This window comes from Capricornis sumatraensis, chromosome 2, assembly GCF_032405125.1.
Source record: "Capricornis sumatraensis isolate serow.1 chromosome 2, serow.2, whole genome shotgun sequence".
Classification (NCBI taxonomy): domain Eukaryota; kingdom Metazoa; phylum Chordata; class Mammalia; order Artiodactyla; family Bovidae; genus Capricornis; species Capricornis sumatraensis.
Window position 1 is genome coordinate 179071202 of NC_091070.1, and position 1153433 is coordinate 180224634.

Sequence of the window (1153433 nt, forward strand, 5' to 3'; positions counted from 1 at the left end):
AGCTGCCAGCTATATATTTTGTGTAAAAGTTTGTTAGCCCAGGAAAAGCTATTGAAAGGTGTATCAGGCAGTGTATATTTAAAAGCAGTGTCTCTTTCCAGTACATGAATTTATGTGTTACAGACACACTTACCATTAAGCATCATGTATATTTAATATCACAACATCTACCTCCGTGTGCTAAAAAGCCTTTGTTCATTTGTTGTTTCCATTATTGAAGAGCTAATATTCAGTTCTCCCACAATTGTTTAAAGTGCAGGCAACCCACAAGAGCTTCTAGTTTTAGCTTGCAGTCCTGTGGGACTACAATAATTGTTATGAAATCATTAATTCTACCTCAGCAGTTTCAACTGTCAGGTACATATAACAAAAATTGTAGTTAATGAATGCTGCTCAATTTATTAAATGCAAAATGAAAACGAGTATTTTTTCATATGCAGCACTGAGACGCAGTAACATTGATCATTTGTGTATATACCATATTGAATAGTCTACCATCATTTATTGGTCAGGGTGTATAGCCATATTTTTTTTAAAAAGATTTTCATTAAAAACAATGGAGGGAATTCTCTCTAATGAAAGCATAATGAAAATAATTAGTACCCAAAGTAATATGTAATAAGAATCTATGTCTATGAAAAAAACAATCCAGGAGAATCAAGACTTCATTTCTCCTTTGGATAAACAAGATTCTTTCTTGTGCCATATTCTCTCTCCCAATTCTTAACAAGACTATGAAAAAATCCCCAAACTTCCAATTGTTTGAAATATTAGTGTTGTGTCTTTCTCTAATGTTTGGGTAGGGAAAGTTGTGTACATAGATACCCTATATCTTGATTTAAAGGGTATGAACTTGATTTCTTGTTTTCAATCATTCAAAGTAAACTGTGTAGACATTTGCAAGAGCAAAGAGGGAAGAATTTCTGAACACGAAAGATGCAAAGCCATCATTTTTAGGATCCCAAAGGCATCTGCTTCCAATCAGTATGCTCTGACCAGTCAGTTGTCCAATGTGAACGATCACAATTAGCTTATATCGTGGGATCATCAAGTCCTTGACCTGGGCCTTAATAACCTAGAAATTAAAAGGAAAAACAAAAGGTCCTCACTCAGTCACATTGAAATTAAAAGTCTTAATTTTCCTCATAAATGTAGTGGATTTAATTGAAGAAAATAGCACGAAACCGTGTGGATCCTTTGAGTAATTGCTATAGAAAGGCAGCTATAATTTCCTTCAAGGATAAGATAGGACATTTAGGGACAAAATGACAGCCCCAGCAAGAAATCTACCTTTTCTAAGGCACATGGAAAAATGATAATCCAGAGAACAGAGTTTTCAATGCATTTATTGTGTTCTTGGGAAATCTATGTTGAAATGGCTTCCCTTCAAAGAATGCTGGCATTGCAATTATACCATCTTGTTCATGTCTAATTAAGGGACTATACATCTGAAGTCTCCTGTAATATGACTAATTGTGAATGCTTATTAGATAGATTATAATGAAAAAGAAAGAGAAAATCTGATGGAGTGCCAGCACTTTAGTTGATAGAAATGTTTTTAAAGGCCCCCAATGTTTTTATCTGATGGCATGCAAAGAAGGTGCTTTGGAGAAGGGATAGGCTACCCACTCCAGTGTTCTTGGGCTTCCCTTGTGGCTCAGCTGGGAAGGAAGCCACCTGCAATGCGGGAGACCTGGATTCGATCCCTGGATTGGGAAGATCCCCTGGAAAATGGAAAGGCTACCCACTCCAGTATTCTGGCCTGGAGAATTCCACGGACGAGTCCATGGTGTCGCAGAGTCGGACACGACTGAGCGACTTTCATTTCACTTCAAAGAAGGTGCTTTAGGGAAGAGAAAGTGATCATTAAAATATTGTATCTTTTATAATAACATCTTTTAAATAAATGGGGCAGTTTTATACATTTAAAAAACAGAATACATGCAAGTGATGATGCACATAATAATTGTTTTAGACAAAGGCTTTTTACACACAGAGACACACATGGAATATGACCGAATAAATATTTTCATAAGATAAAAATAAAGTTTTACTGCTACTGCAAATTAATTGCTTTCATTAACATAAGCAGGTTGTACTTTCAACAAATATTAGGAAATCACACGTATACCTCAGAAATGGTTTTAGTCATCTGTCTACAGAGTTCTGGCTCATACTGTTCCTCTTGTAGGTAGGTAGTTAGCACATCTTTCAGAATATGATTGACAATGACCACAGGAAAATGTTTGGTAGGACCTGAAAACACAGATGAAATTTCTTTCAAAGAAGTAATTTCAAATCATATCTGCCCACGCCATAGCTTAATCAAAAGAGTATCAAAACATGGAGACATTTAATCTTCTGGGTGGCCTCTATTGAAAGAAAAAAAGTGGTCCCAATTAGATTTCCAGCCAAGGTCTCTGGCAGAGGATGAGAAGACAGTGGATTCATCTGTTTACCTGATACCTCAAGAGTGTGTTCAGTACCATGGAGTCTGACATTGAATGTACCCTCCTTCCCAGTTCCCACTGTCTGTATGCTCAATTGCTCAGTTGTGTCTGACTCTCTGGGAGTCTATGGACTGTAGCCCACCAAGCTCCTCTGTTTAAGGGATTTCCCAAGCAAGAATACTGGAGTGGGTTGCCATTTCCTACTCCAGGGTATCTTCCTGATCCAGGGATCTGACCCCTATCTCTTGTGTCTCCTGAATTGGCAAGCAGATTCTTCACCACTGTGCCACCTGGGAAGCCTCCAGCAGTTCCCAATGCTAATAACTTATTTCAGTGTCTTAACATCTTTCTAACTGACCCCCAACTCTTAAGTTCCCCACCTCCAATCTCTCTATAACTCTACAACTGGAGTTGTAACATCCAGATGTTACCATTGTGCTTTCCTTGGCAAAGTCTAGCGTTCAGCTCCTATCCAACCTACAGCTTCTTCTTCAAGCACCACATGACTTCACCAGCAGTCTTCACATGACTGCTGCTCCAGCCTTGTGGAGTTTATCTGTTCTTTCAAGAGTGCTTTGTACATTTGCTCCTCTTTCAAAATGCAACACTCTTCCCCATCATGTTCATCTGATAAATATCCACTCATGTTTCAAGGCCAGCTGGAACATCTTCTCCAGTTAGCCTTCCTCCTCTCCTCAGGTACAAATTGCCTCTCTCTTCTCTATATTCGCAATGCTCTGGGTCTCCACTGCTATTGTGGCCCCTAATTCAGCTGATAATTGCTAAGGCTTACCTTACCTTTCTTATCTGAACTGGTAAACAAGATTATATTTTATCCTCTTCAAAGTCTAACACAATGCTAAAGTCAGAAAAAAAACGTTCAAGGTCTGATTTCTGAATTTAAATAGAATCGAACATTTTCTAGATAATAACCATAGTACAAATAATAGCTACTCTTATCAAGCATTTTCTACGTGCCAGCCACTGTGATAAGTGTGTGTGTTAGTTGCGCAGTCATGTGTGACTCTTTGTGACCCCACGAAGCCCTCTTTCCGTGGGATTTCCCAGGCAAGAATACTGGAGTAGATTGCCACTTCCTTCTCCAGAGGATCTTCCCAACCCCAGGGACTGAACCCTGGTCTCCTGCATTGGAGGTAGATTCTTTACTGTATGAGCTACCAGGGGAGCCCCTCTGTGATAAGTATTTTATATTTATTACCTTATATGTATAATCTTCCAATAAATCTCTGGGGATAAATCTTATTGTTACCTCCATTTCACAGAGGAGAGAACAGATGTTTAAATATATTGCCTAAGTTACCTAGAATCACACAGTGGCAGGGTTGGTATGTACCTCCCTGGTTTATCTGACTTGAGAGCTTAAATTCTTAACCACATTAAGTCCACTTTCAGAGCAAAAGCTTCAACTGCATCTTATCCTGCACCCCAGGAATCTTACTTGCACCTCCCAGGAATATTAACATTATCATTAACATCTGTCATTGAATAACATGTTCATGTGCCCAGTGCCCCGTATACATAGGCTTGATCATTATTTGCTGAGTTGATATGGATGAAGAATTCTACCCAATTCTATTTTCAATAGTCATCAGTATCTTTTAAGTGTTTATTTTCAATGACTGTATCAGTCAGGGACTAAGGAAATATATTGTGCATTAAAGTTAGGACATTTCCTAGAGGATTTAATAAACAGACTCCTTAGGGAGATCTGAGCAAGATGCAGGGAATCATGAAGGAATGTTCCATCCCCCTCAGCTGGTGAAAAAGAAGGTGTTACTTTCATCCCAACCTGAGGAGGGAATTTTATGAGAGATCCCAGGAAGAGCCTGGTGGATAGGGCTCCCTCCACAGCAGGCTTCGTCCTTCTGCTGATGGATGCAAAGAGCATGAGGTGAGCCCTTAGGTGGGGTTCACACTCCTCTCTTCTGACTTCCCACCGAAGTTTCCCAGTGGCTAAATTTAACCAGAAGGTGACACACCGCGCCTAGAATTCGGTTAGGTCAACCTCCTGGGGCTCAGTTTATAATATTTTTATTGTGATGTTTATACAGGAATTGTTCAATTAAATTTAAATCAGGCTGGGAAATGAATCCGGACAAGTAAAATAGAGACATTGGAAACAATGAGTATGATAATTAACCGAAATATTTAGTCGGCAGGAATCTCTCCCCTTCTACAGGAGAGAGACAAGCAGTTATAAACCCGGGAAGGGTTGGTCCTGATTGCTCTTGGTTTGTGGGATCAGAGACGGAGCACCAGCTCCCCTAGGCCAAACGCCTCCTGTGTCATTGTCCTGTGGATCTTTTAGAAGATTTCCATTTGCTTATGATAGTGAGATGAGGCTAAATGTGAGGGTGGTTTCTCCCTTTCTGTTTAAAAAATTTAAAAAATGTTCCTACCAGATTGGACCTAATTAAACAGATTATATCTTTTAGATTGGTACCTCTCCTTTTCATTCCCTCCTGCCAAGCGCTCATATCATATTTACCTAAGCTTGACCTGTATCACCCATGGGGAGCATTGGTCCTTTCAGAAAACAGTAAATGCCTTCAGGGCATGTGTCCACCTGGTACACCTCCCTGTCCTTTGGGAACAGCATCTCCCAAATGGAAGGGACTGGTCCTTTTCCCACTCTAGCCATGTGGTTCTTTAGGATCATCATCTCTTTTGAGTCCAAGTCCAGGTCATGGTTGATTGGCGCTGGATGGACTTGCCCCAAGCTACACCAATTAGAATCCTTTCTTGGAACTTTTATGTTAAACTAGAACTAGGTTAAAAAAAAGTCGGTCAGTCTCTTTTTGGAGTCAAAAGTTATGACCTGTGACTCTCAGGAACTATTTCTCATAGTGAGAAGGAAGCCAAGCCACAGTGAGAGAGGGAGCCCTCACACAGTTAGGGCTGGAAAGATGGAGTCCTGCCTGCACCTGGTCCCAGTCTCCAGAAGCTCCTGCTGTCCAGAGGCACAAATACCCTTTCTGCACTTACCTTAGATTTAAAAAAAATCTCAATAACCAGATTCAATTCCGAAAAAAGTTTAAATAGTGAACTTTTCTTCCCTCACTTCTTTGTGACCTTGGACCTATACAGAAGAATCATCCATTGTCTTACTTAGGCTTGGATGCTGAGATGCGAACAGAGTCAATAATCAGCATTTGACTTCCAAAATGGGCTTCTCTGGTGGCTCAGATGGTAAGGAATCTGCCTGCAATGTGGAAGACCTGTGCTCGATCCCTGGGTTGGGAAGATCCCCTGGAGAGGGGCATGGCAACCATTCCAGTATTCTTGCCTGGAGAATTCCATGGACAAAGGACCTGGCAGACTACAGCCCATGGGGTCGCAAAGAGTCGGACACGACTGAGTGACTTTTATTCACTCACTGACTTCCAAAACAAGCTTCCAAAATTTCAGAGTCAACTAATGCAAAGGCTTAAACCTTTTTTCACATGGACAGCATATGAAAACACATGGACATCACCATGTAAACACATGTAAAACACAAGGACATCACCATGTGGTCGACACCGAAATCTGATTGATTATATGCTTTGCAGCCAAAGATGGAGAAGCTCTATACAGTCAGCAAAAATAAGACCGGGAGCTGACTGTGGGTCGGATCATGAACTCTTTATTGCCAAATTCAGACTTAAATTGAAGAAAGTGGGGAAAACCACTAGACCATTCAGGTATAACCTAAATCAAATCCCTTAGGATTATACAGTGGAAGTGAGAAATAGATTTAAGGGACTAGATCTGATAGACAGAGTGCCTGATGAACTATGGATGGAGGTTCGTGACATTGTATAGGAGACAGGAATCAAGACCATGCCCAAGAAAAAGAAATGCAAAAAAGCAAAATGGCTGTCTGCAGAGGCCTTACGAATAGCTGTGAAAAGAAGAGAAGCGAAAAGCAAAGGAGAAAAGGAAAGATGTACCCATTTGAATGCAAAGTTCCAAAGAATAGCAAGGAGAGATAAGAAAGAACAAAGCCTTCCTCAGTGATCAATGCAAAGAAATAGAGGAAAACAACAGAATGGGAAAGACTAGAGATCTCTTCAAGAAAATTAGAGATACCAAGGGAACATTTCATGCAAAGATGGGCTCAATAAAAGACAGAAATGGTAGGGACCTAACAGAAGCAGAAGATATTAAGAAGAGGTGGCAAGAATACACAGAAGAACTGTACAGAAAAGATCTTAATGATCCAGATAATCATGATGGTGTGATCACTCACCTAGAGGCAGACATCCTAGAATGTGAAGTGAAGTGGGCCTTAGGAAGCACCACTATGAACAAAGCTAGTGGAGGTGATGGAATTCCAGTTGAGCTATTTCAAATCCTGAAAGATGATGCTGTGAAAGTGCTGCACTCAGTATGCCAGCAAATTTGGAAAACTCAGCAGTGGCCACAGGACTGGAAAAGGTCAGTTTTCATCCCAATCCCAAAGAAAGTAAATGCCAAAGAATGCTCAAACTATACCACACAATTGCACTCATCTCATATGCTAGTAAAGTAATGCTTAAAATTCTCCAAGCCAGGCTTCAGCAATATGTGAACCATGAACTTCCAGATGTTCAAGCTGGTTTTTGAAAAGGCAGAAGAACCAGAGATCAAATTGCCAACATCTGATGGATCATTGAAAAAGCAAGAGAGTTCCAGAAAAACATGTATTTCTGCTTTATTGACTGTGCCAAAGCCTTTGACTGTGTGGATCACAATAAACTGTGGAAAATTCTGAAAGAGATGGGAATACCAGACCACCTGACCTGCCTCTTGAAAGACCTATAGGCAGGTCAGGAAGCAACAGTTAGAACTGGACATGGAACAACAGACTGGTTCCAAATAGGAAAAGGAGTACGTCAAGGCTGTATATTGTCACCCTGCTTATTTAACTTCTATGCAGAGTACATCATGAGAAACGCTGGGCTGGAAGAAGCACAAGCTGGAATCAAGATTGCCGGGAGAAATATCAATAACCTCAGGTATGCAGATGACACCACCCTTATGGCAGAAAGTGAAGAAGAACTAAAGAACCTCTAGATGAAAGTGAAAGAGGAGAGTGAAAAAGTTGGCTTAAAGCTCAACATTCAGAAAACGAAGATCATGGCATCTGATCCCATCACTTCATGGGAAATAGATGGGAAAACAGTGGCTGACTTTATTTTTTTGGGCTCCAAAATCACTGCAGATGGTGACTGCACCCATGAAATTAAAAGACGCTTACTCCTTGGAAGAAAATCCATGACCAACCTAGATAGCATATTGAAAAGCAGAGACATTACTTTGCCAACAAAGGTCCATCTAGTTAAGGCTATGGTTTTTCCAGTGGTCATGTATGGATGTGAGAGTTGGACTGTGAAGAAAGCTGAGCGCCGAAGAATTGATGCTTTTGAACTGTGGTGTTGGAGGAGACTCTTGAGAGTCCCTTAGACTGCAAGGATCTCCAACCAGTGCACCCTAAAGGAGATCAGTCCTGGGTGTTCACTGGAAGGACTGATGTTGAAGCTGAGGCTCTGGTACTTCGGCCACCTCCTGCTAATAGTTGACTCATTGGAAAAGACTGATGCTGGGAAAGATTTAGGGCAGGAGGAGAAGGGGATGGCATAGGATGAAATGGTTGGATGTCATCATCAACTTAATGGACATGGGTTTGGGTGGACTCCGGGAGTTGATGATGGACAGGGAGGCCTGGTGTGCTGTGGTTCATGGGGTCAGAGGATTGGACATGATTGGGCAGTTGAACTGAACTGAAACCTTTTTTCTTTTCTAGAACATTTTTTTTTTTTCTAATTTAGGAGGAAATAACGCTTTTAGAAATCAAATTGCAAAGATCTGAAGAAGGATCAGGATGGAGAAAAGAAAGCAAAACTCATCTGGAAAAACAGATTTAAGAGAGAATAGATAAAAATTTGATTAGTTAACATATCTGTGTCTTAGCTTCCCAACTTGGGATAGTGATGAGAATTGCCACCTACTGTTTTTTGGTTGGGATGGAATGAGATGAAGTATTTAAAATGCTCAGAACAGTGAGTCTGCCACCCAAAAAGCTACCCACTAGATCTTTATTATAGTGTTGCTGCTGTTACTGTTGCTTCCTCATTGCGAGCAACAGAAAGCAGCAGGACGGACAATGATGTAAGGCGGGAGATGGTTTAGGTCTCCACAGGCAGGAAGGACCCTGTAGGGTGGAGCAAAGAGGGAGTGCGGAGACTGGCAGGCTCTCTGTCCAACAAATCATCTGGTGACAGGGCCTGATCATCTCACTGGAGTCGCACTCAAATGATGTCCTTCTCTCACCATCTTTCGATTCTATTTTTCACTATATTGGCTGCATTCTCAGGTGTGCTGTCTTGATGTGTCAGCAAGGATGGCCATCTATAGCCCTGTGTGATGCGGGGATTACAGTCAGTCTTTTTAAAGAATCGGGTACTTCTATAGTCATTGCTCCAGAAAAGTCCTGTGGAGAACTCATGCCATACTTAAGAGGAAGTTATATTGGATGTCACGGAAGGCTTTTCTTCTTAGTGATCTAAGGTGATGTTCTATAGTCAGAAGCAATAACATACTGAATGAGAAACAGTTTAAATACAATACTTTATTTAATTCTCATAGTATCCCTACCATGTATGACCTATGATCCCTACTTACAGAGGAAGAAACTGAGGTTCAAGGATGCTGAATACCTTGCTCAAACATTATTTATTTAGGAATGGGCAAAATGAGTATTCAGACTCATGTACATTGGCCCCTACAGCCAGTATTTTCTCTTGTACTCATGTTTCAGTAATCAATTAATGGGAAGAGATAAGGGGCTTTTAATTATAAGAAATATATTTTCATTTTCCCCTTTCCTTTTTTTCTTTAATTATACTCATGTTTAATCTCCTTCTTGGTGGCTATAATTATTCATATAAAGGGAGGACAACCATACTAAACATTTAAGATATGGTTAAATGATGCACGTATTATTGGGTAGAGTGTGAAAACTTAAACATGGTAATAAAGGTGACTGATATTTCTTTAACTCCTTAAGTCAGTATTTACTGTGTAGATATGAGAAAATCTTTGCCCAAGGTCCACAGAGTACCTTTCAGATGCAAAATAAACCCAGAAACAAGTAGAAGTGGAAATACATATTTGATTATTAACAAAATAGCTACCTGAATCCTTATAAAATTGATTGAAAAGGATAAAAGGCTAATCATAGAATAATAATTTGCATGACTTTTTGAAATAAAATATGGAAACTTTTTTCTATACTAAGGTATTTTAAAAATTATTTTTCTAACTTGGTTCAGCACTCAGTACTTTTAAAACTGATGAGACAATTTAGCTTATTTGAGGAAATAAGTTATGAAAGCACGTATTTTTGAAGAAATGCGGGGCTTCATATTTCAAATGCTGTATCTTGTTGCAATCATCTCACGGGAGTTGAGCTCAAATGATGTCTTTCTCTTGCCATCTTTCGATTCAAACCCTTCTAGCATGCAGAGCCCAGAGTTAAAGGCACTGAATGGTGAAGATCTTTTAGTTACAAGAAAACTTTACCCATACTTAGCTTGCCTAAATAAAAAGTCTAAGAGTACACAGGGTATTTAGGACTTGGTCTCAGGCTTTGTGTAGGGGTAAGATGGCAAAACCTGCCATAGAGCTTACATCCTCTCAGGTTTCCGAGGCTGATCCACTTCTTCAGTAGCCCAAACAATATTCTCTGAATTGACTCTCAAAGATTTTGATGACCTTGACAGTATCCCTAGGTCAGTCACTGTTACATCTCCGAACCCAGTGTCAGCTTCAGCAGGATGCTATGGACCAAAAGTGATAATAATGGCAACGGTGGTGCTCCTCCAAAGGAAACTGGGTAAGGTTATCAGATGGAATATAAGGGTATATTGAATGGCAGGATATTATCTGTCTACCATAGGCACTGTGAAAATACCAATGGACAGGCTAATTATGGAGCTTTACAATCCATGTCATCTTGGGGATTACCATAGGAAACTGCCTAGAAGGTCTAATGGGATGTGTTGATGGTCTATAATTTTCTTAAGGTTAACTGGCCACAGATTAAGTCACTCTGGCCCATTGCGTCTTCCTTGGGTTACTGGTAAGTCTCTGTGGAATTTCTACACAGCAATAATTACATGTAGATCCAGATAATAGTGGGCAGGTACACTTTGGAGCAAACAAGTAGTTCTGTGAGAAAATGTGAGGGGGAATGATAGTCATTGTGGATTCCACCTGGAGTACAGGGGCAGGTGCAGAGATTTTTGTTTTCAAAGACCCAAAACCTCTGTGGGAAAAGATAAACATCTCTGTCAACAGGGGACCAGGAATCATTTGCTTTTGCCTTGAAGGCTTTTTTCTCCATCCATTAGCAATCTTGGTTGGTTTTTGTTCAATAAAATCTTAATGCCTGTTTCATTTAACTCAAGTAGATACAAAAAACTCCACAAGATAACACTGAAATACCCAATGAACTTCTTAATTCAGTAACACACACTACACTTTAGTTGCAGCCAATGAATTACTTGGTCTTTAGAAAATACTGATTAAAAAAAAAAAGGAAACAATGGATACTGGCCCCATTTTGCAGAGGAAGAAATTAAAGCAATATCAAATCACCCAATTAATTAAGATCCCTTATATCATGGTAGTATTGAAGATGATGCCAGGTTGTCAGATATTATTTTGAGTAAATATCACTCATGAAATTATAAGTTTTAAATAGGAAGGAATAATAAAATAACACACCCATTTGATAAGTGTTTTCCATGTGAACTGTGAGGCGAGAGGCATCTTCAGGCTGGCAAGGTTCATCCATATAGGACACTGTACTCACAGAGCTAAAAGTGAGGAGAAAGCAAATTTTAACAGTTATGATAACAATGGTAACAAAACACAATGTTGCTTTTAGCAAAAAGTTATAGAAGTTTTTACTCTAAAAGGAAATTTTAAGCAAGTCTCATGTAGATATATTCTGGTAAAATATTTAAAGTCTAAAACATTTTAGAGATGGAAATATTACTGGAGTAGAGAATTTACTTGGAGCAAGTCTCAATATAGTGGTAGAAACCCAGCTCAGTGCCTGGGGCCTTTGATTATCATGAAAGTATGGATGGGTTGTTCCATTCGCAGGGTAACAGAGTTTGTACAGTGGGCCCTCCACATCTGTGGATTCTAGAGTCATGCATTTTGTTTGGTTAAATCCATGGATATGGAACCCATGGATATGGAGGGCCAGCTGTATTTCGCCAGTTTATATAAGGGACTTGGGCTTCCCTGGTGACTCAGTGGCAAAGAACCTGCCTACTAATGCAGAAGAGGCAGGTTTGATCCCTGGGTCGGGAAGATTTTCTGGAGCAGGAAATGGCAACCCCCTCCAGTATACTTGCCTGGAAAACCCCATGGACAGAGTGGCCTGGTGGGTTACAGTCCATGGGGTCGCCAAAGGGTTGGATATGACTTAGTGACTAAACAACAACAACAAAAATAAGAAACGTGAGCATCCACAGATTTTGATAATCCACAGGGGCTTCTGGAACCAGTGTTCAGAAGGTACCGAGGGATGCCTGTACGTGTTTCGAAAGCTACTGGCAGTGTGCACGCTCCATGATACTCTCTCCATATACACTTCGTCGTCATTCAGTCACCCAGTTGTGTCTGACTTTTTGCGACCCCATGGACTGCAGCATGCCAGGCCTCCCTGACCCTCACCATCTCCTGAAGTTTGCCCAAGTTCATGTTCATTGCATTGGTGATGCCATCCAGCCATCTCATCCTCTGACACCCTCTTCTTCTGCTCTCAATCTTCTTCATATATGCTACTGTATATAAAATAGATAGACAATGGAAATTTGTTGTACAACTCAGGGAACTCAAACTGGGCTCTGTAACAACCTGCAAGGAGGTCCAACCAGTCCATTCTGAAGGAGATCAGCCCTGGGTGTTCTTTGGAAGGAACGATGCTAAAGCTGAAACTCCAGTACTTTGGCCACCTCATGCGAAGAGTTGATTCATTGGAAAAGACTCTGATGCTGGGAGGGATTGGGGGCAGGAGGAGAAGGGGACGACCGAGGATGAGATGGCAGGATGGGATCACTGACTCGATGAACATGACTCTGAGTGAACTCCGGGAGTTGGTGATGGACAGGGAGGCCTGGAGTGCTGTGATTCACGGGGTCACAAAGAGTCGGACACGACTGAGCGACTGAACTGAACTGAACTGAACAACCTAGAGGGGTGGGAAAGGGTGGGAGGTGGGAGGGAGGTTAAAGGAGGGGACATGTGTACACCTATGGCTAATTTATGTTGATATATGGCAGAAATCAAACCAACATTGTAAAGCAAATTATCCTTCAATTAAAAATAAATAAAATTTTAAAAAGGAGACTGCCTCAAAAACAAACAACTATTGGCAATTACCTCTATGACAGATGCAAAGGCTTTTCTCAAAGCGGACAAAACTCACAAAGGGACTGGGATTATACAAGGACGCTTAAAATGTTGGGAAACAAGTTCTCTACATACATGGGGGATTATAAAGAGTTTATTATTAAATGTACCTCACAAAATCCCTTTAGCAGAAGAAAGAAAACTGAGAAACCCCTCTATATGATGACAGAAACCGCAATTCACCCAAATTATCATAACCAATAAGCATCAATCACCCTTTTCAACATTAAGAAAGGGTTTTGGCTTGGTTACCAAGGCAATATAAGCTTATCCAGGTGCTGAACAGGAGACCCAAGTGAAGAGGAACTCCTAAAGTCCCTACAGCACTGCTTAATCAGAGGAAACTCAGCTGTCACTAATGCAGTCTCAGGGCTCCACCCCAATTCTCTCCACCTGTGAAGACGGAGGTTAAACAGATGTCATTTCAAAGGAGATGATATAATAATGTGTGTGTGTGTGCTTTCAGAGTAACTACTTTTCTAAGAGTCTACACATTTGCTTTAAATTAAATGAGAATAAGGTATTTGCTCTTAATCATTGGGGATTTTTTTTCCTCTCTGCAAGGGTTTTAAATACTTAATTCTGAGCCGTTGGGAATTAGTGAGCTTCTTGCAAATTGCTATTTTAAGAAAATCATGGACATAATATTTTAAAAATCCTTTAATACAATACAATTTACACAATAAATTAAGGTTTATCCATCTAGCCCAAGAAAGTGATGCAAGACATTATTATGGCTGCTTTTCTATGAGGGATTTCTGGATTAGAGTTAGTCTTCTTTCTTGTAACACCTGCTTTCCTCAATTTTCTGCTGCCCTTTGAAGTAGCAACCAACCTGTTTAGCCACACTGGCTGCAGGTGTTGCGGGCAGCACCAAAGATGATAGCTTCTGCTTAGAAAACCCAATGCGGCATAAACCCCTTGATTCTAAGATAAGCCAGGCTGCCCCAATATTGTATATGCTACTTTTTATTTTCCAAAACATTTTCCATCAATCATCTCGTTTTAACTTTAAAATATTCCCTTTACGTAAGTAAGAAAGTCATTTTTCTGCCCATTTCAGTGATAAAGAGAACTAGACAAAGGGCTTAACGTCATACATATAGGAAAGGCAGACGTGAATTTCACATATCCTATTTACCTCTCAGTGACAAAGTTTCACATATGATCGTATCTGATAGAATGGAAATAGGGGCAATGACTTCCTGAAATAATTAATTGCTGCAATTAAAATTTACCTTGCACAAACATATAAAGACCCTATTTTTTCTCTACAAAACACCGTATTAAAAACTCACAGAAGAAGTTATGGGTAAAAATTCTGAAAAAATTAATGCAACTAATTCAAACAGCAGGGGCCTGTTTATAACTGGTGTATAGATATGATGGCAAGAGCTCAGGAGCTATCTTGGCTGTTGGGATGACCTTATGGATAATGGATCAAAAGCTAGAAAACTAGGTTGCTAAACTCTGTTTTCCAGACTTTTTTTAATGCAAGAGAAAATATATTTCTATTTTGTTAAAGCCAATGTTTTTTTGTTTTTTTATAAAAATATTATAAGAAGCATTAGATATAACTGATACAGAGTTTGGAAGTAGGATGTCATAATTAACAGAGCACAAAACTTGGAGTTAATTTTGTGAAAGAGATGGGGCTTTCAGGAATGAGATTTCAGATATTTTGCTGAAAACCTGGCTTCCCTTATCATGCAGAAGGAAGATATTAGTCTATTGATTTCTGTACACTGGAAAGCTGACCATGAATCAGCCAAGACAATAACTTCAAGGAAAGTTATAGGAAATTTTTACTTAAAAAAAATCCTATTCATGATATCTTTTGAAACTGATACCTGAGAGTTCTCACATTAGAAGGAGATCATTTGTAAAACAGGAGAGAGAAAAGAGAATAATATGCTGAACAGAAGAAATACAATACTAATGCTTGAAAAAGACAAAAAGAAGACATAAAATATTAAAAATACTTGCAGTTATCAATGGCAGTTCAGAACATTGACTCAGAAGAACTTGTACATATTTCCTGTTGGTAAACAGCTTTATTCAAGCCCTTTGAAAAATTTTAAGATAAAAATGTGAAATGCTTCAAAGAGCAAATTTGTCATTTTAATTACCAGTACTGTATACACAGCACAACAAATTTACTGTGTATATTTCACAGTGTTACAAGTGGATGAATTTCAGTTGTCTATGACCAGGCCTTCCCTAGTTTATAATAATAATCTTTTTAGATACATGATCTCACCACAAATGGAATGCTGTAGTTGATTTTTTTTAATTTGAAAAATGTTTTTGCTGTCTATGTATTTCATGAGTGTGTGGCATTTATGGAGGAAAAGGATTTCAACTGGCAAAATGTATCCACGAGAGTTGTAAAGTTTTAGGAAAGAAGGTAGGTTTTAGTAAAATCAGGAAAACTGAAAGTCTGAAGTAAGCTGCTGGTGAAAACACTGAAGAAATCAACTAATATTATTCTAGAGAAAAGAGTAACAATTTGTAATCAATGTAAATGTCAGTTAATACTTTGAATCACATATACTATTGCTCAGAAGAGACTTGGAATTAGCCTGGATGTGGAAACAGCTGCATGAAATTTGTCCACAATAACAAAAGTAATCCTCCTATATTGTATACATGTGTGTGTGCTCGGTAGCTGAGTCATGTCTGACTCTTTATGATGCTATGGATTGTAGGCTCCCCCGTCCATGGGATTTTCCTGGCAAGAATACTGGAGCCAGTTGCTATTTCCTCCTCCAGAGGATCTGCCCTACCCAGGGGTTGAACCCGCGTTACTTAAGTCTCCTGCACGGTAGGCAGATTTTTCACTGCTGAGCCACCAGGGAAGTCCATATTGTATATAACCCTCCTGTATTGTAACTGATTGACGTTGGAAACGTCCCACGCCAACCCAAGAGCCTGTGTTCTGATTATGCAGAAAAGAGCCCCACACAAAATAGCTAAGGAGTTAGAATGTTTATATTTTTCATGAAATTCAGCTTTCCTGAAGACATCTTACACATTTGCATGCTGACCATTCCTTGAATTAAACAGAATACAAGGCATGTCCTATTTTTATGATGGTTGGAGATAGAAAAATACTGTCAATTAAATCTCACCAGCTATAATACCATCTAATTATTATTATTATTTTTTTAATTTTTTAGCAGAGAATTTTATTTTATTTATTTATTTTTTAAATCTTTAATTCTTACATGTGTTCCCAAACATGAAACCCCCTCCCACCTCCCTCCCCATAACATCTCTGTGGGTCACCCCATGCACCAGTCCCAAGCATGCTGTATCCTGCGTCAGACATAGACTGGCAATTCAATTCTTACATGATAGTATACATGATAGAATGCCATTCTCCCAAATCATCCCACCCTCTCCCTTTCCCTCTGAGTCCAAAAGTCCGTTATACACAGCTGTGTCTTTTTTCCTGTCTTGCATACAGGGTCGTCATTGCCATCTTTCTAAATTCCATATATATGTGTTAGTATACTGTATTGGTGTTTTTCTTTCTGGCTTACTTCACTCTGTATAATCGGCTCCAGTTTCATCCATCTCATCAGAACTGATTCAAATGAATTCTTTTTAATGGCTGAGTAATACTCCATTGTGTACATGTACCAAAGCTTTCTTATCCATTCATCTGCTGATGGACATCTAGGTTGTTTCCATGTCCTGGCTATTATAAACAGTGCTGCGATGAACATTGGGGTACATGTGTCTCTTTCCATTCTGGTTTCCTCGGTGTGTATGCCCAGCAGCAACATATTAAAAAGATCATACACCATGACCAAGTGGGCTTTATCCCAGGGATGCAAGGATTCTTCAATATCCGCAAATCAATCAATGTAATTCACCACATTAACAAATTGAAAAATAAAAGCCATATGATTATCTCAATAGATGCAGAGAAGGCCTTTGACAAAATTCAACATCCATTTATGATAAAAACTCTCCAGAAAGCAGGAATAGAAGGAACATACCTCAACATAATAAAAGCTATATATGACAAACCCACAGCAAACATTATCCTCAATGGTGAAAAATTGAAAGCATTTCCCCTAAAGTCAGGAACAAGACAAGGGTGTCCACTTTCACCGTTACTATTCAACATAGTTCTGGAAGTTTTGGCCACAGCAATCAGAGCAGAAAAAGAAATAAAAGGAATCCAAATTGGAAAAGAAGAAGTAAAACTCTCACTGTTTGCAGATGACATGATCCTCTACATGGAAAACCCTAAAGACTCCACCAGAAAATTACTAGAGCTCATCAGTGAATATAGTAAAGTTGCAGGATATAAAATCAACACACAGAAATCCCTTGCATTCATATACACTAATAATGAGAAAGTAGAAAAAGAAATTAAGGAAACAATTCCATTCACCATTGCAACGAAAAGAATAAAATACTTAGGAATATATCTACCCAAAGAAACTAAAGACCTATATATAGAAAACTATAAAACACTGATGAAAGAAATCAAAGAGGACACTAATAGATGGAGAAATATACCATGTTCATGGATCAGAAGAATCAATATAGTGAAAATGAGTATACTACCCAAAGCAATTTACAAATTCAATGCAATCCCAATCAAGCTACCAGCCATATTTTTCACAGAACTAGAACAAATAATTTCAAGATTTGTATGGAAATACAAAAAACCTCGAATAGCCAAAGCAATCTTGAGAAAGAAGAATGGAACTGGAGGAATCAACTTGCCTGACTTCAGGCTCTACTACAAAGCCACAGTCATCAAAACAGTATGGTACTGGCACAAAGACAGACATATAGATCAATGGAACAAAATAGAAAGCCCAGAGATAAATCCACACACATATGGACACCTTATCTTTGACAAAGGAGGCAAGAATATACAATGGAGTAAAGACAATCTCTTTAACAAGTGGTGCTGGGAAAACTGGTCAACCACTTGTAAAAGAATGAAACTAGATCACTTTCTAACACCGCACACAAAAATAAACTCAAAATGGATTAAAGATCTAAATGTAAGACCAGAAACTATAAAACTCCTAGAGGAGAACATAGGCAAAACACTCTCAGACATAAATCACAGCAGGATCCTCTATGATCCACCTCCCAGAATTCTGGAAATAAAAGCAAAAATAAACAAATGGGATCTAATTAAAATTAAAAGCTTCTGCACAACAAAGGAAAATATACGCAAGGTGAAAAGACAGCCTTCTGAATGGGAGAAAATAATAGCAAATGAAGCAACTGACAAACAACTAATCTCAAAAATATACAAGCAACTTATGCAGCTCAATTCCAGAAAAATAAACGACCCAATCAAAAAATGGGCCAAAGAACTAAATAGACATTTCTCCAAAGAAGACATACGGATGGCTAACAAACACATGAAAAGATGCTCAACATCACTCATTATCAGAGAAATGCAAATCAAAACCACAATGAGGTACCACTTCACACCAGTCAGAATGGCTGCGATCCAAAAATCTGCAAGCAATAAATGCTGGAGAGGGTGTGGAGAAAAGGGAACCCTCCTACACTGTTGGTGGGAATGCAAACTAGTACAGCCACTATGGAGAACAGTGTGGAGATTCCTTAATTATTATTAAGAATTCATTTCCAGCTGTTTCTACTGACATTAAATGTTTTGAAGCTGTAGTGAGATATAATATTTGAATAGATAGCTCAGCCTTGTAGTTATTAGTTTAGTAGTTTGAGAAGGTCAGACGATCATCTCTATCTTCAGTTTGTAACTGTGAAATATTTTGAATGGTATCATAGCATGAGCCTCTTTTTAAAAAATTTGTTATTAAAGTCATGTGCTGCCTCCCAGTGGAGATATTTCAGAGTGCACAGAGAACAAGAAGGCTTCAGGGTATAAACGTGTACATTTTATTTTTCTTCATTTTTTCAACAGATATTTATTGCCCATAACATGGCAGGCAAAGTGAGCAGTACTGGTAAAATTTAAAAAAAAATGAGAATCCCTGTGCTAGAGAAACAAGATGTAGAAAATAAAATATGCATTGAAACTCACTTGGGAACTTTCTACCTCAAACGTCTATTGATATTTTTATGAATGTTATGCTTAAGATCAAAAGCATAACAACTCTTCCCCCATCAGTGGAAGGTACAAGTTGTCTGTTAAGGTGATTTAGTTGTGTGGCTATTTAGTTTGTAGCAAGGTTGCCAGTACTTTGGCCACCTGATACTTTGGCCACTTCTCATTAGAGAAGACCCTGATGCTGAGAAAGATTGAAGGCAGGAGAAGGGACGACAGAGGACGAGATGGTTGGATGGCATCACTGACTCAATGGAAATGAGTTTGAGCAAACTCAGGGAGATAGTGAAGGACAGGGAAGCCTGGCATGCTATAGTCCATGGGGTCGCAGAGTTGGACATGACTTAACGTCAGACTGAACAAAAGCAGAGGTGGCCAGACTTTTATATAGTTTTGAGATATTTTATTCACATTATTGGTCCTGCCTTATAAGAGAAATGTTATAATGGAGACAAAAGTCAAGAAATATTTCCAAAAATGAAAGAGGAGATAAAATGCCATGGTATGTGTTCCTGAGGGATACATATTTTAGGAGGAGGGGTGATTTTGAAGGACAAAGAATGAACCATGCAACCTGTGAAAATTCTAGCTCTGGAGTGATTGATCCAGGAAAGGTGACTGACAAAGTAGAACAATTTTGAGTGGGTGAATAGAAAGTCAGAGTTAGTGTCTGAAGCTCACTGATGAATCCCTTCATCCAAGAGAAGGTGAGGTTAAGGTCAGGAGCAGCTGATGAAACTTGTGATGCAGCTCCTGGATGAATGCACAGTTTATAGTTCAAAGTCGCATTACCCTTGGCAATCATCAGAGAGGTGTGGCTGAGAGCATGGGTGCCATGGAAATCATCAAGGCGTGTCATCTAACCCAACAAATGTTCAATACAATGTTCTTCTTTTTCTTTTTTAAATAGGGGAACAATGGAAGGTTTCAGCAAGAAAGTAACATACACCTTGTTTTTAAATTTTGAACAATTTTTTTTTTTTTTGCTCTAAATGTATCTTATGTCTGCAAGATGAAAGCTCTCTGTCACTGTGGATTTAACGCATACACGGACCTGTGAACCTAACCCATTTGTGTTCAGGAACTCGTGGTGGTGGTGGTTTAGTCACTAAGTCGTGTCCAACTCTCGCGACCCCATGGACTGTAGCCTCCTAGGTTCCTCTGTCCATGGGATTCTCTAGGTAAGAATATTGGAGTGGATTGCCATTTCCTTCTCCAGGGGATCTTCCCAACCCAGGATTTAACCCGGGTCTCCTGCATTGCAGGCAGATTCTTTACCAACTGAGCTATGAGGGAATAATACAATAATTATTCATTCTACCATCAAAAAATATTTATTAAGTGATGGCTATGTGCCAGGTACCATTCTAGGTCCTTGGGATGCAGAAGAAAAAAAAAACCATAAACAAAACAAATAACAATCAAACTAAGATCTCTACCCTTATGGGACCTAGTGAGAAGAGACGGAAAGAATATAATAAAATACTAAACAAGTAGTTTAGTTGCTAAATCATATCCAACTCTTTTGAACCCCATGGACGATAGCCTTCCAGGCTCCTCTGTCTATGGGGTTTCCCAGGCAAGAATAGTGGAGGGAGTTGCCATTTCCTTTTCCAGGGGATCTTCCTAACCCAGGGATCAAACCCATGTCTCCTGCAATGGCAGGCAGATTCTTTACCACTGAGCCAGCAGGGAAGCCCATACACTGTGTTAGAAGATGATAAATGCTACACGGAAAAGGAGATCTTTGTTAAGGGAGGTTGGAAGCGGATGGGAGAGAGGTGGTTGTGTTTTATTTTAAACAGAATGATCAAGATAGATCTCCCTGAGCCAAGAGTTGAAGGAGGTGAGGAAATGAGCCATGTGGATGTTGGAGGGAAGGGTATGTCGGGGGAGGGAAAAGCACAAGCACAGACTTTGAGGCAGAAGGCTGCCTGGTATTTCTGAAGAAGTGCATACAGGCCAGAATAGCTGGCGAGGACGGAGCAAGCAGGAGGGTGGAAGGATGGGGTTACCAGCGAGTCAGGTAGCTGAACCATGTAGAGTTTTGTGGGCCATCTTAAAATCTTGGCTTTTACTCTGATAAAGTGGGAGCCTTTGTAGAGTTTTGAGCAGAGTAATAGCAAAATCTACTTTGTATTTTACAATAACTCCAAACTCTCTGTCGAGAACAGGCTGGCACGTGTAAACACAGGGATTCCAGTTAGAAAGCTTTTATGGTAATCTAGGCTAGAGATGCGGAGAAGGCAATGGCACCCCACTCCAGTACTCTTGCCTGGAAAATTCCATGGACGGAGGAGCCAGGTAGGCTGTGGTCCATGGGGTCTCGAAGAGATGGACACGACTGAGCGACTTCACTTTCACTTTTCACTTTCATGCATTGGAGAAGGAAATGGCAACCCACTCCAGTGTTCTTGCCTGGAGAAGCCCAGGGACGGGGGAGCCTGGTGGGCTGCCATCTATGGGGTCGCACAGAGTCGGGACATGACTAAAGCGACTTAGCAGCAGCAGCAGCAGCAGGCGGCTAGAGACGGCAGTGCCTGCTATGAATGAAACTGTCTCTTTGAAATTCATAGGTTGAAGCCTTAACACCCCCATGTGAGTGTATTGGAGATAGGGCCTTTAAGGAGGTGATGAAGGTTAAATGAAGCCTTAAAGGTGAAGCCCTACACTGACAGAACCTGGGACCTCGCATAAGAGGAAGATATAGCAGGGTTCTCTCCTCCATGCAAAGACACAGTGAAAAGATGGCCATCTGCAAGTCAGGAAGCTGGCTCTCACCAGAACCTAACCCAGCTGGCATGTTGATTTCAGATTTCCAGCCTCCAATACTGTGTGGCTTACACAACAGAAGTCTGCTGTCTCACAATTCTGGGGGCTAGAAGTTTGAGAATAAGGTGTTGGCTTGATTGGTTCCTTCTGAGAGTCGTGAGAGAAGGATCTGCTCTAGGCCTCTCTCCTTAGATGGTGGATGGCTATCTCCTCCCGGTAACTTATTTCCTTCCAACTCTGTTTGTGTCCAAGTTGCCTTCTCTTATAAGGACACCAGACACATTGGATTAGAACCCACCCTAATGAACACATTTAAACTTAATTACCTCTTTAAAGACCCTGTTTCCAACTAAGATCACACTCGGAGGTTTGAGGACTGGGACTTCAACATATGAGTTTGGCAGGAGTAGTTGGGTATACAATTTAGCCCACAACGAATACAAATACTTTCACGAGATCTCCAAGTTCTAGGGTCAGAGAATCACAGATTATTTGCTCTGTTATCTGGGAATTGTGATACTCTGGCCAGTCACTCTACCACACAAAAACCTTAATTTCCTCAATATATAAGGAAAATAGGGAATTTATATCCCTATTTTTTTCTGAATAATGTTAGATTTCTTCTCTGAATGCCTATATAAGCTTTAATTTCCACTAGCCATGCCAACATTTGATATTAGCCTACCTTCTTATATTTTGCCATTCAGATGGATGCAAAATGGTATCTTGTTTCAGTTTGCATTTTTCTCATTCCAAGTGAATTTAAGCAACTCTTCACATTCTGCTTTGCCATTTTGGCTTTGCTTCTGTAAATTGCTATTTATCTCTTTTGATGATTTAAAAAATTGTTTTCCTGTTTTTTTAAATTGTTAATATGCATAAATTTATAAATATACATCTTTTACTGGCCTATAAACTGTGTCTATTGTATTATTTTTTGAAGAGAAATGCTAAATTTTAATATAATTGTATTTATATATATATATATATATATATATTTTTTTTTTTTTTTTGCTCCATGGTTTTACTTTTTCACTTTGGGAACTTTTTTAAGAAATTTTTCCTTCCCAAAGAACACAAGATATATTATACTTTTTTTTCTATTAGCTTTATAGCTTTCCACATTTCAGACTTCCACCTAGAGTCTACAATTCAATTGGTGTAATAATTGAGCTTCATTTTTTTCCCCTTCATAGAGTAAGCTAGCTTTCTCTCAAAACAATCTATTAAAAACCCAGCATTTCTCCTTGTTCACATACTATGTTTTATATATTCATAGGTCTACTTCTAAAGTTTCTATGTGTTCCATCCATTGATCTATTTGTCTATTCTTACACCTGTTTGTTTATTCCTACATTTATTATTTTTACTTACCACAGCTTTGTGGTATATCTTAATATCTGATACAGCAAATTCCTCTTCTATGTTCATTCTTCAAAGTTAACTTAGTTACTCAGAATTCTTTCCTTATTTATAAAATTTAGAAATACTTTATTGAGCTTCTCAAAAAGTACAAATGGTTTTGATTGAGATATATTGCATTTGTCAATTAATTTGAGAACTACTGATATGTTTTGGTGTTAAGCAGCTTCACCAATGAATTATTTCTGCAGCAATTTGTATCTTCCTTAATGGGAATGCTTTTACCTGGAATCACATTCCCAGGACAGTTTTGACAAAGATATCAATGCAGGGTTTTGCAAAAGATGTTCCATATGGGACTGTATATCTTGGCAGGGAGTGAAAGCCAGTCTGGGTGTTCATCCCTAGGGAAATGTGTAAGAACACATGCGATGGAAATATAAAGGACCACTGTGCAGCATTAAGGAGCAAAGAGCTAGACATCCACAGTGACGTGGGTAAATATGAAAAATAAAAATGTCGAATGAGGTACGAGACTGAGAAAACAAAATGAGATTTATAGCACAATACCATCCATGTCTTTGTTAAGTACTTGTTCTGTAGTGTTTTATGAGACTCAGTCCCAGGGGGTGCTAGTGGTAAAGAACTCGTCTGCCAATGCAGGAGACAAAAAGATGCAGGCTTGATTAATGGGTCGGGAAGATCCCCTGGAGAAGCAAATGGCAACCCACTCCAGTGTTCTTGCCTGGAAAATCCCATGGGCATGGGAGCCTAGTGGGGTTCAGTACATAGGGTCATAAAGAGTGGGACACAACTGAAGTGAATTTGCACACAGCACTGGTGAAGTCACAAAGGGAGTCAGAGAAGGGGTTCATAAAAATATAGTTTATTATATTCACAGGTCCTAGACAGGGGAGACATGACCTGCCACGCAAGACCATGTGGAAAAACACTACAGGATCAGTGAGCAGAAGACAGGATTGGGGTTCCCCAGGGAAAGGCAAAGTTGTGCAGGGGAAACAGTGCAGGACTGGCTAGTCTGAATGATTTCAGTGAGCTCTAAGCTATAGGAGAGGCCCCTCCTTGCCTGGTACTTGGCGTTGGGATTATTGCATGGATGTGCTTGCTCAGTTGTGTCAACTCTTTGTGATCCCATGAATCGTAGCCCGTGAGGCTCCTCTGTCCATGGGATTTTCCAGACAGGAATACTGGAGTGGGTTGCCATTCCCTTCTTCAGGAGATCTTCCTGACCCAGGGATCAAATTTGTGTCTTCTGAATTGCAGACAGATTCTTTACCCGCATAGCCATTGGGAAAGCCCCTACTGATTAGTAAACTGACTCCTGGGTTGTGCTAGGGACCAGAGAGAAGAGGTCAAGCTCTAGACTGGTTAATCTGCATATCAAAGGCACACTCTTTGTTGATAACTTGACTATTTTAAATTATCGACTAGACTGGTAAGGGGTAGGGGAGTTGGGGTATGGATGTCTCATCTCTTGAACCATGAAATTCCTGATGTTCAAGCTGGTTTTAGAAAAGGCAAAGGAGCCAGAGATCAAATTGCCAACATTTACTGGATCATCGAAAAAGCAAGAGAGTTCCAGAAAAACATCTATTTCTGCTTTATTGACTATGCCAAAGCCTTTGACTGTGTGGATCACAATAAACCATGGAAAATTCTGAAAGAGATGGGAATACCAGACCACCTGACCTGCCTCTTGAGAAACCTATATGCAGGTGAGGAAGCAACAGTTAGAACTGGACACGGAACAACAGACTGATTCCAAATAGGAAAAGGAGTATGTCAAGGCTGTATACGGTCACCCTGCTTATTTAATTTATACGCAGAGTACATCATGAGAAATGCTGGGCTGGAAGAAGCACAACGTGGAATCAAGATTGCCGGGAAAAATATCAATAACTTCAGATATGTAGATGACACCACCCTTATGGCAGAAAGTGAAGAGGAACTAAAAAGCCTCTTGATGAAAGTGAAAGAGGAGAGTGAAAAAGTTAGCTTAAAGCTCAACATTCAGAAAACGAAGATCATGGCATCCGGTCCCATCACTTCATGGGAAATAGATGGGGAAACAGTGGAAACAGTGTCAGACTTCATTTTTCTGGGCTCCATAATCACTGCAGATGGTGACTGCAGCCATGAAATTAAAAGACGCTTACTCCTTGCAAGGAAAGTTATGACCAACTTAGACAGCATATTCAAAAGCAGAGACATTACTTTGCTGACTAAGGTCCATCTAGTCAAGGCTATGGTTTTTCCAGTGGTCATGTATGGATGTGAGCGTTGGATTGTGAAGAAAGCTGAGCGCCGAAGAATTGATGCTTTTGAACTGTGGTGTTGAAGAAGACTCTTGAGAGTCCCTTGGACTGCAAGGAGAGCCAACCAGTCCATCCTAAAGGAAATCAATCCTGGGTGTTCATTGCAAGGACTGATGCTAAAGCTGAAACTCCAATACTTTGGCCACCTCATGCGAAGAGCTGACTCATTGGAAAAGACTCTGACGCTGGGAGGGATTGGGGGCAGGAGGAGAAGGGGACGACAGAGGATGAGATGGCTGGATGGCATCACTGACTTGATGGACATGAGTCTGAGTGAACTCCAGGAGTTGGTGATGGACAGGGAGGCCTGATGTGCTGCGATTCATGGGGTCGCAAAGAGTCAGACACAACTGAGCAACTGAACTGTCTCATCTCTCCCTAGCCAGAAAAGTTTTCTAAGATGTCAAATGTCATAATACACAGAAAAACTTAAAATATACAGTATAATATTTAAACGTAGAGTCTTGTGGTATGGGGCTTCCCAGGTGGAGCTAGTGGTAAAGAATCTGCTTGCTAATGCAGGAGACATGAGAGATGAGGGTTTGATCCCTGGGTCAGGAGGATCCCCTGGAGGAGGACATGGCAATACACTGCAGTATTCTCACCTGGAGAATCCCGTGAACAGAGGAGCCTGGTGGGTTACAGTCCACAGGGTCTCACAAAGTCGGACCCAACTGAGGTGACTTAACACTCAGCACTAGGCTTGTAGCACACTGAGTATTTTGCACATCAGAATGGGTGCTTCTTGGGAGATGAGAGTGGGACTGAAGATGATGAAGAAAAGGGAAAATCAGGCTAACAAGAAACAAGGCATCCCACTCACATTGGCAATGACAACGTGCTATGCAATGCCATGTATTTTCAACTCAATTCTGCTCTTGAGATAAATAAGATAATACATGACATAAATGGGGATAATAAAAACATCTTCTTTACTTAACCAATAGGATTTTTCTGAGATTCATATGGATATTGTATGTGATGTATCTATTGAGCACAACATAATATTAGCTATTGTTGATGTTTAGTGGCTAAGTCATGTCAACCCTTTTGTGACCCCATGGACAGTAGCCCACCGGGCTCCTTTGTCCATGGAATTCCCAGGCAAGAATACTGGAGTGGGTTGTCATTTGCTTCTCCAGGGAGTCTTCTGGACCCAGGGTTTCAAGCCAGGTCTCCTGCATTGGCAGGTAGATTCTTTACTGTCTGAGCCATCAAATTGGAGCCACCAGGGAAGCCCAGTATTAGCTATTATTGTAGTTTAATTTCAGAACATGGCCAACATAGTTTCTCAAGCTTCTCTCTCTTTGGCGAGAAGCTGGGTCTCATCCATATCTTGCTGGGAGCTTTAGTTTGATTAAGATGGCAACTGAACTTATCAGAATGAAGAAACAGGCCAGGCCACATAATTTTTAACTGCACATAGCGACTCAAGTAGTATAGATTGGAATCACAGAATAAATTCATCACATCTAAAATGGTTTGTTCATTGCCTTTCCCACCAGATTATTTATGTGTGATTCACTAACTACTCATTGTTCAAAAAACATTTATTTGAAATAAAGAAATGAATGAAATCTTTTCCATTTTTTGCAGAAAAATGACTACGAGGTGACTTTCAGTTTAAGTGAAAAATGAGCTTCTCCAGAGAATAACCCTACAATTAGTCACCTTTATATACCTAACATTTGGCACAGAGTTGAAGCTTAATAAACCTTGAATAAATGAATAAATGCATGAATATAGAGTGACAACTAGTGTGTTAGATGCCACCAGTGGGTTCAAGCACAAGGATGTGGGATCTATCAAAACTCTGGTTCATGACATAATGTAGTTTTGATTTGAGGCTAGAAACATACTCTTCAGCCTTCAGCCTTAGGCCTGACCTACCAGTTGAACTATTGGCCTCAGAGATAAGCTGGGATATCAAGTCACATGATCCCTGGAAATTAACTTAACCTCAGGCCTCTACTTCCACTTTATGGACACAAGAGCAGTACATCTGTTCAAGTACTCTTTGAAGGCTGCCAAAGCTTGCTTCCAAAAAGAAAGATGTCATTGTAAATACCTACTCTTACCCATGGATGGGAAATAGAAGGTTCTGGTGAATGAGTAGAAGAGTTTCATTAATGCAAGTTACACATAGATAGCCAATTTTGAGAGAATGAGAATTTTTGACTATAAACAAAAGCCCATTTTACCACTTGTTAATTCTATAGCTTTGGAACCTCACACTCTCTAACCATTTATTTCTTCATTTGTAAGAGGAAGATGATAATAGAATCTCTTTCATAGAAAGAGCATCATGCATACTTAGTACTTAGTGGTACTTATATGCATACTTAGTACTTAGCAGCAGCAGCATACTTCTTCTATATACTTCTCAGCATACAGCTGCATGCTTTATACTATTGAAATTAATCTATTCAAAAAACTGTTTTGCTATAACTTTCAAAGGAAAGACATCTGCTTTTCCAAAAACAGCTTCAAAACAATATTGCATTTGATATTCACTGAGCATTCAGAATTTTTCTGTTAGTTGAAGACCTATTTCATGAAGGAGAATCACCCCTACATCTGGTCCCCTACAAGGATGAAGACCATGGAAAATAAGTGGGAGTTAAGGTTGAGAGGCAGCCTCCTGAATGGCCTCTGCATTGCAGGAGTGCTTGGAAGCTGTTCATTTGCCATTTAAGAAATAAAAAGCTCCATTAGAGGATCCAATCTGAATAATTTGTTTGAGAGTCCCAATTTCTAACTTTGAAATATATCCAAATAACAATCACTGAAATGTTTTTGTTAGTAAAAATTTTTTCCTACTGTGTTGCTAAAACTCTTTTCATGTTCTTGTAACCTTTTAATTTATATTTATACTTTATCAATAAAATAATAAAAGTGAAAAGTGAAAGTATTAGCTGCTTAGTCATGTCCAACTCTTTGTGACCCCACGGACTATAGCCTGCCAGGCTCCTCTGTCCATGGGATTCTCCAGACAAGAATACTGGAGGAGGTAGCCATTCCCTTCTCCAGGGGATCTTCCCCATCCAGGGCTTGAACCTGCATCTCCTGCATTGCTGGCAGATTCTTTACCATGATCTTTAATTCTCCAAATTGGGCCATGTTCTGATTCTACATGACTTTCTAATTTGCTCTGAAGAAGTGAATGAAAATTATGCCAGTAGGGATGATAGTTTAGTTTTTGGATAAGAATAGTGTATTTTAAATCACAGCACCAGGATATATGTCAGATTATTATTATAATATTTTCTTCTAAAAAACTGAAATTGATCTAACAAGTATTTTAAAATAATTTTTAAAACTCTTACACAAATGTTAGAAATAGCAATCAAATTAACTTAGGATCAGAAGATCCTATAGAGGTTAATTATTCACCCATCTTTACTTCTAATGTACACTGAGGTTGCTATTCCTTTATACTTCCTATTTGTAAGAGAGAGAAATTGTATAATGCTTGTAATTCACAAAATCCAGAGTTAAAAAGTGGAATTTTGAGTAAGTGCATTAGTACATTCTGAGAGCAGAACAATTTGGTTTCAGAATTTGAATGGAAGTCTCTTCCAGTTCTTCTGGCTTTGTTCCACCAGACACACCAGCTCCTGCTTCACAATCATGGAAATGAATATGCTACATCTTTCAATCCTTTGGAAACTCTTAAGAAGGAAAGTCTATTATATAAATTATTTGACCTTTGCATTGGACAATTTGTTTGGTTTTCTTCTCAAAAGCAGTAAAAAAAAATTCCATGAAAGTATTAAAAATTAATTCATCTTTTTTAGGAGAGCAAATGCAATTTGTAAGCAAAAGACAAAAAATGTATTTACTATCCTTTGATCCACTAATTATACTTTTGGGAAGAAAACAGGCAGAGACTTCTTGCATAGTAACAAATTTTAAAAGTGGAAACAAACAAATGTTCAATAATTGGAAAATGGTTAGCTAACCCAGAATTATAGGCTGACAAAAATATTATGCAACTGTTTAAAAGGATATGGGCAAAGACTATGACAATACATTACAAAATTTGTTTAAAATAATGCTAAATGCATTGTATGTATATATAGAGAGATTATAAAAATGCAAAAGTGATGTATTTATATAATATTGAAGAGTAGAATTCAGGAGACAATGGAAGAAGCAGCCTGTCTAAACGGCATATGACATTCTTTTCAGTAGATGACTTTTTGGGATAGTCTCTGAAATTATAAAAATGCTGCTGTGTCAACTTATCACTTAAATTTTCTTGCTCTTTTTCTCTTTCTTCTTTTTCTTGATGCATAATACAGTGATTCAATATTGCTATACATTTCAAAATGCCATGATATATCTAGTTACTATTCTTTTAAAAAATATGGCCCCTAAAGATGACATAAACCATGTACTTGCATGTTTCTCTCCCTTTTTCTCACTTTTTTTCCTCCTGATAAATATCATGAGCCTTTTTTATTCAATAATTGAGTTTGTTAATGGATACTCAGTTACTCACTCTTTGGTACGCCCATGAGGTTCCTTCCGCCGGAACTCATGACTACTTAGAGAAGACACACTGCCCCTCTTCTTTAGCAAATGAGCGGTTCTGTCTTTAGCGATGTCTGACATCATCATAATCTATGGAGGAAAACTTTTGTAAAATATTGAACAAAAGATCTGAAAATACTTTAGTATAACACGAGACTTATTCTAAATAAAGTACACAGATGCTTTTTTTTTAAACCATTTTTGAATAGGGAAGTGGGGTATCCTTAAGAGTGATATTTAGTATATATTGTTGTTCTGGTCAGTATAACTGGAAAAATAATAACTGATAACTTTTACTTATACAATAGCATATTTAATTCACATAAGAAGATAGTTCAGTTCAGTTGCTCAGTCATGTCCGACTCTTTGCAACTCCATGAATTGCAGCATGCCAGGCCTCCCTGTCCATCACCAACTCCCAGAGTTCACTCAGACTCATGTCCATCGAGTCAGTGATGCCATCCAGCCATCTCATCCTCTGTCGTCCCCTTCTCCTCCTGCCCCCAATCCCTCCCAGCATCAGAGTCTTTTCCAATGATATTATGCTGCAGCAAAAATACTTACCTGCAAAAGACGTTAAAGTTACTGAGAAAAGAGAGCCGTATGTACAAGAAAGATACTATCACACCAGAAAACAACATTTTTATTGCCTCCCTTCAAATTTAATCTCAATGAAACTTGCTAATTAATATTTGTTGTTGAAAAATTAAGATGAACTGCTTCTCCAAAGGGTATTCCCCACAGCCAAGCAACAGTGATTTACTCTCTAAAGAGCAAACAGAACTTTTCACAAAATAATTTATTGGAAAACCGACCTCTTTTCACTAACGCTTGTGAAAAAGCTGGAAGTAGGAATGGACTTTCCAGAACTTGAACTAGAATTCCACTGCCCTATTGTCTACATACACAGACTCATAGATTGTGCCAGGCATTAAATTAGGACAGAAACAATCCCTACCTTCAAAAAGGTGGCAGTTGAAGCGGGTAGAGCTGACAAGAACACAGTCTAGAACCCCAGTGTAATCAACGTCAGGGTAGACAGAGGCAAAGGGTACTGAAGGGTACACAAAAACAGCGGAGGTTCTGTGCGTTAGGAAGAGAGGCAGTGTGGATGTGTGTGATTGTGCACCCGTGAGACTGCGTCAGGTGTGAGCATCTCTGTGTGAGCGTGTGTCTCTGTGGGCATGTGCTTGTGTTTATGAACATGAGTGTGTCCCCATGATGTGAGCCAGTGTGAGCATCTCTTTGTGTGTGCACCTGTGCGTATGATTATCTGTGTACCTGAGCGTGTGTTGCTGTGTCTGTGTGTGCACCTTTGTGTGTGACATGTCTTTGCACTGCATGTGTGTGCGTTTGTGTGTAGGAGTGTGTCTGTGTACATGAGAGTGTCTGAGCATGTGTGTATGTGTGGACAAGACATACTGAGCCTATTTAATAAGAAGGTCATTCAGGTTTCATTCTTAAAGAGACACACACATACCTGAGTCTGTTCACCTTTTTCCAAAGCTGCAGGGCAGGCTAGAATCCAGACCTAGAGGTCCTGAGAGGCAGAGGCTGCTAGTGTCTCCAAGTAGACCTCAGGTAGACTGCTCAGAACTCAAGTTGCTCCACAGCTGGACCCGGCTGGCCAGCTCTGCACTGGGCATCACTCTAAAGCCCAGACACGCAGGCAGGCAGGGAACCAAAGGTCAGGCACGCTTCCAGTTCTGAAAATTGGGGTCACTTTTTTCTAATTTCTTGGAGGGAGGAGGAATAAGGCATGGGAGAGAGAGGTCGTGGACAAGGCAGGCAGGCCATTTCTCAATACTGGGCTCTCTCTCCTTAGTCCCCCGGACCTTCGAACTTGCTTTTTGCCTTGGTCTCTCTGCTACTGCCCAGGCGCTCTGCGGAGAGGACGCACTTACCTAAGGCAGGTCTGGAGCTGGAGTTGCAGGCGCGGCTCAGCCCCGGGGGGCCTCCCAGACCGCAGGCTCCTCCACTGCAGGGCGCCTGGCAAGGCTCCCGCCTCCCAGGCTTCCTCTCTGCCCGCGCACTCCCGCACTCCCACTGGACTCCGCGACTTGTCTCCAAGGTGACCTTCTCAAACAGAGTCCTTGGCCCGCCCCAGGCAGGCATAGTAGTTGCGTGGTCCTCTAAGGACGTAAAGGAGCTCCTCGTCACTGCCCGAGCGGGCTGCCCTGGGCCCGGCTGTGCTGTGGGGGTGGCCGCGAGCTGCAGAGGAGCCGGGTCATTCTATAGCGAGGGGGACATCGGGGACTCAAGAGGCAGCCCTGAGAGCCCTCATCAGCTTCCTTTTGCAGATGTCGAGGACAGGGATGGGAAATGCCGCCGGTTTCTAGGACAGGAAATGCGAGGCACAGAAAGTAAAGCACCCCCATCCCCTCCCCCGACCCCTGACCCCGCAATTCCACCGTGTGATTGATAATAGGAATAATTACATTTGCCAGGTACTGGCAAACAGCTTTAGTTTTACCCAGTCCTCCCAACAACTCTTTCAAGAAAGGGTTGTTATTCCTTTACAGATTTAGAGAATTGAGATTCTGAGATAATAATATACCCAAGACCCCTTGGAACTCACAGGCTTATCTTTCATGCATTATAAACTTTTATACTTTTTTTACACTTTCCTTAACATCATCCTCCCCAGCCCTTAAAGTTTAAAAAGATTTGAAACGGAGACTGTTTGGGGTTGAGGACTTACCTGACACAACCACTGGACCCTTCCCCTTAATAACTATCCCCCCTTATAACCGCAGAACCCCTCCCTCATCACAAGGGGAAAACACCAGACCTTGAAGGGACCCTCACAAAGTGGGCAACCACTGGAGATAGAAATAAGATGGTGCCTTTAAGCACCTAGCCTGGTGCAGGTCCTTTGATGAGTGCCCAGTGCAGCTAGAATTGCCTGTCAATCACAATACATCCAGATAAGGATAGAGCAGGTAACGGTTAGGATAGTATTGGAGAAAGAGCAGTAACATTTTCTGGCCCATCTCATCGCTATTCACAGAAAAATAAGACCAGGAGAGGATTGTGGCTATTCACTATGTAACTGTTGTTGTGGTTGTTCAGTCAGCTCTCTATGACCTTGTTGACTGCAGCAGGCCAGGCTTCCCTGTCCTTCGCTATCTCCTAGAGTTTGCTCAGATTCATGTCCATTGAGTTGGTGATGCTATCTAACCATCTCATCCTCTGCCACCCAATTCTTCATTTGCCTTCGATCTTTGTAATAGGAATTGTTAAGTGACTGGTAAATATTATCTCATTTAATCTGTCCAATGATCCCAGGATAAGGGGTTATTAACTTTATTTAAGGAAATGAAGAATCATTGAGTAACATACTCAAGACTGTAGTTATAGAGCTAGGATTTGTCCAACTCTAAAGCCCTTGCACTGTGCCCCCACTTCTGCCCACCATGCCCACCCTAAATATGCAATAACTTTTCCAGAAATGTGGTAAAATTTTAAGAGGCTGGTAATAAAAGAGATTTACAACTCAATTTATTTTTGTTTTTCATTTATTTTCCAGAAAAAATTACATTGAAATAACAATTTACTGAGATATTTGATTTTGTTCTCACATATAATTAAACTTTGTCCTGAAATGGGAACCCTAGTTGTAGTAATGTGCCATGATAAATAATTGCATATTCAGAATTTTGTGAAATGGGTGATTGGGAAAATTATGAAGGAAAAAAAAATTTGTAAAAATCATTATTTACAAAAAATGATACCCACATTTTTTTCTAATGTATAAGGCAAGTAACATTAAAATGTTCTCATGATTATCTTCAAGAAGTCAGTATTACACATTCATATCACCATTGCTCATCAGAGAGCTTTGGGCAGTTCTGTGAAGGAACAAACCCATGATTCTTTTGCTGGTTTTTTCTTGAGCACAGCACAGACGCAACAGAGATTTCATCACAGACAAAGCAGTTACGGCTATGAGAATAAAGTATTCTCTGTTGAATTACACATGTAGGAAAAAGAGCCAGTCATCAACATTTTAATTGATTTTCAAAGTATATTTGAGTCTTTTAGCCCACTATTCTTTTTATAAATATTTTATGCTCAAGGTATTTTGTGAAAATATGTACTCCATCCAAGGTCAAGAAGACATTGCTTACTTTTGCTACTGATATTGTGGAGATCTTTGAATAAATGCTACCACCAACTCAAAGTATACACTAATAGCATTTTCCTTAAGAAAGACAGCTGACTGAATTTTATTACTTTTAGAAATACAGCTAAATTTCTCTGAGATTCTTTTCCTAGTTTCTCTTACTGTTAAAAGTACAAAAAATGCCTTATATTGCCACTTAGCAGGCACAAAAATTAAAATTTGACCATTTTAGATCTTCTCCTATCCAAAGTCAAAAAAAAATCCTCTGTATATTGAAATCCAGTACTCTTCAAACAGTTTAAAAATCCAGCTCTTTAAATGACTGCTTGACCTGTAGTGAAGCCCTGCTTATAGATGAGTTATATATCATATGAACACTTGGCTTTTTCAAGAAAAATTATTCAGCAGCAATGTTCCAAGTCCCTTAGACTGAGAGAGAGACAGACACAAAGAGGGAAATGAAACAGAGGTCAGTCTCTCTCATGCATATATTAAGAAAGTAAAACTGAAATACTGACCTGCAAAATCACAGCTATAAAAATTATCATCCTATCATCTCATAAGGACAAGAAAAAACCTGACATTGGACCTTGGGACAGTGATCCCAGTGCTAGTCATTTTTTGTATTATTTAAAATATTTTAAAGTGGAGATGTATGAAAACTACTAAAATTTGTTTTCCCAAAAGAAAAGGTCAGCGAAGTAATAAACAACTGAACAAATAAGATGGAATTAACATTTGCATGATATACACATTCAAAGGAATGTTTAAAAATGATAAATGTTTTATAATCCATAATGATGATTCACACACTTTGAATTAAAAATTGAACTGTATTTAGAGAAATGTAAAGTGATTCAGCTTTACGCTTTTCTCTCTGATCACAGACAGTTTACCCAGGAATTTTTAAAGAAACTTTGTTCATGAAAACAACAGATTTGCAAAATAAAGCAAAGCAAAAAGTACTATGTAATGCTCTGCTTGTAACAGAATGTAGGAGTCTTGCAAAATCTATACTAAATAGCACATTTTTCTTGGGTTTAACTGAAATGTTTTTCATATAATTTCTAACAAGATTATGTAAAAATCCTGTGAGCATCAATTCATCATGATTTAATTTCTTAAAGCATTTAGATAAAGTATTACCAAGGATTGTTCACGAGTATTAATTACACTCAGTAAAGAATCTGGACCATCTTCAACAGATTGCAGCATGATGTGATACCCATAGGTGCAGATCTTAAAAATAATACTTAAAAAAATTAAATGGTGAAACAATTTTACTGTTTTGAATATATTAGGTGATAAAATTCACTAAGATATACTAATGAACTTTAAAGTAGATTCATTTAAAGTGGCATAAATTTTCCTTAGGGTTAAAACAAAAAACCAGAAGCATCTTTTTCAAAGCATTCCTGGTTATATTATTTTAAGTTGCTGAAAGATATGTAAAACAAAACTTTTCTAAAGTTTCTTCAAGATGTGTTTTCTTGATTCAAAACTTTCTTAAGCTTCATTAAAGCACTAACATTAATTAACAATGTCCAAAGAGTGAGGTCTATTGTCTAGAATCATTTATTCTCAGACCACAATGAACACTTGGCAGAAGAAGCAGTGTTGAACATGATTTTGGAAATACCAGAATATGATGAATGAAGTAAAATTACCCTTTCCTTATTATTATTTTTACCAGTTAAGGGACACATAAAGTTTGCTTTTCTCTTTTGTTATAAGGTTAAAGATGTACTTAGAATGGGCAATGTGCTACCTTAGAGATAGGAGATAATTAGAAATACTGTAAATCAAAGGAAAAATAACTTTAGAAGTTGAATTTAGAGAATAAGTTATTATACCTGTGGTGAATGTCAACAAATAGGGAGGTGATATTCTCTCCTAGGAATACTCATTTTGGATAAAAATCAGATATTAAACATGAGCAACTGTAAGAGGTCTGACCAACGTTAGTCAATAGACCCTAAAATTTGACATTCTTTCAAAAAGGATGTTTAGTATTCAATTACATATTTAAAATGCAGTTCTCGCCTATAGCAGATGACAGAATATCAAAGAAATAGAAGTGCTAGTGGGTTTTGTTGTTTGTTTTTATAGTTGGGGACTTAAAAATTGCATTCCTATCTCAGTTTTCCTCCATGCATTCAGTGGGCAAAAAGTAATATAATGGTAGTCATGCTTGATTCATCAATGAGCAAATGGCATTTAACTACTGTTTGCTAAAGAAAAAAAAAGAAAAAGAGTGGGAAAACAAAAGAAAGCCTCAAGAGAGAAGCAAACACATTAAAGGAGGTGGGGTGGTTCACCAGAACAGTCTCTTTATCAGTGTAACAAAGACTGATTTGTTCATTCACATCAACAATTTAATCTGACTCATTTTAAGGAAGTATCATGTTGACTTTACATTAACTTTTAAAGCAGTATTTGGAGATAATCCCAATTTTGATATCATAAAAAATTATGCTTCCATTTAAAAAAAATCCTGATCAGAAAACTATGTAGTAAAAAGAAAACATTTAGATTGAATGAGACTTTGCTCAAATGCTTCATCTTTTGGAAAAAAGAAAGAAAGAAAAAAAACCCAACAAACCATAAACTCATCTCCTTACTACATTTTCCGTATCATTCAACTTTAATTGACAGACTGTGATAATTTTGAGGAAAAAAATGCAAACCCAAAAATGATTGGTGCAGTTCTCTTGGAATTACACTAGTCCATGCTGATGGTGTTCATTGGAAGGACTGATGCTGAGGCTGAAACTCCAACACTTTGGCCACCTCATGCAAAGGGTTGACTCATTGGAAAATATCCTGATGCTGCGAGGGACTCGGAGCAGGAGGAGAAAGGGATGACAGAGGATGAAATGGCTGGATGGCATCACCGACTCAATGCACCTGAGTTTGGGTGAATTCTGGGAGTTGGTGATGGACAGGGAGGCCTGGTGTGCTGCAATTCATGGGGTCACAAAGAGTCGGACACGACTGAGCCACTGAACTGAACTGAACTGATGCTGATAACACATTGTTCAAAGGCCTACAGAATAAATAGTGTTAACTCACAAGTTAGATGTCTGTGTCCCTGACAGGAAGGAAGAAATTTTATCTGGATTTCATGATAGCTTGCACCCTCCCTATTTCTTCTTTTAATCTTTTGACAACATAGACAAAAGGACAGAAAAATGAAAATGAGAGAATGCATGTTAGGACACTTTGAGACAGCATAAAAGAACCCTAAAAAAAAAGGGGGTGTTTTCCTAAACAAATCTCTCTACCTTTTTTTTTTCTTTCAAGATTGGAGGAAGCTAAATGGACTGGATGGAAAAAAAAAAAAAACCAACCAACATGCTCTCTAGAAAAATGGTATTCAAGTAATAATTGAGTGTCTAAAATTTGATGCAATTTCAGAACTAAGAAGTATTTGAGAGATCTACTAGGGCAGTGATTCTCAAATTTTGGGTGCTTGTCAAAGTACATATTCTTAAACTCCACCCCTACAGATATATTTATTCAGTATAAATTTACTGATGCCCACTATCTTCTAGGCTCTGGGGTTATAGTGATGCTTAAGCCAAAACAATTGCCCTTGTTAAATAAATGATAAACAAGTGGTTCACATACCATGCTTTGAGAAACATAATTTTGCCAACAATTTTGCTTTGGGAATTATCCTTATTTTGGTATTAATTTTTCATAGCACCCTTTACCTGGGTATTCAAGTGGAATATGTATGGTAAAATAAAACAGAAGAGTTCATTGCCTAGAATGAATAAGTAAAACAGGTCAATTGCTCCCATTGTTGTCAAGATAACTGGGTTACTTTCAGCTGCTATGTCACTTTTTAAAAAATTAATAATAATTGTATTAATCTAAGACTCAATATCACCATTTGTAAAATACTGATTAAAAAGAGTATGTACCATTTAGGGGTTGATATAAAGATTAGGTGAGCTAACATCCATAGTGAATGGTATATGGCACTCAAGAGAATATAAATTTTTATAGTGTATCAAGTACTGTGATTGTAAAGCCCCCACAGGTGGATCTCTCTTAATCAAGTAGAACCATGGAACGTCTGAGATGGGAGATTTATAGATCACAGTTGTGTTATTATGGTATTTAAACAGTGCTCTGGAGAGCCAGATTTAAACTGCTTGGAAGAACTCCTTCATTGCTTTTAGTTATTTTGCTAATAGGAATTCATGTGCAATTTTAGTAGAAAAAAAGTGACTGTTAAGAAAAGCTTGGAAACCACTGGCAATCCCAATGCCCATTCTAAAGCTGAAAAATTAAAAAGGGCTATGATTTTCTAAGGTCATATAGCAGAGTTAGTGGTAGAGCTGATATTGAAAGGCTTCTTTGAAATGAATGTTTGGAAATGGGAATATGAGTAATTATGGCCTCAAACACTTTGCAGATTGAGACTGAGTAAAAATTCATAAAAACAAAAGTAAAACAATTGTAATCTGACTTTCTGGAGGGGATGGTTCCTCTGTATTCACTTGAAACCATTTGAAATGTAGACATTCTTTCTTTACAGGTGAAATGCATTTCCTAATACTATACAGTGAATTTTCATTTTGACTGTAAGTATAGAGAACAATAGAGCTTTAAAAGCAATTTAAAATTAAATTGTTTGGAACTATATGTTCCAATTATGATAAAATTCAGACTAATGCTTAACAGAAATTTATTTTTAAAAATAATGTGAAAAATATGAAATTTATTAAAAAAACACATTTTCCATGTTGCAAAATAAAGCATTCATATTTTCTATTTAATTAGAACACTCAGGAAATGGTGTCCTGGCTAATGAGACATCTTTTTCTTTTAATGCTTGGTATTAAAAATCTGAACATGTAGTAGCACATTTTGTTTTAGGAATTGATAATGAACCTGACCTAATGTTTCTTTATAATTTCACTGTCTAGGATCATTTTTCCTAACACTATTTCTTATTGTATAGTACTATGGATACAAGAATAACAGGAGATTATAAACTACAAGTTTAAAAAAAACCTACCAAAATCTAAATCCCTGATATGAATTTATTGTGTTGTTATTTGACCTATTTTCCAAAAGAAGAAGGGATATATTCTCTACTGAGGTTCTTGTTATTCAATAATAATATTTCAAAATTAATTAATAATTTTGAAATCATTGACTTTTATTCTGTTTCATAAAGACCAGTTATGGAATCATATCTTCATAGTTTCAAATTTGGTATCTAGAGACATTTGAATAATGTTAGAGATTAATGTAATCTGTTTTAAATTACATTTTATAATATAAACAAAAGTATTCTATGAAAGGAAAACCTTGTGTTTAATTACTAATTCCCTCTAGAATGGTATAAAATAAAATATAATGAGCAAGACATGAGAACAAATAATATTTACATATTTTTAATATGCTTTATGTTAATATTTAATATGTTTTCTCAGGGATTAATATCTTAAAAACACATTTTTATATTCATATGCTGGATAATACTCAATTTTCTGCTACTTACTCTCCATTGGTTCCAGTGTTTGAAATTTCCCCATGTTTTATGAGATTTAAAAGTTTTCATTTTCTATTTTTATTTCAAAATAAAATTGAATATCTTTAAAGTGACTATATTAGTTACTTGTTCAAAAAACTTCAATGTCAGATTGCTTGGGGAGCCAATCGAGAATTTGTTTGAACAGCAAGAATTCTTCTTAGGTAAAACAGATCATTTTGAACAGTCTCTTGGTAGCAAGCACTGATTGAGGAGTACAAATATTAATTTAAAAAATTCCACTATAAACAATTGCCAGTCACAATTCATTTTAAAAGTAAGCTTACAAAATTTAATTTGATTCTAAAATTTTAAGGGACTAAAGTTCTTTGTCAAATATGAATGATGTAAATAAAATTTAGCAACTAATGATAAATTTAACAACTTAATAATTATATTTATTTAATAGTATAACCTAGAACAGGAATGAGTTTATATTTAAAATAGGTTTTATGACTTAAAGGAAGATTCATGTTTTCAGATTGTAATGGAGGAAGGTTTTATAGCTGGGACTCCTGAAGAAGAACTTCTCCATCCTAAATTCCTATATTGAGGCCAGACTGAATAATTACAGTTTTTATTATACGTTGCAACAATGAAATCATAACATACATTTTTGATAACTCTCTTTTTGATTCCCTAAGAACAGCAAAGATTTATAGTTACATATAATGAATCTTATCCAAAAGGAAATTTATTGCACAATAATGTGGTTAGAATTTCATTTATAAAGCTTATTTTTTCCTTCCCATATGATATAAATGATGACTAAAATTCTACTTCTGGATTTCAATAGGGGACTGAAATCTTTCTTTTCTGGGTTTTTTAGAGTCAATATTTTGATTCCTGTGGGTAATGAGGAAGATGCTTGGTACAATTCTCCATGCTAGGATGGGAGGGTCTCTGTCTAGAGATATTGTGCAAAAGTTGTTAACCAGTTTAACCATGGAAATTCTTGAAATTTTAAAACCACAATTTTGGTGTTAGTCTGATTATTCAGTAGTCCCCATATCTGCTAATCTGTGGAAGGGAGGGGAGTAATTAAGATTTCAACATCTTCTTTACTCTTGTTTATAATTTCATATACTTAAACTTTAAATATGAATTGCTTTCCCTTTTTACACAAGTTATAAAAATAAGAGGCCCTGTTTACACAGTTTGCATTTTTATGAAATTTGCAGTTTGAAAAAAAAGCTTTTTAAAAAGTGGCAATTAATGCTTTTCTTTGAATATGCTGTAACTTTAGATTATTTTTTCTGAAATAGTTTCTGAATTTAATCCACTAAACATATGAAGATAGAATTTTTATTTAGCACTAGAGTAAAACATACTAAGGACTGAAGAAAAGGAAATTTTCTTTGTGCGTGGCACCCCCTTTATGACAGCTAACAATATTATATTTAAATTTTATATATTGACAAAATGCAATCTACCTCTGTAAGCATTGTGCCATTCAACAGTACTACTATTAAATTTACATACCACAGTTTAAATTACATCCATTTCAGGAATGGTAAAATGCTGAAACTCAAGTATCTAACCGCCTTACTGGAATGAGTACAATTTACAAATACAATAATTACATTTTAAAACCATTAACAATATTACACCTAGAAGTAAATACTGTAGGACTGGTCATCATGGTATCGGGTCAGGGAAATCATTGCTGAAAGTCATTGACATTTCCAGCAGATATATCCCAAGTGCAGATTTTTGGTTTGTTTTCATCAAACCAAAATTAAAATCTGTTTCTCATACAACAGTTCTCCATTATATGAATCTCCAAATCCTTGCATAAGATTTTATTAGTTATCTGCCAAGTATTTTCCTGCAAAATAAAACAACATACAGGTTATCTGCTAGTTCCATAATGCGGTTATTATGTGGGTAACATTTTATTCTTCCTGCCTTACTTCTAGAAGCTAAATATTACATACTTAAGGGGTACAATACTAGCATAAAACACATAAAGTGTTTTAAAGTTTTCAGTTTTCTAGACCAGCAGGTTGCCTTTTCACATTTCCATATATGAACACTTTGCAGGGGTTTGGGTTTTGCCCAGAATAGGTTGGAAGAGTTGTTCCTGGATGTGAGAATCCAACTTCTTATAGTAGGAGTAATCATATAATTACTTTTCAATGTGGGCCATTTTTGAGAGTGAAAGGGGGCTAATTAATAATTATATCAACACTGCAACCATAAAACCCTGGATGTATCCCAGCAAATCCTTGGCAAACAAATCACCTTAATATTGGGGAATCCCTACCAATAAACTCTCACGTGTGCCCCCAAAGGGGTCTCATGACCACATTTCAGCTCAAGGTAACTGGTTCTGATCTTTGGCTTAGACTTTTTCAAGTTGTTATTGAAATGAAAGATGGATACTCTTAGATCTCAGCTAAGCCTGAGTCTAAAATCTATGAAGATCTGCTGCAGAAAAAGAAGTTTCAGGTAAGAGACAAAACAGCATTTATCTTGCTTGTCAGTGTAACAAAACGGCATTTATCTTGTTTCTCAATATAACAAAGTAGAATTTATAGCATTAACCTCAGTGTGCATACATATATAATTGGAATGACAGGTCAGTAGTAGGCAGGGCCATCCTAATTTCTGATTTCCCCAATTTATTGTCCTATTTTTACTTCATTCAACAATTAGTTTGCTTTCTGATTGCAATGGGACATGGGGGTTGGGCGTGGAGAAGAAGAGGAGGAAGATGATCAGAAAATCATAACATATTTCTTCTTAAGGAAGAATAGCTAAGGCAATATTGTTGTTTGCAAATAAGCACACAAGATACCCACTTACCTGCAGCAAACCTTTTCTTGATGAGTGAAAATCTGTACCCTGCTCCAACAAGTTCAATGTCACAGCCAGAAAGAGTGCTTCCTTCACTTGTAAACTGCACAACCAATGGGGAAGGTTTGCTTGGGCCTTCAGATAACTGAAATCTTGCCAATAAAGAACCTACCCCTACAAAAAGAGTATTATTGATAACAGTTTAAAAGATAACAGTCAACACAACATTCTGGATATAATTTTGGAAATTGTATTCAAGGTTAAAGTGCAAAATCAATCTTCCTAGAACATAGTATATGTATATTTCAGGGACAAAACAGTGATGAATAATATCTGTCATGAAATATTATTCATGACTTTTTAAATACAGCAATGAAAATGTAATTCAGCCAAATGGTACTTCAAAATTTGGAAGCATGATACTTGGAAGGCAAAGTATTTCCAGCTTATGATTATTATACAAGGAAAGTGAAAAATATCTAAACTACCAGAGTGTGAGATCTGATACAGAATGAAAACATGTTTCATTAGAAGGTCTCTGCTTCATGTATGGTCTGTTTGATGTGGGGTGTTCGAAGGAAAAGAGGTAACAGAGGATTCATTGAAGAACTATTTTCTCTTATTGGTAAAAATAATAATACATAACAAAATTAACCAAAATACTTTGATTACTTTTAGTGTTAAGGGTATTTTGATTAATAGGTTTTTAATATCTGACAGTTATTTCAGCTTTATATATTAAATAAAATAAGCCTGTGATTGCATTACCTCCATTTTCTGACTTCTGAGAAATATCAGGAATCTTCCACAATATTCTTTGTTGGTCGGCATTCCTAAAAATAAAATAGGTAAAAGACTTCTACATATGTAAGGGTTTTTGTTTAATGGATGTCATATTTGTCCAAAGTGTTAATTAATAAAAATGATCTTAAAAATTTTAGCTACAATTTCAGCATTATCTATCCATCCATCCATCATCCCTCCTCTTCCCCTCCCTCCTTTCATCTATCCACCCTTCCATCCATCCATCCTTTCATTTATCCATCCATCTATCCATAAATCCTCTGCTTTCTCTTTCTTTACTGTCACAACACCGTCAGAGAGTTAAACATTTAGAGGGCAGTGCAGTTAAAATTTAACACATCTACTGAAAAAATAGAAGGGAAGTGTTAGTTGATCAATTAACTCAGGTAATTTAAATTGAAGCTGTTATATGGTTGACATTCTTTTTTTTAAATGTTCTACTTTTTGCTTCTAACAATCACATGGAATCACTGTAATATTTTTCCTTAGGAGAGTAGGCTCTATTTATATCCATTATTGATACTTGGTGTCTATTCTGTTTCTGTTCCCATACCTTCTCTAGTGTACCTTTTAATAATACAGAGACTGCAAAATGAAACTCAGACTCCCTTGTAATTAGGGTCCTAGATGCAGACTAAGGTCCACCAATCACATGCACTAATTAAGATTTGGAGGAAAGAACTAGGGCAGAGGCTTTTGGGGCTGTTTTCTGCTAGTCAGCAGCCTGAGATGATGTAGGGAATCTTCTTAAACAGTGCTCCAATCCAGTCTCGGTTTTGCAGTTGTTGAGAAGCAGTTTAGGCAGTGCCAGTAGGAGCTTTCTTATCCTTGGATTCTCATGAGGGTGGTGGATTCTCGAATTCAGTGGCTCCACTGACAGCCTTCTAATTTCTCTCCTTCCTGGTTGCAGCAGAGGTAGCAACTCCTCTGGTGGGTCAGTTCTGCAGTGTTCTGGGAAATATTCTTGGAGATCCAGCCTTTTCGTGCATGAACGAAATCCCTGTGTTAAATCATTTTCTGCTTGAAATAGCTATAGCAGTTTCTGTTTTCTGCCCTGAACCCTGACACCCAGGCCTACTGTGATCTCTTCCTATAGGAAACACAAATGTTAAAATGTCTGTTAAGCCTTTGCCAGAAGGAGCCCTTTGGTGAAGAGGAAGGGGGCTAGTGGCTCCTTACCAGACTGCTGGTGGAAGCACCGCCTGGAGCTTGGTTACCCCTCCATCCACGGGGACCAAGAACTGCACGTTGTTAAGGGCCACAGCTGTTGCCATTGCATCTGTGTTGTACTTGTAATCTATGCGCAGGTCGGTGCTTGCTGGTTCACATCGCCAGTTCACTGCCAAGTTCAGAGGCGTGGACTGAATGCCCTGGGCTGACACCTTGCCAAAGACAGAAAAGAGAACATTTAAGGCTGGACAATTAATCTGAAACAGAGCCAGAAGCTATGATTATGTCCTATGAGAATATTCATAGATATCAACAGATCCTTGTGCTGCTCACAAATGAGCAGTCAGTAAAAAAAATGTCACCATGATGGGTAAGTGAGATTTGGATGCTTCGGGTAAACAGTCACAGATTAAAAACATAAAATCAATGATTAAAATCTTCATAGCACTTTAGAGTTTACAATTCATTTCATATCAGTTAGGCAGATGGTATAACAGTGCTTAGGAGCTGAGGCCAAGAAGGCAGATAGTCCTGGGTGTGAGTTCTTTCTTTTTAAAGTTGAAGTGCAGTTGCTGTACAATATTATATAAGTTACAGGTACATAACATAGTGATTCACAGTTTTAAAAAGTTATACTCCATTTATAGTTACTAGAAAGTATTGGCTATATTCTCTATGTTGTATAATATATCCTTGTACCTTATTTTATACATAACAGTTTGTACCTCTGAAAATCCTACCAATGCCCTTCCACTGGTGACCACTGGCTTTTTCTCTATATCTGTGAGTCTACTTCTTTTTTTGTTATATTCACTAGTTGGTTGTATTTTTAAGATTCCACATATAAGTGATACAGTATTTGTCCTTCTCTGTCTGACTTATTTCACTTAGAATGCTGCTGCTGCTAAGTCACTTCAGTCATGTCCGACTCTGTGTGACCCCATAGATGGCAGCCCACCAGGCTCCCCCGTCCCTGGGATTCTCCAGGCAAGAACACTGGAGTGGGTTGCCATTTCCTTCTCCAATAATGTCCTCCAAACCCATTCATGTTGCTGCAAATAGTGAAATTTCATTCTTTTTATGGCTGAATAGTGTTCTACTGTATACATATAGATATACATATATCCCACATGTTCTTTATCCATTCACCTGTTGATAGAAACAGGCTGATTCTGTACCTTGGCAAATTGTAGATAATGCTGCTATGAACACTGGGGTGCATGTATCTTTTCAAATTAGTGTTTTGGGTTTTCAGATATATCTCAGTATGAGTTCTGCTTGTCACTTCCAAGCTGAGTGATCTTGGACCAGTCATTAAAAACCTCTCTATTCCTCTGTTATTTCCTCATCTGCCAAATGAGAATGATAATAACTTTTTAAAATATTTACTTTTTAATTTTTTGGCCACACCATGTGGTATGTAGGATCTTAGTATCCTCATGTGTGCATGCTAAGTTGCTTCAGTTGTGTCTGACTCTGTGCAACCCTATGGACTCTAGCCCACTAGTTTCCTCTATCCATGGAATTCCCCAGGCAAGAATACTGGAGTGGGTTGCCAGGCCCTCCTCCAGGGGATCTTCCCACCCAGGGATCAAACCCACATCTCTTACATCTCCTGCATTGGCAGGCTGGTTCTTCACCACTAGTGCTTCCTGGGAAGCCCTTGAGTACCTTCACCAGGGATCAAACTCATGCTCCCTTTACTGGAAGGCTGGAGTCTTAATTACTGAACTACTAGAGAAGTCCTGGGAATGAGAATAATACTTATGTCTAGAGATGTTAGGATGATTGAAGAAGGTGTTTTATATGAAACACTCAGCATAGTGCTTAATATATAATAAGGAATTAACATTTTAATACATGTAACCTATTAATATTCTTATCATATTTGCTCTTCACAAATAGCGAGTTAGACAAAGCAAGTTATGATTACTCTTGTTGGATTTGCCATTTTAAGGACTTAAACCCAGATTTTCTAACTGGCAGTACTGCATTCTACAGTCTACTGTCAATTCTAGTTAGAAACAACTGTGAATTTGACTAAGGAAGAGTCAGATTTGAAGAATCAGCAAAAAGTTATAAAACAATAATACCAACTTGAATCTTGGATCCACAGTGAAAATTTTGCAAGGTTATTATTTCTACCTTTTACAAGTATATGAGCACTGCAGGGGTTGTGTGGGTGATGTCTGTAGTCTTGAAGTTTTATTCATGGAGTATGAGTTCTGATGATTTTGAAGACTATAAACAGCTTTTTATTGGCTTAGCAATGCCTGTACATATGGACACCATGGGGAAGGGTCCTGAAGACAGGCTGCACTTACAGAGCGGTTATGGTTGATTTGGAAACAAAACCAGACACGGATCATTTTATAAAATGAAAGACATGGCTTTTGATGACATAATTTTAGTTAGATGGTCATTATAATAAAAGTTTTAAAACTTTACAATTATCTCTATAATTAACCTTATAATAAAGTTTCTATACTTTATTTTTAGCAGCCCAGTCCTCTGCAAATGAACTCTTATTTAGAAGTCTGTTATTTAAGAGCTCAAAAGAAGAGCAGACTCACTCTCCCTTGCCATTTCTACACTCTTCTCCTTGGCAGGAGTTCTCAACTTCATAGTAGTTCCTCTGCCCAATGAGGGGCTTTATGGACATATGATTGGCTCAGTTACTGGGGAGGGTGCTACTGGTAGCCAGAAAGTAAACTTGCTTTGATTTGAGAGTGATTCCCCAAAGTGCTAATAATGCCTCCCACCTAATCCCCTGTATTGTTGAAAAACAATAACAACATTACAACTAAACCACAACAAAAGGGATTTCTCATTTAAAGCAAAATGGCAGACTTAGGGCTACTTCTGAAATATGTTAAGCTGTTAGTTCTCCACAGCTTAAAAAATACCTAGCTGAGAATCATTTTTATCCTTATTTGCAGATGAGGAAACTGAGGCTCAGGGAGATTAAGTGTCCAAGGTCAATGGACAGTAGGGAAGCTGACTTAATTCCTGAATTCATTCTCTTGCCTACATATTAATACTTTACATCACATTCATATTGCAATAGGTGAATTCTGTCTACCTTCTAGGCTTTGTCATAATGATGTTTAAAGCTTAGACAATACTATTCTTACTAGAAAAATGTTACACCATTTGTATTTTTGAGCAATGTACCAGCATTGCTCATTAGACACTTCATGTTCAATGGTTTCCTTACAACATGTGAGCCCACTGGGTGCATTTTCAGCCTATGGGGTGCATTATAATCACTCAGAGGTCTTGTAAAAATATGTACACCTTGGTCACATCCTTGACTAACTCAACGAAACTAAGCCATGCCGTGTGGAGCCACCCAAGACAGACAGGTCATGGTGGAGAGGTCTGACAGAATGTCATCCACTGGAGAAGAAAATGGCAACCACTTCAGTATTCTTGCCTTGAGAATACCATGAACAGTATGAAAAGACAAAAAGAAAGGACACTGAAAGATGAACTCCCTGGGTTAGTAGGTGGCTGATATGCTACTGGAGATCATTGGAGAAATTACTCCAGAAAGAATGAGGGATGGAGCCAAAGCTAAAACAACACCCACTTGTAGATGTGAATGGTGATAGAAGCAAGGTCTGATGCTGTAAGAGCAATATTGGATAGGAACCTGGAATGTTGAGTCCATGAATCAAGGCAAATTGGAAGTGGTCAAACAGGAGATGGCAAGACTGAACATCAACATTCTAGGAATCAGCAAGCTAAAATGGACTGGAATGGGTGAATTTAACTCAGATGACTATTACATCTACTACTGTGGGCAAGAATCCTTTAGAAGAAATGGAGTAGCCATAATAGTCAACAGAAGAGTCCGAAATGCAGTACTTGGATGCAATCTCAAAAATGACAGAATGATCTCTGTTCGTTTCCAAGGCAAACCATTCAATATCACTGTAATCCAAGTCTATGGTCTGACCAGTTATGCTGACGAAGCTGAAGTTGAACTATTCTATGAAGACCTACAAGACCTTTTAGAACTAACACCCAAAAAAGATGGTTTTTTTTTTCCCTTATAGGGGACTGGAATGCAAAAAGGAAGTCAAGAAATACCTGGAGTAACAGGCAAATTTGGCCTTGGAGTACAGAATGAAGCAGAGCAAGGGCTAATAGAGTTTTGCCAAGAGAATGCACTGGTCATAGCAAACAGCCTCTTCCAACAACACAAGAGAAGACTCTACACATGGACATCACCAGATGGTCAACACCGAAATCAGACTGATTATATTCTTTGCAGCCAAAGATGGAGAAACTCTATAGAGTCAGCAAAAACAAGACCGGGAGCTGACTGTGGCTCAGATCATGAACTCATTGCCAAATTCATACTTAAATTGAAGAAAGTGGGGAAAACCACTAGACCATTCAGTTATGACCTAAATCAAATCCCTTATGACTATACAGTGGAAGTGAGAAATAGATTTAAGGGACTAGATCTGACAGACAGAGTGCCTGATGAACTATGGATGGAGGTTTGTGACATTGTACAGGAGACAGGGATCGAGACCATCCCCAAGAAAAAGAAAGGCAAAAAAGCAAAATGGCTGTCTGTGGAGACCTTACAAATATCTGTGAAAAGAAGAGAAGCAAAATGCAAAGGAGAAAAGTAAAGATATACCCATTTGAATGCAGAGCTCCAAAGAATAGCAAGGAGAGATAAGAAAGCCTTCCTCAGTGATCAATGCAAAGAAATAGAGGAAAACAATAGAATGGGAAAGACTGGAGATCTCTTCAAGAAAATTAGAGACACCAAGGGAACATTTCATGCAAAGATAGGCTCGATAAAGGACAGAAATCGTATGGACCTAAAAAAAAAAAAAAGAAATCGTATGGACCTGACAGAAGAAAATATTAAGAAGAGGTGGCAAGAATACACAGAACTGTACAAAAAAGATCTTCACAACCCAGATAATCATGATGGTATGATCACTCACCTAGAGCCAGACATCCTGGAATGTGAAGTCAAGTGGGCCTTAGGAAGCATCACTATGAACAAAGCTAGTGGAGGTAATGGAATTCCAGTTGAGCTATTTCAAATCCTGAAATATTATGCTGTGAAAGTGCTGCACTCAATATGCCAGCAAATTTGGAAACTCAGCAGTGGCCATAGGACTGGAAAAAGTCAGTTTTCATTCCAGTCCCAAAGAAAGGCAATGCCAAAGAATGCTCAAACTACTGCACAATTGCACTCATCTCACATGCTAGTCAAGTAATGCTCTAAAGACACTAAGCCAGGCTTCAACAATACGTGAACCGTGAACTTCCAGATATTCAAGCTGGTTTTAGAGAAGGCAGAGCAACAAGAGATCAAATTGCCAACGTCCGCTGGATCATGGAAAAAGCAAGAGAGTTCCAGAAAAACATCTATGTCTGCTTTATTGACTATGCCAAAGCCTTTGACTGTGTGGATCACAATAAACCATGGAAAATTCTGAAAGAGATGGGAATACCAGACCACCTGACCTGCTTCTTGAGAAACCTGTATGCAGGTCAGGAAGCAACGGTTAGAACTGGACATGGAACAACAGACTGGTTCCAAATCGGGAAAGGAATACGTCAAGGCTGTATATTGTCACCCTGCTTATTTAACTTCTATGCAGAGTACATGAGAAATGCTGGGCTGGATGAAGCACAACCTGGAATCAAGATTTCTGGGAGAAATATCAAGAACCTCAGATATGCAGATGACACCACTCTTATGGCAGAAAGTGAAGAATAACTAAAAAGCCTCTTGATGAAAGCGAAAGAGGAGAGAGAAAAGGTTGGCTTAAAGCTCAACATTCAGAAAACGAAGATCGTGGCATCTGGTCCCACCACTTCATGACAAATAGATGGGGAAACTGTGGCTGATCTTATTTTTTGGTGCTCCAAAATCACTGGAGGTGGTGACTGCAGCCATGAAATTAAAAGACGCTTACTCCCTGGAAGAAAAGTTATGACCAACCTAGACAGTATATTCAAAAGCAGAGACACTACTTTGTCAACAAAGGTCCATCTAGTCAAGTTTTTCCAGTGATCATGTATATGATCATTTCTATAAAGAAAGCTGAGAGCCAAGGAATTGGTGCTTTTGAACTGTGGTGTTGGAGAAGACTCGTGAGAGTCCTTTGGACTGCAAGGAGATCCAACCAGTTGATCCTGAAGATCAGTTCTGGGTGTTCATGGAAGGACTGATGTTGAAGCTGAAACTCCGATACTTTGGCCACCTGATGTGAAGGGCTGACTCATTTGAAAAGACCCTGATGCTGGGAAAGATTGAGGGCAGGAGGAGAAGGGGATGACAGAGGATGAGATGGTTGGATGGCATCACTGAATCGATGGACATGGTTTTGAGTAAACTCCGGGAGTTGGTGATGGACAGGGAGGCCTGGCATGCTGCAGTTCATCGGGTCGCAAAGAATCAGACACGACTGAGCGCCTGAACTGGTCACATCCTGAACTAATTTTAAAAAATCTCTGAGAGTGTCAGGGCTCAGAAGATGTCTCTGTCCCTGTCATCACTATCTCTAACCCTCTCTTCTTCCCTATCTCCATCTCTATTTATCTATAAATAAATTTTAATATAGGTATCTATCTATAATTAAGCCCAACTCAGAATCAGCATTTTTTTTAACTCCCCTGGTGGTTTTAAAGTGCACTCATGTTTGGGATGTACTGATTTCTATTAAAAAGTGCAACTTTCAAAAGTAATAATTTAGTTTCCTCATCTTAAGCAAAATAATTTGAGCATATTTAATCACAAAAATTGCAATGCTCAAAAAATAACCTAGGAGATCACGTGACTGGGAATCAGTGGGATACTCAGGCTCTGTAGAATCCTGTTTTGAAACAGGATTATTAGATCAGTAATAATCTTGGGTAAAGGGCAATCCTAAACACAGAAGGAAAGTTCTTATATCCTGTAATATGTTGTACCAAACATTCTTTTAACTTTAAACTATTCCTTTTTTAAAAATTAATTAATTTATTTTAACTGGAGGCTAATTACTTTACAGTATAGTAGTGGTTTTTGCCTTACACTGACATGAATCAGCCATGGGTGTACAATTGTCCCCCATCCTGAATCTCCCCCCGCAACCTCCCTCCCATCCCATCTCTCAGGGTTGTCCCAGTGTACCAGCTTTGAGTGCCCTGTTTCATGCATCGAACTTGGACTGGTGATCTATTTCACATATGTAATATACATGTTTCAATGCTATTCTCTCAAATCATCCCACCCTGGCCTTTTACCGCAGTCCAAAAGTCTATACTTTATATCTGTGTCTCTTTTGCTGTCTCCCATATAGGGTCATTGTTACCATCTTTCTACATTCCATATATATGCATTAGTATCTTGTGTTGGTGTTTTTCTTTCTGACTTATTTCACTCTGTATAATAGGCTCCAGTTTCATCCACCTCATTAGAATTCATTAGATTCAAATGTGTTCTTTTTAATAGCTGAGTAATATTACATTGTGTATATGTACCACAGCTTTCTTATCCATTCATCTGCTGATGGACATCTAGGTTGCTCCCATGTCCTGGCTATTATAAATAGTGCTGTGATGAACATTGGGGTAAACATGTCTCCTTCAATTCTGGTTTCCTCGGTGTGTATGCCCAGGAGTGGGATTTGCTGGGTTGTATGGGAGTTCTATTTCCAGTTTTTTAGGGAATCTCCACACTGTTCTCCATAGTGGCTGTACTAATTTGCATTCCCACCAACAGTGTAAGAGGGTTCCCTTTTCTTCTCAGCTTCTCCAGCATTTATTGTTTGTACACTTTTTGATAGCAGCCATTCTGACCAGCATGTGATGGTACCTCATTGTGGTTTTGATTTGCAATTCTCTGATAATGGGTGATGTTGAGCATCTTTTCATGTGTTTGTTAGCCATCTGTATGTCTTTGGAGAAATGTCTATTTAGTTCTTTGGCCCATTTTTTGTTTGGGTCATTTATTTTTCTGGTATTGAGCTACATGAACTGCTGTATATTTTTGAGATTAATTCTTTGTCAGTTGCTTCATTTTCTATTATTTTCTCCCATTCTGAAGGCTGTCTTTTCACCTTGCTTATAGTTTCCTTTGTTGTGCAAAAGCTTTTAAGTTTAATTAGGTCCCATTTGTTTATTTTTGCTTTTATCTCCAGTATTCTGGGAGGTGGATCATAGAGGATCCTGCTGTGATTTATATCAGAGAGTGTTTTGGCTATGTTTTCCTCTGGGAGTTTTATAGTTTCTGGTATTACATTTAGATCTTTAATCCATTTTGAGTTTATTGAGTTTATTTTTGTTAATGGTGTTAGAAAGTATTCTAGTTTCATTCTTTTACAGGTGATTGACCAGTTTTCCCAGCACTACTTGTTAAAGAGATTGTCTTTTCTCCATTGTATATTCTTGACTCCCTTGTCAAAGATAAGGTGCCCATAGGTGCATGGATTTATCTCTGGGTTTTCTATTTTGTTCCATTGATCTATATTTCTCTCTTTGTGCTAGTACCATACTGTCTTGATGACTGTGGCTTTGTAGTAGAGCCTGAAGTCAGGCAGATTGATTCCTCCAGTTCCATTCTTCTTTCTCAAGATTGCTTTGGCTATTTGAGGTTTTTTGTATTTCCATACAAATTAATGAAATTATTTGTTCTAGTTCTGTGAAAAAATACCTTTGGTATCTTGATAGAGATTGTATTGAATCTATAGATTGCTTTGGGTAGTATACTGATTTTCACTCTACTGATTCTTCTGATCCATGAGCATGGTATATTTCTCCATCTATTTGTGTCATCTTTGATTTCTTTCAACAGTGTTTTCTAGTTTTCTATAGATAGGTCTTTTGTTTCTTTAGGTAGATTTATTCCTAAGTATTTTATTCTTTTTGTTACAACGGTGAATGGAATTGTTTCCTTAATTTCTCTTTCTGTTTTCTCACCATTAGTGTATAAGAATGCAAGGAATTTTTGTGCGTTAATTTTATATCCTGCAACTTTCCTATGTTCATTGATTAGCTCTAGTAATTTTCTGCTGGTGTCTTTAGGGTTTTCTGTGTAGAGGATCATGTCATCTGCTAACAGTGAGAGTTTTACTTCTTTTCCAATCTGGATTTCTTTCATTTATTTTTCTTCTCTGATTGCTGTGGCTAAAATTTCCAAAACTATGTTGAATAGTAGTGGTGAGAACAGGTACCCTTGTTTTGTTCCTGACTTTAGGGGAAATGCTTTCAATTTTTCACCATTGAGGGTAATGTTTACTGTAGGTTTATCATATATGTCTTTTATTATGTTGAGGTATGTTCCTTCTATGCCTGCCTTCCAGAGAGTTTTTATCCTAAATGGATGCTGAATTTTGTCAAAGGCTTTCTCTGCATCTATTGAGATATTCATGTGGTCTTTATCTTTCAATTTGTTAATGTTAACCTTAAATTATTTCTTAAGATAAGTTTCATTAGAATTTATTTTGTGGGACTATCATCTTATTTTTAAAAATCCAACTTAACTTACATTTAGTTGTTTAAAATAACAGATTTTAGTACAGTAATGTTCTTAACAAAATTTTGTTTAGAAACTGTTGTGTCTGATTCTTTGTGACCCCAGTGGATTGTAGCCTACCAGGCTCCTCTGCCCATGGAATTTTCCAGGCAAGAATACTGGAGTGGGTAGACATTTCCTTCTCCAGGGGAGCTTTCTGAATCAAGGATTGAACCCATGTCTCATGCACTGCAGGCAGATACTTTACCACTCTGCCACCTAGGAAGCCCCCTTAACAAAATTACGGTAAACTATTTTGTCAATATTTGGAATCTTAATTGACATAGTTTTCTGCAAATTCATTTTTGTGGCATGTTTCCCTAAATTTGAATAATTTTTTTTTTACTTTTAAGTTTCAAATAATGTATGAATATTCTAAATAGCCTCTACACAGCCTTTTATGATCTCTATATTCTTATAGATTATAGCTTTAAGTAATATTTAAAGAAATGTTACTTTACTTTTATTTAATGTTAAGTATGCGAGAATTGTCAACTACAAATTGGCACTTGCCTTCTACCTCTACAAGGATTAAATCATGTGCCGCTGTAACTGCTGATTTTCAACAGCCCCTGAAAGAAGTTTAATGGTGGAAAGCAGAAATGAGGTACTTAGTGGTCTGGGGAAAACCAGCAGAACAGGTCTTCTGAAAGTTAGATATTTTTCAGAGCTGATTTTATGAGCCTAGTTCTCCTCATATCTAGCAAAGCACTAAAATCCTTCATGGTGATATTGAAGAAGGAATTCATAGGGCCTGGACTCCATCTTAGGCCTGTTCATGCTGATCATGCTCGGCCACCTTTCTAATGAACTCTGAACTCTGTGTTTAGTGCCTATGAAAACAACAACAGAAGGATAAGACCCCCTCCAGACAGGGGAACCTTGAAGATCATATCTAGGTTACTCATCGCCTGAGAGAAAACATACACTAATCACCCCTTCCTCCATACAGGCCATAAATTTTTCTGTATCAATCAGAGTGTAACCTCGGATTTATTGATTATTGGCTAATTGTTTGAGCACATGAGCACATAGCATGTGAATGATGGGGTTATTGGGATTGTATTTTCCTTGGTTTATGTAAGTCTCAAGGAATTTGGAGTGGTGGGTTCAGACACGTACACATGGGGTATAAAAGATTTTCACAAACGCTGGTGGGGGTCCTTGGCTAAGAGGAGACTCTGCCTTGGGCCCGCCGGTGTAATAAACTGCACTCCACTATCTGCACTGTCCTTCTGAGTGAGTTTGTTTCCCGGAATGCGTGGCTACAGCAATATCTGCTCCTCATGAGTAGCAGTAACCTTCATAAGACTAGCAGAAACCTGCCAAAAAATATGTGCTTAATTGTATGTACTTTCCCTTCACCAAAATCAAATATATACTGACTTCCCTCCTACTTCTTTGTTACAATTTCTCAGAGTTATCTGAAATGTTGCCTCCAAGGCTATAGTCCTAATTTTGCCCCAAATAAAACCTGACTCACAACTCTCACATTGTACATTTTTTTAAAGTTGACAAAATATACATTTGTAATATGAAAGAGGCACCCTGGCCATATAAACAGTCTTACCTGATATTTGAGCATGTCCACATTATAATACGTAGCCTGGGGTTTTTGTTCCGACACTTTCTTTAGGTGAGTCATCAAATTTGGCATGTTTACCCAGAATTCCTTGGCATTGGCATCATTTTGGGTATTATCGCTATTTAATTGGGAAGAAAAACTGATTGAGTAGCATCTTGTGAAAAACACAAAAGACAAAAAAAGCATCTTAGCAAATTATCATCTGATTTCTAGCTCAATCTTTGAGAATTTATACTGAGTATATTATTAACAATAGTAGAGTTGCCACTCTGAATGGTATTATGTTAATAAGTACCCATGAAAGTGAAAGTGAAAGTGTTAGTCACTCAGTTGTGTGTGACTCTTTGCAACCCATGGACTGTAGCTCACCAGGCTCCTCAGGAATTCTCCAGGCAAGAATACTGGAGTGGGTTGCCATTTCCTTCTCCAGGGATTCCAGGGGTCAAACCCAGGTCTCCTGCATGCAGGTGGATTCTTTACCATCTAAGCTACCAGGGAAGCCCATAAATACCCACAGTGAGGCATTGTATTGCTGTAAATCCAATGAGTACCCAGTGATATTAACCAATCATAATGATAACTGGTTGCTTCAAAGAGTGAATTATTTATTAACTCAAATTTAAGAGCTATAATACATCACCACTATTTCCTCTAAATTAGTCAGTTAATGCAGTCAAGGAGTCATATACATTGATTTTCTTTTGAATTTACTTCAACAGTAGGTTCTCAGAAATTACTGATTTAAATATTTGGCTCTAAGTAAACATGTTCTTTGTCTCCAACTGAGGAGAAAAGTGTGTTACTAAAATTATCATGCTCCATTTTTAATATTCACAGTAGTTCATCTAAGAGTGTCTAAATCATACAAAGTCACCTCACTTACAAAATGATCCTGGAATTTAAGTGATAATAACCATGGCAGTTACACTAGAGAGTGCAGTCTTGGTGAATTAAACGAGTTTTGAATCCCTAGGGGAGTTGATAGCTTCCCCTGATGTTTCTTGAAAATGCTTGCCTCAATGGCAAAAGAATCAGGCAAGACTGTGAAAAGCATTTGCTCACTTCCTGCATAATGAGGAAATTGAGGGCCCACGTGTCTAAGTAACTTACTGACATTTCACTTTCAGAATATCCTGTAGAATAAGATAACAGTAGCTAGAATTTTTTGAGTATCTATTATGTGCTAGGCACTCTGTTATCTATGCTATAAACTATTTCACTAATATCTACCATGCAAAGAAAGAAGGATCTTCTTTTCTAAAGACAAGTGGATGTTATAGAAAGAGAAAATTAGAGGGAAAAAGAGTCGCTCAGACTCTTTGCAATCCCATGAACTATAGTCTACCAGGCTTCTCTGTCCATGGTAATTTCCAGGCAAGAGTACTGGAGTGGGTTGCCATTTCCTTCTCCAGGGGACCCAGGAATCAAACCCAGGTCTCCTGCATTGCAGGCAGACGCTTTACCCTCTGAGCCACTAGGGAGAAGGGTGTGATAAAGATGAATTGTCAATTTCTACAATTCAGCCTCCAGAAGCCAAATATAATCAAGCCTTAAAAATGATCCTGGTCCAGAGTGGTTGTAGGGCCCAAGTATCAGCAAGACCCTATGGTTCTGTTGTGCCTGATACAGGTTGTTGAGGACAAAGCAAAGTCCTATTACTCTGGACAGGTAAAAAGTGGATGGAAAAGACTCTTGGCCCCTTGTCTTTGCCCCTGGCCAAGTCAAGCTAAGGATGCTAATAAAGGCTGTATAAACTGTTATTATCTAAAACATCCAAGTTATCCAGAGCTTCTCGAGGAATAGCTATACAAGGAGGCAGGAGACGAGAATAATAGAAGCTCACCAAAATTAAGTAATTTACTTAAGGTTGAATTGCTAAATAAGTAACAGGGTCAGGAATACAGCCCAGGTCAGTCTTACTGCACTATACCAAAACAGATATGGAATTAATATCCAGCAACATTTTATTTTATTAATGTTAATAAGCTATGGTTTTTCCAGTAGTCATGTACAGATTTGAGAGTTGAACCTAACAGAAGGCTGAGCACTGAAAAATTGATGCTTTTGATCTGTGGTGCTGGAGAAGATTCTTGAGAGCCTGGTGGGCAGCAGAGATCTAACAGTCAATCCTAAAGGAAATCAACCCTGAATATTCATTGGAAGGACTGATGCTAAAGCTGAAGCTCCAACACTCTGGCCACCTAATGTGAAGAGCCAAGTCACTGGAAAAGACCCTAATGCTGAGAAAGATTGAGGGCAAGAGAAGAAGGGGGTTTCAGAGGATGAAATGGTTGGATGGCATCACTGACTCAATGGACATGAGTTTGAGCAAACCCTGGGAGATAGTGAAGGACCGGGAAGCCTGGTGTGCTGCAGGCCACAGGATTGCAGAGTCGGACACAACTTAGTGACTGAACAACAACAACATTTTATTAAGTTGTGCTAAGCAAATCAGAATAACTGAAAAATCTCAATTATATATTTAACAACACAATAAGCTGAGTCATATGTCTATGATAATTCCTCAGGAAAACTTGCTTTAATAAATACTTAAGAAAGATTTGGCAATCCAAAGCTTATACAACGATGCAATTCTTGAATGCTCAAGAAGACTTGAGAATTCTTTAGATTCATAATTGGTTTAATGATTGTTCCTAAACATCCTTGATAAACAAACCCTTTCATAAGGGAGAAGTAGAAGTAAATTTCAGTTTGGTCCCTCTCATAGGGATTGCAGACCCAAATGTCTCCAGGGACGAAGCTGGTAGCATAAATGTCTTTCAGTAAAGATAATAGAGAGGATTAAGATGACAGATGAAAGGAGTCTTGAGCTGTGTTTGAGAATAATGCTGGGTCCCATTGCCTTTTAAAAAGTAGGTGTGGTAGTAGTGGTGGTGGAGCTTCATTGTATAACAAACACCAAACAGGTTGTAGGACTAATGGGTCACCAGTCATAGCCCTGGGCTTCCCCAGTGATTCAGCTGTTAAGAGTCTGCCTGCAATGCAGGAGATGCAGGAAATACAGGTTTGATCCCTGGGTGTGGAAGATTCCCTGGAGGAGGAAATGGCAACCCAATCCCGTATTCTTGCCTGGAGAATCCCATGGACAGAGGAGTCTGATTGTAGGAGACTACAATCTGTGGGGTCTCAAAGAGTGGAACATGACTGAGCACACACGCAGGCAATCCCAGCCCTAACACAACCATCAAATACATTTAATAAAGTCCAAATTAATGAGAGCTTTTGTTGTGTTTAGAAAACAATTTAAGGGTCTATATAATGTTTTGTCAAACAGGAATATTCTCAGGCTGATATTTAATTCAATTCATAAGACTGAAGTATTAATATAAATATAAAACTCTGATATATATATGTATATATATAATTATATATGTATATATATATATCTATATCTATATATGCCTAAGAACTTGGTAACATATCTGTCTAAAAATGCAGCAAAAACTATGACGATCCCACCAGTGATATTTACAAACAAACTGGTAAAACAGTGGCACACAATTCCTAATTGCAGATGGAGGAACCTAGAAAAATAAAATTAACTGGCTCAACGTGCACATCAAAAGCACCGAGGAAAACTGAAATAAAAAGTTGTTCATTTCCAATCTTGGCCATTTCATGTTTATCTTTCACTTCATAGGTGAGCATTTCATTTATATTTTTAAGCCTGGAATCAGGTTTACCAGTTAAACCATCGTAAAGACTAACGAGAAGGGGGTGATTTTAGTCATCATCTGAAAGACCTGTGACTGTCTTTTCATCACTGGAGTGAAAAAGTCTCATGCAGTCAAGAAAGAGAGTGACTGTATTGGCCCTCAAATTCCAAATGACCTTTAGCTATTTCTTCATAAATATCCAGCTTGATAAATCTCTTTAAATTATAGTTGAATTGTTCATTCATTCAACAAGTACTATTCAAGTCCTTATTGGGCACAGTGGAAGGTACTGAGGATATGGTGGTGATCCAACAGATGTGTTCTATTCCCTCATGTGTTTTATGGTCCAGTACGGAAGGTGGATGAATGAAGAAAGCAAGCAGATTTATAATTACTGGTTTTAGTAAGTGTGACAATGGAAAGAATAGGAATCTTGAGAGAGAATAACAAGGTTACATGATTTAGTTTGGGAGTAGGGAGGAGAGTGGGATGGTCAGGCAAGGCTGAGTGGAGCTGAGATCTGAAGGATGAGTAGGAGTCTGGTAGAGAAGAGTGGAAATCTTATTGAAGGCAGAGTAAACAAGTGTACAAAAAAGTCTGGTGGAAATCCTATTGAAGGCAGAGTAATCAAGTGTACAAAACTTTGATGTGGGAAAGGACTCAGCCATTCCCAAGATGGGCAGGTATGGCTGCAGCTACAAGGATTCCGAAGAGGATGGTGGGAGATAAGGATAGACAGACAGGCAAGAGTGGATGAATCGGGACCTTGAAGGCAATGTAATGTGAGGCCTCCAGAAGGTTATAAGGGAGGACAACCTGATTTACATCCAAAGAGCTGGCTATTGTGTATAGGAGTGTGGCAAGATTGGAGGCAGAGAGGGGAAGAGGCAAGCACTGGCTGTTGTCCAGGGAAATGATGGTTATCATTTGGATAGAAGCCATGATAAAGGGAAAATGTGGCTATTTTAGAGATAGAATTTTAGATGAAATATCAGGACTTGTTGATGGAAAAACTACCAAGAATGTTTCTTTTTGTCTCATCCATTACCAATAATAAACATGTATAGTGGATCATTTTTAATAGTATGTATGTGTGTATGTGTTGTGTGAACGTGGATATGCACATATATGACAAAACATCATGTTTGTATTTAATAAGAATGTGAAATGTATTTATATAAACAAATTTAGAAAAGTTTCTTTGATGCCACACAGGTAACGTTCCATCAAAATAATTACCATTACAGTGTAATGAAATTACATGTCTCACAAAGAGATTTTTAAGCTTATATGAAGAGTAGCTTACAGTTCAGATATCATTTGATTTTTAAAAGATGCCAATACAATAAATGGATTTTATTCCTTTTATTATGCTCATTTCCCATCATCCTCATCCATTGTCTACCAGTGATAAGCAAAATAGACAATGAATAAATTTTATTATTCTAAATGTCTCTTTAGCCACTTGAGATAGTTGGCCATTAAAAAAATATATATGTATACATAAACATATATGTATACATATATAATAGATATATACAGAGCTTTGGGATTCAATCTATAAATATATCTGAGTAACAATAATTTCTCTACAGTGTTTCCCTTTTGCTAAGGTACATCTCTCATCTAAGAATAACATGATAAGACACCTACATCTTTAAAAAATTTGTGGAAAATATATTTACCAGCAGAGAAGTTGGGGATTTGGCAGGACGTGTTCTAACCTGCTGAAATTTATCACCCGAAAAGTCAGAGCAGCTGGCGATGGATTGTTGGCAAAGTGTCTGGTGATCCCGGCAGGAAAAGACAACACCATTTCTCCAGTAATCTTCACGATACATCTGGCATGTCACAACACGTGAGAGGAAAGAGAGGAAACCCAGGTCAACATGCTGTGAATCAAAGCAGTTGTGAAAAGCAAAGATTTCTGTAATACTGTGACATAGCAGAAGAGAGAAAAAGTAAGCTCTTACAATTCACTCTGAATTACTAACTCATTTCTAAGACTCGAGGACTCAAAGTTTTGTATTAATACTTCCTCCAAAAGGTGGCTATTTTTTGAAGGTGTTTTTGCATTGTTAGAATAAAACAGCTTTTCTTTTCCTGTAGAAAAGTCTTTATGTTCACCTCACAAATAGAATAATTTATCCTGATGGTTCTCTCTCTGTTTGATTTCTGAATTGTTGGCAGTATATTTGAAGATATTAAACTACACAGTGTTGTCACGCTATTCATTGGGATTTATTTTAGCTCTCTAAGTAACATGATTGATGCCTTCATTATGTTCTTTTATGGACTCATGGGGTAAACTTTTTGCTTCCCACTTAATTAGATCTTCATTCTGTTAACTTGTCTATTTGGTTGAAACTATAAAATCAGTCACATACATAAGTTAATACAGCTGGATGATAATTTGGAAGGAAGAATAATCCTTTTTTTTTTTAAAAAAAGCTTTATTTAGCATCACTAATTATTAGAGAAATGCAAACCAAAACTACAATGAGATATCACATCACACTGATGAGAATGGACATCATCAAAAAATCTACGAACAATAAAGCTTGAAGAGGGTGTGCAGAAAAGGGAACCCTTCTACACTGCTGGGAATCTAAATTGGTACGACCATTATGGAGAACAGTATGGAGGTTCCTTAAAAAACTAAATATAGAACTACCGTCTGATCCAGCAATCCCACTTCTGGGCTTATATTGGGATAAAACCATAATTCGAAAAATACATGTACCCCAATGTTCACTGCAGCACTGTTTACGATAGCCACGACAGGGAAGCAGCCTGAATGTCCATCAACACAGAAGTGAATAAAGATGTGGTGCTCATCTAACAGAATGGGATATCACTCAGCCATAAAAAAGGAATAAAATAATGTCATTTGCAGCAACATGGGATGGACCTAGAGATTTTCATTCTAAGTCAGACAGAGAAAGGTAAATATCACATATCGCTTATAGATGGAATCTAAAAAAAATATGACAAATGAACTTACTTATAGAACAGAAATAAAGTCACAGATGTAGAAAACAAACTTATGGTTACCATGGGGTATGCCAGGGAGGGATAAATTGGGAGGTTGTGATTGACATATACACACAAATCCATGTAAGATAGATAACTAACAAGGACCCACTGTACAGCACAGGGAACTCTACTCTGTAATGATCATATGGGAACAGAATCTGAAAAAGAGTAGGTGTGTGTACAGGCATAACTGATTCACTTTGCTGTATACCTGAAACTAACACGACACTGTAAATTAACTGTTGGCTAATAAAAATTAAAAAAATTAAAAGGGCCTTATTGAAATATAATTGATATACAACTGGCACTTATTTATAGTGTAAAATTCCATAATTTTTGACATAACGTACATCTGTGAAACAATCACACAATCAAGATAGTCAAGATCTCCAACGTCCCTAAAAGTTTCATCTTGTGTTTTTGGTTTTCTCTCCTGTACTTTTCCATCCTTTCCTCCTTATCTCTTGGCAATCGCTAATATATTTTCTGACAGTACACATTAGTTTGGACTGTCTAAAATTTTTATATAAACAGAATCAAAAGGTGTATGATTTTTTTGATCTGGCTTTTTCCACTCGGCATAATTATCTTGAGATTCACTCACATAGTGTGGCAATCAATAGTTCATGTCTTTTTATTGCTGGGTAGAATATGGATATACCACAGGCAATTAAAAAAAAATTCCTTTATTGAATAACATTTGAATTCTTTCCATTTTTTTTGCCTATTACAAATAAATCTGTGATGAATATGTGTGTACAAGTCTGTCTATGGGCACATGCTCTTATTTCTCTCGGATAAATAATGAGTGAAATGATTGGATCACATGGTAGGTGTAACTTTAACTTTTTAAGAAACTGCCAAACTGTTTTCTGGAGTGGAAAGCATAGCTGAGTATGAGAGTTTTAATTCCTTCACATCCTCACCAACACCTGGTAGTCTGTCTTTTTAATTTCAGTCATTCTAATAGGTGAGTAATGGTATCTCGTTGTTTTAATCTGCATTTCCCTAATGGCTAAGGATGTTAGCATCTTTTCATGTGTTTCTTTGTGATTTATCTACTTGGATGCAGTGTCTGCTCAAACTTTCTGCCAAGTTTATAAACTGAGTTTTCTGTTCTTTTACTGAATTTTGAGAGTTTTTTGTACATTCTAGATACAAATATTTTTAACAGATATATGCTTTGCAAAGATTTTTTCCCAGTCTGGCTTGTTTTTCTTTCTCTTTAGAGTATTAATAACTTTGAAGAAGGTTTTTTTTTTTTTTTCAAAGAGCAGATGTTTTTAATTCATCAACTTATTCTTTTATGGGTTTTAGTTAATCAGTTTATTCTTTTGGAGTCTTATCTAGGAAATCATAGATAAACCTGAAAGTCACAAAAATTTCACCTATTTTATTCTAGAAATTTTTTATTTTTAGTTTTACATTAAGTGTTGTGATCCATTTTTAGCTAATTTTTGCATATTTTCTGTGAGGTATATGTCCGGGTTTATTTTTTAGTTGTGTGGATGAGTATATCTAATCATCCTACTACTATCTGTAGAATTTATCCACTTGGCAATTTTGTTAAAATTCAGTTGTCCACATATCTGTGGGTCTATTTCTAAATTCTCTGTTCTGTTCCATTGATCTATTCTGTCCATCTTTATACTAAAATCACAACCAATATGTCTTGATACTGTAGCTTTTAAATTGTTCTGAAATCAAGTAACATTATTCTACCAACTTTGTTCTTTCTCAAAAATGTTTTGCCTATTTTAGGTCCTTTGTATTTCCACATGAAATTTAGGATCTCTGTGTCAATTTCTAAATAAAGCTAATGGAGTTCCAATTCACCCTCTACTACCTGCTTTTAGAGAATTAGTATCAGGCCCGTAAGGTATGTATTTTTTCTTGGCCAACAGGCACTATGTTATATTTTGTCAGTAGAGGGCACTAGAGAGACACTGCAAAACAAAGCTTTTTTTTTTTCTCTTCCTCGTTGCAGTGTGCTTGCTAGGCAGGCTTCTCGCAGTGCTCATGGCTTATCTAGAGTCAGGCTCCTGCAGTGCAGGAGGGACGTGGTGCCCCAGGGTGTGGGTACTGCCACCCCAGTGACACTGGCAGATTCTATAGCGTCTGGCTCCTGAGGTGCCTGTGGCTGGGTCCGCGGCTCCAGACTCCATATGCGTCCTTTCTCCACTGCCAGCTTCTCCCGAGCCCGGAGCCCTTAGCTTCCTCGGGCGCCCTCCTCAGCCAGTTTTGCAGCGTAGCGTGCCTCAGTGAGACTTCTCCCACGAACAGCTGTGAGGCTGGTGGGCTCTCTCTATATTCATGGCCTGGATACTTCCCAGGAAGTCAGTCGGGGCAATCATAGGGCACACCTCACCTCTCAGGCGTGACTGTCCTTTCCCTGAGGTCCCATGTCTTGCAAATTATTGTTTCATATATTTTGTCCATTTTGAAGTGTTTTCAGGTAGAAGGGTCAATTGGTTACTCCATCTTGACCAGAAGCAGAAACCTACAAATGATTATTCTTCTTTGGGAAATAATAAATATTTATAATGAGTGAACTTCTTTACGACTTTCGGATACATCTGGATGACTGACCCTTGCACTGTTCCCTAGTGTACTTTCTAGGGAAATTGAGCTTGGTCAAGGAAAGGCTGGCTTACACTTGAATACAGGAAACTCTATTCGCCCTATACTCACCTTGTATGCTGTGTGACTGTGACTGATGAGATACAAATGGCTCAGGTGAGATGGCCCTTGGTACACATTCCAAATAGCTATGTGAAGAACTGCTATAGCCTTGTATGTGCAAAGTTGGGTTTGGGTTAGAGGTGGAGGGGCAGGTAAGCTTCCTAAAGTTACCCTTTTCCCTCTCAGGTATTATCATCTCTAACTGTGAACTGCTCTGAATGAGAAATTTGGTGTCTGGAAGTTTGCCCCTCCATCTCTCCCTGAGAATATGGCTGATCTCCCAGTTTGGTGTCAACTCAGCTGTCTTCCTTCTCTATGTGTTAGATTCATGAGCCTTGCTTGATTTACTGGTGATGAATTGGTACTAAGCCTGGAATTTCCCTTAAGCTGAGTCTACCCAACATTTTCCAACATATGAGACATGAAAAGTTTTATTTGACAACTCTAGAAGAAGACAACAGCTAGCCAGAGCACTTTAAAAATTAGACTGTAGCATCTACCATCACTGAGTATATTGTTAGCAGCAGTGGCGCGAATGTTTTTTATTTGGTAAGGACTCTGCTCAGTTTTTTTCCAGGTTCTGCAAATGAGCTCTACATGGTGTCATGGTAGAGGATAAAGTTCGTTTTTTGAAAGCAAGTCATCAAGAGGAGGGGGTGGTATTTATTAATTCAATAAACATTTATTGACTCATATGTAAGTTGTTTGTTTGAGTGGGAAGGCAATTAAAAAATGAGCAAAACAGCCTCTGTCTTCAAAGGGCTTACAATGTTGGGTGGATGATGAGAGAAGTTGTCAGTATAAGCCAATATATTGGTCACCTACGCTCCTGACCTACATTTTATTTCTGCACTTTATCTCAGTTGTCAGAGTCAGATCTTTGATGATTTATTAATCCATTCAATGTGTAAATCATCTGAAATTTTCTATACATAATTAATATTTTCAACCTATACTCACTCATTAAAGGAAATTCTTTGTTCAACAGTAATGACTGTCCTCATCAGTGAGTGATGTGGGTATATTTCATGTGAGTTTAAATCATGGAAATCTGAAATACTGCAATATGGAAATATTAACACATGTACTTTATGAAGTAAACGTGAAATCATATGAATCCCCACAAATTTGTCTAGAATGACAAAATTTCAAGGTCAACTGGTCAAGTGGCTCATGAATTGGATTGTCCCTTTTGCCACAGGCAGCATTGTGATAGCTGGTCAACAGAAATGCTGGCCTATTTTGGTCAGGAAACGTGTGGACTTAATTTATGTGAGGTCGTCAGAAATGTATCCCTTACATAAAATGTCTCTTCTACTGCTTTGATAACTAAACCCATGGATTTCTTTTCAAGCATAAACTTCTGTTCATAGGCTACTTCCCTTCCTTTATTTATCATCCCTTTTCACTGACTTTGGCACTAGGCAAAAACTCCTTTTCATATTTCAAGATTCAGTTCAAAGACAGATCTTTCCAAAGCCTTCCTTAATATCCTTTCCATTCAGCCCTCTTTAGATTTTCCTTTCTTTAGGTTCCTTGGACAAATGGACAGATTAAAAAAAAAAAAACTATTTTGTAGTTTCTTGCACATTATTTTATCTACTACTGTGAAGGCAACTTCTGTGTCTTAGGTTCTAGGAAGGCAAAGGTGCAAAACATAGAACCCAGTGCAGAGTAGGAACTCAATAAAATGTTTTAAAAATAAGTTCATACATTTCCTAATTAAATATCAACTGCCTAACCAATGAACCACACATTATATAATGCATATACAGAATGGGCAGTGAGAAACAGGACAAACATGACCTTGAGCAAACTTCCCATTTAAGCAAGGAGACAGACACTTGAATAAAAATATGGTGATAAGAGAAGGATAGAATACAACTGAGAAAACAAAGGTTTTCCTGGGATTAGAGAATTAGTTCCTAGCACCACTAAGAGTCAGACACACTGAGCGACTTCACTTTCACTTTTCACTTTCATGCATTGGAGAAGGAAATGGCAACCCACTCCAGTGTTGCCTGGAGAATCCCAGGGACGGGGGAGCCTGGTGGGCTGCTCTCTATGGGGTCGCACAGACATGACTGAAGCAACTTAGCAGCAGCAGCAGCAACTAGGGTTGTTCAAATAGGAGCTAATAACAGGTGGTGTGTTTCCCCCAGGTGGCAGCAAAGTCAAGGAATTCTCTGCTTATGAGCTACTGAGAAAGTTTCAGATATACCTGTTACAAGGTGTTCTGAATACTCAGAAAGAGCGTAAACCATATTTGAATGGATTATATGTCACAATATAAAATAAAGTAGTATATGTCTCATTTCAATGTGTGGTCTGAAAACAAGTGGGAACATGTTTGATACAGGATATGAGAGAACCGCAGGCAAAGCAAACCCACATGCTTTTTCTGTATCATTTCTCCATGTGGTGCCGTGTTTGGCTTTAATCTCTACCCCACCTCACTCCATGATCAAACTTATCACTAGAGTTGTTTCCTTCAAAGTGAATGACGAAGCAACAGCAATTAGAATGATTCACTTCTAATTTCATCGCAGGAGGTGAAATTAAATTTAGAAGCATGTCACTTCATAATCTGTTCATAAGTTTCAGATCTCATAATTTCAGTGAAATATACTAGATCTCCCGTGTACCAACATATAGTATATGCTGCAACTACTTTATAACAATATAATTGAAAAAAGACTCAATATATGCAGTTATCCTTAAAAGACTCACGTAATTTGGGAGGGGATAAGAAAAGCACTAAAATTCCTTTGGTTCAAGTGCCACATCATTGAAATGCCAAGGTCATGGATACCAGGCTCACAGGTACAGACCTCAGTTGTCATAGCGTGCCGGGGAAACTGAAACAAGATGAAGAACCCAGATTGTATAGGGACAGTTCCACAAGCGACTGGTAGGCTGCTACACCACTTTTGGGGTTTAAAAAAAGATTATTATTAAGGACTTCTTAACCCCATTGTCCCATAGCTATTCTCCTCCTATAATGGACTTTGCATTATATTTCTGTGCAAGTCTTATTTTCCATATCAACTGTCTTCACTGCCAATATGCCACTGTCTAGTACATTGGTGGCCACATAGCAGACATTCTGTAAATGTTAAGTGAGCAATTTGACTCAATTTGTTCAGCAGCTATGCGTTGGGTACTCCTTGCCAGGTCCTGTTTTAAGTACTGAGGATACAACAATGAACAAAATACTCAAGGTCCCAGTTCTCATGAAGCTTACACTCTAGTGGGAGAAGGGACAGGCAGTGAAACTGAAAACATGGAACACATTGATAAAGTGTTTATTAATGAGAAAACAACTGAAATGTTAACTATCGAGAAAGAGACAGTGAGGTAGGGAGAAAGGAAGTGTTGACCGCAGAGAGGGCTGGAGAGTTTCTGCTTTACACAGATGGACAAGGATGGCCTCTGATGTGCCTGCTGCAGAATCCTGAAGGAAGGGAGGGTGCAAGTCACTCAGATGCCTGGGAGAAGATCTCGCTAATGTGGAAGGAGCAGACTCAAAGACCTTGAGAGGCAGATGGGATTGGGCTGATGAAAGACAAACAGCCAGGAAGGCAGAGTAGCTAGAGGGGCGTGAACAAGCAGGAGAGTGACAGAGACAAGACCAGAGAGGTGGCAACCGGTATGGGTCACGAAGGACAAAGCTTATACATCATTATGAAGCATTTGGTTTTTACTCTGAACAAATTAGGAAGATTTTGAGCCAAGGGGTGACATGATATATTGAGAACAGATTTTAGGGGGCAGAAGTATCCTTACTACAAATTAGATCTCTCTGAATAAATGAATGAATTAAAGCCAATTACTAAGTGTACGAAAAAGAATTCATTCTTCTCTGATTCCCAGTGTTTTTCACTCCATTATAGATATCTCTCCACAATTTTTACTAGTTATTTTTTGGGGGGATGTGTTTCTACCTGTAATTTAAGGCACCCTGAGTTTTCTAAGGTATAGATTAGTCAGTAATAAGCAGTCCTTGGAACTGGTCATACAGAAAATAATCTAAATTCTTCATTCAAAGAAGAAGTCCACAGAACAAACACATATTTACGTATATAAAGTATGTATACTAAGCTCATGATGCTTACTTTTCTCTAACAATTCAAATGCATACTCTATGATGAACTTTTAATTTCTATTGATGTGTGGCTGTGGCAAGTGATCTTCCTGCTTTGAAGATGAAAAAGAAAAGGCATGGAAGAAACCAGAATGCTATAGACTGAATGTTTGTGATGTCCAAAATTTATACATTTAGACTTAATCCCCAGTGTGATGATATTTGGGTGGGGCTGTTGGGAGGTGATTAGGTCATAATGGTAGGGCCCTCATGAATGAGACTGGTGCCTTTATAAGAGACCCACAAAGTTCCTTAGCCTTTTCCACTCTATAAGATTCCTATGAACCAGGAAGCAGGCTCTCATCAGATACTGAATCTGCCAGGGCCTTGATTTGGGACTTTTCAGCCTCCAGAACTTTGAAAAATAAATTTCTGTAATTTATAAACCACCTAATCTGTTATAGCAACCCAAATGAACTAAGACACCAGAATCCACAGTGGTTACTTCTCTGCAAAACTCTGGGCCCAGAATAAAACCTGAGTGTTGATTCAAAGGATATTTAGGGAAGTTGATAGATCCCAGTGGCTAGATAGGAGTAGAGTTACTAATTATATTAGTTTTTCCAGCATAATACTGTTAGATTTAGACTAAAAAACACTACTGTTTCAGAAGTGTAAAGAGGATTAACAATTAGTCATAGAGATTCTCACTTAAAATATATAGAGAGATCTACGTCCTAACTATCCTTAACATCACTGTTTATAAATTTTTATAAAACAGTATAGTGCTCTATAGTATATGCACATTTAATTTTTTTCTGATCTTTTATTCCATGGATACCAAGGTTTTCTAAGCCCTAGTCCCTGCAAGTAAAAAAACAAAAAGCAATTCTTTCCCCTCTCAGGTTTGTCCTTTGTTTATCCTTCAAATTCAGACCTGGAATTGCATTAGTCACATCCTTCAAAATCAGTTTGACTTACGTGTTTAGTTTTCAATGTAGACTAACAATCACTAGACCTTTTTTGTTTTTTTTTTTTAATCTGACCTCTTTGTAAAATTAATGAATGCCATAGACCCTCTATGGACAAATTTGCATACAGACATACACATTAGATATGAAATATGATTTCAAGGGATCCACAGATTTCCTGAACCCCATCCAGGGGACTCCTTACAGAGAGGCAAAGTATCTAATTACATCACATGTGCATTCAGGTGAAGTCCATTGTCAAGATGTACTGATATAAGTGAAATGAGGCTCATGTAAATAGGGAATGGCACATTTTTATCTAAAATTTTTACTTTGCTGTGATTACAATTTTTTTGGCTAGTTTTTCCTTACTTAACAAGGGTTACATATTAATATAATATGTATGTACTAATCTATATGTTATGGAAAGGTAGTTTTATTCCAGGTTCTCATTGAAATGCTCCATTGTTTCAGTTTATAGGTGAGTGACTTTCAGCCAGGAAAGACTAAGACAATAAAGACATGATCTAGACATTTCCTTTTGTGAGATAATACATTTTCTCATTGTTGACAGAGTTGAGTTAGGGTTTCCTGTAACTTACAAAAAAGACTGAATCAGAGATTTCTGGGTAGTAAGATTAGAGTTGGAATGAAATAATTATATGTGGAGTGTTCCCTACTGAATAGCATAGAGTTTGGAGAATATAGTGGACTAAGCCCCAGGCTTACTTGCTTGGATCTGCTCCTTTGAAGTAGGCATTGACCGTTTCTGTAAATGCTGCTGCAACAGGGAGGGTGTCCTGGGCTCCCATGGTTAGGGGGCTGGGTCCCCTGGAAGAACCTGTACAAGATGAAAAATCTTCACTTAATATGGATTGGAGACAGCCTAGTATATGTGGAACTAAAACTTCATTAAGGGATTACAGGATGAAATCTAATTACTGAAACAAAGTAATGTGCTAAGAACCATAACTGTATATTCAACATAGAGCTCAAGTATTTAAAAGGAAATATTTGGCTGGTTTACAGACAAACACACTTGAAATTAATTCAATTAGGTATTCTACCACAGAAAAAAATCCAAGCATAAGAATAAAGTCATGGGATTTTTCAATGTTTACATAAATCATAAGGCAGTATTTGCATGACAGTTTGTACAGCAGGTAGTTAGTAGAGAAAATTATTAGCTTCCTGTTTGAGCATTCACATCATACAATTGCCTATAGACTCAAAAGTGTTGGCTTTACTTCATTTTAAAGAGGCAAACAGCCATGGGGCACCATGTTATACATTATCTTTTTCTGAGTTGTTTCCATTTCCAATTACCCTCAGATCAAGGAGACTCAAGTGTGCTTATCCCCAAATATATGTAAACCAAATGTTACACACCAATGCATCAATTCACATTATTAAAAATATCTACTATATACCAAGCACTGCACTGAATATCTGATAAGAATTACTGCATTCAAGCCCCACATCAGCCCAGTGGGAGATAGGCAATATATTCCCATTTTACAGAAAGAAAACTGAAGCTCAAAGAGTTAAGTGATTTGCCCTAATAACATAGTTAAGTGGGAAAACTAAAATTCAAATGTAGATTTGCCCTCCTATAAAGCTCATGCTTTCCCCCTATACTGTTTATAATATTCTTCGTTGTTTAGTCATTAAGTCGTGTCCTACTCTTCTGTGACCTCATGGACTGTAGCCTGCCAGGCTCCTCTGTCCATGGGGTTTCCCAGGCAAGCACACAGGAGTGGGTTGCCATTTCCTTCTCCAGGGGATTTCCCGGACCCTAGGATAGAACCCTTGTCTCCTGCTTGGCAGGTGAATTCTTTACTACTAGTCATCTGGGAAACTGTTTATAATATAAAATTTGTCTAAATGAAACATTTTTATATGACTTTGATGCACCTTGAGGTTTCCAAAAGGACTAAGTTTAGGATCATTGCCTTCATTAACAATCTCTGGACATAGTACTGAAGAGTTTTAATAAGAACAAAGTATTTAATTATGTCACACATTCACTGCTTCTCCTTCCTATCAAACAAAACACATTTAATTGTCCCCACCTCATCTCACACTACACGTTATGCTTTTTCTCTTTTACCTTCAGTAACTGTCATCCTCTTCTCTGATTATGAGAAGATCTACCCTTTGTATATTTCCCTCCTCAATAAAGTTTTCTTTGATAATTCTAGCTCATGCTAGTGTCTGCTTTCTATCTTCCCTTGACTTTCAATGTCTTGGATGTGGGCACTGATTCTCAACAAATATTTGCTTATTATACACTGTATGAAATGGCGACTCACTCCAGTATCCTTGCCTGGAAAATCTCATGGACAGAGGAGCCTGGTGGGCTGCAGTCCATGGGGTTGCAAAGAGTCGGACACGACTGAGCGACTAACACACACACACACATCAGGCATTGTGGTAGATGCTGGGGATTCAAAGATAATTAAACACAGTCCTTGTTCTCAAGAATTTTTGTTGTTTGTGAGCCATGCAGTCTGTGGCATTTTGTCATAGAATTCAGAATGGACTGAGACTCGCAGCCTGGCCCGATCTGTTCTTGATACAGCTCCTCTCTATCCTTCCAACAACCCTATACTCTAGCTACCTTCACTTCTGGGCACCAAAGTTCTTACTATGGGTTTAATCAACGATGCCAGAGAAAGAGAAATAGCAAGATTTGACAAAGAACCCTTTTACCTTAAAGGATCCACAATTTACAATTCCAATTTCTTCACATCCTTATACGTTGCAATTAATATGCCATCTTCTTTTTTACTTTTTTCATTTATTACATAATTTTCCTTATTGCTATCTGGCTTACACATCATTTCCATGAGTATATATTCTACAAAGAAACATTCTCCAAATGTTCAGCCATTTCTAGGTAGAAATTATTTAAATCCATCTTTGTATAAATTGATCTTTTTCTTTCAAGTATTTTCTTAAGATGTAATTTTATTATTACAAAATGGGACAACTAAACCAGAAGTCAGATAAATTTTTGATTCCTAAGAATGCCAGATTATTTTACATAAAGATTATACTGAATGAAAATGCTATCAACAATAAATGAATGTTTCTGTTTCTCTGCAGTACCTTAGAAAGTCTTTGTTAATTTGACTATTGGAAAACTGGGCTAAAACTAGGAGAATGTCTAAGATGCTGAAAAATTCAAACTTCATGGTCTAAGATGACCAAGATGGACCTCAAAACTATTTTTGAATATCTGAAATAATATTACCAGACAGTGACTCTAGGGGTCAGAGTTCATGGCCATGGATCTGCAAGTTAATAGCTTTGTGACCTTGGGCAAGTCAATTATCTTTAGGTTTCTCGATCATAAAATGAAGGCAATAGATTACATAATCTTTGTGTAGTAGGATTCTATCATTTTGTTTTAGGAATCTAAGGAGTTTTAAACAGAAAGAGCAATTTTCTCACACAGAAATAAACTGATTTGAAAAGAATATCCTTTCATGGTGTTTTGAATGAATATGCCAAATATTTACAGAGACTTTACTATGTGTAAGTTATTTTTACATATTTTTTAACACATTTGGAGACATAAATATATAAACTTCCAGAAAATAAGATATAAGCATTTCTAAAAACTAGTAACAGTAACATATGCAAGTAAAAGCTTAAGACAATAGTCCAAGTGACAGCACTGTGAAGTTTTTTTCACTGCAAAGTTAATTGCCCAATGAGCAGAAAAGGAAATGTTGTTCCTTGGTTTAAATGCTGCTAGGGCTCTGGAATCTTATAGACTTGGGTGTGAATCCCAGTTCCTCCACTTACAATCTATATGACAAGAAATAAGATATTTAATCTAATTGTGACTTGGTTTCCTGATTTTTAAGATAAAATAGATAATAATATCTATTTTGAAGGCTTGTCAGCAGTTTAGTTGCTCAGTTGTGTCTGACTCTTTGTGACCCCATGAAATGCAGCACACCAGGCTTCCCTGTCCATCACCAACTCCCGGAGCTTGCTCAAACTCCTGTCCATTGAATTGGTGATGCCATCCAACATCTCATCCTCTGTTGTCCCCTTCTCCTCCTGCCTTCAATCTTTTCCAGCATCAAGGTCTTTTCCAATGAGCTGGCTCTTCACATCAGGTGGCCAAAGTATCGGAGTTTCAGCTTCAGCATCAGTCCTTCCAATGAATATTCAGGGTTGATTTTCTTTAGGATAGACTGGTTTGATATCTTTGCAGTCCAAGGGACTCTTAAGAGTCTTCTCCAACACCACAGTTCAAAAGCATCTTGTGGTGGACATCAAATGGGATAAAATTTGTGAAATCTTTAAAATGGTATTGCTGACTTAAAAAATGCATACACACACACAAATTGAGAATTATGAGTTAAGTTTTATTTAGGGGCAAAATGAGGACATTTCTCTGAACTTTCAGAGCATTTCAGATAGCTCTGAGGAACTGCTCCAAAGAGGTAGGGGAATGGTCAGAATATATGTGGTTTTGGTGAAAGGGGAATACAATACAATCAAACTCATATTTTTTTGCAGAAGGTTTCTGCTAGTCCAGAGGAGCAGTTGTCACCATGAAGGATTTTAGTGCTTTTCTAGATATGAAGAGATACAAGAACTGGTTCACAAAATAAAAGAATTGGTTTATAAAATATCTATCTGAAGACCTGTTCTGCCAGTTTTTCCCAGAGCACAGCGTGCCTCAGCTCTCCACCCTGAACTCCTTTCAGGGGTGTTGAAAGTCAGCAGTTGCAGCAGCGCATAATTTACTCCTTGTAGAAGTAGATGGCAAGTGCCAATTTGTAGTTGACAGTATGTACTTGAAAAACATCTTGTTTTTGTTTCTGTTATTTTGTCAGGGTGAGCTTTACTAACATTGTTGAATTAGAGTTGACTCTGAATTTGAGTAGCTTTTGAGGCAGAGAATGAAAGGAGATGATATCACAAATGGTATTCTTCACTGAGCAAGGAGACAGACCAAAATTTTCAAATTCCTTCCAATTCTAAATTTTTCTTATGATAAGAACAGTGAATTCTATCATGCACGTTTAATTTTTTGTGTATTACATGGTAGCTATCATCTATTCAAGTTACTTGATATAATGCTTGGACTAACAGGAGATGAAAGTTGGTTGAATGCATATTTATCTTTTGATTCATTTGAATGTGAGTTCCTGCACAAGTAGGCATTGTGCTAGATGCTGAGGAATTCACAGAAATGTCTGAGATGTACCTACCGTTCCCTTCATGGAGCTTACAGTATAGAAGAGGACTGTAATATTAGATGTGAATGAAAAATGAAGACTCTAAGAAGTTAGATAATAGTTCAGTATTATAACAATTCTGTTACTATTAATGATTATTTTTAAAGAATTCAAGATCAAAATAGCAATTATCATGTTTGTTCTAAAACAAAATAAAATATCAAACATTAACATGCTTTTTGTTCTTTATACATTGAGGGGATAAACAGAGTCAGGATAATTATCTCTACTTCACTAGCCCAAGTTCACTCTGCTAGTAAGTGGTAAAGCCAAAATTCAATCCAAGGTGTCCCAACTCTAATGAAAACAATAGTAGCAACAATGAAAATTTTATACCTCTTCCTTCATCCTAAGAACTATTCAAGGGGTTTTACTGATATTAACTCTTAATTTTGATAATATCTCTATTAGGAAACTGCCATTATTATCCCTCTTTTCCAGATGAGAGAACTGAGGTTTCAAGTCATTTAGTAGCCTTGTCTACAGTCATCCAGTTAGTAAATAGTAAGACTAGAATAGAGATGCAAACTTAGTACTTCTTGACTTTGGGTCCCGAACTCTTACTTATTCTGCTCTTGGAACAAAGAAGTCACAACAAAATTACATTAGTCATCTGTGGGCACATATGTAGTCCTCCTAGAAGAACAACTTGTTGCCATTAGCTTGTTGACAAAATAGCAATTCTGTGGTCCTGGAAAGTAATTGTCATGCATACTTAGGGAGTTCTGAGAAATGGAAAAAGGCACACAGAATCACCATAATGTGATAACGTTTTCTGAAAGGTGGTTTCCTATGAGTCTCATTACCAAGCAAAGTTACATACACACACACAGGTACGCACATGCACACAAAACCCAAGGTTAAAAGAAATTAGTATGACATCTTTAAAAGAAGAGGTCATTCTACTATATAGCATAGGGAATTATGCTCAATATTTTGTAATAACCTATAAGGAAAAATATTTGAAAAAGAAAATATATATGTGTATATATATATATATGTAAGTATTATAACTGAATCACTGTGTTGCATGCCTGAAACTAACACAGCATGGTAAATCAACTATGTTGTTATTCAGTTGCTAAGTTGTGTCTGACTCTGAAAACCCAAGCACTATGGCCCTCCAGGCTCTGCCGTCCTCCACTATCTCCCAGAGTTTGCTCAAATTCATGTCCATTGAGTCAGTGATGCTATCCAGCCATCTCATCCTCTGTCGTCTCCCTCTCCTCCTGCCTCAGTCTTTCCCAGCATCAGGGTCTTTTCCAGTGAGCCGACTTTTCCCATCAGGTGGCCAAAGTATTGGAGCTTCAGCTTCTGCATCAGTCCTTCCAATGAATATTCAGGGATGATTTCCTTTAGGATTGACTGGTTTGATCTCCTTGCTGTCCAAGGGACTCTCAAGAATTTTATCCATCATCACAGTTCGAAAGCATCCCTTCATGGTTCACAGCCTTGTCATGATGCAAGGGTTTTTGTAACTCAATGAAGCTATGAGCCATGCCTTGCAGGGCCACCCAAGCCAGAAAGGTCATAGTGAAGAGCTCTGACAAAACATGGTCCGCTGGAGGAGGAAATGGCAACCCACTCCAGTATTCTTGCCTGGAGAATCCCCTGGACTGCGATGAAAAGGTATAGCACTGGAAGATGAGCCCCTCCCCCCACAAACCCCACCCCCACCCCCGCCCAAGTCAGAAGGTGTCCAACATGCTACTGGGGAAGAGCAGAGGGCAATTACTAACAGCTCCAGGAAGAATGAAGTGGCTGGGCCAAAGCACAAGTCAACTATATGTCAATAAAAAGTGAAAAAGATAAGTGAGTAAGGAGTAGGGATTGTATATGTAAAAATATTAAAGGAGAAAGGAAAAGGGAGAGAGATTTTAGAAGAGAAAGGGAAAAATACAAAAAAAAAAAAAGAGAGGGCAAAAAGGAAGTAAAATACCTAGGTACAGAAACTGAGTAAGAGCACAAGGTTTACTTGGCAAATGAATGACTGCTTGTGCACCAAGCTGCACAGAGAGGCTGCACTACTGCCAGTCTTTCGTGTGGAGGAAAAGTGCGTCCTCATGGTTTGTCCAGAGCAAGCCTGAGGAGTGGGCAAGGTCTCATTTCCTCCTCACTTTCTGCACACATTTCTCCATTTTCTGTATGTTTTCCACTTTGCAAAGTTGAAATTTAGAACATTTTTTCACATCAAGGCCAGTTCAGTTCATGAAGATTTATTTTTAGTTGCTTTAAATTTAATACGAATTTATGTCAGAGTAGTGCTTCCTTCAGGGGTTTTGTAGCATTTGTCACTATAGGCTCAATAAATGGTAATAGATGTTATTTATTGTGTCCTAACTCTGTGTGATGCTTCATAATATTATTTCCTTTAATTCATATGACCACCTCACCAAGATGAGGAACCTTAAGTAACTAGCTCAAATCCAGAGAGCCGAGACATCTATGCTTTTAATTATTACGCTTTGATGTTACAGTAAAGAATTTAGAACTTCATCGCACACTGTGAGTTTCAGTCATGACTGTGTTTCTTCGTTAATATCTGCCCTTGGGCAGGTCAGCGATTCTAACTGCATCCCTATCAAATTGGGATGTCAGGGCCACCAACCCTACCTGACTGTAAAGAGGATTTGCACTTACAAATGCCAGGTGTCAAAAGAGCTGCAAATTTTACTCTCTGTTCATCTGGGGCTGGAAAAAGTCATTCTGAAAGTACCACCTGAAGTATGGACAGCAGGAGAAGGCAGTCTTGTTTGTTTAGAAGACTGCTCCCACCCTTGCAGTCTACCAACCCAAACAACTGCCACTCTACCAGGCCTGCTGTACACACAGGGCAAGTGACCCACTTTTGTCCAGGAGTGAGAATGCAGAGACAGAACTCACAGATGGAAGCAACACAGAGTGTCAGAATGCATGAAAGGAGAGAAAAAAATTCCAGGAGCTGTACTAAGCAGCATGAGTGAGAATTGAATTAGCTTTTTCTAAAAAAACCCAAAAAACAGATCATATCAGCAGGATTAGTAAATAAAGGATAATCAATTCAATTATAATATATAGAGTATATTCCATGCAAATACTGTTGGAATCAGATTGAATAAAATTTGAATCCTGACTTTATTCACTTACTGTGTGACCTTGGAAAAATTACATAACCTCTCTGATGTCCACTTTCATCATTTTGGAAAATGCAGATTGTATGTTTTGCAGATAATGTGACCACTATTATGATATAGAATGCCTTATCTGATAGTATCAGAAAAAAGTCACTTAGAATGAATGCATTTAAATGGCTGCTAAAATTTCATAGGCTATAGTGATAAAAAAGCTTGACTGACAGTCAAAATTGTCATAAACTAAACTTGTGAAAATATCTTTTATTAACATACTGCAATCAAATCAATGAATTCTTAGAATGAAGAAAAGTGATTCTGTGGATATTTTGAGGAAAGGTATATTTTTTTGATAAAAATTATATTATAGATTTATATACCAATCTAGTTTCAGATTTGGTTTTCATTCATGATTATAAAGAGATTCTATATTACAGGGTTAATTGAGAGTTTTAGCAATTTTTCAAGGGCCTCTCAATTTCTTATTTTTCTTTCAAAGTGGCTATTATATGAGCTTCCTTTATTTCTTCTTCAATTATTAAGTTTTATTTTTGCTAAACCCTCATTTGAGAATGACTTTGAATATGACCTAAAGAGCTTTATACCATCACTTTCCTTGACTTCATGGAACTCCATATCCTTTCTAAGATTGGCAATTTCACTTTGCAATAAATGTGCACTGTGTCTGCACTGTATGTCTATTGTTTATTTCAGATGTTCATGAAGAAACTGACCAAATCTGCATATTATGTAATGGATGAGGATAGACACTAGTGTTAATCTGGTAAATTGATATTAGTACAGGTACTAGTGTTACAGATGAATACTTTCATGATTCATTGATCTTTACTTTCCTACCCAATCCAATAACTGCAAAGACACTGATAAGGACAGTAACGTAGGGAGCTTTGCCAGGATATGAAAATCTGAGTGCTTGCACATAGAAAATACTCAATAAGTGACAACCATTATCATTAATGGGACTTCCATGATGGCTCAGTCGGTAAAGAATCTCCCTGCAAAGCAGAAGATATGGGTTTGATCCCTGCATCAGGAAGATCCCCTGGAGGAGGAAAATGGTGACCTACTCTAGCATTCTTGCCTGGAAAATTCCATGGACAGAGAGGCCTGGAGGGCTACAGTCCATGGGGTCACAAAGAGTTGGACACAAATGAGCACATGGCACACACATTAATAGAGAAGGAGAATTTGTGAAGTGACTTAGCAGCAGCAGCAGCAGCACAATATCCAGTATATTGTTCCAGGCTCCCCTCAACTCCATACACATTTAGTATATGAGAGGAGATAATGAACTGTGGTATTGGAGAAGACTCCTGAGAGTCCCTTGGACTGCGAGGAGATCCAACCAGTCCATCCTAAAGGAGATCAGTCCTGGGTGTTCATTGGAAGGACTGATGTTGATGCTGGAACTCCAATACTTTGGCCACCTGATGCGAAGAGCTGACTCATTTGAAAAGACCCTGATGCTGGGTATGATTGAAGGCAGGAGGAGAAGGGGACGACAGAGGATGAGATGGTTGGTTCGCATCACTGACTCAATGGACATGGGTTTGGGTGGACTCTGGGAGTTGGTGATGGACAGGGAGGCCTGGTGTGCTGTGGTTCATGGGGTCGCAAAGAGTCAGACATGACTGAGTGACTGCAGTGAACTGAAAGAGAAAATTAGAAGTTTTTCTTAGGTCAGGAGAAAGAATTTTATCATGAGAACTTAACTTGAGAAGGTGAGTTGTACTTTTGTGATCTTGTAAATCTTAGCTGAAATGACGGCTAATAAAAAGTATTGTGTGTATTACTTAAAAAAATTCATAGCAACTTTGTTTAAAAAATTTTAGGATAGGTTTGTAAGGAAAGGAGTCACAGCAAAGTTATTACATATAAAATTTTCTATTTTTTTCTTTTTCTCTACATCTTTGAATGTTACAATTTTACATTAACTAGTTGAAAAATTATTTGAAATTTATCTTATATATGTGTATGTTGTATAGTGTGCATACACTGCATATAAAAATATACATAAAGTACTTTGCATATTTTGGTATATTTGTATATCTTTGTCTATTTTAGAACTCTAAGCCTAAGAAAATATCTTAAGATCAAAGAATTATGTACAAAGATGTTCAAGGCATATAGGAGAATTTGAAGCAATTTAAATGCCTAGTTATTAAAGTGAAACAAATCATGATTTGTGACAGAATGAAATATTATGCACATATTAAAAGCTTTAGTAATTAAAATAGCATTAAAAACAATCACGTATCACATTTTACCAGATTGGAAAAGGGAAGAGATACTGGCATAACTCAGTGTTGCTAAGTGTGTAGAAAAAATGTCAATCATAATGCTGGTATGAATTTTTGGATGGACATTTGGTAATATGTAGCATTATTTGAAATGCTCATACTGTTTAACACAGTGATTCCATTTTTAGCAATTCATCTTTTGGAGAGATATATACAAGTCCACGAGGATATAAGTTTAAGGTTGCTCATTGCACTATTTTACATACTAGCAAAAAATAAAAGGATAAACTCAACCTAAAACTCCATTAATAAAAGATAGGCACATTCATATAATTGAATAGTATGGAACCATTTATATGATTATATAGATGTATATGTATATAAATGCACACACATATACATTCCAAAATACTCCATATCATAAATTTAAATGGCTACTATTGACTGCAGGTTATAGAGCAGAGTATATCTTCTATTTGCCTACAATTGTACATATTTCCTTAATTGTGGGAAACATACTTTTGAAAATATGAAAATATTAAGATTTCTGAAATTGAGGTGCATCTTATAATCAATGTGAAAATAAAACTGGTGGCTGCTAACAGGATATGTTCCAGAATTGTCTTTGGTTGTACTTGTGAGAATGTATCTTTGAGTAGAAGTGATTAGCTCATCTCAGGGTTGCCTCAGTTGAGCTGAGTATTTGAATTGATAGCCTCTCATGTGACTGAATTCAAACCCTTATTGCCCTTTAAACATTTTTTTAAAAAGATTCCACCTGATGCAGTAATAAAGTGAAAAGTTATTAGGACACAGACGATAAACTGTCATATACCAGGCTATGCAATGGGAGGCAGAAGAAACTGCCAGATTCTTTGAAATCCAGACCACAGTATTTTGAAAGATGGGACAAGCCGGTTATGACTGAATTATGCATATGAAAGAATATATAACTTTGGTATTAAAAATGTATCTGTCAACAACTTTTGGCTGACTTTTTAAAAAGTTGTTTACCTTTTAGCAATTTATAAATAAACTTGGGAATATGAATGCAGATAAAAGCCTGGAATTTTTGATGTGCCCCCAAATGAAACTATCAACATCAAAGAGAATAAAGAGACCAAGATAATGAACATGTGGTATAAAAAGCATCAAGTCACTATGGTATTAAACATAACTGCTGATGAACGGGGAGAAGGCAATGGCAACCCACTCCAGTACTCTTGCCTGGCAAACCCCATGAACAGAAGAGCCTGGTAGGCTGCAGTCCATGGGGTCGCTAGGAGTTGGACACAACTGAGCAACTTCACTTTCACCTTTCACTTTCATGCATTGGAGAAGGAAATGGCAACCCACTCCAGTGTTCTTGCCTGGAGAATCCCAAGGATGGGGAAGCCTGGTGGGCTGCCATCTCTGGGGTCGCACAGAGTTGGACACGACTGAAGCAACTTAGCAGCAGCAGCAGCAGCAGCTGATGGACAGAAGTGATTTAGATTCATTTTTAATTCTGAAATTTAAATAAGTTTAGATTCAATTTCTAATGGTTATTCTGAAGATAGCAGCTTGCAATTTGTTATAATTGGTTAGAAAAAATTCTTTTATTCATTTAATGAAGCTTACTTTGCACCAAAGAAGATTATTAAACCAATGAAGCATATCCCAGTGGAGGAATTTTTGGAATCAAGTAAATGCAACACACACACACACACACACACACACACACACACACACACAGACACTTGTGATTTCAGAGTCTTTCTCTAACTTTATTGAGGTATAATTGTGAAATTAAATTGTAAGATGTTTAATGTGTATGTGTGATGATCTGACCTACATATACATTGTGGGAGGATTTCTCCCATCTAGTTAATTCACACATCCATTACTTCACGTATATTTCTTTCTTTCATCCCTTCTTCCCTCCCTCCTTGCTTCCTTTCCTTCTTTTATGAGAACATTTAAGTTCTACTCTCTCAGCAAATTTCAGTTGTACAATACAGTGCCATCAACTATAGTCACTATGCTCTATGTTAGCTTCTCATGATTCCACGGTGGCTCAGTGGTAAAAAATTCATCTGCAATGCAGGAAATGTGAGCTCGATCCGCGGGTTCAGTCCCTGGGTCAGAGAAGAGCCCCTGGAGAAGGAAATGGCAGCCCACTCCAGTATTCTTGCCAGGGAAATCCCATGGACAGAAGAGCCTGGTGGGCTACAGTCCAGGGGTTGCAAAGAGTTGGATGCAACCAAGCGACTAAACAACAACAAATACATTAGATCCTCAGACCATATTCATCTTGTAGTTGAAAGTTTGTACACTTTTACCAAATTCTGCCTGTTTCCCCAAACCCAGTCTCTGGCAACCACTTTTCTACTCTCTGTTTCTATGAGTCTGACTTTCTTTTCTAGATTCCGCAAACAAATGGTACCACGTGGCACTTGTCTTTCTCTGTCTGGCTCATTTCACAGCATAATGTACTGAAGATCCGTCCATATTGTTGCAACTAGCAGGATATCCTTCTTTCTCTGTATTTATTCTTTATCTATACTTCTCCATATTGTTTGAATTTTAAAAAGTAACTGAAAGAAAGTGAAGTCACTCAGTTGTGTCCGACTCTTTGGGATGCCATGGACTGTAGCCTATCAGGCTCCTTTGTCCATGGAATTTTCCAGGTAAGAACACTGGAATGGGTTGCCATTTCCTCCTCCAGGAGATCTTCCTGACCCAGGGATCGAACTGGGGTCTCCCGCATCACAGGCAGACAGCTTTACAGTCGCAGCCACCAGGGAAGCCCTAAGATGGGCTCGTCTGGGATTACATCAATTTCATGCTTATGTCAATTTTGTGCTTGCATCAGTTTCATGATCAGAATAAAACAAACTGTGAGCTATTTTCAAATGCAGTTTAATGGCATGGGGGACATTATCACATGTTAAAGTAAGAAAAAGTATCATATGTTAAAGTAAATTATCATATGTATAAAAATAGAAATTACATAACCTACACATGAAAAATCTTGGAAATAAAATATACCAAAGTTGTGGTTATCTAAGGCTATTAGATTATAGATTATTTCATTTTTTAATATCTTTCTGGTTTTCTATAATGAGTATACATAATAGTGTGGCAAAAAAAATGTATAGATAGAAGCAATGGTACATACAGAGAATGGAATATTACTCAGCCATAAAAAAAGTGAAATGGTGCCATTTGCAGCCACATGGTTGGACCTAGAGATTGTCATACTGAGGGAAGTAAACCAGATAGAGAAAGACAAACATAAAATATTGCTTATAAGTGAATCTAAAAAAATGATACAAATGAACTTATTCACAAAATGGAAACAGACTGACAGATTTAGAGAATGAATTTACAGTTACCAGGGGGAAGGGTGGGTGAAGGATTAGATTGGGAGTTTGGGACTGACATGTACGCACTGCTATAACCAACTGCTATAACCAACAAGGACCTGCGGCTGCTGCTGCTGCTGCTAAGTCACTTCAGTCGTGTCCGACTCTGTGCGACCCCATAGATGGCAGCCCACCAGGCTCCGCTGTCCCAGGGATTCTCCAGGCAAGAATACTGGAGTGGGTTGCCATTTCACAGAGGGAACTCTGCTCAATACTCTACAATAACCTAAATGGGAAAAGAATTTGAAAAAGAATAGATACATGTATATATGTGTAACTGAATCCCTTTGCTGTACATCTGAAACTAACACAACAGTGTTAATCAGTTATGCTCCAATGTAACACAAAAACTAAGAAAAATAAATTGAGAGTTACACTAGTGTCTTAAATAATGCTGAAGTTTCTACATTTCTCCTTTATTATTTGAGTAGTTTCTATTCTTACAGTTAAAAAGTGGATGCTGGTAATTTTGAATTACAAAGTTATTTCCCTAGGGGGTTGATATTTATGAATGGAGAGGCATAAAGAATGCTGTCGGTCCTAGTCTGACTGGCTGAAAGCCTGCTATTTGAGCTGCCAGTTTCCTGGCGAATGGGCTATGAGCAGCGTCCATAAAAGGTGAAATCTAGGAAAGGATAACAACATTAAATAACTCATTCTTCCCCTTCCTGGACTCATCCTCTACGATGACGACTGCAACTCCTGAAAGTCACCAAAACATCCTTGAAAAATTAACCTCACCCAAACCTTTTGTGTTTTCTCAGAGACATAGTTCAAACCTCTAAATCAAATCTTTGGGGAAGCGACACTGCAGTTCCTCGGAAACACAACTGTGAATCATACACTCTGTGTGAATGTGTGCCAGCAGAAGAAACCCCAAGGCCATATTTCTACATATCCTGGTGACTCAGAGCAGCAGACCCAGCAGCAGAAGTCCATGAAGGTTCCTGTCTGTTGGAAGTATATGCTATACCAGAAATTATCACCACATACAGGTTGCAAAATCATCAAAGATACAAAAAAGGTTAAAATAGCTTAAGCGCAATGACTTATCTTAATGTCCTCGAATCTATCTTTGATTTAATAAATAAAGCAATGAATGCAAAATTCTTAGCACATATTAAGTATTTATTTAATGGTAATTATTATTTTAAGAAATGATTGCATGTATATAGTACTATATAGCTTATAAAGGCCTTTCACAAGTAATTGACTAAATCTGTTAGGGGTATATGTGGTATTGATGAAATATATTTATTCCACACACACACACACACACACACATATATATATATAAGTTCTTAGAAGTGAGAGATTCTTCTGAGTTTTGAAATCATTTCTTTGAATGCCTCTTTTATTCATGTGTCAGCTCTCACTTAAGTGGATAATCAGAGGTCCTCCTCTCTGTCTGGGGGAGTCAGAGTCAGGAGTACAACTCATGGGCTGCCTCCATCTGTGGACAGCTCTTCTTAGAAGACACACAGTAAAAAGCTATCGCACAAGCTATTATGTGTAAAAGAAGCTACAAGGATATATTGTACAACATGAGGAATATAGATAATGTTTAATAATAACTATAAATTGCAAATTATTATATTTCACACCTGTAACTTAAAGAATATTGTGTGTCAACTATACTTCAATTTTAAAAAAGCTATCGCACAATGAAGGCTCCACCATGCAAAGGAAAAACAGATCCATCTGGTGATTCTTAGCTTCTCCATTCTTTCCTTAGGAAGTTGACATCACTTGTCAAATCTGCTGAAATGCCTTGATTTACAAATTGTTTGTAAAGGAGATGGTAACAGATTTTCTTCCAACATCTCTCATCAGCAATGAACACAGCACCCCAAGGAGTGTATCAGCAGGCAGATCATTAGTCTCAGCAAGTTAGCTTTAATGATGGGGTCTGGTGGAGGCTGGTGGAGGTGGGGGGTGAGTGTACAGCAGGGAGGAGGCTTTCTGCTTCCAAATCATTCTCCTGCAGCACACACAGGGCAGGAAAGACTGCTCATTGCCCCTGCTGACAAAGGGGTGGGAGGGCCGTGTAGCAACTGTCAGTAGATGGAGTTGCCAGATGTTTTATGTGGAAGAAAACTAGAATGCAACAACCCGATCTTCTCCAAAGCAGGCAATAACCAAACAAAACAGACCAGGGATGTGGGAAGTTGGACAAGGGTGTTAAGAGTTAATCACTATTGAGCACTTTGTGTGCACTGACCTTGTACTTGACTATTGAATCCTGACTGCAAGCACTACAACTCTATGAAACATGTTACTATTTTCTAGTAATACCATTACCATTCCAAATAGCCAGAGAAGGAAACTAAGACTTAGGTTAAGTAGCTTCCCTAAAGTCACATCATTTGTTGTTGTTCAGTTGCTAAGTCGTGTCTGATTCTTTGCAGTTCCATGGACTGCAGTGTGCCAGGCTTCCCAGACCTTCACTATCTCCTGGAATTTGTTCAAACTCATGTGCATTGAGTCAGTGCTGCTATCCAACCATCTCATCCTCTGTCGTCCCCTGCTACTCCTGCCTTCAATCTTTCCCAGCATCAGGGTGTTTTTTCATTGAGTTGGCTCTTCACACCAGCTGGCCAAAATATTGGTGCTTCAGCTTCAGCATCAGTCCTTCCAGTGAATATTCAGGGTTGATTTCCTTCAAGGTTGACTGGTTTGATCTCCTTGCTGTCCAAGAGACTCTCAAGAATCTTCTCCAGCACCACAATTAGAAAGCATCATTTCTTCAGCACTCAGCTTTCTTTACGGTCTGAATCTCACATCCATACATGACTACTGGAAAAACCAGAGCTTTGATTATATGGATCTTTGTGTGCAAAGTGATATCTCTGCTTTTTAATATGCTGTCTAGGTTGGTCATCGGAGAAGGCAATGGCACCCCACTCCAGTATTCTTGCCTGGAAAATCCCATGGACGGAGGAGCCTGATAGGCTGCAGTCCACAGGGTCGCTAAGAGTCGGACACAACTGAGCATCTTCACTTTCACTTTTCACTTTCATGCATTGGAGAAGGAAATGGCAACCCACTCCAGTGTTCTTGCCTGGAGAATCCCAGGGATGGGGGAGCCTGGTGGGCTGCCGTCTATGGGGTCACACAGAGTTGGACATGACTGAAGTGACTTAGCAGCAGCAGCAGCAGATTGGTCATTGCTTGTCTTCCAAGAAGCAAGTGTCTTTTAATTTCATGGCTGCAGTCATCATCTGCAGTGATCTTGGTGTCCAAGAAAATAAAATCTGTCATGGTTTCCACTTTTTCCCCTTCTGTTTGACATGAAGTGATGGGGCCGGATGCCATAAGCTTAGTTTTTTGAACGCTGAGTTTTAAGCCAGCTTTTTCACATTATGCTGAAACTAGACCCAGAAGGCTAATTCTAAAGCCATTGCGTGTGCACACAGAGACACACACACATTCTCTCTTTCTAAGTATATATGTATTCCACATATTTTCTCTATTTATACAAATATGTGTGTGTATGCATGTGTGTGTACTGAGAGTAAACTCATATAAATTAACTAGGAACTCTTATTCTAGCTTTAATATCTAGGATAATACCCAATACACTTTTAGGTTAACATTTACATGTTACATAAGATTTTTTATTAGAACTCTAACTTGGCAACATTTTATCTTTCTTCAAAGCAGACTCCTTGTAGCCTAAAAAGTCATGCCTTCTTCTTCCTCTGGAAACTCTCCCTAGCTTCTAGGCCAGGTTGTCTTTCTTCTGGGTGCCTCCAAAGCCCTGTAACTCCTGAATTATAACCATCGCCATGTATGTTATTGTAACAAGTTGCTTAACATCTGGCTTCAGCATTCCATGAAGGTGGAGATGTGTCTTGTTCTCGACTGAAACCACAGTGTCTTTCACAGTACTGAGGTCACAGTGGGGACTCAGTAATTACTTGCTGACTGAATAAATGTAGCCAAAACAATATTTGTTCCTATAGCAATTATCAAGGCTATGTTCTACAGGTTTGTTCATTGTCCTTCCTATCAGGTATCTACCTGTTGTAGAATTACTAAGCATGGTAAACCTTAGCATTTTGCTATCTATCCATCATAATTAGTTTTGTGCACATCCATATAAACATATGAAGATAGCCCTAATTCCTTCTAAAGAATATTAACTATGAGCATGTCTAGACACACTGCAGCTACTATGAGGACTATTTCAGAAACTCTATTATATCATAACAAGCAACTAATTCCTCCTTTTGAACATGATTTATATGTCTATAAGTTTACTGTGGGGATAGGCAGGGATTGTCATATTTTTCTTGCAAGAACTCCTACTTCGTGGAAAAATAAAACTGGTGTCCTATTAAAAAGCCTAATTTTATTTCTATTTATAAACCAAGAAATGCAAAACTTGTTACTCCATTATTTGTAAAGTTTATACAAGTTATTACTTTTTTGTTTGATGGACACGACAAGTATTAATAATTTCTTCAGTCTCATATGATGTACAGTTTTCAGTGTTCATGTGTGTGTGTCGGGAGGAAAAGATAGAGAATGGACAAAAGGCATGGACAGGCAACACCCAGTGAAAAGAGGCAGTATGTCACATCTGTGTTAACTTGCATTTGCTCTAATGGCATTCAAGAAGATGATATGGTCCTTCCAGGCTTGGTATCTGCGATTTTCCTGTTACTTAGGTTAATGGTCAGGTCACACTCAGGGTGCAGCCAGGTGAGCTAGTTAGGCGCGCCCTCTTCCACACTCTTTGCTTCCCGAACAACTGAGAGAAAACAGATCAGGAAAAGATCTAGGTACTTAATATATAGCACAAAAATATATCCATTAAATATTGTGAATTCAAAATTAATCATTAATATTTGTGTGGCTATTTATAGAAATATTAATGATTAATCTTGAATGCACAATATTTAATGGATGTATTTTTGTGCTATATATTAATATTTGTGTGGCTATTTAGAGAAAGACTTCCCTGGTGGCTCAGATGGTAAAGTGTCTGCCTACAATGTGGGAGAACTGGGTTCAATCCCTGGGCTGGGAAGATTGCCTAGAGAAGGGAAATGGCAACCCACTCCAGTATTCTTGCCCGGAAAATCCCATGGATGGAGGAACCTGGTAGGCTATAGGCCATGGGGTCGCAAAGAGTCGGACACAATTGAGCAACTTCACTTTATAGAAAAGATACAACGGAGCAAATTCCAAGGCATTCTTTTTCCCATATGGCTCCTATGATACAGGTTTGTCCCAAGGCTGAGCCCTCCCCTCCCTGGATTCAGCCCTCATCTCCGAACAAAAATAATTCCCACATTTCCACAGTCATACAAGGGATGGTGTGCAGGACTTCAAAGCTGAGATGTCTCGAAAGCAGTTCATTCTTTCTGACCAAACCCAGGGCTCTTAGAGTCTCCTTTCTCCTGGTTCACAGCAGCACCCTTCTCCCTGTGTCTCAGAATCGAAGTATTCACTTATTTCCCATAACCTGTGCATATGTGCTCAGTTGCTTCAGTTGTGTCTGACTCTTTGCGACCCTGTGGACTGTAGCCCACCAGGCTCCTCTATCCATGGGGTTCTCCAGGCAAGAGTACTGAAGTGGGTTGCCATGCCCTTCACTGGGGAATCTTCCTGACCCAGGGATCAAACCTGCATCTCTTACATCTCCTGCATTGGCAGGCGAGTTCTTTACCACGAGCACCACCTGGGAAGCCCCTCTGCACAACCAATTAGATGTCCAATGTTTCTACCCCTATGGCTTTTTTCAAATATCTCGATGAAAACAGTACTGTCGGTTCTTTACTACTTATCCTGAATTATTCAGTAAAACCCCAAATTCCTCTAATCCTTAAAATCAAAGATGATCCTACCGTCCTCAAAAATTTCTCAAGGTTCCACCTTGCGTAAAGGTTGTAATCAAATCCCTTCTTTCAGTACTTAAAATCTTTTGGAATATGAGCTCTAGTTGGTCTTTTTCAAGATCATTTCTTAAAACATGCCTGGCCCCTACCAGTGTTTATTGAATGTAACATAGATGTCATTCCTGGGTGAAACATGGATATCATCCCTGAGAATAACATAGATTTCACTCTCCTTAACACCTTTGCTCAAACCATTCTTTAAATTGGAAGAGTCTTTGGTATCTGAAGTCCTCCTTGCCCCTTACTGTCAGTCAGGTCAAAGCCCCTGTGTCTCTAAGAAGCTTTCCCAAATTTTTCCCAGTTAAAAGTTTATCCATTATTTATACATTTCCAGCAGCATATTTTTATAATTCTATTATGGCATTTATTACAGTGAGTCTGATGGAAATACGAAAGGAAACTCCTGGCCTTAGTCACTCCCAGAGCCCCAAGCGGTCACTTTTGAGATCAGGAAAATGCCAGAAATAAGAAACAAATGCATGTAAAGCACAGAAGTTTCTTGGCCCTTTGCCTTAATTCTCCTCATTCAGTTTGAATGCAAACTCAAAGTATGAAAAATAAAAACATTTCAGAGCAGTGAAGTCATAAAAAGACATGAGGGAATATTAAAGTTATATTATTAAGTGAAAGAAGCCAATCTGAAAAAGGCTGCACACTATATGATTCCAACACTATGGCATTCTGGAAAAAGAATAACTATGGAACTAGTAAAAAGATCAGTGGTTGCCAGGGGTTGGGGCACTGGGAAAGAATGAATGGACAGAGCACAGAGGGTTTTTAGGACAGTGAGAAAAACTCTGCATATCATAATTAAAGATACATTTGTCCAAACCAGTGGAATACACAATACCGAGAGTAAACCCTAATGTACACTACGGACTTTAGGTGATTACACTGTGTCAGTGTAGGTTCATCCACTGTAACAAATGTCCCACTTGGGTGAGGAAGGTTGTGCATGTATGGGGGCAGGGGGTGAATTGGAAATCCCGGCACCTTCCCCTCAATTTTACTGCTAACTTAGAACTGCTCTAAAACATAAAGTCTAAATAAACGCAAAACCAAACCAAAAAGCCTTTCATAGTGTGCAGTGTGTTAAAAAACAAACAAACAAAAATCTCTCTTACTTGATTTTCCTAATTATCCAGCTAGGTGGGCATTATAGCTTCCACTTTAAAAATTACAAAACTGAAACTCAGAGACATTAAATTCCCAAGATCACAGTATTTTTCAGTGGCACAGTGAAGATTTGAACATTACAGTGGTTAGCAGTATTGGTTTTATAACATAACACTAACTCCCCTTGAATGGATTTACCCAGTGACTAGTTGTGTTATTTGGAGGAAGTTACCTAAATTTTCAGTGCCTCTCGTTACTCATCAATAAAATGTGAATAATATTTTAAAATATGAACCCACACAGTTGCTGTATGGATTATATGAATTTATGGCAGGGCGTAATTAGCAGTAATTAGCTCTCCTTGGTAAGGACTCATCATGATATTTTATTAGCAGTGTTGGTATCAGCTGCAGTACTCTGCACATGCTGAACCCAAATAAAATCATCTTTTCACCAACTAAGGACCCTGTGCTTGGTGACTTGAGATAGAAGCTGCTAACTACTCTTAAGCTTTCCCTCAGGTATTTAATTGGATATAATTCTGATATGAATTTTGCACATTCATGTCATCTCTAGCAACCCATTCACATCATTTGGCTTGGACACAAAGGCTAAAACAGAGAGCACTTTGCTGACTATGATGGTAAGAAACACATATTTGGTCTTTGTTCCAGTTCCTGGCACAGAGCTCCTCAAACTCTTGTGATTTCTTGAGTGAAAGGGTTGAGTGGGGGTTGTTATTCATAAAAAAGCCTCTTTCAAGCATACTTGAGTTTCTACTAATGAGGTGACTCTTGGAGGATGGAGGCTGGCTGGTTAGAGGAATGGAATTTTCTGTCCTGTCTCCCAATCTTGGGGAGAGGAGAGAGCCTGGACATTGACTTAATCACCAACAGTCAATGTTTCACACAACTATGCCTACATAATAAACCTCTGAAACAATGAGGCTTGGAGAGCATCCGGGTTGATGAACAAATCAATGGACTGGAAGGGCACACACCCATGAGAGCTCCATGGCCCCTTCTCTGAGACTTTGTCCTCATCATTTCTTTCATTTGTCAGTGCCTGCATTGTATCCTCTAGAATAAATAGGAAATAGAAAGTAAACCACTTCCCTAGTTCTGTGAGTTGTCCTAGCAAATTATTGAACCCCAGGAGATGGTTATGGGGAACACTCAATTTATAGGTGGTCCATAAGAAGTTCAGACCTGAGACTTGTGACTGGTATGTGAAGGGAGGGGACAGGCTGGTGGGGCTGAGCCTTAACCTGTGGGGTCTGCCTGACTCCAGATAGTTACTGCCCCAACTGTTTAGTGTGAAGGGAAACACCCTACATGTTTGGTATCAGGAGTGAGAAGAATAAAGAAAGAGGCTTCTCTTTTACTGACTTTCTAGTCTATCTCCAGCATGACAGTCGTACACTAAACTTAAATGATATAAGGTACCTGCCTCAAAGAACAGGAAGTTAAGGGAAATATCAGCATGTTGGTCAACCCCAGAGAATTTCAGAACTACTAATTCCTTGTGGACAGGGAGGCCTGGCGTGCTGCAATTCATGGGGTTGCAAAGAGTCTGACATTACTGAGTGACTGAACTGAACTGAATTACTTGTGAAGAGGTCAAGTGAATCGTTTTTTTTTTTTAAATAGCTTACTAGTTTTGTTTTTGAGCCTCAGAACTAGCATTGTGAAAGTCGATTAGTCGTGCCCAACTCTTGGCGACCCCATGGACTGTAGCCCACCAGGCTCCTCTGTCCCTGGTATTCTCTGACAAGAATATTGAAGTGGGTTGCCATCCCCTTCTTCAGGGGATCTTCCTGATCCAGGGATTGAACCTAGGTCTCCCACATTGCAGGCAGATTCTTTACCATCTGAACCACCAGGGAACCAGCATTAGGTACTTATTTATTTTTCGGCTGTGCAGCATGTCAGATCTTAGATCCTCAACCAGAGATTGAACCCACATCCCCTGCATTGGAAGTAATGGGCCTTACGGGACCATCAGGGAAGTCCCAAGGTCAAGAGAATTCTGAAACCATCAGCAGACCAGCCTGGTAGAACATTTTATAGGTTCTGCTCCACTTAAATCTTCCTCACAGGTTTAGGATATTTTTTTTAAACTCTCTGTGACCTTCAAGTGTGAATAGAAAAGATTTTGCATTTCATAATCACACTGTAATTTACATTAAAAAATTTGAAATAGCTAGGGAGGGCAGTTTTAATATTTTCAATGAAGACAGTCTTGTATCACTGTTTCTTACGTTTCTGTAATTTTCCCCAACTTGGTTGTACTTAACACTGTGTTTGTAGAGTTGAGTGCTCAGTAGCTTTATTGATTGAGAAGGGCCTACAGTCGGGGGGTGGGGGGCAGTGCTTCCCTGGTAGCTCAGAGGGTAAAGAACCCACCTGCAATGCTAGAGACCTGGGTTCAATCCGTGGGTTGGGAAGATCCCCTGGAGGAGGGCATGGCAACCCATTCCAGTATTTTTGCCTGGAGAATCCCCATGGACAGAGGAGCCTGGCGGGCTACAGTCCATGGGGTCACAAAGAGTCGGATACGACTAAATCCAGCATAGCAACAGTGGGGTGGGGGCAATTAGTGGACAATTTCCACTAGAAGAATATTTCGAATTTAGCAAAATGGCTCCTTCTCATAAAATTGCTTATGCCTTTCAAGTTTCCTTTCTCCAGTGACTCTAGGATGAATGAATTAATATCTGTTTGGTCATCTGTGAAAAATCTGACCTGTTTCTTATAGGATTACTATGCTAGGGGGAAGAAACTTGAGTGGCCCATGACTAAGATTATGTATTACGAACTATTAAGTAGGGATATTTAATAACCCATTGAAGGAGATCAGAAGTTAAAATGTCAAAGAGTTGAGTTTTTCATATAGACAACACAATTTCAAAGGGGAAAGTGTATCTTCCATTGTATAGAAACATACTTTTCCTTCATGGGGTCTAATATGAATAAACTTGAATGTAGGTTTGGCTGGTGGATTGAATGTGAGTGGGGTGGCCATAAGACTAGAGGGTTCAACAAAGTCAAAGATAATGTGTAGTCAGGGGACTGGGAAACTGGAAGGTTAGGAGAGTTAGAGAAACCCACCAGCATCACCTATTTCAAGGGGCTGTCGCAAAAGCTAAATGAGATATCATGGACATGAAGCAGAGCGCCAGGCCAGGTCTCCAGCTAGGCAGCCTGGATTTCAATCTCTACTCTTCCTCTTCCTGGCTGAGTGATTCTCAAAAATCACATATGTTATCTGAATCAGAATTTCTTCATCCATGAGTTGTGCAGACGAAATGAGATATTAGATGAAATGTATTTTTCATGTAGTAAAGACTCAGGTATTAGTTATTATTATTCATTATTTTTATTACCTCAGTTCCTCTTCTTTAATTATTTTCAACCCCTATATGCTCCATTCTTTTTCCTATTTTATTTCTTTTCTGTAGAACTTATTACTGTCTCCAGGCTACATATTTTACTTATCTTCTTGTTTTTGATTTTCCACATTAAAACATAAGCTCTGCAGTGACTCGGAATTTTTTCTGTTTTGTTCCCTGCAGGGGAGTGCCTAGAACAGTGCTGGCACACAATAGTACTCAGCTAATTGAATGAAAGAATCATGCCTAGTACAGTTCTTGTACTACAACAAGGGGGCCAAATTGTTAGATCTGAAATAGCTAAAATGATACTTTCCGGTAGGGGCCATTTCTTAGATGTGGCCAGACATGTGGGTTACTGAGCTGGGGGAAAGTTTATTGGAACTGAAGTTGAAGAAGCCCTTGAGAGAGAATGTTGATGGATCACCCACATCGAATCTATGTGACAAAAGGAAGCTAGGGAGTGAGGTAGAGAAGAGGGTGAAAAGGGAGCTGCCAGTGTCCCTAAGCCTATAGACGAATGCAGGGGAAATGCTCTGTAGGTCAGTTTGAACAGTGATAAATAAAAGGTGAAATGAGCAGATGGCTACTTTCATAATGGGGAGAGAGGGTTGGAAGTTTTAATGGAGAGTTGGAAGAACACATGCAGCCTACAGCAGACTGATGAACTTTCCGTGGAGAGTGTCATAGGGGAAGTGATGGCCCCTGGAGGGAGTGGGGATGCAGTGAAGGCAACAGGTGGGCCAGTTTGGCAAAGAGCCTGGGAGCACAGACAAGGGTGTTGTGAAGTGACTTTCCCGGGGGTGTGTTGGGAGTGAGACCAGTGAACAAGAGGAAGGAGTGGACTAGAGAGGAGGGTGCAAGTGGCTGTATGCACAGAGAGAGGCAATCTTCAGAACAAGGTTACAAGAATCCATGGTTGTAGGTTGTTGTTTTTCATGACCAGATACAAGATGATTTTGTAGTTAAATAAGCTAAACAAAGAGAGGGACAGCACATTTCTGGAAACATTTTGATGTCTGAATGTTCTAGGGAATTATTCAAATAGCTAATAGTCACATTTTCTACTTTTTATGGGATGTCCTTCCCTTCCTTTCATCTCAGAAGACTTGATAGCTTCAGTAGGATATACTCCTGGATGAATGAATTTTAACAGGTACTACCTTATGTAACCTTTACCTTTTTTTTAAGCTCAACTTAAATAGGTTGAAATTTCAGTGAAATTGTTTAAAACTAAACCATTAAGACAAGCTTTGGAGCTCTTATGAGTTAGAAGCATTGTCTAACACTTTTCTATCTCTCTTGTTAAGTTAAATTTATAAGTGTGAAGCATCTCATGTTATTTCCAAATAAGTTCATAAAGTTCATTAGTTAGTTGGTTGATTGGTAAGTGGCTCAAACACTCACTGGGTAACCCACTGACCAGAGGCCTGTAAGAAAAAGCAATGGATATGACAGGCTAAGGTTTTGAACATGATAAAACACTATTTAAATGCCAACAAATAACTTAAAAGTTATTTAGAACAAATGACTATTTGACCTGGGAATCTGGTCCTCTTCCCTAAATAAAGAATTGAAGATAATGATAATTAACATTAATAATAACAAATATGGGTAAAGCCAGAGTGCCCTAGAAGAATATACTAGAAGTGCTATTCAATAAAATATGTTGAATGACTGTGTCTTTTTGTAGTTTAAAATTTGAGTAAGGGCACTATTCTAAGGCAATTTAACAATTCATGTTTCTATGCCATTTTATCATCACAGCAGAAGATTTTAAAAAACTACTCCAGGTTGCATTAGCTAAAACTACCTGAGGCTAATTTACATAAACCATGAAAACAAGCCTTTTCCCATTCTTAAAAGATAGCCACCCTTGTGTTATTTTTAGTTTCAGGGGGTAAGATGTCCTCCTAAGTCTTCCCTTAAAGTTCATTGAAATGTACTTTAATTTGCATGAGCATTTCTTGATAGATGAGTAGGACATATTCATGACATGACCTCTCCTATAGTCCCTTGGAAAACCTTGTTTATACTTCCAAGCCTTGAGCAAAGTCCAAGATAAAGCTAACACAGAGCTAGAGATTTCAATTAATTTCTGTTCAACCTCTTTCCTTGTGTGACTTCTCTTGTCTCAAATTGAAATGTTTAAGGAATTTGGATTTTACTAATTAGAATGGCAATGTTACCTACCAACTTTAGATACCCCCAAGATCTACTAACAAATATTTTCTTTTCATAAAATGAAAAAAAAATGTGGTTCACTTTGTTATTCCACATGCTTATTAATACTTATGTTTGATTGATGATATATTTTAAAAACAAGCCAACAATCGAAAGCTGTCTTTAGACTGGAATCTTACAAAAAGTCTATCTCTTGGATTTCTTTGGTTTAAAGAAATCCTAACCAAAATAAAAGCAAACCAGCCAATAGATGCTCTAAAGCCATAACAAACTGTACCAACAAAAAACTATGAAAGTTTTTTTGGAGCCCAGACATTACTTGAAGGTTGCCAGTAGCACATGGCTTAATTTCCTGTTTAAAACAGGGTAAACTACAACCTTTAATGCAGTCAAGCTGAACCAGAGAAAGAGCCTTCATATAGGCAGGTATTGGCAGTATGTCAAGATCATCAACCTATTCAGTCATAGTGTCTCCTGTGAGATGCGCTGATCAGTAAAAAGGCACCTGGGCACTTTTACTCATCTAATTTGAAGAGAAAGTTTAGAAGGTCATAAGTTTGTAGATTTTGCATCTTGGTTATTACAAAATTAATGACCCGAGGCAATGAAGGCTTCCAACATCATGTGGAAAATATTCATCCTTCTCTAAGATTGTCTAGCCACCTGTTCTCTGCCTGAGCCAGGAGAGACATCAGTATTTGGGAAGCTTTGAATCAGACAATATTTCCTGCTACTAGCAAAGCCACTCCAAGCTAAAGGGACCATCTTGCAAAGAAAAGTCACTGTTAAGAGAAAAATGTCACACCACACAAACTATTTGAGAATTTGCGCCAGTCATTCTAATATTTTAAATTGTGCTAAAACACACACTTAACTTAGAGAAGTTCTTTTTGTTATCATGAAATACAAAGACCATATTTAGAATCAATTCTTGAGTAAAAATTTTGTTTGCCAACTTTTTATCCCAAGATAAACTTAGCTATTTAAAATTGTAGAAAGTAGAAGGCTTAAGTGATAAATATGTATAAGATAGTCCATTTGTTAAGTTCACTTACTTAATTTTTCCTATACCATTAGTTTAAATGGGTCATTTTATCAAATGCTTGGCCTGTTAAAATGATTTAGAATTTAAATATAAGACAGAAGAATGCTAATCTTTAATGCAGAAATAACAAATTATCCAACACTGAGGTTAGATAACTGACTTTACACTTATGTTTATTTTCCTTCATCTTCTAAAATGGCAAGTCCAGTGGTAGTTATCCAGTTTACTAGTCATTCCAGTTACAATTTCCATATCAGAAGCTGTAAATAGAACTTATGAAAATATTTTTTCTTTTCTTCACTTTTCTGATCTCCCATGCAGCATTCCTTGTCATAAGAATATATTTACATTTTATAATAATGGATGTTGTACCTGAAATATTAATTATCCAAAACAAAACTAAATGCCAGTTCCAACCAAAAATGTCCTTATATTTGTTTCATTGCACTTGCAAAAGAGTTAGGAAAGAGCCCTGGTTGACAGAGTTAAGTTCCTTGCCCAAAAAAGGTTTTTTTTTTTTTTTTTTCAATTTATTTCAGTTAATTAAGTAACCAATAGTAACTGCAAATTAGCTTTAATTTTTTAATACGAAAAATTGGAGATCTCATACAAACCAAATTCATGGAGTATTTTCTTTAGTATTTAACATTTTCTAAGTAGCCATAGCATTTTTATATAGAAAGTGAGACCAGGTCTTTTGCAGAAAACTGGGAATTTTTAAAATGCAAATGGGGAAAAGCATGAGGGGAGGGAAAATTAGAATCTGGTATGCTATGTACTACTTACCTTCAAAAGTCAAATAAAACTTTCCTCTGTCAAACCAAACGAGGGAAGGCTGTTCATTCTCTGTATGGCCAGGAGTTGAAGCGGGATGGGAAAGGTTAAGGAGAGGGAGAGAGAAGGACACATTATGAGTTACAGAGCAGGTCATTAATCTCACTAAGGGGAGGGCGGAGGCACTGCATGCTATTAGCGTGCAGGGAAAAGGGAGGGCTGGCAAACTATGTTTTTTGTTTTTTTTTTTTTTTAGTTTGGGAAATAGAAAGCAAAAGCAAAGCTATGTAGGCCTAAACGGATAGGCACGTGTTGCTGGCAGCTTGGTACTTGGTGCTGATGCGCACGGAGCAGAAGTCTTCCTGGCCATGCAGGGGCGTCAGCATATTTTAACTGCACTAGTTTGGGAAAACTGTCACTCAGCAATTGCTGTGTTTATTTCATCTTCACTGTCATCCCCTTCTATGTTTTAAAAAAGAAACTAGGAGTTACGGGTTACATAAAACTTAGCTGAGGTTTTCAATGACAACAGCATTGCATATCAATTGAAAGTTCATGGAAGACGCCATATATCTTCCATTCCCTTCCCTGGAATCACCTTAGGCAACCAGACACAAAACACCCTTTACCTATGTACCATAGGAAAAACAAGATTACTAATGGTGCTCTACTACGTTTTCAATAAAAAAGCCATCACTGGATATGTAATTCTGAGCAGTTAAATTATCCCTCCCTTTGTTAGTTCACAAAGCAATAGCCTCTCCCCTTTTTTGAACCTTTTCACTGAGAAACTGTCATGCAACCTACTGCTTTATAATATGTTCACTTTGAAAAAAACATTTCGGTGGCATGAGTTTCATGATGAAGAGTCAGTAGACAGTGCATCTGAGAGGCACCGGACACTCATGAGGTGAGCAGCATGTCCATGAAGTTTAGCATTCAGATGGCATAATGGCTTGGATTTTTAAAGTCTAGATATCTAAAGATCACTCAGCTAGCACCATACCTGCAGGCGTTTCACAGCGCCTTTCAAACGAGGGCAGTTTGTCATAAAAAACATCATCTTCTGACACTTTGAACCAAAAAAATATAAAGGAACGAAAATAAAAACACAAATACAAATCTCAAATGAAATCAAGCAATGCACTTTACTAATCAAAACACAGGAATGATTTTAATGAAAAAAGGAAACAAAACCCAAGACACTGGGATTATGGACAGAGTATAAAAAAGTGATGTGTTTATTTCATGATGAGTCTAAGAGCAGAAATGGAAATTTTTTAAATGCCAGATTTTAGCATCTGTGAATTTGCTGAAGTCAAATCCATGGAAGAAATCACACCCCCACCTTTTCAGGGAGTTGTTAAAGGCACTGTCATTAATAATTGACTTGTGCAAGTATATTTCACTCAGACACAATTCTCAAGTGACTGGACATATATCCATCAACAGAACCTCCTGACAGAGTGCTGGCAGCTCAATGGGATCACCCAGCATGCACCTGCCTCCCCATGGGGAAAGAGGAGGCTTTTAATGAGATCACAAAAAAGCAACAGTATGAATCTGAGGTCCCTGAATGAAGTCTCTCATTTCAACTTCATCAATATCCAACTTCAATTTGCCTTTGCACCTGTCCTTGGTCCTTATGGATTGTTAGTTTTGAACAGCATTATTGTAATTCCATCTTTGGCTATGGTACTGATCATGGCCAAATGTCTCTGTATTAAATTGGTCACAATAGTTGCTATGAACTCCAAGCATTCTGAATGTATGTACATGGTCTCCCTCCTTACCAGCAAACAAATGCAGATAACTTAAGTTTTACTCTATGCAATTTAGATCCCTCAGTGCCACAGATCTGAAGGATATTATTATAACTTCAACAGAAAATTGAATAAATTCTGTACCAAGACAAGTAAGGGAGAATCCTTCCTACAATGTAGAGAAGTATAAGATGAGGAAATAGATGAGGGTAGTACAATTACTTCATAAACTATGCTTCTTAGAAAATATTCTACTAGCTTGGCTCTTAGGCTTAGTGAAAAAGGCAGAAAAAGTACTTTGTCAATTCTTAAGGCTCTAAACTAGCACCTGTCAATCAGCTGTTTTAAAATACTAAGATGATGCTATTTCTCCATGTTATTTATTTCTTTATTTTTGACCACGCCAAATGGCATGCAATGTCTTAGTTCCCTGACCAGAGAGGGAACCTGTGCCCCCTGCAGTGTAAACAGATTCTTAACCACTGGACTGTCAGGGAAGTCCCTGTCAATCAGTTTTGAGGATACATGTGACTTCCTTGGTGGCTAGAATAAGTGAATGCAACTTCTACAATATCTACAGTAGAGGAATAGGAAGTGGCACTAAGAAGGACACCCCATAATACCCCTAGAAAATAGGACACAAAAAGATTACACTGCCAGTAGCTGCCTGTAACAGTGCCTTTTCCTACCTACTAGTGAGGACTGGTGGAGAATATTCCTTTCTTTTGAAAAACTGATGTTTTATTTACAATCTCCTTAAAATGAGGAGACTCCAAGACTGCCATCTTTTTCTTTGAGCTGAAGTTACAAAAGAATAGGTTTTAAAGGTTGAACAGCATGCTTATCATTTTTTAAATTATGGTTATAGATATTGAGGACTTAGAAAAAAAATTCTAAGTTTTTTTAGAATTTAAAAAATGGGTGGTTGGATAGCTCTGTGCTTGATTTATTTTTTTTTTTTTTATAATTTTTTTTTTATTAAATTTTAAAATCTTTAATTCTTACATGTGTACCCAAACATGAAACCCCCTCCCACCTCCCTCCCCATAACATCTCTGTGGGTGATCCCCAAATCAGGGCAACAATCAGATTAAGTAAAGAAGAAAAATTTCGTTAAGAGCTAACCAGGGGAACTGTCTCCAATTGATCTGAGATGGGGAAGCCAGTATTGGGGACAGGCTTTTCCAAAAAAAAAAGAGGGGAAAAATACTAAAATTAAGTGTGGGAATTTAAAATTGGGATCAAGAATACCTGTCTCTAAGGGTCTTTCCTTTTGTGCAGAATAATTGATATTAACACAGATATATTTTTTTTTTTTCTTTTTTTTTTTTTTATTGATTTCATTGAAAACAGAACAAGAAATGGTCTGAGCCAAAAGACTGCTCTTGGAACTGTCAAAAACATTTTAACAGAAAAAATAAACATGGCTGCATTCTGAATGTTTTAGAAGAGTTGCACAAAAAAACCCACGGTTACTGCACTAATTACAGTATTTAAAAAAGTATATGCCGAAAAAAAGGATATGACCTGGCAGGCCATCACACAAAAGGTGACGGCAATCTTATTCACACTACAAGGCTAACGTTTTAAAAAAAGTTTCCTGCATTTTACCCTAAAGTCACGTTGTTCTCTTTACACAGTTGATAGTTCATTTTCACATGGTGAGTAGAAACCACACCAGAATCAGCACCGTGGTCTGTGTTTTTGTGTTTATTTTCCGTTTGTCCTAATGTCCAATAATGGTAGAAAATAAATCAGTTTACTCATCATCATAGCATGTGGCTTAGAATCAAGAGGAGGTGCGGTGCCCCGGGGCCACGGCCATCTTGCACCCCAAGCCGCATGGTTGGTGCTGGCTCTGGGCAGCACAGACCCCGTGCCCACCGCCCCTGCGAGGTCAGGGCCGAGCCGCTGCTGACTTTGGAGAAAACGTGGGTTTGCTTTTTAAAGAAATCCTATATCTAGCCCTATACACCAGACCTCTCACGCGTTTCTTTCCGAGGATGCGGCTTGGGGTGCAAGATGGCCGTGGCCCCAGATATATTTTTTAAAAAGCTTATTTAAGTCAGAATTTCCACCCCGCCTGGAGAGACAAAAGCTTAGAGGAAATGTTTTAAGTTTCAGATTCTATGGTTAATATTTCTGTATTGAATACAAATCACTTTTGCTCCAAGTTCTATACCAAAGGAAGCATCAAAGTCCATCTGATGCCCGTAAAGGATTACTTTTCATTCATTACTGATTCCTGGGATGTTAAAGATGTAATTAAAAATGCATAAAGAACAGTTGAAGAAACATAATTAATAATGAATTTAAGAATGAAGACAAATTGTCTTTATCGTTATATTTTGCATTGGGGTAGATTGCAAAGGAAGGTTTTGCAAGCATCTAAAAAATGACTGTCACACATAGAAATAGGAAGCAAATAATAAATTGGATATTTACAATTAGAGATAATTCCTTGGTTATCTCTATCTCTAAATGTCTAAGAGTCTGGTTCTTAGACTAACTTTAAATATTTTCTTTACTCACATAATTTTAACCAGACTTCCCCTCCCTACCGTTTCAAATAGTGAAGATCCTGTGAGCTTTTCTTTCAGTACAAAAGGGGTTTATGGTATTTCACTCATGCTAATATGTGGACTTTTTAACCTCTCTGAAATTAGGATGGATGTTAAAATCAGTATGATAAGAAAGTATTGCACCTTAACTCATCTGGCAGCTTCCCCTCCCTTTCTCAGTCATATATAAAATAATAGCGCAGCTTCTAATTGAAGGTATCCTAAGTTCAGTGAAGTACTGTCACAAAGGAACACTTCATTATTTGAATGTGACTTATTCACATTCAAAATAGAAAATGAATAGAAAATAGAAAGTCTTATTTTCAGGTGTGGCATCAGTTTTACTAATTTATAATCATAGGTCTCATGAAAAAATTTTATATCCAATGTCTTGCTAGGGGCGTATTCTTAGATGAATTGTGGGAAGATCAGACATGCCTTCAAAAATTTAGTCCTCGAATTATATTAAACTTTGTACTAAGCAAGTACAAATAGTAAGTATCCAGTTTTTGCCACACTTGTCCCTGTTTTGACACGTGTCATAGAAATGTCAAGAAAGCATCATGGTGGAGGGAGAGAAATGTTGAGCCACTGAAGTCAAGAATTTGCTGCTGAAATTCTCCATCTCTCCCAAGCCATCTGACTTTCTTAAGTTGACCTACCAAGTCAAGTCATGAACAGTCAGCCCCTTGGGGCTGAACAGCCAAAGTACAATCTCTTCAAAGAGAGATAAACATTATGCAAGGTGCTGCTGCGTGGTCACTGACAACACATTTACTTCAGAGAGAAGTGGCTGTCAGGTGACCCACAGCCACAGGAAATAAAGACGAAGAGATCGAGGAAGATGAAAACCAAATATAAATAACAGAGCTGAAGAGATTAAATCAGAATGCTTCTCAGCAATGAAGCAATGCGACTAGCCTCTTAGGTGGTCTTTTTTCTTTCTTTCTTTCTTTCTGTTTTTAGCCCCTGTATGGCTCATCTTGAAAGAATATATACTAGCTGTGCTGAGGATCACAGTCACTGGCCAGGTTTTAAGGTTTCTGCAGCAGAGAGCATAAAAACACATGATACAAAACATGGCCACAGGTCAAATGCTCTGTGTGCCATTTTCTCTGTGAATCTCAGTGAGTTGAAGGAATAGGTTAGACAGTCAACTGAGGTCACTTAAGGTCTACTGTCTGAATGACAATTTATTATTGTTACTTTTCTCTCTGAACAACCAGGAAAATCACAGGGAGTGAGTGGAACAAATGACCTTGAGGCAAAAACAACAGAAAACCAACAGAGCAGGAGTGAAGGAAATGGCTGTGGTGATCAAGAGCATTAAAGAGAGCTCAAAAGTAAGGTTGGAAGTCACAGAAAAAACAAAACAGTAACGACAACAAAACCCAGAAGGAAACTAGCTAATAGGCATCTAAAAATAGGAAGCCCTGAATTACCCCAACTGATGATGCAAATAAAGAATAGACTTGACTATATAAATCATGTTAAATATCTGTCTGTTAATGAATCATACAAAATTGGATAGCAGACTGTATTTTCACCAAATTTGAAGAATTCTTTGGGGATGGTCTGATTAAAAATATGAAGCAGGTGATTGGGTTGAAATTCTCTTTAGGGGCCTAAGAGGCACATTGTAACTTATTTCCCTGGGAAAAGAGGGATTTCTTCTCCAGAAGAGCTTCAGGCTTTGATCAAAGTACTTCTCACAGGGACAACTCTGTAGCATGCTCTTCTTTGGCAAGTAGCAGCAGGAATTTATTCAGCGTTGGTTAATGATCCTCCCAAGCAATGCAGCATGGGCCAGCTGGCTTATACTATGGGAGACTTAATATGGGAGACTTGGAGGGCATTCAGACAATAAAGGAAGACAAGGGGCAAAAACGGAATGGAAAGGTCGAGGTCAGAGACACCATGCAAACATGAGAAAAGCAGCAGGAGCTGAGGAAGGTGGGTAGACAGAGACCAGCCTTGGGAAGAGGGAAGATGCTCCAGGCAAAATGAGGCATTTAAACCTGGGAAAACCATCCAGCTGAGCAGTCATTCTCAACTCTTCACTTTCATCACACCATAAGGAAAGAGGCACAAAGGCATTTACTGAAAATGCCAGCAATGACTTATTTCTTGGGGAAAATTGACCACACATCACTGAAAAGCACTAGAAAAAATGTCAAAACATTTTCTCAAGTCCCACAATGCTCATGTTTATACCATCTGTCAACATAAGCAGAACCAAGGTGATGAAGAAATGAAAGCTTCAAGAAAAGAAAAGTTCTAAATTTTGTTATTTCTGATGGGTTACATGGTTGGAATTTAAATAAACATTCTCTCAAAGATATCTAAATAATATCTAAATTACAAGATCTTATTTGATGATTTCTTTACCTTTATGAATACATCTGTATGGAGAGAGAATAAGAGAATTCCACATTCTTTTACTTGCTTATTTGCTTAGTTAAAGCATTCGCCTTCTTTGCTGAGAAGGTGCTTTTAAAAGAAGAGTCAGATGATAGTAGCAAAACACACAGCAAAACAATTTTGACCAGAAACATAGGGTGTTAGGGTTTTCAGATCATAAAAAAATAGCCAGTCAAAACCACAAATGGATTAAAAGAGAGGAGACAATTTTTACCAACTGTGGGAGTGGTGGCCGCACTCAAGGAATTGGTAGATGATATTGAAGAAGTGCTTTCAGCCCGGGCTAGGGGTGCTATCGGAGGAGGGCTGGAAGAATGGATGGGAGGGCTGAAAGGTCGGGGCTGCAGGGAGAAGAAAAGAAATGGAAAGTTAGATTCACAGGTCTTCCTTTCATATTTTAACATCTCCCAGCTCCAGATATGACAACTCAGGCTCTTAAAAGAGGATGGGTGGTACCATTTTTTTCATTGAAATTGATTGTATCTGTACAAGAGCTTGTGGATGGAGCCAGAGGAAACATAATCTATAATGGGCTACACTCAACAGATATATCACATTAAGAGAAGCCGAGATCTGGGATGTGGTCAGTGATGTTTCAGGATGGTGAACTGACATGCCCTTAGGGACTAAGTAAGTAGTATAAAGTGAGAGCTTATACCTACTGAAAGATATCTGAACACAAAATACTGTAGTGTGCTGGCTAAACCAGATGTCAGGGACATCATTATTACCCTGTGACTCCTGTGTGTGAATTTCAAAGAAATTTACCTCTGCCAGAGTCTCTTAATTGTTCACACAGAAAGTTTTCCACCCCTCACCTTAAAACATGATGTAAAACTTCCAAAAAAAATTCATTGAGCCACCACTCTCCTTTATATTCTCCCAGTGTGTATACCACCAATAACTTCTCTGTAGTCTGGGGTCAGAAATCTGGACTTATCCTCTCTAGGAGTCTTTCAAAATCAGAAAAATACGGTGAAAGGAAATACCTCCCATTCTAAAGGATTTAGGACAATTGAGTATTTTTATCTTAATTTTCATCAAACCCACTGGGGAAGAACTGAAGACCCCATGATCCTGTTCCTACTACTTTCGGCCATGGCTTGAATGATGGTGGAGATTTGAGGGCAATTGAAATACACTCTCTGATTGCAGTGACTTTCAGATTTCACCCATCAGGGCCATTGGTGCAGGTGCTGTAAAGCTTAGACCTGGAGTTGAGATGACCCATGTTCAGGCATTTGGACTCTGTTTGTCATTCCCACTGTATGCTTCTGAGCGGGACAGGGCAGAAGGGAACATACCACATCTCCAACTCCAGGCTTCCCTGGAGGTAGCTTTGGCCGAGACGGAGGCCGGGGAGGAGGTGGAGGTGGGGTCGTGCTGCTGCAAGGAACCAAGGGGGTGGCTGGCCGAGCAGGGGATGATGCACCTGGAAAACAAACTGGTATGAGAAAAGGCTAGAGACGCAGGTGGCCAAAGTGCTGTTATCACTTGATCCACCTTTCTGTTCCCACAGTAAAATGTTAATCACCAACACTTTCTTCACCTCAGCAGTTAATACAGTCAACACTGTAGCGCATGGGGTTTGGGTTTCTTTTTTTTTCCATAAAGAAAAAAAATCACTCAGTTGAACTATGGTTGATGGCTGAAGCTGAAGCTCATTGCCTTTTGTTGTCATGTGACACCCAGTGAAAGGTAAATCCTTTTATAACTCCCTGTGACAGATATACTTAATACTCTTTTGGCTGGGTGAGTGGGTAGCTTTCATTCTCATCATGATACACATGAAACTTATGATACGTTTTCTTGATCTTTACATATTCAGAATTTATGTCCAAAATGAAAACAGAGGTTAGAGCTTGAAGAAAAAAGATTTTTCACATTATATGTATATATGTGTGCATGTGTGCTAAGTCGCTTCAGTCGCTTTCGACTCTTTGCGACCCTATGGACTGTAGCCCACCAGGCTCCTCTGCCCATGGGATTCTCCAGGCAAGAATACTTGAGTGGGTGGCCATGCCCTCCTCCAGGGGATCTTCCTGACCCAGGGATCGAACCCACGTCTCTTTTGCCTCCTGCACTGGCAGGCGAGCTCTTTACCACTAAGTGCCACCTTGAAAGTCTGTATATGTGTGTGTGTGTGATTGTGTGTGTGTGTGTGTGTGAGAATGTGTGTGTGTGAGTGTGTGTGTGTATATATATATAAATATGTGTTATGTATATAAATACTTTTATATATCTATAAAACATGTAGAAGAGAATTATCCTTCTGATATGAGCAGCAACTTCATAAATATAAGCAAACCCTTGATGGTAAGCAAAGAACAAAATATAAGAAAGTACATTAGCTATTGTGAGCATACTTTGTGTGTGGAATCTGAACAGAAACACATTGGGTTTAGAGGATTTTGGCTTTTAAAGGAGGCTGCTTAAGAGCCTGTCTGTGCAGAGGTTGCCTGCGATGATTTTTGTGATGATTTTTAAGAGTCTCTTGGATTTACTTTTCTGGCTGTCAATGACAAACATGTGAAACACAGAGGACACACAGAGGTCGGCATGCACGCTGATGAGCACACCAGAGAGGTCTCTAGACTTAGGGGTTTGCCTATCTTCAGGCATATGTCCGGGATATACGGGAAAGCTACCTGTCTCACAATCTTAAGAAAGTCAAGTCAATATTCCAAATGGTTCTTGTTCAGTCAGACAAGTTCCAACTACTCCTGAGGCTTTTTCACATTGGTTAGAAGCACAGGTATCAAAATACTCCAAGAAAATTCCAAGAAATTCTGCCCAAAGAAAATGTCTCCCCCTCCCCACCAGCTCCCCTCCAACACACCACAAAACTCTGCTCTCTGGAGACTCCTAGACCAGCACCTCTATCTCCAGATTTTCAGATTTTCAAGGAACTTTGAAATTCGAATCTTTGAATTTTCAGATTTTCAAGAAACTTTAACCATCAAAACTCATCATCTCAGGATCTGCTTCCAACTTAGGAGAGTCCTTGGGGGTGAAAGCCTTGTTCCTCTGTTTAAAGCAGTTTGAAATCTTGAGTTTGTTGTGTTTATCTGTGTGGTTTATTGTAAGCGTAATACATTAGTGTGAAACCATACTAATTACCACCCATCCCTACCAATATTTCCCATTTACCACTACCAACTTTTAACTGTATTCTCACTTTTTATTTTGTTGGGCCAGTTATGCTGGCTATGCTACACATTTTATGTGCATTATCTTATTTCATCCCCACAATAAGCTGTGAAGGAAAATACTTCTACTATCTCAGTGGAAAGTAAGGCTCAGAGATATTCAATAACTTGATCAATGTCATATAGTTCAGATGGCCTATTTAACTACAAAGTCTGAGTTTTTAAATGCTGTATCTTATAGCTATAGGTGGACCTTAGCCCCACATTTTGCACAAAGCCTGGTCTTCTTTTTCCATGGGCTGACTGCACTTTTCTCTCAATATAAATATCCTTAGTATTTTGATGATCTTCTCTTGATTAAAAGAATAGGGGATATTTTGACAGGTCCCGCAACAAAGGTTTCTTTACACCTAGGATGTTTTCAGAAGTGACAGCAAAGAGATGGGAAATAAATGTTTGCACGGCAAAGTTTTTGTCTGGAAGTTTTATGGAACTGTTTTGGGGGTTCTATTTTGCTGGAAAACCATGTCATGGGGGTTGGGTCAAAATGTCTATCCAGGGTCTATTTCTGACTATGAGACCATTTCAGAAATGGTCTTCTGAGTCAATCCCAGGAAAAGGTCAGCTGCTTATCCTTTTCCTACAAGTTCCAAAAGGGAAATTTAAAAATCCAGTTTCAGTAATTCTTGGAAAAGTGGAAACAAGTTATCATGGAAGCAGCACGAAATGCTGAAGAAACTGAAGAAAAGTCAGATGACCTGAGCTCTGGCTCTGCCCGCCTCCTATCAACTATAAGATCTTGACTTCTCTGAACCTCAGCTTCATGTTTTAAAATATAGGACATGTTTCTCCCTTACAAGGCAGTTGCAACAATCGAAATGGAAAATGCTTATTTAAGTATTACCAAATCATAAAATATTACACAAATGGAAGGCAGTTGTTGATGATGGTAAAATTTGTGCTTTTGATACAGATACAACTAAAAGCAAAGAAAAACATGGCTAGTTAACTGGCACTGTTTTCCTTTTGGAGTACCCTGTTTAACTTACTTTTTCTTTACTGAATTGATTTCATTGATTTGTTATGCAGTTAGACATCACCAGTGGGGTTTTAAAAAGCAAAACCCTGCTTGCCAGCAGAGGGTAGTTTGGGTCTAAGGAGTATTTCATAACTGAACTAAGGCCTCACACGATGTTGTGAGATTACACAATTATTTTGTACTGAAAGAGTATAGAGGGTTATTTGCACATCTCTACCCTTATTCTTCGATCTTCAATTCTACTTTCATTTCCCTTTCAAGCAGTGTTTATCCCCAAGACAATGCTAGAAACTAATTGGACAACATTGTTCAGCTTTAAATATCACATGTACATTCTTTGAATTAGTGAATTCAAAAAGTTGGCAACCACTGACATGCTCTTGATCCATCTGCTGCTTTCAACCTGAAATCCCATCGTAGTTTCTTTGGTAACTCCTGAGGACCGTAAAACAATGGCTCCAACTTTCATTTCTTTTTGTTTGTGTGTGTGTGTTGGCAGGGGGGGTGTGGGGGTGGGGGTGGGAGGAGGTGTGTGTTGTGGGGTTGGGGGTCAGCTGGGGGGAAGTAATCACTGGAATCCAACAAATCTGAGGTCAGACAGATCTTGATTTTGCTATTTATTGATCTGTAGCTGTGGCCAAGTCCTGCCTTTGAGCTTCCATTTCCTTATCTGTAAAATGAGGCTAGTATATCACAATGTTATGGGGGAGAATCAAATGAATGAAAATATATGTACTTTGAAATATGTAAAGAATTATTCTTTCCCAACTTGTGTTTCTTAGAACACAATTATACTATTTCTTTGACAAAAGTATTAAACATATGTGGGAAAGTTTTCATACCATGTTTCTTTTTAGGTAACTGGCACATTAAAAGCCCTAAAACAGTACAGTTCAATGGAGTTTTCTGCAATGATGAAAATGTTCTGGAATAAGTGCTGTCCAATAAGATAGTCATTAGTCACATGTACTGAGTACTGAATTGTGTACCCACTCACTGAGTGAGTACCCACTGAGTACTGAATTGTGGCTCCTGCATCTGAATAATTGATTTTTAATTTTAATTAATTGCCATTAAGATGAAAATATCCACATATGCCTTAAGGCTTCCATTTTTGACATTGCTGCTCTAAAAAACTTATAGTTAGGAAATATATTTGTTTGATTCAACCCCAGGTAGTTCAAATTCATTTGTTTATGGATGTGTGGGGTGTGTCTGTTTGTGTTTAGCATCTTTTAATATCGGTTTAGTTTCCCCAGTTGGGAAATTCTATCTTTACTAACACTTCTCTTTCCCTGGTCTCCAAAATTGCTACAGGCCAAGGAAACACTTTTTCCATTCCATCCCCTGGGCACACAGCCCACACAGGAGAAGAGATAGTCTTTGCCAAGAATCAGTGTCTGCATTCCAGTAAAGCAATATTCTGGCCAAACAATGTATTTTAAATCCTTGCCATAAGGAAATTAAAGTTCTTGAAGCAAATTCTTAACTTGCAACTTTTTCAACAGCAGGTAACTATTTCGATCCACAGATACTGTCTAAACTTGGTCAGTGACAGTCATCTTGCTGTGAATGAAAATTTTAATGTAGGTATACAGTTTGAGATATACAGGAAAAGTTATTCCCATCAGGCTGTTATAAAAAGCAGATAATGATAAGCATTACTAATCTTTAAAACATGAGACCATATCCTATTGTTTCAATCCTAAGTTAATATTTCTGCCAATCTGTGTACATTTCATCAGTAAAAGTTTAATGAGCAAATAAACTGGGACTTAACTAAGGAGATAATGGTGCACAGTTTGATTTATTCATGAGTTTCACTGGCCCAGTTTGGTTTTCCACTTAGAAATTCAATTCTTTAATATTAGCAAAGTATAGTATTTTCCAGCTCAATTATTAAGAACCAATGGTCTTTACTGGTAACACTTTCAAGTAATTTTAAGTAAGAATATGGAAGTTAAACATTAAAATGACAACAAAACTGCCAAGGATTCCAGAAAGAAAGCTAGAGCTTCTCTATTTATTCATTAAATCAATGATCAATTCAATTAATCAAGTATATCCCAGAACCTTGTAGAAGGTGCTGGAGGAGCCTGGTGAGTAACAAAGTTGTCCTGTCTTCCCCTCCCCCAATGAAAGATGTTTACTTTGGGTAGAGTATAGTGACCAGGCTACTGGAGAGAAGGTATTATTCCTTGAAAAGCTTTGAGACTTTCAGAAGACTCAGAGCCTGGCCCAGGAAAGAGTCCCATTCAAGACAGTGGAAACATGTCTCTCTTTGACAGAGGGCAACCAGCTTCTTTTGGGCTGAGGTCTGAACTGGAGGCTTTACTTAGAGGCCTTTTATTATCTTTACAGTTAGGTAAAGACCTTTACATCACCCCAAAAGATCTAAAAAAGAAATAGAGGATGGAGGTGGGGCTCTAACCCCCAGAAATACAGAAAGGAGCACAAAGCAGTAGGTTTGGAGAAAAGACTTTTGGCAGTCTTGATGACAGTGTGTAATATAGGTGCATGTCAGGGTCAGATAAGTTTGTGATATTTTGTCACTAATCCTTGCAAGGGCTCCTAGAGGACATAGTGGTTAAGAACACAGGCCTGGGATCAGATAGACCTGAGAATGAATACCAAGTCTATCACCTCTAGCAGTGTAAACTTAGGCAAATTACTAAACATCCATGAGCCTCAGTTTTCATATCTGTAAAATGGAGGAAATAAGAGAATTCACCTCATGAGGTTGTTGTAGGAATGAAATGATGTGCATAAAGTTCTTAGCATGAAGCCAGGAAAAGAAACTATAGCTGTTGTTCTTATTGGCAAAATAAAGGCTCTCTGGGACCCTATGGTAAAGCAACCTGCTGATTTTGTTTTAGCACAGTTTTTCAAACTTAAATTTGATTATTGAACTGTTTTCCCTTTCTGGTGAAGGAGGGGAACACCTGTGATACAAAACACTGACTTTGTGTACAGTACAGAAGATTCTCCAGTCCTCTCCTTGATTAGCTTGGATGCTCTCACTTTAAAGCTCAGAGCAATTTGCAAATGCAGAGCAAACACTGAAAGATGTGCCCTTGAAAGCAGAAGCAATGATGACTATTAGAACAGAGACAAACATATTTCCTTGCTGTCTCTTAATAGATTTGAATAATTTAAACTTGGTCACCTCTTTCAAAGCAAACAAAAAACAAATAGCCCTTGACACCCCTGAGAAGGTACCTAACAAAAAGGACAGGAACAAGAGAGAAGGCACCAGAGGATCTTGTAGATAAACAAGAGCACGAATGGAATGAGTGATACAGAAGAAGAATGCGTTAAGGATATCTTGATCTTTCCTGGGTATGCATGGCAGTTCCTATCCTTTCATCATTAGAGAATACAAAATGAAGCTTCAAACGGGAAAACCAAAAAAAATCAGATTCCATGTCAATATTTGCATGTAGAGTCCCAAAAGGTACATTTGTGACAAACTGCTCCATCACCTGTCACCACACTTAGAACTGACCCTTATAGGCTGACTAGCCTGTCAAAGGATGACATCAGAGAGCAGTTTGTTTCAGTGGCAGCCTGGTTAGGCTGGAGATGCAATAAGGCAGCCTCTTTTTTGCTGTCCTCTAAAATCTCTTTTTCAAATCCTACTTCTTTTTCTCTGAAATAGTTAGAGAAGTCAACATAGTTTTCCCCAAATAAAAAAAAAAGAAATAGAAAACACATATACCTACAAAAACCAGGGCTTTTGGAAAAAATATAGATTTATAAGCTTATAAATCAAATAATGTCTGAGGATCAAATGTATAACATGGTGATTATCGTTGATAACACTGTACTGTATGATTGAAATTTGCCAAGAGAGTAGAGCTTAAATGTTCTCGTCAAAGAAAAAAAAAAAAGGTAAGTCATGTGAGGTGATGGATGTATTAACTTGGTGGGAAGAATATTTCACAATGTATGTGTGTATCAAATTATCACATTGTACACTGTAAATATCTCATAATTTTGTCAGTTATACTTCAATAAAGTGGAAGAATTAATGAAAAAAAAAAAACTAGGGCCCCTGTGGAGACATCTGATGAGGAAATCAGACATTTAACTTGAAGCACATTTTCTGTGAAATCTGTCTTTCTAGAACTTTCCTGAATTCTAAAAATGACATCACAGCTTTCTTTAAAAAATAGAGATCTTATCTGCAGGGTGGAAGGGCACTCCTAAGGGTCAGGAGTGCAGGGCAGGACACATCCACAGACTTGCACTATGACCGCGAGCATTCGATGGACTAGGACATGCCACAGGGCACAGGACACCCACAGCAAAGGAGGGATGGCTGAAGCTCTGAAGCCAGCTGCCAGGCAGGAGGAGGGTGTTGCTCACACTGCAGCAGCCACGGCCATTCGCGGTCACACGAAGCACACGCAAACAGTAAGACGTACCACTGGTGGTCCCCGTACCACTGCCCGAGCCGGGTCCGGGGGACGAGACCACAGTCCTGTAGGTGGGTGGTGGTGGGGGAGGCGGAGTTGCTCTCTGTCCCAACCCAAAATCTTTAGGAGATGAGATTGTTTCTAAGTAATCATCTTTAATGAAGTTCTGCTCAGCGACTTTCTTCTGGACTTCTTCTAAATTGAGTGGCGATGGTACATTGCGAGGAGGACCCGGAGGTCCTGAGGGGCCAGGAGGACCCAGGGGGCCCGGAGGTGGGGAGTCAGCTGGGTTGTCTGAGGCAGCTGGTGGGGACATCACCTTTTCCCTTGGAGTCAACTCTGGAGTAACACGTTCCGGGGATGTGTCAGAAAAATGGACCCACTTGTCTTCAGCATTAACAGCAACAGACTTGGGGGATAACACGGGGCCAAAAATGCTGTCCAAATCATTGATGGATGGTAGCTTTTCAATTTTGACCTCTGTGGCTGATCGGTCATTTCCTGTGGTTAAAGTAGTTGGTTTTAAAATTTAATTGACTTTGTTAAAATTGTTTGTATAGGAAGTGGGAGGGGTGAGGCAAAGCCTGATAAAATAGGTTATTTTGTGAGGTGCCAAGGTGGGCATATTTCATGATGGAAAAACATCTTGATTGTAGTTGAAGGGGAGGAGAGCGTCCCCCGCCTCTATACTGTGAACATTACCTTTTCTGCTATTATTTACCCTTGTGTGGGGTGATCTGACTTGGCTACATCTTCCATCACCAGAAGCTCGAGCATGCAACCGCCCTTCAGGGCTGCTCAGAAGAGAGCAGAGTATGCTCATTCTGAGAAGGCATTCTCAGAATTGTACAGGCTCTGGAACTGCAAATTTCAAACCCGTTTGGAAAGGTCCCTTTGGAAAGTCTGGCCTAATGAAATACATAGGACACAACAGAAAAAGAACTGATAGCTGAAAACCACCCTCATAGTTGATGAAGATTGTCTACTCTAGCATAGTAAATGAAACTGTTTGGTGAAACCAATGATAATATATGTTAGTTTAAAAAATGATCACATCATAAGCAGTTGTGTATCTTCCACCTTGAACACACCAGAAACACAGCACAAAGATTATTTAAAGAGATATCCCCACATGAATATTTACAAATATACACATACACACCCCACGCACCACACACATAGGATATTGAGAAGAATTGTTACATACAAACCCATTTAATAAGGAAGAAAATTATAAAAAATCTTTATAATTTTTTTTCTCAAGTCTAACCTGTTAATACCATAGGCATAACTGATATGTATATATATCTGAATTCATGAAATAAAAAGTCTGTTTTGCTTAAATTTAAGCAGTAGGTATTCTTTTTAATTCTTACCAATAACAAGAGAAAAACTAAAACTAATCTTCTATAGCTTGGCAGGAAGTAGTTGGTAACAATTGAAATGTGAGGAATCGTACTATTTTTTAAACCAAGATTATTCAAATTAGAAATTGTTACCTAAATAACTGTAAGGCATGAGCCATTTTACATTTAAATAACCTTTTAGCTGTAAGAGTAGGCTTAATATTCTTATATTTTCAAATTTGAAAAAAGTTAACCTTCAAGGTTTCAAGGCCACAAATAAATGGGATAGCAGTTTGCCTGGGCCACAGTATTTATAATTTCACTGCTGGCAGATTTACTTATCTCTAATATATTCATGAGAATACAAGGGGCCAAAATGATTTGAACTTGCAAACACCTTTACCTGTGACACAGGCTGACTCTCTGTTGGGTTTGAGTCAATATACATTTCATCAGTGACTATGTCTTGCATTTGCTCTTGTTGATAAATACCCCCTCTGTAGTTATCAAACTCACCAGACTGCATAAATAGCTATGGATGAAGCTGCAATAGAATTCCAAAGGTGATGAAGAACTACATTCTAAGGACCCAGACACATAAAATAACTATTACTGCTTTTGAATTGCTAGTCCAGTAAGACTAGGTACATTATAAATTGTAGAAATCCATAGTATTGATTTTAATAGATGGTAAAACTATGCCTTAGAAGTCATCTGTCTAAAGGCATGCTGCAGTTCCTTGCCATATTTCATCATCCTTACACATCGCTTTGCCATGGGATAATAAATAATGACTACTGGGGAAAATCCTGCACCACCCAAGCTTACCTGTATGCTGCATATTCCAGGACCCATTTTATTATTACTCTGGACTACACAATATTAATTCTAGATAAAAACTTATCAGCTCTTAGAAAAATATGAATTATGCCTTGAGACTTTTAATTCTTCAGTCATTTAAAATGAGGTCCAATTTAGTGAAATGTCAATTAAACAATGGCTTTTGATATTGAGTTTTTATTTCTCTTATCTCACAAATAAACATGGCCTTTGTTCAACAAAATTATACAGAGAAAAAAATAAGGTGAGAAAGTGAACCTCTTTGTGAAACCTGGGAGTGATACTTAAAGAAGTGTACATAGTAAACTGTAGTGGAAGTAAAACTAAATGCAACCATTTTCACGTTTAGTCTAGCCTATAGATTTCAACACATCAGAGGCATGTTGAGGTCCAGGGCCACTGCTGATTGCCATACCATCCTAGGACAGAAAGAATAAAGCTTACCTGGTCCAACTGTTAAGGGGGAGCCTGTTCGGGGTGGGGTGGCTGGTACATTTTTTGGAGGCAGTGGTGGAGGTGCTGCCAAGAGATGAGAAGCCATACATTACTGATCACTTTCTCCCTGAATTATGTATTATTTCCAAGATAAGCAGGATTTGGGCTTTTATTCATATTCTGCTATTGGAAAAGGAATAACTATTAGCAGTCCATTTTTTTTTTAAGTTCAAAGTTTAGTGATTGAAGCAGGACTCATTCAGATTCTTCCATTTTATGATAAGAATTTGTCAAAAGAAAATCAGATAATAGCAACAATAATATCATCATTTCATATTCATTCATTCCTTTGTTTTCTCTGTCAAAAGCCATCAAAGTCCTGTGACCTGTACTAGGAATGAAGGACATGGGGTTGAATACAATGAGCCTCTGCCCTCAAGGAATTTACAACTGAATGAAGGAAGATTATGGTCCCAGGCAACTGCAATCCCAGAGTGTGGTCAAGGAAATGAGAGCAGCCTGGGTGAGAGGCTTTTAATAGTCAGGATATTATAGCTTGGATTGAATCTGAAAAGATTTCTCAAAGAAATGTCTTGAATTTGGGTATATTTTTGAAATCTAAAGCAAAATGATTCGGGTCAAGGAAGAATGAACAGATTCCTTTGGTGGAAATTATAGCTGAAAAAAATCCTTGAGCTAGAAAAAGTGTTGTCTTACAGCCTAACCCAGAGACTCATCCTTTTGAACTGGGCTGTCACTTTGTGGGTAAAGTTAAGAATTTCAACAGGTAAATCTTTTTTTTTTTTTTTTTTTTTTATTCTTTAAATGTATGTTTTCCTCTCACTGCTATATCTGGTAAATCTGATGAGTTTCCTTTTTCTTCAGGACTTCTTTCCCCAGTTACCTGGAGTAGGGGTTAGGGGCATTCTGGAATAAACAGGGCTGATGGCTCTGCTTTGAGATAAATGTGCCCTGATCTCCTGTCTCAGCTTCTCTCTTCCATATGGCATCATTCCTCTTGTTCTTCAGTTAAACTCTTTCCCCTCAATGTGTCCTCTCTATCCTTTGAAGCCTCAGTTGTTCTGTAGGACAAGCAGAGACCTTATCTGACTTGGTTAGCTCTGTGTTGTGTGCTAGCCCATGCCTAGAACATAGCAGCGTCTTTAGTCCACTTGCTTTTCATGCCTACATAAGCCTATTGAATGAATGAATGAAGAAGCCTGTGAGATGTCACACAAAGCAGCTGTGGTTCTAAGTTACTTATTTTACTTTATCTATTGTATTATTCTTGTCTCAACCGACTGTCCTAGGCCCCTTAACTCTAATGCTTATTAGAATAACATCTCTTCTTAATATTAAACAGTCCAAATGTTGCTTACGTAGACTTTCTAAGGCTTGCCTAATTTCACTATGCAGACAGACAGTAAAATGAGTCACTTATTTTTCCAGACAGAGCAGACACATAACTTACTTCCAGTGGGAAAAGGCCTTGTTAACTTTGGCGACTCCACACTTGGATTAATTGGTTGGCCTGAACCCCATATCTCAGGCTGATCTAAAAGAACTGGAAACATAAAAAGAAAATTTCCCCGGGTGAGTTGAAAAAAGAAACATCCTGATTTTAGAACTTATAATTTCATGTTAAAGTGGAGCTTGACAAAATTATTTCTGCCTTGCCTCAGTCCTAGTAAATTAATTTAGAGATGTGTTGTTCCTGATTTTCTTCAACCAGAAAATGGAAAAAACAGCAGGGTGTGCATGTTTGTGTGTGTGTGTGAGCCCATGTACAGAGGGGGTTATATGTGTGTGGACATACAGCTAAATAAAAACTCGCAAAACAGAGGGTCTGCATTTTTTTCCTGGTGGGTCACTTAAGGACATCCTAAATATCAATACATTTCTGGCACCCACTTGAAAATACAGGCATTATTCCTATGGGCATTTGTTTTAAGTGGGTTTATTAAAGTTTGCCAAGAATATGCTTCAAGAATGAAAATGTCTGAATTCTGTACAGTTCTCACTTTTAAAGGATCTTATGGGATCTTGAAACAAGCCTTTTACAACATTATAAAGAGAAATTAAATTATTTAGAAATGGTGTACATGTTAAAAGAACCAGAAAAATAAACAAGTGCATAGCCATCTAAGGGCTTCCCTGTTGGGTCAGTGATAAAGAACTTGCCTGCCAATGCAGGAGATATAAGAGATGTGGGTTCGATCCTGGGGTTGGGAAGATCAGGGGAGGGGGAACTGGCAACCCACTCCAGTGTTCTTGCCCAGAGAATCCCTTAGACAGAGGAGCCTGGCAGGCTACAGTCCATAGAGTCGCAAAGAGTTGGACGCGACTGAGCATGCATGCATGTAGACATCTAAAGCAAATCAGGGAAATTGGTATTAGGCCAATGAATCTAATATTTCTTCTATTTTTTGTTTCTTCCTTCTGACTTTTTTTGTTGCTATGGTAACAATGTGGTACACTAGTTCTCATCATCTCTCATGTGCCAGGGTCTCTGTAAGTACTGCCTGTGATTCATTATGTTGTAAAACACAGGCTGGGAATTAGTTGGATGTGGATTTGATCCAGCCTCCATGGGGTCGCAAAGAATCGGACACGACTGAGCGACTGAACTAATTGAACTACTAGGACCTTGGGCAATTCATGCAACCTCTGAGCTTCCCTTCCTTCAGTGCAGAGATAGTTAAGAACCATCTCCAAGAGTTAGTAAAAGTATTAAAGGAGGCAATGTATATAAATATAATGTACACAAAATACCTATCACAAGGCCAATAGCTAGTACGATTTTTCAGTCCTCACCATACCACCAAGTGGTTGATATTGAGGAAACCAGAGATGACAGTGATTAAATAACTTGCTCAGCAACACATGGTGAGAATAGAAGAGCTAAGGTCTGATCCCAGGCTTGCATACCTAACTCCAAAAAACACACTTTCCTCTCAGGCCTTGTAAACTAGTGATAGAAGAACCAATCAAAAATGTAAGAGTGGGTAGATAAGAAACGTAGGTGGAAGAGCTCGTATGCTTGGTACCAAGATTGGAACTTTACTGAACTTCAGAGGTTAAAAGCACCTAGAGCATAATCAGGCCAGGCTTATTGTGTGTCTCCTCTTCATCACAAACTTCAGTGATGGTCTTAGCTTTGTTTTTTGTTTTAACATGAAAGCATACATTGTCCAACGATCTAACACAGCATTTTGTTTTTTCCATGGATTCAGTGAGGGATACCACTTTGATTTCTAAGAACTGTTTTCCATTTTGTATATCACGTTTCCATATATGATGGAATTTTTTAATAGATAGATTCAAATGTAACAAATTAAACCACCTTCAGTTACTACACATATCAGTAAAAGTGAGACTGATCCCAGATGAGTTAATACGACAACTGAGCAACCTTAACGCTGGGCCCCCTTTCCTTATGGATTCTAAGTTGCAGACATTTAAATCACTGAAGGAGTATTTAGGGATGTTCCTTATTCACTTTCCTAACTACATTATTGAAAAATACTCAGTTGTGGCTGCCTGCTAGTTGTCTCCCAGGATCCATTCTCCATTTCTGCTACAGTTAAAGCTTAGCTGGCCAGATGGCACTAAATTCTTTCTGATGGGCTCTGGCTGGAAGTGGTATGCGTCTCTTCCAGGTTTTGCTCTTATAAGAATTGGCAGTGAGTTCCATGGGCCCTCCCCTATACTTCTTTCTTCTGACTGGGACATAATGAGAATTTGAGCAGCCCCCTTGCACCCAGAAGTGAAGGCCACATGCTGGGGATGGCAGAGCTGCCCTTCCAGTCCTATATTTTGAACTTTGAGACTGTTTACATCAAACAGAAATAAAATCTATCTTGTTTAATTTACTATACTTTGGAGTCTCTTTGTCATTGTATCTGAGCCTACTCATTATGCTTTTAAGTCTTATCATCCTCAGCATTTTAATCTCCTTCACCAATGGGTCTTAGAAAAATCACATTTTATTATATGCAATCACAGTGTTCTTAAATCAAATGATTTTTTTATAAAAAACATTCCATGTTATCAAATACAGCTGCTGGAGATCCATGCATTAGAATTAGACCTACATACATCTTAGGAACAGGTTAGATCCCTTTCATAAGCAGTTTATGTCAGTAAGGTTTACATTATTCACAGCCATCCAAAAATGGTTAATATTTAAAAGATGAAATATTTAATTCTAGGAATTACATTTAGTAGGTAAATCCAATAACAGCCAAAATGATATTTCTCCCATAACATCATGTTCCTAAGTTTTTAAATGATTTAAGGTCATTCCTGAGTCTTAAGTTTGCAAACAGTGTCTGTTCTGCGAGCAGTCCAATTGACACCTCCACTGATGAGCTGGACAATAGAGAAAATGTGGTCAGAGAGGCTAGATCACAATGACAGTGATAATGAGGAGGGATTTGAAGGTCTGGCTCCATAGTGATGGCAGTTTGGCTCATAAACCACCTACTCCCCGACCAGTGAGTTCTACAGATTTTCAGTAATTCTTATTGAAAGAAGAGTGAACTTGTGGAAGAGTGAACTTGTCAGCTCTTAGCTACCTCTGGAGGTAAAATTTCAAATCCTGAAATACTAAGAGGTCTGCAAACTCAACTCCTACGCTGATAACACACCCACATCAGAGCTATTCTTTCACGTGAAGGTCTAGTGACACATCAAAAACGTGCCTCAAAACATGTTTACTCTGGATAAGTTATACTTTATTAAAAAGAAAATCAAATCCATACACAGAGTTTTCCTACCTTCTGTCTTCTGTTCATCAAAAGCTGATTCTAATGGTGGACCAAAGAGGGGAGCAAGCGCCGTGGTGTCCTCTGAAGGTTTTTTGCTAAATCATACACATTACAGCAAAACATAGAAAAGGAAATATTAATGTCAAAAGAGATATAAAGCTTTCAAATATCTTCCACAGTAAGGCTGATGTATGTGTGCACTTATGTACATACATAAATATGCACTCACGCTCTGGAGAGGCTAAGAAGCATATATATGAAGATGTCAAATGTATGTGGACAAAAGAATCGGTAAGGGGTAAGATCCCTGGTTCTCAATGGGGTGCCAGGGGGGTGGTCCAACAGAAATAAGAGAGAAACTCTTTCAAAGCATCAGATTCTCTAAACCTAGAAGAGATAATACTAAAGGTAACTGTTTCCTGCAAAGCACCTTCTTCTCATAAGATCTCAAAAACCATTTATATCTGTCTTCACTGCATCTCTGTGTTGTAGTTAATGCAGAGTATGGTCAGTGAACGTCAGGCACAGGGAAATTAAGGAACAAGCCACCAGGAAGTTCATCTTTGAACAGGAAACTTAGTCTATCAACTTTTAACTTCCATCCTCCCCCCTCCCCCCTCCACAGTAGACTAATTATAACCTTCTAACACCTTAATATTGCATGTCTCAGAAAGAGAAGAATATTGAAACATCAGGGAGAAAAGAAGGATAGTAAGTTCAATGCTTATCCTTTTAACTAATTATTGCTTAAATCGATTATTAACAAGAGGTGCATAAATTGTCTCCAATTCTTCCCCAGACCTGATTTCTCTCGTTGATTCTAATGAGTTTTGTGTGTTTGCTGGGGGATAAGAGGTGAAGAGAGGAGAGGGGTTAGAGGAGGAGGGAAAGGTAAAAGGATCCAGCTTTTAGATAGAAATAGGAGTCTTTGCAGGGAAACACCGCTTATGTGCACAAGACTTACTTATCCCAAGGATTGCACAGTATGAAAATATAACGCCTTGCCAAAATCAGAAAACAAAATAGAACATTCTTCTGGTGTCTGATGTAGAATGTATCACAAAACTGTATCCAACTAAACAGGCTCTTTTTAAAAAACACTTTTAATTGCAAAATAATTGGTTTACAATGGTGGGTTGGTTTCTGCCACACAAAAATGTAAATCAGCCATAAGTATACAAATGTCACCTCCTTCTTGAACCTCCTTCCTACCCATCCCACCATCTCACCCCTCTATGTTGTCACAGAGCACCAGGTTGAGCTTCTTGCGATACACAAAGACTTCCATTACCATATTTACATATGGTAATATACATACACCAATACTATTCTCAATTTGTCCCACTCTCTCCTTCCCTCATTGGGGCCGCAAGTCTGTTCTCTAGGTCTGCATCTCTATTCCTGACCTGCAAATAGGTTCATCAGTACCATTTTTCTAGATCCCATATATATCCATTAATATATGATATTTGTTTTGTTCTTTCTGACTTATTTCACTCTGCATAACAGGCTCTAGGTTCATCCACCTCACTAGAACTGACTCAAATTCATTTCTCTTTGTGGATGAGTAATATTCCATTGTATGTATGAACCACAGCTTCTTTTACCCATTCATCTGTTGATGGACATCCAGGTTGTTTCCATGTCCTGGCTGATGTAAACAGTGCTGCAGTGAATACTGGGGTACACGTGTCTTTCTGAATCATGGTTTTCTCAGGTTATACTCCCAGTAGTGGGATTCTGCATCATATGGTAATTTTATTCCTAGTTTTTAAAGGAATCTTCCTACTGTCTTCCATAGTGGCTGTATCAATTTACATTTCCACTAACAGAATAAGAGGGTTCCCTTTCATCACACCCTCTCCAGGGTTTATTGTTTGTAGGCTTTTTGATGATGGCATTCTGTCCCATGTGAGGTGATAACTCATTGTAGTTTTGATTCCATTTCTCTAATAATAACAGACTACTATTTGTAGGGCAATGTAATCATATTTCAGATCAGCATTCCACATACCAAATGATGTCTCCCCATAGACCTTTAACTCTCTCATTAGTGAAGGGTTGCATATTCTGATAGATGTTACTTTGGATGACTACAGAGTACTTCCTTAATGGTCTCCCCCAGGCTGCACTTAGGCGAAATGATAACATATTTAAATCTGCGATGACCTACACACAGGGCAGACCCTTTGTTATTAGATGCTGAGAGTTTAGCTCAAAGGAGATTTGTTCCACTGCTACCAGTGCATGACACCTTGCATAAAACACAACTAACATCTTTCATGCTCACCTTATGAGCTCTGGAGTTGGTGTGGAACGCCTGGGTCTCGCTACTTCTTCACCTGATGCATAGGACAAAGAAAGTTTTTAGGCATATTTTTACCATTTTTTCTTTTATGTCTTATGAGCTATGTTTGAAAACACTTAAGAGATTTAAATCCCATGAATAGGCAACTCCATGTGAAAACTTTGCAAGACAAACCCAGGAACAAACTCTCTCCCATGGCAAAGCAACTGTCATATATTAGGATTAAGTAGTAGCATTTTCTTTGGCATTTATAAAACCTTATCAAGGAATTACCATGATGAGCCATCAAATGGAAGATTTGTACACTGCAGAGCCAGTGGAATAGCACACTGTTCTTTGAATGCCTGTGCCTTGATCAGTTCTGCGTTTCAATTACCATGAGAATACCAAGCCAGGCCATATGTACGCAGTGCATGAATCCAGCATTCTCTGCCTGTTCTTTTCTTGAAATGCCAAGAAAATGTTATACCTTTAACTAGGAACCGTTCATTTAAAATTTCCTAGAATGTGCTGTATGCAGCAGAAGAAAATCACGCCACATGTATACTATAATCTATCTCACATCACTTTGGTGTACTAAAATTTTCATATCAAACACACAAGAATGGGCATTGCAGCTACCTTCAGTTCCTTCTGCCTTCCTCCTCTCCCTACCCCAATTAGCAAACACACACTTGATTAAATTCATTTGTAAGTCAAATGACACAGCATGTGTGCTCAGTCGCTTCAGGTGTGTCCAACTCTTTGTGACCCCATGGACTGCAGCCTGCCAGGATCCTCTGTCCATGGAGATTCTCCAGGCAAGAATATTGGAGTGAATTGCCATTTCCTTCTCCAAGGAAGGAAATTGCAATGTTTATCCAAAAACATATTCACATTCAGGATTTAAGTATTAATCATTCAGAACTCACTGAGCCCTTTTATCATTACAGGATTTCTTTGCTGTAGACATTCATCAGCCTTAAAAATCAAGCTCAAGAATTTATGTGTCAAATGTATATACACTCCAAGATCCAAGGAACTGTTTCGTCTTTTAAATTGTACTCTATTTCTGGTAGCTAAGATATACTTACTGGATAAGTTCCTTTTAATTGCACCCTAGAATTAGAAATAGACACTATAAGGTTTAAGACCACATATACGTACAATATGTATATTTCTGTCATTGCAATTAAATTGAACTTAAAGAAATGCAGATGGAGAAAAGTGAATTTTTTTTCAGAATTGCATTCAAGTTAAAAATTGTAGACACCCTCATAAAATCAATTTTTCACTTTACTCAAAGGTTATGGAGAGGAAGGGAAAGTAATAAATATTCCAAACCAGGAAAACAAAACAAAACAAAACAACCCTTACCTCGGTAGATTTAGCAAATTAAAGTAAAAAAAAAAAAAACAAACCTTTGAAATCTAGCATACAAGAAAGTAAATCCAAGTTTAACTTATGTTTAATTTTTAAAAATTATATGTATGAGGTGTATTCTCTGCTCCTATTGAATGGGGGTCCATAAGCTGCTTGTAGAAACAGTCATTAGTTGACTAATGCAATTTTTAAAGATTCATGTGGAAAATGTTAAAAACAAGGAAAATTTGAAGGCATTACCTCTGAATGGACTGCTCTATTCAGGGAACCAGAGAATTCCATTCTTCCCCAGTGCTCTCGCTCTCTACCTCAGTTTCTTTTACATGCCTCCCATTGGGGCACCAATCTATCAAGTGGGAATCATTCCTTTAGCTCAAGGCATTGTGATCCTATTGTAATGCAAATTTCCCTGGCAGGAATAATCTGAGAAGGTCATTTTCAGATTTTTTCAGGCCCTAGCAGAAACTTTTTTTGGTAACAAAGGATTGATTCAAAATCACCATGAAAGATTCTTAGAATGTGATGCTTCCAGAAAAGGAGACTACTAGAAGCATGGTCTCATAAGATGGGCATGGGTTGGCAGGGCCTCCTTAGGAGAATGACAGGGGCAGAGTTTGGGATGGGGAACTGCAAGAACAAGAAACTTTTCAAAACTCATACAGTTAAAAGTTTGGTGGGTGATAGCCAAACACACATTTATTTCTACTCCTACTTTAGTAAAGGCTCAACCTGGTGGTCACAGATTTTTCTTCTTTCAAATGATAGCATAACAACTTAGGACAAATATAGCATCTCTGTAACAGACCTGTAAGAATCTTCTTTCCCTCTTTCCTAAGGTTTTATCAAAATTTTGTCTCATTTGGAAATCATTTGCAACAGTGGAACAGTTTCAGTATGAATAAGGATCCACTAGATATTTCTGGTGACTGGCCTAATCTTTCAAACTATATTTTCTGGCTTGTCTTGCCTAATATAATTTGCATACATGTGCCACATAGAGACTATTATGTTATTAGGAAAAATCTTTTTAAGTTAATAAATACTTTATTTATTTAATAAACATTTTAAATCAGTATTTTTAATTAAGTTAACACACTTGTTTAAATTAATGCATATATTAAATAAATATGATCATTTAAATCAGCTATGGTCATCATGAGAGTTTTGATACAGGTTGGCTTTTGGAAAATAAGACTCCATAGACAAAATAATAAGAGAACAATTGTTTAAATGTAATTCAAATGGTTTTTCAGGTTGGAGAGCCTCAAATAGTCAGATTTTTATTAAAAAGGTCTGAAGGAAAAGATTGGGGGCTTATGTCCAAGTAGTTAATCATGAGGTTGACATTGAGGGAATAGGACCTATTTAGTATAAAGAGACCTGAAATTAAGGAGCTGAGGGACCCCAGAAGCTGTATTGAAGACGTTTTGATCTCTGTCTTACCCCTTTATTTAAAATGTAATACTCATGAAACCAAGAAAGATATACAGTTTATTTGTTCGGTATCTGTCGGTATTCATCATTTCCCAGTGTATCAATTCATTTGAAAGACATTTATTGCTGAGAGGTACTAGACAAGAAGCCTCTGTAATATTTTACTAAATATTCCTCATGAATGAACAATCACTATTCAAGAGGAAGAAAGACATGGCAGAAATATGCAAGCAAACTGTTATTTAGAAATTAGAAAGAATAAAATCACATCAATTTAGAAAGGAACAGATGTTCCAACCATCAGCAGTAAGTGTTCATCAACAGAAAAGAAAGTCCCATTGTCCCTGGATCTGGCATACAGATCTCTGATGGCCTTGATGTCAATGCAGGACAAATCCAAAGCAAGGTTAAGGTGATACTGACCACACAAACCACATTCAGGAAAAACGCCTGTTGATTCTAAAGCCTTCTCCTCACTAAGTGACCACATTTTCCTTCTCTAAAGGACTGTCATTATGGGTAGACTGTGAATAGACTTCCTGCATTTTGAATTAGTTAATTCAATCTTTTTGTTTTATTAAAAAAAGGAGTAATGTCATAATCTGAGACGTTACCCAACTGCTGGACTGGAATCAGCCATATAGTCCCTGCAGGTGGTATTTTTGATCATCAACTCTGTGGCTTAATCAGAGAACAACAGCTTGTCAACTGGCACAGAATATTTGCCTCCAGGAGTAACTGATTGATCAAATTAGCATAGGCCTAATTTCCAAGAGCATTATTTCAGTGCCATTACCTCTCTCAAGGGACTGACCAGGCAGGTGGAGGTTATTTCAAACATAGCAAAGACTCTTCTTGTTGCTTCAAATTTATCACACTTTCAACCTGAGTAGAATGACTAAGATTTACTCTGGACAGTGCAAACTAATACCGGTTTTCCTCCAGTGATGATATATATATGTGTGACAACCTAGAAAGATTGACTTGAAAGCATGTCTGTTTCTCCTAAGATAAAAATTATGATTATGCATGATTGTATATCAGTATACTGACAAATATGAGTTATGGTCCAGGGACTAATATTAAATTTAGGTTTGAAAACAATGTGGCTTACACATTCCTTGTTTTCTTTACAGTTTTCTTATTCTATTATCACCTTGCTATAAATGTCTATGCTGATTTCTGGATAATCTCCAGGGCTTGCATATATGCACACCATACACACACACACACACACACACACACACACACACTCACACACACCACATTTTTCACATTTAGCACTGGGAGTAGGGATACCTATTGTATTAGTTTAGTTTGTTATGGAAACATGCTCTGATGATCCTAAAACATGCTCTTGACACATATAAGACCAGAGACTTACAGCCACTAAACCTAATTTGTCTGCCTCATTTACACTGGGTTATCATAAATTTAATAAGACAACCTGGCCACCTTGCCTAGGCAACAGTTATCTCTATACAGGTTTAAGGTAAAAATGTTGAGGGTTCTTACCGGGCTGCGCCTCTGTGATCAGCAAAAAGGAAGAGAGAACAGACACCTAGTCAGAGAATGATGGATCAGTCAACAGGCTTGGGTAATAGAAGACTTCATAAACAACTAACTAAACACTCACTCCAAGTAACCAGGCCAAAGGAAGGCAGGCAGTCATTGTGTTTGTGGCTTATTTAAACCATAAGGAGGTTTTGGAGAACTTTAAAGGGAATATATCCACTGTATGATATAGCTTTGCTAATGGGTATCAGTTTCAGTTATGTGTATGTACATACAAAGCAGAAACATACAAGAAAACTTTACTGATAGCTTTAAATGTCTTGTCATAAGGAGTTTTCTTCATAGTGTTTGCGGAGGGGAATTTTAGAGACGGTAGCACAGAGACAATTGTTTTCCCACACAACAGAGCGTTAGCACACATCATAGATGTGATGGATTTCCCACATAATTCAGGCTTTAATCAGAGTCTCCAAAAATCAGAGAGCAGGGTAAGAGATACCTCTTCTTTGCCTGGTTTTTCTCTTTAGTGTTCGGTGAAATGAGTGCTGATAAGAACTTTTTAAAAAGTCAGTGTTCTTGGCCTAGTGACTTAAGCAGCCTCTACAAATGGATAGAATGTGACGGGGAAGATGAGGAGCTCCTGAGACGTGCAGGTGGGAATGATCAAAACTGTCCAGCAGCAATAAAACATGGGGGGGCCAGATGCCTGGAAAAACACAAGATGCGGACGTACTGCTTTCTTTCACTTTCAAACCTTGATCATGGCTGCTATCAATTTACCCCAACAACCGCTGGTTGCTCTCCCTCTTTAGGATTTGTCTTTAGTAACAAGAGTGACTGTAATGCGAATGGAGAAGCAGCTGTTTCTCAGTTTCACTTTCAGGAATATGGCTTAGTTGATGAGTTCACCAGAGGTTGCCTGGAACCCAGTACTGGCCAAATTTCAAAATCTGGGCAGGAAGCACAAACTCAGAAGTATCTAGAAGGTTGCTTAATGAAAATGATGATTCTACCCTCTAGAATGTAGACAAGAAATGAAAGCCTACAGTCATTTATAGCTGGGGGCTTCCACGGATCTCTAGTCCAACTACCTCTGTGATATAGAGAGCAAAGTGAGGCTTTGAGGTCCAGAGCTGGGAAATGGAGACGACCAGAAACAGACTTTAGAGCTCAGGTCTGCTAAACTCATGTTTTTCTTAGGACACCAAGCCTGATGTTGTTGGAGGACTCCAAAGACAGGGAGCCAGGAACTGGTAAGTAAGCTAGGATTTTAGAAATACTTTAGTTGATTTTATTTGTAATATTTTAGACGTTATTATGTGCCATAGGTTTCCGATTCTGTTCCATATTGATCCCACCTTTCTTATAAATATATGCATGATGGAATTTAAATAAAATTAGAAAAAAGGACACATGAATATGTATTTCTTGGCTTAAATTCTTTTACTGACAAATTGTTACTGTCTTTTGAGAGAAATTCAAGCACTCTTTTATATAAAGATTTAGAGTGTATAATTCTTTACGGACCAGGCTAAAGTTCTTCTCTAAAGAACTTTGTGGGCATTTATGATTTTAGCTTTAATTTCATGGCACACAATTCATTCTTAAAAGCAGCATAAAATACAGCAAAGAGGGGATTAAAATTGATGCAATTTCCCCCAAGTTGATTATGGGAAATAATGCAAAATAATGTATATTGCAACCATGCAGAGGCAGAAACTTAAATTCAATAATTTTTACTAAGATTATAGAGGACATTTGTCAAAATAACTTCAATTATATTAATTCACCCAAATTAAGTTCAATCAGTTAAAAACCTATATAGTTTAATGAATAGTTTCTGTTTGTATGTTTTCTAGTAAAGGTAACATGAAAAAAGGAACCTCAAGGAACAGCTGTTGAAATTCATGTAGTCACAAGCTTATTCACAAGAATCCAGAAGATCCAGCTAAAAGCTGTGAAAAGCTCAGACCCGAAAGCCTCAAGGTCCATAATTAAAACCTATCTGAAACCTTCAAAAGGAAAGGGATTCCATAAGCTAAATTAAAAGGCTTTTTCTACACTAATTATCACCTTTAAGGAGTATAAAGTGGTTATAGGTTTTGCTGAACAGCAAAATCATTCTCAGCCACGAGGGGAAGGTCTTTCCCGTCAACAGTTTATTTTGCTCTTTTTCCTGCAATTTCCCCAGAATTCTGAGGCCTTTAGCATTCTCTCTTTGTTCTACCAATATATAGAATTTGCTTCAGGGGTGGAAGGAAACATTCAGCATCTGATCTTGATATATTCTGGAAGCTGAATACTCTCCGTGTTAAACTGGAAACTCAAAAGCATGCAGGGCAAGGAGCAGGAAAGCTATGGATCAGGGCATGAGAGTTTCATGGAGCTTTGGTGAAGTGGCCGCAACTCAGGGCCACTTGAACACAAATTATGGGCCTAATCCTGCCAAATCTTCAGAGTTGTCAGAAAATAGGCCTATTGATTCTGGTTTTTAAATGGCAATCAGATTGTTTGCATGACCAAACAAAACATCTTTTCAGTTGTTCAGAATCTGCAGGTGGCCAATTTGTCTCTGATTGCAGACATTTGTATCACACATAATAAGCTGTCAACGAATTTTTTATATACTGTTATTATTATTTCACCTGATTACTCAAACAGGGACGTTGCAGTTGGTCTATTTGTTTTCTGAACAAATTTCCTGTGTTCCTAGTTAAACACTAATTGTTCAGTTCCGCGACTGTTCTCGATCTTCTGATGCATTCTGGAGAAGGTACTGAAAAACATTTTATTTTCCCCTATACTTTTATTTTGATGTTCAAGTTAGAGATCAAATTTACTTTGTATTTTGAGGCTATTTTCAAAATGGGTATACACTGCTAATTTATAATTTGGTCACTAGAATGGAGATCTTTGCTTAGAATATTTTGCATTTTTAAAATTTATATACTCTGCCATTTGAATATGCCTTCTAAAAGAAAATACTTCAGTACATGTCCTAAAGTATCCTTATCACAGTATCCTTATCCTACACCAGCCTCGTTTTGTTTATTTTTTGCACAAAAGGATTAATTTAAATTCAGCCAACTAGGATAACTTAAGTCTTTGCCAATATGCATAAGTGTTTTGAGACATTTATAAAAAGAAGTCACCAAACACAATCTGTCCAGCTTGTCAAAAATCACTAAATAACCAGCCTCAGGTTTTGAAGCTTTACAACATCCTCATTTGCTAAAATTCAGCGCTATAGGGAAACACCACAAAATGCGTGAAAAGCCACAAAGCACTAAAAAAATATTATTTTAAAGCAGTCTAGTCATAGCAAATTCAGTGATTCATGGTAGTGAATTTTCTAGGAAAGAATTAGCATAGATGATCATTTTGTTTATTATTATGACACTAATCAATATTCTTATTTGCTTTTAAATGCTTTAGGGTAATCTATCTGACAAGCACCTATTGGAAGCCCCCACCTCTGCCAATTGCTGTGTTTATCTATATTTAAATTTGTTTCTATACCTCTTACAAGTCAGATGATAGTGAATGCCTATCAGATCCAATAAGACTTGGTAGAAATAATCTTCTGAAACTCCATATGGGAAGAGAAGCAAAGAGCCGAGGCATCACTAAAAGTTCCCTGGGTTGAATATCAACAACATGGGCATTACCCATGAAAAATGAAGCAGGGGAGCAAGAGGAAAACTCATCCTTAAAGGCACAGCTAGCAATGAAATGGAGTACTTACAGTTGAAATTGCTGTAAGAACAACAGGAGGAAAGCCAATGAAGAATAGGAAAATTTTAAAGCTCCATGGGTAAACTTCAGGCTATTTAATCTTGTTAACATTCGAAGTGGCCAAGTTTGGATAATTCAGAGAAAGATTCAGAGTCAAAAAGAATAAATGAAATGGGCAAACTATCAAAAAGGTTACTGAAGCACACCAACAATATGTGTGTCACATAGCATGTGACACAGAGTTGACTCTCCGTTACTCAGAAGTGGGGCATTCCATTTGTTAATAATTAATTGTGATACGTACTAATTTTATGCTTGGAAACCAAGTCATGGAGTCCATATTTTGATAAAGTGTAATATTTTGATTCCATCTTTTGTTCTTCCTTTGTCTTCTGCTCGTCCTTCCTCCAATCACATCAAATTGCTATCAGTGCATTTCCTGTACGTGGTATAGAGACTGCCAGGCTTGGGTGAGTGGGCAGGATGGGAGGTCTAGCAATTATTGCAGCATCCACTTAGGTGAGGTCAATAGACAATCAATCACTTCTCAGTGTGTGCTAACGAGGAAATACAATATTTTCATATTTTCCACTGGAGAGGTCACCTGTATCAGCATCCTGGGATCATGTTCCCAATAAACTAGGCAGAGCAGCCCAGAAAAATGAAATTTTTTTTAGTAGGTCAGTTTCATTGTTGCTCTAAAAAAAAAAAAATGTAGATACATTTGATCAGATTTGTGCTGCCACTGAAAATCACCCCAGTGATAAAAAGGACCATTAAGAGGTGATCTGCGATTTATAAAGATCTTCTTTATTGTCTCTGACAACTCCAGAAGGGGATAATTTTTCTGAGTAATTAAAAACGAAAAGAAGAGAAAAAGACAACTTGCTTCTCCTAGGACGGATTCACAAGCATTCACTCAGGATGCTATCATGTTGTACATTACCAAAAAAGTAACAAAAAAATATATGTAGCTTGATGAACCCAAATAGAAGCTGCAATAAATGGAACTTAACACTAAAATATTTTATTACATGCCTGTGTGATTGGGGTAGAGGTGATTCTTTACAAAATTACCCCGTGGCCCTTAATAACAGACTTGGAAAATCACTTAGCAACCAGCTTCCTCTTTTCCTCATGGGGCATAATTAGGCCACGTAGTATTTGTTTTTAAAATTCAGAATACTGTTTCGGTGTTAAATACAGTCAGTCATTAGATATACAGACAGTGAAAATGGACAGAATAAACAATGTTTGGCAAAGATATAGAAAGAATTTGTTGTTTCTTACCGGACTTCTCCTCTAAAAGCGTAAGCATGGAAAGAAAAAATAAACAGAAAATGAAAGAGGTGAAATGTATATTCAAGAAGATGCAGCTCAAGGCTCAGAATAACCTGACTTTAAAGCAGCTCTCCAAGGCATTGCTTTTACAAAGGCTTCCTGTAGGCATCAATATGGTCATTCCCAGGCTGCTGGCTTTAGACCACCCCCAAAACATGCCATTTGGCGATACTGTTTTGACTTATAGACACTTGAAACCAGCCAATTCGGGGAGAAACTTTCTCTGAACAACCCTAATCTGCCTAAAGATAAATCTTCCAGAAAGAACCTAATTGTCATAAGAGTATAATCAACAAGGGAGAGGAGATGAGACGTCAACACCACCTCTAGACAAACTTTGCCACGAAGTATCACACTTCCCATCTATGCTTCCAAAGGCCCATTCATGTTCCCTAAAAATCATTTACTCTCCCCTTAGATGCCTGCTTCCTTCTTCCTACTAAGATGATATTTAGCCCTGAATTCTGAAACCACTCATTTTTCTTAAGGGTCTGCCAGGTATACAGGAATAGACATGTTAATAAACTTATGTTTGTTTTTCCTTTGTTGATCTGTCTTTGCTAAAGAGTCACAGCTGAAAACCTAAGATGGGTTAATGTAGTTTTGCCTCCTTTCCAAGATCAAGTGGTAAGAGGACATGGGTGTGGTTTCCATTTGAGCACATTCTAAGCTCTTTTTGAATGGCTTCAGTTCAGTTCAGAAGCTCAGTCATGTCTGACTCTTTGCGACCCCAGGGACTGTAGCACACCAGGCTTCCCTGTCCATCGCCAACTCCTGGAGCTTACTCAAACTCATGTCCACTGAGTCAGTGATGCCATCCAACCATCTCATCCTCTGTCATCCCCTTTCCCAGAATCAGGGTCTTTCCAAATGAATCAGTTCTATGCATCAGGTAGCCAAAGTATTGGAGTTTTAGCTTTGACATCAGTCCTTCCAGTGAACATTCAGGACTGATTTCCTTTAGGATGGACTGGCTGGATTTCCTTGCAGTCCAAAAAGAACTTTCAAGAGTCTTCTCCAACACCACAGTTCAAAAGCATCAATTCTTCAGCGCTCAGCTTTCTTTATAGTCCAACTCTCACATCCATACATGACTACTGGAAAAACCATAACATTAACTAGATGGACTTTTGTCAGCAAAGTAATGTCTTTGCTTTTTAATATGCTGTCTAGGTTGGTCATAACTTTTATTCCAAGGAGTAAGCGTCTTTTAATTTCATGGCTGCAATCACCATCTGCAGTGATTTTGGAGCCCCCCAAAATAAAGTCTGACACTGTTTCCACTGTTTCCCCATTTATTTGCCATGAAGTGATGGGACCAGATGCCATGATCTTTGTTTTCTGAATGTTGAGCTTTAAGCCAACTTTTCAATCTCTTCTTTCACTTTCATCAAGAGGCTCTTTAGTTCTTCTTCACTTTCTGCCATAAGGGTGGTGTCATCTGCATATCTGAGGATATTGATATTTCTCCTGGCAATCTTGATTCCAGCTTGCGCTTAATCCAGCCCAGCGTTTCACATGATGTACTCTGCATAGAAGTTAAATAAGCAGGGTGACAATACACAGCCTTGACGTACTCCTTTTCCTATTTGGAACCAGTCTGTTGTTCCATGTCCAGTTCTAACTTTGCTTCCTGACCTGCATACCGGTTTCTCAGAGGCTTACTTTTATCAAATAGACTTTGAAAATAGAAAATTACCCTAGGTATTATTGAAAGGAGCTGGAACATTCTATGAATGCATTGCAGCCTATCATGAATCTAAAACATGAGATTTTCCTCAAATTCCAATCTTGTCAGGGAATCTGGTACCTATTAACTTCTTTCAAGATACTCTGTCTAAAACCATCAGTTCTTTCATCCCATCCTTCATTTGCTACCACTCCCCATGGGAAATGACAAATTATTTCCCTGGTGAGTGGTCCCTGGCCCCCGGGGATGCTCTTTTCTTTCCTCCACAATTTATTTGGCCACACCATGCAGCATGTGAGACCTTAGTTCCCTGACCAGGGAATGAACCCATGTTCCCTCATTGGAAGTCTTAACCACTGGTCAGCCAGGGAAATCCCCTTCCACATCTTCTTAATAAAGGCTTCATGTCTTTTTCAATGTTTCATTTCCTAAATCCATCCTTTGCATCATCCCTAGAATTATTTTCTAAAAATAGTGAAGTGAATGTGTTACTCTGCCCTGCAAAAACCTCCCTAGTATGTAGAAAATAGAGTTCAAACTCCATTCTGTCATTTAATGCCTTCATGATGGGCTCCAGCCTTCACTCCCTCATCTTCCACTGCTGTCTGTATAAAATCTACACTTAGCTGCAGTCACTCCTTGACATCTCCTGAACATGTAGAACATTCATACTTCCCTGACTTCTGCTCAGGCTGCTTCTTCAGCTTTGATGCTGTCTTCCTCTCCTTCAAATTGTTGTTGTTGTTGAGTCACTAAGTCATTTCCGACTCTTTGTGACCCCACAGACAGTAGCCTGCCAGGCTCCTCTGTCCCTGAGATTTCCCAAGCAGAGATACTGGAGTGGGTTTCCATTTCCTACTCCAGGGGAATCTTCCTGACCCAGGGATTGAATCCTCATCTCCTGCATTGGCAGGTGGATTCTTTACCTCTGAGCCATCAGGGAGGCCCTCTCCTTCACACATCATCTTACTTATTCTTGAAGGCCAATAGCACTTCCTCCATGAAGCCTTCCCTAAGGTTCCCAATCAGAGTAAATAGTTCCCTGGCATCTATTAGACCCAGAGAAGACCAGGTACACATGGCTAGTATATTTTTTGCAATTCTTATTTTATTCTGTATTACTTTGACATCTCCATTCAATTATTCAGTTCAGTTCAGTTCAGTTCACTCACTCAGTCGTGTCTGACTCCTTGTGACCCCATGGACTGAAGCACACCAGTCCTCCCTCCCTGTCCATCACCAGCTCCCAGAGTTTACTCAAACTCATGTCCATTGAGTTGGTGATGCCATCCAACCATCTCATCTTCTGTCACCCCCTTCTCCTCCTGCCTTCAATCTTTCCCAGCATGAGGGCCTTTTCAAATGAGTCAGTTCTTTGCATCAGGTGGCCAAAGTATTGGCATTTCAGCTTCAGCATCAGTCCTTCCAATGACCATTCAGGACTGATTTCCTTTAGGATGGACTGGTTGGATCTCCTTGCTGTCCAAGGGACTCTCAAGAGTCTTCCCCAACATTCAATTATTAGCTCCAAGTAATGATTATGAATGGGCTCTATCTAGCCCCAAACAAGGCACACAGTCGGTGCTCAAATCATGTTTATGAATTTTCTTTTTGTGGTCATTAAAACATAATACAAATGTTTTAAGCACAATGTCTTTTTAAAATCCAGAAAGATGAATTGTTCTCTGAAACAGGGCTGAATTGTATATGATATATAGCCCAAGGGATATGGCCCCAGATGTAATGGTTCCTTCACCAGCTTTTAAAAATATAAAATTCACTTTGCTTCTATTTAACTGTTGATCTCTCTGCCCATTAGTGACCTCAGGGGCTAATATATGTTATCAAGACTCCAAGGAAGTGGCACAGCTTTGCACACACATTGATGCAGAGCTATGTGATTGGTTCTCCAGAGTGGAAAATTCTCCCATAGCAAAAAAATCCCTTGTGTTTCAGCATAACTGAGGATCAGCATAGGGCCCATGTCCTAGGTACTGCTTTCAGAACCATTGCTAACTAGTACAGAGAAATGAGAATTATTAAGATCCAGGATTTACAAACAAAAAGAATTTTGGGGTTAAAATCAGATAGCTTCAAAGGAGTTGTCATGGAGGGAGGTGCAAACATTTTTATATAGTCAGATGAATTTAATCCCTTATTTTCTGGATGCTATTGAATAAGTCATACTGTTTCTCCATTCCATTTTGTAAAGTAGGGATGATGCTCTCTTATAGAACTGTCATGAGGATTAAAAGATGTGAATGATAGTGACAGGTAGTGCTCACTGAGACTTTACTATTATTGTTTAACTTTATGAGGTTGGTGTCATTGTTACCTCTTATTTACCAGTGAGGAAAAGGAGCCTCAGATGAGCTCCAAGATTACGTGGCCACAAAAGATGAGAGTGGGACTGGATCCCTGCTTCTCTAATTCCAGAGAACCTTGGCAGCAGTGGGTCGTTTGTTGTTTAGTCCATCGGTCATGTCCGACTCTTTTGTGACCCTACAGACTGTAGCCTACCAGACTCCTCTGTCCATGGGATTTCCCAGGCAGGAATACTGGAGAGGGTTGCTGTTTCCTTCTCCTGGGGATGTTCCCAACCCAGAGATTGAACTCACATCTCCTGAAGTGGCAGGTGGATTCTTTACCACTGAGCCACCAGGGAAGCCCAGTCCCCACGGTCCTTATCAGCACTGGGATTTAGAAACAACAGAGCTGAAAGCTTACAGATCACAGAGTCTGGAAAATAATCTTGGATTTTTCCAATGGAAGAAGTTAAATAGATCATGCTGGTCTATCAGAGCGGGTCACAGGGAATTAGGTTTTCAGAAAGTGAGCTTGAATTTCTAGGCATGGTTTTGAATCTGAGAATTAAACTCTGATTATAAGATATATGTCTCAGCTTTTTTCTAGAATTAAGTGCATTTTATGAAATTAGAATCAGAAGAATAAATATAAACACAAGAATGCCAAGGGCCTTCCTCTCCTTCCCATTCTAGGCTGTATGTTGATTAAAGCATCTTTATTCCATATGTTGTTTCAATTGTTAGCAGCTATCAACACCTAGGCTATGCTGCTTGGGTTAAGGGTTTCTTCAGAGTGATAAACAAACAAACAAAGATAAAACATGACAAGACAATTCTCCTTTGGGGAAAGCAAAGATATTTCTTGATTTAAAATGAACTATCATCAGAGTGGTTTCTAATTATGGAAAAGATAATAAAAGAAACGAAAAAGTGATGCATACTTCCAGGTACTCGTGTTCACAGAAATAGAGTAAGTGAATTTTTGGATTGAACAATACATACACCTCAAATATAACCATTGTCTCTAAGTACAGAGATATTCCTGTGATCATCCTGGTGATCAGGGAAGCTTTCCAAGGAACACACAGACCCCTGCCTTCTGTGGATGGAGAGCCTCTCTCTGGGTGCATTATCCTAAATCACTTTGTTATGCAAGTAGTCTTTCAAGATAGGGCTTGTTGAAGCCTTCATTTCTACATGAAGAGCTAGAAATCTGCAGGATTTAAAAACTGAATTCTGTTTAAGACCCAGACCAAATCCAATAGCGGTGAATAGAGAAAATATGCACCATAGTTTTAATGATCCTTTTATGGAGATTTTGTGTTCCAAATATACCCCTAAGGAACTAAGCTGCCATGGGAATTTTTGGTATCAAGTTTCATACAGTGGAATCAAAACTCAAAAAATTAGATCAATTTAGAAGTTTTTTAAGAGTCTACAATTGCTTAACCTTAAAAATAGGATGGCTGTCTTTTGAATCTTTATATTTTAGCTAATGAGATTTTTTTATAGATATAACCACTTCCTATCAGTTATGTACAAATAGCCAGATATTGACAAGGAGCAAAAGGATTATTTATTTATTATTAATAAACCATGAACAGTTATCTATTGGTTACCTAATAAGGACCAGACACTATTCTTGGTGAACAAAACAATAGGAACAAGAGACAAAAAGCTTCCATTAACTTTTGGGGGAGAGGAAAGATAATAAATAACAAATATCACAAGTAAGCAAAGTATTTAGGGTTTTAGAAGATGATAAATGTAATTTCAAAAAGTAGAGTGAATAGAAGGGTTTGGGAATGGCAGGGTATAGAGTTTTGTGATTTTTATTATTTTTTAAAATTAAAAAATATTTTAAACTGGAGTATAATTGCCTTACAATGTTGTGTTTCTGGTGTACAATAAAGTGTACCAGTTACATGTGTACATATATCCCTCCCTCTTAAATCCCACCCCTCTAGGTCATCACAGAGCACCGAGCTGAGCTCCCCGTGCTATTCAGCAGCTTCCCACTAGCGATCTACTTTACATACGGTAGTGCATGTATGTCAGTCCTAATCTCCCTACTCATCCCATCCTCCCTTCCCTCTCTGTGTCTACATGTCTGTTTTCTACATCTGAGTCTCCATTCCTGCCCTGGAAATAGATTTGTGGTTTTTAAAAATAATGTGGTCAGGAGAGGCCTCATTGAGAAGGTGTCTTGGACAAGTTGAGAGGGGGTGGCAGTGCCAGTATTTGGGGGGAGAGGACAGCTCCAGGGAGCCAGGGAGGAGCAGGGTGAGAAGGAGAGTGGCAGGTGTTAGTCTGGGGTCATGGGTGTCGCCACCATGAAGGTCTTGGAGGCCACCGAGAGGACTGGCTTCACTCTGCTCCAATGTAGGAATTCTCAGCAGGGACATTTAGTCACTTCTGATTGCTCAGAAGAGGTGCTGATGAAAAGAGACCAGAAATATGCCAGGATGGGGCATATGTTGTTGTTTTTCATTACTCTCTGGAAGCTGATTTTGATTCCTCATGTACCATGCTAAAAATAAAATAGAGATGGACTTCCCATGGGCTGGGAGGTAGAAAGAGAGTTTCAACTAGGCAAAGCAGAGTGCGGGCCACTCATCTTGCCTTCCCTCTGTGTTGGCCACTTCAGGATGAGTAGCTCAGATTGCCATCCGTGGCTCTGCACCACTGCTGTGCTGGTGGCTGATTTGAAACAATAGTTCCTAAGGTCCATGGGCAGTTAGTGGCTGTCCTTTAGACAATATAAGAGACAGAAGGAAATCTCATCTTTATTCTTTTAAGAAATGAAATGTCCCCCAGTCACTGAGGAAACATTTTCTGATATAATTAATATGGGTGATTCATACTCTAAGATTTTTTTCTAAAACAATTAAAAAGTATCTTCATTGCTGTAGATTATTTCTGGCACTAAAAAAAATTCTCCTTAGGAAATACTGCCATACTTAATTTTATACTATTACTCATACATGTGTAGAAACTACTTAGTATAAAAATAAATATAATAGTATAAGAGAAATAATAAAGTATCTATCTTTCCTTCTCAAGGTTAAGGACCACAAGCGACTGAATTCTGATAAGAATTCAGATAAGAAAACAGATATTTCATTAGGATTTATGGGATTAGGGGAAGAGAATTATGACAAAAAACTGGCCTCCACAGAACACAACATATTAATAAACTTTAGAAAAGAGCCTACAAATGACTCCTGTAAGAGAAGAAACAGTTGTTAGTATTGTTTATCCATCCAATAATTGAGAAAAACTTGGCTTTAATTGAAGGGGAAGATGAAAAATTTGCTCTCTTTATAAAATAATGCAAGGGATATAAGTTGCATTATACCACAATGAAACACCAAGGTCCATATATTTCCCACAGTGGAGAGCATCCTTCTGTCCAATCAACCAGCAAGTATTGTCTAAGTACCTGTATTGTCATGCCATTCAAGGTCATAGACTCCAGAGGAAAGGCTCCTTCAAGGCAAGAGAAAGCAAGCTTCTGGGTGCAGGGTTAGTCATCATAAATCCAACACTTACTGAACTGTGCACGTTATGTTTCTGTCACAAACTTATTTTCCAAAACAATTGCTTCTTGAGTCCATTCTATTCTGAATACACCATAGCTAATAAAATGATTATAAATTACAATCATAGTAGTAGGACTAACACAACTGAGGCAGAAGACCTTAAAGATAGAAAAATAACCTTTTAAATTATAATTAATGCTGTAATTGGGTGCATGTTCAGTCATGTCCAACTCTTCTGTGACCCCATGGACTGTAGCCTGCCAGAATTCCTCTGCCTGTGGAATTCTCCAGGCAAGGATAGTGGAATGGGTTGCCATGCCCTCCTCCAGAGGATCTTCCCGACCCAGGGATCAGACCTGCATCTCTTGTGTCTCCTGCATTGGCAGGTGGATTCTTTACTACTAGTGCCACTTTGGAAACCTTAGCACTGTAACTAAAAGGATATAATTCAAGAATTTACTGCCTTTGGTTGAGGATTCCCTAATGTTTTTATGTGAGTCAATGCTGAGTCTATTGTTTCATTCAATTAGATTTTAAGTTGATAACAGAAGGTCTGAGAAGTTGGTAACTGAGACTTAAGGTCTCCAACCCTAGTGTTCATGTTTCTGGAACCCCTAATCAGATAAAGTTGTCTGAAACAGTAGAAAATAATGAAAGAGTCTACAGTTATGCAAGGAAATTCTAACTCTTACACCTCACAAATGGAAGCAAAATACCAGGTACTCAAAGGGTAAACCACCATTACTTGGAGAAATAATGACAAAGGCGATCCAGATTGAATTAATATTCTGCTCATTTTCAAGGAGATCAAAACATACAAGAGCTTGGGGATTTCTTCTGACCATTTAGGTAAAAGGGTTTGGAAAAATGATATTCTAATTTTAAATGTCAGGAAATGGAAACAACAGAGAATTCTCTAAGAAAAAATAATTAGTAATGAAAGAAAGATCAAACACACTTCAGATATGAAAAGAGTTCTTCTGCAGATAGCCAATGACTTACTGTAATTCAGGAAAGAAAACAATATATCAATAAAAGAAGATCCCACCCAATTCCCCATCTACCGTGCTCTATAAGGCTTGGGAAAAAAGAGACACATCTCATATGTCAACTCCAGATGCTTTTGGTCAAGCTGCTTGCAATTCTGTCTACAGGGGGCTTCTCAGACAACCTCTGGGATGTGGACCTAGTCGCAAGATCTGCTGAGGGTTTGGAAGGGGAGTGGCAGCTTATACACTCCATGCTTGACATCCCTGGTCTAAACCCAACCCAAATCATGCTTGCCCTGTGAAGCTCTCCTTGAAGAGTTGAATCCAAGCTGAACTCCTCCTTTCCAACTTGCTTCCCTGGAGGTCTGCACTGAGCACTTTTATCAGAATGCTTGTTATCTGTACCCTGCCCTGGCACCGTGCAGAGTTTCTACCAGGAGCGAATGCCAGTGTGTAGGAGACTGGAGCTCTTCTCCCCCAACTGATGACTCTCTGTTTTTACTGAACTCAATGGGGTGCTGAACCTTCTGCCAAAGTGAGGACAGGAAAGGGGGTGGTGTTACCAAGCAGCAGCGAATTCAGGGATTTTGCTCTCTGGCAGGCTAATTTGAGGGTGGGAGGGTGGGTGGAACACCTGGAATAGGCAAACAGCACCAGAGTGTCTTCAGTTGCAAGCTAGCTATCTCCCCCTCCCCAGAGTTTGTGATGAAATAACTCCGTTTTGGATGGCAAATCTCCTGGAACAAGATGAAATGGATTGCCCCTTCACAACTCCATGTCAGTCTTTAATTCCTTATTGCGCTGAATTTTGCAGGGGAAAGGGAGGAATTGCTAGCACACATGCCAGGCTAGGTCAACTCCCACTCTCAGCATTTCTATCAGCCCTCTTTTCCTTGCCTTTGCTCAAGTCCTCCCTCGCTATTTTTATTTTCTTCCTGCCTCCCACAAGTCTCTGAACTTAAGGAAAAGAGAAATGGAGCTGAAAAGGGAACTGCTACTTACAGAGCCCCTTCCTAAGTGACAGGCATCAAAGGGGAAATTTTGCAACATTATTTCATGTCATCTTTACATCAGTCCTGAGAAAGTATGCATTATTTTTCCTATTTTACAGATTTAGGATCTGAGATGCTTAGTGAAGGAGCTTGCCCATGGACACACAGATAATAAGATACTAACTCAAAAGCCCATGTTCTTCCTCTTTAACCAATGTGCTTCAAGGAAGTGCTTTCTTTCTTGGTCCCCTTAGGTCCCCTTGGTCCTAAAATAGCAATTTCCATAGAGATTACTGGGCTAGAAAACACAGCAGAATATCAAAGCTGAGAAGGATTTAAAGAGGACTGAATCACGCCCTAATTCAATGTAGATGAGAATATATACTGTGTGATTAACTTGGCAGAAAGGAGGAAGTTGTTGGAGTTCAAATCCTGGCCCTTTCTGCTGCCTCTTGATATCTCGGAGTTGATTTCTTCTATAAAACAGGGGGATCACCACTTCCTTGCCTGCTTAACAGCATAGTTTGCCCAATACATCTTTCTGATCATGACAGCTTTTGTAAAACATAAACCATTATTATAGTGAATCACTGACATAAAAAAATTCCTTGCTGATTGATTAATTAGGGGAACTGAAATATATATCATATAAAAACAAGGTGTCATTCCTTAAAATTTAAAATAGAGGTGACCCAGCAGCCATTAAGCCTGACTGACCCATAAGCTCAGCTTTGCTCTCTTGTCACATGGAACTTAGGAGGGAGTGTATGCTTGTACCCTGACATGGGCTCTTTAGATACCATTAAAGTGATAGCCTTCAAAGAGTTTGTGAGTACTCATAAATTATTTGTAAAATGTTTTGGATGATTTAATGTATTTTTCATTTTTCCTCTGTAAAGAGAACCAATAGCTCCCATCAAAAGTAGTATAATATAGTGGGTAAGAGTTCTTTTTTTGTAATATGCTGTATGTCCCAAACCAAAAACTAATAATTGTCTCTTGTAATGCATTTATCTCTTAAAGAAGGTAAAAATAAAAATGTTGAGTTGCAAAACAAAGGCAAATAATACTAGCTTTTAGGTTCATTTGGCTTCCCTGATAGCCCTGTTGGTGAAGAATCCACCTGCAATGCAGGAGACCCCAGTTCGATTCCTGGATTGGGAAGATCCGCTGGTGAAGGGATAGGCTACCTACTCCAGTATTCTTGGGCTTCTCTTGTGGCTCAGCTGGTAAAGAATCAGCCAGCAATGTTGGAGACCTGGGTTCAATCCCCGGGTTGGAAAAATCCCCTGGAGTAGAGAAAGCTACCCACTTCAGTATTCTGGCCTGGAGAATTCCATGGACTATATAGACCATACCATTGCAAAGAGACACAACTGAGTGACTTTCATTTTAGGTTAATTACTTTAAAAAGTGTATCAATCTCTTAAATGATGTAGAAAACAAAAAAATGGAATTGTAAACTGTTTTTACAATGTTAGCTTTATAACTGCCATCTATTACTGAAATCTCATTTAAAAAATACTGTAGCAGGTAAACGTTCTGAATTAGAAAACAGATTTCTCAGTTTAAATCTCAGCAACTTGACTTAGTAGCTGTGACATTTTGGGTGAGTTAATTAATTCTTCTATGCCTCAGTTTTCTCATCTGTAGAATGGAGGTAAAAATAGTATCCATCTCATAGGTTGTTGTGAGGATCGGTTCCTTTCAGCTCAGGCACTCAGTCATGTCCAACTCTTTGTGACCCCATGGACTGTAGCTTGCAGTTTGATCCCCTGGAGGAGGGCAATGGCTACCCACTCTAGTATTCTTGCCTGGAGAATCCCCATGGGTAGAGGAGCCTGGTGGGCTATAGTCCATGGGGTTGCAAAGAGTCCGACATGACTAAGTGACTACGCATAAGGCTTAATCAATAGTAAAATTATTTAAATAATACTATCTACCTTTATAGGAGCCTTTTAAGAATTAAGGAAGAAGTGTCTGTAAAGTAGTTAGTATTTTGTAAGTAAATTTATGTAAAGGCCAAAGGAGTTACTCAGTAAATGATAATTATTATTAATCAGAATAATTCATTTTGTTTCATGGTGACTATTCATAAATCTCATGGTCTCAAGGTCAGAGACCATTTAGAGAACTTACAATGGCAATTATGTTGCTGGTTGGCAGATCTGAAATGTGATCTGACTGTATATCAAATGCTTCACATATATTAATTCATTTATCCTCACAACCTGTCCATCTTGGGAGGCACAACACAGAATGGCTCATAGTTTCATTGAGTTAGATAAGACTGATTCATGTGATTAAGCCTTGACTGGGGTTTAAATGTTTAAGTAACTTACTCAGGATCATATGGATAATGAGTATAGAGCCAGAATGAAAATTTTGTTGTTATTCAGTCGTGTTCAACTCTTTGCAACCACCAGGCCTCCCTGTCATTCATCTCCCTGAATTTGCTCAAACATGTCCATTGAGTTGATGATGCCATCCAAACATCTCATCCCCTGTCACCCCCTTCTCAGTCTTTCCCAGCATCAAGGTCTTTTCCAGTGTCTCAGCTCTTTGTATCAAGTGGCCAGAGTATTGGAGCTTCAGCTTCAGCATCAGTCCTTCCAATGAGTATTCAGGGTTGATTTCCTTTAGGATTGACAGGTTTGATCTCCTTGCCATCCAAGAAACTCTCAAGAGTCCACAATTTGAAAGCATCAAATTTTTGGCATTCAGCCTTCTTTATGGTCCAACTCTCACATCCATACATGACTACTGGAAAAACTGCATCTTCATACAAACCTTTGTCGGCAGAGTGATATATCTGCTTTTTAACATGCTGTCTAGGTTTGCCATAGCTTTTCTCCCAAGGAGCAACTGTACTTTAATTTCATGGCTGCAGTTGCAGTCTGCAGTGATTTTGGAGCCCAAGAAAATAAAATTTGTCTCTGTTTCCAGTTTTCCCCATCTATTTGCCATGAAGTGATGGGACTAGATGCTGTGATCTTAGGTTTTTGAAGGCTGAGTCTTAAGTCAGCTTTTTCACTCTCCTCAATGACCTTCATCAAGAGGCTCTTTAGCTTCTCTTCACTTTCTGCCATTAGAGTGGTATCATCTCTCTATCTGAGGTTGTTGATACTGCTCCCAGCAATCTTGATTCCAGCTTGGGATTCATCCAGCCTGGCATTTCACATGATATACTCTGCATATAACATATGTACTCAGCTAAATAAGCAGAGTGACAATATACAGCCTTGACATACTCCTTTCCCAATTTTGAACCAGCCCATTGTTTCATGTCTGGTTAACTGTTGTTTCTTGACCTGCAGACAGGTTTCTCAGGAGACAGGTAAAGTGATTTGGTATTCCCAACTCTTTAAGTATTTTCCACAGTTTGTTGTGATTCACACAGTCAAAGGCTTTCACTTAGCCAATGAAGCAGTAGTAGATGTTTTTCTGGAATTCCCTTGTTTTCTCTATGATCCAACAGATGTTGGCAATTTGATCCCTGGTTCTTCTGCCTTTACTAAATCCAGATACATCTGAAAGTTCTTGATTCATGTACTGCTGAAGCCTAGTTTGAAGGATTCTGAGCATTACCTTGCTAGCATGTGAAATGAGTAAAATTGTGTGGCAGTTTGCACATTCTTTGGCATTGTCTTTCTTTGGAATTGGAATGAAAATTGACCTTTTTCAGTCTAGTGGCTACTGCTGAGTTTTCCAAATTTGCTGACATATTGAGTGCAGGACTTTAACAGCATCATCTTTCAGGTTTTTAAATAACTAAGCTGTAATTCCATCACCTCCACTAGCTTTGTTTGTAGTCATTTCATAAGACCCACTTGACTTCACACCTCAGGATTTCTGGCTCTCTGTGAGTGACCACACTGTTGTGGATGTCTGTGGCATTAGGATCTTTCCTGTATAGTTCTCCTGTGTATTCTTGCCACCTCGTCTTAATCTCTTCTGCTTCTGTTAGATCCTTGCTGTTTCTGTCTTTAATTGTACCCATCTTTGCATGAAATGTTCCCTTGTTATCTCCAATTTTCTTGAAGAGATCTCTAGTCTCTTCTGTTCTATTGCTTTCCTCTATTTCTTTGCGTTGATCACTGAAGAAGGCTTTCTTATCTCTCCTTGCTGTCCTTTGGAACTCTACATTCAGTTGGGTATATCTTTCCCTTTTTCCTTTGGCTTTTGCTTCTCTTCTTTTCTCAGCCATTTATAAGGGCTCCTCAAACAATCACTTTGCCTTCTTGCATTTCTTTTTCTGGGGGATGGTTCTGGCTACCATGTCCTGTACAATGTTATAAACCTCCATCCATAGTTCCTCAGGCACTCTGTCTTTCAGATAATCCCTTGAATCTGTTTGTCACTTTCACTGTATAATTGTAAGGGATTTGATGTAGGTCATACCTTACTAGCCTAGTGGTTTTCCCTATTCTATTCATTTTAAGTCTGAATTTTGCAATAAAGAGTTCATGATCTGAGCCACAGTCAGCTCCCAGTCTTGTTTTTGCTGACTGTATGGAGCTTCTCCATCTTTGGCTGCAAAGAATATAATCAGTCTGATTTTGGTATTGACCATCTGGAGATGCCCACGTTTAGAATCAACTCTTGTGTTGCTGGAAGAGGATGTTTGTCATGACCCATGTGTTCTCTTGGCAAAACTGTTAGCCCTTGCTTTGATTCATTTTGTATTCCAAGGCCAAACTTGCCTGTTTCTTCAGATATGTTTTAACTTTCTACTTTTGCATTCCAATCCCTTATGATGAAAAGGGCATCTTTATTTGGTGTTAGTCTAGAAGGTCTTAAAGGTCTTCATAGAACCATGCAATTTCAGCTTCTTGGGCATTAGTGGTCGGGGTATCGACTTTGAATCATTGTGAGACTGAATGGCTTGCCTTGGAAACAAGCCAAGATCATTCTGCTATTTTTGAGACTGCACCCAAGTACTGCATTTTGGACTCTTTTGTTGACTATGAGGTCTACTCCATTTCATCTTAGGCCCTCTTACCCACAGTAGTAGATATAATGGTCATCTGAATTAAATTGAATGCAAACTTAGTTCTGACTTATTTTGGAGAAAAAAATTGTATTCAGTACAGAACTGAGAGTTTGTAGAGAACAACTCTCAAGGTAAGTCAGCTGTGATCCTTGACTCACCAAAGAACAAAAATAATGGAATTAACAGCAGCTCATAACAAAAGGAAAAGATATTTTCCCAACAATTAAAATGTAGTGTTTGTTTTCTCAATTCCATGAATGCTATAGGAGCTTCAGGATCAAGGTACTTCGTGAGCAGAACACATCACTGAAGCATGTGATGAAAATTCTATGGGTTTTGGAAGAAATTGATATGTCTACCTCTGAGATCCTGTGAGGGGTAAGGAAGCCAAAAGACTGTGAAACGGAGGCCAGAGGAGAAGTTGGCTACGTAAGACCATATATTTAATCAGGACTGAGTGAAGAGAGGCAGGCGTTTGGATCACAAGGGAAAGTTCAGCCTCTGTGGGCCACCTCCCATATCAACTATACATTATATAAAATTTTATTATTGGAGTATAATTGCTTCACAACGTTGTGTTAGTTTCTGCTGTGCAACAAAGTGAATCAGCAAATGTGTATACATATATTCGCTCTCTTTTAAGATAAGCTTGTGGTTAACATGAATGTTGAACAAAAATCTGTCCAATATTTCTGATGTTAGCTCGCAGTGCTGGCTTCAAATATTTAGCGAACTGATTTGAAGAGGGATGGAAAATGATGTCATTTCTCCATGAAATGAATTTGGTGGGGGTGTACAGTATAGAATCCCATTGGGAATGCTAGCTTTCAACAGGGTTTGCTGAAGAAGCACCGTACTTACTCAAGGGATTTTGTTAGAACAAAATTAGGAATGCTAAAACAATTTAGGAATGCTTCTGGAATGGCTTCAAAATCAATCTACGGGCAGCACAAAAGTTATTTTATTAACGTATTTTCCTAGTTTAATACTCAGAGTAATTACTGATCTTGGCTTTACATGACTTTTGGCTATTTGGGTTTCCTGATTTATCACCATTTAATGATATTCTTAAAAATGTGCCCCAGACTCTGCAAACAATTCTAACAACAATAGAATGATCCCTCAGCGTAGTGTCTGATCCTACAATATGGTGTTTACTATATTAACTCATTCCACCCTTACAACAGCCCTGTGAAGTTGGTACAGGAGTTATCTTCACTCACTAGTAAAGAAACCATGGCTCAGGTTTTGTAACTTGTGCAAAGCAACCCCAGCGAAGAGGTAGAGCCCAGTTGTCTGAGTAATTGTGATGTCATTGAATTAACTATTTGCATTTCCCTCAAATTATCTTAAAGGGAATTAATGGTATTCCATTGCATGTTAAGATTTCTTTTTGTTGTTCTTGTTTTCCCCTCTGAGAAATCTTTTCCTTTCAAGAACAAAACCATTTGTGAAAGCTGTAATAGAGGTCGGTTTCTATCCTGAATGTAAAGAGTGTGGTACCAAGGGAAGCAGAGAGCAGAGTGATTTGTCCTACACCTCTGTTTCCATATTCTCCTTTAAAAGAAAAATCTTTACATTTTATTAACAGAAAGAGGGGGACATCCCAACAACCACTGTGTGAGGTAGGTGTTCATTATTCCCATTTTAGTTATGAGGAAAGTGATACTCAAATAGGTTTAAGAGACTTGCTTAAGTTTGCAAGAGGTTGAGTTCAGTCTATCAGATCCCAGTATCTTTTCTGCAAGACAATCTAGCACTGTATGCTAGGTCCTTCAGGGGTAAGTACAAAGTCTCTGTTTGTGCTTAAAGAAATATCAATCACAAATGTCCAGTATGGAAAAAATGGATTTAAAATTCCTCTTAAAGGTTAATCAGATTTGTTTCAAAATTAAAGTTTAAGACAGGCAAGAGATTGTCCAAACCTCTTCAAATGAATTCAAGACTTGAGATACACATACATTATAATCCCATGACTCTCAATAAAGGAGCAAAAGTTATCTTAAAATATGTATATACAAGTATATATAAATAAATGCATACATACATATATACATAATAGTGTTATGGTTAATATTATGTCAACTTGGCTAGCTATCAGGTATCCAGGTTAGACATTATTTCTGGGTGTGCTATGAGGGTGTTTCCAGATAAGATTAGCATTTGGGTAGCATTTGAACTGGTGGACTCAGAAAAGTGCATAACCCTCCTTTATGTGGGTCAGCATCATCTAATCTATTGAGGGTCTAAAGAGAAAAAAAAGGGAAAGGAAGGAGGAATTCACCCTGTTTTCTGCCTCACCATTTGTGCTGGGACATCTCTTCTCATCTTGCACCCTCAGACTGGAATTTACACTGTTAGCTCTTCTGGTTCTCAGGCCTTAGACTGAAATGAATTATACCACCAGCTTTCCTGGGCCTCCAGCTTGTGGACAGCATATTGTGGGACTTAGCCTCCATAATCATGAGAAGCCAATTTGTTACAACAGGTCTACCATCTATTATCTCTCTATCACATATATACATCTATCTATCACATATACTGGAGAAGGAAATGGCAACTCATTCCAGTCTTCTTGCCTAGAGAATCCCATGGATGGAGGAGCCTGGCAGGATACAGTCCATGGGTCACAAGAGCCAGACATGACTTAGCAACTAAGCCACCATCACATATACACATATATGCTGTTAGTTCTGTTTCTCTGGAGAACCCTGAATAAAACCCTAGTAATAAAGAAACAAACAATTGCAGAGTACTACTTTTGCATCAGGAACTGTTACTAGGATATTCTGTGTGCTTTCTCCATTCACTCAATTATCAAATCTGCATGCCCAATATGTGCCATGTACTGTGCTAAGCACAGGGGACAAAAAATCAAAGAAGATTTGATCCTGCCAGAGACCAACAATAATCTGCAGAAAAACTTCATAAAGACTATTATTATCCTTCAGTTCAGTTCAGTTGTCAGTGGTGTCTGAATCTTTATGATCCCATGGACTGCAGTGCGCCAGGCTTCCCTGTCCATCACCAACCCCTGGAGCTTGCTCAAACTCATGTCCATCCAATTGGTGATGCCATCCAACCATCTCATCCTCTGTTGTCCCCTTCTTCTCCTGCCTTCAGTGAGTCAGGATGGACTGGTTTGATCTCCTTGCAGTCCAAGGGGCTCTTGAGTCTTTTCGAACACCACAGTTCAAAAGAATCAATTCTTTGGCGCTCAGTTTTCTTTATAGTTTAACTGTCACATCCATACATGACCACTGGAAAATCCATAGCTTTGACTAGATGGACCTTTTCGGCAAAGTAGTGTCTCTGCTTTTTTTTATTATCCTTTCTTTACAGAAAAGGAAATATAATCTCAGAACAATTATGGGGCTCATCTAAGTTTACACAGGTAGAACATGGCAGACCTAGGCCTGCTGTCTGGACACCTGCTTTTTCAATTATTATATGCCTACCTCCTAAAATTCTATAAGAAATTATTTAAACAAATGGCCACAAAACACATGGAAGAGAAGGTGGTAACCCTAGATGCCAAAATGTGCTGTGCAGACTTGTCTTCAGAAGGGTGTTTTACACAGCTGTTAAGAGTGCCATTGGCAGACAGCCTTCATCTGTTAACAATTGAGGGTCTGACACAGCTGCAGAGAGCCACCTCGGCCAAGGTCATGCCCCTTCTTAGCCAGCCCATATTGGAGCACTGATTGATGTAGCAGTATAATGATTATTCATCTCAGCCCAATTTAGAACAACTGTGAAGGGTCATTCTAGCTCAAGAGTTCCGCAGATGATTAGCTGAGGCTGTTGTTGGACATGCAAAACAGCTTACCTCCGCCCTCTGCCCACCCTACCCCTGAATACTGAGCCCAGTATCTTGCACATTAACCTTGGAATGAGAGATAATATGCTTCATGCAAAACCTGTTGAGAAAAGGGGGAACTCTGTCCTTTTGGACAGTCCACTTCCTTTGGATTGAACTCTGTCCCGTCCTCCAAAGAGCACAACTATAACATGAACCAAAGTTTTACAGAGACAGCATTTGGGTTTAATTTGGGTTTAGCACATTCCTTTCAATGATGAGGCAGTCTTTCCCCAAAAGAAATGAACTCTGTAAGACAGAGGGAGCACTATTACTGTTGGAGGAACCTGTATCAATCACATAAACTGATATTTAACTGAAATTGGTATTTTTAGTCCTGCTGCTGGCTACTATGTAGCATAACATCACTGGTATTTAGAAATCAGTGATTAGAAATCTTTAAAAGGGAATTTCCTCATTTCAATAAGTTTGTGGAATAACTTAAGATAGATGGAAAAGTCCCATTTCCCATTACTCTGAGATTATTTAAGATATAGCAACACAGAAACTGTGTCCGTGTCTGCCAGTATTCATTCACTCCTTTGTCTTTTAATAACAGAGTCTGGGATTTTAGCTGGATATATGTGTATCTGGGCTTCCCAGGTGTCAGTGGTAAAGAATTCATCTGCCAGTGCAGGACACAGCAAGAGATATGGATTCAATCCTTGGGTTGGGAAGATTCCCTGGAGGAGCAAATGGCAACCCACTCCAGTATTCTTGCCTGGAGAATTCCATGGTCAAAGGAGCCTGGTGGGCTACAATCCATCCTGCTTTGACTTTAATGTGGAATAAAAATAAAAGCATCTATTCTGTTTAAGCCATGACTATTAATATTTTGATTTCTGGTGAAGCAGATCTACTAATATCCTAACTCATACATATCCCTAATTCAACAACTAATTCAAAACTAATAGAATCCCTAATTCAAACCTGGGTGATTTTCCTTCTTTACCCTATTACTATAATATCTTAGGACTTCTCTGGTAGCTCAGATGGCAAAGAATCTGCTGCAAGGCAGGAGGTCTGGGTTTGATCTCTTGAGAAGGGAATGGCAACCTACTCCAGTATTCTTGTCCGGAGAATTCCATGGACAGAGGAGCCTGGTGGGCTACAGTCCATGAGGTTGGACACGACTGAGTGATTAACATTTTCATGATATCTTATTAGGAGATCACAACATGAGAAGAATAGAAATTAGCATCTTTTGATTGTGGGTTGCATCCTCCTCTCTCTCTCTCTGTCTTTTTTTTGGTGCTCTGCCTTGTCCTGGTCCATATTAAAACTTGATTTCTATATAAAAATCAAGGGCCAAGGTAAGATCTGGACTGGAACTATGTTTATTTGTCAATATAGTAGGATTTTTGCTAGCAAGTAAAACCCTGATTTTTTATGATTTTTATGTTGCTGAAGCTTTCTTTTTTAGGGAGGAGTAATTTTCATATAGGTTTGTTTATATTGTATATACAAATAGGTATATATGATTCATTCATACATCCATTCATTCATTTATCAAGTAATTTGACAATGAAGTATATATAGTAAACCTATCCAAATAAAGTGAAAATAAATTCATGATTATCAAATGGGTTACAATTCATTGCTACATATTTACAGGTAGATGAAAAGAGGAAGTGAAACACAACCTTGTCTTAAAATTCTTCAGAAGAAATAGAAATCAGAAATTCAACATCAGCCATTGTTGTGAATCCTACCATTTTCTTTAACTCTATTAGTGTAACAATTGATGCTTTTGTGGCATTAGAACCAACACCTAAAAGAAATATTCTGATATATCATTAATTGGTATAGGTCCTATTTCTCTTTTTGTACCTGAATTAAGTGCAGATGTATGAACATTTGATTGCATGGCTAGAAACATCTAAAGTTGTACAAAATATTGCTCATTTTTATCCTGGCACTAACTGGTTTTCAGAAGGTTATTTCCATTTATCCAGTTTTATGTCCTTTGTGAAATATCCCTATATTAGGTTTTGGGTTATCTAGACGAGGACAAGGATTCTAAAGGCAAAAATATCTTTTCAGTTCTAATCTCTCTGTATAGTTATGTTTATCTAGAAACATGCAGATCTTTCCCTAAAGCACCAATCACAGCTCATTTTCTTACACTAACTGTCAAAAATCATGGATATTTGGGAATCATAGCAATCACAGAGGTAGGTTCTCATATTAGAGGGAGTTGGCTGGGAATGCCAGGGAAGTAGTGATGGGGGGGGTCCCAGGTTTTCTTGGTTTGTGGGGCTACTGGTCTGCCTAACCCTGGGATTACTTTCTCTGGGTGTCTCAATTTAGTTTTCGCACTGTTTCTCTATTTTTGTCAGCCTTAACCACATCATGTCAATGTCTCACTTTAAAAACAGGTGTTGGGAAGAGCTCAGAGTGACAGCCACTCTCCTTGCTATACCCTTAGGAACATATGCAGTGGGAGGAATAGCTACCAGATAACTTGAGTAGACATATTCTTTTTTTTTTAATTGGAGTATAGTTGCTTTACAATGTTGTGTTAGTTTTGCTGTACAACAAAGTGAATCAGATATATGAAGAGATATTCTTTTTTATGGAAAGGATTTCTTCTAACTAGCTTTCAGAAAATATAAACCACATGCCTGGAATCTTTCTAATAAGTTTTATTTCATGTAAATTTGTTCACTGAATTCCATGAACTTGCCTTCTTATACTTATCCAGGTAGCTCCCCAATGCCCACTGTCTATTACATCCTAAACAGAAGTAAATATAAATTGGTTTCAATCATTTAAATAAAATTTTACAATTAATAAAAATATTTTAGTAAAAAAAAATGATTTGAAAGATGTCAACGGAAAAGTGAAAGTGTGCACATTTAAAATGTCTTTGTTACTACAAATTGCTTATATTACAGAACAATATGTGAGTTTAAAATTTGTACCTTCCATTACAGAAGGGAAAGGAAACTAATATATGTCATGACTCCCTTTTCAAGAAGACATCTTAAGATGGCAAGTGAGTATATGATTAAAAATTATCTGAAATATTATTTCCTGTGGTTGATTACTATGAGCAATCATGTTAGTTGACTCTAACAGCAGTGGTAAAGACCATTATAAGCACTAAAGAAAGCATCATTAGAGATTTTATCCATCCCAGGCAGGCACCCAAAGGATGAGTGATTACAACTACTATAGAAATGTTAGTTGATATATTCCAGAAGCAGAGAAAAAATGGTCCAGGATTTATTAACTATCTCATGCATGGGAAACGCTGCTGGGAGATGACATCTCTCTAAAGAAGATGCCAAGAAGCTACGAATATATTAGCTCCTAATACAAGAGCCTTCGTCTGCTCTTCACAGTTATTTTTAGAAAACAATTGCAGCATTTATCAAGCACTATAGAGAAAACACTGTAAATGTTGGAACTCAGAATGCAGCTAGAGAAATTTAATAGACAAGAATTGGAAAAGAAGTAAACTGCAGAAAAATACCAATTTGTTCAATATAAATAAGGCATATCTGTATTTGGGGTACCTAAATAGAGTCTTTAAGACAATTTGATAATAAATATAATGAAGCTTGTGAGTTTTAACATCTTTTTAGAATATGGTTTATTATATTAGATTAATATTTCTTTTTGAAGCATTGGCAATGAAAAGGATTTTTCCTTAAAGAAAGCAATCCCCTTGGTTTTCTTTCCATGAGTTTTTATGTGTTGCATCATAAAATAAGACATTAAAATGTGTTTTTAAAAATTGTTGTTAGTAAATATGTAAATTTCATATTGTTTTTAATTGTTTCAGAAGTAAGTCTGGATAATGTTTGTTATTTTTTCCTCCTTTGAAAAATGCTTGCAAGAAAATGTCAAAAACAAATGTGATCCCACTTTGAAAAGCACAAAAACTGCAATATAAAATTAGTATAATTTTCCATAGCTAGAATGAACTGTTTCAGGTTTACAGAGTTCATAAAATCATGACCATATGCAGTTATCAGCTTAAAGAGTTTCTGATCTACTTAACATGTACAGGCAGAGCACAGCTGTCAGTCCAACCTCACCAAAGCTTGAAATAAAAAGCCACTCACCACTGGTGATGGGGAAAGTGCAATGTTGCCTATTGATGCCTTCAGTTCATCTACAGTTGCAGCGTTCTTAAGAATGTCTTTAGCTTGCAATGGCTTAATCTTGATATTAAACTTCTTGTGTGATTCTTCTTCCTCTTCTGATTCGCTCGAAGAATAAAAGTGCTTTCCTTTGGTAGGTAGAACACAGTTAAAGATGCATAACTGCCTTTTCTACTCAGAGGCAATGATGAGTATAAGACAAGAACGACTGCACAAAGAGAAGCAGAAGCACACTTGGGTGGCAGAAAATCAAAGCAAAGCAAAAATCAAAGTGTAAAGCAGGAAAGAGTCAGAATTTATCCACCTTTCCTTGGAACATGGTTAAGGATGGCAAATTTCAAGGAGCAATGGTTACAAAGTCCATTATGTGTGTCACACTCAGCACTCACAGTTCTAGGCCCAAGGGAACGTCCTCTTACCACAGGAGACAGGAAGGCTGCTCAGCGAAGGATTTGTGATGACTTTTTGTGCTTCAGAGTGTGACCTGCTCTGACCAGAGATGGTTTGTGGGGAAGGCACAAGTCAGAGCTATCTCCCAGGCACCATAAGTAGTGTTATCATATCAGATTTTAGAAGACAACCCAGCACCCATAATTTGCACAATTGTTTTTCAGCGCAATTTTTCTCTTTTTCCTCTCTCTCTTTTCTATGAATAGATTAAGGCAAAGTGCCTGCTTGTTAGTGATCAGGCTGTTCTCTGTGCTGTTTATTCATCTCTAATACTAGTGACAACAGGACTTGAGAAGCTTGGGTTTCGGCACTTCTGCAAATCCTAAATTTATCATCCTGCTTTCTGAAAGCAAATGGAAATTAAGATTAAAATATAAAGAAAGGATATAGCCGGGTTCCTCAGGTCTGATGCTGTAGCCTTCTTCATCCAGCTCAGGGGAATTCTATAAAACACAAGTGCACATTAAACAATCATTGTCCTGACAATGGTAAAGAAATTACTCACATTCCTTCAAGAGTCATCTAGTTAAGGATATAGACGTCCCTCTTGTTTTGAATGCTGCTGCTGCTGCTGCTAAGTCGCTTCAGCCGTGTCCGACTCTGTGCGACCCCATAGACGGCAGCCCACCAGGCTCCACCGTCCCTGGGATTCTCCAGGCAAGAACACTGGAGTGGGTTGCCATTTCCTTCTCCAATGCATGAAAGTAAAAAGTGAAAGTGAAGTTGCTCAGTCGTGTGTGACTCTTAGCGACCCCATGGACTGTAGCCCACCAGGCTCCTCCATGTTTATCAAATTACTCAAGGATATTTGGAGAGTCTTCCTATTGGGAAAATAAACTAGAAGTCAATGAAAGAAAATGCTCATAGAGAATGTATCATGCATTTCCTATAAGCCAAAGATCATGCTAAGCAACGTGACGGGGATACAACATTCAAATTATCTTTGTCTGTATTCTGGTAGTCAAAGTTCAAAAAAAAAAAAAAAAGGGCAAAACACAGAATATTACTGATAGGGGTCTGAAAGGAAAGGAAATTTATGAGATCTGGAAGAATCAAGGAGTCTTTGTGTGCCTTTTGGGTCAGATGGAGAGGAGAGGGGAGTCCGTGGTGAGGAAGAGATTGTACCGAGACACCAAGCAGGATTGGACAGCATGATTCTCACGGTGAAAGGGAGAGGGAGATGAAGATGACAGGACTGGAGAGGAAGCTGTATGGGCGGGGGCAAGACCATGGAAAAGAAGACTGGGGTGGGGCCAGGCAACATTATAGGGGAAAAGTCTGGACTTGACATGGCTACTGCAGCTTCTCAACTAGCGTGAGACATGCTGAAAGCTTCCCTGGTGGCTCAGATGGTAAAGAATCTGTTGGCAATGTGGGAGACTTGGCTTCGATTCCTGGCATTAGAAGATCCCCTGGAGGGCATGATAACCCATTCCAGTATTCTTGCCCGGAGAATCCCCATGGACAAGCAGTCTGGCAGGCTACAGTCCATGGGGTCGCAAAGAGTTGGACACGACTGAGTGAGTGAGCACAACACTTGCTGAAAGCAGAATCATGAGGTGTTGAAAATAAGCTAAGGATTGACTGAGGGCAGAAGAAACTGGAGAAAGGAAAACTAACTCATGATACTTGCAACAATTCAGGTGAGATATGCTAAGAAGGACCAAGTTGTTAGTTTTGGGAAGGGATGAATCGAGGACATTTGGAAGGACAGATTGTGAGTTCTCAGTCACAGATTGGTCATGGGAGAAAAAGGAGAGGAAATGTTCAAGAAGATTCCAAGATTTCTTCCATCAAATCCTGGGAGTACTCCTGGCTGAACTCATTCTAACAAGAGGCAACTAACATTTTTAGGAAAAAGATAAGAAAGATAAAAGTCTGCCTGGTTGGGATTAGTGTTGCCATATTTTAGTTCCTATTATATGGTAAGTACCGTGGCCTACTTTTTATTTCACTGACTCTTCATAGCAATCGTGTGTGTGTGTGTGTGTGTGTGTGTGTGTTAGTTGCTCCGTTGTGTCCGACCCTGTGACTCCATGGGCTCTAGCCCACCAGGCTCCTCTGGCTATGGAATTCTCCAGGCAAGAATAGTGGAGTGAGTAGCCATTTCCTCCTCCAGGAGATCTTCCCTGCCCAGAGACTGAACCTGGGTCTCCTGCACTGCAGGCGGATTCTTTACCGTCTGAGCCACCGGGGAAGCCTCACAGCAATCATTCATGGAAAGAATCACCCCGTCCACCAGGGAGGAAACTAAGAGAAATCAGATGTCAGTTCTCTAGGAAATACATCTAGCAAATGACAGACCTGGGTCTTGACCCACCAGGTGTTTTGAGACTAAACTCTGTGCTTGAGAGGGGAAGAGGGGGCAGAGTTCAAAGGTGGCCTCCGAGGTTATAGGACTGGAAGAAAGAGGACAGAGCTGGAGAGAGAGATCTTGGAGTCACTAAAGCAACATATATGTGATGACCACAGAGAGAAAAGGGGCTGAGTGCCATGGAAAAGTGGCCATTTATTGAGCATTTATTATCTCCCTTTTGTCCTTTCCATACTAAAAGTTAGTTTTTTGTTTTTTTTTAAGTGCAAGAGTATTAAGTTTACTTTCCTGCTAAAAACCTGTCCCTGCCTTTTTACTGCACTTAGAATAATAACCTAGCACCATTATATAGCCCAGAAGGCCCTGCCTGATTTTCACAGGGCCTTCTTCCCATTGTTGACATATGAGATTTGATCACTACAAGCTTCTTCCCACTTCTGGGTCCTCATAAAAGTCCTCCCTTTTGCCTGAAAGTCTCTTCCCTCAAATATGAAGTCAGTTAAACCTTACTTAAACTTTAGAGTTTTGCTTTAAGACCACATCCATCCCTGCCAAAAACACAGTGACATAGTCTATTAAGAATAAACCCTTTCTTATTACTTAAAGAAAGTGGAGTCTAGTGTATTAATATAATTATAGCCACAATTCCTATGACCTGAATAATTTTTAGGACTAAGCAAATTAGAGAGAAATTCTGCTTCCTTTAAACACTCACAAGTTGTTAAGGATAGCACTAAGTTTTAGGGTTGGATGGAGTATCAGAAATACTTGATGAATAATCAAGTATCTCTTGATTATTCATCAATAATCAAATATTGATGAATAATCAATAATAATTTTGTATTTTAATTATCATGCTTCTTGTTTGCTTAGAGTATCCCATTCCTGTGCATTAAAGATGTCTATAAAGTATAACAAAATTTTTGTTATAATAAAAATTCTACAAAATCCTACAAAACACAAAAAAATTCTTTTTAGGTGTAAAAGTGCTAATTTTGAGAAAAAAATTACCTTGCTTAATATATTTAGTAACTTCCCTTATAATATTGTTTATGAACAATTTAGATGTGGGGTAAAATGCTGTGCTGTGCTTATGGCTCAGTCATGTTCAACTCTTTGCAACTCCATGGACTGGAGCCTACCAGGCTTCTCTGTCCATGTGGATTCTCCAGGCAAGAATACTGGAGTGGGTTGCCATGCCCCCCTCCAGGGATCTTCCTGACCCAGGGATCAAACTCAAGTTTCCCACACTGTAGATGGATTCTTTACCATCTGAGCCAACAGGGAAACCCAAGAGTACTGGAGTGTGTAGCCTATACCTTTTCCAGGGGTCCTTCTCAATCTAGGAATTGAACTGGGGTGTCCTGCATTGCAGGTGGATTCTTTACCAGCTGAGCTACCAGGAAAGTCCATGGGGTAACAAAGGGGCTATCATAGATCTACGGAATTGAACTGTGGAAAATATAAAAAAGATCTCAACACTGGGAAACAGGTATAAGGGAAGACTAGGTAATGAGGTTGACAGAATGACATGTTCTGGAGTGTACGGGTGGCATGAATAATTGAATTTTCTTGAGATTCATTTTTCCTTTCTATAAATGCAGGTAATGTAGTATTCACCTTCTAAGGTGGTAAAAAACAGTGGCAGATTTTATTTTCTTGGGCTCCAAAATCACTGCAGATCGTTACTGCAGCTATGAAATTAAAAGATGTTTGCTCTTTGGAAGAAAAGCTATGAGAAACCTAGACAGTGTATTAAAAAGCAGAGATATCACTTTGCAGGCAAAGGTCTGTATAGTCAAACCTATGTTTTTTCCAGTAGTCATATGTGGAAGGGAGAGCTAGACCATAAAGAAAACTGAACACCGAAGAAATGATTCTTGCAAACTGTGGTGCTGGAGAACACTCTTGAAAGTCCCTTGGACAGCAAGAACAAACCAGTCAATACTAAAGGAAATCAACCCTGAATTGGAAGGACTGATGTTGAAGCTTCTGATACTTTGACCACCTGATTTGAAGAGCTGACTCATTGGAAAAGACCCTGATGCTGGGAAAGACTGAGGCAGGAGGAGAAGGGGTCAACAGAGGATGAGATGGTTGGATGGTATCACTGACTCAATGGACATGCGTTTGAGCAAACTCCGGGAGATAGTGAAGCAAAGGGAAGCCTGGCATGCTGCAGTCCACGGGGTCACAAAAAGTTGGACATGACTTAGCAACTGAACAACAAAAAGGTGGTAAGAATTTAGTAGCATGTCATAATATGAATGGTAGTATTTAAAAAAATGAAATTATTATTAACAAATGTGCAAACGCATTAACATCAAATTTAATTTTTATGAAAGAGGAGGTTGGGTCATACAGTCACCTAAGTTGTAAGTACAAAGGCATTTTGTAAGAATTATGAATTTAGGGACTTGCAATAAAAGTGATTTTTGATGTGAATATGGCCTATATGTTTTCTATGATTAGAAATATAAGAGCCATTTTGTCCATCCTATTGTGGCTGGTGAAGTGTGTGGTGATGAGGTTAACTGGCTACTGGGGGAATCACAAGGAGAGTTTAGGTCTCCACTGGGAGACCACTGGGATTTAGGTCTCCCCTGGGATTCACCCTCACTCCTTGGGGAAAAACAACTGATTGTCATTTGACTTGGGAAAAATCTGTACTATGAGGCTAGAATAATTATCATATGCTATGGTAGGAATATTTGTATTGCTCCCAAATTTTTATGTTGAAATCCAAACCCCAAGGTAATGGTATTAGGAAGTGAGGCCTTTGGGGGTGATTAGGTTACAAGGGAGGAGACTGCGTGATTGGCATTAGTGCCCTTATAAAAGAGATTGCAGTGAGGTTACAGTTAGAAGGTGCCTTCCATGAATCAGCAAGTGGGCACTCAACCAGCAAGTGGGACTTCCCATGCTCCTAAACTGTTAGATATGAATGTTTGTGCTTATAAGCCATTCAGTTTTGGGGCATATTTGTTATAGCCACCTGAACAGACTAGGACATTGCAAAATCAAGGCCTAGACATGAACGGACTTGACTCAATACTCAGAGCTGCTTATCAATATAATTAGGATTGAATATCTAGAGTTAATATTTTTAAAAGTGTTTTTTGAACATGTATGCCAGGCCAGGCAGACTACTGAAATATTCTGCAAATAGTTAGCTCATTGAATCCTCTCAATAATGCTATAAAGTAACTACTGACTTCATTTATGGTGGCCAGCAAATAACCAAAGCCACACATAGCTGTTCCATGGAGGGGCCAGATCTCAAACTCAGGTCTAACAGACTCTAGTGCTCTTAGCCTCTATACCAGGCTACCTGGGCCAGCACTTCCTAATGAGATGTTTCACTTATTTCTATGCTCTATTTTAAATATAAGCATGCCTTGACTTTTTTTCACACTGAAATATTTATAAAAAACAACCTGATACTCACATATCTTTCCCAATCAATTTCTGCATAAAATCCATTTGGTGCTCCATTGCTTTTCTTCTGTAATAAATTTGAAAATACATTTAGAAAAGAAACATTTGAATTAATAACAAAGAAAACTTGTCTTATCTGCATTTAGCAAGAGCTATCAAAATCCAGCATTGGAAAGACACATTACAGCAGCCTATTAAGCAACCACGTTGGTGTAACTGAATGGTAAATTGAGTTGGCATGACACTGCATAAAAGAACTCACACACTTACTTCACAAAAGACTGTAGTATACGCATAGGGATATTAACAACTAGCTACTCAAATGTTATATAATTACTAAAGAATCAGCAGCCCCTATGTATTATTTAATCCTCTATACCTCAGGGGATATAACTAGATGTATTCAATATGTACATATTTAAATGGAAATATTTTGACCCACGTTATTCTCATATACAGTTATTTCCAACATATCCAGAGAATATTCATCCAAGTCATTAATTCATCTTCTTCCAGCTTTTCTAACACTGACTCAAGTTTTCCTAAACACCTTTGATAAAATATAAAGGGAATCAGATTCCAATTAGTTAACTCAGCCTCTAAGTATTAAAAAATAGTGTTGATGTTCTTTTCAAGTGACTTTTCTTATGAAATTACTAAAAGACAATTTGAGGATTAATTGTAGATTTCTGTCATCCAGGCATCCTAGGCCTCCATGAGCACAGATCATTATGAGAGGACTGGGCATCAGCATTATTCTCTCAGAATTATCTTAAAAGTTCTATTTTCGGCCCTGGTACTGCCATGACATGTATGGCCATGAGAACTTGAGCAAGGATGTGGTATCATTCAAAATGAAATTTCTAGGATTCTCTATTTCTCATGAGCAAAGGATAAAAACACAGATGAGGTTGATAATGGAGAGTCCATTCAACAACATTCCTGTTGTTAGCACATAGAGCAACGATATGTCACTGAGCAATCATGGGTCTCACAACAACACACATCAGATGCTGATGAATGAGGCTTGAGGACAGGACACCTAATTTTGCAATCACAAATGAAGGCTGGTTGAGCTACAATGTTAACAGCTGACACCATCTGACAAGGAGGTAGGAGAAGATACCTTTTCATCCATGCATGCAGGATCATTAAAAAACCAAATCAGAAGTAACCTAGTAACATTAATTGATACTACATGTTGATTGGGCATTCTAAGAATTAGCAGTGGTTGAGTGAGGAGAAATAGTGTGTGAGAAATAGATAATGTGTCCATTATTTTCCTGTCTCTTCCCATATACCAACACCGCACTACAACTTACAAATGCACAAATTCTGTCCTGCCTCCACCAGCCAGCACACTGGGACCAAGGGCCCGTGCCCCATATCCCTCTTCTTTGTCTTGCTCCTGACAAAGACTATATGCTTAATCAGACAACATCATTTTAAGCCTCTCATAGATTTGCCTTCATTAAATTAGTGCTTCAATGATATTCTTTGCTATTTGAATGAAGGTTGTTTTAAAAACTTGCCACATCAACTTTGCACCTGTATAAGCTATGAAGCTACTTTTGAGAACATGCCATCTCATAATAAAAAATCTCTCTCGTGGTGAATGGCATGGTTCTTACTTCCTTTTTGTCATACTTGTTTTCTTTTAAAATTTCTACTTTAACAATGTTTGCATATGTCTTCCTTGCAAAACTCTCCAAATCCTCCTTATAAAGCTGCTGCTGCTGCTAAGTCGCTTCAGTCGTGTCCAACACAGCGACCCCATGGACTGCAGCCTACCAGGCTCCCCCTGTCCCTGGGATTCCCCAGGCAAGAACACTGGAGTGGGTTACCATTTCCTTTTCCAATGCATGAAAGTGAAGTCTCTCAAGCGTGTCCGACTCTTAGCGACCCCATGGACTGCAGCCTACCAGGCTCCTCCGTCCATGGGATTTTCCAGGCAAGAGTACTGGAGTGGGGTGCCATTACCTTTTCCACCTTATAAAGCATATATAATATATTCAAAATACAAATGTAATTTAGAGTAATGGAAAATCAAATGAAATAAGCTGATCTCAAAAAACTAAACGTATGAATTCAGTGATGAGTATAGTACCATTAATAGATCTTTTAGTCCTCAATTCTTTATTACAAAGAATTGCTATCTAAAAACCAGAGATTAGATAAATTGTTGAGTTCAAAATTTTTGAAGTTCTACAGATGTTTGCTTCCATGATAATCTCATCTCTGTAACCAAAGCCTTTCAAGACCAGGATAGTTGACAGGTTCAGCTAAATAAAGACAAAATGAGTGTGTGTATTTCTTTACTGACAATATTAGAAATACAAAAGTTCCTCAATTTTATGAATTTTCTAGATCTGGGCTGAGGGAAAGTTTCTCAGTTTCCATGGAAACAAATGGAAGATTGTGATAAAGAGAAAGCAAAGCCTATAAAAAGAAATTTCTTTTAAAATAATAACACTTTAAACATAAATACTAAACACAAACAACAAATCATAATAGTACATTCTTTTGGGTTGATATTAAAAACACACACACATATATATACACACACAGTTCCAAGACACATATATACACACATTCTTTTGTGTTGATATTAAAAACACACACACATATATACACACAGTTCTATTAGAGAAATTAACAATTTAGCATCATTCACACTAGTGAATTCTTACAAATATATTTGATTTTGCAAGTGGAAATTATCAAGTTAGAGCTAATGCAGAACCTGGTTGAAATTCTTCTGGTAAAACTCTAAGGAAGAAATTCTCCCAGTTTAACAATTTAAGCAGCTCATAGTGGTGATATGGAGGTAACGGCTCTATTGATCTTCAATTGGAAAACAGTGTAAAACCATGGAAGAATGTAATTTAAGTGGGGAAATATTGTTGGCTATTCACCAACATATTCAATATAAAGAGTGATTTTTCACTTGGAGTAAAAGGTATGTATTTTTAAAATTCTTTTCTATATTTTCTAAAATCCACAATTCACATGAATCACTTCTAAAACTTGAATATATGACTGTTATTTAAAGATAATCAAGGCTGATAGCAATATTGATCATGTTTTAATAGGTATTTTACTTTGGTCAAGCTTATTATCTCCTCTTAGATAATATGATTGGTTAGATCAATAAGTGTAGTAAAATTGCATTCAATTATACATTCACCAAAGTTCTTAATTTTAGCTGTAGATGCTCCTCTTTTCCAAGGTCAGATCACGGCCACATTGTGCTCTTTGGTGAGAAGTATTAAAGACATGTGAAATACTGGCTAAATATTATCTTTTTGCCATTGAGATAGACTTGTCTCACTTTGTAAATAACCCTATAGAATAGCACTATCCAATAGAACTATCTGTGAAGAAGTAAATGTTCTGTATGTGTGTTGTCCGATATGGTGGCAACCAGCCACAAGTAGCTGTGGAGTGCTTAAAATGTGGCAAATGCCACTGAAGAATTGAATTTTGTTTTATTTTTAAAAATTAGAAAAGTAGGTATTTATTTAACTGACTATAGTTGCTTTATAATGTTTCAGATATACAGCAAAGTGGTCAATTATATATACACACACACGTGTATAAATATATATACGCTCACTCTTTCCCATTATAGGTTATTACAAGATATTGAATAGAGTTCCCTGTGCTATAAAGTAGGTCCTTGTTGTTTATCTGTTTTACTTATAGTAGTATATCTGTTAATCTCAAATTCCCAATTTATACCTTCCTCCCTTGGCTTTTTCCTTGATAAACATGCTTGTTTTCTGTCTGTGGGTCTATTTTTGATTTATAAATGGGTTCATTTGTATCTTTTTTTGTTGTTTTAGATTTCACATGTAAATGATGTCATATAATGTGGTGTTCATCTTTGTCTGCCTTACTTCCCTCAGTATGATAATCTCCAGATCTATCCACATTGATGCAAGTGGCACTATTTCATCATTTTTATGATTAATATTCCATTGTATATATGCACTATATATTTATCCATTCATCTGTTGATGGCCATTAAGTGAGGAACTGAATTTTAAATAGCCACATGTGGCCACCATTTTGAACAACACAGCTATCATTGTTGTACAGTCTGGGCCACCAGGATCAGCACCCCAAGTCCACTGTCAAGTACCTGAGGTCCCACAGGCCCTGGTCCTGACAAATTCCTAATGTTACTTAGATAGCACTTACCCTAACAAATGACTATGTTATTTGTCAATATGTATAATGTTGTTTATATTATAGCCAAAGTTTTCTTATAGATAGCAGATTCTTTTAAAAATCTGAATTGCTGTCCTTTGTCTAAGACAGAGGCATGTCTCTTTGCCTGATCACTTTTTAAAAGTATATTCAGACATCAACATATACAATCTATATAGTGGACTTAAAAATTGGCCCCAGTATTGCGGAATACTATCTAAGAAAGAGTCTTCATGCTTTTGTGTTTTCAAATTTCAAACTGGGATTTTACTCACTGTTTCTACAACCCCTTGGAAATTTTAAACTAAAATCTGTTGTCCTTACCGAAACTTTTTTTCCTCCTTCACGCGCGTACTCTGCTTTGTTATTGTAGGGTGGTTCATGTGGGCTGGGCTGCTGGAATTGATTGTTTTCATGTAGAAAAAAGTTGTTAAAGGATCTGTTTGTTCTTCAAGACACATATAAAGAATCACATGGAGTCAGCAAGCATACCATAGAGGAAACAACATCTAGGCCAAATTGGAGGGCCTACCAATCTTGGCAGGGTTCTCGAAGCAAAGAGTGGACTTTGGGGCCCATAATGAGGCTCTATTCAGCAGGCCAGTGTGGCTAGGCCAGGAGAAGAAGGGAGAAGGGGAAAGAGGCATCCCAGGCACCAGGGGTGATGTGAACCCAGTCCTTATTCAGCCAGCACTTAATTTACAGGTAGAGAATAAACACTGGGCCACACCAGACTGAATAAAAATAGTTGTATTTCTAATGGCAGTCTGAAAAGGCTAGCTGCACTGTTTATTTCCCTGGATCATAGCCTTCTGGGGAGACATCAAGACAGAGCACACACAGCTGCCAGCTCCAAATCTGGGCCCTTTCCTGCACACGTGTTCAGGATGAGCTGAGATCTCCTCATAGCAATGACCGTGACATACAGTCCCCCAGTCTAGGTGTGGGTGGAAATCTGAACTGCTTAGGAAAAACTCAGAATGTGTCCTGCACAAGTCAGAGTTTGTCTCTGGGTTAGACTGCATTGCCACACAGATGCCTAAAGCCTCAAACTTCGAGGCAGACAGCTTGGCCAGGAGTGGGCATATTCGACCAGGGGAGAGCAGGGCAAGCCCATCTTGCTACATGCAGCCCAGCCACAGAGCCTCTGTAGTCAAAACCTCAAAAGCCTTGTCACCAAAGATGGGCTTCACTGGATTTGCAGAAACTGAATTTAAACAGTTAAACCTGTTGTGTAACTCCTGTGTTGACAAAGTCATTTATAAGCATGAAGTGCGTACACCACCACCTATAGTTTGTAGAACCACATTAGTGAAACCATAAATTTCAACTTCAGATATTCAAAAGAAATCACTTTAAAGCTTACTCAGTCATGTAAAAGTGGACTGCCTCCACTGACATAAGGTCTTAAAGAAATCAGTCTGAGTTTGAAAGAAAATCAGGTTGAGATTCCCAGGGACTAAATGCAAATAGAAATTTTGGACTTCTGTAGCAACTAGTCTGAGAAGGCGTTCTCAAAATTTGGTGCCCAGAGTACATGGGGAAAACTGGAGGCACATTTCCAAGTGGTAAAATAAGCAGCTGGCTAACAATGTCCAGTTACCTAGGAAGCTGTACACTCTGTTTCTGAGAGCATGAATTTACTTTGAATGCAGCCTATTTTCCAAACAGGTTTGTATTATTTCCTGAGAAATCAAAGTTAAACAACTCCTGTTTTCTAAAATCATGACCAATGATACATTCGTGGCAATTCCAGTTAAGGAACAAAGAGGGCGCGTCTGCTGGTAAATAACTTGATGTGACTGGGCATGGTGGCAATGACGGAGGGCTTGGGGAACTCAGGGATGAAGCCCTGCCTTAGGGTGGGTGAGTCTGCAGAATCACAGCTGGGCTTATGGACACAGCACATACTCAGAGTCACCTGTCGCACACCAGTGCTGTGCCAGGCACCAAGTGCATGTTCCCCTCAAGATGCAAACAGGGGGTCCCTAGAAGAGCAGAGACCTGAGACAGCAGTGGGGCTTCAGAGACGATGACCAGAGGCGTGGGAGGAGCTTTAGAGAAAGAAAAAAAAGGACAAGACTGAGGGTGCCAGAGGGAGAGAAGCAAGAGACAGCAAACCAGCCTGGGAGCAGCAGGGAGGGAAAGCAGAGACTAGCTAACAGAGCCTTGCAAGGGTGAGAATGAAGGGGACAAGAGAACTCAGGGAGGGGACTGAGACAGAAGCGAAGAGAAGACACAGAAGCAGAGTACCTGAGACAGAGTTAACGAGAGGGCTCTGAGCCAGAAGCAAGAGGTGAGGAGAAGCTGAGTCTTCTGGGTCTTTTTTTTCCCCTGCTGAATAGAGCCTTGATTATAGTGTTACCCAATGTCTGATAAATTTCAGTCTACTTCCTTAACATTTCATGGAGAGAACTACATGAATGTAAAAGGCACCCCAAAGCTAAGAACCTTGAGTTAAATGTGGGAGAAAAACTCCTACCATAGCTGCAATTAACACCCCAATTTAGGTCTAATATTATAAAGGGTGATTTTTCAAAAAAAAATTATCTATCAGGTTTATTTTAGTTCCCACTCCAGCCCAATGAGCCTAATGTGAGTCCCTTTTTTTCCCTCCTTCAAGAACAGCTGTTCTTTTGAACCTTCTGAATAGGCATCTGATTCAGCTTTGAAGGAAGTCATTTTAGAAGTTGGTGCAGCCTGTCATCAGGACAACTTGGATAAATCCAAGCTCATGCACCACCGACTCCTCTAAAAAAGCAAGAAATCTGGTGACCAGCGAGGAATCAGAGTTCCTGTTAACTCTTAAACCGGTGGACACATTTTCCTCCTCCAGGCTGTAAATTCAGGCATAAGTGGTTTCGAGACCATTCCCTACTTACGAATTTAATACAGAAAATGTATCTGCAGCTCAACTGCAAAAAGGGAAAGGTTTCTTTCAATTTTATTGGATTTCAGCTCCATTATGACTTAGTGGCCTCTGTTGGAGAAAAGCATTCTCATATAATGAGCTCTTATATCATTAAATTGGAAATGAAATAACAGTTGATGGTAGCAGCCCCTGCAGGAACTGTCTGACTTTTGACCCATCATATTGATAAGTTGCCTTGCCTGCTCTGGGGCAAGGTTTTAGGTGAATGCAATAAGTAAGTTTAACGTGACCAAGACTGTATTTATGTTCCATGCAATTACTACAAAAAATTACAAGAGTGAGTCTGAAAAGTCATTTAAGCTCATTTTTCCCCCCTGCAGGAAAAAGAAAAAATGAAACGGGGCTTTAAGAAATTTAAACTAGCATAGGTTGAAATGCAAACCTACTAAAAATGGTCATTTAAATACTTACAATTCCATCTCTATCTGGTGAACCTCTGTAACAAAAAGAAATTAGTAGCTATTAGGAAAATGAATCATTCTTGCTACACAGACTCAAGTATAACAATAAGAGTCATTAACCACCTCTTGCCAGTTCCCACCCCAATAAACCTGGATAATGAAAGCTACTCAAAACAAACTGGTTGAATGATATTTCAGTGTGGGGTGTGTGTACATGTATGTGGGAGGGAGAGATTCATTAAAAATTGAAATCCAAAAGGCACAAGTTGTTGGTGCAGTGTCTTGCCCACTTTTGAGAGAATTCAGTAAGAGCTGTCCCATTTAATCAGCTTCCATTTAAAACTACCACTAGGAATGCCAACTGATTTTTTCTCTCATCTTCTCCCCATAAGTGGTCTTCCCCTTATAAGAAGGAATTTCTATAGTATTTTTCAAGTCACTTTGAGAATCTGTATTTTCCTCCATCCTTCTATATTTACTGCTCCTTTGATTATATGAGAGCAGGAAATGAAGGGCAATTTTACTAAATGGTTCACTTTGATGACTAAAGTCCAGGGTATTTAATCCACAGTGATGCTAGGCTACAGTGTTTAAGAATAAGGTCTTTAGAGAAGAATGAATCTAGGTGTTCCAACTCCATTATTTACTAATTCTCTGATCTTGGACAAATTACTTAACCTTTCTAAGTCAGTTTAAATATGATAAGTATATAAAGAACTTATAATGATTCCCAACACATACTAAGTCTTCAAAAATGTTTGCTACAGGACTTTTTCCTCTTCCATGATGGCTCTACCCTAGGGACAAACACAAAACTTCCCACTTGCAGCCATGTTAGGCTTTATAGCAATAGAGGAAGGGTATTACTGTTACTCTGGAAAACTGAACTGGAGGAACAGAAGAAAGGGGGAAGTAAAAGGGTAGTCATTATAACTTTATAACCTCATATTAATTCTAATATTAATATCTTAATTAATATTATTCTAATATTAATTAATATTAGGAGCTAGAAAAATATTATTATATTAACATGGAGACCAGAATCATGCTCAGGTGAGGACCTGCACTGTTTGTAAGGAAACCTTAGTAAGTGCTTGGGTGGAGTGAAAATGAAAGTCCCTTAGTCATGTCCAGTCTTTGCGACCCCATGGACTATAAAGTTCATGGAATTCCCCAGGCCAGAATACTAGAGTGGGTAGCTGCTCCCTTCTCCAGTAGATCTTCCCAACTGAGGTGTCGAACTCAGGTCTCCCATATTGCAGGCAGATTCTTTACCAGCTGAGCCACCAGGTGTGGTTGGAACTGTTCCTTAGGAGGTGGGATCAAGTAAAATGTTCTATATTTGCTGGGACATCTTCTTAGCTCCAAGGTTTGATTCCTTTCCCTGCCAACACCCCCTTCAAAATTAGCAGAACATTCTACTTGGATTACAAAACATTTGATGGTAGTGCATCATTTTTCATAATCATTTCCATGTGGATACAAGAATGAATCAGTGATACAGGGGCTAGAAGTAGAGAGGACACTGTTTTTGACCATGAGACCATGAGAGCTGACAGAAGTCTGAGGGTGTTTGGACATTTGCTGGCTATGAGAATTCCAAACAGTTGGTTCAAAGAAATTTCATCTAAGAAAGAAGGATAGCAAGAGTTATATATAATTAATTGAACAAATATTGAGTGACATAATGGGCCAGGCATTAGTCTAAACTCAGGAGATAAAATGATGAAGACATGCTTTTTGAGACAAGCAAGTAAATCCACTGGGTTATTATGACCACAATAAACCCAGGTGGCAAGAAAGCACAGAGAAAATACCAACTCACACTCATCAAAGCCAATTTTCCTTATCAGATTTATATGCTGAAAAAATAGGCATTTCTTACTAGGATTTCAGCCTCTGCTAAAGGGATCAGGAGAGAGGAGATTCTGTTAACTTTTGTGTAGGACAGACCCAGCGGCACTCATCCTATGGAGCTGCCTTTAGGGGCAGGTGATAGATGCAAGGGGATCTAAAATCGGAGGCCACTTGGTTTCACGCGTATCGCCACTATAGGGAGGGTATTTCAAACATTTTCATCAGAATAAATGTAATCGTACACAGCAGTGTTGATGTCTCTTTGAATCCTTTGTCTTATCCATTGGTGGAAATGAGGCTGGTTCTTCCCAGTATGGTGGTAGTAAGCACGGTAATGGAGGGCACCAGCTATAGCACCAGACTGCAGGGTTCACTCAGCTCAGATCTCCCAGCTGCATAACTCTGAACAAGAGCTTCACCCCTTTGTGTTTCAGTTTCCTCAGTTACATGATAGCTGTGATAATAGTATATACCTCACAGGGCTATTAAAGGATTCAGTGAGTTAATATAAACGAAGAGCCTGGAATGGTACCTAGAACATTGTAAATACTCATAAAATGTTATCTAGATTAAAGTTATTATATCAATATTAGCTGACCCAGGATGAGGAGTAGAGAGAGATTTTAGCAGCCTCAGACAATTGGGCATGTCCTCAATTTATTTCCTAACCCCCTCTGATTAAGTTTTATGTTTTTAAATAAATACAGCAGACCCACTATATTTACTGACTTCCATTTTAAAACTGATCATCTACCAGGCACATTTTGCCTCTGTGTTTAAAAATGACAGTTACCTCTTGCCACTACTCCCTTTTCTTTTACCTCGCTATTGGTCTTGATTATAATTTTATCCATCTATTTTTTTTGTCCCCCCCCCCCCCCCCCCGCCCTGGGTAATAAAAGAATAGGCACTTGATTCTGGACTAGAAAACTGACTCCATGTCTTATTTTCTGGGTAGCCTTCAGTAATTAATTCATTTTGGCATTGATTTCTCATCTCTAAAATTGAGATATTACTTCTAACCTTATTGCATTACCATGAGGATTAAAAAGGATATCAGTGCATTACAAAATACCTTGCACAGAGCCTGCCATTTAGCACAGGCTCTCTCCTTTCCTTTTTCTATCAGCCATTGTAATGATGATCAAATCAGGAAGCTCTGGTTCTAACCCCACTCTATCTAAGGACACCCAATCAGCTGAATTTGGAGCTGGCAGCTACCATAGCAGGTTGCTTGGCAACCCTCATGGAGTTGCAACAGCCCTGAAAACCGTTTGCCCCTGAAAACCATTTGCATCAGCAAGGTTTCAGTGATGGCAGACTATCATAAGCATTACCCAAATTTGAAGGGATAGTACATTGCCAGAATATTTCCCCAGCCTTCTGCAAGAATGATGTATGACCCAGTCAGAGAACAGGGGGTTCCTGAAAGGCAGAGGCTTACATTAAATGGCTTGTCCTTTGACCATCACGGCTAATGGAGCCAGTTTATAGCTAATTTGCTACACCTAAGTAAACTGGGGCACTCAGATTATAAGAAGTGAAGGAGAGATGCTTCGGATTTTACAAGCAAATGTCTCATAAGAGTACTTCAGAGAGATATTGGCCATCTACCCAAAGTCGTGAGGAGTAACTTTCTCATTTTCATGATTTTAGAAGTGATGATGGAAGAGCGGTGCTTTTGCCAAAGCCAAATAGCTCAGCCTGCCCTGGGGAGGTTGTCTGACCTCTTTTCCCTTTTGGGGGAGCTTTTATCCTTTTTAGTTTTCGTCACACACCAGAGATTACGTGTAGTCAGCTACAGACACTATCTTCAAAGAAAACTGGATTTGGTTTCTGCTAACAACATTCTCCTGAGATACGTCTAGTAGTATCCCACACAGCATGTGGCACATTGTAGGTGACCCGATGTTGCTGTCCGACAGAGTCTGGCCTTTGAGGGAAATTACACTCTAACGTCAATGCAGGCCCATTAGAGGCAAGTGTATTATAACGCCATGGAGCTATTGGCAAAGCTGAAGCCAGGGCCCAGGTCTCCTGACTCTGCTGAAGAAACTGTCTCCTATTCTGATTAACTTTTCAAAAATGGCAATTTCTTAAGAAATAATGGAAGTTGTAAAATGCTCAGAAATTTTTCTAATTTAATCATTTAAAACATTGGCAAGACTAGATAGAGTGAATGTAGCTTCCATGAAATAACTATTTACCCAAAGAGAAAGCACAAAGAAAAGGTAAGATCAGGAGACTTAACATCTGATATTTAGACAAAACATGGCTTTTTACCCCTCAATCCTTTACAGTCTCTGGTTTAAAAGCCTCACGACTTCAAGGTTGCTCACTGTCTAAGGAAGGAAGCCTAGACACCTCAGCCTGGCACTTAAAGCCCTTCCTATCTAGCCCTGATCTTTTCAGCCTCAACTCCCAACATCACATTTACCAGCAGTCGACAGGTAGACAGACTGCCCTGTTTAGCTTGTCCTGAAGAACTTCTTGGATTTTCTACATCTCTGCTTTGGCTGTTGCTCCCTTTGCATGAAATGAATGTCCTCATCTTCTTGAAGATCAAACTCAAGGCTTCTCCCACTTTGAAACTTCATTGAACATCTCTTTAAATATGAGCTTTTCCATCCTGAAATTTCCCAGAAAATTCCATTTTTAGTTGCTCAAAAGGAACTTGCTGCTGCTGCTGCTAAGTCGCTTCAGTCGTGTCCAACTCTGTGAGACCTCATAGACGGCAGCCCACCAGGCTCCCTCGTCCCTGAGATTCTCCAGGCAAGAACACTGGAGTGGGTTGCCATTTCCTTCTCCAATGCATGAAAGTGAAAAGTGAAAGTGAAGTTGCTCAGTCATGTCTGACTCTTAGCGACCCCATGGACTGCAGTCCACCAGGCTCCTCCATCCATGGGATTTTCCAGGCAAGAATACTGGAGTGGGTTGCCATTGCCTTCTCCTAAAAGGAACTTACCACATATTAACTTGTACTAGTAATAGGAGTAGTGGCTGCTGCCATTCACTGAGCATTTGCTAAGTACTAGTTACCAGTGTAGTCATGTCAAATGTTAGCTGTTTTAGTTATATGAAAGATATTTCAATTTGCATGAATTAAAAATTATCAGAGGACAAGGCCACAGGGCAATGCTCCGCACCTTGTGATAACATTTATGCAGGACAAACATATATAGAAGGAAAAGCTAAAGGTATGAGATCAAGAAAACCCTTTTCCTTTTTAACTGTGTCTAAACAACTATTGATTTCCCCATTTCCTTACTTTCTTGCAGGGATTCTAGCCAAATAAGAGGCTTAACAGGCTCATTATTCTTCTATACAGCAGCCCAAACCAGACCAACATTCCCACATGGGCACCGCCAGCTGATGCTGAGCAGTGGTGTTCTCCTCAAGTACATACGTAGAATCAGTGTCCTTTTCTTTCTTCCGTATTCCAAAGGCCTTCCTTGTACGTTTTTTCAATCCTGTGGGAAAACAACAAAAGGTCAGAAAGTTCATTTTCGAATGTTCCTAGCAACATTCAAGTGAACTATTTTTAAAGTTGCAGCACATTAGTTAAATCTGAATGTTCAAAAAGGCATGAAAGTTTCTTCATGTGTGTGCATGTGTAAGTTCTTAGCACTATAAGCAATGTAAGAATATAAAAAGGAGGCTTCCCTGGTAGCTCAGCAGTAAAGACTCCACCTGCTAATGCAGGAGATGTGGGTTCGATCCCTGATTCAGGAAGATCCTTCATGCCGTGGTGCAACTAAGCCCATTTGCCACAACTATTGAGCCTGTGCTCTAGAGCCCTGGAATCTCAACTACTAAAGCCCTCACCTAGAGCCCATACTCCCCAACAAGAGAAGCCACTGCAATGAGAAGCCTGTAAGTTGCATTTGGAGAGTAGGCCTGGCTCGCTGCAACTAGAGAAAAGCCCACACAGCAATGAAGCAAAGCTAAATAAATAAGCAAAATTATTTTTGTAAAAGAATATAAATAAATGGAAAGGAGATCAGGACCAGGTACAGAAAAGCTGGCAAGCTTTTCTTAGACTGTTGTTATTCATTCTCCAAATAGGCACTCTGCCAAGAAACCCAATCACAGATTTAGAACTGTAATTTCCAGGTTAGATGTATTCTTGAGAACAGGATAGTTCCAAGACAGAAATCATGTAAACCACATGAGAGAGCCACATTGGCCTGACATCCTTTTCTACTTTCTCAATTTGGTGGCTTTATTGGATTCTCTGAACATACCACTACATCTGTACTCCAACATCTCTTTTTCCCTTGTTTGGTCCTTACATGTTTTGGCTGAAATGCTTTTCCTATCTTGTTGATATTTAGAACTTCCATACAAGCTTCCAAGGCCCCATCAACTTCCACCTCCTCTGTGAGGGCCTCCTAATCCTAGTGTAGCCAGAGACCGACTGTCCTGTGCTCCCCTCAAATTTCGCTCTTATATGTTATTGACTTCTCAACTAACCAACAACGATATATTATAATACAACAAATTACTCTACCTTTTAGTTCCTATGTCAGTTTCCCTCATAGACTGTAAGCCTTTCTAGGACAGAGGCCAAGGATATGCTCTCTATATCCTCTGCACCAAACACAGGAACCAGATAATATTTGTCGATTTAAGATGTCCTCTAAGAAGCATCATTCAGGTGCTATTGGAATAAGAAGGCTCCTTTCTTCCACCCTAGATAAACCAAGCCCAATCCTGTATCTTCCATTTTTGTCCTATAAAGGTTCTGTCTGGGATTCCCATGTCCTGCAGTTACATGTGTGGCTTGCGTTTCTCATGTTGTGTGTGTTCTCAGTCGAGTCCGACTCTTTGATGCCATGGACTGTAGCCAGTCAGACACCTCTCTCCATAGCACTTTCCTGGCAAGAATACAGGAGTGGGCTGCCATTTCCTCCTCCAGGGAATCTTCCCAACCCAGGGTTCAAACCTACATCTCCTGCATTGCAGGTGGATTCTTTACCACTGAGCCATTGGGGAAACCAGTTCCTCATGTTAGTGAGTCTTATTCAGATATACCATTGCCTATATATTCAAAACCTTAGACTTGTCACTGGTGGTTTGGAAATTTTTCTTCACGAATTATATCTGGAAAAGTCACTGATGTTCAGAATTTGTTTGGCACTGCCAGGTGGATCTGGAGAAGAAAATGGCTACCCACTCCAATATTCTTCCCTGGAGAATCCCATGGACAGAAGAACCTGGCAGGCTACCATCCATGGGGTTGCAAAGAGCTGGACACGACTGAGCGACTACCACTACCAGGTGGCTTGGACATTCCAGGTGGCTCAGTGGGTAAAGAATCCATATGCAGTGCAGGCGACAATCCCTAGGCTGGGAAAATCCCCTGGAGGAGGGCACGGCAACCCACTCCAGTATTCTTGCCTGGAGAACCCCCGTGGACAGAGGATCCTGGTGTGCTACAGTCCTTGGGGTTGCAAAGAGTTGAACGTGACTGAAGCAACTGAGCACGCACGCATGCTCCAGGTGGATCAAAGGGAAAAACACTGAGAAAATCAGAGATCTGATGTCATCTTCTAAAACATATGAATCAGCCCAGACCACTTGGATGATCTGAGTCATCCACTATCTGACTCTCAAGATACTACTCAAATATAATCTCCAAATGCCTCTGTTTGTCTAATTTTGCATTTGAACAGTCATTCCATTTAAGAGGTTTAGGTCTTTAAAATGTCAATGTTTGTTTAAAAAAATCTCCTTGCACATTAAGCTATTTATTCTCCATTACTCTCCACATGAGGTGTTCATAGAAAACTTACTGACATTTAAAGTATCTACCCATTACATTTAGGAATACCTTCCCTCTGTCATTTTTAATTTTGAGTGTGAGAAACTTCTCACCTCTAATTGCCTTATGTCCTTATAGGGACAAAATTGTCATTTTCTTCCTATAATTTTTCTCGAGCTTTAAGTCTCTTCACCTGCTTCTCCATGCTCCTAATTCAGCTTTGGGGGTCCCAGTGAGTGCTATATTCACTGGTCAATATTGGTTTTTATAGGATTATTTAAAAATGCTATTATTATATTTCCAAATTACTTTAGTTCCTGTAACTTGACCATGAGATAAGAGATAGCATGTCCTACCAAACAGATGAGAAAATACAGAAAAATTCCAGTAATTCTTGTATTAAATTAGTAACAGAACAGACAATAGAAGCTTTCCATAGACTCTGTCCTGTTTTTGACCACCAAATTTGGATAATAGCCAATTTGAACTAGGTCATGAACGTCATGAGTTGTCCATTTTCCAGTGAAAAGTGCTCTGGCTCAGGCTTCAGGAGACAGAGTCCATTGCCAGCATCATTTCTAACTGTACAGATGAATATGAGTTACATTTTTTGTGTGTGTTTCCATCTCTCAGTTTACAACAAATCAGCCAGTAACAAGGAATAAAAGAATTTGCACATATTCACAAAATGCAATGCCATTCTGTAGTTTTAGTTTCAATGAAAGTCATATTTCCCAAATGTAGAATACATTCTCATATATGGAATATATACAGAAATACACCAGAGGTGTGACATTCCAGAAAAACAAAACTAATCAAACTGTTGAATAAGAGAAAACACTGAAAACGTTTACCCCTTGAAAGATGCAAAGATGTAAGAAATTTAGAAAACTATAAAGAAAATTCTGAAAGGCAAAAAAATATGAAATATAAGTTATTCATACCTTAATAGCTCTTTGAGAAAATGCAGGAAGAAACAATCATACCAAATGAACTAAAAGTGAATGGAAAAGTGTGGTCAAGTCTTTTGAGAGTTTATTTAAAAATATTTCAAAAGCATGTACATGTCCACACTGCTATATTTAAAATGGATAACCAACAAGGACCTACTATATAGCACATGGGACTCTGCTGAATGTTATGTGGCAGCCTGGATAGAAGGGGAGTTTGAGGGAGAATGGATACATGTATATGTATGGCTGAATCCCTACCCTGTTCACTTGAAACTATCACCACATTGTTAATTGGATATACCCCAATACAAAAGAAAAAGTTTTAAAAAATATCCAAAGAAATTCTTCAAAAGAGAACAAGGATAGTCAAAGATCTTAGAGTAGTAACAAGCTTAAGACACCACATACGGTAACATAATAAGCTTAAAAAACACTATATCCAATGATTTTTTTCACTTCTGACTCCCAAACTACATGAAAGTTTAAAGTGAATTTCTATAGTATAATTATCCTTCAGGCTGGGTCATGAATTTTTGTCAATTATTCTTTACCAAAAATGGAAGGGAAGAAAATCAAGTGTCTTTGAAGTAACTAACTTTCCCCTTGCCAACGTCTAAACAAAGATTTCTAAAGAGGAAGAATTTAATGTTCTGATGATCTGAGGCTACGACAGTCCTCTTCCAAGCTATGGAGCTAAGAACATCCTCCCACGTGCATGCAGATCTGGGTCAGGCACACGGAAGTCTGGCCTGTGCCTGCAGCATCTCTCCACCTCATTTAGATTCCTTTAGCCTCCTCTGGTATTATGGGAGAAGCTAGTGAAGTCTGGGAACTACAACAGCAAAATTTAAAAATAGACTGATTTTTAAGATGGTTGCTGCTGCTGCTGCTCTCACTTCAGTCGTGTCTGACTCTGTGCGACCCCATAGACGGCAGCCCACCAGGCTCCCCTGTCCCTGGGATTCTCCAGGCAAGAACACTGGAGTGGGTTGCCATTTCCTTCTCCAATGCATGAAAGTGAAAAGTGAAAGTGAAGTCGCTGAGTCGTGTCAGACTCTTAGCGACCCCATGGACTGTGGGCCACCAGGCTCCTCCATCCATGGGATTTTCCAGGCAAGAGTGCTGGAGTGGGGTGCCATTGCCTTCTCCATTTAAGATGGTAGGAAAGCTTATTTCAAGATAGGTAGTCCTGGATATGATGTTACAAGGTAATGAAATAGCAAAGACACAGAAACTGACAATAGAGACAGCACAAATATAGAGAGTAATATTTGTAGCCACCAAAACTGAGGTCCAACCCACGGGGTGGGTACCAGCTGCTTTGCATATATTGACTCATTTAAATTTCTTACAAGCCTTGTGAAAAAGTAGAAGGCATTTTATTTGCAAATGAGGAGCCTAAGGGTTTGCCTGAGTTAGGTTTTATTTATCATCATCTCTAGGGGTGGGTAATGGAGGTTCTTTACCCACGGATCCCCAGGGTTCTGCTTGACTGTGTCCTAATTTTCTTTACATCTGCTCCTTGTGGGGGCAGTTTCATTCACTGATCATTCATGGTTTCATTTTCCATCTATATGTAGATGAATCCTAAATCCATATGTCAGACCCAGTACTATTTCCTGAGTTTCTGGATATAGAGTACTTTTTATCATACTCAAGCTTCTGTAAATAGGCATCATATTCCTTTGAAAGCCTTTAGGTGCCACCTTATACGTATGTAATCAAACCTTTAAAGGCATGTCCAATCACTTACTTTACCAGTATTTTCTGAATAAATCCCCCTTAAAATGAAACAGTTCTCCAAATGAACTTTAAAAATGTGGTGTACACATACAATGTAATATTATTTAAAGGAATGCAGTACCGACACATGCTATAACATGCATGAACCTTGAAAACATTACGCTAAATGAAAGAAGCCAGATACGAAGAACCACCCAGTGTATGAATCCGTTCATGTGGAATATCAAAGGCAGGCAAATTCATTGTTATAGAAAACAGAGTAGAAGTTGCCAGGGGTGAGGAAGAGGGGAAGAGAGGAGTGACTGCCTAGTTGGTATGGAGTTTCCTTCTACGGTGGTACGAAAGTTCAGGAACTATATAGTGCTGACGGCTACTCAGCACTGAGGCTGTACTGAAAAGACTTTAACATGGCCAACGTGGTAAATTCGGTCATGTATATTTCATCACAATAAAAAATAAACAGAATAATTCAAGCCAGATTATTCTGTCACCAAGGGGAGAAAGATAGGGGGGAGCAAAGAAGAAAAGAGACAAAGTGGATTGGCTTAAAAGTTTGGGATCTCTTTTTTTTTCTTTTTATTTATTTTTGTGCTAAAGTGGTCAATATTTAGTAAAGAAACTGGGAGCTATATACTCACAAATCTTTCTTCATGATGACCTTCACTGTCAAGAAACTGGTATGTCCATGACAACTGATAACTACAACTAAACCTCCAGCACTTCTTTCTCATGTAACAGATGTTTACAAAAAGCTTATCATGAACACATTTTTAATATTCCTTTCAGCTTTTCTCATCAGATCACAATGTTATGTTAATGCTTACTAGATGGTAAGCTCCACGAAGTTAGCCACTCCACTACGTAATAGATGTCTGTCTTTATTTTCATTGCCCCATCAGTTCAGTTCAGTCGCTCAGTCGTGTCCGACTCTTTGCAGCCCCATGAATCGCAGCACGCCAGGCCTCCCTGTCCATCACCAACTCCCGGAGTTCACTCAGACTCATGTCCATCGAGTCAGTGATGCCATCCACCCATCTCATCCTCTGTCGTCCCCTTCTCCTCCTGCCCCCAATCCCTCCCAGCATCAGAGTCTTTTCCAGTGAGTCAGCTCTTTGCATGAGGTGGCCAAAGTACTGGAGTTTCAGCTTTAGCATCATTCCCTCCAAAGAAATCCCAGGGCTGATCTCCTTTAGAATGGACTGGTTGGATTTCCTTGCAGTTCAAGGGACTCTCAAGAGTCTTCTCCAACATTGCAGTTCAAAAGCATCAATTCTTCGGCGCTCAGCCTTCTTCATAGTCCAACTCTCACATCCATACATGACCACAGGAAAAACCATAGCCTTGACTAGACGGACCTTAGTTGGCAAAGTAATATCTCTGCTTTTGAATATGCTGTCTAGGTTGGTCATGACTTTTCTTCCAAGGAGTAAGCGTCTTTTAATTTCATGGCTGCAATCACCATCTGCAGTGATTTTGGAGCCCAGAAAAATAAAGTCTGACACTGTTTCCACTGTTTCCCCAGTTTCCCCATCTATTTCCCATGAAGTGATGGGACCGGATGCCATGATCTTTGTTAGGGGTTCTCAAATAGAATATTCCTTAAAATAATTCACTCAATTTTAATAACATAGAGGCATTATTTCTCATCTCCTTTTCAAACTGTAAGTCAGACCACTGGAAGTTTATGAAATCAATTTGTTAGGATGAAACCTTCATTCAAAAATGAAATAGAAGATGAAAACTAAGTGTGCATTGCCTGTAGAAAGGATGAAGACAATATCATGAAATTCTTGGTCTCAGTTATATGAGTGGTCAATGTTTGCAAACAGGGTAACCATGTAAAACATGTTTCTTATGATAGCTCCAGAATGTATGATAGTGTTTAAAAAGTCTTTTAAATTTAAAACATAAATGACTGTGTTCACTAATGTTCTTCTCTGAAGTGTCTTTGAACTAATTATATTTTTAAATTAGATACCTTAAAACTTAAAGATTCTAGAATACCTTAGAATCTAAAGATACCTTAGAACTTCCTTACTTTGAGTATACAGCTCTGCAGGTGAAGAAGAAATAGTACAGCAAAAAATTACCTTTATCAATTTTCTTTTCTCTCAAGTATAACTGTTCTGTAGTGATTCATTCAGTAAACACTAAATTCTAAATTTAGCCTTTAAATGTTAGACAGAAAATAGAATTTTTAGGAAGGACCTTCCAAAAAAGAATTTGGCCTTAATACTCTGTTTTATCTTGGATAAAACATCAAAATCTGATACTCAAAAGAAACCACAGAGTTTTTGCTTGGTTAGTCTCATGTCTCCTATTTTTAAAAATTACTCTTGAAATATTAATACTTTTCCCTAAAAATAAAGACTAGTTCTTTAGATGGACAGATTGAGATAACAGATTGACTCCTGGAGCTGAGATCAAAATAGGAGAAATCAAGGTGTAAGCATCCTGTAGGCAGTAGCCGAGGACTAACCACACAGAACACAGAAGATGCTGCTCTTCAGCAGAGATGCTGCCACACAGGAGTGTAAGTGAAGAGTTCTGCCAGCACCTCCTCCCTTCTCTCCTGTACTGGGTTCTTTCCATTCCACTGCTAGCTGGTAGGACAACAAGAGGTCAAAGGCAGAGTGGTCACCATCATCAGCATGTTGGTAGCAAGGTGGTTTATCTTCCAGCTATCTTAAAGGGGCTGGGGGAAGGGAAGAGATATGGCACTACTTTTTATTACCTTTCTCACTCATGTTCTGGTGGCTCAGATGGTAAAGAATCTGCCTGCAATACAGGAGATCCAGGTTCTATTCCTGGGTCAGGAATATCCCCTGGAGAAGGGAAAATGGCAACCCTCTCCAGTATTCTTGCCTGGAGAATTTGGACAGAGGAGCCTGGTAAGTTATAGTCCATTGGGTCACAGTCCAGACAGGACTGTGTGAATAACACTTTCATTTTTCACTCATGTCACAGTCTTGCTTACATATTGCTTTCACTAGCAGCTCTTAATTATGGTGTTAAACACCCCATATAAGCATATTGCTTTTAAAATTGTTGAAAAGGTGGCACTTCTGGAGAGCACGTTCCTGGGGTATATCTGGTCCTTCTGCTTCCCACCCCCTACAAACAGTGACTTTGAGCAGAGCTTGGACAAGGGGAAAGGCTTGGGCACAAGGCTAGCTGTAAGAGTGACCTGGAGCTTTGGAAGAAAGAAGAGCACTGGAAGGAGGAGAGGGTGGCAGTGACCATTGTTGAAGGTTGGTATATAAAACACAGTTCATAGACGAATACAAGCCGTCTCATTATCTGCCTCAGAAGCATGAAGACACACCTCCCAGAAGCACTGCAGGAGACATGGTAGAAGGGAACAGAATACATGGCCTACTTTGGAATCCGGAGATCTGGGATCACATCTCAATTTGACTTCTTACTGGCTGTCATTTGCAGCAAAACTTACAGACACTATGAGAGGAATTGTGTTAATTTCAACATAAGATTCATGTCTTCACAGGACATGAGGTTTGGAGGAACAACCTTAGTTTTTCTCTCTGTAATCCCTAGAAGTGAGGGGAAGGCAGCACTGGTTCATTAGGTCCTTCAAATGTGCCAGGCACTAGGCTAAGCTTTTTTAAAATTAGCCAACTGAGCTGTTTAAAATACTAAAAGATGATGCCGTTAAATGTTGTTCTCAATATGCCAGCAAATTTGGAAAACTCAGAAGTTGCCACAGGACTGGAAAAGGTCAGTTTTCATTCCAATTCCAAAGAAGGGCAATGCCAAAGAATGTTCAAACTACCATACAACTGTGCTCATTTCACATGTTAGCAAGGTCATGCTCAAAATCCTTCAAGTTAGTCTTCGACAATATGTGAACCAAGAAATTCCAAATGTACATGCTAGATTAGAAAAGGCAGAAGAACCACAGATCAAATTGTCAACATCCGTTAGATCATAGAAAAAGTAAGAGAATTCCAGAAAAATATCTCCCTCTGCTTCATTGGCTATGCTAAAACTTTTGACTGTGTGGATCACAACAAACTGGAAAATTCTTAAAGAGATGGGAATACCAGACCACCTGACCTGCCTCCTGAGAAACCTGAATGTAAGTCAAGAAGCAACAGTTAGAATGGGACATGGAACAACAGACTAGTTCAGAATTGGGAAAGGTGTCTGACAGGGCTATATATTGTCACCCTGCTTATTTAACTTATATGCAGAGTACATCATGTGGAATGCCAGGCTAGATGAATCCCAAGCTGGAATCAAGATTGCTGGGAGAAATATCAATAACCTCAGATATGCAGATGATACCACCCAATGGCAGAAAGTGAAGAAGAACAAGAGCCTTTTGATGAAGGTGAAAGAGGAGAGTGAAAAAAGTTGGCTTAAAACTCAACATTCAGAAAACTCAAGACCATGGCATCTAGTCCCATCACTTCATGACAAAAAGATGGGGAAAAAAACAGAAACAGTGACAAACTTTATTATCTTAGGCTTCAAAATCATTGAGGATGGTGACTGTGGCCATGAAATTAAAAGATGCTTGCTCCTTGGAAGAAAAGCTACGACAAACCTAGACAGTGTATTAAAAAGCAGAGATGTCACTTTGCTGACAAAGGTCCATCTAGTCAAAGCTTTGTTTTTTCCAGTAGTCATGTATGGATATGAGAGTTGAACCATAAAGAAGGCTGAGGACTGAAGAATCGATGCTTTCAGACTGGGTGCTGGAGAAGAGTCTTGAGAGTCCTTTGAACAGCAAGGAGATTAAACCAGTCAATCCTAAAGGAAATCAACCCTGAATATTCATCGGAGGAACTGATGCTGAAGCTGAAGTGCCAGTACTCTAGCCACCTGATGCAAAGCGTCAACTTATTAGGACCCTGAGCTGGGAAAGATTGAAGGCAGAAGGAGAAGGGAGCGATGGAGTATGAGATGGTTGCATGGCATCACTGACTCAATGGAAATGAGTTTGAGCAAGCTCCGTGAGATGGTGGAGGACAGGGAAGACTGGCGTGCTGCAGTCCATGGAGTTGCAGAGTCAGACATGACTTGGTGACTGAACAACAACCCTCTCAACAAGCCCAGACATTATTACTAACCCCTATGGTATGGACTAAGAAATAGACTCAAACTGATTAAGTTCCTTTTCCAAGATCATCAAACAAAAAAATTAGGTAAGATCAGGATTTTGAGCCAAATCTGTATGTCTTTAAGCCAAGCAACTTCTTACTGGGTGGTCCTGAGGCTTCTTGCAGTACCCAGGGCAATGCCTAGTACAGGGTGGACACACCATCCATGTTTGTTTAACACTTTTTTAAAAAAGTCAATGAAGGTTTGTATAATTATTAAAACAAAAACCAAGCGGCTTTTCTGGATTTTTGTAATCTATACTAAAAAGCCTCTTGATGAAAGTGAAAGAGGAGAGTGAAAAAGTTGGCCTAAAGCTCAACATTCAGAAAACGAACATCATGGCATCCGGTCCCATCACTTCCTGGGAAATAGATGGGGAAACAGTGGAAATGGTGTCAGACTTTTTTCTTTTGGGCTCCAGAATCACTGCAGATGGTGACTGCAGCCATGAAATTAAAAGACACTTACTCCTTAGAAGAAAAGTTATGACCAACCTAGATAGCATATTCAAAAGCAGAGACATTACTTTGCCAACTAAGGTCTATCTAGTCAAGGCTATGGTTTTTCCTGTGGTCATGTATGGATGTGAGAGTTGGACTGTGAAGAAGGCTGAGCGCCAAAGAATTGATGCTTTTGAACTGTGGTGTTGGAGAAGACTCTTGAGAGTCCCTTGAACTGCAAGGAAATCCAACCAGTCCATTCTGAAGAAGATCAGCCCTGGGATTTCTTTGGAGGGAATGATGCTAAAGCTGAAACTCCAGTACTTTGGCCACCTCATGCAAAGAGTTGACTCACTGGAAAAGACTCTGATGCTGGGAGGGATTGGGGGCAGGAGGAGAAGGGGACGACCGAGGATGAGATGGCTGGATGGCATCATGGACTCGATGGACGTGAGTCTGAGTGAACTCCGGGAGATGGCGATGGACAGGGAGGCCTGGCGTGCTGCGATTCATGGGGTCGCAAAGAGTCGGACACGACTGAACGACTGAACTGAACTGATATTCCGTTAATGTTTAGTTTTTGGATATCTGTGCATATAGAGGTATCAGGGGAGAGGAGATGGAGCCCTAAACTGCATGGAGTGGACCTATCTGAAGGCATGTGCATTAAAGCAAGGAATAGAGACTCGGGGAAGCAGTGTGGTGTGACCTCACCACATTTTTAGGTCAACAGCACATTGAAAAGCTCAATTTAGCCCAAAACACATCGAATAAATAAAAACCAAATAGATGTAATTTTTTAAGTACTTAAGATGTTTCAGGAAATCTGTCAGGAACTTCCCTATCTGAACACAACCTTACAAATTAGGAGCTATTATGTTATTGATTACATATCATGGTTTATGAGGAGTGACTGGAGCCAGGTCACGCAGGTGGTAATTGACAGACCACATTCAGAGTCCCCTCTGCCTGATTTCAGAGCCCATGCCCTTCATGTCTTTGGAATATCTTTCTGTTAGTTCACAATTTATTTTGCCCTCTTATCAAAAACAAGAGCAAAAGCAAACACAAAAACTTTAATTTTTTTAAAATTGAAAGACATTTTTAGGAAAATAGGCAGGACATTTGTTAAGCACAAAGACTGTATTTTGCATATTTACATCTTTGTGTGCTGCCCAGTGAACATAAGGAGATGCAATAAATGTATGCTAAATGAATTATTTCTGTGATAAACATGAATTCTCAGCTTAAGTCTTCGTCAGCTTGAGGGGTTACTCAAAGGTGAATCACATGTAATGGAATTACTTATTTTCTCCAGGAACTCAGGCCAAACATTTGGTCTCAGTAATAAAAAACAGGCAAATTTAATTGCCCTGGGCACAATGCCGCGTATTGACAGCAACTCTCACTGGTAATATCTGTTCATTATGATGGCCACTGTATTTCTGTCAGGAAAGATTAAAATACTTTGTGTATTAGCTCTTCTTCTAAGTTTTAAATATAGGTACTATAGTCCAATTCAGATTCTTTGTTTTAAGAAGTTCTTATAGAAAATTTTAAGACCAGTTAAGTAGAAAGCCAGTTCCTCCCATGATTTTTTATGATATTTATGATTTTCAGCGTCAAGACTACTGCCTAAGATATGGGAGATGCTTCATAAAGGCAAGTACCAGGGAATATAAAGTTCAATGGCAAGCAGTACTTGGCATAGTCAGTTAACAAATGTTTGTTGATTGATCTATGCATTTGCTGTTTTAACCCAAATTATTCAAAACTGGTGGGCATGTGCTCTTCAGGCTGAATCCTTTACCTTCATTTTTATGTGACTCAAAGGAAATCCAGGTGATCTTTGTACTCAGTGAGTACAGAGCCTCTTCATAAAATAGCACCCTTTCATTCTGAGCTGAGTCTATTCTCAGAAATACGCACATTAATGACACACTCCAGTAGAATTGGATTGCAAAAGAGGCTGAGGTGGATGGCACCTTGAAGATCAGGTTTGATATATGGGAGTTCAGGTTAGTGCACTAAAATGGAGATGGCCGTAAGACAATTAAGACTTCAAGGGCTAAAAATAATAATGATTTTTAAGGGACATGGACATGGTGACGTGGAAGAAAATGTTGAAACAAAAATGGTCATGAAACAGGCTTGCCACAAGAGGATCTGTTATGTCAATATCACTGCAATGAAGGAGTTGAGTGAAAATGGGAAGTTTTGTGCAGGTGAACAGTTTCTATTAAGCATTAAATATAGTAACAAGATGAGCTTTCCTGGTGGCTCAGTGGTAGAGAATTTATCTGCAATGCAGCAGAGGCAAGTTCGATTCCTGAGTCAGGAAGATCCTCTGGAGAAGGAAATGGCAATCCCCTCCAGTATTCTTGCTTGGGAAATCCCATGGACAGAGAAGCCTAGCAGACTACAGTCCATGGGGTCACAAAGGAGTCAGAGAGGACTTAAGGATTAAACAACAACAGTAACAAGATCCATAGGAAACATACATAGTTGTAAAAAAGTGTAGGAACTTTGAATTCTGAAAAGCTTTTGTTCGAATCCCATCTTTACTACCTCCTGGGGCAAATTACACAACCTCTCTGAGTCTCAGTTTTCTCATCTATTACAAAAGGTGTTTGTAAAGTTTCAGTGGGTTTTATATCTTACCTAAAATATATATTGTATATTACTTTATGCAGATTTCTCTTGCTTTTTTTGTTGCAGTTTTGATAGTTACAAAGCAATGAGAAATCAGCTATTCTAACAGATTACTTAAAAGTAACTAAATGACTGACTTCAGCAGTTACAGCATCGCCATTGGTCTATTCCTTTAGAAATAAAAACAACATCAAATCTTAAAATAGTCAAAATTTCAAAATCTCAAAATCTCAAGGTTTTCCTGGTTACAGCTATAAAAACCAAACCAAGATCAAGAAATGGAATTTACTGACATCTATCATAAAATTTCCCCTGGAGAAGGAAATGGCAACCCACTCCAGTATTCTCACCTGTAAAATCCCATGGACAGAGAAGCCTGGCAGGTTACAGTCCATGGGGTCACAAAGAGCTGGGCACAACTGAGCAATTGAACACACACGCGTCATAAAAGATAAGCGGGGGAGGGTTAATACTCACAGTAAGAAACACAACTATCTCCTGAAGTAGGAAAATATTACATCATTGGTGAAGTCTTCACCGTGTGGAAATCTATTACAAACTCTAATCAGCTGGTCATCCCAGCATGATTGAAAGGAGGCCAGAGTCACTCTTACTTGGGTTAGCAGTGTATAGTATTTGTTTTCTGCTTCTTGCCAGATAGGGAGAATAATACTTCAAGCACTAGTGAAATTAATTTGACCTGTTCCATGAGGACCTTGTTCTGTAAATGATTTTCCTCTTATTTTCTCTCTCTCCCTCTTTCTCCCTATATCCACTGACACTCTTCTCTCCCTTCCATCTCCATTCCCTCCCCAGCCTGACAGTGACATGTAGACAGAACTGAAGTTAATGATCCTGCAACAGAAGGACTCTGGTTTTCAGGCATAAGCAGAAAAATTCAATTGAACTGTAATTCACCAAATCTCATTTGTAAAAAACTCCATTTTCAACAAGAAAATAAACCCAAAAGCAAGTAAACTGCACAAGAACAGAAATACTTTTCATATTCTCTCTCTCTCTTTTTAATATTTCATCCAGAGAGAAAGGGGCAAGTCCTTTGGTAAAATCTCTATAAATTTTTAGTATATGTGGCATTTATCACTGTGAATTAAATTCTTCAAAGGTTAATTTTAAAAAGAAAGCTGGAACATGGCCTACGCAGAATCATTTTGGTTTTCATTCTAACTTACTATTTGGAGGCAGAGACATGAACAAAGGGAAAGAGATTTACATGACATGGCCAACTCAATACATCACAGCTATTAGCCAGCTTTATTTAGTGAGAAACCATGGAGCCTGCTTCTAAAAAGGAATGCAAATAGTTTAAAAAGTTAAAAACACATAAGTATGGAGTTTTTTTGTTTTTTTTTTTTTTAAAGAAGGTCAGTTATCAGAGGAACATATACAAAATAAAGGTAAAAAGGGAACTAAGTTCAGAATTTAGGTCTAATTTCTTTTGAGAGGTCTCTGGAATACATGTGGATTGATTCTGTTTCTAAGATTTATACTAACAATAGTCATTATCGTCACCATTCACCTATCTATTCACCGATCCTCTGTACTTCTGTCCACTCACCCACCCATCCATCCTTTGGCTATAATTTCCAATAGGTAATAAACTTCATTGTCATGAAATTATGCCTGTTGGATAATATATATCTATCAAGTTGCGATGGAAACCTGCTCTTTTAGTCTGTTCTCACTGGAGGTAGAAAACATCAAGTCAGCCCTCTTGGAAAGTTAACCCTTGGTAGGTATGATGATTTATTAAGCCATTGCCTCAGCATCTTGGTAGGCTAAGCAGTCATATTATTGTCCCTGTGTTTTATTTATGGATCTTATAATCTAATCACTTAAATTCATGTCTATTGGTCTACCAATGATTCTCTGATTCTAGGTCCTCATATTTACCTAGGAAGCTCAGATGGTAACTTTTCCCATCACTGGTCAGTATTCTCTTCACCAATTTCTCAGCGTTGGGCAGGCAGATAACTCTAGCCTTTTATTAAATGCCCAGAGTCCTGCTAGCTTTCGAGTATTTGGAATCACCATCAGAAGATCTCATCTTCTCATTTGGTGGTTGATAGAATAGGGATGTGCTGGACACCTATCATGTGCCATGGGTGTTTCTGGACTAGAGATACAGTATCTAATATGATGCTTGAATTATGTGAGGTCAAAGATCAGTTACTAAAACCTTAAAACACTCTCCTTTAATTAAGTACTTGTCATCCACTTTGGCTGGAGAAGGCAATGGCATCCCACTCCAGTACTTTTGCCTGGAGAATCCCATGGATGGAAGAGCCTGATAGGCTGCAGTCCATGAGGTCGCTAGGAGTCGGACACGACTGAGCGACTTCACTTTGACTTTTCACTTTCATGCTTTGGAGAAGGAAATGGCAACCCATTCCAGTATTCTTGCCTGGAGAATCCCAAGGACAGGGGAGCCTGGCTGGTTTCTGTCTATGGGGTCGCACAGAGTTGGACACGACTGAAGCGACTTAGCAGCAGCAACATCCACTTTGGCATCTCCTTGCCAATTCATGGATGAAACATGCATGCATAACTGTGTGGTGTTTAAGATGAAGAGTGACATGAGATGAGGATGTCAGGGGCCAGTTAAGGACTTTAGATTTTAAAGTGCAATGGGCAGACATTGAAAGCATTGGAGCAGGAAAGTGACATCATCTAAATATCTTTTTTTTTTTTCCTACCAGCAATGTGAATTGCTTAGTACCAGAAAGCTCCAATAGTAATTTGTATAATGGTCACTGTGATGTGCTAAATAAATAAGCTGTCTATTCTAGATCATTAAAAGACACAATCACATTGATGTACCAATTATTTGAAAACCAGCATTAGAGGTAGGTTCTGTTTAGAAACTCTAACTAAAATATTTATCAGAATAGCTGAATATCTGAGCATTTCTCACCACTAAAGAGTTTATCATTTATGGCAGTATGTAAGTATACCAAATTTGACAATCCTAATTGAGATTCAAACTAATTCAGAGCTTTCAAACTAATGAAACTCCCATAACTCCTGAACTCAAACTCCCTGAATATACTTTACCATATTGCTTCATTATATGTGAGTAGGCAACATAGGTGTGTATAAATAAATATATAATAAAATATATATATATATATATATATATATATATGTAAGAGAGAGAGAGAGAGAGAGAGAGAGAAAGCCAGAGAGAGAGAAAGAGGATGCACAAACTATTTCTCATGATGTTCTAGAATATAGAAATTTTTTTTGAGTATGGTTTTTGTTTCTATTCCTATGCTAAATATATCTCATTACTTTCTAAATGTCTAGAACAGTGTCACGAACCCCTATTTGGCTGAATAGCATTTCCCCCAACAATCTGGGTCACATTCCCAGTGACACTAATACCATTTCAAACTGAAATTTGGCTTTCAGCATTTTGATTAAATTTTCTGCTAAGTACTCTAAGAAGACTTTTTGATTTATGAGACTATAACCTCAAAGGCAGAAGAAGGTAAAAGGTGACTTTAATAATGAAAAAGAAACCAAAACAAAACAGAAAACAGTCACCAGAAATAGGGTTTATAGAAGGAACACCAAGATCCAAATGCTGAGTCTGAATTAAGTTAATTATGTGGTACTTTCCATAAATGTATGTTGTTCTTCCTGGAACAGACACATTTACAAGGGTAATTCTATGCGAAATTCAAAAGTTTGCTAGCATCCTAGTTAGGCTGCCCCAGATATTCCTCTGCTAAAATGCCTTTGAAAAGGGTGTGTGGCTCCACACTCTTTTTCTGCAGTCACCTAAACACATGCGCACACCCTGTCCAGCACCACCATTTCGTTTCTGTAGAGACCGTTCAATTCCCCCTCCCCAGGATTTAAGCAGAATTAAATCTGCTCTGAAGTTACCAGAAGACAGATCTCCTTGCTTAGGCTAGCATTTCAGACCTGGTCTATCATATTTCTCTAGTTTTATCTGTCACTGTTACTCTGTAAATAGTCTGCTCTGCAACCGAATGAAAATTCTCCTCATTCCCTAGACAAGTGTGCATGTCTGTGCCCTATGTTTTAGCTTCTGTTTTGAAGACTCTCTCTTTGGACCATCTTCTGTTTAACCAGTAACCACAGAGACCCAGCCATCCTCCAGCTGCTTCAGAAATACCGCAACACACCTGCAGGAGGGTCTCCTCCAGAATTGATTATTTCTTCTCTTGAGTTCTTCTAAAACTTAGACTTCATGACAAAAATCATCCAACTTTGCCGCATGGGACAGTTTGCGTGCATGCATGCTCAGCTTGCATTGTCTTTATTCTTCTGGAATTTAAGCTGCATGAGGACAGGATGCACTTCTCACTCATCTTGTGCCCCATCATTGAAGCTAATTCAGTGCCCTGCGCACAGCAGGTAGTTCATTAACTTTCATGAATTGAGAAAAAGGTTCGAAGCCAGGCCAAGGCCAAGTGTCAGATAAAGATCTTCTCCATATCTGCTGGATATAAGCAACCAAATCAGGAACTTTTAAGTTAAATTCCTTCCATCACTGAGAAAAGAAACTCCACTAAACTTGCTAATCTTCACGTATTCAAGCACATGACAAAAATATACCCAACACCCTAAAAAGCCAGCAAAGTAAACGAAGAAGTAGAAGCAAAGGTGAAGGAAGATGCATGAGTGAATGTACACAAATACGAGGCACTGATACTTGCGTGGACTTCCCTGGTGGCTCAGTGGCAAAGAATCTGCTTTCCAACACAGGAGACGTGCGTTCATTCCCCGGGTAGGGAAGATCTCCTGGAGAAGGAAATGGCAACGCACTCCAGTATTCTCGCCTGGGAAATCCCATGGACAGAGGAGACTGGAGGGCTACAGTCCATACGGTTGCAAAAGAGCCGGACATGACTTAATAACTAAACAAGAACAACAATAACCACACTTGTGTGTTCAACACAGAAGAGATCCTTAGGCTCCCTCAGGGCCTGTTCTCTCCTATTTTAAGGGCAGAGATAACATTAATCTAATCTTCCAGATCTGAAGGGCAGTAGCCAATTAGCACAGGTCAAAGAGGCAAAGCTAAGCATCAGTAGTAATAGCAGCTGCTTGAGAGGAAATGGCACATCACACTCTTCAGGAAATGAGAGGGCTTTTATCATCGGGCTACCAGCTCAGCTTGTTACGACAGAGTCTGTTAGTTTTGTTAAGTTCTAGAACAGGCCATTAAGTGGTACTCTAAACAATGATAAATTTAAAAAAGCACTTTTTAAGTTGTCTTAAGAAGTTACAAAACTGTTACTTCCCACCATTAAAAATGGGTTAAATGATGTTTGATGATCTTTGCTTAAGAAATATAAGCAACATAAGAATACTGACTTGTCAGAATATTTGTTGCTTATATTAAAGATATCAGATATATATTAAAACTTCTAAGATATTTCTAAGTGAAGTGAAAGTCACTCAGTCATGTCTGAGTCTTTGTGACACCATGGAACAGTCCATGGAATTCTCCAGGCCAGAATACTGGAGTGGGTAGCCATTCCCTTCTCCAGCAGATCTTCCCAACCCAGGGATTAAATCCAGGTCTCCTGCAATGCAGGCAGATTCTTTATCAACTGAGCCACCAGGGATGTAATATATATTACATTTCTATACATATTGCACATTATTTTTCTCTCGGAAAATTAATTTCTGTGGGATAAAACTGGTTAGCCGTAAGGTAGCATTCCCTGGTGGCTCAGACAATGAAGAAATCTGTCTGCAATGCAGCAGACCTGAGTTTGATCCCTGGGTTGTGGGCAGATCCCCTGGAGGAGAAAATGCTAACCCATTCCAGTAATCTTGCCTGGAGAATCCCATGGACAGAGGAGCCTGGTGGGCTACAGTCCACATGGTCACAAAGACCTGGACACGACTGAGTGACTAACACTAACAGGTACTATCACATATCATCTCATCAGAACACACAGCACCACACTGTTCTGTGGGTATAATCATCTGTTGGGCAGATAAAGAACACTTCTCTGAGAAGTTCCACAACTTGGCAGTACTGTGTGGGTAGGAAGCGATGGGCCGAGGTCCCATGTGGGCTTGTTGAAACCCGAGATGTGTGCTCTTGACCCATTTGCACGTGTCTGCTAGGTGGGATGTACCCAGTGCCCTGACTGGGCACTTGCTGAAGGTGCTTGGGAGATCTGGTGATTCTCTTCTCACTTCCCCAGTCTCCTCTGCCAGCACTCCTGAGCCCACCTGTTGTAGCAGTAGCAAGGACGAAGTCAGTGGTTGGCATGTAGAATGGAATATTTCCTTTGCTACCAAGTCCTAATGTTTTGAGTAGGGTTCCCCTCTGCAGAAAGGCTTCCCTGGTGGCTCAGATGGTAAAGCGTCTGTCTACAATGTGGGAGACCCGGGTTCGATCCCTGGGTTGGGAAGATCCCCTGGAGAAGGAAATGGCAACCCACTCCAGTACTCTTGCCTGGAAAATTCCATGGACTGAGAGGCTCCTCAGAGCCTGGTAGGCTACAGTCTACGGGGTCTCAAAGAGTTGGACACGACTGAGCGACTTCACTTCACTGCAGAAATGGAAGAGGTTGATCAGACATCTCTGCGACAGGGTGTCCCTTGGTTGGGGAAGCTCATTCTGGGCCTTTCAGAACTCCCCCATAGTAGAACAGATGCAGCCACAATCAGAAGGCAAGGTGAAGGGAACATACCTTTTCTCTCTCTGAATTATCAGTTTTCATTTTAGAGATAGAGACAGTGACATCAGCCTCTTCACTTACTCTCAGCCATCAAAACGTACCCTGACACTATTGTGCACCGTCTCTTGCTCAGCTGCACCCACCGGTAGGCCATACTTGAAACAATCAGTTAGCTGTTTTTCACTCCTGCCCAAGGCACTCTCCAGGATTTAGCAGGTTTTATTTGTAAGTATTGTATAGTCAAGGATGCTCGGCTACCTGGTCACTGTTCATAATAAAACTACAAGCCTTAGTCCCTCATCCTAAAGAAAATTTTCATTTGAGATAACTAAACAGAATTTTGTTTTTGAAATACGAGAGTGATAGGGGAAGTTCATAGTTAAAGGAAGAAGATGATAAACTCAGGCATGTTTCTTAAACTATTAAATGACCTTAAAATATGTTTGAATTCTGTTGATAAACAAATGTATTAGAAACCACATTATAAGATATTATAGTTTACAGAAATAATGCATGACTCCAATCTTGTTTTTCTCAGGGAGTATACTTTAGAATTCCAGGAAGACTACACCCATGTAAATGGTCTCTCTAGCTATAAAAAAGTTGGTCTTTTACTACATAGCAGTGGTCTTCATGGTTTTTTTTTTTGGTCACAGACTCCATTGAGAATCTCATAAAAATATGGGTCCTCTCCCCATAAGATACTAGCACACACATATATCTACCAGCCTGTGCATATAATTTCTGCATTATAGACTGGCTAAATGTATCACAGATCTCAAGTTAAGTCCCTTCCTCTGTAGGAACTCAAATTGTTTTGCATTGATATATAATAATAGGATATAATAAATGATCACAGCCAAGACAACCCAGCAATGCCAGGCATTATGATGAATCTTTGACAGAAACTAAATATTACTTGGCACTTCAGAAAGAATTAGGGCTTGGATCAGGCTTAGAATTCACAGTGTCTGTCTCTGGACCCATGATGATGGATGCTCTACATTACAGTAAATCAGCTGAGTCCTTTGTCATGTCACGCTCATGGAGTCTCCCTATTTTTACTTCTGGCTGGTCTAGTCATCCATTTGTTTCTATTACAAAAAGCCACAGTGCTTTTGCTGGACCTGAAGCTTTCAAAACCATGTGAAGCAGGAAAGAAAATCTCAGTTATTTCAGAAGCAGAACTAGAAGCTAAAGAGCTTGGTTATCAGCAATGATAATGGAAGAAAAAATAACCCTAGTTCTTTTAACTGTGTTAATTACAATGCTAGGCTGTCTCACATATTTTATCTCATTTAATCTGTAAATCAATCCTGTTGTTAGGTACTATCAGTCTACTTTTTATTTTTTATTTTTTTTTTAATCAGTCCACTTTTTACATGGGGTAAAAATCTAAGAGATCATGTGACTTGTGTAATACACCATGGTTAATAAATTTCACTAATATTTAAAAATATTATGTGTCTAGTATTTTTTCAACTTTCATAAATGCTTTTAAAAGTACTATTTAAAAACACCTGAGATCTAACTCTATGCTTCCAATATCTTGAAACTATCTGTGTCTGAGAGACCGCAAAGCTTCTTCAGATGAAAAGCTGTGCAAGGGGGAGAAAAGGTGACATACGCCACCCAGAACACTCAGGTGAAACACCAAGGTCACATGGTTTTTGCTGAGACAAAGCAATTGAAACCCTTATGTGAAGGACTGGGCTTCCATCCAGGAGCACTCACTCATACTGCTTCTTCTCTCAAGATATGATTAAATCAACTACAGAGATGATCAGAGCAATCAGGCAGTCATGATGAAACTTTGTCTCCTCTTTCCATTCACCCTCAGACAACAAATTAGCCTTTATCTACATTTTCTCCTAGATCAAAAGGCAAAGCCTTTATGGAGTGTCATGGCAGGAATATCAGCTTGTTTTGGACTATAAGGGAGTCATGAATCATTGTTTTGCTCTATTTGTTAAGAACTCTGGGACATACCAGATAACACAGTAGTTTTGTAATATCTTGACTGTCTGCCTTCCCCCAACATCCTGTTAACAGACAGTCGGATGTTATGACTGTCGCTCTACTCTCTTAAAATTCACTTCAAGTATCCAGGTTGAAAACAAAGCCACACTACAATTTTTTATATCTTACAGAGGTGTCTCCTCTCTTCACCTTCTTTGGAAGCTTCCCATTTCTACCTCTTCTTTCATTTCTCTACCTCTTGGGCAAGGTAACTGAGATGAGGTAGGCAGACAGTCTAGGGGTCAATGTGTCCAGAAAACCCAGCTCAGGGACTTCTACCTGGGGAACTGTCACTGTAGAACAAAAGAATAGTCAGATAAGAAAGTTTCCAGACTACATCTTCCAAAGTCATGCTTGGAACTGACCCTGGCTCCCCCATCGGAAACAGCCTCCTGTAACTGAAAGTGAAAATATTTGGCAAATGCTTACTGAGCACCTAATATATTCTGGACATTACAATAGATATTGTTCTACATAAATAAATAAGGTATAACTTTTGTCTTTGAAGAGCACTGCTGAATTAGAAAGAGTCTATGGCAGCAAATAAGAAGGGTAACCAAATAAGAAGGATAAGTAAGAATTAGTGTGGTGGAAACAAACAAACAAAAAATGGGATGAGCAAGAAAAGTGGTATAGACTGAGTAAACCATATAAACAGAGGCACGGAACAATGAAACAAATAACATGTATGGGAAATAAACACAATTTGCTATTTGTTACTAAAGCTAAGTAAAAAGGAGACAAGTGATAGGAGATGGGATTGTTCTCTATAGAAGATTAAATAAGCTCAGATAATTCTTAACATTCTCTGAAATATGATCAGTTATTAACGACCTTTTATAGATGAGAAAGCCAAAGCTTAGGGGAGTTAACAAGCTTACTGAAAAAAAAGACATAGATATGCGGCATTCTAGCTCCTGTCTGACTCCAAAGGCCATGCACTTTCCAGTTTCCACCATACCTTGCAGCCTTCCAGATGAAGCATTAGCAAAAGCACTAGACCAGTCATGCAGAGACTGGTCACTGGTTTTAAACAAGACACAGCCTTGAACAAGTTCGAGTTGGGGAAGCTGGGGCATAATACTCTTTTGTGTGTGCGTGTGAGTTAAAGTTTTACTCAGGGTCATCTTCTCGTTGCTTAGTTAAGTCATGTTTAACTCTTGCGACCCCATGGCTCCTCTGTCCATGGGATTTCTCAGGCAAGAATACTGGAGTGGGTTGCCAATTCCTTCCCCAGGTGATCTTCCCGACCCAGGGACTGAACCTGCATAACCTGCATTGGCAGGTGGATTCTTTACAACTGAACCACCAGGGAAGCCCATTCAGGGTTTTAGTGAGGACTATAGCCCAGGAGACAGCTCTGAGAAACTGCTCCAAAAAAATAGTGGAGGAGCCAGTATATACCTGAATTATTTGGTGAGGAAATACATATAGTCAAGCATTGCTTGTTGTTTTAGCCACTAAGTCTTTGCGGCTCCACGGCTCCTCTGTCCACGGGCTTTCCCAGGCAAGAATACTGGAGTGACTAGCTTCTTCTTTCTCCACATAATATTCTTTTAAAAATTATTTTTTATAACATTTAAATTCTTCTCACTGGTTTACTCTTAAATGTAATTTCCAGTTAGGTCCTAATATAAGTGCAGCCCAGTTATTATTGTCCTATTCAGTGACAACTGGCATATATAGTTATCCCTCTGAAAGGTAGCAAGACCTGGAGTAGGTCTTCCTGTTTTGGGGCTTCTTATCTATTCTGAGCTATTCTCTACACTATAGGCAGAGTGGTTTTCCAAATCTGCAAATCCGATTATGTCTTCCTCCAGCCTAAAATCAGTCAGTTCTAGACCCCAGAAATCAATACCCCTGCATGGTGTATAAGATTCTTCAACATGACAGTCTCATTTATTCACTGGCTTTCTTTCCCGTTGCTGTCCATGGGCCATGCCATCACCCAGTAATACTTGACTTCTTGCATCCTCCATAAGGGTGTGCTCTTGGTTCCTGAGCACACTTTCCTTTCTGCTTTGAATTCCCTTTCTCAACACGTTCAGGCAGCAAAACTCCTACTCGAGCTTCAGGTTAAAACCTAATCATACCTTTTCCGTAAAGGTTGCCTCAGTAACATCATCTAGATAGAACCAATTACTTTCCTTGTTGCAGCCATCAGAACTTGTGAACGCCTACTGTTATTATTATTGCCTTATGATTAATGCCTTATTATTGCAACTACTTCATGAATACAACTTTTCATTTTTATGACTTCCATTTATAGGAGGGAGGCCTCACGCTTGCTTCATCTTTGCATCTCCAGTTTCTGGCAGAATGATTGGCAAATAATATATATTGATAATTATCTGAACAAATGAAAGTTATTCATATCAACAAAAGATGCAATCTTAGACATTTTTGTCTTAGATGTGAGTCACAGTCACAGTGCTTTGTTTTGAATCTATTTTGGAAAATTAAATTTCTATAAGTTTGTTGAAATGAACCCAAAGGCACAAAGACTGACTGTTTAACATGCTGTTCATAAGGCTGCATGTTAAATGACATTGAACAAAAGCACAGCAAAAGCTCACCAAAGCTCGGAAAAGCTGTGCTTTAAAATATCCATTATAATAAAAGGCAATGAGTCAAATCTTGTAAAAGTTCTTGCATTCATTGGACCTTGGGTTTTAATACTGCCTGCCTTTCTGATCTAAAGAGATGGTAGCAAGGATAATTTCTGTGAGGGCTGATGGGAAAATCCAGACTCTTCAGTGTTAAATTAGAGCTCAGCAGGTTGAAAATAGATCCCAAGTGTCCAGTTCCCTGAAAGACAGAATCAGCCATTTAGCTCCAAGAAACCCAAGGAGAGGAGATCATCCTCTGAAAGACCTCAGGGTCTCCTTGGTTACAGGAGCTGAAAGTTGTTTTAATGTTTTTACTGTGTATTCAGACCATACTCAAATCCTAATGCCATAATATCTTGCATATTTTCCTCACATACTCAAAATCAAGAGGGGCAGCAATTAAGTTAAACAAATATTCTTGTTGCTAAATAAACAGAATGGAAGTCCATCTCTTTACACTATAAATCAAAACTTGGAAGTAAGAAGACAAATGAAGACTGAGGGAAAAGCATGGCTTTGTGAGAGGCATCTTGGGAGGGGAATCAGGACACCAGTATTCTGTTTCAATTTTGTCTCTGAATTACTATGAATTTTCAGGCAAATCACTGCTCTGCAGCCTCAGTCACTTGCTGGCCATTTAGATGAACAAAAACCCCCAAATTCCATTAAGTATCAATTACTTTGTATGTAAAATTAGGCTAACCATACCTACCTTAGAGGATTTCATGAGGAATAGACAAGAGAACATGGATGAATTATGCGTCCCAATGCCCTACGGCAGACGTTCCCAGCCCATTTGATGTCTAAGTAATATTTTCACAAAATAAAAATACCTAACAGCTCTGTCCATTAGTGGTGGTGGTTTAGTTGCTAAGTCATGTCTGACTTATGCGACCCCATGGACTGTAGCTTGCCAGGCTCCTCTGTTCAGGGGATTTTCCAGGCAAGAACACTGGAGTGGGTTGCCATTTCCTTCTCCAGGGGATCTTCCTGACCCAGGAATTGAACCCAGGTCTCCTGCATTGCAGGCAGATTCTTCACCAACTGAGTTATTAGGGAAGCCCACATTAGTAGCTAGGTACAAATAACTTGAGAAGTATTTTCTGTCATTAACAGTTTAAGAATTGTATGAACAAAGATACACATATACTGGAATAAAAAATGAACAATTTTATTATATTTGTAAATAACCATGATTACTTCCTAAGGAAATGTGTGTTCTTGTTGGAACATTGCCTCCTTAATTTCCTGCCCCACATGGACTTTCATTCTTTACTTGCTTTCATCACAGTAACTCTCGAAAACCCAACTTTGCAAAAATATGAAATCATTTGAAAGAGTAGCATGGTCTAAGGTTTAAATGTGAAGCACCTTAAGTTCGTTCACCATCTGACAAATACATTGTGTTCCCCTGAAAAATTTAAAACTCTGAAGGCACCATGGTACCCTGGGGCAACTTGGCTCATATTTTGGGAACTACGGCTCTAGCACATAGCAGTTACTCGGGAGAAATCCAAAGTAGATGAATTATCTCTTTCAGGTGAATAATTCTATGATTTGTTAGTTTTTTATTGCTTTTTCTATGCTAGTCTGGATAGAGTTCATAAGAAAATAAATCTAAATCAACTACTTTCCCTTTTCTCCTGGATTAAAAGACACCTTTATCATTAAAATAAGTCACTGGTGTCAGTATCTAGAAACTGATCATCTTTGACACTGAAGGTTGCCCGTATATATTAATCACTGCAATCATATCTGAAAACATGCACATGCCTGAGAGAACTTACTTTCTCCTACACAGGCTAGTTGTGATCTTTTTTCTACTTGAACTATAAAGGAATTAAATAAAATCTGTTCACAATTTACCAGCTGCATATGGCGTTACTTTTTAAAGGAATGTTGTATTTAAATGCAAACTCACTCAATTTGGGGAATATTTATTTATGAATTATAAAGGCATCTCAGCCAGCGTATGAATCATGCTTAAATGAGGTGAAACTGAGGGAGGAAACAAAAAGTTAATGCATAAAGTCCTTTTTATTTGGCACGACAGAGGATAGAGTACAGTAGAAAAAAATCTCTCAGGGCAGGAGAAACAGGACGTAAATGCTGACTCTGGGGCTCCATCTTGTGTCAATGGCAATTTACTGTTAATGTTTCTCTGGAGTGCTATGTTAAGAAGGACTCTGAGGGAAAATTCAGGCTTTCAAAAAATTAAGGGCCATGATCCCCTAGTGATGTCAAGAGCAGAGACTGAAAGCATACATGCTGCATATTTGCCACTTCCGACTGAAATCTATAGAGATCCAAAACACTCCCCCTTCTCACGTTTTTAAGAAGAAAAAAGTCAGATCTCATTTTTGCTTACTTCTTTTACTGTTTTACATTAAAAATAGAAAATAAAACAAATAATTACAAGCCAATACTCTCTCAAATTTTAAATAAATTTCTCAGGTTGACATATGGTAAAGATAAATTGCTTTCTGCTATAATATAGACTCAGGTCAGCTGAGAGAGCAAATGTATCTTTGAGAACAGTCCCGAAAGTAGCAACATTATAATAATACTAGGAAGTATTAAGCACACAACCATGTTAGGGTTGAAAACACCTGACCATCATCCTCTGCTACTATTCTGAAGGAATAATTCTCTTAATTTGATATCTAATTGCTGTAAAATGCAGTTGCAATTTCCAAGAGGCTCATCACAGATCTTTTAAAATCCACTTGAGGTAACCGTAGATTCACATGCAGTTGTAAGAAATAAGAAAGTGAGAACCATGTACCCTTCAACCAGTTTCCTTTTCCAGTGTTGTCTTGTATGACCATAATATAACATCACATCCAGGAAACTGACATTGATACAATCCACTCATTTATTCAGATTTGATCAGACTTCCATGCATTCATATGTGTCGTGCATGTGTATTTGAATTTTTCAAATTCAGTTTTATAACATATGTAGATTCTTGGGACTGCCACTACAGTCAAGCTACAGAACAGTTCTATTACAAGAACCCTTTGAACTTCTCTTTTTTTTTTTTTGGCTTAAGCAACAGAAATGTATTTTCTCACAGTTGCAAAGGCTAGAAGTCCAAGATTGAGGCTTATGTAGGTTTATTTTCTCTCCAAACCTCGCTCCTTGTCCTACTCCTTAATAGCCATAGCCACCTTTTTTCCTCTCTTCTTAATCCCTGGGAACTTTTTTTTCTCTCTCTCTATAGTTTTGTCATTTCAAGAATATTATATCAATGGACTCATACAATATGTAACCTTTTGAGATTAGCTTTTTCAACACAGCTTAATTCTCCTGAGACCCATCCAGTGTGTTGTACGTGTCACAAATTCATCCTTTTCGTCACCAAATAGTATTCTATAATATGGATTCCATAGACTGGTTTAACCAGTCACCCTTATTGTAAAATGAATGACTAGGTTAAGAAATTCAGTGAATGGAAATACCAAAAGCACAAACTTTACATGCATAATATCTGATAGATGGACACAGGAGTTCACCAAAATAACTTTTACCTTTATCCTCTCATATTTTGTGAGGCTGTGGAAGATATTTCAAGGGTATCCCAAGGCCCCTTAGCATGGTGAAAATCTGATTAAAGGAAACAGGACTCAGTGATGAGAAACAGCATGTTTTTAAACTAAAAACAGGGACTGATGACATAACTATGGCCTGTTCCCAGGAGGACAAATACATTTCACTTCCAGTAAAAATTATGAGCTATTGGTAGTGGCTGCCTGAGGGCAGTGATGAGAATTCAGAGGCTGAGTCCAGGCTCAGCAGGAAAAGAACCTGATATCTACCCCAGGCATTGGTGGAAATATTGCCACATCTGTGCCAGCTGTTGGTCACCAGTTAGAACTAAAGAAAGCCTGCATCAACTGAAAGGTCAATGACCAGCATGAAGCCTATAAAAACAATGTTTAGAAAATCAAACCCAATCCCTGTGTCTCTAGCACTTTGGGTGCAAGGAGCTCCCAGGAAGTAGGTGTGTCATTGGAAAATTTATCTTTGTGGTGGGAAAGGATGGCTCAAGCAGGAACTCCTTCATTATAATCTACTGAGTCCTTTTAATTCCACTCTACACACATCGGTGAAATAGCTCATACAGAGAGAGAAGCAGACCTAGCAGGTGGAAGTTTCTTCTTCCCCTAGTTTTTGAGTGTTTGGTACACGACAAGGAGGGTGCTAATACATTTTATATATATTATCTTCCGTGGTGGCTAGGGTGGTAAAGATCCTGCTTGCCAATGCAGAAGACACAGTTTCGATCCCTGGGTCGGGAAGATCCCCTGGAGAGGGAAATGGCAACCCACTTCAGTACTCTTGCCTGGGAAATCCCCTGGACAGAGGAGCCAGGCTGGCTATTGTCCATGGGGTCGCAAATGGTTGGACATGACTTAGCAACTAAACAACACACATTATCCCATTAATTCTTATACAATCTTGTGAAATTCGGTCCTACTATTATCCTATTATTATCCTCATTCACAGATGAGGACTGAGGCTCAGAGAGATTTGGGAACCGCCGAAGCCAGGAAAAGGAAGCCCTCGGTGTCCATCTCCACTGCCTTTCCTTCCCCATAGTCATTTCTTCCTCATTATTAGGTTAAAAGAAATTAAAGGTATGCTTAATATACAAAGTTACGGTGATTCTGAGCAACATGATTATTTTCAGAATCCCCAGAGCCTGCTTACCTCTGGGCAATGGCAAAATCAAGTGCCTGGCTCCCCAAGGTTAAGGACCAGATCTTGTAAATGGAAACTCAAGGGAGCAGTTTGAAGCCACTTTGCTTAGTTCTGAGCCAGTCTTCCTAAGTTACATCCTTCATCACCCTAACATACCACAACACAGGTCTTGTCACAAATGACAGAATTACTTGATAAAAAAATTGCTGTTTTTTTAACACCTACAGGGTGAGAAATTATGTTTATGTTAATAATAACAAGTCTGTTAGATTGAGAGTTTCCCAGTGAGATTTACAAGGGGGCAGAAAAATAATTTTAAGAACTCAATAAGTGTTAGAAGTTTAATGGGTATAAACCTTTTATATTTAAGCAAAAAAAATTGTTTGCATTTTTCTTTCACGTATGTTGTTTATCCCCATTTAATCATTCCATGAATATTCTTCATTCTCACTTCTAGATATGATAAATATAGAAGTATTTTTAAATTTCTAAATTTATACTCATATTGCACTTTATTACTTTAAGCTGTGAAGAAGAAAAACACTTTCTTGTTATTAGGTAGCCAAGTATAAGATTCTTTTATTTCACCTCTCATGATGTTATTCATGAAGAAACTTGCAAAGCTTATCTGAATATTTGTTCTATTCTTTAATTTAAGAATATGATTAGGTAAATAGTCTTTAAAATATATTGGTATCTATTAATCTTATTTAGAAGAATAGTAAATCAAAGTATATAAGAGATTTTTAAAAAATACCTGACAAGTTTCATAGCAAATGAAGAATGATACCAGGTCTCACATCTGTGGTCTTGAGTCAAATTCACTGTGCCTTAGAGCTTACACAAATATTCCATTTTCCTAACTGGCTAGAAGACAGTCATAAAAGGGAACCGTGTGCTTAATCAGCTATGCACTAGTAAGTGCTATGAGCCAAGTGACTCTACCAACCTATGTGACAAGTAAACAGAACTGTGGGACACAGAAACTCTCATTCATTGTTGATGGGAATGCAAAATGGTACAGTCACTTGGAAGACAGTTTAATGGTTTCTTATAAAACCAAATATACCCTTATCATGCAGTCTAGCAACTGAGCTCCACGCTATTTAGTCAGAGGAGTTAAAAACGTATGTCCACACCAAAACCTGTACACAAATGTTTATAGCAGCTTTATTCATAGTTGCAATAAACTGGAAATGATCAAGATGTCCTTCAGGAGGTGAACGGATAAATGAACTGTGGTATCTTCAGATGAAGGAATATTATTCAGTGCACACATGAAATGAGCTATCAAGCTGTGAAGACATGGAGGAAACTTAAATGCATATTAATTAAGTGAAAGAAGCCAATTTGAAAATCATTCATACTGTAGGATTATAACTATGTGACATTCTGGAAAAGGTAAAACTAAGGAGAGGTAAAAAGAGGGTACATGTGGGTTAGAGGGGTGAATAGGCTGAACATAGAGGATTTTCAGGGCAGTGAAACTCTTCTGTACGATACTATAATGGTCAGTCCACGTCATTATGTGTTTGTTCACATACAATATATACAACACTAAGAAAATGACCCATAATGTAAACTGTGGACTTTGGGTGATGATGTATCAATGTAGGCTCATCAGTTATAACAAATGTATCATTCTGTTGGGGGATGTTGATAGTTGGGGAGGTTATATGCGTGTGTGTGTGTGTGTGTGTGTGTGTGTGTGTGTTGGGGGGGGGTGCTGGGAGGATATGTAAATTCTCTGTGCTTTTCACTCTAATGTGTCTTTCAATTTTATAGAGATTTACTATAGGACTCTATTAATCAAACTAACAGATGTTGACAGAATCCAATTATTCTTAGTAACACACACAGAGGATAATATTTGTTTTTATCTTCAGACAGATTAGGATTACTCAATAGGCCATCTATGCATTTACTTAAGGAACCAAAATACTAAAGAATAACGTTTCCCAAAACAAATATGGAAGATTCTGAAATTTGCTAGACTTTCTTATCTTTACTTGATTGAATAACATCACTTTTATTTTGAATTAGATGTGGTATTGGATGGGATGCCAAAATGTTTTTCAGCACCTAAAAATTGAAATGAAATCTTCATCTATTCTCTGTCCCCAGGCAGTTTAAAAACTTGATGGGTAAGTAAAACACACAGGAAACAAAAAGAGAACACATGGCATTATATCATCATGTAGAAAACTGTGTTTCTGTCTATAAACATAATAGAAATTTTATGAGTCATTGGACAAAAGTTTTATAGATGAGATGAGACTTGGGCAAGGCTAGGAAGACTAGGCAGGCCAGTCCTTGATATTCAGAAGTAAATATTCAGAAGATACGGAATTTCTACATTCAGAGGGAGTTTAAATAACCCATTGATCCCGTGACTTCTGAAGATGGTTCCTTTAAAATGTCTTTACTTACAGATAATGTTTTAGGAATATGCTGTCAAAAAACCTCACTTACTGAGTCTTCAGAGCTCAGAGTCATCAGATATAAGAAGTGAAGCATCAGGAGAGTGATTTTCCTGGGTGTTTGAATTTTCACCACAGGTATCCTTTGGAAGCTAAGTGATGGGGAGGTATACATTCTCATCGCAATCTCAAGACCTGCTGGGAATACTGTAAAATTCATAGGCTAAAAAGGCCAACAGTTGGAATTTGTTTTAAAGACTCCTGACCTTCTAGCCCAATGTTTAGGAAATTTGTTATGTTTTGATTTAAGAAAAGAGAAACTGGGGTTAACGACAGAGGACATTTTTTTTTAATGCCCAAATGATTTAAGAAAACAAAGTCTAAAATAGGCGCATCTTAGCCTCTTCAGCAAACACTAAATAAATTCATTCTGTTTCCTTCTAGTCATGAGAAATCCCTGAACCCTTCACCTTCTCTTTATCCTAAAGTTACCATGTAGGTATTAGGGATCGAAGTGAAGAAAAACAATGATGACATATGTAGATGCTAACTAGAACATAAGATATGATTTCCTATTGGTTAAAGCAGGACTGTGTTCGATGGGGAAAAAAAGAATAAAGACTTCTGCTTCTGCTTCTTATATTAGACAGAAGCATTTCTTTCTTTTTTTAAAACACATTTCTAGCAATTTTATTCTTATAAGTGTCAGAATCTAGGAAGCAGTACAATTATTTCACAAACTGAAAGAACATATTAATAGTGTTTTGGTTGCATCTGAGAAAAAGTTCAATCAAGAATTTATTGCTATTGGTCTGCAAAGAGTAAAAAACAAATTAAATATGAAATCAAAAGGGAGGTAAGAATAAACAATGAGAAAGGAACATCGTGAAGGTTATCTCCATTTCTAAATGCACTTAGAGCTTTCTAGCTCACAGATTTAGCGTGAAACGGAAAATAGAGGAAGGAAGACCCACTAAAACGAGAAAAATTAACTCTCTTCAGTTAAATCTTCAGTTCAGTTCACTTGCTCAGTCGTGTCCAACTCTTTGCGACCCCATGGACTACAGCATACCAGGCCTCCCTGTCCATCACCAACTCCCGGAGTGTACTCAAATTCATGTTCGTTGAGTCGGTGATGCCATCCAACTGTTTCATCCTCTCTTGTCCCCTTCTCCTCCCACCTTGAATCCTTCCTAGCATCAGGGTTTTCAAATGAGTTAGTTCTTCATATCAGGTGGCCAAAGTATTGGAATTTCAGCTTCAACATCAATCCTTCCAATGAACACCCAGGACTGATCTCCTTTAAAGTGGACTGGTTGGATCTCCTTGCTGTCCAAGGGACTCTCAAGAGTCTTCTCCAACACCACAGTTCAAAAGCATCAATTCTTCGGCACTCAGCTTTATAGTCCAACTCTTACATCCATACATGACTACTGGAAAAACCATAACTTTAATTAGATGGACCGTTGTCAGCAAAGTAATGTCTCTGCTTTTGAATATGCTGTCTAGGTTGGTCATAACTTTTCTTTCAAGGAGCAAACATCTTTTAAGTTCATAGCTGCAATCACCATCTATAGTGATTTTGGAGCCCAAAAACATAAAGTCTGTCACTGTTTCCATTGTTTCCCCATCTATTTGCCATGAAGTGATGGGACCAGATGCCATGATCTTTGTTTTCTGAATGTTGAGCTTTAAGCCAATTTTTTCACTCTCCTCTTTCACTTTCATCAAGAGGCTCTTTAGTGTTTCTTCACTTTCTGCCATAAGGGTGGTGTCATCTGCGTATCTGAGGTTATTGATATTTTTCCTGCAATCTTGATTCCAGATTGTGCTTCTTCCAGCCTAGCATTTCTCATGATGTACTTTGCATATAAGCTAAATAAGCAGGGTGACAATATACAGCCTTGACGTACTCCTTTTCCTATTTGGAACCAGTCTGTTGTTCCATGTCCAGTTCTAACCGCTGCTTCCTGACCTGCATACAGGTTTCTCAAGAGGCAAGTCAGCTGGTCTGGTATTCCCATCTCTTTCAGAATTTTAGTACTTACCTAGTGGCTCAGACGGTAAAGCATCTGCCTACAATGCAAGAGACCCGGGTTCAATCCCCGGGTTGGGAAGATCTCCTGGAGAAGGAAATGGCAACCCACTCTAGTATTCTTGCCTGGAAAATCCCACAAACAGAGAAGCCTGGTAGGCTACAGTCCATGGGGTCACAAAGAGTCGGTCACAACTGAGCGACTTCACTTTCTTTCAGAATTTTCACAGTTTATTGTGATCCACACAGTCAAAGGCTTTGGCATAGTCAATAAAGCAGAAATAGATGTTTTTCTGGAAGTCTCTTGCTTTTTCCATGATCCAGCAGATGTTAGCAATTTGATCTCTGGTTCCTCTGCCTTTTTGAAAACCAGCTTGAACGTCTGGAAGTTCATGGTTCATGTATTGCTGAAGCCTGGCTTGGAGAATTATGAGTATTACTTTACTAGCATGTGAGATGAGTGAAATTGTGTGGTAGTTTGAGCATTCTTTGGCATTTCCTTTCTTTGAAGTTGGAATGAAAAGTGACCTTTTCCAGTCCTGTGGCCACTGCTGTTTTCCAAATTTGTTGACATATTGAGTGCAGGACTTTCACAGCATCATATTTTAGGATTTGAAACAGCTCAACTGGGATTCCATCACCTCCACTAGCTTTGTTCCTAGTGATGCTTCCTAAGGCCCACTTGACTTCACATTCCAGGATATCTGGCTCTAGGTGAGTGATCACACCACCATGATTAACTGGGTCATGAAGATCTTTTTTCTACGGTTCTGTGTATTCTTGCCACCTCTTCTTAATATCTCCTACTTCTGTCAGGTTCATACCATTTCTGTCCTTTATTGAGCCCATCTTTGCATGAAATGTTCCCTTGGTATCCCTAATTTTCTTGAAGATATCTCTAGCCTTTCCCATTCTATTGTTTTCTTCTATTTCTTTGCATTGATCGCTGAGGAAGGCTTTCTTATCTCTCCTTGCTATTCTTTGGAACTCTGTACTCAAATGGGTATATCTTTCCTTTTCTCCTTTGCTTGTCCTTGAAGGTTAACACATTTGTCATATTAATAAATCTATCCATAGAACACTGAAACACCATTGCTCCACTTTCTCTTCAACAGTTCAGTGAAATAGGAGAGAGTCTAACACTTTCACGTTTTTGCAGGTGAAGGCACCAAAGGAGAGACAGGAGGCAAGTGCCTTCTAAGAGTCTGTTCAGTGAATCAGGGGCTACATGGGCTATGAGTGATAATGAACTGTATACTATTTTACTTTCACATGTGTATGGTTTCAAGTGATGCATACATATCCAGTGATTCCATTTGCCTTTAACTAGTGAAATATCTCCTAGCTATAATTTCTCTTCCTTCATGGGGATCATAGAGGAGAGACAGGAACTAGCCATGTAAACAAATGTAACAGCATATGACAAAGGAATATGCAAAAGAAAGATACCACTGATCTGCTTGGTGGGAAACAGGAGGTCTGAAGCAAAGGGTGAAACAAACTCAGCTGCCGCAGCACAGGGTTTCCTCTTTAGTCCTAATGAAAGCATGTTTGGGTTCAACAAATTACGCTTATAAGTATTTAATCACAAACTGAGGAGCTTGGAGTTTTATTTGTTAAAATTAGGATCATCAATTTTTGCAAAGGTGAAACTCAACCACTAAATGAAGTCAATCCCAATGGTTGACAATCTTTGGGGTGCATCAGATCAAACTAAGGAACTCATTCAATGTAATTATTGGGGCCCACTCCCTGAGATTCAGTGTAATGGGGTTAATCTGAATTTATAATAATATTTTAGGGGATTCTAGTGCAAGTAGTTCATAGACCACACTTTGAGAGTGCTCCTAATTTTTCTACTACTTTTCAGAACTGATGATTCATCCCTTGCACAAATTCACCTTCAGGTCTTGTCCAAGTCACTTAGATTTTTCGGGCATCCCATTATAGTGGGGTGTTTTATTTGAAAATCCATGTATAATTCAAAATACTGATATGCATACCTATCTCACCCTCTTCTTGATAATCTGTTTTTTTTAGGCAGGGTATAAAAAGCCAAGTGTAATTTAGATATTTATGAATCAATTGATGTCATACACATCAGAGACTATATATTAAAGAATCTTATAAAGATGGATGAAGTAAAATCACTTCCTAATTTATATTTTTCATAAATCTGAATTTAAGTTGGGCTTACTTTAAAGTAAGATGTACTTATAGGTTAATACTCATTTTTTCTAGCATAGTACAAGTGGTTGTCATTCTATTAAGATAAACAAAGACCTGAGGGTTTAAGAATGAGATTTGGAAGGTAAATTATTTTAACATAATCTTAGATTACTCAAGGTGGATCATCTTTTTAGCTTATTTTATGCAAAAATAGCTCTAATTGCTTCCTATGTCTCTTACTGGAAAGAGTTAACTGTTTTCCACTGAAATAAATTGGCAAAGCTTTGCATTAAAAAAAAAAAAAACTTGTACTAAGTCTGTGAAATGTGTTTTCCCCTCATTTAATCAAAAACTCAGGGGTAAATGCATTTCCCCAGATATCCCAGAGAACAATGATGCTCCATTCATGTTTGTAGGCCTGAGACCTGACCCATCTTCACACAACTTATTCCTACAAGGGCTGCTGAACAGGATAGTCTATCTTCCCTTGCCAGCTCATCTGGTCACGTCCCCTGAGAAAAAATACCTCAGAGCAAAGCCATTCATTTTCAAAGGCAACGTTTCACAAATGTGGTGCCTTATAATATCCCTCCTGTTACTTTGAGTCCACTTACTCTCATTCAGAATTTACAAGTCCTTTTAAAATCAAGATGACCTTTTCCCAGATTTCTAGATAACTTACAACCTCTTTTACCTGCCTACAAGCACGGTAGCGTGGAGAGAGCACTGAATGGACTTGAGGAGACAGGGATTCCAATGCTGCTCTCATCACGAACTAGGTGGTCCTTTCTCCTTTCTATGAGGTGAGATTCAGAATCCATCATCTTCCTCTCTGAGCTATACTTCAATGTTTCTCTTTTTCTCTTTGTATAACTCTCCTGATGGCAAAATAGTTGATGACTTGACGTTGTTTCTAGTAAGACATCAACTAGTGGGAATGCTGCATTCTATCGAGATACACACTAGTCACCAGGTTCCACGCTATCTGCTATAAGCACCCCATACACAGAATGAAGAGTTATCTCTTGAGAACTCATGGGGACTCTTAGGTGCTATTTGGGCAACGGTTGCTTGTGAGGCAAATCCAACTAACTACAAAAGAATAAGCCAAATTACAATCTACTTGCTTGTCTCTAAAGAACATTCAGCGTCTTCCTTTATTTGGTGAAGTAAAATTGAGTACCAGACTCCAGCCTTATTTTTTAACGTTAAAGTGTTAACTCTATCAGGACCAAACTTCCATCTGGTGCTCGTTGTTACTAAACCAATCGTTCTTCAGTCTTCAGCAGGGTACACAAAATGAAACTCCACTAACTTCGAGTTTTCTAATGAAGAATCTAGGATAGCTTGGCTTGGGCTGAATTGAGGATGTGCCAGGCAAAGCATTTTAAACTTAAGAAAATGTATGGACCCTAATATATGAGCTACTTTTATAGAAATAGATACTCATCACAAATAGCTTTTATTTATTCTTTGAGTCAAAACCAGCAGGACCTACTAGGAAATACCCTGTTGACAGTTATTATGTGCAATTAAAAGTAATAAAAGTATATTCGAGAATAATAATAATAGCTGAGATTAAGATTTTCCTATTTACAAGGCACTATTTTAAGAGTTTTATGAATACATGCCATTAAATCCTCTCATAACATGATGAAGTGATATATTATTATCCCCATTTATATACAAAGACCAGAAATGATAAGTGGTCATTTTTCAAGGTCACACAACTAGTAAATGTTCAAGCTAGAGTTTAAAAATATAAAGCTTGACCCCAGAGCCTTGACCCTTAAACCACTACAGTATACTGCCTTAAGGGCTTCCCAGGGAGCACAATAGTAAAGAATCTGCCTACCAACGCAGAAGATGCAAGAGATGTGGGTTTGATCCCTGGGTTGGGAAGATCTCTTGTTGCAGGAAATGCCAATCCACTCCAGTATTCTTGCCTGGAAAATGCCATGGACAGAGGAGCCTGGCAGGCCACAGTCCATGGAGTCACAAAGAGTCTGACATGACTGAGCACATGCGCACATTCTGCCTTAAATTAACAAATTGGCAGCTTAAACAGATTGAGCTTTATTAGCCTAAGTAGTGAGATTTACTCTCACATCTTCGACGGAAGGTCTTGAGTTTTTGCCCACTGATAAAAAAAGTAATCATGTCAAGAAAAAAAGTTACAAAATAAATTTCTCCAATTATTTCCACACATTTTTTAAGTTTTGGCATCTAAGATGGCTTTTCTCCAGGTCATAGCTAACAGATCAAAAGACTTGTATCAAGCACTATACTAACCGCTGAAGACAGAGGAAGAAAAAAAAATTCTTGCTGTTATGGAAAGATAGATGATGAACAAATAAATAATATATCTTGTGTCAGGTAGAGAGAAATGCTATACATAAGAAAAAACAGAATCAGGTGGTGGGGAGTTTTGAGTTTGTCGTTGATATTTTATGTGGTGTCCTCAAGACAGGCCTCTCTGCCTAGGTGCTGTATGAGCCAAGACTTAAAGGAAATAAGAGAATATACATATACTACATGGTTATCAAGGGATGAGGGTTCCAGTTAAAAGCAGAGCAAGTGCAAAGATGCTGACACTTGAAGGTACAGGAGCCAACAAGGACGCTCATGTGGTGGTGAAAGGTAGAAGAGGAAGTTGGAGAGCTGGTGGCGCTCTAGGTTACACAGGGTATTACAGGCACTGTTAGGAGTTGATTCTTTCTCTGTGGGAGATAGAAAGCCATTCGAGTGTGATAAAGAATGACCCACCTCACATTTTTGAAAGGATCGCTTTTACTGTCAGAATACACAGAAATGGGACCACGATGAAAACAGAGATGTTAATTAAGAGGCTATTAAAATAAGCCATCTGAAGGTAGTTCGTGGCTTAGACCAAGGTGAAAGCTTTGGAGATAGCGAGAAGTGATTGTATTGGGGATATATTCTGACAGGAGAAATAACACCATAGTTGGTTGATTGGACGTGGTATGCAAGAAACAGATAATTCAAGAGTGACTCAAAATTCTTGGTGACAGCAACTGTAAGAACAAGGTTGGCATTTACTCAGGCAGGGGAGAAGGGAGAATGGCCAGTTTATTTAGGAGAGAGTGCTGTCCCAAAAGGCTTTGGTTAAGAAATAACATTTGAACCCAGTTTTGAATAGGTATTATAACCTTAGGGAAGGATGCCCTGGAGCAGGGATGGATGATTTTTATTTTCATCAGGTTGGGTGCCATAAGCCAAAGCCAAGGCAGATGAGATAGCAAGAATGTTGTGAGAACCACAGGTAGTCTGGTAGGATTGGAACAGAAGGTGTGAGACTGGGGAGGCCAGCAGGGCCCAGTGAATGAAGAACCTCTCAGATGCACACTTTATTCTACAGGCCCCTTGTCATGTGCACAGGATTTGAGAACCATGATCTGGCTGCAGAGCTTTAAAGTTCTTCTCACAGGACGTCTGCTTTCTTCCTTAATTCCATTTGGATATCTCTTTTTATTCCTATATACCTGCTCTTATCCTATATAGCTCTCTTTTTCTATTCTGTGAAATGACTATGTCTATCATTTTACAGAACCTTATAAAAACTCTTGACAATGGGCACCCATATGTCCATCAGCTTATGCCTATTATCATATATCTCAATGGATGTCACCAGGGAACTGACATAAAGCTGGGTTAGTTAAAAAAAATGGGTGAAGCTAAAGACAAGCAGCCTTGAGAAAGGGTGTATCGAGTACAGACATGGCGGGAAGAAAGGGCAATGACAGCTTCTCTCTCTCTCTTTTTAAAAATAAATTCCAGTTTATTGATTTTTTTCTTTTATGGACTGTTCTTTTAAACATTTTAAGTTGAGGTATAGTTGATTTACAGTATAGTCTTCACTTTCACTTTTGAAAGAGCATGAAAATAAATTATGGAAACAACAAAAGTTGGCTAATCCTACAAGTAAATATATGTATGACTTTAGGAACCCCTAAACAGACAAAGCAGAAGATATGAAGAAGAGGTGTCAAGAATACACAGAAGAACTATACAAAATAGATCTTCACGACCCAGATAATCACGATGCTGTGATCACTCACCTAGAGCCAGACATCCTGGAACGTGAAGTCAAGTGGGCCTTAGAAAGCATCACTATGAACAAAGCTAGTGGAGGTGATGGAATTCCAGTTGAGCTATTTCAAATCCTGAAAGATGATGCTGTGAAAGTACCGGACTCAATATACCAGCAAATTTGGAAAACTCAGCAGTGGCCACAGGACTGGAAAAGGTCAGTTTTCATTCCAATCCCAAAGAAAGGCAATGCCAAAGAAATGTTCAAACTACCGCAAAATTGCACTCATCTCACACACTAGTAAAGTAATGCTCAAAATTCTCCAAGCCAGGCTTCAGCAATACGTGAACCGTGAACTCCCTGATGTTCAAGCTGGTTTTAGAAAAGGTAGAGGAACCAGAGATCAAATTGCCAACATCCGCTGGATCATGGAAAAAGTAAGAGAGTTCCAGAAAAACATCTATTTCTGCTTTATTGAGTATGCCAAAGCCTTTGGCTTTGTGGGTCACAATAAACTGGAAAATTCTGAAAGAGATGGGAATACCAGACCACCTGACCTGCCTCTTGAGAAACCTATATGTAGGGCAGGAAGCAACAGTGAGAACTGGACATGGAACAACAGACTGGTTCCAAATAGGAAAAGGAGTCCGTCAAGGCTGTATATTGTCACCTTGCTTATTTAACTTATATGCAGAGTACATCATGAGAAACATTGGACTGGAAGAAGCACAAGCTGGAATCAAGATTGCCGGGAGAAATATCAATAACCTCAGATACGCAGATGACACCACCCTTATGGCAGAAAGTGAAGAGGAACTCAAAAGCCTCTTGATGAAAGTGAAAGGAGAGAGTGAAAAAGTTGGCTTAAAGCTCAACATTCAGAAAACGAAGATCATGGCATCCGGTCCCATCACTTCATGGGAAATAGATGGGGAAACAGTGGAAACAATGTCAGACTTTATTTTGGGGGGCTCAAAAATCACCGCAGATCATGACTGCAGCTATGAAATTAAAAGACGTTTGCTCCTTGGAAGAAAGGTTATGACCAACCTAGATAGCATGTTCAAAAGCAGAGACATTACTTTGCCAACAAAGGTCTGTCTGGTCAAGGCTATGGTTTTTCCAGTAGTCATGTATGGATGTGAGAGTTGAACTGTGAAGAAAGCTGAGCGCCGAAGAATTGATGCTTTTGAACTGTGGTGTTGGAGAAGACTCTTGAGAGTGCCTTGGACTGCAAGGAGATCCAACCAGTCCATTCTGAAGGAGATCAGCCCTGGGATTTCTTTGGAAGGAATGATGCTAAAGCTGAAACTCCAGTACTTTGGCCACCTCATGTGATGAGTCGACTCATTGGAAAAGACTCTGATGCTGGGAGGGATTGGGGGCAGGGGGAGAAGGGGACGACAGAGGATGAGATGGGTGGATGGCATCACTGACTCGATGGACGTGAGTCTGAGTGAACTCCGGGAGTTGGTGATGGACCGGGAGGCCTGGTGTGCTGCAATTCATGGGGTCGCAAAGAGTCAAACACGAGTGAGTGACTGAACTGAACTCAAACAGACAAGTAAGACCATAAATACTAGAATACTTAAAGAAAAGGAGAAAAAAATTATGCTTTTTCTCTCATTAGGTTTTCATCCAGAAAACACATGCTTACGGATGTCTCTGGATCAGCAGCATCCCTTGTAGATGCCCCACAAATTCTCTCTGTTTATTGTGCTAGATATTTGTTCCCATGAACACATTCCTTGGACCACTGAATTTGTTTGTTGAGTAAAGAGCATGGAATGTGCAGTGTTTGGATCTGGGCTTGGTAAGGACTTCGGGTTTCTAGGCAAGTCAGTTTATGTCTTTGCCTCAATAGCCCATAAAAGAGATAAAATAAAAACAACTGCTTTACAAACCTTTGAGAAAGAATGAAGTATAGGAGAGCACTTTATGAAATGCTTCACAAATGGCAATGTGCTTTAAATATGTAAAGTATATATTTCATAACATAATCAAAGCTTGTGATTGGGTTTTTCTTATATCTAGGAGCAGGATCCAATCTTTTTTACCCCAGTTTTTTACATCAGTTTTTTTACACCAGTTTTTTACATCAGTTGTTCCTCTGCTGTACTGGGGAAGCTTTTAAAAGATACATTCCCAGCACCTGACACACTGACGATATCCTGACTCAGAACTCCAGGGACGGGCCCAGGACTAGGAGCTCCCATGTGACTTGGATGATCAGCCAGAATGGAGAACTATTGTTACCTGACATCGGATATTTTCCAACCCTCAACTAATGGCCAACGTCAGTACGCAGCAGGAACTTACATTTGGTAATGGAGAAAGATTAAGATGTAAATATCTTGGCAAGACAAAAGATCACACTAATTTACAAAGAGATGTGATATTTTAGTTAGAGTAGATCTTAATAGGAGAATAATTCTTAGAAATAACTCTTGAAGCTAAAATTGATCTTCGGTTCTTGAATCTTGATTTCTTATAGAAGGGGAAAATGCAAAAGAAATAAAGGAAACATTTCAAAGTGTAACCTAAGATTGAGCCTGGTGGCACTGTGTCTTTCCTATTCCCCCTTTTAATATTTTTCTCTCTCAGTATGCAGCGTGCACACACACACATACATAGGACTGGATTCATAACATTTTTCTAGATAGCTAAGTAAATTAGCTCATCAGATTCAAATTATTAATCATTTGAGTACCTGCTACATTCAAAGTCTGCTTTTACGTAGAAAAACAAATGTCTGGGATCTTACTTAAGGGAGAGAAACAAGTACAACTGTCACTGTAGTACAGATGAGTGAAGATAACATCCACCAGTTAAAACAGTCCCATCACCTCGCTCCTCTATGTACTTCCCTTGTGACCAGCCTGCCACATGGTCAGAATCAGAAGCCAGGGGCCATCAAGTTAATTAGTTATTTTAAGCATCAAGGATAGAGTGAATTCAAAGTAGAGAATGGTTATCAAACCAAGATATATGTAGTTTAACCATTCAGGCTCAGTCTAAGAAAGACAAGCATTCTCTAAGGGGTTCCTTTCCATGAGGAGGCCCTGGACTATATCACCAGATTAGGTAAGGATACAAGTGCAAGCCACTGTGACAAACATGAGGTCTGAGATAAGAGTGAAAGGGAGTCCAGAGGAGAGGCCAAGAAAGGGTTTTACAGAGGAATTGATACTTGAAATGGACTTTGAAGAATGAAAAAAAACATTTAATAAGCAGAAGTGGGAGGAAGACAAGTCCCAGTGGCAGCTTGAGCTTTATTTGGGAAAACATCTTCCCTGCTAGTGAACAGCAGTTCAGTAGTTATTTGGGACATTTAAATATGTCCCAACACCCTAGCAGCTGCCCTTCCCCCAAAATAAGACAGAGCTTTTTCAGCTCTAACTGCTGCAGCTGCATGCGAATCACCAAGCAGGACCCGCTGACACTGCAGCCCTGAGCAGGCACCTGGTCTGCCTTGGGGGAATGTGGGAGGGGAGATGAAACAGTCATTCCCCTTGTCAATTTTGTAATCACTGAAGGAGAATTCCTAGAGCCCAGGCTTCAGGTGACACATGGCTACTCTTTCAAGAAGTTTGGCATATGGTCACTGCCCACTGCTACCAACTGAGGAAAGGGACAAGAAAAAAGAACGATAGGAGGGGAAGACAAAAAACAAGACCACAGATAGTTTCAGAAAACTTAGAGAGAGGGATTTTTGGAGCTAACTTAGTGATGATAAAGAGTTTGGTTCAGGAGATCTCAGGATGTGGATTAATGTTTGGTGTAGTGATAAAATTAACTATCAACTCCTTGAGTGTTCACCATTTGTGTTGGGTCCATTATCTCATTACATCCTTGCTCGTTCTTAGTCCTGTCCAACTCTTTGCAACCCCACAGACCGAAGCTCAACAGGTTCCTCTGTAATGGGATTTCCCAGGCAAGAATACTGGAGTGGATTGTCATTTGCTCCTCCAAGGGACCTTCTCCACCCAGGGATCGAACCTGCATGTCCTGCATCTCCTACACTGACAGGCAGATTCATTAACACTGTGCTACTTAGGAAGCCTCCTTTACATCCTTACCCTATAGTCTTATCTCCATTTGACAGATGAGGACACTGTGGTTCGCAAAAGTAGATACTTGCATAGATTCACAAAGCTTTTTTAAAATAGCTGAATTAAAAAAGACTGAACCCAGTTTACTGACCCTAGAAATCCAGGCTCCTAACCCCATCACAATGGGATTAACCAGTTAGGTTCAGCCATGGGAAGCAGCTTGGTTACAGTTATTCCAGTTTGCCTAACAGAAAGATATTCTCCTTCCTCTTCAACTTCACTGATTGCAAATTGATACTTTCTCCATTAGAGCCTCCTTTTTGAGAAGAAAAATGCCAATGCTAATACAGTACCTCCTTCCCTGTCAACAACTTTCAAACAGTAATTATCTTCATGACTCCAGAGGGACCCAATCACACGTCCCATCTCCATCTTGCTATCTTCTATTCTCAATTTTTACCTGCTGCTGCAATACACTAGTCAATACTGGCCCCCTTTGCATCTTGGCACCTTCATACTCTGCTCGTGTCTGCATGCTCCCAGGAAGAAAAGTTCTGAAGTGAAATAAAGCTTCACACTGCTCCTGGTGTAAGAATAAAGCTGCCACTGTCGGAGGGAAGCCTAGATCCATGTAGAACCCAGGTCACTGATAACAAAGACAAACTCTATCTCCAGTTTTCTTTCCAAGACACCCAGATGATGGGTAGTTTCCATTTAAGCTTTAAACACACAACATATATTTTCTTTTCTTTGAGGTTTGTCAGAATCTAACCATAGATAGAACATTGAAGCCTTTGATATGATTTCACCACAGAATACATATACACCAGGCATGAATCATTCAGTTTCTACAGTGTTAGAAATGAAGGGACACTAGGAATCAGACTGACCCCGTTTTCCATTTCCCTGGGTGAACACTGAGGCCTGATAGCCTGGCATAACTTACATGAGGACCCACACTGAGCCACATGCCAGATGTTGACACATATGGGTTTGAGAGAATAGAAAATTACTAAATCTGAAACAGGGCTACTTGGGTCCAGTTTTGAGGTTTGGGACTCCAATTTTTAAGTGGTTCATTTATAAAACAACAGTAAGTAGAGGTATGTTTGGGGTATGTCTCCAAGTATATATAAGGCCAACTTTAAGAATGAGAAAGGTGGTCGCTGAAATTGAGTGTTTTCAAGGCACTTTATGGACGTGGAGGGCTCAGAATGCGCCAGCCGAAATAGACTGCTTTGGCGTTATGATGATTTTGAGCTGAAGGCACTTGAGAAAGAGCAGATGCAGGAAGAGATCTCTGACTGCCCCCTTTCTACCTAAAAGGAGGTCATAAAATTTCCCATGAGAAAGGTGTACTCCCTGTACTAGGAAGAGAAGCACATTCTTATCACCACACACTGGCCACTGACACCAAAGGGACCTGTACAAATAAACCTGCTAAAATCACCCTTATCTTACACCGTTTCCCCCATTTATTTCCTAGTCACTGTCCCACAAGTTACTGCCCCCAGCCCAAGCCCCTTTTGTCTTGTCAGATCCTCACAATGTATTGTTCTTTGGGTTAAAAAGTTTATAAGTTTGGGAGCCTAATGTCTTCTTCAGGTTTTCATTTTCCTTCTGAAGATTCCTGTGTACATGTAAAAATATTAAATAAATGTATATGCTTTTCTCCTCTTCATCTGCCTCATGTCAGTTTAATTCTTAGGCCAGTCACAGAACCTAAAGGGGAGAAGGAAGTTTTTCCTCCTCTACAAACTGTAGCTAAGACTTAAGGCTCTTTTTTTTTTTTTAATCACTATCAATCTTATGGGAAATTCACACATGATCTAGTACAAGACCTCTCACCCTCTTTACAACGCTCCCTAAATTCCCAGAAGATCTTCACTCTTATCCCCATAAACCATATATGAATCAAGACACACGTTCTTAACCCCGTGAACCATATATGAACTAAGACACCTGTTCTTATCTCCATGAACCATATATAGACACACACCTTCTAAGCAGAAGGTCAAAACGATACATCTTGTGATTAGGACTACAGAGAGGATGTACCTTTCAAGTGTTCTGTGAATTGCAACTGTATACACTTTTCTTTCAAAAGACATCGTTTTGCTCCATGGCTCTCAAAATACATGTTTGCACATATTTTGACAGGATATAAAGTTAAATCTATTTTAGAATGGAAAGACATTTACAATAAATAGCTAACATCGTGTCTTCATGAAAGAAAAAAAAAAATCATATCCCAAAGATTGGAAGGACACAATCTTTAAATAAAATTTTTGAACAAGGGTGGTTGGCAACCTTAAACACAAACATACACACACACAACCCTGTCTTAATTTTGATCACTTCACTGTGGACTCACAGCAGTCTGCAGACTGGAATTTGAAAACTGTATCTGTAAGCAATGGGAGCCATTAAATGCGCTAAGTGGCAAGTACCAAGAATAGACTTGTTAAAGAAAGACTTGATGACAAAGACTATAAATTAGGGAGTGAAAGGACAAGGTGCCAAATCCCCATGTGCTGCATATGAAGCAAACTGTACTCTCCTCCTACTTAAGGAATTAAAAACAGTCTAATCATTCTAATAGATGTATACTGTGTTGTGCTGAGCTGTCACTAAGTCATATCTGACTCTCTGCAACCCATGAACTGTAGCCTGTCAGGATCCTCTGTCTATGGAATTTTGCAAGCAAGAATATTGGAGTGGGTTGCCATTTCCTCTTCCAGGGGATCTTCCCCACCCAGGGGTGAAACCCACGTCTCCTGCTTTGGCAAGTGGATACTTTATCACTGTGCCACCTAGGAAGCCCTAGATGTATTCTATATCGGCCTAATTAGAGACCTAGAATGTACATAATACAGAGCTATATTAGGTGATGAGTAAACTATGAGAAAGACTTGGAGATAAGCACACATACGCTGGGAAGGTGTGAAAAGGGAGAGAGGATGGAGAGAATGGGAAGGGTGGGGTGGTTATCCCAGAGACTAGATAGCCATTTGCTAATCCAGTTTCCTCCTCTTTGGGGACCACAACTAAGTTATATTTCCAAGAGTCTCTTGCAATTAAATGTGCTTTGTGATGCAACAAAACTTGAGTGGAAGTGATACTGGGTACTCCCAAGTGAGAGGGCAGAGAAATGGACGTGCCTCTCCCAGCTACATAAAGAGGACTCCGAAGACCTAGAGACATAAGACGGCAAGAACTTGGGTCTTTGACTGAATGCATCAGATACTCCTTACCTACCAGGAATACCCATTATGGGAATGAGAAGACACATTAGATAGTGTGAAGCCACCATAATGTCTGAGTTTGTTTGTTATACCAGCCAGCATCACCATAAAAATAATGTATCTGATGATCATGCCTAAGTTCTAAGGAAAAGAACAGCTTTACTGAGATATAGTTTATATACAGTAAGTTTCCAAGCCCATGATTTTTAGTATGTTCCCAGACTTGTGCAGTCATCACAGCTACCTGATTCTAGAGCATTTTAATCACTTCACAAAGAAATCCTACACCCATTAGCAGTCTCCTCCCATTTCCATCCAACCCTTCCAGTCCTAAACAGGTGCTTATCTCCCTCTCTCTACAGATGTTCCTATTCTGGACATTTTGTATAAATGGGATAGTACAATATTTGGTCTTTTGTGATTATTCCCTCTTACTTAGAACAGTGTTTTCAAGGTTCATCCATGTGGCATGTATCAGTTCTTCATTCTTTCTATTGCTGAGTAACACCCCACTGTATGGATATACCATATTGTACACTTTCATTTGTTAACCAAGCTTTTCTTGTCTTTGCTGCAGGGGCTTTAAAATATCCTATCATCATACTGAAGAGGTGATTCATTTATTTAGAGGATGCACACACACATTCAAAGCCCTGTGGGTTACAACTATCAATACTTTGCAAAAAATGGCTTATTTGACATAAAATCATTCAAAAAATCAGTCATTCAGAAAAACTGAAATTCCTGTTAGAGTGATAACATACAAAGCACCTTAAAGTGGAAAAAAAAAAAAAAACAAGAGGAAAGCACATGGCTTTATACCTTTTAATTCAAAAATTCTAAGAAAAAAATAATACACTGCAGGCAAACAGTTTGGCAGCAGCCTCCACAAGGATGCATTTTGGGGAGGAACCCGAAGAACTAAAGCTAATGTCAACACAAAGCAGTTAAGTAGAAATTAGGTTTTGCTGGGTCAGGAAAAAAAAGTTCATTAAAGGAATCATGTCTCAGTGTTTTTCTAAAGATAAATCCCAGCTTAGTCTAAAAAATCATTAAATCTTAATGACAGAGTTAATTTGTTGCTGATGTCTACAAATGAAATATTAACATATTCCTATAGCCTGGAAGTTTAGAATTGTGATTTTCTTTCCATGGTAATGAAGTTGAATATCTGGGAAGATTTATAAGACTGGAGAAAAACTGCAGGAAAGAAAAATGCTGCTTCTGTATTCGCTCTCTTTAGGTCATCAGAAGGACATTCACAAAGAAAGAATTGACTCTGCAGGCATTACATTCATATGATAGACACTTATCAAGCACTCCTTGTTTCCTGGGCCCTATTGAGGTGCTGGGAATACAGAGACATAGAGACACCGGCTTGGTCATTACAACAGAGTATAGTAAGATCTGTAGAGAGTCACGGATAAAGGGGGAACTTGGAGAGAATGACTAATTCTGACTGAATGCCTTGTCTCAATGGCAAATATATTGTGTACGGTCTTGGGATGAGTAATTTGCTGTGAGGAGAACAAGGAAATTCTGGATAGTGGGAATGAAATCCACAAAGATTTGGAGTCGTGGTAAGTCATGAAAAGTTTAGGAAAATGTAAAATGAGAGTTATGCACGGTGGAATTACTGGGAATACAGAAGTAGGTTAAAAACTGGTTTGGGTTCAATCTATAGAGCTCATGAGTTTAGATTTTGTTCTTTAACCAGCTGAGAACTAGCAGATTTTTCTAAAATAGTTAACGTGGTTGGGTTATTTTTGAAGTTTTACTATAAAAACATACACACACAAAAGGATAAGATATGAATTGTGGTTGATTACCACATGTATATCAACCACTTGGCAGTTGTCAAGATTTTTCCACTTTTGCTTTATTTAAATGGAGGATTTTAAAGCAAGCCACCCACCTGATTTCATCTCACTCCTACATCTTTACGTGAAAATATGTTCTTATCAATCCACTTTCACATCTAACTAAAATAATAATATTGTACTGGCATAATTTAATCATTTATGGACTTAAATGCTCTTATCTTATAAATATCTTTTTATAGCAGGTTTGCTCAAATCAGAGTCCTCAATTAATTTCCTATGTTACCTAAGTTGCAAGGATTCTTAAAAATCTTAGTTTAGAACACTACTTCTTCATCCCACTCTCTTTTATCCCCATGCCATTGACTTACTAAGAAAAACCTGGTATAATGTTCTGAAGTCTGTCCCACATACTGCATTTATCTGTTTCCTTCCTTATTGGTATAACTTAATTTGCCACTGTTTCTTATAACTGGAAATTTACTCTGAAAGGCCTAATTAGATTCAGCCTCAATTTTTTTGTAAGACAAGAGTACTTCATAGGAGGTACTGCGTAATTTATATTGTACCCGACTGGGAAGCACTTAATATCAAGTTGTCCCACTCACAGTGATGGTAACACTGAAGATCAGATTTGCTTCCAAGATGACTTCACCTAGGTCTGTGTGAAAGATGGGACTATGGTGAAGTCACTCTGGTAGCAGGGAGATCAGGTATTACAGCATTATAGGAGCAATGAAGTAGACATGAGGCAGGAAACAGAGATAAACAGAGAGAATGCCGTAATGGACAAGCGATTTTGGAGTAGAATCATTGGAAGACTGGAAATACATTAATATTATAAATTTGGATGGAGGATGGAAATAGGGTCAAGTGAGCAAGTGGTGAGGACAAAAGAATGTAAGCTCCATGACAGCAAAAACCTGTGTGCATGTTGCCCAGTGCTAAACTCTTAATGCTTAGCACTGTGCCTGGCACACAGTAGGTATCTGATAAATATGTGTTAAGTCCATATATGACTGTATTATTGGATGGACAGATAGGTGGATAGAGGTGTGGAAGCTACTAAAATAAAAAATTAGTTGGATGTTCACACTATGGCTAGTAGCTGGGGAGATCCTTCATATTTAACTTGCCTTCACGATATTTGTCTATTGATTATTACTACCTCAGGAAAATGCTTAACACTGTAAGGTATATCTCAAATTGTATAACCCAGGAATATAAAACATCCAAATGAATCTAAGTTTAGTCCATGGGATTCATATCTGGATTTTAGGAATGTAGGAATGAACTTTGTGATTATTTGGGGCCCTCAAATCATAAAAAAGTTTTAGGAAGTTTCTAGGATGATGACAATTTAGGCATCGGTATCAGTGGTATTTAACATATAAAGTTAAGAATATTAAAAATCATAATTTATTAGCAAAATAATGATCTGGTTCCTTGAAAATCAGTAAGTCTCTAGCCAGGCTAACTAAGAAAAAAAGAGAGATGACACAAATTGCTAATATCAAAAATAAAAATGGAGACATTACTTTTAATGTAATTAAAGTCTTCAAAAATATGACAAAAAATATTACAGCAACAGATTTGATCATCTATATGGAATGTACCAATTCTTTGAAAGGCATAATTTGCAAAAACCCATGAAAGAATAAATAGAAAATGTGACAGGTTTATATCTATAAAGGAATTTTAGTCAATAAACTAATACTCTTCCAAAGCATCAGGTTCAGATTCATTCACTGGTGAATTCTACCAAACATTTAAGGAAGAAATTATACCAATTATCTATAATTTTTTCCAGAATGGAGAAGTATAGGGAATATTTTCTAACTCATTCTATGAGATCAGAATTACCCCACTACTAAAATCAGACAAAAACATTCCATAAAAAGAAAACTGCAGATCAATATCTCTCATGTACATAGATTTAAAAATTGTTAACAAAATATTAGCAAATTGAATTAAAAAACTGGAAATAGAACTGCCTTATGACTCAGCAATTCCACTACTGGGCATACATACTGAGGAAACCAGAATTGAAAGAGACACGTGTACCCCAATGTTCATCGCAGCACTGTTTACAATAGCCAGGACATGGAAGCAACCTAGATGTCCATCAGCAGATGAATGGATAAGAAAGCTGTGGTACATATACACAATGGAGTATTACTCAGCCATTAAAAAGAATACATTTGAATCAGTTCTAATCAGGTGGATGAAACTGGAGCCTATTATACAGAGTAAAGTAAGCCAGAAAGAAAAACACCAATACAGTATACTAACACATATATATGGAATTTAGAAAGATGGTAACAATAACCCTGTATGCAAGACAGCAAAAGAGACACAGATGTATAGAACAGTCTTTTGGACTCTGGGAGAGGGAGAGGGTGGGATGATTTGAGAGAATGGCATTGAAACATGTATAATATCATATATGAAACGAATCACCAGTCCAGGTTTGATGCATGATACTGGATGCTTGGGGCTGGTGCACTGGGATGACCCAGGGGGATGGTATGGGGAGGGAGGAGGGAGGGGAGTTCAGGATGGCGAACACGTGTACACCCATGGTGGAATCATGTTGATGTATGGCAAAACCAATACAATATTATAAAGTAATTAACCTCCAATTAAAATAAATACATTTATGTTAAAAAATTATATAAATAAAAACGAAAAAAAAAACAATGTATATAAGGAATTATACACCATGGTCAAGTGGGATTTATCCTAGGTATATAGTCTGGCTTAACATTCAAAAATCAATTAATGCAATCACATCAACAGGCTAAAGAAGGAAAATCACACAATCATATCAATAGATGTAGGAAAAACATAAGGCAAGAAAGGAAATAAAAGGCATACAGACTGTGAAGGAAGAAATGAAACCTTGTTCACAGATGATGTGATTATCTTTGTAGAAAGTCTGAAAAAAATGAGCAAAAATCTCCTGGAACTAGTAAGTGATTATAGAGAGTTTGGAGAATATAAAGTCGATACGCAAATATGAATCACTTTCCTTTATGCTAGCACTGAAAATGTGGAAAGAAAACACAGTATCATTTCCAACAAATAAAATAGGTATAAATCTAATGAACTAGTACAAGAACTATATGAGAGGAATTATGAACTCTAATAAAGATATCAGAGAATAATTAGAGAGATATTCCATGTACATGAATAGGAAAAATCCAGTTCTTCCCAACTTGATCTTTAGATTCAATGCAATCTCAATAAAAATTCTAGCAAGTTACTTTGTAGATATTTAGAAACTGATTCTAAGGTTTATGGAAGGGCAAAAAACCCAGAATAGCACAGTGTTTAAGGGCAAGAACAAAATTAGATGACTGATACTACCATTCAAGAAGATAGAGAGCCCAGAAATAGAATCACTTAAATACAGTCAATTATCTTTGACAAAGCAGCAAAGGAAATACAGTGAAGCAAAGATTGTCTTTAGGTGACCTTGGGTATGGCAGTGACTTTTTACATATAACCATACAGGCATGATCCATGAAAGAAATAGCTGACAAGCTGAAATTCATTAAAATTAAAAACCTCTGCAAAAGATAGTATCCAGAAAATGAGAAGACAAGCCATAGACTGGTAGAAAATGTGTGCAAAAGATAATATGATAAAGAACTGTTATTCAAAATATACCCACAAAAGCCTTTTAAAGCTCAATGTGGATGAACCTAGAACCTACTATACAGAGTGAAGTAAGTCAGAAAGAGAAAAACAAATATTGTATAATAAAGCATATATATGGAATCTAGAAAGATGGTATTGATGAACCTATTTTGCAGGGCAGGAAAGAAGACACAAACATGAACAGAATTTTGGACACAGTGGGGGAAGGAGAGGGTGGGATGATTTGAGGAACATGTGCATTACCATATATAAAATAGATAGCCAGTGGGAATTTGCTGTATGATGCAGGGAAACCAAATCTGGTGCTCTGTGACAACCTAGAGGGGTGGGCTGTAGGGGGGGGGGGAGATGGAAGGGAGGTTCAAGAGAAGGGGACATATGTATATCTATGGCTGATTCATGTTGATGTGTGGCAGATTATTGTAATTATTCTCCAATTAAAAATAAAATAAAATAAAAACTCTCACTGATGAAAAATAAAATGCAAAACACAATTGAAAGACCAAAGACATGAACAAACACTTCACCAAAGAAGATATATAGGTGACAAGTGAAAATGAAAATTGGTCACACAGTCGTGTCTACTCTTTGCAATCCCATGGACTATATAGCCTGCCTGGCTCCTCTATCCATGGAATTCTCCAGGCAAGAATACTGGAGTGGGTTGCCATTTCCTTCTCCAGAGATCTTACCGACCCAGGGACTGAACCTGAGTCTCCTGCATTGCAGGAAGATTTTTTACCAGCTGAACCACTGGGAAAGCCCGTAGGTGTATAAAAATATTTTCAATATCATATGTCATTAGGAAATCACAAATTAAAACAATAATGAGGTACCACTATGCATGCATTAGAATAGCCCAAATCCAGAACACTCACAATACCAAATGTTGACAAGGATGAGGAGAAACAGGGACTCTCATTTATTGCTGGTGGGAATGCAAAATGATAGAGCCACTTTGAAAGACAGTTTGGCAGTTTCCTACAAAAATATATATATTCTTACCACACAACCCAGCAATCACACATCTTGGTATTTACCCAAACCAAATGAAAACTTATGCCCATACAAAAACCTGGACATGGATATTGACAGCAGCTTTATCATAATTGCCAAAACCTGGAAGCAATTGAGGTGTTGCTCAGTAGATGAATGGAAAAATAAACTGTGGTGCACGCAGACAATGTAATATCATTCATCACTAAAAAGAAATAAACTACCAAGACACAAAAAGGCATGGAAGAAATTTAAAGGTGCATCACTAAGTGAAAGAAGACAATCTGAAAATAAAGCTTATTGAACTTCCAGTTATAAGATGAATAAGTTCTGACAACCTAATGTAAGACACGGTGATTATAGTTAACAAAACTATATTTTATACTTGAAAGTTGCTAAGAGATTAGATCTTAACAGTCGTCACCACAAAAAAGAAACTGTTAATTATGTAATATGGCAGAAGTGTTAACTAACCCTGATGTTGCACTCATTTCAAAACAAACAAGTATACCAAATCATCACCTTAAACATACTCAAGGTGTAAGTCAACTATATCTTAAAAATGCTGGAAAAACTAAAATTAATTAATAAAAAACCTAATGCTATATAATGAAAATGATACAAAAATAAAACTTTAAAGACTTAAAATAAGCCACTAAGGTACAGACTCTGGTCTTTAATGATGGTAGTGTTTTCTCCTTTTCTTTTTTTCAAATAACATCTTTTTCAATCTCATAGAATACTGTCAGCCCTCCCTATCTTTAGGTTCCACATGCTTGGATTCAACAAACTGCAGGATCATTTAGTACTATATTTACAACCCATGGTTGGTTGAATTCACAGATGCAGAACCCCTGGACACGAAAGGCCAGCTATGGGACTTGAGTATCCACAGAGTTTGGTATCTGCAGCAGGTCCTGAAACCAATCCCCCATGAATACTAATGGACGATTGTACTACCTCCTCTGCTCTGAATGTTTGAAAATATCTGTATTCTTCCTACTAAGATAAGAAAGTTTGTATTATCATATTCCTTCCTTACTATCAGATTAGTAGCATTTATTACCATTAATCATTACTTTTTAATGGTTTAATAACTGAAAGGATCATATGTTTAACCAGCGCTTATTTTTTAAATCTCCTCTTCTTTTTTATTAATGATAAAATCTGATTCATACCACTTTAGTGAAAATTGGGGGCTTATCAGTTCACATAAGTGAAAATTCAGGAATGGCACTGCCTTCAGACATACTGGAACCACACCATCAGGGCACCATGACCTTGAGCACTCGATTCCCCATTTTCTGAGGGGACGTTCTTCTCACGCTCCACTGTTTGGAGACTGTAGCTACAGGTGCAAATCCTCTCAGGTTTAACTTCAAGAGAACAGAGAGTACTGTCAGGAGCTCCCACGTAATTCCCAGAATCCATTTCTGACTCAGCCAGCTTGGATAATTCATCCATCACTGATCTAAATGTTGTATTCATTTTATTTTTATAAGCATTGTCATTTCGTTCTGCTTGGTTAAGTCTGTGCCACATGTCATATAGAGGAATGGCTACCTCCCAGAGGAGATTTTGGATACTAGAGAAAGAGTAGATGCATTCTAGCAAGACAAAAACTCTTAAAAAATTGCCTATTTTGTACTGTGCTTTCACATTATCTTGTGACTATCATCCCCACCTCACAAATGAGAACCTGATCCTCACTGAGTGGCATGGCTGGGACTATAAATGAGGTCTCCCTTCTCTTAGCTGGGTGTCATTCTGCCGAATTAGACTGTGCTGCATAGTAGAATAAATACTCATTACTCCAAAAATGAATGAAAGAACTCTTCTCCCAGAAAAAGTGTCTTTTTTATCTTGTTGGATAAAATAAAATATTTTGGAGGCAAATATAAAAAAAGTTACTGTTTTTTTCAAAAAAAATTTCCTCTTTCCAAGTTTTCAATTGTTATTTCAATGTCTCTGAAATTAATATGATGAATGAAGTATGAATTAGCTCCTAAGAAAGTTGATAGTGTCAAGAGAAAACAATTGTTCATTAATTCACATTGATTTAACAAGATCTCATGATTCAAATAGCAAAGTTGCTGGCAAAGGGTGCTGAGATCAGTTGCTTACTGCTAGAGAAATCACCCTCAGTTCAGTTCAGTTCAGTCGTTCAGACGTGTCCGACTCTTTGCGACCCCATAAATCGCAGCGCGCCAGGCCTCCCTGTCCATCACCAAATCCCGGAGTTCACTCAGACTCACGTCCATCCAGTCAGTGATGCCATCCAGCCATCTCATCCTCTGTCGTCCCCTTCTGCTCCTGCCCCCAATCCCTCTAGCACCCTTCTAATGATAAGATTTACATGAAAGTGAGTCACTTCAGTCAGGTCCAACTCTTTGCCATTATACAGTCCATGGAAATCTCTAGGCCAGAATACTGGAGTGGGTAGCCTTTCCCTTCTCCAGGAGATCTTCCCAACCCAGGGACTGAACCCAGGTCTCCCACATTGCAGGCAGATTCTTTACCAGCTGAGCCACCAGGGAAGCCTAGGAATACTGGAGTGGGTGACCTATCACTTCTCCAGTGGATCTTCCTGACCCAGGAATCGAACTGAGGTCTCCTATATGGCAGGCACATACTTTGCCAGCTGAGCATAAGATTTGCATAGTTGCTTGTGAAGTTCCAACATGCTACAGATGAATGATTCATTTTCCCTAATTAAAGGAAGACATCAAGATGACTACTTTTACTCTTTCACTCAGCGTAATGACTGGTCTGGGTTGATCCTGACTGAAGCCATAACAACTTAGAATGATATACTTAAAATGACATTTGCTCTTTTAATAAAATGGGTTGGAAAATGGATGAACACTTAAAGGTCGGACTGCATGTGTTAAGCCACTTCAGTAGTGTCTAACTCTTTGCGACCCTATAGACCATAACCCACTACACTCCTTCGTCCATGGGATTCTCCAGGCAAGAATACCAGAGTGGGTTGCCCTGCACTCCTCCAGAGGATCTTCCCGGATCAGGGACTGAACCTGCATCTTGTAAGTTGTCTGGATTGGCAGCCAGGGTCTTTACCACTAGTGCCACCTGGCATCTCTTGCTTTTTGCTTTCTCCTAGAATTTACAACACGGTAGAAACCAAAAAGTTTTTTGTGATAAACTAGACTTGAAATCCTACAAGGGCAAAAACCATACGTATTGAACTCACTGCCTGGCAATTACCCAGAGACTTGCACAGGAGAGATAAATAAAGTGTGTTGAATAACTGAGTAAACGATTCACTTAACTTTCTCAGAGGAGCATGAGTCTTCCTGCTTTGGGATTCCACTCTGACACTTTGTTCTAGAACTCTGAGCCTGAATTTCAGAAAGTCCTTCTGATTTGTTAACCCCCACCCCCATCAATTTAGAAATATTTCCCCTTCTTCAGATTTCTTTTGTATTTTCTGTCCGTAACTGTCTCATTTAGAGTTTACTTACTGCCTTGTCACTTTATGTATATGTGTGTGTGTTATTTTCCTCAATTTTAACTGGAAGTTTCTAGATTCTGGACACTTAGGTTTATCTTTTTTATATATCCTGCAGCCTAATACAGCTCTCAAATATTTAAATTTGCATTTCACCTTTTTCTGATAACCTAGGCCGTTCCCATAAAAACACACCTAAGAGAAACACTGTATGTTTAAAACTGAAAACCAATAAAATAGAAAGCAAGAGTCCATGTAAATAGAAGGGGACATTCTCTCAGAGTTAGACAGATTGTACTTGGGCAATAAATTTGGTTTCAAGTTTTCCAGCACAAAAAGAAAAAGAGGGTATCCAAATTATATGTCAGATAACTACGCACTGGCCAAAACATCACTCCCTATGACATTACACCCAAATAAAAATTTACCAGGAGTCTGTAGCAGAAAGCAAATGGACACTGGGAGTCAGGTGGTCCTGGTTTTATATCTTATTTTCTGTCCCTTTCCTAACTATGTGACTTCGGGCAAGGCATTTAAACTCACCAGACTTCAGTTCCTTCCTTTGGAAAATGAGGACTTGGATAACTATAAACCCCAAGGGACTATTCTAAGAAGTGCTATTACTAAGCTAGTTAAATAGTAATAATAATAATTAATAGTAGTGCATCTTACTATACCAGGCACTGTGCCAAGGGCTCAGTGTATAGTATCTCACTTCTCTCTTGTTCCTCTCTTGTGAGGGAGGTGACTGAGACAGTGTGATGGAGTGTGGGCCTAAGGTCCTGCAGCTAGCTAGCCCACTGTGTGAGTTTTAGCATCTGATCCCTTGCATGCCTGGTAAATATCTCCTGCCATCACATTTTTTCAAAAACATAAACTGCTGCAGTATGCTTTTCTATATGCATCATTTCAAACTATCCTGGGACCATATTTGCACCCTTGTAAAGAGAAAATGGTAGATGACATGGAAATCTCAAGTCTCTTTTGAGAATTACACTAAATAAATTTCTGTGTGCTTTCTTTGCATGTTTGTATGCATTAAGTTTAGATCAGTCAGGTTCAACCATAGCTTCCTCACACTGAATTTTCCCTGTGCATAGGACACAGAGGCATAGTGCCTATCCAGCCCTATCCCATCACTCTCTGCTTCCCAGGAGATATTATTTCCAGGTTCCAGGTGAGAAAGAAGTCAAAAGGGCATTTACCACTTAAGTGAGTTACAGGAGAGTCAATAGACTGAGTTCAATTCCAGGCATGCTATTCATTAACCACTGGACTTTGGGAAGGTCACTCTGAAACATAGTGTCACTGTGGGTAAAGTGAATAAGTTGGACAAGTTTAGTAATAGCTATTGAATTGCTTTTTTAGGGACCTATCTCAGTGACTGCTACTCCAGTGCAAGGAGGAGATTAAAATGTTCTCAACCCTTAACTTCAGCTGGGGAAACTCTAGTTTTATTTATTTATTTATTTATTTTAATTTACTGCATGTTGACTTTAGTTTGAGTTAAAAAGGGCCTCTGACACATTGAACTAGATGATTGTTAACAGTCCTGGTTTAACAGCATGGCTGAACAATCTGAACGCACATTCATTCCTGGCTGAACTGACTGCCCTAGGTGGGACTTCTGTGTTAAAATCTGCCACTAGTAGTAGGCATGGCAGGTTTACCAAGAGAAGAGTTAGGAAGAGAACTTTTTGCTTTTCTTTGCTAAGTTCTGAAAAGAAGTAAAATATTCCAGATGATAATCCTTCTCAGAAACTGGCAAGTAGATGGCCACAGGAAGACACTGGTTGCAAAGGAGACCAGAAGAACTGGGAAATTATTTACTGCTTCCAGCAAATTAGCTGAAGGAGGAAAAAAACCGCTTTCTCCCTTTTAGTACTGTGGGGAGGAAGTAAACAAAACATTCCATCTGATGTGATTCAGAATTTCCCAGATGCTAAGCCAATCAGCCTGCTGGAGAGTTCTAAGTCATTAGGACTTTCCCAAAGCATCCTTAAAGCACAGAGCCCTCTCTTATGAAACATGCAGCAGCAGAAAGGACTGCCCGCAGGCTCCCACTCAGGAGATCTGGTCCTCCTGGTCTTTCCTCTGTTTCTCTTTGTTTTGAATTGGGCAAGTCACTTTTTTTCTCTGATTTAGTTTCCAAATCTGTCAAAGGAAGATTCTGGACTAGGTACGTTTAACTGAAGTCTCTTCTTGCTACAACATAGTATGTGCCTCCAAATAACCCAGCCAAATGGACAGCCCCAAGTCACCTGGCTTCTGGGACACTTCTCAGTATTGAAGTAGAAACCTCTTAAGCCCCAACCCTGCAGATGATGATACTCTTACAGACCGGCTCCTCAGTACCTTCACGGTTTACTGGGTGGGGCATAATCCTCTTAGGCACATCTTGTTCAGATGGTCTAGTGTAAAATCAAATTCTCGATGTGCTTTTCCTTTTCTAACTCATTTTCATTTCCTCTGTACTTCGTGCTGATATTTCAGGACAATGTCTGCTTCCCCCTCAATTTCCTCTAAATATTACATATTAAGAGTAGCGGATAATAGATTCCAACAACAACAAATAGAGAGCAATAATGGAAAGGTTATATTATTACTAAGTGGGTTACTTAAAGGGGTTTCCCAGGTGGTACTAGTGGTTAACAAAAACACACACACACACACCTGCTAATGCAGGAGACTTAAAAAGAGACACAGGTTTGATCCCTGGGTTGGGAAGATCCCCTGGAGGAGGACACAGCAACCCATTCTAATATTCCTGCCTGGAGAACCTGATGGACAGAGTCCATACTCCACTGCCTATAGTCCATAAAGTTGCACAGAGTCGGACACGACTGAAGTGACTTGGCATACATGCAGCTTACTTAAAGCTGGATTTTAAATATTTCTACTCTTAAAAATCACAAGTCATTATTATCACAGAGGATCTTCCTTCTGCCAGATTTCTTCATTGTTCCTCAGCTCCTCAGTCTATTGCAGATCATAGCTCACTACAGTCCTTTCAAAGTCCTTCCCTGGGCAATTCCTGGATATTTGGATTTTTTCCAACTTCCTTTTATAGAGCAATTCAGCTCTCTCTCTTTTCTAATGATGTTCCTTGGCCATTCCCTGGGGCCAGCTTTTCACATCTAAAAAGCACAAAATGTTTTTTTTTCTAATTGATTTCTCTGAGCAGTTTCACATCTGTTTCCTCACCTAGAATATGGGGGAAATTGTTCCTATGAGTTATTGTGAGGCTTCAGTGAGATGATACCTGCTTGGTACGCCAAACAGTGCCTGGTGCATAATCACAGTAGGTGCTAAATTAATGTTAGCTACTGGTATTTGCAATTATGGGTAGTTTGAGCATTCTTTGGCATTGCCTTTCTTTGGGACTGAAATGAAAACTGACCTTTTCCAGTCCTGTGGCCACTGCTGAGTTTTCCAAATTTGCTGGCATATTAGTGCAGCACTTTCACAGCATCATCTTTCAGGATTTGAAATAGCTCAGCTGGAATTCCATCACCTCCACTAGCTTTGTTCGTAGTGATGATTTCTAAGGCCCACGTGACTTCACATTCCAGGATATCTGGCTCTAGGTGAGTGATCACACCATCGTGATTATCTTGGTCATGAAGATCTTTTTTGTACAGTTCTTCTGTGTATTCTTGCCACCTCTTCTTGATATCTTCTGCTTCTGTTAGGTCCATACCATTCCAATCCCAAAGAAATGCAATGCCAAAGAATGCTCAAACTACCACACAATTGCACTCATATCACACGCTAGTAAAGTAATGCTCAAAATTCTCCAGGCCAGGCTTCAGCAATACGTGAACCATGAACTTCCAGATGTTCAAGCTGGTTTTAGAAAAGGCAGAGGAACCAGCGATCAAATTGCCAACATCTGCTGGATCATGGAAAAAGCAAGAGAGTTCCAGAAAAATATTTATTTCTTCTTTATTGACTATCCCAAAGCCTTTGACTGTGTGGATCACAATAAACAGTGGAAAATTCTGAAAGAGATGGGAATACCAGACCACCTGACAGGCCTCTTGAGAAACCTGTATGCAGGTCAGGAAGCAACAGTTAGAACTGGACATGGAACAACAGACTGGTTCCCAATAAGAATAAGAGTATGTCAAGGCTGTATATTGTCACCCTGTTTATTTAACTTCTATGCAGAGTACATCATGAGAAATGCTGGACTGGAAGAAGCACAAGCTGGAATCAAGATTGCCGGGAGAAATATCAATAACCTCATATATGCAGATGACACCACTCTTATGGCAGAAAGTGAAGAGGAACTCAAAAGCCTCTTGATGAAATGAAAGAGGAGAGTGAAAAAGTTGGCTTAAAGCTCAACTTTCGGAAAACAAAGATCATGGCACCTGGTCCCATCACTTCATGGGAAATAGATGGGGAAACAGTGTCAGACTTTATTTTTTGGGGCTCCAAAATCACTGCAGATGGTGACTGCAGCCATGAAATTAAAAGACGCATACTCCTTGGAAGGAAAGTTATGACCAACCTAGATAGCATATTGAAAAGCAGAGACATTACTTTGTCAACAAAGGTCCGTCTAGTCAAGGCTATGGTTTTTCCAGTGGTCATGTATGGATGTGAGATTTGGACTGTAAAGAAAGCTGAGCACTGAAGAATAGATGCTTTTGAACTGTGGTGTTGGAGAAGACTCTTGAGAGTCCCGTGGACTGCAAGGAGATCCAACCAGTCCATCCAAAAGGAGATCAGCCCTGGGTGTTCATTGGAAGGAATGATGCTAAATGAAACTCCAGTACTTTGGCCACCTCATGCAAAGAGTTGACTCATTGGAAAAGACTCTGATGCTGGGAGGGATTGGGGGCAGGAGGAGAAGGGGACGACCGAGGATGAGATGGCTGGATGGCATCACTAACTCGATGGACATGAGTTTGAGTGAACTCTAGGAGATGGTGATGGACAGGGAGGCCTGGCGTGCTGCAATTCATGGGGTCTCAGAGAGTTGGACACGACTGAGTGACTGAACTGAACTGAACTGGTATTTGCAGTACTACAAAATGTTTCAGGATTGTTTTGAGGACTAGAGATAAATGGCCTGCCCCATAGGGAGGCATAAATAAACATGCAAATGTGTTAATAGTTACAAACTGTTTACTCAAGGCCAAGCTCTATGCTATATATGCTCATTTAATATTCACAACAGACAAGAACTATAGATACTCTTCTTATCCTCAATTCACAGATGAGGAAACTGAAGTATAAAGAGGTTAAGCAACATGCCTAAGGTCACACAGCTAGCTAGTTGCTTAACTAAGATTTAAACTCAGGCAATTAGACTTCAGAGTCTGTGTTTTTACCCTCCATGTTGTCCTGCCTGTTAATTTTTTTAGTAGCATTGTTAAATAAATGAAGGCTGTAGGTTCACTGAATGTGTAATCTAACTATAGGACTTGGTATCAAGGAATAAATTCTCTCAAAATACTTCTGAAACACTTTAAAAGTAGCTTTTGGCAGCTCACTGGAATGCCAAAATGGCAGTTCACTAGTTCTTCCAGGAATGTTGTCAAGAAGTCTGGTTGTTTTTCCATTGTTTACTATAAAATGTATCTACTGTCTAAACAGAAATATACCACAGAATACTAGCAAAAATCATTAATGTTTCAACAACTGGATCAGCAAAGTGTTAGACGCCAGAGTTTCCTCTATCTGTGTAGGTGTATGAGCTACAAAGATGACCTTATTCATGAGACTTATGAGTCTGAAAAACATTTAATGTTTCAATCAAATAAAGCCAACCACATAGTCAATCTGGTACTTATTTTGTAGTCACACATTTATTCCTATCCTACGCTGTAATTAAGCGTCAGCAATCAGCTGCCCAGTCAAAGACTGAGTTCAAATGATTTTCCTAAAATCAAACCAAACATTTTCAAGGTCACCTTCAGCAATGGCTAATCCAGTGAAGGAAAAAAGAGCATTTGGCCCTCCAGACTTCCAAGCTGCACACCTGTGATGAGATGGGATACTCCCCTTCTTGAAATGAAGGCCTTTTGTTGGGAAGTGTGTGTGAGTAGACACTTGGTTGGTTGCCAGCCCAGTACCTAGCCCCTCCCTCCCTGGTCATAGCACACTTTCTCTTCCTGACACTACCTGGACTTCTTTCAGATATCCCCTCCTCCACATATCCATGTGATTCAGGGGACTCTAACCCCCGCCTCTCTGTTCCAGCAAGTGGACCCCGATTACCCTCATTAAGCTAAGCTGATCACAGTTGTCTCACTCCCCTGGCTAAACCGCTGTGTTAGGGAACAGACCCAAGAAATGAAACACGAGACATTTGCTTGGGGCTTCTGGGAAATGTATCTGAGTTCTAAACAGAGACACCCTAGAGATGGCTCCCTCTGCTTCTGGGCATTGTTTTATCAAAACCTAATGCCTGTGACAGTCATAGCCATTTTCCAGTTCTGAGGATAGCAATATGGAGGAAAGAAAGCCTAGATCCTGATGACGGTATGGAGTCATGGACTCTACTGCTCTTAGAGCCTGTTTCGTTTTTTTGTTTTTTTTTTTTTTCTGTTAAACAATGACTTTATTGCTTTAGTACAATACACAAATTTATGCAACCAGGGCAGAGGCTGTGGATGACTCGTATTTCCAATTGGGGGGTAGGAGTCGTTTGGTCTTGTAGTATGGAGACAACCTGTGAATACGGCTCTCAATCAGAATCAGATGGAATTTAGCATCTTTATCCTTTCTATTCCTCTCAAGATGCTTTCGAACAGCAACAGCTTTCTTAATTAAATGATAGAGATCTTCAGGGAGATCAGGAGCAAGTCCTTTGGACTTAAGAATTCTCAAGATTTTGTTGCCTGTCACAAAATGTACTTGCGCAACACCATGAGAGTCTCTAAGGAGTCAGGCCCTTCTTGGCCAGTTTGTAGATCTGCTCCTTCATGTCGTCAGAGGTGAGCTTCAGCCAGGTGGGGACGCTGCGGTGGTAGGGCAGAGGCAACTGGGACCCGCCCTTCCTAGGAGCCTGCATGCCACCCATGATGGGGGTGGTGTAGTAGCAAAAGGCTAGAGCCTGTTTTTTACTCTCTCTGCTCCATCAGTTGTGTAAAATAATGAACCTCATGATTGAAGGTGTTTGAGTTAAACTTCCCCCGTATTTGAATCCCTAAGGATTCTAAGTCCCACCATGCATGCCTACACTTGTGCAGGCTTGTTTCAGGGTAAACCACTGTTTTCAGGGAAGGGTGCTAGCTCCTCTGCAAGCCAGGATGAAACAGAAATTCAATATCTGCCCAAAACCTAAAACATGACAAACCTGTCAGCTTGCTGCCCAAAGTGTGGTCCCTGGACTAGCAGCATCAGCCTAACCTATGAGCTTATTAGAAATGCAGAATGTCCGTTCATCTGTGTTGGACGTTTAGGTTGTTTCCATGCCCATTCTATTGTAAACAGTACTGCGATGAACATTGGGACACACGCGTCATTTTGAATTATTATTTCCTCCAGGAATATGCCCAGGAGTGTGATTGCTAGGTCATATGGTAGTTCTATTTTCAGTTTCTTAAAGAACCTCCATACTGCTCTCTATAGTGGCTGTATCAATTTACATTCCCACCAACAGGGCAAGAGGGTTCCCTTTTCTCCACACCCTCTCCAGCATTTATTGCTTGTAGATTTTGGGGGGATGGCCATTTTGACTGGTGTGAGGTGATACCTCATTGTACTTTTGATTGGAATTTCTCTAATAATTAGTGATGTTGAGATGAGAACCTGCCATATAGTACGAGGAGCTCAGCTTGGTGTTCTGTGATGACCTAGAGGAACGGGATGTGGGAGGGAGGTCCAAGAGGGAGGGGATAAATGTACATATAGCCGATTCACTTCACTGTCGAGCAGAAACAAACATAACATTGTAAAACAATTATAATCCAACTAAAAAATAGTGAAATGAAATATCAAAAAAATGCAGAATGTCAAACCCCACTGCTCCCCCTCTGCCTGACCTGCTGCATCACATCACACATGAGAACAAGATTGGTTGGTGTTTCCAGCACACGGTAAATTTGAAACATTATCCTAGAATCTTTGAATCCTGGAATAAAAGGGGAAGAAAAGGGCCCAGCAATCTGGTTCCCCAGGGGATCTCTTGAGAAACTTTTAAGACTCAGTCTTCCTCCCATTTTCCTTGTCTTTAGGGGGAGGGAAGGGCCTAGAAATTGTATACTTTGTTACCCCTCTCCAAGTCCCTTTCTCTAATGATTTTTCTCATTTTTTACTCTTTGAAATCCAATTATAATGCCTGCATGGCAGGATTCTAGTGCCATTCCTCTGCAGCCAGGTAGCAAGGAATGCCTTTCCCTGGTATGATGGCTGCTAGAGAAGGCTCTCATTCAACAAAGAGCACCACACTTCACAAACTCAGCCATTACTTGTGCATTCAGCTAGGGGCAAGAAAAGCCAACTTGGAAAGACTGGTTATTCTACAGCTGCTAATCTAGCCCACTAGTAACTGTAATGACCTGGTACACTGCAATGACCTGCAATCTGGTCATTGCACATGACCTGGTCCCTAATTTGTGGGGCCTGGTGCAACTTGAAAATGAAGAATTCTAAGCAAGTAAGAACAAGGCACTGAACCAAGTGCAGAGCCCTTCTAAGCCTTATGCAACAGGATAGGTTACACAGACACAAAGCCAGGCCTACACTCAGGAAAAAATAGGCAGAAGAGAATATGAATCCAGTTGTCTGGATTTACTTTCAGAAAAGCTTTTGCAAAAAAGAGAAACTGTCACTGGAAGAGGTCTAAGATTGGCTTATGGTGAATAAGACTCCATGATAAAAGCATTCATTCCAAATATCATCTATTTATTTCTTCATTCAAACTCACCAAAAACAAGGCACATTGCTAGTTTCTTGGATACAAATTTTAAAAAGACATTCTCCATCTTCATGGTGCTCACACTCCAGTGGGCAAACTAACATGAAAATAGACCTGTAATCTGAGGCCACAGATGGTTATAATGGAAGAATCCAAAAATGTTATGTACTGGAAACTGAATCACCAACCCATAAAATCTAAGTGTGTTCTGTAAATTAGTAATGAAATTAGTGAAGTTACCCTTCTAAAAAAAGTTACTTTTCCGTGTGGCAAACTTCTCAAAGGAAGCCAAGACGTAGGCTGATTTAGTGGTCTACAAGTTGACTTTCTTTTTGAGAAACAAGGCACATCATTTCGCCTATGTAGAAATTTTGTCCAGTGTATACCTACTTAATTTTCACCTTAATGAAGTATGGCCCACACTATTCCTTTCTTCACTATATCCTCTCAAAACATTTATCCCAATCTCATTGCCAGAGGTGGGCAGACCAAATAAATTGATCCATTTTCCTGATGTTTTTGGAGATTGCTTGGCAAGGAGAGAATGGAGAAAATTCCATTTAATGTCAGGCTTAAGTTAAAAAGAGAAAAAAAAGAGGCAGTTTGTTTTCAGTTCAGTTCAGTCGCTCAGTAGTGTCCGACTCTTTGCAACCCCATGAATCACAGCACGCCAGGCCTCCCTGTCCATCACCAACTCCTGGAGTTCACCCAAACTCATGTCCATCAAGTCAGTGATGCCATCCAGCCATCTCATCCTCTCTCGTCCCTTTCTCCTCCTGCCCCCAATCCCTCCCAGCATCAAAGTCTTTTCCAATGAGTCAACTCTTCACATGAGGTGCCCAAAGTATTGGAGTTTCAGCTTTAGCATCAGTCCTTCCAAAGAAATCCCAGGGTTGATCTCCTTCAGAATGGACTGGTTGGATCTCCTTGCAGTCCAAGGGACTCTCAAGAGTCTTCTCCAACACCACAGTTCAAAAGTATCAATTCTTCAGCGTTCAGCCTTCTTCACAGTCCAACTCTCACATCCATACATGACCACTGGAAAAACCATAGCCTTGACTAGACAGACCTTTGTTGGCAAAGTAATGTCTCTGCTTGTCAATATGCTGTCTAGGTTGGTCATAACTTTTCTTCCAAGGAGTAAGTGTCTTTTAATTTCATGGCTGCAATCAACATCTGCAGTGATTTTGGAGCCCCCCCCCCAAAAAAAAAAAAAGTCTGACCCTGTTTCCACTGTTTCCTCATCTATTTCCCATGAAGTGATGGGACCAGATGCCATGATCTTCATTTTCCGAATGTTGAGCTTTAACCCAACTTTTTCACTCTCCTCTTTCACTTTCATCAAGAGGCTTTTTTGTTCCTCTTCACTTTCTGCCATAAGGGTGGTGTCATCTGCATATCTGAGGTTATTGATATTTCTCCCAGCAACCTTGATTCCAGCTTGTGTTTCTTCCAGTCCAGCGTTTCTCATGATGTACTCTGCATAGAAGTTAAATAAGCAGGGTGACAATATACAGCCTTGACGTACTCCTTTTCCTATTTGGAACTAGTCTGTTGTTCCATGTCCAGTTCTAACTGTTGCTTCCTGACCCACATACAGATTTCCTAAGAGGCAGGTCAGGTGGTCTGGTATTCCCATCTCTTTCAGAATTTTCCAGTTTATTGTGATCCACACAGTCAAAGGTTTGGCATAGTCAATAAAGCAGAAGTACATGTTTTTCTGGAACTCTCTTGCTTTTTCCATGATCCAGCAGATGTTGGCAATTTGATCTCTGGTTCCTCTGCCTTTTCTAAAACCAGCTTGAACATCAGGGAGTTCATGGTACACATACTACTAAAGCCTGGCTTGGAGAATTTTGAGCACTACGTTACTAGTGTGTGAGATGAGTGCAATTGTGTGGTAGTTTGAGCATTCTTTGGCATTGCCTTTCTTTGGAATTAGAATGAAAACTGACCTTTTCCAGTCCTGTTGCTACTGCTGAGTTTTCCAAATTTGCTGGCATATTGAGTGCAGCACTTTCACAGCATCATATTTTAGGATTTGAAATAGCTCAACTGGAATTCCATCACCTCCACTAGCTTTGTTCGTAGTGATGATTTCTAAGGCTCACTTGACTTCTCATTCCAGGATGTCTGGCTCTTGGTGAATGATCACACCATCGTGATTATCTTGGTCATGAAGATCTTTTTTGTACAGTTCTTCTGTTTATTCTTGACACCTCTTCTTAATATCTTCTGCTTCTGTTAGGTCCATACCACTTCTGTTCCTTATTGAGCCCATCTTTGCATGAAATGTTTCCTTGGTATCTCTAATTTTCTTGGAGAGATCTTTAGTCTTTCCCATTCTGTTGTTTTCCTCTATTTCTTTGCATTGATCGCTGAGGAAGGCTTTCTTATCTCTCCTTGCTATTCTTTGGAACTCTGCATTCAGATGCTTATATCTTTCCTTTTCTCCTTTGCTTTTGTTTTAAACCTTCCAAATCCCAATACTGAGCAATTTTCTCATCTTCAAGCACCTAAGCCAGTTAACCTTTTGTGGAGGATTCTGATGCAGGCTGCGTCTGGCCAGGGCAGTTGATGAATGAGCAATGTGGGCCATGAGTGTGAAAGGGGAAAGCTCTAAAAGCCTTATGCGACAACCATTTGTACAAAAGCCTGAAGTTATTTCATTGATTCAGATGTAGAGTCTACCCTTAACATTTGGACAAGAACCCCCAAATTATAATTACTACTCCAGAGACTAACAGAACATGTTGAGATGTGGATGTTGGATTCACAGCTAGGTATACAGTAAGTCCCCTACATGCGAACCTTCAAGTTGTGAACTTTCAAAGATCTGAACATGCCCCAGTATGCCAGTATTGTACTACTGTACTTTTCAAGGTACTATACTGTAAGATTAAAATGTTTTATTTATTTTTTGCATTTCTTTTTTATGTATTATTTGTGTGAAAAGTATTATAGATCTATTACAGTACAATCCTATGTAGCCAGTTGTGTTAGTTGGGTACCTAGGCTAAATTTGCTAGACTCATGAACAAATTGGACTTATGAATGCACTCTTGGAATGAAACTTGTTCATATGTAGGGAACTTACTGTATACTATAATTGACCCTCACCTAAACTTCTGAATTCCTACCTGGGTGTTTCATAGTCACACCATAGGACCTACAAATCACTCCTTACTGTGAGTCTAAAATGCATGGTATGAATACTGGAAACCTGAATGCTAAACTTGTAAATATCAAAATACTACTACCATTGTTTGTCAAGCATGGACTCCAAAAACATGATTTAACCAGGTTGACATTCTTTAAATAACTGAAATTCACATAACTAAGCTCCTCCGAGGGAAAAACTTTCAAGTAGAGCATAAATATTAAGCTTGAAAATCCAATAGGGGGAAAGTTTGAGACATCTTGTTTCAGATCATTTTATCCATGATGAACGCATTCACCCTCTAGAAAACACTTTCTGATCTGCATACTCATTTGGATAGGGTCCAGTTGGCATCAGAAGTAGGGCATCTTGGACAAACTATCCTGCGACTTGTGGGTGGGGGAGGGAAAGCTCTGGAGCCTTGATTTTAAAGGGTACCAGTGACACATATCCAATACCATGCTTTACAAGGAGGCTGGGCACACAGCCTCCCTTCCTGCATCTCCGTTGCAAGCCTGGAAACAAGCCTGTCTGTGCTTTTGTGAATGTGAACCTACACCAGGTTGAGCCAACTCAATCAGTGGGAAATACAAATGCCCTCTTCATTTTTATTCAGAGGATCAGAAGCCTGCGTTGCAGAGCTTCCTAGAACAGCATGCCAGAGAAACTCTAGGAAGTAGAGTTTCCTTAAAGAAGGCACATCCTGCCGTTAGCCATGGCACATTTTCAGAGGGCCAGAGAAAATCCTTAAAAGGAAAAAGAGGAGCTCGAGCTAGCGCAAGGTTGCTATCATTTAATGCCCAAACTCAAGGATACATCTATTTATAAATAGCTAGGAGAGCATCTCACTGGGGATGATGAATAAACAAGAGCTGAATTTAAAGGGCCTTCCATACCTAATAAGATCATATTGTGCTTCATTGATTGTAGAATCTGCCTTAGGAGATTGTATGTTTTATTCTCGGAGTTAGTCTGATGATACATTCAATATTTTCCTATGTTTTGCAATGGCGTGAGGATTAGCACAGTAAAATGCTGACAACTGCACACTCTGTCAACCCTGTGTTTGAATCCAGGTTGAGCCATGTTCTAGCTTTCTTATCTTAGGCAAATCAACTTCACCTCTCTGAGGACTTCAATTTTCACCATCAATAAATTGAGAGTAATAAAGCATTAACTTAGTGACTGAACAACCACAATACAGCACCTGATTCACAATGTTAATGTAATGATTCAGTGAGCAAAGCATTGATAGAGCCCTCAGAATAGGGCCTGACACACAGGAAGAGATTCTGTCTTTTTGCCAATCTAAAACCCTTTTTTGATTTCATTTTTCCTTAAGTATTTGGAAACAAAGTAACTCTCTGACACTAAGATCACAAAGCTGTAAATTAGTACCATTGGGGTTTAAAGAATCCTGACAAGAATGTAAGATACAGTAGTCAAGGGTCCTTTGTGGAAGGGAGTCATATATTGATACTAATTCAATTAACATTTACCAAGTTCTCCTTATGTGCCTGGCCTTAGGCTTGTGCTCAGGATACATTCTTCCTGATGAACAAGAGGTACAGGGCTTGCTTTCTATACTTGGGCTGGACCTTGAAGGACTTGGAAGAATTCAAAGAAGGAAGTTACAAAAAATAGTCTTGACAAAGGTTTTGAGATAAGATAAAGATGGTGGACATGGAAGAACAGAAAGCTTATTTGGAGCGGTTTCTGCTTATAGAAGCCCAGAGAACTTGATACCATAGTGATAAGAAAAGGAACAATTGAGGTTTCAAACAAGGGCAAGGAGTAAGCAAGTATGTATATGACACACAAGAAGGACTGGAAGGAAAACTGGATAGAGCCTGAGAATATGGACAGCTTACAATCTATTTCAGGATTCCAGGGGTGAAATAAGGTCTAATTTACAGTACTGGGTGACAAAAATAGGAAGGAAGACTACAGAGAGGCATTTTAAGGAAAGAATTGATGGTACTTGGTAATTGAACCTTTGAGATAAGGGAGAGAGAAGAATTAAAGGCAATTCCATGTCTGAATCCTAACCAGTTGAGATGACTAAAGCATTAACATGGCTCAAAGTACAGAATCTCTTAAGGTTACTTAGTTTCAAGATAGTCAGTTTTATAGGTTGATTTTATCAATGAAGAGTTTCTTAATCAAAGCAGCACATGAAAAATTAGTAGCAGAGATGGAATGAAATTTCCAATCCAGTGCTTCTTTCTACTACTACGCCAAAAGAAAGGTCACATATAAGCAGACTCCAATTCAAATTCTCTGCACAAGCTTTGGGGCCTCATTCTGCCTGAGCCTTGGAGCAATTACCTAACTCACAAGATTGTGAAAAACAAAGCAGATGACGTTTAACTAAATAGAGCTCAACAGCTGTTGGGCTTTCACTCTACTATACATTACTTCAACCTTGATTAGACTCTGCAGAGCATTTTTTCTTCTGAAATTGTATGAACTTATGCACCAAGGCAACACATATTCAGGAACCAGCAGAAGAGAATTTCTGAAGCCCTCTTGTATTCCTTAAAGGATTTACTTGATGGTAATGGAACAAAGCGTGTTTTGTTGGTATGGGAAACACAGTAAAGGACTCTGTCATCTGATTAAGAGACCAAATCACAGACAGGTGCAGCATAAACCAAGCAGCAATGAGCAAACAAAGCCAGTCCATACGCATCCAGATGGATGCTCAAGAGGGGGACCATCAGCAACAGTATGTCAAAACCCAGATGCCGACCTAGACTGCCAGAATGTCAGAGCTGGAGGAAACTTCCAATCATTTATGGATGAGGAAACTGAGGACAGGGAGGGTAGTGTGTCAAGGAGGGTGTGCAGCAAAGTGAAGGGAGAAAGACAGTGAGGTAGTTAAGAATACAGATATTGGAATCGCATCATGTAGATCTGAGCCAAATGACTTAACTTCTCTTGGCCTCACTTGATGATCTAATTTTTAAAATGGAAAAAATAATACCATCTGTAAGAGGAAGCTTGAAAAAAAATGCTTAATGAAAAGTGCCAGGCAGAGCTGATTCTGAGCATCTTTTGAATTTTGACACTTACCCCTCCTGACCTGCACAGGAAGTTATCATATGTGCTCCAACGCATGACTGTTGTGGCCAAGTGAACAGAAAACCATTGTTCCCTCAGTTTTCTTCCCAACCTCCTAACACCACAAGACCCAGACCATGGAGCTATTGCCAACATCACCACCACCCCCCCCGCTGCCACCACATCCCTGCACTGGAAATATGGGAGGCATATGGTGGGACAGGAATTGCAAGAGTTAAGAGAAAAACAAAACTTGGCTGCTGTATTAGTCCCTGTGGCAGTCAGCCAAGGCTCTTTATGGCCGAGGAGAACTTGAAGGAATGGGAAGCACCTTAAAGGGGTAATGTGTTTCCTCTCTGGGGGAAGGGTTTTCCTTACAATAGCTAAAGTCATTTATCTCTCAACCAAAGGATGAGATTTCCTGATATAAATTACTCACCATTGTAAAAGTGTCTACAAAATTTTATTAGGCAAGTGATTGCTATGTGCCAGGCACTAAACTAAGCGCTTTCTATAAATATTAGCTCATTTATTCCTCATAATAACTCTATGAGATAGGTATCAGTGTTGCAATGTTGATTTTAAAGTCTGACAAAACAGAAAACAGTGGCATATAGAATTAATTAGCTGAGATTTCAGAACTTGTAAGTAAAGGGGGCAGGATTTGAAGCCCAGCAGCCAACCCTGAAACGCTGCTGTCTTATCAAACTTGACTCCAGGAGGGGAGCAGGAAGGGCAGAGACCAGGGAACAGGCACATGGGAAGCAGCAACAAGAAGCCAGCCAGGTGAGAGAGCACAGGAAGAAAGGAGGAGGGGAGAGGGGGCAGGGGAATAGTGTGAAACAGCACCCAGAGCAGCAAAGATGGGCCGAGTGGAGCAGCCAGGCAGAGCACAGCTCTGGAAATCATGTTGCTAAACTTGACGGACTCAATGAAGACTCATTAAAACACGTAGCCAGCAAAACAGGCACACTCAAGATCTCAGGTAGGGTGATGAGTGGGGATAAAAGGGCCCAGGTGAGCTCTTTGACTGCTCTTGACAATGGAGGAAAGCTTCACCAACCCAACTTCCTCCGACAAGCCCACAATGGCACTCACTAAACACAGAGATGATAGGATCTGGGCTCAGCGGTCCCATTCTGCTCTGCCATTTCCTAGTAATGCATGTGACTTTTGACCTCATTTCCCTTGTTTATCAAGTGTGATTAAGAATAACCCTCACTGAGTGGAAACTGGTGCAGCCACTATGTAAAAGAGTATGGAGGTTCCTTAAAAAACTGAACAATAAAGCTGCCATATGATCCAGCAATCTCACTCCTGGGCATATATCTGAAAAAGATGAAAACTCTAATTCTAAAAGATACATATACCCCAATGTTCATAGCAGCACCATCTAAAATGGCCAAGACATGAAACAACCCATGTGCCCATCAATAGGTCATTGGCTTAAGGAGATGTGTGTGGGGTGTGTGTGTGTATAATATACACATTATATAATATGCATATTATATATAATGAATATATTATAAATATATATTTATAGTATATAGTGGATATATAATTATATAATGCATATGTATAAATTTTATAAAATATATATTTATATATGCATATATAAATAAATGCCTATGTCATATATATATATAATGCATTATTATTCAGCCATAGATAAAAATGAAATATTGCATTTGCAACAACATGGATGGACCAAGAGGTTATACTAAGTGAAGTCAGACAGAGAAAGACAAACTATTTTATGATATCACTTATAGGTGATATCTAAAAAAAATCAATACGAATGACTACTTGTAGATGACATGATACTATTACTGTTTGCAGATGACATGATACTATACATAGAAAACCCAAAAGAAACTATCAGAAAATTATCAGAGCTAATCAGTGAATTCAGCAAAGTCTCAGAGTACAAGGCTAATACACAGAAATCACTTGCATTCCTATATACTAACAATGAAAAAACAGAAAGAGAAATTAAGGAATCAGTCCCATTCAACACTGCAATAAAAAGAATAAAATATCTAGGGAAAAAACCTACGTAAGGAGACAAAAAACTATATATGGAAAATTATAAGACACTGATGCAAGAAATCAAAGATGACATAAAAGGATGGAGAAATATTCCATGTTCCTGGGGAGGAAGAATCAATATTGGTATCAATTTTGGTAGTACAGAATGCAATCTACAGATGCAACCTGATCCCTATCAAATTACCAATGGCATTTTTTTCACAGAACTAGAACAAAAGATTTCACAATTCATATGGAAACATAAAAGACCTCAAATAGCCAAAGCAAACTCGAGAAAGAGAAATGGAGCTGGAGGAATCAACCTTCCTGGCTTCAGACTACTACAAAGCTACAGTCATCAAGACAGTATGGTACTGGCACAAAAACAGAAATATAGACCAATAGAACAAATTAGAGAGCCCAGAGATAAACCCACACACCTATGGGTATGTTGTTTTTGACAAAAGAGGCAAAAATATACAATGGGGCAAAGACAGCCTCTTCAATAAGCTGTGCTGGGAAAACTGAACAGCTACATGCAAACTAATGAAATTAGAACACTTTCTAATGCCATATACAAAGATAAGCTCAAAACAGATTAAAGACCTAAATGTAACACCAGAAGCTATAAACCTGTTAGAGGAAAACATAGGCAAAACACTCGACATAAATCAAAGCAAGATCTTCTGTGACCCACCTCCTAGAGTAATGGAAATAAAAGCAAAAAATAAAAAAGCTTTTAATTAAACTTAAAAGCTTTTGCAAAGCAAAGGAAACTACACACAAAGTGAAAAGACAACCCTTAGAATTGGAGAAAATAATAGCATAGGAAACAACTGACAAGGAATTAATTTCCAAAATATACAAGCAGCTCATACAACTCAATACCAGGAAAACAAACAACTCAATCAAAAAGTGGGGAAAAGACCAAACAGACATTTCTTCAAAGAAGACATATAGATGGCTAACAAATACATGAAAAGATGCTCAACATTGCTCATTATTAGAGAAGTGCAAATCAAAACTATGAGATACTACCTCATACCAGTCAAAACGGCCATCATCAAAAAGTCTACAAACAATAAATTCTGGAGAGGGTGTGATGAAAAGGGAACCCTCTTTCATTGCTGGTGGGAATGTAAATTGATACAGCCACTACGGAAGACAGTACAGAGATTCCTTAAAAAATAGGAATAAAACCACCATGTGACCCAGCAATTCCACTCCTAGGCATATACCCTGGGAAAACCAAAATTGAAAAGGACACATGTACCCCAATGTTCACTGCAGCACTGTTTACAGCAGCTAGAACATGCAAGCAACCTAGATGTTGATTGACAGATGAATGGATAAAGAAGCTGTGGTACATATATATGGTGGAATATTACTTCGCCATAAAAAGAACACATTTGAGTCAGTTCTAATGAGATGGATGAACCTAGAGCCTATTATATAGAGTGAAATGAGTCAGAATATAAATATAAATACAGATGCACATATATGGAATTTAGAAAGATGGTACTGACGAATTTATTTGCAGGACAGCAATGGAGAAACATAGAGAACAGAACTATGGACTGGAAAAGGGGGAAGGGGAGGAGGGAGAGAGTAAGATGTATCACAAGAGGTAACAAGGAAACTTACAATACTAAATGTAAAATAGATAGCCAATGGGAATTTGCTGTATCCCTCAAGGAATTCAAACAGGGGTTCTGTAATAATCTAGAAGGGTGAGATGGGGAGGGAGATAGGAGGGAAATTCAGGAAGAAGTACCTATGGATGATTCTTGTTGATATTTCACAGGAAACAACAAAATTCTGTAAAGCAATTACCTTCAATTTAAAAATAAATAAAGCGGCAAAAATAATACAAATTAATTTATTTACAAAACAGAAACAGAATCACAATAAAAACAGGTTTATGGTTACCAAAGGAGAAGTGGGAGAAGAGGGGTAAATTAGGATTATGGGATTAACAGATACATACTACTATGTATAAAATAGATAAGCAACAGGTATTTACTGTATAGCACAGGGACCTATATTCAATAACCTATAACTGAATAATCTGGAAAATACATATACATATACAACTGAATCACTTTGCTGTACACTTGAAAGGAAAGGAGTATGTCAAGGCTGTATATTGTCACCCTATTTATTTAACATATATGCAGAGTACATCATGCAAAGAGCCGGGCTGGATGAAGTACAAGGTGGAATCAAGATTGCCGGGGGAAATATCAACAACCTCAGATATGCAGATGACACCACCCTTATGGCAGACAGTGAAGAAGAACTAAAGAACCTCTTGATGAAAGTTAAAGAGGAGAGTGAAAAAGTTGGCTTAAAACTCAACATTCAAAAAACTAGGATCATGGCATCTGGTCCCATCACTTTATGACAAATAGTGGGGGAAACAATGGAAACAGTGAGAGACTTTATTTTTTTGGGCTCCAAAATCACTGCAGATGGTGACTGCAGCCATGAAATTAAAAGACGCTTGTTCCTTGGAAGAAAAGCTATGACAAACCTAGACATCATATTAAAAAGCAGAGACACTACTTTGCCGACAAAGGTCTGTCTAGTCAAAGCTATGGTTTTTCCAGTAGTCATGTATGGATGTGACAGTTGGACCATAAAGAAAGCTGAGTGCCAAAGAATTGATGTTTTTGAACTGTGATGTTGGAGAAGACTCTTGAGAGTCCCTTGGACTGCAAGGAGATCAAACCAGTCAACCCTAAAGGAAATCAGTCTTGAATATTCATTGGAAGGACTGATATTGAAGCTCCAATACTTTGGCCACCTGATGCAAAGAACTGACTCATTGGAAAAGATCCTGATGCTGGGAAAGATTGAAGGCAAGAGGAGAAGGGGACAACAGAGGATGAGATGGTTGGATGGCATCACTGACTCAATGGACATGAGTTTGAGCAAGCTCCGGGAGTTGGTGATGGACAGAGAAGCCTAGCACGCTGCAGTCCATGGGTTCACAAAGAGTCAGGCATGACTGACCAATGGAACTGAACTGAATCGAAACTAACACAATATTATAAACCAACTATACATCAATTAAAAAGAAAATAACCCTCATAGAGTTATAGTGAGAAACAGGTGATCTACCATTTTTTCAGCCACTCACTCAGAGCCCTGCACACTGATGAATTATACATAGCAATAATAATGAATATCATTACTACCAGTCTCCATTGATTGTGGCCAATTTTACCCCCAGAGAACCTATACCTTTCAGACCATTGCATGCTTCAGGGGCATTTGCCTTGTATAGTGAGTTCAACTATATTGTTGTTTTTCTTGCTCTGACTAAAGAACTTGTAAAGAGGACAAGAAACACAGCACATAGGTTAAAAAGCAATACCTAGGGCTGTATTTGTATTTACTGCAGAATAAATAGCATAAATGCCCTATTTTGGGTTTATAAATAAACTTGGAGAAGATCTGCACATTTTTACACATTTCTAAAATATGCATTTTATTATAGTTATTGAGTACTGAGAAATCTGTTAGGAATATTAAATTCAAAAGCAGTGTTAAGTCTTAACTACAGTAAAGTTATTAATATGGAATTGGGAACTATAACCTTTTCCAAACCAGTCGGAATGACTTTATATCTTATATCAAACAAAAGGGAACTGGTGATTGAATTGCCTCTAAAAATGCTATAAAATAAAAATTCTGTGATGTGCCCAACAGTTAAGCAAAAGGGGAAATAGATTTCTCATTCTAGCATAGGAAAAGTGCTTTAAGTACTGAAAAGGTATTGCAAATTTCTCCGAAATGTCCAGTGCAGTTTATTAGTTTGCTTTATCATTCAGTGCCATAGAAAACTATAATGTAAAATGTGAGAAACTGGAAACCAATTTGATTAAAAAGAATCAGAACAAAGACCTCCTGGACATAGTTTTTTTTAACCTCTACTATCATCTACTCATTTTTTATTACCCAGAAAATTTTATGTGTGGTATTATGGATGTTTTATAGCCTGTAGAGAAATTGGACAGTAATCTCAAATTTACCATCTACCTGGTGAGAAGAAATAGGTAAGCATGCTATAACTGTAACAGTTACCCATCAGTTGTGGTGATGATATCACTGTTTTTCTTGATGTGGCAATATGTTGGATATAATTTCTCAAAGGTTAAAATTTTGAACGACAGTATTACTAAGTTTGAGAGTCAGATCAGTGTTCAAGTCCTAAATATTTAGGCAAGTCATAAACTCTCTTAATGGGCTTCCCTGGTGGCTCAGTGGTAAAGAATCCACTTGCCAATGCAGAAGACGTAGGCTTGACTCCTGGGTTGGGAAGGTCCCCTGGAGGAAACGGCAACTCACTCTAGTATTCTTTCTTGGGAAATTCAATGGACAGAGGAGCCTGGCGGGCTATAGTCCATGGGGTTGCAAAAGACTCAGACATGATTTAGCAACTAAACAATAACAACAAACTTACACTCGGTTTTCTTTTCTTTTAATGGGAATAATTATCATAGTATCAAACTCAGAGAATTATTGTGAAGATTAAATGAGAAAAATGGTTATAAAGAATTTAAGAACAGTTGGTGGAATATAGCAGGGGCTCAAGAAACAGTAGCTATTTGTAAATACATTGATAAATCTGAACTCTACCTGAACATTGCCTCCTCCTGGGGAAGGCAGTAGTTATAGCAGTGCTTACTTGTTAAGAGCAATTGTGAAATATTTCAGGGATAATGTCATTCTCAGTCTTTCTTAGTATACATCTGGAGATCTAGGATTGTTCTAGGGCAGCTATCTTTCTATAAGCTCTAATTAGGGAATAGGAAGAAAGGAAGGGAGAAAGAAAGTCAGTTATGAACAACTTCAGAAGAAGAGGTGATTCAGAGCTAATGGCTATATAAAACTGTTCCTCTCACTCATCAGCTGGGAAAATCAGACACTGACAATTTAAAAAGTTAAAACCAGTTTCACAGCCTTTAAAATGAAGAAATGAAAAACTCTGAGGATTCGATTTATGGTGTAAGCTCTAAGACACTGATGAATAAGAAAGACTTACTGGATATCAACGGGAAGAAATATTCCCTCAGGCTTTTAATTCTGCCAGAATAGGTGCTTATGGTGTTGAGTGGGTGTAGCAATGGGCTCTTCAGAAGGGCTTAAACAGAGAGGGAGGCATTCTCCTTTTCTTTTGGAAAATCTAAAATGGTCATCTTCCCTTCTGGAACTGCCTAGCAACAAGGCAGTTGTCATGTTGGGATTTGGTTGGCATTCATTCAGGAGATAAAGCAATAAGATCAGGAGATCAGGAGCCTTCTAAGGAATCTGGGAGTGTCAAAGCATGGCTGGAACTCAAAGTGGCTAGTCTGAGAAACTACTCAGAGTCAGAAATTAGGTAAACTGGCAGGGGTCAGGCAGCACAGACGCAGAACAGTCCCAGGCAAATCCCTGAGAACAGAGTCGATAGACATTTTTGAAGCACCTTGTAGCACGCTCTGGGAAAGCTCACTGAATCAAGGATACGTACATGCAGTCATGGAGTGCATCTGGTATTAACAATGACAATAACATGATAATATAACAATAACAACTATGATCAATTGAATGCAATGGTCTTAGGAAATATTTTTCATGAACAGTGTCATTTAATGCTTGCAATGACTTTGACTCACCCCCAACTTTGATTCACCCCACTTTACCAGGTTAGGACCCATATCTGAAAAGTTCTGTAACGTGGAAAACAAACTTACTTATGGTTACCAAATTGGAAAGGGGATCAGGGAAGGATAGATAAGGAGTTTGAGATTAGCAGATACAAACTACTATATATAAAGTAGGTAAATAGCAAGGTCATACTATACTGCACAAATTATTTAATGTGGATTTCCTTTCTAGAGTTTTCTGGTATCTTCTATGTTAATGGCAACCCGCTTCAAGTTAACGCATTAAAGAATAGAGCTCGTTGCTTTACTTGACAAACTTTGACTAAGATATTTAATATCCCAAAACAAACCATAATGTAAAAGTATATATATATATAAGCACTTATATATATATATATATATCTGAATCACTTTGCTATATAACAGAAACTAACATAACATTGTAAATCAACTATATTTCAATAAAAATATATGAATAAATGGCTTTGTCAGAACTCCATTCAGTGCTTGCTTCATAGCACTTTGCTCACTTGGAATCATTTCATCATCTGTATTAATTTTATGTCTTTGTTACTATACTGTATACTCCAGAAGGTCTGATGTTTGCTCACCATAGACACCTAGTGCCAAGCACAATATTTTGAACCTCAATAAATACTTGTTGACAATCTTATGGATTTTTGGTAGAGTAAAGCCTGAAAAAAGAAAGACATCCAAAACCCCCTGAAGCTCAAGCTTGCCCAAAGGCACACATAAGTTGCAGATGCAGGATTTGAATCCAGGTCTGATGTGACTGCCAAGCCTGTGCAATTGTCTGCTATGAATACTCAGAAAATCATACCAGAGTCCTAAGAATCAAGAAGACTGGAATAGGAACATGTGCCACCATCAGAAAGGAAACAATCCAGAGAGCACTGGCAGTTTTGGCACCTGCAGGTAGGCAGAGAGAGTTGGAGGCATGCACGGGTGTCTAGTTAATGAATGTCAGGTAATGAAACTCAGAGAGGGCAGAAGAGGTTTTTTGGAAACATTTGTAGGAAAGAATGAACACTGAGAGGTCAAACTCTGTCAACAGCAAGGTCTCTTAATACTTCTGTCTTTCTGATCTGGCCTGGAGAGAAAGCCTCAATAATGAAAGTCAGCCTAATAAACTAACTGATTCAGTATCAAAATGACTATCAAAGAAACTGAAGTGCTTCAAAGCCATTTAAAAACAAGTACATAAACCACCCACACACACATGTTGGTATACTTGGATCTTTAATATCTTCCATTTTTCACCTGTCAACATGCTTCTGAAAAAAAAAGAATCGAATGCCAGAGCCATTTGTGTTAGAAAAAGAGTTGCATGAATATAGCCAAATTAATTCTCATTTTGAGCTCTCAGATCTCAGTGCAGATAGCACCAAGCTCTTGGGGGAAGAGAACCCCAATTCCTTCCAACCTCTCTTAGCTTTCCCAAAATGAACATAAAATTTAAATTATATCAGAGTATTTATTACTCATACACAGATGCAAGACAATCTCCTCTCCAAAAAAAGCAAAGAAAGAAGAAAAAAAACCCTAAACCAAAAAACAGCCCTTCTCCCCCGACCAAACCAGAGTGCCATCTGTAGCCACTCAAATTCATCCAACATCCACAGTAATTGTTTAAAGACGTAAATGGAAGCATGACTTCTCCTAAAACTCTTCCAGTGGATTTCAACTGCCTCAGAATAAATTCTAAATCCACCTCTGTTGCTCATAAACACATCCCTGACCTGAACCTTGTCTTCCTTCTTTCTTGCCTCCTTCCTGCTCCTTCTCTGATCTCCAGCCAACCTGTCTTTCCTTTTGTTCCTTAAGCTTACCAAGTCCTAGGTCTTTGACCCTTGCAAGCCTCACTCTTGAAGGATCTTTACGTGTTACAATGTGACGTGGTCTCAGCTCAAATGCCTTCTGGGGCCCCCTAAAGAAGCATTTACCACCATTCCCCATTCTCTTTTATAGGATTTTTTTTTAATTGATTTTACCACCATCTGAAATTCTCTTGTTTACTCATTTGCTTTGTTAGTCTTCTCACAGCAGGATGCAAGCTCCATGAGAGCAAGGACTCTCTGCATCTTGTTCACCTGTACCCCATACCTGGAACTGTGCCTGGATGCGAGCACACAGCATCGCAATGCCACCACTCTGTATCTTAGTCAATTTGTCAAGAAAGCAACGGGCTCTGTTCTTCAATGTGCTAACTTGAAGTGAGTTGCCATGAAGACAGAAGATACCAGAAAACTCTAGAAAAGAAATCCACATTAAATAATTTGATCTGGCACTTAGATTGAGCACATTAGCACATTGCTGAAATTATATATTAGGCTTTGTAACTAAGGCAACATAGCTTTTAGTTGGACACACTTTAAAATATATTTTAAATTGTCCCAACTACAAATTCACCATTTAGGAATATTTTTACTGATTAATAGAATGATATACTATAGAATTCCCTGTTCAAATAAATAACTCACCAAATTAAGAAAGATGTTTCTCTTCTGGTATCCAGAAATGCAGAAAATTATTAGTATGCTTGAAAGGTGGAAGGTACAGGGGGAGGGTTTAACTCTAGCAGGGACACATTCTGAAACCCTAGTACTAGATCACAGACTCTTAAAACTAGGTAGCACCTTCAAAATTACTTAATCTAACCTTTCACTTGAAAACAGAGCTTCCTAGATATTAAATGTAATAACAGTTCTAATACTACATTATACGAAAATTTGTAGCTTTCAAAATACTTTCATATATATTTTATGCTTGATATTTATAATCTAGTGAGAAAGGCAGGAAAGTTCTTATCATTTACCATCCTACATTTGGGACAATAAAGAGATAAGGACTTGCTCAAGTACATAGCCAGAACCTTGAAACAAGCTGTAAAAAATCAATGCCTACCCACCTGGCAAATTCTTGGCCTCATTCCCACAGCTAATAAAGAATGGTGCCAAAAGACATTAGAATTTTTTGAATTAAAATCAATTTTTCTTTCTACTCTTTGCTTTCTCTTCCCAATGTTATATGGCTATCCAAGGTCCCTTGGACAGCAAGGAGATCAATCCAGTCAATTCTAAAGGAAATCATCCCTGAATATTCACTGGAAGAACTGATGCTAAAGCTGAAGCTCCAATACTTTGGCCACCTGATGCGAAGAGCTGCCCCACTGCAAAAAACCCTGATGCTAGAAAAGACTGAGGACAAGAGGAGAAGCGGTGATAGAGGATGAGATGGTTGGATGGGATCATCGACTCAATGGACATGAGTTCGAACAAACTCCAGGAGGTGATGAAGGAGAGGGAAGCCTGGAGTGCTGCAGTCCATAGGTTCCCAAAAAGTCATCCACCACTCAGCGACTAAACAAAAACAAAGTCACCTCTGCTGGTTGGGATAGTGCCAGGACTAGAACCCAATATAAAACTTGTCCTGCCTCACCAAGGTAACTTAGTAAATGAAAACCAAGAATTCATACCATTTCATGAGACTTGATATGAGCCATTCTAGCTCAAAACACAGAGAAGGCAATGGCAACCCACTCCAGTACTCTTGCCTGGAAAATCCCGTGGACGGAGGAGCCTGGTAGGCTGCAGTCCATGGAGTCGCTAAGAGTCGGGCATGACTGACTTCACTTTCACTTTTCACTTTCATGCACTGGAGAAGGAAATGGCAACCCACTCCAGTATTCTTGCCTGGAGAATCCCAGGGAGAGAGGAGCCTAGTGGGCTGCCATCTATGGGGTCGCACAGAGTCAGACACGACTGAAGCGACTTAGCAGCAGTAGCAGCAGCAGCTCAAAACACTCATCAATCTCCAGTTAACAGTCTAAATGTCTAACACCAAAGAAATAGTAAAATACTGTATGATGTTATGGATATTATACAACCAGCAAAATAATGTCTTTGGAGATATCATAAGGGTCATAATGACAGCTAACATTTGTTGATCAAACATTTACTCTGTACCAAATACTATTCTTTAACTACATCATATATCACATGTATTATAAAAATAATAACTATAGATAACATATCAAGTTCATTTAATCCTTATAATAACCTTTCACTAGGAATTATCTCATATAGAAGAAGAAACTGAGGAACAGAGGGGTTAAAATATTTTCCTAAGCTAGCGTAGTTGGCAAGGGTAGAGTGATCAGGATTTGAATCTGGGAACTTTGACTCTAGTTCCCACGCTCTTAACAAATATCCACACCTAAGATAGTGATTACAATCTAATGGAAACTAAAAAGTTATGTGTATAAACACAGCATATTGGTTTCTTTGATATAAATCTGTATTTTTATTGTAAAACTACTAACAGCTAGCATTTATTGAGTGCTTACTTAATACCCCAGGTAAGTTCCAAGTACGATCTGTATATAAATCTTATTTAATTCTCCACCATCTTGCAATAGGTATTATGTCCTTCACTTTACTGATGAGGTTGCTGAGGCTTAAAGAGATTCAGACTGTCTCTTCCCAAAGTCCGTATTCTACACTCAACAAATGGCAGCAGCAGTTATTGTTACTTTCTAATAATGAGATTACTGTTGATTTCAATTTCTTCTTTGTATCTTTCAAAGTTTTCTACAATGAAACCTTATCTTCATCTTCCTTAAAATGAGAGGAACACAAATAAAAGAGGCAGAATGTGTGAGATACTAGATTTAAGTGCATGCTCCTGGAACCAGAGTGTGGCTCTCTGCCAGAGGGAGCCTACGCAGCAGATGGATGCTTTGGCGAGAGCAGAGTGAGCAGAGTTCTGGGTACTTCCTGGCATCCAGGAACCAGGCTGAAGACTTCTAAGTGCCCAACACAGTAATGCTGAGTAAGTCTTTGCTCTTCTAAATGTCTTACATGTATTAACTCATTTAATTTTCATGGTAACCACATGCTGGGTTGCTTAAATATCCTCCATAGGGTCTGTGATCCCTTGACAGGACTCATTCATTCATTCACCGGATATTTATTGAGCACTTACACATGCCATGCATTGGTGATACAAAAGTGATTAAGACATGGTCCCAGCTCTGACAGAGTCCTTGGTCCTTGGGGAAGGCACAAACAAAGTAGGTACATGAAAAGGAAATAGCAGCTAAGATTTATTGAGAGATTAACACATTGCCTCAACGCAACATCAATCCTACCCAAGTTTCTAGCCCACCGGTCTGTTCTGTGGACTTTGGCCTTACTATGCTGGTCTCCATGATCAAGTGAAAAATTTCCTTGAAAGTCTCTCTCCCTCTCTCTCTCTCAGCTTATTGGTTCTATATCTCTGGAGAACTCTGATTGCAAGACGTGAACTTTCTGTTTAATCCTTAAGACTTTTATGTGATTGAATTACCATGAGAAAGATACAGTTATCATCACTCTTGGGCTTCCCAGGTGGCTCTAGTGGTAAAGAATCCACCTGTCAATACAGGAGACAAAAGAGATGCGAGTCTGATCCTTGGGTTGGGACGATCCCCTGGAGAAGGGCATGGCAACCCACTCCAGTGCTCTTGCCTGGACAATCTCATGGACAAACGAGCCTGGCAGACTACAGTCCATGGGGTTGTAAAGAGTTGGACATGACTGAGTGACTAAGCACATCACTCTCACTTTCCAGATGAGAAAACATGTTCACTGACTTTCTAAGGTCACACACATGAGATGTAACCTAGGTCTGACTGACTCCAAAGTCAGGGCTCTTAAACCTTCTGCTACTTGGCCTTGAAGAGTGGGAACTGAGAACTAAGTCAGTACAGGGCAGGCAGCACCTTGCCCTCAACCTAGGAGAATGTGGGAAGGCTTCCTTCCTTGAAGGGGTTGCTTTTGTTTGACTTTGAATGATCAGAACAGACTGTCACCACACAGAGAAGGAAATGGACAGCGTATGCAAGGGAAAGAGAAGGCAAGGAGCTCCTGTCTGGCCCAGGCGATGAGACACGAGGGCATACAGTAGCCCACGTATGAAAATGTTGCCCAGCACACAAAGACATTTGGACCTTGCCTTTAAAGCATGGGGAACAATTAAAGGCAGGTGAGGAAACTGACCTCTCTGATGGCTGTGAAGAGGATGGATTGGAAGGTAGAAACAGCAAGGTCTGGTCAGCAGGGGATGAAAAAGACAGAACAGAGTCAGGAAGGATAATCAACAGCTCTTGAGGACCTCCTGACATGAGGCAGTCAGAAAGGAAGAATTGGAAATGAATCCAACACTGACTCTGCCTTGGCTACTTTGTAGACACAGTTCTTTGAATTAGGGGCACAACGAGATGAAAAGAAACTTAATGATTAAGGTCAATAGCACAGGAGTAGGGTTCTACCTGCTTCAGGGCTTACAGAACACTTTCTATCATTGCTACCATATACCAGCACTGTGGGCAATTTTTCATATGGCATTTTTCAGTGACTCACTAAGGGCATTTATAAAGGCTGGGTGTACTGGGTGCACAGCTAAACCACCAGTATTCTAGTTTTAGGCCCTGTACTTCAACTTAGGGAAACTGCTCATTGTAGGAAAAGCAAAGTGACATCATCTCAGTTGGCAGCGGTGCCCTGGAATGTGATGTTGAGAGAAGTGCCGAGGCCAGAGAGAAAGTTGACCATGATTGATTAGTGATGTCTGCTACAGTCACTGAAGGGATAGTATAGGACATAGGCACTGAGAATAGAGGATTATAGAATATGCTAGTATTTAACAGGACGGTGCACACAAGAGGGAACTCTGTAAGGCTTCTCTGAAAAAACATGCAGCAATAATCTACCTGAAAACCAAAATAGCAAGCAGTAACGGCTAGCCACCAAAAGCTATCAGACCCACATGTAACAACCAATCTGAGAGGGAGCCATCTGAAAAAGAAGCTGGCATTTACATCACACCCTTTCGATGTTTTCATATTTATGATCTCATTTGATTTTCATGACAACTCTGAGGGCGGGAGCCAGCATTACTGCTACCTGACAAATGGGGAGGGTGAGGCCAAAGAAGGTCCAGAACTCACTCAAGGTTGCATAACTATTCAGGAGACAGAGTCTTTTCAGGTCCTCATCCTTCCCTTTGCACACCCCTGACTCACTGACAGCATCTGCTGTGGCAGCCCAGGACAAAGCTATAAATGGGCCCATTGTATGTGTACTCAGCAGAGAGATGGCCCTGGGGACACATTTATTTGTGTGCCTTTGGGCAGTTACCCAACCAGCCCCAGCACCTTTGAACGTGAAAGGCACCACAGGCTCCAAGTCTTTGTCTATTCACGTTTTTGGAATCATTACTAAAGTAAACTTTGACTTATCCTCTTATACAGAGAATAAAAATCCTCAGGAAGGTTGTTTCACTTGGCTTTGGTTTCCTCAACTGCAAAATGAGGCTGGACTTGATTGGTTCATCTTCCAGGGTAGCACACATCATCACACTTTCATGATAATGGCCAAGGCTTTCACGGAATCTCAATGAACATCCAGCTGTCCTTCTCAGGGAGAAAGGGCTATTGTTTCTAGTAGAAGCCAGGCTTTTTGATAAAGTGTTTTGTAGACTGCAAGCTGTGAAAGTTTAGAGTCCACAGGACTAGTGATATCATATGTCCCTTCCCATGATAAAATTTGAGGAATCGGTCAGTGTCATTGAAAGGAGCTCACTGGACTAAAACACTTCTGCCTAGCTGGACTTCTTCAGGCTGGTGACTGGTCTGGAGGCTCAAGATCTGCTAATAAAATTAACTTGGTTATTTCTGAGGAAGGCTCTTGAAATATCAGTCAAATTTAGATGATTTGTTATTGGCTTGTCAGCCAAAGACCTGGGCTAAATTTCAAACACCAGCCAGATTTTCCAGTTATAGCATTATGCAAATAAAGAGCCCTTGTCTAGGAATCAAGATTGGCTCATAAATGCTGGTTCTGCCTTTTGGTAAGGTTGTCACTTCGAACAAGTCACTGAACATCATTGAGCCTTGGATGCCTTCTGTTTGAAATGAGGATACTCATACCTATTTGTACCACATAGAGACAGTGTAGAATAACATATGTACATGAGGATGTGGTCCTTCTATGTACCAGATCTAAGCTTCTGAAGATGGAGTCCACAGCTGCCTCTTTCAGTCATATTCACTGGGCCTAGCATTATACCTGAGACTAAAGAAAAAGCTTCAGATATACCTGGTAAATGAATGCACATTTTGGAACCTTTGAGGTCTGTACATCACATAATCTTACTCTTATGTCCTAAGTGAGCATAATTTGCTTCTACTGTTTATATGTGACATGGATCACTCTGGGTCTTTAAGGAAAAAAGCCTAAAATACTAGTTCATAATAGAAGTCTATATGAACTCAGGAGAAACAAAAGTCTGATACATAGTCAAAATATTTCTGAATTAGTGTGCAGTTATGATTCTGACATCATTTGTCATGGAGCTCTATCTTTTGCATGGAAATGTTCAAGCCTAGAATTGTAGTTGAACTTTCAGCTCTAACTTTGAGCTTGGTACCATTAGCCAAAGTAAGAGCACGATATGCCTCCACTTACTGAAATGTGGGGGAAGAATGAGTCTGACAGGCACCATCGTAAGACAGTCCTAGAACCAATGTCAGAATAACAGGCTTATGAATACCCGCCTGTTTCCTGACACACGGATAACACAGGCCCATGCAGACTGACTTCTGCAAAAGGAAACTGACTTTCCTACCATTGAAGAGGATCCAGCAATTCCACTTCTGGTTGTTTGTCTGAAGAAAACAAAAACACTAGTTCTAAAAGATACATGCATCCCAGTGTTCATCACAGCCTTATTTACAATAGTCAAGATATGGAAGGAATCTAAGTGTCCCTCAACAGATGAATGAATAAAGAAGATATGATAAATACTTGAAAAAAGTGAAAGTGTTAGTTACTCAGACGTGTTCAACTCTTTGCAACCCCATGGACTGTAGCCTGGCAGGCTCCTCTGTCCATGGGAATTCTCCAGGCAAGAATACCAGATTGGGTAGCCATTTCCTTCTCCAGGGGATCTTCCTTACCAGGGATCAAACCCTGGTCCCTTACACTGCAGGCAGATTCCTTATCATCTGAGCCACCAGGGAAAGGATCTAGAAACTGCTTGCAAGGCAGGAGACCCAGTTTTGATCACTGTGTCAGGAAGATGCCCCAGAGAAGGGAATGGCTACCCACTCTAGTATTCTTGCCTGGAGAATTCCTTAAGTGGTATTATTTACTTACTCAGCCATAAAAGAGAATGAAATCTTGCCATATGCAATAGCATGGGTAGACCTGGAGGGTATTGTGTTAAGTGAAATAAATCAGAGAAAGACAAATACTGTTTGTTTTCACTTATATGTGGAATATAAAAAACAAAACTGATAAACAGATATAATAGAACAGAAATAAACTCACAGATACAGAGAAAAAATTAGTGGTTGCCAGAGGGGAGAGGGGTGGGGGAACAGGTGAAATAGGTAAAGGTACAAACTACCAACTATAAGATAAATAATAGGGATGTAAGGCACAGCACAGGGAAAATCGTCAATAATATTATAATAACTTTGTCTGGTGAGTAATCTATAAAAATATTGAATCACTATATTATATACCAGACACTAATATAATATTGTAGGTCAACTATACCTCAACCAAAAAAAAAAAAAAGAGAAAGGGACTCAAGGGTATGTGTCTATTTGTTCTTCTCTGAGTCGCTCTCTTAAACATTCCCCTGACCTTTGCTCCAGACACAATGGCCTCCTTGCTGTTCTACCCACATTCTGAGCCTTTCACTAGCTCTCCCCACTGCTACTTTGGATTGTTCCTCCAGATAATTACTTGACTGCTCACTCCCTTCCCTCCCTCAAGCCTTTGCTTAAATGTCTTCTCAGAGCTCTGTGCAGGCAGGAATCTGTTTTATTCACTACTGAGCCTCTAGCACCTAGAACCATGTCTAACACCTAGCATGCATTCAATATACAATTTTTAATGCATAAATAGTTCTATGTTCAGAGCTACATAGGAAAGGTGCATAAACACATTTCCGTTTTTCAGCACAGCAAAAGCAAAGATACAAAGCAAACTTGCAGCATACGTGCAATAGGACAGTAGAGGAAGAATAAAGTGGTGAGAGCAGATAGTAATATATCTGAACCATTTTCTGTGTGTCAGGAAAAGCACGCTTTGAGGTGGGAGGAAGAGGAGTCAATTATGAGAATTCAAACCTTAGAGGGAGTGAATATGTGGAATCCAAATCATTCAGCAGATGCCAGAGACTCTTAGAGCTGGAATTTCTAGAGGGATGACAGATCAATGCTCGTACTTTGTTTGCAAGGAAACAGAACTCCAGGAAGGTAAAGTAATCCTCTCCACACACATAACCGAGAAGTCATTAACACTTAAGACTCAAACCTAAGTCTGATGCCTGGGTCCATGGTCTTTCAAACAAAAGATCCAATCTGCACAAATTCAGTGAACATATTGAGCTTCTAAGATTCACAAATTTTCCAGTCAAGACTAATTTGGCATCTGAGAAACCTCACATCCATCACGTGCCACTGCATGCACAAATATGTCATACAATGTTAATTTGTTTACACACATTAATTTACTTACAACACTTTCCCAGTTCCAAATGCCTGGCTCTATAGGCATTATTTTCAGATCTGGTCATAAGCCAGAAAAAAGGAAATAGAACCCAGAATGAAAAGGAGGAATTGAAGAATGAGAAAAGTGGAGAAAGGAAGGCAAAAATACAAGGAAAGCAGAAGGGAGAGAAAAAACAGAAAAAAGAAAAAAAAAATGTACAGGATATTGACAACAATGCCTCTGGGAATATCTTTGAATAGCTTTGCTATAACTTGTCTCTTTCCATTATGAAATCATTTCCTTGGAGCTAATCCCCAAAATAATTCAGGATCAAGTACATATTTTCAAATGGACTATTTCTTTCCTTTGGCTTCTCAAAAGGTATCTTACAATTAGCACTCCACAATACATATATTTCCCTAGTAATCTCCTGTTTCTCCAGGAAAAATATAGATTTGAGAATTTATTTTTGTTATATTCACCATAATACCCCAAATAATACTTTACAATGTACACTATGAAGTGATCAGTCACTTAAATCTGGTTTTATTCACTTAGTCAATGAACATCTAAGGATCCACTCTGCATAGCGAGATAAGAATAGAGAGGGAAATGACGGACCTAATTCCTGCCCTCATGGAGCTTACCTCTGAGTCAGAGATTCAGCTTAAACAACCGCAGATCATAAAAATAGCTTTTAGGAAAGACAGGAGACCAAGGTGGACTCAGTGCGCAGGGTGTATGTCTGGGAGCTTGGGATGACAAGGATGGGAGGGAAGGTCTCCAGACAAGGTGGCAGTATTGCTGGGACCACAAGAGAATCAGTTACTCCATGAGCTGGACAAACAGTGTTCTTGGCAGGGCAAAAGCCCTGAGGCAGGAAAGTATTTGCTTTAGACAATCTGAGACAGGTAACAAAGCCGCTGGTGTACGTGACATACTAGATGAGCTTGATGAAGCCAGATGAGCTTCATACTACAGGAGCTAGATGAGCTCCTGGCTCCTGTAACTCTTCTACAATCATCTTTCTCCCTTTCTTAATTCCATTCATGAGTTTCCATAATGCAAGTGGGGCTTCCCTGGCGGCTCAGTGGTAAAGATTCTGCCTGCCAATGCAGGATACACGGCTTCGACTTCTGGGTGGGGAAGATCCATCCCCTGGAGGAGGAAATGGCAGCCCACTCCAGTATTCTTGCCTAAAAAATCCCATGAAGAGAGGAGCCTGATAGGCTACAGTCCATGGGATTGCAAAGAGTTCGACGTTAAGCACAGCACAACACAGCACAAACCACAATTATGAAAGTAAAATTGAACATAATTAAAAAATCCAGCATTTAGAGTCTCTAAAAGTTCTAAAAATACGCCCAAAAACTCCTTTGAAATTTCTCTCCATCTCCTCATTGTCTTCTAGTAAACCTTCTTGCCCTCAAATAGTGATATTAGAAACTGAAAACACATTTAATGTCATTGTTTTCTTTTGGCTAACTACTATATAAAATGTCGTGTTCTTTACACATTTCATGGCAAATATTTAGTTTCAGGTAGATAATCTTTGACGGACTTAGTTAGAGAATCCAACCGCTGTTTATATCATTATTGCTACAGAAAAATTTGTTTCAAGTGACTGCTTCACAGACAAACTCAGGAACATAAAAACTATGAGTTGCTGACTTCCTGCAACTTGTTTATTTGAAACATGGATAGCATATGTGCCAAATCCAACAGAGAAAAATATTCACAGTCTTCTAGCATGGTTTATCTAAGTTAATTTTTTTTAAAGACTACATGTTCTTTTAGAGATTTAAAGTTGACCTTGGGAATTAGATGGGAATTTGTACATAAAAGGAGGTTTTTTCCAAACCTGAGCCCTTTAAGAAGGAGAGAAATTGCATAAGGAATGGAATATATATTAAAATCTCATATGCCTCCTTAAGATTTTCCAAAATAACATCACTATTTCTGGGAAGGGAATTGATAGAAAAGTGAGAAGCAGTCCCTTTAAAACTTCTTAGCTAACTACAAAATGAATGGTTGCAGCTTCAAAATGCTTTGTTCCTTTTTGGTTATAGCAAAGAATTTTCCAAACAAATAAACTTCATTCCTAGATAGGCGAAAGAAACGCTTTTACTATTACAAGGTTCATTGCAGCAACAGAAGATTAGTTAACCTAGAGCTGCTTAAATTTTTCTAAACATTGATTTTGGAGATAATAGGTATTAACAAGGAATTGAGAAGTGTAATTCTGTGAATACTCATATTTAAAAGAGAGACAGATGCAACCAATAAAACTTAAGTCCTAGTTTTCAATCAGGTTAACATGTCCACTTTGATACAAAGCAAAAAGAAAAAGCTCATATTTAAAATGTTATGGGGGATCAAAATTAGGAGATTTGTGATGAACATGGGTCCAAAATCTATTCTCCTATTTTTTTACCTCAATGTATTAGTTTTTATTCTTGCAATTTAGAAAAAGTACTGCAGAAGCACTCAGTGCAGAATATACTTACTGATAGGCTATTATGACTAATAAAAACAATACAATTTATTAAATTAATCTGCACATTGCAATTAAACCCAGTGAATCTTTACAATATGCTTGTTAACTTTAAAAATTATTTTAGGATGAAACCATTGGCGCCCCCAAACTTTTCTTTTCAGTAAAACATCTAAGAGCCTGAATAGGGAACTGAAAACATCAGCACTTTCAGTCCAGTTCTGCCAAGCAAGGGAAAACTTCCCATACTGCCTTACAAATTAACAAATGTCCCTGGAAACCCTGACTCAGTTTCACTTACCTTAAAAAAAAAAGTAGCTTAAAGATCATTTTCAAACTTTAATAATACATATGTAAAACAACAAAATCATTGAATAGTTGCTCTAATCACACAGACTGCACTGTAAGCTTGGCCAGTACACACACCCTTTATGGGTATTAATAATTCCCTCTGCTCATCCTCTTTCCCTTCACAGTCATACTACTTAAGGCTCCACATCACATGGTATTCTTTAGGAAAGACCCAATACTAACCATTGCCAAAAAAAATTTTTTTAATGTAGAAATCAACAAATCAAGTTCCTTAAAATACACTTTTGAAAGAAAAGTATTTGAAAAGAGTCATGGAGCCACAAAGTATAATACCAGCAACGTGCTTGAGGTCCCTGCAGAATTATTTCACTGCCTTCTGTGATACTGGACCCAGTGGAGAGGTAGCAACAGTGCTCCTCTATGGCCAGAATTTCCAACAGACATTGAACGAATGGAGCATATATCCTATTCCATCAAAATGAGAACACAAAAGTAAACCATGAGCCATTCTGATGAATCTCTGTTTACTCTTGCTTTACACAAAGTAGAGAAGCAGCTTTGAAAAGTTGCCATGGCCATGTTTTTCCTGAGCAGCAGACATTAATAAATACCAGAACACACAGACACAAATGCAAATGTGAGTTCTCTCCCTTTCTAGAATAATGTATACGGGCAGGTGACATATGTGTGTATAGCTGTGCATGAGTGTTTGTGTGTGTGTCTGTGTGTGTGATTGTGTGTGTCACATGTACTAACTGAGAAGAGACAGCATTTTAATTATCTGGATGTTTGGTGACACTTTCTCTGAGCCCACTGATATTTGGTAGATGGCTGCCATGACTGGATTTTCGGTTCCTTTTAGGGGGTTTCTTATCTTTCCAAGGGCATCTTGATAGATAGAAGCCTAGCTTCCTCTAGGGAAGAGTTAAGTGGGAATGATAACTGCTATGACACACTTTCAGAGTAAGAGCATTAAAGAGGTGAAATTGTGAGATGCAGTGTCAGGAACTTGCATATATTGGCAGAAAGGCTGGCATTTAAGTTGGAAGGCCATTGACAGGCAAACTGGACTTCTGGCTAAGGTTCCCACCAGCCTTTCTGAGGTCATTGAATCAAGAAGATAACAAGTCTTGAATAGCACTGAAACAGGAACTATAGGTAGGTTAAAAAATATTAGTTTCATTTACATTTTTAAGCTACTGGAAACACCTGTCCAATTTCTTTTGCAAGGATCTGATGGATGGGAACTGCACCCCTAGTGTCACCTTTAATTCCTAACAGTGCTAAGATAACATCCTTCATTAGATAAATTTGGCAAATGCAGAGCAATAGTGTTAATTCAGCTCCAACACAAGTCTTTGTTACAGCTCTCCTTTCAGTGTAGTCAGCTCAGATAAGCTTATCACAGGGCTTTGAACTGACATTCTGGGATAGCACAATAGACAATATTACCAGAAGAATCATTAACAAGCATCAGAAAATATTACTTCCTTCAGAGATAATTTCAGTCCATAGTTTATAAGGCAAGAAGTAAATCTTCCAAGTCCCTGGGTAAGATTAAAATCTAATCAGCATGTGTGTGGATTTATTAAGAAATGCTACGTGAAATTTAGCTGGAGAAATCTAGTACCTCTGTAGACACATTTTTTTTTTTTTTCTGAAGAGGGCAATGCACATGAGCTTCTAATTGAAAACTCCCTCAGTAATGCTCTTTCTGTTTGTCTTGCCTTGTTATTCAAAGGTTAAATTCAGTTTGAATTAATGAAAATGATTTAAACTTGATCATTAGTAAACTTAGTTGATTTAGGCCGGTGTTTAAAGAACTAGCTTAAGAACCCTCTGCAAACAAGACCAGGCTCCATAACAAAATGATACCCAATCTCTCTTTTAAGGCTATTTTCTAAAATCTGTGGGCCATGACTGTAGAATTTTTCACTCCCCCAAATCACATTAACAATGTTTGACATGATGACAGACAGAGCAAAAAGAATTCATTTCTGCCAGATAAGTATAGGCAACACTGCTGTTTTTCTTTCTTTCCACAACCGTTCTTTTCTTATTCCATTTGGTAGATTTCTAAGGAATGTTTCAAATCTGTAAGATAGACCTTGACTTAAGAGGTGGCCTCTCTGCCATTTTCATGGCAGATTTGAGACCCATTATGCACTCGATTCTGCATTGTGAAATCCAGGCTGGGGACAAATTTCTGCCTGTCATCTTAGGAAAGGCCAGGAGTTTTGCACCATCCTGTAGTGTGAAAGCAGAAAATCAAAGCTGCTGCTGCCTGCTTCTTTCCTAATCAGCTTGCTGCTCTTCTGAGGCAATCTTGGTTGTCACCATGTCAAGCTTAGAAGGGTAGTTTAGTAGAATAAAATGTAGTTTAAACAATGTCTCTCCCAGGAAAGTTCCTCTTTACACTTAATATTGAATGCAAAAAGCTAATCAGTTAATTTGATGCTTGGCTAAGAACCATGACACAGGGAACGCATTTAAGAAGCACAAAATTCTTCTTAAAAAAAGCTGATAAGAGCCCGAATAAGAAGACAAGAGTCCCAGATATTTTCCTCACATCATTCATTCTGTTGCAATGACAGCCCCCTAAAACTAGAGCCTGTGGACAAAATGAAACCCCTCACCCCAAGGGTATGATGTAAATTGCAGAGATAAAAATATCTTAGAAGAATTAAAAAAAAATTTTAAACAGTTCACTGAAAATGACAGCATGGATAACTGTGTCAATGACCTCTCCTGTCTACTGTCAATTTCAGAAGACAAGTTTCCACTGTAAATGTTTAATCAGTGTAGTCCCAGGAACCCAGAGCAGAAAACATTCTCTCCCAACTTCTCTGCTTTGCAAGCTCTTTCCTAGCTCTATCTTAGTTCCTTGCAAGCACTTTAGGTTTTCTCTCCCGTAAGAGCTGGGAGCTCTGTAGGTTCTGAGCTAAACAGAAGCCCTGTGGTTTGATTCCATTAGTCTGAGCCCTGGTCCGCTGCAAGTAAACTGCAGCATTTCTGTTTGCACATCCTGGCAACCGGGTTCTAGACCAGCCACAAACACAGGCTGCACACATATTTCAACGCTGTTCTCCCCAAACCTTGCCTGTAGCCAGTCAACCACAACAGAAAGCATCCTACCTTCCATCATGGTGGCAGAATTGCATTCCTTAATTTCCAGAGTCTGAAAAAACACAGGAGGATACGATTCCAGGTCTCAGCTTAAGTCCTCGCAACGCTGCTGCCGCCGAGAGATCTGCTGTGTCCGCTGCTGAAGCCAAAGGAGACAAGTGTTAACCCCAAAGATAGGCCATGGATGCTGCTGGCGCTGCTTCACCTACAGGCTCCCAGGAAGATGCTGCGAGAGAAAGGGAGAGGAACAGCCAGCCGGCCGAGCTGCACCGCCTGCGTTGCCTCGGCCAATCCCTTCAGCTCTGGACCGCGTCACATGGTAGGCAGCCCGCATCTCCTGACACAATACCCCGGGAGAGCACACAGAACCTATTTCCCGTCCCCATTCCCCTCCACCCCCATACCCTCCAGCTTGTCACCAAATGCACAGCCCCTTCCCCACCTGGTGACGCACTTCCCCCGCCCCTCCTCTTCTTAAGCCTATTGCAGCGGCTGGGTACCCGAGATTAATTATCAGACGCCGCCACCTTCACCGCGGACTCGGGCATGAAAGGAGCACCTAAGTGACTCGCTGCGGAGGGGGATTATTATTATTATTATTATTATTTTAAAGAAAACTTCTTAATAATTCCGTGCAGCCTGGAGTCTTGGCTGCACACACTCAGGCTCCCATTCCCATTTCCCTTTGCCCTGAAGGAATTCCAAATGTCAGTATCTGTGGCCTCCGCACACATCTGTGACTCTCTCTCTCTCATTCAGGAGAGAAAAATCAATCCGGCTGACGTCACATAATAAACAATTATCCCCAAAAGGATGGTGCAGAAGAAATTTCACCCCAGCTCCCTTCAAGAGAGCCAGGGGATTAATCGCGCATGACATGCCGAAGGGCTGGGAACTGTCATTAAAACAAAGAAACAAAAGAACCCACCCGAGTGGGGCTCTGGAATCGCACTGGCAACGCATGAGATAATTTCTGGGGCGGGAGGCGGGAGAGAGGGGAGCAGGCAGAGAGGGAGGCCTCAGATGGACTACAGCTAGCCGTGCGTGCCGCTTCCTCCCCACTGGACCCGGGCAGCAGGCCGCCACGGGGACCGCGGGGGGCAGCTCTGCTCCGCAGCGTTCGAGTCCAGCAGCCAGCGCATCCTTCCGGCCCAGCGCGCACGTGAGCCGCCGCGCAGCCCCAGGTGGAGAGTGGCTGTTACTACCCACTGCATTCCCTGTAGGAAACCCAACTTTCTTCTAAATGACACTCCCCAACCCCACCCCCAAGCTCCTCTAAGATCCATCTGCAGGCCTGCAAGCTCATTCGTTCACTCCAGTGGGGATCCAGAGGGGGACCCAAGTGTGGAGCCCTAGCCCGAGGGATGGGTGGAGTCCCGGTTATACAGCTTCCAGGGATGGGCTCTGGGCGCCGTGCTGCTGCTTAAGTGGGAAAGGTTATGACACCTCGGCTGCTGGGTTGAGACTGTCACCTGACTGGTCCCTAGGGATCCGGGAGCCTTTCAGAGGGTTCCCAAGTACCAGAGGGTCTGGCGTTCCTCAGTTCCATTCTAGCAGGCTTAGCCCTCAGAGCGCTGAGGAAGCAGAGGGCAGGCGGAGTTTGGGAGGGAGGAGGAGGCAGAAGGAAGATGGGAAAGAAAGGAAAGGCCTCTTCAGAACCCTAGGAGACAACAGCACAAGCGGGCATGCCTCCCTCTACAATCTGGCAGCGTGACTAGCAGGAAGGCCATTACATCACAGAGCAATTGTGAACATCAAAGGAAAAAACGTCAAGAAGTAAGCTGCTTTACACATCAGGGGTGAATCTCCAATACTATTGTTAATTATTTATATTATACATATACCCATGGACTTTTGATATTGCCCAACCATGGACATAGTCTAGTTCTGTCTATGAGAGCAAATATTCTATGGGAGAGGTATTGGTGGCTGAGAACTAGAGAAAATATAACTAGAAGAGCTAACTGAAACCATATTAACAGATGAAAAAAATTCAGTTCCTTAGCAACTTAGAAGTTTTGAAAAACTCATTGTTCTCCCTAAGGACGCATATTTCAATGGCCTTGAAATTTCAAAATGAAACTCTCCAGGAGATACAAACACTTATGCCTTTTCCCTTATATCTGTGAAGCAGTTGAATTTTAAAAGAGGGAAGAATTCTGAAGCAAAACGTGGTCTTGAGTACAACTTACAGTTCTCTGAAAACTGCAAGGGTATTATTGCAAAAAGCAGATTGATTAGTGTAGGGAGCTCTAATCTAGCCAAACATTTTGTGATGGTTAAGAATACGGATAGATATTGGTGTCAAACAGACTGAGATCAAGTTCTGTCTCTGCCACTTCATGAGCTCTGTGACCCTGGACAAGTTATGTAATTCTCTGTGACTCACAGCTTCCTTATTTGTGAAATGGAGATAATAGTACCAAGTTCATAGGACTATAAATAGTACTAATAACAAATCTTTATTAATGACTTAACTGTGTGCTAAGCAGTGTCCTAAATGCTTTGCCAGTAAATTACTTAGTATTGTGTCTGGAGCATAATAAACCCTCCATGTTGTCTTTTTAAGATTATTTCTACCAAAGGGCTACCAGAGGCATCAAAGAAGCTTGTAGCCAACTGAGAGTTATACCACATACACAGAGAACAACTTAGCCATTGGGTGGTACATCCAGAGGAGTAATGTTATTAGACAGTTCTCAGAGACGGCTGTGTAGAAGAGTGATTACTGAATGATATAGGGAACTCTAAATTAGAAAATTGTCTTAATATGGAGTCTGGAGGTAAGTGCAAGCCCTGAGGTGCAGGGCTAGGCAACATTGTCAAAGATATAAAGGGAAGGGAGAGCCAGGAAAACCCAGACTGCCTGCCTTTTCTCACTTAATGTGAGTTTTACAATGCGTTAGAGCAAACTGTGGGCACACATCAGTTTTGTTTGCGACCAGCCAGAGGCAGGAAGTGGAGAAGGAAATGGCAGCCCACTCCAGTATTCTTGCCTGGAGAGTCCCAGAGACAGCAAGCCTGGTTGGTGGGCTGCCGTCTATGGGGTTGCACAGAGTCGGACACGACTGAAGTGACTTAGCAGCAGCAGCAGAGACAGGAAGATGACTCAGAGATTCTTTTGGTTAGTGGAGGGATCATAGAAAAAAAGAAGTGTCTAGTTACGATTGCTAGAGAAGGAACAAGAAAGGGATGTATGGTAAATGTTGTTAGGTCAGTATCAAGACTGGTTAAACTTTATGTAAGCTTATCAAAAAAAAATTACCATCAGTTATAAAAGCATCTGATGAGCAAAGTTCTGCTTCAAATAAAAAACTGTTCAAGTATATTATCAGAAAAAGATTACACATTCTAATTTTTTCATAGTTTTTTTTTGGGGGGGAAAGTTATTTTCTCAAGAAGAAAGTACTTTAAATTGTAGCCCCGATTTCATCCCTTCCTAGGATAGCTTTTTCTTACCAAAGAGTACAAAGGAGAATTTCTAGCTGCCATAATAGTGAAATACATTTTTTCTTTTTTCTAGTTTTAAATGGAAGACAAAAGATCTGTGGAAAAGATCAGGTAAATTACTGACTTGCCCAAAAGTACAAGCACTATGCAGGAGTCTAACCCAGGATGGCAAATATGTGCCCAGATCACACCAGGCTCTCAGAGAGTGCCTGAGACTAGTCCAAGACCCAAAAACTTAATTGCTGAAATCACTAGACATTTAAAAATTTTTTCTGAAATAATATTTGTATGCTAGTGATGCTTTGCCAGCTAATGCAAAGAACCAAACTGTTGGAAAAGACCCTAATGCTGGGAAAGATTGAGAGCAGGAGGAGAAAGGGACAACAGAGGATGAGATGGTTGGATGGCATCACTGATTCATTGGTGCTGAGTTTAAGCAAGCTCTGGGAGATAGTGAAGGACAGGGAAGCCTGGTGTGCTGCAGTCCATGAGGTGGCAAAGAGTCAGAGATGACTTAACAACTAAACTGAGCTGAACCAAAGCCCTATTACACATTAAAAAAAAAAAATCCTATTATATAATTTACCATACACATTGAATTTCTTCACTATTTCTCAGTTGTAGTGTGTATGTGGTGGGGGTCAGGAATCAGCTTATATTTCAGAAAGAGAAAGAAAATAATCAGAACTGAGTCACAAAGAAAGAAACAAAATTAACATAAAAGGAAAGCTTTTAAAAATGGACCCAGATATATAGCTCTAAGATAGTGACCTCAGGACGACATTGACTCTGTCCCTCTTGCTCTCCCTGCTGAAGCAGTTCAGTGAATGTCAGAAGGAAAATATTTTCTAAGCTCTGGAAATCAGCAAGGGTCCCACTTGAAGAATTAGATTTCCACTGGATGAAACAGATAAGGGGCAGAAAATACATATACCCATGCTCAGTATATTTATATTCTTTGTTAACAGGAAAAACCCCAACTGGAACTGACATGGGCAGAGAAGGAATCTTATGGGTATCTCACAGGAGGGGAAGCACTGCACAGCTGAGGGAGAGCAATGTGACCAGAACCAAGTACTCACAACCCTCTTTCTCCCAGCCCATCGACTTCTTTTTGCTTCCTTGTTTTACTGCCTGTGATCAGAGAGCTGACCATTTAAGTCCTTCAGGTTCGTATCTTCATAGCTTGACTATCCAAGATCTACTTCAAAAAAACTTCTAGGAGGGACTCTGGCTGACTCTGGTTTGGAGCACCATTCGAGCTTTGGACCCATTCACTAGGCCAGGTTGATGACGTCTCATGATGGACTTATTCAAATCTAAACTTACTTTGGGCTTAGTCATATGTCCTTTACTAAGACTAAACACAGGAGGAAAACAGGCATGTTTCTATGACAAGCAATAATATGAACCCCTTACAATTGGAGGGATAGAAGAGACATTGTCATAGGATCAAATGTTGGGAGAGCAACTATAAAACAAACACTGTCCATCATGTAGAAGTTAGTCAGTGAACCTCAGATAAAATTTGCAGAATTCATGATGGCAGAGGGGCTCAGATGCCACACTCACAGCATTCAGCATATGTGAAAGGTTATTCGTATATTCTCACTCATTACAGAGAGAATTGCAGGCCCTATAGTCATCCTCTTCCTCTCTGTGGGAAAGGAGGGCAGAAAAGGGGAGAACTCTCCCTATTTGTGGAGAAGACAATGGCACCCCACTGCAGTACTCTTGCCTGGAAAATCCCATGGATGGAGGAGCCTGGTAGGCTGCAATCCATAGGGTCACGAAGAGTCGGACATGACTGAGCGACTTCACTTTGACTTTTCACTTCTATGCATTGGAGAAGGAAATGGCAACCCACTCCAGTGTTCTTGCCTAGAGAATCCCAGGGACGGGGGAGCCTGGTGGGCTGCCATCTTTGGGGTCGCACAAGAGTCAGACACGACTGAAGTGACTTAGCAAGCAGCAGCAGCTCCCTATTTGTTGATCCACAGACACCAAAGACATACCCTGGAAGGTTTGCCACCCTTGGGTTCTTCACGCATCCGGATCTATACCAGTACTGCAGGAACTTCTGTCAGCTGGGAGTACTGTTATATCTAGACTTACCTTGACAGAGATAAGCAGTAAAGACTGAACACACCAGCAGAATCAGCAATTTCACTAGAGGGAGAGGGTAAACAATCATAGCTCCACTGAAGTAGAGGAAATGTAGAAAAACAGAGAGGCAATCTTTAAAAAAATCAGTTTTTTACTTTTGATAGAATTTCAGGGATACAGCAGCAGTAAACAAGAGCAGACTGCTATGAGAAGAGTATACTGAGGGCCAGAAAGAGAGCATGAAACTAGTAAAAGCATTCTTATTAAAATTGTTAAATGTTATAGCTGTAGTAAAGATATGATACTGATAAGAGGGAATATTAATGGGCCCAGTGGCAATATGCTTGAAATATAGACTGTCCCAAACACAGTGGGATTTTTTTCTCTTTGAAGAATCAGTTAACTCAGATAAAGCTTTAACAGTTGGAGAAAGTAAAAAGATAAAGCTCTGAAATTCATTCGTGAATTATAAAATCTAACAAAAAATAATTAAAAAGTAGCTCAATCTTGCTTCTGAATATTGATGCAAAACTTTTACATAAAATAACAGTAAATGAAATCTAGCTTTTCAAAAGCATTATATGTATTTATATATATATATATTTAATATACATATATTACAGATATACTAATAAGTTAGACTTTATCTTAGGGGTAAGAAAAAGTAATTCAACATTAAGAAATCTAAAGTATTATTTACAATGTTAAGCTATTGAAAACAAAATTATGTTATTATCTCCATAACTGTTAAGGAGATATCTGCTAAATTTCTACTTTTATCACTCATTAAATAAATAAAAATCTATTATAGGAAGATATTTTTAAAAGTTCCTTGGTATGATGAGATAAGCAAATCTCTTCCCTAAATCTGTCATCTTGTTAAATGGAGACGTGTTGAAAACAATCTTTATTAAAATCAGAAATAAGACTTTTATTTAATTTAATACTGTTCTATGGATGCTGGCCAAAAAATTAGGGATAAAAATTATAAAATTGTGTCAAAGATAGTGACATGTATTAATCACAGCATTTTCTCTATCAGAATACACAGGAAGACTGCGTTTGTTGGTTTTCCTTGCATCTGGATGGAGTTATATGACTGAAATAAGGCCGTGGAATTTCCCCGGCCTGGCCTTTGCAGACACCCTACATGCTCTCCATACCTCTTCTTTCCCTTCCAAATGGCAAAGAGCTGCTTGATATTCATTAGACTTCAAATGTGCAAAAACTAAACTTGTATTGTGTTCATCTCTATACCATTTATAAACATTATATATGTGAATATGTACAGTTTGCATATTGTAAGTGTGTATAATCTTTTGTGAATGATAGATCCCAAAGTATATATCTTTAAAAGAGCTAGAGGAAGAGTAATCCAAACAGGGGACACTTCAGGTGTAGAGGCCATCAAAAGGGAAAGGATGCTGAGCAGCAACATGGTGGTTGGCAAGAACAAGTGCCTTACAGAAGGCAGCAAAAAGGAAGCCAAGAAGGATGTAGTTGACTCATTTTCTAAGATTGGTATGATGTGAAACACCAGCTATGTTCAACATAAGAAATACTGGGAAAACACTAGTCACGAGAATTCAAAGAGACAAAATCTCATCTGATGACCTCAAGGATCATCAAATTCAAGCTAATTACTGAAGATGTTCAGTAATTAAATCAGTAATTCAGTAATTCCAAAAACTGCCTAATTTCCATGGCTGGTTTCTTACCTGTGACAGACTGTACTCCTTGGTCAAAAAATGGCAGATCATGATTGAAGCTCATATTGATGTCAAGCTTACCCATATTGTTGCTTCATCTATTCTGTGTGAGTTTTACTAAAAATGCAACAATTAGATATGGAAGACCTCCTATGCCTGGCACCAACAGGTCTCCCATGTCTAGAAGAAGATGATGGAAATCGTGACCCAAGAGGAGCAGACAAATGACTTGAAAGAGGTAGTCAATAAATTGATTTCAGATAGCATCAGAAAAGACATAGAAAAAGCTTGACAGTCTGTTTATCTGCTCCATGATGTCTTTGTTAAAAAAGTAAAAATGCTGAAGAAGCTCAGATTTGAATTGGGAAAACTCCAGATTGTCATGGTGAAGATAATTTTTGGAGAAGCTACTGGAGATGAGACAGGTGCTAAAGTCGAATGAGCTAATGGATATGAGCCACCAGTCCAAGAATCTGTTTAAAATTCAGACAATTAATGATGATAAATAAAAGATCTTATTTGTGATGTTTAAAAAAACAAAGGAAAGAAGTAGGTATGTTCTGGAATCTAAAACTGCACTGTCTGATACAGTAGTCACTACTACATGTGATTATTTAGCAACTGAAATGTGCCTGGTCTGATAGAAAAAACACTTACGTTATCAAAGGGGAAAGGCATGGAAGAGGGATAAATGAGGACCTTGGGATTAACATATATACACTACTGTGCATAAAATACACAACCAGCAAGGACCCACTTATTTTATATACTATATCATACAGGAAATTATATTCAATACCTTATAATAACCTATAATGGAAAAGAATCTAAAAAAGAATATATATATTGTATGCAACTGAATCACTTTGCTGTACATCTGAAACTAATGCAACATTGTACATCAACTATATTTCAATAATTTTTTAAAAAGATATGTGACTAGTCTGAATTGAGATGTGATATAAGGGTAAAAGGCACACTTGCTTTTGAAGAGAGGACAAAACAAAGAGAGCCCAAAATATCACATTTATAAATTTGATATTGATTACTTGTTGAAATGATAATGTTTTATATATTTGATTAAATAAAATATATTGGTAAATTAATCTTGTTTCTTTTTAATGTGTGTACTTGAAAATTTTAAATTATATATGTGGTTCACTTTTGTGGTCCATGTTATATTTCTGTTTTTCTTCTGGAGACTGACAGAAAACCAGTAACAAACACTGTGGGTAGGTACAGGATGAGTTAATTTAAGAGGTTATGTGTTAAGGGTGTATATCATGACCACATTCACATTTATTCATTTCTTCACCTAACAAAGAACTGTTAAGAATTATCTATGCCCAGGCACTGTGTCAGGTTTGGGGGACACAAAAATGGAAAAGATATAAACTTTTCAAGAAGCCTATAGTGCAGGGGAGGAGGCAGATAAGCAAACCAAAAATTACAATACTGGTTTATAAATGTTCAGATTTAAGGCAACACAAAAGAGGGGCACCTGGGGTAAAGGGGAGGCAAATAAGGCTTTCAAGAACTGCTTGACCTGTCTTTTAAGGGCAAATAGGATACTCTTACAGACCCATCCTTATCCAGCCCTACCTCATTCTAATTTCTCTCCAACTTGGATTTTTCTGATAGCCTTTTCTGATTATTCTTGCTAGATCTCCTGTTCAGTGGTCGACAAAAATGCCCAACATCAAACTTTAGCATCAACTTACTTAAACTCAATCCTGGTTTTCCTTTAATGATATATTTTCTCTTTCCCTGTATCCACTCTACTGGAGACCATCTCTCTCTGCCATATCCTACTCTTCATGCCCAACACACTAGCTGAGGAGGGGGTGACATTGTCTTACTTCCCCATTTTAGCTTCTGTGTCAATCATTTGTGGCCATTGCCAAAAACATCTTCTAGGTCCATCCTGCCTACTTGCCCCCACTTTAGTTGTTTTTCTTTTTATTATGTCAACCCCAGACCAACTCCAGGTCAAGTTTTCCTCTATGACTTCAGCAACTTGTATCACAGTCCTCTTTATCTCACCACCTGGCCTCATTTTTCATGACTTCAGCATCTCTTCTATCATCCAGCATACCTACCTCACAGTAGGTTCCTTGAGTTTCTCAAGTCTGATAACCTTAATTCTCTTACCATTTTTACCTTAGTCACTGAAAGTATAGCCATATTTTGGACCTCATCTTTGTTTATTTTTATTTCTTTGACTGAACCTCTAAAGAAACAGAGATTTTTACCTAACCTCTAAACTATTTATCCACCCTTCCCCACCCTCCCCATACCACATGTACGCCTTAACACCTCCTGAATCTGCTTTTGCTTCTTATTGTGATCTCTAGGGCTGTGGCTCTTCCTTACTCACTTCTCATAGCCTAGGGAGTAAAATCTGTGGTGAGCTAAGAAAGCAGTCCCTCCCTCAAAGCTCAATAATATCTGTTCTCGTTCTATAACAATAATATCTGTTCTAGTCATTTTCTCTGAGAAGGCAGTGGCACCCCACTCCAGCACTCTTGCCTGGAAAATCCCATGGATGGAGGAGTTCGGTGGGCTGCAGTCCATGGGGTCGCTAAGAGTTGGACACAACTGAGCGACTTCACTTTCACTTTTCACTTTCATGCATTGGAGAAGGAAATAGCAACCCACTCCAGTGTTCTTGCCTGGAGAAACCCAGGGACGGGGGAGCCTGGTGGGCTGCCATCTATGCGGTCACACAGAGTCGGACACGACTGAAGCGACTTAGCAGCAGCAGCAGCAGTCATTTTCTCCTGGCACTCATATGGAATGCTTGCTTTTATCTTGATGAATGTCATTCTTCAAGGTCAAACTCAAATTCTCACCAGGAAACCAAACACAGGGATCTTTCCTTCTTTAACTCCTACTACAGGAACCAAATCAACCTTTGATTATATAACTTAGCTTAAGTCATCTCCAGATTATTTCTTATCTACTAGTCATTGCCCAATAGAAATCTATGAGAAAAGAAACATACTTTCTATTTCTTTGATGTTTTCTAAACAAATAACACAATAATATATATATTTGGTGATTACAAAATTATTTGATAAACACATATTTAATTTTTATTTGGGTATGTAAATCCAATAATAAAACATTATTCTGCTTATTCTCATAATTACTTCTCATAATTATTCTCATAATTACTTCAAAAAAATTGAGAAAATAAAAATTTCTTGTTTGATCTCCTCAGAGAGGTCTGTGAAAACCCCAGTGGGAATATAAGCTTGGCAATTATTTATCTGATTGGATCCAGATGCTGGACCTGGTTGTGAGAAGTTGTTGTTAGAGCAATCAGAAAAAGAAACTCCAGAGCACCATGATAACAGCTAGAGTTTAGAAGCATCTCATAGCATTCTATATTTTATTAAGCACTCTACAGGCAGTCTGATAACTGCTTGGTAATTATTATTTCAATTCCTCCAAATCTCTGAGTTAGGTATTCTATTCCCATTTTACAGATAAGGAAGTAGACTCATAACTAGTAAATGACTTGTCCAAGAGAACAGCAAATATCAGAGCTGGGGTTTGAACTCACATCTGACTCTAAAGCCCATGACTTACCCATAACATTTGATGAGTTTAAATTTGTTCTGTGACTAGTAATTTATTTGGGGGGGGTCTAATATTCCTCAATTCCTTTGGTAACACAACTCGCTTCTTTAGGGGGAAATTCCCTTCTTCCTGCCACACTCCATCATGAAGAAGAAATGGTTGCTATCGTCTCTCAATATGACAATGCCTCCTTTTCCATAATATTTGGTTGAGGGATAGATAGCTACCCAAGCTGAGCCAACACCACCTGATTTCCAGATCATGACCCATGCTGGCCCAGTGAGGATTCTTCTTCAAGAGTCAAGAGACTGTGAGTGAGGAGTCTTTCCCTGTTAGGTATTCCAATTAGAAGAATGTAAACCTGAAGCTGTGGCATGTTCCTCACTTCCTGAAAGAAGACTGTGTGTGAGAGAGAATAAAACTGACATGGTGAGAGAGAGAAGGAGAGACAGCCCTATTGCTTGCAATCCCCCTTTTTTCTTTTACTGCTTCTGACCTTCCCATGGTTACAGGAACCAATAACTTCCTATTTTGCCCAAGCAAGTGCTTTCTGTCATTTGCAAAGGAGTCATAAATGATTCAGCCCAACCCAGGAAGTGCTGAAGGTCAAAAGTCAGTAAAATTAAGACCTGTTAGTACAATGAAAGAGCAAATGAAGTGTTGGAAGCAAAAGACAAAGCCAAGAGGTTGCAAATCAGACTGTTCCAAGAGTGGATCCGGAGATGAGAGACAGTGAAATTAAAGCTACTGAGACCATTTATTCTGCAAGAGCTCTATGAGCCCTGAAACTTTTTTTTTAAAAAGGTTATTAGCCAAATAACAGCCAATAAGTCAGCTTATTAAAAAGCATAGATGGAGTAAGAGCAATAATCAGAATTTTATAAGATAAAATCACTCCTTGAAAGAATTAAGCCCCAATAAAGCCAGCCCTATCTTTAAAAGGTAGCTTTTTTTTTTTTTACTGGTATTCACTACTTTCTTTTTAATGACCATTACAAACTAAATAAATCATATACTAGACACAAAGAGGAATCTAAAATAAATCAAAGATATTCAAATGTATAATACCTCATACTGGCCAGGAATTAGAGTTATATAAAATTTACTCAGAGATGAAAAAGAGCCTTGGCTCTGAGAAGACTTAATTTCACCAGGATGATGTGTTGAGGTTTAGATTAAATGAGAATTAGTCTTTGACAATGGACTGCAGAGGCACACTAATATGGTTGTAAAAAAGAAGCTTCCTCAGTCTGCATTTTCATTGCAAAAATATAATTGCAGGAGTTTAATTTCCTAACTGGGTTTACCTAGAGATCCATGTCAAGGAGCGGGCTCTAAAATGTAAATAATTCATTGGTTCATCTAGTGATTTTCAAAGCTACCAAGGACTTTAGTGCCCCGACCTCTAGGAGAAAGGGGTGAAGTCTTGGATTGAAGCTTTATTTAGCAAATCCTTTCCATTCAAAACCCATAAGCTTCTTGTCCCAGTCAGCAAGTGTCCAGAAGGTGCCTTGTCAACAGATCCCATTCGAGGGGAGCACTGCTGGGAGCTGACAGAAGTGGGAGGAGCCTTGGGAGCTTCCGTAGCAATCTGGCCCCTCCAGTGAATTGAAAACAACTTTGATTTTTCAGCTGGAAGTAAATTACATTCCTTGAACTCACTTTCTGTTTTGTGATGTGCCCGTACGCGTATGTGGTATGTGTGGTTTGTACATGTGTGTGCACACATACAAGTGTGCTTATCAATTGTAATTGGGTGGTGTTTTCACATATTGCATAGTCCAATAAAAACTGTGGAATTTCCAATTACTTCTTGTACTTTCTGTGATCATTGTCCAGAAGAAGAGCAATATCAGTTCAACTCATTGAAGAATCTGCCACTAATACAGTCAAGTAGTATGATTAAAATTGTGGAGGATTGCTAATTTAAATGGATCAATATGTGCCCATGGTTTAATGATAATCATTCAACTTTTTTTTTTGTTGGAGGCTTTAAATTAGGGTGTGGCCTAAGATTTACACACAAAGAAGACATGCTTATAGGATTGCTTTCCCTCACCTCTTTGAGAAACCCATTGTGCCTCTATTGACTCACTTCACTGGAAATAGGCCATAGTGAAATGTTTCTACCATAAAAAGGACAAATTACTAAGTTCTCTAAGTCTTATCACTCTTACAGTTGACAATTAAACCAAATTATTACACCCATAAAATAGTATAAGGAAGGTCCTTGCTAAATACATTGTTTCAGTTTCAGGGTTGCTTGATAAATAGTGATAGAAATATAAATTCTATTACGTAAGAAACTCTACACTCTAAATTAGATACACATAGCAGACTTGAGAAATGGATTTCAGATGAGAAATATATTTGCTTTATGGACCAAAGTGATATAGTGGTTGCTAATTTCTTTAAGGCATTAGCTGATTATAATTCAGTGTGTTAATTTAATATTATGGGTGATAAGCTTTGCCCCCTAATTCTGATCTATCATAACCCTGGGTGTATTTGTATCCCCATTTTCAGAATGTGCCTTTTTCTGTGCCTTTGAACTAGCATCACTGATACTTTTTATCTATAACTTCAAATATTCTTCAGACCAAAGCTAAAAAGAATGTTAGTAGTTGCATTCATTCCTCCAGGAAGGTGAACCCTGGAATCACTTCTGTTTGCAGTGTGGTGTCAGTATGCCAAGGCCCAGCTTTGGCTGCTTGAGGGCCCTCCCTCATTTTCTCCTGGTCCGTATATCCCTGACCTCCCCTAAGTTTTCCTCCCAGCTTCTTCACAGGACCAGCTTATCAGGGGTTCTGGCACCTTTTCCGGGGTTACCAAACGATTTCTCTGGTATCCATCTTCCACTTGAAGTTTTGCATCACTGCATATAACTGCCACAGAGACAAGTACCGGATATAAAACAATAGAGGATCACTCATGGTATTATTCTGACTTTGTTCAAGAAAATTGAGACTCTGCTAGTATCGATGGGTGTAATGGCTGTTTAATAATGAAGACAGGGTTTACACAAACATGGCAAAAGCTGAAGGAGTATCAGTGTAAATAGCTGAATCTAGAGAATCAAAAAAAATTCACAAATGTCAGACTGAAGCAAAGGAAGAAGGGAATAAGTGTATCTTTTATGGGGGAGTTTTCAAACCATTATGACTGCAAGGTGAGAGCTCATAAAGAAGTCTGGAAGCCTAACACATAAGATTATAATAACTTTTCAATATTCATTTGCTTTACTTTGTCTTCCAAATCTCAAGAAAGTTGTTCTCATTGGAAAACTAATCCAAGACCAAGTATGTAAGGAGATTTTAGGAAAGATTTTTTAAATAATGTTAGACTGACAACAAACAATTCAACAGAGTCAACCTCTTTGGAAATTTGACAACTATGCCCCATTCCTTTTAACCACATTTAACTCAATAAGTAATATAAGGATATCATGCTTTTAATTAGCACAATGCGACCATCCTTTGACAACCAAAGACCAGCAAACACTCTGCCAAAAGAGTAGACTCAAGTCTCATATACCATTTTAACTCTAGATGGGGAAACAGTGGAAACAATGTCAGACTTTATTTTGGGGGGCTCCAAAATCACTGCAGATGGTAATTGCAGCCATGAAATTAAAAGACGTTTACTCCTTGGAAGGAAGGTTATGACCAACCTAGATAGCATATTAAAAAGCAGAGATATTACTTTGCCAACAAACGTGCATCTAGTCAAGGCTATGGTTTTTCCAGTGGTCATGTTTGGATGTGAGCGTTGGACTTTAAAGAAAGCTGAGCACCGAAGAATTGATGCTTTTGAACTTTGGTGCTAGAGAAGACTCTTGAGAGTCCCTTGGACTGCAAGGAGATCCAACCAGTCCATCCCAAAGAAGACCAGTCCTGGGTGTTCATTGGAAAGACTGATGCTGAGGCTGAAACTCCAATACTTTAGCCACCTCATGCAAAGAGTTGACTCATTGGAATAGACCCAGATACTGGGAGGGATTGGGGGCAGGAGGAGAAGGGGATGACAGAGGATGAGATGGCTGGATGGCATCACTGACTCGATGCATATGAGTTTGGGTGAACTCCGGAAGTTGGTGATGGACAGGGAGGCCTGGCGTGCTGTGATTCATGGGGTCGCAAAGAGTTGGACATGACTGAGTGACTGAACTGAATTGAAATGACATTCAATATGCCAGAAAATTTGGAAAGCTCAGAAGTGGCCGCAGGACTGGAAAAGGTCAGTTTTCACTCCAATCCCAAAGAATGTTCAAACTACCACACAATTTTTCTCATCTCACATGCTAGCAAAGTAATGGTTAAAATTCTCCAAGCAAGGCTTCAAAAGTATGCAAACTGAGAATTTTCAGATGTTCAAGGTGGATTTAGAAAAGGAAGAGGAACCAGAGATCAAATTGCCAACATCTGCTGGATCATCAAAAAAGGCAGAGAGTTCCAGAAAAACATCTACTTCTGCTTTATTTACTATGCCAAAGCCTTTGACAGTGTGGATCACAACAAACTGTGGAAAATTCTTAGAGATGGGAATACCAGATCACCTTACCTGCCTCCTAAGAAATCTGTATGCAGGTCAAGAAGCAACAGTAGAACTGAACATGGAAAAACAGATTTGTTTCAAATCAGGAAAGGAGTAAATCAAGGCTGTATATTGTCACCTAGTTTATTTAACTTATATACAAAGTACATCATGCAAAATGCCAGACTGGATGAGGCACAAGCTGGAGTCAAGATTGCTGGGAGAAATATCAAAAATCTCAGATATGCAGATGACATCACTCTTATGGCAGAAAGTGATGAGGAACAGAACAGCCTCTTGATGAAAGTGAAAGAGGAAAATGAAAAAGCTGGCTTAAGGCTCAGCATTCAAAAAACTAAGATCATGGCATCTGGTACCATCACTTCATGGCAAAAAGATGGGGAAACAATGGAAACAGTAACAGACTTTATTTTCTTGGGCTCCAAAATCACTGCAGATCCTGACTGCAGCCATGAAATTAAAAGCAGTGACCAACCTAGACAGCATATTAAAATGTAGAGACATTACTTTGCCAACAAAGGTCCATCTAGCCAAAACTATTGTCTTTCCAGTAGTCATGTATGGTTGTAAGAGTTGAACCATAAAGAAAGCTGAGCACGAAGAATTGATGCTTCTGAACTGTGATGTTGGAGAAGACTCTTCAGAGTCCCTTGGACTATAAGGAGATCAAATCAGTCATTCCTAAATGAAATCAATCCTGAATATTCATTGGAAGGGTTGATGCTGAAGCTGAAACTCCAATACTTTGGCCATCTGATGTGAAGAACTGACTCACTGGAAAAGACCCTGTTGCTGGGAAAGATTGAAGGCAGGAGGAGAAGGGGATGACAGAGGATAAGATGGTTGGATAGCATCAGTGACTTGATGGACATGTGCTTGAGCAAACTCTGAGAGTTGGTGATGGACAGGGAAGCCTGGCATCCTGCAGTCCATGGGGTCACAGTCAGATATGACTGAGCAACTGAACTGAACTGAACTGAACTGAAATGATACCTAATCCTTTTTAGCTAAATTTAGCTAAGGGGCAAGTATATGCCCCTTTGAAATCTTGCAGTATAAATATGGAAATAGGTGATCATTAAAACTGGTGATATAAAATATCCAATGTTGTATAATATAATGATGAAGAGACAGAACAGAAAAGAATAATTCATTAATATATGTAAATATAACCAAATAAAAACAATAAGGAAAATGAATGTAATCACTATTATTTCTACAAGTGACAATTTGGCCATCATTGGAGTTTATTTCTTATTCCATTAAACTTTCCTTAGCCTTTTTGTCTACAGTAAGTGGTTCAGTTACTTGTGGTTCTTCAACCAATGCCGCTAAGTCACTTCAGTTGTGTCCGACTCTGTGCAACCCCATAGACAGCAGCCCACCAGGCTCCCTGGGATTCTCAAGGCAAAAACACTGGAGTGGGTTGTCATTTCCTTCTCCAATGCATGAGAGTGAAAAGTGAAAGTGAAGTTGCTCAGTCGTGTCTGACTCTTAGCGACCCCATGGACTGTAGCCCAACAGGCTCCTCCATCCATGGGATTTTCCAGGCAAGAATACTGGAGTGGGGTGCCACTGCCTTCTCTGTCTTCGACCAATGGAGTTACCCAAATTCTCCTGAAGGATGTTTGTCATCATGTATTGTCAGTCTTGGGTTTCTACTAATACACTTTCCCATTATCTTTTGCCAAAGGACCAAAGAGTACTAAGAAACACACCCACAGGATATTCTGTGTTATAGTCTTAACCTCTTTCATAGTAACTTTCCCTTTTTAATCAGAATGAATTACTCTACCCATTATAGTAATACCCTACTTTGCTATGAACTAGTAATTATAGTAATACCTTACTTTGCTATTGGCTCAATGGCATGAAGTACCTATACTGGCCAGATGGCAGTAGAACTATTATAAACTTGTGTACCTTAATAAAACCCAATCATGCCAGGGGATAAGACTAAAAATTCAAGGCTTGCAAACTTGGTGAAATTTCTGGAATTCTAGGAATTTCTGAGGTACAATGAGATCGGCTCTACAAAGTAAAGAACAAGTGGTTTCATCCAGTAAGAAAAGGTATAAGACCTAGGGTGCCTCTTGGGATTTTGAGGCCAATCTGCACTTCATTTAGGTATACTAGTACATAATAACTACTGTGTACCCCCTGATTCTAGGAATTAAGGTCTTAAAGCAGAAAGCTCAAGTTGTAATAATGGGAATATAAAGCTTTCTGGTAGATTGTGAGGAGTAACAGCAAGATAATCCAACTCCATTTCCACCCTGTAGTTCCTAAATCCATCCATCTGGCTATAGGTGCGATAACATCACATACTGATTGCTAGTTCAAATCATATACAATATCCTTAGGACATTTCCCCAGACTTGCAAAGTTTGCCAAGCACCTAAAGCCCTCCATTTATAACTTACTGAGAATTATACTGTCCCTCTGGTCATAGAAACTGTCCTCTGTTGTGGTAACCCTTTCACTAACATTTACATGAGACACAAAAATCCTCATATTCTGTGCCAATTTGGAGAATTACATCCACTTACCTCTTCCAGACCTCCTTGTCTATAGTTTCACGATTTTGTTTTCTAACTCCATGACCATCAAGCTAAACTATTTATTGCTGTCCACAAAACAGTATAGATTCATACCTCTACCTACGTTTTCTTCCAAGAAAAATGAAGAACAAGGTGCGTGCTCAAAGTTCTCTGTGCTGGAAGGCTTTCTCTTCACTACCTGAGTGGTGCTGCAGTGTTGCAGATGTCCACCTTCAATTGCTACTGAGATATAATACAGGAATCATTGTAAACACCCTCTGTGTTTGTCAGTGAGATGATCATAGGGGATGATGAAGCTAGAGATGCTGACTGAAGAAAAGAAGTCTGGTGATGGGAATAGCAACCACAGGAGTCTGACTGGGTGGTCTGGGCAAATGGCTTGTGCCTCCAAGGGTTACTTGGGCACTATCTTGTATATACGGCTTCTACTTGATGATGAAGTGCTGTCGTATATATCTAAATTTATAACTTTGTGAGCCAGACAGTACAGATGTTATGAGACTAGCTTGTTTTAAGGTGAGAAGATTAGGTTATATGGTAAATTTATGACCCATTGTCACGCATTCATTCTCTTTTAGGATCCAGAGTAAGTCCAAAGTTATTTCTCAAATAGACAATAGTTATTCACAGAAAACAATATAAATTTACTCTAAAATTGAAAAGGTCTGCACTTTTCTTTATCTATCAGTTTCAGTTTAGTCGCCCAGTCGTATCCAACTGTTTGCAACCCCATAGATGGTAGCATGCCAGGCTTCCCTGTCCATTACCAACTCCGAGAGCTTGCTCAAACTCATTTCCACTGAGTCTCTGAAGCCATCAAACCATCTCATCCTCTGTCATCCCCTTCTCCTCCTGGCTTCAATCCTTCCCAGCATCAAGGCCTTTTCTAAGGAGTCAGGTCTTCACATCAGCTGCTCAAAGTATTGGAGCTTCAGTTTCAGCATCAGTCATTCCAATGAATATTCAGGATTGATTTCTTTAAGACAGACTGCTTTGATCTCCTTGCAGTCCAAGGGACTCTCAAGAGTCTTCTCCAACACCACAGTTCAAAAGCATCATTTTTTCGGTGCTCAGCTTTCTTTATGGTTCAACTCTCACATCCATACATGACTACTGGAAAAACAATGGTTTTGACTAGATGGACCTTTGTCAGCAAAGTAATGTCTCTGCATCTTAGTATGCTGTCTAGCTTCCCTTGTGGCTCAGATGGTAAAGTGTCTGCCTACAATGCGGGAGACCCAGGTTCAATCCCTGGGTCAGGAAGTTCCCCTGGAGAAGGAAATGGCAACCCACTCCAGTATTCTTGCCTGGAAAATCCCATGGACAGAGGAGCCCTGTAGGCTATAGTCCATGGGGTCGCAAAGAGTCAGACACGACTGAGCGAATTCACTTCACTTCACTTCACTTCACTTCAGGGTGATCATAACTATTCTTCCAAAGAGCAAGCATCTTTTAATTTCATGGCTGCAGTCACCATCTGCAGTGGTTTTGGAGCCCAAGAAAATAAAGTCTGTTACTGTTTCCATTGTTTCCCCATCTATTCGCCATGAAGTGATGGGACCAGATGTCGTGATCTTAGTTTTTTGAATGCTAAGTTTTAAGCCAGCTTTTTCATTTTCCTCTTTCACTTTCATCAAGAGACTCTTTAGTTCCTCTTCACTTTCTTCCATAAGAGTGGTATCATCTGTGTATCTGAGGTCATTGATAATCTAAATTTCAGCTTGTGCTTCATCCAGTCTGGCATTTCGCTTGATGTACTCTGCATATAAATTAAATAAGCAAGGTGACAACATACAGATTTGACATACTCTTTCCCCAGTTTGGAACCAGTCCTTTTTTCCATGTCTGGTTCTAACTGTTGCTTCTTGACCTGCACCAGGTTTCTCAGGAGGCAGGAGAGGTGATCTGAAATTCCCATCTCTAAGAATTTGCTGTGATCCACACAGTAAAGTCTTTGGCATAATCAATGAAGCAGAAGTAGATGCTTTTCTGGAATTTTCTTGCATTTTCAATGATCCGAAGGATGTTGGCAATTTGATCTCTGGTTCCTCTACATTTTCTGAATCCAGCTTGAACATCTAGAAGTTCCCAGTTTGCGTAAAGTTGAAGCCTCACTTGGAGAATTTTGAGTATTGGTTTGCTAGCTTGTGAGATGAGTACAATTGTGTGGTAGCTTGAACATTCTTTAGCATTGCCTTTCTTTGGGATTGGAATGAAAACTGACCTTTTCCAGTCCTGTGGACACTGCTGAGCTTTTCAAATTTGTTGGCATATTGAGTGCAGTACTTTAACAGCATCATCTTTTAGGATTTGAAATAGCTCAGCTGGAATTCTATCACCTTCACTAGCTTTGTTTGTAGTGACACTTCCTAAGGCCCACTTGACTTCACACTCCAGGATGTCTGGCTCTAGGTGAGTGATCGCACTATCATGATTATCTGGGTCATTAAGATCTTTTCTGTACAGTTCTTCTGTGTTTTGTGGCTCAGATGCTAAAGTGTCTGCCTACAGTGTGGGAAACCTGGATTCGATCCCTGGGTCGGGAAGTTCCCCTGGAGAAGGAAATGGCAATCCACTCCAGTACTCTTGCATGGAAAATCCCATGGACAGAGGAGCCCGGTAGGCTACAGTTCATGGAGTCGCAAAGAATCGGACATGACTGAGCAACTTCACTTCACTTCTGTGTTTTGTATAGTCCTTTATCTATAGGACTTGCCAAAGATTCCATACAGCATTCATATCTGTCATAGACACTTTACCACCATTGGTTGTGCAGGTTTATATGGCTCAAGTGGTAAAACAGCTTGACTAGAAAGCAACCTGGACCTGTTGCACAGCTTTTTCTTGCCCTTTTTTCTGTTCAAAACTGGCAGTCTTATCAGATTATTCAGTAAATGGATCAAATCAGTGTTCCTAAATGAAGTATGAGTGAGTGAGTGTTAGTCACTCAGTCTTGGCTGACTCTTTGCAATCCCACAGACTGTAGCCCACCAGGCTCCTGTGTCCATGGGATTCTCCAGGCAAGAATACTGGAGTGGGTTGCCATTCTCTTCTCCAAAATGAAGTATAGATTATTTCATAATCCAAAGAGGCAACTAATCTACACCTTTTTATTACTGGTTGGAGTCACTTGTCTTTCACTTTGTAGAGATAGTCTCAATATATCCCAGAAATTCCTTGAATTCCTAGAAATTTCACTGAATTTGTGAACCCTGAAATTTGTGGCCTTACCCCCGGTATGCTTGGGTTTGTTAAGGTATACAAGGATATTAGCAACTTCCTGCTCACTAGTTTCAGTCAGCCTGATAGCATCAATGGAAAAATATTTTCCCATAGAATCACTAGATAAACAAGGTCCTTGAGCACTGAAGTATTACAGAGGTTTGAGGTAAGGCAACCTACTGAAGGTGTATTGTTACTCCCTCTATATGAAAGAATACTTGTTCTGGTTGTGTTGACTAACAAGCAAAGGAAAAAATAAGCACTCGTTAGATCAATAGCCACATATCAAATATCAGGAGCTGTGTTGATTTGCTACAGTAAAAATTTACTTCTGGTCAACAGTTTCAATTGAAGTCATCATCTGATTAGGTTTATGATAATTCACTGTCATTTCCAAGATTTATATTTTCTCTGTCCTGGCCTAGTAGATAGATTGAATGGGTAAAGTGGTAGAGACCAGTATCTCCCCATATTTCAAGTCTTTGATGCAGTATTACTTTGGGTTTACTATTTCAGTAGGAAGAAGCCTTTCCCACCATAATACTTGCCATTCCACAGATCAAGGTGCTAGTATGAGAAGTCTGCATATGCCTATTCTAACTATGCATTCAGAACCGGAAAATAGCCAGAACTTGGACTTACAGACAGGCATGGGTCAAAACTCCATCAATCACCTGTTCTCCATAAGTCTCTAATTTTGACTAGTGGACCCTGGTAGCATTTGTTTTTAGGAATGAGAGGCCATTCAGAGTCAGTTTCTATTAATCCCTGGAAGATGGGTCGAGTTTCCTTTCCTCAGTGTGCAGTCACCCCAGTGAATGGACATAAATCCCTTTGGGAGGGTTGGGAGGTAGACTTGTAGAACAATTTTTATAAGTATAGCAAATCTTTTACTTAAAGTGACCTTGAATATAGTGTATTAATTTCCTGCTGCGATAAATTACCATAAATGTGGTGTCTTAACACAATGCAAATGCAAGTTTATTACCTTACAATTTTGGAGGTCAAAAGTCCAAAATGGGTCTCACTGGCCTAAAATGAAGGTGTTTGTAGGGTTATGTTCCTTTCTACAGGCTTTAAGGTACAATTTTTTTTTTCTTGTCTTTTCCAGATTCTAGAGACTGCTTGCACTGGCTCATCACCCCCTTATATCTTCAAAACCAGCAGGGACCAGGTGTTAAAAGATGGCTCCTTCCCCCTCTTTTTGCTTCCCCAGGAGCCTAAGGGGATTCATCTGTTCTATTTACTGAGAGTTCCTGTGGGTAAGAGCTTCCCTGGTGGCTCAGAGGTTAAAGTGTCTGCCTGGAATGCGGGAGACCCTGGTTCGATCCCTGGGTAAATCTCACAAAATTGTGGGGTCCCTGATGCTTGGATGCCCTTGGAGTTTTTAAATTTTCAGGGTTGTCCAGACTGAGTCTCCAGCAAGTGATTGACCACAGCTCACATTTTTCTACTTGTTACAGGTGGTTTCCACTGTTGATGACTCTTCAAGGACAAATACTGAACACTGTGTGGGCAAGGACAAAATAACAGATTGTAGATAGACTAAAAAACAATTTAATACTCATAAAGAAAAGAAGTGAGAACTCCAGTTAAAACAGCTTATATAGACAATGCTACCATTACACTTCTGCACACTAAGAACCATGGGAGCTTGGAGAAACCGGAAGCTATCTCCACCAATACATGGAAAAAGGGAAGATTTTACCTGAAACAAGAATAAATAGAGCCAGGAGAACCGAAAAAATATCTCTGATGACTTTTTGAGCAGCAGGACTTAGTTGTGTCTGAAACCATTTACCTGAGTTGAAATTTTTTCTTTTATTTTTCAAAGGAAGCTTAGGGTTTTTATAATTTACAACTGTATGACCGAAGAAATACTGTTATCAAACATTGATTAGGGTGATTTGGTTAAAGGTATTATAAGTCATTCAAGAGTCTTTTGAAGTAGCTTTAAGTAATATGAATTTATTGTAAACAATGTTTGATTTATTGTTTATAAACTAACAGTCCTCAAAATAGTTATAGCAGAAATATTCACATAACAAATGTTTTATTTTTTGTTCATTTTTGTAATACTTTGTACTTTAATTTTTCATTAATTTAGCCTCATTTTATATTATTGTATTTATTTTAAGAGTATCTCTAATAATATGCCTAAGTTATTTTTTTAGATATAGATGATATACAATCAGTATTTCCCTCTAAACCCTGCCCAGTTCTGCCCTATCAATAAGTGGCAGGCTATTAAGTAGATTTTCATATATAGATTTTTGTAATATGTCTTATGCATAATTCCAAAGATTTTTAATCCATATACAAGTAAATATAATTACATTATCCCCTCCCCTTTTTTACACAACAGGCAGCATAATATACACAGCAATTTTTCCTTTACTCATTACATTTAATATCTAGACTGGTAACTCCCAAGTTTAAAGACTCTCCCCTTAATTCTAAACCCACATGCCTAACCATCTAATTGGCATCTGCATTTGGGTATACAATAGGCATCTCAAAACGAACTTGTCTATAATGGGACTCAAGAACTCTTTCCATACCAGTTCTATTTCTAGTTTTCTTGTTAAAATTTGTTTATTTTTAATTGAAAGGTAATTGCTTTGCAAGAATGTGTTAGTTTCTGCCATACATCAACATAAATCAACTTTAGGTCTACATATGTCCCCTCCCTCTGGAACCTCCCTCCCACCTCCCACACCATCCCACCCCTCTAGGTTGTCACAGAGCACTGGATTTGGTTTCCCTGAGTCATACAGCAAATTCCTACTGGCTATCTATTTTACATATGGTAATGTGTATTTCTACTTTTGTTTTTCTCAGTTACTGAAATCTGCATTCTACCTGTTTAGGCGAGTGACGTCATCCATCCTTTTCTCCTTATTTCTCTCAAAATGGTTTCAACACTAAATCCTATTGGCCCTACTTCAAAATACATCCACAAGTTACCTGTGGCTTATCGTCTCTGTTTACCACCATCATCTCTCCCCTGAATTACTGTATTAACATTTGAGCTGATCCTCTTCCCTAATTTCCAGAAGCCCAGTCTCAATGCAACAGTCAAAATCTGCTCTGTCACTTGCAAGACCCTCCATGATGGGCACTTCTATTCTCTGAACTCATCTTTTCTGATCTCCTTATTCTCATTGCTCCAGTCTCATGAATTTTCTTGCTATTTCTCTACCATGCAAGGCAACTTACTGCTTCAAAGCCTCAAATTATCTGCTTTAGTTTTTCTGTTGTCATATTCATTAAATTCTCTTTTAATAATTAAAAAAATTGTGTTCTTTATTCAAAAATTTTAAAATATCTGAGTCAGTATTAGTTTGTCATTTTCTGTTTGCATATTGCTCTAGGTATTGAAAGTAATTTATTTTCCTCCAAGTGCTGCTTTAGAGAAATATCATAAATTCTTTAACATACTGTTTTAACATTATCTTTGTTTTCTAGATATTCTATCATGTTGTTTGGCTTCCCTGGTGGCTCAACTAGTAAAGAATCTGCCTGCAATGCGGGAGACCTGGGTTATATCCCTGTGTTGGGAAGATCCCCTGGAGAAGGGAAAGGCTACCCGCTCCAGTATCTTGTCCTAGAGAATTCCATGGACTATATAGTCCATGGGGTTGCAAAGAGTAGGACATGATTGAGCAACTTTAACTTTCATGATGTTGTTTGTACATTCGCTCCATGAACTGGGACTTATTTTAAAATATAGTATTAAAATGTATAGCTAGAATAAAAAAAAAAAAAGAGAGCAGGGACCAGTAGAATCTTGCTTGCAATGACATCTCTATGGTTCTAATTCTTTGGTCTCCCTCTTTCATTTTTTAAGAACCATTTGATTACATTGGTCTCACTCAGATAACCCAGGATCATCTCCTTATTTTAAGGTCAATTAATTAGAAACTTTGGTTCTGGAGCCTGGTTTCCCTTTGCCGTGAAACATAACACATTCACCAGTTTGGGGAGTTAAGATGCAGGCATCTTTGGGAAGCCATTATTCTCCTTCCACACCTATTCTCTCCCTTTAAAAAAGAGTTCTGGGCCTGTGATTTGGCTCAAGTCTGGGAATTTGTTAAAGAAACATGACCATCTATTATATCAATTCATGTCAGACCTCTGTTGTAAGATTGAGTTTTGTTTTCTGTATGTCTTGCTTATACAAATGAAGTAGGTGGTTCACCATGCTCCTATGGATCCCATCATAATTTAGCCACCAATAAGATCTCTACAAGCAAAATCATTCTGTTTACTTCTTGCATCTTGTCACTCAGGTTTCAACACTCATAGAATTCAGAGTTCCTATTTCCATGGCAGCATCTCTTGCTTTTCTTGCAGACAATTGCCACTACAGAACCTTTCCAGGATGCTGACACTGCCTTCACCAATTAATATCTCAAAGCCATGATGAAGGATAGGTACTCTGGACCTGCTTAGGTGATATAACAGTAAGTGAAAGTGAAAGTTGCTAAGTCATATCCGACTCTTTGCGACCCCTTGGACTGTAGTCTGCCAGGCTCCTCTGTCCATGGAATTCTCTAGGCCAGAATATTGGAGTAGGTAGCTGTTCTTTTCTCCAGGGGATCTTCCCAACTCAGGAATCAAACTTAGGTCTCCTGCATTGCAGGCGGATTCTTTACCAGATGAGCCATCAGGGAAGCCCCAATATAAAAGTAGTCTACTCATAATAAATCTACTTCAGCTTTCAGATTTCCATAAGCCTTCAGATACCTTCTTCTGTAGCACTGATTCTCAACTGAAACCAATTTTACTTCCCTTTAGGGACAGAGGAGCCTGTTGGGCTGCTGTCTATGGGGTTGCACTGAGTTGGACATGACTGATGCGACTTAGTAGCAGCAGCAGCAGGGACATTTGACAATGTCTAGAGACATTTTTGGTTGTCACAAATTGGAGGAGGTTCTCCTGGTATCTACTAGGTTGTGGCTAGGGATAATTTTAAACATTCTACAATGCACAATCTCCTGGTCTCTAACAAAAAATTATCTGGCTCCAAAATATCAATAGTGCTAAAACTGAAAAACCTTGCCCTGTACTATTCCACAGGCTTCCCAGGTGGCTCAGTAGTAAAGAATCTGCCTGCCAATGAAGGAGATGCAGGAGATGCTGGTTCAGTCTCTGGGTTGGGAAGATCCCCTGGAAGAAGGCATGGTAACTCACTCCAGTATTGTTGCCTGGAGAATCCCATGGACAAAGGAACCTGGCAGGCTACAGTCCATGGGCTCACAAAGAGTCGGAAATGACTGAGCAGCTAAGCACAGCACAGCACAACATAAGTGATATCATATGGGATTTTTCTTTCTCTTTCTGACTTGATTCACTGAGCATGATAACTTCTAGTTGCATCTATGTTACTGCAAATGGCATTATTTTGTTCATTTTTATGGCTGGGTAGTATTCCTTTGTATATGTGCTGTGCTAAGTTGTTTCAGTCATGTCTGACTCTTTGCGACCCTATGAACTGTAATCCTCCAGGCTCCTCTGTCCATGGGATTCTCCAGGCAAGAACACCGGTGCAGGTAGTTGTGCCCTCCTCCAGCGGATCTTCCCAACCCAGGGATCAAACCTGCATCTCTTACATTTCCTGCACTGGCAGGCAGGTTCTTTACCACTAGCACCACCTGGGAAGCCCATTCACATTGTATATATATGTATCATGTTTTCTTTATCCACTCATCTGTCAGTGGACATTTAGGTTGTTTCCATGTTCTGGGTACTGTGAATAGTGCTGCTGCTCTGAAAATGGAAGTGCATGCTATCTTTCTGAACTAGTTTTGCCCCAGTATATGCCCAGGAGCGGCATTGTTAGATCATATGGTAATTCTATTTTTAATTCTCTGAGGGACCTCCATACTCTTTGTTGGGGCTGGTCTTAAGGATCAGTATTCACCTACTAGGAAGCCCTCTCTGAAGCAGTCATTATGGGTTCTGTAGGCAAGAGGAAGCTAACTCTCTTACCGAGAGAAGGAAAGGCTGCTTCCACCAGCAAGGGAAGCTCAGTGGAATTTAGAAATTCCAGATCCTCAGTTTGATTAAAATACAGCCAGATATGCTTGTTAATTAATGCCCTAAACTTAACATGAGAGAATAAAACTTTGGATTTGGTTGTTAGAAATTTCAACTCTGAGGCTATATGAAATGGGGCTTCCTGTTGGATAGTCATAGAAGTTTTCTGATTATTTATCTAGCTTTGAGCTGGAATTTTAGAACCTTAAGTGCAGCTCCCCACCCTACCTACATTCTCTGTTATATTTAGAAGCAACCAATCCATCTGAAAGTTCTTACACATGTTGTTTCATTACAGTGTTCTATTGCAGCAGCTTATAGCTTTGACTCCTATAAGAACTTGCCTCCCGGTGACTACAGTGCTTATTGAAGTGACTCTTTGGCTTCCACCTGCCATAAACTATACTAATGACTCATTACCACTGAAAATGAAGGTTATTAATCCCTTTAAATCTAATCAAGTCAAAGAATCAATACAAGACTACCAGATACAAGTTTCTGTGCCCTTAAGACTACTTTGAATATAGAGAGTTGCATTAGTTTGGGTTTGGTTGGGATAACAGAGTTATAAGAAGAACTATGAAAATCAGTGCTTTAATATATGAATTAGAGCTTACAGAACAGAATGATCTGGGGATCTGGGGTATCTCGTATACTGAAGCTGAAGACCTGGAGAAACTTTCACCGTGACATAAATGAAAGCCCTGGAACAGAGAAAGAAAGCTGCCACTTGAGAAGTCTGCAAACCACTGCGACTTAAAAGTAAAACCTTCAAAAGACATTTGAAAGCCTGACATGTATGAATGCTAGGCTGCTCTAAACAAAAGAGCTTCTGCTTCACTCCTGTTTTCCAGATCTCATGCAAATTCTTTCGTTGGCAAATTCTAATGCAGAAACTTACAGATAAGGGAATTCTGGGTAACGTAGTTCTTAACTTTAAAATGGACTGGTGGTGACATTGTTAAGCTGACAAAAACAAATGCAGACCATTCACCCATTTTACAAATACGCATAAATCTTTGTTATTAAACTTTGCCACCTTTAACAGCTCTGTTGTTTCAATTCTTGCTTGTTTGACCACAGTCTTATTCTGAATATCCTTCTTGGCCTTCATGGATTTTATTCCAAACATAACTGCCCAGTAACGTTTGATTCCAAGTTAAATTTGATTCCAATATTTCTCTTAACTTTGTTTGTTCAGAACATTACACTCACTGGTTTGGAAGACCAATTTTCTGGACTGAGCCAGGTGGGTTATGTGTTTAAACTTGATTTTGCTTTGCTAATCCTCTGGGCTTTTGAAAACTAAGTCTTCATGTAACTGCAGATAGAAGCCTTTTTTATTTCCTTTGCTCTGTGACCCCACCATTCTGATTTTAGCTGAAGCATCACATCCTTGGAGAATTTTCACCTGACTTCCCATAGATCTGATCTACCCCATCAGATCAGATAGACTATGTTCTTATAGCAGCACTTTGTACTCCCTTGTAGCAATCATCATAGTGTGTAATTTATACTTGTGCCATTATTTATAAATAACTCTAACTCCCACTGAACTATAAGTCCTAGGAGGACAGAGACTATAACTGTTTTGCTTACCATTACATCACAGTGCCTGATACATAATAGGTGCTCAGTAAATATTTGATGAGGTGTCATCTGATAGGCCTATGCCACCATCCCTTGCAAAAGTGACAGCATGATATAAAGAAAGGAGTGCCAATAGACCATCAGAAGAGCTTGGTTCTACTTCCACCTCACTTGCTATCTTGTTAGACTGCCTTGGGCAGGTGACTAAAGCTTCCTGTGTTTCAGTTTACACATTTGGGAAATGAAGCAGTTGAACTGAAGAGAGGTTTTCAGTTCTGAGTGTATAACTTCTTTATATACCTAAATCTTGTACCTAGACTTTTCTTAAAATAGTACATATTATCACATACATGTGATATGGGGGTCTGGGAGATGAGGTATATTGAGATGACCCCCAATTTTTAGCTTGGATGACTGTTTTTTAAAGATGTAAACAAAAGCAATCCGAGTTTGTTTTCAGAGGCCCCAGGTTTCTCTTCTTTAAAATGAGACTAAGAATGACTGACTCGATGGACATGAATCTGAGTGAACTCCGGGAGTTGGTGATGGACAGGGAGGCCTGGTGTGCTGCGATTCTTGGGGTCGTAAAGAGTTAGACACGTCTGAGCGACTGAACTGAACTGAACTGAAGAATGACTACCCTATAGAATTCTTGTGAAGATGAATTAAGATCATCTTTGTGAATCTCCAAGCCCAGTTCCTGGAATATAGAAGGCATTGAAAATTTTAATTGAGTTCACAAATAAGGAAATTGAGGCAACAGAGAAATTTCATGAGCAAGTATGTTGCCTAAGTGCATGTGACAGGAACACCTATTCCTCAAATCTGCCTGGATCACAGGTTTGTCTGGCAATCCTGTGAAAAAGGAAGATAATAAAAGATGAAACAGGATAGTTCAGAAATGAAGATACGTGAGTAAAGGAGTAGGCACTTTTTTATACATGGTATAAACAGTTCTTAGTATCTAAAAAGACATCGGGTACCTTGTTTCTTCTTCCTTTAATCTCCTTTAATGTTTATGGTGGAACTGCACTGAGTACAATGAACAGCATTTGTACACTATCAAACTTTCAAAAAGTTAATTCAAAATGCAATACAATTTTGAATTAACCAAAATGCTCAGAGAAGAGCAGGATTTTGTTTAACAGAGAAAGAAGTCCAACACCCATTCTTTTTCTACCCTTGAACTTGAAAACATTTCGAGATTAACATTTTAAAACTTTCTACCTACAACATAGGTACATTCTTGGAATTTTTGTTGTTGCAATCTAAGGATTTATTGGTAGGTGTGTTATTAGTGATTATCAACGATTCATTTAATGTGCGTATATTTTCTGAATGTCTAGCAGATTGCTAGATGCTAGGAATACAAAGACAGTAAGTATAATTTCTTACTCAAGATTCTTACAGTCTAGTGCTATGAATAATAATCATAATATATTACTAAACAGGAGTTCCCTAGTGTTTCAGTGGTTAAGACTCCAAGCTCCCAATGCAGGGGGCACAGTTTCATTCCTTGGCTGGGGAACTAAGATCCTGCATGCCACATGGTACTCCTCTCCCCCGAAAAGAAAGAAACCACTAAAATAACTAAAAAGTGATTGTTTTAGTCATTGTTGCTGTTATTTAATTATAGAAGCTTTTCTTTTAAAAATATAAATCAGACTGGGTTCCAAAGGCTACTTCTGAATCTACTTGTTTATATCTATGAAGTGTTGGGAGGGGTTTTTACATGTATTTCCTTGAGGCAGTTCTAATCAAACTGAGGTATGATTTGTCCTTGCACAGTTTTAAAGCCAAGTTCAAACTGGATGTTGTCTCAGGGAACTTTTTCCAAAAGAGATCAGTTTTATCTGCATTAAAAATTAGCACAGGCTGTTGACCACTAGTTCCCCCCTCAACACACACACACACACACACACACACACACACACACACACACACACACCCCACAATGATGGTCTCAAGGCAAACACAGAATGTCCTAGTGTCTGTTTGCCTCCTCATCACTTCTTTGATCTTTAGAGTCCAGCAAGTATTGAACCATTGCACTTTCAAGAGCTGCACTAGAGCTTCTTTCTATCAAGAGCCTTTTCACCTTGTTGAGTCTTGAGTCTCATAGCAAACTTTGAACCTTCTTCTGATTGAATGTAGACCAGGGGGCTTACAGCATGGGTGCTGATTCTCTAGTCATGCATGTAAAATTTATTCCTTTGGCTCATAACCTTCTTCCTATCTTGCTGAAGGACTGTATTTATTATCAGTGGCATGATCTAAACTCTGCCCTTCAGAATCTTTCTGTCTCATTTTACTGCAAATCTATCCATTTGCAATATTCATAAACTTTTCACTACTAATTTTAAACATTCATTTCCTTTTTTTAATACACTGTACACATACACTCTTACTACTAGCATTTCCCACACATTTCTCATAGTAACTGGGGAAATGAAACAATTGACTGGAACTAAAAAGGACTCATTTGAGGTTCTTGGTCAACAATTTGAGGTGATTTCTAGCAGCTCAATTGACTGTTTTCCCCTCAGCACCTCCAGCTGACATGCGGATATGGAATAGAGGAAAGCTGGATGGGCAAGGGACTGGATCTGTGCAAGTGAATACAAATATTGACCTTGGAGTTTTAAGCTGGATAGGAGGCAAGAGAAGGTAGTGAACCATGAGAAATAGTGAACAGGTAGAAGGATCGATTGATTAAAGATGACTTGAAGAGTCAAAGATCATTGGAACTCACAGTTAGGGGACAGAAAATAAGTTGAAAAGATGAAAAATGGTGATCAGAGTGGAATAAGATGATGACTGGGTGGCAGGTAACAATCTTGAAAAGGTCTACTGTTTGACTGGGAGCCTGAGGAGGCTGAGATAGGGTGGACAGCAAGATCATCAGGAGAGAGACATTAAGGTTGTGAGCAGCAATACTGTGAAAGCACTGCATAGGCACATATTGAAATGACCAAGAGTTAAGATATAAGTAGTATGGAGAGTATGAGCGTGAGCCAGGGGCTGAAATTGCCAAAAAATGTGGAAATGGTGTGATAACCTGGGTATTAGTAGATAACAGCCGTAATTCCATTAGACACAATAATAATATTACTGAAAACCTCAGAACTGAGCATAAAGACCAAGACAAACATTTTAGCCCAGAGGTTTAGGCCAGTAAAGCACTAGAACCATTAATAAATCAAGTCTATTGATCAATTTTTATCTGATGGGCAATACATTTTTAAAAAGTTTGCATTCTTTGTCAACAAATAAAAATGGAAGAAATTTCATAAAACTCTAGGCTTCCACCTTGGCTTTTAAAAAATGGAAAGTTTTGGGACTTCCCTGTCAGTGAAGACTCCATGCTTCCAATGCAAGGCACATGGGTAACTAAGTCCCACATGCTGCATGGCCAAAATTAAGAAATAAATAAAATAATTGTTGGGTAATCAAGAAATGAAAGGATAAGTCAAAAATAATTTTCAAAAAGGAAAGTTTTGTCAACATTGGGCTCAAACGGACAGGCAGGAAAAATCCAGTGAAGTTGAGTGCTGACTGCCCCGTCAAAGAGGATAGACTAATTTGTTGCAATCCCCATCACTCCCTTATGTCACACCTGTCCTCTTTAACCAAATTATCAGTTCATCCATAGGCATTTGAGTTTTTAATACCATGTCAAATAAATAGATGATATTTTAGCCAAATGACTGTACAAGATTGCTAAAGCTATTCTTAAAAGTGAATCTCAGAAAAGGAAAAATATTTACATATCGGAGGGTTCTTTTGAGTTGGCATTTAAATTTATTGCAGTTTTACCACATTTTCCCCCACCATTTCACAAGCAATCATCCTCATTGAATCAACATCCATAAATTACAATTCATTTCAAATTATATTCTAAATACATACTTTGTTTCATAGAAATAATGATTAAGAGTCTAAAAGGTATCTTATGTTCAACCTTCTTAATTTAGAAGAAGAGAATAGAAGGAAGCATAGGGAGCTAAGGTAGTATGTTCCAGGTTAGAAACCATGCTGCATGGCATAATTGGAATTTAAACTCTTGTCTTAACTCTTCCAAATTAAATTTTAAAATGATAATTTATTTGGTTTAGGATCTTTGGAAATACGTTTGTTGTAAAATATTGCAAAAATTATTACAAAAGCTTTCAGATTTTAATAGGTTAATAAATGTGTACTTATCATCCAGCTTATTAAAGTTGAAAATGTCTTTGGGTTTGGGAAAGAAAGTTTAGATAAAGTTGAAGCCCTTCCCACAAGTTCTCCCCAAAGTCTCTTTACTTCCCTCCTTCCTCAGAGGTAGCTATTATGCCAAATTTGGTATTTTTCATTTAGGAAGGCCTTTAAAAGGAAATAAATTCTAAAAAGAACTATATTTATGGAAAGATTTTATTCTTATTAACATGTGTGAACCTAACAATGCTAAAAGGAGAATGCATGTAGAGTTTATTTACAGACACTAATATCTCATTGTAGATAACCATGATGGTGTGATCACTCACCTAGAGCCAGACAGCCTGGAATGTGAAGTTAAATGGGCCTTAGAAAGAATTACAATGAACAAAGCTAGTGGAGGTGATGGAATTCCAGTTGAGCTATTTCAAATCCTGAAAGATGATGCTGTTAAAATGCTGCACTCAATATGCCAGCAAATTTGGAAAACTCAGCAGTGGCCACAGGACTGGAAAAGGTCAGTTTTCATTCCAATCCCAAAGATATGCAATGCCAAAGAATGCTCAAACTACTGCACAATTGCACTCATCTCACACGTTAGTAAAGTAATGCTCAAAATTCTCCAAGTCAGGCTTCAGCAATACATGTACCATGAACTTCCAGATGTCCAAGCTGGTTTTAGAAAAGGCAGAGGAGCCAGAGATCAAATTGCCACCATCTGCTGGATCATGGAAAAAGCTAGAAAGTTCCAGAAAAACATCTATTTCTGCTTTATTGACTATGCAATGCCTTTGGCTGTGTGGATCACAATAAACTGTGGAAAATTCTGAAAGAGATGGGAATACCAGACCACCTGACAGGTCTCTTGAGAAACTGGTATGCAGGCCGGGAAGCAACAGTGAGAACTGGACATGGAACAACAGACTGGTTCCAAATAAGAATAAGAGTATGTCAAGGCTGTATATTGTCACCCTGCTTATTTAACTTCTATGCAGAGTACATCATGAGAAATGCTGGGCTGGAAGAAGCACAAGCTGGAATCAAGATTGCCGGGAGAAATCTCAATAACCTCAGATATGCAGATGACACCACCCTTATGGCAGAAAGTGAAGAAGAGCTAAAGAGCCTCTTGATGAAAGTGAAAGAGGAGAGTGAAAAAGTTGGCTTAAAGCTCAACATTCCAAAAACTAAGACCGTGGTATCTGGTCCCATCACTCATGGGAAATAGATGGGGAAACAGTGGAAACAGTGTCAGACTTTATTTTGGGGGGCTCCAAAATCACTGCAGATGGTGATTGCAGCCATGAAATTAAAAGACGTTTACTCCTTGGAAGGAAAATTATGACCAACCTAGATAGCATATTAAAAAGCAGAGATATTACTTTGCCAACAAAGGTCCATCTAGTCAAGGCTATGGTTTCTCCAGTGGTCATGTATGGATGTGAGAGTTGGACTGTGAAGAAAGCTGAGTGCTAAAGAATTGATGCTTTTGAACTGTGGTGTTGGAGAAGACTCTTGAGAGTCCCTTGGATTGCAAGGAGGTCCAACCAGTCCATTCTAAAAGACATCAGTCCTGGGTGTTCATTGGAAGGAATGATGCTAAAGCTGAAACTCCAGTACTTTGGCCACCTCATGCAAAGAGTTGACTCATTGGAAAAGACTCTGATGCTGGGAGGGATTGGGGGCAGGAGGAGAAGGGGACAACGAGGATGAGATGGCTGCATGGCATCACCAACTTGATGGACATGAGTTTGAGTAAACTCCAAGAATTGGTGTTGGACAGGGAGGCCTGGCGTGCTGTGATTCATGGGTCACAAAGAGTTAGACATGACTAAGCGACTGAACTGAACTGAATATCCCCCCAAAAGAAACAGCCGTTCCAAATATGCCTCCCAGAAAAGTCCCAAGTTGAAACTTAGTGTTACTGACTCAGGATGATACATGAGACTCATTGATTTCAATAAGAACTAAATCCTGTTTCCCCAAGAATTAAAATGAAGAGAGGCACTTCTAGACAAGGCCAGGTTCATGGACATGTAACCTGTGCGAACACACAAATCTCAAAGGGTCCCATACTTGGCTTAACGCTCTGTTACTGCTTTCTTGAAATTCAGGATAATTGTTTAAACAAGGGGCCCCGCATTCTGCACTAGATCCTGTCAATTTTGTAGCTGGTTCTGGTCTCAGCATATGTGAGAGCTGGACTGAATCTTCCATCCTCAGCTCTCTCTTCCTGGGGTGCAGCCCATCTTCTAGTGACTCCTGAGCTGGAAGCAGCTCCCAAACTTGCTTTGTCCTCAGGAGGGTGCTGTTCCACCTCTCATACTCAGTTCTAATCTTAGACACAGACTTCTTGCCTAGTTTCCCATGAGGACTTCCCTGGTGGCTCATATGGTAAAGCATCTATGTACGATGCCGGAGACCCGGGGGGTTCAATCCCTGGGTTGGGAAGATCCCTTGGAGAAGGAAATGGCAATCCACTCTAGCTGTATATAAACCAAGGAAAGTTTAAGCAGGGTCTTTAAGGCCATGTTACTTCAAAAGGTAAATGGACATGGAAATACAGATAAGAATTAAAGTCATTTGCTGGGCTCTTACTGTGTGCCAGATGTTTTGCTAAGGACCACAAATGTAGTATTTCCTTAATCTGCGTAATGCCTTATGAGATAGGTGTTATTATCTCCATTTTATAGTAAGGAAACTGAGTACCAAGAGTTTAAGTACCTTCCCAATGGCAGATAGCTAGTAGAAGGAAGAATTAGAATTTGAGCCTTGTACTGCCTGCCTCCAGAGACTATGAATGGAAGGCTTTCGTTTGTTTGTTTTAAACTTCCTAATAGACAGACCTAACTTAATCTAATTGTATATCCTTTGAATAAATCATTTCATTTTTGTATTTCAAAAAGATCTCTAGAGCAAAACAACATCAAAGTTAGAGGGATCTGTTAATCTCACGGGATCAATGGCTTTCTAAGCTTAGTAAATCATTCCTAGGTTATCATTCAAATGAACGGTCCAGGAAAATTTCTTGCTAGTCCATGTTAGAGGCCTTTAATACTGATCACAAATAATTTAATTTGTGAATAAACTGTGAGTGCTAAGGTTCTATTTTTGACAACAGCTTTATTATTTATGCATTATAGATGTTATTTTAAGTATTTGGCACATACTGTTTCTTTTAATTCCCTGTATCAGCCCCCGTGAAGGCTTCCTCCAGATGGCTCAGTGGTAAAGAATCAGCTTACAATGCAGGAGATGCAGGAGAACCTGGGTTCAGTTCTGAGGTCCAGAAGATCCCCTGGAGGAGAGCATGGCAACCCATTCCAGTATTCTTGCCTGGATAGTCCCACGGACAGAGGAGCCTAGCTGGCTACTGTCCATAGGGTCGTAAATAATCTTGACATGACGGAAGTGACTGAGCACACAGCGCACATCAGCCTCTCGAAAATGGTATGATTGTTGTGATCTCCATGTTGCAGATGAAGAAACTCAATCCCACAAATATATATATGTATATATATGTAAATTGGAGAAGGCAATGGCAACCCACTCCAGTGCTCTTGCCTGGAAAATCCCATGGACGGAGGAGCCTGGTGGGCTGCAGTCCATGGGGTCGCTAAGAGTCGGACATGACTGAGCGACTTCACTTTCACTTTTCATTTTAATGCATTGGAGAAGGAAATGGCAACCCACTCCAGTGTTACTGCTTGAAGAATCCCAGGGACGGGGGAGCCTGGTGGCCTGCCATCTATGGGGTTGCACAGATTTGGACACGACTGAAGGGACTTAGCAGCAGTAGCAGCAGCATACATATAAATAAATGTGTGTGTGTGAAAAGAGTGAAGCTTGCATTAATAAGTTAACTTGTACCCAAATGCCTGATAATATTTCCTCCAGTGACACATTAACCTGCTGTATGATATGTGTGGTTTTTTATCAGAGGGTACTGAAATTCGTATGATTGTGTTGAGCTGTGAATAGGGTGTTCCATAAAACCTGATTGTGCTATATAGCTCTGATGGTTCACTGGGTAAAGAATCTGCCTGCAATGCAGGAGACACAGGAGATGTGGGTTCAAGTCCTGGATTGGCAGGATCCCCTGGAGGAAGAAATGGCCACCACTCCAGTATTCTTGCCTGGAAAATCCCATGGACAGAGGAGCCTGGTGGCAACACTCCAAATGGTCACAAAGAGACGACTGAGCAACTGAAATGAACTGAACTGAACTGAACAGCAATGGATAATACATATTCTCCATTTCATCATATCAACAGTCTCTTGGGAGAGGCTGGGATGACAAAACACAGTGGAATTAAAAGTCTCTGCTCTAAGCAATCTTATCTTCAAGGCTCTTCTAATTTTCAGAAACTTTCCAACATTTGACGTACTCACATAACCCAGATCATGGACACTCATCTAAGCTTTTATTCAGTATGTGGAGTTTTTACAGGAATCCCAAGAATCAGATCAAAGGAGTGAAAAGCTTACTCCACCTTCCAGTAGATCATTCAAATTACCAAATCCTTTTCATAACAGAGAGAAGGAAACTTAACAAGAACAGGAGATTAAAAACACTTTAGCTAAAATCTTAGGTATAGTTGAGATCCCAGGCCTGCATTAAAGAACAAGACTAGTAGCTTCACAGTCCCTGGGGCCAAGGACAGTGGTTCCCAGGGTAGATAGACTTTAGTAATGGTTTTTAAGCTGAGTGTGGACCTGTATCTAGAGAAAGGTTGTATAAGGCTGAGGGAACTTGGCTTTGGGAACCAGTGATTTGTATGTGGCAACTTGAAACTTGACTTCTTGGAAACTAGTTGAGCGTAGTCTTAGACCAAGATCTATGCTGCTGGAGAAGCATAGAAAAGAACAAAGAAAGAATACTATTAGAAGATACTGCTAGAAGTGGAAAAGATACTATTAGACCTTTTTGGAAAAGTTGGATATGAATCTTGATTCTGTGACTTTTTGATTCTGTTAGGCACTTAATTTGTCTGATTTCCATCCCCTGTTGGTATAACATTGTGAAGAGCAAGATGATACCTGCGTTTAGATGGCTGTGTTTTCAAAACTAGATTAACACATTTTTTTAAAAAAAACTAGGACCCTTTCTTAACTAATAGCACCAATTTCAGATTCTTCGGGGCTTCCCTGATGGCTCAGCGGTTAAGAATCCTCCTGCAAATGCAGGATATGAGGGTTCAATCTCTAGGTTGGGATGATCCCCTGAAGAAGGAAATGGCAACCCACTCCAGTATTCTTGCCGAGAGAATCCCATGGAGAGAAGCCTGGTGGGCTACAGTCCACAGGGTCACAAAGAGTCAGACATGACTTAGCAACTAAACAGCTAAGCTCCCTGGACATAAATATCCATTCCTTCCTCCCCCGCCCAAAAAAAGAGAGAAAGTGAGAATAATGATACCTTGCCGATAGCAAAGAACCATCATGAGCATCAAGTTTATTTCATCAATCTTTTAAGCAAATATTTACCACATACTTTCTATGTGTCAAGCACTTCGCCACATGTGGGCACAGATGTGCTTCTTGATCTGATGAAGCTTTAGTCTAACACAAGGTTTCTCAGCCTCAGCACAATTGATATTTTGTATTGAGTAATATTTTGTTGTGGGACACTATCCTGTAATAGCATCCTTACCCATTAGAAGCTAGCAATGCCTCTGCTTCCTGTAGTAACAACTAAGAATGTCTCCAGACATTGCCAAATTTCCTTTGGGAGGAATAATTATTCCCAATGGAGAACCACTAGTCTAATGGGAAACAGGTGGCTTCTGAGAAAGGGAAAGCAAGTTTTTTTCTCCTTCTGGATGTTAATTAGGAAGCATCTCCTGATGGCAGCTATCTTATGATCTAAAGGGGAAGTGACTAATGCTGTAGGTGGCAAAATGAAAAGGTGGAAACTTGGGGTTCTGGTAACAAAATAAATACTTAATTCTTGGAGGTTGCCCTACGTCTGGACCTCTGGATTTGATGCTAAGCGAGATGTTGCATTTCCATATTGTTTAAGCAAAAGAGTTCCTGTTGCTTGCCACTGTAAGAATCCTAATTCAAATGGTCTTTATTTACCTCATCTTTCTTCATCTATAAAATTGGGATAATAATACACCCTTTGGTTTGCAGTAAGAATAAAATATTTATAAAACATTTTGCCCACTGTTAGACATATTGAGTATATTTAATCAAGTTACCAGTCTTATTATAATGACTATATTATTTCTGATCTTTCAAGACACTCATCATTATTTTCATATTTCTCTGTTTGATGATAACTCTTAATATGCACATCAAAATTTTCATCACAGATTTCCTTGGAGAATGTTCCTTCAAACATAGTTTGAAACTTATCAGTCATTAATATTTGTTAACCCAATAATGCATGTCTATATTACTTAAACCTGCAGCATTCTTGGTAACCTGACTATTCTCATCTCTCTATATGAGGGTTCACTCTTCAGGTTGTATATCTTCTCTACAGTGTGTATTTTTGCATTTCTCTCTCTTTGGTGAGAAGAGTCACTTCTTAAGAGGGACATGAGCTAAAGATTGGATCTCCAGCTGGGAAGGATCATGGACATTATGCCCCTTCCAGTGATGTAGCATAAAATGTCCTTCTTATCTACACTGCAGTAGTCATTTGGGAGGCTTGTGCTGGAGATAACTACTGCCCATTGTATCCAGCTTTCCTTTCTTTCCTAAGCACAAAGAAACATGTTCCAGGTACTTACAGTTAAGTGGACCAATATGACTAATTCTGGACAGTAGTCTGTGACACAGCAACATTTGAGAGTGGGTCTCAACTCTGTAAGTTCTCTCTTTTGCATCTTTGAAAGCTATTTTTTTCCAGATGGTGTAGCCACAAATTGGAAGAAGAGTGGATCCCAGCTTGGAAGGGAATAGCCTTGAAAATCTGTCTGATTTAAAGGAAACCTTATGAGTGATAAATAAACTTTTATGTGTAAGACCACTAAGGTTTCAGGGGTTACTTGTTACCCAACCATTAGCCAATCCTGTTTTAACATAGAGGTTTTTCTACTTTTCCATTTTGAGTCACACATCCTGGGGCTACACAAAATCCCTTTTATCTAGAATCATCTGGGAAGCAGGTGCTCCATGTTAGTGATTTTTCAAATCCCTGAATGGAACCAGCATGGAAGGGAAGTGAGATAAGACTGGACAGTTTTTATTTGGCTGTGTAGCTTTGTGTCCTATGGCCCTTTAGTTAGTGTTAGTTGCTTCAGTCGTGTCTGACTCTTTGCGACCCCATGGACTGTAGCCTGCTGAGGTCCTCTGTCCATGGGATTTCCCAGGCTAGAATACTGGAGTGAGTTGCCATTTCCATCTCCAGGGGTTTTTCCTGACCCAGGGATCAAATCCTGGTCTCCTGTATTGCAGGCAGATTTTTTACTGTGTGAGCCCCCAGGGAAGATTTATGGCCCTGAAACATGGCTAAATTGGTCCTGATTGATAATTAAGGTTGACTTTCTCTTGGAGTGCTTTTGTGGGCTCTATGAAGGGATCTATGAAGAGGCTTCCCGGATGGCTCAGCAGATAAAGAATCTGCCTACAATGCAGGGGATGCAGAAGACATGGGTTCGATTGCTGGGTTGGGAAGATCCCTCTGAGGAGTGCATGGCAACCCATTCCAGTATTCTTGCCTAGAGAATCCCATGGACTAAGGAGACAGTCCAAAGTTTCTCAAAGAGTCAGACATGTCTGAGCAACTGAACACATACATGAAGGTGCTGTGCTGATGGTATTCTCTTCCATTTCTTTTGACCTAAGAAGACGCAGCCTTCCTCAGCTCCCAGGTATCTTCTTACCCCTCCAGCTCACTCTACTGAATTGCACCCAAGAAGATGACTTACTGATACTGTCCTATGTGGCTCCCGCCATCCTCAGAACGCATTTCTGCATCATTCGCTCTGACAAACTCTGACATAAAAACTGATCCCAATGTAACAATGCTCTTCTAATTCTGGGTCCCTAAACTAATGAGTTAACCTCTTCCCCACCGTTTACTGAGCCCTCCATTCTCTTGCTTTCTTAGACACTGGTTTTCTCCTTGACACCTTCTGACTGCAGAGGACACATAAAATGTCTCCAAGTGGTCCCCTGGAAGATCTCCTCACTAGGATTGAGGTAAGAAAATTGTTACTGAACTTCTATTCCATAGGGGTCAGGTAGAGATTCATAGCAAGGCAAATTCACTTCTCAAAATATACTTCCTTTTCCATTTTTCTGTCTGACCTCATGTTTGTCTTTGATTTGAATGAGGATTTAAAGAGACCTGGAATAGTTTCTAAATTTTCACATGGAAGCATATGGAGAGAAAATTCTATCTCAGGCTCATTTTGCCATTCTGATATGTATAGTACAAGTATCAATTATAGCCTTAATTGATACTAAGACAGAACCAACAAGCCCAATGGCAACATCTTGTTATATGAAGCTTACCTTTTTAAAACTGTGGATTCTTTCTATTTTAATAATTTTTCAGTGACACATATTTTAAGTCTGTGCTTAAATTATTTATAGACCACTTAAAAGTTTTCTTGTGCATATTAGTTATTATGCCTAAAAATTTCATGCCTTTGTGGGGTACTAACATATGTACTATGTACCCCCAAATGACTATGTTAACAATAATGTCACAAGAAGAAATTGAAGAAATTTGGGGTATATGGATTGAAGAAAAAGAAGATATATGAGAGATATAAAATCATTATTTAAACATTTGAAGGGTTTTCTTGTTGAAGAGAGATTACAATTGTTTTATGTTGTCTTGGGGACAGAATCAGAACCAATCCATATGGGATTTTGGCTCAACATAATAATGAACTTTCTGATAAATGACACTATGACATCAACTGACTAGCCATTTACCAAATCTGTTTCTTCTCATCCTGGACACATAGACATTTCCTAGTCTCCTTTGCAGTTAGGTGAGTTCATGTGATCAAGTTCTGACCAACGGAATGTGATAGCTGCTGTTTCTGGCCTGGTCCATAAATACCTTCCTTGTACGATCTTCCATGATCTTTCTCCCTCTACTGGCTTGATATGGATAATTCTAAAGGCATTGGAAGCTAGATGTCAGTGGTGAAAGTAGTCTGTGCTCTCAATCAGTGCTCAGAGAGGGGTTCTGCTACCAGTCAGAAAATCTACTTTGAGCTTTACTTGACTAACTTTATTTGACTAGATTACTTGTGTCAGACACTAGTACTGCCCTAACTAACATAATGCCTGTGAAAATGGAATGAGCTCCATTGGGAAGTAGTTTTTGTGACTAAGGTATCCTTCAGCAAGGGTGACTCAGAAGGAATTAAACATTTGCACAAGGGTTGAATTACATATTCTCTGAGTTCCCTTCTAATCCTGAAACTTTTATTATTTTATTCACTCAAATATTTTTTGAACTTTCTGTACTCTCAGAACTTCATTTAACAGTTGAGAACGTAGTTCTTTTTAAAGGTCCTCAAATCTCTCTTCCAATTTACTGTTTCTGGATATTATGGACAACCAAATTTGTTAACTCTGGCCTTGAAATAACAATCTGTATGAAAAAGGCAGGATATGAACTTTTATAAAGAGAGAATGATGCTCATTTTGCAATTTATTTATATGCAAAGAAAAAAAGATTAGAATGAAATATTCAAGACAGCAAAAGTGGTAATTTCTGTGTCCTGGGATTATTATTAATGTTTAATGTTTTCTTTAAACTTTCCTGTATTCTATTTTATTTAAACTACAAAAGAAAAACAGATCTCTTTCATAATTTTAAAAACTCAAATAACTATTAAGAACTAATAATAAATAGAGTTTAAGCTAAACCTCTGAGGTTCATACATGAAATAAGAATACAGCTTCTATTGTGGATTTTGTCATAACATTACCTCTAGTCAGTGACACTCATTGTTAACAGTTCAGGTGACCTACCACTTGGCCTCTAGTTACGAGATGTTGCTTTACTGTACACACACCTCAATTTTATTTTTATCCATTACCTGGCCTTCATTTCTCACTGCTCTATAAGAAGAAAAATCAAGGGAGAAGTTCATTTATGGTTGATGTTAGAACTGCTTATCTCATTCTTTATGGCTCATTTCATTAATTGGTTACTTACATACCACTTATTGTGACTTGATGCATATCTTTGATTGGAACAATTATTCACAATTGCAGGCCTTAAATGAATGCCTTTTGTGATAGAGAACTTGATGGGGTATTACTTTTTATTCCCCGTAGAATTCTAATTGGATAACTCTCATTATAACTCACCTTTGCTTTATTAATCCCCAAGTCCCAACTTACCTTTTAATTACCTTTTGGTTTATTTGTTTTTCCCCTAAAATCTGCAGTTATCATTTTACATAAGTGTAAGAGAAGCATATTTCTCTGCTCTGTTTTCTTTCTCTAAAATGACTCATAAACTAGCCGTGGCAGAAAAGTCAATTTTTACAATGTAATTAGACAACTGAAAATCTGATTGATGATCTCCTCCTGCCTCTAAATCACAGGTAACATCTATACATTAACATGCTTTTTTGGAGATGTCAAGCTAGTTACCAGGAGAGCCAGACTGGAGTTTGACCAGACTGTATACTCAGTGCCATATCTCTGCCATGGGTAATGAGCCACTGTCCTTTCCCAGCTTCTATGTTTCCATAGACTGAGTTTTCATGTTTTTGGCCAAGTATGCTAAAGGACCTTGCTGTATCTGTGATGAACAGAGAGTTTTTAACAATGAAATAATTCAAGCAGCTCTGAATTATTCTGAAGACAGAGAAGCCTTGAAGCCAGTGTGTCTGTGCTGTTCCTGCAAATGGTTAAGTACAGACAGCTCAAAGGAGCCTTCCTGGATCTTGATGGGGGGGGGGGGGAGGGGGAAACCAGCTATATTATGCCGACACTTAGAAATATTTTCCAAATCAAAAATCAGCAACTGAGTCCCATGGCATAAGGAAGATAAAGGTATTCAACATAGATGATGATAACTAATACTTCAGGGGCATTGTTCTTTACACACATCACTTATTTAATTCTCACAGCAATCCTAGACGGTAAATACGTAAATAGTCAGTTAATTAAATGAGTCATGAGAAATAAAACAAGTATTTTTTTGCATCTAGAATAAACACAACTTCTCACTTGCATTATTTTTTTAATAAAGAAAGGAGAATTGGAGGTAAGGGAGAAATGCCAGTATTCCTACATCACAGATGAGAAAGCTGAAGCAAGAGAAATCAAGTTGCTAACCCAAAGTTATACTGAATATTTAAAATTGGAGTTTAAATTAGGGGACATATTTGATATTGGAGACATGATGTAGATATAAAAATAATAGTTTTCATTTGGATACATTACCTCTATCTTCATAATAACTCAGCCACATAGGTATACTATCCCGATTTAACAGTGAGGAAACTGAGACTCAGTTTTAATGACCTATTTGTGGTTACATAGCAAGAAATTGGGCTTCCCAGGTGGTGCTAGTGTTAAAGAACTCGCCTGCCAAGACAGGAGATGAGAGAGACTCGGCTTCAATGCCTGGGTTGGGAAGATCCCCTGGAGGAGAGCATGACAATTCACTCCAATATTCTTGCCTAGAGAATCCCCAAGAACAGAGGAGCCTGGCAGGCTACAGTCCATAGGGTCACAAAGAGTTGGACACAACTGAAGTGACTTAGCACGCAGCAAGAAACTGGCGGAGTCAGAGGAGATGCTCAGCTTTCTTTGACGAAAAAACCCCTACATTGTTTTACTAGATCACGCAGCTAAGTACATACTTCCTGAAGTTGGTCCTAGATTTTCTTTCTCTCTATTCCCTCCCTCCTTTGCACAACCTACCCAAATGATAGAAAGCAAAGAGGAACTAAAGAGTCTCTTGATAAAGGTGAAAGAAGAGTGAAAAAGCTGGCTTAAAACTCAGCATTTCAAAGCTAGGAACATGGCTTCCGGTCCCATCACTTCATGGCAAATAGATGGAGTAAAAAGGGGAATAGTAACAGACTATTTTCTTGGGCTCCAAAATCACTGCAGACTGTCAATGCAGCCATGAAATTAAAAGATGCTTGCTCCTTGGAAGAAAAGCTACGACAAACCTAGACAGTGTATTAAGAAGAAGAGACATAACTTTGATGACAAAGCTATGGTTTTTCCAGTAGTCATGTGTGGATGTGAGAGTTGGACCATAAGGAAAGCTGAGTGCTGAAGAATTGATGCTTTTGAACTATAGTGTTGGGGAAGACTCTTGAGAGTCCCTTGGACTGAAAGGAGATCAAGCCAATCAATTCTAAAGGAAATCAGTCCTGAATACTCATTGGAAGGACTGATGCTGAAGCTGATGCTCCAATACTTTGGGCACCTGATGCAAAGAACTGACTCACTGGAAAAGACCCAATGCTGGAAAGATTGAAGGCAGGAAGAGAAGGGGGTGACAGAGGATGAAGTGGTTGGATGGCATTATTGACTCAATGGACATGAGTTTGGGCAGATTCTGGGAGATAGTGAAGGACAAGGAAGCCTGGCTGCTGCAGCCCATGGGATCACAAAGAGTGGGATGCAACTGAGTGACAACAAGAAGAATCCAAATGTTATTCAAAGATATAATTCAAGAAAATGAGAAAATTCAATTTCAAGTAGACAAGAAAACAGGAAAATTGTCTAGCTTTTTCCTTTTCTGGATTTGAATATGGGGTTTGGAGTAGAGTCCTCTAGCTGTTTAAGAGTGAATAAACACTGGCATCACCAGGTAGATAAGAAAAAAATGAAGAGTAATATGATTGAAGATATGCTTGCAATAAGAGGAAATGAGGTACTGATAGAATTGAAGTCTAGGAAGATTTAACAGAACAATTAATTAAAAATTAGACTCAAAGAGCATTGTATAATATACATATATGATCAGTTACATGATACATGCAGTTTACTCCAAGTTTCAGAGCCATTCCTTTATAAACACACACACACAAACACATGCACACATGTTCTTGTCTAATGAGCTAGAGCTCTTAAAGAGTCTTTTTCTGCATGTGTAATCTCTTTAGGAGAGATGAATGATAATAGCATAAATTGACAGTGATCATTAGTTCAAAGCACTACCCATCATGTTCATTTCAGACTTCCAGTATTTCAGAATCACTATTACAAATGCAGGATAGTATTTTAGTACAATTTAGGAGCATTTTCAAAAAATAATCAAAAGGCCTTTTGGTTTGTTTTCCATCTTTCACATAGAAATTTTTGCATGTAAGAAATACTTATGTGAAACAAAAAATAGTTTTTTTCAGTAATCCTTTCCAGGGAAATGTATTGCTAAATCTCTGGTATAAATATATGTATTTATTTAGCAGGTAGAAGAAACACTATTAAAAATTAAAAACTGACTGCAGTTACTCCTGGCTTCTGGATTAATGGCAAAATTTTTTAACTAGTTGGTAGGTGATTATTCTGGTTTATTTGCAGAAAAGGAGGAGGAAAAGCAGTTGATGGGTCTTTTTGATGACAACAGGTAACATTATCATATGGTGCCAACACAATTACACAGTAAAAACTTGAGATGAGTGAGCATAAGGCAGAGAATGAGTTACATATTCTTTCTGAAAAAGTAGAATGAAATTCAGTCCCTTAGATATCAGGGAGGTCTGGCAGCATGGTAGGAGGCTGTGGGTACACTGAGCAGCAGAGCCAGTGGGAAACTGAGAAGAAGTGCAAGATTGATGGTTGCCAGATTTCTAGATCTAACATCTGCTTTTGAACTGGAAATTACTTCCTGTCCTACACTGTATCTATTGAGTCTTCACCAATCCACTTTTTACTAAAATTTCAGTAAAATTCCATTATACATAAAAGCTTTGTATCTGTAATACTTTGCATGCATTGTATATACAATGCATTTAAAAATCAAAATCATATTGTACATATAGAAAATTTTCTGATTGAAGTGCTAACTTTTAAATAATGAATCCATTAGTTTTGGTATTTATTTTGATATGAGCATGAATATTTTTAGGCAAATATCTTTGTATGTGTGCATGCTAAGTTGCTTCTGCTGCTGCTGCTGCTGCTAAGTTGCTTCTGCTGCTGCTGCTGCTAAGTTGCTTCAGTCGTGTCCAATTCTTTGCAACCCTATGGACTGTAGCTTGACAGGCTCCTCTGTCCATGGGATTCTCCAGGTAAGAATATTGGGTTTCTATGCCCTCATCCAGGGGATTCTCCTGACCCAGGGATTGAGCCTGTGTCTTATGTGGCTCCTGTATTGGAGGCAGATTATTTACTGCCGAGCCACCAGAGAAGCCCGTATCTTTGTATACAGTTCTGTTCTCTTAATGACAAAGGCCCAAAGTCAAGGCACAGCTTGACTGCAATGGATCCATTTTGTTGGAAACAGTTAAGATTACTATATCTTTATTCATACATTTTTAGGCCTATTCTCTTCCAGTTAATCAATTTGTACTTGCCAGTTATCAATCCTAGCAGTTTCACTCAAGTTGATTCATCCATAAGACAGCTGAAGTTGCCCCCAAAGTACCCCTAACCTTTTTAAGTTCTGAGTCCTTCTCAGACTGGGACCACTTAGAAATTTGAACTTGCTTGTTTTTGAACTTGAGCTCTTCTGAGCCTCTGTATGTATATGTGTGTATGTGTGTGTATTAGTCGCTCAACTGTGTACGGCTCTATTTGACCCCATGGACAGTAGCCCGCCAGGCTCCTCCATCCATGGAATTCTCTAGGCAAGAATACTGGAGTGGGTTGCCATTTGCTTCTCCAAGGGATCTTCCCAACCCAGGGATCAAACCTGGGTCTCCTGCGTTGCAGGCAGACTCTTTACCATCTGAGCCACCAGGAAGCCCTTCTGAGCCTGATAACCTCTAAATCTGGTGATGGAATAGATGAGAGAGGCTGAGCAGAGAGGTCAGCAAAGGTCAGCTGAACCAAAGTAGTTAAATGTGGGGGATCTTGCCCTCAACTCCTTTCATGTTGGTCAGAGGATCCTTGGAAGTGATTTTTTTTAAATTGTAAACATTGCCTTATTTTGTCCTTATATTATCTGTGAGATATAATTGTTATTATTCTCACTATAAAGATGAAAAAAGCAGACTCGGATGAGGTTCCTGGTCATGAGCTAATATGTGGCAACCTAAGGCTCTATTAGCTTGTTTTGTTGCTGTACCTGTTCCCAAATTCTTGAAAATCTTGAAGAACAAATATGATATAGTTTAAACTACATCTCACTGGTTTTATCTTTCTCTTCCTCTTCTCACTCTGGCACAGTTGGTGGGATTTAGGCCAAAAGAAAGTGGGAGAAAAGAAAGGAGTCACGATGGGACTTTGTACCTGAGTCAACTACACAGTCCTGGGAGCAGAACAGAGGTATGTCTGAAATCTTAGACTGTGAGTCTGATTCTTGTGGGAATGCTTAGTCTCCTAAAATATTACTTAGTGACCCATCACTGAAATATAATAAAATAAAAGTACTCCGTGTGACTTCTAAGTTTAAGATAGACTCATCACTAGTTCCCTAGAGTCAAGTATTTCATAATCTTAGTCATCCAGCACAGTTTTATTCATTCTACCTTTGAAGAGAAAAAAAATCTGAAATTCAAAAAGGCTGCAAATTTGGCTCAAGGTCATACTAAAGCAAGATTATAATGAAAGCAAGCATGATTTAGTTATAGTTTCAATTCATCTGGGCAAATGCCGAAGACATAGAATGATGTGTAGCAATAGCTTCTATGCGCTATACTTCCTCCTCCTTATATCTCTACTTTCCCTTCCTCCTTCTTCCTTTCATCCTTCTTACATCTCTCCAGCATAGAACTCTTTGCCCCTAAGTCTCTGTATCTGAAGAGTAAATAACATAGAGTTTAGCCTGGTATTTCATGTTTGTCTCTAATCTAGACTTTCAACTTTTACTAAACACTTTCTTAGCTCTACACATCTTGTGAATTTTTTGGTCTCCTAAGCTTTTCATTCAATGTTCCTTCCTCCCTGAAGCCCCTTCCATCCTCTTCCAGTTTCCATGGGCCTTTTGCTTCAAGACTCACTTCTATGATTGGCCATTTAAGAAGCTTTCTCCAATCTCTTCTGCTCCCACTCCATAGCATTTTTTCCTCTTTTACAGACCTTCCTACCACTGTAGGGAATATCTTCTGTTTTGTCTGTTCAGGATCCCTATCCTGACACCTGATTGGACCAACTTGGATCCTTTAACATCTGCTATGAATTTTTCAATGCAGTTCCTTTGTTCTTATGCTTTCTTCTGGTCACACTTGACTGGTCTAGGTGGGGCTCCTACCTCTAATTGGAAGTTTATTAATCAGAGTTTTAGATTTTTTTTTAAACTAGAATTAAGAGAAAAAATATGTGTTTTTCTAGAGGCCAAAATTGTTGTGAGTCAGATTTGGGAGATGTAGTTAGGCTGCCATGGGTTTCCACAGAGAACAGTACTGCCTAAGCTGATGAGCAGTGAAAAGGAGATGCTGGAGAAGCATCTTAAAATGTGGGCAATATCCAAGTCCTGGTTCCAGCAGTTTCTGGATTGAACCTTCCTTGCCTTCCATTAGACAATTTGCCAATTAGTTACATGTTGTCTCTTAGCTCCAACCTACCATTCTGTAGTCTACACCTTGTATTTCTTAGACCCCTATGCTAGATGACTCATTGATAGCTTACAGGAGACACAGAGGGCAATAAGAAGGCCCCAAAAGAGCACGGTCTTCTTTTTCATTCTCTGGCTGTTATTATCACCAGCTTCCCAGCAGTGACTGTTTGCTACAGATTCCACCTTCTTTGGCACTCTAGAAGGGACTACCCCTTCCTCAAAGTCTAAGCATCATCTCTACAGTCACTGCTCTGAGATCCAGGGTTCTAGAAACACACTCCTTCTGTTTTGGTCCCCTGACCTGAAGGAGGTAGTTTCTTCCTGCACTTATCACCTCTGTTCACTTTTCCCCCTTTCAGCCTTCTAAATCTATGAAACTGTTTTCTATATATTATTCCCTCAGATAATATATAGTGATTCCTGTCTTACACATAAAACACTTCCCTTTTGGTTAAGGTGGTTTATACTGAGGTTCTGTCACTTGTTATCAGATCTCTCCTGACCTACATAAGTATGCTTTAAGGTTATCGTATAGATTAGCAGTCACTTTGTCTGGAATGTTTACTATATGCAAAGTAGTATGTAACTACTTTGTATTCATGCTTTTTTTTTTTTTTAATTGGGGTATAGTTGCTTTACAGTGTTGTTTTGGTTTTTCCTGTACAACAAAGTGAATCTGCTATATGCATACATATTTCTCTTCCCTCTTGGACCTTCCTTTCCCTCCCCTCAGTCCCACCCATCTAGGTCACCACAGAGACTGTGCTGAGCTCCTTGTCCTAAACTGCAGGCTCCCACTAGCTATCTATTTTACACATGGTTATGTATTTATGTCAATCTCCTTCTCCCAGTCCATCTGAAGGCCCCTCTCCCACCCCGTGTCCCCATGTCTGTTTTCTATATCTGTGTCTCTCTTCCTGCCCTGCAGAAAGGTTCACCTGTGCATTTTTCTAGATTCCACATATATGCATTAATATATATTTGTAGTCTACACCTTCTGACTTACTTGATTCTGTATGACAGATTCTAGGTCCATCTGCATCTCTTCAAATGACCCAATCTTGTTTCCAATGACCCAATCTTGTTCCCAATGACCCAATCTTGTTTCCAATGACCCAATCTTGTTAATGACTGAGTAATATTCCATTATATATATGTACACATCTTCTTTATCCATTCATCTATGACATATGCAGTGGTACCCCACTCCGGTACTCTTGCCTGGAAAATCCCGTGGACAGAGGAGCCTGGTAGGCTGCAGTCCATGTGGTTGCAAAGAGTCAGACATGACTGAGAGACTTCACTTTCACTTTTCACTTTCATGCATTGGAGAAGGAAATGGCAACCCACTCCAGTGTTCTTGCCTGGAGAATCCCAGGGATGGGGGAGCCTGGTGGGCTGCCGTCTATGGGGTCGCATAGAGTCGGACACTACTGAAGCGACTTAGCAGCAGCAGCAGCATGACGCATGCACCCAAATGTCCACTGCAGCACTATTTACAATAGCCAGGATGTGGAAGCAACCTAAATGTCCATTGTCAGATGAATGCATACTTTTATTTAATTCTCTCATCATTATAAGATAAGCATACTGATCAAAGAGGCTTCTTTTAGCTTTCAGTCAGTCAGTTCAGTTCAGTCGCTCAGTCGTGTCCGACTCTTTGTGACCCATGAATTGCAGCACGCCAGGCCTCCCTGTCCATCACCGACTCCCAGAGTTCACTCAGACTCACGTCCATCGAGTCAGTGATGCCATCCAGCCATCTCATCCACTTTTAGGTTTCATCTGTCATCTCTACCTGGCTCTGTACATACTCATGGGTTCACACACTATGTTCCCACAGACACCTTATGGTATGTGAACCCTTCCCCTTTCTTTATCTGCCAGATGGGCAGACTTCATACCTGTTATAAAGGAATTGGTCTATTTCTAATACCAAAGCAAAAGAGTTTCTTCCTGCCTGAATGAAGTGCCTCTGCTATGTAAGTGATGTCAAAAATGCAGGATCAACCACGCAAGTCCTCCACCAGTCCCTCCACCAGCCTGCTAACAGAGACAGATCTGGAAAGGGGTATTGGTCTTCGAATAGACTGTCTTTGCCTTCCAGAAAGTTATTTTAAAACACGAAGTCTTGCAAAGGAACTTTTGAATTTCTAAGGCCAGGGACAGAGGGACTTGATCTCATCTAACATGTTAAAGGCCCAAGTCTTTTATTTGGATACCTTCCTAGAGATAAGAAGTAACAAGGATCCAGGAATAACTGAAAAACAGGTCCAATATAGAACAATCCAATGGGTGCCAGAATATCCTGTATTGATTCCTGAGTCTAATATAGCATCCTCGTCATGTTATATCCTTATTGTTCAATCTAGTAAAGTTGTTTTTGAAAAAGGGTATGATTTATCCATGTTTGGAGATAATGGCATAACAGGGACAAGTAATAATGTGATGAAGGACCAAGTCCTTCAAGACTACACTGCTAAAAAGTGACAGATCTAAGCTCTGAAACATTATGGCTCCAATCTCATGTTTTTAACCATTGTATCTCACTGCTTATCTCTTCAAAATTGTGATCAACACATGATTTCATTTCATCCCTTCTCCATTGTTTAATCTTGTCCTCAATTTATTGGGCAGTGCCTTGCACTGACCAGAAACTCAAAGATTAAATATTGAACATCTTAAAAATCACAGAGACAAACTAACCATCCTCTGTGAACTTAATCTTTCTTTTTGTTCCAAGGAGACCTTGTTTCAAGGTAATCACATCTCTGAGACCTCTGCCTCGTGTCAGGCAAAGCAATTCTTTTTTTCTGTGTTGTAGAGGGTATCATCTATTTTACATAAGATAGGTTCAAGAAAGGAGCTTCTGCTACCAAAACAACTCTGAAAATTCTCTAATACAGAAGACGCTTCAAACTACCTAAACTCACTCCTGCATATATATGTATATAAAAGGAATAAGTAAAAAGGTAAATGTCCATATATATGGGCTTCCGAGGTGGCTCAGATGATAGAGTCTGCCTGCAATGTGGAAGACCTGGATTCGATCTCTGGGTCAGGAAGTACCCATGGAAAAGGAAATGGCAACCCACTCCATTATTCTTGCCTGGGAAATCCCACGGACAGAGAAACCTGGTGGGCTATAGTCCATAGAGTTGTATCAGTTCAGTCGCTTGGTCGTGTCCGACACTTTGCGACCCCATGAACGGCAGCACGCCAGGCCTCCCTGTTCATCACCAGCTCCTGGAGTTTACTAAACTCATGTCCATTGAAGTCGGTGATGCCATCTAACCATCTCATCCTCTGTCATCCCCTTCTCCTCCTGCCTTCAATCTTTCCCAACATTAGGGTCTTTTCAAATGAGTCAGCTCTTGCATCAGTTGGCCAAAATTTTGGAGTTTAACCTTCAACATCAGTCCTTCCAATGAACATCTAGGACTGATTTCCTTTAGGATGGACTGGTTGGATCTCCTTGCAGTCCAAGGGACTCTCAAGAGTCTTCTCTAACACCTCACTTCAAAAGCTCAATTCTTTGATGCGCAACCTTTTTTATAGTCCAAATCTCACATCCATACATGACCACTGGAAAAAAACATAGCTTTGACTAGACAGACCTTTGTTGGCCAAGTAATGTCTCTGCTTTTTAATATGCTGTATAGGTTGGTCATAACATTCCTTCCAAGGAGTAAGCATCTTTTAATTTCATGGCTGAAATCGCCATCTGCAGTGATTTTGGAGCTCAAAAAAATAAAGTCTGCCACTGTTTCCACTGTTTTCCCATCTATTTCCCATGAAGTGATGGGATAGGATGCCATGATCTTAGTTTTCTGAATGTTGAGCTTTAAGCCAACTTTTTCACTCTCGTCTTTCATCTTCATCAAGAAGCTCTTTAGGTCTTCTTCACTTTCTACCATAAGGGTGGTGTCATTTGCATATCTGAGGTGATTGATATTTCTCCCAGCAATCTTGATTCCAGCTTGTGCTTCCTGCAGCCCAGCATTTCTCATGATGTACTCAGCATATAAGTTAAATAAGCAATATACAGCCTTGATGTGCTTGTTTTCCTATTTGGAACCAGTCTGTTGTTCCATGTCCAGTTCTAACTGTTGCTTTCTGACCTGCATACAGATTTCTCAAGAGGCAGGTCAGGTCTGGTATTCCCATCTGTTTGAGAATTTTCCACAGTATCTTGTGATCCACACAGTCAAAGGCTTTGGCATAGTCAATAAAGCAGAAATAGATGTTTTTCTAGGATTTTCTTGCTTTGTCAATGATCCAGCAGATGTTGGCAATTTGATCTCTGGTTCCTTTGCCTTTTATAACACCAGCTTGAACATCTGGAAGTTCACGGTTCACATATTGCTAAAGCCTGGCTTGGAGAATTTTGAGCATTACTTTACTAGCCTGTGAGATGAGAGCAACTATGTGGTAGTTTGAGCATTCTTTTGCATTGCCTTTCTTTGGGATTGGAATGAAAACTGACCTTTTCTAGTCCTGTTGCCACTTCTGAGTTTTCCAAATTTACTGACTTATTGAGTGCAGCACTTTCATAGCGTCATCTTTCAGGATTTGAAACAGCTCAACTAGAATTCCATCACCTCCACTAGACATAGTGATACTTCCTAAGGCCCACTTGACTTCACATTCCAGGATGTCATGGACACATGGACCTCACCAGATGGCCAACACTGAAATCAGATTGATTATATTCTTTGCAGCCAAAGATGGAGAAACTCTATACAGTCAGCAAAAACAAGACCAGGAGCTGACTGTGGCTCAGATCATGAACTCCTTATTGCCAAATTCAGACTTAAATTGAAGAAAGTGGAGAAAACCACTAGACCATTCAGGTATGACCTAAATCAAATCCCTTATGATTATACAGTGGAAGTGAGAAATAGATTTAAGGGACTAGATCTGATAGACAGAGTGCCTGATGAAATATGGACGGATGTTTGTGACATTGTACAGGAGACACAGATCAAGACCATCCCCAAGAAAAAGAAATGCAAAAAAGCAAAATGCCAGTCTGAGGAGGCCTTACAAATAGCTGTGAAAAGAAGATAAGCAAAAAGCAAAGGAGAAAAGGTAAGATATACTCATTTGAATGCAGAATTCCAAAGAATAGCAAGGAGAGATAAGAAAGCCTTCCTCAGCAATCAATGCAAAGAAATAGAGGAAAACAATAGAATAGGAAAGACTAGAGATCTCTTCAAGAAAATTAGAGATACCAAGGGGACATTTCATGCAAAGATGGGCTCAATAAAGGACAGAAATGGTATGGACCTAACAGAAGCAGAAGATATTAAGAAGAGGTGGCAAGAATACACAGAAGAACTGTACAAAAAAGATCTTTACAACCCAGATAATCATCATGGTGTGATCACTCACCTAGACCAGACATCCTGGAATGGAGTTGTATCAGTTCAGTTCAGTCGTTCAGTCGTGTCTGACTCTTTGCGACCCTGTGAATCACAGCACGCCAGGCCTCCCTGTCCATCACCAACTCCCGGAATTTACTCAGACTCACGTCCATCGAGTCAGTGATGCCATCCAGCCATCTCATCCTCCGTCGCCCCCTTCTCCTCCTGCCCCCAATCCCTCCCAGCATCAGAGTCTTTTCCAATGAGTCAACTCTTTGCATGAGGTGGCCAAAGTACTGGAGTTTCAGCTTTAGCATCATTCCTTCCAAAGAAATCCCAGGGCTGATCTCCTTCAGAATGGACTGGTTGGAACTCCTTGCAGTCCAAGGGACTCTCAAGAGTCTTCTCCAACACCACACTTCAAAAGCATCTATTCTTTGGCACTCAGCTTTCTTCACGGTCCAACTCTCACATCCATACATGACCACTGGAGAAACTATAGCCTTGACTAGATGGACCTTTGTTGGCAAAGTAAGGTCTCTGCTTTTTAATATGTTGTCTAGGTTGGTCATAACTTTTCTCCCAAGGAGTAAGCGTCTTTTAATTTCATGGCTGCAGTCACCATCTGCAGTGATTTTGGAGCTCCCCCCAAAATAAAGCCTGACACTGTTTCCACTGTTTCCCCTTCTATATCCCATGAAGTGATGGGACCAGATGCCATGGTCTTCGTTTTTTGAATGTTGAGCTTAAGCCAACTTTTTCACTCTCCACTTTCATCAAGAGGCTTTTTAGTCATATATATATATATATATATATATATATATATATATATATATATATATTTATTTATTTATTTTCTCAGACTCATGAGAAACAGACACTTCACTACCTATGGTACTTGAGGAGTTGAGCTGCTAAGTCCTCAGGGACACTGCTGACTGAAATGCTGAAGGCATAGAAAGGTGGAAACTGGGGGGTGAACAGGTGGCAGAGCACATGGTAAGTCACGTGCTGCGATTCATGGGGTCGCAAAGAGTCAGACACGACTGAGTGACTGAAATGAACTGATACAACTCCATTCCAGGATGTCTGGTCTAGGTGAGTGATCACACCATGATGATTATCTGGGTTGTAAAGATCTTTTTTGTACAGTTCTTCCGTGTATTCTTGCCACCTCTTCTTAATATCTTCTGCTTCTGTTAGGTCCATACCATTTCCAATGGTTGCCTCGTTGCCTCATTGCATCTCTGGTTGCATTGTTGGAGAAACCGGGAGTCATGGGCCTGCCCCACCAAGTGGCATTGCTGGCGAGAAAGAAGCTTCTGTTATCGGCAGGACAGAGATCAGTGGAAATGCTTTAGAGGACCCTGCCTAGCCTGGCTTCTGCTAGGTTCACTTTCTCACTTTATTCTGGTTGCTTCACCTGCCACCTCCATGGAGAGCCTGCCCCTGACATGCTATCTGTAAAAACCCTTCTCCCATTAGTCTTCTAACCCTACCCTGCTGCATTTGTCATAACTTTTAAAAAAATCTCTGCTGCTAAGCTGCTGCTAAGTCGCTTCAGTCATGTCTGACTCTGTGCGACCCCATAGATGGCAGCCCACCAGGCTCCTCCATCCCTGGGATTCTCCAGGCAAGAACACTGGAGTGGGTTGCCATTTCCTTCTCCAATGCCTGAAAGTGGAAAGTGAAAGGGAAATCGCTCAGTTGTGTCCGACTCCTAGTGACCCCCTGGACTGCAGCCTACCAGGCTCCTCCGTCCATGGGATTTTCCAGGCAAGAGTACTGGAGTGGGGTGCCATTGCCTTCTCTGAAGTCAGTCCTAACCAGGGCCTATTTGCTCCTGCCTGTAAAAAAAGATAATTAAAATAATATTACTGACCATTTCCTGAATACTTACTACATGCTACACACTTAACTATGAACTAAAATAGTATTTCCATTAATCATCTTGATAAAGTCTATGAGTTAGGCATGACCTCATTTTACAAATAGGGAAGCTGAGGCTCAAAGAAATTTATTTTCCTTCCCTAAAGTCCCAGAGCTGGTAAACAGCAAAGCCTGGATTTAGAACAAATGCTTTTAACCCTCAATTCACTACTCTTATCCACTGCACCAAAGCTGGTGGCCTTTGGTGCCGTAGACTCAGCTTCAGTGTTCTGAGCCAACCTGAGTGCCCCAGTATCTTCAAAGATTTTTCCTTCCAACACTATTGTGACTATCCCAGTCCAAGACTTGTATCTATGCCTTGGTTTTTCTGCCTATCCCACTGCTTATTTCTAGTAACAACAAACTGACTAGACCCAGTATGTAATTCAGAGTTGGCATGTTCCTCTTTATTAAGTCAACTCCCAGGGACATACTCCACCCCGCGAATGAGAACCCTTTGATTCTCATGCCAGTCAGAATCACATCTGAGCTTGCTCAGTCCTTTAAAAATGCCAATTAAAGCTTTCTCCAGCCTCTGTCGACAAATTGATTTTCCTTTATCCCATCCTAATGACCATGCCTGCCATCTTCTCTATGAAGATTTTATCATCTCATGGTCCAGTCCACTTTCTGTAGTTTAGACCAAAGACTACTTTGGCAGAGGCTTTCTGCCCACATCATTATTTTCATTTTTCTCTTCCCGTGTAATGATTGAACTTGCTCATTAGCAATTGTTTATCCAAGAATTTAGGGAACAGCTATTGCTGCTTGCAGTGCACCTAGAGATGCAGCCTTGTCAGATGGTGCATTCTTATTCCAGGCAGATAAACTAATAGGGACTGTTGGCTACTTAGAAGAATTGAAAATCTTCTAGGCTGACATTTAAGTAAATTAGCTTCCTCACATCTCCTTTTTTCTGCCCAATCCACTTCTTCTCCCAGGAAAACTTACATAACATTCTTTCTGTGCCATCATCTTCATCCTGACTTGAAGACTTCTTCATCAAACCCTTGGCCCAGAGCAATTCAGTTCATCCATTTATTATGTGATCATCTGATGTATGATTATTCATAAAACTCCAGCTGACAAATTGGGAGCTGTCATTATCTCCCAACATTACCTCTTTCTAAGCAAGGAACTATCTTTTCTCCTCTTACCTTTCTACATTAAAAAAAGTTATTCATTTATTTATATACTTCTGGCTGTGATTAAGTCTTCGTTGTTGCCGGGGCCTTTTCTCTAGTTGTGGTGAGTGGGGTCTACCCTTAGTTACAATGTGCCGGCTTCTCTTGTTGAAAACCACAGGCTCTAGGGCGCACGGGCTTCAGTAGTTTTGATGTCTGGGCTCAATTGTTGTGGCTCCCAGGCTCTAGAGCACAAGCTTATAGTTGTGGCACACAGGCTTAGTTGTTTTGAGGCATGGTGAGTGGGATCTTCCTGAACCAGGGATCAAACCCTTGTCTCCTGCATTGGCAGGTGGATTCTTTACCACTGAGCCACCAGGGAAGATCTTGTCTTTCTGCTTTACAAACACATTATGTATCAGTTAATAGCAACTATCAAGAATTCTCTAATATATTACATCTCCAGTTGCAAAATAATATAAAGTTAAAATGATAAACTTATTTTAATAGAATGTCACAAGTAACACTAACTTGATTCATAAACTGTTTTAGATTTCTATATTTAAAGCCTATGGGAACCTTAAAAGATAGGCAACTGGTAATAAACATTATACTAACCAAGGCCTAGACTGGTGTCAAGAGGACTGAATTTCAGTTCTAATTGTTCTACTGTACTGTACTTAGTTGCTTAGCGATGTCCAACTCTTTGCAACCCATGGACTGTAGCCCACCAGGCTCCTCTGTCCATGGGGATTCTCCAGGCAAGAATATGGGAGTGGGTTGCCACTCAAGAACCCTCCCCTTCTCCAGGGGATCTTCCCAACCTAGGGATCGACCCCAGGTCTCCTGCATTGCAGGCAGATTCTTTACTGTCTAAGGCACCAGGGAAGCCCATGTCTTCAACTAGTCCTCTGTTATGTTGAACAATTCTTTCCATATTTTTGGATTCTCTGAAAGTATAAGAAACTAGACCACAAAAAAAAAAAAAAGAAAGAAAGAAAGAAAGAAAGAAATTAGACCACATGATGTTCTAGGATTTGGAACATCCCAAGGTTATATTATAAACCTGTTTTAATTTTTTATTAAGAACAGATGTTAACTCACTTAAGTTTTCAAAAATATCTCCTTGTAATCTATCAGATAATTTATTTCTTAACTATCCAAAATTTTGAAAAAAAAAATTCTACAGACTACTGAGGCTTCTAGTACTCTACTTCCCCTTTTTTATCCCCAAGTTTATAATAAAATTTTGCTTGAGTGTTCTAGTCCTGTGTCACCTGGAATAAGAGAATATGAAGTGAGAGGTCCAGTGTCCTGGCTTGGACAGGAGTGTGAAAGCATTGTAGTTCAACATGGAGATGTTAGGGACCATCTGTGACTAACCCCAGAGGGAAAGATGGATCTCTGGGACAGACTTATGCTTATTCTCCAGTCACCCGTCACTGCTGAAAGAGTCTTCTTTTGGTTCCAACCTAGAAAGCTATGGGCTTTATATTTACTAAGAAAGGAAGCTTTTCATTTGTGTTTAACTTTCATTCATTTAAACGCAGGAATTACTATATGCCAGATAACAGACTAGGGATGTAGAGAGAGAGGAGAGCAAGGAACCCAGTGAGAAGAGGAAAGCATTAGTCCAATAATTGACTGATAAGTACAATTACATCATGGGGTAAGTGCTATCGTGCTATCACAGTTACGGTGTAACAGGTTCCCCCACCCACCCAGTTTGCTTCCCTGTGATGCTCTTTACTACCTGGTAGCAAGTGTGTGTGTGTGTGTGTGTGTGTGTGTGTGTGTGTGTGTGTGTGTGCATGTGAAGATCTGCATGTGAGAATACAATCTCAGTCCTTTATGTTAGCTAATGGCTTTGCCTAGATGCAAAAGGATTTCCTTAGCCCAAGATTTGATATCTCACAAATGGAAAGGTACACATTTCTCATTCTATGAGCGAGAAAGACTGTGGATTCTCTGCTTTCACATTACTCTCTGTATCAACAAGATCTGATTGCATCACAATTTCCCTAAAAGCAAGCCCTCTACCTAAGTAAAGATCATTTTCTTCTGAGATAACATACACTTCTTGTGAGTTACGAGGTTAACATTTTTGTCCTGTTGACGTAATTTTTGACCTTGCTTCTTACAGAATAATAATCCTGGCAGGATACTGTTCAGAAACATCTGACCTCCACATAAACTAGGTTATCTGACTTTGTCTAGGGCATTAGTTTTAGGCATTGCTCATCATTGAAAAAGCAAGAGAGTTCCAGAAAAACATCTATTTCTGCTTTATTGACTATGCCAAAGCCTTTGACTGTGTGGATCACAATAAACTGTGGGAAATTCTGAAAGAGATGGGAATACCAGACCACTTGACCTGCCTCTTGAGAAACCTGTATGCAGGCCAGGAAGCAACAGTTAGAATTGGACATGGAACAACAGACTGGTTCCAAACAGGAAAAGGAGTACGTCAAGGCTGTATATTGTCACCCTGCTTATTTAACTTATATACAGATTACATCATGAGAAACACTAGGCTGGAAGAAGCACAAGGAATCAAGATTGCCAGAAGCAAAATCAATAACCTCAGATATGCAAATGACACCACCCCTCTTATGGCAGAAAGTGAAGAACTATAGAGCCTCTTGATGAAAGTGAAAGAAGAGAGTGAGAAAGTTGGCTTAAAATGCAACATTAAGAAAACTAAGATCATGGCATCTGGTCTCATCACTTCATGGGAAATAGATGAGGAAACAGTGGAAACAGTGGCTGACTTTATTTTTCTGGGCTCCAAAATCACTGCAGATGGTGATTGCAGCCATGAAATTAAAAGACGTGTACTCCTTGAAAGGAATGTTATGACCAACCTAGACAGCATATTAAAAAGCAGAGACATTACTTTGCCAACAAAGGTCTGTCTAGTCAAGGGTATGCTTTTTCCAGTAGTCATGTATGGATGTGAGAGTTGGACTATAAAGAAAGCTGAGCACAGAAGAATTGATGCTTTTGAAGTGTGGTGTTGGAGAAGACTCTTGAGAGTCTCTTGGACTGTAAGGAGATCCAACCAGTCCATCCTAAAGGAAATCAGTCCTGGGTGTTCATTGGAAGGACTGATGTTGAAGCTGAAACTTCAATACTTTGGCCACCTGATGCAGAGTGCTGACTCATTTGAAAAGACCCCGATACTGGGAAAGATTGAGGGCACGAGGAGAAGGGGACGACAGAGGATAAGATGGTTGGATGGCGTCACTGACTCAATGGACATGGGTTTGGGTGAACTTCAGGAGTTGGTGATAGACAGGGAGGCCTGGCGTGCTGCAGTTCATGGGGTCGCGAAGAGTCAGACACGACTGAGCAACTGAACTGAATAAACAATGGCTGTGAATCTAAAGACTGTATCATTGAAAGAGGATCTAGAGACTCCACCTGGAAACACCCAAACTTCATGATTCAACTATTTGTCAGTTTTATTCTCTTAGTTCAGTTATTTATTCATGAAAATGTATACAGCATCATCTACCATTCATGTAATATGATGGTAAAGACAGAAATGTTCTGGTATTGTTCACAATCTAGCTGACTCTTTATTGTAAACATGTAAACAATCAGTGTTTACTAGCTGTGACATCCAAGAGATACATTTTTCTTCTTGTCCACATTGCTTCTGTACTAATGGTCTGTCATTTAGCAGCTGATTGGAAGTTTCCCAGCTATTCTTGATGATGGAGAAGAACACAGAGAAGCATGATTCTTTACATTGTTACTGACTCTCCCTTGAGTGGGATAAGAGGGTCCACAGGTGCTCTGGGAATCCATTAAAATAAAAGCACATTTCTGAAAAGTGCAGTCGAAAGAAAGAACTAAATTTCTTAGCATATGACCCAGTCTTCAACTTGTGGTTCTATTAATCTCTAAATGATTTCACTAACTGGAGAGTTCATGGAAATGGTATCAGAAATGCTCATCTCAGCATAGATGCTGGCAAAATTCTCCCCATACAGGACTCGACTCTAATTGAATAAAATTAACCCAGAGCTGAGAAACTTGAGATCTCCTGAAAAGTCTTTAATGTTGGAACTTGAGATGCAATTCCGCTGCATTTGACTGCATGTTAATGGTGTTTTGTTTCAATGGGATGAATCTTAAGTGTTGTTAGCTTAGTTTTTGAGAGTTTCTTGAGTGTTCTTAAGCCTTGGAATGATGCTCAGAAAAATCTGTCTTTAGTGTGCTGTATGGAATCTTGATAAAAAAGCCAACACACTTAAACTGCTTTTATTGAAACTTAATATCAAGTTGAAAATGGACTATAGATGGAGTGTCGTGCCCTGTTCTGGGTACTGTTATTTCAACAGTGATGCTGCCAGTTCTAAAATGTAAGGTACAGGAAGTGCCACTCAGGAGGAATCTAGAAAGAAAGTTTCACAAATGATAGTTGAGATAATACTGGATGTTTTCCCTGAAGAAATGAAGATTCCAGGTTGATGAAGATGGCAGGAGCTAAGGAAAAACAGAGTTACAAAGAATTGGTTTTCTCCAAAAGGCTACATAAAGACTCATGGGAGGGAGTTTCTAGTAGGCAAATTTGGGGATCTAAAATTAGAGGGAAAAAACCAGAGGTATTCACATATAGAAAGGACTGACTCTCAGAATCCATCCTAGGCTCTGATATTCCAGCTGAAGCTAGGAACTCCATTCCCTGTAGTCTGTAAAACCAGAGGAAGTAAATCTGATTTAGGTACAGAAGGTTAAGGTACTAGAGTAGGGTACATCTGAGTGTATATCGCCCCTACAACTTCTTGGCTATAAATATGAGTAAGAAATGTACTTTATCTGAACCTAAGTTCTATAATTTTAAAAATAGAGGTAACACTTTCTTCTGCATGTTTGCTTTGTAATGAATGAGTAAGGTTTTGTATGTCAGCGGTCTGTTGAAGTGCTTGATACATAGAAAGCACTCCTGAGTAACGTGGAGGGTCACCTCCAGTTTTAAGAATCCCAAATTCTGAGAATGGTGCATGGGGTACACCACAATTTGTGCTAGATACCTTTTTCTGTTCTTCTCTATCTTATATACATCATGGTCCTACCTAAGGGTGTCACTTATTGGCTTGGAGTACACTGTGTTCAAATCTGTGACCAGAATTTCTTAAATCAATGTGAGATTACTTAGGAGATATTTAGTGTTCACGATGTTTAGGATCCATGATGTGTTCATGAATGTTTAGATGTTTAGTGTTCATGATGTTTAGATGTTTAGGATTCATGAGTGAGCTCCAATTAAGATGGCTTGTTTGGCTTTGACTTCAGCACGGGGTTGGGGGCGAAATCTCACAACACTTTACTGCTTCTTGGGATGTCAGGGTTTGTGCTTTGGATTTCCTATAAAATAGCTCAATTGGAGAAGTCATTTCACCTCTGACAAACTCAGATTCCTTATCACTGAAACAAGGATGTTGATTAGATAATCATTAAAAATATCCCCATTTATACAAATAATAGGATTTTACTATATGACCAGCTCTTTCAATTCTTTTCTAGAAAGGAGAGAGTGGAGAATGCCATTTGAATTCCAAAAAACCTTATGATGGCAGAGAATTAGGGAGAAAAAGTGAAAAAGTGGAAAAGTGTTCACTGGAAACTAATACAAAGAAAAGCAAATGGTACAGATTCAAGTTTAGAAAAATATCAAATCTGGATGACCTGAGAGACCTCAATGACTTCCCTGGCGGCTCAGATGACAATGAATCTGCCTGCCAGTGTAGGAGACCCAGGTTTGATTCCTGGGTTCAGATCTCGTGGAGAAGGGAATGGCTACTCACTCCAGTATTCTTGCCTGGAAAACCCCAAGGACAGAGGAGTCTGGCAGGTTACAGTCCATGGAGTTGCAGACTCAGATGTGTGACTGAGTTACTAAGTGCACGTGTGTGTGTGCGCACACACACACACACACGAGAAACTTCAAATATCCTTGATCCAGGAAGTAAATAAAGAAGAATGAAAAGAGATGCACAGGATGTTCTGGAAGACCCAAATCATATATAGGTTGGTCAGAAAAACTTTCAAGGTCCCTTCTTGATAGAGGAAGATGGGTTTGCCAGATAGACCAGGAGAGAAGGCATTTGGGACTCAGGTCCAAGTGTGTGAGCAAGGACATGCTGTGCTTCATGAGCAGCAAGTGGGCCCAGTATGCCAAGAGTTCCAGATGTGTGTAAAAAATTAGAAAGGTGTGAAGTGGGAGAAGGAATAGGATCAGAGGCAGAAAATGAGTGTTTATTATTCTCCTCTCAAAGAACACTTAGAAATGTGTAATTATGCAAGAGCATTGGTAAGTATTGTACAAAAAAATATATGAATTTCTTTCTTTCCTACTTTCCTTCCAAAAATGATGACCATCCTGATATACTAGGGAGGACTGACCTTGTGTGAGGTACATCAGATGTTGAAATCCTCACTCAAGGCTGCAGACCATCCCTTAACTGCACAATTTCATAGCTTTTGGACCCCCAGTCTATGTCCAATTTACTCATATTCCCAGTCCCCTGAAAATGTGATCCATCCTAGTTGGGCTCCCTGATTCAGCAGGTGGCCCAGGCTAATATTATTCTTGGTGCCATCCTCAAGAATCTCAGCCAAACTCAGGACACACTGCTTCACTATGTTCCTTTCTCAGCTTTGCTGTCTTCTAGTTCTCTCTTTCCTTGTTCAGAGTGATAAAGGGTCAGATTAATAAGCCACTGGGTGCTTAGTTGCTCAGTCATGTCCAACTCTTTGAGACCCCATGGACTGTAGCCCTCCAGGTTTCTCTGCCCATGAGATTTCCCCAGCAAGAATACCGGAGTGGGTAGCCATTTCCTTCTCCAGGGGATCTTCCTGAACCGGTGCTGGAACCGGTGTCTCCTGCATTGACAGGCAGATTCTTTACCACTGGCACCACCTGGGAAGCCTATTAAGCCACTAGCCAAGCCAATATCTGAGGAAGGAATAAGGTCTCCTCTGTTGCACGCACTCCCAATCTGCATGAGCTATTCTCCCAGAGTCCCTGAGGAGGAAGTGAAGCAACCAGCCATCCCTCGTCTACAGGTGATGTGAGGAAGGAAACAGTCACTCTGTGAACTCTGCGCTTTCCAAAATGTTCACTGCTTTCCCCTTCTTGAGTCTTCTTGTAACAACTAGAGTTTGAGTATTTTGGGACCTCCCACAAAGCCCTTCAGGCATACTTTCACAAGCCCGTTGTTCTTAAAATGTAGCAAAGTTTTCAATCTTTTGCCTTTAAACTTTGGACCCTAATTGCCCACTTGACTTCTTATACTGTTTTAAAAACTTCATGGTGTCTGTAACAAAACACATGGTTCATGTATTTTGCCTTTTAGACATGGATTGCTATCCACTCCCTTAATTGTTCAATGGAAGTCCTGAGGTCCAAAGACATGAAGGGGTCCGTTTAGGATCACATATTTGTTATTAGAAACTAGAATCATATCAGTTAGGATGCTCTTGGTTACAGGAAACCCTACTCTAACCTGGGTTAAGCAGTAACAGAATGCATTGCATTGTGTAACTCGAGGTCCAGGGGTGGGATGGTCTACAAAAAAGTACCATGAAGAGCTCTGACTATATCACTCTGCTTTTCTCTCTGCCTGTCCTTATACCAGGTGTCAGCTTTGGGTCAGACTCACATCCCCCAAACTCTCAACTTGCCTGCTCACTGTAACTGTGGCAAAAATAACTTCCTTGTTCTTGTCTAACCAGTGAAAGAAATTATTTCCTCCAACCATAGAATAAAAGTTCTTTGAACCTGACTGAACCAAACTAACCGTGTACTCAATCCTGCACCAATACAGCCCCAAGGATGTAGGTGCACTGATTAGCTTAAACCTGGGTCCCTGAATAAACCGCTAGCAAGGGGATAGAATTACTCTAATTGGCTTAGATGTTAGGACCCATTTTCTGGAGTGCAGATAAGTTCAGGTTCCTGAGACACATAAGACTGTTAAAGATTGGTGACAGGCAATTATCCAAACAAAATTAGGAAGGAGGGAATGGATACTGTGTAAGCAACAAACAGTATCAACCATAGGAACCCAGGGACTCAGTATATTCCAGTCCCATGCTGACTGACTGATATGAAGGAAGAAAGATGAAGAACTCTGGAGTTTGTGCTTCAAAGAGTACCACACTTAAAACAGACAGCATGTGATCTTTCCTGTGAGTAATGATGCTGAGCCAGTCCAAACAGAAAATAGCTAATGAGAAAGCATCCATTTTTTTCTGCTGCCAAGACCATGCCATCTGTTATGACATCACAGGTGGATACAGCTGCACATTTTATCTTGTGAAGTTGCCAAGGCAACAGAGTCTGACCATGACAGTAGCGTAAGGGGGCAGCATAGAAACAGACTTTCCTTTTTTCAATATTTTTTTTCACTGTGAAAACCAATTTAGAATAAAGTGAAATTTACTGTTGGAGAATATTTTAGATACCCAGAGATAGGTCAGCCAGAGAAAAAGTAACTAATTTTTTAATTCATATTTTTAGATATTCTTCAGTGGGTTAAAATGATCAATAAATTAATATGAGATGGAATCTTCTATGATGGATCTCAGTTGCTTTGTTTAAACTCTTCATCTAATTTTTTTTTTTTTTTTTACTTTTTGAATTTCTTATCAATAAGACACAGGTCTGTGCAAATCTGGCTTTTTTTCTCTTGATTTTTTTTTCCCTCTATCAAATTCTGCCTGGCTCTCTTTTAGCTATCTGATGAAACTTATTCAACACATTTTTTTGAACTTATACTGCACAGTGCATATCACAGAACTAGATAAATAGAAAGTATTCAATTATACTTTTTTGTGAATTGCTCTTTCCTTGTGTTTCCTTGTTTTATTTTCTATTTCATGGCCAGTTTTCTAAGTTTATTTTTCTTATTAGCTTCTTTTAATAGAGATTTGTCCAAAACTAATAATGGGTTGAAAATGCAGTTTATAAAACACCATCAATCTCATTAAAGAAACCTAACTTACACTGTTTACCAGCCTATCGTGTAATTTGGTATACCTCTTTCATCTTTTTGATTAGTGATTGAACTTTTCATATACCCTTATAAGCAGCAGAAAGCCCAGTGTCTCCTTCTTGAGGCTTTAGCACTAATTCTGCAAGAAATATGGGGCTTTCTCATTCATTCATTTATTCATAGAAAAAATTATAAAGTGACCATTGTGTGCTAGACACTGTTCCAGGTGCTGGAGATACAACTGTTGAAGAGGTTTGTCCTCAGATACTTTTAGAGAGAACTAGGAAATCCATGCCTCCTAGCACTGACGCTTTGATCATTTCTGTGTGGTTCACTGCTGACCACTCACTCTATACTATTAAGTTAGAACCTGTTCACCATCAAGTGATATCTTTCCATGTCCAGATTCTTAACCAGTGTTAACACTGAAGTGTTAGCACCTCACCATGAGGTCCAGAATTATTGTGAAAGTGAAGTCACTCAGTTGTGTCCGACTCTTTGCTGACCTCATGGACTGTAGCCTACTATGCTCCTCTGTCCATGGGCTTTTCCAGGCAAGAGTACTGAAGTGGGTTGCCATTTCCTTCTCAAGAGGCTCTTCCTGACCCAGGCATCAAGCCCAGGTCTCCTACATTGTAGACAAATGCTTTACCATTTGAGCCACCAGGGAAGTCCAAGGTTTCCCTAATAGCTCAGGTGGTAAAGAGTTGTTATATCTTAGTCCAAATCCGTAGCCATTTTCTCCAAAGCTTATAATTGAACCAGGAAAAACAAATCTTGAAGGAGTTGTATTTGTGTGAAATGATTCAGTTAACTTAATTTTTTAAAGTAACTCTTGCCATGACTTCAACTTTTTATAGAGATCATGAATCAAATTTGTAAACAAAGAAAAGGACAACTGAAAATAATATGTCTAGAAACTTCTACGGAGAAGGCAATGGCACCCCACTCCAGTACTCTTGCCTGGAAAATCCCATGGATGGAGGAGCCTGGAAGGCTGCAGTCCATGGGGTTGCTGAGGGTCCGACACGACTGAGCGACTTCACTTTCACTTTTCACTTTCCTGCATTGGAGAAGGAAATGGCAACCCACTCCAGTGTTCTTGTCTGGAGAATCCCAGGGACGGGGGAGCCTGGTGGGCTGCGGCCCATGGGGTCACACAGAGTCGGATACGACTGAAGTGACTTAGCAGCAGCAGCAGCAGCAGCAGCAGAGATTTCTAGTCTCCATTAGGATATAGAAAGCTGAGAGAATGTTGCTCCTAATTTACAATAGAAAATTCCAGAAAATCCAACAAAATTCTGAGATCTTTTAGGACAACATGGACAGGGGAGAAAAGCACAAATCCTGCGCAGACCCTTCTCCCCTAAGGAACAAATACTTAAGTTGTCAGTGAAAGCACAGCAAACCCTCTTGCTTCCAGAGTACAGGTAGCTGTAGCAAAGAAAACAGACAAAAAACCCTCTATGATTAGAGGATGGGCAGCTAACTGGATCTGGCCCAGACAATTTGAGGTCTCTTATTTGGGGGGAAGGGTAAGATCACTAAATCCAAACTCTGAGACCCTTGGATATAGAGCCTGTCTAGGAATGAGGCAGAAGCAGGGCAACAGAGAACACCTCCCAAACCCCACTAACACTGCTGTGCTAGCAACCACCAAGTACCAAGCAATAACAGCCTACTGCTGGGTGAAAGACAGTATTGGAGAGACAATTTCTGTGACATGCAGATACATAGGAAAGGGGTAAAGCTGAGGGCAGAGTGAGGACATGACAAAACCATCTGGTAAACCAGTCCCCCCCCTTACACAAGATAATACTAGAGGATGAGCTGGTTAGGTGGCATCACTGACTCCATGGACATGAGTCTGAGTAAACTAAGGGAGACAGCGGAAGCCAGAGGAGCCTGGAGTGCTGCAGTCCATGAACTTGCAAAGAGCCGGGCACTACTTAGGAACTAAACAACAACAGCAATAATACCAAGGAAATGAAGCTGGTGAGGCCCTAAAGCAACAACAAAGGTGAAACAAGTTGAGTCTCTGATCACATTGACTCAAACCCCAGATGTTATTCCTATTTGCAAGCATTTGTTGTTGTTATTCTTCAGTCTCTGAGTCGTGTCCAACTCTTTGCAATCCCGTAGACTGCAGCACGCCAGGCTTCCCTGTCTTTCACCATTTCCTGGAGCTTGCTCAAACTCATGTCCACTGAGTCAGTAATTATTTGCAAGCATAAATAATGTTTATACTACACTCTCTACTGTTCTATTTGCTATATCTAGCTTGCAATATAAAGATAAAAATAACCACTGTCAGGAGACAAAATGATCAACACGACCATACTCAGTGATTACCCAGTATTGGGGCTATCAACCAGGAATATAAATCAATAATGATTAATATATTAAATATTCTATTAGAAAAGATGCACAATGTGCATGAACATATGGGAAATATCAACCTGGAGCACTGAAGACTAAAATAGGAATGCCAAATAGAAATGCTGGAAATAAAGGACATGGGTAGCAGAGATAAAGGGCAATTTAATGGATCCATCATGAGAATCAATATATTTTTTAAGTGGAAACAAGTTTCTCTGAGTATTTTTCAATGTGTCAATACATCCATGGCAGAAAGAGTGGGCTGAGGTCTCCTATCCCTCAAAGAAAACAGCAAAAAATGTGCATCACTTAATTAAAAGAACTTCATGTCAAATCGCTTTGAAACATCCAAAGAGACCATCCAAAAGGAAACTCATATTGCTCCTTTATGGTAAATCTTTTGTCTATATTCCTCTAAGAAAACAACCTCAAGATCAGGGAAACGCCTTGACAGTTGAAGAAATTTTCCTTTACATTACAGGTTTAGACTACACTGCTCACCAAGGTGGTGCTAGTGGTAAAGAATCAGCCTGCCGATGAAGGAGACAAGAGGAAAACAATAAAATGAGAAAAACTAGAGAACCCTTCAAGAAAATTAGAGATACCAAAGGAACATTTCATGAAAACATGGGCACAAAAAGGACAGAAATGGTATGGACCTAACAGAAGCAGAAGATATTAAGATGAGATGGCAAGAATACACAAAAGAACTATACATAAAAGATCTTCATGACTCAGATAACCACGATGGCGTAATCACTCACCTAGAGTCAGACACCCTGCAATGTGAAGTCAAGGGGGCCTTAAGAAGCATCACTATGAACAAGAAAAGTGTAAGTGATGGAATTCCAGTTGAGCTATTTCAAACTGTAAAAGACGATGCTGTAAAAGTGCTGCACTCAATATGCCAGCAAGTTTGGAAAACTGAGCAATGGCCATAGGACTAGAAAAGTTCAGTTTTCATTCCAATCCCAAAGAAAGACAATGCCAAAGAATGCTCAAACAACCACACAATTGCACTTATATAACATGACCAACCTAGATAGCATATTCAAAAGCAGAGACATTACTTTACCAACAAAGGTCTGTCTAATCAAGGCGATGGTTTTTCCATTGGTCATGAATGGATGTGAGAGTTGGACTGTGAAGAAAGCTGAGCACTGAAGAATTGATGCTTTTGAACTGTGATGTTGGAGACTCTTGAGAGTCCCTTGGACAGCCAGGAGATCAAAGCAGTCAATCTTAAAGAAATCAGTCCTGAATATTCATTGGAATGACTGATGCTGAAGCTGAAGCTCCAGTACTTTGGCCGCCTGATATCAAGAACTGACTCACTGGAAAAGACCCTGATGCTGGGAAAGATTGAAGGCAGAAGGAGAAGGGGATGACAGAGGATGAGATGGTTGGATGGCATCACCAATTTGATGGAGATGAGTTTGAACAAGCTCTGGAGTTGGTGATGGACAGGGAAGCCTGGAGTGCTACAGTCCATGGGATCACAAAAAGTTGGACACGACTAAGCAACTGAACTGAACTGAAGAGACACGGGTTTGATCCCTGAGTAGAGAAGATCCCCTGGAGAAGGAAACGGCAACCCACTTCAGTATTCTTGCCCAGGAAATCCCATGGACAGAGGAACCTTGCAGGCTGTAGTCCATGGAGTCGCAACGCATTGGACACGACTGAAGCAACCTAGCGCACTGCTCCTCATCCATAATTCCTCCAAACTGAGGATATTTCTAAGAATTTATACACAGAGTAGGTAAGAATTTTCAAGCCACATACTTAGATATGTATAGAAAATAAAAAAATTTTCCCTTAGAACTAAACCTAGTTTCTTCCTCAAACCCCTGCTCCATCAGTAACAGGACACATGTTACCAACTCAGAGTAAATTTTGACATCTTAGGGATTTCCTTGGTGGCTCAGATGGTAAAGCATCTGCCTACAATGCGGGAGACCCAGGTTCAATCCCTAGGTCAGGAAGATCCCCTGGAGCAGGAAATGGCACCCCACTCCAGTACTCTTGCCTGGAAAATCCCATGGATGGAGGAGCCTGGTAGGCTACAGTCCATTGGGTCAAAAAGAGTCGGACATGACTGAGCGGCTTCCCTTCCCTCCAGGCTTTCTTAGATGATTAGAGAAAGTACTGCCCCTGCACTTCTCCCTCAGTCTTGTCCCCTCTGATACGGCACCCAGGTCTCTGCAGTTCCTCAGAGCCTCCTGACGATAATGAGATGCAGGAATTGTCTTGGCCCCCAGGCACCCCTAGTGCCTCTGACTTTCAGTGTCACGCCCACAATCTTCTTGGCTGCTCTAGAAACATTTTGTTCCTCTCACTGAGTGAAGGAGCTCGGAGAACCCCTCTGGACCATTGGCCTGGGATCCTCACACGGCACCTCCTCTCTACTCCCATAAACATGATGAAATGGAAAACTCCACAGCTGCTCCCTGACTCCCGGTAGAGGTGGGAAGCGAAGCAGAGGCCTTCACTAGTCTTACACCCTCAAGTTTCTCCGTGCACTCTCATCCCCTACATTTACCTCTTTGACGCTGAAGGCACGATGACAAGGGTCAGTGCCACTTTTCAAAACCCAGCACCAGCTTCTTTCCTGAATTTCTTAGAGCTCTCTCTTCTCACCCTGGAGGTATTTTAATATTTCCTAGTGTTTGTATCGGAGAAGGCAATGGCACCCCACTCCAGTACTCTTGCCTGGAAAATCCCATGGACAGAGGAGCCCGGTAGGCTGCCGTCTATGGGGTTGCTGAGGGTCGGGCACGACTGAGCAACTTTACTTTCACTTTTCACTTTCCTGCATTGGAGAAGGAAATGGCAACCCACTCCAGTGTTCTTGCCTGGAGGGTCCCAGGGACGGGGGAGCCTGGTGGGCTGCCATCTATGGGGTCGCACGGAGTCGGACACGACTGAAGACTTAGCAGCAGCAGCAGCAGTGTTTATATTTGCTTTTTTGCATGTTTGATGGGGGATGAATAAGATGATGGAGTGGGAAAAAGTGATCAGGAAAATATTCTTAAAAATCTATAGTTTATTCCAGGACTTGAGCTTTTTTTTTAAAAAAAGTAGATATTGTTTTTGAAGAACAGTTTTAGGCTCACACCAAACTAAAACATACGGTACAGGGATTTCCCACATACAATGTGTATATGCCTTCCCCAATGTCAACATCCCACACTGGAGGGTACATTTATTATAATTGGTGAACATAAATGTTAAGTATTCAACTAAATTGAACCAAAGTTCATATTTTACATTGGAGTTCACTCTTGGTGTTGTACTTTGGATTGGGTCAAATGTATGATGATATATGTCCAATGTTACAGTACCATACAGAGCAGTTTCACTGCTCTAAAAATCCTCTGTGCTTCACCTATTTATCCTGCTCTCTCCACCTAAACCCTGCCATCCGCTGATCTTTTTACCATCTCCACAGTTTTACCTCTTTCAGAATTTCATATTGATGGAATTGTACAGTATATAGGTTTTCAGACTGACTTCTTTTACTTAGAAGTAGTCACTATTCTAAAAGATTCACCTGTATTTCATTGATGTTGACACATCATTTGTAAGATAATTACTATTTTATGAGCCACTAAGAAAAATATGCTCTTAATTAAATTTGAATAATACTTCCTGCATTCTGAATTTTATTTTATACTAATCAAAATGGCACTTAATGTATTTTTTTAGATTAGAGATCACCATTGTTCATACATAAAAAAGAAAATACAGGTAAAATAGATCATTTAACATTTTTCTAAAACTCATTTATCTTTGGAGACCATCTATTAAGAGTTTCTACTTCAAAATTCTAGTTCCATGAATTTCTTCCAGCCCACTGACAGCCTTTCTCCAGTTTTATACACTGGAGCTTTCTGGACCTTACAAGAAGAACATTTTCCAACAAACAGGATGCATGTTGCTTCTAATATGGTCCTGAGACAACTTGTGGCCTGACACCTGGAGTGATGCCAGATGTTCTGACTCTCCACCGGGAGCAGCAGAAGTCTTAGCTTATCAGCAACAGATATTAATAGCAACTTCATCAGGACCACTGTGTGGCCATCCCCACGTGGAAGCCCCATTCATTGACAGATCATCTTGATTTAAAGTTGTTAAAACACGAAAAAAAACAAAGTGTTCTTAGAATTGATGATATACAGGTAAATCATTTGATCTTCACAATGCCCTGAGGTGACTGTGATTGTATCTCCATTTATAGATAAGGAACCGGTCTTTGTCTTCTTGGGCTGCTATAATAAACTACCATAGATTGGGGGGCTTATGAACAACAAAAATGTATTTCTTATAGCTCTGGAGACTGAAAGTCCAAGATCAGAGGACTAGTACTCTCAGGTTCTGCTGAGGGCTCTCTTCCAAGTTGTTCAAGAGTTTTTATGGAGTTTTAATGTCCACCCCCCTTTACCAGTGGGCAGGGGAAGAGGCTGAAAGTTCCACACCTATAATCACTTTTTCTTTCTGTTGAACAGCCCCAGGCATGTGTGCTGAGTCATGTCTGACTCTTCTCAACTCCATGGTCTGTAGCCCACCTGGCTCCTCTGTCCATGGGATTTTCCTGACAAGAATATTGGAATTGGTTTCCATTTCCTTCTCCAGGGGATCTTCCTGACCTGGGGACCGAACCCTCATCTGCTGTGTCTCCTGCATTGCAGGTGGATTGTTTATCCCTGAGCCACCAGGGAAGCCCCATCCCGACCCTATCTAGGGCCCTTACCTAGATTTAATTAGGATAAATTAATTTATCCTAATTTAATCAGGATAAATATAGGCGTGCTCAAAAGGGGCTTCTTATGAATAACAAAACACACTTTTATCACTCAGGAAATTCCTAAGGCGTCAGGAGATCTGTGTCAAGAACCAGGGACAAAGACTAAATATGTTTTTTATTAGACCACAGGCCCAAACATCTGTTGATGAATGAGTGAATAAATAAAATGTGGTATACACATACAATGGAATATTGTTGTTTAGTCACTAAGTCATGTCCAGCTCTGTTGCCCTCCAGGCTCCTCTGTCCATGGGATTATCCAGGCAAGAATACTGGAGTGGGTTGCCATTTCCATCTCCAGGGGATCTTCCCCACCCAGGGATCAAACCCACATCACCTGCATCAGCAGGTGGATTCTTTACCACTGGGCTACCTGGGAAATCCCACAGTGGAATAATATTCAGCCTTATAAAGGAATGAAATTCTAATATATGCTACAACATGCATGAAACATACAAACTTTAAAAAATAAGCCAAGCACAAAAGAGCAAATGTGATTAATTCTACCTGTAATTCTATCTCTAATTCATAGAGTCAGAAAATAGAATAGAGGCCATTAAGGACTGGAGGCAGGGAGGGAAGAATGGAGAACTATTGTTTAATGAAAATCAAGTTTCACTTGGGGATGATGATGCATTAATGTACTTAATATAACTAAGGTGTACATGTAAAATGGTCAAAATTAAATTTTTTATGATGTATATTTTGCCCCAGTATGGGCTTCAACATCACTGTGGACGGTGTTACTGCAGACATGAAATTAAAAGACACTTGCTTCTTGAAAGAAAAGTGACAACAAACCTAGACTGCATATTAAAAAGTAAAGACATCACTTTGCTGACAAAGGTCGTCCAGTCAAAGAGATGGCCTTTCCAGTAGTCATATATCAATGTGAAGTTGGACCATGAAGAAGACTGAGTGCCAACTACTGATAATTTCAAATTATGGTGTTGGAGAAGACTCTTGAGAGTCCCTTGGACTGCAAGGAGATCAAACCAGTAATTCCTAAAGGAAATCAACTCTGTATATTCATTTGAAGGACTGATGCTGAAGCTAAACCTCCAATATTTTGGCCACCTGATGTGAAGAGCAGCTCATTGGAAAAGACCTTGATGCTGGGAAAGATTGAGGGCAGGAGGAGAAGGGAGTGACAGAGGATAACATGGGTGGATAGCATCACTGGCTCAATGAACATGAATTTGAGCAAACTCCAGGAGATAGCGAAGGACAGGGAAACCTGGCGTGTTGCAGTCCATGGAGTGGCAAAGAGTCAGACATGACTAAGCAACTGAACAGCAACAAAAAGAAGAAAAAGGAAGAACACACACAAACATAGTTCAGTTCAGTTCAATTGCTTAGTTGTGTCTGACTCTTTGTGATCCCATGAATTGCAGCACGCCAGGCCTCCCTGTCTATCACCAACTTTGGGAGTTTACCCAAACTCATGTCCATTGAAGTCAGTGATGCCATCCAGCCATCTCATCCTCTGTCATCCCCTTCTCCTCCTGCCCCCAAACCCTCCCAGCATCAGGGTCTTTTCCAATTAGACAACTCTTCGTGTGAGGTGGCCAAAGTATTGGAGTTTCACCTTGAGGATCAGTCCTTTCAATGAACAACCAGGACTGACCTCCTTTAGGAAGGATTGGTTGGATCTCCTTGCAGTCCAAGGGACTCTCAAGAGTCTTCTCCAACACCACAATTCAAAAGCATCCGTTCTTCAGTGCTCAGCTTTCTTGACAGTCCAACTCTCACATCCATACATGACCACTGGAAAAACCATAGCCTTGACTTGACAGACCTTTGTTGGCAAAGTAATGTCTCTGCTTTTTAATATGCTGTATAGGTTGTTCATAACTTCCTTCAAAGGAGTAAACATCTTTTAATTTCATGGCTGCAGTCACCATCTGCAGTGATTTTGGAGCCCCCCAAAATAAAGTCTGCCACTGTTTCCACTGTTTCCCCATCTATTTCCCATGAAGTGATGGGACCAGATGCCATCATCTTCGTTTTCTGAATGTTGAGCTTTAAGCCAACTTTTTCACTCTCCTCTTTCACTTTCATCAAGAGGCTCTTTAGTTCTTCACTTTCTGCCATAAGGGTGGTGTCATCTGCACATCTGAAGTATTAATATTTCTCCGGGCAATCTTGATTCCAGCTTGTGCTTCTTCCAGCCCAGCGTTTCTTATGATGTACTCTATATAAGTTAAATAAGCAGGGTGACAATATACAGCCTTGACGTACTCCTTTTCCTATTTGGAACCAGTCTGTTCCATGTCCAGTTCTAACTGTTGCTTCCTGACCTGCATACAGACTTCTCAAGAGGCAGGTCAGGTGGTCTGGTATTCCCATCTCTTTCAGAATTTTCCAGTTTATTGTGATCCACATAGTCAAAGGCTTTGTTGTAGTCAATAAAGCAGAAATAGATGTTTTTCTGGAACTCTCTTGCTTTTTCCATGATCCAGGGGATGTTGGCAATTTGATCTCTGGTTCCTCTGCCTTTTCTAAAACCAGCTTGAACATCTGGAAGTTCGCGGTTCACGTATTGCTGAAGCCTGGCTTGGAGAATTTTGAGCATTACTTTACTAGCGTGTGAGATGAGTGCAAATGTGCAGTAGTTTGAATATTCTTTGGCATTACCTTTCTTTGGGATTGGAATGAAAAGTGACCTTTTCCAGTCCTGTGACCACTGCTGAGTTTCCCAAATTTGCTGGCCTATTGAGTGCAGCACTTTCACAGCATCATCTTTCAGGATTTGAAATAGCTCAACTGGAATTCCATCACCTCCACTGGCTTTGTTTGTAGTGATGCTCTCTAAGGCCCACTTGACTTCACATTCCAGGCTGTCTGGCTCTAGGTGAGTGATCACACCATCATGATTATCTGGGTCATGAAGATCTTTTTTGTACCGTTCTGTGTATTCTTGCCAGTAGGTCCATACCATTCCTGTCCCTTATTGAGCCCATCTTTGCATGAAATGTTCCCTTGGTATCTCTAATTTTCCTGAAGAGATCTCTAGTCTTTCCCATTCTGTTCTTTTCCTCTATTTCTTTGCAATGATCCCTGAGGATGGCTTTCTTGTCTCTCCTTGTTATTCTTTGGAACTCTGCTTTCAGATGCTTATATCTTTCCTTTTCTCCTTTGCTTTTCGCTTATCTTCTTTTCTTAACTATTTGTAAGGCCTCCTCAGACAGCCATTTTGCTTCTTTACATTTCTTTTTCTTGAGGATGGTCTGGATCTGTGTCTCCTGTACGTTATGAACCTCCGTCCATAGTTCATCAGGCACTCTGTCTATCAGATCTAGTCCCTTAAATCTATTTCTCACTTCCACTGTATAATCATAAGGGATTTGATTTAGGTCATACCTGAATGGTCTAGTGGTTTTCTCCACTTTCTTCAATTTAAGTTTGAATTTGGCAATAAGGAGTTCATGATCTGAGCCACAGTCAGCTCCTGGTCTTGTTTTTGCTGACTGTATAGAGCTTCTCCATCTTTGGCTGCAAAGAATATAATCAATCTGATTTCAGTGTTGACCATCTGGTGATGTCCATGTGTAGAGTCTTCTCTTGTGTTGTTGGAAGAGGGTGTTTGCTATGACCAGTGCGTTCTCTTGGCAAAACTCTATTAGCCTTTGCCCTGCTTCATTCTGTACTCCAAGGCCAAATTTGCCTGTTACTCCAGGTGTTTCTTGACTTCCTACTTTTGCATTCCTGTCCCCTATAATGAAATGGACATCTTTTGGGGATGTTAGTTCTAAAAGGTCTTGTAGGTCTTCATAGAACCATTCAACTGCAGCTTATTCAGTGTTACTGGTTGGGGTATAGGCTTGGATTACCATGATATTGAATGGTTTGACTTGGAAACGAACAGAGATCATTCTGTCATTTTTGAGATTGTATCCAAGTACTGCATGTTGGACTCTTTTGTTGACCATGATGGCTACTCCATTTCTTCTAAGGGATTCCTGCCCACAGTAGTAGACATAAAGGTCATCTGAGTTAAATTCACCATTCCAGTCCATTTTAGTTCTCTGATTCCTAGAATGTCAATGTTCAGTCTTGCCATCTCCTGTTTGACCACTTCCAATTTGCCTTGATTCATGGACCTAACATTCCAGGTTCCTATGCAATATTGCTCTTTATAGAACCAGACCTTGCTTCTTTCCCCAGTCACATCCACACACACACAGACAAATGCACTGTATGAGGCTTTGTTAAAGAATTGGGTGCTAAGATATCAAGTAAAGCACGTTAATCTGTTGACTTTCTAGCCACCCTCACTTGGTAAGTACTATAGCTCAGCCTTACTTCATGGGGCTTCCAGGGCCCTCTGTATCCATTGAAGACATAAGACCTGTTTTTGAATCAAGGAATCTGGGAGAGTCCAAGAGTCAGGGTAAAGAATCTGTGAGAAAATTTTCCCTTGTGGCTGATCATCTCCTTAAATCTAAGGATGTATCATTCTTTTCTGAGTAGCCCACTGTACCCAGCCTCCTGATGAGAACAATGTGGAGGTCCAAATAAGCTTCATCTTTCAGTCAGACCCAACCAATTTAGCCCAGCCAAGTTATTTATTTTGGATGTATGACACCATCAGTTATGGGGAACCAAAATTGTGTTGTTGTGTTCAACCAAACTTCACATGTTCAAGTTCTAACTTCCAGTATTTCAAAGTGATTGCATTGAGTCTTTGAAGGGCTAATTAAGTTAAAATAAGCTCATTAGGGTAGGTCCTAACCCAACACTACTGGTGTCCTTCTAAGAGGAGATTTGGACACACAATACGCAGAGGGATGACTGTGGAAAGACATGGAGAAGACAGCCATCTGTAGGCCATCTGAGGCCATGGAAGGTCTCAGGAGGCACCAGCCCTGCCAACAACTTGTTCTTATAACTCAAGTTTCTAAGATGTGAGCAAATTAATTCTTATTTTTTAAGCTACTCAGCCTGTGGTTTTTGTTACAATAGCCCTAGAAACTGAATACACAGTCTTTGAGGAAAGCATCTATTTGTTAAAAAATTGAAGCAAAGGAAGGAACTTCTTGGATAAAAACTGTGGCATTTGACTAAACATTTCTCCCCAAAGGTTAAGCTTGTTCTTACCTATATCGTTTGACTTCCAGATAAAAACACAAGACATTGGATGATTTATATTTTTTCTTTTTTCTCTTTTGATACTAGTAAAAGACTATGAATTCCTTCTCGTGGGGACATACTTTGGTTCGTAAGTTGTTCTTACAGTCTGTATAATGGACATGGCCACTTTTTTTCCCAGATGGCTCAGTGGTAAAGAATCCACTTGCCAATGCAGGAGACATAGGTAGGAGACTAGGGTTTGATCCCTGGACTGGGAAGATCCCTGGAGGAATAAATGGCAACCCACTCCAGTATTCTTGCCTGGGAAATCCCATGGACACAGGAGCCTAGTGGGTTACAGTCATGGGGTCACAAATAGTCAGACATGACTAAAGCAATTGAACGCACCCCCAATGAGATTCAGAGGAACAAATAGTTACAACACTTTCATGTATTTGGCTGAAAAAAAAATGAATTACCCTGCTTATTTAACTTATATGCAGAGTACATAATGAGAAACGCTGGGCTGGAAGAAGCACAAGTTGGAATCAAGATTGCCAGGAGAAATATCAATAACCTTAGATACAAAGATGACACCACCCTTATGGCAGAAAGTGAAGAGGAACTAAAGAGCCTCTTGATGAAAGTGAAAGAGGAGAGTGAAAAAGTTGGCTTAAAGCTCAATATTCAGAAAACTAAGATCATGGCATCAGTCCCATCGCTTCATGGCAAATAGGTGGGGAAACAGTGGAAACAGTAGCTGACTTTATTTTTTGGGGCTCCAAAATCACTATAGATGGTGATTGCAGCCATGAAATTAAAAGATGCTTACTCCTTGGAAGGAAAGTTATGACCAACCTATACAACATATTCAAAAGCAGAGACATTACTTTGCCAACAAAGCTCTGTCAAGTCAAGGCTATGGTTTTTCCAGTAGTCATGTATGGATGTGAGAGTTGGACTATAAAGAAAGCTGAGAGCCAAAGAATTGATGCTTTTGAATTGTGGTGTTGGAGAAGACTCTTGAGAGTCCCTTGAACTGCAAGGATATCCAACCAGTCCATCCTAAAGGAGATCAGTCCTGGGTGTTCATTGGAAGGACTGATGTTGAAGCTGAAACTCCAATACTTTGGCTACGAGATATGAAGAGCTGACTCATTTGAAAAGACCCTGATGCTGGGAAAGCTTGAGGGCAGGAGGATAAGGGGATGACAGAGGATGAGATGGTTGGATGGCATCACTGACTCGATGGACATGGGTTTGGGTGGACTCTGGGAGTTGCTGATGGATAGGGAGGCCTGGTGTGCTGCGGTTCATGTGGTCACAAAGAGTCAGACACGACTCAGCGACTGAACTGAACTCGGCAAGATTTTTAAAGAACTTTTTTATGTAAAGCAATATTCTAAGTGTTTAACGTGTAAGAACTAATTTAATTCTTACAACACCATAGAGGCTTTTATTGTCCATATTTAATACTTGCAATGAGCTTACAATACTTGTCCCTAGTCACAAAGGTGAGAAATAGGAGAGCCAGCTTGTGAGTTCTGGCCATGTGACTCCAGGGTCCACCCTTTCAATGGCTGTTTTTAAAGGTTCCCTCCCACTTGCAATCCAATTTTTACTTCCATGACTCCAACTAGTTATGTTAAAATTTACTTTCCATGATCTGTATCTCTTGGTCTTCTATTTATATATACAACCTCATTTTCTCTTTACACTACATTACAGGTAATTCCTTCAAGTTATATTTTCCAACTCATTGCCTCTTTAGGTCTGTTTAATTTTCTGTTCCATTCAGCCACTGAGATATGTGTGTGTATTTGCAATCTACTACTCTTACTTAGTTCTGAAACCTGTCTTATCTTTTTCTAATGCTGAACTTTTTGTTTCTCATTTTTAATTTTCTCTCTTATTTCTTCAAACATTTCACTCATGGTTATTTCACATTTTCATCAGATCATTCCATCTGAAGTTTTTGGAATGTGTGAGTCTTCTATTTATTATTTCTGGTGCTGCTCAATCATGTCCAACTGCTTGCAACCCCATGGATTGGGCCCACCACACTTCTCTGTTCATGGGATTCTCCAGGCAAGAACACTGGACTGGCTTGCCATTTCCTTCTCTGGGGGATCTTCCCCACCCAGTGACTGAACCCCCATTTTCTGTGTCTGCTGCATTGGCAGGCGGATTCTTTACCAACTAGTGCCACCTGGAAAGCCCTTTATTGTTGCTGCTGCCTCTCAATTGTTCCTTGTGTGTGTGTGTTTTAATTGTGGTTTATATTCTACTGAATGAAATCTACAAGAATCTCAAGAGTCTATGTTGGGCATGTTGGTTACAAGGATGTGAACATTTCCTTCCAGGCCATCTCATCTTATGAGATGAACTCCCTCCTCTCCTCACTTAATTCCTGTTAACTGTTACTATTACTGTTCACTTAGTTCTTTGACCCTCAGAAATTTCCTCCACTCTAATAAGTGCAGCAATACATGGACATTAGTTTACTGTGTTTGTGTAATTCATCTTCTAATTATATTTTATCTGGAACGCCCTTTAATGTAACTAGTTGATCATATTCCCAGAAATTGAAAACCAGAACTTTCTTTGATAAAGTAGCATTCCAGGCAGGCTGAGTGTGGATTGTCTGAAACTCTAAAAATTTCTGCATACATTCTCTAGAAATAAAACATGTCTTCTGATTATCTATGTCCAATTCTTTCACACTGTTTTTCTAAAGAGAGAAATGAAGGTCAGAGGGATGAAATGACTTTTTCGTTATTTATGCAACTGAAAAACAATTTTTAAAAAAGGATTATAACTGATCACTGGGAATGAAGAAACTTTTCAGACTTATCCAATGGTCTGTGAATCAGACTCAGAAAAAAATCCAAAGAAAATGGCAGAGTAAGAGCTCCCCTAGCAGCAGACTCTTCGGCCTGTCTAAGCAATCCAGGGTGTCCATCAAAGACATCTTCTCTGCTTATTTTGGGTTCAAGCCATAATTCCTTCCAACTTGAATCTGATCAGCACTCACAGAATGGAATGATAAATTGGAAGGAAAGAAAATTTACCAATTGATCAAATACCTTTTGTGCCCTGGACACATAATAAGTTACCTGTTTTCAGGATTCCATGGGAATGACCCAAATCTAGATGCTTTCTTCCCCAAGACTTAAGAAAGCATTCTTAAATTGACATCAGCTGGTTGGTAATATTCCAAGGGAAGTTTTGTGAAAGTCTTGCTTCCCTACAAATGTCCACACCACAAGCTTGGGGTTTAAAAGTTCTCAATTTTGTAGACTCTGAGAAAGCCTGAGATCACTTTAGATCATAGATTAAGGAGTTAGGAAAGGAGATCTGTTTTAGCGATCTTAGAGGCTTGGCTGACCTTTTTGTAGTGCAGACAGCTGATTAGGGATTCCTATAAAAATAACATGGACAGATATTTATGAAATCAGTGTGTAGGTTTTTGTAAATAACACTTGCTATACTCCCAGTGGCTAGAGTAAAGCCAAACATATTTAGATGTTTTCAAATAAATATTTGTTGATTGAAAATTTTTTATGAAATAAGCATTCTTGAATCGTATTTTTGAGGGTTGGTGACAATAGTGCTTTCTGCCACTGGGTGGTGCCATAAAACCACTCACAAATACACACAGTGCAGCTTCTGATGCTTTCTGGCCTTCTAATCATGCGATTTTTCTGTCTCTGCTTTTCAAACCACCACAATCTGGACATCATGTAGACTTTTCTTTCTGAGAAAAGCTGAAAACATTTCTGACTCAACCTTTTTTTTTTTTAATAACTTTATCTTTTTAGAGCAATTTAGGTTGACAGCAAAATTAAGACATAGAGATTTCTTATGTATCCCTTACTCCACACATGCATATGTGCGTGCTAAGTAGCTTCAGTTATGTCTCTCTGTGACGCTATAGACTGTTGCCCCCCAGGATCCTCTCTCAGTGGAATTTCCCTGGCAAGTATGCTGGAATGAGTTGCCGTGCCCTCTTCCAGGGGATCTTCCGGACTCAGGGTTGAATCTGCCTCTCGTGTTTCCTTCATTGGCAGGCGGGTTCTTTACCACTAGCGCCACCTGGGAAGCCCCCACACAGGCATTGCCTCCGATTATCAACGTATTCCCTACCAGAGTGGTCCATTCGCTACAGCTGATGAACTTACATGGACACATCAAAATCACCTAAAGTCTCAAGTTTACATTAGGATTCATTCTCAGTCTTCAGTTTATATTAGAATTCATCTTCAGTGTCGCTCATTCTGCTCTTCATTTCATCAAATGTATAATGATATGTGTCCATCCTGATAGTATCAAGCAGGATATTTTTCACCATCCTAAAAATCCTCTTGTTCTGCCTGTTCTGCCTTTCCTCTGATTAATTCCTCAAGGCAGTGATTTTTTCCAGCAGTACTTCTGCTAAAATTGGTTCCACACTGGGAAGATTTCTACAGCTCTGACACTCAGAAGATGGACATATCGATGGAGAATTTTGTTGTTTTTGTTAAGAGTGGCAGTGTAGATTAATTAATAGAAAGAGAGGAAACCAGGAATTCTAGGCGTTGGCTCCCAGAAACAACATTCCCTTATAACTTTCTTCAAAGTGAAAATGTTCAATTTGAGCAATGATTTTCAAATTGTGCTCTTGTTTCTCAGTGACCTAAGAATTCTTCAGAGATGTCTTCAACTGACAAAGTGTGTGTGTGTGTGTGTGTGTGTGTGTGTGTATTTAGAGGATAGGCAAAAAGGGAATGAGAGAAAGACTGTTCCTCCCATGGGAGAGGAGTTTAGGGGAAAATGGATACATGTGTAAGTATGGCGGATTCCCTTCGCTGTTCACCTGAAACTACCACAGTAGTGTTAACTGGCTATGTGCTAAGCCGCTTCAGTCGTGTCCAACTCTTTGTGATCCTATGGACGGTAGCCCACCAGGTTCCTCTTCCATGGGATTCTCCAGGGTTCTTTACCACTAGAGCCACCTGGGAAGCCCCGCTAATTTACTATGTGTGCCGTGTGTGCTAAGTTGCTTCAGTCATGTCTGACTTTGCAACCTCATGGACGGTAGCTGGCCAGGCTCCTCTGTTCAAGGTATTCTCCAGGCAAGAATACAGGAAAGGGTAGTCATGCCCTCTTCCAGAGGATCTTCCAGACCCAGGGATCAAATCTGAGTGTCTTGAGTCTCCTGCAATGGCAGGTATGTTCTCTACCACCAGCACCACCTGGGTATATCCCAATATAAAATAAAAAGTTTTTTAAGTTTGAAAAAAAGAAAAAGACTGTTCCTTCCAGCCTTTTCAACCAGAGTGGTTCCATATCAGTTATGGGGATAGGAAACAAAAGCTTTTTTTTTTTTTTTTTTTTTCTGGTTGGTTTTTAAGAATGTTACTCTCTTTCAGAAGAAAATTTGAACAAACTGCAGAGTTCAATGATGGTTCTAAGTTCCTTCATTTCTTGACTGAATGTTTCACCTTAGTCAGACTGCATGTGGGCTAAGAGGATGCAGGGCTCTGACTGGTCTGAGGGCAGCAACAGGCAGGTCTGTGCTCACCCTCAGCGCCCTTGCATTGGCGTCACCTCCTTCCTGTGACCCTGAGCTCTGGCTGCCTGGCTCAAAGAAGCCACCACTCAGGAGGAGGTCTTCGGAGAAAGAATGGAGAGATGCAGAGCTTCGTGGTAGTATAATTCATTGAAAATATGTGTGCTTATTTGCTCAGTCATGTCCCACTCTTTCTGATCCCATGGACTGTAGCCTGCCAGGCTCCTCTGTTCATGGAATTTTCCATGCAAGAATACTGGAGTGGGTTGTCATTTCCTTCTCCACAGGATATTCCCAACCCAGGAATTGAACCTGTGTCCCCTGCATATCCTGCAGTGGCAGGCAGATTCTTTAACACTGTGCCACCTGGGAAACACAACTGAAAATATACCCATGTCTTATAGTGAGCTTGGGGATTCCCAGGTGGTGCTAGTGGTAAAAAAGCTGCTTGCCATTGCAGGAGACATAAGAGACATGGGTTCAATTCCTGGGTTAGGGAAATCCCCTGGGATAGAAAATGGCAACCCACTGCCGTATTCTTGCCTGCAGAATCCCATGGACAGAGGAGCCTGGCAGGCTACAGTCCATAGTGTTGCAGAGAGTTGGACACGACGGAAGTGACTGAGCATGCAGGCATAGTGAGCTCAAGGAAGTACGTAGGCAGAAAATGAATGCCAAGGCCCTGTAACAGGAAAGCACCCACCCAGGGCAGACTATACACAGAGGCAGGAACAAAGTGTACACAAAGACGTTGGTCTCAGAGATGGGCAGGTGAGAGAATCATGTAGACCAGTTCAGCAAGCAGGTTTTGAGTATCTGCTGTATGCTGGTCTCTAAGGATACAGAGATGAATGTAAGGAGATATCAGGAGATGTGAGGCAGACACATAAACGGAGAGCCATCAGACTATGCATAAGTGCTTTGGGAGTGCATGGAAAATGATGCTGTAGCAATTCAGAGAGAAGACACTGAACTTAGTTGGTGGGTTTAGGAGACTTCCTGTAGGGAGGAACACCCAAACTGAATCTCCTTCACCCCAGAGACCACTGCTGCAATCATACTTAAGGAAAAGGCTTCTATCAGTTGTTTATGAAAGTTTTTTTTTTTTTTGGCCTTGCCTCATGTTTTGCAATGTCTTAGTTCTCGGTCAGGGATCGAACCCAGGCCCTAGTGTGAAAGCCCCAAACTCTAACCACTGGGCACCAAGTAATTCCCTTTATGAAAGATTTTAAACTCAGACTTTTGTATATCTTTGCTGGCTGCTTTCATACCATTATGTAGTATTAATAGCTACTCTTCATTAAGTTCTAAGCAGAGTGCTAAGCACTTTACATATAATTCCACATTTAATCCTCACAACAATCTCATGAGACAGGCAGATATTAATACCTTTGCGTTGGAAATTTTTATAGAAAATGTCAAGTCCATACAAAAACCTTTTTCTTTTTTGAAGTATAATTAGTTTCATTATACTCATCACCAGTATGAACAGTTATCAATTCAGAGCCAGTGGTGTTTCATCTATGTCTCACACATTTTCTGATGTCAAGAGTATGCTGAAGTAATTTCTGACATGATGTCTTCTCTGTACAGAGCTCAGTGTGTTAATCTAAAAGATAACAAACAATTGTAACCACAAGTCTGCTGATGGCTAAGATGGAGCTACAGGAACTAGATTTACCCTCCTGCCTGAAACAACCAAAAAGAAAAAAGGCAAAATATGTGAAATGATGTTTTCAAGGCACTGGACATCAAACAATGGACAGTGCTACCCGAGATATGAGAAATAGATAAAGTGTGTCGTCCGTTAGCCGGGTTATCACCCAGAGTCCAGGTGTGGACAGGGAGGGGGGATACAGAGAAGCAGGGTGGGCTCTCTGAGCAGTTTCTGTAGAAGTGATCATTTGACTGTGAGGTTCAAACGGAAATGCAAACGACTCAAAATAGCCCAAGCAACTTTGAAACAGAAGAGTCAAGTTGGAAGATTAATGCTACCTGATTTTGAACTTATTATAAAGTTATAGTAATGAAAACAGTACCATATTGGCACCAATATACGCAAATTGATCATTGGATCAAAATAGAGTGTCCAGAAATAGACCACATGTATATGATAACCGATTTTTGATGAGGAAATGAGTGGAGAAAGGATAATCTTCAACAAATAGTAATGGAACAAGTAAATATCTATATGCAGAAAATGAAGTTTGATGCATCATGTACAATATGCAAAAAAATAACTCCAAATGAATCATAGATGTAAATTTAAAACCGAAAACAACACAACCTCTAAACCTCTAAAACACAGGAGATTTTTATGACTTCAGGTTCAGCAAAGTCTTCTTAGGTATGACATCAAAAGCATAATATGTAAAAATGAAAAATTGATAATTGGATTTCATCAAATTTTAAGACAGGTGATCTTTGAAAAACTCTGTTAAGAGAATGAAAAGACAGCCTACAGCCTAATAGAAGATGGTTTGCAAATCATGTATCTGATAAAAGACTTGGTCATACATATATTCAAGTCACTTCACCAAAGGAGATACAGATATATTGAGTTGGCCAAAAAAATTTGCTCTGGTTTTTCCATAAGATTTTACAGAAAAACCCAAACAAACCTTTTGGTCAGCCCAATAGGTACAGATATAGGCATTGAAAATTACAGCTTGAAAATACACTTAACATCATTAACCATTGCAATGCATGCTCAGTCACTGAGTCATGTCCAACTGTTTGTGACCCAGTGGACTGTAGCCCACCAGACTCCTCTGTCCATGGGCTTTCCCAGGCAAGAATAGGGAGATGTAAATTAGAGCTAGGGTGTGACACTACTAAAAAACTACTATAGTGGCCGAAAATAAAAAAGATGGACGATAAAAAATGCCGGTGAGGACAGAGATCTTTAACCAGTATGCAAGCTGGAGGCAGTTCCCTGAACACATTTCTGGTTGCTTTGCCTTGCCAACACCATCAGGGTATTGAGGGCAGGAGAAGGGGGCAACGGAGGATGAGATGGTTGGGTGGCATCATCAACTCAATGGACATGAGTTTGAGCAAGCTCTGGGAGATGGTGAAGGACAGGGAAGCCCGGCGTGCTGTAGTCCATGAGGTGGCAAAGAGTTGGACATGTCTGAGCGACTGAACAACACCACCACCACACTCAGATTTAGTGGGTGAGTAACAGAACCCCACCTGAGGGAGCTTTATGAAAGAAGGTAGAAAGGGAGGCCTGTAAACTGGGATACACATCAGCAGGACACATTTTCTTACCTGGACTGTCAGTGTCCATAGTTCAAATCCCCATCATGAATTTCAGTTTGGTATTGCCACTCATCTGCTAAAAATTGGAGGGAAATGAAAGGAGGAGAAATGTTGGGTGCCTTGTGGAGGAATATTGGATGTTGTCCTTCTGGTGAGGATGACCTAGAAGTACGAGGAAAAGGTCAGAAGTATTTTTAAACAAGCAAAACAATAAATCAAGTATTTACAAAATGACAGTAAGTTCTTATTTCTGATTAATAGCTTAACACTATTAATAATAAGGCATTTAATGATGAGTATTCAGCTTCAACAGCTGCATTCATAGCCAGGGAAGCACAAATGCACGATTCAAGCCAGGAAACTGAGAACTGCAAAAGTTTTAACTGCTCTGGACACATTTCGTTGTACCCTGCTGCCCTTCCCCTTCCTCCTTGGTTAGAGCTGTGAGGTTGCTTGTCGTCCCTTTAACCATCTGGGGCTTTCATGTTCTCCTCTGCAAAATAGAAACAAATCTTTTTGTTCTCAAAGAGCATACTAGAGGTCTAACATATATTCCTTAAGTGAATTAATAGACTGATTTCTTCAATGCTTAAGTGGTATCACAGGTCACATCAATGACCATTATCTTCCAGGGACTCTAAACCCTACAGAGGATGTAAACTACTTCCTGACTCCAACTGTAAAAACCAACTTCCTCATTTCAGTGGAAATGACACCATTAGCAACAAGTCAATACCATAAAACATGCATTTCCTAATACTGACATATTTTTTAAGATTTCTCAGTGCTTTTTCCATTTTTCCCTAAGTTGGAATGAATTTCAACAGCCTCCTACCTGTTACTGCTCTTTCACATAGGAGCAAAGTGAAGCCCTGAATGACTTTCTTATATATGTCACATAGACATAGACCCTGGAACTATTGGTGTTTCTTCTCTCCAAGAGGAGGGATTAGCAGAATTGCCCATCCTCAGTTAAATCCTAGGATAAAGTTAAGTATCTAATACTCCACTAAGGGAGCTTCTCAGGTGGCACACTGATAAAGAATCCACCTGCCAATGCAGAAGACACAAGAGACACAGGTTCAATCCCCGGGTTGGGAAGATCCCCTGGAGTAGGAACTGGCAACCCACTCCAGTATTTTTGCTTGGAAAATTCCATGGACAGAAGAGCCTGACGGGCTACAGTCTATGGGGCCGAAAAGAGTGACACATGATTGAATGACTGAGAACACAACACTCCATTACACCTACTCTTTGTAGCAGGTGGCAGATGTGTGAATCTGTTGTAAAAATTGACTGAGGGGATGGTAGGAGTCATAGTGATAAAGGAGTTTGGCCACCCAGATTGCTTGATTCTTCCACCACTTGAATTACCCTGAAGTGCTACAAATTCAACAGGGAGGATATGTGAAAGGGGAACATTGCAGAAGGATTGTCTAGCCCTGAAGGTAAGGTGTTAATGGCAACATACAGGTGACTTCAATTTCCAAAAGACATTGTAGCTGGGAACAGTGGGGATAAAGATTTGGGGGTGGGGGAATGAGCTGAAAAGCTTTCATGCAAATCTCTACCTTTTGGGAGACACATCCCACCAAACCAAACCTGGTGATACTTGCATTGAGGAGGGGGCAGTTGTTTTAAAGTAAGATGGGTGCCAGTTCAATGGAACAAAAAAGCTACTTCCAGAATACAAAATTTAAAAACAAAAGGATATAAGATGTTTACCTGGGGTTTCTAGTTTATATTCACAGAAGTTACACATCTGCTGCTTGAAATGTATACCATCTCAAACAGATATCCATGATGGATAGACAGGAAGCTCTGCCCCTATGTTTTATTTGCCTTCTGGGTCAGTGATTATAAATGCAGTTAGGAGATTAGAGTTGGTCCTCCTTAGCCATATCCATTATCGCTAATCATAATCTCTGAACAAGAACAATTATAGTCAGAATCATAGAACTTTAGGGACACCCTGAACAGCGTTTCTATCCTTGACACTACTGATATTTAAGGTGCAATAATTCTCTTTGTGAAGGACTGTTCTGTGCAATGTAGGGTGGTTAGCAGCATATTTGGTCTACCCACTAGATGCCAGTAAACAGCTCCCTAGTGGTGACAACCGAGAATGTTTCAAGATGTTATCAAATGCTCTTGGGAGTGGGGTTAAAATCACCCTGGTTGAAAACCACTGCCCTGGGACACTGTATACAACCCCTCTCACACCCTGTGCACATAAAAGAATGAAAATAATTATGTAGGACAAAAAGTAAACTGGAAGGAATCTGAGGCTAATTACGTAAGGCTCAATGAAAAAAGTCTTGACACTTTATACGTTTACAGGAAAAATAAAATACAAAATATTAAATATTTAAATTTATTTTAAAATTCTAAATGAAATCATTTCAAAACTCTAAATGAGAAATTTGAACTTTCTTTCAGTGACATACCTTTTTACAGAAAATATTACACTTTAAATGGTTTTATGCAATGCTGATCAAGATATTTTAATGATGATCACTTCAAATTTTTAGTAGTCTTTCCCAGCAAGAAACTTCAGTCATATAAGCAGATGATGCAAAACATTTAAATCATTGTTTACATTCAATAGAAGATTTATAACTTTTGAAATTAAAGAACCTAATAGCTTATCCTTTTCTTATACAGATAATTTCTTATGATAAAGCAAAATTATTTCAAATTTGAACTTTTATCTATCTTGTGTTTCAAAATAACAATGAAGGTTGAGTTTCTATATTGTATATGTACTCTAAGAGCACATTTTCACCAGCAGCCAGCATGGAAACCACTAAATGGACTTCTTGTCCATCAGCTGCAGGTGGACAAGAGAATTTGATATATGTGAAGACAGAAATCCTGGGTTACCATTTGTCTCTGAAGAGACCAGTAAGCCCCACCACTTTCTGCACCTAGCTATCCCCAACTAGCTGCATCTTGGCCTAAGCTCCAAGCTCTAGAAATCTGGCAAATGAACTCCCTGCTGGTCTTCAGACTTAACTAGGATGGCTAGTGATGTATTCTGAATTCAGCTGTTGAAATTTCCAGGCTGAGGAGCCCCTTCTTGGCTGCATTCAGGGCATCACATGAAGCAACACATGGTAAATACGGCACAATGTGCTAATTGTCCTCTCTGGAGATGATGAGGGTGGACCTTGAACCACCCTGCTAAGACCACTCCCTAAAGAGTGGTGAGAAGACCCCTCTTAGTCAGAGGCACCTGGCTCCAGAGCCTGTTACTCCAAGTCCCACCAGGCACTTGAGCATTGAGAGACTAGTTCACAGCGTACTTGGAATCCATCTGTGGCACTCCACTGTAGCAACCTGGCAATGGGCACACAGCCTGGGGGAGGTTCTGCCTTCGAGGCTTCTTCCTGGTTCCAGGTGAGCACCCCGTGGCTCAGAGAAGGGTGCGAGTCACCCCAGGTCACATGTTAACGACAGAGCTGGGGCCGGAAGCTAACTCTCTGGTTCCCGGTACCACAACCGTGTAGGTCCTTCATTTCTTGTCATTTTCTTCCCCCTCTCTGTCTTCCTTCTTCCCACTGACTCATTCACCTCAAATTCCTCATGGAACTAGCCTACTAGTTAAAGATGTTGGCTTGTTCAGCACCTACCACAGAGAGGGCAGCGTTTCTCAAGCTTTGATATACACGAGAAAGGAAATTTAAAAAATGGGTGTGTTTTGCTCCTGTGTGTTTGTGAAGAAGGTTGCAGTAGGAAGAGAGGAGGGTGAAGATTTACAGCAGAGAACATGAGGCAATATTTATATTTTACTCCCTCTAATATCTTTGGCTGAGTCTTACGGTGAACACTAGATTTTGGTGACCTGTAAGGAGACACTGTGACCCAAAGGTTACAAAAGTCCAAGAGGTCAAAATAACAGGTCATTTTATCTGAGGAAAAAAATGGAAATAATTTTAAGTGCTTGAAGGGACATGCAGTGGTTTCCAAACTCCAGGGTGCACGAGAAGCTCATTAGAAGTTTGTTTAACTTATTTTGAAAAGTAATTCTAAATCAGTTGGTTTGGACTGAAGCCTACAGATCTGCGCTTTAACAAGCACTCTGATTGAGAAATGCTGAGACAGAAGTAAGACCTTAGAGCTTGATTGCATTATACAATGGGGACATTGCAAAAGGTGAACGGAAACATTTTATTTTTTAACTTTAAACAGTTCTCGTGTCTCTTAGGTAACTCATATTTAGGATATTCATGTTGTAAATTATTTCTTAGAGTTAAAAAAAAAATCCCTCTCCTCTCCCTTTCTGCTTTTATCTATTTTGAAGCTGGGAAAATGTTTTTTGCTATTTTCCCTTGAATGAATGCAAGCTATTTATATAAAAACCCCATTACAAGTAGAATAGCCAAGCCACAAGCTTCCCTGGTCTTCTGAGTCTTTGACCCTTCTCTGTGCACCCCAAGTGCAAATACCTGTTAAGACTCCCCTTGTTTTAGGCAACCTGACTCAACTCACTTGTGCTAGATTCCCCACTCTGTCCCCAGAAAAGGGGAGGTGGACAGTGAAAGAACAGGATGGAGGAGGTATTGCTAGCGAAGGCCTATCAGAATGCAGGATGTGGGAAACCTCAGAACACTGCTCACCAGTTATGGTAGAGGTGTTACCCCAGGAAACCGCACACTAGAGTCCGTAATGGAAGCCCAGAAATGGGCTTATAAACACATTTTCACCCTGAGTTAATAACTTTCTTCTCAAAGTCCTTTTTTATTTTAAAATATATTTATTTATTTATTTATTTATTTATTTATTTATTTGACTGTGCTGTGTCTTAGTTGTGGCATGTGGGATCTTTAGTTGCAGCATCCCTAGTTCCCTGACCAGGGATTGAACCCCATGCTCCCTGCATTGGGAACTTGGAGGCTTAACCACTGGACCACCAGGAAAGTCCTCAAAGTCCTTTTAAATAAACCTTATGTGAGTGTGTGTACATCATATTGTATTGTTGTGCATGTGTGTGTGAGAGAGAGAGAATGACTACTACCAGCTTACTCATGTGAAAGAAGAAGCTTAAGAGCCCCTGATACACACATTAAATACTGTGCTGTCTTTTCATATATTTTCTCATATGTTCTTAGAGAAGACTCCCAGAAGCTTTGTGAAGAAAGTAGACTTGCATTATTTTTCTCATTTTGAGGAAATGGAGGTTTAGAGAGTTAACATGTTGTATAATTTTGAACAAGGGATTCTACTTTTCCATTGTTGGTTTTTAACCTATAAAGTAGGGGAATTAGCATAGCTTATTCTCACAATAATAATATCAATAACAATATATCATAATTGCATGTGTGAGGGCTCAGTTGCTTCAGTTGTGTCCAACTCTTTGCAAACCTATGGAATGTGACTTGCAAGGCTTCTCTGTCCATGGGAGTCTCCAGGCAAGAGCACTGGAGTGGGTTGCCATTTATTCCTCCAGGGGATCTTCCTGACCCAGGGATCGAACCCGCCTCTCTTGTGTCTCCTGCATTGATAGGTGGGTTCTTTACCACTAGTTCCACCTGGGGAAGATCACATCATAATGAAGTTAGCCCAAATAACAGCTAGAAAAGAACTTTAAGTCATATATTCTCCCTCCAAATTCAGTAAGTGTTCTTCCCAATAACATGCCTTTTCAAAGAGGACAGTTAACTGGAGTCCAAATCTTGCTATATCTCAGGTAACAATGTCAAGAAAAGCCCCTGTGCTGCTTTCCGTCTCAGAGCCAGAAGGGTCTGTGTGGACCAACCTCCTTTGTGTGGACCAACCTCTTCTGCGTGGTCACGTGTCAGGGCTACCCTGAGGAAGGTCATCTGACCATGCTCGTGGATATTCCCATGAACCCACATGCTCAGAATCCAAGAGTCAGGCCATGGCAGGAAGACCAGGACAGCAGCAGCAGCCTCCTAAAGGGATGGTTCCCTCGACCAGGACAGGTAGACATCAGCTTGCTGAGATTCTAAGGCAGCCACACCTGCATCCATTATGTCTTAGCCTTTCCACCACTCCACTTTGTAAGTGAGGAAATAGTACCTTCCATGCAACACCCAGCCATCAGATACCAATCTTGAACAGCAGGGCAGAACAAGTCAGGCCTGTGAGTTAGAAGATATCATCCTAGTTACAGGTAGTTGTGTGACCTTGGGAAAGTCACTTGACCTCTTTAAACTTATTTCCATGTCTTCAAAACAAAATCAGTTGGTCAAATAACCTCTAAGACAGATGACTCTCAATCTTTTAACAGGCATTAAGGATGACTGGGAAGATTTGAGTATAAAAATGGGTTTAGTATAATACAGGTTTATCATATTAAACACAAATAACAATGAACACATCTTAACATATTCATATAAGAAATAGAAGAACTAATCGGTTTATACATTCACTCTCTTTCTATTTTTCAAACAGATAGTTTTAGTAAAATATTCTACCTTGGTGTACAAGTGTGATTAAACTGTTTGAATTTCATAAAAGAAAAATCACTTGGGGTTAAAATGAATACTCATGGGGATCTTGGTCCCTATGATTCTGATACAGTAGGTTGAAATAAGGCACAGGAATCTGATTTTTAACAAGCAACCGCTAGAAGTGGTCTGGAGACAACGCTTGCGGAAATACTGCAAGAGTGAGGGCCCCTTCTGCTCATGTTGTGTGGATTGTTCATCTCTCCCTGTAGTTAACCAATCACCAAGCGCTGGTGATTACTCAGGCAAATTATCTGCCTCATCCATCCCTTCCCTTGAATGCCACAGCAAAACCAATTTTATGTCAGGATGATAGCAATGACTTCTGATTTGAATTCCTGATTTCATTATTTTGTCTTTCATGTCCTATTACTAGAGTCTGCATATATTCCTAACATCTTATCAGAACCATACAAAGGGGATTGGTTGTCTGTAGGATGAAACCCAAACTTCTTAATCAAGCGTCTCCACATCCTTGTCTTCCATGGGTCTTCCCTAGGAATGCTCTGTGCTAAGAGAATCTGACTACTGAGTCTCCTGAATGAGCCTGTGTGTCATCATCAACAAAACTTTGCTCACATGTTTTCCTCCTTAAACTCTCTCGTTGACTACTCTGTACCCACTGTCTAAATTCTGTTCATTTTTGGAAGAACAGCTTTAAAGTTCACCTCCTTTAGGATGTCTTTTCTGACCACCCCTCTTGACAGTGAGCTCTTGATTTCTTTAGCTAGACCAACACAACGAAATGATCATTGTAACATTTCTCCCTACATTGTGTATCTCGGTCTCCTCACCTGCCTTGAGCACAGTGGCATCTCCTAGTACTTATGTCTTTCTGTATCCTCCCCAGGCTGTGCACAGAGCTGGTATTTGATACAGACTTACTGTACATCCTTTTCCCACAGAATGAATTCTCTGTTTAAACAACAAAGGTAGTAGGCACTTGACTGAGTTAATTAACTTCTGACATTTTTCTCTGTTTGCAAAATACAAGAACCAAAACAGGATACTCCTCATCCCAGGATGTTACAAGAAACCATTTATTCAAAATGATTAATTGTTGACCAAGAAACAAAATGAACAGGTGTATCTGCCTACTTGGATTAAGAATGCTTCCTCTAAGTAATAACACAAGCCCTTTCCTCTCTGTGGAGGATTTCCTGGCATCATCAGATGTATTTGTTGTTGTTAATATAATAACATTTATAGAACATTATAAAGAATCATATACATTATGTTATGCAATTTTCACCACCAGCTTATGTTTTTTTTGTGTGTGTTGTTGCTCAGTCGTGTCTGACTCTTTGTGACTCCATGGACTGTAGCCCACCAGGCTCCTCTGTCCATGGGGATTTTCCAGGCAGGAATGCTGGCATGGGTTGTCATTTCCTACTCTAAGGGATTTTCCCGACGCAGGGATCGAATCTGCATCTCTTGCGTCTTCTGAATTGGCAGGCACATTTTTTACCACTGTGCCACCTTGGAGACTCACCTTATGTATTAATCATTATTATCTTTATTTTATAGATGAGGAAATTGAGGCTTAAGAGACTAAACAGTTTAACAAAAATCACCACCTAGTGTCAGAGCCAGAATTTGTATCTTGGTCAGTCTGATCTCAAAGCATTTGGACATTACATTATTTTGTTAACCTAACACCTTATGGACCTAGCATTACAGCACCTTTTAGTTGTTGCTTGCAGGTTAGTTATCTGGAGAAACTCTAAAGTTTTTAGGAGTGAGAGGTATCTTTAATCTTGGCACATAATAGGTGCTCAGTGAAACCTGAATAAATGCAGACTGAAAGGGAAGCTAAGAATGTGACAGATTATAGTGTTTCATGCCAGGTGGTTGTGGCAAGTGCTAATAAGTGGCCTCAACCATATGAGAGGCAGAAGAGGGAGGAAGACTCTTCTTCAGCTGCCATCAGGAAAGGCTACATGGAGGAGGTTACCTTTGAGATAACAATGCCCCTTTACCTGAGGGTCCCTTCCTCAATACTTTTGGCCTGTACAAGCCCCTGATCAGTAACCCACATGGTATGCACAGCATAAGGTCCTCAATCACTTAATTATTAAGATGATCTATGTGTCACTTGGGTCCTTCACTGCAACCACATGAACCCCCACCCTAACTCGCTTAAGTAGAAAAGGAATTTACTAAGAATCTTAGGGAGCTCACAAAATCTCCAGGGGGAGCAAAGAATCAGGGTGAGGTGCTATTCAACCAGAAAGAATACCCAGACACCCCGCAGATTAGATGTTTATACCCCTTCATGACTGGGGACATCTGCCTCAGCCTACAGTGATGATGTTAGATCAAGAATGCCAGAACTCAGCCAATGCTGTACTCCGAGCCTGGACACTCCAGCCACCTTTTTGTTAAAAGATGGAGTCCATGGGAGGTCTGCATCATCACATTGCTCTCTTCCTAATCAAAGAGCATGAGGTTGCTAGGGGAAACCCAGATTTATGTATGGACATTTGAGCTTCAGTTCAGTTCAGTTCGGTTGCTCAGTCGTGTCCAACTCTTTGCAACCCCATGAACCACGGCACACCAGGCCTCCCTGCCCATCACCAACTCCCTGAGTTCACTCAAACTCATGTCCATCGAGTCGGTGATGCCATCCAGCCATCTCATCCTCTGTCATCCCCTTCTCCTCCTGACCCCAATCTTTCCCAGCATCAGGGTCTTTTCCAATGAGTCAACTCTTTGCATCAGGTGGCCAAAGTATTGAAGTTTCAGCTTCAACATCAGTCCTTCCAAAGAACACCCAGGACTGATCTCCTTTAGGATGGACTGGTTGGATCTCCTTGCAGTCCAAGGGACTCTCAGGACTCTTCTCCAACACCACAGTTCAAAAGCATCAATTCTTTGACGCTCAGCTTTCTTCACAGTCTGACTATCATATCCATACATGACCAATGGAAATCCATAGCCTTGACTAGATGGACCTTTGTTGGCAAAGTAATATCTCTGCTTTTTAATATGCTGTCTAGATTGGTCATAATTTTCCTTCCAAGGAGTAAGCATCTTTTAATTTCATGGCTGCAATCACCATCTGCAGTGATATGAGCTTCAAGGAAGGCTAAGAAGAGACTCTGGCTTCTAACTTGGCAGAGAAGAATTCGGAATGTAAACTACTCTCCCAAATGTAGGAAGGTGGTTCACTAGATAGGTGGGATGGGGGTGGGTGGGAGGGCTGTCCAAGAGAGAAGGAATGTATGTATACATACAGCTGATTCACTGTGTTGTACAGCAGAAAGTAACACAACATTTTAAAGCAACAGTATTCCATTAAAAAAAAGATGCTGAGGGGTTCTATGAGGTATATCAGATAGTAATATCTTACAGCAACAATAATAGCTATAACTCACTGAGCATAAATTAGGTGCTAGGCATTTTACAGACATTTTAATTTTCTTCCTTGCCACACAACTGATACTGTTAGTATCCCCATTTCACATAGGTAGACACTAGGGTTGGGAGAGGTTAGTTTTTTAAGACCATAACATTAATGTGTTAAATTCTATACCAGATTAAATTACAGGTCTTGCTACCTCCTTGAACTTCCTCTATCATAGCACTCTCCGTATTTTATTGTTTGTTGTTATTGTTTAGTCACTAAGTCTGACTCTTCTGGGACTCCATGGACTGTGGCCCCCCAGGATCCTCTGCCCGTGGAATTTCCCAAGCAAGAATACTGGAGTGGGTTGCCATTTCCTATTCCAGGAGATCTTCCCAACCCAGGGATGAAACCTGTGTCTCCTGCATTGGCACGTGGATTCTTCTACCACTGAGCCACCAGGGGCTACTTTATTGTTGTGTTGGTTGCTCAGTGGTGTCCGACCCTTTGTGACCCCATGGACTGTAGCCCACCAGGCTCCTCTGTCCATGGGATTCTGGAGGCAAGAGGACTGGAGTGGGTTGCCATTTCCTTTTCCAGGGGATCTTCCCAACCCAGGGATCAAACCTGTGTCTCCTGCATTGGCACGTGGATTCTTTTACCACTGAGCTACCAGGGGCTATTTTTTTGTTATTATGTACTTAATGGCTGCCTTTTCTGCTACGTGCTTGAGCATACAGGAGGCCTGTTTCCTGTTACATCCCCAGCACATGTGATATTTATTCACTCATTTAACAGACACTCAACTTCCATTGTGGGTCTGGCACATTCACATGGTTACTCAACAATGATGCATTACATTCATCTAATGTGCCAGTCACTGTCACTAGGTGCTGAGGGTGCTGTTGGAACAAGATAGGCAAGGTCCCTGCCTCATGGAATTTACATTCTGCCTGAGGGAGACAGGCAATCAACAAATAAAGAAGTGTATAAAATAACAGAAAGCAATATGCGCTATGAGGAAAAACAAAGCAAAGGAGGGGATAGGGAAGTAATGGGGCGGGGTGATGAGGAGGGAAGGCCTCTTTACAAAGACTGCGTTTGATACACCAGAATGAAGGAGAGAATGACTCCTAAGAAAACCTGGTGAACTGTGCTCTAGGCAGTAGGAACGACAAGTGCAAAGGCCCTGAGGTGGGAGTGAACTTGGCCTGTTCTGGGAATAACAAAATCAGTGTGGCTAGCTTGTAACAAATAAAGGGGAAAGTGGTTACAGATGAGTTCAGAGAGATAGGGAAGGTCATATACAGACAGCCTTGAAACCACTCCCTGATATGGAATTTAAGTTTTACCCAGGTGGTGCTAGTGATAAAGAACATTCTTGCCAATGCAGGAGACACAAGAGACTCAGGTTCGATCCCTGAGTGGGGAAGATCCCCTGGGGAAGGGCATGGCAACCCACTCCAGTATTCTTGCCTGGAGAATCCCATGAACAGAGGAGCCTGGTGGGCTACAGCCCATAGGGTGGCAAAGTTGTTGGACACAGCTACTGAGGTGACTTAGCATGCTTGCTAGCACTGAGGGGTTTTGAAAGGAATGCCATGATATGCTTTAGCTTCAACTAGATTATGGTAGAGGCCGTGTGGAAGTTAGCTGGGGGCTGGAGGAAGATTTGACATAGGGAGGTTATGTAGGTATTTTAGCAGTTAAACAGGAGAGAGAGAACTTGGACTGGGGTATTGGGGATGAAAAGAAATGGCTGAATTTTGGGGTCTATTTTGAAGGTGAAGCAGATTGATTTCCAAATGTATTCAAATGAGAGTGGAAAAAGAAATGACTTGGGTAACTGGGTGGTAACTTTCCTGGTGGCTCAGACAGTAAAGCATCTGCTTACAATGCGGGAGACCTGGGTTTGATCCCTGGGTTGGGAAGATCCCCTGGAGAAGGAAATGGCAACTCACTCCAGTATTCTTGCCTGGAAAATCCCATGGATGGAGGAGCCTGGTAGGCTACAGTCCATGGGGTCACAAAGAGTCAGACATGACTGGAGCAACTTCACTTGGGTAACTGGGTAAATGGAGATACCATTTCATGAGGTACAGAAGACTTGGGCAGGGGACCATCAGAGGAAAGACTTAGACTTCATGGTACTTGCATATGGACGTTTTGAGAGACTACCTGGATCTGAGTGGTGATGTTGAGAGGCATTGGATAGATGGATGTAAGAGTTGGGATTTCAGGGTGAGCTCAGGACTAGATGTACAAACATGGGAGATGAGTATACAGCTGAAGTTTCAAGTCTGAAGACTAAATGAGATAGCCTTAGCTAGAACTCAGTAAACTTGCTAAATATTTAGGGATAGAGATTGAGTTGAAACATAGGTCTGACTCAAAGCCTTAAGGCACATAACTTGCAACATCCTTCTTGAACTTTAGGACAAGAAGAGGAAGCAATTTTACTGAAGGAGAGGGATATTAGTAGAGGGATAGAGCCACTGACCAAAAAAAGGTGGGGGGAGGGGGGTAGAAAGAGGAGTGCCAGATGGGAAGGGAAAAACATGAAAGGGAGTGGCCAGCAGGGGGTGGGAAGAAGAGGGCGGAGCCTACCGTCTCTGGCTGGGACTCCTTTCATCTTCCTTTGTCACGCTCTGTAATTTGTGTGCTTACAATTGCCCTTTGCCCATTGAGTGGTTTTTCTTGGTTTCCTTATCTACATTTCCTAGAACTACTCATGCAGCTCACTTGACAAGACTTCTTGAGAGCAGTTTATTTCTATCAGGTATCAGAATAGCCATCTTTTCTTAAGAAATTTATAACAAATCCTGAGAAATCTAGGGATCCCATAACATTAGGTTTTCTTTTTGTGTATCAATGCTGGGAAACTTAAAGCCTCTTGAATGACATTTTTGCTTCAGCCTCATTTCAGCTCCATTTTATGCTCCAATTATGTTTGTCTTTTTTACTTTTTGCCACACCACACGGCTTATGGGATCTTAGTTCTCGACCAGGGACTGAGCCTGGGCCTTGGCAATAAATGCAGAGAGTCCTAACTCTTGGACCATGAGGAAATTCCAAAGTTATTCTGCAATTTGGCTGGATCTTGAGGCTTGTGGGATTTTGATCCCTGACCAGGGATCGAACACTTGCCCCATGCAGTGGAAGTGCAAAATCTTAACCACTGGATGGCCAGGGAAGTCCCTGTCTCTTTTTATTTATATGTGCTTCTTGTTTAAATTTCTTTTACTCTTTTTAAATATCCCTAACAGCTGCATCAACTGCTATATGGACCAAGGCAGGGAATAGCAAACACATGTAGCATCTGAAAGAACCTTCCTTTCAAATAATCTGTCCCATTGCCCTTATAAACTCACTTGTCAGATGTGCTGTCTCAACGTCTGGTAGACAAATTATGTCCCTCAAGTCCACCAAGGAACTGTCTCCCACTTTGGAAACAGGCTCCCAATTCGGAAAAAGTCTCCGAATTCCTTTTACAAGGAGAAGGAGTAAATAGGCTCAGTTCTCCTTCCTCCAATCACTCTAGAAATAAGAAGTAGCATTAGCTTAAGTACTTATACCAGGAATGAAAGAGACCCAAATAATGCCTGCACACTTAGCATCACCTCTTTGGTCAAATCCAGACTAATGTACAGAACCACATGCTGCCATAGCTAATGCAATAGCAAGGGTTGCAGCTTGACAGTCTAAGTTGTATTTGTCCTAGGTCACAGTTCTAAGCATATATGGAGGACCAGGGGTTTTGGGCCTCCCATGTCCCTGTGAAGGACTATTGTCCGAGCCAATGTCAGCTCACTTCTGGAAGGGAGAGATCACCATGCTCCAGAAACAAAATCATACTATGGAGTCCTTGGCATTGGTCATGGCAGAAGACAGCAGTGCTACAAGCCTCAACAGGAAAATAGGAAAATGAGCACTGCATGAGATGGGCAACGTCCTGGGGACTCCCAGAATGAACAGAGAGGAGCTTGAGGAAACTGGAACTACTGCAATAGCAGGTGGAGTTGGGGAGGAAGAGCCACAGATATGCTGTTGTGATATGGAATTATTGGTTGGGCTAAAGAAATTCTAGTGAAAGACTATTTTAAGAAAGAGTTGAATAATAACAGCACAGGCAAAGTTTATTTAAATCTGCTTCTGTTAGTGTCCATGGACACTAGGGTAAATTTCCCTCTAATGTAGAAGTGCTTATGAACTCATTGTTGGGAGTGAGTAAGCTGTACACTGGAGATGACAGATATATTTCCAGTCATCAATCAGCCATTTGTGAACATTTATTAAGAACTGATTACAAGCTTCTACTGTGCTTGGGGCAGATCTACTTATAGAAACTGGTTGTCATGGAAACTGCAGATAGCTGCAGTCCTCTCTGGACCTGAATGAGGAGCTAAAAGTCCTCTGACTGTTATTGTCTCTAGCTAAGAGGCCCAGGAGCTTTAAGACTGTTCTAATACTAGACTTCTAGTTTTATTCATGACTCCCTCATTTTAGTTCTAAAAGGTACTGTGAAATCAGGACTCTTTTGATAAAGAGGAAGACAATGACTTAAGCTGGTAACACACCCTTCAAGGTCTGTACTGAGTATTTTGAGCATGCAAAGCCACACTTTGCATTTGCGTGAGCCTAGCTTACAGTGCAGAGAGAGCAAGCGGCTAAGAACAGAGGGCCTCTGATATATGAGATGGACTAGGGTGAGCTGATCATATAATATGTACTTTTGTTTGGTTCACATTGGTTTGACCCAGTGTGATTTACATGATTTACACAGGCCCAGAATCCCAAAGATGAATGGCGGAGACTAAGGAGGAGTAACTCACTTATTATACCTGCCCTCTCAAATTCCAGCTCTGCTGTTGAATGATTTTTTTGACATTAGATAAATTCCTCAAGTCCTCCAAGCCTCAGATGCCTCCTATGTTGAATGGAAAGATCATTTATTTGATTATGGAGTCATTTGAAAAACAAATGAGAAACTGCATGTAAAAAGTTATTGTTCTTTTTTTTTTCTTTAAAATATTAGAAATTAGTGGTCGTTTCCTTTAGTTTCATGTCGAAAGGTTGGCCTCCTGATTAAGGCTATGTTTGCATTTATTCCGCTTTGCGTGCTCAGATTCTGGCAATGTGCCTGGTTTACTGTAGGAGTTTAGTGAATGTTTGTTGTTGAAGAAATGAGAAAGAGTTGTAGTTACTTTGCTTGTGATCTCTTTGATATTCAATTCCAGGAATTGGAAGGGAAGTCTCAAGGTCATCTGGCCATGTCTCTGCTTCTGTCCATAAAGGAGAGGTAGGTTGGTATAAAATGAAAGCTGTTCCAAGAATATGAGTGTCTGTGGTTCTCACAGCTGGTCAACAGAGCCTTTGGATGGAAGTTCCAGTAGGACACAAAACAGAGTGAAATTGACTTACCTCTAGATGAAGTAGGCTGTTTTTAGCATTGACCCAGTAGATCCATCTTCTCTAAAATAATTCCACCATCTTTAACCTCCTGTTGGCTTATGAGATCATGTCTCTAGAAAACTCCTATTGAAAATGCAAATATGTTCTTAGAGAATGATAGCTTGCAAAGTCATTAATAAGTTCTTGAACCAGCAAAGAGTGGGGACCACTGAAGAGTAAGCTTTTCAAGGGAGTGTGGGAGGAGGGATTGAGGGAAGATTTGGGGTTATTTCTCAAAGACCATGAGTTAGCTGGCATGCCTTGGTGGGTCCCAGACAAGCATCAGGGAAAAGAGTACTCAGAAACTCTGGGGCAGACGTCTAAGGCACATGGGGCAAACTCTGTCATTTGGACCAATTTTAAGGTAATTGAAGTTTTGGGGACACAGTTACCTGAATTTCCTCCATCACTCTCATGACAACTGTGCAAAGTAGTCAAGGAGGATCCTGATCATCCCTCCTCTCCCCCCCCCCCCCCCCCACAGTTTCAAAGAAGAAACGGTGGCCCAGATCAGCCACACGATCTGTTTAACACTGCTCAGGTTATAAGTAGCAAATGTGGTACTAGAGTTTCTTTCTTTTTACCCTTAATTGAGTTTTCATTAAATTCTACTGCCTCCTTGACTTGGACAACCCAACCAGACAAAACAGTCGTGACAGTGAAATACGAATAATATCAGCAGCCCTCTTTTATGATGCTATGACTACGCAGCAGCATTGTGCTAAATAACTGAGAAACCTCTTGTCATTTATTAATTATCACCAACATTTTACAGTTGTGGGGAGTGAGTAGTGGAGGGAATTAAATGCTGTACCCGCCTTCCTGCAGACAGTGAGAGATGAGCATGGACTCAAATCCCTGTTGTCAGAGTTTGGAAGTGCTCAGAGCTTTTCCAGTAAAGGATCTCTGGGTTGGAAGATCTTAAATGTAACTTGGCATAATGGTTCATCTAAATCTTTCTTCAGTGTCTCCCTAAATGAGTCTCATGTATTTGGTTTGGAGAAATCAATCTCCCTATTTCCTGGGGCAATTTGTTCCATTTTAGGACCATTCTCATGGTTAAATCACCAAGGAGAGAAAGTTTTATTTTTTCAACAGCAGATACAAGAACATTTTCACAGGAAAACACATTGACAGCCTCTCTTGAGGGCAGTCTAAGCCTCTTGAGGTCTAAGAGTTGACTGGTGACATTTTAGAGAGAAGGACCAAGGATTGTGTAAGAGACAGAATGACTTGTAGCTCTCGGAGGGCTTGGAGAATGAGCATATAAAAAAGGGGAAAAGAGGGAGGGTGAGTGAAATGGTGGCCCACTGTGTGCTTCTCCATGTATCTCTTCTTTACTAGCCCCTGTCCATCCCCTAAAAAAAAATTCTGCAAAGTCTACAAAACTCTATAATATTTGGATTTTTACAGAAACCTTTGAAAGGGTTGGCCAGGGGATATTCCCAAAGTAATAAAGGTAGTACTTGTCTTCAGGGAAGCTGATCATATGAGCCTTAGGCACAGAGGGCTGGCAGATATCTCTGGGAGGAAGCTCTTATGGGTGGCAGAATGGAAGGTTGTAGCAGATTGAATGAGATTTTATAGTCTACAGAAGCCTCAGTTGATGCTTGAGTTATAAGATGTTCTCCAAATGATTGCACTTATGTCTTTTCTTTTGGCTGGATTGTTTCAAGTAGAGAAGAAGAAAATTCACCCAGCAGATTCTTGACATGTAAATGAGATACTTTCTGAAATTTTTTCAAATCCTTATCTTTACAAGTATTACGACAGCCCACAATCTCCTATACATTCGTCTATGAAAGAAGGGTAATAATATCTGCCCAACAGGGCTTTTTGTGAGAATATAGTGAAATCATGTGGTAAGTGGAGATAAAACACCACAGAGAATCTGATGCCAGGCCATCAAGCTAAGCTTACTCATTTGCTAGATGACTTGCTTTTCATAGTGTAATCCAAATTTATGCCTTGGCAAAAATTTTAAACAGTGGTATAATATGGCCTTTGGAGGGTAGCATGAAAATAACTGAAACCTCAAATATGAAAGCTACAAGTGCCCAAATTCACCTAGGTCAAGCCATGCATTCAAAGGATCTTCCTTAGTTTCTGGGTTTGAAACCCTTGGGCCTTTGCATGTCACCCATCAGTTTCACACTTCAAAAGATGAGTGATACAGGATAATAGTACCATCTATTTCTGCCAGCTTTTTCTTCCAGCTAACAACGATCTCATCTCTGAGGTCTTATTCTCCCTCCTACTAATTAATATCCAGGAACCGTAACTATTGATTCATAATCTCCACTTCTTGCCTCTTCTGTCATCAGCAGAGCTAGAAAGAGATGTTGTCTAACTGTGGCTAGAATCATGCTGAGGACCAAGGGAAGGGCTGGGATCAGAGATCAAAGCTTGGCTGGAAGCCAGGTTTATGAGCTAACATCATCTTGTTTTTAGTCTCCCAGGGGAATTGTGAGAGGCAAGAACTCCACTTGTTTGATTTGTTTGACTAAAGAACATGAATCTTAAGATAGAAGGAGTAAGATTAGTATCATAAATAATTTTGAGAATGATAGCGTAGTCACACACACATTGTAAGGCTCCATAGGCAAGCCGGAACTCCCAGACTGCGCGTTTATATCAACTACGTGAGCCCCCTGAGTGCCTGACATGAGATGATTGATTCTCCTTGGAAAGAGACCAGCTCTGGTCCCCCAGCCCTCTGAAGATAAGACAGGGGAAACGATGACAAGAGGGGAGAGGCTGAGGAATTGCATTCCCAAGACGATCAGTGGGGACTGGCAGAATGGTTCAGGAATGTTGTTTCTTGCAGGAAAGACGTGGCATTATCTCAGGACCATCTGGTGGCAGCAGGGACGAGAAGGGGGATGGAGGCTTTGAGCAATGGTCACGTAGCCTCATCTCACTGTTTGCAGACACCCACAATCAAGCAATTTCCTGACAGAAGTGGGTCAGCTATTAGCCTAGGCTCAAGAAAAACAGAACTTCAAGGAATTAGAGAAATGATCTGCAGAGGCTGTATGACTCCTCTACCAAGAAAACCTGAGACACTATCCAAAGCTTGCTATAACATGGGAAAAGTCCCCAGACTCGAGGAGAGAATAGAATGCTCTTGATCTTTCAGTAAAATTGATCTTGACTCAGGCAGGTCAACTCTCTTGGAGCCTCAGTGTAAGATGGTATTTATGGACTCCAGGGCTCCATCTGGCCTGTGTATGCATTTGAGCCCACTTTAGTGATTACAGAACTGTTGGATTAGTTCCCAACTTTAAAAGATCAAAGTTATCTTCCTCTGAAATCCTTAATACAGACTCTAGGGATTCTCCATGGAAATTTTAAAATAACATGGGATCAAGGCACATATTTTCTGGAAGGCCGTGAAGATTCAGAGGAGTGGCAGATCTCCTCTTACATACATGATGCAGGATTGGGGAGTTTGAGACACGAACAGGGCAACTCAATTAGACAAAGCTTTTCAAAGGCCTACATGGAAAACTGGAGGGGAAATCTCACCTCAAACCTGGGGGACTGATCAAGGTTTCTTCTTCAAAGTGCATGTGCAGGTTCTGCTGAGTTTCTTGCCAGTAGGAGGAGCTGACTTTGGTGGATGCTGCCTCCATCCTGGAGAAATGAAATTAGGAAAATCAGCTGAGATGGGAGAACAAGTACCATCCGGCTGCAGCTCCTCTTGCTGATAGTTTTCCCCCCAACATTAAGCCTATCTGTGCTAGAAACAGGGCTTCCCAGGTGGCACTAGTTGTAAAGAACCTGCCTGGCAATGCAGGAGCTGTAAGAGACTCGGCTGAGTTTGATCCCTGGGTAGGGAAGATACCCTGGAGCAGGGCACAGCAACCTATTCCAGTATTCTTGCCTGTAGAATCCCATGGACAGAGGAGCCTGGTGGGCAACAGTCCATGGGGTTGCAAAGAGTTAGACATGACTGAAGCAACACGGCAAGCATGCATGTGCTAGGAATGCTGAGAGGGACTCTGCCTTTTCATGCTGAGAAGTAGGCACCTTGATCAAGGCAGGATGACCCCCAGATGTCACTTCTGCACCCAGAAGGGACCAGGGTGCTCAGCTCCTCAGAGCACGAATCTGGGCCCCTCCAACACTGGGTGTGCAGAAGGAGCTGCAGTGGCAGCTGGTGTTTGCACACACTCTCCCTGGGGACCCAAGGCTCAGAGTCATATGAGTCCTCCATCTGGTTCAGAAGCAGATGTAGGGGCAGGAAGCTAAATTTGTCCTTCATAACAACTCGCACAAGAGGGAAAACACCCTGGCTGGAACTGGAGGGGGCCAAGATGTAGGGATGGTCTTGGGTCTAAGCCAGTGAGGGGAGGAAGAAGAGGTCTGGGTACACCGTATCTACCAGAGATTTCTAAGGTGTCAAAAGGAGTTAAGGGCGTATCTTGAGATCAGAAAACTGATTCTTCCTTGGGCAGTTTCTTTAATTCCATAGACTGTTTATTTCCCCTCTGTCTAATAGGAGTGATAAAAAGAGTTCTGGCTTCACAGGCTGCTGTGAGACCTAAGTGAGGTCACATATATGTCTAGAGCACTAAGCTCAGGCTCTGACCCTCAGCACACACCCTCTAAAGCATTGCTATCTTTAACCTCATTATCCAAGGTGGTTGGAGCTGAGAGGGGCAGGCTGGAGGAATCTGACTTCTTGATCAAGTGTCCACCAGGAGTCTATTTAAGAGACCTTGTAACTATAGTGACTCATGTCTGGAATCATTATTGCATCCTGACTGGGTTGTCCTCCTGCGTTTGTGGACTGAATCACCATCATCAATAGGAAAGAATTATCTTTCCTTCCAGTATTCCAAACTAGCTTCTACAGGTCTCTCCTAATTTCTGTGGCCTTGTAGTTTAAATCCGTAGAAAGATCCAGAAGAGTTGTTTTCTCCATTATTGATGCTGTTATTATAACTAACTTTAATTGAGTGCCTACTATGTGTCATCTCATTTAACCTACATACTCACTAGTGAATGAAGCAACTCCATCACATGGAATGGAAGTCTCATGGAAAGAGACTGAAAGAGAAGAAGAAAAATGGAGTAGAAACAACATGGTAATCCTCTCCCCCAAAATACCCTCATTCTTGAGTAGATGTGGGACTCTTAACCCCTGGGGTGTACTTTCTGGAACCTAAAGTTCTTAACAAGTGGAGGTAAGCACTAGACACAACTCATGTTACATAGTTCTTCTGAACTAGCTCCTTGTCAAAGGTTTGGTATTTTGCTATAAAACTTTTGCAATATCCATTTCCATAACTCTGGGCTGGAATTTTGCTCTGCCAATGAACATAAACGTCAATTCCTACCTCTTAACACTCTCTTTGAAATGAGCGCTCACCTGTTTAATTGAACTTTTCAGTTCAGAAAAGTTCCAGTATTGTCTGTGAGCGCATCGAAGGACCTCTTTGTGAGCATTTCCTAGAATCTTTGGGCTTCCCTGATAGCTCAGTTGGTTAAGAATCAGCTTGCTATGACCCCAGTTCGATTCCTGGGTCTGGAAGATCCACTGGAGAAGGGATAGGCTACCCACTCCAGTATTCTTGGACTTCCCTTGAGGCTCAGCTGGCAAAGAATCTGTATGCAATGCTGGAGATCTAGGTTTGATCCCTGGGTTGAAAAGATCCCCTGGAGAAGGGAAAGGCTACCCACTCCAGTAGTCTGGCCTGGAGAATTCCATGGACTACAGTCCATGGGGTCGCAAACAGTCAGATTTGACTGAGAGACTCTCACTACCCAGAAGCTTCCTTGGGCTTTCCCTAATCAGAACCAGAACTCTCTACTAATGCATTCCATTTCTGTGGGATAAGCCAGAAACTTCCCAGATTTCTTTTGCCCTGGCAAGGCCCCTCAACACAGGAATTGCCTTCCTGCCTGCCTTCCTTTCCTTTTTCCCTTTCTCCCTTCATTTTTTTTCCTCCCATCATTTGTGTGTGTGTTTAAATTAAACTTATTTCCAAGTCCTCACTTTCCTACTTTCTGTGTGCCCTTGGGCAAAATTAACCTCCGTGGGTGTCTAAAATATATAAAGTGATATAAAGTGAAAACACCTCTTTCAGCCCTAAAATCAAATTGAACCCTAATGCCTAGGATAGTAAACAAGAGCTTGGGCACTGGAGTCAGTCAGGATTGAGTTTCACTCCCACTCACTTTGCTACTTACTTCATGACCTTGGTGCAGGATGGCATGTTCTTTGGGCCTCAGTTTTTCTAACAAGGAAATAGCACTGACCTCGTAGGATAAAAGGGTTGGATGTTGCAGCGATACTAAGTGGTGCACTTATATGCCGGATTCTGCTCTAAGCTCTTTACATGTGTTGACTCATTTTATTTGCATGCTATTTCTATAACATTTCATTTTGTTAGGGTCTCTTCTCTTGCTTAATTTTCTAGCTTGTTGAGAGTCTTTTATTTGCTTATTTTAAACTTAATTCCATCACTTTAAACATAGGAAGTGATAGAATTAAGTTTAAAATAAGAAACAAAAACTCTGAACTATAATACAGTTGGCTTCTCTGTCTTCATTCACTATGTTTTTAAAAAATATATTGTGAATCCTATGACCGAGAAGATAACACTAAGGAAGCAGAGCTAAGAGGGTGGGATGATTTGGGAGAATGGCATTCTATCATGTATACTGTCATGTAAGAATTGAATCGCCAGTCTATGTCTGATGCAGGATACAGCATGCTTGGGGCTGGTGCATGGGGATGACCCACAGAGATGTTATGGGGAGGGAGGTGGGAGGGGGGTTCATGTTTGGGAACTCATGTAAGAATTAAAGATTTTAAAATTAAAAAAATAAATAAATAAATAAAATTAAAAAATAAATAAATAAACCTTTGTACATTAGAATGCTGGAGAATTGTTGATACATGCAAATAACTCATGGCAATAACAGACGAACAAACTCTGAGTCTCTGAGCACAGAGCCAGGTATTGATGTGTTTTAAAACTTCCCCAGTTTATCCTAACCATCAGCCAGGACTGAGAACCACAGCCCTATGTTGTGAGTCCAAGGTTACTCCTCTAGACCAATAAGCCATGAAGATATGTGAGAAAAGTGGTTATCAGCTATGGCCCTGGCTTATCACTGCCCTGACATCTCTAATGAACCTAATTGTCAAATCTCCCTCTAAAATCAGAATACATTTTTTTAGCATGCTCCTGGCCAGGCTACTCTAGTAATCCTCTCAGACAAGTGCTGGCTTCTAATGATGATCATTTTCATGCCTAAATGTTTACAAATATACTCTAGGGTTTTGCCCAAATCAGAGGCATAGTCTTATCTTTTCTGAAATTCAACTTTGGAAAATTAGAAACTTGGCTTATTTCCAGTCTTCTGGAACCTTACTCCATACTTGTCAAAGATCATAGAAACATAGCTCCCTCATCAGAACTGCAACCTTTCTCAACTCTGTGGGATATGACACATGTATTTGAAAGGCAAGAAGTTAAACTTTACGCTCTTTTTCTAGTCCTTGCTTATTTCCAGTTATATATATTTGGAAACCCTGGGGGTGGCAGGCATTGACAGCTTACAAACAGCTTTCTCTGAAGAAATCCTCTTCACTAATCCCCTCTTAATTCTTCAGCATCCCAAACCTCTTACTTTCTCAGTGTGTTTAAGTCATCCAACAGCCTCCTGTCTACTTCCTGCTTGACGGCCTTCTGGGTGCACAGACACAACATTTGCTTCAGTGTCTAAGATTTTGGTGCCTTAGTTTGCTTCCCATTTATCAAACCTGGTAAATGAATGCAAATGAACCAAACTGCCCACTTGGTTTTTTCTATGAAAATCTGTTGCACAGCATTCATACTTGAAGCCAACTTATATTCTCCAAAATTTTCTTCTGTATGCTAGCAGCCTGATTCAACACAGCCTACGTGTTGGTTGTCAGTTCACTGTGCTAAGAGTTTTCACAGTACGTAGAAAACAGGTCAAAAATCTGTTGTGAAAGGATGAAATAAATTGGCCTTTCTATTTTTTTCCTTCTTTCTCACTCTAAGATAATTTCAACTTTTATTATTCCATGATTATACTCTGCAACTTCCTTTCTATACTAAGGAAGCTTATTATTATGGAGTCCATCTTGAGCTGGATTGTTTAACATTTTAATTCCTATAATCCTCACAGAATCTCTTGCAGGTGAGTGCTGCTTTGTTTATTTTACAGCTTGGGAAGCAGAGCTTCTGAGTTATTAAGTAAGCTGCCAACATTCTGACAGACAGCAAGCGGCAGAGGTGTGATTCAAACATGTGTCAGTCTGAGCCACTGTGTTTTATGCTGCTGCTGCTGCTGCTAAGTCGCTTCAGTCGTGTCTGACCCTGTGCGACCCCATAGACAGCAGCCCACCAGACTCCCCCATCCCTGGGATTCTCCAGGCAAGAACACTGAGTGGGTATGGTGCTTTATACAGCCTCTGTTAGAGTAGCCAGCTCTGGGCTACCCCAGACCTCCATCATTAGTGGCCAGCAATACTTATTCCCCCTGGATTCAGATACGCCCACAGTGTCTCCTGCACATTATTCCCACGGCCGCTCATTACCTTTCAAAGCTAGCAGGCAAGCAGAAGACTTTGTCATCTCTTCACAACCTGATGGGTACTCTTATATAAACTGTATCCTCAATGGATACATTTTCACAATCTATCAAAAATTTTAATTCTTTTTTAAAGAACTATTTATTTATTTATTTGACTGTGCTGGGTCTTATTTGCAGCACATGGGATCTTTAGTTGTGGCATGAAAACTCTTTTTAGTTCCCTGACCAGGGATTGAACTTGGGCCCCCTGCACTGGGAACATGGAATAGAGTTTTAGCTACTAGACCACCAGGGAAGTTCCCCCCAAAATCTTAATTCTTTTTAACTAAATTCCTTCCCATTCTCTTAGAGCAAACTAATTCTATGTGCTCACTGAGATTTTGTAACTCTGGCCCCTTCCTAGCTTTACAACTTCATCCTGCGTCTCTTTTCCCCTCTATTTCTGTCCTCTGGACACATGGGAATCTTTCATTTCCTCAAAGAGTCCCCACTCCTTTGCCTCTCAGGGCCTTTGCATACGCTGCTCTTCTCTCTGTAACATTTATTCTCTCCTTCTTTCCTTGGTCAACTCTTCCTTTAGATCTCCGTATGCTGCCTCTTGAGCCCCAGCTGGATCCGCCCCAGCAGTGCCATCTACTGCTTCTAACACCCTAGAACTTTATTTCATGCAACTTACCATGGTTTATGACTATGCATCCATTGCACGTTTTAATCACTTCTATCACTTCTCCATTGAATTTCATAACCTCAGTGTCTGACACATAGTAGGCAGACAATAAGCAAACACAGACCAGGGTCTTCAAATTTCAAATCATTACAGGAGTCTGCTGAATGGCCAGTTTCCTTTGTGCTTTGAACGTTTCAAGTATTAACGGCAATAAACATGCAGAGGCCCTGTCAGGAAATAATACTTCTGTGAAGTGAGGCCACACCAGGCAAATGACCACCCCTCTTTTCCCAGCAGGCCCCTAGTCACATGTACACACACATGCTCTCTTGCTGGACTATACCACTTCCATCCAGAGGCATGGATAGAGTGATAAAGGAGAAAGTGGAAGTGCGGCGGCAAGGGGTTGAGTTCCAGCTCTAATACTCTGTAGCTGTGCAGCATTTGTCACGTGGCTTAACTTCTCCTGTCCTCAATTTCCTCATCTGTAAAATCCCTCACTCATAGGATTCCTGGGGAGGCACACTGGGTTAATGAGTCCGAAGCACCCTCCCAGCACAGAGACTCACTTACTGTATGAGAATTCTTCCTTCTCCCAGAGTACACTACATACCTGGGAAGACAGCAGTGCATTTCTTCAGTCAAGTTAAAAAATTAAAATGGTTGACATTATGTTATAGACCATAGTCTAAATATCCCTCCTATATTAATCTATTTTAAAATTATAAGAGCCCTATAAAGAAAGTACTAGTATTATCAGCTTCATTTTACGTATGAGGAAACTGAGATTCAGAGAGATGAAGTAACTTGAAGTCACATAGCTAACTATCATCATAAACCCAGTTTCTTTTTATACTCTTAGACCGCTACATGTTATTGTCTGTTAGCTGATAAAGGAGAAAGGAATCATAGGCAGTGAAAAGATCATTAGCTTTGGAAAGAGAAACATCTCCCAGTTTTACTATTTCCTGGGTGACCTGGCCAGCTCAGTTCTCCCTTGTCTAAAATGGGTATCGTGCCCCCCACCCTCAGCCTCCTGGATGAGAGCCAAGTTAGAGGACGAATGTAAAACTCCTGCACACACCTGGCATCAGACAAACGTTGGCCTTCTCCTCTCATGACAATCAAATCTCTTTCTTTCATAAAAATGTAAGCTGTGAGTTTTCTTGCCAATAACCTGGGCTGGGTAAAGAGAACTTTGGCCCTTGACCAGCTCTAGAGTTTCTCGGATAAAAATTGTTGACACTGAGCCCACACAAAGCTGGAAACTCCCAGAGGGATAAATACACAGGCTCTGACCCAGCCCAGACTTCCCCTGAATTCTACAGAGTTTCAACACTTCTGAGGCTCTGAGAGAGCTGAGACCAAGGTTCCGGAAATGCAGAGCCCAGCCTGGGGGAGGAGAGCACTACTCTTAAGAACAGGAGGGAGTCTTGGTGACCAGATTTAGCAGACTGGGCTCCAGCCACACTGTCCCTGCCCTTCAGAACCTTTGTGAATGTCCCTCTAGGAACCTCCTTCATACCCCTTTATCCAGAGAAGTGGTAAATTTTTTTTTTTCTGACCTTGGCCTTTTGATTGTCAGAGTCTTCCTGCACTATAAAGGACAAGAGTTCACCCAAGGTGCCTCAGGATATATGCTGAGCACTCTGAGCCCCAGGAAGAGGTGGGGGTCTGCACAGTCTCAGCCACAGAAGGGAGAACGTAATGGATCCTATCCCTGGGGTTATTCTAAGGATTCAGGGGGTAGCAAATATTCAGAGCTTGGGACAGGGCTTCCCTGTTTGGTTAGCACTCCATGAATGTGAGTTGTAGTAGTGTTGGTACACAACTAGGACCTAGTGCTCAGCCACTCAATTGTGTCCGACTCTGGCTCCTCTGTCCATGGGATTTCCCAGGCAAGAATACTGGAATGGGTGGCCATTTTCTTCTCCAATCTAGGACCTAGTTCACACAGCAAAGTAAGTAAAGAAACTGGAATTGGAGCAAAGATCTCAGAGAATGACAAGCCCAGCTCTTCCACCATGCAATGCAGCCTTTCTCTGGCATGTGTGAACCTCAGTATCTTACGTAGAGTGAAAGGGATAAGCCATGCTGGGGAGTCTTTTTTATTTTATTTTAATGTTTTGGCCATGTTGTATGGCATGTGGGAACTTAGTTCGCTGACGAGGAGGTCTCCCCTAACTCTCCACCCCACCACAGACTTTACACACACACACACACAAATCGTCATCTTGACTCACAAACATCCTTCCTAGCCTCTCCTTCCTCTGGATTCTCTCTACCCTGACAGGCTTCCTTCAGCTCCTGTGGGCTAGAAGCACACACACAGTTTTTTGATTAGTGCTTTCCTCTGAACTTCCGTATTTTCTTAGGCTGTGGACTCTGGGTGTGGTGTCTCTCTGTCAACAGGGTGCTTGTGACTTGCAAGCCATTCTGAGCCCAGGGATGGCATGTCTGGCTCTGTCCTGGCCTGGGTCAGCTCGGCCAGTAAAACCAGGGCCGTCTTCCAGGTCTGTGTGTCTGATGGGTGAGGAGCCCTGTTCCCATGGCAGCAGGTGTGTAGGGGCCGTGGCATGGAGTCTGTGGGGATTAGGGCATGGTGAGGCAGCATGGGCTGGAAGAAGGCTGACTGCTGGATCGTGCAGTAATTTTGGAAGAAAGAATTCTCTGCCTCAAGTTAGATCTTACACAAGCATCCTAGCTTCTCTGGGTTATAACTTCTCTGCAAATGAGAAATTTAATGCCTTTCTAGTGGGCCCTGGGGAAGATTAAGAGGGCAATCAGTGTAAAGTGCAGGGCAGAGACTCAGTAAGTAGCTGTTTACTTATTCCTTTATCCTCTTCTAGTTCAGTCCAGTCACTCACTCATGCCTGACTCTTTGGACTGCAGCACGCCAGGCCTCCCTGTCCATCACCAACTCCCAGAACTGACTCAAACTCATGTCCATTGAGTTGGTGATGCCATCCAACCATCTCATCCTCTGTCATCCCTTTCTCCTCCCACCTTCAATCTTTCCCAGCATCAGGGTCTTTTCCAGTGAGTCAGTTCTTAGCATCAGGTGGCCAAAGTACTGGAGCTTCAGCTTCAGCATCAGTCCTTCCAATGAATATTCAGGACTGATTTCCTTTAGGATTGACTGATTTATTCTCCTTTCAATCCGAGGGATTCTCAAAAGTCTTCTCTAAAACAGTTCAAAAGCATCAATTCTTCAGTGCTCAGCTTTCTTTATGGTCCGACTCTCACATCCATACATGACTACTGGAAAAACCATAGCTTTGACTAGATGGAAATCATGGATCTGGCCTCCAGGAAGATGAAAAGAGAAAGAAAAGATAATCATAGTTCAGTGTCTCTCATGTTTTATGTAGTATCTCATTTTTATCTTCTCCATAACCCCACAAGATAGGGATTATTTTCATTCTTATTTTATGTGTTGAGAAAGTGGAGGCTTGACAAGGATAAGTAACTTGCCCATCATCACTAGGAAGTGGTGGAGTGGGAACATGAACACAGTCCTCCAGTTCTAAGCTCATCTACCACCCAAGCACATCTGACACCCATGAGCTGAGGTGGTAGCTCTCAGCCAAGCACTGTGGACCAGGACTCCTTTTAGCCTTTCTAGAAGATTTTCCTCATAGCTGAGAATGCTTCTCACCAATGTTCTGCCACTTCCTTTCCTGGTTTAGTCTCAGCTTCACCTTTTTCTTTTGAAACTACAGATTGGTTAGCTGTCCATCCTCAGACATGCAAGGAGGAAATGCACAGCTAGGGCAGGAATGTGGTCTTGGCAATCCAGATCCTCCTACTGAGACCGTCCGGGCTGGCCTGGGCCTGAGGTTGGAGGCAATTGATGACTCTGGCTATGGTCCCCCAGATTCTGCGGCTAATTCATGGGCTGGTTCACCCTCTCCGGGTCAATAGTTGCTCATCCTCTTTCAGGGATTGGGCCTTGCGTTGTTCATTTCCTCCTCCCTCCACTGTCCACCCCTGGTTTTGACTTCTCCCAGCCCATGGATTGTAGTTATACCCTCCACTTTCTGGTCTTAATGTATCACTCGTAGGAATGGCCAGAGATGAACGGGAAATTTGCCATTGGCCTTGCAAGTCCCCAAGAGAAACATGATTGCAAACGGACCCTCTGAAATAGTCTGGGCTTCAGACAGACATACCTACTATGCATGCTTGCCTCTCTAATTATCAATTTTCTGGGTGTTTGATTTCTTTATCTGAAAAATGAGGGAATTGGGTCTGGTTCTTGCTAATGACCTTTTAAGTGTTAACATTTGATTAGCTGATGATAAAGAATCTTTAAAAATTTTTTATCCTTTTCTTCTTTTTTCTGGTTATAGAATAGTGCACTCTAATTGTAGAAAATCTGAATAACATAGGAAATTGTACAACAAGCCAGTAGAACTCTTATCCCTCTGAAAAATTTCATGTATTGCTGTCAATTATTCTTTTTCTTATTGTATACTTTTGTGTGTTTAATATTTTTCTGTTTTATGCATTCATTATATAGTTTTTAATAAATTTAAACCTAAATATATTATATAATTAAATTTTGATAATTTAATATTTGATGGCATCATAGAATCCCATCATTTAATTGTTTTCATGGTGTTGGATGTTGAGACTGTTTTAAGCTTTTCTCTAATTTAATATTATAATGAATAGGTTATATGTGATATTATAGAATGAATATCTCTAAATCTATGTGTATGCTTAAATCATTTCCTTAGTCAATTCCATTTAAAAATAGAATTGAGAAGTTAAAGGATTAGAATTATTTTTAGGATTTCTGAGGAGGATATGGCAACCCACTCCAGTATTCTTGCCTGGAGAATCCCCATGGACAGAGGAGCCTAGGGGGATACATGGTCACCTAGTCAGACACAACTGAAGTGACTTAGCATGCACCCAAATTCCTTTCAGAAGACTTGTATTGATTGCTATTTCTGCCAGAACTGAGTATATAGCAATATGAGTACTAATTTTATTGCAATATCAGCAGTGGTTTTGATTTTTTTTAATTGTCAATTTGAGAAATGGTTTCTCATTGTTACTGTAACTTGTGTTTGTTTTGTTATTTGTAAAGCTAATATTTTTCACATAATAACTGGCCATTTATTTTCTTTTTAAAATGAATTATATTATTATGAGTTTAACTCACTATTTTGGTACTTCTCATTTCTTTTTATTGATTTTTGAGAACTGCTTATTGATTTTGAGTATAAAAACCATCCCTTATTGATCTTTGGGAAGACTATTATATAAGGAATTATATTCTTTGCCTTTTGTATATGTGACATATATTAATGATATTTATTTCCTTTATTTTTGTATAATTTTGTATTTTTGTTTCCTTTATTTTTGCATGTAGTAATTTTGGGGGAGGGGGAGGGCTGTGGGCTTACAAGATCTGAGTTCCCTGACTAGAGTTTGAACCCCAGCCCTTAGCAGTGAAAATCTGGAGTCCTAACCACTGGATGGCCAGGGAATTCCCTATTATAGTAAATTTTAAAACACATATCTTAAATTTAATGGAGAAGAACTGATCAATCTTTTCCTTTATAGTTTCTTTCCTTGTTTTTATGCATAGAACATCTAGCTCCACCTTGAGATCAGAGAGCTTCCTGTAATTTCTTATAATTCATTTCTACCTTTAATTCTATAACAAATTTAAATTTATAAAATATATAAATAATACATAATATGGAATTTGAATCTATTTGTATCCATAATAAATAGTTCCAGGTTTGAACAATATTACTCAAGACTTTCTTTCAAAACTGATTCGATATGAAGTCTCTATCACATATTGAAGTTTTATACATAAACAGTTCTATTTTTAGGCTTTCTCTTCTGTTATACACATTCATTTTCTTATCCTGTAACACAGTCCCTTGTCTCAGTTATTACAGTTTTATATATTACATATACTGCATATATTATATATTAATATTATATACTATGATATTATTATATTACAGTATACAGTTTTATACTTTAATTACCTGGAAGTTCATGTTGTCTATATTTTTTCTTTCAAAAGTTCTTTAGCTATTCTCATGGCTTTGATCTTTCAGATGAATTTTAAAATCAGTTTTCTAACTTTCTCCAAAAAACTACCACTGATTCTTTTTTGAAATTATATTAAGTTCATATGCGAATTTGAGGTAAATTTAGATTTTTATGATACTGAATTTATCAGTCAGGAGTATAATATAGTGTCACTTAGAAAAGTATTCCTTGATACCCTTAAGTTCCAATTTTTTTCCTTATAGTTCCTGTCTATTTTCTGTTAAGTATGTTCCTACATATTTTAAACTACTTTTTCTATACTCTTGTAAATGTGATCATATTTTTAAAGACTTTATTTTGTATTGAAGTTTAGCCAACTAACAATGTTGTGATAGCTTCAGGTGAACTATCCAAAGTTCACCTTTGAAGCAAAGGGACTCAGCCATACATATACAGGTATTCATTTTCCCCTTGCTCCATATGACGTGTTTTCTGTGGTTATCATTTCACTCTGCTTATTTAGCATGAAACATGACTGTTTCCATTTAGTGTTACACAATCAATAGTAATAATTTAGCTTGAGGTGATAGCATACAAATCACATGGAAATAGCATTCTTTCTTCTACCTGGTGCTAGGAAGCATGGGATTCGGTTTTATTCCTGTCTCTGAATTCCATCCACCCACCAGCAGTCAACTACTCATTTCCACTCTAATTGAGTGCCGTCCCTCTGCCTCGTGCTGTGCTTGACAGTGGGGCTCAGCATCTTCCACCTTAAAGTCACCTTTCTGAGTCTGTCCTTCTGAGTCCTCTGCCCCCTTAAGCCACAGTGAGAGGTTGGGTGTGTGTATTAATAACACTTTCTGGCAGCCTCACCATGCTTATTTGGAGGCTTCCCGGATTTGGCAGCATGGGCTTCCATTTTAATTAGCTTCTCAGGAGGTGTTTGCACAATTCATAAGACAAATAAGCCTGCTTTAAAAGTAAGAAGCCCAGTGCCTAGTGGCCTGGTCTCCAGAGAAAAGCTCCCGGGAGCAGTGTTTCTGGGAAGCGTGATCTAAATTGTGACGAGGGAAATGGTGGGTCTGGCTCAGCTAGTCCTCGCTATGGATGAGAGACTTGTCTGTTTCTGGAAGTGAGTGGCAAGCTAAGCCATGTTAGAAACCTGAAAGGAAAATTAAAAAGCACTGATTTTGTCTTTATTTAAAATATTAATATTTTTACCTTATTGACTTTTGGCTCTCATTTTGATTTGGGGGAAGATGTTATATTGAAATATTTATTTCTATCATTAATTTATTTATCTTTCTGAGTTTTGTTTGGTGCCTCCTTCAATTTTGCAGCTGAGTTGAGTGCCTCACTCTCTTCACTCTAGTCCTGACCCTGCTGCAAATGCCTCTAAAGTGATGTGAATTGTGGGTCCCCCCAAAACTATGACAACCTTGAGCCCCCAGAAGCTGTGAATGTGACCTTATTAGGGGAAAGGGTCTTTGTAGATATAATTAAGATCTCAAGATGAGACCATCCTGGATTACCAGGGTCCTAAATCCAGTGACAGGTGTCGAGATAAGAGAGAAGAGAAGGCAACACAGAAGAGAAAGCCACGTGAAGACAGAAGCAGAGACTGGAGTTATGAACCCACAATCAAGGAGGAGGCAGAAACTGCAAGATGCAAGATTCTTCCTGAGAGCACAGCCCTGCCAATGACTTCATCTTAGAACCCTGGCGTCCTGGCTGTTAGAGAATAAATTTCCGCTGTTGCAAGTGACCAAGTTTGTGGCCATTTGTTACAGCAGCCCTTGAAAATGATTATAACCCCAAAGGCAGGTGTGTTGGGAAGAATTTTGTAAGCCAGACTGAGTTAAGAAGTATCACTGTCAGATGCAAGCCATGGCAACTGCGGGTGTTGCAAAGTGTGTAGAGAGAAATAGAAGCATGAAATAAAAAGTTAAAGACAGTTTCTGGTGGTTAAATGGACATGTGTGTGTGCAAATTTTGTTGACTTAGCAAATATTTCAGTATTTTTTCTTTCTTTGCCAATCCCTTGTGTCAGGCAGCCGCATACACATGTACATGCTCGCCAAGCACAGACATGCATGATTTACATCAAATCTTAAAAGACAGACTAATTTGTGAAGCAACTGCAGAATTCTAATCAGCTCTTCCAAGAATACTTGCCACAGCTCTTCCAGCTTCCTTAGAAGACCTAGCAAAAGCTTCTTTCTCTGATTTCAAAATATCCTCTGTTTTCGGCTGACCATATACTTTCTCCACTGCAAAAAGGTTCTCTTCCCTGCCTCCCACCCCTACTTTGCTCCCAGTAACTGTGGGCTCAGTGAACTCAAAGATTGTTTTTTAAATCTCTATTTTCCTAGCACTATATGTGTGTGTGTGTGTGTGTGTGTGTGTGTGTGTATGCGTGTGCAAAGAATAAGCTAGGCCCAAACCCCAAATAATATTTTGAGAGAAACAATCAAGACCCCTTAGGTGTGCTAAGTGAGGTCAAAAGATTTTTAATAAAGACGATCTTAAAAAGAGTAAATCCCTAATTAATGAAAATGAACAAACAAAAGAGAGGGCTGTATGTACAGTGGTTAAGCATGCAGACTCCAGGTCTGAACTCCTGGGTTTATGTCCTATCTCTACTCTTCATTAGTTTTGTCTCCTAGTTTTCTCATCAATAAAATTGGGCTCATATAGGTATCTGTCACATTGGGTTATGCTAGGGTATACATGAGTAATTATATGTAAAAGTTCAATACATTTTAGTTAATATTACCCATTGAATCTAAAGTTTTCAGCAATGTAGCATCCTTATATGGATTATCTTGTAAACTCCATGCTATACTCTTTTCACTTTTGCTTAAAGAGTCAATTATCTTTTGAGGAGATTTTTAAAAATAAAAAAGTATGTATCTAGTGGTATAGTTGTCATTTCTGGTGCTCTTAATTTCTTGGTATAGCTTCAAGTTTCCATATGGTTTCCTTTTCCATTTGCTTGAGAATTTCCCTTAAAATTTCTTATAGAATGAGTCTGCTGGCCATATGCTCATTCACCTTTGGTATATATGAAAAAATCTTTTGTTTCTCCTTCCTTCTGAGAGGTATTTTCACTTGGTATAGAATTCTTGGATAACAGTTCTTCTTTCAGTACTTTAAAAATGTTGTTCCATTATCTCTTTGCTTCCATTATTTCTGACAAGAAATCTGTTAACATGTTTATCTTTGCTCCTTTGTGCATTACCTAATTCCCTGCTCCACCCTCGTTGGCTGCTTTTCAGTTCAGTTCAGTCGCTCAGTCGTGTCCGACTCTTTGCGACTCCCTGAATCGCAGCACACCAGCCCCCCCTGTCCATCACCAACTCCCAGAGTTTACCCACACCCATGTCCATTGTGTCAGTGATGCCATCCAGTCATCTCATCCTCCACTGTCCCCTTCTCCTCCTGCCCTCAATCTTTCCCAGCATCAGGGTCTTTTCAAATGAGTCAGCTCTTCGTATCTCATGGCCAAAGTATTGGAGTTTCAGCTTAAACATCAGTCCTTCCAATGAACACCCAGGGCTGATCTCCTTCAGAATGGACTGGTTGGATCCCCTTGCAATCCAAGGGACTCTCAAGAGTCTTCTCCAACACCACAGTTCAAAAGCATCAATTCTTCGGCGCTCAGCCTTCTTCACAGTCCAACTCTCACATCCATACATGACCACTGGAAAAACCATAGCCTTGACTAGATGGACCTTTGTTGGCAAAGTAATATCTCTGCTTTTTAATATGCTGTCTAGTTTGGTCATAACTTTCCTTCCAAGGAGCAAATTTCTTTTAATTTTTGTCATCCAACCATCTCATCCTCCATTGTCCCCTTCTCCTCCTGGATGGCTGCAGTCACCATTTGCAGTGATTTTGGAGCCCAGAAAAATAGCCAGCCACTGTTTCCACTGTTTCCCCATCTATTTGCTATGAAGTGATGGGACCAGATGCCTTGATCTTAGTTTTCTGAATGTTGACCTTTAAGCCAACTTTTTCACTCTCCTCTTTCACTTTCATCAAGAGGCTCTTTAGTTCTTCTTCACTCTCTGCCATAAGGCTGATGTCATCTGCATATCTGAGGTTATTGATATTTCTCCCGGCAATCTTGATTCCTGCTTGTGCTTCTTCCAGCCCAGAGTTTCTTATGATGTACTCTGCATATAAGTTAAATAAGCATGGTGACAATATACAGCCTTGACATACTCCTTTTCCTATTTGGATCCAGTCTGTTGTTCCATGTACAGTTCTAACTGTTGCTTCCTGACCTGCAAACAGGTTTCTCAAGAGGCAGGTCAGGTGGTCAGGTATTCCTATCTCTTTCTTTTAAGAATTTTTTTATCACTGGCTTTAAAAAATTTGATTATGATATGCTTTGATATTGCTTTCTTCAAGTTTCTTATTCTTGGGTTTCATTGACCTTATATTTGTGGGCTTATAGTTTTCATCAAACATGGAAATTTTTCAGGATTTATATTTTAAAAGATTTCAATTAGCTCTTCTCACTTCTTCAGGGACTTCATCTATCATTATTAGCTTCCTTGATGCTATCCCCAAACCCAATGATGATTGGTTAATTTCTTTTCTTTTTTTAAAATTTCTCTTCTCTTTGTGTTTCAGTTTGAATATTTTCCATCATTATATCTTGAAGTTCATTAATCTTCTTTTTTCAAATGTTTAATCTGCTATTATTCATAATTAATGTATGTTTATATCTTTCTTGCTCCTTGGAAGAAAAGCTATGACCAACCTAGACAGCATATTAAAAAACAAAGACATTACTTTGCCAACAAAGTTCTGTCTAGTCAAAGCTATGTTTTTTCCAGTAGTCATGTATGGGTGTGAGAGTTGGACCTTAAAGAAGGCTGAGCATCAAAGAATTGATGCTTTGTAACTATGGTGTTGGAGAAGACTCTTGAGAGTCCCTTGGACTGCAAGGAGATTAAACCAGTCAATCCTAAAGGAAATCAATCCTGAATATTCACTGGAATACCTGAGGCTTAAACTGAAACTCCAATACTTTGGCCACCTGGTGTGAAGAGCTAACTCATTAGAAAAGACCCTGATGCTGAGAAAGATTGAAGGCAGGAGGAGAGGGGGATGACAGAAGATAAGAAGGTTGGATGGCATCACTGACTCAATGGACTTGAGTTTGAGCAAACTCTGGGAGATGGTGAAGGACAGAGAAGCGTGGCATGCTACAGTCCATGAGGTCACAAAGAGTTGGACACAACTGAGCAACTGAGCAACATCTTTCTTACCTCTCTTTACTATTTTGAGCATAAGAAATTCAGTTTCAACTATATTTCTATCTCCTAACTGTAACATTTCTGCTAGTTTTGTTTGATTGATTTCTATCCTCATTATGTATGATATTCTCTTTTTTCCATGTCTGGTAAATTTTTATTAGATGCCACACATTTTGAATTTTACCTTGTTTGGTGCTGGATAATTTGTATTCCTGTTAACATTATAGAGCTTTATTCTGTGATGCAGTTAATTTACTTGGTAATATTGTAATCCTATGGTCTTTTAAAATTTATTAGATGAGACTATAATAGTGCTTTATTTGAGGGTAATTATTCCTTACCAGAGACAGTTCTTCATGAGTACTCTAACTAATGCCCCATGAATCATGAACTTTTTCAGTCTAGTGGGTTCAGTTCAGTTCATTCTCTCAGTTGTGTCCGACTCTTTGTGACCCCATGAACTGCAGCCCACCAGGCCTCCCTGTCCATCACCAACTCCCAGAGTTCACCCAAACCCATGTTCATCAAGTCAGTGATACCATCCAACAATTGCATCCTCTGTCGTCCCCTTCTCCTCCTGCCTCAATCTTTCCCAGCATCAGGGTCTTTTCCAATGAGTCAGTTTTTCACATCAGATGGCAAAAGTATTGGAGTTTCAGCTTCAACATCAGTCCTACCAATGAACACCTAGGACTGATCCCCTTTAGGATGGACTGGTTGGATCCCCTTGCAGTCCAAGGGACTCTCAAGTGTCTTCTCCAATATCACAGTTCAAAAGCATCAGTTTTTTGGCACTCAGCTTTCTTTAGAGTCCAACTCTCACATCCATACATGACCACTGGAATAACCATATCCTTGACTAGACAGACCTTTGTTGGCAAAGTAATGTCTCTGCTTTTTAATGTGCTATCTAGGTTGGTTGTAACTTTCCTTCCAAGAAGTAAGCGTCTTTTAATTTCATGGCTGCAATCACTTTCTCCAGTGGGTAGGTACAGGCATTCTTTCCAACTCTGTGTGAACACAGGGGACTGTTATCTCTTACCCATTCCAATAAATCTTACCTTTGACTTGGGTTGTTTTGTCACAGGTATGTGGTGATCAATACTCTGCCATATGCTTGAGACGGGCTTTCTGTAGACCTCTGAAGTTCTCTCTCTATGAAGTTCCCTCTTTTCTGGTGCTCCATTCTAAGAACTCTAGCCACCTTGTTCTCCTCTGACTCTCAGTTCTGTCTCTTCAACTCAGGGAGTCAGCTGGGCTTTGCTTGGGTTACATAATTTAGAAATTCTTTCAAGGGAAACTATTGGGCTAACCTCCTTTGTTTCCTGTTTGTCAGAGATCACTCCCCTTCATTGACTAATGTCCAGAGTTTTGAAAATCATTGTATCATAATTTGTCAGTTATGTTTTCTTTTGGTTGTTTCAGACAAGATGGTAAGCCCAGTTAATTTATATTAACCGGAAGTGGAAGTCTAAGACTGCTTTTTCAAATTTCATCTGTACCAGTTCCTGCAAAAGTCTGACTCAGAATCTGTATTTTGCAAAAGCAAGATATTCTGATGGATACTCCTCATTGTATGCCAGAGGACTAGATCGTTGATATTCAAAGTGCTATCCAGCAGCATCAGCATCATCTGAGAGCTTGCTACAAAATACAGAATCTCATGTCTCCCCCAAGATCTACCAATTCAGAATCTGTGTTTTAATAAGATTATCAACTGATTAGTATGTGCATTCAAGTTTCAGAAATACCAGCCTAGCTAATTTCAAAGTTGCTTTCTAACTAAAGTTCTTTGTGCTGGTAAAACGGGTAAGAAGGTTTCTAAGAGAGCAAGGTATGTTGTAGAAAAGTTATATGTTAAAAAGTACGTTAAAGACAGAAGTTTCTAGTGTAGGTTTGTCATATTGACTGCAAAAGACCTAACAAAGGAAAAAAATAAAAACCTAACAAAGGACAAAAAGACAAACAAATACTTACATAACTTACACTTATTTTTGAAATTATTTGGTTAATGTTTCTCTACATGGCTTATGTATTTCTTTGGTTTTTAACCAATGTACCCTAAGAGCCTGGATAGTACTTGCCATGTGTCAGGCACTCAGTAAATAGCTTTTGATTGACTGACTGACCAACAGACTAAAAGGTTAGATGTACTGTCAAGGTGGGTATTTATGTGCCTCTAAGATGGATAATTTAGAAACAGATGGGCAGAATAATTTGACTCAGAGGAGATGGCTCAGATTACCTAAGAAATATTAATATTCAAGAGAATTTCATACAGGAGACTGTCCCAGAAAGTTTATTCAATAATTCAAAAAACATTCTTTATAATTAAGGAAGTGAGGAAGAGAGCTGAAATTCCACGTAATTATAAGCAAAGAGGAAGAACACGCTAAGGAGGAAATAGCAGGCAATTTTGGAGAAAGTGACCATGCCAACTCCAGATTAACCCTAGCTGAGGGCACAGTCCTAGGGCAGCAGCTTTATGTAGAGAAAAAGTGTAGTCTTTTCAGATCTTGCACATCTCTGAGTGTCTGCTTTTCATTGGTTCAGTGAAATGACTTGAGGCACATTCCCAATTTTCTCCAGGCCTCTATCTTTAAAATGAGTTGGTGGAGATTATTACAATGGTGACCACAGTAGTGGTGATGTTGTTGGAGCTGGATGGCACATAACTTGTATCTCAAGGAGTCTTTGTAATAATCAACTGCAGTGATGGCTATGGATGGATACTATGATGTTATCATGTGCTATCCAAATGGCCATTATTCTTGGATTTTAGGAAGGAAATGAGAAAAACCAATGTGCCTTCACAAAGATGCTCTCTAAATAGCTCAGTTTGTATATAGGCATAAAGAATGTTAGAAAGAGGAATAGCTTTCCCAGAATGAACACAAAAGTTCGAGACCACAAGAGAAGAGTCAAGAAAGCCACTTGATTAATGTGAACATATGCTTAGCAAGAAGACAATGAGAATAAGCTCGGTAGAAAATAAAGGGAGCACTCAAAACTCTGATGAAAATCAAGCCAAATAACACACACACACACACACACATAGGTGTGCACACAGTCAAGGAAGGGCAGGGAGTCTTAGAGCTTGGCAGATAGTTTGGAAATATTATGAATTACAGGACGACTCCAGCCTAGTAATTCTAACTTTCTTTTTTGCTGTCTTCTTGCTCTCTATCTTTGTTATCTTCTCTTTCTTTGCTGTTTTCCTATTTTTCTGTCTTCTCAGGGAGAATAAACATAATGCTGAAGGAGATAGCAAATGGTCTTCATGTTGTAAAGGAGAGAAAAACAGTCAAAGAAAGAGAAACTCTCAACATCCAGTCTCCCATCTCAGACTTGAATTTTCCTTTTTACATCAGTCCCTTTGCATCAGTCCCAACAAATAAAAGTTTCCTTGAGCAACCACTTCTAGTATCTTGAACTCACTACGTTTGATCACGTTATTACATCTTTGGACAAGAACAATTAGAAAATCCAGCTTATCATAATTCTGAGCCCAAACAAGAAACCTATATCTTCCATTGACCCAGGTCCCACTCTTACTGTAATTAAGAACAAACTCATTTTCTTTTTACATAAAAATTACTTACATATTTACTTACAAATACATGCTTCTATTTCCCTTCCCCAAGTGGAGTTATCATTTCTTCAGGCTCAATACTGTGGTTTTCACCCAACAAATGGATGATTGACTTCCTTTAGTATCCTCTGAAAGGGTATATACTTGATTTTGACTAAATGTTCTTTTTGGTTAAAAGAACTGGCTGGTGTGAAAGGACAATGTTCTTTTGCTGAAAGCAAATCAAAGTTACCAGAAGAAAGAAAATCTTTTAACTTTTCTTCGCTGAACTCACAAACCCAATTATACCTGTCGCCTCCTTTGTCCCCTGGTGTAGTGGACAAAGTGGCTTTTCTTCTAAGACTGATCTCTTCACTAGCGCTGTGCACCACATCACTCTGCCTTCCTGAGAAGACACTATCAATGATCCCTCCTCCTTCACTCAGTCCCTCCCAATCTTCTTCCTTTCTGAGAGTTCTTGTCTAGTCTCGCTGTCTTCATTTTTTTCTTTTTTTTTTACTTTCCTCTTTATTCTTTATTCACTGAAAACTGGCTACGAGGCTATCACTTCACTGAAAATAATCTAAGTTCACCAGTAATACCCCCAGTTCTAAATAAAATAAATATTTTTCTTTGCTTATTTGCTTATTCTGCTTATTGTTTCAGCAGAATTCAATATTGTGGACCACTTCCTTATTAAAACTTTCTTTTTCTTTAGGCTTCTTAGACACCAGATTCCCTTGGTACACTCCCCAGTTCTTTGATTTCTCTTTCTTATTCTTCTTTACAGGCCTATCCTTTTTATATTCTTTCATCGAATAACAGAGTTCCTCAAAGATTAGTGCTACCCTCAGCCCTATTTTCTCACTATACACTCACTGTTTCCCTAGGACAGCCTGTGGCTTCAGTTACCATATGGATGATTTATGGGTACATTTTAGCCCAGGCTTTTTGAGTTTCAAACTGTCATACTCAGCTATCTACTTCACATGCACTTGGATATCACTAAGACAACCAAACTAAAAATCAACACACCCAAACTAGAGTCGTGCCTCCTCAAAACTGTTCTTCCCTGCCTGCATGTTCAGTCACTCAGTTGTGTCTGACTCTTTGTGACCCCTTGGACGGTAGCCCACCAGGCTCCTCTGTCCATGGGATTTCTCAGGCAAGAATACTAGGGTGGGTTGCCATTTCCTTCTCCAGGGGATCTTCCCTAGAGTTCCTTTTTTTAAAAAAGAAAACAACTCCAATACCTTTCTAATAGTAGAAGCCAAAGACTTGGGATTTTTCCTTTCGTCTTCTCCCTCTTTCTTCCTCATACCATCCGTCATCAGCATCTGTAAATGCAAGGCCTAAATTGCTCCACATTCAAGCGTTTCTATCCATCTCTGCAGTCTCATCCTAAGCCAAGACATCATCTCACTTTTGTGGGACTACTGCAGTCACCTGCTAGCTTGTCTCCCACATTTTTATTGTCCTCCCAGGATCTGTCATCAGACGATCTGTCGTCAGTGATCTTTCCAAAATTCAAGTTTGAATGTACTGCCTCTATGTTTAAATTTTTGATGGTTCTCATTGTGTTTAAGGAAGAGCAAAATCCTTCAAATACCTCTTGAGATCTGGCCTATGCCCGCCTCACCAGCCACCGTCTCAAGTCAAACTGGCCTTCTTTCAGGTCCTCATGGACACTCTGCTCTCTCCTGCTCCAGGGCTTCAGCACAAATTGTTTTTACAATCATGCAAAGCTTCCCATACAAGAAGGCCTAGGTGATTTCTTTTTTATTTAATGGGAGTAGGGCTTTTATTTGATTAAATTTCTCTGTATCTCCATTGTCTATTACAGCATCTGGCCCAACAGTAGGCACTTAATAAATACTGGTGGGATGAATGAGTGTATTGATGAGCTTCAGCGATGCCTTTCTATATCTCTGGTCTTTTTCTGTGCTCTTCCTTCCTCCTGGCAGAAAACCCTTCTTCCCCTTCTTCCCCATGCTCTTCTGCTAGATCTGCCAAACAAAGCACAGAGGTGTTAGAAGAACATTTTTGCTAAGTGGTTTCATGTCTCTAGGTACATGATTTCCCAGGATGTTAAAAGGCCTTACAAATGTGTTTTTGACTCATGATTGGTGATCTCTGAGAAATCAGAGAGAACACAAAATAGGTCATGCATCTGGGCATCTGGGGGTGTGTGATGGACAGATATTATCTCAATCATTACAAAGAAAGATAGAACCCATCAGTACAAGTTGCTGAGTATGACATCAATTGTATGAAAAATTCTAGAATAAATTAAGAATTATATGTAGGACATATAATAAATTAAGAATTATATGTGTAGGACATTGACAGGAAAGTGACTAGCTTGAGTCGCCTAAGAATGTCATTCTGTAACAGTCACTTCTCCCAGTTAGTTAGGGTTTAGTAGATTGCACCAAGGAGGGAAATGCTTTAGAAAAAATATGTCTGAATTTCAGATAAGTGTTTGATCACATTTTTATGATATGTTTTTAAACATAGATAAATGGTATACAGAGCTGAATTTATAATTGACTGACATCCTATGAAACACTGACAAGATCCGTGCTGATCTGGAAGACTGTTGGTGTCTTAACACACCTCCGTTTTGGAGCTTCCCAGGTGATGGAGAGGTAAAAAGTCTGTCTGCCAATGTAGGAGACACGGAAGGCATGAGTTCAAATCCCACGTCAAGAAGATTCCCTGAAGGAGGAAATGGCAACCCACTCCAGTATTCTTGCCTGGAAAATCCCATGGACAGAAGAGCCTGGCAGCCTACAGTCCATGAGGTCACAAAGAGCTGGACACGACTGAACACACCTGCATTTCTGGTTAACATTGTTACTAACAATGTAAATGAAAATATAGAATACATAATTATTGACGATGTAGATTACAATTGTGAAGACTGGGGTGGGCCCGTAGCTAATAGATGATCAGAATCAGAATTCAAAATTATCTTTAGGTTAAAAGTAATTTGGTTTTGGGGTTAAAACCTACAACATGCAGAGTTTTTTCACTACATATATGTTGTCTCGTTTAACCATCATAATAGGGTATTAATATTATTAATAATTCTCATTTATCACATGCCTGAATATGCCAGACTATTTGTATTAGTTATGTCTTTCCAAATCATCCTTTGGTATGGTTATCACTCCTCCATTTTACAGAAAAGGAAACTGAAGATCAAACAAGTTAAGTATCTTCTCTAAGTTCTCAAACACAGTACTAGAGCTGGGGTTGACGCAGAGGTCAGTCTGACACCCAAACAGAAAACCCTCTTTCCTTTAACTCACTGATTTTTCAGATAAGGTGTTATCATGTAAGTGTAAATGATGCACCAAGTTGCAGAAACTCAATTTGACAAGCACAGAAAGTAGGAGATACGGTTTCACCGGTTTCACCGTGGTTCCTGTGAAAAGGTGTGAAGGGCTTGTTTGCCTGTAAGCACCTCGTGATTCACCAGGGTGAGTCACTGACTTCTCCCCAAATGAATACGATCTGGGCTCTGGACCTGTGCCCAGAACAAAGAAGGGCAAGAGTCACAATATGCTCCATTGAGGCTGGAATATAGTGTTTCTGGACACTCCTTCTCAGGAAACACAGTGGATGTGTGCAAACTCAGTATGATCAGACCCGGATGATGAATTTAAGTCATAAGGAATGTGTTTCAGGGAACTACAATATAGAAACCATGCTACTTCCAGCTACATACAGTTAATATGTGTTAATATATACTACAGAACAGACACTGTCCTGAATATTTTACAGTCCTATTCATTTAAGCTTCACAGTTATCTTCAACACAAGTCCTGTTGTTATTGTTTCTATTTCACAGGTAAGGAAACTGAGGCACAGAGAGGTTATATAACCTTTCCCAAGATCACATAGTCACAGACGCTGAAAGTTTGCTTCCTATTTTCAATTGGAACAAAAAATTAGAAGGGAAATTATATACATTATTTGGCTACAGAAGGAAAAAGTAAGCCAGAGTGAGTGCTCTAGAAGTGTACAATTTGATTCCATCTCAAAAACCTAACAGCTCGTGTCATCTCAGAAGAATCTTGCTAAGTTCTCTTCAAGCTTGCAGTCAGCATTGGAAGAATGTGCGCTAGTGTGATTTCTACATTTCTTTCCATTTCAATGAGTCTATCAGTGTCTGCATAATCCCCTATTGGTGAGTTGGAGTGAGAGCATTTGTCTTTCTAGAATCATAATTTATATTTGGATGGAATCATAAATTATGTTTGGAAAAATCTAGATTAACCCAATCTTGATTGATTGAACTTTAATCAAAACATATTGCTATATTATGTTTTCAAAGAGAGATGATTTTTAATCCTTCCATCCATGAGAACACACATCCAGACAATAAAGATTTGTTGAGCACCCACTATGTGTAATGCTATGTCGATTCCATTTTTGACTGCCTATTGTGCATTCCTTTTAATTAGGAGAAAATTTAGGCTTGGAAAATTTAAATGATTTGCTCAAATTCCCACAGCTGAGAAAGGGCATAACAAGGCCTGAAACACAGGTTTGTCAGACTTTGCTTTCCCCAGGGTACTCTACTTCTTCCCTAAGATCCACAGATGTATTTCTGAAATAATTTCAATAACAAAGTTTTCTACTTTATCACAGGACACTCCTTTCACTGGAAATGAAAGGAGTGACTGCTGGGGAGGAAGGCAAGATGAAGCAAACAAACAAAGAAACATTTTCCTATCTTGAGGGACTCAGTGCTGAGTAGGGAGACAGATCTGAAAATAGAGCATCACACACTAGTGGGAGAGACTCAGTCAACTTGCCTTCTGGGCATATTCGTCTCATCTTCCTGTTAAGTGCGGTTTTACTGTCCTCAGCATCAAATTTATTCAAAAACTGTTTGAACATAAACTCTGTGCCTGACACAGTGCAATGCACTCTGGAAAGGGAGGGCAAGACACCAAACACTGTCTCTGCCCTCATGGAGGTTCCAGCTGCCTGATCTCACGTGTTCTGACCTGGCTCTTGGGATTTTCATGTGGGAAACTAGAGAAACGGTGGAGTCATGTCTTACTTGGATGTTTGATTAAAAGTCAATGAGAAAGACAAAATAAATGCATACATGGTTACTGTTGATAATAACTATATCTGACATGACATGCTGTAATTCAAAGGATCCAGAACGGCCAAGGTTTGTTTTTTTTTTAATCCCCTGGTGTTATAACAAATTATTAAAAAAATTTTTTTCTTTCTTTCTAAGCATTAGACAATATACTTGATTTGAGGGCCCATGTTGTACAATAAAATCCTATCTTGGGATATTAAATACAGCACTCAACAAACACAAAGCAGGTTCTGAGACTGAGTGAAGGGGACAGCATTTATATGTGTCTCCGCTTACTCTCTCTGCCTGCTCTCAGGGCTCTGAACTACAGAGAGATGGCAGAGCTTCTCGGGGCAAAGCAAGAGACCCAAAGAACATTCACATAAACAATGAATTTTTCTATCAAAGACATGAAGAAGAATCTGATGACCTTGTAGAGATAAGGTGGGCTTCCCAGGTGGCTCAGCAGTAAAGAATCTGCCTTCAAATGCAGGCAATCTGGGTTTGATCTCTGGGTTGGGAAGATCCCCTGGAGGAGGAAATGGCAACCACTCCAGTGTTCTTGCCTGGAGAATCCCAAGGAAAGAGGAGCCTGGTGGGCTACAGTCCATGGGGTTGCAAAGAGTTGGACACAACTGAGCAATTAAGCACTCACACACAGGGATCAGGTACAATTTGAAGGGGAAAAAGAAAGAGATCTGGTCCCAACTACCGAGCAATGCCGGAGGGCAAGGCTCAGCATCCATTCAAATCTGGTCAAGAGTGTGGGCAGGGTTGGGTTATGAGGTGGGGAGCCTCCGTGCTACAAGGAAACTCTTGAGCTTTGTCTTCTCCTCATGCACCTCTCAGAAAGGCTATGACTGAGCCCTCCCATTTTTACTCGAGGAAATAGCAAGAGGCAGAAAGGTTCTTATATCTGAATTTCTTTTGGGAGACCAATGTATGTATTTTTACAAAATACCTTTTTTAATACAATATCAATTGAAAGCTCTTTTGTTTGGGTGGTGAGATTCCCCCAAATCAAGCTCCACCCATAAAATATGAATGCTGACCATGGGGCAGAAGCCAGGGAAAAGAACTGGTTTTGTGCTTGAGAGGGAGGTTCAATGAGTTGGAAGAGAGAGTGAAAAGGAGAAAGAGGAAATGAGGCAGCTCCGTGGCAGAAGAAAGCAGTGTGCTATTGGAACTGACTTCCTGGACACCCTGTAGTTTCTAGAAAATTCTATGAAATCATAAAATACTGTGTGTAGGCAGCTTCCTTGAAGAAGCTATGCAAGAGGTCACATTGTGGGGGAAGGATAATTTGGGGTAAAACAGTTATCCCAGAAGGACACAAGGCCAAGTGGAGTGGGAGCCTCCTCACTGACAGCGTTGAGGATTCTCAGGAACCCTGCCCTGAACTTCAAATGCATACACCTGACTGCCTGTTCAACATCTCCACTTGGGTGAGAAAAAAGAACCTCAAATGTCAAGAGTCCTTCACTTAAATCTCTTCCTCCCCCAAGGCTCCCTATCACAGGAAATATTCCCACCATTCAGTGGATTGCTCAGGCTATGGGATCTTTTTCACTTCTCTGTGGTTTCATTTTCAAGTCTGAAACCAAGTACTGATGGCTCTGCTTTGAAAATCTACTCCCAGGAAATCTCCTGGGGGTCAAGGGGTTAGGACTCTGTGCTTCCACTGCAGGGAGCATCGGTTTGATCCCTGGTCAGTCAGGGAACTAAGATCCCACATGCCACGCAGAATGGCAAAAAATAAAATAATAACAGTAATACCAGGCTGTGGATCATTTTTTAAAACATAAAAATCTACCCCAAATCTTCCAAATCAATACCTCTGCCACTACTAATCTTGTTAAGTTTCCTGTCACTTCAGAAGACACTTTCAGGAGCCTCCTAGCTGGTCTGCCGGATTCTGCACGTGTCTCAATATCGTTTATTCTCCACATAGAATTAATTTTTAGAAATGTAGGTCCAATCATCCCACTTCCCTGCTTAAAACTGTCCAATGACTTACCCAAATCTTAACAATACCACGAGGGCTCCCTGTGACCTGGCTACCAACTCTGTTTTCTATTCCCTGCTTTCCCTGGCCTTCTTGCTGCTCTTTGTGGTTGACTGGCACACTATAGTTTCAGGACCTTTGTATTTGCTGTACCCCAATCCAGACCATTAATAATGGGAGAAGCTGGGATTCCAAACGAAGTAGTTGAGCTCCAAAGACACTGCTCTTGACCACTGTCATTCACCAACATGCAAAGCTACCTGATACTGTATTATTTATCTTTTCGTTAATTGTTTTTTTTCTCTCCCTCTAAAATATAAACTTTATAAGGACAGGGCCTTTGTCTGTCTGGTTCATCACACATTGCCTGGCATGCAACTGGATACTCTATAAATATTTGTAGAAAAAAATGAACCTTAGCTGATATCTGTGATACAATGGCTGACATGTGCAGTTTAGATGCATTATTCACTAGTCTTTACAAAATCCTCACTTTAATGTGGACAAAACTTTGGTTTGAAGCAGCTAAGTATTAGCCCATAGTATATAGCTAAGAAGTGGAAGAGCAGGGATTTGAAGTGGAATCAATTTACTATTGGAGCCTAAGCTCTTAACTCCAGGGCTGTGTTTGTCTTTCTACCCCAAGATCCTGCTTCTCCTTCTCCCTGGTCTCTCCTTGTGGCATCAAGCTACACCAAGGAAATAATTAATTTGTTTGAAGAACTCAGAAAAACCTTAAGAAAAAAAAAAATCTTCGTATAAAGAAATTATACTTTTTAGAACTGAACAGTACTGGCTCAAACTTACGGTTCATTCTTTAACAAACTGTGGAAAATTCTTAGAAAGATGGGAATACCAGACCGCCTTACCTGCTCCTGATAAACCTGACATGAAACAATGGACTGGTTCAAAATTGGGAAAGAATTACGTTAAGGCTGTTTATTGTCACACTGCTTACTTAACTTATATACAGAGTGCATCATGGAAAAAGAGAGTTCCAGAAAAATATCTATTTCTGTTTTATTGACTACGCCAAAGCATTTTGACTGTGTGGATCACAATAAGCTGTGGAAAATTCTGAAAGAAATGGGAATACCAGACCACCTGACCTGCCTCTTGAAAAACCTATATGCAGGTCAGGAAGCAACAGTTAGAACTGGACATGGAACAACAGACTGGTTTCAAATAGGAAAAGGAGTATGTCAAGGTTGTATATTGTCACCCTGCTAATTTAACTTATATGCAGAGTACATCATGAGAAACGCTGGGCTAGAAGAAACACAAGCTGGAATCAGGATTGCCGGGAGAAATATCAATAACCTCAGATATGCAGATGACACTACCCTAACGGCAGAAAGTGAAGTGGAACTAAAAAACCTCTTGATGAAAATGAAAGAGGAGAGTGAAAAAGTTGGCTTAAAGCTCAACATTCAGAAAACGAAGATCATGGCATCTGGGCCCATCACTTCATGGGAAACAGATGGGGAAACAGTAGAAACAGTGTCAGACTTTATTTTGGGGGGCTCCAAAATCACTGCAGATGGTGACTGCAGCCATGAAATTAAAAGATGCTTACTGCTTGGAAGGAAAGTTATGACCAACGTAGATAGCATATTGAAAAGCAGAGACGTTACTTTGCCAACAAAGGTCCATCTAGTCAAGGCTATGGTTTTTCCAGTAGTCATGTATGGATGTGAGAGTTGGACTGTGAAGAAGGCTGAGCGCCGAAGAATTGATGCTTTTGAACTGTGGTGTTGGAGAAGACTCTTGAGAGTCCCTTGGACTGCAAGAAGATCCAACCAGTCCATCCAAAAGGAGATCAGTTCTGGGTGTTCTTTGGAAGGACTGATGCTAAAGCTGAAACTCCAATACTTTGGCCACCTCATGCAAAGAGTTGACTCATTGGAAAGACTTTGATGCTGGGAGGGATTGGGGGCAGGAGAAAAAGAGGATGACAGAGGATGAGATGGCTGGATGGCACCACCGACTCGATAGACATGAGTTTGAGTGAACTCTGGGAGTTGGTGATGGACAGGGAGGCCTGGCGTGCAGCAATTCATGGGGTCTCAAAGAGTCGGACATGACTGAGTGATTGAACTGAACTGAACTGAACTGAACAAAGTACATCACATGAAATGCCAGGCTGGATGAAGCTCAAGCCAGAATCAAGATCATCAGGAGAAATATCAATAACCTAAAATATGCAGATGACACCACCTTAATGACAGAAATTGAAGGGGAACTAAAAAGCCTCTTGATGAAGGTGAAAGAGGAGAGGGAAAAAGTTGGCTTAAAGCTCAACATTCAAAAAATGAAGATCATGGCATCTGGTCCCATAATTTCATGGCAAATAGATGGGGAAACAATTGAAATAGTGACAGACTTTATTTTCTTGGGCTCCAAAATCACTGCAGATGGTGACTGCAGCCATGAAATGAAAAGATGCTTGCTCCTTGGAAGAAAAGCTATGACAAACCTAGGCAGTGAATTAAAAACCAGAGACATCACTTTGCTGACGAAGGTCTGTCTAGTCAAAGCTACGGTTTTTCCAGTAATCATGTATGGATGTGAGATTTGGACCACAAAGAAGGTTGAGTGCCAAAGCATTGATGATTTGAACTGTGGTGTTGGAAAAAACTCTTGAAAATCCCTTGGACTGCTGGGAGATTAAATCAGTTAATCCTAAAGGAAATCAACCCTGAATATTCATTGGAAGGACTGATGATGAAGCTGATGCTCCAGTACTTTGGCCAACTGATGTGAAGAGCTGATTCATTGGAGAAGACCCTGATCTGGGAAAGCTTGAGGGCAGGAGGAGTAGGGGACGACAGAGGATGAGATGGTTGGTTGGCATCACCGACTCAATAGACATTAGTTTGAGCAAGCCCCAGGAGATGGTGAAGGACAGGGAAGCCTGACATGCTTCAGTCCATGGGATTGCAAAGAGCTGGGCATGCCTGAGCAGCTGAACAACAACAACAAAGGTGCAGAGAAGTCGAATGGATGTCTAAGACCCTCAGATTCCATCATGTTGCAGAAATATCCCTTTGGAAGGAATCAGGAAATCTTCTAGTGAGCAACGGTGTGTTATGGTTTGCACTACATCCCCCTCAAATTTATATGTTGAAGTCCTAACCTCTAGTATTACTGTTCTGTGCTCAGTCGCTTCAGTCCTGTCCCACCCTTTTTGACTTTATGGATTGTACCCGCCAGGATCCTCTGTCAATGGGATTCTCCAGGCAAGAATACAGGAGTGGTTGCCTTTCCTCTTCTCCAGGCAATCTTCCCCACTTAGGGATCAAACCAGGGTCTCCTGCATCTCCTGCACTGCAGTCAGGTTCTTTACCGCTGAGCCACTGGAGAAGGCCAACCCCTAGTATTGCAGTGGCCAAAAAGTTCATTTGGAGTCTTCCCTAAGATATTATAGAAAAATCAGAATGAACTTTTTGACCAACTCCAATACTTCAGAATGTGACTTTGTTTGAAAATAGAGTTCTTGAAGATACAGATACTTAAAGTGATATTGCAGTAGGTTGGACCCTTAACGTGGTACAGCTGGTGACTTATCAAAAGGAGAAATTTGGACATGGATGTGCACTCTGAGACAACATCATGTGAACATGAAGGCAGAGATTTGGGAGCTTCATCTACAAGCTAAGGATGCCAAAGCCTGCCAGCAAACCACCCAAAGCTAGAGGAGAGGCCAAAACAGATTCCCCCTCAGTGTCCTCAGCAGAAATTGACCCTGACATCATGACCTTGGACCTCTAGTCTCTGGGACTATGAAACAAAACATTTGAATTGTTTAAACTATTCAGCTTGTGGTACTTGGTTATGGCAAACCTGTGACATTAACATACTGTGTCATCTCAAGCAGGTCACTGGCCACTTTTGGGCCTCAGTTCCTTTAATTATAAAAGCAAAGGCAAGACCAGAACATCTTTGAGGAAACTTTGGTTCTGAAATTATATAGTTGATAATTTCAGTGCTCTGAGATCAGCACCTTTTTTGGTTTGGAAAGCCTGATGCACGGGTCTTTCACTCTTTCACAAAACTATTTGATTCACTTTATTTTGCCAAATATATGTTTATTCCAGAAATTAGATTGGGTACTTGAAGTTCAATAGGGAATAAGATCTAACTTCCGATCTCAATGAGTTATAGTCTTTAGGGAAAGACAAAAACCTAACTTAAATATATAGTAGTAGGTATTAATAGTTATAGCATTTCTTAGAACTTTATGTATATCAGATCTTGTAATTCTCGCAGAATCCATTATGAGCTAGGTATCATTAAAATTATCTCCATTTTACAGATGATAAAGTTAAGGAACTTTGCCCAGGGTTATACAGTTATAATGTCAAAGCATGAGATGTTCTGGAATCTCAGATAAAGTGAACTTATCCCAACCTTAGGGATCAGGGAAGTGTCTTATTAGAGGTCACCTGGTATGAATCTTGAAGGATGTAAGGGAAAACTAGGGGGGAGAATCCTTGGTAAGGGGCACAGGCTGCACAAATCATGGGTTGATAAATAGGATTTGCCAGACAACTTTGTCCATCCTGGCTCATAGGTTTTAAAGCTCATACAATCAGTGATTTCATCATTCTTGAACAACATGAGGCTCAGAGAAGTAGCAAAGAACTGTGGAGAAAGCCCTGGGTTTATTATCCCCATCTGACAGATTTATAATCCCCATTATACTGCAGCCCAGTGAGTAAGTGACTTATTTAAGGCAGGACAGGTAATAAATGAAGGAGTTAGAATTTGAATCCAGGACATTTGGGTCCAGAATCAATACAGTAAACCACCTCCCTTTACAGGGACTCCATTAGGCTTCCTTTAGTGGACTGAGAATTACAATGACCTCCAATTTATTTATATCAAAATAAGCTTGTGGGAATAGGTCAGGGAAACACTATCCAGCGTGTATGTGTGTGTGTTTCCAACTCTGACAGTTCCTAAGTCGGTAAATCAGTCTTTAGCTCATGTGCATTTTGTTAAGCAAAAGTTATCACTCCCAGCCTTGGCAACTTCTATAGTAGCTCCTGGCAAACGAGTGGGAGGACAATTACACTTACGGCCTATGTTTTGGAATCAGAAGATGAACTTTCTTTTAGATTGACCTCCACTGTGGTTTTCCTGAGAACATGATTATGACTTTATGATCTGGAAGGCAAGTGATGAGCACAACAGCACACGGTAAGCTCTGGGAGTGCAGAGCTTTATCTTACTCATCTCTTATCCCTCCCCTTGTTTCTATACTTGAACCAGAGCATGGCCATGGTGAGTGCAGAGTGTCTGAAGACAGCTGGGGTGAAAGAAAGCTGTTATTTTCTGAATGTTTGTCTCCCCAAAATTTATATGTCAAAATCCAAAATCCCAAAGATGATAGTATTAGGAGGTATCACTTTGGGGAAGTGCCTAAGTCATGAGAGTGGAGCCCTCATGGATGGGATCAGTGTCTTTGTGAAAGAGGATCCAGAGAGATCTCCCTCCCCTTCACCAGGTGAGGACACAAGTGAGCAGGCCCCAGATACGAAGCAGGAAGTGATCTTGCTGGTATATTAATCTCTGTCTTCCCAGCCTCTAGAACTGTGAGAAATAAATTTCTCTTGCTTCTAAGATACAGAGTCTGAAATTTTGTTATAGCAGCCTGAACAGACTGAGACAAAAGCCTTATCTACAAGTGTGCATCTCTCTTCTGAAGCAGTTGATTCTCCATTCAGGTTATATATTAGAATTACCTGGGGAGACTAAAAAATCCAATGACCAGGGCTCCACCCAAGACCAATTCAAACAGAAATCTGGGAGTGAGAATGGAACTCAAACATCAGTATTCTTCAAAATATTTATTCTCCAGATGATTCTAATTTTGAACCAAAGGTTAGGAACTACTCTGTAGGAACAGACCTCCAAATATTTATAGCTCTAGATATTTTGAAGTCACACTTGTGGCTATTCTAACCAATTCACTTGTCACTCAGTCTGTAAAACTTAGAGATGGACAGGTGCAATCAGAAATCAGGGATGGTGGCAAAGAGCTATAAACCCTACTTTGGAACCAGCAGGCAAGTTGGTTCTGCAACAGTGGCTCACCTTCAGTCATCTTCAAAAAGAAATACAGTAATTTCAGTTTATTGTGTGGAGTTCTTCTAGAGCAGACCCCCTTCCTGGTTCACAACCACTTCCCTTTGTGGTTTAAATATCATGGGCTACCACTGATTCTTATTTGCAGCCTTTGTCAACACACACACACACACACACACACACACACACACACACACACAACTTTCTCAAGATAAAATTTTTCTAAGTTGACTTTTTCCACAAAGTGTTATTTTGCTTATGATATTTACATAGTTCTTTCCAGAAAGAAAAGCATAACCATATGGTCAACAGGAGACTCCATGGGTCACTGAGGTGACCATGAGTGTCAGCCAGCACTCCTTGCATTGTGCTTTAACGTGACTCTTTGGACCTCAGATTCTTCATGTGTCAAATGAATCAATAGGACCATCTGACTACATCAAGCTAATATTCTGAGTCTAGGATTCATTTTTCTAGAGGATCCAACCAAGTGGGAGATTACCTTTATTCATGTAGCAGATTAAACTCTTCAGATTCTTAAAGGGGCTTTGTTTCTTTTAATTCACCATCTCCCTTCTTGCACCACCAACTCTGTCGAACAGTTGTTAAAAAAGTAAATGTTCCAAGCTAGGGGACTTTTTGGACACAGGTTATGAAACTTTAGGTGTGATGTTGGCCAAGCAAAGTGGGGGGTTTTCTTTGTGGGGTATGGTAGGAGAGAAGAGAAAAAAATATCTGCTTTCAATGCGTCAGAACTAACCACGAAATAATTGGGCCTACAGTCTAATCATGCTTTTGTTTATTCACCTCATATAAAAGTCTCTTAAGAATGCATTTGAGCACAATATATAATAATAATACTATAACATACATTGTGAGAAACTTTGGAAAACAATAAAATGTCCACCTGAAATAAGCAGTGTTCATAGACATAGAAACCCATTGGTCATGCACATTTGTGCCATTTCTTGAACTACTGAGTCACAATGCTGAACTGAAAGCATGATATAGATATTACAGAGACTGAAGCCAGACAGAGGTCTAGCAAGTGTTATCAGAAGCTTCACATTTGCATAATTTACTATGTCAGTTCACATTTCATTGTAAAATTCACATTGCTTTTATTGTTTTCTTTAGTAATTAATCGGAACATTGACATTCCTGCTTAATGGCAGGCTGGGAGCTTTCTCTTTAAAGTCAGTAGTTTGGGGACTCTCAGAAGAATGATTGGTGAGTTGCTTGTTAAACCGAACGTAGTGTTTCTTGTTAAACTGAAGCCTCGATTATAGTAGAACTCAGTTAAAACTCAACTCATGTGTACAGATTTGAATAGAACAGGGATAAAAACCACAGCCCACTGCCCCCACACCCCATCAAACTATACAAAAGTAAAAGCTCAGTAGAAACCATTAGTATCTAATGTGAGAGTCCTGTTTTCAAAACCAGTTCATGAAGGAGTTGAGCAGTATTAGCAACTCGGACCAGGAAAAGGGCAGACCCAACTGGCGAGGGGGACATCTCTTCAGCAATGTTCAGGTTATATAATAATACACAATACAAAACGTTACAAGAAAAGTTGCAACTCTTAGGCAGAGTCTTCTACACAAATTGAACACCACCATTGGCAGGCAATGTTAGATATATAAATTAATAACTTACAAAACATTACATTATATACATTAAGTAATAAATACACGGTTATAAACAGAAATGGAGGTGTTAGCACAGAAGGCAGTGCAAGAGAAAGACGGCAGCATTAAATTGGAAACAGTGTAACTGGTGTGAGCATGAAGAGGGGAGCAAGAGAACAGGATGGGGATCGTGCAACCCCAGCGGCACAGGGGTTCAGGACCCGACAGGGCAACTGCCTTGTGAAGCGGAATTCTACACAGACTGTTACTGTGAACAAGACAACTACCCATTCCTACCCCTTAGTTTGTTCAACTTTATTCTGTTTATAGCAAAGAAGTGCAATTCTAGAGGAGAAAAAGTACTGTTCAAAGCAAGCAGACAGAGATCTGTTATAAGGGCAACTGAGGAGTTGTTTGGGACCATAGGGGAAGGAAGTTGAATGTGGTTAGAAGTGTAGCCTTTCTATTTGCAAAAGTAACTGTAGTTGAGTAAAAGATATTGCCCAAGAAAGAAGGAAGACAATTTCCTTTCCTTTTTTTTTTCCCCTCAGAAAGAGTCAAAATTTTTTGTCAGCTTGTAATGCTTATCTGTGTAGAAGCTGATACTAAATTCTAGGTATTCATCAGGATTTTAAACACGTGAAAATGTTTTACAAAAAAAGGCACACAGGGTGGCAGACAAGGGGACAGGTAAGCAGATTTAGAAATGACATTATTAGTCAGTTCAGTCACCAGAGGGGACAGATGCCCAAAACATAGTGCAGAAAAATCTCTCAGTTTGGTGTCTTCCTTCCACTTTCAAGCTATTCGGTCGTGATGCACAGTTGGCCTCCAGAACCACAGAAAGCTTCAGCTCTCCACTCAGCTTGCAAGCAAGGCAAGTCAACCGTGGAATTTCCTGAGCTGCTGCTATTTGCTTCACGGTCTTGCATTCTGGCTCCGAACTCAAGTAACTGGAAAGGCCACATGGCCTTTGTCCCGTGCAGGCCTTGGCCCCCATGGCGGGCTGGCCCTACCATACAGCTGGCATGCTTGTCAAGGGTGGAATGTTCATCTCCGCATGAAGAGGGAGATTATGTGTCGCTTGGGGACTTGTCTTCTGTGGTGATATCTACCTCAGTCTTTCCCAGAGGATCCCTATTTTCTGGATCAATCACACAGAGCGTCTTTGTGCTGCCAAAATAGCTGTGGCCCTCGCCATCTTTCTCGGGGCCTTCAGAATCCTCCTCTTCGAGGGTTAGTTCAAACTGAAACTTCTCCATCAGACCTTGGCAGTCTCTGTTCTGCTCGTCCAGTGGTGGGGAGGGGCTCTGGGGTATCATGCTCTGATACCAGTTCCTGTTATCTTCTAAAGTATCCAGAATGTCCTGGGCATCAGGCTGCACCAGGTCCGCCCAGGTCTCCCACAGGGGATGGACGATGTAGTCGATGAAACCCACCTGAAGAAAAATAAAGTTACATCTCTGTTATTGTGATGGGCCCTGGAAAAGCAAACAAGCTGCCCTGGTTTGCAAGAGGGGAAAAAAAAAAAGACACAACAACCCAACAAAGATTAAATAATACCAGATTCTGTTATTTGGGCATTGACTATATGGTACATCCTGCACTGAATGCAATATATGCATTGTTGCTCTTAATCCCACAGACTGAGAATGGATATTCACCATTCACAAAGGAAAACTAAGACTCGCTGAGGTTCATTGAGACTCACTGAGGTTCAGAAACATCTTGTCAGAGGTCACAGAGCCAGTAAACGGTGGAGCTGGGACTCTGTCCCAACTTTGTCTGATTCCAAAGCCTGTGTTGGTCTCACTAGAACTGATTACTTTTCCTCTGATGTGTGCCAAATAAGAAGTGTGGATATAACCCTGGCTGGGAATGACTTTGTCACTGCTTGGATTCTGTGAGTCATTCTCTGAAGAAGGAAGCCCCTGGTCCACTGAGCTCTGACTCAACATTCTTTCCCTGATAACTTTAAAATATGCTGCGGTTTTAAAACGAAAGGGAGCCAGCCCAGGATGACTCTGGCATGTCTCAAGTCCTGTGGAATGCTTTTGGTTTGTAGACGACGTAGGTAAAACACTTGAAAATACTTCAAGCTCCTAAACAAATAAATATCCCCTCAGTGGACACGTCTGCAATTGTTTTAGATCCAGAGGGCACACCATCATTTCCATTGGGAGAAAGAAGGAAAAAATAAAGACAATTAAGCAGTTCCTTTGCTAGTGTTCCTGTGAAGAAACTTGAAGCTTATGGTTCTGTTATGGTTTACACAGGGGCTATGCATCCTGCATGTGCTGGCTCTGTGGCCTTATGCTGACCCGTCCACTGTGGGACAAACAGGAAACATTGGGGGTGGGAGCAGGTTGAGAGAAAGAACAGGCACTAGTTGAATGAGGGAATGGAATTCCCCTGTTATGGTCTGAGGAGCTGGAGAGATGCTGGGTCAGGATTCAGGGGTGGACGAGCAAGGGCAACCTCTGTGCACCCATGGGGCATTACATAGCTAACTTTCCACACTGCTGGAAACCTCTTTGTTAACATTCTAGTTTGGGGCCAGTTATTTCATACATCCAAGTTGTACCATATCAAAGGACCTTAGCCATACATGACTCTGACCTACCTATTTTCTTTCCTTCCTTCCTCTCTTTCTCTCTCTCTCATTCTTTTCTCTGGTGTTTCCCTAGCATTAACAGAATTCACACCAAAGTCAGGGGATCTCTGATCTGCACTGGTTATAACACTGGCTGTAGATGATTCAAATATTTCTCTTCCACCCACTCTTCTTTCCTCTCTTTTAATTCTTTACGTGTGTTTAAGGGTTTTTAAATACTATTTTCAATGAGTTTTCCAGGGATTTGAAAAAAAAAAAAGCTCATCAGCAACCGAGAAAATTCAATGAGCTGCTACAGTGCAGCCATTTTCTTTCTTCATTTGTTTTGCTTTTACTAAATGTTCAGCATTTATAAGAAAGGCAGCCTCTAGTCGCTCATTTCCTAGGCCCTAGGGTGAGAGAACACTACAAATCTGAAGAGCACCTAGTCAAGGGTTTCATCACCAGTCTACTCAGACAATGCTCACCAAAGCCCACCTGTAGGAAACGCCACCGTGGACCACAATGTCATGGAAACAGAGAGACCTGTTCACAGTGATGGAGTGCTTTGGGTGGAGGGCAGTGATGAGCTGGTGAACTGAACCAAGAGGCCAGCTTATTCACCTGACACTCTGCAAAAATAGCTGCTATGTCTGTCTCAAAAGGCTGTTTGGAGATTCAAATGGGATAATGTATATGAAAATGTGTGGAAAATCACATATATACCAAACACCTCTGTTGCTAATCAAAAGACAGTAGGCTAATTAATTAACTAATTCACAAATATCCTATTCTAATTAAGGCATGAGGATTTTGAATTGGCCTTAATGTGACATGTTTTTATGGCATATTAGACTTACAGAGCACTTTTACAGACTTTAAATTCATTTTATTGGGTTTTTTGAAAAAGCAACACACTGATAATTGCAAAGGAATTATATACTGATATTACAACTACATGCAAATTTGGGGGTAGAAAGTAGTGGAGAAAGAGGATAAACACTAACAAAAAATAGTCTGAGTGATTTTGTGATAAAGGGCTTGGGCAGCCTAGAGACACAATCGGAATCATGACTGCCTGGCTCAGGTCATTTGTTTCTGAAAAAAATAGCATCTCAGCTGGCTCTGAAACCTTTGTAAGGATATCAACACTTTCTAGTGCTACATATTTTTCAGCTAGGGGCACCTCCCTGCCTACAGTGTAATGTACCTCCAGCACAGAGGGAGTTTGTAACTAACTTTGGATACAGATGTAAAAGATGTCAGCCTATTCTCAGAAGTGTAGATGCAACCTTAGATCTATGGATCAAACCCACGTCTTTTAAGTCTTCTGCCTTGACAGGTGGATTCTTTACCACTAGTGCCACCTGGGAAGCCCATGTCTATGTGTGTATATATATATATACACACACACACATATATATATAATATGCATATTTGGGACACAGCACAGGGCTTTGACCATGAAGCAGAAGAGATATGTGGGAAAGCGATTCACCACCTCTGGTGATGGTGGCAGTGTGTATGATTCTGGACACTGAAAACAAGGTTCAGGAAACAAGGATGAAGAGTAGAGGTCCTAGATAAAGACAGAGCTGGGGGAAACCTGGAGGGATGAGATGGCAGCATTCGGTTAACTCAGTTGGATTTGCTGTGGTCATAGGTACTGATCTACACTGAGGATACACCATCCAAACTTTGATGGGTTTTCTGAAGACCGCTTTATCTCCTCACTGTGAAACTGAGTGTAATGGAGAAGGCAAATGAGTCACGAGTATAATGAAACTAAATAAGTAGTTGCTTCCTTATAATTTCACACCCACATATATATGTATACATGCTGCTTAGCTGCCCTGTTGTGTTCGACTCTCTGTGGCCCCATGAAATACAGCCCGCCAGGCTCCTCTACCCATGGAACTGTCCAGGTAAGAATACTGGAGCAGGTTGCCATTTCCTGCTCCAGGGGATCTTCCTGACCTAGGGACTGAACCCACGTCTTTTGTGTCTCCTGCACTGGCAGGTGGATTCTTTACCACTAGTGCTGCCACCTGGGAAGCCTGTATATAAATATACACATATATACATATATATAATACATATTTTATATAATATACATATTTTATACAGGCATATTATATATAATATGCATATATATATATAAGAGAAAATAGCTAGAAAGAGTCCTCCAGTTCAACCATCAGCAGACCCTACAGAAACTTTAAAAACCTCATATTAGATACCTGGGATTTTTCCACAGAAGCTGTGTGCTTATCACACATGGGGCTGATCTCCATTCCCCTCTCCCGCTCTTTGTCTCCCTGCTGGAAAAATTCCTCCATGATTCGGTCTGTCCACTGTCGATACAATTCCAGGGACTTGGTGGGGTTGCTCAGGTCTGCACAGTGTACCATGTTGCGAAGGACCTGAAATCATCAAGTTTTGAAAATCCCATAAAATTAGGTATAAATACTACTAGAACATCTCATCCCTCTTGTACTAGTACACTTGGTACCAGACCCAAGAACATTTTAGTTGCATTATAATTATGGTGTTTGCACCAAAAAAGCAAGATTACAATGGTGCTGGCCAGAGTTGGTTATTTGCCATTATTAGTGTCCTAAAAGGGAAAATGTGTCTTCTTCGATTAACAGTCATTGAATTTAAAAATTGGAAGGGACATGAGAGGTCAGATGCTGCTGCCATAGTTTCTTTTCCTCAGTTTGGAAAAAATGCAAAGAATTACTCAAAGTAGATGTCTTCATATTTTCCACTTGTGGAAAGAGGAGACCAGCTAAAGGCAGTTTGTAACCAAAACAGACCTGACAAAGTTCAAGTCAGTGGGATTTATATCCAAACACGAGCTTTTGGGATCAGCAGGCACGTACACCCTATTACAATGAGATTCTGCTGTTTATTTTTAGAATTAAGCAACTCAATAAGTAGACTTCTGTTTTTCTTTGTAAATTAGAGGATCAACTTGAATATCCATTTTCCTTTGCTTGTTCTTAAAATAAGCCTGAAGTTGTAATAGTAACCTAGGACATGCAACTACGTAAATTTATTTGTTTTCTTTTTCTAATTGTTGTTTCATTTAGTGTGGTGTGGCTTTGTGTTAAATAAACCAAAGGCTTCCATCCAATACCTGTATACGATCAGTATAGTTGTCCAGGAGAAGGACACCGGAACTTGTAACTTTCTTTGTTTCTACCATTGTCTTCAAGTCTGCCAACAGGCTCATGTGTTTGGACATATCAGTAGCTAAGACCTGGGGTTAAAAACAGAGAAAAAAGAAAACTCTCAACAAACTCAGTTTATCAAGGAGAATGGATTTTCTCTTTCCGCAGAAGTAAAAGTAAGTAAGGATCATGGGGAGGCCAAAGTCTTACCATGTCAATAACCATCTTCCTGAGCGTTTGGCGTTGCTTCTTGGTGAGATTCTGGAAGATGTCACAGTGTTCTTCTTGGAGGAGTTTGAAACCCACGGCAAGGTGATGGTTTTCCAACACAGACTCATCATTATACATCAAAGCAAGTTCTGAATCTAGTAAACAAGGAAAAATGATGACTTGATGAAAAGGGGTACAATTCAAACTGTGACATTATCTCAGTATGAAATCAGAGCAAGTTCTCACCAAATGATTTCAAGAACCAAGACCCTATATATCATTTTCCCTTAGTCTCCCTCTAAAAAGAGTCAGTTTCTGAAAAAAAAAAAAAAAAGCTTCTAGTAGATACTAGTATATATATGTTCTTTTTTATTAAAAGTTATAGTATTTTTAAAATCCTTTTTCTCTTTTTCACTTCAGTTGAAGAATTTGACATTTTAGGTAAGGGCATTCCCAAGCAATTAAATCCTATTTTTATCTCAGTTTCCAACTTCATTTCTTCACATATTTTGTACTTCAGAAAAGACTGAAAACGTCACTAAATTTCATCCAAGGTATTCCAATTTTTCACATTATTTCATTTTGTGATATATTTCTCAGCTCTGTCAATTGTGAGTTTTGGATTTTCGAAGAAGATAATGGTGTGAGTTAAAATTTTTACTTTATCCAAATAACATAGCTTTTTGGAGTTTTTTATAAGTATGGTAATGAAACAATAATTTTTTACAGCAATCTTGATGTCCCATTTTCTGCCCTGCTGCTGCTGCTGCTGCTAAGTTGCTTCAGTCATGTCTGACTCTATGCAACCCCATAGACGGGAGCCCACCAGGCTCCCCCGTCCCTGGGATTCTCCAGGCAAGAACACTGGAGTGGGTTGCCATTTCCTTCTCCAATGCATGAAAGTGAAAAGTGAGAGTGAAGTCACTCAGTCGTGTCCAACTCTTAGTGAGACCATGGACTGTAGCCCACCAGGCTTCTCTATCCATGGGATTTTCCAGGCAAGAGTACTGGAGTGGGGTGCCATTGCCTTCTCTGATTTTCTGCCCTAGGGCCCTATAATGCCAGAAATTGCATTATCTGGACACCTAAACTATAGTTTCTAGCCTGCCTTTCACACAGAAAAATCACAGGCATCCTTTGAACAGCGCCATGATCTGTTGTTGAGAACACGGTCATCAACCCATGAAGCTACATTTTCTCCTAATCAAGAATAATAGTCAAGTGATGATAGTATGTTACTAGCAGTAGGTGCTGTTAGTCATAAATCATTGTTTTATCTGTGCTTTGAGTTACATCTTCAGAAAAGGTGGTGGGAAATGTGAAGTCATTTTAGCACTCTTGCCTCGTTCATCCTATGATCTAGGGCATAGATCTGCAAGCTGGCTTTTCTGTACTGTAATGCTGTACATGGCTCTGGCAAAAAGGCCATTTTTCTGTGTGAACTGGCCTATATATGGGATGACTCATGATGCCACAATACACCAGCTGATATAACTCACATAGACAAGTAGCTGCCCAAAGTTTATGTTCTTTCAATGGAAAAATGAGGTAAAATAAACAAGGTACCTCATACCTAGTCATTCAAATATTCTGGTGATAAAGGATGATAAGGGCTCTTTGACAACAAGTAGCTCCAACATTTCTTAAAACTGTCAGCACTTGATGTTAATCTTGACCACAACAAGATAACAATATTCTCAGAAAAGAAAAGTATTCAGGTTTTCAGCATTTAGAAATGCTGGGGAAAATCATGGGTTTTCATTAGCATGGATACTTAATGTTTCGAGCATGGTAAATGCTTCAAGTAGGGCTTGGGATCCTAAGGTTGGACCAACCCTGAAGGTCACTGAAGTCAGACCAATCTATATTACCGACCAGTCCATAATCAAACCTATGCAGAGGTTTGGAAGAGAGGGTGGGAGACTTTTAATGACCCAGCCGTCCACCCTGAATTGTAGAAGCCTATACCAGTGCTTTTTCTGGAGTCTTATTTCTATTTGGAGGCTCGCATGCTCAGAGCCAACATTTGGACCTGCTTCCTCTGTAGAAAGGGACACTAGTGGGTCACCATGATCTCTGTGAGAGCACTGTATAATCCTGAAAATCATTACCACATTATTCCCAAGCCTTTCCTTGTCCTTACTAGATAATTCCACATCAATTACTCTTTCCTCACATATTGTATTTTCCAAACAGTGAGTGCTTTTTATGGGTCCCCTCTGACCTTTCCCAAGTTCTCCATGCAGTTCAAAATGATGTTGCTAGACTGGACACAGTATCCAGGAAAGGTCTGTAGTCTAGTGGAATGGAAGGATGACCTCATTATTACTCTTATTATTATCCATAATGAAAACATTAGTAGGAAAAAAATGAAGCAGCGAATCATACAATTATCTCTAATGACTATTCTAGTGGTGAACTCACTTGTGTTGATGAGAAACTGATTGGAGACTCCAGGATGATCAACGTCATGGATAGCAGCTGCAAAAATGGCAGCCAGAATCTCCAAATCTGTGAAGACGGCCTGCAAGGCAAAATGAGCTTATTGAATTCCATGTTCCATTAGCCTAGCCTGCTGATTCAGCTTCACACTGAGGTACCCCATTTCATTCATGTGGTTCGTTGATTTACATAATCTCTCAATATACTAGTTCAATTAAATGTAGATTCTGCCCATCATCACAAGGTCTCTTAATGTTTACATCAAGCCTGCGGGCTGTGGCTCGGGGAATGCTTATAGTAAAAGATCAGGTGGTACCCAAAGTTTGTTTCTTGGATAAGTGGTACTGCAGGATAGTGCTTATGTAACACAAGCACATACAGGTCAAAGAAGCAAGTCAGACTGGCTCCACCCAGAGACATAAAAACCTTCGTATATTTTCAGGCTGAGTAAGGCCAAATTCCAGATTTATAAGACTGCCAATAAGTTGTTTTTTAAAAACTAACCTTGTAGTGTGGTCAGAAGCTTTTGCACTTATTTATTCATACATTCAATAAACACCTATCCACTCAGTGATTACTCCAGAGAGAATAGGAGAACATTTCTAATAAGTGAGACCTGATGCCCAGTACTCAACTCCTGTGAAGCCTCCTTTGCCCTACCTGTACACAATGATTTAAACCTAGTATTTATTTAGGTATAACTTGCTTCTGGCTAAAATGTCTTCCTCTGGCTGAAATGTCTTTCATCATCCTTTGGGGTTACTTACATCTCTGATCCTTCAAATTAAATTATGCACACACACATTTAACTCTTCCTTCTCTAAACATCTGTGGCACTCACAATCAATTTCTAGCCACACAGTGGTGGTGGTTTAATTGCTAAGTCATGTCCAATACTTGTGACCCCATGGACTGTAGCCTGCCAGGCTCCTCTGTCCATGGGATTTCCCAGGCAAGAATATTGGGGATCTTCCTAACTTAGGGATCAAACCCAGGTCTCCTGTACTGCAGGCAGATTCTTTGCTGACTGAGCCACCAGGGAAGGCCCAGCCACACAGTAGTTAACAGTGATAGATAGTTGATAAACAGTGTTGTCCCACTGTGTGATACTTACATGAACATAAAAACAATATTGCTTTTTTCCTTCAGGGAAATAAAACAGTCTTAACTTCTTGGATTTCATTTCTCAGAATATATGGAATCCAAGCTATAGAGCAGGGGTCAGTTTAATCTTTCTTCAACCCTCCAAACTGAACCTGCAAAAGCAGTCTGGGCTAGGGCATAGACAGTCCCTTCCTGGGTGAGCCTGCACATTCCGGAAATACCTAACCACCCCTGCCATCTGTCAAGGGAGAGTATGGCCTGCTGGATCCCCTGGGCTGCAAATATTGATATATACAAATGTACTGTCAGTGAGGGAAGCAGCCACAGCCACCTTCTAGCAAGATATCAGACAAGATGGAATGATATCTCTATTTGCTTCAGCATTATTAATTCCTTAGTTCTAGATTTTCAGTTACTTTTCCTTCAATACATAGAGTCAGTTTTATCAACTCTTAGGAGAATAAGTCTATGGATGCTTATTACTAATAGGAACTATATGCTAGACACAACTCAGTTGTGTCTGACTCTCTGTGATCCCATGGACTGTAACTGACCAGGCTCCTCTGTCTATGGAGATTCTCCAGAAGAGTATTGGAGTGGGTTGCCATGCCCTCCTCCAGGGAATCTTCCCAACCTACGGATCGAACCCAGACTCCCATATTGCAGACAGATTCTTCATCGTCTGAGTCACTAGGGAAGCCCGGTAGGAACTATTGGTAACATTTTATGTTATATTTCTGTGCTCTCTCTCACAGTGCTTGGGATAGTATGGCAGCAGTTCAGATCAGCGCATACAGACTATACACTAGACACCAAACTAGACACTTATCAGGTACTGGAGACACAATGAAAAATAAAGCTCCCTGTTACCAGCTTGATACTTAAACATTTTTTCAAATGTAAAAGAGGCAAAGGAAAGGCTACTCTAATACCAGAAAGCAAGTAGAAATGTCACCCACTTATATTAATAACCTGATTGATACATGTTATACATAATAGAAAGAGCCAGTTCAAGTATGTACAATCATCTAATTACATTATTTCTCTAAATATATCATACCTCCCACGGTACTTTTTAAAGAGGATGGGCAAGGTATGCAAACCAGATCATAACTACTCACATCTAAAGCTGGCGTAGAAAGAAGAACATGGGTTGACTGGGCCACATCAGCAGCATGCAGGCTGTTATGGTACGCCACGTCTGCATGGTAATGGTCTTCCAAAGTCATCATGTAGGTAACAAAGGTGTCAGATGAGATTTTGAATGTCTTCAGGAGGTCTCTTTCCTGTACAACAAAATGGGTTAAAAAATAAATAAGTGGATGTCCAAAAATGAAGAAAAGCCAAATCAGAAAGGTAAACTGGGATGGGAAAAAATCATAAAGAACATCCAATTAGATAACCAACATTCACTCCTGTTTACTCACCTGGAATATGGCATACATGATGCATGTTAGGGGCCTATTATGTGAATATCCAGCTACATTGAAGATGTTAAGGCCCCATTTGTTCAGGTCTTCCAGCTCCTGTCATCAAAATGAGAAACATTTAGAAATAAAAACACTTTTATTACCAGGCCTCATTGTTTTCATTTATTTTGTGGGCACGAGTTGACTAAGTCTATAGAGTATTTAGTGTTCCAGTTACATGAACATTTGAAAATGGAATGGTCTGGGAGGTTGGGTGTCCTCCTCATGCTAGTTACACATTTTTGTATATATTTTTCAGAAGAGGGAGAGTGTGTGTCTATTTATAAATTTGGCTGCTGGCCTATAATTTTTCTGCCATGTCAGTCCTCAACCAATGTTGCTTTTAGAAGTAGGTGTAAGTGATTAGAGGTCATCCTAGCCCTATTTCCCTGTAGCTCCCCTTCTCTGCTCACTGGTCCATCAGTAACAACTAGAAAACAATCTCAGCTAGAAAACTCCTCTGCCCTTTGCTAAGAACCAGGTCAAGGAGACTTAGCTGCTAGAATGTACGTGAATCAACCCTAATTTAGTGTAAAAGGTCATGAAGATGCTAGTCATCCATTATCTCCTAGAGCTTCTGGGCTACAGAAAGACCTGGAAGAAACATCATTCCATCCTGTGTTGTGGGATTATTCCAAGATTATCTGATTAAAGGAGCAACTTATTCTATTATTAATTATTGCCCAGAGTAAGGGATACAGGGGAAGGAGGGTATGGCAACCCACTCCAGTATTCTTGCCTGGAGAATCCCATCGACAGAGGAGCCCTGGTGGGCTACAGTCCAAAGGGTTGCAGAGTCGGACATGACTGAAGTGACTTAGCATGCACGCACTAGGGATACAGGCTCTCCGTAGAGTCTTGGCCCGATATGTAATCAGCCTTCCTCTAATGACATCTTTCAGCTGCCCCCTCACTGAATGTTCATTTGATCTCATTTCATATTCTCACAAGGCTGAAAAGTCACCTTGCACAGCCTCAGGGAGGAGGTATGAATTCTTTCTGAGTCTTCCTCCACTACTAGGGTTAAGGCTCAAGAGTCAATGCTGTCAGTTTCTCTCATTTCTTCTCCAATTCTGGCAATCAGTGCATATTTTCTTTCTGATCCTTGGCATACAGTTTCTGAAATATCCTCTGGGATAATTCAGTCCTTCCTATTGCCCTCACCTTGGATTCTCCTAACATGTGTTCAACAGGATTCTCCATTCATGAGTTAATGGACCCAACTCAGGGCAAAATCTGGTCTTTTGGTATAAAAAAAGGGTTTTTAACTAGGTGTACAGCAATGGAAAAACAGGGTACATCAGCCTCATCATACTATTTAATAATAAAGCAAAAGCGACCACTACCATTTTCTAATAGGAGGTTTTGGACATCTGTCTGCTGTAAAGCAGCACTACACATGTACACACCCAGCTTGTACACACCTTGGCTAGATGATCTTCATTTTCCGTGTTGACTCCAAAGCGTGAGATGCTTGTATTATTTAAGCTTGAACTATGCATCAGTTTTTTCACTCCGCTTATCTGTGTCATGAGCTGCTGCTTTTTCTTTTTCTCCCTGTCTTTCTGGGTGGGAGATGGAATCTCCACGTCATTCTGTTTGTCTGTAATAACAATAACAACAAAAATAGGTTTTTCAGTCCCTGCATGCCAGTGAGAACACCTGTGTGCCAGCGAAAACCCACTACAATATTCAAAACAACTTTTAATGGTCTGTCATGGATAGCACACCTTAGGAAGGGCTGTCCTAGCATTATCTCAGTTGACCTCCAGGACAATCCTGTGATAGGTGATTTAATCTCTAAAGCAGCAAAATGAGGTCCAGAGGAGCTAAATCACTTGTTCAAGAATGGCAGGTGGAACTCAATCCCAGGTCTTCTGTTTGCAGGGTGATTTGGGGGAATTACACTCATACATTTTCAAGGTGTGACATCAACATTTATATGTAAATTTCTCATTAAAATGAATAACTTGTCTGTGTATATAATCAAAAATGTTCATGTAGCCAAGCACAGGTTAATAAAAACAGGCTTTATGTTTTGCTCACTTTATTATATTTGTATTTATTTTTTTAATTTAAAAGATCCATATAATTGTAGCTGGGTTCGATTTAGATGAGTGGCATATATATTAGAAAAATGAATGGTTTATAACCTTTAAATGATTACTTTAAAGCTTTGGTTTATTACCATCTGAGGTTTAGACAAAGACTATACTTTCAGTATTATTTCATGCCTTGTGTCTATGAATCCCATGAATAAATAATGACAATGCCTCTCATTTGTAACAGGCATTACATTTATTAAAATATACATATTAAATATTTATAATCATCTCATTTAATCTTTTAATAAATTCTGCTACAACAAGATAATAGGAGAGCTAGGGTTAGTGAGAGAAACATATCTACGTGCTCAGAAGCTCTTTCTTCTGTATCATGAGATTAAAACATCAGCAATCAAATATTCTATTTCACTTCACAGGGGGATGGATGGATCCTGAGAGTTCTTCTTCAAAACACATCAACTCTCTCAGGCCACAGATATGCCTGTGGGTGCACTGAGGCTATCATTTAGTAAAGTGCTTGACAGCTATGTCACTGAACTAAATGAGACCCTGTGGCTGAAAGAGTTAATGCAGCTTCCAAAAGTTCCTACTTTTATCTCTACTTGTTTCAGCGAAAATGAATCCAAAGACAACTTCCCCATTTGAAAATGACACGTTTCCAGATGGCCTGCCGGGATCTAGACGATTTGCTTTCAACTCTGGCAGCTGATGGCATAGTCACATGTTCTCCCTAGAGACCTCCGCCTGCTCACAGGACCCTGTGGACAACTCATCAAAGCAAAGTGAGCCCAGAGACAGACACGGAAGCAGCTGTTCTGGACCCTGGGCACCTGGCTGCAGGGCTGGAGCAAGGGTTTTCTCTATCCCTGGAATCTCAGTGCTGTCTCTTCATGTCCCCCACCTCCTCGATTCATCAGCCTATGGCTCTACCTTAGGGAGGAATTTGAGTGGTCATCTTGATTAGTTCAGGGGTTTCCAACATGGTTCAGCATCACCCAGCGAACTTTTGAAAAATACAGACTTATGAGCCCCACCCAGTCCTACTGAACCAATTAAAAAAAAAAAAAAAAAGCTGCCCAAGTGACTCTGATGGTCAGAGCCAGGTTTGGGAACCAATAATAATCCCACACACTCATTTTTCAGATGAAGTCAGCAACTTTCCCAAGCTCAAAGGGCAATTTATTCAACAGATATTTATTTTGCAATTACCTTGTTCCAGACAGTGATTTAATAGCATAGAACCCAGGCCCCTTAAGGTTCCCATTAAAATCTCTTTCTGGTCTCTCAGTCTTTAGCATAAAACTATATATGGCATTATTTTTGAATTTACTTTTCTCCCAGTCACCTTAGTCCTAATAATGACTACTTTTGCTAAAAGGCCACTATAGCCCCTGCCTCTCCTAATGTCATTCTTTACCATTCTGGTTAAAGAAGCTGTTGGATTATTCTGTGCCAATGCAGATACAAAAATCTGTAGTGAAACTAGCAGCTTTTTCTCTGTGTTTAATTAAAGATTCCCTGCAACAGCAAGTCATTGAGCCAAACCACTACTCTGTCTGGAATGTTACAATAAAGAAGAAACCCATTACCCACAGAGAATGCCATTTGGACATTAATGGGTGTTTTCCTATGCAGGCATTGGAACAACTGATGGGTTTCCCTACTCTGAATTTCCTCTGTTAAATGCTTAGCCAGAGCCATACAGAAATAACCTGAAACATACACTCAAAGAATCATAATAAACACTTTGTGAATTTACATTTATAGAATGATCAGATTACAATGGGGAAACAGTGGAACTGTACAAAATAAATAAGTAAATAAAGAGAAGCAAGAAATGGTCACATCAAAACTCTGATAATGACATCATTGGAGGTGCTTTCTTGGCTAGGTTGCAGCATTTAATCCTGCAAAATTCCTAAATTCTTTTTCAAGATTTTCAAGCTGTAGGAGAGAGTTTCAATCCCTGACAGTAAGTCAGGGATTTAAAGGGGGTGACTTTGCTCTGTTTGTAGCAATACTAACTAAATTGTAATATCACATCTAAAGATCTTGCTTAAATCTATGCTCCTTCCCCCTGAGTCCTTCCTTCCTCCTGTACCAGCAACTTGAGCCCATTATCCTATGTCAGCATCACAGAGTGTCTGCATTGATTATCTCTCACCTGCCTTTCAGGCTGTCCATCTGAATACCATCCTCTTAAATGAAACAACACAAGTTTCACAGATCCCTGCACTGCGGGATTTCCCTCTGTCCTGGGTGACATATTGTAACTTTCAATGACTCTTATTGTGATATTGGTCTTTAAGTTTAACTGTAATCAATAAGGTCTTATCATTTTATACTCTTAGAGCTGTGCTCTAAGAGCCTTTTATATTACTGGAAGTTGTTAATAAAATGTTTTATTGTTAGGTGCAACAATCCTGATTCCCAAAGACTTTTCCCTAAAGAATACATCTATTACTTAAAGGCGATTTTCTTCTGTATGTTCTGATAGCCTAATAACCTTCTTTCCCAAAGAAATGCCAGGTATTTAGATTTAGGAGTCAAGAGAGCAAAGTCCTAATTCTGACTCTGGAACATTTTAAAATTAATTTGGTCAAGCTAAGTTGCCTTCTGTTCCTTAGTTCTCTTTCTTGGAAAATGAGGAAACTAGATGAAGCCATTGAAGTCCCTTTCAGATCTGACATTTTATGAAGAAGACTTCATAGTCCTCCAGAATACCCACCAGGCTCACAGGACAGAAAGTAGAGTTCCATGTCTTGCACTTGCAATTTGGAAACAAGGTTTGTTTGTTTGCTTTTGAATATTATCAAACTATAAGCCTACAATTCATTCCAGAGAGTCTGGGTTGCCAGGTTTGTCTTAGTAAGATGATAAACTCCATCCATACCAGAGTCACAGAAAGTTAGTATTCCCATTTTATAACTGAGGTAGCTGATGAATCTTTTGCTTATATGATGGACTTTTTTCTCCCTAAATTTTCTGAAGAATATTTAAAATTTTTATCCATCTGTCTAGTTTGATCAGGTCTACCTTGTACATACACAAATTCATGTATACAAATGCACATACAAACACATGCTTACACTCAACACCCTCCAAATGCTAGGTGTGTACGGACTGAGATTCTAACAGCCTTCCTCAAACAACCTGCTCTTGATAATTTAATTTTGGAATAATAAGAAGCCAGATGATAGGCTTTGCTCAAGAGATACACCTCAATAGCAAATGAAATATCCCACAGAATTGACAGTTCTTAGTTCCTGAGATGCAGTGTTGAGACTGAGAACTCATTTTTATTATCTTCTCAGCTTTCTCACTTGATAGCCTTCGATGCTAAAATAAGAATAATTGGTATACTAAAATATTCTCATGGTCCTTGGCAAGCCATTAGTGAAAGAGGCGACAAGTAAAGAGGACTGCTTAGGTGCAACCTTGGGTGATGACAGGCTCAGAGACTTCCTGTACCTTTACTCCAGTGCTCAGTGTCTCTTTTGAGAAGACAGCCAAGCCTTGGTATCTTAACATGCAATTTTTACAAAAACAAAAATGAGTTCTTGCACCTACTGATTTTATTCTTCTTTACCATAGTCATTAACCTGTAAAATGTCCCTAAAACGGCCCCTAGGTTTTGAAAAATGATTGGGTGTTTCACAGACCAGAGCATATTTAAAATGGATAGAAGATGCCTGTCTTCAAAGGAATAAAGTGGGAATAATGGAGAAGATAAGGATCAGTATATAATGCTTTCTGTTCAATTAGATTCTAGCTCCTCTTGGAACTAGGCTACATGAAAAAATCTTTCCTTTGTTCTCTGACAAAGGTTGTTGCAACTGCTGCTGGAGAAAACCAGGTGCTGCAGATACCCACACACTGGAAATAGTTGGAAAGGCACTTGTCAATCACGCCAGTGCCTACTGGCCACAGAGAAGTGCTGTGAGCTTTGTACTAGGCAGATCAGAGATTGATCTGCCGATAGCAGGAACTGCTTTGGTGTTAGGGAAATAGAAATGTTTTTTTTAAATAAAACCAGAAGAGGTATGTGTTTCCATAAGATGTCCAGGCAAATGTTCACTGATGTAAGGATATGTAGCAATGCCAAAAAGAAGAGAGGTGTAATGTTCAATTGTAAGAATAGGTCATTTCCCTGGGAAATGGAATTCTGCTAAATAAGCATAGCGCAGTGGTAATTGAAAGTCAACAGGATCAGAGTTTAAATGCTACCCATTCACTTTGAAGTACAGATTGGTAAATCCTGAAAGCCTGATTTAAGAAAAATATGCAATGGAATGGCTTTAAACACAAGATTAGAAATTCCTAGTAATCAAACAGGATGCATGACAGTAGTCACTAGGCATGGCTGCAAACCCTTCCTGTCAGTGCCATGTTTTAAATACTAGCAATGTGAAGGCAGAGGATAAAAGGTAAGTATGAAATCAGGGAGATAAGCATGCTGCTTGCAGAAGGCCAACTCTTTCAGAGAGGTGATGATTCTTTCTGCCCTCCTCCAATTTATCTTTAAGAAAGACCTTAGCAAAGCAGTAGTCAAATAGTTTCCAAAGCCTATTATCATGGGTCAAATCACCTTTTGCTCAAAGCCCAGTTACTGGAAGAATTGAAAGAATACCACATCAGAGGAGCCAACTGAAATTGTCCCTAAGGATTGGATGATCACAGCCCCCCACTCCCACCCTTTCAGAGGTCTTGACAGAGACCAAGGTGGGTGGGTAGATAGTGACCTGAGGTCTATATAAATTCAACTAGCCCATAATAACCTTCTCTCTTTGATGGATATTTTAATTCATTTTTTAAAACAAAACCTTGCTTTCTTTTTTTTTTTTTTTTTTTACCTTAAAGGTTGTCTTCAGTTCTTATTTTAAATGGATTTGCTTTTCTGTGACTTAACCCAATTCCAAACTCACACAGTAATATTCCCAGAGAGGTTCAAGAAATTAACACTAAAAAAATTCAGTTATGGAACAGTTTTTTTGGTGAATATCTTACCTAAGAAAGTATTTGAAATGTATTCAGACACCTGGTTCCCTGATCGGCTCATTTCTGAAAGGTGTGTCAGCTCCCGGTTCAGCATTCTTTTGAACTGTTTATAAAAAACAAAATTGTATTAACCACCTAAAAAATAGCAAATTATAATTTTAGATGCTTCCAACTTTATTAAGAACCAAGAGACTGGGTAAGCAGATATCATTAGATAAATAACTCTGTTTCTACAAAATACAATATCCCCTTAATGTGAAATTGTTCCAACGTCACCTTAGAAAAAAGAGGTTTTTTTCAGGATGCCTTAGAATTAACATCTGATTTCTTTTGAAGATGTAAACATAGGAAAAGGAATTTTAATAGAAGTTAAGATAATTTCACTTAAAAATGTAACCACATTTTAAAATATATTTATTGAAAATTAACTCTAAAATATAATTTAATAACCTATACAGTAAGAGGCTATTAAATGTGAAAATTTTAAGGAAAAACAGCAGGAAAGATAAGCATCCTTTAACAACAGAAATGAGTAAAACGAACAGGGTTAAAATACAGCACAGTCTATTTAAATACAATGTAATATAACATGCCCTTACTTCACAATAAGCCGCCTCAGCAGGCTAAGTGATAACACAGTTAAATCATTACAGAGGCTTTTCTACTTCACAGAAAACATACTGTAACGGTTTCACATGCTACCAAAGATAATGGAATCAAATTAACCCACCTTGATGTAACCCCAAGATACAGATAACAAATAGTTTGCCTCAGGCATTTTGGAAAGCACTCCTTGCCACAATCCACAAATCCCCTTTGAAAGAATTCACAGTTCTGAGAGCAGTCCCAACAGGATCGGGAAAGCCTTGCAATTCAGTGGTGAAATAATCAAAACTTATGAAAGACAAAGCCTCCAAAATTTAGGGCATTTCCTAATCCAAACAAAGCCCATCTTCGCCTGTGCTCCCTGCTTCTTTCCTGGCAGAGAGAGTAATGAAATCAGGAATTGCACGAAGGAGCAAGAGCCTGTCCAAATGCATTCAGCTGGCTGGTTTGCAACACTTATGAATTATGAATAGTCCTGGTGGCCGAAGGGGTTTCCACTCTAGATTAGTCCTGCTCAGCTGAACTCTGCAAGGAAGGAACAATTCTTCTTTCCTGAGGGGATACCAGGCTGGGAAACACAGCCATCTTTTTAAAAGGAGAAGATTAAAATGGAGGAAGCCCCATGAATATTTAAGGAATCCGAAGTCTGTACCCTCCCCCATTTCATCTAGGTGTTTTTAACCCTCTCCACTGCGGAGACCCGGACATTGTAGATACAGCCTTTGCACAGAGCTAAGCTGATTTAAGGGTTTCCAAGTGATGGTGTGTTTTATTATTTTCTGAACATTGAAAAAGTTTAAACTGTGGCTGTTTTTCAAATTGGACTTTCAGAATACAATAATATTTTTTTAAGCTAGCTTTTAGGGGGATTTTTTGCACATCAATGGCAAGCCAGTGCATTTAGACTTCTTTCACAATGAAATGATTGGGAATTAATCTGTTTAATTTTAAAAGTACTTCGTACACAGAATGCAATTCTCTGTCCTCCATCAGCTCATTAATATGCACATGAGACTGCATTTGACAAATGAATTAAACACATTTAACCTTTCCATTTAGGATCTGGAGTGTGTTAGGAAATACAAGCTATCGTTTGCTGCATGAATGGAGAATTATTCAGGGTTATGAATGACTGCTGTTTCGGTATTTCAGTGTTACATCTTCTAATTCATGAAAAAAATATTTAAGCGTTAAATTAATCTTTATTTTGTTTTGTTTTTGCAATATGGAGCATGCTGAGGAATTCTTTCCTATAGTGTCTCTTTCTTTCTCTCTCTCTCTTACCTTGTCAGTTTTAGAAAGATCACAGGCATGAAGAAAGTCAGAGACTAGAGCTCTGCAGTGGGATTCCCCACCAGGCCCATCCTACTCCCCTCCTCCCTCCTCCATTACCCTACCCGCTGGACTTCAGTTCAAGTACAGCATGTTAAAGAAATAGCGAAGCACCATGGCAACAGCCTGCAAGCAATTGCAATTGGCTCTCTTTCCTGTGAGGCATTCCCCTTTTAAATGAGCATCCTGCACTGGCAATGGCATCACGTCAAGCATCCAGGCTCACTTCACACCACTGCCTGTGCCCAGGATACCAAGCTTTTCAAGGTGAAGCCAATGCAAGTCAGTATTGTGGTCCTCTGGCTCACGGCTCGAGGAACTGTCCTCAGAGAGGCATGTACCATCACCCTCTTTCAGGGGAACCCTGCTGGTGGATGTTTGGGTCTTCCCTCCCATGATACAAATGTTAGTGACAGTCACCAGAAATCTCTGAATTAATCATCATCTGAGCTAGTGTGTTTTACTTATTGAACCACTCTGCAATCTGAACTCCAGGTGAATCAGAATTTCCAGGTGTAAGTTCTAAGTTCTTTATTTTTTAAGACATAACCACTCAGTCATAAAAGCCTCTCATTTTCAGTTCTCAAAAGATAGGCACTTACACTAAAAGACTTAGAAACTGAAAAAGACAGGTTTCTGTGCTCTGACGGATCAGCTGAATTTTGGCAAAGAAAACAAACTTTACTAGGAGCATTGCAAAAAATATCTTGTAGAAAACATAGAGACAGATGATATCTTTAATTATGTCTCTGTGCTAGACTTAGCCAAATGCAACATTCACACAGTCATCTTCATTTTGGTTCCTTTAATCTCTTGGAAAAACTTAGCAAGATCTTGGCGTCAGTCAGGTTCATACTAGTTGAATAATTTTGTTTCATCCCATATATTTTATAAATATTTAACGGACACCTGAGACATGCCAAGCAACGCATTGAGGATATAGCAGTAAAAACACAAAAACAAAAACTCCTCCAAACAAACAAACAAAAAACACTATTCAGGCTTTTAATCAGTTTCACCCTAGTAGAAATAATCAGATATATTAGGGCATCTTCCTTAACCAACGCAGTTAACTGTCAGGTGAGGGTGGGGCCAACTCTTTACTGGCCACATTGGCCTCTCAGTTCAGAATATAACAGCAGGTAGAAATTCAATCATAATAGACTAGGAGAGACTTTCCTTCTTACGTTTTTCCTATTTCCTTTTATTGCCAGAGAATCCTGTTGCTATACAGCGTCAATCAGTCCCAGTGTGGGAACAGGGAGGTGGCTCTAAGATATAGGGCTGAGAATAAACCAGACTCCTCACCTTTCTTGCAGAGCTCACAGAAGGGTCAGGGAACTCATGTAAGTAACAGGTGAAAACTGCCTCTCTCCTTCTCATGCCTAAATTAGTTCTTCAATGAGCCTTTAGGGCTTCCCTGGTGCCTCAGTGGCAAGGAATCCACCTGCAGTGCAGGGGATGCAGGTTGGATCCCTTGTCTGGAAGATCCCCTGGAGAAGGAAATGGCCATCCACTCCAATAGTCCTGCCTAGGAAATCCCATGGATAGAGGAGCCTGGCAAGGTACAGTCCATGGGGTCGCAAAAGAACTGGACAAGACTCAGTGACTAAACAACAAGCAACATGAGCATTTTGCTAAAGGCACGACAGTGCCACCGAAACCCAACGTCATCTTAAGGCAAACATAAAACACACAACATGATGAAGTAGGCGGATGGAGGTCACTCAGTATTAGAAACTGACCGTGTTCTTTAAATATTGCTTAGCAGTAGTCTTTAGTTTTTCTTCTTCCTAAGGAAGGGTTCGACTAAAGGCAATCACTGCTCTCATCAAAAAGCATTTATGAATGGCCCATTTATATTGAGCTGGGTACAAATTAAGGCAGACATTGCCATGGAGGAGCAGACAGGGCGTATCTTTTACATTCTAGTAATGCAGAGTATGATAAGAGCTATATTGCATGATGAGACATACCAAGGAACGGAATAGCTTATGTTTGGGGTTTAGGCTGGGGAGAGAGTTAGGGAGCTTAGCTTAGTGGGATTTTCAGCATCTGATTCCCATATGGGAGTTGTTTCTGTTGAGCCAGAGGCAGCTATGATATAGTAGATGAATCTAGACTTTCATTCTCAGCTCTTGATAACAGATAGCAGTCTGGTGAAGTCACCTTAGCTCTTATATACAAAATGAAAGTGATGCATGATTTTAGGATCTCAGCCCAAACCTGTCAAGAGTCTATGATGCATTTTGTGGCTGCCTCCTACAGTCTGGACAGCAGCTTGGTTTACCAGAATTTCCCAGAAAACAAAACTCTCTTAACATTACTGAGAAAAACAACCCAAATAGGAAATGCTTCAGTCCTTAAGAATAAGTCACCAACAAAGGAAGAGAAGCGGTTATTCTCCCTCCAGAGTTTTATATCCCAAGACCCTTGGAGTCTCCCTGTCTCCTTATCAAGTTGGTTGTTCAGTCCAGATAAGAAGATTAAATAGTTCCTTAGGGACACTGTGGCCCCAGGAGTTACAAGATTGAAAGGGAATTAGACATTAGTTACTTTAACAAATGGAATAGAGAAATCCACAAACAGAAGCACACTATTTCAAAGACAAATGTGTCTCTACAACTTAAAGTACACAGATCCTATTCTGTTAAGAATCTGCCTTCACAAGAAAACCCTGTTAGAGCTCACCTAGAAATAAGGTCCCAGAGGAAATGGCAAAGCCTCTTTTCAACACAGACAAGCAAAGTTTGTGAATGAACCCTTAGTAATCCAAATTCCTCCAATGCTTCCTTAAGCTTATACCCAACATTAGATTCATGAACACTGCCAGAGTTTATAGTGATATTTTTGGGAAAAGAAAAATATACCATTCTCAATTTAAATGATTCAATATTGTTTGCCTAGTATATATCTCCTCTGTAAAATCATACGTGAATTTTTTTTTTTTTGAGTAGGATGGCTTTATAATGGGAAGTTATTTAAAATATAGAGATGAGCAAAAGCTGAAATTCAGTTACACTTGATGTTAACATTTGGTTTTATGGCTTCAATTTTTCTTTAGCTTCAATGCTACATACTAAGAGTATTTGTTTCCAAGCCAATTTCTTCTTAAGGGATGGAATACTTCACCACTTTACTATATTTCTTATCAGAGGACTAGTTTGGACTTTGTGCAAAGATCTATAGGCAGATTAGAAACTCTCTTGAAAAGTTCTTAGTTAAATTGATCACACAGGAAGGCAGGATTAGAATGATCTCAGAAATTCATCCCTAAAACTTGGTAATTCTATATTTCTGAGTATAAAACCATCCAGAAGAGTAATAATACAAGAGGCTAGTATCAAGCACATAAGAGAGTTACTTTTAAAACTAATCTAAGCTTGTTAGGGGGACCTAGAAATCACTTAAGAGTGAGTTTTTAGTGATCAAAAATACTCTCCAGCCTATCAAAGACTAGATAAACAGGTACTTTGCTCTCATTGACAACCTTAAGATAAAGTAAGTAGATGAAATTGTACAGATGAAAAAAAGGTTCTCCAGAGAGGAAGACAACCCCCGAAGTCACCCTTGTGGGTGGCCGTCTGCGCAGGAGCCCATCTGTGAGACAGGCGCCTTATTGTGTGAGATCTTCCTGTTTTTGCAGTATGAAACAACTGCCAAAGTCATTAGAGTCACAATGACTTTATTAGGGACTAAATTTTGACTCATATTTTACACTTTGTTAGTCATAACTTAATAAGAATTCCCGGGCATCAGGAAAAGTGAAGAGGCTTAAAATTCTGCCTGAAATCATAGGATGCTAGTGGCAGTAGAAGCAAGTTGAAACTGTGGTGGCCCAGTTTAGCAAGAAATCGAAGTAAGATGAGCTCATCTTTTAGTTCTGGCACTGGGCAGATGTATGATCTTGGGTAAAGATGAATTAAATTCTTGGTGCTCAATTCCTGTAGTTGTAAAATGGTGACTTTCTCAGGTTCTTTTTGATTTAAAAAAATTGCACCTTCCATATTCCTAATTTTATATGAGAAAAAATGAAGAAGACCCAAAGAAGTGAAGGACCTGATTCCTAAACACTTAAACTTTTCTTTGCAAAATCCGATTTAAAAAACAATAATAAAAATGGTAATACAGTGTACTTTTTCTAAAACCCTTTATAAACTCACAGTTTATAAAGTTTCCACAGTTCTTAGCATTTCAGATTATCTGACAATGTGCATTTCATCTCTTGGGTCCTTTAGTCTTTCCCTATGAACTCTATTAGCTGTTCGAAACTTGCTGTCCAATTTCTTTGATGACATGTTTGTCCTATTTAAAAGGCAAATGGAATTGAACTGAGTGAGTTGGTAATGGGGTTAAGAAAGGAATAATCTGCCATTGTCCATTAATATCTACTTAAGAGACTATATAGTTCTGTCAACTACAAATTGGCACTTGCCATCTACCTCTACAGGATTAAATCACATTCTGCTGCAGCTGGTGATCTTCAATACCCCCTAAAGGGAGTTCAGGGTGACAGCAGAAATGAGGCACTCTGTGCTTAGGGAAAACTTGGCAGGACAGGTCTTCAGATAGTTAGAGATTTTCAGGAGTTCATTTTATGAGCCCAATTCTTGTATCTCCTCATATTTATAAAAGCACCAAATCCTTCATAGTGATGACTGCTTCTTGTGACTAGCAGAAAACTTCATGGGATAAGCAGAAACTTTCTGGAAAAATATGCGCTCAATTGCATGTATTCCCCCTTCACCAAAATCATATATATATATTGACCTTTCCCCCTGCTTCTTTGAAGCAGTTTCCCAGAGCTATCTGAAGTACTGTCTCCCTGGGTACAGTCCGCATTTAGCCTCAAATAAAACTTAACTCACATCTTTCATGTTGTGCATTTTTTTTTTAAGTTGACAATTGGATGATTGGGCATTCCAGCAGACACATATTGCTGTATTAATACCTAGAGTAAATCCCTGGTGCTCCAAGGAATATAACTGAGTCATTCTTACTGTCCATGTGCCAGATCAGAGAGAAAAACATCTACACATATTAGAATTGAGTGATTCTCTTAACTGTACAGACACATCATAATCCACAATAATTAAGTATGCAATGAAAAACAATCATGGAAACCTCTACCATAATTCTGTAGCAAAACACGGGCATTTAGGATGAAGCTAAAATGGAGTAAATTCCATTTGCTGGTTAGAGGACTAGTATCTGTTCAAGTGGTATTTTAAAAGTCAAAGTAGAGACAAACCATTGGCACTTTCATATGTAGAACTGAAAAACATCAAAAGAATTTAAATATAACTTTGAATATAATTGCTCTACCACTTGATACTAGGTCTTGAACAGTTCTCAAAATCATTAGTTGTTTCTTCTTACCCATCTGTTTATCTATACTCTTTGCTGCTTTTTTTTTTTTAGATTTTTAAAAAACTTTTCAAGAGGAGATTTGGCACATATTATTGGGATGCTAAAAAACTGACTTTTCCTAGACCTAAAGGATTCCTCATAAAAATATTTAGAGAAATTTTTTATGAACTAAAATTCCCCTAACTCTGAGAGTAGGTCAATGACACAATTAAAAAGACAAAAGACACTATTTTTATATCTAAAGACATATTTTCACTATGCATTTAACTATAATTTATATGCATTTAACTATAAATTATATAATTTATAGCTTATAAATATAGTATGTGAGCATATATATGTTCAGGTCAGTTCAGTCGCTCAGTCGTGTCTGACTTTTTGTGACCCCATGAATTGGAGCACACCAGGCCTCTCTGTCCATCACCAACTTGCGGAGTTCACTCAGACTCACGTCCATCGAGTCGGTGATGCCATCCAGCCATTTCATCCTCTGTCTTCCCCTTTTCCTCCTGCCCCCAATCCCTCCCAGCATCAGAGTCTCTTCCAATGAGTCAATTCTTTGCATGAGGTGGCCAAAATACTGGATTTCAGCTTTAGCATCAGTCCTTCCAAAGAAATCCCAGGGCTGATCTCCTTCAGAATGGTCTGGTTGTATCTCCTTGCAGTCCAAGGGACTCTCAAGAATCTTCTCCAACACCACAGTTCAAAAGCATCAATTCTTCGGCGCTCAGCCTTCTTCACAGTCCAACTCTCACATCCATACACGACCACAGGAAAAACCATAGCCTTGACTAGACGGACCTTAGTCAGCAAAGTAATGTCTCTGCTTTTGAATATGCTGTCTAGGTTGGTCATAACTTTTCCTCCAAGGAGTAAGCGTCTTTTAATTTCATGGCTGCAGTCACCATCTGCAGTGATTTTGGAGCCCCAAAAAATAAAGTCTGACACTGTTTCCCCATCTGTTTCCCATGAAGTGATGGGACCAGATGCCATGATCTTTGTTTTCTGAATGTTGAGCTTTAAGCCAACTTTTTCACTCTCCACTTTCACTTTCATCAAGAGGCTTTTTTAGTTCCTCTTCACTTTCTGCCATAACGGTGGTGTCATCTGCATAGCTGAGGTTATTGATATTTTTCCCAGCAATCTTGATTCCAGCTTGTGTTTCTACCAGTCCAGCATTTCTCATGATGTACTCTGCATGTAAGTTAAATAAGCAGGGTGACAACATACAGCCTTGATGTACTCCTTTTCCTATTGGGAACCAGTCTGTTGTCCCATGTCCAGTTCTAACTGTTGCTTCCTGATCTGCATACAGATTTCTCAAGAGGCAGGTTAGGTGGTCTGGTATTCCCATCTCTCTCAGAATCTTCCACAGTTTATTGTGATCCACACAGTCAAAGGCTTTGGCATAGTCAATAAGGCAGAAATAGATGTTTTTCTGGAACTCTCTTGTTTTTTCGATGATCCAGCAGATGTTGGCAATTTGATCTCAGGTTCCTCTGCCTTTTCTAAAACCAGCTTGAACATCAGGGAGTTCACGGTTCACATATTGCTGAAGCCTGGCTTGGAAAACTTTGAGATGAGTGCAACTGTGCAGTAGTCTGAGCATTTTTGGCATTGCCTTTCTTTGTGATTGGAATGAAAACTGACCTTTTCCAGTCCTGTGGCCACTGCATAGGTTTTATTTATTTATTTTTACAGATGATAAAAATCATTGTAGCAATTGAAAAAAATTGAGGAATCAAGGTACACTATTTAGTTACACTTTTGCTTTTACATTTAAGCCTTCTATCACTTTTTCTGTGCAAGATGGTTAATATTTAACCTCAAGCTTCTAAAGCCAGTTCTAAGGCCATGGGATGTTAATATGATCCCAAAGTAGATGACCAAGGTTTCTTTTGAACCGTTTCACAGCCAGAGGTTCTACAACTTGTTACATTTTAAAAATTAGAAATCTTACCATGGATCAGACCCACGGACAGTTCAGTCTAATGCCCTCTCTTGACTAGTGGAAAACATGTTCTGTGCTTGAAAGCCTTCATATTTAACTTGAAAGCAATACCCCAGAACAAGAAAGTCATCCCCATAAGGACTGGTCATGACTCTCTTTCAGAACTGATTCCCAATTTTATTCTATTACATCCTCTTTGTTGTTTAAAATCCTGTATTAAATATTGCCTTATTAAAATTTTCAGTATTTTTGTAGCCAAAAAAATCTACCATAGTTGATTTTTGAGATTACTACTATACCTATTTTAAACACATTGTGTGGCATATATTGTGTTTAATGTTAATGATATTGATTTCTGCTACCAATTGTCATATGCCCTTTGAGATAAAAGACAACAGGATATTTCAAAACTTGCCCTGGGAATCACTGCTTCCCAAGTTTGGGACAATCCCCTAGTTTGGAAATTTTCAAGATTAAGTCTAGGGACCATCAAATAAAGAAAGAAAATCCCCAGATGACACTGAAATATCTTTTTCTTCCTTGAATAAATATATGCTATCTGTTTTAGTATTTTGATAATCCCTATACTAGAAGATGCACCTGCAAACTGAGAAGAATCTGCCATAGATGAGAGATTTGAGTATATTTTTAAGCCTTAAAGGATGAATTGTCTTAAGTAATTTATCTTCAAAAAAGATAGTCAACTTGTTCTACATTTTGTCTTTCCTGTTATTAGCTACTAAAATTTGTTAAGAGATGGATGGATACTTTGAACACGTATCCACACAGTGCACTCCCAGATGTTTAAGTTTCTTGGAGCATGAAAGGATTATAAAAATAATTTCAGAGTTGGACACATAGATTTTACATGAAGTAGAAAGGGTTCTGATTATAGGATGGTTTTACCAGTGGGGTCTAACAGCATAAATAAGACTCTAACAATAGACTCAACATCATAATACCTTGACATAGGATCAGCTGAGTACCCAACTAGGTCTGAAAATAAAATCCTATATTGTAACTTAGACTGAGAAACTTGGCAAGTTGTTGAGCTTCTTAGAGACTGTTCTTCTACCTTTAAAATGAGAAGGTTTAGAAAATTATATACACAGTGGTTGCCAAAGTGTATGAGACCTTTGTAGAATTTGCACTTAAAACTGAATTTTGTCTCTGAATTTTAAAAGAATCTGAGCTCCTGGCATCTTTTTCACTTGATTTGCATCTGGGTGGAGGTTTCAGTTGGCTCTTTAGCACCTAAACTCCTTTCATTGTTGACAAGAAATTAAGTAGAGAATTCCCCTGATATGCTGCTGCAGGTGTGATGCAGTGCTATGTCATACAGATTATGTGACCCATGAGTTACTCATAGAAGTTCTGGCTTGCTGGTTGACATTTAGATTATTCACTAGTCTAAGGAGTGCAAACCAGAATTGCCAGAAAGATAGATGAAGCCTGTCAGATGAAGCTGTAACTCAACATGGCCTTGTATTAAAGCCATACCTTTAGAAAGTTTATTTTGGAGATGTCCAGCTGTTTGAAATCTAGCCTTTCATGATTTCATGACTTAGCCAATTTTGTGAAATTAAGAGACTTCAGAAGTTATCTTGTATTAAACAGAAGCCATGAATGGCCACAGACTGCCTGCCTGATACAAGGTGATAACTGTACTAAACATGGATTTTATTCAGATTTCCCCAGTTGAGGTCAATCCAGTAGCACATCTGAATTGAATATATGGCCAGGGTGGGGATGAGACGAATAGCAGCAATATGTCAGGAATGAAAAGTACAACCAATAATGGCATAAGGACTAAGCTGCTATGCTTCAGACACAGCAGATATGGTTGTATTTTAGACATGACATGTATTTACCTCCATGCTTCCAAACCAGTGTGCAATGACTACTGTCAGTCTCTGTAGACTTTATATTCTTGTCCACAGAATGCAGATTTCCCAAGAGAAAAATAAGCTGAATACTCCAGTGTCAAACCAAACAACAATAAAAACGTGCTTCATATTTCTGCTTACAAAGAAAGAGCATATATTTCTAAGACTTTGTTCTCTATTATCTGATTGATTTGGAAGAAGGCTCCTGTACAAACTTTTCCTGCTTCTGAGGGTATTTTGAAGTGTCACTGTGAACCAGATGGGGACCTCTTAACAAAGCTAACAATTAGGAAAACTAGTATTGGTGATAGGAAGCACCTATGTGTAGCATGGTATATTGCAACAGGAAACAGCATTCTTGGATTCTAACAGATTTGCCACAAATAATATAGCTGGTTCTCAACAAATTAAGTTTCCAAGTGTGTGAAAGTTTTAGTTGCTCAGCCATGCCCAACTCTTTGGGACCCCATGTACTGTAGCTCACCAGGCTCTTCTCTCCATGGAATTTTCCAGACAAGAACACTGGAGTGGGTAGCCATTCCCTTCTCCAAGGGATCTTCTCAACCCAGGAATCGAACCCAGGTCTCCCACATTGCAGGCAGATTCTTTACCACCTCAGCCATCAAGCAAGCCCAGCCTTCATGCAATTGATCCAACAAATACTTACTTGAATGCCTACCACATGCCTAGAGCTATTTCAAACACCAGATCTACAGTAATGAACTTGGTAGAAACAATTCATGTCACCAATAACATTAGAGTCAAAGAGAGGGGATTAGCAAAAAAAAAAAAAAAAAATTCTATAAAAACAATAACAAAAGTAAAAAATCATAAATTGTGACAGCAAATTGTAAAACAAATAAGCTACTGAGTTAGGATAATCACAGTAAAAATGGCCTCTCTAAAGAGATACCATCTAAGCTGAGGTCTGAATAGTAATAGGGAGGATTGGTTGAATGCTAACTTTAAAATTCTTTGATTATATGTTTTGTTAGCAAGTCATAGAAAAATAAAATAAATTACATTGAGAAGTTCCCTTTAATTATTATTTTTAAGTCATCTGACTTTGAAGCAAAGAGAATAGATTTGATTCAAAGCATCAGGATTTAGTGTCTGAGGATCTTGGACTCATCAGCTTGCATCTTGGTTTCACATTGAATATGCAGATATAATAATACTTTCTTCTTGGTGATCATCAGATGAGACAACATAGATGAGAATGCTGTGTAAGAAGCAAAGTGCTCTTCAGATAGCTTTCCTTACCATGCTATCTTGGATCTGATAACACAAAAATAACAAACAGCTATACACTTAAAGAGAGTGGATCCTTATGTAATGCTCTATCCTGGTACCTCAGGAAGATTTAAGAGCAAATAAGCTGTAAGTGAAGACATGGTCCTTAAAAATCTCTACATGGCCCCGTAATTAATGTTCACTCAGGCAGAACCAGAGTTCTTGGGAAAGTACAGTCCTGGCCCACACTATTAGATTCGAAAAGAAGTGGTCAAAGAAGAAAAATCTCTCTTGAGTTATTACTTACTAATATTTCCTCCTTATTCATTACCTTTATGAAAGAGCTCATTTTTTTTTACTCAATATATTTATCTTACTCTCAAAATAAAGAGAATCCATTCTTGCCCCGGAGTCATGTGTTTTGTTTGTTTATTTTTGGCAAAGTTCTCCTATTTTATGATTTATCAAAGGCCCTAGAAAGACTTTATTGAAAAGCAATCTATGACCTTTATTAGTCTGAAAATTTTATTGTTACTATTTTACTTATATAGCATTCAATGATGACCTTACCTTATGCCTCAAACACATAAAAGATTACTAGTAAAGGAGCATTTTTAAATATTACGCAAAACAAAATGAATGCCCTGAAATTAGATTATACTGATTGTAAAGTGGTTGAAAAACAACACTGATTAATCTTGAGATATGGTCAGGGAAGCTCCCATGCAATTGGTAAGAAAGATGCAAATGAATGTTGTGTAACTGGATCCTGAGTGTGTTACAATGCAGCAGGAAAAAACTCTGTGGCAGTTCTTCTTGTCAAGAATACAAGTAAAGTACTGGTCCTCGCCAAAAAGAACATCAATAAATGCAGATCTAGCTAAATCATTCTGACCAATTATAGAACGGAGCCAGTATCAGCGATCACAATGGATAGGAGCTTAGAGAGGGAAGGCACTGCGCCCTTTCATCTTGGTAGATGGGTAGCATCTGACCAGTGAAACTGATCCTTCTGGGCTATTACAGCAGGAGTTTGAGTCCATCTCATTAGTGACCCATCAGAAAGTCCCTAGCTTCTCACAATCAAATTGGTGTGCAAAAGGATACCAGAAATGCACATTACCCCTGGATAATCTAAGCATGTTCCATGAATTTATGAAAATGAAACAAAAAATGTCCCATCTTTAAAGTCCTGTGCCCACTGGTGAAGTCATTAACTGTCCTAGTGTCGGTCAAAGCTACGGTAAGTTATCAAAATTCTTCAAGCCAACAAATTTCCTAAGTGACCAAATCAACTAGAACTGCAGAGAGCTTTTCCAAAGAAAACCACCCCCAAACCAATTACCATAACTGGCCAAAGCCTTCATTTGCTTTTCACTTCTGTTCTGACCATAAGACAGAAGTAAAGCTATGCCTCCTTGATAATTTTTTAGCCCCACTACCCTAAGCAAATGTGAAGCCTCAAAAATCTGAAGCACAATTTCAGGAGTCAACAGCTTGCAGTTTGGAACAGACATAAATAAAACCCCAGATAATGAAAATGTTAGCTATGATATTAACTGATAAGATAGCTAACAGAATAGTCTATGAAAATTTGATTCAAGTCAAAGTAGCTAAGGCAGAATTTCAAAAAAAGAAAGTCAAGAAGTCTAGCAGACCTTTGATGCATTTGAGCCAAGAGAGGTTTTCCAGCAACAAAATACCAAAAGAGGGGTAAAGCCTACATCTCTTCATTCTCAAGTTATCATAAAACTTCCTTACTTTCAATAGGTCTGCTGATATTGAGCAGATAGAGGGTAAAGAGGAAGTTAGAAGTTCACTGCTTTGAATAAGTGCTACTCAAATTTTAGACTGTATTTTTCAACTGTCAGTTCTTTTCTTATACTTAAATGATTATCCTGGCTATTAAATAATCTCTTCTCCCCACTTTCACCTCCAGAAATGAAATCTTTTACATTTTTTTAGTTTTCACATTCAAGTCCTGTATATCTTATAACAATGGCCAAAAAACTAAGCTTTCTTATTCATCCAAGAATTAGAAATTTTCATTTCCTACATTACATGCTCACTTTGTCCTATTTAATAAGTAATGTTTGCTGCTGCTGCTAAGTCACTTCAGTAGTGTCCGACTCTATGCAACCCCATAGATGGCAGCCCACCAGATGCCTCTGTCCCTGGGATTCTCCAGGCAAGAATAGTGGAGTGGGCTGCCATTTTCTTCTTCAGTGCATGAAAGTGAAAAGTGAAAGTGAAGTCGCTCAGGGGTGTCCGACTGTTCGCGACCGCATGGACTGAGTTTCGAGGCAAGAGTACTGGAGTGGGTTGTCACTGCCTGGTCAGCAATGAGTAAATATCGAAAGAGCTAAGGATAGACTATTAAGTATATTTTAGGCATGGAATAATTTCCCCTAGTAAATACTATCCAGTAGTCCCCTTGTATCAGTGGAGGATATGTTCCAAGACTCCTGGTAGATGCATGAAACTGAAGACTGTACTTAACTCTGTACATACAATGCTTTTCTTTTACCAATGATAAAGTTCAATTTACAATTAAGCACAGTAAGAGATTAACAATAGTAAATAACACTAAACTAGAACAATTATAACAATATAGTGTAATAAAAGTTATGTGAATACAGTCTCTCGAAATATTGTACAAATTTAGTGCTTTCTCCATCTCAATTAAGCACTTATCACACTGAGGCCATAGCTTTTGCACCCTGAGGAGTAAAACTGGCACAATTTTTTCTTTTCTTTTTCACAATTTCACCAATAGAAGATTTGTTCTTACCATAGATTTTAGCAACCTCAGATACAATTTTTTTTCTTTTCCTTATTAAGTGAAGAATTTTTACCTTTTCACTTAAAGGAAGCACATTTTATGACCTGTCTTGGGCATACTGAATGGCCAGCAGACTACTCTTGTGCTTTTGGGGCCATTCTTACGTGAAACGTAAAGTAAAGGCCATTTGAAAACAAGCACTGGGATACCAGAACAGTTGATCGGATGACCTTCCTGGCTACTAAGTGACTACAGGCAGGATATGTTGGAATCACGTGCCTCTGGGTGAGTGGAGTGGGACAGTGCATGATTTTACCACACTAATCAGAACAGCGCACAATTTAAAACTTATAAATTGTTTAATTCTGGAATTTTCCATTTAATATTTCTGGACAGCTGTTGACCACAGGTTACTGAAACAGTGGAAAGCAAAACCACAAATAGGGTGGTGGGGCTACTACAAACCAGAGGATCAGTCCTTCCCAAGTCACTTTCCCTTCATTTTTTCCTGTATCTTTTCATTTTAAGGATTTTAATAGCTTAAAATTCATCAATGCTTCACTGCAAGATATTTGCAATGTTTGCTTAACTCAGATATCTACAAACATCAAAATTCATCTTGAGCTACCTAGACACATCAAAATGTATCTCTATCTACTATAAATGAGGTTTGTTTGACTTAAAATGTTGACAAGGCATTAATTACATCAATATTGTTTAAATATGTAGCTGCCAACACTGTTAAACCCAGCCTCACCAAGATATTGGTAACACAACTCAAGGATCCAGAAAGCATATTTGAGTTGAGAGAGCTTTGCATAATTTGGGCAGGAACATTCTGGGGTGCAGGGATAGAGTTAATCTGAGATAAATGTCTTCATTTCTACTTCCTAAAATAATAGCTCTATTAAGCAGCAGAGAAAATCGAAACATTGACTATTTTTTCACCAGTTGGTAAAACTCCAGTTTATCACCTTAAATTTCAGAGAGAGGAAAGGAAGAAATAGAAAGAAGTTGAGGGCAGTTATGCAAATCACAGGGTTTTTACTACTTAAACTTTGGCATTGGGATCAGTGGAAAAGCAAATGAGTATCTAAAGTTTTAAAAATATTGTCCTTTAATCCATTAATTTCATATATGGGAATCTAATCTAAGAAAAGAGTTAAGAAATACACGATTATGTTAACTGAAAATAAATTATCTGTAGGGTACCATTTCAGTTACATGAAAATAAAAATGTTAATCCTGGTTGCCTTAATGAGATTTTTTTATCTGATGATATATTAATTCAGATATATTACTATTCATATTTATTCAGAAGTTGAAATAGCAAAAAACTAAGAGAGGCAAAACAAAACAACCAATGTCAGGGGCATTTCAAGTAACTCGCCCCAACTATTTCCTGCTAGATTTTGATCACAAAAGTTTCAGGAATACTAAATTAGTTCTCTTTATTTGAAATGATTAAGACATGGACAGCTTTTATTCAGGAAAGGTAATGAGAAGGACAGTGAGAAGGTTAAAAATCAATGCAAATTAAAACGAAAGAAGGAATGTCCCATATTTTTATTAAGCTTAATCAGCTTTTTGCTGAAGATGAAGAACAAGTTGGATTTTGTACTTCAGTCTTCCACTAATTAACCCGATGACCCTGGAGAAGTAATGCCATAATAAAATTACTCTTCATTTAGATTGTGTTTTACGTTTTACAAAGATCTTTGGAGCATATTGGATATTTAATCCTCAATTTGTAATAATCCTCATCTATAAAATGAAGTTTCAGACAGATATTTATGGATCCCTTTTGGGCTCAAAGTTCTAGAATTTTGTCAAATGCAACCACATAGACTATAACAAAAAAGAATATATTCAGATCTTTTTGGGTTAGGTTTATTAACTTTTACCATTCATTCTGACCAGAAACAGTAGATAGTTGCCAAATTAATACTCCACTTCACCCTATCTGATTAGTTTTATCACACAGCCTATGTGGTAGGGTTAGACAGACATCTTTATTTAACTATCATACCTCTTCTTACTGTGCCCCAAACAACTGTTTAAAATTTTCAGATATAAAATGCAAAACCTCTTGTCTTAAAGGTAAATTCTTAAAACTGGAAACATCATTTTACCTCCTAGCACCTGTACTCAAATTTCATTTTTATAATTTGCTGAGGGTTATAACATTATGCACTCTGCTGTTAGTAAAGAGTGAAGGGAATTAGACCACAGAGAGTTTCAAATGACCATTTTTAAGATGACCATATTTTGAATAGTTAAAAAAAAAAAGATGAAATTGAGTCATGGCGATGAATTTTCTTTTCAATAAGTTCACTAAACTTCAATCTCTGAAGCATTTGAAATGGGAAGTAATTAGGTGAAGGAAATATGTGATTCATGAGTAGAACTGCCTGATTTATAGCTTTTAAACTCTACTTTCACAGAGAGAAAAAATTATTAGGCACTTTATAAAGAGAAAAAGATATCAGTCACTTCCCACAACAGAAACAAAAGAAACAGGAGTTTTACTGTCTTCACCATTTCTAAATAACGTAACAGCCCTTTCTTTGTGGAAATACTTGGCTACTTTAAAGTAAATCAAACAAAGGAAGTTACAGTAAAATATCCAAGAGACTAAACAGCTTGGCACCAGTTGAGGGAAACAGCACGTACAAGTGGGCAAGACAGAGAGGGGCTGGCAGGTCCCTGAAAAATGCTAACGTGGAGGGATATGCAGAGATGCACAGCAACAACTGGCATAGAGCCTTCTGGAGCGTGAAATCCACTGACCACGGCACAAGTGTTTCCTGGCATCTTCTGGTTTGGTAAGTCCTAGCTTCCAGCGCTGAGCTATCTTAACTTGCTGAGCATACTTTTACTTGGAAGGAAGATGTTTTGGGAGAATAGCACAAAAGCAAGTTCCACCCTTGGCCTTTTATTTCATAGATAACAATAGTATGGATTTGGGGAACCTTCTAGACTGGCACACACTCTAAAAGAAAAAAAAAGATGAGAAAAAAAGTATGAAAAGATGTACAACAGAGATTTATTCCATTGACATAGTGTGCTTCTAGTTTTCAAAACTAGTGTTCTAGGCGTAAATTGTACTCTAAATATAATAATAATTATTTTTTAATATGGAGAGAAAGGTTCCCCTTAAAATGGCTTATTTAATCTATTTTGAGACTATCTCATCTGCTAGCCAGAGGTACACCACTCAAAGGTAATGTTCCTTCACTTCATTTCTGCTTGGTTTTTTTTTTTTTAATTAATTTATTTTTAATTGCAGGATAACTGCTTTACAATGTTGTGTTGGTTTCTGCCAGACATTAACAAGAATCAGCCATACACATACATATATCCCCTACCTCTTGAGACTCCCTCCCAACTCCCACTTTATCACACCCTTCTGGGTGTCACAGAGCACCAGGCTGAGCTCCCTGCGACATACAGCAAATTCCCACTAGCTATCTATTTTACACACGGTCGTGTGTATATATCAATGCCACTTTCTCAGTTCATCCCACCGTCTCCCTCCCCCGCTGTGCTCATAAGTCTGTTCTCTATTGCTGCCTTGCAAATAGGTGCATCACATTTCTGCTTGTTTTTTAGAGATGTGTTCACTTGGGGACTTTCAAGTGAGTTAAGCAGAAAGATTAAACTTAATGGATTAGAATTCAGTGAAGGAAACGATTCTGTAAATATCAATGCAGAACTATTTAAATTAAGTGAAATAGATTACAGATTGAATTTATTACAAAGCACTAAACAACTTTCCAAATCTTTAAGTTTTAATAAGAGTAGAATGTGGAATACCAAATTACACTCAATAATACAACTCTATTTTGTCAAAGAAAGAATGACTGAAATAATGTTGGATAAAGAAAAAACAAGTTAAATTTCTATTTCATCTTTGTATGAAAACCCAAAGAGGACAGTCTCCATGTTACTTGTAGGAAATTTTCCTGTATTAATTATTGCTACAGAAACAATGCTCTTCTGTTTTATGGTCATACTGCATGCACTGAAAGGACATTGTATAGGATGAAATTGCCCCAGTTACAGGAGTGGGTAGCCATCCCCTTTTCCAGGGGATCTTCCCAACCCAGGGATTGAGTCCAGGTCTCCCACATTGCAGGTGGATTCTTTACCAGCTGAGCTACCAGGGAAGCCCAAGAATACTGGAATGGGTAGCCTATCCCTTCTCCAGGGGATCTTCCCAACCCAGAAATCGAACCCAGGTCTCCCACATTGCGGGTGAATTCTTTACCAGCTGAGCTACCAGGGAAGCTCTATTTTAATCATAATAAAAATTTGAAGATACCAATAATAGCCTCTTTCCATTTTCTTTTTATTTGGGGAAGGGTAGATAAAAAGGGAATTAGAGGGTAGGCTAAAGTCCTTTAAACAAAACTTTACTGTCTTTCTTAGGCCAGGTTAGAGATCTTGAATTTAGCAAGCTGAATGCAGTAGATTAGTTTAATATCATTATTTACAGTTTTCTGGGTGCTTTACAACCATTTTATACAACTATGTTATTCTTCCCCCTTTTCTTTGTTAACAGACACTGCTTCACAGCCAAGAGCTGGAGGTTATTAATGGCCGGTCTACAAGTCCAGTGGGTTTCCCTGGTGGTTCAGATCGTAAAGAATCCACCTGCAATAAAGCAGACCTAGGTTTAATTCCTGGGTTGGAAAGATCCCCTGTAGAAGTGAATGGCTACTCATTCCAGTATCCTTGCCTGGAGAATTCCATGGACAGAGGAGCATGGTGGGCTACAATCCACGGGTCGCAAAGAGTCGGACATAACTGAGCGACTAACACTTTCACAAGTCCAGAATATGGTATCTGCAGATTAGAATTTTGAATCAGAATTACCACCAGTGATGGCTGGAGTTGGAAGAGTAAGACCTCCTAGAAACCACAATAAAATTTCCTTGTAAGAGTAATTCAGTATCTCTATATCTCTATATTTATCTGTCCTATTGGGATCATTAGTGGTGAGTCAGTTGGCCCTGGGTATGAATCCTGGCTCTAATCTTTACCTTAGATAATTTATTTCAACTCTCTAAGCCTCACTCTACTCATCTGTATAATGGGGATAAGAACAGTACCTATTTCAAAAGTTTCTATGAGTATTAATGATAGAATGTATTAATAGATTAGTAGTGTCTGCACACAAAATGGTCACTTGTAAAAGTAGACTGGTTGTTTACTATTATTGTTCCATCAATAAACACTAGAGCTGAAGTAGACCATGGAGATAGTCTTCTCCAACAATTTTTCTGTTGTTGTTAAGAAAAAGCAAAGATTCAAAATGATTCAATTGTTTAAGATAATACACCTCAATAAAGACAGAGCTAGAACTCAAACTCATGGCTTATTCCCAGGCTCTTTCCGCTTTGTTGCTCCCAGAACTTACATACATCTGAGCAGCAAGAAAGAAAAGTGTGATCAAAAGAATATGTAAGTCCCACACTTGGCCATAAGAACTGATTTTTATTACATTCTGCCCTCTAATCCAACGTCATCTCTAACATTTGTGGGGTCACATATCATAAGTCTAAATATGCAAGAATATAAACTAAGCTACCTCCAATACTCCTACCTTAAAAGACATCCCTTCCTATGGAAGATCAGGTTGAATTTAGAAACCTTGAATGCCTTGGATATGGTAGTGCAGGGGGATCCAGCTTGTGGACTATGTTATACCCCATTCTCTCTCCATGTCCCAGTACTGTCGGGGATCTGGTAGGTGCCCCCCCGCCCCTCCATATGTACACTCTCTGCTTGGACAGCCAGCATGTCTAAACTTCTCCCACACAACTCTCTCAAGCCAAACTGCTGCCTCGTGGCCACTCTCTGGACCTAAAGTTATGCTTTCCTGCAGCACATCCAGGAAAGAGGCCTGAATAGACCCTGGAAGTGAGTTCAAAGCCATTTGAGCAGAAATGTGGGAGTCTAGTGGGTGCAGTATAGACTGGAAGGGGGAGCACAGGTGCTCCCTCGACGCAGCAGCCTCTTCACCCCCTGGAGCAGAGCAGAGCTGGACGAAGACTAGGCTCGGCTCTCTATGAGCGCAGGGTCCAGGAAGAAGACTCCTCCTGCCCCAACAGGGGCACTCTTCTAATCATGTCATTTGATTTGGGGCAAAGTGGAATTGATCCCTTTCAATAAATGGTCTTTGGCCTATCATCTTCCTAACAGAGGTGTGAGATGAATTTGTTGACCAATAAGGTCTATTCTTTTTCCGTTCGGCTAAATCCAAGATTTCCCACCTTTATCGAATATACAAGTGGATAGAGAATGACTCACCAACTGTAAGGAAATCAACCTATCATGGTCATATTTCAGTGACATGCATCTTGGGTCCCAGGAGGCTCCAGGCTGGTAGAACTCTATGACTTTATTCCCTCCCACCCAAGGGCACAGGCAATTAGTTGGCTTTGCATTTGGTGCTACAGTACGGCCACACCTGAAGAAGCAGAAAAATAAACCTCATAGCCAAGAGGACTCATTCCCCCTGTGATGCTGTCTGTACAAGACTTTCTGGTGCCCTTAGAGAAAAAGGTCCCTCTATCTCCCTTTGCCATCTTACAGACTTCCTTAGCAAATATTTACTGAAAGGCTGGGTCCCCATGCTCCATTGTAAAGAAGTACTGATACTATTCAGGTCTCTTTATAAAAGCAGAACCTCCATTTTCACAGATAAGGCTCGAATCTTGTACTACACATAAAATAGCCCCAGAGCAAAGCTAGTTGAGAAAGAGAAAGGTAATGCGGGACTTTGGGGGAAAGTTAGATCAGCGACCAACTGCTTGAACATAGCTCCTTAGTGCATATCACAGTCTGTTCATCTTTTGAAAAACATTCAACATGTTGGGTACAAATGACCCCTTTGACGTTCTTCACATGAAAATTTTAGAGAAGAAACTCTGCTTCTCAGTCAAATCTCCCCCTTCTCTGCCGGTCCCAATGCCGCCTCACTGGGACTGTTCTGTGTCGGTCCTTCCTCAGCCACTGTTGTTGTAACTCTGTACTTTTCTGCCTGCGTATGTCAGTCAGGAAGGAGACAGGAAATTCTAGTCACCCTCACAGCAGCTGCGCCATTCCTCCTCTCCTCCTCCAATGACGTCGGTTGGCTTTGGTGACACGAGGTCAGGAACTGAGCCACAGTGAAGGTCAGGAAGATAGGTCAGTGTTTATGCCGTTGTTGGGCTGGAGATCCTGCTGAGGTTATTTGCTTTCTTCCTTTCTATACTGTTTCTCTTTCCGTTCCTCTTTTTCTAATGTGGAGCCCAAGCATCCTGTTTTCAAAACATCTGACTGTTTTGCCACTGAGGCATTTCACTGAAGTGCAAGACAATTCTAATTCAAGAGGTGATAAAAGTTAAAACAAAAATTAATGAATAGATGTATGCAGGCAAGCTGTGGTTACAGAAAACAGCTCTCACACATCTAGCTGAACTTGGGCTGCTGGCAGAAGTTCACTAGACATTCTTCTCATCTTGAAAGACAATGTCTGCCTCGTAAACCTCCTGCTTAATCTATTCCATCTTGTTGTAATTCTTGGGAAAATAATCTACAATACTGAGCCACCTGACTGCATCTTTCTCTGTAATTCTGGAATTCCATTTGGCCTAAGGGATGAGGGAAATTTGAGCTAAGGAGAAGTCATAGAAACAGTTTCTTATCTAACTCTCTGAGCTCTGAAGTTCACTTGGGACAGTTGTAATATTTGAGTCACAGCTTTCTTCAAAAAGGTTAAGAAAAAACAATAAACAAATACATCCCAAACCAGATGAACCGAATATAGACTACTTGCTTTTCCTCTACTAGATGCAGTCAATATTCTACGATTTGCATGTAGACGGGCACACATCTAATCTCCAACACTAAAGCAAAACACTGGCTCTCCCATCACCACTTTTATGTAAGTTCAGAGGCTGCAAACAAAACTCAGCAGTCACTTAGCTGATCACAACTAGAGACACATATTTGTTTTGCAAAGATGTAGTGGATGCTTCCTAGGTGGCTCTCATGGTAGAGAGCCTGCCTGCCAATGCAGGAGACAAAAGAGATGCGGGTTCGATCCTTGGGTTGGGAAGATCCCCTGGAGAAGGGCATGGCAACCCACTCCAGTATTCTTGCCTGGAGAATCCCATGGACAGAGGAGCCTGTCACACAGGGTCAGATATGACTGAAGCCACTTAGCACACTTAGCAACAATGGATGCTATTAATAAATGATCACTTCTTGAACTTTTCCTACATATCAGGGGCCTTGCTAAGTGCTTCAGATGCATAATCTCAGTTTTCACAGCAACCTCAGCAACATAGGTACCGCTTTTATCCCTGTTTTACAGAGAAGAAAACTAAGTCTTAGAGCAGTTAAGTAAGTTGGCCAAGGCCAAGTAGCTACCAAATGACAGAAACAGGATTTCAACCATAATCTTTTGACTCCAAAGCCCATGCTTTTCACATACTTCCAGTGTAGAATATCTACACACTTACTTCCAAGTCTGTAACTCAGAGATTTGCCACATCATCTTTATTTACTGAGAGTAAGCCAAAGATGACCAAACAAGACTACATCACGATGATGATAATTTTAAACAGCAGTTCAGATGAAATACTCAAATAATTATGGTAATATTTAAAATTGAATATGGAATTTTAATTTTACCAGAGATAATTCGGTTCCCCCTAAACTGGTATAAATCAAGTTCTTTTTGGTGGCCATAAAAATATTCTCATTATATTATATTATATGTGCTATGACTTAAGCTTCACCTGAGGTGATTATCTGAATAATCAAGACTTTGGGGTTGGGGGTAAGTGGCTAAGTAAAAAGAGAGAGATCTTTGTAAAAACTGAAATTGACTTCTGCTGTCAGCTGGGCATTATTCATCACAGGGTAATTGCTTTGCCCTATAACCTCTCCAATGTAGCTCTAGAAACAGGTAAAGCTTGCATGCCTTCTACTTAAGCTAACTGTGTCAACATTAAGGTTTAGCCCTTTCTTTAGGGTTAGGTCTATTCAACTTTCATTGCTTCCTGCACATGACACCATAAAGAGAAGCGGAAGCCCGAAGCATTTAGAATTCTCACTAGGACCTACATGGTCCCTGGTGTCAGTGTCTCATGAACTATACATTGAATATGAAATTATTTATAATAAGTTTGCAAGACACACAATGTCTAATTTTAACACTCCATACACTAAACTGGTTAGAATACATAAGGCATCTACATTCAAAATAAAAACTAATGGCAATTTGCAGTTTTTCAATGAGTAATCTTTTTCTGCCTCTAAAGCTAGGTGTCTACTTTATCTTAGTGACCCCAGTAGAAAGTTCAAGGTATCCTTTATGGTGAAACTTGCTAAAAAACAAAAAAAAAACTACCCCTAAACACTGAATCTACATCTTGCATACATATCAATGGTCACAAAATCCAAAGAACAGAGACTCTGAATTCTTCAAAGGGGGCTAGAGCCTGTGTGAGAATCATTCTGTGTACATGGACTCCAGTGTGGTTTGGAGAAGTGACACAGTTAAGCTCTTCTCATGGGGAAGCAGTTGGTAGAGATTTACAACAGCCTGGAAAAACCCAGAATTTAGCTTCAATTGAGAAATTCAGAGAAAAGTCAATAAATAGTTAAACCTCAACCTTTTTTTTTCCAGCTTGAATCTGAACTAGACTTTGAGAGAGACTTTTTTTTTGCCCTTTCATTAACCAATAAACAAGAGTAAGAAAAGTCCACTCTCTGTGCTCCCCTACTAAACTTTGGGATGTGATGCTTCCTCTGCTCAGATCCTTTGAGCAGGAGCCAGCAAGTCTTGATAGGAAGGCAATCCTTTTAACCCCAGGAAAAAGGGAGGAGGGACACACATTCAGGGCTGGAAAGCACATTTGGCAGGTGTGAAGCAGTCTCTTCCCATCCCCAGAACTCTTAAGACAAAAGATAATACCTCAGGCTAGGATGATTGGGGATTTTGAAATGTGTATTTATGAGGGTGCAGTGTTAAGATTTCAATTAAAATAATAGATACATACACATACGTTCATATGTATATGTGTATAATTAACATTCTGTGAGAGAAAAATACAAACAAAAAGCAACAACTCTCACTTCATAAATTAGCACTCTAAATCCAGGCATTACTTAAACAAATGATATAATGGTAGATAATTAAAGCTCCCCAAAACTAAGTTTTGTCTGGGCATTGTACATAAAACCATTTCTTTGCAATATGAGTTGTACTTTATTTCAAACGATTCCATTATGCAAAGCAGCAAACTTTAAAAAAGTAATTTTCTTTTTTGGAGACAAATTATATTGCTTCTTTTTTCAATCTTAGGTCATACCAGCATCAGAAAAGAAAGGTTTGAGAATCCCAGAATGTCCTTCTGAGAATTTCAGAATTTAGGAAACTTCAGCGCAAATCATTCTTGCCATTGCTATACAGAGGTCGCAGTATTTTCTTGTTCAAAAAACATATATAACACTTGATTGCAACACAACAATTTCACCTATGAATTCATTCAGATATAAAACAAAAAAATTTTTTCACTTGTATAGTGATTTGTACACTTCATAAACACTTCTCACTTTAAACAATTTCAAAAGACATCAATAAGAAAAAGGTTTGGTTTCTGGGGATTTTACTGAGGATAATAGCTTGGGCTGAAGCATCAAGACACAAGCAAAGTGTGGCATTTTAACACAGAATCATCGGAGGCAGATCAACAAAGCTGACAGTCGAGTCCCCATGCACCTCTGCAGCTGGCAGAGGCCAGGGGCGCCCACGGCTCGCAGCGCGGTCACACTTTCACGAATAAAACGGTCATCTCTTACCTTGTTAGATGCCATCTCACTGACAGAGCGGTAGGTCTGTATGGTCTCTAGCTGGTCTAAGCACCAGTCCAGTTCCTCTAGCGTTTCCATTGCTAATTTTTGATAAGATTCTTCTGCAAACAAACGCACAGACATGTAGTTAGGCTGGAGCGGCTGCAGACTGTCCATAGCCGAGTCACCGCTGCCGCCGCTGATCCCGGCGCTACTGAAGGTGGCCCCGTGCTCCTTCATTATTTGCGCGCCGACTCCTTCCTTTCAGCTCTCTCCACCAGGAGAACAAATCACCGTGGTGCTCTGCCCGGGATGGCTGGTGCCAAGTTTTCACCCCCCCCCCGCCCCCGCCCCCGGGCTAGATGAGGTGTCTGCGATCTACCAAGAAACTTCCTCTGAGGAAGAAGGCGGGGAACCGGCTCTTAAAACCTCATCTGCATAGATGAGTCCTAAAACTAAAGGCAGAGGCAGTCAGTTTTCTCAGGCTTTCTGTGCCTTAGTCATCTCGGGATTCTTTAGGGTGCGTGATGTCATTTCTGAGTGTTTGCAATCTAGAGGAGAAATGAGGAAAGCGTTTTCTCATTTGGCTTTTCTTCTAAATGAAACGTACAACCGAAAAGTGGAGGGGGAAACTGACAGTTACGTTGGAAGACCTGGGCATTCATTCATTCCGGGAGAATGTGCAAATGTTGGAATAACTTTCAATTCAGCAGACACTGACCCACACAAATGAGGGGAGAAGGCTAGTCCTCTGTTCTGAGTCTCCCTTTAAGTCGAGGCAAAATGAGGTCTCCCCGATAAGGCTTCAGTCTCAGAGACACTGTCTGAAGTTTTACGTGAACACATTTATTGGCCCTGGAGTCTAGGCAGTTCTTGTTATACTAAACAAAGCTAAAACTTCTCTTCTTCAAAACTCCCAGGATCATAGGGAAATTCTGAACCGGACTTTTAGGTGGAGCCAGATGTGACTGCAGCAGATTTTTTGATGAAGGCTGGGGGCTCAGATTTGTTACCATAGGAATCTAGGCTTTCTGTAAGTATTTCTCAGTGGTCTGTTAAAAAAAAAATAGAGCATTCCTTTTAAGTTCATATTTTTGCTGGGTAATGAAACTCAAATTTTTAAGTGTTTGCAGTACGTCATTCCATACCCAAAAGTTTGTGAGTCTAAGCTAACACTTAAGGCTACTGAGTTAAGAACCCTATCTTAATAAACACTGAAATTAATTTTATAAATGCTAGATGAACTAATGATGCTACAGAGAGCTATAAAAACTATTTGGGCTCTCCTGCATATGTGACTGATATTGAGGGGAACAACATCCTTTAAGTCTACAGAGCTTTCTGGAATGGAAGCACACAACAGACACCAATAAAATTAAACATCTCACATGAAATTCTATTATAAAGAAAAGACTCACATGTTCCTGTCATATTTAGAATACATTTTTTATATGTTCATATAGAACTCTTAGGGAGACCACATAGTTTATTATTATTATTTGAGCAATTTTATGTGTGTGATACTCACACTTAAAGCAGAAAGAGGAATAAACACAAGAGAGATTCCAAGAGGCTGGAACCACTTAGCACAGACGCACATTTCAAAGAAGAGGTGTTTTGTTTATCCCCCACATATGCTTACCCTTCAGGGAAACCAGGGGTTAAAATTCAATATCCTGTATGTCACACTTAAAAAGCCACAAAACCACTGGAGGTGACTTCCTCCTTTTTTTTCCACACTCCTCAAAAATGTGCAGACCAGAATTGAGGTGTTTTTAGTAAAACTCATTTCAAGCCAGACTCACACATGCCTTCCCTCCTTTCTTCCTCAATTTTGCCATGCTGCTTCAACACAAAGCATCTCCTCATTGACTCTCTATAGTGTATCTGAAACACCCCCTCTTCTCTGTTTCCTTCCAGAAGAACACTTCATCTAAGGAAGCTTTTCCTGAAGTGACAGAACTCTCCCATTCTCACTCCAAACCTCTCATAAAAAAGTCCAACCACTTCCTAATTCCTCAGGCTTCACCACCCTGGTATCTTCCACATCACAACCCCTGGTTCTCAGTAATTAAGATTAGACATTCACCAGGATGGTGGGGAGTGAGCAGCTTGTGTGGAGCATTTTGAATAGACTCATGTACAAAACGATTGTGGGATGATATGTTATATTTCTCTTTCAGGAAGAGGAAAAGAGGGATCAGATCTCCACTCACAAAGAAAAACAGTAAGGATAGCAGTGAAGCCCTGAAGAAAGAGGAAAACTCTTTAATGATCTATCAGTTAAGTGCCATCACCACAACTCATTCCTTGTCTATTATACAGAAAGAGCACACACATGTTCCTAGAGTTGGGAGAAGAGCGAGATGCCAGGGACTTCCCTGGTAGTCCAGTGGCTAAGACGCCATGCTCCCAATACAGGGGGCCCCGGTTCAATCCCTGGTCAGGGAACGAGATCTCACATGCTGCAACTAAAGATCCTGGGTGCCGCAACTAAGACCCAGCACAGCCAAATAAATAAAAATAAATATTTAAAAAAATTAGTGAGGTGCCAGTGACTGGCCAATGAATATGGAAGGATCTTACTCCACTGCTTTCTTTTATTCTGGTCATTCATGATATTTTCTGGGTAAAAAGTGAAATTTTGAAGTAAATGAAAATTTGCTCCTTCCCAGATTCTTCATCCATTGTCAAGGCTTTCCTTATGCCCCCTTTGAGAGCCTTCTTATCACAGTAACTAAGGCAGGAGGCACAGATGTCAGAATGGCTTAAGGATGGGGGCCTCACAGCCCAGCTACCTATTGGTACAGCCAGAGCAAAGGATCAGTGCAGCTCAGGCTGGCCTCCACACTACAACTCTGTGGCTCCAGCGCCAAATCTCACGCTTGGTACCTAGTAGACTCCCAGTAGATACTCAGAGGAATGGAAACAAAAGTGCCTGCCCAAGAAGCATGCAAATACTTGGGTATCTGGAGGCTGAGGATACGTCTGGAGCACTGAGGAAAGAGCACCAGCTTTGGAGTGAACCTCAGGCATTTTGACTTTCTCTCTTACCACTTACTGCATGATCCTGGAACTCTATTTCCCACATCTTCAAATAAGGAGAATATCTATCTCATAAAGTTATAAAGGGGCTAAATGAGATAAAGTATATAAAATATCTCCATGACGTGTGTGTGTATGTGTTAGTTACTCAGTCATGTCCAATTCTCTGTGGTCCTATGGACTGTAGCCTGCCAGGTTCCTCTGTCCATGGGATTCTCCAGGCAAGAATATTGGAGTGGGTAGACATTCCCTTGTTCAGGGGATCTTCCTGAACCAGGGAGCGAACCCCGGTATCTTGCATTGCAGGCAGATTCTTTACCATCTGAGCCACCAGGGAAGCCCCATCTCATAGGATAACCAGTTCTTAGTAGGTAATCAGTACACAGAAGTATAATTATTAGTGACAATAAAAGGAACTCCCCAAACCTGGTTTGTGAGGGTGGGGAGGAAAGAAAAGAGAGATAGAAGAATTGCATATTCAATAAGAGGTTTTATAGTTGGAATCAGTTCCATAATTGGCTGGGATCAGTGAAAAATGGAATGCACGATCCCTTGTTCAAAAAGCAGGAAAAAGTGCTGTGAAAGGTCTTAAAATGTGCAGTTTCTTTCTTTTTTTCTGAAGTTGCTCTCTCTCAACCTTTCATGGAGGTATTGTTATTTTTTCTAAGTAAACTGCTTATTATAAAAAGTTCTAGATTTACAGAAATGTTGCAGAGATAATAGAGAGTTTGCATCTACCTCATATCCAGGGTTCCCTATAGTTAATATCTTAAAATGGCACAATTGTCACAATGAATGAATGGTGCAATGTGTTTCATTTACTCTTTAAAATCATGTTACTTCAGGCAGAGGGATACCAGGAGGAGCGAGCAGACCCCTGCAGGACCCCAGAGACCCTGCAGCCTCTGACTTAGGGCACATGTACAACTTACCAGTTGCTGGAGGGCACCTGCCTGCCAACTTCCAAACTGTGTTTCATGCCCCAGGCCTGGGCAGGCTCTGGGGAAGTCAGACATTCCCCCTTGCCATGGTGCCAATGCCCCAAGCCCCAGAAAACAGGCTACAACCTCTGCACAAGGATGCACTAGATACCTTGGTTGGGGTGGACAAGAGGATCAAGACACGGCCCCTGTCTACTGTGGTACTGCCATGCTAGCCCAGGGCAGGGACGGCTGCTCCCATGCCTCACCTGACTCTGCAAGGCATCCATGTCCAACTCAAACCCTCTCTGCACTTGGACCCAGGCCCTCACTGGGAGTGGACAGCAGCAGTGGTCCTGGGACAGGGGAGGGGGAAGGGTGCTGGAGGAGCCCCAGGGCGACAAGGATCAGGGAAATGGGTGCTGAGAATACCTCCAGGGGAGACAGGCAGGTGGCAGGAGGTGGGGCACAGCATGAGCTGATGCTCCAAGTCACCGGGATCTATGCTCCATTGTCCCAACAGACTTTACTTAAAAAACAGATCAAAGATAAAACCATCACAAGTTTCAAGATTGACTATAAGGTCTTTGTGAATGAGGAGCCCTGTGCAGCTGTGCAAGTCACATGCCCACAAAGCTGGTTATGTTCCTTTTCTTATAAAAATGACTCTGGGAAGGAAGGATGCTTAGCACCTCAGAAACAAGTCTCAAGAGGATAAGAGCAGATAATGGGACTATGTATGGTCATGGGGTGACCCTACTTGTCAAGAGTTTTCAGAGGGAAGAAGGAGCTGGGAGAACCTCCTTTCTATAATTACCTTCTTTTCCTCTTTCACTTCAACAAGAATGACAAAAGATTTACTTCCTTCTGTGGGTCTGATAAGTACTGCATTTGATGCTGAGAAACAGGAAGAAAGGATGAATGAATAATTAGAATTAATATTAATCTGATAATTATACATGGCATTCATAAAGCTCTTTCCTCAAAGGAGCGCCAGGACACTACCCATTAATCCTTGCAACATCTCCGTGCGATAAACACTGAAGAGGTATGACTTATCTCTAATGTACCTTAAGGCACAACCTAAATCACAGGCTAAATTAACCAAGCAAGATTTCTGGGGTAAGACCATATCTTGGTCAATAAAACAGAGGATTCACTACAGGGCTGGAAATCCATGCATTCCTGAAATTGCTGTGTTTAAAGTGGCATCTTACCCTTGGGTCTTTTCTATTTCAAATTGTGTAATTGCTTTCCTGAATGTTGTCATTTCTCGAGTTTCCTCTTCCCTTTTCTGATCCACCTAACACAGCTATTAGCAAAATATTTACTGTTCAATATTTACTCAGAAGACTGGCTTGGTTCTGGTCCCGCCTCTTGTTTCTGTGGGTAACCTCAGGCAAGTTACCTAAGTTTGCTGAGACTACATTTCTCTATCTGGAAAGTGAACATATGAAGAATACTTATACTGTTCTCACAGGGAAGCTAAAATAGGAGAATTCACGCAAAACCAGACTTTACCTTTAAGTTTAATGCACATTTTATAAATATCACATTTATTATTATAGCGAGGATATAGGTACATTGGAGACAACTAGAAAATTATAGAGAAGCAAAATATTTGAAATGATAAGATGTCACCTTTGACCAAGCAGAGATCACTATTGTTATCCCCCTGTGTATGCCCTTTCATGTATGCATGTATATAGTCAAAAATAGACAACACTTGGAATTTCCCAGTGGTCCAGTTGTTAGGCCTCCATGCTTTCAATGCCAAGGGCCCGGGGTTTGCTCCCTGGTTGGGAAACTAAGATCCCACAAGCCATGCATCCTGGCCAAAAAAAAAAAAGAAAGGAAAATAGGCAACATTGTACAAACTGTTGTGTAACACTCTTCTTTTTTAGTCAATGATCTTCCCTCTTCTACTTTAATAATTTTCCAGCTCAGCTAATATTTAGCTCATTTTTCAGTATTCCTAGTTTTTTTCATGCAAATTCAGTAGAACATGTGTGTGTATGTCTATGTGTGCTGGAAGAGAGGTATTGGATGAGAGAGATGCAGAGAAGGGCAGAAGGAAAGGGCAATGAGAAACCTCAGCCTGATCACAAATAGCAAGCTGCTTAGAGCTGGAAAGCAGGGAACCAGATTTTGAGCAGTGATGAAGTCAATGGTCCAGCTGGTAACAGAGCTCAGATGCCCTAAAAGTTGGCCCCACACTCTGTGCAGGAAAGCAGGATCTTATTCCTGATCTCTGGGAAAAAATCAAGATGGGAGACCTTTACATAATTATATCATTTGGCGTAGAAGGCCTCAGAATGAGGGTTTCTCAATACAGATGATAAAACTGGGTCTCAGAGAAGTCCCAAGTTCATATAATTAGCAGATGAAAGCATCACAATACACCCCCAATATAAAGTTTCTATAAACTATATCTAAATGCAGTTTTTTATTGAGATATGATTGGCATACAAAAAAGCTGGGCATGTTTCATGTATACATCTTGTTGAGTTTGAAGATAAATGAATACCTTCACCATAAATAATCTCATAAACTTAACCATCACCTCTAAAAGTTTCCTCACTCCTTCTTTGTGTATGTGTGTGTGTATACACATGTATGATAAGAACATTTAAAGAAGATCTATCTTAACTAATCTTTACATATATTATACAGCATGGTTAGCCATAGGTATCATGTTATATAGCAGGTCTCTAGGATTTTATTCACTTTGAGGATCTGAAACTATATACATTTTGATCAACACCTCTCCAATTCCCCTTCACCCAGTCCCCGGTAACTACTACTCTCAGCTTCTATGAGTTTGAGTAATTCAGATTTCTGATATAAGGGATCATTCTAAATGCAATTTTAACACAGTTTTGTAGATATCAGAAACCAATCTGTCAAGATTCCCAGACTTTCTACCCCAACACAGGGCATAGAAAGGAAATATAAATAACCTTTTGTTTCTCTTCCCTGGCAGCTCAGTTGGTAAAGAATCCACCTGCAATGCGGAAGACCCCAATTCAATTCCTGGGTTCATTAAGATTCCCTGGGGAAGGGATAGGCTACCCACTCCAGTATTCTTGGGCTTCCCTTGTGGTTCAGCTGGTAAAGAATCCACCTGTAATGTGGGAGACCTAGGTTTGATCCCTGGGTTGGGAAGAGCCCCTGGAGAAGGGATAGGCTACCCACTCCAGTATTCTGGCCTAGAAAATTCCATGGATTGTATAGTCCATGGGGTCGCAAAGAGTTGGACATGACTGAGCAACAGTTTTGTTTCTCTGCCTCACATAGTCAGAACTCTTCATTAGAGAAGGTGGTACTATTTTCAAAATTGTGTGGTGGTTAGATCAATCAGAACAATTGCCATAGGCAAAGACAGAGAGGAATCCGATGAATGTAAACGTTGAGTAAAAGAAACCAGAGGTTAAAAAGCACATAAAATGTGATGCAATTCATATAAAATTCCAAAGAAGCAAAAATGAATCTATGATGTTAGAAGTCAAGATAGTGGTTCCCTTGGAGGGTAGGCAACCAGGCAAGAACTGGAGGGGGACTTCCATGGGGCTGACAATGATGTACTTCTTAGTCTAGATACTAATTACCAGAGTCTGTTCTCTTTATGAAAATTCCCTGATTTCTAGTGATTTGTACACTTTTCCCTGTCTTTCTTATGTTTTGTGTATGTATTCAACAGAGATACTCACTTAGGGAAACTCCAGTTTAAAACAAAACAAAACAAAACAAAAAAAGGAACAGGCTTTCTAAAAAGCTTGTTTCCTTTTATTTCGTTGAACCATAGCAATGGGTAGAAACAGAATTTGAGTAAATCACACACAGCTCAAAAGGATATTGGTTTTGACATTGCATAGACCAGGATGCTCTTACCAACTCAAAATTCAGTGGAACATGTTGATATTTGGTCCGACTGTCTACAGAGCCTGACTCTACAATTCACTTACTAGTGCTATGACCTAGCTATGAGAATTAAGTGAAGCAAGGCATGCCAAGGCTTTGATATGAAGCTTAGTACCTGTCAAGAACGTTTTCCTCTACCCCAACTGCCCACAAGCCTCTGCCTTGTCCTGGCCACTTTCCTGAGGGTGTGTGAGTACTCAGTCACTCACTTGTGTCTGACTCTTTGTGACCCCCTGGACTGTAGCCCGCCAGGTTCCTCTGTCCATGGAATTCTCCAGGCAAGAATACTGTAGTGGGTTCCCTCTTCTTCCTCCAGATGATCTTCCTGACCCAAGGATTGAACCTGGGTCTCCCCCATTGGCAGTGGTTTCTTTACCACTGAGCCGCCTGGGAAGCCCGTTCCTGAGAGCAGATGGCCTTTATTTGATAGGTGAGTTGGTAGAGTTTTGCTCTGGCCGAGGGGTTTAGTGGTAGGGGAAGACATAAAGTGGCCATGAAATCCTAAAGTCTGCCTCTAGATGCATGACCTTAGGTAGGAAACTGGTTCTTGATAGGTTAGAGCTTATTGGTTTTCACTTCTAAAATATAGAACTTGCCAAATTTGTCATTCTGCATTCACCCAATCCCGACTGACACACCAGATTAAAGGACATTTAGATGTCGAGAACTGTATAAGAAAGTCACTTGTTCATTCATTTATTCCACAAAATATGCACTGAATGTCTAGTACACCCAAGCCTCCTGTTGGGGCCACAACAATGAAGAAGAGATGTTCATTGCACACTTTTTCATCTACAAAACTGTCATTCTGTAAAAGTGGGTGCCGTATCATCTTCCTTCTCTCCCTTGCTCCCTACCCCTAGCTTGTACTGTACCTTTGTGAAAATCAGAAAAACTTGCTGTCTCTTAGCAGGCACAGCCCTTGAGCAGAAAGCTTGAAAAGTGAGGCAGGGGCTGAATTTCAGCTCCCTTCACCACCTGGCTGAGTACCTTTGATCAGTACCCAAACTACACAATGACCTTTTGCAATGATCCAGTGGCGCATGGATGTAAGGGCAAGCTAGCATGAAGCTTGCCCTGGTCACAGCAAAGCCTGCACTTTCAACCTCAAAACAAAGTAAACCCTTGATGTTGAAAGGAAAGCATCCTGAGACCTCCACATTGCGAATATTATTAAATAACTGAAATAACATTAAGCAAGCCTCCGTAAAATAACAGTAAAATTAATTTGGTAGACTCATTGCTATCTTTAAATGCAGTTTTTGTATATAAAGTTTCTAAAGCAAGGGCTCCCTTGGGAAAAAATGTTAAAGGAGTCCTTGATGGAGAAAATTCTTCTTCTGATTCTTGGAAGTGAGACGTGTATATGAATTGGATTCTCTACATCCAGCTGATAACTAGCTTTTTCCATAAGATTCTAGCCCTGTAGATGTCTTTCCTAGATTCAAAGGGCTTTGAAGTTAGCAGATTTGTTTCACTCCTCGGTTCCTCCACAAAATACAGTAAGTATTTGTTAAAATGTAAAAATATTTCACACATAGGGAAATGAGCCTCTTTTTTCTTTTAAACAATTTGGCTATAAGCCTATTTGTTTAGTGATCTTGGTTATGATGTTTGGTTTTTCCCCCTGACAATTAACAATAGCTTTTCTTTTCATTCAGTCCAAAGGTAGATATTTTCTTTTGATAACTCTTTGGTAAACGACCTGCACTTGTGTCCGAGTGCAACTTTTCCAGAGGCTGTTGATTTAAACTTGAGTAAAACATTCTTAGAACAAACCCCAGGAACTGGAGAACACTCACACAGTGTTCTCACACAGTTCTTCCGAAGGCTGTCTGTGAGCCCCACATGGTCTTTCTTTAGGCAGGACTTTGTTAGTGTGTCTTTATAAATATGAGGGAGTTTGCAATTGCCCATGACAGGGATTTCACTCTGGGTGGATTCACGGAAGAAGAGGTTCACTGCCCTCAGGGAAATCACAGTGAAAAGTAGGTCATTTTGATGATCTCCTTAGCAAACTCCTCTAAGACTATGAGTTAAAAAAAAGAACACCAGTCACAACTAGCTTTTGTATATACAGCTTGACAGTTTACCAAGTGCTTTCACTTGCAGATCTCATTTTTTCCTTGAAAAATAAATCCCATGAGATAGAAAGCATTATTATTATGACATAGATTTTCCATTATGCATGTGAAAAATCTGAGGCCTGGAGATGTTTAATAATTTGCTCAAAGTCATCTGATGAAAGACAGAGAGAGAGAGAGATGAGAGATGAAGAGGGAAGGAGAGAGAACAGAGAAAGGAAGGCAGCAGAAGGAGAACCTGAGTTCTCTGATTCTGAATTCCAGGATCTTTTTGGCTAAGTCATGAGGTCTGTCACAAATAAACGGCCCAACTTTCTCTTCTTTCACCCCAGGTAAGATTGCACAAGGAGAAACTGTCTCTGACGTGCCCGCCTCATAACTTTGTTCCCTTTCAGTGTCTTTACCCTTGCCAAAGCCTGCTCTCCAGAAGGACTCTGACTTTGGCTTCACTTACCATTGCGAATCTGTACTCATTTATGTAACAACACGTACCACCAATGTGAAAGGGTGCCCAAGGAACTTAATTATCTACCCATGTTACTGTTAAAGGCAATGATACAAGAAAGCCTTCAGTCATGGAGGTCAGTTTGTGTCCAACTATTTTTCTAATACAAGAAATATATACAAGAAATATTTATGAAGAATATGTGCTCGTTCACTTTAGCTGCATCCTACTCTTTGCAACCCTATGGACCATAACCCACCACGCTCCTCTGTCCATGGGATTTCGCAGGCAAGAATACTGGAGTGGGTTGCCATGCGCTCCTGCATCTCCTGAACTTTTTTTTTTCACTGCTGAGCCACCAGGGAAGCCCGTTATGAAGATTTTAGAGTAGAAGTTAAAAGCTGGTCTCTGGAACTAGACAGTCTGGGTTCATATTCCCTTGTTTAACCTTAGAGAAGTTACTTCTCTGTGCCTCAGTTTCCTCACCAATGTAATGAGAATAATAATGATGTTTATATAACGGATTGTAGTCTTTAATTAATTAATAAATAAATGTAAAGTGCTTAAGACAGTCCATGGTATAAGTACCAGATAAATGTTGGCTATTGTTTGTTGAATATGAAATATTGTTTGTTGAACAAGTATTTACGTGAGTGGATTTTTTGAGCACCTATTATGTGGTAGAAGGAAATGGCAACCCTCTCCAGTATTCTTGCCTGGAGAATTTCATGGACAGAGGAGCCTGGTGGGTTACAGTCCATGGCATTGTAGAGAATCAGACATAACTGAGCAACTAACACTTTCTTTCTTTCATCATGTTATAGGCACAGCATGGAACTCTAAGGGTATAATGGTGAATTCTATAAACATAGTTTTTGCTTACTTGAAGCCTAGATTCTAGCAGGACAATTATACAAAAACTTATTGAATTGCAATTGGAAAGGGAGCTACTAAAATTTTTAGAGTGTTCTAAGAATTTATAACAAGGATCAGTTCAGTTCAGTTCAGTAGCTCAGTCGTGTCCAACTCTTTGTGACCCCATGAATCGCAGCACGCCAGGCCTCTCTGTCCATCACCAATTCCTGGAGTTCACTCAGACTCATGTCCATTGAGTCAGTGATGCCATCCACCCATCTCATCCTCTGTCGTCCCCTTCTCCTCCTGCCCCCAATATCTCCCAGCATCAGAGTCTTTTCCAATGAGTCAACTCTTTGCATGAGGTGGCCAAAGTACTGGATTTCAGCTTTAGCATCATTCCTTCCAAAGAAATCCAACGGCAAGAATGACAAGACTCAAAAGTCTGAGAAGTGGGATGTGACAGAAAGTTTAGGGAAGGTCTAACATACAAGATTTGATGGAATAAGAATTGGGTGCAAAGAGGAAGGAAGGCATTCCAGGCAGGAAAAACATCAGGGCATACCCCATGGACTGAGATCTGTCCGTGTGGCAGGAACAAACCAAGAGAAAAAGACTGATGTGAGTCTAGATCAGGTTCCACACAGCTATGGAAGGCCACGGAGAGAAACCTGGAATGGCCTAGCCAAATCTGCATGTAAAACACCACTCACTCACCGTGAAACCTAGAGAATGAGCTTGAAGATGAGAATAGCTACAAAGAGGCTAGCTAAATAGTATTTAAAAGCTCAGGATATGGAAGAAGACAGCTAAGTTTACTTTCTGGCTCTGTCATTTATTTTGTTAGCAGTGCGAACTTGGGTGAGTTACTTAATTTTTCTGAGTTTTAATTTCCTCATTTCTAAAATTAGGGGACATATATCTTTCTGGTGGGGTGGTTATGAGGATTAAATGAAGTAATTCACATTATAGCACTTAGAACAGTAACCAGCCTCGAAAGTATTCATGCCAGTTGCTAGTAGTAACTTATTTTATTGCCTTAACCTATGGAGAAGGAAATGGCAACCCACTCCAGTGTTCTTGCCTGGAGAATCCCAGGGATGGCGGAGCCTGGTGGGCTGCCATATATGGGGTTGCACAGAGTTGGACGTGACTGAAGCCACTTAGCAGCAGCAGGAGCATGCAGGAGATAGTGATGGCTAGAATTACAACGTAGCATTGCAGATGGAAAGAGGCAAATGTATTTGAGATATTTATGAGCTGAAACTATATGATCCCTAGGATGGTGGTAATGGGTTGATGATCAAAACCCTCTGTTATCTCAGCTTTTCAGATCAGAATGTGATTTCTGTCAGTGTATTTTAACTTTATTCTTCTTATACTAGTCCAACTCACAAGAGTACAATGAGAAATCAGAGACCAATGAATTCATTTACAGAAAGCAATAATTTAAAGAAAGCTTTTCATACCCCCTGGTCGTTACACATTCCTTGACATAGGAGACAAAGTTCTAATCATAAGATTGCTTGGCAAACATGAAATCAGAGCAGGGGAGTTGGCTGGATGGTTTAAATGTCTGCTTTACTCAAGCCTCATTCGCTTAGCTCAAGTGTTTCCATTGGCCTGATGTGCCCTTTCCAACTGTCCACCTGGCTAACTCTTATCATTTAGGATTCAGCCTAGAGTTATCTCTTCTACAAAGCTTCCCATATTTTCTGAGGTTGGATTAAGCTCCCTTCCTCTCAGCTCTCACAACTACCATGTCCAAGACTTTTATTTCCAACTGACCATGTCATTAGAATTCTTTCTCTTGGCTTATTTCACCCATGACTTCTTGAGAGCAAGGAATATATGTTTTTGACTGCTTTTTAATGCAGCACAGTATATGTTTACCTAGCAGAAGCTCAAAAGAACACTGCTTGAACTGCTGACTTGCCCCAAATATCAATAGATTGGATATCCACTGCCCAAAGGAATGGGGTCTTGCCTACTGAATAGTATTGGAGAAGTAATATCAGGAATTCTTGTTCTGGTTTCTTTTTTTGCTAGTCTCCAAACAAACCACTTTCCTTTTGTGGATTTAGTCAATGTAACCACAGTGCATAGCTCCATTTCTTTTGCATGTATATTTTGATTAGATTTCCAGCTGGCTCATTTTAATATAGGGGATATTCTGTCTGTCAAAGGGATCTCTGCAAAATCACATGCAGAATTTGTTATTTAACCCCAAAACAACAGCTGCAGGTGTCGGTGCAAAACTAGAATTCTAAATAGATTTTGACAGTTGTACGGAAGGTACAAATAAAGCTCAGAGGCAGCACAGATAGATCTTAAAAACATAGGGGAGAGGAAGATCAGCAGAGACCTGGAGGCCAGGTAAAGACGAATGGATGGAATTCTGAGAGTTGGAAAAACTGAGGTTAAGGCAATGAACAGCATGAACAAAGGTATGAAATTAGAAACATGCCACACCATTCTGTCCTGTTTGGGAGAACAAGTATAATAGTCCTATTTGGTTAGAACCCTGGGTTTCAGCAAGGATGCCGAGTAGAATAGACTTGCAAAAGTATAATGGTCAGGGCCAGATCTTGGAGAGTTTTTTATGCTAAACTAAGGAATCTGACTTCATTTGTCAGACAATGGGGAGCCATTGAAAACTGCTCAACAGAAGGATGGCACACAGTGGTTTATAAATACCTCAGTACTGATGTCCAGTTGTGTAGTGTTTTGCAGTTATAGATCTTTTTCATCCAAACAATCTTTTTAAATCCTCATCACGCCTTTTGAGAGATGTATGGTCTATGTTTTAACAGAAAGAGACTGAAGTTTAGGGAGTTTAAATGTCTCACTGCAAGTCCTATAAGTAGTAAACACAGAGCCTAGGCCTTTTGCCCCAAATTCCATGCTCTTGCTACTGCAGTGCAGCCTTTAAGATGAATTATTGAGCTGATAGATGTAAGTTGTAAGGATAGTAGGACGGAAAAGGAATAAGCACCTGATAAATTATTATTATCAGGGATTATTATTTGCAGAAAAGGCTAGTCGGTAAGAAGAAAAGAGATCCCAAGCCTACTACATACAGTCTTTTCTAGATGACAAAGAATTTTCCAGTGTGTTCATTTTCTTTTAGAAACAAAGTCATGGAAATTCTCTCCAGTTTTACAAATGGAATTATTGAGGCTCATCAAGGTGAGGGGACTTGCTTCAGAGTCTGGAATGTCTGCACTGTCTAGTATGATGGTTACAAATTATGTATTGCTATTGAACTCTTAAAATGTGGCTAGGTCTGCTGGGAGGTGTGCTGTGGGTGTAACAAAGACATTGGATTTCAAAGACTTTGTATAGAAAAGTCATGTAAAATATCTCCATAAAGTTTTATATTTGACATGTCAAGTTATCATATTTGGGGTATATTGAATTGAGTAAAATATACTATTAAAATTAGTTGCACCTGTTTCTTTTTATGTGTTTACTAAAATTTTTTAAATTATAAATGAGTTTTGCATTATATATAACACCAATTGGATAGCACTGTTCTAGACCATAAAGCTATTGCCACTACTTGAATACTCCATGGCCAACATTCATTCCCATCCAAATGCTCACTTTAGAAGAGGTTGTAATAAGAATAATGATTGTAGTTATTATTTATCCACTTCCAAAGTTTCTAAGCACTTTACATGCATGAACTGATTTAATCTTATCATAATTTCATGACCTATTATTTTATATGTAATAGATCATTTTATTCTGCAGATAAGAAACAGAGAAATGCAGTAGCTCCCTGAGAACCACAGATTTAGTGGAGTCAGAATTCAGACTTAGTCTGCCTCTAAGGCTTCCCAGGTGCTACAGTGGTAAAGAATCTGCCTGGAGTGCAGGAGACACAAGAGAAACGGGTTTGATCCCTGAGTCAGGAAGATCCCCTGGAGGAGGAAACGGCAACCCGCTTCAATACTCTTGCCTGGAAAATTCCATGGTCAGAGGAGTCTGGAGGGCTACAGTTGGAAAGAGTCAGACACGACTGAGTGCACGCATGCACACACACACACACACACACAGTCTTTCGGAAGGCTTTAGTGGCTGCCTCAGTTGGGTTAAGTCCCAAGGAGACATTTGGATTGACTCACTTTATTTGTGACCTACTATAAATCAAGCTCGGAGAAGGCAATGGCAACCCACTCCAGTACTCTTGACTGGCAAATCCCATGGACGGAGGAGCCTGGTAGGCTGCAGTCCATGGGGTCGCTGAGGGTCGGACACGACTGAGCGACTTCACTTTCACTTTTCACTGTCATGCATTGGAGAAGGAAATGGCAACTCACTCCAGTGTTCTTGCCTGGAGAATCCCAGGGGTGGGGGAGCCTGGTGGGCTGCCGTCTCTGGGGTCGCACAGAGTTGGACACGACTGAAGCGACTTAGCAGCAGCAGCGTAAGTCAAGCTGCATGTAAGAGACTTTAAATATTATATTATTTAATCTTTGCAACAACCCCATTAAATAGTTACTAGTCCTTTTGATAGGTGAGTAAACTGAGGCTTAATGAGACTGCACAATCTGCCCAAAGTCACACTAGGGACATGGTGGGACTCAGTTCGTAACCCAGCCTGAACCTAAAGTTGATACTCCATCACTAGGCCAGTTTGTGAAAGAGCTCCACCTGAATCTCCTTGGGGGTGCTCCCCAGGTGAAACCCCCTGAGGTATTGAAGCAGTCTTTCTGGGGTAGGCTCTGGGAATTTGTTCTTAGAATTGCTTCAGGTGACCCCCATCACTGGCCACCTTTGGCGATAACCACCCTATCTGAGTTTTTCTCTTTCCTGGGAGTCTCACCTCTCCAGTCTCTCCTGTGAGCTGATGAAAACTTAGGGGAAAAAAAGGAAAAAAGGAAAAGGAAACAAACAAAAACAGTATTTCCCTTAGGCTACTTCAGTGGGGCAGACTACTCATCTCCCTGGGTCTCTGCTTCTTTCAAATCTTATCATTGTCTGCCCTAAAAGGTGGGATGCAATGACTTAATTAAGCAGACATAAACATAGGCTTCAGAAATAAAACAACAAGTCCTCCTGAAGACATCCTTAGAAACATCTAAACAGTTCAGGCTGTGGCTGAGATGAGAGAGGTGGGGATTTAGGAAGTGTAGAGGTGGGGAGGATGGGAGGAATGTAGTGGGAGACTCAGAGGCTCCCTAGGTGATTTATGGATTCTTGGATGATTCCATAAGAACCACTGGATGTGAATGAAGGCACAGAGTGAATGAAACTAAGTGACTCTTGGGGGTTGGGGTTGTGTGTATGTGTGTGTGAGGGGGGAGGCTGGGGTTGTATGTATGTCTATATGTGTGCACGCAGGCATGCTCATGTGCATATGTGGTAGGAAAGTTAAGAGTAGTTTTTTGCAGCCTTGTTTGCAGGTAGATGAGCAGCTGCTTTATGTGACAGATTCAGAACTTCTGACTAGCACACAAATATAAAATTAGGCACCAGGTTTCATGGCAACCCAACTCGACACAGTAGCAAATACGAATTGTTTGAGAATCTGAGAAAGAAGCCAACATTGTGTGTGTCACAGCTAGCCTGCCTTCCTTTGACCAATTTCTCCTAATTTAGCAGTATTTCCCTTCCTACCCTAATTTCCCCTGGTTTGTAAACTACGTCACTTAACTGAACTCAGCTCCAGACTTTAGAAAAACAAAATGTTGTATGTCAGCAATGGTTTTTTTTGGCGTTTCTACCTCTAAAGAATTTTACTTGATTCCAATTTTTTCCTTTCACTCTTGGAAGATTGTAGTATCAGTTGTGTTTCCGTATTTCTCCTTTTCTAACGGAGTGTCTAACTCAGTATAATGCAGTGTTTGTTAAATGTGATTAAAGATTTCAGTGTCTGGTAAAAACCAATATTTACCAGGGAAATCCCGCCAACATAAATGCGTAGGCAAGGTAGAAAATATTGGCTCAATCTCCCCCTGGACACACACTTACAAACAAGGACTGTAGATGTTTTCCATGTCACTTCTGACATTTCTGGCCTCTTGCTTTGCCAGGTTCACACATGTATCCATTTAACACAGGTTCTAAACAGTCTTAAAACTGGGCTAATCTAGGTAATTGACTCCAATGTTAATTTTTTTGAGGTTGTTTTCCTATTAGCTAAGGTTTGCTGTTGTTTGTTTTGTTTCTGCTCTGGTGGTTCTTCTAGCATTTATCATGCACTGTCATGTAATTTAGTTTAAAAGGCTTCCTTGAATTATGAGAACTAGTAGTATTTGAAATAGTAAACAAGGGAATACTGATCTTTTACAAAGTAGATTATACCACAAAATTTATTTGCAGAAAAATACAACAGACATTTTGAGATTAAATCAGTCTTGGTGAGTGATTGCTTTCATTTAGTAAACATTTACTGAATTGAATTTATTCACTGATTGAATTTATTGAATGAATGAAATACTGCTATACTTTGAATGAATTTCAAATAGTTGTAGTTTGGATGTGAAATTATTTTTCTGAAATTGAATAGCCTGGGCAGCCAGCAGACAGAAGGCCCCAGCTGGCACCTGGCACTACAGCCTCAGGAGAAGGATTGGGGAGGCGGGGATTGAGTGAATTTCACATGGCCAAAGCTCAGGACCAAGTCTGTAGCAAAAACGTGAAGCTGTATGTTCCTATACCACATTTCTTACATACAGAGGGCTGGGTCTGAAATGAGGAAGACGGAATGACTCATCTACAAAAAGGGCCACTGAGACTGCAAATGGCAAACCTTGAACAGAGCCTGGTAAGCAGCAAGCACTGCTTACCTTAGAAACAAGTAAAATGAAATGTGATAGCCTACTGTAATTTATAGGTTCAGTGTGGAATGTTCTGATTAAGAGTTAGGCTCGAGAACAGTTTCTAAGTCTAGCTATTGTGATAAAATTCCTTTGGTTACTTTCTCTGACTCCAAATACTCAAGAGCTTGTGCTTCAAAAACTGAGGACCATGGGAGGGATGGATAAGAATAATGTTAATCAGAGCCACCATCAATTGAGAGTCTGCCTGAACAAAATATCTCTGACCTTCAAAACAAGCTTGTGAGGTAGATTGCATTACCATCAATGTATAGATGACAAAACAGGGAAATGGTGAATGAGGCTGGAGAGGTGGCCTGAGTGTCTGAGCTCAATAATAGGCCCCAGTTGAGGCACAAAGAAGCGAAAGACAGGTTGCTGTTGTCCTCCAGGAATATGTGACCTTGGAGGGGAGCAGGGATGTTCAGACACAGAAGGCAACCAGTAAGGGGGCACTGTGGGCTGTGGGCTGGATTACCCAACAGGGAGTGGGGGCAGTGAAGGCACGTTTGCGCTTGGAACAGAGCAGGTGCTTAATATATGTTTGTGGAAGTGTGCTGAACTTAACTGAGTTAAAGCCAAATAAAGGTAATCGTAGATGAAAAGATGTGGAGTCCAGAATGAAATGCAGGGGGTGTTGAAGAAAAATGGTTAGACAGTAAGGGGGAGCAGACTGTGTAGTGGAGGTCTCTGGACTTGATGTAGGAGCAGCAAGGAACTTTTGGAAGCTCTTGAGGAGGGGAGAAACACGAAGAAAGAGGGAATTTAGGACAAACTGACCAACAGGAACATGTAAGATGACTCTCAGTGGGAAGTAGCTAGAGTTAGGGATCCCAGGAAGACACAATTGTAGGGATATAAATTGAAAACAATACAGGCTAGAAAAGGTAGTTACAACAGAATGGAATAGATGAGTTCTAAGTAACATCTGGAAAGGAAAAAAAAGAAAAAAATATATATATCATTCATAATAAGGCAAAAATGTGTGTCATTCTCAATAAGAGACGACCAGGGAGAGGAAGGTGTAGCTACTGTTTCTAGTCTTGGAGTGGACATAAGGACAGAACCAGTGACTGATATGAGGGAGCTGGGGTAGGTGGGGAAATGTTAATTTGGACTGCTTGGAGTCTGATGTGATACCCATATAATTGTAAGGACTTAGGGTGTGGACTGAGCTCCAAGCATGGGTTGCTGCCAAGCATGAGCTGGGGACTGTGAGCACACACTCTCTGTCTGTGACTCTCCAGGGCTTGTGTCTATCTTCTAATTGATTCCTAGAGAAAGACCAGTAACGAATATAAGATTCCTCTAGGTTATCTCACCAACTCCTTGCTCTCCTCCACTCTCTCCTCCCCCATCTCCTCAGTTCCCAGTTGCAACACAGTCAAAGCAAAGCTAAGAGTGATATCAGTCTTGGGTGATTTCTAGTTCTGAAAGGCATAAGCCCAAAGCAGGAGATTTCTCTTTTCTCAACATCTGCAAGGAAGAAGGCCAAGTTCTCCACAGAGAGGACCACTAAAACTGGAAGAGGCCCAAGAGACTCATCATATTTAAAACAACCCCTTGGTTCATAGGTGATGAAACTGAGGCTGGGAGAATTGAACTGACATCTCCAAGATCATGCAGCCATTCCCTCTGTGAAACAGCAGGGACCAGTTTTGAATTTTTACAGAACCTATTGTTATCACTTTACTGTGTCTCATCTCTGACTGGCAACAGTTAAAGTGCTATTCAATTAAACTAGTATTTGTGGATACATAACAGATGTCAGTCCCCATGCTAGACACAGAGGATGCCAGAAGGGTAAACAGAGCAATCACTGACATTGAGGCACTTACAGAAAAGAAAGACTGTTTTGAGAATAGGGGTAACTGCTTTTCCTTGTGTAGGAGTAGTAGAGAAGGCTTCCTGGAGGGAGCTATACCTTGGGAAGGTTTTAAAGGATGAATAGGAGTTTGCCAGGCAATAAATAGAAAAAAGAAAGAAATATACTTTATAAGCAAAAGGAATAGCATATATTGAAGCAAAGAGATGATACAATACGGCATTTGGCATTACTATAAGAGTTTAGTAGTTTTATCATAATTCAGGGAGAGAGGGAACAGCAGGAGAGGCAAGCAGAGCACTGCTAGGAATTTTAAAAGTATGTGTATAGGGGGTAGGGGAGTGAAAAACATGAAGAAAACATCCACAAGGGCCCTGAGTGATATTCTCTAGAGTTATAGTTAGAATAAGAGATATATGAAGTGTTAGAGATCAAAAGTCAATAAACTTTAAAAAGGACCAGATAGTAATTATTCTAGGCTTGTGAGCCACATGGTCTGAGTTGCAAATATTAGACTCTGCTATTTATGCATGAAAACACAGATAATACAAAAACAGATGCATGTGACTGTATTCCAATGAACCTTTATTTGCAAAAACAAGTATCTATCCCAAGGGCCATATTTGCCAATCATTACTGCAGAGACATCCTGAGATACTGACATCACCTATGGGAGAAAGAACAAAGGCGTGCATCTTAATCCTTGCAACCTACAAATATACTACACTACCCAGCAAAAGAGGATTAAGGTTCTTGATGAAAATAAAGTTGCTAATGGGCTTCTCAGGTGGCACAGTTGTAAAGAATCCACCTGTCAATGCAGGAGATGCAAGAGACATGGGTCAATCCCTGGGTTGGGAAGATGCCCTGGATTAGGAAATGGCAACACACTCTAGTATTCTTGCCTGGAAAATTCCATGGGCAGAAGAGCCTGGCAGGCTACAGTTGATGGAGTCACAAAGAGTCGGACATGATGGAGCACACACACGGCTAATGAGTTAACCCTAAAATAAAAATACTATTTTAGGTTATCTAGGTGGGCCTAATGTATAAGGGTTCTTAAATGTGGAAAAGGAAGACAGATGAGTCAGTGTCCGAATGATGGAATGTGAGAAATATTCAACTGACCACTTCTGGCTTTGAATATGGAAGAGGGCCAGGAGCCAAGGAATGCAGGCAGCCTTTAGAAGCTGGAAAAAGCAAGAAGATGGATTTTCCCCTAGAGATTCCAGAGAGGAACACATCCCTGTTAAAACCTTTTAAGCTATGAAGTTTGTGAGATTTCTTACAAAGGCCCTCATAACTAATAGAATACGCACGTGAGCTAATCCTTCCAAACACTGTGGAGAAACTCTCCAGCTTCCAGAGTTAAGAACTCAGGTATAACAACCATTTCAGTGCCTCATTCAAAAGAAAAGGGAAGGTTAAAGAAATCTGGATTTGGATGTGGGGAAATTAGGCAATGCTTCAGGGAGTGTCTAGAATAAGGAACCTCTTTTACACCAAATAGGCTTTAAGGCTCTCCGTATAAGAGGCATTATAACAAAATTTCCCTTGATTTGTATTTCTCCAGGGCCTCCCAGACTACACACTTGGGGATGTAGACCTCAGGAAAGAGAACTTGTGTGTGTGAGGGTGTAGATGAAAGTCCCAGAGCAGGTCCTGTATGCAGGCTGAGTGGGGAAGTGGCTTGTCAGACATCAGCCCCTGACTTTCTATTCTTCCCCTGGCTGGCCACCCCCTTGCCCTCTGCTGTGCCACTGTACTATTTACGTCACAGGGAATACAGTTTGCTGCTCTGAAATGTGTGTTATGAGGGAAATGAGAACATGATGCCGGTGGCATTTGACAAAGGAGGTAGCAAGCCAAAGACGAGCTCAGGCAGGCCTGGCAGTCCTGGGAAGGGTCATTTCAGAGACAGCCACCAACTGCTGGGCACTCACAGAGGTAGGTCAACTGAGGTCAAGGGCCTCTGCCCAAGAGCCGTCTCAAACTGCCTTCCGTGGTATGGGGGGAGGCCATGATTCTAACCTCCTTTCCACACTGCAAACATCCTGAAAGCAAAGAGTTCCTCAAGCAGCTGACACAGTGACTTCTCCTCCATAGCCAGGTCCTTGCCCAGTGGCTACCTGGTTAATAGTAAACTCCAAAAGACAGTGAAGGCAGATCTCACAACAATACGAATTCTCACCATAAATTCAAGAAGCACATTTCAATGTACAAAACATCCTCACATACACCATCTCAAATGATCCACTTAAGGATGCTATGCACTGAGGATTAGCAAACCTCCATTTAGCTGGGGAGTCCCTGGTGGCTCAGTGGTAAAGAATCTGTCTGACAATGCAGGAGACATGGGTTTGATCCCTGGGTCAGGAAGATCCCCTGAAGGAGGAAATAGAAACCCACTCAGTATTCTTGACTGGGAAATCCCACAGATGCAGGAGCTTGGTGGGCTACGGCTCACGGGGTCGCAAAAGAGTTGGCTAGGACTTAGCGACCAAACAACAAATACCATTTTGTGGAGGAGGATCTGAATTTCACAGGCACTAAGTGACTGGGCTCACACTTCACAGCTCAGAGCTGGAGGAGTTGGGCCTGAACCCAGGTCTTCAGTGTCTTCAATGGGGAGTTCATCTGCATCTCAGAATCGCTCCTCCCTCCCTGCCTTCCCTTCCTGTCTCCTTTCTGAAAACACTGAATATTTACTATGTACCAGACAACATTGTCCAAGACCCCATGGATATAAAGTTAACTAGGAAGGTTCTGGACCTGAAGAAGATCATAGTTTGGCATGGGAGGCAGCCATGTCACTGTGCAAACTGTGATACAACCTAAAACTAAGACACTTATTGAGTACTCTCTGCGCTATGTACTATATGATGAACATTTAACATCATATGACGTAGATACTATCTTCCTTACTTTACAGGGAAGGAAATATAACTTTAGACTCATTAAGTGCCCTGTAATTTGTAGCCAGATCCCTATGCTGTCTTAATTCCCCCATCTCACACTCTTGGTCACTCTGCTGTGCTATGTCACCATAAGCACAAACATAAAGCTCTATGCCAGAGCAGTGAAAGAGCAGAGGAAAGATGGCTTGTATGCCCAGAAGTTAGAGAAGGACACTTTCCCTAGAAAGTGGATATGTGCATATATAGCAGCAGAGAGGAATGAACCAGGTCATTTAAAGATGATCTTTAAGTTTGATCCCTGATTCTAAAAACTGAACACAAGGAGAGAATACCCCAGAAAATTGATACCATTTAAAAATATTTTTTTTCTGAGCAATTATCACATGCAAAGCATTATCTGGGGATTTCATGAGGAATCAGATTCAGGTCCAACTCTGAAGGAGGTAATCCTGTATTTGCACTGAGAGAGGGGCGGTGAAACCACTTCTTAAGAGTGGTGCGGGGTAGAAAAAAGACTCTGAACTGGGAGCTGGGAGATCTGGATTCCAGTCCCAGTTTTATCACCAGTTCATCCAGTAAGCCCCTCAGCCTCTCAGTTCCATTTCTGCAGCAAATCCAGTGTTGAGACAGATGATTTCCAGGGCCTCTTCTAGCTCTGATATTCTTCTATTCTGACTCATGAAGAAGTAGAGGACAAGAGCTTACCTGGAGCAGTAGGCTGGAGAGGGAGAGAGCGGTTCATCTCATCAGAAGCCATCCCATAGGAGGTGCCTTTGAATCCTGAATCCTACCAGTGCCCACCAGGCAGGTCCCCTGCCTGTTCTCTACTCTCAACCTTGCAGAGGTTCCTCTAAATAATGAAACCACAAATCAGTGCCCCAAGAGATCAACATTTTTAAGATGCCCTTTATACATCCATAGCACCAAGTAGCTACTTGAAGATATTATAGTATTATTATGCTGTTATAGAATTACGGTAATTGACTATTTACTGGGTGTATTCTATGCATAAGGTGCCATGAGGAATGTTTTGCTGACAATTATCTACTCTTCTTGCCTAAGGTAAGCAGTGTGACTAGCTCTACTCTAGAAATGAATCTGTGGGTGGAGAAGGTTAAATAACTTGCCTGAGGCCACAGGGCAACCAGTCCATGGCAGAGCCTATACTCCCACCCAGGACTGTCTGATCCCAAAGGCATAACTCTTCATCCCCCTGCTAGATAATCTGTGACGCTTCCAATCTGGATATCCTTCCTTATCTTTAGTGTACAATGAGCAACTGAAAAGGCTATAAAGTAGCCTGCACAAATCATACCAAATACTCACCTTACAGTCTGCAAAGTGCTTTCTCATAAATCCATCATCTGATTCTCATGGCAGCCAGTTGAGATGGAGTATTATTTCCGTTTTATAGAAGAAGAAACTGAATCTCAAGGGAAGTGAGTAACTTGGAGTTCTCTTAAACCTCCTTACCATGCTAATCACATACTCATCTAAATTTCTGAGGAATCATTTTTCAGAACATTGTGTCATGTGTCTTAAAATGTATCCAGTTATTTATATTTGGATTGCAGCATGGCTAACATAGGGCCTTCCCGGAGAGAAACAACCAAATGGCAACTGGTGTTTCCTTAAATCTTCTTCCAGGACTCAGTGTAAGTAATTTCTAAACAACTAAGAATAGTCCAGTGAATCCCAACCATCACAATAATACATCTTTTTTCTTTCAAGATGCCAGTACATTCATTGGACTCTATCCTCTTTACTGAGTTGACAATGTTTATGTAAATTTCACAGAACATTTTGAGCCTGCTTTTCTGAGGATAAGACTGTATGTAGTGCTATGGACTAGATCATAAAGAACTTTCTTATATATTTTATACAAATCACATCTAAATGCAATTTAGCAAGACTTTGTCTATATTAGACACATATCTACCAGGTCTTCCCAACTACATACCCCAAGAAAGCACATAGACGGTCCTAAGAATAGGAGAGGGAGACTACTTTCTCCTCCACAAATTCATCAGAAGATCATCTGAATGCTGAGCAACTTCCACAAAACAACTTCTGAACGCTGGCGGAGCACTCTGGGCACCCAGAAAGGCAGCCCATTCTCTCCAAAAGCAGGGGTGTGATTACTGGCTTGATTGCTCTCTCCCCTTTTGACTCTCCCTCTTCTCTCCTAGGTCACCTCCATCTCCTCCCTCCCTCTTCTCTTTTCTACTTAAGATTCTCTGTGAATCTCTCTGGGTGTTCCAGGCTGTGGAGAACACTTAGGGAACTGATTACTGTCTAGATTGGTCTCTCCCCTTTTGACTGCCCCTCTCCTCCTCCTAGTCACCTCTATCTCCCTTCTCCCTCTTCTCTTCTCTGTGTAACTCCGTGAACCTCTCTGGGTGTTTCAGACTGTGAAGAACACATAGAAAATTGATTACTGGCTAGATTGGTCTCTCCCCTTTTGATTTTCCCTCTTCTCCCTCCTGGTCACCTCTGTCTCCCTCCTCCCTCTTCTCTTCTCCATGTAACTCTGTGAACCACTCTGAGTGTCCCTTGCTGTGGGGAATCTTTTCACCATTAACCTAGATGTTTTATCATCAGTGCTGTATGGATGAAGAAGTCTTGAGGCTACTGTAAGAATAAGACTGAAAGCCACAGGCAGGAGGCTTAAATCCAAAACTTCAGAACATCAGAGAACTCCTGACTCCAGGGAGCATTAATCGACAAGAGCTCATCCAAAAGCCTCCATCCCTACACTGAAACCAAGCTCCACCCAAGAGCCAACAAGTCTCAGAGCAAGACATGCCATGCTAATTCTCCAGCAACTCAGGAACATAGCCCTGAGCATTAAAATACAGGCTGCCCAAAGTCACACCAAACCCACAGACACCTCACAACTCACTACTGGACACTTCATTGCACTCCAGAGAGAAGGGATCCAATGCCATCCAGCAGAACACCAACATAAGCTTCCTTAATCAGGAAACTTTGGCAAGCCACTCGTCCAACCCCATCCACAGGGAGCAACCTCCACAATAAAGAGGAACCACAAACTTCCAGCATACAGAAAGGCCACCCCAAACAGAGCAATCTAAACAAAATGAAAAGGCAGAGAAATACTCAGCAGGTAAAGGAACATGATAAATGCCCACCAAATCAAACAAAAGAGGAAGAGCTAGGGAGTCTACCTGAAAAATAATTCAGAATAATCATAGTAAGTGAAAGTGAAGTCGCTCAGTCATGTTTGACTCTTTGTGACCCCAAGGACTGTAGCCCACCAGGCTCCTCAGTCCATGGAATTTTCCAGGCAAGAGTACTAGAGTGGGTTGCCATTTCCTTCTCCAGGGGATCTTCCCAACCCAGGGATTGAACCCAAGTCTCCCACACTGCAGGCAGATGCTTTACCATCTGAGCCACCAGGGAAGCCCGTAATGATAGTAAAGATGATCCAAAATCTTGAAAACAAAATGGAGTTACAGATACATAGACTAGAGACAAGGATTAAGAAGATGCAAGGAATATTTAACAAGGACCTAGAAGAAATAAAAAAGAGTCAATCAATAATGAATAATGCAATAACTGAGATCAAAAGCACTCTGGATGGAACCAATAGTAGAATAACTGAGACAGAAGATAGGATAAGTGAGGTGGAAGATAGATTGGTGGAAATAAATGAAGCAGAAAGGAAAAATGAAAGAAGAATTAAAAGAAATGAGGACAAACTCAGAGGCCTCTGGGACAATGTTAAATGTCCCAACATTCGAATCATAGGAGTCCTAGAAAAAGAAGACAAAAAGAAAGGCCATGAGAAAATACTTGAGGAGATAATAGTTGAAAACTTCCCTAAAATAGGGAAGGGAATGGCCACCCAAGTCCAAGAAACCCAGAGTCCAAGAAACCCCAGAGGGTCCCAAACAGGATAAACTCAAGGCAAAACATCCCAAGATGCATATTAATCAAATTAACGAAGATCAAACACAAAGAGCAAATATTAAAAGCAGCAAGGGAAAAGCAACAAATAACACACAAGGGGATTCCCATAAGGATAAAAGCCAATCTTTCAATAGAAACTCTTCAGGCCAAAAGGGAATTGCAGGACATACTTAAAGTGATGAAAGAGAAAAATGTACAACCCAGATTACTATACCCAGCAAAGATCTCATTCAAATATGAAGGAGAAATCAAAAGCTTTACAGACAAGCCAAAACTGAGAGAATTCAGCATCACCAAGCCAGCTCTTCAACAAATGCAAAAGGATCTTCTCTAGACAGGAAACAGAAAAGGTTTATAAACTCGAACACAAAACAACAAAGTAAATGGCAATGAGATCATACTTATCAATAATTACTCTAAATGTAAATGGGTTGAATGCCCCAACCAAAAGACAAAGACTGGCTGAATGGATACAAAAATAAGACACCTATATATGCTGTCTACAAGAGACCCACCTCAAAACAAGGGGTACATACAGACTGAAGTGAAGGGCTGGAAAAAGATATTCCATGCAAATAAAGATCAAAAGAAAGCAGAAGTAGCAACACTCATATCAGAGAAAATAGACTTTGAAATAAAGGCCATGAAAAGAGACAAAGAAGGATACTACATAATGATCAAAGGATCAATCCAAGAAGAAGATATAACAATTATAAATATATATGCACTCAACATAGGAGCATCACAATATGTAAGGCAAATGCTAACAAGTATGAAAGGGGAAATCAACAGTAACACAATAATAGTGGGAGACTTTAATACCCCACGCACAACTATGGATAGATCAACTAAACAGAAAATTATCAAGGAAACACAAACTTTAAATGATACAATGGACCAGTTAGACCTAATTGATATCTATAGGATATTTCACCCCAAAACAATGAATTTCACCTTTTTCTCAAGTCCACACAGAACATTCTCCAGGATAGATCACATCCTGGGCCATAAATCTAGCCTTGGTAAATTCAAAAAAATTGAAATCATCTCAAGCATCTTTTCTGATCACAATGCAGTAAGATTAGATGTCAACTACAGGAAAAGAAAAAAACTATTAAAAATACAAATGTATGAAAGCTAAACAACACACTTCTGAATAACTGACAAATCACAGAATAAATTAAAAAAAAAGAAATCAAAATATGCATAGAAACGAATGAAAACATGAAAACCCAAAACCTATGGGATTCAGTAAAAGCAATGCTAAGGGGAAGGTTCATAGCAATACAACCTTACCTCAAGAAACAAGAGAAAAATCAAATAAATAACCTAACTTTACATCTAAAGCAACTAGAAAAGGAAAAAAATCATAAAAATTAGGACAGAAATAAATGAAAAAGAAACAAAGGAGACTATAGCAAAAATCAACAAAACTAAAAGCTGGTTCTTTGAGAAGATAAAATAGACAAACCATTAGCCAGGCTCATCAAAAAAAAAAGAGAGAAGAATAAAATCAACAAAATTAGAAATGAAAATGGAGAAATCACAACAGACAACACAGAAACACAAAGGATCATAAGAGACTACTATCAGCAACTATACGGCAATAAAATAGGCAACTTGGAAGAAATGGACACTTTACCGTCTGAGCTACAGAGTTCTAAGGTCTAGAAAAGTAAAACCTTCCAAAACTGAACCAGGAAAAAATAGAAAATCTTAACAGATCCATCACAAGCATGGAAATAGAAACTGTAATAAAAAATCTTCCAACAAACAAAAGCCCAGGACCAGATGGGAAAATTTCCAGAAAATTGCAGAGGGAGGTAAACTGCTAAACTCATTCTAATACCAAATTCACCCTAATACCAAAACCAGACAAAGATGCCACAAAAAGAGAAAACTACAGGCAAATATCACTGATGAACATAGATGCAAAAATCCTTAACAAAATTCTAGCAAACAGAATCCAACAATATATTACAAAGATCATACATCATGACCAACTGGGCTTTAGCCCTGGGAATGCAAGGATTCTTCAACATTGCAAATCAATCACTGTGATACACCACATTAACAAATTGAAAGATAAAAACCATATGATTATCTCAATAGATGCAGAGAAAGCCTTTGACAAAATTCAACATCCATTTATGATGAAAACCCTCCAGAAAGCAGGCATAGAAGGTACATACCTCAACATAATAAAAGCTATATATGATAAACTCACAGCAAACATTATCCTCAATGGTGAAAAATTGAAAGCATTTCCCCTAAAGTCCGGAACAAGACAAGGGTGCCAACTATCACTATTACTATTCAACATAGTTTTGGAAGTTTTAGCCACAGCAATCAGAAAATAAAAAGAAATAAAAAGAATCTAGATTGGAAAAGAAGTAAAACTCTCTGTTTGCAGATGACATGATCTGCTACATAGAAAACCCTAAAGACACCACCAGAAAATTACTAGAGCTAATCAATGAATATAGTAAAGCTGTAAGATAAAAAATCAACACACAGAAATCCCTTGCATTCCTATACACAAACAGTGAAAAATCAGAAAGAGAAATTGAGGAAACAAGTCCATTCACCATTGTAACAAAAAGAATAAAATACTTAGGAATAAATCTACCTAAACAAACAAAAGACCTATATATAGAAAACTATAAAACACTGATGAAAGAAATCAAAGATGACACAAATAGATGGACAAATACACCATGTTCATAGATGGGAAAAATCAATATAGTGGAAATGAGTATACTACCCAAAACAATCTATAGATTCAATGCAATCCCTATCAAACTACCAATGGTATTCTTCACAAAACTAGAACAAAGAGTTTCAGAATTTGTATGGAAGTACAAAAAACCTCAAATAGCCAAAGCAATCTTGAGAAAGAAAAATGGAATGGGAGGAATCAACCTGCCTGATTTCAGACTATATTACAAAGCTACAGTCATCAAGACAGTATGGTACTGGCACAAAGACAGAAATATAGATCAATGGAACAAAATAGAAAGCCCAGAGAAAAATCCACGCACCTATAGAAACCTTATCTTTGACAAAGGAGGCAGAGTACACAATGGAGAAAAGACAATCTCTTTAACAAGTGCTGCTGGGAAAACTGGTCAACCACTTTTAAAAGAAAGAAACTAGAACACTTTCTAACACCATCAGTTCAGTTCAGTCACTCAGTCGTGTCCGACTCTGCGACCCCATTAATCGCAGCACGCCAGGCCTCCCTATCCATCACCATCTCTTGGAGTTCACTCAGACTCATGTCCATCAAGTCCATGATGCCATCCAGCCATCTCATCCTTGGTCGTCCCCTTCTCCTCCTGCCCCCAATCCCTCCCAGCATCAAAGTCTTTTCCAATGAGTCAACTCTTTGCATGAGGTGGCCAAAGTACTGGAGTTTCAGCTTTAGCATCATTCCTTCCAAAGAAATCCCAGGGTTGATCTCCTTCAGAATGGACTGGTTGGATCTCCTTGCAGTCCAAGGGACTCTCAACAGTCTTCTCCAACACCACAGTTCAAAAGCATCAATCCTTCGGCGCTCAGCCTTCTTCACAGTCCAATTCTCACATCCATACATGACCACAGGAAAAACCATAGCCTTGACTAGACGGACCTTAGTCGGCAAAGTAATGTCTCTGCTTTTGAATATACTATCTAGGTTGGTCATAACTTTTCCTCCAAGGAGTAAGCGTCTTTTAATTTCATGGCTGCAATCACAATCTGCAGTGATTTTGGAGCCCCCATAAATAAAGTCTGACACTGTTTCCACTGTTTCCCCATCTATTTCCCATGAAGTGAAGGGACCAGATGTCATGATCCTCGTTTTCTGAATGTTGAGCTTTAAGCCAACTTTTTTGCTCTCCTTTTTCATTTTCATCAAGAGGCTTTTTAGCTCCTCTTCACTTTCTGCCATAAGGGTGGTGTCATCTGCATATCTGAGGTTATTGATATTTCTCCCGGCAATCTTGATTCCAGCTTGTGTTTCTTCCAGTCCAGCATTTCTCATGATGTACTCTGTATATAAGTTAAATAAGCAGGGTGACAATATACAGCCTTGACGTACTCCTTTCCCTATTTGGAACCAGTCTGTTGTTCCATGTCCAGTTCTAACTGTTGCTTCTGGACCTGCATACAGATTTCTCAAGAGGCAGGTCAGGTGGTCTGGTATTCCCATCTCTTTCAGAATTTCCCACAGTTTATTGTGATCCACGCAGTCAAAGGCTTTGGCATAGTCAATAAAGCAGAAATAGATGTTTTTCTGGAACTCTCTTGCTTTTTCGATGATCCAGCGGATGTTGGCAATTTGATCTCTGGTTCCTCTGCCTTTTCTAAAATCAGCTTGAACATCAGGGAGTATGGATTAAAGATCTAAATGTAAGACCAGAAACTATAAAACTCCTAGAAGAAAACATAGGCAAAACACTCTGACATAAATCACAGCAGGATCCTCTTTGACCCACCTCCCAGAGTAATGGAAATAAAAGATAAAATTAAACTTAAAAGCTTTTGTACAACAAAGGAAACTATAAGCAAAGTGAAGAGACAGCCTTCAGAATGGGAGACAATGATAGCAAATGAAGAAACTGACAAAGAATTAATCTCAAAAATATACAAGCTGTTCATGCAGCTCAATTCCAGAAAAATAAATGACCCAATCAAAACAAGAGCCAAAGAATTAAACTGACATTTCTTCAAAGAAGACATACAGATGGCTAACAAACACATGAAAAGATGCTCAACATCACTCATTATCAAAGAAATACAAATCAAAACCACAAGGAGGTATCATCTCATGCTGGTCAGAATGGCTGCTATCAAAAAGGCTACAAACAATAAATGCTGGAGAGGGTGTGGAGAAAAGGGAACCCTCTTACACTGTTGGTGGGAATGCAAACTAGTACAGCCACTATGGAGAACAGTGTGGAGATTTCTTAAAAAACTGGAAATAGAATTCCCATATTACCCAGCAATCCCATTACTGGGCATACAAACTGAGGAAACCAAAATCGAAAGAGACACATGTACCCCAATGTTCATCACAGCACTGTTTATAATAGCCAGGACATGGAAGCAACCTAGATGTCCATCAGCAGATGAATGGATAAGAAAGCTGTGGTACATATACCCAATGAAATATTACTCAGCCATTAAAAAGAATGCATTGAATCAGTTCTAATGAGGTGGATGAAACTAGAGCCTATTATACAGAGTGAAGTAAGCCAGAAAGAAAAACACCAATACAGTATACTAATGCATATATATGGAATTGAGAAAGATGGTAACAATAACCCTGTATGCGAGACAGCAAAAGAGACACAGATGTATAGAACAGTCTTTTGGACTCTGTGGGAGAGGGCGAGGGTGGGATGATTTGAGAGAATAGCACTGAAATATGTTTATTACCATATGTGAAATAGAGCGCCAGTACAGGTTTGATGCATGAGACAGGGTGCTCAGGGCTGGTGCACTGGGATGACCCTGAGGGATAGGATGGGCAGGGAGGTGGGAGGTGGAGTTCAGGATGGGGAACATGTGTACATCCATGGCTGATTCATGTCAATGTATGGCAAAAACACTACAGTACTGTAATGTAATTAGCCTCCAATTAAAATAAATAAATTAATTTTTTAAAAAAGAAAAGAAATGTTAATAACGTTTTGTTTCTCTATCTTACATAATCAGACTCTCTGCTAGAAAAGGTGGCACAAGGTTTGCAAGGTTGCATGGTGTTTAAATCAGAGCAATTGCCACATGAAACAACAGGGATGAATCTCATAAAGGTAAATGTCAAACAACAGAAATAAAATATTAAAATGCACATAAAAATATGAGTTAATTTATATAAAGTTCCCAAGAGGCAAAAATGAATCTGTGATATTAGAAGTCAAGATAGTGCTTACCCTCAGGGGGGTTGTGACTAGAAGGGGATTTGAGAGGGCCTTTTGTGGGGCTGACAATGCATTTCTTGTTGTCTATACTGACTGCACAGATATACTAATTTTATAAAAATTCACTGACTTCTACACTTGCAATGTGTGCACTTTTATTGCATTTCAATAAAATGTTTCTGGTGAAAAATAACTCTCTAACTTCTTGGGCTGACGATGCATTTCTTGTTGTGGATACTGACTGCATGGATATACTAATAAATCATCTGTATTCAATGCAGGAGACTCAGGTTATAGCCCTGGATGGGGAAGACCACTTGAAGAAGGGAATAGCAACTCACTCCAGTATTTTTGCCTGGGAAATCACATGAACAGTGGAGCCTGGTGGGCTACAGTCCATAGGGTTGTAAAGAGTTGGACACGATTGAACGACTAACACTCTATTTCCCTTTGGAACTTCTCAGTGGGCAGTGTTCTACCTTTAATTCTCAAATTCCTCAACTAACCTCAACCTTATCTGCCCAGTTTTGTGTTTTTTCATGGTTACCAGAGAGCAAAGCCAACATGGTTTGAAGAAGAAAAGGTTCTGACATTTACAACTGTGAGTCTTTGAGCAGTTGCTTGTTCAGTGTGACCTTAAGGATATCTATCTGGAAAACTGGGGAAATAAAGGCTGCTTCATAAGGTTGCTTCAAAAGGTTGATTACTCATCATGAGGATTAGATGAAATAATGTGTGCAAAAGCTATTAGAAATCCTAGTATAAAGGCAATCCTGGAAATCTGACCTTTGCCCTTAACTCATCCCCACCCTGCCCAGTCTGCTTGAATCTTCATCTAACATGAATCCCATCAACAGTAATAAATAAAACAACAGTATTTCCCACTACCTGGGAATTCCTGGGAAATTCCCATTGTCTATATTTTCTCTTCTGCTATAGTTGAAAAGCATCCACCCTAGGTTAATTAAATCTACCACAGATGCCTTACGCTAATCTCAGCAGGGTTCTAAATGCAGTTTTATCATCTCCCTACTGATTTCCCATAGTTGTATATGAAAACATTCCCACTGCTCACAAATTTCCATTCCCAGATCTATCTACCAAAGACCCAATTTCCACTTTTACCAAAGATCCAATTTCCTACTTCACTGGTAAGATAAAGGTCAATTTGAATTCCACCAGCTTCACCCCTTTTATGCCTCAGGAGGCTTCTTTATCTTCATGTTTACCTCTCCGTTTTAGTGTCCCTCCTCATTTTGTTTTGTTTTTCTTTTCCATCTCAGTTTCCACCCCCACCCTGCCCAGGACCTTGCTAATTTCAGTTATGTGTTCTTGTTTTGTTGTTGTTGTTTAGTCGCTAAATCATGTCCAACTTTTTCGTAACCCCATGAACTGTAGCCCTCCAGGCTCTCTGTCCATGGGATTTCCCAGGCAAGAATACTGTAGTGGGTTGCCATTTCCTTCTCCAGGGGATCTTCTTCACCTAGGGATCAAAGTCACATCTCCTGCATTTCAGGTGAATTTTTTACCACTGAGCCAGCCTGATTTTAGTCACACCTTCACTCATTTACCCCTTTAGCACTTGTTCTTCATGACATTCACTGCTTTTTACCTACGTAATCATTTATGTTTCACTCATCCTACAACAACATAAAAGTTTTTCTTTAGGTCCCGTTTCAACATTATCCCAACTTTCTTTTATTGCCACCTTCCAGAGAAATATCCTCACCAGTCCATCGAACTTCAATGTTTGTAGTCCTGCTTCTACTCTCTTTCAATGGCAACTGTGTTCTCTCTCTCTCAAGAACCAGTGGCCTCCTAAATGTGAAATTTAGTGGGTACTCCTTAGTATCCATGGACAGGTCACACTTAACATAGCAACTCTAATCTCTCCTTTGGCGATCCCACTTAACATAGCAACTCTAATCTCTCCTTTGGCGATCCCACTTACTTCCACGTCTTTAAATGCTATTTTCATTTTGATAGCTCCCAAATTTTTGGCCCTGCTCTTTTATTGAAGTGCCACATCTACATCTCCAACTGACTAATGCAATTTACCACATTATTATTCTACTTCTACAAACTCAAACTTATCATAAAATCAGTCATTTTATGGAATAAACTCTGTTCAGGGCATTTGATTTTCCAAACTGGTTATTTCGCTAACCTACAGAGCAATCATAGGCAAGTTATTTATTCTTACTGGATTTTCTTCTCAGTGAGACAAAGGAATTGGGCATAATCATAATGACTTTCTGGAGAAGGCAATGGCACCCCACTCTAGTACTCTTGCCTGGAAAATCCCGTGGGCGGAGGAGCCTGGTAGGCTGCAGTCCATGGGGTCGCTAAGAGTCGGATACTACTGAGCGACTTCACTTTCACTTTTCACTTTCATGCATTGGAGAAGGAAATGGCAAGCCACTCCAGTGTTCGTGCCTGGAGAATCCCAGGGACTGTGGAGCCTGGTGGGCTGTTGTCTCTGGGGTCGCACAGAGTCAGACATGACTGAAGGGACTTAGCAGCAGCAGAATAATGACTTTCATAGCTGTGAAATTCTATAATGCTTTGTTTAAAAAGATAAAGCCATTGTCTTCTTCCTACTTACAATATGCCCTTTTCCCTGACTTCTATATTTTTATTAATGGTACCACCATTTAGTAGTTATCTAAACTTAGTCTCAACTTTATCTTCCATGCATCCTTTTTTTTCTCAATTTCTATAACCCACCAGTTGGCAGATTCAGTGAGTTCTACCTCAAAAATATCTATTGCATCTAGTCCCATCTTTTCCTTTCTCTCATTATAAATTATAGTCAAGCCCTCATTTAACCAACCAGAATTTTTGCATCACTTTCTCACTGGTCTCCATGTTTTATACCATCAAAAGATAGGTTTTCTTCATATATGGCTCTTATTACATCAAATGTCAGCTCAAACATATCTAATGACTCCCATAATTTTTCTAATACATCCAAATACCTTTATTTGATGTTCAGAGTTCTTTATAACCCAAGTCTAACATCACCTACTCTTCTCCTTTACCTAATCTCAGTTGCAAACACAGAGATTGATTTGTTCCCCAAATAAGTACTGTAATTTTCACCACTCTGTCTTGGTTTGTGCTGTTTCTCTGCCTAGACGATATTCTCTGTAATCCCTAATTGAAATCCTTGCCATCAATCAAGCCCCAAGTCAGATGTTACCTTCTACTTTAAGTCTTCCTTGAATCACACATCTGGAAGCCCTCTCTCCCTGCTCAGATGGCACCAACATTACATTCTTGGTGATCCTTAATTATATTTGTAGCTGATAAAAAGTGACTTATATAAACTCATTTTTCCTATTGTCTGTAGAGCAGAGGCCATGTCCCCTTTGTACTCAGATCAATATTTCCATTGCAGGCTCACAACAGAAGAGGGATAAAAGAATGAATTATGTATCTAATATTGTACTTAGTGTATGACAAAAAAATAAAAATCACAGGAAACAAGCTTTTAAGGAGTAGTGGGGGAGACAAATTACTACCTAAGGAGACAATCATGAAACAAAGTAAGATTTTCTAACATATCACCATCAAATTGAATTGCTTCTGCTTTAGATTCGGAGTTTGTTCCAACTCGGCTCCAACTGGATAGTATCAAACATAAATTGCCCTGGATTACTTTTCTTATGAGTAAAATGTAGAAGTGTCTAATTTAACAAAAAAAAAGAAAAGAAAAGAAACCCCCAAAGAAAGACAGCCAGTTAAATTTCAATTTCAGACAAGTAATCTTTTAGTTCTTATACTAAACAATTATTTGTTTTTTATATGAAATTCAGTTTTAGCTGGCATCTTGCATTTTATTTGGCAGTCCTAAACGAGGGAACTGTTCTTAACTATCTCTGAGGCTGACTACTCCAGCATTATACATTCAATAGTATTTTCAGAGAAAGGAAAGATAAAATTGAGCTGTTCCCCTGGCTTATAATTCCCTTCTCTGAGTCTCTACACTCAGATTTTAGTTCAGTTATAGATGCTGTTAAAACATTTTGAGTCTCCTATCAAACATAGCACCTTCTTATCCTTCCAGTTGCCCTCTCTGATCACTCTTTATCCCATTAGCCTGTTTTCTTTCCGTTATCTGAAAATGTCTTCTCCACTCTCCTGGGCACATGATGATTGTCTCTCTCTGTCACTAGACTGTAATCTTCAGAGGGAAGGGTCTTTACTATCCCGTTCACTGCTATAATCCAGCACCTAGGACAATCATAGTAGGTGTATGAAACGCTAAACAAAAAGCAAAAATACAGTAAATGTTATAAATGAATTTTTGGTCAAAGAGGACTGCTGCTGCTGCTAAGTCACTTCAGTCGTGTCCAACTCTGTTGTGACCCCATAGACGGCAGCCTACCAGGCTCCACTGTCGCTGGGATTCTCCAGGCAAGAACACTGGAGTGGGTTGCCATTTCCTTCTCCAATGCATGAAAGTGGAAAGTGAAAAGTGAAAGTGAAGTCGCTTAGTCGCGACCCCATGGACTGCAGCCCACCAGGCTCCTCCGTCCGTTGATTTTCCAGGCAAGAGTATTGGGGTGGGCTGCCAAAAGAGGACTAATGTGCTCCAAAAGAAGAAAGCTGGGTGAGCTACAGTGGTTAAGAAAGGCTTCTTGGAGGAAGTGGGATTTTAGAAATGCCATTGACCAGTGGTTTGGGGGAGGGTGTATATCACCTGAATAAGCTTAGGAACATTCTTAAGCCCTCTCCCCCTCCTCGCTGGGCCAATCAGAATTTATGGTGGTTGATAAGCACTATGTTTAATGTCAAAAGGCTCTCCAGATGGTTCTAATATAATCCCTCTACCCTATTTGAGAACTTCTTCCACAAAGGATGGATAGGATTTGGTTAAGCAGAAAGCATTAAGTATGGTATTATTAGCAAAGAACAATGTGAATGGAGCACAATGAGAAGAAAAAGAACATAAGCTATCAGGTAGCATAAAAGTACTGCTCAGATTGGAACAGAGTTAAGAAATTTGTCCACCAGCTTGTAGGCAATGGAGAATAAAGGAAGGATTTTCGAGGGAAATAAAATTATAAAACTAGGAATTGCTAGCTATAATTTATACCAGAATCAGGAAACTCTGGGGAACCAAACACAGTCCACTTCCTATTTTTGTAAATAAAGTTTAAGAGGAACACACCCATGCTTCTTTGTTTACACATTGTCTAGTACTGCTTTCACTGGAAGTTTAGCACAGTGTCTATAATATCAACTCTCATCAAGCACTATGAGTCCTTTAAGATTCTGCCATTGCAGAAATGGCCTCATTGCCAAGACTCAACTAATTCATTTTCTGTGATGATTACACTTAGGCATTCATTAATTCCCAGATACTTGAAAGGATTTGGGATACACAGATTCTATGTTAAAGTGCTGGGTTCTATATTTACACGACTTGTGAGTCCTAGACCTTGCTTATCATCTATCATATTTATCACACTCTCTATATATGTGGTTCTGATAACATAAATCAGTGGTTTGTAGGGTCTTCCGACCTGGCCAAGAACAGGAAGATATAGTTATAAATAACCACACAGCAAGTTCAAGTCTTTTCTCAGAAACTGATATCTGACGGCTAGTGGATTGGTATGAGGCTTGGTTCCCAGCAATAGCACCAGACATATGAGCAGGCAGGGTGTCATGGCTAAGTTTTCCAGTAACTCCCAAAATAACCCCTTTCACCTCTTTCCCCATATAGTTACACAAACACTAATTTCCATCCTTATCACACTTCTAGTCCTCACCCAACTCTAAGTCTTACTTCTGGGAATAACCAAACATTTTAGGCAAATGGCTAGAGTTTGGTTTCCTGAGAGCTTCCTCCTGGAAATGGTACTGTTTTAGATGGCTTTAAAAGAGCTTTCCATCTCTTCCTACCCCGAGGGTAATGTGGAAGAAAAATTCCCTTTTGGCTACGGTAGATGATGCAGCATTTATTCAAGAAATATTTATCCAGACGACAGAGTCTATCGTGCGTTATACTGAGGTTAAATGGTGAAAAAATAAACATTAGTGAATGACTTATAAATAACTAGTTTTAGTGCTTAGACAGTTATATTCTCATATGGGTAATTTAAGTGGTGAAGATGAAGGAGTGATAATCACTGGGTATCATGCAAGACTACAGAATGGTCACCTAACAAAGTCTTGGGGACTTCTTGGAGGAAGTGGTACCTAAGTGATAAACTGAAAGAGCTACACAGATCAAGAGGAAATAGCGGAGAGAAACCAAAAAATGAGAAGTTCTGAAACCCCACAAAGGATAAAATACCAGAGTCCCATGTCTATAATATGGCAAACAGTTGCATATATCTGAATACAGCTACAAATCTTTCTGGTAGGTTCCCATCACTCTGTGTTATGTTGCATAAGGGAACAAGGGTTTTGGACTTCTTTTCATTAATTTTTATTTATTTTAATTAATTTATGTATCTTAATTGGAGGCTAATTACTTTACAATGTTATGGGAATCAACATGAATATTCTACTTTTTATATTGCCACCATTTGGTGTATGTGTGTGTATGTGTGTGAACTCTGGCCATCGCTTAACCTTTCAGAACATAAATTTTCGCATTTGTCAGATTGGGCTAAGAATACGTGCCCTTGAAAGACTTACAGGAATCCAATGACACAATGTGTAGGAAAGCTGTAATCTCTAAAATGCAAAGGATTATTATTCTAATTCCTGCCATTGCCCAGGCCACTCTCTGCTTCCATCCACTGTTGCCCATCCAGATCAGCTCAGCAAATGCAAGCTAATTTTAATGTCATCTGCTGAAAATAAATCAAATATAGTGATCAAGAGCCAAAAGACCAGAGTTTTAGATTCTCCCAGGCTGCATGACATCATAGCCCACGTAATATGTAGCAGTCCATGGGATTCTCTAGGCAAGAATACAGGAGTGGTTTGCCATTTCCTTCTCCAGGGGAATCTTCCTGACCCAGGGATCAAACCCAGGTTTTCTACATTGCAGGCAGATTCTTTACCATTTGAGCCACCAGCGAAGCTCCCAACACAACAAGGTAACCTTCGGGGAAACTTACAAAACTGGGCAATCTGTAATTCTTTGTCTTTCTTGCTCATTTGACAAATGTGGAAACCGATGGAGAAGAGTCCCGTAAGTGTCACCCAGTTAGGGGGTGATGATAAGGGTGTCTGGCTTGTATGAACTGTGCATTTCCATCAACTCCTGCCTCCAAAGTCAATGGGTCCCTTCTGTTTCAGGGACCTTCTCAAGTCCTCCAGAAACAAGTACAGGGACAGTGAAATGCAATCTGGAAGCAGTTTAGCCTTCCCCATTTTCACCCAGTGAAGCTGTGTCCTAATCTCTCCCTGTTTCTGGGTGATCACTTCCCAGACAAAGTTAATCAGTTGGATGAGTAGTAAGCGCCAAACTTTAGCAGGAGCTTTCTCTCAAGTTACAAACGCCCAGTGAAGTTGTTACTTGTATTTCTCCCATATAGTCATTCCTTAGGAGAAGTTGAGCAGGGATCCCTGTAAGAAAAAGGTCTTTGTAACTAATGAGTGTAAAAACCAAACCTGTCATTTGGGAAAGGAACTTATTTATGTCCTAGGCTGTGGAATACATTCCTGACCTAGTTTTAGGTAGCACTTAAAATGAACTTTAACATTTTCTTTTCATTGTTATTATTCTATCATGAGGTCATACTTAACGTGTTTGCAGACATTTTTCTCTAATATCTCCCTTGTTTTTGAAATGGGCAGGTAACTTGGTGTAGTTAAAACAAAAGAATACTTTCCAGTGGCAAAAAGACTGGCAATGTAGCCTCAGCTCTATTGCTCACTAGTACTGAGGATCTTGGCATGTCAATAAACCTCTCTGGGCCTCAGATTCCTTCTCTGTGACATGGAGATATCATGAGTCCGCTTTACTTCAGGATATGCTGGAGCAAGAATGACAGCTACAAGAAGCATAAATGTTACCTAAGCACCATGATCTCTAATTCAGTCTCCCAAAACGCAAACCTTTACAGACTGGGAATACAGCAGACTCTCAGGAAATACTTGCTGGTCAAATGAAGAAGCTCCAAAATGGGTCCTTAAATTAATGGAAAAGTGTGCTTAAATTATTAAAAAATTATCAGTTGACTAAAATCTGCTAACCTGATAACGGTAGTCTGGTATATGTGGAAGTCACTGTGAGGTCTAGAAGGTATCTGTAGGCTTGCACTGTGGCCCATTCATGAACAAACAGTTTTCTTCTGAGTGTTTCAGAGTATTATACCCTATACACACATAGGCACACACACGCATACATATCCATGTTACTTTTTACTAGGGAAAAAATGGAGTCTTTCTGAGGGGTTAGTGGCTTGATCTTCAGAGGTCACCCATTTAACTGTTACTTATCAATAATGTCATGTTTGGGTGAGAAACCCCAATAAAAATTTTAGAAAACTAACCCGTTTATGAATAATACATCTGGATAATAGAAATGGAGCAGTATGTGACCAGTTGTGATTGCGCAATCCATCCAGGGTAGAGAGAGTACCCTGGCATAGAGTCCTCTTCTTAATGGAACTCAGACCCTCTGGAAACCAAAACCATAAAAAAGGGTAAAAGCCTTGAGCTCAGAGTCTATGTCTAAATTTACCTGTGGTCACAGCTACTTATACAGTGTAAGCATCTAATTCATGTTTGATGAATGTCTTAATAAGTGAGTGACTGGGGAATGGAAAGAGTTCTAGACTGGGAGTCAAATGTGGATGCTAGCCCACATTCTATCAACAGCTTTGTGAGCAGAGGGATGTCACTCCAAATCTCTGTCCCTCACATGTGAAATGAGAACATTGGATAAATCAGCAGCCCATAATTGATAAAGTGCAGTGAACTGGCTAATTTCTCCTTGGTAGGCAAAGAGGAGTGAATCCAGCCAGAAGTGATGTTCCTGGCTGCAGCCAGGAATGAGGTCTGAGTACTGACTGAGTGCCCAGAACTAAATGGGTAATATTCCCTTCCATAATCAGTGTCTCAGGAAATCTTATGAAGAAGGGAAACAAAATCACCTGAAAATGAATTTATTCAAGGAAGCTGTTGGCTTTAGCTGGTCACTCTTGAAAGTCTTACATGGCTGAAGATAAAATCCAGAATACTAGAGAGAAGATATTCCTCTGGATGCCTGTATTTGTGCAAAGAAGCAAATGTCCTCAATATGCATTTTGTTGGATTTTAATATTCATATGATTAGGAGTTTATACTAGAGCATGCTATTTTTCCTTGTTATTTTCATTCTGCAATCAACTTTATTATTATTAAAAAGTACTAAAGGGATGGCTGCCATGAACACAGTGCTTTCCACTTTACTAAATGTTTTTATATCCATGTAAAGGGCTGCAGTGATGCACTCAGAGGGACATTCAAGTTACCAAGCAGAGATGAATATCTTAGTTTCATTGTGCGGAACTTCTCAGTTCGTTAAGAAATGTTTGTAAGGTGGAAATCTAGTAGATGTCAGGTGCAACACTCACCTGACTGGCCACACACATGCTTATCTGGAGTATTCTAAGGCTGTTGTTTGTGGAAAGATCCCAAGTTGTGAAAGCTTGAGTTCAAATTTGGACCCTGCCCCATAAGAGTCATATGACTTTGGACAGATGACCAAATTTTTGTTATGGACAGCATATCTTCGATTTAATGCAATAATTTCCCCCAGGGTTTCTGTGTGAGGATGTAAAAGACTGTGAAACACCTAGCACATAGTAAGTGTTCCAAAGATGTTAATCTTCCTCTTTTCTTCAGACAGGTCTTCCCTTCTGTGGTCTATCTGTCCTCCATCACTGAACGTACTAACTAATATGTAGTTAGTTAACCAAAACCAACCTATCGGTCAAGAAAGTTTCTTCTCTTAATTCCACTCATCAAAATGTGTCTTCTTCCTGCCCCCTAAGAGAGTCCTCCTCCTACTTTCAAAAATTTAATGAAAAATCCCACCTAGTCTGACACGGCCATAATGACTTACTTGAAAAGTGAAAGTGAAAGTTGCTTAGTCGTGTCTGACTCTTTGAGGTCCCAGGGACTACAGAGTCCGTGGAATTCCCCAGGCCAGAATACTGGAGTGGGTAGCCTTTCCCTTCTCCAGGGGATCTTCCCAACCCAGGGATCCTGCACTGCAGGTGGATTCTCTACCAGCTGAGCCACAATGACTTAGGGGTAGTTTTAACTTTGAGAACAGAAGGCAGTAAGAGAACAAAAGTATATTATTACATTGTCCTGTTGATGGGCTTAAGACATTACATTAATATAGTTTCATAGGACTTACCATTCTTTTTTGTATACATTCCCTTATTGTACGTCTGAGGAATTTATAATAAGGAACACACTTTGGAATTCACACTTAAATTCACTAACAAATGCGTAAAATAGTGTTTGGCAGACTTTTAAATATAATGGAGTAAGACAACTTTGTTATCACCATGTGAAATATAAGGTAAAGAATCATAATGGACTAATAATCTGGCCTACTACTTAACAGATTATGCAGAAAATACTACAATGGAGTGGCTTTGGGGCATGAGAAAGTGAAGGTTAGAACATTCTGATGTGGCTCTCTTCATTCTTATTGTTTGAATAGACTATAAAAATGAAGCAATAACATCATTTTATTTGTCCTGTTTTGTGGAAGACTTTGAAAGTTGCTTTTTAAAATCTGTCTCTTTGCTTTATTTTTCTGGTAGAAATGTAGTATTGAGAGATATCCGTGAGCTAATGAAATTCAAAGAACCTTAAAACAAAACTTTCATTATGTGGCACAACAAGTTACTTATAAAGTTCTGAAAATGGGAAAGGCCCAAACTGAAACCTAAGAATACAAACATCCATTCATGGAAATGGGACACAGTAAGGACATTAGGTAATAATGGATTTTCCATCCTTATGGATCTTACACAAGATCTTTGTAGAGGAAGAGAATGAAACTAGTCTAGGAACACTGAAAAATTCGGTCATGTTTCCCAAGACCCTGAATCAGAATCTATGTGACTCTAACTAACATGCAGTGAATGATGATATGGTTCATGGCTGTCTAACAAGAAAAGAGACAAGACAAGAAGGAATCAAAGGCCCATACACGGTAATTCAAAAACAGAACTGAAGAACCCCTAGAAAATCAACCAACCTAAAATTGACTAAGCTTCATTCTAGACTAACAGCATGGAATACAACATTCTTCCAGAAGACAAATGTTTCTACCTGCATCTTGAGTCACTGAAGGACAGGGTATGAAAGTGTCACCTCATAGGTATAAGCCTAACTTCTGATCAAAGAAGTTATTAGGACTTATCTACATATTCCAAGGAATCCTGTGCAAAACTTGATAAAATACAGGATTAAGAGTGGTTTTGAATTACTGAGGGCCTGTTAAGAGCAGTAAAATAATCACGATGCAGCAAGTATGTGCCAGCCATTTTTCTAAGTCCATGAGAAGGTACTAAGGTGACAAAAATCCCTGCCCTCATGGAGCTTATATCCCTTTAGTTAACAGCTACACAACGGTCATAGACAGGCATTACTGCAGATGAGGAAACTGAGATTTTTTTTAAAGTTATTATATTTTATGCTTTTGGGGGGTGGGGTGGGGAGAGGGGGCCACAAGACATGTGGGATCTTAGGTCTCCAACCAGGGATCAAACTCATGCCCCCTGAATTGGAAGCATGGAGTCTTAACCACTGGACCACCAGGGAAAAATGAGTAACTTGCTTAAGGTCACAGAGCATGTAACCAATAAGTCAAAATTCAAATCCAGTTCCGGGCAGCTTCACAGCCTGAGTTTTCACCCACTTTGCTGCACCATATCTTAGGAGCAACAGAAAAAAGATTCTACTGCGGGTTAGCACATCCACTGCAACTTAGGTACATATTCTCCATTGTGTGTGTGCATGATAAGTTGAGTCTAACTCTTTGCGACCCTATGGACTGTAGCCCACCAGACTACTTCTGTCCATGGAATTCTCCAGGCAAGAATATAGGCAAATTGCCATGCTCTTCTCCAGGGGATCTTCCTGATCCAGGGATGGAACCCACATCTCTTATGAGACTCTCCTGCATTGGCAGGTGGGTTCTTTACCACTAACATCACTAGTGAAGCCCATATTCTCCATTAAAGAACACTCATTTCAGGCTTGTGGTAAGCACAGTACAACTTACCAAGGAGGCAGCAACTCACTACCATGTGCTAACCAATAGGCAGGCTCTCATCCATCCATAATTTATGAACCAGGTATGTGTCAAACCTTAGACCAGTGCCTGGAAATATAAGGCATGGCCTTTGCTTTCAAGGAGTCTAGTGGGAAAGAAGAGCATATAAATGGATCGTCATTATACAGCACAATGAAGCTGAGATAAAGACAAGGATGTCTCCAGGATGCTCTGGAGAGAGCAGAAAACAGGTCAACACAGCCTGAAAGGAAGGACTGTTGAGCCCTGGGCTGAGTCTTAAGCAGAAAAGGGAGGTGGAGTGAGAAAAGTGCTTTGAGGAGAGACAGAGAATGACATGTGCAGGGAAGTGAAAGACAGCATGATGCTTGAGAAACTGCAAGTATTTCAACGTGCCCGGTCGGGTGTGAGTGGGTTGCTTCTGAAAACGAGCTGTACTGTATTTGAAATGCGTACGTGTTTGGGGGGAGGTGTCACAGATAGAAAAGAAACTGGGGAACATACGTAGAAATCCAGTAATAAGTTAGGAAACCTATGTAATGGGTCTCGGGCAGTATTTATTTAAACAACAAATAACTAGGCTAGACTAGAAAGTGGCAGGTAGTAAGACAGTGTTTCAGAAAACACACGCCTATGTGGGAACTAAGTCTTGGTATAAAGTGTATGTCTTCTTTAAATTTATTTTTAATTAGAGGATAATTGCTTTACAATGTTGTATTGGTTTCTGCCATAAATGAACATGAATCAGCCATAGGTATACACATGTCCTCCCACCCCTTGAACCTTTCTCCCATCTCCCACCCCATCCTACCCCTCTAGGTTGTCACAGAGCACTGGGTTTGAGCTCTCTGAGTCATACAGCAAATTCCCACTGACTCTCTGTTTTAGATATGTTAATGTATATGTTTTGATGCCACTCTCTCAATTCATCCTACCCACTCCTTCCACCACTGTGGTCACAAGTCTGTTCTCCATATCTGCGGCATCTCCATTGCTGCCCAGCAAATAGGTTCATCAGTACAATCTTTCTAGATCCATGTAAAATGTGTGTCTTACTGTGAGTCATGATCCAAAAAGTTGAACCACTACATCTTCCAAGGAGCAGACTATCCCTTTGGATCCATTCAATAGGGCTCCCTGGTGGAATCTACTATCTATTCCTGTCAGGAGACAAAGAGAGGTCACTTGAAACTAATCTGTCCCAGTTTCTTAAATATTATCCATACTCCGAAGTCCATGATCTAATTCTAAATCTCAAGTGCTCATAGAGATAAAACTCCAATGACCAGGGCTATTTCTGAAAAGCAATTAATATTTCCATTTTGAAGAAGTGAGATAAAAAATACATACACAAAGTGAAGCTTCAGATGACTCTAAGTAAGTTTGGGGCCAGCAAAAATTCTCTGACCCAGCTATGTTTTCCACCAAATGAATCACCCAGGTACAGAGCCAACACATTTGAGTCATGAAACATACCCTGTGTTGTATCTTTGTATTCTTTTCCTTTACACAGGGATTTTCCCTAAATTTTTGTTTGGATTTTATTCCTCACTTTCTCTTCTAATTCAATTTCTGGCCAGTTTCTCAGCTCTTCAATTTTTCTTTGACAATGCTTAATCTGTTTCTCTCCTCTTTTGTCTCATCATTCAGAATTAACAAGGATAAAAAAGTTCATATGCAAAGAAAATCTACATAAGTATAGCTCTAAAAAAGAAAGAACTTAAGTTGTTACTGTTTCTTTCTTTTACATTTATTAAGTATTGGTCTGCAAAGCATCAGAGTTAAAGAGAAAATTAACTGAAGTAGTTTAATAAATACTTCACTAAATATCTGGCTAATTTAGGCTAGTAAGAGAGAGATTGATAAATCAAATCAAAAATTCAGTTTGGGCCTAAATTAATTAGATCACCAGCCAATATCAGTAGAATTAGTCAGAAATTGTGTTTTGTGAGTTGGCACTCACATTAGTTTATGAATCAACAATCAGAAGTCGGTGCTGGAAATGAATGATAATCTCTCAAGCCCTAATGATTTATTGTCCTCTAAGAATACATTAGTTTGCCAACAAAGGTCCATCTAGTCACGGCTACAGTTTTTCCAGTGGTCATGTACAGATGTGAGAGTTGGACTGTGAAGAAGGCTGAGCACTGAAGAATTGATGCTTTGAACTGTGGTGTTGGAGAAGATTCTTGAGAGCCCCTTGGACTGCAAGGAGATCCAACCAGTCCATTCTGAAGGAGATCAGCCCTGGGTGTTCTTTGGAAGGACTGATGCTAAAGCTGAAACTCCAGTACTTTGGCCACCTCATGCGAAGAGTTGACTCATTGGAAAAGACTCTGATGCTGGGAGGGATTGAGGGCAGGAGGAAAAGGGGACGACGAGGATGAGATGGCTGGATGGCATCACCGACTCATTGGATGTGAGTTTGAGTGAACTCCGGGAGTTGGTGATGGACAGGGAGGCCTGGTGTGCTGTGATTCACGGGGTGGCAAAGAGTCGGACACGACTGAGTGACTGAACTGAACTGAACTGAAGAATACATTTCTCTTTTCTGAGCTATAAAATCACAAGTTCTTATTGAGAGATGATTTTGTAGAAGCATAGACTTCCTTAACTGGAAAACAACGTTAGAGATTATCTGGTCCAGAGTTTGTCAACCATTTTTTTTTTTTTAATTTTCAACCAGTTTTATAAAGTTAAGAACATAAAAATATCACATAACTTGCCCTTATATAGATTCAGATGACTCTTTTGTTTGGATTCGATGCTTTTTATATCTCTACTGGCTAAGAAGAGTTGGTGAAGCCTTATTTTCTGTGGTTTCTGAAGATATTTTTCCTTTCTTTTCAAAATGAAAAATGTAATATTGAATAGGTTTTATTAAATACATATAAAACTTGGGAATCACTGATGTAGGCTAATTCTTCATTTTATAGACCAGGAGGATGAGCCCCAAAGATGATATATGATTTACTGCAGGCTCGATCCTCCGTAGACCTGGTACAGGATAGATATATATAGCAGATGCTGAAGTATCCATTCAACCACCTTGAAAATGCCCATTAAGGAAAAGAGTGACTAAGGACATGAATGACAAGAAATCATCTATTGAATTACGATTTACATGGCTGACATTTGCTGGAAAGGGAGAGAGTGATTTTCCAGGGGACTTCAGAATGTGTCCTTAATTTCTGTCCCATTTTAGTCATTCTGCCAAGAACCCGGCAGCAAATAGCTGCTGCACATGAGGGGACACTTGTCCAAACAAGTGGTGTAAAACCAAAGCGGCTTTGTTTAGAGTGCCTCGGTGCTCCTCCCGCCTCCCACCCTAACCTCAGGGACCTCAGAAAGGTCATTTTGTGAAGTTCTGGTGTGTACATGAGTAAACTTGAATCATCATATGTCACAATTGGAACCACTCAGCCAAATGCCACGGACCAGATTACCACGGCATCCCCAAATAGGTTATTATGGCAGGTCTGGGCTACTGGGTCACCAGGCTGTTCCAGCTGGGTTTGTTTTTCATCTTACCCCTGGGGAGCTCTGGCCCATTGCAAACATCTATACCTAAAGCTCTGGAAGAGTATTTTGAATTCATTAAAATTTATTTAGAAAGAACAGAAGGACAACAGAAATACGTACGTTATTTTTCAAATGATGTAGAATTAGTGTGTCTGAGGGAGTCTCAGGCACAGACCACATCCACAAAGCTAGAAGGAAGGGGAGGTGGAGTTGATTACCTGAGTAACTTGGACACTTAAAACAATAAGGAGAGAAGTGTATTTTATACTGGCAGGGTATTTGAAATACATATGTCCACTGATTACAGTGATCAAAATGATGGGATCCTTATTCAACTCTCTAGCTCATTCTATTCAGAAAAACCATAGCTACCAGTCAGTGAGCATCTACATATCCTGGCAAGTGTGTACTTGATGCTTTATGTGGATTGTTCTGTCATCCTTGCAAAGTCAGTTTTGTAGACTTTATCCTTCAAACTGCTAAGGGCTAAAGCTTTGATCTGGTTCCATGGTTCTCTGCCTCCAAATGATGACTTGGCCTTCAAAAGCTTTCAATTCTCATTTTACCTTTTAGTAACTATGTGACCTTGGACTAGTTACTTAACCCGTCTCCATCTCATTTTATCTTCAAAATAGGGTTAATAATAGTCTTTGCTAAGTATTTGTTATACATGAAAAGGGCAAATAAAGCCCTGAGCTGGCACAGAGTAAGCATTTGACCTGTTGTTGACTTTAATCATTATTGTAATGGTAGTATATTATTACTATATTCACAAATATACTGATGAACCTATTTGCTAGACAGTTAAGATGCCCAGATATTGAGACTAAAATTTGCACATTGAATTCAGTTATCTGGGAATTTTTTGTAAAGAACAATTTTCAATTCATAATTACATGGTGGAAAAAGATCAGATCATTGCCAGTCCTTAGGGCCCGTGCAGCTCAATTTATGCTGTGTCACATGTATCAAAACCTTTCACTTGAGGGGAAATTGTCTTAGCACAGGTCACCAGGCTTGCAAAAACCAATAGCCATAAACTCTTCTCTTTAACAGGCTGGCTGCTATGAAAAGAGGGAAATTTGAATCAAAGCCATCAATTCTATACTCAGCTCCATAGCATTAATTCCTTATTTTGAGAACATGGGAGAGTAGAAACAGGTCTTAATAGAGTTGAAAACAAAACTCATAAATTTTTTGAAAAAAATTTATAGAATGGTGGTAGGGTATGATAACATGAATATACATACTAGATTGGTCTGGCAAGACTGCTCACTGATTTTGCTGTTTTAATGTACCTGTTTAAAGAGCCTAGATTCTGGAGTCAGGCTTCCTAGAATCAGCTCTTGGCTTCTCCACTTGTTAACTTCCTGATACTAGAAACATTATTTAATCTCCTTGAAGCTCATTTTTCTTATCTGTAATATGGACATTATAACAATACATACCTCACTGTGTTGTTTTCAAGATTAAGGGACACAGTGCATATGAGAAAAGTACCTTGCCCAGATCCTGATATAGATTAAGTATTCAATAAATCTTAGCTACTACTATCTGTTGTCAGTCTAAAACTTTCTGTGTCAAGTAAAGATTTGGTACCCCTTCTCCTTCCCTCATGGCTCAGTTGGTAAAGACTCTGCCTGCAATGCAGGAGACCCAGGTTTGATCCCTGTGTGGGGAAGATCCCCTGGAGAAGGAAATGGCAACCCACTCCAGTATTCTTGCTTGGGGAACTCCATACACAGAGGAGCCCAGCAGGCTACAATCCATGGAGTCACAAGAGTCGGACATGACTTAGCGACTAAACCACCACCACCACCCCTTCTCCATTCATGAGATCTTGACAATGCGCAGAGCAAATGGTGATTTCCCGGGCAAAGGAGGTACCCTTGTTGTTGATGGAAATCTGGCAAACTGTGAGGTGCAGCAAGACAGAGCATCCAGCTTGGATTTCTTTTAGGTATAACAGTCATACTCAGCCAATTGATTTCTGTCATCATGCTGGTGGGTTGCTGGAGTTCATTCTATATGTCATTCTCTCATGGAGGCTGTGTTTCCTCCCTCTGAGTGGGGGCATGGAGTTTGGTGGGGTAGGGGAAGTCTTGTGGCCAAGTCTCCAAAGCAGTTTCATGAAAGTTTATTAAAGGCTAGTAGGGGGTTCTAGTGTATTTTATTACTCCTGGCATTGGAAATTTACCCATTTCTAAATTAAGCATCAATTAAGTCAGGCCACTGAAGTATGACTGCTGAATGCTGTAGAAGGCTCATTTGAATTTTATGTTAGATTTGCTTTTTATTCATGATTTAAAATCTCAAATGAACACCCAAGACTCCCTGGAAGTCCCATTGAGTCCTCTTACCTTCTGTGACACTATGTCCTACCTTTTCCCTTCTCAAACCTCCCATCTGTCTTCCATTCCACAATTTAAACTATCAGATTGAGAAAGAACTCCCTGAGTTTTGATTAACTATGTGTATGAACCTATCTCATAAGATTGTTTTGAGGATTAAATGTGTTGAAAAAAAATTACTTAGAACATTACCTGGCAATGTAAACTTGATAAATATTAGCTATAATGATGATGATTATTTCCTGTGTCTAAACATTCCCTCCTCTTCCCTCTTTCACCCAAAAAGGTGTTCCCGCTCTGGCCAAAAGCAAGCCCTCAACCTGCTTTCTGGCTCCCACTGCCCTTTAACTGTTCTGGGTTTCTACTTTTGATTATTTCCTTTCTCTTTCCTTGTCTGAATTTTTCAGCAACATAACATATACTTTACCCTTCTCAAGTGTCCAACCTACTGTGAATCTGGCTTCTATCCTTATAAGTCCTGCAAACCCACTCTTGTCAAGACCATCAATGACTTCTGTGTTGGCAAAACCAGTGGGCACTTCTCCATCAGTATCACTTCAATAAGGCTGATGGCCATCTCCTTCTCAAAGTGCTCTCCTCACTCAGGTTCTGTGACACTACACTCTCCAGAGTTTCCTCTTACCTCCCTGATCATTCCATCTCAGTCTTCTTCCTGATCCCCTCCTCCTGTACGCAGTGTCTCGATGCTGTCGTTCTTCCTGGACTTGTCCGCTCTCTCTAGACTCTCACTCAAGCCCATGGACTTATTTCCAGTTTATAAACTGAAAACTCTAAATTTGGATCTCCAGCCTAACCTCTCTTATGGCGACCTGACGTCTACTCAAGGAGGCGTCACCCTACTCAAAATTGGCACTAAAGCCAAATTTTTTACTTCTCCCACCACCTTCCAAAATTTCCTCTTCTGATCTTATCCATTTTAGTCAGTGGCAACAACACCATACAGTGGCTCGAGCCAGAAGCCTGGGTTTCATTCTTGACCCTTTTCGTTCTCTTAAATGTTTCTACTTTTACCCTTCTCCATCCAATCCATTAACAAGTCTTGTCTATCCCAACTCAAAAATACATTGCAAAACGGTCCACATCTTTTCTTTCTATCCCTGCCTCTCTACCATCCAGAACTAAGCAAACATCACCTCTTTACCTAGACTGCCTCATTGTTTCTCCCACTTCCTCTTTTTTTCCAGTCCAAATATCTACACTGATGTCTAAGAGAGCTTTTAAAAGTTATTTGTTTTCCTTTCTATTTTTTGGTGCCTTCCCAGTTCACTTTAATTTGGTTCTGTCTCCTTAATATCCCTTATAAGACCCTGCAAGTTCAAGCCCCTACCCATCTCCAATCTAATTTTCTACCCTTTTCTCCCAAGTCCCTCCACTCCAGGTACACTGGTCTTCTTTCTGAAATACACCAAGCTCAACATCTTTGAACATTCCATTTCCATGCCTGGAATAGTCCCCTTTTTCTTCTTAGCTTTCTAGCTTCAGGTGAACATCACGTGTTTGGAGAGACATTTTCTCATTTTCCCATCTGACAATTCCCCTTCCCTCCCACTCTTCTCTATCTCTATACCCTCTTAATGTCTTTCAAAGCACTTATCAAAATTTATTTACTTTTCCATTTATAGTCTGTATCTCCCTCCTGGTCCCAAAGGGGTAAGGTCCATTTCTATTTTATTCACCACTTCCTAATAAAATGCCTGATGCCTAGTGGAATCTACAAAATACTTGCTCAAAAAATGAATGAGTAAGTAAGCAGTCATCAAAGTCTTAATCTGAGCAGTTGAAGCCTTAGAATTGAAGCAGTGTTTTGGCCAAACTCACTTCAAAAGATGGACCATGACAAGTTATTCTCCCAGAAATGAGTGCCAAGTCCTGCTGATGACAGAACATCTCATGACTGTGGTTGGATTTTTCCTCCCTCCAGTGTATGCAGATGATCTGCCTCCTCTGTGAACTCCCTAATCCTGTTTAATTCCTAACCAAGAGCCAACTTTAATTTTCTGTCCTTGATGAAACCTCTCCCAGTATTGCTAACCAACAAGGTTCTCATGATCCTTATTAGAAAACGTATAGCACTCTCTTAATAATTATATTCCATGTTGTGTATTTTTTTAATGAGCCAGGCACTGGCTTAGGAAACGAGGTTCAAACATAAACTTCTTTGAACTAACATTTATTTAGCACTTTTGAACCAGGCTATGTTAAGCATTTTACAACACCAACACTCATTAATTCCCATGCAAACCCACTTTCTATTTATATTTTATTTTTATTTTACAAAGATTTTTTATAGCACAAACTATGTGCCAGGCCCTAGACTGAGGGCTATATAGATGTTCATTAATTTAATCCTCACAACAAACCTAAGAGGTTGGTAGTATTGATACTATTAGCCTTACTTGATAGTGTGGGAAACTGAGGCAAAGACAAGTTACTTGCTCAAAACCACAGAATTAATAAATGACAGGTCAGAACTTGGGCCTGGACAATGAGACTCCAGAGTCTCCATCCTCAAACATCATTCCAGACAACTTCCCAAAGCCCATCAGGCATATGTGATTGTTCCTGCACCACCCAGGGGAACTCTGGACTCATGGGTTAACTTTGCTAGGGTTCCATAATTCATTGAGGTATTCAACAGTAAATATTTATAGAGTCTCTAGTAAACATCAGGCACTGTGCTGAGTTTAAGATATACCACATTTAATCAGACCTGTCCTCTGGGAGCTTACCATCAGGTAATTCATGGGCAATGAGGAATTTATTTTATTTTTAAAAATACATTTTATGTTATATAGGCATATAGCCAATTAACAATGTTGTGATAGTTTCAAGTGGATAGCAGATATACTCAGCCATATATACACATGTATCCATTCTCCCCAAAACTCCCCTGTCATCCAGGCTGCCACATAACATTGAGCAGAGTACCCTGTGCTATAGATCCTGGTTGGTTATCCATTTAAAATATAGCAGTGTGTCCTATTGATCCCAAACTCCCTAACTATCTATTCTCCACCATCCTTCCCCCTAGGCAACCATAAATTCCTTATCTAAGTCTGTGAGTCTGTTTCTGTTTTGTAAATAAGTTTATTTGTATAATTTCTTTTCAGATTCCATATATAAGGGATATCATATGATATTTCTCATTCTCTGTCTGACTTACTTCACTCGGTATGACAGTCTCTAGGCCCTATCTATGTTGTTGCAAATGGCATTATTTCATTCTTTTTAATGGCTGAGTAATATTCCAGGCAACGGGGGATTTAGATTTAGGTACTTTTGACTCCAACATTTATGACCTTCCTGTGATCCCATTCTAATAGAGTAACATCAAACTGAGTTCAGATAGGAACCTTCACACACAGTTGGTGGAAGTGGGGCATCTCTGAAACACTTCACTGAGAAGGAAACCACCACTTACTACTTTTACTATTAACATTTAAATAGCTGAATGCTTCACATTGAAACCTTCCCATCCTCACTCACAGCAATCTCCTAGAAGACTGGGACTCTAGTATTATTCACAGTGTTTGGGACCGTGCTCCACACAGCATCAGTGTCCAATAAATCTTGAATGAGTTCTAATTGGGTGAGCTCCTGAAACAGTTAACAAAGCTGGCAGAAGTAGTTTTGCTACATTTAAGACTTCTTCAAGCATCTTCAAACATGAACACTTAATTACCATGGCAGACACACACTAGCTTTTCCTGGCTCTTTGTGGGACTGTGACTCAAAGACTGAATGTCATAAAACCAGGAGGTGCTTTAAATCATCTCCTTACCACACGGCCTAGGTCCTAGGCACTTCCAGATTCAATATTGTCCTCCCCAGGGAACCTCACAGCCCCATTTGCCTCTACCAAGCCCTCTGGAATGAGAAGTCCTGACTGGGTGACCACAAATTGTCTCATGTTTAAGTTGCCAAAATAGGCAAACTGAATTCTTACTTTTTTTTTTTTTCACCAGTGCAATGGGAAACACCCTGGGTCTTGGTCCTTGGAAAAGATGAAAAACAAACTCAAATGTATGTATACAGAGCAAACACCACTGTTTGCCATGCGGTCTTGTTTATTTGGGGGAGGAATGTGCATTTATTAATAATAAAGTTTCTCCAGGTGGCAGACACATCTGGGTCACAAAGCATCAGCCACAGAAAGTAACTCAGGAAAAATCCCATTCAGTCACCAAGTCCTGCATCTGCCAAGGCTGTGGGCTATGTTTCTGCCTTTTGAGTTTTAACAGCATTGCAAAATAAAAGAAGAGATGTTAGGTGTGATCTCTCACCTGTGATTCAGAATTATTATTAATGGTGGTGCTCTTGATGGGAAAATGTAAAACAAAACATCCCCACAATTTCAACTCCTTCAAGTTTCAACTCACAACCCTGAGTAGGCTGTTTCCCCAAATTTATGCAGAAAAAAATGGGCCAGTAGACTTCAATGAACAGAAGCATGTGGCATCTTCTGTAAAGACACATGGGCAAGGGAACAACACCTACATTTATTTATTTAGCATTTATTTATTTAACCTTCTGGATGGCTTGTTTGTTGGATTTGGTTTTACATCCTGAATTACAAAATTTATGATGGGAACGTATGTCAGCTGTTTGCTGAAGGAAAGAAAGAGCTCTGTTCTTTGTCTTAACTCATAATAGAGCCAAGCTTCCTATATGATTATTTAGAGAAGTTAAAATATGTGGCGAGTAAGAGCATAACCCTAGCTGAGCTTCCTTTTCTACATCTTCTGTTCTTTCCTCCTGATTATATCCTGGGCGGGCTCCTGCCTGGACCACTGTATAGCCCTTTACCAGGTGTCCTCTCAAAACACCTGCAGGTCATTTGGTCAATGACTGTCAAAATCAGAATCAGCTAAGATTTTCTGAGAGCTGAGCACACATCCACTCTGCATATAATATGATCAAATGTGTTCTAAAGTTAAGTCGCTCAGTCGTGTGCAACTCTTTGTGACCCCGTGGACTGTAGCCCACCAGGCTCCTCCGTCCATGGGACTCTCCAGGCAAGAATACTGGAGTGGGTTGCCATTTCCTCCTCCAGTAGTCCTTCCCTACCCAGGGATTGAACCCAGGTCTCCCACATTAGAGGCATGACCTAGAGGCTCTTTAACCTCTGAGCCATGTAATTTAATTCTTACAACAACTTTGTGACATAAGAAAGGGTACAGCATTAATAGCAGCCAAGGGCACGGGCCCAATCAGGCAGGAAAAGTTTTCAATCCTATCTCCACTGCTTCTTCCCCCAGTTTTATTGAGCCATAGTTGACATGCAACACTGTGTATGTTTAAGGTATACACCATGATGACTGATACATGTACACACTGTGAAATGATAACCAAAGTAAGTTTAGGTAACACATCCATTACTTTCCTACTCTTCAGGGAGACTGAGAAAGTCAATAGCCTCATCTATAAATCAGGAATAAGAACAGTAACTACTTAATAGAGTTGTTTTCGTTTCAAGAAAATTTTGAGGCTTATTTTGCATATCATATACTTCACATTTTTCAAGTGTACAATTTAATGATTTTTAGTAGATTTACTAAGTTGTGTGAACATCATCATAAAATCAGCTTAAAACCATTTTTAACAGCCCAGTATGAGCCTACATGAACCTTTACTGTTAATCCCTGTCTCCTGCCCCTGCCCCATGTTTTGTTTTTATGTCTTTGCTTTTTCTGGATATTTCATGCAAATGAAATACAATTAAGGCATCATACAATATGGAGTATTTCATGCCGCCTTCTTTCACTGACTATAATACTTTTGAGGTTCATCCATGCTGCATATAGTATGTAGCCTTAGTTTGCTTCTTTCTACTGGTAAATAACATTTCCATGGATGTAGCATTTTTGTCTATCTATTCACCAGCTGATGGGCAGTTGGGTTGTTTCCACTTTTTTCAGATCAGTTCAGTTCAGTCACTCAGTCGTGTCTGGACTGTAGCACCCCAGGCTTCCCTGTCCATCACCAACTTCCGGAGCTTACTCAGACTCATGACCATTGAGTCAGTGATGCCATCCAACCATCTCACTTTTTTAGCTATTGTACCACTTTTTATCTATTGTAAATAATGCCGCTAAGAACATTTGTATTCAAGACGTTGTGTGGATATGTGTCTTCAGTTCTCTGTAAAGATACCTAACTGTGGAATTGGTGGGATATATGGTAAACCTCTGTTTGACCTTTTAAGAACTCTCAGAGAGCTGTTTTGAGGCTTAAGTATTACACAGAAATGGTCCAGCCCAATGCTACACAGGGAGTAATGATCAATGAAAATTGTGTGGTTGTTGTTGTTGCTGCTATTCTTTTAAGGAGGTTTCACTTTGTTTACCCTGGAGAAGGAAATGGCACCCCACTCCAGTACTCTTGCCTGGAAAACCCCATGACAGAGGAGCATGGTAGGCTACAGCCCATGGGGTTGCAAAGAGTCAGATATGACTGAGTGACTTCACTTTTGCTTTTTATTTTGTTTACCATGTAGGTGAGGAGGCTAAAATAAAGCTCAGAAAGAGTATCAACTTGCTCAAGATCACACAGCTAACCAATAAACGAACTAGAATTTTCTAGCATGATTTCTAACTCCAAGCCTGACACTTTTTCCTACTACCATAGCAAACATACCGCATTAACCATCGTGAGGAATGCAGTTCTGACAACATGATCTCCTACCAAACAAATATCATCAGTGGCTCCATGCTGCACGTAAAATAAATTTTCAGCTTGTCTGCTAGGTATACAAAGCCCCCTATTATTTTCCCACCAATATTTCCTTCCTACTCTACCACCACACAACTTCACCCTAACCTTCCTTCATGAATCTTTCAAGGTGACTTTTGTTGAACTAATTCAGCCTATACTCTTTGGGCCACTATACCTTTGTTTGAGCATGATCTGCCTTCTTGAATGGTATTTTTCAACTTTTCCGTCTATGAAACCTTATCCATCCTGCAAGGCAGAGTTTAAATCAAATCTCCTCTCCTTTCCCATTTTAGTGGCTCAGGACAAAACTAACCAGGACTTTCCTAATCCACTGCATACAGTAGTTGTAATAGGTACTCAATGAACCCACTGACTTCAGCTGACATGACTGAAATAAGCCTAGCTGTGTAATGAATGATCCAGCTCTGGGAAGTACTAATTTTAAAAATTTCAATAAAAATTTATTTATTTATAAAATTCTTAGGTATAGCACAATAGCACAGTGTTGTTTGTTTAGAGGATAGAAGTGTCCAGAACACTCATGCTTCAGGCAAACTCTTATCACAGGCTTTTATATATCCATGTATGTTTGTTTACCCCACAAGACTGAGCTCCTCCAGAGAGGAAACTATTTTATTAACTCCTGTGTACCCATCACCCAGAACAATGTCTGATTCACATAATGGTGAGTACTCACTGGGTGCTTTTAGAGTGAAATGAGTGAATGAATGAGAGGGTGAGTGAATGAGAGCATGAGGTGCTCTCCCTCCATCTGACACAGGTAGCCCATTAGAAGTAGGGAGTGCTCCACATAAACACTATTGATACTATGTACAAAATAGATAACTAATGAGAACATACTCTGTAGCACAGGGAATTCTACTTAATGCACTGCGGTGACCTAAATGGGAAGGAAGTCCCAAAGGGAGGGGATATATGCATATGTGTGACTGATTCACTTCCTTATGCTATAGAAACTAATATAACATTATAAAGCAACTATACTCCAACCAAAATTAATTTAGAAAATAAATAAAATTAGATAGTGCTCTCTTGTTTGATTTCAGAGTTCTAAAAGAGGTTTCTCCTTTAAGAATGACTCTTCTTGCCATTGGCTTATTGTTAACACTTCTTTTTCCAGAGGGCTCACCTGATTAAGTCAATAGGTATATATAAAGAGCATATAATAGTAACAAGAACAACGTTTTGTATTCAGTCATTACCCTGGGACTGACACTATTTTAAGTGTTTTATATGAAGTAACTCACTGAATCTTCCTAACAAACAACTCTGAGAGGAAGGTATTAAGATGAAGAAAACTACAATGAAGACTCTGAAGTATAAAGAAGGTTTAAGAAGTCATTATCTTATTAAGTAGTAGAACTGGGATCTAAATCAGGCAGCCTGGCTCCAGACTCTCCCGATGAGAATGCTTTTAACCTGAGGTGAGGGGCCACAACCCCTTCATTTTATTTCCCCAGCACTCATAAGGACTTGATGGCCACTTGCTATTCTCTGTGCCGACTATGGCTGGCAGGGATTAAGAAAATAATACAGATACCCTGTGTTATGCAACAATAATATAGCCAAAGTCAGAGTGGGAAGTGGTGGAAGAAGCCCAGGTTTTGGAGCCAAACCCATGAAACCTTAGCTTGAACTTAGATTCACCAGTAACTAGCTCAGGAGCTATTTCTTCTTGGACAAAAATTCATCCATCCCAACACCCACACACCACCATTTCTGGGCCAGGAGCCATTTTGGAAGTTTGAAAGTTCTGTAAGATTGAATTCTAAACTCAAAGATTCAAAATAATTCAAAATAAAGATGACTAAGTCTGAGGTTAAAAAATTTACCTCAGGTCACACACCTGGTTGGCAGCAGTACTAAACTTCAGCTTCCTGAGTTTCAGCCCAGTGCTCTTTCATTTAAGTCACACACTTTCATTTGAGGTAGGGAAGTTGAACAAAACACCATAAGAAGCAAATTATTCAAAACGGGACTTTCCAGAGCCAGCCTAGAATTGGACAGCTGCCTCCTTGTGTTCAAGTGAGGCACACCCCAGTTTCACTACAGATCTGAAATCAAACTCTCTCTCCTTGTGATGTAAGAGACTGGGGATGTCTTTCCAGCAGTGAGTAATGCCTCTGGAGAGAAGTCCCTCACTGCTCTACTCTGTCCTAAAGTTTCTCTTGCCTCCTCTCCCTCTTAGGACGTCCTTCTCAATACCCAAAAGGAATATATCTCAGTGAAGAAGACTTATTCCTAGAACAGAGGAAGACACGGCCACTTCTCGATTCGCTCAATGATTTCCCTAGAGGGAGACATGGGCTTGAATCACATTTTCCTCTAGATTTTCTCACCAAGAATACAGAGAAAGTCATAAATTAAATGTAGCCTGGGAACAAGAAGGTATTTTCTGGAGAAAGTTGAACATGATTGAAGCAGCAGATGGAAACACCAAACCCAAGGAGTATGTACCTTTAAGGCAGGTACCAGTGTAGCCATCACCTGAGGTACTTTTACTTACCAGATAACACAGAGGGCTAGTGCTAAGTATACAGCCTTGGGAAACAAGCCAAGGTAAAATGTCCTTTGTTACTAATTAAGTATCATTATATTACTAGTTACCCCCTTCACTGAGGCATGATTTCACTGATTTGAAAAAGGGATAATACTATGGCTTCTATACGGAGTTAATGATGAACTCATCAACATGAGAAAAGAGCTCTCATGTGCAGAGTTCCTAGTAGCAAATTGTGGTACTTAGTAGGGGTTAAATGGACTTCCCTGGTGGTTCAGACGGTAAAGCGTCTGTCTACAATGCGGGAGACCTGAGTTCGATCCCTGGGTCGGGAAGATTCACTGGAGAAGGAAATGGCAATCCACTCCAGTGCTATTGCCTGGAAAGTCCCATGGACAGAGGAGCCTGATAGGTTACAGTCCATGGGGTTGCAAAGAGTCGGACACGACTGAGTGACTTCACTTTTCAGTAGGGGTTAAATAGTATGTTAATACTTCTACCCCATGCCCTATAATTGAAACACATGGTTTTTCGAGAGTTTTCTGGAAACACACACTTTGGGGGCAGTTATAGAGATAAAGCTAATTAATCAAACCACTATTCTATCATTGATACCCCCAATGCAAAAACATCTCAGAATTTCCCATGTCCGCCCTTCTCTTGAATGAGAGAACCCTAAGTTAAACTGTCTACATATATCTGGACAAGTGCTCTTCCAACAGGGGAATGGAGAATAAACCCCTTCCCTGTAAGCTCAGCTGGTAAAGAAACCCCTTCTACTTTCTGCCATATCTCTAATGGGGCAAATGGCTCCCAGACACAAAAATCTCTCTTGTAAACTCCACCCACTGTAATCTGCCTTTGCTTTCTGCCCTGGTAGCAGAGTGGTGAAAAAAGACTGTTTTCTGTCAGGCTAGAGAGAATTTCCTCCACAGAAACTTGAGGAGTCAGGCAGGGATGGGCATACGTGTGTTCTCAGTCGTGTCCAACTTTTTGCGATCCGGTGGACTGCAGCCCGCTAGGTTCCTCCGTCTATGGAATTTTCCAGGCAAGAATACTGGAGTGCGTTGCCATTTCCTATTCCAGGGGAATCTTCCCGACCCAACCAAGGGACTGAAACTGTGTCTCTTGCATTGGCAGGCGGATTCTTTACCACTGCACCACCTGGGAAGCCCTCAGGGATGCGAGGAAGGATTCCTCCAACAAATGAGCAAATAGAAAAAAGTAGCACATTCCAGTGCTGCAGAAAAAGAGGAGCTAGAAGTAAAGGTTTTTAGAACTTGAGTAAAACCAGTTCCTCAAAACCTGAGGGAAAGGTAAGATTTGGTGGGGGCAGGGGGAGCTTAGTGAAAGGCTAATTCCTTAAACTCCAGAAAGTATCAACAGGTAAATAATTGGGTGAGAGCAATTCTTTATCACAAGATAAAAGTGAATTAGGAGGAAATTGCACCATGAAGGCAGGCCTGTAGGTCTGAGGCATTCCAGACAGGGAGCGGATCCAGCAGCCACGTGCCTTGGGATTAAATTACCAGGGATCTTACTGAGATGCAGAGGTGAGAGCAACCACTTGGAACCCTGGTGAACACAAGCCTGTGAACAGGGTGTGGAGAGCTGCCTGGTGCAAAAGTGCTCCGTCCAGGGGCGGGAGGCCTCAGTTCTGAATATCTGCTTTCTCTGTGACAAGAGCACAGGACTCAGAGGGAAATGGAGATAATGGAGATTTTATTTTAAACTTTCTACTGCTTTATTTTTTTGTTTTTATTTTATTATTGGAGTATAATCGCTTTACAATGTTGCATTAGTTTCTGTAGTATAACAAAATGAATCAACTGTAAGTATACATATATCCCCTCCCTCTTGAGCCCCCTACCCTTCTCCCCTGCAACTCTCCCCTCTAGGTCGTAACAGAGCACCAAGCTGAGCTCCCTGTGTTAAACAGCAGCTTCCCACTAGCTATTTTACACATGTGTGTGCTAAGTCGCCTCAGTCGTGTCCGACTCTTTGCTACCCATGGACTGTGGCCCACCTGCCAGGCTCCTCTGTCCGTGGAATTCTCCAGGCAAGAATACTGGAGTGGGTTGCCATGCCCTCCTCCAGGGGAATTTCCCAAGCCAGGGATCAAACCCCTGGCTCTTATGTTTCCTGCATTGGCAGGCGGGTTCTTTACCACTAGCACTCCCTAAGAAGCCCCAGGGGCATATATATGTCAATGCACTTTCGACAAGGAAGGAGTCCCAAGAAAGACCTGGAGAATAGGGTTGATAGTCAAATTTATATATTGTGTAAGAGGATATGAATGTTTCAAACTGCATTTGGTAGAAATAAGTACTATGCACAAAGAGGATTCCCACTTCACTTCTCCACTCCCATCACCCTGAGATATTTCAAGCCAAAATTAACTTCTTTTGAGATATGTCTCCCTATTAAGTCTAAGATCACTGGTTGCAGTCTCCAGAAATGGGGCACAAACTGACTGGCTTTCTTATACATCTTGTGAAACCCAAGGTTTTCTCTTTTCTTTCACAACCACTCAGTGGAGAGAATTGTGAGAAGAACGGTGAGGCAGTGTCACCAATATGAGGCTCTGTGCTGCCACTGCCTGGATTCAAATTCCCACCACTTTGCACTTCTGTTCTTTCAAACTATCATGTGGTTTCCAAAGCAATTTTGGGAGCTGAGAGGCATAGTTATTTTACTGTGTTTGTGCCCAGTGGCATGTGGAATTTTAGTTCCCCAACCAGGGATTGAACCTGTACCCTCTTTACTGGAGGCATAGAGTCTTAACCACTGGACCATGAGGGAGGTCTCCATTTTACTGTGCTTTGAAAAAAGTCTCGGTAGGTCAGAAGAAATGTAATGAGTTTTAGTTTTCTGAATCTTATATAGTTGATTTGAAGTAGAGTTGGGCACAATTTTAGTAAGATTTCCAAGATGGAATTTTTATTTGTTGGTAGTCCTTGTGATGATTAGTTTTATGGGTCAACGTGACTAGGAATTAGCTATTTAATCCACACCGAATGTAGATTTTGTTGTGAAAGAATTCTATAGATGTGGTTAACATCCACAATCAGCGAACTTCAAGTAAAAGAGATTACTTCAGCTAATGTTGGTGGGCCTCAGCTAGTCAGTTGAAGGTCTTAAGAACAAAAACGGAGGTTTTGCAGTAAAGGACAGATTCTGCCTCAAGACTGAAGCATTACTTTTTGCCTGAGTTTCTAGCATGCTCTGTGGATTTAAAACTTGCCGCAACTACATGAGGCAAATTCTCAAAATAGGGCTTCCCAGGTGGCACTAGTGGTAAAGAGCCCGCTTGCCAATGTAGGAAACATAAGAGACACAGGCTTGATCTCTGGGTCAGGAAGATCCCTTGAAAGAGAGCACAGCAACCCACTCCAGTATTCTCGCCTGGAGAATCCCATGGACAGAGGAGCTTAGAGGGTTACAGATCATAGGTGGCAAAGAGACACAACTGAGGCTACTTAGCAGGCACTCACACGTGCATGTATGCTGAATGGTGGCTCAGCTGGTAAAGAATACACCTGCAATGGAGGAGACCCTGGGTCAGGAAGTTCCTCTGGAGAAGGGACTGGCTACCCACTTCCATGGACAGAGAAGCCTGGTGGGCTACAGTCTCCGTGGGGTCGAAAAGAGTCTACATGAGCCAACTCCTCAAAATAAATCATAGGGTTGGCCAAAAAGTTTGGATTTTTCTGTAACAATCTATGAAAAATAACCAAACAAATGTTTTTGTTAGCCTAATAGGTACATATATATGTATAAACATAGTTACCTATTGGTTCTATTTCTCTGGAGAATCTTGAATGATATGGAAAATATCTTTATATAGCTTTTTGTCTAGAGTTTTATTATCATTCAGTGCACAATAAAGATCAGATGTTTTGTCTTACTGAAATTAGTATGTTCCCTCCCCGGGCTCCATGATAGTCCATCAAAAAAAAAAAAAAAAAAGCATAAGAAATACATAAAAACCTACACAAATGGATAAAATGTAGAAAAAAACGTAGGCCCATGGCTTAGAGAGGCAAAAAGGCAAAATGGTTGTCTGAAGAGGCCTTAAAAATAACTGTGAAGAGAAGAGAAGTGAAAGGCAAAGGATAAAAGGAAAGATATACCCATCTAAATGCAGAGTTCCAAAGAAGAGCAAGGAGAAATAAGAAAGCCTTCCTCGGTGATCAATGCAAAGAAATAGAGGAAAACAGTAGAATGGGAAAGAGTAGAGAGCTCTTCAGGAAAATAAGAGATACCAAGGGAATATTTCATGCAAAGATGGGCACAATAAAGGACAGAAATGGTATGGACCTAACAGAAGCAGAAGATATTAAGAAGAGGTGGCAAGAATACACAGAACTATCCATAAAAGATAATCACAATGGTGTGATCACTCACCTAGAGCCAGACATCCTGGACTTTGAAGTCAAGTGGGCCTTAGGAAGCATCACTATGAACAAAGCTAGTGGAGGTGATGGAATTCCAGTTGAGCTATTTCATATCCTGAAAGATGATGCTGTGAAAGTGCTGCACTCAATATGTCAGCAAATTTGGAAAACTCAGCAGTGGCCACAGGACTGGAAAAGGTCAGTTTTCATTCCAATCCCAAAGAAAGGCAATGCCAAAGAATGCTCAAACTACTGCACAGTTGCATTCATCTCACACACTAGCAAAGTAATGCTCAAAATTTTCTAAGCGAGGCTTCAACAGTACACGAACTGTGAGCTTCCAAATGTTCAAGCTGGATTTAGAAAAGGCAGAGGAAGCAGAGATCAAATTGCCAACATCTGTTGGATCTGAAAAAGCAAGAGTTCCAGAAAAACATCCACTTCTGCCTTATTGACTATGCCAAAGTCTTTGACTGTGTGGATCACAACAAACTGTGGAAAATTCTTCAAGGGATGGGAATACTAGACCACCTGCCCTGCCTCCTGAGAAATCTGTATTCAGGTCAAGAAGCAGCAGTTAGAACTAGACATGGAACAACATTATGGCTCCAAATTGGGAAAGGAGTATGTCAAAACTGTATACTGTCACCCTGCTTATTTAACTTATATGCAGACTACATTATGAGAAATGCTGGATTGGATGAAGTACAAGCTCTACTCAAGATGGCCTGGTGAAATATCAATAACCTCAGATATTGATGACACCACCCTTATAGCAGAAAGTGAAGAAGAACTAAAGAGTATCTTGATGAAAGTGAAAGAGGAGAGTGAAAAAGTTGGTTTAAAACTCAACATTCAGAAAACTAAAATCATGGCATCCAGTCCCAACACTTCATGGCAAATAGATGGGAAACAATGGAAACAGTGACATACTTTTTGGGGCTCCAAAATCACTGCAGATGGTGATTGCAGCCATGAAATTAAAAGACGCTTGCTCCTTGGAAGGAAAGTTATGACCAACCTAGACAGCATATTCAAAAGCAGAGACATTACTTTGCCAACAAAGGTCCGTCTAGTCAAAGCTTTGGTTTTTCCAGTAGTCACGTATGGATGTGAGAGTTGGACTATAAAGAAAGCTGAGCGCCAAAGAACTGATGTTTTTGAACTGTGGTGTTGGAGAAGACTCTTGAGAATCCCTTGGACAGCAAGGAGATTCAAACAGTCCATTCTAAAGAAGATTAGTCTTGAATATTCATTGGAAGGACTGATGGTGAAGCTGAAACTCCAGTAGTCTGGCCACCTGATGTAAAGAACTGACTCATCTGAAAAGACCCTGAAACTGGGAAAGATTGAAGGCAGGAGGAGAAGGGGACGACAGAGAATGAGATGGTTGGATGGCATCACCGACTCAATGGACATGAGTTTGAATCAACTCTGGGAGTTGGTGATGGACTGGGAATATTGCATGCCGCAGTCCTTTGAGTTGCAAACAGTCAGACACGACTGAGCGAATGAACTGAACTGACAGTCTAAAGAACTATGATGTTTTTAAAAAGCAACATGGAACATGCATAGTTCAATATAATGTAATCAGAGTAGGCAATTAGGACATTCAGTTCAGTTCAGTTCAGTCACTCAGTCATGTCTGACTCTTTGCAACCCGATGGGCTGCAGCATGCCAGGTCTCCCTGTCCATCACCAACTCCCAGAGTTTACTCAAACTCATGTCCATTGAGTCAGTGATGCCATTCAGCCCTCTCATCCTTGGTTGTCCCCTTCTCCTCCTGCCTTCAATCTTTCCCAGCATGAGGGCCTTTTCAAATGAGTCAGCTCTTCACTTGAGGTGGTCAAAGTATTGGAGTTTCAGCTTCAACATCAGTCCTTCCAATGAACACCTAGGACTGATCTCCTTTAGGATGGACTGGTTGGATCTCCTTGCAGTCCAAGGGATTCTCAGGAGTCTTCTCCAACACCACAGTTCAAAAGCATCAATTCTTCTGCACTAAGCTTTCTTTATAGTCCAACTCTCACATCCATACATGACCACTGGAAAAACCATAGCCTTGACTAGACAGACCTTTGTTGGCAAAGTAATGTTTCTGCTTTTTAATATGCTCTCTAGGCTGGTCATAACTTCCTGCCAAGGAGCAAGCATCTTTAGGCAGGACTAACTGCATGAGGCTTTCCATAGGCCAATTTTGAGTCAGATTATGGGGACTGGGAATTCTCTGGTGGTCCAGCAGTTAGGACTCGGAGCTTCCACTGCAGGGGGCTGGAATTGGTCCCTGGTTGATGCAGCCAAAAAAATAAAGGACTGCAAGGAAGATGGTTTAGAAATTTGAGGGGCATGGAGTGAGGGGTAAATCAGAAGGAGGCCTAGAAACGATCTGAAGGTGAAGAGACACAGGCTGATCAAACCTGCGATGAGAGAGAAAGAAATAATGGAAAACCAGGTCACTGAGGACAGAGGCCCATTGTGTAGACAAAAAGCATGAGAAGAACCCTTTATTTTCCCCTGGGATAAAAACATAACAAACCAGCATGCATATGCATGCACGCATGCACTTGGCGTTGAGCTGGAGGATTGGGAGAGCTGAAGATTTCATTGTTTATTTGAGCAGGTACTCTGCACGGAGATGTAAAGGACCTGAGTGCCTAAGAATGCCCAGCTATACAAATACGTGAAGAGCCTCACCCCATGCTTATATACCACACTTAAGGTGTGTGCTGACTTTCTAGAACCCAGTCTCTGTTAGCCTGAGGCCCTAATAGCAATGCAGGGATGAAAAAGAAATCACAGTGACCTGTTACCCACAGGATTACTGGCTCCTCAGTGGGACTGTCCTTCCAAAGCCAGCACACAGGGAACTCCAGAGGGTCAGCCTTGCCTTTGCCTTCAGAGACATCACATAGCTCAGGAAAATGAAGCAGCTCTTTAACGAGCCCAGTTTTCTTTCCGTGCAGATGGCAATCCAGATTGGCATCTCAGATTGTGAAACAAATTTTTGTCCCGCAGATATTGTTTCAAGTTCCCCAAAGCTGGAACACCCAGGAAGCTGAAAGTCATTCAGTTTCTCTGTCACCCATAAGTGTGTGTGAGTGCATGCCCAGTGGCTCAGTCTCAGTCGTGTCTGACTCTTTGCAATCCCTGCAGCTTGACAGGCTCCTCTGTCCATGGAATATTCCAGACAAGAATACTGGAGTGAGTTACGATTTCCTTCTCTAGGGGATTTTCCTGACCCAGGCATCGAACCCCTGTCTCCTGCATTGGCAGGTGGATTCTTTACCACTGAGCCACCTGGGAAGCCCCTCCCATAAGCAAGTTCCTCCTTATCAGAATCTACCCCTGACTCAAGGAAGCCTATTTTTCCATGCATAGATAAGCCATCTTTTTCTCCTTTTACTTACAATTTGTTGTACTACCTCTCTTTCAGTTTGTTTTTTTCAATAAATATTATTTGAGCATCTGCTCTGTGCCAGGCACTGAGCATACAGCTAATGGTTTAAGCAACCAAGAAATTAGATACTTATGATATACTAAGAATATTAATGTTTATTTAGTGCTTTCTGAGTGCCCTGGTGGCTCCAAAGGTAAAGAATCCGCCTGCAATTCAAGAGACCCAGGTTCAATCCCTGGGTCAGGAAGATTCCCTGGAGAAAGGAATGGCTACCCATTTCAGTATTATTGCCTGGGGAATTCCATGAACAGAGGAGCCAGGCAGGCTACAGTCCATGGGGTCACAAAGAGTCAGACAGAACTGAGCGACTAACGCTTTGTGAGTACCAGTCACTATTCTAGACACTTGACATAAAATAATTTAGCTCTCCTAACAATAGAATCCTATCCCAAAATTCCTATTACTATCCCCATTGTACAGATGAGGAAACCAAGACCCAGAGACATTGAATTACCTATCTACAATTGTACAGACAAAAAGGAATCGAACCAGAACTATTATAAACTCAGACAGGGTGGCTCCTGAGCTTGCCTTCTTAACCATGCAGGTGGACAGAAGGGTGAGGTGCTGAATATCCTGACATAGCAAGTATAGGGGTCAGGGAGCACATAGGAGGTGCAGGGAATGTAGACTTGTGTCTCAGAAAGGGCTGTATTTAGAGCTCAAATTAGATCATGTTAACCTCTTTCTCAAAATCCTTTAATGGCTCCCCATCTGGATTTAGAATAAAAGCTACATATTCAACCATGGCTTACAAATGCTCTGTGCCGTCTGACCTCTCTGGCTTTAGTCTGTTAACTGTCACTCTTATTAATCCAGGTCTCTGTTTGCAGCACCCTTTAGGTGTTAATTACTGTCTCCACCCACCCAGCTCCTACTCAAATTCAAGTCATTCATTTACAGAAGGCTTCCCTGTCCCCTCATCTATATTAATCCCAAGGATAACCAAGGGTAATGATAATCAGAGCAAACAGGAAATAATACTAAGTGGTAGGCAACATTCTAAATGCTTTACTTATAATATCATTTTAATTTTATAACAATCCTTATGGGAAGTACGAGTACTGTTCCCATTTTCACAGGTGAAAAACATAGGCAATATTATATAGCATTCTATACTTTTCTCCAATGATAATCAAATGTATAATAATACTTTTCTCCAAAGTGATAATCAAATGTATAATCACATGTGTATTCATTTCATATTTCCTGGGCTGTAAGCTCCACAAGGTCAGCATTTGAATTCATTAACATTATTGTATTCCCAGTGTCTAGTACAGTGTCTTGTAAACAGTAGATAAATAATAAATGCTTATTGAATACATGAATAACAGACATTATGAGATATTTCTCTTAACACTTACACTTGACAATAAAACAGGCAGGTGACAAAAGAATTAAGGAAAATTCTCTATTATACAGTCTTATTGAGGCTGCAGATAACTCAGCTTTTTTGATTGCTCTCCTGTTGTGAAATTCTCATCACCCACTTTCCGTTCGTTATAACATCTGAGGTTTAGAGGGTGGTAGAGGCCGGGCACCATGGTCTAGACTAGAGGGAAGACCATGCATGGGTTTTTAAGAAACACAAATCTAGGTTTCAGTTCTCACTTGATCACTTACTAACTGTGTGGTCTTGAGTAAGCCCCATACATCTGCTGAGCCTCCTTTTCTAAATCTGTGAAACAGGGACCACAGACAAACAGTTCAGTTGGGAGAATTAGGTAAGAAAATGATGTCTACTGAGGGTGAGCACAGTGTCCAGCATGTACCAGGAGTTGCTCTCCGGAGATCAAAGGCAGGCATGTAGGGTGTTGGAAACAACCTAGCATATTGGACAAGCAGCACTAGCCACACTAGACCCTAGGACATGAAGCCCAGAGAGCAACTGAGGGGCAGGGCCAAAGGCTGCATTAGCTGACCTAGCTGTCTCCACGGATCAAATGAGCTGGACAGTCGCCATGGACCCAGCTCACTCTGAGAACACAGTCAAGAAGCGGGTGGGAAAAGTACACAAACCTCCCTCAGAAGGGTCACTTTTGGTCCCTGTCAACAGCTCGGACTTGGCGTAAGTCAAGACAATAAACCAAGACAAAGATCCAGTGAGTTCTGTTGCCTGTTCTCTATTTCAAGGGGACAGTCCCTGCTTTGTTTCTCTTCTCTCTGGTGAAAGCGCTGTTCCCTGAAATGCTCCTGGCTTCCGAGAACAGCTCTGGAGGCAACTCCATAAACTGCTGGCCAGGGTTTGATGAGAAGCAAGTAAGTCGAACTTACGCTGCCCCATCCCCCAGGGTTACTTGGTCTTAAGGATGCAGGAGGGAGAAAAGGGAACACAGATGGTCCTCTTCCTTCCTCCTTCATCTCCCAATGTCCATATTCATCCCTCTCTAGGCCAACCTGACCTTCTCATCTCCCTCCCTCCCAATAAAGAGGAGAGAAGTGGGTAGGTGGCACGGGGGTATTGAGAGGGGCATAAAAGTCTTTCCAAATGGAGTCAAAGCCCCTGTGATGCTGACTCTGCTAGTGGGTTCTGTCTTCTCCCCAAACAGAAACTTTGCACCAGCTCATGCTGCTGTTCTCTGCTGAGCTCTGTGGGCTGAAGAACCTGCACCCCTGCAGGTTTGTGCCCAGACCTGAACATGCATTTATGTACAACCGTGATGGTTGTGTAGCTGTAATTATTCTGTCCTACAAAGTGAAGTCCTTTCAGATTTATGCAAAAGAAAATTTTCACTTAACTAAGATCCAGTTTCCGCCTGCATGCTGAGTCGCTTCAGTCATGTCTGACTCTGCGACCCGATGGAGTGTAGCTCGCCATGCTTGTCTGTCCATGGGATTTTCCAGGGAATAACACTGGAGTGGGTTGCCGTGACCTCCTCCAGGGGATTTTCCTGACTCAGGAATCAAACCCGTGTCTCTTGCGTCTCCTGCATTGGCAGGTGGATTCTTTACCACTAGCACCTCCTGGGAAGCCCCAGGATCCGGTTTGCGCATGCATGCTAAGTCACTTCAGTCATACCGGACCCTTTGTGACCCTATGGACTGTAGCCTGCCAGGCTCCTCTGTCCATGTTTATCAGCATGCTAGCTGGACATTCTTCTTTGCAGTCTGTTTTTAAGAGAAAGAGCCACACTTGTGTCCAGTTACATTTGGGAACAGGTCCATTCTGCCACTAGCCCTCTTAGCTTTCCACTGTATGTTCTGGAGAATCCTACCTTCAGCTCTAAATCTATTTCCATATAAGCAAGTTTCATGGTTTCAGGGTGTAAGAATCTTTCATAAAAGAGATTGTTTTCTAGATTGTATTACTGTGAAAGAGAAGTTGGTCAGAAAATTTTAAAAAGATCTCAACAAAGCTTTCTGTTTTGGTTTCCTACTAATGCCACCAGGCCTGGGCTCTCTCCTGTCACATACTGACCAGCTGCTCTGTCCTGGGTGCTATGGGAAGTGTGTTACATAATACTTATAATACCGACACTAATATTGACACTTTTGAAGTGCCAGGAGCTATTCTAAGTGTTTCCCATTGGTTTGTGTATTCAATTCGTACAACCAATATATGAGCTCTGTACAATATCTGTCCCAGTTCTGGAGAGGAGACAACTGGGACGTTGTCCTAAGGTCACACAGTGGTGGAGCTGAGATTTGGGAGAGGCAGTCTGGTTCCAGAATCTTTACTGTTAATCCCTATGCATAGTTTTTCTCATTTAGTCCATACAGAATTCTTATGAGATAGAATACTAAGATAGCCATCTTCCAGATAAGAAAAGTGAGTCTCAGTTTTCTGAAAGGTTGACCCATGATCTCGAGCTAACTCAACTCAATCTAGTGAGTACCTACCTTGTGCCAGGCTCTAGCTAGACAGGAAGAGCATAGTATAGCATGAGAAACTGGTCATGTTTAGTTGTTTTCATTTTTTTCATCTCTTTCAACACCGTCACTTCTTGCTGAAGTGATGGATAATAAAGAGTTCATTTTGAGGGAAGAAAAGTCATCTGTAGTCAAGATTAGCCAGGAGTGCTCGCACTGGGCACATGCCTGAGAGCCAGAAGACAATTAAGCTTGCCTGAATGAGGCCAACTATGAGCCTCAGCATCCTTCCAATTCTTTCTGATTCAGGAATGAGCATTTACTCATTTGTGTTTGTTCATTTCATAAACATTTATTAAGCATCTACTACATTCCAGACTTTATTCCATAAACTGGCGATATTAAAAAAGAGGACTCATACTTGATTTGGGACATTCTTAGTTTAGAAGAAGAGAAAATGAAAATAAAGATTACAGCATGACATGATAAGTGCAGTGGTAAAGAATCGACTGGCCAATTCAGGAGACACAAGAGACACAGGTTTGGTTCCTGGGTTGGGAAGATCCTCTGGAGTAAGAAATGGCAACCCACTCCAGTATTCTTGCCTGGAAAATTCCATGGACAGACGAGCCTGGAGGGCTACAGTCCATGGCATCATAAACAGTTGGACACGAACAAGCACAGACACACACGACAAGTACAATAATTGAGATTTTGAGCTAATAATTAAGATAATAATTGAGAGTGGTTTGGGTGAGTTGCAGAAGATTGCATATACGCTGATATTTGAATGACAAAAAATGCACTTTCCAGATGGGAATGGATAAACGAACTCTTGAGTCTGCCCACAGTGCAGGAGACCCAGGTTCAATCCTTGGGTTGGGATGATCCCCTGGAGAAGGAAATGGCAACCCACTCCAGTATTCTTGCCTTGAAAATCCCGTGGACAGAAGAGTCTGGCAGGCTACAGTCCATAGGGTCCCAAAAAGTCAGACATAATGACTAAACCACAAACCAAAGGAACTCTTATTTACTAAGCACATACTAGCTATCAGGCCCTGCATTGTGACTATATATTTAGTTTAATCCAATAACCAGAGAGAATAAAGAACTCATTCACCATGACCAGGTAAGAAAATCCCTGAGCTGAACATGTGAATATTTTGGGGAAAGGGCAACTTGGGCATAGGGGACAGCATGTACAAAGGCAGGAAGGCAAGAAGACCCTGGTGTAGTTGCAGGACAGTATGTTCAGTGCATCTCAGCCATCAGCTGTGCATGGGGGCAGGGGGGAGATGAGGACAAAGAAGGAATTAGAAGCAACATCCTGAAAGACTTTGCATAACTGGTAAGAAGTAAGGATCTTATCCTGAAGGTGAAGGTTAACCAACTCAGAAAACAGCATAACTGGGTTCTTAAAGAATAATTCTAGTACCAGAATGAAGAGTGGATTGAAGCGGGGAAAGATGAAAGATAATAAACCAAGTTGTAAGGTCCCTACAATGGCTTGCTGCTGCTGCTAAGTAGCTTCAGTCGTGTCCAGCTCTGTGCGACCCCATAGACGGCAGCCCACCAGGCTCCCCCGTTCCTGGGATTCTCCAGGCAAGAATGCTGGAGCGGGTTGCCATTTCCTTCTCCAATGCATGAAAGTGAAGTTGCTCCGTCGTGTCCGACTCTTCGTGACCCTATGGACTGCAGCCCACCAGGCTCCTCCATCCATGGGATTTTCCAGGCAAGAGTACTGGAGTGGGTTGCCATTGCCTTCTCTGCTACAATGGCTTAGGAAGGGAAAATGAAGCATTAAACTGAAGGAGAGGAAATTGAGAAGGAAAGGAGGGGATATGATCAGAGGAAATGACTATAAGAATTGTCTGTGGGAGGCGAGGAGAGATATTAAAGACAGTGAAGAGCCACTAAAGCCTGGAATGTGGCAAAAAGAGCAGTGATGGAAGGGGGGATGGGTCTGGGCCTCTGGATGAACCCAAAGGGGTTACTAAAGGTGACTGGATGTCTGGCATTCCTGTACATACTTGCTGAGGAGTATGTACACACTTACTGATAAGGAGTGCAGCAGGAGAGGGACAGGGCGAGGCATCAAGATGAGTGCGAAGCCACCATGGTGGGTTGGGCAACCAGATATGAAGAAAGCTGTCTGCTCAAGATGGTTCCAACTCTAGACTGGGAGGGGGAGAGGGAAAGTCCAGGTGTGAGGGGGAAATTTGGCTCCAAGTCCCGGGGCTCTCCTGGTTAATAGAGCTGTCAAGAATACCCAGAAAGAGACAGCTGTTTCTTGAAGGGCTCTCTCCAACACGCTGGGGAGCTGCAAGACCAGGCTTGAGGCAGGCAGCAGCTGGGGTTTGGGAGGACACAGGCATGTGGGCAGGACTCTGCAGATGAGGTGGCTGAGAGAAGTGATTCTTTCTTCCCAGCCTCCTTCACCCTTTGCTTCAGAGCCCCAGCACCACAGCAGCAGGCAGGCTGCATAGAGATGGATTCATAGATGAGGGGCTGCAGCTAGAAGCCACACAGAAGTAGCAGAGAGGACAGAATTGTGTGTGTGTGGGTGCGTGTGTGTATGTGTGTGCAGGAAACTGTCTTATTCAGGGAACTACCAAGCAAAGTCTTACAGGCAGACAATAGTGAGTTACCTAGATAATTTATGCCACCAAATAAACACCAGGACAGGCTGTGTCCAGCTAAAGGTGACACATTTTTAAAAGTGGGGTGTCTCCCTTTGGAGTCTCAATGACAGGAGATGGTTTAGCATACAAAAGCTTCAGGCAACAATACCAATGAATCTACCAAAGCCTACTGTAACCAAAGAGAAAGAAAGGCCGGAACTAAAATGCAAAAGAAAGAAAAAAACTGTTTGGAGATAGGTCTGCTACAGTATAAACTTTTCCCTTTCTCTGGCGCACTGCTGTAGCAAAACCTGATGGTTGTCTTTGTAAAAAACGTGTCTGTATCTAGGTCCCTGGCAGTGATTTGCCTCTGGGAGGGCCAGCAATCTATTTAATGACTCCATTGACGTCAATAGCATAACTGAAATACTTACTAACATGCATGATTCCAACTTTGAGGGGGGAGGGTGGGTGGATGGTGTTTCTCAGCAGTACAAAAACGCGAAGTGGAGTCAAGGTGGAATGGACTCCAGTCTTTTCAGCAAGTGAAGATGAGATGCTAGGGGTCTCATCAGTTCCATTTAATGGGAAGAAACATTCACACTAAATTTAGAAACTAATTTCCAACTAGTGGAATAGCCGTTAATAAGCAGGGTATTATTTTTGGTAATGTTTGCTCAAGGGTAACATTTTAACCATTAGCACTTTAGTTCACTTGTCAGTGTTTTTTGCAACTTACCCTTACCTAATTTTAGACACATAGGGAATAATTGCAAATCCATATAAATAGCTCAGTGTTGATGCGCTGAGGTAAACGTATACAGGACAGCTAATTCAGACAAAAGCAATTCTTATAAAACAACCATTTGGGGAATTATTCTTGGAACGACAAGGGCTTTTCTAGTGCATCTGCCCTAACATTTTGTATGCAGACTGGCTAAACACTCAAGGTGAATACTTAGGGCAATTATCCCAACAGTCCAGACCATACAACATTCAGAACAAAGAAAAAAAATAATCTGACATTATTAGCTTTTAATTTTTCTGCTTTCCTCTCTTGCTTTCTCTCTCTCTCATTCTTTCTTTTTCTTTGTGCACGCATGCTAAGTTGCTGTAGTTGTGTCTGACTTTTTGCAACCCCATGGGCTGTAGCCTGCCAGGCTCCTCTGTCCATGGGATTCTCCAGGCAAGAGTACTGGAGTGTGTTGCCATGCTCTCCTCCAAGGGATCTTCCTGACCCAGGGGCTGAACCCATGTCTTTTCAGTCTCCTTCATTGGCTGCTGTTGCTGTTAAGTCGCTTCAGTCGTGTCCGAATCTGTGAAACCCCATAGATGGCAGCCCACCAGGCTCCCCTGTCCCTGGGATTCTCCAGGCAAGAACACTGGAGTGGGTTGCCATTTCCTTCTCCAATGCATGAAAGTAAAAAGTGAAAGTGAAGTCGCTCAGTCGTGTCCGACTCCTAGCGATCCCATGGACTGCAGCCTACTAGGCTCCTCTGCCATGGGATTTTCCAGGCAAGAGCAGGCAGGTTCTTTACCACTAGTGCCACCTGGGAAGCCCCCTTTCCTTCGTAATTCCCTCCAATTTCTCCTTTGTCATGCTGGCCACAGCCTGTGGTAACAAAATTGATTTTATTAGTATTTGTTCATAAGTGTTGTAACCCTGCTTGACATTTCTTGCTTAATGTGAAAACCAAGTTCTGCTTGTGTTGGGCTTCATTTCCAGTCATCTGACTCAGATCAGCTCTCAGGCCACTGCTGTGTTTCTCAAAGAGCCCTTCACTCGTGCACACACAGTCTATCTCTCAGTCTAGGCTCTGGCTGCTCTGGCAAAAACTGAGAAATGAATCAAGATCATGACTTTCTGAATTTCTTACTTTTTGAGTTACTCCAAGGTAACTCATGGAGCCTCTTGTTTGCTCCTCAAATAGACCCTGTGTCTGACACACCGACATGAACCTCCGGGGGGATGTTCATAATCCAGCAAAGACATGGAAGAAATTCATACTGAGAAATAGGCTTCTTAGGAGAAAGTTTCTTCTGTTTTATCAACCAGTAAAAAGCCATTTCCTCCCTAGAGTGTCCTGGAAGACACATTTTAGAAGAAATGGATTCCCATGAGTACTAAAAAATATTAATTAAGTCTGTTTCTCACTTAGGCCAACCTATTTCAGACTTGCTGGAAAGCCCTATATTATCTCATCCTATTTCTCCATTCACAGGCTTTTCTTGAAATACAAGTAATTGACTGGTGTTGAAAATCCCCATGAATCGAGATTGTGGATAGCCAAGGTGAGAGAAACTTTGGGTCTGCAGCAGTCTAGCCTGAAGTCCTCAATGCAATTCTCTAATCATCTTTGTGACACAGTTTGCTGTCATTTCTGATGACCCATGGCCTTGGGGGCTGTTGTTTATAATGTTACATGGGTGATGTTCCTGCTCAAATACATTCATTAATAAATTTTGGAAGAATAAAATTAGCATCAAATATTTCACCTTACACATTGATTTGGCTGCTAAAGTGCTCTATATATGATTTTGTTGTTCAGTTGCTCAGTTGTGTCTGATTCTTTGCAACCCCATGGACTGCAGCATGCCAGGCTTCCCTGTCCTTTGCTATCTCCTGGAGATTGCTCAAACTCATGTCCATTGAGTTGGTGATGCCATCTCAATATAATATGTAATATCATATAATACATCATATATGACACATATTATTAAAAATCAAATCACATTTATAATACTCAGAAGTGCTGGCCATTGAAAGGAATACTTCCCTAATCCTTTTGCAAAGCAAAGATCATTCTGTAAATGGAGTGAACACTTAATAATTTATCCTTTCAGTATCTTCTTACTTTCATGATATACCAGTGATCACTACTGAAATCCATGCAAAAGCAAGGGATGGTTTGGGCAGAAAAACTGGAACATTTATCACAGACACACACACAGACATATTGATTTTCCTCAATTATCTTTTTTTTTCTTTTGAAAACAATTTAGGGGCCTGATATCCTAAGAATTACTTCAACTTTCCATTTTGAATGTATACAGATGACAGAACCTTAGATCCTGCCTTGTGCTGGAGTGTTCTTTTTTCAGTTCTATTTTTTGCCCTTTCTGTTCCAATCCTTACACATCATGCAGAAAAGGCCTGGAATTCATGCCTGTGAAAAGGCAAAATGTGATAAAAATTGAGATGCTCATTAAACTTCATAGCATCAACATTTTCAACACCCCCAGGAGGATTTACTACATTTTCTCCTTAATGCAGGAGCATATGATTTCCACATTGCTCTATTTTCTGGGTTTTAAATCCTCTATTATTCTACTCTGGCTTTCCTATTTAAAGCACAAAATGTCAACTTTTTAGGTTTAAGTTTTTTTGTTCAAAACCTATAAGAATGACCATAGAGATTTAGATCATGCAGCTATAGAGTATGTTTCAAACTTCTTTCAATTTTGATGTAATAACTGATTTTTTTAAAAAATAGTAAAAACACACAGTTGAATACTTTTTATAGCCATGGAGATAAAATACTGACTCATTATTAAAATTTAATTTATGAGCTTTTTCCTTAAGATAAAGTCCCCAAACTTTATGTAGTTCTCCTGTTCAGTTTAATTTTTACCTATCTTCCTGCTATGTGAAAATAACCATGCAGAAGCATCTTAAATGATAAGGTGATGAATAAGGTATAGACAGCCCTTGCCTTCAATAAGCTCCAATGAAGGAGGCATATAAGCCACAAATTGTAGTATATTCTAGAATGGAATTCTTTGCATAGCACACAAAAAAGGGAACAATTACACTGATTCTTTTTTTTTTAAACACTGAGGGAAAAGGTATTGCAGACTGAGAGGCTGGATTTGATTTCCCTCATGAATTTACTCAGTTACTGATCAATTTGTAAGAGCAAATGTACCAGTTTAACCAGTTTTTGACAAATAATTTTAAAAATAAATTCCATTTCCTTCATTTAGATTCTTTTAAAAAAAAGTTTTTAAAAGTGAAATAAAGGTTTCCTCTGGCTTTTCTCCGTCACTGTGTTAAACTTGCTTTTTGCACAAAAATATAGTTACCTAAGTCAGCCAGACTTTCACAACAACTGGTTGTTGTTAAATCTGTTTAAATTATTGTGGGTTTCATGTATCTTTTATCTTAGATTTCAATAGAAATGCATAAGGTCAGCATTAGTGCTAATAAATGAAAACCTAATCTCATTATCATGATAAATAATTTTTTAAAGTAGCACCCCAGTTTTCAATTTTTTTTTTGTGCTGCAAGCCACTTGTTTTTCATTCCCCTTTAAAGTTTCTATTTAAACACACCTCTTTGTCATATGCTGATAAATATTAAAATAACAGGAAAAATCTGCTTGACTTATTTAAGCTGATAATAAGAACAAAACACAGGATGTGTGTGTCCTCCTTCCTTTTTTGACTGTGGTTAAGCGTTAAGAAGGTTTTGAAACCTATAATTACGTAATAATTGGTATCACTACATTCTCTTCCCAATGAAAAGTCAGGATTTTTGTAGTTTGCCACAAAGACAGACAAAAACAAATTGCCTAAGTATTATTGTCATTTCTTTGGTCCATTGTTTTAAAAGAATTTAGCAAAAGAACTCTCCAGTTGCCAAGCTGTATTGTGCCAATAATCACAACGTGATCTTTCCAACAGTATCTTTGGCTAATGAGCTAATTTATAGAACTCAAAATATCACATATTTTCCTAATGTTTGTCAGTATTCATTATAAGAAAAAGAAAACATAGTTTAAAGATTCAAATTGCTGTCAAAAGCATCTTGGGAAATTTGGCTAATAGAAATGGGAGTGACAGTGTCTCATGAGTGGGCCAAGATGATGAAATGATAGGAGTTTCAAAACTACCCGCTTTGATCTCCAAGTATGTAACACCAGTTATACGTTAAAACACTCTAGTTATTTAGTTTCTTTTCATAAAACTTCTAAAGGAAATAGTACATCAGCACATCAAGGTTTTTAAAGTTCATGGATACATTACCATTTTGTTTAATTTCATGTCTTGGAACTTGACATTACTTAATATCTTCCTTTTATTCTTGTTCTCAATCTTTTCCTCACAAAAATATTTTTAAGGCATGTACCATAAATACTTCAGAAGCCAATGAGCCAATGGGACCCCCAGCTTTTGTTCTCTACTTTTAAAAGTTGGACTTGTGTATTATTTCTGTTATATGTATGACCATCACACCAGCAAGAAAACATAGCATCTGAGCAAGAAAGATCATAAGAATAAAGCAAAGGGTAACACAGAAACCTATGAGGCAACATTAGGTGTTAAATGGAAATACAGACGCCTGTGAGGCAACAGTAAGTGTTAGGTGATCTCAGCATGAGTTCATCTGACTTGTTTCTCCTGTGGTTCTACTCAAGTCCACTGCTCTACTGGTGGGAGAGATTCAAGAGGAAAAACTCCATTTCCCACTTTAAAACAATGGCATCTAGCTGGTTGCATCTTATGCAAGAAGAATCTCATGCTCAGCACATCTCCAAGATAGATAGATGTTCATTCAATGTGGCCCTTCCTCTCTGCAGCTCTCAACTCCATGTGAGAAGCATATGCACAGTATTAACAAAACAAGAGGTTAGGTTTCTTTTCTAAAAAAACACCTTTGAGGAACAAAGTTGGATGACCTCCAAGGGAAATGATTTGTGACCTGGAAAAAGCCTTTGGTTTCACACCTGGAAAGGATATAGATTCAAGTGGGATGTATAGTTGACGCTAAGAGGAAAACCACTAACATTCACGGCAGGGCCCTTAGGCCAATGCGGGGGCACCTGGGGCCTTTGAGGTTAGCTCCCCCGGAGTTCACTGGGGCCGGCAAGCTGAGGTCAAGGTTGCACTCCGGCTCTGGTTCTGGGAAGCAGCATGACCACACATCCATCACATCCTGAAATCGGAGGCATGCATACAATGGGAAAGTTATTTAATGCTGCTTTTCATTTGGTTTCATGTGGACTACAGTAAAGTTCCAGTATGCCTTTGAAAAAAGTCACCAAGAGACAGATTGGGAGCAAACAAATGCTATTATTCTAGAAAAGGGTCTAGAAAAGAGGTACATTTATTATTCTGAAATATGGAGATAAGTCTGATGACATGGCTTACCTGGCAAGTTGACTCTGGAGACAGATGGCTGACCAGCAGCTGGAGACCTCCTATGGAGAGGGAGAGAAAAGAAGGCCTGAGTCTCTGTAAGAATACCCTTCCCTGCACCCCCTGATCACGGAGGAGTTTTCCAGGTCAGAATGAGCTATCAGATGACATCATGTCATCTCCGGAAGGCAGGCTCCTGTAACTCGGGTGATGACTGTGATTCTCACATCCAGATGGCCTGGAATTTCCCTCTGCCCAGCCTCCTGGATGCTCCAACACTCCAGGAAGGAAGTCATTTACTCCAGGTCCCTAACCAGTCCTTCTGTTTTAGATTTCCCTGCCCCAGGTGGCCCTTGAAGTTGATACACTTGATCAGAAATGACATCAAATGTAAGAGCAAATCTCAACTCCTTTGGGCAGTGCTTGAAGGAGAGGGATGCTTAGACGTGAATCAGTCCAGGTCTCCCATTTTTACACCTTAGAAACCTGAGAGCAGAAGAAGTGAAGTCACTTACCAAAGATCCCTGAGCCATTAGGAACAGTCATCCAGGTGGCTTAATTTATGGAAAGGTCTTTTCATGGTAGAACTGGGCATTTTTCTTGGCCTACTCAAGTTGAGAGTCAGATGAAGCAAGAAGATAACCCATGCCCCACAATTACAGGGGTTCTTTCTCCTTTTCTTTCTTGTTTTCATTTCTTCTTTATTCATCTTTTATATCACCTGCCCCACAAACCCTAATTTTCTTGCCATCCTTCTCATGCTTTGCCAGGCTCTCCAGGATTCCTGGTGCATTGTTGGAAAGCCTCCCAGAAACAGGAATGAGCAGCGGCCCTCAAGCTTTAGGGTGCATAGAATCACCTGGAGAGCTGATTAAGACACACTGCTGAACCTTACTTCTAGGGTTTCTGGTTCAGTCTGCCGGAGTTGGGAATAAGAGTCTGCATTTCTAACTCATTCCAAGTGATACTGATGCTGCTGTCCTTGTTGCTGTTGCTGTTCAGTTGTTCAGTCCTGTCTGACTCTTGGCGACCCCATGGACTTCAGCACATCAGGCTTCCCTGTCCTTCACCATCTCCCAGAGTATGCTCAAACTCATGTCCATTGAATTGGTGACACCATCCAACTAACTCATCCTCTGTCGTCCCCTTCTTCTCCTGCCCTCAATCTTTCTCAGCGTCAGGGTCTTTTCCAATGAGTTGGCTCTTCACATATGGTGGCCAAAATAATGGAGCTTCAGCTTCAGTCCTTCCAATGAATATTCAGGATTTATTTCCTTTAGCCATGAAATTAAAAGACACTTACTCCTTGGAAGAAAAGTTATGAGCAACCTAAATAGCATATTCAAAAGCAGAGACATTACTTTGCCGACTAAGGTCCCTCTAGTCAAGGCTATGGTTTTTCCTGTGGTCATGTATGGATGTGAGAGTTGGACTGTGAAGAAAGCTGAGCACTGAAGAATTGATGCTTTTGAACTGTGGTGTTGGAGAAGACTCTTGAGAGTCCCTTGGACTGCAAGGAGATCCAACCAGTCCATTCTGAAGGAGATCAGCCCTGGGATTTCTTTGGAAGGAATGATGCTAAAGCTGAAACTCCAGTACTTTGGCCACCTCATGTGAAGAGTTGACTCATTGGAAAAGACTCTGATGCTGGGAGGGATTGGGGGCAGGAGGAGAAGGGGACAACAGAGGATGAGATGGCTGGATGGCATCACTGACTCGATGGACGTGAGCCTGAGTGAACTCCGGGAGTTGGTGATGGACAGGGAGGCCTGGCGTGCTGCGATTCATGGGGTCGCAAAAAGTCGGACACGACTGAGTGACTGAACTGAACTGAACTGATTTCCTTTAGGATTGACTGGTTTGATCTCCTTGCAGTCCAAGGGACTCTCAAGAGTCTTCTCCAACACCACAGTTCAAAAGCATTAATTCTTTGGTGCTCAGCCTTCTTTATGGTCCAATTCTCACATCCAGACATGATTACGGGAGAAACAATAGCTTTGACTATATGGACTTTTGTTGGCAAAGTGATGTCTCTGTTTTTTAATATGCTATCTAGGTTTGTCATTGTTTTTCTTCCAAGGAGCAAGCACCTTTTAATTTCATGGCTGCAGTCACCATCCTCAGTGATTTTGGAGCCCAAGAAAATAAAGTCTGCCACTGTTTCTATTGTTTCCCCATCTATTTGCCATGAAGTGATGGGACTGGATGCCATAGTCTTAGTTTTATGAATGATGAGTTTTAAGCCAGCTTTTTCACGCTCCTCTTTCACCTTCATCTAAAGGATCTTTAGTTCCTCTTCACTTTTGGCCATTAGGATGATATCATCTGCATATTGGAGGTTGTTGATATTTCTCCTGGCAATCTTGATTCCAGCTTGAGCTTTATCCAGCCTGCCATGCCACATGATGTACTCTGCATATAAGTTGAGTAAGCAGGGTGACAATATACAGCCTTGACATTCTTCTTTCTCAATTTTGAAGCAGTCTGTTGTTCCAAGTCTGGTTCTAACTGTTGCTTCTTGGCCTGCATACAGGTTTCTCAGGAGGCAGGTAAGGTGGTCTGGTATTCTCATCTCTGTAAGAATTTCCAGTTTGTTGTTATCCACACAGTCAAAGGCTTTAGTGTAGTCAATGAAGCAGAGGTATATGTTTTTCTGGAATTCTCTTGCATTTTTCTATGATCCAGCAGATGTTGGCAATTCATTCCTCTGCCTTTTCTAAATCAAGTTTTTACATCTGGAAGTTCTTGGTTCACATATTGTTGAAGCTTAGCTTGAAGGATTTTGAGCATTACTTTGCTAGTATGTGAAATGAGTGCACTTGTAAGGCAGTTTGAACATTCTTTGGCATTGCCTTTCTTTGGGATTGGAATGAAAACTGACCTTTTCCTTGCAAGTCCAAGGGACTCTCCAGAGACTTCAGCACCACAATTCGAAAGCACCAATTCCTCAGTGCTCAGCCTTTTTTACGTCCCAAGTCTCACACTCATACATGACTGCTGGAAAAACGATAGCTTTGACTATGCATATGTCACACACGCATGCACACACACACACACACACACACACACACACACACACATTTGGTCTTTGGCTCAATTCTTGGCACAGAGCTCCTAAAATCCTAAGAGTTTCCTAAGTGAGGAAAGGAAATCAGTCAATTAAACAAGTCAATCCCAGAGGAAATCAACCCTGAATATTCATTGGAAGGACTAAGGGCAGGAAGAGAAGGGGACAACAGAAGATGAGCTGGTTGAATGGCATCACCGACTCAATAGACATGAGTTTGAGCAAACTCCTGGAGATAGTGAAAGACAGGGGAGCCTGTTGTGCTGCAGTCCATGGGAGTACAAAGAGCTGGACACAACTTATCAAATGAACAACAACAAAGTGAGAAAAGCCACCTTTGCTATGTGTTTTTTGACATGTTAATGAAGCGATCTTTGGACCAGCAACTAGGTAACCTAAGGAGGAGGCTAGGGGCCAGACTACCCAATCATGCGATTAGAGAGTTTGAACTTTCAGCCCACCTGGAACCTCTGGGGAGGGGAGAGAGGCCGGAAATTGAATTCAACCATCAGTGGCCAATAATTTAATCAATCATACATCTGTATGAAGCTTTCATAAAAACTCAAAAAGCCTGCGTTGGTGAACATCATTCAGAAAGATGATGCACTCAGAGAGCTTGGAAGCTTTGCCATCCTCTCCTCCCTCCCCCTACCCCTCAACCCCGGAACCTCCTCTATCTGGCTATTCCTGAGTCATATCCATTTACAACAAAGCTGTGCTCTAGTAAGTAAAATGTTTCCCTAGGCTCTATGGGCTCTTCTAGTAAGTTAATTGAACCCAAGAAAGGGGTCATGGGCTTGCCAATGGGGTCTGAAGTGTGTATGTGTGTGTGCGTGCATGTGTATTGGGGTACAGTCTCATAGGACTGGGCCCTTAACCTGTGGGGTCTGACACTATCTCCAAGTAAATCATGTTAGAACTTTATTGACTTATAGGACACCCAGCTGGTGCTTGGATGTGTGGGGAAGAAAAAAACACCTGGTATCCAGAATCACACCTTCAAATGCCACCTTCTCCAAAGAATGTGGTTATAGGGGAGGAAAACTTGCTACCCCAAATGTCTCTTAGCATGTGAATGATTTCAAGCTGAAAAGGTCCCAAAGACAGAGCTTTCCCTTCACTGACTATAGGAATGTCAATAGAGGAACAGAGCTATCACAATCCATAAGAGTAGTGTGAACTAGGTATGCTAGGCAGGGAGGAACCCAGGAAAGTCTGTTTGTCAAAATTCCATTCTATGTGTCACTGTCTGTCTCCATAAGGTCCAGCAAACATTTATTTACCAAACATTTGCTTTTCCATTTCCATGTCAATTGCCTTCCTTCCTTTTTAAGTCCCAACTCCCTACCCCACAATATTCTCTTTTGTCTTTAGCTGAAAATGCTGCTTAAGGGGAGGGTTTCAGCCATTTGTCATCACTCAGTTTTCCTGGGTCTGTTCCATATACACACGTTATTAGACATTTGTTTGACTTTCTCTTATTAATCTGTCTCATATCAACTTAATTCTTAGACCAGCCCGGAAAACCTAGAAGAAAAGAGGAAAATTTCTTCCTTCTTGAAAATATCATTCTCTTAGCTAAAAATGACCCTTCCACTAATCTCCCCTGGCACTGTATTTGTACCTTTAGGGTTATTTTGTCATGTTACAACTCATATATGGTCACGGACTATCCCCATGTCTAATCTATGACCCATTGATGGTGGGGTCCAGTTATTATCCCTTCCCATTTGCCTTCTGCAGGACCTACCAGCTTGCCTTGTGAAGAGTAGGAACTCCGTAAATACTGGCAAACTATATGATGTGAAAATGATTTGAGAAGCCTAGCACCATGTGAATGTTTTATCTGGTTTCCTTTTCCCATATAGCCTTAGTCCTACTTACTCCTCACTGTTCCTCAGACACAGAAAATGCTTGTGTTGCTGTGTCTTTTGAATCCGTTTTGCTCAGCTGACCACTATTCTCTTCCTCTTTAAGTGGCAAACTCCTTCACATGTTCTAGGACTGCACTCCAGCATCACCTCTTCAGAGAAATCTTCCCTCCTCTGACTGGTCATTGCGTTACTTGTCCTTTTCTATGTTTGCCTCACCCTAGTGCTGCTCTTAACTGCATTGCAATTCCCATTTACCTGTGAGAAATTTAAGCAAAGACTGAATCTCATTCCCCTTTGTAACCTTGGAATTGGCAAAATATTTGACACAATATAGGTAGCTGATAGGTGTTGATTAGATTAATAATATATTTTAAATATTTTTATTTTACTTATCTTCCTGAGTTCCAAAGAAAATGTCTGCAAAAAGAGACACAGAAATGAGACCCTAAATATTGGAAATCTCTGCTTCCTTAATAGTACAGCAATGCATTGCGCCTGATTCTTCTTAAAAGCTACACAATTTAAATAATTTAAATTCCTTTGTCCTAGCAGTTATTTTGAAAATATAACTTTTATTTACAGCTATTAATTCAAGTAAGCATCTCTGTGTGTAAACTTCAGAAAAGCAAGGACTACCTGGATCAGGAAGATCCCCTGGAGAAGGAAATGGCACCCCACTCCAGTATTCTTGCCTGGGAAATCCCATGGACAGAGGAACCTGGAGGGCTATAGTCTATGGGGTCTTAGTGACTAAACAACAACAACATTTATAAAGGTTTGTCACTTTTCTCAAGATCCAGTACAAAGAAGAAGCTCAATACATTTTAAATGAATGAATGATGTCTGGTGGGTGCAGTATTGCTTGTGGGGTATGAGAGTGCCAGAAGAAAATGCCACTGTGAGTCCAAAGGTCCCTAATTTATGGAATAATCATAAGTTCTACGCCTGGGTTGTAAAGGTGGTGATATTAATAGGGAGGATAATATGGCCACAGCAGTTAATACTTTCCAACCCTGAATAGCACAGTGGAAAAAGAGCTGGACTATGACTAAGAAGACAGGAATTCTAATCCTGGTTCTGGCACCTTCTAACTATATAGCCCTGGGCAACTCACTGAAATTCTCAGTTTCTTCCTCACTTGGGGAGAACAGGCAGCAAGTAACATTTACTGCTAATTTACAATGTGCCAGCTCCTGTGTGAGAGGTTTTACATATATTTCCTCCCTCACTCTGAGGAAATTTGGCTAGGTTCTTTCCAGCTCTGAATGCTCAAGATTTTATTATTCTCAGCTAATTTAAGTCCCATGCCAAAGGACACAAAGCAATGAAAGACACTTCAGATATATACTGAAAAAAAAATTCAGTGGCTATTAATACTTTTTCAAAGATTTCATATAATGTTGATTTAATCACACTTTGGAAGAATGTTAATACAGTGATGTAACATGATCTCCTGGGAGCCACCAGTGATACTAGTGATGTTACTGACAGAGCTGGATGATGAGGGACACCTCTTTGCTCCAGCTATATTCCCTGGCTATCATGCTGAATGGTAAGCATTCTCATTCACATGTGATTTCTCTAGCAGTCTGTTTAAAGCCAGTAAATGCTTTAGGGATGCTTATCTGAATAAACTCTAAATGAAAGCCTTAGTTTCAAAATTCCTGGGACAAAGGAAATATAGGTTTCAATTTGAAGCCAAGAAATACAAGCCCAATCAAGCAGCCCTCAATAAAACATTTCATGGAAGTGCAAGGAAATCACCTCAACAGGAACTCTGAGATTTTTTACCCTTTGGGTGGTAAAGCTCAGACAATGGACAGCTTTTATACTAAGCAAAGAGCCAAAAGATAAAGGAAATCTTGACATGTGAACAGTATAGTTCTATGTGGGAGTTCCTTTTCATATTTAAAAGAAAACACACACACTACCCACATGTCTTGTGAAAATCATTCTAAGGATATAATTATTACTTAAATTATTACATTCAAGTCAAGGAATGGCTCTCAGGAACCCAAGTCAAACATCCCAGAAAGCAACTTCCGAGTTCCACGAACCTTGCTGTTTCAGTTGTTGAGATCAGTGAATATCAGGGTTGGGGTGGGAAGGACAATCCTCTTAGTCTGGTGGATACATTCCTAATAGATATTTTTGTCTTCAGTTGTCTTTATTTGTTTGATGGTATAGACTGGGAATAGAATGGAGTGCATTAAATGGACCCTCAGTTTTCCAACCTGCCCCTGCCAGGCTGCCCCAGTGTTCACTTCTGAGCCTGAGCTAGACCGAAGCAATCTCAGCTCCCTTTGGTGAAGCTCTACTGATGGACATGTTGGTTGGTGTTGATTTTAAGGAAGTACTTGAACTTAACAGGAGGATCAACTCTGCACAAATATGGGTATGAATTTGGGAATGACCATTAGTCACATTCACTGGAAGGACTGATGCTGAAGCTAAAGCTCCAATTCTTTGGCCACCTGATGCAAAGAGCCAATTCATTGGAAAAGACCCTGATGCTGGGAAAGATTGAGGGCAGGAGGAGAAAGGGATGACAGAAGATGGCTGGTTGGATGACATCACCAACTCAGCGGACATGAGTTTGAGCAAGCTCCGGGAGATGGTGAAAGACAGGGAAGCCTAGTGTGCTCCAGTCCGTGGGGTTGCAAAGAGTTGGACACAACTGAGCAACTGAACAACAATGACACCAAATTAGATGCAACTTTCTTACTGCTGGGGATCTATTATGTTTGCTGAGTGTGCTTTGGACCAGAGGAGACACAAAGTGCCATGATTTGGAGGGCAGTGCTCAGCCTGAGTCCTCAGTCCTCAGCTCTGGATGAGCTCTCTGTATGGCAGCTGTGGTCCTAGGGCACTCTGTGTATAGCAACTCTGCATCTGTATGTGGTTCAAAACCCCAAGGCTATGGAAAAATCTGATTCCCCAGAAACTGCTTCAGCTGACAGCCTGTAACCATCAGTGCGTGTGTGCACGCTTAGGTGCTCAGTCGTGTCTGACTCTTTGGGACCCCGTGGACTGTAACCCACCAGGCTCCTCTGTTCGTGGGATTCTCCAAGCAAGAATACTGGAGTGGATTGCCATGCCCTCCTTCAGGGGATCTTCCTGACCCAAGGATTGAACCCTTGTCTTCTGAGTCTCCTGCATTAGCTGGCTGATTCTTTACCATTAATGCCACCTAATCAATGGCAACCCACTCCAGTGTTCTTGCCTGGAGAATCCCAGGGACGGGGGATCCTGATGGGCTGCCATCTATGGGGTCACACACAGTCGGACACGACTGAAGTGACTTAGCAGCAGCAGCAGCAATCAGCAGGGTTAAAAGGAATTCTCTGATACTTTCACAGAAGAAAGACCTCCAAGCCCATGCTAAGAAAACAGTAACTGAAAACAGTCCATCACATGACCCCCCACACCTCTTCTCTCTGGAGCTGTGCAGTGTAGTGCTTTGGGGCCCTGCTATGCTAAAGAAGCCTTTGGAATGTACCCTTATTCACCCCTTCTTCCTCAATTCCCACCTCCATCATCTTGGTTCAGGGTTTCACTCTTCACATTTTAATTCTTGAGACCCTTTCCTAGCTCATGTCTCTGCCTCAAGCTCTCTGACCTTCAGCTATTCCATAAGTTCTTAAGTGACTCTGTTCCAAAACCTTCAGAGATTTCATCCCATAATGCAGAAGACTGAATAGTAGTAAATGTTAAAGTGTAGTAAATGGAAAGATGTGAGATAATAAAATATATATATTTTATAATCTCTATATATGTATAGGTCTCTGCCCTGCTTCCTGATACAGAGCTCCCCAAACTCCTGTTAATTTCCTAAGAAAGAAGAGCACTGGGAGCATCGTTTGTTCTGAAGAGGTGACTCTGCGTCCTGGGTGACTCCTGGGTGGGAGCTGGTCACCTGAAATACTGAGCCATGAATAGAAGCTTAGAATTTTCACCCATATCCCTCATCCTCCAGAAAGGAGAGAAGGGCTGGGAACAGAGTTAATAATTGATCATGACTATGTGAAGAAACCTCCATCAAATCCTAATAATACAGGTATCAGAGAGCTTCCAAGCTGGCAAACACATCTACACCAGGAGGGTGATACACCCCAGCTCCATGAGGATAGACCTGCCCAGGCTCGGCCCTGTGTGTCTTTTCATCAGGCTGTTCACCTGTATCCTCTATCACATCCTTTAATAACCTGGTAAACATCTGTAAGTGTTTCCTTAGATTCTGTGAACAGCTCAGGCAAATTAATGAGACCTGGGGGAGGGGCGGGTTAGAATAAATTAGATACAGGTTGAAATAGAATAGACACAGATTCATTAGAATCTACAGCTGGCGCGATCAGAAGCATAGATGATAATCTGAGCCTGTGACTGGTGTCTGAAAAGTGGGAAGGAAGGCAGTGTGCAATCTCATGGGACTGAGCCCTAACTTGTGGGATCTGATGCTATCTCCATATAGAGAGTGTTGGGATTGAATTAAACCGTCAGACATCCAGCTGGTGTCCAACATTTGCTTGTAATTGTAGGGAAAAAATCTCCATGGATTGGTGACCAGACAGGTCAGAAATGAAGCGTTTTGTGTGGATAGTAAAGAAGACTCATAGGAAGACAAAACCCATGTGGGAAGAACTAAGTTTCTCACTACATAGGAAGGAAAAAACTGAGTTTTCCTTACAGAAGAGCACTGCAAGAATTAGGATGCCAGGTTTCAAGACTGGTTTGGCATGTCTCCAGAAGTGAGCTGTTTTTGCACTAATCATTTGATTTCCCTGAGCTCTGGTTCCTCGTCCATTGAGCAGAGGCAACATGCCTGCCACATCACAAATCTTATTTATGGTGATGATAATTGAGATGATGGACATGAAAACTCCAAAGTGTCACACTATTTCTGGCTTCAGCAAGAGAAATGTAACCATCACTTACAATAATTCACATTTATTGAGCACTTACCATGTGCTTGCTATAAGTTGTTATAAACGCTTTACAAATATCAACAAATTTCATTCTCAGAACAACCCTGTTTACAGACTGGGAAACTGAGCTCCAGAGAGGTGAAATAATTTCCCCAAGTCACATAATTTTCAATAGGTAGAATTGAGTTAGGAAGTGATAAATTAGGCCCCAGAAGCCATATTCTATAAAGAAAAAAAGTGGGGAAACAGAAAGGATCACTTTTGAAAAAGTAATTTTCTAAATGTTTCTCTAACAATTATTAATTCAGAGAATTAATGATGAATACTTATGGAGCAAACACTATTTGTCAGGTGTTCTGCTAATTCCTAGAGAGTCAAGGAAAAGTAAATGTAATTTTCAAGGGTCCTTACAAGACACACAGTCTAGTAGCAGTGGTGGCAAAGATCCATACATGATTTGCAGAGTGTTCTGGGGCCACTGAAGGATGCTCAGCCAGGCTTGACAGGGTCAGGGGAAGCATCCTGGTGAGGGTGATACAGAAGTGTGTTAGAAAGGACAAGCAAGATTCAGTGGAACAATCAATGGAAGGTGGAGAGAGACACTTTAGGAAGTGAGAACAGTAAGTCCATGATTAGGATATAGAATAGAACATGCAGGGAACAAACACGACGCAGTTGTTAGAACGTGATGTCATGTGGCCAGACTCCTGGTCTGATTGTACACCTCTGTACCTCTGGGAATGTCCCATTAGAATGGAAATCCTGAAAAGGGCAGAGAACTTGTATGTTCTGGTCACTATTATATCACCAGTGCCTGGTACAAGGTGGTGCTCAATACATGTTTGTTAAGTACAAACAAAAATATGTGGATGAATAGTATCTAAACAAATACTTGTAATTATTTAATAATAAACACAGAGCACCTCTGCAAATGAGGGCTTTCCTTGTGGTTCAGCTGGTAAAGAATCCGCCTGCAATGCTGGAGATCTGGGTTCTATCCCTGGGTTGGGAAGATCCCCTAGAGAAGGGAAAGGCTATTCACTACAGTATTCTGGCCTGGAGAGTTCCATGGACTGTATAGCCCATGGGGTCGCAAAGAGTTGGAGATGACCGAGCAACTTTCACTCACTTCACCACTGCAAATGAGGTTGGGAAGGCTTCTAGCTTTCCTGTATACTGCATCCAGTATAAACTCGATCAACTATCAATCCAACTAGCTTGAATCAGATCACAAGACACCTTGGGCCAAGCACCTGCTTTCATCTTAATGATTAGACAGTGAACTACTGAAGCTGGAAAGTGACACAGCCACATAGTAGTGAAAAAGATGACTATGGTGGCACTCTGGAGAATAATTTAGAGGAAGAGAAACTGATGATGGGAAAAACTCCATAGAAATGTGCAGGACCATCTCACAGGAAGCCCCAGTGAAAAATGATAGAACAATGAAAGGAAAAGTTAGCTTTCAAAGTAGGGTATACTCTTCATGACGCCATTCAATAAAAATTTGGATAAAAGCAAAATAGAGGGTTGAAGAATAATTTCAGAAAGACTAGAGAGACAGGATTTCCTACAGGGTAAACACTAGCTTAGAAAAATCAGGAGACTTAGGGTTTTGTCCTGGTGTCTTTAGCCTATGGTGTGGTTGTTAGCAACTTGCAGGATTTCTGAGGGCCTGATTTCACCTTCTGTAAAACAAAGCTGCTGAATCAATGGTCTCAAAGTTCTCCTCTGGCCCTACCATTCCAGGATCATGAGTTCTATGATCTCCTTTAAAAAAAAAAAAAATTATTTACTTTTGGTTGTGCTAGGTCTTCCTTGCTGCACACGACTTTCTCCAGTTGCAGTGAGCAGGGGCTACTCTGCGATTCTTTCTTGAGGCATGCAGGCTTCTCACTGGGGTGGCTTCTTTTGTTGCACCTTTTGTTCTTTTGTTCTAGGCCCACAGGCTTCAGTAGTTGTGGCACATGGGCTCAGCAGTTGTTACGAATGGACTTCAGTTGCTCCACAGCACGTAAAATCTTCCTGGATCAGGGATCGAACTTGTGTCCCCTGCATTGGTAGGCAGACTCTATCCACTGAAACACCAGGGAAGTTTGGTTCTATGACCTTCTGATTTCTGCGATGATTGTTAAATTGCTGGAGAGTGAACGACATAGCACTTAGACCCACAGATTGAAATGATTTTGGAGGAGAAAGCTATTGGAGTATGATCAGCTCAAACCTTTCATTTAACAGATAAGGAGACCACAGTTCAGCCATGTTAGTGGAAATGGCCAAGTTTATGTAGCTCATTAAGGACAGAAGAGAGGATAGTGCTACTCTTACTCATCAAATTGCATGAATCTGTTTATATATTACCAAAACATAGGCAACTTGGACATGAGCTTTTGTTACTTTTAATCTTAAGATTGAACTTCTGAACTCTTTAATAGCTTAATCCAAAAGAATTTTAATAGAATTTATGGTATTTACTGATGAGTATTCACATATCTTAGATGATACCACCCTTATGGCAGAAAGTGAAGAGAGACTAAAAAGCCTCTTGATGACAGTGAAAGAGGAGAGTGAAAAAGTTGGCTCAAAGCTCAACATTCAGAAAACTAAGATCATGGCATTTGGTCCCATCACTTCATGGGAAATAGATGGGGAAACAGTGGAAACAGTGTCAGACTTTATTTTTGGGGGCTCCAAAATCACTGCAGATGGTGATTGCAGCCATGATATTAAAAGATGCTTACTCCTTGGAAGGAAAGCTATGACCAACCTAGACAGCATATTGAAAAGCAGAGACATTACTTTGCCAACAAAGGTCCATCTAGTCAAGGCTATGGTTGTTCTAGTGGTCATATATGGATGTGAGAGTTGGACTGTGAAGAAAGCTGAGCACCGAAGATTTGGTACTTTTGAACTGTGGTGTTGGAGAAGACTCTTGAGAGTCCCTTGGACTACAAGGAGATCCAACCAATCCATTCTAAAGGAAATCAGTCTTGGGTGTTCACTGAAGGACTGATGCTCAAGCTGAAACTCCAATACTTTGGCCACCTCATAGGAAGAGTTGACTCATTTGAAAAGACCCTGATGCTGGGAGGGATTGGGGGCAGGAGGAGAAGGGGACGATAGAGGATGAGATGGCTGGATGGCATCTCAGACTCAATGGACATGAGTTTGTGTAAACTCCGGGAGTTGGTGATGGACAGGGAGGCCTGGCGTGCTGCAATTCATGAGGTTGCAAAGAGTCGGACACGACTGAGCAATTGAACTGAACTGAACTGATTCATATTTTCAAGCAGTAAATACAAAAAGAAAAAGGAAAAATAAAACTCATCCTTTCATTTGTTAAACTCTTGTCTACTAAGTGTTAAAGATACAAAGATTAATAAGATCTGGACTAATTTTTAACATCTTCAGTTCAGTCACTCAGTCTTGTCCAATTCTTTGCGACCCCCTGAACCACAGCACGCCAGGCCTCCCTGTCCATCACCAACTCCCGGAGTTTACTCAAACTCATGTCCATAGAGTCAGAGATGCCACCCAGCCATCTCATCCTTTGTCATCCCCTTCTCCTCCTGCCCTCAATCCTTCCCAGCATCAGAGTCTTTCCAATGAGTCAACTCTTTGCATCAGGTGGCTGAAGTATTGGAGTTTCAGCTTCACCATCAGTCCTTCCAATGAATATTCAGGACTGATTTCCTTTAGGATGGACTGGTTGGGTCTCCTTGCTGTCCAAGGGACTTTCAAAAGTCTTCTCCAACACCATAGTTCAAAAGCATCAATTCTTTGGCACTCAGCTTTCTTTATAATCCAACTCTCACATCCATACATGACTATTGGAAAAAACACAGCATTTGGAAAAACCATAGCCTTGACTAGACGGACCTTTGTTGACAAAGTAACGTCTCTGCTTTTCAATATGCTGTTTAGGTTGGTCATAACTTTCCTTCCAAGGAGTAAGCGTCTTTTAACTTCATGGCCGCAATCACCATCTGCATTTTGGACCCCGAAAAATAAAGTCAGCCACTGTTTCTACTGTTTCCCCATCTATTTGCCATGAAGTGATACCAGTTCTAAAATACTATGGTGATCCATCCTACTTTCAAATGTTACCATGTATCCTAACCTAGCTCAGAGGACAAATGTCCATTCATTAGTGTTAAGTTGTGTGTTTGTGTGTGTTAGTGCTATGCAGTGTTTCACCTTTTGGAAGGGATTCACAACTTCACAAATGTGTGTGCTTACTTATTGGATGTTCCATGAAGGTTTGTCAGCAGAGTGAAGTTATTTCTCACACTTCGCAAGCTGGCAAGGACCTAAAAGGAAAATATTTCCACAGTTAGGAGTGGTTAGGAACAAAAGGAGAGGGCTAGGTAGGTTCACAGACCACTCTTAGAAACTATACCCAGGGGCAGAGTGAGAATGAGCCAGGCCAGCATGATACATACCTGGGCAAAAGGTGTTACAATCAAGTCATCGCCATGTCTGGTGAAAAGAGAGAAAAAAAAAAAAACTTTAATATGTATTTGCATTATAACTATGACACATAAACTGTCATGAAACTTCTTCGGTGTTAGCAACACAAATGTTAGACAAGTCATTCTACCTGGATATAAGGCAGGACTGATTTAGACAGAGATGGGAATTTCAGGAACTTGAAAGAAAAAAGAAAAACCCACCAGGTTCATAGCTCCTAGATTTACAGTGGCTACACATAAAAACACTTGCAAGTAAGTTTATATCTTCAGGGTATATTCTCATTAAATAGCAGATCTGGACAACTGTAATTCAAAGCGATTTGTGGATTTTGGTCACCAGAGCCAGGAAATTCAAAGGGAGGGCTGCTTACAGGCATACACAGAGCTGGAAAAAATGGCCTAACAGTCTGGATAAAGGTTAACTTTGGATTTCCTGGCTTTTGTTGATTTGAACCACAGCCTTAATGCCATTTAAACACAGATTTCTGTCTGGGAATCCCATTACTTTTGTTTTTAATATAACTTTTTTCTTAAAGTACCCAAGGAAAAGATTTTAAGGGAGTGTAGGGATTGAACCTATTATCATATTGTCTCTCACGTTGTCCCAAAGATTTGATTGAGCTGAGCCACATAAATTTTGTATTTGGGAATACGCAGAAATGCGTTTTCAGGAGACTTCTCTCTCTGGTACAGGCCTTGATAAATCTTCTTAAATCCACATAGCAAGATCTCCATTAAAACCATTAGAGGACACACTGGCCTGAGCTGTAGACACACAATCGGGCCGATTTGCTATCAGAGTGTGAATCATAAATTGCTCAGAAGGTAGTGGACAATGAGTTTCCTTCACTGTCTGATCATCTGCTTTGTATCATCGATCACTGCACAAATATGGCACTTATTCGCTAGCTATGGGAGTGCAACCAATGGTTATTAAGCACCTGCCCAGCACCAGGCATCAGGTGAGGCCTTGGGATCCAGGCTTGGATAACACCTGTATCCTTGGGGACCTCTTCTCTAGTGTGAGTTTTTATTTTAGGGCTTCATTTAGTACAATATTTTCCTTTCTGCTGTGGTCTTTAGCTAGAAGTCCCCCTTCAATGTCTTCCAGGAAACTTTCTGTGCATTTGCTTTGTACAGTGAGGATAAAAAGAACACTGACAAGACTAAGCATTCTTTGAGTGATTACCATCTGTCAGGCCCTCCGTGAAACCTCGTTTAACTCTTATAAGGAGACTTGAAGCAGCTAATCTTAGGCCTATTTTATAGATAATATCAAAGCTCAGAGTAGGTAAGCCATTGCTTAACCAGCACATAGCTAATAAGTGGAAGAACTAAAACTATTGGATTTCCAAAATCTGTGCTTTTAACCATTCTGTTTTCCTATTTTTTGATGGCCCTGCATGGTTGACTAAATTCATGGTTGACAGAGTTCATGATCCCCTCAAATTAAAACAGGAGACACACACAAAAAAAATCCAAAACACTGCAGTAGATAGTATAAATCATATAAATATAGAATGAGAATACGAACAATTGATAATGAATGTAGAAAGGAGAAGTGATCATTACGGATCAGACAAGGTAGGAAAGGCTTGATTGAACAGGTGGTATTCGAGATGAATTTCAAGTATTGGCTTTAAAAGGTAGGGATGATAGATGCTTCTAATGAGAGCAATACAAGAATAGAGGTCCTGAAATGGGAAAATACTGGACCTGGAGATGCTTGGTGGTTGTTTGGACAGAGCTGAGTACATGACAGACATTTGCAGAGGACAATACTTGAAGGTCCCCCACACTCATATTATGGACATTGTGAACAACGGTTGTGGAATAGGTGCTTAACTCTGCAGAAGAAATGAGGTTTGCGGTGAGATAGGCGAACAGAAAAGCGCTTTAGACAGCAAAACGCTATGGGCATGAGAGACAGACAGGAGCGAGGACAGAGCCGAGAAGGGCGGTTGGAAGGACGTTGCTGTCACCCAGATGAGAAGACTTTGGTGAGGCAGAGGAAGAAACAAGCCAAGGCAACTGGAAGAGCCCCTGAACATGTTGCCAAGGACTTGGCATTAGTTGGATAGGGTTCATAAAGAAACACTATTTTCATTTTTAGAAGAGGTTTCCGGGAAAATAGCGAAGTCATGAGTAGAAAGGAAAAAGTGAGGAGGAGCTGGAGGAGGTGTGTCACTTCCTCACACGTTGAGTTTGAAGATACTCATCGATATCCTGGTGGAAACAGCAAGTGGGAAGACTAGAATACGGGGATTAGAGCTAGAGGTTTAGGACTGACTTACAACAGTGGGGACCGCTGAAGCAATGGCAGAGAGTGGCTTCGTGGATGGGAGTATATAGAGAGACCCAAAGGAAGAACCCCAGGGCTCTTGGAGAGGAGAGAAAACGAGAGACAGTAAGAGTGAAGGGACATGCAGTTGTAATAAGTGCAGGGTGGTGAGATGTTACAAGAATTGCCCCTTCCCAAGTGTTTTTTGGGGGGAAGAACTTCAGATGGGTGAAATAACCTACTATTTGTTCAGATTTCTGCTGTGAAGTTCACACTGTTCAGAAGACATCCCGGTGAGTTGGGAATACAGTGATAGTGTTAGACTTAAGTAGATCAACTATGGGTCCTGGATTTCTGGAATCTAAATTCCTAACAAAAGTTAAATAATATGAGCAAATTTCACACAGAAATAGTGCCAAAAGCTGATATACTGTTGCATGAATAGGGAGCTACTAAAACTCTACAAACTAATGATTAAAGGGAGGTTAAAAAATTCAAAGACAGTGAGAGAGTGTGAAGCCTGGGCCAACGTGGGCTCAGCTGGTGTGGAGCTCAGGCATGGGCCCACAGCAGGTAGCCCAAGCTCAACATTCAGAGAACTAAGATCATGGCATCTGATCCCATCACTTCATGGCAAATAGATGTGGAAAGAATGGAAACAGTGACAGACTTTATTTTTTTGAGCTCCTAAATCACTGCAGATGGTGACTGTAGCCATGAAATTAAAAGACACTTGCTTTTTGGAAGAAAAGTTATGACCAACCTAGACAGCATATTAAAAAGCAGAGACATTACTTTGCTAACAAAGGTAAGTCTAGTCAAAGCTATGATTTTTCCGGTAGTCATGTATGGTTGTGAGAGTAAGACTATAAAGAAAACTGAGTGCCTAAGAATTGATACTTTTGAACTGTGTTGTTGGAGAAGACTCTTGAGAGTCCCTTGGACTGCAAGGAGACCCAACCAGTCTATCCTAAGGGGGATCAGTCCTGAATATTCATTGGAAGGACTGATGGTGAAGCTGAACCTCCAATACTTTGGCCACCTGATGCAAAGAACTGACTCATTTGAAAAGACCCTGATGCTGGGAAAGATTGAGGGCAGAAGGAGAAGGGGACAACAGACGATGAGATGGCTGGATGGCATCACCAACTCAATGGACATGAGTCTGAGTCAACTCCAGGAGTTGGTGATGAACAGGGAGGCCTGGTGTGCTGCAGTCCAAGGGATCGCAAAGAGTCGGACATGACTGAGCAGCTCAACTGAAATGAACTGAACTAAAAAAATTCAGAGAGGGCCCCATGTCAAAATCAGTTTATTATTACAGAACTTCTGAAATTTATGACAGTAGAACATTCAGAGGCAAGGGATGAATTTTCAGATCCTGAGCACTGGGTCTCAGAATTTGAACTGTAAAAGCTAATGCTGTATGTAAGACAGTAACTGCTATAGAAACGATCAGATAATCTGTAGATAAGAAAACAAAAAAAAAAAACCTTCTATTTGAGTACAGCCAGATAATTTATAAAACTAGTCCAAATTTTTAAAATCATAATTTGATATATGGATAAGAAAAGGGTATGAATATAACAAAATACTTGATTGGTTATAGAAACTGATGTAGTTGTTAGTTGCCCAAACCACTAGAGAGGGCAATACCCCACAGGAACAATACCAGATATTCAGAACCATGGCACGAGCGCCATCTAGCGACAAACCCAGCACATTACATTTCTGTAGGCTAAATGGAGCCGAGGAGGGTCTTAATAGGCTTCCCAGGTGGCTCAGTGATACAGAATCTGCCTGACGATGCTGGAGGCTTGGGTTTGATTCCTGGGTCAGGGAGATGCCCATTTCCTGGAAGGAAATGGCAACCCACTCCAGTATTCTTGCCTGGAAGATCCCATGGACAGAGAAGCATGGCAGGCTATAGTCCATGGTGTCTGGGACACAGCTTAGCAACTAAACAGCTCTGTGAGTCTTGAGTGTGGATCTGCTCTCAACAATGAAACACTTTTCTAGAAAGCAAAAATGCTTCTTCCTACTGCTACACTCTGGATTTTATCAGTTTCACCTTTCTCTGTTTCCTATCTACATGCAGAATTTTACTTGTACTTTTTTTGTAACATTGATTTTAGGCTGTCTTAGAGAAACAGACTATACTGTAGTGAAGAGTACAGCTTTTGCAGCCAGATGGCTTTTGGTTTGCTTCTCAGCTGCACTATTACACACTATGGGCCTTTAGGCAACTACTCTATGCCTCTCACAACATGTTGTGAGATTTAAATGCGTTATTACATATGTACCACTCTTACAACAGTGCTTGGCACATAAAAGCACTTCTGCTATTCTGTTACAGTTACTCTCAGTAGTAGTAGGTATCATCATTATCTACAATTAAAGAATTGCATGTCTATCTTTCCAACTGGTGAGAACTTCTTTAAGACAGTCATTTCTGCCCCCATTAAAATCAAGAGTACTAATATTTATATTGTACTTTACAGTTTACAAAGCATTTTCACGTGTCTTATTTCATGTGGTAAGGGAATGTTCTTGACCCTAGGGAATGGTGTAAGCACTGATCTTGTTGGTCAAGGCTGAAACCTGCCTCTCTCTCATCCCACAGTCAACCACCACCGTCTGTGGATCCTAACTTGCAAATATTTATTAATTGCCCACTAGATCTGTTCTAACATAGAATCCCATCCTTTATTATATAAATTACCAAAGCCCCTCCCATTTGGCTCTTGGAAATAGCTTTAGGCTTTGTCCATCCTCCAAACTGTTAATCAGAGTTATCTTTCAAAAACTTTTGTCTGATTATGTATTTTCCTGCTTAAAAGCCTTTAGTAGCTCCAGGCTGCTTGCCTGCAGCATAAATGCTAAGTCCTCACACAGGCCCTTCCTGGTGAGGGTCCTGCTTACTTCTCTAGCGTGTCTCTCACCACTTCCTCATCCTTTCACATTCTTTGCCTGAGCCACACTGAGCTGCGGTTCCCCAAAGCATTCTTGAGAACTAGAGTTGGTGAGCACATGGCCCTTATTCCTGCACACCCTTCTGCTAATTCCTCTAGCTTAGCTGTAATTTCTCTAGCTTAGCTGTAATTCCTCAAAGTAGGCCTCTCACTTTGCCAGGCCAGATCTCTCAAAGTCCTGGGCATCGCTTTCGACCACTGCCCTTTTCCGAAGGTCTTACAACTATCTATTGACTTGGCTCAGTCAGTAAAGAATCTGCCTGCAATGCGGCAGACCCAGGTTTGATCCCTGGGTGGGGAAGATCCCCTGGAGGAGGGCATGGCAACCCACTCCAGTGTTCTTGTCTGGAGAATTCCATGGACAGAGGAGCCTGGACATTGACTTACTAATACTTTAGCTCCCTTGAAGACACAGAAGATGTCTCATTTGCTTGCAAGGTGTCTAAATGTAAGCAAATTTTTGTTCAAAGAAAGGATGGATATAATTTTTGTAATAGCTGGAACGGTAGGCAGAGTAGAGATTTGTATCATTATTTTTATTTTTCATCATTATTTAGTCTGTTTGTGTACTGAATATCCACATGGTTTAGTCATCTAGATTCCCTGAATTTGAGTTGTGTTTCCCTGTTTACTGGGTAATTTACTTAACTTCTCTGTGCTCCAGTGTTCTCTTTAAGACAAGACAATTATAGTACCAAGACAGTTACAGTACCACCAAGCAAATTATCGTACCAAAACAATGATAGTCCTACAATACTGAATTATAGTATTCATGCATTAAGGGGAATAAATGAGTTAAAATATGTAAATACTTTAAAGAGTATATAGGAAATGCTTAATAAATGTGTGCTTTTATTTATAGATAATTTAGACACTATGAAAAACATTCAGTTTCTTAAAGTTATGGTGCCAGAAGGTATAATGGCTGTAACTCAAGTCTTAGATACCACATTGTATTTTTTTGATAGCCCATCAATAAACAGGTCTTAAATTTAAGTGGGCTCTTATTTCTACTTCTCCTCTTGGTTTTCAGATCTCATTTCCTGTGACTGCTCTCTCTAGAAGATCACTTTTCACATCAACAGTAGCTTTAAAAACTTGTCTGTATAAGACTGCACATAGGATGACTAAATAAAGGAAACAGGGATCTTCCTTCCCTGTGGCTTTACTGGTGGATGATCAAAAGCTGGTCCTGCCCAGGTTGGTTCCTCCAAAGTTTTGGACAATATAACTAGCCGCCCTACTTTATGCTCCCTTAGGGAAATCTGTACCTTGGTATATAGACACACTCCATTAAAGATGACTACAACACAGGAACTGAACAGAGACCAATAAATTATTGCCACATCTAGCATGGGGAATGTCCTTGTGGGATCCAGTGGTTACCTAGTTTTCTCTACTAGAAACCCTTACTTCAGTCTCTCTTTTGTTGCTGTATGTTAAAGCCACTTTTAGTTTTCCATTCACATTTTTACTTAGTCATCTGTTCATTCATTCTCCCTGCCTGTATTTTTCCTCCTGAAAGAGTTCAGACGAAAAGCTGTAAAAAGACAGCATTGTCTCTGCTGTTAAGATGTAATGCCGAGGAATGATGCAGGATGTTCTACCTCTTATGTAAATTCATGACTGTTCCGTGCTGGATATGAGGACTCCTGAGTGAGGAACACGCTGCAGCCCTCACCCCACAGCCTTCATGTGAAGATTCCAGCTCTATTATTGTCCTTCTTTCTCTTGACTTTGTGAATAGAAGGCAGGAGAAGCAGCAAGAGGACTGTGGTTCCTCTATTTATGTCAAGTCATCCTGAAGGGTAATAGTTGGGTCAAATAGCTTTGAGAGAATGACTTCAGTTTAGCTCAAGATACCTATGTAAATCTGCCTACAATACAGGAGACCCAGGTTTGACCCCTGGATTGGGAAAACTCCCTGGAGGAGGAAATGGCAATCCACTCTAGTATTCTTGCCTGGAGAATTCCATGGACAGAGGAGCCTGGTGGGCTATGGTCCATGGGGTCACAAAGAGTTGGACATGACTGAAGAGACTTAGCACACACCTGTCTAAAACTGGATTTTCCAGCGTAGTCCTGATAAAATGAAATTCCAGAAGAATCTGGATATTCAAGTCCTACTTCTTGCTGTGTTGAGAAATATAAATTCCTAAACTGACAAATATATATGAAAGTTTTACTGTCATGTTGAAATATTTGCAAAACAACATTGTGTGCTATTTTTATTCACTCAAAAATGTTAATATATCTTGTTATCAGTATCTTTGACAGGATGAGATCATGTTGTCAACTATGTTTTCTTGGGAAGGACTATTCTTTATTTTGAAAATGTGCCCTATGTTTGTTTTGAAGTTGTTGTTTTTTTTTTTAAGTGAGAATGATACTAGTTATCTTGCATATATAATTCTTACCTGTCTAAATCTTAAAGTTGGCAACACTATGTAGGTTCCAAAGCTAGGGGAAATTTTTGCTGGTTGATAAAACTGAAAAGAGGCTAACCATTAATATTAGGGACCCTGGGTGCAGAGTCATTCAGAACTAGGTGTCTGTTTCTACAGCTATAGACTGAGTTGAACTGTGATCTTTAAGATCTCTTCAAGTTCAAAATTTCTATCACCTTTTGATTGTAAGTAAGGAATTGGTGAAGTTTAATTTGAAATTTGGTTAGAATCTGCTGAGAAGCCTCTGAATGACCCGGAGACACATCGAGCTGTTTGTCATGAGTCTGGGGGAGCCACTAGCTGCTGTCCAAAGTTAGTCTTTCTCCCATGAAACACTGTGAATGAAGCTCTAATTACCTCCATCTTGCCACATCTTCTGCCCAGGGAGGAGAAAGGTGAAAGGCGTTTGTTTTGGTGGAAGAGAGAATTCCAGGCGTGTTCACTGTCAAAGTCCCCATCTGAGCCTTGGTCAGAAACTTCCTTAGCGCTACGTGATCTACAGCAAAGAGGTTACCTCTACCCTGCATTCACGTTTTCTTCCTCTTAGTAGAGATTCTGCTTTGCAGTTCGAAGAGCATAGGCAGAGTCCAAAAGTTCTGCCTGTACAAAACTGTCTGTCTTATCTATATCAAGGGATAATGGCATGGTACAGAGTCATATGGGAGGGGTAGGTTTCGCAACTTCTCAGAATCTCTGTTTCATCCTCTATAGAGAAGACATAAACAGTCCAGCCACCTGACAGGACTGTTGCAAAGATTAAAAAGGATAACATATGTAAATAAACAGGGCTCCATGGTATGCACTCACTGAATGCTTCCTTCCACATAGCACCAGAGTTCCTCTTTCTTATGTAACTGTAACCTTCCTGAGAACATGCAACATTTTGAGAAATAGCATTTATTTTTTAACTTCTCTGTGACTTTTCCACTATTCTGTTCATCTTTTACTCCCAGAGCCTGGCACACTGCCTGGAACATAGGTGAGGTTGAGTAGAGAAAGTGAAAGTAAAAGTTGCTCAGTTGTGTCTGACTCTCTGCGACCCCATGGACTGCACATTCCATGCAATACTCCAGTCCAGAACACTGGAGTGGGCAGCCTTTCCCTTCTCCAGGGGATTGTCCCAACCCAGGGATCGAACCCAGGTCTCCCTCATTGCAGGCAGATTTTTCAGCAGCTTAGCCACAAGGGAAGCCCTGAGCGTCAGTAAATATTAGCCGAATGAGTTTTGGTCCACCAATGATTGAGATGTTTTAGTGCAGGAGTGCTTCTGTTAAGGGCTTTCTAGGTGGCTCAATGGCAAAGAATCCGCCTGCCAATGCGAAAGATGCGCGAGACTTGGGTTCTATTCCTGGGTCAGGAAAATCCCCTGGAGGAGGAAATGGCAGCTCACTCCAGTATTCTTGCTTGGAGAATTCTATGAATAGAGGAGACGGGTAGGCTACAGTCTATATGATCTCAGAGTCAGATATGACTGAGCGACTGAGCACATGCTTCTATTAAAATTAGCTGGCAGAAGTGCCCTGGGGCATATTATCTTATTGGTAGGTTTAAAATGCCCTGTACCCCTTTCACAAAAGGGTGACCCTTTTTAGCTTCCTTTCCAACAACTGAGGAGAGCCCAGTGGAATTTTCCAGTCTGGAGACTTCAGGGAGCTACTGATATTTTTATAACATATGATATTAAAAACAATTGTATGTGTGCCCAGAAACCTTTTAAGGCTCGCATTCCATCATCCAATTTTATTTGGTTTCAGAAGCTTAATAGATAAGTAACACAACCCTGTCGCTGTTCTTTATATAAAAATTAAGAGATCTCCAGTTAATAGCAGCAAAACAGAAACATCAGCCATGCTTAACAGGGTGGTGCAAGTGTGTCCTGTCTCACCTAGGAGGCAGGCAATAAGTGGGCATTGTGTCAAGGTTCCAGAGAAGGGACACAGATGTGTGACTAGATGACAGTTTACTAAATGTAACCCAGAAAAGGCCACTCAGAGAGGCTGCATGTCACCAACCACCTTTCCTTCTCTCCTGTAGCCTGATGTAAGCTGCGCATGCCTTGCAAACTTAGATTGTGGTTTGCAAAAAAGTGTTAAGGTTCTCATGCCATAAACAATTCAGCAGTTCAGGAAATGAAGCTGAATTTTTTTTTTTTTTTTTTTAAGTATTAGAGAATGAACTTCAGCAGGGAGGGGAGAATAGGGGAAAGAGATACTTAGGGAGTTTGGGTACAAGATGCTATATTTAAAATGGATAACTAACAAGGTCCTACTGTTTAGCACAGGAAACTCTGCTTAATGTTATGTGGCAGCCTAGATGGGAGGGAGGTTCCGGGGAGAATGGATACCTGTATACATATGGCTGAGTCCCTTTGCTGTCCACCTGAAACTATCACAACATTGTTGATTGGCTATACTCCAATATAAAATCAAAAGCTTAAAAAAGTATCAATAACAGAAGGTAAGCAAACACTGTGCCTAAGGTAAACAAACACTCTTGTGGATCCTAGCTATAAAGAGAGCATATATGCCCTTAGGGTGGTTATCGTTGTCTTCTCTGCTCCTGTTCACTTTTTTTCTCCCTCTTCCCTTGTGTTAAAGGGGAACAGTGTTGCTCCTCTGATGTGTTAAAGGTGAAGTAAGTGTGAGACAGGGAGCCAGACAGCTCGTACTTACTGCTCACTTGGAAGTGAAGAGTTTCTCGACATCGCCTTTGGTGACAAGTCATAGTCGCTGTCTGATCTGTACAGAAAGGACTCTCTGCGCTGGCTGTGCCCGGGGAAGGTGGCATGAAGAACCAGCCCAGAAGAAGAGCTGGCCTGTGGGTCCAGTGGGCTCCGACCTGGGGAAGGGCCATTTTCCACATCAAAGCTTAAAGAGAAAGAAAAAAACCTAGTCAAATGAGAACCAGGAAGAAGGGCCCCTGACATACAGACACAGAGAACCATGCGTGCCGGGCATGTTACAAAGCATTTCACAGGTCATGGAAAGTTTTACGTCTCCAAACAGCTCTGAGCTGCAGTCATTCTCATTCTCTTCTATATAAAAAGTCATCTAATCCTCTATTTTATATAAAGGGAACAGTCCACAGAAGTTTAGTCATTAGCAAAGAGTGGAGCAAGGATTTGATCCCCAGTGCAAAGTCCCACGGCCTTTTAGAGGCATGAGTAACTTTAACAAATTCATAAAATGAACTGGTGATAATAAGCGACTCCAGATACAGCATCTAACACAGCTCTAAGTGCCAGACACTCAGCTATCACTTGAATGAGTCTTCTTAGCTGGGAGACTTCTTTCTGCCATAAATAAATATCACAGTCTCATTAAAGATACAATGTGCATATTTCTGAATGTTTTTAGGAACAAAGTGCTATCCTGAAAATATCCACTGGCTGATTAAACGGGAGGCCCAGTCTTCGACTTACCATTCACACTCAAGTTCAAGCACAGAAAATGACTTAATTAATCTAATAATGCCAAATAGGCCTTCAGGGCAGCAGAGCTTTCTTTCTGGAGGAGAGAGGATGCAGCTATTGACTCAAGCGGAAGAGTATCTTTGAGATTTCTGGTCAGTCTCCTTCACTCTGGAACGGTACCCTCAAGTCCAGATTTATTTGAACCATTTCTGAGCAATGACAACACAGGTGGAAGCGGTAGACATTTTGTCTATTTTGTCTCTCCCAGTCCTGGTATTACCTTAGGTACTTTGTCTTTCCCATGCTTTCCACCATCCTCTCTATATTTTTCCTGCATGCACAACCTCAGACTGGCAGTAACCCTCTTGCCTAGCATTTCTCTAGACCACTCACTGCCCTCCAGCTAAAGCTCTGCAGAAAGGTGTTGGAGAAGTTACAGGATGCTCTCTTTTCCAGGCTGGACCACTACTGTGGTCATCCAGCTGCCTTGATTTATTGCTCCATTTGTGATTCTTTTTCTTCACTAGTTCTTACAGCCTATGTTCTTGTGGTGGATGCTTTTAGTTTACAGATGGCTTTCTCATTTATTATTTCATTTACAATCCTTATCACGACCCTGTGAACTCCACAGTGTGATTCCGCTCTACATTTGAGGAAGATGAGGCTTCGAGAGATTTTAAATGCCTGCACAAAGGCACAGGCTAGTAAATGTGCAAGGAGAATTGGAAAATCCAAGTTTTCCACCTCAGTCTTCTACAACCTCAGACTTCTGTAATCACAGAGCTCCTGAATGGCTTTCTGGGTAGAGTGAAATTTCCTTTCAGTCTCTACATTCAGACAAAAGTTGTGTTTGGTATGTAGCGAGTCAGTCAGATTATGAGCAACCCTGGCCATTATCTGGAGTGAGGGCAGGGGAGGCAGCATATTATGCTGAAGCTTAGGTTTCACTGAAACAGGGAAAGAAGAAATGAGAGAATCGGGGTTATAATGCTTCCCCAGAGACCATTCCGAGAAGCTGCTGATTTTAGCCATCCCGCAGACTCTAGGAGTCTGATAAGAAGCAGCAAGTGAGAATCTCCCATGAAGAGGACAAGGAAGAGCCATAACAATCCAATATATGTATTTGGGCTTTCATGGTACTGCAGATGGATTTTCACAGCAGGCTCATGGTCTGGGATGGGACGGTCTTTCAGACTCTGCAGGCAAGCAGGCAGGTGGGCAATCACTCACACATTTCAGCCTGTTTGCCAGCCTGCCCGGAGGTAAACCTATGTTGTAAGGCAAATATATTGCAGCAAGTGAAAATATAATGTCAGCTGACTTACAAATTTCCCTTGGGTGAGATCTATACTAGTCGTTGAGCAAAATAAAGAGCTCCTTTGTGGATTAGGACTTCTTTGTGCCACCTGGAGCCTGTAGTACGACTAGGTCTTGACGTCGGCTCTGAACTCTTCTTTAAGACAAAGACGGCAGGCTCTTAATAGGTAAAGATGGGACTACATAAAGCTTAAGAGTGGGCATAAGCTTTGAACTTTTATGAGTAACCATGCGGTAATTCATTTGGTCTCTGTCTATATATCCTTAATTGGTATTAAAACACTGAAATACTTTGGTAACGGCTGGCAGCCAGCCCTTGCCCCCAGACCCTCCAGGAGCTGCTGGACCTCCTGGTTATCCAGTAACTGAAGGGTTGATGTCTGGAACAGCAGGGGGCCTCCAGCTTCAGCACGGTGGCCTGTGTCCATTTAATTGGTCAGTGTCCATGTGGTACTAGTCATTAAATATTATGAATGTCACTTCTGTGTATATCTGTGCTAAACTCTTAGAAGAGTTGCCAAGTGGGTATGCCTACCAACCTCTCAGAACTTTTTCCATTGAGGGTTTCCATCAGGGCTCAATCTGCCCTCTTTCCTGCTACAGGCAGGAATTCCTAGTGGGAAGAAAACAACTCCACAAGTATTACCTTTTAAGTAGATGTCACAAAGCATGTGCCCCCCAATTTTTGTATCCAGGAGGTTTGGTCCTGCCAGGGAAGCAGGGACTAGACCCAGACCCTAAAACTCTCTCCCTGTTGCTTCCCTTTGTTTCCTTTTTTCTTTTTTACCCTGCCTAAATTCATAGACGAGCTTGCCAGAATTCAGAAGCCAAAGAAGAATTCCCTGGGGGCAAAGAAGCAGTTTCAGGGAGACAAAGGGCCTTTCATATTCCCTGGGGCATGTTTCAAAGCAACCAACACAGATGTACAACTTAGGAACAAACATGAATCACCAACCAGACACCAGCCCCAATCACAGCAAAATTAGCAGCAGACATCACAATGCATCCCACAGAGCCAGGGTGGGAAGAGGGGTGTGGGCAAGGGCAAGACGCAGGACAGACTTAACAAGCAAAACAAATATACCACACAAACTGAAATACAATTAGGGGGAAAGCGGAATCTGAAATATCGGAAACAAACGTACAAAAGGGTAATTATTTATTTAGGGTTCTTTGCTTCTTCCTTAATCAGCATCCATATTTCACCTTTGCGTGCATGCTGTCACTTCAGTCATGTCCAACTCTTTGTGATTCCATGGACTGTAGCCCACCAGGTTCCTCTGTCCATGGGATTCTCCAGGCAAGAATACTGGAGTGGGTTGCCAGGCCCTCCTCGAGGGGAACTACCTGACGCAGGGATCGAACCTGCATCTCTGACATCTCTTGCATTGGCAGGCAGGTTCTTTACCACTGGTGCCACCAGGGAAGCTATATTTCACCTTTGGTACATTATTAAAAAATATTATCATAAAAGTAACTAAGGATGTGATATAAAATGTAAACAACAGAGAAAAAACATTAGCAGTTTAATTTTTTTTCTGAGTATTAATATTTTTCCTGCAGGCTTAAATCATGATTTTTTCACAAGTTTTTTTTTTTTTTTTCACATACTGCACCATTTCCAGAATCATCATTTTCCATGTCTATGGAACTTAACGATTCACCCAGAAGTTGTTCCAAACCTCTTGAAGCATTTTCCCTATTGTAGGCCATTAATTTACAATTTTAAATAACATGATCATTGATATCTCTGAGCTTACAAGTACCTCAATATTTGGATGAGTTCATTGAGAAGTTTCGGATAGATTGAGAGGATGTCATGGACAGGCTTCTGAATATTTGATGGTACCTGCCCATATCCATGGAGCAGGGAGTGGCACCCCACTCCAGTACTCTTGCCTGGAAAATCCCATGGATGGAGGAGCCTGGTAGGCTGCAGTCCATGGGGTCACTAAGAGTTGGACACGACTGAGCGACTTCACTTTCACTTTTCACTTTCATGCATTGGAGAAGGAAATGGCAACCCACTCCAGTGCTCTTGCCTGGAGAATCCCAGGCACGGGGGAGCCTGGTGGGCTGCTGTCTATGGGGTGGCAGAGAGTTGGACACGACTGAAGCTACTTAGCAGCAGCAGCAGCAGCCCATATCCAGCATATGGACTTAAACAGTATGAAAAGCAGCCTTTTCCCAAGGATCGGAAACAAGCTCCCCACCACCAGCCCTGCCCTCTGACGTCCAGGATTCTGTATGCTGCCGTCCCATGTGATTCTGCATGCTTTGGCAGATCACTCTGGACTGAATCAATCACTTGTTGTCTAAGACCTCATATTTTAACAACTTTTTCCTGCTTTGATTCTAGAGGTCTCAGCTTGCCAAGGCAGTGGTGGTAGGGGTGATGCTGCGTGTGGGAGCTGGTGCTCCCCTTAACTGGAATGCCCTTCTCCCCACTGTTTCCAATAAGTCACTACTTCAAATTCAGCTCATACACCTCCTCCAGTAATTATTTTCTAACATTGCAGCTACCAGTTCGATCTAGATACATGCTCCTTCTTTGTGCTCCACTAGAAGGCAATGGCACCCCACTCCAGTACTCTTGCCTGGAAAATCCCATGGATGGAGGAGCCTGGTGGGCTGCAGTCTGTGGGGTCACTAAGAGTCGGACACGACTGAGTGGCTTCACTTTCACTTTTCACTTTCATGCATTGGAGAAGGAAATGGCAACCCACTCCAGTGTTCTTGCCTGGAGAATCCCAGGGATGGGGGAGTCTGGTGGGTTGCTGTCTATGGGGTCGCACAGAATCGGACACAACTGAAGCGACTTAGCAGCAGCAGGAGCAGAAGATGCCTTTATAGCAATACATGATCACAATACTTGTGGTCTCTATCTAATTCTCCCTTTACTTAACCATCCTCTTATCTAGCTGCTCCCCAATAGATTCTTAACCCCCAAAAAGAAGGAACCCAATATTACTCACTTTTGTATCCCGGGCATCTAGATTTGTTGTTTTTGTTTACTCGCTAAGACCTGTCCAACACTTAGTGACCCCATGAACATATTTCATCAGGCTTCTCTGTCCATGAGATTTTCTAGGCAAGAATACTGGAGTGGGTTGCCATTTCCTCCTCCAGGGAATCTTCCTGACTCAGGAATTGAACCCATGTTTCCTGTATTGACAGGCGGATTCTTTTGCAGTCATCTCACATGCTAGCAGAGTAATGCTCAAAATTCTCCAAGCGAGGCTTCAACAGTACAGGAACCAAGAACTTCCAGATCTTCAAGTTGGATTTAGAAAAGGCAGAGGAACCAGAAATCAAATTGCCAACATCTGTTGGGTCATAGAAAAAGCAAGAGAGTTCCAGAAAAATGTCTACTTCTGCTTTATTGACTATGTCAAAGCATTTGACTGTATGGATCACAACAAACTGGAAAATTCTGAAAGAGATGGGAATACCAGACCACCTGACCTGCCTCCTGAGAAATCTGTTTGCAGGTCAAGAAGCAACAGCTAGAACTGGACATGGAAAAACAGACTGGTTCCAAATTGAGAAAGGAATATGTCAAGGCTGCATGTTGTCACCCTGTTTATTTAACTTATATGCAGAGTACATCATGTGAAATGCTGGGCTGGATGAAGCACAAGCTGGAATCAAGATTGCTGGGAGAAACATCAATAACCTCAGACATGCAGATGACACCATCCTTATGGCAGAAATCAAAGAGGAACTAAAGAGCCTCTTGATGAAAGTGAAAGAGAGTGAAAAAGCTGGCTGAAAACAACATTCAGAAAACTAAGATCATGGCATCCGGTTCCATCACTTCAAGGCAAATAGATGGGGAAATAATGAAAATAGTGGCAGACTTTATTTTTGGGGGGCTCCAAAATCGCTGCAGATGGTGACTGCAGCCATGAAATTAAAAGACGCTTACTCCTTGGAAGAAAAGCTATGACCAACCTAGAGAGCATATTCAAAAGCAGAGACATTACTTTGCTGACAAAGGTCTGTCTAGTCAAAGCTATGGTTTTTCCAGTGGTCATGTATGGATGTGAGAGTTGGACCATAAAGAAAGCTGAGTGCTGTAGAATTGATGCTTTTGAACCGTGGTGTTGGTGAAGACTCTTGAGAGTCCCTTGGACTGCAAGGACATCCAACCAGTCAATCTTAAAGGAAATGAGTCCTGAATATTCATTGGAAGGACTGATGTTGAAGCTGAAGCTCCAATATTTTGGTCACCTGATGAGAAGAACTGACTCACTGGAAAAGACCCTGATAATGAGAAAGACTGAAGGCAGGAGGAGAAGGGGAAGACAGAGGATGAGATGGTTGGATGGCATTACTGACTGGATGTACATGAGTTTGAGCAAGCTCCGGGAGTTGCTGATGGACAGGGAAACCTGATGTGCTGCAGTCCAGGGGGTCGCAAAGAGCTGGACACGACTGAGCGACTGAACTGGGCCAAGGGATCTGGATTAGAGCCTTATAAATAGCAGGTCTTTAAAAATGCTGGCTGAACCAACAAAAGAATACTGCAATTCACTATGAAATGTTTCTCATTTACCTTCCCTCTTCCTGCCTCCCTACCCTCAATCTCAATTCCCACTGGCAGGTGTTTCTGCTGTTTCCTTCAAAGGAGTCTATGCAGGTGCGGCATTAACTTATTTGATAAGTTTTGTGAGACAATGACCTAAAAGTAAAAATAAATAAATAAAAAGCACTGTTCTCCCTGAACAAAACAAGTTTATACAGAAAAATCACTGGCTTAGATGTTAGAGACGGTGATAGCTTTATGACAAACCCCCATGATGAGAAAAGCCTTCCTATACCAGCTTCCGTCTGCCATCTTCTCATCTCTTTCTTTTTAATAAAAGCAGGAACCTTCTCTGCCCCTCTTTCTCCCCTAATGGATTCCATTCCCTGGGAGTCCACGCAAAGCCAGCCCTGTACTGGTGCTAACAGGGAGCCAGCAGGTGGCAGAAGACAGCTACAGCTTCCCCAGCCTCCAATTGGAGAAGGTGGGGCTGCTTGCCAGTCTCCAAGGGAGAAATAGGACTGAAGCCTTATTCATAAGCCTGGGAGGAAAAGTCGGGGATAAAGGACAGAAGCACAAGGTGTACATGAAACCTTTTATTACACCAAGAGAAGCTGTACTTTCAAGTTAAGCCAGGTGGTTGCAGAATTGCCTGCAATTGTCCCCAGGGTGGTTGTTTCTAGATCCCTAATTACCTGTGCATACCCCGATTTCTGTAACAAAGAGTCTTGAAGCAACATCCTAGGAATCATTCATTTCTGAATCAGAGCAGACTTTTCTTTGACAACTCATTCCTTCTCTAGGTAATATGTCATCGAATTTTCACTACTCTGGGCTGATTTTCCTCCCCTCATTTCCAAAAGGAGAAAACAGAAGGCTCCAAAACGTGAAACTTCATTTGAAAAATCCCCAGGTGTGGCCTCTTTTAATTACATCCTGTCAACTGCATCAGGGCCCCCTGTTCCGTGTCCCCACAGACCCTTTCTGATCCCAGAACCTACCACGCTGGATTGGATTTCTCTGTTTACTTATCTTTCTCAGTCCACTAGACTGTGACCTTGAAGCAGGGACTAAGCCTTATTCATTTTGTATTCCTAAGGCTTAGAACTGAGTTTCATGCTAGAAGGCATCCTACAAACATTTATTGAATGAATACATCTCACCAGTTTTTATCTCTTATCTGACAAAAAGCCATTTCTATTTGGATTAAAACCTCCAGCAGGTAAAACCTCAGAGGAGTCCCCAGATGGAATCGTGAGAATCCACTTTCCCCAACCTCCCTGGAGTGTGTCAGGAACTCCATGCCAGGAGTTGCAGCTTTGGAGAACTTTTTGTGTATCATAAGGAATATATTTGGCTATTGTGTATGTTTGTATGTATGTGTTTGGGGGTAGTGGTATATTCTTGAAAAATGCAGTGTTTCTTTAAAGTTCTGTTGGAAAATATTTCCCTCAGTTATACTCAGAAGCTAACACCTTCTAATGCTTGCTTTTCACTTTGATAAAATATGCCATTCCCCTACATACTTAGATTAGCTATCACCTCAATGTGCTATCTGGTCCCTATGGATGGGAAAGCTGCACAGGGGCATGCATTTTGCCCATAGTGACAGTGACCCACCTTTATAGAATTAATTTGCAAGCTGCAGTGAGTCCTAATTTCAAATGAAGGACTTAACTGTGCAAAATCACAGCGAGCACGAGGCAGAGCCCATGTCTCTGCTGAAAGCAGGCAGATCTCTGGCTATAGTTACAGCAGAAAATCCCAGTCTTGCCCTAAAAATCCAGTTCCGAAGTCTTGACTTCCCTCCCATAGAGTAGGAAAGAGAACTATTACGTTCAACTCATCAGAATTGCAAAAGCAGCTTAGCATGGCTTTCCTTTTCTCCTAGGACCTTTGAAAATTACATCCACTGCAATGCTCCAAATTTACTTTCCCCACAGAGAGGTTTAGACTGAGGGAACAGAGTAGTGCCAAAGAGCCCTGGGATTCTGGAGCCCTGGCTTCCAGTTCCTGCTCTGGGGAAAAATAACTTGACATGAAACAGGGACTCTCTGTACGCACCCCTACACCCAAGCCTTAGTCTTTCCCCACTGAAATGAATGAAGACATGAATCCATAGAAGATCTCTAAGGTGTGTCTGAGATCAAATATCTTACGTGTATGCTTGTGTGCTAAGTTGCTTCAGTTGTGTCTGACTCTTTGCAACCCCATGTACTGTAGCCTGCCAGGGTTCATGGGATTCTCCAGGCAAGAATACTGGAATGGGTTGCCATGCCCTCCCCAGGGGATCTCCCCAACCCAGGGATTGAACCTGTGTCTCTCATGTCTCCTACACTGGCAGGTGGGTTCTTCACCACTAGTGCCACCTAAACATATCTTGCAGAGATTTTTGAAACAAAAGAAATACTGGTTCTCAAGAGTGATTTAGTGTGGTTTTATATTGTTGTGATAATTCATTCATTTAACAAATATTTATGAAACAAGGAGTTATTTGAGACCTGAGAATTCAACAATGTGTAAGACAGACAAGGTCCTTGTGGGGAGGGATGGACAATAAATAAATCAAATGTGATAATTTCAGAGAGTGATAAAAGCTATGGAGAAGATAAAGCATAATAGTATGGCAGACATAGGTATAGAGAAGAATGTTTCTGGTTTGGGTGTCAGCAGGCCCACTCTAGACAGCTGCATAGACTGTCTATACTGGGCACACCATCCACCTTCCCCAGATGGTGTCCTTTGAGTTGAAACCAGACGGAGGTAGTAACAAACTGTGTTATTGGGTTTTTTCCCAATCTCCATTTATACAATCTTTTAAACTTAAAAAACTGGATCAAATGATATTTGGGGTTAAATATGGTGCCATTTGGTAAGCTAGTGATATAATTTTCCTTTTCCCTGAGTTCAGTTAGTTGTTCCATTGTTTCATACAGCCATCTCTGCATTGATATCTATCTATTCATGTATCTCTACACTAGCACTTGTCCAGCAGAATTTTTAGCAATCTCATCTGCCCACAAAGGGCTGTGAAACTCAGAGACACAGAACTTCTTTTTCCTATTATTTATCCCATTGCTAAGGGTCATGCCTATCAGAAGTACGTAGCAAATGTCTAACGAATAAACAAAATGAAGGAATGAATGCTTTGAAATCAAGTATCTTATTCTGACTCCTCTTTGATGCCCTCCACAGACTGCACAGATGTACTTCTCCAACAAAAGCAAATGTAAATGGTGTGAGGATGTGGAGTCATCTCCTGCCCTCTGCTGTGATCACCCTGAAAAGAAGAAGGAGGAGTTTGTTACCAAATACCACCTGCAAAGAAGGCTGTAATACTTTCCATAAGGCACCGAGCCCAGTGTGTTAGTCATTCAGTCATGTGTGATTCTTTGTGACCCCATGGACTGTAGCCCTCCAGGCTCCTCTGTCCATGGAATTTTCCAGGCAAGAATACTGGAGTGGGTTGTCATCTCCTTCTCCAGGGGATCTTCCTAACCCAGGGATCAAACCTGGGTCTCCTGCATTGCAGGTGGACTCTTTACCGTCTTAACCACCAGAGAAGCCTAAGAAAAAGGCAAATGATCCTGCTTGTCAATGATCATCCTCATTCCTTGATGTTGATGGTGTTAGGGATGGAAATGACATGAATATTCCTCTGGATGTTCCTTTGGCTGAGGAGTCTATGTTGCAAGTTCATTTATTTGTTGCTTGAGATCCTTTCTCAGGTTGTTAACATTTCACTCCGGAAATGCATCAATTAAAAAAGTAATACCAATGCCTACTTTTTCTAATGGGATTATAAAATGAGGGTCATTTAAAAATATTTGTTTCAAATGTGTAGGAGCATATTTTAATGATCCTTTACTAACTTCACACTGTGCTATTTCTTTATGATTTGATGCACAAGAAAACTAGGACCAAATATAAACAGACCTACCTCATAATTATAAGAACATTATTTCTAACACGCTTACAAAGTGATCTGCCTATTTCCAGGTTAAAAATAATTTTCAGAAGTAAAAATGTTATAAAGTATATGTTTCTCTATGTTTCCTAATTAGGGCTAAAATTTGGCAAACTCACTCAAACTTTTATCCACTAATACTTTCCAAGACAGAATAACAGTAAAGGCAGTGATTCTCAGGAAAGGTAGGGGTCTTCCAGATGAGAAGAATTCTCATTCTCCTGTGCGGGAATGTGTTTTGTATGTCAACTTTATAAAGCAGTGGTGTGGGAGGGTGGAGACTTACCATAAGGTTGAGAACTTACGTTTTTGTATTGCTACTGACCTAGTTGCACTTGGGACGTACAATTTATCTTACCAGCTCAATATTTCTCAGTCTACATTCACTACTCTTCCAAGGTTATTGCAAAAGATATTCAAATGGTGTCTTAACAAGATATAAATACTCTCATTTATAAGTTTGGTAGCCCTGCCAATTATAAACCCAATAATTAATGAAATAAAGCATTTATTAAGAAATACAGTGCCAGCTTCCAGTAGCTCAAAGGCAAGTGAAATCACCTTTGAGAGAAATGAGATTGATTTAGGAAAACCATTTTTTCACTTAACCAGTGATGGCCTCAAGAAACTGTTGCTTTCTTGTATAAATTCTCACATACCATCTGGAAACCAGTTACAGAATTCTGCTTGAAATCTATAGCTAAAATATTGTAGGTAAATGGTCATTTGGTATGCCTGTATATACCCCAGTAATGGGGGACATGTTAACCCCATGAGATACTAAATTTCACTTTTTCAAATTGTATTGATTTCATTATTTAAAACTTGGGCCAGAAAATTTGAGTTTATTTTAATCTTTAGTCTAAACCTCCTCCATCCACTTACCTAGTCTTCCTCATTGTGGTAAATGAAGCCACCATCTATTCAGGTGAATCATCCATGATTTTACATCTTTCCTCAACTCCCCTTCCTCTTTTTCTGTTGATCAACAGGTCCTATCCTTCCTACCTCAAAACTGTACACTCTATCTCTGCTGCTACCACTGTTTCAGGGCATTAAAATCTCACTTGAACTAGCATAGCCACCCTACGAATCTCCTTGCTGATACCCTCCCTTCATCCTCCAAACCTTTCTCCACACACCAGCAAGAGCAATTCCTTAACACATACAGCAAATCATGTCATTGCACTTGGCATAAAATCCAAAGTCCTTACCTGCATTACAAATCCCGACATAGTATTGCCCCTGCCACTTCCACCTCAGCTTGTACCACACTCCCCTCTTCTGCTCAGTATGATTCAGCTTCAAGGACTTCTTTTCTGTTCCAGAAAGATGTCAAATCCTTTCCCACATCAGCAGTTTTGCATGTGTGTTTGTTCACTGGTATATTTTCTTTGCTTTGAATAGTCCCTGGCTTACAGAAAGTGCTGAACAAATATTTGTTGAATGAATGAATAAATGCTGCTCTTTGCTTATTATCTCCTTCACTCTTTGTATGGGTACTTTCTTCTCATTCTTTATGCCTTGGATTAAGGCACCTACTAAAAATTCCTTCCCTGACCCATTGTTTAAATAGGGCCCCTTTGCATCACAGTACTACTACAATTTTTTTGCTACATCTATTTGTCTGCTCATTGTTTTGAAATTGTCTTCCTCTTGCATAAAACTCCGAGCTTCATGAGGATCATTTGTTGTATTTACCAATGTATTAACTAGTGCCTGGCAATGTGCCTGGGACATATTGCTAGTTGTAGATCAATGTCTATTCAGTGGATTAATGAATAAATAAATGAGTGTGTAAGTATATTAAACACCAACAATCAACTTATTGGTTCAAAGCAGATCCAACTAATTGCTATTTTAAAAACAATACTTCTTCATTATGAGAAGGACTCATTTATTGATTTCCTGTCATTGGCATTCACCCACACGAATCCTTAGGAAGTTCAAATTGAAAATATCAGTTGGCATAAAAACTTGTTATAGGTTTGAAACATTTTTTGTGATTATTACTCTGGACTTATTTCAGAAAATGAAACTAGTTCTAAGATCAAATTTCACAAGTCCTTGACCTTTTAGAGAGAACTTCAAGTAGGTGTTGAGGTCTGCACTGAGGCTGCCTTTCCAGTCCTAAGCTTGTGAAATGCCATTACTTAATATTTCAAGAACTTTGTATTTCAAAAAAAATACATTCTTTTGGGAACAAATAGGCTATATATCTCCTTTTTGGTGGAGGCAGGAGGGTGGAGGGAGTGGCAGTATGGTTTGCTATTAACTCAAATAATCATAAAATTGGAAATCATTGCCTCAGCCTCCGGTCTACAGAGCACTTAATAGTGTTTACGTCAGTTAACATCTGGCCTCCAAATGTTATCAGTCTTGAACACTGCACCTGCAGACAGCCTGGTATTTGAGTTTTAAATATGTTCTTTTGGAAAGGAGGGAGGGGTGAGAGAAGGAAGATAAGAGAAATAGAGGTAGAAAAATGAGGTCACAGGATCTTTTCTCCTTGACTTTGGTGGTAAAATTATAAAGGTGACACTTTTTTTTTCCTACAGATACAGTGTGTGTGCCAGGCTACGTGTTATGTGTTTGGTAGACATTAACTCATTTCATTGTTATAATCACTCTGTGGGGAAGATATTAACATGATTCTGTGGATGTGAAAACTGAAGTTGAGAGGGTTTAAATACTTTGCTGAAGACCACTCAGCTACTGAATGGTGGATCTTGGATTTAAACTCAGTTTGACTGGGACCATTAACAAATTCAATCAGCTCACTCCTATCAGTAAATCTCTGCTCAGTCTCTCCTCTTGTTACCATCAGTAAAGCTCCATGGTTATATGTGAAGTCAAGTCTTTTGTTCTGAACCCCTCCCTTCCTCCCTGTTCAAAGACTGTGCTGCTTTACTTGCTCCTGCATCATTTTCTATTTTGCATATCAGCAAATAATCAAACTTTTAAGATTCATATCTAAGCACAATAAAAAATCCACAATAAAAAATAGCAAAAAGACTTCTACCAGATAAAATTTGAAACAATTCATCAGCAGCAGACTTGAAGTATCAGTTCAGTTCAGTTCAGTCGCTCAGTCGTGTCTGACCCCATGAATCGCAGCAAGCCAGGCCTCCCTGTCCATCACCAACTCCCGGAGTTCACTCAAACTCACGTCCATCGAGTCAGTGAGGTCATCCAGCCATCTCATCCTCGGTCGTCCCCTTCTCTTCCTGCCCCCAATCCCTCCCAGCATCAGAGTCTTTTCCAATGAGTCAACTCTTCACATGAGGTGGCCAAAGTTCTGGAGTTTCAGCTTCAGCATCATTCCTTCCAAAGAATACCCAGGACTGATCTCCTTTAGAATGAACTGGTTGGATCTCCTCGCAGTCCAGGGGACTCTCAAGAGTCTTCTCCAACACCACAGTTCAAAAGCATCAATTCTTTGATGCTCAGCTTTCTTCACAGTCCAACTCTCACATCCATACATGACTACTGGAAAAACCACAGCCTTGACTAGATGGACCTTTGTTGGCAAAGTAATCTCTCTGCTTTTTAATATGCCATCTAGGTTGGTCATAACTTTCCTTCCAAGGAGTAAGCGTCTTTTAATTTCATGGCTGCAGTCACCATCTGCAGTGATTTTGGAGCCCAAAAAATAAAGTCTGATACTGTTTCCACTGTTTCCCCTTCTATTTCCCATGAAGTGATGGGACCAGATGCCATGATCTTCATTTTCTGAATGTTGAGCTTTAAGCCAACTTTTTCACTCTCCTCTTTCACTTTCATCAAGAGGCTTTTGAGTTCCTCTTCACTTTCTGCCATAAGGGTGGTGTCATCTGCATATTTGAGGTTATTGATATTTCTCCTGGAAATCTTGATTCCAGCTTGTGCTTCTTCCAGTCCAGTGTTTCTCATGATGTACTCTGCATAGAAATTAAATAAGCAGGGTGACAATACACACCCTTGACGTACTCCTTTTCCTATTTGGAACCAGTCTGTTGTTCCATGTCCAGTTGTAACTGTTGCTTCCTGACCTGCATATAGGTTTCTCAAGAAGAATAAGAAATGGTAAAGAAAATCCTTCAGGCAGAAGGAAAATATCAGATGAAACTTTGAATCTACACAAAAAAAATGAAGGGTTTTTTGCTTCTTATTAAAATATATGAAAAATATAATTGACTGAAAAGCCAAAAAATAATATATTTGATATTTATGACATGTAGAAGTAAGCCATATAACAGTAAGTGCACAAAGGCAAAGGGAGAAATTGAAATTAGTGTGGAAAAGTTATTATACTATAGGTACTGCTTAAAGGAAGACTGTAGTAAGCTAAAACTTATACTAGAATCTCCAAGTGAAAGTATGAAAGTGTTAGTCGCTCAGTCAGGTCCGACTCTTTGCAACTCCATGGACTATAAAATATCTGAAAAATATAAGTGACTGAGAAGGTTCCTGAACCTCACCCTTCCTCCCTATTCAAAGACTGTGTAGAATTCTCCAGACAAGAATACTGGAATGGGTAGCCATTACCTTCTCCAGGGGATCTTCCCGACCCAGGGATCAAACCTGGGTCTGCCGCATTGCATACAGATTCTTTACCGTCTGAGTCACTAGGGAAGCCCTCAAGTAACCATTAATTTTTCTTTTGTTTAAATGAAGAGCTACACCTAAGGAAATAAGGTGGAAGCACAAAGTACTTAATTATCCAAAACAGAGCAGCTGTTGTTGTTTAGTTGCTCAGTCATGTCCAGCTCTTTGAGGGCCCATGGACTGCAGCACACCAGCCTTCCCTGTCCTTCTCTGTCTTCCAGAGAAGGAGCAGAGAACAAAGCTGAGCAGGGAAGGAGCAAAAAAAGTATATAATGTACAGATGAGACAAACAGAAAATAAATATTAACATGGCAACTTTAAACCTGATCATATTAACAGTCTCTTTAAATGTAAGTGGTCTTAATACCATAATTGAAAAGCAGACATTTTCAAAATGGATAAAAGAGCATGACCCAACTGTATGCTGCCTATAAGATGTCACTTTAAATACATAGACACAAACAAATTAAAGGGAAAAGAATGAAAAAAGATATATCATGATAACACTAATCAAAAGAAATCTAGAATGGCCATATTAAAAGAACAAATAGATTTCAGAGCAAAGACTACTGACAGGATAAAGAGGGGCATTTCACAACGATAAAGGAGACAATCCGTAAAGAGGATACAACAATTCTAACAACTGTTGTGCCTAGCAATATTATTTCAAAATGCATGAAACAAAAAAGGACAAGTAGACCAATTTAAAAGCATAACCTCAATAATTGATAGATCAAATAGAAGCCCCCAAAATATATAGAAGACTCAAAAAACACTATCAATGTGACCTAATTGACTGATAGAGAGCTACACTCAGCAACAACTGAATACACATTCTTTTCAAGTGCACATGGACAATTACCAAGATAGGTAATATTCTAGGCCATAAAACAAGTTCAATAGGCTTTTAAGAATTCAAGTATACAAAATATGTCCTTTGATCAGAGTGAAATTAAATTAGAAATCACACCAGAACGCTAATAATGCTCCATGTATTTGGAATTACACATTCTAAATAACTCATGAGTTAAGGATAAAATCCAAAGAGAAACAGTATTTTTAACTGAATTAAATGTAAAAAAATGACATATCAAAATCTGTGGGATGCAGGTAAAGCAGGGAAATCTATAGTGCTAAATTTTTATCAGAAGAGAATAAAATAAATGACCTCACTTTCTAGGTTAAGAAACTAGAGGAAACAAGAGCAGATGAAACCCAAAGTAAGCAGAAGAAGGAGGATGGGGAGGAGAAGGGGAAGGAGGGAGGAGAGGTTACATGGAAATAGAATAGAGGAAGAGAGAGAGAATCAGCAAAGCCAAAATAAGTTCTTTGTGTAACCACCATAACTGACAGACATTCAGCCAGATTTATCAGGGAAAAGAAAGAGACCATATGGATTAACAATATAAGGAATGAGAGAGGAGACATCAGTACAGATTTTAAAGTTATTATAAAAATATAGCAAAACATGACAACCAAATTTGACAAAAGCTGAAATGGATAAATTTCTTGAAAACAACAAGTTACCAAAGGTTACTCAAGAAGAAAGAGACACTGTGATAGGCCTACATCTATTACAGAAATTGCATTTTAATATGTAAAACATTCCCACAAAGAAAACTGCAAGCCCAGATGGCTTCCCTGGTGAATTCTGCCAAAAATCTAAAGAAGTGATAATACTAACTCTACATACTCGTTCAGAAAATTGAAAAAGAAGGAATGCTTCCCAACTCACTATATAAGGTCAGCATTTCTCTGATGCTTTCTCTAAAATTAGACAAAGACAGCCCAAGAAAAGAAAACTGTAATTTCCACCATGAACACACATGCAAAAGTACTTAACAAAATTATAGCAAATTGAATCAAATAATATATAAAAAGGAGGACAACTATGATCAAGGGGGCTTTATCCAAGGAATATAAGGTTGTTATAAACACTCAAAAGTTAATCAAAGTAATTGATATTAATAGAAGATAAAAAATATGATCATCCTAGTAGATGTAGGAAAAAATATGATAAAATTAAACATCTATTCCTGATTAAAAAAAACTTCCAGAAACCTAGTAATAGAATGGAAATTTCTCAACCAGGTAAATAGAATCTGTGAATTATAAAAAGAATCTAAAAAGGAAAATGCAACATCATATTTAAGAGTGAAAGACTGAATTATTTACCATTAAAATTAGGGATAAAGAATGTCTATTCTCATCACTTCTATCTAGAATTTTACTAGAGGTTCTAGTCAGTTCAATAGGAAAGACAAAGATATAAAAGCATCTCTACTAGAAAAAGAGGAAGTAAAATTGTTTCTGTTCATAGATAATATGATTGTCTATGTCAAAAACTCATTGCAACTGTTATATTAAAAAATGGAAGCAACCTAAATGTAACAAGTGAATGGATAAACAAATTATAAAATATTCATACAATGCAATACCACTTAGCAATAAAAAGGAATAAACTTAAAAAAAAATACAAAACTTGTGATTACTACACATATCTCTCCATCTATTGCCTTCCTTTCTTAAGACTTTTTTTTTTTTTTTAAGCAAAACACTTCAAAATGTTGCCTCTATTTGCTGTCTCCATTTCCTCAACATTTATGTTCTTCTTAACACACCATAATGAAGATTTGGTCCACAGTATTTCATAGGAAATTCCTTCTGTCAAGATCATCAGTGTCTTACATCTTGCCCAAACCAATGATCAATTCTTAGGTACCATCTTTCTCAAAATGTCAGGAGCATTTGACATAAATCTCTCTTATTTTGACTTTCAAGATATCATCTTCTCCTGCTCTTCTTCCGGTTTCATTGTCTTTCCTAAATCTACATGTTGAACAGTCCCTGGTCTCAGCTCATAGATCTGTTTTTTCTTTATCTACACTCATTTCCTATGTGATTTTATCATTGTTCTTATCATAGTATAAAATGTTACCTGTTCACTAATGACGTACTAAAGTGTTTAAAACAATGTAATAACAGCACAATGAATGGCCGAGAGGCTTACTAACTAGACAAAGCTGGAAACTTCAAGAGGAACAAAGACTATTTAAAGGACAAATGTTTAAAAATGTGGTGCAGATGCCAGAGGCTGCCAGAAAGGGGCCCAGACTGTGCTTTTCAGTGTATTCGAAACACTGTCTGCACTGCTTTTATGCATCACTGTCCTCAGCTCTGGTGGTAATTTTATGTAAAATGCATCCAATTTCTATAAAACTACTTAGCATTGATTTTGCATCTGAAGAGTTTCAGAGATGTCAACGTTCCAAAAATAAATGGTATCATGATTCTATTAGAGCTTAAGCAAAGTCTCCAGGCTTTGCTGTTCCTTGCTATTATTTTTGGAAATTAAATCTTCCTGTAATTTAAACCAAATGCCTCTGAGCAGGTCACAGTTTGCCCTCATCAGGGTAGGCAATGACTCTTTTCCTTCCCCAAAGCCAAGGTTAAGGTGGGGCCAGTCAGGCTTGTGGGTAGGGGTGGCCTTACCAGCACAGTCTCCTTGGGGAACCCTGAGGATCCTTTTTACCCCACACCTGACCCTCACAAGGAGAATGAGAGCTCTAATTCACTATGACGGGTTTCAGCTTTTTTTCCCAGAGCCATCCTTTCAAAAGAGAATTACAGGATCCATGTTTTGAAGTAGATAAAGAAGATTTAATTTTTTAGCCAATGTGAATTCACTTTCCTCTTCAGATATCAATTCCTATTCATGACTCCTTATTTTGGAAAGGGCATTGTTACTTTACAAATCCATCTTTTAAATAGCAGCAATAAGCATTACCTCCAAATTTAAGTTCTGAAAAAACAAACTGGCAAAGCATTCTCTTCTTTTCAGTTGCTTCTTCTACTTCTCCATGCTTTGACTGACTCAGAACAGTTCAACAAGTCATTGGAAGGGCTGATTTATTTGATAAAGACATCCCCTGAATATGTTTTCTCAGTTCTGTCAATAATCCTATTTCCTTGTTTTATCTTTTCACAAACAATTCTCTCAACATGGATTTCCTCTTTAATACTCAATTATCTTAGCTTACTGGTAAATTACCCAGTCAAACCAAAACATCAGTTTCAGTAATCAAAAGGACAGAGGGCTCTTCACGTAGTGTTTATGACTCACATATCTCTGACTCACAGATGGAGGGACTGTGTTCTGTGCCACCTCAGTAATGTGGCATTACTTGGACAAATAAAAGCTGTCACCTGACACAGTCCAGCTGAGTTTCTTACATGTTTCCTTCTCAGTTTTATAAATGAGTCATTTAACTTCTTGAATATTCTTTAACATATTTTTTTAAGTTCTATTCTGAATTATGACCATCCTACTCTAGACAAGGAAGCCATAATACCTTTTCTATTTCTCCACACAGGTTTTACAACTTAGGAACTATTTTAATACAGAATTGGGAGATGGTTAAGGTCATGTATTGATTGTTTAATATAAGTAGAAGCAACTTTTATTCTTATTAGGAAAATTGAGTTTGGGAATAGTTGATTTTTTTTTTCTGTTTTTAGGCTAACAGTTCTCCTGATGCACAAACTATAAATTTCATTGTTATCTTAGGAAAAATATGACAGAAAAGGGCAGGATACTCTCAAACATCCCTTAATAATTCCTTCAGTGGGATTATCATATCTGTGGGTACTCAGGGTACTTTGCAAATAATTTTTTTTAATTTCAGCACAAAATACAAAGTGCAATTTGTATTCCTACACCAAATACTCTGCTGCTGTTGCTGCTGCTAAGTCGCTTCAGTCGTGTCTGACCCTGTGCAACCGCATAGACTGCAGCCCACCAGGCTCTGCTGTCCCTGGGATTCTCCAGGCAACAACACTGGAGTGGGTTGCCATTTCCTTCTCTATTGCATGAAAGTGAAAAGTGAAAGTGAAGTCGCTCAGTCGGGTCCAACTCTTAGCGACCCCGTGGACTGCAGCCTACCAGGCTCCTCCGTTCATGGGATTTTCCAGGCAAGAGTACTGGAGCGGGTTGCCATTGCCTTCTCCCACCAAATACTCTAATACATCACTAATGCAGACTCAGAAGAAAGTTCAGGCTCTTCTGTCAGATAGTCAAGGTCCTAATGGTGTGACCTGAACCTGATCATCTATGCTTGGGTCCCTTATCTGTGCTTCAGTCAAGCTGAATTACACACTCTCCCAGAGCCATATGACTTGGTTCTGCTTATGTTCTTCCTGTTTCCTAGACTGTCCTTCCATCTGGAATATGCTTTCTGACATTTTCACAAATTTAGAGCCACGTGGGAGCAAGGGACTAGGTAGGGGATGGAAAGCCCAAGAAATAGGGAGAATTCGGCAGCTCTAACTGCGGCAGTGTCTGCCTAGAGACTGTTAAGCTTCTCTGTGTTGTCAGCCCCATTAAGAAATACTCAGAGTGACTCAAGGGGTCCTATATATAGTGGGAAATGATTGCCCTGGAAAAGCTCTCCTTAGAAGCCGTTTAATGTAATGGATCATGCAGAGGCTCAGAATGAGACAGACAGATGTGGGTCTGAACAGAAGCCTTGCCATTTGCTAACTAAAAGAGAGGCCTTGGATTTAACTCTTCTGAACCTTAGTTTCCTTATGTGTAGAATCATGATAGAAGAAAAAATTAAGGGTCAAATTGAAAATATGTGTAAAAATGTAGATGTTCACTTCTACAGTTCGCTAGCAATGCCAACACAGGAGAAATGCAGAACAGAAATGAAAGTATGGTTTTTAGACAGCAGACCTGAGATCTTAGCATTACCTGCCCCTACTCCTAAAATGTAGTTTCTCCAGATTTGTAGATATCACATAGCAGACCCAATTTTTTTCATGTGATCTTAGAACCTGTTGAAGTGTGGAGCAGGAATTCAGCAAAGAGCTGCAAATCCTTATATTTGTGAAAGTGTGGTGTCCACCCAGTAACAGAGGCTCTGAGGACAATAACACAAAGTGGGAGACTGAACAGAATCTTGGAAGATAAACAGCTCAGAAAGAGCCAGACTGTAAGGCAGGCGTGGGACTGGCTGCCCCAGAGGCTCACACAGTCTTAGTCTCTACTCTGCTTTGAGGCTAAGAGTGTCCAGGTAACATAGTTTTGGCCAAGAGATATAGGTGCAAGTCTCTGGGAAAGGGGTTCCTTCCTAAATCTTAGGTCAGACATAAAAAAACTGCTATTTTTTAAGGTTGAAAAATCAGCAATTTCAAATGTTCAACCTAGAGAAGACAAACCTTTCTACCTAGGACAGCTCTTTATCCTTTGCTTTTTACTCTTTTCCTCCTCTTTTTGTCCCCTGAAACAGGGAATTCAATGCACAGACAATAACCAATCTTACAGCTTTGAGGATAAGGACCAGGGTGGCAGGAAAAGAAGATAAAAGGACTCCAATGAGTAATGCAAAGTCCTGGATTATCTACTTTTGATGTTCCTGTTCCATGAGACAAAGACAGCCCTTACTGTTCAGCCACTTCTGTATCTGGAAATACCCCTGGTTGATGTCATGGTGCTGAGTCATAAGGCAGAGAACCAACAGACCTTAACTGGGCTGAAAATCTGACCCCAGAGAACTGCCTTCAGGGAGTAAAGTACCTCTCAAGATGATCAAAAACATCTAGAGTAGAAGCAAACCGTATACTGTCCCTGGAGGCAACACAGTATGATTCCTTTTCTGGACAAGAAAGTGAGGGAAGGTGAGGGAAAGGCCAAGAGGAGAAGGAACACAGTTGCAGGAGAGCTGCAGTTTTAAACAGAGTGATCTGGTTAGCAAAGCAGATTCTGAGGGGATATTTGGCAGAGGAAACTGGAAGTCAAATGGTCCGAAGGCAAGAACATCCCCGATTCATTTTTTTAATTGAAAGACAGTTGCTATAGACTATTATATGTTACATAAGAACAATATAGTGACTCACAATTTTTAAAGGTCATACTCCACTGATAGTTATTATAAAATATTGGCTATATCCCCCTTGTTACACAATTTATCCTTGTAGATTATTTTATCTCTAGTAGTTTGTATCTTTACTTCCCTACCTCTATGTTAACTCTTCCCCTTTCCTTCTCCCCACTAGTTTGTTCTCTATATCTGTGAGTCTGCTTCATTTTTGTTCTATTATACTAGTTTATTGTATTTTTTACATCCATATACAAGTGATCTCATACAGTATTTGTCTGTCTCTTATTTCACTTAACATAGTTGAATAACAGCAAATAGGCCAGTGGTAGCTGGAGCAAAGTAAGCAAGGGAGAGAGCAGGAGATGAAGGTAGGGGGCTGTTTTATATAAGGCCTTCATAAAGCATGTGTGAGAAAGACAGGGCCAATGATGCCTGCAAGGCTTTCTACCTGAGCAACTAGAAAGATGTCATCCATCTTCTGAAATGAGGAAAACAGTGGAAGAAGCCAGTTTTGGGCCTGGAGGTGAAGACCAGATCACATTAAGTTTGAGATGACAGACATCAAAGAAGAGATGTCAACTGGGCAGCTGGATATAAGTGGAGAGATGTACATTTCAGGTTCATATGAATGTTTCCCAGATTGCCAAATCAAGAGTAGTCTGTAAAAGGATGCTCATAGTTTTTTGAAAAGTGAATGATAAATTTGTATTTGCATCTATCTTTTCTCAGTCTCCTGTACACTGGTATTTATCTGATCCAGTCGATATGAGAAGTTCGGGGAGATTTAGGTGAAATAATGTATTCAATATATAAAAGGCATCACAGAAAAAGCAAGACAAAGGTAACAGATCCTTAAAGCTCTAAAAATAAAAGGTATGACAGAATAAATGTTCAAAGAACTAATACCTAATAGATACATTATGTACTTATATTTTTTCCAGGAATTTTGTTAAGCACTATGCATAAATTAACATATTTAATCTTTTCAGTCAATTGACGGGGCACTATGGTAAAGAACCCACCTACCAATTCAGCAGACATAAGAGATGAGGGTTTGATCCCTGGGTTGGGACAATCCCCTGGAGGAGGAAATGGCAACCCACTCTAATATCCTTGCTTGGAGAACAGAGGAGCCTGGTGGGCTACAGTCAGTAGAGATGCAAAGAGTCTGACATGACTGAAAGGACTTAGCATGCGTAGCATGCATGTTTAAATTAACAGATTTAATCTTTCTAATCAACTGATCAGGTATATAATATTTTAAACTCTTTTTTTTTTCTTATAAAAGAGGATACTGATGTTCGGACAACTTAACAATCTTGCTCAAGGTCAGAGAGCTGGGAGGCAGCAGGACCTGGATTCATACAAAGATTTTTTTTTTACTCCTGAATGAATGTTCTTAACCAGACTAACAAACTAAGAAGCCCTTAGGGGCAATGTAAATTCATGCAGCGATTCCTACAGCCAGTGCTGACCCATTTACACAGGGGTGTCAAATGGGCATCTTGGACTCCACATGGCCAAAACAGAATCCTTTATGTTCCCAACTAAACGTGTTTCTCCTTTAGTCATTTAGTTTCCCATATCAATTAATGGCATTGTCATCTGCCAGTTGCTTAAGCCAAAAACCCAGGAATTGTCCTTCATCTCTCCGTTTTCCTCATCTGATACATCCAAATCATCAGTAAGGCTCAATGGTTCTATTTTCAGTATTTATCCCATATTTGTATATTTTATTCAGATTCACAGTTCCAACCATGATTTTAAGCTAACATTATCTGTCATCTGGATTATTACTTTTTCAGTACTCACTGGTCTTCCTGTTTCCATTCTTGGCTTCTATAACCAGTTTTGCCCATAGCAACCAGAATAAACTTTAAATATATATATATATATATATACACACATACACACACACCAGATAGCTGTTCTTCATGTTTGGAATAAAACCCCACATTCTCAATATAACTTACATGACTCTCTGTGATCTACTCTCTGCTTCTGACCTTATTTTAAACTAGTGTCCCTCTTGCTCATTATATTTTTAGTTGCATTGACCGTCCTCAAACAAACCAAACTCTTTCTGCCAGAGGGTCTTGCTCTTGCTGTTGGCTTTTTTTACCATCCTCTGTCCCTGGTTCTTCATATCATTGAAGCCTCAGAGCAAATGTTATCTCAGGAAGGTCTTCCTGATCTATTCCATCTATATTATCACTTCCTCTCACAAACACCAACACAGCATCATCTTATTTTATTTACTTCATTATGTTCTTATCATTATTGGAATTTTTCCTGTTGCTTGATTTGTTGACTCATTTTCATCAGTCTTTCTCCAGTAGAATGTAAGCCTCATGAGATCTGAGACTCTATCTTTTCTTATTCCCTGCAGGGCCTAGTACATTGTCTGACACATAGAAGAGCTTCAACAAAGATCTGTTAAATTGATTGACTGATTAGTTGAATATCAGATAATAGGTAGGAACTATTGGTATCTTAGAGAACTGGATACATACTCAATGTAAAAAAATTAAAATTTTAAAAAATACTTTATTGGCCAAATCCAAACGTCTGTTGGAATTTACAGTCCCTACAGTCCACCATTTCACCTCATGGCCCACCTTCACCAACACCACAAGGTTGAAGACATGAAAACCTAGAGACAGAATGAATGACACTGGATTTTAGAGTTGTTGTTCAGTTGCTAAGTCGTGTCCCAGTCTTGGCAACCCCACAGACTGCAGCACACCAGGCTGCAGAACCTGCAGGACACTTCACTATCTCCCAGAGTTTGGTCAAACTCATGTGCATTGAGTGAGAGATGCCATCCAATCATCTCATCCTCTGTTGCCCTCTTCTCCTGGCCTCAGTCTTTCCCAGCATCAGGGTTTTTCCAGTGGATTTCAGTTTGCAAATGAGCAAGTGCTTTCCAGCAAAATATCTTTGTCCTAGATCTCCAGTGATTGCATCAGCAGAAGAAATCACCCAGCTACCTAGTCTTTCTTTAAACATGACACATTCAATGAATGTGGTATTCTTCCCTGGTGGGAAATTTACTGATGGGAAAATTTACAAAATCCATGAAAACAAACTATCTTCAAAGGAAAATAAGGGATTGAAACATCTACTCACAAATAAAACTGGAGACGAAAAAATAGTATGAATTTACATTCGTTAAACAAGGTGCTTTCATTGAATGTATTAATTAATTTACTTTTGATGTCAAGATTTTAACTTTTTCCCCATGTACACAGGGGTCTCACAGATAAGGAAGTGAAAGTCCAAAAGAGTAGTTAGGGTTTAAACAGGGTGCTTGTAAAAAGATTTCATAGCTAGGTTAAGTATCAGCTATCCCTTCTCTGGTTGCTGGGCCCAAATACTGTTTATAATATCTAGAACCCAAGTCTTGATGCATCTTGGTTGGGTCTGTATATATCTTGTTTCAAAGCTATCAGGAAGATGCCATGAGAGTTGGTATATCCACACCCAAAGAGAAACAGTCATTCTTCACTTAATTCAGTTCAAATCCACTTGATGAGTATAAAAGAATTCCTATTACTCATGATCTCCTATTATAAAATGTGGGGGTGAAAAATATTTGAGCTTACATTAAACTGCAGTAGTTTTTAGAAATATTATGCACTAAGTAGAGTAAAATGAAGATGGATCATGCATTATAGGTTTGGGAAAAATACTAATTTTTCCATTTGAGATTTTCCATTTCCATTCCATTTCTAATTTCCATTTGGTTTAAATTTGAGGGTAGTAGACAAAAACCTGATTGAAGTGGACTGAAGTGAGAATGAGAGGGGAGGAAATAAAGACAGTTTTTTAAAGAATTTTGCTGTGAAGGGGAGGGCAGAAATACAACAGTCACTGGAGGAGGCTGTGGAGTCCATTTGCTTTCTTTAATGCCATGCTTGAGTGCTTGAAAGGAGAAAATGATAATCAAGGTACAGGAAGAGATAGATGTAGGTGTGAAGTCCTGGAGAAGGCAAGAGGGGATGGGGTCTAGTCTACAGTGGGGAGGCTGGACTGGGTTAATGGACTGTCTCCCAAGAAAAGGCAGAGGGCATTGCTAGATTTGGGGACAGTTAGGCGATTTAGCTCTCCTATGATTTCTTCTATTTTCTCAGTAAGAGTGAAATAGATGAACATGGTTCTGCAGGTTTCAGGAGTGATGAAATGGTGTGAAGTGGTTGTTTTAGAGACTGGGAGAGTGAACTGACCTGAAACATGAAGTAAGCTTGCTGAGTATTGCTGACAGCTCATCTGAGATCCGTGGTCATTAATTCAGAATGAATTAAAGGAACATGATTGAGTGTTACTCTCCAGCCAGGTTCAGCTGCTCTTTCTTGTGTGGATGTTGGGTGGGTGAAGAGCTGGTCTACTCAGTTCTGAAATATTGACCATGAGTATGGTGGGCAGCTTAAGATGTTTATAAAGGAGTGATTTTAATGATAAACCGTGAGGTCTAAGCTGGGTACAGAAAGAAATGAGGGATGTGTGTGTGGGCTGTTGAGGGAAGGTGGTAGGCTAGTGAATTGGAAGTCAGCATGGGGTACAGCCTAAGCAGTAGGGAACAGACTAATGAGCTGGGAGAAAGTGGGAGTCTGACAGTGGGTACTCGACATCCAGATTCTGGGGACAGTTCAGTTATTGGTAAATAAAGGATAAACATGGGAGAGAAGACGCTTAGTTGGTATGGAGGAAAATGTTATTCAAAGTGATAACAAGTGACTGTGAGACCAGAATATTGAATGGATTGCATACATGAATGAGGAAGTGACTGAAAATCATGACAAAATTATAATGGAGAGAAAGAGTGAGTCACCTGCTTCAATATTCAAAAAATTAGAAGTGACCCAGAGGTCAGTGGATGACTACACTCAGGAAGAGTAGTGGGTGATATAGTCAGATGGCATGCACTTCAAAGGAGCCAGGTTTTTTGAGAGAAGGGTAATAAAATGGTCCCTAAACAGCAATGAAAAGTAAGGAGGACGTCTTTCTGTCTAGGCTCTCTAATGCATAGAATATGGGAGGAAAAAAGGTACTATCTCTTGAGGGCACTGCAAGGATAGCTCAGTGGCCAAGGGGGATCCAGTGTCAGAGGAAGGAAAGGGAAGAGTAGGCTGAAGGACAAAGAATATAAGACTCTTTGATGATTCTCTGACCAAGAGTTCCAGAGGCATAGTGGGAAGATTGGCTCATATTGGGGGATGGGTCTGGCCATATGTGGCTAAATGTCAGGGTGATTAAGGAAAGCTTGGACTTTTAATGGCAACAGAGGAAGACCAGAACTAAGAAATATGCAAGGGATGGTGATGGAGGGTGAGACAGTCAGAGGAAAGAAGAAAAGATTTTGGAACTGAAGTTCTTCAAAGATCTTATCTGTTTGGATATCAAGGAATGACAGAATAGGAGAGGCAGAGAGGAAAAAATATAAGCTATTATACATAAATAGGAGATTTTTTCTTAAATATGATTCTGTCATTTAATTGCTACATTCTTGGGAGAATTTTGAATTATGATTTATTTTTTAAATTCTAAATTACATAATCTATAAAACAGTTTTAATATAGCACTTCTCATAGTGTTGTTACAAAGATTAATTGTTGATTAATGCATTTCAGTTTTTTTATGTAAAGTAAAATACACTGGATTTATTTTTTGGTTGCCAAGCCTGCATTTCATTCTTAACAATATCTTAACTTACCCTTAAACAATTTCATCTCCCCTATTAAAGAAAGTCAGTTGACATAACAATTATTAATACATAATCTGGCTAAACAAGATGTCCCATCCTTGAAATTTAAATCCCAGCTGGACGAACAAAGAAGCTAAAAATGGATAGAGTTCTTTCCATCCTGGTGGGGTGGTCTTTATCAGAAGGTTCTATCTGGTAGGCTCTCCCGGAGAAGGAAATGGCAACTCACTCCAGTATTCTTGCCTGGAGAATCCCGTGGACAGAGGAGCTTGGTGGGCTACAGTCCATGGGTCGCAGAGTCAGACATGACTGAGCGACTTCACTTCACTTTCTGGAGGGTTCTGTTTCTTTCCTCCAGGACTTCCTTCTTTCTTGCCTATTTTCAGGGCTGGCTTTCCAAGCTTCCAACAATTGTAGTGTCTGACTCTTTGCAGCCCCATGGACTATAGCATGCCAGGCTCTTCTGTCCTTGGAATTTTCCAAGCAAGAATAAGGGAGCCAGTTGTCATTTCCTTTTCTAGGGCATCTTCCCAACCCAGGAATCCGATTTGCATCTCTTTCATCTCCCACATTGGCAAGCAGTTTCTTTACCTGCCTGGAAAAGCCCCAACAGTTGTAGGAGCTCTCAGTAACTTTTCAATAAATCCCATTTGCTTGAGTTAGTTAAAATCAATATCTGTTATAAAAACCAAAAACCCCTAATTATATATTAATACATACTATATAAATATTGTTATTGTTCTTGTTACTGCTGTTACTAATAGCAGTAAAAACAATATGTCTGTTTACCACTTTGGACAGAAATAGACAAGGCTTAATTGGAAAAATAAATGAAGAGATCAAGTTCATATTATTCCCTGGAGCCCTGGAAACATTTTCAACTCATTCTCCTTCAAAGGACTATCAATCCCAATCGATGTCATTACCCATCTCCAACAAGGCTCTCAGCAACAATTATAAGACACCTTTCTAAAGCTATAAATTTGCCAAACCAGTCACAGTAAATCCAAGTCTATGCCATTACAAAATAATAGCAGAGGGAAAGGCAGTTTAAGAATGTGAGGAAGGATAAATCACAGATAAAAAGATAAATTAACAATCTGAGAAAGCAATGACTCAAAAAACAGAGCATCCATTCTAATTTATAATTCAAAAGACTCCACTGTCATCAGCCATCTTAGCCTGCAAGCAGCATACAAAGCTTCTTTACAATTTCAATAATCAGTTTGGATAACTAATATCTATATTTAAAGCCCCTCAATTTCATGCTGCATTAAGAGGACATTGATGTGCCAATTTATCACTGATGTGATAAATTGGAATGTCTCCCAATTTATCCCTTGGAATTTAAGGAGAGACAATTTGGAAACTGTAACATGTTTTTTTTTTTTTTTTTTTTTCCTCTCTCTCTCTAATGGATAGGAGAGGAGGTGAGGCTAAGAAAAAAGTACCTGAACAAAGAAGTACTGAATATTAATCTAAGCTGCAATGCTTTGAAATAGAAGGGGATCAAACAGCATTCTGCTTATCAGTTCCTCTTCTCTTGTCTTTCTGTACTAAGGACAACATTAGATCTGGTGAGTTTTTTGGCTGCTTTGTCTCACCTCAGACCACCTCCAAGGCTCCAGACATTGCTGCACTCCCTGCTTCCTTTCTTAGTTGTTTACTTACTTATTTACTTATTTGGCTACATCAGGTCTTAGTTGCAGCATGCGCAATCTTCGTTGCACCATGGGGGATCTTTCCTTGCAACGCATGGACTCTAGTTGCAGTGTTCAGGCTTAGTTGCTCCGAGGCATGTGGGATCTTAGTTCCCCCACCAGGGATTAGATCTGAGAGAGACCCCTGCATTGCAAGGTAGATTCTTAACCACTGGACCATCAGGGAAGTCCTTTTCTGCTTCCTTCCTTTTACTTCATTTTTGTCGTGTCATTAGGTAGCTTCTGTGATCCTTCATGAATTTCTCTCCCCAAACTGGCTTGGACTATGTGGCTTCCTCAGCCCCAAATTCCATGATGTTGTAAAATGAAATATTTTCTGTTCAAAGCACTACCAGTAAACAAGCCTTTTCGAAATGCACATTTCTGAGCCCAGGTGAAACAAGGCCATCTATTTGGAAGTCATCAGCTATTTCCTTCCCATAAGCACTGATGAGATAGCAGGATGTGAGAAGCGGTCGTCAGCCAGATTTGTGATCTCTTATGGTAAACAAGGAATTATTACATGAACAGTAAAGAAAGGATTGGCCCCAGATAGCTAGATGCATATGAAAGAAATGATTTCAGCAAGCCTGGATGCTTGCATCTTCCCATCCATAGAAAATAGTTAATCTCTTCATGTGAGAGATTTAGTTTTCTCTTAATTAACAGTAATCTTTTATTATTCTGACTATCTGCTCCTTGCTGCAAACTTGTATATAGTTGGCCCCTCCCCTGCCTCCTCAGAATCAGCTCTTTGGGGTTATCTGAGATACTGTCTCCCAGACTCGAATCCTATCCTTCCCACCAAAAAAAAAACTAACTCTCAACTTTTAGTTTTCGCATATTTTTTTAGTTGACAATGTCTTGGAATATAAGTCTTTCTAGTTTTAAGGGCTTTGATGCCAGTCATAACTGAAAAACTATCAAAGAATCATAAAAATAATAAGCTAGAGAAATGACAAAGTGAAAGTAAGTGAAAGTAAGTGAAAGTGTTAGTTGCTCAGTCACGTCTGACTCTCTGTGACCCCATGGATTGTAGCCCTCCAGGCTCCTCTGTCCATGGAATTCTCTAGGCAAGATTACTGGAGTGGGTAGCCATTCCCTTATCCAGGGGACCTTCCTGACCCAGAGATTAAACCCCTGTCTCCTCATTGCAGGTGGATTCTTTACTATATGAGCCACTAGGGAAGCTCCTGAGAAATGACAAAGATTAACAGCAGTGTGCAGAGGATGCAGCCTTTGGTCCTACTAAGTCCTGGTGTCTAGAAGTTCTATTGCACTCTCACACTCTGATTTTCTGTTGAGGATGCGGCCCATCTCCATCTCTAGTTTTTGTCTGATCCCGTCCCTCTGCAGGGTCATGCAGATCCCTTCCTCAGCTCCAGTCTTCCTGCCAGTGCTCAACCTGAAGATTCCAACCACCATTTTTGAGAGCATAATTTTTGGCAAATGGAAATGAGCCCATTAAGGAGAATTTTACTTGGATAATTTAATCTTTGTACTGCAGTGCCAGATGAAGTAACACCTCCCCAAATGTCATTGCCCAACCCAGATCATTAAAATAGCTTTCGGCCTGAAAATAGGGTATAGAATCCAAAGGTAAACCAGGGACAAAGGAAGGGCTAATGTTGTGCTTTATGACTCTGGATTTCAGTTTTCCCCATGACGTGGTCTTCAGAGCCAGAGTCGGGAAAGCACACTTTGAAGCGGAAACAATCGAGACAGAGCATCATAACTGAAACCACAGCTTAGGAAAATGCTTTACATGTGACATGATTTGAGTCAACTATGAAATCTCTCTCTGTGATGGTTTACTCATCAGTTTCACCCTGAGAAACTTCCATGGCAGCAAGAAAAAAGCAATTCATCCTTGCTGCTGCTGCTGCTAAGTCGCTTCAGTCGTGTCTGACTCTGTGTGACCCCATAGACGGCAGCCCACCAGGCTCCGCCGTCCCTGGGCTTCTCCAGGCAAGAACACTGGAGTGGGTTGCCATTTCCTTCTCCAATGCATGAAAGTGAAAAGTGAAAGTGAAGTCACTGAGTCGTGTCCAATTCTCAGCGACCCCATGGACTGCAGCCCACCAGGCTCCTCCATCCATGGGATTTTCCAGGCGAGAGTACTGGAGTGGGGTGCCATTGCCTTCTCCGAATTCATCCTTAGTAGCAGCTAACAGAATTAGACAAGAATCATGCAGCTTACATCAGGACATAATACACGTCCACTGGTACCTGCACCCTGCCATTATGCTATCCTTGCCACTGGATCATATTCTGGGGCAAACCATATTAGAAAAAGAATCTTCCAGTGACTTATCTTTGTTGAGCCTGTACACAATTAAGGTCTCCATTTGTGAGAAAAGGACGCCTATATGTTAGCAGCCCCTAAGTGAGAGGTAATTTGACTTTATTTACTCAATCTGAAGAGATAGAACACTGATGCTATCAAATGCTGTTGGCAGAAATGGTGCACATTTGTAAATGCAATGAAAGTATGATTCTTCTATAAAAAACATGATTGAATCTCACAGTTAAAACTTGAAACAGGTTTTTTAAAAAGATGGCTATTGCTATTATTACTTTACGTAAGCAATCAAGTACAATTTCTTTAATTTTATCAATATTAGGTCCTGTACTAGATGTTAAGAGTGCTAAGATGAAGAAATAGTATTTTTGCTTGCAAAAACATCATGGTCCAGTGGTAGAATAATATATGCCCAAGGACCTGAAAGATTATTTCCTCCAAGATCACAGCATTTGTGAAGGATAGGAAAGAGGTGCCACGAGGGTCATAGAGAGATTAAAATTTGTGGGGCTAGAAGTAGGGTAGGGCAGTAAATACTGATATTAAAAAGGATTGATTGTCTAAGAGCAACATAACTTTTTAGCAAGTGGAAATGCTGCCAACTGTGGCTAGTGAGTCATCTCTCTATCTTCCTCCAGTGCACTTTCCAGACAGTTGAGACAGAGAGAGGTCAGTAATTCCCGGCCTAATGACTCTGTCCTTGAACTTTATAGGATATTCTGTCTCTCTTTGCCTGTGAAAACTCTGCGGGCCCTGACTGGGAGTAATCTAGCTTCTGTCTAGTCCTCCATCTAATAGGAGCTACTGTTTTGGATGGGGACTGAATTTTCCTGAATTTCCCATGCACTGGATACAAACATCCTATCAACTTGCACCCAACAGCCTTACAGAGGTGTTCAGTGGGTTATTACCAGGCTACTGCTGCTTCCCCAGTGTTCTTCCTATCTTTCATTTCTCCCTTATCAATCCATCTGATATAATGTTGTCAGCTTAATCTTTCTGTAATCTATTTCTAACTAAACCACCACCATCCTCAACATTGCCTTCCCATGGCTTATCATAATCCTTACTAGTGAATGAAAGGTCTCAGTGATCTGGCCCCAACATACTTCTCTAGCTGTATTTCATTTTTTATTTGCTTTTTGGTCTTTTTTTCTTAAATCTTAACCAGAAACTAGGCATAATTTCTCCAATCCCATGTCTACAATTCAGTTTCCTGCCTCAGGATCTTGCTTATTATTCTACTGCTTGGAAAGTACTGTTTCTTTCCCATCTGTAAAATCCCAGCCATCATCCCAGGCTCTTTTCCAATGGTGCCTCCAGAAAGTTATCTCATGATATCTCAAATTATATGCTGCTGCTAAGTCGCGTCAGTCATGTCCGTCTCTGTACGACCCCATAGACGGCAGCCCACAAGGCTCCCCCGTCCCTGGGATTCTCCAGGCAAAAACACTGGAGTGGGTTGCCATTTCCTTCTCCAATGCATGAAAGTGAAAAGTGAAAGTGAAGTTGCTCAGTCGTGTTCGACTCTTAGAGACCTCACAGACTGCAGCTCACCAGGCTCCTCCATCCATGGGATTTTCCAGGCAAGAGTACAGGAGTGGGTCGCCAGTGCCTTCTCCACAAATTATATGCATAACAGCCCAAATTAATTTGAGTCACTTAATAAACAGACAGCATGTGCATCGTCCATCTGTCCATACTAAGTTGCTTCAGTCATGTCCAACTCTTTGTGACCCTCAGGACCATGGCCCACCAGGCTCCTCTGTCCACAGCATTCTCCAGGCAAGAATATTGGAGTGGGTTGCCATTCCCTTCTCTAGGAGATCTTCCCAACCCAAAGATGGCACCCAGGCCTCCCACATTGCAGGCAAATTCTTTACTATACGAGCCACTAGGAAAGTTCTTTCACATTTTTTTTTTTCCACAAAAAATCAACTGTTTAATACAAGAGGGTAATATAAAGAGCTAAAATTTTTTTCAGCAAACATAACTGCTTTTCCTAGTAGATTCCAGACACATACAAAATTATATTTTTGGAAGTTTAAAGGCAATTTTCCTCTTTTACTTTTTTTTTTTTTACCTGAATTACAGTAGAAGAAATATACATCATTTTCCATCTAGAGTTGGAAACATTTACTCTTCAATTTTATAACCTATTCATTGGTTACATTTTGGAAAAAAAAATGCAGCACTACAATTTGAGGATGAGAATGTAATTTAGAAATGGAAGAGAAGGAAAATAGAATCACAGAGGATAGTCTCTCATAAGTTTAGGTCTGGAAAAATCCAGTGATTTCACAAATTAACTGAAAACCTTGGTATCTTGAGGAGTTATAAACATCCTCTTTCTCCTTATCTTCTAGAAATTATAGCTAGTGTGCTGCCATTAATCACTAGTGGAAACGTGGCCAGAACCCCTGTCCCTGCTCTTGTGTTTACACAGCGTCAGGAGACGAGTTACAGATCCACACACTGCTGAGAGCTGGGCTGGGTTTTGGAAGTCAAAAGTGCCCCAGTGTTATCTACCTGCACTCTATGGAGATCTCTGAGGGTGAACCGAGGTGGCACTGTGTGTGTGCTCAGGTACTAAGTCCTGACTCTTGAGACTCCATGGACTGCAGCCTGCCACGCTCCTCTGTCCATGGGATTTCCCAGACAAGAATACTGGAGCAGGTTGCCATTTGTTCCTCCAGGGGATCCCCCGACCCAGGGTTTGAACCCGTGTCTCCTGCATCTCCTGCACTGCAGGCAGATTATTTTACTGCTGAGCCACCAGGCTTCTATTCTCTAGGTTTCACATACAGAGAACTGCAATGTCATTAATTTAATTTAAGTTTCTAAGAAGGATCTTACTTTTTAAAAAGTTTCCTGTGGTTAATAAGTTTAAAACCACTAATCTAGGCCATTTCTTGTATTTCCCAGTGAAAAATCTGAGGCTCAGAGAGTTAATGAGACTTGCTCAAGGTCACATAAAGGTGTGACAGAGCAGTAGTCAGTAACTTAATGTGCATTTCCTCATTTCAGAATATTCCCCAAAGGAGTCTAGGAAAGGAATGAAGGGATGAATGAATGGATGGATTGATGGGTAGATGGTGGGTGGAGGCACGGATGGGTGGATAAGTGTTTGAGTGATGCATAAATGCATGTCTGTTGGACTTGATCCATTTTCACCCATCATTTCATGGTGCATGAAAAGGAAAATGGATTGGGCATCAGAAGTCTTGGATGCAAATTTCAGTTCTGTCATTTATTGTTATGAGAATTTGAGAAGATTTGTCTTCTCTCAGCTGCAGTTTTTGACCAACAAAATGGAGTTAGTAATATAGTCACCTCGTGGTTACAACAAAGAGTAAATGACATTGTTTAGAAGAACCCAGGTGCAGTTCCAGTGCCAGGAATGTTAGGATAATAAATAACAATTGCATGACAAAACCCAGTCCTTGACACAGAGATAAAAATTTTCATTATGAAGTATTCTAATAAGAAATGGAAAACAAAAATAATAAACTAAACCATATAAATAACCCAAATAGTTAGATTGATTATTCTCCATTTGCCTCTCTCTTCCCCTACCTACACTCCAATCCATTCTCCATCCTTCTTGTGATCTATGGGACTGAACCCTAGATTCTCTTGCCTTTTCCCTTTTGGTTGAGTTCGGCCAATTGAAGGCAATAAATGGAGATAGGCAGGCAGAAGAAAGATGATGGAGCATTTCTTTCCTTGCTTTCTGGTGTGGCACTGCAGTTCTGATGGTGGTTCATACTACACTGTCCTAACTCTGTTTGCTCCTCCTGTTCCTTTCAGACTAGCCCTAGTAACTACTTCCCACTCTGGCCAGACCTTAAGCACCTCAACATCTCTTATCGCTTCCTTTGTGCTGTGCTTAGTCACTCAATCATACTCCCATGGACTGTAGCTTGCCAGGCTCCTCTGTCCAAGGGATTTTTCAGGCAAGAATACAGGCAGATTCTTTACTGCTGAGCCACCAGGGAAGCCCTAGATGCAATGTGATCCAGTAGATTGAATGTGGACACCAATGACATCCACATGGACAAGGGCCTAGAGAAGGTGAGCTAAGACCCATACAAATTATTGCTTTCCTCCTCTTAGACTTAATGACCTGCCTTATTTTTTACGTTGAAAGAATAAACTTGGAGCCAGTGAAGCTGATAGGATGGCATAAGAAGCGAGTAATCTAAGTTCAAAGATTTATTCAATTTCAAAAGGAAGGGAATTTGTAGGTGGCGCTGGAGTTGGGGCCATGACTTGTCCTCAACTCATTTTGCTCTGCATAAGGACTGAGGCTGAGTTGGGAACATGCAGTCCAGATAGTCACAGTCAAATCCAAAAAGAATTGGGCAAATTAATGACTGTACTACCTCCAAGATCAACTTCTCCAAATAGCCTCCTCTTTGCTGTGGCTAAAATGAGTTGTTTCAGATCCCTTTTCCTTTCTTATCTTGCATACCATGGACTGACTGTTGAGAAATGAACATGCCAGATTGTGTCGCTAGCTAACAGTTGACTATGCTTTAAGACATTTTCAGGGATGTCCTAGGAAAGCAGACTCATGGCCAAATTTCATTGCCTTCTCTAATAATAAAGTATGTTTTTGTTAAAAGTAACATACTGCATTTAAAGACTAACTTGTTAAATGTATTGGAATTGAATTCATGAAAGTAATGCAGGAAATTCAGACATTTAACTGAATGTTCATAGTTAAATACTGTGGTACCACTGTAGAACATTAGTGTAGTCAGTTGACAACAAAATATCAACTCTGTTAGGGACAAACAATAATGACTTTTTTTTCCTAATTCCTTTCTTCAAATGTACTTTTGAAAGCTTCATTTGCTGTGACAATTGAGTAACAGCCAGGGAAGACCCCATAGCTTTGCAAGCAGCTTTAGTAGTATAGCTCATGCTACTTTACAAAGCCAATTTCATGTCCAATGTTTTTCTCTCCTCACTGCTGGTGAGACATCTAACCTTTACTCCTTCACTCCTCCTCCCAGGCCAGCACCTTATGAGATGATGCAGAGTCAACTTTCTTGTCAACTCTTCTTTTTAAAAACTGAACTATCGTTGATTTACAATGCTGTGTTAGTTTGAGGTGTACAGCAAAGTAATTCAGTTATACATACACATATATTCTTTTTTTCAGATTCTTTTCTCTTATAGGTTATTACAAAACATTGAGTCTATTTCCCTATGCTGTGAAGTAGGTCCTTGCTGGTTATCTGTTTTAGAAACCCAGCCCAGGATGCTTTGCATTATCATACCCACTGGCTCTCTCATCTCCTTCCTGGCATCTTCCTGCCTCAGGATTTAGTCTCATGTACCATGCTAGAAAAATCATGTTCTTCACTGACTGTCAAAACTCAGCTTCTAGAGTGAAAATATCTGCAAACGGTAACCTTCCCACGAATGTGTTTCCTATGACCTGCTGAAGATCTCTGAGACCTTTTGTCTGCATCTTTATGCACTGCCTGTGCTGAGCTTTCCACCTCCTGGGCTCTGTCAACTTGTCAAAACACCCCATTACCTCTTACTAAACTTCCCTCACCTGTCACAGCAGGTTTCTTGCCTCTTACTAAAAAGTCTAGACTTCCTGCTTTCCTCCTTATCTACAGTTGTTCACTTTCTAACCTCTACCCCACTGCAGTAACTGTTCTGTTCTAGGAGGGGTGCCTTATTCCTGCTCCTACCCTTCAACTGTTTTTTATTCCCTTCAATCCTGGCCATATTTTGCATTGAACTGCCCTAGCCAGTTGTGATTATTTTGTATCCTGAATTTTTCATAAGGAATTGTTGGCATTTATCTCCAATTAAAGCAATGACTTGTCATTGGTTTTTGAAATTACACAGACCTGAGCTTGAACCCTGGTTCTGTTACTTGTGACTTGGAAGGAATAATCTCTCTGATTACAAAGTCTTGATCTGTAAAATTTAATAGACATAATGCTTGGATTAAGCAAAGCATATTTTGTTGGGTATAAGGCATTATTGATTTTAAGACAGTTAATGAGATGTTAATATTTAAGAAAAATGTGTATCTTAGAATTGATGTGAAAATGTACAAACAACACTTTTAGCCCAATATCTGACCAAGAGTAAGTGCTCAGATCAGACTCATTTCCCTTCCTCATCTCTTTGATTTCCCTTTACCCTACTCTCCTTCCTCTTCACAAATCAGTGGAAGTTATGGAAAAAAAAAAAAAAGAAAACATCAGAAGGGAAAGTAGGGGATGAATAAAAGATCCGGGAATTATTTTTCAGTTAATTATTAGTAAAGTAGTTAAGTATTACTAAAGTAGGGGCTTTCCTGATATCTCAGTTGGTAAAGAATCTGCAATGCAGGAGACCCTGGTTTGATTCCTGGTTCGGGAAAATCCGCTTCCGAAAGGATTAGGCTTCCCCCTCCGATATTCTTGGGCTTCCCTGGTGGCTCAGATGATAAACATCTGCCTGCAATGCACGTTTGATCTCGGGGTTGGGAAGATCCCTTGGAGAAGGGAAAGGCTATCTACTCCAGTATTCTGGCCTGGAGAATTCCGTGGACTGTATAGTCCAGAGGTTGCAAAGATTCGAACACTACTGAGTGACTTTCACTTTCATTACTAAAGTATAGTTGCTTTACAATGTTGCTAGTTTCTACTGTACAGCAAAGTGGATCAGTCATATGTATACGCATATCCCCTCTTTTTCAGATTTCATTTCCATTTAGCTCACCACTCATTTAGGTCAGCACTGAGTAGAGTTCCCTGTGCTACACAGTAGGTTCTTGTTAATCATCTATTTCATATTTAAAAGTATCTATATGTCAATCCAATCTCCCAATTCATCCCCCTGCCTTTTTCCCCCTTGGTATCCATAAGTTTGTGCTCTACACCTGTGTCTCTATTTCTGCTGTGTAAATAAGTTCATTTGTATCATTTTTCTGGATTCCACATATAAGTGTTATTTCACAATATATGTTCTCTTTCTGACTTCACTCTGTACCACAGTCTCTAGGTGGAAATTATTTTGATTTTGTCTTTTTGTCTAAATAGAAGCTTTTTTCTCTCTTAAAGTCTAAACATAGTGCTGACCCCAGAAATATAGTTTCCTGAAGAAAATGGTTGGTCCACTTCTGGAGTTAGGGAACAATTCATGGACCAGGCATAAAACAGAGGAAAAGAGATGTTGCTTAGTTTTCATTGTATTATCACCAAGATCATAATATATCGCTTGCCACAGGTATGTTTAGGGGGACATTTCAATTTTTTAACACAGAAATGCTATCTGTATGGCCACCAAAAAAGGCTATAAAGTTAGGCAGGGTGATATTATGGAGAAACTCTTGGTCATGATAATTAGTTCAAACAGTTCTTCTGAATGTGATGCTGCTGCTGCTAAGTCGCTTTAGTCGTGTCCGACTCTGTGCGACCCCACAGACGGCAGCCCACCAGGCTCCTCTGTCCCTGGGACTCTCCAGGCAAGAACACTGGAGTGGGTTGCCATTTCCTTCTCCAATGCATGAAAGTGAAAAGTGGAAGTGAATTCGCTCAGTCTTGCCTGACTCTTAGGGACCCCATGGACTGCAGCCTTCCAGGCTCCTCCGTCCATGGGATTTTCCAGGCAAGAGTACTGGAGTGGTTTGCCATTGCCTTATCCGCCTGAATGTGATGGGAGAGCATAAAAAGATTTATATAGATAAGAATGAGATAATCAGATCATTATTTGCATTTTCAAGGAAGTCATTCAGGCAATGTGATGAAGAAATGAATGAATGAAAGCAGAGATGCTCTCTCTCTACACTGGAGCCCAAAGCCACCCAAGGTCCTTAAATCCCAAGCCAGTAAATGCCTGGCGAAGGTGCAATGGACCAAAAATAAATTAAGTCCAGCCACACAGAGTCACCAGTAGGAAGAAGAAAAAAACAACAGGAAGAAGAAAAAAACAACAACAAAACTTTACTATATATAGTTGCTTATTGTTTTCAAATTCAGTTTTCAGAATGGAGAGCACAAATTATGTTAGGTCACTTTGAAACCTAATATTCTGCAGTAATAATGTTTATATTGCTTAGGCGAAGTTGCTATATAACAAATGCTGGGGGAAGGTCATCAAAAGGTACAAATTTCCAGTTATGAAGTAAATAAGTCCTGGAGATCTAATGAACAACATGATGACTGTAGTTAACACTCTTGTATGATATATTTGAAAATTGTCGAGAGGGTAGATCCTAAAAATTCTCATCACAAAGGAAAAAAAAATTATTTTCTCCCTTTTTTTAAACTACTTGATGTGATGGATGTTAACTAAACTGAGGTGGTAATCACTTTGCAATATATCTAAGTCAAGTCATTTTGTTACAGACCTTGAAAACACTGTATATAAATTCTATCTCCCTTATTTATATACACACATAACACTGAAAGAAAAAATAAAGTCAGAAATGTCACAAGAATGTAGCCAGGATCTAGGGATTAAGACTGCCTATGGAACACCTGGATACTGTACCTGGGCACTAAGAGTCCTATTTGCAGACTTAATGGGCATCTTAGGGTACACATGGAAAGAAACTTTAGGACTAATTATTCTTAGCCTGGACAGGAGTTCCCAGGGAGGACAACAAAATCTCTCTGAATAAGGTACCTCAGTCCTTTCTTAGGACAATTTTTGTTTGATGGACAAGTTTGTGCCACTGAAGTACATCTAGTTCAGTCTCCAGAAGCATTTTACAGCTCCTTCAAAAAGGAGATTTCCTTTAGAGAATTCAATGACACACAATGAAATAGTGTCCACAGAAATACAGACTAATTAATTACAGGGTCTCTGAGGCTGAAGTAAATGGGTCGAGCCAATTATGGTAGAGCCCTTATTGATTTTCCTGGCAACAAGAACAACAATAAAAACCCATGCCTGGAAAACAAGGCTTGACTGAGCCACCGGCAAGAGAGAGGAACAAAACTCTGGGGCCTCCGTGGATGTTGGAGGCAATGTACACCATATTATGATGCTCAGTCTAAACTCACTTGACCAGGGACTCGAAGGCTTCTTGTTCTGAGTAAGTTTCACAGTGAGAGAAGGCAAGGCTTTCAGGCCACACCTCTAGTGTGCTTGCTCTGCTGTTCTACTCTTCCTCAGCCCATATCAATGACCCTCTCAGGAGCAGCCTTCTAAAGGCAAGCGGACCTTGGCTATGGTCCTGGCAGCTGCCTAACTTTCCTTTTCCCTGCCTATTTGATAAACCTTGTCATGTAAGTTCTTGGTGATTGCACAAACTACCATAGATCTTTTCCATAAATTAATCTACTTTATAAGGGAGCCCAGACTGATTTCAGAATCTTGGAACTAAGAAGCCTGGCTGATAGATACAGTGATAAATATCACTCACATGGAAGTTAAAAGATCACTGACCCTAAAAGCAATGCAATCAATCAGAACAACACATTGTAGTGCAAATGGAAGTCAGCATAAATGCATAACCAAATATCTGTGAGAAAAAATGCCTACAATAATCATGAGTTTCAGAAATTGGCTGGAGTTCATGCTGTGTTCCATGAGGTTGGGCTTGTATGAAGGGCAATCAGAGCATCCCTCAAGATGCATGCAGAGTTCAAGAAATATTTTTGGATTAATGAAGCTCATGAGGCCATAAAAGTGGGATGTGAACATTCATAGCAGCTTGATTTGTAATAGCCCCTAACTAGACACAACCATATTATCCATCATCAGGCAAATGGAAGAAAAAATATCATGTAACAATAAAATGGACCATTATTTAGTAATAAACAGTGAACTACTGATATATGCAACTATATGTGTGAATCTCACACAATATTATGTTGCATGAGAGCACATACTATACATTTTCTTTTATATAAAGTTCTAGAACTGGCAAAAACTAATCTGTACTAAGAGCCATCACATCAGTGGTAGCCTGAGGTAAGGGGGAGGGAAAGGCTTTAAAGGGGCACAAAGCAATATACTGGATGATGGAAATGCTGTATAGCTTGAGAGGAGTGGTGGTTCCAATTATACATACAATTTTCAAGTCTCATCAAATATATCACTCCAAGGAACTCTCAAGAGTCTTCTCCAACACCACAGGTCAAAAGCATCAATTCTTCGGCACTCAGCTTTCTTCACAGTCCAACTCTCACATCCATACATGACCACAGGAAAAAACATAGCCTTGACTAGACGGACCTTAGTCGGCAAAGTAATGTCTCTGCTTTTCAACATGCTCTCTAGTTTGGTCATAACTTTTCTTCCAAGGAGTAAGCGTCTTTTAATTTCATGGCTGCAATCACCATCTGCAGTGATTTTGGAGCCCCCCAAAATGAAGTCTGACACTGTTTCCACTGTTTCCCCATCTACTTCCCATGAAGTGATGGGACCAGATTCCATGATCTTCGTTTTCTGAATGTTGAGCTTAAAGCAACTTTTTCACTCTCCTCTTTCACTTTCATCAAGAGGCTTTTCAGTTCCTCTTCACTTTCTGCCATAAGGGTGGTGTCATCTGCATATCTGAGGTTATTGATATTTCTCCCGGCAATCTTGATTCCAGCTTGTGCTTCTTCCAGCCCAGCGTTTCTCAGCCCACTGCTATTTACCAAGTAAGAACTTTGAGCATGTAAGTTCCCTTCCCAAGCTTCAGATTTTCATCTGTAAATGGGAGTACATACAACATGCACTTCAAATGGTTGCTGTGAGAATTTTTAAGTGAGATAATACAGTCAAAACATTGAGCACAATATTATTTTGTTATTACTAAACTGATGTCTTCTCTGTATATATTTAATGGACCCATCCATTGTAGTCTACTTGTTATTTTTGATAGCTTTATTTTAAACAACATACAGAATAAGTCCAGTTTGTAAAATTAGAAGGACTTTAGAGAAGTGAGAAAGCACTGTATATGGCTCTGGTTATAACTATAAACTTACTATGACAAAGCATATTTTAGGCTCTCCATGTCTTCGGGTATTGATACAAAGAAATGAGAATCCGCTGAAGAGAAAGAATATCAGAGCTACCCTTGACAATTCCCTTCAGAATCATTCCAGAAGAATCTTCAGGGAGTTAAGCCCTTATTATCAGTAATAATTTGCATGGGCATCTCTAGCTGAAACTGGCAGGTGCTAGTTAGAATAGCTCACTGGGAGTAGGTGCCACCTAGACTATGAATTTTTTGAGGATTCATTCATTTTTTTACACTAATCATCTGGGACACAATACACCCTTAACAGTTGTTAGCTGGGGTGGGGGAAAGGAAGAGTGAGAGCAAGCAGTACTGATAATAGCTTGTATACAGGAACCTGAACTTCTTTTCAGGCCTCCTTTCAGAGAAAATGATAGGAATGATCAGCAACCATTCATGAGCAATGATCAAAATTGACAGGAAATATTGAAGGAGGCACACCTAGAGAGCATGGAACACAGGCTATTTAATTTATACAGGAAAGAGTTATAATTAGTGGAAAAAAAACCATATGACTGTGAAAATAAGAGGTTTCCCTTAGGTTTTATTCAAAATTAGTCTAAATAGTTGAGCCACACAAAAGATAAAGAAGTCACATTTTAACATCTGGAAAGCTACCCTATTAATTGGTAAAATAAAATACAAAGAGGATAAACAAGCTGAGATCAAACCTTATGGTTTTTTCATGCAATGCTGAAGACTTAATTCCAGGATACAAAAGTACTCAAAGAGTATTTTGTAATTACAAACCAATAAGAAAATCCATCCAGGAGGAATAATTATATAATTTCTGCATGGCTTCATTGTGCAAGGCTCAGAGAACAGGAAAAAATAGACTCCTCTATTATTATGAGTGCTGCAGAGAATGACTCACCGTTACAACTGGGACGACATCCTAGATTAGTCCCCCCCCACCCCCGCATTGTGTATCATAGAAGAAATTAAGCAGACTATATTTCCTCGTAATTTTTAAAAAATTTAGAAACTCCAAACTCTGATTCAGTTTCTGAGACTCTTGCCAGTAACAAGATCAGCAACAGGGTTAAGTTATTATTAAAAATATAAGAAATTTCTCTTTTGAAATGTTTTTCATATGCCTTAAATTGTTAGTCTTCACTGGCAGGAAATTAATGTATATCTTCAGTGACCTATAGTTTCATAAATATTTATGATAGCAAAATGCCATCTGTGTAAATAATTGGAGTTTTTAAATTCTTAAGACTAACATCATATATTACAGTAAGAAACATTTCATTTGCTCTAATCTTGCTGCTGAGTTTTAATCAGTAAATATTATAACAACCTCATTGCAAATCTACATATTATTAAGAATACATTACAACACTCAAGGCTAAAAATTTATTGGTGATAAAGTAATAACATGACTATAAACAAATTATTCAAAAAATAAAAATAATAGTTTTAGAAGCTAGCTGATGGGGTCGCTAAGAGTCAGACACAACTGAGTGACTTCACTTTCACTTTTCACTTTCATGCATTGGAGAAGAAAATGGCAACCCACTCCAGTGTTCTTGCCTGGAGAATCCCAGGGACGAGGAGCCTGGTGGGCTGCCGTCTATGGGGTAGCACAGAGTCAGACACGACTGAAGTGACTTAGCAGCAGCTGAACCTAGTAGAGTAATTTTTTCACAGTATATGTAAATCAAACAGTATACTCTCAACTTCTAGTGATATATATCAATTATTTCTCAATAAAATTGGGAAAAAAAATCTTTTAACCTTCCATTTATCTCAAAAAGAAATTGAAAATTTATAAATTTTTGTCCCATAAATTATGCTTATTTACTCATTTCCATTATTATTTTTCAGCAAAGCTTATAGCTAAAAAAAAATGTAAGACCTCCTTTTACTATAAACCTTGGTAATCCTTCACCAAAATGTGAACTCAGCCTTGGATGTTTTGTTTGAGAAACACAAACAAGAAAATACTAAAAGGCAGCAGGGGTAAGCTGTGATCTAATTAGTCAATCTTAAAATATGCTATAATATAGAACCTTGCTCATATTTAGCCCTATAACCCATCTTTAGTTTAATTTACATGTTTTAGACTCATATACTAGAAATTCAAAGATAAAATGAAAACCAGGCTCTGAGATGGAGGATCACACAGCCTCTGAAATTCCTCACTCACTGCCCCACAGATTTCCCATGTAGACTCTAGCTGTGCTTGGACTACCTAGGTCAGATCTCAGCTATGGGACTAATCAACCTCTTTACCTGTGAACAGATGCTTAGCAAGCATATTGCTGAACCAAGCCAGCTGCTGGCAAAACGAAAGAAAAGTCTTTACAATAAATGATCCACAAGTCATAGTATTGATTATTATTATCCCACTCAAAAAACTTTTTTAAGCGAGGAAATGATTATACATCTAGCATGACCAAGACTTCTATATTCTTCCTGCTTTCTTCACTTTCTTCTCTGGGTGACTAGACCCATCTATTCTCTGGTCACTGGGCTATGTATGGGAGACACTGTCATGCGAGCTGGGCTGCATGACTCCCAGAAGTTCTATCTGTGTTCCAGGCCAAGCAACTTCTGTTTCTGAACATTCAGGGATCCTGAAACACAAGCCTTCTGGGAGATCCTTTGAACCTAACCCAGAAGCAGACTTCACTTCTATGGGCTATATTACAAGTTTCCCTGAAGGAAACTGGATTGGAAGGAGAAATTAAAAGAGGCCCCAGAGAGAAGATAGATGGGTGTGAGTGTGGCAAGCAGTACAGGCCACGGTGAGGAATGGCGGAGGGTCTGGGAGCAAAGTGACTGTGCTCAACCATTTGGAAGCCATACTACTGCCACCAGTGACCACTGTCCTTGGAGGATGACAGTTTATTAACTGATTCCTAATAGGTTGCTTCAGCTCCCTTTCTCACCTTCCCCCTTTGCCCCTGCAGTGACTGTATGTGTCTAAAAAGATCCCAGCAGGAGGATAAATATTAATTATTATGGTGTCTTGAAGAACAGAGTCATTCAGTCTATTTCTCTTTTTGACCGTGCCATGAAGAATGTGGGGTCTTAGTTCTTTGATCAGGGATTGAACCCACCTCCCTGATGCATTGAAAGTGCAAAGTCTTTAACCACTGAACGGCCTGGGAAGTCCCTAGTCAGCCTATCTGAATGTAGAAAAATAACAGGGAAGGCAACAGGGCATAGATGCAAGAAAATAGAATTTGAAACTGTTTACTGGAAAGGGCCACTTACTAGTTGTATGACTTTTATGCTTCTTTCATATGTAAAATAGAGAAATTAATAATAATACCATGATGAGTGAGTGTAAAGTTAAGATACAGAACTCTAACAGCAACTATTTTGCAATCACTCAGAAGAGTGGATTTTTGGATAAGGTTTAATTAATGACCTCTACACGCAAGACTCACTAGGAAAGGGGCCTGAGGCTCCTTGCAGGATATTAGACATTTGGTTTGCTACTAGGTCTCTAGATTCGAATTAAGGATAGTAACATTAATAGTGTATTAATACAAAGCCACAGCCTACTTGGTCTCCACTCTCATTCTTCTCGTAACTGAGTACTTACTGTAGCAGTTGTGGACTTGGTCCAAAAAAGCTCTCTGCAAAGAAAAGTACTAAAAGCAGTGTGATTTCCTTGGCCCACTTGTCTTGATTCCATTCAAGCACACTAACTTGCCCACCTAACAGATGCCTGTTCCTTCCTCTTCCAGTGTAACAGCAGTAAATTTTGAACAGAAATATACAGCAGCAGGGTCTTCCTTTTCCTTCTCAAATTGAATGCTAGTGCATTTTGAATACTTTCAGGATGAGTAGCTGGGAATTCCAAATGCTGTCTATGGATTTCTTGTTTACCTTAATCTTAAGTTTTAGTTTTTTCTTTATTTGGATCTTTAGAGTGAAAAAAATAAATGTATACAAAATATGAACTCCAAGTCATAAGCAACAGATTCTGAAGAAACCAAAGCTCTTCAGGTTTTGTATCCTTCCTCATCAGCAACAGGAAAAGAGCAAAGACAGTTTCTTCACTGTAGTTTAGGTGGCATATCTGTGGGATATTTCAATTCAATTTTTACTGTGAGAAACACCATTCCTGAATATTCTGCTTATAAAGCAATAAACATGATGTGTGTCTGGCTGATTTTCTTGCCCTCTTTACCAGGAGGAAAGAAAGCTGCTAGCTATGAGATATTAACATCAATAAATTATCTTGCTTCTTTGGATGGGTGAAATGAGTTGATTTATCATCTGTTATGGCCAAAAATATGGTTCTAGGCCAAGCATACAATTAGACACAATCCATTTTCAAGTGCAAAGAATATGAAGAAAGAATAAAAATACAGTTTTCAAATTTATTTTTTATTCCAAATAAAGAGATCTAATTTAGGCCACAAGTGGGAGAGTCACAAATACCTATATCCTTCCAGCTCCATGAATATTAAATTACCGAGAATGTTATTTGTATTTGCTAAATTCAACAGAGACTGCAGCAACAAAAAAGTGGGTTCAGACTTCAATCTCTGAAATTTGCTTTAGCAGAGTAGTTATTTTTCTGATTTCAGATTTATATGGTTCTCAACCTCTTTCTGTCATTTTCTTTACCCTGAACTCCTGCTTAGCGTTCTTTTTGTTGTTATTGTTCTTTCTACATTTCTGACTAGTGATAAACTTTCTTACCAATCAAAATAGTACAGTCTTCATGTAAAAAACAAATGTGAGGGGACGGACTGCCTATAGAATCTTTTCGTGCTCAGACTGGGGCCCCTGATATTTCCCTACAGAGATGTGCTGGCCTAAGGGACATGCCACTTTGCAGAAGTCCTTCATGTCTGAAGTTGTGATGGCAAAACAACCCTCAACTCTTTAGTGCTCTAGGCAATCTCTCTTTGAAAGAGTAACAAAGTCTTAATCTCAGAACCTAGGCTGTTGATACAGGAAGGTCTTGGATATAATTCTCTCATTTCAAAGATGAAGTAATTAAGATCCAGTAAGAAAAAAAAAGTGACTTGTCCAAGGTTATCTAATTTGTGGCAGAACCGGTTCCAAATGCAGGCCTCCTGATTGCTAGTCCAGAATTTTTTCCCCATACTGTTTGGCCTTGGCAGGCTGTAATCAATTTTCACTTTTAAAGTTATAATTTTTTTTTAACTTAGTTCCTCAAAAAAGAATATATTCCTGGAGCTTCATGGCTTTGTGTCATTATCAAGCGATCACTATCCTCCTTGGGAAAAAATTCAATAAAATGCTTTATCAAAGTTTCAGCCTCTTGTCGCAGGGGTCTCTTAAAATCCATTGAATGTACTAGTTTTATAAGTCATATTAACTAACCAATTCTTACTAACAAGACAGGCAAAAGAGAAGGATAACAGAAGTGAAGAAGGTAATGAAATTCCCCAAGATCCAATAGTTCCAGGAGACTTAAGAACTTGGTAATGTATTTCTCATTTTACAGAAAAGAAAAAAAGGAAACAGATTAGAGATCTGGGTAATTTTGCCAAGGGTCTACTTACACAGCAGAACTAGGATCTCAACCTGAACCACTTGATTTACAAGCACAAGCTTGTTGAGTCAAATGTTTGTAAGTGAAGTATAAAGATAGAGGAAGTTGTTCTTTAGAAAGATCAAATTATGTCTCTGACATTAAAAATTTCCCTATATGACTCCTCTGGTCCTCTGTCCATGTTCCCCATAGAAGAAGGTGAAGTACCTAAAAGACTCCTTTAATGCTGTTAATGAACAAAGCAATGTTATTTAAACTTTTAGGTGATTTTGTCAGTCAACAATATCACTAATATTCTTTCCTACATAGGGAATGTACAGAAGGTCATGGGCAACTTTTGCGACCCCCTATACTATAATCCACCAGGCGCCTCTGTCCATGGGGTTTCCCAGGCAAAAAATACTGGAGTGGGTTGCCATTTCCTCCTCCAGGGAATCTCCCCGACCCAGAGATCGAACCTGCATCTCCTGCAGCTCCTGGGTTGGCAGGTGGATTCTTTACCATTGAGCCACCTGGGAAGTGATCATGGGACCCCTAGAAAACTATAAATTTTTCAGAGTAGCTCTGTTCTGGAGCCAGCGTGACTGGATTGGCTACAGGAGGCCACCTTAGTCACATTTTGAGTTCATTTGTCATTTTCAGATTTCTCATTAGAAGAGACTGAGGGTTAAACTCCAACCAATAAGCTGTGCACTATTGATTGTTCATTTCAGGAAACACATCTTTATAAAATTTTTATAAGATACACAACAGATAGCAGAAATGTTCTGAAAAGATGAGTACAAATCAGTTTAGTTGAATTTTTTAAAAAATTCATTACTAGTAATGACTCTTTTAAAAATTAATAGTAATGACTCACTGTTATATAGAGTTCAATAGTTGACAAAATAGTTTCATATCTATAAATCTCATTTAATTCTCATAAACAACACTTTTGCAAATAAAATTCAAACATTAAGTGACCATTAGTTAGTAATATGAATTGGGCTAGGCCTGAGAGATCCAGAAAAAAAATAAGCAACAGTCCAGGCCTTCAAGGAATTCACTATTTTTATTATTATCATCATATGTAACATACTAGGTAAGTAAATCTTGTAAGTTAGAATATACTTGCCCATTGAAACCAGTTACATCCAGGACTGAGACTGAAGCTAATACCACAGTTTATTCTTCTCATACTACATCAAACTTCTGTTTAGCTTGGGAATACAGATGTGGGGGAAATGGCCAAAACTTTAAAAAAAAAAAAATCTCTCTTAATTTATTAGTTTTTACTTTATGGTTTTTGTAAATCTGAGATTTTTAAGGCAATGTGCACCCTTGTAATTTCTGTAGCCTTTAATATAATGCTTTGCCTTTCGAATGTTAAAAGGAAAAGTTTTCAGTATATGTTAGCTTAACTAGAAACAGAATCCAAATTATCAAGTTCATGTATGACTTTCAGGTAAGCAATTCCCAAGGCATAAATGCTAAATATGTGATTATATATTACCCTGGGACTCACAACTAAGAAGATTAAGACTTGGGGAGAGCTTACATGTGCAAAAGGAAGGTGATTAAGGGTTAGGCAAAAGAACTTATGAAAACAAGTTGAAGGAATTTGGCTTTCAGATGAGAGCAGAATAACATCTTGATAACAATCTTCATGTGTGTGAGGAGTTATCACCCCAGCTGTGTTTTACCTCTAAGAATGGAAGAAAATGAATTCAAACTGAAGCCCTGGGGATTTAGGTTAGTTCTAAAAAATGATTTGCTGACAAGTAAGATTGTCAGTTACTGGAGAAGGATACCAGGGGAAGTTATGGAATTTCCCTTAAAAACAAAAATGATTTATAATCTCTTTTTGTAGCTCAAATGTGACATGGCCCCAGGCAGAAAGATGAACCAGATAGATGGCTCCTCAAAGTTCTTTTCAGCATAATAACTCTATCACTATGATGATTTCAGCACCTGAAAACATCTTTTTGTGGCAAAAGACCATCTGATGCTAAAGTTACAGTACCTAAAGTCTCCCTTTCATTTTGCTAATAGTTCCATATAAACAGTAATCCTTCAAATGTCAGCTACAAACAATTTAAAATTGTTTTGATCATTTTTTATGAGGGTTAAAATGCCTAATGTAGGAAAGTGCTAATATTTAATAAAATGTTGTCATACTCATTCATTATTTCATTTCCACCCCAAACCATGGAGAACCCTGTGGAAATTGTCATTATAAAGTTCTGAGATAATAATATCCTCCTTACAAATATCCTCACAAGTTTTTTCTCACCAAATTAAGTTGCTATTGAGTTTCAGAGGTTGCTAAAAAGCAGACCAAGCATAGCAGAGGAAGATATGGGATATGATGAATCCAAGGTATGACTCCACCCAGTTCATGTATTCAACAGCAAAGAAACAGGATCAGACTCTTTAATTCATTAGTGCAGGATGACACAGGTTAGAAGAATACAAAGCTGAGATCAGAATTCAAGTCTTTTGACTCCCTATGTGTCTGTTTTTAAAAGCATATTTTTCATTTTGAAAGAACCAAAGGAAAGGAAAGTGAAGTCGCTCAGTCATGTCCGACTCTTTGCGACCCCATGGACTGTAGCCTACCAGGCTCCTCTGTCCATGGGATTTTCCAGGCAATAGTACTAGAGTGGATTGCCATTTCCTTCTCCAGGGGATCTTCCCAACCCAGGGATCGAACCCAGGTCTCCCGCATTGTAGACAGACGCTTGACTGTCTGAGCCACCAGGGAAGTCTGAAAGAACCAAAGAAGAGTTTAAAAACAATCATGCTTCTAAATATATCCAGATGCTAAAAGACAAGACAATTTGAAATTCCTTTGTTGTGGAAACATCTGACTTTTCTCTTTGTGGGGGGATAGATTGGGAGTTTGAGATTGACATGTATACATACTATATTTAAAATAGATAGCCTACAAGGACCTACTGTACAGTAAAGGGAACTCTGCTCAATATTCTGTAATAACCTAAGTGGGAAAAGAATTTGAAAAAGAATATATACTCATATTGAATCACTTTGCTATATACCTGAAACTAATACAACATAACCAACTATCAGTTCAGTTCAGTTCAGTTGCTCAGTTGTGTCCGACTCTTTGCGACCCCATGAATCACAGCACACCAGGCCTCCCTGTCCATCACCAACTCCTGGAGTTCACTCAGACTCATGTCCATCCAGTCCGTGATGCCATGCAGCCATCTCATCCTCTGTCTTCCCCTTCTCCTCCTGGCCCCAATCCCTCCCAGCATCAGAGTCTTTTCCAGTGAGTCAACTCTTCGCATGAGGTGGCCAAAGTACTGGAGCTTCAGCTTTAGCATCATTCCTTCCAAAGAAATCCCAGGGCTGATCTCCTTCAGAATGGACTGGCTGGATCTCCTTGCAGTCCAAGGGACTCTCAGGAGTCTTCTCCAACACCACAGTTCAAAAGCATCAATTCTTCGGCGCTCAGCCTTCTTCACAGTCCAACTCTCACATCCATACATGACCACAGGAAAAACCATGGCCTTGACTAGATGGACCTTAGTCGGCAAAGTAATGTCTCTGCTTTTGAATATACTATCTAGGTTGGTCATAACTTTCCTTCCAAGGAGTAAGCGTCTTTTAATTCCATGGCTGCAGTCACCATCTGCAGTGATTTGGGAGCCCCCCCAAAAATAAAGTCTGACACTGTTTTCACTGTTTCCCCATCTATTTCCCATGAAGTGATGGGACCGGATGCCATGATCTTCGTTTTCTGAATGTTGAGCTTAAAGCAACTTTTTCACTCTCCTCTTTCACTTTCATCAAGAGGCTTTTTAGCTCCTCTTCACTTTCTGCCATAAGGGTGGTGTCATCTGCATCTCTGAGGTTATTGATATTTCTCCTGGCAATCTTGATTCCAGCTTGTGTTTCTTCCAGTCCAGTGTTTCTCATGATGTACTCTGCATATAAGTTAAATAAGCAGGGTGACAACATACAGCCTTGACGTACTCCTTTTCCTATTTGGAACCAGTCTGTTGTTCCATGTCCAGTTCTAACTGTTGCTTCCTGACCTGCATGCAAATTTCTCAAGAGGCAGGTTAGGTGGTCTGGTATTCCCACCTCTTTCAGAATTTTCCACAGTTTATTGTGATCCACACAGTCAAAGGCTTTGGCATAGTCAATAAAGCAGAAAGAGATGTTTTTCTGGAACTCTCTTGCTTTTTCACTGATCCAGCAGATGTTGGCAATTTGATCTCTGGCTCCTCTGCCTTTTCTAAAACCAGCTTGAACATCAGGGAGTTCACGGTTCACGTATTGCTGAAGCCTGGCTTGGAGAATTTTGAGCATTACTTTACTAGCATGTGAGATGAGTGCAATTGTGCAGTAGTTTGAGCATTCTTTTGCATTGCCTTTCTTTGGAATTGGAATGAAAACTGACCTTTTCCAGTCCTGTGGCCACTGCTGAGTTTTCCAAATTTGCTGGCATATTGAGTGCAGCACTTTCACAGCATCATCTTTCAGGATTTGAAATAGCTCAACTGGAATTCCATCACCTCCACTAGCTTTGTTCGTAGTAATGCTTTCTAAGGCCCACTTGACTTCACATTCCAATATGTCTGGCTCTAGATTAGTGATCCCAATATAAATAAATTTTAAAAAAATCATGTATCTTCTTGGACTGACAGATATATATAAGTCATTCCATTCATATATAATTGCCATATTCTGTAAAATCCATATCAAATCCATATCTTTTTAAATGGATTTGATTGACGCTCACTTGCCAATTTCCCCCTTTAAGAGCAGGCTTTAGAGGCAGAAAAACAGGTTAATCTTAACTTTTCCAACAGCTAATATTTCTGTGGCCTTGGATAAGTAATTTAACCAGTCTGTTTCCCCTTCTGTAAAATGAATATATACCTAAGTTGACCCAGATATTATTATAATGTGTTAAATGCTTAGTACAGGCCTTGCAAACACTAAGAGGTCAGTAAACTACAGGTGCTATTGTTATTGTTGTTGTTACTATTATTATTATTCCCATACACTTCAACACTCAGAAAGTTACCCTGAGAGATGATGAGAGACACAGCCTTTCCATTAGGCATAACAGATATAAAAGAGCTCTCAGGAAAACCACCTCTCCCCTGTCCTAAAGCCATGAAATCCATGTCTTCAGGGTCAAAAGTTCAGTTTAACTGACACTTTCTTCATTTCCTGTGGAGCTAATCTATGTCAGAGGCTCTACTAAGTGCCGGGGATATTAGAATGAAGGAAATAGCTCTGTGCTCCGCCAGCATTTCATGGCCTAGAGTTAAAAGAAACAAATAGATAAATACAATGTGACATGGCAAAGAGAGCAGAAAGGACAGTACAGGTTGAGAGGATGGGGGGAATTGGGAAGAGCGGTGGGGAGAATTTGGAAAGGCTTGTCAGAAACTTCCATTATATCAGTTGAGTGTAAATTTTAAGCAACAAGATAATGGAGGTTCATGATCCCTAAATAGTTTTTTTTTTTTTTTAAACTAAAATTATATAGGCAAAAAAAAGTCACTGATGAAATTTGTCTCTTATTTGTTTCATCTTAATTCAGTTGGACAGAAAGGATTACAAAATACAAGAGTCTGAGAGAAAGAGAGAAAGGCAATTATTCCAGGTACCATGCCTGGCACACCAGTAACTACTTGCTGGGTAAACCTTTTTTCAGGAAATCTGTAATTTGTTGGGGGTAATTATCAACATGAGAAAGCCATTTTATTATCCTCTTGTTTTTACTAACACAGTTCCTCAAAGATAATCATCCAGGTAATGTTCTCAATTCCTCACTTCAGTTTCCATCTGGATTCCTGTTTGACAAAAGGCAGACATTAAAGGTGGTCATTATTAAAATCTTCAGGGTTCTATTGAATGGATAATAACCTAATTATATGGTTCACATTTGCTTGGATATGAGGTAAGAGTCTTAATGTCTGCTAATTTTTAAGTACACATGGTAGAAACATCTTACTTGTAATATTAATATAACCCACAGATCAGCAGTATAAATAAGTTCTGAGACTTTTAGATATGTAGGACAATCACCTATGCTCTCTCATCTAAATAACCTCAAAGAAGATGCGTGTGTACATACTCAGTGGCTAAGTCATGCCAGACTCTTTGCAACCCCATGGACTGTAGCCCACCAGGCTCCTCTGTCCACAGTGTTTTCCAGGTCAGAATAGTGGAGTGGATTGCCATTTCCTCCTCCAGGGGATCTTCCTGACCTAGGAATCAAACCCTCATCTCCTATGTCTCCTGCATTAGCAGATGGATTTTTTACCACTGAGCTACCAGGGAAATCCTTTATCAGAATAAAAAACAACTTGATAATATCGATAATATTGATGTAGTAATTGATTCTTAGAAGAAATGGAGAAGTCATCATAGTCAACAAGAGTCCGAAATACAGTACTTGGATGCAATCTCAAAAACGACAGAATGATCTCTGTTCATTAACAAGGCAAACCATTCAATATCACAGTAATCCAAGTCTATGCCCTGACCAGTATCACTGAAGAAGCTGAAGTTGAAAGGTTCAATGAAGACCTACAGGAACTTTTAGAACTAACACCCCCAAAAGACGTCCTTTTCATTATAAGGGACTAGAATGAAAAAGTAGGAAGTCAAGAAACACCTAGAGTAACAGGCAAATTTGGCCTTAGAGTACAGAATCATGGAGAAGGCAATGGCACCCCACTCCAGTACTCTTGCCTGGAAAATCCCATGGACGGAGGAGCCTGGTAGGCTGCAGTCCATGGGGTCGCGAAGAGTTGGACACGACTGAGCGAATTCACTTTCACTTTTCACTTTCATGCATTGGAGAAGGAAATGGCAACCCACTCCAGTGTTCTTGCCTGGAGAATCCCAGGGATGGGGGAGCCTGGTGGACTGCCGTCTGTGGGGTCGCACAGTCGGACATGACTGAAGCGACTTAGCAGCAGCAGCAGCAGTACAAAATGAAGCAGGACAAAGGCTAATAGAGTTTTGCCAAGAGAACGCACTGGTCATAGCAAACATCCTCTTGCAAAAACACAAGAGAAGCCTCTACACATGGACATCACCAGATGGCCAACACCAAAATCAGACTGATTATATTCTTTGCAACCAAAGATGGAAAAGCTCTATACAGTCAGCAAAAACAAGACTGGGAGCGGACTGTGGATCAGATCATGAACTACTTTATTGCAAAATTCAGACTTAAATTGAAGATAGTGGGGAAAATCACTAGACCATTCAGATATCAGTATCAGTATCAGTTCAGTCATCAGTCATGTCCGACTCTTTGTGACCCTACGGATCGCAGCACGCCAGGCCTCCCTGTCGTTGCCAACTCCCTGAGTATACTCAAACTCATGTCCATTGAGTCAGTGATGCCATTCAACCATCTCATCCTCTGTCGTCCCCTTCTCCTCCTGCCCTCAATCTTTCCCAGCATCAGGGTCTTTCAACTGAGTCAGCTCTTCACATCAGGTGACTGGAGTATTAGAGTTTCAGCTTCAGCATCAGTCCTTCCAATGAATATTCAGGACTGATTTCCCTTAGGATGGACTGGTTGGATCTCCTTGCAGTCCAAGGAACTCTCAAGAGTCTTCTCCAACACCACAGTTCAAAAGCATCAATTCTTTGACACTCAGCTTTCTTTATAGTCCAACTCTCACATCCATACATGACTACCTGAAAAACCGGAGCCTTGACTAGACGGACCTTTGTTGACAAAGTAATGTCTCTGCTTTTTAATATGCTGTCTAAGTTGGTCATAACTTTCCTTCCAAGGAGTAAAGGTCTTTTAATTTCATGGCTGTAATCACCATCTGCAGTGATTTTGGAGCCCAGGAAAATAAAGTCAGCCACTGTTTCCCCATCTATTTGCTATGAAGTGATGGGACCAGATGCCATGAGCTTAGTTTTCTGAATGTTGAGCTTTAAGCCAACTTTTTCACTCTCCTCTTTCACTTTCATCAAGAGGCTCTTTAGTTCTTCGCTTTCTGCCATAATCGTGGTGTCATCTGCATATCTGAGGTTATTGATATTTCTCACAGCAATCTTGATTCCAGCTTGTGCTTCCTCCAGCCCAGCAAGCGTTCAAGTTTCTCCTTATTATTACAAACTCCTCACCCTGGTATTTAAAGTATATCACTAACGACTCCAACTGAACTTTGATGAGATCCCAGTCTTCAGTTGCAAAATTAAGATCCTTTGTATCATTCCTGTCAATCCTCAGACCATCTTGACTGTTTGACTCTGTTCATGCAGGTCCCTTGGGTCACATAGCCACACTCACCAACTTTATCTATGGAAATATCATGTTTTTTGGTATTTATGTGAAAGGCTACTTCATTCCAGATATACTGATCAGATAACATCACTTCGTCTTATACATCTATCTTATTTTACCTAGTAATATGTGGATCCATGTCTTATGCTCAATATTCTAAGTTCCCTAAGGCCAACAACTATGTTTCGGATAAATTCTACCTTAAACAAAAGGTAAATCATCAATGCATTCATGATAAGTCACTTAAATTGTGTCTGACTGTTTGTGACCCAGATAACCGTAGCCTGTCAGACTCTTCTGGGAGAACAGCAAGAAAACTCTCTCCTTGGACAGCAAGGAGATCCAACCAGTCAATCTTACAGGAAATCGGTCCTAAATATTCACTGGAAGGACTGATGTTGAAGTTGAAAGTCCAATACTTTGGCCACCTGATGCAAAGAGGTGACTCATTGGAAAAGACTCTGATGCTGAGAAAGATCGAAAGCAGGACAAGAAGGGGACGACAGAGGATGAGATGGTTGGATGGCATCACTGACTCAACGGATATGAGTTTGAGTAAACTCTAGGAGTTGGTGATGGACAGGGAGGCCTGGTGTGCTCAAGTCCATGGGGCCACAGAGTCAGACACGACTGACTGAACTGAACTGAATATTATTAACCTCACAGTGTTGTCTGTCAGACTTAAAACGAAAAATGGAAGGACAAGCTGCATGTCATGCAGCTGGAAACACAACTGAGTATACAACATTTGAAGTTTACGAAACAGTCCTTCCGTTTTTCATGTGTCTGACTCTTTACGAAATGGAAATTTCTGGTACTTGTGAGTCCTGTTTTGCCATTCTTGGTGGAGAAGGAGGACAGGTGTGCCTAATGAAGGAAATGGAGAGCATTCGCCTTCTGCCAGCAGTCCAATTGGCCAACAGAAGAAACAAATCAGCATTTGGACACATATTTTTAACATTAATGCTCAGCCAGGTCACTAAGTTGCTATGTTACAGCATGTAGAAAAGATACCCTATAATAAATTATTTTGAGGCTTAGAGTTATGATATATTTAATGTTTTAGGCTGACAAACCAGCTTTAAAATTGCCAAAGGGTTATTTTTTGTCCTCTACTTCTTCTTGTATATTTTCTCCTTGCTATATTCATTTAAAAAAATATAACAATGAGAGTCTGTCATTTTCCTTAGAAAATACAGTAGCTCTACTCTGTGCTCATATCATGATCTTTGGGCACCCCTCATTTAGAATTCAACACAAAAGACTATGTATAAAGAGAGACCAGAGGACAGGGTGCTGGAGCTAGGCTGGGCAATTAGATCAGTCTTGCCCCCAAGGAAGGCCATTTCCTAGGTCACTTTCTGCTTTAGATATCTGCGATGGTAGAGACAAACTAGATGCAGGTTTTATCTGAGAACCCTGGACAAATGTGGCTCATTGAAACATAATCTGATTTTAGAAGGGCTTATCCAACTCACATTCCTTATCTGAGGCTTTCCCACATTTCTGGATAGCTGATGGCATTTTAATTTTCTTCTTTTTTAAATGCAGGGAAGGAGAAAAAAGTCTGCCCATCATCTGAGAAAATACAACACCTGTGTCTTTGGAGTGAGGTCTGGGTTCTGAATCAGTGTTTTTCTGTTCCTTCATTTCATTTTTCTGCAGGTATATGAGACACCATGGACTAGTTTGAAACCTCACAATGACGTCAATGGGGCAGAGAAATTGGAGCAGCGGAGACAGCTGCAATGCACCAAGTCTACTGAGGTTTTATTCTTTTCTCCCAGGGTGACATCTGAGACAGATATTATCAATCAAGCCCTCTTGGCTCAGCACCAAATCAAAGGCACTTTATCATTCAAAGCAGTAAAAGCTGCAATTAGATGAGCTGCTCAGCTTTTTCCCTAGGAATATCTTGTTCATGACAATTAATAATACAATTAAAACTAAATTAAACAAGAGAATGCTTACTAAAATATTTAATTTAAATATGGGAGTTCTTTCCTTTAATGGTTCAATTATCAGCTTATTAAAGGTCATTCTCTATATACTTTTTGTAAAAGGAATTCAAAACAAATTATGACCTCTTTTGAAAATAATAACAAAAGCAAATGATAAACTTTAGCCAGTTTCTAAGAAATGTCCAAACGTCCAGGAGAAAATATAGGTGTATCTATCCATTTATCTATAGCAAAGCTTTACTATTATTTAGAAAACAACAAAAACAAAACCCAGGGAATCATCCACAGAAAGGAAACCAACATTCTGTGAATTCACGTTTCTTTCAAAACCATTCAAAATAAAACCAAAAAGAAGAAAACAGAGTCCACTCCTCTTGTGTTTGTTAAGCACAACATATTATTTACTGACTTTTAAGAGTGTCTTCATAGGAATAGTCTTCCTTGCCTGAATATAAAATAGCATATTGAAATCTGAAAAAAATACAGCACTTAATCTAATTACATAGTTTTAAAGTAAAGGTCTTCATTTTCTCTCTCACTCTCTCTTTTTAAAGAAGAAAACTTTAAACTACTAGCAACACCTGAGACTAATCTTAGCAAATCTAACCAATAAATACCCTTAGAAGAGATTTTTGTTTTCAAGGTTACCTAGAAGTGCTGGGCATAGAACACTCTCCCCAGAAGGAAGAAAACAAAACTGATTGCTGCCCTGCCTCTCCTTGATTTCTGGAAAGTTTGTTGACAAACACATTACTGGTGATAAAAATAAGTGCAAAGTGGATGAGAGTGAAAACTAAGGGTAAAAGTCAGGGAGAAAATACCAAAGTCAGTCTTAAGGTGATGTGATCAAACTGAATGAGATTCACAGCCATTTAGTCTAGAAAGTCAAAATGGCCCAAACCAAGAAATATAAAAAATATTCTTCAGTAACTGCCATTATCATCACACCAGGTAATATTTTATATGATGTGTATTTCTCTATCTTAATAACAGCTTCCAAAACTAGGAAACGCCATGATGCAGGATACTGACTACTTCAATAAGGACTATAAAAGAGAACATGTGTTCAGCCCAGCACTAAGAGTTTAGGTTAGCTAGAATAAGCAAATGCCTTGGCAATTAGTCACGTTTACCCAAGTATCATGTACCAAAAATGTTCTTTATTATTTAGATTTCAACAATAAGTTTCTTGTTTCCACCCTCTTTCCTTCATTTAGCTGTGAAACTGACAATAAATCATAGCCAAAGCTACCAAATATTTGGTATACTATTTACAAGGTGTAACTGATCCAGCCCTAGATTTTCTCCCACCGAGATTCATCATCCCTGTATCCATTCTTTTCAGTCAGCATAATGGTAATGACATGGGCACCAAGGCCTGGTGGATGCGGGTTTATATTCCAGCTCCATCTAGATACGTGTCCTTGAATGACTCAGTCTGCGAAATGATAATGAAATGGCACATGAATAAACATCTTGTAGGGATTCTAAATGTGATAGATATTATTTTTAGATGTTTCTTTAAAATGTGTATTATTGTGCTTCAGTGCCAAGTACTATGCTAGGCAATCAAAACACACACAAACACAGAAAAGAACACAAAATGGACCGGGTAAACCAAGCTGGCAACTTGAGAATCATTCTTACCTTCCCATCTAATCCTCTCTAGCATTACCAATAAAGCAGAGTGGGGCTCTTTCACAGCTGTGGGAAATCAGACCTAATCAGCAAGAGGTCACCGAACCTTGCCAAGGTCATGGACAAGCAAGTACCAGCCCAAGTGGTCTCCCAGTCTGGAGGAGTCCACCTCTTTTACCTTTCTTGAACTGGTTTTCTCTTTATCTGGCCACAGAGGACCTAGTTTATGTAATAATCATAGACTCCTAACCAGTTCCCTTGCTTTGAGCTTTACTTACAAGACCATCCTTTTAAAGCAGGGGTCCCAACCTTTAGCATCTAATACCTGTTGATCTGAGGTGGAGCTGTTGTAATAATAATAGAAAGAAAGTGCACAATAAATGTAATCCACTTGAATCATCTGAAAGCTACCCTTTCCCCCCATCCCATGGAAACATTGTCTTCCACAAAACAGGTCCCAGATGCCAAAAAGGTTGGGAATCACTGTTTCAAAGAATAATCTAGCCATACCACTCTCTGCTTAAAAACTTCCATGACTTCTCCAAGCTTTTATGGAAAAAAATTCTGCAAGTCACAGAAGATCCTATATGCAATGCAGCTTGACTAATTTTCTAGCTTTATCCTCTTGATGTGACATTTAATACTTACTTGTGTCATTCAGTTATCACAATTATCTGTGCTATTTCATATTTCCATGTTTTCTGCCCTTTACCTTCTAATTCCTATTATTTCACATTTTTATTATGACAGACAATCAGATTGCAATCCATGCATTTGCTCACATGTCTTCTTATTCCCTAATCAAGTATGAGTCCTGAACAGTAATGACTACCTATTGTTTATTTCTATATATCTACTAGCTAGGCACAGAATGGCATGCTGTTTGGTTTTTTTTTAAATTCTGAATGAATCAATAAACATTAGTATCTATAATTTCAGTTGACTCTGTGATTGCAGCCATGAAATTAAAAGATGCTTACTCCCTGGAAGGAAAGTTATGACCAACTTAGATAGCATATTCAAAAGCAGAGACATTACTTTGTCAACAAAGGTCCATCTAGTCAAGACTATGGTTTTTACAGTGGTCATGTATGGATGTTAGAGTTGGACTGTGAAGAAAGCTGAGCACCAAAGAATTGATGCTTTTGAACTGTGGTGTTGGAGAAGACTCTTGAGAATCCCTTGAACTGCAATGAGATCCAACCAGTCCATTCTAAAGGAGATCAGTCCTGGGTGTTCTTTGGAAGGACTGATGCTCAAGCTGAAACTCCAATACTTTGGCCACCTCACGTAAAGAGTTGACTCACTGGAAAAGACTCTGATGCTGGGAGGGATTGGGGGCAGGAGGAGAAGAGGACGACAGAGGATGAGATGGCTTGATGGCATCAGGGACTCGATGGATGTGAGTCTGAGTGAACTCCAGGAGTTGGTGATGGACAGGGAGGCCTGGTGTGCTGCAGCCCATGGGGTTGCAAAGAGTTGGACACGACTGAGCGACTGAACTGAACTGAACTGAACAAGAAGAGATTTTAGAATTCTTCCTGTAGAACAGGATGGATCTTTAAGGAGAGTCTTGGGCAATTAGGTCCAATTTCTTTCCCCCAGCTATTGTTTTGATTGAGGAAGTAGGTACTGGATTCTGCAGCCATGAGAAAGGATACTAGAAGTTCCAGAATCAGATTTAGATTCAAAATCCACACACTCTGAGTGTCCCCAGTTCTTCTAAAGAATAGTATAGTTTACCATTTCAATCCAGGAATTGCAGTGATGCCAGAGATCAAAGCCCACAACAATCTATGCAGGAAGTTAATTAATCATTTATTGACAACTACTGGTATCCAAATGATCTGAGAATCTTGATCATATACTCATTAATTCGGCAAATATTGATTGACTAGCGTGTCATCCTAGACATTGCAAATTTAATGGTGAACAAACAGATTTATTTATTTTTATTGAGCATCTGCTATAGTATGCTTCTTTCCTTCGAACACATTTTGATGTGTTAGATGATGATGGATAGCCCTTTTTGTCACTGGCGAGATCTCACTCTCATGCCATACTACTGGGTCATCTCCATGCAACTTGTTTCAGGGTGCAGTTCCTACCCTCCCCTGTATTCTGTTCTAATACAAAGTCCAGTCTCACTGTCTTTGTCTTACTAATACAAAGTGCAGATAAAAAAGAAAAGAATAAGTAGGCAAAGCAGATACCTAAATAGTCTGGCATTGACCAATTCACCATCTGATGCTATTTTGATATTAAAAAAAAATACACAGGGTGAGCTTCCCTGGTAAGGTTGGCAAACACTAATGAATCAGTGACTCTGAATTAATCAAAGCAGTAAAAAATGAAAATGGATTTTTTTTGACAGGTTATTGATAAGCAGAAACTAGGTTATTGAGCATATATGCTTCATCTTCCAAACAAATATAAGGTCTTTGAGGGATCTTTCCTTTATTTACATCAGTTTCAGCACACAGTATACCTTATATAGCACCTTCTTGCCCACAGTATGAGTACCATAAAAATTTGTAGACTGTCACTCTTATAAGCAATTAAAATATTTCCAGTCAAAAGTACCAAATATATTAAGTAAACTGGGAAACAGATATTATTTTTCTGTTAATAAAAGCCACAAAAGAATTTAAAAATATTCATTAAATAAAATGCAAATATTTATAAATTTATAAATAATAAATTAAAAGCACTGTCATTAGCCATCAAGAAATCAATACTTTTATAAATTGTCTTTAATATGTGATATAAAGAGTAAGAGTTTTAAAGTTATACAGACTAGAATTTGTATTCAAATTCTGCTTACAAGATGTTCCATGTAAATAGGAAAATTAATACTTTCCAAGCCTCAGTGAGCTTCCCTGGTCGCTCAGATGGTAAAGAATCTGCTGGCAAAGCAGGAGATCTGGGTTCATCCCTGGGTCAGGAAGATCCTTTGGCGAATGAAATGGCTACCCACGCCAGAGTTCTTACCTGGAGAATCCCAAGAACAAAGGAGCCTGGTGGGCTATAGTCCATAGGGTCGCAAAGAGTTGGGCACAACTGAGTGACTAAGAACACACACAAAAGCCTCAGCATTTAATCTGTAAGAAGGGATGAAAGCTTATCTCATAGTTTATTATGAAGAATAAATAAGTATGCATAAAGTATCCTAACTGGCACAGAGTAAATATTTAATCCTGGAGAAGGAAATAGCAACCCACTCCAGTATTCCATCTATGGGGTCACACAGAGTTGGACACGACTGAAGTGATTTAGCAGCAGCAGCCAGTATTTTTGCATGGACAATCTCATGGACAGAGGAGCCTGGTGGGCTACAGTTCATGGGGTTGCAAAGAGGTGGACACAACAGAACAACTGAGCACACAAATATTTAATATTTTTAAGTGATATACTATAGTTTTTTATTTCAAGTTTTTTGGGGAGGACAGGGAAAACTGTTACATGGTAATTTCAGAATATGTCACTATAATGAATAATAAATAAGAGAATAAGAGATACATAGATCATCTCTTTTACTGTCTTAAAAAATAATTGTAGGCATTGTGATGAGACTTTATAGTATTTTAAAGTCTGAATTGTAATTCCAAGACTGGTTCTTTGTAGCATAGAAAGTTATTTTTAACATGACTAAATATTTTGGATTTTTCACAGCAAGAATGCCTACTGAAGCTTGTGACAACTTTTTCAAAGCTTTGCTTACAGAGTCATTACCCCACCAATAAGAAAGGACACAGGGCATTCCTCTTGCTTACTTAGAAATCAACACCATAGGCCTACACTAAGTATTTTTGAACAAGATTTCCTAAAATGTCACAGAGCCTGAACATTTATTATCTGGCTTCACCATGCTATGGACCCAAGCCTAAACTTGACTTACTCTGTCTGAAGCTTTTGATACTTCTCAATGACAAAAAAAGCTCTTTCAGGGCTTTAAACCTCTGTAGCTATAAGAATAAAGGTTACAGAGTGACTTTCAGTTTCAAAATAAAATCCTCCTTGAGGTCAACCATTCACCAGGGGGTAAGAAGATCAAAGACCAAAGCTGGTCTTCTTTAAAGTCACTTGAAATCATGGAGATGCCTAAGTCCCAAGTCACACAATTATAACTCATACGCACACACACACACACACACACATTCATGCAGTCTCTTAAGCATTTATCAACCATTTACTATGTGCTAGACACTGTTCTGCACAGGTAGGATATATTCATTAACCAAACACAAAATTCCCTGCCCTCATGAAGTTCACACCGCCCTGCCCCACCATGGGTTGTAGGTGAAGTGGGAGAAATGGAGAAAAAAATATAACAATACACATAAGCCATAGTGTAGACTTTAGCTTTCCCTGGGCCAGTCACGCCCATATCTGTCTTCATGCCTTTGGATGTGCTTTTCTCTGTATCTGGAAAGCCTTTTTGTCATCCTAATAGACCAAGGTCAATCACCTTCGCTATGAAGACTGTGCTAGCTCTCCTAAGGCCACATGGAGATTTATTGTAGCTCTTTTATGGTATTTATGATTGTCTTCTAATTGAAGACACATGTCTGTCTCAGTGAAAACAAATTCCTCCAAGTTAGGAACTAGCAAAGACAAATTCTTAGTAAGTATTGAATCACCAGGCCACCCAGTACAGAGCATAATCAAGTCACACCTTCAATGAATATTCAGTTAAAGACTGAATGCAGTTTTATTCTGTAATAAGGAAAAGAAAGATTAGTTGTGAGTTTAGCTATGACTGGATGTTTCTTTGCACACAATCCACACCAAAGCTTGGACATAAACTTAAGGAAGACTATGCTTGAAATAAAACTATTTTATGTGAAATATAATGGCATTGTTTAACTAATAGCCAATTTGGCAGGCATGGCAATTCAAAAGCAAACTTTTAATTAGTAGATACAAATAGCCTGGATAGAAATACTGATTTTTTAGCTTGATTTTCTTTGAAAATTTTATCTGTGCTATAATCATTTGGATGCTGAGTTTAGTTACGATGTTTATTTTCTTCAAGTTTCTAATTATCACAAGAAAATTAAATTACTGTGTTACTCTGAGAAGGAAGCCTGCCCTCTGACTACGTTACTGTGACTGGCACAGCGGACAGAGGTTCCTTTGGGGACCTGTAATTTAAGGCAGGGGGTAGCCTAAGAGCGGAAGTCCTCATAAGCTATGCCCCACTGCAGTATCAGATCTGTGGTCTTGCAGAGTGGACCCTCTCAAGACATTATCTATCAGATTAGCAGACTGCTTCTTTGCCCGTGGTCTCCAGTCTTAGACTTTTCTTGTCTGTCTTCACTTCAGAGAACCTTGCGTTCATTTATTCAGTCATGCAATCAAAGAGGAAGCTGCATTTCTGATATAGAAGAACACTTAGGAGCAGGCTAACATCCATGTCTGCAATCAACTGTCAGGGTAATATCAGATCTTCTCGAAAACTGATAACTAGCATCATCAGCCTTTAACCAGTGTATAATACAAAGTACTATGTAGCTGTTGATACTAAATAACAAGGCATTCCTTCTTGAACTTTACTGACTTTTCAAGGACATGATTTCATGGAAAAAAATTTCTCTACCCCAAATCTAAGGCAAATGCGTTCACACTTCTCTTGCATAGCCCCACCACTTAGCTTCATGTAGAGCACAGCAAATATGTGATGATCAATATATTAGTCTTACTTAGAAATGTGTGGTTTTGCTTGAGCATGCTGTATGCAGTTCCCTTAAATGGCATAGGGAGGAAGAAGTAAGGTAATTCTTCAAACATTATATACAGTTTTCCTTATCAAAATTCACTCATACTGCTACTGCAATGGTAATAGTCTCAAAGAGTAGTATAATGTCTACAACACAGAAAAAAAAAATCATGAATATATACTTTTAGAAGGCATGGGTGTTTATATTCCGGCTAAATAAACTAGTTGTTGATTGAAATGAGTTGTTCTGTTCTCTATACCTATCAGTGACTACTAGTAAAAGATAATGTATTTGAATTTTTGTGAATTTGAATTCAAGTTTTACTGATTTTTGTTATAACTTTATCACAGGGACCTAGTCTTGGGCACACTTTTTTCTTTGGGGCAGTTAAAGCAAAGAGCCTTCCCTGAGCTTAAAAAAAAAAAAATAAAGAGTATCTTTCACAACATAATTACACACAGAATTGTAGCCTAATGGCTGTCAAAAATCAGCTTTTGAACATTAGTTTCTGTCTGGTGTTTAGCAGTGACAAATGCACTCTGTCAGGCTCTATAAATTTTCTATCGTTTCAAAGAAGAAACAAATACTGATTTCTGGAAACATTTACAAATCTGTAACTTAGCTTCTAATATGATTGCTTTGGGAGCCTACATAGGTTAAAGTTAAGTGCATAATCCCACCTACTAAACATATTAAATATGTGTGCCCTGTTTTAAGGAACCATCTAGTACAAATATGTGTACATAAAACAAATAAACTGGAAAGTAATTTTACTATAAAAATAATTTTCTTATATCTAAGGTTTTCCCTTAGGGTTCCTTTAAGTTTAGGGCCTTAGTGCATTTAAGTGATGTGCACATATAATTAAAGATTAAAAATGTAACTGAAAATGCAGAGCTCAATTTTATTTTCTCATTGAATTCACCATTAACTATAGCTCAATAGGGCAAAAAATGTCAGTAAAATAACTAAAAATTATGTAAGCCAAATAAGCTCAACTAGAAAAAATAACTTTACACTTAACTCTTATGGAGTTGATAAAAAGAGATAAATCTTACCAGGTAGAGGGCCTATAAGGGTACTCAATGCAACTTTCCAAGCCTTTAGTATTGAACTTGGAAACATTACAACATACAATTGAACAGTTTAATTGTGAGTTCCATTTTTATCACTGCAAAATGACTAAGCCACTGGGTCATCTCAAAGATTATTATAAACAAAAATAGACTTTTGTGTGTTTAGCAGCACTTGACTGAATTTTTTCCTACAAAATAGAGTACTATTCTACTTCTATAGAAGTGCGCTTTGCTTTCAGAGAAAATACTCTAACCAGTATCTGCCTCCAGACTGGCCCCACACACTGACCTATGTTCTTCCCTACTTTAAGCCCCTTAATGGTCCCTCACAGCTTTCAGGATAAAGTTGAAGTCATCATGAATGCTTATCTGCTCCTATCTGTCTTTTCTACATTGTTTCAGGCAACCACTCCCCATATGATTTGGAACAACAACAGCTTTGCCCCAAATGACTCATGCTCAGCTGTGTTATGCCTAGAAGGTCTTCTGACTCTATCTAGTTATGGCCTATTAGCCATCAGAATTCCAGTTATGAGTCACCTTCGTCATGTCTCCATCTGATCTAGGTGAAGCCAAAGCAGGCTATAGCATACTCTATTGTTTTAACATATTTATTTATAAACAGTGATTTATTTGGGGTTTTTCTCTATCTGATGGTCACACAACTTTATATCCCAGAAGCCTAGTGCAGTACTTAGGTGCATAGTAAGTGCTCAGCAAATGTATGCTGGAAAGATGAATGAATCAACCCTATCAATAGGTAAGTGGAATTTTTTAAAAGTTAATTTGAACAGCATATCATAACTGAAAGGAATCCACGGGATTCTTAACAAAACACCAACCAATTTATAAATCTGTAAGGTGATGAGATAAGGAGATAAGAGGCCTATATTTGTTGAATTAATTATTTGGACGAGGTCCTGTGCTAAGTAATTTTCATCTCATTTAAATACCACAATCATACATATAATCCTGATAATATTTTTCATGTATTATTCTTAATGTAACTTAGCATTTATTGAGTACTACATATGTGCCAGTAAAGGTGTTAGGTGATTCACATCACACCACTTAACTGTCACAACATTTCAAAGGAAGCACTATAACTTAATTTATAAACAAGAAAATTAGTGCTCAGACAGGCCCCAAGCTCATAAGGTTGGTAAACAATGAAGTTCAGATTTTTCACCCACACTGATTGGTTCTCTAGGCAGTGTTTATTTCACTGAAACAATATCACATTATGCAAACTGTTTTCCGGAGATCTATTAAGATATTAATAGCTTGCTCCACTCCCAGCAATCCACTCCAGTATTCTCGCCTGGGAAATCCCATGGACAGAGGAACCTCGCAGACTACAGTCCATGGGATCACAGAGTCAGACACGACTGACTGACTAACACACACCACTCCCAAAAAAGGTTTTGCGGTTAGATAAGTTTAAAATACTTTTTCCTTTTACAAACAGATTCTCTTTTAGAAATTCACAATGACATTAGTCGTATGTCATAGCTCTGAAAGCATTAAGTAGCCTGTTTAACTGTCTAACCGAGTGTTTTCCAGTTTTAAGAAAGTATCTCATTTTAATTTCTTCACAGACCATTAAAATTATGCCCATAAACTTCATGAATGCTTTTAACTGAAATTATACTAAAATAGGGTAAAAGAGGTTCTTTTTTGATCCAAACCTCTTTCAAATTCCATTTTGATGGGAAGATGAAAAAGTCTTAAGTTCCTTTTCCTTTTATGACCCCTTAATTTTCAATCGACCGTAGGATAAAAATATGATCAGGAAAAACTGTGGTCTGATTTATGGGAACTAATTAGTCTCAGAGTTGAAAGTATTTTTCTTCTCTGATTTACTTATCAAATATATTTGTTGAATGAACTGCCTGGAGCCTATGCTAGACACTGGGCAAAAAAATTATGCCAGGTATAATTCCTGTCCTCTGGAAAGCCTGGCATTCAGAAAGCTGGAAAATAAAATCCCCAAATAAGCAATGACTATGTTTAAAATGTATGCTCATATTTCTCTATTTTGATGTATATGTCGATATGGGGCTGTGAGATGATTTACCAGGGTAAATCACTGTAAAAATCACATAAAGCACTGTTTGGTTCTAGTTTGTGATACACATTGATTCCCATGTACCCAGAATTCCATGTTTCTTGCTGTCTTAACTCTCAAGATGAAGACACAGTTCACAGACAATGAAATGCATAAACAATGCAAAGTTGTTTACCTCTTCCCATAGCTCTAAACAACAAGATTAAAAAAAAAATACTGAACTATTCATTAGCCACATAAAAGTACATACATTTGAGAATGGTTAAAAAACCTTTACAATTTCTAGTACCTGCTCATTTTCTTATATTTCTTTTTCTAAGAGTCTAATAACTTCAAGTAGAGAAAAATGATTCTCCAAATGATATCAATCACAAATTTTACCATGGCCTGGGAAAACAGATAATTTATTCTTACAGAAAAATTTCACTCAATTCACTATCTACTCCTATAGCCTTAAAAAAAAAAAAGATAATGTAGAGAACTTTTAATATATGAAGGTACTCAGATTATTTTTTCTAAAAAAAAAAATCACATGATTTTACAAAGCATAACATTTTCCTTAGTCTTTTGGCTTATATTTGATTTCTTGCTATTCAGTGATTTTAAATATGAAACCACGTCCCAGCTCCATTTCTAACTGTCAGATAAAGTTTGTGGCTCACAACATTATCAACACCTACCATATCCATGAATGTCTCCGGGGAGGAGGTAAATCTCCAACATGCAACATCCTGAAGGGCTGGGGTTCTCTCAGGATCCCAGCACTCAGGAACTTAGTTCATTTTCATTAATTTCCCTGTGTTCTTGCTGCCACATAGCTATTGCTTAGCTCTTTGTCCTTTTAATTTTCTTTCCGATGGCATGCCACTTCCCACTGCAGAGTAGATATCATTTTCGATATGAATACAAATGACTTAGCAATCAACATGTAAGCATTCAACTGGAACATCATCAGTAGTTTCCTTTAGATATCAAATGAGAAAATCGATCTGCAGTCATATCTGAATGATAGTTTCCCATGGGGGTGCATGGAGCATTTCTTCCAATTTACCTCAGAAAAGGAAAGCATCTGAGTTGCTAAGATTGCTGAAAAATCTCCCTTTAAACAGTATCCTCTGTTTTCTCTCTCATTTTGCATTTTCTCCTCCATGCTTGGTGATGTGTCAGCATGTTGTCAGGTTTTCTTTTAACTGAGGTAGTGATCAGATTAATCAAATACAAGCCTCTCTCCTTTTACCTTTTGCATTGCGTTTGGAGCTATCAAACCTCCTGTCTGCCTCGTTCTGCATTGTTCAGCCCATTCGGAGCACGATGAAAGAACACCTAACACACAGGGTCAGATTTCCTGAATGACATATGTTAGACCACAACAAAGGAGAAAACCCCGGAGAGATTATAAGTCCTTTTCATCACAGGAGATTACAGAGCAAAGAAAATGTCTATGTTACACAAAGAAATAACAGTGTGACTGGAATAACAAATTCTATTTTGCCCAGGTTTGGGATCAACATCCCTGACTGCTCTAAGCACACTGGTGGCTATTTAAACTTCCACCTCTGGCCCAGGAAGACTGGCCTTCAAGCAAATACAACAGACCTTAACTGCCACTGGGATCATTATTCACACTGCACAGCAGTAACAGGTTCAAAAATCCTCAGACACTGAAGAACTAAAGGCATCTCCCAGAGTGACAAATTATACCCCAAAGACATTCAACAGAAAAGACAAGGATCTCAGCATTCTGGATCTCCAAGTGGAATGTGATAATGGCTAAGGCTCATACTGACAAACACTGGTTTGCAATCAAATGAGGAGATGAGACATGTCTTCATGGCTTCCCCTTTGTCTCTTGTTATAGGACTTAGTTGTATTTAACATCCTTTAATAATCCTGTATTTTAACTAAATCTGTGCTTCTAAAGGGATAGTTGGTTTCATTACTTCAGATTTGCCTTCACATTTCAACTACCCAAGCCTCACTATGTCTCAGAGAAACTGACCTTAAGATAGAATTCATTTTATGCAAGGCAGCTACAGTTATAAGTTTTTATATATAAGGTATAAATATACATATATAAGCATATATAACTATATTCACAGGTGATCAAAGCTTAACATGAAAATGAGTTTTCTAACTAGACTTCCTCTTATGTCCCGGCCCCACTACAGTCTATTGTCAAAACAGTAGTCAGGGTAATTCTTTGAAAACCTAACTCAGGTCACATTATTCATCAGTCCAGCACCTCTCAGTTGGTTCCCTTTTATTCCAATTGGGAATCAAAGCTCTTCCAATGGCGTACAAGGGCTTAGATACAATTCCCATGGTCTTCCTAATCCTGCTGCTCACTAGGCACCCTCATACTCACTCTGAACTTATGCTGGCCCTTCGCTGTTCCTAAAACTTGTCAGGTATGCCTCTGTCTCAGGAAGTTTTCAATGGGTATTCTCTCTCCCTAAAAGGCTATTCCCCAGTTCCCTCTCTGGTCCACTCCCAAACTTCCTTAAGTCTTTGCTCAAATGTCACCTTGTGATCGAGACCTACCCTGACCACCTCTACCCTGATACCCTTGCCCTGGCACTCTCTTTATCTTGCTCTATTGTTTTCGTGCACAGCATTCATCAGCTTCTCACATACCTACTTTGTTTAATGTTTGTATCCTCTGTATCCTCCCACTACAATGTGACTCCAAGAGAAACAAGATTCCTGATGTTTCATTGCCAGAACCTACTTTAGTACCTAGCACAAAGAGGTGCTCAATTAATGTTTATTGAAAAATGAATTCATTAATAAATGAATAAAAACAAGTGCTAATTCACAAGCTTATAGCTAACAACAAAGAAGGTAGTTGGCCCAGTTCATAATTAAACAGAAGAAATTTTTATGAAAATAATATGTTGGGTCAGGATGAATGCTCCAGTAGATCTCCTATAGGAAGCCTATAGGAAAAGCCTTTATTTCTTCTTGTGGTTTAGAGAGGAATATAATTGTTGAGAAGGACTGAACAGAATAGATCAGCATGGAGGAATGTAGTTCATTCAATACAAACAGGCAGCATGATGGCTTTTGAAAATGCTAAAAGGGATTGTTTTTAGATTACAAAGGAAATATAAAATTATCAAAGGTTAGACTGGATGAAGCACAAGCTGGAATTAAGAATGCAGGGAGAAATATCAATAACCTCAGAAGTGCAGATGACACTATCCTTATGACAGAAAGCAAAGAGGAACTAAAGAGCCTCTTGATGAAAATGAAAGAGGAGAGTGAAAAAGCTGGCTTAAAACTCAACATTCAAAAAACTAAGATCATGGCATCCAGTCCCATCATTTTATGGCAAATAGATGGGGGAACCATGGAAACAGTGAGAGACTATTTTCTTGGGCTTCAAAATCACTGCAGATGGTTACTGCAGCCATGAAATTAAAAGATGCTTGCTCCTTGGAAGAAAAGCTATGACAAACCTAGACAGCATATTAAAAAGCAGAGACATTACTTTGCCAAGAAAAGGCCATCTAGTCAAAGCTATGGTTTTTCCAGTAGTCATGTATGTATGTGAGAGTTGAAAGTTAAAGAAAGCTGAGCACTGAAGAATTGATGCTTTTGAACTGTGGTGTTGGAGAAGACAGTCCCTAGATAGCCAGGAGATCAAACCAGTCCATCCTAAAGGAAATCAGACCTGAATATTCATTGGAAGGACTGATGCTGATGCTGAAGCTCCAATACTTTGGCCACCTGATGCAAATAACTGACTCATTAGAAAAGACCCTGATGCTGGGAATGATTGAAGGTAGGAGGAGGAGAAGGGGATGACAGAGGATGAGATGGTTGGATGGCATCACCAACTTGATGGACATGAGTTTGAGCAAGCTCCTGGAGTTGGTGATGGACAGGGAAGCCTGGCGTGCTGCAGTCCATGGGGTCACAAAGAGTCAGACATGACTGAGCAACTGAACTGAACTGATCTAGTAAAACTTGATAAGGGGAATTTGAAAGATATATGCCTAATTCACCGCCATAACTACTGCCACAAGAGACTATGCTGTTACTTTTAGAAACAGAAAAGAAAGGTACCTTATATTCTGTTTTAATTCCATAGGATTACAAAAAACCTGTTCCTTATTTTTTATTTTTTTACACTTCTGCATCCTGTTTTTTTTTTTTTTGCTTTATTGAGATATACTTTACACGCCATAAAATTCAACTTTATCAAGTGTCCAATTCAAAATCTTTATTTTATTCACTGTTGTGCAACCATCACCATTATCCAATTTTAGAACAGTTTCATCACACTGAAAAGAAATCTCATCTCCACTTACCTCTCCCCTAGCCCTTGGCAATCACTAACCAACCTTCTATTTCTGTGGATTTGCCTATTCTGAAAAGTTCATGTAAATGTTATCATATAATATGTAACTTTTTTCACTTATACCATAAAGTTTTTAAGGTTCATTCATGTTGTGCATGTATCAGTACTTTGTTCCTCTTTTTCGCTAAAAATATTCCATTTATGCATATATCACAGAAATGAATATACGTTGATTGCCATATCTGTTGTTTCCACTTTTTGGCTATTTTGTAGCAATAATGCTCCTATGAACACTCACATAAAAGTTTTTGTGCAAATGTATGCTTGCATTTTTCCTGGATATATCTAGGAGTGAAACTGCTGAGTCATATCATACCTCTATGCTTTACATTTTGAGGAATACTCAAGTCATTTCCAAAATGGCTGTACCATTTTTCAGTGTCATCAGAAATGTCTGAAACTTCCCCACCTATATTGTTGGTAGGAATATAAATTGGCGCAACAATTAGGCAGAATAGTATGGAAATTCCTTAAAAACTAAAACTAGAGCTATTGTACGATCCAGAGATCCCACTTCTGAGCATATATCTGGAGAAAACTATACTTGGAAAAACTATATGCACCCCAATGTTCATAGCAGCACTTTTTACAACAGCCAAGACAAGGAAGCAACCTACATGTCCATCAGCAGAGGGATGGATAAAGAAGGTATGGTACATATATACAATGGAATATTACTCAGCCATAAAGGGGTGAAATAATGCCATTTGTAGCAAAATGGATGGACTTAGAAATTGTCATAATTATTGCAATTTAAGTCAGACAAAGAACAGCAAATATATGATGTGCACTTACATGTGGAATTGAACTTATTTGCAAAACAGAAATAGAATCAAAAAACAAACTTACGGGAAGAATAAATTAAGAGTTTGGGACTATACACACTCTTATATGTGGAGTGGATAACCAGTAACAACCTACTGTATGGCACAGACAATTGTATTCAATATCTTGTATTAATGTATAATGGAGAAGAATCTAAAAAAGAATATAAATATAGATATATATCTGTATATGTATAACTGCATCACTTTGCTATACACCTGGAACAAACACAGCATTGTAACTATATTTCAATAAAAATTAAAAAAAAATAATGTCTGAGGAGTCTAAATTCTCTACATCCTCTGCAACATTTGTTATTGTTGGTCTTTTTTATAGCCATTTTAGTGGGTGTGAACAGGTTTCTCACTGTGGTTTTGATTTGCATTTTTCTAATAAATAATGATCAGTATATATTCATGTGGTTTTTGGCCATTTGTGCATTTTCTTTAGAAAAATGTATATTCAAATACTTTGCCTGTTTTCAAGTTGGATTATTTGACTTTTTATTGTAGTTTTAAGTTCAGTTGCTCAGTCATGTCCGACTCTTTGCGACCGCATGGACTGCAGCACACCAGGCCTCCCTGTCCATCACCACCTCCCAGAGCTTACTCAACCTCATGTCCATTGCATCAGTGATGCCATCCAACCATCTCATCCTCTGTCATCCCCTTCTCCTCCAACCTTCAATCTTTCCCAGCATCAGGGTATTTTCCAATGAGTCAGTTCTTTGCATCAGGTGGCCAAAGTATTGGAGTTTCAGTTTTAGCTTCAGCATCAGTCCTTCCAATGAATATTCAGGATTGATTTCCTTTACGATTGACATGTTGGATCTCCTTGCAGTCCAAGGGACTCTCAAGAGTCTTCTCTAAAACAGTTCAAAAGCATAAATTCTTTGGTGCTCAGCTTTCTTTATCATCCAACTCTCACATCCATATATGACTACTGGAAAAACCATAGCTTTGACTAGATGGACCTTTGTTGGCAAAGTAATGTCTGTGCTTTTTAATATGTTGTCTAGGTTTGTCATAACTTTTCTTCCAAGGAGCAAGTGTCTTTTAATTTCAGTCGCCATCTGCAGTGATTTTGGAGCCCCAAAAATAAAGTCTGTCACTGTTTCCCCATCTATTTGCCATGAAGTGATGGGACCGGATGCCATGATCTTCGTTTTCTGAATGTTGAGCTTTAAGCCAACTTTTTCACTCTCCTCTTTCACTTTCATCAAGAGGCTCTTTAGTTCTTCTTCACTTTCTTCCATAAGGGTGGTGTCATCTGCATATCTGAGGTTATTGATATTTCTCTCAGCAATCTTGATTCTAGCTTGTGCTACATCCAGCCTGGCATTTCTCATGATGTACTCTGCATATAAATTAAATAAGCAGGGTGTATACAGCATTGACGTACTCCTTTCCCGATTTGGAACCAGTCTGTTGTTCCACATCCAGTTCTAACTGTTGCTTCTGGACCTGCATATACATTTCTTAGGAGGCACGTCAGGTGGTCTGTTATTCCCATCTCTTGAAGAATTTTCCACAGTTTGCTGTGATCCACACAGTCAAAGGCTTTGACATAGTCAATAAAGCAAAAGTAGATGTTTTTTCTGGAATTTTCTTGCTTTTTCGATAATCTAGCGGATGTTGGTAATTTGATCTCTGATTCCTCTGCCTTTTCTAAATCCAGCTTGAACATCTGGAAGTTCACAGTTCACATACTGTTGAAGCCTGGCTTGGAGAATTTTGAGCATTACTGTGCTAGTGTGTGAGAATTCTTCATATATTCTGCAAATAAATCCTTTATCTGATATATAATTTACAAATGTTTTCTCCCATTCTAATAATTGTCTTTCCACTTCTTAATGATGTCCTGGGAAGCACAAAAGTTTATGATCTCAGTGAAGCCCAAGGGCATAATTGATGAGAGTGGCGACACAAGAATTCACAAGCAAGTTGAAGAAACTAAGCTCACTGTCATTCTTCTAGAACATCCCAGAGTCAAGAGTCCAAACCTAAATCCTCTGACTCTATTTCACGCGCAGGATGCCCTCCTACCTATAATAGAGATTGTTCATCTTTTCATAAAAGCTGAACTACTGGTAATAGAAATTCCTCACAACAGGGGGAAAAAAGAATGTATATATGAAATGTATTACTCTAGGATTATGCCTGCAAAGTGACTTTATTTTGGATTTCTACTAAAACATGTCTTAATGATGGAGTGTATCCCAGTTTCCAGCTGAGGGGGCTGGGCTACATCAGGAAATAAATGGAAGAAAAATAATGGCAGAGACTTGCATACTTACAGACCAACACATCTTAAAATTTGTGCTTAAAGCTCACAAGGAGGAAAACCAACAGGGGAAAAAAATGTTAACTGATAGCACCGAGACACGTAGGCCATCCATCAACAGCTTATAGCATGAAAGACACCAAACAACTTTCCCTGGGCAGGCTGTTTTTCATTCAGTAATAAGTCATGCACCAGTGCCTGGTACAGACCTTCCCAGGCTGGCGCTGAAAATCTGAAGTGTGAAAGGCAGCTAGGCAGTTTTAAGTACTTAAATAGGGCACACTTGTTTGTTTCACTAATTTTAAACCTCACTAGTTTTTTCAATGACATTAAAAAATCATTTCATAAAGAGTGAAGCTGCTCAGTCATGTCAGACTCTGCAATACCATGGATTGTAGCCTATCAGGCTCCTCCGTCCATGGAGTTTAGACAAGAGTACTAGAATGAGTTGCCATTTCCTTCTCGAGAGGATCCTCCAGACCTAGGGATCAAACCCAGTTCTCCCAGATTGCAGGCAGATGCTTTCTTGTCTGAGCCACCAGGAAAGCCCCCAAAATCCTTTCATTCAGAAACAATTTTACATACTGAAATGTGATTTTATTGGTTCAAGTATCTTTCAATAAATGTGGCTCTGAATGAAATCTTAAGGGCTAAAGAATTTGAAAAATTATTTTCAGGCCATCTCCTTACATGGGTGGGATTTATTTGATATGAAAAAACAGATGCTATACTAGTTGACCTAGAAATAGTAAAGGCAATAATAATGATTAACAGTAGTAATAAGCAATAATTATTATCACTTATTATCATTATTTACTATTATTTTTATATTAGTAATACTAGTATTATTATTTTAAATGATAGTAATGAGATTAATAATAATGATGAAATAATACCTTTTCATTGTACTTTGGAGTTTTACAAAGAGCTTTCACATATTTTGTTGCATTTAATCCTCATTACAGTCTTCTGGGGGTAAATATCTAATTTTCATTTTATAGATAAGGAAACTGAGATTCAGATTCAATCTCAACAAATATCAGTGTATTAGGCATATGCTAGGTATTGCCACCCAAGCAATCTTATCTACCACTCACAATACCATTTGAGGAAGGTATTGTTAATTCCACTATGCAGATTAATCTCATGGAGAATTAAGTTGCCCAATCCTTTAGCTAGTAGGAAGCAGTAAAGAAATTTGAGCACAGTTTTTATTTTACTTCAAAGTTGTGCTCTTCTAGTAAGAAATTACAGTTCTTGAGAATGTTTATAAATAAAACTGTTTGACAAAAGGTTCATGATTGTTATAAATATGGGAAGTTGTTATAAATATGGGAAGTTTTTTGTATCTTGCTTCTGAGCCTCAATAAGAAAATCAATGGCAATAACAATGGTTCATATTCATTGACTATTTACTATATGACAAACATTGGGTTAAGTAAGCACTTTGAACTTATTATCATTTAATCACTATGATCCATATCTCCATATTATTACCTCTATTTAAAATATTGAAAACTGAAACCACAGGAAGTTTGATAAATTACCCATAACTACAGTATGGCTAACTGACTTCAAGTCATGTTGAACTGGGTCTTCTGTGTCTCACAAACAGGAACACAATAGGTAATTCATCTATCCATTATCCTGTTGCTGCTGCTGCTAAGTCGCTTCAGTCGTGTCCGACTCTGTGCGACCACATAGATGGCAGCCCACCAGGCTCCCCCATCCCTGGGATTCTCCAGGCAAGAACACTGGAGTGGGTTGCTATTTCCTTCTCCAATGCATGAAAGTGAAAAGTGAAAGTGAAGTCGCTTAGCTGTGCCTGACTCTTGGTAACCCCATGGACTGCAGCCTACCGGGCTCCTCCGTCCATGGGATTTTCCAGGCAAGAACACTGGAGTGGGTTGCCATTGCCTTCTCCAATCCATTATCCTAGTAATAACTTAAGTCATACCTTAAGTCATTTCTCAGTTTACCTTGGGTCCAGCACCACATCATCTATGCACTGTGACCAGAAACCAGGATAGATTGGGCAGGAAGCTGAGATCTACAGTCACAGAACAGAGGGAAACTAGTTGGTTTCTCTGAGGTCTGATTTATGTTCTAACAAAGTATACCTGCTCTGTTAGATACTAATCCCAGATGGCAGCATCAACACACTATGGAACAGCTGCTTACCCTTGCCCAGAAGCCACAGATGGTTAGATTCTATATGTGTGTCAGAGTAACATGTCACCAGATTGATAGAATGCGAAGTAGATAAGTCCATGAACCTTACTGCTAAAGAACTTTGTGAGAGCACAGCTTGTCCCGTGTGTTAATTTTCAATTAAGTGTAAACTGAGGCTGTGGAAAATCCTTGCAGAGTCTCAAAGCACCTCAGCCCTGACCATTCAGTGCAATAGAAGTGTGGAGATTACAAAGACCCCCATGATACCAACATTGACTAGAGCACTGTTTTGTTTTTTTTTTCAGCAGTAAAAGCTCGTGGATTAAAACTAGAGTCATTTGATGAATACCTACTTGGCATTGATAAGTACCCACATTGGCAGTGATGAGTGTTAAGGGCTTTATATGGTTTCTTATTTAATTCTCCAAAGAAGCTTATGTAATTTTGATATCATTAATTCCATTCTTAAGATAATAGAACCAAAGATGCAAGAGATGAAGTTACCTACTGGAGGTCACGTAACTACTGTGAGAACTTCGGAATCCAGTCTGGATATTTTTGGCTTTAAAGCCCTTGCTCTGTGCTACCAGAAGCTCCACCACTTATTAGTAATATGTCCCAGGATGAGTCATGGATACTATCAGAGTCTTCATCTTTAATAGTAGGGCTTCCCCGATGGCTCAGATGGTAAAGAAACCTGCAATGCAGGACACCTGGGTTCATCCCTCGGTTGGGAAGATTCCCTGGAGGAAGGTATGGCAACTCACTCCTCATGGACAGAGGAGCCTGCTGCTCTATAGTTCATGGGGTCTCAAAGAGTCAGACACAACTGAATGACTAAGCACAGCACACACAGCACATAAATAATAGTTACCACCAATTTCATAGGTTTGGTAGATAACTTAGTTTGCAATGCAAACCCTTGGTAAACAATAAAATACCATATAAATATGAATTGAAAAATAATTTGAGCTTCTGTAGCAAATCTCTTTAGCAAAGAGATTCTAAAAACATGAACTGATTTTCTTATTCAAAGAATAGAGTGTTAAAACAGAAACACACTTACAGTAAGATGATCCCAATACTTTAGACTTGGCTGATATCAAAAGGCGTCCATGGGAGACAATTTCCCAGCCTAAGAACAGATTCCAAAGAAAACAAAGGCCACTCCGTGCATGTGAGTGTGTGTTTCTGCTCGTTTGCACACCTGTGCCTGTTTGTGCATGTCTTTGCTGAAATGAGCTTCACCACACTGATTTCACCTCTCAGTGTGGTTATCTAGAGAGCTCCAGATGTTCTGTGGGGGTTGTCAAGCACCCAATTTGAATGCCAAGAAAGGTACTCATAGGAACCATTCCAAAATAATGTGTTTTTATGATTTGGGAGTATGTAGTATAATTTTCAAGAAAAGAAAAGAACTGGGTTTTTCATCTTTCAAAAGATCAGATGTACTTGGATATTTTTAAATTCCTTCCTGACAATGTACACGTGTACTTTAGGATAGCACTCTGATCTGGAAATAATAACATATTGATATTCTGACAGTACCACTCTGGAATTATTGCTGGAGGGCTGGAAGCCAACTTGGCTTCTGATCATGAAGGCTAATGGAGAACCTCCTCTTGATGGCTCTTTGTTTTCATATTTAAATAAATCTCAGAGGCACAGTCAGTATAATTAGATCTTCAGAGGCACTAAGATCTTTAGAAAATTTTCCATGAGAAAAAAATTATCTCAGAGGTCACTGAATCCAACTTGGTCATTTTGCAAATAAAGAAACTTAAGCAGAGACTTGTGTGGGGCCACTTGGATAGCTAGAACATTTTCTCTATAACTATACTTGATACTTGTCTCCATCAAAGAACAAACGAACAACAGCAATAACAAATCCCTAAGCAGACTGTGCCAGTGTTAAAGTATTGGCTCAGTGCTAGCTCCTTTAGAGGAGTAGAAAGATGTGGCAATGCAATGTGGTGGACCACGGAGGAGGGAGCAGTGGTCAGATACCCACAGACCTAAATTCAAATCACATTTTTCCAATTAACAGGTAACAAACAATTTAATTTCTCTGTAACTTAGAGAAAGGTTTACATCTGTAACATGGAAATAATACACTGTACTTAGTATCAAAATTTTAAATCTAAGAATTCCTACTTTTTAGGGTGCTTTTTTTCCTGCCACTTTTGGCATTATGCAAAAATCTACACAGTGGATCACTAGTGTGAGGTGACTCTGAGCCAATGGAATGCTACCAATGTTCCTATCACAAGCCTGCACCACACCAACCCCAACTGCAATTACATCATTGCACTGATACAACAAACCCTCATTTATCTACAAAAATCTGAAGTCAAGCTTCTCAAAATGTTTCCTCAGAATATTCTGGAGATATCGTAAAATGCAAAGATGATCACTTTTCTTTAGGGTTAGGGAAAAAAATACTCAAACTCTAGTCAAAGGGTTTATGTTCAAGTCGCATCTGGTCCCATCATTTCATGGCAAATAGATGGGAAAAATTGGAAACAGTGGCTGACTTTATTTTTCTGGGCTCCAAAATCACCACAGATGGTGATTGCAGCCAAGAAATTAAAAGATGCTTACTCCTTGGAAGGAAAGTTATGACCAACCTAGAAATCATATTAAAAAGCAGAGACATTACTTTGCCAACAAAGGTCTATTTAGTCAAGGCTATGGTTTTTCCAGTGGTCATGTATGGATGTGAGAGTTGGACTATAAAGAAAGCTGAGCACTGAAGAATTGATGCTTTTGAACTGCGGTGTTGGAGAAGACTCTTGAGAGTCCCTTGGACTGCAAGGAGATCCAACCTAAAGGAGATCAGTCCTAGGTGTTCATTGGAAGGACTGATGTTGAAGCTGAAACTCCAATACTTTGGCCACCTGATGCGAAGAGTTGACTCATTGGAAAAGACCCTGATGCTGGGAAAAATTGAGGGCAGGAGGAGAAGGGGACGACAGAGGATGAGATGGCTGGATGGCATTACCGACTCAATGGACATGGGTTTGGGTGGACTCCAGGAGTTGGTGATGGACAGGGAGGCCTGGCATGCTGCAGTTCATGGGGTCACAAAGAGTCAGACATGACTGAACGACTGAACTGAACTCATTCTCTGATTCAACAAATATTTGTTGGGCCTCCTGAAATAATACAACTGGACTGATGTTCTACTGAGAAAAATAGGGCTGATAATGAATTAATCAAATATATTATATATTGACAAGTAAGTAAATAAGAAAAAAATAAAGTGAGTTACGGGACATGGAATTGTGGGGGAAGATAACTTTGAGTAAAATCAGAAGGAATTCAGGTAGTGAATCATGGGAAAATGCGGTAAAAGAATATTCCAGACAGGACTAGTAAATGCCAATACCTTAATAAACCTGGAAAGGAAGAAGTAGACATTATAGGTTCTGAAAGAGACTGTGAGTTTTAAATAGAATGAGAAAAGAATCCCATGAGTGTTTTTACATTTAAAACGACTACCTTGGCTGTTCATTGGAGAACAGAATAACTAGGGGAAAGAAAGGGAGCAGAGAGCCCAGTTAGAAGGGTATTTCAGAAGTCCACGCTGGTGATAATGTTGGCTTTACCTAGATTGGTAGAGGCAGAGATGGTAATAAGTAGTCAGATTGCAGGTAACATTATAAAGTAGAGTTAATGAAGACTTGCTGATTGATGAAATATTCGGCCTGAAGAAAGAGGCATTAACAATGGCATCTAGATGTTTGGCTAGGGCACCTGGATGAATTTAGTACCACTTCTCAAGAAGGGGAGCGCTGGTACTAGAACAGAATTTTCCAGAATTTTGTTTTAGAAATATAAGCTTGAGATGCTTATCTAGAGAGAGAGTTGAGTAGATTCTCGGATACACAAATTTGGAACCTTAAGGTGTGAACTGGGTTGAAGATATTAACGTGGGAGTCACCAGGTTGCAGACAATATTAAAAACAAGGATTTGGTTGAGGTTACCTTAGGAACCTCATCGTGTAGACTCAAGTGTAGACTATGACAAGATGGAGAAGGAGGATGAGCCAGTGAGTAGTTAGAAAATCAGGGCAATATACCGTGTCTGAAGATAGGTGAAGAATGTTTTGAAGAGGAGGGAGTAAATAGATAAGGTATAGGTTCCTAAGTATGTGAATAAAAGCAATTTCAGTGGAGTTGTGGGAATGAAAATCAGATCTGAGTTGACTAAGGAGAGAATGTCAAATGAAAAAGTAGACGGAGGAGTCACAGCTTCTTTTTGTTGTAAAAAAGAAGACACATAGCAGTTGTTTCTGATAGGGAATATGAGGTCCAGAGAGGCAATCTTAAGGATGGAAATATTATAGAATGCTTACACTCTGAAGACAATGGTCCAATGGAGGTTGAGAAATTGAAATTTAAATAAGATAATCAATGTGAGTGTGCTCTGTAAATCAGAAAACACTATACAAGTTTCAGGTGTTTAGTGATTTAATTTAAATGAACATTCACAGTCTAACTTGTCATAACCTACATTTCACAAAACACTGCATCATGTCCCTTTTATAAATATTTATGATGACATCATAAACACTCTTCTTATTACTTTTTGTTAGTGTTCAACTCACAAGAGTCGCTTTGTTAGTCACAATAACAGCCATTGAGTTTCAGAAAAGATGAAACGGTTCATGTTCATGAACTCATCCTTTTAGGTTTCTTTCATTCACTCATTCCTACTGGATCTGAGGCAAGATAAAAACATGAATGCCACTTTTAAATCCACTCTAGTAAGAATATACCAAATGCTTATTATGTAGAAGGCAGTGGTAAGTTTTGTGAGATTTATACATTAGTTAAAGCATTTAGGGGCTTCCCTGGTAGCTCAGCTGGTAATGAATTCACCTACAACACAGTAGATCTTGGTTCGACTCCTGGGTTGGGACGATCCCTGGAGAAGGGATAGGCTACCCACTCCAGTATTCTTGTTCTTCCCTAGTGGCTCAGCTGATAAAGAATCTGCCTGTAATGATGGAGACCTTGGCTTAATCCATGGCGGTAAAGAAGCTGCCTGCAATAAGAGAGACCAGGATTCAATCCCTTGGTTAGGAAGATCTCCTGGAGAAGGGAACAGCTACCCACTCCAGTATTCTGGCCTGGAGAATTCCATGGACTGTATGGTCCATGGGGTCACAAAGAGTCGGACTCAACTGAGCAACTTTCACTTTCCTTTCCTTTCCTAAAGCATTTAGACATCTTATCAACCTACCTCCAAGAGCCTCGTCACTCTGTCCTATACTTTGCATTTCTATTGATTCTTCCATGTACAAAGGCAAGACATGGAACAGCATAATATATTTCATGAGTGACTGTGGCTTTGTAAAAATATAAGGACAAGAAATTGAGTCGGCGGGGCGGGGGTGGGGGGCAGGATAAAGCTGGAGAAGTAGGCAATAAATGTCCTCATACTGATTTGGATGATAAAAGTCATTAGTAATTTTAAACAGGAACTATCACAGTTTGATTGGTGTTCTGTAATGATTACTTTTTTGAAGGTGCATTAGAAGAGGGTGAGTGAGAAGCATGGGTGTCAGGAGAATCATTTATCCATGCATTCAATATCTGGAGTACCTACAGGGTGCCAGGAATTGTGCTAGGTTCTGGGGAAAATAACAAGAGAAAATTTAACTCTGCCCTAGCAGTAATAACTATATTACATTTTAAAATACATATATGACTAGAATGATGTATAATATATATTCTAATATAAACATATAATAAATGACTGGTGGTAATAACTGATGGGCTTCCCAGGTGGCAGTGGTAAAGAATCTGCTTGCCAATTCAGGAGAAGCAAAAGATGCAGGTTTGATCCCTGGGTTGGGAAGATCTCCTGGAATAGGAAATGGTAAATCACACCAGTATTCTTGCCTGGAAAATTCCATGACAGAGGAGCCTGAACAGACTACAGTCCCTGCCAAAGAGCCAGACACACACACACATACACAATAACTGACAGGTAGCTACATATAGGACCGACTCATGATTGCATTATGGGAAAATAACCAATCTATGGATCTAAGGGTCTAGATGTGATAGATAGAGTGCCTGATGAATTATGGAATGAGGTTTGTGACATTGTACAGGAGACAGGGATCAAGACCATCCCCATGGAAAAGAAATGCAAAAAAGCAAAATGGGTGTCTGGGGAGGCCTTACAAATAGCTCTGAAAAGAAGAGAGGCAAAAAGCAAAGGAGAAAAGCAGAGATATAAGGATCTGAATGCAGAGTTCTAAAGAATAGCAAGAAGAGATAAGAAAGCCTTCTTCAGGGATCAGTGCAAAGAAATAGAGGAAAATAACAGAATGGGAAAGACTAGAGATCTCTTCAAGAAAATTAGAGATACCAAAGGAACATTTCATGCAAAGATGGGCTCAATAAAGGACAGAAATGGTATGGACCTAACAGAAGCAGAAGATATTAAGAAGAGGTGGCAAGAATACACAGAAGAACTGTACAAAAAAGATCTTCATGAGCCAGATAATCATGATGATGTGATCACTAGTCTAGAGCCAGACATCTTGGAAAGTGAAGTCAAGTGGGCCTTAGAAAGCATCACTACGAACAAAGCTAGCGGAGGTGATGGAATTCCAGGTGAGCTGTTTCAAATCCTGAAAGATGATGCTGTGAAAGTGCTGCACTCAATATGCCAGCAAGTTTGGAAAACTCAGCAGTGGCCACAGGACTGGAAAAGGTCAGTTTTCATTCCAATCCCAAAGAAAGGCAATGCAAAAGAATGCTCAAACTACCGCACAATTGCACTCATCTCACATACTAGCAAAGTAATGCTCAAAATTCTCCAAGCCAGGCTTCAGCAATACGTGAACCGTGAGCTCCCTGATGTTCAAGCTGGTTTTAGAAAAGGCAGAGGAACCAGAGATCAAACTGCCAACATCTGCTGGATCATCGAAAAAGCAAGAGAGTTCCAGAAAAACATCTCTTTCTGCTTTATTGATTATGCCAAAGCCTTTGACTGTGTGGATCACAAGAAACTGTGGAAAATTCTGAAAGAGATGGGATTACTAGAAGACCTAACCTGCCTCTTGAGAAATCTGTATGCAGGTCAGGAAGCAACAGTTAGAAATGGACATGGAACAACAAACTGGTTCCCAATAGGAAAAGGAGTACGTCAAGGCTGTATATTGTCACCCTGCTTATTTAACTTCTATGCAGAGTACATCATGGGAAACGCTGGACTGGAAGAAACAAGCTGGAATCAAGATTGCTGGGAGAAATATCAATAACCTCAGAGATGCAGATGACACCACCCTTATGGCAGAAAGTGAAGAGGAGCTAAAAAGCCTCTTAATGAAAGTGAAAGAGGAGAGTGAAAAAGTTGGCTTAAAGCTCAACATTCAGAAAATGAAGATCATGGCATCTGGTCCCATCACTTCATGGGAAATAGATGGGGAAACAGTAGAAACAGTGTCAGACTTTATTTTTCTGGGCTCCAAAATCACTGCAGATGGCAATTGCAGCCATGAAATTAAAAGACGCTTACTCCTTGGAAGAAAAGTTATGACCAACCTTGATAGTATATTCAAAAGTAGAGACATTACTTTGCCGACTAGGGTCCGTCTAGTCAAGGCTATGGTTTTTCCTGTGGTCATGTATGGATGTGAGAGTTGGACTGTGAAGAAGGCTGAGTGCCGAAGAATTGATGCTTTTGAACTGTGGTGTTGGAGAAAACTCTTGAAGGTCCCCTGGACTGCAAGGAGATCCAACCAGTCCATTCTGAAGGAGATCAACCCTGGGATTTCTTTGGAAGGAATGATGCTAAAGCTGAAGCTCCAGTACTTTGGCCACCTCATGCGACGAGTTGACTCATTGGAAAAGCCTCTGATGCTGGGAGGGATTGGGGGCAGGAGGAGAAGGGGATGACCCAGGATGAGACGGCTGGATGGCATCATGGACTCGATGGACGTGAGTCTGAGTAAAGTCCAGGAGATGGTGATGGACAGGGAGGCCTGGTGTGCTGCAATTCATGGGGTCGCAAAGAGTCGGACACGACTGAGCAACTGAACTGAACTGATGGATCAAATCTGCTAAAAAATTAATTTGGAAAATACATTTGTGGAAAAATTAAAATTTTTATGAACCAGAGGCTATTTGGAGGCATATGTTTTGAAGCTTGAACATCATAAGGTAGTCAGCGTCTGGGGTAGCCATGATTGGTCACTTGAAGTTGTGCAAGAGAAGAAATTATAGGTAAGCAGAAGATATGAGAAAAGGGAAGAGACATGTAGGGGAGGAGGAGCAAGAGGCAAATGGAGCATATCTCCAGAGGAGACATCATGAGAAATATAGAGCTCAGTCAGCTAATGAGAGAGCAACAGATAAGAACACAGGACTCCAAGGGCATCTTGGCTTCAGCTCCAATATTTATGCACCTTAAAAATGCTAGCCCTATTACTTGAGAAAACTTGCTTATGTCTGTGTTTCTTGCAGCCAAAGAGGACTTGGGAAAAAATACTTTGTTGGCCATGTTTACTAGCTTATACTTTGAGCAAAGGCAAAAGGTGGAGGATGGGAGAGACAAGCACGAGAAAAGGTTTATGGTCTCAATTAGAGCAGAAATAAAAGATATTTTGAAAGTATTTTGCTTTTACAAGTGAAGCATGTGTAGCCACTTTTACACTCAAAAAATGCTTTGAGAAAAACACCCTGCCAGCTGACAGTGCTTTAGATTGTGTTTCATAGAACAAAAGAAAAAAGCATGTTTAATTCACAAGGTGCTTTATCCATGAATGAAAGCAAAAAGTGGACAACAGCAAAAAGCAGGATCAAGGATGCCCCCAGGCACTAAAGTTGTTTCCTTAAGGACTCTTTTCTTAAATGCCCTCTATCTTTGCCCTTTGATTCCCTTTCATCTAGCCTATCCTCTAGATATGCACAGGGCTCTTTCTACCAAAGAACCACTTAGTCATACCAGGAATCCTTCCAGAGCATCCCACTGTGTGTCTGCTACCATGCTAAATGTTGGGATAACAGAGGTGAAGACTCCATTTTTCCCTTTAAGAGCTCAGTCTAGTGGGCAGCTTGGGCAAATAAACAGCTAAACAACAAAGGAGGAAAAATGTATGTTGTAATAGGCAGAGTACTGTGGGGACCCAGAGTAGAAGTCCCTAACTCCTCAAGGTGGTGAGAGTCTTCAGGGAGGGCCAGTTAGGTCCCTTAAAGGAGATGATATAGAGCTAAAGAAGGAAGAGAAAGGAATTTTAAAGGAGCTATCAGGAGATATCATGTATTAAGTAGTATCTCCCAGATACATTTGGAGACTGGATAACTCCAAACCCAAATGAGAGGATTCCCAACGGTAGTATATCAAGCATTACACATCTTAGCAACAGAGCTATTTTTGGATCAATTGACTGCTTTGATGCTCCTCAGATCATACCACACACAATATTCCTTTACAGGTTTTATGAGGACAGAATTTCCAGCCCACTACCGGCCGGCTGTCTGCTCTGGCTAATGTCTGTATGTAGGAGGATTAAGGTGAGGAGACAGTGAGGGGAAAGTGATCACACCTCTACAGCAGGAGGTGATTCAGTTCAGCAAATACTTATGGACACCTACAGGTTACTTCTTCACTCCTTACTGGGCTATAAACTCTCAAAGTGCTGAAAACTTGTCTAATTGCTCTTTACATACCTGGGCGGTTAGCACAGGACCTGGCACAGAGAAAGTATAAAGATCAGTACATGAATGAAAACTCTATACACCAGAGATGATAAAAAATTTGAAACAAAACAAAAAAGCATGAGGTTTTTGATTCCTTCAGGCCACCTGGAGGAGGGTGATTGCTGTGAATAAACTTTAGAATAATATGAAGCCAAGGTTGGCTGTACTGCCAGGAAATCTGTTGGGGGTTTTAGAGAAGGAGAGATGATATCTAAACAGGAAAGTGGCCAAGATTTGTGAAGGCAACGGGCATTCGCATTGGGTCTAAAGGGAGAAAAGGAGGAATCAGATAGCTGATCTAGAGAAGGAGAAAGACTCTAGAAGGGGCATGGGGTGGGCAGCAAAGGCACCAGAAGGCAGGGAAGTGTGGGGTGTGAGGAGTAGTCTGATATGGGGCATAAAAAGGCATGCAAAGTTGTGAAATGGGAGAGAGGCAAGCCCAAGTGACAAAGAACTTTGTAAAGATTTGCTTTATGTATCAACCTGGCTAGGCTACAGAATCAATATTTAATCAAACACTGATCTATGCATCTCTGAGGTGTTTTGTAGATGTAGTTAACATCTACAGTCAGTTGACTTTAAGTAAAGGACATTACCACCAGTAGTGTGAGTTGGATCTCATCTAAGCAGTCAAAGGCTTTAAGAGCAAGAACAGGTTTCCCAGAAGATCCTGCCTCAAAGCTGCTGCATTAAAGCCTACCTGAGTTTCCAGCCTTTTATTTATGCTATGACTGTATTATCAATCTAGCCTGGGTATCTAGCCTGCTGGCCAGCCCTACAAACTTTGGATTTGCCAGTACCCATAATCATGTGAACCAATTCCTTACTTAAAAAAAGAAAAACTCCATATATATAAATATATACTGTTGTTCAGTCTCTAAGACATGTCTGACTCTTTGTGACCCCATGGACTGCAGCATGCCAGGCTTACCTATTCTTCACTATGGATTCATATATATATATCCTATTATTTCTGTTTCTCTGGAAAACTCTGACTAATACAAACCCCAAATATTAATGCTAAAAAGCACAGACCTTAGTTAGGTAGCAGTGACGTATTGTCACTGGTACTACAGGTAATGCTGCCACTCCAACTGCTCCCTATGTCTTGTGACAGGGAGAATGTAAGCTATACTAAATGTGCTCCTCCCATTGGGGACCCTACAATGACACTGAGTTTTCCATATTCCAAGACATTTAAGTAAACAGCACTGGAGATAGCTTCCAGATACAGAAAACAAAACTTGTCACTGGAAAGCTTCTAAAATGAGTTTCTCCTCCCCTAGTATCAAGCAGTGTTGTGATGATAACCAGAATCCCCAAACACAGCTCTGTTACGCTGAAAATATTCAAGTATAATTATGTTTGAAAACACAACAGATTTGTTTCTGTATTTTCAATAAAAGATGTCATCCAAATAGATTTTTATCATCTTTAGTTTCTACAGCTATTTTAAAGTTTTACGGTGCCTTCTTACTGAAGGGTTCAAAATGTGCTACTGACATTATAATATTAAATTGTCATTCAGGTGAGTTAACTTCAATGAGCATTTATCAGGCTCATATCAGGTGCTGTGAGAAGCACAGAGAAGCATAATAACATCTCAGCTGTATACAATGCTGGAGAAAAACCCATTGTAGATAGCTAGGTTTGTCTATTAGTTTAACAAATATTTGTTGAAAGTTTACTATGTGACAGGCACTTTACTAGATTTGAGATAAAGAGAGGAATCAAATTTGGTTATTGCCATCGGTTATTTATAGTACATGAGAATAGCAGGTTAAGAAAAAGTACTCAAATTTGTTAGATGCTCTTCACTGATATTTTATTTGGGAACGTAAATAGTCTTTATAGTGAAAGTGACACTTGAGTCTTAAACCATGAGTAGGTGTTTGGTAACTGCACAAGACTGAAGCAGGGATACAGTAGAGATGAACAAAAGGCATAGTCATTGCAGAGTGGGAACTTCGCGAATAAAGTCATGAAATAAGAAGGGCTTTAATTTCTGGGAAACTGAATTGCTAACTGAGATTGTGTTACAGACTGAACATAGTGCCTGGAAGAGAATAATTTATTATCATTAGTTCAGCATAGATGATGCTTACAGTATGAGAGAAGTAGTGACAAGAGATGAATGAGGCTGGAGAGGTTAAGCAAGTTCCCCATTAGGAAGAGTCATGAACCAAGCTAAAGAGATCAAATTTCAACATGCAGGCAATGAGGAATCACTTCAGTTACAGCCACTTTGGCTTTCTGTTTCTGAAAAAGCAGTCAAAATCCAGTATATCGTCCTGTCCTCTTTGCCTATAAATCCTCTGACCCCAAAACACCCAACAAAGAAAAGCCCAGGACCGGATGACTTCACTGTTACATTCTCCTAAACATTTAAGTGTTTACACAAATTCTGAGGAAGCCCTTCCAGAAAAATAAAATAGAAGAGGAACACTTTACAACTTATTCTGTGAAGCCAGTAACCCTACTTTCAAAACCACTCAAAGGTATCGCCAGAAAAGAAAATCATATTCCCTTGTGAATATAGATGCAAAAATTCTTAACAACATACTAGAAAACTGAATTCAGCAACATATAAGAAGTGTTAGCATAAAAGTGGAATTTAACTCAGGAATTCAAGGTTGGTTTAACATATAAGAATCAATTAATATACAATATTCACAAAGTGAAGGATAAAAATCAAGCAATCATCTCAAAAAAGACAGTAAAAGCATATGACAAATTCCAACATAATTTCACAGCACAAACACTCAGCAAACTAGGAATAGGAGGAAACTGCCTTAATTTATGAAAACCCCACAGCTATCTTCATATTTAACAGTGAGAAACTAAAGGATTTCCCCTTATAATCAAAAACAATAAAAGGATGTCTGCTCTTATCACTTCTGTTCAACATTGTATTGGGGGTTTTTGTCAGTACAATTAGGCAAGAAAAAGAAATAAAAGGCACCATGATTGGAAAGAAAGAAGTAGAAACATCTCTATTTGGTGAAAAAATAGAAAATCTTAAGGAATTCGCTAGAAAACTATTAAAGCTAATAAATGAGTTCAGTCAGGTTTCAGAATATAAGAAGAATATACAAAAATCAGTTTCTATACACGAGCAATAAACAATCAGAAAATCAAATCAAGAGAACAATTTCATTTACAATGACATCACAAAGAATAAAATATTTAGGAATAAATTTGATCAAGTGATATGGTCTGAATGTTTGCATCCTCCCAAAATTTATACATTGACATCCTAAGCCTCACATATGATGGTATTACTAAATGGGCCCTTTAGAAGATGCCTACACCATGATACTTTAGAAGCTTTAGAAGATGCTTACACCATGATGCTCTTACAAATAGGATCAGTGCCACATGAAAAAGGTTCCAGTGAGACCTCTAGCCTCTTCTACCATTGAGAACAGAGTGAGAAGATGCTGGCTATGAACAAGGACATGGGCCCTCACAAGAAAGCAACCATGCTGGCACCCTGATCTTAGACTTCCCAGCCTCAAGAACCGTCAGCAGTACATTTCTGTTGTTTATAAGGCACCCTGTTGGTGGTAGGTTTTCTAGGTAGCTCAGTGGTAAAGAATCTGCCTGTCAAGCAGGAGACATGGGTTCAATTCCTGGGTCAGGAAGATCCCCCAAAGAAGGAAATGACAACCCACTCCAGTATTCTTGCCTGGGAAATCCCATGGACAGAGGAGTCTGGCAGACTACAGTCCATGGGGTCACCAAAGAGTTGGACATGACATACAGACTGATCAGCAGCAGCAGAAGAATCATCAGCAGTTGGTGATATTTTGTTATAGTATCCTTAACAGACTAGCACATCAAGGAAATGTAAGACCTGTATACTGAAAACTATGGAATGTTGCTTTAAAAAATTAAAGAATTAAATAAATAGAAAGTCATGCCAAGTTTACTGATTGGAAAACTGAACACTGTTAACATGACAATACTCCCTGAAGTGATCTACAAATTCAATGAAATCTCCATCAACATCCCAAAGGCTTTTCTCTTTACATAAACAGAAAAACTGATTCTAAAATTCACATAAAATTACATTGCCAAAAACAACTTTGAAAAACAAAGGTGGAGGATTCACACTTCCAGTTTCAAAACTTAACTTGTATGATACCAATTATATGTGGAATATAAAAAATGATACAAATAAACTTACTTACAAAACAGAAATCAACTCACAGACATATAAAGCAAACATGGCTATCAAAAAGGAAGGGGGGATAAATTGGGAGTTTGGGTTCAAAATACACATACTACTATATATAAAATAGATAATCAACAAGGACTTACTGTATAGCACAAGGAACCATACTCAATATCTTGTAATAACCTATAAAGGAAACTGTATAGATATATATATGATGGAATTATTTTGCTGTATACCTGAAACAAACACAACATTGTAAATCAACTATATTTCAATAAAAATGAAAAACAAATCAAAAATTTTAAACCTAATAGGATAAGGGATGAAGTTAACTTCTTATATGCTGTATACTGACAAAACAAATGTATAGAATAAATTGTGTTAAATGTCATGAAAGGAAAGCTTAACTTGTAATCAAAACAGTATGGTGTTACCATAAGGACAGATACATAGATAAGTGGAATATAATTGAGAATACAGAAATAAATTCATCCATCTATGGTTAACTGATTTTCTACAAGGATGTCAAGATAGTTCAATGGGGGAAAGAATAGTCTTTTAAATAAAGGGTGCTGAGAAAACCAGTTACCCCATTTAAATTAGTAAGATTGGACCCCTACCTACCACCTATTCAATAGTCAACTCAAAATGTGTCATAGACCTAAATATAATACCAAAAACTTAAAATTTTCCAAACAAAACACTGTTTTATTGTTTTCATGACATCAGTTTCAACAATTGTTTCTTAGATATGATACCAAAAGCATAAGCGATAAAAGATAAAAATAGAAATTTGACCACACCAAAATTAATGTGTACAAATGATACCATTAAGAAAGTGAAAGACAAATAGAATGGGATAAAATATTTTCAAATCTTATAACTGATAACTGCATATATCTGTGTCAAATAAAGAACTCAATTAATTAATAAAAACTCATTTTAAAAGACAGTTTGCAAAAAATTATGAAGAAATGTTCATAAGCACATAAAAGATATAGTCATTATTAAAGAGAGACACATATCAAAACACAATTAGACACTACTTACTCCCACTAAGATAGCTAAATAATAACAAATGGCAATAACAAGTGTTGGTGAGGATGTAAAGATATTAGAACACTCATTCATTTCTGGTGGGATTATAAAATGGCTCAGCCACTTTAGAAATGTTTGGCAATTTCTCAAAAAATTATTGTAAGACCTAGAAATCCCCTTCCTAGTTATATACAAAATCTTCTATATGAATGTTTATAACAGCATTACTCATAACAGCCAAAAATTATAAACAACCCATCTATTGCTAAATGGATAAACAAAAAGTGGTATATCCATACAATGGAATATTTTTCAGTGATAAAAAGAAATGAAGTGTCAATGCATGCTACAACATGAACATATCTGAAAATATATTAAGTGAACGATGTTAGTCACAAAAGACCACATGTATTGTGCCATTTATTAATACATGAAATGTCTAGAGTAAGCAAATCCATAGAGGTAGAGAGTTAATTAGTGATTGCGTAGAGCTGAAGAGAGTGAGATTGGAGAGTGAATGCTAATGGAAAATAAATGCTAACAGAGGGTGAATTTTTGGGGATGGACTATTTGAAACTTAGATTTTGGTGATAATTGCATAGTTATGTGAATATACTAAAAATGATTCAATTGCATGCTTTATAAGGATTCATTTATGGCATGTGAATTATACATCAACAAAGATGTTAAAACAAAAATGTGCTGATGTCAGATATGGAAGCTACTATTGGGAGATAGAATTGCCATAGAAAGCTTAAGGAAGATGGGGATTTCAGCAACCTTGAAAAACAGATAGGATTTAGACACAAGGAAGTAGATCATAGGAAATTCCATGAAAACTAGTACAAATTTTTACATTTGTGTGAATGCGTTCCTTTAATGATAGAGATAGGATAGCCATCCCAGAAAGAAAAGAAAACATATTCTCATTTTCTATTGTCTTTCTGCAAAATTTAGTATAATTATATTGGCAGAGTGCAAATAATTATAGCCTCAAATGACAAAGTAAAAGAAGTCATTTAGATACCCTTCAGGACAGAGCTCCTACTGCAAGTCAGACTTTTTTATTCTAGTTTTTCTTCCTAGGTGATTTAAAACAGTTCTGAGTGGAATGTTGAGAAGCAGAATAAAGTAGGTAAGAAGTAAGTAAGAAATATCTGCCTGGAAGCACCCTATTATTGCCATCTAGAATTTGTTCATTCTATCCTGAAGTTTGACTGAATCCAAGATGACAAGAAGATTTAACAGATTTAGAAACAAGCTTTTACTCTAAAGCAGATATTTGAACCAGAAAAGACAATGTAATTTGTGTGGACCTTGAAATTTTGTGGTTATTGAGAGGAGAGCCTGAATGCGGACGAGTGGAAGGTAACTAGGGTCGTGGATGGTGCATTGCTGATGCACCAGTGGGCAGGGGTTTACATTCCCTCTCCCACTTCTGCCATGAACCAACATTATCTTGAGCAAGTTGACTCTCAATCTCCAATCCATTATCTGAAAAACAGCAGCATTTCCTAACTTGAAATGTTGTAAAGAGGGCCAGAAACAAATGTTAATTAGCTCAATACATCTTTTATTGAGAATTTACTTTAAACTATGATGTAAGAATTTACAATGGTCTTTGATTTAAAGAAGCTCAGTCTAGTGTCAGAGAACTTTGTAAAGTATAATACTGACCGAACTTAGATGTTATTCTTGTGTTTTCTTACACATGAATTATTCCTTCCCACACAAATTGGCTCACTTGGGCTTCAGAGCCTGTCCACCTATGTCAGGGCTACTGGCTGGTTCATTAATGTAGCCTGGAAAGAATGGACTCACAAATCAAAAAAAGGTTGAATTTCCAGACCCTGGAGTTGCCCACAGCAACTCAACAGAGAAGTCATCCTTTGTGTTTACCCATCATTTTTACTGTGCAATGGGTATAAGTACAGGATTTTAAATACAGTGAGTTTTTCTGGGGCATTCATTTGCCTCCGGTAAAAAATTTAAAACACTTAGACATTGAATAGGATCAAAATTTCAATGAAATTTTAATATATAACCTTGAGTCTTTCGGGAAAGCAAGCAGACTCCCAAAATGTACGATGCTAAGGTGGCAGATTTCAAGTATCTTAGCTCAAAGCTGTGAGGTTTGACTTTGTCAATTATTTATTGCACAGTGTCAAGGTCATCATCCAAGTAGACTGATTCAAACACTGCCCCCTGGAGCTATGCAACAGTAGTAATTATTCAGCTCTTCATCTAGATGTCAGTCTTAGTAGACAAGTCCCTTAAAAGTCATGCTACCTAGGATATGGCTTTCTCCTATGTCTTGTTCAGGATGAGTGGTTTTAATATATTCTTATTATTGTGTTGTCAACAACAACAACAAAAAAGGATAAGAATATCTAACAGCGGGTTTCAGGAAGTCATTTCTGGAAATGAGTAGGGGGATGGACCAGTTGGCCTTTCAAATGTTTTTCTATCCTTACTGACTTTTGTGAAATGAAACAAAATTGCAGTCATATGTCAGTGACACTGTTTTCAAAACACACATTCACAAAATCTTAATAATAGCAGGCATCATCACTCAACATCAGAGAGCTGCTACTATCCCTCTGCAGAAATAATTAGGAGGAAAACAATATTCAGTATCTGTCCTAAAAAGCACAACAATCCACTGTGGGAAGCAAAGGAGCAATGAAACAGCTGGAAAGGCACCTTCTTCATTTTATCTTATCCCACATTTCTTAAAGGGCAAGCAATTAAAAGGCATAAAAGCATCTGCAGAAATCATTTACCATCAAATGAAGACCACAAGATTGTTACTCAAATAAAAAGCTTGAAAATGACTTTCAGAAATCCCTGAGACTCAAGATCTCAAAACACACTGCATGCATCATACAAACAGGGATCATGAGATGCCCTTCCTTCCATCAAAGACCCACGTTTTTACTTTTTCAGTATATGAGAGCTAACAGAACCTCAAATTACATACCTGAGTGCTCTTCTCTACCTATTTGTAGTAAGGTCCACAAATATCTGGGCAGAGAAATAATAGTCTTACTCATTGTTGCAGTAGCCTCACTAAACTGCTTGAGTTACTCTATTTACAGGATTCTCTTGGGCTGTGATACCATCAAAGCTGTCAGGCTCCCTACTAACTAACATCCATGCATTTCCTGCAGCTCTGCTAGGTGCTTGCTCTGGAAACTGCTGCCTGCTTGTTTCCTTTTGCATGTACAGGCTCCCAGGAGCTTGAGGGCAAGCAACATGCCACTCTGTCTTCTCATCACCTAACACAGGTTCAGGTACATAACCGGTGGCCAGTAATGTGTTCTGAATGTCTTGAAAGTTATGTATTAATATTCAAATTTAAAGTTTATTTTAAGAGCTAGCAGTGGATTTCTTTTTGTGATCCCTAGAGTATTATCCGGAGAAGGCAATGGCACCCCACTCCAGTACTCTTGCCTGGAAAATCCCATGGACCGAGGAGCCTGGTAGGCTGCAGTCCATGGGGTCGCGAAGAGTCGGACACGACTGACCGACTTCACGTTCAGTTTTCACTTTCATGCGTTGGAGAAGGAAATGGCAACCCACTCCAGTGTTCTTGCCTGGAGGATCCCAGGGACAGGGGAGCCTGGTGGGCTGCCATCTATGGGGTCACACAGAGTCGGACATGACTGAAGCGACTTAGCAGCAGCAGCAGAGTATTATCAGGGGCTTTCCAGGTGGCTCAGCAGTAAAGAATCAGTCTGCCAGTGCAGGAGATGTGGGTTCAATCCTTGAGTCAGGAAGATCCCTAAAGAAAGACATGGCAACCTACTCCACTATTCTTGCCTGGGAAATCCCATGGACAGTGGAGCCTGGTGGGCTATAATCCACAGCATTGCAAAGAGTTGGACAAGACTTGGCAACTAAACAACAGAGCATTATCAGGGCATAAAGAGGCTCTATGACACACACTAGTCCATTTTACTGCCTTAAGAAGTTAGATGTTTGATGGGGTGCAGTGGTTTGCAAAAGTGGAGATTAGCGTGTATAGAATTTTATCAAAGCAGTGTAACCATCCATAACTGTCCAGAGGTGGCATTTACATGTCTTCTAAGACGTTCTGTCTTCAGCTACTTAATTCATTTTCCTTTAGAAAGATGCTAACTGTGTGTTTCCTTAACTCAAGATCACTAGTAATAAAACACGAAGGCCCCTTTTCTTCTGTGGTACTAATGTATCAGTAACCAATTTAAACTTCAAATTGTTAGTGGAGCTGAAAGAGAATAATTTATTCTATGTTAGAATTTCAGAAACTTTTCAGGTCCCATTTTCAAACCCAGACTTTCAATTAAATTTTTAATATTGATTCACTTTATTTATTTGGCTGCATCAGGTCTTAGTTGTGACATGTGGGATCTTCAGTGCCTCATGCAGGATCTTTCCTTGAGGTGCACGGGATCTCTAGCTCCAGCATATGGGCTTCAGTAGTTGTGGCGCATGAGGTTAGTTACTCCAAGGCATGTGGGATCTTAGTTCCCTGACCAGGGATTCCACCCATGTCCCATGCATTGCAAGGTGAGTTCTTAACCACTGGACCACCAGGGAAGTCCCTGTGATTAAATCTGATACTCGTTTTCACTGGATCATGTGCTTCCTGAGGAGCCACATCACAACTGTTTTTGTATCCCTGGAACTTAGCACAATGCCTGACATATAGCAAGTGCACCATACATATTTATTTAAATGATGAATGGATGGATGTTCTAAGAATGCATAATAGTTCAATAGGAAAGAAAAGAGGAACTGGAACTTTTGCTAAGTACTGATTTAAGGTCAGGAAAGTTTACTTTTCTCCATTCTCACAACATTTTTTTCTGTTGAAACAGTGTTGACATACAATATTATGTTAGTTTCAGGTGTACTCCATACAGGCTTGACATTTGCATACATTATAAAATGATCAATATGATAAGTCTAGTAACAATCCATATTATGGTATTCCTTATGCTGTATGTTACATCCCCTGGGCATTATTTATTTTAAAACTGAAAGCTTGTATTCCCTAATCCTCTTCAACTATTTTGTCCAACCCCCCACAACTCTCCCCTCTGGGAAGCACCAGTTTCTTCTCTGAATCTAGGAGTCTATTTTTGTTTTGTTTTATTTGTTTATCTGTTTGCTTTGTTCCTTAGATTCCACATATAAATGAGATTATATACTTTTTATCTCTGATCTATTTCACTTAGCATAATCCCTTCTAGATCCATCCATATTGTCACAAATGGCACAATTTCATTTTTAAGGCTAAGTAATATAACACTGTGTGTGTGTATATATTGTGTGTGTGTATATTCCATATTTTCTTTATCTGTTCAGATATCAATGGACACTTAGTTTGCTTCCAATGGACACTTAGGATGTTCCAAATACTATGCAATGAACATTGGGGTGCATATCTTTTCAAATTAATGTTTTTGTTCTCCTCAGGTAAAAGCTCATAAGTTTTCTGGTCTTGCATGTGATCTACCCAGGAAAATGTTACACTACACGTGCACTTGAAAAGAATGCTTATTCTGCTGTTTTGGATGAAACAGTCTGTATATCTATTAATTTAATCTGGGCTGATGTAATCTTTAAGGCCAGTGTTTTCTTATTGATTTTCTGCCTAAATGAACTGTCCATTGATGTAAATGGAATGTTAATGTTTCATACTGTTATTGCATCAATTTCTTCCTTTATATCTCCTAATATCAGCTTCATTTATTTAGGAGTTCCTATAATGGGTGTCTATATATTTTAATTGCTATATCCTGTTGTTAGAGTGACCTTTCTTTATCATGCTATGTCCTTCTTTGTCTCTTATTACAATATTTGCTTCAAAGTCAATTTTGTCTGATATACATATTGCTACTCAAAATTTATTTTTGCTTCCATTTGTATGGAATACTTTTCCAAATTCTCTCACTTTCAGCCTGTGTTCATCTTCACATCTGAAATAAGTTTCCTACAGGCAGCATATATATGGTTCTTGTGTTTTTGTTTTATCCAACCACTCTAGGTCTTTTGATTGGATCATTTAGTTCATTTATATTTAAAGAAATTATTGATAGGTATGTGCTTACTGCCATTTTGTATATTGTTTTCTGGTTGTTTTCACACTTTTTCATTTCTTTCTTCTTTTGCTCTCTTCTCTTATGATTTGATGACTATTTTTAGTGTTATATTTAGATTCCTTTCCTTTTTTTTTGGTAGGTGTATCTATCATAGGTTTCTGGTTTGTGATTACCATAAGGTTCATGTATAAATACACGTAATTATTTTAAGTTGGTGATTGCTTAAGTTCATTCTAACAACTCTACATTTTCTTTTTCTTTAAAAAAATTTTTTTTTAACTTTATTTTACTTTATAATACCGTATTGGTTTTTCCATACATCAACATGAATCCACCACGGGTGTACACGTGTTCCCAATCCTGAATGCCCCCCTCCTACCTCCCTCCCCATACCATCTCTCTGGGTCATCCCAGTGCACCAGCCCCAAGCATCCTGTATCCTGCATCAAACCTAGACTGGTGATTCGTTTCTTATATGATATTATACATGTTTCAATGCCATTCTCCCAAATCATCCCATCCTCGCCCTCTCCCACAGAGTCCAAAAGACTGTTCTATACATTTGTGTCTCTTTTGCTGTCTCACATACAGGGTTATTGTTATCATCTTTCTAAATTCCATATATATGTGTTAGTATACTGTATTGGTGTTTTTCTTTCTGGTTTACTTCACTCTGTATAATTGGCTCCAGTTTCATCCACCTCATTACAATGGATTCAAGTGTGTTCTTTTTAATGGCTGAATAATACTCCATTGTGCATATGTACCACAGCTTTCTTATCCATTCATCTGCTGATGGACATCTAGGTTGCTTCCATGTCCTGGCTATTATAAACAGTGCTGCGATGAACATTGGGGTACATGTGTCTCTTTCAATTCTGGTTTCCTCGGTGTGTATACCCAGCAGAATAACCAATAAATCACAGAAGAAATCAAAAAAGAAATCAAAATAGGCATGGAAACGAATGAAAATGAAAACACAACAACCCAAAACCTGTGGGACACTGTAAAAGCAGTGCTAAGGGGAAAGTTCATAGCAATACAGGCATACCTCAAGAAACAAGAAAAAAGTCAAATAAATAACCTAACTCTACACCTAAAGCAACTAGAAAAGTAAGAAATGGAGAACCCCAGGGTTAGTAGAAGGAAAGAAATCTTAAAAATTAGGGCAGAAATAAATGCAAAAGAAACAAAAGAGACCAAAGCAAAAATCAACAAAGCCAAAAGCTGGTTCTTTGAAAGGATAAATAAAATTGACAAACCATTAGCCAGACTCATCAAGAAACAAAGGGAGAAAAATCAAATCAATAAAATTAGAAATGAAAATGGAGAGATCACAACAGACAACACAGAAATACAAAGGATCATAAGAGACTACTATCAGCAATTATATGCCAATAAAATGGACAACGTGGAAGAAATGGACAAATTCTTAGAAAAGTACAACTTTCCAAAACTGAACCAGGAAGAAACAGAAAATCTTAATAGAACCAACACAAGCACAGAAACTGAAACTGTAATCAGAAATCTTCCAGCAAACAAAAGCCCAGATCCAGACGGCTTCACAGCTGAATTCTACCAACAATTGAGAGAAGAGCTAACACCTATCCTACTCAAACTCTTCTAGAAAATTGCAGAGGAAGGTAAACTTCCAAACAGCCACGAGGGAAGCCCTTTCTATGAGGCCACCATGACCCTAATAACAAAACCTGACAAAGATGCCACAAAAAAGAAAACTACAGGCCAATATCACTGATGAACATAGATGCAAAAATCCTTAACAAAATTCTAGCAATCAGAATCTACATTTTCAAATTAGTTCTGCCCCTTTCTCTCTCTCTTCTTCTGGGACTCATAATGTGAAAGTTAGTACACTTGATTTTGTTCCAGAAGTCTCTTAAACTATCCTCATGTTTTTAATTCTTTCTTTCTGGTTAGCTTAAATGATTACACTACTCTGTATTCCAGTTCCTGATCCATTCCTTCGTATCATCGACTTAGCTGTTGATTCTTTCTAGTTGTTTTTTTTTTTTTTTTCAGTTATTGTTTTCTTCAGCTCCATTTAATTCTCCTTTACATTTGCTAACTGCTGAAATTCTCATTTTCACTGTGTTCATCCATCCTTCTCTTGAGCTCAATGAGCATCTTTACAATCATCAACTTGAACTCTTTATCCAGCAGATTTCTTACCTCTAAATTTTAGTTCTTTTTCTGAGCTTTTGTCTTATTTCTTCATTTGGAAAGTATTCCTCTGTATATCATTTTCTCTACTTCCGTGTGTTTATTTCTTTGTGTCAGGTAGGTTGATCACATTTCCTGATCTAGGAGAAGAGACCTTATACAGAAGATATCCAGTTAGATTTAAGAGCACAATCCCCTATGGTCATCAGAGCTATATGTTCTAGGAGTACTTTCTATGTGGGCTCCATTCACCCTTCTGTTGTGGCAGGGCTGACTGCTGTGGGCATACTGGTTGGTGGGATTGGCCCACAGCCCAGCTAGCTGGAAAGCCTTGCTTCATGTGGTGGCTGCAGACCCACTGGATGGCACAGTAGGCTTTCCATGTCATTGGCTACATGGCTTTGGGGTGGGGAGTGCAGAGTGGCTGTCGATCACTGGTGGGTGGACTGTCTGCATGGACATGTGGTTGGGGTACTCAAGGCTGGTGCTGGGCTACTTCCACCCTCACAATTCTCGGGGCTTCAACTTCCAGTTAGAATTGCTATTGCTTTTTTTTTCAATTATTTTTGCTTTCCCCTACAAGTCATCTCTATCAATCAGGACTGAACTTAGCTACGTTAATAGGAAACTAGCCACAAGGGATTAAACAAACTAGTTTATTTTTCTCCCATAACAAGGGATCCAGGGTAGGTAGACCAGAGCTATCGCTTGAGAACCAGGCTCCTTCCTGTTCTATGATCCTCACTGTAAGACTTTTGCCACCCTAGTTATGAAATAGCTATTCATCTCTGTGAGATGGGTGGAAAGAAATGCAAAGTCAATATGAAAAATACAGATGTCAGCTGTGTCCCCTCTTAAAAATATCCTGAGAAACTTCTGCTTATATCTTAATGGTCTAAACTAAGTTACATATCCATCCCTGAATACAAGGGAGTTTTGAGAAGGTAAGGTATTTTATGCAGAACTTTGCCTCCTAAATTAGAATTAGGTCCCTATTAACAAGGAGAAAAAAGGGGATGGATACAAGTTGGACACCTAGCAGTATCTTCTACACTACCAACTATCTTAGAAGCACCTTGACTGGCAGAGTGTCAAGGGTCTTCTGACTACATTGACCTGTTCCAATTCACCGTTCTTGTTAGTCTCATCATCCTATCTCACTTCTTAATGTTTTGACCATGCTCAGAACGTTATCTTGGATTCCAGATCTAATGCTGGATCTGGACCTATTATTGCCACTATTTTCTTCTCTGCCTGTTGATATCCTCCATATTTGTCAAGGCTCTACTCAAATGTTTCCTACTCAGTGATGCCTTCTTACTCCTCCTGATGGAATTAATCAACATTTTAGTGTACTAATGGGTTAGACTGTATTAGGATATAATTAGTTGTAGATGGACCACTTTCCCTCATTGGAAGGCAAAATCTTGAAAATAAAGGCTATGCCTTATTTTTTACTGCAGCTCAGTGTCTGGCAAAATAGTAACTCCTCAATAAGTGTATTTTATATTAATGTGAAAAAAAGATGTCCTTTTCATCAGAGGGGACTGGAATGTAAAAGGAGGGAGTCAAGAGATACCTAGAGTAATGGGCAAGTTTGGCCTTGGAGTACAAAATGAAGCATGGCAAAGGCTAACAGAGTTTTGCCAAGAGAAAGCACTGGTCAGAGCAAACACCCTCCAAGAGACGACTCTACACATGGACATCACCAGATGGTCAATGCTGAAATCAGACTGATTATATTCTTTGCGGCCAGTGATGGAGAAGCTCTATACAGTCTGCAAAAACAAGATAGGAAGCTGACTGTGACTCTAATCATGAACTCATTAATGTAAAATTCAGTCTTATATTGAAGAAAGTAGGGAAAACCACTAGGCCATTCAGGTATGCCCTAAATCAAATCCCTTATGATTATACAGTGGAAGTGACAAATAGATTCAAGGGATCAGATCTGATAGAAAGATTGCCTGAAGAACTATGGACAGAGGTACATAACATTATACAGGAGGAAGTGATCAAAACCATTGCCAAGAAAAAGAAATGCAAAATGGCAGAATGGTTGCTGATGAGACCTTACAAATAGCTGAGAACAGACGAAAAACAAAAGGCAAAGGAAAAAAGGAAAGATATACCCATCTTAATGCACAGTTCCAAAGAACAGCAAGGAGAGATAAGAAAGCCTTCTTCAGTGATCAATGCAAAGAAATAGAGAAAAAGAGTAGAATAGGAAAGACTAGAGATCTCTTCAAGAAAACGAGAGATATGAAGGGGACATTTCACGCAAAGATAGGCACAATAAAGGATAGAAACAACATGGAACTAATAGAAGCAGAAGATATTAAGAAGAGGCAAGAATACACAAAAGAACTGTGCAAAAATAATCCTAATGATCCGGATAACACGGTGTGATCAGTCACCTAGAGCTAGATATCCTGGAGTGTGAAGTCAAGTGGGCCTTAGGAAGCAACACTATGAACAAAGCTAGTGGAGGTGATGGAATTCCAGGTGAGCTATTTCAAATCCTAAAAGATGATGCTGTGAAAGTGCTGCACTCTATATGCCAGCAAATTTGGAAAACTCAGCAGTGGCCACAGGACTGGAAAATGTCAGTTTTCATTCCAATCCCAAAGAAAGGCAATGCCAAAGAACGCTCAAACTACCACACAATTGCACTCATTTCACATGTTAGCAAAGTCATGCCCCAAATCCTCCAAGCTAGACTTCAACAGTACATGAACTGTGAAATTCTAAATGTTCAAGCTGAATTTAGAAAAGGCAGAGGAACCAGAGATCAAATTGCCAACATCCATTGGATCATCGAAAAAATGAGAGTTCCAGAAAAACTTCTACTTCTGTGTTATTGACTATGCCAAAGCCTTTGACAGTGAAGATCACAACAAACTGGAAAATTCTTCAAGAGATGGGAATACCAGACCACCTGACCTGCCTCCTGAGAAATGTGTATGCAAGTCAAGAAGCAACAATTAGAATCGAACATGGAACAATGGACTGGTTCAAAATTGGGAAAGGAGTATGTCAAGGCTATGTATTGTCACCTGGCTTATTTAACTTACATGCAGAGTACATCATGCAAAATGCCAAGCTGGATGAAGCACAAGTTGGAATCAAGATGGCCAGGAGAAATAGCAATAACCTCAGATATGCAGATGATATCATCCATATGGCAGAAACTGAAGAGTAACTAAAGAGCCTCTTTGTGAAGGTGAAAGAGGAGAGTGAAAAAGCTGGCTTAAAAATCAGCATTCAAAAAAACTCAGGGCATCCAGTCCCATTACTTCATGGCAAATAGATGAGGAAACAATGGAAACAGTGACAGACTTTATTTTCTTGGGCTGCAAAATCACTGCAGAAGGTGACTGTGGCCATGAAATTAAAAGATTCTCCTTGGGAAAAAAGCTATGACAAACCTTGATGGTGTATTAAAAAGCAGAGACATTATTTTGCCAAAAAAAAAAGGTCCATATAGTTAAAGTTATGGTTTTTTCCAGTAGTCATGCATGGATGTGAGAGTCAGACCATAAGGCAGGCTGAGCATTAAAGAACTGAGGCTTTCAAACTGTGGTGCTGAAGAAGATTTTTGGGAGTCTCTTGGACTGCAAAGAGATCAAAGCAGTTAATCCTAAAGGAAATCAACCCTTAATATTCATTGGAAGGACTGATGCTAAAGCTGAAGCTCCTATATTTTGGCCACCTGATGCAAAGGGCTGGCTCATTAGAAAAGACCCTGATGCTTGGAAAGATTGAAGGCAAAAGGAGAAGGGGACAACAGAGGATGCGATGGTTGGATGGCACCACTGACTCAATGGACATAATTTTGAGCAAGCTCTGGGAAATGGGGAAGGACAGGGAAGCCTGGCATGCTGCAGTCCATATTGCAAAGACTCAGACATGACTGATCGACTGAACAACAACTACAACATACTAAGGTGATTTTTTTCTTGATTCTTCAAGCATTTTCTGTGCTTCTTTTTCTAAATTACTATCTGGCTTCTGTGTTGAGATTCTCACTCTGCATCTACTTTATAAATACTTGCTATAACACAGATGCAAAGCATGAAATTTGAAGGGAACTATCTCTGTCTCAGCTATTTTCCATCTTATTCATCCACTCCCTGATGCTGGGGGGATTTCTTTAGATATCTTGCCTGGTGTTTGATGTGAATGTTGAAGACAACCCTCGAATGTGTCTTCCTTCTAGCCCTTCTATTCTGAAGGATAGCTATATTGGGCTTGCCAAAAACTCATTTCAGGTTTTTTAGTAAGATTTTATATGTGTGTGTGTGTGTGTGTGTGTGTGTGTGTGTGTGTGTGTGTGTGTCTTACAATATAATATCATTACATTGGGTTATGACCCTGACACTGCAAATGAAATATACCGCTGGGCCCACAAGGCAAATTTTGTGCATACAACTAACAGCAACTTGATAATTTTCAACTCATTTGTGGGTTTTTCCTTGCAGAAAAACAAAACAGTTCAGAAACTGTTCCTTCTGAACAGTAGGGTTATTTTTAAAGCAGGTGTTCTTATAAATAAATTCTGTTGCGCTTGCTTTCTATTGTTGTTTTCTGTTTAAAAAAGAATACACTGTGAGAAGTTGGCATACTGCAATACAATTCAAGTTCTTCCTATGGTTTTCTTTATCAGAAAATATTTCCATACTAAATTCTTGGCAAAGTACTGTATAAGAGCTGGTCTAATTTGGGGGAGAGCCTTGCAAAGCAACTTGTCAACTGGCAGAAGTGACTTTGAATCTTTTATAGCATTATCTTTTACTGACTTTTTTAGAGGTTACATAGAATTGTTTCTATTTTATTGCTGTTTTCATGATACCTCAGGTGCATAACACCTTGCGTTGCTTTCCTAGTTGGAGCATGGCTGACCTGGAAGGGAAGTTCATGTGGTCACTTATCAGCAATCAAGACTGGCTGAGGAAATGCTGCTCTAAGGCAATGTTTAAGATGTCCTTCATGCCTTGCCTCTCATAGACCCAGAGAGAATTATATATATTATGTTGTGGTTTTTCCTATAAGCATGGGAATGACTCCTTGCTTCTAAGAAACCCAGAGTCAAAAACAGTCACCTGTAACGGAAGTTATATCCCAGGGCAAATCACAGAAGAATTCTGAGATAGCTCTTCACTCTCTCTTTTTTTCCTAACTCAAGCTCCTTTCCCTTATATCTCATCCTCCAATAAACTGGGGAATAAGACATTGAAAATAGCAGAGACCTAAATAAAGATATTACTTCCAAAGACTGGTTCACTAAAATAAAGTTATCTCCAGGAACCCTGGCTCAAATCTTTCTGCCCTAGTTTAGGGTAGGTTTCTCTCCTGTGTATTCCCAAAGCTCTCTTCACGCACCACTGGCTGCTAGGACAGCATTTACCACAATTACACTATTCCAAGTTTCTCTCAACCTGAGTTCTGAGTGCTCAAGACCAGGATCTCATGTCTTAATAAACCTTAGCATTCCCAGTTCTCAGGTCACTAAAAAGAGCACAGTAAAGTGAGGTCGCTCAGTCATGTCCGACTCTTTGCGACCCCATGGACTGTAGCCTACCAGGCTCCTCTGTCCATGGGATTTTCCAAGCAATAGTACTGGAGTGCATTGCCATTTCCTTCTCCAGGGGATCTTCCCGACCCAGGGATTGAACCCGGATCTCCCGCATTGTAGACAGACACTTTACCATCTGAGCCACCACAGTAGGAGCTTAATACAAAAGTGAAAAAGTGAAGTCACTCAGTCATGTCCAACTCTTTGCGACCCCATGGACTGTGGCCTACCAGGCTCCTCCCTCCATGCGATTCTCCTGGCAAGAGTATTGGAGTGGGTTGCCATTTCAAAATGTTTACTAAATGAATGAAGATGCTTTTGAACTATGGTGTTGGAGAAGAGTCTTGAGAGTCCCTTGGACTGCAAGGAGATCTAACCAGTCCATCCTAAAAGAAATCAGTCTTGAATATTCATTGGAAGGATTGATGCTGAAACTACAATACTTTGGCCACCTGATGGGAAGAACTGACTCTCTGGAAAAGACCCTGATGTTGGAAAAGATTGAAGGCAGGAGGAGAAAGGGGCAACAGAGGATGAAGTGGTTGGATGGCATCACCGACTCAATGGACATGAGTTTCAGTAAACTCTGGGAGTTGTTGAAAGACAGGGAGGCCTGGTATGCTTCAGTCCATGGGGTCGCAAAGAGTTGGACATGACTGAATGACTGAATTGAATTGAGCTGAAATGAATGAAGAGTAAAATTCCTAAACTATATATATATATACACACACATACATACTCGCACACACAAACACATACATATAAGTGGTACATATTTAACTTTGATTAGATTGACATCTTTGACAACCAAAAGCTAGTAAAATTCTGCATCTGTTGAAGAACAGCATATGTGAAACCACTGTATCCAGACAGAGACCTAAAATGTTAATATGATGTTTTTAAATATATCTCACAAGCTTCAAAACAGACATCTAAAATGTAAGTGGGTGGCAGAAGTAGGGAAACCAACTGCCACAAAGCTAATTTTCAAGAGAGCAAAATGTATGTGAAATCATATTCCAAGTAGTAGAGCAAGAGCAATCTGTAATACGCCTACTCCTTCCAATGAAAATGTACCCTTCACTAAGACTTAACTCTAACTTTAATAAGCACACATATCACATTCAAGCACTGTCATAAGCTGAATGATACCTCCTTGTATTCAAATATATCCACAGTTCCTGAAAGTCAAAAGAACTTTTAAAAGATAGATATTTTTAAAGTTGGACAAAATAAACATAAAGATTCCTATAAACAGTAAAAAAACACAACTGATTTTTAAATTTTTGCATTATAAAACAATGCCATTTTTACTTTTCACTTTTTTTGTAGAGTACAAATGGAGACATTTAACACATTTTGCCATTTTTTTTCCTCACATGATTAAAGAAGCTTCAGCTCTTTTGACATTTAAATTATATTTTATGCTGCTTATGTAATGATGTGTCATTCTTTGCATTTAATTTGTAGTTGTAAAAGTTGCATTGAATCTTTTGTTTCCTAGCTCTCTATTTTTAAATCTGAGAAGCTTTGCTGACCTTTTCCCAGTTTCTGGCCCTCTCCGAGGGAATTTCATCAAGTAGCTGGCCTTTCTGGGCTTACCAGATTGGCTCTGCAGAGTGTGAGCACCAGCCAGGACAAACTGCATGTTAACCAATTGCTCTCCACCCTTCACGTCACTTTTTATCTGGGTAAGAAGAGTTTCCATGGGTTGCAAAGACTGGGACATGACTTAGTGACTAAACAACAACAAGAACAGTTTAAAAGGAGCATCAGGAACATCATCAAGAGGAAAAGAAGCACCCCTTCTCAAAGCATTTTCCATTTCATTTGTTCCATATATGTATCTGTGTAACTGTTATTTTTCCTAGGCAGAGGCTATGTTTTATTTGCTTTGAATCTGCTTCAGTCACTAGCATTGAGTCTTATGTCAAATGTAGGCATATCATTGCTGTCAACAGTATCACGCCGACTGCCACTGCTGCTAAGTCAGTTCAGTCATGTCCGACTCTGTGCAACCCCATAGATGGCAGCCCACCAGGCTCCCCTGTCCCTGGGATTCTCCAAGCAAGAACACTGGAGTGGGCTGCCATTTCCTTCTCCAATGTATGAAAGTGAAGAGTGAAAGTGAAGTCGCTCAGTCATGTCCGACTCTTGGCGACCCCATGGACTGCAGCCTACCAGGCTCCTCCGTCCTGGCAGGCTGCAGTCCATGGGGTCGCCAAGAGTCGGACTACCATTTATTAATACTAAGTGTCTCATACAGGTCAAGAGTAGTCCTATACCCAGTATATACACAATGGGATGACTGATGAAAACTTATTTTTCCCAATACTGTGTCCACCTCTTTTCTAGCTAGAGCTGGAAAGACAGTAAGTATCTGGCCCTGGAGCAGATATGTATTCTTACAGAAGAATAACTTCAGTGGCTGTTCTGAGTAAGAAGCCCCATTGTTTCATGAGGGAGGGTGTAGAAAGAAGAAGGACCTTCAAAGATGCCCATATCCAAATTATCCAGAATTTGTGAATATGTTACATCAAAAGGCAAAAGATACAAAATAATTAGATATGTTAGATAGAATATAATTAAGATATAATAGATATAATTAAGGTTATGGACTTTAAACTAGGAAGATGATCTTGTATTATCACGGTGAGCCCAATCTAATCAAAGTGAGTCCTTAAAAACAGATAAAGCAGAAGGCAAAGTCTCAGGGATTTGAAGTGTGAGAAGCATGAGGTTTTGCTGGTTTGAGAATGGAGGGGACAGTGCAACAAGTCCACTAAGGGATTAATAGAGGCTCCTGGCGGACTTTCTGCACAAATAAACAAGGACCACAGTCCTACAGCTACAAGAAACTGATTCTGCCAAGAATCTGCATGAACTTCAGCCCCAGACCCACCCCACCCCCAAAAGGAAAGCAGTCGTGCTGATACATTGATTCTAACTTGGGAGTCTAAGCAGTAGAACCAGTTCAACCAAACTGCACTCAGAATTCTGATATGCAAAACTCTGAAATAATAAGTGCTGCTCTAAGTCATTCAATTTGTGATAATTCATTACATCAGCAATAAAAACATAATGCAGAGGTCGTGCCCAGACCCTTTGGGTCCTGATACAAACTGTCCCTCCCAACACACCTTTGATATGTGGATAAATTAATGAGAAATCCAGTAAATTTTTAGCGGTGGTTAAAAAGCTTCCTTGGAAGAAAATAGGATAAAGACCCTCATCTGCTTGCTTTTTGAAGATTTTTATTTTATATTGGAGTACAGTTGATTACTGGAGAAAAATGAAGAAATAACTTCAGAAAGAATGAAGAGATGAAGCAAAGCAAAAACAACACCCAGTGTGGGTGTGACAGGTGATGGAAGTAAAGCCTGATGCTGTAAAGGGTGATATTACAAAGGAACCTGGAATGTCAGGTGCATGAATCAAGGTAAATTGGAAGTGGTCAAACAGGAGATGGCAAGAGTGAAAATGGACATTTTATGAACGACAAGGACATTTTAGGACATTTAGGAACGAAAATGTACCAGAAAGGGTGAATTTAACTCAGATGACCATTATATCCACTACTGTGGGCAAGAATCCCTTAGAAGAAATGGAGTAGTCATCATAGTCAACAGAAGAGTCCAAAATGCAGTACTTGGATGCAGTCTCAAAAACAACAGAATAATCTCTGTTTGTTTCCAAGGCAAACCATTCAATACTACAGTAATCCAAGTCTATGCCCAAACCAGTAATGCTGAAGTGGCTGAATTTGAATGGTTCTATGAAGACCTTCTAGAACTAACACCCCTCAAATATTTCCTTTTCATTATAGGGGAGAATGCAAAAGAAGGAAGTCAAGAAATAGCTGGAGTAACAGGGAACTTTGGCCTTGGAGTACAGAATGAAGGAGGGCAAAGGCTAATAGACAAGAGAACGCACTGGCCATGGTAAACACCCTCTTCCAACAACACATGAGAAGACTCTACACATGGACATCATGAGATGGTCAATACAGAAATCAGATTGATTATGTTCTTTGCAGTTAAAGATGGAGAAGCTCTATCTATACAGTCAGCAAAAACAAGACTAGAAGCTGACCGTGGCTCAGATCATGAACTCCCTATTGCCAAATTAGACTTAAATTGAAGAAAGTAGGGAAAACCACTAGACCATTCAGGTTTGACCTAAATCAAATCCCTTATAATTAAGGAAGTAGAAGTGACAGATTAAAGGGATTAGATCTGATAGAGTACCTGAAGAACCATGGACGGAGGTTTGTGACATTGTACAGGAGGCAGTGATCAAGAACATCCCCAAGAAAAATAAATGCAAAAAGGCAAAATGGCTGTCTAAAGAGGCCACAAATAGCTGTGAAAAGAGAAGAAGCAAAAGGCAAAGGGGAAAAGGAAAGATATACCCATCTGAATGCAGAGTTCCAAAGGATAGCAAGGAGAGATAAGAAAGCCTTCCTCAGTAATCAATGCAAAGAAATAGAGGAAAACAATCGAATGGGAAAGACTAGAGATCTCTTCAAGAAAATGAGAGATACCAAAGGCATATTTCATGCAAAGATGGGCTCGATAAAGGACAGAAACAGTATGGACCTAACAGAAGCAGAAGATATTAAGAAGAGGTGGCAAGAATACACAGAAGAACTGTACAAAAAAGATCTTCACAACCAAGATAATCACAATAGTGTGATCACTCACCAGCAGAAGCTGGAATCAAGATCCTAGGAGAAATATCAATAACCTCAGCTATGCAGATGACACCACACTAATGGCAGAAAGTAAAGAAGAACTAAAGAGCCTCTTGATGAAAGAGGAGAGTGAAGAAGTTGTCATAAAGCTCAACATTCAGAAAACTAAGATCATGGCATCTGGTCCCATCACTTCATGGCAAATGGATGGGGAAACAATGGAAACAGTGAGAGACTTTATTTTGGGGGGCTGCAAAATCACTGTAGATGGTGACTGCAGCCATGAAATTAAAAGATGCTTGCTCCTTGGAAGAAAAGCTATGACCAACCTAGACAGCATATTAAAAAGCAGAGACATTTTAACAACAAAGGTCCATCTAGTCAAAGGTGTAGTTTGTAGTCATGTATGGATGTGATGGGGTTCTCAAGGCAAGAATACTGAAGTGGTTTGCCATTCCCTTCTCCAGTGGACCACATTCTGTCAGACCTCTCCACCATGACCCACCTGTCTTGGGTTGCCCCGCGGGCATGGCTTAGTTTCATCGAGTTAGAATAGTCTGTGGTCCTAGTGTGATTAGACTGACTAGTTTTCTGTGAGTGTGGTTTCAGTGTGTCTGCCTTCTGATGCCCTCTTGCAACACCTACCATCTTACTTGGGTTTCTCTTACCTGGGGCGTGGGGTATCTCTTCATGGCTAGTTGAACTATAAAGAAAGTTGAGCACTGAAGAATTGATGCTTTTGAGCTGTGGTGTTGGAGAAGACTCTTGAGAGTCCTTTGGACTGCAAGGAGATCCAACCAGTCCATCTTAAAGGAAATCGGTCCTGGATATTCATTGGAAGGACTGATGCTGAAGCTGAAACTCCAATACTTCGGCCACCTGATACAAAGAATCGACTCAATGGAAAAGACCCTGATGCTGGGAAAAACTGAAGGCAGGAGCAGGGGGGGATGACTGATAGAGGATGAGATGCTTGGATGGCATCACCAACACAGTGGACATGAGTTTGAGTAAACTCCAGGAGTTGGTGATGACAGGGAAGCCTGGCTTGCTGCAGTCCATGGGGTTGCAAAGAGTTCGACATGACTGAGCGACTGAACTGAACTGATAGTTGATTAACAATTCTGTGTTCATTTCAGGTGTACAGCAGAGTGATTCAGTTATACATAAGCATGTATCTATTCTTTTTCAAATTCTTTTCCCATTTAGGTTCTTATAGACTATTAAGCAGAGCTCTCTGTGCTATACAGTAGGTCCTTGTTGTTTATCCATTTTAAATTTAGTAGTGTGTATATATCAACCCCAAACTCCTAATTTATCCCTCCCCTCCAAACTTTCTCCTGTGGAATCATAAGTTTGTTTTGTAAGTCTGTGATTCTGTTTCTGTTTTATAAATAACTTGCTTTTTTTTTTTTACAAGTTATTATAACATATTACTATGCACTGAAAAGATTCTAACTTAGGTTTGTTAGCAGTAAAATAAAGTAAAGGTCCTAAGAGGGAATCTACCTAAGAAAAGTAAGCCTGGTCTGGTCATTTGGATTTAGTATCAGAGTCTAAGGGTTTATATACATGCAAATAAATGACAAGTCTGATGATTTCTCTTTAATCAATTAAATTCAACAGATACTTGCTAGTGCTGAGTATTAGTAAAAGTGCCAATATTGTTAGTGCTATAGCTGTCCTTGATCTTTCTTTCCTACACCCCATGAGGTGATGAAAATGCACACAAAGAAGTAATCAGGTTTAATCGTTCACCAGCAGTTATCCTCTCTCTTTCCTGTATCTTCAAATCACCCCTCACTAATGTCTGTTTTCCCTCAGCCCATGAGCCTGCTTAAATCTCTCATTCCAAAATCATTAATCCCACATTTCCTCTAACATTTAAGATCTCTCCTCTTTCATCTAAACTTCTCAAAAGGCTTTACCTCTTCCCCTTCTTTTACTGTGTTTGCTTAATTTGGTAATGACTGATCTCCTAATTGCTAAATCTAACATTTTCTTATTCTAGTTCTTATCTATTCACACGTATCTGATATGCTGAGTATGCCCTCCTTCTTGAAACCCAGTCTACAATTTCTGTGACTCCTTCCTCTCCTGGTTTTCTTACCTTGATGACTATTGTTTCCATCTCTCTCCTTCTCTGCTTCAGCTCTCTTTGTGAATGATGGTTTCCACTAGCAATCTGTCCCTATTCACTTGTCTTTTCACATGAGCATTTTCCTAGGGGAGGTGGGAGTCTAAACATTTCAGTCATAACTTCTAATGAAACAATTCACACACCTCTGAAACAGGATCTGAAAGTAGGATTCGATCTACTTGGGTTTTGATTGAGGCCCCAAGACAACAGATGTCAATTAGTACCATGTTCTAACGTGAAGTTCTACAGTACCTGAGCAAAACTGAAAGTGGAAAGCACATCTTAGGTTAGAGCTGTACTAAAGTATCTTCACAAACTGAAAGTGCAGGGGTAAGGATGGGAAGGAGGGATAAGTAATCAGTCAAAGGAGACAAACTGCTGGTGTGTGTAGTCAGCATAGTTCAGTACACAACTCTCCAATGCATCCATGGAAGTGTTCAAAAGGGAAAGAATCACCTTGAAACATTTGGAGCAACCATAGCAATCCAATACCAGATTATGGCAAATAGATGGGGAAACAGCAGAAATAGTGAGAGACTTTAGATGGTGATTGCAACCATGAAATTAAAAGACGCTTACTCCTTGGAAGGAAAGTTATGACCAACCTAGATAGTATATTGAAAAGCAGAGACATTACTTTGCCAACAAAGGTCTGTCAAGTCAAGGCTATGGTGTTTTCAGTGGTCATGTATGGATGTGAGAGTTGGACTGTGAAAAAAGCTGAGCACCGAAGAATTGATGCTTTTGAACTGTGGTGCTGGAGAAGACTCTTGAGAGTCCCTTGGACTGCAAGGAGATCCAACTAGTTCATCCTAAAGGAGATCAGTCCTGGGTGTTCATTGGAAGTCTGATGTTGAAGCTGAAATTCCAATACTTTGGCCACCTGATGCAAAGAGCTGACTCATTGGAAAAGACCCTGATGCTGGGAAAGATTGAGGACAGGAGGAGAAGGGGATGACAGAGGATAGATGGTTGGATGGCATCACTGACTCAATGGACATGAGTCTGTGTGGGCTCAGTGAGTAGGTGTTGGACAGGGAGGCCTGGCATGCTTTAGTTCATGAGGTCGCAAAGAGTCAGACATGACTAAGTGACTGAACTAAACTGAACTGAACCAGATTATTCTGGTGCTAGTCAAGAGAGACTTTCTGATCCTTAGTTTTCTCCTTCCTTCCATCTATTGTCTGCTCACAATACAGTAAGGCAGGAGCTTTGACTTTAAATGTAGATTTGAAATTTCAGCTATGACATGAGATCAGATATGTTCACTACTAAATGAGACTACTTGGGTAACTAAAAGTGACTAAAAGAGCTCAATGACTACTGTCTCTCAAGTTGCATTTATTAAATATAATGAATACATCTATATCACTGGCCCAGACTCTTCTCTGGGCTTCATGTTCATAATTCTAACATTCAACCACACATCTTCACCTGGATGCCTTAAGTAATACATGTTCAAACTAAACTCTTCCTTCCCTAAACTTATTTTTACCTCTATTTTTCTCAGATGGGATCAACCTTGATTTCCATACTTATGTCAATATCCCCAACAGCCAAATCAATTTCTAAGCATTGCTCTATTCTTAAAACTGTATTCTCAATGCCATTGTGCTAGCTCAAGTCTTTATCCCTGTTTTCATTGGACTACTGGACTAACTTCTTTGACTATGGTCTTGATATGTTCATCTACAGCTGACTCAATGAAGCCCTGTGTTGTGGTTATCTATTTAAATTCAAAATCTGATGGAATGCCATTCTCCAAAATCATCCCACCCTCTCCCTCTCCCTCTGAGTCCAAAAGTCCGTTATACACAGCTGTGTCTTTTTTCCTGTCTTGCATACAGGGTCGCCATTGCCATCTTTCTAAATTCCATATATATGTGTTAGTATACTGTATTGGTGTTTTTCTTTCTGGCTTACTTCACTCTGTATAATCGGCTCCAGTTTCATCCATCTCATCAGAACTGATTCAAATGAATTCTTTTTAACGGCTGAGTAATACTCCATTGTGTACATGTACCACAGCTTTCTTATCCATTCATCTGCTGATGGACATCTAGGTTGTTTCCATGTCCTGGCTATTATAAACAGTGCTGCAATGAACATTGGGGTACATGTGTCTCTTTCAATTCTGGTTTCCTCGGTGTGTATGCCCAGCAGTGGGATTGCTGGGTCATAAGGTAGTTCTATTTGCAATTTTTTAAGGAATCTCCACACTGTTCTCCATGGTGGCTGTACTAGTTTGCATTCCCACCAACAGTGTAGGAGGGTTCCCTTTTCTCCACACCCTCTCCAGCACTTATTGCTTGCAGATTTTTGGATCGCTGCCATTCTGACTGGTGTGAAGTGGTACCTCATTGTGGTTTTGATTTGCATTTCTCTGATAATGAGTGATGCTGAGCATCTTTTCATGTGTTTGTTAGCCATCTGTATGTCTTCTTTGGAGAAATGTCTATTTAGTTCTTTGGCCCATTTTTTGATTGGGTCATTTATTTTTCTGGAATTGAGCTGCATAAGTTGCTTGTATATTTTTGAGAATGGCATGCTATCATGTATACTATCATGTAAGAATTGAATCGCCAGTCCATGTCTGACGCAGGATACAGCATGCTTGGGGTTGGTGCATGGGATGACCCACTGAGATGTTATGGGGAGGGAGGTGGGAGGGGGGTTCATGTTTGGGAACGCATGTAAGAATTAAAGATTTTAAAATTAAAAAAAAAAACAAACCCACAGGATAATCTGAAACCAGAAAAAAAAAAAAACAGTGAGAACTAAATAGACATTTCTTCAAAGAAGACATCAAAATGATCAACAGAAACATACACAAATGCTCAACATCACTAATCATCAGGGAAAGGCAAATCAAAGCCACAATGAAACATCACCTCATGTATGTTAGGCTGGCTATCATGAAGAAGACAGGAGACAAGAGCACTGGAAAAGACATGGTAAAAAGGGAACATTTATATATTGTTGGTGGGAACGTAAATTGGTCCAACCACTGTGGAAAAGAATATGGAGAGTCCTCAAAAAATTAAAATTAGATCTAGCATATGATCCAGCAATTCCACTTCTGGGTATATAACCAAAGAAAACAAAAACAGGATTTCAAGTTGTTATAGGCACTCTCATGTTTATTGTAGCATTATTAACAACAGCCAAGATAAGGAAACAATTGAAATATCCATCAGTGGATGAATGTAAAAAGACGTGACAAATATACAAATGGAATACTATTCAGCCATGTGAAACACTGGTGGACTTGAACACTTTACGCTAAGTGAGATAAATCACAGAGAAAGACAAATACTGTATAGTATCACTTATATGTGGAATCTAAAAAAGTTAAATCTCTAAAAATCAGAGTAAAATGCTGACTGCCAGGGGAAAGGGGAGATAAGAGTGATGGTGTTTAAGGGTACAAAACTTATAATAAGTGGTAAATAAACCATAGAGCTCTAATGTACAGTATAATGAGTATACACAGTAATACTGTACTATAGTTATATAATATGACAGATATTGTTACACTTGCATGTTACAAAGATCAAACTAACCACACTGTATCTTAAACAAGCTATCTGTCAAATTTATTCAACAAAATTTTTTAAATTTCAAAAAATGAATGATGTAATATACCCCAAACAATTGAATTGTACGCTTTAAATTGGTTAATTATATGTACATGAATTATATCCCCTAAAAAAAAAAAAAATCTGATGGTACTGATGACCCTTTGGTGATTTCTCATCACCTGAAAAATTCTCTTAAGAGTATTCTAGCCCTTAAATATTTCTCCATTTTCATCTCTAGTTACATCTTGCTTCAAATCATATGCTTAGCCATACTGATATGTCTGGATCCTCTGCTTCTACCAACACACACCAAGGCCTGGGCATTTGCTGCTTTACGGTCCTGTTCTGTCACTGATACAGTGGAATGTTTTTCTCACCAATCCTCCTCATACCATCAAACTCTTTGCCCAATTTCAGTATCAATTCCTTCAGAAAGCCCATTCTAGCATTATTTTTCCTTATACAGACTATGTAGTTACTTCTCTTATACGTGATTGACATGGTTCTGTATCTGCAGATACTGCCGCACATGTATCTTTCTGTTTACCATTCCACTTTACCATATTACATTTCTGGAGGGGACTGACTGTGTTTTATCTGCATAGCTACAAGCAAAGTGTTTGGCATGTGGCACACATGTAACAAACACTTTTGAAAAAAAGGAAGAAATTGTATAAAATTTTTTACCTCCTTTCACCATACTATTTCATTTGACTCTCAGAACAAAATTTGTTGTTGCTCAGTCACTAAGTCATGTTCAACTCTTTGTGACCCCATGGACTATAGCATACTAGGCTCCTCTGTCCTTCATTATCTCCTGGAGTTTGTTTAAATTCACACCTGTTGAGTCAGTGATACTATCTAACTATCTCATCCTCTGCTGCTCCCATCTCCTTTTGCCTTCAATCTTTCCCAGGATCAGGGTCTTTTCCAATGAGTTGGCTCTTTACATCAGGTAGCCAAAGTATTGGAGCTTCAACTTACAGAATACAATTGTGAAGTAGATATTTAAATTCCTATTTTATGAGCCTTAGATAGTACAAGGAACCTGCTAATGACAACCAAGGACATTAAGCGTAGCAACAAACATGTATCTGTGTATTTAGGGCTGGGATCCATGTTTAGCCCACTCCACCATGATGGCATCTTTGAGTGCTGAACCTAAATACATATGTGAAATAAGGCATGAAGTCTCTGATACTGTTAACAGGTTTTTTCTCCAGCTCTGAAATACCAAAAAGAAAAGAATCAAATTATAATAAAAATAAAAGAAACCAGAGTTGTTTGAGTGTGAAAAGATGAGGTAAAGGACCATTGGACCATTGGGAAATATGCTGCTTTCTTTACCACTTGTATCTTAGTGCATCCTATTATTAAATAAAGAAGTTTTTAAACCACCACATAATGACTTCAGTTCAGTTCAGTTCAGTCGCTCAGTCGTGTCCGACCCTTTGCGACCCCATGGACTGCAGCACGCCAGGCCTCCCTGTCCATCACCAAATCCTGGAGTCCACCCAAACCTATGTCCATTGAGTCGGTGATGCCATCCAACCATCTCATCCTCTGTCCTCCTCTTCTCGTGTCCTTAATCTTTCCCCACATCAGGACACTGAATTATCCAAAGTGACTCCACAGTGCCAACTCTGTAACTCCACTGGAGATACAATTGTTTCTCAGGCTGAATCAGAGTATGTTTTCTGTAGGAAGCCAGCATGATTCTGGCACAACAAAAAAGCTGTTCTTTTGGTTTTAACATATTCATCAGGATCTCTATCTCATCTTAGAAAAGATTTCTATTCTTTCATGGCAGTCTTTTTTTTCCAGTTTTGTCTATAAGATATTTGAGACAACAACCTACGCTTTTCCCTCCCTGCCTTTTCCCTGTTCTCTAAATTCATTGAATTAAGAGGTAGGCTCTGAGCTCACTGTCTCAAGGGAGAAATAAGGAAAGGCAGAATGCTTTTAGGACAGTAGATAATGGGAACACAGAGAGGGGTTCAACCCCAGCTAGCAACTCTCCTTACCACCCGAGGCCAGATTCCTGAGAGGACAGAAGTCCTGAGCTCTGTGCTTCAGCAGTATCATCAGGAAGGTGGCAAGACCCCAGGAGGAAGATGGCTTCCTGGGGTTTCTATGCACACAGGATCAGAGGAAAACTTGCTTAAGATTCCTGGGCCACATGCATGGCAAGGAAGCAACAAAAGAATGCCAGACCTAAACAAACTATGAGCACAGGGACAATAGGTTTCTTCACATGGTCAAGCCAATCTGCAGTGTCCAGTGGCCAAAGACAAGGTTGCCTTATAGTCATACTGGAGAAGGAAATGGCAACCCACTCCAGTATTCTTGCCTAGAAAATTCCAGAGGAGCCTGGCAGGCTACAGTCCATGGGGTCACAAAGAGTCAGACACGACTAAAGCAACTTAGCACACAGGCACATGAACAATTCAATCGCTTTGCTTTACAGAAGAAATTAATACAACATTGTAAATCAACTATACCTCAATAAAATAAATTTTTAAAAAATCACCAAACTGCAATATTAGAAGGATCACGGGCACACCTTGCCTTTGATGCATATCCTCTAAGCAAAGAACCCTGATTGTATTAACTCTTGCATCCAATTGCTACTCAGAGGAATAGATTTTCCGAACGTAATATTTTCATGCTATGTTGCTGCTGCTGCTGCTGCTGCTGCTGAGTTGTATCTGAATTCCCCTAATCCTGAAAAGCCCGTTAAAAAAGTTGGACAACTTAGGTCTTCCCTGGTGCTTTGTTCTTGAATCACTTCTAAAGCAAAGAAGAGGAATATTAAAGGCGAAGGCACACACAGCGTACATCACTCCTGTCAGCCTAGGCTGCTGTCTAGGGTTGCGTGACCTGTAGACAACAAAAACATTCAGCTGGAGGTACAGGATTTCAAGGCAATGAGAAAAACAGAAACATTCCAGTCTCGTAGACTCAGCAGCCTTTCACTTCCAACTCTCTTTGAAGCCAAAAGGCCAATAAAACAATTGTTTTTCTCTTTAATAAAGGTCAGAGTTTATGTCTAGGCCTTTCTAGCACAACAAAAGAAAGATCAGAGAAAAGGCAGCATAGTTACATCAGTATTCATTCAGTGCTATGCTCTGCATTCGTCTCTGGTACAAATATGAAGCATTTACCCTGTGTCAGGCACCACACATGAGTCATTTCATTCTTTCACATACGGGGAAACTGGGACTCAGAGGATAACCTCTGGTATGGAAGAATCGGAGCTGGAATTTCAAATAGGTTGAATCTCATCTCCCCACTCACTGTACTGACTGCTTCCTCACCATCTCTTCTTTCACCTGTGACACTAACTAATGCTTTAGGGGCTACTGAAAAAGCCCACATTTTTCAGGGCCACTCCAAGTTGGAACAATCTCATAAAGATACAAATAAGGTCATGTTACTCCATTGTTTAAGATACGCTAATGAATTATCACACTTGGATTAAAATTGAAACTGTCTTTCATGATCCACTGGTAACCTGGCCCTCACCTAACCCTGGAGCCTCCTCTACACTCTCCACATCTCTTGCTCTGCTCTAGCCATCCTGCCCTTCTTTCAAAGTTCCCTTCATTCCCTCATAGGGTTCTGCATGGGTTTTGCCTGAAGGTCCTTTTCACAGATACTGAAGTGGCTGACCCTTAACAATTGAGATGTCAGCTCACAGATTAACATCATTTACATGTTTGTTTATTTACTTATTGGCTGTCTGTGTGCCCCTGGTATAAGGCAAGGTGTTGGCTGTCTACTCCTAGTATAAGGCAAGTTACTGGCTGTCTATGTACCTCTAGCATAATGTAAGGTGTTGGCTGTCTGTGTACCCCTGGTATAAGGTAGGATGTTGGTTGTCTATGCACCCCTGGAATAAGGTAACATGATATGACAAGGACCATGCCTCCCATTCACTGTTCAGAACAGTGTGTGGCACACAGCAGGCACTCAATAAATATTTCTTAACTGAATTAATTTGTTGTTATTATCAGAAAAACTCAAAATGTTAAATCATCATCCTTTCCTTGGGTATTTATAAATATTTGGGACTCACAAAATACTAGAGGTTAATAGTGGCATAAAGTTTGATTTTGCATTTTCATAGGCATTTTCTTATTGTTATATTAAACAATATAATTATTGTTTAATATAAATGCCGATTTTTTTCTCATATCCATACCTATTCTAAATTCAGAATCTGTTTTCTATATTACTAACAGCTTCTTTTTTAAAAAAAAACACATGATTTCCCATAAATATTTTATGTTGTTTACAGATCCTCATTTTGACTATTCAATTTTTGGTGTCATATTGAAAACAAAAAAGTTAAATGCATATCTACAAAGTGGAATTGACTTATCAACAAGGTCACCGTAGAACAAAGGAAGTAAATGCTTGCCTCCAGTTGGCAATATTTTCACCAAGTTTTATCTGTCCACTAGCTCCTATCCTTTTCCTGCTAATGGTGACATTTCAACATATCCCTCTGCCCTCAGAATTAGTGCTGCACAACCCTTTAGACCAATTCAGTAAGCCTCATACTGCCAGTCTGGGACTGAGAAATTAAACAAACCTCAGTTCAGTCCAGTCACTCAGTTGTGTCCGACTCTTTGCGACCCCATGGATTGCAGCATGCCAGACTTCCCTTTCTATCTCCAACACCTGGAGCTTACTCAGACTTCTGTCGAGTTGGTGATGCCATCAACCATCTCATCCTGTGTTTCCCTTTTTTCCTCCTGCCTTCAATCTTTCTCAGCATCAGGGTCTTTTCTAATGATCAGTTCTTTGCATCAGGTGGCCAAAGTATTGGAGCTTCGGCATCAGCATCAGCCCTTCCAATGAATATTCAGGATTGATTTCCTTTAGGATTGACTGGTTTGATCAATCTTCTTGTAGTTCAAAGGACTCTCAAGAGTCTTCTCCAACACCACAGTTCAAAAGTATCAATTCTTTGGCACTCAGCTTTTTTTATGGTCCAACTCTCACATCCATACATGACTACTGGAAAAACCATAGCTTTGACTATATGGACCTTTGACTAAACAGACCCGAAAGGGGATTATTTCTAATAGATTTTGAGTCTTTATGATTTGCGTGCACGAGATTTGCGGGCCAGTGCTTTGGAGAACATCATACAATAAGGGGTGGAGAAAAAGGACTGGGCAGAGTAGATGAACCGTGATGCGGCAACAGAGGCCTCAGCTGAGCCTATTGATGCCTTGGAGCTGGGATGCCCTTCAGTGATGTTGAGACTAGGTATGGGATCTTGATAATCCATATCAATCAGTCACTGGATACAGGGTGCCCAGAGGAGGAAGTGTGACCTGGACAAGGGGCTGTCTTTGATTGATAGCAACTCCTGACAGGGAGTCAGGCAAGAAGCTTCAACTGCTAATGCTTGAGGTCAGCTGGGGGAACGAGTGCTTTGGCCCTTAAAGATGTCTGGATCATGCCCCACAGCATTAACTATGTGGGGTTAGTCATATTTCTTTGTCAGAATTCATGTGATACCAAATGAAATCTTGTGTGTTGAAAGCATCTTTAGCCTAGTCCTAGACACTTAAATGACAATAAAAATTTGCCATATGAATGAACAATGAAAAATGAATAAATGTTTTACTGATGCCACATTTTGTTATATTTGCTATTTCCCATGTGCTACTGTCTATGACCTATGTCTCTCTTCCATAAAACATGTGACTACAAAGACAACGTTTCAGAGAGGCTTTGTTGCATCTACCATGAAGGACTTGTCCCCATTTTACAAACTGATTCATTTTCCCATTTTATTTGATTGACCAGCTGCATTTCTAAGTTATAGAAAGGACTGGACTAAGTAGATTAAGTTAGACAGCATGTTGAACCTTTGAAAACAGAATTTGGGGGATTTTTAGCATCACGGTGAGGCTGTACTGAAGTCTAATAGTTTACATAATTTTTCAAAATCACTTCGATTTTTCAGGTTCTCGGGCTAGCTTCACAAGGCAATATTTTCTAATTATTTCATTTCAGCAGGCCCATATATGAGATTTGCCATAGAAGCAAATGTTATACATCTGAGTCAAGAGAAAGTCATGTTATGCAGTTATTTCTTTTACAAAGTAAGAATTTACACTCCTCTTCATGGAATAGATCCCATATTTTAAAGAAATTCCAATAATGAATATATTTTTGAAACATTAATTAACAATTGTACGAGATAAATACTTATTCCCACATTTACAGAGAGGTTTAAGTGACTTGCTGAGAGTTTGTAAGGAACAGGGCTATAGCTTCTAATTTTGACCATTATGCCATGTCCACCCTGAATAATATCTCAGTGATTCTATTGTCTTCCTCAAAATTTTGCCTTCTTACTGTATAATTAGTTAATTCTTTCATTCCATTATGAAACATTTTTGTGCTACTTATTCTATGCCAACCAAGTCCACACAGCAAGATGAATAACAGTGTCACTAAACGCGGGACTCGCATGGGTAAGACAAACGCCCGCCATCAGAGATGTGCCAGCACAAAGCCTTGGACCTTTGTGAGCTGAATCTGCTTCCTTCAGAGTTTTACTTGTTGTTCAACCATTACAGTACATGAAGTCAAGCTACTTATATGGTTTTCAAATTTCTTAAGAAAAAGCAGTCACTTTTAACCTCGAATAATAATTGATAAAGAGTGAAGTTCTTCAGCCCTCAGCATGAGAAATATCCTTTGAAGAGGCTATTTCTTCTCAAGTGAACATCTCAAATATATGCTATTTAGACTCCACTATAAATGAAACTTAATGGCCAGAGAAAAATCACATTCTCCTGGAACTGTACATTTTATGACTCTAATAAGGTGATAACAATGACTCTGTTGTTAATTTTTTTTTGAAACCCAATACATTCTCAATTACACTAATACAGGCTTATTTTCAAGGGAACAAAAATAAAATGTTTCTTTGGAGAAATCTCCAGTGAGAGCTATCTTCTGACATGGTATCTCCCTGGAGACTGATTATGGAATTTTCTTGCAGAAAACATTTTACGTGACGAAAATGGAGTGCATTTGTTTCCTTGGAAACAAACCCTTTCACCTTCATTGCACAGAAATTCAAGCAATGAAAATTTAGTAATTAGGTCCAGAATCTACCTGTTTTAAACTAGTGGAAATTTCAAACACATATTATTAGAAGTAATGTACAATAAAACCCAGTTAGCTCAGTTAAGGTCAAACAAATAAACCTTTACATGTTTTAGAAATATAGACAGACATTTGGAATTCTAAACACTAAAATACAATTATCTAAGGAGATCCAACCAGTCCATTCTGAAGGAGATCAGCCCTGGGATTTCTTTGGAGGGAATGATGCTGAAGCTGAAGCTCTAGTACTTTGGACACCTCATGCGAAGAGTTGACTCATTGGAAAAGACCCTGATGCTGGGAGGGATTGGGGGTAGGAGGAGAAGGGGACAACAGAGGATGAGATGGCTGGATGGCATTGCTGACTCGATGGACGTGACTCTGAGTGAACTCCGGGAGTTGGTGATGGACAGGGAGGCCTGGCGTGCTGCGATTCATGGGGTCGCAGAGTCGGACACGACTGAGCGACTGAACTGAACTGAACTGAAGGACTCATACTTCAATAGATTAGAAAACCCCTCAGTTCAAATCATCAGCCAATGGTTAAAAAGAAAAACCTAAGAAAGACACAATTTGAGTAACACAAATATTATTAGAAAGTTTCATCATGAGGAAGTCAATACTGTGACAATCGGCCAATAATCTCAAATCAAAATGTTTTCTATAGGGAAACAAAATCTGTTTTCTCTGGTAAAGGGTACAGGGAAGGGGGTCTTACATCCGTTGCTTTTTTTCCCCCATGCATATAGTTTTTATTTATTTAAAATTTTTATATTGAATTATAGTTGATTTAGAGTGTGTTAGGTACACAGCAGTGATTCAGCTTTGCATATATATGTACATATATGTATACACATTACATATACACATACATGAATTATATACACATTTATATTTGTATATATACATTTATATGTATGTATTCTTATTTTCAGATTCTTTTCCACTATAGGTTATTGCAAGATATTAAATATGATTCCCTGTGCTATACAGTAGGTCCTTGTTGTTTATCTATTTTATATACAGTAGTATATATCTGTTCATTACAAATTTCAAATTGATCCCTCGACTATCACTTTCCCCTTTGGTAACCATAAGTTTGTTTCCTATGTCTGCGAGTCTATTTCTATTTTGTAAATAAGTTATTTGAATCATTATTTTATAGCCCACATAGAAGTGATATCATATATTATTTGTCTTTCTGCAGTCTTTTTCTTTTTCTACAGAAACAACCTTCTGGATATACTTGAGAAATCACAGACTTTCTTTTTTTGTATTACATACTATTTGCAGTGTAAAAATCAAAATACGGGGGGAGGTCACTAAAGAAGTTATGAGTAATTCTGATATTCCTCAGGCTCAAATGATTACTTTAATAAAAGTGATCATATACTTTAATTAAATTCTATAATTTATTTAAACTCTAGAAAAAAATGCTACAGAAATGCTTCCTTTCTTAGTGTTTTGACATTTTCTTTAATGAAATGACTTTCAACATTTTACCCTGTCTTCAAAGTTCAAATCACTTAGAAGTGTCCACAATGTATAGAGAGAATTATCTTTAAAGCTTTAACTTTGAAATAAATTTAAACTTATAGGAAAGTGGCAAAGTATTAGAGGGTTGCTGAGTACCCTTCATCCTTTGGGCTTCCAAGGTGGTGCAGTAAAGAATTCGCCTGTTAGTGCAGAAAAAGCAGGTTCGATCCCTGGGTCAGGACGGTTCTCTGGAGGAAGAAAAGGCAACCCACTCCAGTATTCTTGCCTGAGAAATACCATGGACAGAGGTGCGTGGTGGGCTACAGTCCATGGGGTCACAAGAGAGTTGGACAGGACTTAGCAACTAAACAACAAACAGTTTTAGTGTGTTGGTGGATCTTGCCTACAGCTATTACTGCAATGTTTTAATAGTGACTTTCTGTTTCTCTCATTCTTTCTATGTGCATTCATTGAAATTCTTCTGTAAAAGGGAGTTACAAGGACAGTTCTTTGTTTTTATTTTTGGTTGTTTTGCAAATAAACGAACATTTTATTGCTTTGTCCTAGGTCTTCTGAAACAAGTTTTAGAAGACTAAAGTTGTTATCTTAACAAGGTGGGGTTGGTATGAAGAAATGTTATCATGGGCCAAAAAAAATTTAAAAAAACAACAACAGGGGATTCATAAAGCAAATACTATATGGAAAGCTTCAATCTCAGAAACTCTTTATTTGTATTTATTTGTATTTGATGTTAGTAACAGCAGAGGCATATTAGGAAGTTATCAAGTTTTGATTACTCAATTATATATTCAAGAAATTGAAGATATTTTGCTTGGTAAGGAATTGATCATATTTCACAACCCAACTCAAATATCTCTTCTCGAAATCCTTCTCTGACTTGTTCCGCAGAGCAATTATTCACCTTTTTCTTCATTGTCTGTTAGTGGCTCTGATATTTGCTACATTCTTTACATTGTATTTAAATTGTGGACATTCTTCCCCGCCCTCAAGCTCTCTCCCTTTCTCTTTCCTCTAAGACTACAAACTCCTTGGGATCAGTCCCCTCATCTGATTTACTATTGTATCTCCAATACTTCAGTTCAGTTCAGTTCAGTTCAGTCGCTCAGTCGTGTCTGACTCTTTGCGACCCCATGAATCACAGCACGCCAGGCCTCCCTGTCCATCACCAACTCCCGGAGTTCACTCAGATCCACGTCCATTGAGTCAGTGATGCCATCCAGCCATCTCATCCTCTGTCGTCCCCTTCTCCTCCTGCCCCCAATCCCTCCCAGCATCAGGGTCTTTTCCAATGAGTCAACTCTTCGCATGAGGTGGCCAAAGTATTGGAGTTTCAGCTTCAGCATCAGTCCTTCCAATGAACACCCAGGACTGATCTCCTTTAGGATGGGTTGGTTGGATCTCCCTGCAGTCCAAGGGACTCTCAAGAGTCTTCTCCAACACCATAGTTCAAAAGGATCAATTCTTTGGCACTCAGCTTTCTTCACAGTCCAACTTTCACATCTATACATGACGACTGGAAAAACCATAGTCTTGACTAGACGGACCTTTGTTAGTAAAGTAATATCTCTGCTTTTCAATATACTATCTAGGTTATAACACAGTGTTAATATATATGGGTTTTCATTTTACTGTTTATAAATTCTTAACAGACAGATAGATGGATGGATGGATGGATGGGCCAAAATACCTGCCCTCAGGAAGCTTAAACTAATCATAATTGTAATTATTACAGGCAAAGTAAGGGAGCAATATATAAAAAGAGTCTGGCTCAGTCATTGAAAAGCTATGTGAACATAGCAATTTCATTCACCTTTCCAGCTTTCAGTTTCCCCATAAATAAACTGATTAGGTGATTCCTAAGGTTATTTACAACAATAATACTTTCCATCATTCTAACACCTACTTGAATATCATTGAAATCAGGGTACTGTGCTCATAGGTACACAAAATGTCCAACTGAATAAAACTTAAAGCAAGTACACATGTTCTAACACCAGAACACATATATTTTATCTAAACTGCATCAGTCTAAAATTAGATCTTTTTCATATGACTGTCAATCTGTTAGCTCTTCAGAACTAACCAAGAAGCATGATCATTTTTCTATTTCAAGTTATGGCAAAAGTAGGCATTTTTGATGCCTTCCCAACTCTCCTGGAACAACATTTATGCATTATGCTAATCCTACTTCACACATGCTGCTTCACACATCACCTCTCATGAGATGAATCCATAATTTGATAAATAAAATTAAATGCTTAATGGCATCACACAGACTTCTTTCTGTATAGTTTGCCTTAAACTTATTAATGAAAACAATACCTTGCATTTGATTTGCATCTTATATTTCAAATGGCTTTCACATTCATCACTTTGTACAAGGAAACTTAAAACTGTTTAGGAGCTGAGCATAAGTCATGTTGTTGTTACTGCTTTAATGATATGACAACCTGGTGAGGTAGACAGAGGGGGTGAGAATCATTATCCAAGTGTACAAGTAACAAAGCTACAGCCAGGGCAAGGGATCACTCATGATCACATGTCCCTGTGACTTCCAGGTACTGTGAAAGGTGATGGCAAACCACTCTAGTATTCTTGCCTGGAGAATCCCATGGACAGAGGAGCCTGGTGGGCTACAATCCATAGCGTTGCAAAGATTTGGACACAACTGAGTGACTAACACTTTCACTTCTCACTTTCACATATAAATACAACTAATATATTTTATTTGATGAACTGACAGTGAGCAGAGGGCAAAGGTCTCTGTGTTAATTATTTAATGGCAATATTTAAAAGTTTTGGACTTCCTTGATAGTTCAGTTGTTAAAGAATCCATCTGCAATGCAGGAAACCCTGGTTCAATTTCTGGGCTGGGAAGATCTGCTGGAGAAGGGAAAGACTATCCACTCCAGTATTCTTGGGCTTCCCTTGTGGCTCAGCTGGTAAAGAATCCGCCTGCAATGCAGGAGACCTGGATTTGATCCCTGGGTTGGGAAGATCCCCTGGAGAAGGAAAAAGTTACCCACTCCAGTATTCTGGACTGGAGAACTCCATGAACTGTAGTCCGTGGGATCACAAAGAGTCGGACACAACTTAGCGACTTTCACTTCACTTTACAAATTTAAAAGAAATGGAATGATACTACAGTTTTTGAAAAAGAAAAATCAATACAAGATGGAAAGAAGAAATGGGAGGGAGAGAGGAAGACAGGAAAGAAGGAAGGCAGGCTCCACTCCCACTCATATTCCACACTTCACTTGAAAAATCAAAATCTGAAAAGGTTGATGAACATAAGTATTTCAGGAAGCAAGGTACACAAATATACAAAAGCCTTCAAAATGGTGTCAAGAATGTTACATCCGTATACTTTCTTGTCAAATCTATTAGGATTTCAATGATCATACCTGTTGAATTCACACTTACTAGAACAAGCTTAAGTTGTGATATTTTTCTTTTGCTGAATATCACTGTCCTAACAAAGATGTCTCAGAACTTCATTATTCCACATATTTTAAGTAGAACATGCTTACTAGCATGTGGAAAAATACTGACCTCTTCAAATGTCAAGGTATGATAGGCTGGTTATTCCCAAAAAGAAAAAACAAAAGAGAAATTGGATAAATGGTCAAATCATATGGCTCTTGGAAAATCCCAAAGAAACCCAAGAGCCCTCAGGCCTTATGTATAAATATGTCATATGACAGAAAAGTTTCTCTTTCTCAAGAGACTAGAAGAAGGTATCTACAATACAGCTATATTCTCCTAAAAGTGATCTAATGTTGATTATATTTGTAAAATTAACCTATTTATCAGTCAGCCTCCAATAATCCATGGTTTTCATTATCTGAACCTTGGTTATAGACTCTACATGTCATTACATAATTTTTTTTCAATATCAAAATAAATCTTTTAGGTCTAAAATTAAATGATAAATAGCATAATTTCTTTCCATAGTTTAGAAACAGCCCATCTTCAATGAGAACAACAACAAGCTAACAATGAGTTAATACTAGCTAACGCTATGTACTTAACATGTGCCATGCTCGGTTCTAAGTGCTTTGTAGATATTAATGTATAAATATTGTCAAGATCCCTATGAGGTGAGTATTACTATTATCCCATCCTGCAGATGAGAAAACTGAGGTTTGAAGAAGCTAAGCAGCTATCTCAGGGTTTCACAACCAGTCAGTAGGTGCTCTGGAATTATAATACAGACCATGTGACTCCAAAGTTATTCTTAACCTCTGCATTATGTTACAAAGGCACAAAGGAATCAGGAAGGGAGAAAGGATGAAGAGAGGATGGGAAGAGGAAGGGGAGAAAGAATGGGGAACAAAGAAAGGAAGGGAAGGAGGGAACACAGAGCTAGGAGGGAGAGTGGAGGAACATTGGGTGGGTGGGATAGAGATAGAAAAAGATCAGAGGAAAGAATTTAACTCAAGTTTCAAAATGACAGATGAGATCTCTCAATGAACAGCTGTGAAACTCAGGAAGTCACTGAGAATGCTTCTGGGAAAGTGAGGCACACTAACACACTCACATGAGAAATCTGGGGAGGCGAACTTGCAGCAGAAATAATGCTGCGTTACTTCTTTAGGACTACCTACCAGGAGCTGTGTTGGACCCATTCCCTGAAAACCGCTCTTAACAAAAGAACAAACAAATGAAGGAAAATTTTCCACCATGCATCCACTAGATGCAAATGTTAACTGCCTAGTTTTCTTCTTGAGCACCAGAGGTTAAGGCACAGCCTTCTTGTTTAAATCTTGCCTATTCTTAGCCAAAGAATAAACAGAGTTCCTTTAAGAGACTCATAGCTCACCACTGCCTAACCTTAGGCCTGACATTCCTGTTATGAATAGATGGCTCCAAGTAATCCTGTCTATCTTATTCTCCATAACTTCCCTTAGCTCAGGTAAATTGAACTAATTATTATTTCTCAAATTATCCTGTACTTGCCCATACAAATGCTCAGTTTTCTTCATGCTTGGCCAAATTCTACACTCCCCAAGGCCCAGTTAAAACACCCCCCACTCCCACTACAAAACTTTCCCGATGGTTCCTCTTGGTGGCTCCACCAGAATGGTGCTTTCCTTCGTCTGAATTTGTGTTTAACTTTGTCTGCATTTGTTTAACTTCCTCTGCATTTTTCTTTACACTTTTCATTTTTTTCTTGACTCTCTTACATGGATGATTCAACATCTTACTTCTTCAGGGCAGACTGTAACTTCTGAGGCAGCACCACTATCTGATCTACCTTTAGAGACCTCATGGTACTTAAAGCATTGATTTTGAGAGAGTGGACAAACTAGACTTTAAATAAATATTTGCTTAATTTCCACCATATATATTCCACTATTGGGGCATATACATACTCGTTACAGGGTATATATCTACATAGACATATAATGTTGCTACTGTTGCTTAGTTGCCAAGTTCTGTCCAACTCTTTGTGACCCAGTGGACTGTATTACTCCAGGCTTCCCAGTCTTTCACCATCTCCTGGAGTTTGCTCAAATTCATATCCACTGAGTCAGTGATGCTATCTAACCATCTCATCCTCTGCTGCCTTCTCCTTTTGCTTTCAATCTTTCCCAGCATCTAAAATGACTTAAATTAAGTTCTAGACTCCCAGAGGAATAAGTAAGCAAACAAATAGTTCTCAAAATGATGTCTACTGAGGCCACAAACTCAAATGCCTGTAGGACCCATGGAGATAGTATCCGTGAGAGAAGCCAGCACTGGGCCTGATGCAGGAAGAAGATGGAGGGATGGAGGCAGTGCAAGTGGAAAGTGAACCCTTCAAAAGTGATCACCACTCATTGGAAACAAGCTGGAAATAGCTCATTATTACTGCATGGGAACGCCAGCCTACTGTGCAGAAATTCAAATATTGATGTGAAATCTTTCAATTTTTATATTTTTGCAACTGTTACGATTTTTTTTTTTACTTTAATCAAACACTGTGCAGGCAAATAAAACCCATTTGTGTGCTGAATCCAAGCTATGATCACCAGCTTAGACTATCAGACCTGAAATTTTCAGGCAGGTATGATAAAAAGACAGAAAGTCAAAGATCTGTGATGTTTACATAAAATGCAGGGAGTCTTTACTGTAACTCTTTCCATCACTTCCAGGGCATGGGAAGGAAGTACAGTAAATTTCTCCAGGAGACTGGAGGAGGGTGCAATGGCTCTTAGCCATGGTATCTGTGGGGTTTTAACATGGAAATTTATTGTCTCAAAGTCCTAGGGACTAGAAGTCCAAACTCATGGTGTCAGCAGGGTGAATTCTTCTGAGTGCTATATGGGAGAATCAATTCCATGCCTTTCCCTTAGCTTCTGGGAGCCTCAGGTGCTCTTTGGCCTATAGACGGCATTCACACCATGTCTTCATGGAGTTATCTCTCTCTGCATTTGTCTCTGCCTGAAAGTGAAAGTGAAAGTGAAAGTGAAGTTGCTCAGTTGTGTCCGACTCTTTGCGACTCCGTGGACTGTAGCCCACCAGGCTCCTCCGTCCATGGGATTCTCCAGGCAAGAATACTGGAGTGGGCTGCCATTTCCCTCTAAATTCTCCCTTTTCATAAGGACACAGTTATATGGGATTAGGATCTACTCTAATGATCATTATCTTAACTTATCATCTGCAAAGATCCCATTTCCAGGTAAGGTACAGTCACTGGTCCTGGCTGCTAGAACTTTGACTTCTTTGTTGTTGTTGTTGTTCAGTCATTCAGTCATGTATGACTCTGCAGCCCCATGGACTGCAGCAGGCCAGGCTTCCCTGTCCTCACGATCTCCCAGAGCTTGCTCAAACTTATGTCCATTGAGTCAGTGATGCCATCCAACCATCTCATCCTCTATTGTCCCCTTCTCCTCCTGCCTTCAATCTTCCACAGCATGAGGGTCTTTTCTAATGAGGTGGCCAAAGTACTGGAGTTTCAGCTTCAGCATCAGTCCTTCCAACAAATATTCAGGACTTATTTCCTTTAGGATGGACTAGTTGGATCTCTTTGCAGTCCAAAGGACTCTCAAGAGTGTTCTCCAACACCACAATTAAAAAGAATCAATTCTTCTGTGCTCAGCTTTCTTTATAGTCCAACTCTCACATCCATACATGACTACTGGAAAAATCATAGCCTTGACTAGATGGACCGTTGTTGGCAAAGTAATATCTCTGCTTTTTAATATGCTGTCTAGGTTGGTCATAGCTTTTCTTCCAAGGAGCAAGTGTCTTTTAATTTCAAGGCTGCAGTCACCATCTGCAGTGATTTTGGAGCCTCCCAAAATAAAATCTGTCACTGTTTCCACTTTTCCTCCATCTATGTGCCATGAAATGATGGAGCCAGATGCCATGATTAGTTTTTGAATTTTGAGTTTTAAGCCAGACTTTTCACTGTCCTCTTTCACCTTCATCAAGAGGCTCTTTAGTTCCTCTTTGCTTTCATCTGCATATCTGAGGTTATTGATATTTCTCTCAGCAATCTTGATTCCAGCTTGTGCTTCATCCAGCCCAGCATTTCACATGATACACTCTACATGTAAGTTAAATAAGCAGGGTGACAATATATAGCCTTGATATACTCCTTTTTACAGATTTCTCAGGAGGCAGGTAAGGTGATCTGGCATTCCCATCTCTTGAAGAATTTTCCATAGTTTGTTGCGATCCACTCAGTCAAAGGCTTTGGCATAGTCAATGAAGCAGCAATATATGTTTTCCTGGAATTCCCTTGCTTTTTCTATGATCCAGTGGATGCTGGCAATTTGATCTCTGGTTCCTCTGCTTTTCTAAATCCAGCTTGAACATCTGGAAGTTCTCAGTTCACATACTATTGAAGTCTGGCTTGGAGAATTTCGAGTATTACTTTTCTAGCATGTGAAACTGTGCAACTGTGTGGTATTTTGAACATTCTTTGGCATTTCCCTTCTTTGGGATTTGAATGAAAACTGATCTTTTCCAGTCCTGTTGCCACTGCTGAGTTTTCCATATTTTCTGGCATATTGACATCTTTTGGGGGAACACAATTCAACCCATTAACAGTGATTACTGTCCACATTCCAGAGCTTCCTGCAGAGCTCCCTCTGCAACTTGAAAATCCCAGCACAAATCTGTGCCAGGAATAGAGAATTGGGAACTATGGCAGTAACATCTTTTAAAAAGCACAGTCCTGGGACATGGAAATGTTTTCCTACTGATGATGGAGAATGCTGGAGACAACATTACTTCTCCTGAGAAACAAGTAAATATCTTTCTGCCCTCCCTATAATATGAGGATACACTCAACTATTTGCGTGTATGTGTGCTAAGAAGCTCAGTCATGTCCAATTCTTTGTGACCCCAAGGACTGTAGCCCCCCCATGCTCTTCTGTCCATGGGATTCTCCAGGCAAGAATACCGGAGTGGGTAGCCATTCCCCTCGGCAGGAGATCTTCCCAACCCAGGGATTGAACCCATGTTTCTTATGTCTTCAGCACTGGCAGACAGGTTCTTCACCACTGAGAAATGAGTAAATATCTTTCTGTCCTCCTTGTAATATGAGGATATGCTCAGCTATCTGTACATATGACCAAATGCACTAGCAGTTTTTCTGTGTGTTCTGCCTCAGACTCAACGCCTTAAAGGGTCAAGTCCTACCTGATTCTGCAGGACCAAATGTACCAACTGCCTCTGTATAGAGCAGCTCACTGGCCAAAATCACAGTGAAAAACACATTGCTGTGTTTCTGCACATACAGGAACTGCAAGGTGAAGAAGTCTTCTGAAAACTCTCCTTACAATGAACTCCTGAACTTTCCAACTCTCTTATTTCCTCCTCAAATATCATTAGAATTCAACCCAAACAGAAACTATCCAGAACCCAGGTGGGCTAGATTCACCCAGCTAGATTCATGGAGATTACATGGGTCTTAAATGAGACTCCTCTTGTTTCTCTGAGGCCTTGATGATGTGAAGTCTCAAAAACCCAAGTCATTTCTCTGGATGAATTTTGCTACTTAAAATGAAAAAGTTGAAGACTATTATAAATAACGATGAAGAGAGCATTAGTTGTTTCTGTGAGGATCCCAGAAGGTTTCACAAAAGATAATATCTGAACTGATTTTGAAAAAATTAGTGAGGAATTCACCAAGACAGGAGGAAGAAATAGGCATTCCAGGCAATGATAAAAGCATGAGAGGGATAAAAGGAGAGAGGGAAGAAAAAAATATGGCACGTTAGAAACAAACAAGGATGTGTCTGCTTAGCTCTTAAATGCATCCAACTCTGAGACCATTCATCAATGTAAAAGATATAACATTTTTGGTGTGTTTTTTTAGAAAGAGAATCACTAATGCATACCTGTGCATCCCAGTTTTCATACACATTCTCTTTTCAGCAAGGACGATATATAAAAAGAAAAATGCCTTACAATCAAGAAAAAACTAGATAATCTGATAAATCCCATCCAGCCCTAATATTTTATGTTAGTGGCTATCAGGGTCCTGGAAACTAATTCAGTTGATCAATGGAAAACTGAGTACTCACTGTGGATAAAGCTCTGAGCTAAATGCTCTGAGAGGGTCTAGTCTGTGCAAGAGAGCTCAGTAGCTCAGTCATGCCCGACTCTTTGCAACTCCATGAACAGTAGCCTGCCGGGCTTCTTTGTCCATGGAACTCTCCAGGCAAGAATACTGAAGTGGGTTGCTACTTCCTACTCCAGGGCATCTTCCAACTCAGGGATCAATTACATGTTTCCTGAGTCTCCTGCATTAGCAGGCAGATTCTTTACCACTGAGCTATCTGGAGAGGGTAGGGGATGTAAAATAATTTAGAAGTAGCTGTATCCTTGGAAGCTCAATGTTGAAGTAAATTCTCTGTTACCACTACATCTCTTCCAGCCTGTACACTTCATCTGCTAATTTTTCTGCACGCAAGTACAATGTTCCATCTACCAGTATTAATTGTTACCTTGCCAGATAATTCCCACAATTATAGGTTGTGAAGATTTTCTGGGCTCTCGAGTTTTCTGATGAAATTATTTTTAAATTAGTGTTACAACTGGGTGGCTATTCATAAACAGTTGTGAAGAGGGTCAGAAGGAATTTCTCATTAACACTCAAATACCCGCATCCATGAATTTGATTCGAGAAGTTAAAAAAAAAACAACCAAAACTCTATACTATCAACAGTCTTTCTTTTTATTGTTTTGCAATTAGTAAGAGCTTCTTGAGAAGAACAAGGAGACAGAATAGAGCTGGAGCAGCTGGAGTTGCTCATATTCTACATCTACTCATCCATGCTTCAGCCTACAGTCACCATTTTCCTGAAGGTCTGTTTTACTTTACACATAAGTGTTTGTCTTCTTTCCCTCCTGAGATATTTTAAAACCAAAAATGGAATTTTCAAAAATATGATGAATACACAGTGATACAGTGAAGCAGATATAAGAATCTGCCATCAGTATTTGGAAGATGAAAGCTGGACTGAGGAGTGATAAATGATGAAGCAGGGCAAGAAGTAATGCAGACTAGTGACATTCTAGGGACTGGAGCTGAAAAAGGAGTCAGAATGAGGCCTAGGCTGGAAAACTGGAAAAGCAGTTAAAAGACTTTTTTATAGATAGAGTTCAAGATAATTATACCTCCATCCTAACTCCTGAGACAAAACTCAAAGAGCTCCTTAAAAGACTAACCTGTATGGTGAGGGTTCCAGCATGTGTGAGTGGTGCCGAGGATGGAAGGGGAGCTCAGCACTAAGTACCCAGTTCAATGTTCTGTCCACTCGCTCTGTCTGCTTTTCCTAAAGCTACACCTGCTTCTCCATACTGAATTCCTTTATTGATTTGTTCCTAAATATAAAAGGACAATCAAGAATCATCACACATTTGAGAAAAGCTTAAACATGTGAGAGACCCAGATAAAGAAACAGGAAACAGAGACAATTGGACAAAATTTTCAAAATTAGGTATGCCCATGCAAGTGAACATCCCTCTTGGTGACTGTCTCAGCAGAAAAATAGGTTAAGAATTAACTTCTCTTCTAATGCTTGTTCTACCCCTCCAGATGTCCTATCTTCTGCACATTGGATGAGTGTCCTATAGTCTATGCTCTAAGAGTTCTAGAACCCTTACTAATACAATCAGGGAAATACAATAGAAATAGAATGTTGCCAATGCTAAATGCTTCCTTGGAGTCAAAGAAGTAGATTTGGCATTGTCAATTTAGAATATCCAGGGGACAGTTTCAAGAATACAGTTCTGAACCTATAAGACATGAGAATTTGTACAAAAGAGCATTGGCATTAGTTTTTAAGGAAGGAACATTTTATCAGGATTCCGGAATGACCAACCTAGACAGCATATTAAAAAGCAGAGATATTACTTTGCCAATGAAGGCCCATCTAGTCAAAGCTATGGTTTTTCCAGTGGTCATGTATGGATGTGAGAGTTGGACTGTGAAAAAAGCTGAGCACTGAAGAATTGATGCTTTTGAACTGTGGTGCTGGAGAAGACTTTTGAGAGTCCTTTGGACTGCAAGGAGATCCAACCAGCCCATCACAAAGGAGATCAGTCCTGGGTGTTCTTTGGAAGGACTGATGCTGAAGCTGAAACTCCAATACTTTGGCCACCTCATGCGAAGAGTTGACTCATTGGAAAAGACCCTGATGCTGGGAGGGATTGGGGGCAGGAGGAGAAGGGGACGACAGAGGATGAGATGGCTGGATGGCATCACTGCCTCGATGGACATGAGTTTGAGTGAACTCCGGGAGTTGGTGATGGACATGGAGGCCTGGCGTGCTGCGATTCATGCGGTTGCAAAGAGTCGGACACAACTGAGCAACTGAACTGAACTGAACTGAACTGAACACCTTAAGCAAAATATGCCAGCACCTGATCCTTTTTGCTCAGCTTCCAGTCATCCAGAGCAATAATTTAATAAATACATTAACCAACTAATTAAAACAGAGAAAGGGGTTTTCAGACAATGGATGTGCCCAATATACAGTCCCCACAGTCTCAGCATTCTGTATTCTATAGCAGACAATTTTGTATTTGATTAACATACTATCAATTTCCTAGGGTTTGATTAATTCCTATGCAGTGTTAGAACCAATTTTGGACTTCAAGTCTTGATGAATTCACAAAAATTACACCATTCTAGATAGTCTTGACTGGGCAGCTAGATTGCTCCTTGCCTGACAATAATTCTTCATATGTAGTGTGTGTTTTTCTAAAAGAATGATTTTCAATTCTGGCTAATTAGTATTACCTGAGGAGATGTTTAAAACAATTCTGATGTATGGACCATCTCCAGATATTCAGTTTATCTGATCTTAGCTGGGATCTGGGCATTGATAATTTTTAAGTGCTTTCTCAGGTGACCCAAAAGTAAGCAAGAGTAGCAAACCAATTCTTTGAGGTAAGTCACTGTAGGTCAGGAGTTTAAACTAACATTGGACTGCTGATAGCTCAGTATGAATCTTATCCATTTTTTATACCAATATCATCAATATTTATCATATTCCTTTTTGGTCCACAATCAGACAATTTCAACAGGGGGAAATTATGGTGAGAAAGATTGCTACCTAACAGATAAAATAATTTTTAATGCCTAGAACTTTTCAAGTACAGATTGGATCACAAACTCCCTAACCTTGGAAGGCTTTGAGTTGGACACAATTCAATTCAATATTTTCTGTGGGATATTGTATGAAAGGAGATCTAAAAATGAATTAGACACAGACTCTGTTTTCAGAGAGGTTTCAATTTAAGTTTCTTTCTTATGCTAAGCGTGTATAATTTGCACATCAATTATTTTATTTTCATCAGACTAGTAATACAATTCAGGAATAGGCATTAGTACTTTTTGCATTTTCTTCAATTTCACTTTTATTTTAAAATCTACTGTATTATTTGATGCTTTATCTACCTCTTACTGGCAATAAGAAGTAAAACCTTAGGCAACTTAAACACCCTAACTTTAGTTTCCTCATTTTTAAGAAAGGGTTCATAAGAGTAGAAGTGCTTACCCTCAAAAGATTTTTGTAAGCATTAAATGAATTATGTATATAATGTTCTTAGCACAGTGCCTAACACAAAGTACTTAATAAATATTTATTATTGTCTATCAACTCTCAAAACAATATATTCAATGCATAATTTATACATCTTTTCTGTCTGCTATTATTAGAGTTTAAGAAAACAGATATTTATTGGAATTTCTCAATCTCACTGACAACTCTATTGATATTGTTTGTAGTGAGTATAGTTTTGCACTTTCAAAAAGACATGAGAAGTAAGAAACACCTAAAATGGAATTAGGCTCACAGTTGATCTAGTTACAAGTGTTGCTTAGACAGACATTCAATGCACATTTTATAATCAGATGTTTCACTTTCTTCTTCACATTTGGGCTCTTCATTCTCTGAGAGCAGCTGTATAATTCAATGATTAAAATTATCTTATTACGGACTAAGCCCAGTGAATGTAAAACACATGTATGAAAATAACAGGATCTTGTATTAGGAAATGATTACAACACAGAGCAGCAACAGCAATTTTGTACTCACTCGTCTTGATGAAACCCAATTTTGTCTAACAAATCATTAGATATTTTCCAACTCTGTAAAATAATGTAAATTGATGTTTTCCTTCACAAAATGCTAGTTCAAGAAAAATTTTGATGGCAATTATAATTGTAAATTGATCGCAAGCTTTGAAATACCAAATGCAAATAAAGCAGCTCAAAGCATAAGACATCTGGAGCAACACAGCAATGCAACTCCCGGATTCTTTTCTGGTGTGCAAAATGTTCTAGTTCGGTAAACAGTTTAACCTTTTTGCATGCTACTGGTACATCTAATTCAAAACCACAGGGGAAGCACCTTGAGAAGTGTACTTGAGAATTCTAAATGTGAACCCCAATTTTGTCTCAAAAACTTAACATCAAGGGAGAGGAGGAACAAAAAGGAAACTTGACCACTTCAGATGCTGTCACAATCACTAGAAACAAGCAAGAGCACCAACTTATTGCTTGCAGCAGCACTAGATTTGAAAGTGGAAGACCCCGTTTAAGTTCTGTTCTGCTATTTACTTGCTGCGTCATCTTAGGAAAGTCATCACATTTCTGAGTCTCTGTCCTCCATTCTAAAGTGGGGAGGATACCACATTCTCCCTAGAGGTGCTATGGAGATTTGTGGGTTCCTCTGTAAAGTGAAAAACACTTCAAAGTGTTTCAAAATGAAAAAGTGTGGATGCATCAATGCCAGAGGCATGTGAGGACATGCGCATAACAGCTGAGACAAAAGGAGAGTGAATCTGTATAACAATCACGCAGTAAGAGTGGCAGCGCCATATCATGCAGTTAGAGGCATCCTCACTTCCTTGTTTATGATCCTCACCCTGACGAGGTCAATTAAACGAGATCTATGCAGTCTCTGGCTCCCAGTAGACAGACAGTAAATCTTTTCTTTTCCACTTTCAACTATTAACCTTATGACTTATTTTTGCTGTGTCTATATGGTTATTTGATTAACTGATTCAACAGACATTTACCAACAGACATTTGTCAATGTTTACATTTACCAGTTTACCAACAAACATTACCATTGGCATGTGTGTGCATGCTTAGTCACTCAATTGTATCCGACTCTTTGCAACCTCATGGACTGCAGTCCACCAGGCTCCTCTGTCCATGGGATTCTCTAGGTAAGAATACTGGAATGAGTATCTATTTCCTTCTCCAAGGAATCTCCCAGACCCAGGAATTGAACCTATCTCTTGCATTGCAGGCAGATTCTTTACCATCTGAGCCACCAGGGAAGCCCCAATGCTCCATTGGAGGGATGAATTATTATATTAACTATTCTTATTTGGTCTAGGGTGAGACAGACATTCAATAAATAACTTCTCCAAATGTGTAATTATAACTTGTAATGAATTCTGTAAAAAGAAGCAACACAAGAACATCGATCCAACTTCGAAGAGTTAGGGGGGATTTCAATCTCTTTATGACTACTTTGACTTTTTCAAACGTCTTCTTTTTCTCTACAAACAAATTTAAGGTCATAAATATGATTCAAAGTAGTTAGAGGAATAACTACTTACTTTATAAAGTAAATATAAAAAGTAGTTATAGTTCTTTGTATTTCTCCCAGCATCTCAGTCAATTATTTGCCTATGATACTTATTCAATGAATATAGTGATCAGCTTAACTCATATTCTTTCTTTGGTCATTTTACTTGTCTTGAATCCATTCTTAGATAAACACATAAATTGTGGGTTTCCAATATAAAAGATTAGTCCTGCCAAAGATGCGGGGGGATGCTCAGTTGCTTCATTAAAGTAGGAAATGGTGATTGTTGTGAACTCTGAATTTCTCTTTTGATAAAGAACCATAATCAGATGATACAAAAATACCTGATCAAAGAAAGTAGGAGCCCTTTTTCAATTCTGGTTTCCTCAGTGTGTATGCCCAGCAGTGGGACTGCTGGGTCATATGGCAGTTCTATTTCCAGTTTTTTAAGGAATCTCCACACTGTTCTCCATAGTGGCTGTACTAGTTTGCATTCCCACCAACAGTGTAAGAGGGTTCCCTTTTGTCCACACCCTCTCCAGCACTTATTGCTTGTAGACTTTTGGATCACAGCTATTCTGACTGGCGTGAAATGGTACTTCATTGTGGTTTTGATTTGCATTTCTCTGATAATGAGTGATGTTGAGCATCTTTTCATGTGTTTGTTAGCCATCTGGATGTCTTCTTTGGAGAAATGTCTATTTAGTTCTCTGGCCCATTTTTTGATTGGGTCATTTATTTTTCTGGAATTGAGCTGCAGGAGTTACTTGTATATTTTTGAGATTAGTTGTTTGTCAGTTGCTTCATCGCAGCACTGTCTATAAGAGCCGGGACATGGAAGCAACCTAGATGTCCATCAGCAGATGAATGGATAAGAAAGCTGTGGTACATATACACAATGGAGTATTACTCAGCCATTAAAAAGAATACATATGAATCAGTTCTAATGAGGTGGATGAAACTGGAGCCTATTATACAGAGTGAAGTAAACCAGAAAGAAAAACACCAATACAGTATACTAACACATATATATGGAATTTAGAAAGATGGTAACGATAACCCTGTATGCGAGACAGCAAAAGAGACACAGATGTATAGAACAGTCTTTTGGACTCTGTGGGAGAGGGCGAGGATGGGATGATTTGGGAGAATGGCATTGAAACATGTATAATATCATATATGAAACAAATCACCAGTCCAGGTTCGATGCATGATACTGGATGCTTGGGGCTGGTGCACTGGGATGACCCACAGGGATGGTATGGGGAGGGAGGAGGGAGAGGGGTTCAGGATGGGTAACACGTGTACACCTGTGGCGGATTCGTGTTGATGTATGGCAAAACCAATACAATATTGTAAAGTAATTAACCTCCAATTAAAATAAATACATTTATTAAAAAAAAAAAAAAAAAAAGAAAGTAGGAGCCCTTTTAATCAACTACAAATCAGACCAAGCCATACGGATCTTATGAACATATCACTTGTTGATCTACTGTCAATGAGAAAGCTGAAATCAAGCGGAGGCAGTGTTCTTCTCCTTCAAGCCTCATTCTACATGTAATCACACCTGCAAATGTTTCTGTGACATAAACAAAGCCCTAGACTATAATGAATATGACTAATCAACATCTGTTAGGGCAATTATGCTCACTTGGGGCTGAAAAGGCAAAGAAACATAATTTAAGATCATGTTTTGAGACATGAGAAAATTAACTGTGATTTTTTAAAGGCAACTTATTATGATAGATTTCTAGCAGTTGCTTCCTCTATTTGGACTTCCCAGGTGGCTCAATGGTAAAGAATCTCCCTGCCAATGCAGGAGTCACAAGAGATGTGGGTTCAGTCCCTGCATTGAAAAGATCCCCTGGAGAAGGAAATGGCAACCCATTCCAGTATTCTTGCCTGGGAAATCCTATGGACAGAGGAGCCTGGGGGCTACAGTTCATGGGGTTGCAAAGAGTCAGACACAGCTGAGCACGCACTCTTACTTCTTCTATTTACAGTTCTGTTGTTCTGGGTACTCTGCTTGCTCCCGTTACATGTCCACTCCACCCTTCCCCACTCTGCTTTATGCTGCCACAGGATGCCCACCATGACTGACTGCCTGTCTTGCCTCAACTTCTCTTTGTGTTCAGCTAGTGGGGAGTGGAGGCAGAACTGGAGAGGCATTTATTCTCCAGGCTTATATCCAAGAGGTCAATGAGGACTGCTTAAAGGCTCATCTCCTTAGATGACTATCTCTACCCAATCTTCCTTCTCAAACTGCTCCTTCTTCTCTCCTCTTGAACCTTAGGGACAGTAAAGGGCATATACTAACCTGGGCTACGGAAGTATCCTTGGTGGCTTCCTGGATGTACCTTTGAACATAAATCTTTTTATAAACCTCCTCCAGTTATCCTAATTTGGGACCACTATCTGTTTCCCATTAAGATCTTGACATACATATATATGTAAAATTTTAGATTAGAGGAAAGTTCACACATATTAGCATACCACTTCAGTTTTTAGATGAAGAGAGAGAGAGTAGCTTGCTCAAAGTGACAAAGTTAGTGATGAAACCAACACCAGAGAGTATTTTTATCAACTAAGACAACGCTATTAGGCAATGACTCTTAAAGTGTGGTCCCCAGACCAACAGGAACAGCATCACTAGGTGATACATTAGGAGGACACATTTTCAGGCCCTACTCTCGACCTACTGGATCAGAAATTCTGGGGTCAGGACCAGCAGTCTGTATCTCTCAGGCTCTCTAGATAGGTGATTCTGAGGCATACTAAAGTTTAGTAACTACTGTTTTAAGGTACCATTCTAATATCAAACATAAGAGACAAGAAAACCTCAGTAACTGAAACTATTATGGGAGAAAGTTCATTTCAATAGGAAGCCTAAGTTAAATAGTAGTTTCAAAAGAGAAACTGGTATATCAGTATTCATAGCAGTATTATTTATAAAGGCCAATGCCGGGGTCCAGCCCCGGTGGATCCAGGGTGATTCGAAGGGGAGACGGATAGGCGAGGAAAAAACTTATTTATTTATTAATATAAGATTAGATTAGGAAGAAATAGTGTAGTAGGAAAATTTAGTGGAGAAAAGAGACTGATTAACTTGGTATACGTGGAAAGCCAACAAAGTTCCAGACAAGGAGCTTGCACCATCTACGTTAGGCCACCGGTGTCCCTTTGAATACCGGAGAGTGCCCCGCCTTAGGCTCTCTCTCTTATGAATCTTAGAAGCCGGGACAAGTAAATAAACATGGTGAGCCTCCACGCCCCAGATGGGAATTCAGCCGAAAAAGGGAGAAAAGAACGACATGGGGAAGCCCAGCATCGGTGCAAGACTTCAAAGACTATTTTTCAAAATCAGCTTATATACCCCAAGTTGTACATAATGGAATATGCAGAGTTATGCAGGGGCAGCAGTCCTGACCCTCATTGAGACAAGGCTTTCTTTTTTGCATACCCTCCCGTATACAAAAGGTCTCAGGTGGTTTACATTATCTTCCGGCCAAGAGGCTTGTTAACATTTTTATGGCTCTCTTCCTGGATAATTGTCTATCAACCAGAAAACTCCTTTTCCCTAGAAGTGTTTTTTCTTTACTCTGCATCACCCTCAAAGTACTAAATAAAGTTACATTCCTGTAGAACAGAGGTGCAGTGGGTTATAACAAAGAAAGTACTTAACTCAAAGATCTAATGTTGCTAATACCAGGTCTACTACCTGTTTTTCTATATGCCAACTATATCTACAAATAAAAGATATGAAAATTTGGCAGCAAGTATTGGCTCAACAAATGAAACCTTTCATCAGTCCTGTTCTAATGATTTTGACTCCTCGGAAGCCCCTACATTCCTAGGATGTTTTAAGCTTCCTGTGCCTCCTGCAGTCAGGAGGCCTCAAACAATCACAAGCGTAGCTGTACCAGTCCTGCCCGCAGGCTAGAAAGCCATCAGAGGGGTTTTTGAATTGAAACACCCTTTCAAATGCAGAAGACTAAAGCCTTGAGATGACTTTTTCCAGAGTGTGTCAGAAGAGTGGAAAAGCAGAATACAAAGGCCGGCAGACTTTGTTTTTTGGGGGGAAGTTACATGATCAGGAAATACCAGGGGGAAGCCCTGAGATCTGACTTGACCTTCCCCATCAGATCTCTGCCGCGTGACCTTGCACGGGTGGGATTCCTCACGCTGGCTCCCGGCAGGCCAAAATATGGAAAGAAGAAAGTAAGTCAAGTGTCCCACAGATGAATGGGTAAACAATGTAATATCACTCGTCATGCTCAGTCATGAACTGTAGCCCACCAGGCTCTTCTGTCCATGGAATTCTCCAGGCAAAACTATTAGAGCGGGTAGCCATTTTCTCCTCCAAGGGATTTTCCTGACCCAGGTATTGAACCCATGTCTCTTGCATCTCCTGCACTGCAGGCGAATTCTTTACTGCTGAGCCATGAGGAAAGCCTACAATGTAATATCATTAAGCCTCTGGAAAGAATGAAATCCTGACAAGTACTACAATGTGAGTGAATGATGAAAACATTATGCTAAGTGAGATAAGCCAGATACAAGAGGACAAATATTGTATGATTCCATTTACATGAGTCCTAATCAAATGTATAGAGATAGTAGAATGGTGGTTGTGAGGGGTTAGGGGGAAGAAGGATGGGGAGATGCTATTTAACGGGTAGAGTTTCAGTTTGGGAGTATGGAAATGTTCTGGAGGTGAGTGGCAGTGATGGTCGCCCAACAATGTCAAAGTACTTAGTATCACTGAACTGTACACTTGAAGATGGTTAAAATGGTAACTTTTATGTTATGCATATTTTACCACAGTAAAAAAGAAACAAATCAATTCTTTTAAAACACCCCAAATCACTGCTAGAAAACTGTTTCAAAGTTCATATCTCATAAGATTTTTCTTCATGAATCCTGGTGTTCAGGTCTTTTCCTCTTGGTAAGAATTTGGCATACCTTAAATCTTTGATCTAAAGAGCATCATTGCATCATTTACTTATAAATTCTTTGCTAATGTTTATAAAAGTGTTTGTTTTCTCATATTGGTTAATATTCGTTTTAACCTTTTTTTTTTGTTTCATACTTGATTCATAGGTGTTACAAAGTAAGATTCTGCCCTGTCCAAATTGGTCATATTAATCAGCTTGTGACTTATGTAATGCTGCTATCCAAAATCTCAATCCAGCCAATTCCTAACAAGATAGGAAAGATAATAGTAGTCGTAGTATCAGTGGTAGTATCGGGAACAGTTTTGTCATCATCATAGTTGTAGTTGTGGTAGAAACAGCTGATATTTAACTTGAGTGCTTACTACATACTATACATTGTTTTATTTGCTTTCTATGTATTCATTCATTTATTTTTCTGATAATTATGTGAGGTAGAAACTATTATTATCTTGTAAGCTTCACAGAAGTTAAACAGTATTTCCAAGTTTACCCAGCTGATTATGGTAGAAGATGAAAATGCATATGGTTTGACTTCAGAATCCATGCTTCTTTAGCCATTAAATGGCTCAGAGGATAAAGCATCTGTCTGCAATGCAGGAGACCTGGGCTCGATCCCTGGGTTGGGAAGATCTCCTGGAGAAGGAAATGGCAACCCACTCCAGTATTCTTGTCTGGAGAATCCCATGGACAGAGGAGCCTGGTGGGCTACAGTCCCTGGGGTCGCAAAGAGTTGGACACGACTGAACGACTTCATTTTCACTTTCACTACCCTTAGTAATATCTACCATGTATTTGGCATTTACTGTGTGCCAGGTATCAGGCTATGTGCTTTTTCATACCTTATCTCAGCAAATCATTCTGAAGAGCTGGAGACATGATTTGTGGAGTCAGTTGATCCATTGCCCTCTTCTAGTTACTGGCAATACCTACACACTGGTACTCTCCCAATCCAGTTAAAGCTGGTTAAGTTGGAGGCAGTGAGGAGCTCAAAGCTTCTCTAAACATCTCCATTCACACTTCCATACTTAGAAATGTGACAGAAGTTACTATTTTGACTATGTCCATTAGCACTATTGTCTCAAATTCTCATCAATTTCTGCTCTTTACTGAAAATCTAGGTTTAAGTAATGATTTAAAAATTTAAAAATCAAGACCTTCTTCACCAATATTGATCTGCATTTATGAACACTTCCAAACTTTATGCTAGAACAATTGGGTTTATATGGTATCTAGCGCTGGAAATTTATATTAAGGTAGCTTTTCAATTAAAAAGTGTTGACAATAAATGGCTTGATCATTCTGCAACCAGACAAATCAAAATGTCTCTTTTCTAGGAGTACTCCACAGAAATTAACTGAGTCATCCATGTATCTTTTTAGAAAGAGTCCCACAGATTTGAGCCCTGATATCCTAAAAAAATACCTAATGCGAAAATTCTATCAATATTAACATGGCCCTTTAATTTCACATACACAACTACTATTATGCTCATGCAAAGAGTTATCCCATCATCACCAGTCATATTTGTTGTCTCCAACATAATTGGCAAAGATACTCTAAGAAACCAATATAATTTTAAGAAGTTTCCTGAGATATCTGTTGGTATATTTTAGATATTTCTTCACCAAGATTGTCTAAGGTAGTTTCACTAACTCAGTTACCTTCCCCTTTAATTATTAGATGTAATAATTAGCAAGGGATATTTTTAAAAAACTTGGTTATTTGGGTCAATACTGATTTCATTTCTCCATATAGCATAAGAACTACAATCAAGACATTGGGCAGAAAATGGTTGATGAGGAAACTAATGGGACAAAGGACTTCCCTGGTAGCCAGCTGGTAAAGAATCCACCTGCAATACAGGAAACCCCAGTTCAATTCCTGGGTCAGGAAGATCTGCTGGAGAAGGGATAGGCTACCCATTCCAGTATTCTGGCCTGAAGAATTCCAGGGGTCACAAAGTGGTGGACACAACTGAGCGACTTTCACTTTCACAATGGGACAAAGGTAATGCTGTGAGAACTTTTTATGAGACTTTTTATATGACCAATGGTTTAACTTAAAATCACTAAAAAACTAGAAATTAGGTAAGATATTTTCATTAAAAATTATATCAAATCATCTGACTTGATTTTTCAGTTGCATCATAATAATTTAAAATTGCTCTGTAAGTTGAAATCGAATGTTTTGATACTATGCTCATTAAATGCTTATATATTAACACTATAATATTAACAACAGATATTAAACTGAATGTGCATCTTATTAAAAAGGTACAAATGACACCTCTGAACATTTTACCGTAAGTTTCAAGATTTGTACTTGCTGTTTTATTTTATATTGACATTTACTTCATAGCAACAAGAACTGCAAAATACACTTTATTGTCTTAGTTTGATGCTTATATGACTGAGATTGACCATTTTCACCTGGTAGCTTAGAACAGTTTTGCATTCAACAGTATCCCATTTGTTTTCAGAAAGACTTGTTTTACCCATTTCACAAAAGGTTTAAAATCAGGAAAGCTCCTACAGAGATAAATACCATCAAATAATGTGGTGTTCTGCCTTGAAATGAATGCATCTGCATGACGGCATACCATCTCCTGACGCAAGGACTCAACAAATAAAGTCTTTTTGGTTGCCATGCTAGACTTGTCATGAATTCTCATGGGAAGGCAGGTATTTTTTGCTGTTTTCTAAATGACTGGAACAGCTTAAAACATTTTTTAAAGTACAAAGGCAAAAATAGTTTTAGAGGTCACTGTACACCATGATCCTGAATAAATGGTGGGAAATGTGATGGTATTAACCACCTAAGTTCATTACTATGCTTTTCTCATTTCAAGTGCACATTGAAAATAATGAATGATACCTATCCATCTTAATTTAACATGTATGTATTGTTTTGGTATGTTTTTATGCATTCACAGTAGGCTATGATTTCCCATTTTCTGGAAAGAAATGGAGCATATGCTTTAATGTAAACAGATTTTGTAATGAAAAGTGAATTTCACTCAGAGACCACTTGGAAGCCTAAAATGTTTGTTAGATTGCACAGGGGGATATATATCTATATAGCTGATTCATTTGGGTTTAATGGCTATCATTCCAATTCAATGTTATGGAATTACATTGTTTATTTATGTGTACTTATTGGCTTGTTTTTCTCTGTGGTTTTAATATCTTACTGGAAACTGTAAGTATAAAGGAAAAAAGGTTACTGTGATTTTCACTAGAAAAGCCAAACCTTCTTCCAGAGCTTTATCATGCTAAATCAATGTCTAAACTCTATGACTGTGGACATGTACAGGCAAATATACAACTTCCCTAAAAGAGGAACTCTAAGGCCATTTTTCAGCAGCAGACATGCTGGCCTCATTTCAGAAGTTTAAGATAAAGAATAAGTAAGGTAAGACCAGGAACTTTGAGGAAAACTAAAGTACAAATTCTTTTTTAAAGTTCCAGCTTTTTGGAGAAATCTGTTCAACATCAGCCTTGTCTCTGGTACTTGAGTTTCCTCAAGATCTAGAGAAGAAAGAAGCAACATGAAGATACTCGCGTAAGGCAGAGATTTCTCTTACTCAACAATATCAACAACTCATTTTAATCTTTCCATGAAGAGGCACAGTGATTCTCTAGAATCAGATGACAATTCTTAACAAAATCAACAATTTACAAATATGTTAACAGTGCATTCTTACAACTAAACTAAATAATCTGGGGTGGGGGGTGGGCAATGTGATTTTACTCAATTGCTAATAACAAACCTTTGTTTATCTAGTTTAGAAAATATTTTCATGGAGAATCATAAAGAACTTTCCTTTAATGTAATTAATGTTCTAAAAAGTGGACTGTTGATTTATTCTCTGGAGTATCTACCCCAAGAGGAAAATGTTACCAGTGAAACAATACTTAAGCCATAATATCCAAAGAATTTGGAGTCAAAGAAGCTTGGCATGTTAGTAAATTGGGCAGGAGGTTCTGATTTCTAGTCCTGACCATCATTAACTTTATATCTTGGAGAAAGTCACGTTCTGACACATGAAAAGTCGGGCTCAGTTGTTTTTTTTTGTTTGTTTTTGTAAATTGAAAAAGTAGACCTAAATGATGTTATAGATCCCTTCTATATCTAATAATAAAAGATATTGGTTTGCTTCATTTTGTTGAACCATATTAAAAAATGTGAAAGTCAAGTCAAAATATACAAAAAGAAATCTATTTTGTGGGCATTTCAGAAGAAAAGATGCTAGAATAACCTCAGATACTTCCTCATAAATTGAAAATGTATAATTAAAAGACCTTAAAGGTAATCTTCTAAAACATCAAAGATTCTAAGTATAACAATCCTGTTCACTTTACTGACTATACTCACAGCAAAATTAATCCTATCACTCCACATGAGCTGCTAGAATGATAATTTCTGAATTACAGGATTCAGTGTGTCTGGGACTAGCTACATTTTTTCATAACATTTGAAATGATGCTTAGGCAGACACAACTCTTCTCTCTGAAAGTATACAATAAATTCAAAGCAGAGTAATGGTACAATACATTTTTTCCTTAAAAACAAACAAAAAACCCTAAAAGATCTTCTTAATATGTAAAATGACCAGGGTCATTTTGAATTAGCTAATAGAATCAAAGTATAAAAACTAAAAACTTGAAATTTAACTGAACCATAGATAGTTAACAGTGAAGGATTTAGGTATCTTGATTCAGCACTACTGCTTTTTGGGAAATGTGCAATTAAAATCTACACCTAGAACACCCTCCACACAAACAACAGTGAGTTTGGAAACTGCATTCTTAGTGATGTCTAGTACAGCTGGCCATCAGTGGGAAATTCTAGCAAGCTACAAATCATTTAAACTTAAAAGACCTATAATCATCTGAATAAAGAATTGATTTTTTAAATTCATCATTGGTTGACAAAACAAATACTTTTTAAGCATTTACTTTACAAGGCACTAATTCAGGACCAAAACCTATGAAGAAACATAAACCAGAGTAAGAGAATAAAGGGGTACTTTAATTTTAGGAAATATGGTCAATGAAGACATCTTCAACAGAGAGACATTTAAGCAAGGATGGATTTAAATGAAGCAGGGAGTAAGACAGGATATTATCTAGGTGAGGTGTGTCACAGAGATAAGAAACATTCCAAGCAAATAAAGAACTCAGTTCTGATAACATCAATAAAGAAAAGAATTCTGGAGCAATTGTTCCATGAGGACAGAGACCACATCCCTCAATTTATCACCCAGCACCCACCACAATATTTTGCACAGTGTAGGAGCTGATATGTGCTTGGCCCTAAGATAAATTGACTAATAAATTCAATACCTGCTACTTTAGAATTCAAAAAAGGAAGAAAGGATATGTTCACTAGCTTTCATCTATCAGCAATGGACTTCAATTTTATTAGGGTTTACTGAATGCCAACTATGTGTTCAGCATTGTAAAGATTTAAAAAAAACTTATTATTCTTTTAAAATGTATATTCTACTATTATATGCGTGTGTACGTGCTTAGCCATGTCTGACTCTTTGTGACCCCAGAGACTGTAGTCTAACCAGGCTTCTCTATCCATGAAATTTTCCAGAAAAGAATATTGGAGTGGGTTGCCATGATAACATAAAAACATAAAAAGTGAACAGAAACAACAAAGTTGAAATAAGAGTCAAAACTATAAAAATGTATTAAATGGTACCTATTTATTCTTTCAAATTGTTCAAGATTTTCACCAAGTAAAAAACAAAAGGTCTGAGAATTAAATTTAGTTCATAGCTTCTTAGCAACCAAGGAAGCAAAAAAAATGATGTAAGGTATATTAGAGTAATTAAAGTTCGGGGTGTGTGTGTGTGTGTGTTTAAAACAGAAGATGCAATATCTTTTTATGAGGCCTTCATGAAAGCTATAAGCCTTATACAGCTGAATGAAGTCATTTATGGAAGAGTTAAATGAAAGTATTCCAATTAAAATGCTTTTTAGTGGACTAACTTGCTATAGAAATGGAATGCAAAAATTTTAAAGCAAGTACATTCATTATAATCTGTAGACTACCTTTCTTAAAATATAAATCTATTAATATTCTTAAGCATATTTTTCTTGGATTCTAGTGAGCAGCAATTCAACTAACCCCTAGAAGACTCACCAGCAGGGTTGACATTCCGAGCTGGTGAGGGAAATGAAACACTCCAGGTGCATATGCAATATGTATAGGTTTAAAAGATGATGCTTGATTTTAAAGTTAAAGTATTTGGACTTCTGCTTCTGACCATATTGGAATAACAAATAATGCCCCCACCTCAAACAACCAGAAAAATGGACAAAATATATAAAGCAATGGACCAACTGTGATTCCTTAGAGAAGGTAAAATAAGCCAGGTGAATCCAATGAAAGCCCTGGCTCTATCCAAAGATAGCTGCCTGGCTGCAGTTCAAGAAGAATCCAGACAGACCCAGCATTCTCACTGAGCTGAGATCAGAGTTGAGGGAAGGCAAGGGGGTTGGAAATTTCAAGACAAAGTATCGCACAGAGATAAAGAAGCCGTACAGAGATGGCGCTTCAGGGATCCACTGAGGGTTGCCCACTGAGTCCGACTGGATACTGATAAGCAATTATGTGAGAGGAAACTGCCCAAGACTGAAGGACGAACCCCAGTCTGGACAATTCTTAGCATTTATGTAGAGTTGATCACAATCCATGTTCCATCACCCAGTGTGATGACATGGAGTACCGATACGAAACATCATTTAGTTATCACCATAATAGCGAAGGTCAATTATCTTTTGACTAAAGGTTATGATGAACCTGTTTTAACTAGGTCAAAAGCAAACTTCAAAAGAATAAAACTGATTCCAAGTAGCTTAACTATGCCAGAAAAAACGTCTATCACTATTTAAATAAGCACAACAAACGCCAGCAGCAAATCATATAAAACCCAAAATGTCCAGCATCAATAAAAAGGGAGGAAAATAAAATCAATAAACAGGGGAGCAATCAATCAATAAAAAAGTCCAGAAATAACAGAGATAATGGCATTTGGATAGAAAGATCTTTTTAAAAAACTATTAAAAATATGCTCCATTTGTTTCAGGGATGTAGAGGAAAACACAAACATAATGAAGAAAAAATGTAAGATATAACAAAGAGCCAGGTGGAAATTTAAAGATGAAAATTTCAATATCTGAAACGAAAAGATACAATACATTCTATTGTCAGCAGAGTAAACACTGCAGAAGAAAAATATAACTGAACTTAATTACATAAAAATAGAAAATATCAAATCTAGTATATATAAAGTACCCTTTATTTTTTCAGGGGCTTCCCTGGTGGCTAAGAGGGTGAAGTGTCTGCCTGCAATGTGGTAGACCTGGGTTCAATCCCTGGGTCGGGAAGATCCCCTGAAGAGGAAATGGCAACCCACTCCAGTATTCTTGCCTGGAGAACCCCACAAACGGAGGAGCCTGGTAAGCTACAGTCCACGGGGTCGCAAAGTACAGAATGAAGCAGGGCAAAGGCTAACAGAGTTTTGCCAAGAGAATGCCCTGGTCATAGCCAACACCCTCTTCCAACAACACAAGAGAAGACTCTACACATGGACATCACCAGATGGGCAATGCCAAAATCAGATTGATTATATTCTTTGCAGCCAAAGAAGGAGAAGCTCTATACAGTCAGCAAAAACAAGACTGGGAGCTGACTGTGGCTCAGATCATGAACTCCTTATTGCCAAATTCAGAGTTAAGTTGAAGAAAGTAGGGAAAACCACTAGACCATTAAGGTATGACCTAAATCAAAATCCCTTACGATTAAGGAAGTGGAAGTGTCAAATAAATTCAAGGGGTTAGATCTGATAAGAGTGCCTGAAGAATTATGGACAGAGGTTCGTGAGGATTGGGAACTCAGGTACACCCGTGGCGGATTCATGTCAATGTATGGCAAAACCAATACAGTATTGCAAAGTAAAATAAATAAATAAATAAAATAGAATAAAAGGAAGAAGAGAAGGGAAAGGCAAAGGAGAAAAGGAAAGATATACCCATTTGAATGCAGAGTTCCAAAGAAGACCAAGGAGAGATAAGAAAGCCTTCCTCAGTGATCACTGCAAAGAAATGGAGAAAAACAGTAGAATGGGCTTTATTACAATAGTCAAAACCCGGAAATAACCCAAATATTCATCAGCTAAGTAGATTAAAATATTGTGGAATATCCCTTCATAAATACCATTCAACAATAAAGGGGCAAACTTCTGATTCATAACAACACAAGATAAATCTGAAAAGCATTATGTTCAATGAAAGAAACTAGATACAAAAGACAGTACACTATGACTTCATTTGTTTGGTGTTCTAGAAAAGGCAAAACTACAGTGATAGAATCCCAGTGATTGCAGAGGGCTGAGAAGGAGACTGACTGCAAAGTGGCAAGAGGGGAGTTTTTCGGGGTGATGGCAAGGTTGTATATCTACTACCACCTTGTCTAATAGAAACTGTCTATTGTCCAATAGAAATATAGGGCCAGCTATACATGTAATTTCCCTGGGATAGGAAATGGCAACCTATTTCCTTCCTATTTTTCTTGCTTGGAAAATTCCATAGACAGAGGAGTTTGGCAGACTTAAGTCCATGGAGTTGCAAAGAGTCAGACCTGACTGAGCATGCATGCATGCATAGATCATACATGTAATTTAAATATTTTACTAGCCACATTATGTGTGTGTGTGTGTGTGTGTGCCCAGTCACGTCCAATTCTTTGTGACCCTGTGGACTGTAGACCACCAGGATGCTCTGTTCAGGCAATTTCCTAGGTAAGAATACTGGAGTGAGTTGCCATGCCCTTCTCCAGAGGATCTTCCTGACCCAGAGATTAAACCCACATCCCTTGTGACTCCTGCATTGGCAGGTGGATTCTTTACCGCTAGTAACACTTGGGAAAGATGGGAGAGGATGAGATAGTTAGAGAGTATCACTGAATCAATGGACATGAATTTAAGCAAACTCCAGGAGATAGCAGAGGACAGAGAAGCCTAGTGTGCTGCACTTCATGGGGTTGCAGAGTCAGACACTGCTTAGCAACTGAACAGCAACAGTACTAACCACATTAAAAAAGTGAATGGGAAGAGGTCAAATTAATTTTAGTATTATATTTTTATTTAATTTGAGATATTGAAATATTTTCAATGAACAATCCATATAAATTGTTAATGAGATATTTCAATTTCTTTCATACTAAGCCTTTGAAGCCTTTGTATATTTCACACTTAAATGAGGGTGAAAGAGCAGAGTAAAAAAGCTGACTTAAAACTCAAAATTCATAAAACTAAGATCATGGCATCTGGTCCCACCACTTCATGGCAAATAGATGGAGAAAAAGTAGAAACAGTGACAAATTTCATTTTCCTGGGCTCCAAAATCATTACAGATGGTGACTGCAGCCACAAAATTAGTAGATGCTTTACTCCTTGGAAGAAGAGCTATGACAAACCTAGACAGTATATTAAAAAACAGAAACATCACTCTGCCAACAAAGGTCTGTATAGTCAAAGCTATGATTTTTCCAGTAGTCATGTATGGATAAAAGAGTTGGATCATAAAGAAGGCTGAGTGCCAAAGAATTGATAATTTTGAATTGTGGTGATGGAGAAGACTTTTGAGAATCCCTTGGACAGCAAGGATATCAAACCAGTCAATCCTAAAGGAAATCAACCTTGGATATTTGGAAAGACTGATGCTGAAGCTGAAGCTCCAATAATGTGGCCACCTGATGTGAAGAACTGACTCACTGGAAAAGATCTGGATGCTGGAAAAGACTGAGGGCAGAAGGAGAAGTGGGTGACAGAGGATGAGATGGTTGGATGGCATCACCAATTCAATGGACATGAGTGTGAACAACCTCCGGGAGATAGTAAAGGACAGGGAAGCATGGCATGCTTCAGTCCATGGCGTTGCAAAGAGTTGGATATGACTTAGTGACTGAACAACAACGAACAACTACAAAGCACAATTTAATTAGGACTAGTTCGGAGAAGGTGATGGCACCCCACTCCAGTACTCTTGCCTGGAAAATTCCATGGATGGAGGAACCTGGTAGGCTGCAGTCCATGGGGTCGCTAAGAGTCGGACACGACTGAGTGACTTCACTTTCACTTTTTACTTTCAAGCACTGGAGAAGGCAATGGTAACCCACTCCAATGTTCTTGCCTGGAGAATCCCAGGGATTGGGGAGCCTGGTGGGCTGCCATCTATGGGGTTGCACAGAGTCAGACACGACTGAAGTGACTTAGCAGCAGCAGCAGCCACATTTTAAGTGATCAATACCACAAGTGGCTAGTGGCTACCATTTTGGACAAGGTAGTTCCATATTATGATTGTGGTTGTGGTTACACATTTGTATACTTTTATCAAAACTCACTGAATTATACATTCAAAGTTGTATATAAGATATGTAAAGCTAATTTTTTTAAAAAAGCAAAGTAGTTGATTTGTGAGTCTGCTCACATAAAAGACTTTTTCTTCCACTCTGGAAAGCAAAGGTCAAGAATACAGAGGAAATACAAAAACAAACAAACAAGAAACACTCCTGTATAAGAATTTTACAATCTAAAGGGAAAGCGAAACTAATATAAATTATATTGCACAGCAATCCATGACATACATAATATTGAAGTGGTTTTAGTTCCAACTTCAAGTTCAGTAAATTAGTTCTAGGAAATAATGCCACTGATTCTGAACTGGAATAGCAAGACACATATATAAAAGCTGGCAGGTTATTTTTCTACGAACCTTATCACAACTAAGTCCTTTCGTTCAATGCAAGAAATACACAAATCAGGAATCCTGATCTGTATCCTGAATATTCCTCCACTAGTTAGTTATGTGATACACTTATCTGACTAGTTTCCTCTCTATAATAATAACTGCACCACTTTAAGTTGCTTCACCACTCTTTTAAATTACCTCGTATGTACTCAGTGCTGCATCAGGCATTTTGCATCATTCCTTTCTCTCTACAACAAAATTTAGCAAGGACGATTATCCAAATTTTATAGATAAGCAAACTAAGACTTAGAGAAGTAACTTACTCAAGATTGCAAGCTATTGAGTACTGAATTAGATTTAAATGAAGGTCCTTCTACTTCAAAAAGCCCATATACATTCTACTAGACAGTATTCGCTCCCAAGATAGATGTTCTCCAAGGACTGATGATACACTATAGCACAAAGTGGTGACCAAGAACACAAATTCTAGGGTCATTAGGATAATGCTAAAATTCCATCCCTGCCTCTGAATGATTTTACTGAACCACCAGTCTCAATTTCTTCATACTGTCTAGTATCCAAAGATTTTGCAGTCAGACTCCCCAGGTACATTGCTTATCTGTTGTATGATTTGGGGGACATTACTTAACCCCTATCCTTCTTAACTTCCCCAAAGATACTGAGGACAAAATAAGTTAACATGATTTAGACATTTTGAATTGTGATTGGCTCTATAATTGTTGTTAGCTATTATCATTGTGTTTCTAGATGACTGTGGCAATCACTTCAAAATTTGCAGTTCTATGATTCTATAATTTATAAATTATTGTGCACCAATAGTGAACCATTTTCCCTCTGAATTTGTGTTTTTGCCTTAAAAATTCCAAAGTGGTTTGCAAAGTTTAGAAGCTAAGAGTGATTTTTAGTTTTCAGTCAATTAAATCCTAATGCTAAAAAGAAAAAGTGAAAATTAATTGCTCAGTCATGTCTGACTCTTTGTGACCCCATAAGAGTAGCCCACCAGGCTCTTCTGTTCATGGAATTCTCCAGGCAAGAGTACTGGAATAGGTTGCCATGTCCTTCTCCAGGGGATCTTCCCGACTCTGGGATTGAACCTGAGTCTCCTGCACTGCAGGCAGGTTCTCTACTGTTTGAGCCACCAGGGAAGCCCAATGCTAAAATGCTAAAAAGGAACTGCTTTGAATGCAACTGTCCAAACTAAAAGAAGCCTAGTTTGGATGGATATGCCTTCTGTTGCAGGGACTCATTAGTTCATTAGGTAAGTGAGAGATCTTTGAAAGGCTCTTCCGTTAGGCAACATGTATAAACTCAATCTATTATTTTGAAAAATCATTAACCATTAAGTTTTTATAAAATCTAAAGGGCAGCCCTTCTTCTAACATATCAAGCTGCTACGTCTTTCAGAGTCAGTGTAATTTCTATTCTTTCTGTCTGGAATTCTCTTGACTCATACAGAATCTCTTACCTTCCCTGAGGTCTCTGATCAGATGTCTCTTCCTCAGAAAATTCTTCCCTAACCACGTTTCACTGCTCTCATCCATTGGTTTTACTTCATATATTTCTCATGCCTTGACTATGAGTTATAATGATTTTCTTAATGTGTGTTGTATATGTGTGTATGTGTGTTTTCCTATAATTTCAACGACTTTGTTCAATGGAGTACCCACAATACCCAGAACTGTACCTAGCATAGAATAGAAGTACAATTCTAGAAATCATTGAATGTATGAATGAACCTCAGAGGTCCAAATGATCCCTTGGTCTGTTCTGGTTCTACATGTTTGACTCTAAAATTTAAGGGGCATAGAGGTAGTCTGGTTTGTCACTCTTCTTCTTGGTATAGAACTAAAACATCAAATTATAAATAGGTCCATTTCAAAATGCTTGCTAAACAAGCGATTTTAAGGATAATTCAATAAAGTTGCTTGAAAAATAAGTACATAAATAAATGCTTGTATGAAAAAAGTTAAAGAAGAAATTCACTTCAACTAGATTAGGTTTAGTGTTGTCCATTTTCTAGAAGTTTCAAGTAAGAAAGAGAAGGATAAGTCTTTGCCTCTCTCATTGTTGTTGACCACTATATAAAGGGCATGTTGATAACAAGACATTTTGACCTAAACTACAGCACAGAAGATTAGAAATATGATATACTGGAAAAAGAAAGCACAGCTTTTAAAACCCAAGAACATCATAGACCCTACCCTCAGCTTCACTGCTATTATGCCATCCGGGGTATTTTATTTACTGTCCCTATTCCTCAATCTTTTAACATTATGGTGGGGGGGAAAGGTAAAATAATAGCCACCTTGCCTTGCAGTTGTTAAAATTAGGTGAAGTCCTAGAGCATCTGCTCTAAAATCATCTGTAATGAAGGCTGCTTCCTACCCCCTCATCTATTGATGTGCTCTTGCCTGACTCTGAGTGTTTGGCCTCTAGCCTTCCTGCCTGGATTATTGAAGCTACTGTCTGGCCTTCAGTATACCATAAATTGTCTGCCTGGTCCACTAGTATAGTCTGTTCAAATGCCACAGTCACACCACCAGCCCCACCCTACAGCCACTCAACTATCTCTATAACCTCAGAATTACATTTTCACCCTGATATCAAGGTTTTAAATGATTTCTAAAATATATTTATTACTATAAATATTAAAGTGCAACTATGTGCAAAGTTCCCAAACTTTTTCTAAATTGTTTCTCCTAAGTGATGAATGTGGCCAAGAAGACTAGTTAAGGGATCTTTGGATCTTTCTAGACTGAAATCTCCTCCTGTTCTAGGCTCACTTCTACTTTCTCAACTCCAGTCTCCCTGGACTTTTTTGGGTTCCTCTCAGTTCTCACAGGCCCTTTGCACATGTTCTTTTCTCTGACTATACTATTTCCATCCATCTTTTCTTTCCTTATGCCTATCCAACCCTTCAACCCTTCATTTCTTAGCTTAAATGTTACTTCTGAGAGATTTTTCCCTGACCCCTCAATCAGAAAGATGTCCTTGTTAAACTTACCACATCATGTATCTTCTCTTTATAGTACTGATCAAACTTACATTTTTATTTTTGTTTGTATGTATGTGCACGCATGCTCAGTCATGTCTGACTCTTTGTAACCCATGGGCTGTGACCCGCCAGGTTCCTCTGTCCATGGAATTTTCCAGGCAAGAATATTGAAATAGGTTGCATTTTCCTCCTCCAGGGGAACTTCCTGATTCAGGGATTGAACCCGCATCTCTTGCACTCCTGCATTAGCAGGCAGATTCTTTACCACTGTGCCACCTGGAAGCCCCTTTCTTTGTACTTTCATTTAATTCATTTATAATTCCCCAAAACTTCATTTTTTCAAGCTCTTTGGGTCAGGAATCATGTTTACATTATTTACCAATGTACTATGAGCACTTAACACACAGATACATAGTAGATCCATGATAAATATCTGAGAGAATAAACAGACAATATGCAAAGAAATCTGTATACAGGTCAGGAAGCAACAGTTAGAACTGGACATGGAACCACAGACTGGTTCCAAATAGGAAGAGTAAGTCAAGGGTGTATATTGTCACCCTGCTTATTTAACTTATATGCAGAGTGCATCATGAGAAACCCTGGGCTGGATGAAGCACCAACTGGAATCAAGATTGCAGAGAGAATTATTAATAACCTCAGATATGCAGATGACACCACCCTTATGGCAGAAAGTGAAGAAGAATTAAAGAGCTTCTTGATAAAAGTGAAAGAGGAGTGTGAAGAAGTTGGTGTAAAGCTCAACATTCAGAAAACTAAGATCATGGCATCTGGTCCCATGATTTCATGGGAAATAGATGGGGAAACAGTGGAAACAGTGGCTGACTTTATTTTTCTGGGCTCCAAGATTGCTGCAGATGGTGATTGCAGCCATGAAATTAAAAGACGCTACTCCTTGGATGAAAAGTCATGACCAACCTAGACAGCATATTAAAAAGCAGAAACATTACTTTGCCAACAAAGGTCCATCTAGTCAAGGCTATGGATGGTCATGTTTGGATGTGAGAGTTGGACTCTAAAGAAAGTTGAGTGCTGAAGAATTGATGCTTTTGAACTGTGGAGTTGGAGAAGACTCTTGAGAGTCCCTTGGACTGCAAGGAGATCCAACCAGTCCATCCTAAAGGAGATCAGTCCTGGGTGTTCATTGGAAGGACTGATGTTGAAGCTGAAACTCCAATATCTTGTGCACCTGATTCGAAGAGCTGACTCATTTGAAAAGACCGTGATGCTGGGAAAGATTGAGGGCAGGAAGAGAAGGGGATGACAGAGGATGAGATAGTTGGATGGCATCACCGACTCAATGGACATGGGTTTGGGAGACTCTGGGAGTTGGTGATGGACAGGGAGGCCTAGCGTGCTGTGGTTCATGGGGTTGCAAAGAGTTGGACACGACTGAGCGACTGAACTGAACTGAACTGAAGTTTCATCTGCTGGGTACGTCTATGGATAGTATTCAATTAGAAGTGATAGGAAAAGTATCCTAATTTAGAAAAAAATTTAGGATCTGGTGTATCATGAGAACAGTGTACAATCTAACACGTGATTTTACTTTGTAATTTCCACATAATCATTTATTAGAGTTATTAATGCCCACGGGGAAAGAGCTCTTCCTTATAAACACAGTGACACAGTGAGCAGTAACCTGAATTTTTTGGAACCTCATTCTTTAGAAGGAGAGTTTTCTTCTGAGCTTTTGAAGTTGCCCACAAGAGTTATGTCATTGCTTATAACCAAGGAAACCACAGGAAACTTGGTTGCTAGGAAACCACTGAATTGTCTCCATGAAGATCACCACAGTAGGCTTGGCTTGAATAGAACAGATGCTAGGAAAATAAAATTATGAAGTTATAGTTACTTTTTTTTCAACCTAGGATGTCTCTTTAATTGCCAGTTAAATCTTTTCTCCTAAGAGGAACCATTTGTCATTTCTGAAAGGCCACCACACAGGTAGAACAGGGGCGACCGCAGGGTGCTGCCAGGGCTGCAGGAAATGGGCACTGTATCTTGTGTGAATCTAGGCTTCAGTACACAAATTCTTCCCTTCCCCCAATTAATTTAGCCACCTGGGGAAGGGATGTAGTGACAGCTACTGTCACCCCAACTGAGGGACAGATTATTTTTAAAAAATGCACATTCGTAATTGAATACTTTCAGACCTATGACTTCCAACAATCTCTAATACACTTTAAGGAGAATAGAAGTCCATGCCTCCTTCTTAAAAATGTTAAATTAAATTGTGATGATACAATAAAAGGACAAAGAAATGGCTAACCTTGGCCAAGCTTCTGAACCATCTAAGTTCCCTTTTAGAAAACACAGTGACCCAAAGTTTCCTTCAAATACCATATTTGTTTTCCTGTCTTCTGTCCTTCTCTACATAGAATTATTAGTGATGAATTTGTAAATCTATCTAAACCTGTTTAGTCTCTGAATATATTTCTAGCCTGTACCATACCTGGAAAAAGTAGGATTTATAGCCTGAGCACACAATCATAGGAAATGATACTTCCTTTTATATGCTTCAAACCTAATTTTCAAGGTAATTCTTTCTACTATTCTAGAACTACATTTACCTTATTCACACTCTTTTTTTTTCTCCAGTTCTATTATCTCTATGTTTGTCAAGACCACTTTGTCCCAAAGTTTCCATCTCCCTTATATCACCAATTTATGTTTTTCAAAATAAACATATGGGATGCAACTCTGATAATCCCTTCTTCTGCTTTCTAAGAGTTTTGTCAGCCACATAAATCAAGGGTCTTATTGTATGCCTCTCTGAATGTAGATTTAGATTTCCTGTTGATATTCAAATAAATTAAAAGCTTGCATAAATTGTATCCTGTAGGCAGTGATCCTATGGGACCACTGAGTGCATGACCTTTCTGTCATGTCTGACCCTTTGTGACCCTATGGACTGTAGATTTCCAGGTGCCTCTGTCCATGGGATTCTCCAGGCAAAAGTACTAGAGTGGGTTTCTGCCCTAATGCAGGGGATCTCCTGATCCCAGGGATAAAGAGAAATCACTCATTTCTGGGGAGTTTTAAATAAGGGAGCTGGTTTTAGAAAAGGCAGAGGAACCAGAGATCAAATTGCCAACATCCGTTGGATCATGGAAAAAGCAAGAGAGTTCCAGAAAAACATCTATTTCTGCTTTATTGACTACGCCAAAGCCTTTGACTGCGTGGATCACAATAAAATGTGGGAAATTCTGAAAGAGATGGGAATACCAGACCACCATACCTGCCTCTTGAGAAATCTGTATGCAGGTCAGGAACAGACTGGTTCCAAATAGGAAAAGGAGTACGTCAAGGCTGTATATTGTCACCCTGCTTATTTAACTTCTATGCAGAGTACATCATGAGAAACGCTGGACTGAAAGAAGCACGAGCTGGAATCAAGATTGCCAGGAGAAATATCAATAACCTCAGAGATGCAGATGACACCACCCTTATGGCAGAAAGTGAAGAAGAGCTAAAAAGCCTCTTGATGAAAGTGAAAGAGGAGAGTGAAAAAGTTGCTTTAAGCTCAACATTCAGAAAATGAAGATCATGGCATCCGGTCCCATCACTTCATGGGAAATAGATGGGGAAACAGTGGAAACAGTATCAGATTTTATTTTTGGGGGCTCCAAAATCACTGCAGATGGTGACTGCAGCCATGGAATTAAAAGACGCTTACTCCTTGGAAGAAAAATTATGAGCAACCTAGATAGTATATTCAAAAGCAGAGACATTACTTTGCCGACTAAGGTCCGTCTAGTCAAGGCTATGGTTTTTCCTGTGGTCATGTATGGATGTGAGAGCTGGACTGTGAAGAAGGCTGAGCACCGAAGAACTGATGCTTTTGAACTGTGGTGTTGGAGAAGACTCTTGAGAGTCCCTTGGACTGCAAGGAGATCCAACCAGTCCATTCTGAAGGAGATCAACCCTGGGATTTCTTTGGAAGGAATGATGCTAAAGCTGAAGCTCCAGTACTTTGACCACCTCATGTGAAGAGTTGACTCATTGGAAAAGACTCTGATGCTGGGAGAGATGGGGGGCAGGAGGAGAAGGGAACGATAGAGGATGAGATGGCTGGATGGCATCACGGACTCGACAGCTGTGAGTCTGAGTGAACTCTGGGAGATGGTGATGGACAGGGAGGCCTGGCGTGCTGTGATTCATGGGGTCGCAAAGAGTCAGACACAACTGAGCGACTGAACTGAACTGAACTGAGAAGCTGATAATCAGATCCTGGTAGATAATTTTGATGGCAATCAAATAGCAAGTTTTGGTGTAAGATAACACTGGAAGTAAACAGAATAGGTAAGAAACTATTTGCGTATTACAGAACACGCACAAAAATAAGCTTGTTTTTGTTTAGCTTGAAAAAAGCTGGGATATCACGAAACAGTTTATAAATCTGCAAGAAGTCTATGGGATTATCTCAGATGCAATCTCAGCAAGATGACTGACTTAGTACTTTATATGTACTTTATATGGTACTTTTGAAAAAAATCTCTTGATCTTCATAGACAAGGTGAAAAATCGAGGGAGACTGCAGGTGAACTGTTTGCACAACACTAATGATAAACCATTAGTAAATGGCATACCCATGAGATGATCTATGCTGGCATGGCCAAACTGGTCCTGTCCTTCTCCCTTTCTTGTTCCCCTACCTTAGCAACAACTCAGATAAACATATCGAAAACATATTTAAGATACCAGTCCAACAAATCTGAGAGGGAAATGACCATAAGGTATTACAAAATCAGTATGCTAAAAATGAGGAACTATCTATAAAGATAATAAAAGCTGCAATGTAATGAATGGCTACAATTTATAAGGTACTTTATGGGGCTCTCGCAACCTCAATATTATTATTCTTATTTCAAAAATGAAGAATTGCTCTTCAGACAAGTTGTGTAAGAGTTAAGTTAATTAGTAACAGAGCCAGGGCTTATGCTCATGTCTAGGTAATTAGACTGGTTAGTTTATACTTTGAGAAAAACAAGGTCAGTGGCTTAAGGCAGGAAATTTTATTATTCACTCATACTACCTGTCTAAAGTGGGTCATGTAGGGGAACTCTGCTTATTATAGTCACTCAGGGACCCTAGCAGATAAGGGATCCTGTCTCTAAGACTGCAGATGTGCTAATTCGTAAAGTAAATCTTATAGCTTCTGCCTAGAAATGACATGGTCTGCCTACTCACATTCCAGGAGCTAAGAGCTGGTCACTGAGCTAAATCTAACTTATGGGGGAGAAGGATTTTAATCCTACTGCTCCAGGCAGAAGAACTGAAACCTTTATGAAAAGCCCTGGTGATTACCAGGCCTTAAGTCCAAATTTTCTCCACTTTATCTTGTTGAATACTCAATAGTATGATATTGGAAACAAAGATAAATAGACAAGTCTTCATTTCATTTAGGGTGAAAAAAATACAGAAATACAAATATAGCCTAGAGTAGATTTGACTCAGCAGTACAAGTTATAAAAATAGTTAAGATTTATGAGAGTAGAACCTCGCAAGGAACCATCTATGTAATGAAGCTGCATGAATAGGCTTATTAATAGCATTATAAAGTCATCATTCAGGCAGGCCAATAAGAAGTCCCCACATTTTCAATCCAGGTCTCCTGTCAGAACTTTCTTTCTAAGTTCCAGGCCCCTTCATCTAACTAAATACTAGACATCTCCACTTGGATAGCCAGGGTACTTGGAACTCATTATTCCAAAACTGAACTTAATAATTTCTTGTCCTTAAAATATAACTCAGGAACATAGTCACATGTTCTTCATCTGAACTGACACAGCCCCAGCCAATATCCCAAGTTAGAAAGCTCAGATTCCTGTGTTTTCTTCCCTTTCCTCTTCTCTGCTACAGACAGCTGACTACCAAGTTCTCTTGAGCAAAGATCAAACTTGGCCTAATTTGTAGTTCCTCTCAGCTATTTTCAGAACTATTGCCATAGCCTCTTAGCTGATCTCCTTGATTCTAGTTTGGTTCACTTCAAATCATTTTGCATATTTCTGCCAATGTCATCTTTCAAAGATGCTCCTCAAAATATGGTCTCCCTACTTGAAAGCCCAATTGCTGTTAATATTCACAGAAAAAAGTTCAAGCCCAACGGTGTGAAACCTAGTGTTAATTGCTCAGTCATGTCTGATTCTTTTGCCATTCCATGGACTGTAACCCCTCAGGCTCCTCTGTCCATGGAATTCTCCAGGCAAGAATACTGGAGTGGATTGTCATTGCCTTCTCTAGGGGATTTTCCCAACTGAGGGATTGAATTCCAAGTCTCCTGCATTGCAGACAGATTATTTTACTGTCTGAGTTATGGCTTCATCTTTTGTCTGTCAACCCACACTTCACTGGCTTGAAGCTACCAGTCATTCTCTGAACATCCCAAACACTCTGCTATTCCATAACTCTGTTCCCTTGTACTTGAAGGTCTCTCCCTGGCATGAGTACCTGTCTGTACACAGTCTGGTGAATTTCCATTCAATGTTTTTATGATCCAACTCAAATATCGCTTTTCTCAATTACACTTCGCTCTTCAAACAACTCTATTATCATCCTTACCATACTGTATTAGAATTATTTCTTTACAAATCTATCTTCTCTGCTAGACTACATGGTGTGATAGGAGTTAATTGCCCTAGAACTTAACATAGGCCCTAAAGTTTTGGAAGACTTAGGATGGAGATGATCTGGAGAATTAAATGCTAATTGGATGGAACTAATGGTGAAATGTACAAACAGTACTGTTGGGTTAAAAGTTTAAACTAAGTAAATTTTGAACATGTCACTGGCAAAATAAAAGTTTAAGATAGAAAAAATGATTATTAGCAACATCAGTAAGCACAATGCTTCTGGTCTGTTCATTAATTAGAATTCACTAATGATTAATCATATAAGAAAATAACTTGAGGTTCTGGGATATCAGGAAGTGCAGAATGCTAAAAATGTCACTAAAATGACCTTCCTGAAAGAAGGTCATGGTGAAGTGCTGACCTTGGTCAGGTGGCTCCCGAACTCTGCTGATCCTTTACAATACTGCACTGACGAACCCCTTTATAAAAATCTCAGAGAGCAAACAGCCCAAATATTAACATCACACCTGACTGCATGCTCTTTGAGGAATTTTAAATTAGCAAAAAGGAAAGCATTTCCCTTGAAAACTGTTCTGGCATTCTATACTCACTTATTGCAACTGGTATGTGAGACCAAAGCAACATGCTTTTAATAAAACACTCCATAAACGTGGGAGGGGTGTGTTTCATTACCCTGGTGATAATTCTCCTTTTTTCTCTTCAGAGAAGAAAGGCTCTGAACCCTGCTGAGCTGATAAAATTGGCTAGATGAATCCCTATAGCGAGAGTAGCATTAGCGGTGGGATTGCATAGATTTCCGATGGCAAAAGCTTGGGTAGCTTTTCATTAGTGAAGTTGCCTGATTGCTTTGGTTCAAACCTTTTCCCCGTTTCCTTTCTTTCTCTATTTAAAATCACTACAACAAACAAATGAAACAATAACACAACAAGCAGCAGCGTGGGCTGAGCCCCTCATCATGAACGACAGCTGCATAAACTTGCAGTCAAAACACCTATTTTTGAGGCTAATGCAAACAAAGCCTGTCATACTTCCCCCTCACCTGTCAAGACCAAGGATAACATGCACTGTATGCCCCAGATCTTTATGCTTATGCTGACAAAGTGTATCCAGAACCCAGGAGAAGTTTCTGGAATAAAAGTGCCCAGACATTCTGTTTATGATGGCAATCTATTGTTCTGTTTTCATCCTCTAGCAAGTTATCATTTCCCTAGCTGCTTGTAGAACCACTCTAGATTCCCCTTCTCCCAAAATAAAACTCAGATGCTCTTAGAGCTGCTTCCTATGAAGGTACATGACAGGAAGTGCTGCTAGCTCATATTAAAACTTCCCCATTCATTAAATTTGTACCTTCTCCCATTATTAACTGAACTTCTAAATTTCCCTGTCTGTACTTTTCTCATAAAAATCCTTTTTTTAAACTCAATGACTTGTTCCAAAGCACTTCATCATCCTATGTTTCATAAAAAATTTAATGGGATCCAATCCTCTAAGTCTCACTAAAATTACTCTGTGTCTAATGTCAGCTCAAAGTCAGTCTAAGGAGTTTCTAAGGACAGATACTTATACCTGCAACCTGTAGGTTCTACCCCACTTGGTCCCTAAATCATTGGATCTTAAATCTTAGCCTATTTGACAATCACTTGGGAGTTTGTAAAACATGCAGCTCCCCAAGACCTATGCCAAAGCTACTGACTCAGTAGGTCCTGGATGGACCTGGTTGGGGCACAGGAGTGTGCATGCTGATAAGCACCTCTAAGTGATTCTGTTATACATACTGAGAACCATTCACAAATCAATGAGAACGAAGTCCCAGCATTCATGTTTTTAGCCCCATCTCACTAATCCTACATTTCATATATCCTGATTTGAGTGAATCAGCACATAAACAAATCAATCCAGCTAATCCCACATCCTTCACCATTTCTGCCCTAACTCTGTGTGCATGGCAGTGCTAACCCACAATTCTTGATTAGTACTATGTTTCTAGCCAAAATGAAAATGGTGTGGCTCTGACACTCTGCCTAGTTTCCATCAGGGAGAATCTACCCCAATTACAGTCTGAATTTCTACCAAAACTCCAGACACAGTTCCCAAGAGAATGAAGAGAAAAACACCTTGTGGAAAAACAGGTGAGATCTACCATACCTGATCCCACTGGATGCATGCCATCCCCCAACTTCTATATATAAGCCTCAAGACCTCTAGAGTGTTCACCTGGACAGCATCTTCTCTTAACAGTTAGATCCTTAGCCCTTCTACTGGATGAGAGTTCTGGGGGGTAAAGCCATAGCAATTTCCCTGCTTGCCATGTAAGAATTATTTCTTCCTATTAAAAAAAATTATTTTATTTATTTTAATTGGAGGTTAATTACTTTACAATATTGCAGTGGTTTTTGCCATACACTGACATGAATCAGCCATGGGTGTACATGTGTCCCCCATCCTGAACCCCCCTCCCACCTCCCTCCCCATCCCATCCCTCAGGGTTGACCCAGTGCCCCAGCTTTCAGTGCTCTGTTTCATGCATCGAACTTGGACTGGTGATCGACTTCACATATGATAATATACATGTTTCAATGCTATTCTCTTAAATCATCCCACCCTTGCCTTCTCTCACAGAGTCCAAAAGTCTGTTCTTTATATCTGTGCCTCTTTTGCTGTATCATATATAGGGTCATTGTTACCACCTTTCTAAATTCCATATATATGCATTAATATACTGTACTGGTCTTTTTCTTTCTGACTTACTTCACTCTGTATAATAAGCTCCAGCTTCATCTACCTCATTAAAACTGATTCAAATGTGTTCTTTTTGATAGCTGAGTAATATTCCATCATGTATATGTACCACAGCTTTCTTATCCATTCGTCTGCCGATGGACATCTAGGTTGCTCCCATGTTCTAGCTATTGTAAAACTCTCACTGTTTGTAGATGACATGATCCTCTACATAGAAAATCTTAAAGATACCACGAAAAAATTACTAGAGCTAATCAATAAATACAGTAAAGTTGCAGGATATAAAATTAGCCCACAGAAATCCCTTGCATTCTTATACACTAACAATGAGAAAACAGAAAGAGAAATTAAGGAAACAAATCCATTCACCATTGCAATGAAAATAATAAAATACTTAGGAATAAATCTACCTAAAGAAGCAAAAGACCTATATATAGAAAACTATAAAACACTGATGAGGGAAATCAAAAATGACACAAATCAATGGAGAAATATACCATGCTCATGGATCAGAAAAATCAATACAGTGAAAATGAGTATACTACCCAAAGCAATCTATAGATTCAATGCAATCCCTATCAAGCTACCAATGCTATTTTCCACAGAACTAGAACAAATAATTTCACAATTTGTATGGAAATACATAAAACCTCAAATAGCCAAAGCAATCTTGAGAAAGAAGAATGGAGCTGGAAGAATTAACCTGCCTGACTTTAGACTATACTATAAAGTTACAGTCATCAAGACAGTATGGTACTGGCAGAAAGACAGAAATATAGATCAATGTAACAAAATAGAAAGCTGAGAGATAAATCCATGCACCTATGGACACCTTATCTTTGACAAAGGAGGCAAGAATATACAATGGAGAAAAGACAATCTCTTTAACAAGTAGTTCTGGGAAAACTGGTCAACCACCTATAAAAGAATGAAACTAGAAAACTTTCTAACACCATACACAAGAATAAACTTAAAATGGATTAAAGATCTAAATGTAAGACCAGAAACTATAGAATTCCTAGAGGAACACATAGGCAAAACACTCTCTGACATAAATCACAGCAGGATCCTCTGTGACCCACCTCCCAGAGTAATGGAAATAAAAGCAAAAATAAACAAATGAGACCTAAGTAAATGTAAAAGCTTTTGCACAACGAAGGAAACTATAAGCAAGGTGAAAAGACAGCCTTCAGAATGGAAGAAAACAATGGCAAATGAAGCAACTGACAAAGAATTGATCTCAAAACTATACAAGTAGCTCATCATGCAGCTCAATACCAGAAAAATAAACAACCCAATCAAAAAATGGGCCAAAGAACTAAACAGACATTTCCCCAAAGAAGACATACAGATAGCTAACAAACACATGAAAAGATGTTCAACATCACTCATTATCAGAGAAATGTAAATCAATACCACAATGAGGTACCATCTCATGCCAGTCAGAGTGGCCGCTATCAAAAAGTCTACAAACAATAAATGCTGGAGAGGGTGCAGAGAAAAGGGAACCCTCTTACACTGTTGGTGGGAATGCAAACTAGTACAGCCACTATGGAGAACAGTGTGGAGATTCCTTAAACAACTGGAAATAGAACTGCCTCATGACCCAGCAATCCCACGGCTGGACCTATGCACCGAGGAAACCAGAACTGAAAGAGACACGGGTACCCCAATGTTCTTACTGTTTTTACTTCACTGCTATGATGTCACTGGCTAGACTCAGGGTCATTATTAGAAAAATTCCTATGAAATTCTTTATTGTAACTACTGTTAACGATGTTGGTCAGAATGTTATTTACTAATCTACCCAATTTCCTCTTATCTTTTCCTTGGGGAGAAATTTCTGTCTGGTCTTGATACCAAAAATAGATTTACTGTTTATGAGCAATTGATTTGTTTTTCATCACATGGACACTGGATTTTGTAAGAGAGGTTTCCGTTTTCGCCTTTGACTGCCAGGAAGCAGACCTTCCCTCTAGTATTATGTTGTACGTTTTAAGTCATATTCCCAGCAACATCATCATCAGTTTTATTTTTCTATTTTATTTCATACAAATACTCTCTTACTGTATTTATCATATCTCTTATATGCTCTTATGTGTGTACTCAATCACTCAGTCCCGTCCAACTTTTTGTGACCCCATGGGTGGAGGCCCACCAGGCTCCTCTGTCCATGGAATTTTTCAGGCAAGAATACTGGAGCAGGTTGACATTTCCTTCTCCAAGGGATTTTCCTGACCCAGGGATCAAACCCCCGTCTCCTGCACCGGCAGGCAGATTCTTTATCATTGTGCCACCTGGGAAGCCTCTATATTTTTTACAGAGTGTCTTAATATTTTTTTTTTAACTGAATGAAAGTTTACTCTTGACTTCTCTCTGTCTTGCCCATCTGGGTCTAAGATAACAAGATAACTCAAAGGCTAAGCATGACAAATGGTCCTATCAAACAAGCATGTATTTCATACTGAGTGATGCTCAGGAAAATTGCAACTCATCTGAGGGATTTCAAAGTAAGACAAAATGCTTGCTCTTAAGGCACTTACAGTGCATTAGGGAAAGAAGACTGGCATCTATAGAGCCACAGCACACAGGGCAATGGGGAAAGCCAGCAGCACAGTGGTATTGATGGCGAACAGTGCAGGAGTTCAAAGGTGAAGGAAATCAGCGAAGGTGCAATCGAGCAGGATCTTATGAGGCCTTCCTAGGACAAGTCTTTCCCCATATCCTCAGCTGTAGTTTCTTTCTGAAGAACCTCAGTTCAGTTCAGTTCAGTCGCTCAGTCGTGTCTGACTCTTTGCAACCCCATGAATCGCAGCACGCCAGGCCTCCCTGTCCATCACCATCTCCTGGAGTTCACTCAGACTCACATCCATCGAGTCGGTGATGCCATCCAGCCATCTCATCCTCTGTCGTCCCCTTCTCCTCCTGCCCCCAATCCCTCCCAGCACCTAGATAATAGTATTTGATGCAAATTTCCCAAGTTGTTTTGCCAATGTGAAAACACCCCACCAAACTGAAGATGTTCACTACTTGATGACCTTGAGTACAGAGCCCCAGGCATCCTGGAGCCTAAAGGCTATTGTTAACACCTGTGACACAACCCAGTTTCCTCATTCCCAGCCAGTCAAAGAACTGTGCGTGATCTTATGCTGTACCTTGCACCCCTCACCTCCCTCACCTGGCTTTCAGAAATGCTTTGCCAAAACTCTTCGGGGAGTTAGTGGTTTTTTAGGGTGTCAACTACAAACTGGCACTTACCAAGAGCATTGTCAACGACTGAACAACAAAGCCATTTGCCATCTGCTTCTATGGAGAGTTCCATGCTGCTATAGATGTTGACCTTCAACAACCCCTAGGGGAGTTCAGGGTGGAGTGCGGCACTGTGCTCCAGTGGGACAGGTCTTTAGATAGTTGGATGATCTTAGGAACAGATTTTATGATCTCAATCCTTGCATCTCCTCATATCTAGAGAAGCACTAAATCCAGGGTGACATCAGATCCTCATGACTAACAAAAAAGCTTTTATAAAATGAGTGCTTAATGATATTGAACTCCCCCTTCACCAAAACCTTATATATTGACCTTCTCTCATTGCTGCTTTGGAGCAGTCTCTCAGAGCTATCTGATGTGCTACCTCCCAGGCTACAGTCCTCATTTTGCCCCAAATAAAACTTAACTCGCAACTCTCAAGATGTGCATCTTTCTTAGTGGACAAGGGCAAGAGCCACTTGTCTCCCTGCATCCAAACTGTGCTCATTGTGTGTATGCTCAGTTACTCAGTTGTATCTGACTTTTTGTGACCTCATGGACTATAGCCCACCAGGCTCCTCTTTTCATGGAACTTTCCAGGCAAGAATACTGGAGTGGGTTGCCATTTTCTCCTCCAGGGAATCTTCCCGACCCAGGGATTGAAACTGCATCTCTGGCATCTCCTGAGTTGACAGGTGGATTCTTTACCACTGTACCACCTGGGAAGCCCCATGTTTCAATCTGTCTGGCCTCACTGTGCGTTGGGCATATGAACTTGCTGTAACAAGTAAAAGTGAAAGTCACTCAGTTGTGTCCGACTCTTTGTGACTCCATGGACTATACAGTTCATGGAATTGTCCAGGCCAGGATACTGGAGTAGGTAGCCTATCCCTTCTCTAGTGGGTCTTCCCAACCCAGGAATCAAACTAGGGTTTCCTGCATTGCAGGTGGATTCTTTATCAACTGAGCTATCAGGGAAGCCTTGCATTAACAAAGGCAGGAAGAATTAGACATTTTCTGAAAGAGATAGGACTTGAACTTGCACTTACATCATGGAGAGAATTTAAGGTTTTAGATTAACAGAATGAGAATGAGGACATTCTGGACCAAATGAAGTATGGAGTGTAATATAGAGTATAGCATGGGGTAGAGGCACAAGGAACAGGAAGAAATTTGAGGTGAAACAGAGGTGAGTCTGGATCCTGGCTTGACATGGGTAAATTCCTTCTCCTGATGTGTAAATTAGGATAATGATGTCTACTAAGAGTCTCACTTTCTCAAGAATTAGAGATAAATTATAAAACAGCTATACAATATTTTGCACATGTTAAGCACTCAGAAGAAGCCATTTCTACGAGAATGGTAAGAAGTCTGGAGGTGAGATTTAGTGTCTCTAACACACAGATTCCTTCCTCCTACAGCAGCTGCTCTACTGCGAGAAGCGGAAAACATAATTACATAGAGCTGGGGACAAATGGTGGGTGGGTCTGGTAAGTTAGCAGATAACTTTGGACTTGATAGAAGAGTAACAAATGAGCTCTTTGAGTTACTGAACAGGGCAGTGACATGATGAAAGCAGTGTTTAAACAGCATTAACGTGGTCAAGGAGGAAGAAAGTGAAGGGAAAAATACTATAGGCCTAGACACTAATGCGAAGGCTGTTGTGATGATAGGCAGAAAGTGACAAAGTACAGGATAAGGGAGGTGTCAGAGGACTACAAAGGGGAGGTTTAGAAACACTTTAAAGAAAATATTTCTTTACTTTCTTTAGAAAGGATTTTGTGACTGACTCTATAGGGAGATGATGAGTCAAAGGTCAAGCCTAATCATAGTGATTGTCCTACAAATTGCCAGTTGTTTCTCTTTATCTCCCACTGGATCCTGAATTCTGCAAGGGAAAACAACATTTCTATCTGCCTCACCAGTGCAGTGCCTTGAATGGTATTTCAAGTATAGAAGATAATCATGATATTTTAAAATACATTTCATTAATGAATAATAAATTCATGAAAGAATTTTATTCATGGAAAATAAACTGAATGAATAAATAAATAACATCAATGACTGCCACAAATAAAAATAGTGACCATGCACTGAGCACTTTTCTTAATGTGATGTAGGTTATTTATAAAAATGGAATAAATTCTCTAGGATAACACCAGTTAATTTGGCAAACATCACAAACAAAACATACTGAAGGAAACATCTACCTTTTACTATATACTGTACATCATATTAGCTAAACTTCCATTTGGCTACTGGTGAAAAGGTTTCATGGTTTCTTTATCTTTTTTAAGTTAATTTTTATTAGAGTATAGTTTCTTTAGAATTTGTTAGTTTCTACTGCACAGCAAAGTGAATAAGCTATATGTATACATAGAGTCGGACACGACTGAGGCGACTTAGCAGCAGCAGCAGGTTTGTTCTCACGTCTGTGTCTCTATTCTGTTTTGCAAATAAGGTCATCTATACCATGTTTTCTAGATTCAACATATATGCATTAATACATGATATTTGCTTTTGTCTTTCTGACTTACTTCAATCTGTATAATGGTCTCTGCTAAGTCACTTCAGTCGTGTGACCCCATAGACAGCAGCCCACCAGGCTCCCCCGTCCCTGGGATTCTCCAGGCAAGAACACTGGAGTGGGTTGCCACTTCCCTCTCCAATGCATGAAAGTGAAAAGTGAAAGTGAAGTCTCTCAGTCGTGTCTGACCCTTAGCGACCCCATGGACTGCAGCCTACCAGGCTCCTCTGTCCATGGGATTTTCCAGGCAAGAGTACTGGAGTGGAGTGCCATTGCCTTCTCCATAATGGTCTCTGGGTCCATCCATATCTCTATAGTTGACCAAATCTGAGCACTTTCTATTGAGCATTTTGTAAACTTTTATTCACATTAAATATCCTATTCCAATCCTAACAAAATTCTTGTAGACTAGATAGTTTTATCTGCATTTAAAATGAAGCACATCAAATTCAGGCAATTTACCCAAGGTTACTTAACTAGAAAATGACAGAGCCAGGATTCAAACCTATGCCTTTCACTGCCAAAGCCTGTGCACTTATTCAGAAAAGTGGGAGTGGGCTTTGGAAAAATAAAGCCATGTCAAAAGAAAGGCAAAAGAAATGGAAGTCAGTTAACTGTGGTATAACTTGCACTTCATAAATATTTATTCTTCATATCAGTTCCACAGGTAGATATTCACATATGTTGATCTCCTACTATGGGTAAGTAAGGTCCCTAGAAAGAAAAAGGTGGTTCCATGTTCTCAAGGAAAGGAAAAATAAGTAGAAGAAACTACTTGTGACAAGAAAAATAAGCCAAAAGATAACAGTAAAAGATAAACTACAAAATTGCAGTTGATTGAGCGTGCAAGGAAGATATTGATTAATAACAGTTACGATTTGAAAAGTGAGAATGAATGCTACCATATTTCTTTGTCCAAAGCACCTCTGATTTTATTTTCTTACTTATTTCTGAGAATACACTTTCAATTGTGTTTCTCTGTTATAAGATTATATAAATTGCAATAGCCTATTTCAAAAGTATTTTAGAAAATACTTTGGAAAAATCCCTCTTTCCAGGCATCTGATAATACTTTAAAATAGATGACTTGTGAAGTGAACACATGCCATTTTAGCACACACATCTAAAGTACTTGTAGCTAAACACACATTGCCCTTTTCATTCCCATATAGAATTTTTCCGTAGTAAAGAATTTCAATTGCATTCAGAATTACTGAGTTGCAGCAAAGCAAACCACTGACAAAATTTAAGGACAGCATGCTGAAATGCAGAAAAATATTTGTAAATTATATTATCAACAAGGGGTTAATATCAAAAATATATAAACATCTTATACAATAAGAATACTGGAGTGGGTTGCTCAGTATCAAAAAACAACCAACCTGGTTATACAAAGGGCAGAAAATCTGAATAGGCCTTTTCCCAAAGAAGACACACAGATGGCCAACAGGAACATGAAAAGATACTTAACATCACTAATTACCAGAGAAATGCAAATCAAAACCATGATGAGATATCACCTCACACCTGTCACAAAGGCTATTATCAAAAAGACTACAAGGAATGATGGTAAATATGTGGAGAAAAGGGAACCTTTGTACATTATTGATGGAAATATGAATTGGTTCAGCCACTGTGGAAAACAGTATGGAGCTTCCTCAACAAACTAAAAATATAACTACCATATGAACCAGCAATTCCACTTCTGGGTATATATCCTAAGAAAATGAAAACAATAATTCAAAAAAACATATTCATACCAATGTTCATAGCAGTATTATTTACTATAGCCCAGATACAGAACATAAATGTCCATCAGCAGAAGAATGGAAAAAGAGGAGGTGGTATATTTATATACAATGGAATACTATTGAGCCAGAAAAAACAATTTGACATTTGACATTTTGACATTTGCAACAACATGGATAGATCTGGAGGTATTATGCCTAGTGAAACAGGTCATATTGAAAAATAAAAATACTGTATGCTATCACTTATATGTGGAATCTGAGAAATAAAACAAACTAGTGAATATAAGAAAACGGAAACAGACTCACAGATACAGAGAACAAATTAATGGTAAACAGTGGGGAGGGAGAAGAGGGAGGGCTAAAATATGGGTAGGGGATTAAGAAGTACAAATTACTATGTATAAAATAGACTTCAAGAATATACTCTACAGCAAGGGAATATAGACAATATTTTATAATTTTAGATGAGTAAAATCTATAAAAATTTGAATCACCATGTTGTATACCTAAAACTAGTCGTGTTGTAAATCAACTATACCTCAATCAAAAAAATATTTTTTTAAGAATTATTGAGTTACTAAACTAGAACTAGTTCTATGAAGTATTCTAGATATCTCTATGTTGTAAAAAGAGCAGCAACAGACCAAATGTACAAAGAGGAAACAGTTATGGAGGAGAATCTAAGACAATGAACATTACTCAGTTTCCCAGAAAGCTAAGAGAAAGCCCCTCCATTCCTCAAATAAAGAAATTTTACAATGGAAATATTTTAAAATACAAACTATATGGTTTTCTGGATTTCCCAGGTGGCTCAGTGGGTAAAGAATCCACCTGCAATGCAGAAGACACAGAAGATATGGGTTCAATTCCTGGATTGGGAAGATCCCCTGGAAGAGGGCATGGCAACCCACTCCAGTATTCTTGCCTGGAGAATATCATGGACAGAGAAGCCTGGTGGGCTACAGTTTACATGGTTGCAAAGAGCTGGACATGACTGAAGTGACTTAGCATGCATGCACATATGGTCTTTTACCACGTTAATAATGGTATGTGAAATATATAATTTATCTTTAAATCACAGATTTGGTTGCATCTTAGAATCAACTGGAGAACTTTTAAAAACATATCCATTTTCTGCCCTCCCCCACATGAATTAAATTAGAATCTCTGAAGCTTAGGCCAAGAACATCAGGCTTTCTTTTTTATTTTAAGTGCCTCAGATGATTATAATGTAAAACCAGGACTGTGAACCATTACTCTAGACCATGACTCAGGGACATATTTATGAATATCAGTTATTTATGCATTCATTATGCAAGCTATAGAAACTGATGGGGAAAAATCGATGAAGCCCCCCCCAAAAAATAGAATTGATGAGGCCCTAGGTTGATGATATAGATTTCTCCAAATCTTGTTCTCTAACAGAGAATAGATCCTCACTATGTGTCAGGTACATCCTAAAGGAAATCAGTCCTGGATATTCATTGGAAGGACTGATGTTGAAGCTGAAACTCCAATACTTTGGCCACCTGATGAGAAGAATTGACTCATTTGAAAAGACCCTGATGCTGGGAAAGATTGAAAGTGGGAGGAGAAGGGGACGACAGAGGATAAGATGGTTGGATGCCATCATTGACTCCATAGACATGAGTTTGAGTAAACTCCGGGAGTTGGTGATGGGCAGGGAGGCCTGGCGTGCTGCAGTCCATGGGGTCACAAAGAGTCGGACTCGACTGAGCAACTGAACTGAACTGAATGTGTCAGGTACATGTCTTCTCTGGTGGCTCAGATGGTAAAGAATCTGCCTGCAATGCAGGAGACACAGGCTTGGTCTCTGGGTCGGGAAGATCCCCTGGAGTAGGGAATGGCTACCCACTCCAGTATTCTTGCCTGAAGAATTCCATGGACAGAGGAGCCTGGTGGGCTACGTCTATGAGGACACAAAGCGTCGGACATGACTGAGCAACTAACACTTTCAACACTAGGCTGATGATCTGCTGCTGCTAAGTCACTTCAGTAGTGTCCGACTCTGTGCGACCCAATAGACAGCAGCCCACCAGGCTCTTCTGTCCTTGGGATTCTCCAGGCAAGAACACTGAGTTGTTTGCCATTTCCTTCTCCAATGCATGAAAGTGAAAAGTGAATGTGAAGTCACTCAGTCATGTCCGACTCTTTGCGACCCCATGGACTGCAGCCTACCAGGCTCCTCTGTCCATGAGATTTTCCAGGCAAGAGCACTGGAGTGGGGTGCCATTGCCTTCTCCAATGCATGAAAGTGAAAAGTGAAAGTGAAGTCACTCAGTCGTGTCCGACCCTTTGCAACCCCATAGACTGCAGCCTACCAGGCTCCTCCGTCCATGAGATTTTCCAGGCAAGAGCACTGGAGTGGGGTGCCATCACCTACTGATGATCTAGATTGTCCCAAATCTGTTTCTCTGACAGTGAATAGGTCCTCATTATATGTCCCGTAGTACTGAAGTCCATGGGGGTCGCAAAGAGTTGGACATGACCGAACAACTGAACAATAACAAACATGTCAGGAGCATTTCTAAAGTGTACACTTCTCCATATATATCATTGAGTTTCTACTAAAGAGGAAAGGCTTAACATATATCACCAGTCCCTCAGGGCAAACCTCTGCAACACCAACTGGCCAAGAGCAATACACTCAGCTCTCAGATCTCCCATCCACAACCTCGGTGTTCATTCTGGTTACTCAGGATCTGGCTCCTCATCATTAAAGTATGGAACAGTATGGCTCACACTGCTTACAGGGCCTGAACCAATCTAGAAATAGACAAGTTCTGCCAATTCTATCTCCAGATAATGCTAGAGATTATCACTTCTTGAATGTCTGCTTTATGTCAGGCTCTAAAGTAAGTAATTTTCGCAACATTATTCTAGTTGATTTTCACAGGAACCCTAGGAGTGTGTATTTTGTACGGCCCCTGTCATTAAAACGAAGACCAGGTAGATATTCCAAAACTAGGGAATTTAGCACAGGTATTAGGTGATTGAAAGAGAAATAAGTATGCAGAGGTACAGCAGGTATTAGTAAGTGCAAGAAGTCCTCAGGCTGGAGAAAAAGGTAAGATGTGGGGTTAACAGAACTTACAGATTCAGAGGAAAAGTCTCTACACAGTTGGTGCTCCGAATGCTAATCAATGAGTTTGAGAAATGTGGTCCACTGAGTTCCACCTTCAGTATTGCATAATGGTAAAATAAAAGGGTAGGGGGCAGGAGGGATGCTGGAGATGAGAGACAATAGGTGAATAACTGGCATCCGTAGGTTTTTATCCCCTGTCTAATAGAGGGATGAGGAAAAAAAAAAAAAACGTAAATAAGTTGACCAAGGTTACAGTTAGCAAGAAGAGACTGAAACTCAAATCTGTTAACACAGTTATGTCTCTGACTACTGATGAACATTGCTCCCATGTGCCATAGCCTTAAGACGTACACACCATATTATTCGGTTGACCAAAAGGTTTGTTTGGGTTTTTCTGTAAGATGTTATAGAAAAATCAGAACAAGCTTTTTGGCCAACCCAATATAATGATCATATTCCTTAATGAGAGCTATCATTTACTGAGCATTTTTCATGTGTCAGGCTTTAGACTAAACCCTTTACATGGATTCATTAATTTAATTCTCACAATAATACTAAGAGATATTATAGTATTATCATCTTTGGGGGCAGTATAATAATATGGTCAAGAACACCAGACTTTCAAGTACTTGGATTCAAATCCAATCATTATCATTTATTAGCTACTCTATGTAGCTATTTAACTATTTTATACTTCAGTCTTCTCATGTGTAAAATGAGTTTATTAATAATATTAGCTTAAGCAATTGTAGGGATAATTAAGTGAGATAATGACACAAACTCTTAAAATATTGCAGATGCATCTGGTAGATACTGGCTGTAATTGTCATCCCCATTTTGCAAGTGATAAAAGTTGGGCTTCATGAGGTTAAGTAACTCTTCTAAGACAGAGCTTAAGATACTAAGTTTATGTGACACAATCTTAGTTTCTATACTGAAAATCCAGTTCCTCAGTCACTATAATTTCTCCCATAAATTTTATAAAAACAATTTGTAATGCAATGATAAATATTTCTCTAATATTTAGTTTGTGCCAGACATTATTCTAAGTACTTACATATGTTAGCTCATTAAATCCTCAGAGCTCTACGAAGTAAGCATAATGTTATCTCTAGTTTGCAGGTTAGAAGATTAAGATTTGCCCTGATGTTAAGTAATTCACTGGCAGATGCTTACATGATTAAGTGGCAGAAATAAACATCTAATAACTTTTAGAAAGACAGGTTTTATTAACCCTCTTTTATCAATGTGGAAATCAAGGCTCAGAGGGGTGACTAATTCAAGGTTAAGCAACAGGAGAGTAGAAACACAGATCCTTTCAATGCAACCATCATAGGCAGAACACTTTCCACTACTCCAAGTTCTCTACCAAAAAATGTAGTTTCCTTTTGAATCATCAACATCATAGAACTGCTAATTCCATAGATAGAATTTTCTTTATTCCTGACGTATGGATCACATACTATTTACTCTACCTTAGAAATTAGTACACATAGATGATTAGTATATATATTTCGATGAGTTCTATTTTTAATATGACTTTAACATTTTCTAAACTGAACTTTGTTGAAATTTTATGAAAAAAATGTAGGCCACAAAAATAGCTGGGATAAAGAGCTTCTGGACTGCAAGATCAAACCAGGCAATCCTAAAAGAGATCAACCCTGAATATTCATTGGAAGGACTGATGCTGAAGCTGAAACTCCAATACTTTGACACAACCTGATGTGAAGAGCCAACTCATTGGAAAAGACCCCGATGCTGGGAAAGATTGACGGCAAAACGAGAAAGGGGTGACAGAGGATGACATGGGTGGATGACATCACCAACTCAATGGACATGAGTTTGAACAAACTCCAGGAGATAGAGAAGGACAGGGAAGCTTGGCATGCTGCAATCCATGGGGTTGCAAAGACTTGGACACATTGAGTGACTGAACAACAACAACACCAGTGTTAGAAGCTCTGCCACTTGAAGACTGTACAACAATTCTTATGAAGAAAAACAATAGATTGAAACAGAATTTCCTCACATGGGGGAAAGATCAAATAGAAAACCCTGTGATATTCAATAACAATGAATCAGGAAGACCATGAGGAAAAAGCAGAAGAAGGTTCAGAAGATCTGCACTAAGAACCAAATATAATGTGAGAGACCTCTTTCTCACTAAACATCAACAACATTCTCAGAAGGGATAAGAAAACTGGAGAGAATCTGCCAGTAATGCACACAGGGGCTGCCTCCATGTTGCCTCGCAAAGGAAGCCTCTTTGTTAGCACTTGAGGGCACTTTGGTGAAGACATCCCCTCACGTTGTTTTCTGTGTTTCTCATCATAGGCTAGACTTCCTATTATTTTTCCTTTGAGTTCAGGCTACCTCAGCAATAAAAACCAAACACCAAAATCTTTGCCAATATTTACAATGATTACTTTTTGAATTTTACTCAGGTAATCAAGAATCAGGCCTCCTCCCAACCCCATTTTTTTTCTCAATACCATAATCTTATTTATGTAAGATTTATGTAAGCCACTATCTTCTCATCTTCTCAAAGACTAAAAAGATGACAAAATTCTTTAATTGGTTGATTTTTTCATCAGCTGCAGTTCAGTCACCCAGTCGTGTCCAACTCTTTGTGACCCCATGGACTGCAGCATGCCGGGCTTTCTTGTCTGTCACCAATTCCCAGAGTTTGCTCAAACTCATGTCCATTGAGTCAGTGATACAATCCAACCATCTCATCCTCTGTCGTACCCTTCTCCTGCCTTCAATCTTTCCCAGCATTAGGGTCTTTTACAATGAGTCAGCTCTTCGCATCAGCTGGCCAAAGTATTGGAGCTTCAGCTTCAGCATCAGTCCTTCCAATGAATATTCAGGACTGATTTCCTTTAGGATTGACTGGTTTGATCTCCTTGCAGTTCAAGGAACTTTCAAGAGTCTTCCCCAACACCACAGTTCAAAAGCATCAGTTCTTCAGTGCTCAGCTTTCTTTATGGTCCAACCCTCACATCCATACATGACTAATGGAAAAACCAAAACTTTGACTATATGGACCTTTGTCAGCAAAGTAATGTCTCTGCTTTTTAATAAGCCCTCTAGTTGGTCATAGCATTTCTTCTAAGGAGCAAGTGTCTTTTAATTTCATGGCTACATTCACCATTTGCAGTGATTTTGGAGCCAAAAGAAAATAAGGTCAGTCACGATTTTCATTGTTTTTCCATTTACTTGCCATAAAGTGATGGGACTGGATGCCATGGTCTTAGTTTTTTAAATGTTGAGTTTTAAGCCAGCTTTTTCACTCTCCTCTTTCACTTTCATCAATAGGCTCTTTAGTACTTCTTCACTTTCTGCCATAAGTGTGGTGTCATCTGCATATCTGAGGTTATTGATATTTCTCCCAGCAATCTTGAGTACAGCTTGTGCTTCATCCAGCCCAGCATTCTGCATGATGTGCTCTGCACAGAAGTTAAATAAGCAGGGTGACAGTATACAGCCTTCATATACTCCTTTCCTGATTTGGAACCAGTCTGTTGTTCCATATCCAGTTCCTAACTGTTGCTTCCTGACCTGCATACAGATTTCTCAAGAGGCAGGTAAGTGGTCTGGTATTCCCATCTCGTGAACAATTTCCAACAATTTGCTGTGATCTACACAGTAAATCTTCCCTTTGTATCACTAATTTTCTTGAAGAGATCTCTAGTCTTTTCCATTCTGTTGTTTTCCTCTTTTTCCTTGCATTGATCACTGAGGAAGACTTTCTTAAAGCTCAACATTCAGAAAACTAAGATCATGACATCTGATCCCATCACTTCATGGCAAATAGATGGGGAAACAGTGGAAACAGTGTCAGACTTTATTTTTGGGGGCTCCAAAATCACTGCAGATGGTGACTGCAGCCATGAAATTAAAAGACGCTTATTCCTTGGAAGCAAAGTTATGACCAACCTAGACAGCATATTGAAAAGCAGAGACATTACTTTGCCAGCAAAGGTCCATCTGGTCAAGGCTATGTTTTTTCCTGTGGTCATGTATGGATGTGAGAGTTGGACTGTGAAGAAAGCTGAGTGCCGAAGAATTGATGCTTTTGAACTGTGGTGTTGGAGAAGACTCTTGAGAGCCCCTTGGACTGCAAGGAGATCCAACCTAAAGGAGATCAGTCCTGGGTGTTCATTGGAAGGACTGCTGCTAAAGCTGAAACTCCAATACTTTGGCCACCTGATGTGAAGAGTGACTCATTGGAAAAGACCCTGATGCTGGGAGGGATTGGGGGCAGGAGGAGAAGGGGAAGACAGAGGATGAGGTGGCTGGATGGCATCACTGACTCGATGGACATGAGTTTGGGTAAACTCCAGGAGCTGGTGATGGGCAGGGAGGCCTGGCATGCTGCGATTCATGGGTTGGCAAATAGTTGTACATGACTGAGCAAGTGAACTGGAATGACCACAGTAAAAAGCTTTGACATAATCAATAAAGCAGAAGTAGATGTTTTTCTGGTATTCTCTTGCTTTTCTGATGATCCAACATATGTTGGCAGTTTAATCTCTGCTTCCTCTGCCTTTTCTACATCCAGCTTGAACATAGTACAAACTAAACCTTGTGTGCAACAGGGCTCAGGAGAAAGGAGCTGTGACCCCACAAGACACTGACCCAGACTTGCCTGTGAGTGTCTAGGAGTCTACAGCAGATGGGTGGGTCAGCAGTGACCTGCTGCAGGGTCGGGGCACTGATGCGGCAGTATGACCCCATGGGCTATAGCCCACCAGTCTTCTCTGTCCATGGGATTCTTGTCTTCTCTCTCTAGGCGAGAATACTGGAGTGGGTTGTAATTCCTATGCCAAGGGATCTTTCCAACCCAAGGATCGAACCCACATCACTTAACTCTCCTGTACTGGCAGGCAGGTTTTGTCAACGGTCCTTCAAAACCTTTTTGAAGGAGGTTTTGTCATAGTATTTACTTCAGTTCATTTTGCTTATTCAGTTTTTAACAACGTACAATACAGATATGTTCCATTTGTCCTTTCATGATGGTTTAGGGGGCTTGTTAGTAACAATTTGCCACAATTTTCCTGTGTGATCTGGAATAACTTTCTCACTTGGAAAAGGAAAACACAATGGCATAGAAATATCTAAATGTCATACCCTTGTCAACAGCTCTTAGGACCATTACTTTTAGGACCATACCAATGGAACTTTTTTTTTTTTTTTTTGTATTTAGTATTCGTTAATCAGTGTATTTTGTTTCATACCATGACTGATTTGTTCTTTAGTCCTAAGTCCTATCCGACTGCGACCCCGTGGACTATGGTCCACTAGGCTCCCCTGTCTATGGGATTTCCCAAGCAAGAATATTGGAGTGGGTTGCCATTTCCTTCTCTAGGGAATCCTCCTGACCCGGGGGTGAAATGCAGGGTTTCTGTACTGCAGGCGGATTCTTTACTGAGGCACCACTGCTAGCCAGGTGGCGCTGGTGGTAAAGAACCTGCCTGCCAATACAGGAGACTTAAGAGACAAGGGTTTGATCCTGGGTCAGGAAGATTCCCTTGGAGGAGGGGATGGCACCCCATTCCAGTATTCTTGCCTGGAGAATACCACAGATGTAGAGAAGCTTGGAGGGCTACAATCCATGAGGTTGCAAAGAGTCAGACACAACTGAAGCAACTTAGCATACAGGATGAAACAAAATCCTAAAAAGCAACTGTTACAATATTGCGACACTGGACCTCTCTTACATGGTTAAGGACCTAGGAATTTACAGGACACACGTTGTAGAAATATGTGAGACAGAATGGGTCTTTGTTGGAACAAAAAGATTGCTCAAACTGAAGACTAATAAATATGAAAAAAAATAGCATGTCATTTAAATTGCTTGACAAATATTAATATTATTTTTAAGAAACTTTAGCCCATTTTAAATGCTTATTTTTATTTCTTCAAGGAGATGCTTCTGTCTTATAATTGGAAAGACTACCTCATAATTTAATAAATTTTATCTTTAATAGAGTTCACATGTACTTCATTTAAATATTCTCATTCTCAATTCTGCCTCATCGCTCTTAATAACATTTCATTGTATTACATAAAATATTTTTTCCTCCTCAACATTCAGCATCTTCAAATAATATGAAAGAGTCATTAACTTCCCCTTTAGTTTCTGTTCAGTCAAGCTGTGTGTAATTAGCTCCTCTAATCTCTTCTCTAAATAATCCTCTCCATTCTCTTAATCAGTTTGTGCAGTCTGCAGTTTTCTTTTTAAATTCACTGTCATTTGTTGAGCTGTACCGCATGTGGCTTTAGAGGTTCAGTACAAAAACTATGTACAATACACTTGATTAACTACCCTGCAGAATACCCATGGGGAATTTAGAGCTCCAGCAGGTTTACATGACATATTTCACATGGAACCTACAGGCTACCTGGTATATAAAACAACTAAGATCAAAGGTCAGAATTGTCAAGCTCCTGTCATCAACAGGGTCACCTATCCAACCATGATCCAATCAGCAGGAGTTTTTAACCCAAAAAGAAAAGTGATATTTTGACCAGAAATAATAGCTGTCCACACCCAAGTCCACTAAGTAAGTAAATGAAGTCGCTTAGTCGTCTCCGACTCTTTGTGACCCCGTGGACTGTAGCCTACCAGGCATCTCCGTCCTTGGGATTCTCTAGGCAAGAATACTGGAGTGGGTTACCATTTCCTTCTCCAGGGTATCTTCCCAACCCAGGGATCAAACCCAGGTCTCCTGCATTGGAGGCAGACACTTTAACCTCTGAGCCACCAGGGAAGATAGTAAGTAAGTAAGTGAAGTCGCTCAGTCGTGTCCGACTCTTTGTGACCCAGTGGACTGTAGCCTGCCAGGCATCTCCGTCCATGGGATTCTCTAGGCAAGAATACTGGAGTGGGTTACCATTTCCTTCTCTAGGGATCTTCCCAACCCCCTAGTCCACTAAGAAAGTTTTAAATGGAAATGAGAATGACCAAGACCAAAAGAAGACAGGCTGAGAGATACAGACAACTCAGAGACAATGAAAGAATGCTCCAAGCACACATTTTAATTTTTCATTCTGTTTGAGGTGAAGCAATATGCAGTATATGAGAAAGATGTGTAGGCTACCTGGTTACAAAATTCATCACACTTTTGATCATCATTCTGATCTGAATATAGCTGCGGCCAAGCTCCTTGGAGACAGGGAATGAATCTCTTATAGCACCTAGTAGAGGCTCTAAAACCAAAAACACTTCTTGCAAGGGTAAGCAAGAGTAAGTGAATTCATGGGTGATGCCGCTTTCCTTCTGCTACTGTCCACTCTCTCCAAAGCTGTAAGTGACCCACACCTCAAGAGTATAGGAATTCTCTTGAAGTTACAAAGTGGTTCAACCCCTCATGCACAGTGTACTGTGCTAGGCTGTGTCATAGAAAAGAAAGACAAGAGCTAAAGTCTGTAAGATTTAAAATACAGATTAATATACTGATAGAGGAAAATGTCACAGTTTTGTACAAAATGAATTGCCCAATAAATAACAAAGAAGGTCAGAGAAGGGAGAGAGAGCTAATTTTGGCCACACTTCTAGGGACTAAATATAGATGCTACAGAGAAATGGGGAAAGGCAAAGAATATTCTGGTAGTTTGGCAGTACAGCATGGTGGTTAAGGAAAGAATCTTTAATCCAGGTAGGCAGTGATCTGAATCCAAATCCTGCAGTTTGCTAGTCATGTAACCTTAGACAGTTTACTCAGTCTACTACTAAATTTCCTCTTTGGTAAAATGGACATAAAAATAATAGCCAACTCTGCTGAATGCTCACTGTGTGCTAAGCAAAGTAAAAATCCTTACATGAATTAACTCATTTAATCCTCACAAAGTCCAGGAGCTAGATATCATTAAGGGATATCATTCCTACAAATTGCTTAGATTAAGACAGAGAATATGGGAACCATGAGGACACGACTATCATTACATCATTATCACTATTCTGATGATAATTAAAATGAGGTACATAGAGGCATGTGATTTGATCAAGAGCACACAAATTATAACTAACAGAGGTAGGATTAGAATCAGAAAGTTTTTCTAGAGATCCAGAAACTTCACAGTATGAGCTTTATTAAAAACCTAAAAGCTCTGGTATGTGGCTGATAATTCCCTAAGCACACAGAAACCCTTAAATGTTAGTGACTGATTCTACTATTTCAGAGCAGACAAGAATTATACGATTCTTGGAGACAGATACAATTCATTCATTCACTTAACTGAAGAGAATATCTACATACATTTGGCACTGGACTCAGTTCTGGGGTCACAAGTATAAATAAAGAGTGGTTCCTGCCCACAAGTTGCCTATAGTATATACAGGAAATTAAATTCATAAATAACTAACAAGTATTCTGAGAAGTATTCCTCAGAAATAATGATAAACTACACCTACCTTGATGAATTGTCATGAGAATTAAGTTGACATGTGTCAAATGCTTGGACTTTACCTGGAATGTGGTATTTGGAATGAATGCACTAGCTATTATTGGCTTTATTGTTATTATAATGCACTGAGTAATGGTATAGCCACAAAGAAAATCAGAGCAAAAGTAGTAAATCAATGGCCTGTTAGCCAAATCAAATCCAATTCCCAGGTGGTATAGTGGTAAAGAATCCGCCTGCCAATGCAGGAGATGCTGGTTTGATCCCTGGATTGGGAAGATCCCCTGGAGAAGGAAATGGCACTCCATTACAGTATTCTTGCCTGGAAAACCTCATGGACAGAGGAGTCTGGCTAGCTACAGTTCATAGGGTTGCAGAGTCAGACATGACTGAGCAGACACACAACACTACTAGCCAAATCTAACTCCCAGTCTCATTTTGTTTGGTTCACACTAGTTTGTCGGTTGGTTCGTTAGTTGGTTCATTGGTTGGGTTATTGACTTATTTATATGAATCAGTTGCCAAATTTAAAAACTAGAATATTATATAAGATCTAGATTTCTAGTCTCTTCTGAAAAAAATAAAAATATGAGAGCACGTTTCCGCCTGGCCAACACTATCAAGAGCCAGGGTTTAACCAGCTCAAGGCGGGGATGTCCTTAAACCAGTGTATGGTATAGAGACCAACTTGGAAGCAGAGATCCAGGACCCCATTTGCACAACACCTTGCAAATAAGGAATGATATAAAATGCTAGCTTGAGGACTGCAGAAATCCTTCTATAGATTTATACATTTCCTAAAAATTTATTTATAAGATTTTGGTCACTGTTATTGCTAAAGCTCTAAAGAAGTGGGAATCACGTACTGACAACATTTCATAATCCAACAAACAATAGGCAAACCAGAGAAGAAGAAGCTTAAAGTCTCACTTTAAAAAGAAAAATGGGTTCTTCAATAAGTTAAAAAATTATCATCTAATTCCATTCCTAAGTAGACACATAAACAGCATAAAACAGCCAACTAAACAAGAACTTGCACAAAAATGTTCATAGCAGGACTATTTACAGTAATCAAAATGTGGGTACAACCCAACCTTCCATCAACTGATGGACAGATAAAATGCAGTATATCTATACAACGGACTATATGATTAAGCCATACAAAGAAATGAAGTATGGATACACGCCACATCACGAAAGAACTTTGAATACTTCCTGCACGAAAGAAGCCAGACACAAACGGCCACATATTATATGATTCCATTTATACGAAATATCCAGAATAGGCAAATTCATAGGGACAGAAATAGAAAGCAAGTTAGTAGTAGCTAGAGACTGGAGGAAGGAGAAATGAAGAGTGACTGTGTTAAAGGATGCATGTTTCCTTTCCTTTTGGAGTGATGAAAATGTTCTGGAACTAGAGAGACGCTAGTTACAAAACACTGTGAATGTTCTAAAATCCACTGGATTTTATACTTTAAAGAGGTTAAAATGGTAAATATTATGTGTATTCCAGTATAATTTTTTAAGGCATTATCTACAGGACTTAGGTTCTCTAAATGCACAGTATTTGTTCTCTTTCATCAAAGTTATCTTTGCTCAGTAAGCTTCTCTTACATAAGTGGATGGCTTAATCAGGACTATGTGAATGAATATCAAACAATTATTGAGTGAAAGAAAGCATGACCTGATTGAATGAGCTGTTGTTATATTAACTAATAATATTTTCTGACCAAGAAAACATTTGGATATGTTTGCCATTATAAGTGTACAAACGAATTCATTAAACCAGAGGACTTCTAACCCTCCTCCTAAGGATGTAACAATGAGCAATCACATCTCCAGAACCTTTTCTGACACAGGCAGCGAGTCTCAAATGGGCAGAGATGCCTGCCTAAAAAGCAGGTGGCATTTGTTTATGCTTTACTTATAGGACCACAAAATAAAAGCAATGTCTGAAGGGTTCTGGGCTTGATTTTCCTAAGGATCATTCCTCTCTACATTAACAGCCTCTTTCTGTTTAAAAATGACTTTCCTATAATCCTGTGTCTCCTCTTTTTTCTATGAAATATCCCTATGTCTTTCAACTCTGTCTTTCTGTGTTATGGTTTCCATAGTATTAAACAATCTTCACACCCTTCCTGGGATGCTTTCTCATTTGTTAATGTCCTCGGGAACAGCATCAAAAACTAGGCTCAGAGTTCCAAATTCAGTCCACAAAAGTGCCAGAGAAGGATTTCCAGAGTTCTGAAATCCACACTTCTATGGATACAGTTTAAATTAATATTTGATTTGGGGAATAGCATGTTATTTGGTCTCCTATTGGGCTTGTTGCCAATGAAAACGGAGATGGCTGCAAATGAATTTTTTCAAAAAGTTTAAGGGGGAGACACAGTTAATACCATTATACAGTAGAGAAGGGACAGGGAGTAGGAACAGGGAAATTGGGTCTGAAGAGGCTGGTAAAGATATGTGATATAAATGATATGAGTATCTTTCTCTGTCTGACTCACTTCACTAAGCATAATACCCTTCAGGTCAAATATATATAGATACACACATCTTTATCCAGTCGTCTACAATATACACTTAGATTGCTTCTGTATTTTGGCTACTGTAAATAGCACTGTTATGAACACTGAGGTGCTCAGTGTATCATTTTGAATTAGTGTTCAAAATGTATCATTCAAATTATCATTCAAAATGTATCATTTTGAACTAGTGTTTTTGCTTTGTTTGGATACATACCCACGAGTGGAATTGCTGGATCATAGGATAATCCATGTTTAGTTTTTAAGGAAATGCTATACCATTTTCCACAGTGAATAAATCAATTAACATTTCTATCAGTGTTGCACAAGGGCTCCGTTTTCTCCACATCTTCACCAACATTGCTGACTTGTATTCTTTTTAATATCAGCCATTCTGAAAGGTATGAGGTGACAGCACATCAATGTTGTGATTTGCATTTTTCTGATGATTAAGCAATGGTGAGCATCTTTTCATGTGCCCATTGGCTGTCTGTATGTCTTTATTGGAAAAATGTCTATTCAGGTCTTCTGCTCATTTCTTAATTGGGATTTTTTTTTTTTTGATATTGAGTTGCATGAACTGTTTATTTATTTTTTTACATTAGCTTCTTATTGGTTTTTATTATAGGGGACTGAAATGCAAAAGTAGGAAGTCAAGAGATACCTGGAGTAATAGGCAAATTTGGCCTTGGAGTACAGAATGAAGCAGGGCAAAGGCTAATAGAATTCTGCCAAAAGAACACACTGGTCATAGCAAACACCCTCTTCCAACATCACAAGAAAAAACTCTACACATGGACATCACCAGATGGTCAACACCAAAATCAGATTGATTATATTCTTTGCAGCCAAAGATAGAGAAGATCTATATAGTCAGCAAAAACAAGAAAGAGAGCTGACCGTGGCTCATATCATGAATTCCTTATTGCCAAATTGAGACTGAAATTGAAGAAAGTGGAGAAAACCACTAGCATTCAGGTATGACCTAAATCAAATCCCTTATGACTATACAGTGGAAGTGAGAAATAGATTTAAGGGACTACATCGGATAGACAGAGTGCCTGAAGAACTATGGATGGAGGTTCGTGATATTGTACAGGAGACAGGAATCAAGACCATCCCCAAGAAAAAGAAATGCAAAAAAGCAAAATGATTGTCTGAAAGGCCTTACAAATAGTTGTGAAAAGAAGGGAATCAAAAAGCAAAGGAGAAAAGGAAAGATATACCCATTTGAATGCAGAGTTCCAAAGAATACCAAGGAGAGATAAGAAAGCCTTCCTCAGTGATCAATGCAAAGAAATAGAGGAAAACAATAGAATAGGAAAGACTAGCGATCTCTTCAAGAAAATTAGAGATACCAAGGGAAATTTTCATGCAAAGATGGGCTCAATAAAGAACAGAAATGGTATGGACCTAACAGAAACAGAAGATATTAAGAGGTGGCAAGAAGACACAGAAGAACTGAACAAAAAAGATCTTCACGACCCAGATAATCACAATGGTGTGATCACTCACCTAGAGCCAAACATCCTGGAATATGAAGTCAAGTGGGCCTTAGAAAGCATCATTATGAACAAAGTTAGTGGAGGTGATGGAATTCCAGTTGAGCTATTTCAAATCCTGAAAGATGACGCTGTGAAAGTGCTGCACTCAATATGCCAGCAAATTTGGAAAACTCAGCAGTAGCCACAGGACTGGAAAATGTCAGTTTTCATTGCAATTCCAAAGAAAGGCAATGCCAAAGAATGCTCAAACTACCTTACAACTGCACTCGTCTCACACACTAGTAAAGTAATGCTTAAAATCCTCCAAGCCAGGCTTTAACAGTATGTGAACCGTGAACTTCCAGGTGTGCAAACTGGTTTTAGAAAAGGCAGAGGAACCAGAGATCAAATTGCCAACATCAGCTGGATCATGGAAAAAGCAAGAAAGTTCCAGAAAAACATCTATGTCTGCTTTATTGACTATGCCAAAGCCTTTGACTGTGTGGATCACAGCAAACTGTGGAAAATTCTGAAAGAGATGGGAATACCAGACCACCTGACCTGCCTCCTAAGAAATCTGTATGCAGGTCAAGAAGCAATAGTTAGAACTGCAAATGAAACCACAGACTGTTCCAATTTGGGAAAGGAGTACGTCAAGGATGTATATTGTCACCTTGCTTATTTAACTTATATACAGAGTACATCATGAGAAATGCTGGGCTGGAGGAAGTACAAGCTGGAATCAAGATTGCTGGGAGGAATATTAATAACCTCAAATATGCAGATGACACCACCTTTATGGCAGAAAGTGAAGGAGAACTAAAGAGCCTCTTGATGAAAGTGAAAGAGGAGAGGGAAAAAGTTGGCTTAAAATTCAACATTCAGAAAACTAAGATCATGGCATCCAGTCCCATTACTTCATGGCAAATAGATGGGAAAACAGTGGAAACAGTGGCTGACTTTATTTTTCTGGACTCCCAAATCACTGCAGAAGGTGATTGCAGCCAAGAAATTAAAAGATGCTTGCTCCTTGAAAGCAAAGTTATGGTCAACCTAGACAGCATATTAAAAAGCAGAGACATTACTTTGTCAACAATGGTCTGTATAGTCAAGACTATGATTTTTCCAATGGTCGCGTATGGATGTGAGAGTTGGAATATAAGGAAAGCTGAGCCCAAAGAATTGATGCTTTTGAACTGTGGTGTTGGAGAAGACTCTTGAGAGCCCCTTGAACTGCAAGGAGTTCCAACCAGTCCATCCTAAAGGAGATCAGTCTCAGGTGTTCATTGGAAGGACTGATGTTGAAGCTGAAACTCCAATACTTTGGCCATGGGATACGAAGAGCTGACTCATTTGAAAAGACCCTGATGCTGGGAAAGATTGCGGGCAGGAGGAGAAGTGGACGACAGAGGATGAGATGCTTGGAAGGCATCACCAACTTGATGGACATGCTTTGGGTGGGTTCCGGGCATTGGTGATGGACAGGAGGCCTGGTGTGCTGTGGTTCATGGGGTTGCAAAGCGTAGGACACAACTGAGCGACTGAACTGAACTGAACTTATTGGTTATATTGCTTGCATATTTTTTCTCCCATTCAGGAGGCTTTCTTTTTATTTTGTTAATGATTTAAACTAAAAAAATTTTGTTTAATTAGGTCCCATTTGTTTATTTTTGCTTTGTTTCTTTTGCCTTAGAAGACAGATCCAAAAAACTAGCTACAATTTACATCAATGTTCTGTGTACATTTTCTCCTAGAATTTTTCTACTCTTAGGTTTAGGCCCTTAATATATTTTGAGTTTACTTTTGTATATAGTGGTATGAGAAATATTCTTTCATTCTTTTACATGTAGCTGTAAAATTTTTCAGCATTACTTATTGAGAAAGCTGTTTTTTCTATATTGCAAATTCTTTTTCTGCCAGAGATTAATTGATCATAAATGTGTTGGTTTATTTTGGGGCACTCTATTCTGTTCCATTGATCTATGTGCCTTTTTTGTGCCAGCACCATTCTGTTTTGATTACTATAGCTTTGTAGTATAGTCTGAATTCAGGGTGTGTGATACTTCCTGCTCTGTCCTTCTTTCTCAGGACAGTTTTTGGCTAATCAAATTCTTTTGTGTTTCTATACAAATTTTTAAATTATTTGTTCTATGTCTATGGAAATTTTCATTGATATTTTGATAAAATTGCATTGAATCTATAGATTGTCTTGGGTAGTATGGTCATTTTAACATTATTAATTCTTCCAATCCATGAACATGGCATATCTTTCCATTTGTTTGTGTCATCTTCAATTTATTTCACCAGTGTCTTACATCATTTCAAATATAGATTTTTACCTCCTTAGGTAGGTTTATTCCCAAATATTTTATTCTCTTTGATGTAACCATAAATGAGATTGTTTCATCAATTTCTCTTTTAGATAGTTTGTTGCTAGTGCATAGAAATACAACAGATTTCTATATATTAATTTTGTATCCTGAACCTTTACCAAATTCATTGATGAGCACCAATAGTTACTTGGTGGCATCTTTAAGATAGTCTATGTATAGTTTCACATCATCTGCCAAAAGTGAGTTTTACTTCTTGCTTTTCAATTTGGATTCCTTTCATGTGTTTTTCTTCTCTGATTGCTATGGCTAGGACTTGCAATATTACAATGAATAAAAGTCATAAGAGTGGGCATCTTTATCTTGTTCCTGATTTTAGAGGAAGCGTTTTCAGTTTTTCACCACTGAGTATGATGTTATCTGTAGCTTGTCATATATAACTTTTATTACATTGAATATTAATTCCCCTATGCAAATATTCTGTAGAGTTCTTTTTATCATAAATGAACACTGAATTTTATATCATATGCCAAAGAGATGATTGTATAATTTCTGTAATTCAATTTGTAAGTGTGGTGTTATACATTGGTTGATTTGTAGATATTGAATGATGCTTGCATCTATGGCATAAATCCCATTTGATCATGGTGTATGATCCTTTTAATGTATTGTTGTATTCAGATTGCTGATATTTTGTTGAGTTTTTTATGTTGGAACATAAATTGGTGCAACCACTATGGAAAACAGTATGGAGGCGCCTTAAAAAACTAAAAATAGAACTACCATATAAACCAGCAATCCCACTACTGGGCCTATATCTGGAGAAAACCATAATTCAAAAGGATATATGTACCCGAATGCTCAGTGCAGCCCCATTTACAATTGCCAGGACACAGAAGCAACCTAAATGTCCATAAACAGAGGAATGAATAAAGAGGATGTGGTACATATATACAATGTAATATGACTCAGCCATAAAAAGAGAACAAAATAATGCCATTTGCAGCAATATTGATGAACCTAGAGATTGTCATAGAGTGAAGTAAGTCAGACACTGAAAGACAAATATCATGATATTGTTCATATGTGAAATCTAAAAAAACAATACAAACGAATTTATCTACAAAACAGAAATAGAATTACAGATATAGAAAAGAAATTTATGGCTATCAGAAGGTGAGGGGAATAAATCGGAAGACTGGGACTGACATATACACACATATAGATAAATAATAAGGACCTATGGTATAGCACAACGGTAGGCACTGCAGCAGCAGCTGCGTGGTGCTGGAGTGGGGGCTGCACAGCGCTGGGGTGACATTGAGGAGATACCCCACATCCAAGGGCAAAGAAGAAGCCCCAGCAAGATGGTAGGAAGTGCAAAATCGCATTTAGAATCAAACAGCATATCCACCAGAGATGCTCAGAGGGCTCAAACATACCTTGTGTGCACCAGGACCCAGAGACTGAGACAGAACTGTGTTTGAAGGTCTTCTTGTGAGGTACAGGTCAGCAGTAGACTGCTGCAGGGGCAGAGGCTCTAGGTGCAGTAGACCTGGGTATGGCATAAGCCCTCTTGGAGGAGGTAGCCATTAACCCCACCTAGAGCCACCAGCAGAGACATTACTTTGCCGACTAAGGTCAATCTAGTCAAGGCTATGGTTTTTCCAGTGGTCATGTATGGATGTGAGAGTTGGACTGTGAAGAAGGCTGAGCGCCGAAGAATTGATGCTTTTGAACTGTGGTGTTGGAGAAGACTCTTGAGAGTCCCTTGGACTGCAAGGAGATCCAACCAGTCCATTCTGAAGGAGATCAGCCCTGGGATTTCTTTGGAGGGAATGATGCTAAAGCTGAAACTCCAATACTTTGGCCACCTCATGCGAAGAGTTGACTCATTGGAAAAGACTTTGATGCTGGGAGGGATTGGGGACAGGAGGAGAAGGGGACGACAGAGGATGAAATGGCGGGATGGCATCACTGACTGGATGGACGTGAGTCTGAGTGAACTCCGGGAGTTGGTGATGGACAGGGAGGCCTGGCGTGCTGCGATTCATGGGGTCGCAAAGAGTCAGACACGACTGAGCGACTGAACTGAACTGAACTGCACTGAGCGCCACCAGAACTCACGCAGGACTGGGGAAACAGACTCTTGGAGGGCATAAACAGAATACTGTGCGCACCAGGACCCAAGAGAAAGGAGCAGTGACCCCACAGAGACTGACCCAAACTTGCCCATAAGTGTCTAGGAATCTCCAGCAGAGGTGTGGGTCCACAGTGGCCTGCTGCAGTGGCCACACTGAGCGTAGCAGTGTGTGCATGAGACCTTCTGAAGGAGGTCTCCATTACTTCATAACCTCCACCATAGTTTGGCCTCAGGTCAAATAACAGAAAGGGAACACAGCCCCACCCATCCACCAAAAAATGGATTAAAGATTTACTGGACATGGCTCCACCCATCAGAACAAGACCCTTTCCCCCACAGGTATTCTCTCCCATCAGGAAGCTTCCACAAGCCTCTTGTCCTACTCCATTAAAGGGCACAAAGAATGAAAACCACAATCACAGAAAACTAACCAAACTGATCACATGGACTACAGCCTTGCCTAACTCAATGAAAATATGAGCCACGTCATGTAGGGCCACGCAAGATGGATGCGTCATACTGGAGAGTTCTGACAAAATGTGGTCCACTGGAGAAGGGAATGCCAAACCACTTCAGTATTCTTGCCTTGAGAACCCCATGAGCTGTATGAAAAGGCAAAAGGGTATGACACTGAGAGATGAACTCCTCAGGACGGTAGGTGCCCAGTATGCTACTGGAGATCAGTGGAGAGATAACTCCAAAAAGAATGAAGAGATGGAGCCAAAGCAAAAACAACACCCAGTTGGGATGTGACTGGTGATGAAGCAAAGTATGATGCTGTAAAGAGCAATATTGCATACTAACTTGGAATGTTAGGTCCATGATTCAAGGCAAATTGGAAGTGGTCGAACAGGAGATGGCAAGAGTGAACATCGACATTTTAGGAATTAGCAAACTAAAATGGTCTGGAATGGGTGAATTTAACTTCAGTTCAGTTCAGTCACTCAGTCGTATCTGACTCTTTGTGACCCCATGAACTGCAGCATGCCAGGCCTCCCTGTCCATCACTAACTCCTGGAGTCCACCCAAACCCATGTCCATCGAGTCGGTGATGCCATCCAACCATCTCATCCTCTGTTGTCCCCTTCTCCTCCTGCTTTCAATCTTCCCCAGCATCAGGGTCTTTCAAATGAGTCAGCTCTTCGGATCAGGAACTGGAGTTTCAGCTTCAGAATCAGTCCTTCCAATGAACACCCAGGACTGATCTCCTTTAGGATGGACTGGTTGGATCTTCTTGCAGTCCAAAGGACTCTCAAGAGTCTTCTCCAACACTACAGTTCAAAAGCATCAATTCTTTGGCACTCAGCTTTCCTTATAATCTAACTCTCATATCCATACATGACCACTGGAAAAACCATAGCCTTAACTGGACAAAGTAATGTCTCTTTTATTGACAAAGTAATGTCTCTGTTTTTTAATATGCTAAATTGATCATAACTTTCCTTCCAAGGAGTAAGCGTCTTTTAATTTCATGGCTGCAATCAATATCTGCAGTGATTTTGGAGCCCAGAAAAATAAAGTCAGCCACTGTTTCCACTGTTTCCCCATCTATTTCCATGAAGTGATGGAACCATTATATCTACTACTATGGTTAAGAATACCTTAGAAGAAATGGAATAGCCTTACTCAACAAAAGAGTCTGAAATGGAGAAATGGATGCAGTCTGAAAAACAACACAATGATCTTTGTTGCTTCCCAAGGCAAACCATTAAATATTACAGTAATCCAAGTCTTTGCCCCAAGCAGTAATGCTGAAGAAGCTGAAGTTGAATGATTCTGTGAGTACATATAAGACCTTCTAGAACTAACACCCCCAAAAGATGTCCTTTTCATTATAGGGGATTAGAAAGCTAAAGTAGGAAGTCAAGAGATACCTGGAGTAACAGGCAAATTTGCCCTTGGAATACAGAATGAAGCAGGGCAGAGGCTAATGGAGTTTTTCCAAGAGAACGCACTGGTCATAGCAAACACCCTCTTCCAAGAACGCATGAGAAGACTCTACATATGGACATCACCAGATTGTCAGTTCAGAAATCAGATTGATTATATTCTTTGTAACCAAAGATGGAGAAGCACTATCTATACAGTCAGCAAAACCAAGACAAGGAGCTGACTGTGGCTCAGATCATGGCTCCTTATTTCCAAATTCAGACTTAAACTGAAAAAAGCAGGAAAACCCACTAAACCATTCAGGTATGACTGGAATCAAATCCCTTACAATTATAGAGTGGAGTGACAAATAGATTCAAGGGATTTGAAGTGCCTGAAGAACTATGGACCAAGATTCGTGACATTGTACAAGAGGCAGTGATCAAGATCATTCTCAAGAAGAAATGCAGAAAGGTAAAATGGTTGTCTGATGAGGCCTTCATGGGAAATAGATGGGGAAACAGTGGAAACAGTGTCAGACTTTATTTTTGGGGCTCCAAAATCACTGCAGATGGTGACTGCAGCCATGAAATTAAAAGACGCTTACTCCTTGGAAGAAAAGTTATGACAAACCTAGATAGCATATTGAAAAGCAGGGACATTACTTTGCCGACTAAGGCCCATCTAGTCAAGGCTATGGATTTTCCAGAGGTCATATGTGGATGTGAGAGTTGGACTGTGGAGAAGGCTGAGCGCCGAAGAATTGACTTTTGAACTGTGGTGTTGAAGAAGACTCTTGAGAGTCCCTTGGACTGCAAGGAGGTCCAACCAGTCCATTCTGAAGGAGATCAGCCCTGGGACTTCTCTGGAAGCAATGATGCTAAAGCTGAAACTCCAGTACTTTGGCCACCTCATGCAAAGAGTTGGCTCATTGGAAAAGACTTTGATGCTGGGAGGGATTGGGGGCAGGAGGAGAAGGGGATGACAGAGGATGAAATGGCTGGATGGCATCACTGACTGGATGGACGTGAGTCTGAGTGAACTCCAGGAGTTGGTGATGGACAGGGAGGCCTGGCGTGCTGCGATTCATGGGGTCACAAAGAGTCGGACACGACTGAGCAACTGAACTGAACTGAACTGAGGAGGCCTTATGAATAGCTGTGACAAGAAGAGAAGGGAAAGGCAAAGGAGAAATGGAAAGATACACCCATTTGAATGCAGAGTTCCAAAGAATAGCAAGGAGAGATAAGAAAGCCTTTCTCAGTGATCAAGGCAAAGAACTAGAGGAAAATAATAGAATGGGAAAGGCTAGATATCTCTTCAATAAAATTAGAGATACGAAGGGAACTTTTCTTGCAAAGATGGGAGCAATTAAAGACAGAAATGGTATGGACCTAACAGAAGCAGAAGATATTAAGAAGAGGTGGCAAGAATACACAGAAGAACTGTACAAAAAAGATCTTCATGACCCAGATAATCATAGTGGTGTGATCTCTCACCTAGAGCCAGACATCCTGGAATGTGAGGTCAAGTGGGCCTTAGGAAGCATCATTACAAACAAAGCTAGTGGAGGCGATGGAATTCCAGTTGAGCTATTTCAAATCCTAAAACATGATGCTGTGAAAATGCCGCACTCAATATGTCAGCAAATTTGGAAAACTCAGCAGTAGCCACAGGACTGGAAAAGGTCAGTGTTCATTCCAATCCCAAAGAAAGGCAATACTAAAGAATGCTCAAACTACTGCACAATTGTACTCCTCTCATATGCTAGCAAAGTGACGCTCAAAGTTTTCCAAGCCAGGCTTCAATAGTACTTGAACTGTGAACTTTCAGGTGTTCAAGTTGGATTTAGAAAAGGCAGAGGAAGCAGAGATCAAATTGCCAACATCCATTGCATCATTGAAAAAGGACGAGAGTTCCAGAAAAACATCTATTTCTGCTTCACTGACTATGCCAAAGCCTTTGACTGTGTGGATCACAGCAAACTGTGGAAAATTCTGAAAGAGATGGGAATACCAGACCACCTGACCTGCCTCCTAAGAAATCTGTATGCAGGTCAAGAAGCAATAGTTAGAACTGCACATGAAACAACAGACTGGTTCCAATTTGGGAAAGGAGTACGTCAAGGATGTATATTGTCACCCTGATTATTTAACTTCTATGCAGAGTACATCATGAGAAATGCTGGGCTGGGTGAAGCACAAGCTGGAATCAAGATTGCCAGGAGAAATATCAATAACCTCAAATATGCAGATGACACCACCTTTCTGGCAGAAAGCAAAGAAGAACTAAAGAGGCTCTTGATGGAAGTAAACAAGGAGAATGAAGAAGTTAGCTTAAAGCTCAACATTCAGAAAACGAAGATCATGGCATCTGGTCCCATTATTTATGGCAAATAGAAGAGGAAACAGTAGAAACAGTGACAGACTTTATTTTGGGGGGCTCCAAAATCACTGCAGATGGTGAGTGCAGCCATGAAATGAAAAGATGCTTACTCCTTGTAAGGAAAGTTATGACCAACCTAGACAGCATATTAAAAATCAGAGACATTACTTTGCCAACGAAGGTCTGTCTCATCAAGGCTATGGTTTTTCCAGGATTCATGTATGGATGTGTCAGTTGGACTATAATGAAAGCTGAGCGCCGAAGAATTGATGCTTTTGAACTGTGGTGTTGGATAAGACTCTTGAGAGTCCCTTGGACTGCAAGGAGATCCAACCAGCCCATCCTAGAGGAAATCAGTCCTGAACATTCATTGGAAGGACTGATGTTGAAGCTGAAACTCCAATAATTTGGCCACCTGATGCCAAGAACTGACTCCTTTGAAAAGACCCTGATGCTGGAAAAGACTGAAGGCAGAAGGAAGAGGATGACAGAGGATGAGACAGTTGGATGGCATCACTGACTCAATGGAGATGAATTTGATTAAACTCCGGGAGCTGGTGATGGAAAGGGAGACCTGGCGTGCTGCAGTCTATGGGGTTGCAAAGAGTCAGACACCTTGAGCGACTGAACTGAACTGATTTTATAGCACAGAGTACTATACTCAATACACTGTATGATAGTCTATATAGGAAGAGATCTAAAAAAGCAGTGGATATAAGTATATGTATAACTGATTCACTTTGCTTTACACCAAAGACTAGCACAACATTGTAAATCAACTATACCCAATAAAAATTGTCTTCAATTTTTGTCTCATATAAGTGTTGGTACCCTGGCTTTCTTTGATTTCTATTTGCATGGAATACCTCTTTCCATCCCATCACTTTCAGTCTGTTTGAGACTTTATATCTGAAGTGAGTCTCTTTTAGGCAGCATATATGGATCTTGGATTTGTATCCATTCAGCCACTCTATGTCTTTTTATTGGAACTCTTGGTCTCTTTACATTTCAAGTACTTATTGATATGTAATGGACCTAATGAAGCAGAAGATATTAAGAAGAGGTAGTAAGAATATACAGAAGAACTATACAAAAATCATCTTAATGACCCAAATAACCACGGTGGTGTGCTCACTCACCTAGAGACAGACATTGTGGAGTGTGAAGTCAAGTGGGCCTTAGGAAGCATCACAATGAACAAAGCTAGTGGAGGTGATGGAATTTTAACTAAATTATTTCAAATCCTAAAAGATGATGCTATTAAAGTGCTGAACTAAATATGTCAGCAAATTTGGAAAACTCAGTAGTGGTCACAGGACTGGAAAAGTTCCGTTTTCATTCTCATCCCAAAGAAAAGCAATATGAAAAAATGTTCAAACTACCACACAATTGCACTCATCTCACACACTAGCAAAGTAATGCTCAAAATTCTCCAAGTTAGGCTTCAACAGTACATGAACTGAGCATTTCCAAATATTAAAGCTGGATTAAGAAAAGGCAGAGGAACCAGAGATCAAATTACCAACATCTGTTGGATCATCGAAAAAGCAAGCGAAAACCAGTAAAACATCTCCTTCTGCTTTACTGACATCTCCTTCTGCTTTATTGACTATGCCAAAGCCTTTGACTGTGTGGATCACAGCAAACTGTGGAAAATTCTTTAAAAGATGGGAATACCAGACCACCTTACCTGCCTCCTGAGAAATCTGTATGCAGGTCAAGAAGCAATAGTTAGAACCGGCCATGGAACAACAAACTGGTTCCAAATTGGGAAAGGAGTTAAGTCAAGGCTGTATATTGTCACCCTGCTTATTTAACTTACATGCAGAATACTTCATGCAAAATGCTGGGCTGGATGAAGCACAAGCTGGAATTAGATTGCCCAGAGAAATATCGATAACCTCAGATATGCAGATGACATCACCCTTATGGCAGAAAGTGAAGAGGAACTAAAGAGCCTCTTGATGAAAGTGAAAGAGGAGAGTGAAAAAGCTGGCTTAAAACTCAACATTCAAAATACTAAGTAATGGCATCCTGTCCCATCACTTCATTGCAAATAGATGGTGAAACAATGAAAACAGTGAGAGACTTTATTTTGGGGCGGCCCCAAAATCACTGCAGATGGTGACTGCAGCCATGAAATTAAGACTCTTGCTCCTTGGAAGAAAAGCTGTGACCAACCTAGACAGAGTATGAAAAAGCAGAGACATTACTTTACCAACAAAGGTCTGTCTAGTCAAAGTTACGGTTTTTCCTGTAGTCATGTATGGATGTGAGAGTTGGACTATGAAAAAAGCTGAGCACTGAAGAATCAATGCTTTTGCACTGTGGTGTTGGAGAAGACTCTGGACAATCCTTTGGACTGCAAGGAGATCAAACCAGCCAATCCTAATCAGTCCTAACCATTCATTGGAAGGACTGATGCTGAAGCTGAAACTCCAATACTTTGGCCACTGATGCGAAGAATGACTCTTTAGAAAAGATTCTGATGCTGGGAAAGAAGGCAGGTGGATAAGGTGATAACAGAGGATGAAATGGTTTGATGGCATCACTGTCTCAATGGACATGAGTTTGAGCAAGCTCCGGGAGTTGTTGATGGACAGGGAAGCCTGGCATGCTGAAGTCCATGGGGTCACAAAGAGTCGGACATGACTGAATGACTGAACTGAACTGAGCAGTAGGTTAATGGGCTACTCTGGTAGCTCAGTAGTAAAAAGCCCACCTGCCAATGCAAGAGACTCTGATTTGATCACTGGATCACGAAGATCCCCTGCAGAGGGAAATGGCAACCCACTTCAGTATTCTTACCTAGAAAAATCCCATGGACTGAGGAGCCTTGTGAGCTACAGTCCATTGAGTTGCAAAAGAGTCAGACAAGACTTAGTGACTAAAAAACAACAATAGAGATGAGACTATAGGCTCAAGTATACCCAAGCAATGCCTTGGAAATCTACTGGGGCTATGGAGAGAACACTACATGGACAAACAGGAGACACAGCTTTAAATTCATCACCTAATCTCTTTATATCTCAGTGTTTTCCCATTTGAAATGTGGGAGTTGGACAAGTTCACCTCCAATTCCCTTTTACCTATACAGTTGTAAGACCTTAAGAAAACAAGAGTTTTTCAGCTGCCTGTAGTGTGTGAGAAATCAACATGCTGTATTTTCCTAAGGTTGTGGATAATATCTAGCCTTACAGCATCTAATGAAGCTTTTCTTGTAACATATTTTTTTGAGGTACAAAAGGTCAGTTATAATGTGGGAGGCATCCGCAAAAGGTCCCCATGCTCTCCCGTTCAAACACTAAATTTTGAATGCCATAGAAAATGACAAGAGGTGACAGCTTGGAGGGGAAAGCAATTCTCAAAAAGGCAATTCAGTCTAAGTGTGACACTTAAGGTATAGTAATATCTGGCAGGAAATCATGTATTCTCTTTAAGATCTTTACATTTCAGTTTTACAGGACTAAAATGTAAGGAATAACTTTTAGGATATATCATCTAAAGTACTCAGCAAAGGGAATTTTAAAGCTTGAATCCTAAAAATGTACAGGTAACACTAAATTTTAATATCTTCATTTTGCATTTTTATATGCAAGGGTTTTTTCAATCATCTAATTTCTACATATTCCTCCACTACAAATGTATTATCCATAATAGAAACTTCCTCATGTCTCTACAGTATATTGACAGTCAAAATAACCAAATAAAATTCTAAACCCCAAAAGGATCTCAAAATTTCAGTTATGAAAACTTAAAATATATACAGTACTATATATAAAATAGATAACCAACAAAGACCTATTGTATTGCATGTGGAACTATACTCAATATCTTGTTATAACCTATAATGGAGAAGAATGTAAAAATAATAGACATGTTAATAATTTATACATATGTGTGTATAACTGAATCACTTTGCTGTACAACTGAAACTAATATAATATTGTAAATCAACTATTTTTCAATAAAATTTAAATAAAAACTTGTTTAGAGAAAAAGTGAGCCTGTTTCTATTGTGCCATAATACTAGAAATGCTCTTCTCTTAATATTTATATTTCATGCTACTATTCAGTGCAAATTAAAAGCAATAATTGAAATTTCATTAAGTAACAAGTCATTCTCAACATGACTTTATACTCTAAAGAAAAGAGAATGCTTTAAAGAAATTAATAGATTCATGTTTTTAAAATAGTGCTTTTATACCTTCTCAAGTAAATATATCATTTTTAAAAAGATCTTATAATCATGAAAGTGATGTCTTATAAAATTGAAATAAAAATATCCTTAAATTTCTGTGACTAAAACTTACTAAGATATAAAAATATTCTTAAATAAATCTTAAGAAATATTAAAAATAAGTTACTAAGATGTAGCAATTTTAGATTAATCAGATATTTAGCTAAAAAAATAAGATGGAATTCTTCAAGTGCATTTCTCTGAATGTCCATGTTTCCATGGCAACTATCTCTTTCCTTACCTGCTTCCTAATATTCTCATCAATCAATATTTTATGATAATTGTTTCCATGGAAATTTGAACTTATCTACTTTTTCTCTAAGCTTAAATTACCACTTTTCCAGAAAATGAACCAAAAAGATAAAATTTTCTGCAAATATTAATTTAGATTAGCCAGCATGTCAGGACAAATTATTTTTAAGTGGCTTATTGTCATTTTGTGTTTCATTTTACCACCTTCACTACCCCCAACTTCCCACTCTATCTTCCTCTCCCTCTGCCATCCTCCCATATACTGACACATTCTTTTTTCTCTACCTTGCAAATCTGTCTCTTCCCCCGTCAAAGCCTTTCCTCCATGAAGTTACAGACTATATGTAATAACAAGAACACTCATATATTTCAACTAAAAATTGCAACAGATCTTTTCCTCCTGAAAAAAGAAACGTACATAGACATGCTAATCAATCTAGCTTAACATCTATATTGAGCGCTTGCCCTGTATGTTACAGGCACTGAGCTGAGTACCTGTGAATATGACTCAGAGTAAATGGTGGCATTTGTTTCACAAGAGTTCACAATCTTGTAAAGGTGTGCATTGGTGCTCAGTCACTCCAGTTGTGTCCAACTCTTTGCGACACAATGGACCATAGCGTGCCAGGCTTCTCTGTCCATGGAATTTCATTGGCAAGAATAATGGAATGGGTTGCCATTTCCTTCTCCAGGGAATCTTCTGGATCCCAGGGTTTGAACCTGCATCTCCTGCAGTGCTGAGGATCTCCTGCAGTGCTGAGGGTCTCCTGCATTTCAGGCAGATTCTTTATGATAGCTGCTACACAAATCTCCATGGAGGTCCTCTCAAGAAGAGACCTGGTGAAAACGCCTACTGGCTCTTACCCTGATTTCACTGGTTTTGAGCAGAATTTCTGCTCTGTGTTATTCTAGCGAGAGTTCTCCAAGTTGTTTCACTCCTGGCTTTTTAGTGAGACAAGAACCATCATACATACAGCCAGGCCCCTGAAGACACTGACTTTGGTTGCCCTATCTTATGTGTTCCCCAGCACTAGGAATTTCATTTTTTCTGTGTCAACAGTACAAAATAAAAACAGAAGCTCAAACATATCATATGCTATATACTGAACAACAACAAATTACATTCATTTTCCTGTCAAATTGTCCCAGTAATTTTGTGAGGTTCTATTATATTTTACATATAAGACAACCGAGTCTCAGATGAAGCAGCATACCTAACGTCATATGTCTACTTAGGAGTCTGAGCCAAGATTCATATTGAAGTCTTTGTAACTCCAAAGCCAACATTCTTAGTTTCCTGTGCTATGTCTTCAGAAGACTCGTTGAGGGGAGTAAACAAGAGATGTAAGCTATAAGGGTTTGAAAAGCAGAAATGGACATGAAGCTTTAGCTTTGTGATCAGAATGAAGAGCGACAACTGGTATTTACATGCATATTTATATTCGGCCACTTTTAAGAAATCTTTGCCTCCACGTGGAACTTTACAATTTGATTTCCATTTTTCTGAATGTTGACACATCACATCTACATTAACATTTCAACAAAGCTTAGTGCCAAAGTATGGGAGTTAAATTGAAAGGCAAAATCAGTTTTGTTTATTCAACAGAAATACTACCAATCATTTCCTACTTATGCTGGAAATAATTTGCCTTTGAACACTTAAGAATCTGTATAAAAAATACTATTCAACAATTTGCGAGACTTCAGGGTAAGCTTTTTCTTTTCATGTAATCAATGATACAAAAGTAAATGTAGAAGATTATATACTTGAAAGTAGTAGATTAAAAGCACATTAGAGCAGAGCAGTTCTCGTGACAAAACATGTTGATTCAATGTGTCCAATACATATTTCTTTTCAATTCCCACTATATCTACGTGACTTCAAAGTGAATAGCTAACTCAGGAAGTGGAGGAGTAGAAATCTCATTAGCAAGTACAACAAAATTAACTAAGGAAATGAGAATACTCATCAATGAAAATGAAAACGAAATACTTGGTAAGGGCTGGATTAATAAATAAATGATCAAATTGCTTATACATATTATATGTTTTAAACATACAAATTACTTATGTTTATTACTTTCATTCTAATTCTTGTTCCTGGAAGGAAGAACAAAGGCACCCAAAAGAAGACTGGATAAACCATTCGGTGTAACAAAAACTGGATGAAGTTTTTCTAAAATAAAAACCATTAACACACAGGTGCACCTAAAAGTGAAGCAAAGCCATCACTAAACCTTTTGAACCAAGATTAATGACAATAAAACTCTAACACCTAAGTGAAGTATTTATATTGAAGTTTAATTCTGAAAACTAATTATGAAACAGTGAGCACATGTGTTATCATTCACTGATCATTTACTGCTTAAAAACTGCACTGGATAATGAATAAAATACTGGACCATGAACTTGAGAAATGGATTTTAGTCTCCACTCCACTTAGACTAGCTAAGTGACCAGGAAAAGTCTAATCCATCATTCTGATTCCCTCTTCTATAAAGGAGTTTGGACTAGATTTACTCAATGATTTCTAAAGCCTCTTCCATCATTAACATCTATGATAATATTGTATAATCACACTGAAGAGAATGTCAAAGAAATATAGCACAGCTCCTACATAAAATATACTTACTTAAAATATAAAATATACTTACTTTAAAAAGAAGATCAAGATACAAAAAATGACACCCTGGACCCAGATAATAATTTTTTCTTTTATTTTGTTTCCCTTTGGTTACAAATTCTAGATCATAAGCTATTTCCCAACTCAAGCTACTTTAAATATAAATATACCCACCACAAAGATTATTTCAACAATTCTAAAATGTACTTTTTTCACATTTTAATACTTCTGAAATCAGGATATTCCTTAAAACTAATAATGATTTATATTCAATGACACATGGTAATAGTCACTCAATAAAAAATCTGTTCCATGAGTGAATCAATGGGTGAAATAATAAAAGATTGATGTGAACTAAGCAGAGACATTACTTTGCCAACTAAGGTCTGTCTAGTCAAGGCTATGGTTTTTCCTGTGGTCATGTATGGATGTGAGAGTTGGACTGTGAAGAAGGCTGAGCACCGAAGAATTGATGCGTTTGAACTGTGGTGTTGGAGAAGACTCTTGAGAGTCCCTTGGACTACAAGGAGATCCAACCAATCCATTCTGAAGGAGATCAGCCCTGGGATTTCTTTGGAAGAAATGATGTTAAAGCTGAAGCTCCAGTACTTTGGCCACCTTATGCAAAGAGTTGACTCATTGGAAAAGACTCTGATGTTGGCAGGGATTGGGGGCAGGAGGAGAAAGGGACGACCCAGGATGAGATGGCTGGATGGCATCACTGACTCGATGGACGTGAGTCTAAGTGAACTCCGGGAGTTGGTGATGGACAGGGAGGCCTGGCGTGCTGTGATTCATGGGGTCGCAGAGAGTCAGACACGACTGAGCGACTGAACTGAACTGAATTGAACTGTGAACTAAGAACAAGTTGATTTTAGTCTCTTGTTTCTATTAATGAAACCATAAGGAATTTCTTTTATGCTTAAAAAATAAATTTAACATATTACCCTTGAAATCTATCTGTATGTAAATGCTGGAAAATATATCAGCAAATTATATGTATATTTTAAAGCAACCAAAATGCTTACTTTATTTCCAAATTCATGTTTCAGAGTCATAATATGGGGAAAGCAAAAGTAATCTAGGGAAAAAACTGTAGATTTTTCTAGAAAGTTTGTGTGTGTGTGTTTTAAATATATAACTAATATTTTATAATAACTTTAAATGAAGTATTATCTATAAAAATACCAAATCACTATTTTTTCCTTTCTTTTTTATTTTTTAAATCATGGAAGCATGATAACATATTTATAGGAGACTTGGAAAGTATAGAACAAAGTTACATATAGTTCCACTACACATTATAATTATTTTATTGAGTAAATAAATTAAGATTTTTTAGTTGGAGTTCTAATATAAAACTCTCGAAAATTAACAGGATGAATAGACAGAAAAGTAGAAGGACACAGTAGACCTGAAAAGCACTATGAACCAATTCAATGTAATTAAGATTTATACAGTTTTCACCCAATAGCTGGATACAAATTCTATTCAAGTTCCCATAAACTATAAACCAGGAGACACTGGAACATAACCATCTAACAAGGTACAAACATTTCATGATCTAAAGGCACTGAAATCATATAGAGTCTGTTCTCTTAGCACTGTGGAATTATGTTAGAAATCAATATCAAAAGATATTTGAGGATAATCCTCATATTTTCAAATGCACTATGACCTTTACCAGGAAAGATCTTTGACTTAGCCACTGAAAACCTCAATGAAGTTAAAAAAACCGAAAAGACACAGAAGGTGTGAGTCATTATTTTGTACATCTGAAACTAACAGGGGAAAGTGTTTTTTTAACCTTCTAATTCTGTAAGAAATACCAAACACATAAATTTTATTCAGATTAATTTTTAAACAAATGCTAATAATAGGAGTTGTCACTCAAGTTGAAATATATGGTGTAACATTCTAATAAAGATAGGGGATGGGAATGCAAAATGCAAGAAAGCAGCAAGACATACTGCAACTGTAGAGTTCCATACAGAAAGTGGGAAAAAATAGACCAGAGTCCCAGAAAATAAGAGATGACAAAGACAAGAATCAGTGAGACAACTTCTGATCAGCGTTCTGAAGAGAAAGCATCACTTGGCTTCCATTTGGATGTAACCAACGGTAAACGCCAGCAGGAACCGAGTGCAAAAAGAGGCCATCTATTTTCTTCTGCATGTCCTTCTAGCTATGAGATGCTTATTTTTCTTTTGTGTTCTTTCTTGTCCTTTTGTTTCCTTTTTAAGTCATCATGACCCTCCATTTCCATAGGCAGGTTTTCCTGCTAAGGGAAGGGTTCTTCAGCTTTAGCTCACAGCCCACTAACAGTCTCACTTCCTGCTCCTTTAGGCCTCGGTTTCCCACTCCCGTCTCATAGACCATCACTTCCTCCCTTGACCACATCCCTGTAAGAAGTTCCTTCGCTAAGATCTCCCCACCACAACCAGCTGATTGGAGTTCTATTTTTGCTGTGTCTCTGACTAACAAAGGCTAGGAGAAACCCAGGTGAAACCTCCAAATGAATAATCTTAGGGAGTATGAAAATCTAATTCTGCTTAATTGCACCTCAACATTTTTTTTTCATAAGTCATCTCATTACCCTCAGGAGAAAAGCACTGACTCAACTTTGGGCGGCTCTATTGTTAAGCCTGACCTTTCTGAAACCTCATTAGGATGTTCGGCATCGGCAGTTCTAATTCGTTTCAGTAGTAAACAGACTGGATGTTCTTTATGGATTACATTCTGCAAAAGCATCATCTATAAATCTGTCAGCTTCTGATCTGAGCTTTGAGAGTTCATTTATCTTAAAACATTTAGAAGTTGTCTACTTTGAAATTTATAAACTTAACATACCAAAAGGAAAAAAACAAACACTCCTTTATTCAATGTACTTAAAAAAGTTTCTCTATTTGGTGTATAAGCTAAGTTTTTCTAGGACTTGAAAAAATACTAACTAAACCATTTATCTGTAGTAGCATGTCAGATAGCTACAACAGTGCCTGGAGGGCTTCCAAGACCTCAGTGACAACATATGTGGTAGATTGGTGGTACCCTGGGAAAGTGTGCTGGAGCAGGAAAGCAAAGAAATGAGAGATGTTGCAGAACTGTCTACTGGACACCCTAAAGAGCACCTAGACGATAACCTCTTATCCTCTTCCTGTTGTAGGCTTAGTAGCTAGTCAGCTCACTAGCCAAGGACTTAAATAATTTTTCTCAGGACTCAAGGTTTTCAAAATTAAAAGGCAACCAGAATAATAAAGAGCATCAAGACGGCTTGGTATTAGGAAGTTCAAGGCAATATCGTCAGTGTATAGGAAACAGGCTCCAGATACTCCTAGGTGCACATATTTAAGAAACCAGCCAGAAGGTTGTAAGTCAGATGCTCCTGGCTCCCTGCCTGTCATAACTCAACGCATATCACTGAGACATTTCAAAAAATAAAGCCTTGTTCTCGCAGTCATCAAAATGCCATCCTTCACAAAACTGTTAAAACTCAGGCTGACATCACCAGTGTCTGAAGGTCCTCCACCTTGATTTTTTATGGTCTCTTGTTACCAAGGCCTAAGATGTTAGCTATTTTTATTGCTCATTAAAGCAAGACTAGCGATATTCTTTGTATACTGAGCATTTGCACGGTTCAAGGCAGAAACCCATGTCCTTAACACTTGTTTAATCTGCTGCGGCTTCCCAGTGAGAACAAAAGGCCTTTCATCCTCACTCACACTCACTCATTCATGCACCTACCCATTGTTTACTTCAGTAAACCTCTCTCCGGTGTGTAATCCACGCCAAAAACTATGCTATAACATACATGAATAGATCAAACCTTTGTCAGGTGCCTAGCTTTGAGGAGTTCAAGTTTCATGTGAAGGTAAATTGTAAAACAGAGAACATAACATACAGGAGTACTATGGACTGAGTACACAGTTGATGGGAGTAGCTAATACTTCCTTGAAGACATGAAGGAAGCCTTAAGGAAGAGGGACACTGGAGTTGTATTTAAGGAATGAATAGGTTGGCAACATGTAAGCTGGTTCAGCCACTATAGAGAACAGTATGGAGGTTCCTTTTTAAAAAACTAAAAATAGAGCTACCATATGATCCTGCAATCCCATTCCTGGGCATATATCCTGGGCATATATCTTTTCTATAAATTGAAAAGATACATGTACCCCAATGTTCATAGCAGCATTATTTACAATAGCCAAGACATGGAAGCAAACTAAATGTCCATTGACAGATAAATGAATAAAGATGTGATGTGTGTGTGTGGGTGGAGTGTGAGCGTGTGTGTGTGTGTGTGTGTGTGTGTGTGTGTATCTTCAGTCTCTAACTGTTAGTTTAAGGCAACACCCATCACCTCTGAGAGAGTCATGTTAGTTCAGAGAGAAGGTGGTAATACTTTCTAGGGAAGACTGTCTCACTGAAGCTACCAAAAAGACCCAGCTGGAGATTTCTCTATAGAAATGAACAACAGCTCAATGGCCCACTTGTTAGAATAAAGATTTTCTTCCCATTATTTATAAGATATTTGAACTTGATGTTAAAAGAGAAAACAATCCCTTAACTTTTAAGACAGAGCTGAAATGGATAAATGTTGAACTATGTTTAGGAATGAGATGGATCAAATATTATTTAAGAAGATATAGAAGTTTGAAACACAGGTATCTATTTTAATTCAAGTATCAAAAATATCTCTGTGAGACTCTTCTCACTTACGTGCAATCTTATATGCTTTCATCACCAGAAGAAACAGAAGCAGACGTTTAACTATTGGATCTAAATCTGTACTCAAGAACTGTATCATCCATCGTGTGGTCTCAACAGAAAGGCCCAAGAATTGCTGATCCATCTATTATCTTCTGCCCTTCCTTAAATTCATGGAAGACTTTGGCATTTTGTTCAGAGACACTTCAGCAGGTCTGCTGCTGCTGCTGCTGCTGCTGCTGCTAAGTCGCTTCAGTCATGTCCGACTCTGTGCGACCCCAGAGATGGCAGCCTACCAGGCTCTTCTGTCCCTGGGATTCTCCAGGCAAGATCACTGGAGTGGGTTGCCATTTCCTTCTCCAATGCATGAGAGTGAAAAGTGAAAGTGAAGTTGCTCAGTCGTGTCTGACTTCACGATCCCATGGACTGCAGCCCACCAGGCTCCTCCATCCATGGGATTTTCCAAGCAAGAGTACTGGAATGGGGTGCCATTGCCTTCTCCGAATAAATAATCATAAGCACATTGGAGAAACTAACTTGTTCTATTCATAAAATTAGACAGGACAAATAGAACATGCAAGGGGCTTGATCTGAATTTTTAAAAAAAAACATACTTTAAAAAACCATCATAAGTACCATATTTCATAACAGTGTCAGGGTAGGTTGATTATTTTTTTTGAAAACTCCTTATCAAAAATGCTGAAATCTATTGAGACAAATGCAGCTATGTATGTGAATTTTTATATCATCCCTGGTTCCAAGGCCATTTATAAAACATTATCCCTTAGTATTTGTGTAATCTCAATAGTTAACAGTATCAATAAACAATTTTTCACCGACCTAATCATTTCCAAACAAGTTTCACTTCAACACATTCTATTTGTTACATTCCTAATTGAAATCCATTGACATTCAAATCATTCTGAGGTATTCAGCTAAATTTGATCAACATATAATATTATACTTTGTTACAACTGAGTAGAGTAAAACATTTAATATCTTAAATCAGGAATGATCTTCCCTTTCACTTTTTGCTTAGTTAAATCCTGCTCATCTTTCTCTTCATCAAGGATACCTTGTCCAGACTTCTCCAATTTGGTCAAATCTTTGCTTTACGTCTTCTCACAGAGATGTACATCTTCTTTGTACTTGTTATAGACACAATTTTACATTTGTATAAATTATTATTTGATTAAGGTCTATAACTTCCAGGAAGACAATAACTGTGTTTGCTTTTTTCTCACTACCAACTCTCCAGTGATGAATGGAAGAATGAAATTCCATTAGACAAACTGTTGAACAAGGCAGGTCATGGAACTGGGTTTCAAGGATAGTAAAGCTTATTGCAATTATGAGTGAATAAGAAGCCGGCAATAAAGAAAGGTCATATATTTGGAGAAGCTGCAAGAATTTGACTGTGAATATGTAAGAGCACACCATCAGGACAGTAAAGAATTGTTGACAAAGTTGACCAGGACACCAGAACAATGATCAGGGATGCTTCTGTGGACACTGAGTCATCATCATACTGCAATAAGAGAGTGTGCTGCATTGTAACTATCACTTTGTGGTTTCGAGTGGTTTTCAGTCTTCTGATTCCCTCAAGGGTATTGCCCAAACCTACAACTTTTAAGAGCATGTTACAAGCATCAAAGCTTTTGAGAACTATTCCTGTAAGTCCTAATATCTCTATTAAGAAAATGAAAAAGTTAGAAAAGATTATTACTTCCCAACCTTGATTACATATTAGAATTACCTGGGGAGCTGTCAAAAAAAAAAACAACACAACCCTAAACCAGAGCCCAATAACCACTTTAGTCCAAGCAAAAATCCCTGAGTATGCGGTCCAGATTTGAATTTAATTTTTAATCTCCAGGAATTCCAAGGGATAACCAGGGTTGAAAACCAATGAAAGAGGAAATTTTCACCTTCGCCTTTGCTCTAATATCTTGTCATGCCAACTTAGTAAGAAATTAGACAAGAGACACATTCCCATCTTCACAGTTTTGTGAGGGTTTTAAGTTTGGTCTCTTTCAAATCCTCACTGTGTAAAATCACAAGGGCACAAAATGAATGCTATCTCCTATGAAACAGCTGTGTGTAAGTAAGTCTCACAAGGTCTTAGCTGATTGATATTTTAATCAGGTCAGTGTGCAGACTAGCTGTGCCAACAGAACTATCAGCTTCCAGGTTCTGCTATGTGTGGGAGGGCTGCATAAATACCTACACTTCTTAGCCACCTGTCATCAAAAGCGATTTTCCTAGAATATAGAGACCCATGCTAATAAACATGTTCTTCATTGCACTCAAGTGGGGATGTAAATTTTAATACAAATAGTCAACAGTTTAAAACATAAAAATGCATTTCATAGAATTTGCAATGGATAATGTAATCCAGATACCAGAAGTTTTCTTTTTAGAGACCTCTTAACACACAGTAGTTACTGTTTTTCATATAATCTTAACATTGAAAGGTTTTTGAAAGTTAGTCTGTCTAATATCCTATTAAATTCAACCCAAAGGTTGAAATTCCACTACAGGATACTTTATAAACCACTGTCCATCCTCTGCTTAAACACATCCTTTCATGGGTAAACCCGACGTCCAAGTGTCACCAATTTCACTGTTATTCCTATTTGTTAGGTTTCTCTGGTGCTTAGTTGCTCAGTTGTGTCTGACTCTTTGCAATTCCGTGGACTGCAGCCTGCCAGGCTCCTCTATCCATGAGGATTCTCCAGGCAAGAATATTGGAGTGGGTTGCCATGCTCTCCTCCAGGGGATCTTCCCAACCCAGGGAATGAACCCAGATCTCCCACATTGCAGGCAGATTCTCTACTGTCTGAGCCACTAGGGAAGCCCAAGAATACTGGAATGGGTAGCCCATTCCTTTTCCAGGGGATCTTCCTGATCCAGGAATTGAACCAGGGGTCTCCTGCATTGCAGGCAGACTTTTTACCAACTGAGTTACCAGGATTCTCTTGGGTGAACTTAAAAGAAACTTCCCTCATCTTTTAAGACCATCTCTTTTTCCTAATTCACTTGAAGTCACATGCTGTTGTTTAGTGGCTAAGTCATGTCTGATTATTTTGTGAACGCATGGACTGTAGCCCACCAGGCTTCTCTGTCCATGGGATTTCCCAGGCAAGAATACTGGAGCGGGTTGCTATTTTCTTCTCCAGGGTATTTTCCCAATTCATTAATTGAAGCCATGTCCCCTGCATTGGCAGGAGGATTCTTTACCACTGAGCCACCACATAGCACAAGTCAAATTTCCTATACCATCTGAAAGCATTCTAAAGTCTTGGAAGAGATCTATATAGCATCTCTAAGTTGACACCCCCAGTAGACACTTCAAAGCCTCTTCTGTAAACACTCCATGGTGCTGATGGATGGAATGCTATCTTTAGGTGCTATAACTACTACAGTTCCCTTAATTAACATCTAACAGTTTATCTGTCGAATAGAAAAAATGCATTTTAAAAAGAAACTCAGGGGCTTCCCTGGTGGCTCAGTGGTAAAGAATCTGCTTGCTAACGCAGGAGGTGCAGGTTCAACCCCTGGGTCAGAAAGATCCCCTGGAGAAGGAAATGGCAACCCATTCCAGTATTGTTTCCTAGAGAATGGCATAAACAAAGGAGCCTGGAAGGCTATAGTCCATGAGGTCACAAAAGAGTTGGACACAACTTGGACTAAACAACAACAACAAAGAAACCCACAGCAACGCCTGTCTTTATATCTTAACCAAGACATTACAGAATTTTACTTAATTGGTTAGGCAAAATTATCCATTTTCATGGCTCAGGGGATGGAATATTAGCAATTTTTAAATGGAATATTAGCAATTTTCAAATCTCATCCTAAAATGGCTGATGTATTCAACATTTTGCAAATTAGATGAATAAGCACCCCCCCTCCCATTTCCGCTCCTAAAACAAGCAAAGATCCATTTGGGGAACCAAGTGCGGCCACTTAAATTGCTTCCTTGTGAACATCACAATTATGTCCTTCTCTCCCTGGAGACAATTAAGAACGTCTAAAACATATGTTGGTAAGCAGTAAGAGGTTATTGAAAATGTCTCCCTTTTTGCTAACACAAAACTCATGCTTTCCTCTTACTTAAATAAAATAATAAGATTCCAACAGATTACATGGTGACAATATTATCTTTCATTAATTCTAAACAGTGTAGTTCACAAGACTGCAACAAAGCCTTGAAAAAAGAAAAGGAAAAAATCTTAATGTTGAATAAAAGCTTAGAGATTTTATAACTCAGCCTCCTCCATCCTCTTCTTCATGAAACTAAGAAGCCTTTCCTCTCAGTGGGAGGAGTGTTTGAACTCATGTCCAGGAGATGTCAGATGTTCGGCTCCTTCTTTAGAAAGTATGGCTACTTAAATAAACACTTCCCCATTCTCAAAGCACAGAATTGCAATAAAATAATAAATGCTACATTATAAATCAATTTCAGTCACTATCAAATCAGAAGACAGTATAAAATCACAATATTTAATCCATCTCACCCAGTTCTTTCCTCTCAAATAAGGTTAAAATTTGTCATTCTCATATTCTATGAGGTCCACAGTTTTGGCTGTAGACATAATCTAATCTTTACTAGGGGATTAAACAGACTCTCATTTTAAAGGGATGGATTCTAGAGTTTTCTTGAAAAAGGAAAAACAACCTACTTGCAGCTGAAAGAATATACTGCCCACTTCTATCTCTACTCTTTTGATGGCATATCAGTTCAGTTCAATCATTCAGTCATGTCCAACTCTTTGCGACCCCATGGACTGCAGCACGCCAGGCTTCCCTGTCCATCACTCTCCCAGAGCCTACTCAAACTCATGTCCATTGCCTCGGGGATGGCATCCAATGATCTCATCCTCTGTCATCCCCTTCTCTTCCTGCCTTCAATCTTTCCCAGTATCAGGGTTTTTTCCAGTGAGTCAGTTCTTTGCATCAGGTGACCAAAGTATTGGAGCTTCAGCTTCAGCATCATTCCTTTCAGTGAATATTCATATGGCACAAGGCATATCACTGATGCTCTAATATTTCTCTTACATCTATTTTACCTCTTAATCTGTCTCTCAACCAGAAGGATACCAGTCTCAGGAAGAGCGGAAAGGGCCTTACAAGCAAGAGACACTTAATATTTAGGAATTTGAACATGGTTGCCTATAGCTGAAATGACAGATTCAGTGATCTAAAGCAGCACTGTCCAAATAAGAACCTACTGTATAGCAAAGGGAACTCTGCTCATGATTATGTGACAACCGAAATAGGAAAAGAATTCAAAAAGAAATGAATACATGTGTGTGTGTATGCATATATATATATATATAACTGAATCACTTTGCTGTACACCTGAAACTGTCACAACATTGTTACTCAACTACATTCCAATATAAAATTAAAAAGTGAAAAACACATGCATATTTCCAAAGTAAGAAACAGGCATAAAATTATAATGAATGATCCAAATAAATTTCAAAATAAATAAATAAAGCAACATTGTCCAGTAGAATATGTGAGACACAAAAGGAAAACACATTGTAAATGTTCTAGTAGCCACATTAAAAGAAGCAAAGAAACAAGGAAAGTTAATTTTAATAACATACTTACTTAGCCAAACATATCCAAAATATTATCATTTCAATATATAATCTATACAAAACTTACTTTGAGATATTTTACATTATATTTTCTTTAATATGAAGTCTTCAAAATCTGGTGCATACTTTATATCATATCTCAGTTTGGACCAACCATATTCAAAGTGCTCACAGTCACATATGTGGATAGTTGGTACCATGTTAGATAGCACAGAGAATCCTACATCTCTCTGAATGTTCTTTCAGGAAAAAAAAAAGTTATTATATTATATATTTTAAATAAAAGAACAAATTTCATAACATGTTAAAACTCTTAAAAATTTTTTAGGTCCTATGTATTTTTTTTCTCTCCCATTTTTGCACAATTCCTAAAGATTTAGAAGTAGTATCAAGAACATTAAAGAAATGTTTATATCCACTAGTCTTACAAATCTTATTCCTGAAGCTTCAGAATACAGTGATAAATAAAGCCAGATTGAGAACCACAAGACATCATTTACTGGTTGTAGTCCCTTCTGAATCAAATAAGAGCCTTTGGCATTCATGAAACGTATTATGTCATAGTAGTTTAAGAATTAATCTTGGAAGAACTGTCATTTATGATTTAGTTTTCACAGAACAACTTACTTTAAAAGTGTTTCTGAAGTCAGGGCTGGATTACTAATGTGTATCTAGACTTGGAATTCTATTTGGACTTTTTCCTTGTTCACCGTGGCTTTAGCCAAAAATTGTTTTAAATTCCCCAAGATTCCACTGTAAGAGGTACCTTAAAAACAATCCAATAAACCAAAAAAAAAAAAGAGCTCTCTCTTGATTCCACATTATATAGGGAAATTTTAAAATACGTGAGTATATATAAAAATGCTAGCTTCTGAAAAATCCCCACCTTTTAATAATGACTTATGCTGCCATAAGGCTAGAACAATGCTAAGTAAAACAAAGGAAGAATGAATCATTATACTTAAGAAATATGCAGTCTAAAAGGCTGTATATCTGAAATGAATATAATACAATATATCAAATATACTTCAATAAGTAAATGAATAAGTATTTTACCAAAAAAAAAAAAAAAAAAGGGAGGGGGAAGTCTGGCATGACTAATGTTGTGATAATTTAGTAGACCATCAGGAAGTTTCCATAGCCTCTTATTCATTAGAGGGCAGACAGAATGAATACCACAATCACAGAAAACCAACCAAACTGATCACATGGACCACAGGCTTTTCTAATTCAATGAACTGCCATGCCATGTAGGGCCACCCAAGATGGACAGTTCATGTAGAAGAGTTCTGACAAAACAGTCCACTGGAGAAGGGAATGGAAAAACACTTCAGTATTCTTGCCTTGAGAACCCCATGAACAGTATGAAAAGGGAAAAAGGTAGGAAACTGAGGATGAACTCCCCAGGTCGGTGGTGCCCAAATGTTACTGGAGAAGAGTGGAGAAATAACTCCAGAAAAAATGAAGAGACGAAGCCAAAGTGAAAACAACGCCAAGCTGAGGACATGACTCGTGGATGTGACTCCTGATGGAAGCAAAGTCCAGCGCTGTAAAGAACAATACTGCACAGGAACCTGGAATATTAGGTCCGTGAATCAAGGTACATTGGAAGTGATCAGACAGGAGATGGCAAGAGTGAACATCAACACTTTAGGAATCAGTGAAAACGAAAATGGACTGGAATGGGTGAATTTAACTCAGATGACCATTATATCTACTACTATGGGCAAGAACCCCTTAGAAGAAATGGAGTTCTGAAATGCCGTTACTTGGGTGCAAGCTCAAAATCGACAGAATGATCTCTGTTCATTTCCAACGCAAACCAACCAACATCACAGTAATACAAATCTATGCTGAAGTTGAACAGTTCTATGAGTACCTACAAGACCTAGAACTAAAACCCAAAATAGAAGTCCTTTTCATCATAGGGGACTGGAATGCAAAAGTAGGAAGTCAAGAGATACCTGGAGTAACAGGCAATTTTGGCCTCAGAGTACAAAATGAAGCAGGGAAATGGCTAACAGAGTTTTGCCAAGAAAATGAACTGGTCATAACAATCACCCTCTTCCAACAACACAAGAAAAGACTCTACATATGGACATCACCAGATGGTAAATACCAAAACCAGATTGATTATATTTTTTGTAGCCAAAGATGGAGAAGCTCTATACAGCCAGCAAAAACAAGACCAGGAGCTGACTGTGGTTCAGATCATGAACTCCTTATTGAAAAATTCAGACTTAAAGAAAATAGGGAAAACCACTAGACCATTCAGGTATGACCTAGGTCAAATCCCTTATGATTAAGGAAGTGGAAGTGACAAAGAGATTCAAGGGATTAAATCTGATAGAGTACCTGAAGAACTATGGACAGAGGTTCATGACATTGTACAGGAGGCAGTGATCAAGACCATCCCCAAGAAAAAGAAATGCAAAAAGGCAAAATGGTTATCTAAGGAAGACTTACAGATAGTTGAGAAAAGAAGATAAGCTAAAGGCAAAGGAAAAAAGGAAAGATAAACCCATCTAAATGCAGAGTTCTAAAGAATAGCAAGGAGAGATAAGAAAGCCTTCCTCAGTGATCAATGCAAAGAAACAGAGGAAAACAGAATGGGAAAGACTAGAGATCTCTTCAAGTAAATCAGAGATACCAAAGGAAGTTTTCATGCAAAGATGGGAACAATAAAGGACAGAAATGGTATGGACCTAACAGAAACAGAAGATATTAAGAAGAGGTGGCAAGAATACACAGAAGAACTATACAAAAAAGATCTTCATGACCCAGATAACCGCCATGGTGTGATCACAAACCTAGAGCCAGACGTCCTGGAATGTGAAGTCAAGTGGGCCTTAGGAAGCATTACAAACAAAGCATTATGAACAAAGCTAGTGGAGGTGATGGAATTTCAGCTGAGCTATTTCAAATTCTAAAAGATGATGCTGTGAAAGTGCTGCACTCTATATGCCAGCAAATTTGGAAAACTCAGCAGTGGCCAGAAGACTGGAAAGGTCAGCTTTCATACCAATCCCAAAGAAAGACAATGCCAAAGAATGCTCAAATTACCACACAACTGCACTTATCTCACATGCTAGCAAAGTAATGCTCAAAATTCTCCAATCCAGGCTTCAACAGTACGTGAACTGTGAACTCCCAGATGTTCAAGCTGGATTTAGAAAAGGCAGAGGAAACCAGAGATCAACATCTGTTGGCCAACATCTGTTGGATCATAGAAAAAGCAAGAGAGTTCCAGAAAAACATCTATTTCTGCTTCGTTGACTACATCAAAGTCTTTGACTGTGTGGATCACAACAAACTGTGGACAATTCTTAAAGAGATGGGAATACTAGACCACCTGACTTGCCTCCTGAGAATTCTGTATGCAGGTCAAGAAGCAACAATTAGAACTGCACATGGAACAAGGGACTGGTTCCAAATTGGGAAAAGAGTACATCAAAGCTGTATATTGTCACCTTGCTTATTTATCTCATATGCACAGTACATCATGAGAAATGCCAGGCTGGATGAAGCACAAGCTGAAATAAGGATTGCCAGGAGAAATAGGAGTAATCTCAGATATACAGAAGACACCACCCTTATGGAAGAAAGTGAAGAGGAACTGAAGAACCTCTTGATGAAAGTGAAAGAGGAGAGTTTCTATTTCAGAAAAAAACCGGCTTAAAAGTCAACATTCAAAATACTAAGATCATGGCATCCAGTCCCATTACTTCATGGCAAATAGATGGGGAAACAATGGAAACAGTCAGAGTTTTTAATATCTTGGGCTCCAAAATTACTACAGATGGTGACTGCAGCCATGAAATCAAAAGACACTTACTCCTTGGAAGTAAAGCTATGACAAACCTAAACAGCATATTAAAAAAACAGACATTACTTTGCCAACAAATGTCCATCTAGTCAAGGCTATGATTTTTCCAGTAGCCATGTATGGATGTGAGAGTTGGACTATAAAGAAAGCTGAGCACTGAAGAATTGATGCTTTTAAACTGTGATGTTGAAGAAGACTCTAGAGTCCCTTCTACTGCAAGGAGATCAAACCAGTCAATCCTAATGGAAATCAACCCTGAATATTCATTAGAAGGACTGATACTGAAGCTGAAGCTCCAATACTTTGGCCACCTGATGCAAAGAACTGAACTCATTGGAAAAGATTGGGAAAGATTGAAAGCAGGAGGAGAAAGGGGTGACAGAGGATGAGTTGGCTGGATGGCAACACCGACTCAACGGATGTGAGTTTGAGCAAGCTCCAGGAGTTGGTGATGGACAGGGAAGCCTGGTGTGCTGCAGTCTATGTGGTTGCAAAACTTGGACACGACTGAGCAACTGAATTCAACTAAACTGAATATAGTAAGAAAATGGCTTTTCTTTTTAAATTCACACAGGAGCTTCTCTGGAGGCCCAGTGGTAAAGAATCTGCCTGACAAAGCAGTAGTTCCAAGTGATGGGTTTCAATCCCTGAATCGGTAAGAGGAAATGGCAACCCATTTCAATATTATTGCCTGGAAAATTCTATGGACAGAGGAGCCTGGTATTACAGTCCATGGGGTCACAAAGAATCAGACATGACTGAACACACACACTGGCACATTGATATACAATATTAGATTAATTTCAGGCACACAATACATTGACTCAATAATTTAATAGATTATACTCCATGTGTTGTGTTTGTATGCTTATGTTTATGCATAAACATGTCATCATGTCTGACTCTTTGAGACCCAATGGACGGTAGTCCACCAGGCTCCTCTGTCCATGGAGATTCTCCAGGCAAGAGTACTGGAGTGGGTTGCCATGCCCTTCTCCAGGGGATCTTTCCAATCCAGGGATCAAATCCAGGTCTCCCACATTGCAGGTAGATTCTTCACCATCTGAGGCACCACCGAAGCCCAATTAACTATTAAGTAGCTCCATTGATAGTTATTAAATAAAACTGTCTATATTCACTGTGGTGCACATTGCAATCTTGTATCTTACTTACTTTATAGCTAGTAGTTTGTACCTCTTAATCTTCTTCCTCTATCTTGCTCCTCTGTCAACCCCTCTCCCCACTGGTAATCACTGGTTTGCTCTCCATATCTGTGAGTCTACTTCTGTTTTGCTATATTCATTCATTTGTTCTATTTTCAGATTCCACATATAAGTGAAAACATAGCATTTGTCTTTGTCTGACTCATTTCACTACTCACAATATCCTCCAAATCCATCATATTGTTGCAAATGGCAAATTTATCCTTTTATAAGCTGAGATGACTCAATAGTATTTCAGTGTGTGTGTGTGTTTTATATACACATATATAAAGAATATACCACATCTTCTTTATTCATTACAACCAGTCCACCCTAAGGGAGATCAGTCCTGGGTGTACATTGGAAGGACTGATGTTGAAGTTGAAACTCCAATACTTTGGCCACCTGATGCAAAGAGCTGACTCATTTGAAAAGACCCTGATGCTGGGAAAAATTGACGGCAGGAGGAAAAGGGGATGAGATGGCTTAATGGAATCACCGACTCAATGGACATGGGTTTGGGTGGACTCCGGGAGTTGGTGATGGACAGGGAGGCCTGGCGTGCTGTGGTTCATGGGGTCGCAATGAGTCAAACACGACTGAGTGACTGAACTGAACTGAACTGTTGATGATCACTCGGGTTGCTTCTATATCTTGATTACTATAAATAGTGCTGCTATGAATATTGGATGTGTATATTTTTTCAAATAAGCATTTTCATTTTTTGATATATACCTAGGAGTGGAATTGCTTGATCATATTAATTTTTGAGGAACCTCCATAGTATTTCCCAAAGTGGCCGTGCCAATTTACATTCCCACCAACAGTGTACGAGGGTTGCTTTTTCTCCACACCGTTGCCAAGATATATTATTTGTTGTCTTTTTGATAAGAACTGTTCTGACAGGTGTGAGGTAATATTTCATTATAGTGTCAATTTGCATTTCCCTCATGATTGGTATTGAACATTTTTTCATGTGCTTGTTGGCCAACTGTATGACTTCTTTGGACAGTTTTTCACAATATGTGCAAAAATAAATTCAAAATGGATTAAAAGCATAAATGAAGTCATAGAACTTCTGGAAGAAAACCAGCATTGTACTCTTTGACATGCCTTAGCAATTTTTTTTTTTTTTTTGGCAAAAAAAGGAATAGCAAAGACTAAACAAATGGAATCTAATCAAATTTAAACGGTTTAACAAAATGAAAAGGCAACCTATTGAATAGGAGAAGTATCTGCAAATGATATGTTTTATAAAGGGTTAATATCCAAACCATATAAAAAGCTCATACAAATTCATTTCAAAAACCAAACAACTCAATTAAAAAACAGGCAGAAGATCTGAATGGCTATTACTCTTTTCAGTATCTCTGCCACTTAGCAGAGTTTCTGGCATATAACATACCCTATAAATATTCACTGAATAAAGGGTATAATCCCATTGGTGAATTTTCATGATACAGCAAACTGAGAGTTTCCATAACAAATCTGTCTTACATTGTTGTTGTTGTTCAGTCGCCCAGTCACATCCAACGCTGTGAGACACCAAGGAATGCAGCATGCCAGGCCTCCTTGTCTCTCACCATCTCCCAGAGTTTGTACAAGTTCATGTCCATTGTATTGGTGATGCCATCCAGTCATCTCATCCTCTGACACTCTCCTCGCCTCTGCCTTCAATCTTTCCCAGCATCAGGGACTTTTTCAATGAGTCGTCTGTTTGCATCAGATAACCTAAATACTTGAGCTTCAGCTTTAGCATCAGTCCTTCCAGTGAATATTCAGGGTTGATCTCCCTTAAGATTGACTGCTTTGATCTCCCTGCTGTCCAAGGGACTTTCAGGGGTCTTTTCTAGCACCACAGTTCAAAGGCATCAATTTTTTGGCATTCTGCTTTCTTTATGGTCCAGCTGTCACAACCACACATGACCAGTGGGAAGACCATAGCCTTGACTAAGGCTATGCATAGACTATGCAAAGACATAGCATAGACTAATCGACTAATCGGACCTTTGTCAGCAGAGTAATGTCTCTGCTTTCCACACACTGTCTAGGTTTGTCATCGTTTTCCCGCCAAGAAACAATTGTCTTCATTGTCTTCTGATTTCATGGCTAGTCAACGTCCACTGTGATTTTGGAGCCCAAGTGGAGGAAATCATCACTACTTTCACCTATTCCTCTTTTATTTGCCATGCAGTAGTGGGACTGGATGCCATGATCTAGGTTTTTTTTTTAATATTTAGTCTTAAACCAGCTCTTTCACTCTCCTTCACCCTCATCAAGAGGCTCTTTAGTTCCTCTTTGCTTTCTGCCATTAGAGTGATCATCCGCATATCTGAGATTGTTGATGTTTCTCCTCCCTATCTTGATTCCAGCTCTTAACTCATCTAGCCTGGCATTTCTCATCATGTGCTCAGCATATAGCTGAGGTGACAGCAGACAGACCTATCATACTCTTCTCAATCTTGAACCAACCAGTTGTTCCATACAGTGTTCTAACTGTGGCTTCTTGACCTGCATACAGGTTTCTCAGGAGACAGGTAAGATGGTCTGGTATTCTCATCTCTCTAAGAGCTTTCCACGGTTTGTCATGATCCACACAGTTAAAGGCTTTAGCACAGTTGATGAAACGGAAATAGATGTTTTTCTGAAATTCCCTTGCTTTCTCTATCATCTAGCAAATGTTGGCAATTTGATCTCTAGTTCTCTTCCTTTTCTAAATCCAGCTTGACATCTGGACGTTCTTGGTTCACATAATGCTGAAGTGTAGCAAGCATGATTTTAATTTTGACCTTATGAGCATGGGAGATAAATGCAACTGTCCAATGGTTAGCACATTCTTTGGTGAGCTATCCCTCTTGGGAATTGGGATGAGGACTGACCTTTCCAATCCTGTGGCCAAAGCTGGGTCTTCCAGATTTGCTGACATAATGAATGCAAAACCTTGATGGCATCATTCTTTCGGGATCTGAATAGTTCTGCTGGAATTTCATCACATCTACTAGCTTTATTAACAGCAGTGCTTCTTAAGGCCCACTTGACTTCCTGACTTCACACTCCAGAATGTCTGGCTCTGGATGACTAACCACACCATCATAGTAATCCAGTTTATTAAGATCTTTTTTATATAGTTCTTCTGTGTATTCCTTCCATCTATTCTTGATCTCTTCAGTGTCTACCAGGTCTTGACCTTTTTTATCCTTTATTATGGCCATCTTTAGGAGAAACGTTCCCTTGATGTTTCCAGTTTTTCTGAAGAGATCTCTAATCTTTCCCCTTCTGTTCTTTTCTTTAATTATTAAGCATTGTTCATTGAAGAGGGCCTGCTTGTCTCTTCTAGCTATTTTGTGGAACTCTGCAGTTAATCGGATGTACTTTTCCCTCTCTTCCTTGCTTTTTGCTTCATAGGGGATGGTGATTTGAACATATATTATATATGTAACATAAGGGAACATGGTAGAAGTAAATCAAATAAATTAAAAACAATAAAAAAACCATACTTCCTTCAGTGTGATATGAAATGTGTACATGCTTACATATTTTTTATTACTGCCCTAACAAATTATGACAAATTTAGTGGTTAAACAATGCAAATTTGTTATCTTACAGTTCTGGAAGTCAGACAGCTGACACAACTCTCATTGTGTCAGGTGATAGCAAGGCTGTGTTCCTTTCTGGAAGCTCTAGGGGCAATCCATCTCCTTATCTTTTCCAGCTTCTAAATGTTACCTGCATCCTTGACACACAGCTACCTTCCTCCATTTCCAAAGCCATCAACATTACATCTCTGGTCATTCGGCTATAGTCTCATACCTCTCTGATCATAGGAGAAAGCAAAAGAATGCTATATTTACCTCTAAAAGGCTATATATCTCTTTCTCCCTCTCTTCTCCTCTCACTCTCTCTCTTTTTTCCCCCTCTCTTTTATTCTCTCTTTATCTCTCTCTCTTTTTCTGTACTAGGCCAAGGGTCTGAAAAAATAGAGATCACATAAAGATAGTAATTTAAGTTGAAATTAAAAGTTTTATTTAATTCCCCCTGGCTATCTGTTTCTTATTGCCTTCAGAAGTTTCCTCAGCCCAGTATTTCCTACACTGTAGAGGAATGATAAAAAATATTAGATATCAGAGATAAAATATCATCTATACACCTGATTATAAAATGCATCTGAATAATAAAATTGAAACAATCATAGGCAAAATATAGTTAAAATCACTTTGGCCTTTGTTTTTTCATTCTAAGAGAAGTATAGCCAGAAAAATCCACATATTTGTATTAAACAAGTAGCAGCTGTACTGTAATATGAATTCAAACTGTTGACCACTGAACCATTTCTGATATTTACCTTTTTGAGGACAAAATATTCCATCTGAAACTCCCTGTCAACCTCACTGTTAAAATCTAATATATTAACATATTTAAATGCAAAATTTTTCAGGGTTTTTGCTGCAACGATCTATTTTATATCACAACATTTCATCTCCTATCCATGACCAGGTTTCAAACACATCATTTTAGGTGAAAAAGTAAGCTTTAAAAAGCAAAAACTATATCTGGCCTGTTAAAATCTAGAACTGAGGCACAGGGAAGAAGCACCTACATAAATCCAAGCCCACACAAAAAAGGCACAGTTATAGAGGGAAAGAGTGGGATATGTTTAAAAATAGTGTCCTATTATTGACCTAGAGTACTAACCGAAGTCATCAATTCCCATCTATTTATCAGGCTATTGAAAGAAGCATAAAAATCAGTTGTTTTTAATGTGCTTTTAAATGAATAGAATGGTAAAGATTTTTGCTAAGACTAATATTAGCTATTTTGTGCCAGGCATCAAATTAGCTATATTATTAATAAATATTTTCTCTATTTTTGTCCTCATAGTAACTATGCAACAGATATTGCTAGCCAGATGATAACTGAGATTCAGAGAAGGTAAACATGTACTAATCAAAAGTTATTCTCCGAGTAAGTGTTTCATGCGTACTCTTTACAATGCTAAGGCAACCTCCAATACAATTATGTACTATCAGTCACCTGGTAAAGCGTCTGCCTACAATGCCGGAAACCCGGCTTCGATTCCTGGGTTGGGAAGATCTCCTGCAGAAGGAGATGGCAACCCACTCCAGTACTCTTGCCTGGAGAATCCCACAGATGGAGGAGCCTGGTAGTCTACAGTACATGGGGTCACAAAGAGTCGGACATGACTGAGTGACTTCACTTCACCTTCAAACACAGAAACTATAAAAACTTGTTAATTAAGATAGTCAGTGGTTAAGTTACTTATGGTTAAGATCATGCAATTAAAAAAACTAATATTCCTTAGTTCCTAGACTGTAATTCTTCCTCAGTATCAAAATCAAATCAGTAAAATCAAGCTTTTGATTTTAGTGATGCTCATCTAAAGTGTTTGCACTCCTCAAAACTTGGCTTGATTAATATCTTCTCTAAGAAGATGGCCATGAAAACATAATACAAATTTCTCTCTTCTAAAACCTAAGATAGTTTTATTGGTCCTCTCTTATAGGGAGACGCCATGACACTGACTAAGGAGGCAGTGACAGTGGGGGGAATAAGGAAAACAATATTACTTAGAGAAAGGGGAGCCGAAGAGGAGCCGACATGACATAAGAGGATGCTGAGAGTCACCTGCGGATACTGAATGCATGCATCATGTGTTCCAGAGCCACAGGGGAAAGCGAAACAAAAGTAGCGTATATGTGAGAAGGGTGTCATTCAGAAGTGACCCATGGGAGGGGGAAAATAAGGCATCCATCCATACTGTAAGTTCCAGTGACTTAGGGAAAATGAATAAGCCTGGGAGAAACCAAAGCATAAGAAAAATAAACGGCCTGCCCCAAAATGAGATGAAGTTAATTAAGAATCATAACATGAGCACTATACTCTTAACACTTTTTAAGTCACACAATACAACATTGTTAACTATAGACCCTATGTTGTATGAGAGATCTCTGGAACTTATTTTTTTTTAAGGGCACAAGGAATTTCTGGAAGTATTAGATATATTATTATCTTAATTGTAGTGATAAAGTTTTCACAGGTTTATACATATGCCCAAGTTTGTAAAATATATACATTAAATATATGCAGCTTTATATATCAATTATACCTCAATAGAGCTTGTAAAACAAAAGAATAATAACAAATATGAGGCTTATGACTACCTATCCAAACACATTACAAGTTGGTGCAAATTAGTATGTTACAAGTTAATACAAAAAACACATTACAAAACATGGCCACAGGATGGAAAGAGAAAAGGCAAGCGTTAGAATCACATAGAGGAAGGTTGAAACTTGGAATGTACCAACTTCTGCCTGAGAGACAGAAGAGTTAAGTACTTAAAAGTGTGAGCAGTGGTACAGACAACCTTGATCTAGTCTGACAAGCTGTTCCAGTTTTCCAGGGACTACTGCAGTTTTAACAATGGAAGTCCTTATTTCCTGGGAAACCCCTCAGTCCTGGGCCAATCAGGAAGGCCAGTCACCCAACCTGTGCTGAATCCCATTCATCATTAACCCACGGTAAGACCTTGGCCAGGTTACCTCATCTCTGTGTATCTGTTTTCTCATCTGCAAAACGCCAGTGATGATAATTGGGCCCATTTTAGTGGAGCCATTCAGAGCAATAAATAATTAATATATGTAAAGCTCTTAGAGCATGTCTGAGACATAACAAACAGCAAGTGCAAGTAGTAACCATCACAAACGATGAATCTTAGATTTCTTATCTGAAAATGAAGATGATCATATCTACCTCTACCAAACATTAGGTAAAATTATACATAACTCCCTTCTCTAGTATCTGAATTTACATGTATTGTATTATTTATTCGATAAACATTTAATGTTTATAAGTGAAAGCATTTTGTACAATGCTAAATAGTTATGAAAATATTATTAAGGTATTATAGGAAGGATAAATGGATCTCAACTACTTAGAGATCAATAGAAATGAAATAAATACAGAAAATAGCCAGACCATCCCACGAGAACACAGTTAGCAATAAATGTACTTACTGTCTTTTCCACACTGCAAAGGCTAACATGGTCTCTGAAATAACATATTTATCTACTGAAATATCTCTACTTTGTTGACTCTAAATCCCAAAAAATACTGAATATAATTCTTGTGCTCATGGAAAGAAGGTCCTAGATGTGAAATGAAGAAGCTGTCCTTCAGTCTCTCCTGCATGCTCAGAGGAAGAAGGGCTAATATTCACTTCATCATGGAGACCCGCTCCATGTCATGGAGTTCAGAAAGTACCCTCCAATTTGATCAGTTTTGTCAGCAAAGTTACAAGCTGACAATTACCAGAGCTATATGCTCCCTTTGTATATTTCCTACACACACCACACTCCCAATCATTTCTCTAAAAGGATTTTACATTTGTGATAAACAGCTGTGGCTTAGGATGATAAGGAAAGAAACTGGGCTTGAGAAACAGAAAAAGAAAGAGAGAAAAAGATGAAAAAAACATCCCTGATCACAGGAAGCTAAGGAAGGAGTAGTAAACTGCCTTGTGTTCTAACCTCTAGTATGACAGTAATACCTAGAGTGTGTCCTTTTACCCCTCTAGGCTCCAGCTGTCTCATCTGTATGCATGCATTTAGTGGGCCCCCTGCGTGCATACATGCTAAGTCACTTTAGTCGTGTCCAACTCTTTGCAACCTTCTGGACTGTAGTCCTCCAGGCTCCTCTGTCCACGGGATTCTCCAGGCAAGAACACTAGAGCGGGTTGCCATGCCCTCCTCCAGGACATCTTCCCAACCCAGGGATCAAACCTGCATCTCTTAGGTCTCCTGCATTGGCAGGTGGGTTCTTTATCACTAGCACCATATGGAAAGACCAGGGTCTCCTAAAATCCTCTAAATGTAATCAGGTATTTCCTTAGAACCCTTTAGTAGCTAAGACTCTGCATGTAAAACATGAGCAAACTGAAATTTTACCAGCATTACTTCTTTGCTTTGTGAATTCTTAAAAGAATATGAGACAGAAGATTTGATGGCATCTGGACATTTGAAAACTGACGTGTTATTTTATGCACAAAAATATGTCCATATGAGAATTTACATGCAATAGAAAGAAGTTCATGAAGCCAGTTAGGTTCTCCAGAAATCAGATTCTGAGATGGAGCTTGGCATGCAGGATGTTTATTAAGGAGTGCTTTTGGACTGAACATCTGTGGAAAGGAGGGGAGGGAAGCAGGATTGCCAGAAGGAGAAATTGAGCTTCAGTTCAGACCCTCCTACTGCCCTGGTCAACTCCACTGGACATCAGAGTTGTTTCACATTGAATAAAAATGCCTGGACTTGTACTCCCAATCTTCATCAACCATGAAAGTGGGCTGCTCTGGGAATGGCATGATCTTGGAATGAGGAGGCCAGAGCTGAGACAAATTTTCCTTGGAGGAGTATCTGGATGGCATATCACCATGTTCACCATAGTACATAAATAATATTAATCTATTAATATTAACCTTTTTCCAGGATATATATCAAATTTTATAAAAATATCACCTTTGCATTCTATTCAGGGCATGAATAAACACTTAAAATAAAATTTCACTTTGACAATCTACCCAAATTAGCAAATAAATGAAAGTATTAAGCCCATTAAGATCTTTCTGAAGGCCAAAAGTAACATTTTAACAGCATTTTATTAATGCCTTTTGTAAATTACCACCCACTTATATATTCACATGTGTATGTTTTCTGTCTCTATCCATGGTTATCAAACATGAACAGGTTTTTCTCTTTTTCCAAGAGAGAGATGAAGGGGGGAAAAAAACCAACTTTTTATCCTACTTTTTCTCTTCATTCTCAAACATGCAAAATGATTTATATTGATTGTAATGATATATATCTCAGATTCCATTCCCTAAACTTTTCCTCCAATTAAAAATGTTCACTCCATGGCCTGGGGTTTGAATTTGGTTCTCTCATACTGGTTCTCCCAGTAATTGTGAGGTTGGTATTATTTAACACCCTGATTTAAGGTATGGTCAAGTGACTTGCCCCAAATTCCAAGACAAGCGAGAAAAGAACTCAAGATTAAAATACAATTGCTGTTCAGTCACCAAGAAATGTTCAACTCTTTTGTGATCCCATGGACTGTAGTCTGCCAGGCTCCTCTCTCTATGGTATTTCCCAGGCAAGAAATACTGAAGTGAGTTGCATTTCCTTCTCCAGGGGCTCTTCCTGACCCAGGGATTGAGCTCACATCTCTGGCATTGGCAGGTGGATTTTTTACCACTGAGCCACCTGGGAAGCCCTTAAAATACACAGTCTAGCACAAATGTTAATATTTTCCTCATTTTGTTTTCTTCCAAACTTAATTTTAAAGAAAACCTCAGGATTCAAGAAGTAGCTTTAAAGGCAAAAATATAGAATCCATCTAATTTAGAAGAAAATTAAAAGCTTTTTGTTTTGTTTTTCTGGAGGCAGCAGCACCACACAGCTTGTAAGATCTTAGTTCTCAGACCAGGGAGTGAGCCCAAGAATCCTAACCACTAGGCCCCACTGGGGGAAATCCCCAAAATTTAATTTTTAAAAGTAGAAATCACCTTTTCTTTGCAGTTTCCACCCAAATTCTGATACTGTTTATCACATTTCTTTGGGGTTTTTCAGGATCTAGGTCCCCCACCCTGATTCATGCTGTTCTTTTCCCTATAAATTAATTCAGTATAGTCTCTCCTATTCTCACTGGATGGCACCCTTTCTTCCCATTGCTTTTCCACTCCTCAATGTTCAGTCTGTCCTTTGTATGCCCCTGACAGGAGCAGCATTCATTTCTATGGTAACAACGATGCTTCCCTCGCGGATCTCCCTACACTACTGACTGACACAGCCTCGTGGAATACCCTCCCTTTCTTTCGTTATTATTAGTGAGGTCAAGAAAGGAAAAGCTGAAGGGATTCTTTTTTTTTTTTTTAAACAAAGGCATACCTCAGAGTAGAACCAATCTTGTGTGTTTTCTAGGCCCTGTTGAATCAATACTCTGTATAATCCAAAGGTATTGCTTTCAAAGTAGAGCACGGCTTTACAATACAAGGACAACATTATTTAGAGTCTATGGAACACTGTGAATCTCAGGATCAGTATGAAAATTTAAGTAAAACATTTTCTTATGTACATATGTATGTGTACATATAACACTGCTAAACATTTGCAGAGAAATCAACATTGCCCATTATACTCTCTTAGTATTCATTGGGTTTTCACAGAATCAAGCAAAGAAGCCATTGCTTTGTTTCTCAAATGTTCCAAATTCTGTTTCTACTAAATGATGTCACTAATGTCATGGTTACAACGATACTGCACAAAGACTCCTTCCTGCCACTGGACACTGATACAATAGATCATTTGAGTAGCTGAGTCATTAGTAACAAACAATAGATTTTCTACTGATCTGAATTAAATATTTATTCTCAATTGAATTTAGGATTTACGGGGTGGGGGGCGGGGCAGGGAGAATTTAATTTTCTCAATGTTTCTTTAAAAGACAATGAACATCCTGTCTTTTTTAATTCATTGGGTTGACGTCTATCTCCATAAGTCTAGAATGACAAAGCACTGAATGAGAAAAAGCTAGTCAAAAGAGATTTTTGTTGTTGTTGTTGCCTAATCCTCAGAAACACCTCCATTTCAAGTTCTACTTCTAAAATACTTAGAAGTATTTTCAAATATATTTTTATTTCTTTATATGGGCTTTTCACACTACTTTTCTTTACTATAGTATGAGAAATCTTAAATATATTTTTCCATCCTCAAGGCAGAGAGTAACTAAGGGCTCAATTTGTATTTTTGAAAAAGAAAAGTGAAAGACACTTTGATGAGGTACAAAACAGTGGACTACCAAAGGCTAAGAAAAACTAAAAGAAAGTTTTTGGCATCACTAGTATCCAGAGCCACTCACCCCAATGCCTTCCCTGTTATTCTTTCAGGAAGACCCAGACCACATTGCAAATATGTATGAGTTAGGCTCAATAACTTTAATTTCCTGCTCTAGTCCCTTGAAAGATTTAGAAAACCCATGCTTGTGTTCTAGTTTCAGAACATATGCTGTTAGAAACATACTATTTTTAACACAAATCAGCCACATTTTAATTACATGAGTTTTAGTTTTTAAGATGAAATAGAGGCCTAATTGAAAAACCTCCAAAAATATCTCAGTGCTCTTACTCAGAAATTCTCTTCAGCATTCTCTTATTATTGAGTGAGAAACCCTGCGATGGTCTTTTTGTTACTCAAAACATAGGACTCCTATTTTAAAGCCCATCAGTTGATAACACAATTGCAGATGCCAAACTCCTGCCCTAGTCTTTCTTCCAACAATCAAGCATTGGAAATGTATGGAATGCATGAGGCTAACTGACATGACAGCTGTAACATTCAAGGACAGGTAGCTTTTCCCGTTCATAACTGAAAGAAAAAAATGAGGCCAAATCTGGTAAAATGACTCGCTCATGATCAGGCTTCAGGTTCAAAGTGGAACTTGGAGTAGAACTTAAATTATTTAGGTTTATACTCTTTCCTCTCCCCAAATCACAAGTAAATAATTTTCTAAAAAAATAATTCAAGTATAAGAGAGAGGGAATCTAATAAAAGCTCCACAGTTCAGTAGGTCAATCAATTACTGCAGCAATTGTAGCAGAAAGACTCAAGACGGATCTAGAATTAATTAGAGAATTTTCTCCCCTCCTCAACAATATAACTTAAATATGAAAAAGTCTATACTTATTCCCTCACTCCATCACTGACTAACTGACATGTAAAAAGGGTACTACTTATGTGTCCTCTGACATAACAAGTATAAATGAAACTACATCAAGCAGCCTTCCAGCCAAAAACATTTAGGCATTTTCAAACACTGGGCGGTGAATCAGAAAGCCATTTCAGAATTCCTGCAGCTCCTTGACTAAATGCATGCTCTGCATGCTCCTTACCTTCCACAACTACTGAATAAAGAAACCAGACTAGACAATCACTAAACACCCATGAATGGTTTATTTCGTCTTGACTATTTTCTTTGATAGCTACACGTTCCACATAGTTATTAAAAAGCATATTGAATACCATATTCATTCTGTTCTACTGTTCCAAATCTGATAATATCTGGTCAAGTTTCTTTTCTATCATCCCCAAGTCATAAGAGGGTACACTCGTGGGAGCCTGTAATATTGACTGCAGAAAAGATTACTCATTGTTATGTAGGAGGATAGTGGAGTTGATTGCTCCTTAGCTGTCAGGAAACGGCTCTTCTAGAAGCCTTTGAGAATGGGGGTGGCTCACAGGGAAAAGTTTACTCATAAATACAAGTGATGCCTAGAAAATGGAATTTTAGTGATCAAAAGGCAAGGGAAGTGATGCTGGCAGTCACCTAAACCTTGTGTTCAGACAATGGTGCTAGAGGAGCAGCAACGAGGAAACTGCACTTTCTGCCTAAGTTAAGGAACAAGTTGCTGGGATGCGATGAGTAAAGTAGGATACTGGAAGCAAATCTGAAAGTGACAATGGTCTGCCAAGGACAGCTCCAGCCACAATCCAAAGAAGAGAACAGATGTGCACACCCATGGAAATGACTCACTTATCACTTAGCTCGTTAGCCCTATTTACACCAAGTGGCCATCACCATCGCCAGTATTAAGGTTCTTTTTTTTTTTTTTTTTTAATTAACAAGCTCACAAATGTCAAATAAACAAGCGACACTTTCCTGTGCAGGGCAGGACAGTGGATGCTAGGGTGTAATTTGTTTGACTGGCACTTACAATCTGCCTCTTCAAAGGGCCTGAATGTGCACTATCCAAAGTAGGCAAGTCTTAGCATAGTACATTATAGTCAGTGAAAATCCATGTAACAGTATTTCTGCAGTCCCCTCAAACAAAAAAGTTATTGTTCAATCATCTTCAGAGTCCATGTCTGTACCATGTGGAGTTATAATCTGGGGCATGAAAAAATACTTAGAAATTTCTATTACCTCTAAAACATTTAATTTGATTCAGTTCAATCTTTATTGGGCACCATAATTTATCTCAGAACACCCATATGGAACAGTTTAAGAAACACTGGGCTGGAGGTCAGCATACTTGGCACAACAGCCAGCAATAAAATTGGAAAATCTAACCACTCAGTTATACAGGGACTTCTGGAGCATTCTAAGGAAAACTATGGTGCCTTCTCTTTCGAAAACAAAAATAGCAAACACTTAGATAATGCTTATTATTATGTGTCAGGTATTGCTTCTAAGATCTTTATATACATTGATACCTATCATTCACTCAACAACCCAGAAAGGTAGGTATTATTAATACCCACTTAACAGATAATGAAACTGAGGCCCAAAGAGGTTAAATACAACCAGTCAGCAATGAAGCTGAGAGCCCAACTCAATCAGTAAGGTTCTAGGGTCCTTACCCTTAATCCCAAAGATGTACTGTCTCTCAAAGTAGAGATAGAAAGTTTCGTGAATTTTGTATTTCACCAAATCTTGCCCCATTTCTCATTGAATGACTAGTTGACTCACGATTACAAACAAAATCCAGGAATTAATACTGCAATGCTAACTATTTGCTATTCTCTAAATAAAGCAATTTACAAAATCGTCTCACTCTTAGTTTTGCTGTCTTGTTTTCACTTATAGATCTCAAATTGGATAAAATTATCTAAGTTCAGAGAAGTTTATTTGCATTGACACATTATGGTATCAAGTTTACTGTTCTTAACGAGTACATTCTTTAAGAGTGATTCATATCAGAGCCAAATATATGTGAATACTGCAGGTCTCTTAATTCAGTAAGATACTAAAAGAATAAATACTGGAGAGAGATAGCATATCTTTGTGAGGCAATGGTGCAGTTCTTTTCTTCACTGGATAGTCTTTCTCACTCCTCACTGTTAACAATTACAGTCATTAATTATTCTATTCTTCAGGCCAAAAACATGCAATTCCTGATAATTCAGAATCTTCCAGATAAAAAAGTTGAAAATACTTTGTGCAGCTAAGAAAGACTAAGACTAATATATATATCTATGTTGATTGCTCACCAACCGTGAGTACTCAATTTATCACCAGGGACAAAATGTTTTGGGTGTTCTACTTTCTCCTGACTCTTTCCACTCTGCTCTGGTTTTTATCTCTGTCATATTTTTGTGTGTGTGTTGGGAGATATTTAAAATGGGTACAGCCAGGTTTTGGATATGGCAAAGTTGAGGTGGTAAAAACATTTAGTTTGTGCTTAATGAGATATATCTCTCTTAATTTTGTGAGGTTTATGGTTCCTGGCATGCTCTCAAAATGCACAACTTTGTGGTTTCTTTTCTAATTTTAAGTAAATGTTTACTTTGTACTTCATTTTGAATCCATAATTTTGCATTCTTTTTCATAAACTGTGTAAATTTCAAGCCCCACAAAACCTGGATTTGTTCTGCTCTTGGTAAACATTTAGAACTCTCTATGTCATTTAACACTTTATTGACTATTTCTCTAAATTGTCTCCTTGTCTCCTACCCCCTCCTCTATCACCACAGACTTGGTCCAAGTCTTCACTATATTCAGCTTAGGTCATTTGTACTCACTTCTTAACTGGTCTCCCTGCCTCTAGTTTTGCCCTTTTCAAGTGTCTACTCATACTGCCATTAGAAAATAATCTAACTAAATTGAAAACACTCCAGTAGCACCCCCATCACGTACAGGAATCAAGTCCGGTTCCCCAACATGGCTTCCAGCCAGTCTTGATCTGGTTCCCACTCCACAGCCTGCTCTCCTTACACCCGCCATCTTTCCCACTTCTCTGCTCAGCATTGTACAACTTCACACACAAGTGTGAAGTACAACATACGTTTCCATGTTCCTTGTCCCACTGCCTGTCATATTCACTCCCATTTACTCTTATTCACTCTTCAAGACTCATTTTGCAAGAACATCCCTTCTTTGATTAAATCTTATATCTTTTTACAATAATCCATACATATACATCTTTATGTCTTTGTCCCCTTCCTTAATGTATCTTGGGAACTGAATGTACCTCTTAGAGATCTTCGTACAGCATCTGAGAGAGTGCCCCCCATATCGTAGGTACTTTATCAATGCTTAATGAACTTCCAGCTACATATATGGACAAAATTATGAGGCACATGTTAGGAAAATATTTTGGTAAAATAAATTTTTGATATGAATCAGTTTAGTGAAAATATGGTGGGAGGAGTTATTTGATGGATCATAGGAATTTGAATTAAGGATGCCTCCTCTTTGGGAATCAACATTGTCTTTGGGAAGCAAGAGGAGTTAGATTAGGCTTCAAAACAGAAGAAACGGAAATTTGACACGAATCACTATTTTGAGCTTCTAAAATGAAGGAAAAGAGTTAAAGGAGATAAACGATCAGCCTGGAAAGAGTCAAAAGTCCTGAGTTAAATCTCTATCTTCAGACATACATCATACACCTTGCAGGAGCTTCACCTATACTATGTGGTTGGAATTAGAATACAGGTGGGTCAAATACATATATTGATAGGTTATTCCAGGTAAAGAGACTTTAAAATATATCATTATTATAAGGAAATGGATAATGTAGTTTTCTGTGTTTTTTTTAAAGCTAGAACCAGTAGTTACTCAAGGTTATATTTCATAAAAGTTGCATCAGTGGCAATTAATAGAATAATTCAATAGCTGATGTACCTAATGATGACGAAGATCAAGGAAAGGTAAAACTTCACTCAGGATATAAGAACATAAGGTCAGTAACCAGATGGAATTTTTAAAATAGAAATCTTTATTCAAAATTCTAAAAATAGTATCTTTGCCTCTTAGAGTTAAAATTCTGTTTTAGCTGTATAGAATATCTCATTTTTATCTCTCAAGCATAAAAGGAATGTAATGCAACTTTGCTGAACATGTGAGTTTGAGTTTAGTATAGTATCAATATAATATATAGTCAAATATAATTAGCATAAAGTATCAATTTTCTCAAACTTCTTTGCCCTCTGTTGTTCCAGAAAGTTTTACCTAATAAAAGATATAGCCAATCTTTTAAACATTTACTTTAAAAAATACTGAGTTTATATTATATTGCTTGCTAAGGCAATTGAAACAAGGCAGATGGAAACACTGCTGAGTCATCAAATGGCACATTTAAAAAAAAAACAAAACAGAAGTTTTCTCATTTCACAACAGATATCCACCTATGTAAAAACTTATTCAAAGCAGTAGTCAAAACTTTTAGGCATGCAAAGTCTTTTGAAATAATTTTTAATCTAACAGTCAATATTTTGAGGATTAAACTACTCTAATAATTTTTAAGTTCATGCAGTTGAGAGATTATGAACTCCTCAAAATAGAGTTTGGTGTGTTTGAAAGAGCTTGAGACACACCTGAGATTCAATACCGAATACACCTCTTTCAGCTGTATGACCCTCAGAAGACACTGCATCTCTCAATTATTTTCTTCAGAAGCTAAAATGAGGCTAAAATAATTCCTACCCTATAGAATTGAGAAGAAAATTACAGAAGAAAATCATTTAAGAAGTTTAGCATAATGCTTGGTCAACCCTCAAGCTGAGGGTACCCTCTCACCAAGTGAAAAGTGTTAGTTGTTCAGTGGTATCCAACTTTTTGCAACCCCATAGACTGTAGCCCACCATGCTCCTCTGTCCATGGAATTCTCCAGGCAAGAACACTGGAGGGGTTAGCCATTCCCTTTCCCAGGGGAACTTCCCAACCCAGGGATTGAATTCAGATCTCCCACACTGTGGGCAGATTCTTTACTATCTGAGCCACCAGGAAAGCCTGCCCTCCTATAGTGAAAGTGTAGTTGATCAGTCGTGTCCAACTCTTTGTGACCCCATGGAGTATTTGTAGCCCACCAGACTCCTCTGTCCATGGAATTCTCTAGGCAAGAATATTGGAGTGGATTACCATTTCCTTCTCCATGGGATCTTCCCCACCTAGGTACAGACTGGGTCTCCTGCTTTGCAGGCAGATTTTTTACCGTCTGAGCCACAAAGAAGCCTTTCTGTAATCAACTGAGAAATAGATTTTTGTTTTAATTTAAAGACTGCATCCTTAGTCCTTGCCAATCATTGTCCCTACCTGACTGTAATTTACAATGTTCAGCCTAATTTTGTCATTAGTATCTGTGCATGCATTCCAAGTTGCTTCAGTCATGTCCAACACTGAGACCCCATGGACTGTAGCCCTCCAGGCTCCTCTGTCCACGAGCTTCTCCAAGCATGAATACTAGAGTGAGTTGCCACGCCCTCCTCCAGGGATCTTCCCAACCCAGGGATCGAGTCAGCATCTCTTATGTCTCCTGCATTAGCAGGTGGGCTCTTTACCACTAGTGCCACCAAGGAAACCCATCATTTGTCTCTGGACTACTGCAAAAGAAAAACAAAATCACTGCACCATCCAAATTGCATTCCCAAGCACAGTGTTGATGTCTGTCTGGTTCTGTTTAGACCCTTTACTGATTTTTAGGTGAACTAGTTATAAGTGCTCCTGAACTTTGAAAAGGAGACTAAACTGGATTTCTTTTCACCGCTATTAGAAATCAGTTTACATAAGTGTGACTGGTACTGTTGATCTTTGGGAAAGAAATCCAATTTTATTAGAAAGTCTTCAGAGTACTTGAGTAGAGACCCCTGAAATAGTAGCTGTTCTCAGGTAATACAATAGGTGGATTAAGTTTCTATGCTTGCTTTAAGTTTCCATATGGAAGTTATATAAGTTGAAACCACTAAACCAGTTCAATGAAACCCAAACTGCTGAGTTTTGCACTGCTTTCAAAGAGGGCTTCTGTTACTTAACCAGCATGAACTCAGGAAATTTTCCATTTACTTGGAGGGCTGTCATGTAAAGCTGCTCGACCAGTTGAGCTCAGATTCAACACAGATTAACTGAAATAGTGGAATGAATCCAATTAGTTGACTTCTCCATTTCACTTTATTTTATAACTGCACTCTATGGTCACCATTCAAAGCAATTATCTTTAGTTTCCTTTTTTCTAAAAGCTCTAAAGAGCTATTGTTAAAGGCAGGGCTTCAGACATTTTTATTCCAAAAGCATTAACACATGTGGATATTCAGCAGAACACACAGTAGGCACTCTGATCCATCTGCCCCCTTTTTCTTTTAAGAGGCCTCTTAAAACCCAAAGCCCCAAACTCAAAAGACATCAGTCTTTTCATAACTACACACTTTTTGAAAGAACACATGAATTTCATACAGTAAGAAAATAGTTAATGTTGAAGATTAGATTGTGACAAATTATACCATTGCTAGAGTATAGTTGCAATTTGATTCACTAGTTGCTGGGCTCATGCTATTAATGCTATTTAGAAATTTCAGAGGTATTACATAGTCAAATATTTTTAACTAATATATCCAATTAATTTTTCCAGGTTTATTGAGACATCATTGTTGAATAGCCTATGTACATTTAAGGTGTTGTTTGTTATTTTAGTTGCTCAGTCATGTCCGACTCTTTTGCGTCCCCATAGACTGGAGCCCGCTAGGCTCCTCTGCATGGGATTTCCCAGGTAGGATACCGGAGTGGGTTGCCATGCCCTTCTCCAGGGACTCTTCCCAACCTAGGGAGTGAACCCATGTTTCTTGCATTGGCAGGTAGATTCTTTACCACTGAGTCACAGGGAAGCCCACATTTAAGGTGTACAATTGACATACCGATATACTACAAAATGACTACCATCACAGCATTAGATATCACTTCCATCATGTCAGAATAGAATAGTTACCAATTCTTTTTATGGTGACAGCATTTAAGATTTACTCTTTTAGCAGCTTTCAAGTACATAAGAAATCATTAACTATAATCACTATCCAGTCTATTTTTATATTAGTAATTATATCTATTTTTGGTAATACAAAATAATCAGTCTTTTCAATAAAAATTTCCTTTTTTAAAAGATCAAAAACTTTTCAATGCCCATGAAACTTCTTCTTAAATACAGACTGCTAGACTAAGAAAAAACTGCAATACACTTCCTCAAGAAGAGTGACTATATGAAGAAAAGAGAACTGGTGCTTTATGGAGTACCCGCTGTGTGCTACGAACAGGGCTGACTGCTTTCCACACGTTATCTCTTTGAAGCTTCTTAACAACACTATGAACTAGGTGACATTATCAACCTGTTTCACTTGAGGAAATGGCGGCACAGGAATGTTAAGCAACTAAGTTCTCAGGGCTATTAAGTGAGGGACTCTGAATTCAAACTGTGTTGTTCCCTACAATTTTGTTCTCCCAGCTCTAGCCATGCTTTCTGCTTTATTCTAATTTATTCAATTCCTCAACTTCAGTAAATAAATTTCTCATTCAAAAAAGTATTTCAGACACATGAGAAGAATCACTGCCATATATATGTAGTGATAAACCAGTATATTAAAATATAATGAGCCTCAACATATACTTTCTTCAGATAAACAAATGCATTATTATTTTTCATCTTTTAATGTTATTAGATGAATTATGGATTCAGTTCAGTTCAGTTCAGTCGCTCAGTTGTATCCGACTCTTTGCGACCCCATGAATCGCAGCATGCCAGGCCTCCCTGTCCATCACCAACTTCCAGAGTTCACCCAAACTCATGTCCATTGAGTCAGTGATGCCATCCAGCCATCTCATCCTCTGTCATCCCTTTCTCCTCCTGCCCCAATCCCTCCCAGCATCAGAGTTTTTTCCAATGAGTCAACTCTTCGCATGAGGTAGCCAGAGTATTAGAGTTTCAGCTTTAGCATCAGTCCTTCCAAAGAACACCTGAGACTGATCTCCTTTAGGATGGACTGGTTGGATCTCCTTGCAGTCCAAGGGACTCTCAAGAGTCTTCTCCAACACCACAGTTCAAAAGCATCAATTCTTCAGTGCTCAGCTTTCTTCACAGTCCAACTCTCACATCCATACATGACCACTGGAAAAACCATAGCCTTGACTAGATGGACCTTTGTTGGCAAAGTAATGTCTCTGCTTTTTAATATGCTATCTAAGTAGGTCATAACTTTCCTTCCAAGGAGTAAGCGTCTTTTAATTTCATGGCTGCAATCACCATCTGCAGTGATTTTGAAGCCCCCAAAAATAAAGTCTGACATGGATTAATCATAGTTAATTATGAATTACACTATGATTAAGTAGCAGTAATATAAATTCCTTTCTTTGGAAAAAACATGAATAAAGTACACTTCATGCTGTTTTGGCTTGAAAATAAAAATATTAATATTTTAAAAGCTATCTAAATGTAACAGCTCTATGAATCACTCCAACATCTACATAAATAATTTTAATACTTATTTGAAGCTATGTGGGATTAAAAATAAACAGAAGTTGATTTAAAAGGAACTATCTCCATGATTAGTAACCTCCACATATGACAGTTCCTTGGAAAATGGGAAATCAAATCCTATACATCTTTCTAAACTTTTATACTAAAATTAAAATTGAGAGTGGGTTGCCCTTTCCTACTCAAGGGGATCTTCCCAAGCCAAGGATCAAACCCATGTCACCTGCAGCTCTTGCACCAGCAGGCATATTCTTTAGCATTGTGTCACCAGAGGAGCCCCCACCCTGAGCTCAAAACTGACACCCACATGGCTCTCACATGGCACCTGAGGTCTTCCCTAGAAATGGGCCCAAACTGCAAATTCCACCTTCATCTTTTCTCTGTGATCAAAATTTTCATTTCCTGAATAAAGTTACTTATTTAAACCTGCATCCAGAAAAGTCTCAGATACTTTTTGATGACATTTTTTGTGTGTCTGACGTACAAGAAATGCACCTGCTTTCATTCCCAGTCATTTCGTCAAACCCCTTATCTATTCTTTGTTTCCTAACACCCTGTGCCTGAGTATATTCTTCTTCTTAAAAGGCAACTCAAAGCAAACAACCTTTTTCCTTAGGTTGCTGTCTAGCTTCTCAAGAGTCATCTGTCATTTGAATTTCCTAATGCAGCAAGGAATGTTAACATCCTCCTCCCTCTCCATAGACTTTCTCTTTGGGAATGGGAAGAAACGTGCATTTGTGCCCCCAGCCCCCTTCTTCCTGCTGGCAGAGGAAGGGGAGAGAATTCTTAAAGCACCACTTTAAGAGACTGTAAGTTTCCTTTGAAGAGAACAGGGTACTAGTTTCTCCGTTTAATGACAATGAGGGCCTCAGTGTCCTGGATGCCCTGTGCTAGGTTTACTTGCTAGGAGTTGGGCATAGACAAAACTAAATATCAAGAATCAATTTTCCTGCCAATACAAGAGTCTTCCTAATTGAAAAGGCTGAAAGATGAACATAGAGTCCTAGGAAGAGCGAATGTACAGATGGTCAACCACCTTCCGTAACAGGAGGCTCCATCTCACCCTCCATCCTGAAGGCTCCAGTGTGGATCTGATGGAGAGAGGGGAGTGTAGAATCCCAGTCACATCCTCCCAATGTTCCATTCTTAAAGAAGAAGCATCTGAACTTAGACTTTCCTCTCAAATACTCACCAAAGTTGATTAGAAAACATTGAGTAAGTCAGTTATGAAAATCTGGAAAACAATAATACCACAAAATGTAACAAAATAATATCTACTTTGTATTGCTTACAAATTATGAAATTCTTGACAGATATTTCTAATCCTGCCATAAACTCCATAAGACAGGAGAAACTAGTCACCTTTCTTGAGATTCAGAAACTGACTTTGTGACTACTTGGCTTTTCTGAATTACAGTTTAGTGAAGTCAAGATTAAAACCCATGTTTATCTGCCTTCAGAGTACCTATACATGTGGAGATAGGTAGACAGGTGGAGAGAGGATACAGATACATGATATATATAGATAGATAGATAGATCAGACAGAGAGAGCGAACACTATCTTTGGCCACCTCTGAATCAGCTACTCAGAATGGAAAAACAGAAAATGTTTTGGTATGTAGCATACTAAAACCTAAATAAATAAACTTTTAGAGAAATCATTTACCACTCTCTCTTTGTGTCTTGAAATGTAATGCTTTTTCTTTGTGCATGCAACTGATTTCAACAAGAAAAGTACTCTTTCCAAATTATAAAGTCTTTTGCTTAAAGACACACTAAGAAGCTAGGCAACAAGACATGCTGCATGTGGAAAAATGTAGACAGTATACATGTTGACCCTATTCTTGTAGTTACTCAGTCAATCATTAACTGTAGCCACAGTGTGCCCATTACTTTCCAAATTCAACCTTAGGTGCCCTACATAAAATAAACAACAAATCTCAGCCCATGGGAAGTTAACAGTTTTATTCAGAGAACAAGGACATAAATAATTAATTGCTTCATGAAGTATGTGCTAATAGAGGTAGAAATAGAAAGCTGTGGAATACTGGGAAGCAACTATAACTCTTCCTGAGGGAATAAGAAGAGGTTTTACTAAATATACGACTTCTGCAACACACACACTCAACTCCATTAAAAAAAAAAGAGTGAAAAAGTGTCACAAAAACTGAGAACGCATACAGAATATTTTTCACATGGACTTTAAGCTCTCTTAATTCATGACCTTATTACTCCATGCCTGCTTCCATGCAGCAATCTTCCATTTGAACTTTTCCTACTGCAATCACTCAACAATCCATTGCCACCAGATTCTTAAAGCAATGCCTTCATCAGTTCACTCCCAGCTCAAGAGTCTATTTGCTAACCAATCTCAACTATTTCCCTCATCTTGGAAATGCCATCAAAATGTGAAACCCCATCTGAAATCCTACAACTTCATGATCAACTTCTACCATTTTGGATACGTTACAGACATCTTCCTTTCCTCCATGTTTAGTATTTTCCATGTAGTATTTTCAACTACTCCCTATAGTGGGGTGCCAATCTTAAAGCAAAACAAAAAGAATTTTCTCTTTATCCCACTTTAGATATTAGGTCAATGTCCCTTCATCATGAAATTCTCTGATCCCACACTCTACATATCAAGACCTCCAGGTGTATACTTTTATAAATTCAAATTCTTTCCTTACATAACATATATTACATGGTTTACCATTAAATTCTTATTCAATTATTCAACTAACGCTTACATAGGAATATATTTTATGTTATTTTTTTTTAATTACCAACGAAACTCCAAAACCTAATATACTGATGGGGACAAGGTAAGTGCAGCTAGATAATATTTTAAATATATGACTGATTGACTCAATGAATCCTACCCACTGCACACATCTTGTTCTAGCAATGAAACATACCAACATGTACCAATTTTATCCCACAACCTAAAGCCCTGCTACTCTTGCTGTCTGAGCTCCTGGAAGATCCTTCCCAATTTTCTCTATCCAAATAGTATAAATCCTTCAAAATTCTTAAAAAAAAAAAAGGCTTTGCTTTCATTGGTCACTTCTGTTTCTGATTTACCATTCAATTTAGACACATATTAAGTAAAGATAAAAGGGAAGTTTCAATATGTTTTGCTCTCTTTTTAATAACATTTTTTCTGATTCACAATCTTCCACCAATAATAAAAATACCCTTCAAAAGTTATTTTTGTTGCAACCCCAAATTTTTTAAAATATTTTTATTGTTGAAAATGATGAAAGCCTTTAATTAAAATAAAATTTCAATTTTTGTTTAATTCATGTTTGCAATAGACATCAAGAAATGATCCAAACTACATACACTAAGAGCATAATGCAAGGAAGTATTAGAAGATGAAGATGCAAAGAGGTTCCTAAAGGATTCAGATAGATTAAGAAGCTCCTCTCCAGCAGAGAGAAGATACCAGAGGAGAAGGAGATAGAATGGTGACCGGAAAGTGAAAAAGTTTAAGCAATTCTTCACCTTGGTTCTATCAGAGAGGGAATGGATGCTTTAGCAAACAGAAATAACAAAGCCAGTCCGGTTGAGAGGCTTCCTGGGAGAAAGGAGACAGTAGACAGTATGATCAAAAGTTTCGGACTGGAGGTGGGCACTTGAGCAGATGGCACTGAATAGAGGTAGAAACAGAAGTGACCATATTTCCTTTTTATTTCTACCTCTATTCAGTGCCATCTGCTCTAGCGCTCCCCCTACCCTGCCCCATTCCCCGTCCCTGCTCTGGTTCTAAACTTTTGATCATACCTTCTACTGTCTCTTTTCTCCCAGGAAGCATCTCAACTTGGACTGGCATTGTTATTTCTGTTTGCTAAAGCATCCACTTCTTCTCCTTGATAGAACTGAGGTGAGAAACTACTGACAGAGAGCAAAGAGGAACTAAAGAGCCTCTTGATGAAGGTGAAAGAGGAGAGTGAAAAAGCTGGCTCAAAACTCAACATTCAAAAAACTAAGATCATGATATCTTTTCCCATCACTTCATGGCAAATAGATGGGGAAACAATGAAAACAGTCACAGACTTTATTTTCTTGGGCTCCAGAATCACTGCTGGAGAAGGAAATGGCAACCCACTCCAGTATTCTTGCATGGAGAATCCCATGGACAGAGGAGCCTGGAGGGCTACAGTCCATGGGGTCTTGGAGTTGGACATGACTGAGCGACTTCACTTTCTTTCACTTTGTTTCTAAAATCACTGCAGATGGTGACTGCAGCCATGAAATTAAAAGACGCTTACTCCTTGGAAGAAAAGCTATGACCAACCTAGACAGCATATTAAAAAGCAGTCAACAAAGACTGCCAACAAAGATCAGTCTAATCAAACCTATGGTTTTTCCAGTAGTCATGCATGGATGTGAGATCTGGACTATAAAGAAAGCTGAGCGCCGAAGAATTAATGTTTTTAGACTGTGGTGTTAGAGAAGACTCTTGAGAGTCCCTTGGACTGCAAGGAGATCAAACCAGTCAATCCTAAAAGAAATCAGTCCTGAATATTCATTGGAAGGACTGATGCTGAAGCTCAAGCTCCAATACTTTGGCCACCTGATGTGAGGAACTGACTCATTAGAAAAGACCCTGAGGCTAGAAAAGATTGAAGGCAGTCGGAAAAGGGGATGACAGAGGATGAGATGGTTGGATGGCATCACCGACTTGATGGCCATGAGTTTCAGCAAGATCTAAGAGTTGGTGTTGGAACAGGGACGCTTGGCATGCTGCAGTTCATGGTGTTGCAAAGAGTCGGACACGACTGAGCAACTGAGTTGAACAAAGGTGCTGAGTGAGTTTAATGAATTTACAGGCAGACAGAGGTTTATATAGAATTGTTTGGTGTCTGAATGCTTTCTCCCCTTTAAATGTTTGGTATATATTTCAGAGAATATTTTCTGTAGTCAAGCCAATTTATAAAAATTTGTGCACAAAATTAGAAGGCCAGGTAACCAGGCCATAGCTCATGATACTATGAATAAATTAAATTCACTGTTTAATAACATTAAAATAACAGCATATTAAGGCTGATGATTGTTTTCCCACTGAAATATCCCAACCTACAGTCCAAAGGAGGAGTTGATTACATAGCAAAAAAATTCATTTCTGTCTTTAAAATATGAAATGTAAAGCTTTCAATCCCCCCTTTTTTGGGGGGGGAGTTGGAATTAGGGGTTGTAAGTCTTTATGAAGTAACTACAAGTAATATGTTTAACATTCAATCCAACAGTCACATACAGATAAGAGTTAGGGGTAGGGAAACCATTTAGAGGGGTAAAAAAAAAGAGAGAGAGAGGGGAGAGAAAAAGCTAATTCACAAAGGTGGTGATGGAGAACTATAAAAACAGAAAAATTAGAAAAACAGAGGATTCCATAGAAGAGGCAAGAAGAATCTGATAAAACAGAATGACAGGCACAGGAAGTTTCAGATTAGGGGAAAATTCCAAGAAGTACAGCACAGAGATGGAGCTGGTGTGTCACTGGGTTAGTGAAGCTGCCATTCATTAGAGCCAGTGATTCACAGAATCATCACCCATTGTCTCTATCTGTTTGAAATGCTAATTAACCAGAGTCTAATATTAATAACTAGTCCAAGAAGCACAAGATGATTTTAATGGAAAGCTTAAGGCCAAAATTACAAAAAAAAAAAAAAACCCAGAAAGAAAGAAATTTACTTTCAGCCTCCTCTCCTGCTCCTCCCATTTTTCCAGCTCTGGTGCTTTTGTCTTCTCCTGTTTGGCATATCTACTGCTTTCTGGCATCTTTCCTGGGTTTGTCTTGCTTTCAGCTGGCTGCTAACATATTCCAGCTAATGTTCTAACTAAAAATCAAAGTATACCCTCAAGTACAGGTATACACAGTTTTATTACACTTCTTTTTATTGAGTTTCACAGATATTGTGCTTTTTAAAAATAGAAGTTTTGTGGCAACTCTGCACTGAGCAAGTCTATCAGCACCACTTTGCCAACAGCATTTGATCTCTTCATGTCTCTGTGTCACACTTTGGTTATTCTGCAGTATTTCAAACTTGCTCGTGATTATTATATTTGTTACGGTGACCTGTGATCAGTGATCTTTACTATCATAACTGGCTTTTGGAGTCATGAACCAGGCCCATATAAGACAACAAACATAATAAACATAAGTGTTCTGTCTGACTGCTTCAAAGATCAGCTGTTCTTTGATATCTCTCCCTCTCCATCCTATTCCCAGAGATAGAATAATATTGAAATTAGGCCAACTAATAACCCTACAATGACTTCTAAGTGTTCAAATGAAAGGAAGAGTTAAACATCTCCTACTCTAAATCAAAAACTAGAAATGTAAAGTAGAGTGAGGAAGACATGTTCAAAGCTGACATAGGCAGAAATCTAGGCCTCCTTTACCAGTTAGCCAAGTTGTGAATGCAAAGGAAAAGTTTTTGAAGGATATTAAAAGTGCTGATCCAGTGAACACACTAATGACAAAAAAGTTAAACAGTCTTATTGCTGATATGGATGAAGTTTCAGTGGTCTGGATAGAGGATCTAACCAACTACAACATTCCCTTTAAGTCAAAGTTTAATCCAGAGCAAGGCCCTAACTCTCTTCGATGCTATGCAGTCTAAGAGCAGCGAGGAAGCTGCAGAAGACAAGTTTGGAGTTAGCAGAGTCAGGCTCATGAAGTTTAAGGAAAAAAGCTGTCTGTATAACATAAAAGTTCAGGGTAAACAGCAAGTGTTGTTGTAGAAGCTGCAACTAATTATCCAGAAGATCTAGCTAAGATAATTAATGAAGATGGTTATACTAAACAACATATTTTCAGTGTAGACAAAACAGCCTGGTATTGGAAGAAGATGCCATCAGGACTTCTCATAATTAGAGAGGAGAAGTCAATACCTGGCATCAAAGCTTCAAAGAACAGTCTGACTCTCTTGTTAGGGGCTAATGCAGCTGGTGACATTAAGTTGAAGCCAATGATCATTTAACATTTCAAAAATCTTAAAGCCCTTAAGAATTATGCTAAATCTATTATGCTTGTGATCTACAAGTGGAACAACAAAGCCTAGATGGCAGCACATCTGTGTACATGATTTATTGAATATTTTAAGCCTACTGTTGAGACTTACTGATCAGAAAAAAAAAGATTCCTTTCAAAATATTACTGCTCATTGACAATGTACCTGGTCTCCCAAGAGCTCTGATGGAGATTTGCAGACAGATTAATGTTGTTTTCATGCCTACAAACATGACTCCCATTCTGCAGTCCATGTATCAAAGAATAATTTTGACTTTCAAGTCTTATCATTTAAGAAACATTTTATAAAGCTATAGCTACACAAAATAGTGATTCCTCTGATGGATAAGGACAGTCAATTGGGAAGCTTCTGGAAAGGACTCACCATTCTAGATGCCACTAAAAAGTCATGATTCATGGATGACTTTGAAAGGTTCAAGACTTCAGTAGAAGAAGTAACTGAGAACGTGGAGGAAATAGCAAGATAACTAGAATTAGAAGTGGAGCCTGAAGATGTACTAAACTGCTACTATCTCATGGTTACAACTTGAACAGATGAGGAGTTGAGTCTTCTGGATGGGCAAAGAAAGTGGTTTCTTGAGATTGAATCTACTCCTGGTAAAAATGCAGTGAAGACTGTTGAAATGACAGCAAATGATTTAGAATATTACATAAATTTAATTGATTAAGCAACCACAGGGCCTTGAGGATTGAATACAATTTTGAAAAAATTCTACTAAAATTCTACTAAAAAATGCTACCAAAAAACTGCATGAAACCCAGCAATCACTTCTTGGAAGGAAGAGTCAATTGATGTGGCAAACTTCAAATTCTTACCTTGAGAAATTGCTAGAGCCACCCCAACATTCAGCAGTCATCATCCTGATCAGTTAGCAGCCACAACATTGAGGCAGGACTCTCTAGCAGTAAAAAGATTATGACTTGCTGAAGGCTCAGATGATGGCTAGCATTTGCAGCAATAAAGTATTTCTAATAAGGTATATATATTGTTTTCAGACAAAATACTATTGAATACTTAAATAGATTACAGGATAGTGTAAACATAACTTTTATATGCACTGGGAAACCAAAAAAAAAAATTTGACTACCTTTATTGCCATATTTGCTTTGTTATGGTGGTCTGGAACCCAGCCAGCAATATCTCCAAGGTATGACTATATACTACTTCTCAGAGGCATGTATATTTTAAAAGAAGAAATCTTTTTAATTCATTCAATAAACAGGAGAATTGTATGCATTAGTCCTGGGAGTCAGTGGTGAATAGGCAGTACCCTGTCAGAGCTAAGTGCAGCTCTCCAAGAAGCCAGTGAGCCATCGGAAAGGATGAGCAAGAAGAGCCTGGGTCAGGGACTGGGTGGCAGACCCAGTGGAAAGCAAGATGGTCTGGTGTCCACAGAAAGAGTGGGAGCAAAGCGTTTACTGCTTCACTCTGTCCACATTGCCTTGGAGAATAACTTCTCCCAGAGAGCCCTCACTTCATGCTTTTGCTAAAATTTTTAGTTTCATAGTACTGAGATTAAAGTGACATCTGATAATAGAAGGTTCAATTATTTTTGGACAGCCACCATCATCTTAGCTAAGACCGTAAAGTGTCTGCTTACAATGCGGGAGACCCGGGTTTGATCCCTGGGTCGGGAAGATCCCCTGGAGAAGGAAATGGCAACCCACTCCAGTATTCCTGCCTGGAAAATCCCATGGACTGAGGAGCCTGGTAGGCTGCAGTCCATGGGGTCACAAAGAGTCCGACACCATCTTAGGTTGGAACAGCCATTTTATTTTTTGCTTTGTAATTAAAACACAGTGTGTGCAGAAAACAGAAATAAAGAAAGGGGAGAAGAAAGGGAGGAGGGAAGGCATGAAGGAAAATGGATTGCTTATTAAGAACTGAATAATGACACCATGACATAGCAACATCTGTTTTAGAGGCCCACCCTGAGTGGAATTGAGAGCCTATTTGCACATGGAAAGATTAAGGTATGCCATCTTGCCCTTATGAAATCATTTTAACTGTACATACCATCAAAGAAAATTAGATCATATCTAAAGATTTTCACCAGTTCAGTATCTTAAAGGATATTTTACAGTTTATTATTCAAAGAGGGTACATTTTACATATGTCTTCACACAAACCTGAGTTGAAAAAAAAACATAAACTGTAGTGTCTCAGGATTATAATTTGAAATATTCATGTCTCTCAAGAAAGTCATAATTACTGTGAGCAGAGTTATCTTTACCAGTTCATTATGCTGCCAACACTGCAACACTGCAGAGAATGTCTTAGAAAAGATGATTAAATATTGACATTAGTAATAATATGTGCAAAGCACTTTATAATGTATTACTTCAATTCTTAGAACAGTTTTATGAAGTGGGCACCATTTTATCTTCGTTTTTGCTGAGGATGTAAAAATGTAATAAAATTGTTCAAGATAATAAGGCCAGTTGGTAGTATGATGATGGTTTACATTCAGATCTGGTTGTCTCAGCCCTGCGCCAGGGCTAATTCTATCTAATCATTTTATCATCCACATCAATATATTTCTAATTCTGTTCAATAGATGCCCAGGCTTTAAAGGCCATCACAGAGGGATGGAAAGTTGAGGGAACAAGAAGGTCATAGTCTTCTCATATGCAAACCAAACAGTTCTGCTTAATATGCTTTTAAAAGTTTGAGTCTAGATTATAATTTAACTTGAAGCACTATTTCTCTTGCTAATAGGAAAAAATACTTTGAGAACCACTGATGTAGATTTTTTTAACTTGACTTTTTTCCATGATAAGCTTGAATTATTAAAGAGCACTGAGCACCAGAACCATATGGGGTTCATCAAGAACTAAAGAGAAAGGAAAAACACAATCCCACCTCCGCATTAATAGAAAATGAATCTTACAGCTGATCAATAATTAAAAATGAAAACAAGTCTTCTCTAATTTACTTGCAGGCTGTGCCCAATTCTGGAATAACAGGCAAACAGCCAAATGCACACACATAAAAGTAAATATATGGGTCACTGAGATATTTTATATTTCTTCTGCATTATCAATTCCAAAATTTTTTCAGTTTAAAAAGTGTGAATTGATTTTTTGTTTTTGGCATACTGCACCAAATTTTTACCAATGGGATATAGCATTTCTCGTGGCTAAGCCATACATACTTGATTTGAATCGCTTTCCCTCTTCAACTACGTTTCCTGTCCCACTCTCCTTTCCATTGTCTTTCTTTGTAAAGGAATACCAAAAACACAGAAGTGGTAATAATTCCTATCTCATTAATCTGTGTCAAAAGAGTGTGATGTCCTCATCCATGATTCTCTAATCAACTATTTCAATATCTGAAAATACAGTATTTGCCATCAGAAGCCCAGATTTAAATACTAATTTTATCACTGCACTTGACTGTGTCACTTAATTTCTCTGAATTTTCTTAAATTAGGATTAATAATTTCTGATGAAAAGTAAAAATGGGATACCAGTTGAAAATACTTTTGCCTATCTAGCAAACATAACTTATCATTATTATCACTAGATGAGAAATTTAAAACTGGTCATTTTAAAGTTAAGATTATAAAATAAAACATAAATTTAACAGTCAAAATAGTTCATGATTTTATGTCTAGATGTAAGGAAATGATTTCATTATGTTATGATGATAGTTAACAAGAAATTTTGTCCACAGAGCTATTATAGTAGCAAGTCTTAAAATTATCTGGAAAAGTAAAATTACCATTCATAAATATTGTATATAAATAGATATTAAGATTGTCATAGTTGAAGAAAGAAGAATCAACAGACTCTTCATCTTCCATCTTCTAATCTAAAACATTAAACAATGGTAATATGGAAAAATATTTGCTCTAAAATATGTGTAATGTAAATCATATTTATCTAAAAATGTTTCCAGGTACTCTCTTGTTTAAAATTACATTCTGCCAGCTTACAGCAATCTTCCTATATAATTATACAGCTTCAAATTTCACTGGCTTATAATACTAATAGAGTGTGTGTGTTAGTCACTCAGTCCTCAGTCGTGTCTGACTCTTTACAACCCCATGAACGTACTTCTCCAGGCACCTCTATCCATGGGATTCTCCAGGAAAGAATATTGGAGTGGGTAGTCATGCCCTTCTCCTGGGGATCTTCCTGACAAAAGGATCAAACCTGGGTTGCCTGCATTGCAGCAGACTGTTTTACCAAGAGTCTGAACCACCAGGGAAGCCCACTAAAGAAGTATACAAAGATAACAGGTAAAATAATGGTCACAAATTTAAATATGCATTTTCACAGTAACACTTGGCCACACACTGATAGTATTACTCAAAGCAAATCTTGGTTTGCAGTTGGGGAAAAGAAGAAGCAAGCTTATTCAGCCATGTCTGGCATAGTAGTCCTTCACTAATGTAATGTTATAGCATTACCAGATGAAATGCACACTTCCCTCACGAGGCCATTTGCCCAGCTCATTTCCTTGGTTACTTTGCTGAAGTAAAAAAGCACAGATTTGTGTTAAGAGCATATACTCTGATCTATTTTTCTTTTTGGCCAAAGTCTTGAGATGCTGCTTGTAGAAACTGAAAAGGAATATCTGGCAATAAGAATAACAGCAAATACTTTTCAGAGTACACACTACATGCCAGAACCATGTTGAATGCTTCATAAGAGTATCAATAATAGCAAAGAAATAGTTTCATGTGCTAGCCTGGATCCTCAGAGCCTTTTATATATTAACTGGTGGAATTCTCACAATTATTAACCCGATTTCACAGATCAGGAAATAAAGACATAGAAAAGGAAGTACCCTTTCCTTGGTGTCAAAGCTGACAGAACTGGGATATATATCCAAATTTCCAGACTCCAAAGCCCGAGGGCTTAATCTAAGCCATGCTGCCATCCTATAGACCTCACCTAATCAGGGTGATATGGGAAGACAGAGGACATGAGACACAGTGTTATCTAGATCTAGAAAGGAGTCATTGACATGATCAAGTTCAAGCTCTGTTTCTGACAGACTGATTATTCACCCAAGGCCCAAAGTCAGGTATGTCAAAGCAGGAAGTATAACCCTGAATTCAGCTTCATGATCCTTTCCAACATACAAGTTAAACTCTTGAGAAAACAAAACAAAACAAAACAAAACCTGTCATTGATACTTCAAGGGCATCTCCTAGGTTTGTATAAGTAAAAAACTAAACTTGCATTCACACCTTTATCTTATAAAACAATACCAACCAAATGCTTCTGATACTTAAAATTCTTTTTCAAGAGTTGTAACCCTGACTAAGAAGAATGAAAACAATAAAATATCAATCAGAAAAAAAGTACATCAGTGTTTATATTCTAAAACATATATATTTGATAAGATTCTCCAAAACTAACACTAAGAGCAAAATTGCTAATCTAAATCTATTTGCCATCCTAAGCTTGGCATTTAATTTCCCACCACTGACAATGAAACTAAAAGCATAAAACCTCTATTGTTGGTAAAGATCTAAGTGTTTACTGTACCTAAGAAGACAGGCTAAATTACTACCTAGATTTGCAAACAGAGAATCAGAGTTTGGTAACTAATTAGTTGTGAAATGGGGGAGAGAATGTCGAGTTTAAAACATGCAGCTTGGGAGATTTAAAGGGTGGTGATGCCATAAACGAAATTAGGAAACTCATGAAAGCATCAGTCTGGAAAGAAATTAGTTCAGCTACAAGCCTGTTAAATTTATAGTGTGATAAGTTTAATTGGCATATAAGATATTAGGAATGAAATATAAAAGGTATTCGGTTCAGTTCAGTAACTCAGTCGTGTCTGACTCTTTGCAACCCCATGAACGACAACATGCCAGGCTCCCAGAGTTTACTCAAACTCATGTCCACTGAGTCGGTGATGCCATCCAACCATCTCATCCTCTGTCATCCCCTTCTCCTGCCTTCAATCTTTCCCAGGATCAAAGTCTTTTCCAATGAGTCAGCTTTTCACATCAGGTGGCCAAAATATTGGAGTTTCACCTCAGCATCAGTCCTTCCAATGAACATTCAGGACTGATTTCCTTTAGGATGGACTGGTTGGATCTCCTGGCAGTTCAATGGACTCTCAAGAGTCTTCTCCAACACCACAGTTCAAAAGAATCAATTCTTCGGCGCTCAGTTTTCATTACAGTCCAACTCTCACATCCATATATGACTACTGGAAAAACCATAGCTTTGACAAGACAAACCTTTGTCTCTGCTTTTTAACATGCTATCTAGGTTGGTCATAGCTTTTCTTCCAAAGAGTAAGCATTTTTTAATTTCATGGCTGCAGTCACCATCTGCAATGATTTTGGAGCCAAAGAAACTAAAGTCTCTCACTATTTCCATTGTTTCCCCATCTATTTGCTGCAGTGATGGGACCAGATGCCATATCTTAGTTTTCTAAATGTTGAGCTTTAAGCCAACTTTTTCCCTCTACTCTTTCACTTTCATCAAGAGGTTTTTTAGTTCTTCACTTTTTGCCATAAGGGTGGTGTCATCTGCATATCTGAGATTACTGATATATCTCCCGGCAATCTTAATTTCAGCTTGTGCTTCATCCAGCCTGGCATTTCACATGATGTACTCTGCATATAAGTTAAATAAGCAGGGTGACAATATACAGCCTCGACGTACTCCTTTCCGGATTTGGAACCAGTCTATTGTTCCATGTCAGGTTCTAACTGTTGCTTCTTGACCTACATACAGATTTCTCAGGAGGCAGGTCAGGTGGTTGGGTATTCCCATCTCCTGAAGACTGTTCCACAGTTTGTTGTGATCCACACAGTCAAAAGCTTTGGCATAGTCAATTAAGCAAAAGTAGATGCTTTTCTGGAACTCTCTTGCCTTTTCTATAATCCAGCGGATGCTGGCAATTTGATTTCTGGTTCCTCTGTCTTTTCTAAATCCAGCTTGAACATCTGGAAATTCACGGTTCACATACTGTTGAAGCCTGACTTAGAGAATTTTAAGCATTACTTTGCTAGCGTGTAAGATGAGTGCAACTGTGCAGTAGTTTAAACAATCTTTGGCATTGCTTTTCTTTGGGATCAGAATGAAAACTGACCTTTCCAGTCCTATGGGCACTGCTGAGTTTTCCAGATTTGCTGGCATATTGAGTGCAGCATTTTCACAGCATCATTTTTTAGGATTTGAAATACCTCAACTGGAATTCCATCACCTTCACTAGCTTTGTTCATAGTGATGCTTCCTAAGTCCCACTTGATTTCGCATTTGAGGATGTCTGGCTCTGAGTGAGTGATCACACCATCATGGTTATCTGGATCATGAAGATCTTTGTTGTATAGTTCTTCATGTATTCTTGCCTCCTCTTCTTAAAATCTACTGCTTCTGTTAGGTCCATACCATTTCTGTCTTTTATTTTCCCATCTTTGCATGAAATGTTCCCTTGGTATCTCTAATTTTCTTGAAGAGATCTTTAGTCTTTCCCATTCTATTGTTTTCCTCTATTTCTTTGCACTGATCGCTGAGGAAGGGTTTCCTATCTCGCCTTGCTATTTGGAACTCTGCATTCAAATGGCTATATCTTTCCTTTTCTCCTTTATCTTTAGCTTCTCTTCTTTCTCAGCTATCTGTAAGGTCTCCTAAGACAACCATTTTGCCTTCTTGAATTTCTTTTTCTTGGGGATGATCTCGATCACAGCCTCCTGTATAATGTCAAGAACCTCCATCCATAGTTCTTCAGGCACTCTGTCTATCAGATCTAATCCCTTGAATCTATTTCTCAATTCCACTGTCTAATCATAAGGGATTTGATTTAGGTCATACCTGAATGGTCTAGTGGTTTTCCCTACTTTCTTCAATTTAAGTCTGAATTTGGCAATAAGGAGTTCATGATCTGAACCACAGTCAGCTCCCAGCCTTTTTATTTGCTGACTGTATAGGGCTTCTCCATCTTTGGCTGCAAAGAATATAATCAATCTGATTTCTGTATTGACCATCTGGTGATTTCCATGTGTGTTTCTTTTGTGTTGTTGGAAGAGGGTGTTTGCTATGACCAGTGCATTCTTTTGGCAAAACTCTGTTAGCCTTTAACCTGTTTCCTTTTGTACTGTAATGCTAAATTTGCCTATTTCTTCAGGTATCTCTTGCTTTCCTACTTTTGCATTCTAGTCCCCTATAATGAAGAAGACATCTGTTTTTGGTTTACTTCTAGAAGGTCTTATAGGTCTTCATAGAATCATTCAACTTCAGCTTCTTCAGCATTCCTGGTCGGGGCATAGACTTGGATTACTTCCTTTTTTTTTTTTTCTTTCCCTGAATTTCCTTACTTACATTTCAGCTCTGTACAGTTGTGTTCTTTGAAAATATCTACCTTTTAAAAAATCCTAGATTTCTACTATATGTGGTACTCCAAACTGATTATAATGCCCCTGAATAAATCAAAATATTAGCTTTTTGGCATTGTTTCAAACTTTTACTTCTTTTTATTTACTGCTACACTGGGTGTTTTTCTGTAGTACTTTTATATTAATACAGCTTTCTTTTTTTTTTTTTTTTCAGGCATTACTTCAGTCCTAGCCTTGCTTAAAGTTCCCTTGCTCTCTTAATATTCTCTCAAAGCCTATGTTTTTAAACTTGGTGAGTCTCACTATGTCCTTGAACCAAATGTGAAACACTACCACATTACATTCATTGGACTTGTAACAGAAAGAACAAAGGTTAGTATTGGACACCTGAAATGCTAGTTAATAAAGCCATAAATCTTAACTCTCTGTCACACACATGGTCTTCAAAGTGGGAAATGAAAGGCATTTTATTGATATATATATATGTGCATCTGCATTAAATATTTTAAAATATGCCTCCTTAGGATATACACATAATACTTTAGTCTAGTATTTCATATTTATAATTATAATATGTATCTTAAATAAATACATATATACTAATGACTGAATTTTTTATACTACAGCATACAATAAAATAAATAATATCCCTGTAGAAGATATTAATATGATCAGTCTCACATTCTTTATTTATCAAGAAATACATCAAATTTACTTACATAGCAAGAGTTATTATTTCATAATATAAAAGAGAAAACATTATAATTTATTCATCTATCTATCCATTTACTGATACAAAAAGCATTTATTAAAAATCTGTCTTCTTACCAGGAAAATCATTATTTACTTATACATAATTTTAGCATTTGGAGGTCTAGAAAATTCCTTGCACACATTAAATGCACAATAAATTTTGCTGAATAAATATATGAATTGACCTACTTTAGCATAGCTTCCCTAGAAAGAAATTGGCACAACTGATTTAAAGTCTTGGATACAGATGCTAGCTTAATGCAAGACCTTTCCAAGTGTTAAAATTAGTCAACAGCGGAACAGCTTCCTTGGGTAGTGAGCCTCCCATCTTTGAAAATGTTCACACAGGGCCTGGTGACCAGCTGCCAGAGATGTGATGTAGGTTGAAAGGCTACCTGATTGGGTAAGGAGTAAGAGAGGCAGTCTCTGAAACATTTTCAACTCCTAGATGTATTGAGGTTAGACTGAATAATTTTTAGAGACATTCTGAAAATGGCTTGGTAAAAGATCAAACTGAATACCATTGAAAGCAGAATTTTTCTATCATTTGCACCTATCAATGATTATTTTTCTATCCTCTAGTGTGCTTTGTAAGGACAAGCAACTCTATTCCCCCATGCATGGAGAATCTCCTAGAATGGAGAACCAAAGAGCCAAGAGGCAGACAGACAGAAGCAAAAGCACTAGTGAGGAAGCAGCCTGAGAGCTAAAAACTAAACTCAGGCTGAAATAACTCACAGAAGTAATGATCAAAATACATATAATTTAAATCTTCCTGAATACAAGAGTTTCTGCCTTTATTTTATCAATATTTCTTCCAGAGGTCAAATCTCCAGGTAAACAAACACAACATCTATTTTTGAAGTACTAAGATAAGAGAGAGGCTTTCTAGGTGGCTCAGCAGTAAAGAATCAGTATGCCAAGGCAGGAGATGCAGGTTCAATTCCTGGGTCAGAAAGATCCCCTGGAGAAGGAAATGGCTACCCACTCCAGTATTCTTGCCTGGGAAATCCCATGGACAGAGAAACCTGGCAGGCTTCCATGGGGTTGCAGAAGAGTCAGACACAACTTAGTGACTAAACAACAATAACATTATAAGAAACAAAATAGTAACTCAGGTCAGAAGACTAATCTCAACACTGCCTTAATTAGCCCTCTCCACATCAATCCTTTATTCCTAAAACTTAATCTCTGAAGCATCATTACTGCATTTATACTTTGCCTCTTTATTCTTTTACCATGTAACTACTAATTATTTTATTGTTCATTCAGGCTTCTGTGTTTCTTTTCTCTCGCAGATGGATTACATACAATTTAAAGATAAAGGCTTTGTCTTGTAATTGTCTTTCCCAGAAATTAATGGAACGTTAATGTTAACCATTTTCTCCACTTGGAATTCCCGCTCCCTTTCCCCAGGTGTCTGAACTTTCATTACTACAGGGCCAGTTATTGTGCAGAGTCTTTCATGGGTTCTATTGCCCTTAGTAACAACTTCCTTCTCTGAGCTTTTATAGTGTTGACTGTCTTCACACTAATTGGAACTGAGCATATGTTACCTTGTCCTTGGCAACACTTCTCCTGTCTGACTGAAAAACAGGATCCTTCCCCTGGAAAGAAAGTATGCCCACGATGTGAGCCCATGATAAGCTTATTTGTTCTTCTCAATACTTTGGAACCTTTGAGAAACCCCCAAACACTGCTCATGATCCAGTGAGAAGGCCAAAAGGTTTAATAGGATGAAGGTGCTATCCTGGCACCATGCAGCCTAATCACAGCTAAGAGAAGTATAGCTGTAGTGACTAAATTTTAGTTCCACCACAATGATAAACCTAATCATGTAGGCCTACGCCTAGAAGGACAAAAAGAGTCAGGACCTTAAACAAAATCCGTTAGAGGTTATTGAGAGCTCTCCAAGGTACCAAAGGACTAGAGCCACTCAGGCTATGCACCCAATGGTAAGAGTCCCGTTTCTCTGTGTTCTTTAGGTGATAGTGTTTACTTACTTATTTACTTGCTTACTTACATACTCATTTTTTAATAAGACTTATACTGTAATCCCTGGGTGGGGAAGATCCCCTGGAGAACGGAATGGCTACTTACTCCAATATACTTGCTTAGAAATTTCCACAGACAGAGGAGTCTGGCAGGTTACAGTCCATGGGGTCACAAAGAATTAGACACAACTGAGCAACTAACACTTTCACTTTCCATTATTACAATGTCAGACACCTGCCCTAATCTGAATCCTGCTATACCTAGCAAAATGTCACAGTGCATCTATTATCCTGACTTTATTACAACATGTTCTTGCAACTAGCCCAGCTAGCTACACTACTGAACAGCAGTGAAATTTCCAGATCAAATTTCCAACAGGCATTTTAAAAATATATATGTCTAGTCTCCCCAACACTAATGAAAACTCTTCAAAGAGAAATTGTGCCTCAGTGTATCAATGAATCTTTTGATAATGAATAATTAATTCTTCTTTGACTTCTATGTACACAGTCTGGGGCAGGTCTGTCAGGAGTGACCACTCAGTGAATTCTTATTGTTTGGCTGACCTAAACAGAAGCAGCCAAACCCAAGACTGGAGTGATATCTACAAATGAACCAGAGAAGTACACTTAGCTCCTGCAACTCTCTGAATGTACTGTCTAACTAGCCCTCCAAACCAGATCTGAATAGATATACAGCTTAGATTTAGGTTAGTGCTATACAGTAGAATAAAATTTAAAAATGTATGAGTATGATATATATATAGGTATAAATACCTAATTGTGTTTTTGAAAGCAAAGAAACTTCCATACATCACTGATTTGCAATGGATTGCACAAAGACTGATATATTGAAAATAATTTTCTAAAACATTTGCTGGAGCATCCCATAAGTCTGCATGGGGCATTTAAATAACTATGTAAACCATAAGCATATTCTAAAAATTGTTTCTTAAATAAATTAGGCTTCAGTTCCATAATGATTTCTAGCCTAGGAAAAGCACTACATTTAGTTGTTATTTCAATAATATCAAAATCAAATATGCAGCAACTGCTAGCTCCAATGACACTGAAATTTTTTTTTCAGTGTTAACCTGGTCATCAACACTATATGTCATCACATCTGGATGTATTTGATTGTGAAAATAAGAACGCTTACCATTAATTTGAGAATATAATTACTCCACAAAACAGCAAAAATTTTCAATTTTATAGGTCGTTCCATCAGTATAAACTATGAGATTATGTTACTATTACATCTTATAGTATTTTAGCCTTAGATCACAGTCTACATCAACAAATCTTTTTATTATTATTATATACATTTATATTTTGCCTCAGCACACAGTGGGCCTTCATTTGATCTTAGTTGGATAAACATACTGTGGAATATGCTTGATCATTCCATTTCTTCTTATGTTATCTCTTATTTCTTATTTCTCTTGTATTATCTCACATGGCTAGACCATTTAGTCATCTTTTATTCCTTTTAGATGCTCTTGGCATTTTTTTCCTCTTACTGACGGAATTACACTTGATATTACAGTTCACAATTTTACCTAAAAAGTATTTGTGTAGCTTATGTTTCTAATATCTATATTCTTCCCTCCACTAAAGTTAAGTCCATTGAAAATGATGACACAGATATTAAAGTCTGACAGTGAAATAATTATGGCGAAGATAACACAGGCAATACAATAGGAGTATGTGGAAAAACGGTGTCTGAAGCATAGTAGGTATTCAATACATCTTTATTAAATAAGCATATCAGTGAATGAATGAATTCAAATCTCTTTTTTTTCTTTTAAACTTTCCTCACTTGGGTGATTGAATTAAACCATCCCTTTCTGCTATTCTGCAAAATAATCACAATAGAAGTAGCTAATAGGCACTGAGTGGTTATTATGTCAGGCCCCATTTAAAATGCTTTCAATGTATTAACTTCATTCTCACAGCAGCTCCATCGGGTAGCTCCTCATTTTATAGATAATTACACACAGACACAGAGAGGTTAAATAACCTACACCAGGTCACACAGTCAGTAATCAGAAGAGTTCTGTCAAACTGTCCAACTGCAAACAAGCAAGAACTTCCTGACATAAGCATTTTGTATTATTTATCTCAGTTTTTCCAATGCTTAATCATAGCAGAGCACCCGGAATATAGCAAGTGCTTGGTAATTTTTGGTTAATAAATGCATGGATATCTTAAGAATAATGAATAATATGAACTCACCATATAATATAAAACCAATTCCTGACAGGCTTCTCAACTATAGGTCTCCAAAGTTGAGAGGAGTGCCCAGCTATCTTCTCTATCACATGGGATGCTTTAACCAACCCTTTCCTCTTTGCCCCAGGAGGAAATAATAAGTTGATCTCTGTCATATGACACTGTTGTCATATTAACTTCCTTATATCATCAGTTTTATTGGCCTCCTTTCTAGTTCTTAAACATGCCAAGCAATGTTCCCACCTGAAATCCTTTTCTACTGTAATTTTCTGTTCTTTCTGATGGAATTTGTTTTACAAACTTTCTCCTAGTTAGACACTTTTAAATTAAAAGATATTAAAAGATTCTTACTCCTTGGAAGGAAAGCTTTGACAAACCCAGACAGCATATTAAAAAGCCAACACAGGTCCATATAGTCAAAGCTATGGTTTTTCCAATAGTCATGTACAGGTGTGAGATCATACCATAAGGAAGGCTAAGAGCCAAATAATTGATGCTTTTGAACTGTGGTGCTGGAGAAGACTCGAGGGTCCCTTGGATTGCAAGGAGATAAAACCAGTCAATCCTAAAGGAAGTCAAGTCAACCTTGAATATCCATTGGAAGGGCTGATGCTGAAGCTCTAATACTTTGGCCACCTGATGCGAAGAGCTGATTCATTGGAAAAGACCCTGATGCTGGGAAAGACTGAGGGCAGAACAAGAAGGAGGCAACAAAAGATGAGATGGTTGGATAGCATCACCAACTCAATGGACACGAGTTTGAGCAAACTCTGGGAGTTTGCCAACTGTGCTGCATTCCATGGAGTCTCACAGTCAGATACAACATAGCAAGTGAACAACAATAACAGAGACTTTCAGCCAGTCAGATCCCAGCTCAGTCATGATCTAATCAATGCAGTTTCTCTCAATCATATACAAAATTACCCTAGGCTGAAACTCAGTTTGGCAGGGAGATGAACTTTGGAATTTTAGTACAAGTCCTGGTTTCTATAAAATAATCTATTTCCAATTTATACCGTCCTTTAGGTACTTTTCTCCCCAAAGTAACTCAGAAGTAGGAGGAGTAGCTGGGCCAAGGCAAGCCATGGGCCTTACTGTAAGCTTTGGCCATCACAGAATCTAATAGCACCCAACATTCTATGACAACACTACCATTATTCATTTGCTTCCTGACTGAAAAGTGAAAAGTAATGTATGAATGAGAAAAGTCATAGTGAAAGAAAGTGAAAAAGGACTATCTTGAAGGGAAAAATAAAATGCAAAATAGTATTCCATTGTCAAAATCAAACTAGATATATATGAAATCCAGGTCTTTTTTAAAGCCACCTACTTATGTCAAACCAGACAATCCTAAAGGAAATCAACCCTGAATATTCATTGGAAGGACTGACGCTGAAACTGAGGCTCTAATACTTTGGCCACCTGATGGGAAAAGCAGACTCATTAGAAAAGACCCTGATGCTGGGAAAGATTAAAGGCAGGAAGAGAGGGGATGACAGAGGATGAGATGGTTGGATGGCATCACCAACTCAATGGACATGAGCTTGAGCAAACTCCAGGAGATGGTGATGGACAGGAAAGCCTGGAGTGTTGCAGTCCATGGGGTCACAAAGAGTCAGACACAACTGAGCGACTGTCTATATAACAGCAGCCTATATAATTGATCCCAAGGCAGTCATCACTGCAATTATCACTGTCAAGCCTTCAATGACATAAAAGAGGATTTCTCAATTTTCTGGATCCACAATATTACCTTTCTCCACTATACTCTGGGCTAAAGTTTCTCAACCTCAGCACTATTGATATTGGAGGCCCAATAATTCCTTGTAGCAGAGTTGTATCTTATAGCAGCTTCTCTGGCTGCCACTCACTACAAACCAATAGCAACTATGTGACACTCCCACCCCAAAATGTGATGACCAAAAAAATCTCCAGACATTGTTAAATGTCACTGGGGGATAAAACTTCCCTCGTTAAAAAACTCTAGAAATAATTCCTTCTAAATCCATTGTGACTTGGACCAAAATATGAGAGGAATTACAGTTTTATAGCTAGGTGGCTTACATTTCACTTAAATATCTATCAGTCTTTTCAACAAACAGAGCTGAGAAAACTAGATATTCACATGTAAAAGAATGAAGCTGGACATTTACCTTACACTATACAAAAAAAAAAAAATCAACTTAAAGTGAATCAAAACCTAAACATAAGAGCTATGATTGCAAAACTCCTAGAAGAAAACACAGGGGAATGTTTTATGACTTTAGATTAGGCAACATTTTCTTAGCTATGACACCAAAAGCACAGGCAACAAAAGTAGAATTAAACTATGTCAGAAAGTGAAACATTTGTGCATCAAAGGGCACACTCAACAGAGTGGAAAGGCAGCCTACAAAATGGGAGAAAATAGTTGCAAATCCTATCAGATTTGTAATTAACATCCATAATATATTAATATAAAGTGTTCAACAACAACAAAAAACAATGCAACCTAAAGACTGGGTAAAGGACTTGAATAGACATTTCTCCAAGAAAGACATACAAATGGCCAAAAAAAAAAAAAAAAAAGAAAACAAATGATGTTCAGTGTCACTATTAAGTAAATGCAAATCAAATTTGCATTGCAGTATCTACAGTGAGATTTTAGATATATCCCATACTCAATAGGACAATCACTGTCAAAAAAAGACCCAGAAAATAACAAATGTTGGCAAGGATGTAGAAAAAAATGGAACACTTGTATATTGTTTGTGGGAATGTAAAATGATGCAGCCATTAGATAAAACAGTATGAGGGCCAAAGAATTTTAAATAGAATTATTATAAGACACAATAATTCTACTTCTGAGCATATACCCCCAAAATTGAAATCAGGGTCTCAAAGTGATATATGTACACCCATGTTCACAGCAGTGCTATTCACATCAGCTAGTTAGTGAAAGCATGAGAGCAAAAATAGATAAAATATAATGGTTTCCAAAGGTTAGAAGGAAGGGAGTTGTTGTTTTATGGGTATAAAGTTTTAGTTTTGCAAACTGAAAGTCCTGGAAATTGATTACAAAACAAAATGAATATACTTATACACTAACAAATACTTAAGATGGTAAGTTCTGTTATGTGTATTTCACCACAGCTTATTTTTAAAAAGTGTATCAGTAAAGAGCAATTAGTAAAATGAAGACAATTCTCTCAAAGATTTGGAAATCCAAGATGCAAAGCATCATCCTAGTAGTATTAGGGCCTTAAGTATGGGTTATTATTAGATATTAAGGCCCAGTGGCACTTCTGAACAAAGAGCAGCCTCTGCATTGGTTAACACTGTGATTTGCCTTTGATTCTGCCTATTTCAAAGAATGTCAGACTGAATCATCATTTCAAAGTATGTCAAACTGAATCATCTTAATTAAACACTTGTGTAAACAAACATCCATCCAGTGCCAACTCTAGGTCAAGCATACCACTGAGGGAGCTAGAGTGTGTAATTCAATTCTGGAAAGTGATATTTGATTTTTGGAATTCTGCAGCTGATTTCCAAATCAATCATCGCGTAGTTAAGTAGTTTAGAACACAGACCCGGGCCTGACTATGTAGGTTTGAATTCTGGCTCTGCCGCTTGCTAACAGTGGTCATTTTGCTTTTTTGCCTCAGTTTCCTCATCCTTAAAATGGGGATACTAATAATACCTTTTTCATAAAGTTACTATAAGGATTAAAAGATTTAATATTTTTGAACCTGTGAGAGCACTGCTGGGCATGTATTAACACCTATGTAAGTATTCACCAAACAAATTCACAAACATGTGCTGAGCACCTAACTAAATACAAAAGACTTTGCTAGAAACTTGAACATTGCTTGAACTGTGCCCTAAAACCTATAACTTAACAGTGAAAGAGGAATTCCTAGTTGTGGGCTATTTAAAGAAAATGTTTGAGTCTGAAAATATCCCCTCCATCTGTGATGACTGAGAACAGCGTGTTTAATGCAAAGGAAGTGTGACGACTACTGGACTCAGTGGAGTTCCTTCTCCTGCCCTCACAGCTTTGAAACGCACAGAAGGCAGTGGGGGGCAAGCACATTGGCCCAGTGTGCACACTGTGATTGTTTCCAAAGAGAAATACATCACTAAAATCGAGTGTTGTTTAAGAAAGAAGAAAAAAAAAGTAAAAACAAAAAAATGCAAAGTTAAAAACGTATTTACTCTATCAAACGGGAGTCATGGATAGAATTACAATGATGCTCTCTGGGCAGGAGCCTGAGCTGCATCACAAATGTGAAATCTTTTATGAGGACCAGATGGAAACAATAAATGCCTAGAGAATTGAGAAGATGTTAAAAATGAAAACCCCAATCCAAACACAATAGCGATGTCTGATGTATGCTACTGCAAAACCAGAAAATATTTAGGACATAAACTCCATCAAAGATTCTTTCATTGAAAACTAAACAAACCTTAAGAGTTTCCAACTGGTGAAAACTTGGATAAAAAAGTCTTGCATAGAAGTTTAAGAAACAGGCTTTGGACTCCAGCAAAAAGCGGTAAGACATAACTCTTGATCAGTTCAGTTCAGTTCAGTCACTCAGTCATGTTCAACTCTTTGTGACCCCATGGATAACTTGATATTTGCCATAATTATAATAGAAAAAGGAAAACACTTATAAATTCTAGTCTTTAATTAATCAGTTTCTCAGCTGAGTACCTAGAACAAGTAAGTTTTAACTACCATAACCTTGAAAACCTTATATAAATTATAAAAAACAAAAAAATGGGTTGTCTTTCATTTTGTTAATTTCTATTATACATCCACTCATGTTTTTAGAAATATTCTAATTGTTTGACAAACAGTATGTGTGTAAATTTCCTCATATCTTATAATTTTGGGTGTTATATTATTATATCACTCTCTGCCTTGCCAATACCCCAGCAGTAAAACAGGGACAAAAATAAGTTTGTCTCATGTACAACAAAAATATAGATACCTTAGAGAGAAAAAAATTAAGAAAATCAGTTAAATAGTCACTTGCCAGATAGCATGCAAGTAAATAAGACTAAATCATTGTGGTAGTTGTTTTGAAACATATACATATATAAAATCAACATGCTGTATACTTTAACATATGCACATATGTTGTGCCATTGTATAAATGGTATATGTCAATTATACATTGATAAAACTGGAAACAAAAACAAAATAATAGAAAATCCTTTCCAATTAAAAAAAAGAAACAGATATAGCACCCGGCCTCAGAGAAATGAATCTAATACAATTACTTCCAATATTTTTTTCTTTTTTCTCCTACATAATGTCCTACAAAAACATTTACAACTGTGATACTCTGTCCTAAAAAATACTCATGTTGTTGTTGTTTTAATAGTCTGGTTGTAGCCTGGGGTTGTGGGGTTTGGGGGGAGGGATGGCATGGTAATTTATACTTAGGTGCAATTCACACTGCATTTACTCTATGAATACCCTTTTCACTCTCGCTGATTCATGACGTATTAGTGGGATGATAAGAACCACTGTTCTAGTGTGAGTCAAATAAACATACTTCCAATTAAAGAATGTTGTTGTTCAGTCACTCAGTCGGGTCCGACTCTTTGCAACCCCATGGACTGCAGCACACCAGGTTTCCCTGTCCTTAATCATCTCCCAGAGCTTGCTCAAACTCATGTCCATTGAGTTGGTGATGCCATCCAACCATCTCATCCTCTGTCATCCCCTTCTCCTGCCTGCTATCTTTCCCAGCATCAGGATCTTTTCTAATGAGTCAGCTCTTCACATCAAGTGGACAAAGTATTAAAGCTTCAGCTTCAGCATGAGTCCTTTCAACGAGTATTCAGGACTGATTTCCTTTAGGACTGACTGGTTTGATCAATTAAAGAATAATATACATATATTACTGTCCTATAATTCTGAGAATTGATTCAACTTCCTGCCCTTAGAAATAGAGCTAAAGGACTCACCAGTTTATATGTATATAGGTAAAGCAAGGAGGCCTGGCGCGCTGCGGTTCATGGGGTCGCAAAGAGTTGAACACGACTGAGTGACTGAACTGAACTGAACTGAAAGCAAGGAGAGAAGGTTGATTAATCTTTGACAGGCTGGTGAGGTTGATTATATTATCACATGATACTAAAAATTCTTGTAGGAAGAAAACAGAAGACAGTCAATGAGGCAGAAATTTAGAAAGTAATTGAGAAATGATAGAGGAGTAAAACAGATTATAGAGGGCTAAACTGTGAATGTAAAGAGAATTATTGGATATGGGAACAAAGAAAAATAATATCAACTCAATGCCTATTATGCATCATATTATTTGACTTAACCTTCACAAAAATAAAGATGATGGCCTAGTGGGTATAATGGGAGGAAAAGACTAGGTTATTTATTTGCCTAAGATCACACAACTAGTAAATAATGTAATCAGAATAGGAATAAAAATCTTCTCATTGTAAGTTCAATATACTTTCTATATTTCCTGTAGATCTCTCACCTCTCTCATTCTAATCTATTATCAAATTTTAAGGTTTTTTAATTTTTAAAAATGTATATTTGCATATAAAATTGCTTCTTTGAGGGGGAGTTATTTTTACTATTATAACTTATCACTACAATTTAATATTTATCACTGTATTTTAAGGAATCTGTTCACATTTCTCTCTCCTATTCAACTTGGGGACTCAGTGCTTAAACCTGGAAGATACCCAGACAGTCAGCCCAATTCATTTTTTATTAATTCATTCATTCAACAAATACATATTAACTGCCAACTATGTGCAAGCCTTTGACTGTGTGGATCACAACAAACTGTGGAAAATCCTTAAAGGGATGGGAATATCAGACCACCTTACCTGTCTCCTGAAAAACCTGTATGTGGATCAAGAAATAACAGTTAGAACCAGACATGGAACAATGGACTGGTTCCAAATTGGGAAAGGAGTACATCAAGGCTTATATCATTACCCTGCTTATTTAACTTCATTGAAGAGTGAAAGTGAAAGTGAAGTCACTCAGTCATGTCCGACTCTTTATGATCTCATAGACTGTAGCCTACCATAGACTGTAGCCTACAGGCTTCTCCATCGATGGGATTTTCCAGGCAAGAGTACCAGAGTGGGTTGCCATTTCCTTCTCCAGGGGATCTTCCTGACCCAGGGATTGAACCCAGGTCTCCCACGTTGCAGGCAGACGCTTTACCCTCTGAACCACCAGGGAAGATGCAGAGTACATCATGCAAAATGTCAGGCTGGATGAATCACAAGGTGGAATCAAGATTGCTGGGAGAAATATCAACAACCTCAGATATGCAGATGACACCACCCCTTATGGCAGAAAGTGAAGAGAAACAAAAGAGCCTCTTGATGAGGGTAAAAGAAGAGACTGAAAAGGCTGGCTTAAAACTCAACATTCAAGATCATGGCATCTTGTGCCATCACTTCATGGCAAATGAAAGGGGGGAAAGTAAAAGCAGTGACAGATTTTATTTTCTTTGGCTCCAGAATCAATGTGGACAGTACTGTAGCGAAGAAATTAAAAGACACTTGCTCCTTGGAAGAAAAGCTATGACAAACCTAAACAGCATATTAAAAAACAGAGCTATCACTTTGCTGACAAATGTCTGTCTAGTCAAAGCTATGATTTTTATATAGCATAACCAGCTAACTGACATAAATTTGAGCAATCTCTGGAAGATAGTGGAGGACAGAGGAACCTGTGCTACAGCCCACGGGGTCACAAAATCAGACATGACTTAGCGACTGAACAACAACAATGTGCTAGCTTGTATTATGGATTTACAATGAGCAAAATACACAAAGTCTCTATCATTATGGAGTTTATATTCTAGTGGGAAAAGGCAGACAATAAGATAGATGATGGATAGAGACAGTGTAAATACAGAGATGAATATAGCTGTGGGTGTAGATATCTACATACAAAGAAGTACAGCTATACATCAGGTATGGATATGTGGTATAAAGAAATCAAAGCAGATCTGAGGATAAGAGGAAGGCTATTTTATATTGGTTTTATATTCATGGTCAGGAAGATTCTCTCCAATGAGATGAATTCAAGCAATGATCTGAAAAAAAGAAGAAGGCCATACAGATATCTAGGAGATATTCTTTTTTGACAACAAAAAAGGCAGAGATCAATAGGGCCTTGCACGTATGGCACATACATTCTGAGTGACATGGGCTACCCTTGCAGGATTCTGAATAGAGTAGTGGCATGATTGCTCATATGTTATAAAGAATCACTGTGGCAGCTATGTGGGGAATAGATTATAAGGAGGAAAGGGTGGAAAGCAGGAGAATCAGGCAAGAGTTTAATTAAATAATCCAGGTATGAGATAATGGTAACCTGGATCAGAATGGCAGCAGTGGCGGTGATGAAGACACTGCAAAAGCAGAGCTGATAGAATTTGTTGATGCATTTGGAATGTGAAATATCAGAAAAAATCAGGAGCCATGGAAGACTCCAAGATTCCTGGCCTGAACAATCAGAAAAAAAAATGGAATTGCATTTTACCAAGATGGAGAAGACTGGGAACAGATTGCAACAAGGGTGGGATGTCGGGGCTGAAAATCAAGATGTCAGTTTTGGACGTGCTCAGTTTTGCTGTCAAGAAGGCTGTTGGACAGGTACATAGGTCTGGAGTTCAGAAAGTCTATCTAAAGATACAAACTGTAATCATCAGTGCACAAATATTATTTAAAGTCATGAGTCTAAGGGAGATATTTGGCCTAGGGAGTGGTGCAGACAAAACAGAGAGACCACATTCCTCTGGGGACATTCCAATGTTTAGAGTTTGGGGAGAGGAACCAGCTGAGGAAACTGAGAAAGAACAGCCTCTGAGAAAGGAAAGAGATGACAGTGTCCAGGAAGCCAAGTGAAGGCAATGTTTCAAGAAAGAAGATGTAACCAACTGTATGATATGCTGTTGATGAGCTGAGCAAGATGAGGATTGCTAGTTGATCATTTGATTTGTCACATGGATTTCATAACCTCAGTAAGAACACTATTAGTGGAGTTGTGAGGGCAAATCTTGAAGTTTTCAAAAAAGGACTTCTTGTTGTTCAGTCCCTAAGTTGTGTCTGACTCTGCAACCTCACGGACTGCAGCAGGCCAGGCCTCCATCTCCTGGAGTTTGCCCAATCTCATGTCCTTGAATCTGTGATGCCATCCAACCATCTCATCCTCTGTCACCCTCTTCTCCTTCTGCCTTCAATCTTTCTCAGAATTGGGGTCTTTTCCAATGAGTCAGCTGTTTGCATCAAGTAGCCAAAGTATAGTGAGACATATAAATTATTATATAGTCTATATGTCTATCTCTGTCTATAGCCTATAGACTATTATTTTGGAGGGTTTTGCTGTAAAGGGGAATGGATATAGGGTAATAGATAGAGGGGTGCATGGGGTCAAAGAGGCCCTTTGAAAGGACAGAGTTTTAAAGTGTTTATAGCCAGATAGACATAATCGAATAGGACGGAAAACCAGTGACGCAAGAGACAGCAAGGACAAGTGCAAGAGCAAAGTCCTTTGAGGGTGAGAAGGGTGGGATTGGCCTTAACCAAGTACACAGAGCTGGTCCACAGAGATAGGAAGGAAGACAGGAAACATGGGTATGGAACAGGTAGGTGGTATGAATAATTTGGTGAATAAAAGGTTTGCAAACACAATTACATGCCTGGGACATTCAGCCCATCCTCTGTGTCCCAGGCCCTGAGGGGACTGGAAAACGACCTTTTATACTTCCAAATACTTCCTTTGCCTCTGCTACCTAATGTGTCAAACTCTACAAGCAGAGATTAATTTGCCTGGTTTAATGTTTATTTCAAAAAATGGAATAACACATTAAAACCCATGAGTCAATTACGCGTAAGTGCAAATGAATTTGTCAGCTCTCACTGTGAGAAGGCTTTTAATAAGGGGACATGAGAATATGATAACTCTAGATGTTTTCCCATAGGAGATGGGAGTTGGGGGTTGAGGCAGGAGTGGAGTGGGTTGTGTGAAGTTCATTGAATCTGTGAACCTTGTCAATATATAAGATGTGTAACTCTAAATCAGAACCTATGGGCTAATTCTTGGTTTACCACTCTGCACCTTGGTTACCTAGCATCGGTCAGTTGACCTCATGAATCTCAGTTTCCCCATTTTAAATAGAGGTGAGCATTAAGTAATATAAGGTACATGTGGTATCATTTTTATATTACTGCTTCATTTTTTATTTATAATATTAAAACATTTCTATCTTGCTCCTTTCTCTCTTAGAGCATATTTTCTGCTTGCTCACACCAGCAGTCTGCTTATACCTGACCTCATGCTGGTATATCAGATTGCCAAGTAGAGCTCACTATACTTATACTGATTGACTCTCAAAAATAAGTCATCATAACAGATGTTGATCCAAGGCTCACAGGCATTTGGAAAGGGGAGCACCACCATTGCTCTGTAGATTTTTAGTTTCATAATTAGGTTGACACCTCCCAGTAGTCATGAGAGAGCATTATTATTTTATACTTGTATATGTTTAATACTTGTATCTATCAATAAAATGATTTCACATACTGAATTATTATATATGTTTTTGGGTTTGACTAGAGATTTTTAATGGCAAAGCATATTATATTTGCATCATTCAACCATATACATTTGTTTATTGGAATAAAATAAAAAGAAAAACTGCATGCTACAAAGAATTAATTCACTAAGCAATGGTGGGGGGTGCCTTTAAAAAAGGACTAACATACACAATTATGGTAATACTTAAGAAACTCTAAATATAAACATCCAAACTTCCCAAGTACTAAATACTTGGCAAAGCCATTTTTAAGGTTCACATAAAATATAAAATCTATTAATGCAATTTAAAGTTGAATCACATTTTCAAAAATCTGATATGTATAAAACTACTTAGAAGCCTTTTTTTTTCTTCTGAATGTCTTTGCCAAGTCACTCTGCAGAACACCAAAGCACTCTATAACCACTGGCATTCAATATTCATAACATAATGCATAAAGTAAGGATGGTAGGCCCAGGTGATTATTAATCCCTCTTGACAAAAAAGCTACCAGTGGCAAATGTATGCATATGTGCTTACTGGGCATTTGGGATGCTGCTGGCATTAAAACCCAAATCCATTGAATCCCAAGCAAGTACTGTGTTTATAAAAGATAGCTCTTTCATAATATTAGATTCTGCAAAGCTTTATTCAGATAAAGCAGCTGCTTAATTTAATCTACAATAGGTTAAGGTTTAACCTATTGGTTCCTAAAAATAGGATAGGTTCCTAAAAATCTTATTTTTATTACTTTAGACAGAATCAGAAACTTGGCATAATTCTTTGGAAGCCTGAAAGTGTTTCATTTTGCACTGTCACAAAACTTTGAGTTTATGTGGACAGTCATTTTTTGGTGATGTATAAATTCACTTGAACAGAGAACCCCTTGTCTTAAAGGTATAATCTTTTACTGTCTTTCAGTTGCTCAGAGACAGAATCAACCTGATCAGTGATAATGTGAGAAGGAAGTCTTTGTCAAAAGAGAAGCCATAACCTTTATTTCTGCTTTCATCTCTAAATATTCCTGGAAACAACCAAGATAAACAGAGCAATTTGACTTAAATGCTGTCAAGGCATCTGGATAAAGGTTAAATACAACTTTCCCTGGACTGAATATTAGTTTCTGAGCTTCCTGTTATCTTTTACAGGAAGCATGAAAGTGATGTAAAAACCAATGAAGGTAGTAAGACCCAAAGGTACCACTTAGTCTAGCCCCTATCTCTACACTGTCTCTCCCTTAAATGGTCCCATACAGCAGAAACTCCTCCTCTTTCTGTAAAATAAAATGTTTATAAGGCAATGTTCATGGTATTTAATCATGTTTATTAACATGTTCTTTACATACAACCCAAATACACCTGCAGCATTTCGTACTCATTAGCAATAGTTTATCATTACTTTTGGCTTTATAAACTTATATTTCCTCTTCTTCCAGAAAACAAGTTCCAATTCTTTGTGTTTTTCAACTGTTCTAATTAATTTTATAAATATCATATATGAATAGGGAAATAATTGCTTTATCTATACTGATAAGTAAGTTGCACGTCCAAAAGGTTAAATGACTATCCCTTTGCCATTCAAAAAAACAAACCAAGACAAAGCAAAACAGTTTGTAAGTGGTGGCGCCAGGATGCATGTCTAGAGTCTAGGACTCTAGGTTGTAAGCTCTTTTCTCATTGCCTCTTGTGAATAAACTTTCTTATGTAAACAAATCACTAGGAGGTTAGATTCTACTGACTAGGGAAAACAACTGCAGGCACATTCTGGTACTTTGAAAATAACACTATATTTTTAATAGTAATTGATTTAAATTCACTTAGAGAAAAAGTGTTTCATTGGCATCTACTTTCATTAATGGAGACAAGCACCAAATTTAGGAAGATAACAGGAATTTTAAAGAATAAACAGCATTTTATGGCCAAAGTCATTTACAGTTGTCTCTGTGAAAAATGAGAGTGATTAAACCCCATAATGCATAGTGATTTATTTTTCTTTTTAAATTTTATTTTACTGTTGTAAGAACATTTAATTTGGGTTTTAAGATAACATACTATGAAACTAAGTAATATCTAAGTGATCTAAAAAGAATGTATTTAATATGTACAGCATTGCTCAATAAAAACTTATTTAATTAAACCATGCTATACAAATATTTCGGAGAAGGCAATGGCAACCCACTCCAGTACTCTTGCCTGGGAAATCCCATGGACAGAGGAGCCTGGTAGGCTATGGTCCATGAGGTCGCGAAGAGTCGGACATGACTGAGTGACTTCCCTTTCACTTTTCATTTTCATGCTCTAGAGAAGGAAATGGCAACCCACTCCAGTATTTTTGCCTGGAGAATCCCAGGGACAGGAGCCTGGTGGGCTGCTGCCTATGGGGTCGCACAGAGTTGGACATGACTGACGTGACTTAGCAGCAGCAGCAGCATACAAATACTTAGTTTATATTACTATACATATATTATCATTTTTATATGAAATCATAAGCTCTGGATACATTAGTGAAAGAAGTGCTGATTACCTCTCATTGGCCAAGGACTATGCCAAGAACACACATTACATCTTTCAGTCTTCATAGAGACCTAATGAGACACAAGTAGTCTTTTTCTAATTTTGCAGAAGCAGAAAGTGGAACTAAGGTTAAACAGTTTGCTTAAAACCTAGTATCTGGTCAAAGGTGGAGTTGGGATTCAAATGCTGTGCTCTTTGCACCACCCAGCCTCCTAAAGATTCATGTTGTTTTGGTAAATATGAGCATGTTAGAGACACAACCATATTTTCTGGGTGAGCTCAGTCCTGGCTGAGCAGGATGACAGGTAAGGACAAAGGTCATGATTATCCCCAACAAGTTAAAATCCATGTGTGAATTTCAATGGTAACATCTCAGGAGGAAGTCTTGGGCAGTTAAGACATCATCAGTGAGAGAGACTTGGATCCCTGAGTTTCTTTGTCTTACCTTCCTAGACCTCCCTTTAGTAGGCCTAAATAGTTCTGATGGTGAAAAAGAGGCTTCCTGTATAAACTAACTGCTGAGATAACTGTGGCCCAAATAAGCCACAAAAGCACTCTCAGATTCTCTGTGCTGTGACAAACAGTCTGTACTTATTAATTTGTGCATAAATATGAAGAGTAGCAAGGAGAGATTTTGAGAAAAATGAGTTTTTGATGACACTGGAATTTTTCCAAGGCATTTGTTCACTGAATCCTATATTGGCTTTTTATATGTAGGATCCTGAAATAGACAAGGCAACTTCTCATGCTTTTTTTTTTCTTTTTGCTCTCAAGCTTATTGGTGCAAGTGGATGGAATTACATCAAAGTGCTTCTGTTCCTATCTCTTTTGCATATGGCTTTTAAAAATATGTTGCTGATAGCAGCCAAACAAGGCTATAAAGTTTCTTATTAGGGATGTAAGCTGTTCACACTAGATCTTCTGATATGCGTTTCAATACAATTGAGCTTGGTTCATTAGAATGTGATTATCACATGAAAATAATGAATGATAGTTTGTTTCCTCAGTAATGGTCACATTGTGAATATTATAAAATTATTTTTTTACAAATGCAAGTGCACTTTGACTCTTCCAAACTAGCATATTTAATACCCAGCTATGCTTTTCAGATAATAAAAAATAATTTCTGCTTTACCAACCAAGGCTGACAGCAATGTGAATGTTTGTGTGTGTTTAGAGATTTAGTAAGATAGTTAAACAGTAATATCTATTATGTGACTTATAATGCATAAAGTATTCCATTAAGTCCTCTCATACATTATCTTAGGAGTAGATAGATAGTGGGATACGTAGATAGATAGATAGATAGCAGGAGAGTTAACAAATACATGCTTAAATTAAATTAACATTTGAAAATATTTAAATATGAGGCTATTTTCTCCACTTTACAAATGAAGGAACTGAGGTCCAAGACAGAGAATTAACTGGTCTAAAATTTCAATAGCAATTCAAGACAAAATATTAAAACCAAACCTAACTTCAGTTCAGTTCAGTCGCTCAGTCATGTCTGACCCTTTGTGACCCCATGAACCACAGCACACCAGGCCTCCCTGTCCATCACCAACTCCCAGAGTTCACCCAAACCCATATCCATCGAGTCAGTGATGCCATCCAACCGTCTCATCCTCTGTCGTCCCCTTCTCCTCCTGCCCTCAATCTTTCCCAGCATCAGGGTCTTTTCAAATGAGTCAGCTAACTTACTTGACTCCAAACAACATAACATAAAAGAAAGATCAACAGTAAAAATAAAATTGAAGAGAACATCAAAAATATAATGATAGAAGTTCATCTGTACTATATTAAGAAATACAGTTTTCCATATTAATGTTATGTCTTATAGTTTTATAGAAAGAAGTAACATCTCTTTTGGAGGGAAGAAAAAAATAAATGCTACCGACACCCATCCTCTTAGAAGTAGTTTCAAGTACCTAAAACCAACAATTTGTCATCAAGATTATTTATAAACTGTTAATATTATAGATATCTCTAATCCTCTATGCCCCTTCATGTATCCCAGCCTTGTCATTGCAAAGGGGCTTGAAAGTATGAGCCACGCCATGCAGGTCCACCCATGACAGACAAGTCATTCTGGAGAGTTCTGAAAAAAATTTGTCCACTGAAGAAGTAAATGGCAAAACACTCCAGTATTCTTGCCACGAGAAGCCCATGAACAGTATGCGAAGGCAAAAATGTATGATACCAGAATAAGCCACCCCAGGTCGGTAGGTGTCCAGCATGCTACTGGTGAAGAGCTGATGGCAATTACTAATAGCTCTAGAAAGAATGAAGCAGCTGGGCCAAAGCAGAAACAACTCTCAGTTTTGGATATGTCTGGTGGTTAAAGGAAAGTCCAATGACGTAAAGAACAATATTGCATAGGAACCTGGAATGCTAAGTCCATGAATCAAGGACATGGAACAACGGATTGGTTCCAAATTGGGAAAAGAGTATGTCAAGACTATATACTGTCAGCCTGCTTATTTAACTTATATTCAGAGTACATCACGCAAAATGCCAGGCTGGATGAATCACAAGCTAGAATCAAGACTGCAGGGGGAAATATCAACAACCTCAGATATGCAGATGATACCACTCTAATGGCAGAAAGTGACGAGGAACTAAAGAGCCTCTTGATGAGGGTGAAAGAGGAGAGTGAAAAAAAGCTGGCTTAAAATTCAACATTCAAAAAACTAAGATCGCGGCATCTGGTCCCATTACTTCACACAAATAGATGGGGAAAAGTGGAGGCAGTGACAGATTTCCTTTTCTTGGTCTCCAAAATCAGTGCAGACTGTGACTGCAGCCATGAAATTAAGATGCTTGTTCTTGGAATAAACGCTAAGACAAGTCTAGACAGCATATTACAAAGCAGAGGCATCGCTTTGCCAACAAAGGTGAGTGAGTAAAAGTCACTCAGTCGTGTCCGACTCTCTGTGGCCCTGTAAACTATACAGTCCATGGAATTCTCCAGGCCAGAATACTGGAGTGGGTAGCCTTTCCCTTCTCCAGGGGATCTTCCCAACCCAAGGATCGAACCCAGGTCTCCTGCATTGCAGGTGAATTCTTTATCAGCTAAGCTATCAGGGAAGCCCAGCAACAAAGGTACATATAATCAAAGCTATGGTTTTTCCAGTAGTCATGTATGTATGTATGTATGTGAGAGTAGACAATAAAGAAGTCTGGGGGCCAACAAATTGATGCTTTCAAATTGTGCTGGAAAAGGCTCTTGAGAGTCCTTTGGACTGCAAGGAGATTTAAAGGAAATCCATCCTAAATATTTATTGGAAGGAAGGAGATCAGTCCTGGGTGTTCACTGGAGGGACTGATGTTGAAGCTGAATCTCCAATACTTTGGCCACCTCATGCGAAGAGCTGACTCATTTGAAAAGACCCTGATGCTGGGAAAGATTGAGGGTAGGAGGAGAAGGGGATGACAAAGGATGACATGGTTGGATGACATCACCAACTCAATGGACATGGGTTTGGGTAGACTCCGGGAGTTGGTGATGGACAGGGAGGCCTGGAGTGCTGTGGTTCATGGGGTCACAAAGACATGATTGAGCGACTGAACTGAACTGAACTGAAGCTGAAGTTCTAATACTTTGGCCACCTGATGCAAAGAGCCGACTCACTGAAAAAGTCCTGATGCTGGGGAAGATTGAAGGCAAAAGGAGAAGGGGGCAGGAGAGGATGAGATGGCTAAATAGCATCACCAACTCAATGGACATAAATCTGAGCAAATTCCAGGAGACAGTGAAGGATATGGAAGTCTGGCATGCTGCAGTCCATGGGTTGCAAAGAGTCAGACACGACTGAGCGACTGAACAACAACCCTTCACTATCACTGCTCCAATAGTTTGCTTTTAAAAATGGGCCACAAACTTTTTATAACTTGTCAGGATATTAGTCAATTATTAAGAATTAAACTCAAATTATGATATGAGAACATGCTAATGAAATGGAAATAATTACACTTTAAAATGAGGTCCTTTTTTTAAATCCAAAACTAATGTTTTCCATCCAAGTGCACTCCCTTGAAACTAAAGAAAGCATATATAAGCATTTAAATATGGAGAGAGGTACAGAGATAGAGTAAATGTGGAAAACCATTAATAATCAGTAAATCGAAGTAGGTTTCATTATACTACTACTGTTCTTTCAACTTCTTGAAATTTTAAATCCTCACAACCAGTAACCTCTCCTTGAACCAAATTATGTCCACCTTCCTCATTTATTCTGCTGCCATTCCTAGACATCTTAGATGCATATAATTTTACTGTCGAAAATTTCTATGACTTTATCAAGCATAGCTACCCAGAAATTTTTTATCCACTCCTTTATCTCTTACACTGGTGGTTTTTCAGACACTTTGAGATTATGGAATCTGTGCTCCCCCAAATTTCCCGAAATTTCCCCAGGTTCATCTATGTTTCTTTGTTTGGACCCAGGACCAGCAAAAAGATCATCACTATCTTATTTTTCAAGGAATTCCCCAAATGGGTCCTAGAACACTATTGCTAATGCTTCACAAAATATAGTTTGAAAGTTTTTCTGAAAGCCATAATACCCCATCTCCCTTTATTTACAATCTGCATTATTTGCTGAAGTTGACATTGTGAGGGTATAGGGTGAAGGAGGGGATAAGCTGTCTGTCAGGAGAGCTTCCCTGGTGGCTCAGAGGTTAAAGTGTCTGCCTGCAATGTGGGAGACCTGGGTTCGATCCCTGGGTCAGGAAGATCCTCTGGAGAAGGAAATGGCAGCCCACTCCAGTATTCTTGCCTGGAGAATCCCATGGATGGAGGAGCCTGGTAGGCTACAGCCCACGGGGTCACGAAGAGTCGGACACGACTGAGTGACTTCACTTTCTTTCCAGCTTTCAGGAGAGCATCCCTAGTGACAAGTGTTCTTTTCCACAAAAGGTTGAGAGAAGCAGTCATTCGTATTTTCCCTATAAGACAAAACGTCTAAGTTCTAGCAAGAAGAACTTCAAGCAATGTGAGAAGGTCAACAAATTATTTCTATTTTTTTTTAACTTAAAGTACACAGTGGGATTCAAACATATCTCTGTCAAACAAATTACTAGGAGTGACAGAGGTCCCAAACTCTTAGCTCAGAAAAAATGAAACAGAACCAAGTGAAAATTTTTGCTCCTGAGGATGTCTTTTCTAGAATACAGTGGTTATTAAGTCACAATTTCCTTACTCTGCAAGTAATGGGTTCTTCCTTCCAAGTTTCCTGGGAAATTCTATCGAAAGCTCAGAAAGCTTAATGTTTTCTAGATGCTGCATTAGTAGAAAATAATCAATAATTAAGCATTCTAACAAATAATATGCAGATATTTTGAAGGCCAAATAACAAATAGGTTTGTCTCTATGATGCTTCCATTCAGATAGTTAATGAGAGATATGTAGAGCTTTCCTAAGCTGAAACACCAACTATTTGATGTGCTGTTTGATGCATGAAGAATAACCAAATAATAATTGTACAGTGCTACAGACAAATATTTACTTTACAGCACTACAGTCCAGGCGTTGTGATTTGTACACAGTGCCTTAATTAAATGGGCTACCATGTAAAACACTTCGCCTCTAGTGAGATATCGTGATTAAACTTGTACCTACAATATCACAGAACACAAAACAGAAAGCAACTTAGAGTAGCCCTACCAGCAAAAAGGGAATACAACTATTAAGAGATGGATGAAGTAAGGGTGCTTATAGAGTATCAGCTAAGTTTCCTTTTCTCCTCCTTCATAACAAGCTAAAGGGAAAGTGCTAGAAGAAGAAAACAAATAGGACATAGGAACTATATTCATTTTTTCTTTTATTTTTTCATCAAATATATACCAAGCACCAGCCTTGCTTCAGGTGCCTAGGATATAGTCAACAAGACAGAATCCCTGCTCTCATGCAATTTTGCTAGATTGGTAGACAATAGAAGAGAAAAACAACATACAAACAAGTGTGTCTTTTCTAGCAATATATTTCCAGGTAATAACCCCCAAGAAGATAAAGAAAGCAAAACAAGGGACAAGAAAGCAAACAATGCTTTTTTAGATGAAGGGGTCAGCAGAAGCCTCTCTATCAAGTGAGGTTTGAGTAGAAGCCCGGATGAAAGTGAGATAGTGAACCATGTCAACACCTAGGGAACTAGACTTCCAGGCAGAAGCAACATCAAACAAAGGCCCGGAAGTAGAAACATGCACGGTTTGTTGAAGAACAGAAAAGAGCCTAACATGGCTGGGGAATAGGAGATGAGGTCACAGGTATTCTGGAGCCAGAAAATGTAGGGCCTTGTGAACCATGGCAAGCATTTCAGATACTTTTCTGGGAATCATTTAAATCCCTCAAGTATAATGTTGCAGGTGCCTTGACAGTGATGCTACAGAAGGAAGCACAATAAACATCCAAGGATTAAAAACTGGGAGTCAACAAAAGAAGGAAGAATGGGAAAAGAAAGCAAATGGAATTTCACAAAAGAACTTAAACTTTAGCAGTTGGGCAGTTGGCATGCCTGCTGGGTCACCTTCCAGTGTGTCTCCCAGCAGGGGGTTTGTCATCACTACTTTCAAAGCCCTTTTTCCAGTAAGTATTTTTAAAATCCAATATATTGAAGAGTTGCACACACTAAAAGGCCAGAAAAACACCATCTACAGACTTCCATTAATAAGAAAACAGTTGCCCTGATTAAGGAACAAAATAGGGCTATGAGGCATAGATTTCCACTGGCATTGAAATCAGATTGCAGACATAGATAATTTCTATAAAACACTCACCAGGATTATACACAAACACAACAATAAGCACTTCTAATAAATTCGGACTGAGCTAATCAGTTTTCCCTGGATGCACTCATCCTCCCTAGCACCTTTGCTGAGATTCTTTGATGCATTTGGAAGTGGTGCATTAACTAGAACTATGCATAGCACCATGCTGGAGGTGATAAATGCAAGGCCTATGGAATTAACACACTTTTCCTCCCAGTTTCCATAAACCATAATTTGCTAAGTCTTAAAGAATGTTATAAGCATAGTTTTGATGCTATGGAACATACACAATAATTAGAAGTCATTATCTCTCAAATGTACATTCTTCCTTTTCCCCATTTCTTCTAAATCCTCTCACCTCCCAATCCATTCTCCATAATGCCTGCAAAGACCTTTCCAAAGTAAAAGCTATTTAAGGCAACCCCCTTCTAATAGCCTTGCAGTGGGTCTCCGCTGATGATGGGATAAATCCCCAAGTCTTGTTCACGATACTGGAAGCCCTCGAGTGTGACTCCAATCTCCAGGAAGAGTCTGACTTCCTATCTCTCCCACCTTGCACCTAAGGCTATAACTCCAATGAACTTTACTCACTTTCCCACCACCCTCTGAGTTAAATACCAACTCAGCCCCTTACTTGCCATGTACTCCTGGGCAAATTACTAGTCCTCCCCATGCTTCATTCTCTTTCCAATAAAATGGAAATATCAGTACATAACCTGGACATTTTTGCTTGTTTTATTTATTTAATTGGTGGATAATTACTTTGGATAATTATGGTTTTTGCCATACATCATGGCACAAAAATAAGCAAATAATTTAAAATAATGTCAGATGCATTCTAAGTACAAAATAAATGTATTATTATTATTGTTATTGGTTGATAGACTTTTATTATTGTCACTTTGGCCAAAAAAAAATTGCCCTTCCTGCCCACTCTTCTCCTGAAAAATTCCTAATCATTCTTCAAGATCCCACACAAATGTCATCCCCTCTCCAAACCTTCCCTAACACACTGACTCACTCTCTAGCAGTATTTATCTCTTCTTGTGCTCTTACAAGTTGTGTGTCATTCTTCATTAGCATTATACACATACCATTTGTCTTCCATGGGGGATGAGCATTCTCTGAAGGTAAGGACTCTTTTTCCCAGAGTAGCACCCAGAGCATGATAGGCTCTCAACAAATGTTCTGTTCCATCAAATGTTCAATCAGTAAGTACTTAAAGACACAGCTATTTTTCAAAAACTTTCCATACTGCTAGGAAATAATTCAGGAAATATAAGAAATAACACAAGGCACAGATTTAGATTTAGCTCACAAATTAGGACTAAATTGTATAAGGCAGTAAATGTGCCCAAAGCTTTAGAGAAAAGTTAAATATATACTATTAAACATTTTCTTTTTACTCCTCTCCAGTTATTCTAGCTTTGTCTTGTCAGGTGTAAGTAAGTTCCTTTAGAGTACGAACTATGTCTTTTCATACTTTTGTGGTCAAATACTAAGCACAAAATTTCACATTTCATGAACCTTTAATAAAAATGAGGAAATATTTCCAAGGTCTAGGTAGAACTAAATGGGGAATTGGAAAAAAAAAAAACACAGGTCTTTCTAATACTAACTCTGAAAGTATACTGTCCTCTGTGAAGCATATCCCAGGTGCAAGCATGGACAGATAGAGTGGTTGGTGTTCACCAATGCACTTGCTCTTTAAGAGCAGTGTGTTAGGCCTGAAGTGTATTCAGGACCATCACCAGTAGCTTCCATCAGAGAGCATCACGCTGCTGATGATGCAGGAGAACTGATAACTGAGGTTGGAACATGAGCAGAGGAGAGAAGGTTGACAAAGCTACAGGTGGCAAGTGTAAGTCTAGAACAAGCAGGCCACACAACATTGTTAATTGTTATATCCTGATACAAAATAAAAAGCTCAAATTTGAAAAAAATATGATAAGAACAGACAGACCACGTAAGACAAGGAGGATAACGTTATGTCTCAGGAGTTTTCACCCCTGATTTCGGGTTCGAGATAAATTTTCGCTTCTCCCTGTTCACCAATGCTTGACATTCCATTGCAGTGTAGGACACATTTTTTAAAAATCTATATTGTCTCATATCAACTATCATGGATTTGAGTGTTCACTTTTGGGTTTCAAAATTAAAAGGAGAATTTAGAAATTTGGGATAATGGTACACAGTCAAATAATAATTAAGGGAATAGAAATACTTGGAAGAAACTAAAGCAATTCAGAACATTTTTATAAATGCAGCATGTAATATTAGAGTATTCCTATTGTCCTAATAAAACTTAAATGAGATAATACGTGTGAATATCCTAGTAAAGAACTAAAAATATAGGAAATGTTGGAATCCACATGGATTGAATCAGCATTTTTTTCTTTTCTTGCTCACAGCAGAGCTCAATTATATATGTTGAGAGAAAAATAAAATCCTAGGACTGGTTAATAATGATCTTCATTTTCATGCAAGTACTTATAAGTTTTATCTTAATATCCATTGAAGACCAATATAATTTTCAATACCAGGACTATTAAGTAGTAAGTCAGTATACTAAGTGAGGTTCTAGAACTTAGATGACCATATGTCAAAGATGGAGTAACTGTGGTCCTGCCCAAGAGTAAAAGAAAGCAACTAGATAAATCACCCAGATTCCTTCCAGATTTAGGACTGAGTCAATACTCTAATTAGTGATAAAACACTGAATATTTATCTTTGTTCAGATATTTCACAAAGAATCACAGAGTCAGTGTTTCACAAGTGTTTCTTAAATCTTCTGCCATTAACTCACACTTCATAACTTGGGTTTTCAAAATCAGAACTATACATTCATCTGAAAAAAATGTGAAATCCACAAATAAGTGAAGATAAAACCCTGTCCAGTGGGTTTAGATATAAACTGCATCCTCTGCACTGTTTAGCTCATCATGAAATTACTTTAATTTCAATGCTGGGATCAAAACAATCCAGTCTTTTTAAAAGACGTTTACTGTCTACTGTAAAGTAATAACATGTTTTTAGAGACTTCTAAGTGCATATCTTGGAATTTCCAACTTAAATGCATGGTTTGTAAAATACTAATTGTTGATCATGAAAAGAATGGTTACATTTCATCATGACAAAGAGGCAAAAATAAAGTACTTATGCTCTTATTTCCTCATGTAAATTACATCTGATGCTTTTATAAAAGGAGTACATAATTTTTAAAGTTAGTGAAAAAGTCACTCAAATACATATGTTTGTATTTTATGAAAAGAAAATTTCATTGAATGCTCCATGAAAAAAAAAATTGAAAAATATTGAATGTGCACTGAGAAAAAAATAGACATAAATAGAGACTTAATCAGAAGTTAAAAGAAACAATGATATACCTTTACTAAGAAATACAAGAAGAGTGTGTGAGCTGGGAGGTGAAAATGAATCATTGTCAAACTAAAGTTATTTTGTAAGTTTGATGATTAAACTTATGATACATCATATCAAAGTCATGTGGGCTTTTTTTTTTATTTTTGGCAATTTGTGGAAATTTTTGTTTTAACTCAGCTAGAAGATCACTTTCATAGCATAAGTTATCTCAAATACCACTTAATTGTTCTTTTTGTAATTTGCTGCAAGAAAATTTGTATAATGCAAGAGTGAAACTGGCTCTTTAGTCACTTTAAACTTTGGATTCTTTAAAAAAAAATCAGTATTTATAGCTCTACCTTCCTACTAAATCAAAAATCTATTCTAAATAAAAGAAAGGTCATGTTATTATATTCAGGAACTCTATAATAAAGAAATACTACCAAGGTTTTATGAAGATTCACCATTATCTGAGAATCAGTTAAAATTAAATGTCCATCTAGTCAAAATAATGGTTTAATATTAACCAATTAGTAAAACATGAATCAATTAATTGTATGTTTTTCACCTTTATTTCTTTTATGAGAACTAATTAGCAATATAACTATATACCTTTCTCCTATTCAGTCATACTACTTAGCAAACTATATGAAAATACACACACTTTAGGGGTGGGGTAAATCATGAGAGAGGACTTCTTCAAAGCAGTACATCCTTATATATAAATCTTCTCTTTGTACAAATGCTACCATTGGTCAGTTTTGAGAAATTAATCACATGTACTCTACAAGTATGAGATTATAATTGAATAATAAGATTTAACTCATCGAAAAGGTGATAAAAAAAAAAGTTTGCCAATAAAGCAATTAAGTGAACAACATTGCATTGTCAGAAAACAAAAATAACCATATTATTTTTAGCTAAGTAAAGCATGAATACTGGCCTTAACATGTGGTGTCTATCAAAGGCAAGCTACATATTTCTAGAGGTAACTTGAATTTGCCAATATACTGTGCAGTAGATCAGGCAGACAAACACTTCAGATGAGTAAAAACCAGAATTCAAGTAAATAATAATTTTCAAAAACAGGATCTCCTCAGTTTATAATGTTGGTTAGCAATCTAAGATGCAGTCAAAATCAGTGTGTTAGAATTATCCTTAAGAGGTAATAGCTCCCTTCACTGCTAAGGTCCCTATTAAGTAAAAATAATAGGTACCCAATTTTGAAGGGTATTTTAATCTGAAAGAAAGTATAATATTCAATGAAATCTGAAAAAGCCTAGCTTTTGCAATTAAAGTTCAATTTCTTTTGTGCTTTCCTTGTGTTTTGTTATTATACTGGTTTAAGGAAACTACTCTGTTGTATATAGCATATTATATATATTAAAAGCTCAGAACAGTTTTTATAGAGGGCTCTTGGATTTATTTACTTGGCATTCCCAAGTAAATTGGGAGTTTATTTATTATTATCTATAAATTTTAAGTCACTTTTTTTTACAGTAAGAATCTCAAAGATAATAGCAATTTGAATCAAAAATTAATTAATCACATAATTTCAGAAGTGGAAACTTAGTTTTCCCTTACCTTGACAAGTGTAAAGACAGAGGCAATAAATCAAAATCACTAGCTGACATACTACAATATGGCAATGCCATAAATTAAGTTTGACTTTATACAGTGTCTTAAGAAACAAATCCAAGATTGAATCATTTATTCTTGTACCAAAAATATACTATCAGAAAAACTCATCAACATCAACAGACAAACACACACCAAAAAAGTCACCAATCACCTCCACAGAGATTAAAAACTGAATTTTAAAACTCCTTCAATACTCAGTTGCCCTAGAATTAGCTAGGTGTTTTTTATAAGCAGTAATATTAAAGACTCTCTCCAGTGAGAGCCTTTTTTCATCTGGAAACAGCTAGGCACAGTGACATGAACACACAGAGCACTATGTATTCTTCAGCTGACCTGCTCTCCACTCACCTCACACTTAAGGTCTGTATTATGAACAATATTCAAATATTCCATTTGCTACATTTCTAAATCACTGTTGCTAGTCAAAAGCACTCCAAACACCACCAAATCCCTTCTTACCATGTATGAGCCACAGTGAAGCGACGACGCTGACGAATGCTTTTATTCACCAGCAACTTTCTGAAAAAGCATGGTGAGTTCCTTGGCGAACTGCGTGGAGAAATTTTAGGAGATGTAGGTCTGTTTGCCGGTAGTCTCGGAAGCTCAAGTTCTAAGTGCATTTGCTCCTTGAAAGTCTTTATGCAAACCTCAGATTCAGAAGCAGTAAGTTCTTTTGAAGAATCTTTTGCTGTCATGTCTTATATGGAGTGCTGGCTTTTACCATCCAAAACAAAATTCTCAAACATAGCAGAGACACAGCTGCAGGTTAGGAGGCTGGTAAGTCTGCAAACTGTTCCCAGTTTAATTTAGGAAGCTGTGGCTCCAAAGTAGGAGCTGCTTAGAGCAGGAGCAGCATAATCGAAGAATGGCAAGTCAGCCTGTCACAAGGAGCTTTATCAGCCTGGCTTTGCCTCTGAAAATGCGCCAAAGTGCTTCCTATGTCAGTAGCCTCCTTGTGGATGAGGTTTGTCTGCAAGCTACACACTGACACTCGCTGAATTCATTCAGCTGAATATATCAACTCATGAAATATTCATGAGGGCTTCTGATAAATCCTTTACATGCATTTTTTTTTTAAAGAAATCTTTTCAAACATGCTGCATCCACTAATGGATGGTAAGCAAAACCTAGTCACTGAGTCACTCATTTTTGTTTGCACAAAGCGCAGAACCAGAGTCCAGCCAGCATGTGTGATGTTTAAAGTCTTCATTCAGAATTATCTTTCTCTGTAATGCATACAACAGTAACTCCACCCACCAAACGCTTATTGGCCCAGGACTATTTAAACAACTGCATTCTGTTTCCCCCTCAACAACACCCTCTATCACCCAGATTTTCACATTTGTGAAGCCACTTGCATCATCAGCAAAAACAGTAAATCAGACATTGTCAAAAAGCCTAGCTAAAACAGACCCCTCCAAATTCCATTTCTGAATGAAAGAGCTGATTTGCTAAAGCTTTTTTTCCCTCTCTCCTCTCCAGAAGATACAAAACTACAATATAAAAAGAGTCAGGAAAACATTAGGTTTGGAAACATAACAGAAAAACATTAGATTTGGTTCAGTCCCCTAAGGAATTTAAAGACTAATCTTTAATCCAATAAAAATTACCTTCATTCTTCTGCTTAAGTTCATTGTCCCTGAAGTGCCCACAACAGCCACTCTGTTAGATGTAAAGTCACTTCCGAAAGTCAAAGTTCTCTACAATGGAAATGGAGGTAAAAACCAGGAGAAATGAAAGCTCCCCATTATAAGCGCAGGGTCCAAAATCGAGCAACATGCACACGTGTGTGTGCACACACACATACAGGTAGATGTGCACAATAGTGTCTGTGTGTGGATATCTTTACTTGCTAGCCTGTGTGTATTTGGTTCACAAGGGCATGCCAGTGAGACATATGGGTGGAGGAGTCCAAAAAAAAAAATGTCTCAACTTCCAAAGCAGATCATTGCAAGCTGAAATTTCATTTAGAAATATACTGGCATGCAGCTTCTACACTTTAAAAGAAGTAAAAAGACTAGTGTGGTGCTTAAGTATACAGAGGCTATGGAACTCTGTACCTGCAACATTTACTACCAGGCCAGTCTGATCTCACACCAATTTGACAAAGCAGAATTAGGGCTAGCCAGCTAGAGTGACAGTTCAGGAATGATTCACAGTAAGACTTCAGTGAGAAAGCAAGAAATTTATTTTTTCTCTAATGCGTGAGAACTTTCACCTTTATAATAAAATCATTTATATGTGTCAAATACTCTGGTTAAATATCTAAAAGCTGAATAAGAACAGACTATGACCTGTGCACAGGAAAAAATAAGCCCCACTCCAGCCGTTGGGGGAATGGTTTAAACTTAACAGGAAGGATTTAAACTCCTAGCTTATAGGTACTGCCTTGGAAAGATATCAGTATTGCAATAATATAGTAAAAGTATATTATTGAACAAAAGCAAAGTCATGAAATTTCAAAATTTGAGTGAATCCCAGTAATCACTTTGTTTGGCTCCTCATTTTAAAGACAAGGACATAGACTTAGAAACTGTCAATGACTTGTCCAAAGTCCTTTTTTGTAGTTGATATTAGAGGAAAAGCTAAAACCCAGACTTTCTGATTCCCAAGTGACTGTTCTTCCATTATATGATAAGAGAAGTTAACATAGTCATTTTGTCCTGCTAAGCCCTAGCACATGCAGTTTATATATTTGAAGATATTTTAACTGCTTTATTTGAGAATGAATTGTTAGTAATGTCTAGTGATGTCATGGGAGAAAAATGTAGTTAAAACTATCTATTATTTACTGCATTATGAAAACAAAGTCAAACTTTTTCCAACAATAATGATCCTATTAGATCATTACTAGATCATTATTAGATCACACTAGAATATGTGATACTGCCAATATTCAGAGTGACTTATTTGCAAAAAAATGAATCAGCAATTTTAAGTCTTTCTCTTATTCACTTTTAAAGGCTGCCAAAACACAATAAGCATTTTACGGATTTTTACCTCTCCCAAAATTATAGCAAATTTCACAACCCAGATTTAGCTGTATGTGAACTGGGATTCAGATGAGGAAATGTTGACATAAACTTACCAAAAGAAGAATAGTGGTAGAATTACAATTACTTTCTAATTCTTATTGTCAACTTATGTGACATTATGTGACATTTCACGTTATTCTTTCACTTTGCATACCATGACAATCAATGTCCCAGTTAAAGAAATTTTAAGAATCATCCTAAGAAAAAGAATTTCAAAACTATGTAAAGTCAAGACCAAAATTGCAACTAGCTGTTGATTAGCTATCAACAGGACTCTGGAACCCACCAAATAAAAGATGTCCAAAGACAAAGGAGAAGTCACAATGAGATGGTAGGTGGGGCGCAATCATGATAAAATCAAATCTTATACCACTGGGTGGGCAACCCACAAACTGGAAACAGTAGTACCAAAGAAGTTCTCCCTCTGTTGTGAAGGTTCTGAGCCCCATGTCAGACTTCCCAGTCTGGGGATCCAGCAAAGGGACTGGGAACCTGCAGGGAATCTGACTTTGAAGGGAAGAGGGTTTGATTACAGGGCTTTCACAGAGCTGGGGGAAACAGATTCCACTCTTAGAATGCACAAACAAAATCTTGCATGTACCAGGACACAGGGGAAAGGAGCAGTGACTTCACACAAGACTAAACCAAACCTACCTGCTAGTGTTGGAGAGTCTCTGGTGGAGGCATGGGTTGGCCATGGCTGGCCACAGAGACAGGGGCTCTCTTGAAAAGTGAAAGTGAAGTTGCTCAGTCCACACTCTTTGTGACCCCATGGACTGTAGCCTACCAGGCCTCTCAGTCCATGGGATTTTCCAGACAGGAATAATGGAGTGGGTTACCATTTCCTTCTCCAGGGGATCTTCCTGACCCAGGGATCAAACCCAGGTCTCCCATATTGTAGGCAGACACTTTACCAGACACTTAGCTACAGAGCTCTAAGGTCACCATTAACCCTACCATACAGCCTGTACACTCCAGGGCTGGATTGCCTCAGGCCAAACAACTAATAGCGAGGGAACACAGCCCCACCCATCAGCAGACAGTTGGATTAAAGCTTTACTGAACATAGCCCTGCCTACCTGAGCAAGACCCAGTTTTTCCCACCACCAGTCCATCCCATTAGGAAGCTTACACAAGCCTCTTAGCCTCATCCACCAGAGGGCAGACCAAAGAATCAAGAAGAACTACAATCCTGCAACCTCCAGAATGAAAATCACATCACATATAGTTAATAAAAATGAAAAGGCAGAAGATTAAGTCCCAGATAAAAGATCAAGATAAAACTCCAGAAAAACAACTAAATGAAGTGTAGATAGCAACCTTCCAGGAAAAGAATTCAGAATAATGATACTGAAGATGATCCAGGATCTCAGAAATGGAAAAGAGAAGATGTGAGAAATGTTTACCAAACACCCAGAAGAACTAAAGAACAAACAGAGATGAACAACATGCTAGAAGGAAAAAATAGCTGAATAACTGAGGCAGAAGAACAGCTAAGTGATCTGGAAGACAGAATGGTGGAAATCAATGCCACAAAACAGAGCATAGAAAAAAGAGTGAAAAAAAAAATGAAGATGGCCTCAGAGAACCTCTGGAACAACATTAATCACACCAACATTTACATTAGAGGAGTAACAGAAGGAGAAGAGAGAGAGGAAGGACCCCAGAAAATATTTGAAGTGATAATAGCTGAAAACTTCCTTAATATGGGAAAGGAAATAGTCAACTGAGTCCAAGAAACACAGAGTCCCAAGCAGGATAAACCCAAGGTGAAACACATCAAGACACATAGTAATCAAACTGACAAAAAATAAAGACAATTTATTCAAAGCAACAAGGAAAAAACAATAAATAACATAAACAGGAACCCCCATAAGGTTATAAACTGATTTCTCAACAGAAACTCTACAAGAAGTAGGGAATGGCATGATATATTTAAAGTAATGAAAGGGAAGAAGCTACAACCAAGAATACTCTATCCAGAAAGAATCTCATTCAGATTTGACAGAGAAATCAAGAGCCTTACAGACAAGCAAAAATTAAGAGAATTCAGCACCATCAAACCAGCTTTACAAAAAATGCTAAAGGAACTTCTCCAGGCAGAAAACACAAGAGAAGGAAGAGACTTAAAAATAAAAAAAAGGCCCAGAGCAATTCAAAATATGGTAATAGGATCATCAGTTCAGTCACTTGGTCCTGTCCTACTCTGCAACCCCATGGACTGCAGCATGCCAGGCCTCCCTGTCCATCACCAACTCCCGGAGCCTACTCAAATTCATGTCCACAGCATCAGTGATGCCATCCAACCATCTCATCTTCTGTTGGCCCCTTCTCCTCCCACCTTTAATAGGATCATACATATCAATAATTACTATAAATGCAAATGGATTAAATGCCCCAACCAAGACATATACTGACTGGGTGGATAAAAACATGTGTGTCTATACACTTCCACTTACCACCTCACTCTACTTAACCCCCAAATTGTATGTACTTATTTTATATTTTTAGGTTAATTATATTTCCATTATGATTTGAAATTGCAATTTATCTTTTATTTTTTGTCTGGCTAGTGACTGTGAAAACTGATAAGCATCTTTTACTACTGTAATTCCTGTGTGTGTCCTTAGTTGCTCAGTTGTGTCTGACTGTTTGCAGTGCAACAGACTGCAGCCCGCCAGGCTCCTCTGTCCATGGGGATTCTCCAGGCAAGAACACTGCAGTGGGTCACCATACCCTCCTCCAGGGAATCTTCCCAACCCAGGGATCAAATCCAAGTCTTTCACATTGCAGGGGGATTCTTTACTGTCTGAGCCACCAGGGAAGTCCACTACTGTGATTCAGTTCAGTTCAGTTCAGTCGCTCAGTCGTGTCTGACTCTTTGCAACCCCATGAATCACAGCATGCCAGGCCTCCCTGTCCATCACCAATTCCCGGAGTTTACCCAAACTCATGTCCATCGAGTTGGTGATGTCATCCAGCCATCTCATCCTCTGTCGTCCCCTTCTCCTCAGCCATCTCATCCTCTGTCATCCCCTTCTCCTCCTGGCCCCAATCCCTCCCAGCATCAGGATCTTTTCCAATGAGTCAACTCTTCGCATGAGGTGGCGAAAGTATTGGAGTTTCAGCTTCAGCATCAGTGCTTCCAAAGAACACCCAGGACTGATCTCCTTTAGGATGCACTGGTTGGATCTCCTTGCAGTCCAAGGGACTCTCAAGAGTCTTCTCAAACACCACAGTTCAAAAGCATCAATTCTTCAGTGCTCAGCTTTCTTCACAGTCCAACTCTCACATCCATACATAACCACAGGAAAAACCATAGCCTTGACTAGATGGACCTTTGTCATCAAAGTAATATCTCTGCCCTTCAATATAATATCCAGGTTGGTCATAACTTTCCTTCCAAGGAGTAAGTATCTTTTAATTTCATGGCTACTGTGATTATGTAACTATTATTCATTTAATACCATTGTATCATGATTAGTCAATAGAAAATAATAGGATTCTATATTCTAAACTCCAACTATATTCCATATTACTAAAACAACCATTTAATAGAAAAGTCTGTAATCACTTTTTAAAATCCAGATGCACATTAGAATTATCTTGGGATTTTCTGAAAAGTACAAATGCCCCAGTAGTATTTTTTTCTCCCAAGTTCCAAATGTGATTCTAAGAATAGCATGTTTAAAAACAACTAACAACTGGACTATATGATGATCTTTTACTTTTATCTAGCTTGTTTCACTTTTTCTATTTCATATTCAGTGCTCTCTCATAAACTAAATGAGTTTATAACTAAATGAGCTATGTTTTTCAATTACTCAGGGCTCTCTCACAAACTCACTTAGTTTATGTTCTCCAATACTCCATCCCTTTTTCCTTGTTATTTTTTCTCAAGCCTTTATCAAGATCATTGAAAAAGTTTTTGTGTATATATATATATATATATATAATATGTATTATATATATATGAAAACATAACTTTTTGCCTAGCTAAAAAAATTTATGACATTTTGATTCTACTTGTATGACTCCACCAATATTACTGCTAAAAGTCTAGAAAGCTTAAAACTTCTTGATTTAAAGAAAATTTGAATGAGGCTTGAAACTTCTGATTCAATTCTGAGAATATAAAGAAATACTATATTGTAAAAAGGCTTCCCAGTGGCTCAGTGGTAGAGTCTGCCTGCAACGCAGGAGCTGTGACAGATGAGTATTCGATCCCCGGGTCAGGAGGACCCCATGGAAGAGGAAATGGCAACTCACTCCATATTCTTGCCTGGAGAATCCCATGGACAGAAGAGCCTGACGGGCCACAGTCCACAGGGTCACAAGGAGTGGTACATGACTGAAGTAACTGAGCAATGTTGTAAAAAAAGAAAAACAGGAAATTAACATGTGATACAGTATTATTATTAACTAAAGCACAGATTTTGTTCAAATTTCACAAAATTTTATGCTAGTCTCCACTATTTGTCTTCATACCTTATTCAAGATATACACTGAGCAGCTTCAGCTGTGTGCAACAAATTCTAATAAATTCTCTTTTTGTTTTTATGCAGTTACAAACTTTTTCCAATTTTCCTTGTTATAGCTTCTTAGATACACCCATAATGTAAAAGTGGACATTTAGTTTCCAAATATATGGATCTTTAAAGTATCTCTGCTACTAGTTTCTCATTTTGATATTAATTCCCCATTTAAGTGCTGCTTCTCTGCCACTCCCCTCTGCGTTTTTCAATCTTTTAACTCTATTGAGGCTTTCAGTGGCTAAGTCAAATATTTCTCTTGGTAAATGTCATATTGCACTTGAAAATATGAGAATTATTCTCAAATACCTTTTGATATTGATTTCTAACATGATTCCACAGTAATAAGAAAACAGACTCTTTGATTTCAATACCTTGTTAGACCATGAAATTTTTACACCTTGTTCCATGTCCCTGGATATGCTCCAGTGTCTCCTGGTTTATACTTTGTGAGAACTTGAATAGAATTTGCAATCTTCTCTTTTGTAAAAATTGTATAAATGTAGGGCTTCCCTGGCAGCGCAGCTGGTAAAGACTCCCTACAGTGTGGGAGACCCCGGTTCTGTGTTGAGTTGGGTCAGAAGTGCTTTTCTGTCTACTTTTCTGTCGACTAATTCTATTAACTTTTGAGAGTTTCATACAGAAACTCCAACTAAAAATCTCAATTTACCTACTTAAAAAATAATTGTAACATATCATGGAACCGTATGGAACTTTGTTCTGTATTTGCCAAATCTTCTGTAAATGTGTTATCATTTTTTGATAACTTAAAAAATAAAAAAGAAAGAAAAAAATGTAGTCAATTAAGTCTACTTACTCTAAATAACATGTACAAATACCAAAGACAGCTAATTGAAATACAAAACCTAAAAGTTAACAGACTATTTTAAAGTCTGAATTTAGTTACCTCTGAGAAAAGGAAATGCATGTTTACAGACACATGCAGGAAAGTTTGTTTCTAGAGTCAACATGCGATAGAAAAACTTGATATTGTGTTAAATATTGAAATCAAGATGACTACTGAAGTCATCAGGAGAAGGTATCTAAGTCAGCAGAAGTTATCTAAGAAAATATAAAACAAAAAGCACAGTAAAAGCAAATAGCACCCTGCAATAGTTCAGCAGAGAAAATACTGTTTCGAGAGAGAGCCAAACAGCAGAAAAAGGCAAGGAAAAAGAGAATAGAATTGATGTGCCCTTCTGAGTGCCTAGAAAGGAGCTTAAAAACCACAGGGAAAACTCTTCTGTTTACATGTAATGCTTAGCCCTTGGCACCTCAAAGGGAGAAATGAGTAAGCGAGACTATTAATGTAGAGGTAATTGCCCTTGAGAATTCCGATTACAGCTAGTCTCAATTTCAAATAATGAAATTCCTGATATCCACATCCTAACAAAGCAACAAGAGTCAAGAATTATCATAATAAAGTATCATTCATGGATCAGAATAGAGTTATACGGCCCATAACACTCAATCATGTATTATCTATAACTATTTTGGATAAGAACATGATTTTTCATTAAATTGAAATGGGAAGCAAATTAATTTCAACCAAACAAAATAAACTTACAGTGCAAGTACTATAACATTGTTAAAACGTCTTTTAAAGGTAACAGATTTGTAATCAAATTATTTTAAATAAAAATAATTACACTCTTTTTATATTCAATGCCTTTCAGGATTTAAAAATTCACCTTGAAATACATTTTCTCTGAACTGAGTAACCAATTTTTAACTGTTTGATATTATTATGATTCCGTGTGATAATAGTATACATAACAATATCAAACACAAAATAACATGATTCACATTTACTGTAAATACAAAGCTAGATATTTAAAAACACAGTTTATTCAGTAGTTTCTTTTTAAAAAGAAATAGAAAGGCTATCAATATTTACAATTAAATTATTATTTATTTTATCTTAATTTATATCACTATTCAGTTTTTCAAAAACAACACACCATCTGAGCACAGCCATTAGGCTCTATTCAACTGAAGATACACAAACTCTTCCTTCAGTTGGACAAGCTAGTAAGTGAATTTTTGTTGTCATTTAGCAGAATACCAAGAAACAATTGTAGCCTCTTTCCACTGAAAACCCAGCTCACCACAGATGGCAACTCCTCCCAACTGCCCTATCTCAGTTAGAAGAAATGAAACTATAGAATAAATCTAACTTGATTGAAGAAAAGACAACATTCAACTGAATGTAAACAGTTGTCTAGCCATCTTGGAAGAGAACAATGAGCTTACTACTGTTAAAATTGAGAGATTACAAAGAAAGAGTTAACACTTATTACATACCTCCTGGGTGCCAGATAGTTTTATAAGTATTTTTCAATAAAGTATTTCATCTCACCCTCATTATAGATACATCAGACAAGAGCTGTTGAAATCCTTGTTGGACTTCCTCATGATATTAAACTATGATGTCCTTTAGGGCTGGGCTGAGTCTTGTCTATTTTTAGAACATAGAACAGACTTTGGCACAGAGTAGATACTCAATAAATTTTGTAGGTCAAATGCACATTATATCGCTCATTTCAGATGAGAACATCAAGGCACAAAACTGCACAATACTTGAGCTGATCCTACATTAAGCTTTATAACAGAAGATACCTAATGAGACAGAAGAGGGGATGCAGGCTCCTGGGTGGTCTAGGCATGTCGTCAAAAGTATAGGTTCACATGTCCTAATGTCCCTGAGTCTGAAATTATCTAGCATGCTATCTTTATATGATCATAGCAATGTTTCAGTTTTATCCATATGATACAATTTAATTACACACCACTGATGCTTCAGAAAGAAGTTCTTCCTGAACTACTTGCAATATCACCTGAATCCTAGGGAGGAGGTGGGAAGCCTGTACTCTAGATGCTTGAGCATGGTATCATAAGGTTCTTAGAGAGTCCTATTCAAGAAAGACCTTCCAATGGATCCACATTACACTCAAGAATAAAAGCAGAAGCCCACATAATGGCCTAGAAGGCACTAGGCTTTCTCCATTCTCATCTCAGTATCTCTTGGACTTCATCTCCTTCCACTCTCCCCTGGCTCTCTCTGCTGCAGCCTCACGGGCCTCATTTCTGTTCACTGAACATATCACAAAAGTTTCCTCTTCCATGTTTATCTATACAGTATGTTCCTTCATCTTCTTCTACCGTTTGCGCAAAGATCACTTGCTTGAGAATGTCTTGTCTTATCACTCTATTTAAAACTACAATCTGCCCCATTTGGCTCCATTTGTTTTCATAATATTTGCCTGTATTACTTATTTACCATCATTTACTCCCCTTAGAATTCAAAGTTTCATAATTGGAACTGACTCATTGGAAAAGACCCTTATGCTGGGAGAGGTTGAGGGCAGGAGGAAAAGCGGGGGACAGAGGATGAGATGGTTGGATGGCATCACCGACTCCATGGACATGAGTTTGAGGAAACGCTGAGAGATAGTGAAGGACAGGGAAGCCTGGCATGCTGCAGTTCATGGGGTTGCAAAGAGTCAAATATGACTGAACGACTGAACAACAAGAATAATCTGAATACTCAGAAGTGCAGTGACCACATGGTAGGTATTTAAGTAAACATTTGTTGGATGAAGAAAACAATAATATCCTCAGTGCAGAACGAGACAAGCAGGGGTAAAAGGCAGTCGGCAAAAGAAGGATAAAATCTCTCTCCCCCAAATGAGAGCAAGAATGATAGCAGCATTAAGCAGTAACTCTTTCGTGATTTGGGGCATTATATTATGAAGTTTTCACTGCCTGAAGTGTTACTTTTTTGCCATAATGCTATGTCTTATCCACTAAGGCTAAATTCAAATGAAAACTCTTCAGTGGAATCTTTTCCAACTTTCATAGGCAAAGGCAGCTGTTCCACCCCAATTGTACTCCACCAGCACTGGATTCGTCTCTCAGTTTCATAGTATATTACAATACACATTTTCATTTGTCTCCTGAACTAACCTATGAGCTCTCTAAGGATCTGTACTCTTCTATTTCTGTTTATATCCCCACAGCCTGTGATTTCATCCTGACTGATTTGTATTTATTGGTTGAAAATATAAATAGAAAACTAATATAGTGTCCCAAATCATGTTCTCCTGTGAGTCTCATATTTTTCTTATTGTCTTGAAAGCTAGTCCAGTCAATATTATAACTTCTTGTTCTTGATCAACACAGGATTCCAAATTGAACTTCGTAAATCATAGAAGTTTGACTATGTTTTGCCATTTTAACTAGCATTTCTTTGCTTTTTAAAACATTATTATTATTATTATTACTACTGCTACCATTATTATTAATATCTTCACTGCAATGCAAAAGCAGAATACCTATGCATTGAAATTTCTTTCCATTAGGTGGTATACAAGTAGGAGAGATTTGCTACGCCCTCTCCTCACACTGCTTTTGGTTTTGCCAGAGTAATTTGGAGCTTCTTTCACATGGCACATTCTGTGAAGGAAGACTGTACAGATAAAAATACTAAGGAAGCTCCTCTCTTTGTTTCCTAGGTCATTGTTAACATCAAGATATATTAACAAGGATGAATCAGATACATAAATGCAAGGAGAGAAACTATTCCCATGGTAAGTGTTTTAAAATCTGCATCAAAACAGGGTAACCCAGTTCCCAAAGAAAATACTAACCTGTCAGCAAATTATCTAACAGGGTGATTACAGATGAATAAGCTATTAGGGACATATATGTTAAAAAACAAAGGCACAATTGGGAAAACCTCTTTCTCTAAAATGAACTTTCATCTTCTCATTACTTTCTAACCTGTCAGCAATCTTCTATGAAATCTGTAAGAAAAAAAATAGTATAGTATCAATTTATGGTTTAATGGTTTTAACTTTTTTCTTTTTATTTTTTTATTGAAGGATAATTGCTTTATAGAATTTTGCTGCTTTCTGTCAAACCTCAACGTGAATCAACCATAAGTATACATATATCACCTCCCTTTTAAACCATCTCCCATCTTCCTCCCCATCCCACCCCTCTGGGTTGATACAGAGCCCCTGAGTTTCCTGAGCCATACAGCAAATTCCTGTTGGCTATCTATTTTACTTATGGTAATGTAAGTTTCCATGTTACCCTTTCCATACATCTCACCCTCTCCTCCCCTCTCTCCATGTCCATAAGTCTATTCTCTGTCTGTTTCTTCATTGCTACCCCGTAAATAAATTCTTCAGTACCATTTTTTCTAGATGCTGTATATGTGTGTTAGAATAAAATATTTATCTTTCTGTTTCTCACTCACTTCACTCTGTATAATAGGTTCTAGGTTCTTCCACCTCATCAGAATTGATTCAAATGCATTCCTTTTTATGGCTGAGTAAGCACAGACATTACTTTGCTGACTAACGTCAGTCTAGTCAAGGCTATGGTTTTCCCAGTGGTCATGTATGGATGTGAGAGTTGGACTGTGAAGAAGGCTGAGCGCTGAAGAACTGATGCTTTTGAACTGTGGTGTTGGAGAAGACTCTTGAGAATCCCTTGGATTGCAAGATCCAACCGGTCCATTCTGAAGGAGATCAGCCCTGGGATTTCTTTGGAAGGAATGATGCTAAAGCTGAAACTCCAGTACTTTGGCCACCTCATGCGAAGAGTTGACTCATTGGAAAGGACTCTGATGCTGGGAAGGATTGGGGGCAGGAGGAGAAGGGGACGACCGAGGATGAGATGGCTGGATGGCATCACTGACTCGATGGACGTGAGTCTGAGTGAACTCTGGGAGTTGGTGATGGACAGGGAGGCCTGGTGTGCTGCGACTCATGGGGTCGCAGAGTCGGACACGACTGAGCGACTGAACTGAACTGAATATTCCATTATGCATACGTACCACAACTTCTTTATCCATTCATCTGTCGATGGACATCTAGGTTACTTCCATTTTCTAGCTATTGTAAACAGTGCTGCAATGAAAAATGGGATACATGTGTCTTTTTCGATTTTGGTTTCCTCAGAGTATATGCCTTGGAGTGGGATTGCTGGGTCATATGGTGGTTTTATTCCTAGTTTTTTAAGGAATCTCCATACTGTCTTCCATAGTGCCTGTATCAATTTACATTCCCACCAAAAGTGCAAGAGAATTCTCTTTTCTCCACACCCTCTCCAGAATGTATTGTGTGTAAACTTTTTGATGATGGCCATTCTGACGGTGTGAGATGATATCTCATTATAGTTTTGATTTGCATTTCTCTAATAATGAGCAAAGTTGAGCATCTTTTCATGTGTTTGTTAGCCATCTGTATGTCTTCTTTGGAGAAATGTCTGTTTAAGTCTTTTTTTGCACCTTTTGATTAGGTCATTTGTTTTTCTGGCACTGAGTTGTATATTTTTGAAATTAACCCTTTGTCAGTTGTTTCATTTACTATTATTTTCTGCCATTCTGAGGGTTGTCTTTTCACCTTGCTTATAGTTTCCTTTGCTGTGCAAAAGCTTTTAAGTTTAATCAGATCACACTTGTTTACTTTTATTTCCATTACTCCAGGAGGTGGGTCATAGATGATCTTGCTTTGATTTATGTCATTGAGTGTTCTACCTGAGTTTTCCTCTAAGAGTTTTATAGTTTCTGGTTTTACACTTAGGTCTTTAATCCTTTATGAGTTTATCTTTGTGGTGTTAGGAACTGTTCTAATTTCATTCTTTTACATGTAGTTGTCCAGTTTTCCCAGCACTGAAACTTCTTCATTTATTGAAGAAGTTGTCTTTGCCCCATTGTATATTCTTGCATCCTTTGTCAAAAATAAGGTACCCATAGGTGCCTGGGTTTATTTCTGGGCTTTCTATCTTGTTCAATTGGTCTATATTTCTGTTTTTGTGCCAGTACCATACTGTCTTGATGACTGTAGCTTTGTAGTATAATCTGAAGTCAGGACAGTTGATTCCTCTAGCTCCATTCTTCTTAAGACTGCTTTGGTTATTTGGGGTCTTTTGTGTTTCCATATCAATTGTGAAATTTTTTGTTCTAGCTCTGTGAAAAATGCCATTGATAATTTGATAGGGATCTCATTAAATGTGTAGATTGTGTTTGGTGGTAGTACAGTCATTTTCACAATATTGAGTCTTCCTACCCAGGAACATGGACTATCTCTTCATCTATTTATGTCATCTTTGATTTCTTTCATCAGTGTCTTATAATCTTCTGTGTACAGTACTTTTGTCTCAAGTAAGTTTATTTCTATTTAATTCTTTTTGTTGCAGTGGTGAATGGGATTGATTCCTTAAATTCTCTTTCTGATTTTTCAGCATTAGTATATAAAAATGAAAGTGATTTCTGTTTATTGATTTTGTATCCTGCAACTTTGCTAAATTCACTGATGGGCTCTAGTAATTTTCTGACACTATTTTTAGGGTTTTCTATGTACAGTATCATGTCATCTGCAAACAGTGAGAGTTTTACTTCTTCTTTTCTGATCTGGATTCCTTTTATCTCTTTTTCTTCTCTAACTGCTGTAGTTAGGACTTCCAGAACTATGATGAATAATAACAGTGAAAGTGGACACCCTTGTCTTGTTCCTGATCATAGGGGGAATGCTTTCAGTTTTTCACCCTTAAGAATAATGTTTGCCATAGGCTTGTCATATATGGCCTTTATTATGTTGAGGTAGGTTCTTTCCACGCCCATTTTTTGAAGAGTTTTAATCATAAATGGGTGCTGGATTTTGTCAAAGGCTTTTTTTGCATCTATTGAGATGAGATATGATTTTTATCTTTCAACTTGTTAATATGGTATATCACTTTGATTGATTTGCATATATTGAAGAATATTTGCATTCCTGAAAGAAATCCAACTTGATCATGGTATATGAACTTTTTAATGTGTTGCTGAATTCTGTTTGCTAAAATTTTATTGAGGATTTTTGCATCTATGTTCATCAGTGATACTGGCCTGTGGTTTTCTTTCTTTGTGTTGTCTTTGGTTTTGGTATCAGCGTGAGTTTGGAAGTATTCCTTCCTCTGCAATTTTTTGAAAGAGTTTTAGAAGGATAAGCATTAGCTCTTCTCTAAATGTTTGATAGAATTCTCCTGTGAAGCCATCTGGTCCTGGGCTTTTGTTTTTGGGGACATTTTTGATCACAGTTTCAATTTCAGTGCTTGTAACTGGGTTGTTCATAATTTCTATTTCTTTCTGTCTCAGACTTGGAAGATTGAACTTTTCTAAGAATCTCCATTTCTTCCAGGTGATCCATTTTATTGCCACATAGTTGTTCATAATAGTCTCTTGCAATCCTTTGTATTTCTGCATCGTCTGTTGTAACCTCTCCTTTTTCCTTTCTAAATTTATTGATTTTTCTCTTTTTTTTCTTGATGAGTTGGAAAGGTTTGTCAATTTAGTTTATCTTCTCAAAGAACTAGCTTTTAATTTTATTAATCTTTGCTATTCTTTCATTTTTTCCATTTATTTCTACTCAGATCTTTAAATTTTTAAATGTAAATAATTATCTTTGTAAGACCAAAAAGCTATGATACTGCAGAGATCACAGAAAGAGTACAGCAAACATGAAAATTAAGTGAAATTCATTCCACTGCTCTTAAAAAGAGAATAATTTCCAGGGATCCATTTCATGTTTAGCATCTATTTGAAAGCTAAACAAAATTTTCATAAATTGTTATTTTAATTGTATGAGTTTTAAAATGATACAGAATACACAGAAACACGGAAAATGTTTCCAAAATAGTGGGCTGGATCAACACTGGGTCACTTAATTTCAAGTTTTGTTTATTTGTTACACATTCTTTTAATTTTCAATCTGTTCATATTGATTTTTTTAACTTAGTGATACTATTAATGATGACTTTTGGACTTATAATGGAAAAATAGAATTTTATTTATCAAGACCAACTATGAAGTTCTGGTATTAAGAAATAACTCAAACTTAATTTCATAAAAATATTTTGTATCATCAATACTGTAATATTAGCATATGTACAATTCAAGTCTGGAGACACATTTACATAAGCATGCTGAGCCTTGTAGCAAAGACTTTTAAATAAAATAAATATTTTTGTAAAGTTCCTTTGGCTACTCTTTTATTTCCTTTATTTTTAAATGTATCCTACAATATGATTAACATTTTTGGTGCATTGTTCTGTAAAATCTAGCATATGTATAGATTCATGTAACTATGACTACAGTCAAGATACAGAGCAATTCTATCATCCCCCAAAATCCCTCCAATTCTGTACCTTTATAGTCTTATTCTCTTCCCACTCCTAAATGATGGCAAGCCCTAATCTACTCTCCACCACTATAATTTCGTCCTTTCAATAATGTCATATACATGAAATCACACAGAACTGAGCCTTCAAGACAACATTCTTTCACTCAGAAAATGTCTCTGGAGTTTAGCCAAGATGATACATTTATTAATAGTTAGTTCCTTTTCATTGACAAATAGTATTCAGCTATATCGTTTGTTTATCCATTTAGGAACACTGAGTTGTTTCCAACTCGGGACAACTATGAACAGAGCTGTTAATAAACATTCATGTACATTCTTGTATAAATAGATGCTGTCCTTCCTCTACTGTAATTACCTAGGTTTGGGATTGTTGGCTTATACACTAACTGTACAATCATCTTTACAACAAAATGTCAATCTGTTTTCCAGAATGCCTTCCTCATTTTTCATTTCCATCAGCACTCTACGAGAGCTTGCAGTTGCTCCACAGACTTGCCAGCACTTCTTCTTTTCACTAATATTTATTTTAGTCATTCTAATAGATCTGCAGTGGTATCTCATGCTGCTTTTAGTTTATGGTTAGTATTATTTTCTTTTTGCGTGCTTATCTGCCATCAATATATCTTTTTCAGTATTTGTTTCAACTCTCCTCAAATTCCAACTGGCACATAGGCAATTTCTGTCCCATTTTAATTATAAATGGAAAGTAGTTTCCCTTTCTGTTGAACCAAAGTCTGACTCTCAATATCCTCCTATTAATTTTAGTTTGGTCACCTCGAATTACAAAGAATAAGTCATCTGAATGCCCTTCAAAGATATATCTTCCAACACATTTATTCTCCATTCTAAATAAATACATCTCTTTCAACTTTCCTTATCAAACACATATTATATCTTCCTAAAATAATACTTAGACTGAAACCCTGGCACATACAATAGCAACAAGAGAGGGTATATTAGTTTACTAGGGCTGCGGTAACAAAGTACTACAGACTGGGTGGTTTAAACAACAGAAATTTCTTGCCTCGTAGTTCTAAGAGCCTGAGATCCAAGGTCAAGATGTTGACAGAGTTGGTGCCTTTTGAGGGTTATGAAAGAAGGAGCTGATCTCTCACAAGTCACTCTCCTTGGCTGGTGGATGACCATCTTCACCCTATATCTCTTCACATCATCTTCACTTTATGTATGTCTTGGTGTCCAAATTTTCCCTTTTTATTAAGAACACCGTTACTGTTGGATTAGAATCCAACTTAGTGACTTTAGTTTAACTTGATTACCTCTGCAAAGATCCTGTTTCCAAAAAGATCATGTTCGAAGGTTGTGGGACTTAGGACTTCAACATATGAACTTGAGGTGGGATACATTTCAATGCATAACATCCCACCCTTGTACTGTTGTTTAGTCATTAAGTCATGTCCAACTCTTTCAAGACCCCATGGACTATAGCCTAACAGGCTCCTCTGTCCATAGGATTTCCGAGGCAAGAATACTAGAGTGGGTTGTCATTTCCTTCTCCAGGGATATTTTTGACCCAGGTATAAAACCCACATTTCCTGCTTGGCAGGCAGATTCTTTACCACTGAGCCACCAGGAAAGCCCCCATTCCGCTCTCTGACTCTTCAAAATTCATGTCCTCACATACAAAATATACTCACTCCATTTTAAAGTCTCCAAAAGTCTTAACTATCCTGGCATCAACTCTAACTCTAAAATCATTTAGATCAGCCAAATCAGTCATATGTAAAACTCAAGACAAGATTCATCCTGGGGAAAAGCTCCTTTCTATCAGACAACAATGATGGGACAGACATAGGATAGACATTCCCACTCCAAAAGGGATAAATTTTAAGGAAGGAAAGAGTCCCAGTCAAGTTTGAAACTTGCTAGGACAAATTGATGAGAATGTGACACTTGAGAATAATCCTCTTGGCCCAATGCTCTATCCTCTGGGCTCACTAGGGTGGCCGCCCCATCCCCTCAGCCCTGGGCAGTGGGGATTCTGCCCTCTGAAACCAAGAAGGTGACTCCACCCTCTGAAACTAAGAACGTGGCCCCACCTTCAGAAACTGAGGAGAAGACTGCCCAACCTTCATGGGCTTGTTTCCTCTCCGCCTGTGGTGCCAGGAGCATCTGCTGGCTTCTGAATTGCTTTCAAGGTCAATTATTCACTTTTCTTGCAAGATGACACATTTGCACCTGGGTAGATCTCTCAGACTCTGTTAGGCTCTATTGCTTGTGGCACCCCAGAAGTCTGAGAGCCTTCCTTCATTTCATCCTGACTCTGTCCCCCTTCACTCCAAGCTGGCAATGTTTCCTTTGACATAGATTTCTCATAAACCTTGTTGGTCTCCTGAGCAATTCATGGGGGTCTAAACTATCAGATGGGAGTCTCCCATAGATCCTTTCTGAATAACCATGTCTCTATTCTTAACTTCTGCTAAGTCGCTTCAGTTGTGTCCGACTCTGTGCGACCCCACAGACAGCAGCCCATGAGGCTCCCCCGCCCCTGGGATTCTCCAGGCAAGAACACCGGAGTGGCTTGCCATTTCCTTCTCCAATGCATGAAAGTGAAAAGTGAAAGTGAAGTCGCTCAGTCGTGTCCGACTCTTGGCGACCACATGGACTGCAGCCTACCAGGCTCCTCCATCCATGGGATTTTCTAGGCAAGAGTACTGGAGTGGGGTGCCATTGCCTTCTCCTAACTTCTTCTAAGACAGTTGATTAGATCCATGGGTCACATGCCTAATTTCCTTGACAAATGGCTGACCAGTCACATCTTTGATGTTCTCTTTAGAACATATTTTCTCTTATTTTGCAATAGAAATAGGCTGAGAATTTTCCAAGTTTTCAAGTCCTGCTTAATTTTTGTTTAACAATTCATTTTTCAATTTCTCTCTCTACTCTTGAATTTTACGATTAGCAGAAAAAGGAAACCAAATCATACCGTCAACACTTGCTTAGAAATCTCCTCAATTACAAATCCGTTTGTCACCCATAATTTCTACTTCCCATCTACCAAAAATGAGAATACAGTTCAGCCAAGTTTTTTGCCACTTTGCCATGCATCTAAGAACATGCTCCTCATTTCCATCTGTGATCTCAACAGAAGTACTGTAACATTCATATTTTAACCAAATCTCCTCACAGCAATCTAGGCTTTCTCCATCAGGTGTCTCTTCCCATCTCTACTCACAATTCAATTTCAATGCCACTCCCATATTTTAAGTACTTGTTACAGCAGCATCCCACTTTCTGGTACTATAATCTATATTACTTTGCCAGAGCTGTTGTAAGAAAGTATTGCTGACTGAGTGGTTAAATAACATAAATTTATTGTCTCACAGTTTTGGAGGCTATAAGTACAAAATCAAGCAGAGTTGGTTCCTTCTAAGGGCTGTGGAAAAAATCTTTTCCAGGCCTCTCTCAAGTGGTAGGCAAAAGGAGAAAGAGAAAGTCAAGGATTAAGATATTACTAGTATTCACTGAGAGTGAACTATATACAAGGTACTTCAGCATGCATGATTCCCACATTTAAACCTCACAAAACCCCTTTGAAATATAAAATATACCCTTTCAGTTCAGCTGCTCAGTCATGTCCGACTCTTTGCAACCCCATGAATTGCAGCACGCCAGGATTCCCTGTCCATCACCAACTCCCAAAGCTTGCTCAAACTCATGTCCATCGAGTCAGTAATGCCATCCAACCATCTCATCCTCTGTCACCCCCTTCTCCTCCTACCTTCAATCTTTCCCAGCATTAGGGTCTTTTCAAATGAGTTAGTTCTCTGCATCAGGCAACCAAACTATTGCAGTTTCAGCTTCAGCATCAGTCCTTCCAATGAATATTCAGGACTGATTTCCTTTAGGATTGATTGGTTAGATCTCCTTGCTATCCAAGGGACTCTCAAGACTCTTCTCCAACACCACAGTTCAAAAGTATCAATTCTTCAGCACTCAGCTTTCTTTATAGTTCAGCTCTCGAAGATTGTATCTGTATATATACCCTTTATAAGGTGTATCTGTAAATATACCCTTTGCAGATAAAGAAACTGAATTAAAGAAATGAAGGATGAACTATCCAAGATGATCCAATCAGTAAGGATTGAACCCATAGTCACTGAAATTCAAAACTCATGCTTTAATCCACTATATAACATCACAAAGGAAATGTAAGAATATGCCCTAAATATAAAAATTGATTGTACAAAAACCTGTTGGCTCCAATTATGTTATGCCTGAAACTAGATCTGCTTCTCTATAAATGCCATATTTCAGTACAATACAAAATAATTTGAATACGCAACAAAAGTGATTAATTTCACCCAACCAGCAATACATTTCACTACTTAGTTATTTTTTAAATAATCTTGTCTGAATGCACCTATATCAGTTTCGAGTTAATTTTGAAAGAGGGGATATTGGTTTAATGTGCCTTAGGGTATTCATTCACTGCAACTCAAAATGAGAATTTATTTTTACCTTCATGTGCAGTTAAAAACTAAAAAAATTGTCTTATATACCTCCTTTTCTTTATGATCTTAAATATTAAAGATAGAATTGTCTTCCTATGATTCTCTCCCTAGCCTATTTCAGCTTCTAGTAAACATTCTTGAGAGTCTCTTTTTGGGGACTCCCAGGCAAGAAACTTCATTCGGTTGGCAGTTATTACTAGGAACTGTTTTGGTATGAAATCTGCACTGATTTTGCAAATTCTACACTCAGATTTTAAACTGCTTCATTTGTGCTACATTAGCCATAACCAATATTTTCATTTTATTTTTGGTAATTTAGAAATTTTAGAAGTGGAAGACCAAATTCCTAATGATACTGCTGTTGTTTAACCTCTCCTAATTTTTCTCTTTTTTGGAAAGCAGGTCAGACAGTCCTCAAAGGTGTTGCTTCATACCAGCTGCCAAAATAAAATTTAGGGATTCTTTAATCATCCTTCCAAACTGTGCTGAGCACCATTTCTTATTTCAGTTTTCTAGATTTTTAGACACATTTTGGGACTCAACTGGTACAGTATCCACTAAAATTAATGGGTACCACTTGCCAAATACAGAAGCCAAAGAAAATTTCGTTTCATGAAAATATAAACAAACTCAAAGTAAGCCATATTGAGAATATAAATGAAAATCAAATAAAAAAGACAAGAAATGCCCTATCCCCTTTATAGCAGGTGATTTGTGTTTTTAAAATCACAGGCCATGATTACAGCTGTAGATTCCATCAGATTATTTTTTACAGCTAAGGAAATGTGCCTTTTAAGGCAGGGATCCAAATTTCTGAATCGTGACAGCAACAGCTGAGGACTAAAGATAGACAGTCAAAACAGCATTTTCTGTACATTTTCAGTTGTTAAAAAAGCAGTTACAGTACATTATGTGTGAAGTATATCATTTTAACCCTGTGATGGCTCCCCTGGGAAAAAGATTTATAACAGAAAATGTTATTTTATGCCTTCCTGATACCACATATATAAAACGGCAATGGCTCTTTTTCTTTCTTGATGTAATATTTTCAAATGTATTTTATGTAGATATATATGCTCTTTATTAACAAAACATCTCTATTTCAAATCAATGCTGAGTTGACACACAGCTCATCACATGCCGAGGTACACTCAACCTGAGAGGCTATTCGCTTTTACCTCTGCTTGGAAACCTTTCTAGATCCTTCTATAGTTCCCTCTCTGTTTCCTTCAGAGACCTAGTCATACGTCTTCTCCTGCGAGAGAACCCCAGCCTCCCGCCCACCTTACTTAGTTTCTTCTAACAGAATCCATGGCTCTCTGACTCTGTTATTGTCTGTCACGCCCACTACAATCAGTGAGGACAGATTCCTTTAGTTTCATTTTCCATACTGACACCAGCATGCAAAATAGTGCCCGGCATATAATAGGAGTTTAATACATGTCTGGTTAATAAATACAGGTCACTTAGTTAACTAGCAACAGCATTTACTCTGTGCTCCAATTAAGCACCATCTGTCTCCTTCTCAGTCACCTCAGTGAGCTCCATAAGCAAATCTATTCTTACGGTCACTGCAAAGAGACGCTGAAAGACATGCTCAGAATGACAGAGCAAAAGTAAGAATATGACTTGCCTTGAATTAACCACTCCTCATGACTTTATGGAAAACTTCTCATGAGTTTTTGGAAAACTCAGCAGTGGCCACAGGACTGGAAAAGGTCAGTTTTCATTCCAATCCCAAAGAAAGGCAATGCCAAAGAATGCTCAAACTACCACACAATTGCACTCATCTCACACGCTAGTAAAATAATGCTCAAAAATCTCCAAGCCAGGCTTTAGCAACATGTGAACCATGAACTTCCAGATGTTCAAGCTGGTTTTAGAAAAGGCAGAGGAACCAGAGATCAAATTGCCAACATCCACTGGATCATGGAAAAAGGAAGAGAGTTCCAGAAAAACATTTACTTCTGCTTTATTGACTATGCCAAAGCCTTTGACTGTGTGGATCACAATAAATTGTGGAAAATTCTGAAAGAGATGGGAATACCAAACCACCTGATCTGCCTCTTGAGAAATTTGTATGCAGGTCAGGAAGCAACAGTTAGAACTGGACATGGAACAAGAGACTGATTCCAAATAGGAAAAGGAGTATGTCAAGGCTGTATATTGTCACCCTGCTTTCTTAACTTTTATGCAGAGTACATCATGAGAAACGCTGGACTGGAAGAAGCACGAGCTGGAATCAACATTGCCGGGAGAAATACCAATAACCTCAGATATGCAGATGACACCACCCTTACGGCAGAAAGTGAAGAAAACTCAAAAGCCTCTTAATGAAAATGAAAGAGAGTGAAAAAGTTGCCTTAAAGCTCAACATTCAGAAAACAAAGATCATGGCATCTGGTCCCATCACTTCATGGGAAGTAGATGGGGAAACAGTGGAAACAGTGTCAGACTATTTTTTTGGGCTCCAAAATCACTGCAGATGGTGATTGTAGCCATGAAATTAAAAGACGCTTACTCCCTGGAAGAAAAGTTATGACCAACTTAGATAGCATATTGAAAAGCAGAGACATTACTTTGCCAACAGACGTCCATCTAGTCAAGGCTATGGTTTTTCCAGTGGTCATGTATGGATGTGAGAATTGGACTATGAAGAAGGCTGAACACCAAAGAATTGATGCTTTTGAGCTGTGTTGTTGGAGAAGACTCTTTAGAGTCCCTTGGACTGCAAGGAGGTCCAACCAGTCCATTCTGAAGGAGATCAGCCCTGGGATTTCTTTGGAGGGAATGATGCTGAAGCTGAAACTCCAGTACTTTGGCCACCTCATGCGAAGAGCTGACTCATTGGAAAAGACTCTGATGCTGGGAGGGATTGGGGACAGGAGGAGAAGGGGACGACAGAGGATGAGATGGCTGGATGGCATCACGGACTCAATGGACGTGAGTCTGAGTGAACTCCGGGAGTTGGTGATGGACAGGGAGGCCTGGCATGCTGCAATTCATGGGGTCGCAAAGAGTCGGACACGACTGAGCGACTGAACTGAACTGAACTGAACATGACTCCACTACTACATGGGTACCACTGAAAGTCAAACCTTCAATATGCATAGGAATACCACAAACATCTATGGCTCAGCCAGAGCACTTCTTGCTAGACACAAGGCAAAGCAGACATGAACTTGTGACCTTCCCATCAGAGTAGCTGTGCCACCGCCGCCCAGCAGGATTCAGTTCGCACAATGGTAACACTGTATGCAAAAGCATGATTCACAGAACAGGAGCCCCGCCAAAGGCAAAAAGGCAATCTGTACAGAATACTATACACTGAGAGGGTTTCTTTTCGTTTCAAAATGAGAAACAAGCATGAGCGTTTGGGGGGGGGGATAGGGATGGGGGGGTGGGATATGAACTATCCAAGCAGGAATATATGTTCCTTAGGTGGGAAAACCCAGGATGTGTGAATAACTTCCCTTGTTCTGGACTGGAGTTCCAATAATGAACTTCACTTTGGTAATCAAAATATTTCTTGAACTTGATTTTTAGTTTCTCAAAGCTCAATAAATACTGTGAGAAATGTCGTGATGATGATGATGAAAATTAGAGAAACATTTCACATATAACTGAATTAGGTGACAAAAATAAATACAGAGAATATTTTAAGGGATTCTGAAAATCACCTACTAAAAACCCAGAGATGCTAAGGTGAAAGACCCTTAAATCTGTATAAAATTCTAAATGACTCAGTATTCAAAACATTGAGCTTGTTGTCAAGGAGATTTACAGTAAGCAGAGTGATCCTCCTTTCCATTCTAGGCTATCATTTATACCATCCAGAAACACTGCATTATAATTAAGAATTATTTTGCCATAGATAACATTACATTTCCTAAAGAGTAATCTTGATGTTTTTTATTAAGATTACTAAGCACAAAACATACAGCAATCTATGTTTACAAAGTCTGTATGTGAAAATGCTTATTGGAAACAAATTAAACCCTTGGTAAACTGAAGAGCAATGAAGTAAGAGAATGACCTAAGGTGAGTGAATTATTCAGCAGGAGTCTTGCTTTGAGATCTAACATATACCAGCTTCTTCATCGTCATCAGGCAATTCCTTCAACCTTCTGTTTCTCAGTTTCTTGCCTGTAAGATGTAAATGTTCATACCAAGTATGTTACAGGGTAATTCATGTAAATTAACAAATTATAATTTAAATTGTAAATGGCACTGCATTTGCGATGCAATCTGGTACATATATTTAGATAGTACACTCCCTTGAAGGATTGAAAAACTGTTACAGACATGATAAAATTCACTTTTTTTGGCTGCACGGGTCTTTGGTGCTGCACCTGGGCATCTCTCTGTGGTGCACAGGCTTCTCTTAATGAATAGCAGGGGCTCTATAGAGTGTGCAGGCTCAGTAATTGTGGCTCTTGGGCTTAGATGCCCCAAGGCATGTGGGATTTTAGTGCCCCTCCAGGGATCAAATGGTAAAGCGTCTGCCTACAATGCGGGAGACCTGGGTTTGAGCCCTGGGTCGGAAAGATCCCCTGGAGAAGGAAATGGCAACCCACTCCAGTATTCCTGCCTGGAAAATCCCATGGACTGGGGAGCCTGGTAGGCTACAGTCCATGGGGTCACAAAGAGTCGGACACAACTGAGCAACTTCACTTTCACTTTCAACAGGGATCAAATCTGTGTCCCCTGCGTTGGAAGGTGGATTCTTCATCATTGGACCACCAGGGAACTCCCTCATTTTAAAGTATTCCCTGTAAAGAGGGAAATTCCAGCCTCCATGTGGCTCCTTGGCTTTTATACATAGTTCCCTGCTAAGTTACCATTTGTCCACCTTCCTAAATAAAACTTTGTCCTCAGAGCCTAAGGCAAGATTTCAAAGCAAAGCAAAACTATCTTTAAAATAACATAGAATGAGACTGTGAAGATTAGACTCCATAACATTTCACGGAAGAAAGAGCAAGGACAATGCATGACTGTCTCTATTTTCCTAGAGTATCCAAAAACATGCTCAATCTGATTTTTTTTTTTCAATTACCAAGTACAAAGAAAAGCACACAAAGAAAATAAACGTGTTAAAGGATTATTTTCACTAAGTGCTTAAAATATTATTTCATGTAGCCCTTAACATAATTCCATGATATAAGCTTTATTACATAGAAATGTTTATAGGTAAATAATTTGAGGCCCAAATATCTTAGGAAACTTATTCAAAGTCAGAGCACTAGTAATGATGCCCTAAGGTCTTTCTTTATGTAATTCTGTGTTCTTTTCACTACACTAGTGTTTTTCCAAGTGTGGTTCCATAACCTGCATAACCAGCATCATTTGTGGTTTTATTTCCTAAAGAGTATTCTGGACCTATTGTTAAAGATTGCTACCTTGAATTAGAAACCCTGATGGTGAGACCTGCAGTGTGCTATAACCAGTCTTCAGATGACTATGATGCACACTGATGTTTGTGAACCATGATATTTCCTGATATCTTCAGAGTTGATCTCATGGAATTCACGCATATAATGAGTTGAAAAGGAGAGAAATACAGAAATAAACAATAGGTCAATTTGCTAAATGTAGATTTACTAAGCTAGAGAAATCTGCCTTCAGTTAAGATAGTAAGCAGGGACATTCTCAACCCCCAAGACATGCGTAGGTCAGGATAACACACAGATGTTATTGCAGGTGTCAAATCAAATCAATTGATGTGACTACCTGAAATGTGAAGACCCAGATGGGGAGGCTGCACTCAATGAGAAAAAATGCTGTGATCAATTAGTAAGGTCTGCCATGGGTCAGGATGAAGTACCTAAGCAGTCCAGTGGCCAACAGTGAGCACCTCTAATTATGCCTACATCTGAGTACTCCCTACACAACAAGCCAACTTAAAGATTTTAAAGATTGGGGCCTATTGGAGATAATATAGAATTGAAGCAATACATGATAATTACAAGCACAGTCCTGTTGTTACAGTTGGACCACTTATTGGTAACACAATTAATAAAGGTTCTCAAGCACATATTTGACTTTACTCAAAGCATTTTACTGGAACCTTGAATATCATTAAGTGAAAGAAGCCAACCTGAAAAGGCTATGTGCTGTGTGAATCCAAACTTCCGGAAAAAGGTAAAACTATGGAGATAATAGAAAGATCAGTGGCTACCAGAGGTAGAGTGGGTGGTAGAGATTAATAGGCAGAACAGAGGTTTTTTTAGAGGAGTTAAAACACTCTGCATGATACTGTAATGATGGTTATACGTCATTATACAGATGTCCAAAAGCACAGAATGTACAACACCAAGAGTAAACCTTAAGGAAAGCCATAGACTTCCGAGGGGTGATTATGATATGCCAATGTACATTCATCTTTGGTAAAAAGAAGTGTACCATTTTCCAAATGAGACTGATGCTTAGGGAGGCTGCGTATGTGTGGGGGCAGGGAGTGTCGAAGAAATCTTTGTACCTCTCTTTCAGTTTTGTTATAAACCTGAAACTACTCTGAAAAATCGTCTTTTTCAAAAAAAAAGTATTTTATTACGTCTACATCCAGGGAAGAGATTTCTTACAGAGATTTGGAGAGAGGACAGTGATAATATAGAATTTTCATTCTATGACATAAAAATTATTCCAGAACTACTTTTCTTCCCTATAAAGATTTTGCATTATTTTTATGTCTTATATTAGGATTATTTCAGAATTCTTTGATGGATGAATGCAATCTGTCTCCCCACCCAAATTGTGGGAAACTCCTTTAAAGACACATCTTGTTTTTTCTCTCTGCATCCCTCCCATAATATCTCCTTGTAATCTTTTGTTCATAACAGCACTTAGATATTCATTCAAAATGAGTTAACAACAAAAGGCAAAAAGCTACCAATTCTGAAGTGTCTACTGTGTTCTAGTTGCTTTGCAGATATTAAAATAACTTTTCACAAACATATTTTTATCTCCCATTGTACACTTGAAGAAATTCATGTTCTGAGAAGTAAGGTTCAAAGCTGAAAACTAGTAATTTCTGAAAGTTCGATTCAAAGCTAGCTGTCTCATTCCAAAGTTCTTCCTCCAAATAGAAAGTCTTCTCTAATAATTACCCTATAAAATATAGCATATATTTATTATTTTATACGTATCTACTACAGATACGTATAAATGGCCACTGAGTTTGAATACTTATACAAGTAAACCTGCATCCATTCATAATGATCTACGAATTAAAGCATTTCTCTGACATCTATTCACCTTCAGTTTAGTTCTCTGGAAGGGGAACTATATTAAGGAATAATTCTGTGTGGTTTCCAAGTAATGAGAAAAGGTCTTGGTTCTGGAGCTGATATTTTTTCCAATATTGTCAATTAGCTAATGCTCAAAGCTAGCTAGCTCTGGGGTTTCCTGATAAAAACAGAAGGAATAGATTTCCAGCCAAAAGAACACTCTGCTCCTAGAACTTTACTTAAATACAATCCAAAGAACATACAAGACAAAATATTCACCAGACTAGAAATTCTCTAGGGCAACAATTTGTCACAATCAACTTTATGCCACAAAATGGGCATTCAGTAAATGTTTGGTCCTAGAGAAGCTAAAGATAAAAGTAGGTTATCACCTCCTCTCTTCACTAAAAAGATAAGAACACTAATTAGTTATAGTATAATTGCAACTAAATAAGGAGAAATAATTGAAAATATTGTCCAGAAATAGGCAGAAACAGTAAGTGGGGATATAGCAAATATTTACCTATTTTTTGGTAAATATTACAGACCTTCAGGTTGATTCTGTCTTACCCAGTTTCATACTCACCAATTGAAAAATATCATGATTTTTTTGCCAAACCTTCTTTGATCCCAGAAAGACTGACCTAGAAGATTACAAACTGTCCCTTCAGGAAAGTATCACACTTTACTACGTCTCTTCCTAATAATCAATACCTATAAAATATTGTAGAAAAAAACCCTAAAACTTAAAAGGTAAAGATACATGGATTTGCTGAGATCTCAAGATCTATAATAAACACATAATCCAAATGACAAAAAAAATCTTCCGTGTAATATAGTATGATATGAACCTCTAGGGAACTGTATAAACACACGCAGAAGACCATTTGAAGGAATAATCTCTTAAGTTTTGGGGAGTCCGATCATCTAAGTGGCAATGAAGGTGTATATTCAGTCACTCAGTCGTGTGTGATTCTTTGTGACCCCGTGGACTATAGCCCACCAGGTTCTACTATCCAAGGAATTTTCCAGGCAAGAATATTAGAGTGGGTTGTCATTTACTTCTCCAGGGGATCTTTCCGACCTGGGGATCGAACTGCGTTTCCAGGACCAATTCCTTACCAATGAGCCACCAGAGAAGCCTTCCAACTGATTTGTAAAACAATTGGCAATCTGACCACAAAATGTAAGCATCAAAACATTTTATGTGAAAGTACAAGGGACCTGAGTGCTCAGAAACTTAAAAGTCAAATGTATCAGTTTAAAAGAAACAAAAAGTCCAACAAATACACAGTAATAACAATTCAACAAAGTTTTTGTACAGTAGTCTCTACCCAGGCTGGCTGGAAAAAAATTGTATGATTTCATAACAGAGAGAAGCGACAATAGTGGATGTTTCTTGGTAACACAGATAAAGGCTTTTATATTCGTAAGATTCAAAACATTGCATTGAAAAGTCCAAAAGAAGAAGAGATCATGACCTACTTTGCTTCATTAATAATGATGTTAATTTCTGAAATCTCTCAAATTATACATTGTTATATAAGAATATAGCGAAACACCTACTTAGGCCTTCTAGAGATAATTATTTAGAGTTAGTCAATGTTGGTGCTAATCATTCTCCCTCATTCTTATTCTTGATTTGTCAAAAATAGCTAATACTGCTGATAACAGCATCCTCTGTGAACACTTTCAGGGACTATTATATTCTACTTTTGAAATAGTTGAAATAAATATCATTCTCAGCACTTTTATTTCACTTCATCTATGTACCACTCTTCAAACTATCGATGGTTACATATGTGACATCTATTCACTGACAGGTTCATGTATTTGAGTCACATGTGGCTCTTCATGAAATAATTCCCTGAGAAATTGCCCCAGTATACCTATTATGCTCTATTAATAGAAATTGTTAAATAAGTACTTAGCAACACACAGATTTACATAGCTGAGGAAGGCAGTGATTGCTGTTAAAATGTATGCAGCTTTCTAACAAATGTATTGGTACTTGAAAGAAAATTTAATACAAATGTCTTACGTAGGAAAATCAATCAAGTTATTAAAGCACCAGCTGCCGTTTTCCAAGCACACAGTCATAATATTATAAATTAAAGGACAAGAATTAGTCACCTATCTCAACAGCCTAGAATCTAGTCACTGGAAAATTAAATGCTGAAGAAACCAAGATTTAAGCTTTCTGTGGCTCTAGATCTCACTATTTCTCCCTCTCTATTTCCACTACAATCACTTATATCCCTGAATATATCAACGTGACTGTGTCACTCTCTTGCCTTGTAAGTTTCAAAGATCCCAGATAAATTCCAATTCCTTTAAGTAATGCCTCTCTTTTCTTATCCTGAAAAAGTAATATATTATTCTGATACAAACCCAAGCCAAGCCCCTGTTCTGCCTGGATCAGGGCATTCTTTTAGCTTCATCTCCTGCCAACACCCCCAAAACACTCCCCATAGCCTGTACACAGCCCTTGGGCTTTGCATGTTTTCACATGCATTCACTCACTCATGTCACTGACTATGTTTGCAGTGTTCTCTCCCCTTCCCTGCTCCTTGAATTCCATTCAAGACTTTGGTATATATCACTTGATAACCTCAGTCTTGGAAGATCTTACCAATACTTCCAAGTTGGTTTTCCACAAGTTCTTGGTATTTGCATGATACCCAGTTGGTACCTTTATCCTAAATCTTATTACCCTATACACTTGTTAATTATACATTAATATATCTATTTCCCCCAGTTTACTGTGAACTCCATGAGAATATGGTTGCTATTTTAATGATCTTTATATTCTAAGTTTCTACCAAAAAGTAAGGCATAGTGTAGACATATAGATACTTCTGTCTGACTAAGTGAATAAAGTATGGGGTCCAGAACATTTAATGGCAACATATCATCATATCGGTGCCTGTTTGAGGGCACAGTCAGTTCAGTCATGTCTGACTCTTTGCGACCCCATGGCCATAGTCCACCAGGATCCTCTGTCCATGGGATTCTCCAGGCAAGAATAATGGAGCGGGTTGCCATGCTCTCCTCCAGGGGATCTTCACGCCCCAGGGATCAAACCTGCAACTCTTATGTCTTCTACATTGGCAGGTGAGTTCTTGCCACTAGTGTCACCTGGGAAGACCCCTGATCTTTCAAATGTGTATATCACTCTTCTGCAAAGGATGACAGGAAGGAACCCCTTCCTGGGGAGCCCCTGCCACTGGACATGTCTTTCAGAGTGCAGGTTCAATTGTTATGCATGAATTGCCAGCTTCATATAAAAGAATAGAACCTTTATGACTCAAATTATAACTTACTTATTTAGAAAATTATCTGTGACTCCTCATAAATTCTTAATAATATTCATATAATTAAATCAGTTTGAGGGCCTACTATACTAGGAGTACAATGAAAATTTGTTGAGTAAGTAAATAAAAATGAATAAAATTGTTAATGAATATAAAACTGCTTTAGCTTGAAGATGCAAAGTAAAAGCCATTCATACATTGTTTACTATTTTAGCTAAGAAAGCTGAACAATGAAGTGGACTTTCATGATTGATATTCAATAGTACTGTGAGTCTAAAATGGTTTTCTGACACTCCTGTCTACTCTGGATCAGAACCACATTAGAATGGAAAATGAGCAAGCCCTAGTAGAGTACTGTCAAAGGATAATACTGAAATAGCAACTGAAATCAAAAGCGTCTAATAAAACACAAAAGGGAAAAGTAGCATTAAAGAAATAAAACCTCTTGCCTGGAGAATCCCAGGGACGGGGGAGCCTAGTGGGCTGCCCTCTATGGGGTCACACAGAGTTGGACACGACTGAAGTGACTTAGCAGCAGTAGCAGTATAACCTGAAGTTATTTCTTTTTTAATGCTTTGGAGAATCATAGTAATAAAGTGATTAATGTCCATGGGCAAGATGTAGAAATATACACCACTGCAAATGTTGCTATAAATCTAAAATTTGAAAATGTTGATAAATTTTAGCAATATATATAACACAGTAGATCTTTTTTAAAAAGATAGTGCTTTGATATTTTTGGAAAAAATGGTTTCTCAACTGAACAAGTGACTAGGATAACCAAGAGTTAATTGATTCCCAAGACAATTAAGAAAGCTAATGCCTGAAAACAAATCTTTCACACCATGTATGGTAGTAGTTGGTGTTACTCACCAAGGAGCCCAGCTGTCTTCCTTTGAGGCAGATGGTAGGATAACACTTTCTGGCCCCTTGTGAGATCATGGAGCATGTGGCTAATTCTGACCAATGATTTGCAACTGGATGTAGACAAATAATTCATTGCCACAGTGAGACTTTCCAGAGCTCTCTTTGTTCTCTTGCACTTGCCATGAAAATATTTGAGGTGGTGGCGATTGTCATCCTGTGTCCCAGAAGGATTATGATCAGTCCAGCTCATCTATTTCCAAGATAAATATGTAGGATGAGCAAGAAGAAAATCTATGGGGTTTAAGCCTCTGGCAGTTTGGGAGTTTTGTCACAGCAATATGACCAGCTTATTCTCACTTACCCTGAGAAAGTTTTATATAGTAAAACTAGATAGAATATTTCAGTACATTCTCTATGAGACTGATGTAATAAAAAGATCTATGCTATGCCAAAATGTGCCTATGATTATTTTAGTATAATCCATTTTATAGAAGTATAGAGATATTTTGCATTAAGAAAAATCCTAAAGTAAAAGAAAAATGTATGTAGCTTGAATCATAATTACATAACAATATGGAGGGCTTCTCTGGTGGTTCAGATGGTAAAGAATCTGCCTGCAATATGGGAGACCCGGGTTTGATTCCTGAGTTGGGAAGATCCCCTGGAGGAGCAAATAGCAACCCACTCCAATATTCTTCCCTGGAGAATCCCATGGATAGAGGAGCCAGGCAGGCTGCAGTCCATGGGGTCACAAACATGACTGAGCAATGAACACTTTCACTTTTTCCATGCCTTCATTATGTCATTGAAATATTCCTTTTAAGTATCAGTTTACTCTGGTACAATGAAAATATCACAATTTATAAAATATAATTCATAAACTGCATTTTAAACACACATCAAAACTGTAATGTGAAGTATCTTCACTATGTCACTAAAAACTGGAAAACATTAACTTTGTCACTGTTTTGGTCCAAACAATAAACAAGCAAATATAATCTATGCGTTTAATCTCCCCCAATTCATTTATCTTATCAAAAAGAGCTCTATGATGACAAACAACTCCCCCAATAACAATAACTTCCGATTACTTATAAGATCATTTTACTCAAAGATGGGCACAATAAAGGACAGAAATGGTAGAGACCTAGTAGACAATGAAGAGATTAAGAAGAGATGGAAAGAATACACAGAAAAAACTACAAAAAAGATCTTAATGAACCAGATTACTATGATGGTGTGGTCAGCCACCCAGACCTAGACATTCTGGAGAGCAAAGACGTGGGCCTTAGGAAGCACTGCTGCTAATAAAACTAGTGGATGCGACAGAATTCTAGGAGAACTATTCAAAACCCTGAAGGATGATGCCATCAAGGTGTTGCATTCAATATGTTAGCAAATCTGGAAGACCCAGCAGTGGCCACGGGACTGGAAAAGGTCAATCTTGATCCGAATTCCCAAAAAGGGTAGTACTAAAGAATGTGCTAAGCACCAGACAATTGCACTCACCTCCCATGCTAGTAAGTTCAGTTCAGTTCAGTCACTCAGCCGTGTCCAGCTCTTTGTGACCCCTTGACTGCAGCACACCAGGCTTCCCTGTCCTTCACCAACTCCCAGACCTTACTCAAACTCATATCCATCGAGTTGGTGATGCCATCCAACCATCTCATCCTCTGTCATCCCCTTCTCCTCCCGCCTTCAATATTTTCCAGCATCAGGGTCTTTTCATATGAGTCAGTTCTTCACATCAGGGGGCCAAAGTATTGGAGTTTCAGCTTCAGCATCGGTCCTTCCAATGAATACTCAGGATTGATCTCCTTTATGATGGACTGGTTGGATCTCCTTGCTGTCCAAGGTACTCTCAAGAGTCTTCTCCAACACCACAGTTCAAAAGCATCAATTCTTCGGCACTCAACTTTCTTTATCATCCAACTCTCACATCTATACATGACTACTGGAAAAACCATAGTTTTGACTAGACAGACCTTTGTTGGCAAAGTAATGTCTCTGCTTTTTAATATGGTGTCTGGGTTAGTCATAACTTTTCTTCCAAGGAGCAAGCGTCTTTTAATTTCATTGCTGCAGTCACCATCTGTAGTAATTTGGGAGCCCCAAAAAATAAAATCTGTCACTGTTTCCATTGTTTCCCCATCTACTTGCCATGAAGTGATGGGACCAGATGCCATGATCTTCGTTTTCTGAATGTTGTGTTTTAAGCCAACTTTTTCACTTTCCTCTTTCACTTTCATCAAGAGGCTCCATAGTACTTCTTCGCTTTCTGCCATAAGGGTGGTGTCATCTGCATATCCGAGGTTATTGGTATTTCTCCCGGCAATCTTGATTCCAGCTTTTGCTTCATCCAGCCAACCATTTCACATGATGTACTCTGCATATAAGTTAAATAAGCAAGGTGACAAAATACAGCTTTCCCGTACTCCTTTCCCGATTTGGAACCAGTCTGTTGTTTCATGTCCAGTTCTAATTATTGCTTCTTGACCTGCATACAGATTTCTCATGAGGCAAGTCAGGCAAGAGATGGTATTCCCATCTCTTTTTAAGCATACTAGTAAGGTCATTAAAAATCTTGTATGCTAGGCTTCAGCATTATGTGAACCAAGAATGTACAGATGTCCAAGCTGGGTTTAGAAAAGGAAGAGGAACCAGAGATCAAATTGCCAACAATCACTGGATCACAGAGAAAGCTAGGGAACTCCAGAAAAACATGTACCTCTGTTTCATTGACTACGCTATAGCCTTTGACTGTATGGATCATAACAAACTGTGGAAAGCTCTAAAGAGATGGGAATACAAGACTATATTATCTGTCTCCTGAGACACCCATATACGGGTCAAGAAGCAACAGTTGGAAACCTGTATGGAACAACAGCTTGGTTCAAGACTGAGAAAGCAGTGGGCTATCTGCTGTCATCCTGTTTTTTTAGCTTATATGCTGAGCACATCATGAGAAATGCTAGGCTGGATGAATTACAAGCTAGAATCAAGATAGGTGAGAGAAATATCAACAATCTCGGATATGCAGATGATACCATTCTAATGGCAGAAATTGAAGTGGAATTAAAGAGCCCCTTGATGAGGGTGAAGGAGGAGAGTGAAAAAGCTGGTTTAAAACTAAATATTAAAAAAAACTAAGACCATGGCATCCAGCACCATTATTTCATGGCAAATAGAAGAGGGAAAGGTGGAAGTAGTGACAATTTTTTTCTTCCTGGGCTCTAAAAATCACTGCGGATGGTGACTACAGCCATGAAATCAGAAGATGATTGCTTCTTGGCAGGAAATCTATGACAAACCTAGACAGTGTGTTGAAAAGCAGAGACATTACTTTGCCGACAAATGGTTAGTCAAGGCTATGGTCTTCCCAGTAGTCATGTACGGTTGTGAGAGCTGGACCATAAAGAAGGCAGAGCATCAAAGAACTGATGCCTTCAAACTGTGGTTTTGGAGAAGACTCCTGAGAGTCCCATGGACAGCAAAGAGATCAAACCAATCAATCTTAAGGGAAATCAACCGTGAATACTCATTTGAAGGACTGATGCTGAAGCTGAAGCTCCAGTATTTTGGTCATCTGATACGAACAAACAGCTCATTGGAAAAGTCCCTGATGCTGGGAAAGATTGAGGGCAGGAGTAGAGGGCGTCAAAAGATGAGATGGCTGGATGGCATCACCAATGCAATGGACATGAACTTGGGCAAACTACAGGAGACGGTGAGGGACAGGGAGGCCTGGCATGCTGCAGTCCATGGGATCGCAAAGAGTTGGACACAACTGGGTGACTGTAAAACAACAACTATAAGATCATACGTTAAATGATGAGTAAAAGTTTTCAAAATATAATCAGTTGAGTAGGAGGGCACACAACTCTCTCACTGGAGGAAGAGACCCAAATGCCAAGGACTGTGTGTGTCTTATTTACAGGCCTCTTCCGTATGATGCAGCATGATGCCTAACACACAGAAGACATTCAGTAAGCACATAGACTACATTAACAAATACAAGAGCTTGGGCGATAGGGAGAGAAAGGAAAAAACCCTTGTGGGATCCCTTAGAACCTTAGGTACTTATTAATGATTATGGAGAAAGCTCCCATTGGAGCTCATCTATGCAGTCTCCTTTATAGCAAACAGGTAAATAGAGCCACAAAGAGAAGTCATATCCTGAGTTAATAGAAGAGCTGGGATTAAAACTGAAGTCACTGGTCTCTCAATCCATTATTCTTTCCATCATGCTATTCTATTCAACAGTGAGCAGACTAGAGACATTCAAGTAAGTACATTTTCCAGCACTATCAAATATACATACTTTCGGTGAATGCCTAACATGTCATTCACTGTGCCAAGCACAATGGGGAGAAGTTGAATAGGATAGGATGGTTGTTTTATAGAAATTTATTCTTGGTTACCTTGATCCATTAATTGGGAACCATCACAGTGTTTATTTCAGTTCAAATGTTATATTTCAGTGTTATATGTTAGTGTTATATTTCAGTTCAAATGTTTCCCATCAGATAAACTGTTAAAATATGTTGTTTTGCATTTATGGAAAATAGAGTCATTTGTTTTTAAGTTAAAAAGTTGACAAGATTCCTAGAAATGTTCATTACTGTTTAACATTTAAAACTATGAAATGTCTAATGTGGTTTGCTCCATATAAAATGTATTTTATCTTTTTTCCAAGGATACCATCTTTCTGTACTAGAATTACTCTGAGAACAATATGTGCTTTGTAACCCTTTGAGAATAGGATCCTGCACCAATTTCACTGAAGTCTGTAACCACAGACTATGCAAAGCTGAATTCTAATTAATAGTACAGTAAAAGCTTTGTTCTCCTTGCTCCATAGGGGGATAAGTTAGATTTCTTAACTCTTTATGCAGGGATCAGTTCATGTCACCTAAGGTGTACCCTTTCCTCTAAGTTACCCTAATCATCTTTCTAAAATGTACCCCTGAACAGAAGGACAGGAATTTAATGACTTACTCACATGTCCCTATGCCATAAGTTTGGTGGTGGTGTGGTGGTTTAGTGGCTAAGTCATGTCCAGCTCTTGCGACCCCATGGACTATAGCCAGCCAGGCTCCTCTGTCCATCGGATTTCCCAGGCAAGAGTACCTGAGTGGGTTGCAATTTCCTTCTCCAGGGGATCTTCCCAACCCAGGGATCAAACCCACATCTCTTATATCTCCTGCATTGCAGGCCGATTCTGAGTCACCAGGGAAGACCTCCATAAGTTTAGTACATGTGCTCAATAGTCCATGTACAATTTAAGGACATATACTAGTCCATATTTAGTACATATGCATGCCTCACTTTATAGTTACCTGTGTAACTCTACCTCCTTCTAAATTCAATGAGTTCATTAAGAGTAACTTTTCCTTTAACTGCAGTCGTGAAGCATGCTCAAGAAGTAAAGACAGAGCACAATGAGCAATGGAAATAGGACATAAACCAGGGTAATCATCCCACCCAGCTGTAATCAGTGTTCACAGACCATGTCGGTATACATTTTTCTAGTCTTATGAAACACACACACAAATGAAACACAATAACCATACCGGTAAAAATGTTACCATAAAGTTTTGTAGCTTATTTTTACCACTTGGCAATATGTTCTGAATATCTTTCCACAGCAGCAAATATTCTTCTACAACACAGTTTTAAATGATCTGATAGCAATTCATTAAGTGACTTCAAATTAAATCACCCTTATTTATTAAACTGCAGAATTTTTACTCTTTTACACAATTATAAAAATTGCTTTAGCAAATAGTTTTATATACATACATGTACATGTATATACACATACACATATATACCACTTTATGAACATCTGTTATTTAGGTTTATGTCATTATTTCACATTATCAAAGACATTAATGGACACATTGTAGGTCCATAGCACTTTGTGGTGAATTGATTTCATAACACTTCAAGTTACAAGGGGCTTCCCAGGTGGCACTGGTCATAAAGAAATTAGCTGCCAAGGCAAGAGACAGAAGAGACATGGGTTCAATCCCTGGGTCAGGAAGATGGCATGGTAACCCACTCCAGTATTCTTGCCTGGAGAATCCCATGGACAGAGGATCCAGACAGCTACTATCCACAGGGTCGCAGAGTCAGCCATCACTGAAGTGACTTAGCACACATAACATGCACAGGTTAGGAAAGTTAACAACTTTTGCCACAACCAAAAGTACCAGGAACAGTAGTGAATCCTAACCTCTTGACTCGATGCATGTGTATGGAAAGCTGATACTTAAGAGTCTTTGGACACAGGTAAGATTCTGTACCTTAATTTATATATATATATATATATAATTCACCTTGGAAAATAATTATGTTATTGGCTGGCACATAAACTGGGAAGACTTTCTTAAATAAACAACTATTTAATCAATTCACTTAAAAAGGATGGTGGTGGGATAAGTGCAGAACTGTCATTTCACCGGATTTCCTTTCATCTGAGAACAGTTGGAACAGAAATTGTGTGTCTGTGTATTAGCATGTGTATATACGAGCACATGTGTGTCTGACCTGGACTAAATTCTGCCCCAGCAACATCAGCCATTGAACTAATGAATACATTTAGGATTTCCAGAGGCAGTGTCTCCCAGTCTTATCATTTCTCAGAAACAAGGAAAATTGCTTGTAGGAAGTCTGTTAGAAACTGAATTCTCCTGATATTTCACTATTCTTCAAAAAGGTATAAAAATCTTTATATATAAGAGGAAATAAGAATAAAAAAGGGGGGAAAGAAAGAAAAATATAAAGTCCAAGTAAGAATGTGTTTGCACAAGCAAGGCTCATCTAATAAGCTTGGGTAACCAGTTTATTTCCAGAGCAGCTTGGAAACTCTGCTTTTTGGAAGGCAAGGATTGTGTTATTTGAAGAATGAAGACTGAGGAATAAGTGTAACAGTGGTTAACAGTGGTTGCCTCAGGCCGATATGAGAAAGTTAAAGAGGAACCCTGATCAGACACTTAGTACTCACATGACTATAAGGATCCCCTGGTGGCTCAGATGGTAGAGTCTGCCTTTAATGTGGAGACCTGGATTCGATCCCTGGGTTGGGAAGATCCTCTGGAGAAGAAAATGGCAACCCACTCCAGTATTCTTGCCTGGAAAATACCATGGACAGAGGTGCCTGGCAGGCTACAGGTCATGGGGTCATAAAGAGTCGGACACAACTGAGCAACTTAACCATAACCATTCCCCCCACTGAATAAATAAACTTCATCTGTATATGGAAGGCTACAGTTTGACAGAGGATGTTGGGCTGACAGCAATCAGTCCTGGGGGAGAACGTCAGAGCCCAGGTCTCAGAATCCTCTGAGAAGCTGCTGCTGGCTAACTTGTCACAAAGGTGCTATCCCACTGCTGACAGGCAAATTGCAAACCACGGCTGGGTAACCTTTCTCTGGTGGCTCAGATGGTAAAGAATCTGCCTGCAATTCAGGAGGCCCAGGTTTGATCCCTGGGTCAGGAAGAACCCCTGGAGAAGGGAATGGCTACCCACACCAGTATTTGTGCCTGGAGAATTCCAAGGACAGACGGGCCTGGTAGGATATGTCCATAGGGTCACAAAGAATCGGACATGACAGAAAGACTAATACCACCTAATACCTCCAACCTTCCCATAGGGGAGCCAAGGCGTGACCCTTGAAGCATTAATCAGCAGTATTTACTGGCAGCTTCTGCATATTCCTCACAGTGCTAGGCACCTGGGAGTGAGAGGAGGCTGCAGGCAGTCTGTCCCTTCGAGGAGGTACAAGGGAGGCTGGGAAGCAGACTTCCCACTAGTTTCACACCCAAATGCACCACTGTTCTAATCAGTACTTTTGGAGTTGCGAGAATCACATGCTGTCAACAAAACCTAAGTGAAAATGAAGGAGAGTGGACCTGGTGAAGAGAGTACTGTAGGTGGGGCAGTGTGCATGCAGCAGGTTGCTGGAGCTGACTTGTCACAGCTTGAGGAAGCTGATTATTAAATCTTTAGGAATTTGCAACCAGCTGATTTTGCCTTGGGAGTTTAGAATCAGCTGTGGTGGTAGTATTTATACCATGGAAATCGGCAAACACTACAAATTAAATTTTGTTTTGCTGCTCCCATCATCATCACTGTCATTTTCTGGAGAGAAGGGGTTCTTCTACCCACCATTGCCTACATCCCAGTTCATATCTGTCATTGTCCAGTTAATGCTTGCAATTATTAATAGTACCCACTTTCACTTTCAAAAATACGCCAGTTTGAATAACAGATCATATGATCCCCCTAATTTTAGGATACAGAGATCTCTGGGATTGAGACAGAAACTATACTGCCTCGTGAGCCCTCAAGAGTTAAGAACTGTAAGTGTAGCAGAAACTAGAGAGCTGATGTCCCCACTTCTCTTCCTCAGAGACCTCATGGTGTTCCATCTTTGCTAATCTCTGCACTTGCTGCACTTTTTCTATGGCCAGCTACCTTATCAGGTTTCAGTTCAGTTCAGTTCAGTTGCTCAGTCGTATCTGACTCAGACCCCGTAGACTGCAGCACACCAGGCTTCCCTGTCCTTCACCAGCCCCCAGAGCTTGCCCAAACTCATGTTCGTCAAGTCGGTGATGCCATCCAACCATCTCATCCTCTGTCATCCCCTTCTCCTCCTGCCTTCAATCTTTCCCAGCATCAGGGTCTTTTCAAATGAGTCAGTTCTTCACATCAGGTGGCCAAAGTATTGGAGCTTCAGCATCAGTTCTTCCAATGAATATTCAGGACTAATTTCCTTTAGGATTGACTGGTTAGATCTCCTTGCTATCCAAGGGACTCTCAAGAGTTCTCCAACACCACAGTTCAAAAGCAACAATTCTTCAGTGCTCAGCTTTCTTTATCATCCAACTCTCACATCTATACATGACTACTGGAAAAACCATAGCTTTAACTAGTTGGGCCTTTGTCGGCAAAGTAATGTCTCTGCTTTTTAATAAGTTGTCTAAGTTGGTCTTAAACAAGGAGCAAGTGTCTTTTAATTTCATGGCTGCAGTCACCATCTGCAGTGATTTTGCAGTCCAAGAAAATAATGTCTGTCACTGTTTCCACTTTTCCCCCATCTATTTGCCATGAAGTGAAGGAACCAGATGCCATGATCTTAGATTTTTGAATGTTGAGTTTTAGGCCAGCTTTTTCACTCTTCTCTTCCACCTTCATCAAGAGGATCTTTAGTTCCTCTTTGCTTTCTGCCGTAAAAATGGTGTCATCTGCATATCTGAGGTTATTGATATTTCTCCCAGCAATCTTGATTCCAGCTTGTGATTCATCCAGCCTGGCATTTCACATGTTGTACTCTGCATATAAGTTAAATAAGCAGGGTGACAGCATACAGCCTTGACGTACTCCTTTCCCAATTTGGAACAGTTTCACATGACCTCAGATAACTTCCTGAGCCCCCAAATTCAGATAACTTCCCTATTCCAGGAAAGTTATAAACTAGCAGTAGTCTTGGTATCTTTGTTTCAAAATTCTGAAAGAGAGAATCTGATTCAGCCATCTCACATGTTCAAGCCAAGTCACACAGGTTTATGTCCCTGGTAATACCAGAGCCTCTGTTGCCTTTGGGTCAGGGTTCCATCTCCTCCTAATCGCGGTAGAAGACCTTTGTCCTGGCACTTGCAGGCACCACAATGCATCTATTACACTTAGAGCTACAGATCCTTCAGCTACGCTCAACTGTGTTATTTTTTCCGTAAACCATGCTCTTTGAAGCCCCCATTGCTTTGTTTTCTACCAGGAGATTCTCTCTCCACTCTCATCCCCATCTTCTCTTCCTTTAAGAATCCAACCTCATCCTCCAAGTCACATGTCACAGGTCACATGTCACCTGCTCTTGGTAACTTTCCATTGCTCCTATCACTTCATTATCTTTTACTCATCTGTCTTCCCATTGAGTTACTGCACTTTCAAACAAGGCCAAGTGTTGCCTCACCAACTCCCTGGATATGTTACCTTCAGAAGCTCTTTAGAGTCTCTGAATAATAGGGGGTAATTATATTTATATGGTAGGCAAGGTTGTAAGGACTAACTCAGAATGCAATGAGTACTCAATAAGTACTAATTATTGTAACAGAATATTTAGGTGAATACACTTACAGAAAGGAGATACAAAGGTATAATATTATAATAGATATTGTCTCCCCAAAAGACAATGAATTATATAGAAAACCCTATCAATGTGCATGGTTTGCCCACGATTCTTTGCTGTTTCTCAAACATAATAACCACACATCTTGCTTTGAAGGCCTTTTACGTTTTGTTCTCTCTGACGAGCGCTCACTTTTTCTGGATGTATATGTGGCTCATTCCTACATTTAATTCAGTTTTTTTGCTCAGTTTTAATCCTCTCAAAGATGACCTTTAAGGTCTATTACCTAAAATGGCATCCACTATGATTCTCTATTTTACCAAGCTTCATTTTTTCCTTCACATTATTACCAAACATTCTACCATTCTACACGTGTGTGCGTGCCTGCTTCCTGTCACCCTTACAAACATAAGCTCCAGAGGCAAACGATTAGTCCACTTTGTTCAGTGCTGAATATTCAGTCCCTAGAGCAGCGCACACTGTAAAGTGAATGAACATTTCCCTAGTATTTATTAGGCGCTCTGTAAATGTTTAGATTTGAACAAACCAGATAAATGCAAAAGCATAGGTATGTATCAAGTATTAACAGAAGTTGAGTTCAGCGAAGGAACCATTATAATCTTATTTTTTACAAAGCTTTACAGTTTCTAAAACATGCTCACAACCACCTTTTTTCTTACTCTTAAAATTCAAGCTTTCTAGAGACACCCAGTGGTCTCCATGGGCACTGCTCAGAATTGCAGATGGCTCCGAGTTACAGACTGGTCACAGAGCAGAGTACACTGAATGGGTATGTGTACCAGAAAAAAAAGAGTATACACATGCCTACATACACATATACGTATAAACACATTACTTTATCTATATAATAATTCCAAGAAGTTTATATTATTCTTATTTTTATTTCACAGATGAAGAATCTGAGGCTCAGGCTGCTGCTGCTGCTGCTGCTAAATCACTTCAGTCGTGTCCGACTCCGTGCGACCCCATAGATGGCAGCCCACCAGGCTCCCCCATCCCTGGGATTCTCCAGGCAAGAACACTGGAGCGGGTTGCCATTTCCTTCTCCGATGCATGAAAGTGAAACGTGAAAGTGAAGTTCCTCAGTCGTGTCTGACCCTCAGCGACCCCATGGACTGCAGCCCACTAGGCTCCTCCGTCCATGGGATTTTCCAGGCAAGAGTACTGGAGTGGGTTGCCACTGCCTTCTCCGGAGGCTCAGAGAGTTTTCCTAAAGCCAAGATCCTGGGACAAAAATTGTCCCATGGCAAACCTGGGACAAAAATTCAAGCCTGACTCCTAAAGTGATGTTAACCTCAAAACAAACAGTCCAGGTTCAGGAATAAACAATGCTGGTTCAAAGAGTTCAACCATTAGCAATCACGGACAACCTACTTCAGCAATTTGTTCTTGCATCAAAAAAGATACTTGTGGACATGTTTTCTCTTCTTCAAAGGTTCAGATGTCATCTTTCATATCTGCCACTGGCAGGTAATGCAGATAGTAACCCGCCATCTTTGCCTTGAGCACCTCAGAGGAAAATGTGTTATGTGAATGCACTGTGCTACCACACTAAAGCAAATGCTCCCTCCTCAGTCACTCATTCACTCCTACAGTCAAAGACAATTCTAAAAGGGACTCGAATCTTCTGGGATCTCCACAGTTCTGCTGAGATGAAGATTCTCAGACATAGGCATTAAATTATTGCTCAGATGCAAAGAACAAAAAATAATAAATGCAATAATAAAACTTAGACCTTATATAGCATTTTGTATTTTACTAGGTAGTCAAAATTTTTAGAGAAACAGAACATTCGTAGACATACATATATGGATATATTATATATGTGTATATTTTATACATATATAAAATATGGACATTTATTATAAAAACTGGCTCACAGCATTATGAGGGTTAGAAAATAGTACACCTGCCATCTGCAAGTTGGAGAAGCAGTAATGCCAGTAGTGTAATCCAGCCAAGTTCTGGTCTTGGTCCATAAAGCCAAGAGCCAGGAGTGCTGATGTTTCAGCTTAAACAAAGAAATTCGTCCTGCCTTTTTTGTTCTATTCAGACCCCCAAGGGATTGGATGATACCCATCTACATTGGTGAGGGTCATCTCCTTTCCTGATTCAAATGTTAATCTCTTCCAGAAACGACCTCAAAGGCACATCCAGAAATACTGTTTTACTGGCCATCTGGGCATCCCTTAGACCAGTAAAGCTGACACATAAAATTAACCATCACAGTAGTCTCGACTAAATCAAATATATGAAGTGGGTAGGGTAGGGATGAAGAAGTTTGAATATCAAATCAATAACGTTTTAGAGTGAATCACTGAATTCAATCTCTTTTACTGTCAACATGAAGTAGTGGGAGAAACCTGAGTTTGGCAGTCAGCGCTGCCTCCTTATGAGCTTCATGAATTGAGGGGTGAATCACTTACCTAAGCCAAGCTTCTACTTTCTCACCTATAAAAACAAGAGGAGTTATGCACGAGTATTAAGAACAATATAGCTATGCAAATAACGAATCTAAGATAAAATTGATAGAGCATCACCAACTCAATGGACATGAGTTTTAGCAAATTCTGGGAGATAGGGTAGAACAGGGAAGCCGGGCATGCTACAATTCATGGGGCTGCAGAGTCAGACACAGCTTAGTGACTAAACAACAACAAAGTTAAATAAGCGGTCAAAAATGGTCCTTCTTCGTATCATTATTCTTACTATTTTTACTGCACTCCCACCACCCCCTATCTCCCAGCCCATTTATTTGTACAGGAATCTGTGGCTGGAATCCGTGGCACCAGGTTTACTCTCTCACAGACTTGTTTCAACCAAGCAGGAAACCCCCCTGCCCAGTGGGTTACTCATCCTTTATGTCAAACTGCCTATGTCCTGATACCCTATGTACTTCCGAGTAATGTGATTGAAAATGCCATTTAAATGAATTCAGATGTTTAGACAATTACCCTACACAAACACTACAAAACACAAAAGTACCTCATCTTCTTGAAATGGGATGATTAGTATAGCATCTGAAACAACGAAGCAAATATAAAATGTATGAACGCTCATCAGAGGGTACTGTTTTCAAAACTAACATTAAAATAAATGCCATGTGATGGATAAATAGCCTGGGTCCTCCTTTGTGCAATTCTCAACTGATTATCCATTTGAAAAAGGTACACTGCGTATTTAAATGCGAAGTACAGCAGTGTGGGTCCTACAGGAAATGAACAATGCTGCAATGCTGCCCTCTTGTGTTGGAAAATAAAACAATGAAAATATGCTATTTCTGCTTTTCTGGGACAGACTGAATGACACATAGTTATAAAGGCAAACATTTCAAGAAGAATTTTTAAAAGAATATGTCCATAATTGGAAGTGAGATTCCATAAACACAAGGCACCTGTAGTAAAGCCACCACATATCTTTACTGTCCTTTCCAGTTTTTATAGCTCCCTCTACATCTGAGACAAGCATACTGTGATCTTCCATCCATCACGAACCAGACAAGGATTAGACTGAAATCACCTCCCATTCACCACCAAATATGCATGTACACTTTGCTCATTAGGACTTCCCTGGTGGCTCAGAGGTAAAGAATCTGCTTGCAATGCAGGAGACCTGGGTTTGATCCCTACACCATGAAGATCCATCTCTTGGAGAAGGAAATGGCAAACCACTCTAGTATTCTTACCTGGGAAAGCCCATGGACAGAGGAAGCTAGCCTGCTACTGTCTCCTGGGTCTCAAAGAGTCAAACACGACTTAGTGACTAAACCAGCTCCGCCACTTTGTTCATTAGTGGTTGGTTGGGTTTACTTAACACGTTAAAGAATGGGTTGGCCTTGGGAGATTGGGTGGTATTGTGGGATGGATTCCATACCAACAGCAACTTTTCTTTTTAAGTAAAAATTTTTAAAAATTTTTATTTCATACTGGAGTATAGTTATTAAGAATGTTGTGTTAGTTTCAGGTGTACAGCAAAGAGATTCAGTTATACGTATCAGTTCAGTTCAGTTCAGTCGCTCAATCATGTCCGACTCTTTGCAGCCCCATGGATTGCAGCATGCCAGGCTTCCCTGGCATCACCCTTCCATCACCAACTCCCGGAGCTTACTCAGACTCATGGCCATCGTGTTGGTGAGGCCATCCAACCATCTTACCCTCTGTTGCTCTCTTCTCCTCCTGCCTTCAATCTTTCCCTGCTTCAGGGTCTTTGCACCCTTCGCATCAGGTGGCCCAAATATTGGAGTTTCAGCTTCAGCATCAGTCCTTCCAATGAATATTCAGGACTCATTTCCTTTAGGATGAACCAGTTGGATCTCCCTGCTGTTCAAGGGATTCTCAAGAATCTTCTCCAACACCACACCTCAAAAGCATCAATTCTTTGGCGCTCAGCTTTCTTTAGAGTTCAGCTCTCAACATCCATACATGACTACTGGAAAAACCATAGCTTTGACTTTATGGAACTTTGTTGGCAAAGTAATGTCTCTGTTTTTTAATACACTGTCTAGGTTTGGTCATAACTTTTCTTCCAAGGAGCAAGCATCTTTTAATTTCATGGCTGTAGTCACCATCTGCAGTTTTTTTTGGAGTCCCCCTGCAAAATAAAGTCTGTCACTGTTTCAGTTGTTGCCCCCATCTATTTGCCATGAAGTAATGTGACCAGATGCCATGACTTTAGTTTTCTGAATGTTCAGTTATACATATACATGTATCTATTCTTTTTCAGATTATCTTTTATTCCACAAAACGAGTATAATTTGAAAGGTCCTCATGCTTTTGTATCTTGTTCCTCTGCTTTGAAGGTAATTCTACTGATGACAATCACTAAGAAATGAGATTCAAAGCAAGGATAAAATACTGCTTCTGTGAAGGGGCTTCCCTGGTGGCTCAGAGGTTAAAGCGTCTGCCTGGAATGCAGGAGACCCAGGTTCGATCCCTGGGTTGGGAAGATCCCCTGGAGAAGGAAATGATAATCCACTCCAGTACTCTTGCCTGGAGTATCCCATGGAGGGAGGAGCCTTAGGCTACAGTCCATGGGGTCGGGTCGGAAAGAGTGAGTGACTTTACTTTACTTTAGAAGGGAGGCACTTGAATTTGTTTCTTAGGGCAGCCTTAACAAGCTACCACAGACTTGGGTGACAATATAGAAATACACTCTCCAGCAGTTATAGAGGGTAGAAATCTGAAGCCAAGGTGTTGGCACAGCCAGGCTCTGAGATGTTGGGTAGAGTACTTCCTTGCCTCTTCTTGACTTCTGATGGTGGCCATAGATCCTTGGTATTCCTTAGCTTTTAGCTGCATCACTCCAATATCTCACTCTATCATCTCCAGGCCTTCTTTCCATGTGTGTGTCTTCACATGGCACTTTTCCTCTTCTTATGAAGAACCCAGTTACATTGGACTAGGGGGTCTCACAGTACTTCAATAGGACCTCACCTTGATCACATTTGCAAAGACCTTATTTTCAAATAAAGTCACATTCGTGGATATATGGGGATGCAACATATCTTTGTGGGGCACAATTCAACCCACAACAGCAGGCTAAATACTCTCTTAATACTCCTATGGGGAAGGATTTATTAATTTTTAGCTAAATATTTCTGGGTAAAGAATCTGCCTGCAATGCAGGAGATACAGGAGATGTGGGTTCAATCCCTGGGTTGGGAAGATTCCCTGGAGAAATAAATGACAATCCACTTCAGTATTCTTGCATGGAAAATCTCATGGACAGAGGAGCCTAGTGGGCTACAGTCCATGGGGTCACAAAGAGTCAGACATGACTGAGCACATGATGGATTATAATTATAAATATTTCTGGTAATTATTCAATTAGTGATCATAGAGCATCAATCCAAAGGAGGACAGGAGGAAAAACACATGATAGAAGACAGTTGTTGAAAGGGATCATCTTAGCTTAGGCTGCCATAACGAGATATCACAGGCTGCGTGGGTTTAACAATACAAGTTTATTTTCTCATAGTTCTGGAGGCTGGAAGTTTGAGATCAGAGATCATGGTCATGTTCTGGGGAGCACTCTCTTTTTGGCCTGCAGAAAGCTACCTTCTCTGTGTATCCTCCCATGGCCTGTCCTTGGTGTGAGCTTGTGGAGAGAAATATCTATTTTCCTCATTCTAAGAAAGCCACTAATCCCACATGAGACCCTATCCTCATGACTGAGTCTAACTCTAATTACCTCCCAAAGGCCTTTTCCAAATGCCACCACAGTAGGTGTTAGGAGATTTAACAAAGGAATTTTCAGTTCAGTTCAGTTCAGTTCAGTCGCTCAATCGTGTCTGACTCCTTGCGAGCCCATGAATTGCAGCACGCCAGGCTTCCCTGTCCATCACCAACTCCCGGAGTTCACTCAAACTCACACCCATCGAGTCGGTGATACCATCCAGCTATCTCATCCTCTGTCGTCCCCTTCTCCTCCTGCCCCTAATCCCTCCCAGCATCAGAGTCTTTTCTAATGAGTCAACTCTTCACATGAGGTGGCCAAAGTATTGGAGTTTCAGCTTTAGCATCAGTCCTTCCAAAGAACACCCAGGGCTGATCTCCTTTACAATGGATTGGTTGGATCTCCTTGCAGTCCAAGGGACTCTCAAGAGTCTTCTCCAACACCACAGTTCAAAAGCATCAGTTCTTCGGTGCTCAGCTTTCTTCACAGTCCAACTCTCACATCCATACATGACCACTGGAAAAACCATAGCCTTGACTAGATGGACCTTTGTTGGCAAGGTTATGTCTCTGCTTTTCAATATGCTATCTAGGTTGGTCATAACTTTCCTTCCAAGGAGTAAGCGTCTTTTACTTTCATGGCTGCAGTCACCATCTGCAGTGATTTTGGAGCCCCCCAAAAATAAAGTCTGACACTGTTTCCACTGTTTCCCCATCTATTTCCCATGAAATGATGGGACTGGATGCCATAATCTTTGTTTTCTGGATGTTGACCTTTAAGCCAACTTTTTCACTCTCCTCTTTCATTTTCATCAAGAGGCTTTTGAGTTCCTCTTCACTTTCTGCCATAAGGGTGGTGTCATCTGCATACCTGAGGTTACTGATATTTCTCCTGGCAATCTTGATTCCAGCTTGTGCTTCTTCCAGCCCAGCGTTTCTCATGATGTACTCTGCATAGAAGTTAAATAAGCAGGGTGACAATACACAGCCTTGACGTACTCCTTTTCCTATTTGGAACCAGTCTGTTGTTCCACGTCCAGTTCTAACTGTTGCTTCCTGACCTGCATATAGGAATTTTGGGGGTACACAATTCAGTGCACAGTAGGGAAGGAGTAATTCAGAGAAAAGACATGCTTGCTTCCCTGGGGGGCCTGCTGCTTAGTCTAAGGACTAAGTCCTGTTCAACTCTTTGCCATCCTTTGGGCGATAGCCTGCCAGGTTCCTCTATCCATACAATTTTTCAGCTAAGAATACTGGAGTGGGTTGCCATTTCCTTCTCCAGGGGATCCTCCTGACCCTGGGATTGAACCCACGTCTCCAGTGTCTTCCACACTACAGGTGAATTCTTTTCCCACTGAGCCATCAGGGAAGACTTTTTTTGGTGGGAGAGGTGTATTTGCTTCAGTTTGGTTGCTCAGTACACTATACCTTGGGAACATTCTGAGATATCTTCCAAGAATTTGGACTTCCCTCTCAAAGTTCATCCTGGGCTTTCCTCATTTGGGGATGACTAATGAGGTTAATGATGATAGAAGGAGTCTGTACTCCAACTAGCTGCCAAGTATAAAATTGAGAACAGTGAGCGTATCATCACAGGGAATCTATGCCTCCAGGTTTCCTGTTAGATAAAACTGTGTAAAATTGTTACCACCTTCCCTAAAGGACACAGTGGCCCGTCCATAGGTGTGTGCTAAGTAGAGGTGCTGTACTGACCAACACAAACAGTTAATTCTGTGGTTTGTAGTTGTCACGTCCTTCTCCACAGTGTGGTTCACATGTGTTCCCAAACTTTTCTCTTTCTCTACCCAGGACCCTTTTGATTATTTTCTCTCATAGCATGCGTGTTTTAGAAGAGTTTGGTTATCTCTCCTAAAACCAGTATCATACCTAAAACCAGGTACCATGCCAAGAAGTTACAATTAACTTATTTATCATTGACATACATCCTATGATGAGACACAAAGAATGTTTAGGGAACTTACTCAGGTATCACCATTGGTAAATCACAAAGCTCAGAAACGAACCCAGGAAATCTGACCCCAGAACCCACTGGCTTAACTTCACTAATTCTAATTTTTCCATATTATAGCTCCCCATTGACTATACAATCCATGGTATTCTCCAGGCCAGAATAATGGAGTGGGTAGCCTTTCCCTTCTCCAGAGGACCTTCCCAACCCAGGGATGGAGCCCAGGTCTCCTGCACTGCAGGCAGATTCTTTACCAGCTGAGCCACAAGGGAAGCCCAAGAATACTGGAGTGGGTAGCCTATCCCTTCTCCAGCAGATCTTCCCAACCCAGGAGTCGAACCAAGTCTCCTGCATTGCAGGCGGATTCTTTACCAGCTGAGCCACAAGGGAAGTCCAAGAATACTGGAGTAGGTAGCCTATCCCTTCTCCAGGGAATCTTGAAACTGGAGTCTCCTGCATTGCAGGCAAATTCTTTACCAAATGAGCTATGAGGGAAGCTCAAAATGATAGCTACTGTACTAGTATTTGTTAATTAGTCTTTTCAATAGCAAATTTCAAATATTTGTAGGTCCTGCCAGCAACATTTTCTCAATGAGGAAAGAGATCCAGAGGGTTTAAGAATTTTGGCCAAGACCATAACATGTAAGAGACGAAGGCATGATTCGACCCCACACATCGTTCTGACTTCTATGCCAAACTGTCTACCCAGAGCCAGCTATATTATTTATGAGATCTATTGAAAAATTAAAATGTGGGCCCCCTGGTTAAAAAAATGATTTTGAATTTCAAGGCATCCGATAGTGAGCATGAAATCAACAGCTAGAAAACTCTGAATCTGGGACCAATCACAGGCCCACGAAGCTGGCCCTGCACCTACATCCATGCCCAATGTAATGAGGGTGCTGCAGGAAATAAGCAAGCAAAATGCATCGAATTTCTTTGTTATAATATCTTTGGCTACATTTTCTATACTCTATTTTATGGCCACACTCAAAATTATTTGAACAAACTTGCTAGAAGAACATGGAAGAACAAAAAAATCATACAAAGAGGCAAAGAAGGAAAACAGCACCAGAGACTGGCAAGCGCCTCGGTCTCAAAGCTCAGAACCACAGATTAGTTGAATAATAGAACTTAAAGAAGAGAGGTCAGAGGTCAGTCCCCTTCGTGTGAAGACAACAGAGACCACAAAGTGAGCTGATGATCTTTTATGAAATAGTTCAACTCCGGGTCTCAATTTCTTTTAAATTTCAGAATGATGTAAAACTAGATTATTTCTAAATGGCTCCCAGGACTAAAATTCATGACATAGTAAAGATATTTTAATTATGTATTCTATGGGGCCATGAAAGTTGCAAAAACTTTTGAAAACAAGACTGTTTGAGTTCAATTTCCTCCAGGAAAGTAGATTCTGAGACAGATTTGCCTGCAGAGATTTTCCTGGGAGTGACTGGCCACAAGATCTATACCTGTGGGGAACTGACAAAAGCAGGATTTGCAGAGAACATACAATCACAATAAAGTTCTCGAGTAACTTCACAGGGGACTCTGAGTTAGGATGGCTCTTGAGAGGTGTCCTGAATTACACACACATAGATACATCAATAGTCACTGGATACAGACTGACCCTTGGGTATGACAGTCCTCTTCAGCCAAGAGCAAGTCAGAGAGGGGAGTGGTATCCAGCAGCTGGGGAAATGAGTGCTTCAGTCCCGGAAGGGGGTCAAAAGGGTTTGTCTTGTATTGTGGCAACAGTACAACTCAAACAATACAAAGACAGTACTCATTCCAAAGATCAATAACCACCGTCACCTTTTTCCCAGTACTTCTGCTTCCAGCAATATAATGGGCTAAGAGCTTTACTGACCTGCTACAAAGCAGCTGGATCTTCAGTAGGACCCAATTTGTGATATACTGCTGTGCTCACAAACCCCACTAAAAACAAATAAGCCTTAAGCAGGGCAGCCACTGAAAGCAGTAAGCAGTGAGAACTGAGCAGAGGCAGAGGTGTCTTGTGGGCAAAGCATCACAACAGGACTGCTGAAGGATGCAGAATGAGAGGAAATAAGCCTGTGAGTCCTTCACCAAGACAGGCTTCTAAGGGTCTCAAAACGGTCCTGGGTCTGCGGCATCCCTCAATCCAAGCCAAACATGACACAAATCATGGCTGGAAGGAAGCCATCCCAGCTTAGGCTGGCAAGGTTCTCACATAACATGATTAAGTACTGAGCACATATTAAAGTGTCACAAAGCACATTAGGGTCAGCTGCAATAAATGAAAGTCAGAGATCTCCAGAGTCTATAGATGTTGGAATTGTCCAGTACAGAATGTAGCATTACTAGGTTTAAAATGTTTAAATAAGTGCAGAACAAAATTACAAAGAAGAGTGATATTACATTGCAATTTTGTAAGAAGTTAAGAGAAACTAGGTAAATAATATACTAGGTAAAAGGTACTCAACTATAAGTGAGTCTACAGTTATCTCAAAATAAAAAGATGAATTAGTAAAGAAAGCAGTTACAGCAAAAAGACAGAACATCCACAAAGGACAGCTGGCCAGGCAGGGGAGCAGTCTTCTGAACAACATGAAAAAAGAAATGAGTAGGTGGAACTGTTGAAAGAAAATGACTGTCAGAGTGGTATTTTCAATCAATTAAAACAATCTTTTAAGAAAGAGAGAAAGTAAAGGCAAATGCAGACCATTACCAAACCTTCACTAAAGGAACTTCTAAAGGATGTACTTCAGGAAGTAAAGATCCCAGGGCAACATATCCAAGAAGAAAGAGGAAATGGTGAGCAAACAAAATGGAAAATGTGTTGCTTAATTTAAAAAATGAACGAAGTAAGAAGAATATTCAATATGTGGCGACTGCTAAAAAAAATGAGTTTGGATCACTCAGTCATGTCCAACTCTTTGTGATCCTGTGGACAGTAAGTAACCCACCAGGCTCCTCTGTCCATGGGATTCTCCAGGCAAGAATATTGAAGTGGGTAGCCATCCCCTTCTCCAGGAGATCTTCTCAAACCAGGAATTGAGTCCAATCTCCTGCATTGCAGGTGGATTCTTTACCTTCTGAGCTACCAGGGATGTTAAAAAAAAATAGAGCAGAACTAAAATAGCATGATAAATAAGGAAAGTGTTTCAAGGCTTTGAGGCTTTTCAGAGGGCTGTGGCTTAGGAGTAACCACGAAGAATAGTATAAAATAAAGAATAAAATTGAGGGAAAATTGCCTCAATCAATCAAAAGAAGAAAAATGCATAGAAAACAAGGACAGAGAACAATAGAAACAAGTCCAACAATACCAATAATCATAATGACTATGAAGGGCTTAAATTTGCCCTTTAAAAACAAAGATTATGGGACCACAATGAAAAACAAAAACACAACCATTCCAGTTATACATTATGAGACATATCCCTAACTCATAAAGACACGGAAATTTTGAACACAAACACATAGAAAAAAAGGCACCATATACAAATAGATGATGGACAAAAAACCAGAACAAAATATCAGACAAAAAGAGTTAAAGACTATCATTATTAGCACTACAGAAAAGTTATTACATCAGGAATACATAAAATTATATTAAAGACATTTGTAGCACATTTATTGATAAAGCCCAAGTATTTAGATATATGTAAAGAATGCCTGAAAATCACTAATAGAGAAAAAAAATACAGAAAAATGGACAAAACACACAAGCATGTCACAGAAATAAAAAATAAATGGCAATAATTCTATGCCCACAAAGCTGAAGTTGTATATAAAATGTATCAATTCCTTCAAAGACACAATCTACCAAAATTCACAGAAGCTAGAAATAACCTGAATAAGCCTATATCTATTAAATAAATTTAATTAATAACCTTTCAAACAGAAAGCACCAGCCTAAAAGGGTCCCCTGATGAATTCTACCAAACATGTAGGAAGAAAGTATACCAATTCTCTAAAGTATACCAAATTCTCTAAGTATACCAAATCTCCTCATTTCAGAGGATAGAAGCCAGGGAAATGCTTCTTAACTTATTCTATGAGGCCAGTATTACCCTCACACCAAAAACAGACAGATAATTACCAAGAAAAGAAAATTACAGACAAAGTTTATATCTCTCATATATGCAAAAATACTCAACCAAAATTTAGCAAATTGAATCCCCAAAAGTACACCTATTCATAATAAAAACTCCCAGTAAACTAGGAATAGAAGAGACTTTCTCAACTTGATAAACTATCTCCAAAACCTACAGTTAACATTATGTTTAATCATAAGAAACTTGAAACTTTCTCACTAACAATCAGATATAAAGTAATGATGTCCCCTCTCATCCCTCTTTTTCAACAATGAACTGGAAATCCTTGCTAATTCAGCAAGGCAAATAAAGAAAACAAAAGGTATACAGATTGGGAAAGAAGACAGAAAACTGTTTCTATTCATAGATGACATGATCATTAAAAGTTTCTGTTCTGCAGAAGATAATGTCAAGAAAATTAGAAGACAAGCCACAGACTGGGAGGAAATATTTGCAACAGACATCTGATTAAAAGACTATTATCCAAGATATGCAAAGAACTCTTAATACTCAACAATGAGAAAATAAACAACCTAATTTTAAAATGGACCAAATATTTTAACAGACATCTCAACAAAGAAGATATACAAATGGCAAATAAGCATATTAAAAGATCACATGTCATCAGGAAAAAATGCAAATTAAACCAAGATACCATTATACATCTATTAAAATGGAGAAAATCCAGAACACTTACAAAATAACACTTAAAAACTCTTAGAAACTCTCCTGCTGGTGGGAATGCAAAATGGTACACCTTGAAAGATAGTTTGGCAGTTTCTTACAAAACAAAACATATTTTTATCACATGATTCAGCAATTATATTCCATTTTGTAATTCAATCACTAAGTCGTGTCCAACTCTTAGTGACCCATGGACTGCAGCATGCCAGGTTTCCCTGTCCTTCATTGTTTCCTAAAGTTTGCTCAAATTCATGTCCATTGAGTCAGTGATGCCATCCAACCATCTCATCCTCTGTCTCCCCCTTCTTCTCCTGCCCTCAGTCTTTTCCAATGAATTGGCTCTTCACATGAGGTGGCCAAAGTATTGGAGCTTCAGCACCAGTCCTTCCAATAAGTATTCAAGGTTAATTTTCTTTAGAATTTAGTTTGATCTTGCTGTCCAAGGACTCTCAAGAGTCTTCTCCAGAACCACAATTTGAAAGCATCAATTCTTCAGCACTCAGCCTTCTTTATGGTCCAACTCTCACATCTATGAATGACTACTGGGAAAACCATACCTTTGATAATATGGACCTTTGTCAGCAAAGTGATATCTACCCAACAGATTTGCAAAGTTATGTCCACTCAAAACCTGCACAAAGATGTTTATCACCAAAACTTGGAGGCAACCAAGATTTCTACCCTTAGAAAAAAAATAAATATGGACAAATAGACAATGGAATATTTTTCAACACAAAATAAACAAGCTTTCAAGTCATAAAAAGACATGCAGAAACTTTAAATGCAATAACTAAGTGAAAGAAGCCAATCCTGAAGGCTACGTACTTATGATTCCAGCTAGATGACTTCTAGAAAATGCAGAACTATAGAGACAATAAAAATATCAATGGTTTTGAAGTGGGGGGTGAATAGGTAGAACACAGAGAATTTTTAGGACAAAACTGTAGTGTATTACAGTGGTGGATTTATATCCATAGAATAAGGGGAACTTTGGACATTAGGTGATTATGATGTGTCAATGTAGGTCCATCCATGGTAAAAAAAAAAAAAAAAGTACCATTCGGAAGAGTGATGTTGGTAATAGGGGAGAATATGCATGCGAGGAGCAGGGGAGCAGATGCATGGGAAGTCTATACTATCCTCTCAATTCCGCTGTAATACTAAAACTGTTCTAAAAAATAAAGTCAAAAATGGCACGCAAACATTTGAAAACATGCTCAAATTCATTAGTAATTTTGTAACACAAATTAGTCATAATGAGATATTGCAAACAAACTAGGTTGGTAAAATCCAAGATGTCTGAAAATATCAAGGATCATAGAGTGAATAGATAAACAGAAATTTTTACACGCTGCTGGTAGGACTGCACATTTTCAACCTCTTTGAAAAACAATTTGGGTTTCCTAGTAAAGTTCAGGGTGTGCACCCTCTGTGCCAGCATTGTCATCAGTACATATCTCTCCAACAAAATCTTGCAGGGAGACATGTATACACAGCAACAGAAACAAAGGTAGCAAGATTACTTCAATCCTTACTTCATTTGATCTCGCGTATTAATTCCGGTATTTCACATTTACTGAAATTCTGCTCTCACTGTAGAACTGCACGAGGAAGAAACTCCCAGAATATCAAGGAACCGCAATCTATTTATTGCTTTGTATATCTATTCAGTTCAGTTCAGTTCAGTCGCTCAGTCGTATCCGACTCTTTGCGACCCCATGAATTGCAGCACGCCAGGTTTCCCTGTCCATCACCAACTCCCGGAGTTCACTCAAACTCACGTCCATCGAGTCAGTGATGCCATCCAGCCATCTCATCCTCTGTCATCCCCCCTCTCCTCCTGGCCCCAATCCTTCCCAGCATCAGGGTCTTTTCCAATGAGTCAACTATTCGTATGAGGTGGCCAAAGTACTGGAGTTTCAGCTTTAGCATCAGTCCACACTTGTAAAATAGCATATATTCATAATGTAATACTCTGCATATGTTTGTGTCAGCAGGAATGTATGCATGTTTTAAATGAACTGGCTTTGAGAACATGGGGAAAGAGTGAACAGTTGGATCTGGAAAGGAAAACAGTTGATGGAAAGACCTCAGAGAGAAAAACAGTGAGGTGCTATCACTGTTACTTAAACCAACACCTTTTGTTTCCTGAATTAAAACAGGACCATCCAGCCAAGAAACTAAAAATACTGCTCTTTAAAATGTGCTGAGTTAAGATGTTCTCATACCTTAAATATGCCCCAGTGGTAAGATTGAAACTTTGGCAATTACAGCAGCTCTCTCTGAGTTGCAGCACATCATTTAGAAAGTACTGCTTCAGGTTAAATATCGGAAGAATTTGCTGACAGCATGGAAGGGCCTTGAAGAAAACTGGGGACTCTTCTCAGGATCTCTCTTAAAATATCTCTGGGGCTAATCAGTCTGACTTCTGCATGTCATGCTCATACTTATGTTTCTCTATTTGCTGAATTTATAGGAGAAGCAGATTTCTTTTTTTAGATCAATAATTTGATCATCAATAACAATGATCTATTTTTTATCAATAATAACCTTATTATTCTATTTAATTTAATCAAAACTTCTTTGTTCATTTCCTAACATATTCCAGACACACTGTGAGGTCTCCAAAATATGGAAATGAATAAGACACAATTCCTGTCTTCAAGGAACTCAGAGATCAGTAGACTAGCATGTAATCCAGTAGGTGATTAACAGATCTGCTACTTGTAACATCAGTGTCTTAAACCTGAAGATTTATGTTATGTAGTATAACTGACATTGAGAAAGATAAGGCTTCAGAGTCTGGGGAATGATTTAGGGGAAAGACCACACAAATTGCTTAAATATGTCCTCTCCTATAAAATGAATGCAATAGATTTGCTTATAACATTTCATTTTCCAGTAGTGCCAAGCATCCACTGTCTTACATCTCTGTGTCCCTGCTCATGATCTTGAGGTACTCACAACCTGTGCAGTATTTTCAACAAAAACACAAATAGATATGAGTCTGGCTACTTCATTTTGAAAATGATAAAAAGCATTTTTTACTTTTTTGAAAAAAAAAAAGTTTCTAAATCAAAATACACTGCCTGCAAAATATGCAACAAGTGCCATGCCAAAAAAATACAAAGAAACTATAAAAAGAAAATGAAAACACTTGCATGATGATGAAGGATAAGATTTGCATACAAAATAAACTTGGGACTCATTCTAGCCATTTTAAGTCTTGCTATTGTATCAACTGAAGTGAGAGGCTTGAAAAAATTTAAGCATCAGCATTAAAAAAACAAGAAAAAAAGAATTTATACAAAGTTATGTACAACTAGATATTGCTTTATAGATGTTAATAACAACAGTTATAATTGACAGTGAATTATTTTAATTTAAATATTTAGGTTTTTTCCCAAGATCATAATTTATTATATGTAGTTCCCTTAAGATGTGTAAACATGATATATAAATTAATGGTTTATTTCTAAATCTAATTATTTTTTAAGAGTTTTAATGACAATTCAGTAGCCGATGCCTTCATAGAGCCAAATTTCTCCATATTGTAAATAAACAAAAATATCATCTAATAACTACAATAATTTTTAAAAGGTGATCTAATTTGGCAATACTTTCTATTAAAAGCAAACTACCTGAATAATATAATTCATAAGTATGCTGAAATAAAGGCAAGGAAAATAGATAAGAACAAAAATAAAAAATTAATTGTATTATTCATTTAAATGTCACTGGATAATTTAGTATGCAAAAGAATCATTAGGCTTAATCATCATTGATATTTTGCTAATCTGCAGTACTGTAAAAGCATTTGTACACATTTTTTAAATTTCTTTGTTATGAAGGGCTATTTGTTTCAGAATGCTGCTATAAAAATTACACCAATGTGTTACTGAACAATTTTGAAGTTCAGAAATCCAGAATAGGTCAGCAAGGCTGTGGTCTCCCTGAAGATTCTAAGGGAGAATTTATTTCCTCTCTTTTTCTATCTTCTAAAGCAGCAGTCCCCAACCTTTTAGGTAACAGGGACCAGTTTTGTGGAAGACAATTTTTCCACAGACAATGAGGGTGGGAGTGTGCGGGTAGGGGGTGGGAGTGATGGTTCAGGTGGTAATTCGAGTGATGGGAACCAATAGGGAGCAGCAGATAAAGCTTCACTCGTTCATCTGACACTCACCTTCTGCTGTGCAGCCAGGTATCCAACATCGAGGACAGGTAGTGGTCCATGGCCCAGGTTGGAAACCTGTCTGCCTGCATTCCTTACCACTCTATATTTTGCGTTTTGTCACATTTCCTTCTCTGACTTGCCTGCCTTCCTCTTAACAGGATCCTGATGATTATACGATTGATTATTCAGGATAATATCCCCATCTCAAGGTCTTTACTTAATCACACTCGCAAAGTCTCTTTATCATATAAGATAATGTACTCACAGCTTACAGGGATTGTAGGGGCTGCTATTTTGCCCACACAGATAAGATGACTTTTTTTTTTAAGCTTGCTCTGTTAAATTATAAATGTAAGTGTATGTTGTGTGGGACTCCAAGTTATACTCTTGTTCTAAACTCTGCAAATGTTGAGGTTGGGCCTGATGTTCCCCCAGAATGACAGCCTAGATGCTAGAAGGGCACTGAGATGATAAATTAGGAATTGGGCTATAGGAGTCAATATAGAAGAAAGAATTCCTATATCTCTTTCAGCCTAGACTTCAAGCACCCTTGATGACATTGAGAGTGCCTTGGAATTCCAAGGGTGAAAAATGTTCCAAGCCCCGTGGAGGTGGCCAGAGAGTTGATTGCTGATATCTACTGCAAAGAGGGGGCTATGCATTGATGATGACTAAGCAAAATCCAGCTTATTACTCTTTGTTGAACACTTTCTATGCTTTGCTAATTGCTTTACTTTCATCATCGCACTTAATTTTCACATTATTATTATGGCTGCAGAGCTTTCATGTCAACATGATTAAGTGACAAGCTGGATTCAAGGTCTAGTTTATCTGACTATAAAACTTCTGCTTTTAGCCACTATAATACATTTCTATATTTGATGAATCACTGTATCTAATTACACATTACTGGCAAAATTAATTTTCCTTGTATTATGGATGAGCCACTAGGAAAGTTAGTTTAAATGTTACAACTATGCCATGGCAGTTAAGGGTTTATTTAGCTTGCATGGTACATGGAGGCGTATTGCCTGAGGTCAGCAGGATGCACCAAAGGTGATCAGTAAGAGACTCCCTTAGACAGTGATTATCAAGCTTTAGCAGACTTCAGAATCACCTGGAAGGTTTATTAAAAACACAGGTTATGGGTCATACACCTAGATTTCTAATTTCATAGGTCTGAGATGGAGCCAGTAATTTTCATTTTAACCAATTCTCCACTGACATTAATACTCTAACTTGAAGACCACACTTTGAGAACACCATCCAAAGGAAAAGAGTTCCCTTGAGGAAGAAGAATCTTAGTACACAAGAGTGAAACCAACAGGTCTCAGCCGTGGTTTTCCCAGGGAGATTGGCCTTCTGTTGCCAAACCTTGGAGTATCAGGGTTTGTTTCCTGAGACTGCGGGTTTAAACCAAGCTTAGAATTATGAGTGGAATTTTGATAGCGAGGAAGGAGAAAATGAAAAGGGGTGTGGCAAGTGGGAGGAAGTCAGGCTAAAACAAACAATGTGCTTATGGTGGGGGTAAGTGGGGTAATAGGTTGAAAGACAACTTTAGTGCAGACCTTGGAGAAGGTCACTTAAAGCAATGCCATAACACCTTATTTTAACATGAATTTTGACAGCTTTCAAAGTACTTATGCGCCCCCGTTTTTCAAGTGTTTGTGGAGTACAGACTACTCAGTCCACTGCATACTGTAAGTTCTGGAGAGTAAAGAACAGGAGAATTTTAACCATAAACTCCTTTTTGTCACCTTGGAAGACAATGACATTTCTAAGCTCTTCAAGAAGACTGAAGTTCTGAGTGAGGTTATGTATCATTTTACTGGCAAAAAAGTACAAATTCCCAAACTCAAACAGCAAAAAAAGAAAATAAAAATCTCACTCTCATCTGTTTGTACATTACCTTTGGATCTTTCATTTTCTCTTTCCTTTTTCACTTTCTGTCCACTTCTCATACATAGTTTATACTAGTACAGAGACATTTTCAATTGCACATTAAAAAGGAACAGGTAAAGCATTGTTCACACCACATTGTCCCATTCCAAATGGGATAATGTCCTCATAATCTCTCACTCTAGCTACCACAGAGTAAAAATAAGGGTCAGAAGGAAGAGGCAAATTTATTAAAATAACCAAGGGTCACAGGGGGGATTAATAGTCTCAATTTGAAGATGGTGAATTGATAGCAGATCAGGAGAGGATATCTCATTTTCATGAGTGTCCTTAGTCAAAGTCGGTGAATTAGTTATTTGGGATTTATGGCCAAAGAGATTGAGTGTAATTTCACAAAAAGGAAGGAAAGATAAATAAAACCATCTTACCCAAACATAGTGCAGATTTCCAAATAAAGAAATATATTTCTTACCCTGTGTACAGAATAACTCAAAGAGTTTACTGATCATTACAGTTCAGAATAGCTCTATGCTGTTATGGTGGATGATCCCCTCCTCAGGCTGGTGCACCTCTCTCCCATTTGCTGTAAGTGGAGAGAACAATACAGAGAATTCTCCTGAACCAAATGGAAGCACCTTGTCTGGGAGGTTATACCTCCCTCCACTCTCCAACACGGTTGACTTTGTCAACGACCTGTGGGCATCAAACACAGAAGGCCGGACCCCTTGCCTGAACATGAGCTCTGTCATGTCACTTATGTGGGATCAGATTGAAGCCAGTCTCTACTGAGACCACATTCTTTACTTTAATTGAAGTAAGGTTGATTTACAATATTGTGTTCATTTCAGGTGTACAGCAAAGTGATATATATATATATATAATTTGATATTCTTTTCCATTACAGTTTATCATAGGATACTGAATATAGTTCCCTGTGCTATACAGCATGACCTTTTTGTTTATCCATTCTACGTATAATACTTTATATCTGCTGATCCCAACTCCCAATCCCTATCTTCTCCACTCCCCTCAATGGCAACCGTAAGTCTGTTCTCTATGTCTGTTTCTGTTTCATAGGTAAGCTCATTTGTGTAAGATCACATTCTTGCTTGGCAATTTTCCCCGCCCTGTTATGTTTTCCGCACTTACTGAGGGCTCATTCTAAATAAATTTCTTAAGCATGGGTTCCTACTTTGGGTTTTGTTCTGAGGAACGCAATCTAGGACAGTTGATACCAGAAATGTTGCTGGAAAGCAGACTCTAAAGATAGGAAATCGGAATTAGACCATTTTCCTGCTGGAAATCAATAAGAACACATTACTCCCGACAGATACAGTGGGGATAGTCCTTGGAATGCTAGGACATGTTTCTGGTTTCCACCAGTGGTCACCCATGATGACAGGTGGAAGGGGATGCAATGGCTGGAGCAACAGCTTTAGCATTTCAGTGATCTGTGTGCTTGTGTGATGCTAAGTTGCTTTAGTTGTGTCTGACTGTTTGTGACACTATGAACTGTAGCTCACCCAGCTCCTCTCTACATGGGATTCTCCAGGCAAGAATACTGGAGTGGCTTGCCATGCCCTTCTCCAAGGGATCTTCCTGACCCAGGGATCAAACCCAACTCTCTTATGTCTCCAGCACGGGCAGCCAGGTTCTTTACCACTAGCACTACTTGGGAAGCCCAGTGGTCTGAGGAAACATTATCAGTTCAGTTGTATACAACTATTTGCGACCCCATGGACTGCAGCACGCCAGGCTTCTCTGTCCATCACCAACTTTGAGAGTTTAATCAAACTCATGTCCATTGAGTCAGTGATGCCATCCAACCATCTCATTCTCTGTCATCTCCTTCTTCTCCTGCCTTCAATCTTTCCCAGCATCATGGTCTTTTCCAATGAGTCAGTTTTTCGCATCAGGTGGCCAAAGTATTGGAGTTTTAGCTTCAGAATCAGTCTTTCCAATGAATATTCAGGACAGATTTCCTTTAGGATGGAACTGGTTTAATCTCCTTGCAGTTCAAGGAACTCTCAAGAGTCTTCTCCAACACCACAGTTCAAAAGCATCAATTCTTCAGCACTCAGCTTTCTTTATAGTCTAACTCTCACACCCATACACAACTACTGGAAAAACCACAGCTTTGAATAGACACCTCTGTCAGCAAAGTAATGGCTCTGCTTTTTAATATGCTTTCTAGATTTGTCATAGCTTTTCTTCCAAGGAGCAAGCATCTTTTCATTTCATGGCTGCAGTCACCATCTGCAGTGATTTTGGAGCCCACGAAAACAGTCTGTCACTGTTTCCATTGTTTCCCCATCTATTAGTCATGAAGTAATGGGCCCATATGCCACGATCTTAGTTTTTTGAATGTTGAGTTTTAAGTTTTTTCACTCTCCTCTTTCACCTTCATCAAGAGGCTCTTTAGTTTCTCTTTGCTTTCTGCCATAAGGGTGGTGTCATCTGCATATCTGAAGTCATTGATATTTCTCCTGGCCATCTTGATTCCAGCTTGTGATTCATCTAGCCTGGCACTTCACATGGTGTACTCTGTACACAACTTAAATAGCAGGGTGACAATATACAGCCTTGATGTACTCCTTTCCCTGTTTGGAACCAGTCCATTGTTCCATGTCCAGTTCTAACTGTTGCTTCTTGACCTGCATATAGGTTTTCCAGGAGTCAGGTAAGGGGATCTGGTATTCCCATCTTTTTAAGAATTTTCCAGTTTGTTGTGATCCACACTGTCAAAGGCTTTGGTGTAGTCAGTGAAGCAGATGTTTTTTCTGGAATTCTCTTGCTTTTTCTACAATCTAAAGTATATTGTCAATTTGATCTCTGGTTCCTCTGCTTTTCTAAATCCAGCTTGAACATCTGTAAGTTCTCAGTTCATGTACTGCTGAAGTCTAGCTTGGAGAATTTTGAGCATTACTTTGCTAGCGTGTGAGATGAGTGCAACTGTGCAGTAATTTGAACATTCTTTGGAATTGCCTTTCTTTGGGATTGGAATGAAAACTGACCTTTTCCAGTCCTATGGCCACTGCTGAGTTTTCCAAATTTACTGGCATATTGAGTGCAGCACATTCACAGCATCATCTTTTAGGATTTGAAATAGCTCAAGTGGGATTCAATCACCTGCACTCGCTTTGTTCATAGTGATGCTTCCAAAGGTCCACTTGACTTACTATAACACTAACTATAAAACTGGGGAATTGGTTGGCTGTTGCTAAGCATCATTGATTTAAGAGAGAAAAATGATGGGCTTGGATCTGTTAAATTTAATCAAAGTGTGAGAGCAGGAGGGATTCCTGGGTAGCATTCAAAGAGACCTTCTGCTCCTGTAGCTGCACAGCAGTCATATCAATAGTAAAATGGGGACAGAACTTAATTTTTGGCAAAGCTTCAGAGAAGGCTGAATCTCAGCCTAGGCAAGTCTCTTACACAAACTCAGAGCCCTGCAGGGAAGGAGAGGCATCCCGACACTGGGAATGAGATATCTGTGAAGACATGGTTAAGAATCTCAAATCCCGAGGTTATCCTGAATCCTATGGGACTGAAGAAATCACTGTGCGTGTGTTCAGTTGTTCAGTCATGTCTGATTCTTTGGGACCCCATGGACTGTAGCCGTCCAGGCTCCTCTGTCCATGGGATTCTCCAGTCAAGAATATTAGAGTGGGTTGCCATGCCCTTCTCCAGGGAATCTTTCTGACCCAGGGATTGAACCCACATCTCCTGCATTGGCAGATGATTCTTTACCACTGAGCCACCTGGGAAGCCTGAAGAATTCACCCATCTCTGCCTCCCCCATTGGAAGACAGACAGACAGACAGATAGACACAAAGACACACACACACACACACACACATACACACACACTTGAAAGTTATACAAAGGCCTTAAATGTGGCAAGTGCCTTGGAAGATATTTATTACACTTCTCAAGATTGGCTCTACCTCCTCTCTTGGCTCATAACTAGAATTAAATCTTAGCATAACCTAACTCAGGAAATGTGGAGCCAGCTAAGGCAGAGGAGAAAGTATATGCCTGAAAAGCTTCAGGACGTTACCATCAGGAACCAGGAGCAGTCCTTGATAGGGTTAGATCAAGAGGGGACAGATCAATCAAGCTGGATTAGGGAGGGGTTTGCAATGTGGTAGTATTTTCCAGTGATACAAGATTCAATGCCCTAGCAAGGGCCCTGGTGATAGTTGTAACAGGATGTTGCAAAGGCCCTTGAAATTTGGAGAAAAAACTCTATATTAATCAGAGTAGTGAAGTGAAAGTCACTCGGTCATGTTTGACTCTTTGTGACCCCATGGACTGTAGCCTGCCAGGCTCTCTGTCCCCGGAATAGTCCAGACAAGAATACTGAAGTGGGTAGCCATTCCCTTCTCCAGGGAATCTTCCTTGCCCAGAAATCAAACCCAGGTCTTCTGCACTGCAGGCAGATTCTTAACCATCAGAGCCACTAGGAAAGCCCAAACAAAGTAGAGATGCCAGAATTGCTATAGCAAAACATGGGGGAAGGATTTAAAAAGCAGAGAGAAGCACACATAAGGTCCTCTATAAGACAGAAAACCCTGTAGCTCTTCTTAGGAAGGCACAAAAGACACTTTTTTTATGGAGGCAATAATTTTAAGAGACAACTGGGAATATCTGTGATAGCACTGTGTTCCCTAATAGCAATAGGGTCTGGAAATGGCAGAGGCCAGGTGGCAGCACATAACCAGTAGAAGGGAGGTGGACAGAATTACTAAAAAATGTAGCAGGTTCAGAATATCAGCAAGGCCTAACCCACATGAATATATGGAAATAGCTCATAAAACACAGGGACAAGACAGATGGGCAGTACAAAAGGGTATAGACACACACATGTAAAATAGAGATTAAGAACTGATGAGATGTTTGATGTCAGCCACCCCCAACGAAAACTTGTGTTCACATGTCCAGTTCTCTGACCCAGAACATATCATCTAAAGGAAAGCCTCTGCAACACTACAGCTAGCCCTCTGGATTGTTCAGGTCTCTCAAAGCTATTGAACTCTGCTTTAAGAGCAGAGGTGTGTGGAAGTCAGTTGATAAATAGCATCCTAACCCTGTTTGTCTCACAGTGGTCATTCTCCTGGTTTCCAAATGCACATTTGGGATGAGCATACTTAGCATTTGGTAGAACAATATCTTTATTCCTTGGATTGTAAAGTTTTGTAGGAAAGACAACAGAAGATCCTGGAAGTGCTTCACAAGGATAATAATTATTTTAAAACTGATATCACATCTCTATTAGCTTCATGGGACCACTGTAACAAATAACTATAAATTGAATGACTTCAAACAACAGAAATTTATTCTCTGACCATTCTGAGGGCTGGAAGTCTGAAAGCAAGGTGTCAGCAGGGTCATGCTCCCTCCAAAGCCTCTATAGGAGACCTCCCCTTGCCTCTTCCATTTGCTGGGAGCCCCGAGACATCCCCTGACTTGTGACAACACAACTTCCATCTGCCTCCTTCTGTCTTCTCTCGAGCTATCTTCCCTCTGTGTCTGTATCTCTGTCTGAGTCTCCTTCTTCTTATAAGGACACCAGTCTAGACGAAGGGCCCATCCTACTCTCGTATGAGTATATCTTAACTCATTATGTGAGATTTGGACCATAAAGAAAGCTGAGAACCGAAGAATTGATGCTTTTGAACTGTGGTGTTGAAGAAGATTCTTGAGAGTCCCTTGGACTACAAGGAGATTAAACCAGTCAATCCTAAAGGAAATCGATCCTGAATAATCACTGGAAAGACTGACACTGAAATTGAAACTCTAATACTTTAGCCACCTGATGCGAAGAACTGATTCATTGGTAAAGATCTTGATTCTGAGCAGGACTGAATGCGGGAGCAGAAGGGGACGACAGGATGATATGGTTGGATGGCATCACCAACTCAATGGACATGAGTTTGAGCAAGCTCCGGGAGTTGGTGATGGACAGAGAAGCCTGGCGTGCTTCAGTCCATGGGGTTGCAAAGAGTCAGACATGAATGAGCGACTGAACTGAACTGAGCTAACTCATTATAACTACAATGACTCTATTTCCAAAAAAAGGTACGTTCACAGGTAGGACCTCAAATCAATGGCACCCTCAAAATCTGAAAGAACTCAGGAGTGGTAGTCCCCAGTATAACTTTATTTAATACACTAGATCTGGCCTCTGCAAAAGTTACTAGGTCACAGAAGATTACAATGGACTACAACAAGTTGGAGAAGGAAACTCGGTCATGTTCGACTCTTTGTGACACCATGGACTGTAGCCTCCAGTATTCTTGCCTGGAGAATCTCCATGGACAGAGGTGTCTGGCGGGCTATAGTCTATGGGGTCATAAACAGTCCAACACAACTGAGCGACTAAGCGCTAAGCACAAGTTAATCAAGCAGTCACTTCAATGGCAGCTGTTGCGTCCTGTTGTATGTTTACCAGAGCAGACGAATATAATCCTGACAAATGTTTTCTTCTCCATTCTTATCAGGAAAGAGAGTCAGAAGCTCCAGTTCACATGGACAGACAACAGTGTACATCCACCGTCTTGCTGCCTTGGGGCTGTTTTAATTCCCCTGCCCTCTGTAATAGTATTACCAGAAGAGCCTTCTACGAATGTTCTGCAGATTATCACACTGTTCCACTATATTGATGATGCTATGTTAATTGCACCCTGTGAGCAGGAAGCAGCAAGTTTCCTGGATGCCTCAGAAAAACATATGTGTTCCAGAAGAAGATAAAATTCAGAAAGATTTAGGAGTCTGGGCACATAAGTTTCTAGGGGTCCAGTGTTAAGGGCACCCTGCACTATTCACTTGAAAGTAAAGGATAAGTTATTATCCTTTACATCTCTTAGCAGGAAAGTTATTATCCTATTACATCTCTTAGCAGGAAAAAGAATTATAATACTTAACAGGCATCTTTAGTTTTGAGAGGCAGCATATAATACACTTGAGGATACTGCTATGATCCATTTTTCAGATGATGTGAAAAGCTGTTGAGCAGAGCCCAGGATAAAAAAAAAAATGTTCTGCATAAGGTCCTGGATGGTTGCTTGGGCTACATCACCCATAATACTGGAATTACTTGTGGTAGCAAGATACATTATGTAAGTACACACTCAGACAGTAAAGAATTCACCTGCAATGCAGGAGACCTGGATTCAATCCCTGGGTCAGGAAGATCTCCTGGAGAAGGGAATGGCTACCCACTCCAGTATCCTTGCCTAGAAAATCCCATGGACAGAGGAGCCTGGTGGATAAAGTCTGTGGGGTCACAAAGAATCGGACACGACTAAGCAACTGAGCACAAGCACAGATAATCAAACCAACTTCTTTACTCTGATGTGACTATAAGATCTTTATTATGTCCTTTACCACTAGGGAAGATAAGCGAGGTTCTCTTCCCTCACTTCCCCCAGATATGATTGGTCTTTTAAAATATTTTCCTGACCTTCCAACTATTCAGAAGCAAATTTTGCAGGGCTTTCATTGAAGCCCCCAATTCCCAGGCTATGATAAAATGGTTATTATATTTATTTTCTGATTATTAGTTTTCCCTTCATCATGTCATTTTCATTCCATAATATATTTTTTTTGCCTTTGTGCTAATCCTGGGTTGGCTCTTTGGTTGGTTGCAATATTTTTACTTAGGTATAGTAGATTTACAATATTATATTAGTTTCAGGCATACAATACAGTGATTCATATTTTTATAATTTTGCTCTATTAATAGTTATTATAAATATAAGAGCTCTAATTCCCTAAATTATATGTAATATACAATTGATGCTTATTTATTCTATACAGAGAAGTTCATATCACTTAATCACATACAATTTTCTTCACTCTCCCCACTGGTAACTACTAGCTTATTTTCTGTATCTGTGAGTTTGTTTCATTTCTGTTATGTATATCCATGTGTACTATTTTTTTTTTAGATTACACATATAAGTAATACCACACAGCATAATAACCTCCAGGCCCATTCATGCTTTCACATATGGCAGAGTTTCATTCCTTTTATGACTGAGTAGAAAACTCAGCAGTGGCCACAGGGGTGGAAAAGGGTCAGTTTTCATTCCAATCCCAAAGAAAGGCAATGCCAAAGAAAGTTCAAACTACTGCACAGTTGCACTCATCTCACATGATAGCAAAGTAATGCGCAAAATTCTCCAAGCTAGACTTCAACAGTACATGAACCGAGAAGTTCCAGATGTTCAAGCTGGATTTAGAAAAGCAGAGGAACCAGAGATCAAACTGACAATATCTTTTAGATTGTAGAAAAAGCAAGAGAATTCCAGAAAAACATCCACTTCTGCTTCATTGACTACACCAAAGCCTTTGTCTGTGTGGTTCACAACAAACTGTGGAAAATTCTTAAAAAGATGGGAATACCAGACCCCCTTACCTGACTCCTGGGAAACCTATATGCAGGTCAAGAAGCAACAGTTAGAACTGGAACAATGGACTGGTTCCAAACAGGGAAAGGAGTATGTCAAGGCTGTATATTGTCACCCTGCTATTTAAATTGTGTACAGAGTACACCATGTGAAATGCCAGGCTAGATGAATCACAAGCTGGAATCAAGATGGCCAGGAGAAATATCAATGACTTCAGATATGCAGATGACACCACCCTTATGGCAGAAAGCAAAGAGAAACTAAAGAGCCTCTTGATGAAGGTGAAAGAGGAGAGTGAAAAAACTTAAAACTCAACATTCAAAAAACTAAGATCGTGGCATATGGGCCCATTACTTCATGACTAATAGATGGGGAAACAATGGAAACAGTGACAGACTGTTTTCGTGGGCTCCAAAATCACTGCAGATGGTGACTGCAGCCATGAAATGAAAAGATGCTTGCTCCTTGGAAGAAAAGCTATGACAAACCTAGAAAGCATATTAAAAAGCAGAGACACTATCTTGCTGACAAAGGTCTGTACAGTCAAAGCTATGGTTTTTCCAATAGTACGGATGTGAGAGTTGGACCACAAAGAAGGCTGAGTGCCGAAGAATCGATCGTTTTGAACTGTGGTGTTAGAAAAGACTCTTGAGACTCCCTTGGACTCCAAGGAGGTCAAACCAGTAAATCCTTAGGAAATCAGTTCTGAATATTCACTGGAAGGACTGATGTTGAAGCTGAAGTGCCAATACTTTTGTCACCTGATGCGAGAAACCAACTCATTAGAAAAGACTCTGATGCTGGGAAAGATAGAAGACAGGAGGCAAAGATGACGACAGAGGATGAGATGGCTGTATGGCATCATCAACTCAATGGACATGAGTTTGAGAAAACTCAGGGAGATGGTGATGTACAAGAAAGCCTGGCATGCTGCAGTCCATGGGTCACAAAGAGTTAGACACAACTGAGCAACAGAACAACAACATGTTTGTGTGAGTGTGTGTGTGTGTGTGTGTGTGTGTGTGTGTATGCCATATCTTCTTTCTCTATTTGTCTGTTGATGGACACTTTGGTTACTTGCATAACTTTGCTATTGTAAATAGTGCTGCTGTGATCATATATTGGGGTATATGCATATTTTCCAATTAGTGCTTTCATTTTTCTGAATAAGTACCTAGGAGTGAAATTGTTGGACCTTATGGTAGTTCTATTTTTAGTTTTTTAAGAAACCCCCATACTATTTCCATAATTCTTATTTATTACATGTATTACACATTCCCTTATAGTCCACAACTGTCCACTTAGTTTTAACTTAACATGGCACTAGAGGTAATGAATCCATCTGCCAATGCAGGAGAAACAATAAACATGGGTTCAGTCCCCATCAGGAACATCCCCTGGAGTAGGAAATGGCACTTCACTCCAATATTCTTGCCTGGGAAATTCCATGCACCAAGGAGCCTGGCAGGCTACAGTCCATGGAGCCACAAAGAGTAGGACACAACTGAGCAACTGAACAAAAACAACAAATAATTCAGGATAATCTTTCCATCTCAAGGTCATTCATATTCATCAAACCGACTGTTATCCCTAACACAGTTGTAAATTACATCTTGGTATCTTGGTTGGATACAAGATTCTAGGTTGTAGTCTTTTTTCTTAGTAGTCCGTACATTATCCCCTTCTACTATTTAGTATTTCATGTTGAAGATCAATAATCAAATCTCATTTTACATTTTTTCTTGTAACTGAATTGTTCTTTCCTGCTGAAAGCTTAAAGACATTTTTCTTATATGTACTGAAAAAATTCAGGTACTTTACTACAGTGTATCAAGATGTGAGTCTGTTTTCATAAATCTTGCCTTGAATTGTAAGCCTGATCAGCTTTCAGACTCAAGTCTTTCTTAAACTCTGGGAAATGCCTGTCTGAAAATTATTTAACTATTGCCTGCTGCTGCTAAGTCGATTCGGTTGTGTCCGACTCTGTGCAACCCCATAGACGGCAGCCCACCAGGCTCCCCCGTCCCTGGGATTCTCCAGGCAAGAACACTGGAGTGGGTTGCCATTTCCTTCTCCAATGCATCAAAGTGAAAAGTCAAAGTGAAGTCGCTCAGTCGTGTCCGACTCTTCGTGACCCCATGGACTGCAGCCTACCAGACTCCTCCATCCATGGGATTTTCCAGGCAAGAGTACTGGAGTGGGGTGCCATTGCCTTCTCCGAACTATTGCCTAACTTCCATCTATTTCTTTTTCTTCTTTCAGAACTCCTTATCACTTACATATTAGGGCTTACTGAGCTAAATTTCCAGTATTTTTTCTTTTCTTAAAAGATTTTTATGTCCTTGTATTTTTCTCTGACATTTGAGATAGTTCTACCATTTCATCTTTCAGAACCATTAGTTTCTGTTTGTGTACATGAGTTGTGTGTTTGTATATGCCTCTCTGTGTTGCTATTTTTAATATCAAAGATTGTACTGTTTTAATTTATATGCTGTATATATTAAATGATTTTGGTTTCAAAAAGTCTTTCTTTATGCTGTACTTGAATGTCAAGTACTTTGTTATTGCCTTAAGTCTTTGTCTGTCTTCCCTAATAACTCCACTTCACAGGAGCCTCCTGAGTGTTTTCTCCTTGTTCCTCTCCTTCTGTCTTTGGCATGATTGTGACATAATTCAAGGCTTCTTTCTCATCCTCCAGGATCTGTCTACTGGCAGAAGAAGAGGAGCTCAGAGAGGATGAGAAACGAAATGTATTTAAGCCATTGTCTTCCCAGCATCTTTAGAAATGTTCTCTCATTCTCTTATCTGCAACATCGTATTTTTAAGAGGGCTGAAGCAAATAGGCAAAGCATCAACACTTGTTAAGTCTAGGTAGCAGGTATATCAATAGATGGTGAATGTTTGTTGAATTATTTTCTATACATTTAGTTTGTTTGAAGCATTTATAAACAAAATGAATTGTTAAAACATTAATGTTATATTCATTCTGATAATTTATTAAGTTTCTCTCTCCTCTGAAGCCCAGACCCATACACCTCTAACTGCTAATGGCTATCACAAACCATCAGCACCTTCATAGTTAATTTGTCCAAAATGAGTCTTTTGGATTAAACCCCCTAAAATCTTTCTCCCGGTATTTCTAATTTCAACAAATGACACCAATATCAATCCAAGCAAAAAGCATAGAATTGGTTGTTGATGCCTTCCTTTCCCAGACCTCTTCATGCATCCCTTAGCAAGCCCTATCAACCCACTTCTAAACATCAATTAAATCCTTTCACTTCTCTTCATCTCTTCTGGCCTCATCCTGCTTCAAATGACTTCTCTGCATTCATCTCTGCTTCCACTTTGCACCTAAAATTCATTACACCTGTACCCAAAACATTATTCTTTCAAAGTCAGATCCTGTCATATTTTTTGTTTTAAACATTATTAAGACTTCTCACTGCTCTTTGTTAAGTCATGTCCAATTCTTTGTGACCCCACTGCAGCATGCCAGGTTTCCCTGTCTTTCACTATCTCCCTGAGTTTACTCAAACTCATGTCCATTAAGTCAGTGCTGCTATCCAGCCATCCCATCCTCTGTTGTCCCCTTCTCCTCATGCCCTCAATCTTGCCCGGCATCAGGGTCTTTTCCAAAGATCCAGTTATTCGCATAACGTGGCCAAAGTATTGGAGCTTCGGCTTCAGTCTTTCCAATGAATATTCAGGGTTGATTTCCTTCAGGGTTGACTGGTGTGATCTCCTTGAAGTCCAAAGGACTCTTAAGAATTTTCTCCAGAACCACATTTCAAAAGCATCAGTTCTTCTGTACTCAGGCTTCTTTATAGTCCAACTTTCACAACTGAACATGAGTACTGGGAAAAACACAGCTTTGACTAGATGGACTTTGGTCAGCAAAGTGATGTCAGTGCTTTTTAATATGCTTTCTAGGTTTGTCATAGCTTTTCCTCCAAGAGCAAGTGTCTTTTAATTTCATGGCTGCAGTCACCATTCACAGTGATTTTGGAGACCAAGAAAATAAAATTTGCCAGTTTCCATTTCCCCCCATCTACTTGCCATAAAGTAATAGGCTCAGATGCCATAATCCTAGTTTTATGAATGTTGAGTTTTAAGCCAGCTTTTTCACTCTCCCCTTTTACCTTAATCAAGAGGCTCTTTAGTTCCTCTTCACTTTCTGCCATTAGAGTGGTATCATCTGCCTATCTGAGGTTGTTGCTCATTGCTCCTCAGTTCAGTTCAGTTCACTTCAGTCGCTCAGTCATGTCCGACTCTTTGCAACCCCATGAATCGCAGCACGCCAGGCCTCCCTGTCCATCAACTCCCAGAGTTCACTCAAACTCACATCCATTGAGTTGGTCATGCCATCCAGCCATCTCATCCTCTGTTGACCCCTTTTCCTCCTGCCCCCAATCCCTCCCAGCATCAGAGTCTTTTCCAATGAGTCAACACTTCTCATGAGGTGGCCAAAGTACTGGAGTTTCAGCTTTAGCATCATTCCTTCCAAAGAAATCCCGGGACTGATCTCCTTTAGAATGGACTGGTTGGACCTCCTTGCAGTCCAAGGGACTCTCAAGAGTCTTCTCCAACACCACAGTTCAAAAGCATCAATTCTTCGGTGCTCAGCTTTCTTCACAGTCCAACTCTCACATCCATACATGACCACTGGAAAAACCATAGCCTTGCATGGAAGAACTGTACAAAAAAGATCTTCACAACCCAGATAATCATGATGATGTGATCACTCATCTAGAGCCAGACATCTTGGAATGTGAAGTCAAGTGGGCCTTAGAAAGCATCACTACGAACAAAGCTAGTGGAGGTGATGGAATTCCAGTTGAGCTGTTTCAAATCCTGAAAGATGATGCTGTGAAAGTGCTGCACTCAATATGCCAGCAAATTTGGAAAACTCAGCAGTGGCCACAGGACTGGAAAAGGTCAGTCTTCATTTCAATCCCAAAGAAAGGCAATGCCAAAGAATGCTCAAACTACAGCACAGCTGCACTCATCTCACATGCTAGTGAAGTAATGCTCAAAATTCTCCAAGCCAGGCTTCAGCAATATGTGAACCGTGAACTCCCTGATGTTCAAGCTGGTTTTAGAAAAGGCAGAGGAACCAGAGATCAAATTGCCAACATCCACTGGATCATGGAAAAAGCAAGAGAGTTTCAGAAAAATATCTATTTCTGCTTTATTGACTATGCCAAAGCCTTTGACTGTGGGGATCACAATAAACTGTGGAAAATTCTGAAAGAGATGGGAATACCAGACCACAAAACCTGCCTCTTGAGAAATCTGTACGCAGGTCAAGAAGCAACAGTTAGAACTGGACATGGAACAACAGACTGGTTCCAAATAGGAAAAGGAGTACGTCAAGGCTGTATATTGTCACCCTGCTTATTTAACTTCTATGCAGAGTACATCATGAGAAACGCTGGATTGAAAGAAACACAAGCTGGAATCAAGATTGCTGGGAGAAATATCAATAACCTCAGATATGCAGATGACACACCCTTATGGCAGAAAGTGAAGAGGAACTCAAAAGCCTCTTGATGAAAGTGAAAGTGGAGAGCGAAAGTTGGCTTAAAGCTCAACATTCAGAAAACGAAGATCATGGCATCTGGTCCCATCACTTCATGGCAAATAGATGGGGAAACAGTGGAAACAGGGTCAGACTTTATTTTTTGGGCTCCAAAATCACTACAGATGGTGATGGCAGCCATGAAATTAAAAGACGCTTACTCCTTGGAAGAAAAGCTATGACCAACCTAGACAGTATATTCAAAAGCAGAGACATTACTTTGCCGACTAAGGTCGATCTAGTCAAGGCTATGGTTTTTCCTGTGGTCATGTATGGATGTGAGAGTTGGACTGTGAAGAAGGCTGAGCACTGAAGAATTGATGTTTTTGAACTGTGGTGTTGGAGAAGACTCTTGAGAGTCCCTTGGACTGCAAGGAGATCCAACCAGTCCACTCTGAAGGAGATCAAGCCTGGGATTTCTTTGGAAGGAATGATGCTAAAGCTGAAATTCCAGTACTTTGGCCACCTCATGCAAAGAGTTGACTCATTGGAAAAGACTCTGATGCTGGGAGGGATTGGGGGCAGGAGGAGGAGGGGACGACCGAGGATGAGATGGCTGGATGGCATCATGGACTCGATGGACATGAGTCTGGGTGAACTCCAGGAGATGGTGATGAACAGGGAGGCCAGCCATGCTGCGATTCATGGGGTCGCAAAGAGTCGGACATGACTGAGCTACTGAACTGAACTGAAGTGACTAGACGGACCTTTGTTGGCAAAGTAATGTCTCTGCTTTTCAATATGCTATCTAGGTTGGTCATAACTTTCCTTCCAAGGAGTAAATGTCTTTTAATTTCATGGCTGCAGTCACCATCTGCAGTGATTTTGGAGCCCCAAAAAATAAAGTCTGACACTGTTTCCACTGTTTCCCCATGTATTTCCCATGAAGTGATGAGGCCAGATGCCATGATCTTTGTTTTCTGAATGTTGAGCTTTAAGCCAACTTTTTCACTCTCCTCTTTCACTTTCATGAAGAAGCTTCTGAGTTCCTCTTCACTTTCTGCCATAAGGGTGGTGTCATCTGCATATCTGAGGTTATTGATATTTCTCCCGGCAATCTTGATTCCAGCTTGTGCTTCTTCCAGCCCAGCGTTTCTCATTGCTCTTAGAATAAAACAAAACTCCTTGTAATAGACTACCAATGAGTATCTAACTAACTGCTCCTTTCCAATCCCAACTTCCATCTTCTTCTCCCTTGTTTTCTGTGCTCCAGCCACACTGGTCTCCTTTCTCCTATTCAAAAATACTAGGCTCTTTCCCAACCCAGGGCTTTTATAGTTCTATTCCCTCTGCCTATTAAGAGCCTGTATCCACTTTTTGAACAGATTAACTGCTTTTTATCATTTAGATATCAATCAAATATCATCTCCTCTTGGAAGTATTTCACAGCTACTTTATCTAAGTACCATTCTTTGGCTCAGCTCACATTACTCTGTCAGACACCCTGCTTATTTCCTGTTATCACATTAGTTCATTCTATTGTGTTCTGCTACTTATTTAAATCACTACTGTAATTAGATGGCACCTCCATGAACAGACTCATGCTTTTATCAATTAATTAGCCACTTTACTTAGTATTGGATTAGTAAGTATACCACATAATAAGAAAACATAATGAAGGGATATTCAGCAGTCATCACACTGGCTGGCACACTCAGATGTAAGTACCTTGTACAAGTGAATCTTTCTTGTCTGAGTAATAATCAACTGACTGGCTTGAGCATTCTGTAAAACTCTTCCTTGCATGCAAAGTATAGCTAATAGTCATTTTGAATAATAATATGTTACGTTTAACAGATCCAGCTGTAAACAACATATTTATATAACTTATTTATACTTTTAAATGACTGCCTTTGTGAGACTCATGATCTGGGCGTCCCCTTTATGTAAATTACAACCATATACTTCCCCCAGTATTACTTATGATACAGCTTCAGCTACTGTATCAGAGAGAAGCCCAAAACAACAACAAAAAAATTGTGTTTACTTCCCATGAAAACCCAGTGCGGGTGGCAGCTCTCTATGAAGCTATCACACGCTCAGGGCCCTTCAGCTTTGCGGCTCCATCAGGCCCATGGTGTTACCTTGGCCACAAAGTACAACAAATCTCACCACTGCACACCCATTCCAGTCCACAGATATGGGGGAAATGGAAGTGAATGGACATCCTTTGATTTTTGGTATGATCTACCAGAACCTAGTGTATATAGGTTCTAGCTAGACTAAAAGGAAGCTGCAAGAATGGCTTTGAAAGAACTGTCTGTTTTCTGGGAAACCGTGTACTCAGTTACAATGCTAGCTTTCTTCTTGGAAAGAAGGAAAGGATGGATATTAGGAGTTCCCTTCTATGAAAAAGTGAAAGTGTTAGTTGCTCAGTCGTGTCCAATTCTTTGTAACGCCATGGACTGTAGCCTGCCAGGCTTCTCTGTCAATGGAATTCTCCAGACAAGAATACTGGGGTGGGTAGCCATTCCCTTCTCCAGGGGATCTTTCCGACTCAGGGATTGAACCTGCATCTCCTGCACTCTGGTAGATTCTTTACCATCTGAGCCACCAGGGAAGCTCCATATACCTCCTTAGAATGGAAACTTCATAAAAACAGAGTTTCTCTGTTACATGCCACTGTATCTCAGAGCCTAGAACAGTGTCCTACAGCACATGTGTCCTGTGACCATTTTCCTAGACTATGTCTTGACTCAGCCATCATCATTGCTCACTTGGACTAAAGCAAGTCTACATTACCTTTCTGTCTCAATATCCATACCACACTGCCATCAAAGTGAGCTATTTAAAATAAGAACATTTGTTTCATTTCATTTTTTAAAGTCCTTCAGTAACTTACCAATGTCCTCAGGCAGAGCGTTCAAGGCCCTTGCCAACTGTATCTCACCACAGTCACCCTGTTCCATGGCCAAATGCAACGAAAGATAGTCCCTTCAACATCCCATCCTCTTTCATGCTTTTATGACTTTACACACATGTTGTCCAATCCAGGAAGAATGGTCACTCTTCTGCATTCCCACAATGCCTTGCACATATAACAACACCATTTTGTAATTTTTAAACTTACACACCTCTGCCTTTCTATGAGACTGTAACTACTGTAGAGAAAGACAAAGAAACAGATCTTGTTCATATTTCAGTTCTTAGCCCTGAGTTTTCAATTACTGTTGGTGTCTAAAATGACCACATACTTGAAGGAATAGAGCACTATTCACTTCAGTTCAGTTCAGTTGCTCAGTCGTGTTCAACTCTTTGCAACCCATGAATCGCAGCACGCCAGGCCTCCCTGTCCATCACCAACTCCCAGAGTTCACTCAAACTCACATCCATCGAGTCGGTGATGCCATCCAGCCATCTCATCCTCTGTTGTCCCCTTTTCCTCCTGCCCCCAATCCCTCCCAGCATCAGAGTCTTTTCCAATGAGTCAACTCTTCGCATGAGGTGGCCAATGTACCGGAGTTTCAGAGCACTATTAGCTTACCTGAAATTAAGAAGCCCATTTTATCTGGGATCTATTAATAGCATCCCCTATGGGATGTTGGGCAGCTCCTGCCCAGAAATTTATGGATGTCAGGGTGAATAACACTTATGATGGATAGATAGGAAATAAGTTTACTACTCATACAGTAAACAGCAAAAAGATTCTCCAAGGAGAAGGGTTCAGATTTTGTCTAAGATGAAACAAAATTGAGAGAGAGGTAGGTCACTTAGGGTTGTATTATGATTAACAAAGGGCAGGGGGTAGGGCTAGGATGAGGGTTTTCAAAGAGGGCAGGACTTTGTGCTGTTTGAACTTCTCATAGGCACCAAGGAAGGCAGCATCCAGATTTTCTTATCCTTCCTAAATGGGGACAAAAGGGAAAGGGGAGAGATGGAGAGTTGACAGCTATCAGCCATCAGTTGTCAAAAACAGAGCCTTTCTCTATCATGAAACCTCTCATGCCCATGATTATGATTCAGTTGAATCATAATCAATTCAATTGAATTCAATCAATTCAGTTGAATCAACAAACCCATTGCTGTTTGTTCTTGCTTTAGCTTAAGGTAAAAGTGTCCACCTCACAAGGTCACTGTGAGAGTTAAATAAAATAAGAAATGGAAAGAGCACTACGTATGTATTATAGTGAGAACATTATCTCTATACTGTAAAGTATTACATCAATTATTATAATCATACAGACTAGACTCTATCCTAAAAGTAGATGAGTAGATAGAGTAGATAAAGTAGTAGAATTTCTTTATAATTTATATTTTAACATAATTCTAGTTTATGCTTATATACATTTGACCTGGCTCATAATAAAATATACAAGCAATGAGGAATGGAATGGATGACACATGATTTTAAATATCCATTGGCCATTATTTCACATACCTGAAGGGGAAAGTCTTGGGGGGTAACTCTGTAAATTGCTGACCTGCAGATTGCAATGTTTGATGCATGAATTACAAATGCAGTTTCTGTCGCCAAAGATTTCAGCGGGTGGTAAAGCCTGGTGGGAGCTAAGCAGAAGTGTCATCAATTTCCCATCTTCACACCAGTGTTTGTTGAATCTATGTCATTTGTACACAGCACCTGTGGCTATTTTGATATTTAAAAGAGGGCTTTAGGCTTTATAATCAAGAGGCAACCCCCAATTATAAAATAGTTTATTGAAAACCTTATCAGACAGTAAACTTGTGACAGATTGTGGGAGCAACAAAAAGCACACCCCATGTTTGTGAACCACCACCTCAGCAGACTAACTGCATTCCCTTTCCGTAATAATGAGAACAGTTGAAATTGCTCCCAGCCTTCCAGACAGCAACAGGGCAATTGACACCTCTCCCCAGTGGAGGCGAGAGTCAGAACAGCAAATATTAAGGACATCACACCTAGGTTAATAGATGCCCAAACAGAATCATCATGTTCACAACTGAAACACTTAGAGAAGCAAAGCACAGCCCTCAGGCAGATGAAGGATGGAGATAAGCAAACTGATATTTATAATCTTCTTTGAGGGAATAACAAAGGAGAAACCAGAACTGTTTCTTATGAAAAAGTGTGAAGTGAAGTGAAGTCACTCAGTCGTGTCCGACTCTTTGCGACCTCATGGACTGTAGCCTATCAGGCTCCTCCGTCCATGGGATTTTCCAGGCAAGAGTGCTGGAGTGGATTGCCATTTCCTTCTCCAGAGGATCTTCCTAACCCCAGAATCGAACTCAGGTCTCCCGCAGTGCAGGCAGACGTTTTACCGTCTGAGCCACCAGGGAACCATTAGGAAATTGCTGAAAAAAGATTCCCTGCCTACTTTCTCTCTGTGTTCTTCCTATCCAACTGAAAATGCAGCTGACAGCAGTTTTGTTGCATCATTAAGAGGTGAGCATTCTTAAAGCAGTACTGTTACCAAACACCTGGATGTTCAGTCCCATGACAGGTCAGCTGGCAAGGCACATGAAAAAGAAATGTCCCTGGACAAAAAAAAGCATGTTTGCTGATCTGGAACAATGTATGCCTTTGGCTTAACGGGTCCACACTCCCTTATTCTCAGCAGATGACCTAATGTACTCAACTGAGAAAATCTAGGCCAGAGTCCTCAAAATGCGGTCCCTAGATCAGTTCCACAAGTATTACCTAGGAACTTCTTAGAACTACAGATCACCAGCTCTATCCCAAACTCCCAGCTCTATGGTTGGGGTTCAGCAATCTGTTTTTCAGTAAGTTATCCAAGTTATCCTGAATCACTCTAACATTTGGGAACCACTGATCTCCACCGTATATTGTCACCCTGTTTATTTAACTTGTATGCAGAGTACGTCATGAGAAATGCTGGGCTGGAAGAAGCACAAGCTGGAATCAAGATTGCCAGGAGAAATATCAAAACCTCAGATATGCAGATGACACCACCCTTATGGCAGAAGGTGAAGAAGAACTAAAGAGCCTCTTGATGAAAGTGAAAGAAGAGAGTGGAAAAGTTGGCTTAAAGCTCAGCATTCAGAAAACGAAGATCATGGCATCCAGTCCCATCACTTCATGGCAAATGGATGGAGAAACAGTGGAAACAGTGTAAGACTTTATTTTGGGGGGCTCCAATATCACTGCAGGTGGTGACTGCAGCCATGAAATTAAAGACACTCCTTGGAAGGAAAGTTATGACCAACCTAGATAGCATGTTAAAAAGCGGAGGTATTACTTTGACAACCAAGGTCCGTGTAGGCAAGGCTATGGTTTTTCCAGTGGTCATGTATGGATGTGAGAGTTGGACTGTGAAGAAAGCTGAGCGCTGAAGAATTGATGCTTTTGAACTGTGGTGTTTGAGAAGATTCTTGAGAGTCCCTTGGACTGCAAGGAGATCCAGCCAGTCCATCCTAAAGGAGTTCAGTCCTGAGTGTTCATTGGAAGGACTGATGCTGAAGCTGAAACTCCAGTACTTTGGCCACCTCATGTGAAGAGTTGACTCATTGGAAAAGACCCTGATGCTGGGACGGATTGGGAACAGGAGGAGAAGGGGGCGACAGAGGATGAGATGGCTGGATGGCATCACCGACTCGATGGACGTGAGTTTGAGTGAACTCCGGGAGTTGGTTATGGACAAGGAGGCCTGGCATTCTGTGACTCATGGGGTCACAAAGAGTAGGACACGACTAAGCAACTAAACTGAACTGATCTGATCTCCACCTTTGGAAATGAGTTTCTCCTATTTCTCTCCTTGTCATTTCCAATACATTTCTTCTTTTCTGCACTGAATTTACATGTCTCAAAAGAAGAAATTTCTAATATTGTCTAAAGTTCATCTTTCTCTGTGCACCTCCTCCTATATTCTATATCAATTATTGCATTGTGTGTGTGTACCACAACTCACCAATTCACCGACAAGGTGCTGCTAGTGGTAAAGAAACTGCCTGCCAACGCATGATACATAAGAGACTCAGGTTCAACCCCGGGATCAGGAAGATTCCCTGGAGGAGGAAATGGCAACCCACTCCAGTATTTTTACCTCGAGAATCCCATGAACAGAGAAGCCTGGTGTGTTTCAGTCCATGGGGTCACAGAGTCAGACATGACTGAAGCAACTTCCCACGCACAGCACAGAGCATTTCAACTAAATTTTCTAATACATGGGAGAATCGCTCACAGTATTCCTTTATTATTTTTTTCATCTCCAGGGAATCAATAGTAATGTTCTCTCTTTCATTTCTAAAAGTGGTAATTTATGTCTTCTTTTTCTTGGCTAACCTGATCAAAAGTTGATCAAAAGTTTATTGACTTTTACAAAGCACCATCTTTTGATTGCACTAATTTTCTCTATTATTTTCCTGTCTTCAATTGCATTGATTTCTGCTCTAATTTAATCATTATTTTTCTTCTGCTTATTTGAGTCTTAAATTGTTCCTTTTCTTTATAGTTTTCTTACACAGAAGGCTTACTGATTTAGTTCTCTGTTCTTGTCAAATATATACACAAGAAGAGATAGAAACAGATATATAGATAGATATAGGCAGAGAAATAAATTTCCTTTTAAGCAATGCTTTTTGCATTCTATAAATTATAGTAAATATTACTTTTATTTTTACTTAGCTTGAAATACTTTTAATTTTTTCTTGAGATTTCTCTTTGGCTATTTTGGTCTATTATTTATAGTTGGATTTCTAGTCTCTGAATATTTGGAATTTCCCACTTATGTTTCTGTTGTTGATTTCTTATTTAATTCCACTATGTCTGAGAACACAGACCATTTAATTATTTTAAATTTGTTAAACTATGGGTTATAGCCCAGAATAGATGCATCTCGGTGAGCATTCAATGCCATCTTGAGAAGAATACATATTGTGTTGTTATTGGATGAAGTATTCTAAAAACTTCAGTTAAATAAAGTTGATTGATAATGCTGTTCAGGTCAAATATATTTCTAATGATTTTCTCCTTGTTTGGTCTATCAGTTTTCTGCAGTGTTGAAGTCTACAACTTAACAGTGGATTTGTCTATTCTCCTTTCTCTTGCTATATTTAGAGAACTTTTTAAAAGCTTCAAGACATCTCTAGTACGATGTGAGTGTGCTAAGTCACGTCAGTCCTGTCCCACTCTTTGTGACCCTATGGACTGTAGCCTGCCATGCTCCTCTGTCCATGGGATTCTCCAAGCAAGAATGGAGTGGGGCTATGCCATCTTTCAGGGGATCTTCCTGACCCAGGGATCAAAACTGCGTATCTTATGTCTCCTGCATTGGCAGGCAGGTTCTCTACCACTAGCACCACCTGGGAAGCAATATGATAGGCAACCTCCAACTTAGTCCTCAGTGATGCCCACCTCCTTATATTCAGGCCCTTGCACAATTCCTCCCCTACTTGTATGGGCTAGATCTAATGAATAGAATGTGCAAAAGTGATGTGATATGACTAATTTTTTTTTTCTATCAGTCTTTCTCTATCAAAAGCCCTTGTTCCATACGAAGCAAACCGCCATGTCATGAGTAGCCCAACAGAGAGGTCCATATAGCAAAAACTGATGTTTTCAGTCAACAGGCAGTAAGGATATGAACCTGTCAAAAAACTATGTGAGTGAGCTTGGAAGCTGTCCCTCCCACCCAGTCAACCACTGAAATGATGGTATCACTGGTTAGTAACTTGACTCTGGCCTTGTGACAGACCCAGCCAGAGGGACCCAGCTAGATCACAACTAGATTTCTGGCCCACAGAAAATAGAAGATAAAACATGCTTATTATTTTAAGCCATTACATTTGAGGGTTATTTGTTATGCAACAATAGTTGACTAATACATGTAGGGAAAAGGAAACTACATAAAATTACCTCATACTTAAAAGCTAAATAAAAACAAATTTTAAAAATAAAAAATATAATAATCAAAATTGACATATGCAATATAATAGGTTTAACAGCAAATTAAACATAGTTGAAAAGAGAATTAGCAAACCAGAAGCAGACCAAAAGCAATTACAAGAATACAACCCAGAAAGACAAATACCGTTTAAGCATATATGTGTGAAAGACATTAAAAGAAATGGAAGATAAAGAAGTAGATCCAAAATACATTCCAATAGATCCAAAATACAAAGTCCAACAGCAGAGGAGCAAAAGGCTGACAGAGAAAATATTTGAAGAAATAATGGCAAAGAATATTCCAGATCCAATGATAAAAGATACCAAACAACATATTCAAGAAGTCCAGTAAATCTCATGTAGGATAAATAAAAGGAAATCTGCCCATTGACACATCAAAGATGGAGTTCAGAAAACAAGGGTCCCCCACCCCCAATGCAGTGTATTTACACAGTAAAACAATTAGAGCCATTTTCCCAACAACAGTAATGGAAGCCAAAAGGCAAGGGGAAAGTGTTGAACTAAACAGACTGCTACATAATGAAAAAGAAAACACTGTCAAGCATGAGACAAAATAAGGACATTTTCAGAGAAACAAACAGAAAAATGACAGTAAATTGTAAAGGACTTACTTCAAGCAAAAAGGTAAATGATCCCAAACAGAGAGCTAGTGTATTTTGGGGTTAAAAAACAGATAATTAACAATTGCAAACAAGGAAGGCCTAGGAGGCATCAAAGAGTTCTAAGAGCCTCATGGAGGAAAGTTAAAATTAAAGATTTAACTATAGACAGTCAAGGCTGAGTATTGACTTATTTTCCTAATTAGGTTGTGGTGACACTAATAAATTTGGTAGGTCAGTAAACTCCTTGAACTATTAAAAAAAAAAAAAAAAGACCACCAGAGATGTGGCATTGGCCACGTCCCTAGTGTAACCCCAGACTAAAGGTGAAAAGAAGGGGAAAGGCTGGGGAATGTCAGGAAGAACGTACTTTTTCCACTTTTGGATGTGTCTTCCAAGGGTCAAATGCCACTGTCTTGACATTCCTAACCACCTTCTGCCTTCTCACTCAGCCTTCCGTGGGGAGAAGGAGTAATTTAATCTGCACTGGTCTTTCCAGAGGAGAAAGCAGACGTGCACAAGTCAGTCCTTCCTTCCTGCTGCCTCACCCGGGCAGGATTCCACAACTCTTTCACGTTCAAGCTTTACAGAGTCAGAGTCTCTCTCTGAGGACAAGATCTGCCTGCCCAGCCCTAGCACTTCCTATTACTGCATGGTAAGTCTGTATAATTATGGTGTACAGTGTTAGACATCTACTTGCCCACAGACATAGAGTACATATTCCAGTATCAACTTTATCAGTAATAAAGGTAACATCCTGCTTTCATATATGAATTCTTCTTTCATCATATTTCCAAGATGGTTCTAATAACGCAGGTGGTGAAATTCCCCCGGAATCCCCAGCAATAAAAAAATGCATAATGCTGGCTGTTTAGTCAATATTTAACAATAAAATAACGATAATATCAAAATAACCACTAAAGTGCTAGTTACTAAGCTACATACACCAAAAACATTTTCTCTCTCACCACAACTCTGAAAAGTTGTATCATCTCTGTTTATCTCTGTTTATTCATTTGAATTTTTGTGGCATGATGAAATTCACCCAAAAAATAGCAAGATGGATGGTCACCCAACTGGACTCAGGTCCTCACTCTTCCTTTCTCCACAGTAAATAAAAATCACTTTCCTTCTATTCCAGGCCTTTTGCTTGTGATGATGGCCAACTCCCTTTATCCAATGTACTCTCCCTGAACAAAAGCTAAATTTATAGCAATCTTTTCTATTAGGTTAGCCAAAAAGTTTGTACAAGTTTTTCCATAACACCTTATAGAAAAAACCCAAATGAACTTTTTGGCCAACCCAATATTTAACTTTATGTACACTGGATAGTAATTTTTATTTGTTTTCATTCAAATTCCTTCACTAGCTTTAAAGACTTGATCTACAGCATATATTCCCATATCTTTGACACATTTAGAACACCAACCAGGAACTCAAGGTCAGTTTCACCCAGTTACAGCTGTCAAAGCAATTATCAGAGAGGGCATCATATCTTGGGGATTTTTGCTAGTCTAGAACAGAATTCATCAAACTGACTGGCAGGCAAAATCTAGCTTCCTGCCTGTTTACGTAAATAAACTTTTACTGGAGACCAGCTACATTCATTTATGCACTGTCTGTGGCCACGTTCATACTACACTGGTGATGCTGAATAGTCACAACAGAGACTATAAAGCCCACAAGGCCAAAAATATTTACTAACTGGCAAGAAAAGTTTACTGACCCATCATCTAGGCTTGTAGATTGATTCCACATTCTCCGCACTCTAAGTGGTGAGTGTAATTCTTTCCCACACAGGGTTGTAGGCTGCATTCCTTATCTCTAGGACCTTTCATCAAGTGATGGCCCTGATGATATCTGAACCCTACTTTCTCACTTCTAATCAAATGGTCTTTCCATGTAAATTCCTCTGCTAGCAATTCCTCCAGTCTCTAACTATCAATATTCCAAAAGAAATATTTCTAAGGGATGCATAGAAATGCTTTTAGTTGCTTATACTTAAAAAATAAATTTGGAGTCAATGACTGAATACTCTCACACTTTAAAAAGTATCCAGGTAAAAATTTTAAAAAAAGTATCCAGGTGACTGGGAAAAAAAAGACATATTATAAGTTAATTACTCATATGTGGTGCTGGCTGACTGCATGACCAGCTGGATAATGGGTAAATCCTCCGTTTCATTCTAAACTACTGATGCTCAGCCTGAGACTACTGATACTTGAAACATGGTTTCTCATGTTCAAAAGGCTTTAATGGATAATGATCAAGAGAAGAGAAACTAATGTTTGTTGGCTGCCTAACATGTGCTTTTTACTAAACTAGGCATTTTATAGAGATTACCATATCTAATCCTTACAATAGCCCATGAGATTGAGTACAATTCCTCTCTTTGTATGTACTGATGAACACGTTCAACTTAGAGAGGTAAAGAAGCATGCCCAACACGCCAGAGTCTGGATTCAATACTTCTAAGAAAAGAACAATTCCATAACTCCCAAAGGGTCTTTGGGTAAAATGAACTGCAACACTGCAAGGTACATTTTATCCGGACAGTTATTCTAACAGAGAAAGTACCAATGCCCAACGAAACTGGGCTCCTGCTATACTAGTCATCAACTGATCACCTCTTTGCTGTTGGTTTGTGAAGAATTTCCTTCTGGGGAAGAGTCTGGGATAGTAATAAGGACAATCATAGAGCCCGGGAAAGCATGTATTTACCAACATCAGGAAGCATTTCAATATTGTAACAACTGGTACTACCGCACTGGTGCCAACTTGTTGAAATATAAATCCGTGTAGATTTATATTTTAGATTCCAACTCTGTCATAATGTAGAAGCAAACCAAGACTGACCACATAGGCTATGTGACTGAGTAAGCGATGTGGGAGCCACACGCCCATATGAGTTCTCAGTGATTGGTTATGATTATTGTAATGTTAATTCAGCTAAGGAGAAGATGCCAGTTACTGCTTTTCAAATTTGTAACCCATTCCCCTTATAATGTTTTACATGCTTCTCTATCATATATACAGATTGCTTGGTGAACCATTTCGTGCTAGTAACTGTGATACCTGAAGTCTCAGGGATCTAATTCTTACTGTATTTGATAACCATCAGCTAAAAGCTTTCCTGCATCACCCAGTGAGCACATACTGGACTACTCATCAGCACTGCACAGCTCAGTATATGGTCATGGAATGGGGCACACAATAAAGCTCACATATTTTAAGGATTTACGGCAATGATACTGCACAGTGATTTAATGTTTAGTTCTTTTCCTTAAAAAATGACTTTAAAAGTCATTTTAAAAGCTCCATATTATTATAATTTAAAATTATATAAAATATACAGAAAGTATTTTTCATTTGAACAGGACTATGTTATATAAGCAGGCTATTCTTGGGAAAATATTTGGATTATGAAAAGGAAAAAGAAAAATCAGAGAAACTGCTAAATCCTAAATATGTGATAAAAACACATATTTGAAGAAATATCATGGCACAATTTTAACCACAGTCATAAATTATATGTACTTGATTAATGTTTCAACACTAGATTAAAATAGTCTCTTTCACAAACATAGATTCTGCAAAAAGTCTAAGCATCTCCCATTGTACAATTTTCATTCCTCTTTTGATTTACAAAAGTGTTTTCTTTACTATCTAATCATAAACTGAAATTATTAAAGTGAGATTATAGTGAAAAGAAACTAAGAATAATTATATTTTGAGTATAGCAATAAGAATATCTCTTGTCGTTCATATATATAACATAGACAATTTATATATTTTTATATATGTATTTCCTTTAGGTACTTCTATATGATTGTTCTTTTCTAAATTAAACATGTCAACATTCACTGAAGTTAAAAAAAGAAAAAAGGATCATAGGCAGTAATTTTGCTTTCCTAGCCATTAATAAAAATGCATCTTATTCCTTCTTCAACAGGCTCCTCCCAATCTTGAGAAGTAGACAGTATCTCCACTGTTTAAAAGATCTTATTTTGCTATCCAAAGGGAAACAAATTCTGAAAATGTCAAAAGCCTTAGTTATTCCACAGATAACTAACATTTTAGTAACAAGAAAATTGTATCTGGAGTAACCGGAAAATAAAACTTCCAGCTGACATTTACACTGGGGGCTACTCACCACTCCTGGGTTACAGTTGTAATAGCAATGCTTGGCAGTGTCATCAGAGGAAGCGTGGTTGGTCTGGAAATGCCATCTCCCTCAGGTGTCCTTGCCCTTCCGCTCTGTCTTTGAGACAGTGGTGGCAACTGCAAGTTTCCTGAGCAGCACCTTCTTCCCCTCCAGAGGTCGATCCCAAGTGTGTTACTAGAAGAACTGTAGGATTTACTCAAGCTACATTCAAAATAATCTTTAACATTCTAGAGGAACCACAGGGGAAGAAAAAAGAGGAAAAAGAAAATGAGATTCAAATGTTTAAAATGATGCACAACGTAGTAAAATAAGAAACTAAATGATCAAGCTGTCACTCATAAAGTCCTTATTCAGTATCTCACAATCAGAATCTAACACTGACATCAAAAGCTTAAGAGAAGACATATAGGCATGGGGCTAATGCTCAAATTTTAAACATATCAGTTGCATAGTCATGGTGATCTTTAGGACTGTGGATATCTTCTCTTTTTTTAATTATTCTTTTTTTTCTTTCTCTTTTTAAACTTGCTAGAATGAAAGCTATTCACTGAAAATATATTTTGGATATTGATGTTATCGTTCTGCAACATGGAAATAAGCTATACTAGGTAAAGAATAACATTTCTTGCTCAATGTTGTGAAGGAAAAATATTTTCTATCTCAGACCAGGAAGATAATCATAATTGTAGGTGACTGGGTACCTGACTTTTCCTTTTCTCATAAAAGTTCTCCTCAGAGTTGAGGGGGTTTAGGAGTCAATCGGGGGAGGGGGTTAAAAATATAAGAGTTCAGAAAAAAAAAGAATATACTTTATCTGGTCCTGAATTGAACTGCCATATGTTCAATATGTGCCCTAAGGCTGACCTGAAATGAAATACTTGTGAGAAGATAAGGGCATTGAATTATAGCCAACAATAAGAGTTATTCATTCTTCCTATGTCTCTTGGTGACTCTGGTTCCTGGTACTGTGGAGAGTAGAAGACCCAAAAGAGCCTGGTTCACCACTCATACTTGAAAGCGAAAGTGAAAGTGAAGTCACTCAGTCCTGTCCGACTCTGCGACCCCGTGGACTGTAGCCCACCAGGCTCCTCCATCCATGGGATTCTCCAGCCAAGAATACTGGAGTGGGTTGCCATTTCCTTCTCCAGGGGATGAACCTGGGTCTCCCGCATTGCAGGCAGACGCTTTAACCTCTGAGCTAGACAGCAAATGTTGTGGCAATGCAAATAGCCACTGATAGCCACTGGGAGTTTAAAAGTTCTGTCACTCTCCTCTTGTGTCTTAAGCAATAATTGAAGTCCTAACACCAGACCAAGATCTCTCACCTGGAAGTCATTCAGTAGCCCTTAAAAAGACAGGTACTTCCTACTGCCCTTCAAAATAGACTTAGGAGAGCCTGGAACTAGACTGACTTTTTAAACAAACAAACAAACAAACAAAACCACCCACCACTCCTCTACCCATCCCTATACCAGCTCATATAAGAATTAACTCAAGTTCAAGGGCCTAGCTGGGATCATTCAACAAATATTTGTAGCACACATATTAGAATCTTATATAGTCCTAATTTGAGAGGGTACAATAGCGAAAAGCAGCAGGACTTATATTCTAATTATTTACGCTTATCTCATCTATGCAAAGCCACATTTCATGATGAAACTCTGGGCATGCATAGGCCTGACAATTTTCAGGGGCCCAGTTCTCTCCACCTGGATGGGATGTCATCATATTTTTTTTGTTTGACTTAAGGTTTTCAAATACCTCTTATTTAAAATTCAGTAGAACCACAATTCAGTAGCAGGAAGAAGACCAAACAATCTAGAATTCTCCAGAGTTTGAAATATTCTGGAATGTGCCCAGGATTTAACTGTTTAGTAATTAGGACTAGACCACCCTTGGTTTAAACAAGCAAACTGGTTTAGTAACTGATTATATTAAATCTACCATGGCCTGGCACTTACTCACATGTGTGCATGTGCATGTGTGTGTTGGAAATAAGAGCTGAGAAGAAAACATAGCATATATAAGTTTCTTTCTCAAAAGACTAGAGGAAAAAGAAAGTCTTAGAAGAGACGAAGTCTTCCTAAAGAGATTCAAGAACAAACTAAAAGTCAGAACTTTTATATATCAATTTGTTCCAAATATACACATAAAGAAAGTACCAATTATCTGGAAGCCAAAGTCTTCAGCAAATATTTTACCACCTATACAAGAAATACTGTACAAAAGAACAAAATGAGAATGTCACTTAGTTAAACCACAAATCACAATGGTCTTATAATAAAGTTACTGGCTATTTTTTCCTCTTTTAGGAAAGTAAATAGTATCAACCAGGTATAAGTGCAGTGAATAAACTAAATGGGTACTTATACGATACTTATTTGAAAGGTAACAAAGTCACCACCTACCACAAAAATATCTCCCGTACTGACTTGTGAACATACTTGAAATAGAGATTTGGAGTCACTCTTTGAGTTTTAAGAATGTTTTCTAAAGACTTCAATTAATGTGAAAATGCATTACCACAAAAGAACATAATGGAATAGACTTTTAGAAATTGTTAAATGTTGAAAACATTAACATTGTTTTACAAACACTTCATTTACCCGTGTTGCATTATCAATATGATTATCTCAAACTAATTCATACTCATAATACTGTCCCCAATTTGCTAACACCCTCAAAGGCAAAATCTAATTCTGTCAATTCTAAACTACTGAATTTGTGATCCTGGATTTCTTTTCCTATTTTAACCAGCATAATATTGGCTGACTGTATCATTTATCAGATCAAAGATCTGCAGAGGAAAAAAACATTAATTTGAATGTTACTTCTGGAAATCACACTGTTCCCTGACCTTCTCAGAGTTCATTCCTTCAACGTTCATACGTCTTCACTGTCCATATGTCATCTCTTCATGTCATCCTTCTATAAACACTTATAGTCATCATCCAATTATTCTTTCCCCCCACCCCCGACTGACTTCATTTTTCTGTACAGCTCTTATTATAGCTGGAATTATTTTATAATTTATTGATTTATTTATGCCCTCCCCTCTGTAATATAAACTTCAAAGGGACAAGAACGCTAACCCCTAGAACTAACCAGTGTTTGGTGCATAAGAGGGGCTAAATAATATCAAGTGAACATTTAAATCACTGAGTTACTGTTTGCTGAGCTGAAATAACTAAGAATATAATAAAACATCCTTGACTTAAGGGTAAATCTTTCTTCAGAGTGTGGCATATAAAACATAGTATCTGCCAAGTTGCTTTCATTGTTAGGGAAGAGATACTGTGTGTAACATCTGATATGATCTTCTGTACTATATTCGAAAAGTTGAGGTACATGGTAAAAAGTTTTAGATTATTACTGTTTACTAGAAATAAAGAACAAGCCACAAATGGGAGCTAAATGTATAATTAAAAAAAAGAGATATGAAATTACCTTTAATAATGTATTTTACTTAGCCTAGATTGTCCAAAATATTGACATTTCAATATGTAATCTATATCAAAAATTACTAATGACATATTTTATACTCTTTTCTATCTGTACTGTTATGAATTCAAGATCCAAAATGTATTTCACATTTACAGCACCTCCCCATTCACACTAGTGCTTCAGAGTCACATGTGGCTAATGGCTACCATGTTGGACAGTGCAAATCTAGGTAAAAACAATCCACTCTAGGTGGGGTTTGTATTCTTCAAACATGCATTTCTTTCCTGCACATTCTTCTGAGAAAACTTCCTTGTCTTTTGATGGTGTCAACCATTACCTCAGAGAGGATTAGGATAATCACTGCAATGATAGAATGAAAAGAAAAAAAATTGATCATCCTTTACAGACAGACTGTATTGCTTAGTTTTGCTCTCCCAAAGAAACAGAATCTAAAGCATACTTAATACAAATAGTACTATGGGAAAATCCCAGGGTTTAAGAGACACAAATGGAGGATTAATCAATTGAAAGCAAAAAAGATAATCTCAGCTGACCAAGATGCAAAGCTATTGAAAATAATGTCTATAGACGTCTTCACTTCTTCAAAGGACCCAGAGCAGGGCTTCTCAAATATAATGTACATATCTGGTCTCCCTGGGAACTTGTTAATACAGAGTTTGATCTATAGGTCTAAGGTATGGTTCTGAGATTTTGCATTTCTAATAAATCCACAAGTGATGCTAGCCCTGCTGGTCTGAGGACCACACTGAGCAGTTAAGGCCTAGAAGATGTATACCTCACAAATTTCTTCTTAATACAAACAGCTGTCAAAGACCCCACCTCAAGAGGTGACTCAAGGACTAGCTATACATGGATAAAAATGTACAAGAAAGTCATCAAGAAATGGTGAAAAGAAAAATTTCCAGACTGGTATTTTGTAAATAAAAACCACAAAGCTCAAACTGAGCCTATTTCCAAGCCGCAACGAGTGTGGTATGCCTGCTGTCTACCTTGCAGAGTTCTGGGTCCAAGGGCTGGTAACGCCCAGTGTCATAGAAATACCTAGTGACAGAGTGGTACTTCTAAACAACCTTACCGGCCCTTAGAACAGAATTATGGAGTGCCTTCTTCATTAGGCAGACAAAGAGTGGGTACTCGGCAATTCTATGACTTCTGGAACTTACATCATCAGCCGTCACTGTCATCACACTCCTGCTTTTCTTCATTATAGAGGTGAAAAACAGTCCCTCTCAGGACGTCTGTTATTCAGGGCAGCTTTGCTGTCAATTTTTAAGACCTACAGGGGAAAAAGACACGCACAAAAAAATTAAATACAAATACATGGTATTCTCTGCACTAACATCTGAAGGTATACAATGCATGTGGATAAACAAATATCACAATTTACCAAGCTAACTAAAGCTGAGCTGTGAGAAAAGAGGTTCACAACATGCAAAAGTTCAAGACAAAGCTATCTAAAGGGAGAGAAAATGAATAGCGGGTAATAATTAGGCTCCCAAACTATCAATGATCTTTAAGACTATAGAAATACTAGGTTTTAGTGAAAGGCTTTATACTTATGAATTATCTTCCCAAGCAATATTTCATTTGATCTCCATAACAATCTGTGAAATGGTTTTCATCTTTTTTTAATAATGAGAGAATATAGGATCAGAAAATTGATTTGGCCAAAGTAACACATCTAAAACTAGAAAAGAAATGGCAACCGACTTTAGTATTCTTACCTGGAAAATCCCATGGACAGAGGAGCCTGGTGGGCTACAGTCCATGGGATTGCAAGAGTTGGACACGACTTAGTGACTAAACCACCAACACAGTTAAAACATAGCAGATTTAGAATTTAAGGTATATGATCCATTGATGCATGCATGCATGCATGCTAAGTCACTTCAGTTGTGTCTAACTCTTTGAGACCCTATGGACTGTGGCCCACCAGGCTTCTCAGTCCATAGGATTCTCCAGACAGGAATACTGGAGTGGGTTGCCATTTCCTTCTCCATGATCCACTGATGCTATTGTCAATAAAAAAGAAAACTAAACCAATACAAAACATATGCGTGACCAGAAAAATCTTAATTTCAATGTTACCATTAGCTTAAACTTCTTATATGTACATATGCAGATACTCATCACAGAAACTTTACCAACCAAGAGGTAGAAAGAGCGAGAATTTCCTGGTTTAAATCACACAAACTTGGCCATTCTGAAGCAGACACTGCAGTTCATGACATTTGTTTTGTGTAGATCACTAGAATTCATTTCAGAAACAAAGAACCTCAATAACATTTCCAAAATTTAAGGGTGCACCCTACTTGTACAAACTCTAGAGGAAAAAGAGTCACTGGTTTATAAATATGCAAACTCAGGCTATTAAAACAGGCCAAAATTTAAAGTTCAGACATACAATAGTCTAAAAAAGAATATGAAGAGTTTTGACTTTGCAGAATTGAACTGGAAAAGATACACTGCAGAAATCATTGAATCAAAAAATATTGGTCCAGACAGTGGATTCTCAAATCTTAATATCAAAAACCTCCAACTTTTGTGTGTTTAAGATTTTCTATAAGAAAAAAGTTTAAAAAATAAATATAATTTTTAGTAATAAAAAAACACCTTCATCAACGCTGAGATCCAGAAGCTCCTATGTTTTCTTACTTTGTACATTTAAAACCCTTAATACATGCTGGATTTGAAATGTCTGCTTCTCGAACATGAAGATATATATAGATTAACAGAGTGATGGAACTGTAGCTATGTGACTAGGAATACTAAGTAGTGGCATTGTACCATCACCCAGGAAACCAGGGTTGAATTTCTCACACATAATTTGACTATATTATGCAGAAGTTGGCAGCAAAACTGACAGAGTAGATAAGAGAGTGGGGGAGGGAGAAACTTCACCTTTGCAAGTCTTCTAGGGAGAGAACCCCACAGGCTTTTCAGGTGTTCAATTCAATATGACAAGGAAAAGAATTTCCCCATCAATACCAAGGAATGATTACAATTATTGAGCTTTTCTAACACTGACCAAAGAGGAACAAGCAGAAATTTAGAGCTCTTACTCAAAACCTGCTTGAAACCTAGCAAAGGTCAACAAATAACAGAAATATTTTATCTCTGTTATAGTCAATCTTGAGTGCCTCTCTGAGGCAGAACCTGAAAAAAAAATGTTTATACCCCTATGTTAAAAGAAAAAAGCAAGATTCAAGATGGAAGTTTTATATATAGGATATAAAATCAGACATACCCAATGATTATAATTCTCAAAAATATAAGCATAGAAAAATATTAAAGAAGCTGTGTAATGCTGCAACAGTGAACATTATATAAGAGGCACAGATATTTTTCTTTCTTTTCCATATTTTCCAAATTTTTGTGATACTCTTTTCCAAGCCAAAAAAGTGATCCATTTTGCTTGGCAGGAAATATACTTAAAAATAGGATAAAACAGCACAACTGGAATAGAAATTCTGAGGCTGTCTTCAGCAGGAAGGAACTGTGATCAAGCTTCGCCAGCAGAAATGAAGGTAAGACCTTAGCTATATTTTCTTAGAAGTGAGCAAAGCTATGATAGGACCCAAATGAAGCTCAATGCAAATACGACTCTTAAGAATTTTAGGTCTAGTCAGGCAAGAAAGACTTACATCTATTAAATATGCACTTAATAGGTTCTCAAAAATATTTGTAAAATCAGTGAATCAAAGGATATAATTAAATATTAAAATCTTTGGGTTTCTGGAAAATAAATGAGGTTTTCTTTTAGCCTTAAATAATGAGTAGAATTTGTTTAGCAGAGATAGTGGAAAAAAATATGTTGTGCAAAAATATGGGAAGGAATCTAATGTACTAAGACTGTGACTATGCGAGAAGATGCCATGCTAAGGAAGTTTATGACAGGCAGAAAGACAACATGTTCCAGGGTAACATCAGTAGATTTGGGGCATGCAAGAGTATTTTTGTGAGGTCTTAGCCATGAAAATGAACTTATGTTTTATAACACTCTGATTGTGAAAGCTGACTGGACAGATTCATGTGCCTTCAACTGGGAGCATATCCTGGCTAGGAAAAAGCAAGATCTCAAGTTACAAAAGTTACAAGGCAGTTTTTCAAATATCCTACATATAAAATATATTACTTTTACATTCAGAAATAAAAACCAGCACTTGTTACAAGAAATAAGATAAACGAGGGAAGAAGAGATTATTTTTTAGGTAGTTTACATTTGTCTCCTTGAGATCCACTCCAATACCTTTTCCATCTTGGTTGTGTCACAGGAGGCTGGTCCTCACAGACTGAGTCCATGGGCTCTCTAGCTGTCTGACTCCTGAGAAGTACAGCAGGAAGGCAGGAGGAAAGAAAAGGTCCTCTCTACTGGCCAGGGTGCAATAGTAATGAAAGCCCTTTCTATAGATCACAGCCCCTATAATCACCCATCTCTAAGGAGACAGGTTTCCCTAATTTCCATTAACTACTGCTTCCACTTCACCTTTCAAACATAAAGCTGATGGCAGCTTTCCACTGTGGCTATTCTTATAGTGCTTGGTTATCCCTTTGGGCCATCCTCAACCCTGTCCACACCTTTTGTAAATAGTGCGTGCATGCAAAGTTGTTTCAGTAGTATCCAACTCTTGGGAACCCTATGGACCATAGCCCGCCAGGCTCCTCCGTCCATGGGATTCCCAAGCAAGAATACTGGAGTAGGTTGCCATTTCCTACTCCATTGTAAATAGGACCTCCATTAAATTTTCTTTCATTCCCTGTGGGAGTGCAATCTATTTCCTATAGAGACCCTGACTGAAAACAGATTTGTCCAAAAACTTTACAAAGCCAGAGGGCTAGTTTAAAATATACCCCCTCAGTGCATAGTACAGTGGCTGACACAAAGAAGGGTCTCAACAAACAACCATTAGAGAATGAGTAAGAAAAATCTAGTTGGAGTTTTAGAATGGTTTTATGGCTTTTAGAAAAGAAGGTCAGCAGGCAAAATTTCAAGTAAGGCAGAAATAGTTCTATGTCATCACTCATGGGTGGCAATAGTAGTTCTGTTTGGGAAATCAGAGAAATGTTATGTTTAATACTACACTGTTATATTACTGTATTATATTATTGCTATATAATATTAATGTGCTATGCTTAGTTGCTCAGTCATGTCTGACTCTTTGCGACCCCATGGACTGTAGCCCACCAGACTCCTCTATCCATCCAAGGGGATTCTCCAGGCAAGAATACTGGAGCAAGTTACATGCCTTCGTCCAGGGGATCTTCCCAACCCAGGGATCGAATCCAGGTCTCCTGCATTACAGGCAGATTCTTTACTGTATGAGCCACCAAGGAAGCCCATTTATTGATAACATACAATATAACTTAGCATTACATTATATATTAGATACATTATAAAATAGAAAAATAGAGATTATAAGTGCCATGTTATTGCTGATTGCAACAAACTGGAAAATTCTTCAAGAGATGGGAATACCAGATCACCTGACCTGCCTCCTGAGAAATCTGAATGCAGGTCAAGAAGCAACAGTTAGAACCTGACATGGAACAACAGACTGGTTCCAAACAGGGAAAGGAGTAAGTCAAGGCTGTATATTTTCACCCTGTTTATTTAACTTAAACGCAGAGTACATCACAAGAAATGCTGGGCTGGATGAAGCACAAGCTGGAATCAAGATTGCCGGGAGAAATATCAATAACCTCAGGTATGCAGATGACACCACACTTACTGCAGAAAGCGAAGAACTAAAGAGCCTCTTGATGAAAGTGAAAGAGGAGAGTGAAAAAGTTGGTTTAAAACTCAACATTCAGAAAACTAAGGTCATGGCATCTGGTCCCATCACTTCATGGCAAATAGATGGGGAAACAGTGGAAACAGTGTCAGACTTTATTTTTGGGGGCTCCAAAATCACTGCAGATGGTGACTGCAGCCATGAGATTAAAAGACGCTTACTCCTTGGAAGAAAAGCTATGACCAACCTAGACAGCATATTGAAAAGCAGAGACATTACTTTGCCAACACAGATCCATCTAGTCAAAGCTATGGTTTTTCCAGGAGTCATGTACGGATTTGAGAGTTGAGACTATAAAGAAAGCTGAGCACCGAAGAATTGATGCTTTTGAACTGTGGTGTTGGAGAAGATTCCTGAGAGTCCTTTGGACAGGAAGGAGATCCAACAAGTCCATCCTAAAGGAAATCATTCCTGAATATTCATTGGAAGGACTGATGTTGAAGCTGAAACTCCAATACTTTGGCCACCTGATGTGAAGAACTGACTCACTGGAAAAGACCCTGATGCTGGGAAAGATTGAAGGCGGGAGGAGAAGGGGACAACAGAGTATGAGATGGTTGGATGGCCTCACTGACTCAATGGATATGAGTTTGAGTAAGCTCCGGAAGTTGGTAATGGACAGGGAAGCCTGGAGTGCTGCAGTCCATGGGGTTGCAAAGAGTCGGACACGATTGAGCAACTGAACTGAACTGAACTGAGTGTCAGTTGCCTATCCTTTGGACTAACATGGATAGAGAATTCATCTTGTGCCAGTTTATGCACTACACATATAGGAGTCCAACTGTTTCTCATTAGAGCCACCCACCAAATGAGGTGGGCACAACTATTATGATAGGTGAGGGAATAAAGGCTCAGAGCAGTAATGAAATACTCACAGAGTCACACACTCTGTTGTTTCAGACTAAGACATTATTTCTAAGCTAAGCCTCTTCACCAATCACTATGCAACTGATTGGGGGCTTATTCACATCTTTTCAAGGTAGAAAAGTGATTTTTATTTCTTTTTCTGATGTTGGACTACAAATTAAGTTGATCAGTTTTTAGAATCATGCTCCCTAATCATGTTAGAACAAAAAAGAGTAATTTTTAAAAGATACTGACATTTTATAAGGCCTCAAATTTAAGGCAAATGTAATCAGAGAGAAGTCAAGTTCTCCTAATCTGAAACTATTCTTCTGTTAGCAAAATTTGCTTCTCAATACACAGAATGCCATATGCTTCATTAAAACAAAGTATTTCTAAGAATTCCTAAAGTTATGAGCAAGTATGATGACAATAAATTCCATATTGGCATGTATAAATAGTTTTCCTGTAGTTTTATCTTTCACCACTTAAGTGGTGCTTTTAAACATATTAATCTTTCACAACATTCTGTTATTTTTCTAAGACTATAGTATTCATCATATAATTATGTTATTTCCTTCTTTTCTACAGAGATATAAAATCTAAAACAAGGGAGAAGACACCGACTGATACCGCTATCATGTAAATTTCTCTTTCAGCAGTTCTCAGTTACCAGTAGTAATTCTTGATTGGTAGAAATCTCAATAAATAATGGTAGTCATTCTAAAACCCTGCTTTATGGATATAAACCATATATGAAATGACCAAACCTTGAGGAAATGAAAAAAATAGTGTAGTGCTTTGAGTTTCGAATAAAGTTATCTTTTTCAGTTTAAAGATTTCTCTTTATTCTGAGACGATAGTCAAAGGAGTTTAATTTTGTTTTTTGTGTAATTGATCTATGGAACATTTTGTACATGTTTTCATTTTTCTCCAATAACTGCTTTCCATCTGCAATGTTAAATCTACATCCTCTTCCTTAACAACAGTTCAAATTGAGTACCTAACTTATAACTAACGGCTTTACACCACATCTCCTTCCCTTTTCTCAGTTCAGTGTTCAGGAGCTGGGGAGCTACTCAGTGGCCAGTGTGTAGGACTTAGATTGGGAAGAGGGAATAGTCTATTCTTTTATTCCTTCTCTCCCCTCTCTTCTTATAGGTTCTACGTGCTTCCACACTACAGCGGAGTGGAAGAGTTAATTAAAACAAGAAAGCCCTGTTATATAACTGGGCATTTAGTTGCAGTCCTCTGTTGAGTGCCACTGCTTCTCTAACAAAAAGAGACTAGATATTGATGCCTTCTCTAAGGCAGGTGTCCAAATGGTGGCTCTCTTCTTAGAGATAAGCAGGAGCTTTCGCTGGGAAAAAAAAAAAAAAATTTTCTCCTCTCCTCAGTTGCCATTCCCATTGGTGCACATTGAAACTCTTGTTGGTAGGGTCCCCTTGAGCAAGTCTATTCTTGTGACTGAAGTAAAAACGAGACGGCTCAAGCCACAGTGCATTTATCCAGAATAAGTTCAAGCATTCTTGTTAACCCAAGTAATGAAGGTTACGATGCTTTGCTATCTCTTCTCTCTGCCCTGATATCTTTCTCCATTTCTCCTCCCTAGCTCAAGAGACATAAAGAACAGATCAGAAAGGGGCCAGTGTTTAAGAATCTACCTTCCAATGCAGGGAATGCTGGTTTGATCCCTGGTCAGGGAACCAAGATTCCACAACTAAGTACAACTTGAGAGTCAGTGTACCGCAATGAAAGATCCCACATGCCACAACTAAGCCTCAATACAGCCAAATAAATAAAGTCATTAATTTAAAAAAATGGTTCAGGATGTCTTCTGCATAGATGATCAATGGAGAAATGAGATACTGTCTCAGTTGTTTATCAACGTCTTCCAGATCCAAGCCAACCATTCTAAACTCTGCTGTGTGATGTGCAGGCTGAGACATTGCAAATTGCATTTCACAAACTCTCTCCCTGGCTGGCTTCCTTTAGATGCTGACAACAGGACTCATGAAGGGAAAGTGGAAGAAGAAAATGAGAGAGAAGGAACTCTCTCCCTATTTCAGTAGCACAGGCAACACTGGTTCTCCATCCTGGTACACCCCGAAGCAGCTACACAATACCCCATCAGATGTCTGCTCACTAGCTTCAGAGTGACACCTTGGTGATTCCAGCTCCTATGGTGGTGACCCCTCCTTTGCACCACTAAACCCTCATAATAACACCATCCCTTTCTCCCTCTGCACTTGGAATGGTAGCTGCTTCACTAATCTTCGGATTAGCTCCCTCGTCTGCTTTCATTTGCATTATTCATACTTAACGTAACCAGTTTCTTGTATTAAATCACTTTTGTTTTCCTAAGAGCTACAGAAGCTGACCTTCTTTTCATTGAAAATATCCCACATCTCTAGAAGTGGTTCTTCAGTAGGTCAGTAATTCACTTCTCCAGCACCCCTTCACATTCCATCCTCCCCTCACCCAGAGGCAGTTCATATGAGGATTGGGAGGCTGCTGGAGTGACGACTGATGTCAGGACCCACCTGGTTCCCTCTCAGGGGGAGTTGCCTGAGCACTTGTATGCACAGCTCTCCTTGGAGAATGTGGGATATCTGGATGGTTCTTGATCCTCTGTTTGGGATTACAGTCCCCATTTCTTTTTCAACAGAAGACCTAGTCATCATTCTTTCAGATGTAAAAACGTCCATTTTTGAGATGACAACGCAATGGGACACGAGCATTTATTTTTTTATATAAGTTTATTTTGGCTACATCAGGTCTTAGTTGCTGCTTAAGGAATCTTCATCGTGAGGAGCAGGCTTCTCTCTAGGTGTGGTGCGTGGGATTCATCAGTAGTTTCCCAGTGTAGGGTTGGTTAGTTGCCCCCTGGCCTGTGGGATCTTAGTTCCCCCACCAGGGATCCAACCTATGTACCCTGCTTTGGAAAGCAAATTCTTAACCGATGGGCCACCCACCGGGGAGTCCTGAGCATTTCTTTTGTTTCTTAATGGTCTCAGTTGAGAGAGTTAGAAGTTGGCAATTTTCTCTGTCAATCCTCTAATTCTTTGGAAATTTTACTAATTCATAAAGTACAATCCTGAATATTCATTGGAAGGACTGATGCTGAAGCTCCAATACTTTGGCCACCTGCTGACTCACTGGAGAAGACTGATGCTGGGAAAGATTGAAGGCAAAAGGAGATGGAGTTTATATCTACTGATCCTCATCAAACTTTCAGAAATTCAGGGCTACTGTGCCCAATTAGGTATGATTTGGGATTTGACTGTTTGGAAGAGACAAATGCGCTTCCTCCCCAAAACCGTTGTAATGGAATACAAATAATAGAGAGCAAAAAATGTTGATCAAAAAGCTATATGTAATCCAAAAAGATATTCTGTGTAAAACTTCTTAAAACTATAAGCACCCAACATTTAGATGTAGCCATTTTGGGGAGAGAAAAATCCATTTGTTTAGTGAAGCAATAAGCATCAAAGATTTTGAAATAAAAATTGAAACATATTAAAAATAAATATAACTTAAATCATTAGCTAAACCTGAGAGAATTATAAGTAACAGAGAGATAATGGCATCCTTTAATAGTCATCAGATTGCAAAGTAGCTAGGCTGAATTCTACTCTTGGGCAAAACATCTTTCGCAAACAGCCACTTAAAACCAATTTCTACTATAAAATGTATTCTTTCTAATTTGCTAATAGAACACAAACTTGAAATCAATACAGATGCTGACAAGAAAAAAAGAAACAATTCTTATTATACAATTTGTTTGGATGAATGTTAATTCCTGACAATAATGGAACAAGAAAGTAACAAACAATTCCCATGTTTCCACTCATATATGTCTTAGTGGGATTATTAGTGAGTTTCTCTCCAATAAAAAGTATCTAAGTGGAAAAATTTTTAAGGGCTGAATTATTTTTCCTATTCTAAAAAAAGTAATTAGTACACTGATTAAATTTTTATAGTTTAAAATGCCATAAGACAGTATATAAATTGCTTTCTTTTTCATCCATTTGGGGTTCCATTTTCAGTAAGAGGGAAAGAACAAAGAAGTCCTATATTCAAATAACAAATTCAAGCCATATATTTAAATAATGAACAATTTGATATTGTGAGCTCTCTCAGCATCTGAGGGTTTGCATCTCTGAGTTATCATTGTACCACAGTGATGATGTGATCAGGGAAGATTTAGAAAGGGTGAAGGAATTTTTCAGTTCATTTCAGTTCAGTTCAGTCGCTCAGTCGTGTCTGACTCTTTGTGACCCGATGAATCGCAGCACACCAGGCCTCCCTGTTCATCACCAACTCCCAGAGTTCACCCAAACTCATGTCCATCGAGTCGGTGATGCCATCCAGCCATCTCATCCTCTGTCATCCCCTTCTCCTCCTGCCCCCAATCCCTCCCAGCATCAGGGTGTTTTCCAATGAGTCAACTCTTCGTATGAGGTGGCCAAAGTATTGGAGTTTCAGCTTTAGCATCAGTCCTTCCAATGAACACCCAGGACTGATCTCCTTTAGGATGGACTGGCTGGATCTCCTTGCAGTCCAAGGGACTCTCAAGAGTCTTCTCCAACACCACAGTTCAAAAGCATCAATTCTTCAGTGCTCAGCTTTCTTCACAGTCCAACTCTCACATCCATACATGAAAAACCACTGGAAAAACCATAGCCTTGACTAGACGGACTTTTGTTGGCAAAGTAATGTCTCTGCTTACTCTCTCTAAAATGAACCATAGAAAGTCTACAGACAATTGTAAAGGGCCAGCATGGATGAAAAATGTTTAACTCAATTAAGTGTTTTCAGGGTACCTGTTCAGGCTCAAACTGAAATATTTTAATTCCACCTTCAGTGCTATTTAGTAACTTCCATAAACCTATGACAGCTGTTCTAGGACCCCAATTAATGTTACCAAATTTCAATGATGGTATAAAAAATTAAATTGCATCTATGATCCAAAATTCCCATTTCCATCCATCATGAATATTGACACTTCTTTTCCATCGGTTTCCCAAGAGCAGCAACAAAAACCATTGAGCACCTGCTGTGTGACAAGAGACTTGCTAGATGCTGTGGGTAATACAAGATGAGTGACATAATCCTTGACCTTAAAGTGGCCACAGTCTAGTCTTCAGAGAAATGAATCAGTTATTATTCACTCTACAATACATAGTCATCCCTGGCATGGGTCAGGCTCACAGCGCAGTGAGATGACTCCTATGACAGGAATAGAATGGGTTCATTAGGTGAACAAACGAGTAAAGATCACCTCTGTGGGCAAAAATCATCAAGGAAAGCTTCAAAGAGGTTACAGTCCTTTTACAGGCACTGCAACTAAGGAACAAAGAAAGAAGTGCTTCCTCTCTCTCTCTCTCTGCATTTTCCAGAATGATCTTTTAAAAATGCAAAACTCCAGACTTCCGTGGTAGTCCAGTGGTTGGGAGTCCACCTCCCAGTGCAGGGGACACAGGTTCCATCCGTGCTCTGGGAGGATCCCACATGCCACATGGCAACTAAGACCCTACATCGGAACTACTAAGCCTGTGCTCTAGAGCCTGAGAGCTGCAACAGCAGAGGCCACGTGCTGCAGCTACTGAAGTCTGCTCATCACAGAGCCTGTGCCCCGCAACAAGAGAAGCCACGGCACGCACTGCAACTCGAGAGCAGCCCCTGCCCACTGCAAGGAGAGAAAGCCCACTCACAGCAAGGAAGACCCAGCTGCAGCCAAAAGTAAAAATAAATAAATGTATTTTAGATGCAAAATTCCTTATGTTACTTCCCTGCTTTTCACTCCTCACGGCTTCCTGTAACATTTGGGATAATATGACACATCAGAGCTTTCAGATCGGGTCCCAGCTTGCCTTTTCAGCCTCAGCTTCCGATGTTGGCTGCTACTGGCTCCTCCTCCCTATCCCACACCACTGTCCCCTTTAACTCATTTAGCTTCAGCCAAAGTGCATTTAGGGTTTACCAACATGCCTTCCCTGCATGGGAAGGATTGTAACCATCCATTTTGCCTGACTAACTCATTCCCCAGCCTTTAATTTGCATATCATTTCTTCAGAAAAGCCTTCCCTGACTTCCCCTACATGTCACAAGGTCTTATCACATCATTACTTGTTTTCCTTATTTACACTATTCATTAAAGTTATATATTTATTTGTCAGAATGCACAGTTCACAGACGCTCATTGTGAATATTGCTCGTCACTTTACTCCCTGTGCAGAGCAATTAGTATTTACTGGAAGCGTTTGAGTGGATAAAATAGGCATGCTCTCTGCCTCTCCCTGGATCCACTAAACCTGTGATAATCCAAAGGCAGCAGATAGGAGCGGGGGAAGAGACAGAAACAGAATGCCTGGTAAACTACAAACACCAGCTAACAAATAACCAATATTGACAGGAAATATATTCTTACGCTTGTGATTGGGACACCATTAGCTTTGTGTTAGGCACATTCTATGGGCTTCCCAGGTGGTGCTAGTGGTAAAGAATCTGCCTGCCAATGCAGGAGACATAGAGAGGTGAGTCTGATCCTTGGGTTGGGAAGATCCCCTGGAAGAGGAAATGGCAACCCACTCCAGTATTCTTGCCTGGAGAATCCCATGCACAGAGGAGCCTGGTAGGCTACAGGCCATAGCGTCACAAAGAGTTGGACACGACTGAAGTGACTTAGCCCACACGAGGCACATTCTATGATATCTAAATACAGCATACCATGTAATTCTCACAGTTATTTTTGCCTCCATTTTACAGGTGAGAATTCTGAAGCACAGAAAGAGTAAATGACTCATACAAGCTCACTCATCTAGGAAAGGATAGAGACAGATTTCACACCTAGGCACTATGCCTACAGAGTTGACACAGTTAACTATTATCCTCTGTTGCCTCTTGGAAGCAGCAAACTATTATTTATCACAGAACAAGCAGCACATGAAGATGGTTTAGGACCAAAATACAGAGGATAATGGGGCATTAAAGTGGGATCTCAGGACAAGAAAAAACCCATATTTTTAAAAATAACAAAACAAAAAAGAGATAAGATTTTGCTGTTTGCAGAACATATGGAGCCTATGAAAAGCTACTCTTTTATGTAATCTCATACAAATTTACATCAAATTAAAAAACTCAGGCTATACAACAACTATAGATCTAAAACAGCTAAAATGGCGTAATAATTTGCCTCTGCTTTCTCTTGTGCTTGAGCAAGGATTCACGAGTATTTTCTTCTTCTAAATTAGGTCTTTGCTTTAGTATCTAAAAATAATTTTAAGTTAATACAGAAGACTCTTGATGTTGGTTCACAAATGCTATGTCTCTTGGTTTTCTAGAATTGTCCATCAGTATAACACTGTTCATACATGTTTTGTGTGACATGTAGAGGATTCTGATTTTGATCAAAGTCTTTTTTAGGCTCAAAGACCCCAAATAGTTACATGAGAAGAACAAAAGTGAAAGTACTAGTCACTCAGTCATGTCGAACTCTTAGCAATCCCATGGACTGTAGCCCACTAGGCTCGTCTGTCCATGGGATTCTCCAGGCAAGAACACTGGAGCAGGTTGCCATTTCGTTCTCCAGAGGATCTTCTTCATTGAACCTGGGCCTCCCATATTACAGGCAGATTCTTCACCATCTGAGCCATCAGGGATGCTCCCAAATACTCACACACTCATCATCAATGTAAAATTCTACTTTTCTTGGGAAGAAGATTAAAGTAACAAAGCTCATTATTATTTTAAACAAGCAGGCACACACACAATTTCTGTGTGCTCCTTTCTCAGAAATACAAATACCACATCATGGGGTAGCATCTGAATGCAGAGATCCAAAGAACAGCAAGAGGGATAAGAAAGCCTTCCTCTGTGATCAATGCAAAGAAATAGAGGAAAACAACAGAATGGCAAAGACTAGAGATCTCTTCAGGAAAATTAGAGATACCAAGGGAACATTTCATGCAAAGATGGGCTCGATAAAGGACATAAATGGTATGGACCTAACAGAAGCAGAAGATATTAAGAAGAGATGGCAAGAATACACAGAAGAACTATACAAAAAAGAAAAAAAAAATCACTTCATGGCAAATAGATAGGGAAACAGTGGAAACAATGTAAGACTTTATTTTGGGGGGCTTCAAAATCACTGCAGATGGTGATTGCAGCCATGAAATTAAAAGACGCTTACTCCTTGGAAGGAAAGTTATGACCAACCTAGATGGCATATTCAAAAGCAGAGACATTACTTTGCCAACAAAGGTCCATCTAGTCAAGGCTATGGTTTTTCCAGTGGTCATGTATGGATGTGAGAGTTGGACTGTGAAGAAAGCTGAGCACTGAAGAATTGATCCTTTTGAACTGTGGTGTTGGAGAAGACTCTTGAGAGTCCCTTGGACTGCAAGGAGTTCCAGCCAGTCCATCCTAAAGGAGATCAGTCCTGGGTGTTCATTGGAAGGACTGATGCTAAAGCTGAAACTCCAATACTTTGGCCACCTCATGCGAAGAGTTGACTCATTGGAAAAGACTCTGATGCTGGGAGGGATTGGGGGCAGGAGGAGAAGGGGATGACAGAGGATGTGATGGCTGGATGGCATCACTGACTCAAGGGACAAGAGTTTGGGTGAACTCCGGGAGTTGGTGATAGACAGGGAGGCCTGGTGTGCTGCAATTCATGGGGTCGCAAAGAGTCGGACACGACTGAGCGACTGAACTAAATCTTGTATGTCTATCAATGAAAAACAGTGATTTGTTGTATGTATTTTTGATGTGGCTGCAACCATATATGATCAATATTAAACATAGCTAAAATGTTGTATGCTTTAGAGTGAAGAAAGCAGTTAATATTTCTGATTTTAGCAATAAGCATGTATAGATTCTCCAATATAAATGACATTCAGTGCAAGCCAGTAGTTTTATAAGGAAAGCACTCTGAAACTGGATTCAATTCTAAGTTGAGAAACCAACTTTATCAGGTACTATACTGTGGGATTTTGGCAATTTGCATGACCTCTCTGAGACTGTTCTTCTTTATAAAAACAGGTACAATGCCTCCTATCTCACAGTGTTATCCTGAGGATTAAATGAAATAGGCAGAGATGCCTAGCAGGGTCTTGAATGTAATAGATCCTCATTAAGTGGCTTGCTGAATCACAATTCCATCAAAACATTTCTCTTAAGTCTTATCTCTTGACACTTCACCACAAAGATGCCCTCTTTCAACTTCTTTCCTTTAAAAAAAATAACACAACGGAAATAACACAACCTTATATAACTATGCTCTAGACCTATTTATGCCTGAATTTTATTACCAAGAGAATATAACAACTGCTTCACAGAGCAGACAGTCTCCAAGGATCCAACCAGCAGGTCAAGATGAATTTGACAAAGTAAATATTACAAACATTACAAAAGGGCACACCATAAGATGAGAGAATATAGTATCTGAAACGGCATTAATCCCAAGTCCTTTAAACTACAGTCCATTCATGAATGATAGGTGGAAATAACAATACTGAAAAATTATTACACAACCATCACTGTAAGATGGGTTTCCCTGGTGGCTCAGGCAGTAAATAATCTGCTTGCAATGCAAGAGACCTGGGTTTGATCCCTGGGTCAGGAAGATCCCCTGGAGGAGGGCATGGCAACCCACTCCAGTATGCTTGCCTGGAGAATCCCTTGGACAGAGGAGCCTGGAGGGCTACAGTCACAAAGAGTCAGACACAACTGAAACAGCTTAGTACAGACACACATGTGTGTGTAAAGATAGAGAGTATACGGATGAAAGAGAGCAAGAAAGAGAGATCACTTCTATAAAAGATTACATAAAAGAGACACATCAATTGAGAGAAATGTCTAATATGTGGTAGAAGACATTCCATAATGAACTGTCAAGTGAATGACCCGTAAAACAACAAAAGAAGATAAACATGGATACATGGATTTGCAGAGTTTAAAGAAGAAGTGAAGCACATATTAAAATCAACATTAAAAAAACAGGCCAAATTGGAAGCAACAAAAAGCCAAATAGGTCATGCTGAAATATATTAGGGAACATACATACATAAATAACACTAAGTAAATTGGAAATTAACAAAGAGTTTAAAGGGGCTGGAGAAATAATGACCAAAAAAAAAAAGCAAGCAACATATAATTAATATTTCTGAAAAAAGAATCAAAAAATAAAAAGGCATTAATATGAAGCAAATATCTAAAGATATGATTTAAGACAACTTGGTAAGAAATAAAAGAATATTGAAGAATGCTACAGTGTGGTCCAGGAAAAAGTGACCGATAACATTCCTCTCTGGGTAAAGTTAACAGACTCAAAAGCAAAAAAAAACTCTAGAAAAAAGTAGATTCTAATAAAAAGTATAAGCCACTAATAAAAACTTCTAAAAATAAAAATTCCTATCAGTCTATCATATGCAGTTGTACAGTCTATTCTCTTATGTCTAGTTTCTTCTGTTCAGCTTAACGTCACTGAGTTCCATCTGTTTTATCACACTCACCAGTACTTCATTCTTGTTTTAATGTATAGTGTTGATTAGTATTCCACTTTGTAAATATATCAAAATTTGTTTATCCTTTCTCATATTGAAAAGCAATTGAGTTCCTACCGTTTGAAGGTATTTATGAATAACTGCTAAAGATGTTTTGTACAGGTTTTAAGTGTTCACATATATTCATTTCTCTTAGTAACTACCTAGGTGTGAAATTTCTGAATATAGTCACAGAGTATGTTTAAATTTAAAAGAAACTACTAAGCAGTTTTCCACAGTGATTTTAATATTTTATATAACCCACAGCAAAATATGAAAATTCCAGTAGTTGCAAATTCTCACCAGCATTTGGTAATGTCAGTTTTATTTTTTTAACTTTAGACCTTTGACAAGGTTTGAAATGGTATCAAATTGTGGTTTTAACTTTCATTTGCCAGATAAGATTAGTAATGTTGAGAACTTTGTCAAGTGTCATTGGCCTTTGGTATATCATATTTTATGAAGTGTCTAATCAAATGCATTGACTATTTTAATTTAGTTATCTGTGTTTCCATTATTAATTTTTGTAGGCATTCATTATACATTGATATATATCCTTCAGTAGATATATCTCCTCCAGTTTGTGGCATGCTTATTCAGTTTAACAAAAGTGTTTTGTAGTGAGAAATTTAAAATGAATTAGTGAACTCACACTATAAATTTTTTTTCTTTTACATTTGGTGTCATTTCTACTCTATGATATTTGCCCACCCAAAATCACAAAGAGCTTTTCACATTTGTTCTTCTAGAAGTTTTATGATTGTATCCTTTATGTTAAATACTATGATCTTTCCAGGTGACACCAATGGTAATGAATCTGCCTGCAATGCAGGAGACACGAGAGATGCAGGGTAGGGAAGCTCCCCTGGAGCAGGAAATAGCAGCCCACTCCAGTATTATTGCCTAGAAAATCTCATGGACAGAGGAGACTGGTGGATACAGTCCAGGGGGTCACAGAGAGTTAGACGTGACTTTATAATCTTATTCTTTATGTTAAATATTATGGTCCATATGAAATTAATGTTCATATGTGGTGGGAGACAGGACCAATGGTCATGTTCCAATATTTATCCAGTTGTTAAAGTGTGATTTTAAAAATCTGAAGTAAAAATAACCTATTGAAATTTGCTAACTTTAAGCTACATAATGTACACATTTCTGTAACATAAACACAATCAATATATATATAATAGTTCCATCATTCCAAAGAGTACTCTCTTGCCCATTTGCAATAAATCCCTTCTCCTACAACTAGCTCTTGCACCCTCCAATATGCTTCTTGTCTGTAAGCTTGCCTTTTCTACAATTGAATATTCTCCTCCTTCATCCTCATCATCAATAAAATATGAATATGAATAAAATAATATAGCATATAATCTTTCATGTGTAGTTTCTTTCATTCAGGATAATGCTTTTGAGATCAATTCACATTGTCATGTGTATCAGGAGTTTTACTGTTACAGCTGAATAGTATTTCATGATAAGGATGTACGAATTTGCTTATCCATTAATTGGTTAATAGATATTTGAATTGTTCTGAGGTTTGGGTTACCATGAAAAAAGTTACAGTAAACATTCAAATATAATAAAACATTTGTTAAAAACATATGTTTTAATTTATTGCGGGTAAATACCTATTGTCACCCTGCTTTTTAAACTTATATGCAGAGTACATCATGAGAAATGTTGGGCTGGAAGAAGCACAAGCTGGAATCAAGATTGCCAGAAGAAATATCAATAACCTCAGATATGCAGAACACCACCCTATGGCAGAAAGTGAAGAACTAAAGTGCCTTGTGATGAAAGTTAGAGAAGTGAAAAATTTGGCTTAAAGCTCAACATTCAGAAAACTAAGATCATGGCATCCGGTCCCATCACTTCATGGGAAATAGATGGGGAAACAGTGGCTGACTTTATTTTGAGGGGTTCCAAACTCACTGTAGTTGGTGATTGCAGCCGTGAAATTAAAAGACGCTTACTCCTTGGAAGGAAAGTTATGACCAACCTAGAGAGCATATTAAAAAGCAGAGACATTACTTTGCCAACAAAGGTCCGTCTAGTCAAGCCTATGGTTTTTTCAGTAGTCATGTATGGATATGAGAGTTGGACTATAAAGAAAGCTGAGCGCTGAAGAATTGATGCTTTTGAACTGTGGTGTTAGAGAAGATTCCTGAGAGTCCCTTGGACTGCAAGGAGATCCAACCAGTCCATCTTAAAGCAGATCAGTCCTGGGTGTTCATTGGAAGGACTGATGTTGAAGCTGAAATTCCAGTATTTTGGCCACCTGATGAGAAGAGCTGACTCATTTGATAAGACCCTGATGTTTGGAAGGACCGAAGGCAGGAGGAGAAGGGGATGACAGAGGATGAGATGGTTAGATGGCATCACTGACTCAATGGACATGAGTTTGAGAAAACTCTGGGAGTTGGTGATGGACAGGGAGGCCTGGCATGCTGTGGTTCATGGGGTCGCAAAAAGTCAGACTACGACTGAGTGACTGAACTGAACTGAAATACCTAGGACTAGGATATTTGAGTCATTGGGTAAGTGTATATTCAACTTCATTAAAAAAAAAGACTACAAAGCTGTTTACCAGTATCTAAACTATTTGGCATTCTCCTTAGCAGTGAATGAGAGTTCCAAATGCTCTGCATCCTTGTCAAAACGTGTTGTTATCAGGATTTTTTCATTTGTTTGTTTTCTTACTTTACCATTCAATGGGAGTATAATGATATCTTATCATGGTTTGGATTTACATTTCCCTAATTACCAACAATATTTTTTACTGGGGTATGGCCAATTAACAACGTTGTGATAATTTCATGTGTACAGTGAAGGGACTCAGCTGTATGTATACACATAGCCATTCTCCCCCAAACTGAGCATATTTTCATGTGTTTTTCATTTATATATCTTCTTTCATGAATTATGTGTTCAAATCTTTTGTTTATAATTTTATCTGGTTATTTTTCTCTTTCCTGATGTGTAGAAGTTATTTATGTATTCTAAAAACTAATTTTATACCAGACATGTGTTTTGCAAATATTTCCTCCAAAGCTAAGGTATGTAGCTCTATTTTCTGCTAGTGTCTTTCATAAAGAAATTCTTTTAAGTTTTTATATTTTACAATTTATTTATTTATTTTGGGTGCTTTTTAGTGTTATAAGAAATCTTTGTTTAACCCATAGTCTCATAGATTCTCATGCATTTTCTACTAGAAATTATATATACATATCTCAGTTCCTGTATAAATCTAAATTCCAAATTGAATTTTTTTAATATATGGCATGAATTGTGATCCAGATTATGTTTCTCCATATGCAAGTTAAAATATCCAGCACTTAAGAGTTGAAAACAGCATTGTTTCCCTCACTGAATTACCTAGGTGCTGTACTCTAAAAATTATTTTATCATATAAGCATGAACTCCCAGTGGTCTTTAGTATCTATCCCTACATCACATTGTCCTAAAATCAGTTACTATAACTCCTTTAATTCTGTTTTCCTTTTTCAAAATTGTTTAGCGATTCTGAAAGAGGAAAGAAGCAACAGGTCCAGGAGCTCAGTTTTCCTGCGAAGGAGGCCTATTAGCGAATCACCATAGCCACAGCCAGTGGGGCAACCGACAGTGAGGGCTGGCGGTAAACATTTCCAGAGACTCAGAAGGTGGGCGCTACCCTTTGCAGTCGCCCTCTGCTGCATTCTAAAGTGCCCACACCTCTTCAAAGGGAGCTCTTCCATGTCTTGTGCCTCAGTATTTATATCTGGTGCTCTAGTTTTTGTAGCTGAGATTGTGTTTGAATGCCTGACTCTTGTGTCCAGGGATTTCTGGGTCCTGTGGGACTGCAGCAACAGAAAAGACACTCCTTGGCAGCCTACCACCCTCAGGGCACAAAATCAACCACAGACTGAAACACATCTCCAGTTTTTTTTTTTGTGAAAGAGTCCTAGTTGCTTAATCTGGAGCTTTGGCCTGAGGGGCAGGCTTCAGGTATAGTGTACATCTATCTACAGGTCTACACAGGGGCTGTCAGTAAACATAGGCCAGGGACGCCATCCTTGTGCTCTCTCTCTGCCCCACTACAGCACTGATTCTCCCCAAAAGAAGCTTACATACTTGGAACCTCAATTTTTATCACCTCTGCACAGGAGACAGCTCCAGATGATCTGGTCTGTTGACCATCAGGGCTAATTCTTGTGGTTTCACAGGACAGTATATATCTGCATACTTTAAAAGCTGCTGACTGAGTGTCTGGCTTTAAGTCAGTCTAAATCTAGATGCTGGCCAAGATACTCTTCTGCGGGACACTAGGCGGAACCTGAAAAGCTGGGGGCTATTAAAAATGAAACAAGTTTTTCAGACAATCACAAAGGTTCTGGAGATAACCCAAAAACTAGGGTACTGCATTAATACAATGAAAAATAAAATTCAACATCCATTTATGATTGTTAAAGCTTCCAGTGAAGTCATTATAGAGGAAATATATAAAACGGTTATATATGACAAACCCACAGCTAACATCATACTCAGCAGTGAAAAGCTGAAAGTTTTTCTTCTAAGATCAGGAAGAAGACAACAGCACCAATTTTCACTGTTTATTCAACATATTATTGAAGTTCAAGCCAGATAAATTACGCAATAAAAATACAGTCATCCAAATTGAAAAGGAAAAAGGAAAACTCAATATTTGCAGATGACATGACACTGTATATAGAAAATCCTAAAGACTTTATCAAAAAAATGTTAGAACCAATTAAATAATTCAGAAGAGTTGCAGGATACAAAATAAATATGCAAAATCTGCTGGATTTCTATACATTAATATCAAGCTATCAGAAGCAAAGGGCTTCCCCAGTGGCTCAGTAGTAAAGAATCTGTCTGCAACGCAGAAGGCCGGAGTTTGATTCCTGGGTCAGGAAGATCCCCTGGAGAAGGAAATGACTACCCACTCCAGTATTCGTGCTTGGGAAATTCAATGAACAGAGAAGCTTGGCGGGTTACAGTCTATGGGGTCACAAAAGAGTCAGATATGACTCAGCAACTAAAGAGCAACACCATGAGAAGCAGAATTAATAAAACACTCCCATTTATAATTGCATAAAATGAATAAAATACATAGGAATACATTTAGCCAAGGAGGTAGAAGACCTGTATACTGAAAAGTATAAGACATTGATGAAAGAAACTGAAAAGACACAAACAAATGTGAAGATATTCTGTGTTCATGGATTTAAAAAATTAACATTATTAAAATGTCCATACTATTCAAAGCAATCTACATATTCAATACAGTCCCTACCAGCATTCTATTGGCATTCTTCACAAAAACAGAACAATCCTAAAATTTATATGAAACCATAAAAGACCCTGAATAGTTAGAACAATATTGAGAAAGAAGAACAAAGCTGGAAGAATCATGCTCCCTGATTTCAAACTATACTACAAAGGTATATTAATCAAAATCATGTGGTTTGAGCACAATAATAGACACATAGATCAGTGGAACAGAGTACAGAGCCCAGAAATAAACACACTCATCTATAGTACTTTAATAAAAAAAAGAAAGAATATACAGTGAAAACCACATTCAATAAATGGTGTTAGGAAAACCAAATACCACATGAAAAAAAGACAGGAAAAAAAAAAGAAACTAAAGAAACTAGACTTCTATTTTACACTGTACACAAAAATTAACTCAGAGTGGATTAAAGTCTTGAGTATATAAGACCAGAAGCCATAAAGCTAGAAGAAAATATAGGCAGTAACCTCTTTCATATCAATTTTGGTAATAATTTTTTGGATATGACTTCAAAACAAAGGCAACCAAAGCAAAAATAAACAATGTGGACTATATCAAACTAAAAAGCTTCTTTATGGCAAAGGAGATCATCAACAAAATGAAAAGACAACTTTCTGAATGAAGGAAAATATTTGTAAATCATATATCTGATAAGGGGGTAATATCCAAAATATATAAGAAACTCAAACAACTCAACAGCAAAAGAAAACAATTTAAAAACTGGCAGAGGATCTGAATAGATATTTTCCAAAAAGACATACAGATTACCTACAGGTACATAAAAAGATGGGCAACATCACTAATCATTAGGGAAATGCAAATCAAAACCACAATGAGATATCACCTTACACCTATTTGAATGGCTATTATCAAAAAGATAAGAAATAATAAGTGCTGGCAAGGATATGGAGAAAAAGGAACCCTTGTACACTGTTAGTGGAGATGTAAATTTGTGCAGCCACTGTAGAAAGACAGTATCTCAAAAAATTAAAAATAGAACTACCATTCAGTTCAGTTCAGTCCAGTCCAGTTCAGCTGCTCAGTCATGTCCAACTCTTTGCAACCCCATGGACTGCAGCACACCATACCATATGATCCAGCAATTTTAATGCTGGGTATTTTATCTAAAGAAAATGAACACACTAATTCAAGAAGATATATGCATCCCTGTGCTCATTGTAGCATTATTTACAATAAGCTATAAAATTAATCTAAGGGGTGTCCATTAATAGATGGAAATCCCCTCAAGATACTTGCATACATTTCTTTCTTTTGCATGTCCATCCTCCTCCATTTATCCAAATTCTTTAAAACCAACTTAAATCTCATCTCTCTCAGGGGATTCTATGCCTCTCTCAACTCTGATTACAGCGTACATGCATGCTAAGTCGCTTCAATCGAGTCTGACTTTTGCGACCCTATGGACTGTGGTCTGCCAGGCTCCTCTGTTCATGGGATTCTCCAGGCAAGAATATTGGAGTGGGTTGCCATTCCCTTCTCCAGAGGATCTTCGGGACCCAAGGATTGAACCCAGGTCTCCCAGGTGGCAGGCAGATTCTTTACCATCCTGAGCCACAAGACTTCAATTCTTCTTTAATTGATCAACATTACCCTGTCTCCAAACTAATGTGTGAAAACATGCATTTTTCAATCTTTTACAATGTCTAGTTTTTTAAATTAAGTTGGTTTGGATACTTGAGTTACCAGAGGAGGGGCGGAAATAATACTGAAATATGAATATTTGCATTTGCTATGATATCTAATGTATCCATTGATTTAAATTTCAGAACTCTCTAGCTTCCAAAGTAAAAATGTTTAGATTTTAACTGTATTAAAATAAACATATAACTCAATGTACTCAAACACACATATTCACATATACAATTACATATGACATGGCCTTTCCATGAACATGCAAACCAATATAAAGCAAATACTCTTTTTGGTTTTATTTAAGTAAAAGAACTGAAACTGAATTTGAAAAATAAGCAAAGATGGTATTGTATTTTGCCATAGAGGGGGGAAAATAAATTCATAAGCTTTAAATTACAGAAATTCCCTTACAGTTCCAGCAATTCTAAATTGCTCATACAGATCTTCCTCCATTTGTAATGGAGTTATGTGCCAATAAACCAACTGTAAGTTGAAAATATCTTAAGTCAAAAATGCATTTAATACACCTAGCCTACTGAACCTCGTAACTTAGCCTAGTCTACCTTAAACTTCCTTAGAACACTTACATTAGCCTACAGTCTGGCAAATCACCTAACACAATGCTTATTTTAAAAATAAAATGTAATTCATTGCTCATGTAATCTATTGAATATTGTACTGAATGTGAAAAAGAGATTAGTTGTCTAGGTATGGAATAGTTGCAAGTGTTTCAGTTGTTTATCTTCACAATCACATGGCTGAGTGAGATCTGTACCTCATTGGCACCACCCAACAACATGAGAGCACCCTACTACATACAGCTAGCCTGGGAAAAGATCAAAATTAAATATCAAAAATAAGCTTTTGGCTGAATATATTTCACTTTCACACCATTGTAAAGTTGAAAAATAGTTAAGTCAAAACATTGTTAAGTTTAAAACCATTTTGTATTTTCAACAGTACAAATTAAGGCTTTAAAATATTTTTAATTGAGGTATCCTTGATGTACAGACTATGTAAATATGAAGTTTACAACACAGTGATTCACACATGTAAGGTTATAGCCCACTTACAGTTATTATAAAATATTGGCTATATTCCTTGTGTTGTACTATATCTCCTTGTAGTGTATTTATCTTGTGCTCAGATATTGTCATGTCCCACTCTTCGCGATGCCAAGGACTGTAGCCCACCAGGCTCTTCTGGCCATGGGATTCTCCTGGCAAGAATACTGGAGTGGATTGCCATTTCCTCCTCCAGGAGATCCTCCTCATCCAGGGATTGAACCCGAATCTCTTAAATCTCCTGCATTGGCAGGCAGATTCTTTACCATGATGACAGTAATTTTTACCTCTTAATCCCTTGCCCTTATACTGCCCCTCCCCATTCCTTCTCTCCACTGGTAACTACTAGTTTGTTCTCTATGAATCTGTTTCTTTCTTTTTTTTTTTTTTTTGCTATATTCATTATTCTGTTTTATTCTTTATATTCCACATATAAATTATGTAACACAGTATTTGTCTTTCTCTGTCTTGCTTATTTCACTTAGTACAAGGGTCCCTAAGCCTTGAGTCACAGACCATACAGGGCCACACAGCAGGAGGTGAGAAGCAGGTGAGCGAGTGAAGCTTTATGTATATTTACAGGGGATTCCCATCACTTCATCCTACCCCCTGTCTGTGAAAAAACTGTCTTCCAGAAAACCTGTCCCTGGTGCCATAAAAGTTGCCAACTGCTGACTCAGTATAATACCTTCTGAGTCCATCCATATTTTTGCAAGTGGCAAAATTTCATTCTTTCTATGGTTGTACACTATTCCATTGAATTGTATAAGTATCTGTGTGTGTCTGTGTGTGTACTTGTGCATGCTGGGAATTCCCAAGTGGCACAGTGTTCAAGAATATATCTACCAATGCAGGAGATGCAGACTACATCTTCTTTATCCATTCATCTGCTGTTGGATACTGAAATTGCTTCCATATCTTGGCGATTGTAAATAACGCTGCAAAGAACATTGGGGTACATGCATCTTTTCGCATTATAGTTTTCATTTTTTTAAGATAAATATGCAGGAGTAAAATTGTTGTGTCATATGATAGTTTTATTTTTAGTTTTTTTGGAGAAATCTCCATACTCTTTTCCATAGTGGCCACACCAATTTAAATTCCCACAAACAGTGTATGAGCAAGTATCTCCATGACACTGTCTACATTTATTATTTGTGGCCTTTTTTATGATAGCCATAAGGTTTTTTTTAATCTATGGATTAGCTATTTAATTTGAAGATAGCTGAACTTTAAAACTATTGGGTTAACCAAACTAATAGCTATTCAGTACTTAGCATGATTCAGTTGGAGAATGTTTAACCTTTGGCAGCATTATGAATCCAGTGAAGGCTCTAAAATAGGAAGGAATATGCACTGCAGTTATCGTTCATAGCAATAGTTACTGTATACTCTGTAATATATAATAACATAGAATTCTAGCTTTTCCATGAGGATGTCTACTGAACACAATGCCCCAAACCAAAGGAAACTTCTGAGCAAAGGAACACTATAACCCATAATGTTGATGCAACATGTCTGTTCTAGGGCCCCCACCAGCACAGTAGTCACATAATGCGAGACCTGCTAGAATGCATTAGGAAGATGTCCCTGTCCCTCCCTTGGTCAACTCTCAGTCACATGCCGAGCTATCTGGATAAATATTTTCAGCAACAGCATGTGCCTTCCTTGGTTTCAATTCTAAACATACTTGATATTATGGAGCATTTTTATTTTTCAAAAACTTTATATTTAGTTTTATATTTTTTAGCATTTAGCTATAAATTTCCAATAGTATAAATATTAATATGTGAAAGGCAAGATATTAATAATAGAGTTTGCATAACATTTCAGTTTTACAAAGCCCTTTCACATAGGAATCTCATCTAATTCTTTTCACTCCATTAGGTAAGAGTGTTCATGGTACCAGTCTATGGCCTGTTAGTGAGAAAGTCAATTTCTAAGCAGGTTGATTAAAAGTCCAGGGTCCCCAAGGAAGAGAGAGGGGTCTGGAGCTCCCAAAGAGGAAGGAGATAGGGGTCTAGAATTCTCAAGGAGGAGGAAAGGACAAACGTCTTTTTTTCTCTACGTTCCTGAGTCTTAGTCACATAAAACATTTTTTTCTTTAAAACTGATGATCATATAACAAACAACTCAGTTTAAACTCTCTAATAAGGATTATACGGACCTAACAGAAGCAGAAGATATTAAGAAGAGGTGGCAAGAATACACAGAAGAACTATACAAAAAAGATCTTCATGACCAAGATAATCACGATGGTGTGATCACTCACTTAGAGCCAGACATCCTGGAATGTGAAGTCAAGTGGGCCTTAGAAAGCATCACTACGAACAAAGCTAGCGGAGGTGATGGAATGCCAGTGGAGCTATTTCAAATCCTGAAAGATGATGCTGTGAAAGTGTTGTACTCAATACGCCAGCAAATTTGGAAAACTCAGCAGTGGTCACAGGACTGGAAAAGGTCAGCTTTCATTCCAATCCCAAAGAAAGGAAATGCCAAAGAATGTTCAAACTATCCCACAATTGCACTCATCTCACACACTAGTAAAGTAATGCTCAAAATTCTCCGCAGGCTTCAGCAATACGTGAACCGTGAACTTCCAGATGTTCAAGCTGGTTTTAGAAAAGGCAGAGGAAACAGAGATCAAATTGCCAACATCCGCTGGATCATGGAAAAAGCAAGAGAGTTCCAGAAAAACATCTATTTCTGCTTTATGGACTATGCCAAAGCCTTTGACTGTGGGGATCACAATAAATTGTGGAAAATTCTGAAAGAGATGGGAATACCAGACCACCTGACCTGCCTCTTGAGAAATCTATATGCAGATCAGGAAGCAACAGTTAGAACTGGACATGGAACAACAGACTGGTTTCAAATAGGAAAAGGAGTATGTCAAGGTTGTATATTGTCACCCTGCTTATTTAACTTATGGCTGGAAGAAGCACAAGCTGGAATCAAGATTTCTGGGAGAAATATCAATAACCTCAGATATGCAGATGATACCACCCTTATGGCAGAAAGTGAAGAGGAACTCAAAAGCCTCTTGATGAAAGTGAAAGTGGAGAGTGAAAAAGTTGGCTTAAAGGTCAACATTCAGAAAACGAAGATCATGGCATCTGGTCCCATCACTTCATGGGAAATAGATGGGGAAACAGTGGAAACAGTGTCAGACTTTATTTTTTTGGGCTCCAAAATCACTGCAGATGGTGACTGCAGCCATGAAATTCAAAGACGCTTACTCCTTGGAAGGAAAGTTATGACCAACCTAGCATATTGAAAAGCAGAGACATTACTTTGCCAACAAAGGTCCATCTAGTCAAGGCTATGGTTTTTCCTGTGGTCATGTATGGATGTGAGAGTTGGACTGTGAAGAAAGCCAGTGCTGAAGAATTGATGCTTTTGAGCTGTGGTGTTGGAGAAGACTCTTGAGTCCCTTGGACTGCAAGGAGATCCAACCAGTCTATTCTGAAGGAGATCAGCCCTGGGATTTCTTTGGAAGGAATGATGCTGAAGCTGAAACTCCAGTACTTTGGCCACCTCATGCAAAGAGTTGACTCATTGGAAAGACTCTGATGCTGGGAGAGATTGGGAGCAGGAGGAGAAGGGGATGACAGAGGATGAGATGGCTGGGTTGCATCACTGACTCGATGGACGCAAGTCTGAGTGAACTCGGGCAGTTGGTGATGGACAGGGAGGCCTGGCGTGCTGCGATTCATGGGGTCACAAAGAGTCAGACACGACTAAGCGACTGAACTGACTAAACTGAACTGAAGGATTATATAAAAACAATGTATCCTGCTTGAGGACAGTTTCTCCTTGAAAGTGAAAGTCACTCAGTCCTGTCCTACTCTTTGCAACCCCATGGACTATACAGTTCATGGAATGCTCCAGGCCAGAATACTGGAGTGGGTAGCCTTTCCCTTCTCCAGGGGATCTTCCCAACTCAGGGATCAAACCCAGGTCTCCCAATTTGTGGGCAGATTTTTTACCAGCTGAAACACAAGGGAAGCCCTTCTCAAAAACCTTCTGACTAATCTTGATGTCTTAGAATGCATATTATTGGAGTGGGTCTGGTAAAATCTTTCTGTTGTTAAGTTCTAATCCTGTTATCTTAAAATGTAAATTGTGGGAGTGGGTCTAGTAAGATCTTTATAACATTGAGACAGTCTTTTGATTTATCGTAATAACCAATTTAAAAAGTATATAACTCCCTTGCTAACACTAGAAGGGGGCACACTCTCTGTCCCCCTTCTGATAACTATGTCAGAAGCTTTCTCTGTCCCTCTTCATACTTTAATAAAACTCTGCTACACAAAAGCTCTTGAGTGATCAAGACTGGTCCCTCGTACCAAAGATAAATCTTCTTCAGAGATCACGAATCCAACACCATTCACCGTAAGCTATCATTAGGAACTGGGCCACACAGCAGGATCATAAAAGGCAGTGATCACACTTTTGAAAGCCAGTCAACAACAGACATACACTAGTAACTATGCTTCTACAACAAATAGTCAATCAATCTTTAAGCAGTTCTGTGTTATTTTAGATCTGAAAATACCTAAACTTCAAGCTTCTCAAAAATTTCATGAAATAAAATGCATGATTTTCTCAGAAAGGGCTGAGCCTTAAATGCAAGGCTCTCACACCCTTATAATAGTAAGAAATTCAGTATTTTATTTCAGATATTTAAAGGTAGTCTCTTCTCTCAACAAAGATGATAATTTGTGGATACAGATTTGTTTTTCCATTTTATTGTTTAAGAATAAATTCTCAGGAAAGTGACTATTAGGCAAATAGCACAATGACGTGTAATGGCATGTATTTTTCTTGAGTTATTTTGATTAACAATGCTGTCAGAAGTATATAAATATATCTGTGCCTTAACAATTTCAACAATACTGGATGCTATTATATTTTTAAATATCTTCTGACTTACAAGGCATACATTTGGAGTTTAAGGTAGTTTAAATGCTTAGTTTTAGATAAATTTTAAGGGCACAGATTGACATGAGTATGAAAAGACCATAAAGGATCCTATGCAAATGAGTGGGGAAGGTATAGGAAAAAATTAGGCCCAGTGTGGGTCCTATTGATCACTACAGGCAAAAAAAGACAATTATAATTTACAGGAATCAGCCAGCTCACATGCTTTTTTCAGAATGAGTGTTGTAAACTGGGGTCTCTGTGAAAGCAGATAGCAAGTCTGAGATCAGAGTTCCAGGTCAATTTTTGGGAGCACTCTCAGGATCCATGCTCCTAAAACTCAGGAAAAGAAAGCAGATCTTGAAGGGGCAGAAGCTGAGTCTCAGAGTAGTTCCAACAAAGGTCTCAAACAAGCCTGTGGCTGTCCTGGGCCACACAGTGATCAGTCCTTGATGTAGGCAGCTCCAGGAAGGGAACAGAACTGTGGAGAAGGCAGATGACTGAGGGCAATTCCTGAGAGAACTGAGAGCTATTCATCAGTTCTGATGGAAGGTTTACAATGGTACCGCTCAGTATCCATTAATTTAAGGGGCCTTTTACAGGTATAGGCAGGATCAAGGAAACTGACAAAGAATGGTTAAGCAGCTGAAGACTACCAACAGTGGGGAATTGTTATCACCCCTCCACCAGAAAGGATAAGGAAGGGTACAGTGCCACCGAAATCTCATAGGAGACAGAGTCAAGAATGAGGGACAATCTGGCAGTAGCTAAAGGAACACAGCCTCTGCAAAACTATGGTCTGGGAGGAAAGACGAGGGTAATAAACACCTCTTCTCTCTTCATCTTCCCTCTCCTCTTCCACTAATGCTTCCCAAGGAGCAAAATCAACAGGATTCCAAAGGATAGGAGCACCAAAAAGGCAAACCTAGAGGTCAGCTTCCTAGAACACGGAGAAGAGCAGAGATGGATTTGGAGGAACAAACAGAGAAAGCGTAGGCAGGGAAATATTTTGCTACTCAGATTTACATTGTCTGGATGGCCACATACTCAGTCCTGACCTGATTCATTTTTCTTTAAATTCTGAGTCCTCGCTAGTCAAAAGTCAGCAGAGGTGTCCTCAGTGGCTGTTATCATAGGAGACTCATTCTGTCCAGGTATCAGTGAAATTGAAGCAGCATAGCTGGAGTTATTGTTCAGATTCTCTTTTCTGGTCAGATCTCAAATATAGCCATTGCATCACCTTCTCCTGTCTTGTAGTTGAATACTTGGGAAAGCAGCATATACTAAGCTTGGGAAGGCAAGCCAGCTGCATTTTCCCCTTTTGTCCTTCTATTTCAGAGTCCTTATACAAGGCAAGGAGGATACTCTGACCAAGAATAGGATTAGACCTACACTGGTCTATGCAAGCAGTGAGAAGAGAAAGATGGATGCAACTAATCTGCAAGGGTAAATAGTCCTGAAGTCTGGTTAAGAATCAGTACTCTTCAAATATAGAGTGACCTTGAGTTAAAGTGGAATTGACCATTCCTTCTCCAGTTTCTTTCATATCCTTTGTACTCCAGCTATAAACACTGTACTTGATAAACAACTCCCTTTAAATCTTTCAGTGTCTTTATTCATGCTTTTTCTGTGCCTGAAAGCCTACCTAACTGGCTTTCAGCCAATCTTTCCATTTCTTTTAAAATCCAGCTCAAACCACATTCTTTTTCTGTAGCTTTCACACTTCTGCTTCCTCTGGTCTGAATTAAATCTTTTCTCATCTGTTCTTCTGTAACACTCTCCAAACACATTACTTTTTATTATTTATGCTTTGTCTGTGTTTATTTAGGAACTTAACTCTTCCCTTACTAAGCAGTTTATTTTATATCTTATATCTTTATTTATATCTTAATCACATTCACTGCTGCTGCTGCTGCTGCTGCTGCTAAGTCGCTTCAGTCGTGTCCAACTCAGTGTGATCCCATAGACGACAGCCCACCAGGCTCTGCCGTCCCTGGGATTCTGCAGGCAAGAACACTGGAGTAGGTTGCCATTTCCTTCTCCAATGCATGAAAGTGAAAAGTGAAAATGAAGTCACTGAGTCACGTCCAACTCTCAGCAACCCCATGGACTGCAGCCCACCAGGCTCCTCCATCCATGGGATTTTCCAGGCAAGAGTACTGGAGTGGGGTGCCATTGCCTTCTCCGATCACTTTCACTAGCAGGTAGTTAACATTTGTTAAAGAAATGAATGACCAAGTAGTATTTCATATGAAACCTTGGCAAACAATAGCCTACACCTGTGCTTGCTGCTCAGTAGGCATGTGTTAGTTCTGGACCTGTTTGTCCTGGGAGCCACTCTTCGCCCCTCCCTAGTTTGGGGTATCTTTCAGGAGTATTGAACTTTGACTACTCTATTTCCCAAGAAGCCCTGACAGATGGCTTATGGCTGGGTTCAGCCGATAGAAACACTGATAGAAGATTGGAAGGCAAGAGGAAGAGAAAAACCAGTGTATCAGTTTTCCACATTTCAACTTCTTTATTTCTATAATAATAATAGTTATCTCATAGAATATACATAAAGATAAGTACGAAAAGAGTTCAGGTAGTACCTGGCATATAGTAAATACTCAACAAATTAGTTTTTCTCATTACTTAAGTACTTTCTAAAATTTTTTATAATGACTTTATACTCTGAAAACTTCTCTCTTAATTGTGTTAATTTGAAACTGTTACACAGAAACATACTTTCAGACTATGATTCCCAGCCATGAAAATATTTCAAATTTTATGAATAGAGACAATAATGATTAGTAATTCTATATATCTACAATGTGTGATAAATTATAAATATGTATTAATCAACAGTTTTAAGATCATATACTTTGGGAACTCTGACCACTGATAACTTACATAAGTTACTGAAGAGGACTCTAAAGGATTAGGGTTATGAACTGACACTAATAAAAAAATATTTAATAGTAAAGAAAATATACACCCACTTTACTCTTCTAATTTAATCAATGTCAACTTAATAAAATTTTACACACATATTATATATATGGACATATCTGTGAATATTGGCTTTGGTCATTTGACAAAATGATAAGTATTTTTCATTGTATTCTATGATATTCATAAGAAAATTGATGATCCTAAACAACAGACACTTTTTTTAAAAGAGACTGTGTTTTAGTTAATTGAATTTTTGTAAAGATGGACAGCCTTAAATTATATAAAGGAATGCTTGTGATTAAAAAAAAAATCATACTGTACTACTGACTAGTAATGAGGAAATCCAGAAAGGAAACTACAATAAAACAATTAGTAACCAATTCAGTTTAAAGATGGAGATTTAGAATATATAATAAAACTTTTTATCTATATTATCCTTTAAATCTGAAATAATTCATCCTGTCACTCCACCTTGCATCAATTTCCGAACCACTTGTCCACCAAAATGAATTAACTGCAATAGGATGAAGATCAGAATATAATATAAAGAAAAATGAAAAAAAATTACAGAGAATCTCCTTGAATAAAGTGTGGAGAAGAAAATTATCAGAATTTGGCAATAATCTCTAGCTCCATTTGTGAAGTATCAAATCAAGTCAAGCCCAGCACACATGTGCAGAACTCAATGCTTCTATGAAAATAAGTCTTAGTCACTGATCTCATGAAAAAAATCTTGATAACAAAAGATAATTGTTCATTTTCATATATTCAATTGAGTTCTTTTATATCAAATTCCTAATTAATTCCCCAAATATTTTTAAAAGTCTTCTAAAAGAACAATTTAGGAAAGTTTTATGATAACTATTATGCTAATTGCTTCATACAAAATAGTTAATTTGGAAGATAAAAAAAAAACTAGTTTGTTGCCTCTTATCTCACACTTTATAACCCACACATCACACTTTACCATATTTATCTTCATTATTTTTTTGTAGATCATTCTAATTCTTAAAAACTCCTTATCTTACACTTCCTGGGGTCTATTTTGTCGCTCCTGACCCCCTTCCCCATATACACACACACAACTTCAAAGCCTTGTGTGTCTTTTTTTGGAGTATAGTTGCGCTACAAAGTTGTTAGTTTCTTGCTGTATAGCATAGTACGTCAGCCACACATATACCTGCATACCCCTCTTCCTTGGATCTCCTTGCCATTTAGGTCACCACAAAGCATCAAGCAGAGTTTCCTATGCTATACAGTATGTTCTCCTTGTTGCTGTTTAGTCGCTCAGTCGTGTCTGACTCTTTGCGACCCCATGGACTACAGCATGCCAGGCTTCCCTGCTCTTCACTATCTCCCAGAGTTCGCTCAAACTCATGTCCATTGAGTTGGTGATGCCATCCAACCAATTCATCCTCTGTCACCCCCTTCTCCCTCTGCCTTCAATCTTTCCCAGCATCAGGGTTTTTTCAAATGAGTCAGCTCTTCTCATTAGGTGGACAAAGTACTGGAGCTTCAACTTCAACATCAGTCATTCCAATGAATATTCAGGACTGATTTCCTTTAGGATTGAATGCTTTGATCTCCTTGCAGTCCAAGGGACTCTCAAGAGTCTACTCCAACACCACAGTTCAAAAGTATCAATTCTTCAGCATTCAGCCTTCTTTAGGTGCAACTCTCATATCCATAAAAGACTATTAGAAAAACCATAGCTTTGACTAGACAGACCTTTGTTGGCAAAGCAACTTCTCTGTTTTTTAATAAGCTGCCTAGGTTGGTCATAGCTTTTCTTCCAAGGAGCAAGCATCTTTTAACTTCATGGACTTCCCATGTGACGCAGTGGTAGAGGATCTGCCTGCCAGTTCAGAAAATGTAGGAGATGTGGGTTCAATCCCTGGGTCTGAAGGATCCCCTGGAGAAGAAAATGACAACGCACTCCAGTATTTTTGCCTGAAAAATCCCATGGATAGAGGAGCCTGATGGGCTACAGTCCATGGGGTTGCAAAAAGTTGATCATGTTCTCACTCAGTTAGTTCAGTAGCTCAGTCGTGTCTGACTCTTTGCAACCCCGTGAACCGCAGCATGCCAGGCCTCCCTGTCCATCACCAACTCCCGGAGTTCACTCAGTTTTTTTTTATAGACCAACTCACATCCTCTATTTCATCACAGTGCTGTATATATGTCAATACTGATCTCTCAATCCATCCCATTCCCTCTCACCCCTTGGTACCCACACGTTTGTTCTCTATGCCTATGTTTCTATTGATGTCAAGGCCCTGCATTTTTTGCTGGAGTGAAAGGGACTTACCTCTCTAAACTGTCAGTGTATTTCACTTGACATCTTTACCGCCCACACAGAGCCCAGCATTTTCTACTTGGAATTATTATTTTCCCATCTCCCCATCTGGACTGTGAGCTCTGGAAGAGCAAGGGCTTTCTATCATTGCACCAATACTTGACACCGTGCTTGGCACATAGTAGGACCACAGTAAATATTTTCAAATGAATGAATATTCATAGATGAAGATGTGGATCCAGATGCCAATGCTACAGGTGACTGGACAAATCATTTAATTTCATAAGACCTTAAACTATCATATCTCTAAGTGGGAAAAACAATCACATCTGTATTTCTTCTTCACAGGGATGTTGTCAAGGTTACATGAGATGATGTCTGGGAAAGAATTTCCTTTACTTGAAATGTGCTACACGAATGCTTTTATAATACTTTTTTCATATCCCTCCACAAAGCTTAACATACAGTACTTTGCACCTAGTGCTTTGCATGCAATAAGTATTCAATGAATCATGCTGAATGGTTGAAGATTGGGAAAAAATTCCACATCCATTATCACCTCCATTCTTTTCTCCTTTGAAAACTGTGAGGGCTAAATAGCTGCCTTTTTCTCTTTTTCTCTAGACATTAAGCAAACTGACCTTTACTTCAGCAATCTATTTATTGAGTGCTGAGGATTACAGAGCTGCTATGGTTCTGAATTGTTAGTAACTCTTTGATCTAAGTACTAAGTAAGGTACAGTTAAACCTCTACTGTTCTTTCTTTACTTCCCATTGTCACAGTGAACCCAGTGTCAGCTGAAACACCAACCTTACTGAGAGGAATCTCTCATGATCGCATTTTAAGCACTGTCCATTATTCAAGGCTAGAATCTATATCTTGACTGTATTTCATTATTTGTCATTAATTATTAACAATTATTCAATAAATTGTACATGTTATTTCTTTACTCATAAACATAAGCATTCATTATTTCATTACTCATAAACATAACTATTTTTCTAAAATGATTTCAGACAAAGCCTTAAATAATTTGTGCGTAGGCAGCAACTTTTTTAAAAAATTTACATTTTCTAAAATATGGCTAAATCTGGCCCACATAAATCTTTAAAAACCACGTTTGATAAGCAAAAAGAAATTGGACAATAACTTAATAGTATATATTCAGGGTTTCCCCATAAAATTAATCATGAAGCCAAAACAACCATTTAGAAAACAATTTTTAACCTCGCCTGTCCCTTTTTTAAAAGCATATTTGCATTTTATTCTTAATACAACACTCAACATTTTCACAAAAGAATCATATCCAGAGGGGAAAAAACCTCTCCATATTATATTCAGAAGAGAAAAATCATACTCAAAGCTTAGGCAAAATTGATTAATCCATTAAACAGACCTCTAGAGGTAGGAATCAGATGTTATGTTTCTCAGCAAGCATGGTTACAGGTTTTTTTCTTGAAACTTACTGTGGAAGTGTCACACAGTTCAGCCAGGCTGACAGGCACAAGAAAAGAGGTAGAAGGAGGAACCCACTGAGTGGTCAGATGATGGAAGGCTGTGTATCAACAGATGCCTGTGTATCAACCCTTCAGCCAAACTAGTTAGAAATAAAAATAGATTGCAAATTCTAATGACCCTGTGCCTGGCACTAAACCAACTATTTTACATCAATGCTAACTATCAGGTTGTGAAGTAATTTTCTTATTCTCTTACTACAGATAAAGATACAGAAGCTTTGAGAAGTTAAACAACCTGACCTGGGTCCCAAATCTAGTGAAGGGATATGTCCTAAACCAAAAGGGCTGTTTAACCACCATCCTATATATTAGTTAGCAGTCAAACTAACAGACCAGTTAGGAACAGAGCAAGGAGAAACTGTGATTCACTAAGGGATAAATCATGAATAGGAATATTTTAGATCTTAATTCTCATATCCAAGTCCTTGTTCAGCACCACAGGTCCAGGACCAGCTCTGTCTTTAATTTGTGAAGATGTAAAGCATACTCAAAGGACATCAAATTTCTCTGCCATCTGAAGAGTTCTGACTGTAGGTCTCACCCTAATAGCTGAGATTTTATCATGTGCTTGGCAGCAAATCTGTACCTCGAACCTTAGCCCCTGGTCTAAACAGTTCCTAGTCTAAATAATCTGCCCAGAATCTCAATGTTGATCACACTTCAGGGCTGAAGTGCTGCCCTTGGACATTAGGATTAAGGCATGGTTCTTCCTCTAATAGAGCCATCTCTAAAGTACAACTGTCTTGACCCAGATAAGTTTCTTTCTTACCGATTTGGCTTTTAGACCATTAAAATTATTTATACTTCAACCTATCTAGGTCACAACATGTTGCTATCTATTAATAAACACTCTGATCATCTTCCATGGCTCTCAATTAAACAAGGACAGGCTTAGCCACACCCATTGGTGACAATAAGATACTCATCTTATTGTTAATTTACTTAAACCATCTGATCTACATGGGAAAAATGAAAATGCAGTCCCTCTTCTCTCACTAAAAGTTTAGTTATTGGTGGTTTAAAAGATAAGTTACTGCACTAAAACAATTTTGCTAATTTTCTTGTTAGTCTCAAAGACATTTTACCATGGAGTGCCATCAAGGACCCCAGATGGGAATTTATTTTTTTTAGTTAAACCCCAAATATGATCTGGATGATTTTAATGTGTTCTAAGTAGAATGTGATTTTTAAAAACCCTCTACTCTTTACATTTTTAGTTTAGTTTTGGCTTGGCCTGTTTTTGTTGCTGCTATTGTTTTTGGCCAGTGGCAAGGGAGATAAGGGATCGGTAGAAAACTATTGAGAAATTATATCCTTTGATAAAATAACTTTGTGCTCAATAAGCAACAGAATGTGCTATTGTGGGCATTCCAGGACACAACTTGAAAACAAAGTAGCATCAAAGAGCATGAATATGTTGGTTCTAAAGACATGGTTAGACTATGCAAACCTTTTACACATTTCTTGGCCTAGCTCTGAAATCTATTCAGCTTAGAGAAGAATATAAATGCACAATGAATCAATCCTCTTGGGAAGTAATTTTGTCTCTCTGGTCAAAAATGTCTTGGATATTTTAAATCTTAGCATGATACTATAAAAATTGAGAAAGTAAGTGAGCACTGAATAGAAAAAATACCTAGTCTAAAATTAATCTTATGACATATTTGAGCTGTCTCAGTTCTCAAATCCTTCCCACCACCATACTCACATTTTCACATCTCTAATGAAAGCAGTCAAAGTTCTGGTGATAAAGGCAAAAGGCTCTAACTGCCTTTATGGGAGCATTTCCGTGAGATGATGAAAAAAATCACAAGTTATAACTTAAAGTGGGATATTGTCTTTCATATGAAATACACAAAACTGCACATTTTTTAAAAAATGTGATAAAGGCAAGTAATAGGTGCAATTCTATCTAAGCACTCTGGTTACTAAAACTTAAATAAACTCATAAAAATATCACCTCAAAAACTCTAAGGAGTGGATTTTAATAGATTTCAGCTATTGAAAAATGTACCAGAACCATGTCACCTCACTCTCAGAAAAATAAGATGGAGTTCCAACACTCCTTGATGTAAATTCATAGCACTGCAAAGTGACAGCTGAAACTTAACTCCACGATGATTGGTGACTATCACAGATTCTTTCTGCAGCATGTACACTCTTACACACACACACACACACACACACATACTCAGATCCCTGCTGTTTCATCCTTTTGGAAATGCTGTAAGTAACATTGGTTCAAGATCCCCAAATTTTAAATGATTATATTTATTGAGCACCTTCCAAGTGACAAACATTCTTGAGTTACATAAGTTATGTTTTATATTCCCAAGAATCTGTATGATGGTAACACTTATTTTCATTTTAAAAATATGGAAACAAGGGCACAAAATGAATAGCTTTGCCAAGATAACACATTTGCAATTTGAACCCACATGAATGATACTGATTATACCTGGAAATGAGTGGAAAATGAGTCACCTGCATTATGTGCTTGCACTTCCAAAGCTGTCTGATTATGAGCCTACCCAAAATTCCTGAGGACAAAAGCATCTTCCAGGAATCAGACTGAGAGTTCCAGTCCTCTTGAACTTGCACTTGATCTGCGAATGTCTGATCCTATCGCACTCCCCATCTTTGACCCAGATTATCAGTATTCCCCATACTGTCTCTTTGCTGAATTGGCACCCTGTTCACCTGCTGAATCAGGGTCTAGTAGAGTCCCTGTCATATAGTAGGTACTTGATAAATATTTATTCAATGACTCAAATAAATGAGTGCTATATGGCTAAACCCAGCTATGTGGAAGAGGGAGGGGCAGTGGAAGGAAAATGTTAACCCAATTCTGTATGTTATTCTTTGAAACTCAAATTAATTTTCATACTCTGTGAAGCCCTTCCTTAGCTACCAAGTAGTGTCACTCAGAATTCCCTCTGTTCCTTGTACACTCTTATTCCATTATGATGCTAAGTTGCTTCAGTTGTGTCCAACTGTGTGTGACCCCATGGACTGCAGTCCACCAGGCTCCTCTGTCCATGGGATTTCCCAGGCAAGCCTACTGGAATCGGTTGCCATTTCCTTCTCCAGGGGATGTTCCCAACCCAGGTCTCTTATGTCTACCTGCATTGGCACGTGGGTTCTTTACCACAAGCCCCTCCTGGGAAACCCGTCATGCCATTATAGTGTTCACCATTCTCTGTCTCTCACTATACAGCAGGGTTCCTAGAGACCAGAACATAGTAGGATGCTCAACTACTGAATATTCATTGGAAGGACTGATGCTGAAGCTGAAGCTCCAATACTTTGGCCACCTGATGTGAAAAGCCAACTCACTGGGAAAGACCCTGATGCTGGAAAAGATAGAAGGCAGGAAGAGAAGGGGAAGACAGAGGACACGATGATTGGGTGGCATCACTGACTCAATGGACATGAGTTTGAGCAAGCTCCAGGAAATGGTGAGGAATAGGGAAGCCTACCGTGCTGCAGTCCATGGGATCACAAAGCGTAGGACACAACTATGCAACTGAACAACAATAACTACTGTTAAATGAATGGAAAATGATGATAGAAAGGGCTGTATTTCATCAGAGGCAGCAGCAATTGGTGAATTATCCAAGAGGTGGAATAAGCTTAGACCAGAGGGAGTCTAGGGAGCCATCTGGAACCTTAAGAATTAGAAAGTTTTTATAAAGCAGAGGACATTGATGTCAAATTTAGCACTGAAGACTAAGAGACTGAGCATTAAGAAAAGAAAGAACAGGGGAGCAAGAACCATGCCTCACATATTCAGCTCTTAATCTCTAGGACTCAGCCCTGAGTCAGATACTTGCTAGCCACTCATGAAACGTTTATTAAATAAGTACCAAGTGAGTGCAGGGGACGACAGAGGATGAGATGGTTGGATGGCATCACCAACTCAATGGACATGGGTTTTAGTAAACTCCAGGAGTTAGTGACGGAGAGGGAGGCCTGGCGTGCTGCAATCCATGAAGTCTCAAAGAATCGGACATGACTGAGGGACTGGACTGGACTGAACTGAACTGAGTGCATGGTGACTGCTGTAATATCAGTGTTAGTGGAATTTGCAATATCAGAATCAGTGGATAAATAAAGGGATTTTGATCGAGAACAGATGGTGAAGCAAAGTATGTCGTCTCCCTCCTCCACTATGCCTAGAAAATCAATAAATATGTATTGATTGACAGACGGGCATCTGCTTCTTTCTGAAGTGTGTATCTCTGAAAAATGACATTGACCAATTCTGAGCAATGATGTAGGCCATAGAGTTCCTAAGTAAAGGAATAAGAAGTCAGATTTATGATTTAGTCTAGTGTTTCCCAAGCAAGTGGAAAGTATGACATAAATAAGAAATTTTATCTCTATACAATATGTTAAAGCCAAAAGACAATGTTACTTACAGCTGGACACCGATAAAGTCCTAGCTCACGAGATTAGACATCTCAGTCACTCCAATGGCTGAAGCAAATCTGTAAACTATTCTCATCATGCAAACTTGGATTTGGTAAAAAGTTGTGGGAACTGCCAATCTTCCTCTACCATTTTATTTCCTCCTGTTCAGACATTATGGCTTCTCAAGTAGCTCAGGAGTAAAGAATCTGCCTGCAAAGCAAAAAACGAGGGTTCAATCGCTGGGTCGAGAAGATCCCCTAGAGAAGGAAATGGCAACCCACTCCAATATTCTTGCCTGGGAAATCCTACAGACAGAAGAGTCTGATGAGCTACAGTCTACGGGGTTGCAAAGAGTTGGACAGAATTTAGCTACAAAACAACAAAAACAAAAGACATTATATTAACTATAAATACTTCATTATACATCTCTAAAAGTTAGGAATTATTTTTTAAATGACCATAATACCATTATCACATCTTTTAAAAAATAATTTATGATAATTTGTTAATATAATCAAATATATTCATATTTTCTATTTTTTTATAATTTGCTTGAATCAAGATCCTAACATAATCTAGACTTTGCAGTGTCACTGAAGTCTCTTTAGTCTATTCTTTTTTTATTTTTTCAGTTCTTTTTCAAAGGTAACTTTCTCCAAGACAATTTCTCCCCATAACCCAGAACATGCTGATTGAGTTCCTGTAGTGGGGTTTAGCATATTCCTATGCTGTATTTCCAGGAAATGAGTAATCACATGGAGAATTTGTTATGATGTAGTTGTTAATGCTGTTGGTGTTTTTACCTAACCTGATCATATTTTGGAATTCATACCTCATCAGCTAATTTTGCTACAAATACTTTCTAGATTTGTGGCATTACTATCCTACCTGCTTTGGGGCTTTTTTATGGTGAATTCAGGAAAATTTTTAAACTAGCTATTATCACTACTATATTCTAAAAATATTTCTTAAAATTGACTTTATTTTTTAAGTTTCAAGAGACACTGCTTTAGTATTTTTTGAGTTTGAGAATGTTAATGACAATTCTCTTATCTCAGATTTCTTCTAACTTAAAGTGACATACAGATGCATATGAAAGAAAAACCATCATCAGGGATTCTTGGGGTTGACTTAAATTATTTTCATTATAATTTACCTTATATTTATATAACATTAAAAAGGAATGAAATCCTTTGCATTTTGCTCCAATATAATTTTAAAAATAAAACAGATTTACAAAATAAATGAAAAGAAAACTGTCAGGGTTTAAGATACTCAATAATGATTAATTCCTCTCCCTCCCAAGGCAGGAATCAGTCCAGAGAAAGAGACAGACGGATGGAAATTGAAACATCATCTTTCATACTGATAAAGCACTAAAAGTCTGGCTCAGTGTTAGGACAAGCATTCCCTGGCTCAGCTCTTCCAAGTCTAAATCTCGGGATAACATACATGAAGAAAGTTAGGGTCTACTGAGCAGCCACAACCTATGATGAATCAATGCTTATTATCTTCCAACAAGGCAATCCACTCTACCTCTGTGGATAGAATGAGGGTTGGAATAAGACAGCAGGAATATTTCTTTAATGGTACATGTCTACACAGAAATAAGGAAAGTGGAGAAATTTCCTCTCACTGAAATTACAAAACAATTACCAATCATCTTAACCACATTAAGCTAACATGATATATAATGTTTTTCTAAAACTGAGTAAACTAGTAGAAAGTTCTATTTATCTACAGTATTTACATATTTTATGTCAATTACTACTGGTTTGATTACCATTGATTTAACATATTTTGATCATTGATTAATTTTCATAATTTCCCTTTTTTACTAGCAAACTCCTTTGGACAACCAATTGGTCATTTTATGTGACAAAGAACATAAATGCAACATCCACGTTTCTTAAATACAGCTTAGGAAAATATCTTCACTGAATTGAACAGCATAAAGAAAGAATGTTGCAATAGTACAAAGATAGAATCTACCCATCACCCAACACATTCATATGCAAGATCAACAAGGTATGGTACATATTCTTTTGTATTTGACATCTATATAGTGTTATCCTGTGAAGATTCAATTCTCTCAATTCAACAAAGGCAAAACTTTCACAGTAATTATTGTGATGTCATTTGACTTTTACTTTGTTCCAACATAAATGAAAAGTCAACAGAAAATGGGTATCCAGATAATTTAAATATTTTATATAAATTATTTTACATCATTGAATATAAAATCTAAACATTCTCCTTATATTTGTGGATAAAGGTTGTCAAGGTTCCAGGTTATCTGTAAATGTTATTTTTAGAAATACTGAGCAGAGAAGAGAGCACACAAATATCTGAGGTTAAATACATGGATGATAAAGTGTGGCAGTATAGTAAGTGGTAAAACTCAAACAGTTTCAGAGAAAACGAAGTATTCACATACTACCAGAGGTGAACATGTCTAAAATGGGAGCAAAAGTCTCCCTCTTCTCATCTCTTTCAATAATGCTCTACTATGGAATGGGGATTGTTAGGTACTAGAAGGAAGGCTAAAGAGAATAAAGATAGACACATGTACACAATCCACTGCAGAGTTATTGAATCAGCCCAGTGGCATTGCACAGTTTAATCTGATCATGAGATGAGAAGTTTGCTCATTCTTTTAGAGGATGAAATGGTTATCTTTTTGTCTGTAGATCACTGTGTGATTCTAAGGGACCACAGCTAAGTATCATGATGGCAGGAACATAGATTGTCTTCACAAATGTTCCAGATCAGAATTCAGAGTTTAACTGCATCTCCTGTCTCTCATTTCCTCCATTAAGAGATTGCTTGATCAACAACGTTAGGACTGCAAGAGTGGTCCTTTGCCATTCTGTGGTAAATTCTCTGTCCTCCTGTTAACAAAATTGCCAGTCTTTTAAATATTAAAATGGTCAATCCTAATGTTGGATTTGCTAACCAGGTGATACAGGCACAAAAGAAAGAGAATTTTGTATACAAGCTGGTAAGAAGGGCCACATGTTTGTATGAGAGAAGGATGAAAAAGCTACAGAAATAATCCTAAATGTTACAACTTCATGCTTTTGAACTTCTTATTCCTGTATTCCACATTTAATCAACACTGTCACATTTTATCCAAGATAATGAAATGTCCCATGTAAATGTAATCCCCAACATGCCATTAAGCTAATTTCAAAAATATCTGTGAAATCAATTACTTGGAACTAGTAGCCAGATAGACCTCACAGCCGCTTAGAAATTGAATAGACTTCCTTATTTTAAAAAAACTTAAAAATCATGTAGGTACAATGATATTATTAGAATTACTGTTCAGCTTCATGTGGATAAAATAGGTTTCTGTGGGTTGGCCTGTTCACCGCACCACCATTTATAACAAGGAGGTGGCAAAGGATAAACACTGATTATATAAATTCAAATGTTCACAGCTGGACTGAACTCAATTTTAACACATTCAAAGAGGTTATCCGTGACTACGAGTTCTGAAGCTTAAATTAAAGTTGCCATCTGAGAATGAAACCTACAGAAAGAAACTACAAATAATGAATTAATTCTCAGCAGAAATAACACACTCCAAGAGGTATATACCTGATTTTATTTGGGCACTTTCAAGTCTATGCAAAATAACTAATGTACAAAGCCAGGAAAACATGTCTGAAAACAAAAAGAATGCTCCACCCTGGATATGGGTATTGTGTAACTGCCCTCAGAAAGAGAAAGTAAAGTCTCAAAAAGGGTGGGGGGGGAATCATAAGTCAGGTCCTGGCAAGTTTTCTGTAAAACTCAGCCAATGGAAAAGAAATACTGAGTGTGCAAGGCATGAATATCTGGGCACTAAAAAAACTGACTTCAAACATTCATTTACTCCACAAATACCTCTTGAGTATGTATGATGCTCTTAATGAAGTTTTAGGCAACAGAGACATTCTAGTGATGAAATCAGATCAAAATTACATTCTAGGCAGGTCAGAAAGAAAACAAACAAAAAAGCAATAAGATATTTGGCTATGTTGGATGATGATCAATTCTATTGAAAAAAAAATAGAGAAAAGGAGACTAACAGAGAGGTAGAAGGGTATAATTCTAAACAGATTGATGTGCTTGTGAAGTTGATTCAGTCATGTCCAACTCTTTGCAACCCTACGGAATATAGCTTGCCAGTCTCCTCTGTCCATGGAATTCTCCAGGCAAGAATACTGGAATGAGTCACCATGCTCTCCTCCAGAGGATCTTCCCAACCCAGGCACCAAACCTGAGGCTCTTACATCTCCTGCATTGGCAGGCGAGTTCTTTACCACCAGTGCCACCTTCCCTGGTGGCTCAGATGGTATAGAATCAGCCTGCAATGCAGGAGACCCAGGTTCGATGTCTGGGTCAGGAAGATTCCCTCAAGAAGGAACTGGTACCCACTCCAGTATTCTTGCCTGGAGAATTCCATAAACAGAGGAGCCTGACAGGCTATAGTCCATGAGGTCGAAAGAGTCAGACACAACTGAGTGACTAACAAATAAATTGATGAGGGAAACCTAGCAGAGAAGGTGACTTCTTTAAATTGAAATATAGTTGCTTTAAAATGTTGTGTTGTTTTCTGCCGTACAGTGAAGCGAATCAGCTATATGTATGTATACATATATATATATATATCTCCTGTTGCTCTTGAACTTCCCTTCCCCTGCCTCCTCCCAGCCCTCCTATCTAGGTCATCACAGAGCACCAAGCTGAGCTCCCTGTGTTACAGAGCTTGCAATTTTACACATGTTAGTGTATATATATCGATCCTAATATCCCAGTTCACTCCACCCTCCCCTTCTGCACTTGTGTCCACGTGTCTACTCTTTACTTCTGCATCTCTATTTCTGTTCTGCAAACAGGCTCATCTGTACCACTTTTCCAGACTCCTAGATTCCATACATGTGCCTTAATATACAATATCTGTTTTTCTCTTTCTGATTTAATTCACTCTATAAAACAGATTTTAGGTCCATCCAAGAAAGTGGCTTTGAATAAACACCTGCTGCTAGCAAAAGGAGAAATGTGTATACCAGATGCAAAAAGCAAAGAACAAGGAAAACAGATATGCTAAAGCCTTGGAGTGAAAGCATGCCTGGTGTGTTTGAGGAATGGAAGGACACTGCTGTTTCTGGAATGCTTATATGATGGGAAAAAGAAGCAACTGAGGCTAGTCTATATAGGCCTTATAGACTATTCTCAGGAGTTTGGCTCTGACTCAGGATCAAACGGAAAATCATTGCAGAGGGTTAATATGATCTGACTTGAATTTTAACAGTATTACTTTGGTACTACATCAACATTAAATTGGGGAGAGGAGTATGTGCAGGCTATAAGAGAGAAAGTAGAAAAAACAGGGAGCTGTAATAGTCTAGGCACAAAATAGTAACAACAAGCACCGTTAATGGTGACAAGCACTGTGGTGATGGAAATAATAAGAGAGTGGATGATTCTGATGGTCGAACTGACAGAATTTCCTGAGAGATTAGGAGATACGCAAAAGAAAGTGAGATATCAAGGATGCCTCCAAGATATTTAGCATGACTTACTGGCAAGGCAAGGCTGTAATTATCTGAGGTGGGGCAACTTGGGGAGAGCATACTTGTGAAACTGACCGTGTTCACAAGACTTTCTTGGCTGAAGCAAACAAACCCTTGAAAATATCCATTTCCCTATATGTTGATATTGTTTCCATGCTCACCAGGAAAGCTTTCAATCGTTAATGCAATCCACCCAGTGGTATTAAGAAGTCAGTACCCAGGATAACAAATGTGTGCATTTTAGGTTCTAATAAAGCTTATTGTCTCCCTGGTGGCTCAGACAGTAAAGCGTCCGCCTGCCATGCGGGAGACCCAGGTTCGATCCCTGGGTTGGGAAGATCCGCTGGAGAAGGCAATGGCAACCCACTCCAGTAATCTTGCCTGGAAAATTCCATGGACTGAGGAGTCTGGTGGGCTACAGTCCATGGGTTCGCAAAGAGTCGGACATGACTAAGCAACTTCACTTTCACTTTCTTCACTTTAAAGAGGTTGTTCCATTTACTGCTGGCTTGAGAAGTCTGTAATCATTCTCATATTTGTTTCTCTACATATGTCTTATTTTTCTCTGGTTGCTTTTAGGTATGTATGATTATCATAGCCTTTGGAAAATTTAATTTTGATGTGTATGCTTTGCTTGTGTTTATTCTATATAAATTAAACAAAATGAATTTATTATTAAAATCTTAACAACAACAAAAATTTGAAACCCAGATGGCTTCATTGAAGATTTCTGTCAAATATTTAAGCAGAACATAATACTAATGCAATAAAAACTCTTTAGATATTTGAATACATGGAAATATTTCCAAAACATTTTATGAACCCAGCATAACTCAGATACCCTAGCTAGCCAGAGAAAATAAACAAGAAAACTACAGGTCAATATCCTTCATGAATGTAGACACAAAAAACTCAAAACATTTTTGGAAACACAATCCAGCCATATACAAAAAGGGGTATACACCATAACCAGGAAGGTTTTATCCCAGGAATGTAAGGCTAGTTTCAAGTTCAAAAATCAATCAATGTAATTCACCACATTAATAATATAAAATGCATGGTATTATTTCAATAGATGCTAGAAAAAGGATTCCTGATTTAAAATGTTTGAAACTTCTCAGAAAACTAGCAACAGAAAACAAATCTATCAAAAACTCCTAACATCACACTTAATGATTAAAGAATGAATGTTTACATTCTCAAAAGGGCTTGCACATAAACATTCAGAGTAGCTTCATTTATAATAGCTAATAGTTGGCAACAACTCAAATACTCATCATCAGGGAAGTGGCTAAATAATTTTTAGTGTATCGATATAATACTGTCAGCAATAAAAGTGGAGGAACTAACGACATGTCAAACAACATGAATGAAACTCAGAAGCATTTTGTTCAACAAGAGAGGCCACCCACAAAGGAGTATATAGTACATGATTCCATTTATACCAAACTTTAGAAAGAAGATTTAATCTTTGGTGAGAGAAAGCCTGTCGGTAGTTGCCTGAGGCTGAGAGTAGGACGTGGGAAGTGACTGGAACTTGGCAAGAAGGACTCTGAGGGATAATGGAAAGTTCTACACATTAACTCTGATTGATTTTTCACAGTTCTACACACTTTTAAAATTCATCACATTGTACATTAAAAGTGCGTCCATTTTACTGTTTAAAAATTATACCTCATAGTTGATTTGAAAATTAACCCAAAATTTGTTAATAATTTAGTCTCTGTTCATTCAATTTCAGTGAGGTTGTCCCCTTGAGCTTATTCAACTCTTATTATATGACAAAACTCTTATTAAATGAGTTTCCAGATGTTTAAAGCTAAGGACTTGGTACTGAATGATGATATTATATAGCTTCCCAGGTGGTACAGTGGCAAAGAATTCGACTGCCAATGTAGGAGACTCAGGATCGACACCTGGGTCAGGAAGATCCCCTGGAGGAGGAAATGGCAACCCACTCCGGTATTCTTGCCTGGAGAATCCCGTGGACAGAGGAGCCTGGAGGGCTACAGTCCGAAGAGCCGGACCATGACTAAGCAGAGCACAGCATCATACGAAAGAAGTTCCATTTTCTGGATTTCTGTTACTACTCTCTCTTTCTGAGTTTCCTATGTGCTATAATTACATGAAAGGGGATGACAATAAAGCAGGGACAGGGAATGCAGCTGTGTCCCGCACGTACAGGCTACTGGGACCTGTGGAAAATCATGACACCTCAACAAGTCCCACACTTCAGAGATGTCCAATCCGCTACAGTCAGACAGTCATTGAGGGATGCCCAGTAAGAAGAAGGCTAAGGAAGGGACCCACAGTTGACAAAATAACAGTTTTTAAACAAAATCCTAATTAGAATCCTCTCCTGGTTAAAAACAGTGTCCTCATTTGTTTTTCTTTAGTCACTAAGCCATGTCTAAAACTTCTATGATCGCAAGAACTGTAGCCCACCAGACTCCTCTGTCCATGGAATTCTCCAGACAAGAATACTGGAGTGAGTTGCCATTTCCTTCTCTAGGGGATCTTCCTGATCCAGGGATCGAAGCTGCATCTCCTGCACTGCAGGCAGATTCTTTGCTGCTGAGCCACCAGGGAAACCTAATGTCTTCATTACCCTCCCTAAATTAAATTAAATTGAAGCTCTTCAACCTAGCATTCAAGACTGTCAACAATGTAACCCAAATAGTTCTCCTTTCTATAACTTACCTCCCTATGCCACAACCAAACTGGATGATTAATACTGCTTTGTGTCCAACCATGTCCTATACTTTCTCACCTGAAGGTCCATTCTCTTTCTAAAATCTCACAATCTTCCCCTAGAACCATTTGTTAAAATATAATTTAGCAAATATTTAAATATTCAACCAAGTCTCTTGATGCTTGCTATCTGTCCCTAGAAGCTTTGAAGAGTGAAGAGTTCATAGAGATAAGCCAGTCTCTCCTTGTCCTGCGTGTCTAAGTAAGAGGCTCCCAGAGATTTGTTCAGGAAGAGCAAGAGATCAGGAAGTCCTGACATCCATCCTGGCTGAATGGAGCAAGGAATGGGCAGGCTAGCTTGAGGGTTGCCACAGAGTTGAGCAAGATGACAGGGAACACAGTCCCCAAAGTTACATGGATAGGTGATCATACAGCCTGACACCTTTTCCTGGAAAAGAGATTTCTGAAGCCAGAAAGCCCACTGAAGTGGCCAGGGTAGCAAAGCTTAAAGACACTATAGTACACTGCATTTTGAAGAACTAGAAGGGAACCCTCTATTCTCTAAGCTCATCAGAAGCACTGGAGAGGACCTTGAGGGTTCTCGTGGATTTTTCTGATGGGATACACATCCACAGAAGCGAGATGTAGAACTCAAGATAAGACTTCCTCAGTTTGAAAGGGTCCTCGAGGATAAAAGGAACAAACATAAAGTACCAAAGAAAGAACATATGCACAGCACTGGTACAGACATCCCTGCAAACTAATGGGCTACCAGGATCAGCCAGATCCAAGATGGACTACAATGAGCGCAAAGGCACTTCATGGCATCACCAAAACAAAACCAGCTACAACGTAAGATCTCAGCCTTCCTGCATTCTGCCCACCTTTCCCCAAACCAAAAGAGCTCAACCTTAGAATAAAAACTGGAGAAGGCTTCTCTGAAACAGCTGTGCCTCACCCCTACAATAAAGTAAGGGTTACAGCTCCAGTCCTCAGTATAGAAGGTGGGCGCTTTGATTCAGATATGAGAGTGGAGTTTTAAACTAGACTGAACTAAGTCGAATAACTGAAAATGAATAGAAAGCTACAGAATTTATTCAAGATACTGTTGCTGCTGCTACTGCTGCTGCTGCTAAGTCGCTTCAGTCGTGTCTGACTCTGTGCGACCCCATAGATGGCAGCCCACCAAGCTCCCCCGTCCCTGGGATTCTCCAGGCAAGAACACTGGAGTGGGTTGCCATTTCCTTCTCCAATGCATGAAAGTGAAAAGTGAAAGTGAAGTCACTCAGTCGTATCTGACTCTTCGTGGCCCCATGGACTATAGCCTACCAGGCTCCTCCGTCCATGGGATTTTCCAGGCAAGAATCCTGGAGTGGGTTGCCAATGCCTTCTCCGAAGATACTGTTAAGGGATGCTAACAGGGATTTCACATAGCATGGTTAAATATTTAGACTTGGAAAAATAAAAGTATTTCATATTTATACTGCAATAAATGTATATTCTTTAACAAATCATTTGCAAGTGTTGACAACTGTGGAAGGAAGTATGTCATATAAATTCACTTCTGAAAACTGCCAAATATGCTATGTTGGAGGTTCTGTTGGATGCCAAGATATTTATTATCCAGATCAGGAGAAATTGTTTCAGTACAAATAGAAAACAATTTGTCATGTCAGAGAAACACAGAACACAGAAATGATAGGTGGAGAGGCCCCTTAGTTAGATGGGGGCTTGAGCAGAACTCTCCATTACAGCTGCAAATTCAACAACTGGGATTGTCCAAGCGTATGGTTATCACTGTGTATGTCAAACTACATCCCACTGAAGTGATACAAACTAAAGAACAACTACTCCAAAACAGAGCTGCTTTACACATCACTCTCACCTCAGAATTCTTTAACAGTTCTATAATGAAAACAACAACTGGTCCATTCTTCTGCTTATGAATCTGGAAAGCTGTCCAGCTGGTCACACCATTGTTTTTGAGATATTTTTTAGGGACCTCCCTGGCAGTTCAGTGGTTAGGACTCTGTGCTGTCACTGCATGGGTTCCATGCTTGGTTGGGGAACTTGGATCCCATTCATGCCACACGGTGCAGCGAAAAACAAATTCTTATTGAAGTATAGTTGATTTACAATGTTTCTGGTGTATAGCAAAGTGATTCAGCTTTATATATATATAATACACACACACACACACACACACACACACACACACACACACATATATATACACACACATTTTTTTCAGATTCTTTTCCATTATATATTGTTACAAGATATTGAATATAGTTCCCTGTGCTACAGAGTAGGTCCTTGTTGTTTATCTATTTTATATATGGTACTGTGTATCAGTTAATCCTAAATTCCCAATTTATCCTTCATTTCCCCCTTTACCCTTTGGTAACCATAAGTTTGTCTTCTACATCTATGAGTATGTATCATATTTTAAATTTCACATATAAGTGATATTATGTGATATCTGTCTCTCTGCATGACTTACTTTACTTAGTATAATTTTTAGGTCCATCCATGTTGTTGCAAATGGAATTATTTTTGTGGCTAAGTAATATTCCATTATATATATATTCACATTACATATATATTCACATTATATATATAAATAACACATTATATATGATGTGAATATATAAAATTAAATATATATAAATATGTATAAATATTAAAAATAAGATATATATAAATGTATATAAAGTGAGACGGAAATACCAATCCAGCATTCTTGCCTGGGAAATCCCATGGACAAAGGAGCCTGACAGGCTACAGTCCATGCAGTCACAAGAGCTGGAAACAACTTAGCAACTAAATCACCACCACTATACACATCTTATTTCTGACTTTGGAGCCAAGAAGCAACAAGATAGGATGTCCTGGGTCTTCCCTCTGCTTCTTTTTTATTTTCCTTTTTCAGTTGCTGTTCTTTCAAAGAATATGGTCAAATGGAAAATAACTATATGTTTTTAACTACATGTTAAAAAAAAAGCAGGCTTTTCGATTTGATTACTAAGAGGTCTTGAAACAAAACTCCTGTGATAAAAGAGATTATAAGAAACCCAAATTAGTTTTTGTTTTGTTTCAGTTTTTTTGAATTTCAAATTCAAAACAAAATGAGTTTGCAAACCATCTTCAGCTGCCAGTTAATGGTAAACCAGTTTAACTGGAAAGCTTCCATTTATCTAAAAGAACACAACAATCTCCAAGTTTCCAGCTCTGAGAATACATTTCTTCAGTAACCTATCACCAAGGCAATTCTGAACACATTCCCATGTGCACCACTTTTATGCCTCTTCAAAAAAATATTTGTGCTTGGATTGCCTGGCTAAATTGTAAGCTACTTGAAAGCATAGAAAAAATTTTCTTTCTCAATTTTGATAGTTCCTGCAGCGCCCCTCCAGCACCAGTACATTCATTAGTATCCAATAAATGTTCTTATGCTATCGACTGCTTTTGCCTTCGTGTCCACAAGGCCTAAATCCACATTTATAAAGCAATTTATGAATGTCAGATGTCAGGTATTTCAGATGTACCAAGCATTATGATTATATATTGGAGACACAGATAAGAAATGTTTGAGGTACATGCAGTTTGATGGTACTTTGTTTCCCTCAAGATGAAACAGAAAGTAAAAACCAGGAAAAAATAAACTCAACTACCTGAAACAAACAAACAAACAAATCTAACTAAGTCATCCACTCATATAAACCTTTTATGGCAACTTTGTTACCAGAATTATCTATAATTGTCTTATTCCCACTATGTCACACTCTAGAAACAAGCAAGTAATATTCAATTTTACCATGCAAGCTTATGCAGAAATATGACATTTTTAGAAGAATTATATTTAACTGAAAGAAAATTTTAGATGACTGCTTTCAAAAATATATATCTTTATCCTTTAAAAATGTGGAAGAATGATGTTTGAGTACAAAACTTCCTATTTGCAAATGTAAGGGGGAAAAAAGCAGCTTGGAAAAAATATATTCTATCTTTAAACATCTAGTGACTTAAAAATAATCTAACAAAGTGATTAAATGCACTTTCTTATGAAATCTTAGCCTTATTTTTTTAAGATGATAAAGTCAAATTTAGATATACTAGCAGACAATGCCCCAAGTCAGATAGTCAGATAGCTAGGAAGTAAAAAAGCTGAAAGTCCAAAACACAGCTTATGTTTTTAACTGTTAACATGGGGTGCCTCTCGTGGCCACCTATGACTTCAGCGGTGGGAAACTGTCGTGGGCACTCTAAATAACTGTACGTTGGAAAGGAAAGTTCAAAGTTTCCCACTTAACTTCTAAGGTGGCACTAGTGGTAAAGAATCATGCAGGACATGTGGGTCTCCTGCGTCTTCTGCATCTCAGGCAGATTCTTTACCACTGAGATCCTAGGAATCTAATAATCTCCCCAAGAATCATGCACTTTCACATACCCATGCCTAGAACATTCAATGCCCTCTGTCTGGGACACCTTCCTCCACCTTCCTCAGCCCCCTTGTACAGCTCCCATGCATCCTACTAGATGCTACCCATTTTCTGAGGATGCCCATGTGAAGGCTTCTTCAATGTACCTAAGTACTTTGAATACGACTCTAATTCCTATATGGGTGTAGGATTCCCATGTAGGAATTGGGGTATCTAGCTCCAAATAGTGAAGCCAAAAAATGGAGGAGAAACCAGCAAATTAATCTTTTTAAATATCTTCCCTAAGGATTCTCCTGGGACTGTCTTAAGGGAATGAGTATGTTTCTGAGTACAGAAACACACATAACCTTTTGACTGTCAGCTATGTGAGGGCAAAGGCTATTCTTATCTGCCTCTGTTCTCATTATTTTGCATAATGTTTAGCATGGAGTGAGTTGTTGAAAGACCGCATATTATTTTTTAGTGCATATTTTTGTGCCTGATATATAGTCAGCGCTCAATAACTTTGCCTTGCATGAATGCATTAATAAAATGGGTTAAACTTTGGAAATATCTCCTTAATACCTCAGTTAGAATAAATAATGTTTCACTTATAGCCAGTATAGTCTTAAATATAGCTTCCCTGCAATTTTTCATAATGTAACATTCATCTGCAAGACTACACTGAAATGAAAGTTTAGCTTCATATAGTCTTTGGGTTTTAGTCTGAGTTCTTCAATAATGGTATGTGCTGTGTGCTCAGTAGTGTCCGACTTTCTGCAAGACCATAAAGCCCACCAGGCTCCTCTGTCCATGGGATTTCCCAGGCAAGAATACTGCAGAACACTTTACTATTTCCTTTTGCTACAATTCAAAATACACGCTAGTAAAGTGATGCTTAAAATTCTCCAAGCCAGGCTTCAGCAATACATGAACCATGAACTTCCAGTTGTTCAAGCTGGTTTTAGAAAAGGCAGAGGAACCAGAGATCAATTGCCAACATCCGCTGGATCATGGAAAAAGCAAGAGAGTTCCAGAAAAACATCTATTTCTGCTTTATTGACTACACCAAAGCCTTTGACTGTGTGGATCACAATAAACTGTGGAAAATTCTGAAAGAGATGGGAATACCAGACCACCTAACCTGCCTCTTGAGAAACCTGTATGCAGGTCAGGAAGCAACAGTAAGAACTGGACATGGAACAACAGACTGGTTCCAAATAGGAAAAGGAGTACATCAAGGCTGTATATTGTCACCCTGCTTATTTAACTTATATGCAGTGTTCATCATGAGAAACGCTGGGCTGGGGGAAGCACAAGCTGGAATCAAGACTGCCAGGAGAAATATCAATAACCTCAGATATGCAGAAGACACCACCCTTATGCCAGAAAGTGAAGAACTAAAGAGCCTCTTGATGAAAGTGAAAGAGGAGAGTGAAAAAGTTGGCTTAAAGCTCAACATTCAGAAAACTAAGATCATGGCATCCAGTCCCATCACTTCATGGCAAATAGATGGGGAAACAGTGGAAACAGTGTCAGACTTTATTTTTCTGGGCTCCAAAATCACTGCAGATGGTGATTGCAGCCATAAAATTAAAAGACGCTTACTCCTTGGAAGGAAAGTTATGACCAACCTAGACAGCATATTAAAAAGCAAAGGCACTACTTTGCCAACAGAGGTGCATATATTCAAGGCTATGGTTTTTCCAGTGGTCATATATGGATGTGATAGTTGGACTATAAAGAAAGCTGAGTGCAGAAGAATTGATGCTTTTGAACTGTGGTGTTGGAGAGGACTCTTGAGAGTCCCTTGGACTGCAAGGAGATCCAACCAGTCCATCCTAAAGGAGATCAGTCCTGGGTGTTCATTGGAAGGACTGATGAAGCTGAAACTCCAATTGTTTGGCCACCTGATATGAAGAACTGACTCACTGGAAAAGACCCTGATGCTGGGAAAGATTGAGGGCAGGAGGAGAAGGGGACGACAGAGGATGAGATGGTTGGATGGCATCACCAACTCAATGGACATTGGTTTGGGTAGACTCCGGGAGTTGGTGATGGACAGGGAGGTCTGGCGTGCTGCAGTTTATGGGTTCGCAAAGAGTCAGACACAACTGAGCGACTGAACTGAACTGAACTGATGTGCTAAGTTGCTTCAGTTGTGCCCGACTCTTTGCGACCCCATGGACTGTAGTCTGCTAGGCTTCTCTGTCCATGAGATTCTCCAGGCAAGAATACTGGAGTGGGTTGTCATTTCCTTCTCCAGGGATTCTTCCCAACCCAGGGACTGAACCCATGTCTCTTATGTCTCCTGCATTGTCAGGCAGGTTCTTTACCACTAGCACTACCTGGGAAGCTAAAATATATAATGGTTATCAATAAATGTTCATTTGTACTTAATGGGCTAATTATTCAATTAAGGGAGGAAATAGAGAACAACACAAAATAGCATTTTTCTTGTACAATATCAAGCTAAATTTTTTCTTTCCTAATTTTAATCTACTGAACAAAATTTTTGCATGTTACATTAAAGACTATTTTTTAAAGTAAAATAAACTTTAGCAACAATTTAGACCAGAAATTAAACTTGGATGATAGAAAGATAAATTAGGTGTAGACTTCTGAGAGTCTGTTGAAGTTATTCTCCAGGTAAAATATATTCTCAAATATCAACATATCTTTTATACCATATAAAGTCATTCAAGGTCTCCCTTAAGGTCATTTGTGACTTCAGATTTAAAAACTTTCTTTGACCCTCATGTTAGAGATGAAAATTCTCAGGTTCAAAGATTGCAGGCATTTGCCCAAGATCACAAAGGTATCTTACCCTCAGACTCCTGCTCGTTCCACTATACTAAGTGTTAAAAACAAATAGAAATGTTTAATACCGTCAATGCTTAAATGCAATGCTATTATTTGAATACTGTAAAATAATTTGCATCCTAGCAAGTTCAAGAGATCCTACACCTGTGTTTTCTTCCATTTACAAAATTTCTGAGAAGAACAAACATGACGCAGCTTAGTGAGTCCAAAATCTTGGTTTCTCACTCTGGCAACAAAAATGTGATTCAATGCAACTAGCAGATATTGACTGCTTTTGTATGTGCTGAACTTTGTGCTAGGTGCTAAAAGCAGAGATAAATAATATACATACAAGAGACAAAGCTAGTCAGTTCATCTGTCCTTGGAGACAGGAAGTGTGTCTAATTCATCTGATGTCCAGCACAGGATGTGGTAACTAATGAGTACTCCTAAGGTTTTTGTTGAAAATAATAGACGATGTGGCCCATGCCCTTAAATGGCTCATAATTTCTTGAAAATTTTTTTCCTTGTTATTTCTTTTCTCCTAGACTGAATCATCAATCTGTTGCCTTTAAAAATAATTTTAGTATCATTAATGTTAATCATAATATTCAAAAATTCTAAAGACAGTCCATCTTAACTTTTAAGAGGTTATAATAAGAATAGTTATTCATTTTAAAAAATCAAGATAATGCTTTTAATATCCTAAGAAAATCATTCTTTTAAAATCCAATTAGTTACTACTTTTTACATCAAGTTTAAAAAGCATAACTACATGTTTCTTTTTTAAAAACTTTTATTCTTTTAAATTAATTATTTTGAAGTATGCTACACTGAATATAGGACTTCCCTTGTGTCTCAGATGGTAAAGCGTCTGCCTATGACGTGGGAGACCCGGATTCAATCCCTGGGCTGGGAAGATCTCCTGGAGAAGGAAAAGGCAACCCACTCCAGTATTCTTGCCTGGCAAATCCCATGGACAGAAGAGCCTGGTGGGCTACAGTTCATGGGGTTGCAAAGAGTCAGACACGGCTGAGCAACTTCACTTTCACAGAATATAGCTTCTTTGCTTACATTACAACTTTTTCATTCTTTCCATATAAATATATATATATATATTTAAGCCACAATCCTTACCATATTTACTGATGAATAATTAACTAATGGAACTGTTCTTTTTTTTCTTGTGAATAGAATCATTTGCTTCTTTTTCAAGGCAATTCTGCTGTTAGTATATACACACACTACTGATTTTTGTATGTTAATTTTGTACCCTGCAACTTTAGTGAATTCATTGGTTATATCTAACAGGTTTTTGATAGACTTGTTAAGAGTATCTAAATATACAATGTCATCAGCAAATAGAAACAATTTTACTTCTTTATTTCCAATTCTGATGCCTTGAATTTCTTTCTACTTCCTGAGTGTTAGACTATTTACTAACTGAATTTTAAGGACATGATTATATTTCACAGTTTAACTTTTTTTTTTTTTTCTTGGTAGCATGGCTTCGGGGTGTTAGTTCCCTGACCAGGAATTGAACTCAGACAATTGGACAGCCAGGGAATGCCCCAGTTTAGTTCTTTATTAACTCTGATGGTTACCTTTTTTTGCTTAATGTTTTATAACATATACATACATTACCTTTATTTTGTTTGCTTCTTTTTTTGCTATATTTTAAATCACAAAAAAAAAATATGCATGTAACAAACAAACTTAGACCTAATCTGGGAAAGTTGAAGGTAAAAAGTAAGAGATTTTTTAAAAATTTATTGATCTAACTGGAGGCTAATTACTTTACAATATTGTAATGGCTTTTGCCTCCCTGCAACCCCCTCCCACCTCCCTTCCCATCCCATCCCTCAGGGTTGTCCCAGAGCACCGGCTTTCAGTGCCCTGTCTTATGCATCAAACTTGGACTGGCAATCTATTTCGCATATGGTAATATACATGTTTCAATGCTATTCTCTCAAATCATCCCACCCTCACCTTCTCCCATAGAGTCCAAAAGTCTGTTCTTTATATCTGTGTCTCTTTTGCTGTCTCACATATAGGGTCATCGTTACCATCTTTCCAAATTCCATATATATTCATTAATATAGTGTATTGGTGTTTTTCTTTCTGACCGACTTCAAAAGTATGAGATTTTAACTTCAGCTATTTTAGTTATGTACAAATCCCAAGTAAAAGGGTTAGTTGCTTAGTTGTGTCCAACTCTTTGTGATCCCATGAAGCCTGCCAGGCTGTTCTGTCCACTGGATTCTCCAGGCAAGAATACTGGCGTGAGTAGCCATTCACTTCTCCAGGGGATCTTTCCAACCCAGGGATCAAACTCAGGTTTTCTGCATTGCAGGCAGATTCTCTTCTGTCTGAGACGCCAAGGAAGCCCTCCAAATCCCAAAAGATAGAGCAATATTTCTTATCTTACATATGCCTACTACACAAGCTACTAGTTACAACTAGTCTTCAGAAATAAACTATTTTCCCTAGTACAATTATTTTAAGCTCATCACTCAACACAATGAAATCATTAAAAGCATTTATTAGCTATAAGGTCTTTTTTGGTTGCACAAAATGTTTGCTTGCACTGGTCATTTTCAAGTAACAGAAACCCAAGAGGTTATAAATCAGTAGGAATGATTAACATTAGAAGAGTTTTTTTTTAAAAAAAAAAAACAAAAAAACAAGGAAAAACAGTTTTTTTTTCTGCCCTTCTTATTAAAAGAAAAAGAAAGTAAAGGAATGAATACAATTAGAGTATTCTGGTATTTTCCAGTCATCTCCCAGGGCTAGATCAATCACTAGCATGTTATGCTCCAACAATAAAGAAATGGAAAAGAAAAAAATGCAGTGATCTAGAGGAAGAAGAAAGAATCAGTGGGTTCGAACTGTAAATTATGCAAACAAAATTATTTCTAAATTAGAAACCTTATTAAATCTTAAAAGTATGCGTTTCTGCTATAGCTTTTATTTCCAGATAATCTCTAATGTTATCCTCTGCTATCAGAAGCTAATTACATTTCTTGTCATTATGAACATTTATTTAATAATCTAGAAAATTATAGTAGCAATCTGCAAAATAGCAAAAGTATTGGTTAAATATCTTCTCTGTCAAGAAAGAAAGTGTCAGTTCCTAGGCATTTTAAATACAAATTACATATAGAGTCTTCACTGGCTAAAGATACACTTCTAATTTACGTATATATCATTTAGTTATGAAATTTTAAAAAAAGTATTTCATTTCTATAATGATGTTTTACATCCAAATGAGTTCTCAGGTGGCTCAATGGTAAAGGAGCCGTAAGAGATGTGGGTTCGGTCCGCAGGTCAGGAAGACCTCCTGAAGGAGGGCACAGCAACCAACTCCAGTATTCTTTCCTGGAGAATCCCATGGACAGAGGGGCCTGATGGTTGGACAAGACTGAAGCAACTTAGCAAGCACGCACGCAGGGTATCTATCACCATACAGCTTATGACAAAAACTTGGCTGACTGTTATACTTAGAAAAGTATATAATGCACCTTTTTAGCAACTGAACTCTTTAATATTTTGAGCAAACTATACTTACAGTGGAGATCTTTTTTAAAAAGAAGTATTTTCACTGAATTCTGGAATCCTCTTTTTGAATAAGCACTTTTGTCTGCTTCAAGCCCTATACAGACTCTAAACAAAGCCAATGTTCTCTCTTATAAGAGAGAACACAGATTGGATAGTCAGGCACATTTCTTTACTTCCCTCAAGCTCCACACCCTTTCTCTTTACCACAGATAACCTTTAGGCATCATGGTCTAAAATACACAGCAAGAGAAAAATAACCTTTTGGATGATGATAATGATAGAGATGGAGATGGAGAAAGAGCATAGAGATAGAAATATGAGTTGGAAACAAAACTGTAAGAAAATAGGACAACTGTCTAGGTTATTCAGTGTGAGCACAGAACGTCAGAACGGTAAGAAGCCTTAGTGATCACGCTGGCTAACCGTTTCGTTTAGACCTAAGAACAATGAGACTCAGGGAGGTGAACTGCTTAGCAGGATTACTGGCTCCTGAACAACAGAATGCAGCCTCTGTTGGCTACCCAACTATCGAACATTATCAGTATCACAGGAAAATGGCTATTCAACAATATCAAAGGAATACAAGGACCAAGCAAATAACCTGATGGAACAGGGCAGACCAGATAAGGATCTCAGAACGCTGAGACATGGTAGGGAAGGTGATGAGCTGGAGCGTGCATGACCCATCTAAAGACAGCAAAACCACTGTGCTGGTCAAAGAGTTCATTCAGGTTTTTCCATAACATCTTCAGAAAAATCTGAATGAACTTTTTGGTCAACCCAATTCTTAAGTGGATTTTTGCCTCGTGGGAATAGAGGTCTAATGTTACTGGATATACTGAATTTTCAAGAGAAGTCAGAAATCCAGATATTTAGTGGAAATCACTTGATATTTAATTGTGAGAAACTAATTTGAGTTTTGTAACTCCCACACAGATCCAATATATCTGCAGCCCAGACACTGTCAACAGATTGCTAGCTCACGAATCCTGGTCGACAGCAGTCCAAATGTCCTCAGAAAACATTTTTTATGTGGTCAACTGGTCCAAAAGTGACGTCTTTAGTGACTTTATTAAGATAACCAATAGAATTCAGGCCAGGGAACTTTTCAGTGAAACCTGTTTAAGTGGTTGGTGTGACTTGCCCTTATTTTCCCTGCTCGGCTACCCTTGAAGGCCACCTAATTGTACTGGCTTCTCTGCACTGACAGGCCATCCACTCCACAGCCTTGTCTTCTTTGGTTTTGCTCTGAGTGAGTTTTGGGCATTAAGGTCTTTCTGAGAGAAGATTTGTATCTCTTGCCCTCAAAATCAGCACTCCTGTCTGCAAATGCAACTGCATTCAGCATCACGAGCAAAGAAAAGATGACAAAGTTTCTTTGGGAATTTACGAATGGTGCAGAGATAGTTTGGGAAAGATCTCTTGAGAGGGCTGGGTGGGATAATTCCTGTTGCAAAAGGAATGATGTTAGGTGCCATTCCCTATGTACTGGCTGTATAATACAGACCAGGCAGGCAGAGTCGAAAGAACACAAAGCAATTTTAACCTCATCAAAACCTCCCCACTCGTGTTCCCTACTTTCCCTCATCTTGCTTCTTCTAAACTATCCACTGGCCCTGTCATTAATTCATTCAATAAATAAACATTCATTGAGGACCAACAACAGTGAACATAGACTGCATACTCATAGAGCTTAAATTCTAGAAGCAGAAAGAGCTACAGATGGGGTGGGTGTGGCAAACGTTAAACTAGCAGTTCTCCAGAGAGAAGACTCTGACTTGTAGTGTTTGATGAGTTCTGTTATAAATACTCCCACCATGCTGATTTCAAGTTTTTTTGGGCTCCAAAATCACTGCAGATGGTGATTGCACCCATGAAATTAAAAGACGCTTACTCCTTGGAAGGAAAGTTATGGCCAACCTAGATAGCATACTGAAAAGCAGAGACATTGCTTTGCCAGCAAAGGTCCATCTAGTCAAGGCTATGGTTTTTCCATTAGTCACATATGGATGTGAGAATTGGACTGTGAAGAAAGCTGAGCACCAAAGAATTGATGCTTTTGAACTGTGGTGTTGGAGAAGACGCTTAAGAGCCCCTTGGACTGAAAGGAGATCCAACAAATCCATTATAAAGGAGATCAGCCCTGGGTGTTCTTTGGAAGGAATGATGCTAAAGCTGAAGCTCCAGTACTTTGGCCACCTCATGCAAAGAGTTGACTCTTTGGAAAAGACCCTTATGCTGGGAGGGATTGGGGGCAGGAGGAGAAGGGGACAACCGAGGACAAGATGGCTGGATGGCATCACCGACTCGATGGACGTGAGTTTGAGTGAATTCTGGGAGTTGGTGATGGACAGGGAGGCCTGGCATGCTGCAATTCATGGGGTCGCAAAGAGTCGGACACGACTGAGCAACTGAACTGAACTGAACTGAATCTACATCACTGAAGGCAAAATTTAGAAAGATGTTTAGTAACACACTTTCGTATGTTTTCACCATACAGATGTGATTTATAAAAATAACCTCAAGCATAAATATTGATAATAGTAAAACACAGCAAAGTAATTAGGAAGTGATGACTTTTTAGTGTCATCCCCTGTTCTTTAATATAAATCGTTTCATTCTCTGTTTACATGATTTAGCTCTTAATAATGTATGTGTTTAACAACTAGCTCCAAAAATTCCTGAATTTAAAATTTGGTTCTCTTGACAGTGCAAGCTGGTTCCAACACAGTACTGGATAGATTGATAGCTAGATGGATTTCAAATAGAATGAAAACAGAAGTGATAGATGGGACAAAGACAAATAAGGAAGAGCTAAAGAATAATAGAGGAAGTTATCCATCGGAAGAGACCTAAGAATCAGAAACCGTGAGGCTAGAAATGGCCAGCCGATGACAGAATGCCTTCTACCACATATTCTGTACAATCAGTCAATACACTTTCCATGATGGTATCTCACTCTTCAGTGCTGCCTCCATCTCTGGATATTTCTGATTGGGAGGAAGTATTTCCGTTTACTGAGCTGGTTTACAAATTTTGCTTTCTTAAGACTTAGGAGTTCAAAATAGGCCCCAAAGATCTCAGAGACCTCAAAGTCTGGTGAGGGGAAAGAAGGGAAGGCTGGCTAGAGGGAGCCATTCTGCTCTAAGTAAATGCACAATTTATACCTTTTTATACTATGGGAAATCCCCTTAAATTTGTAGTTGAGAAAATATTTTTATTGTTAAAATCTAGTTGAAATCCACTTCTATAAATATATATGAAAGTAAACGTGTTAGTTGCTCAGTCATATCCAACTCTGCAACCCCATGGACTGTCGCCTATCAGACTCCTCTGTCCATGGAATTCTCCAGGCAAGAATACTGGAGTGGGTTGCCATTCCCTTCTCCAGAGGATCTTCCCAACTCAGTGACTAAACTGGGTCTCCTGCATTGCAGGTGGACTCTCTACTGTCTGAGCCACCAGGGAATCCCATAGCTATATATATCTGTTATTTATATATTACTTATATATATTTGCATATTATATATTTCCACCAATTTTCCTCTATTGCAAAGAAATAAAGTAAAACAATAGCAAGGGAAAAACTAGAGATCTCTTCAAGAAAATTAAAGATAAGAAGGGAACATTTCATGCAAAGATGGGCAAAATAAAGGCACAGATGGTATGGACGTAACAGAAGCCAAAGATATTAAGAAGAGGTGGCAAGAATACACAAGAACAATACAAAAAAGATCTTCACAACTCAGATAATCATGATGGTGTGATCATTCACCAAGAGCCAGACATCGTCAAATGTGAAGTCAAGTGGGCCTTAGGAAGCATCAATATGAACAAAGCTCATAAATGTGATGGAATTACAGTTGCTGCTGCTGCTGCTAAGCCACTTCAGTCATGTCCAATCCTTTAAAAAGATGCTGTAAAAGAGCTGCACTCAATATGCCAGCAAATTTGGAAAACTCAGCAGTGGCCACGGGACTAGAAAATGTCAGTTTTAATTCCCAAAGAAAGGCAATGCCAAACAATGTTCAAACTACTGCATAATTGCACTCATCGCACACGCTAGCAAAGTAATGCTCAAAATTCTCCAAGCCGGGTTTCAACAGTATGTGAACTACGAACTTCCAGATGTTCAAGCTGGATTTAGAAAAGGCAGAGGAACCAGAGATCAAATTGCCAACATCCGCTGGATCATCAAAAAAGCAAGAATGTTACAGAAAAACATCTACTTCTGCTTTATTGACTACACCAAAGCCTTTGACTGTGTTGATCTCAACAAATTGAGAAAAATTCTTCAAGAGTTGGGATTATCAGACCACCTTACCTGCCTCCTAAGAAACCTGTATGCAGGTCAAGAAGCAACAGTTAGAACCGGACATGAAACAACAGACTGGTTCCAAATTGGGAAAGGAGTACATCAAGGCTGTATATTGTCACCCTGCTTATTTAACTTATATGCAGAGTACATCATGTGAAATGCCAGGCTGGATGAAGCACAAGTTGGAATCAAGATTGCTGGGAGAAATATCACTAACATCAGATGTGCAGATGACACCACCCTTACAGCAGAAAGTGAAGAACTAACGAGCCTCTCGATGAAAGTGAAAGAGGAGAGTGGAAAAGTTGGCTTAAAATTCAACATTCAGAAAGCTAAGATTATGGCATCGGTTCCCATAACTTCATGGGAAATAGATGGAGAAACAATGGAAACAGTGAGAGATTTTATTTTGAGGGGCTCCAAAATCACTAGAGATGGTGACTACAGCCATGAAATTAAAGATCTCTTGCTGAGTGGAAGAAAAGCTATGACCAGTCTAGAAAGCATATCAAAAAGCAGAGACATTACATTGCAGACAAAGGTCCGTCTAGTCAAGGCTATGGTTTTTCCAGTGGTCATTTATGGATGGGAGAGTTGGACTATAAAGAAAGCTGAGCAACAAAGAATTGATGCTCTTGAACTGTGGTGTTGGAGAAGACTCTCGAGAGTCCCTTGGACTGCAAGGAGATCAAACCAGTCTATCCTAAAGGAAATCAGTCCTGAATATTCATTGGAAGGACTGATGCTGAAGCTGAAACTCCAATACTTTGGCCACCTGATGTGAAGAACTGACTCACTGGAAAAGACCCTGATGCTGGAAAGATTGAAGGCAGGAGGAGAAGGGGACGATAGGAGATGAGATGGTTGGATGGCATCACTGACTCAATGGACATGAGTTTGAGCACACTCTGGGAGTTGGTGATGGACCAAGAAGTCTGGCATGCTTCAGCCCTCAGGGTTGCAAAGAGTCGGTCACGACTGAACTGAACTGAACAATTTATAAATTTTCACCACCATATATAATCTCATATTAGTAAAGACAGGCTAGACCACACAATAGTAACAAATGACCCCCAAAGTCTAAGTGGTTTAATGGGACAGAATTTTATTTCTCACTCATGAAGTGTTCTCCAAGTTCAGGTGACATTGCTCATTTTGTTTCATTGCTCATCAAAAGTGACAAGGGTACACATTCAGGGAAAATGCAGAGAAGGGGATACTTCCTATGCCCAGAAGGAAGAGAACTGAGAACAATAATGAGCTGTATTAATGGCTACTACACTCTCTTCTCAATGGGCTATAGACTACTTATATCCCCCTAATAACTTTAACCAGGACTATACAAAATTAGATCTTTAAAAGTACCACATGAAGTTCTGACATTTACCACTACTTTCACCTATTATAACCTATTGAAACCACTGACTGAAGAGGAAAACATACCTTTCCACCACTTCTGACTTTGACTTCTAACACTTCCAAAGAGGTTGCCTATTACTACCATGAGTGGAATTGATGTTGCCATCTGAGAATTAAACCTTCAGAAAGAAACCACAAATGGCAAAAATAATTCTCAGTAGAAATAACCCCTCCAAAAGATATACACTGGAGTCTACTCAGGGACCTCAAAATAACTAATGGGCAAAGACAGGAAAATATGTCTAAATACAAAAGAAAGAAAAAGGCATGCATGTGCAGTTTGTCAAGCTTTATTCTTGTTGTAAGGAGGAGAGTGGTAGATCTTTCCAGGTCTCTATACTCTTAGACAGAACCCAAAGTTAACCTCATGCTTATTACATTCAAAAAATGCTAAATACCAGAATATTCTCTCTTCTTTTCTCCTCCTTCTCTTGACTTTTATATTAAGTACTGTCAGCTATTTTACTTCTATTTGGGAGTGGGGGTTGCAGAAATTTCTTACCTTTATATACCAGGATAACCCTTTAGAAAAAGAGTTGGTAAACTGCAATCCATGGACAGAATCCAACCAATGCCTTGCTTCTGTATGAACCATGAGCTTAGAATCACTTTTACATTTCTAAAGGGCTATAAAACACAAAAATATGCAAAAGTGACCACATGCATGGCCTGCAAAACCTAAGTCACTTACTTTCTGAAACTTTTCGGGAATAATCTGCTACTCCTGCTCTAAAACAAAAAGCCCCATGTTCTCTGGAAATCTGTGGCTTAAGTTCGATAATTCCATTCAACTCCAACAGAAAGTAAGGGAGCATGGACAAAAAAATAACCACGTACACTACTAAAATTATCTTGCAAGGGCGTATTACACAGATTTCTGAGTAAACCTAGCCCCAATAAGGCAACTTTTCCAAAGTAAGAAGCCTCACGAATTCCTCAGAAATGTGAACTTCAGGAAGGATAGCTGTTCTGTAGGTGAACAGTTTGTTAAATCTCAGTAAAGGGGTAAAATTAGCAATTCTTTTGTAAACCAGGCATTCCTACGTGTAGATGAGCACAGAACATTTTATGGCAGTCCAGATGTAAAACATGATGAAACTGTAATGAGTCAGATTTCCATAATGATGATAATATCATCATCATAAAAGTATTCACAACCAGTGCCAGAAAGATGTAGTATATAAAAAGAATGAGTAAGAAGTTGCTATAAAATCTCAGGAAAAGAAATTAAGGGAGAATCTTGTGAAGCTCATTTCAGGACAGATAGCAAAAACCTCAGCAAGAGGTTGTTAAAATTAAAGACAGATAGAGGTTTTCAAGAAGATATGAAAATTACAGATGGATGATTCTATCATCTAGGATGTATTCAGCTTCAAATAGAAAATCCAATGAACAGTAAGTAAACAATAAGACAATTATGTTTTTATTTCTACCAAGTGTGGAGGTGGCATGTCCCAGGTTCATTCTGTTTCTTAAGAGAACCATCATGAGCCAGACTCTTTCCACTTCTTGTGCTCCATACCTGAGCTTCATGCACAGGCTTTTTGCCCTTGGAGTCACAGGATGACCGCTACACTTTCATATATAGTGTCATCTCAACAATATCGCAAGAAAGAAGTAAAGGAATGCCAAAGACCTCTCTTCATATGCCTATCTTTTTCATCGGGAAGAATATTATCATTCTTAGAAGGTTCTCAATAGTCTTTTCACCAAGTCTCTTTGGATTACATCTGGATTTTAACTTCTAGTATGAAGGGACAAGACATAAAAGAAGAAACGGGCAGAAATACTTTGGAGTCACCAGCCAATCAAGTCTGGTACTGATCTAAATGATATTGGGAGATTTCGTTAAAGAAAATATTCACATTCTTCAACTTTTGTTCTGAGAGATAGACTAGGTCTACTGGACCTTCAGTATCACTCAAAATAACCATTCTAATGATACAGGGTATCACCAAGGAGTCTGATTCATTTGCGCTTCTGAACCTGGTCCTCCTATGGCTTGCACACGAACCCAATTCAAAGACCTAAGGAGGCAGCAACAAAGTTGCATTCAGGATCAACACCACAAAAAATCTAGGAAGAAAAGTCTACTGTAAGATGAGATTGTAAAACAACAAGAAAGGTTTTAAACAAGAGAATCTATTCATGTATAAACTAAATGTATATGGATTGTTTTGTTGGAGAATATATATATTTCAATGATGATGCCATCTCTAAAAATATTTTTGGAACATGCATGTAGAAATGACTTTAGGGACAGTTTACAAGTCACATAAGAAACTGACACGTATTCCTTTATACTTCTTCACAATTAATCCTTCAATATTTTTTGCATACAGAGCTCAGTCAATATTTTTATAAGTAAAACTGTCCATTGCTTAAAAAGCTTAGTCACCAGATTTAATTCCTAATAAATTTAAACTGTTTTCTTTAAGCAAAATCAGATTAAAAGATTCACTATTTCTTATCACTGAGAATTTTTTCAAAGTATCTTTTATCTTAAAGGTAGAGTTTATTATGTAATTTTAAATATATTTGCCAAAATATATTTTGACAAATTATATATTTGTCATATATATTATATATAATATACAATATACATTATATATAATATAAAAATATTATATATAAACTATATAATGTTATATATATTGTATATTTGTCAACAATGAAGCCCATAACCTTCTTTTGTCTTCATACTAAACATGTGAAAGATACTCTAGTTAGGAAAAATCAAACACACAGCTCATAAGACACAGTCCCTGGCCTTGAGAAGTTGACCGTCTTAACAGAAAAAGAAAAACAGGAGACAAAATTCTAAAAGTTTGGTTTTATTTCCACTCCATAATTCTATTCATCCACAAAAAATTACTATCACCTAGGAGAAGGCAATGGCAACCCACTCCAGTACTCTTGCCTGGGAAATTCCATGGATGGAGGAGCCTGGTACGCTACAGTCCATGGGGTGGCGAAGAGTCGGACACAACTGAGTAAATTCACTTTCACTTTTCGCTTTCCTGCACTGGAGAAGGAAATGGCAACCCACTCCAGTGTTCTTGCCTGGAGAATCCCAGGGACAGGGGAGCCTGGTGGGCTGCCGTCTATGGGGTCACACAGAGTCGGACACGACTGACGTGACTTAGCAGCAGCAGCAGCAGTATGTTAAAAGCACTGAGATGAGGGTGGGAAAAATGAAGGATTGTACCTTCATGGAGTCATGAAATGGAAAAGACAATGATAACACAAGGTAAAATGTGATAAGTAGAATAAAGAAAATATACACAATTAATAAAATGTTACAACAGTGGAGCAGGCATGGGAAGAAGAAATCATGGTGCTCATGTTGATATTAACAAGATATTAGGATCAACAGAAATAATAGGTATGCGATAAAACTAGAGGTACCCAGTGTGTAGGTGGAGAAGGCAATGGCACCCCACTCCAGTACTCTTGCCTGGAAAATCCCATGGACGGAGGAGCCTGGTGGGCTGCAGTCCATGGGGTTGCTAAGAGTCTGGCACAACTGAAGCGACTTAGCAGCAGCAGCTTTCACTTTCACTTTTCACTTTCACGCATTGGAGAAGGAAATGGCAACCCACTCCAGTGTTCTTGCCTGGAGAATCCCAGGGACGGGGGAGCCTGGTGGGTTGCCATCTGTGGGGTTGCACGGAGTCAGACACGACTGAAGCGACTTAGCAGCAGCAGCAGTGTGTAGGTGTGTGTTAATCAAAAAGGCACAAAAATTTCAGACTTTATTTGCAAGTCAGCAACATTTTCTACAAGGAAGCTGGATAATCAATCAGAACCAAGTTCCTAGAAAAAGAACTTGTTCAGATGAATTAATGGTGGGGAAATTGGATGCTCAGAGATCAGTGAAAGGAGTACTGCAAATAGATGAGATGTGCTGAGGTGGTGAGGGCCTAACATGTGCAAACACACGTGTTTGAACAATAAGGAAGGGACAGACACAGAGGCAGTTACTCTCACTCCTGTCTACTTTTCAAATTACCTGTGGAACTTTAAAAATTCAGAGGCACAACAAAAGAGAACTCAAATTCTGCAGAAGAAGCAAGAATGGTAAATACACATAAGAAAAGATGCTCAGCCTTATTAGTTATCAAGAAAAGGCAAATTAAAATCACTGTGAGATTCAATTTCACATCCTCCAGCATGAAAATGAAAAACAAAACCCAAAACTTGGGTATTAACAAGTGAAGACAGAAATATGGAACAACACAAATTCTCAGGTATGGCTGGAACTAAATGGATACAACCACTATAGAGGGGGAATAATGTGCCATTACTTTGGAAAGTTGAAAATGTAATTGTGAAGATACAGTCCAATAATTCTGCTCCTAGGTATATGTCCTTAAAACTTGTATAATATGTGCCTTCGGGAAAAAAGAAAAAAACAACCTAAATATCTATCCATGGGACAGTGGATGAATAAACTGGGCTGTACTGGTAAGATGCATACTATACTAAATAAATGAGCCATAGCTGTAGGTAACAGCATAGATGAACCTCAAAATGATAATGGAGAATAAAAAAGGCAAGTCATAGAGTATAGATATAAGGTCAACAAACAAAATTTGACATATGTTGGTTAGGACAATATGTATCTGTAAGAAAACTACAATGAAATCTAAAGGGAAAACACTTAAATATTCAGAATAGAAATTTCCCTGAAGGAAGGGAGAAAGAAATGGGAGGCCAGTAGTACTTAAGAGACTTTAGCTCTATTGGTAATGTTCCGTCTTCTTGAAGTACATGGTAGCTTTAAAAAGCCAGTATATTATGTCCACATTCTATTTTTGTATTTTATAGTGTATTTATTCTTCAATATCTATGAAACCTTCCCAACACAAAATATAGATACTCATACCCCAACATATCCAGGGATGGATTTTAGAAGCAGTATTTTTAAAAGGCTCCACAAGTGACTCTCAACACATTCTAGGAATCACTGTATTAGGACAGCAAAATTGGTCAACAATTTTAGGCTGTAGGATAGGAGCGTCAGATGACACTCAATTGTGGACTTCTATTTCTAGAGAGAGAAACAGGTACCATTAACCAAAACAGGGATTTCAGAAGGAGAACTGAATCAGGGAGAACCATGAACAAGATAAATTTAAGGTACAGATAGGACCAAGACCACTTGTTGAAGGTTTCATTAAATAGAGAACTTTTATCTGACTGAAGACCAGAACCAGAGAAAGTAGATTTCTTTAGGAGGTAACCTCCAGCCCCAAAAACTATCCTATGGGATCTATGATACTTTCCCAGAACACATGACAAAAGGACTTGTTAAACTGCTTTAAAATTAAAAGGCTTTTAAATAAATAATAACAGGATTAGAATCTCCAAATTTCTAGTCTTCTCTACTAAGGGATATTCTTGTACTTATCTGCATTGGAGGGGATAGCTGTTGCTATGGTAATTACTTTGCTACAATCTTAAGAATAAAAAGGCTGCTGTTTATAAATGACACACCACTTCATTCTTTTCAAGGGCAGCCTGAGCTATGCTCCCTGTGTCTGACCAAGCTGTGGTCAAGTTGGAGCCATCACTAGAGACAGAGCGCCCGGGCTACTGCTCTGCACATGTCTTTCCTCAGTGGATTCACACAAGCTGTAAGGCTTGCAAATCATGGTCAGGGTATCAGACATTTCTTATTAAGTTTTCAAATAGCTAAATGGATTTTGAGGCTCTGGGAAAAGATACTTCCTTTGCCGGGGATCTCCATGCACCACTGTTAACCCTGATTTATCTTACAGGGATACAGGAAGTATCCAAAAATAAATCATTGCTGATCAAATTCTGTCTTTCTAACCTGTCTAATACTGCAAGTTTCTAAGAACTAAAAGTGGATGAGTAATCACTGCATTTATTTCAATTAGTACATCATCAGAGCTACCACTGATTGTCAATATTTCACATATATTATTATTTATTAAAATAAAATACCAAGGTAAATATCCCAATAATTTGTAGATTAAGAAAGTAGGAATCAAAGAGATTAATTTCCCCAAAGTCTCTGCTATCAAGGAGTACAGGCTGAATTAAAATCTAAATCCAAGAAGTTAAGAAAAATTTTATACAACCTAGATTCATCTTACTTAAATCATATGCTATTCCTCTGCCCTAGATCTCCTCTTCAGGTAATTCTCATTGCCCTCACTGAATCTCCTGTATTAATACACACTTCTGACAATACACAATCTAATCTCGTAAGTGAGAAAGCAATTTAATGAATTTGATGAATCTTCACGATTTCATACTTTACCTTACCCGTAAAATAAATTCCTAGAATTTCAAAAAGTGCCTAACTTACAACATACGAAGGTCCACTTTTTTTCTGTAGAGAATTTCTGAGATTTGTTTCAGTCATTCAAGGAGATAAATGTGGTTATTCATGGATAGAAGCCACTCTTCACTTTTAAATATATTTCCTTCTGTGTATCTGAGAAAATGAAAAACTAGACCACTCGAATTTAGTGCAGAGAGAAAAACCTATATCTCTCCGATACAGGATCTTGACAGCACTCCCTCCCCGATCTCTGTCTCTAAATGCTCTGAAAGATAAATACTGTCACTATCAATTCTGCCTTTTACAGTCCAATCAAATCTGAAAATACTCACTTATTTGCCCCCTTGGCCTCTCTGATGTATCTGACAGCAAAGACCTTTTCTAACCAAATCTTACAGTCTCTTTCTAATCAATCTTTCTATTAATATGTTTGATCCTGCCCTTGTTCTTTCCTTTCTGAATTTTTTTTCTTAATGTAATTTCTCTGAAACCATGCATCTCTGGCCTTAATCTACCTCTGAGGTCATTCTTTCTCTCTTTAATCATCATTGCTAATATTTTCCTACTATTGACAGAATAAAAGCAAACAAAAGAGAAAATGAGCAGGGAGATTTTAGAGAAAAAGATAATAGTAAGTACCTGAGTCTAAGTAATACAAATAGCAGAGTCACTCAGAATGGGCTCCGACATGAGGCTAGCCAAATCACAGCACTGGAACACTACTAGCGTTGTGACATTCAGGCATTCACCCACCAAATCCTGAGATCTTCAACATACCAGGCAGGGTAGTAAGTGCTGAATAGGCAGTGGCAAACAAAGCAGGTACGTTCCCTGTGGAAGATTTCATTAGTGTCTGCCAAATAGCTCAGTTTTCTCTCTTGGGTGCCATCCTCATAGAAGGATTATATATACCCATCTTGTTGGGATTAGGAATGTTCATGTGACTTGTTTGGGCCAATGAAATGGGCAGATATTCAAAAGCCACCATGTGACTCCATGTGCCTTTATTTCTGCTGTGACAACTGGCAATGCTCCAGACAAATGCTGTTCTGTGAGCAAGCAACAACACAATAAATGTGTCTCTAAGCTTCCACTTCCTAGGAATTAAAACAGACAATGTTCATAAAGTTTCCAACTTTTATATATAAGTATTAAACATCCATTACATAACAAGCCCTCAGCTAGTTGAGGAAAACATGGTTCTAGCCTTTGAGTACTTCCCCATATTTATAAGGAAGACACACATAGAAACAAAAACTTTAGTTTTGCACAGATGGTGCTGGGAATACAAGAAAGGAATAGATTATTCTGCCAGGTAAACCTCAGCTCATTAAAGAAAAAATTGAAATTTTCACCACAGAAAAAGACAGTAGTAGCAAGAATGAAGGAGGGAAGAGAAAAAGAGCATGAGAAACCAAGAGAACATATGAAAAAACATCGTAGCACTCCAGGAAAATTACAAATAGTTTAATAACACTAAAGAACAGGATTCTAATAAGGAAAGAAGCAAGACACCCAGGATGGTGTTTAGGTGGAGTCAAAGGGGGAAGGGTTCCATGTGCCAGACCCAGATTTGGTCTTTAACAGGAAAATAACCACAGCCAAACCTGTATTCCAGAAACATCCCTCAGAAGGTAGTGTTGAGGGTGGAAGAGACCAGAGCAGACACCGTAGTTAGAAGGTAGCCAAGGCATTCTAGATGAGAAGTGATGAGAGAAAAGTCAGTGGCAGTGACAGCTGAGCGAAGAACGTAGCTTCGAGTTCTGGTAAATAAAGCAGAAGAGGCCCTATATTTTTATCTGACGGAAGAAATCTTACAAGTTTATCTGAATCTTACAAGCTTATTTTCCTGAGGTATTAATCTTTTAAGAATGACAGTGGTATATAGATCCTTCTAAAATGCAAATAAAGTAATGCAATGAGCGCTGTGCTTAATTACAATTTTGCAAATGACATATCCTTATATATAATGGTAAGATTATAAATTGCACTTCTTTGTTAGCGAAAATACAGTGAAGACTAAATATATGAATATAATGCATAAATAATTCCACTTCCAACAGATGTGCTCTCATTACTTTTAGTGTGTATTCTTTTAGCCCTTTTTGCTCATTCATACATGTACAAAGCCCAAACACAATTTTATATTTTTAAAGTAAAATTTTATATAGAATCCAGCCAACATAGTAAGTTTCAATAAAAAAAGGAAGGCTAGAGTTTTCCAATTGGCATTGCAAAAAAATAAAATCAATTCCTGTGTACACTGTGAAGCACTAATACTCCTCAAAAAATTACACATCCACTGATACACACATATAAATGTTCAATTATTAGAACAGCCTTGCTTTGATACTTCAGGCTCAGTCCTTGAAACTCAACATTAAAAAAAAAAAAAAAAAAACTAAGGACTAAGGATGACTTGCAGGCTGTTGGGGCTGGGAGGCAAAAGGTCATCAGGTCAGTGGAGTCCTACCAGTCCCCCAGCATGGCTTTTGGGAAGGGACAAGGCCTATCCATGATCCCCTAAGTTTGTAAACACCCTAACTTGGAACAAGGTGTAGCTCATAACCCATGAGATACTACACAGTCCTTCATTTAAATAATAGACTTGTGGGGTGGAAGATGGCGGAGGAGTAGGTGGACGTGGAGTAAATCTGCCTCCATGAATACATCAGGAATACACCTCCAGACACAGAAGTGCATGCAGAACACCAGCTGAGAGTGGACAGGAGTACCTGACCAGTGGAAGAGAATACACAGAACCATGCAAAACTCGGCCAGCGTCGGCAGCTGAACAATGAGAGGCTTGCCCATCAAATGCCTGAGGTGCTGAATTACAGAGTAGGACCCCACCCAGGGTGCTCCTTTAAGTGACTGATGCACCAAACTACAGAGTAGGACCCCAGCCAGGGGGGCCCCCCTCTATGTGCCTGAATGGGAGGAGCTACAGAGAAAGACTGGCCACAAAAGGCTCAAAAAAAGGCTCTGATAGGTCCATAGCTCCTGTGGCAGAGGCAGTCTGTGTCCCTGCACACTAGGCACCACCAGGGTCTCTGCAAGCCAAGCAACTGCTCCACCTTCATACTGAACTCTCACTGGGGCAGAGCTGCCACAGGCAAAGAGTCTTGCATCTATGCTCACAGGGTTGCTTCGATTGTGTCCAGCTCTTTGTGACCCTATAGACTGTGGCCTACCAGGTTTCTCTGTCAGGAGGGGGGTTCTCCAGGCAAGAATACTGGAGCATATTGACCAATACTGGTTGCCATACCCTTCTAGAGCACTATATTTCCTGCTACCCTAGCCGCCAACTCCTCTGAGTACCTGGTGCTGGCAGAACCACTGTGACCCAAGCAGCTGCACCACCTCCACACCTCACAGGGGCAAACCCAAGTCCTCCAGGGCAGCCTCAGGAGCAGCCCCAGTGGGCGACCCACATGTAGAGGTGGAAATAAAACCACAACTGAAACCGAGGGGCAGTGTGGCTAAGGAAGAAGACCCAAAACCTTCCTACCCAGCTATACAAGCATTTTCCCACAAAAGAAAATGCACTAGCTCTGATAGCTGTGGACATTGGTGGCAAAAACACACAAGAGTAGCACCAGATTAGAATCTGAGCTGCCCCCACAGCAGGTCCAGAGATCAGTACAGTGTTGGAGGGCATCCTAGGGAGGTAAGGTGGACTGTGACTCCCAGCAAGGAAAAGGACTCTGACAGCAGTGACTCAAGAAAAACATTTATTATTCTTGTTTTGACTTGTTCTGCAGATTCTTTTGGATTTTTTTCCTTTTTTTTTTTAAATTTTATTTTCCCTCTGCTGTTGATTTCATGGGTACTATGAAAGCCAATTAAGCTTTTGAGCCTTTTTTTTTACCTCAGCTACATTTATTATTGTTGTTATAAACCTCTACATTGGGCTTTTGCAATTCTGTGGACTTTTCCTTTTGTTTTCTCTTTTCTCTTTTTTATAATGTTAATTTTTAAACCTGTTATTATTTTTTCTACATTTATTCCCTTGTTTACCTTTCCTACTGTTCTTTTCCCCTTGCAGTTAATCTCTAATGTATATAAATCTTCTTTATCTACCTCTATTTAACTTTGCGTGTCTATTCTTTCTTTCTTTTCTTCCTTTCCTTTCCTCTCAACATATTTGTTAGTTTTGTTTTCATTGCTTTATTCCCCACTTGGCACCTTGGTTTATTTTGTTTTCCGGTTTGTGCTTTAGTTAGTTTTGTCCTTAACTGGTAAATATAATTTTTGATTTCCTTTGTTTGCTGGGTCAATCTACTGTACACTATTTTTGCTGGACTGTTTTTACTTTGCTCATGGATGTATATGTATATATTCCATTATTTTAATATTGTTTGCCTGATTTTATAATTGCCATGTGTCTGGGGTTCATCTTTTGTTTCTCATTTTTGGATATTTGTTTTAATCTCACTTAAGGCCGTAAAACACACTTGTGGAATCTTCGTTTCTGACCAGAGATCAAGAAGCCTTTGGAGTGGGAGCACTGACTCCAAGACCCTAGACTACCAGAGAAATAACCTGAGGGAGCATCAGATGGTGAGAACTCACACAAATGAAACCACTTGAAAAGAAGACTGAGCATCACCCAACAACCAATAGGACCCTGTGCAGGACACCTCATCTACACAACAAGCAAAACAAAAAAACAAACCCAATCATCAGCAGACATGATTACCACCTCACTCAGCCTCGCCCATCAGAGGAAAAACAAACAAACAAAAGCTCAGCACAGATCTCACCCTGTACCAAGCTTACACAAAGCACTGGACCAACCTTCAGAGGGCAGAAACCAAAAGGAAGAAAGAATGCAACCTCCTTCAAGGAAAGAATTCAACTTTCCTTGAAGCCTGGGAAAAGGAGACCTCAAACACAATAAGTTAAAAAAATAATAATGAAAAGGCAGAGAAAAATTACAGAAATGAAGGAACAAACTAGAAACACAGATGTCCAAATAGATGAAGAGGAAATAGGCAAGCTACCTAAAAAAGAATTCAGAATAATGATAGTAAAGATGATCAAAAACCTTGAAAACAGAACGGAGAAAAGGCAAGAATCAATTAACAAAGACCTAGAAGAATTAGAGAATAAACATACAAAGACAAGCAACACAATTACTGAAATTAAAAACACTCTAAAAGGAATCAATAGCAGAATATCTGAAGCAGAAGAATGAATCAGTGAGCTGGGAGATAAAATGATGGAAATAACGTCTGAAGAGCAGAATAAAGTAACAAGAATGAAAAGAACCGAGGACAGTCTCAGAAACCTCTGGGACAATATCAAACGCACCAGCATTAGAATCTTAGGAGTCCCAGAAGAAGAAGAGAAAAAGGAAAGGTATGAGAAAATTTTTGAAGAAATTATAGTTGAAAATTTCCTCAACATGGAAAAACAAATAATCAAGTCCAAGAGGGACAAAGAGTCCCATACAGGATAAATCCAAGAAGAAACACACCAAGACATATACTAATCAAACTAACAAAGACTAAACATAAAGAAAGAATATTAAAAACAGCAAGGGAGAAGCAACAAGTAACATACAAGGGAAACCCCAAGGGAGGAGCAACAAGTAACAGACAAGAGAAACCCCATATGCACAACAGATGATCTTTCAGTAGAAACTCTACAGGTCAGAAGCAAATGGCAGGATATATTTAAAGTATTGAAAGGGGAGAATCTACAACCAAGATTACTGTACCCAGCAACGATCTCATTCAAAATTGATGGAGAATAAAAAACTTTTCAGACAAGCCAAAGTTAAAAGAATTCAGTGCCACCAAACCAGCTTTACAACAAATGTTAAAGGGACTTACATAGTCAAAAAACATAAGAGAAGAAAAAAGATCTACAAAATCAACTCAAAACAATTAAGAAAATGGCAATAGGAACATATATATCAATAATTACTTTAAATGTAAATATATCAAATGCTCCAACCAAAAGGCACAGACTGGCTGAATGGATACAAAAACAAGACCCATATATATGCTGTCTACAAGATATCCACTTCAGACCTCAAGACATATATAGACTGAAAGTGAGAGGATGGAAAAATATATTCCATACAAATGGAAAGCAAAGAAAGCTGGAGTATCAATCCTCATATCAGACAAAATAGATCTTAAAATAAAGAATATTACAAGAGATAAGGAAGGACACTCCATAATGATCAAGGGATCAATCCAAGAGGAAGACTTAACAATTGTAAATATCTATGCACCAACACAGGAGCACCTCAATACATAAGACAAAGACTAACAGACATAAAAGGAGAAATTGACAGTAACACAATAATAGTAGGAGACATTAACACCCCACTCACCCCATGGACAGATCATCAAAACAGAAAATTAATAAGGAAACACAAGTCTTAAATGATACATTAGATGAGATGGATCTCACTGATATCTTCAGGACATTCCATCCAAATGCAGAAGAATACACCTTCTTCTCAAGCGCACATGGAACATTTTCCAAGATAGACCTCATCTTGGTCCCAAATCAAACCTCAGTAAATTTAAGAAAATTGAAATCATATCAAGCATCTTCTCTGACCACAATACTATGAGACCAGATATCAAATACAAGAAAAAAAACTGTAAGAAACACAAACACATGGAGATTAAACAACATGTTTCTAAATAACCAACAGGTTACTGAAAAAAGTCAAAAGGGAAATCAAAAAATTTCTAGAAACAAATGACAATGAAAACATGACAACTCAAAACCTATCGGATGCAGCCAAAGGAGTTCTAAGAGAGAAGCTGATAGCAATACAATCCTACCTCAAGAAACAAGAAAAATATAGAATAAACAACCTAACTTTGCACCTAAAACAACTGGGAAAAAGAGAAAAAAATTAGTAGAAGGAAAGAAATCATAAAGATTGAAGCAGAAATAAATCAAAAAGAAATGAAAGAAACAATAGTAAAGATTAATAAAACTAAAAGGTGGTTCTCTGATAAGATAAACAAAATTGACAAGCCTTTAGCCAGATTCATCAAGAAAAACAGAGAGAGGAATCAAATCAACAAAATTAGAAATAAGAAAGGAGAGGTTACAACAGACGATGCAGAAATAAAAAGGATTATAAGAGACTATTATGAACAACTATGTGGCAATAAAATGGATCACCTGGAAGAAATGGACAGATTCTTAGAAAAGTTCATTCTCCCAAGACTGAACCAGGAAGAAATAGAAATTATGAACAACCCAATCACAAGCACTGAAATTGAAGCTGTGATAAAAAATCTCCCAGAAAACAAAAGCCCAGGACCAGATGGCTTCACAGGAGAATTCTATCAAACATTTAGAGAAGAGCTAATCCCTTTCCTTCTAAAATTCTTTCAAAAAATTGCAGAGGAAGGAATACTTCCAAATTCAATCTATAAGGCCACCATTACATTGATACCAAAACCAAAGACAACACAAAAAATGAAAACTACAGGCCAATATCACTGATGAACATAGATGCAAAAATCCTCAATAAAATTTTAGCAAACAGAATTCAGCAACACATCAAAAAGCTTATACACCATAATCAAGTTGGGTTTATTCCAGGAATGAAAGGATTCTTCAATATATACAAATCAATTTGATACATCATATTAACAAATTGAAAGATAAAAAACATATCATTATCTCAATAGATGCAGAAAAAGCCTTTGACAAAATCCAGCACCCATTTATGATTAAAACTCTCCAAAAAAAATGGGCATAGAAGGAACCTACCTCAACATAGCAAAAGCCATATATGACAAGCCTATGGCAAACATTATTCTCAATGGTGAAAAACTGAAAGCATTCCCCCTATGATCAGGAACAAGACAAGGGTGTCCACTATCACTGTTATTATTCATCATAGTTCTGGAAGTCCTAGCTACAGCAATCAGAGAAGAAAAAGAAATAAAAGGAATCCAGACTGGAAAAGAAGAAGTCAAGCTCTCACTGTTTGCAGATGACATGATACTATACATAGAAAACCCTAAAAATAGTATCAGAAAATTACTAGAGCTAATCAGTGAATTTAGCAAAGTTGCAGGATAGAAAGTCAATACACAGAAATCACTTTCATTTTTATATACTAATGATGAAAAATCAGAAAGAGTATTTAAGGAATCAATCCCATTCACCATTGCAACAAAAGGAATTAAATATCTAGGAATAAACTTACCTAAGGAGACAAAAGTACTATACACAGGAAATTATAAGACACTGATAAAAAAACAAAGAAGACATCAACAGATGAAGAGATATTCCATGTTCCTGGGTCGGAAGAATCAATATTGTGAAAATGACTATACTACCACCAAACACAATCTACAGATTCAGTGTGATCCCTATCAAATTACCAATGGCATTTTTCACAGAACTAGAACAAAAGATTTCACAATTCATATGGAAACACAAAAGACCCCAAATAGCCAAAGTAGTCTTGAGAAAGAAGAATGGAGCTGGAGGAATCAACCTTCCTGACTTCAGATTATACTACAAAGCTACAGTCATCAAGCAGTATTTTACTGGCACAAAAACAGAAATACAGACCAATTGAACAAGATAGAAAGCCCAGAAATAAACCCATGCACTATGGTTACCTTATTTTTGACAAAGGAGGCAAGAACATACAATGGGGCAAAGACAGCCTTTTCAATAAATGATGCTGGGGAAACTGGACAGCTACTTATAAAAGAAAGAAATTAGAACACTTCCTAACACCATACATACACAGATAAACTCAAAATATATTAAAGACCTACATGTAAGACCAGAAACTATAAAAATCTTGGAGGAAAACACAGGCAGAACACTCAATGAAATAAACCCAAGCAAGATCCTCTATGACCCACATCCTAGAGTAATGGAAATAAAAACAAAAGTAAACAAGTGGGACATGATCAAACTTAAAAGCTTTTGTACAGCAAAGGAAACTATAAGCAAGGTGAAAAGACAACCCTCAGAATGGGAGAAAATAGTAACAAATGAAACAATGACAAAGGATTAATTTCAAAAATATACAACTCAATGCCAGGAAAAAAACGCAACCCAATCAAAAAGTGCAAAAATGACTTAGACATTTCTCCAAAGAAGACATATAGATGGCTAACAATCACATGAAAAGATACTCAACTTTGCTCATTATTAGAGAAATGCAAATCAAAACTACAATGAAATATCATCTCACACCAGTCAGAATGGCCATCATCAAGAAGTCTACAAACAATAAATGCTGCAGAGGGTGTGGAGAAAAGGGAATGCTCTTGCACTTTTTGTGGGAATGTAAACTGATACAGCCACTATGGAAGACGGTATGAAGATTCCTTAAAAAACTGGGAATAAAACCACCATGTGACCCAGCAATTCCACTCCTAGACATATACCCTGAGGAAACCAAAACTGAAAAAGACACATGTATCCCACTGTTCATTGAAGCATTATTTACAACAGCTAGAATGTGGAAGCAACCTAGACGTCCATCAACAGATGAATGTATAAAGAAGTTTGGTACATATACACAATGGAATATTACTCGATCATAAAAAGGAACACATTTGAGTCAGTTCTGATGAGGTGGATGAATCTAAAACCTATTATAAAGAGTGAAGTAAGACAGAAAAAGAAAGATAAATATTGTATTCTAATGCATATATACGGAATCTAGAAAAATGATACTCAGGGCAACAACAGAGAAACAGACATAGAGAACAGACTTTTGGACATGGGGAGAGGGGAAGAGAGGGTGAGATGTATGGAAGGAGTGACATGGAAACTTACATTACCATATGTAAAATATATAGCCAACAGGAATTTGCTGTATGGCCCAGGAAACTCAAACAGGGGCTCTGTATCAACCTAGAGGGGTGGGATGAGGAAGGAGATGGGAGGGATATATATACCTATGGTTATTTATGTTGAGGTTTGACAGAAAACAACAAAATTCTGTAAAGAAATTATCCTTCAATAAAAAATAAATTAATTAAAAAAAATAAGATCATGGCATCTGGTCCCATCACTTCAAGGCAAATAAAAAGAGAAAAAGTGGAAGCAATGACAGATTTTATTTCCTTGGGCTCCAAAATCACTGTCGATGGTGACTGCAGCCATGAATTTGAAAGACGCTTGCCCCTTGGAAGGAAAGCTATGAAAAACTTAGGCAGTGTATTAAAAAACGGAGACATCGCTTTGCTGACAAAGGTCTATATAATCAAAGACATAGTTTTTCCAGTAGTTGTGTATGGATATGAGAGCTGGACCATAAAGAAGGCTGAGCACCAAAGGACTGATACCCCTGAAATGTGGTGCTGGAAAAGACTTCTGACAGTCCCTTGGACAGCAAGGAGATCAAACCAGTCAATCCTAAAGGAAATCAACCCTAAATATTCATTGGAAGAAGTGATGCTGAAGCTGATGCTCCAATACTCTGGCCACCTGATGTGAAAAGCCAACTCACTGGAAAAGACCATGATGCTGGGAAAGACTGAAGGCATTCTAGGACTATGTTTCTGAATGTTTGTTTTTGTTAGTCCCAAAATTCTTTTTCAAATTATAATTTTAGAAAAATGCTTTTTACAGAACTTATTTCCCAAAGGCTACTTACAAAAGTAGGATCACATACATGGTATTATAGCTTATTTAATTTATACTTGATCATATGCATTTTCTCAATCTTCAAATATGCCTCAAAGAATGCCTTTTTATAACTTTAATCATAAGTAGTACAGGGCTGCTGTCTATGGGGTCGCACAGAGTTGGACACGACTGAAGCGACTTAGCAGCAGCAGCAGTACAATACTTTCTCATTATAGACAAGTTGCTTCCCATTTTTGCCTATTATAAATGATGCTGGGATTGACATTCCTGCTTATAAATCTTCAATTAGTACCTTAGATTATCCTAAAAATGATAATGAGTATGAATCTTTTATGATTTGATACAAATCGATGACATATTTGCTTTGGAAAAAACATATCAATTTTTACTATCTACAGTTTAAAAGAAGCTTTCATAACAGTTTTCTCAGTATGAGCTCTCTCTATGAAACCTTTAATAAATTATCAATTTAGTAGCAGAAAAAAATGGTACCCTCTTGTTTTAAATTGCACTGGTTTAATGACTATGTAGAATTGATATATTTTCAGGTGTTTATCAGCTATAAGAGTTTTTGATAACTAATAACACTTTCCACACACACATTAATAATCACTAAAAATGAAGCAGGAGTCAAACTAACCTAAAAATAACTTTCTTAATATTTAGTCTGATCAAAAAAGGATTAACTTTAGATAACAACTGGGTATCCCAAGATTCTTCTAACATTCAAAGCAACAGAGGTACATCCAAAGAAAAGAGAAAAACAGCTAAGCCATTCATGTGTGATATTTTCCCCCAAATCCTTAAAACCAGATAAGTAAATTTTCCCCACATAAGATGGACTGAGACATGGGGAGATAGTCTAAGACTAATGCATTCCTGTGGAAACATGAATCAGGGAAGTATGATCTACTCACTACATAAGCTGTATGAACAAGTTATTTTATTGACTTCCTTTATGTCCTTTGCCCATTTTTCTTACAGGAGATTAATATTTTATTACTAACTTGTAAGTGCTTTTTACTCAATAAGGATGTATCTTTGTCATATACACATCAAATATTTTTCTCACTATTTCTCAGCTTATAATTTTATTTAGCAGAAACTTAATTATGCATTTGATTTCTCAATAAACTTTAAAACATCTTTTTAAATTTTCTTATAAGTTTAAACTTACAGAAAATTTCCAAAGATTACACAGAGTTCCTACATACAGTCTACCCATTTTCCCACTAACATCTTTTACTGCTCTAGGATCCAATCCAGCATACCATATTGCATTTAATCTCAGTTTGATTTTTAATTTTGGTTATACTTCTTTTTTATTTAATTTACAGAGCCAAGAATGTTAAATTTCTTCTCCCAAAATGACCAATCATTTGACAAGTAATAATTGCATTCTCCAGTGACTAGAAACACCAACTTAATCTTATAAGTGATTTCCAAATTGGTATTTCTTAAATTAAATTCCTCAAAAGATGAGATGCAATATTTAATTTTGGCTCTCAAAACACAAAATGTGTTTGCTCAAAAATGTGTGTCAAATGCAGAATGAATGAACTTCTTTTTTTCTGTGAAATGTGATAATTTTAGTATAGCCATACATTTTTTGATAACCTAGAACAACTAAGCTATTCCATAACTAGGTATTTCCCCATGACAAATGAAAACATATGTCCACACACAGACATTTTTTTCCAAGTTTGTAGCTGGCATATTTGTAATAGCCCATTGTTGAGAGCAACCTAAATTCCAATCAATAGGTAAATGGATAAACAAAGCATGGTATATCCATATAGCAGTTAAAAGGAAAGGCATTGAGTGGAGGGAAAAAAAGAAACAGAAAGAATACATCCTGTGTGATTCTATTTATACTAAATTCTAAAACTACACACTAAGCTACAGTGTAAGAAAGGAGATGAGTGGTTGCCATGAACTGGGGCAGGGGGACAACTAACTGCCGGAGGGAACTTATGAAGATAACAGAAATATTGTGGTTGCTGTGGTAGTTTCACAATGAACCCATTTGTCAAAAATCACCAAATTATAGATTAAAAATGAGTGCAATTTATCATATACAAGAAATACCTCAATAGAGTTGCTTTAAAAACATTTCAGAAGGTGCACAAAATAATCCATTGGTTATAAGCATATATAGTAAACTCATTCTTTATCAATTATTTCATCTTTATAAAGTTTTGTTTTCATGTATTCTCTACATTACACGCACACATATTTATATACAGACACATGATAGCATATTTTTAATGAACTTTTTTAATTTTTAAATAACTTTCTTCTATATTGAGTAAGAGTTGATTTACAGTGTTGTGTTAGTTTCAGGTGTACATTAAAATGAATACATTTTGACTTATTTTGACATTATTCTTGAAATTAACCATTAATAAATTCATTTAGGGGGACAATTTGCTTTCAGTGATCAGGAGCCTACAGATATACACCAGATGTTAGCTAAAACGACAATAAAATGCCCAGAACGGCGGTCCTGGCTGCAGCACTATAAGGTGTCAAGGATGAGCCTTCATCTCTGCAGCAGAGGTTACAGTGGTCCACAGACTGACCTAGCGATGCCTGCTCTCAGGCTCCTTCAGAGATGCCAACTCCAGGAGGTGACCAGGAGGAAGCTACACACCCAAGCGGCATCTCCCAAGGCCAGCCTGTTTATAGCAACATTTCAGCCATTAAGGAAATAAGATGTGACTATGCACTGCCTTGAGCGTGAGACCCCAACTCCAGAAGTCAATGAGAAAGGAAACCAAATTGCCCTTAGGATGTGAAGCAGGGCTGGTTTTTCCCTTGGGGAGGGGCAAAAGCTAGGTCTGTGTCACATTTACCAGCTATGGACGTGGAGTTGGAAAGAATGTCAGAAAGGCTGTGGGGTGCCTGCTGCCCCCATTGCTGACCTGCTGCAAGTACTGCACTGGCAAGTGGGACAGTCAGGCCACACCAGCTCCCAAAGCATTTGTTCCAGGAGATTTGAACATCTGCTTTTCAGAAAAGCAGGGCACCCGATTGCAGTGAGGCAGTAAGCAGTCTAGGGCAGCTCTGGGCAGGAAACCTGGGCAGAAAGTGGAGGATAATCTGAGATGCCCACGTGAATAGTGCCCTAGGGCAGAGGTTGTTCAGACACTTCAACGGATTGACAAACAGGCTTTTCTAGCTCCAATGGTGATGTGGTGGTTCTACTTTTCCCTTGGGGAGCAAAGGCAGGTTTTCATCCTGCCTTTGGCAAGATGAATCCCAAACTAACAAGTTACGAATTTCGGATTAACAGATAAACAGTACTATGTATAAAACGGATAAACAATAAGGATTTACTGTATAGCAGAGGGAACTAGTAATAATCTATCATGGAAAATAATCAGAAAATCGTTGCCTGTGGTCAATGATTCTGCTCTAGTGTTCCAGAATTAGCCATGTGTCTATTCCTCCACCTGATCGGGATCACTCCAAGAACTCCAAAGCAGTTCTTGAGGTGATCGCTGAGGAAATGAAGGTTTGCCTTGATTCCCCAGCAAGGCTTTGTGGATGGTGGGGCCGTGTGGGACTTGGGACCCACACTGAGAAATCTCATTCTGGAACTATCCCCTTTGGGCAAAATTTTTCAGCCAGATGACTCCTGGAAAAAAGAGCCTCTTCAAAGATGCAGGCTTTTCTCTGGCTTTTCTGGGAGAGCTTCGTGTCGCCCTGTGCTCTGACCTCTCCTCACACACGGGAGGGAAAATCAGTGATGCTGGTGTCTATTCCAGTATCCTCCCCACACAGGTTTTCTGTAATTAATGCCTTCATCTCTTTCTCTTTCCTCTAGGTGTTAAGATTTGATTGTCCTAAAAAAGCAAGCAATGAGCTTTCCCCTGACCTTAATCTTCAGTTCAGTCGCTCAGTCGTGTCCGACTCTTTGCGACCCCATGAATCGCAGCACGCCAAGCCTCCCTGTCCATCACCATCTCCCGGAGTTCACTCAGACTCACGTCCATCGAGTCCGTGATGCCATCCAGCCATCTCATCCTGGGTCATCCCCTTCTCCTCCTGCCCCCAATCCCTCCCAGCATCAGAGTCTTTTCCAATGAGTCAACTCTTTGCATGAGGTGGCCAAAGTACTGGAGTTTCAGCTTTAGCATCATTCCTTCCAAAGAAATCCCAGGGCTGATCTCCTTCAGAATGGGCTGGTTGGATCTCCTTGCAGTCCAAGAGACTCTCAAGAGTCTTCTCCAACACCACAGTTCAAAAGCATCAATTCTTTGGCGCTCAGCCTTCTTCACAGTCCAACTCTCACATCCATACATGACCACAGGAAAAACCATAGCCTTGACTAGACGGACCTTAGTCGGCAAAGTAATGTCTCTGCTTTTGAATATGCTATCTAGGTTGGTCATAACTTTTCTTCCAAGGAGTAAGCGTCTTTTAATTTCATGGCTACCATCACCATCCGCAGTGATTTTGGAGCCCAAAAAAATAAAGTCTGACACTGTTTCCACTGGTTCCCCATTTATTTGCCATGAAGTGATGGGACCAGATGCCATGATCTTCGTTTTCTGAATGTTGAGCTTTAAGCCAACTTTTTCACTCTCCTCTTTCACTTCATCAAGAGGCTTTTTAGTTCCTCTTCACTTTCTGCCATAAGGGTGGTGTCATCTGCATATCTGAGGTTATTGATATTTCTCCCGACAATCTTGATTCCAGCTTGTGTTTCTTCCAGTCCAGCGTTTCTCATGATGTACTCTGCATATAAGTTCCTCTCAAATTTGTGCCTGCTAATTTTTAAGACCACTGGCAGGGCAATTTATGAACCAGAACTAAAGCTAAACTGGGAACAATATTACTTCACTCAGGTCTTGGTAAGTTCTGCTCCTGGCAGAGAGAGAGGCAGGATGGTCCTCAAGCAACACCAGCCAGGAATCCCTGGAAATGAGTCAAAATATATATATGACTCATATATATACATCTTCAGTTTTATATATATATACTTCATCAGTGTTTTATATATATATATGTGTGTGTAAGTTTTTCCGATTATTTTCCATGATAGATTATTACAAGTTCCCTTTGCTATACAGTAAGTCCTTATTGTTTATCCATTTTATACATAGTACTGTTTATCTGTTAATCCCAAATTCCTAACTTGTTAGTTTGGGACAGTGTGCTTTAAATGAACTTAATTATAAGGACAAAGGAGCAAGGAGATTTAAAGACTAGCAATCGAGAAAACTGGAGGAAAAGAATGATGATATGTCTCTCGAGCTGCTTCTATCAAACAGCAGCTGTGTCAAACAAGGATTTGGCAAGCCAGGTACTTCAGTCAATTCATGACTGAATTTTCCATCAAGTGCCCGGAATGCCCTCATCCTTCTGTTCACCTGGCTCTCTACTCTTAGTATTACCCAAAGCTCAAAACTTGGCTTTCTGCATGATTCTCTCTTTATTAGAGACCTTTGCTGAGAACTCAAACACACTCATAGCTTCCAACAACAGTGTGATGTTGAGGACTAACAGATCTAGATTCCAGATCTCTCGCTCGTTCTCCTTTGCCACGATCACTCCTGCCTGTTGGACATACTAGTTTCCAAAGTTCTATTCCAGCTCATATTCAATAGTCTAATCATATATTTTCCCCAAACCAATTCCTTTTCACGCTCTAGCATTACTGCCAAGAAAAAAAAAACCTTAAAGTCATCTTTGATTCTCACCTCTTTTACTTTAAAAATAATAATTTCCACCAATTCACTCTTCAGATCTTAATTTACTGTCCGAGGTAGTGACTCCTTTAAACCAAAACAGACCCTTGCCTCCGAAAAACCACACTGGCACGCAGGATTTTCATACAGTTTTTCACTTTCATGGACCACCCCTGACCCCCAACCCCTAACCAAAAATGTATGGATCTCTACATTGCTCATTTCTAAAATATGGATTCTCTGATGTGACTCTGTCTTGAGAGCTCCAGAATCACTTTTCAAGTACCTTCCAGACAGCATTTATTTTATGTTGCACAAACATCAAACTCGGAATGTTCAAAACTCAACACACCATCTCCCTACTCAAAACTGCGTCTTTTTCTTGCTCTGTTTTTTAGTAACTCGCAACACCATGTCCCCAATTATTCAACATAGTAATTTGAATAGTATTGTTAACTCCTTTTTCCCCACACCCCTCACATCTAAATGGTAATAATGGTAGCTTGACAAAATTCAACAAAGGTGTAAATACAGCTTTATTTGCCAAGGTGGTAAATGTATGTCTCAGGCTTCCCGGTGGCATTAGTGGCAAAGAACCCACCTGCCAATATAAGAGGGATAATAGATATTATAGATCAAACTCAGGGTTTGATCCCTGGGTCGGAAAGATCCCCTGGAGGAGGGCATGGCAACCCACTCCAATATTCTTAGACAGAAAGAGCCAGGTGCTATAGTCCATGGGGTCACAAAGACTGAAGCGACTTAGCACACAGGCCCGCAAATTTATTTCTAATGCTGGCCCATCATATATACGCAAGTTTTTTCTGTATGAATAAAACAAGTGACTCATCCCTCTCCAGTTTGGTAGATAATACCCCAAGTCCTCAAGACCTCACTCCAGGACTCCATCAGTAGCTGTCTCACTCTCCTTGTTCCCAGTCTCCTCCCAGTTCTAACATCTCCTACCATGCCGTCGAGTGGATTTAGCTTTCCCCTCACTGCCCCCTGCAGGAATTTGTATCCTTACTCTCATTCTTACGTCTTTTTATTCCTGGGGCAGCTTTTCCAGAGCTGACTAGGCCTTTCAGAAAGCAGGTAATGGTTAAACAGAAAGTGAAGAGGCTAGAGAATAATTGTTTACATTCTCCCACCCCATCCCCAGTGCTATCAATTTCCCAGTATAAAGTATCACTTTGTATAGCAGGCTGATAGTCATCCCCTCATAAACACGCAGGCCTTGGAACAAAGAACAGCTTCATCTATGTATCTCAACATTCCCAACAAACACTATTTCCCAAATGTGCCAAAAGGTGAAAAAATGAAAAGTACTGCAAGCACAAAAATACCCTCAAGAGTCTAAAAACAATGAATTTGCATCATGGCATTTTACCGTCTGGGGAATCCAATGCCACCAACCTATGGTTAAAACCAAAACGACTACAGCCAATTATGCTCAGAAGGGATTCATTAAAGTTGGCTTAGGGCTAGCAGGAGTGGGGGAAGGTGAGGAAGCCTGGCCCTGAGCAGTTGTTGGTGCAGCTCAGGCATAGTGGGGTTTGGAGTGTCTTCCATGGAGGAAGGAGTCCGGTATGGACACTAAACCCAGTTGGGAATTAACTGAAGGACCTGGGAACCTAGGAAAGGAATCCTCAGAGCAGAAACTGAAAGCCAGGAGATGAACCCAAAAGTGAGTCAGAGGAAATGCAGCTAAAGGTCAAACCTTAGGGAAGGAAACAAGAGATGCCAAACCAGCAGATCAGGGATGAGTCAAGTCAGCTGTTCTTGACACTAAAAGAGGGTTCTCCTTTGAGCTACCAAGAGGGTTCATCATTCTTTATCGAAATAAAATGAACTAAACTTAATTACTTGTTGAAACCTAAATAATTCAGTATGTCATATTATGTAACGGCTCTGTTTTTGTGTTTCTTCTACTTTATGTTTCTTCCCTACTTTCCTCATTTCTCTTCTGAATGCTTGTTTATTTTACGTAATTTTTATTTAATGCTAAGGCAAAAGCAACTTTCAAGTTGTTCCACAGACACAAAAGAAAATGTTTTTTTAACCTGATTGAAATTAAGTATATGTAACAATCTCACATTATAAAGGAAAAATCCAAAATGTTTCTATCATTAATGTTATGATTATTTGTATTACTAGTGGCTACCATTTACTAAATTTTTTTAAACCTCGTGCCATGTACTGTGCTAGGTGATATTTATTTCTCACAATATCTACAGGAGGAATTATTAGTCCCAAAGCAGACAAGGAAACCAAAGTTAAAAGAGGTCGGAAACTTTTCCCTGGATCCTAGAACTAACAGATGGCAGGGATGAGATTTAAATTTGTGATGTGTCTGATTTCAAACCTGTTCTTAATTACTGCACAAAGCTAAATTTTGTTTAAAAGACTCTTATTTAAATATGCCCCACATAAAATGGGCCATTTGGTTAATGAACAGCTGTCAAAGCACTGTGATATTAAGTACTTTTCATGCACCCTTGGGGCAAAAGAAAAATCCTATACATCCAAAGCCTTCTAGAACTCTGAAGCTAAGTTTGAAGATATAATCCATGAAACAAAGCAAAAATTAGCCCAGTGTTATAGGTAAGCCTTGACTTTGAATCTTGGAGGTGCTTGCTACTGCCCAGCAAAACAACCCTGAGCAATTATTCAGCCGGTGTGAAAATAAGATCATAGGGGTGTGAGCTTCACAGGGGACTCAGAGGATAAGATGAGATAATGCAGACCAGTGGTTCTCAATCACAGGTGCTTTCTCCCCACCAAAGGATATTTGGTAATGCCTGAAGGGATTTTTGATTGTCACAACTGTACAAAAGGGATGGGTACTATTGGAAAAGGCCAGGGATGCTGTTAAACATCCTGTAATGCATACGACAGTCCCTCTCTCCCCAGCAATAAGGAATCATCTGGCCCTAAATGTCAATAGTGGTGAGGCTGAGAAACCCTATTGCAGAAAAGGCACATAACAGAGTGCTAATAGTCTGTTCAGTTCAGTTCAGTTCAGTTCAGTTCAGTTCAGTTCAGTCGCTCAGTCGTGTCCAACTCTTTGCGACCCCATGAACTGCAGCATGCCAGGCCTCCCTGTCTGTAGCACCTCCATATTAGCTCTTATTGCACCTACATAAAAAGTTAGCAGTGTACATATTTGAGCAGCAAAATAACAATAATTTCAAAATAATGGTGAAAAGGAATAATAATTTTAAAACATAACCTTTAAAGACAAGATTTAACAAAACAATGTAGTAGGTAAGAGCAAAGGCTTTGGAATCTGATGAACCTAGGTCTGAATACCAGATCTGTGTGATGCTGAACAAATTACTCAGACTTTGAACCTCTTAGGTTTCCTCATTTTTCAAGTGAAAATAAAATTCTCTTTCGTTTGGGTGAAGATTAAATGAGATAATTTATGTACCTGGATCATAATAAAACTCTCAATAAGTATTTTTAATGTAGTGAGTCTTAAGCCAGGCCTTGATAAAAGTATAGACTTTGGATTAGAGAAAGGAAAAATAAACATTTATTTCTATATAAACTTAAGCAAGGTATTTAATCTGGCAGACATTCTTTGCATCTTTAAATGTATACAAAAAACCTATACTGTAAAATTATACTAAGAATTAAATGAATCAACATTGTAAAGAACTGAGTAAGGTGCCTGGCTTATGGCGGGGAGAGAGCAGGGGTATTCAATAAATTTTAGCCATCTTCTCCCCAAAGAGTTTTTTTTTAAGGTTTTAATAAAGGTACTGAGGTCAAAACAAATAATAAAAATTGCCTTTGCTAGAGCAGAAAGTCTAGACAGAGAAGGACCAGAATACTCCATAATTTATACATACAGTGCATTTCCTTCACACCAGCCTCCAGCTTTCAACAAATATCTTCCTTTTGGCCTAGGAATGCCACTATGACTTAGCTAGGCTGAAAGAGAATAAAATTGAATTCTTCAACTACAAATGTAACTGCATTTTATGAGCACAAAATAGATCCACAGCAATAACTATCAATAACTATTCATAAATGAGCTAAGAGTAAGGCATGATTTATGAGAAGATATTTGCCATTCTACCTCTAAAAAATAATCAGTAATGAGGTTTTACTATCATCTCTGAAAATCACTGTTTGTCAGGCAGTAATATCAGAGGTGAAATTATTTATTCAGGTACTGACTGCTAAGGCAGATTATATCTAAGAGTATAATAAATGTTATTTCAGAAAACATAGTTTAAATTTTAATGACAATAATCATAAACCATCTAATTCCAAGATATTAATATTAAGGCCTTTTTAAATACCCTGTACCATGTGCTTAAGATGATTTCCCAATCAAATGAAGGCAATGTTTAGATATCGTTTAGTCTAATATTTCACGTACAAAAGATATGCCCATACAAATGACATACATGAAACACATGTAAACTTTCCTTGTCTAAATGGCTTAATGAGTGCATGTTCCACTTGAATTATACTTTAGCTGCCATTTGGCAAAGTAGATGATCTTATGGTACGTCTACAGGGTTCTCTAATGCACTTTCTGAATTCATTTTGCCTTTTTATATGTCTAGAATCTACCCACCTACCATATGATGTGTTCAAAAACTATTTTACTTTCTGTTACAGCCTCTTCCAAAGGCCTGAGCTGTCTGTCAAAATATAAACCACTTCCTACTTTCATTTTTGGGAAATAGAGAATAACAACAATCCTGAACTGGAAGCACTCACCTGATTCTGTGTCCCACTAAACATAAGTCAGTCACGGTGGAAAAAGTTCTAGGCTTTATCAACTGCATGATACATGTAAAGCCCAGCAATACAACCTTTTGTATTGCCTGCATCCATCTCCAATGCCATCTAATGCTATTAACTTTCCTAAATCATGGCATTTGTCCATTCTCACCATACTAGGACTCACCATACTTGGCTCCCTCACACCCTCACTGCCCTCAATATAAAGAACATATTCCACAAACTCACTTTTAAGGTGTCTCAAAGTCTACAATGTGACCTCAATTCACCTTTCAAATGCACCCGCCTTTCCTCTCCTATATGGACAATTGCCTAGAGTTAAACTTCCCTCATTCTGCTTCATATCATCTGCACTCTTCCCCTGCTTGGCAGACCCTCTCTCGACTCTCCATTGACTCAAAGCCCTGCTTACACCTCCACTATTTTCTGCCCCAAGACCACTCGCTCTTCAGGATTAGTGGGGACCATACAGTCTGGAAGTTGCAGCTATATATTCTCACAAACATCATAGTCAAAGCAACAAAACCTATGATACCTGGAAGGCATCTAGCCATTTAGAGAAGGTGACAACAAGGGTCTCTGGCAAGGTAACAGGATTTAAACCACACAGTGCCCCAGACCCTGCAAGCCTCTTGCAAGTAGAAACTACCCATTCCCTTCCAGATACCTTCTACTGACATCAACCCCAAAGCCCCTTCAGCTGCCGAGTTCCAACCACCTGAGCAAACAGCCTCTTTCCCTTTCACAGGATACCATGGCACATAAGAAAGCTCTTCAGGCTCCAAGTAATTTTTTTAAAATGAAAACAATAAGGAGATCACTTCTTCCTCTTCATGTTAACAAAGACTGACAAAACTCAGAATTAAAGGGATGTGTGGAAATAATCATTCTGATGGATAGTTAGTGAAAATATAAATTAATATAACCTTTCTGAAAGGCAATTTGGTGGCAAAAAAAGACTTTAAAATGTGTATAGCCCTTAACAAATTACAAACATTTATATTTGGATGTTTATCACAGCATTGATTAATGCAAAGATTAAAATGGAAGCAGTTTTGTGATTGACATTAAAGAAAGGATTAAATAAAACACAGTGCATTTATTTAATGGACTACCATGCAGTCATTCATAAAGTTGCAGGAAATCTACATTTGCGTGAATAGATCCAGTTACACTATAGCATGTACACTATGATTGTGAATCTCTACAGAAGGACAGCTGGAAAAATGTTTCCTGCTGCTTTGGGGCATGGTTCCCCAGGGCACCTATAAAAGGATGCCTGAACCCTAAACATGGTACTTCATATTTTTTGGTCTCCTATAAGTTCAGGTAGATCTTCTGGTACATGTGTTGCTTTTAGAGATCAAATATTTCCAGGAATCCTTAACATTTCATCTTGACAAAATTTAAGTTCTTCTTCCTTACAATTAAGGAAATTTATAACAATGTAAATATATAAGATGTGAAAACTGGATTTTAAAAAGGAAGACAGTTTTAGAGGATTCATCCATATGGCTCCACATCTAAATACAAAGCACATTTTCCAAATTATTATAGCCACGAAATCAGAGACATCTCAGAATCAATAGTATCTCACAATTATTCTCAGACAGGCTGCAGTAATAAACTAGTTGTCATGACTGGCACATTTATGAAAACCTGCAAAATTTGCATTAGTTTGGTTTCAAGAAAATTCAAAAGACAATAATGGAACACTCTTTCAACATCTAGAAACCATAAGCTTTGTGAGGAAGCAAAAGGAACAATAGAGAAAAAGCATTTTTAACAACGTTCTCATAGAAGGAATCTCAAAGCAAGCTCACTCTACATGATTATTAAGCGACTTTTCAGGACCAGCACTATTCATGGCACACAAAGGGATACTTCATGAATGAGCAAGCTATTAATGACTTGGAATTCAAAAGGGATTCAGAGATGAATTCTGAATATGAGTAAGTTTTCAGGGTAACATTCATCTTATTTTAGTGAGTGTTCTGTTTTATGTACCTACCACAGAAATATATGATACATTTTATATTTAATTAAGTTTAAACATATTCTTTGAATCAGAATAAAATTAACATTGCAAGTGATAACACAATAAAATATTTTTATAGTTTAATTAAAAGTATATTTTTCTTCATGATACATAAAATAATGGTGTATCTTACAACAGAAAGCAGATTAAGTTAGATAAAATATAGTAGCAGATGTTCTAGAAAAAGAGAATCAAGAAAACCAAATAAAAGAATATGCAATGTTTCATGAAACACAAGATTCTTTGATGCTGGTCAAATAATAAAGTCTCAACAGAATGCTTTTCTTACACAGCCATGTCATTACTGCCACCTGACTGATGGTTATTATAAGAAACCATCAATTTAATATGCATCCTGATTACCAAATTTGAGATGTTAAATTGTACGGGGAAGCTGACTTTACTATTGATAAAATAAATACTAAAATAAAAAAATCTCAAAACTGAAAGGCAAATATCCAGATAGAAAATATCCATTGCATTTCCCCACAGAATCAATTAAAACTCATGTCAGGTACACCATCTTGAAATTTCAAAATTCCAAGGATAATAAGATGACAATAAAAGCTTCAAATTAGAGAAGGAAAAAAAAAAGCTCACATTTAAAGGCTCAAGAGTTAGAATAGCATCAGACTACTCTTTGGCTAAAATGGCACCAAGAAGACTATGAAATACTCCAGCAAACTGCTGAGGGAGCTTTTACAGTTTTGTTTTGTTTTTCTCTGTAATTGATTTCTAATCTCATAGCATCATGGTCCAAAAAGATGCTTGACATAATTTCAATTTTCTTAAACTTACCAAGGCTTGATTTGTGACCTAAGATGTGATCTACCCTGGAGAATGTGCCAAGTGCACTTGAGAAGAAAATGTATTCTGCTGCTTTTGGATGTAACATCCTTTAAAGGTCAATTAAGCCTACCTGGTCTATGTGTCATTTAAGATTTGTGTTTCCTTATTAATTTTCTGTCTCATGATCTGTCCACTGATATAAGTAGAGTGTTAAAGACCTTATTGTGTTACTGTCAATTTCCCCTTTTATGGCTGTTTAGCATTTGCCTTACGTATTGAACTGCTCTTATGTTGAGTGCATAAATATTTACAATTGTTATATCTTCTTCTTAGATAGATCCCTTGATCATTATGTAGTATCCTTCCTTGTCTCCCTTATAATAGTCTTTATTTTAAAGTCTATTTGTTCTGATATAAGTATTGCTACTCCAGCTTTCTTTTGATTTCCATATACATGGAATATCTTTTTCCAACCTCTCACTTTCAGTCTGTATATTTCCCTAGGTCTGAAGTGGGTCTCTGTAGACAGCAAATATATGGGTCTTGTTTGTGTATACATTCAGCCAGTCTATGTCTTTTGGTTGGAGTATTTAGTCCATTTGCACTTTAAGTAATTATTGATATATATGTTCCTATTGCCATTTTCTTAATTGTTTGGGGTTTGTTTTTGTAGGTTGTTTTTTTTCCCCCATCCTCTTTTGTTCTCTTCTCTTGTGTTTCTTGCCTAAAGATGTGCCTTTAGTATTTGTTGTAAAGCTGGTTTGGTGGTACTGAATTCTCTGAGCTTTTGCTTGTCTGTAAACCTTTTGATTTCTCTGGCAACTCTAAATGAGAGCCTTGTTGGGTACAGTATTGTTAGTCGTAAGTTTTTCTTTTCATCACTTTAAATATAGCCTGTCTCTCCCTTCTGGCCTGCAGAGTTTCATTGCTAAAAAATCAGCTGATAACCTTATGGGGAATCCCTTGTATTGAATATGTCATTTGTTCATTTTCCCTTGTTGCTTTTAATATTTTTTCTTTGTATTTAACTTCTGCTAGTTTGACTAATATGTGTCTCAGCATGTTTATCCTGTGTGGGATTCTCTGCACTTTCTGGACTTTGGTAACTATTTCCTTTCCAATGTTAGGAAAGTTTTCAACTATGACCTCTTCAAATATTTTCTCAGGCCTTTTATCTTTTTCTTCTGGGATCCCTATGATTCAAATGTTGACAAGTATAATGTTTTCCTGGAGAGCTACAAACATCAAAACAGTATAGTACTGGCACAAAAACAGAAATACAGATTAACAGAACAGGATAGAAAGTCTAGAGAGAAACCCACACACCTGTGGTCACCTAATCTATGACAAAGGAGGTAAGGACATATAATGGAGAAAAGACAGTCTCTTCAATAAGTGGTGCTGAGAAAGTGGACAGGTACATGTAAAAGGATGAAATTAGAACACTCCCTAATACATACACAAAAATAAACTCAAAATGGATTACAGACCTAAATGTAAGGCCATATACTATAAAGCTCTTAGAGGAAAACATAGGCAGAGCATTCTTTGACATAAATCAGAGCAAGATCTTTTTTGATTCACCTTCTAGAGTAATGAAAATAAAAACAAAAATAAACAAATGGGATCTAATTAAACTTAAAAGCTTCTGCACATCAAAGGAAATCATAAACAAAAAGAAAACTGATAACACTCAGAATGGGAGAAAATATTTGCAAATGAAGCAACTGACAAAGGATTAATATCCAAAATGTACAAACAGCTCATGCTCAATATCAAAAAAACAAATAACTCAATCAAAAAATGAGCAGAAGATCTAAACAGACATTTCTCCAAAGGAGAAATACAGATAGCCAAAAAGCACATGAAAAGATGCTCAACATCACTAATTATTAGAGACATGCAAATCAAAACTACAATGAAGTATCTCACACCAGTCAGAATGGCCATCATCAAAAAAATCTACAAACAGTAAATGCTGGAGAGGGTGTGGAGAAAAGGGAACCCTCCTGCATGGTTAGTGGGAATGTAAATTGGTACAGCCACTATGGAGAAAAGTATGAAGGTTTCTTAAAAAACTAAAAATAGAACTATCATATGACCTAGCAGTCCCACTCCTGGGCATATATGTGGAGAAAACCATAATTGAAAAAGATACATGTACCCCAATGCTCACTGACACACTATTTACAATATCCAGGACATGGAAGTAACCTAAATGTCCATCAACAGAAAAATAAATAAGGAAAATGTGGTGCATATATACAATGCAATATTAGTCAGCTGTAAAAAACAACAACACAATGCCATTTGCAACAACATGGATGACATAGAGATTGTCATACTGAGTGAAGGAAGTCAGATACAGAAAGACAAATATCATATGATATGGCTTATATGTGGACTCTAAAAAAGAAAGAACTTATTTACAAAACAGAAGTAGGGTCATGGATGTAAAAAACAAACTTATGGATACCAGGATAAGTAAGGGTGGGATAAACGGGGAGATTGGGCTTAACATAAACACACTACTATATATAAAACAGATAACTAATAAGAACTTTCTGTCTAGCACAGGAAAATCTATTCAGTACTCTGCAACGGCCTATATGGGAAAAGAATCCGAAAAAAAAAAAAAAAAAAAAAGAATGGCCATACGTATATGTATAACTTGGAGAAAGAAATGGCAACCCACTCCAATATTCTTTCTTGGAGAATCCCCATAGACAGAGGGAGATTGGTGGGTTGCAGCCCATAGGGTTGCAAAGAATCGGACACAACTGAAGTGACTTAGCACATATGCCTATGTATAACTGATTCACTTTGATATACACCTGAAACTAAAACAACATTGTAAATAAACTATACTCCAATAATTTTTTAAATGCTGAGTGAAAATGACTTCTAAAAAGAATCCTAGATCCAGATAAACTATTCATCAGGTGTAAAACAGAATAAAAATATTCTCAGATATAAAATATCTCAAAGGCTTCACCTCAAAATATCCTTTCTTAGGAAGATACTGGAGGATGTGCTCTATTCCTCAAAACATGAGACTAAATCAAGTTAAAGCAAGAGATGTGGAAATCAGGAAACAAAGGACCTAACATAAGAAGGAGGTAAAGAAATCTGCAGAATGATTACACTACAGATAGTATCAGCTCTTCACCAAAATCCATTCCCTCTTTTCTGGACTCACAGCTAGACAACTTTATCTCAGCCACTCTTGTAGACTTAGCCACAAGACTGAGTTCTAGGCAAAGATATCCAAGTGAGAGGGATGTAAGCCACTTCCAGGACTACCTCTATTCTTTTTTCATCATTATGTAACACAGCTTCACTTTTTAAAATTTTTAATTGGCAGATAATTACTTTACAGTATTGCAATAGCTTTTTGCCATATATCAACATGAATCAGAAATTTGATTTAGGTCATACCTGAATGGTCTAGTGGTTTTCCTTACTTTCTTCAATTGAAGTCTGAATTTGGCAATAAGGGGTTGATGATCAGAGCCACAGTCAGCTCCCTGTCTTGTTTTTGTTAACTGTATAGAGCTTCTCCATCTTTGGCTGCAAAGAATATAATCAATCTGATTTCAGTATTGACCATCTGGTGATGTGCATGTGTAGGGTCTTCTCTTGTGTTGTTGGAAGAGGGTGTTTGCTATTATCAGTGAGTTCTCTGGGAAAAACTCTGTTAGCCTCTACCCAGCTTCATTTTGTACTTCAAGGCCAAATTTTCCTGTTACTCCAGGTATTTCTTGACTTCCAACTTTTGCATTCCTGTCCCCTATAATGAAAAGGACATTTTTTTTGGTGGGGGGTTGTTAGTTCTAGAAAGTCTTGTAAGTCTTCATAGAACCATTCAACTTCAGCTTCTTCAGCATTACTGGTTGGGGCATAGACTTGGATTACCATTATATTGAATGGTTTGCCTTGGAAATGAACAGAGATCATTCTGTTGTTTGTGAGACTGCATGCAAGTACTGCATTTTGGACTCTTCTGTTGACTATGAGGACTACTCCATTTCTTCTAAGGGATTCTTGCCAACAGTAGTAGATATAATGGTCATCTGAGCTAAATTCACCCATTCCAGTCCATTTTAGTTCACTGATTCATAAAATGTCACTATTCACTCATTCAATCTCCTGTTTGACACTTCCAATTTACCTTGATTCATGGACCTAACATTCCAGGTTCCTATGTTCCTTACAGCATCAGGCTTTACTTGGCATCACCAGTCACATCCATAACTAGGCGTTGTTTTGCTTTGGCTCCATCCCTTCATTCTTTCTGGAGTTATTTCTCCACTGATCTACCATAGCATATTGGGCACCTACCGACCTGGAGAATTCAACTTTCAGTGTCATATCTTTTTGCCTTTTTATGTTGTTCATAGCGTTCTCAAGTGACAAATGGATTCAAGGGATTAGATTTGATAGAGTACCTGAAGAACTATGGATGGAGGTTCGTGACACTGAACAAGAGGCAGTGATTAAGACCATCCCCAAGAAAAAGAAATGCAAAAAGGCAAAATGGTTGACTGAGGAGGCCTTACAAATAGCTGAGAAAATAAGAGAAGCTAAAAGCAAAGGAGAAAAGGAAATATATACCCAACTGAATGCAGAGTTCCAAAGAATAGAAAGGAGAGGTGAGAAAGCCTTCCTCAGTGATCAATGCAAAGAAATAGAGGAAAATAACAGAATTGGAAAGACTAGAGATCTCAAGAAAATTAGAGATACCAAGGGAACATTTCATGCAAAGATGGGCAGAATAAAGACAGAAATAGTATCGACCTAACAGAAGCAAAAGATATTAAAAGAGGCGGCAAGAATACACAGAACTATACAAAAAAGATAATAATCCAGATAACTACAATGGTGTGATAACTCACTTAAAGCAAGAAATCCTGGAGTGCAAAGTCAAGTCAGCCTTCAGTTCAGTTCAGTTCAGTTCAGTCGCTCAGTCGTGCCCAACTATTTGTAACCTCATGAATCGCAGCATGTCAGGCCTCCCTGTCCATCACCAACTCCCAGAGTTCACTCAACTCACGTCTACTGAGTCAGTGATGCCATCCACCCATCTCATCCTCTGGTGTCCCCTTCTCCTCCTGCCCCCAATCCCTCCCAGCATCAGGGTCTTTTCCAATGAGTCAACTCTTCACATGAGGTGGCCAAAGTACTGGAGTTTCAGCTTTAGCATCATTCCTTCCAAAGAAATCCCAGGGTTGATCTCCTTTATAATGGACTGGTTGGATCTCCTTGCAGTCCAAGGGACTCTCAAGAGTCTTCTCCAACACCACAGTTCAAAAGCATTGATTCTTCAGTGCTCACCCTTCTCCACAGTCCAACTCTCACATCCATACATGACCACAGGAAAAACCATAGCCTTGACTAGACAGATCTTAGTCAGCAAAGTAATGTCTCTGCTTTTGAATATGCTATCTAGGTTGGTCATAACTTTTCTTCCAAGGAGTAAGCGTCTTTTAATTTCATGGCTGCAATCACCATCTGCAGTGATTTTGGAGCCCCCAAAAATAAAGTCTGACACTGTTTCCACTGTTTCCCCATCTACTCCCCATGAAGTGATGGGACCGGATGCCGTGATCTTCGTTTTCTGAATGTTGACCTTTAAGCCAACTTTTTCACTCTCCTCTTTCACATTCATCAAGAGGCTTTTGAGTTCCTCTTCACTTTCTGCCATAAGGGTGGGGTCATCTGCATACCTGAGGTTATTGATATTTCTCCTGACAGTCTTGATTCCAGCTTGTGTTTCTTCCAGTCCAGCGTTTCTCATGATGTATTCTGCATAGAAGTTAAATAAGCAGGGTGACAATATACAGCCTTGATGTACTCCTTTTCCTATTTGGAACCAGTCTGTTCTTCCATGTCCAGTTCTAACTGTTGCTTCCTGGCCTGCATACAGATTTCTCAAAAGGCAGGTCAGGTGGTCTGGTATTCCCATCTCTTTCAGAATTTTCCACAGTTTATTGTGATCCACACAGCCAAAGGCTTTGGCATAGTCAATAAAGCAGAAATAGATGTTTTTCTGGAACTCTCTTGCTTTTTCCATGATCAGGCGGATGTTGGCAATTTGAGCTCCGGTTCCTCTGCCTTTTCTAAAACCAGCTTGAACATCAGGAAGTTCACAGTTCACATATTGCTGAAGCCTGGCTTGGAGAATTTTGAGCATTACTTTACTAGCATGTGAGATGAGTGCAGTTGTGCGGTAGTTTGAGCATTCTTTTGCATTGCCTTTCTTTGGGCTTGGAATGAAAACTGACCTTCTTCCAGTCCTGTGGCCACTGCTGAGTTTTCCAAATTTGCTGACATATTGAGTGCAGCACTTTCACAGCATCATCTTTTAGGATTTGAAATAGCTCCACTGGAATTCCATCACCTCCACTAGCTTTGTTCGTAGTGATGCCTTCTAAGGCCCACTTGACTTCACATTCCAGGATGTCTGGCTCTACTTGAGTGATCACACCATCATGATTATCTGGGTCGTGAAGATCTTTCTTATACAGTTCTTCTGTGTATTGTTGCCACCTCTTCTTAATATCTTCTATTTCTGTTAGGTTCATAACCATTTCTGTCCTTCATCGAACCCGTCTTTGCATGAAATGTTCCCTTGGTATCTCTCATTTTCTTGAAGATATCTCTAGTCTTTCCCATTCTGTTGTTTTCCTCTATTTCTTTGCATTGATCACTGAGGAAGGCTTTCTTGTCTCTTCTTGCTATTCTTTGCAACTCTGCATTCAGATGCTTATATCTTTCCTTTTCTCCTTTGCTTTTCGCTTCTCTTCTTTTCACAGCTATTTGTAAGGCCTCCTCAGACAGCCATTTTGCTTTTTTGCATTTCTTTTCCATGGGGATGGTCTTGATCCCTGTCTCCTGTACAATGTCATGAACCTCATTCCATAGTTCATCAGGCACTATATCTATCAGGTTTAGGCCCTTAAATCTATTTCTCATTTCCACTGTATAATCATAAGGGATTTGATTTAGGTCATACCTGAATGGTCTAGCGGTTTTCCCTGCTTTCTTCAATTTAAGTCTGAATTTGGTAATAAGGAGTTCATGATCTGAGCCACAATCAGCCTTAGAAAGCATCAATATGAACAAAATTAATGGAGGTGATGGAATTCCTGTTGAGCTAATACAAATTCTAAAAGATGATGCTATTAAAGTGCTGCATTCAATTTCCCAACAAATTTGGAAAACTCAGCATTGGCCACAGGACTGGAAAAGATCAGTTTACATTCCAATCTCAAAGAAAGGCAATGTCAAACACTGTTCAAACTACTGCACAATTGCACTCATCTCACACGCTAGCAAAGTAATGCTCAAAATTCCCAAACACAGACTTCAATAGTACTTGAACTGTGAACTTTCATATGTTCAAGCTGGATTTAGAAAAGGCAGAGGAACCAGAGATCAAATTGCAACATCCACTGGATTACTGAAAAAGAGAGAGAGTTCCTGAAAAACATCTACTCTGCTTTATTGACTATACCAAAGCCTTTGACTGTGAATCACAACAAACTGGAAAATTCTTCAAAAGGTGGGAATACCAGACTGCCTTAGCTGCTTTCTGAGAAATCTTTATGCGGGTCAAGAAGCAACAGCCAGAACTGGACATGGAACTATGGACTGGTTACAAATTGTGAAAGGAGTACATCAAGGCTGTATATTGTCACCCTGCTTATTTAACTTACATACAGAGTACATCATGTGAAGTGCCAGGCTGGATGAAGCACAAGTTGCAATCAAGATTCCTGGGAAAAATATCAGTAACCTCAGATATGCAGGCAACACCACCCTTACAGCTGAAAGTGAAGAAATAAAGAGCCTCTTGATGAAAGTGAAAGGGGAGAGTGAAAAAGCTGGCTTAAAACTTAACATTCAAAAAACTAAGATCATGGCATCTGGTCCCATCATTTCATGGCAAATAAATGGGGAAACAATGGAAACATTGAGAGAATTTATTTTCTTGGGCTCCAAAGTCACTGCAGATGGTGACCACAGCCAAGAAATGATAAGATGCTTGCTCCTTGGAAGAAAATCTATGACAAACCTAGACAGCATATTAAAAAGGAGAGACATTACTTTGCCAATGAAGGTCTGTCTAGTAAAAGCTATAGTTTTTTCACTAGTCATGTATGGATGTGAGAGTTGGACTCTAAAGAAAGCTGAGAGCCAAAGAATTGATGCTTTTGAACTGTGGTATTGGAGAAGACTCTTGAGAGTCCCTTGGACTGCAAGGAGATCAAACCAGTCCATCCTGAAGGAAATCGGTCCTGGGTCTTCATTGAAAGGACTGATGTTGAAGCTGAAACTCCAATACTTTGGCCACCTGATGCAAAGAACTGACCCATTGGAAAAGACCCTGATGCTGGGAAAGTTTGAAGGCAGGAGGAGAAGGGGACGACAGAGGATGAGATGGCTGGATGGCATCACTGACTCGATGGATATGAGTCTGAGCAAGCTCCGGGAGTTGGTGAAGGAAAGGGATGCCTGGTGTGCTCCAGTCCATGGCATTGCAAAGAGTCCAACATGACTGAGAGACTGCACTGAACTGAACTGAACATCAATCTGTCATAGGTATATGTGTGTCACCTCCCTCCTAAACCTCCCCCTCACCTCCCTCACCAGCCCATCCCTCCAGGCTGTCAGAGAACACCAACTTCAGACGCCCTGCAAGAGACATCAAACTCTATTTTATATATTTTTATCTATTTTACATATAGTAAAATAGCTATCTATTTTACATATTTTTATCTACTTTACATATCTATTTTACATATAATAAAATAGCTATCTATTTTACATAGTTATCTATTTTACATATAGTAATGTATACATTTCAGTTATTCTCTCAAATCATCCCACCTTCTCCCTCTCGCACTGAGCCCAAAATCTTGTTCTTTATGTCTGTGTCTCATTTGCTGCCCTGCACATAGGATCATCAGTACCACCTGTCTAGATTTCATATATATCACAGAAAACTAACCAAACTGATCACATGGACCACAGCCTTGTATAACTCAATGAAACTATGAGCCATGCCGCGTAAGGCCACCTAAGTCGGACGGGTCATGGTGGAGAGTTCTGACGAAACGTGGTCCACTGGAGAAGGGAATGGCAAACCACTTCAGTATTCTTGCTTTAAGAACCCCATGAACAGAATGAAAAGGCCAACTCTGTTCCACTTTAAATCACTGTCTCTTTAGCATATAAAATCATCCGAGTAAATAAGACAGAAAAAAGCAAACTTCCTTCCTCGTACTCATTTCCAGACCAGGTTTCATGCCAGTTTCATGACTGAACACACTTCACGTAAGACTGACATGAAACGCCCCTTCTTCCCAGCGAAATATGACTTTTTCCCATGACCTCAATTGGTCAGCCAAGGGGAGATGGATACAACCTAAAGGTGTTTATTCACACAAAGCAATTCAAAAACTTTCCCAGTTACAAAAATAAATTAGGCGTAAACCTAAGACAGGAACCCTAGTCCTGGCTCAAAGTTAAGGGTTCTTATCATCACACAATGCAATTCATCCTTAATGGGATCAGCACATAAAAAGCATTGTGGTTAAGTCAGAAATAAGGAAAAACTTCCTTTCTCAAATTATCTTTGGGAAAAAAAATTTGTGGGCAACAGGATGACAAAAACCTTTACAGAGATATTACAAAAATCTTTTTTTGAAGATTTTTATGAATCAAGCAGAGCCTCATTATTTTCCAGATAGAACCACTGAAAGTTCCGCTCTAGGTTATAACCAGCATTCACATTTTAATCAGAGCTTTCCCATTTCTTTAACCATTTAAAAGACCCAAAGACCTGTTACACCTAGACAAAACCGATTACTGTATTGCATTATTTAATAAATCCCTCTTTTATAACTCTTTCTATACATTCTCTTCCCCTCACAATGAAGTTTACCTTTGATATTTCAATGCAAGGATGTAAGAGTGTGTTGCTATGTTGCTCTTCTTTGAAAAAACAGACACTGAGGACCACAGTCAGAATTCCTGGTTATGATATTCACTTTTGGAAACGCTCACCCATTATCTTATTTACACGTTACTGATACTATTAACAGAATTTATGTAACATCTTTGTTCAAAGGAAAAAATGCACTTCGCATCCATTATTCCATTTATGTTTGTACCATTCCTCTGAAGTGTGGTGAGTATAGCTGCCTCACCCTATTTTAATGGAAAAAAATTTAACCAGAAAAGATCCATTATACTTGATGTGGATAAACAGCTTCTATGAAGAGTATCTACATCAATTGAAGAATAAACCCTCAATTACAGAATATTTCTGTCAATATCCTGAATGAGAACAGCAAGGGATAAATACTGCAATTCTGCCAATTTTATTCATTTTAAAATGAATGCCCGTTCTTGAGTATTATTCATGTATGTCATTAAAAATTTTGGGACAACAAAACAGCCCTAAATACATAAATGCAAATCTAAACAAAAAATAAAGAACAGTATTTCACTAATGAATAGAATTATATATATTCTGTATATAATATTGTAAGAATATATATTACAGTATAGTATAATTATACTATTATATATTATCACTGATATCTCAGAATTGCATACTTACAGATGTCATTACAGAAGGAAATTATGACCTTTTCGGCCCACAATTAGCTTAATCCTAATGACTATTAATATATACTTTGAGTTTTACATGTTAGTCAGCCATTCTTGACACAAAGTGACAACTGATACAAAACTTCAAATGACTGAATCTTCTAGGACTTTAAGGCAAGCAATAATCCAACCAGTCCATTCTGAAGGAGATCAGCCCTGGGATTTCTTTGGAAGGAATGATGCTAAAGCTGAAACTCCAGTACTTTGGCCACCTCATGCGAAGAGTTGACTCACTGGAAAAGACTCTGATGCTGGGAGGGATTGGGGGCAGGAGGAGAAGGGGACGACAGAGGATGAGATGGCTGGGTGGCATTACTGACTCGATGGACATGAGTTTGAGTGAACTCCGGGAGTTGGTGATGGACAGGGAGGCCTGGCGTGTTGCAATTCATGGGGTCGCAAAGAGTCGGACACGACTGAGCGACTGGACTGAATAATAACTTTTTTAAGCTGTAATATTTTAAGAAATCACCAGGCTATACATTATTGACATAACACAATGAATATTATTTTTAAAGCTGAAAAATATTCTTCATATGCAATGACAGTGATGGTTGCCTACCCAATATCCATTCTCCCCCTCTTTTTTAATAATAAAGGGATCCTAGCCTGGACAATCCCAGGGGTGAGGGAGCCTGGTGGGCTGCCATCTATGGGGTCGCACAGAGTCAGACACGACTGAAGCAACTTAGCAGCAGCAGCAGCAGCATTTAGGGAAGTACTGATTTTCCCAGATTAAATTTGTTTTTTTAATTTTAAGCCTTCTATTTCTCAGACTTCCCTGTCATTAGAGATGGCGACTGACATAGCTCTGGTCAATAAGATATTAGTGGAAGTCTATCAAATGCATCTTCCTGGGTGCTATCATTTTCCTTATTAAAAAGACTATAGATTTTCCTGGTGGTCCAAGGGTTAAGACTCCGTGCCCCCAGTGCAGAGGCACAGTATCATCTCTGGTCAGGGAACTAAGATCTCACATGCTACAGGGTGGAATAAGTAATTTAATAAAAGGACTATCACCTGATGCATGCCTGGTCTTTTTGTCCAGCCCTTCTTCCTGTCTGTAGGACAGCAGCTATTCTGGAGGCTCACTGTCTTTTCACCAAAAGAAGGAAAACCATATGCTAATGATGGTAAAGTTAAAAGCAAGGAGCCTGAATTCTTGGTAGCTTCAAGGACGGTGCAGTTGCTCCAGCTCTGTAGTATCTCCCTCCAGATATCTCATGGCATACAAAAAATAAACTCCTCAAACACGGTTGACAAGGGGGAAAGATGGAGGGGAGGGATGAATTGGGAGGTTGGGATTGGCATATGCACACTACTATACGCAAAATAGATAATCAACAAGGATCTACTGTATGCCACAGGGAACTGTACTTAATACTTTGTAATAACCTATGTGGCAAAAGAAGCTGAAAAAGAATACACATATGAATATGTATAATTAAATCACTTTGCTGTACACTAAAAACTGTCACAACATTGTGAATCGACTGTACCCCAATACAAAATAAAACATTTTTTAATTTAAAACACAAATAAACTCCTTACTTGCAGTATTACATTTCACTTTTTACTCTTGAATGAATACAATCTTGATACAATAACAAGTATATTTCAATTGAATTCTTCTTTTCTCTCTTCATATGACGTAATGAAAAATTAATCCCCTACACGTAAGAAAGGCAAATTCAAATGAAGGGTGGACAGATGCTATATTACACAAAAATTATCTTGCATCTTTTATATACACTTACTGTGAATGGCTATCCTTCTTTAACCTCTGAAGTCCAGCTTGAAAATATTTCTCAGTCATGAGAAAGTGTGAAGTCAGAAGAAAATAAACCTAGACTAAAGAGGGCAACCAACTCTGTTATACATTTTTGCCTATAAATCCAAATGAGGCAAAAAAAAAAATTAAGACTCATTGGTATTCTCCAGCTGTATCTTCATCTTAGTGAAGATTATAGATAAGTAGGAGGTGTGACTCACAGAAATAGTTTCCCTCACATACATTTTACCCATTGAATAAAATCTGAAATATTCTCTGAGCAAGACAAACTAGAGACTCTTTGAGTCTTATGCTATTCCTCATGCTATCAACAGTAAAATAAAAATTCTACAAATTTTCCAAAATTTTCACAGCCAAACTTCCTCAGAATAAGGATATTTATACCATATACTAGTCTAAATGTTGCAGGCCGAGATCAGTAATTACAAAGATCTATAAACACTCGTTTTATCCTTCAAAAATGTAAGACCAAATTCATGACAATCAGTTTACATATTCAGTTGGGAATCTGTTTGGCTGGGAGTGACGGGAAACCTAATAAATAGTGGAAGAAATAGGAGTTTGTTTTTTTTTCTTCTCATGGAATAATAAGAGGGAAGGTAGGCAGTGCAAAGATGATAAATCTACTTTAAGATGTCATCAAAACTCCAAGCTACTTCTTCCTTTTTGCTTCATCATCCTAAGTGAGTGGTTTTATTCTTCATGCTAGCAAGATAGCTGCTCACCTCAAAGCAATAAGGTGATAAGGGTCAAGGGCAAGAGCCTTCTCCTTGAGAAACTTTGCCTTTTCAAAACTGTACATGATCCCCAGACATCTCCATCTAATCGTTGTAATGCGGGCCAATCCTAGCTTCATGGGAAACTGGAAAGTTGAATAATTTCCTTTCCAACGTGTATAACAGATAAAAGAGAAAGATGATGAATGGACACTTCATGAGCAATCTACAATATCACTACACCTCCAGACCAATCAGATTTAGAGCCATGCACATTAGTATCATCACTATTGTCATTTTCACCATCAGCATTAAAGTATTTGTTCTACAAATTGTGGTGTGTTATTTCCATACAGTTGAGTAGTCCTCATTCAACCATGACCTCTATAATCATTGCAAATTTCGGACCAAATCAATGTATTACAATAAGTTCAAACTAAAAAAATATCTGTTCCCTGGAATGAATAACACGGTGGTCCCTCAGTTTGGGGACAAGGGGTGAATTGGTTTCAGGACTCCCACACACACCAAAATCATCTGTGAATGATCAAGTCCTTCATAAGTAAGGGCATAGTACAGTGGCATTTCAGTATCCATAGACTCCACATCCATGTAGTAGGTCAGCTCTCATTCAACCACAGTTGGTTAAATCCATGGATGCAGAACCCACAGATACTGACTATACTTAATTGCACAGGCTTATCCAAAAATTCCCCTAATGCTGTATCAATTAATACTCCCTAAAGTTTCACTAAATTATAATGCTGAAAAGAATCTTAGAAATTATTGTCATAATTCAAAGTCTTAATTATGCACTGATGCTTACACAGGGATGTCATGTACCCTCTTAGTGACACAGCAGAACAGGAACTCAGGGCTTCTGATTCCCAGCTCTCACTTATTTAGTTATTTAAAAAGCAACCCTAATAACAAAACTCCTTTAAAAGATGTACACAGACGTAGAGAACAAACGTATGGATACCAAGAGGAAAGGTGGATGGTGGTAGGATGAATTAAGAGCTTGGGATTGACATATACACACTATTGAACTAATGACAACCTGCTGTATAGCAAGGGAACTCTACTCACCGCTGTGTGGTAACCTAAATAGGAAGGAAATCCAAAAGAGGGGATATACGTATATGTATAGCCAATTCACTTTGCTGTAAAACAGAAGCTAACACAACTTCACGCCAACAACATTGTTTAAATAAATAAATAAAAGAGATAAAAGCACTAGGGGAAAAATCTGTTACTCTATTATTTGTTTTTCTACAACTCTCCATTTTTCTGCATTGAGTTTTTCACCTAGTATATATCGTGGCACTTCGAGTCATTTCAGGGTTTTATTTCTCATCCATGGAGTTGCACCAGTTACAGAGAAGTATAGAGTAGCTTCCTGTAAACATATATAGGTAGCTTCCTAGAAGTAATTATAACTGTTCTAATAAATACTGTTCTCACTTCCTTATCTCTGAATTTAGAGACATTTGTCATTCTATGCTCTTAAATCATTATGATGCATAATATAAGAAAACCATGGATGTCATTTTCTTCTCACTCTCAAAAAATCCCCAGTCAATCCCTCAAATGCCACTCTATGCTCTCTTCTTTGAGCCCATAATATGTGATATGGGTAAAAAGTAGGTTTAAATGACCACCAGAGCAGCCTTACTAGAGGAAGGGCAAATATCTCCAAGGGCAATGCTTCTCCATACGGTGAGAGAGTGAAAGAAGACAGAAGCAGAGAAAGAGTCTTTCCAAGGAATCATAAGATCTCTGCATGTGTGTGGTGGGGGGAGGTGGGAGCAGTGTTGCAGGCTGAGTTGTCTGTTTTTATCTCCAACAGTCTGTTTTAACATCTGCTGGTCCTGCTATATCCTTCTCACCTACTGACTCTCTAGAACCTTCAGGAAGAAAAATTCCTCAGCACAAGAATGCACTGTGCCACAACCCACAAGCCTTTAAAGGGGACCCTGTCTACAATATGAGGCATTCAAGTCACCTGTCCCAGGAAAGACATCCACAGATATCACTCAGTACAAACAACACAAAAACAGAATCTAGGCATCTTTCTTAGGACTTCATAAACCTCCAAGATTATATGCAAATTTGGGGTTTATGTTAATTTTGCTAGATAATTGGTCCATATGTTCATCAGATTTTCAAACATACTTATTTTTGAAAGATATCATTGTGCAATCCCAACTTATGAAAGTATTATTTTCTCTTTAGAAAAAGGTACTGAAAAACCATGCCTCAATATAAAATTTTGTCTTCTCAAAATAAAGTGATTCTGGTTTCTTAAAGAAAATATAAAATTAAGAAACACTAAGAACTTAAAATAAACAAGCCTTGCCATTATTGAATTAAAGGAACTTGAACTCCCTATGGCCTTTCAAGGTATCGGTTTTCTTAACTATAGAACAACAGGATTGATTTGAAATAGGTGATCTCTAAGCTCGCTTTCAGTTTAGAAAGGTTGTAATTCTATGAGTCAGCACTGTGGTATAAAGCAGGACAGTCAAAATCAGCATCCTGTTATCTTTTCCTTAATCTGAACAAAATATCAGCAAGTTGCTCGTGCAAATAACATCATTTATTTTCTCTACTGTTTAAAGTCCATCTAATGTAGGATCTTTTTAGCATTTCCTAGAGATGGCAACAGATAATAAGTATTGATATTTTTCAAATGCTTTCAGACAACTTAAGAGAAAAAGATTCAGTATAGAAAATACTGCATACACAGATTTTTGCTTAGATTTCACTGGCAGGATGTGATATAACATTTAACTATCCAATTATAGCAATATTAAGTAAATTAAACAAAATATAAAATATGCACTGATTTTTAAAACAGGTTAAACTGAAACAAATGCGAATTACTGGAAAACACAATTCAAACCAGTATTTTCAACTATATTAACAGATAACTTGGCTGAGGAGTTAGAGAGCTTTTAAAAAGCATATGCTTCTGGTGCAGGCAAGATGGCGCACACATCCCTCCTCTTCACTTAATGTAACTAAGAATCTTGAAAATAAGAAAACAGGCAAACAGAGGAGTACTCAGAACAGTGAAAAGGAGGTGGATTAGTTAGTGGCCCTGGACTAAAGGAACAACAGCAGAAGGTGTCTTCTGACTCCCTACCCAACAGCAGGTTATGTGGGCCCTGAGTCTCCAACCCATCCCCGCAGCCCCAGAGTCTAGCCGTAGGTGATATAGGTAGGCTTACATTCCTCCCTCTCATCTAACTGGGGTACAGCCAGCAACACCAGATGGCCTCACCACATTGGCAGGGGGAATCCTGCCACAACCAGCTCCAGGCCCAGCAGTGCTCCTTATCCCTGAAGGCTAAAAAGTCACTTCTCTCACCTATAAGCATCAGCAGGACTGGCCTGGGCAGCTCCCTTCTGGTCCCTTCCAGGGGCATCAGCAGGGCTCACTGGGAGCTCCAGAAACACCAGACAAGTCAGGCAATCTGAAATAGCGTCACAAAGACTCTGGAAATTAAACTGCCATTGGAACTACAGCCCACAAAAGTAATTCAGGACTTGTGTCCTAAATCTAAACAGGGTGACTGTCTGTTAAAGTATAAGATTTCAATAGGACCCAGAACCTCTTGATGTTGTAGCCAAAATACCAAGGATACAATCACAACTCAAATAAGAAAAAAAAAATAGACTAAAACCAACATCAAAATGAATCATATGTTAGAATTATTTAGTAAGAATTCTAGAGCATCCATTATAAAAGTGCTTCAACAAGCAAATTCTCTGGAAAAAAAAAAAGAAAGGAAAATTTCAACAAAGACACATATGTGCTAGAAAGAACCAAATGGCAATTACAGAGCTAAAAAATACAGAAACAAAATAAAACAGTCATTGGATGGGCTCAGTAGTGGAGATGATAGAATCAGTGCACTTGAGACAAGATCAATATAATTTTTCCAAACTGAATAACAGAAACTAAGACCCCCTCCAAAAAAAAAAGAAAGAAAGAAAGAAGAAGAAGACAGAGCCTCAGGATTCTGTGGGACAGTAACAAATGATCCAATATTTACATCCTCACATCCCAGAAGGACATGAGAAAGATAGTAGAGTTGGAGTGTATTTGAAGAAATAATGCCAGGAAAAACTTGGTACAAGACACAAACCTATGCATATAAGAGCAAATCTTAAATGGAATAAACCCAAAGAAATCCACACCAAGACACATCACCACTAAGCTTCTAAGAAACTGAAGACAAGGAAAGTATCTTAAACCAGCCTGAGAGAAATGGCACATTGCCTTTAGCAGACCATCAATTCAAATGACAATTTTCTCATCACAAACCACGGAGGCCTGAAGGTAGTAGCATATTTTTCAAGTGCTGAAAGAAAAGAACTGTCAACCACAAATTCTTTCCCAATATGAACTGCTGAATTCATATTCAGTAAGTGAAATAAAAAACTATAACACTGTCCTACGTTCAAAACAACAGCACTTATAAAAGAAGGAAGAGGAAAGAGATCCACACAAAAATAGTAATAGCCAGAGGAACCACTGAGGAAACTAAACAGAGAGATACACTCACAAACAGTAAAAACAAATCAAAATGGAATCATAAAATGTTGGAGTAACTCACAGGAAGGTGAGAAAAGGGAAGTAAAGGAATAAGAAACAGAGAAAACAAACAGAAAACATATTAAATAAAATGTTAGACAAACATAACGCAGAGAAATTGGATCATTCATATACTGCTGGTAGACATGTAAAGATACAACTTCTCTGCAAAACAGTGTCTTATAAAACTAAACGTGTAACTACATAGGACCCAACAATCACACCCTGGGCATTTTTGATCCCAGAGAAGTGAAAATTTACACCCACATGAACACCTGTACATACACACGCATACCAGATTTAATCATAATGCTGAAAACTGGAAATAACTCAAATGTCCTTCAATGCCTAAACAAGCTGTGGTATGCCCATACCACAAAATACCACTCAGCAATAAAAAAGGAATAAACCACTGACATGTACAAAATCTTGAAATACTCTGGGGATTATGGTGGTGACTGAAGAACAAAAACAACCTCAAAGTTTATATAGTCTATGATCCCATTTATATAACAGTTTGGAAATGACAAATCTGCAGAGATAAAGAGCAGATTAGTGATTGTCAGAGGTTAGGAATGGGGCAGTGAGTGCAAGGGAGGAGGGTGCAGTTATAAAAAGGGCAGCAAAAGGACTCCTTGTGGTATTGGAACTATTCTATATCTTGACTGTGGTGGTGAATACACAAACTTACCCATGTGCTAAAATTGCATACAACTAAATGCATGAGCGGGCTTCCCTGGTAGCTCAGCTGGTAAAGAATCCGCCTGCAATGCAGGAGACCCTGGTTCAATTTCTGGATCAGGAAGATCCCTGGAGTAGGGATAGGTTATCCATTCCAGTATTCTTGGGCTTCCCTGGTAGCTCATAGGGTAAAGAGTCTGCCTGCAATGCAGGAAACTTGGGTTCAATTCCTGGGTTGGGAAGATCCCCTGGAGGAGGGCATGGCAACCCACTCCAGTATTCTTGCCTAGAGATTCCCCATGACCAGAGGAGCCTGGTGGGCTACAGTCCATTGGGTCACAAAGAGTTGGACATGACTGAGCGACTAAACACAGCACAGCAAATGCATGAGATGGCTGGATGGCATCACTGATGCAATGGATATGAACTTGGGAAACTCCAGGAGACGGTGAGGGACAGGGAAGCCTGGCATGCTGCAGTCCATAGGGCACAAAGAGTCAGACATAACTAGGTGACCGAACAAAACCACACACGCACAAACAAGCATAAAACTGCTAAATTTGAATAAAAGCTGTAGATTCTGTCAATGTCAGGTTCCTGCTTATAATATTGTATTATAGTTATCCAAGATATTACTCTTGGGGGACACTGAATGAAGGGTACACAGGATCTCTCTGTACTATTTCTCAAACTGCATGTACATCTATAATTATCTCAAAATAAAAATCTAATAAAAAATATTGGGTGAAAGTTGTGGGGAAGCTGGTTTTCACATAGTCTGAGACTTTGAGACTATAATATATACAGAGTATATATTATTTTCAAAGGAAAAAAAAAGGAATAATTTTGTAGGTACTGTCTTTCAAGTGATCTGACTTACTCACATATAACGGGACAAACAGACTCTCCTGCTGTGATGAAACAGCACAGATATAGGAGTATTCTTGCTAAAAATGTTTACCCTGAACCTAACTGAGTGAGTAAGCCATTAGACAAATCCATACTCAGAAACACTCTTATAAGACAATTTCCCTGGACTCAACACAAACGTTAATGTCACCAAAATAAGTGGACTAGCATAATTAAGCTTTTTAAAATAATTTGAGGATGTTGTGGGGGGGAGGGAGAAAGTACCTGAAAAGGGTTGATTCTCGCAGCGTATATAGTCACAGAAAGATATCTTATGTCACTAGCATGGCAGACTGACTTCATATGAACCAAACTCCTTTCTGCTATAAACACATACATACTTAGATTTTTAAAAGACCAGGAAAATTAAATAGGTTAAATAGTTAAGTTTGAAGAGCAAAAGGTAATCTGTAGCTGTTAGTAAGAAAGGAAACAGATACAGGACGAGCAGGCACATAAACTGATAATACAGCAACCCAAAGTGATACAGAACTTAGACGCAGGCATGAATGCCTACAGGCTGGAGATGTCACCTGTGTTCAGAGGCCCATGGAAAGAAGAAACTGAAACCTCTGTCTAAAGAACCCCGAGACAGTTAACCTTTCAGTTTAATTAGAAAGAGAAGTTTGTCCTGGAAGCAGCAAGAAAGTTTGTCTCTTCCTGGGGCTCTGCATGTGCTCAGTTGCTCAGTTCTATCTGACCTTTTGCAATCCCATGGACTATAGTACACCATGCTCCTCTGTCTATGGGATTTTCCAGGCAAGAATACTGGCGTGGGTTGCTATTTCCTACTCCAGGGGATCTTCCTGACCCATGGATCGAACCCACCTCTTGCATCTCCTGCACTGCCAGGTGGATTCTTTACCACTAGTGTCACCTGGGAAGCCCATGGGGCTCTGCAAGAAGGGGGAGAAAAGGATGCTTTGTATTAACCACCTCCCCCACACAGTTTGAATCTACATCACCTGCATGATGTAGGAATCTCAAGCAAGGAAGTTAATGTAAAAGCTGATTCTACAAATGTTAACTAGACATAACATGGTGATCATTTACACAAATATCAAATCATTATGTTGTACACCTGAAACTAATAAAATGTCAATTATAACTTAATTTTTTTTAATCTGATTGATCCCAGACCAGCAAATTTCCCAGATCTACAGAAGCAAACACAGAACCACTCTACAGGGAAACTTCCAAACACTAGGAAAAATATGACTACCAGAGGGAAAAACCAAAAGCAGAAACCCAGCTGAAGATGAGCTCATAATCCAAATAACAAACCTCATGAGGAAAGGATCCCCCTTTAAGTGGATGTATAATTCTGGAAGAACCAGCAGACTCAATTGGGATAACTAACTCCCAGAAGAATTTCAAGTAAGAAAACAACTTGAGACTTATTATAAAATAAGTACACTATAATTATTAAAGAGACAAAATATGGATAGAGTTCATAATAAAAAGAAAACTGCAGGAAAAAAACAGAAACATATGAAAAAGGCATCAAAGAGCACTCCTAGAAATAAAAAAATAAGTCATAGCTCAATGGAAATTAAAACAATAAATATCAAGGAATAATAGTTATGAATAATTACCCAAATGCTTTTTAAAAAAAAAAAAAAACTTTCCTAATTGAAAATAATACAGAGGTAATAGACATGAGAGAGAAAACAAGAAGGTCCAACATATATATGAGAATCCTAGTGGAAAGAATAGAGAAAAAAAAGGCAAGATAATGTATGACAAAATACACTGTGGATTTTTAATAATTTAAGAAACACAAGAGTCATCTGACTAAAGATAAGAAAGTCCAAGAAGAAACAGTAAATAAACCCACACCTGGGCATACCATAGTAAAACTGCAGAACACCAAAGACAGCATAATCTCTTTTTTTGTAATTAAAGTACAGTTGATGTACAATGTTGTGTTCGTTTCAGATGCACACAGCAAAGTGATTCAGTTATATTTATATATACTTTTTCATATTCCTTCCCATTATAGGTTATCACAAGATATTAAATATAATTCCCTGTGATATACAGTGTGTCCTTGTCGCTTATCTATTTTACATACAGTAGAGTGTATCTGTTAATCTCAAATTCTAATTTATAGAGTAATCTTAAAGCAATGAAGAAACTTCTAATGATAAACAAGAGGGACAGTATCTCCAAAATGATGGAAAAAGTAATTGTCAACATAGAATTCTGCTCTAGTATTCAAGTGTTAAGTTCAAATACAGTTTCAAACAAACAACAATGAAAAATGAAGAGAGTTTTATCATCTACATATGCTTACCATATAGATACACATTTCTATAAGGAGGAATTTGAATCCAGAAGGAAGATGGATGCAAGAAGCAACAGTGAACACAGAAAATGTGGGTAAATAAAATAAGCATTGACCTTAAAATTTTTTTAAAGAAAAATTATATAAAAATGACACAATGGGTGCAAAAAATATGGCACAACTATATCACTAAATGATATTATGAAATATGGCATATGATCAAAATTATAACATTATAAGACACTTATTATCCTATAGAAGAGTAGATATTTTGATTAGTATCTTTTGTTAAGACAAAACATGAATGCTAAAAACATAAAAATACCTACTACTAAAAGTATAGAAATGTATATAGTACTCAAATCAGTAGACTGGAAAGAGACTAAAGAAACTGTAAATCCACTAACAGGAAAGAATGGTAAAACAAGGAGGGACAGAAGAGGAACAGGCCCATAGAAATATCCTCTAATGAGAAGTGACACTATATTCTCAAAGATAAAAGATTAAAACTGGCAAAATGAACATGCTGGGAGGAAGTGTTGCTACAGGATGGCTTCCCAGGGAAGCTGGCTTCAAGATGAAGTTGAGCATACAATTTTATTAAGGACTGCCTTGCTATGAACATCTGAGAATGGAGAAGGAAGCAGAATCAGCCAAGAAAGATTTGGTGCTGCAATGCAAGTCCCGTGGGTGGTTCCAGAGCCAGAATGACCCTTCAGAGTGATTGGGAGTTGGGTTGATATGGTCAGGCCTTTATACTCCCACATGGATCAGTCACTGGATGTGAGCTGCCCTGGGAAGTGGTGCCACCCTGGACCCAAATGGGCAATCCTCAAAGAGACTGAGACTTGAAAACCATCTGCTGATAGCATTCCCAGAGCTGGGGCAATATGCTCTTCCTTGAAGGGGGACTTGGCACATCATAGTGTCTGCCATATTACCACAAGGTGACTGCAAAAAAACAACGCTCAAGGAAACACATGTGTCCTGTGATCAATATCTCCATACCTTCTCCAAAATCTGCTGCTATAATTTTCTTAGAGCAATGAAGTTTTATGCCATAATAATAAAAGATAATTCAAATTACTAAACCCCCAGATCTTTCTAACTCGAGACTACATCATATACTTCTTGCTTCCAAATTAAAGTAAATCAAATAAGATATCAAAAGCAACCTAGGACCTTTTATTCCTTCACAATGTTAAAGCTTTGGTTTGTAACCCAAAATGAAAATACCATTTCTGTGTCTAATATTTTGATCAAACACAAACCCTTACTTGGGTTATAGTATTATTAGTAGTAGTAGTACTATAATATTAGTACTAATATTATTATTACAGTATTATTACCAAATATCTGTCTCTGTATAGGCAAAAGACTCCAAGGTCAGAGAGCTAAATATGATTGATATCTTATACCTCATTTCAAAACCAGGTCTAGTCATAAGAAACAAGTATGCACAAGTGGCTACCCTCTAGAGAAATTCAATATAACTTATCTTTGTAAAATATATCAAGTCAGAAATATAAAAGGAAAATGGGCTAAGAAGAAAAACATGAGTAGACATATTGCAAACTTGATTACCTCACAATTGTAATGAGAAATATAGACAGATGATAGATATACAGATAGATAGCTTCGATGCATCAATCATATCATCTCAACAATGTTAGTAAAGTCTAACAACTTTACTTATTTTGTGTAATTGGGATTCTGTTGTTGAAAAAGAACAGAAACAGCCAAATATGCCAAGTCCAACTAATGGTTTGAAGACGTGAATACACTATTGTGATGCTAAAGACACATGTTGACATTAAGAAGATTCCTCTCTTGGGAGATTATAAGATAAATGATGTACCCTTAGAGGGAAGTACAGCTGAATTTCCTTCCACCCGAAGTGAAATCATTTACCTTAGGAACTTCATGTCAAATCACGCATAGATAACTTCCAGACCCCTCCTGACATCTCAGGTCTAGGTAAAAACATTTTGAAGTCCTCAGATTGTTTTTATTTTTATGAATATTATTTGCATAACAATCAGCTTTTAGTAAAAAGAAGATGGGGAGGGTGGATGGTCCACTAAAAAAAAAAACCAGCATCTGTACTTCTTCAAAAATAATGCAACATACCTTTTATTCTTACACTGTAGCTCAGAGCTTTCAAATAACCAGAAACCTCTGAATTTAAAATGATGAATTTGATTCAAAGAACAGTTGTATCTCAAACAGATTAAAGACATAAAATGCACAGACATCATTTCTGTTTAGTAACATGATATATATGTGATATAAACTTAATGTAAATGTAATGTAACTTTAGGCAGGAGTCCCAAAGTATTTCTTTATATTTAACCCAGGCATGTGTGTATATTACATATTATACTATATGTAATTTAGTATATGTTATTTATATACACATATTCGCCTTTAAAATGAGCCACACTGTATTTAAGAGCTATTCCTCTGTGCTCTCTTCTTTATACTTGCTTTAAAGCTATTGACTATAGCAGGTTCAGATTATTTTGAAAGACAGCATTTGGAAGGGGTGAGGGTGATGTGTGAAAAAGAGAAAGAAGGAAATAAAACAGGAAGATGTAAAGGAGGGAAGGCAGGAAGGAAGCGGGGGAGGCGGGGGGAGCCCTACAGACACATAAACACGCACACCGAGGTTAGAAACGGCCAGGCCCTAAACACAATCCCGCACCCCTCCCCAAACAGGAGCTTCCTAAAAGTTCCGAGCGGAGCTTTCGTGAAGCCGTGGCCTGACTGCACCCACTTGGTGCCCCAACCACCGGGAAGGCAGGACCATCCTGAGGCCGCAGCCCTGGAAACTCTCGGGTACTTGAAGCTCCCCTCCCGTGCCCGCTGTCAATCACGGGGCACCGCGCGCCAATTCATCGCCCACTTCTGAGCGAATCGTTCTGCCTCTCTCCATCCTCCCTTGGCTCTCTCCTTCCCGGGGGCTTGCCAAGGAGTCTAGGGCCGGAGGCAGAGGCAGAGAAGGAGCGAGCGAAGAGTAAGGGCCGGTTGGCGGATTTCCTACCAGCGGTAGGAACGTAACGGTCAAGGCGACCATCCTCGCGCCGCCGCGTTTCCCCCGCGCTCCCTATCAACCCCACGGGACCCACACTCTCCATTTCAGCTTCGCTGTGTGACGAAGTAAGAGAAGGAGGGGAATAAACCCGCAGCCTCCGCGGCATTCCTTACCTCAGGCTACCCTGGCGGAAGCTGCCCTCGTCCTGTCCGGGGCGCCGCGGGTGCACCGCCGCAGCCGCAGCGCTCTGGACGCCCGGGCTCCGGCCGCAGCTCCGCCGAGCGCAGCTCTTCCGTGCGAGGCAAGCGTGCCTCCCGCGCTGCCCTGCACGGGGCACGAGAGGCGGCGAGGAGACGCTGGCGCGCCGCTCGCGTGTCGCCCGCCCGGCCACCCGGAGACCGCATTCGCCGAAGCGGGGCTGGCGGCCGGGGAGAGGGGCGCACGAGCCGGGGGCGGCTGCGGAGCGCGCGCGGACCAGCTGGCGTGGAGGACCCCGCCGGGGTGGCACGGGCGGCCGCGATGCGCCCAGGAGCTCCTCTCTCCTCCTCTGACCCCCTAAATCCCTCCTCTGTTCCCCCACTACCCACCTCCTCCAAAGAGACAGCTCGCCGGCGGCACTTGGTCTGCCGCGCTGCGCTCTTCAGCCCGGCGCGGGGAATAACAATTGGATCGTATTGCACGGACTGTATTCTAGTGTAGTAGCTTGTAACTGCTGAGGCCACCACCTGTCACACGGTCCCCAGCGGGCTGGCCTCTCCCGGATTCCCCACCCCGCTTGTTTTCCTTCCCTACCTACCTCGCCGACCGCCCGCAGTACTCCGCCGGCACGAGACCAAGGGAGTTTTGCAAAATAACCCTCACTCTTTGCCAGGAACTCACGGCATCTTCCTTCCCATCCGAGCTTAAGGATCACGCACAGTCCCTGCGTGCCTAGCCAAAGCCGGATGCCGAAAATCCTGGTTTGAACCCCACACTCGCCGCCCCCCCCGCCCCCATTCATAATCCCAGCGGCCGTCTGCCACTACGCGCCCTCCCCCAACCGCCCGCGCTCGCTGCGATTCGCCGTCCCTTTCTAGGGACGTGTCAGTCACCCGCTCTTCATCTGCCATGAATACAGTACTAGAAGCTCCACAGCCTAGGGTTGCACAAAGGGGGATGAGGAGGGAGAGCCCTCAGAGCTTGGGGTAGGGGGAGGCGAGGGAGTGAGTGGGGCAATTGCGTGGATTGAGCCCGTGTGACCGGGAGAGCCCGCTGCCCTGCTGTTGCACAAAGGAGCTCTACGAGTGGATCAGCGCAGTGCTATTGAGGCACCCGGTCAGATCACTACCGCGGAAGTGGCCCATCAAGATGCCCTGGGGGGAGGGGGTCGCACAATTTGGGATTTTGTATGACTGAGCAACAGGCACCTGGGAACCTGATTGTCCCATCTTAAAAGAACGTAGCTGGGTGAAGGCCTGCCAGCTATGGGGGTCTTAGGAGAGAAAGAGAGAGAGGTGGGGGAGGGGGCGGGGGTGGACAGGGTTCCTTTTCCCCTTTGTCCTACCCTTGCAGTCATAGAACGGGAAAAGAACGCTGGCAAGGAAAAGAAGAGAAAGATTAAGGATGGAGTAACTTTACCCATTGAACCCCTACAATCAGCTAGAGACCAGAAAGACTAATGGATAAAACTGGCCTATTTATCAATTTATTCCAATAAACATTAGGGTACGCCCATTTTTGCACTAAGCAAAATATACTGCACCAGATGCTGGGGTACAGAGATGATTAGGATAGAGTTCCCTGCACCCAAGGAGCCCGCAGCCTAGTGGGAGAAGCAACTATGAAAGCCCAGAATGGACCAGTATTACACAACAGAAGCACACACAAATTACTTTCAGTTCAGTTCAGTTCAGTCGCTCAGTCGTGTCAGACTCCTTGCGACCCCATGAATCGCAGCATGCCAGGCCTCCCTCTCCATCACCAACCACCAGAGTTCACTCAGACTCACGTCCATCGAGTCAGTGATGCCATCCAGCCATCTCATCTTCTGTCTTCCCCTTCTCCTCCTGCCCCCAAATTAGTGGAAAGAATTTTTTCTAGTTGGAAGGGAAATGGGTTTAGGGAATTAGATCCCTTTTGAACTGTGCATTAAGGGGCAAATAGAGGTGTCCTAAAGAAGTAGCAATATAACCTTTTATTACTCATCCATTAACCCAAACCAGCTTTACATACCCGTTCATTCAGTCGTAGTTGAGAAACTTTTCAGTGTAGATAGGTAATGAATTTCTGCTCTGTATTGTTTCCCCTTTACAGTTTTGGAGCAAATATTTTCAAACACTAGCCCTTGCAGTATAGAAAACCCAGTTCTCCCCAGCTGAGATGCTGTCTTCTTGGACCTGTTGCTTTTAATCCTATATCATCTACCTTATCTACTAGCTTGAAATTGAGCCCAAAGCCAAAATTAATACTATGGAAGCAATGAGCATTTGGAGGGAAGCCAATAAATCCTACAATGCTGTCATAGTTCTGACACAATCTCTGTAAAATGATGACAGTATAATCTTTTTCCTGAACTCAGTGATGATTAATTAGTCAGACTCATTAAATATAAAGAGATTGTTGCCCGAATAGTGTGGGATGGGAAACTAAATTGTGACTCAATCTAGGAAGAAAAGAACCAGTCTGAGTGACAGGCTCCCCCCTCTGTGAATATTAGAACCTTGAAAAATATTAACGATTATTAAAGCACACAAGGTTATTATATCATCTTCAGAAATATATGTCCAAAGGGTTATTGTTGCAAAAAAAAAGAACTAAATGGACTCTAGTATGAAGATGATGTCATCCATTTAAACATCTTTCCCACTTCTCCTTAGAAATTATATAAACTAACAAAAAGAATGGGAAAAAATGTTAAATGCCATTTTCAGCAAATAGATAGATTTTACTCACAAACTCCAAAGTACTTGTAAAGATTGCTAAAAGTCAGCTGAGTTTGAGCAGAAGTCACATGGAAAAGGCCCAAGGAGAGTCATAGGAAACCAGCAGTAGGAATATCAGAAAACATCAGAAAAGGTGTATTTCCTGGAAGTTTGGGCAGGGGAGTGGGGGGGTTAGTTAGCATAAAATACAAAAACAGTTGTCACTCAAGAACCAGAGCAAAAACAGAATATGTAAGGCAGAAAAGGCATACATGGAGGGGATAAGAGGCACAGAGGATTTCCAGGGAACCCTGTAGCAGGTCTCAGGGTCAGCAAAACTATAATCCTTAAAGATGAGGTAGGTAATAACTGTGAGATATAGAAGCCTTGTTCCTTGTTTGCAAGAACTGGGGAGCACAGAACTGTTAGCAAAAGGTCTCCTGAGCCAGATTTACTTCAGATATTCAAAGACAGTATGCTTACAGAAGACCTATAATTACTGGAAGCAGTCTGTTGGGTTTTGTTTTTTTTTTTCAAACGTACTTATTTTTAATTGAAGGAAAATTGCTTCACAATATTGTGTTGGCCTCTGAGCTTCCCTGGTGGCTCAGACGGTAAAGCGTCTGCTTGCAATGGGGGAGACCCGGGTTCAATCCCGGGGTTGGGAAGATCTCCTGGAGAAAGAAATGGCAACCCACTCCAGTATTCTTCCCTGGAGAATCCCACGGACAGAGGAGCATGGTAGGCTACAGTCCATGGGGTCACAAAGAGTCGCACATGACTGAGCGACTTCACTTACTGTCATCCTTCAACATGAGTTAGCCACAGGTACACATGTGTCCCTCTTTAACCTTCCTCCCACCTCCCACCCCTTCCCACTCCTCTAGATTGTTACAGAGCCTGGAGTTATACGCCAAGTTCCCACTGGCTATCGTTTTACGCATGGTAGTGTATATGCTTCCATGTTACTCTATGCCTTTGTCCCACCCTCTCTTTCCCCACCCCGCCCCCGCCAGTGTCCATAAATCTGTTCTCTATGTCTGCATCTCCCATCTCCACTGCTGCCCTGTAAATAGGTTCATCAATACCATCTTTCTAGAGTCCATATATATGCATTAATATACAATATTTGGGTTGTTTTTTTTTTTTCTGACTTCACTCTGTATAATAGGCTCTTGGTTCATTCACCTGATTAGCACTGACTCAAATATGTTCCTTTTTATGACTGAGTAATAATCCACCACACACACACACACACACACACACACACACACACACACACACACAGGAAAGCTTTGGACACCTGGAGCCTCTTTCCAGAAAGCTAGCTCAGGCTTTTCCACATGGAGGTGAAAGAGTTCCCAGCAGCAAGAGATAAGGCAGGCCCCAGTGTTCACATCCTTTCAGAATTCTGCATGTCATGTTTGCTAATGTCTCATTGGCTAAAGCAAGTTACATAGCTAAGACTAGAGTCGACATGGGAGGGCATGGATATGCAATGGTGTTATTGTTGGAAGTCTTTAATATAACAGTCTACCACAGAAATCAAAAACTTTTTGATTGAGAAAATAGGAAAGCTACCTTGAATCCTCCATGTCAGGAACTTTCTACAAGGACTGACCAGAAAAATATATAATTCATTTAGTAGTGAGAAATGATAAAGAAGAAACTGGCACAAAAAGGATACAAAGATAATAATTAAAAAAGAAGCATCAAAACTTACCAAGAAGTGAGGGGAAAAGTTGCCAAAAAGCCAATGAAAAAAAAAAAAACCACAATAGATCATAATTGGAATAGAGTTTACTGTTGCCAGGCAATATTCTAACCACTTTACAGATATGAACTCAACAGAATCTCAAAAAAAACCCTGCGAATTAGACATCATTACTATTCCTATATGAAAGGAACTAAAGTACACAAAATTAACTAATTTGCTTAATCACAGAGGAGAAGCCAGTACTGAAATCTGCTCATTCTTTCTCCAGTGTCTGTACTCTTATTCAAGTTATAGCTTATAACTCTTAAGTTATATTGTCTCCCTTAATGAAATATATTTACTAGTATGTTAAAAAAGCAACATGATCTGTTATGGATGATAACAAAACACAAAAGAAGAAACACGAAAGAGAGATGAGACTTGAAATGAGTTGATATAAATTAGGTATGAAGAAGAAAAGAGAAACAAACTGTCACAAAAATGAATATAGAATAAATTGGAAGAAATACAGAAAGAAATTAGCACTGTGGATAAGTAAGAAACAGGGAAGACAGATATAAGAGAATGGCCTAAATTAAATGAAAATAATGAGATATATATTTCTAAAGTATTCATAAAAATGACAGTGATTGAAGAAATATAATGCAGAGCCAACATACCTATAAACAGTGTCTCTAAAGAAAACCTTAGCAATGGGACAGAGCAATACTTTCAAACAAAATTATGAAAGAATTTTCATGAAATTAAAAGACTTGAATCTATATGTTGAAAGCAAACAACATGCAACAAAAAAATTTGGTTTATGATAGTTAAGCCAAGACATATTATACTTTAAAATTTAATTTCTCTCACTAGGAAGAACTTAAATTAAAATTTTCTCTTAAAGGGTGCAAAAATGAAAAAAATCATGGGGACCCATTATAGTAGGTTAGAATAATCATTAGATTATATTAGCATTCTCTTTTTCTATGTCTTACTCCTTTATCACTTCTAATTTTTAGTATTTATATATTTTTTCTTACTTATTAAATAGAAGTGTAACTGATTTACAACATTATATTAATTTCAGGTTTACAACACAGTGATTCAGTACACTTACAGTTTATGCTCTAAAATTATTGCAAAATAATGGCTGCATATTCCTATACTGTACAATATATCCTTGTTGCTTATCTATTTTACACATAGTAGTTTATATCTCTTTTTCTTGATTAACATATTTTTAGATATCTTATTTTTACAATAAAAAACCCAACTATTGGAATTATCTATTAATTCAGATCATTTTCCATTCCTAATTCCTTTATTTCTTTTTCTAAATAACTTAGTTCTTTTATTCTCTTTTGCTTCCTTTTATGTAATAGCATTCTTTTTATATTTTTGAGTTGGTGTTTACTTAGTTAATTAAGTTAATGCTGCATCACAGAATTTTGATAAGTAGTGTTTTAGCATTATTTCGTAAAAATACTTCAATTTTTGTTCAAAAGTATGTAAGAGAATTTTTTGCTCATAATTTCCAGTTGGAGAGGCTTTTTTCTGATTTTTCTATTGATTTCTAGTTTCATTGCATTGCAATCATAGAATGGTGTCCATAATTCTATATTTTCAGATTATTGAAATTTTCTTTATGGCTTCATCCATGGTCATTTTTCATAAATTAAGGCTATAAAACCATCACAATGTAGGAAATATAAGAGTGTATCTGGAAAACCCAATCAAATGAGTTGAAAACTACTACAAATAATAAGAGGATATCAATATAAATAAAAGTAGTTTTTACATATACAAATAACAACCAGTGTTCAAGATGGTTTTAGAAAAGGCAGAGGAACCAGAGATCAAATTGCCAACATCCACTGGATCATGGAAAAAGCAAGAGAGTTTCAGGAAAACATCTGTTTCTGCTTTATTGACTATGCCAAAGCCTTTGACTATGCGGATCACAATAAACTGTGGAAAATTCTGAGAGAGATGGGAATACCAGAACACCTGACCTGCCTCTTGAGGAATCTACATGCAGGTCAGGAAGCACCAGTTAGAACTGGACATGGAAGAACGGACTGGTTCCAAATAGGAAAAGGAGTACGTCAAGGCTGTATATTGTCACCCTGCTTATTTAACTTCTATGCAGAGTACATCATGAGAAACGCTGGACTGGAAAATCACAAGCTGGAATCAAGATTGCCAGGAGAAATATCAATAACCTCAGATATGCAGATGACACCACCCTTATGGCAGAAAGTGAGGAAGAACTAAAGAGCCTCTTGATGAAAATGAAAGAGGAGAGTGAAAAAGTTGGCTTAAAGCTAAACATTCAGAAAACGAAGATCATGGCATCTGGTCCCATCACTTCATGGCATCTGGTCCCATCACTTCATGGCAAATAGATGGGGAAACAGTGGAAACAGTGGCTGACTTTATTTTTGGGGGGCTCCAAAATCACTGCAGATAGTGACTGCAGCCATGAAATTAAAAGATGCTTACTCCTTGGAGGAAAGTTGTGACCAACCTGGACAGCATATTAAAAAGCAGAGACATTACTTTGCCAACAAAGTTCTGTCTCACCAAAGCTATGATTTTTCCAGTAGTGATGTATGGATGTGAGAGTTGGACTCTAAAGAAAGCTGAGCACAGAAGAATTGATGCTTTTGAACTGTGGTGTTGAAGAGGACTCTTGAAAGTCCCTTGGACTGCAAGGAGATCCAACCAGTCCATTCTGAAGGAGATCAGCCCTGGATTGGAAGGACTGATGTTGAGGCTGAAACTCCATTACTTTGGCCACCTGATGCGAAGAGCTGACTCATTTCAAAAGACCCGGATGCTGGGAAAGATTGAAGGCAAGACGAAAAGGGGATGACAGAGGATGAGATGGTTGCATGGTATCACCGACTCAATGGAGATGAGTTTGAGCAGACTCCAGGAGTTGGTAACGGACAGGGAGGCCTGGTGTGCTGTGATCCATGGGGTCATGAAGAGTCGGACATGACTGAGGGACTAAACTGAACTGAGATAAAATAATGAATAAAATATCTCATTTATATTAGCAACAAAAACACTGAAAAATCGAAAAATACATTAGGCAGTAAATATATAAGATCTATAGACAGAAAACTTTGGTAGACTGCCGAAGGGCACAGAAGAAAGTACGAACACATGTAAAACATTTCATGGTTTTAAATAGGTAGATTCAACATCCTGAATTGCAATAATAATTAAATAAATTATTAATTAATTTATAAATTTAAAATAATTTTTCTCAAGCTGGTTTTTTGGTTGTTTGTTTGTTTTTTTTTAACCAGAAAGCTGATTCTAAATTTTGTGTGGAAAGATAAACTAAGAAGTCATTCAAAGTATACTGAAGTTTGACTCAGAAAAAGTAAAGTTCTGTATGGCAAAAAGAAAAAGAAAAGGGGAAAATAACATTAAACAAACACCATCAGCAAATGTAAAGGACAAACTAGTATAAACTATTTGAATTTGGTAGACTCTCAATCATTAGTGGCAGGAGTATAAATAGGTTAAACTCTGGCAGGCAATTAATTTAGCCACAGAAATTAACATCAAAAATACATGTATAGTCTGACTCACAAATCTCATTTTTTTAATATATGTCAGTTACTAAGTATACGAAACATATTGAATGAGTATACTGACAGTTATTAAAACTGACTCATAAAATAGTATATATAGAAATTTATTTGTGATGACATTATTTGAAATAACACACTGGAAACAACTCAAATTGTTTTTTTTAATATAAATTTATTTATTTTAATTGGAGGCTAATTACTTTACAATATTGTATTGGTTTTGCCATACATCAACATGAATCTGCCACGAGTGTACACGTGTTCCCCATCCTGAACCCCCCCCCCACATCCCTCCACATACCATCCCTCTGGGTCATCCGAAGGCACCAGCCCCGAGCATCCTGTATCATGCATCGAACCCGAACTGACTGTTCGTTTCACATATGATATTATACATGTTTCAATGCCATTCTCCCAAATCATCCCACCCTCGCCCTCTCCCACAGAGTCCAAAAGACTGTTCTATACATCTGTGTCTATTTTGCTGTCTCGCATACAGGGTTATCGTTACCATCTTTCTAAATTCCATATATATGTGTTAGTATACTGCATTGGTGTTTTTCTTTCTGGCTTGCTTCACTCTGTATAATAGGCTACAGTTTCATCCACCTCATTAGAACTGATTCAAATGTATTCTTTTTAATGGCTGAGTAATCCTCCATTGTGTATATGTACCACAGCTTTCTTATCCATTTGTCTGTTGATGGACATCTAAGTTGCTTCCATGTCCTGGCTATTAGAAACAGTTCTGCAATGAACATTGGAGTACCCATGTCTCTTTCAATTCTGGTTTCCTCTGTGTGTATGCCCAGCAATGGGATTGTTGGGTCATAAGGCAGTTCTATTTGCAATTTTTAAAGGAATCTCCACACTGTTCTCCACAGTGGCTGTACTAGTTTGCATTCCCACCAACAGTGTAAGAGGATCCCCTTTTCTCCACACCCTCTCTAGCATTTATTGCTTGTAGACTTTTGGATAGCAGACATTCTGACTGGCGTGAAATGGTACCTCACTGTGTTTTTGATTTGCATTTCTCTGATAATGAGTGATGTTGAGCATCTTTTCATGTGTTTGTTAGCCATCTGTATGTCTTCTTTGGAGAAATGTCTGTTTAGTTCTTTGGCCCATTTTTTGACTGGGTCATTTATTTTTCTGGAGTTGAGCTGCAGGAGTTGCTTGCATATTTTTGAGATTAATTCTTTGTCAGTTGCTTCATTTGCTATTATTTTCTCCCATTCTGAAGGCTGTCTTTTCACCTTGCTTAGTTTCCTTTGTGGTGCAGAAGCTTTTAATTTTAATTAGTTCCCATTTGTTTATTTTTGCTTTCATTTCCAATAAAAATATGAAGCACTTCACGAATTTGCATATCATCTTTGTGTAGGGGCCATGCTAATCTTCTCTGTATCATTTCAGTTTTAGTATATGTGCTGCTGAAGCGAACACCAAAGATTGTTTTTTGTTGTTTTTGTTTGGTTTTCTTATTTATTTTAAACAGAGACACAGTCATACAATGGTATATTACTATGCAGCTATAAAGCATAAGAGGAAGTGTAATGATACAAAAATTTTCCCAAGGTACATCATTAAGTTAAAAAAGCACTAGGTTACCTTTAGATAACAAAGGGCTAAAATTAAGAATATATATTTGTCTGAATTGAATATGCATTTAAAAAATCTCTGAAAAAGTATACTCAACAAGCTGAGGTAGTTAACTCTGGGAGATGATAACAAGCTTTTCAGTGAATTTTTTATACATTTGATTTGAAAATCATGATAATTTTTGTCTATATTAAGTAAAATAAATTTTAAAATCATTAGATATAATGTGAATTATGTTTATCTGCCATCTTCTCTTTAAAGTTGGGAAAAAAAATGTGATGTGCCACAGAAAAATAATAATACCACAAGTACTTTCTTTCTATAAAAAAGTCAAGTTAATTTCCACATGCAGGGTATAATCATGCTAGCAGGCATGATTCACATGGTTATTTCAGGTGCATAATCTTCCTTTGTTATTAATTAATCATATATTCAAGTATCAAAAGGGATGACGATGTCTAAAGAAAGGATATATTTACTCATGTCCTGTTTAAAAATTTCTTTATATTAGACTTCAATCCAAGATTGCCTGAAGCATGAACTTCAAAAGCATGAAGGTGTGAACCTAGCTCCTTAATGAACTTGAAGAATGTATAAATTCATGCCTGCTGTTCTCAAACCTTGGCTCTTAAGCAGAAAATAAGAATTATTCTCTGATCAGGTCAACCATAGGAGGATCTCCGGCTTATCTCATAGAGAATCACACAGCAGAACTTAAAATCATTGTGAGTATTGGAAGAACAGAATCAAACATATTGTGTTCTGGAAAACTGCAGACTTGCTCTGTTTTCACCTCTGCAACTCATTCTTTGGGAGAGCGAGTATAAACAGACAATGACTTATTTTACAATGAAAACATGATTCAAGGCAATTAAATCTTCAAGTTTCCTTCTACTACCTATCTCATAAATATACTTCAGTTCCTCCTGGTTTCTAAGGCACTAATTAGCTTATGATACTTGATATTTGTAAGTCCACTCATTTCATCTACAAGAACCAGAACAATAGCAATGTCACTAAAGTTGTCAGTCTTCTCTATATGGAGATTTACAGTAGTCTTCTGGTAGTAGAATTTGCCAAGATTTTGTAGAGAGTTTGGATATCTATAGTATGTGGTCATTTGTAATGTGTATGATAATAATACATACTCCAGAGGACTATTGGAATATTAAGTGAGAAAAAACTTGAAAAGTGTTTGGCATGAATTGAGTCATTCACTTATTTCCAGACTAGTGAACAGAATCAATTTACTTAGCCATAATTAAATGAACCCAAGCCTCCCATTTTCTACATAGCAATAAGTCATTAATTAAGAATATGGAGAATTCTGAACAGGATTTATTAACCAGTGATCTGACATTTATGAAAACTTGCATATTCATTGTATTTTCATGAGAATTTATAGTAATACATGTTTGCCAAATGATTTTGGATAGTTATTTTTAGTCTGGACAAAAGCACTATTAATCCTACAAATGAGAAGCAGTAGTATGAAAAAATCAATTTGAACGTAGCATATTTAGCCCCAGAGAGCTCAATTACATATCATCATATTAACTATGTAGGCAGGAAAGAGCAGAAAACATCCTCATTTCTAATGGTAGCACTGAAAAGTAAACCTTCAAAAAGTAAAAGAAAATATATATTATCAGCCTATTTGATGGCTGATATTAGAAAAGGAGACTTTGCTCTGTGTTCATTCAGTCAACATTCATCAAACAAATAACACATATTGAATGCTCCCATGTGCCATGTGCAATGCAGAGTACGTAGAATGCAGTGTTGAACAGGAAGGAGGAGCGCCGAGACTGCCAGTGACTATCAGGGGTCACACTTGGCTTCTGCCTAATCCAAAATAGAATCCGCCAAGGGACTTTGGGTCAAGCATCTGGCTTCTGCTAACTTTTCTAGAGGAAGCATAGCTATAATTTGTCTGTGTAGCAGCTTATAGTTAAGGTCGAAGTTCAACTGTGAATTAAGACATGGCAAAAGCTAACCCGTTTTTCTGGTCATTGGGCCCTAGTTTTCTGCATCCGTATGGTGACTGTCAGCTTGGGGTGTCAACAAAATACCATGGACTGAGTGACTTAAACGTTTATTCCTCATAGTTCTAGAGACTGGAAGTTTGAGATCAAGTTGCAGTGGTGTTGGTGTCTGGTGAGAACTCTCCTTACTGATACAAATGGCTTTTCCACAACGTGTGAAGGAAATGGAGGGAGAGTGAGAGAGAAAGGAGCAAGATCTCTGATGTTTCCTCCTATAAGATCACTCATCACATAAAGCAGTCCTCATTCTCACGGCTTCATCTAAACCTAAGTTCTCCCAAAAGTCCACCTCAAATGCCATCATCTTTGGGGTTACAGCATCAACATATGAATTTGGGGGGACAAAATTCAGTCTACAGCAGTGAATTAGAACAAGAAGCAGTAGGTAGCTTCCACAGCCAGAAGGTTAGACCTATGATACTGAAAAAATACTAACCCACATGCTCAATTTTTTTTTTTTTTTGTCAGTGAAAGGGAAAATACTTTTTGTGTAGGCTGTGGTGAGAATAGGTAATATATGCAAAGACTATTAACTATCCCACAATACTCATTTAAAAAGATTCTTACTATAATTGATATTCTTGATAAGTTATATCCTTAAACAGTTAGCCAAGTGCTTCTTAAGACCATAGTAAAATCTCATTCCATTTAGCAATATAATATATTGCAATACCAAAGATCTGTCCTAGAACTTTTATTATCACTATCAGTGTTAAACTATAGTTTTCAAGAGGTTAGAAAAATTTGTATTCTCATACAAACATAAAATGAGCATGTGTCAAATATAGTATTTAATTTAGTTAGTAAAGGTATAGGGGGGAATAAGTCTATAAATTAATCTCTGTTCCTACCAAACTATAAGACAGCTTGCTCAAGATACGGTCAAGCCCAGCACCACACTGATTATTTTGATACATAAAATAATCATTATTTCCAAATTTTAGATGATTTTTTCTGACAGTGTCCCCTTGAGGATTATAAATAATCTCAAAATAACATTCATGATCACAAAGTAGATAGTCTCATGAAATTCAGTCTGATTATTTACATAGATCCAACGGGAATGTTAAGAAGCATTTGACCTCCATGAATTTATTCTGCCAATCTAGAGCTGCACAGAACTGAACAGCTGCCAATGCAAAATCATTGACTTCTGTCTGGGGATTTTCATAAGGAATCTTGTATTGAATTTTTAGAAGTCTCTATTATTTGCCCTCTATCCTGAGACTTAAAAAAAAAATACCAGGATACTCTATTCACCAGAGTTTATCTACAGTGCCTATAAATTTGGGTGGTATCTCTTTTTGAGGCCCTCAAAATTTGCTAAAGAGTGGTCTGCCAAGAAGTGTCCTTCTGTCACCCATAAGATCAGAATTCTCTAGTCCATGTACCAAACTAGTTTTCTTAGGGCTGTATATACACATTGGCCTCTCATATAAGATTGATCCTTGTTCTTTATCAGCCAGCCTGTTATATTTGATTAAATGAGATTTACATCACCCTTATGGCAGAAAGTGAAGAAGAACTAAAGAGCCTCTTGACGAAAGTGAAAGAGAAGAGTAAAAAAGTTGGCTTAAAGCTCAACATTCAGAAAACTAAGATCATGGCATCTGGTCCTATCACTCCATTGCAAATAGATGGGGAAACAGCGGAAACAGTGGCTGACTTTATTTTGGGGGGCTCCAAAATCACTGCAGATGGTGATGGCAGCCATGAAATTAAAAGACACTTACTACTTGGAAAGAAAGTTGTGACCAACCTGGAGAGCATATTAAAAAGCAGAGACATTACTTTGCCAACAAAGGTCCATCTAATCAAGGCTATGGTTTTTCCAGTAGTGATGTATGGATGTGAGAGTTGGACTCTGAAGAAAGCTGAGCACAAAAGAATTGATGCTTTTTAACTGGTTGGAGAAGACTCTTGAAAGTCCCGTGAACTGCAAGGATACCCAACCAGTCCATCCTAAAGGAGATCCGTCCTGGGTGTTCATTGGAAGGACTGATGTTAAGGCTGAAACTCCAATACTTTGGCCACCTGATGCGAAGAGCTGACTCATTGGAAAAGACCCTGATGCTGGCAAAGATTGAGGGCAGGAGGAGAAGGGGACGACAGAGGATGAGATGGTTGGATGGCATCACCGACTCAATGGACATGAATTTGGGTAGACTCCAGGAGTTGGTGATGGACAGGGAGGCCTGGAGTGCTGCAGTCCATGGGGTCACAAAGAGTCGGACACGACTGAGCGACTGAACTGAACTGTCAAATATGGCTCTCCAGGTGCAGTCTTGGTTGCATAATTGATTTGTTCAATCATATACTGGTAGAAACGAGGATAAGTTCTCATTGATTATATAAACTTTATTGTTATGAAAAATAAGACTCAAAAAAAAAAGATTTGTTGCTAAAATATGAGGGACTAGTGAGAATTAAATACTATTTTTAAATGTTTCATTTCAGTCTGTAAAATTTCAGTCTACTAAATGGGTTGTGTATGCTTAGTCACTTATGTCTGACTCTGTAACACCATGGACCATAGCCTACCAGGTTCCTCTGTCCACCAGATTTTCCCAGGCAAGAATACTGGAGAGGGTTGCCATGCCCTCCTCCAGGGGATCTTCCCAACCCAGGTATTGAACTCTCATCCCCTGTGTCTCCTGCATCTGCAGGCAGATTCTTTACCACTAAGCCACCAGGGAAACCCAGTAAATGGGTTAGCAATTGCTTAAATTGAGAGAAAAAGAACTTCCTTATATAGTCATTAAAAAGTAGTATATTAAAAGTAATGTCAACAATGATCCAAAGAGACTACAATTAAATTTCCTTCTTCAGTCTTGTTATGGATCTAGAACTTGTGTCAGTAGTCAGCTTTTGGAACTGGAAAAAGAGTCCTGAAGATGCTGACTCAGTACACTGGTGCAGTCTGAAACTAACTGAAGTCAACTAGGAGGCCTTTACCCCACATTTTATTTTTCAAAGTGTCAGTTGTTCCATGTACCTGGAACAGTACTTTTTGCAAGACTCTGAGACTGTCTATATATGTTGAAGATATAAATTGTATACTGATGTGAGAATCCCAGAATTTATTCAGGCAGGAGAAGGCAATGACAACCCACTCCAGTACTCTTACCTGGAAAATCCCATGGGAGGAGCTTGGTAGGCTGCAGTCCATGGGGTTGCTAAGAGTCAGACATGACTGAGCAGCTTCACTTTCACTTTTCACTTTCATGCATTGGAGAAGGAAATGGCAACCCACTCCAGTGTTCTTGCCTGGAGAATCCCAGAGATGGGGGAGCCTGGTGGGCTGCCATCTGTGGGGTCACACGACTGAAGCAACTTAGCAGCAGCAGCTTGTACAGCAGGATCTTTAAGCCAGTATCAGAGGGATGCAAAAACCTATTTGATAATGAGACTGAGTGGTTGCAATTATTTTAGTCCCAAGGCCAATAATATCAGAATGGAGGAAAGTACAATTTTCTATTGATAGTACAATACTATCTCCCAGGAAGTTAGTTGATATTTTCCTTCAGGATAAGAGCATATTATAGATTATGAAACCATTGAAAAATCTCCAGAGCCTTCCCACAAACTGTAAATTTTGTGAAATATCCCTATGAATAGCATGCTTTCTGTGCATACTTAACCTGGGAAAGATTAGTCATCTTTTCTAATTCTTCCCAGTCAACAATTACAATAGTATTAATCTAAACAAGAAATATGAGACAAATCAAACAAACCTATTTTTTATAAGGCACAGTAACAAACTTCTGCAAATTTCCAGGGACTTTTGAGAAAATTCAAACATAATTTCAGGTGTGAAAAATTTCCTGAGATTCTTTTCTGTTTGTTTTTTTTTTTTTTTTAATTAGAATCTAGTTTTGAGAAGGAAAAATCTATGGAGATGTGGTTGTTTGATTAAGACAAATTAGAAGTGGTTAAAATGGGTGAAAGTGGTCAAAAAGTACAAACTCCTAGTTATAAAATAAATTAGTCAAGGGGATACCATGGACTGCACATAATACTCTATCATATTTGAAAGCTGCTAAGAGTAAAAAAATTCTCATCACAAGGAAAAGCATTTGTAATTGTATTCAGTGACAGATGTTAATTCAATTTATTATGGTGAGTATTTCACAATATATACGGGAGACCCAGGTTCAGTCCCTGAGTCGGGAAGATCCCCTGGAGAAGGAAATGGCTACCCACTCCAATGTCCTTGTCTGGAGAATTCCATGGACAAAGGAGACTGTAAAGTCCATGGGGTCATAAAGAGTTGAACACGACTGAGTGGCTAACATTTTACTGACCATATAAACACTAAGTCATTACATTGTGCTCCTGAAACAAATATAAGGTTTTACATCAATTATAAAATTTAAATCTTGGATCCCTGAGAAATAACAGTTGGTTATCTATGTAGCCAAATAAGCACATTATGAAAACTTAGCTCTTTTACCAGTGAGGAAATTTTGTTCTTTAAAAACAGCAGCAATATGGACTCCCCTGGTGATCCAGAGGTTAAGGATCTGCCTGCCAATGCAGGCGCATGGATCTGATCCTTGGTCCGGGAACTAAGATCTCACACACCACGAGGCAACTAAGCCCACACACCACCACTACTGAAGCCCCCATGCCTTAGAGTCTGTACTGAGCCCACATACCTCAACTACAGAGTCGTCCCCACTCCTGGCCACTAGAGAAAGCCTGCACACAGCAACAAAGACTCAGTACTGCCAAAAAATAATGAATAAAATACAATTGATAAGGCTTTTTAAGAAAGAGAAAAAAAAAAAACCAGCAAAACAAGGATATGATAATGTTGACTAAAGGCAGAGTTTATTCTGTTGAGATATGAAGTTTCTGCAATTTGGGGAGAGTATCTGAATACTAAAGCTCTAACATCAAATATTATATTAATTACAGAGATAGTGAAATTCTAGGTTTGTGTTTAGTAGTGTTTTCTCCCAAAGGAGGAAAATAGACTTCATTTACAAGTAATAACATTTAGGAATTCAGTTCGGTTCAGTTCATTCACTCAGTTGTGTCCGACTCTTTACGACCCCTAGACCACAACACACCAGGCCTCCCTGTCCATCACCAACTCCCAGAGTTCACTCAAACTCATGTCCATTGAGTCGGTGATGCCATCCAGCCATCTCATCCTCTGTCATCCCCTTCTCCTCCTGCCCTCAATCTTTCCCAGCATCAGGGTCTTTTCAAATGAGTCAGCTATTCACATCAGGTGAACAAAGTTTTGGAGTTTCAGCCTCAACATCAGTCCTTCCAATGAACACACAGGACTGATCTTTAGGATGGACTGGTTGGATCTCTTTGCAGTCCAAGGGACTCTCAAGAGTCTTCTGCAGCACCACAGTTCAAAAGCATCAATTCTTCTGTGCTCAGCTTTCTTTAGAGTCCAACTCTCAGATCCATACATGACTACTGGAAAAACCATAGCCTTAACTAGACGGACCTTAGTCGGCAAAGTAATGTCTCTGCTTTTTAATATGCTGTCTAGGTTAGTTATAACTTTCTTTCCAAGAAATAAGCATCTTTTAATTTCATGGCTGAAGTCACCATCTGCAGTGATTTTGGAGCCCCCAAAAATAAAGTCAGCCACTGTTTCCACTGTTTCCCCATCTATTTCCCATGAAGTGATGGGACCAGATGCCATGATCTTCATTTTCTGAATGTTGAGCTTCAAGCCAGCTTTCAATTTCTCCTCTTTCAACTTCATAAAAAGGCTCTTTAGTTCTTCACTTTCTGCCATAAGGGTAGTGTCATCTGAATATTTGAGGTTATTGATATTTCTCCCAGCAGTCTTGATTCTAGCTTGTGATTCTTCCAGTCCAGCATTTCTCATGATGTACTCTGCATATAAGTTAAATAAGCAAGGTGACAATATACAGCCTTGACATACTCCTTTCCCAATTTGGAACCAGTCTGTTGTTCCATGTCCAGTTCTAACTGTTGCTTCCTGACCTGCATACAGATTTCTCAGGAGCCAGGTCAGGTGGTCTGGTATTCCCATCTCTTTCAGAATTTTCCACAGTTTATTGTGATCCACACAGCCAAAGGCTTTGGCATAGTCAATAAAGCAGAAATAGATGCTTTTCTGAAACTCTCTTGCTTTTTCGATGATCCAGTCAATTTGATCTCTGGTTCCTCTGCCTTTTCTAAAATCAGGTTGTTCTGAACATCTGAAAGTTCATGGTTCATGTACTGCTGAAGCCTGGCTTGGAGAATTTTGAGCATTACTTTACTAGCGTGTGAGATGAGTACAACTGTGCGGTAGTTTGACAATTAGGAAAGATCCATCCTAACCCTTAAAAACCTTCCCACCCCTCTAAATCTTATCCCAGTGCATGACTGGGTGAAGTAAAGGATAATTTTCCTCTAAAGGCTGCCCTTGCTGTCCCCCCATCTCACAGGGCCCATCTGTCCTAGAAAAGAACATCTCTTGGGCAGCTGTGCTCTTGGGGAATGGGAAGTGAGCACTGACTCAGTGGTCAGTTCTGAATTTCAAGTGCAGGTCTCCCTACTAGGCCCCACTACCTGGAGCAGGAGGGACCAGGGCCTGTTCTTCCAATGGCCCCTTCTACAATCAGAGGCTGAGAGGAGAGACTAGCTGAGCCCAAAGACTCAGTCACTCAGTGCTGGCCTCAAATATGGCTTGATGGAGGAGTGACTTTGCTCTAAGGAAACATCAGGAGGCAAAGTGGGAGAGGACCGACTGTCCAGGCTCCAGGCCTTCTGGGGCATCTCTAATAACCTATTTGTTCACCTGATGAAGGTCCAGGTACCAGGCTGGGTTGTGGGCCCATATCAGTTTCTCTAGAAGTTTGACCACTGTTGGCCTAGTTCTAAAAGAAGGCCCTGAAAGAGAGAGTAGAATATATGTGTATATGCATGTATTTAGTATAAAGTTTTCATAAACACTTTTTCCCTTAAATTAGCTTCTTGAATGTGCCCATGAAAATTGTATAAAATTTGCCAGATTTAACACATTTAATTGGTCCTTTATAGACTATTATAAACCAAAACAAGTAAATTCAACCCTTTCAAAACTACATTTGTCTAATCCCTCAAATTTTGTCTTTTGCTATGTTTTTTCATGTTCTAGATCAGGATGAGCTTTTACTTTAGGAAAAAAGTACTCTACTTTTTCCTTGATAAACAAAATAATATACCCAGTTGTATTTTTTCAAAGACAGTCTGGACCACCCATATTGATTTTTAACTTTTAATTAAACAGTAACTCCTTTTTACAGAGAAAACTAAAAGGTAGGTAATTCATAACAATCTATCATTCACAAACCTTCTAGTCAACCAGCAAATCTCATGAATACATGTAATTCAATAAATTACAGAGAGAAATATCTCTTTTTTCATCTATTTCAGTTTTATTAAAGAAGCAAAAATTAATATGTTCATTAATTTAATTCCAAAATATACATCCTCCCCATAGAGTAAAACAAGCAAAAGTTTATAAACTTATGTTTACGCTTAGTAATCAACGTTTCATATTCCACTTTAAGTATAAATTGCCAACTATTCAAGGATCATTCAAAAATAACTCAAACTGAAATTAATACAAATATTTATTACTGAAAATCTTGGAAATTAATTTTAAGTTTGTATGCTATAAAACATGGTTACTGTTATAAAAATGTTTGTCAGAATTATCATCTAATTCAGTTGAAAGCAAATTTGCCTTGTCATATTCTTAAGCAGTATATAGAAGTAATGTTAACTTACTTGATGAAGAAACCAAGTTTAAAGTATTTATCTTAACTAGTGTTTTCATGAGAAAACAAAACTTTAAGTTTTTTAAAGTATGCTTTCTTCATATTATGTAATGATTCTTTTAAGGAAAAGACCAAAAACTGTTACTACTTTTTAAAACCAAAATCACTCGACTAATCTAATTTGTTCAAATATCCGTCATAATTATGTAAACTTAAGTTCTTATACAAACATTGTTCTAAGCCAGCAGCTTATGTAAGAAGAATCTTTTTCCTTAAGGGCCTTCAGTTCGGTTCAGTTCAGTTGTTCAGTCGTGTCTGACTCTTTGTGACCCCATGGACTGCAGCCCGCCAGGCCTCCCTGTCCATTACCAACTCTCAGAGTCCACTCAAACTCATGTCCATTGAGTCGATGATGCCATCCAACTATCTCATCTTCTGTCATCCCCTTTTCGCCTTGCCTTCCATCTTTCCCAGCATCAGGGTCTTTTCAAATGATTCAGCTCTTCGCATCAGGTGGCCAAAGTATTGGAGTTTTAGCTTCAACATCAGTCCTTCCAGTGAACACTCAGGACTGATCTTTAGGATGGACTGGTTGTTTTTCCTTTCAATCTAAGGGACTCTCAAGAGTCTTCTCCAACACCAGAGTTCAAAAGCGTCAATTCTTCTGTGCTCAGCTTTCTTTAGAGTCCAACTCTTACATCCATACGTGACTTCTGGAAAAACCATAGGCTTGACTAGACGGACCTTTTTTGGCAAAGTAATGTCTCTGCTTTTTAATATGCTGTCTAGGTTAGTCATAACTTTCCTTCCAAGGAGTAAATGTCTTTTAATTTCATAGCTGCAGTCACAATCTGCAGTGATTTTGAGCCCCCCAAAAATAAAGTCAGCCACTGTTTCCACTGTTTCCCCATCTATTTGCCATGAGATGATGGGACCAGATGCTATGATCTTAGTTTTCTGAATGTTGAGCTTTAAGCCAACTTTTTCACTCTCCTCTATCACTTTCATCAAGAGGCTCTTTAGTTCTCCTTCACTTTCTAACACACTTATAATCATTAGAAATTCAGTTTCTCATTTGTGAATCTGATAAATATTTTAGTTCATAAAGCACCTTTTTATCTCAGGGAATGAATCCAAACAAAGCTCCTGTATTTTGAGAGATAATTATCTAGTTTATTAACATATTCTACAGTTAAGAAAGTTACTTTTCTGATCACAGGCACACAGAAACAGAGAATTTTAAGCTTGTTTAACAATTCAGTCACAGGTCAAATGTCAACATAAAAATACAAAACCTCACTGGTTTATGTCTCAAGCAACTGTTTTTCTTTCTGGTTAGCATGAAATTTTTAATTAATTTGAGATCACTAATAAATAAAAATGAAAAAGTAGTTTCTGTCATCTTTCAGGCAGTGGAGAAAAGACCTGTATCATCTCAAAGTGGAGCTGTGAGGGGAGGATATTAAGGAGACAAAACTAGATAGGAAAAAATAACAGAGTCATGACAGGGGACAGTCAGCAAAGTCACTGGGAATTCACCCTGGGAGCCAAGAAGAGATATGTGCGGGCTTAGTAGCCCATAAAGTGTACACCTCTATCAACACAACTCACTTGTTTTTGCCAGGTGAGTTTTACTGGAGACCTTGGTGGTTGAACTCCAAAATTGTTAAAGTCTAATTCTCAAAAGATAAAAAAAATCATGATTTCATACAAATACAAAGGAAAAGCATGTTGCTTTGTTATTTAATTCATTAATTAATGAGAAGGATATTAAAGATATTAAAACTGGCCCAAAGAACATTTGAAGAGCAATATGTATATGGAGAATTGAATCAAAAATTCTAGGGTAAGATAGCTGGCTTAGATACAAGGGTGGTTAATGTCTTCCAGGGTAACAGATTGTAAACCTTGCTGTATCTGTTCCCCTGGTGGAAATTATTTGCCTCTGTACCCTACAAAAACCTACAGCCTAACTTCTGTTCCCGCTGAGTAATAAAATACCCTAGTCAATAAAAAGCCATAGCAGTAGCACCCTGAAGGAATGCCCAGTAATCTCTTTGCCTGTTTCTATATTTTAGATAGCTTTTCTGATTGCCCACTTGGTGTTGTAATACCACTTCTTTTACTTCGTATGGAGTTAATAAATATTCAAGTCTTCTCTTGATCTAGACTCAACCTTTGAGTTTTCATGATTTTCCATCTTTTCTCTCTTTCTCCAGAGCTATATTTCTATCCCAAATCCCTGGCCCATACTTTCACTAGACATCAGAGAGTTTGGCTAGGCTGTGGATGGAATCTTTTAGATCCCTCTTCTTTTGGTCTCATTAGCTATAGCCAGGGGACAGCAATGGCAGTGAGTGGAGAGTGTTTCTTAGACAAGGAGCTATGAGTGGGGCAGTTACAGTGTTCAATATATGCAGTAATAATATAGCAAAATGAGAATCAATCACCTGTGAGAGGAAGACCACAGAGAGGGCAGGGCTTTTTAGATATTTAAAACTTAGAAACATGAAATTTCATAAGCAAATTCAGGGATATTCAACATTGGACACTAGTTCTTTCTGCTTCCTCTTCACCCTTTTCATATATCATGAACCTGCCTCCTTAACTTTTCCTGACCCACACCTAATTCAAGGCCTTTCTTCTAGAAAACGCCTAAGCTGTCTCTAAGGCACTTACACTTACTTTTCCTTTCAGCCAGTTAATTTTTAAGTACAGTGAGCCCAGTTCCCCAAGTGCAGGTCTTCAGAGCTTAATGATGAACATCTGGAGTATGTTGGGTAAGCACTTACCTATTTCTTAGTTGTTCTGCAAAATAATGGTATCTTGGAGGAATGAATGGAAAAATTCTGTAAAATTAAGATCATATTATACTAAACCATTGGGAGCATAAATGTGCAGAGGTAATATATTTTAAATTCCTTGTAACTATTGTTAGTAATAGTTTAGAGACTATTAACATAAAAAGAATATTAAAATGTAATTTGCTTCTCATACTTTATTGTCCTAGTTTATAGTCTGTGTTTTGCTGTGCTTGGGTAATTTGTGACTCTTGTTCCTAGTCAGTGAAAACTTTTGCTCTCTTGGTGATTATGCAATCAAAAAGGCTTAGGAGGGAAAGATCTAGCCAGTGTTTCCACTAATTTTTTCCAAAGTTATTTATAAGAAGTGACTTCAGAAATGGTCTTCAGGGGTAGGGAAAGAGCATAGTAGAGAAGAAAATGAAAGAAACATGTGTTTTGAAAGGCTTCTTTGAGTGATTCTGATGTTCTTATGTAGTTTCCTATTGTGAACAGCCACTTGTAAATGTTTGAAACAATGGCTATACAGTAAATTATGTATTATACGTAAGTATTAGATCCTTAAAAATTAATCTCAAAAAATCTCTGGAAGCTTAGAAAGCCAATAGGCCAATAAAAGAAAGTTAAAATGATGACTGGTGAGTTTAGAAAACAAGACTTATCGTTTTAACCTCTGTTCCTAAGAATAGACATTGATAAGTTTTGGGTTAACTCTTTATGTTGTATCAGGTTTGTCAGTGGAAAAAGCAAGAAGATTATATGATTTCTTCCAGGATCTATTTGTAAGAATTGTTGTTTTCAACAAATGAATGTTTAATGTTTCTTATTCCCTTGGAGTCAAATCTTATAAGGAAGTAAACTGCTCACTATGCTTTCATAACAGACCAATCACACAGTAAGATCCCACTTTTCTGATAATTCATCTCTGCTAAGATACCCTTTAATTTTTATCAGCTGATTATTGAACATTCTTGGTATATGAGAGCAATTAATTCCTAATAAATACCTATGTGATTTATATGTATAGACAATGGATTGGTTCAAAATTGGGAAAGGATGGTGTACTTTCACCCTGCTTATTTAACTTGTATGTAGAGTGTGTGTATGCCTGCTAAGTTGCTTCAGTCGTGTCTGACTCTTTGCAGTCCTAAGGACTGTAGCCTGCCAGGCTTCTCTGTCCATAGGAATCTCTAGGCAAGTGTACTAGAGTGGGTTGCCATTTCCTCCTCCAGGGGATCTTCCCGACTGAGGGATCGAACCTGCATCTCTTATGTCTCCTGCATTGGCAGATGGGTTCTTTACCACTAGCCACACCTGGGAAGCCCCCCACATGCAGAGTACATCATTCAAAATGCCAGGCTGGTTGAAGCACAAGCTGGAATTAAGATTGCTGGGAGAAATATCAACAATCTCATATATGCAGGTGATACCACCTTAATGGCAGAAAGCAAAGAGGGACTAAAGAGCCTCAGGATGAAGGTGAAAGAGGAGAGTGAGAAAGCTGGCTTAAAATTCAACATTCAAAAAATGAAGATCATGCATTTGATCCCATCATTTCATGGCAAACAGAGCAGGGGGAAGCGGAAACAGTGACAATTTTTATTTTCTTGGGCTCCAAAATCACTGTGGACAGTGACTGCAGCCACAAAATTTTAAGACACTTGCTTGTTAGAAGAAAAGCTATGACAATCCTAGACAGCTATGAAAAAGCAAATCACTTTGCCAACAGCAAAGTTGCCAACACTTTGCCAAACAGCCATCACTTTGCCAACAAAGGTCCATATAGTCAAAGCTGTGGTTTTTCCAATACTCATGTATGGATGTGAGAGCTGGATCATCAAAAAGGGTGCGTGCCAAAGAATTGATGCTTTTGAACTGTGGTGCTAGAGAAGTCTCTTGAGAGTCCTTTGGACTGCAAAGAGATCAAAGCAGTCAATCTTAAAGGAAAACTGAATTTCCTGAATATTCATTGAAAAGACTGATGCTGAAGCTCCAATACTTTGGCCTCCTGATGCAAAGAGTCAACTCACTGGGAAAGACACTGATTTTGGGAAAGATAGAAGGCAGAAGGAGAAGGGGGCAGCAGAGGATGAGATGGTTGGATGGCATCACCAACTAAATGGACATGAGTTTGAGAAAAGAGTTGGATACAACTTAACAACTGAAAAGGGCTTCTCTTGTTGCTCAGCTGGTAAAGAATCATCCTGCAATGCAGAAGACCTGGGTTCAATCCCTGGGTTGGGAAGATCCCCTGGATAAGGGAAAGGCTACCCACTGGGAAAGAATACCCAGTATTCTGACCTGGAGAATTCCATGGACTGTATAGTCCATGCAGTCGCAAAGAGTCAGACATGACTGAATGACTTTGACCTCAGTTTGTGACTGAAAAACAACCATGTTTTCAAAAGGGTGAGATTTCACAGCACAATGGCAAAATAATTTGGAGTGTGCAGTAGTGAATATTATTGTATGCAGTGAAAAAGGTGAAGGTGACTGAGTATAAAATTAACAAGACAGAAAACCTCCCAGAATGTGATTCATACGGTGTATAGATCATAGTCTCTGAGTGTGAATAATAAACTGATAAAAAGGTGACACACTTCTTTAAATCACAGGGCTTTCTTCATAGTTTCTGAGGTTTATAGTGTAGGTTTTCCTCTACAATAATAAGTCCTTTACTGTGGGATGATTCTGGCAATCAGAGTTGGTTTGCCATATAAGAAAGAAAGCCAGACTGATTCTCAGGTTGTGGTATTTGAGAGGCAGTGTGGTACAGAGGAGAGAATTCAGGGGTAGAAATTTACAGACATGAGTAACGTTTCTATTTGGTCACTTTAAATGAAATATGTAACTTCTCTTTAATTTCATTTCCTCTTCTATGGAGGAATACCCTCCAGCCTACTTCACATTATTTTTCACAGCTAAAGAGAGAAAATCCACATAATAACACCAGTAAACTACAAAGAACCAAGTTTTAATTTGCTACATAAATATAAGGACTCTCAAGTATGAGATACCAAAAGATTCCTTGATCAAAGTACATCTCTCAAAGAGAGCTGAATTACAACTTTTCAGTGTGATAGTATCTTTCCAGAATTGCCTCAAAACCTTTGAAAAAGTAACCCATTTGCTCCGTACATTATCAATATTTTTTTTTCTTACATTAGTAAGTACAATTGTTGCCTATTCCAAAAGTATGCTCAACTAAAGATTTGTGTTACTTTCTTCATGGCAGTGTCTACTTTAAGGGATTGAATCACATCAGAGTCAAGCATTTCTTGCCAGCCTTTGTAGATGGATCCAGAAGCTGAAGAGCAGCAAGGTCATGCTCTGAGTATATTACACTGACCACAGTGTTCCCAATTTGACAATGAAATAAAATAGACATTTTCTTGCCAAAACTTAACTGCCACTTTTAAAATGTTCACCGCGATTCACTCAAGGATCATCTGCCATACCCAGGTTATACAGTCTGGCCTATGTTCAAGTCACACTTTCATCAACTGAGTAACCATCTATCTCCGTGCGTGCATGCTCAGTCGTGTCTGGCTCTTTGAGACCCCCTGGACTGTAATCCGCCAGACTCTCCTGTCCACCAAGCAAGAATACTGGGTTGGGTTGGCATTTCCTAGTCCAAGGGATCTTCTCGACCCAGGGATCAAAGCTTTGTCTCTTGTTTCTCAAACCCAATCTGTCATTGCATGCAGATTCTTTACCATTGAACCACCTAGCTTTGAAGACATTGAACCTGGGTCTCCTGCACTGCAGGCAGATTCTTTACCATCTGAGCCACCAGAGCAGCTTTTATATACCTTTGTCTATAAAATGCGGGTAGTTGTAGTCAAGTGTACCTTCAAAAGATCTGACTGAGGGGGAATAGCAAGTAGAATTAATGTAAGGGTTTCATAGGTCAGATTCAGGAATAAAACACATCACTTCTACCAGTACTTTACCGCTACCTCCTGGACTAAGTCACCATCATTTTTCACTTTAACAACTGCAATATCCTTCTGCTTGGTCTTCCTGCTTTCAGCCCTACCTCTCTAATTCTTTTCTCCATAGAAGTCTCAGATGAACATTATAAAATATGTCAGATAACATTGCATCAGATAATGCCTTGTTACCAATTATTTATTTAAGAACCGAGTAATTGAAGCCTTTGTAGTCTTTAATGGTTGTTCTGGACTACAACATCTAGTCAGTCACTTGGGAAAGAAAAAGCACTTGGAGGATATATATGGAAGGTTTTTTATGGCTTAGGCCTGGAAGAAGCACACAATATTTATACCCACATTCTATTGGCAAAACTCAGTCACGTGAACTCTCTTGGTTGAAGTGGGAGGGAGCACTGGAAGACATTCTCTGTCTGAGTAACCACTTCTCAACAGTCAATAATATCTCTGCCTTCTAGAATGGGAGTTGAGTCTTTGGCAGACAGCTAGTTGACTTTGCCACACTTCACCAAGAAGCATCAAGTATAGCATCAAGAACTATTTTGTTCACTGCTATATCTTCTGATATATCTTTGGCTTGTACAAAACGGAAGTTCAGAAATATTTGTACAATAAATGAGATTTTCAGGATTCCGTGAGATATGAGCTTTTCCTATAAGAGCTAACACAGTGCTTGACACATAGCACATGCTCCATGTTAGACTGTTCTGTGCTTTCAGTCATCTTCATTGCATGGACTTTCCAGTAAATGGAGCTTACATATTGCCTTGCTTGTTTGCATCTCTTTCTCAGTGTCTTGGGGCTTTTTTTGATGAGTTACAGAATGGGTCAACAAAACAGTTGACATAAAAGGGAGTCAAAGAGTAAAACCATAGTAAATAAAACATTCTACTTTAAATATCCTTAAGGTGATCTTTAAAAACTCAACAAGCTGTTTAGCTCTCTTGTACTTTTGTTGTTCAATAGATAAGTCATGTCCAACTCTTTGTGACCCCACGTTGTACTTTATGCTACATTAATCCAAGTCAAACCAGGTTAAACTGTTCAGTCACTCAGTCGTGTCTGACTCTTTGCGACCCCATGAATCGCAGCACGCCAGGCCTCCCTGTCCATCGCCAACTCCCGGAGTTCACTCAGACTCACGTCCATCGAGTCAGTGATGCCATCCAGCCATCTCATCCTCTGTTGTCCCCTTCTCTTCCTGTCCCCAATACCTCCCAGCATCAGAATCTTTTCCAATGAGTCAACTCTTTGCATGAGGTGGCCAAAGTATTGGAGTTTCAGCTTTAGCATCATTCCTTCCAAAGAAATCCCAGGGCTGATCTCCTTCAGAATGGACTGGTTGGATCTCCCTGCAGTCCAAGGGACTCTCAAGAGTCTTCTCCAACACCACTGTTCAAAAGCATCAATTCTTCGGCACTCAGCCTTCTTCACTGGAGAAGGCAATGGCACCCCACTCCAGCACTCTTGCCTGGAAAATCCCATGGACGGAGGAGCCTGGTAGGCTGCAGTCCATGCAGTCACGAAGAGTCGGATATAACTGAGCAACTTCACTTTGACTTTTCACTTTCATGCATTGGAGAAGGAAATGGCAACCCACTCCAGTATTCTTGCCTAGTGAATCCCAGGGATGGGGGAGCCTGGTGGGCTGCCATCTATGGGGTCGCACAGAGTCAGACACGACTGAAGCGACTTAGCAGCAGCCTTCTTCACAGTCCAACTCTCACATCCATACATGACCACAGGAAAAACCATAGCCTTGACTAGATGGACCTTAGTCGGCAAAGTAATGTCTCTGTTTTCAATATGCTATCTAGGTTGGTCATAACTTTTCTTCCAAGGAGTAGGCGTCTTTTAATTTCATGGGTGCAATCACCATCTGCAGTGATTTCAGAGCTCAAAAAAATAAAGTCTGACACTGTTTCCACTGTTTCCCCATCTATTTCCCATGAAGTGATGGTTAAACTGTTAGGGATTCCTTAAACATGATTGTGGTTTAGCAACCTTGGCTAATGAGAAATGTCATTAATTATGTCAAAACAGAAATAAAACAAACTTATCAAGTGGGATGCCATTTGCAAGCTCTTGTCTTGCTATGTTAAGAAACATATGCAATTATTATGTCTGTCTTAAATATAAATACAAAATAATCCTGAGGTGTGTTAAAGAAATATAATCATAATTTGTATATAATAAGATTAAAAGGCTTTATTTATTTATGGCTCATTTTTATGTATATTATCTTGAAAAAGTAAGTAAATTGTAGTAATCAATATTTTTCTACCTTAGTTGTTTGAAGACAAAGAAATATTTAAAGCCAATAATTCATGAGTCAGGTTTGAATGTTTGAGTTCTAAAATAATGGTGGGGGAGAGTTCTCAATTCCTTTCTTTAGGCTTTTACTGTCCTTTGAAGACCTCTGTATAGGTACATTTCAGTGAAAAGCCAAAAACTATACAGTAATTTAAACAGGCACATGTTAACATAAAGAACTGTTCAGCTATCGTGTATGAGTAAGTATAAGGTTGGAAAGAGAACTATGAAGGATATTTTAGGATTGAGGGAGAATAATCAAGGAGTCAGACACGACTGAGCGACTTCACTGTCACTATGAGACTAATCAGTCTCATCCATTAGCAACAGGCAGAGGGCCTTATTGAATATATTAGTATTTTATTATTCTTTGTGCTTTTGTGTGTTTTAATCTTTGTTGGAGTATAGCTGATTTATAGTGTTGTGTTAATTTCTGCTCTGTATATACACACATGCACTCTGTTTTAGATTCTTTTCCCATATAGGTCATTACAGAGTGTGGAGTAGAGTTCCCTTTGCTCTACAGTAGCTCCTTATTAGCTATCTAGTTCACATATAGTAGCGTGTATATGTCAATCCCAATCTCCCCCCTCATCCCCCTGGTAACCAAAAGATTGTTTTCTAAATCTGTGACTCTGTTTCTGTTTTGTAAATAAGTTCATTTGGACCATTTTTTTAGATTCCACATAATGGAAATACATAATATTTGATCTGATATTTGTCTTTGTCTGACTTACTTCACTCAGTATAACAAGCTCTAAGTCCATCCATGTGGCTGCAAATGAACATTTCTTATTTCATTTAGCACCTGACACACAGTAGGAACTTAATGATGGATTCATGAATTGAATTGAATATGAATTAATGAACTGATTGAATGAATGATTCAAGAACAACAGTTTTTAAATAGTGTACAGAAAACATAGGGGTTTTTTAGTGGTGATGTTTTGTTTTGTTTGCTACACTGCAAAGATCTTAAACTGGTATTGTCTGGATAGCTTCAGGAAAGCAAGACAAGAATTGGTTTGGAAATACTAAGCTCATCCAGGCTGGATGTTTTAATTGGATTTCCAAGGATGAGATATATTTCAGTTTACTTTTATTTAATAAATGTCCTATCATAATGTTTCTTCTGGGAGCCTTCTTCCTGGTGGTTTCTTTTTCCATCCCACATACTGAAGTGCTGGTAAACTCTATTTCCCTTTTTATTGTTGGGTGAACCAGCTACAATTTGGGAGTGCAAAGAAGGAACAGGAAGAGCCATCATTTCCCCTGTGCCTGGGAATGTACTTTTGCTGCTGTCTGGGCTCAGATAGAACTATAAATGAAGATCACTCATACAAACAAGCAAAGGGGAAGGAGGACAAATAACAGTGTGTCCTCTGTTACAAGGCTAAAGCTGGGGTGTAAAGACTAAGTGGAGTCAGAAATGAGCCTGGCAGAAATAAAATGTTTCTTTATTTACCACTTTCAGACAAGGAGGAAATCATCTTTCACCTGTATTACTAGTGTTTGGTCCCCAAAATTTGTTTATAACACTGTTTTTGTTGTTTTTTCATCCGTAAGTTGTGTCTGACTCTTTGCAACCCCATGGACTGCAGCCTGCCAGGCTCCTCTGTCCATAGGATTTCCCAGGCAGGAGCTGGAATGGGTTGCCCTTTCCTTCTCCAGGGGATCTTCCTGACCCAAGGGTCAAAGCGGATTCTCCTGCCTTAGTAGGCAGATTCTTTACCATTGAGTCACCTGGGAAGCCCTGTTTCGAACATAAAACACCTTTAAATGATAGGAAAAGATACCCTTTTTCATTGCAATAGAAACATGCACTTGACTTAAATATTTAAAAAAAAATAAAAGGTAAAATCCTTGACGTTTCAAGTTCTTCTATGATGCCACCATAAAACTGATACTATAAACTTTGCATACACAGTTTTCCAAGTACTTTTCAAACCATTCATTTATTTTATCTCAACATATAGTACAATGGTTTAGTCACAGCGTCTTGAATCAGAAAGTTTGCTATGCATGGACAAGTCATTAAATCTCTCCAAGCATGTTTGCCCTTCTATAAAGAGAGGATAGTAATACCTACCCATTTGACAGGTAAAGAAAATGAACAAGAAGAGTAAGTGACTTGTCTGTGGTCATTTCCGAAGGCTGGCAGATACAGACACTGGAACTCAGTTCTTTTGTCTTGTTTAGGATTCCTTAAAGGATATTGTAAATAGATACTGTTTGATATACAAGTACATAAGAAAATTGGGAAATTTTTATATTCTGTAGAAGTTTTTAAAAGAATAATGGCATTAAATTTGTAACATGATAGAGACCAACTATTAAAAAATAGAGGGATTTTTTTTACAATATCTGAGCCACATTCCTCTACTCATTGAGATGAATTTCATATTCAGTAGCTCTTGTGCCTATGTACAGGGACAGATTAAAGAACAGAACTTTTGCTTTTGTATGTCAACATTTCAGAGACCCAAAGCTAAAAACAATACATGCAAGGTACTCCTGTATCCTATAGAAGCATAGAAACTCTAGGGTTTCTGGTTTCAACTTCTTACTTCCCTTTTGTCTAAATTTTTGAGGGATCTTAAAACAGTGTGTGTCACTAATTCTAAATTGATTTTCCTATTTATCTTCAGATTTGATTCTTTCATTTCAAAAAAAGTTTTTTCCAATAATGCTGAAGATCTTTTCTGCTTCTTTGTTGGCATCTCTGCTTCAAAAAGACCAAGTGCAACAATATCATCTTTTTCCTTTACTTCTAAATATCTCTAAAACTGCCTTAAACTCTTCATGTTTTTCTCTTCAGTGTGATCATTTTCTCCTTTTTCTCTACATCAGTAATTTGAATATGAGTCATATATACTCTGTTCTTGGTGTTTCCCATTTATTTACTCATTATGCAATGGTGTTATTTTGGTTGCACTTTTCTTTTCTCATTTCCTGCAATTTCTTGTGATGCCTTATTCTGTTGATGTATCAGAACTCTCATTTTACCAAATGTGTGCTTTTATTAATCCTTTTATAGCAAAAAATGGTCACAGGTGATTGCCTCTGACCCTGGAGTAATATGCTTTCCAATCTCAGCTATCCGTTTTTCTTTTTCATGTTTCATTCTTCTAAACTTCCAATTTTTAAATTGTTTGCATGGTTGCCACACAGTTTTTTCACATATATCCAATGCTAATGTTGACTACCCTGAGCATGTATTTCATTTTTCTGATATTCTATTGACAAATTCTCTAAAATTATCTTCCCATCTTATCCGAACTGTGGTTTGAGAATAGGGAATGGGTTTCATGAAATACCATCTTGGTTTAGCGCAGTTTTTGTAATATGGTCTTAGTTTTGTTCTCTCTTTTGGCATTCTGTCAACTATCTCTTATCATTATTTACTTGACATGAAGGGCATATAATCTAATCACCAGGGATATCTTCATGCCTTTTAGTATTACCACCATTTAATAGGAAGCTTTTATACTTCATCAGAGTTAGCATACACTAGTTATTAATTTTGCCTATTTTCTCCCTGTCCTTGAAGTTAATTCTATTTTATCCAAGACAAGAGAGGAAAAATAAAAGATCAGAATTTGACTGACTTCTTTTCTTTCAGTGGAACTGATTTTGTGGAATTGGGGCCAGCCAGATCAGGAGCCAACAAAACAAGGCTCAGGTCTTCTTTCTGTCTATGGCTTCATATATTTTCAAATGTTATGTCATCCCTATTTACCTGTTAGATTTTTTTGCTAATTTCTATTTGTTTTACTGCTCTTTCCTTTCATTCAATTAATAAGTGAGAAGGAAATTATGTGACTCATTTTATGCTCTCATATTTCCCCAGGTGTTATTAATGAAAAATAAGACTATTCTATGTTCATGGCGTTTTTATATTTTATTCATTCAACATGAAATATCTATCTATGAAACACTTACTTTGTGCCAAGTAATGCAGCTATACTCCCACAGGCCAGAAAAGAAAAAATTTCCATGATACAAAATTTGCATATTTTTCTCCAACCTCTCCAAGCTACATCAGCCAGTACTTTTGATTTTATCACTTTAGCAACTTACAAACTTTTCAAACTCCATAGTTAATCATCCATATCCCAAATCTACATCACCAGATTACTGCTATTCTCTTATCCCCTTCAAAAGCTTTGACGAAATGAGAATGATCTGTGTACCAGAAAGAGAGCTGTTAGTTCTCAAAACTGTAGAACTGAGACCACAAATAACAATAGTTGGTATAGGCCTCAGAGATACAGATTGATATCCAAGTGCAGGTTACCCAAAAAGGACGAGAGAGAAATTCTACTTTATTAGCTGTTTGCCATTTAGTTGCTAAGTCATTTCCTACTCTTTTGCAACCCCATGGACTGTAGCCCACCAGGCTGCTCTATCCATGCAGTTTTCCAGGTAAGAATACTTGAGTGGGTTGCCATTTCCTTCTCCAAAGGATCTTCCTGACCCAGGGATAAAACCCACATCTCCTGCATTCTTTACCACTGAGCTACCAGGGATAACTAAGTAGTTATCTGTAAACTATCTCCAAAATTTTCAGCTTTCAGAGGAGTCCCTTTGCCCTCTGCAAACAACCATGGGTAAGAGCAAGGAGCAGCTGAGATTACAGACTTCCTTATCCACTAAAGCCTAGTCTACCTTGAGTATGTAGCAAACAAGGGATGTTATGACCATTAGTTCTCATTCTTGAATGTGCAAAGAGGGTTGTCAAGACTGAATGTGACTGACAATCTCTTCCATTCCTGTTGAGCAGATCTGGGGACTATCTAATATAACAGTACTTTCCAGATTGAGTACTGCCAAGCATGTAGCTGGGTATGTGCCCAGGGTGCACAACTAGAATGTTTTGGTGGAGCAGGTAAACACATGGTATTTGTTCTCTAATCAGAACTACAAATTTCTGTGTAATAACACCCCAATATTAGTTAAAGCATTCCTTTGCAGTAAATATAACCTGTTATACTCTGTTATACAGTGAAACTAAATCACAGGTTGGAATGAGCCCCACACCTCTCTTCAAAAGATTGCTTTATACATGAAAGTTAAACTTTAGATTGCTTTATATGTGCATGGTAAAGTTTAAATACATATTAAACTACTTTGTCGCTTTGGATGGTACTCTACATTTTGCGGAATTATTCCACCTAAGCAAGTATGGAAATTGATGTATTTGTGTAATTTATACTGAGGTGTAGTGAAGGCTCTCCTTGATACTGTAATCTAAGGAAAAAATTGCTTTGGTCTCTCAAAGAATGTAACATGATGTTTTATTTTTAAAATGTAAGTCAGCCAAATATAATGCCCTTTTCAGATACATAATTTAAAAATCAAGAGGAAAGATGAGGTTTCCAAGACATGTAGTGTAAAACAACTAGAGTTTCTCAGACTCTGCGCATGCAGGGTCACTTCAGTCATGTCCGACACTTTGCAACGCTATAGACTGTAGCCCACCAGGTCCACGGGATTTTCCAGGCAAGAATACTGGAGTGGTGTGCCATTTCCTCCTCCAGGGGATCTTCCCAATCCAGGGATGGAACATCAAGTCTCTTACAGCCTCCTACATTGCCAGGCGTGTTCTTTACCACTAGTGCCACATGGGAAGAACCTCAGGCTCCATGATCTGAAATTTATTTCAAGATTCAAAAATCTAATTGCAGGTTTGAAATGTAAACACTTTGAACTGATAACCCACTAAATTCCTGAAACATCTATGTGGATGATTACGGTAATTACCTATTATTCTGGATGCCCAGCATCTGTGCTTTCTTCTTCTGGTAATGAATCCTGATTTTCCAAAGGAAAACTAGCCTCTCTTCTACTTTCTCCCCAAGCTCAAAGGTAGTACGTGTGCTTCAACCCTAATTTAAATACATCCTATAAAAAGGCAACAACAACAGAAACAATCAGCATAACACATTTTATGGATACACTCAGTGCTTAGCTCTTGAAAGGTGAAGAGATTTTCCCCACTGGAACATTTATACCAGCTATCTGGCTTTCTTCTACAATAGCTGCAACTAAGGCCAGCACAGTCGGAGCTGTTACAGGAAACTTTTTTATAGACATCCATGGGGGCTTGAAGTAGAGGAAAATTTTGAGTGCAAAGTTGAAAATGGAAGTGAGATGTAAAGATAATCTAAAGAATGTAAACAGGTTGCAGAACATGGAACAATAGCCAAAGATAACAGTGGGAATACATGTGTGAGAATCAAAAAGTCAAAAAATGATAGAATAAGTAAGTACCAGAAAAGGGCTGTTTTCTAAGGCTGACTTTTTCCATCTTTTTGCAACCTTATGCTTAGACAAGTCAGCTACATTTAAATGCAAACACGTGGCAAGCCACTCCAGTGTTCTTACCTGGGAAATCCCATGGACAGAGGAGCCTGGTGGGCTACAGTCCATGGGGTTGCAAATTGTCAGATACAACTTAGCAATTGAACAACTATAAAACTAAAAATGCAACATAAAGAAATTACAGGAGATGGAGATCTGAAGATTGGAAGGCTCCTTGAAAGCATCTGCACAGTGATATTCCCAGAAATTACTCCAGTGGAACACAGTGGTGGTTTATGATTTAGTAACATACATATCACAGCCTTGTCTAACTCAGTGAAACAATGAGCCATGCTGCATAGGGCCACCCAAGCAGATAGATCATGGTAGGGACTTCAGACAAAATGTGGTCCACTGGAGAAGGGAATGGCAAACCACTTCAGTATTCTTGCCTTGAGAAACCCATGAACAGTATTAAAAGGCAAAAAGATATGACACTGAAAGATGAACTCCCCAGGTCAGAAGGTGCCCAAGATGCTACTGGAGATCAGTGGAGAAATAACTCCAGAAAGAAAGAAGAGGCTGAGCCAAAGCAAAAACAATGCCCAGCTGTGGAAGTGACTTGTGATAGAAGTAAATTCCAATGCTGTAAAGAACAATATTGCAGAGGAACCTGGAATGTTAGGTCCATGGATCAAGGTAAATTGAAAGTAGTCAGAAAGGAAATGGCAAGAATGAATATCAACATTTTAGGAATCAATGAACTAAAATGGACTGGAATGGGCTAATTTAATTCAGATGACCGTTATCTCTACAATTGTGGGCAAGAATCCCTTAGAAGAAATGGAGTAGCTCTCATAGTCAACAAAAGAACCTGAAATGCAGCACTTGGGTGCAATCTCAAAAATGACAGAATGATCTCTGTTCATTTCCAAAGCAAACCATTCAATACCACAGTAATCCAAATCTATGTCCCAACCATTAATGTCAAAGAAGCTGAAGTTGAACGGTTCTATGTGGACCTACAAAATCTTCTAGAACTAACAAACAAAAAACGATGTCCTTTTCACCATAGAGGCATGGAATGCAAAAGTAGGAAGTCAAGAGATACCTGGTGTAACAGGCAACGTTGGTCTTGGAGTACAAAATGAAGCTAAGCAAAGGCTAACAGACTTTTGCCAAGAGAATGCACTGATCATAGCAAACACCCACTTCCAACAACACAAGAGATGACTCTACACACACCCTTTACCAGATGGTCAATACCAAATTAAGATTGAATATATTCTTTGCAGCTGAAGATGGAGAAGCTCTATCAGTACAGTACAGTTCATTTCAGTTGCTCAGTCCTGTCTGACTATAAGCAACCCCATGTACTGCAGCATGACAGGTTTCCCTGTCCATCACCAACTCCTGGAACTTACTCAAACTCATGTCCTTTGAGTTGGTGATGCCATCCAACCATCTCATCTTCTGTCGTTCCCTTCTCCTCCTGCCCTCAATCTTTCCCAGCATCAGGGTCTTTTCAAATGAGTCAGTTCTTCACATTAGGTGGCCCAAGTATTGGCATTTCAGTTTCAGCATCAGTCCTTTCACAAAATATTCAGGACTGATTTCCTTTGGGATGGACTGGTTGGATCTCCTTGCAGTCCAAGAGACTTGCGAGATTTTTCTCCAACCCTACAGTTCAAAAGCATCAGTTATTCGGTGCTCAAATTTCTTTAGAGTCCAACTCTAACATCCATACATGACTACTGGAAAAACCATAGCTTTGACTAGATGGACCTTTCTTGGCAAAGTAATGTCTCTGCTTTTCAATATGCTGTCAATGTTGGTCATAACTTTTCTTTCAAGGAGCAAGCATCTTTTATTTTCATGGCTGCAGTATCATCTGTAGTGATTTTGGAACCCCCCAAAATTAAGTCTATCACTGTTTCCATTGTTTCCTTATCTATTTGCCATGAAGTGATGGGACCAGTTGTCATGATCTTAGTTTTCTGAATGTTGAGTTTTAAGCCAACTTTTTCACTCTTCTCTTTCACTTTCATAAAGAGGCTCTTTAGTTCTTCTTCACTTTCTGCCATAAGTGTGGTATCATCTGCATCATATTCACCTTTTTCAGTGGCCACTGCTGAGTTTTCCAAATTTGCTGGCATATTGAGTGCAGCTCTTTCACAGCATCATCTTTTAGGATTTGAAATAGCTTAACCTGAATTCCATTACCTCCACTGGCTTTGTTCATAGTGATGCTTCCTAAGGCCAACTTGATTTTGCATTTCAGGATGTCTCGCCCTAGGTGAGTGATCACACCGTCGTGGTTATCTGGGTCATGAAGATCTTTTTTGTATAGTTCTTCCGGGTATTCTTGCCACCTCTTCTTGATATCTTCTGCTTCTGTTACGTCCATACCATTTCTGTCCTTTATTGTGCCCATCTTTGCATGAAATGTGCCGTTGGTATCTCTAATTTTCTTGAAGAGATCTCTAGGTTTTCCCGTTTTATTGTTTTCCTCTATTTCTTTGCACTGGTCGCTGAGGAAGGCTTTCTTATCTCTCCTTGCTATTCTTTGAAACTCTGTATTCAAATGGGTATATGTTTCCTTTTCTCCTTTGCCCTTTGCTTCTCTTCTTTTCATAGTGGTTTGTAAGGCCTCCTCAGACAACCATTTTGCCGTTTTGCATTTCTTTTTCTTGGGGATGGTCTTGATCACTGCCTCCTGTACAACGTCAAGAACCTCTGTCCATAGTTCTTCAGTCACTCTATTAGATCTAATCCCTTGAATCTATTTGTCACTTCCATTGTATAATCATAAGGGATTTAATTTAGATCATACCTGAATGGTCTAGTTGTATTACCTACTTTCTTCAATTAAAGTCTGAATTTAGCATAAGGAGTTCATAGCCACAGTCAGCTCTCGGTCTTGTTTTTGCTGACTGGATAGAGCTTCTCCATCTATGGCTGCAAAGAATATAATCAATCTGATTTCAGTATTGGCTATTTGGGGATGTCCACGTGTAGAGTCTTCTCTTGTGTCGTTGGAAGAGGGTGTTTGCTATGACCAGTGTGTTCTCTTGGCAAAGCTCTATTAGCCTTTGCCCTGCTTCATTCTGTACTCTAAGGCCAAATTTTCCTGTTACTTGAGGTATTTCTTGACTTCCTACTTTTGCATTTGAGTCCCTATAATGAAAAGGATATCTTTTTTGGGTGTTAGCTCTAGAAGGTCTTGTAGGTCTTCATAAACTGTTCATCTTCAGCTTCTTCAGCATTACTTATCAGGGCATAGACTTGAATTACTGTGATATTGAATGGTTGCCTTGGAAATAAACAGAGATCATTCTGTCATTTTTGAGGTTGCACCCAAGTACTGCATTTTTTTTGTTGACTATGAGGGCTCCATACAGTAAGCAAAAACAAGACCAAGAGCTGACTGTGGCTCAGATCATGAACTCCTTATTGCAATGTTTAGACTTAAATTGAAGAAAGTAGGGGAAATCCCTAGTCCATTCAGGTATGACCTAAATCAAATCCCTTATGATAATACAGTGGAAGTGACAAATAGATTCAAGGGATTAGATCTGATAGAATGTCTGAAGAACTATGGACAGAGGTTTGTGACATTGTATAAGAGGCAGTGATCAAGACCATCCCCAAGAAAAAGAAATGCAAAAAGGCAAAATGGTTGTCTGAGGAGGCCTTACAAATAGCTGAGGAAAGAAGAGAAACTAAAGGAAAAGGAGAAAAGAAAATATATACCCATTTGAATACAGAGTTCCAAAGAATAGCAAGGAGAGATAAGAAAGCCTTCCTCAGTGATCAATGCAGAGAAATAGAGGAAACCAATAGAATGGGAAACACTATAGATCTCTTCAAGAAAATTAGAGCTACCAAGGAAACATTTCATGCAAAGATGGGCACAATAAAGGACAGAAATGGTATGGACCTAGGAGAATCAGAAGATATTAAGAAGAGGTGGCAAGAATACACAGAGGAATGATCCAAAAAAGATCTTCATGACCCACATAACCATGACGGTGTGATTACTCACCTAGAGCCAGACATCCTAGAATGTGAAGTTAAGTGGGCTTCAGGAAGCATCACTGTGAACAAAGCTAGTGGAGGTGATGGAATTCCAGTTGAGCTATTTTAAATCCTAAACTGATGCTGTGAAAGTGCTGCACTCAATATGCCAGCAAATTTGGAAAACTCAGCAGTGGCCACAGGACTGGAAAAGGTCAGTTTTCATTCCAATCCCACAGAAAGGCAATGCCAAAGAATGTTCAAACTACCACACAATTACACTCATGTCCCACGCTAGCAAAGTAATGCTCAAAATTCTCCAAAACCAGGCTTCAACAGTACATGAACCAAGAACTTCCAGATGTTCAAGCGGGATTTAGAAAAGGCAGAGGAACCAGAGATCAAATTGCAACATCTGTTGGGTCATAGAAAGAGAAAGAGAGTTCCAGAAAAACATCTACTTCTGCTTTAACACTACACTGAAGCCTTTCACTTTGTGGATCACAACAAACTGGAAAATTCTTCAAGAGATGGGAGTATCAGACCACCTTACCTGCCTCCTGGGAAATCTGTATGAAGGTCAAGAAGCAACAGTTAGAACCGAATATGGAACAACTTACTGCCTCCATTTGGGAAAGGAGTACATCAAGGCTGTATGTTGTCACTCTGCTTATTTAACATATTCAGAGTACATCATGAGAAATGCTGGGCTGAATGAAGAACGAGCTGGAAACAAGAATGCTGGGAGAAATATCAGTAACCTCAGGTACACAGATGACACCACACTTACAGCAGAGAGTGAAGAGGAACTAAAAAGCCTCTTGATGAAAGTGAAAGAGGAGAGTTAAAAGGCTGGCTTAAAACTCAACATTCAAAAAACTATGATCATGGCATCTGGTCCCATCATTTCATGGCAAATAAATGGGGAAACAATGGAAACCATGAGAGACTTTATTATCTTGGGCTCCAAAATCACAGCAGATGGTGACTGTTGCCATAAAATTAAGACATTTGTGCCTTGGAAGAAAAGCTATGACAAGCCTGGACAGCATATAAAAAAAACAGAAACATTATTTTGCCAACAAAGGTCCATCTAATCAAAGCTATGATTTTTCCAATAGTCATATATGGATGTGAGAGTTGAACCACAAAGAAGGCTGAGCGATGAAGAATTGATGCTTTTGAACTGTGGTGTTGGAGAAGACATTTGAGAGTCCCTTGGACTGCAAGATCAAACCAGTCAATCCTAAAGGAAATGAGTCCTGAATATTCAGTGGAAGGACTGATGCTGAAGCTGAAGCACTAATACTCTGGCCACCTGATGCAAAGAACTGACTCATTGGACAACATCCTGATGCTGGGAAAGATTGAAGACAGGAGGAAAAGGGGACAACAGAGGATGAGATGGTTGGATGACATCACCGACTCAAAGGACATGAGTTTGAGCTAGCTCCGTGAGTTAGTGATAAACGGGGAAACCTGGCATGCTGCAGTCCATGGGGTTGCAAAGAGTCAGACACAACTGAGTGACTGATTGAAACTGAATTGAACACGGACATTCTGGGAAATTTTGAAGAGGAACTAAGGTACTATTCATTGCAATGTTGAGACCTCCCACACTTAAGTACTCCAGCTTTAAGTTCAGCCGGGAGCAAAACAGAATGGGAAACTTCTTACCAGACAGTAAGCACAAGAATCAGAATCACAATGCATAGCCTCAGAATCACAGCTATGCTCCTCATCATTAAATTGTATTTGTAATGACCAGAGGCACAAAGGAAGTCAGCCACTTAAGAGCCAGTCTTTCTCTTCAGAGCCCAGCTGCCAGAGACATGATTCCCAGCAGCCCTTGCACAAGTATCCCAGCAACAGCACCTTCCTCTGATCATTACAGACCAGCAGGGCTTCTCACCCTTTATTTCTTGTTTCTTACCTGTCACTTTATTCCTCGTCTCTCTTTAGATACTCCTCCAAATGCACCCCATATGTCTGTAAATCTTGAGATTTCTGTGCCCTGCTTCCTCTCCAGAGGGCTTCCCAGAACCACTTTTATCAGGGCTCACACCTTCTGTGCAAACACTTCTGTTGAGCCATTCTTGTGTCATGAGTTCCCTTCTATATTCTCTCATTCTTTTCTAATTTCTCCTCTTTCCCCCTCACATCTGGGTATTTCCTCACTCCTCAGTATGTCTCCTAATCTTAACAGGAATAAGTTTTCTCATAATTTTCCCTCCAACAAAAGAGCTAAGTGTTTAGCTCTGTAAAAGTTTCAGGAGACACTGTTCTTTTCTTACCCAATCCCCACCACTCTCACTTTTATAAATTTCTAGAACAACTCTGCTTTGGTACAAATAACCACCATGACTCCACCGAGCTGTGTGCTTCAGAAGAAACTCCACTTGGAAGTCAGCTCCAGTTGTTAATGTTGTTCAGTTGCTAAGTCATGTCCAGTTCTTTGTGACCCCATGGACTGCAGCAGGCCAGGGTTCCCTTTCCTTTACTATCTCCCAGAGTGTGCTCAGATTCATGTTCATTGAGTTGGTAATGCTACCTAACCATCTAATTCTCTGCTCCTCTCTTCTCCTTTTGCCTTCAGTCTTTCCCAGCATCAAGGTCTTTTCCAATGAGTCAGCTCTTTGCATCAGGTGGACAAAGTACTGGAGCTTCAGCTTCAGCCTCAGTCTTTCCAATGAAGATTCAGGGTTGATTTCCTGTAGGATTGACTGGTTTGATATCCTTGAAGTCCAAGGGACTCTCGAGAGTCTTCGGTAAACTCTTAGTGTAATCCAGCTGAAATCACCTCATTCCTTTTTCCAAACATAGGCTTTTTTAGAAAAGGTAGTATCTTCTGGCAAATAAAATATAAGAGGAGGTCTGCTAGAATTATGGGGAAAGGATTTATGTCTTCTTAAGACCCCAGGTGAAAGCCACCCCATTCCTCTAAATGCCATCGTCATGCTTTCATAACAACATATTAACCATCTGTTGAGATCATATCTCATCTCAGGCTCACTGATTTATAAATGATCTTTCATCCTCCACAGTTTTGCAAGGTATGTATTATAATTCCCTGAGATTTAGAAGATATAAATTCATACAAATAACAAAGCTAGGACATTAACCCACTTCTGTTTGACCCATAGTAAATTCATTCCTTTCAATTAGAAATTTTCTTCTTTATATTTAAAAATTCTTTTGAACATGAACATAGTTATTACCTAATTGGCATTCAATGGGAAGAGAGTTTTTTATAAATAATAGTAATAAATTAAAATTATTGATTTGCTGCAGCTACTATTCAGTTACACTTGAATAATATTTTTCTAATTACTTTATTAGTACATTATAAACCTTGGAAAATCAAAACAAAAAAAGAAATAACTGTCTCTTGTAATCTAAAAGTAACTACTATCAATATTTTGATACGTTCTACCAGTATTTTTTTCATAAATTAATTTTTTAATTTTAATTGGAGGCTAATTACTTTACAATATTGTAGGGGTTTTTGCCATACATTGACATAAATCAGCCATGGGTATACATGTGTTCACCACCCTGAACCTCCCCTCCCTCTCCATCCCATCTCTCAGGGTCATCCCAGTGCACCAGCCCTGAGCACCCCATCTCATGCATCAAACCAGGACTGGTGATCTATTTCACATATGGTAATATATATACATGTTTCAATGCTATTCTCTCAAATAATCCTGCCCCCACCTTCTCCCATAGAGTTCAAAAGTCTGTTATTTACATCTGTGTCTCTTTTGCTGTCTCACATATAGGGTCATCGTAATCATCTTTCTAAATTCCATATATATGTGTTAATATACTGCATTGGTGTTTTTCTTTCTGACTTCCTTCACTCTGTATAATAGGCTCCAGTTTCATCCACCTCATTAGAACTGATTCAAATGTATTCTTTTTAATAGCTGAGTAATATTCCATTGTGTATAAGTACCACAGCTTTCTTATCCATTTGCCTGCCGATGGACATCTTGGTCGGTTCCATGTCCTAGCTATTGTAAACAGTGCTGCGATGAACACTGAGTTACACATGTCTCTTTCAGTTCTGGTTTCCTCAGTGTGTATGCCCAGAAGTGGGACTGCTGGATCATATGGCAGTTCTGTTTCCAGGTTTTTAAGGAATCTCCACACTGTTCTCCATAGTGTCTGTACTAGTTTGCATTCCCACTAACAATGCAAGAGGGTTCCCTTTTCTCCCCACTCTCTCCAGCATTTATTGTTTGTAGACTTTTTGATAGCAGCCATTCTGACCGGCGTGAGATGGTACCTCATTGGGTTTTGATTTGCATTTTTCTGGTAATGAATGATGCTGAGCATCTTTTCATAGGTTTATTAGCCATCTGTATGTCTTCTTTGGAGAAATATCTGTTTAGTTCTTTGGCCCATTTTTTGATTGGGTCATTTATTTTTCTGGAGTTGAGCTGCAGGAGTTGCTTGTATATTTTTGAGATTAATTCTTTGTCAGTTGCTTCATTTGCTATTATTTTCTCCCATTCTGAAGGCTGTCTTTTCACTTTGCTTATAGTTTCCTTCGTTGTGCAAAAGCTTTTAGGTTTAATTAGGTCTTTTGCTATTATTTCCATTACTCTGGGAGGTGGGTCATAGAGGATCCTGCTGTGATTTATGTCAGAGAGTGTTTTGCCTCTGTTTTCCTCTAGGAGTTTTATAGTTTCTGGTGTTACATTTAGATCTTTAATCCATTTTGAGTTTATTTTTGTGTCTGGTGTTAGAAAATGTTCTAGTTTCATTCTTTTACAGGTGATTGACCGGTTTTCCCAGCAACACTTATTAAAGAAATTGTCTTTTCTCCATTGTATATTCTTGCCTCCTTTGTCAAAGATAAGGTGTCCATAGGTGCTTGGACTTATCTCTGGTCTTTCTATTTTGTTCCATTGACATACATTTCTGTCTTTGTGCCAATGCCAGATGTCTTGATGACTGTAGCTTTGTAGTAGAGCCTGAAGTCAGGCAGGTTGATCCCTCCAGTTCCATTCTTCTTTCTCAAGATTGCTTTGGCTATTCAAGTATTTTTTTGTATTTCCATACAAACTGTAAAATTATTTGTTCTAGTTCTCTGAAAAATACCATAGTCTATAACCTGCCTCTTGAGAAATCTGTATGCAGGTCAGGAAGCAACAGTTAGAACTGGACATAGAACAACAGACTGGTTCCAAATAGGAGAAGGAGTACGTCAAGGCTGTATATTGTCACCCTGCTTATTTAACTTCTATGCAGAGTACATCATGAGAAATGCTGGACTGGAAAAAGCACAAGCTGGAATCAAGATTGCAGGGAGAAATATCAATAACCTCAGATACGCAGATGACACCACCCTTATGGCAGAAAGTGAAGAGGAACTAAAAAGCCTCTTGATGAAAGTGAAAGAGGAGAGTGAAAAAGTTGGCTTAAAGCTCAACATTCAGAAAACAAAGATCATGGCATCCGGTCCCATCACTCCATGGGAAATAGATGGGGAAACAGTAGAAACAGTGGCTGACTTTATTTTTCTGGGCTCCAAAATCACTGCAGATGGTGACTGCAGCCATGAAATTAAAAGACACTTACTCCTTGGAATAAAAGTTATGACCAATCTGGATAGTATATTCAAAAGCAGAGACATTACTTTGCCAACTAAGGTCCATCTAGTCAAGGCTATGGTTTTTCCAGTGGTCATGTATGGATGTGAGAGCTGGACTGTGAAGAAGGCTGAGCACCGAAGAATTGATGCTTTTGAACTGTGGTGTTGGAGAAGACTCTTGAGAGTCCCTTGGACTCCAAGGAGATCCAACCAGTCCATTCTGAAGGAGATCAGCCCTGGGATTTCTTTGGAGGGAATGATGCTAAAGCTGCAACTCCAGTACTTTGGCCACCTCATGCGAAGAGTTGACTCATTGGAAAAGACTGATGCTGGGAGGGATTGGGGGCAGGAGAAGGGGACGACCGAGGATGAGATAGCTGGATGGCATCACGGACTCGATGGATGTGAGTCTGAGTGAACTCCAGGAGATGGTGATGGACAGGGAGGCCTGGCTTGCTGCGATTCATGGGGTCGCAGGGAGTCGGACACGACTGAGCGACTGAACTGAACTGAACCAGTATTTTTAAATTCAAACTTATAAGACTTAAAATACATTACAAAGTTCATATCACATTGTATACACCATTCTGTAGCTCATTTTTAAAATTAAGCAATATATAGTGAACAGCTTCCCCCAGCAAAAATACTCTTCCCTAATATGATTTATCATATCCTTGTATGATATACAAATATTTTTTTCTTAATTATGCTATGTAGTTGGACATTTGGGTTTTTTTTTGTTTTTCAATTTCGTGACTTCAGAAGAAGCCCAAACTTGTCCTTCTTGTTTCTAATAAGATACTAGTTGTTTCTCAGAGAAAACAATAAAAAAAATGCACATCATACAGCAAAAGCATGCACAGAGGAAAATTTTGAACTTGAATAATGCCAAGAACCAAAGTCTTCTCCCCACCTCCCACCTCCACCACATAAGCAAAGAACTAGGACACAGCAATAACCTAAAGGCAGAAATCTTTCAGAAGCAAAGAGTTCACTGGCCAGGAAGATCAGGTGCTGAAGCCCCTTCATCATACCATAAATAACGAAGTTCCAAATCTTTGAATCAAAACCCTGTCCACCAGCACTTCCATGTATCAACCTTCCTCCTCTTATAAAAATCTGACTAAATGCCAGATGGAGAGTCTGCCTCCTTTCTCCTTGTTGGTCGACCTTCCAATAAAACTCTTTCTTTTCTCAAAACCTAGTGCTGTACTATTGGCTTCTATGGGTATTGACAAGTGGGCCCTTCGCTTGGTAACAACTTTAGTTATTATAAATAAAACTATACTAAACATTTGTATTTGGGCTTTCCTCGTGGCTCAGCTAGTAAAGAATCTGCCTGCAATGTGGGAGACCTGGGTTCAATCTCTGGGTTGGGAAGATCCCCTGGAGAAGAGAAAAGCTAGCCACTCTAGTATTCTGGCATGGAGAGTTCCATGGACTGTATAGTACATGCAGTTACAAAGAGTCAGACACAACTGAATGACTTTTACTCACAAACATTTGTATACACATATTACATCCATTCCTCTAATTGCTTTCTTAGCATGTGTTCTTAAAAAGAGTGCCCCAGGAATAGGTAAACCCTTTGTAACACAATGTGAAACTGCCCTCCAGAAAGATGGTTGTCTTAAGCTGCCCCTAGTGATGACTATGAGTTCTTCTCTCCATTCACCCTTGCTCCTGAGATTTTTAAGAGATGCAAGATTCAGACAAACGAAGACAAAAAAAAAAAACATGTTTTATTACTGATAAAAACTGAACTGGAAGATGATACTTAAGGTTTGCAGTCAAACTGGATTGTTATCTGATTTCTAAACCAGTCAGATTTACAGCCTCCTTCCCTGGACCAAGTGCACTTCCACAAGCTGCCCTCCGGGGTCCTGCCCAGCAAGCTGAACATATAGAAGATCAGAGGCTTCCAGAAGGTGAGCCTGCTCAGAACCAGAAAGGGGGAAGACTTTAGATGCACATTCTTGGTTCTCCAGAGTACACTAAGTCACCCCTTCTCCCTTGGGAAGCAGAGGACAGTGAGAGAGCTGGGAAGAAAGAAGCCAGAGTATTAATCAAATTGAAATCCTTCCATGTGTAAATATGAGTCGAAACAAATGGAGGTTCTGCCCAAATGTTTGCTAATATTCTACATGGAATTGTTTAGCTTTAAAAAGTAACTTTTTACCTTGATAGGGAAAAATAAGAGTCTCATTTGATTTTATTATTTTGTTTTTGTCTGGGTTTATAGGCTGAGAGTTGGACTGTGAAGAAAGCTGAGCACCGAAGAATTGATGCTTTTGAACTGTGGTGTTGGAGAAGACTCTTGAGAGTCCCTTGGAGTGCAAGGAGATCCAACTAGTCCATTCGAAAGGAGATCAGTTCTGGGTGTTCATTGGAAGGACTGATGCTGAAGCTGAACCTCCAATACTTTGGCCACCTAATGGGAAGAGTTGACTCATTGGAAAAGACTCTGATGCTGGGAGGGATTGGGGGGCAGGAGGAGAAGGGGACGACAGAGGATGAGATGGCTGGATGGCATCACCGACTCAATGGACATGAGTTTGAGTGAACTCCGGGAGTTGGTGATGGACAGGGAGGCCTGGCGTGCTGCAATTCATGGGGTCGCAAAGAGTTGGACACAACTGAGCGACTGAACTGAACTAACTGAACTGAACTGAGATAAAATTGACATTGTTGTTTAGTGGCTAACTCTTTTGCAACCCCATGGACTATAGCCAGCCAGTCTCCTCTGTCCATGGGATTTCTCAGACAATATTTGAGAAATATGCAGCACTGCATAAACTTAAGGTGTGTGACATCATGATTTGACTTACTTACATCATGAAACGATGATGACAATAGGTTTAATGGATATCCGTCTTCTCATATAGGTACAATATTAATGAAATAGAAAAATATATGTATTTTTTTTCCATGCGATGAGAAACCTTAGGAAAAAGCGTTATTTTAATGCATTTCTTTGGTTATTATAAGGCTAATTTTTTTTATTCTTTTGTGAATTTTTTCTTCAAGATTTTTAACTGTGCTTATCTGGAGAGTCATTTTTTTTATTTTATTTTTATTTTTAATTGGAGGATAATTGCTTTACAATGTTGTCCTGTTTCCTGCCATACATCAATGTAATCAGTTACAGGTGGACATATGTTCCCTCGCTCTTGAACATCCCTTCCACTTTCCACCCCATCCCACTCCTCTAGGTTGTCACAGAGCACCAGGTTGAGCTCCCTGTGTCAGGCAGTAAATTCCACCAGGCTCCTCTGTCCATGACATTCTCCAGGCAAGAATATTGGAGCGGGTTGCCATTTCCTTCTCCAGAGGATCTTTTCGACCCAAGGATCAAACCCAGGTCTCCCACATAGCAGGCAGATTCTTTACGTTTTGAGCCACCAGGGAAGCCCAGTAAATTCCCACTGGTTATCTATTTTATATGTGATAATGTACATGCTTCAGTGCTACTTGGAGAGTCAGTTTTGATGTTGATTTGTGATACATGATATGGAAGAATGATAATAATTTGCTATATCCTTTATCAAAATTTTCAATTTTTCATTTGCCTTTTATTTTTAATGAAAATAGCTTTTACTCCTTTTTATTAAATTGGAAAATAACTGATAGTATAAGAAAAAAAGTGAGAAATCTCAAGTAATTTCCCAACTTGGAGATCCTGATAAGATTTTACTGTATATTCTCCCAGATTTGATAGAAGAACATACAAACAGATGGCTGGATAGAAATGTGTATGCATAAACAGGCACACATATATTTTATAAAAGCTGGATCACATTTGCTATTTTATAGCCTACAACATTTGTGTTTCTGTCCTTACGAATTCATCTTTATACATGTGTCAGTTTTTCCTTAGGACATATTCCTAGAATGTTTATATTTTTATGTAAAGAAGTGAATTCATTTTTTTACAACTGAACAGTGTATGCTGTTAACCACATGCATAACTTCCATAAGGTGGAGAAGATGAGAGAGATTTTTCTCAGCTCAGTTCAGTTCAGTCACTTAGTCATGTCCTACCCTTTGTGACCCCATGGACTGCAGCACGCCAGACCTCCCTGTCCATCACCAACTCCCGGAGTTTACTCAAACTCATGTCCATCGAGTCGGTGATGCTATCCAACCATCTTATCCTCTGTTATCCCCTTCTTTTCCCCTCAATCTTTCCTAGCATCAGGGTCTTTTCAAGTGAGTCAGCTCTTCACATCAAGTGGCCAAAATATTGGAGTTTCAGCTTCAACATCAGTCCTTCTACATAATGTTAAATTTATACAGGTATAGGCAAAAACAACTGTGGCACTTATTCTATCTGGTAGATGACAAGTTTATTTTGACATCTATTGTAACATTCACATTAATTTTAGGACATTAAAAATGGTGAGAAAATATGTGTTTCTGGGAAACAAGAAACTTTAGATCTTAGAGTTGTTTATTGTGAATTAAAATGTGGAAATGCATGCACAGTCTCATCTTTATTTCAATGTATTCTTATCTGTTCTTACCCTTTTTTTCTTCTAGATCAGTGACTTGAAATCATTTTCTATGAATATGAATATTTTAGGCTTTACAGGCCTAATGGTTTCCGTCACACTACTGAATTCTGCAATTGTGGAGCGGCAGACCATATGTAAACAAGTAAATGCATTCCAATAGACTTTATTTGCAAAAATAACATAGGGTAAACTGTCAAATATCTTAAACACTGTTCAAACTATTTTTCAGTTACTGTTTATATAGTGCACATACCAGGAATGCCTCTTCATCCTTTAATCTTAGAATATATCACTTGGTATAGGGCCCATTCTACAGAGAGGATTCTTCTCTCTTCCTACTTTCGTTCCAGATTGTCTGCTTCAGTTTTCTCTCTCTTCCTTTTTGTTTTATTTAAATTTACTTTTTTAGAGCAGTTTTAGGTTCAAAACAAAAATGAAAAGAAGATATAGAGATTTTCCCATCATTCCCTGCTCTTATTCATGCATGCTGCTGCTGCTGCTGCTATTGCTAAGTAGCTTCAGTCGTGTCTGACTCTGTGCGATCCCATAGATGGCAGCCCACCAGGCTCCTCTGTCCATGGGATTTTCCAGGCAAGAGTACTGGAATGGGTTGCCATTGCCTTCTCCGTACTCATGTATAGCCACCTCCATTATCAACGCCACTCAATAGCGGTACCTTAGTTACAGAGGTTGAACCTGTATTATACATCACAATCACCCAAAGTCCACACTTTACCTTAGAGATAATTATTGCTGTTGCACATTCTATGAGTTTGGGCAAACATATAATGACATGAATCTATCATTATAATATCATATAGAATATTTCACCACCCCAAAAATCCTCTGTGCTCTGCCTATTCATCTTTTCTACCCTAGCATCCATTAATCTTTTTACTGTCTACATTTTTAACTTTTCCAGAGATCGAATGTGTGTGTGCTTAATTGCTCAGCCATGTCTGGACTCTTTGTGACACCGTGGACTGCAGCCTACTAGACTCCTCTGTCTAGGAATTTTCCAGTCAAGAAGACTGGAGTGGGTTGTCATTTCTTAGTCCAGGGGATCTTCCTGACCCAGGGATCGAACTCGAGTCTCTTAACTTCTGCATTGGCGGGCGGATTCTTTACCACTAGCACCACCTGAGAAGCCCATAGAGATCAAATAGTTGAAATCAAAACACCCATAGCCTTTTCAAACTGACTTCTTTCACTTAGCAATATGCATTTCAGATTCCTCCATATCTTTTCATGACTTGATAACTCTTTCTTTTTATTACTAAATTCTATTCCATTGTCAGGATGTTCCACAATTTATTTGTCCATTTACCTACTAAAGGACATCTCAAGTGCTTCCAAGTTTTGGCAATTATGAACAAAGTGTCTATAAACATCCTGATGCAGATTTTTATAGAGACTTAAGTTTGCAAACTCTTTGAGTAAATACCAAGGAGAGAAATTACTAGATCTTATGACAAGAATATGTTTAGTTTGTAAGAAACTGCCAAACTGCCTTCCAAAGTAACTATATTATTTTACATTTGGAGCCTGGCAGGCTACAGTCCATGGAGTCCCAAAGAGTCAGACATGACTGAGCATGCACTGTACTGTATGGTATAAGAGTTACTGTTTTTCCACATCCTCACCAGCATTAGCTGCTGTCAGTGTTCATATTGCAGCCATTCTACTAGATGCACGGCAGTATCTCATTATTTTCATTTTCCTGATGACATATGATATGGGACATCTTTTCATATGCTTATTTGCCTTTTGTGTATCTTCCCTGTGAGGTGTCTGTTAAGGTCTATGACTCATTTTTAAAATCAAGTTATTTTCTTTAGTTCCTCAGTCACGTCTGACTCTTTGTGACCCCATGGACTATAGCCCGCCAGGCTTCCCTGTCCATTGAATTCTCCAGACGAGAATCCTGAAGTGAGTTGCCATTCCCTTCTGCAGGGGACCTTCCTGACCCAGGAACTGAACCCATGTCTCCTGCATTTCCTGCATTGGCAGGGGAGCCCTTTTAAGAGCTCTGTATATACTTTGGCTAACTGTCCTTTATCATATATGGCATTTGAAAATATTTTTCTCCCAGTCTACGGCTCGTCTTCTCATTCCCTTGGCATTGCCTTTTACAAAGGCAAAATTTTCAATTTTAATGAAATCCAGCTTATCAGTGGTTTCTTTTATGGATCATATCTTTGGTGGTGTACATAAAAAGACATTACCATATCCAAGGTCATCTAGGTTTTCTCCTATATTATCATATAAGAGATTGGAGTTTTATATTTTTGTGCTTTACATTTAGGTGTACGGTTCACTTTGAGTTAATTTTTGTGAGAGTGTAAGGTCTGTGTCTAGATTCTTTTCTTGCATGTGGATATCATTATTTCAAGTGCCATTTATTGAAGAGACTGTCTTTGCTTCACTGTATTGCTTTTGCTCTTTTATCAGGCATCAACTGGCTATATCTGTAAGGGTCTATTTCTGAGCTCTCTACTCTGTTCCATTGATCTTTTCCTGTATTCCTTTTTTTTTTTTTTTTTTGGTCTATTCATATACTGCACTGTGCTGATTATTGTGGCTTAATAGTAAGCCTTACTGATAGGTAATGTCAGTCATTCTCCTGTTGTATTGTACTGCCTATTCTGGGTTGGTCAGCTATTTTATCCATAGAATTTAAGTATTAAGAACTTCTTTCTCTTACAGGCCAAGGCTCAGATGAACTGTAAAGAGAAAGCAAAGAGGGTGAGAGGGTTAATGGAGGAAGGTAACAGATTTGATAAACATATTCTGAGAAGTCAGTTTGGCCTTAATTCATTAGCTTCCTTACCTTCTTAACAGAGACTTGCTAGTGACTTTCCATTTATTCCCACAAACACTTTCTCCCTTTCATGGTTTACAGCTCACAATGTGAACACATTTCTCTTTTGGCATATAGAACAGAGCTAGGGAATCCCTTTTAATTACTGGTCTCCATCAAGAACACAACATCCAAAACTTACTTCATTGAGCCTGAGACAATCACATTTGTTATTAATGGGTGTGTCATTTGCTCCTTTGGATATGAGATGATTTGTTTGGAGCTTTTTCATTTCCATAAAGTTTCCTTAGAAACATTTGCCTTGCAGAAGAATACACTTGCATGGCAAATGGGGGTTTGGAATAAAGGTCATTCAGGAGGTTTTAGCTGAATGAACCCAAATAGAATGAAACCATGATGTGCTCTATGTTAATTACATAGATAATATCTAGAAGATAACTGATATCTTCTAGAAGGGAAACATGCAAAAACTAAAAGACCAATTTTACCTAATTCAGTTAAAAAATAAAATAGAATTCAAAATCTATTGACATTAATAGGTGAATTATTGGGGACAGATATTTATTCAGAATCTAGGAAATTTAATTGAACTCTTCATTCAAATATAAAATGTGTCCTTTTTCTTTTTTTAAAGCTCCTTTTATCTTATCCTTTTGCCTTAGGTATCTCAGAGATTTTCTGCTGCACAGAACCCCGCGGTTAGCAGGAGATCAATAACATTCATTGAGAAGATCCCAGTTTTGTCTTTCCATTAGCACTAAGCTTTGTTTTTCTCTTATACTTATCTGTATTTAATGTTGAGTAGATGTATTTTTTTTATCTTTGGATTTTTTCCTTGCTTCTGAACCATATGAAACCTCTTCTAATTACTTTCTTCTTTTTAAGTGTTCATGATTCATATTTGTAACGGAAAAATTATAAAATACAGGTAGAAAGAAATGGTGAATGTGTTCAAAATTCTATTACTAAAAGATAACCACTGTTTCAGTATTGGTTATTCCTGACCTGTGTATTATACATTAATATATAACATGTAAAACAAAATGATATTTGATTCTACATATTCCTCTGTATCTGCTTTCATTTCAACACTGTCTGTGTTGATAAATATGGACTCATATTCTAATTTTAAAAGATTCCATAAATTTTCATCATATATATGTGATAATATAGTAAATCTGTATTGTTGAATATTAAGATTGCTTCAACTTATAAAAATGTCTTTTAAAAAATACCTTTGCATGTATTTTTTCCCATAAGATAGATTTCTAGAAGAGAATTACTGAATTAAGAGTAGGAAATTTTTAAGGCTTTTGATGCCTTTTTATCAAATTATTGTTTGAAAAGGCTATGACAATTACACTTCCACCTGGATTATGTAAAACCTCTTACATACTTACACTCCATCAATACCAAGTATTTACATACTTATGTTAATTTACTCCTAAAGGGAATATTTTTATTACTAAAGTGGTTGCTATGGGTTCAAAGGACAAAGAAAGAGATTAATATCATTTTTGAGAATCATGAAAGAATTATTGTTCTCCACTTACTGAACCATCATGGAGCCCCACCACAATCTCTAACTTGAATTAATATAAATGCATATTTCTAATTATTTCTGTAGTTAAATGAAATATATTAAGAATTGTTTGTTTTCAGTAAAGTCACTGGTAAAGCTGAGACTACTATTCATTTCAAGAGCCTGCAATTATCAATCTAAAAAGCTTTTAACCAAGTCCCTAAGGCTGAATACTGGCATCCTTTCCCAGTGGTTAATGAAATAAGAAACATAGAAAAGAAGCTTAAATTGAGCTGCCAGTATAAAACATGGGATTTCTGCCATCTTCTGACTGAAACTTGACCCAGCTTTTTTGTTTCTATATAGGTGATTCTTTACCAATATTCCTCAAAATGGAGAGGTTATCATACATTTTCTTTAGCTGAATCTCTAGGTCTTTGATATGGAAAAAGGGAAAAATAAAATTTTGCAGATTTTCCCATGCCCAGTTGTGATTAAAAATAATAGTGAAAATTCCCTGGTGGTCCAGTGGCTAAGACTTCGCACACCCAATACCCGGGTTTGATCCCTGGTCAGGGAGCTAGATCCTTCATGCCACAGCTAAGAGTTCACACGCGCAACTAAAGATCCTGCATACCACAACTAAAGATCCTGGTGCAGCCAAATAAATAAATACATGTTAAAATAAGTTAATTTAAAAAAATAATAGCAACATAATGTTAAAATGAGATCTTTTTATCTCAGTTTTGGTTACAATGGTACATGCTGCTAAGTCACTTCAGTCATGTCCTAGTCTGTGTGACCCCATACATGGCAGCCCACCAGGCTCCCCCGTCCCTGGGATTCTCCAGGCAAGAACACTGGAGTGGGTTGCCATTTCCTTCTCCAACGCATGAAAGTGAAAAGGGAAAGTGAAGTCGCTAAGTCATGTCCGACTCTTTTCGACCTCATGGGCTGCAGCCTACCAGGCTCCTCTGTCCATGGGATTTTCCAGGCAAGAGTACTGGAGTGGGTTGCCATTGCCTTCTCTGTTATGTACAATGGTACATAGCAGATATCAAACTGCAAGTTCAGCCTATAAAAAGGATGAGAGAGTCGATATAAAGACAGAATTCATAGAGAAATTTCTCTGGAAAGAGTTTGGCTTTCCTGTGAAATTCCAACCTACACCACCAAATGAGAAAAGGGTTTATCTCTGTCCCCTTTAGCTACTAAAGGGGCATTCACTGGCTTCCACAAGAGCTTTCAGTTAGGTATCTAAAGCTGAAGAACAGTAAGAAAGTTTGCCCTAAGCCTCATGTGAGAAAGATGAAAGTGACCTGCAGGCAGAGGATAAAGGCCACTGCATTGCTCTGAGTCAGCACTCCCAGGCTGTCATGGTGAGACACAAGTGCCTGTTCTTTGTGGGCCTGATATTAACCAGACAAGAGAGAAGTCTAGGCTGGAGCTATGTTAAGCCTCTTCTGGAGGAATATCTAGAAGGGTGAAGAACTCCAATAAGGAGAATCTGCTGAAGAGAAAGCTGGGAAACTAGGGACTAGGATGGCATGATGAGGTGGGGTAGAGAGAAAAAGCCAAAGCATTGCCTGCATCAAAGGAGCTGCACTGAGGCCACAAAAGCCCCCGCCAAGTGAGTCCACTTGAAGATCATGAAGCCCTATGGCCAAGGACAGAAACAGCAGTGGCTCCGTGGTCAGGAAGTAAACAGAGAGCAGAGACCCTGGAAGTTGATGGCTCATAAACTAGACAAAGTCAACCTTTCAATTATCATATAAGTGAAAATCAATATTGCATTGGATATTTTAAACTTTTGATCCAGACTGAAAGTTAATGAGACAGAATTGTCTCTTGGGACCTGACAGAGATGACGTTTTATTAAAGAAAAGGACATTATTTCCTCTCCAAAAAAAAAAAAAAAAAGAGAACAATGGCAGACTTAATGATAGTGTTGAGCCTAGGATGGCTCACCACAAAATATGTCTCAAGCACATATGGATCACTTTGAATTAAAATTACTTAAGAAATGGCTGATGCCAAAGATGCCAGTCTCTCTTCATACTATTGGCCCAAATTTTCCCTCAACACTCAGCTCAAGTCCCACCTCCCTTATGAGAAGTCTCAGTGATATTTCCCTTTCTGGGCTTCTGTGTGGTTTGTCTAAACCTCTGAGCTGGTGTTTTGTAACTTGTAGATACCTCTAACTAGGCACTGTCTATTATATGATACTCATGGCCTCCCTTAACAAGATTGAGATCGAGGACCTTGCTTGTTCCTCTCCATACCATCTGTAGTCATGCACCCTTACTGTGTAGAACAAATTGAGAAAGAATGAAATCAAGAGCCAGATGGAGAAGCATCACGGAACTTAGCTATACAGCAGGTTCCAAAAGATGGCCAAGAATTTCCCTCACATAGGGAAGAGCTGATACTCAAAATACTGAAGCAGAGCAGACTCCCAACCAGTCAGAATGGTCACTACCTGTAACGGTTGCAAGTACTGGCAGAATATTCTCCCTGCCTAAAGGGATACTACTTAGGACATTAATATAAGAACATGTGCTCTTCAATTAAATAAATTCCATTGAATCATGTAGCAGTTTAACCAGAGAAAAATTTTCTTTGACTCTCTGTACCAAATCTCCTCATCTATAAAGAGTATGTAAAAATAGTACTTTCTTCACACTGTTAAGAAGATGAAATATTCTAGAATAGACACACACTTCGAATTATACCAAGTACATAAATGCTCAGTGAGCATTGGTTATATCTGTTAATTTCTCTGAGTTACAAGGTCAAGTCTGTGCACCCAGCATGGCAGGAGGCACCAGGCAGAGGTGAAACTTGCAGTTAGACTGTCTAAGGCTGTTTATCAGTTGACTATTGTTGTAGCAAAACCCCTGCTAGATGGTAACAGAGGGACAGACTCCCAAGCACAGGAATGAGGCTGGGAGGTCTAAGCATCTCCTGGCATTTCACGCTGAGGTTTCATCCAGATACAGCAAATTCTGGGCTTAGAGCAACATGATTTACTCCAGAATTCACCCAGCAGTGAGGAAACAATATACGACAAAATCTTCTAACCCAGACTGAGGGATGGAGTTGGGTGCTGATCTGTGGAATGATGGTCACTGATGTCTATAGCTAAGCAGAGTGGAAGAAAGCACCTTTCTGAGTCCCTTACAAAATCTGGGTGTTCAGGAGGATAGTGTTGATGGTGATAATGATGAAAGAATCATTTAATCAATCACTCGTCTCATCAAAACATTTTATTGAGGGCCTACTATGACCCAGGCTCTATGCTTTACGATGAGAATACAATAGAGAACAAGACAGACATGATCTAGCAGGTCCAGATGAATTCTGTGTCGTATGTCAAATGTATCACCCTTAAAAACATATAATGACAGTGTAAAAAGGTAAATGTTCCTTACGTTGAAAGGAAGCTGCTGGCGTCCACAAATTTGTTTGGCTGGTATCCTAAAAATCAGGATAGGAAATACTTAGATTATAAATTTAACAATCTGACTCCAAACCCCTCAACCCCAGGCAGCACTTAATATTCTAATACTTGTAAATCCAAATCATAAAAAAAGGATTTTTTTAAAAAGTAAAAATAAAATTCTTACTCCTTGGGAGTGCTAATCATGCAGGGCAGATATGATGTGCATATATGAATAGAAATATCCATCTTAGCACATTTCATTTTTCCCCTTAGATAACTGCATATTGAATTTTTTCTTTCCTCTAGGGTAAGTTCTAAAAGGTTCTTGAAAATAAACATCCTGTGCCCAGTACAGAGAAATTTTGTTCTACTCTTTGTCTTCTGTCTGTTCATTTTTGGTAAGAAACCTTGCTTTTTAATAATGTAGTCAAGGAAGGAGTGTACATTCTGCCTTTCTAAATTCTACTTTTCCAAACAGAGCCAGAAGGGTCAGAGACAGAGCAGAGGAGAGATTCCAGAGCTTCAGGCCAGTGGCACCTTCAAGAGCCAGCATGACATCCACGATTTGAATTTTGTGAAATTAAATTTGCCCACAGTGATAGATGCCTGGGAAATAGAGAATTTCGCATCAACACTGTTCAACATACACCTGGAACCACCCCTCTCCCACACACACTTCTATTCTTAACCCTTTAACTGGGCAGAACATGAAAGATGCACACTTAATTTAAAAAAATCTTTTTCTTCCTCTGGCCTCCTAATGAGCCGATCATCTCTCACACCCAAAAGGGTAAATGCTGTCCTTTTCAAGCATCAGGTAGCAAACAGTTTCCCCGCAGGTGTGTGGTAGCTCAGCTTGAAACCCAGCTGGTATCAGGTTCAAGAAAATGAAAGTGAGGAAAAGAGTTCCATCTCCTGCTTTAATCAGTGACTCTCAGCAGCCAGCAGGCTGTCTGCATTTTGTACTTGCCCATTTTCTCACTTGAAGGAAAATGGAGAGTGGTCATGAGAAGAGAATGAAGGCAACTCACAGGTGGACAGTGACCCAGCCGTTCTGGGACTGTGGCTTCCTTTTATGACCTTCCTGTCACACGTGGGCTTTGCTTTTTCTAACCCTAACTCTGTGAGCTTCCTTAGCCTTGAGCCCTTGTAACAGATGTGCAAATAGTTTTTAAATCCACTCTAAACATCACTGTGCCCTATGCAAAATATTTGCTTCAGCAATGTTAGATCATGATCATAAAAATAGAAGATGGGAACACGAGAAAATCCAATAGAAATATCCCAATTGTATTCATGAAAGTGAAAGTCGCATCGCGTCTGATTCTTTGCAACCCAGGAGCTGCAAAGAATCAAACGTAAGGCAAATTCTCCAGGCCAGAAACCCTGGAGTGGGTGTAATTCTCCAGGCCAGAAATCCTGGAGTGGGTAGCCTTTCCCCTTCTCCAGAGGCTCTTCCAAACCCAGGGATCAAACCTGTCTCCTGCATTGCTGGTGGATTCTTTACCAGCTGAGCCACAAGGGAAGCCCAAAAATATCAGAGTGGGTGGCTCATCCCTTCTCCAGAGAAACTTCTGGACCCAGGAATGGAACCAGGGTCACCTGCATTGGCATTGCAGGTGGATTCTTTACCAACTGAGCTATCAGGCAGGCCCTAATTGTATTCATACATTCAAACAAACCTTTGAATGTTAAATAGCTATTGAGTGATTACTGTGGGGCAGACACTGACAATCTTCACAAAAAAGAATAAAAACAATCAGAGACCTGCCCCATGGAAGTTACATTTAAATAGGGAAAATAAATCAAATCAATGTGAATCTGTAGTAGTGATCAAAGCCAGTAAGAAGCTCCCGGTGCCGAAGGCAGGAATTTTAGGATTTCATCTAGACTTAGAAGTCTGGAGTGGGGGGTGGGGCGTGCTCAGAAGGTAAAGAATCTGCCTGCAATGAAGGTGGTGCAGGTTCAGTCTCCAAGAAGGGCAGATCCCTTGAAGAAGAGAATGGACATAAACAAAGAATCTCAAGGACACAGTAGTCAAGTGGACTACAGTCCATGAGGTCGCTAAGAGCTGGATCCCATTGAGCGACTAACACACAGGGGACTGGGAGGTCTTTTCTGGGCAAGAATAATTGACCTGAGATCTAAAGGATAAAGAATTACTAGAGGTGGAGGATGAAGGGAAGAGGAAAGTATATTTCCAACACATGAAAGAGCATGGGCAAATTTCTGAGGTCAGAAGCAACACTGTGAGAACTGAAGGCCCAAGCAGGAGGACTGCTGAGGGCCAGGGAGACACAGTAGGAGATAAGGCTGAAAGGCGTTTGTATCCAATGTTAAGGATTTGGGACTCAATCCTAGAAGCAAGGGAAAACCACTGAAGATTTTTTTCTGAGGGTGTAGGGGGAACAGCTTTGCATTTCAGAGTGCTGTCTCTGGTTGCTACAGTGAAAACAGATTGGAGGCAATCAAGTTTTTGAAGTAGTCTAGGGTGGGCTGCCGTCTATGGGGTCGCACAGAGTCAGACATGACTGAAGCGACTTAGCAGCAGCAGCAGCAGCAGCAGCAGCAGCAGGCCAAACAGCTGGGGGCTTGACCTACTACTGACAATACAATGGGAAAAAAGTAAGTAGAGCCTAGTTGTATTTAAGAAGTAATTGGTGTATTATTTTGATTATTCGCAACTCAATTTTTATTCATTAATTCTCTAGACAAACATTTATTAAATGCATATGTGCTAGACTGTGGAAGAATTAGTACAATGAACAAAGATACAGATATAATTGAAAACATCCATTTAGCAGGGCAGTCAAGAATGCAGACTTCAGAGTCAAATGGACTGTTTTGAATTCCGATCGTGCTTCTAAAGGGGCGCAGAATATGCAGTCCCCAAATATGCCACTTTGGCATGTGGATCATTTTGCGCTGAAGGCAGTCAAGATCAGCAGAGTCAAGAAAAATGTCTACTTTTCCCATAACTCCCTAAATGAATTTTTATTGAGGGCCTGGCTGGGAAAAAGAGCTAACACCAGAGGTTAACTTTTTAATCTGAAATGGCAGGATGGACATCTAATTACCAAACATCTGCTCATTTTATTGCACTGTGATTTTTCCCTCCTCCCTGCCTTAAACTCCAGGCCCCTATTCCATTCCTTAGCTCAGGATGGCACAACTTGTGTCAATGTGCCCTTGGGTCTCATATCTTTGGGACTCTCATATATATAAAATTAAATTTACTTTTCATTTGTTAGTGTGTTATATGTCAATATAATTATTAGACCAGCCAAAGAACCTAGAAAGAAAGAAGGTAAAATTTTTCCAGCCCTACACTTCTTACCAGCTTGTCACCTTGGGCAAGTCAAAGATTCTGAGCCAGTTTTATAAATGGACATTAATGGAACCTACTCATAGAGTTCTCTTGAGGATAAAAATCTGCTGATGCATGTCAAATTAATAATGATGATTGCATTTAGAAAGTTTTTAAGAGGACAGTCCTAAGATGGCGGAGAAATAGGACGGGGAGACCACTTTCTCCCCCACACATTCATCAAAAGAACATTTCAACAGGGAGTAAATTCTACAAAACAACTTCTGAATGCTGGCAGAGGACATCAGGCACCCAGAAAAGCAGATCATTGTCTTCAAAAACAGTCCTCTATTTCTCCTTTAATTTTAATTTTTATAATCTACTATCACTTTTCAAAAAAAAGAAAAAGACCCTATTTTTAAAGCAAACACCATATATATATATTTTTTGTGGTTGTTGTTGTTTTTTAATAATTCTCGTGACTTTGTTTTTTTTTCTTCTTGTTCTTCCTCTTTTCTTTAATATTGTATTTTTGAAAATCCAACCTCTACTCTAGATTTTTAATCTTTGCTTTTTGGTATTTGTTGTCAATTTTGTATATTTAAAAACCTGATCTTCAGTACCCAATTTTACCTGAGAGCGAGATTACTGGCTTAACCACTCTCTCTTCCTTTGGACTCTCCTTTTTCTCCACCAGGTGGCCTCTGTCTCTTCCCTCCCCCTTCTCTTCTCTATCCAACTCTGTGAATCTCTGTGTGTTTCAGACAATGGAGAACACTGAGGGAACTGGTTACCTGCTGGATCTGTCTTTCTCCTTTTCATTTCCCCCTATTATCCTCCTGGCCACCTCTGTCTACTTCCCCCCTCTCCTCTTCCCTGTATAACTCTGTGAACATCTCTGAGTAGTCCAGACTGTGGAGCAAACATAAGGAGGTGATTACTGGCTAGCTTGCTCTCTCCTCTTTTGATCCCACCTCATCTCATTCCAGTCACCTCTAACTACCCCCTCCCTCTTCTCTTCTCCATGTAACTCAGTGAACCTCTCTGGGTGTCCCTCAGTGTGGAGAAGCTTTTCATCTTTAACCTAGATGTTTTATCATCAGTGCTGTATAGATGGAGAAGTCTTGAGGCTACTGTAAAAATAAAACTGAAAACTTAAGCAGGAGGCTTAAGTCCAAATCCTGAGAACATTAGAGAACTCCTGAATCCAGGGAACATTAATCAATAGGAGCTCATCAAATGCCTCCATACCTACACTGAAACCAAGCACCACGCAAGGGCCAACAAGTTCCAAAGCAAGACATACCACGCAAATTCTCCAGCAACACAGGAACACACCCCTGAGCTTCAACATACAGGCAGCTCAAGTTACCCCCAAACCATAGACATCTCATAACTCATTACTGGACACTTCATTGCACTCCAGAGAGAAGAAATCTAGCTCTACCCACAAGACTTCCGACACAAGCTTCCCTAACCAAGAAACCTTGACAAGCCACTGATACAACCCCACCCACAGCGAGGAAACTCTATAATAAAGAGAACTCCACAAATTCCCAGAATACAGAAAGGCCACCCCAAACGCAGCAATATAACCAAGATGAAGAGACAGAGGAATACCCAACAGGTAAAGGAACAGGAGAAATGCCCACCAAACCAAACAAAAGAGGAAGAGATAGGGAATCTACCTGAGAAAGAATTCCAAATAATGATAGTGAAAATGATCCAAAATCTTGAAATCAAAACGGAATCACAGATAAATAGCCTGGAGACAAGGATTGAGAAGATGCAAGAAAGGTTTAACAGGGACCTAGAAGAAATAAAAGAGTCAATATATTATGAATAATGCAATAAATGAGATCAGAAACACTCTGGAGGCAACAAATAGAATATCAGAGGCAGAAGATAGGATTAGTGAAATAGAAGATAGAATGGTAGAAATAAATGAATCAGAGAGGAAAAAAGAAAAACGAATTAAAAGAAATGAGGACAATCTCAGAGACCTCCAGGACAATATGAAACGCTCCAACATTCGAATTATAAGAGTCCCAGAAGAAGAAGACAAAAAGAAAGACCATGAAAAAATACTTGAGGAGATAATAGTTGAAAACTTCCCTAAAATGGGGAAGGAAATAATCACCCAAGTCCAAGAAACCCAGAGAGTTCCAAACAGGATAAACCCAAGGCGAAACACCCCAAGACACATATTAAGCAAATTAACAAAGACCAAACACAAAGAACAAACATTAAAAGCAGCAAGGGAAAAACAACAAATAACACACAAGGAGATTCCCATAAGGATAACTGCAGATCTTTCAATAGAAACGCTTTAGGCCAGGAGGGAATGGCAAGACATACTTAAAGTGATGAAAGAAAATAACCTACAGCCCAGATTACTGTACCCAGCAAGGATCTCATTCAAATATGAAGGAGAAATCAAAAGCTTTCCAGACAAGCAAAAGCTGAGAGAATTCAGCACCACCAAACCAGCTCTCCAACAAATGCTAAAGGATATTCTCTAGACAGGAAACACAAAAAGGGCATATAAACCCGAATCCAAAACAATAAAGTAAATGGCAACAGGATCATACTTATCAATAATTACCTTAAACATAAATGGCTTGAATGCCCCCAACCAAAAGGCAAAGACTGGCTGAATGGATACAAAAACAAGACCCCTATACATGCTGCCTACAAGAGACCCACCTCAAAACAAGGGACACATACAGACTGAAAGTGAAGGGCTGGAAAAAGATATTCCATGCAAATAGAGACCAAAAGAAAGCAGGAGTAGCAATACTCATATCAGATAAAATAAACTTTAAAAAAAAGGCTGTGAAAGGAGACAAAGAAGGCCACTACATAATGATTAAAGGATCAATCCAAGAAGAAGATATAACAATTATAAATATATATGCACCCAACATAGGAGCACCGCATTGTGTAAGACAAATGTTAACAAGTATGAAAGGGGAAATTAACAATAACACAATAATAGTGGGAGACTTTAATACCCCACTCACACCTATGGACAGATCAACTAAACAGAAAATTAACAAAGAAATGCAAACTTTAAATGATACAATAGACCAGTTAGACCTAATTGATATCTATAGGGCATTTCACCCCAAAACAATGAATTTCACCTTTTTCTCAAGTGCTCATGGAACCTTCTCCAGGATAGATCACATCCTGGGCCATAAATCTAACCTTGATAAATTCAAAAAAATTGAAATCATTCCAAGCATCTTTTCTGACCATAATGCATTGATTACATCTCAATTACAGGAGAAAAACTATTAAAAATTCCAACATATGGAGGTTGAACAACACACTTCTGAATAACCAACAAATCACAGAAGAATTCAAAAAAGAAATCAAAATATGCATAGAAATGAATGAAAATGAAAACACAACAACCCAGAACCTGTGGGACACTATAAAAGCAGTGTTAAGAGGAAAGTTCATAGCAATACAGGCATACCTCAAGAAACAAGAAAAAGGTCAAATAAATAACCTAACTCTAGAAAAGGAAGAAATGGAGAATCTCAGAGTTAGTAGAAGGAAAGAAATCTTTAAAATTAGGGCAGAAATAAATGCAAAAGAAACAAGAGACCATAGCAAAAATCAACAAAGCCAAAAGCTGGTTCTTTGAAAGGATAAATAAAATTGACAAACCATTAGCCAGACTCATCAAGAAACAAAGGGAGAAAAATCAAATCCATAAAATTCAAAATGAAAATGGAGAGATCACAACAGACAACACAGAAATACAAAGGATCATAAGAGACTACTATCAGTAATTATATGCCAATAAAATGGACAACTTGGAAGAAATGGACAACTTCGTAGAAAAGTACAACTTTCCAAAACTGAACCAGGAAGAAATAGAAAATCTTAACAGACCCATCACAAGCACGGAAATTGAAACTGTAATCAGAAATCTTCCAGCAAACAAAAGCCCAGGTCCAGATGGCTTCACAGCTGAATTCTACCAAAAATTGAGAGAAGAGCTAACACCTATCCTACTCAAACTCTTCCAGAAAATTGCAGAGGAAGGTAAACTTCCAAACTCTCTATGAGGCCACCATCACCCTAATACCAAAACCTGACAAAGACGCCACAAAAAAAGAAAACTACAGGCCAATATCACTGATGAACATAGATGCAAAAGTCCTTAACAAAATTCTAGCAATCAGAATCCAACAACACATTAAAAAGATCATACACCATGACCAAGTGGGCTTTATCCCAGGGATCCAAGGATTCTTCAATATCCGCAAATTAATCAATATAATTCACCACATTAACAAATTGAAAAATAAAAGCCATATGATTATCTCAATAGATGCAGAGAAGGCCTTTGACAAAATTCAACATCCATTTATGATAAAAACTCTCCAGAAAGCAGGAATAGAAAGAACATACCTCAACATAATAAAAGCTATATTTGACAAACCCACAGCAAACACTATCCTCAATGGTGAAAAATTGAAAGCATTTCCCCTGAAGTCAGGAACAAGAAAAGGGTGCCCACTTTCACCGCTACTATTCAACATAGTTCTGGAAGTTTTGGCCACAGCAATCAGAGCAGAAAAAGAAATAAAAGGAATCCAAATTGGAAAAGAAGAAGTAAAACTCTCACTGTTTGCAGATGACATGATCCTCTACATAGAAAACCCTAAAGAATCCACCAGAAAATTACTAGAGCTAATCAATGAATATAGTAAAGTTTCAGGATATAAAATCAACACACAGAAATCCCTTGCATTCCTATACACTAATAATGAGAAAGTAGAAAAAGAAATCAAGGAAACAATTCCATTCACCATTGCAATGAAAAGAATAAAATACTTAGGAATATATCTACCTAAAGAAACTAAAGACCTATATATAGAAAATTATAAAACACTGGTGAAAGAAATCAAAGAGGACACTAATAGATGGAGAAATATACCATGTTCATGGATCGGAAGAATCAATATAGTGAAAATGAGTATACTACCCAAAGCAATCTACAGATTCAATGCAATCCCTCTCAAGCTACCAACGGTATTTTTCACAGAGCTAGAACAAATAATTTCACAATTTGTATTGAAATACAAAAAACCTCAAATAGCCAAAGCAATCTTGAGAAAGAAGAATGGAACTGGAGGGATCAACCTGCCTGACTTCAGGCTCTACTACAAAGCCACAGTCATCAAGACAGTATGGTACTGGCACAAAGACAGAAATATAGATCAATGGAACAAAATAGAAAGCCCAGAGATAAATCCACACACCTATGGACACCTTGTCTTTGACAAAGGAGGCAAGAATATAAAATGGATTAAAGACAATCTCTTTAACAAGTGGTGCTGGGAAAACTGGTCAACCACTGTAAAAGAATGAAACTAGATTACTTTCTAACACCATACACAAAAATAAACTCAAAATGTATTAAAGATCTAAATGTAAGACCAGAAAGTATAAAACTCCTAGAGGAGAACATAGGCAAAACACTCTCCGACATAAATCACAGCAGGATCCTCTATGATCCACCTCCCAGAATACTGGAAATAAAAGCAAAAATAAACAAATGGGATCTAATTAAAATTAAAAGCTTCTATACAACAAAGGAAACTATAAGCAAAGTGAAAAGACAGCCTTCTGAATGGGAGAAAATAATAGCAAATGAAGCAACTGACAAACAACTAATCTCAAAAATATACAAACAACTTATGCAGCTCAAGTCCAGAAAAATAAATGACCCAGTCAAAAAATGGGCCAAAGAACTAAATAGACATTTCTCCAAAGAAGACATACGGATGGCTAACAAACACATGAAAAGATGCTCAATATCACTCATTATCAGAGAAATGCAAATCAAAACCACAGTGAGGTACCATTTCACGCCAGTCAGAATGGCAGCAATCCAAAAGTCTACAAGCAATAAATGCTGGAGAAGGTGTGGAGAAAAGGGAACCCTCTTACACTGTTGGTGGGAACGCAAACTAATACAGCCACTATGGAGAACAGTTTGGAGATTCCTTTAAAAATTGCAAATAGAACTGCCTTATGACCCAGCAATCCCACTGCTGGGCATACACACAGAGGAAACCAGAATTGAAAGAGACACGTGTACCCTAATGTTCATCGCAGGACATGGAAGCAACCTAGATGTCCATCAGCAGACGAATGGATAAGAAAGCTGTGGTACATATACACAATGGAGTATTACTCAGCCATTAAAAAGAATACATTTGAATCAGTTCTAATGAGGTAGATGAAACTGGAGCCTATTATACAGAGTGAAGTAAGCCAGAAAGAAAAACACCAATGCAGTATACTAACACATATATATGGAATTTAGAAAGATGGTAATGATAACCCTCTATGCAAGACAGCAAAAGAGACACAGATGTATAGAATGGACTTTTAGACTCTGTGGGAGAGGGAGAGGGTGGGATGATTTGGGAGAATGGCATTGAAACATGTATACTATCAGGTAAGAAACAAATCGCTAGTCTATGTTCGATACAGGATACAGGATGCTTGGGGCTGGTGCACAGGGATGATCCAGAGAGATGATATGGGGTGGGAGGTGGGAGGGGGGTTCAGGATTGGTAACTCATGTACACCCATGGTGGATTCATGTCAATGTATGGCAAAACCAATACAGTATTGTAAAGCAAAATAAAGTAAAAATAAAAATTTAATTAAAAAGTTTTTAATAAATATTTTCCTGATTCACCAAACAACTGAAATATCAAAGATATATCAAAGATGTTTTATTTGCAAATGCAATACTTTTTTAAAGGATATGTGATTATAAGGTGGGTACTTGAAGAGTCCTTTCTTATTAATGGCATGAATTTACCACAAGCTAACCTCCCTTCATTGTACTACCTGTATTATACTTCACACATCCTATCCCAGATGTGTAAACTGTAGAGAAGACATTTGAAACATAACCTATGTTCCATAAATATCTCCTCCACATCATCTATAAATACCAGTCTCAACACCTACCCATGCCTATTGTGGCTGATAATAACATTATAAATTGTTCATTCAACAGTAGCTATAGACTAAAATGCATACTAAAGCCAGTATATTAATTTGACTGGAAAAATCTTGCTTCTGTAATCTTCTTTATCATAAATAAAACCCCACTGTAATGATCCACTTTGAAGTATGATTGCTAATGACTTTGGGTAATTCTATCACAGAGCCTAGAAAGCATCACTACGAACAAAGGGCCTTAGAAAGCATCACTATGAACAAAGCTAGTGGAGGTGATGGAATTCCAGTGAAGCTATTTTAAATCCTGAAAGACAATGCTATGAAAGTGCTGCACTCAATATGCCAGCAAATTTGGAAAACTCAGCAGTGGCCACCGGACTGGAAAAGGTCAGTTTTCATTCCAATCACAAAGAAAGGCAATGCCAAAGAATGCTCAAACTACCGCACAATTGCACTCATCTCATACGCTAGTAAAGTAATGCTCAAAATTCTCCAAGCCAGGCTTCAGCAATACATGAACCGTGAACTTCCTGATGTTCAAGCTGGTTTTAGAAAAGGCAGAGGAACCAGAGATCAAATTGCCAACATCCGCTGGATCATGGAAAAAGCAAGAGAGTTCCAGAAAAACATCTATTTTTGCTCTATTGACTATGCCAAAACCTTTGATTGTGTGGATCACAATAAACTGTGGAAAATTCTGAAAGAGATGGGAATACCAGACCACCTGACCTGCTTCTTGAAGAAACCTATATGCAGGTCAGGAAGCAACAGTTAGAACTGGACATAGAACAACAGATTGATTCCAAATAGGAAAAGGAGTACGTCAAGGCTGTATATTGTCATCCTGCTTATTTAACTTCTATGCAGAATACATCATGAGAAACACTGGGCTGGAAGAAGCACAAGCTGGAATCAAGATTGCCGGGAGAAATATCAATAACCTCAGATATGCAGATGACACCACCCTTATGGCAGAAAGTGAAGAGGAACTAAAAAGCCTCTTGATGAAAGTGAAAGAGGAGTGTAAAAAAGTTGGCTTAAAGCTCAACATTCAGAAAACGAAGATCATAGCATCTGGTCCCATCACTTCATGGGAAATAGATGGGGAAACAGTGGAAACAGTGTCAGACTTTATTTTTGGGGGCTCCAAAATCACTGCAGATGGTGACTGCAGCCATGAGATTAAAAGACACTTACTCCTTGGAAGAAAAGTTATGAGCAATCTAGATAGCATATTCAAAAGCAGAGACATTACTTTGCCAACAAAGGTCCATCTAGTCAAAGCTATGGTTTTTCCAGTGGTCATGTATGGATGTGAGAGTTGGACTGTGAAGAAGGCTGAGCACCGAAGAACTGATGCTTTTGAACTGTGGTGTTGCAGAAGACTCTTGAGAGTCCCTTGGCCTACAAGGAGATCCAACCAGTCCATTCCGAAGGAGATCAGCCCTGGGATTTCTTTGGAAGTACTGATGCTAAAGCTGAAACCCCAGTACTTTGGCCACCTCATGCGAAGACCTGACTCATTGGAAAAGACCCTGATGCTGGGAGGGATTGGGGGCAGGAGGAGAAGGGGACGACAGAGGATGAGATGGCTGGATGGCATCACTGACTCGATGGACGTGAGTCTGAGTGAACTCCAGGAGTTGGTGATGGACAGGGAGTCCTGGCGTGCTGCGATTCATGGGCTCGCAAAGAGTTGGACAGGACTGAGCGACTGACCTGAACTGATCATAGAGCCTACGGAAACAAAGAAGAAATTAGCTGGTTGAAGTCAGATACATTCTGTGTTTTGAGCAAGAAATCAATGAAGATAGTGACCTTGGAAAATTTTCCACACCTTTTCTTATTTCATTAGATTTTCCAAGGCGTTCATGTATATCAAATGACCGCAGAAAATTTCAGTGTAAATAATACTAATTTTGAAAGCAGTTTGAAAATCCTAGGATCAATGAGACAGCCTATACTTAATGAAGGAATGTTTATCAGGCTCAAGTTAAATAAATTCGTCAGCCAATAAAACTCACACAGGAAAAAAGTCTTCCAAACGGAACATGCTGCTGCTACTGCTGCTAAGTTGCTTCAGTCGTGTCCGACTCTGTGCAACCCCATAGACGGCAGTCCACCAGGCTCCCCCGTCCCTGTGATTCTCCAGGCAAGAACACTGGAGTGGGTTGCCATTTCCTTCTCCAATGCATGAAAGTGAAAAGTGAAAGTGAAGTCGCTCAGTCATGCCTGACTCTAGCGACCCCATGGACTGCAGCCTACCAGGCTCCTCCGTCCATGGGATTTTCCAGGCAAGAGTACTGGAGTAGGGTGCCATTGCCTTCTCCAAAGGGAACATATTTAATGCAAATACTATGCTACATACATCTTTCATCTTCCTTAACCTTATTTTAATGACTGTTTTTGGGTTTAGTAGGGTTTGTAATGGGATCTCAAAAACAGATCACAAATTGCAACATTGATCCTATAGGAGATAAAGGTTCTACTAACAAAGGCACACTTGTGACCATCATCCAGAAATGAATTACATCAGGGGCTTCAAATTGTTCTCAGATCCTAGCAATTCTTTAGAACTGTCTCAGAGCTGAAGCAGGGCCAAATGAGATTAGGAATTATCCAGATGAATACAGCAAGTCCCATCCCAAAGTCATTTGTTTTATATGTTTGAGTACAATATTTCACTTGATTAAAAAAAAAAGTCTGATGCTTTTTTAAAAAATTGCTTCTAAATCACTGAATTGGACTTCTACAAAATGGAGGTGAGTGGGCCATCTGTTGTATGGCCCTAAAGCCTCAGATACTTTTTTATTACTTCTGCAAACCCATTTTTCTGCTCTTCCTCTTTGTTTCTTCCTTTTCTTTCTCTTCCTTTTCCTCCCCTTCCTTCCACTTCTTTTCTATCATAATAAATATTCATTTGGTACTTAATAGCACTGTAAGTCTGAACTCAGGAAGGCAGTAGTGAGCAGTGGTACAAAGTGAGATCTTAATTCCCTGCCTAGGAATTAAACTTGGGTAGTCTGGATGAGAACCAGAAATCCTAACCACCAGACCAGCAAAGACCAGAGGCTGGAAGCTATTTTTCCCTGAGAAATGCATTTATCAAAGAGGCATAAACTGTAAATGCAAATAAAAAGTTTATTATTAGAGACATAGCACAACAGGTCAGAGAGCACATAGAAAAAGTCTATTTAAGACAAAAGCAAGGATGAGATGCACACCCAAAAAGAAAGGGTGTGGACATCCCCTCTCTCCCAGTGAGGAGGAGCACTGTAAAAAGGTGTTTTAGTTCAGTTCAATCGCTCAGTCATGTCTGACTCTTTGCAACCTCATGGACTATGGCACGCCAGGCTTCCCTATCCATCACCAACTTCCTGGAGCTTGCTCCAACTCATGTCCATCAAGTTGGTAATGCCATCCAACCACCTCATCCTCTGTCGTCCCCTTCTTCTGCCTTCAGTCTTTCTCAGTATCAGGGTCTTTTCCAATGAGTCGACTCTTCACATCAGGTGGCCAAATTATTGGAGCTTCAGCTTCAGCATCAGTACTTCCAATAGATATTCAGTGTTGATTTCCTTTAAGATGGACTGGTTGGATTTCCTTGCAGTCCAAGGGACTCTCAGGAGTCTTCTCCAACATCACAGTTCAAAAGCATCAATTCTTCGGTGCTCAGCTTTCTTTGTGGTCCAACTCTCACATCCGTATATGACTACTGGAAAAACCATAGCTTTGATCAGATGGACCTTTGTTGGCAAAGTAATGCTTCTGCTTTTTAATATGTTGTCTAGGTTGGTCATAGTTTTTCTTCCAAGGAGTGAGCGGCTTTTAATTTCATGGCTGCAGTCACCGTCTGCAGTGATTTTGGAGCCCAGAAAAATAAAGTCTGTCGGTTTCCATTGTTTCCCCATCTATTTGCCATGAAATGATGAGACCAGCTGCCATGATCTTAGTTTTCTGAATGTTGAGTTTTAAGCCACTTTTTTCACTCTCCTCTTTCACCTTCATCAAGAGGTTCTTTAGTTCTTCTTTGCTTTCTGCCATGAGGGCGGTGTCATCTGCATATCTGAGGTTATTGATATTTCTCCTGGCAATCTTGATTCCAGCTTGTGTTTCATCCAGCTGGGGAGTTTCGCATGATGTACTCTGTACTCTGCATATGGGCTTCCCTTGTGGTTCCCCTGGCAAAGAATACACCTGAAATGCAGGAGACCCAGGTTCGATCCCTGGGTTCGGAAGATCACCTGGAGAAGGAAAAAGCTACCCATTTCAGTATTCTGGCCTGGAAAATTCCATATAGTCCATGGGGTGGTAAAGAGTTGGACATGACTGAGTAACTTTCACTTTCACTCTGTATATAAGCTAAATAAACAGAGTGACAACATACTGCCTTGACATAGTCCTTTCCCAATTTGGAACCAGTCTGTTGTTCCATGTCCAGTTCTAACTGTTGCTTCTTGACCTGCATATAGATTTTTCTGGACGGAGGTAAGGTGGTGTGGTATTTTCATCTCTTTAAGAATTTTCTACAGTTTGTTGTGATCCACACAGTCAAAGGATTTAGCATAGTCACTGAAGCATAAGTAGATGTTTTTTCCAGAATTCTCATCCAATAGATGTTGGCAATTTGATCTCTGATCCTCTGCCTTTTCTAAATCCCACTTGAACATCTAGAAGTTCTCAGTGAATGTACTGTTGAAGCTTCATTTGGAGAATTTTGAGAATTACTTTACTAGCATGGGAGATGAGTGCAATTGTGCAGTAGTTTGAACATTCTTTGGCATGCCTTTCTGTGGGATTGGAATGAAAACTGACCTTTTCCAGTCCGGTGGCCATTGCTGAGTTTTCCAAATGTGCTGGCATATTGAGTGCAGCACTTTCACAGCATCATTTTTTAGGATTTGAAATAACTCAGCTAGAATTTCATCACCTCCACTAGCTTTGTTCATAGTGATGCTTCCTAAGGCCCACTTGACTTTGCACTCCAGGATGTCTTGCTCCAGGTGAGAGAGAAATAGTTTAGTTAAGACAGAAGCAAGGCAGAGATACACACCCAAGAAGAAAGGGTGTGGACAGTCCCCCTTGGTGAAGAGAAGCACTTGTAAAGAGGCATTTAAGTCATTTATATAGGTCAGTTCTTCCGGGTCTGTGTATTCTTCCAGGCCAACTATCTGGGTTCTGGTCCCATACCCTGGGACCCTCCGTTAGGTGTGCACACACCCCTCAGCCAAGATGAATCTTTAAGTGAAGCCTTCTGGGATGAACAAGACATTATGGCCAGGTGTTATCCCTTGACTTTTGACACACAAGGAGCCTTTCTGTACATGTATAGTGTCTCCCTTGTCCCAAAAGATGGGGTAGCGGAGATCCATTAATCCTTTGTTCAAACAGGGTTTTGTTCCTCTTTGTCCTTGCCATGACTATTACCTTAAGGTCTCTGCAAGAGACAAAGACTGGCTGTTTGCCCTGTTTCTGTTGTTGCTTCCATTTCAGAAGGCTGGAAGCTGATTATAAATGCCTTAACTGAAGCCCACTATCTCTTTTCTAGAGAAATGCTAACTGTTGTAAGTATCCAGGCTGAAGCCCACTTCTTTGTGCCCCCATGAAATGCAAACAAGAGGCCAGCTGTAACTGTCTAACCTGGATACCATCTATTTCCTGATTCAAGTCTTGACTGATTTTATATGTTCTGTAAATATTTATCTTTGAGAATGGTTGGTGCTGAGGGTTTAGTCCCTGTTGTCATCAAAAATTCAAGGTGCAAGAGGGAGTAAAGTACAGAGAAGCAAGCCAGCAATTGTAACAAGTTGTGGTGAGTGGAGTCTTCCTAAGTGTCACTAGCAGTAAAGAACTGGCCTGCCCATGCAGGAGATACAAGAGACATGCATTTGATCCCTGGGTCAGGAAGATCCCCTGGAGAAGGAAATGACAACCCACTCCAATATTCTTTATATATATAGTATTTTATTTATGTATTTGGCTGAACCAGGTCTTAGTTGCAACATGTGAACTGTTCATTTTGGCATGTGGGGTCTAGCTCCCTGACCAGGGATTGAACCCTGGCCCCTTGGATTGGGAGCCAATGTCTTAGCCACTGGACTACCAAGGAAGTCCCCACTCCAGTATTTTTGCCTGGAGAATCCAATGGACAGAGTAACCTTATGGGCTACTGTCCTCAGGGTCACAAAGAGTTGGACACAACTGTGTGACTAACACTTTCACTTTCATACATGGAAGAGACTCAGGAAAACTAAGTAACTCTCCAAAATGGTTGAATCCTTCACAGTAAATACCATCTTCAGGTGAAGACAAAAGAGAGTGTTGAGGGTGGGGAGAGTCACCTATAGGAGATTTCTAAGAAAAGTGTCGTAGATGAGGGTGATTGCAATGCAGATTTGAGTTGTAGTCTTCTTCATAGTAAGAGTTTCTAGAGATTTGGTCATCCTCTTCTTCCAAGTACAGAGAGGGAGAAACCCTTACAAGTGATTTCCTTGACATATGTGTTTCTTACAAAACAGCAAATTCTAGTAAGTTTTCAGGGCCCTTCCCATGTCTGCTGTTTCTCAGAAAACTATCATATTAAAAAATTAATATGTCAAAGAAACATATTTTATGACAAATTCTATAGTAAAGAATCTGCCTACCAATGCAGGAAACTCAAGAGACACGGCTTGATCCTTGAGTAGGAAATGGCAACCCACTCCAATATTCTTGCCTGGAAAATCCCATGGACAGAGGAGCATGGTAGGCTACAGTCCATGGGGTTGAAAAGAGTTGGACATGACTGAGCACGCACCTGACTACTACTCCTCCTCTCCCATATATGTGTGTGCATGCTAAGTGGCTTCAGTCAGGTCCAACTCTTTGAGACCCTATGGACTGTAGCTAGCCAGGTTCCTCTGTCCATGGGCTTTTTCAGGCAAGGACACTGGTGAAGGAGGAAACAGACAGAACAGGTTGCATCTTGTAAACAAGACTCCATCTTTGGCTGGACTGTGGACATTGAGCTATGTGCCCTGTATCTATGGAAACAACATACAAACTGGAAAACCAGACCCCCTGGATGAAGGAGCCTCAGGACTTGTACCTAGACTTTCCTTCGCCTAAATGAATATGCTAATTATCTGTGTAACAGAACAAAGTTGTAAATCCCATTATGCTTATGGGGGTATGACCACAGGCCTATTGATAAATGTCCACTGTTTAACTATCTAGGCTTATGACACGTGAATCATGGGTTAACTTTGATCGTATATCTCTTTCACCTTGTCCAGACTAGTTTCAAGGATTTTGGGGAGGTGGGATTTAGCACGTACACTTAGGGTATATAAGGTTTTCACAAAAACTGGTCGGGGTCCTTGGCTAAGAGGAGACACTGCCTTGGGTCCGCCGGTGTGATAAACTGCACTCCACTATCTGCATTGTCCTTCTGAATGAGTTTGTTTCCTGGAATGCATGGCTACAACACTGGAGTGGGTTGTCATGCCCTCCTCCAGGAGATCTTCCCCACCCAGAGCTTGAACTGGCATTTTTGTACATCTCTTGCATTGGCAAATGGGTTCTTTACCACTAGTGCCACTTGGGAAGCCCCACTCTCCCATATATACATGTTATTCAGCTTTTGCTTTACTTTCTCCTATTAGTCTGTCTCATGTCAGTTTAATTTTTACACCAGTCAGAAGAACCTAGGAGGACAGAGGAAAATTTTTCTCCCTATTTTATTATCCAGAAATAATCATGAAACAATTTGCCTATTTCTTTCTAGACTCCATATAGCCCAGATGTTAAAGCAATGAGTTATAAAAATCAAAATGCCTCATGGCCTACTTATTTTCCAGAATAGACATTAATTATGACTATTTTCCCATGTCATGATTCTTCTCTAACACATTTTTAATAGCTAGATAACATTTCATTTTAATTTATAAATAGCATCCTTGTTCATACATTTTTTAGCACATTTTAATTATTTCCTCTGAATAATTTCCTAGAATTAGAATTGCCAAGTTAAGGAGCATGTCCATTTCAAGGCTTTTGATGTATATGTGTTAGGGGAAACATTGACTGAAACCCCTCACCCTGGCCAGCTACCACAGTAACCATTTGCATGAATTATTTTCCAACGAAGATCCTGGTAAGGTAACAAGCCACCACCAACTGGAAGAATTTGGGAAAGGTCAAAAATAGACCGGAGATGACAGTCCATATATCCTCCTAGAATCCTCCTTGTTGGAGTCCATCTTGGCTGAGTGATGTGCACACTACCAGGAAGGATCCTGGGTCAGAGTGATTGGCCAGAGATAACCTGGAAGCTAATTCCATCACCATAAAACCTGAGACTGTGAGCCATGTGGCACTTCAGTCGTCCTGATTTCCCTCACCCTCCTGCTCTCCACTCAGGGGCCCCGCCCCCCCAAAATCTCTTACTTTGTCTGCATGTGTGTCTGCTGGGACAATTCATTTCTGAGTGTTAGACAAGAGACCGTTCCTGAGCCCTGGAAGGGGTCCCCCTTCCTGCAACATATGTACAATCAAGATGTTACCAAATTTGAGTTTGGCAGACAACTGAAAGTTAAGTGTTGGTTAGAAAGGAAAGATTGCTTTGTTCAGGAGGCCTGCAACCTTGGGAGAAGGTGGACTCATGTCCAAGAACCAACTCTGAAGATTCTATTCAACCACGAACATTTCTAAAAGGGGAAGTTAATCACAGCTAATCATCTGGGGAGAGGGTTAGAGTCTTCACTATCTTTCACCCTGTGTAGACTGTCCTCTGGAGAAGGACATGGCAACCCACTCCAGTACTCTTGCCTGGAGAATCCCAGGGACGGAGGGGCCTAGTGGGCTGCCGTCCATGGGGTTGCACAGAGACAGACACAACTGAAGCGACTTAGCAGCAGCAGCAGCAGCAGCAGACTGTCTTCTGATTGGCCAGTGGTGAGGTAACAGGACAGTGTTCCAGGACTTTTGTGCTTGGCCCAAAGTTACCATCCTCCACTTGGGTGGGGGTCTTAGTTCCTGCTGAAGTGAAAGTCGCTCAGTCATGTCTGACTCTGCGACCTGACCCTATGGTCTCCAGGCAAGAAATACTGGAGTGAGTTGCCATTTCCTTCTCCAAGGCATCTTCCAGACCCAGGGATCAAACCGGCATCTCCTGTGTCTCCTGCATTGCAGGCAGTTTCTTTACCAGTGGAGCCATCTGGGACTTTGCTGAAGAACTCAAAGATATTGTTATGTATATCCCTTGAGGAGAAACTAGGATCATGTTTTACTGCTACACTATTGTTTCTCAATGGTTGCTCCTTTGTTTCTGCATTCCCTTTCTTTTCTGAAACTCTTTAAATCTGCCCTTCGATATTCTGGGAATATCTAGGAAGCAGAACTCTTTTTTCTGAAAGCAAGAAATGGGAGATGCAAGAAGAATTTGTACCCAGGAGGGTCCTGCCTGGTTTCAAAGATACCCTTTAGAAAAATTGTGTTAGAAATAGGGGAATTTCCTGGGTGTCCCTTTTGGTAATAATAATGCAGACACTTGCTGGAAAGTGGAAATTTTGTGAGTGAAATCTGAATGCATACTTAACTGGGGATACAGCAATTAATTCCACTTCTAGTGAAATCCAAAGGTGAGATAAATGATACAAATGTTTGGTGGTATTTCTGGTCATATATACTTTTTCAGTTTTTATTAGAGAAGAGCTGATTTATAATGTTGTGTTAGTTTCTGCTATATAGCAAATGAATCAGTTATACATATAAACATATCCACTCTTTTTTAAGATCCTTTCTCAATATATGTCACTACAGAGTATTGAGTAGAGTTCACAATACTGTAGAGTATGTCCTTATTAACTATCTATTTTAGATATTGATCATGTATTTTTTTCATAAAACAATTGTGAAATGAAAATATCTCCTGCCATATCAATAAGCAAGAAATATCACAGTCATCAGGGATTTCTGGCCTCCAAAAGTGAATGACGGCTCCCAAAACTGAGATCCAACAGATGCTGCCACCGCCGCCCCCCCAACCCCACCCCCACATTGATTGCTGAGGAGCTGGAGGAATGCAAGAAGCAGCCATCTGTCATTCCTTATGAACAAGGAAACAGGATTTGGCCCCTGATAGCTGCGCCACTCAGAGAAGGCAATGGCACCCTACTCCAGTACTCTTGCCTGGAAAATCCTATGGATGGAGGAGCCTGGTAGGCTGCAGTCCATGGGGTTGCTGGGAGTCGGACAGGACTGAGCGACTTCACTTTCACTTTTCACTTTCATGCATTTCAGAAGGAAATGGCAACCCACTCCAGTGTTCTTGCCTGGAGAATCCCAGGGACAGAGTAGCCTGGTGGGCTGCCATCCATGGGGTCGCACAGAGTTGGACACGACTGAAGTGACTTAGCAGTAGCAGCAGCAGCTGAGCCACTTGATGTGAAGAGCTGACTCACTGGGAAAAAAACCCGATGCTGGGAAAGACTGAAGGCAGGAAGAGAAGGGAACAATAGAGGACAAGATAGTTGGATGGCGTCACTGACTCAATGGACATGAGTCTGAGCAAGCTCCAGGAGATGGTGAAGGACAGGGAAGCCTGGCATGCTGCAATTCATGGGGTGACAAAGAGTCAGACACGACTGAGTGACTGAACAACAACAAGCTGAGGTACACATGAAAGGACTGAATTCAGTGAGCCCAGAGTCTTGCATTTTCTCATAAATAGAATGCTAAATTCTTTAACTTGGTATCTAATCTTTGATGTACAAACTTCCTGCTCCCTTTGTTGCAAACTTGTATATACCCTGGCTGCCCATCCCACTGCTTTGGAGCAGTTTTCTCAGAGCTACTGAGATGCTGTCTCCCAGGCCCTCAGAGTGCTAAACATTTCCACCAAATAAAATAACCCTCTACCTTCAGGTTGTAACTATATTTTTTAGTCAACACAATATTCCTTCTATTTGGCAATTCATTTTCGTCTCCCCCAGTCCATTCCCATTAGTGATAACAATACTGTCTGCCTTATTTCTGTTCACTGGCCACTGGTAGTATGTGTATGAAAATGAACACGAGTCCCCCTTTCCCCAGGTTGCTAGTCTCCTGAACAAACCAAACTTTCCTTTCCAGCCAACACTTCTCTCTCAAGTATTGGCTTGCAAGCAGTGAGCAGCTGAACCTGAGTTTAGTAACATCAGAATTAAGTCAATTTGAGTTTTTCAATAAAAAGCACTTTTACAGCCCAAGGTAAATATACAGTGAGACCATACTGGAGGTTGGAAGGATGGGAAGAATCTAATGTTTGTTAAGAATCTATAATGAGCCAGCAATTTGCCTACATATATTATTTAGTTCCCTAAATACTGTCTCAGTTCAGTATTCAGTCGCTCAGGCGTGTCCAACTCCTTGCAACTCCATGAATCACAGCACGCCAGGCCTCCCTGTCCATGACCAACTCCCAGAGTTCACTCAAACTCATGTCCATCGAGTTGGTGATGCCATCCAGCCATCTCATCCTCTGTCGTCCCCTTCTCCTCCTGCCCCCAATCCCTTCCAGCATCAGAGTCTTTTCCAATGAGTCAACTCTTTTCATGAGGTAGCCAAAGTATTGGAGTTTCAGCTTTAGCATCAGTCCTTCCAATGAACACCCAGGACTGATCTCCTTTAGAATGGACTGGTTGGGTCTCCTTGCAGTCCAAGGGACTCTCAAGAGTCTTTTCCAACACCACAGTTCAAAAGCATCAATTCTTCGGCACTCAGCCTTCTTCACAGTCCAACTCTCACATCCATACATGACCACTGGAAAATCCATAGCTTTGACTAGACAGATCTTTGTTGGCAAAGTAATGTCTCTGCTTTTGAATATGCTATCTAGGTTGGTCATAACTTTCCTTCCAAGGAGTAAGCGTCTTTTAATCTCATGGCTGCAATCACCATCTGTAGTGATTTTGGAGCCCAAAAAAAATAAAGTCTAACACTATTTCCACTGGTTCCCCATCTATTTCCCATGAAGTGATGGGACCGGATGCCATGATCTTCGTTTTCTGAATGTTGAGCTTTAAGCCAACTTTTTCACTCTCCTCTTTCACTTTCATCAAGAGGCTTTTTAGCTCCTCTTCACTTTCTGCCATAAGGGTGGTGTCATCTGCATATCTGAGGTTATTGATATTTCTCCTGGCAATCTTGTTTCCAGCTTGTGCTTCTTCCAGTCCAGAGTTTCTCATGATGTACTCTGCATAGAAGTTAAATAAGCAGGGTGACAATATACAGCCTTGACGTACTCCTTTTCCTTTTTGGAACCAGTCTGTTGTTCCATGTCCAGTTCTAAATGTTGCTTCCTGACCTGCATATAGGTTTCTTCAAGAAGCAGGTTAGGTGGTCTGGTATTCCCATGTCTTTCAGAATTTTCCACAGTTTATTGTGGTCCACACAGTCAAAGCCTTTGGCATCAGTTCAGTTCAGTTCAGTTCAGTCACTTGGTCATGTCCGACTCTTTGCGACCCCATGAATCACAGCACGCCAGGACTCCCTGTCCATCACCAACTCCAAGAGTTCGCTCAGACTCATGTCCATCAAGTCAGTGATGCCATCCAGCCATCTCATCCTCTGTCGTCCCCTTCTCCTCCTGCCCCTAATCCCTCCCAGCATCAGAGTCTTTTCCAATGAGTCAACTCTTCTCATGAGGTTGTCAAAGTACTGGAGTTTCAGCTTCAGCATCAGTCCCTCCAAAGAAATCCCAGGGCTGATCTCCTTCAGAATGGACCAGTTGGATCTCCTTGCAGTCCAAGGGACTCTCAAGAGTCTTCTCCAACACCATAGTTCAAAAGCATCAATTCTTCAGCACTCAGCCTTCTTCACAGTCCAACTCTCACATCCATACATGACCACAGGAAAAGCCATAGCCTTGACTAGACGGACCTTTGGCATAGTCAATAACAAATACTGTCTAGGTAGTTATTGTTGTAATTACCACTCTTTTTAAAGAATGAAATTGGAACTCAGGAAGATTAGGTGATCTACGTTATCCTGCAGCAGATAACTTGGAAAGCAGGCATTTCCCCCACACCCTCTTGGATTCTAAGACCCATCCTATTCCCACTGCCTCCATGAAATGGAGACATACCCAAAGGTGAACTCCATACAAGCATACTCTAGCAGGTACTTCAGTCTTTTTCCATTGTTCTTTCAGATACAGTCTGAAGTGATGTGTTAAACACTTGGATTGAAAATGAAGGGCTGAGGAAGGAGAGGTTTGGTGCCTTGGGAAAAGCAGGGACAGGAGCAACAAGGAACCTGGCAGAGTGTAGGTGTTTGGTTACCATTGGTTTGTTAAGTGAGATATTTAAAAGTACAGGCTGTTTCCAAATGCTGCTTTATTCTTTTTCTTTCACCAAAACACCACCTGGTAGCCACTCGTTGAGATGACAAATGAAACCAGAATATCACTTTGGGATTATGATTCAAGTCTCCTGGCTAGAGTCCTGTGCAGAACTTTAAACCAATTTTAGCCAAGACAATTCATTTGCACTAGAAGCCCAGAGATTAATGGACTTAATGTCCAGTGAGGTAGATGTTAAGATTCAGAGGGGTGAGAAGGAGATTTGCTCCTTGACGCTCCTTGTGGGAGTGGAGGAGTCTTCTGCTCTAGATTACTTCCATTGGTTGTAGAACTGTTTTGAACTCTGACATTAAAACAGTTTGTCTTCCTGAACCCAGGGCCCTGACTTCCTTCTGAACCTCTACTTCCTTGAGGAGGAAATGGAGACTCAGAAAGGGGAAGACAGGGTCACACTAAGAGTGGAAGACAGCAAAACTCCAGGACGGAGTAAAATCTCACTTTGAGTGTGCCCTGAGGCCAGTCACTGTTCTGATTCCTGAGGGGCTGGAATGGAATCCATGCTGTCTCCAGAGAAGTAGGACCCCCAGTGCTGCTGTGTCCTATAAGGCTCTTTTCTAGCCTTTCGAGGCCCTGAGATCTTACTTTTGAAGAGCCCATCTTTCAAATACCAAGCATATTACAATACACCCACATCCCGTATTACATTTAATATATATGTAAGATTTTTCAGTTCAGTGGTGAACTTTTCTTGAGAAGACATTTAATTATTCATTTATTCATTTTAATTTTGCAGTTTTCTTTGTGTATGTTAAAGCCTGTATGTTTTATTCCTCAGGCCTTGATTATTTTCATAAGCTCTGGGAAAGCTAGACCTTTTGGCTTTAGGACGGTCCTACAAAATTGAACAAAGGTGTCTCGCTCTGGGCAAATGAATTTTTTAAAATGTTCACCCTTTTTGGGTTAAATGAAGGCCTTTTTTCTTCCAGCGATGGATTGAGCAGGTGATAGAAGGTAAGCAGAGAGGCTTCAGAGTTAAGAAGCTGCCTTGCTAAGCCAAGAAGAATTGATGTTGGGTCTGAGGTTCTGTGGGGGGTAAGTTTAAAGGTTCAAGATGGGAAGGGCTGTGCTTCTCCCCACCTGGACTCCCAATCTCCTTCAACAGACAGTCCTTCCAGAGGATATTCAGGGAGGGCTAAACTCCTCAGCCCAGCCCCAACTTTCTAATTAATAGTGTTTTCTCCTCTGCCTTTGGTGGCTTTGAATAATGAATAAGGTTAAAACCTTTAAGGCTAGACTTTCCACAGGATATGTCCTTGAAAAATCCATAGGCCTGGGGGTTTATTATCTTCATCGTGGGTGTTAAAAGCTTAAAAGTCAATACAATACACTAAAAATAGGGGGTGGGGGGAAGGGGACAGGGAAATGTACTCACTATTCTGTGGTGACCTATATGGGAAAGGAATCTAAAAAGGAGTGGATATAAGTATATGAATAACTGTTTCATTCTGCTGTGCATTAGAAACTAACACATCATTGCAAAGCAACTGTACTCCAATAAAAATTAATTTTAAAAAAGATGGGGGAGGGGAGGTAAAGTTGAAGACTCTCCCTAATCAAAAGATGACATTATAGCAAGAGATGAAACTTTACACAAGAGATGGAACTTCACATGCTAGCTCAGCAAGGACAGATAAATACTTTATAGATACGAAAGGAGATGTCACAGAATGCTCCAAGCTCAAATGCTTTTAGGAACTAGCCCTATAAGGTTAATGTTGGAACCAGCCAACTGTAAAACAACTGGATGTCTGGAGTGTGGAACAGAGAAAAGGGTGTGTATCTGAGGTTCAGACGGAAAAAAGCAAATGAATGAACATTTTCTTTCCCTAAATTTTTCACTGAGAGACTCAGGGAAGGGGGAAAATATCAGTTATCATGTCCTCTTATTACATATTCAGCAGACATACTTTAGCTTCAAAGAAAGATTAAAGAATTCCTTGTGGAAATTATGACTTAGTAGAATAAATTATTTACCCAAAGACTTAGATTAGAAGCCAACTACATTTGGGAAAACTGAGAATGTTGTGTAGTTGAAGAAAGGAGCACCTAATATTTTTCTTCACTTGGTGTGCACCTAAATAATAATTGTGCAAAGTGACAGGAAATTTGGCATGGAAATATCTTCAACATTTTCATTCAATATGTTATTTTTGCTGTTTTTTAAAATCTTATGAAAATTTTCATACAGTCGCAAAAGCAGAGAAAATAATATAAGGAAACCTCAGGTGTGCATCAACCAGTTTCAACTAATGTCAACATTTTGCCATTATTATTATTTCACCAATACCTAGGCCCTCCCACAGTACACACACACACACACACACACACACACACACACACACACACACACACACGCATTTTTCCTTTTCCCTAAAGCAAATCCCAGATGTTGCATTATTTCACTATAAGTGCCTCACTATATTGGAGAAGGAAATGGCAACCCACTCCAGTATTCTTGCCTAGAGAATCCTGTGGACAGAGGAGCCTGGTGGTCTGCTGTCCATAGGGTCACATAGAGTCAGACATGACTGAAGTGACTTAGCATGCATGCATGCATTGGAGAAGGAAATGGCAACCCATTTCGTATTCTTGCCTGGAGAATCCCAGGGACAGAGGAGCTTGGGAGGCTGCCATCTATGGGGTCACACAGAGTCGGACACAACTGAAGCAACTTAGCAGCAGCAGCAGCAGCAGCAGCCTCACTATATATGCCACATATCAATATCACACCAATGAAATTTTTTCAATTCTTCAGCATCATGTAATTCCCAACTTATGTTTGATTTTTCCTGATAATCTAAAAAAAATTTTTTTATAATTGAAGTTCCACCTATTGAATTTTATTAACATGTTCTTAGATTTTAATATAGAGAGATTCTTCTTCTTTTGTCTTCATATCATGTATCTGTTGAAGAAAACATGTCATTTGTTTTGTGAACTTGCTCACATTCTGGATTTGGCTGATGCTGACTTCATGGTACCATTTGACATCTTCCTCTATGCACTCTCAGTTTTGGTTGTGTGTGTGTGTTAGTCACTCACTTACTTGAGGTTAAATCTAGGAGCAGAAGTCAGCAAACTGTAGGCCAAAACAGGCCAGCTGCCCGTTTTTGTAAATAACTTTGATTTTTGGAACACAGCCATGCTCATCTATTTATGACTTGTCTATGACTGCTACAACAGTAGAGTTAAATAGTTGTCTGCAAAGCTGAAAATGTCTACTATCTGCCCCTGCAGGAGAACTTTTTGTTAATTTCTGATCTAGTGGCTTGAATGAATTCAATGAATTCTCCGAAATCAAACATACTCCTTTGTGCCCACAACCTACCATGTAGCAGCAATACTAGCCCCTCATGGTGATCAGGGTCCACTGTGACAACCAACACAGTAAATCTTTTATTTACTGGATGGGTTATGTGCACAAGGAGCCCAGAGTTGCAAGGTGGCAGCCACAGCCTCCAATTCAGAGAACTGTGCACAGGCATGTCACGGAAGAGGAATCTCCCACTCGTGTGCGAATCGGGACCTCTCCCAGCAGAACTTAAGGTTGGGAGGACAAATGCACCATAACCCACTTGAATCACTGGAAGTAACAAAGTCAAACCCAGTTTCATCCATTGCCATCTGGATCCATCTAGTCAAACTATTGAGGAACCATGAGAGTATGACAGGATAGAAGCCAAGATAATGTAACGTTAAAATGAAGGAAAAGTTATCAACAGAGCCGTAGGCCACCAGGCTCCTCTGTCCATAGGATTCTCCAGGCAAGGATACTGGAGTGGGCTGCCATGCCCTTCTCCAGGGGAATCTTCCCTTCAGGGACCCAGGGGTTGACTCTACATCACTGACATCTCCTGCATTGGCTGGTGGGTTCTTTACCACTAGCGCAACCTGGGAAGCCCATCAACAGAGTCAAATGCTGCCAAAGACAGAATAAAATAAGGTCTGCATCAAAGAGTCAGTTTTCCGCCTAAGTGCCTTCAAAGATCCACTTTTCCCTACAGAGAAATAGTCATAAACATGATATAAAAATGGGACACATGAAGTTTCTTAAGGAGCAGGAACTTAGTACCAGGAGTGATCACTCAAGCACTGGCAGACTGAGAGTATAGAGGGGAACAGGACGATAATCAGAAAGTAAGAAATGCAGGAAGCAAACCACAGCTCCTCCTTGAACTGGGGAACCTATGATGATTCCAGGACCAGAGAGCTTGTAGGAGGAGTTCTGAGAGCCTGGAATTTAGACTTCTTAGAGGAAGCTCTGCAAAGCTGGCACACAGACCACCAAGGTAGGAGAATCCAGCAGCGGCTTGAACTAATTATCAAGGAATTTTAAGGCTCATCTGATGAAGGACTAGTGGGACTGGTTCACTCACTGTTAAAGGGGTCACTACCCAGCAGCTGCTGGAACCCAAGGGGCATGGAAAGGGTGGAGCCAACTGTCCACGACTCTTGAGAAACAGGGACAACAGGAGACATCAGCTTACCGCTTCTCTCACTCTCCAGCTCTTTCTAGTGCCTCCTACTGGTAAAACCTAGTAGCAAAGCAGCTGGGATTCTAAACTGCTTTAGTCGTTCTAAACCTGCCATGTATTCTTGCAAGGCCATGCATCTATGTAGCTGCTGCCTCCGCCTGAAATGTCCACGGATTCCCCAGCCTCTTTACCCACTCCAGCTGAGAAGCTAACTCCATTCCTTACTTGCCCCTAGCCTGATGCTGTCCATCCTAGCCTTGGGCATCCCTCTACAAAGCTCATTACACTGCGGCTGCTTCTTTAATGGGACTTGATGCTACTGATGGGGGTTCACTGTGTCTCACTCATGTCCACAGACCCAGTGTCAAGTTGAGTGGCTGGAACATAATCATTAAATTTGGCTGCTAAGTTACAAGTCTCTTGGGCAGCAAGGATATCAAACTAGTCAATCCTAAAGGAAATCAACCCTGAATATTCATTGGAAAGACTGAGGCTGAAGCTGAAGTTCCAGTACTTTGTCCACCTGATGCAAAGAGATGAGTTATTGGAAAAGAACCTGACTCTGGGAAAGATTGAAGGCAGGAAGAGAATGGGACGATGGTGGATGAGATGGTTGGATGGGATCACCAACTCAATGGACATGAGTTTGAGCAAGCTCCGGGAGACAGTAAAGGACAGGGAAGCACAGCATGCTGCGGTCCATGCGGTTGCAAAGAGTCAGCGACTGAACAACAACAAAGTTACAAGGAGGGAAGTGCAGAGGATAAGCCTGAGACTGAGTTGTGGAGGGATTTCTATGCCCAGCTTCGAAATTCAGATTGTATTTGTTTAGTACTGGGTGTCCACTGAAAAAAAAAATACACAACCTAAACCTTGAGTATTATATTTTATTTGGCAGACTTCTGAGGACTTAAGTCCAGAAGGCATCCTCTCAGATAGCTCTGAGGGGCTGCTATAAAGAGCTAAGGGAAGAGTCAGAATATAAAGGAGATTTTGCAAAAGCGAAAACACAGGAACATAAAAAGGTTACTGTTAATTAAATAAGGCATCTCCAGTTAATGAATATAGTGCATTTCTATGTATGGGAGGATGCTAGAGACTGGTCTCAGGCTCACTGAAATTATTCCTTTGAGGTACACCTTTAATAGGGCCAGTATCCTGCCTTCCTTCATCCTTCAACCCCTCAGGGCGCAGTCTGGGGTGTCTGAAGTGGCTGATGGCTTGATGGCCGCAGCATCTTGTTTACTGGTGTGGCAGGTGACATTCTTCAGTACTCCTACTTGAGAATGCTTTTGGCTGCATGGTGAAAACTGGCCCTCTTGTTAGTCAGATGGAGTGGACCAGGGCAGACTGGGAGCATGAAAGGTCTTCAGAGGCCAGTGCTACAGGGTGAGCAGAGGCTTTGGGATGGAGCAGGGAAACCACAGTGGGCAAGAGGGAAGATACGAACATCCTGGAGACAGAATCTTCAAGACTGAACCCTTGTTTAGATGGGGAGAAGGGGCAAATATAGCCTTCAGATTTTACGTTTAGGTTTCTGGAAGGGTGATGGCTCTGTTTTCAGAAAGAAGAGGAGAACAAAAGATCTCATTGTGAGTGAGAAGTTGGGTTTGATTTCATTCATGTGGTGTTCCACTTACTAATAGGGAAAGCCTAGATTTTAGCCCCTCTCAGTTCATGTTAAACTGTATAGGTTATTAAGTCTTAAACTCTGATATTCACAACATCTCCAATGGCAAAAAAAAAAAAAAAAAAATCAAGTCCTTGTTGTCCCTTCTCTCTCTCTCCCTTCACTTAATATTGAGTGAACAATGCCTGTCTCTAGCCACTTGTTCATGATCATTTTACCGGACAGTGGAAAGAGGTGTCATAGTGAGGACAGAACGACTCCCACAAGCAGCGAGGGCTAGGAACAGAGGGAGTGGTAGAAAATCATGGGTGAAGCGGGAATGAAAACAGGTGGTGACACAGAGTAGTGCCAACTCTCTGGATTCCAGAACCAGCAACCTGACATCCAAGCCAAACTGGTGGTCCCACAAGAAATGCTGAATCACAGTCTGCTGTCGTCAAACTGCTGATGTGAGTGAGCTGCAATCAGCAAAAAGGGTTGCCTTTTTTTTTCCCCCTTCCTTTTGGTCACTGCACTGGTTTGCCAGATCTCACTTCCCAGACCAGGAATTGAACCTGAGCCCTGGCAATCCAGAGAAAGCTCAGAATCCTAACCACTAGGCCACCAAGGAACTCCCCAGAAATGCCTTTTCTTTTCTGCTTTCCTACCCACAGCAAAATGTCCAAGGTACCTGGGTCACTGATTAAAAAGTATTTTTTTTTTTGGTAGGTTAAAAAATGTTACACTAGTAATAAATGTTCACCTAAGGGGGAAAAAACCTATAAAATACAGTAAAGGAAAATAATAATCTCATCACCTTGTCTTGTCAAATAACTACTGTTGATATTTGGTCTTTTATTAGACATGTTACATTCTTTGTATATGTGTGAATATATGCATTCACACATTCTTTCATAATGTTTCCCAGATTTAGGTGGAAAAAAATAATAGGCAGTCTTCTAAAGTGACTAATGGATGTTTTTCAGTCCTACTGCACAATCTGGAGTCTGAGTCCCCTGCTGACCTCAACAACCCTCCCAGCTGAAGTCCTGGCATAACCAGGTCAGCTGCCTGCAGACTCTCCGGTAGTGCATGCACCTCCAATGGGGTGAGTCTCTCTTCTCTGGCAGATACTTTCAGCCAAGGAGTCCTAGATGCCAGCCAGAACGCTCCAAATTCCTGGGTCTATTTCAGGCTCTA

General features: G+C 39.2%; 3 protein-coding genes, 3 non-coding genes and 2 pseudogenes across 8 annotated transcripts; 3 read left to right on the plus strand and 5 right to left on the minus strand.

Annotated features, from left to right (window-relative positions):
* Nucleotides 1-871: 871 nt before the first annotated feature.
* On the minus strand, nt 872-30092 carry DYNLT5 (dynein light chain Tctex-type family member 5). Its single transcript, XM_068963105.1, has 4 exons — nt 29974-30092; nt 11223-11314; nt 2132-2256; nt 872-1075 (listed from the first exon to the last, which is right to left on the minus strand). Exons 1-4 carry the CDS (start codon nt 30090-30092, stop codon nt 872-874), a joined length of 540 nt encoding a protein of 179 aa, XP_068819206.1.
* Nucleotides 30093-41458: 11366 nt separating this feature from the next.
* Nucleotides 41459-197523, minus strand: SGIP1 (SH3GL interacting endocytic adaptor 1). Its single transcript, XM_068961192.1, has 25 exons — nt 197358-197523; nt 174416-174479; nt 169163-169187; nt 161618-161674; nt 156244-156298; nt 155367-155542; nt 132872-132883; nt 127847-127858; nt 124609-124633; nt 123518-123569; nt 121237-121322; nt 117930-118022; nt 116468-116542; nt 113847-114338; nt 106536-106663; nt 105446-105572; nt 99493-99558; nt 98499-98558; nt 70758-70869; nt 60941-61096; nt 55564-55696; nt 44465-44667; nt 43250-43314; nt 42491-42655; nt 41459-41510 (listed from the first exon to the last, which is right to left on the minus strand). The coding sequence occupies exons 1-25, from the start codon at nt 197521-197523 to the stop codon at nt 41488-41490; spliced, it is 2628 nt and encodes an 875-aa protein (XP_068817293.1). The 3' UTR covers nt 41459-41487.
* Nucleotides 197524-238229: 40706 nt separating this feature from the next.
* On the minus strand, nt 238230-238665 carry LOC138072571 (small ribosomal subunit protein uS15-like; annotated as a pseudogene).
* A 39233-nt stretch (nt 238666-277898) lies between these two features.
* Nucleotides 277899-278652, plus strand: LOC138073835 (small ribosomal subunit protein eS1-like; annotated as a pseudogene).
* Nucleotides 278653-412447: 133795 nt separating this feature from the next.
* PDE4B (phosphodiesterase 4B) lies at nt 412448-945800 on the minus strand. 3 transcript variants are annotated; one of them, XM_068964819.1, is made up of 16 exons: nt 945759-945800; nt 941119-941357; nt 562479-562673; nt 552077-552113; nt 551874-551944; nt 537781-537830; nt 457335-457447; nt 431324-431417; nt 425675-425853; nt 424209-424307; nt 423903-424067; nt 421660-421759; nt 419236-419390; nt 418992-419114; nt 418090-418272; nt 412448-414695 (listed from the first exon to the last, which is right to left on the minus strand). In XM_068964819.1, the coding sequence occupies exons 1-16, from the start codon at nt 945798-945800 to the stop codon at nt 414330-414332; spliced, it is 2211 nt and encodes a 736-aa protein (XP_068820920.1). In that variant the 3' UTR covers nt 412448-414329. The 3 variants fall into 3 exon arrangements, with proteins under 3 accessions (XP_068820920.1, XP_068820921.1, XP_068820922.1); XM_068964820.1 differs by lacking the exons at nt 941119-941357; nt 945759-945800 and adding an exon at nt 852223-852458; XM_068964821.1 differs by lacking the exons at nt 457335-457447; nt 537781-537830; nt 551874-551944; ... (2 more) ...; nt 941119-941357; nt 945759-945800 and adding an exon at nt 432045-432092.
* TRNAS-GGA (transfer RNA serine (anticodon GGA)) lies at nt 899427-899498 on the plus strand. Its single transcript has one exon. It is a non-coding gene; the product is annotated as a tRNA-Ser (tRNA).
* A 45909-nt stretch (nt 945801-991709) lies between the features above and the next one.
* Nucleotides 991710-991781, plus strand: TRNAG-GCC (transfer RNA glycine (anticodon GCC)). Its single transcript has one exon. It is a non-coding gene; the product is annotated as a tRNA-Gly (tRNA).
* An 83334-nt stretch (nt 991782-1075115) lies between these two features.
* Nucleotides 1075116-1075222, minus strand: LOC138074650 (U6 spliceosomal RNA). Its single transcript, XR_011144481.1, has one exon. It is a non-coding gene; the product is annotated as a U6 spliceosomal RNA (small nuclear RNA).
* Nucleotides 1075223-1153433: the final 78211 nt, after the last annotated feature.

Coding starts and splice junctions, on each gene's coding strand:
- PDE4B (XM_068964819.1), bottom strand. CDS start 945,800: ATGAAGAAAAGCAGGAGTGTGATGACAGTGACGGCTGATGAT. Junction 537,831..551,873: donor CTTCATGGAACATCCAATAA/GTAAGCACACAC, acceptor CCCTCTCCATAG/GAGGTCTCCAGCTGCTGGTC. Junction 431,418..457,334: donor GTGAGATGGCATCTAACAAG/GTAAGAGATGAC, acceptor TTTTATAAACAG/TTCAAAAGAATGCTGAACCG.
- DYNLT5 (XM_068963105.1), bottom strand. CDS start 30,092: ATGATGATGTCAGACATCGCTAAAGACAGAACCGCTCATTTGCTAAAG. Junction 2,257..11,222: donor GGAAAACACTTATCAAATGG/GTGTGTTATTTT, acceptor CTGTGTTTTCAG/GTCCTACCAAACATTTTCCT. Junction 1,076..2,131: donor TGACTAAAACCATTTCTGAG/GTATACGTGTGA, acceptor TTTAATTTCTAG/GTTATTAAGGCCCAGGTCAA.
- SGIP1 (XM_068961192.1), bottom strand. CDS start 197,523: ATGACCCTGAGTAAAACTTTAACTCACACGCACACACAAAAGAGTATT. Junction 174,480..197,357: donor TTCATCTGGAAGGCTGCAAG/GTATGGTGGAAA, acceptor GTTTTCCCACAG/GATTGAAAAAACGTACAAGG. Junction 61,097..70,757: donor AAAGGAGCAGATCCAAGCAA/GTAAGCCTGGGG, acceptor GTGACATGCCAG/ATGTATCGTGAAGATTACTG.